Source organism: Periplaneta americana, chromosome 16 (genome assembly GCF_040183065.1).
Source record: "Periplaneta americana isolate PAMFEO1 chromosome 16, P.americana_PAMFEO1_priV1, whole genome shotgun sequence".
NCBI lineage: Eukaryota > Metazoa > Arthropoda > Insecta > Blattodea > Blattidae > Periplaneta > Periplaneta americana.
Window position 1 is genome coordinate 149,824,966 of NC_091132.1, and position 1,027,748 is coordinate 150,852,713.

Below are 1,027,748 nucleotides of genomic sequence, written 5' to 3' on the forward strand. Positions count from 1 at the left end.
TCTTCCAACATTAATTAAATGATATACGTATATAATATCAGTTTTTTGGTACGATCGATATAGAGATAAATTTTGGTTTACGATGACACTCCAATGGGCTCAGACTGGGTACAAGGGAATTTCCTATTTATTGTCCCTGTAGATCAACTGAAATTACATAAAATGTGTGTCAGGGCAGCTTCAGATCAATGTACAGACCTTATAATTATTTTATCTCAGACTCTGTTTAACGTCACATTTGCAGTGGGGAGGAAAGGAGACGGCAGAATGGTTGTAATGCTTTTTATTACGCTGACGTCCAGGAATATAAGCCACTTGAAATTTAGAGAAAAAATGTAAGATCTGTAGAACATTGAGTCAACGCTAAGTGAGCATATAGGGACTGAGGTATGTTTTTGTTTTGCTAAACATCAAGACTGCTAACTCATATAAGTTTGTATGACTGTAGCCTGTATATATTTTCGTTTGATTTTAGTAGGTCTACCTTGGTTATAGTTCGATTTTTCCTATTATTTTACTTGTATTTCTTGTGGTGTGGAAGAGATGGTCTGATGGTATATATGTATAAAGTAATTAAACAATAGTTGAACGTAAGGCACAACATTCATGTAAGTGGCTAATGTAAAGATTCATCTTTATGGACGAGGAAAACTTATTAAATACAATTTGTTTTGGTTGTCTGTAGCTGAGTTCCGGTAGTTCCGAAAAATCTAACGACCAGTTAAATAAAAAAAAAAAGTAAGCAAAAAGGAAAATCGGGCAACGCCGAGTGCTTTCAGCTAGTACTATTATAAAGAAATTTTGAAGTCTTTAGCATCAGTAGTAGCGGTGTGCTTTTCAAAAGGTCAGTAGTGCTTGCACCTGCAGTAGAAAATTTAACTTGTAATATCACCTACCAGTACATATATTGTTGGACTTTATGTGTAGTTTAATTAACAATTGATTTTAACTCTTACGAAATGCATTCCTCCTTATTTTGGTCAGTCTCGGTAGCGTAGTCGGTATAGCGCTGGCCTTCTGTGTTCAAGGTTGCTGGTTCGATCCCGGCCCAGGTCGATAGCATTTAGACCTAAGTGTATTTAAATGCGACAGGCTTATGTCAGTAGATTTACTGGCATGTAAAAGAACTGCGGGACAAATTTCCGGCACACCGGTGACACTGATATAACGTTGCAGTTGCGAGCTTCGTTAAATAAGCCATAATTGTTTTTCTTTATTATGGCACCATCTGGATACTCCAGAACATTGCTTACGAGATTATACAAGCTGGCGCATAGCGCTTGAAATACAGGTCTAAAATGGTTCCCGCATAACGCCAATTCCGCCGCTCGGAGCGCTGTTCCGTTCTAGATATTCGTAGCAGAACACTTAAATCACATTAACATTGGGACATTTAAAGGACTCACTGTTACTTATTAAATGCTTAGTACAATATTTTATGGTCAATAGACGTAATTTCAAAACTTCTACGTCTCAATTATATTAAAATATATGGCTGTCATTCTTGATATTGCATATTATAAACAAAGACACTACCTTCCTGTTGTTCAATTCATACACCATAGCTTTTTGGAAATACTGAAAGAAACTTAATACATTTTACATGAACACTGTAGTCTACCCTTTTATCGTGTTAAATAATAATAATAATAATAATAATAATAATAATAATAATAATAATAATAATAAAAGTTCTAGTGAATTAAGGTACTGTATTATCTTCAATTTCCCTGAATTCATAATTCTATCATATGTAAATAGGCCTAACTTTTTCCTTTCTTTTTAAAAAATATATATACGTAGAGGTGTTATGATTTTTATTAGTGGAAACTGCAGTCACAATGCATGATAAGTACAATTGTGCGATTTTTCTTGCACAACTTGTAGTGATGAAATAAATAATATCTAATAGGCCTGCTGATTAAGCTATAGTGGATAGTAATAGCAAATGCTGTGATATTTTAGTGTGTGTAAAAAATTGTTAAATTAGAAGTTAGAATTAAATTAAATTAGGAAGTTAGTCTGCAGTAAATGTGATTAGAAATGGTTTCCGCATTTGCCGATTTCCCAAAACATAAACAAATATCTAAGCATTCTCAGATACTTTTTTTTTTTTTTTTTTGCCGCCCACAGGCATATGCGCATCTGCTCTCCCCAATCCCCATTTCTCTTTTATTAATGTCTGCATCTCGCTCCCCTGAGGTGTTTTCAGTTGTCACTCATGACATATCAATTTAATGAAAACATAAAGAATAATCTTCGGTACACCATTCGGTGATAGTTCTACCTTATCACAACGAATTTTAGTAATTATTATTTATTTATTACTTTAATTTCGTAATAATATTTGATTTGATTTCGAGGATGAGGGAAGTACGTTACACTAAACTCGGCATGCACAACATTAAAATCGCATTGCTGCTTGTGTTGCGTCCTAAATAATGCAAATAGTATATGTGTCAATATTCAGCATAATAATTAACCATTGTCGTAGAATATTTCGGCATTACATATAATTTTTAATCATACTCTTTTCCTCGAAATTGTTGAATAACTCTACTGCTTGTCTTAAGGCAAGACAAACTAAGAACTATATTAATTTAATGATGGTTATGATAATGATGATGATAATAATAATAATAATAATAATAATAATAATAATAATAATAATAATAATAATAGTCTGAAAGTACTTCACTTTCAGCTATTGAAACGAAATAGAGGGAACGAAATCTGAAGGAAAAACACGGAACTGAAAACAATCAACTTGCCAAAGTGAATGAACCAGTTGAAGAATGTAGTTTGAAAGCAAAATGTTTAATTAAATCCAGACTTTCGGGAAACAAAACTGTAAATTTCATTAAATCACACTGAAAAATCTGCATACTATTTTCGAACAAGTCCTCAATAAATCTCAAATAAGACTGTAATATGTTTGGCATGTTTATAATCTTCGTACTCGACCAGTAATGCAAAATTAATCACAGATTTTTCACTATATACAATGCTTAATAGAACTGCGAAGCGAACCTAGCGGTAGAAATTGAAATGACGCTCAGAGAAACCACTCTTGATCATGCTATGCGTCAGAGACCTGCAAGAGAGCGATGCTTAACGATATCTGAGATCGGTTTTACCGAATGCTCTTCGTGTGTAATCGCTCGAGCTCGGGTTTGGCCTCCGCTCGCTCGAGATCGCCCGGGGGATCGCTCCCCTGTCAGAACGAGCGCTCGCTTCAACGACTGTATGGGAAGCAGTATGCTACAGTACTACGTAGTGCAGTATTGGTAGAAATCGAATGAATTCATTCGAATTATTTGATTATCAAAACCATTCGAAATAATAGAAATATTCACAATATCACTCGATTATTCATTAACTTTGCTTACCACCACAACAAGCCGTATGAAGTTATACAAAATATGTACTCGCATAACAGAATATGTTCCATTTTATGATAATGATAAGAGCTTCGAGTTCAGAATCATATGACGCAACAATAGAATGATAAGCTTTGAATGTTCTGTGTGGGTGTTGCGTACTGACTCTTCTAACAGCCCCAGAATCTGACCCTGATCTTCATTACATTAAACACCTGACCTACATGGCGATAAGAAAAAAAGAGCGCTGCTCTCAGACTATAGACCTACGTATAGAATGAGTAATCAACATACTGCAATTTTATTGAACAATTCATTCATGCATTCGAATGATTTCATCCTACAATGGAATAATCATTATAGAAATCATTCGATTGTTCTCAACAATTATATATATTTAGTGGAAATTTAATTAATTACACATTTTTCTTTGTTTAGGTTGAAATAGCCTGAAATGATTTTCTGTATAAATATATTTCATTCCTACTTAGTTTAACAATTAATCGTGATAATTACTGTAAATGCAAATGAAATGTTTGGTTATATTACTATAAAACGTATATAAAACAGACAAATTACAATTTAATACGTGATAATTAAAAATGTCTATCGATGTATGAAATGCAAATAATAAATTAGTAGCGATATATTTTGTTTCATCTCGGACGTAGTATGAACTTTACTCATACTAACTTGGGAATATTTTTATTTTTTATTTTAGTAGGTTATTTTACGACGCTTGTTATTTAGCATCTGAATGAAATGAAGGTGATAATGCCAGTGAAATGAGTCCGGGGTCCAGCACCGAAAGTTACCCAGCATTTGCTCGTATTGGGTTGAGGGAAAACCCCGGAAAAAACGTCAACCAGGTAACTTGCCCCGACCAGGATTCGAACCCGGGCCACCTGATGTGGACAATCCTATGTACTTTAAGGTATTCTTATCCCTTACTTCTCTGAATTTAGTCCAAGCAGAGCTAGTAACTGCTTTCCCTTTTTTCCAATACTCTGACTCTGCTAATTTTATTTTATTTTCGGTATATACTTTCGACATCGTGTCTTGTAATCTTTTACCATCAACAGAGACGGTGTCCGAGCATCTGCTTGAGATCGACGTCGATACTATTGAATCATCTTCAACATTCGTTTTGATGTAACATACAAGCCTACAATTCACCTACTGCTACCGGAAGAGCACTCATGAACACCGAGCGCTCGTCCTCAGACCCGATCGCTCGGTGTGTTTCTTTACTTCGTGATTTATCGGAAATATTCGTAGATGATCGCTATTCATTCCGTCAGTGCCTTCCTGGACTGATAACGATATCCCGCACTCGCTCTGATGCACGGCCTACTCCAATCAAGTAGGCCGTGGCTCTGATGCAGGTCTCTGCTATGCGTCAGCTTGTAGCGCAATCGACTGCCATTGTTATTCCACTTCAACCGTTTGGGATAGGAACATTTAAAGTAAAACTCAATTTAGGCCAGTATCCGTGGCCCTTAAAATTAAAAATATCTTCTTCTGATTTAGGCTACATAAGCTACATTCATTCCCTTATAACTGTATACGTCAAATAGCGCACGGTGGAATAACAATGGCTGATTTGTCGGCATTTCTTGCGCAAAGGATTGCGGTACTCTGGATATCCACGGACTCTATACTCTTCTAAGTTTGCATATTTTTTAGTATACTTGCGGCCGGTGGCCTTGCGAGCCGTAACTCGCTAATCCCTGAAGCACCGGACTCCCCTCCTAAGTTTGCATCTAAGCAACGCTCCAGAGTCACTGCAAAAGGTCACTGCCCTGTCGTTCAAGGCCCGTTTGATCCTTGTACTTGGCAATAGAGTTTTGGATGTTTTGCTTTGTCAATAATGTTTTGGATGACTAGCTGGGAGGAGAGCTGTTTGGTGGATGTGTTACATTGTTGAAAATATACGTTGTAATTTTTTACATTTAACATATATTTAAGATGGAAGTGTAAATATTGTAAGTAAACATAGGCTTTAGTCTTGAATATATTACCAGTTTAGATTGACCACGGTATATGTAATATATTACTATAGATACCGGTACCGATATATATATTTTTTTTAGTTGGTCATTTAACGACGCTGTATTAACTACGAGGTTATTTAGCGTCGATGAGATTGGTGATAGCGAGATGGTATATGAGGCCGAGAATTCGCCATAGATTACCTGGCATTCACCTTACGGTTGGAGAAAACCTCGGAAAAAACCCAACCAGTTAATCAGCCCAAGCGGGGAACGAACCCGCGCTCGATCGCAACTTCAGACCGGCAGGCAAGCGCCTTAACCGACTGAACCACGCTGGTGGCTATCGACATTTTACTGTTACTATAGGGAAGACCAGGTAACTTGATACCCTAAGGGTGAAACCTAACCATTTTTCCCCCATTACTACAAATGCTAGTGGATAATGGTGATTTTCTAGTTTTAAGGTTGAATTTTCTTTTGCCAACTTCGTTTCGAATTTCGATACTGACAAATACTATAAATGGTAGTGATTTTGTAACCGGTATGTTGGCAGCTGAGGCAAATATCGACAATATTTGCCGGTACTGGAGTTCCATGAAATTAAAATTGTACTAGATTTCTCAGCCGGTTACTGGAAGATAGTGAAATTCGAACTTTTTAATAATTAATTAATATTAGTATTAATATTAATACATAATAGTTATTTTATGTGTTGCGTTGTGGTTATAATTCAAGAATAGTCAGATAAGTACGAATGAATATAATATACTTGGGCGTGATAATGCACGTGGGTAATGGATAGAAATATTATTTCAAATTTTAATGAATTTCTTTCGTGTTTAGATTTTTATTACTATGTCAAAAAAATGAAATAGTGTTGCAGTGACTCCTCCAAGGAAGAAAATGTGTGGCATTCAGAGTACGCTTCAGAAATCTGTAGTTCACGTGTATAATGAGTTGAAGAAAGAAGATAATGAAGAAGGAATTATACTAACGGAGACAGCAATTACAACCAGAATAGGACAATTATTAGGAGTAAGTATTCTTAAGCATACATTTCAAAGTGATATTCAGTTTTAGGAGTTTGCACTAATAATTTCATGATTGTGGTCAAACAAAACAAATTTTTAGGTTAGGCCTACATGTTTAATCAAGTCAGTGATTTTCATATTGCCAAACTAAATACATTTAAGATACTGTAATACTGCAGTAGGTGATAGCTTAAATACATTTACAAATTAGACGAACAAGTAATCAAACAGCACGAAAGTAAATTTCCAGTTTTCTCTTTTGGTATTAAATTAACCGTTCAGATCACAATTTACATGCCACATCGGCCGAAGAAAATACAAGTCATATTGTAATTATTAACTTGATATTGCAGCAAATATTACATGAATGTTGGCCTGTTATGGTGCTTAAAAATAATTCAGTTTTATATAATAACTATATAACATACTCTATAAAGCATAGGAACGTTGACTCTGGCTGAATAATTTATTCATGACTGGTCTAAGTAATATTAAATATGGTGTTTCTTCAGAAAAGCTACCCCACCCAAAGTACTTGTTAAGATATAACACTCGAGAGGACGAGGACGCACTACTGGGAAACTAACCATTTCTCTTCGTCCTGGACCTCTCGCATGTTATATTGGTAATTAGTAACAAGTTTGAGGGAGGGACTACAACAATGCATTAGAATATACAGGTAAGTGTCAAAGGATTTTTGTGCTGAAAGTATTTGTGGCTGTCCACTAAAACCACGTGTTCATCACTATGTAAATATCATAGAAATCAATTAAACAAAATTAAATTATGCCTTCTTTGGTGTAGCTTTTCTGGAGAATTACCTAAATATTAGCCTACTTAAACCTATCGTAGACCCAACCTAACATGTTGATCATTTTCTATTCATATAGCTGTAAATGTTGGTATTATGCATGAATTTTATGATATAACAATTTTTAGAAGTATTATGTTATTGTTTGTTATTACAGCTTGGCTTAACTACAGCCACGAAAGTGATAAATTCACACAAGGGGACCCCACTCGTGACACCAGGAAAACATAGACTACGTAAACATCCAGTGACTGATGCTGATGATTTTACGAAAGATGCAATTGCGAGATTTATTTATGACAAGTTACATAAAGGTAGGGAAGTTACAGGAATTATTGTGTTGATTTATGCAATGTAATTCTGATATTAGTCATAGGCCTATGTATAAAAATATGGCATAATTTTCATTTACTGTTACAGGGGAAGTACTAACAGCAGCAAAAGTTCTGGAACATATGAATGATGATTATGAAACATATTTATTTAGAGTATCCTTATCATCGGTGAGAAAAATTTTGAAAGAGATGAAATTTCTATGGAGCAAAGGGGATCCTTATACACATGTATGAGAAAGTGATGTTATTCGTTTTTAAGAGAATATATAAGAAATGTGGAGCGTGAGAACCCTAAACCCGTAGTATTCTTGGATGAGACTTGGATTTTTATGAATGGTAAATTTCAATGTATTGTGAGACATTGAGTGATTGAATTTTTTACTAACAAATAGATTAACACTTATGTGGAATATGAAATTGCAATTAATATAGGCTACTACTAATGAATTCAGGTGGGAACAACATGTTTTGCAATTAATAGTTTCATATTATAACTAGAGGTTAGTTATAAAATTCTTGAACGGTTTTCCTGTCTTTAAAATTTTTGTGTCTCTTAGAGTGTCAATGTGAATTGCTTTTCTCTCTCTGTTTTTTTAAGTATGATCACCCACTTATTCATGAAATAAACAGGTGAAGTTTCCAGTGACATGAATGGTGTTATTCATAGACCAACAAATGAGGGTGGAAGATTAGATGCCGGAACGAAAGGTGGATTTATACTCAGTAACTTATATTGATTTATATTTTACATAAATTTGGCAAGAGTAATTTTTTAAATCAGGGTACAAAAATATAAAAATTGGTGACTAAATAAAAACGTGGGAAAGCCTTTCACCAAAGAGGATCTCATGTCATGTTATGTTATGTTTTATTTTCTTTATTTAAATGCTGTGAATTCATGTGACGTAATTATAAGCCCAGGTATAATTTTTATTGCAGGTGCTGATTTAATTTTTTCATGCAATTGAAAGAAAAGTCAGGACTACCATAGTGCTATGAATAGCCCTGTAGTTGAGAAGTGGGTGCAAACACAGTTGTTGACCTGAGAACATTAGGGCAATGCGTTATTGTCATGGATAGTGCTGCATATCATAGCAGACTTGTGAAAAATCAGCCAACAACAAAATGGAGGAAAGAACAGCTACTGGTGATTGCAACTGAATATAATAGATTTGTTGTACTAAATGATAAGAGTTGATGGTGTGAAATCACCTTTTGATATTACATTGCAATATTAATTTCCATACTTTAGAGTCATTATTATTATTATTATTATTATTATTGTTATTATTATTATTATCTTTACTACTACTACTACTACTACTACTTATTGATGCTACTTTTTTCTTTCAGGTGAAATTGAATCTACATAAGAATCCTAAAACAACAGAGCCTTGCCAATTACTGTTCTGAAGCGGCCTTGTCTTATGTGTTGTGTCTATATACAATTAATTCTTTCAGTTTTTTTTCCCCTTTAATGTAATGAAGTTGTTGGTTGATTGATACCAAGTGTTCAGCAGTTGATGTCATTTGTTATCTTGCACTCCAATATTTAACCAGATGATTGAAAGCTGTGTAAAGTTAAACAGTCAAGACAATGATCCATATCTTCATTGAGATTTCAGAAATGGCATGGGGAGATTCTGAAATATCAGTTCTTTGTAAATATTTGAGACAATCATGGCCTGTGATAATATGAGTACTGCCACTGTAGATTTTCATAGAAGTTCAGTTATTAAATTAGGTGTATTATTTTTACTATGTATTGTACTATATTTTTGTTTCGCTTAATTGATGAATTATATATGCTGTAAATTGAATAGTAGACTGTAGGTCTATAGCTTAACTGATGAATTGAATGTGCTGTAAATTAAATAGTAGGCTGTATACCACAAGTGATGAATTGTTTATGCTTGTAATGTGAAGTAATTTGCATGATATTTATTATCAGTTTCTGTATATTTCAACTGATTGAATTGTTTATACTTTTAAATTGAATTAACTTGCTTGCTATGTATTATATTTTATAGCTTAACTGATGAATAATTGTTTAGGTTTGTCAATTTAATAATCTGAGTGCCATGTACTTCATATTTTTAGTGGAGCCACCAATGTAGCTTAGTCGGTAGAGTCGTTGGCCTGCAAATTCAGAGCTGCACACGAGGGTAGTTTGGATCCCCCATTTGGTCTGATTAGTTGGTTTCTTCTGAGGATTTTCCTCCATCGTGGAGCAGATGCCGGATGGCCTATTGCAATTTTTTCATTTGCTTTAGAATCATTCCGATTTTTGTTACCACATTGTCATGTTCTGATCTTGTTAATCTTTTAACAGTGTGGTAAGATGCAGGTATAGATAACCTTACAGTAATTTTGCTACCTTTCAGCTACCTCATTACCTCCCACTCCATAAAGTTCATGGATCCACGGAAGTACCAGTCGTCGATGTAATTCGACCATTTTGCTTAAAATATTAAAACACTGTAAAATATTGAGATTTCATGCTGTTACATCCATTACTGCAGCAAGAACATCTGATTTTGAATCTGATAGTATGACAGCCTTCCCAGATTTATGAAGTCGATACTGGAGATTTTGTAAGCTTAAAAGTGTATCTAAATTTTCACTATCAAAATTAGTTAGTGTTTGAAGTTAGTTAGTTAGTTAGTTAGTTAGTTAGTTAGTTAGTTAGTTAGTTAGTTAGTGGCGTTTAAAAAGGGCGCGTCAGCTACTATGGCTATTTGCGCCCTTATCTAAAATCTTTCACTAAACACAAACACAATACAATAACCAGAATGTTTAAAAAGCTAAAAAGCGTTGTCACGGTTAAAATGGGGCAAACAAGTGTTTGAATATAATTCCCTGTAAAAGGGAATATACTGGTATTGTACTACAACACCACTACATCTATGGCTTGGTAAACAGGATCCATCTATAAAAAATACTGTATGTAGTCACTCACTGACCAGATCATTTATCGTTTCTAATGATTTTTAAAATGTCTGGAGAAGTATCACATTTCTTAACATCATCTGTTAAAGTTAACTTATATACTATTCATTTTGAAATAACTTGGGATTGTGTTTTATTAGTAAAGTTTCCCTTAATTGAGCAAGTTTGAGTTCTCCAAGTAGAGTCAAAAAGTCTGTTGGGATTTTGGCTCAGTTTATTAATATTTGTGGACTGTGATTTTTTGTTCTAGACAACCATATTATCTGCAAATGATGATATTATCATAAGATCTATTTCTTTAGTTAGACCATCGACATTAATATTGGAAAATGTATTCCTGAAAACAACAATGTGGGCAGCCCAGATGAATCTGTCTCTATTTACATATTTGTGACAATGAATCAAATAATCAAGTCACTGACCCAGTGTAACACTTTATCATGGACACCCTAAGTTTGCAATTTCTTAAGTGATTTATATCTACAGAGCCATATGATCCTTGAAAATAAATTAAAATTGTTAAGTTGTTTTGTTTTCTGTTTAAATATATCTTTAATATCTTGACTAAAATTTAAAATCTGTCCATTTGTTGAATGCAATTCTCTAAAGTCAACCCAATAAAATGAAAGTTAGTTACTAGATTCCAGGAACCAGTTCAATCTATGAAATCATCTCTTCCATAATTTTGGCTATCATACTAGAAAGTGGTATCTGTCGATAACTCGAAAAGATATTAGTTGATTAATTGCTTTTCAAAATTGATGTTATGATAGATTTTCTCCAGACAGATATTGTATTTTAGATGAGATTACAAGATAAAAGTAGTGAGTTTGCTTGTTTGCCAACATGTTTAAGAAAATCAGCATGTGTATTGTCTGGACTTGGAGATGTTTTGGGTCTTATGTTATTAAATTAATAGTAATATTCAGTTCTTGATTAAATATTGTTATATAAAGTAGATAGTAGATTTAATATTTCTTTCAGTTTTTCCTTAATAGTCTGACGTACACAGATAAAACTAACAACCACACCACCAACTAATCTAATAGAAATTAAAATATAATTAAATGTAGAAAAAGTAATTAAAATTATAAATACACTTAATAAACCATAACCCCCTAATTTCAACAATATACTATTTTATTCCCTTTTACAGCTTGTAGATAATTATTAATTATAGTTATTACTTATTAGCATAATATTTATTGAACTTATTGGCTATTTCACTTCGTTTGAAAGATGTTATTGTGTACAAAAAGCGTTTTTTGATGATCGTTTCATGCTGTATGTTGTGTATAAATCTATGATTTCTGGCCATCTGTTCTGTGTAATCCATCTTTTGTATAGAATTAATAAAATATTCTTTTGGTAGTAATTATTTTATTAATTGAGTATTTAATTTTCACCAGCTCACATTTCTTGAATCATTTGCTTTTTCTTATTTAAATTTAGGACACAAGAGCCAAAAAGAGACTTCACAGTTATGTATCATACATTTTTTCAATGACAGACGTGGAGTTGCAGAAATAATAAGTGTAAGTGTAGCATTATTAAGCAATTTACAAAGAAATGAAATCTTTAAAAAGGTATCTAGAAGTGAAATTACTTATGGCTTTTAAGGACCAAAATTATTTTTGTAAGTTGATTTATTATTATTTCAGTTTTAGGCTAGTTGTATTATCCATTTCCTTACTAATTTCAAAAGATAATCAGAAGTTCATTCGAATTCCAACCAAAAGTCAGTTGGTTATTAATTTATCTACCTTTAGGAAGTACAGTATATGTACGCTGGAATCTTTGAAGTGAAGTGACAATAATTTAATTGGTCTTGGAACAGATTTGATTCTTGAATATTATATACTATACTTTGTTGTATATTTACGTCTAGTAACCTATTAATGCTAATACTAATAATAATAATGTAAAGGAATAAAAGAATAGAACATGGCAATACATTTCTCATTATTATTGAAACTATTTAGAATAACCTTCCAACATTAAGGTAAAGTACGGTGAGTAAAGAAGTCATTCAGTACATAGGATCGTGATTTTACTACATGTGGTGATATCTGGTAACAGTTGGCAACACTGACAAGGCGGAAATATTTGCTGTTTGGGAACTGAACTTACGTGATTCTCACTATATTCATTTCTTTGATGGTATAGAAGAGAATGTCGTAGTCCGAGCAGTATCAATTCAGCAGTTGATTTCTCCTGATCTGTTGGACTGTAAGTGTGCAGGTTTGTTCTGTATGCAACAGAATATATAGCCTAATACCATTGTCGTAAAATACGAGTATTTAAGATTGTAGCTATCTTTGTAACTTTGTTCTCTTTAATGTAAAACTTAGTTACTGTACGTTAGTATTGGCTGCAGACGTCTATATGCACTCTGTAAATAAGTAATTATTTCAAATACATGTTGTAGGCTGAATGCAAGGCATAATTTTCTTCCTGGAAGAGGGAAATGTCGTTCTGATGTAATCAGCAGTCTGTTGCACTGCACAAACAAAAATGTCATGACATGTCACAGTTAGCGAGTCTTGTGGGTTACTCACCTTTATTTCTACTTCATGTGGTTCTCCCTAGCTTACAGTGCGATTTCCAATAGAACGGACAACGGATCGATCTTAACTAGATTCTGTGACAGTGCAGTGAATGTGTGTGTGATAAACACTTCTTCTGTTAGTCCTTTTCATGTTCCACCATTGCTCCATTATCGTGGTAGCAATAGCCTACATATGAAGATTTCGAGTAGCTGTCCAGATGTGATTATATTTTGGTGAGAGATATCTAAATTATGTAGATTGATGTGGTATTCATTAATAGATTTTAACGCACCGTCCTACCATGAAGTCTTAGAAAATTATGGTAGGTATAACAATATAAGACCACGTTTAGTGGATACTATATTATATAAATACATAATTTATGAAGACACGGGTTCAATATTCCTGATGGGGTCATGGATTTTCTCAATTTATCTAATCCTTCTGGCCGCACTATGACCCTGTGGTTTACTCATACTGTAACAGAATTGAGGAAAGAATTATTTCCATGGGAGGAAAAACTGCAAGCACATAGAACTGACGCTCTACTGCAGGGATGAGACGATATTAGAGCCCGAACGAGAAGTTATGGCACCAGCGCGAGGGACGCATTTTAGTTCGTTTGCTTGGACTCGCCCTCACACTCAACTGGAGGGGTGTTGGGTTAGTTGGTTACTGACATTCTGAGTGTTCAGATCGTTCTGCTACTACCGCTATTGCTAATACTGAAAACATTGCCCTTCTGAGCGCCCTCATTATGGCACTGTCTAAGGTGTGAAATCAAAGAGTAGTTCATAGTCTGGGACATGAAATAGCATACAATGTATGGAAATTCATGTCAGAAGAGGTTGTAATTGGAATACCAATTCCATTGAAAAGCGTGTGTGCAAGAGTACTGGCTGCCACTGGTATAGGGAAGACCAGGTAACTTGATACCCTAAGGGTGAAACCTAACCATTTTTCCCCCATTACTACAAATGCTAGTGGATTATGGTGATTTTCTAGTTTGAAGGTTGAATTTTCTTTTGCCAACTTCGTTTCGAATTTCGATACTGACAAATACTATAAATGGTAGTGATTTTGTAACCGGTATGTTGGCAGCTGAGGCAAATATCGACAATATTTGCCGGTACTGGAGTTCCATGAAATTAAAATTGTACTAGATTTCTCAGCCGGTTACTGGAAGATAGTGAAATTCGAACTTATTAATAATTAATTAATATTAGTATTAATATTAATACATAATAGTTATGTTATGTGTTGCGTTGTGGTTATAATTCAAGAATAGTCAGATAAGTACGAATGAATATAATATACTTGGGCGTGATAATGCACGTGGGTAATGGATAGAAATATTATTTCAAATTTTAATGAATTTCTTTCGTGTTTAGATTTTTATTACTATGTCAAAAAAATGAAATAGTGTTGCAGTGGCTCCTCCAAGGAAGAAAATGTGTGGCATTCAGAGTACGCTTCAGAAATCTGTAGTTCACGTGTATAATGAGTTGAAGAAAGAAGATAATGAAGAAGGAATTATGCTAACGGAGACAGCAATTACAACCAGAATAGGACAATTATTAGGAGTAAGTATTCTTAAGCATACATTTCAAAGTGGTATTCAGTTTTAGGAGTTTGCACTAATAATTTCATGATTGTGGTCAAACAAAACAAATTTTTAGGTAGGCCTAATGTTTAATCAAGTCAGTGATTTTCATATTGCCAAACTAAATACATTTAAGATACTGTAATACTGCAGTAGGTGATAGCTTAAATACATTTACAAATTAGACGAACAAGTAATCAAACAGCACGAAAGTAAATTTCCAGTTTTCTCTTTTGGTATTAAATTAACCGTTCAGATCACAATTTACATGCCACATCGGCCGAAGAAAATACAAGTCATATTGTAATTATTAACTTGATATTGCAGCAAATATTACATGAATGTTGGCCTGTTATGGTGCTTAAAAATAATTCAGTTTTATATAATAACTATATAACATACTCTATAAAGCATAGGAACGTTGACTCTGGCTGAATAATTTATTCATGACTGGTCTAAGTAATATTAAATATGGTGTTTCTTCAGAAAAGCTACCCCACCCAAAGTACTTGTTAAGATATAACACTCGAGAGGACGAGGACGCACTACTGGGAAACTAACCATTTCTCTTCGTCCTGGACCTCTCGCATGTTATATTGGTAATTAGTAACAAGTTTGAGGGAGGGACTACAACAATGCATTAGAATATACAGGTAAGTGTCAAAGGATTTTTGTGCTGAAAGTATTTGTGGCTGTGCACTAAAACCACGTGTTCATCACTATGTAAATATCACAGAAATCAATTAAACAAAATAAAATTATGCCTTCTTTGGTGTAGCTTTTCTGGAGAATTACCTAAATATTAGCCTACTTAAACCTATCGTAGACCCAACCTAACATGTTGATCATTTTCTATTCATATAGCTGTAAATGTTGGTATTATGCATGAATTTTATGATATAACAATTTTTAGAAGTATTATGTTATTGTTTGTTATTACAGCTTGGCTTAACTACAGCCACGAAAGTGATAAATTCACACAAGGGGACCCCACTCGTGACACCAGGAAAACATAGACTACGTAAACATCCAGTGACTGATGCTGATGATTTTACGAAAGATGCAATTGCGAGATTTATTTATGACAAGTTACATAAAGGTAGGGAAGTTACAGGAATTATTGTGTTGATTTATGCAATGTAATTCTGATATTAGTCATAGGCCTATGTATAAAAATATGGCATAATTTTCATTTACTGTTACAGGGGAAGTACTAACAGCAGCAAAAGTTCTGGAATATATGAATGATGATTATGAAACATATTTATTTAGAGTATCCTTATCATCGGTGAGAAAAATTTTGAAAGAGATGAAATTTCTATGGAGCAAAGGGGATCCTTATACACATGTATGAGAAAGTGATGTTATTCGTTTTTAAGAGAATATATAAGAAATGTGGAGCGTGAGAACCCTAAACCCGTAGTATTCTTGGATGAGACTTGGATTTTTATGAATGGTAAATTTCAATGTATTGTGAGACATTGAGTGATTGAATTTTTTACTAACAAATAGATTAACACTTATGTGGAATATGAAATTGCAATTAATATAGGCTACTACTAATGAATTCAGGTGGGAACAACATGTTTTGCAATTAATAGTTTCATATTATAACTAGAGGTTAGTTATAAAATTCTTGAACGGTTTTCCTGTCTTTAAAATTTTTGTGTCTCTTAGAGTGTCAATGTGAATTGCTTTTCTCTCTCTGTTTTTTTAAGTATGATCACCCACTTATTCATGAAATAAACAGGTGAAGTTTCCAGTGACATGAATGGTGTTATTCATAGACCAACAAATGAGGGTGGAAGATTAGACGCCAGAACGAAAGGTGGATTTATACTCGGTAACTTATATTGATTTATATTTTACATAAATTTGGCAAGAGTAATTTTTTAAATCAGGGTACAAAAATATAAAAATTGGTGACTAAATAAAAACGTGGGAAAGCCTTTCACCAAAGAGGATCTCATGTCATGTTATGTTATGTTTTATTTTCTTTATTTAAATGCTGTGAATTCATGTGACGTAATTATATGCCCAGGTATAATTTTTATTGCAGGTGCTGATTTAATTTTTTCATGCAATTGAAAGAAAAGTCAGGACTACCATAGTGCTATGAATAGCCCTGTAGTTGAGAAGTGGGTGCAAACACAGTTGTTGACCTGAGAACATTAGGGCAATGCGTTATTGTCATGGATAGTGCTGCATATCATAGCAGACTTGTGAAAAATCAGCCAACAACAAAATGGAGGAAAGAACAGCTACTGGTAATTGCAACTGAATATAATAGATTTGTTGTACTGAATGATAAGAGTTGTACTAAATGATAAGAGTTGATGGTGTGAAATCACCTTTTGATATAACATTGCAATATTAATTTCCATACTTTACAGTCATTATTATTATTATTATTATTATTATTATTATTATTATTATTATTATTATTATTATTATTATTATCTTTACTACTACTACTACTACTACTACTACTACTACTACTTATAGATGCTACTTTTTTCTTTCAGGTGAAATTGAATCTACATAAGAATCCTAAAACAACAGAGCCTTGCCAATTACTGTTCTGAAGCGGCCTTGTCTTATGTGTTGTGTCTATATACAATTAATTCTTTCAGTTTTTTTTCCCCTTTAATGTAATGAAGTTGTTGGTTGATTGATACCAAGTGTTCAGCAGTTGATGTCATTTGTTATCTTGCACTCCAATATTTAACCAGATGATTGAAAGCTGTGTAAAGTTAAACAGTCAAGACAATGATCCATATCTTCATTGAGATTTCAGAAATGGCATGGGGAGATTCTGAAATATCAGTTCTTTGTAAATATTTGAGACAATCATGGCCTGTGATAATATGAGTACTGCCACTGTAGATTTTCATAGAAGTTCAGTTATTAAATTAGGTGTATTATTTTTACTATGTATTGTACTATATTTTTGTTTCGCTTAATTGAGTAGCCCAGATGCAAAACCAGCTAACTGCCAAAAAAATGAAAAATGAGATAATGGTAACCATGGTTTCAGTTCGTCATTAGCTACGTAATAAGCCATACATTCGGTTACAAATCCAACTCTAAACCCTTTAAATCTAATAAATAAAATTGCATACGGTTGCGAAACCTGCTAAGTGTGGAGAGCGTAAGGATGCAATACCTGCTAACTGCACAATGCCATGTTTACTTTTGCAAAACCTGCTAAATGTTACTGAGACAACATGGCCATTTTGAGTTACGGATGCAAAAGCTGCTATTTCGATCTCCATAAGGATTACATTGAGCATACTAAAATAACGAATAAGATATTATTAGACGCTGATAATAAAGCTACTTTTTGCTCGTATAGTTAAATTGACTATACTTTTGCATTTAAGACATCAGCTGAGAGTTTCTGCCTGCGCTTTATGGGGGACTTCTAACCTTTTATGTTAAGTGTGTTGAAGTCTTGAAGTGGTTACTGTGATTATCTTGCAGTTTTTTCGACTTTTGCCGAAATGAGTGTGGATGGATATGGTGTATCCTGTTTCAATAACTCTGTTAGTGTTGAGGGAAAAGATACAGATGATGAAGAGAATGGTACAAGTGAAAAGGCGAATCCAGAAGTTTAAACAATAAAGGTAAACATTTCCAAAAGGACTACATTCCAATGGGTGTCATCCTTAAAGAAGCAAACATCAGGGACATTGAAAGACTTCTGGAATTGCACTTCGGGTAGGAATGGTTTCGGAATGCAAACCTGACCTTCTACACCGAAATTTTCAACCAGCAGCAAGACCTGGCTGTTGCAGACCTGAATGAAGATGAGCATGAACATACGGATGTAGTGGACTTCGAATTCATGGATGAGGAAGAACCAAACATTTTGTAAAGCGTTATATTACATTGATGTTTGTAGAAATTGCAACACCAAGAAGGATACATGTGACTGAAATGAAATTGATATCACAGTTTAGATACATGACAATACACAAGGATTAGAATTACAGAACTGTACCTGATCTGTGACCGTGAGATTTCAGTATGGAGTGAAGCCTCCATGCGCTGCAATCAGAGCTTCTAAGCGTCGTGGTACGGAATCAAAGAGTTCCTGGATATGTTCCAGGGGAATCTCCCTCCACGCAGTTTGTATGCGAGTCCACAAAGCGTCAAGAGTGTGTGCTGGAGGACCATGACGAACAAGTTGCCGACCAACCATGTCCCAGAAATATTCGATGGGCGAAATGTCTGGCGAACGTGCAGGCCAGGAAAGCAGTGATACCCGTCGTTCTTCGAAGAAAACTTGCACAATCCTCGCCACGTGACCGGACATTATCCTGCTCAAATATGGCATGTGGAGTTGCCTGAGAAAGGGGCAGTACCTCGGACTCTAAGACCTCTCTAATGTAGCGGTTGAAGTTCAGATTGTCCTGAATATGTAGGAAGCGAGATCGCATATTGTATCACACTAGGAAATTGTCCGCAATGCCGCTCAACAATGCAGGCTCTCAGACTGCGTTCACCACGGTAGCGCTTAACACGTATGTGACCATCACTGTAGGACAAGTTGAAGCGGGACTCGTACGAACACAATACATTTGGTACTCTGTTTTACACATCTCCCGAGTTTGGGATCATTCGGGCCATTTTTTCTGGGTGTTGCACTTTTTACAAACAGTAGTACATAAGGAAACCTTCAAACTATAACATTAGTATTCTGTTCTCCTTTTTTACTTTTTTATAGTACAATATTTGTGTGTTTAATAATATTTAGGTTATGTAACGAAAATGAGAATGTTCTCTTCTACCGTCAGTTTGTTTCCAAGTTAGTCTTGTCAGATAAACTGTTAACATTGATCAAATACCAGGTTTTGCAAACTAATGTATCGTTGATATGGCTACCTATAGAGTTGCAAATCCTGCTAACTGCTCTGTTCGGCTGCAAAACCTGCTATTTGCAAATTAATATACAATATAACTAATTACCTATTAATCATATATTTCTGAGCAGTAGGAAGACAAACTAAATATTTTTTCCCCATTATTTAAACTAGAAATCATGCCTCTAGCATCTGTGATTAAGTTTATACACAATTTTCCTTATTTGCCAAAATTCGTCTAACTTGCAAATAGCTGGTTTTGCAAATTGGCTACTCAATTGATGAATTATATATGCTGTAAATTGAATAGTAGACTGTAGGTCTATAGCTTAACTGATGAATTGTATGTGCTGTAAATTAAATAGTAGGCCGTATACTACAAGTGATGAATTGTTTATGCTTGTAATGTGAAGTAATTTGCATGATATTTATTATCAGTTTCTGTATATTTCAACTGATTGAATTGTTTATACTTTTAAATTGAATTAACTTGCTTGCTATGTATTATATTTTATAGCTTAACTGATGAATAATTGTTTAGGTTTGTCAATTTAATAATCTGAGTGCCATGTACTTCATATTTTTAGTGGAGCCACCAATGTAGCTTAGTCGGTGGACTCGTTGGCCTGCAAATTCAGAGCTGCACTCGAGGGTAGTTTGGATCCCCCATTTAGTCTGATTAGTTGGTTTCTTCTGAGGATTTTCCTCCATCGTGGAGCAGACGCCGGATGGCCTATTGCAATTTTTTCATTTGCTTTAGAATCATTCCGATTTTTGTTACCACATTGTCATGTTCTGATCTTGTTATTCTTTTAACAGTGTGGTAAGATGCAGGTATAGATAACCTTACAGTAATTTTGCTACCTTTCAGCTACCTCATTACCTCCCACTCCATAAAGTTCATGGATCCACGGAAGTACCAGTCGTCGATGTAATTCGACCATTTTGCTTAAAATATTAAAACACTGTAAAATATTGAGATTTCATGCTGTTACGTCCATTACTGCAGCAAGAACATCTGATTTTGAATCTGATAGTATGACAGCCTTCTCAGATTTATGAAGTCGATACTGGAGATTTTGTAAGCTTAAAAGTGTATCTAAATTTTCACTATCAAAATTAGTCAGTGTTTGAAGTTAGTTAGTTAGTGGCGTTTAAAAAGGGCGCGTCAGCTACTATGGCTATTTGCGCCCTTATCTAAAATCTTTCACTAAACACAAACACAATATAATAACCAGAATGTTTAAAAAGCTAAAAAGCGTTGTCACGGTTAAAATGGGGCAAACAAGTGTTTGAATATAATTCCCTGTAAAAGGGAATATACTGGTATTGTACTACAACACCACTACATGTATGGCTTGGTAAACAGGATCCATCTATAAAAAATACTGTATGTAGTCACTCACTGACCAGATCATTTATCGTTTCTAATGATTTTTAAAATGTCTGGAGAAGTATCACATTTCTTAACATCATCTGTTAAAGTTTACTTATATACTATTCATTTTGAAATAACTTGGGATTGTGTTTTATTAGTAAAGTTTCCCTTAATTGAGCAAGTTTGAGTTCTCCAAGTAGAGTCAAAAAGTCTGTTGGGATTTTGGCTCAGTTTATTAATATTTGTGGACTGTGATTTTTTGTTCTAGACAACCATATTATCTGCAAATGATGAGATTATCATAAGATCTATTTCTTTAGTTAGACCATCGACATTAATGTTGGAAAATGTATTCCTGAAAACAACAATGTGGGAAGCCCAGATGAATCTGTCTCTATTTACATATTTGTGACAATGAATCAAATAATCAAGTCACTGACCCAGTGTAACACTTTATCATGGACACCCTAAGTTTGCAATTTCTTAAGTGATTTATATCTACAGAGCCATATGATCCTTGAAAATAAATTAAAATTGTTAAGTTGTTTTGTTTTCTGTTTAAAATATCTTTAATATCTTGACTAAAATTTAAAATCTGTCCATTTGTTGAATGCAATTCTCTAAAGTCAACCCAATAAAATGAAAGTTAGTTACTAGATTCCAGGAACCAATTCAATCTATGAAATCATCTCTTCCATAATTTTGGTTATCATACTAGAAAGTGGTATCTGTCGATAACTCGAAAAGATATTAGTTGAATAATTGCTTTTCAAAATTGATGTTATGATAGATTTTCTCCAGACAGATATTGTATTTTAGATGAGATTACAAGATAAAAGTAGTGAGTTTGCTTGTTTGCCAACATGTTTAAGAAAATCAGCATGTGTATTGTCTGGACTTGGAGATGTTTTGGGTCTTATGTTATTAAATGAATAGTAATATTCAATTCTTGATTAAATATTGTTATATAAAGTAGATAGTAGATTTAATATTTCTTTCAGTTTTTCCTTAATAGTCTGACGTACACAGATAAAACTAACAACCACACCACCAACTAATCTAATAGAAATTAAAATATAATTAAATGTAGAAAAAGTAATTAAAATTATAAATACACGTAATAAACCATAACCCCCTAATTTCAACAATATACTATTTTATTCCCTTTTACAGCTTGTAGATAATTATTAATTATAGTTATTACTTATTAGCATAATATTTATTGAACTTATTGGCTATTTCACTTCGTTTGAAAGATGTTATTGTGTACAAAAAGCATTTTTTGATGATCGTTTCATGCTGTATGTTGTGTATAAATCTATGATATCTGGCCATCTGTTCTGTGTAATCCATCTTTTGTATAGAATTAATAAAATATTCTTTTGGTAGTAATTATTTTATTAATTGAGTATTTAATTTTCACCAGCTCACATTTCTTGAATCATTTGCTTTTTCTTATTTAAATTTAGGACACAAGAGCCTAAAAGAGACTTCACAGTTATGTATCATACATTTTTTCAATGACAGACGTGGAGTTGCAGAAATAATAAGTGTAAGTGTAGCATTATTAAGCAATTTACAAAGAAATGAAATCTTTAAAGAGGTATCTAGAAGTGAAATTACTTATGGCTTTTAAGGACCAAAATTATTTTTGTAAGTTGATTTATTATTATTTCAGTTTTAGGCTAGTTGTATTATCCATTTCCTTACTAATTTCAAAAGATAATCAGAAGTTCATTCGAATTCCAACCAAAAGTCAATTGGTTATTAATTTATCTACCTTTAGGAAGTACAGTATATGTACGCTGGAATCTTTGAAGTGAAGTGACAATAATTTAATTGGTCTTGGAACAGATTTGTTTCTTGAATATTATATACTATACTTTGTTGTATATTTACGTCTAGTAACCTATTAATGCTAATACTAATAATAATGTAAAGGAATAAAAGAATAGAACATAGCAATACATTTCTCATTATTATTGAAACTATTTAGAATAACCTTCCAACATTAAGGTAAAGTACGGTGAGTAAAGAAGTCATTCAGTACATAGGATCGTGATTTTACTACATGTGGTGATATCTGGTAACAGTTGGCAACACTGACAAGGCGGAAATATTTGCTGTTTGGGAACTGAACTTACGTGATCCTCACTATAATCTCGTAAGAAGTTAGGTCAAGGTAGAGTATCCACCGGCCACTGAACGAATATTTCACACTTTTATTACTGCCAATGTGGCGCTATAAACCAATTTTCGGCAATCCAATGTAAAAGATTGGCAACAAATATTTGGAAAGTTTCAGAAAAATACACAAATTCTATCTTCTAACTTGATTTTTTTGTTTTTAAATTCTGTAATTTGCTAGGAGACGTCGCTAGATATAGGTAACTCTTACACTAAACCTGGAGTAATTGAAGCTTATTGATCAATTATGATTCTACCTACTGTTTTTTATATGTTCACCTATATGTAATTGCTATTTTATACATATTTCATTGTTATATTCCATCCAAAAATCATTAAGAACGATGAATATTACTTATGTCTCCTATCTTTCTTCATATAATGTTTATGTGCCATGTTAATTTTCATTTGTTTCGTAAGTTAACAATGATGCACATCGGGGAACACAAGAAATAATTATCCGACACAATCCACGGTATATTCATGTTGTTTTGAAATGAGTAATCGACGATGATTTGCCTATTATTTATTACACGCACATTTGTATGTAATTTCTATCCTATATTTTCTTCCTATCCCAAGAACTTTAAGAATGATGAATATTATTCATGCTTGTTTCCTCTATTTCTTAAAATAATGTTATGTATCATGTTACTTTTTATTTACGTAAACAATGATGCGCCAAAAAATAAATAATAATAATTTCGTACTCAATCCACATCCTATATTAACATTTGTTTTTAAGTGATTTATTAAAGAATGTACCAGTATTTAAAAGACTAATTTAGAAACATGTTACATAAATCATCCTTGTACCAAAAGAGAATACTCCCCTGGACAAAATTATCGTATATTGCAGAGGTCGTCAGGACTCGCTGAACGGGTAAGAAGTGTATCGGAATATGCACAGTCGTGCAGAAGGGAGAGGGAGAAAGCATACCTGCCAGCAGCCACAGTTGCCCGCTAGTTCATCTCTTATTCGCGGGTAAGAGATGCTAGCCCGAAGGTGCACTGTGCTGATGACCGCTGATATATTGGATACATATCAATTTAAGAAGCATATTAAAGGAATTATCATTGCACTAAAATGTAGCCTATGCTACTAGGACAAAAATGATCGTATTTTAATAAAATTATTTAAATACGGTTGCATATTAAACGAATTATCCTTGAACCAAAATGGTAGTTCTCTGGACCAAATGATCTTAGTTCAATTATTTCATTACTTCATAAATATACTCTCAAAATTGTAGTACGCTATTCCAGGGACACTATGTCATCACTGCGAAAGCTGCTGTAAACCCACCCAAAATATCTTCGTTTCTTATATACCCGATGGATAACTTTTTCTTCGACAGTTCAACACACAATTGCACAACCTAGTACCAACATTTTGCACTAAGCGAGAAAGAAAAATGTTATCTATTAACTTAAACAGCGCACATGTCAGGGATATCAAAAGCCTTATCAAACCAAATCTAACCTGTCGCTGATTCTCGACCTTACGAAAACTCAGGTTTCCATCTATACATCTTCCTACCTACCAGAAAGGGTATATGCAAGGCATATCAAGAACCCGAACAATCCAAATTTAACCTGTCAGTAATCTTCGATCCTACGAAAAACTCACTTCAGCAGCCTACCAAAATTATGTATATACAAGGCATTCCAAAAGCCTGAACGAACTAAACCTAACCTGTCACTGATCCTTGGCCTAACGAAACTCGGCCTTCTATCTACCTACCTACCTATTTACCTAACAAAAATCATATTTACAAACCAAACATAACCTGTTACTGATCGTTTATTGACAGGACCGCTGTACCCATTTGAAAAGCCCTCTGCTGGATATCACTCTTAACAAAAACTGGCAATACATATGTAACATATGCATTTGTGTAGCTGCATGTCAAAATGTGATATCATGTTTGTAGGAGTGAGATTTTAAAGTTTTGTCAACTGTACAAAATCATGTCATGTTTCAAATCAACGGACAAAAGAGAAAAATAATATAAATATGCATGTCATCTTTTGACAAAATAAAGATACCTTCAGGAATTCAGCACACCCTACATATAGGGTTGCCTACTAGCAGGTATTTCACCGGCTGGCCGGAAATTTTAGTGAGTCTCAGTGTAAGGCAAGTGGCTGGTATCAACTTCTTACCTGCTCTATTTGTGACCAGTGATTTGTTCAAGTAAGTTTTAGAACTTATGATAATTGCTTTTATTAAATAGGCTAGAAGAGATTTTTTTCTATTTTCGCTTAGAGCAGCTGAAGATACGGGAATTTTCCAGCATTTTTCACCTTTAAAATCTGTTAGTTCTACATCAAGATTGACAAATGTTGGAAAACAGAGGATGAAGATCCTCAGCGAAATCTCCACAAATAAGAACAGTGTTTGTGGGGCGTGTATTTAATATTATGAATAACATATTATGGAATGATGAGAACAATTGTTTGAATGTGAAAATACTTTGCTGAACCTTTATCATGGAAATCGTTGAATTTATTTGTGTAGAATTTTCTCACTTTATAGCAGAAGATAAAGAATTTCTTAGAGCTGTGATAACGAGCTCCAAATAGGAATTTAAAATGTGAATATGGAGCAGTGAAGCAAGATTGTTTTTTCTCAGAAATTTTTATTCCTCATATCAGATATCGTAGTATCGGTATGTAATACAGTTCAATAAAAAGGAACTGTTTCCTTAGTAGAACCTGTACTTGGTATAAGAATTTACTTTTTTTCATGCAAATTTGCATATATATATATATATATATATATATATATATATATATATTTAAAATCGGTGATAATTTTATTTACCAGAGTTGGCAACCCTCAACACTCATCGCAAAATCTCATTGTCTCCAAAAATTGACATTCATTTTTGCTTTGGAACCACAGTTTTTTTTTTTTATAAACGAATTGTTTACTGAGTAGGATTGTGTAAATTTAATTTATTAAGCGAGATATATTAAAAAATTTCTGCCTTATGTATATTTGTGAAGTTATTCCATTTCTCAATTTAATAAGAGTAAAAAAAACCCGCAAAGATAATCAGTTATAATATAATTATGTTGTACATAGCAAGATCGATTATAAAAATATTTTCCGAAACTTAGAAATCTTGACTTTACCTTGTGAATACATTCTTTCCCTAATGATGCTGTATATTAAGAACCAAGATAAATTCAGTACTAATCAAGACATTCATCATTTTAATACAAGACATAAATCAGATCTTCATCTACCCTCTGTTAGTCTAAGCTGTTTTAAAAAAGGAGTTCGCTGTTCATGTATAACAGTCTTCAATGCACTGCCTAATTATCTTAAAGATTTGAAGAACCACGAGAAAAGGTTCAGAAAAGAATTAACCAAATTTCTACATACTCATACCTTCTACACAATTGATGAATTGTTTATGCTTGTGAATTGAATTATTCTATTTAAATGACATGTACAATTTTATATAGCTCAACTAAAATATGTTTTTATATTGACTTAATCTGTTTACTATGTATTGTATTCTTTTGTTTAGCATAACTGATGAATTGCATGTACTGTAAATTGAATAGTATACTGTATAGGTCAACTGATGAATTGTTTAAGCTTATAAATTGAATTAATCTACTTCATATGAATTGTACAATTTTGTATAGCTTAACGAAAATAAGTTTGTAAATTGAACTAATTTGATTGTATATGTTTGTATAGTTTGGCTGATGAATTGTATATGCTTTTAGAATGATTACTAGTCTGTGTAGCTCTACTGATGAATTGTATATAGGCCTACTGTAAATTGAATGGTAATATGTATAGCTCAACTGATGAATTGTTTATGATTATAAATTGAATTAATCTACTTGATATTAATTGCACAAATTTGTATAGCTTAATGAAAGTATGCTACTTTGTATTGTATATATTTGTATAGTTTTGGCCGATGAATTGTATATGCTTTAAATTGAATAGTAATCTATATAGCTCTACTGATAAATTGTTTGTGTTTGTAATTTGAAGTAGTTTGCATGATATGTATTATCAATTTCTGTATATTACAACTGGTTGAATTGTTTATGCCTTAAATTTAATTAACTAGTTTTGTATTATACATATAGCTCAACTTATGAATGATCGTTTGCATTTGTAAATTTAATAATCTGATTGGCTATGTATTGTATACTTTTAGTAGAGCCATTGATGTAGCTCAGTCGGCAGACTCACTGGGCTGCTGAACCGGAGCTGCGTTCAGGCTTGGGTTGGATCCCCCTTTGATCTTTGGTTTCTTCCGAGGTTTACCCCAGCCATGGGACTGAAGCCGGATGGTCTATGGCGAGTCTATGGCAAGTCCTTGGCAACAACCCCTTTGAGTTGATTACCCCCCTTGATTTGATTGCCTGGTTGGGTTTTTCCGAGGTTTTCCCCCACCAAAAGGCAAATGCCGGGTAATATTTTGGCGAATATTCGGACCTCATCTCATCTCACTACATCTCGCCAAAAAAAAAAAATAAAAAAAAAAAAAATAATAATAATAATGTAAAAAATTGCACAAAATTGTAAAAAATTGTAGAAAATTACTAAATTGTAAAACTATAAAAATTTGTACAAATTGTAATTGTAATATTGTAAAATGTTGACTTGTTCCACATCTTAAAGCTTCATTGCTCATGTAAGATCTATGGAATAAAATAAATGAATGAATGAATGAATATTTATGACAGTAGGCTTTGACTGACGAGTATATAAGGACTGGCGCTCTTACAGGTCATGTTAAAGATGTTTAGGATTAGTGTGAAACTGACTTGTGTCTCCTATAGAGGTTGGGACATAAATAATCTTTACCAAAGTTGTAGTTTGAACTATAATATCAGAGCGAGATTTTAACTTACTTGCTATGGTACTTTTATGACACGTGGTATGTTAACGGGCATTGACTAATTTGCTGTTTTGTGGGGTTAGGTCTTCTATATAGTCATAAACTGGTACGTAATATTTAAGTACCATACTTAGTGTACAGTTCCTGGTTAATAGAATCACCTGCAGTTTGTCAAATACTTTATTTCAATTTTATATTTACTGAAATTGTATATTTAAAAATACAACTATGTTATTTCTTATTCCACTGCTCTGAAGATGACCACAACACGGTCGAAACATCAGCCACTAGCACCAAGACAACACGGTATAAGGTCGGAAATTTCTCCACACACTATGTTATCTTCACTTCATTTTTAGAACACATTTTGAACAGTAGGCCTATTCATATTTTCAGATTAAAAATTTGCAAAATACTATATATTAGCTCATATGAAGTACATAATAATTTATGAGCACTCGGTTTTTTTTACTCTAATAATATCCTCAACTTTGCATGGCATACTCTCAATGCTGGATTGTATAACGTGCTGAATTCTATTATCATAATTACAAGCCAGAAATAGGCATTCAGTTACTTGTACTTTGGTTGGAATAACCTGTATATTCCTTTCCCTTTTAACCAAATCTCACAAATTTCGATTACGTTCAAATCCAGAGAATTTCCGAGTCAAGGCAAACGAGGGCTCATTTTCTGACAGAAAGGTTTTCACTCTTTTATCAGTGTGACAAGTTGTCCCACCATGCATAAATGTACATTACTCTTCATTTCCAAACCAGTCTTTTAATAATTGTGGAATTAGTCGTGTCTCCAACACAGTGACATAACTGGTCCTCTTTTATTTTCCCCTGAACAATCTGCAGGCGATCTGCACCTTTCCCTTTCCATACCATGACTGGCGTTTGATTCTTCACCATGCATTCAGGATCCAATTTTTCTTGTTTTTTCTTTTTTTTTTTAATGGGGAAAACTTTTTTTTTATCAATCATGCACTTGAATATTGACTCCTACGAAAAGCATACCTGAGGAAGATACAAAAATACAGTAGAAGTGAAACAAACTTTGAAATTTAACAGTATTTACAATTAGATTAATATTCGCTAATATGTTTTCGCGGGATATCAGCCGAGTTAAGATTTTGGAATGCTCCAAGCTTTCGACTGCTATCTCTGCAGCCATCTTCAGGGAAGTGATGTCCGAACCAATCCCGTTTCACCTGAGACAGCCACATCTATATAACCTTTCGACTTTCTGTTCGGACATCACTTCCCTGAAGATGGCTGCAGAGATAGCAGTCGAAAGCTTGGAGCATTCCAAAATCTTAACTCGGCTGATATCCCGCGAAAACAGATTAGCGAACCAACGCCGAGAAAGCCTCAAATCATTCATACATAGATTAATATTAGAAATACGCCATTAGAATATGCACAATATTTAGTAACATACATTTTTCCAATCCCTCATAGTGAAATGTCAGTGTTGTTTCGCCCATCTTTATTATTCCAGTCACCAGAAAAAAATTTTAGTATGCATGTAGCACTTGTAGCCTTACTCGTACAATCTCTTGTGCTCTTTCAGAAATCTTGAGTTCTTCACAATTCAGCTGTGATTTATATTAATATTTTTATAGAACAGCTCTTATGGAAAATATGTTTGAGGAAGTGCGATTCGAATGTGATTGTTGTATCTTGTAGTAAGTGTTTCTTAGCAGTTCAATTATAATTAATGGCAGTCACATAATCTGCGTTTTCATTTGTGATGAATTTGATCAAGATGGAGCCTGAGGAAGATCCTTTGGGCTTAGAACCACATGATAACACACAAAGAATGGAAGAGAATAAGACTTCATCAAAGGTAAACAGAAAAGTCTTATTATGTATTTCTTTGTGTGTTTGTCGAACATTGGAGAAAAGCACACGTTTCACACTTTATATTGAGTAGAGTTAGAGTCCCGTACTGTTGCTGTGTGTTATATGACGTCATGAATTGGTCTGGCATTACGAAGTGTGCTTTGGATCTACTCCTCTCATGGGAAGAAACATTCACACGAAGTTCAGCTATTCTGTGTGATCGCTGTTCACTTTGTATCATGATCGAATAATTCAAAGCCACTGGTATTAATTCAATCCGTCCCAAAATCGTATTGAACAGCACAACTGTGGTTCTGTTTATTACCTCCGTATGAAACTTAGATGGACTTATGATGTCACGTGAGAGAGATATTGTTCTGTACCCCATAATATTTTGTTTTGATTTATAATTTCTAAGACATAATTTCAAGTCAAGTGCTTTCTGATGCTCACAACAGTAAATTTTCAAGACATGATTGTATTCAGGTAGATGCTTTCTGATGTCCTGCAACAGTAACATTTTCTCTGTACTCATGGATTACATGCTACCACTTATTGCAAGTAAAGCTTTCACTTATTTAAATATGTGGAAAAGCTTAAATGTACATTGATTTGAGATCTGCTTCTGTTGTTGATGTACACACTATGATTCACATTAGCCAATGACTGCCATGCAGCACTGGATTGTCGGCTGTTACTCATCAAGTCATCCTTAAAAGGGTAATAAAATTATTGACGATGTTTTTTTTTTTTTTTTTTTTTTTGTTCTGTAGGATGGGAATTTATCACATCTGGAAGTGACGAGTATGAAAATAGAATTCGTGGACTACATCTATGATATCAAATCAGAGATAAAGGTTGAAGATACCACACCAGTATCCAGTAGCTTTCCTAAAGTGAAATCTGAAATTGATGTAAGTGGTTCGCTGTCAGTATACAGATATACCAGCTAGTCGATTTTTAAGTACGATAGACTTTTAAAGAGTCTGTTAACTGTTTTCCATTTTCCAATACGATCAGAAATTGGGTGGTTTTTATTTTAGATTTGAAATAACAGAGAATTATCTCGAATACACGCAGAAACTTGTGACTAGGAAGAGATTTAACTTTTGTTTATGAATTTTTTTATTTTATTCTTATTGAACTATGGGTTAAAAGAGATTTAAAGGTTTATAGAAGAAACTTACAAAAGATTAGGAAGTCTACTAACATTGTTAAGGAGAAAGTTTATAGAAGAATAACAAGCTACTACTGCTGCTGCTGCTGCTACTGCTGTATATTTATTTATTTTTAAACAGGTTGGTGTATTCTGTTATATACATATCTGTGATAATAAACATAGTGTTGAGCAGCTCACCTGCTGTTCCCTTGGCAACTTGAATCACAATGTATCTAACATATTCAGATTTTTCTATAATGTTATGGACATCGAGTTATAAAACGGCATTTACAACGATTCCTTCAGACTTCGGTCTCCATAAACTTCATTGTCTGTCACGAAACCAGTCTCATCAATTATTTTACAGTTCCAACAATGACGACAAATTCCAGGTTCCATATCTCAATTCATTTGAGGTTTTGAATCTTCCGAACCCGCAGCAACAATCTGTATCACAAATTAATTTGCAAGTGTGGTGGCAAAACCATTATTTTCTGCTATCTTATGTCAAATGAATTCGTGTTAGGGAGTCTCTATTTTGAGGTAATAAAACTTTCAACAGAGAGATATATTGAATTATCGCCTACTTAGGATCAGAGAGACGTATCTACAATTTTCCCATTTTTTAACTGACACAACTGTAAGAAACCAGGAATTGAGGTCTATCTGAGGATCAGACAAACGTATCTGTATCTTAACTAGTTCCAATTTTAGGTACTAGCTTATCTACATTTGATGAATAATAGCACGGATCAGACAAACGTAAGAGCTTATCCATCTTGGATTCTAAAAAGCAATGCCAATATTTGAAATGTTACAGCGCTTACGTTACTCTGATCCTAGATAAATAGTTATAGTTCGCGTCATTCCTCTTAAACGTAACGACTATTACCCATGTTCTTTCTCAGCAATGCATTAATTTAAATGATGATTTGTATCAAGAAGAGTGTCATGCAGAAGGGAGGGTAGCAGAAAAATTATGGTTCTATCGGCAAATATTCAAAACAGAATTCAATCTGAAATTTCATAGGCCTCGAAACGATATGTGTGATAAGTGTTGAAAATTTGCAAGAAAAAAAGGACGACGGTTTGGAAAGGGAATAGGGATATCACATTTAAAAAAAAGAAATGGCAAGAGACTTAAAAAAATGTTCAGAATGTAAAGACAAAAAAGGTAAAAGTGTGTTAGTCGAATTCGACTGACTTGGGAGCTGTGCTTTGCTGTCCAAAAATAAATTCACAGGCAATATTCTGCAGAGGAGATTATCTGTTTATAACCTTACTGCTCTAATGTAGAGGTAAACAAAGCATATTGCTACGTATAGGACGAAACGATCGGAAAAAGAGACTCGATAGATGTGGCTTCATGTGTATGGAATTTCCTAAAAATCACGGAGGTGGGAAAGAAGTAACCTTGTTTTCCGTCATATGTGGGGGCCAGAATAGAAATGTCAACTTCAATATTATGTGTTTACATCCAGTGAATGTAATGGATATTCCTATAATTAACCAGTGTTTCTTCGAGCCCTGACATTCATGTATGGAAGTGGACTCTGTCCATGCGAACATAGGAAGAAGGAGTAAACATGTGATGTATTCGATTTTACTGGATGGTATACTATTGTGCGAATGAGATCCATATATGGTAATAAAGATGGATAACACTCACTTTTTAGATTTCAGCCAACTCCATAAGAAGATGATAAACAATAAGGAAACTGCAGAAAATGGTGATACTGTAACGTGGTTCAAAATGGTTTAGATAATTTATTTATTTATTTATTTATTTATTATTTTGCTAATAATTGTAACATAAAATATAATATATACAGAAAAACTTTAGCTCGCCCCTGAAAGAGTAGAACTCGTGCTCAGGGGCGGATTCCTTAATTGAAATTAATAATTATACAATACAATTGAGGACCGTTTTCACAAAACTCAACAAACGCCACTCTAAAAATTTTACAGGAAACGTTTTTTTTAGTTTATTCTCAGACCTTTGATGCTATAATTCTGAAAAAATTTGGACATTGTTCCTCTTTCAGAGATGCATTAATTGATATAAAGTGCAACTATTATTGTTGTCGTCCACACCTGTGGAGTAACGGTCAGCGCGTCTGGCCGCGAAACCAGGTGGCCCGGGTTCGAATCCCGGTCGGGGCAAGTTACCTGGTTGAGGTTTTTTCCGGGGTTTTCCCTCAACCCAATACGAGGAAATGCTGGGTAACTTTCGGTGCTGGAGCCCGGACTCATTTCACCGGCATTATCACCTTCATTTCATTCAGACGCTAAATAACCTAGATGTTGATACAGCGTCGTAAAATAACGCAATAAAATAAATAAATTATTGTTGTCTTATTTATTTGGAAAAAAAATATGACAAAAGTTAGGAATTTCACAAAACTCAACATATCCACTTTTTTTAAATGCACATGCCTTAAAATGTTTAATTATTTTTCATTCGCAGCTGTAAAATCCTCATCAAAATCATAAATACGTATTTTAAAATAGTGCTTAAGTACTGCTGAATTAAAAACAGCTAATTGAACATACTGAAACCTAATTTCAAGCTTTTTTTTTCTTTCAAAATTTGTTATTGAGTTACAAGAACTTTTTATTTGCACGAATTAACTGTTTCTATTTGTGCAGTACATACACAGATCACTGAATATCAAAATCGTGCACAATAATCTCATTACAATGGTTCATCATACTCCATTCTATTGTCAGAATCTTTGGTTCATCCCTTTAAAACTTAACCATAAAATACCTTGCTTCCCCTCTCCGAAATACCATTATGGAAGTAACTCATTAACTTCCTCATATCATTAGCTTTGTTTTTACTGACATGGTTCACCAGCGAAAGGTCAGATGCTTTAGACATTACAGAAGTACTTGTCTTTCTTGGTTTAAACACTTTAACTTCTATTGGTACAGAAAAATATGTGTTTTGTACATAATACTTTACATGATTCTTACAAGTTCTTGGTACGTAAGTACTCTCATCTCAGATATCTTAAATGGTAATTTGACTTTTACAATATTTTATGTCATCGATTTTAAATCATAAGTATGCAAGTTTTTGCCCAAAACTTTTACATCCCCAAACATTGTCATAATTTCATAATAATCTGATGGCAATATGATGTGTTCATGTGTTCTCAGCTCTTTCTCTATCAATTGAAACACATGGTCTGGAGGCATATAGCTATGGTCACGGATATGAAAGAACTGTTTAATTTCTTTAAAAACTTCAGAGCTTTCCAGGTAACCAACAAGCATAGCAATCATTATGCAATTTTTATTCTGAGACCCACAAGAATCTGAAAACAATATCTAAGAGTTAAATTTCAGGATTTTTCTGTGTGTAAATATTTTTTTTCTAAATTACCTATGTAATCCTTCAATGTCGTAATAACATACCTAAACGTAGCAGCACATAGGCCTACTGGGAAATCGTCTCCATTTTCACCTCACGAAATATGAAATAGACACAAATCTTTCTAACTTTTTGAAGTCCTTCTATGCCGTTTAGGTAGATCAATTTTCATATGTCTTAGCAAAAAATTATCCTGTTCAACTTTTGTGCTATTTCTGTATAAATTGTCTCGAAAATTAATTAGATCAGTTAAGCAGAAAGAACCTGCAGCACGTTTTTCTTTTTTCCCTGCTCTCAATGATTACAATCTAGTTTGGATATATGCCGTTATTTTTAGGCGCAATTGTGTATGTCTTACCCTTAGTTTAACGTACTCTGCTTCTACTCTTCCTGCTTCTTTCAGTAGCTTGAACGGATTTTGAATACTCAGGGTTCTTATTCAATTTTCATCAGTATTCACAGAATACATGCACTTAAAACAGCGGCCAGATTTATACTGAATTAACGCAAGAAACAACAAAATATTATATCATATTTGAGCTCCGAAATGTGTCACTGTTGTCAAAATGCAAATGTATTACATTGTTGTAAAATATTGTAGCTTGTGAAACAGGATAGAAGAGTGAAATGGTGAGTTAGAGGATATGTTGAGTTTTGTGAAAATTTAAGAAATGGAGATGTTGAGATTTGTGAAAACTCTCTACATTGAGGGACTCTTTTCAACGGAAAATATTGAGTTTTGTGATATCATGAGCAGTGCATCATTTTTCTCTCATTACAATTGACCAGAATCCGTCAAAATCCGCAATTCGAAAAAAATGGCGTTTGTTGAGTTTTGTTAAAACGGTCCTCAATTTGTCTTATGTCTACTGTGCAATTATAGTATATAAATTTAGATTTACAATTTTTCAATTTTTTAATAAAATCCATACATAACTTTTTAAATTTAATGCTAGAACTATTAGAATTGACAAGATTAGGATATTTAAATATAAATTTGTAATATATTCTTGGGTCTAAATTACTGCTATGAATAAATACCGTAACAGTGTTGCATTTTGGTTCAAACAATCTTAAAGAATTCATACCTTTTGTTTCATAACTATTAGAATACAATTCAAAATTATTTCGATTTTTATGTATGAATTTTATTAATACAATATAATAAATTTGTCTTACGTTAAGTACATTAAAGTCTAGAAACAAATTTTGAGATGAAAATCAGTAGGTTTATGACGACATATTTTAATTATTTTCTTCTGTAATAAATAAAGTGGATTAAAATTGGATTTAAATGAGCTACACCATCCTATAATTCCATACATAATTACCGATTGAAATAAAGTTAAATATATTGTATGTAATAAACTTATTTACAAGTAATTACTCAATAAAACAAAATAATATGCTATTTTACGTAATTTATTACAAAGGTAATTAATGTGTTGGTTCCATTTTAAATGATTATCGAAAATTATGCCTAAATACTTAACTTCAGAGGACTCTTTAATAATCTGACATTTACACTGTATAAGACAACAATCAGAATTATGTAATTTAATACAATAATGTAATTTAATACAATTTCATAAAATACCGGAAAAAGTTCCTTGCACGATACTCTACTAATATTCCTATAATGACGCATTCCAGGTTCTACGAACCAAGAAAACAGCTGGTCTACGAAGGTTATCAGAGTCTGAAAACAATATTATTCTTTGCCCCACTTATGACGTCCCCCTCTGCATAAGCAGAGAAAAGAAAAAATATTTCCTAGATTTGTGTCATAAGGGTATAAACCCCTTAGGTACCATGCATTCTACCAAGGTCTTAATATTTCTGACCTCGTAAGGGATGAGTCAGTGGAGGATAACTAGGAGTAAAATACACAGTCAGTTTTATTTTAGTTTTCATTACAGATTTATTAAATTAATTGGAAGTATTATTATTCTGATATTAATTTATTAGTTTCTCAGTGAAGTATGTAATATTCATTTAACTATATTCTGTACTTTATTAATGCTTGTTTTTTTTAAGTTTGGGTGAGGTATCAATGAATGAACGATGTAGTAGAGCCTAAATAATATTAACAAATAATTTTGTTTAGCTGAACATTCTGTACTATGTTAGATACAAAACCTGTAATGCCATTTACTTCATAATTTATTATCTCAAGTTCAAAGTCCCGTAGATTATTAACGTTTATGAAAACAATTCAAGGACTTTCATTATCGTATTGTATAAAAACCAATTATATTGGAGAGGAAAGTCTTTGTTACTGTATTTCAGTCTCTGAATCTTACAGACTCATGTTTATACAATTCATGACCAGTAGCTGCAGTGAAATCAGATCTCTACACTGCGTTCCATAATGTCTGACAGGAGACGTAAACATTGTCGGCAGAGGTAGGGAGGCGCATAATAGCTACGCAACCAACGGCAGAGGTCACAGTCCAAGGCTTATCTTGACATTGGGCGGACAAAACGCTTCAGACCGCCCAACTTCAAGATAAGCATGGGATGTGATCTCTGTAATTGGTTGTTAAGCAATTATACGCCTTCCTACCTATGCCGACAATGTTTACGTCTCCTGTCAGACATTACAGAACGCATTATAATGTTACTTAATACTGTAATGCCCTTGTTTGATTGCCGTAAGTTGAACTACAATTTTGAATTTGCTAAGAATCAGACAAATACTAATAATAGTTTATTACAACTTATTAAGTGGCACAAGAATAAGACTATCAAGTCATAACATCATAACATTAAGTGTAATGAAGATTTACAGCAGAATATTCGATGGAAAAATATTACAAAGTATTTAAATTCTAAGAGCAAACCTTTAAGTCCATTTATCTCAAAACTATGATTTTGTAGATACGTCTTTCTGATCCTAAGTAGGCGATATAAGCTATTTACTGCTTACTTCAAATATTCTTCGAAATTTACGTATTTTGCAGGCCCTTTTGTACATGACATGCACATATTTTCAAGGTTGAAACTTGATTCCTATATGTTACAATACAAGCAAATAGCCTGAATTTAAGGAAGGATTTGTGAAGGAGGCAATTCAATGTGGTTTTGGGGTACGAATTTTATTTTGTGTAATAGATATTACAAGTTTACCGAAAAGTTAGATTCCATTTACTACATTATAATAGTGAGGTGTCTGACATAGGAAACCAATGACCCATATGGTCAGTTAATGTTCTCTTCAATATTTACTTACTTTTCCAGGAAGATTTGTTCAATGTGGACAGAGTTCTGCAGGAACAGAAAGTGGAAATATCTTCAGAAGAGAATAACGTGTTAACTGAGAGGTGAGTGGTTTTGCTTCTTCCATTCTTTCAGATCTCCACTTAATGGAAACATTGTAATGTATGATACTGTTTTTATCTACTATATTTGTATATTTATTCTTATTGACGCCGCAATGTATTGTGGCGCCATGTTGGAAGACCTAATCGCGTCGGAGAAGTTGCGCGCGCATCTAGTGCGAGGAAAAGTGCGGCGTGAAGCGCAGCAGAAGGAGCAAGGGGGGGGGAATTTATGGACGTTTCGCAAAGCCACGCGAGCCGATTGTTGTAGAAGCTACGCGACGCAATACATTCGAGAACGTGTAATCTAATAAGTAAAAAAGGGGCAACTGAGCCAGAAGAGTCAGTTTAGTTTAGCCAGTCAGTTGCGAGAGAGCTGGTTAGCGGAGACATATCCAGTGGAACTGAGGTGCAGTGAACTTGAGTAACTGGCAGCGTCCAGGCGAAGGCAATGCGTCCGGAAGTCTTGGGTTCCAAGTACAGTGGACTGTCTCTGGAAGTCTTGGGTTCGAAATGCAGTGGACTGCCTGGAAGTCTTGGGTTCGAAGTGCAGTGACTGTCTGGAAGTCTTGGGTTCGAAGTGCAGTGGACTATCTATGGAAGTTGTACTTTCGAAGTGCAGTGAACTGTATCTGAAAGTCTTCGTTTCGAAGTGAAGTAACTGGCTCTGGAAGTCTTGGGTTCGACGTAAAGTGAACTTGAGTGAGTTAGCTAGAATAACTGTCCAAGGCGAACGAACAGTGAACTGAGAACTCACAGATTTGTTTTGTAAATAGTGCTTTGTGAACATTAGTTGAGATTAGGAGTACATTGTTGTTCATCTCAATAATCTACATGAATAGTCATTGTCGTTCTGTGGAGTGCAATAACGACTACTGTGTTGTTGTGTCGAGTGGAATACCCATTGTTGACGGGTGTGTGTTTAAACTCAGAAATAAAAAGCCATTATTGTTTGAATTAAAATTTACATTTTGTGTCAGAAGTGGGATATCATGGACATAATGGAGAACCTAAAGCAGATCCTGGAACCCATCAAGGAAATGAACAAATACATCAGTGAGGTAAAGAACGACATAAGTGAAGTAAAAGCAGATATGAAGAACGATATTAGTGAGGTAAAAAACAACATAAATGAAGTAAAGACAGACATGAAAAGCGATACAAGTGGAGTGACTACACAAATTGGTAGCGTTTCGGCCCACGTGTTACCATCGTGAAGGATGAACTTAAAGCCGATTTCGACAGACTAAACGAGAATTTCGCAACTGTAAATACAGCATTGGCTGAACTGAGACAGGACGTAGACTATTTCAACGGAAAAATTCGCGCTCTCGGGCATCGTCAAGAGCAGACGACTGAGTTGCTGGATAAAGATGCTGAGGAAAACAACCACATACGTTAATGGATCAACATGCTAAAGAAAACAAACACATACTCGCGTTAATGGATCAACATGCAGAAGAAAATAAGCACATATTCGCGTTAGTGGATCGCCAGGCTAGAGTACATAAACAGATAGTTGCCGAAGAGGTTCGACGGGCAATGGAAGAAGCGGCAACAGAATTAAGGACCCGATATAGTGGCCCTGTGAAACCATCGCCTTCAGCCAGACATTCGAACGTCTAGACGCTGAAGTTCGACGGTACGACGTCTTGGACGATTTTCTGTCGCAAGTTCGAGGCAATCGCGGTACATAATGTGTGGACGCCAGCGGAGAAGACTACCCAGCTGCTGACCGCGCTTCAGGAACAGGCGTCGGAGATACTCCACAGTGTTCCAGAAGATGGAACAGCTGCAGAGATAATGGAGGCCTTGGAGGGACGCTATGGTGACCATCAATTTGCGGCAGCATTTAGGACGCAACTGAAAACGAGGGTCCAACAGCCAGGCGTGTCCCTACAAGAATTTGCGATGGCAGTGGAACAACTGGCCCATAAGACCCTCAGGGGCCTACCTCCTAACTTCGTCGCTGGAGAGGCGGCCTACACCTTTGGCTTCGGAGTCTGCGACCCGGAAATAATACAAGAACTACTCTTGGCTGAGCATCACGCTATCAACAAAGCTCTAGTGGCTGCCCTCAGGATGGAGGCGGCCAAGTTGACGGCTAAGTCTCCGCATCGCACCATATCAGGAGCGTCGCGGCGCCCGTCGTCGAGGAACGCCAACCAAAGTCACCCGAGCGACGGAGACGACGAGTGCCCACCTGCTGGTCCTGCGGCGAACCTGGACACTTAAGGAAGGACTGTAACCGATCTGGCCACAGACAGGGAAACTAGAAGTAGCCGATGCGAGGAGGGTCACGTCGCACAGCGTGTAATTTCAAGCAGCTAGCCGGCCAAAAATCAATTTTCACACCTTATCTTTAATGCTAAATTCTTATATAGACGTGTTTATAACACTCCAAAGTATACTATCCAAGTGTAGACAGACGCTTACATCTGTTAGGGGACCCTCACAACAGAGCAAAAGTTGAATGTCTCCGATAAGATCATTTACGCTGCAGAGGTAGGCGTGCAGTTTGTATTTGAATGGTGAAAAGTGGTGAAGTTAGTACAATATTTTTTCTAATACAGAGGGTGGATATATTATAAGAAGGTATGTACTTACATATAAGCTAATTTTCGTGACAAAAATTATTATCTTATTTTCTAGAATAAGTGTCTGGATAAACATGTCCAAATAGTTTGAGTTTTACCATATTATATGACTTCGAGTTGACTTTTAAAAGGTATAGTCCTCTATCACCTCGATAAAATTTTATAGACATATTCATTATACTTTTCTGAATACGACGTCGTGATTTTGTTCTGCAAACAGGTACATACAGAGTAGCTATTAATTATTTTCAGACATCATGCGCTCCGTAATCAGGAGAGCTGTTTTCCAGATGTGAAAAGAGCGAGAGAAAAGTGAAATTCTAAAATATAATTGAACATTTTTGTATCAAAGATTACTCTGAAGACATTTTATATTCAATAAAAAAATAAATTAAATTTCTATGCTCGAAAATTCGATTACGGTGGGAAAAATACAGCATAAATGAGAAAATTTTCTTACAATATAATGCGCTTTGTTTGAACCAAGATGCAAAGTCTGAGAATAAAATATATAATACTTTGCCATCTGTTACAAAACAATTCCAATTTGATTCTGACAGTACAAGCATTCGAGGACGTCCATGTAAAGTTTTCGGAGAACTGAGTGAAAGATCAAAACGGAAAGAAAGCTAGTTCACTTTAAAGAAAGATCGCCAGAAGAAAAGCTTTCTGCTGGCCATATGAGATTCAGAACTTCTAGAAAAAGAGATGCGGCCAATATTTTAGGAGAGCTTTCACTTGCATCACTTCAACATACGATAAAATGGAGAAAAAAACGTGAAAATTGATTTTGCAGGAACGACCAACAATTGTCACCTAATAAGGATCTCACTTTGATTACTGATTTACAGTTGACCTCTAATCAATATAAAGAATCAAGGGAAATGCAAAATCTTCTAACAGTTAATTTAGATTCACCGTTTTATTTATTGCGAAACATTGAAGATAGGATGGATTCAGGCAGGAAAGGGGGACTACCTTGTTGACATGATTAGAAACAAAGCAGTCGCAATAAAAATGATGCAAATACCGCAAGAATATTTTTCAGGGAGGTTTCCACTTTCGCATATATTACGGGAATAGATGGAAATCTAATAAGTCGTTTACACATATAATATCAGAAACTTTTTTTTTTTTTTTTTTTTTTTTGCGGTTTTGCAATACTGATGAACGGGCACTTGACATATATGCAGGGGAGACAAGGGAATTATATTTATGCTTGCACAAATAATATTATATGCCTACAACCCTTCACAAACTTTGGCTCATGGACAGAAGGTCACGGGACACTATTATGCTTACCGGAAAACTATCTGAGGAAGCCCAGGAAATGAGGAACAAATACTATATTAGACTTTTCAGAGAAGTCTTCTCAAGAAAAACATCAAGGAAGACCAAATACCGAGCTTTTACTCAGGCTACTTATTTCTTTGGACCCTTACATCACCTGCTTAAAGAAATTAAGGAGAAAAAATCGCGGTCGATTTCAATAGTAGTGCTGCAGTATAGTCTCCGAGCCTTCATTACTCGGTGCTGCCGAAGGAGAGACAGCAGCGAGGATACAGATTCTGAAGGGGATGCATCTGACGTCTGAACGAATAAGATATGTAGCAATATTCCTTCGTCTTACTATTTCAATTTTAAAAACATTCAACATTATGAATATTAATTTATTCTTTCACTCAAATCGAATTTTTTTACAATATTACTAATTTTATTTTCAGTAAAAATAATTGCTATTTTCATTTTCATTATTAAAAACTTATCCACTTCAATAATTGAAGGTACATACAAAATGTTATGAAAATTGAACGATTAATTTTCAAAAAATTATTTTTGGCTGCCTAGACTCGCTAAATTACACACTGTGCGTCGGCGCCGTCATCACCATCCCCTCGGCTGATCTTGAAGACGGTTAACAGAAGATGCGACGATGGGCTGATTTCTGACGGATGGATAAGAGGCCGTCCATACAGAGTAAAGAATAGACACTGGGGCGTCGTTCACTAACGCCAGGCCGGAAGTCGTGCGTGGGCTACCTGGGAGAACACCGCTATGCCGATATCAGTTTCGTACTGCTTCAGGCGAGAGCCTGCCCATCCAGAAAGAGGTTTTTCTGGATCTGACCTTGGGAAAGAGGAGGCTGGGGATGTAGGTGTTCTTCGTCAACATCACTGAAATCTTCTTCCTGGGACTCGACGCGGATCTTCGATGCGACGTTGGACGTCCGGCGCCGTATCCTCCGTTTTGGTCGGGATAAAATGTTGCTGTGGGACATCGAAGACCAACCCATCTTCAGCAGATTCACCTTGGAGAGTCGGGTGATAATTCCAGCAGGCTGTGAGATGGTGGTGACGGCACGACTAGATGGACAGCTCCTCGAGTCGCAAATAACTCCGATAGATGGGGTTTATGGCCAGATCGCTACTCCCAAACCAGAAGGTGGTTCCGGTGAGGGTTCTGAATGTCATCAATCGGGACAAGGATGTGCCTAGTGGAACTGTACTAGGTAGCATTGAGCCGATAGTGTCTATGACGTCTCTGGGGGATAAGGAGGAGCTTCAGCGACCACATCAAGAGCTAGACACATCACTGAAAGAGCCGGCTCGAGAATTGGCGGAGTATCTAAACAGGGGAGAAAGAAGACAAATCTACGATCTATTGACAGAGTTCCAGGACGTGTTCAGTTTGTCTGAAGATGACTATGGGAGAACGGAGAAAGTTCATGGCATCGACACCGGAAATGCTCGCCTAATCAGATAGACTCCTCGACGTGTCCCTCTAGCTAAACAGAGGGAGATTGACAACCAACTGGAGGGCATGAAAGCAAGAGAGGTTATCGAGGAATCCGACAGCCCTTGGTCATCACTTGTGATGCTCGTGAGGAAGAATGGGGACCTGCGTTTATGCGTGGACTACAGAAGACTCAATGACGTCACCAAGAAGGACTGCTTTCCCCTGCCACGAATTGACGACAGCTTGGACACCCTGGCAGGAGCACAGTGGTTCTCAACGTTGGATCTCAAGTCAGGGTACTGGCAGGTGGCGCTTCATCCTGAGGACAAGGAGGAGTCGGCATTCTCTACAGGCCAGGGACTGTGGCAGTTCACCATTATGCCATTCGGTCTCTGCGTAGATATGCTATATTCATAAACTCGTTGATAGGTTTTCTACTTACTTTAAGTTTGTACTCCCCACAAATTTAGCAAAATACGTCGCTATAATTCAAGCACAGCCGCTGTGAAATATCCCTGCTTTGCAATTTTCTATCGGCAATTATGAAACGACATGAGTTAGAATATCTCCTATACGAGCCTAAGTATGACTTAATTAAGAACTTACATTTCAGGATCCAATGTTCCAGATGTAAAATTACAGTAGGAAACACATACATACTCACAATATTTACTAAGTTGTATGCACGCAAATACACAATACTAGAAAACACGAGAGCAAACTCCGATGCCCAACTGTCTATAAAGATGAAGTCAAAATTTATATAATCTACAAAACCATGTTAACCATCTAAAAGTTATTATGGATGGAGTAAAAAAATTCATGTATGTATGTATGTATGTATGTATGTATGTATGTATGTATGTATGTATGTATGTATGTATGTATGTATGTATGTATGTATGTGTGTGTGTGTGTGTATGTATGTATGTATGTATGTATGTATGTATGTATGTATGTATGTATGTATGTATGTATGTATTCATTGCCTCCCACTTCACTTTACGTGATCGAGTTACGAATATTGCTGATAGATGGCAGAACTGGGATCCATTTTTCTAGTTGCACATCTCTTCAACTAGCCACGCACACTATTCATGATGTGTACTTGTGGAGAGTTGTGTCGTGTTGTAAGATAAGTGTGTGTGTTCGGTTTTTCATGTAAGTGTAGTGTGTGGAAAGAGATGATGATGATGATGATGATGATGAGGATGACGATGAAGGGAGAAGGGGAAACCCGGTGCTGGCGCAGAATCTACTCATATCCAATAAGAAAAATCAGAATTGTAATATATTGTAGTGTATAGTTATATAAATTCAACAGTACTTAAACTAGATTTGGTATTGTCTATTGAATGCCATTTTCCGACTCTGTGTCCCAAATATCCCACAACAATAGATCCAACAAAAAATTATTCGTCTATATATATATATATATATATATATATATATATATATATCTATATATATATATATATATATATATATATATATATATATATATATATATATATATATATATCTGTGTGCGTGTGTATGTGTAGTGTAATGCCATTCAAATGCGATGTATGTGGAAAGTTTTTCAGACAACAGGAACTCTTAAAGCTCTATGTATGTATTCACAAATGTAAAAACAATTCAATTGCCGAGTGACTGGAAAGTGTTTTTTTCTAGATTTCGCAGTATTAAGTAGATATACATGACTAGACATATACCATATTTACTTGAATCTACTACGCACCTCAATTTTTGAAGCCTTGATTTATAAAAAAAATCAGTACTGGCGAATGTAATGCGCAGCTGCAAGCTCATACGAAATTTAATTTTACTTTACACAACCACCTATCTGTCTACACTTGCCGTGATATGCGAGTACAATGGGTTGTAATCACCTTACTAACTTTACTGATACGTCTAATTGTGTGACTAGTCACATGGAGCCATTTTTTTCTCCTTTCCTATATGAATTCCAAACCTCTACCTCAGGACACTTTCTTATTCTTGGGCCGGTAAAATTCTTCCTCGTCACTTCAGAATCAAATATCCCCATTCTGTGATGGTGCCATTAGTGAATGTTGCTTTCTGCTACACAAATTTCTCTTGCAGCCTGCATATTTTCATGATTTTCAGTATAAAGTATAGTGCGTAGCTTGAAGTTTCCTTCATTCGACACCCTTCGGTTTTTGTCTACCATCTTCTGATAAGTACAACTCACTTTGGAGTTTTTACTGCTATTAATAACAATTCTTTCAAAAAATAAGGAGGTGTGCGAAGTGAGGAACGTTGCGGAACGACGAGCAGAGCCGAACTGCACGCACAACAATAAGCAGAATTTTCAAGTTTGCATACGAATCTTGTGAACCATTGATTTTAATGTATCCTACGATTTTGGAGACTAAATTCAGCTGAAAAAAGTGCGCACTATATTCGAGTAAATACACTGTATACATATACATGTATTGCTGAATATACAAATTGGGTCAAAAGTCGCTTCTTCCAAACACTGCCTTACATTGCAGTTATTTCATAGAGACGCAACCCAATACAATAAAGCAAAACAACATCAATAACAAGACATTACATCGGAAATACAGTTGACGTACGAAAATGGTTGTCAACCCACCAGTTATCCTTTTATTGAAGTTACGACATGTGTTTATGTACAACTATGAAAACAAACACGAATATTGGGGAAAGCGACTTTTGTCCAACGTTGTACATATGTTGATATCTTCACATTGATTTTAGTGGAGACAGAGAAATGTTTTTCCACAAATCAGACAGATCAAACGTTATAGACATACGCAGTAATTCTATGAACCATGTTTTTGATACATCGCAATCTCTGAAACTTACTTTTCATAGACACACAATAAAAAGACCATTTAAATGCGATGTCTGTGGATAGTGTTTCTGTAAACTGAGCGATAGAAAGAGACATTCAGTCCTACACAAAAGCAGAACGCCGTTTAGTTGCCATATGTGGCAAATCTTTCAGTGGAACATGGGATTTGAACAGACATACGCGTATTCACAAAGGCGAAAGGCCATTCAAGTGCGAGGTGTGTGGCAAGTGTTGCTCAGAATTGGGAAATTTAAAGAAGCATCTACGGATTCACACAGGCGAAAGGCCATTCCATTGTAACGTGTGTCGGAAACGTTTCTCACAAAAAACAGAATTAAATAGACATGTTCATGTTCACACAGGCGAAAGGCCATTCAAATGCGAGTTGTGTGGTAAATGTTTCCAACATCCGGAAAACTTAAGATGAACATGTTCGCATTAATATCAGCGAAAAGCCATTCAAATGCAACGTGTGTGGAGAGTCTTTCATACATTCATCAATTCTAAACAGACATGCTCGTATTCACACTGGCGAGAGGCCATTCAAATGCGAGTTATGTGGAAAGTGTTTCTCTGAATCTTCAATTTTAAAGACACATGGGCGTATTCACAGACGCGAAAGGCCATTCAAGTGCGATTTATGTGAAAAGTGTTTCTCTGACTTGTCTCTTTTAAAGAGACATGGTCGTATTCACACAGGCGAAAGACCATTTAAATGCGAGTTGTGTGGAAAGTGTTTCTCTGAATCGTCTCTTTTAAATAGACATGGTCGTATTCACTCTGGCGAAAGGCCATTCAAATGTGAGATGTGTGGAAAATGTTTCTCACGATTATCAGTTTTAAACACACACATTCGAATTCAGAATCGCGAAAGGCCATTGTAATGTGATGTGTGCACAGTGTCTTTGAATCGTCACTTTTAAAGCGATACAGTCTTATTCACACTGGCGAAAAGCTATTCAAGTATGATGTGTGGAAATTGTTTCTCACGATTGTCAGTTTTAAACACACATGTTCGAATTCAGACTCGCGAAAGGCTATTTGATGCGAAGAGAGAGAGAGAGAGAGAGAGAGAGAGAGAGAGAGTGTGTGTGTGTGTGTGTGTGTGTGTGTGTGTGTGTGTGTGTGTGTGTGTGTGTGTGTGTGTGTGTGTGTGTGTGTGTGTGTGTGTGTGTGTGTGTGTGTGTGTGTGTGTGTGTGTGTGTGTGTGTGTGTGTGTGTGTGTGTGTGTGTGTGTGTGTGTGTGTGTGTGTGTGTGTGTGTGTGTGTGTGTGTGTGTGTGTGTGTGTGTGTGTGTGTGTGTGTGTGTGTGTGTGTGTGTGTGTGTGTGTGTGTGTGTGTGTGTGTGTGTGTGTGTGTGTGTGTGTGTGTGTGTGTGTGTGTGTGTGTGTGTGTGTGTGTGTGTGTGTGTGTGTGTGTGTGTGTGTGTGTGTGTGTGTGTGTGTGTGTGTGTGTGTGTGTGTGTGTGTGTGTGTGTGTGTGTGTGTGTGTGTGTGTGTGTGTGTGTGTGTGTGTGTGTGTGTGTGTGTGTGTGTGTGTGTGTGTGTGTGTGTGTGTGTGTGTGTGTGTGTGTGTGTGTGTGTGTGTGTGTGTGTGTGTGTGTGTGTGTGTGTGTGTGTGTGTGTGTGTGTGTGTGTGTGTGTGTGTGTGTGTGTGTGTGTGTGTGTGTGTGTGTGTGTGTGTGTGTGTGTGTGTGTGTGTGTGTGTGTGTGTGTGTGTGTGTGTGTGTGTGTGTGTGTGTGTGTGTGTGTGTGTGTGTGTGTGTGTGTGTGTGTGTGTGTGTGTGTGTGTGTGTGTGTGTGTGTGTGTGTGTGTGTGTGTGTGTGTGTGTGTGTGTGTGTGTGTGTGTGTGTGTGTGTGTGTGTGTGTGTGTGTGTGTGTGTGTGTGTGTGTGTGTGTGTGTGTGTGTGTGTGTGTGTGTGTGTGTGTGTGTGTGTGTGTGTGTGTGTGTGTGTGTGTGTGTGTGTGTGTGTGTGTGTGTGTGTGTGTGTGTGTGTGTGTGTGTGTGTGTGTGTGTGTGTGTGTGTGTGTGTGTGTGTGTGTGTGTGTGTGTGTGTGTGTGTGTGTGTGTGTGTGTGTGTGTGTGTGTGTGTGTGTGTGTGTGTGTGTGTGTGTGTGTGTGTGTGTGTGTGTGTGTGTGTGTGTGTGTGTGTGTGTGTGTGTGTGTGTGTGTGTGTGTGTGTGTGTGTGTGTGTGTGTGTGTGTGTGTGTGTGTGTGTGTGTGTGTGTGTGTGTGTGTGTGTGTGTGTGTGTGTGTGTGTGTGTGTGTGTGTGTGTGTGTGTGTGTGTGTGTGTGTGTGTGTGTGTGTGTGTGTGTGTGTGTGTGTGTGTGTGTGTGTGTGTGTGTGTGTGTGTGTGTGTGTGTGTGTGTGTGTGTGTGTGTGTGTGTGTGTGTGTGTGTGTGTGTGTGTGTGTGTGTGTGTGTGTGTGTGTGTGTGTGTGTGTGTGTGTGTGTGTGTGTGTGTGTGTGTGTGTGTGTGTGTGTGTGTGTGTGTGTGTGTGTGTGTGTGTGTGTGTGTGTGTGTGTGTGTGTGTGTGTGTGTGTGTGTGTGTGTGTGTGTGTGTGTGTGTGTGTGTGTGTGTGTGTGTGTGTGTGTGTGTGTGTGTGTGTGTGTGTGTGTGTGTGTGTGTGTGTGTGTGTGTGTGTGTGTGTGTGTGTGTCTGTCTCTCTCAGAATCGAGGGATTTAAACAGACATGCTCGCGTTCACACGCGCTAAAGTAATTAAAATGTGAAATCTATGGATACTCTTTCTCACAAGTGGGATATTCTGTATAATTACGTCCGCTTACATATAGGCGACAGACTATTTCAATGCGGAGTATGTAGAGTTTTTCTGGATCTGGTAGTCTGAAGGAACACAACACAGGAGAAATGCCTTTAATATTTGTTATTGGCAGATTGTGTTTCACGTTTAAGGTAAGCTAAAACTGCATATATGTTAACATGTAGATAAGCTTTAATGCAGTGTGTGAATTTCTGCTGGCAAATTAGGACTTTAATAGAGAAATACAGTGAGGATTTTAGTTACGTGTCGGCTGATCGCGGCTGCTTATTGGGGAATGCAGTATTCTTAACCGAAGTTACGTTTGCTGCGCATGTCATTAGTATTTTTATTTATATGTTGTACATACATCTTGATTACACAACTTTTCACACTGTATCACTTCGGAATATGTATGATAAGACTTTCTTGTGTTAAATTCTAACGTACTTTTGTTAACATGTTTCGACCAATTTATGGGTCATCCTCGGAACTGATCGTTGTTGGTCTTGGCGCCTCTTGTTCTGTTTCCTGTGAGGATGCGTTCGTGTGGTATAGTGTAGAGTCAAAGAGTGTGTGTGTTTTGAAATTGAATTGTGTATTGAAAATTTCGGTGGGGTGTGTTTTCGTGTCTCTGTATATTTCATATTGTTCTAGTGTGCTTAGTTTCTGGCTTTTTGGTTGGATGTGTAGTATTTCCATGTCTGTTGATGTCTTTGTGGGTGTGGTTAGCATTTGTGATGTGTTCTGCATATGTGGAGGTGTTTTGTAATTTTGTTATGGCTGTGATGTGTTCTTCGTAACGTGTTTGAACTGATCTGGCTGTCTGTCCTATGTAGAAGTTGTTGCAGGTGTTACATTTGAGTTTGTATACGCCTGTGTGGTTGTATTCGTTTGTTTGTGTTTTGAGATGTTTTTGTAGAGTGTTATTTCTTCTGTATGCGATGTTGTAATTTAATTTCTTGAATGAGGTTGCAATTTTGTGTTTATTTTTGTTTTCGTGTGTTAATGTGATGTATTTTTTGTGTTCTTGTGTTTGTATTGTATTCTTATGTTTTTGTGATTATGTTTTGTCTTACGTATCTATTATGTTAGGGTTGTATCCGTTTTCTTGTGCTATGTATTTGATTGTGTTTATCTCTTCGTTATAATCCTGTTCGTTCATTGGTATGTTGATTAGTCTGTGTACCATTGTTCGGAATGCACCTTGTTTGTGTTATGTGGTGTAGTTGGATGTGTTGTGTATGTGTGTTGTTGTTTTTCTGTATACTTTGAATGTATGTTTGTTGTCTACTTTTGTTATTGTGATGTCTAGAAAATTTATGGATTTGTTGTTTTCAATTTCTAATGTGTAGTGTAGCTTTGAGTGTATTTTGTATATGTGTTGATGTCTGTCTTTTGTTTGTATATATTGGTTGACATGTAGGTAGGTGTGAGTGTAGCTATTCCTTATATGATATTTTCTTTAGCACACAGTTCACACACTACGAACGCACATAGTAACAAATAAACGCACCACGATTTTCTGGCAAATTGTCCCTCAAACTGACTACAAGCGGCTACCTGACGCACATAGTAACAAATAAACGCACCACGATTTTCTGGCAAATTGTCCCTCAAACTGACTACAAGCGGCTACCTGCACATGTATTATATGGCCCTGATATTTGGAATCTCCCCAGTTCTCAGCCACCCTTAGTCGGCCCGTAACTCAACCTCACTGTATGTATGCCTTTATTCATGAGTGTAAAGTTTGTGAAAGTGTTTCCTAGTCATGATATATTGCAAAGTTGATTAGGTCAGTGTTAGTTGCCATTAATTGGAAATAAAATAAATGTTTACACCATAGATAATTATGGCATTAAAACAGTAACAGTGTACCTACACTGTTCATATCGAATGTTGTATTAGGTTGCATTTCCATTGATTTTGCTCATAGAATTCTTTCATAGTCTTATGATAAATTCTGTTACATACAACTGTATGAATGATAAAAAAAAATGCAGTAAAAGATTTTAAATTCGTTTTTAATTTGTAATACCTACACATTATTCGCACACAATACGTCAGTCGTTCCTACAAATTTCCCTCCTTATTTACGTACACACTTCAAAATTTCGCCCAGTCCTCTATTGCATTTTGCAGTATAGATGTTTTCAATTGGAAATTCTGTCATTGATACCTCCAAGAATCGCTTCATATTGATGTGCCTGTTTTAGTGATGCATTAGATTTTGTAACTAAATGCCTAATATAGACCCTACTGAAAAATTCCTTTTTCACAGGTTTACGAAATTTATACCATACATTAAACAATTATAATAGGCTATCTTTTGATAAAAAATTAAGTCATTTATCCCTAACAGAATATTTATAGGGTACCCTCAAATAGGATTATTAAAAAATAAATTGTTACACATGGTTCATCAGTTAGGTACACATATCTCATAGAATTTTAGTCAAAACCTCTGTAAATTTTTTCTGGTATAGTGAGAATATGTCGCATGACAAAATGAATGCACTATCTTCTTAACTAAACACCATATATTTACAAAATAAAAAAAAATATGAACTTTTTTTTTTCCCAAAATTTTCCTTAATTTTTAATTTCTTTTTTAAATTCAATTATGAAATTTAAAAGCACACCATTCTATTTTAAGATCGAACTAATATGTACCTGCAACAAAAATTTCATCACTATCTTCATTAGTTTATGAGATAAGTATACCTAAGTTTTGAAAAATCAAGGTTACGGGAAATTCTAATTACCGTATTTGAGAGCACTCCATAAATACGTGATTTAATTTTTCATCATCTGAAGATACTATAAGTATTGTTTAATGCATTGACCCTTAACCACCCAGGTCTAAATGAAGTCACACTTTCACCCAGACATGGTCGTAGAGACCGCTGAAAAAAAATATATAAAAAGAACAGACCACAGACATCTCAAAATTATTCCAGATATATTTTAATATGTCTAAAATAAGATTAGGACATTGAAATTATTTAAATGAATAATAGCAAGTTACTATTTTGATAATATTTAAGGCTGTCATAAATGTTGTTAAAATTAAACACATTTTGAAAATGATCAGTTCTACAAATTTTTCTTGCATTCTTACATATTTTTCGGTGTTAAACTTCTGATTAGAAATAACATAGTACATAATTGGTCTTTACTTTGAAAGGAAAGCACTTTTGTTCTAAAACTACAAATTGTAAAAATATAATATATTTTTAGAAAACACTGAAACATTGTAAATTACATTTTTAGGGTCTTGTTTTCCACTTTCTTTACTTTTTTCCTACTGTGTGCCTTTGGAGTTACGGCATATCTTCACTGTACACTCCAAACAGACAGGTTTCGTGCAACAATAACAAATGTATGCTATTTTTCGTTGCTTCTTTGGCGGACAGCTGTAGCATGTCTTGTTCCTCAAGTTTCTCTTCAAATGGTAGCACAGACTCTTCAACTTCCCAGATTCTTCTAATGGAGGCTCGGGTTTCAAAAGTTATTAATTTGTTGTGTCCAATATGCATGTGGGAAGTAGTAAGAACGTTTGCAAGATTCTTCATGAAAACCATTCTGAAAATTGATTCGTTGTTTTTGTAGGAACCAACATGGTATATACACTAATTGCACTAATGTCAAGAATTGTAAACATTAATATAGCCATAGACCATCTGGTTCGACGACCACAGCTATATTGTGCATAATTCTCATCTAAGAAATAGACGACACCCATAACCATATTATGATATGCAATTTACTGGTTTATCACTTACACCATCAAACATTTTTGAGTTGTGTATAGAGGCTACCAGAACGACAGCCCTATTCTTTCTTGGAACGTGAGACACCATAATCATATTATTGGCGAACCCGAAGATCATCAGTCATATTTTGCTCATCGTTCTCGCCATCATCACTCAGCTCTGGATGACAAGCACTTCCTTCATCATCCTCATGCCACCGTGATATAGTAGTGTTGAAATTTGGAGCATTCACTGCGTTCGAAGTGCCACATTTGTTATTCATGATCATAGGATTATTCACATTCATGTTATACGAAAGAGCAGGTTTGCTAGTCATAGTGAATACCCAGGCACGGTCTGCAAGACCACTCGAAATAATCTAAATGTGATAAACTACTGCCAGAACCAGTTACAAACAAATCCCTCTAACAGAGGTCTTCGTCAACAACAATCAACAATTACACAGAATCACAGCTGCGCAATTAAATTTTAATTGGAGATATAAGCAGTGTAACAACCGCAGAGGTCTTAGTGACCATGCCTGGGTGGTTTATTTCGTAAACCTGTGACTTAAAAAAGTGCTTCAGTAGGGCATATATTTCATTTGCCAGTTCAAGAGCTAAAATAGACAGTCGTCATGTCCCAGTACACTTAAAGTTTGCTATCTTTGTTATCTATGTTTATTATTTTAATCTACTTTGGCGTCAATGCTACAAATTCTATTCTATTAATGTCTGTAGAGGTATGAAGCACATAAAGTATCTGTAAGCATTGTTTGTTTATAAGATGAAGGGATTTGCAGTTAGAACCTTGTCATTCATAGAAAAGCAAATGTCGTTGGAATACAAGTTTCTACAGGCCAGTTACTTTATGGTGACAGCTATGGCCTGGCGACGCAGTGGTTTGGGCCAGTTCACTGTTCGTTCGAAGGGGTGTTCATTTTAGTCTTCCCCTGTCTGCTTTAGCGGTCACATCTCGGGAGCGTTAGTGTGGCCGTACAGTCGCGCTAAGATCTTACTACACCACCACTGTCTTGTATATTGCAATATAGTGTGTTTGTTACGTACATTTCATTTAGTTACTTAAATAGTTGTAGTGCTTCTGTTTTGTATTGTTTAGTACGTAGTATTTATTGTCCAGATTTACTGCTATTTTCTGTTTGTGAAAATGCTGCCTGCTAGAAGCAAACTGAAAGGTCGGGTATTGCATTCGCAGTCGCGAGAAGTCGTGAGCAACATGTAGCGCTTTATGAAGATAGCGTCGGAAGAAAAACCCTAACGAATGTTGGAAAACTTGTAGCAGAGTTTTACCGCTGTGTCTGAGAGCTGTGTTAGCCAAATAATAAAGGAGACTAAAAACATTGATAATCGGCGCCAAAATCAACTGTGGACAACTTTAATGAAGCTGTCATAAGACGAACCAAAGCACGAGTTCTATATGTCATAGAAATAGCGACCCACACTTAAAAAAATATATATATATTATTGAAATTGAAAGACTATCGACTTTCAGGGAGGTATCTCGACTTTGAGGAAAGTTATTTTGAAATTAGGATTTGATTGGAAAAAAAAAAAACACAAAATAATCGCCAAATTGTGATGGAGCATCACAGCATTAGGCCGAAAGTTTGCAGTATTTGAGGAAAATAAAGAAGTACAGAGAAGAAGGCCGCTCCATCTTTTACATGGATGATGATGATGATTATGATGATGGGAAAGGTAACAGTGAAGGACTGATGAATATTACCGGTATTTCCGCATGAGTATATTTCATTGTTAATTAGTGATTCACTGTTAAATATAGTGATTCGATTGCTGCTCGTTGTATTTCCACATTAGTTTACTTCTTTAGTGTTTACTATTGTTCCGAACTCCTGCTCATTGTATTTCCATTAGTTTACTTCTTTAGTGTTTATTATTGTTCCGAACTGCTGCTCATTGTATTTCCATGTTAGTTTACTTCTTTAGTGTTTATTAGTGACTATTGTTCCGGAGTATGAAGGGAACACAGTGACAGGAGCTCAAAATTATGCAGACGCTGCAACGTGCGAGAGAGCAACGTTAGACTTCATTTCTAATATGACTGTATTTCCCTCCCTCCTTTCAGAAAACGTCGCTCCGTCTCGGATCGGTCTCCCTCCCACAGTCGAACCTTCTCCTCTCTCGCGTCGACGAGCTGTCACCATAAAGTAACTGGGCTGTAACTGCAATTTGGTAACACAGTATGAGTTATAATTCAGTAAAATATTTAAATGGATAGCAAATTAATTTTATTTGCCTCTCGACAATTACTGATGATTGTAATGTTGGTTGTAAATTATATTTATTCATATTCGTTAATTTAATAAAATTATTGACATTTCTTTAATTGTTATTTTTTTTTTATTTTAGTAGATTGTTTTACGACGCTTTATCAAGGTCTTAGGTTATTTAGCGTCTGAATGTGTTGAAAGTGATACTGCTGGTGAAATGAGTCCGGGGTCCAACACCGACAGTTACTCAGCATTTGCTCACATTGGGTTGAATGAAACCCCGGAAAAAACCTCAACCAGGTAACTTTCCCCGACCGGGAATCGAACCCGGGCCTCCTGGTTTCGCGGCCAGACGCGCTAACCGTTACTCCATAGGTGTGGACTTTAATTGTTACAAAGCCTACAAGAACAAAATAAAGTATCTGATATAATCAGTGCTAATCTTGCAACTAAAATTCAATAGGGTATTGTAATATTTCCTGTCTTACTTTGGAATATACCTCTGCTTCATTTTCCTATTTTTTACTTTGGAGATGCGGTATCTGTAAGTTTACTAGTTGGTTTTGGTGTGTCTTCTGCAATGCCTTGAAGTAATACTGTCATTCTGTGCCCGTTTTCGAACAATTTTAAATTACGTATTTGTTGCTTTATATTTATTATGAGACAACTTGAATGTCACTTCACAAAATATAGAGTCAGAGTAAATTTGATGGTTGATATTTTTTAAAATGATGCAAGTTGTAATTCAGTAATTGGGAAGGGGGGAAAAATGTTTGGAGTCTGGATCTCTTAACTGAGTTACTCTATAAAGCCTGGATTTATTTATTTGTTTCAGCAGTCTCATTAGACCCAAAGATGAAAACATTCCATTTTCTCTACCGCTTTTTCAATTAACCTGTGTGGGCTGTCCACTTCCTAGCAGTAAGAATCATCGGGTTACAGTACTTATTCCAGGGCTTTCTTTCGGAAACTGAAGTGCTGTATTCGAAATATATGAATTACGTTTCCGTGGAGCACAGGAATCACTCCATGTAATCAAGACAGTAAATTATTTTTTACAAGTAAGTAGATCTAATTTTTTAAAGGCACTAGTGAAGTCATTGACACTTCTATCAGCCTCTGATCATTCCAAAAAGTGCAATAAACAGTTTTTATTGTGGTGAAGTAACCTGTCACATTGTACATATTTAACTTCTTCTGTAAATAGAACTTATGTCAGCCCCAGGAAAGTTAATGCAGTTTTTAAGGTAAAAATTAAGAATGAAACGTTCTTCTTATTCTTTTCTCTTCCAGCTACATCCCTCTTCTTACCGTTTTCTTTTATAAACTGTTATTATTTACCTCTTGGGCATTCCGTGAAGAAACGTTCAGTTGAATGTAAAGAAGAAAATGTTGTTTTCCATTAGTAAATTGTATAATAGTAGTAGACAATTATTTTATTTCATTATCACCGATTTTAGAAGTGGATTTTAGATCACACTGCACTTAGAACCTTTTTTTATTATCTTTCCCCATTAATTATTTACGTTTCTCCAGCTTCATGTTTCTGCTATCTGATTGTGCCCTGTCATTTTCTTTGTTCGCTGACCTTTGTAGTCCTTCGATGAAATCGCTGTGTGATCCATGTAGAATATCACATAAATACTTTCTTTGATACGGAATTAAACATAAGACACAGTGACTCACATAACCTCTGAAAACAAACAATGGCTGGTTACTGAGTCAATTTTACATAAATGAAAACTGAACTTTGTCATTTCAACTAGCCTACTGCATTTTTTTCTATGTCAGATACAACCTTGGAAATCTATTTCCGGTCGAGGTGAGTTCCTCCACTTTTGGTGACGGAGGGGTGCAATGGTGGCTCTCGTGCATTCCTTTCCACACATTTATCGACTTATCACCACCCAGCCCTTTTCGTTCTCGTCTTTCTCATCACTATATTTCTCACTGTCGCCCACCATTGCATGCGGAACGCTCACCACATCATCACAGCCATTTTCAACTCTCCATCCCCAATGTTAGTTCTTTGCCACATCCGCCTTCAAGTCATTGCATTCGAAACAGGCCTACTTTTTTAAGCTACAGCTCATCGTCTTCTTCTATAAGCAGTAAGGACAGGAGCAGAAATAAAGGATGCTGGTGTCGAAATACAATTTTAATATTACATTGCTATTTGTTTTTCACTGGGTCTGAAACGGAATTGTAGTAGTTTTATCCGTATTTAGTTTAAGTACATTAACAGTGAACCATTTATTTTGTTTATGCCGGGCGTTGTTACACATTTATGCATGAAAAAAAAAAATGCTGCTAATTAACAAAACTATGGACTTAACTTCATAAAATTTACATGAAATATGATATATCAGTTGTCTTTTTCCTTTTGACATTGCAGTTATATGCAGCACACATAACAGGCATGTTTTTTCTTTGTTTTTTTTTTTTTGTGGTTCTTACCTCCGTTATACAACATTGTAAGCAGACGAATTTTTAAGCTACGGTTTGGCTACGGCGATCTTCGCCGACGATCATCGTTGGCGATCTTCGCTGGGATTCTGTCCCGTTGGTTTGAATGTGCATGGTTTCTTTACGGCGATGAACGTCAACGAACGTCGCCGGGCTCGACGAACATCGTCGACGTTTGCCTTGGAGGCAAAAACCTGGCGATCATCGCCGAGAAGCCAATTGTAAAATTACAGTAGGTCATGAATTAAATCATTTAATGACATGTGATTTATACATCATACATACCATAATGACGGTAAAACAGAAATCTTTCTGCAATTTCTTCACTAATGAGGGCGATATTTTAATTGATTAAACACAAATCCCTGTTCGACATGAGCCAAAAAGAAGAACCAATGTAAACAACAACAAATCTATATTTTGCAACAACCAGAACTGTTAATACAACTGAATAAATTGATTCATAATTGAAGGACACACGATGCGGCAGATTTAGCTACTGAAGCAAAAGCTTGAGTGTGAAATAGTAAGTGAAGTGAAATTCCGAGCAAAGGAGAGAAGTGCAACAACCTCCTTCTCATATTATTTTTTTATTTGTAACATTATTTCCTAAATAAATGCTCCTAAATGAAAAAAATAACATTGTAAAAAGTAGAAATAAAGTTTTTATATAATTGGTTTTTACCTTAAAGTTATGCTTATCTTTCAGCTGGGCTTATTGGTTGTGAATAAATTTTGTGGGTAATTTTACAATATCATTTTCAATTGAACTTAGAACAAAATGAAATTGTTCGGGAGAAAGTCTGAAATATTCCTTAAAATTGGTGGGTTCATTTTCAAGATGTCTTAATATCAATTAATTAAAAGACCCCTCTGTATATCTATTTCTAAACATGACATTAACTACTTTAAAGATCCGTACTTGTTTTTCAAGGCAAAACTTATATTATAACGTTATCATATTGTGATCCACTTATCAGCTGATCAGACATGGTCAACTATATAAAACAATAAACTATCCACCTACGAAGTTCGCCGGTAAAGAAACCACTCTGTGACGATGACCGCTGGCGATTTCAATCGTCAGCGATGTTCGTTCGACGAAGATCGTCGTAGCGAAACCATAGCTTTACAAAGGTGTGCGCTTAGTTCAGATCTGCCGTGTTTCGCGGTGGCACCGCAAAGAGCGCTGTACAGGACAACATGGCCACTTTATATTCTTCTCTTTCTAACTCGTTGGAAGTATCAAACATTCGTAATATTGCTAGACACGCTCTCAATGGAGCAGCCAACCACAGAAAGGAGTCATTCCTTGACCTTTCTCTGAACGCAAGTTATGGAAACCAACGGCAGTTACTTGCTGCGCTCTAGTGTCGAGACGTCTTTGAACTGGACAATAAAGGTAAGCGTTCACTACATCGTATCGCACTCATCGGAAGAATCGCACGGATCGGAAAGAGACAATCTTCGCTGTAATTGTTATGTAACCGCATTCACTACATCGTATCGTACGCACCGGCTCTCAGCAAATCCGTCCACGTTTCTCGCATGAGCAACTTTTCCGATGCGTGCGATCACGGCCTTCTTTAATAAATCAATTTTAATTGGTCAACTGTTACTATTATCGTGTGTCATGTTCAGTATCGCGCCAAAATGGCAGACGAAAAACTTATTTCGCTTGTAGAAAATTGCAAAGAATTATATAATTTGACGCGTTTCCATTATAGTAATCAAATCGTTTCTTTCATATATATTATGTAACCAATATTTCTTTCGTTTCTTCCTCTTCAATTAAGATGCATGAAGGAATTACAAATTCTTATTCGCTAACACTCATAAATAATAGCTCTAACCTCAAACTCCTCCCTTTTCAGCAATGTCAATGTTGTACGACGACACGTTTTAAACAGCTGATAGGGAATCCGATGACGCGATGAGGTAGATCCGTTAAGGCTGGTTCACAATAAACCGGGAACGGAAACGACAACGGGAACGAGAACGGAAATAATGTTAAATACATTTACTTTAACATTATTTCCGTTCTCGTTATCATTGTCGTTTCCGTTCCCGGTTTATTGTGAACCAGCCTTTACAGTGAATGCACTGCACTTAAAAATATCCGTTGCGTGCGATTCGTACGAGGAATGCAGTACGATGTAGTGAACGCTTACCTTAATTGTCCACGCTAACCTCAATGCCAAGAAAGAGAAATGAGCAGGCAGTGACACATAGAGATGGCCGATATTTCACAAACCGATATTTTGTCACAGGTATTTTTTTGTCACAGATAACCCTGTGACTGATGACGCGAAATATCTGTGACAAAATATCGCTATCGAAATCTGCTCCGTATTCAGTACTCTGTGACCGTTGCAACGTCTGCGACTTATATTTTCTCCTCTACGTCGTGAGTTTGCGCATGCGCACGGTACAATAAGAGCAATCGGGCGGTGGTATTTATTTTTTCGTGACATTTTTTTCAATATTATTTTTTTCAAAGTGATGATGTGTTGCAAAGTTATTAGCGGCATTATATTAATATAATCATGAATCTAACATTTTGTTTTCATATTTAGTCTGTATATATGCTTTATAAATATTTTATGTATTCCCCGAGATCTTCACATTTTCATACTTCTGTGAATTTATATTAATGTGTTAGTATTTTCCACGCAATTTTTACGCAGTAACAATATATATATATATATATATATATATATATATTTTTTTGTAGTTATACTATAATTACAAACAGAATAGGCTAGTCACAAGAGCCTACATTATTTTAATAACTTTACCGTCCTGTACTTCTCTCATTTATGTATGATCCAGTTTTAATGTACAGCTCCAACACGAACCGTGCAGGGTAGTATTAATTAAAATAATTAAACTTAAAGTAAAATTATTTTTGTAATAAGTTCTTTACCGGTATGTTGTTTATGGTTATTAACTCTTATGAAATCGCACAGTGCTTCCTAACATTGGTACTTGTGTGGGGTGTTATTTCACCCCAATTAATAGGCCTAATCAATGCTCTAAACTTGATATTTAGTGATTTTTATCTTGATATTGTTAAAATAATCAACTTGCAAGTAATTTTCAACTTTTAAATATAATACTATGGGGTAGTTAGCAAAAATTGTCAATTTTATAAATTCCAAAAAGATTGACATCTAGCAGACACTGCTCCATCAAATCGTTCTCATTGCCCTTGCACACTTTTAAAATAGGCCTACACTTACACATAAATGGGATAATTAATTACATTTGAAAATAAGGGGCATCAAACGTAAATCATGTTAATTCACTCCGTGTCCCTGAACGTTATGTTCTTCCGAACTTTCGAAGCATTTCTCACAAGCCGACAACCGTATCTAGGCCTATATAATTAAAACCGAACGAGACAAAACTGGCTAATATGATGCGCAACTTATTTGGCTAAACTAACTTTGAGATAGTTTCCTTCGTATTCCCCTTATACACCTTGTATATACGAATCTGTGACAGGTCAGGTTTGGTTGGTTAAAGTTTTTATTATGCCTAGACATATACGATCAACGACTAAACTAGCGTTTAGGTAGTTCCCTTCGTACTACGCATATACACCTTGCATATACGAATCTGTGACAGGTTAACTTTAGTTTAGTATTTGTTATGCCTTGGATATACGATCAACTGCATCTCCACAAAAAATCAAAGTCGACGACTTTCACTTCCGAAATCACCGAAACTACCTCAGCGCTAGTTTAACCCAAGCAACTGTCTCTACGCAAAAAAAAAAAAAAAAAAAAAAAAAAAAATCCTTACAAATGCAACGATTTTCACATCCGAAATTGCCGAAACTACTTCAACGCTAGTTTCACCATCTTATTATGAATGATATAGTGATTACACGATTAAATAATAATAACATTGGTTACCAATACTTCATCTTGTGTAAAATTCTGTCTGAACAACCGTTTTGTTTTGTAATTATTTTCCATTGTTTTTCCGAATACTTATGTTTCGTTAATTTTTATTATGACTCAGTATTATGATGTTAATGCACGACTTAAAATAATTTATCCATTATATTATATACAATAAAAAGGATCAATTTTTAAAACGATTAGGATAATCACATAACCTCAATTTCTCCATACCCAACTACATTACAAAATTATCAATTGATTCTATATCTACAATCAATTGCGATATAACGTCTTGGTATATGAGGTAAACTTTTTACATGTTACTGTTCAGTTAGATTAGTATTTATTTGTTAATGGTACATGTACATAAGTTATTTGTTGGATTTTCCCATATAAACCACTGATGGGTGGCGTGTATAGAGAAATCGTATTCACATTGCACTGCTCTTCAATATTTCCTGTTAATTTTTATCGGTGTGACAAAATATCGGTGTAATTCATGCATATTGTGCTTACTTATCGATATAAAATATCGGTGTGACAAAATCACAGGTAAAAGTCACAGATATTTAATTGTCACAGTCACAGTTGTCACAGATACTTGAAAATATCGTTTAAGCTCAACTCTAGTGACACATCTATATATATATATATATATATATATATATATATATATATATATATATATATATATATATATATATATAAGATGCAATCCACAGACAGACAAAACAACCACGGAACAGCTGGTCGAGGGGGTTCTACGTTCTGCTATGCAGAAAATAGAATCCTACATTGACCGGCAACTAAACAGACTACAGGACGAAATAGTGACATTCACTATTTCCTTACTCACTACAGACACAAACCCCGCGAAACGACAGACACTTGCCACAGCCAACCAGGCAGCCAGACGGCTTCTACGGAAACGAGTAGCCCACCACTTTGTTGGTAACAGCCTAGATCATATGATCTAGGGTAACAGGTTACGAGTCTCCCTAGCGCCACTACAAAAACGTGACTAGGACAGAACTGACCAGAGCACTGGACTCTCCACCTCTCATTAACATCTGCGAGGCATGGTGCTTCATTCATTTCATTCACAATTCAACTGTTAACGTGTACATGTTTCATATAATCATTTACAGGGGAAAATACACTACTGTTAGTTGAGAGGGCAAACGGCTTTTAGCTGGGAACCTCGATCTAAAGTTAGTGAATTGCAAGTCGGGAACCAATGGAGACATGGGATGCTTACCCTGCCTGCCATTTTAAATATCATTCATTCTTTCTTCGTCCCTTTCATTCATTCAATCCAGTAGGCAGTGATCTACAGTTTGCTTTATAGTGTCACTGCTTTATAGTATCTGAGTGAACACACGAATGTGTCTCAACATCTTTGGGACGCTGAAATACATTGCCTGGATGTATATAATTCGTTGCTTACGAGATTATACAAGCTGGCGCATAGAGCTTGAAAAACGAGTCTGAAGTGGTTCCCTCGTAATGCCAATTCCGCCGCTCGGAGCGCTGTTCTGCCCTATATATTCATAGCAGAACACTTAAAAGACATTGACATTTGGGACATTTAAAGGACTCACCATTGCTTATTAAATGCTTCGTACAATATTTTATGGACAATAGACGTAATTTGCAAACTTCTACTCCTCAATTATATTACAATAAAAGGCTGTCATTCTTGATATTAAAACATATTACATATAAACTGAGGGACTGTCTGCTCTGTACTTCAGTTCATACACCAAACATTTCCGGAAATAAATTAACTTGACATCTTACATATACGCACTATAGCCTACCCTTTTCACCTAATATTATTAATATTGTTATTAAATAAGATATTGCAACTAATTAAGGTACTGCATTATCTTTAATTTCCTTGAATTCATAATTACGCATTTGCAAGAAGGCCTAACTTTTCCCTCTCTTTTTAAAAAAAAATACGGATGTCACAATAACTGAGAAGTATAATTATTGCGCGATTTTTTCTTGCAGTGGTGAAAACATTTCTATAGGCCTACTGATTAATCTATTGAGCATAGTAATAGTAAACGCTGTAGTATTTTAGTGCGTGTACGCCTACTTAGCTCTTGTAAAACGAAATTTTCACTTTCACTTTCAACGGAACACTCACTTATATTCAGTTCTTGTATCTTGCAGTAAATTATCCATTTGTGATCATCTTTCCAATATAACCTCCCATTGAAACGACCACTTAAAATCATGAGCTGGAATTTATTATTTTAAAAACATTTCCACGCACATACTGTTATAATTGTTATGAACCACAATACAAAAGACAACACTGTGAAATTGGATTAATTTACCACGATCAACATCAATACCGGTAGTATAAAATCACATATAGGCCTAGGCTATATTATTTCATTACTTTATGGTATTAATTAGAAGAACAAACTTCAAATAACACTGTAATATGCTTGGCATATTTATAATATTCGTACTCAATCAGTAATGCACAATTAATCGAACTATTTTCACGATGCACAATGCTTTGTAATGGTACCATTCATCATTTCATAGGGCAGAGAGGCGAACCTAGCGGCAGAAATTGTCATGACTCACAGAGACCTACTCTCGATCGTGCTATGCGCCAGCTTGTGTAATCCCGTAAGCAACGATATAATTATATTTTAAGTAAATATGGACTTCAGTCTTGAATATATTATCACTTTTGATTGATTACGGCATATGTATTACTTAAGTATAAGTGGTTTCTCATTACAGCGGCACATACTTTCCCCGTAAGTACTGTATCTATATTAATTGAGATCTTATATAGTACTCATATTCGCCGTAAGAAATCACAGTTTGTAACAACGAGAAAAAACGTACAACGGGCAAATCGCAATATAGCGACCCCTTCCACTTTTTCCCTACTAGCTCATCAGACATTCTACGTGATAGGCTAGTATTGTGTCGAATGCACATTTCATGTGGGTGGGGATAACTTCCTCTACCGGCGTTTACTATATTACGATTTATCCCGTACCACCAGTTTATGATCTGCAATTGGATTTGAGTTTCATAATTCTTTCAGTTATGATGGATGTGATCAAGACGGAACTCGAGGTTGACCCTCTGTCTCTAGAAACAACTGACGACACAGAAGAGGAGGAGAAAAAACCTATATTAGAGGTATATTATAAGCCATTACTGTCTGTTTTGTATATGCGACATTTATTTAAATATAAATTTACCTTACGACATAAAGTGTTCATCTCTCAAATTATATTCAATGGACTTAATGAAAAAAAAAAATCTTGCAGATCCTCGTCTTCTTTTTCACCATAGGACATCTTGTACATATCTTTCACGGAAGAGCCATGTGAGAGTAACATATTGTTTACAGGAAGCTTTATTGAAACTTTCTTTCATAAACCATTCTCACTTTTTAATATTTTACAACACGTCTAATGCAACACTTAGTTATAAACTAAGCCATATTCTAAGTAAAGCCCATATTGACATCTGTAGCATGCATATGGTGCAGCAGATGTGCCTTCAACATCAGCTTACTAACTCTTTAGTTACCTAACATATGTGTAATTTTTTGTTTGTGGTTTTTGGAAAATAAAACGTAATTTGTAAACTGTGTACAAGATCGACACTTAATATGCTGGCTTGCAATGTAACTTATAAGATTAAAATATGATTACCATATTTGATCTATGGTGTTGTGGTTGATCATTTGTGATGCGTAACTTACCTATGTAAATTATAAGTAGGCCTACATGTTTCACCACACATTTAGATTTGAAGTAGTTGCATTAGGATAGAATAGAAGGTCGAGCAGCTTAGAAGTATATTAATTATTAGCGATAGCTTCTTTTCTTGATGTTAAAAAATTATTATTTGCTATCTTGTGGTTCTATTCAGGTAATCTGCTATTTTAGTGTCCCAGATTATCTTTGGTGCCGCGACAGTAAAAAATATGAGATCTTAAGCACTAGCCCTATAGCCAACTTTAGTATTCAGTGGAGATGGGAAAAGTTATTTTCTCGTAACAGTTCCAACTGTTTCAGTTCAATGAAATACTAGGTTCCAAATAACAGTTCCGAGTGGGGACTGTCACCCTATATACTGCGAGGTGTCATAGCGGACGAGCGCAAGACGAGTGCAAGGCTACTACGTGATTCAAATTATGCAAGTATCCATGGCAGCCAACACTATACTAATTAGCTACAAGAGAAAGGCAGCTGTTATGTATTTGAAAAGTCAATAAGTTGTAACTGAATGAAATCGTAGAAATAGTTTATAGTCAGAACACCAGAGTCGCATTGATATGATGCCTCAACTCAGGAAACCTGTGCGGCAAAGGAACTGTTGACCAAACACATTATTACCCGGGTTCGATCCGCATATAGAAGTAATACTGTATGAGTACGAGAGAATTGCAAATTATCGTAAAATTAGAATGTATAAGGATCCAATGACAGGTCATGGAATGTACTGAGAAGACAGAGAGTGGACTGACAGGAAATAGAGTAGACTTCGAGGACACAGAATGGACTCAGAGGACAGACTGGAGTGATAGAACGGAGAGTGTAGTGACAGGACAGAGATTGGACTAAGAGCACATAGAGGGGAGTGAGAAAATAGAGAGTGGGCTGAGACGACGGAGAGTGACTGGTAGAACAGAGAGTGTAGTGACAGGACAGATATTACACTCAGAGCACACAGAGTGGACTGAGAAGACACAGAGTGGACTAAGAGGACACAGAGTTGTCTGAGAGGACAGAGTGGACTAGTAGGACAGACATTGTAGTGGCAAGGCAGAGATTGGACTGAGAACACATAGGACTGAGAGGATGTAGGGTGGACTGAGAGGACTGAGAGTAGATTTATAGGACAGATTGTAGTGACAGGACAGAGATTGGAGTGAGAGCACAAAAGAGTGGACTGAGAAGAAGAGAGTGGACTGGTAGGACAGAGAGTATAGTGACAGGACAGAGATTGGACTGAGAGCACATAGAGTGGACTGAGAAGAAAGAGAGTGGGCTGGTGGGACAGATAGTATAATGAGAGGACAGACATTGGACTGAGAACTCATAGATTGGACTCAGAAGAGAGAGAGTGGACTAAGAGGACAGATACCGGACTGGTAGGACAGAGAGCGTAGTCACAGGACAGAGATTGGACTGAGAGCACATAGAGTGGACTCAGAAGACACAGAGTGTACTGAGAGGACATATAATGGACTGAGAGAAGATAGATTGGTCTCGGATGATATAGAGTAAACTGAGAGGACAGAGGGTGTAGTGAAAGAAAAGAGAATGGACTGAGAGTGCATATAGTGGAAAGGGAGGACAGAGTGGACTGAGAGCACATAGTGGACAGGGGGAACAAAGAGTGGACTGAGAGGACATAGTGTGGACTCAGATGACATAGAGTCGACTGAGAGGACAGAGAGTGGACTGGGAGCACAGAGAGTGTAGTGACAGAAGATAGATTATACTGAGAGCTAATAGAGTGGAATGAGAACACAGACAGTGGTCTGAGAGTGCATAGAGTGGACTGAGAGGACAGACACTGGACTGGTAGGACTGTGAGTGTAGTGACAGGACAGAGATTGGACTGATAACACAGAGTGAACTGAGCGTGTAGAGATTGGACTGAGAGAACAGAGTGTATCGACAGAAGAAATTGGACTGAGAGGACATAGAGTGGACTGAGAGACGAGAGGGTAGAATGAGAGGTCTGAGAGTATAGAGCCTGGACTCAGAGGACAGATACTGTACTGATGGGACAGATATTGGACAGCACATGTAGGGCACTGAAAAGACAGGGAGCGGACAGGTAGGACATAGAGTGGAATGAGACTACAGAGAGTGGACTGAGAGGACATAGAGTAGACTCAGAATACATAGAGTGGGCCGAGAGAGCAGAGAGTGGACTGAGAGCACAGAGAGTTTGGTGACAAAACAGATTGGACTGTGGGTACACAGAGAGGACTGACAGGACAGAGAGTGGACTGAGAATATAGAAAGTGGACTGAGAACACAGAGTGTAGTAACAGAACTGAGATTGGACTGAGGCCACATAGAGAGGCCTGAGAAGACAGAGCGGACTGAGAGGAAATGGAGTGGACTGAGAGCACAGATACTGGACTGGAAGTACAGAGAGTGTAGTAATAAGAAAGATATTGGATAGAGGACGTAGAGTAGACTCAGAGCACAGACAGTGGACTGATAGGACATAGATTGGACTGAGAGGACAGATACTGGACTGGTAGGAGAGAGGGTTTAGTGAGAGGACAGAGATTGGACTGAGAGCACATGAGGGGACTGAGAAGTTGGAGAGTGGACTGAGAGGATATAGAGTGAACTGAGAGGACATAGAATGGACTCAGATGACTTGGAGTGAACTGAGAGAACAGAGAGTATACAGAGAGGACAGAGAGCGTAGTGACAGTACAGAGATTGGACTGAGAGCACATAGAGTGGGCTGAGGGAACAGAGAGTGGATTGAGACGACAGAATAGACGAGCGTATAGAGGGTGGACTGGTAGGACAGACAGTGTAGTGACAAGATAGAGATTGGACTGAGAGCACATAGAGTGGACTGAGAAGACAGACAGTGGACTGAGAAGACTGTGAGAGCATTGATAACCCAGAGGGTGTAGTGACAGGACAGAGATTAGACTGAGAGCACGTGGAATGGACTGAGAAGACACAGAATGGACTGAGAGGGCATAGTGGCCCTAAAACTCGCAGACCGCCAGATGTAAAATTTGGTCGCAAACAGGACTTGGGAGTAGCGCATTCTACGAATTTTCGCCCAATCTGGCAACTCAGATCTCTATTTGAACTTGCGAGATGCGCAGAGAAGTTGTGAAGTGAGGAAGGTTGAGGTGAAGGTGAACGGTAAGAGTTATTAATAGGCCCCGGATTTTTATGTATTATCAAAGCGCGAAATATGTACATAAAAATGTAGTAAATATGGGAGAAATATGTACTTAAATATGTAATATTAACAAAATATGTCAATTAAAATCATTACCGTAAAATGTGGTAACTTTGCACCTGCAGAGGTAACTTTGCACCATCTCTGAAAAACTTTTTAAATAGGTCTAGGGGTGTTTACGTGAGCCAAATTTATCTCTTCGTCACTTCCACCAATAGATGGTATATGTGTACAGTAATTTTCGAATGTTTGTGGTCACAGATTTGCTTTATGGTATTTCTATACCTTAACAATAGAGCATGTGCATAATTTGATTGAAATATAGATCAAATTATTTATCTTTCATCATAGATGATGTGCACAGTCTCAAGATAAGTTATACGTGTATCTGTTCCTTATTTATGATTTAGAATTTCTAGTTTCGTTTATGCAGCTGTTTTGTCAGCAAAAGGTTTTACAGAATAATCTTCTAATCAAGGTGAATTTGAGACTAAATTGGGGTTACTTTGCACCACAACACAAACGAAGATTTTCTAAAATTTAATTGGATTATTTTGATTTGAGGACCTTCCATGAAGTTTAAAAACGCTTACTATAATTCACACTTTGTATTTCAGCTAAATTACTTAAATTTGTTTTTCTTTATATTGCATATTAAAGTCATACATGGTCTTTCACTGCCAAACTTGGTAACAATCTCCAAATATGCCAAAGGAAAATGCTGAGAAGGATACTAGGCTTATCACTGAGGGACATAGTTCCAAACAAAGTGCTCCAAAAGATGTCGGCAATTGAAGATCCAACACTGCAAGCCACCAACACCAAATGGATGTGGGGAGGCCATGTTGCAAGACTTAGAGACGGAAGATGGATGCAGAAAGTCACACTATGGGACCCCCGCATTGAGAAGAGATCACACGGAAGACCAAGAAGAAGATGGGCCGACCTCTTCAGTGAACGTATAGTAAGCCATTGGTCAAGCAGAGCAAGAAATAGGAAAGACTGGAAAAACCTAAGTAGACAAGTGAACAGTGAATAGAAACAGCGTGACAGAAACAAGTTAAGTGAACAATATCAAAACAGTGCAGAATGTGAACCTAGTGAACAATTCCGAGCATGCAACCATCTTTTATGTGGAGTAGCTCACTGTGTGAGACAAATAGAGCTCTGCCTCTATACGAGGAGACCTTTGTCCTCAGCAGGACATTTTAGGCTAATTATTTTATTTCATTATTTCATTAAAGTCATGCTGAGAATATGCAAATGCTCTCTTAGTGTCAGATCTGATGAAAACTACTCAGAAGATGAGTTGCAAGAGTATCTTCATGCAGTGAGAAGCGGAATAGTGCCTAGAGATCAGCAGAAGCACATTTCAAAATTTCCAGAACAATAAACTATTAATTTGAATACAAACACTCCAAGAAACCAGGTGGATGAGGAGTTTATTTTGATGCATTAAGAAGAATCGTTTGTTGCCTGTACCATGCAAATGAGTAACTTCGGGTTCCCAATTGTTACATTCTACGTGGCATATATTGAAAAGGCTTACCTGCAAGGCAGGAGGAGGACTGTTATGCAGTTCAAGAAAAATTTATTGGGCAGTGATGGGGTAAAGTACTTTATGAAAAGGCATAGGGCTCTGTTAGTTCGCTTTGGCCCACATGTAATCCAAAGTACTTTGCTTCAAAAACAAGATTTCCCAACACTCTTGGAAGACTTACACCAAAGCTTATCAACAAATATAATGAAAAACTTGAAATCAGAATTGCAAAATCACTTCTTACGCTCATGAAAGTGAGGGTTCTATTTCCTTAACATCTGCTTTGGCATTGCCACCACTTTCAAAATCAAGTTTTCCTAGCAACAACACAAAACAAATGAAGAAAAAATAATTGAACAGCCTGACTATGAAGATATTGACAACGATCTCATGTTCCTAGAATCGTCAGAATCTCGGGTAATTTAGATGTGGATTAAGAAGAAGAAAATGTATGCAGAAAAGTTGGAAACCAGTCAGGTAGCTTTGCAGAGAGGTTGTTGTTTTCGGCTTTGAAGAATTAATATTTCCTGTACAGTACCAAGGAATAAAAACAAACAGTGCTGTCATCAAGGTAGTGACAAAATCATCCAAATCCTGCAAATGAATGGAACATGAATGGGAGGATGTAATTGGGAAACTAAATCCACCCAAGAAAAAGTACCAAGAAAGGGCTTGATTATTATATTAATTTCCAGAACTTGATACAAAATAATACGTTTAATTTTTTACAGTTATACACATGCTGTTGCCCTGACTTGTCATTTGAAAGATCTGGAAATATTTTTGAAACAACATTTTAGAAGAATTTGACCACTTATATTGAAATTTTGTGTAGTTTTTTTTTTTTTTTTTTTTTTTTTAAGTTTGGTCCGTGTTACTATTTATAGCAGTTTTTCCATTTTTTCTGTTCCTGATACAGTATATTTTCATTGTTTAACACGTGTATGGTGCAATGTAACACCAGCAGTGACAAACTTTGTACCACCCCTCTTAAAACTCTAGCGGTGCAAAGTAATCCCCAACTATGGGTAACTTTGCACCAATTTTTGGCAGATTATAAATTTCAAAAGACATTTATTTTGAAAGATGTGACTGGCTAAATACATTCTTGCATACCCCTAGAACGTATAAAATAAATACCCATCTCAAAATTAGACTCTTAAAGACTACATACAGACTGAAAACAAATTTTTGACTAGAAAATGGTGCAAAGTTACCCCATTTTACGGTATTTACTAATGCGTTAAATTCACAAAATGACATAATTTAACTTGTCACTTGAAGTAGTAGGATGCAGCCTGGAAAGTCGATTTGCCATTTCCACCCCATTGTATAGTTTGCAAATACAACTTGTCTCTGCTATGATATTCTTGCGCCTTAAGATTTCCTAGAAAAATATTTTTGCGTCACACACATAACAATATTTTGACTTACCTAACACACACCCAAACCCCTCGCTAATAGCCTACTTTCAATTTGTAACAAAGATAAATGACCGGCACACCCTGATCATCTCAGATTCTGAGAAAGCATTAGTGCAAATGTACAGAGTTGAGGCACCCCGAATATTCTGTTTTACAAACAAAGGATTGGAATCCCCAGTTTAATGTTTTGTTTAAGAACTATTCTCTTAGGCCAGCTTTAGAAATTGAACTATTTTCTATAGTTGTGAACAGAACATAACGACGTCAGTTCCGGGCCCTTCCTCGTTTTCAGCATTGTGTACTATAGTGAAAAAAAGGCGACCCTCCAGGCGGTGTTATGGGACAGGGACGTTAAGATTTATCTCCAAGTACCTATATATTATTGAAAAAAAATGCAATATTTTACTCTGGAAAATAAAACGAATTTAATAAAAAAAGTAAAAAAACCCAATAATTGCCTAGATATGTACAAAAAGTTACCTCTTTTACATAATATGTAAAATATGTAATATTACTTAGAATATGCAAAAATATGTAAAAGGTAACTCTGTTATATCCATATCAGAAGCACAAATCGCCGACATTTGTCATTTTAAATAGTCTACAAGTAAAGGAATGCAATATGTAATTACATAAGAATCCGGGCTCTAATTATTAAACCTTACTAAAATATATTGACCGCATGCTGTTGCAGGTTATTTCAGCTCTTCTTATTATAACTTTCTGTTTAGCGAAACACAAGATATCTCACCGTAAAAACATTAAGCTCTCTATTCTGAGGAACGTGAGTTCATTAGCAGTAAATTTAATAATTGTGAAGGCCACCGGCGTGGCTCAGTCAGTTAAGGCACTTGCCTGTCGGGCCCGCTTGGGCTGATTACTTGGTTGGATTTTTTCCGAGTTTTTCTTCAACCATAAGGTGAATGCCAGATAATCTATGGCAAATCCTCGGCCACATCTCGCCAAATACATTCTCGCTATCACGAATCTCATCGACGCTAAATAACCTCGTAGTTGATACAGCGTCGTAAAAAACCAAAAAAAAATATTGTGATGTATTAGCTGGAACTAGTGTTACAAATTCCCGGTTAACATAGCCACAGAAGTGTTGCTTATATTGCTGGCATTGAACATTCAAACGAATCTGTAAGAATAAGATACATTTCACCCCTCATCCCGACATCCTAGATCTGTATGGCCCAGGCGCTGGAATTTTGTGAATGATTGAAATGCTATAAATTTAACGTAATTGAAATTTCATGACTTTGTTAATATTGTTTTCGTATTGTTTGCATTTCTTCATAATAATCCAGTATTTAATAATAATTTTCTATAACTGTCTCAATATTACTTCATCACAGTCTTGAGCCTGATGTACACAAGCGGGTGAGCCCAGTTGTTCAGGCATTTACTTTGATTAAAATTTGCAGTCAAATAGATACTTAAAATTCAGAAAATAGACATTTAAAAATTTTGAGGTTAAAGCCTACAATAAAATTATGAAATTAGTAATTTAATATAGGCTCTTCGACTAAAGCTATCTATCATATTTCAGTACTTTCACTTCTCCTGGTTACATGCCAGAAGATGTTTTTCCTTAAGTTCTCAACTGTCATAATCAGACGCCTGTCAGAGAGAATATTTCTCATCATGGAGAAATGTAAATATACTTCCACGTGGAAGGATTTATATTAATAACAATAGCGCAAACTAATGTGTCAAACTTACTTTTTCCTTACAATACGATTCCACCAATCAGGCTATCAGGTATTTTATTGTTTTTCCCTCTCTGCACTGTTTTCTTGGAATCTACAGATCCTGAACCTCTGAGAAAAGAAATTCAACAGCCTCGGAGTGTGAGATACAATAGCCTCTCAGCCAACTGATCAGCTAGAGCTGGTATGTAGACTTGCGCCACTACTAACTGAAAAGTATTAATGCGTGAGTTTCCCATTAAACATTACAATTATGCCATAATATCGTCTAATTTTCATATCAGGTGCTTCATTTATAAAATTAATAATGGTTTTTATTCATGCCTTTAATACCATATTCCAACTAATTTTTCCCTTCTATGCCGATTATTCAATTTGTATGTATTAGCAAAATCTATCACTGAAATGACAAAATAGGAAAAACGCAAAATAAGGTACAAAAACTGGAAATAGGCCTCGGAAGTATTAGAATTAATATAAACGGGACCTACCGTTCTCTCAGTCTACCCTCTATCTGTCTCCTCAGTCAACTTTTTGTCCTCTCAGTCCACTTTCCGTACTCTCAGTTCACTTTTTCCTGTTAGTCCACTCTATCTACACTCAGACCATTCTCAGTAATCTCAGTCCACTCTCTCCACTTAGTCCACTCTCTGTTCTCTCAGTCCAGTATTTATACTCTCAATCCTCTCTGAACTCCCAGTCTGCTTTCTGCACTCAGTCCTTTCTCTGTAGTCTCAGTCCACATTGTCCTCTCAATTCACTCTCTCTGCTTTCAATCCAATCTCTTCTCTTAATCCAATATATGTACTCAATCTAATCTCAGTTTCCCAGTCCAATCTTATTCCACTCTGCTATTTCGGTACTGTCGTTGTCCTCTCAACCCACTCTCTGTCCTCACAGTTCACTCCATGTCCTCTCAGTTTATTTTATGTCTTCTCAGTCCGCTTTATGTCCTCTCAGTCCATTCTCTGTCCTCTCAGTCCACTCTATGTCATCTGAATCCACTCTTTGTCCTCTCAGTCCACTCTATCCTCTCAGTCCACTCTATGTCTTCTCAGTCTATGTGCTCTTAGTCCAATCAGTTCACTTTATGTCCTCTCAGTCCACTCTATGTCATATGAATCCATGCTTTGTCCTCCCTGTCCAGTCTACATCCTCTCAGTCCACTCTCTAACTTCTCAGTCCACTCTATGTGCTCTTTGTTCAATCTTTCTCATTTTAGTCCACTCTGTGTTCTCTCAGTCCAGTGTCTGTCCTGTCCTTCTCTGTCCTACCAGTCCACTCTCTGTCTTCTCAGTTCACTCTATGTGCTCTCAGTCCAATCTCTGTCCTGTCACTACTCTCTCTGTCGTATCAATACACACTCAGTCCTCTCAGACCACTCTATGCCCTCTCAGTCCCGTCTGTCTTCTCAATCCACTCTGTTTGCTCTCAGTTCAATCTCTGTCCTGTCACTACACTGTCTGTCCTACCAGTCCACTCTGTCCTCTCAGTCCACTCTATGATCTCTCAGTCCACTCTATGTGCTCTCAGTGCAATCACTGTGCTGTCACTACACAGTCTGTTCTACCAGTCCACTCTCTGTCCTCTCACTGAACTCTTTGTCATCTCATTCCACTCTATGTGCTCTCAGTCCAGTCTCTGTCCTGTAACTACACTCTCTGTCCTATCAATCCACTCTCAGTCCACCCTGTCCTCTCAGTCCACTGTCTGTCTTCTGAGTCCACTCTATGTGCTCTCAGTCCATACTCTGTCCTGTCATTGGATCATTATATGTTCTAATTTTACGATAATTTGCAATTCTCTCGTACTCATACATGTTCCAAGGGTAATAATGTGTTTGGTCAACAGTTGCTTTGCTGCACGAGTTTCCTGAGCTGGGGCATCGTATCAATGCGACTCTGGTGTTCTGTCTGTAAACTACGTTCACGATTTCATACAGTTACAATTATTGGCTTTTCAGATACATGATAGCAGCCTTTCTCTCGTCGCTAATTAGTATATGCATACCTGCATAATTTGAATCACGTAGTAGCGTTGCGCTCGTCTGCCATGACACCTCGCAGGATATAGGGTGAGATTGCCTAGTATTGATCAGTAGAAATTGATGTGATCACTGGGAGAGCTGTAAGCCCACTCAACCCGCCCTAAATGTGTACCTTACTTATATACGAAAATCATTGTGCGTACGAAGAGTACTGCCATATTTCTTTAATGTAACAGTGGGTTTCAGTGTCGCCAACATAGTAATAATACTACAAACCTAATCAAACCTAACATAACCTCTCTCATAATTCTACACACCTAATCAAACCTAACCTAACCTGTCACATAAAACACACCTAATCAAATCTAACCTAACCTGTCACATAATACTACACACCTGTAGTAACATTCCTCACATTTAGTATCATTTCTTTTTCAAGTAATGCCAGCTCTGTTAATCGTATCGGTTGCTATCTAGTGGAAGTGGATCATACTAATTCTAAGAAGCATATGGCGGCTTTCATAATAATTACATTTCACATGTTTCGTGATTTATTAAATGTGTTAATGTAGCAATAATTCTATATATATATATATATATATATATATATATATATATATATATCGTACAATAAGATTTTAAATGTGATGTGGCTGTTGGATGCTCTAGATTGACCCAGTTCCGAAATAACAGTACCACTATATATTATATACACCAAAGTGGGTTCTGGATTGAATCCCTCTCCTCCATTGCTTTTCTCTTTGTGACCTGACTCTATGTTGTTACCATAACAAATAAATTTTGTAGGATCAGAAAATTAATCTTTACATATATATTATTTAATTTGGAAACTGCACCAAAATAAAACACACCAGGAACCTAATTTTATGTTCATCTTCCTGATAAGCATGTGACTTATCTACATAGTCAAGGCGGCAGTTCCTTCTGTGCTACATAAGTCGGCCATAGCTGAACATGCTTATCTGGAAGGTGAACATAAAATTAGGTTTGAAGACACCGATACACTCAGCGACACTCCACATTTCTACGCGAAACTATACCGAGAGGCGATTGAAGTATATAAACATAGGAACAATTTCAATCGCAAAGAGGAAGGCCTCAAGGTTAACAAGGCCTGGTATCCGGCATTAAGAAAAACCAACATCAAACCCGCCTGCATAGCACAATTAAGCAACACAACCCCAGACGCAGATCGCATAGGCAACAGCAAGCCCGTCCACAAAGTAATTTGAGTGCGGACCGAGGCGACAACAGCAAGCTGCCCCCCTCACACATTATATATACAATGATGCAGCCAGTGCAGACTGTCATCGGCACAAGCAGTAGAACCAGCCGCACCAGCAATCTACACCACTAAAGATGTTCACCGCAGCAGTGATCGAAACGTTTGGTCACACAACCAACGGACCACGGCCTCATTGCCCGGAAAATATTTCTCCTATTAATTTTTTCTTTCTCCTTGTCATTAAAACTATTGAAAATTGAACTAAATGACTGGAGAGCGTCAACAAAAGAACTATAACACTAATAACATTATTTCGACAAGAAAGAAGTCAATAGAACATATTATTATTATTAAGAAAGTTATACGTGAAATAAATAAGTGGTATCAAATTTGCTCTGCGCCCCTGCTCGTGTTACAGAAGTTGGCGCCCCTGCTTGAGGATTAATAGGCGAGACCTGGTCTATATAAACAATTTGTTCATATGTTAACAAAGAAAGGCCTGTGGTGGGGACTTTTATCTCGTCCATAAACTACCTGCGTCAACAACAGCCGTCATTTTGTGCGGCATGGAGTCCACAAGATTATGGAACAAGTAACAAGTCTAAATTCATGGCCACCTCCTTCCATGCATCTAGAACTCTGTCCCACAATTCGTCAGCTGTCCGAACAGATGATTGTTCTGCCCAATTAGAGCATAGGATTCGTTTGATTGCATCCCACAAATTTTCAATCGGATTCATATCTCGTGATTTTGGAGGCCATTCGATCAGGTCGACATCAGACCTCCTTGTAAACTATATGTGAATCCGGTTGGCGGTGTGTACTGGGTAATTATCCTGCTGGAAGAAAAGTGTTCCTTCTGGATATCATTCTCGGGCGGAAAGGATCATTATATTTGCCAAAATGTGTTCGTAAACTTTTACGTCAACAGACCGTGGATGCATTCCAGAAGTCTTGCCCCAGCGTATGATATACACCGCCAACTCGCGACGCTCACGAGACCCGACCTGTTAAGTCGTATCATGAAGTGTTCATCATATTGGTGGCAATTCATACGAGAAACTAGGGCAGGACTATCGTTGCTACTGGAGGCAATTACCTCGTCGGAGAAAATGACATTTCCCCATTCGAAGTCCTGTAGGAGAGTAACATATGCTAGACGGTCCACGGCATGCTCCATCGTCAAATGTTCTCTCTGGCTAACCAGCTAACTATGAGTATCAACACACTTAACAGAGTGAGAGTTATGTGGGAAAAATGATAAAAGCTTTGACTAAAGTGTGATAATGGATGTTGAGTATTAGATGGCCGGTATAAACCTATGAAGATTATGTAGCGCACTATCTAACAGTTTTATCTTTACTAAGAAAATAATTTTAGCCTTGTTATGAAAGCGATGTGTTTGCCAAAGAAATAGATTAGATGGAAATATAGAGTAGACAGAGAATGGAAGACTATAGGCCTAAGTAGTTTAGATGAATGTAAGAAAAAAGTTAATTGTTAATTTTTTTTTCTTTTCCTTCTTGAACTGCTTATTTTATTGTGTCGTGTTGGAAGATTGTATCGATACCATGCACCATGACTGTGACAAATAGATCAGATCGGAATACTGTATAATAATAGTTAATTGGATGAAAAGTAAAGAATTGTTGTTTAGTGAACTGTCCAAAGACAGGTTTCAACCTCATAATGCAACTAAGACAGGAGATAATAGGGTAAGGAAGCAGTCCCATTCCCACAAATAAAGAATTAAAATACATTTTATATGAAATTCAGAGCATGTTAATTGGAAAATTTTTGCGTTTTTTCATACTTTGTTCTATCTAAAACTGTTTAACTATGTGTACACTTCTTCCTGTCCCCAATATTCTAGTTTCTGAAAATTAATTTTAATCCAATCTTCTCTTTTAATCCACTGTGCTTCCTCCAATCTTCTTTCACTCAATGTTGTTTTAATTCCATGAATCATGTAGTATTAGCTCTACCCCTCTTCATCCTCTCAGGCGGCATCCATTCTAAAACTTTTTTTGGTAATCGTTGTATTCTTTGTTAATTATGAAAATTTAGTAGATGTGATGGAGGGTTTTGAAGTAATCCGTCATAACTGTGCTGTTGCAATGATAAAATACGTAAGTATCCAATAGTTTTTCTGTTTATACTGTACTTTTGCCTGGCAATACTTGTGGATCAAAACTGGCGTAAATTACTGTTAACATTGTTATCAGCATATGCACTTCAATTAAATTGCCAAATGAATATGTAAGTTAGCTGCTGAGATTATGTGCTTAGAAATAGTACCAAAATCCAACTAAACCAGAAGTACTCCATGAAAAATATGATACAATAATTATCTTCCAAGTGTTGAAATTCTACTAGGACTCAGTATGATTTAGACTGAGGTTATGAGATTTTTTTTTTTTGTTTTACTATTTCCGGGAACAGATTTCGACAAATTAAAAGAAAAAAAGGCCACTCCTTTTAACATTTGTTAGTTTGCCATTCACTCCCCCCCGCCCTCATATATTTGAAGCATAAAAATATTCATTGAGTTTAGGCATACAAATTAAAAATATTCATTCTACTTACCTACTGCTGACAGAACTGTATTTCTCAGAAAAATGAATTTTTTTTTCAGCAGGTGTTTTCTGGATTCCAATCTTGCAGTGAATTTCTCAGTGGCTATGTTGAAGTTGGTTAAGATAGCAATTATGGCTCGAACATTTTCTAACTCATTGTGGATTTTTTGGAAGTCCACGTCATGTTCATTGAAGAAAAAACAAACAGTGGAGACAATGAAGCATAGATTCCAGGAAGACACATGGTTGGTTCACTTCTGGAGTTCACGGAATCATTTTCTCAGAGAAAATGATTTAAAATTTTACTTGATTTTGAGCAAGGAGTACCTTTTTTTCCCTTGCACTTCCCTATTTTCTCTGAATTAGCATATTTCGTGAAGCAAGAAATTTCAGCAAATAAATTAGCTTGAATCAGTACAAGGCCATCTATATATGGAGGAAGATAATGGACTCTTTCTTCAAATTCTTCTCTTTGAGGAGGAGATCTCAGCAACATTCCATAGATATTTTATCTTGTGAATGAATAACCCAGGCACAAGGTTTCATAAAATTCACAAGAGAGACTAAGAATTCTGTTGTGGAATAAGAACTTTATTCTTCTAGATATGCGAAAGTAGCCTTGAGGCCTTCCTCTTTGCGATTGAAATTGTTCCTATGTTTATGTACTTCAATCGCCTCTCGGTGTAGTTTCGCGTAGAAATGTGGAGTGTCGCTGAGTGTATCGGTGTCTTCAAACCTAATTTTATGTTCACCTTCCAGATAAGCATGTTCAGCTATGGCCGACTTATGTAGCACAGAAGGAACTGCCGCCTTGACTATGTAGATAAGTCACATGCTTATCAGGAAGATGAACATAAAATTAGGTTCCTGGTGTGTTTTATTTTGGTACAGTTTCCAAATTAAATAATATATATGTAAAGATTAATTTTCTGATCCTACAAAATTTATTTGTTATGGTAACAACATAGAGTCAGGCCACAAAGAGAAAAGCAATGGAGGAGAGGGATTCAATCTGGTGCTGTAGAACCCACTTTGGTGTATATAATATATAGTGGTACTGATAACAAAGTGAAAGGGTCGACTGCTGACCTTCAGTTTTTATAATTTCATAATGAAAAAGCAAAGTTACATTATAAAAAATTCAACCCCAGCAATGTACAAAAATCGTTAAGCCATATTAATAATTAATAGTGAAAATGCGAGAATATCCGAGGAGAAATTACTAAATCCAGGGATATTCTGTTGACGAATTTCGTCCAGGAACAAAAGGGAAAATTTTGGCACTGTCCACGGAAAATAGGGACGTCTGGTATCCTTACTCTGAAGTGCAGTTTGGTTTATTTTGGTATATGTATTAGTTCTGTCATGGAAGGTGTTGGAATCTCGTCCAAATTCGTGATATACTCAGTGAATTTGGTTCCTCCGAACTGCAGTAGACATATCTCCTTTGAAAAATGAAGTGTCTTCTATAAGCAGTGCAAATGCTGAATCGAGTTCTTTGCATCGTCCTTGGGCAAAAGTATTGCGCATAGACTGAACACTTCTTTGAAATAATGGGAAAGTGAGTAAAAATCTGTAAATTTTAGTTCACAAATGCATTACTGGTACCTCAAGTAAAAAGACAGCTTTAGTCACATATAGAACATCATTGATGGAGAAGCCATTACTATTTTTATGGACTTATCTTAACTAAACAATCAAAAAGCTACGACTGTAAAGGAAGTTTTATTGAACTACTTAGCTTGTTACGGTTTAGATGAAGGAGTTCTTCAAAAGCCTTTAGTGTGCTTTGTTAGTGATGAAGCAGATTTAATGCTTGGAGTGAAATCTGTAATGGATACTTTGTTAAAGGAACAATTTCCAAACATTATTTATGGCACTGTCTTAAACATAGACTTGAGCTTGCAATTAATGACACAGTCTGTGACTAAAATTCCATCTTTCACTTTCAGGCTTACATGGATAAATTTCATTGTATACTATTTATAGCCTATCACCATAAAACATAAGGGAACTTGAAAGTGTGGCCACAGAACTGGGGTGCAGTTTAAAAAAATTGGCAACGTACTTTATATTTGCTTGATTTGCAGTAGCTATAGAACATCCTTGTCTGTGTGAAACTATTATAGTGCTATACATTTTGAAAAAATAGTAGAGGGAGGAAACGGATAAGAACAGTCAAAAGTTACACGACTATTGAAAGAGCTAACAGTACAGGAATTCTTGAATTAGCTCTTTTTTGTGATGTTTCAGAAGAACTTTCCAATTTATCAAACCAACTACAGAAAAGAACGTGTACTCTACCAAAGACTGATAGGATCATTAAAAGAGCAATTATTTTCCTTATCAATAACAAAATCCAGAAGAATTTGCAAGACAAGTTCAGGAAAACGTAAATTAGGCCAGTTTCAGAAACTTCCAAGTACACGAATTTTGCAATGGATAATTTTCAGGTCCCACTATGTCATACTTGTCCAAAGGATATTGCGAAAAGCTTGTTGTCGAAGTGTGTGGTAGCTCAATGGTATATTGTTTGAATACTTGCCAGTACAAAACAAAATATTGCTAGTGCGCCAACTCAGAATAAGTGAAACTTGAAAGAAGAGGGTAGAGGTGTTAGAGTCACGTAGGTAGGAATATTTGGGAATGTGTCTTTTTGTGCAGCAGCTGATTCAGTGGAACAAAATCAGGCCATAATAGTTTTTCTACAGTTTTGCTTCATACATAAGTAATTTCTATCCATCCATTAGTCAATATAAAATGTTGTCCTCACAACAAAACAATCCAGAGTCCTATTCCTTTAAAAAAAACGACTCATATTTTGGATTTAATCAAACACAATTTTGAAAATATGCTATAATATATGAACAATAGTATATTATATTTAGTAATGTCCGAAATATACAAAAAAAAAAAATGCACTACTAGCTTTTCGTATTATCACATGTTCATAAAGTGTCTAAACAACATTTTTGCACGATAAATTGCCATTTGCATATAATTCCAGAGCATCATCATAATGTCAAGCTATGGCATGTGGACATATAGATAGCAGTGTGTAACGTTAGAAGTCATATTCTAATACCGTATAATAAATTGCTCATTTAAGACTGTCTTTGTACTGCAGAAATGGAATTTCTTCGATCAGCATGTGACTGTAAACCAGAGCCCTGATCTCACTTCTGAGATAAAGTTTGAAGGGGATCCAGTGCCATTTTCTTTCCCTGTGGTGAAACGTGAACAAGAGGTGAGTGGAGCACAAGGAATGCACAGTGTGTTCTTCTTCCAGTGTATATCTTCTGTTTTGATTTTCACGGTCACTACATCTTTACAACAGAACTTGCACTATTTACTATTACAAGTCAAGTGTGGTTGGATAGAACTAATGTTAAACTGCATGTTTCGTGCATTAAATACCTTAGCAAACATGAACCACAATGATATTGTATGTTTTCGTATTTCTAAATAACCAATTAAGAAAACATGCTTAACTATCAGACTAATATTGCGTTGGAATAATTTTCTGTCATTAAATTTTGCATTTCTGTCATAAACTTAAATGAAAATACAAAAATTATTTTAGTTCAATTTTTTTTAATAATATGTATTTTGATTCTCTTCTCAAAATAAGTGGGTTTACAACAGTGTTTTCTATATTAAGGCAGAAAACATATACATGGGCTGAGCAAATGTGCATAAGTTATGAAAATACATTGAAACACTTACACGTCATAAAAACGCATACACAGAGTGTCAAAAATGTATTTGTTTCCTACTCTTCCTTTTGTAGGTTAAAACGCTTACACATCATGGAAAGATATCCACAGAATGTGTAAAAACGTCTTTTTTTCCAACTTTTTCTCTTGTAGCTTACATCAGAATCTGATCACTCCCCATATGTAGTCGCCAAGCATCTGCTCATTAGACTGTACTTGATAAAAGGTATCCCCGTAACATGCCATGAAGGCACTTGGGGGGCATGGAGGTAGAGCCCCATGCTTTCCATGACCTCAGCACTAGAATGAGATGGTGTGGTCGGCACCATGCTCTGACCGCCTTTTACCCCCAGGAAAGACCCGGTACTCAATTTTATAGGAGGCTGAGTGAACCTCGGGGCCGTTCTGAAAAAATCCTGTCATCACCTGGGATCGAACCCCAGACCTTCCAGTCCATAGCCAGCTGCTCTACCAACTGAGCTACCCGGCTGCCCTATATTGTGGTAGTCTATCTATTTTCTGACAATTGCAGGTCTTGATAGAATTTTTCGCCCTGTTCCTGTGAGTATGCACTGAAAACATCTAAATGTGAGTGGAGGATATGCAACTTGAGTGACAGTCTGCAACCCATTGCATTGTAATTCTTCAGAAGACCCTGCACTACTTCCCTGTTATTGTCCACTCTATGATTATCCAGGAAACCATTCACTAAATCACGGAAGCTCTTCCAGGCTCCCCTTTGTACAGGTAGAAGTTTTATGATGAATTCAGAAACGTGAAGTAGTTTTTTCACCTGGGGACCCACAAAAATCCCACTCTTCACCTTCACCTCTGAGAGTTTGTGGAAGACAGTTTGCAGATACTTGAAGACATCTGAATTTGTATCTATTGCTTTTACAAATTGCTTGATGAGGCCAAGCTTAATGTGGAGCAGAGGCATCAGAATCTTGTTTTCTTTCACAGGGAGTTCTCACTTTATGGTTTATCATAGGCTGTCCAGACGTCCCCGATTTCCGGGGAGAGTCCCCAGTTTTGAGTTGCTGGCTCTGGGGAGCAAATGTCCCCATTTTTGTCCCCAAAAATTAATTTTGTCCCCAGAAGTTTTGATTTTGTTTCAGTAACATTTTATATGTACCAAATATTTAAGTATCGTGATAAAACTGCTGCAATTCATGCACATTTTTGAACTGTTCTCAGTATGAGACAGAAGAACCAGCGAGCACAGTATGAGATATTCTGCACTCTTTGAGAAAAACATAGCATCTTAGTCTTCATTCACATTGCGCGGAAGCGTTAGAACTGCATCCATTTTTAAGTAGTTTTGTGACAAACCAACTGGTGGAAAGTGGTATGGTGTTTTTGAACATTTCAGAAAAATTCCATTCTAATTGAAAATCTTCAGTTTATTGTCATTAATCATGTGTCTTTCAGTCAGTAATCCATCAGTTGAAAGACTTTTCTCATAATGGATTCAATCTGGACTGATGAAAAATCCAAAATGAAAATTGAAACAGTTAAAACTTTGTTACAAATGAAAACAAAATTTCATTTCTTATGTGAAGTACTTAGTGTGAAGCTGTATAGGAATAAACAGAGCCTTAAAAAGTTATATTCTTCAGACAAGTACTTGAAAAATATGTGCGTTAGAGTTCAATGCGTACAATATTATGTGAAAGACTTCCATGCATGAAATTGAATTCTTAGTGGCTATAATTATGTATAGGAGTTACGTGTTTATGTCTTTATTTCAAAAAGTAAAGATACCCTACTCTACAGATTTAATGTGCAAAATTCTATCATTTTATCTACTCTTACGTGTATTGTCTGTAACATTTCAATGGAGAGTGACTAGATAAGCGTTTGTGATTTTTCTTGAAATTGTCAATGTCCCCTGGTGGACCATAAAAAATCTGGTCTGCCCATTTTATCGTCAACTACAAACTCCGTCCTCAGTGGCCATTCACTGGTCTGAAAATGCCTGGCTATATCCCTCCTAGCCTACAGGCAGAGAAAACAAGGGTACCTTGTATATCCACCCTGTTGTCACATCAAAAACATAATAATTTTGAAGTAACCAATTACAATCCACTGTTGTTCTGCATAGTTAACCATCTGCAGAAGCTGCTGGACATTGGAGTAATCTTCTTTAAGATGGGCTGAATGAGCAATTGGAATTGAGTGACATTTGTTGCCACTGTGGAGGAGGACAGCTTTCAGACTCTTGCACGAATTGTCAATGAAGAACTGCCAGTCCTTTGGATCATAGAAAAACCTTATTTCTTTAACAGGTCCTCCACATTATGGCAATGGCACAGTTTGTCAGCAAGGGTGAAGTATTCCGACAAAGTTTGGTGACGCTTCCTCTGTCCGGATACCTTGCAGCTCTTGTCCGAAAGGTTCCACTCCTTTTAATCTTTATGTTAAAAGTTCAGCACAGGATTTTATTAATCCCAAGTCCCTGATTAATTTGTTTAACATTTTATTAATCCCAAGTCCCTGATTAATTTGTTTAACTCCTTCTGAGTGGGAAAGTGAGATGTAGCCTCTGCATCCTCTGAGAAGTCCTCTTCCTCACTGATCTGGAGACACGATTCACTAATGGAAAAAGTCAGACTACTGCCATCCTGGAGGAGGAGAAATCGGAAGCTCCTCGTGTGTAGTAGGCCTGAGTGATGCTGTAGGTCCGGATATTCGAACACATTGGTTTTCGTACCTCTTCTCTGATGGGATAAGTCAACAACACAGAAATAGCAGTTATGCAGGTGATCTGTTGGTTCACACCAGATTCGAGGTATACCAAACTTCATTCTTCTGCTCTCCCCTCTGTACCAGGCATCGAGAATGGATCTGCAACTCCTACACACAACATGTGCTGCCCATTTTTTGTCTCGGTCACCCATAGGTACGCCAAAATATGACTTGTAGCCTGAGCGGAAATTGTTGGCATACTTGATTGTATGCTTCACCACTCTGGAGGTCAGGAAGACCGCACACATAACAAAACCAGACTGGATCATGCTTACAATCACGGAGAGACAACATCATTAATCAACCTTGTCTGTGAAGCAGTAAATTAGATTAACACTATAAATCCAAGTTAAATATCACACAAAATACAGAAGATGTGCTAAGCAAATATTACATAAACTATTAAATTACATAATTGACCACTAGGAACAGAGAAACGATTACAAGAAGGTAGGAGTACCCAGTCTACCTTATTTGTGATCTAATTTATTCAATACAAGCATAAAATTTACTTTAACAGACCAAAACATTTTTCTTGTTACACAGTGTAATATTTTATTAAATATATTAATGCATATATATTTATCCCATTTATTTGTATTTTATCATTCCCTCCAAACCTCTCCAAATTCTCCTATTGGTTGGAAACATCAGCTTTAGATTATATGAGTATACTGCAGGATTTTAAATTACACCTTTATTGTGCCACATGTTGTAAAAGTGGAAAAAAGCTGTACTATAAGCAAAAGAGGTACTTTATGAAAAATCTGGCCCAACAATTGTCTTCTGTTAGCTAAAATTCTACTATACCCATTACGATTTAAAGGGAGTTCTGTGTCATCTAAAATCGATGCGCTTTTGTTAATGTAAATTGTGCTATCTTTCTGTTTTATTTGTTCTGTATTTTTAGGAAGAACAGAGTAACTTGCACACAGTGAATGAGGAGCCAAAGGTGGAAGTAACGACAGAGAACAACGAAGTTTTCACCGAAAGGTGAGTGTGATGTGTGAGTCTTCACACAGGGAGTTCATTGTGTTTGAAGTTTCCGTTTCTTCCTTCAGAAGAACTGTCCTTTTTCTTCTTTTTCCTATTTTTCATAATAATTCTTTTGCTACTGTCTCATCTTCAGAGTACTGTCTGTATGAATCATCCAGCAATAATCTGTCATCACAATCACACTCCACTTTCCATAATGTACTGTTGAATTCTTTCTTATTGTTCTTCACTAAGAGTGCCTAGATTTTCAGGATAATAATGTAGATGGGCATGCTAGAAGTAGGCATTTGCATTGGATTGTAGTCCAAGGCTTGAAACTCTCCAACATAATTTCTTCAGTTTCTTTATACTTGAAGTGTTTATATATTCCTAGGAAATTATGAACCAACATTTTGAGTCCATTGCAAAAGTTTTTCTACGAACAGTTCATCACATTTACAAAGTCACTTTGTGACATTAAGTTGCCTATTTTATTTATTTAATTACTTATTTCTTTATTTATTATATTTGTTTAATAATTAAATAATTTATTTCTTTATTCATTTATTCATTCATTTATTTATTCAGTCATTCATTCATTCATTCACTCACTCACTCACTCACTCACTCACTCACTCACTCACTCACTCACTCACTCATTCATTCAGTCAGTCAGTCATTCATTCATTCATTCATTCATTCATTTGATCATGCATGCATTCTGGTGTAGATAAGGGTACACTCTTTCACTTCACACCCCCAGAATTACAACTACAATAATACATACAGTGGTTCTTGAACATGTTGTTTCACCAGATTCTGATTTCTTTCTGTTTTGCTACTGTTTTCCCTTCCACTGCATATACCTAGCTTTACTGTCCCACTCACACAAGAAACATGTTTGTGTTGTTATTAACTAATGCTGAGTTCTTAAGAGTAAAGCTATTATCTCTCTTGTTGTCCGATATTTCTCATACATATTGAGTTTAAGGCAATGGTGTCACAAAATAAGCATGACTACTTATGATTTTGAAGTTACGGGATAGCCGCATGCTTCCCTGTATAACTACTCAGTCTTCAGGCAGGGCTGTAGAAAGTGTTACAGAGATTGTAGTTGTACAGGAAATCGCAATCATATAAATGAGATAATTTATATTCTTAGTGCCTGAGATAAGTCATGCACAATGCAGTAAAAAAGTGTAATGAATTGATATAACACTTCTACAAAAGGCAAGGGGATAAAGCATAAATATTATTTAAAGATTGAAATATTTGTGATACATAGTTATGATTTCATGACTATATCTTTATAAATTAGCAGTACTTCATGTTAAATAATATACCGTAGCATATTCTTCTAGGCGAAAATAGTATGTATTGTACTTGAATTATATTGTATCACGAAACATTGGAAGAAAGAACAATATACTAGTACGTAAATACATGTACAAATTGAACAACAAAAAAATATAGTTATTTCCTAAGCTTTTATTTCATTGTCTATTTGTTGCAATTGCAATGTGTACTTATAATGTCGAAAAAAAATTATATTACAAGAGCTTATTTTTCTCACTTGAAGGACCTACTTCAGACGTTTCACTTTTAACGTTTGTTTTTAGATATAACATTCTCTATATGACGTAATATTACGTTAGCAGATGCAGTCCTTAAAACTGAACATAAATTATTGTCTGTCAGTCGACTCCTTAGCCTAAATTTGTTAAGTTTCATGAAACGAAAAAACTTGTTAGACTACAGCTAAACGTACTGCCGAACTTTGATATTTATTTCTGAAACAAGTTCTTCTTTAATTATTTAAAATCAAAAGTAAAACTTGAAGTAATTGAGGATATTGTGATGATGCCTTCAATGCTCCTTACTCTTCAGCATGAGGTCGAGTGATACACTATATTAAATTTGTGCTTCCCTATGACGTCTAGCATAAGACTGCAGGTAGGAGAAGGACATCAGGGGAGGTGAAGTTTGAACACTTGCTGTGCTGGAGCGAAATTGAAGAACAGAACATAAGAGAACGGTATGATGTCGCTGATTTAGAGGTTTAGAGGAAAGGGCTGGACTTTGCTGTAATTGATTCTGATGTACTTCTTCCTAAAGACAGCACAGTGGACGAAATGGTGAAGAAATAATTCCAGTTTTGTTCAAGTGTTCGTATGTAGCACTCTTGATAGTAGTTCTATACCACTTATAAAGTTAAATGTGATTTTAAAATATTATAGTGTTTTTGTTTATACATTTGTAACTATTTATATCTGATGTGTTTGTCGTTTCTTTAGGAAGTGAAATAAATATTAGTTTTGTTTATAAATGTCAGGTCTCACGTATTAATAGCTTACAGATGTTGGCAGTAATATTTTACAAGACAGGCGTAACAAAGTTTATTAACAAACGCCATTTAACATAAATAATACGTGAATTACTGTAGAACTATAATAAAGAATAATTTTACGCTAGTAGGAAGCCATCTCACAACCCATGGTACGAAAAGCGGACATCTTATCCCTATGTCACAGACATCTCATAAGGTTGACTACATTGTAGTCGAATGAGTTTCAATGAACAGACGGAACAGTTTACACGTGTGAACTGCGTAGTAGAACTTAGAATCTCTACTTCCCACTCTTTTTGCCGCGAAGTATACATCCTAAAATGTGAACTTAATAGTAGTCTATAGTATGATTCTTTATTGTGTTATGCTGTAGTTATTGTTATTCTGGATGGTTTAATTTGTCCAGCTTCTTTATTTTCCAATTTAAAAAAAAATGATGCCCACCAACATCTACAAATACCTCACACTCGAATTTCTATAAAATTTGGAATACCACTTTTCTTAGACAACATCGCTAATAGAGTGAGGTACAGATCAACCTTAATCAAGTGCTTGAGTGGAATAACTTGGAAAGCCCATAAGAGACACTGAACCAAACATATACTGTATTCATCAAACCAACACTCAAGATTGTTCATTCCATTCATACTGTTCTGCTCAAGGGCAGATCTGTCTTTGCAAACCCAGTATTCTCCAATCTATCCTATTTTCCGCCTTTCTCTTAGCCAGCGCATACGATCCACATGTTTTAATGTCATCTATCGTCTGAAGCTTCAGGCCAATTTCCTGTCCGAAAAAACTTGGGCACATGTGACAGTGTCAACTTTTCCATCCATTTTCAGCTGCTGCAGCGTTCATTCTGTGGAGTTCAAACACTTCCATACAAACATGCTTTGACTTTTTTTATTTCTACAGTAGTAGATGTCTGGATAATGCAAGGACGAACCATCTGGTCACCTAGTTTAAGGAGGAATAAGCGTCTATGGTGTTTTATTTCATTTTCCAGAATGCATTCACACAACTGACGCCATTTATGTTGCAGAACAGTCGTGCAGGCTACCTTACAAGTTCTATACTCTCCAGCCATCTTGTGCACATTATCCACCCCCTGCTTTGGTTTCATGGTGGCTCTCATGCACTCCTTTCCGCAGATTTGACATTCTCAACATCTAGCCCTTTGCATTCTCTCTTCTTTTTTCATCTCTATTTTTTCTCTCTGCCGTCCACCATTGCATGTGGAATGCCCACTATATCATCACAGCTATTTTCACCTTTTCATCCCCACTGTATAGGTTTGGTACGTCCGTCTACAAGGCGGGATTTGCTGAGAATGCCTGATCAGGCCTGATTTTTCTTCCCCTTTTCGCTACTTATATCGATTATTAGGTTAAGTTTCGTAAATTTATTACTCCCGTCTCACCAGCGGGGATCTTTCTTCTCTCCGTTGTCCTGTCCCACGGTTTCGAGCGCGACTTCCGAATTGTGTAGCTCGACAGAGCGCCCAGAAACGACGCAATAGTTGACCCTTCATACTGCCCCTATATGCAAGTCTAGGTACGGAACCCGGACCAGTAGTCATGTACATTAACGTAGAGCCCAGTGGGGGCCCAGGGCAATGTAGATGCCCCGGTGACCGAGTCTGCTTGCCGTGGCGGATAAATCGATCCGACGTGTTACTGCTGACAAAAGGGTTACGCGATGAAATCAACACAAATCTCCTGAAGCTTTGCGGTCTCAGATTATTTGGCTTATGATGGTCAGGCGAGGTTTTTACGAGTCGGATTGTGGAAGATGGATAGTTCCTGGGATTGCCCAGTGTAGAGTGGGGAGCCCCGTGGTAGGGGCATAAAATCGCGTCTCGCATCTGGTGTACGACTTGCTGTTAGGTGTGTAATGCCCAGTTTTAATGATAACTTGTGTCAGGTGGGTTGCTTGGGATCGGGCTGTGAGGGGATCCCCATGGCCGGCAGAGACCAAGAAGAATCTTTAGGTGTCTTTTTCTTAAGCCCCCCTACAGTTACGTAGGAGGGGCAGTTTCAGAATGGCCTCTACGCGCTTCTCCCCCACCTTTAAAACAAGTTAATAAGAAACAAAAATTGACAAAAGACACGACTGGTGGTCATATGACAAATATTGCTTTGGATCTGAACTCTGAAGAAGTGAAAGTTAAAGTGCCGCCTCGGAATTTTATTAGTATAAACTGGATGGATTGGATAAAAATATAAACAGCATCAGTCCATTTTACGTCAGACGCACACTAGACGGACTCGTTGGGACGGTCAAAAATGCAACTCGACTACGCAACGGTAGTCTCTTCTTCGAGACTATATCTCCAAATCGCTGTTGAAAGCGAAGTTGCTAGGGTCGAACGGAACTCCTCGCTGAGCACCACACGGGAAGTAATGCATACGGATTCTCTGGACGATATTTCTGATGAAGAGATCCAACTAGAACTGGCGGAGCAGTCCGTGTCCAAAGCTTACCGTTTATTACGTAAGCTGGACAGACGAACTGTTCCGCTGACCACAATCTTGTTGACTTTCGAAAAGCCTGTCCTACCAGAATACATCCTTGTCGGGTACAGTCGTGTCCCAGTTCGTGCGTATGTGCCGAACCCAATGCAGTGCTTTAGGTCCCAACGTTTCGGACATACTCCAAAACGTTGCACTAACAACATCATACGTGCAAAGTGTGGCTGTGCTCACAATGGGGATTCCCCATGTGCCGGCGCCGAGCATTCTGTGAATTGCTTTAGGGTACCACGCGGCTAATTCTAAAAATTGCCCGAAGTATATGGTAGAGAGGGATATTCAAGAACTCCAAGTTCGGGAAAATATTACGTTTTTTCGAGGCGCGTAAGCGTATTTTAGATAAAAAGAAACGAAGAAAAAGTTCTATGCAGCAGTATTGCAGAAGACAACACAGGGAATTAATGCATCAATGCAAACGCTACCTCTTGCTAGTATACCTGGGAAGTGTATTGAGAGCGCAGATCAGAAATATGTGGACGTCGCCACTCAGACTGCTGAGTCAGACGACATGTGTGGGCTTGATATCAGACCTTACGTTCCAAAAAAGATCACTGCCGTGGCGACAGAGGAGGATTCAAGGCCTTGTAGATCGCCGTGACGTCACACTCTTTGTTCGGGAGACGGATCGAGATCACGCTGTCGATCCCATCCTCAATCAAGATCATAATCAGGTTTGCGACGATCTGCAAATGACTACCCATGGTCGAGGTCTAAGCAGTCTCAGTCAGAAGCACCAAATCATCGAAAATATAAGAAGAGACGACCCCCTGTGAAGCCACAACAATGATTTAGCTCTTCGAGATGACTCATATTGTATAGTGGAATGTGACTGGTGTACGCAGTAGATATACAGAACTACAACAATCGATTTGTCATAAGAACCCTGCTATTTTATGTCTTCAGGAGACACACCTTCGGCCCAAAAAATCCCTGAATATCTCGGGATACTTCGTTCACTGGTACAATCACCTTGCCGGTATTTGTGCCAACGGAGGTTGTGTCCTCCTACTTCACCAATGAATCCTTTCCTCTGTCATTAATATTACCAATGCTCATCAATGCATAGCCGCAACAATAACTCTTTCCAGAATTCAGTTGTCTGTAGTCTGTATGTATATGCCCCCAGAGACACCTTTCACTGTGACTGATATTGAAGATACTCTGTCACGGCTACCTGCTCTTTATTTTTAGTGGGAGATTTCAATGTATCCCACCAATCTTAGGACTCAAATTCCGATGATGACAGAAGAAATAAAATAGTAGAACTATGTACCCGTCTAAATCTTATTGCCCTGAATTAGGAGAAGCAATACACCTTTCCTTTTTCCTTACGGTACTTGCCCCATGGTAGATATATCCATTTGTATCCCAGTTTTGTCCACGCATTTCGAATGGTCTGTGATTCACGGCCTACACGGTACTGACCACTACCCCATCCGTAAGCGTATGTCCGGTTTACGTCCTGCAGATCCTCTTTACAAACTGGGTTATTAAAAAGGCGGACTGGGTCGGATTTTCGGAGTCCATATCATTCGACATCAACGTGTGGACACAGTAGTGGACAATTTCTCAAATGTGCTCATAAAGTCAGCAGAATTGTCTATCCCCCTGTCGTTCTGCAGACCAAAACGCTTCTCTGTCCCCTGGGGGACGGATGCCTGCAGAAATCCAATCTAAGTCCACAAACATGCCTTACGCCAATTTAAGCGCCATCCGACCCAAGAAAAGTTTGTCCAGCTTAAACGTCTTCGAGCCAAATCTCGTCGCACTGTGTGCGATGCTAAGAAGACATCCTGGACAAACTACGTCAATTCATTGAAAAAGAACGTCCCAGCTAACATCGTGTGGGACAAAGTCCGTCGAATAATGGGGAAACGTAGTTCTGTAATTCTGAGCCTTCTGAACAATGGCATACCGACCACCAGCCCCTTAGAAATTTCTGAAATATATGCTACCACTATTGCACAAATAAGAAGCTTAAGGAATCATGTCCCGGAATTTCTAAAAATCAAAGATGCTGCAGTAAAATGAAACCTAATGTTTAAATCTGATAAATGAAACCTAATGTTTAAATCTGATAACACTTAAGACTGAAGTTCACATCCGAGGAGCTGGAGGCGGCACTATACACATTACCTGACACCTCTCCTGACCCTAATAATATCCATAACTGCATGGTTCGCCATCTCCCACCACCTGGAAAATTCTTCCTTCAGGCAGTGTACAAGAAGATCTGGCCTGAGGGAGTATTTCCGCCTGCTTGGCTGTTCGCCATTGTAATTCAAGTCTAGAAACTGAAAAATGATCCTTCCTTATCTGGCAGTTATAGGCCAATTTGTCTCACCAGCTGTGTATATAAGGTTGTGGGTACTCGAATCAGAAAACCGATTATCTAATATCCAATGTAGTTTTCGTAAGTACAGATCCGCTGCAGACCATCTTGTTCGCTGGAGACCGCCATTAGAGATGCTTTCCTCAAGAAGAGCATCTTGTGGCGGTCTTCTTTGATCCAGAAAAGGCTTATTATACCTCATGGCAATATGGAATTCTGCAAACACTGCACGGTTGGGGACTTCGTGGCAGTCTACATACGTTTATTGCAAAATTTTATGGCAGAGCGATATTTCTGAGTTCGAGTAGGCACGAGACATTCTAACGAACAACTCCAAGAAAACTGCGTTCTGCAGGAGTATGTATTAAGCATTCTTTTCTGCATTGCAATCGAGTGCAATTGTCCATTATGTAGGTGGACGAGTATCTTCTTTGTTGCACCTTGATGGCTTCGCTTTATATTACACCTCCCGATATCTCCCATCTATATATAGCCGGCCCGGATGGCTCAAGCGGTAGGGGCACGGCATGTCCCTATCGCTTGGTCCGAAGGGTTGTGGTTTCGAGTCCCACCTCGGGCATGGGTGTTGTGATTGTATTAGTATAAGTAAAAAAAAAAAGAAGGAAACAAAGGTAAACAAACAGAAAACAGAAAACAAAAATAGATAACTTTGGAAAACGGCCTCTGGCCGGTAAAAAAAAAAAAAAAAAAAAAAAATCTATTGGTGGACAGTTGCCACTCGTTATCAACGTGGTATGAAAATGGACTGTTCGCAATGGTTTTAAATTCTCCACTCTAATACGCAGTGCGTTCACTTCTATAATCGTGGACTTCATCTACATCCTGAACTGCGTCCTAATGGAGTGGGGTTGCAATACACAGACATTGCCAGATTTTTGGGCCTTATCTTTGATTATAAATTAACGTGGTAGGCGTATATGCGTGATTTGAGAAGAAACGAAAAGTCCCTAAATATTTGACTTCTTTTATCAGGAGTTGCGGAGGTGCAGATCGCATAGTGGTTTTATGTCTTTATCGTACTCTTATCCGATCCAAGCTGGATTATGGGTGTTTTATTTATAGTTCAGCAAATAAATCTAAATTACGCCTGTTAGATACTGTCCATCATCATCGGATTTGCCTCGCTACAGGTGCCCTCCGAACGAGTCGCATAGAGTGTCTGTATTGTGAAGCGGGAGAACCATCACTGTATCGGTGACGTAATGTCTTGTTGTATTAAAATTCTAACAACTCGTCCCATTTTTCGTGTCATTACAGCTGATACAGTGAAAATTCATGGAGACTTCTTCCAGCAGGCCTTACAGTATTGTGAACTGCTCTCAGAGCTGGACATCCATCTACCATCAGTAAGCACACTGGATGAAAGAATAATGGAACGGAGAAAAATTCTCTCCGGCGCCGGGATTTGAACCTGGGTTTTCAGCTCCATTCGCTGACGCTTTATCCACTAAGCCACACCAGATACAACCCCGGTGTCGGACAGAATTGTCTCTGATTGAGTTCCAACTCTTGGGTTCCCTCTAGTGGTCGCCCTCTGCACTATGTCATAGATGTCTATGAACATAGGACCGAAGTGCACACATGTGCTGAGGTGCACTCATTATGAGTGACTAGTTGGCCGGGATCCGTCGGAATAAGCGCCGTCTTAAATCACTTCGTGATTTACGCATATCATATATTATTTCAATGTACCGAAGTACATATGATATTTCCATGCAGATATTCTGCGTCATCATACGATGAAAGAGTGATGGAACGGAGAAAATCCCAGTGCCGGAGAGAATTTTTCTCCGTTCCATTACTCTTTCATCGTATGATGACGCAGAATATCTGCATGGAAATATATGTACTTCGGTACATTGAAATAATATAAGCACACTGGAGTTTACAACCTCTCCACCGTGGATTTTGCGACATCCCATGATTGATGTAACTTTGACTCGAAGTTTTAAAAATTTTACACTAGCATTGTTTATAGACTTTGTTTTATTGAGCTTTTATCACTTTTTTCAAATTATTCTTTAGTTTTTTCTGACGGATCACGGGTAAATGATTTTGTAGGTTGCTCCTTCGTTGCAAATGGACAGATATTTAAATATAAATTGTGCGAATATACCAGTGTTCTTACTGCTTTTTACAGAGCTTTATTCTTTTTAATTAGACAACCTCGGTACATATATCTAATCTGCTCAGACTCTTTTAAGTGCAAATCACTCTCTGCAGTGTTTCCATTCAGATGGTCACCTTGTGGTAAGAACACAGCAGCAATTCCACACACTCCTAAGCTCTGACTCCGAGATTGGAATAGTGTGGATTCCTGCCCATGTTGGAATTCCAGGGAATGAGACCGCAGATGCTGCAGCCAAAGATGGTGCTACGAATGGCACTCTGATATATTGGGGCGAGAGGTGTCAAGACATACAAAATCATTTGGAATATAGAATATGGGGGCAATGGGAATGAGAATGGTCTGCAGTAGTGGGAAATAAATTACGAAGTATAAAGAGTATCGTCCGAGTTTGTGATTCGTCAACAAGAGCATCACGACACGAAGAAGTTTTACTCACCCAATTGATGATTGGTCACTGTCGTCTGACACATGACCATCTCTTATGTGGCGAACCTCAATCGGAGGGTGAGATATGCCATGTAGCAATTACAGTCTAGCATATTTTAATGCATTGTAATAAATATGAGCGTGACCTTTGGCAATATGTAATTCGGCCGACTCTACGTGACGCTCTTGCACTGACTTTAATTGTGTAAATGCATTTCGGAAATTTTTATTGAATATTGGATTTGACTGGGTGATTTAGTTTTTTTATGTACACTTTTTTTTTATTAAACTCTGGACTCTTTATATCTGGAGCTTATATTTGTTTAATATTTCTATTTTACATATGACATTTCGGACATTTTACATCCGAATAGCCTATTTTATAAAATTGTATTGTTTTGAAATGTGCTACGCGATTTATCTCTAGTGGTATTTGTTTTATTATTTTATTGGTTCGTTTTGAATAATACTTAGGGTCTGAGAACTGCTCACTTTTGTGAATTTTAAGGATCACCTTGTTGATACTGCATTTGTGTACCTCGTTTTTTACTCCTTTTTAGCATTCTCATTACAGTACTATTTGTGTTTTTTTAAAACAAATTTAGACAAGGGCGCAAATAGCCATACTTGCTGACCCGTCCTTATTAAAGTCCACTATCTATCTATGATTACTCATAAATTAATTATACAAGGATGTACCTCTTTTTAACTAATGGTAGTATACTTCCTCATGAAATAGGTTTCCTCGGAATTGGCTATTCAATAACAACATATCTATTTGATGCGACTATTTTATATACTGATAGTTTATTTCCTTTAGAATTGCAGCTACTAATGAGAGGACTGTATCGTTAGAATTCGACGATATTGCACATGAAGAAAACGAGACTCTGTGTGAGATTCCCAAGAATTCAGGTTCCTCGGGAAAACTTCCGCGGTCTCGTGAAGATGATAAGCAATTGGAATTTGGATTGTCTAAAATATCTTTCTCGAATTCTACAAAATCGAAATGGCAATTACCCAAGGATGCAGCAGTCAAGATACTTTTCAAGTGCGATGTTTGTGGTAAGTGTTTTCCAACGAAAAGTAGCCTTAAAAGCCATGAACGCCGACATAGAGACGAGAAATTTTTCAAATGTGATGTTTGTGGTAAGTGTTTCTCGGAGTTATGTAGTCTAAGAAAGCATGAACATGGACACACAGGCGAGAAACCTTTCAAATGCAATTCTTGTGGCAAGTGTTTTTCAAAGTCTTGTAACTTAAAAGCTCATGAACGCCTGCATACAGGCAAAAAAATTTTCAAGTGTGATGACTGTGATAGGTGTTTCACGTTTTTATGTAGCTTCAAAACGCATTTACGCGTGCACACAGGCGACAGACCTTTCAAATGTGATCTTTGTGGCAAGTCTTACTCTGATTTGAGTACCTTGAGAAATCATGAACGCTTCCACACAGGCGAGAAACCTTTCAAATGCAATGTTTGTGGCAAGTGTTTTCGAAGTTGTCATAACCTAAAAGGTCATGAACGCCTGCATACAGGCGAGAAACCTTTCAAGTGTGATGATTGTGACAGGTGTTTTTCGGATTGGAGTAACCTAAAAAGACAAGTTAATTCACACGGGCGAGAAACCTTTCAAATGTGATGTATGTGGTAAGTGTTTCTTTCAGTCAGGTAACCTAAAAATCCATGAACGCCGGCACACAGGTGTAAAACCTTTCAAATGCGGTATTCGTGTTGAGTGATTGATCCTAGTAGTCTAATTGTAAGAAGCTATGTACTGACCAGAAAACTTCCAAATATGTTTACTTACAAACTCGTTTCGCTAGTAGATATACGTAGTTTTAATATTAATGAACTCTAACGTATTGTTAACTCGCCTTGCTAATGCAATTGTGTGGTTGGTATATTTGGCGGTAGGGTAGTCTAAAAGGCTATCTGATGCTTTTCCAATTCACTGCGGGCTAAAGCAGGGGGATGCTCTATCACCTTTACTTTTTAACTTCGCGCTAGAATATGCCATTAGGAAAGTTCAGGATAACAGGCAGGGTTTGGAATTGAACGGGTTACATCAGCTTCTTGTCTATGCGGATGACGTGAATATGTTAGGAGAAAATACACAAACGATTAGGGAAAACACGGAAATTTTACTTGAAGCAAGTAGAGCGATCGGTTTGGAAGTAAATCCCGAAAAGACAAAGTATATGATTATGTCTCGTGACCAGAATATTGTACGAAATGGAAATATAAAAATTGGAGATTTATCCTTCGAAGAGGTGGAAAAATTCAAATATCTTGGAGCAACAGTAACAAATATAAATGACACTCGGGAGGAAATTAAACGCAGAATAAATATGGGAAATGCGTGTTATTATTCGGTTGAGAAGCTCTTATCATCCAGTCTGCTGTCCAAAAATCTGAAAGTTAGAATTTATAAAACAGCTATATTACCGGTTGTTCTGTATGGTTGTGAAACTTGGACTCTCACTCTGAGAGAGGAACATAGGTTCAGGGTGTTTGAGAATAAGGTGCTTAGGAAAATATTTGGGGCTAAGCGGGATGAAGTTACAGGAGAATGGAGAAAGTTACACAACACAGAACTGCACGCATTGTATTCTTCACCTGACATAATTAGGAACATTAAATCCAGACGTTTGAGATGGGCAGGGCATGTAGCACGTATGGGCGAATCCAGAAATGCATATAGAGTGTTAGTTGGGAGACCGGAGGGAAAAAGACCTTTAGGGAGGCCGAGACGTAGATGGGAGGATAATATTAAAATGGATTTGAGGGAGGTGGGGTATGATGATAGAGACTGGATTAATCTTGCACAGGATAGGGACCGCTGGCGGGCTTATGTGAGGGCGGCAATGAACCTTCGGGTTCCTTAAAAGCCATTTGTAAGTAAGTAAGTAGTCTAAAAGGACATGAACAAATATGGGCGGAAAGTTTTTCAAATCTGTTGTTTGTGAAATGTGTTTCTTTTGCAACACTTTTAAGTATGTTTCCAAACATACTCACGAAAAAAATTTGCTAATGCGATGTGTGCGAAATATGTTTCTCAATCCTGTAAGCTGAAAGTTCATGGACTCTATCACGGGCGAGAGCTTTTAGGCCTGGTCTACAATAAATCTGGAATGGAAACGACAACGAGATCGGACATATTGTTAACATACATACATTGAAAGTGGGCATTTGCAATTAAAGAGAAAATTGCAGAGATCGTGAATATTTATCACCCTCTTGTTACCATATAACTGTTTTCTCGTCGTATTTTTTTTGTAGCAATTAGGGCGTAACATGATATCTTCTTCATACATCGTGTCTGACTAAAAAATTCAGTAGAATCACTTTCAGTATTCTACGTTTATCTGAACAGATTATCACGGGATTTGATTACTTAAATATTCTCTCATAAATTTTGAAGTTCGTACTAATATCGTCAAAATGGGTAATGTCGACTTTACATATCATTATTGACATGCTTATCGATATTCATTGTCGTTTCAGTTTGTGGTTTATTGTGTATCAAAAATCAATTTTGTCTTCACACTATGTAGGTAAGTCTTAACATTTTATATATTATCTTGTTATTTCTTATTAGTACTCATTCATGACCAATGAAAAATAAAACAGTGTGAAATGAGGTTTTGTGCTACAGGACTACGAAATACAACGGGCTATGTGAACTATAATATACTAAGTATAATGAGTGGAACAAAGTGAATCAATATTCATATCGAAACAATTTTTTTTCTACTAATACATACTAAAAATTTATAACCTATGCGGTACGTAGTCATTGAACAATAAACTCTCCTTAAAATAATAAATGTAAAATAAATTCCTTGAAGTAAACCTTTCACGGTTCATATTTGTCATAAGTTAGGTTTTTCTTAGAGGAAAAAAGAAGACACAAGATTAAGTTCTGTTTGCAGGAAGAAACTGTGCGTTCTGAAGTGTATGCTCCTATGCAAAAGTGTGTCAGCAAAGCTGTACAACCCATTTGTAGTGACAGTGATATGCAAACCTGCTGTAGTGTCGAATGTGACATTGAAGTTACTGAGATGGAGAAAAATTAATTTAGTATCTATTTCAACGAAACATAAATAATATTGGCGTCAGAGGTAGTCCATTGAAGAAAAAAAATTGTTCACAAAAATATTCGAAGAGGGAAATGCAAAATGTAAACGGAACATTGAGATATAAAACTTTTTAACGGATGGAGAATACCGAGTCATAACAAGACGAGGAAAATGTTTTGGACAACATAGAGAAGAATATTTTTAATGCAAAAGATAAAAATTATGAAATTCGAATTTTAACATTACAGCCTTTGTCTCAGACTTTAAATACAGTAAACACATAACGCAAATCGCCAAAGGGCTCTTATGTGTGCACTTCAAACTGTCGTCTCAAGGTCAAGCAATGGGCTGCATTTGCTACGTGTGATCACCCTAATCCTGAACCACTGTCGTCAGCTAGTACAGTCGGAATTACCAGTGCCTCAGTTCACAGTTTTCATTACAGTGAGTCGTGCATGATTTGTATGTGACTTGAATCTGCCAGTTCGATAATAGCAACAGAAGCAGTAGTATTGGGTACTCCAAACAGGAGGAAAGGGAAATCTCTGCTATACTCCGCTGTAAACTTAGTGGTTTATTTCTATGGTTCAGAGGATATCTGTCAAGCTGTTCCTAGGAAGAAGGTTTTGTCGCAGTTAGAAAGATTGTTTCGAAAATGAAAGTTAAAGCGTGCTGTATGCGCCATATGTTTGTAACATTATGTATGGAAAGACTGTATAGTAATTACGTGCAACTTCTGATAGAGTAATTAATAAGGGTACAGTAAATTATTTGTGTACTTATTTGTCTTCTTGAGTTTTGTAATTACGTATGAGTTTCTCAATGTCTGTTAAGCCTAGAATGCTATCGTCATTGAGTGGTACTGTATTTGCTACTGTTACTTAGAATGCATTGAGCAATCCGCAAACATGTTTGATACAACATATTGTGCTGAGCATTATCGTACTACTGTGTTTAACTAATCAGCTACATGTGAATTGATGATGAAGATACAGGAGAGCACCTCAGGCAGGAAGGAAAACTTTCTCTCATAAGAAAAGTCTGGGAAATTTGGCTTCAAAATTCGACTGGAGATATATTATTGGATTTGCAGTGTATGAATTCTCTCCAGCTTCAACTGAGGTGTTTCGGTTGAATTTTGTATACTTTCCTCTCTTCGGTAGCTGAATATGTGGTGAGTTCCCAGTTTTCTGTTTTCTTTTCTTCTCTTCCTTCTTTCTCCATTCGCTTGTTTCCTACAGTTTAATCTCCATCTTTCGTATTGGATTTTCCATTAATAGTTGACCTTGAGCTGTAACTTCATTCCAGTATGTATTCTGGATCCTTGTCACTAAGACAGACTTCATCATCAAACTCTACATTGTCTTCAACAGTATCATATGAATTTTCATCTATAATTCGTATAATATTGTCAGGATCATCACGTAAGTTTTCATCCCTTGTTACTGTGATAGATAAAATATGCTTACAAGAAAATAAATAAACTGCACTGTCAGAAAATTTTCTATTAATTCAATTTATAGGTAAATCTGACGTACACTTGCAAATATATCTTATAATAACTTGGCTAAGCCTGTAAGTTGCAACCTGCTGTCACGACTGCCAGGCAGCAACTGACAGATGGAGGCATAGCTAGAAGGAGAGGAGATTCGATTGGTGAAAAATTTAGGTGAGCATTAATTGACGACATATTATACGTCAAAATTACGTATGATAGCATTCTGGGGGGAAATGTACCCATTTAATTTCCTTAATCTATAACTACAATATGCTTAACACGTGTACTTTTACGAAGTATGGTGACGTCCATCCCTATTCCTATGCAAGGACATTATATAATCTGGAGGTAAGATAATTGGTTTGAATAATATATTTACATTTTGCCTTCTGCTCCGCATTATAAAGACAAAAAAAAAATTCTCAGTCTATCTTCTTAGAAAAATATAGGTTATATATAGCGAACGTTTACTAAAGTAAGTGATATTGCTGAGAAGGCCAATTAATCACAATTCCAAATACAAGGAAATATTCATGCAGCATTCTTTAATGTCATAAAATACATGTACAGATTAGAAGGCGTGAGAAATTAGGTACTCATTGATTAACTTTATAACTTTTTTACAGTGTTACCTTTTTAGGAAATTAGGTAGGCTGCTTCTTTAATTTACACTTACAGAGAACACAGGAGGAGCAAAAAAAATGTATTTGGATAGGATATAGCCTGAGGAAAGAGAACGCTTAGAGATGGACCCCACAAGGATATCGTCAGAGGCAGACATCGGAAGACTTGGAGATGAAGGGTAGAAGAGGTGCTAGAGACTAGGAAATGTCGGGCAGCCTAAACTTACTGGATAAAACGAGATAAAAGTGGAGAAGTTTTGTTGCTGCCTTTTGATCCATTAGGAGCATAATATATTACATTTGGATTTTCTTTTTCATTTTCCATACTCATATTATTTCATCTATGATAAAAACAAGTGCTTTGGATAATAAATTCTGAAGAGTATTGCGTATGCAGTAACATAAAATTGTGCTAGATTTAATTCTATTTATCTATATCTGTCCACGATACTGTGGTCTGTCTTACATGCACTATACCTAACACGAGTTACACGGCAGCGCATGTCTGGAGTAGTGGAATCAGTTTAGCAGGGTTTCCAACATATAAATTATGTCCTCATCATTGTAGCTAACACGACAGCGCATCTCTGGAGCAAGAGGACTAATAATACAAGGCCTCTTGCTCTGGAGCAGTGTAATCAGTTTAGCAGCGTTGCCAACTTATCAATTGTGTCCCCGTCAGTCTAACAGCTGGGAAACCGTCAAAATTAAAACAAATTAGAACCTTTCAATATATCTGTATACAAATAAAAGCAAATATTAACACAACTTCGTTACCAATCCTGATTAAAATAATAATTAATACATATCATATGCCTCTAGTTCTGCAATTGATGTGCTGGGTTGATCTACCCTCCTTCAAAAATTGAACAATGAAAAATGACAGCAGCTAAGTCTGTCAAAATTTGCGCCAGAAAATTCGTTACTCGTCAAAGCCATTATTTTCCCTTCCGCTACATTGAATTCCGTGCCGTTGGCGACACTGCTGTTTAGTCGCTACATTCACGGCAACATTGTTGTCTTTCATTGCTGAGTGTCCAGGCAGAAGCAATGAAGTTCTCTCGGTGATTATTCTAACTCGTGGGTTTATACAGGGTGTATCAAAAATACGTGTACAAACTTCAGGCATGGGTTCCTTACACCAAAAGAAGGAAAAAAGTTCATATGAACATATGTCCCATAATCCTTTGTTTCCCCGTTATTCATTTATTACTAAAAGTTTGCGTTCAACGGCCTTCGAGGTCCAACCTCAAACCTTCATTTCTTTATGCACTCATTCATAGAAGGCTGTGACTCGTTGTATCAGAAATGGACTGCAGATGACGAAGTGTTGCCATGGAGACTTGTTTACATATGTCATTTGTCATTAGTCTGTCTTCAACGTTGCAATTGTGAACGTGGAGTGAGTTAACGTGTTTCGTTCAACCATGGCAGGACGATATTCATTTCGTGAGCAGGCTGACATCATTTTTATGTATGGTCGCGCGAATGGTAATGGACGCGAGGCTGTACGGCTGTATCAGATGGCGTTTCCAGACCGAAGACAACCGAATCATCAAACCTTTGTTGCTGTGTATTGTCGCGTTGCTGAGACAGGAACCGTTGCAACACAGACTGGTGATCGAAGAAGACCAAGAATTGTTCGTACGCCGAACTTCGAAGAAGACATTTTACACTGTGCCGACGACGATCCAGGTATCAGTACAAGACAATTGGCTGTGGCAACTGGTACATCACACAGTACAGCATGGAGGGTACTTCACGAGCAGCTCTTGTATCCGTATCATATGCAACGTGTGCAGGGCCTTTCGCCTGCCGATTATCCACCACGGGAGAACTTTTGCCGATGGTTTCTAGCACAAATAGCCAATCCATTGTTTGTCTCATCAGTTTTGTTTACAGATGAGGCAACGTTTGGGAGATGGAATTACCAATTTCCACAATGAACACGTATGGGCAGATCGTAATCCTCGTGCTGTATTTCAGGCTAGACATCAGCAACAATTTAGGATTAATGTGTGGGCTGGAATCGTAGGTGACTGTCTTGTAGGTCCATACGTTCTACCAGCACGTCTTACAGGTGCTATCTACAGGGACTTTATCCAAAACACTCTTCCAGAATTACTGCACGAAGATGTGCCTCTGAACATAAGACAAAACATGTGGTTCATGCATGATGGGGCTCCAGCACATTTTAGTCGCCTTGTTCGAGATACACTGACTGGTGTCTACCATGACAGATGGATAGGCAGAGGAGGACCAGTTCAATGGCCAGCACGTTCTCCCGACCTCAGTCCTTTGGATTTTTATCTTTGGGGGCACCTTAAACAATTGGTTTATGGAGCAGACATCCCGGATCAAGAAACTCTTCATCGACGTGTCATGGAAGCCTGCGAAACCATTCGACATCATCCCGGAGTATTTGAAAGGGTACGACAGTCCATTATTCGACGAGTGCATGCATGTCTAGAAGCAAGAGGAGGACATTTCGAGCATTGGTTATGAGTTTTGTGTGTTGGCACATTATGAGTGTACCAATGTGTTGAACAGTTCCTAACGGGGAAACAAAGGATTATGGGACATATGTTCATATGAACTTTTTCCTTCTTTTGGTGTAAGGAACCCATGCCTGAAGTTTGTACACGTATTTTTGATACACCCTGTATACTAACGGTAGATCCGCTTGTATTTCTTTCGTAGAAGAGGCAAGGGTAATTATGGATTTTGACTACTGGGAAGTAAGTAAGCACTCTTGATTATAGGGTAGTTTTATCAGGTGAAAAGTCCACATTTGTGGAGTAATGGTTAGCACGTCTAGCCACAAAACCAGGTGGCCTGGATTCGATTCTCGGTCGGGGCAAGTTACTTGGTTGTGGTTTTTTCCGGGGGTTTCCCTCAACGCAATATGAGCAAATACTGGGTAATTTCGGACTCACGTCACTGGCATTATGACCTTCATTTCATTCAGACGCTACTTGGTTGTGGTTTTTTCCGGGGTTTTCCCTCAACGCAATATGAGCAAATACTGGGTAATTTCGGACTCACTTCACTGGCATTATGACCTTCATTTCATTCAGACGCTAAATGATCTAAGATATTGATAAAATGTCATAAAATATTTTTTGTGTGTTTTTTAATTAGTGATTTATTATGATTTATACCGTTGAAGCCACCGGCGTGGCTCAGTCGTTAACCGCGCTTGCCTGCCGGTTTGAAGTTGCGCTCGGGCGCGGGTTCGATCCCTGCTTGGGCTGATTACCTGATTGGGTTTTTTCCGTGGTTTTCCCCAACCGTACGGTGAGTGCCAAATAATCTATGGCGAATCCTCGGCCTCATCTCGCCAATTACCATCTCGCTATCACCAATCTCATCGACGCTAAATAGCCTCGTCGTTGATACAGCATTGTTAAATAACCAACTTAAAAAACTGTACGGTTGAATTCAGCGGGCGTTGTGATGATTGGTGGCTAGGTTTCAGTATGAAGATATTTTGAAAACAGATTGGAAGAGGAAGCGTTTTAGTTGTCGAAGAAGGTTTAGTGGTTTCAACGGGGGGCGGGGGGATTTGTGATTGGTTGCAGAGTGGTAGAGTTGAATTGATCGATCGATTGCAGTATTGAAGGATCTGTGTTTTGTCTGGATGACTTAGATGAGTGAGGTACAGTTTATTAGATTGAGGAAACAAGAATTGCTTGAGTTCTTAATTAATCATGGCGGGCTAAAACAAGGAGATGCACTATCACCTTTACTTTTTAACTTTTCTCTAGAGTATGCCATTAGGAAAGTCCAGGATAACAGAGAGGATTTGGAATTGAACGGATTATATTAGGTGCTTGTCTATGCGGATGGCGTGAATAGCGTATGTTAGGAGAAAATCCACAAACGATTAGGGAGAACACGGCACTTTAACTTGGAGCAAGTAAAGAGATAGGCTTGGAAATAAATCCTGAAAAGACAAAGTATATGATTATATCTCGTGACCATAATATTGTACGAAATGGAAATATAAAAATTGTAAATTTATCCTTTGAAGTGGTGGAAAAATTCAAATACCTGGGAGCAACAGTAACAAATATAAATGATACTCGGGAGGAAATTAAACACAGAATAAATATGAGAAATGCCTGTTATTATTCGGTTGACAAGCTTTTACCATCCAATCTGCTGTAAAAAAAATCTGAAAGTTCGAATTTATAAAACAGTTGTATTACCGGTTGTTCTTTATGGTTGTGAAACTTGGATTCTCACTTTGAGAGAGGAACATGGGTTAAGAGTGTTTGATAATAAGGTGCTTAGGAAATTATTTGGGGCTAATAGGGATGAAGTTACAGGAGAATGGAGAAAGTTACACAACACAGAACTGCACGCATTGTATTCTTCACCTGACATAATTAGGAACATTAAATCCAGACGTTTGAGATGGACAGAGTATGTAGCACGTATGGGCGAAACCAGAAATGCATGTAGAGTGTTAGTTGGGAGGCCGGAGGAAAAAAGACCTTTGGGGAGGCCGAGACTTTGATGGGAAGATAATATTAAAATGGATTTGAGGGAGGTGAGATATGATGACAGAGACTGGATTGATTTTGCTCAGGATAGGAACCTATGGCGGGCTCATGTGTGGGCGGCAATGAACCTCCGGGTTCCTTAAAAGCCAGTAAGTAAGTAAGTGTTATCTGATAGTTGTGGGTGTGGCATTTGTGAAGATATTTTGAAAGCAGATTGCAAGAGGAAGTGTTTTAGGTGTCAAAGAAGGATTAGTGGTTTCAATGAGGGGTTGCTGGGTGGTAGAGTTCGATTAATCGATCGATCGAAGCTGTCTTTTGTTTTCTTGATTTGAATCTTTGATCTGATGTTGTGACAGCATGGTTGTACATCTTGCATATACGAAGGTTAGGTTTGATTAGTTTCGAATTTTATTAATCACGTCCTGCCAAGTAATGCCTGAGTTCTTAATTAATCATAGTGTGTTATTTGATACGTGGCTAACGACAAAAACAAGCTACGGCGCGACGTCACATTCTAAGCCATAACATGGGCAACATTGAATAAGTGTATATATATATATATATATATATATATATATATATATATATATATATATATATATATATAAATGCACGTTTAACATCATTTTAATATAGAAATTCCTTTGTTTTTTTTAGAACTTTGAACATGTATTTATATTAGGCGATTGTCAAGATAGACCATGATAACCACGTAACTCCAATTCGTGCCAAAGCCTGTCTTTCTCGTTAGCCACGTATCTGATAGTGGTGCGTGTGGGAATAGTATGGATATTTTGAAAGCAGATTGGGAGACCTGGTATTTATCACTTCACGTCTAATTGATAAGTTGCAGAGCTTATTATATTCGGTGATAATTATGGATTTGGACTAATTTTTTCAGACTTCCATTTTCGCCTTATTTTACCATTGTACAAAAGGTAGAAAAATGTTTAATTTTCGGAAATCACTTATAATAACATGTTCTTAGATTAGGTTAATTTAGGTTGAAAATATTTCTATCGTTTTTACGACGGTAAAAAACGGCGAAAATGGAAGTTTGGAAAAAAAATTGTCCTAAAGTAGTCCTACTGCATACCGAGGTAAGTTGCAAAATTTTATCTCCAACATATATAATACAGAGGCCGGAGGGAAAAAGACCTTTGGGGAGGCCGAGACGTAGATGGGAGGATAATATTGAAATGAATTTGAGAGAGATGGGATGTGATGATAGAGAATGGATTAATCTTGCACAGGATAGGGATCAATGGCGGGCTTATGTGAGGGCGGCAGTGAACCTGCGGCTTCCTTAAAAGCCATTTGTAAGTAAGTATATAACACAACATGAACTTCAGACAAGAATATACCCGTCGTTCTGTTTTCATTACATCTGTTTTACTATTACCGCTGCTTTGTAACACGTTTTAATTTGAGGAAATGTAATATTAAATGCGAAGGAAAAGAACTGGCCACCTTACACCATTGTCGCCTTACTTAGTTGCCTCATGACTGATGCCTTATTTGTGTCATGAGATTACAACCTGAGGGAAGTTGATTAAACAACACTATCATACAATGTTTAAACTGATTTTCTACTTTGATTTTTTTTTTTTTTTTTTTGAGTTTACTAGCGCATGGACTGTTTCGCATCTTGGAAGTTGCTGTAATATTTATGTGTGTTAGTACTTAAAATGCTGCATATTTCCCTTTCTAAGAAGGAGGATGTTACGAGAATTAAACAATGGTAGAATTAGTTTGGTGAGAATTAAAAGAAAATTATACTGCATTCCTTGAACCAAAAATCCAATACAAACGGACAAATTTCAGCATCCCTGATAACTAAGAAATGACGGTGCAATTAACACAGTTGTTTCTTGTTGGCAATCCTGATTCTGATATTCACGTATCTATTAGTAATACAGAAGCCTTTGTGATTATTTTGGAAGTGAAAATCGTTGTATTTGTAAGTAATTTGTGGTACTAGTGCAGACTGATGGATTGTATTTGATATTCATTTGTTTTGTTTTCCCAGCTACTGTATATGTAACATAATAGCAATATTGCTGTCCACTGTTCAGTGCTGTGACGCGATTTCCGGAGAAACGAGCGTTGGGGCGCGCTTCCTTACAGGGGCAGCGGCATTTCCTCTAAGGTTAGAGCCCAGTTTAGGTATGTGTGTATTAATAGAAAATTAGGGGCTAGAAAATATTGAGAATAGGACGCAAGTTTATATGACATTTTTTCGATTAATACACACACACACACACACACACACACACCTAAACTGGATTCTAACCACAGGGGAAATGTCGCTGCCCCTGTTCGGAAGCGCGCCCCAAAAGGATTTTATAGGGAAATATTTCAAGAAAGAAAATTGTTCAGTAATGAAGTGCAAACGTTGTAGTTTCTAGTGAAAGAAAGGAACATAGAAACATAAAACACACGATACGACGAAATGTGAAGCACACGAAACTTATATTAATTCAATAACCAAGGCATACATTGAAGCACAACAAATAATAATGAAATAGGCACAAAGTTTCTATATTGTAACATCGTTTCCACATCGTCCATTACGCTAGCCAGTACTGACAACATCACTAAACAAAAACCACCCTGCTTTGCAAATCATGCAGAGATTTTTATATGCAAGGCATAACAGAAGTTAAAATTCTCTAACGTAACCTTTCACAGATTCATATATGTAATGCGTAACAAAAGAGACTAACTTAATCTAACCTGTCACAGATTTTTATATGCAAGGGATATTGTGAGCAGGGCCGCCGACAGGATTTATGGGCCCCTGTGCAATATTGTGCTCGGGCCCCGTTGAGAAAAAAAAGGTAAAAATGACAAGTTACTAATTATTCTGACCATAATAATTATTTGCAAAATGAATAAAAGATAACCCCATACACAGATAACGAATATAAAAATAGGTATACACAGGGGAGGCTCGTCCATAAGTGCTGCGGAGCTGCAGCACTCCCTGCTTTGACAGAAAAATAATAATAATATTTGTTTTAATTTGTAGAAGAATTTTTACAGCTTTTATTGGTAAATTGCTTTATACTGTATTTCATCTGGCCGGGAATATGTACTATTATCTTATGCATAATCTTTTTGCGCGTCGACTGTATTGGAATTGACACTGCATTCAAAGTCGTCCTGGGTTCTGCAGGGTGGTCAGCTCATAGAGAGTCTTGCTTGGTCAGGGGATAGAGAGGTGAAGGGAAGCAGAGGGAAACTGCTGCTGTTAAAACCCATATTTCGCTGCAGTGGCTTGCAGAGCCAGGCCGTAAGGGAAGATCTTTCCTCCACTCCCACGTCGCTATTGTAATGCTAAGTCAAATGGATTCTCTATTCCCTTGAAACTTAATGACAACATTTGTATTTTCTCTTCACATACTTATTGTTGTAAAATCTTATCGAGTTAATATAACAAAATTAATATTCTTTTTTGCCGTATTGTTACGTATATATCCAGTCTCCAGTAGAACCTTAGGATTTGCCTTAACTCAAAATGATTGCACGAGTAGAATCCTTTTGATATAGCACGTAAAATACGAAAGAGACTTCTTTTCCAGTTTTAGAACATTCTTGACCATCAGTATATCTGAGTGTTGCTTTGGTATGACGTCTTAGTACCGTAACTTAACCAGTGCAAATTTGCAAGCATGAGAGTGTGTGAATTACAGAATATTAATTTTATTTTTCTCAACTTTCCCTCGCGGAGAAGATTGATGTAATGAAGTGAAATTACAGGGTCGTCCGTTACCCAACTTAAATCTTACTCAAGCTTCATCCAGCCGAAATAGTGCATATATGTAAGGAAGTATAACAATGAAATTTACGCTACGCATTTGTGGTTACGTGGATGTGAACAAAAAAAAAAAATCTGTATTTTGATTTCCTTGCCTCCTCTTCGGTGATGATACTGCATAGACTAGGAGTGGTGTGACAGATTTAGGACATTTGCCCCTAAAAATTAAAAAGCACGAAACTTCGCAGTCTCATCTGAAAAATGTTGTTTCATTGGCTATGTTAGGAAAAACTAATATTGCTGCGCAATTAAGTGAAATGAACAGAAGAAACATTCTCAAACATAATCAAGAAATGAGAAAAAATCGTGAAATTATTTTAAAGAAATATTGATTGTATCAAATTTTATGGCCAATATGAACTTCCCCTTAGGGAACATGATGAAAAAACGATTCGAAGAACTGTGGTGTATTTCGTGAGTAATCTAAACGAGTCTTTCACAAATCATTTAGAACATGCCACTGTTTAAAGGTAATTCTAAAACAATTCAGGATGAACTGGTAGATTGCATTTTGAGTGTTTGCCGATTTGAAATTCAGACTGAAATCGATGGTATCAGTTTTTTTTTTAGCGATTATGGCAAATGATCCCACAGAAATCTCCCAACTAAGTCAGGAAGTTTTGATTTTTCGATATGTAGTGCATTTATTTTTGTCCTATACTTATTAGTAATGATATCAAGAAATGAAATTTGTATGTACCAAAATCTACTACAGCTCCCCCAATCCACAAGTTCACGAGCCGCCACTGGATATACACTTTTGTTACATTGAAAACTTTCAGCAAAACTTCACATTAGCACAATATATTACGCTTCTTTTTCAGTAGGGCCTACATAGTATGTTTCGTGATGAAACTTTCGTCTTTTCGTTGTCGTTTGCTTCATTTCGTTTTCATAAAACACTATTCTTAAACAGCTGAAGTTTCTGACTTGCTGACCAACATCAACAAACAACTCTCCTTCACTTCACTGATGCAAAATCATCAATTATATCATCAAAATTTAAAGACTTAGCAAGATCGCTCTCCAGACTAAGGAGTCCAAGGTTACTCAGTCTTTCTTGACACATTGTTACTCTGAACACATTTTTATTTCCTTCATTTTGTTTGAAGTTGGTGTGAAATTGAGCGTTGCTTGTGAAGGTGCAGAAAATAAACCAATCTCAAGCCCGTCTGTTCAGGTTGTCAAAAATGAAGACAGTTCATGATTAGAAGTGAATACTGATGGTTGTGCCTGTTTAGAAAAAAATTCTGATAACAGTAGTATTGAATCAGAACAAGCAAACAATAGTAAAAATGATGTGTTAATATGTGCAAGTGAAACAAATTTACACACACCAGTTCCTAACTCGTGAGTCATGGCAAGTAGCATGTGACCTTGGAAAACTAAAAAGTGGCAGACAAATTGTGTCATTGAATGTGTTGTTCGATAAAGTACCCCCAACCTGCCTAATAATCTTCTAAATGACGGAACAAGAGCCTTTACAGTATTATTTTCAGAACTCGAGAATGGAGAAAGTGTTCCCAGAGACTGGAAACACATTCTCCATTCTTGAGGTTTGGAAATACTGTAATACTGTTCTTGGAAAGGCTCTTGTTTTCGAACAACACATTCAATGACACAATTTGTCTGCTACTTTTTAGTTTTTCAAGGTCGCTCAATTTCACACCAACTTCAAACAAATTTCTATTCCCTTTCTTAATATCTTCAAATTTTTCTGTCTCTCCTTGCACTTCTCAGCTCCCGACTTACGCTGTTACTTGTCCATTGGTAACACAGAATTTACTAGAAAAACGACATCAAAAAGACGAAAGTTCCGTCACAAAACATACTATGTAGGCCCTACTGAAAAGGAAACGTGATCCTGGGCTTCGGTTTGGGAGAGTCCACTAGCATATTGCGGTGGGCTGGCAGGGGTTGGTAGTTAAGAGGACAAGCCAATTGAACGTGTTCCGTACAAGTGACGGGAACAAATTTCAGGCAAATCCTGGGACCCTCAAGTGTCTTGTCCATGATTGTTAACGTGGGAAACCGATATTATATTGTATAAAAGTTAAACATTTACATAATGAAGTGGTAATTTGCATTAATTATACTATTGTTGGTTAATATGTCAGAGTCATGTAACAAATGTTCTTACAAAATTTTATAGTACTGGTATGTATCTGTGAATAATTATTCGTGATAATAAAAAGTAATCAAGCTCACTTAATCTGACGGGCCCTTACTGCTCACGGGCCCATATGCACTTGCCCCCTTTGCCTCCCCTTCTCGGCGGCCCTGATTGTGAGTGTACACTAGCGTGAAGCTTTCGTAATGTCACCAAAGTTATGTTGGTTTGAGACTTCCTACATCTTAAAGCCCGGTTTGTTTCATATTCCCAATAGGGTTCGATTCCTATACAGACCTATCTAACAAAAAACGTAGCCTATAATAAATTATATTATAAAATGATACAATGCATTATAAAATAACATAATACATTATAAAATTAAGTATCGAATTCGTTTAATATTTGTATATAATATAATATAGGTATATGATTTTACTTCTCATAAGAGTTTTGTGTTTCTATTTTCAGTGCTATCAAATCATTACATATTTTAATTCTTGGGTTCAACGTCTCAACTCTCATTAGAAAGGAACTCTGGAGTCTACACATTACAGTTAGTGACGGATCTATTATTTTATGGATCCAATTTATTTTATTTGAGTACATAATGTACCTAGATGTATTAATTACATGTTATATTTCCGCTGTGTCGACTGCTAGCTGGTGTGATGTCAGCGCCAACTCTAGGGAGAAAGCAGAATCTCACGCTCTAGCTGGCTTGAGGGTCATTGAAATCAGTCCGGCTACATCAAAGGTACCGACGCGAAGTGTGCATATTTAATTACCTATACGCTGGGGAAACATTGAAGGAGGAGAGTTCGGTCCGGTGCTGCGGATTGAATTCTGCGTAGCTCAGTGGTCAGAGCGCTTGGTACGTATAATCAAGGACCCGGGGTCGATCCTCGGCGCCGGAGCGAATTTTTCTCCTCAAACATTAATTGTCAATATTACAGATGTTATTCTGTGGGACAAATTAATAAAATCTTTAATATCCTCATAGATAGCAGTGCTTATTTCTGTACAGATTACTGTGCACTTTACTGCGAAATCCCGGCCAAACAGTCACTTAGCTGAGTGCGCCCCTTGTATAACGGCAGTTAACTTGAACATAAAAAACGTCAACGTATATGCCTAACTTGGAGACAGGCCACAATGGAAAACATTGAAGGAGGAGGGTTCGGTCTGTTGCTGCGGATTGAAATCGGGGTAGCTCAGTGGTCAGAGCACTTGGTACGTAGAACCAAGTACCCGGGTTCGATCCCCGGTGCCGGAGCGAATTTTTCTCCTGAAATATTAATTTCCAATTCTAGTAAAGTCACGATCAGAGGGCACGTGTGTGTGTCCTGCTACTTGAAAACGGTGCTGAATACTGTGAACGAACGAGGTGTATCCACAATGTAGTTATGTTTCAGTTCTTGTTTCGCCTTTGGCAGTTATATGAACAAACATCATGCTAACATATGAATAATAAATTAATTGCTTTAGAATGCTCTCTTACATATGAGCTACAAATTCAGCATCACAGCTTTCCTATACCACAATAATTAATTATTATCGTTCTCTTGCATATGATTACTTGTTGTATGTGTGTCTTCCAATTCATATGGTACAATTTCTTCTGATCTCTTTGCACTATATCAGTAGATTCATAATTTTCACACACAAATAACTCGTTTTTATAGAGTCACAACTTTCTACATCGCTTCTCATTACCCGCCATATTAAATCCAAGTGGCATAGGATTATGTAAATAAAAAAGTAACAACCCAGCACAGGAATAAAAGTCAAACAAAAAAGGAATTGTTATGCAATCTGTTGTCAAATTGTAACGCTATTCCCACAATACAGAAGCTAAAAGGCATAGGACTTTATAGGTAGATACTAAAATCTCAAGTTTTGCCAAAATGTGACAAAGGACTATCTGATACAAAGTCGTTCATTTTATTTCCCAGAAACATCGCCTTTGTACATGATTAATTAAGCTACTCCTATCAGCAAAACAATTTTGACAAACATCACATTTGAACGGCTTCTCGCCAGTGTGCTAGCGTATGTGGCGGTTTAGTTCACATAATCGCGAGAAACACATTCCACAAAAATTGTATTTGAAAGGTTTCTGGCCAGTGTGCATCAGTTTATGGCTTTTTAAACCACTAGCAGGAGAGAAACGCTGAGCACAAACATTACATTTGAAAGGTTTCTCTCCTGTGTGCACGCGTTTGTGAAGATATTGTGACAGCGACGTGAGAATCGAACTCACGACCAGCGTCCCGCAAGAAAGCAGATCGCACAGGCTCCACGGAACATTGAGTGACGTCGCGCGGTGGAGAGAAGAGAGAGGGTGTATTACGTCACGCGACGAGTCTGCGCGCGCAGCTGCTACTTGACGCAGTGGATGTGGAACGACCTTCTCGACTATTCCAGACGTCTGTCGATGTAGAGATATTGAGATAATTCTCTACACACCTGTAGAAGGTTCTCGCAACTATGATTTTGCTATAAAAGAGCAGGCGCCAGCGAACTAGACAGAGTTTTCAGTTATTCAGTCAGTGAGAAAGCCAGAGCAAGCAAGCCAGCCGGAGTTCGACTCGAGTGTGCGTCCGCATCTGCGTCAGCATCCGAAGACCTAAGTTCGAGTGTAGTGGACCGCAGTTGGAGGGACCTGAGTTCGAGTGCAGTGGACCGCAGTTGGAGGGACCCGAGTTCGAGTACAGTGAACTGTCTCTGAAGGTCTGTGGTTCGAGATACCGTGAACTCGAGTGACTGAGATAGAAGAACTGTGAACTGAGAACTGGTAGTTCTGATTTGTAAATAGTGCTTTGTAAATATTAGTTTAGATTAACAGTTCATTGTTGTGCGTAATAGTCCAAGTAAATTGTCATTGTCGTCGGTGGAGTGCTATAACGAATACGGTGTTAAGTGGAGATCCAATTGTTGACGAGAGCGTTTAAGGTGAATTGTAGAAAGGAATTATTGTTGTGACGAATAAATTACATTGTTGTAACTAATAAAATTCACACTGGTGTCAGAAGTGGGATATTATCGACAATGGAGAACCTACAGCTGATCCTGCAAGCCATCGCGGAATTGAAAAGTGACATAAGTGAAGTGAAAGGCGACATAAGTGAAGTGAAAACGGAGATGAAAAGTGACATAAGCGGAGTGAAAGGCGACATAAGCGGAGTGAAAGATGACGTCACTACACAAATCGAAAGTGTTTCGGCCCACGTAGATGGAATTGTCGCCATTGTGAAAGACGAACTTAAGGCCGATCTGGATAAATTAAACCAGAATTTTACAACTATAAACGAGACAGTAGCCGAGTTGAGATAGGATGTAGACCATTTCGACGGAAAAATCCGCGATCTCGAGCGTCGTCAAGAGCAGACGAGTGAGGTGATGGACAGACAAGCTGAAGAAAACAAGCACATACTCACGTTGATGGACCGACATGCTGAAGAAAACAAGCACATTCTCGCGTTGGTGGATCGCCAGGCTAGAGAACAAAAACAGATAGTTGCCGAGGAGGTTCGACGTGCCATGCAAGAAGCGGCCACAGAGTTGAGGACTCCATATAGTGGCCCTGCGGAATCATCGCCTTCAGCCAGACATCACAACGTCAAGACGCCGAAGTTCGACGGTACGACGTCTTGGGCGATATTCCGTCGCCAGTTTGAGGCCACCGCAGCACATAATGGCTGGACCCCAGCGGAGAAGACTACTCAGTTGCTGACCACGCTTCAAGGACAGGCGTCGGAGATTCTTCACAGCGTTCCAGAAGATGGGACAGCCGCTGAGATAATGGCGGCCCTGGAGGGACGTTATGGTGACCATCAACTTGCTGCAGCATTTAGGACCCAACTAAAAACGAGGGTCCAACAGTCAGGCGAGTCCCTGCAAGAATTCGCGATGGCGGTGGAACAACTGGCCCATAAGGCGCTCAGGGGCCTACCTAATGACTTCATCGCTGGAGAGGCGGCCTACACCTTCGGCAGCGGAGTTCGAGACCCGGAAATAAAGCAACAGCTACTCTTGGCAGAGCATCGCACCATCAATGCAGCTCTGGCGGCGGCCCTCAGGATGGAGGCAGCCAAGTTGACGGCGAACGTCTCGGCATCGCACCGGATTAGGAGCGTCGCGGCGGCCGACGTCGAGGAACGTCAACCGAAATCACCCGAGCGACGAAGACGAGGATTGCCTACCTGCTGGTCCTGCGGCGAGCCTGGGCACCTGAGGAGGGACTGTGACCGATCTGGTGACAAACAGGAAAACTAAAAGGGGCCGATGCGATGAGGGGCACGTCGGCGCCGTCATCACCATCCCCTCGGCTGATCTTGAAGACGGTTAACAGAAGATGCGACGATGGGCTGATTGCTGACGGATGGATAAGAGGCCGCCCATGCAGAGTACTGGTAGACACCGGGGCGTCGCTCACTATCGCCAGACCGGAAGTCGTGCGTGGACTACCTGGGAGGACACCGCTGCGCCGGTATGAACTACGTACTGCCTCAGGCGAGAACCTGCCCATCCAAAAAGAGGTTTTCCTGGATCTGACATTGGGAAAGAGGAGACTGGAGATGTGGGTGTTCGTCGCCAACATCACTGAAGACGTCATCCTGGGACTCGACGCCATGCGGATCTTCGATGCAACGGTGGATGTCAGGCGCCGTATCCTGCGGTTTGGTCAGGATGAAGTGTTCCTGAGGGACGTCGAAGACCAACCCATTGCAAGCAGACTCACCTTGGAGAATCATGTGACAATCCCGGCAGGCTGCGAGATGGTGGTGACGGCAAGACTGGACGGACAGCCGAAGAGAAACCTGCTCCTCGATTCGCAAACAACTCCGATAGATGGGGTTTATGTGGCCAGATCCCTACTCCCGAATCAGAAGGTGGTACCGGTGAGGGTCCTGAATGTCACCAATCGGGACAAGGAGGTGCCTAGTGGAACTGTACTAGGTAGCGTCGAGCCGGTGGTGTCTGTGACGTCGCTGGCAGAAAACGAGGAGTGTCACCGACCACATCCAGATCTAGACCCATCACTGAAAGAGCTGGCTCGAGAATTGCCGGCGAATTTAAGCAAAAGAGAAAGAAGACAAGTCCACGATCTACTGACAGAATTTCAGGACGTGTTCAGTCTGTCTGAAAATGACTACGGGAGAACGGAGAAAGTTCAGCACCGCATCGACACCGGAAATGCTCGCCCAATCAGACAACCTCCTCGACGCGTCCCTCTAGCTAAACAGAGGGAGATTGACAGCCAACTGGAGGGCATGAAGGCAAGAGGGGTCATCGAGGAATCCGACAGCCCTTGGTCATCACCTGTGGTGCTGGTGAAGAAGAAGAATGGGGACCTGCGTTTCTGCGTGGACTACAGAAGACTGAATGACGTCACCAGGAAAGACTGCTTTCCCCTTCCACGAATTGACGACACCTTGGACACCCTGGCCGGAGCAGAGTGGTTCTCGACGTTGGATCTCAAGTCAGGATACTGGCAGGTGGCGCTACATCCGGAGGATAAGGAGAAAACGGCATTCTCTACAGGCCAAGGACTATGGCAGTTCACCGTTATGCCGTTCGGCCTCTGCAACGCCCCGGCTACATTCCAGAGACTAATGGAGTCCGTAATGAGAGGCCTGACATACGACACCTGTTTGCTGTACCTTGATGACGTCATCGTGGTGGGCAAGACTTTCAGCGAGCAGCTGTTGAACCTGAGGAAAGTGTTCGAGAGACTGCGACAAGCCAGGCTGAAGTTGAACCCGAAGAAATGTCATCTATTCCAGAAGAAGGTCAACTACTTGGGACACGTAGTAGGGACCAACGGAGTGGCCACGGACCCGGAGAAGCTACAAGCCGTCAGAGGATGGCCGAGACCGAGGGACAAGCAGGAGCTGCGCCGCTTTCTCGGCCTCTGTACTTATTACAGAAGGTTCGTAGCTGGGTACGCCAACATCGCTAAGCCTCTAACCCAGCTGACCGAGGAGAAACGACAATTCCAGTGGACAGACGAGGCGGAGTCATCCTTCCAGTCGCTGAAAGAGGCGCTCTGCACTGCTCCTGTACTGGGATATCCCATCCCTGGAAGGAAGTTCACGCTCGACACGGACGCTAGCAACGTAGGCATCGGCGGAGTACTCTCTCAGGAACAGGACGGGCAAGAGAGGGTGACTGCCTACTTCAGCCGAACACTATCCAAGGCTGAGAGAAACTACTGTGTGACGCGTAGAGAACTTCTTGCCATTGTGGAAGCCCTGAAGCACTTCCACAAATATTTGTATGGCCAGAAATTCCATCTGAGGACAGACCATTCTGCACTCACCTGGCTATTGGGCTTCAAGAATCTGGAGGGGCAGACCGCCCGTTGGGTTCAACGTCTGCAGGAGTACAACTTCACCTCTGAACACCGACAAGGGAAGAAACATTCCAACGCTGATGCCCTGTCACGACGTCCGTGCCCGGATGGCTGCAAACACTGCCTGAAAGTAGAAGAGCGGGATGGCGCCCACGCAGTCCGAGCAATTGCCGCCCAGCCGAGCCCAGGATGGGATAACGCCGCCATAAGGAGGGAGCAGCTGGAGGACCCAAACATTGGACAGCTACTACGTGATGTGGAGTCCGGCCAGAGACCAGTATGGGCCGATATCGCCAACCGTAGCACCACTTACAAGAGCTACTGGGCCCAGTGGGAATCCTTCACTGTCAAGGACGGTATCCTGAAGAGGATTTGGGAGTCGGCCGATGGAAGGACCCACATAGAACAACTTGTCCTGCCCAGGAGCAAGGTGAAGGAAGTGCTGGAGGAGACTCATGCTGGAGTGACTGGAGGCCACCTGGGAGCCAACAGGACGCTGGACAAGTTAAGGCAGAGGTTCTATTGGTTGCATCAGAGAACCGACACGGAACAATGGTGCCGAAGATGCGACACCTGTGCAGCCAGTCGCGGACCAAGGACCCGCAGCAGGGGAGCCATGCAGCAGTACAACGTGGGAGCTCCTTTTGAGAGGATCGCCATCGACGTTGCTGGACCGTTCCCGGTCACGGATCGCGGGAACCGCTACCTGCTAGTGGCCATGGATTACTTCACAAAATGGCCAGAGGTGTACGCGATTCCCAACCAAGAGGCTTCGACGGTGGCCGACGCGCTGCTTGACAACTTCATCTGCCGATTCGGGGTGCCCCGGGAATTGCATAGCGATCAGGGGCGCAACTTCGAATCCAACCTGATGGGAGAATTGTTCGAGCGTCTGGGGGTGCATAAAACCAGGACCACTCCCCTCCATCCACAGTCCGATGGTATGGTGGAACGCTACATCAAAACCTTGGAAGAGCATCTGCGGAAGGTGGTGTCCAACCATCAACGAGACTGGGATGCCAGGGTCCCACTGTTCCTCTTGGCCTACAGAGCTTCGGTCCACGATACAACAGGGATGACACCGGCAAACATGGTCTTCGGGAGAGAGCTGCGCCTGCCCTGTGATCTGCTGTTTGGCACGCCACCCAGCGCCGACCAGCCAGCAACTGACTATGTGGCAGAACTCACCGAGAAGTTGAATGGAGTTCACCAACTGGCCAGAGAGCACCTCAAAATGGCCAGCGACAGGATGAAGGTGCGCTACGACAGATTGGCCAACTCTGCAGGATTCCAGGAGGGCGACCTGGTGTGGCTGTATCGACCTACCAGGACCAAAGGGAAATCACCAAAGCTGCAGCGTGCCTGGGATGGACCATACCGCGTGGTGACCCGGATCAACGACGTGGTGTACCGGATCCAGCGACAACCTCGAGGGAAGATGATGGTGGTGCATCTGGACCGATTAGCCGTCTACCAAGGGACTGCCCGGGACGAGCAGCCCTAAGGAGGGGGCAATGTGACAGCGACGTGAGAATCGAACTCACGACCAGCGTCCCGCAAGAAAGCAGATCGCACAGGCTCCACGGAACATTGAGTGACGTCGCGCGGTGGAGAGAAGAGAGAGGGTGTATTACGTCACGCGACGAGTCTGCGCGCGCAGCTGCTACTTGACGCAGTGGATGTGGAACGACCTTCTCGACTATTCCAGACGTCTGTCGATGTAGAGATATTGAGATAATTCTCTACACACCTGTAGAAGGTTCTCGCAACTATGATTTTGCTATAAAAGAGCAGGCGCCAGCGAACTAGACAGAGTTTTCAGTTATTCAGTCAGTGAGAAAGCCAGAGCAAGCAAGCCAGCCGGAGTTCGACTCGAGTGTGCGTCCGCATCTGCGTCAGCATCCGAAGACCTGAGTTCGAGTGCAGTGGACCGCAGTTGGAGGGACCTGAGTTCGAGTGCAGTGGACCGCAGTTGGAGGGACCCGAGTTCGAGTACAGTGAACTGTCTCTGAAGGTCTGTGGTTCGAGATACCGTGAACTCGAGTGACTGAGATAGAAGAACTGTGAACTGAGAACTGGTAGTTCTGATTTGTAAATAGTGCTTTGTAAATATTAGTTTAGATTAACAGTTCATTGTTGTGCGTAATAGTCCAAGTAAATTGTCATTGTCGTCGGTGGAGTGCTATAACGAATACGGTGTCAAGTGGAGATCCAATTGTTGACGAGAGCGTTTAAGGTGAATTGTAGAAAGGAATTATTGTTGTGACGAATAAATTACATTGTTGTAACTAATAAAATTCACAATATCTACAACCGGGATGTGAGAAACCCTTTCCACAAACATCGCATTTAAAAGGCTTCTCGGCAGAATGTATTCGTTTATGATATATTAAATGCTGAGATACCGAGAAACATTTATTACAAACATCGCATTTGAAAGGCGTCTGGCCTGTATGCTTTAGCTTATGGAGTTTAAGGCTGCTCTTCTGCGAGAAACACTGAGCATAAACATCACATTTGAAAGGTTTCTCGCCTGTGTGCACGCGTTTATATCTTTTTAGGCAAACCGATTTGGAGAAAACCTTACCACAAATATCGCATTTGAATGGGTTCTCGCCTGTGTGCTTGAGCTCACGTCTTTAAGGCTGCTCTTCTGCGAGAAACGCTGAGCACAAACACATTTGAAAGGTTTCTCACCTATGTGCAAGCGTTTATGTCGTTTTAGAGAAAACGATTTCGAGACAACCTTACCACAAATATCGCATTTGAATGGGTTCTTGCCTGCGTGCTTCTCACCATCACGAGTCCGCACAGGTTCTTCCGAGGTATCTGAATGATTTGGAATTTGACATAATTTCGCGTTCTCTTCATGTGCAATACTGCCGAATTCTGATGCATTCTTCTTAGAGGAAGTCGCAATCCTATGAGGAAAATATACTTCAGTCTATAAGATACTCACTACAAATATACATTTAATTAATTATTGCATACCAAGAGTATAACAAGTCCTATTTAGTCCGGAGGTACGTCAGCGTTAAAGATACATCTTTGTAAATAATCATCTCGGTTTATTTTTATACGATTCACAGGAAGATTTTTAAATTAATATTATACAATATACAACCAAGAAACATTAAACAAAATAAACCAAAAGACATCAATAAAATATGTAAAAAGGGCAGAATAAAATATATATATATTTTTACTACAGGTTATTTAAGGATGCTGTATCAACTATGTTATTTGGCGTTGATGGGATTTGTGATCAGATATTTGGCGAGATGAAGTATAGGATTCTACACAGATTGCATAACATTCGTCTTACGATTGCAGAAAACTCGGAAAAACCGAACAAGGAAAACAGCTCAAACGGGAATCGAACCAACGCCCGATTCATTATTTCTGCAATCCCATCGCGTATTTTTTTTGACATCACATTGCTGTATTACCAATTTGAAATATTGTAAATCTCTCTATACTCCTGGACTAAGAAAATAAACTTCGCGTCGGTAATTCGAGTATACTTTGAATATTATCGCGAATAAAGGCCTTACAATCAATATAATTGTAATGAAATTCTTTCTTTTCGTCACCGTCCATACGTCAATCTATATAAAATTCTCTAAGCATAGGCTAATTCTGGACGGAATTCGGTCATGCGAATAGAGGTGATATGGCCAAGTGGTAGATGCTTCATTTATAATAGTGCAAGGACTAAAAACCGAACGGTTCATTTCTGGCAACTTGATGCTTACCTTTAATGTGTAACCATTGTGGAGTAATACTTAGCATTCCTAACCGTGAAATGAGCGGACTAGGGTTCAAATCTGGTTGGCCCAAATGACCTAGTTGAGGTTTTCTCTCAACCCAGTACCTAGGTTTCATTTTCATTTCACTTTACCTTATAATTTTTATTTATACCATATATAGCAGATTGGGAAACATTGTGGGCATAACTGTCACAGTATATTTTGCCTCCCTTGGTCAAGGTTACCTTACATTTTTCAGAACCAGTGAAAACTTTGGACATTCTTTAGCCATAGGATCCGAGTTGTTTAAACTTTCAATAGCTGCCTCCTGTTTTACACAAGACAATAACAGCCTCGTCTTAGTGTACAATCAAACTTGCTACCAGTACAATATCACACACTTATCTAACCCAACTAACCTAGACTTAGTAACGTACATGAAGGATTTAAATGAAACCGTTATTGTACAATTGGGTGCAAAAAGATTGGGCCGACACTTGGTAGTTTAAATGTAAAGTTTTTAAGCCAGAATCACAGTAGTAAACTCATTGCGTTCGAAGGCTATGCTGTGATGTTTATTCCGGTTAATTCTTTGATAGTGATCCGTCTGCAAAGTCTGAAAAGTGTTATAATTAGAAGATGTTATGTACCTTAAAACAGACGGGTCCTGTTTCGACACCGATGTGGTGTAATCTTCAGTGTCCTTCGAATTACTGCTGCTCCAGCTGATTTAGATTTCCGACGTTTGCGTTCGTCATTTGTAGGGGAGGGGGTGTGTTGCTCTTATGATGGGGGTGATTGTTTGTGTGTCTTGTATTATGATATCGAATAATGTACTGATGAACGCAAACGCCAGAAATCTAAATCAGCTGCAGCAGCAGTAATTCGAAAGACACTGAAGATGACACCACGGTGTCGAAATGGAGACCCGTCTATCATACGGTACATAACCTCTTCTAATTATAACACTTTTAATGGTTCAATTAATATATTTTCAAGTTTCAAACAAGTGTTAACGTGAAAAAGAAACAATGCAATGCTATCTGGTTTAGACTCATGCTCAAGTCACCTATGACTCATACTTTAATCCGACGTATTACGTAGCTTTCTCGTTCATCTTCGTTTCCATAAATTTTGTACCTCGTTTCGATAGATTTAGTATTTATCAATTTTCAGAGGCCCTGATGCAGCTAGAATCAACGCTACGTTTTATTTAATAACTTATTTTAGAATAAAATACAGTATATTTACGTGGTTTAATTGTGTCATCTTGTGAACTGGAGCTTCAAGTAGACGGGCATGTGCACTGTTGTTTCTGGAACTGAGACATTTCTGGCCAGCCCATTCTTTTTTAACCTTAATGTACAACCGAAAATAATTTCGAGGACAAAGATGTAACGCAAAGCACTTTATGGAACATTAATACTACCTATGAAGAATGCTTCCATTTATACTTTTGTTGCTCCTGGCAGATTCCAATAGTATTCTCTCATTTTTTTTTAACTTGGATAAGAATTCGAATCAGATACTATACAGGGAAGAAAACGGAATTTATAACACAATGATCTCTCTACAAGAAGACTAGAGGTCTGCATTGCAATAAAAACAACCAATCGAGAGTCATGATATGTGCGATAGGTTGCACCCTACTATATCTAACAAGCTGAGTGCACATATATTGACTCCGCATGAAAGAAAACACCGAACTGAAGCATCACGACCAACTATCGGACTCTGTCTTTTCAAGCATGTCTGAAAACTGTCTTCGATCGATGTGTTTACAACCTGCAGCAGGGAAAATATGTTAAATTGTCAGGTGTCGTATCACCAAGGTGATCAGATTTTGGAAACAAAAAACCTGGACAGCTTCGTGAAATTAAAAAATATATACTGTCAATATACAAATTAATAATTTATAAAAGCAGTTAACAAGGACAAATAACTATGGAGTCAAAATGAATTTACTTAGATCAAAACAAGACAAGAATTCAGTTAATATTTTCAGTTTTGTACTTCTTGAAATATGTATTCTGACAACAATTTTGTCTGTTTCTGCATCCAATTATAAATATCTACACAAGTAAGATCAAAATGAGATTTCATTATTAAAACTGATTTAACTAAGCTAAGTGAAGCCCTGCTTTTTTTCATCATTCTAATAAATGTCCATAAGACTAAATATTATTTCGGCACTTTCATTGCTGCCTGCAACACACAAGATAAATTGAATAAAAACTAATACGTTTCCCCGAAATACAAAATTTTTTTACACTTCTTTACAACAAATATCCACCTGTCAGCTACACTTTTTTTTCGGAATTCTAGTTCCTTCCACACATATTCACAGCTTCTTCAAGGTGAATAAACTCATCTGGAAGTCCTTTGTACTTTTTCAAGAATCTTCATGGTTTCTCCAATTTAGTTCAGCATATACCTTTTCTTCAGAGTAATTCAGTCAAATACTTTGAACTCTGCATCATGTTATGTTCATCTCTGAAGATATTCAACAAAGTCATTGAAAATTCATCGATGGAAGATGAAGACTGAGACAATGTAATGATGCGCTCTTACTCCAGTTTCGTTAATATGTCTTTCACAGTCACTTTACAAAAGTTACAAGATCTACGGCTTTCTAATATAGTTATCAGCTTAATAATTTAAAAAGAAACCTCTTTAATAGAAATGTTTTCAGACTGAAGAGTTTTAATGGATTCCTGATAAACATCCAGCTGACTTACCAGGAACTTCATTATTTCAGCCAAAAAAGAGAAGTAGGATCCGCAAAAATTTTTTGAGAACATTAGGCCATCAGTCTGTAGACGTGAAATATGCTTTAAGGTAGGCTATACATCGATTCTCAGGATAAAAATCCAAATTGTTCTTCTTAATGTTTGTCAAACTTTGGTGACATGGTTCTAGGGAGTAAACTAAGCACTTTATATAATTAAAACTTTGAAATAGAAATTGGGAACCACAGAACACTTGTCTTTTTGAAAAAAAAAAATGTAAAAAAACTTAGTATCGACCTAAGTCCATTAGACTTTGACACAGGGTAAAACATCTTTCGCCAAAATGATCACCTTTATATACAAGGTGTTCCAAAAATACGGGGCATAATTTCAGGTATGTATTTCCCACATGTAGACAATCAAAATAGTTCATTACAACATGTGTCCGGAAATGCTTCATTTCCGAGTTATGGTCTTCACAACATTGAAATTCACCAGAACGTTTTTCTTTCCGCAGGTTGTTGTCATTACAGAAGATGTTCAAAATGTCCACCTCCTGCTTGAATACAGACCTCACATCGATGTCTCATTGACCTGCGAACACGATCCCAAACTCCAGGAGTATTGCGTATGTCCTCAGAACATGCCACAATTCGATTCCGAAGGGATTCCAAATCAGGCACCGGAGACGAATAAACCAATGATTTTAAATGGCCCCACAAGTAGAAATCGAGAGGGTTCAGATCAGATGAGCGTGGAGGCCAAGCAATTGGGCTACCTCTACCTATCCATCGATCAGGAAACCTTCGATCCAAGTACTGGCGATCCGTATGACTGAAGTGTGCAGGAGAGCCATCATGCAAGAAGTGAATGTGTTGACGATTGATCAGTGGAGTGTCTTCTAAAACATGAGGTATGGTGTTTTCCAGGAAGTTTGTGTATGCCTGCCCCGTAAGTCTGTTTACAAGTACATGGGGTCCAACTAATCGATCACCAATGATACCGGCCCACATGTTGAGGGAGAACTGCACCTGGTGATGAGATGGAACAGTTGCACGTGGGTTTTCATACGCCCATACATGCTGATTGTGGAAATTTGTTATGCCATCTCGTGTGAATTGTGCTTCATCTGTAAATAATACTAAGGCAGGAAAGTTCGGATTTACACCACACTGCTGCAAGAACCACTGACAGAACCTAACTCGTGCAGGGTAATCTGCTGGTGACAGGGCCTGTACACGTTGCAAATGATAAGGATATAATCGATACTCTTTCAACAGTCTCCAGACAGTCGTATGAGGAACATTGACTTGCAACACTACCCTTCGTGTGCTGATAGGAGTCATGTTCACTGCCTCCAGAATCTCCTCCTGTACTTCTGGAGTTGTAGATCTTGGTCATCCCCTTCCCAAACCAGGAGAGTTAAATTTTCCATACTCGCACAGACGGTAATGGAGACGTACAAATGTCTTCCGATCTGGACATTGTCGCTGTGGGTACCTCTCTTGGTACAAACGACGAGCCAGCGCAGCATTGCCGTCCGCCTTACCGTACATGAAGTGTATCTCTGCCATCTCTTGATTTGAATACATGTCACACAGTCTAACGCCTACACAACACTGAATGTAACCTTCACCTCGGAATGAACTGTCAGAGTGCCCTCTTAATGTCTCCTTTGATGGCAACGACCTGCGGAAAGAAAAACGTTCCAGTGAATTTCAATGTTGTGAAGGCCATAACTCGGAAATAAAGCATTTCCGGACACATGTTGTAATGAACTATTTTGATTGTTTACATGTTGGAAATACATACCTGGAATTATGCCCCGTATTTTTTAAACAATCTGTATAATCCCTTAAAAATAATAATTTTAGTTTACAACATGAGACATGTTTAAGCTTTAATTTGGTACCAAATGGAGTTCTCTGCCCAATTGGAAGTCTACTTTTTGTGCATTGGAAAGATAAGAATGTCGGAAAATGTGTCATAAAAGAAAACAGACACTGAAAATGGCATAAGGCATAGAAAGTATAGTGTACCTATATTATAATTGCGCAAATAATTATGAAACTATTGAGATAATGGGTACAAATTGTATCTTTTAGAAAACTAAAAGAAATGAGTTCCAGATGAGGCAAAAATATCATATACCATTTATTTTGAAGAAATATGAGATTTTTAATGTCAATGTATGCATTAAGGCCACCATACATGCCTATAATTTCTGGTTTGCAGTAATTTCATTCACCTTGTTTTAGAATTAGCTGAGACGATTTTCTACATTTCCCTCTGTAAATGAACTGAAGTCTTTCAATGATTCTGTTCTGATAATATTAAATATTATTAATATTAAAGTAGTGAAATATTTTATACACAGGCAAAATCTACTATAAGTGAATATGCTGCTGTTTGATTACTATTACAAATTATGTATGCACCAAAACTTATCCCAAAGATCCTACTTTGCAAAATGAATATTGGTGTTATCAGCACTTAATGCAATCACTTTGCCCAGCAAACTATATTTGGTCAGAATTTCAGTGATGTATGCTACCCGATTTTCAGCAGTCTCATTTACAAGATTACTAAAATTCAATTATGTTAATTCCAATACTCAGGCTAGGAACAAAATACCTCATAAGTAGACTTCGTTAAATTGCCACACGCAGCATGCCATCAGGTTGCCGATGTACGGTAGTATAGAGGAGGTGAGCGACTGCCTGGTCTCATAGTATAAGCAGTTCATGTTAAGAGTTGTGACTGGTCCAAATAGATAGAGCAGCTACAGCTAATGCATATCTATGAAAGCACTTGTTTTTGCATTACTGTGGTTGGAATAGTCAAAGCTTAACATTTGTTCAGTGCAGACAAGAATTAAATCAAACATACTACAATGAGAGAGTTGCTGTTCCAAATAATTGCCCCTGGAATATCCTAACCCCCGCAGCCAATCTTGATCCGTTGGGGAGCGTGGTTGGATGCTGTTCATTATTATGCAAAATAATGGATGTAATTGATGCATTGGATAGCACAGACAGTTCCGCTGTTGCAGCTGTAAAATCATTGCCTTCTGAACAGCTATTGGAAGATATTCTGTTCATTGATTCTAATTTTAAAATCGTGCCCAAAAGCATCATCCTGTTAGAATCGTCTAAACTACAACTCTCAGAAGCCCTTAATATAGTGAATAAAGTATCACAAACTGTTATCCAAAATAACAATTAACTAATTTCAGAAAAAATGAAATCTAAGTTGAGAAACATTATTGCTAAAAATTTTGCCTATTCACAACTTCGTACTATAAATGATGTACTACCAGGTCACGACAAGACATCTGAAGTTGGTGTACTAAAACGTAGTGATTTTCCGTTCTTCAAATATGTATGTATTACATCGTGTGATGTTGAACGTACATTTTCCCAAAATAAAAACTGTTTAAGAGACCATCGAAGGGGGTTACTTTGCAGTCGCTCAAAATGTACGTAACTCTTCACTGCAATGCACATATTCAAGGATGATGTATCTTACATTAAATTTTGAGAGTTAATATATCTCACTATAAAATAATTGTGTATTTACATGTTTAGACATTTCCTACTTCAATGATCCTTCATTATATTTCTTGAATGCGGGGAACAGGTTTTATTGTAACCGCAGTATACTGCTCAGTGTTTAGATCAGAGGCATATTCCATCCGTTGCACGGCCCCTTCTCTTACAGTCTATACCGCATGCACAGTAAACCTTGCGATTCTCATGGCAATTCCACGAAGTCTACTCATAAGTATAGGCACAATTTTAAAATGTTTATGGATGGAGGAATCAATTATTACACAAATGAATCCAGCTCTTTCACAACTGCTTTCATAGCAAAAGGAGCCAATACATCCACTAAAATCTCTTCACATTTGGTATGACTGCAAGTAAATTTGCTTTTATCGAAAACCTTCCTAACAATTAAAGAAGTACAGTCCATGGAACGAAAACTATGGCTATGTCTGATGGTGTGGTAAATCAATGTGCCTTCCTCTGCTGCAAGTTTCAGTTCTTTTTACTTGCGAAAGTTGGCTTGAAAAAAGACGTCATTTTTTTTCGAGCAGGATGGTAATGTTGCTTCTTTATGTTTCTTCTTGCTGATATGGTCATTGATATCTGCTCTCCCACCATTGACATTGAGTTACACAACGTACACCATACTTTATTTGCATTCTTGAATGTACACAGAGTCTTCTGAGTTTATCATGAAATGCAGATATTTTATGGAACCCCTAACGAAAATTCGACAGTTATTTGTTTTCTGACTACAAATATAAAGCATTTGCTACAACATGTGACACTCACAAACAGAAGAACTACCAGAAATGGTCGGAAACTAGCTCTGTGCATGTGCAGCTATCGATACTGGAACCAGAACAGCCTTCTTATCAACCATCGATATAAATTGTCAACATATTATATATTGTATAAATTCCGCGCAAATATTTTGTAACAGTATTGTATTCGTAATGTTAGAGAACGAAAGTAAAAAAAAAAAAAAAAAAAAAAAAGTCTAGTTCAGACTGAACAAAAATTGTTAATTCTAAAACCAAATGGTGATTTTTCCATTGACTATTTCATTTCTTCAGCACGAATTTTGTTTGCATTATCCTTGATATTTGGTGATATGGTCGTTGGATGTGGAATGATAGAATTTGCATCCATTTGTCTGCAATTAAGCATGACTTAATACACACTATTGTAACAATTTTATGTATGTAAAGTGAACATGCAGTTTATATTATTAAATACTGTGACTGAGACAGGTTATGTCTGCATTTGAAGACATTTCAAATGCACCATAAAATCTCTGTGCTTTGCATGTAATCACATATATTTTCATTACCAATAAAATGAGTTTAACAAGAAGGATGTTTAATAACATTGATAATAATTTGAAGTGTTGTTTCATTTAACGAAATGTTCCATTCAAAGATTATGTTTTCTTAATTTAAATGTTCAGATACTTCTTGATTTTCATGCTTTCAGAAATAAAACAAATGTAACCTTCTTCATTAGGATGTTTTGAATATCAGCCAATAAAATGTGATGTATGAGGGACAGTCAAATGAAAATGGTTCACCATGCATGTATCTCACAGTGGGAAAATTGATACCACTGGAATTTGATTGCTGAACTGAAATCTGGTGTTGACTCGCGAAAGCACAGTAACAACCTCTCCTTACACACTAGTCGTTCGTTTATTGTGCTGGAAGTTAGGTTAGAGATACGTGTGTTCACCCAACATCATTAATGGAAGCAGGCAGAGAAGAACAGCGAGGTGTAGTGCAATTTTTGACTGCAGAAGGAGTGGGACGAGAAATCCATCGTTCCATGTCTGTTGTTTATGCCGAACACAGCATTCATGTTCGCATGTACTGGAATAGCACAAGAGATTTCGAGAGAGTCACGTGTCACTGCAAGATGATGCTCACCCAGGACAGGCTCATCATGCCATCACTCCTGCTGTTATTGAAGTTGATGGTCTTATACGGGTAAATCGACGGATGACTGTGGGAGAACTTCGTCGTTTGGTGGGAATAAGTCACGGTTTTGTAGACGTCATTGCGATGAAGCACCTGCATTAGGCTACAGAAAAATCTGCGCGCAATGGGTTCCACATCAGTTGACGGAAGAACAAAAAACAAACAGAATGGCTGCTTCACTGGATCACTTGCAACGATACCAGGAGGAATAGTATGCATTTCTGTCCTATATTGTCACTGGGCATGAATCGTGGTGTGACCATTTGAACCAGAGAGCAAACGGCAGAGCCAACAATGAAAAAACAAGGATTTTCCTCACCGAAAAAGTCCAAAGCAATATACACAATTTCCGCTAAAGTCATTTTGACATTCTTCTTCGATTCTAGAGTTCCTCTGTTTGTTGAATTTCTCGAGCATGGGACCATAATCAATTCACAGCATTATGAAGAAACTTTACAGAGACTGAGATGCGCCATTAAGTCAAAACGCCCTGGAATGCTATCGAACGGCGTTATCCTTCTTCATGATGATGCCTGTCCACTTACTGCCAACTTCGTGAGGAATACGATTCTAAGATTTGACTGGGAAACGCTACAACACCCGTCGCCACTACATCCCTGATCTCTCCACATGCAATTTTCACAGTTTTTGAAAGTTGAAGAAAGACATTCGTGGACTTCATTTTGCATCGGACATCGGACGAAGATGTGTGTGACTAGGTAAGGAACTGGTTCTGTAGACAGTCCACAAGATTTTTCAAGAATGGGATTGATCATCTTGTCTCACAGTGGGGAAAAAATATAAACTGCTTTGCAGATTACTTTTGAGGTAATAAATTTTCTATTACATTTTTTGGCAGCTGATCTGTTTTCATTTGACTGCCCCTCATATGAATCATATGAGGAGACAAAGAGAAAGGCAGAAAATAGGAGAGATTGAAGAAAGCTGAGTTTGCAGTGACCTGCCCTTGGACAGAACACTATGCGTGAGTGAATCATGGAGTGTAACTTCATCTAGTTCAAGTCTAGTTTTTGTTCAACACTTAGTTAATCCATTTTTGGTGTAGACCCATTAAGTTTCATGGCAGAAAAAGACTTGAAAATTCCTTTATCTTTAGCTGCTCGAAGTTAAAGGTTAAAATGTCCCACAATAGAGATAAAAAAATCTCTTTTAGCCCATTTGTAAAAAGCTCTTAGACCTATCACAATTCCTAAAACAAGTGTATAAAATTACTGGCTACAAATAGGGACGGTAATGGGTTGATATCAGTAACCAGCCTTTTGTTGGGACCTCCCAAAATAATCGACCAGGCTGGTGAAATACCAGCCAGTTGGCAACCCTATCTCCAAGATGTTTGGAACTTCACACTTTCCCTGTTGCCATACATTTTATTAGAGTCCCTGCCATTCTTTATCTTTTAAGACATTGTCTTCTGTTTCAAAATCAAAAACAGCTAGTTAAGATAAAATTGTCTGCATATCATATTATGAAAATCTAAAAGGGGACGCAACCTAATACAATGTATCCGCAAAATCACTCCACAGTGAGGAGACATGCTCAATCTCCTAGCGGGAAGTTTTAAGTCGGCAGGAAAATCATTCACACGTGTTCAGTTTTGATCATCGAGTGAGTGAATCCCACCTCCCAACTTAACTGCAGCCCCTAGAATATACATTGCCGTCTCCTCGCTGCGGAGTGAGTTTGCAGAGGCACTGTAGTAAAGTGAAGTATCACCAGAGAGGAAATGATCCAGCTAGCTGCCACTGCAAAAGTAACGCAACCTGTAAGTACAGAAGTACAGACCCGTAAAACTTGTCGAATCTTTCGCAGCAGTCGAATTGCGCAGGAAAAAAAAACAGCGAAGTAGTGCAATGCACAAGGATTGCAGCCACAATAATAATGTTGCCAATCAACGTAGTGACTTCATCATATCCTAAAGAGAATAGTTATAGGACAGCAGAATAATAAAGCAACAGATGTAGTAAGAGATTTAGTATGTTACTTATCAAATTAAGCATCATTTCAGTGAATCTTATGTCATTTCAGTACCAATATGTATTGAGACGTGAACAAGAAAATCTACACAAATTTAGTGCATGAAGATAGTATCATACATTATAAAATATATTTCCTACGTCAATATTAAATGAAGTTCTGGCAGAATGGAAGAAGCAAAACCAGCACAGTACACTCACCTCTCAGTCAACACTTCATCCTCTTCTGAAGATATTTCCAATTTCTCTTCCTGCTCAACTCTGTCCACATCTAACAAATCTTCCTGGAAAAGTGAGTAAATAATAAGCTAGCTTTAATAGACTGATTCACTGATTCCCATGTCAGTATTCAAACTTAATGATTCTAATCTAACTTTTCAGCGAGGATGAAATGACTTTTAGATAAAACCAAATGGTTCCCTCTAACTGCATTGATTTATGTCCTTCGTACATCTTTCCTTAAATTCAGGGTCTTTGCTTGTATTGTAACACGCATTGGAATCAAGTTTGAACTTTCAAATATGTACCTGTCACGTATAAATAGCTTTCAGAAAACATAATCATAATCTGCAAGAACATTTGGCGTATAGAAAGAGAAAAAAGTTACATATTCAAACAATATATTTTGCTGTTCAAAGTTGTATTACCTCAAGATACAGACTATCTAACACGACTTCTCCTTTTGACGAAAGATAGCAGAAAATAAAAGTTTTGCCACCACACTTGCAAATATGTAATATAGATTGTTGCTGCGGATTCAGAAGATTTATAACCACAAATCAACTGAGGTACTGAAGCTGGAATTTGTGATCACTGTGCAAAGATTGAAAAAGAATTGGAAGACTGGTTTCGTGGCAGATATAGAAACATGTGGCAGATCGAAGTCCGTAGGAAACGATGTAAATGCTGATTATATAACTGTCAGTCCAGAACATTATGAAAAAATCTGAATATGGAACACGCACTGTATATTAGGTTGCCAAGGGACAGCAGATGAGATACCGGTACTCAACAGTTTCACATATTTTCACAGATGAAGGGTACACGGGAATAACGAACAATGTCCATTCAGAATAATTTTGAGATAAATTAAATTTAAAGTTTGAGGACTTGAAACGTATAGTTTATTGTTAACGTATTGTTATTTTTTATCACACAAGAATGTACCATTATAAAGGAAATATGTGACAAAATAATTTTTTGATTTTATGAATTACAACAATGCAAAACTGCAAAAAGTCTACTTTACTACATTTTATAAACGGGAAGAACGAACAATGTCACAATTTAATTGAATATTTGTTGGAAATAGAATCAGGCATAATATTTTCAAACAATGTAGCACATGTTTACTTTCGTGTAGGGTATTCTTTTTAAAGGTTATAAATATTGTTGACCCATTATAAATATTTTTATCTTTGAGTGTTCATTGTTCCAAACAATTATTGAAAAACAAATCTACACACTAATCTAATTGCACTGAATTTTCCATTGTGAATGAATATATTGAACTATAAAATCGTCTCATTCACTGTTATTGACTTCTTGTGACTCGTCATTGGTGGGAGGAAGACTGAAATATTCTCTAGCACTTGGAGAACAAACATTTTTCAAAATTTGTAATTCCTTGTACTTTGCCTTGTAGCTGTTTACAGTTTACAATGATGAATGGTTTGGTTTCCTCCTAGAATTCGCAATCTCTTGCCTCCAGTCATCGGGTACTTCACACCTTGGTCTCTGATTGACATGTCCCATGTTTTTGTCACATTCCAGGTACGAGTGGCCTCGAGTGGGAAATGTGATCCACTGAGCATCAAACCTCTTCTTAGTATGTACTAAATAATGACAAAATCTAAATACCGTAAAGTTCCTATTTTGTCCAGAACAAGAATCGTAGAAGATATGGAGTTCACCAACGCAGCTTGGTACAATATTCATACAGTGGTGCCATAACTTAGAGCAAACTTCATCAGAGCCTTTGCTTTAAATATTTTGGTCATACATGTAGAAAACAAATCTTCCTGTTGACAGCGTATGTATGTTACAAGAATAAAAGGGCAGCTGTCGACGATAATACCCCTCAATAGTTGAAAAGTTTGGAATTGGTATTTCTTTTGGAAATCCATGCAGATAGCCTCTTTATACTCTGACTTCCTGGATTTTAGACGTGCAGCCCATTTTACCTCATAAAACTTCTGTCCTTTTCTCTGTCTCTTCTCAAATTTAGTTTCTCCTTCTCAAAATTATCTAATTTACTTGCATCTTTTTCATTGGAAATTTCTGATTTAATGTGTGAAATGTCAGCTAATGTTGTATTTAGTGACAAAAATTACTCTGTGTTGCTCGTAAGACAGGGTTCGCAGGAAATTTTTCTAAGTGTAACTTAAGCAGCTTAGAAATATTCAAGTCCTCTGGAAGATACAACCTTCGGCTATCGTGACGAGATTAGTGGACTTTCTGACCTCTAAGTGATTGAATATGCTGAAAAATTTTAGATAAAATCTCTCCTTTCAGTTGGTGAGGCCTGTTTCCATGTTTAACTCTTGTTTCTGTATGGGCTTTTCCAGTGGTAGCCAATGACGTTTTCAAAGTGACTAAACGTCTGCCTGTTATTCCACGTAGAGCAATAAATGCTTTATAGCAAACGGGAACATCAGTATTTTGCCCATCTTTGTTTATACCCATTTTATATCTGTAAGAAAAATTATGAAAATCAGCTTCGGCTTGTGTTTTTCTGGATCTTCTTCTTTGCACAGGAAGTACCGAAATTAGTCCTGAAAGGTGAGCATTTTGAGTGTCATAGGATGCTAATTCATTGAAATGTTTAATAAGATCGCTTCTTTCACTTTGGCTTATTTTATGAAAACACGGAAAATGAGAACATTTACAGAATTCTCCCATAATATGACTCATAGCACGAATTTTTTATGCATCTGTAACACGTCCTGTAACTTTTCTCTTCCTTGAATTTACAGAACATGGAATGGGTCCGGATAATTCATTTTCTCTAATGTCAGACATTATAAAAATAAATTGCACTAACCACAAACACTACAATATTACCATAAAAGTATAATAAAGGAAATAATCAGTACCCTACCACAGACATCTGAACACTAGAACAGTATAGCTGTTTGTATTATGCTCACAAGTAGTTCTAATGAAAATTAATATAATTTATTGTCACATGGAATAACAGGTAAACATCATACAGTCATTTAATAATATTATTATTGTATAATACAGATCACATTGGCATATGTAAAAATAAACTAACCAGCAATGTGCTATGACTCTAAGATCGAGTTTGTAACAGCTGTCTGCATTAGTTTCTGTGTTTAAAATGGACATTGTTCGTTCTTTCTTGGGATGAATGTGACATTGTTCATTCTTCCAAAGTATACAGAAACTTTAACGCAGAATACTGAGGACAATTTTCATTCTTACGTAAAACCAATGCAGCCACATGAAAGTACTCTCCTTCTACTATCAGATGGCACTCTTAACTCAATTTCGATTTTTGATGGACCTTGTTCGTTATTCCCGTGTACCCTTCAGATGTCTATATAACAGAATACACCCATCCTGTTATAAAGAAAAAGTAATAATAGAATGATAATTTTATTACTATTATTATTATTATTATTATTATTATTATTATTATTATTATTATTATTATTATTATTATTATTATTATTATTACCATCAATTTAAATAAACTTAATTTTTAACAAAGTTTGAGGACTTCCAAATTTTTTGTTTGTTTTGTATGAAGATTTACATCTGTTTCAATATCTAGAATATGAATTGCTATAGCAGTAACAATTAAACAAAAAATTCCGTAAGCTTACAATGAAATCTCTCCTTTCGCACAATTTCCTCCATGTATTTCAGACAATTGTCGGTTTCCTACCAGATATATATATTTGCAAATTACTCTGTTATTTCAAAACTAAAATGAAAAACGTCTACTTTGTGAACGTTATGGACAAAAGGGTAAAGAGTTAGTGTGCAACGGGACTGTTAATACGTCTAACATACTTAAAAATGCACTACTGGCATATCTGTATATAAACAGCGAACCACTTACATCAAATTCGGTTTTCGCGACAGGAAAGCTAATAAGCACTAGTGTGGTGTCTTCTAATTTTATCTCTGGTTTGATATCGTAACTCTGGTCCACGCATTCTGCCTTCATGCCGTCAATTTCAGATGCGATAAATTCTCTTCCTACCTAGTGCAAATTGGCCTTATTCAGTAATATGTAATATAGATAGTTTCAGCAGACTAAGATGATTCACATCTTGAAATGGATTGAGGGGGGGGGGAACCTGCAATTTGTCATTGTGGAAGTTTGTAAGATATTAAATAAACCAGTTTCGTGAAAGATAAAGAGAGTTAGGGCAGATCAAATTCCGAAACAAACGGTATTAATGCTGATTTTATAAATGCAAGTCCATAAATTTATAAACGGCATTCTGAAAGGATTATACCTATATATTGTGATAAAATTGAGAAGAAACAGCAGACGAGTTACTTAACAGTGTGGCGTATTTTCATATCTGCTTGTAACAAAATAAACCCAAACTGTTTTAAATAAAGTTGTATTATTATTATTATTATTATTATTATTATTATTATTATTATTATTATCATCATCATTATCATTGTCATTATTATTATTATTATTATTATTATTATTATTATCATTATTATTATTATTATTATTATTATTATTATTATTATTATAAACTTACTTCTTAAAACAGATCATTTCCAAATCTCTTGTGGATTTCGGATAAACCTTTAGGCCTATATAAACTTGAACATATCGATGAATGTCTAGCACAGTAATTGATAGACCAGCACAGGAAAGGAATACTTTGTAAAGTTAAAAGAAATCCTGTCCTAAAGGACAACCACTCTGTCCATATATTAGAGATAGTGTTCTGTTAACTACCAGAACTATATATTAGCGAATTATTACTCTATTTCAATCTAAAAATGAAGGCTGTCCAAGTTTACAAACTATTGGTAACAAGAGAACAGTTAATAATGCACACTGTTAACGGTTTTGACATAATTAAAAATTCAGTACCTGTATATCAGTATACTTATAGTAAAGAACTTACATCAATTTCACAGTTCACGAATGCTAAGCTCGTAGGCATTGGAGTGTTGTCAACTTTTATCTCCGATTTGATTTCGTAACTATGCTCCACGCATTCTATCTTCATTTCCGTCACTTCCAGATGTGATGAATTCCCTTCCTACAGAACAAAATGACAACATGAATAATTTTATTTAGTTGCTTCTTCAATTGATTTCACTTGTAACAACCGTCAATCTGGTCCTGGATGGTCGTTATTGGCTAACTCTCTCAACATAGGTAGCAAGTTAGATAAGACAACTAAAGACAAAAAGGGAACAAGATATTAGGGACACAGGCAATCACTGATAACGGGACAGGTGTTCCTTGTGCAAATAGCTAATTTACATACTGTGATTTATATTCTACATCCTGTGTACATATGTCCTTTCGAGTATGATATTTTATTAATCACTAGCGTACCCGTGCGCTCCGCGGCACCATTAGAATTAAATATCTAGTAATTACATAATTAAAATAGGACATTTGATCCAGGGATCATTCTGTTTGATAGAAGGATAAATCGTTTAATATGTTACTTAATTTAAATTGTATTAAAAAATTAAAATGCGATCATTTTGATCCAGAGACCACTCATTTGGTGCAATGACAATTCCTTTAATATGTTTCTTAATTGCTATTACATGCAACTATAGTTTAATGAAGACTGACATTTCATTTAGCTTTAATGTGTATACTTTGTATTACTTGCTATATGTTCCCATTGAATTATGGTAATATCTTAAATCCTTGTTTTCTACGTCGTCATAAGTGGCGCTTGGCCCACTATGGTTCTGAACCCTTCAAATAACTCAAATAGTGATACAACATATTGTAACTTTTATTCCAAACAATAATGTAATTTCTATTTTCACAACAATAATCACTTTCTATAATTTAACTTAAACACTCCCGTCAACAATGGGATTTCCACTCCACACAGCAACACAATATTCGTTACTGCACTCCACAGACGACAATGGCAATTCACTTGGATTATTGAGAACAACAATGTATTGCTAATCTCAACTAATGTCCACAAAGCACTATTTACAACACAAAACTGTCAGTTCTCAGTTCGTTTGCCTTAGCTAGTTCTTCTAGCTCATTCACTCAAGTCACCGTATATCGGACCCAAGACTTGCAGAGACAGTCCACTGAACTTCGAACTCAAGTCCCCCAACTGCGGTCCACTGCTCGTCGAACCACAGACTCCGGATACGCCGCACTCGCCAGGACGCTCCCACAGTTGCGGACATACTCAAGTCGAACTCCGGTCTCGAAGCTGGCTTCACTGCTACACAAGACTGACTGGCTTGCTGTCCAAAAACTGAACTCTCTTCTCCTCGCGTCCTGTATTTATTACTAACCATAGTTTCCAGAAAGTACGATTCTGGGAGTTTCCGTTTCTGGTGTCTTCCACCTGTTACTCGCAGCTTCTGTTTCCGCACGTCTGTTCTGGAGGTTTCGTTCCGTCCCTTCACCTCGCACAGCGAAGCACCTACAGCTTTGCGTCCCCTTTCGCAAGCGCCGCAGTGCACCTCCCCTTGCCCTCTCGTCATGCAGACGTTCCCCGTACGTCCGTCCCCTCCAGACCCGCGCGGCTGCAGTCTTCTTCGCCGTGTCGTCCGTCATGTCGCGCGGGGCGCGCGATCGACTCTCGGCTGTCACAATATATAATGATATATAATTATATTCCTTTCTTTCGAAAATGTAAGAATTCACGATCTCCTACGTACCATTTCCATGGAATGAATAAATGTGTTTTTTTTCTTCCTACTCAAAAATTTTATATTTTGCACACAGGAGTTATTGCAGGAACAACAACGCTATAATCTGAGGCGGCGGTGAAAATGTATTGTATTATTGTTTTAAAAGTCTTGTATATCCTTAAATATCAGTCCTATCAAAATTTTCCATAGAATAAAACTTATCGAAAATCAGTTTTAAATAAACTTTTGTTACGTAATATTTTTGACAAAAAGCAATAATAAGCGAGACAGCCTATTTCGATTGATTTAAATCAGGCCCCTTTATATAATGTATTTTGAATATCACATAGTCTGAAATCTAAGTTACAACGAACTTAATTTATATTTCAGTTTTCATCGAAATCGGTTCAGCCATTATCGTGTCAAAAGGTAACAAACATCCAGACAGACAGACAGACATACAAACAAAAATTAAAAAAAAACGAATATCGGTCTCTCAATGAATTATTATATATGTTAACACGAATTATTTTTGGAAAAGCGAAAATTATCACAAAAATTTCGCTTACAGATTTATTATTAGTATATATTGCATTGCATTATATTACATTACATTACATTACATTATATTATATTATATTATATTATATTATATTATATTATGTTATGTTATGTTATGTTATGTTATGTTATGTTATGTTATGTTATGTTATGTTATGTTATGTTATGTTATATTATATTATATTATATTATATTATATATTATATTATATTATATTATATTATATTATATTATATTATATTATATTATATTATATTATATAAAAAGTGTGTTGATAACGGATGTACTCTGATAAGTAAGTTTTTAATTTGTTATGTGATCTCTTGAATCTCAGGAGTACAACTTTTACAACAGCGTAAGATAATCTTCTTGGCTCATTACCCAATTTTTTGCATTGCATTTATTGCCTATGTATTTTATGTATTTTAACACGATTCAATTGAGCATAGTTTAAATTTGGATTATAAAATGATGGAATGCTAAGCTAACGTACTATTACTGCATACTAAATCAGTACACTCTCGTTGTTCGTTAATTCTCTGAGGTGAAAATGAATGTGTACATAAACATTATTTTAAGAAATACATGAAACGAATATACAGAATAGCCTATCACGTTTTCTGTGCACAAGAAGCTGTTTTAATCTTACCTGTCCTCAATTCACTCAGAAGTTACTGTAATAACATTATAGCAGTATGTCCATCTAGAGAAACTACACTTTCCAATGGTGAAATAATAATTAATTATACAAACGGTTAATTAGCTTTCGATATTATTTCATACAAACACACAAACATTCTCTGTAGGCTATGTTTAATAGCTTTCGATTGTTGTTGTCCAAGGCCCCTTATAGACGAAGTCATTTGTTTTCATTTCATTATAGTGCCTTAGATGGCAGTTATTTTAATTTTAAAACTCATTTATCTGATTAAATATGAGTCCTATCAAAATTTTGCGTAGAATAAAACATATCGGAAATCATTTTTAAAGAAACGTTTGTTATGTAACATTTTTCATGAAAATTAATAATAAGGGAGATATTTCGATTTAATTCAAGCCCCCCATAACCCCCCTTTTAAATAAAATATTTTGAATGCCATAGAGCCTAAAATCGAAGTTACAATGAACATAATTTATATTCCAATTTTCATAAAAATCGGTTCAGCCATTATCGCGTGAAAAGGTAACAAACATCCAGACAGACAGACATACAAACAAAAATTTCAAAAAGCAATTTTCGAGTTCAGGATGGCTAATTATACATGTTAACACCAATTATTTTTGGAAAACCTAAAATTACCAGAAAAATTTTGGCTACAGATTTAATATTAGTATAGATTACTAAGAACAATAACAAATATATCGTCCTCTGGCACTTGTAGACAAAGAAATCAAAATCAGGGGGACGTTTCACTTTACCTCTGATGAAGACTTATTTTCTTCTAATTTGTATGTGTTGTCATATAGTAAGTCAAACGGATCAACCTCACATTCCATCTTGATTAAATCCATCACAACTGAAAGAGGAGATTATGTAAATGACAGTGATTTATAGAAACTGTCATACAAGTTGCTACGATCTAATTTACATGACGCTTAAGTGTACTCATCTACTTTCGCAGTAGAAGTGCCAAGATTCTGGAATTCGCTACGTGCTAGTATTAGAGACTGTCGAAATAAAATTAAATTCAAACGCAAACTTACTAGGTACTTGGTCAGTAACAGAGACTCGTCCAGACATGGCCTCTTGCAAATGGTAAATCATAAAATACTTCAATCTCCAGTAACTTCATCCATATATATTTATTCTATCTTTAATTTGTACTTCAGTAACTAATTTCCTCTTCGTATTTGTCTACCTTATTTCTTGAACACACTCTTTTAACAAGTATGGTATAACAAATGCTATTAGAAAACAAAAATTCGCTCCGGCGCCGGGCATCGAACCCGGGTCCTTGGTTCTACGTACTACGCTCTATCCACTGAGCCACTGTAATTCCTCAGTTATCAGGGATACTAAAATTTTCTCCGTTTTGTATTGCATTATTAGTTCAAGAAATACAGTATAATTTCTTATTTATTATATTTTAATTATCGCTAATCTACTTCTATTCGTACCATTGTTTAATTCTCGTATCATGCTCCTTCTTGCAAAGGGAAAATATGCAGCATTGTAAGTACCACACTTCTATATATTTAATTTTAACTGTGGCGGAAAATTTTACGAAAACTATAGACCTACATCCGGTGAGGTTGTGTGATGTCTCTATCGAAAGCTAATAATATTAATATTGCGGAAAAATCTAAATGGTTTATAGCGAAGTTCATAAAAAGCTTTACATTTAAAAAATATGTACGACTATCGCAGTAAAGCGTATACCGTAGGGCATCTTGCAGTTCGTTTCGTAGTGTTGTGTAGAGGGCCGTGGTTCACGTAATGTACTATATCTTCATTGAAGTTATTAATACAGCTTTTTGAGGTTTCTTTGAAGGTCATGAATAGTGTCAGTATTGTATATTGTGTATAGAAAAGGCTACATTTCAAATAATGAAATTTCAAACATCGTGTTTCCTTAAAATGTTCACAAATATAGTTATGGAAGCCTTCTGTACATGCGAGATGTTGACGTCACAATATCATGCTTTTCGACATCTCGATACCGTAATAATAGTTTGTTCGTCTTTCAACTGTCACTTTTTTTTTCGTGTTTCAATACAGTACTGTGTTTTTTATCTGGCATTACTTTAAAAGTAATAGTGTTGTTACGTTGTGAATTTAGTTCTTTATTAGTTCATTATTATGAGTGTAGCTGGTCGACCAAGAAAATGTGGTAGAACGTTTAGAAATGTAACTGCATTAAGAACTCATAAACGACTATGTAGAAAATGATGTTTGTAAGAACGTTTCAAGAAGTGAAATTTTGCGTGAAGATAGTATTACATATTACAATGTAAACATTTTAAAAATATGTGCGTCCATCGCAGTAAAAACGTATACCGTAGGACATCTTGCAGTTTATTTTGTAGTGTTGTGAAGAGGGCCCTGGTTCACGTAATGTACTTCATCTTCATTTGAGTTATTAATACAGCTGTGTTAGGTATTTTTGAAGGTCATTAATAATATCAATAATGTGAGACTTTGTGTATAGGAATTTTGATTTTCAAGCTCTATCAAGCAGCAGTTGCTGCTACAAGCTACTATACTGTTTTCGCTGTAAGAAAAATCCTAATGTAAACATAAGTACATTGCTGTCATAACCGTGACTGGCTCCCTGTCGAAACACTCACATGACGCAGGAAAATATAGTTCGTATTTGGAAACCACAATCTTGTATTACTTGAAAATAGAATTCTAGTTGTTAAATAGGCCTACGATGAAACATGTAACTTCACTCATATGTAAAACGCTATGTAAAACAAAAGCTACTTTTATATTATGTTATTTACTATGAACGCGGATGAATACCAACAGTAATACCGAGGTAGTCTGTTCTAGTAACAAGCTGGCGTCACTTGAGTTCGTAGTTGTTCACGTAAGCACGTGGTACTGAAGTATGGCTTCTGAACCCTCAACTGCCCATTGTGAGGACATAAGACTTAAAAATAATTTAATTGCAGTAATTATAAAGTAAATGTCTCCTAAGCAAACGAATGCATAGTAGTGAGGTTAGGCCTACATGACGAGTAACGGGAAATGTTTAACATGAAAAAGAATGTACAACAGTACGTAGGCGGGAACATGTACTGAGAATCTATGGCGCCAAACAGCGGCCAATGAAGCCTCACTTCAGTCACGTGCTATTGTTTACATTAGGTTTTTTCTTACAGCGAAAATATTATATTATAAGTATATTATAGCAAATTCCAAGATTCGAAACAGTACGTGTGCTAAGTAAACTGTAAACAAAAAAAAAATCACTTTAAACATTGTAGACTATATTAAGGTAAAAGCACCAGTCTTTGACACTTTAGTGATGAAATTTCTTTATTTTGCGTATAGTTACAAAACGAAATAATTAAATGGTAGTTTTAATTATTAATAGTCTTTATTAATGAAGCAATAATTTTTTTTTGTAACACATGTTTATTGTACCAGTCATAGACACTCAAGATTTTAGCATGTACCAGTCTTTGACAGTGTCCATGTACCAGTCATTGACATTTATGTTAAATCACTTTATAATATATTAAACTTAGAAGAAGGTGATATAATGATAAAATGTTAATTAACAGAATTGTTTAACACTTAATTTTGTACTTTATACCTTCGTTGGTGACTGACTTCACTTTCATTCAAGGTGCAAATTGAAAAATAAACATATGGAAATGCGCCAATAGACAGTCAGTATGAAAAATCAATAATAAACAACTACAATAATCATCAACTTAACACAAACAAAAATATAAATATTTCTACACACATTCTTTCTTTTTATAGTCATAGGATAAACATGAAAATATGAAGACTTATTACTGAGGGGCTGGCTGACATTAGACATAGTTACCCTACACTGAAATACATACATAAAACTTGTGTTTAGGCTTTTTCGAAAATGTTCACAGGCTTAGAAAATTCATATTTTAATCTTGCTCCAGTGCGCAAGAGAATTGGTGAAGGTAGTTTTCCAATGACCGATGTCATTTTTACTACAGACACATCTTCTTCATCCATCTTAAAGATTCTTTTGTCATCGCTGATACATTTCATTGACATTACTTCCACTTCATTGTCATTGGGATATATCTCCTGCACCACACATGCATATCGATACACAGTAGAATTCCGTTTGCCACCACAAAACTTGACCAATACATAATCGCCAACATTAGGTTTCTTGCAGGTTATAATGTCACATGTTTCTTCCTCCGACTCTTCTACTAGTTCAATATCATCTAAGCTGTCCTCACTCTCAATCCACTCCTCTGAACTTTCTGAACTGCTGGGCTCAAATTTTGCTTTCTTCAATGATTTCACCTTTAGTTCCCTCTTTTCTAATCTTGCTTTCGACCTTTCTTCCTTCTCTAGCTGTTTCCTTACTTTCTCTTCTTCTTTCTTCATGTGATATTTCTGCCAAGCCTCAGAAGTTACTACAGAAGGTATTTTTCCTTATTCTTTCGTTTTTTAGTGGTTGTTGGCTGAGGCCAAAACAATATCTTTTTAAATGGTGAAGGAACATTTGACATCAGGGTAGGTTGTTTTGAGGATGTAGGTCTACTTGGTGGTGTCATGGGAACAGCCAAATCAGACTGTGTTGAGTTTGAAAGTGTTGGATGAGGACTTACAGATACATTTGATGAGGAAGATTTGTGAGGCGTGGTGTTTGTGAACTTACTTGGTGAAGACGCAATGATTCAGATTCATTTTGTTGTGTTATGACCTGATTGTTTGTTTGATTGTCACTGTCTAATTGTTGTGTCATAGTTTTCCAGAGTAGAAAAAGTGAAGTATCTTCAATACGTCCAGTCCAATCATGTTTGTCATAACTGTTTCTGAACTCAGCCATTTTATGTTCGGGTATGTTACTTTCCAAAAATGACAGCCAATCTTTTAGATTAAATTCACTTCTGCAAGTAACTGATGAAACTACAGGCACTGAAACTTCACAATCTTTGGGTGCAATTTTGTTGAAATTTATATTTGCAACACTAAAAGGACAGAGCCCACAACTTTTGAAGCCATTCTGAATGGATTGCTCGGTAATGCATTGTAATGCTTCAGACATGACAGGTCCAAAATTTTCTTTCTTTATTTTATTTCCGGAATTTGCTAGACGCCATTTCTTAACAGATACCTTCCATTTCTTTTTCAGTGGGCCAAATACTGCTACGTCCATTGGCTGCAGTAAATGTGTCGAATTTGGAAATAGTGCAATTAATTCAATTCCATTCTCAGAACAAAACTGAGACGAATTGAGTGTCATATGAGACACATGGCCGTCAATGAAAAATATTATGGGTCTCTGGATTTCTTCCCGAATTAACCATGGATAGAAGACATTAGTCATATATTCATAGAAAGTAGGACTACACATCCATCCACTTTCAGATCGTCCAATCCCCCACGTTGTAGGTATACTATTTGCTATTAAGCTGGGTATTCTGGCATATGAAAAGATTACCATAGGAGGAGCAAGCTTGCCAGCAGCATTAGCAGTCATGAGAACTGTAAGATTTTCTTTCTCATCATTCCCAATACTGTAGACAACTTTACTCCCTTTTTTCGTAATCACTTTTTCCCCCTTTAGGCTGCAGGAAAAATGCACTTTCATCTGCATTAAATACCCTATTTGGATCATTTGTAATGTCCAAGATGCTTTTGTCCCTAAGATATTTATGAACTTCTGAAAACCAATTGCGAACTTGTTCTTCTGTCACATTTGCTCTAGCAGTCGTCAAATTTTGTGCCACACGCTCACTTAATTCAGGATGTCTTTTTAAAAATGATGTGTACCATTTCCTGCCTGGCCTTCCATCGGTGAATGGATTTGCTCTTTTCATTTGTTTCAAAATTTGTTCAACACTATCCAACAAAAGTTCTTTTGTTACTGGATACTGTAGACATGCTGTTGACAAAAGCCACTGGACTAAAATCTTCTCCTCATCATCACTCAAAACAGTGGCAGGTCCAAATCTACAAACTTTTGGACTCTTCCCGCTCGTTTTATAATATAGTGTAACCCTAGGCACACCAAACTTTTTGGCTGCAGTAGCTGTAGGCATGCCTTCCTCCACAGCTTCTATGGCCTTAGCCATTTGATCAGAGGTATAGTTTCGCTTACAAGCCATACCTGAAACATGATGTTCCAAATATTGACAGTTGGTGTTCCATTGATTGACACCATGTCGAAGATTGGTAAAATTGGTTGTATAGTAATATTTTCAAGATACACGTCCAAAACATTTTCATTCTGTTCAATTTAGGAATAATTAATGACAATCAAGCTAATAATCTTTGTACCATAAATCATTGATTTAGGTTAGGATTAAGTTTGACCAAACATATCCATTCCTTTATCATCATAGGTCAGCCCTTCATAATAATATTTATCGATTAAAATATATAATTGTTAATAACATACAAAATAATATCTTACCTTAAAGGTTGTAGCAAGGAAAATTAGGAAAATCTTACGAACTTATGCTGCAACAATTTCGCAAAAATTTTCCCGCCAAACCAATTGAGAGTTGAGCTTGAACTGTTTACCATTACTGCCACATGAACTAAACTTAATTTACCCATATTCACAGAGGAGAAAATAAAATAATTTCTCTTAATATTTCGTGAAGTTTACGTAAGTGTCAATGACTGGGTCACAGTCAAAGACTGGTGCTTTTACCTTATTGTTTGTTGTTTAGTCAACTATTCTTAGGTTGGAATCTAATAAATGACAAATAAGGCATCACTCATGAGGCAACTAAGCAAGGAAAATTCAGTAGGGTAAGGTGCCAAAATTTTCCCCCTCATTTAACATTACATTTCCTCAAACTAAAACGTGCAACGAAACAGCGGTATTAGTAAAACAGATGTAATGAAAGCACAACGACGGTTATATTCTAGTCTGAAGTTTATGATGTGTTATATACGTTGGAGGTAAAATTTTGCAATTTACCTCTTCTACAACTGCAATCCTACGAGCTAAATTACGTACGAAACTAAGTAAGTTAATCCACCGAAAGTGAAAACTAAATTGCTACTGCATTAGCGATGGGTCGTTCATGAACGAACTAGTTCATTTGAACGACTCGTTCAAACGAACTGCTCATAGTTCGTTCATTATTTTTGAACTAATAGTTCATATACAGTTCACGTGTGCCGCACAATTGAACGAACGAACGAACACTGAATGGACTGAATTACCAACTGTAGTTGAATACATACGTGTAAAATGACTTTGAGTTGTTTTGCGCTTCATACCGAGTGATTAACAGAATTTTTTATAATAAATTGAGGAAATGCGCACATTCGTGTTTTATAACTTTAATAGCGCTCAATGATATCGTTCACATTTCTCTTCACCAAGTTCACACACGATTAATGATTCGTTCATTCGGGCTGTGCTTTGTCAGCTGTGTGGCGACTGGCGTGCTGTAGATGCAGTGCAGCCAACTCTACCAAATAGGTTCCGACTAACTATTATAATCTCTCTACTATAGAATCTCCTAAACTGATGCGAAAATCTGGCAGGAAATAATATTCTGTATTTAATTTTATAGCTATGTTTACTGTGAAGAATTAATTCACTTGAGTCAATATGTATTGTAAAAAAACTTAGAACTTTGACATAATTCACACAGCACTCAGCCAGCAGATGAATCCCTCTTTTATTTTAACACATATGGGACAAATACCTATTTTGTGCATGAATTAACGTATACAATTACAATTCACTGCATACAAGCATATTTTCCAGCTTTTATGAAATTCAAATCTGTCAGAATCAGCAGAGAATTGGCAACACTGTGTAGATGTTCTGTAAATATAAATTTGTGGTCAATGGCAAAGGTTTGAATGGGTACTTCTACGTCACTTTTAAAACTTACCTCAACAAATTCCATCGCGCCGCATGTTGCAATCCCCTCCAACTCCATAACAACTGAGGTTTAAAAAATAAAAAGTCACTATAGTTCACATCGTTAAAATAGTTATTAATAATTTAAAATATCACTTCTTTGTCTTTCCTTTCACTGCCTCTCACAATTGTTCATGTTTTTGTTGAAAACTGAGTAGTGAGTACAATAGGTAGGCCCTAACTAAAATAACGCTTTACAAATTTTCACTTAAAAATAAGAGTTGTTCTACTCTTTTGCCACTCAGACGATTTCTTGCATCCGTAATTGTGTGTCCTGCCTTGGAAAACACTCTCTCACAAGGCACAGATGTAGCAACAATAGAGAGCCGAGATTTTGCCAGTTTGTATAAATTTGGATATACCTCTTTTCTTTCATTCCACCAAGAAAGTGGGTTACCCTTTCTCGATAGCAGTGGTTCCTGTACAAATTTGTCGACCTCGACAATTGCCGATGCTTTGGGGTTTGGGTTTTTTATTAATGGTAAAACAGACATATCCCAGTCGTCCCAAATGGCGGATCCTGACTCTGAACTTTCTGCCGGCTCTGTTGAAGGTGATGTTCGTCTTGAGGTATTGATCAGTTTTTCGCAATGCGATATTATTGCCTGTTTTGTTCTTTCCACATTTCTTGGATCAGAGAACGCATGCGTCTTGAAACGTGGGTCAAGAAATGTGGCTTGGGAAAAAATTAGATTCTCTTCTATGTTTCGAAAACGCTTATCAATAGCTTCGATAAGCTTTTCGGACATTTTACGCACATTCTCATTAATTCCTGGTTTATTCAAGAATTTGTAACACCACTTCTTCAGAGCCTTATGTAACAGTATGACCTTCGAAATAGTGACTTCTTTCTCGCTACTCATTTCCTCCGTACAATCTTTGAATACCTTCAGCAGGTCACAAATTTGTTCCATAATAATAATGTCTTCATTTGTGATGCTCGGAAGATCGGGGTAATGAATAGCGACAACCGACATCAAGGAGTTTTTTACGTCGACTATTCGTTTAAGCATGTCGTACGTGGAATTCCATCGCGTAACGACGTCTTGCTTCAAACTGAGGTTAGCCTCTTTCAAGTTTTCTTGCATTGCCTTCAGTTTCAGAGTTGCTTGTGGGCTCCGCTTAAAGAACTCCACAATTTCCTTCATTTTTGCCACTATTTCCTTCACACTCTGAAGGCCATACTGTACAATTAAGTTCAGAGTATGGGCAAAGCAGGGGATATGATTCCATCCTGTCAATCTAATGGCAGCCACAATAATTGCAGCATTGTCGCTAGCCACAGCTGCTATCTTGTCATCTATGTGCCAGTCTGTTGTCACTCTTTTCAACTCCTGTGACAGATTTGCAGCTGTATGTTTGTCGTCGTACTTGAAACATTCAAGTAAATACGACTTGAAGCTCATTTCAGGATTTACGAAATGGGCAGTTACTGACAAATAACTTTCATTATTGGTCGATGTCCAACCGTCTGTTGTAACTGTCACCATTTCTGCAGATCGTATATCGCTGAATATTTCCTCTTTTTTCATTGCGTACATCTGCGGGAGCAAGACGTTGGATACCGTTTTGCGGCTTGGCAAATTGTACGCAGGTATTGCCTTTTTCATAAGTTTAAGAAATGAAGGGCTCTCCACAAATCTAAATGGTAAGTAATTCTTAACTATTGTCTCCACGACCAAGAAGTCCATTTCCTGGCATTTTTTATTAGTGAGCGGTCTGTTGAAATATTGCGAAATGGCACTTTGGTTCTGGATATGTCTTGGTGGTTGAGGTTGAGGTAATACTGCTGATGTCGCTGCTGCTGCTGCTGATGAAGATGACGGCAATACCTGCGAAGATGACTGTTCGTTCTGGTCTCTTTGTGCTGAATATTCACCACTAACGAGAATGGGGGTAACTGCATCTGGATCACCTGGAGTGTCTTCTGATGGTGGCGTCAAACGCTGGCTTGTTAAACACACTGTAGGATGTTGCGTTCGCAAATGCCTTGTTAGGTTAAATAAACTTCCACCTTTATACGAGAGCGATTTTGAACAAAAATTACACTTCGCTTTATTCTCGCTTAGTTCTGTAAAATAGCCCCAAATGTGGCTTGTTCTCCGAGTTCTTGAATTACTAGACATTATTGATTACCGATAATATAAAATTAATAAAACTAAAACTTTTTAAGAAAGACAATAAAACTAACAAAAGTGACTAACTAAAGCTCTCTAATAAAGTTAATAAAATGAGTTAAACCGAACTTTGTAACACAATTAATAATAATTAAGACCAGTTTTTTAAAGTTTAACACTACGACAATGTTTCACAAAACCACACAGCTGACAGGACGGTGACTTTCTGAAACTGACATCCTCGACCTCACCGTCTTTCCTATTCTTGGTTTTAGAAGTAGAGACCCTTCTGAAGTGGGTTGGTTTCAGGAAGTCATAAATTTGACTGACATGCTCCCCCAGTTAGTGAAACCAAGAACAAAGATGCCGCCAGAGAACTCTTGCCGTTCGCCTGTATCCATGAAGCAGTTTGCTTTATTCATAAAAGCATTACCAAATAAAAGGAAATCTGAAATTCATGACTACAACACTAGGACTGCAAGCAACTTAATACATACAAGCTATGATTACCGAAAGTTTTAGCAATACCGTACTTTCCATATACAGCAGGTATCTTAAGCCGATTATATAACCGGACACCTGAAGATATTAAAAATGCAAATTATAAATGTTTCAAAACTAGGGCAAAAACTATTTTTCATGAGTCCATGCCTTCCAATTTTAAAACAATTATACTTTTTATATTAAAGCCTATCTTTATTCCTTGCTGCAAGTGATTATATTTACTCTTACAAAATACATAACAACAGTTATAGTCTACAGCATAAATAAGATCAAGGCTATGTAAGTTAATATTAGAAATATTGTTTTGTGCGTGTTTGTGTGAGTACCGGTACCCAATTCTTACGAATCTATAATCTGTAATATATTGTACAAGGGAATAGATAAATACCGTATTCTTTCATGATTGCACACTTTTAACAAATTTAACAGATTATTAGAGAAATAAATGTAATACAATAGGCCTACAATACAGTATTAGTCAGCGAACATAATGGAAAAGAAATACACTGTATGTTAACTTATTCTTTCTATCTCTGGTGATTTAATTAGAATATGGAAAACTAATAGATATCGTATGTTCTTAAAAGAGAGCATAATTAACAGCTATAAAGATATGTATAGCTCAATATTTCATCGATTAAAATATTATCTTGCAAGAAAAGATCGGTTGGTATGTTATTTATCTGCAATAAGGAAGGGTGAAGTTATGTTTCAAGGAGACTTTTTTTGTCCTAGTTGTCCGCCTTATATGAAGGGACAGGGAGGAAATGAGAGAGAGAAGGCTATGTTCGCTATTCTCTCACTACAACTTTAGGTCAGAACCAACGAGTTAGAAAGAGAAGAATATCTCTCTCTTTCTAACTCGTTGGTCAGAACACATTGCTATGCCATCTGTTGACGATTTCATTCACTACTTAGAGATACTGGCAACTAAGTGCGCACGAATGTGCGTTGTGTGCGATATTGAACTATTTAGTTCCTAACTCGTTGATTAGTTCAAATGAACGAACTAGTTCATTTGAACGACTCAAGTTCATGTGCGGGAACGAACGAACTAGCTCTTGACAATGAACTATTTCGCCCATCGCTATAACTGCATGAACTCTCAAGAACGATACGTATCTATGTTGCCGTGAATGTGGGGCAAAACATTTAGTCTAGAGCAATGATGACGTTATTGTTAATATTGTTATTTGTTACTTACCTAGACGCACAGCGAGCGATGCTGTGCTGTACAAAATTGAAATCCTTCGAGCATCGTCATCATCAGGGAAAGGATTTATATGTAAATACATATTTACTTATAAAGCTAATATAATTTATATTTTGCATTATCTTTATGTTTCACAATGTGTAGGGTTGAAAAATCCTACTTTTATTTTCCATATTTTTCCATATTTTAGAGTTTAGTACATATTTTCGTTAATTTCCATATATTTTCCATATTTCATATAAAACAGTCCATATTATATTAGGTTTAACAATAAAACAAAACAAAATTCCATTAACTTTTAAAAATACATTTCAACAATAGAGATTTAAACACATGTTCAGTAATCCCTTTAACATCAGAGTTATTTGAAAATTAGCAGTCCTATCAACGATGGGAAAGTAAGTTACAAAACTGTATTAATTTAATTTAAAATTTTTAACAGACTTCAGTTGTGCAGCTCAACAGTTAAATGCCAGTCAGAGTACACATAGGTTCAGTTTTGTAAATCATACTATAAAGACGGTAAATATGCCAAAAGTACGTCATTCAGTCAATTTAAAATCAAAACTAACAAGTTACATTTCAGAATTTAAAGAAGATGGTTTATCAACTGACAATAAAATATTATTTTGTAATTTGTGTCAGTGTGCAGTATCATCTACACAAAAGTTCCTGGTGCAACAACACATTACAACTAGTAAACATCAGGCCAACAAACAACTAAATTCCAAGCAGAGACAATTGTTTTTAACACAACCAACAACATCGAATGTAAGATCTGAGTTTAACATCGACCTGTGCCGTTCTCTCATCTCTGCTGATATTCCTCTCTACAAACTAAAGAATAAGGTCTTCAGGGAATTCCTTGAAAAATATACTCAGCATACAATCCCGGATGAGTCAACACTTAGGAAGACGTATGCTCCATCCATCTACGATGAGACAATACAGAAGATAAGAGATGAAATTAAAGATAGTTCAATTTGGGTTTCCATTGATGAGACTCCCGACAAAGAAGGTAGACTTGTTGGTAATGTAGTTATCGGTTTGTTAAGTGAACAATATTCTGAACGAATTCTTTTACATTGTGATGTTCTAGAAAAGTGCAATAACAAAACTATAGTTAAACTGTTCAACGAAGCTATGGGTATCCTGTGGCCAAAGGGTATTATGTACGATAATGTGTTATTCTTTATTAGCGATGCTGCCCCTTATATGGTCAAAGCTGGACAAGCATTATCTGTTGTATATCCTAAATTGACTCATTTTACTTGTGTGGCGCATGCATTTCATCGTGTGGCAGAAGTGGTCAGAGACAATTTCCCTAAAGTAGATTTGTTGATTTCATCAGTGAAAAAAGTATTTCTCAAAGCTCCCAGTAGAGTTAACGTGTTGAAAGAAATGTACCCTGAAATTCCATTGCCACCAAAGCCAATTTTAACTAGATGGGGTACATGGCTAGAAGCAGTTGAATATTATGCCGAACATATAGACTCTATTAACAATGTTCTCCTTGCATTGGACTCTGAAGATGCAGTCTCAATTGATACTGCGAAAACAGTTACCTGTGACATAAGTGTGAAGAATGACTTAGCTCACATTCAGCATACATTTTCATGCATCATAAAAACGCTCAAAAGTCTCCAAAATAGGCACCTTTCACTATCTGAAAGTTTTGAAATTATAAATAGTACTGTGGAACAACTGAATCGTGGTAGAGGTAAAGTTGCAGATGCAGTAAGAGCTAAGGTGGACACTGTACTTTCAAAAAACCCTGGATATGAAGAACTACAAAAGGTTGTTGCTGTGATGAGTGGTGAATCAACAGTGAAGATTAACTTGGACTTATCCCCAGCAGACATTGTGAAATTGAATTATGTACCAGTTACTTCTTGTGACGTCGAACGCTCTTTTAGTCAGTATAAATCTATCCTCAGAGACAATAGAAGAAGATTCACTTTTCAGCACTTGAAAGAAATGTTTGTAACCTATTGTTATGGTAACAGACAATAAAAATTGTGTTTTGTTGAAACTACATTGGAAGATAAGGTACGTCCATTATATTTTTTGTTTAGTTTGATTAAAATGTACCAATATTTAACGTACATAGTCATTTTTTTATAATTTTAAGTCCATATTTAATTCCATATTTTGGTAAAAATCCATATTTAATTCCATATTTTGGTAAAAATAACTACATATATATTTAAAGTACATATTTCATATATTTTTAGTCCATATAAATCCGTTCCCTGGTCATCATTGTGGCAAGTGTGGCATTTAAAAGGCGGTGGTTATAGTGATTGAGAGTGTATCCAGTGTGCATTTGATGAATCTGTTTTAATGATGCTTTCTTGAAAGGCTTGTAACTGCACAAATCGCTTCAGGAAAGACTAAAGCATCACTTTTCATGCTTAAATAACGATATTTAATTGCATCTAACAGTCTAACGTTCAATTAATGCAGGCAATAAATAGCACTGTCATATAGATTGAATTATTCTGTTAGCTTACAGCAGGGGTGAGACGATATTAGCTCCCAATCACGGTAGAAGAGATCGACCTTGATCACGAGCGCATCCGCTACATAGCGTCGTAACATAGACATCAGGGATGTACAGTTGTCAAAAGAAAAAGTGGCCGCTCACCAGAAACAAAGTTCCCTTCGGGTATTTTCGCTACAATTCGGAGACGGCGATGTTACATGTTGTTTGACCACGTTGCCTGATATCTACACTTATAATTAAAATATTCCGTATGTTACTTGATGGTGTAATGGCAGTGTTCCGGCCTGGTATTCGTAAGGTTTTGCGTTCGAATACAACCTAATTATTTTTATGTTGTTTTTTTGTTTTATTTTTAAGAGAGAGAGAGAGAGAGAGAGACAAAATATGTACATAAATGTTTCTTTCTCTTTTACGATTATTTTAGTAACTAGCCGTACCCGTGCGCTCCGTTGCACCTGTTAGAAATAAATATAAAGTAATTACATAATTAAAATAGGACGTTTGATCCAGGGTGTTTGTTATAAGGATAAATCGTTTAATATGTTACTTAATTTAAATTGTATTTAAATAATTAAATTGCGATCATTTTGGTCCAGAGAGCACTCTTTTGGTGCAATGACAATAACTTTAACATGTTTCTGATTTGTTATTACATGCAACTATAGTTTAATGAAGATTGACATCATTTAGTTTTAATGTGTAAACTTTATATTACTTGCTATATGGTTCCATTGAATTATGGTAATAACTTAATTTTAACCATTGTTTTCTACGTCTTCAGTAAATGGCGCTTGGCCCACTATGGTTCTGAACCCTTCAAATAACTTAAATAGTGATACAGCATAAACAGTGATATGTCATTATATTTCTTTCTTTCGAAAATGTAAGAATTTACTGCAGGAACAACAACGCTACAATCTCAGGCGCGGTGAAAACGTATTGTATTGTTATTTTAAAAGTCTATCAGACCTACCAAATTTTGCATAGAATAAAACTTATCGGAAATCATTTTTTAAAGAAACTTTTGTTATGTAACATTTTTCACAAAAAAGCAATAATAAGCGAGATATTTCGATTTAATTCAGGCCACGTTAAATGAAGTATTTTGAATGTCATATAGCCTAAAATCTAAATTACAACGAACTTAATTTATATTTCAATTTTCATCGAAATCCGTTCAGCCATTATCGCGTGAAAAGGTAACAAACATCCAGACAGACAGACAGACATACAAACAAAAATTTCAAAAAAGCTATTATCGGTCTCAGAATGAATTATTATACATGTTAACACCAATTATTTTTGGAAAAGCGAAAATTACCACAAATATTTCTCTTACAGATTTATTATTAGTATAGATTATATTGTGTTGTGTTTTATTGTATTGTATTGTATTATATTATATTATATTATATTACATTACATTACATTATATAAAAAGTGCGTTGATAACGGATGTACTCCGATAAGAAAGCTTTTAATTTGTTGTGGGGACTCTTGAATCTCAGAAAAAACAACTTTTAGAACAGCGCAACATAATCTGCTTGGCTCATTGCCCATTTTTTTTTTGCATTGCATTTATTGCATATATAGTCTATTTTATGTATTTCAACACGATTCGATTGAGCATAGTTAAAATTTGAATTATAAAATAATGGATTGCTAAGTTAACGTACTATTACTGCATACTAAATCAATACACTCTCGTTGTTCGCTAATTCTCTGAGATTAAAATGAGTGTGTACATAAATATTATTTTAAGAAATACATGAAACGAATATACAGAATAGCCTATCACGTTTTCTGTGCACAAGAAGCTGTTTTAATCTTACCTGTCCTCAATTCACTCAGAAGTTACTGTAATAACATTATAGCAGTATGTCCATCTAGAGAAACTACACTTTCCAATGGTGAAATAATAATTAATTATACAAATCGGTTAATTTAGCTTCCGATATTACTTTATACAAACACAGAAACATTGTCTGTAGGCTAAGTTTAATAACTTTCGATTGGTGCTGTCCAAGGCCACTTTTTCGATTGTTGTTGTTCAAGGCCCCTTATAGACGGAGTCATTTGTTATTTCATTGCATCGTCTTAGATGGCGTTATTTTAATTTTAAAACTAATTTTCTCATTAAATATCAATCCTATCAAAATTTTGTAAATAGTAAAACTTATCGGAAATCATTTTTAAAGAAACTGTTCTTATGTAACATTTTTCACAAAAATCAATAATATGCGAGATATTTCGATTGATTTAATTCAAGCTCCCTTATAACCCCCCCTTTTAAATAAAGTATTTTGAATGCCATATAGCTTAAAATCTAAGTTACAACGAACTTAATTTATATTCCAATTTTCATATAACGGTTCAGCCATTATCGCATGAAAATATAACAAACATACAGACAGACATACAAACAAAATTGTCAAAAATGTGATTTTCGGTTTCATGGTGGTTAATTATATATGTTAGGACCAATTATTTTTGGAAAATCGAAAATTACTGGAAAAATTTCGGCTACAGATTTATTATTAGTATAGATTAACATCAGGTTCATTAATGTATTATGCCGTAACTTTATCATTATGACATTGTGGCTGCAAATGGAAAGAAAAAAGATTTTATTCTCAACAAAAATATCTTTCGTGGCATAAACAAAACAAACTTACTGGTGTCTACCTTAGAACATTCAAACAATTACGCGTTCGAAAAACAAAACAAAAACCCACGATTCAATATTTAGTCTATCTTTCCCTTATCTTCATCACACCTTGCAGTCGAGTGGGCATGGAATCGACTAGTATTTGCAAATAGTGACTGTTCTTAGACGCGACATTCCAGGCATTCTGGACATATATAAGTGTTGTGCCCATGGATAGGTCTTTCATTGCAAACCCAGCATTCTGCCATTTTTCCTATTTTCTGCCTACCTCTTAGTCTCCGCATATGATCCACATATCCTAATGTCGTCTATTATTCTTCTCAACCAGTGACCCAACCAGTTCCTTTTTCTAATCAGTTTCACCATCATTCTTTCTTCACCCACTTTTTCCAACACAACTTCATTTCTTATTCTGTCTGTCCACTTCACACGCTCCGTTCGTCTCGACATCCACATTTCAAATGCTTCTATTCATTTATCTTCATTTCGTCGTAATGTCCATGTTTCTTCCCCATACAATGCCACACTCCACATAGTCTCTTCCTTAATACTTTGTCCAGAGGTCCGCAGACGATGCTCCTTTTTCTTTTAAAAGATTCCTTTGCTCATGTTTTCAGTTTTTCTTGGGAAGGATAAATGCTGTAACTTCCCGTTGCTTTCCGCACACCACTGTCTTTTTCGGATTTTATTAGATCCCAGGGGGCCCAGGCGTGGAGATTAGAAGAGTAGATGTGACTAACTGGGGCCTCCAGACTTCACCGAAATTCACCTCAAGGGTTAAATATTAGTTCTATAAGGATATTTGACCCGATCAGAGACCAGGAAATCCCAATTAGTCTTTGCCCCCCGCATCTTGGGCTAGCTTCTACATATCATCAGATAATCTTGGAGTGGGATTGGGCCAATTTTTCCGCATATGTTTCCACACTTGTGCTCTCGTAGATCAGCGGAAGAACGTCGGAATTTAGATGTCAACGTCTCAGGTTCATTCCTCGTCACTCTTTTTCATTTTATTGTGGTTCAAGATATTATAATATAATAATATAAAAAGAAAAAACTAACATCAGTATTATGCAACTGTATTGTTCCAAACCTAATATTAAGTTTATGTTATTTATATCACTAAGGAACGATAACTGAATATAAATTATAACTCGAATGTTGTTTTTGTGGCTAAAGAATGATAACAAAAATAATAATAATAGTTTTATTTTCCCTGGCAGAGTTAAGGCCATCAGGCCTTCTTTTCCACTCAACCAGGATAAAATCACATACAAAAAAATACATACCGGTATACAAATATTAGCTTAAAAATAATAATAAACATAATTAAGTAAAAAAGAGAGATTGAATACATATACACAATCAGTATTAACTTTAAAATAATAATAAAAAATATATATATAATAAAAAAAGAGATTGAATACATAATCACAAACAGGAAAATACATCTAGTATACAGTATTAACTTAAAAAAAAAGAATTAATACATATAAATGTAATCTCACAACTAAAGGAATACTAGAATTAGTATGATCAGCACAGCACGTGTTACATTGAGACAATGACAATTACATAGATATAAGTGTTAATGGAAAAATAAAGTAATGACTGTGTAAAATAATAATAATAATAATAATAATAATAATAATAATAATAATAATAACAATAATAAATAAAAATGATACCTAAAAAACTAATTCTTTGCATTTAAAATATATCTAAACAACCTAATTTTAAACAACTGAGGACTAAGACTACCCCTGATTTCGAGCGGCAGCGAATTCCATGAGCAGGCCATGGCTATTGAGAAAGAACTTGAGTACAGAGATGTCTGATGACGTGGTATTGATAGCAACAGATTGTGCTGTGAACGTGTATTTCGATTATGATGTGAAGCTAGGAGAGTAAACCGAGACACAAGGTAGTTGGGTGTGGAATCATGTATAATTCGATATAGCAGGCAAAGAGAATGTGCTAAACGTCTATCTTGCAAGCGGAGCCAGGAGAGTTGTAGAAAATATTCCGATATATGATCATGTCGACGGATATTGAAAATAAATCGGACGCAGACATTATGTACACGTTGAAGTTTTTGGGAAAGTTCAGCACTTAGGTCGCTATATAAAACATCACAATAGTCAAAGTGAGGCATTACAAGAGTCTGTACTAGAATTTGTTTGAGTTTAGTAGGAAGGAAATTTTTCAGGCGTTTCAAAGAATGCATGATAGAGAAAACTTTTCTGCAAATATATCTGATTTGCGTATTCCAGTTCATATTAGAGTCGAAATAGATGCCGAGGTTTTTTACAGTTGCACTGAAAGGAATTATTTTGTTGTTGAGAGAGACAGGCTGAAGGGTGTTCATATTAATGGAGGATAAAAGCCTTTGCTGCCCCAAGAGAATGGCTTGGGTTTTATCTGGATTGATATTTAGCCCAAATTTCCTTGCCCAATTATTAATTGACAAAAGATCGTCATTGAGGCTCGACAAAAGTTCATTAACAGTATCAGGCCGAAAGTGTATATATACTTGAAGGTCGTCCGCATACAAATGATAATATAAATACTAGTAACTTGATATTATTTATATAGTATCACAGAGTATAAATGATAAATATCGGTTTGTTTAATTAATATAAGATATTATATAATATATATTTAATTATTTAAATATAATAACCTATTTTACAAAACAAAATGGTTATTTGTATTATAATAATTAGTTTACATAAAATACAGATTATTTATATCGCGAAAGAACAATAACAGAATATAAATAACTTGAATATTGAAACGCTAAAGAACGAACACAGAATATAAATGATAACTTGAATATCATTTATACCGTTAAAGAACGATAACAGAATATAAAAAACGTGAATATTAAAGAACGATAACAGAATACAAATGATGACTTGAATATTATTTATATCTCTAAAGAACGATAACAGAATACAAAAATATATATATATATATATATATATATATATATATATATATATAACTTGAATATTATTTATATCGCTAAACTAATCATAAAAATATAAATAACTTGATATCGATAAAGGACGATAACAGAATATAAATGATAATTTGAATATTATTTATATCGTTAAAGATCGATTAAAAATAAAATGAAAATTTGAAGAAGTCGTGAACCCACAACCTTCGAATCATTAAGCAAGCACTCTACCGCTGGTCTACAAGACGCAGATATGGAATACTTACATAGTTCCGGAACTGCTTCTATAAGCACATGCATCGTGTAACATCGCCGTGATCCGAAGTGGACTTAGAAAATATTCATTGTTCACGAGTGCGGTCACTTTTTTTTTTTTTTTTTGACAACTGTACATGCACATGCAGCGAATAAAGGCAGCAATTATTACAATAACTTGCGTTACTAAATTTCTGGCTATGTAATAGGGCTAATTATTCAGTTATTTAATATACATGTGCATATAGGCCTATAAACAAATCGCAAAAGGAAGGGTTTTTTAGGAACAAAAAGAGAAATAGGTAAAGTTAATTGAATGTAAACCATTTTCATGTTAAAAGCAATTATTTATTATGTAAATACTTCACTTCATTGGTTAGGAGAAACTAATAGGGTCTACCTGCTCGACGTGTGTGATCTCTAAGTACTTTTGAGTATTTGTTGAAAAAATAATAATGTTAATATTGATTGAAATAGAGTAAGCTTATATTAATTGTGTGATTGTGAAAATGTAGTCCTTACTCTCCAGTCGTGATTATGTAATGAGTTTTCTTAGAGAGATTTGTGAGATGCACGTAACACGAAAAAACAAATTGATTAAATTAAGATATTGAGGGCCATCGTAATTTTTGGGGTTAATCATTTAAGGGGATATGTATAATTTTTAAAACTTCCACAATTTTCGGCCAAAATTTGTGAAATTTAAACTGCATAAACAGCTCTATAATAATATCATCTGTACAAAATTTGATGCAATTAGATCTAATAGGTTTGAAATTCTTATATTTTTAAGTATATTTTATATTCACGTTACTGAAAAAGCTCCTTGCATCAAAGTTTTCAAAATGTTTAGTTCATATTTGCTCAAAATCTTGAAAATAGTTATTGGAATAAAAGTGAATTAGCTTTTTTGAGCTTAGTAATAGTATAAGTTGAAGTGCAATCAAAGATAAAATATTATTTCTAAATTAAAGAAACACGTAGTCTAATAAAAGTAAATATCCAGAAACAAGCAACAAACAAAACATCAACAATACATTTAAAATAAAGCAATGAAAGGAATATAGATACAATCTAATGACCCAAATGTAAATTAATTTACCTTCGATGTCAATACCGAAATCAATTTATTTCTCTCTTCTCCTGAATAATGCCTATATATATATATATATATATATATATATATATATATATATATATATATATATATTTTTTTTTTCATGTTGCGTCTCATAATACCGTTTTATGTTCCTTTTTTGCAAATGATATTTTTTTTACACAACAAACACTGGACTTCATCACCATGTTCGAAGCATAAATATTGTATCTTCCACTCTTCCTTGAAAGCTTTAAGCACTTCCGTTCCGTCATGATGTCTTCTGTAATATCTGTACATTCTTGAGCAATGTTTACAGGTAAAAGAGCTCCACGCGTGCGCAGCGGGCATAAAAGAGCTGTAGTAGCTCGAAATTACTAGTCACCATCGCAAGACTGGCTTACAGTAAAACTATTTCGGCAAATATATTGCTGGTATTTATTAAATATGATAGAGGCATTATAATAAAATATGTGTTATTTCTAGCTCTCCCCCTAAAAAAAAAAAAGACAGAACTACTATTGCTATGGCTATCTGCCATTAGAAGAGATACTTTTATTCGAACAAATGATCACAACACATATTCTGAACATTTGACAGAAGATGGCTTTGGAAATAATATAAAAAAATGGAAGATGATGCAGTTTCATCCCTCTTTAATTTTCCAGAACATCTTATACGGATAGGTTCATTGTTGAAACAAGTTAAATTCACATAGACCTAATTACCATTGGTTTTAACTTCATCATTTAAGAGTAGAAGAATTTATTTTTTTTCGTGGTATGGCATACATCCCTGACTAACTACATATTACACTGATCAGTGTATACAAACAATTGTTCTTCCTCTGACACATCGTCAAACGAGATGTACTTCCTGACATCAGATGTACATATCAGCCAGAACGTCAATCAGAGGATGCGACAAATATGTAGTTATAATGTCAGAAGCTTGACTAAGAAACTGAGGGAAAAATAACCTGATTAACGAAGCTTTGCATGAAATTGTAAACAGCAAATTTTTAGATCTGATGATTGATTTAATAACGAGATCCTAGGCTTTTTAACTCTCTACAGGTTGCCTCAAAATGGAGCTTGGTGACGAGGGTTACTGAGGGGAGCGGGGATCGTCAATGACGTCACACGTTTCCCACGTATAGCGGCATTTAAATGTGTTCTGAGTGATCTTTTTGAATTTCGTAATAGCATAAATGTTTCTACCTTATAAATATTGACTAACTACTTGAAGTACTGCGTTATAAATGACTTAAACTAATGTTAAATGAATTACGGCTCGTTTGGAAACAAACTTACGTTCCCGCGCGATTTTAATTTATAGTATTTCAATCTAATATCATTATTATTTTATTGCTGTTATGTTATGGAAAAATTAGTAAATTAATTATTTTTAAATTTCAATAATTTTGTACACCATGTATTTAATAAAATAATATGTATAATAATAATACCGATAATGATATATAGTATTGTTCCCTCCTAATGTTCTAGTCCATTTTCAACCATGCCAGGCCAAAGATGTGCTGTTGCTATCTACAAAAGCTTTTACCACAAAAGCAAAGGTGAAAATGTTTCTTTTTTGTATACCTAAAAGAGAAGACAACAGGAAACAATGAATAATAGCATGCAAAAGGCAAGATAAATTTAACCCTGATACAAGCAGAATATGCTCACTACATTTTAAAGAGGAAGATTTTAAGTTGGATTTAAGGGCTTCATTACTTGGTATTCAAGTAAAAAGACCAAGGATTTTAAAAACAACTGATAAGGCTAATAATTTAATTACATTTAAAATTTGTGTAAAGAAATTTAAAACAAATCAAGTATTATATCTGTTGTGAAGAAAGTTATCACCTATAACTTGTGTTCTCCCTTTACTACTAATGAATTTTTAATATTCCTGTTTATTATAAAGTCCCGTTTGTCAAGCTCTGCCTATAAATTATCACATGACTGATTCTTTATACTCTTATTATGATAGGCATTATTATTATTATTATTATTATTATTAATTATAATTATTAATTCTGTGTTACTTTCAGCTGTTCCAACATTAAATTTAACACCAGAACAGTCTCAGAAGACAGTATCACCTCGAAATATAAGAATGGAGAAGAGAAATCTAAAAACTATTGTTCACAATATGTTAAAAGAGGATGCTGAAATTAATGAAGTGGGTGAGTCAGTACCAGAACCTGAGCCACAGAATGAAGAAGCGAGGTATGAAATTCTACTTAAAAATTATAACATAGTTCTAGAGGAAAATAACAAACTCAAAGAGCAATGTGTACAAAGTAGATATGAAGTTGAAGGATATAAAAAACAGATTAGCCAATTGGAAAAAAAAAATAAATAAATAAATACCTGCTGAAATGCTGTGCATTAAATCACAAAATTCAGGAAGCACTTTCAGAGGTTTTTAGTAAAAATCAAATAGACATAATCATGAACCAAAAAAAAATAAAATAAAATAAATAAATAAAAAATAAAAAAAATAAAACATGTGAAATGGTCACCTGATGACATTTCTAATGCTTTCACTATTAGATACCATAATAAAAGGTGTTACATATACCTTAGAGAAAAAATGAATATTCCCTTACCTGGAATTTCATCGCTTGAAAGGTGGGCTTCAAATCTGTCACTGCGACAAGGTGTTTTGCTTGATGTCATACAAATAATGGATGTTGCAGGACAGAATATGAATAATTTTGAAAAAACAACAGTTCTATCCTATGACGAAATGAAAATAGCCAGTACTCTCGAATATGACCAGAAAGAGGATGAAGTTGTGGGACCTCATTCTTATCTCCAGATTGTAATGGCTAGAGGACTTTTCGCGAAATGGAAGCAGGCAATATATATTGGCTTTGATTGCAAAATCACTCAGGTCATACTGGATGATATTATCATTAAATTAAATAATATTGGTTATAAAGTAGTTGCCTGTGTTAGTGACTGTGGTGGAAGGAATATGGGTCTCTGGAGGGAGCTGTTAATATCAATTCAGAATACAATCTACAGGCGTCCCGTGTCACAGGAAACCATCTACTTTTTTGCTGATGCCCCCATCATTTAAACTTGATTCGTAACTGGTTCCTAGACAACGGATTTGCTTTGGAAAATGGAGAACAAATCAGTAGTGTTCCTGTGGAAGAATTGATCAAAAGTACTGCGACAGAAATAACTTCATGTCACAAATTAAGTGCCAGCCATGTGAAATGTGAAACAACTAAAAGGCAAAATGTTCTGTTAGCTGCACAGTTACTCTCTCACACTACAGCCACTGCTTTGAAACATTACAAACCTGGACCTGACAAAAAGTTAGCTGAAGTAACAGGAGCCTTCATAGAACTGGTAAATGAATGGTATGTCATATTTAATTCTTATACCCCTAACCATTCAGTTCCAACTAAAATGCCCTATGGAACATATCTAGAGCAGCAAAATATAATTTTAAATAAAATGGAAACAGTCATGACCACCTCACTCTGGACTGGAAAAAATAGTTTACAGGCCTTTCAGAAAGCTGTAATTGTTTCCATTAAATCCCTTCGCCTCTTGTTTCAAGATATGGTTGAAAAGCACAACATCAAATACATTTTAACACACAGACTAAACCAAGATCTGGTAGAAAATTTCTTTTCTCAAATCCGGACTCGAGGTGAACTACATGATCATCCTTCTCCATTGGACTGTATGAACAGAATAAGAATGATTATCTTAGGTAAGAACCCTGGAGTTATTCAGAGGCAAACAAATACAACTGATGCTGACCAGGATGAATTTATAGTAGCGAAAGCTCTAAACAAAGCTCAAATAACCATACCTGAATCAAGCTGTGTGCCTGCTGAACTACACATTAAACATCTTGGAAATGAACAAATTTCCCATGCTGAAATTGTACAACAGAGTGAAGAGGATGGTTTAAAATATATTGCAGGTTACATTGCCAAGAAGTTTAAAGATAAATATCAGTATCTGGGAAACTTCACGCACAAAATTCACACAGAACATAATTACACAGTTCCATCCTGGATTATACATCTTTCATACAAAGGCCTTACTTCACCTTCTGAAACCTGGCTACAAGAATTAAAAAATATTGTGTCCTCATTCAAATTATTTCATAAAGACAATGTTCAACGGGGGAAAAATGTTTTAAAAAGGACCACAGACTTCGTAGCTTCAAGCGCAGACCTACAACATATCCCTTCAGAGGTACTTGAAACAGCCGTGAAAACTATATTCTTCGTAAGGATAAAATATCTAAATTCAATCACTGAAGCACACAAAAGGAAGAGGTTAGGAGTGCCTGATAATGCAGAAGCGAGACAGATGAATAATAAGTACAAGAAAATAATTAATTAACAAGTAAGTAATTCACTTCTATGCCATTTTAATGTATTACTTTTAAGTACTATGGTAGTTAAACAAGCATTTTTGTACGACAAAGTAGAAGAAACCGTTTGAAAAATTAATGTTCTTGAATTTCATGATGTCACTGAATTTCAGGTTGGCAAAAATATATTAAAAAGGACAGCTGAATATACAATAGGCCTGCATCAAAGATATTCCTACGGATATTTTCGAAACCACAGTGAAAACTAGATAGAGCAAACATATGTATGCACTCGTAAGTATTTTATAACTACGTATAAATATCACATCACACGTTATAATTTGCACTATGAGCCGAGCTCGACGCATCAGTCATCCCGCTAGTACATCATCTCCACCGACAGAGTTCACTCTGACAGCATATCATAGATAGCGCCATTTATCCTCCTAGTTTCTTACCTAATTTCCCATTGGCCAGCTGGTATTTGTTAAACAAAAGAGAGAGGGAAGCGAGGTTTCTTGGTTACGCTCAGTTATTTTCGACTTCACTCAGGAACCAGGACTCGTCTAGTTAACTACACTCAGGAACCAGGGCTCGTCTAGTAAACGACACTCAGGAACACCCATCCGACTAGTAAACTACACTCAGGAATACTCGTCCAACTAGTAAACTACACGTAGGAACCAGGCCTCATCTAGAAAACGTCACTTAGGAACTTAAGTTCGATGTGTAAAGGTTGTTCCGAGAATTGTGGTATTATTAGCTTCACGCAGGAATCTACGCTTGATATGAAAGTTTGTTTGGAGAATATCTCGGACAGTTAAATCTATTCTGGGCTTCAGTGCAATGATATAAGGTTGTATTAGATTTATCATTGGAGTAGTTAAATTGAAGTTATGAAGTTATTTTGATATTTTGCTTATATGTGTTTGCAATATATTTGGTGGATCGTATATGGAGATCATTCGCTAGTGATAGGTCTTAGTTTATGTATTCGAGTTTGTGTGAGGTTATATAGTTGTGATAAGCTACCTCGAATTGAGATTCCAAGGTAGGCTGGCGAAATTGCGGTGATTAACGATCTTTATGGCTTATATCGTAATAGTGTACGTAATGAAAACCGGAGTCATATTGCTCTCTTGATTATTCTAGTACTTTCTATTTTCCAAATTGATTATCGTTGCTTTCTACACCGTGGTATTCATGAATTCGAGTGTATTGAGTGTCAGTGAGTATTTAAATGAGTACGCGAATTTGAAGCTATTGTCGGTTGTATATTACTCAGTGTTTCTCTCTCTCTCTCTCTCTCTCTCTCTCTTTTGGGCATCAGGTTTGTTGTAATAGTACAGAGATTATTACTATGTGTGTGGTTTATTTGAGATTAATCTTTAATTAATTATGTGTACATCGATCAACCGTGTGACTGTTTATATTGGGTTACTTCTTTGTGCTATACTGAGTCAATATATACATTGAACTCGCTAGTTGCATTTTTATGGTAATTTGTAATCTAATGGGGCATTTATTAAGAGTTATCATAATGGCTGGGCATTGATGTTAAAGTCTCATATGTTGTTGGACATATTGCGAGAATGTTCCAGCGGGCAAATGTTTTAATAGATCAAGAATCTATTACTTGGAATTTGTTAAATAGATTGTATCATGACTTGCAGGTATATTGGTCCCAGGTTGTTCAAAGTCTCGACGATTTAGTAATTTGTTTATTGTTATATCTGAGATTAGTTTAGCATATCTTTTATTTTCATTTAACTTCATACTTGTATGTTACTTTCATTCAATCATTTATGTATTTGTTATCCATTTATTTGTTAATTATATTTGTTACTAAAAATTCACACTATTTATTTTGTAAGTCTTCCACTGCGCACATCCCAATTATCCGATGCACCATTCCATCTGGCGAATAACAATCCGGTAAAGAGGATGATCGTCCCCCCCCCCGTTTCAACTACTTTAAATTTAATTTTAGGGTTTCCTTAACTATCATACGAGCTGATCTCTACATTCATTGTATTTGTGTTATGCCTATAGGTTATGTTGTCTTTAAACTAAAAAATAAATTTCCGCAGCTTCATAATAAAATTGCACATGTTCACACGCAATATAGGCAGAACATGGTTATGCCATTCCATCATAGTGAAACCACTGCAAAACTCTGACTCGTGAATTAAATGAAGTATAACAAGAATAAAATCGGGAAAACACGAAAACGTCCTGCAGATACAGATGTTGGCTATTACCACTATCAATTGAAAAATAAACAGTGAACAACACAAATTCATAATATGCAAGTATTTTCTATATATTATATATGTATTTTAACGTTTCACGGCTGATATTTTGCATTATTTTCAATTTATTTCAACATTTCTCGGCACAACATAATATTATCAGATGATAGTCGCCATGTGCCAGGAATCCTCATACGTCATACGGGGACTGCGTTCTGATTGGTCAATACATACTTATGCAACCTGGGTAAAGTTAAAAAGCCTTGAACGAGAACTACAATATCCAATAATAATAATAATAATAATAATAATAATAATAATAATAATAATAATAATAGGTCTATATTATTATTATTATTATTATTATTAGTATTATTATTATTGGAATTCAATTTAATGCATTTTGAAGTAAGATTTAGTGGACTGATTAGTAACACTCAACATAATAAATAGTCTTTTTAAATGTTTAGAATTTCTACATTTTCTTTATGCCTGTCCGTTTTTATTGTCACTTTGTTCGTCGCAATAATACTTGTATAGTACTTAATATATGAATATCAAGAGGATTGTTAGTTTCGACAAAAATAATGTAATTATAGAGTATATGCTGTAGGTACTTTATTTCTTCAACTGCAGCATGCAGGTCTTCGTATGAAACTTTATTGACGCAATTCAGTCCAGTTGTATTGGTTTTATAAATCGTATTGTGTACTTATTGGGAGATATTAATAATGTTGAGTTGTTACTTATCACTCGACAATTCCGAGTTCTAACTCGCATGTGTACTAATAAACATACTTATCTCTCACTCAGTCTGGCACTCACCTTTGATCCTTGAGTAACAACTCTTGATGACGCAACAGACGAGAGACAAGTCACTATTCGATATTAATAAACGTTGCCTTTCACTCTTATAATTGAGTTTATATTATCAACTTTCTGAGTTAACTGAATAGATGAATCAAGGCGGTTGAGTGAAGTTAAAAAATCGTAATGACGAGGTATATTATTGTTAGATAGCCCAGAAGAAAAGGTATAAACATCACAGAGAAGCTTGTAAACATAGTTACAAAGATTTGTGCAAATTTAAGAAGGAGAACGTACAGTGCTAGCGCTGCATTTCTTGCAAGATTCAAATGGGAGAAAAGGAAGAGCTCTCGATAATGAAATGAAAATGAGAATTTTCTTACTATATATGGGCGAATCCAGGTTTTCAAATGGGCGTTCTAGAGGATATGGATATTTTTCATGGTACCGTGTCACTTTTCATTTCATTGTATTCCATAGATCTTATGTTAGCATTAAAGCTTCAAGATACGAAACAAGACTTAAACAATTTTTTGTGAGATGAAATGATGCCGAGGATTCGCTATAGATTACTTGGCATTTGCCTTATATTTGGGGAAACCTCGGAAAAAAAAACTCGACCAGGTAATCAGTACAAGGAGAAATCTAACCCAAGCCCGAGTGCAGCTCCTGATCAGCAACTAGCGAGTCTGCCGACTAACGTAAATTACCCAGATGGCTGTACAAAATTATAGTGCAATGCATAACAAGAAGTTTCATCAGTTGATCTATACAAAAATATACAAAGCAGAGTAATTCAATTGACAAGCATAAATTTTGTTAGATTAAATAAATAAATAATAATAAGTAAACAATTCGTCAGCTATGTAGAAGGTATGTATATGTAAAGTCGGCATGGTTGGTGCAGTTGGTATAGCGCTGGCCTTCTGTGCCCGAGGTTGCGGGTTCGATCCCGGGCTAGGTCGATGGAATTTAAATGTGCTTAAATATAACAGGCTCATGTCAGTAGATTTACTGGAATGTAAAAGAACTCCTGCGGGACAAAATTCTGGCACACCGGCGATGCTGATATAACCTCGGCAGTTGCGAGCGTCATTAAATAAAACATAACATTTTAACGTGTAGGCCTATATGTAGAAATTTGGTTAATTCTGTTCTCAACAAGGTCCTTCGAAGCATTAAAATAATTAGGCAGTGCATTAAAGACCGTAATAGGTACATGAATAGTGAGCTCCTTTTTCATAACAGCTTAGACTAACAGAGGATAAATGGAGATCTGATTTGTGTCTTGTATTAAAATTGTAAATGTTTTGAGTAGTATTGAATATACCTTGATTTTTTATTTAAAACATAATCAGGGAAAGAGTAGGTTATTTTACGACGCTGTATCAACATCTCAGGTTATTTAGCGTCTGAATGAGATGAAGATGATAATGCCAGTGAAATGAGTCCGGATCCAGCATCGAATGTTACTCAGCATTTGCTCAATTTGGGTTGAGGGAAAACCGACCGAGAATCGAACCCGGGCCACCTGGTTTCGCGGCCAGACGCGCTAGCAATTACTCCACAGGTGTGGACTCAGTGAAAGAGTGTAGACCTACTCACAATGTACAATAAAGATTTCTAAATTTTGGAGTATATGAAGAAATTCGGCTGTTTGTAGAGTAATGATTGGAAATAATTCCAATGCACTTCTTCTAGGTGATATGGGTTATGGAATTCTGTGGTTCCAAGGCAAAAGATGATATTTAAATTTTTGTTGAAAATGAGGTTTTGCGATATGTTGTGCATCCTGCTGCAATCTTTATTGTGGCAAAAGGTAACATGTACTGTATTTATCTCTATTATTTTTTTGTCTAATCCATTGTTATGAAACATGATTCCTACGACTTTATAAGCTTGTTCAAATTATATCTGTGCATGCTCGTTCTTGAAAAGTGAAAGAAATGACATAGAGGCCTAATTTTGCCTTGAAGCCACAGAATTGCTCCTTGGCTTATTACTTTACCATCACTTCACAGCAAAGAGCCTACAATAAATATATACTGGTAACGAAAGAACGTGCAATTATAGAGATGTTTCGGCCAAGTGAAGCAACGATTTCCATTTCTCCGAAGCAAAATAAAAGTTACAATGGAAAGTGCGTTTGATCATATTATGCTGCGTTACCGTATATCGCACAAGGTAACTAAACACCTACTAGAAGATTATGAAATTCCATTACTGTAGGATGAAGTGGAGGAAGATAGAGTAGAATTACCGAACAGGTTATTTGTATCACTCAGACGAGTCATTACTCATCACATTATATTTTTACACATTCATAAGATATATATATATATATATATAGTCGACCTGGTTGGCGAGTTGGTATAGCGCTGGCCTTCTATGCCCAAGGTTGCGGGTTCGATCCCGGGCCAGGTCGATGACATTTAAGTGTGCTTAAATGCGACAGGCTCATGTCAGTAGATTTACTGGCATGTAAAAGAACTCCTGCGGGACAAAATTCCGGCACATCCGGTGACGCTGATATAACCTCTGTAGTTGCGAGCGTCGTTAAATAAAACATAACATATATATATATATATATATATATATATTGTGCTTCAGTGAAGACCATGTTGCAAATTCCTTTGCATTTGTCTTCAATGATAGGAAAAGACTTCCTGTTTCTCGTTTCCGGTAACTGATTTAGTGAATAATATATGGTGTTGTTTCAAAATATTAACAAATGAAGTTTGAAACTACACACTTTCCTCCTCTATGATCGAAACAAAAGTATATTTACAAACCGAATGTGACGAAGACTTCCCTCTGCAAGGAGCTCTAGTCTAAACATTGATAACTTGCACAGCTATGTCTAGGCGATAAAATGTGAGTAACAACTCAGAGTCACGAGTGAGATATGTCCAGGAGGGGAAAATATTTATTAATATGAAATTCAGACTAATCACTCACTCGACCCTTTACCACTCACTGAGTTGTCCGATACATCTCACTCACACTCAAGCAATTTTATTAATATCTGCCATTACTTTATCGTAGTAAAGATAAACAATGATTTCACAGATTATTATATTTCTATACATTATTAAGGGTCCTGATACTTATATTTGTGTAGCTAGAAACTTAATAGTCCGCAAGCTGGAGCTGCCTCAGAAATGGCGTATCGAAAAAGTTTCGTGAAATAACCGAGCCCGTACCACGCTGTAGCGGAGAACTGAGAAATATGTTCCCAAATTGAAGCAGCAGAAAGCCGCCATTTGTTAGGTAGAAAACGCGCGGGATTTCGAAAGCGCTATTTGAATACGTGTTGTATTGCGTATCCGAAAGCTAAATGTTTTTGTTTAAAGGAACAATACTTCCTTTGTGATACCTTTAATACCGTGTTTCTACTGTCAGCAGAGTTGCTAGGTTTTCTGCGAGGGAAGTCGGGATATCAGAAGCTAACCTAAGACATTAGACTTGTCAACAATTTAGCCTATCATAAGATAACAGTTTTCTGCATAGTGTTCACGTGCTTTTTAATACAATAGGCCTATTCACCTCCGCGAGAAACACTAAAATACGAAAGATACACAGTACAGTGAACACTACAATAATTTTTTCTTTTACTAACCACGAATAGCCTATGTTTTAACAATTTGCTAATAAATTAATTTTGGAACGGTACTGCAACAGTTTCACTATCTGACGATGAATCCATGTTTAAACATAGTTCACTAAACTACAAAACGCAGCAATTGTATGTCTCTGTTATTAGTGTAAAGTACGATATCAAAACGCTATCTTTCTTGCCAGTCAACGCACTTGAAATACACAATGTTTACTAATTGTGAGAACAGCGACTAGGGACCGGAACGGAATTATCAACAATGCGGTAGAACTAGAAGAAGTATTATTTTGCGAGTTTAGTTGCCTTACGACAATTAGCTGGGCTACTTCATAGACTTCCTAAATATCCGCGGATTATCTCTATGTTTACAATGATACCATTTGAGTCAATATATAAATAAAATATCGGATAATGGGAAATACAGACTAATTTGCTTAAAATAATATGTTCAAGGCTAATATCTGTAAAATCGGGATTTTTGTCAATCCCGACTCCCTTTAATCGGGACTCGACCAGGAAATTGGGAGAATCCAGCCTAAATTGGGTTACCCAACAACCCTGGCTGTCAGACATAGGTACTGTGTTCAGACTTGCATCATTTTCATAGGAACTCTGAATGTGAACATTCATAACCACGATTAATAAAAGAATTAATATGTCAACTTTTTAATTCAATCTGTAGGTTAAACTGCTGCATGAAGTAAAAAAAGTAGTAGCAGCAGTAGCAGGAATAGTAGTAGTAATAATAGCAGCAATAGCATAAGAAAATGTTTCACTAATCCGTAACTAAGACAGGAATTACTTTCAATCAGTTACATTAAAAAATATTTTTTTTTAATTTATGCAGTTTCTGTATGTTTAAGTTCGGTGAATAATTTTATTAGTCATGTATGCACTGAAACAACAGCTGTTTGAAGAAAATGAATGATATAGAGTGAGTGAAGGACAATAACAATCTATAATAACGTAGTTTGAAAGGCAATTACTATCTTCGAAATGAGTTGAACACACTGAATGATTCAATGTAGGGTAGAAATTCTCTCTGCGGATTGCACCTATCCACTTTCGGTTAAGGGAATCTTTACTCAGAGGAAACTTGAAGCATAAAGAGTCACATGGCAAGTAGGCCTACAATAGTTTGTCTTCTGTAACATAATATGGAGAAAAAATCGTCGTAGAAATTAAGGATTATCTAACCAGTGAAATATAACATTCCTTCCTTCTTTATCGTTACATCCGTGTGCATTATTGCAATAAAAAGCAGCACACGAAAGAACCGTACTTATTCAGCTCTACCAAGCAAATGGCCGCTCGTCGACTGTTCAATTTGGGAACATAACACTAGCGCCAGTGAGCGGTCTAGCGGTTATTTAGTAAGTCTATGGAAATAACCTGTTTCAATTGTTCACTGCTCCAGTGATCACTTCAACGTTCCACATGGTTCCAAGAGATCGAGCCCCTACAGCCCAGGCTGCGCAGAAGTTTAGAGCAAAGACGTTATAATAGTATACTAGACTCACACAGCTCTGGTGTGCTGTCCAAAATTGAAACCAGTCTGCGCATGTTTACGCCGCCATGCTACTGGTAGAAATAGAGCGGTAAACACGATTGTCATACTTGTCCTTTGTTTTGTCTCGGGTGTTTTTAGTGAATAGTGTGAAAGTAATGGCAATATAATTTTGAAAGATGATATATTATCGCCGCGGACTCATGCTTAACATGTCGGCATCATACAATAACGTGCGGTGTGGTTTAAAAAAATAATTTTGCCGACCGATTGTTGCTCTGTAGGTTTCACTCTAAGCGTCACGTTGTCACGTCTACTTTCTCGATAAGAATAAGCACTAGTTTGTTACATTGTTAAATGGCTATTATTATTATTATTATTATTATTATTATTATTATTATTATTATTATTATTATTATTATTTCATACACGAGTACGTTGGCTTTCTTAACTCTTAATAATAACTCTTTAATAATAATTTTTAATCACATACCTTAATGTTCGTCCTCAGCACAAGACATTGCAACCTCGGGTTTAGTCTACGTGGATTAGACAAGTAAGTGTCATTTAATAATAATTGAAGCAGCTTATTGGTTGCATTATTGAAATTGAGGCGAGTGATTGGAGCGGCGACACAAGAAATTGAAAACAATAATACAATTAAATTTCAAAGACCTGCCGAACGCATGAGGCCGCTCAAAGACCTGCCGAATGTTAACCATGAGAGCGCGGCGATAATACCATCCCTGTTTAATTTTCCAAGCTATTTGCAAAAGGTACGATATAATATTATTTCTGTTGTTACAATATCAATATCATTAAAAATCAATCAGTAGTTTACGACAATAAAGAATACTTAATTGTTAGTACAGGTATATCAGACTGTAGAGAAATCCCACTGAGTGAATTATTTAGACTTACACATCAGATGTTAAAACATTAGTGGAAAGATAACTTTTTGTTTTTATTATGTAAGTGAATTTATCTGCAAGATAATAAACTTTCATTCAAGATCCATATTTGGATAAATAAATATACAGATAATAAATAAATAAATAGCTATAATAGCTAAGCCTCCTTTGTGAATTTATGATTCAGAGTTCACCTATAAATAACTTTTACATTTTGCCGGATATATTTTATTAACAAAAGCAAGGAATAGCATCTTATTGATATTGCATATGTGCATAAAAATTATGTACCATCACTCTGCAAGCAATGATAATATATCTATTTTATTTATTTAAAATAAAAATACAATATGTAAAAAATCCACACATAAAAAGTATGTGGTTTTTTTATCTTGCATAAAGTGATTGTTTAGTTTTTAGGTCTTCACGTTACCTATTGTTTGCAATGTATTAGGTACCGATACTTTTTATAATTGATAGCATTCCCTTTATTAATTGAAGAATGAATTCAATGTAATTTGGCTACCTTCGCATATTATATTTTGCCAGATTACCTATGTCCTGTGGTCTAAAAGTACCGGTAATATAATTTATTTTTGATTCTCTAAAACTTAACAAGTCTATACTGATTATTGCATATTTATTTCACTTAGGAATTTGATTATAACAAGAACTTGTGTAATCAAGGCGCATATATTTATGTCTTGTGATCTAAGAGTTAATATGTTAATATAAATTTAGATTCTCTGAAACCTAACAATTTGCTGATTATCGTAAAATTATACAATCTATAATGTGTATTGTGTAGGCCTATTTATGGATGTATCAGCATGTTTGCTATAAATTGCTGCATACGTATTTTCTTTTCTTTAATGTTCTAACACATATCAATGAAACTTTGAATATGTTTATTTCGTCCTAATTTTACGTTAAACGTCGAAAATGGCCATAATATGTCAATTTTAGATCATCACAGCGTTAAACTGCGTGATTTACGCACTGCTATTATTTGTCTGCTCTCCAACAATATGACGGCAAGCGCAGCGTTCAATTTGCCCCGGTTTCCTCGTTTCGCGCAGTCGAGACTGTAGGGGCTTGGTTTAGAGTCGGGACAAATTGAAGCTTGCGCCCGCCGCCATGTTTGGGGAGAGCGCCGGCTAGCAGACATCCGCATATGCAATGTTTAAGGTTTAAAATAACATGTTTTTTTTTATATTTTATAAACCAATCGGAGTAACTAAATGAAACAAAATCCTGTTGAGATTTAAAGCGACTACGTTGTGGACATAATTCAAGTTACCGTTAGTATGACGTGAAACGAAAGATGACGGAAATAATTTGATAATTATCAAAGACGTTGTAGTTATTTGACATCATTTTAGAGCGAATAAAAAATACAAATGCATATTGTAAGCCAGTTCAGGTGAAAATAAAGTTATGTATTAGTAGTCTATTACCTGTTATTCGTAAAACACTGTTAGCTATGTATTGTACATTACATAAAACAATATATATCCTATGTACATATGTTTCCTTTGATGTAGAGGAGAAACGAACAATTTGATCTGCTTTCATATTGTATAGTATTATACATCTGTAAAATAAAAACATGTACACTAATGTTCTAGTTTTAAGATATAAATACCATTCATTAGCTTATTATCATAGTAATATAAAGTAAACTTTACATGCAGGAATTACTCCGTCAAATATATGTACTTGAACACTTATAGGCTATATGAATTTTAGGCCTAGTGTACAGAATAAGAGCTTACGTATTGATTCTTAATTAATAAGATGGACTTCCTTAAATTTCTTACAAATTTATGTAAATTCATGTTAGAACTTTTAGGTGTATGGTGACATCTGATCTTTATGTATATATGGTCATTATGGTCAATTTAATACGTCTAAAAATATTAATATCTCTGCTTCCATACCTGTAAAAAAAAATATGTAAGCCTATTGTTTTATTTTCAAAATATTGGCGTAAGTACCATTCATTAGCTTATTACCATAGCAGTAGTAGGACTATAAAATATACTTTACAGGCATTAATTACTCTGTCAAACAAATGTTGAATTAGTAATTAGTAGCACTAAGTTATAAGTTTAAACAAGTTTATCAGCGATATTTTGAAAACCTAATATTCAGAACAACGCTTTTTTGTGTTAGATATTCGTCTTCGTCTGTGGCTATTATCTCGGTACATGTCCAACTAGGTTAAGCAAGCAAGAAATAAATTGTACGGTAATTATATTACTGTACTTACTTGTGCAGAGAAATTCTAGTTCCTTTCTTGTACGTATATGTACAATTAAACGCTGCACACGAATTCACCATAGTGAACGGCACACTCAAATTTACTACTTAGGCATAGAACTTATTAAACAATAACAACCATACACGTTGGCAACGTGTATCTCTAACTTGTAGGAACACATTCACACTTCGAAGATATTACGCATTTTTAAAATACACTAATTGTTAGAAACGACTATTAATGTACTCCATCACTGACTAAAAAACTGAACTTCCTATTAACTTTAACTTTAATGCACTATATAAAATAACACAAATTAACACACTATTAAAAGTAAACACAAATGAACACGTGAATCTCCATGTGTTGATAAAGTGGTTCCAGATCCTTCTTTGTACGTATACGTACAATTAAACGTTGTACACGAATTCACCATAAAGAATGGCACTAGTCACCCAATTAAATTCAATTAATAACTTCTACACGTTAGGAACGTGCATCTCTAAGTTGTAGGAACACATTCACACTTCGAAGATATTACGCATTTTTAAAATACCTAATTTTATTATTAGAAATGACTATTAATGCACTCCATCAATGGCTAAAAACTAAACTTGCTGTTAAGTTTAACTTTAATGCACTATTGAAAGTAAACAACATAAATGAACACGTGAATCTCCATATGTTGATGCTTGATAAAGTGCTTCTACTCCCAAGACATGGCGTCGCGCGAACCTGCGCGAGAGGTTTCAAATTTGTACACGACATCAGCGCCAATTGTGTGTCTAGATATATAACTACAACGTCTTTGCAAGAGATGAACAGTTCAATTTCTAAACAGCTTCCCTGATCTTTGCTGTCTTCAAAGACCACATGTAGCGCTATCATCGATCTCCAATCGAAAGTAGACATAATATTGATGTTACACACTGCTTTCGTGCAACAGTAGCCTATGTAGGACAACGCAATTTAATTGTACGAATCAAATTCTCTAGTAAATGTGCTATTAATTATTATTAGCCTCCCATTGATGGAGAATATGCTCATTATTAATATACCGCGAAAATATTATCGGCTAATATTTTATCGTTATTAAACTCTCCTAGGGTTATTATTAGCCGCCCATTGATGGAGAATATATTCATAATTAATATACCGCGAAAATATTATCGGCTAATATTTTATCGTTATTAAACTCTCCTAGGGTTATAAAATCCATTCATTTTGAATTCCAGTTATTTACTGTACTCTTTAACAGTAACCTACGAAAAATGACTTTCGTCGTCATAATACACTGAACAGCTGATTTAATGACGATTCAGGACGTTAAGCGGACATGCGCATTCGGATAGGGTAGAGGTCACTAACATGTAGGTCGTGAATCACAGATCATTCGAAATGCGTGGACAAATTTGGGCTACAAACGGACATATCTATCATGGAATAAGTACCGTAAGCAAAGAAAAGGTGTGTTGCTTCCCCTGAATTCAGGTTAATGGGATTTAGACGGATACATACCTCTTCTATTTTATTTCCTCTGTCATCATCGGAATTTGAGCCTCAAGAGGGGATTCTTTTATAATAGGATATCGCTTAATTTTCGTCGTTTGCCAAACGATGACGTCACGATATGTCGGTAGTGACGTCACACTCTGACGTCACAACTTGGCCGACGTAAACCAACACGATGAGTAAATAAACCTATCTAAACACAATAATCACACAAATTAACGATATCTCATTCTGGAACAGAGCCCATTTGCTCTTATCCAAAATAGGACATCAGCAAACCAATTTCACAACATCCCGTTCTGGAATATAATCCATCCGCTCTTATTCAAAATAGGATATAATCAACACGATCACATAGGTCAAATTTCGGCAACTAAATATGACAGCGAAAACGCACTTATATACTTGAATTCACAGTATTCGGCGTCACATCACTGCGCTAGACCCTCAATTAACCCACTAACTTTCTCATATACGTTGACCTCATGTCATTGAGATATCACCTCAACTAACCCACTATCTTTCTCACATACGTTGACCTCATTTCACTGAGATATCACTTCAACTAACACACTAACCTTCTCACATACGTTGACCTCAAGTCACTGAAATATCATCTCAACTATCCCACTAACCTTCTGACATACGTCGACCTCATGTCACTGAAATATCACCTCAACTAACCCACTAACCTTCTCACATATGTTGACCTCATGTCACTGAGATATCACCTCAACTAAACCACTAACCTTCTCACATAGGTTGACCTCATGTCACTGAGATATCACCTCAACTAACCCACTAACCTTCTCACATACGTGATCTCATGTCACTGAAATATCACCTCAACTAACCCACTAACCTTCTCACATACGTTGACCTCATGTCACTGAAATATCACCTCAACTAACCCACTAACCTTCTCATATACGTTGACCTCATATCACTGAGATATCACCTCAACTAACCCACTAACCTTCTCACATACGTTGACCTCATGTCACTGAAATATCACTTCAACTAACCCACTAACCTTCTCGCATACTTCGACCACATGTCACTGAAATATCACCACAACCCACTAACCTTCTCACATACGTCGATCTCATGTCACTGAGATATCACCTCAAGTAACCCAGTAACCTCACATACGTTGACTTCATGTCACTGAGATATCACCTGAACTAACCCACTAACCTTCTCGCATACGTCGACCACATGTCACTGAAATATCACCATAACCCACTAACCTTCTCACATACGTCGATCTCATGTCACTGAGATATCACCTCAACTAACCCAGTAACCTCACATACGTTGACTTCATGTCACTGAGATATCACCTCAACTAACCCACTGACCTTCTCACATAGGTTGACCTCATGTCACTGAAATATCACCTCAACTAACCCACTAACATTCTGACATACGTCGACCTCATGTCACTGAAATATAACCTCAACCCACTATCCTTCTCACATACGTTGACCTCATGTCACTGAAATATCACCTCAACTAACTCACTAACCTTCTCACATACGTCAACGTCATGTCTCTGAAACACCACCTCAACTAACCCTCTAACCTTCTCACATACGTCAACGTCATGTCTCTGAAATACCACCTCAACTAACCCACTAACCTTCTCACATAAGTTGAGCTCATGTCACTGAAATATCACCTCAACTAACCCACTAACCTTCTCACATACGATGACCTCATGTCACTGAGATATCACCTCAACTAACCCACTAACCTTCGCACATATGTCACCTGAACTAACCCACTAACCATCTTACATACGTCGACCACATGTCACAGATATCACCTCAACTAACCCACTAACCTTCTCACATACGTCGACACTCAAATATCACCTCAACTAACCCACTAACCTTGTTACATACCTCGGCTTTCACACAAATAATAAAAATACAGCACAATAATATAATAAAAAGACCGAATTTGAAGAAAGTAACCTTGAAATCATTTACAAAACACAAATTCCTACTGCAGTCCTCTTACAATTTTGAACTCCAAATTAAAATCAAATAAAAAGAAACAAAGAACAGATCCATACACGCTCATATATACAAAACCAACAAAAATAAAAACCTATTTCTTCAATAAATAAAATAAATACTATTCTTCATGCGTAATCACTACCCTAACAAAAGAATACCCATCATTATAAAACACAAATAAAACGCTTTCCTCCACGAAAAATTTTCAAACTGAACACAAATAATAAGGGTAGCAATAACTAAAATAACAATTCCAACCACAACAAAATGAATATCACTCAAAAATAACAAAACAAGAACATCCACACATCCTTCTTTGGAACATGTTAAACACTCGCATCTCAAATAAAAAGAAACAACAAACAGATCCCCACACTCGCTCATATATACAAAATCAACAAAAATAAAAACCTATTTCTTCAATAAATAAAATAAATACCATCCATCATGCGTCATTACTGCCCTCAAGAAAATAATATCCATCATTTTAAAACAGAAATAAAACGCTCTACTTTGCGAAAAAGATACTTCCTCTACAGAAACGTCCACACCTGTGGAGTAACGGTCAGCGCGTCTGGCCATGAAACCAGGTGGCCCGGGTTCGGGGCAAGTTACCTGGTTGAGGTTTTTTCCGGGGTTTTCCCTCAACCCAATATGAGCAAATGCTGGGTAACTTTCGGTGCTGGACCCCGGACTCATTTCACCGGCATTATCACCTTCATCTCATTCAGACGCTAAATAACCTTAGATGTTGATACAGCGTCGTAAAATAACCTAATTAAAAAAAATACAGAAACAATAAGGGTAATAATAAATAATAATTCCAACTAGAACAATATAAATATCACTCCGAAATAAAACAAGAACACTCACACATTCTTATTCGTTGGAATATACAAAACAGTCACATCTCTCAAAAATGCATTCACAACACAATCACCCGCATTTACATTCTTTCTCCATACATACTCATCTAAATGACCCTGTATAGTTGAACCCACCCTTTTACCCCTCCCAACCTGAAGTTTTACTGCAGACCACGTCCCTCTATACTATTTGTGCAACAACCAGTTTCATAATTCTTAAACCCAACTCTATAATTGACTGTAAAATGTCTAAAACCCTCATCATTCAAACCCCCATATTCCGAATTATGGAAAAATCTGAAGATTATTGGACTTGGAAGGGCTAGTGAACAAGCAAACATTCCCATCCCACTTGACCGCTTGAACGAACACTTTGTAAAGGACCCGACCTTAAACAACACAACGAAACGAGACACAGTTTTGCCTGACCCAGTTCCCCCAACTCGAGACAAATTCTATTTTACCGACGTCACTCCTATTGACGTAATGAAAGCCATCCGACGCATCAAGAAGAAAGCTCAAGGGCCGGACAACATTAGCATATTACTCATACAGAAAATACAAGACATAGTAATACCTACAATTGCACAAATATTCAATAGTTCCTTAATCACTTCAACTTTCCCTAAAATATGGAAGCACGCTTTCGTTCTTCCTCTTCCAAAAGTCAAAGTTCCCACCGACCCGAACGACTATACGTAGACCAATAAGCATCCTGCCAGCCATTTCAAAAGCACTGGAAAGAATCGTACACAGACAAATCACTAACTACATGCACGAGCACAAACTGTTCGACAAGTATCAGTCAGGTTTCAGAGCTGGACACAACAAAGCATTGCTCTACTTAAAGTGACCGAAGACATTCGTGAAGCAATCGACTCTAATAAAGTAACAATACTAACACTTCTTGACCTTAGCAAAGCTTTCAACTCTGTAAATGTTGACCTACTCACCCATAAATTGAGAAATCTGTATTTGTCAGAGACTGCTGTGAGTTGGTTCGAATTCTACTTGCGGGAAAGACAACAATGCGTTGTGTCCGGGAATCGAAGCTCCTCCTGGCTTGACATAACATCAGGTATACCACAGGGGTCGGTACTCGGACCATTGTTGTTCACAATATATATCAATGATATTACATCTCTTGTAAGGCACTGTAACTATCACTTGTATGCTGACGACCTTCTATGCTACATCTCTTCCCGCTTAGACCGAGTAAATGACGCTATAGATAAATTGAACGAAGACATTGACTCGATTGTGACATGGACAAAGAAACTCCATCTTAAAATCAATCCTGGAAAGACACAAGCAATTATATTAGGACAAAAACGGCAAACCGACGCTGTGAAACACCTTGACATTTGCCCCGTTAAAGTAAGTACAGTTCATATCCCTTTCAGTTCTTCAATAACAAATCTTGGCATTCATATGGATAATAATCTCAACTGGGACCTGCAAATCACAGAAACCTGCAGAAAAGTATATTCTATTATCCATGTGCTAAAAAGGATAAATGTTCATCTCCCCTCTTGCTTAAAAAAGTCCCTTGTGCAGACACTTGTATTTCCCTATTTTGACTATGCTGACATTTTACAGATTGACCTCTCCAGCGACAACAAAACGAAACTTCAACGTGCTCATAATTTGTGTGTACGTTCTGTAAGCAATATTCGTAAATATGATCATATTACCCCATCCCTGGAAGCAATAGGTTGGCTTAAACTAGATAAGAAAAGAAATTTACATTCATTCCTCTTTCTCTTCGAAATCTTGAACTCTTCTATTCCTTCGTACCTGTCGTCTCGCTTCACTTACCTTTCTTCCCACTATAATCTGAACACACGCTCTCGCCATGAAACAATACTAACAATACCATCCCATCACCTCCTCATACTCATCCTCTTTCACAATAGCCCTGCCAAGACTCTGGAATTCGCTACCTGCTAGCATCAGGGACTGTCGAAATAAAATTAAATTCAAACGCAAACTTACTAGGCACTTGGTCAGTAATTGATTTCTTGTAAATAGTTGCTTAATCTATCACAAAATATTTGAATATACAGTAATTTCATCAGTATAGAATTTTGTTATTCTAGGTTTAATTTGTAATTCAGTAAATATTAAATATTCTTTGTTTTTCTACGATAAATTATCTAGCTTTAATTAGTGAGGTAATCTTTTCGTACTTTGATTTTTATTGTAATTGTAATTGTAAATTTAATACTAATTGTAATTTTACTTGTAATTGTAATTGTGAATTTAATACTAATTGCAATTTTATTCTTCGTATTATAGTTGGAATCTCCTGGTAGAGGGGCAGAGAAGGCCTGACGGCCTTATCTCTACCTGGTTAAATAAATAAATACTACTAATACTACTACTTTTTGAAGGTCAAAAAGGCTGTGCTCAGGGGAACAGTCCTCCCGTCCCGCTTACGCAATAAACGGTAAGTCTTGAACACGGACTGCTCCGCCAGTTCTAGTTGGATCTCTTCATCAGACATATCGCCTAGGGAGTCCGTACGCACCACTTCTCGCGTGGTATTCAGCGAGGACTTTAATAGGGTAACACTCAACAACTTCGCTTTCAAAAGCGTCTCCCTCTGTTGTGGATATATATATATATATATATATGTTGCGTAGTCGAGTTGCGTTTTTGACATTCCCAACGAGTCCGTCGAGTGCGCGTCTCACGTAAAATGGACTATGTTTTTCATAGTCTTTTCTGTTCCGTCCAAGGTGATACTAATAAACTGTGGAAGCGTCACTTTAACTGTTACTTTCTCAGGGTCCAAGTCCATTGCTATGTTCGTCACATTACTATTAGTCGTGTCTATTGCTACCTTCTGTTTCTCATGTTGTTCTGAAGGAGGGGAGAAGAGCGCGAAGGCATATTGAACTGCCCCCCCCCTTCGGAACGTAGGGTGTCAGCCTGCCACCGGGAGGGAGTAAGAGAAGACACCTAAAAAATTATTCGCGGAAGTTACCCTTGAAACTGCGCATCACATACGTAACTGCAAGTCCTACACCAGAGGCGAGCTGCAATTTCATGCCCCATACCACGGAAATAACCGCCTGTGGCTCCCCACTCCACAATGAACACAACCGCCGGACTACGCAACTAACTCCGACCTCGCCCATCAAAGGCGGAATAATTTGAGACTGCAATGCTTCATAGGAATTGTGGTTGATTACACTGCGGGATCCATTAGTTAGTGGTAACACGTCGGAGCGATATATCCGCCCCGGCCAGCACAGTCGGTAACCGGAGCGTCTAAATCGCCCCGGATCCCCATTGAGGCTCTACGTGAATGTACTTGACCTCTGGTCGGGGCTCGGCACCTAAACTTGCATATAGGGGCAGTATGAAGGGTCCACTATCGCTTCGATGCTGGACGCCCTGTCGGGCTACACAATTCGGAATTCGCGCTCAATTTATTTAATACTTAAAGACAAAATTTAGAGTTTTTATCAGTTTCTTTGACAACTTTCAGGTTTGCTTCTCCGATGAATCAACTTTTCAGTGTTTGATGGACAAAGCAATGTTTGTTCGTCGACGAAAGGGAGAAAATTTTGCTCCTGGATGCCTGGTTAACACAGTTAAACAACCAATATCAGTCATGATATGGTCTGTGATATCAGGCAACGGTTCAGGACGACTCTACATTGTTTAGGGAACAATGAAACAAGATCAATATATCCAGGTATTGGAAAACAGACTTATCCTTCAGCTGAACGAATGGTTCCCAAATGGGGAAAAATATATTTTTATGCAAGATGGTGTACATTGCCGCACTGCTAGGAGAGTCAAAACGCTTTTGGCTTCCAAAAACATTCCACTTTTGCCATGGCCGGGAAACTCACCGGACTTGAATCCCATTGAGAACGTCTGGGAACTCGTAAAAAGAGAGATGGAAAAAGAATTTATTACTACCAGAGTTCGATTTATTGAAAGGCTGATACATGTTTGGAATCACAATGAGAGGATCCAGGAAATAATACAGAAGTGTATTGTAAACATGCCAAAGAGAATTGAAGCTGTAATTAAAGCCAAAGGAGGTCGTACGAAATACTGAAATATCTGTAAAAATGAGGTGCGGCTGGTTTTTTATCAATATTTCTTGAATTAACATTGTTATAATTGTAATTATACTTAATATTGTTTAAAAATTAAATATGTAATGTGAATTCTGCTTAAAAAAGGAAACCAGAGTTGAAATGAGGAAGTAATATGTCAAATATAGTAAAAATGTGAGTGATTATAATAATGTGGCCAGGTACTGTAAACGCTACAAGAAGGTTTAGAATGGCTGTAATTTCATGTTTCATTCTTCATTGTTATTATCTTTGGTATTACTAAGTTTTCTTCTAATATAACTGATTATTAGAAATTAATTGTAATAGTAAATGTAAAGAATTGCACTCCATCTCTTCAACAATGTAACACTTCGGCGAACCAGGCCATTAACCAAGAGTTTATTGCTATAAAAAAAAGCGGCTAAGCCCAAGGATCAAAAGATATCTGAAGGAGAGGTCTATGACTCAGTCGTAGTCATATGATGCCATGTTCTTGTTGTTATTTAAAGGAAACATGATGCACAATAGAATACATTTTAATGCACCACACAACTAAGTACTTATGCCATTGTTACTGTCCAAATACCTAATACATTTTCATTTTACAAGTGAATATTTACATCGAATTGATCATGTTTTATGAAACAAAAGCAATCACCATAACGATACGAAATTCATAGCTTTCTTATATAAAAAAAAAGGTCCTATATGTCTGACACGATCTTAATAGGTAACTAATATACATAGAATCTTGATTTCTGCCTAATGTCGAAGAGAATGCAATTAAGAATGATTTCCTACTTTAGTATATTCCAATAGAGTGAACTGCTTTCGTGTACATTGAATAAAGAAATCGCAAATTTGATGCCTGGTTAACATTGAAAGTTTTGGCAATACAGGATTAATTGAAGTGTTTAAATATAGTTAAGTGACAAAAACGTCAATTCTATTTTATCCTAAAGTGTGCTATGATAGGTGCATTATTTCAATATTTATAATAGGCTAAGAAACATGGGACTTGAAAGTAGTTCCAAATCGTATCCAAAGTCATCATTGTTTCCAGATATAATGGAACATGTGTTGTTACCAAGCAAGGCTTTTGTTTTAGCCAACGAGCACATAGCTGGTCCCAAATACAATAAATCCTCAATATTATGTTAGTTCATAGTGGTATCTTCAGACCTGTCACCTGGTCGTGTGATTTACTGCTGGAATATAGGGGAACAGTTCTTGAAAATCTTTGAATTTCAAAAGATTAAATCGGAAACGTTCTAAGTATTTTAATCCCAGTGGGATCTGCTCACATGGCTGACGACATTTCTCTAATGACACTCCTAGGGAATTATCACTGCAGGCATACTTTACAAACATAGTATCTGGATTTCTCTGCGTGAACCTAAATGTGTAAACAGCCGAAAACTGATCAGTCCAATCTTCATATTTAGTTGTCTTTCTTATCAACTTAACTAGTTTGTACACTGCCAACGAAGTCATCTTGCGTCATTGCTGTAATATGAAATAGCTTTCTTTTTTAATATTTGAGTAAAATTCGTCGCCATCTATATGGATCACTAACAGCTTGGGTTCGCTTCCTTGCAAACTTTTCAATTTTAGTAAAGTCACGATCAGAAGGCAGGTGTGTGTGACCTGCTAATTGAAAACGGGGCACAATACTCTCAACGAACGAGGTGCATCCACAATGCAGTTATGTTTCAGTTCTTATTAAGCCTTTGACAATTATATGAACAAACAACATGGTAGCATATGAATAATGAATTAATTGCTTTAAAATTCACTCTTACATATAAACTACAAATTCAGCATCAAAACAATCATATGCCACAATAACTAATTAATATCATTATCTTACATACAGATTAAATGTTTTATCTGCGTCTTCCAATTCATTTGGTACGAGTTCTTCTGATCTCTTTGCATCAGTATCAGTAGATTCTTCATCATTTTCACACACAAATGACTTGGTTTTTATAGGGTCGCAACATCCTACATCGCTCCTCATTCCCAGCCATCTTCAATTAAGTGCCATAGAAATATACCAACGAGTTAGAAAGAGAAAGATATAGAGTGGTCATTGCGCCGCCATGTTTGAAGAAAATTGAACGACCGTCCGCCATTAACTTATGCGCCCAAAACAAAGTGGGCGTGGCGATAAATGACATTAAAATCGTCAGCTGTCAAATTTCGTTTGCATAGATCAGTTAAACTGAAGTGGAAAAATCTAGTATTTCGTAAAATACGTGCTAGGAACTTAATCTAAAATAAAGAACTTATGTACCGGTACCCTAAATTTAAAACACGTCAGCTTTTCCTAGAAGGAATGCTTAAAAGAATAACCTAAGCAAAATTGTCATGTACGTATGATAAGAAATCCTAGCAAATATACTGAACAAAATGTTAAGATTCCTAGGTTCTTTTAAATGCGACCTGCAAGATTGCTTATAAAATGAACGAGTATGATTCGGATGATTTTATTAAATTGTTTTCCCATCTCTACACGTTGCAAAACTATTTATTATATCTTTATTTTTTATTTTAGTAGGTTATTTTACGACGCTTTATCAACAGCTTTGGTTATTTAGCGTCTGAATGAGATGGTGATAATGCCAGTGAAATGAGTCCGGGGACCAACACCGTAAGTTACCCAGCATTTGCTCATATTGGGTTGAGGGAAAACCCCGGAAAAAACCTCAACCAGGTAACTTATTCCGACCAGGAATCGAAGCCGGGCCACCTGGTTTCGCGGCTAGACGTGCTAACCGTTACTCCACAGGTGTGGACTTTTATTATATCATCAGATATACAATGAAAGTAGGCCCTAACTGTAGTAAACAACCTTTACCTCCAAGCTTGTAACTTGGGTAAAACAAGACCAAACACGCTTTGTTTTTTTTGTTTTTTTTTTTTTTTTTGTTACAGTAGAGTGTAATTATCGACATGTGAACGTAAGGCCACCAGCCGGCTGGTCTGTCTGAGCCTTTCAAAGGCTGTGGCACCACAGTTTATTATCAGTGTATAATTGAGCACCCACGTAAAATAATGGGGTAAGTAGTTACTAAATATATTCATACTTACCCCATTATTGCACGTGGGTGCTCAATTATGTTCTTTCATGTCTTTCCAGTCAAAATACTAACAACAATACGACCTACCCCAGAATGTTGCGTTATTTTGGATGCGAGTGTCGAAATACAACTTTAATATTATATTGCTATTACTGGGTTTGAAACGGAATTGTAGTGGTTTTATCCGTATTTATTTTAACTTTATTTCTAGTGAACCATTTATTTGATTAATCGTTTGTCTTCGAAATAGGCCTACTTTTTATAAGCTACAGCTCGTAGTCTTCTTCTATAAGCAGTAAGGACAGAAGGAGCAGAAATAAAGGATGCCGGAGTCGAAATACAATTTGAATATTGTATTGCTATTTGTTTTTCACTGGGTCAGAAACGGAATTATAGTGGTTTTATCCGTAGTTAAAGTACATTACCAGTGAACCATTTATTTTGTTTATGCCGGGCGTTGTTACACATTTATGCATGAAAAAAAAATGCTGCTAATTAACAAAGCTATGGACTTAACTCCATAAAATTCACATGAAATATGATATACCAGTTGTCTTTTTCCTTTTGACATTGCAGTTATATACAGTACACACAACAGGCATGGTTTTTCTTTGTTTTTTTTCGTAGTACTTACCTCCGTATATACAACATTGTAAGCAGACGAATTTTTACAACTGTGGGCGCTTACTTCAGATCTGACGTTTTTCGCGGTGGTACCGCAAAGACAGGACAACATGGCCACTCTATATATTTCTCTTTCTAACTCGTTGGATTATACAAATCAAAAAGTAACAAACTAGCACAGGAATAAAAAACAAACAAAGCTATATTGCTATGCAATCTGTTGTAAAAGGGTAACACTATTCCCACTTACAAAAGCTAGAAGGCATATAGCATTTATAGGTGATAAAATCAAAATTTTTGCCAAAATGTGGCAAAGGACTATCTTAGGCCAAATCGTTAATTTCATTTACCAGAAGCTTCGCCTTTGTATATGTTTAATTAAGTTACTCCTATCAACAAAACAATTTTGACAAACATCACATTTGAAAGGTTTCTCGCCAGTGTGGTGGCGTTGTAGATAAGTTACTCGCGAGTAGCATTTTCCACAATAATTGCATTTGAAAGGTTTCAGACCAGTGTGAATCAGTTTATGGCTTTTTAAACCACTAGCAAGAGAGAAACGCTGAGCACAAACATCACATTTGAAAGGTTTCTCTCCCGTGTGCATGCGTTTATGATGATTTAGGCAACCGGAATGTGGGAAACCCTTACCACAAACATCGCATTTAAAAGGCTTCTCACCAGAGTGTATTCGTTTATGACATATTAAATGCAGAGATACCGAGAAACACTTATTACAAACATCGCATTTGAAAGGCTTCTCGCCTGTGTGCTTGCGCTCATGGACTTTAAGGCTGCTTTTCTCCGTGCACCGCTGAGCACAAACTTCACATTTGAAAGGTTTCTCGTCTGTGTGCAAGCGTTTATGTCGTTTTAGGCAAAACGATTTCGAGACAACCTTACCACAAATATCGCATTTGAATGGGTTCTTGCCTGCGTGCTTCTCACCTTCACGAGTCCGCACAGGTTTTTCCGAGGTATCTGAATTATTTGGAATCTGACATAAAGTCGCGTTCTCTTCATGTGAAATACTGTCGAATTTTGATGAATTCTTGTTAGAGGAAGTCGCAAACCTATGAGGAAAATATGCATCAGTCCATAAGATAGTCGCAACAAATATACATTTAATTAATTATTGAATACCAAGAGTATAACAAGTCCTATTTAACCCGGAGGTACGTCAGCGTTAAAAACACATCTTTGTAAATAATCATCTCGGTTTAATTTTTATACGATTCACAGAAAGACTATTAAGTTAATATTATGCAATATACAACCAAGAAATATTAAACAAAATGAACCAAACGACATCAGTAGAAAATGTAGAACAGGCAGAATAAAAAAATATATATATTTACTAGGTTATTTAATGATGCTGTACGAACTGCTCTGTTATTTCACGTCGATGGGATTCGTGATGAAGTGGCGAGATGAAGTAAAGGATTCGACAGATTGCATTACATTCGCCTTACGATTGGAGAAACTCGGAAAAACCCAACAAGGAAAGTAGCCCACACGAGAATCGAGCCAAACCCCGATTCATTATTTCCTCTATCCCATCGCGGTTTTTTTTTTTTTTTTTTTTTTTTGCATATCAAATTGCTATATGCCCAATTGGAAATACTGTTGGACTAAGAAAATAAAATTCGCGTCGGTAATTCAAGTATACTTTGAATATTACCGCGAATGGAGGCCTTGCAATCAATATAATTGTCATAATATCCTTTCTTTTAATCACCGTCCATATGTCAATCTATATAAAATTCTCTAGGCATAGGCTAATTCTGGACGGAATCCAGTCATGCGAACACAGGTGATATGCCCAAGTGGTAGATGCTTCATTTGTAATACTGCAAAGATTAAAAACCGAACGGTTCAGTTTGGGCAACTGAATACTTACCTTTAATGTATAACCATTGTGGAGTAACTCTTTGCGTGCTTAACCGTGAAATGAGCGTACCCGGGGGTTCAAATCTGGTTGGCCCAAGTGACCTAGTTGAGGTTTTCTCCGGGGTTTTTCGTCAACTCATTACGTGAAAATGCTGGGTAACTTTCGGCGCTCAATAAAAAAAAAACCAAGAGAAAAGTCTTCTAGTTGAGATTGAACAAAAATTGTTAATTTTAAAACAAAATGGCGATTTTTCCATTGGCTATTTTTTTTCTTCAGCACGAATTTTGTTTGCGTTATCCTTGATATTTCGTGATATGGTCGTTGGATGTGAAATGAGAGAATATGCATCCACTTATCTGCGATTAAGCATTACTTAATACATACTATTGTAAAAATTTTAAGTAAAGTGAACCTGCAGTTTTGTTTATATTTTTAATACTGTGACTGAGACAGGTTATGTCTGCATTTGAAGACATTTAAAAAATCACAGTATGCGATCAAATATATTTTCATTAACAATAAAATGAGTTTAACAAGAAGGATGTTGAATAACATAATTGATAATAATTTGAAGGGTTGTTTCATTTAACGATATGTTCCATTCAAAGATTATGTTACTTACTTACTTACTTACAAATGGCTTTTAAGGAACCCGAAGGTTCATTGCCGACCTCACATAAGCCCGCCAGCGGTCCCTATCCTGTGCAAGATTAATCCAGTCTCTATCATCATATCCCACCTCCCTCAAATCCATTTTAATATTATCCTCCCATCTACGTCTCGGCCTCCCTAAAGGTCTTTTTCCCTCCGGTCTCCCAACTAACACTCTATATGCATTTCTGGATTCGCCCATACGTGCTACATGCCCTGCCCATCTCAAACGTCTGGATTTAATGTTCCTAATTATGTCAGGTGAAGAATACAATGCGTGCAGTTCTGTGTTATGTAACTTTCTCCATTCTCCTGTAACTTCATCCCGCTTAGCCCCAAATATTTTCCTTAGCACCTTATTCTCAAACACCCTGAACCTATGTTCCTCTCTCAGAGTGAGAGTCCAAGTTTCACAACCATACAGAAGAACCGGTAATATAACTGTTTTATAAATTCTAACTTTCAGATTTTTCGACAGCAGACTGGATGATAAGAGCTTCTCAACCGAATAATAACACGCATTTCCCATATTTATTCTGCGTTTAATTTCCTCCCGAGTGTCATTTATATTTGTTACTGTTGCTCCAACATATTTGAATTTTTCCACCTCTTCGAAGGATAAATCTCCAATTTTTATATTTCCATTTCGTACAATATTCTGGTCACGAGACATAATCATATACTTTGTCTTTTCGGGATTTACTTCCAAACCGATCGCTCTACTTGCTTCAAGTAAAATTTCCGTGTTTTCCCTAATCGTTTGTGTATTTTCTCCTAACATATTCACGTCATCCGCATAGACAAGAAGCTGATGTAACCCGTTCAATTCCAAACCCTGCCTGTTATCCTGAACTTTCCTAATGGCATATTCTAGCGCGAAGTTAAAAAGTAAAGGTGATAGTGCATCTCCCTGCTTTAGCCCGCAGTGAATTGGAAAAGCATCAGATAGAAACTGACCTATACGGACTCTGCTGTATGTTTCACTGAGACACATTTTAATTAATCGAACTAGTTTCTTGGGAATACCAAATTCAATAAGAATATCATATAATACTTCCCTCTTAACCGAGTCATAAGCCTTTTTGAAATCTATGAATAACTGATGTACTGTACCCTTATACTCCCATTTTTTCTCCATTATCTGTCGAATACAAAAAATCTGATCAATAGTCGATCTATTACGCCGAAAACCGCACTGATGATCCCCAATAATTTCATCTACGTACGGAGCTAATCTTCTCAAAAGAATATTGGACAAAATTTTGTACGACGTCAACAAAAGTGATATTCCTCGAAAGTTACCACAGTTGGTTTTGTCCCCCTTTTTAAAAATAGGTACAATTATGGACTCCTTCCATTGTTCTGGTACAATTTCCTTTTCCCAAATAGCAAGTACAAGTTTATAGATTTCGCTATATAATGCACTCCCACCCTCTTGTATTAATTCTGCTGGAATTTGATCGATACCTGGAGACTTGTACTTTTTCAGATTTTCTATCGCAATTTCGACTTCTGAAAGCGTGGGTTCGGGTATAAATGGCTCAGCAGTTTGTATTTCAATTTCGTCCCGATCATTTCTATTTGGCCTATGTACATTTAGTAGTTGCGCAAAATAGTTTTTCCATCTGTTTAGGATTGATGGAGAGTCTGCAAGCAAGTCACCATTCTCATCCTTGATCACGTTTAGCCTTGGCTGATATCCGTTCTTAAATTCCTTTATACCCTTATATAAATCTCGAATGTTTTTATTCTTACTATTTGTTTCTACCTCATTCAGTTTTTCCTTCAAGTAACCTCTCTTTTTATTCCTAAGTGTACGACTTGCTTCCCGTCTTTCATTGAAATAATTATCTCTCTTCTCCTCAACTGGATCCTGTAAGAATTTCAATTTTGCCTGTTTCCTTCTTTCTACTACCATGCAACAATCTTCATCAAACCACGGTTTCTTTTTCTTAGTTTCATAATAACCTATGCTCTGCTCAGCTGCAATTTTGATACTATCTCTGATATTTTCCCACACGCTATTAACATCTAATTCTTTCTCAACTTCGTCGGAACTTTCTAAAGTGGCAAACCTATTCGAAATTTCGACCTGATAATTTTGCTTAGCTTCCTCGTCCTTTAATTTCAAAATATTGAATTTAGTAATATTAACTTGTTGCTCTACTCGCTTGGCTACTGATAATCTTTCTCTTAATTCTCCAATCACCAAATAATGGTCAGAATTACAGTCTGCACCCCTGAAAGTTCGAATATCTACTATACTAGTATGTCTCCGTTTATCTATCAAGATGTGATCTATTTGAGATACTTCCTGATTTTCATGCTTTCCGAAATAAAACAATAATGTATTCTTCTTCATTAGGATGTTTTCAATATCAGGGAATAAAATGTGATGTATGCAGTCAAATGAAAACGGGTCACCATGCGTGTATCACACAGCGGGCAAGTTGATACCACTGGAATTTGATTCCTGAACTGAACTCTGGTGGCGATTCGCGAAAGCACAGTTACAACCTCTTCTTTCACATTAGTCGTTCGTTTATTGTGCTGGAAGTGAGGTTAGAAATACGTGTGTTCTCCTAACATCACTAATAGAGGCAGGAAGTGAAGAACAGCTAGGTGTAGTGCGATGTTTGACTGCAAAGAGTAGAACGAGAAATCCATCGTTGCATGTCTGTTGTTTACGGCGAACACAGAATGTCATGTTCTCTTGTACTGGAATGGCACAAGAGATTTCGAGAGGGTCGCGTGTCAATGCAAGATGATACTCACCCAGGACAGACTCATCATGCCACCACTCCTGCTGATATTGCTCAAGTTGATGGTCTTATACGGGAAAATCGACGTATCACTGTGGAAGAAGTTCGTCGTTTGGTGGGAGTAAGTCTCGGTTTCGTACATGTCATTGTGACGAAGCACCTGCATTACTGAAAAATCTGCGCGCAATGGGTTCCAATGGCGCAATGAAAGACCTGGAAGAAGAAAATGTACTACTACGACAGAGGAAGGAAAAAGGAAGTACGGGGTTTGTCGTCATAGGGGACTCGATGGTTAGATATGTGGCAGAAGAAAATCCGGAACTGGAAGTGGAATGCTACCTGGGAATAAGAGTCGACAAAATGAAAGACGAAATTGAGTAGCGCGAGAGAGGAGATCCTAAGAAAATCATTCTACATGTGGGGACGAACGACTTGAGAAGAAGAAGCGTGGACTACATCATGGCGGACTTATATGATCTGGTGTCGTCTACGAAGAAACGGTACCCGACGGTGGACATCATCATCAGCGGGATCGTCAGGCGTCGCGACATCAACTGGAGGAAGGTGGGACGGACAAACAAGGCGTTCGAGTGGGTTGCGGAGCAGCTGGGAACACGGTACGTGGACGACAACTCGTGGCTGGACGACAGAGATATCGGTCGGGACGGGGTGCACCTGAACCGGAGAGGGACGGTAGCGATGGGAGCTCTCTTCGCTAGGGTGGCGGCAACGACGAGAGAGGACAGGAGTCAGCAATGAAGATGGGTCAACGCGGAGTCGAACAGTGAACAGGTGAGGACCAATGTGTTAAGGTTGCTACAGGTTAACTGCAGAAGTATAGTAAATAAAATAACTGAATTTTGGAATTTAGTTGATGTCTACTATCCGGAGACAATTATAGGTACGGAGTCATGGCTTCACAGTAACATATACGATGGGGAAATATGCAGGAATGATTATAGGATTTACAGAAGAGATAGAGATTCCAGGGGGGGGGAGGAGTATTTGTTTCTATTAAAACAGGTATAGACAGCAGCTTGTTATGGTTACATGCAGAAGCAGAAATTATAGCAGTACAAATCAATAATAAACACAATGGTGAAACGTGGGATATAATAGCATGCTATAGGCCTCCGAACGAAACAAACTTATTTACTTTGAGTAAGTTACAAGAAAAGATTTCCTCAATATCGTTAGAACGGAAGGTCGTGTTAGCAGGGGATTTAAATCTACCCGCAGTGAACTGGAATGGTCAGGTAGAGACAAACACCCTTTCACAAACCTTTGTTAATTACCTGGTATGGGAACAAGGATTTACACAAGTAAAAAATGAACCTACAAGAAACAATAACCTTTTAGATGTCTTCTTGATACGACCCTGGGATAGTTTTCATTCTTCACAAGTATTAACTGGAATCAGTGATCATAACAGTGTTCAACTCGAGTTAAACTGGCTTCAGACAAATGTCCGCATAGATATCACTAGGAAAATATGGCAGTATAACAAAGCAGACATAAACGGTTTGCAAGGTTACCTTATAGATCAATATAACAAATTCTTAGACGAGGGCAAAAACATGGATCAAGTATGGGAAAATTATAAACTAATATTAACCGAGGCTACCTCCAAATATGTGCCATACAAAATAGTAAAAAGTAATTCAGACCCGGAATATTATACAAAATATGTCAGACAACTTAAGAAAAAGGCTAGGCGAGCGTACAACAAAAGGAATGTGAGCTTAGAAAATTACCAGAAATTCAAGGACCTTACGAAACAGTTAGAAAGAGGAAAGAAACAGGCAGAAGCGAACTACCTGCAAAATTTATTGAAAGAAGGTGAAAATAACTGGGGTAGGTTTTATAATTACATGCGCAGAAGGAGGGGAAATCAGGAATCAATACCAGTTTTGAGAGACACTAATGACCAAATAATTACAGGGGACAAACAAAAAGCAGACTTACTAAACTCAAAATTTATTTCTATTTTCAATAAAAAGGAAAGAGAGATTACAATCGATGAAAATGAATGCACAGAGATGTTCGAAATAACGGCTAAAGATGTTCGGAACAGAATAGACTACAAAACCGAAAATCGCGCGGTCCAGACGATATTCCCACAGAAATTATAAAGTTAGGAGGTGAAGCCATGATCCCGTACTTAATGCGAATTTTTAATATATCAGTAAATAATTGTAGTATCCCAGACGACTGGAAATCGGCTATCATAATCCCCATATATAAAGCAGGAGACAAATGCGATGCGAACAATTACAGACCTGTCAGTGTCACATCAGTTATCTGCAAAATAATGGAACATCTAATAACACAATATATTCGCAACATCTTAGAAAATAACGAATGGCTGAACAAAAATCAACACGGCTTCAGACCAGGATACTCTTGCGAAAGTCAAATCGCATCCTTAATATAAGATTTATCCGATGAAGTTGATGGGGGGGGGGGAAGAATAGACGGAGTTCTGATCGATTTCGCTAAAGCTTTCGACATAGTGCCTCACGAAAAACTTTTAGAGAAACTAAGCAGACTTCCTATAGATAATCGGGTAGTAAGATGGATAAATAAATTCCAAGAGAACAGAACCCAAAAGGTCAGACTAGGAAAAGAAATATTGGAACTAGGAAATGTAACATCAGGCGTGCCTCAAGGGGCGGTCCTTGCACCTCTATTGTTTCTTATATATATATAAACGATATAAATAGAAATACTACGTCACAGATAAGGTTATTCGCAGACGACTGTATAATATATAGACAAATTAATGATGAATCCGATATCGCCGCCTTAAAAAATGATCTTAACGTTATTGAAACCTGGACGACAAAAAATAAAATGAAAATCAATGTCAATAAAAGTAAGTTAGTCAATATCCTTCTGTAGAACACATAAAGAAATTTGTCTCGGATATCAGCTGAATGGTACTTCGGTGCCACAAGTGAACACTTGTAAATACCTGGGTATATATTTAAGTAACAAACTGGGTTGGAAGGAAGAAGTCACTAATACCACAAGGAAAGCCTGGAAAGCACTACATTTCTCTATGCGTATTCTGAAGAAATCTAACCGAAAGTCAAAAGAATTAGCGTACAAAACCCTTGTTCGCCCAATTATGGAATATGGAGCATTAGGTTGGGATCCGTACAGACAAAACCAAATCGATTCAATAGAAAAGGTCCAACGCAAGGCAGCAAAATATGTCAAAATGGGGAAGGGACTTGGTGAGGAGATAGTAAAAGACTTAGGGTGGGAACTTCTCAAATCAAGGCGACGAAAAACCAGACTCACCACATTGTTTAAAGCACAAATGGGACACAAAGCATGGACCGATATCAATGCTAGATTAGCAACACCATCATACTTAGGAAGGGCTGATCATATTAGGAAGTTTAAATGTAGAAAACAAAGAACGGACGTGGCAAAATTTTCTTTTGTTAACCGCACAATAGTAGATTGGAACAGCTTACCTGCGGCAATCTTTCAGAATGGTCCTCTTAAAATCAATACATTTAAGGAAAGGTTGAGAAGATTAGACTGAAAATGTAATTGGAGGTGCAGTGTAATTATTTAAGTTGTGTCATGTACTTAATTGAATTGATATATAATTAATTAAGTTGATACGTAATTATTAAGTTGATATGTAAAATAATTAAGGTGATATGTAATTAATTAAGATGATATGTAATTTAGTTAATATGTAAATAAATTAAGGTAATATGTAATTAATTAAGACGATATGTAATTAAGTTGGTATGTAATTAATTAAGGTGATATGTAATTATTTAAATTGGTAATAGTTGGGTGAAACAGAAGTACTTATAAGTTAGATTTACTTTTGCTTATCGTAGGCGTTATTATAGAATAGTTTTTAATTATAATCCTAGGTTTATTGCATCTACTATTTATAGATTTACGTTTATTTTATTTTGTTTCATTTAGGTTTATTTTATTTTATTTCATGTAATTGAAATTATTGTATATTATAATATCACTGACATTTTATTTCATTTAGGTTTATTTTATTTTATTTCATGTATTTGCAATTATTGTACATTATATATCACTGCCACCGGGTGTATACCCAATTGTAGTGTTAATAAATACATACATACATACAACATACATACATACATATCAGTTGACGGAAGAACAAAAAACAAACAGAATGGCTGCTTCACTGGGTTACTTCTAACGACACAACGAGGAATAGTATGCATTTCTCTCCCATTTTGTCGCTGGGGATGAATCGTGGTGTCACCATTTGAGCCAGAGAGCAAACAGACAACAATGAAAAAACAAGGATTCTCCCCACCGAAAAAGTCCAAAGCAATATACACAAATTCCGCTAAGGTCATTTTGACATACTTCTTTGATTCTAGGGATCCTCTGTTTGTTGAATTTCTAGAGCATAGCGCCACAATCAATGCACAGCATTATGAAGAAACTTTACAGAGACTGAGATGCGCCATTAAGTCAAAATGCCCTGGAATGCCATCGAACGGCGTTATTCTTCATGATAATGCCCGCCCACTTACTGCGAACTCCGTGAGGAATACAAATCACAGATTTGGTTGGGAAACGCTGAAACAACCCCCCCACTACATCCCTGATCACACCCCATGCGATTTTCACAGTTTTGGAAAGTTGAAGGAAGACATTCGTGGACTTCATTTTGCATCGGACATCGGACGGAGACGTGTGTGATTGGGTAAGGAACTGGTTCGGTAGACAGTCCACAAGGTTTTTCAAGAATGGGATTGATCGTCTTGTCTCGCAGTGGGAAAAAATATAAACCATTTAGGAGATTACTTTCGAGGTAATAAATGTTCTATTACATTTTTTGGCATATGACCTGTTTTCATTTGACTGCCTCTCATATGAATCATATGAGGAGACACAGAAAGGCACTAAATAGAAGAGATTGAAGAAAGCTGAGTTTGCAGTGAAAGACCTGCCCTTGGGCAGAACACTATGCGTCAGTGAATCATGGAGTGTAACTTCATCCAGTTCAAGCCTAGTTTTTGTTCAACACTTAGTTAATCCATTTTTGGTCTAGACCCATCTAGTTTTAGGTCTGAAAAATACAAGAAAATTCCCATATCTTTAGCTGCTCGAAGTTAAAGGTTAAAATATCCCACAATAGAGATAAAAAAATCTCTTTTAGCCCATTTGTAAAAAGCTCTCAGACCTATCACAATTCCTCAAACACTTGTATAAAATTACTGGCTACAAATAGGAACAGTAATAAGTTGATATCGGTAACCGGTCTTTTGTTGGGACCTGCCAAAATATCCGACCAAGACAGTGAAATACCGGCTAGTTGGCAACACTACTTCCAAGATGATTGGAACTTCACACTTTCTTTGTTCTCATTCATTTTATTACGAAGGCCATTCCATTCTTTATCTTTTAAGACATAGTCCTCTGTTTAAAAATCAAAAACAGCTCTTTAAGATTAATTTGTCTGCATTTCATATTATGAAAATCTAAAAGGGGACGCAACCTAATAGTACAGTGAAGTATCACCAGAGAGGAAAAGCTTCAGCTAGCTGCCGCTGCAACCTGTTAAGTACAGAAGTACAGACCTGCAAAACTTGTCGAAACTTTCGCAGCACTCCAATTGCGCAGAAAGCAAAACAGCGAAGTAGTGCAATGCACAAGGATTGCAGCCACAGTTATAATGTTGCCAATCAACGTAGTGACTTGATCATATCCTAAAGAGATCATGGTTATAGGACAGCAGAATAATAAAGCAGCAGCAATAGTGGGAGTTTTAGTATGTTACTTATCAAGTTCAGCAACATTTTAGTGAATCTTATGTCATTTTAGTACCAAGATGTATTGAGAAGTTAACAAGAAAATCTATACAAATTTAGTGCATGAAGATAGTGTCATCCATTATAAAATTTATTTCCTTCGTCGTAACTAAATGAAGTTCCAACACAATGGAAGAAGCAAAACCAGCACAGTACACTCACCTCCTAGTCAACACTTCATCCTCTTCTGAAGATATTTCCAATTTCTCTTCCTGCTCAACTCTGTCCACATCTAACAAATCTTCCTGGAAAAGTGAGTAATTAATAAGCTAGCTTTAATAGTTTGGTTCCCATGTCAGAGACCTCAGTATTCAAATTTAATGATTCTAATCTAACTTTTCAGCGAGGTTGGAAAGACTTTTAGATAAAATCCAGTTGGTTCCCTCTAACTGCATTGATTTATGTCCTTCATACATCTTTCCTTAAATTCAGGCTGTTTGCTTGTATTGTAACATGCACTGGAATCAAGTTTGAACTTTGAAATATTTGCCTGTCATGTAAAAATGGCCTGCAGTAAACATAATCTGCAAGAATATTTGACGTATAGAAAGAGAAAAAGGTTATATATTCAAACAATATATTTTCCTGTTGAAATTTGTATTACCGGTACCTCAAGATGCAGACTATCTAACACGACTTCTCCTTTTGACGTAAGATAGCAGAAAATAAAGGTTTTGCCACCACACTTGCAAATATGTAATACAGATTGTTGCTGCGGATTCAGAAGATTTACAACCACAAATCAATTGAGGTACTGAAGCTGGAATTTGTGGTCATTGTGCAAGATTGAAAAAGAAAGAATCGTGGCAGATATAGAAACATATGGCAGATCGAAGTCCGTGGGAAACGATGTAAATGCCGATTTTATAACTGTAAGTCGAGAACATTATAAAAAATCTGAATATGGGACACCAACTGTAAATTAGGTTGCCAGGGGACAGCAGATGAGATGCTCAACAGTGTCGCATATTTTCGCAGATATCTAAATAACAGAATACACCCATCTCTGTTATAAACAATTATTATTATTATTATTATTATTATTATTATTATTATTATTATTATTATTATTATTAATTAAAGCCCACGAAGTCAATGGGCACTGATGGTATTCCAAATTTTATAATAAAAGAGTGTTCTGAAATTCTTGTACTCTTATCAGTTCACATATTTAACTTAAGCTTGAAATTGGAGTATTTCCATCATACTGGAAACAAGCAGCAGTTATTATAATAATAATAATAATAATAATGATTTATTTTAGCTGGCAGAGTTAAGGCCGTAAGGCCTTCTCTTCCACTCAACCAGCAAAAAGTGTAGATACATATGCATGAACTTACAAAGAATCCAACAATTTGATTGAGATGAGAGTTACATGTATACAAAAGTTATTTACAAATTAAACAACAAAATACTATGAACTATTAATTAAACACTGAAATAAACTGTGTAGCAGAATTAAACTAAAATACATAGAATGTTAATATATTTCAAATAATATTAGATAATAGAAAGAGATTATTACGAGACAATTAAAATACAGCACAATCAGGATGATGTCTAAAGAAAAAAGTAACAATGTAGTCAGTGATAGTTTAAATCAGTATGATTGGAGTGAAATGCTAATAAGGTTATCTTTTAAGCTGTTCTTAAAGGTGTTTATTGTCTTGCAGCCCCTAATACTTTGTGACAAGGAATTCCATTGACGCGAGGTGGATATTGTAAAAGATGATGAATAACAAGATGTTCTATGAAGAGGTATACTTAGCGTGCCACAGATAAGTGATCTGGTATTTACATCGTGGTTAGAGTATAGATAAGAGAAACGAGACGAAAGGTAATTTGGTGTTGAAGTGTGCAGAATTCGAAAGAGTAAAGACAAAGAGTTATTCGTGTATTTAAAAATGGCAAACGGAATGTAGTTGGTAATTACAGACCTATCTCTATTTTAAATAATTTCTCAAAAATTTTTCAAAATATGATTTACAAACATACTTCTTTTATTTGTAAAAAAAAAAAAAAAAAAAAAATTAAATTCTGCACAGCACGGATTTACTAAATCCAAATCTACTACCACTAACTTAGTCTCTTATTTGAATCAGATTGTACCAGTTGTTGAATCCCAGGGCCAAACTGATGCAATATATTTTGATTTCAGTAAGGCGTTGGATGTAGTTCCACATTCTATTCTTTTGTCTATATTAGATAATATAGGACTACCGGTAAGCTACGTAAGCTGGTTTGAAAATTATTTACATGATACACAATCTAGTGTACGAATTTCGAATACTCCCTCTGATCCATTTAATATTATTTGTGGTGTGCCCCAGGGCTCAACTTTAGGACCTCTTCTATTTTTAATATTCATTGACGACATTTGCAAAAGAATAAGTTCTGACTACCTATTATTCGCTAATGATCTTAAAATTTTTCGAAAAATCAATAGTGTTGTCGCCTGTCAATTTCTTCAGGATGACATTAATTCAATTACCAATTGGTCAGTTGATAACGGGATGATGATTAATGAATCCAAAACTTACGTAATATCATTTTCAAGGAAAACCTCTACACTAAAATATAACTATCATCTAAAAAATGTATTAATTAACAGAAAAGATTGCATTAGAGACCTCGGTGTATTAATTGACAATAAATTTATATTTTCACAACCACATTGATTATATTTATAACCATGCAATAAGAATGTTAGGAATAATTCGATCAATTACTTATTCTTTTTCAACAACTGAATCTCTTTTAATACTATACTATACATTAGTGAGATCGAAACTCGAATATGCATCTGTAGTTTGGAACTCTATTACTAGTTCTGATTCGGCAAAACTGGAAAATATTCAAAGGAAATTTATTTCATTATGTTCGTACAGATTCCTGCCTAATAACTCTGAGTATAACTATGATTAAAAAATGCAAGCACTTTAAATGTCGAAGCCTGTATGCCAGACGTCATGATCTCGATTACTTATTCTTATGTAAGGTCCTTAAAGATGACATTAATTGTCAATTTTTCTCAAACAGTGTCAGCCTTCTATATTAGACATTCTAAATCTTCCTCGCTGGTCTCCAGATGTATTAATCATGCTAACTTACATGTAGGTGATTTCGATCCATTCAATGTATAGAAGTATTAGAATACGGCAATGTCTTTGCTAACATTATTTGCATAATCCTTATACACAAATTGGTTGTACAAATCAACTCCTTTCCCTAATAATTTATAGTTTTAATTCTTGTAAATTAATTATTGTAATCTATGTTCTTTATTTTGTTGTTAACACAAGTATTTAATTTGTACCATAATTGTTCATTTTAATGTATTAATTGTATCGCTGTGCTGGACTTTTATTGGCCAATGGCTGTTGTCCAGCACATAAATATCAATAAATTAATAAATTATTATTATTATTATTATTATTAGTATTATTATTATTATCATCATCATTTGTAATTCATTTTAGTTAATTGCCGTTATTTTAATTATCTCACTTTACTAATTTTAATAATTATTTGTGCTATTTATTTTGTTGCATTTGGTCAATGATTAATGTTGTTGACTATTATGTTGATTGTATTTCATCTCACTGCCATTTTCTATCATTCATTCTCATCATCATATGTTGTTTTGTTTTCTTTTGTATCTTGTGCTAAACTGTAATTGGCCTTGTGCTGTTGTTTTGCACGTTAATATTCTAAATAAATAAATACATAAATAAATAAATAACTAAATAAATAAAATAAATTATTTATTATTATTATTATTATTATTATTATTATTATTATTATTATTACATGCTAACTTACATGTAGGAGATTTCGATCCATTCAATGTATAGAAGTATTAGAATATGGCGATGTCTCTGCTAATATACACGAATTAGTAGTAAGAATCATCTCCTTTCCCTAATATATTATAGTATTAATTCTTGTAAATTAATTATTGTAATCCATGTATTTTATTTTGTTGTTAACTCAAGTATTTAATTTGTACCATAGTTGTTCATTTTCATGTATTAATTGTATCACTGTGCTAGACTTTTATTGGCCAATGGCTGTTGTCCAGCAGGCAGGCAGGCGGGGCGGGACGGGGTGGGCGGGCTGGCATGCAGGCAAGTAAGTATAAATAAATAAATAAATAAATAAATAAGTACGTAAGTAAGTAAAAGTAACAGTAAGTAAGTAAAAGTAAGTGTAAGTAAGTAAGTAAGGTCCACACCTGTGGAGTAACAGCTAGCGCGTCTGGCCGCGAAACCAAGTGGCCCGGGTTCGATTCTTGGTCGGGGCAAGTTACCTGGTTGAGGTTTTTCCGGGGTTTTCCCTCAACCCAATATAAGCATATGTTGGGTAACTTTCGGTGCTGGACTCCGGACGCATTTCACCGGCATTATCACCTTCATCTCATTCAGACGCTAAATAACCTAAGCTGTTGATAAAGAGTCGTAAAATAATTTACTTAAAAAAGTAAGTAAATAAATAAATTATTATAATAATATTATTAATACTGTTATTATTATTATTATTATTATTATTATTATTATTATTATTATTATTATTATTATTATTATTATTATTATTATTATTATTATTATTTTAAGTAAACTTAATTTATAGCAAAGTTAGAGGACTTCCAAATCTTTTGTTTTGTACATACATTTACATCTGTTACAACTCATCATTCAATATCTAGAATACGAATTGCTATTTTAATAACAAGTAAACAAAGAATTTCGTAAACTTAGAATTAAATCTCTCCTTTCGCACAATTTTCTCCATGTATCCCGGACAATTCTCGGTTTCATACCAGAAATATATATTTACAAATTATTATGTTATTTCAAAACTAAAATGAAAACCGTCTAATTTGTGAACGTTATGGAAAAAGGGTAAAGAGTTAATCCGAAAAGGGACTTTTAATACGTCTAACATATTTAAAAATGCTCTACCCGTATATCTATATATAGACAGTGAACCACTTACATAAAATATGGTTTTCGCGACAGGAAAGCTAATAAGCACTATTATGGTGTCTTCTAATTTTATCTCTGATTTGAGTTCGTAACTCTGGTCCACGCATTCTGTCTTCATGCCCGTCAATTTCAGATGCGATAAATTCTCTTTCTAACTAATTCAAATTGCCCTTATTCAGTAATATGTAATATAAACAGTTTCAGCGGACTGAGAATATTCACATATTGAAATGGATTGGGGGGGGGGAACCTGCATTGTGGAAGTTTGTAAGATATTAAATAAATCAGTTTTGTGAAAGATAAAGAGAGTTAGGGCAGATCAAATTCCGAAATAAACGGTGTTAATGCAGATTTCATAAATATAAATCCAGAAATTTATAAAAAGCATTCTCGAAGGATTATACCTATATACTGTGAATAAAATTGAGAAGGGACAGCAGATGAGTTACTCAACATTGTGGCATATTTTCACATCTGCTTGTAACAAAATAAACGCAAACCGTTTTAAACAAAGCTGTATTATTAAATGATTAACTAGTGGACTTACTAGTGTTAATTATGTAAGATTTGTCCGAGATGACGCCGCGATCTTGTAGGCTCTGAGGATGGTGCGTGAAGCACTCAAACAGCTGTAAGCCGGACAAATCTTACATAATTAACACTAGTAATTCCACTAGTTAATCATTTAATTATATTCAAGTGTTAAAAGTAGTATATGCAAGATTCAAAATGGAAAGCTGTATTATTATTATTATTATTATTATTATTATTATTATTATTATTATTATTATTATTATTATTATTATTTATAAATTTACTTCTTAAAACATTTAGTTCATTTCCAAATCTCTTGTGAGTTTTGGATAAACCTGTAGGCCTATATCAGCTTCAACATATCGATGAATGTCTAGCACAGTAAATGATAGACCAGCACAAGAAAGGAATAATTTGTAAAGTTAAAAGAAATCCTGTTCTAAATGGCAAGCACTTTATCCGTATATTCGAGATAGTGTTCCGTTCACTACCAGAACTATATATTAGCGAATTATTATTCTATTTCAATCTAAAAATGAAGGCTGTCCAAGTTTATAAACTATTGGTAACAAGAGAACAGTTAATAATGCACACTGTTAATGTTCTTGACATAATTAAAAATTCAGTACCTATATATCCGTATATTTATAGTAAAGAACTTACATCAATTTCACATTTCACGAATGCAAACCTCGTACGCATTGGAGTGTGTTCAGTTTTTATCTCTGATTTGATTTCGTAACTGTTGTCCACGCATTCTGTCTTCATTCCCGTCACTTCCAGATACGATAAATTCCCTTCCTACACAACAAAATGACAACATGAATAATTTTATTTTGCTGCTTCTTCAATTGACTTCACTTGTAACAACCATCAATCTGGTCCTGCATGGCCATTATTGGCTAACTCTCTCAACACGGGTAACAAGTTAGATAAGACAAATGAAGACAAAAAGGGAACAAGATCTTAGGGACACTGAAGGCCAAATGTTCCTTGTGCAAATAGCTAATTTACATACTGTGATTTATATTCTACATCCTGTCTTTTCGAGTACATGATATTTTATTAATCATTACTAAGAACAATAACAAAATAAATATCGTCCTCTGGCACTTTTAGACAAAGAAATAAAATACAGGGAGACGTTTCACTTTACCTCTGATTAAGATTTATTTTCTTCTAATTTGTATGTGTTGTCATATAGTAAATGAAACTGATCAACCTCACATTCCATCTTGATTAAATCCATCACAACTGAAAGAAGAGATTATGTAAATGACAGTGATTTATAGAAACTTTCATACAAATTGCTACGATCTAATTCAGATGGCATTTAAGCGTACTCATCTATTTTCGCAATAGACGTGCCAAGATTCTGAAATTCGCTACGTACTAGTATCAGGACTGCCGAAATAAAATTAAATTCAAATGCAAACTTACTAGGTACTTGGTCAGTAACAGAGACTCATCCAGACATGGCCTCTTGCAAATGGTAAATCATAAAATACTTCAATCTCCAGTAATTTCATCCATATATATTTATTCTATCTTTAATTTGTACTTCAGTAACTAATTTCCTCTTTGTATTTGTCTACCTTAATTCTTGAACACTCTCTTTTAACAAGTTTGGTATAACAGTTGCTATTAGAGAAAAAAAATTCGCCCCGGCGCCGGGCATCGAACCCGGGTCCTTGGTTCTACGTACCAAGCGCTCTAGCCACTGAGCCACTGTAATTACTCTGTTATCAGAGATACTAAAATTTCCTCCATTTTGTATTGCATTTTTTGTCCAAGAAATACAGTATAATTTATTTATTATTTTTTAATTATCGCTAATCTACTGCTACTCGTGCCATTGTTTAATTCTCGTATCATGCTACTTCTTAAGGGACCTTATGCAGCACATTGTAAGTAACACACCTATAAGTAAGACGTAAGTATATTATAGCAAATTCCAAGATCGAAACAATCCGTGTGCTAAGTAAACTGTCAAAAACAATAGAAAATCACTTTAAACATTGTATATTATTGTTTGCTGTTGTTTAGTCAACTGTCCTTAGACAGGTTGGAATCTAATTAATGACAAATAAGACATCACTCATGAGGCAACTAAGCGAGGAAAATTCAGTCGGTAGGGTGGCCAGTTGTTTCCCCCTCATTTAACATTACATTTCCTCAAACTATAACGTGCCACGAAACAGTGGTATTAGTAAAACATATGTAATGAAAGCACAACGACGGTTATATTCTAGTCTGAAGTTTATGATGTGTTACGTACGTTGGAGGTAAAATTTTGCAATTTACCTCTTCCACAATTCCAATCCTACGAAATAAATTACGTAGGTAAGTATATCCACCGAAAGTGAAAACTTTATTGCTACTGCATGGACAGTGTTGCCAACTCGATTCTTAAAATCCGCTGTGAAGTAGTAGTAGTAGTAGTATTTACAGTACTAAATGATAAAAAAATTAATGAAGTCGTGCAGAAACCGCTAAATTGATATATTGTCAATGTAAAATTATATTATTTTGCCGCTATGAATGCTTAAATTACCCGCTAAATCTCTATACCAGCAATACAAATTTCACAAATTTTACCCGCTAAACTAACGGCGAAAAACGCTAGATCTAGCAGGAAAATCGCTCAATTCGCGACACTGTGCATGGACTCTCAGGAACGAAAGGTATCAATGTTGCGTGAATATGGCGGTTATTTAGTAAGTCTAGGACAAAACCTCTATTCTAAAGCAGCGGTTCTCAACCTTTTTCGACTCGCGAACCCCTTCCATAACGATCTGAGTTTAGTGAGCCACTGACTTTTAAATATGCATACAGTAGACATGCATAAAATGCAATTCCAAGCAAAAGGTTTAATAACCTTAAATTAATTTAACCCTTAATAGTTAAAACCTATAATTACTCTAGTTAATCTAGCAAGATTCAAAATGGATACTCTAGTTACGGCTTAAAAGTTACACAACCTCGTGGTGGGAATATAATGGTGTAGCAGACGGTTGACTCAAACTCGTCTTCTGTTGCGCATGTCGTCACTTGGGAAGCAGCAGCGGCGCGCTAATTCGCACCGCAGTCCTCGAGGAACAAAACAAACAGCTGTTGTGTGTACATGCACGGTGTTAATTCTTTGTTTATATATATTATATTGAATGTTATTCTTGTATCAGTGATGCTATTATGTGACACATGCTATTAGTATGCCTGGATTTGTAGTATCTGGTTGAGTTACAATCGAAAAACAAAAGGAACTGACGTAAAATATTATAGGTTTCCGAAGAATGAAGACTTGGCAAGACAATGGTTGCATGCTTGTAGAAGGGAGGATGAAGTCAATTTACAGCACGATGAGTTTTCTCGCATGTTACTAAATTTTATTTGCTTCGCAACTCATTTGCAAAATATATTTTCATGTTAAACTTATTGTTTGACTTATTCCATAGATTGCTTTGAGGGAAAAGAAAGGGGGTTATTAAGGGTCGAATTCATAGTCGTCACTTATAAAATGAGGAAACACTTAAGTAATGAGCATCTCCTAAGCACTTATTTCAGATCGTATTGCAGAGACGCTACTCATTCATATGCCCTGAGCATTCCCTTGACATCGAAAGAAATATGGCAACATGGCTAGACGTGAGCTCTTTCCTACATTCAATTGTTTTCCCACGCCTTCAATTATTGTAAAATCGGCAATATTATCGTAGACAAATACAAAAGTAAATATTACAGAACTAAAAATTATACAAAATGTCGAGAAAGCATTTCACAGAAGAAGAAAGAAGTGAGCTAAGAGAACTAGTTATGAAATATAGAGATATCATCGAAAGTAAAAAATCCGATAATTGTTCTCTCCAAAAGAAGAAATTGACATGGGACAAAATTGCAGTTGAGTTTAATGCAAACTCCGGAAATATTCCTGTAAGTAAATAATTTAAATTTATTTTTCAGTTATTTTATGGTATACAAAGTGGAAGTGGCATAATTACGCAAATTTTAACAGCCTATTCCTTAGGTAGAATACAAACGAAAATGCAAATAACACTTTGTTGGAACGTGAATACTTTTCGAAAAAAATATCACTTCAACTTTGTAGGCCTATAATAATTAATTATTATTTATATAAAATAAACATAATGTATTACTTCTTAAATTAAGTTTTTGTTACAGAGAAATTCAGACCAATTGAGGAAGCTGTGGAATAACATAAAATTCCGAAGGAAGCTGGAACTTGCGAAGGAGAAGAGGACATTGTTGAAGACTGGTGGTGGTCCAACCCTTGACGTAAAAATTCAAAGTGATCCAGAACTGGACTCTTGTGGCGTAGATATAGAACTGGTAGACACAATTGACAATGATAGTATTAAATTAATAGAAAATAATACAACTTTGCAAGATTAATATAATCATAGATGATGTTCTGTTTCCGCAAGAAACAAGAGAAACCACTGCTTTTCAGTTGGAACCACCCACTAGTTTATTTAATAATGATTCCGGAGCAGAAAAAGAACAAACCCCAGTTGTATTGACTCCATCGACAGACAACAGACAAGAGGTAGGAACTTCAGGACAGGCAATTGTAGATGGCAAGAAGAAGACGAAGTTTAACAAAGCTCATTTTTTGAAAACCGAATCAGATTTAAGAATTGAAAAGTTGAAGTACTCATTAAATTTAGAGAAAGAGTTGGGAGAGATGAGGAAAGAGCAAGAGCTGCTTAAAATTAAATTACAAAAACAATTGTTAGAAACAGCCATACAAGAGAATGATTTCCTGAAAGAGAAATGGGAATATTTTAGAAAGTCAGGTAAATGAAAAATCACAAATCTGAGTGAAATTGAAAGAAAACTTTTTTTTCCTTTAATTAAGTGTTATTGATATGGGATCCAATTTGGGTACCGGTATATTACAAATTCAGTTGATACATTACTTCCAATTGCATTCTGTTGTTTTTATATTATTATTTGTATTGGAATATGTGTTAGCTTCAGTGTTGATTTTGGTATTTTGAGATAGTCTCATAGAACTGAGAAAAAGCTTATGAATAGTTTTTTATACAGTTCATTGTACAAATGTGCACTTCAAACTAATTAAAAATGAGTTTGGATAAAATTATGTCTAATTTCTACACCTCTGGATTTTCTGGAAGTGGAGCTGCTGGAATCTCAATAATGTCTCTGCCTCCTTCTAATTCTTCTACTTCCGAAAGATCTCCAGCTTGTATTCCCAAATTATATAAAATGGCACAAGAGGTTATTATTCTTGTGATATTTCTTAACTTATTTTGCATTTCAAAATAAAGACAAGGGAATCTTCGTTTCCATCTTCCAATTGTTCTTTCAACTCCACTTCTAGTAATTTTCAGGCTGTTATTGTAGTTGTGCTCTCGCTGATTGACTGGACGTGGAACTGGAGTATAAATATAACTCCGTTGGGGATACCCACTATCAGCAAGTAAGTGTCCAGGAATTTGTCTCTCACTCAATGCAACTCTTATGCCACTGTTTTCAAAAATTCTACTATCGTGTGCTGAACCAGGCCATCTTACAACTACGTCTAGAATTTCATCATTAGGTCCACTAACAATCTGTACATTGATAGAAAAATAAGACTTCCTATTTCTCCCCTATTTCTCTCAGGACTTTTTATTGGAATTTGGGTACCATCAACAATTCCAATAACTCCAGGAAAACCAGCTTTTTGAAAAAATTTGTACACGAATATTATTAAAAGCTTGTTGTGTTGATGGAAATTTTATGAACCTCTTCACATGTCGCGCAAGAGTTTCGGAAACCTCTGAAATAATCCGGCACACAGTTGATTGGCTCAAGTGGTATAAATCTGCACAAACCAACTGCAAAATAATAACAAAACCAGAATAGCTTGATGTGTTGTAAAAATAGGTTATTATTACATTATTATCAGTTGTTAATGTATTATTGCATAAACCTGCCTGAAATGATGCTGCAGCATAAAATCTCAAAGCAACCAGTATTTTCAGCAGTGGTGAAATCGGTAAGCCTCTCATGGTTGTATTGTGATTTTCAATGAGAGGCACCAGAATATCCACAATAGTGTTCTTGTTGAAACGGTATCTCCTTTTAAATTGTTGGTCATTGTACATCTCTAAAGGGTTTTCCATATCTCTGCTATATCTTTTGTTTGGTCGAAACACATTTTCATTTTCATTTTCATTGTAGAACTCAATAAATTCATCAAAATCATCATCCATTTTATACTTAATCAGCTGATTACAATGAATATGAGGAAACACTTGAGTAAGCTGACTAGCTATCTTATTTGAATAAGTGTTCACTTGAGTGGGATTTATGAATTGAAAATGATTATAAGCAACTGCTTAAGTGTTTCCTTAAAATAAGTGTTGACTATGAATTCGGCCCTAAGACAATGTTGTTTCAGCTCGAATATGTTCACTTCATTTTGAGGAGTCAAGTTACGAAGTACCTTTAAAGCAGAAACTTCTAAATTATGAACAAAAAACAGTCGTAATCTGAAAGTAAACGCTGTACCCACAAAAGCTCTGGCGCAGTTTTGTTTGAAACGAAAATCAACAGATAATCTGAGATTCGACAGATGTGAAAAACGGAGAATGAGAAAAGAAATTAATGACATCATTGCCAATAGTTCATGTACTGTTCAGGCCACTTCCAAAACCAATTCAGACGAACATGTATCAGAGGATAGTGCATTAGACCTAAATAACGAAACGTGAGTAATTACAGCAATTGTATAATTATAATAACTATTAACTGGTATGTTCCTGTTTATCATATTGTTAAAAATTTTCACATATGAGTCGCTCCGGAGAAGGGAATAATTTTCTCATAGTTCTTGGAAACTTTCTAAGCTAAAAGGACTTAATTGCATGCCTAATAAAATGTTAAAGCTGTGGTATCTTTTAACAAATTCCAGACAGAAAAGGCTTCAGTAAATGGAAGGATTCAATTGTCTCGAATTTCAATAGAGGAGCAAAAAAGGCGTCAATCAATGGACATAAAATAATTATTTTCTCGCTTAACCCTAGCATTATCACGGTTGGGAAAAATTTGCCCATCGTTTTTATTTTCTAAATTGTTTTGAATTAATTAAATCTGACAGCTTTCACCTTTACTCTGTCTTTAAATGATAAAGTATACACACATGTGTTCTGTTTTAGATTTCAAATATAGCAGACTAATAATTTGAAGTATTTATTAGTGGACAGATTTTACCCACCCTTGGCATTTCATATGACCTACACTTTTAAACATTTTCAAGTTTGAATTCTGTCATTTTTGTCCATTGTTGTAACTGTTTGTAATGTCGTTAAAGTCGTTTACTGTTTCAATTCTCCACTTTACCATTTACTTGCAGTGTAGAAACTTGAGTTGGTAAATTTGTTCTTTCTTTATTGCTGTTTATTCAAATCTAGTTGTATTCAGGGATACAGAACATAGACATGAGTTGTTTTGTGGATAATAGCAGCCTTAATGTTTTGGGTGAAAGTGATATTATAATGCTATTGGAAATTGATTTACCGGCGGAGTTGAAGAAAGAAAGTGGTACTGAGGAAGATAATACAGAAGTGGTTGGTGAGGGTGAATCAAGGTCTATTTCAAGTATTAGCTGCTAACAAGAAAGCCGTTCACATTACGAAAATTAATGTCAGATGTGGAAATTGTGGACTTAATTTGTGTAAAAAATATTCAGATATTAAAATTGTGTGCAGGAACATTTTACTAAAAGAAATATGCAGAATCACTGGAATGAAAAACTGATATGTGTTCTTTTTTAAGTAATGTAAAAATGTTGACGATGAAACTTTATTGAACGTATTTGAGGAGCTCGGAATCAAAACGCATTAAGTCCACATTTTATCGAAAATACGTTTTTTTCCAAATTTGCGTTCTTTTAGGGACACTTCATTATGCTACACTTGACATTTGTTGCAATTCACATTTTTAGCCTCTTTAAAGCCAGCCTGAAATCGAAGGTCTGATTCAGAACGTATTCTGTCCATCACCCTGAATGGATCAAACCGAGTTAAGTCAATGAACTTAAGATATCTTCTAACGAAAGCAGTACACCAGAATGAACGTAATTAATTCGACACCTGCCTTTAACAAATGTTCATTATTGACTCTTTTCTAAAGTTTGCTTGTTGCTACCTTTAAGTCCATGCAGTAAGATTTAAAAGGACGGTTTATTGCCTGAAATCTCTATTTAAATCTCCACGTCCAGACAGTGAATTGGTGGTGTGCGATAAGTGCCATTTAAAGGCAGGTGGAGGTCGTTTGCAATAAACATGGGTATTTTACTATAAATTGTCATATTATACTCATAATTTGGTAACAATTTGAACAGTATGTTAAGCTTCGAAAGACTCCAGTACAAAACAATGTTTGCACTCCGATGTTGTTTCGCTTCTTTCTTGTGAGATTTACAAACTTTGCAGGTTTTCGCTGGCTTCTTTTTCTGTGGGTGGTAGGTATATGACGGGAGGGGGGAATAAGCCCAACAGTTTTCTTGTAATATTGTCGTTGTAACTCCAGCATCCCCTCCCCTTTCACTAACATTGCTGTTAGGCAAGGTTAACACTCTATAAAATGCCTGCTTCCAGGTCTAGTCGAAGATTTGTATAGATCCTTTCCTTGCTGGATTTGCTTCCCTTCACGGTCTTCCATGCAATTACGTAGAGATTGAAAAGCTGAAAAGTGCCATAAACATTATATTGAAGGAAACATTTCTGTAGTTTTTAACGTATTTTCCCATAATGGTGAAGGGATATAAGACTTCTTTCTGACGCTGATCTGACAGTCAACCCACAACATAACGTTATTGTACTCTATTACGCCCTTCAGTTTCACCACTGTTTATTCCCGTTCATTGTTATCCTTTTTTCTTTTATGTTGACCATGTGAATGTTGTGCTTCGTAGACAGATCTTTTCTATCATGTCACTTTACTGCCAATAACTCTTACAAGACCTCGATTCTGACTCCCTTTCTTAAACTTTGTTCATTCCATTTGGAACTTCAATGCACTTTTATTCAAGCAGAATTCTGGAAAACCTTTCGCGTATATTTAGAGGAAAATAATTACTCTTCTTCACGAAAGTTCGTTTTAAAACATACAACACAGCTTGAAAAAACTGCATTTGACAGCTTGAATGAAAACTGTCAATAAAAGTCGCAGGGTCACAAAGACGTCATGTCTAGACGGCTATGCTTTGGGAGAGCATCACGTTCCCGACAAAACGTTAGTAGGGAAGGGATTAGTTAATATAGCTTCTTGGTATTCATAATCAATTAACCTACCCCACTTCCAAAACCTTACGGAGCTGAGCTGACGCAAGCTAGCAAGCTGCGAGAGAGCCTCCAATGCTTCCCGCGTGACGTCATCACGTAGTAGGAGAACGGGCGAGACTGCGCACTGCTTCACCATTATATTCCCACCATTCTAATTATTCACCTCTTCCTTGGAATTCAGTGAGAAGCTTGCGCCTGCTTTCCATGGCACAGAGCTTTTTGACGCAGGAACCACAAAAGTTAAATAAAGTCTCAAATCACTTTCAGCACAAACTCTGTTTCTTTATTTATTTTTTTAAACGGCATATGAATAAACAGACTTTTCCCACAAATATGTTGATGAAAAGGGTAGGCCTAATAAAGACGTTATGGCTTTATTCGCTCACACTGGGAACTCCTTTAAACTCAACCAAAAACCAATTAATGACAAAGATTTATAACTTTTCTGTAACTGAAAATCAGTGGAAATTTCAAGAAATTGCTCTTTTTCATCTACGCTTAATGTGGATTCTAAAATTGTTAACCCTGCGAAGGGATTGCTAATCCAATTGTTATTATTGGACATATCAGGGAAATATTCTCTGAATATTTTTCCAAGTCCTTTAAAATGTTCTTTAACCATGTTCTTGACATTTTCGTCCAAAGAAAGATGATTTTCCACCAGGAAGTCGTGAAGAGTAGATATCAAAGCACTCCGTTTGATTGCTATTGAAACACGTTTCCCCCCCCCCAAAAAAAAAAAAACCTAGGTTTTTTTTTTATGTATGATTCGATACGGTCTTGCACAATATAAACGTTGATATTTGACTCCTGGATAGATAAGTTTAAACTGTTAATTTTTTAGAAAATATCTGCCAAGTGCCAAATAATCTAAAGTCTGAAACCAGATTTTATCTTCCATGCACTTTGCTCGGTGAAAGGCATGACTGTAAGAAAAACGTAAACTTCGTCTTTAAGCTCATACAGCCTCGAAATAGTTCTACCTCGAGATAGCCACTTAACTTCAGTGTGAGACAGTAAACACTTATAAATGCTTCAAATTTCCTCACAAAGCACTGCAACGATGCGGGAATTTGTACGGCGAGCCTTAATAAAATTAATTATTTTCATCAATCCATCGGGCATGCATTTAGAAACAAGAGCCTGTCACTGAATGCAACAATGTGTCCAAGAAGAGTTCGGCGCTACCAATTTCATTTTTGCAACAAACCCAGCATAACATCCTGCCATAGATTTCGCACCATCTCAACAAATGCCTACACAGCGAGTCCAGTCTATTGAATTTTCGCGAAAGTATTCGTCGGTTAACTTAAATATATCTCCTCCCTTAGTTCTCTCTTTTAAGGGTTTGCAGAATAGTATCTCCTCTTCTACAGACTCTCCATTAATATAACGGATGAAAAGTAACAAAATGACTAAATTGGCAACATCAGTCGATTCGTCAAGTTGAATCGCAAAAGAAGGACTGGCACGAACTCTTTCCAAAATTTCATTTTCAACATAATTTGCCATGTCTTTAATCCGGCGGTTGATCGTATTGTCGGACAATGGTACCATATTGACTTCTTTAGTGAAAGATTCTCCAAGCATGCACTGTACTACATCATTTATACATGGCCGCACTGAATCTTCAGCTATTGAATGAGGTTTTGCAGTTTTAGCAATTCTGTAGCTAACGCCATAAGACGCTTCAAGAGCATTCTCATTGTCACTGTTTGCAGCGGATACAAAAGTAATTAAATCACTTTTCCATTCCTAACCTTTTCGTGTAAAAAAATCAGCAGATTTCTTTGCGTGGGTAGAATATTTAGTTTCTACATGGTGTTTAAGTAGAGGTTTCAGACTACTGTTAACAAGAATGTCGCCACAAACAACCCACTGTAGTGTCTTGGACAGCCCTTGTCACCTATATATGAAAATCCAAACCTAATATAATTATCATCGTACTTTCTTTTCTTTACACACGGTTCACTTTTGTCGGATTGACACACATCACTAGAAGCTGAATGACCTGTTGACACAACACTAACTTGCGATTTTGTTAAACCCTCTTTCCCTTTCAAGCTTCCACTTTTCAACCAGTTATTCATTTTAATGTGAACAGAAACAATTCTGATACACAACTGACAACTTACTGCATTTTCCCACAAGGAAAGAAGAAGTAGGCTACTGATAAAAATACAAAATTAAATATAAGTTTGTTGAAATTCCACATTAACATCTAAAATCAAAGGCCTGACCGCCATGTAACCATTCCTTAGTCGGGTCGCGATACTGTTGTTAGTATTGTTAGAACACAAAGAAGCTCACAGACTAAATTTCCATTGTAGCGAAATCATATGCTTTTCTAACTTTGTTACATAACTGTAAATCAGGCATTCGCGGTAAATATTAATTTATTATGGAAAAAATGTGATAAATTCCTGATGTTACACATATGTAACATGGGGCATTATATGGTGAATTTAATTTTTAAATAATAATAATAATAATAATAATAATAATAATAATAATAATAATAATAACTATTATTATCATTATTATTATTATTATTATTATTATTATTATTATTATTATTATCATCATCTCATCTTAACAGATACAGGAAGACACACTAGTATAGTCCTGCTCTGCTAAGCAAAAGTGCCGTATCTGCAGGAAATTTGAAAAATGGGGTTTTCGCACTTCATAGGGTTTTGTATTGTCAGAAATTCGTTGGACTAAGTAAAAATGCAGTATCTGCAATGACAAATGAAATGTAAGCTTTTTATTTTACCGTATCTGCACAAAATTGTTAGATAAACTAAGCAAGACTGCAGTATGTGTCTCATGCTACGCAAAAGTGCGGTATGTGAGTTGCAGATACTGCATTGTTGCTTAGTACCAAGCTTATACCGCGGTCTTTCTTAGCATTGTCATACTCTTTTTATCCACATGCCGCTTTCTGCTTCAGTATCCACCTGTCAGTGTTATATTAAACAGCAACAATTATAATTATATCTACTTCTTCTAGATCTAAATAATTAGTGAAGTTACCTTTGGAAAAATGTTCTTCATCCAACATGATACAAAATGAAAATTTTAATTAAAGTGTTGCAAGTCAACTTACGAATTCTAGCTTATCATGAGATATTCGCTCCAGTGGGAAAGAAATCTAAATTGAAAACTTTTGCATTTGTTTGGAATGAAGCTATTACAGGACGAAATGTAAGGAAGGTATTATAGCAATGTTTTACATGTTCCTGAAAGACACAGAAATGTCAAAATATAGTAATTTGAGTAGATAATTGTTCAAGCAGAACAAGAACTGGAGTCTGCATTCTTTCTTGATCTTCCTTGTGAATTCCAAGGAAATTGCTGCCCAACAAATCGATATTTTCTATTTTGAACCAGGACACACATTTATTCTGCTGACAGTATTCATCACCAAGTTGAAATGTCTCTCAAAAAGCAGAAAAGAACATACGACTTTGACAGTTTTGCAGACGCTTGTCAAGATGAAAATAATGGAAAAATGGAAGTAATAAAGATGGATCACACAAACTTTCACAAAGGAAAGATTACACTGCCCATCAGAAAAAAACTGCAAAACAACTACCTTAAGGATATCGTTCATGTGAAATAAGTGAGAGGTAGCTATGTATTGAAGTACAAAACAACATATAATGAAACTGAAAGTTACAAAACTTTAGATTTCCTGCAAAAGAAAGCACAGAAAAGACATGGCATGCAATTCCCTGAACATATGGATAAGCCCTGTTGATTTGATCTTGAGAAGAGAGATAGAATTGAGAACACTTTGAAAGGAGTCATTCCAGAAAACAGACTTAAATTCTGGCGAGATTTACTAATACAGTAAATATTTTGTGCATACTTATGTTTAAAGATTGATTATTATTAATAATATTACATTGTTAAAAGTATAATTTTGTTCATGACTTACATAAATTGTGATTTTTTTGTCTCTCATAATGTCATGTTATGAATTAATTAGAAAGGATTTATCATATGTATTCAATTTTTGTTACTAATGGGTTTCTGCATTTGCTATTGCATATTATTAATGTAGCATTATTCATTAAAATAGAGAATCGTCAACTTCAACATAAGAGACGCCTAGAATCATAAGAGCCTAAAGCACACTCTGGTGAATTTGTATATTTTGGCATATATGCATGTTCTGATATATTTTAATAGATATTGTGGGCTGTATAAGATTGTACCATGAACAAATCAAAACATCACATAGAAATTTGAATAATAATTTGAATATCATAAATTAATGTGAATTTTCCTCAGAACTTCGATTCCGTACTTTGGGCCCTTATGGCTCTGGATGCCTATTCTTTCATTTCTTAATTTTATGCAGATACCGCACTTCTTCTTAGCAGGGCGGCAACATACGGCATTTTGTAGTTAAGGCAGATATTTATATATTGTCATGCTGTGATGAAGAGCGGTATCTGCAGTTTCTATTAAATGGCTGAATTAATATAATTTTTGTTTGTTTCAGTTGTTGTGTACCTCAATTTTCGATGCCCGTGCGTCCTACTTTAAATGGTTCAAACCTACCCGCGCGAACGACGGTCTCTGTTTTTCTCTCTCTGAGAAAGCAGGTTTGCTCGCTTTTCCCTCTTATGAGGAAGAAAGCAAAGATCACGCGGCGACGAGTAACGTTGGCAGTAGAAATACCCCCAGGCACTGTGACGTGAACCCACGCTAGCACCCCAAACAAAGAAGAGCTTAGTGACGTCAGCTCCGAGAGGGGTATATAAGAAGGCCCAGCGGCCGATGGAAGCTCTAATTTTCCCGGAATAATAATTTTTGTTGGTAATTCCAACAAAAATTATTATTCCGGGAAAATTAGAGCTTCCAAATGACACCTTAATATTAATTAGGGAAAGAAACGACTGTCGGCGCGCCTGGCAAAGAACGCGGGACCCTCGTCTAAGACCACGGATAAATCGTTTGAAAAAGAAATTTCTCAGAAAATAAACGATCAGATTATCTAAGCCTGGACTCAAAAAGTTAATAAATTAGATACCGACAATATGAGCGAGGTGTGGAAAATCATAAAATTCTTCACTAAGCCATATAGTAATATCCCTCCCATCCAGCACAATGGGAGAATATATAATAGTCCAGAAGAGAAAGCTACGGTTTTTGCGGAAGTCCTCGAGAACTCCTTCAATCCACATGGTGACTTGTATGACAGACAACTACATGACCAAATAACACAAGACATAACTACGTACTTACTTAACGTGGACCTCAACAATAACGACGCACCACAGATCCGTCCTGCTAGCGTTCACGAGGTAAAATGGCAAGTTAGACACTTGCCAAATAAAAAAGCTCCTGGCCCCGATGGCATACAGGCTGAAGTACTGAAAGAGCCATCACAAAAATCGTTTAAATTAATTACGAATATCATAAATGCTATCTTTCGGATAGGGTATTTTCCTAACATTTGGAAACACTCGAACATTATTCAAATTCCTAAGCCAGGAAAGAATAAATCTGATCCACGTAATTATCGCCCCATTAGTTTACTAAATGTGGTAGGTAAAATTGCGAAAAAAAGATCATACAAAAAAGATTGAAATCCGAACTCGGAAACAATGATCTAATCCGAAACGAACAGTTTGGATTCCGTTCAGGTCATTCGTGCACACAGCAATTGCTGCGCACAACGGAATTCATTACCACCGCATTCGATTTAAATCGAACAGTAGCGGCCATATTCCTAGATTATACACAAGCCTTTGACAGGGTATGGCATGCGGGCTTGATATACAAATTAATTAACAATAATTTAAATTGCCGCCTAGTAAAACTGTTAGAAAATTATATTCGGGGCAGAACGTTCCAGGTTAAACTGAACGACGTGCACTCCACGTCGCGAGGTATTAACGCTGGAGTGCCGCAGGGCAGCATTCTGGCACTGATACTTTTCCAAATCTATATTAATGACCTGCCTTTTAATCAAAATTTCAATAATAGCATTTTAGCACTATACGCTGACGATTCGGCATTTCTCACGGCATCGTGGAAGCCAACTGTCACCATTACCAGGCTACAAGGTCACCTATGTGACATTGAACCATGGCTCCTCAGATGGAGAATCAAATTAAATATATCAAAAACACAAGCCACATTATTTAGCAGGAGAAATAAATTCAATAGACCGGGCATAAATCACACAAAATTAGCCATAAATGGATCACAAATCGAGTGGAAAACTTCAGTAAAATATCTCGGAGTAACACTAGACAGACGGCTCACTTTCTCTGAACATGTACTACAAAAACTCAGGCTTGCCAATGCTAGAATGGTGGAGCTTTATCCAATATTAAATAAAAGCAGACATCTAAACATACACACAGCTCTAACTTTGTATAAAACATTAATTAGGTCGGTAATACTATATGCTTGTCCTGCTTGGGGACATGCACCTATTACAGTCCGTAAAAAATTACAAGTTTTCCAAAACAAAATTTTAAGATTCATCACAGGACTTCCTAGAGTAACTCCTGTTAGATTGATTCATGAAGAACTAGAAATTTCGACCATTCAAGAATATGTTTCAAATCAAGCCTTCTGCACGTACACCAAGTCGTACAGCAGCACAAACCCACTAATTTCTTCACTAGGAAATTACAACCCTGCATTAGACAAACATAAAAGACCAAAGAGCGTACTCCACCCTCTAGCTTGGAACGACAACGTACAAGACGAATACCAACTTGAACACTAAATAACCACTTGACTCTACACACAGACAAGTCTATTAATGCACTAATAATGTTATTTCTCTGTTTCAGGGTCATCACGTTATTGGCAGCATAGATGCATTGTTCCTATTGTAAACATTTTTTATGTACCTTTAATGTATTTGTACTTTGAATGATGATTAAACCAAAACCTCCCACCTGAACATATTCCGACCCCACTATAGCCAATTGGCTTGTCGTCAGCACGACATCTCATCCTGCTCTAGGTTTTTCCGTGGTTTCCCTTGAGCAATAAGACAAATGCCGGGATGAGCCCTAAAAGAAATGGGCCACGGACCACTTCCCTTCCCCCACTCTTTCTCTTCTACTATCACAAAGAACTTGCTAATTTCTTAGATAAAACCTGTATTATGATAATAGGGGAAAATAAATATACTGTAAGTTCACAGGGCTAACGGCTTCGAAGCTGGGTACCTGGTTCTAATGAAGTACACTGGAAGCAATTTAAAACATGGGGGCATGAGATAGTTACTCTGCCTGCCATAAAAATTCACTTCACTTAATTCTCAAGATAAAAAAAAAAGATAGCGGCAGACTGGTCAGACGGGGGTTAGCTAGCAGCTGCCCTCGTCCAGTGCTCACTCCTCTCGCTTAGGCGCAGAGACTTGCCTTTTGTTCGGACGTGTCTACACACGGCCACCACCCCAGGAACAGGGAGCCAGCCGCGCCCCTGTCTCCTGTATTCTTTCCTACACCAGCCGAATCTTCTTCACTTCTTACGTACTTATTTTCTTCTCGTCTCGCCACAGGCCTCATCAGCACCTCCAACCCACACACTTCTCTCCCCTGGTCACCCTTATCTCTCACCACCCTGACTTCGACTCCCCGCTTGTTCAGTTAAACACAACCATCTCCTCAGACTCCCACCCTCTAGTGTCGGTAAGTCGCATAGTACGCTGTGTTGATCCTCCGAACGCTAGAGACCACCACACCCCCCCTAGTGTCGGTAAGTCGCATAGTACGCTGTGTTGATCCTCCGAACGCTAGAGGCCACCATTCCTCCCCCTCTTGGAGTCGGTAAGTCGCATAGTGCGCTGTGTTGATCCTCCGAATCCAAAGGAGTGTGTTCTCGAACGTCGATAAGTCGCACAGTACGCTGTGTTTGATCCTTCGACCTAAAGAATCAACCATCATCCCGATTCCATCTCTCTCGTTATCCTGCCCACCCCACAACACACATGAAAGCAAGCCGATTTTCCCCAGGCACTCCCGTTACCCCTACCTCCCTCTCATTCAAGTCGTACTTTACTATCACCCATCATATCTCTCCTCGCATCGAAGCCTCAGGACGAATTTCTAAACTATCAATTTCTATCACGACTCTCCCGTTACCCCTACCCCAGAACTAGGAGGGAACCACAGGTACACTTTCACTGTTATTTCTGTAATAAACAAATGTTACTTTAAAAACAGTCTTTCTTTTAAACTTCACCACAGTTTCTTATCATCACCCCACCCACAAGCGACAGCCATCTTGTCACGTCACTCCCGTTTCCCCTCCCCACCTCGACAACACGTCGGAGAGGAACGACCACGGAGACCGGCGTAATTTTGTAATGTATATAGCTGGAAACCACCTAAATTATGTAATCAAACGTAAAAATCGAAAGGGGCTGTACAGAAAACTTTAAACTCATTTTTCTCGATACTTTGCTTTTTGTGGATACGGCACTTACCCTTAGCAGGACAGAGTAGACATTCGAACCTTCAGGGGCGGGCAGGCTGTAATTCTGACAATTATTTGGCAATTGGAGAACTAAGAGAAAGACTATCAGTAGTCAAGCGAGTAGAGCAACAAGTTAATATTAGAAGATTCAATATTCCGAAATTAAAGGACGAGGAAACTAAACAACATTATCAGGTCGAAATTTCAAATAGGTCTGCCGTATTAGCAAGTTCCCACGAAGTTGAGGAAGAGTTAGATATTAATAGCGTATGGGAAAATATCCGTGTTAATATCAAAATTGCAGCTGAACAGAGCATAGGTTATTATGAAACTAAGAAAAAGAAACCGTAGTTTGATGAAGATTGTTGCATGGTAGTAGAAAGAAGGAAACAGGCAAAATTGAAATTCTTACAGGATCCAGTTGAGGCGAATAGTGATAATTCATTCAATAAAAGACGGGAAGCAAATCGTACACTTAGGAATAAAACGAGAGATTATTTTAAGGAAAAACTGAATGAGGTAGAAACAAATAATAAAAATAAAACCATTAGAGATTTATAACAGGGATGGATAACAGGCAAGGTAAATGTGATCAAGGATGAGAATGGTAACTTGCTTGCAGACTCTCATTCAATCCTGAACAGGTGGAAAAACTATTTTGGGCAACTACTAAATATACATAGGCCAAATAGAAATGATCGTGACGAAATTCAAATACAAACTGCTGAGACATTTATACCCGAACCCACACTTTCTGAAGTCGAAATTGCGATAGAAAATCTGAAAAAATTATAAGTCTCCAGGTATAGATTAAATTCCAGCAGAATTAATACAAGAGGGTGGAAGCGCATTATCTAACGAAATTTAAAAGCTTGTACCGGTACTTGCTATTTGGGAAAAGGAAATTGTACCAGAGCAATGGAAGGAATCCATAATCGTACCTATCTTTAAGAAGGGGGACAAGACTAACTGTAGTAACTTTCGAGGAATATCCCTTTCGTTGACGTCCTACAAAATGTTGTCCAATATTAGTTTGAGAAAATTAATTTCATATGTAGATGAAATTATTGGGAATCATCAGTGTGGTTTTAGGCGTAATAGATCAACTATTCATCAGATATTTTGTATTCGACAGATAATGGAGAAAAAATGGGAATATAAGGGAACAGTGCATCAGTTATTCATAAATTGCAAAAAGGCATATGACTCGGTTAAGAGGGAAGTTTTATATGATATTCTTATTGAATTTGGTATTCCCAAGAAACTAGTTCGATTAATTAAAATGTGTCTCAGTGAAACGTACAGCAGAGTCCGTATAGGTCAGTTTCTGTAAGATGCTTTTCCAATTCACTAAAGCAAGGAGATGCTCTATCACCTTTACTTTTTAACTTTGCTCTAGAGCAGACGTGGGCATTTAAAGAGATGCGTCGTACTACTCTGATTGCTGCAACACGCATGACCTGTTAACGTAATACTCAGCAGTGGATCGCGTGAAGTACTGAAACACGGAAAGTTAAGCAATTAAGCAGGACAAAAATATACACTGCTTCTGAATGTTATTTTTATGAATAATAACAATGAAAGAATACAAATTTTCCAAAACAAATACAAACTATTAAAAAAAAAAGCTGAAACATAACTGTATTTCTAATTTAAACAACTACTGTAAAAACCTTATAAAATGACATAAAACGTACAATTCCACAACAGTTAAAATGTAATGCCATAATGTGAACCTATTTGTTTTGAAAGGGCATCAATCACTAATTTGCATCACTTGAAAATCAAATTAAGGAAATTTTGAAAAACAGATTCTTAATAAAATATCAAGCACATTACTAACAAACAGAAAAAACAACAATTAGGCTATTTTTAAACCTATTACTATAGTTTTTTTGTTGTTGTCAATTTACGTCAATTAACTCATGCCCTTAAAAGAAGGGATTAATTTATTCTTCTTCGTCACGTAAATCAACAAGTGTTCCAAATTTGAAGTCATGTCAGACATTGCAATTGTGAGCTATAGGAATAAATTTTCGTCTGAAATGCGTGATCTTGATTTGGATTTTACAATGGCCAACTGAGAAAACAACTGTTCACAAGTATAGATTGAGCCAAACATAGAATCCATTTTCATAACAAAACTCCGAAGCTGTGGATATTTTACTTTGCAAAGTTGTATATACATATATATATGCCGAGACGTAGATGGGAGGATAATATTAAAATGGATTTGAGGGAGGTGGGATATGATGACAGAGACTGAATTAATCTTGCACAGGATAGGGACCGATGGCGGGCTTATGTGAGGGCGGCAATGAACCTTCGGGTTCCTTAAAAGCCATTTGTAAATAAGAAAGTAAGTACATATATATAAACCAGTCATATTTGTGCATTTTCACTTGGTAAACGTGTCATTTTCCAGTCGAAGAACTTCTAACTGAAGATCTAATCTTACACATTGATCATTAACGGAGAATGAATTAGCAAATAATAAAAATTCATTCTCTAATTTCTTAAAATCACTGAATCTTTTGTCGATGAATTCATTTATTACATTTTCCAGTATTTGATAGAAGTGGCGATTTTAAAGAAGGAAAATGATAAAATTCTCTGTGATTTAACTGCATCAGAAATAGACGCAGTTGTGACACAAACAGCTTTAATTCATCGAACATGTGTACGATATTTTTATCTTTTCCTTGAAGAGAAATGCTGAAATCGTTAAGAGTACAGGTTATGTCGTACAGAAAAGCCAAATCAATGACCCACGTCTCGTCTGTCAATTCATTTATCGTTTCACTCTGAAAAGGAAACGCATTATGTTTATATCGTCGGTTTACATGCAAAATACATTAAGTCAGAAATATTACTTCTGAGAAAAAGGCGTATGTATTGTACATACCGCATATGTATAAACTTAGAATTGGAAAATAAAATAAAATTAAAAAGAAATAACTTACTCAAATTAATAATATTTTGTGGATTCAGTTTTGTCGGAATAAAAACGTCTTCTTCTCAGACATAACATTTTTGACTTAATGTGTTTTGCTTGTAAACCGACGATATTATTACGTTAATACTACTTACTATCCACCACCATCACCACCACTATCACCACTATTATTATTATTATTACTATTATTATAAAAATAAAATAAAGAATTATGTTCTATTAAAACGACGCCTTTTCATAATGTCGCTGAACGTTGCTCTTCTTCACTGCTAGTAAAATTTTGTATCATAATAAGAACCTAACACTTTCCCCTTCTTCGCAACGAAAGAATCCATTTTTCTATTCTTTGTGGAAGTAATATTTTTCGACTTTTTTATTTCAGGAGCTTCCTTAGAGAGCGAAATTTTTTACTGAAATCCACCGCTGACTGCCAGTACCTCAACCGGTCTGACAGGTACCTCGGTATGGTGAACAGCTAGGAATGTGGAGGGAGGGAGATCACGTAGTTGCGTTCGACTCAGTGCGACATGTACTACTGATGCCCATGTCTGCTCTAGAGTATGCCATTAGGAAAGTCCAGGATAACAGAAAAGGTTTGGAACTGAACGGGTTACATCAGCTTCTTGTCTATGCGGATGACGTTAATATGTTAGGAGAAAATCCACAAACTATTAGGGAAAACACGGGCATTTTACTTGAAGGAAGTAAAGAGATATAATAATAATAATAATAATAATAATAATAATAATAATAATAATAATAATAATAATAATAATGATTTATTTTAGCTGGCAGAGTTAAGGCCGTAAGGCCTTCTCTTCCACTCAACCAGCAAAAAGTGTATATACATATGCATGAACTTACAAAGAATCCAACAATTTCATTGAGATGAGAGTTACATGTATACAAGAGTTATTTACAAATTAAACAACAAAATACTATGAACTATTAATTAAACACTGAAATAAACTGTGTAGCAGAATTAAACTAAAATACATAGAATGTTAATATATTTCAAATAATATTAGATAATAGAAAGAGATTATTACGAGACAATTAAAATACAGCACAATCAGGATGATGTCTAAAGAAAAAAGTAACAATGTAGTCAGTGATAGTTTAAATCAGTATGATTGGAGTGAAATGCTAATAAGGTTATCTTTTAAGCTGTTCTTAAAGGTGTTTATTGTCTTGCAGCCCCTAATACTTTGTGACAAGGAATTCCATTGACGCGAGGTGGATATTGTAAAAGATGATGAATAACAAGATGTTCTATGAAGAGGTATACTTAGCGTGCCACAGATAAGTGATCTGGTATTTACGTCGTGGTTAGAGTATAGATAAGAGAAACGAGACGAAAGGTAATTTGGTGTTGAAGTGTGCAGAATTCGAAAGAGTAAAGACAAAGAGTGTAAAGTTCTACGTTCTTTAAGTCGGAGCCACGAGAGACTTGCGAAGGACGGTGATATGTGATCATACCGTCGGATGTTGCACACGTATCTGACGCACATATTCTGAGCTCGCTGTAACTTGACTGACAATTCAGAACTTAGGTCACTTAACAAAACGTCACAATAATCGAAGTGCGGCGTTACTAGGGTTTGCACTAGGGTAAGTTTCAGTTGCTGGGGCAAGAAGTTTCTCAAGCGACTCAAACAGTGAATGGAGGAACAGATTTTTTTTATCGTTACTTTAACTTGAAAATTCCAACTTAGATTATTATCAAAAAAGAAGCCAAGATTTTTTACGACAGATGAATAAGGGATTAGCGTGTTGTTAAGAGTAACAACTGAAAGATTACTGTTATTAAGGGAGTTAACTAAACGCTTATGTCCAATAATTATGGCTTGAGTCTTACTTGGATTAAGTGCGAGTCCGAAATTGGCCGCCCAAGTGGAGACAGTGGCTAGGTCACAATTTAACTTGTCAATCGATTCATTGATCGTATTGGGTCTGGAATGTATGTAAAGTTGTAGGTCGTCGGCATAGAGGTGATATCGGCAATACTGTAAGTTCTTTGATACGTCATTAATGTAGATAGAGAAAAGTAGTGGACCTAATACGGAGCCCTGCGGCACTCCCGCCTTTGTGCATCTCCATTGGGAGAATTGATTATCAAGTGAAACACACTGTTGGCGGTCACGTAGGTAGGAGTCCATCCAGCTCAAGGTATTGTCTGACAGGTGCAAAGCCTTCATCTTTGCAAGAAGCAAGTCGATATCAACAGAACCAAAGGCATTGCTGAAATCGAGAAGAGTTAGTGCCGTTACTTCACCCCTATCCATAGCTTCACGGATGTCCTCAGTCACTTTAAGTAGGGCTGTAGAAGTGCTGTGTCCATGTCTAAAACCCGATTGATAGTCATCAAGGAGTTTGTGTTCGTCGAGATAGTTCATAAGTTGTCCATGTACAATATGTTCTAATGCTTTTGAAAGAGTGGGAAGAATTGATATCGGTCTGTATTGGTTTACTGTAGAAGGTGTGTTAGATTTAGGTAAAGGTTTCACTAATGCCATTTTCCAGAGTGAGGGGTAGGACCCAGTCATAATAGATGCATTGAATATATGTGTGATGGTCGGCAGGATCACATCTATTATTTTATACAGGAGAGTGATATTTATATTGTCTAAACCTTGGGCTTTAGATTTCATACGTCGCAGCGTCTTCATTACGTCAGTCGGGTTAATGTATTTAAAGAAGAATTTATCCCACACAGGTTGGGGGTAAGATCTGAGAAATTCAAGAGTCTCTTGCTTATGTAATGGTTCAGGTGGAGCAGTGACAAAATGTTCATTTAGACTATTGAGTGACAAGTTGATGTTATCTACCCGAGGCTTTGCTTTTGTTAGACCCAGGTTATTAAGGTTACGCCACAATTCTTTCGCACTGACCGAAGGTAGAATAAGGGAATGTGCATGGCGTAATTTAGCATTTCTTACTGCTTGATTACATTTATTTCTTAAAACTTTGTAAGTATTAAAATCTAATTCGTCCTTGCTCCGTCTGTATTTACGATAAGCAGTGTCTCTGTCTGTCATGAGTAATTTTATGGCATCGCACATCCAAGGCGCAGGGTGTCTACCAACTCGTCTGGTTTTCAAAGGTGCGTGTTTATCGTATAACTGAATTACTAGGTCGTTAAATTTTTCGATTTTGTCGTCAATGTCTGGTAAATTCCACACTTCAGTCCAAGGCAGGCTAAGTGCGTCATTGATTAATTCCTCATGCTCAATATGCTTTAAGTCCCGGTATGATGTGATGCGAGGTTTATATTTTGGACAATACAAGGAATATTCTAAAAAGATTATGTCGTGTGCTGAGATACCCGGCGCTGGTAGTTGTCCATTCGTTAATACTAGCTGAGGATTAGTCGTGGCAATAATGTCAAGAAGTGTCTCCGATTCCTGGGTGTGGTGGGTAGCTGCGGAAGGAAGGATGGATATATTGTAAGACTCAAACATGTTCTTAAGTTGAACTGTAGCGTAATTACTTGAATTTAATAAGTTTGTATTGAAATCGCCTAAAATAACAGTATGGTCATAGTGAGGCACAAGATTAAGCAAAGGTGTTTCAAGGTCACTTAAGAATCCTGATTTAGGGGGTTTGTATACAACTCCAAGGAGGCACTTTTTGTTGCTTGCACCGACTTCGATGAATAGATATTCAGGACGTTCTAAGACTTCATTCGAAGACTGGTAGACAATTTTAAACGGTAAGTCCGATCGCACATACATCGCAACACCACCTCCGCGTTTACCGATTCGGTCATTTCTACAGAGGGTGTAATTATCTAAACTTACAAGAGAAGATGATAGGGAAGGCTTCAACCACGTTTCAGAGATAAGAATAGCGTGAAGAGACAAAGGAGAGAAAATAGATTGAACTTCATTGAAATGACAGAGAAGGCTTTGAGAATTTATGTGGGCTACTTTTAAAGTGTTAGGATGCGAGCTGAAAGACGATTTTAACAGGGCACTGGTCGAAAGAGCAGGTAGTGGGTTAGGGGTGGCTGGGGTGGGTGGGGGTGAGGCTGTGGAAGGGAATTCAGAAAAGTGAAAGTCGTTTGTGTGAGGGGCTGCAGACAGCAAGTCATTCACCTCGAAGCAGTCGATACTGACAACTTACAGAAACTAAATTAGTATAAACTAATAGTAATGCAATAATGACAGAGATTAATAATAATATTGATATGATAACAGTAATAGTGAATATTACAAGCCTACCACTAAAAATTGAATTACTAACTAAGAAAATGTGGTAGTGTATGATATTATGACCTAGTGCTTGCATATTAACTACGGCAGATCAGAAGCTTTTAAAATTTTGTGTTTTACATTCCCAATTTTAACAAAAATAATGCCGTCTGTGGTCCAGATAGGTTTGGAAGTAAATCTCAAAAAGACAAGTATATGATTATGTCTCGTGACGAGAATATTGTATGAAATGGAAATATAAAAATTGGAAATTTATCCTTGAAAGAGGTGGAAAAATTCAAATATCTGGGAGCAACAGTAACAAATATAAATGATACTCGGGAGGAAATTAAACACAGAATAAATATGGGAAATGTCTGTTATTATTCGGTTGAGAAGATTTTATCATCCAGTCTGCTGTCAAAAAATCTGAAAGTTAGAATTTATAAAACAGTCATATTACGGGTTGTTCTTTATGGTTGTGAAACGTGGACTCTCACTTTGAGAGAGAAACATAGATTAAGGGTGTTTGAGAATAAGGTGCTTCGGAAAATATTTGGGGCTAAGAGGGATGAAGTTACAGGAGAATGGAGAAAGATACACAACACAGAACTGCATGCATTGTATTCTTCACCTGACATAATTAGGAACATTAAATCCAGACGTTTGAGATAGGCAGGGCATGTAGCACGTATGGGCGAATCTATAAATGCATATAGAGTGTTAGTTGGGAGGCCGGAGGGAAAAAGACCTTTGGGGAGGCCAAGACGTAGATGGGAAGATAATATTAAAATGGACTTGAGGGAGGTGGGATATCATGATAGAGACTGCATTAATCTTGCTCAGAATAGGGACCTATGGCGGGCTTATGTGAGGGCGGCAATGAACCTCCAGGTTCCTTAAAGCCAGTAACTAAGTAAGTATTATTATTATTATTATTATTATTATTATTATTATTATTATTATTATTATTATTATATGCCGCAGAAATGAAGGAAACAATAATAGGCCTAACCTCGAAACCCACCATTACGAAAAAGTTTTGGCGAATCCCTTGAAATATTTTGCGAACCGGTTCGCGAACCACAGGTTGGGAAACGATGGTCTAGACTTCTAGAGCAATGACATTGTTATTTGTTACTTACCTAGACGCACAGCGAGCGCCGCTGTATTGTACAAAATTGAAACCTTTCGCGCATCGTCATCATTGTGGCATGTGTGGCATTTAAAAGGTGGTTGTGATACTGATTGCGAGTGTAAGCAGTTTAAATTTGATGAATCTACCATAATGATGCTTTCTTGTAAGGCTTGTAACTGCACAAATCGCTTCAGGAAAGGCTACAGCATCATTTTTCTTGCTTAAATAACGATATTTAATTGCATCTAATAGTCTAATGTTCAATTAATGCAGGCAATAAATAGCACTTTCATAAAGATTGAATTATTCTGTTAGTACATCTTGATTACACACCTTTCAACACTGTATCACTTCGGAATATGTATGGTAAGACTTTCCTGTGTTAAATTTCAACGTACCTCGTTTACATGTTTCTGTTAGCTTACAGTAAAACTATTTCGGCATATATATTGCTAGTATTTTTTAAATATGATACAGTAGAGGCATTATAATAAAATATGTGTTATTTCTGACATTCTCCCTAAAAAAAGGCAGAACTCCTATTGCGATGGCTATCTGCCATTGGAAGAGATAATTTTATTCGAACAAATGATCACAACACAAATTGTACCTATTCTGAACATTTGACAGAAGATTGCTTTGGAAATAACATAAAAATATGGAAGCTGACGCAGGTGCATCCCTCTTTAATTTTCCAGAACATCTTATGCGGATAGGTTCATTGTTGAAACAAGTTAAATTTACAGAGACCTAATTTTCATTGGCTTGAACTTCATCACTTAAAAGTAGCCTATGTTTAGTGGAATTAATTTTTTTCGTGGTATAATATTGTTTTTACGTAGAAAAACACCCTATAAGGATTCTGAAAAGAAGTACTGGAGTCTCAGAACCAGACAATGGACCTGTTTTTGCTAATTGTTCACACGTCCCTGACACTATTAGTGCGGAACACAATTATTTGCTCAGTCCCAAGAAAAGATTGAGATTAATGGAAGGTGAGTTACAGAAAAAGAACGAACAGATTAGGAGTTTGAAAAAAGAAAACCTGGCTTGTAAAAGAAAATGTGACAGATTGTTGTTTAGTCAACTGTCCGAAGACAGGTGTGAACATCACAAGTGATACAAAGAAGGCACCACTATGAGACAACTAGGCCAGGAGGTAATGGAGTAGAGTGGCCAGTTCCTTTCCCTCTCCATTGCATACATCGCCGAGTAACTACATACAGTATTACACTGATCAGTGTATACAAAGAATTGTTCTTCCTCTGACACATATCGTCAAGTGATACAGATGTAGGCCTACATATCAGCCAGAACCTCAATCAGAGGATGCGACAGATATGCTGTTATAATATCAGAAGCTTGACAAAGAAACTGATGGAAAAACAACCTGATTAACGAAAATTTGCATGAAATTGTAAACAGCAAATTTTTAGATCTGATGATTGATTTAATAAAGAGATTTACAATGTCTAATAATAATAATATTAATAATAATAATAATAATAATAATAATAATAATAGTAATAATAATAATAATAATAATAGGCCTACATTATTATTGTTATTGTTATTATTATTATTATTATTATTATTATTATTATTATTATTATTATTATTATTATTATTATTATTATTATTATTGGGATTCCAATTTAATGCATTTTGAAGTAAGATTTAGTGGATTGATTAGTAACGCTCAACATAATAGTCTTTTTACATGCTTAGGTCTACATTTTCTTCTTGCCTGTCCTTTTTTATTGTCACTTTGTTCGTCACAATAACACTTGTATATTATTTAATATACTGCTGAAAACAATTAGAGGAACACTATGAATTATTTAAATATGTTTTCATTGGATAAAGGAAAGACATGAAATTAATAAAGTATATTATTTATGGTTATTTATGGCCACATTTATCCCCATGTCAATAAAAACAAATTAATAATGTCAACAAATAACTTTTTAAAACATTGCAATATATAAGAAACTGAATCTTGTCCTTACTTATAAAACTTAAACACCTGTTATAAAGGTCTAGTATCATGTATGACCTCCACGACATTCGACGACAACTTTGCACCTTCGTGGCATGCTCCCTATGACATTCTGTATTTCCTCTTGGGGGATAATCTCCCATTCCTCCTTTAGAGCAACTCCAAGTTCCTGCAGGATTTGTAGAGCTTGATGTCGGTTCCTGACTTTCCTATCCAGAATACTCCACAAGTGTTCAATAGGGTTGAGATCTGGGCTGATCGCTGGCCACTCCATTACCTCAATTTCATTCTCTATTAGGAAATCCCTGGTGACAGACGCAGAATGTGCCCTGGCATTATCCCGAACAAACAGAAATCCAGGGCCTACTCCAATGGCAGCAGGTACTAGACGCTCTTCTAGAACGTCCTCGATATACCAGACAGCATTTAGTCACTGGTGAACAATTACGAGATCCGTACGATTGTTGTACATAATTCTGGTGCACACCATTATGGAACCTCCAATTTCCTGTACAGCTCCTACAGAAAATCTTTCTCCTGGCCGTCCCCACACCCTTAAACGACCATCACAACGTGCAAGACAATACCTGGATTCGTCCGAGAAGAGCACAGACTGCCAATGGTTCAGGTTCCAATCCGCATGGTTTTCAGCAAACGTAAGTGTTGCTGCCTTATGCTCATTTGTCAAACACTGTTTTTAACAGGCCTTTTTGGACTAATATTCTCTTTCCTTAATCTGTTCCTTACTGTTTGGTCTGAAATCCGGATTCCGGAAGCCATATAGAGGTCATTCTGCAGGTCTCTTGCAGTTTTTGTACGTTGTAGAAGAGCAGATAGGACAATGTATCAGTCGTTTTGGGGGTTTGTTTTACATTTACGGCTCTGGCCAGGTCTTCTACAATACTGCTCTGTCTCTTTGTGCCTGTTGGGTAACCTGGACACCTCAAGGAGAAACCTCAAGCTCTCTAGCCACTTGTCTCAGTGATTGACCTTGTCGTAAAAGAAGTAGAGCATGATACACTTAAAACTCATTTAAATGCCTCATTTCGTCAGAGACATTAATAAACAATGCAATAATCAGCATTTGTCACTATAGCAACGTCACAAAGCTTACCAATTAGAAGTTGTCAGTGCCTTCCATAATCAAGTATTTCGTCATATTTGTTATTGCAGGTAATTACAGGTACTCTGTATTTAGGCCATGAATCTTTAAAATTTGTACGCATAGATTAAATTAATGTTCCAATTTACATACCGGTATTGTCCAATTTTCAGCATTACAGCTTCAAAAATCACTAACTTATTCAATTTATTACAAGTGTTCCTCTATTATTTTGAGCAGTGTATATGAATATCAAGAGGATTGTTAGTTTCGACAAAAATAATATAATTATACAGCATATGCCATAGATACTTTATTTCAACTGCAGCATGCAGGCCTTCGTATGAAACTTTACTGACGCAATTCAGCCTAGTTGTATTGGTTTTATAAATAGTATTGTGTGTACTTATTATTTTATTATAGTAAGGATAAACAATAATTTGACAGTTTATTATACTTCTATGCATTATTAAGGGTCTGGATACTTATATTTGTAATATTTGTAGCTAGAAACTTAGTAGTCCGCAAACTGGAGCTGCCTCCAGAAATGGCGTCACGCGCATGTTCTATTTGACTCGTCCCGTATGTTCTGTGCAGCTACTGGTTAGGGGCTTGGTCTAGAGATGGGTAGAAAAAGCTGGAACACTTTTTTCGAAACAGTTTCGTGAAATAACCTGTTTCAATTGTTCCAAGAGTGTTACACTGCTCCAGTGATCACTTCAACATTCCACGTGGTTCCAAGAGATGAATTTTTTATTTTAGTGGGTTATTTTACGACCCTTTATCAACATCTCAGGTTATTTAGCGTCTGAATGTGATGAAGGTGATAATGCTGGTGAAATGGAGTCCGGGGTCCAGCATCTAAAGTTACCCAGCATTTGCTCATAATGGGTTGAGGGAAAACCCCGGAAAAAAACCTCAACTTTCCCCGACCGGGAATCGAACCTGGGCCACCTGGTTTCGGGGCCAGACGCGCTAGCCGTTACTCCACAGGTGTGGACTCCAAGAGATGAACAGATAATTTCTGTCTGCAAAGACCACGTATAGCGCTATCATCGACCTCCAATCGAAAGTAGACATAATATTGATGTTACACACTGCTTTCGTGCAGCACTAGCCTATGTAGGACAAGGCAATTTAATTGTACGAATCAAATTTCCTAATAAATGTGCTATTAATTATTATTAGCCACCCAATGATGGAGAATATTTGTTCATTATTAATATCCCTCAAAAATATTATCGGCTAATGTCTTATCGTTATTAAACTCTCCTAGGGTTATATGCGTTATTTCTACTAAAATCGATTTTGAATTGTAGTTATTTACTGTACTCTTTAACAGTAACCTACGAAAAATGACTTTCGTCGTCATAATACACTGAACAGCTGATTTAAAGACGATGCAAGGGTTTTGAAACATGTTCCTGAAGCAGATGAGAAGTTGAAACTGTTGAAACACTTGGAACAGTTGACACTGATGTTGTAACATATTCTTTTGAAACTCTTATTTTGGAACAGCTTCGTTCATGAAACAGTTACAATCGAAACTGTTTCTTAAAAAGAACAGTTTATCCCATCTCTGCTATTGACAAAACAGATATCACTCCTCCAGTGATGCACTGTCATGTTAGCCACAAAGCTTTTAAAAGACGATAGAAAAAACAAGAGGTAAATTTAGCATAATTTTAATTTACTCCAAACACAATACTCTTCGGAATTTATAATGCGAAACACTTGCTTTACCACAGTTAAAATAATATACGAATATGAAAAATTAAAAAGAAAATACAAATTTAATCTATTAAATCCCGTGTCACCTACTGAAACACTTTTCTCTATTTTTATCCAGTAAGTTTAGGCTGCCTGGCATTTCCTAGCCTCTCGCATCTCTTCTACTCTTCTCCTCTAAGTCTTCCAGGGTCTGTCTCTAACGACATACTTGCAGGTTCCATTTCCGTGCGTTCTCTTTCCTCAGGCTATATTCTTCCAATTACTTTACATTTACATTGCATTGTAGTAAAAGTTTGCTATAACCTACACTTAATACTACGAGGCCAGACTGAGATATAACAGAATAAGAGAAATATTTTGTTGTCTTTATAGGTACAATGAAAAGAATAAAATGTAATATGTTATTCAAACCAGTTATCTTACCTGCAGATTATATAATGTCCTTGCAAAGAAATACTTATGGACGTCACCATACTTCGTAAAAGGACAAGTGTTAAGCACATTGTACCTATTTAATTCCCTTTATACTTACATTAATCCTAGAATGCTATCGTACGTAATTTTGACGTATAATGGGTCAACAATTCATGCTCACTACATACTTCACCAATCGACTCTCTTCTCCTTCTAGCTATGCCTCCATCTGTCAGTTGTTGACTATAAGATATATTTGGAAATGTACGTCAGATTTAGATATCAATAATACTTATAGAAAAGTTTCTGCCAGTGCAGTTTATTTATTTTGTTATAATTGTGTTTTATTAACTCAGTAACAAAGCATGAAAACTTATGTGATGATCTTGACAATATTATGAAAAGTATAGGTGGAAGTACAGATGATACTGCTGAAGACAAAGTAGAGTTTGATTATGAAGTTTGTGACTGTGACCAGGATCCTGAATAGATATCGAGATGAAATTGCAGCTCAAGGACAAATATTAATGGAAGATCGAGTAGGAAAGATTGGGAATAAATTGTAGGAAACAAGGGAAACAAGCGAATGGAGAAAGAAAGGAAAGAAGCAAGAAAACAGAAAACGAGGAACTCACCACGTATTCAGCTATCAAAGAAAAGAAAAGAAAATGTACGAAATTCAACCAAAACACCTCCAGCTGAAGCTGAACAGAATTCCTATACTGAAATTTCAGCAATAAATCTCTAATCGAATTCTGAAGCCAAATTTCTCAAACTATTTTTATGAGAGAAAGTTTTACCTCCTACCAGTGGTGCTCTCGCAAATGAAGCTGATGAGTTTGACATAGTAGCATAATAATGCTCACCACAATATGTTGTATCAAACATGTTTGTACATTGGTGAGTGCATTTCAGGCTGCCACTAATTCCAAGATTGATAGGAGTCCATCGATATTCATGTAAATGAAATTATTCAGCAAAAAAAAAATAAAATAAAATAAAATAAAATAAATTTAATGAGATTAAGGAAAGCAATAAAATTGTATTTTGAAATATTTTCTTATAGGTAGTTGTACGACTTCTTTTCCTGTAAATTTACTTCAATATAAATGAAATTAGGAACAAAAACAAATACAATTAAAGAAAGGAAACAAAAGTTATATTAAGAAAAATTTTTTGTAGTCAGTTCTTTATGATTTTGTATTTCTTGTAAATTTATTTTCATGAAAATAAAAATGTGATAATTAAATTACAATTAAAAACATAAAAATTGTATTCCGAAACGAATATAGTGTTCAGAAACAATTTATTCGCCTATTATGTAATTTTTACGTAACAATAGTAAATACAGAACCACTCAATGACGATAGCATTCTAGGGTTAAGAGATTCATGCATAATTACAAAACCGAAGAAGACAAACACGTACACAAATAATTTACTGTATCCTTATTACTCTATTAGAAGTTTCATATAACTATTATACAATCTTTCCATACATACTGTTACAAACATATGGCGCAAACAGTACATGTTTTGAATGTAGGAACAGCATTGGATCATATTCGTCAGATTATACAGATCTCTTTAACATTTGTTTTCGAAAAACCCTTTCTGTGACAAAATCCTCCTTCCCAGGCATCGTGCGGCTGATATCTACAGACCAATAGAAATACAGTATGTCACTAATTTTACTGTGGACTGTGGCAGAGATTTTCCTTTCTTCCTGTGTGATGTACGGTACCAAAACTACTCCTTCGCTTACTAGCACTTTGGCGATTTGTATCATGTGTTTACTGCATTTAAAGTCTTCCAATTTTCGTTATCGTCCGAGACAAAGGCTGTAATGTTTAAATTCGAATTTCATAACTTCTATCATTTGCATTAGAAACACAGTTCTTTATGTTGTCCAAAACTTCCTGCTCGTTGTCTTGTTATGGCTCGGAATTCTCCTTCTGTTCAAAATTTTTATATCTAAATGATTTGCTTATGTTTGCACTTCCCTCGTCGAATAATTTTGTGAGCAATTTATTTTCTTCAATGCTCTACCGCTGTCGCCAATATTTTTTAATGGTCCGTTCAAATCGATAATTTCTTAATTATGTCCCATTTCAGTAACTTCAATGTCACACTCGACACTACAGCACGGTTGCACATCACTGCCACTACAAATGAGTTGCACTATTTTGCTGGCACACTTTTTCATAGGAGCATATACTTTGGAACTCAACAGTTTTTTCCTGCAAATTGAACATAATCTTTCCTTTTGATTTCAGGAATGCCTAACTTGTGACAAAAACAAACCGAGATTTGTCCTGACGTCTCTAAGAGATACTAATTTATGAAGACATTAAAATGGGTCTAAACATCGATCACTTCTATAAACTCTGTCTCCCTTCTTTACGAAAAAAAAGTACACAAATGATACCGTACTGCAAATTATTGTACACTAAACGTAAGCAAAAAATTACACTTTCTTTCAGTAACATATACGTTGCCTGTCTCCTTGGTCTCGAGGTAGCGTGTTAGACTCCTCATCAAGGTAGCTCGGGTTCGATACCCGGTCATGAAGTCAGAGGAATTTTAATTCGGACCTATTCACGGGGACTGGTTGTCTCTCCATTGTCCAATTGTGTGTGGTATCTCGCAGTGACCCCTAGATACCATGACCCCGGTAAACGGAGAAGTCGTGCTGGGTGTGTGTGTGGGTCTAGGTACAATAAGTTTCAGGCTGTGGTGAAGAAATAACTAAAAATAAAATCTTAAAAGTTGCGTATCATTAACTGCGTTTATTCATTTGAATAACTTTCGATGCTCATGGAAGCAGCAACTGTTTTTTTTTTACTAAAGTAACTGATAAACATATAATTCAACAATGCGATCACTGGGTTTAATTAATCATTAATAAGAAATAAAGCAGTACAGTGATGAGCATTACGCTTCTACAAGAAGTGCATAGCATAATGTTACTATTTTCATTTTGTTGGTAGTTTTAACTGATAAGCAGAAATACAATGGGTTTGGAATGAATGGGGCCGTCTAATGCTTATCTTACAATGTAGTATTAATATATTACATTTTATTGATGAATGTTTTCGGCATATTTATGCCATCTTCAGATCTTAAAAATTTGTCTTATATACATACTTAATATTATGCCACATTGGTTAATTGCAATAATATCTAACAAACAACGAAATCATAATTACACTATTTTAATGCGAACTTGTGATTACTGTGTCCTCAATCAGCTGTTGATTGTACAATGTCACTACATAATAAGTTAAAACACAAAACAGTAGTTGAATGAAACAGATTAAAACAGATCTATAAAACATTAACATTAAAAACATTAACAGGTGACACTTGATATAATTCTTATAAGACGGATGTAGTTTACGTCGTTCATTTTGTTTACATGTTCTGATAAAACAAGTCAAACACAATTGGATAGCTGTGTTATGTGGTGGATTGTTTGACTATATCAAGTGTTGCAAAGTTTTCTGGCGTTAACAATCAAATTGAAGTACAATGATGTTAATACTAGATAACAGCTTGACATGGACGTATGTTAACAGTTTTTTCAAGGTGTCACTTCTCGAAGTTCATCAGCCGGATATGCTGCAAACACGCGAAATTTATTTTAGGTCTATTTTAAAAAATAAAGTACTTTTTTGTGATCTCCGGTACGTAATTGTGGAGAAATAACTTACGTACAATAGCTGGTGTTGTTGTGGTGGTGTGTTCGTTCCGGTTGCTCGGCTTTGACTGGCATTCGAGACATGCTCATATTATGTAACCTTACGTTAGTGTACGTCCGGCGGTACCGGAAGTGAGGGAAGGGGTGGGGGAACCTATATGGAAATTTGCCTAGATTGTTTTTTTGGAGGGGGATTAATTTGAATAAATTGAATAATGGGTTGGAAGTATTACTTATTTGTTCGTTTATGATCGGTAATCCCATTCAGACAGCCCCATTCATTCCAAACCCATTATAATGTTACTAGTTCACTCAAAAGTGGCAGGGATCATGCGATCGTCTGAAAAGTTGTGAATATGAGATCGAATTAATCAATTGAGATCGTAGAGGGTTGTATAAAATTAAAACGCAACATAAAAAAATGATTTTTATAATTTCGGGAATGCACCCTAAGTTTTAAAAACATATTTTGCTTCAGAGAGGGAGCCACAGTAACTATAAAAGTAATTTTCTGCTTTGGTGAAGTAGATCGAATTTTACAAATATATGTAAATAAATAACGGGATAATTCAGGCAATTATCATTTTACTCGACATAAAATCGCCTTTCCAATTGTGAAGAAATGGACATTTAACTGTTAATACTTGACGAGTAACCGTCCTCGAAAAAGTTGACTGACGGATAAAGACATTACATTCAACATTTGACATCATGGATACTATTGGAGAGACGAAGCTAATGTTGTGGAGAAATTAATTTGTGCTCACTTATTTTGTAATATATTATATCAAAATACAAAAATTATATATTTTTCTTTTTCCTGTCACATTGAACAAGCAATGTCCCCTTAGTCTTTTGACTTATCCTTATAAGTGAAAGATATTCAGCAAATACCATATTTGAAAGGCATTTCGCCTATGACAATAATCTTACGTTTTTTTAGACTTCACGAGTACGGATAAATCCACCTACTTCGCATTTCAATGCATTCATTCAGTGTAAGTGGCCGTGAATTTTGAGCTGACGGGATATCGAGAAACTCTTTCCTCAGACAACGCATTTGAATGGTCTCTTCTCTACATGTAGGCGGATATTATCGTAGATAAGTTCCGAATGTGACAAATTGTTTCTACAGGATAACATTGGAATACCTTCAGCCTGTGAATGCATACAACTTTCTTTAAATGTCTGAATTGTGAGAAACTCATTATACACACGTTGCAGTTGACTGAACTATCGCGTTGTGTGTGCGTGAATGTATGTTTTTATTCGATACAGAGAAACAATTTCCAGAAGATTTGTATTTAAAAGGACATTCGCTACTGTCTATGCGTGCATGCATTTAAATCTGCCGATGTTAAGAAACACTTTCCACACATTTCGCATTTGAAAGACATTTCTCCTGTGTGAATGCGTTTATGTCTCTTTAAATGTGCTAATTGTGGAAAACACTTTTCACATACCTCGCATTTGAATGGCATTTCGCCTGTATGAATACGTGCATGTTTCTTTAAATGTTCTAATCGTGAGAAACACTTTTCACATACCTCGCATTTGAATGGCATTTCGCCTGTATGAATACGTGCATGTTTCTTTAAATGTTCTAATCGTGAGAAACACTTACGACACACCTCGCATTTGAATGGCATTTCCCCTGAGTGAATGCGTGCATGTCGCTTTAAAGAATCTAATTGTGAGAAACACTTTCCACATACCTCGCATTTGAATGGCATTTCGCCTGAGTGAATGCGTGCATGACGCTTTAAACGTCCTGATTGTGAGAAACACTTTCCACACACCTCGCATTTGAATGGCATTTCTCCTGTGTGAATGCGTTCATGTTTCTTTAAATTTGCTGATTGTGAGAAACACTTTCCACACACCTCGCATTTAAAAGGCCTTTCGCCTGTGTGAATGAGTGCATGTCGCTTTAAACGCACTATTTGTGAGAATAATTTTTCACACACTTCGCATTTGAATGGCATTTCGCCTGTATGAATGCGTATATGCTGCTTTAAATGATCTAATCGTGAGAAACATTTTCCACATACCTCGCATTTGAATGGCATTTCGCCTGAGTGAATGCGTGCATGTCGCTGTAAATGATCTAATTGTGAGAAACACTTTCCACATCCCTCGCATTTGAATGGCATTTCGCCAGAGTGAATGCGTGCATGTCGCTTTAAAGGTCCTGATTGTGAGAAACACTTTCCACACACCGCACATTTGAATGGTCTTTCTCCTGTGTGAATGCGTACATGTTGCTTTAAATTTCCTAATCGTTGGAAACACTTTCCACAGACGTCGCATTTCAATGACCCTTTTGTTGTGTGTATTTGAGAATGCAGTTTCAGACATTGCTGTGTTGTAAAATCCTCGTTGCATATATTACACTTGAAGGAATTACGGCTTACGTCGCTGATGTTTGAACAGTCTGGTCTGTCGCTACCACACTGTGTCAATTCATGATCAATGTCGGTGCATTCTTGAGACACAATCTTCTCAACATCATCCATAACCCTAAAATAAATATAAAAATGTATCGGTCTGCACTATATTCAACATGTTGACATCAAAATGTTTCAAAGTTCACGCACGCACAAACACACACAAACACAAAGATAACACAAGCGAATAACATTTTTTGTTGGTGCCTTGATTTTTAAACATGTTGGGGTCATTTAAGGCGCTGATTCAAAAAATGATACGGGATAGCTCTAGTTTCATAGGTATTCCTTAATTTTGTAACAATTACGCAATAAAATATAATACAATTCTGATTTCTTACATTAACCATAGTAAATTCCAGATGGTGATATGGTTTTGTAGACTAAATAAAATATGGATTTCATCTTATACAGTAGATCAGGCATGTCAATTGATGCCCACAGTAGCAAGCGCGTGCTTTAGAGCCCAGGAGAGCCTGAGCGCTTTACAGCAGAAAGGAAAGAGACAGACGAAAGAGGTGGTATATGTCGCTTGGTCGAACTATATTCAGGGATGGCCAGCACTCATTCAATAGATAAAGAGAAGAGAACTTATTAAAACTGTATCCATATTAATTTTTAGATTTGTCTGAGAAGTATTAGTGCATTATAAGAATGTAAGTTTTAATTTTAATGCTCATTTTTCACAAGTTTGATTTTTTTATTCAAAAGAAATATTTTCTCAACTTTTCGTATTAGAAAAGTGAGCTTTTCAGGTAAGGTATAGGCCTATTTATTTAGTAGCCTTACAGAATGTTTTAGTAAATCTAATATACCGTATATGCGTATTACTGAAGATAGTGTATTGAAAATTTTGAAAATATTCGCATGGAAATTGTTTGTAAGGAAATGAATTAACAAAGCAACTACTGTTACATCATAAGCAAAAGATACGTGCCCATGTGTTGTAAAAATGTCAGCTCTATAGCTTCAGCAGATTTCGAGAAAATAATTTAATATTCTGATGATAGGAAGTTGCTCACAAATATAACCTTAAAAGCATAATGCGATAAGAGTTTTGTTATGTAATATTAGTTACATTTAAAACAGATACAGTACCTAGGTAACTTTGCTTTGTAATGTAATATTGTTTTGATTAGTTTATTGATTACTTTTGTAAGGCTAAAGATACCATCAATATAAATTCCAACTTATCATGTCATACTCAATCTCTTTCTTTGGAATATCACTTTCTTTATGAATGATGTGTTTCATCCACTTAATACAGTATGATATTATACTACTATGGAATTTAAGTGAATACTCCTCTTAACTCTCTGTTATGTTATTAACATTTAAAACACAACTGCAATATTAAGAAATCAGTGTATGTACTTTTGTTTTACAGACAATCTAGATAATATTAAACAGAAAGAAGCCATATAAAAGTAACGACATAAAATTTCACGTTCCGTTTGAAGTTTGTGCACCAATGTTTTCTTAATCCAACAGGTTGCTTATTCTTATACACAACCCTTCCTCTTTCCATACTTAGCACTTGCTGCCCGCGCACGACGTCAAGGTCAGAAAAATGCTCTTGCTTTGATATCACTGTTATAGATTGTCTTCTTTTTCCTAATTTGTTTTTATTTCGTGCGTACTATTTAGTGTATTGGGAGTGTTACATGTTCCTAAGTGTAATTTTACATCCGAAACATTGAATTCTGAAATGGAAGTTCTTAATTACATCAAAGTAATAATAGTATAGGATGTCTGCATAATTATATTCTAACTCATAATAAGAAAATAAATGGACCTCAATAATGAACACTGTTGCAAAACCGAGACTACCAATAATGGTAACTAGCAACAATGTTCACATACAGTTTTATTTCTTATTACATAAAATAAGGAGAAAAAACATAATACAGTTTGTTCTTTCTATGCACGCTCAGTAACTCAGGATCAACATTGAACCAATGTGGACACATAAGTTGTAGATGGGGTGTTCAAACACCCCACATTGCCTTTACCCTCACTTTCTAATTTATTTTATTTTTTTAATATCTTCTAGATTACTTATATTGGTCGGAGCCTACCGGTTTTACAAGAAAGAAACACATACATACAGAGACACACACATGCATGTGTTCTGCCCATGGGCAGATCTTTCACTACAAACTCAGCATTCTCCAATCTTTCCTATTTTCTGCCTTTCTATTAGTTTCCACATATAATCCATACATCCTAATATCGTTTATCATCTGATACCTTTTTCTACACCGAACTCTTCTCCCGTTCAGCATTCCTTCCAGAGCATCCTTCAGTAAGCAGTTTTTCCTCAGCCAGTCGCCCAACCAATTCCTTTGTCTCTTCCTGATCAGTTTCAGCATCATTCCTTCTTCACCCACCCTTTCCAGCACAACTTCATTTCTTATTCTGTCTGTCCACTTCACACGCTCCATTTTTCTCCATATCCACATTTCAAATGCTTCTATTTGTTCTTCACTCCGTCGTAATATTCATGTTTCTGCCCCATACAAGGTCACACTCCACACAAAGCACTTCACTAGTCTCTTCCTTACTTTTTTCCAGAAGTCCGCAGAAGATGCTCCTTTTGCTGACCTCTGAAAAAACAACTAAGGAAGAGACAAGTGAAGTGATTTGTGTGGAGTGTGGCATTACAATGTTATTTACACATTTAAAAATGTTCCACATTTTAACTTATTGGTTCATTATTGAGGATCACTTACTGTCTTACTATCTTGAAATGTGGTTTCTTTGTGCAACATGTTGAAAAGTACTAAATGATAAGTTAAAATGTGGAACATATTGAAATATTTGAATAACTCTGTTGTAAAACCAGTAGGCTGCTACCAACATAATAATCTACAAAATATTTCAAAATAAAAATGAAGTGAAGTAATTAGAAAGGGACGGTAAAGATTAGTTGGGGTGTTTCAACACCCCATCTACTAGTTATGCGTTTTCTAAGAAAATAAACTGTCTTACTTTTAAAAGTTGACACATGAAAACATTAACAACTCTCACACAATAAGAAATATCATTAAATAAGAAGAGATTTTAATGTGTTTTTAATTTAAAAAACTGCGACTGGAGTGTCAAAAACCCCACCCAGTCTTTTAGAAGATTAAGTGATCAGAACGTAACCATATGATGATATTTTATCAACTTATCACAACATATCTTCTCAAAGTGTGATACATTCGATAGGTCAATTTACTAAACAAGATCCCTCTCGTGGACTCGTCTGAAGGAACGAAGAATCATACAAGCTCTTTTACTTCTTTACAAAATTTTACGTAACTCTTCTCCAAATTACTTGTCTTCACGCTTTCAGTTCCTAACTACTTCACGAAATCAGCATCAATCTCTCCTTTCTATTCCTCGTTACAGAACTTCCCTATACTCATCTTCCTATACTGTATCATTGCCTCGCCTCTGGAATACATTACCTAGTGACGTCAGGGATTGCCAGATACTGTCACAGTTTAAAAGTAAATTAGAAAAGTATGTTTTATCTCACGAAATCTGTTTCTGAGAAGTTGCTAGATTTATGCCGAATTTTTATCTTTAGTCTTTTGGCAATAATTTCCTTTTGTTAGATTAATCATTTCTCTTGGCTTTGTGCCAGGATACTATAACAGCTTATTGTCCCTTAGTTAATAACAGTGATCAATGTTATTTTGTGTCTGTATTTGTTGTATATCTTTTCAATTTTTGTTTGTTCTTTTTTGCATAATTTAGTATGTTAGACTAATTTTTATTATTTTCAATTTTTATTTGAATGTTCAGTTTTTTTATTTCATATTCATTCCGTAACTCGTTATTACTGTAGATTAATTGCATTGATGTATAATTTTCTTGTAGTTGTATTGTATTTCTGGTGGTGTGGAAGAGAAGGTCTGATGGCCTTAAGTCCACCAGAGCAAACAAACAAATAAATTAATTAATTAAACAAATGATTGCTTTCTCTCGTGTCTGTTTAGCTCAGTTGGCTAACGCGTGTTGTTTTACTGCCACCGGGTATATATCTGCCACCAGGTATATACTGCCACCAGGTATATACCCATTGCAGTGTGAATAAATACATACATACATACATACATACATACATACATACATACATACATACACATACAAATAAAAAGCTATAGGAGAATTTCTTAATGCAATGGAAATATTATGTAATAATTCAAACTCTTTGGGCTCTATAGGATAATGGGCTATTAAAATAAAAAGGTAATGCTAGCTGAGAATTTAAAGCACTTTCTATTAAATTGATCTCGGAACTTCACACTGCTCTCTATTTTCATTCAGTTTCTTCACTAAGGCCCTTCCTTTCCTTATAGTACAAAATTTTTTCTCTTGTTTCAGAATAAAAAAATAGCTATTTTAGTTACATTTCCATGCCTATGATAATATGAAAATCTGACAGGGAACGCAACATAAAAATAGACTGAAGTATAAGCACAAAGAAGAAAAGCTAGCTGCCGCTGTAAAAGTAACGCAACCTGTAAATATGTAAGTACAGATCCGCAAAACTTGTAGGAACTTTCACAGCACTTGAATTGCGCAGCACGAAAACCTGCCAACTAGCACAATGTACAGAGTTTGCAGCCGCAGTAGAAATGTTGCCAATCAAAGTAGTGACATGATCACAACCTAAAAAAGATCATTGTTCTCGAAAGACAGCAGAATAATAAAGCAACAGATATAATAGGAGTTGTAGTGTGTTACATGTCTGGTAATGATCGTTTTAGCGATCTTATGTCATTTCAGTAGCAAGATATATTGTGGTTTTAATAAGAATAACCACAAAGATATATAACAAATAAAAACAGTATCATACATTATAAAATATATTTCCTACGTCAATATGTAATTAAGTTCTGAAAGAATGGGAGAAGCAAAACCAGCACAGTACGCTCACCTTTCAGTCAACACTTCATCGTCTTCTGAAGATACTTCCATTTTCTGTTCCTGCTGAACCCTGTCCATATCGAACAAATGTTCCTAGAAAAGTGAGTAAATAATGAAAGCATTAAGTGACCATATGGCTCATTGGTTTCCTATGTCACACAACTCACTATTCAAACCTAATGGATCCAATCTAACTTTTCGATAAGATTTTAATTACTTTTACACAAAATCCAATTGGTTCCCCCGAACTGCATTGATTTACGTCCTTCATGCATCCTTCCTCAAAACTCAAGCCACTTGCTTCTATTGTAAGATATTGAAATCAAGTTTGAGCCTTGAAAATATGTGCATATCATGTACAAATGGCCTGCAGAAAACTTAACCATAACACGGAAGAATACATCAAGTAAATAGAGAGTAAAAAGGTTATACTGAAACATTAATATTTTGCTAGCTACCAGAAATATATATTTACAAATTACTATGTCATTTCAAATCTAAAATGAAAACAGTCTAATTTGTGAATGTTATGGAAAAAGAGAAAACGTTTAGTACATGGAGGCTGTTAATAGATCTGGCATACTTAAAAATCCACTACTTGTATATGTGTATATTGACAGAGAACTACTTATATCAATTTCAGTTCTTAGCATAGGAAAGCTAATAGGCACTAGTGTGGTGTTTTCAAAATTCATCTATGATTTAATATCGTAAATCTGGTCCACGCATTCTGTCTTTATACCCATCAATTTCAGATGCGATAAATTCCCTTCCTACACAAATACAAATTGGCCGTATTCAGTAATAATATGTAATACAGATAGTTTCAGCGGACTGAGAAGATTCACATCTTGAAATTTGTCAGTATGGAAATTTGTAAAATATTAAAAAAAAAATCAGTTTCTTGGGAGATAAAGAGAGTTATGGCAGACCAAAATTCGTAATAAACGGTGTTATTGCTGATTTTATAAATTTATGCTCAGAAAATTAGAAAAATCATTCTGAGAGGATTATATATACTCTGAATCAAGTTGAGATGGGACAGCAGATGAGTTATTGAACAATGTGGCATATTTTCACAGATGTTTTGTAACAAAATACACCCAAACTCATATACACAAAGCTGTATTATTGTTGCTTTTTTTCTATAAACTTACTTCTTAACACAGTTAGAGAACTTGCAAACCTCATGTGAGTTTTGGGTAAACCAATATATCAGTTTCAACCTATCAATGAATGTCAAGCATAGTAATTGATAGACCAGTACAAGAAAGAGTAATTTTGTAAAGTTATTAAATCCTGTCACTATACACAGTAACTTTGTCCATACATTCCAGATTGTTCTCTGTTAACTATCAGATATATTTACTAGTGAATTATTATTCTATTTCAAATCTAGAAATGAAGAACGTCCAAGTTTACAAATTACTGCAAACAAGAAAAAAATTAATAATGCACACTGTTAATGGTTTTAACATAATTAAAAATTCACTACATGTATATCTCTACAGTGATAGTGAAGAACTTACATCAACTTCACATTTCACGAATGCAAAGCTCGTAGGCACTGGAGTGTCTTCAACTTTTATCTCTGATTTGATTTCATAACTGTGGTCTACTTTCATGCCTGTCACTTCCAGATGCGATAAGTCCCCTTCCTACAGACCAAAATGACAACATTAATGATTTTATTTCGCTGTTTTGAAATTGATTTAATTTTTAATAGCTGTCAATCTGGTTCTGCATGGCCGTTATTGGCTATCACAACACAGGCAACAAGATAGGCCTAGATAAGACAATTGAAGGCAAAAAGAGAACAAGATCTTAGGGACACAGACAGTCACTGATAATAATGGGTCAGGTGTTCCTTGTGCAAATAATTTACATTCTGTGATGTGTGTACAAGAATCTGATATATATTCTGCAGCATGTCTGCGAATGTCTTTTCGAGTAAGATATTTTATGAACCATTATTCAGAACAATAACAAATCTATCCCACTGTGGCAGATTTATGCAAACAAATAGAAAAAAACAGGGAGACCTTTCACTTTACCTCTGATGAACCCTTATTGTCTTCTATTTTGTATGTGTTGTCATGTTGTAAGTCTAAAGAATCTTCCTCAGGTTCCATCACGATTAAATCCATCACAACTGAAAGAAAAAGGTTATGTAACTGACAGTGATTTATAGAAATTGAGTTGTTGAGAAACTTTCATACAAGTTTCTATGATCTAATTCTCATGACACTTCCCCGTAAACTTGTACTTTCACAATAGCTCTGCCAAGACCGTCAAATTCGATACCTGTTAGTATTAAGGTCGGTCAAAATAAAATAAAATTGAAACAATAGTTATTAGAGGAGAAAAATTCGTAATGGCGCCGGGGATCGAACCCGGGTCCTTGGTTTTACCGTACCAAGCGCTCTAATCACTGAGTTACGCCGAAGTTCAATCCACAGTACCGGATCGAATCCATCTTCTCTAGTGATTTTCCCTTTGTGGCCTTACTCCATGTTCGAGATATATATGTATGTTGACATAATATTAATTCAACTGTCATTATATAAGGTGGCTTGGTGGCCGGGATTCCACAGTATATGCACTGTTGGGCGAACAATCTACGTAGAGATTAATTTTTAGTCCTACAGAATATGTCTATTATGGTACCTATTATTCGATCCAGTACCGTGGAGTGAACTTTGGAGTAGCCCAGTGGTTAGTGCGCTTGGTACGTAGAACCAAGGACCCGGGTTCGATCCCCGATGCGGAGCGAATTTTTTTCCTCTAATAAGCGTTGTTACCATAACAGATAAATTCTGTAGGACCAAAAATTAATCTTTACGTTAAAATTGAAACGCAAAATTATTAAGTAGGTATTTGGTCAGTAACTGAGACTTATGCAGACATTTCGTACAAAAGTTGTCTTATTCAAGCACAAAATACTTCAGTCACCAGTAACTTATTATTATTCTCCGTTTAATTTGCACTTCAATAAATAATTTCTTAACTTCTACAATAAGTCTACCCACATTCTTGAATACACTCCTCTAACACGTTTTGTATAATCACTGACGAACTATTGTCATTTTAATTAAATAAATAACGACTTCTCAATAATCAGGTATAACAACACCATAATATCAATTGTTAACAATGTCAAATGATTATTTATTTCACTTAAATAACTTAGTACTTCATCAGTAAATTGTGTAGGTAATATTTTAACACCTAGGGTTTACTGTAATTGTTATTTTAATTGTATCCAGGGTATTCTAGTTGTAATCCCCTGGAAGAGGAAAAGCGAAGATCTGATGGTCTTATCTCTACCAGGTTAAATAAATAGGATAAACAATAAATATCGGTACTTTATTTTAGATATCTAAACACGCCTGAAAACAATATTCTGCTATAAAACAATATGGAACATATTTGGTATTATTGATAGAAGTGATATTTAACCCTTGTGGTGAATTTCGGCGAAGTCCGAAGGGCCGAGTTAGTCAGATCCATTCTCCTCACCTCCACGCTGTAGCCTCCTGGGATCTTTTAAGATGTGAAAGAGAGAGTGGTGTGCGGAAAGCAGCGGGAACCTACCGCATTTATTATTCCAAAGAAAAACTGGAAATTGGCAAAAGGAGGATAGCAATGGCAAAGGAAGCTTTTAATAGAAAAAGGCACACCTTGTGTGGATCTCTGGAAAAATAACTAAGAAAGAGACTAGTGAAGTGCTTTGTCTGGAGTGTGGCACTGTATGAGATAGAAACATGGACATTACGACGAAATGAACAGAAAAGAATAGAAGCATTTGAAATGCGAATATGGAGAAGAATGGAGTGTGTGAAGTGGACAGACAGAATAAGAAATGAAGTTGTGTTGGAAAGAGCGGGTGAAGAAAGAATGATGCTGAAACTGATACGAAAGAGAAAAAGGAATTGATTGGGTCACTGGCTGAGAAGAAACTGCCACTGAAGGATGCATTGGAAGGAATGGCGAACGGGAGACACTTACTGGGATTTAAAAAGGGTGCGTCAGCTACTATGGCTATTTGAGCCCTTATCTCAAATTACTCACAAAACAAAAACAATACAATAAGCAGAATGCTGAAAAGAACTAAAAAACTTTGTCACAATAAAAACGAGGTACACAAATACAGTATCAAAAAGGTGATTCATAGAATTCATAAAAGTGAGCAGTTCTCAGATCAGGAGAGTAATAAAACTATGGCCACCAGAGACAAATTGTGTAGAAAATTCAAAACAATAAAATTTTATAAAATATTCGGATGCAAAAGGTCCGAAATGTCAGGTAGTTAAAATCAAATATAAAGCAAATGTAACCCCTGAATGTATAGGGTCCAGAGTATAATCAAAAAGGGTACATAAAAACGAAATCACCCTGCCAAGTCCTATATTCGATAAAAATCTCAAGAACTGCATTTGTACAATTAAAATAATTTGCAACAGCGTCACGTAGAGTCGGCCGAAATGCATTTTGTCGACGGTCATGGTCATATTTCCTGCAACGTAATAAAATATGCTCGACCATAATTGCTACATAGCATATCTCACTCTCCAGTTGAGGTTCGCTACGTAGGAGATGGCCAATTATCAGACGACAGTAGCCAATCCTCAATCGGGTGAGTAAAACTTCGTGTCGTGACGCTCTTGTTGACGAATCCCAAACTCGAACAGTATTCTTTATACTTCGTAATTTGTTGTGCAGACCATCCTCCTTCCCATTGCCGCCATACACCTGAGAGCCATTCATTGCACCAGCCCTGGCTGCAGCATCTGCAGACTCATTACCCGGAATTCCTACATGACCAGGAATCCACACTTCTCCATTCTCACAATCATAGCTAAAGAGAGTGTGAAAGAGCTCCTGGGTTCTCAACACAAGATGATCTTCAGAATTGAAAGACTGCAAGGACTGAATAGCACTTAAAGAGTCGGAACAGATAAGGAATCTGCCCCAGGTTTGTCTAATTAAAAACAATAAATCTCTGTAAAAGCATAGAGTTCAGCGGTAAAACACTACTATATTGGCTCAGTTCATATTTAAATATCTCGCCATTTGTAACGAAGGAACAAGCAATACAATCATTTACTCTAGATCCGTCAATAAAAATGAATGAACATTTACTAAAACGAAATCTATAAACGAAAGCTGGTGTAAAATTCTTAAAACTTCGGCTCAGGCCTATATCAAACATGGGTCGTCGCATAATCCACAGTGGAGTCCGGTATAAACCAGTGTGCGAACAGATAGCAGGCGGATGTCGAGCTCAGAGCGCAGTTCACGAAACCGCACATCTGCTGGACGAAGTCTCCATGTATGAACGTGAGAAGAGTTCGGGGCTGAAGATTTCATATGCGGAGGCTAAGAGGAAGGCAGAAAATAGGAAAGATTGGAGAATACTGGGCTTGTAGTGAAAGATCTGTCCATGGGCAGAACAGTTATGTATGTATGTATGTATGTATGTATGTATGTATAACGAAAAATCCATTAGGTACTGCAGATGAATGGGGTTTTCTCCAATATCTCAGGTTCCCCTGCAGCATCCCAACAAATCCCCATCATCATCCTATCTCATCGTGGGTTGTAGCATAGACCTGCCTTCTATGGTACACCCTGAACAACAATTCTATCTGTAAATAATATTGGTCTACACAACTGGCATCATATGGGTGAATGACGATGAGTCAATTCACGTCGTTAGTTAAAAAAAAAAAAAAACTTTCTCTACACTAGGCATCTCAAGACATCCCGATTTATCCGGGACAGTTATTTTCTTCAGAGTCTTGTCCCATTGTCCCCACCAGGTCCAGTCGGGACGTTTGGATGTTCCAATTTTTCCAAGTCAAATGAAATTATAAATGATTTCAGATTGTAAATGAATCTGTTTCACTTTCAACATCAGTGAATAGTTATGAGAGGAAGCAGAGTTAGGATGTTAGTGTTAGGTTATGTCATAGATCGTGTCACGACATAACAATGTTTCTCGCAATTCACTAGTAAAATTTCTAGCATGTTATATTCCACTCTTGCATTTAATAATATAACATGACATAGGTGAATCAGTCTTACAAGTTAAGATTCTTAGCGTTTTCATGGCTCACAAGTTGTCTCTCTTAAGCTATGACTCTGCTATGGAGATCATCACCGAGCAAACAACGCCATTCAATTAGCTCAGAAAACAAACGAATGATGATATCACAAATATGGCTGCAAAACATCGTATATTTAGAAATTTCTCACAAATAATGATGAAACTTTAATTAACCATGTTTGCAATCATTCTGCCCTGTACGATATGAGTTAAAAAATACAGATATATCCATAAAAAGGAAATTTTCATTTTCCTATATACACTTTTAACACATATCTCTGATTAAATTTCCAACTTCAGTGGAAAAGGAAATTTTGTGGAAGGAAGTTAGTGAAATTGCAGACAAGATTGGTAAAGTATCTGTATTTCAACACACGTTAATTCTATGTATATTTCAATACATTAGAGAAAAATATAGTTAAAACTATCTATTTTAAAGACAGTGTTTATAAAAAAACACTAATTTTAATGTTGTTAGAACAACAACTTAGAGAGAAGAATTCAAAAAGGATATCTGCCCTTGAAAAATGGGTACCGAGCGGTAACAGCACCTAAATCAATTGTAGATCAACAATATTCTATTTTAAATTTTAATTTAATTTTATTTTTATGTTTTTTTTTTGGGGGGGGGGGAGCAGCTGTCCTCGACAGGAATAATTTATTTTTCATATATAGAACTGTACAGATGGTTATTTACAATTAACAAGGAATGTCTTAAAACATTAATGGCTGTATCTTTAAGTTCCAAAAGATCAATATGGAAACGATGAAAGAAACTGATACAAAATCTTGAGATAGTGCCCCTTGCACCAAACAGCAAGCCAATTACTTCCCAGCAAATAACGGGTTATGTGGTATTTCTCTTCCAGATAAGTAAAGCAGAGTTCATAACGTCTTTTCTTTTCCAGATCTACTTCTTGTGGTTGTAATTCAGTTCTCTCAAATCTGATAGTGGGATCTATTATAAAGCCAATCTTTTGATTGTTATCAATTGCTATGATGTCGGCACGTTTGGTGGAGCCAGTGGACGAAATACAATGTACTTCTTCATAAACGTTAAACTTTCCAGACTTCTTGAGACATTCACCAAAGTAACAAAGGAAAATCTTCCCCAACTTTTAATAATGACGATTAATGTAACCATTTACTTGAGATAATTTTAAAATCCTAATGAGGTGTGTTTTAGTTTTAAGTTAATAACTTGGCCAAAAGCTTGGATACTGTAACCACTATAATAAAATTTAGAACGAACGATGTAATCAATTTTGACATGGATAGCTCGCTCCAAAAATAATTTAAATATACAGAATGTCTCTGTTTAAAGTGGCATAAATACAAAAATATATCTCACTGATGCCATTTAACTCTTCCTTCTTTAGTAGAAAAATAAGCCTTAAACTTGTCTCCAACATCCAATGCTAAATGATTCACCAGAATTATTGCCTCCAAACTTAGTTAGTGCTATCTAATTTTCTGCTGACATGTAGGGTTACCATTCATCCTGCAAAGGAGGACATGTAATGTTTTTTAATCATTTTATCCTGTCCGGCAGGCATTTTGAAATGTCCGGCACTTCATATTTCGAATAGAATATGAATATTGAACAATGTGCGATATTGTGACAAATGCTATTGTTAGAGTTTGTCGGAGGAGCAAGAAATAGAGCAGTGACTCACTGCAAGCGAGACAAATGACGGGGAATAACTTCTACCGTGTCGTAGCTTGAATCATAAGACCTTGAAATGCTTGACCTGCCAGACACTGGCTGCCCTTCTAATGATGCAAAACTACTATCAAATAGGTTTCTCATTGGTGCTTGATTCTGTTGTCCTATCACGAGTGAAAGAATCGGGGAATTGGAATTATCGAACTCAGACATGTAAGCACAGAACAGCCTGTAAGTCGTGTGTTGCTGTGAATGTGATAAGTAATCCTAACAACAGTAACTAAAAATATTAGGCCTGCGTTACTGGCTTAGTTCAATGTATTAATGTCTAGTGTACAAACTTGAAATATAAATGTCATCAGTGGGTGACTGTTGCTAAAAAGAGAAAGTGCAAATATTCCGAAAAACTGGCGGTGAAATATTCGTATTTTAAAGAAGGATGCACTAAAAATGAAGCCAAGTGTAGTGTAAGTGACAGTTTTGTGAACATAATTATGAAATAAGGGGGTAGGAGATCTTGAGAGGCATATTAGTTGTGAAAAGCACAGAAAACTTCTTGGAATAAGTAGTACTTCACAAAATATCTATACTTTTATGGCAATCACCACAAGTTCCGCTCAAAAGAAAGCTCGTGCAGTAGAAGCGCCAATGGCATTTCACAGAGCACACCATGATCAGCCATATAAATCGATGGGTTGCACGTCGAAATTAAGTAAAGTTTTGTTTTCAGACTCTGAAAAAAAAAAAAAAACACACTAGCTGCGCCAGAACCAAGACGGAAGCTATTGTAAATTACATTCTCGTACCTCATTCTGTTTCTACTGTTATTGAAGCTTTGAATGAAAAAACACCATATTTTGTTATTTCGACTGATACTAGCAATCACGGTCCTTTGAAACTGTTTCCAATAGTCATACAGTATTTAGAGTGGGAGAAGAATGGTATGTAAACAAAAGTTATTGAGTTCAGACACCTGTAGTAATGAAAAATCTGAAACTGCATGGGTTGAATTTTTAGTAGTGGCAATTACGCTGCAGCAATGCCATGCAAAGGAACCAGGCAATATCTTTTATACCACAGGTTGCTTACATGCTTCCCCTCCATCAGAGCTAATGAACTCGCTTTCCCCCTCCATGTCCGTTCACAATGACAAGAATAAGATGAGCAGTTGTGAGCAAGTGGTCGCAGAATGCAGTCGCAATGTTTTCGAAGAAGGGTCAGAGAAACTGATTAAAAATTCAATGTGCTAGAGGTCGCATGGCATGACAGTGTCATCAAGGATGCAAGAGGCTTGCGGTGCGGCTGCGTTACCATACCGAACAGTAGCAAGGTGGGTTAGAGCCTTCAGACAAGAATGCGGAAGTGTGTTGGACATGCCACGATCTGGTCACCTACCAGTGAGTGACGAACATGTAGAGACTGTGTCTGCGTTAGTGGAGACAGATAGGAACTTAACGATTCGTGAGTTAGCGCAATATGCAGGATTGGCGCCTTCGACAGTTCTTCACATCCTGACAATACCTGACAATGCGGAAAATTGACTCAAAATGAGTTCCGCATGATTTAACGGACATGTAGAAATGGCAGCGGTATGACGCTTCTCGTACTCTCTTGCAACACTATGAGAGCGAAGAAGAAGTCTTCTTACGGCGTATCATTACAATTGATGAGACCTGGGCCAGATCTTATAAACCTCAGCTGGAAACACCAATCAAACAAGTGGCGTCATCACGGGTCACCACGAAAAACACAGTTCGGCAGACCCCACCAACGTGAAGGCTATGCTGATTCTTGCCTATGATTGGGATGGTAAGATTTTAAAGCATACCCTTCCCCCAAGGCAGAACGTTAATGCGGAGTACTACTGTTCTTTTTTGCGAAACAATCTGCGAACAGCTCTGAGAAGAAAACGGCGGCACTTTATGGATAACCCATCCATCGTTCTGCATGACAATGCTAGGGCACATACAGCAGGAGTTGTGTCTGCATTATGCAATCGCTGGGGCTGGGAAGTGCTCTATCACCCGCCATATTTTCCGGATTTAAGTCCCTGCGACTTAGATCTCATCCCTAAGATGAAGGACCCACTTCGTGGAATTTGCTTTTGAACAGTTGAGGACGTTTTCCAGGCTACCGACCACTCTGTTCGCACCATCAACAGATTACGCAGTGCCAATGGGATCCAACGGCTTCTGCATCACTGGGAATACGTTGAACGCAACGCTGGTGACTACATCGAAGGCTTGTAAAACTTAGAACCATGTAAATATGCTTTGTATTGAGAAGAAAATAGTTGCCAAAACTAAAACTATGTATTTCAGAGACCTTAGCAAAACACAAAATTTCCTCCAAATGTCTGGAGACAATGCTAATGTTAATTTCGGGGATGTCAACCACCCAGAGTAAAAAACATTTTTACCGAACTTAAACGTAACTTGAACAGCAACATCATAGCAGTAGGCTGTTCCGCTCACATATTGCACAACTGCATACAACTTGGTGATGACAATTTTCCGATTGATGTGGACAGTGTTACACCAAAAATGTTCAATTATTTCAGTATATATACAGTTTGTACAGAGGAATTGAAGGACTTGTGTAAATGTGTTGATATAAAGTATCAACAACTTCTCAAACAAGATGGTTAAGCTTACTTTGTGATTTGGAAAGCTAATTAAAATGTTCCCAGCTGTGAAATCATATTTTATGTCCCAGACATCTAAAACTGTGCCAGTGATGATAAGGTCCTTTTTGAAAATGATTTCTCAGAACTGTATCTTTCGTTCCTTTATTCGATAATGTACGTCTTCAATACTAAAATCTCAGGTGTTAAAAGGGAACATAATCCTGTCTATGACATGTCAGTTCTCGTTTCGATGCAGGATGCTGAAAAATAAGTTTTTTCCACTGTACGTAAAATAGCCAATAAATTTATTTTCTAAAAATGTGTTTCATTCAGAATGTAAACATTTTCATAATAATAATAACAATAATAATAATAATAATAATAATAATAAAACCATAGACTAGACAATTAAATACTTGGACTAGTGTGAATTACGGATATATTATTTATATAATAAAATCTCCTTCATTTGATGTAGGCCTAAAATAAAATAACGCATCTAAAATAATGTAAATAAATTAATAAAGATATAAAAAAATGAGTTGAACTCAGGTTCGAAATTAGGTTCAATTGAGGACCTTTTTTGCAAAACTTGCTAACTGAAAAAACTAAATTTTACAGGAGAGACAAAAAACTGAATGGAGACAAGTAGGTTATAGGTGCAACGATCACACTTTGACGCACTACAATGAAGAGAAATAATTCAATTTTACTAAGATGCCTTTAACATCGTGTACAGCCCTGCCTTATGCTAATGAATCCACCAAATTTTCAATTTTGCAAATTTCGCAGTTAGCAAGTTTTGCAAAAATGGTCCTCAATTGAGGGGCTTAGAACAAAAAGCAGGTAAGTGACACAAACCTAGTTTTGAGGAAATTACAGTTAAAGTTCTACATGCAATGCAATATTATACACTAGTTTGGTGAAATGATGCCCATATAGCAGCACTGCACAGTGTGATCTCTTACCTGATTTAATCCCAAAGAAACATCCTTTTGGACTATCACAACACGCACTTACCTCATTTTTTTAATAATGTCACTTACCTGCTTTTTGTTCTAAGCCCCTCAATTGTACCAGGCGTTTGACTTTACCATCAGGCCTACACTACAGGCACCTATTATAATATAGCCTATTGGTTGAATTACGTGCTATGAATGGTTTAATGTTTTCTGCCTATTATATTTAATTTTGAATTCTGAAATGTTAAAAAAAAATATGTTTTATGCCATATTGTCCCTCATTTGCGTAATTTTAAATTAGGCTAATATTTTTTATAGTCCTGATGTAAATCATCAAACAAGGTATAGAATAGTCCTCGATTCTGTCTTTCCAAAACTAATGGATTAATCCAAGGTCTTCTTCTATTTTTATGTCTATTCTTTCTCCGTCTGAGCAAAGTTGCCAAAAGTATATCTTCTTCTACGTCCATGTTCACTGGAAGACTGAAAAATTATTTACTATAAAAATTTAGTGTATTAAGCAGCGCCATTAATGCGCGTTCGCAGAGCAATTAACGCGTCAATAAAGTGGCCTCGTCTGAATGGACCCTAAAAATGTCATTATTCATGATGCTAAACTATTTGACCAATTGTGCAATGTACAAAGATATGCCAATCAAGTTAATTTTGACAAAGATTTAACTTTAGATAAACAATGGTGCAAATTTTTCAATTCCAATAGTTCTGTGAGCACTGAAGGTTTCTTCGAACTTTTAAAAATATGTCAATTCTATTTATCTATCCCAAGTCACAATGGAAGTGTTGAGAGACTATTTTCCCTAATATCTGCTCAATGGACAAAAGAACGAAATCGCATGCTATCGGTGACAGTCAGAGGTATCATCTTCATGAAATATAATTTCAAAGACGTCGGCAGTGCCTTAGTTACAGTAGCGTGCAAATTAATCCGAACAACGTAAGTACTTATGCAAAAACACTCAAACGGGGTAAAAAAAAAGATCTAAGACATACCTCAGTAATCTATGTGGCCTCCCTTGTTCCTAATAATAGCTCTGAGACGATTTGGCATGGATTCCACTAATTTCCCACAAATATTCTTCATTTCTTCATCGCGAAACCATACACCAATGAGGGCAGAAATCATCTTCTCCTTTGTAGAACAATCCATTTTTTGCATTCTTCTTTTGCAAATTGACCACAAGTTCTCAATGGGGTTGATGTCGGGTGAGTTGCCTGGCCAGGGGAGTACCTGAATATTCTTCTTGTTGAAAAATTCTGTAGTTTTTCGAGACGTATGGCATTGTGCCAGGTCTTGTTGGAACACACTTCTGCCATCTGGAAATGATTTTTGCAGCTGGGGTACGATTCTGGTTTCCAATAAGTGAATATATTTGTCAGAATTCATCATTCCCTTGATAGGTATTAATGCTCCAGGCCCTTCATGTGTAAAACAACCCCAAAACATTACTTTTGGGGGGGGGGGTATTTGGGTGCTTGTTGGAGATGAGCTGCTGTTACTTTTTCGGATCCTTTCCGTACGTAAGAAACACGGTGGCCGTGGACCTCGAAATGAGACTCATCGGAAAAAAGTACATTCTTCCAGTCATTCACTGTCCAGTGTTGATGTAATTTTGCCCACATTAAGCGTTTTATGCACATAACAGGGGTTAGCAGTTGCTTCTTAATAGGCTTACGAGCCCTTCGTCCAGCTTCCAAAAGCCTACGCCACACTGTTGTGACGTGAATATTCGCTCTAGTGGTAGCCATTAACTCGCGGGTTAAGTCGACAGCAGTTAGTCTAGGATTTAATTTACTTTTCCTGACAATTAAACGATCATCTGCAGGTGAAGTCTTCCTTTTCCGGCCACAGTTTCCTTTTTTCTGGGGTGTGATGGATCCAGTCTCCCTGTATCGTTTTATGATCGAATTAACAGTAGCCAAACCGATGTGACATTCTGCAGCAATTTGCCTGTGTGTCATAGAAGAATGCTCTGCTAATGTTATAATTTTAGACCGTTTTCGTGGAGTTGTATCCATTTGTGAAGACGACAGAATGTACACAGGATTGCAGTATTAAGTCTTCAACACAACTGAAATGCTTATAAATACAAAACGACAGGCAAAATGTCACATATTATAAAAAAAAAATGACAGAACTTCAACAATGGAATTACACGTAGGCTACTACAGATGTCAATTAAAACGGTATGAGCAGCTGTGAGGCCAACAATGACAGAAAATGTAAAAATATGTTGCGTTCGGATTAAATTGCACGCTACTGTATTTGCTACAAGATATGTTTGTCTTTTCAGGCTCTTCTGCACAAAGTTGGCTCCACCGATAAGTACAGATGTAATACTGATCCAGCAACTAGTTAGAAAACTAACTGAGAACGCCATTATTTTCCTCTTTAATTTTGTTCCTACCAATTTTTAAAAAGTCCTTTTTCAGCAATGTCCTCTTATTTTAGATTCGATACCCTCCTATAATATTTCTTCTCATAGCAACCCTGACGAAAAAGCACTTTTCAGTGCCAATAATTTATTTTGTGTACATAAGGTTGGAATTTTGGACCTTTGTGGAAGAATATAATAGATTTATATAGCCCTACCTTTTTCACTGAAGCATTAACAGCGTTAATACATAATACAAACTCAGATCCTATGAAGATTAATTTAACAGTATATTCAACGAGACGATAAAAGTCACCCTCGGCTCTCTTTTTGACGACGCATGCGCCATCGGGGTAGTATATCCGCTTCCGGTGTGATGCTGGGCCCCATTGTAAGCATAAAAATTGTTTTATTCACCGCATGCTAAATTCATCTTCGTCACGATCATATATTATTTACATTTCGGTGATACAAGCCTAGATCTAGGATACAAGTTACGTAATTATAATAATAGTGCATTGATAGATTTCGCAATTATTACTCCAGAATATTTCCTCATAAGTCTTGATAGGCTATATGTATTAAGAGTTAATTTCTGATGGTAGTATTGATATTAAACTTGGCTAACACAATATTCCATCTACAACTTCAGAGGGACGGCAAGAACTAGTGCTTAGATAGTTCTGGATATTTCAACTGTAAACCAACTTACGAATCTCGTGATATGCAAATAAATATCATCAAACGTAGGTGCCAACTTCAGAGGGGCTACAAGACACTTTGTGTCCAGTAAAATTAAGAGTGATCTCAACCTTGTTAACAATTCGAAGAGATGTTCCTATGTAAATAAAGCGGCGAAACTAGCGCTGAGGTAGTTCTGGTGATTTCGGAAGTGAAAATTGTTGAATTTATAAGGGATTCTTTTTATGTAGATACAGTTGATCGTATATGCATCATAGACAAATATATGCATGCCATAACAAAAGCCTAAACTAACCAAATCTAACCTGTCACAGATTCGTATATGCAACATGTATATAAGCGGGGAACTACTTCAGCACTAGTTTAGCCAAAAATTGAATTAATTTGTTTGAAAGATGAAGTAGGATATAGGCCAAAGATGGTTCGACTGGAACATCTCGGAAAAAAGAAGATATATATTTTTTTATTATTACCGGTATAGACCTATATTCATTATTATTTATTATTCCACAGTTGAGTAACAAAATGGACAAGGAACCATCCAAAAGAACAAATCGGGACACCCTTAGAACAATAGCATTTTAAATATCATGGTAAATTAGGAAACATACCACTAACTTTATGAGTTCCTGTAGGCCCTAAATGTTTTTATCCATCTAAACCACTGATAGAGGAGGTCAGCTGTCGAACATGTTAGTAAAGCAATTCACAATGCTGCTATCTTTCCTGAATTTGAGATCGGTGAATCTTCACACATGCAACAGAGTGACTCCACTTCTCTATCCATGATCCACATTTTTGTAGTTCAGTTCAAATCTATGAACTATTGGGGTCGAACAGTAATGGTCCTAAGTCTTACCAAGCAGAAATAACACAGAGCTAACAGTTAATTAACAGTGTATGGTAATTATGTAGTAATAATCGGCCAGGCCTCCATATTCCCGCAATAGAGGTCCAGGGCACCTTCGTTATCATATGTATTTTCTTTTATTAAATTTCGTTTGTATATGATTAACTTGTCATCCAGTATCCACTTTACACCCTGGATCTCTGTTGTGGTAAGATGATAGCCTGGCCGATATGACCTGGTCGATGGTTTGTTTCTACACAATTATTAAAATATATGTATATACTTGGTAATGTATCTATCTTGGATCTCTATTACGGGAAGATGGCCTGGCTGGTGATTACTACATAATTACCCAAAATTTAAAACTAACCATTATCAACACTCGTTTTTAGGTTGATTTTTTTTTGTTATGATCGTCGTCGTAGGTGTGTGCTCATTAATTGATTAGCAACGGCTATATAACTACTGATAATGGATAAATGCTTAATAAAGAAAATTGTCCCCACTAAAAGTGCAGTGAACGGGAATACAATGATAAATTGGGTTATATTAATGACAGTGAAACTAATAGCTCATCGCCAGGTGGCAATCAAAACCTCGTAATTCCAAAACTGAAAATTTTAGAAGAGAAAGAAATAATATTACTGTGACTATGTTTTTAAAGCAAAATCGATGTGGTTTTGAATTTAGCAACCGAAATGTGATACATTAGATGTATTATAGCAGTATATACTGTAAATTATATACATTTGTGTGTTGTGGAGTTACGGGTTTTTGTTACTGGTTAGGATTTGTATTTACGTGGTTTTTACTAAATGAACACACTTCTTTCTTATGTTCTTTTAATTAATCTCAATAGTTGTTCACAACTTTATGCGATGCAAAATTAGTGACTACACTATAAGCAGCTGGCTATGGACTGGAAGGTCCGGGGTTCGATTCCAGGTGGTGACAGGATTTTTTCTCTTTGCCAGACTTCCAGAACGGCCCCAAGATTCACTCAGCCTCCTATAAAATTGAGTACCGGGTCTTTCCCGGGGGTAAAAGGCAGTCAGAGCATGGTGCCGACCACACCACCTCATTCTAGTGCCAAGGTCATGGAAAGCATGGGGCTCTACCTCCATGCCCTCCCAACTACCTTCATGGCGTGTTACAGGGATACCTTTACCTTTTTTTTTTTTTACCTACACTATAAGTGGAATACAGGCATGTTTGTATATTTTATGACAAATTTAACGACGATAAAAAAAATTAATACCAACTTTAGAGTCAATCATCATACAAAATGTTAAAAAAATTAACATAAACGAAATAAAGACAACTTTAATTTTTAATTTTCCCACTTTTATAAATATTTCTGTTATTCATTGTGTTGGGATTTATACAAAATTATATACTTTCCACTAAACTGGAAGAAAGTGTCTGCTGGGGTTTTGTAGGAAGTCGTAGAATACATTGAAATCATGGGGCATAATTTTATTTATTTGCTGCAAGTAGGTGAGGTAACTCAATTTTAATTTTGAGAGGATTTGTATAAAGCTGTGGTACAGACACATTTTTCTCTGTTCTTTGACATCCTTTTGGAAAGAATGCCCCATGTATAATTGAAATTCAATTTTTATTCAATAATTATTCCCGAATTCTCGGCGACAGTTGGGTCTTCTGGTTTTGAAGTAAGTCCAATGGAGAAGTACCTCGAAACTTTGCTATACACTTTGAAGAAGTCATGGTGAAGATATTACATGATGTATGGCTAAATTTACCAGTTGCTTAATGTTCTTTGTATAGTAGAGTGAACAAAATCACACTTCATTTGATTGTAACCTATCTCAAGAAACTCCTGAACAATTACCATGTTTCTTCTCATGGTAAGGCGATTAAATCATTTGCCAAAATACTATTTCTATTTTGGTAAGTACATCCATCACTATATAAAATTACTTCATCTTCAGGTAATTTTGTGTAAATAAAATTCACTATTATATTGGTAAATTAATTAGAATTTAGTCTATCTTCAGCCTCATGCTATCAATAACAAAATACAACCTTTCATTGTGAATAAAACAGTGTAAAGTTACGCGTTTCAGTTTCGTCTTAATGGAACAGAGCTGAGACATGGAGAGATGAGCACAGAAGTACATCCTGCAAGTCAATAGTCAGTACTCTTTTAGTGTCTTTTTTTGTCAGTTTCCTTAGGCTTTTTTGCTTCATCTTTCCTAAGAATATGATATAGATATTTTTCATCATCAACATTTCCTGCATCACGAGAGCAGCTCAAATCACAATGTTGTTTTTTTAGGTGAAAAGATACTTAAATTTTATTCCTCAAACACATACATAAATATATTTATTGAGATCTGTGATTTTTTTCTGTATAGAATGTCTCATGTTCATTGTAGAGGGTAGCTTTACTCTGCCAATTTGGTTCAAGATATACTTTTCTGGAAGTAGTTTGGCAATGATAGAACTCCAATTTTGGCAGCTCAGAAAAAAAAAATTGAGAAGTATTTATTCTTAAGTCATTACCTTTTTTGACTATTTACAGCTTCTTTGTTTTGATGGGTAGATTTAGACTTAGGTCCCATTTCTTACAGACACATTCCCCTATGGAAAATGTGTTAAGAAACATGGTCTTGTAGACTTTCTATCTTTTACCGACAATGATAAAATAATTGTGCATAGTAAATCGATTTGATTGTTTTGTATCTCCCCTTCGAAGCTGAACTACAATACAATCTACAAGCCCTATTACAAACATTTTTTTTTCCTCCCATAATAGATTATTCCAGAAATTATCGAAAATTGTCTTTTGCTGATTTCCTGAAATTATTTTACAACACCTACTTTTGCATTACATGAATGCTTCTTTCCGTCTCATATCTCCATTTCTTTGCCTCATCTTTCGTCAGCTCCGTGTAATCTAGTACTTTCATTCGTTCTTTCTTGTTGACTGTCAGTTTCCATTCATTACTTTTCTTAGCCGCATCCTTATTTCTTATATATTAAGTTCTGCCACTTTATTGCTAACAGTAAATTAAAAAAAATATTGTTTCAGTACCATTTCAACAAAGCAAAGTTTTGAGCCTGAGATTAAAGACTAAGGAGATACGAGGTCTTTGTAATTGGTCAATAGATAGCTTCTGTAAGATTCGAAGTCACAATGCTTTAATAGAACATGGGAAAAGTTATTTCTTGCCAGGTAATGGAAAAGAACCGATTTTGGATGTAAATGGAGTTACGAGGTTTTGGTTGCCGACCGACATCATGTTCGTCATCGCTGCAAGGGTGAAAATGGAAAGTGAAAGGGGAATGTATAAGTCGGCGCCCGTCACCAAATATAGCTAAGAACATAAAATTACTATTCACGAGGTCAAAACCAGAATTTTTTAGGAGAGGGAGTACATTATTGTTAGGGAACTGGATATTGCTTTGAAATAAAGAACACATATTGGAATTTTGAACGTCTAGTGCCTATCCATTTATCAGAATATGACGCTAAGTATTAATTATTTTATAATCAATTGTTGTAAGCAGATACAACCTTTTGACACCAACAGTTTTCCAGTGCATAAGAAACAAACATTATCTCACCTCATATTGATATTATTCAATATCAACTTCTTTGGCGTCCTACTTAATTATTGATTTAATGTTTTTATCATTTCCTTTGGCCACCTCCGTGGTCTAGGTTAGCATGTCTGGTTACCAACACAAATATTCCAGATTTGATTCCCAGCAATCCCAACATATTTTTGTGAAGGAGATGAATCTGGAACGGGGTTCACTCAGCCTTGTGAGGAAACTGAGTAGCTGCTTGACAGAGAAATAGGAAACCACGTCTCAAAATCTGAGATTAAGGTTGTTGAGTTATTGCACTGACTATGTAACATCCTCATTTCCAGCAGTCAGCTTAGCAGATCCTGTCTGCATAGATGTTGCACTACAGACTTAATGTATTTTATCTTAACTTTTTCTTGATACTCAAGCCTGATGGAATTTATTACTTCAATATTGTGCTTCTTTGCTGATTTTTTTTTTCTGGGCGGGTAAGCTTACTTGACTGTTCGTCATTCACCCATATAAATCCAGTTGTGTAGACCAATTTACCGACAGCCATTGCCCAGGGTGCACATAGGACGCTGGTCTACACTACACCCAAGATGAGGGGGACTTGTTGGGATGCCACATGTGAACCGGAGCTCCCAGAGAAAACTCCTATGTTATCTGGACCAGTGACTTTCCCAAGACAAGTTACAAATCAGAGATACATCAAGGATCGAACCAAGGTCTGCAGGATTATAAGTTCAGCACTTTAGACATTGGACCATCATGGCAGCTATGCTGACTGAATGTTGTTACTTATCAAGTTGGTCTCCTTCCATCTGCCACCTCTACAGCAGATTGCTTTGTTCAACTCTTAATGAAATATGTTTATAGGGAAATTTACATTGATCAATTTTTTTTATTGTGTATAATGAAAAATCCTTGTGTACCCATCCTAATCACATTGTAGAGTGACATGACAAAAATTTTCCTAATCAAAGGTATAGGTGACCTAACTTCAAACAGTTCAAGCTTTTTCTAGGCTATAATATATATATATATATATATATATATATATATATATATATATATACATATATATTTTTTTCAACCTCTTGAATGTGCATGTGTCCAGGTGTTGAAAATCTCATAGTAATGCTTCATATATGGTCATTATTTTCGACGACTTGTGCTAAAACAAATGAGATCAATGAAGTGCATATAGAGAATACACTCATTTATTTCATGGTGACTTGAATTTCTTTTATTTCCTTTGGATTATTTTACATGATGAGTACAAATTAGTGTTCATAATTTAATATCTAGAACCAGTGGTTTTTTTTCTGGTGGAATGCTCCAGAACGGCATTCCAGCATCTTTTTGTTATATTTTTCATTATAGAAGCGAAAAATGTGTTAATCATGTTTTTTCTTGAACCCCACTTAAGTCTTGAAAGTCTTCAAGTCAAACCTCCTACATCTACTGTATATGAAGTATTAAATTACATAATTCTGATCACTGTCTTATACAGTGTAAATATCCGATTATTAAGGAGTCCTCTGAAGTTAAGTATTTAGGCATAATTATCGACAATCATTTAAAATGGAACCAACACATTAATTACCATGTAATAAATGTTTTATTGAGGAATTACTTGTCAGTAAGTTTATTACGCACATTATACTTAACTTTATTTCAATTATGTATGGAATTATAGGATGGGGTAGCTCATTTAAATCCAATTTTAATCCACTTTATTTATTACAGAAGAAAATAATTAAAATAAATCTTCATAAACCTTAATTGTTTTTAGACTTTAATGTTCTTAACATAAGACAAATTTATTATATTGTATTAATAAAATTCATACCTAAAAATCGAAATAATTTTCAATTGTATTCTCATAGTTATGAAACAAAAGGTATGAATTATTTAAGATTGTTTGAACCAAAATGCAACACTGCTACAGTATTTAATCATAGTAGTAATTTAGGTCCAAGAATATATAACAAATTTATACTTAAGTATCCTAATCTTGTCAATTCTAATAGTTATAGAATTAAATTTAAAAAGTCATGTATGGATTTTATAAAAATTGTAAATTTAAATTTATATATTCTAATTGCATAGTAGACATAAGAAAATTGTATTATATACTTCTTAATTTCAATTCAGGAATCCGTCCCTGAGCACGAGTTCTACTCTTTCAGGGGCGAGCTAAAGTTTTTCTGTATATATTATATTTTATGTTACAATTATTAGCAAAATAAATAAATAAGGAGGTTGAATTATATTGTGTTAATAAAAATATAAATCATGAGGAGAGTGATAAAAATTGTATTTTATTCCTGTAGTCCACTAGACTCTTGCATAGATTATATAGGGTCCGGCAGAGAAACCTGACGGTTTTTAAATTGAAATAAGAACTACACGGAATGGTTTATATTCAATATTTTATTTTAGAATTACAGTTTAACTAAAAGTATTTACTGTCAATACATTGTTTGAGCTTCAACAATAGAAATAACAACAGTTTCAAAGGATTGCACATAAGTGCATGGAGTGAGGAGTGGGGTGACTGCGAGAGAGAAAAGACGGGACAGTGGCAGCAGTGACTGACCTTGACAACATGTTTTCACCATTTCAGTCAGAATGGAGCGCTGGTCGGTACAACATCGAGCTTTTGTAGTGGAGACATTTTTTAAAAACAACAGTTCAGTTATTGTGACTCAGTGCGCATTTCACCAGCATTTTCATATTCATCAAAATGACAGTGTTCCAAGCCGCAATACCATCTTGTTGTGGGTGAGGAACTTTCGTGAAACGGCTTGTGCCACAAAGAAGAAACCACCAGGGAAACAGCGTACTGTTCGAACCCCGGAGAATGTTGAACGAGTGCGTCACGCTGTTCTTCGTAGTCCTAGACGTTCAGCAGTGAAACAGGCAAGTGCTCTAGGGATTTCTGATCGCTCTGTACGCAGAATTTTGCATGTGGACCTCCACTTTCATCCATACAAAATTGTTACGGTGCAAGAACTCAGTGAGCGGGATAAGAGAACTTGCAATGTTTGCTGTAATGAATTGCTGACTACTGTGAATGACCAGGTTCTAAACCAGCTTCTCATGACAGATGAGGCAAATTTCCACGTTTGTGGCTATGTGAATACTCACAACTGTCGGTTCTGGGCATCGGACAATCCTCAAGAGATGCATGAACGACCTTTACACAACGAAAAGATTGTTGTGTGGTGTGGCGTAGCGTCGTTTGGGATAATTGGTCCCTATTTCTTTGAAGACGGAGAAGGGAGAGCAGTAACTGTAAATTCACAGCATTACATCAACATGCTGCAGATATTTCTTGCACCCGAGTTAAAGCAACGGGGTATTGCAGATGTCACGTGGTTCCAGCAGGATGGAGCAACTGCTCACACCTCAAGAGCGTCGATGGGCGAATTGAGAGAGATGTTTGGAGCTAGAGTGATCTCACACCGAGGGGACGTTCAATGGCCTCCAAGATTCCCCGACCTGAACGCTTGCGATTACTTCCTTTGGGGTTATCTCAAGAGTAGAGTGTACCAGGACCGACCAAGGACAATTCAAGATTTGAAGCGGAACATTAGGACTGAAGTGGCAGCAATTTCTCCAAACGTTTTGTAGCGAGTAATGCGGAGTCTCCCATTGAGGCTCCAAGAATGTACTGACAATGATGGACACCATCTTCAGAATACAATTTTCAAAAAGTAAGGCAGTTTATGCAAATACTTTGAGTTAAACTGTAATTCAAATATAAAATATTGAATATAAACCATTCCGTGTAGTTCTTATTTCAATTTAAAAACCGTCAGGTATTAACATCATGTACAGGAGTTATAGACAGAGTACATACTTCCACATACAGTATTTAAATAAATACTTACACAAATAAGAATTAGGTTATAATATAAGAACATAATATTTCACACTGAGAATGTAATAGGCAGTATATGCATTAGGGAAAATATCTGCATGTGTGTCAAAATATAAGAGGACAAGTAAAGACAATACCTGTTAACAAACTGTGTTACAATCATCTGTAAGATATTTACAGGACAAAAATTATTAAAACATGTAACAATGCTATATAATATTGAAGTATAACTTAATACACAATTTATGGCATTCATAGTTGACAAATTACCTAAGCAAGTGGTTGCCCACCTGGGTGTGTGGAACCAATGTATGTTTTCAAACGTTATTTTAACTTCATCGCATTATCTGACATATCAGCTGGCTGAAATATTTTTTATCTGACACTTCTGAGATTTTAAGAGGAATGAGTTTGTCCAAGGACTTCCCTTGGCTTGAAACTCTTGCTTACATATCCGATATTATTATTATTTTTCTTTATTTTAATCTTCAGGATCCAACTGTGTTCAGCATTCAGGATAAGACTAAAGCAACAATAAAGAAATTAAACTTGTCTTGCTGAGTTATCAATCGAGAATTCGATTAATGTTCCACTCTGTGACTTTCGTCCAATATGTTTCGAAGCATAAAAGTATCTTCATTGATTGACATTAAAATTACGGAAATATCTAATAAAGACAATTGTATGAAAAATGTATTCCCGATGACAAACAATTAATAGTTTGACCAAAGAAGAGGGCCTCTTAAAATTATTAGAATTATCTACTGATATCGTGGTTAAAAATCGTGTTTCCTAAAACATCTCTGTTGCAATCTTGGTTGCATGACTCACCAGTATATCAATGTTTTCTGGATTGCAGTACTACACTTAATTCCATTTGCATCAGTATATTTCAGTGAGAGTACATTTTCTGCTCTGGTCTTCTTGAAGAACAAATACGAGTATAGAAGTAAACGTAATGTTAAGGTATATTTGCGACTTAAGCTACGGTTTGTTTATGGTGATCATCACTGGATGCACATCGCCGGCAATTATAAATGCTGGCGATGATCGTTAGGAAGTGGTTTCTTTATCAGTGTAAATCGCTGTCAATTCTCATTTGTTTTGCTGCTATAACTCAATTCAATATTTCTACATGGCCTTCTCTAAATATCGATTATTGAACATGGAGTGATATGCGTCCTGAATTTGCTTCAGAAGCAACCTCCAGCGATCTGCGCTGTGTCCAACAATCATCGCTGTAAAGAAACAGTGCGCATTCATTTTAACTGCCAGCAACTCCAAGCAATGATCACCGTAAACAAACTGCAGCCTTAGAGTACCTAAAATTGAGCCAGACTTCGCAAAGCGACTTCAACTATTCCACTAATAATTTTATAAGTATAAAAAAACTTGTTTAACACTAGAAGAACCAACCGATCATTTGACTCATTTCGATATTTAATTTACTTGTACCTCCTCTGTGTATTTCCTCATCAAGCTAGTTCTTCAGGACTTTTATTGAATTTACTCTCTTTAGATCCTCTGAAAATGTCAAGTCCCTATCATTATTTATGGGGGTAAAAGTACAGTTACCTAGAAGGACGAACATAGGTCATTTTTACTGGTCTGCACTGTCTTATTTTCATGCAGCAGCAAACTACAAATATTGCTGTTTTATGATCGTCTTACGCCTTCTAATAATGAACTCAATAGGCCTACATTGTCCCCATGTGACAAGTTTACTGAATGTATGTGGCAAGTCTTTCATATTACCGAAAATATTCCCTTTACGTAGACTGGTTGATACTCAAAACATACAAACGACAATAGGGAGTTTATAACCGCTTTCCTGTGACATTACAATATAGTCAATATATTCTGGCTAACAGCGGCAATTCTTTTGACAACTGTGTGAAGTATTTCATTAGTCTATCTCAAGATTTCTATTTGCCATGTACTGTAGTTATTTTGCAAACATGGCACGAAAGGGTTTGAGCGATGAACTTCTGTTATGAAAGATTATGAGTGATGAAGAATTCTGCATTATTTAGAAACACTGTCAGAAATAGATTCGGAAAGAGAATATCCAGTTAGTGTTTGTGACGAAGGTGAAAATGAGACTGGTGATTTTAATTATATCTCGCGAGATTATATATCCTAGCAGTGTCCAGGAAACCAGGGAGGAAGACCTGTCAGATTGGAGGGTGTTATAGCAGAAATAAGACATCACATGTCTGCGCAAAGTGTAACAAATTTTTGTGTGGCCTATGTTCTTAAAGAATCATGTATGTGTGTGCAAAGTGTAGAATCATGTACATGTGTGTGTGCAAGATGTGATTATAATAATCAATAGACTATAGATAAATTCAGAAAACACAAAATATATATTTCAAAAATATTTAATGTAAAATTGAGTGAACATGATGTTAAGAACAGAATTGCATTTGAGAAATGGCAGAATTAATATTATAGTACTTATACACAGTTAATAAAACCAATTTTCTTCATCTACACATAACAATTTCTTCTTAGAAGAAGAGTGTATTGTGGTCTCAAATTTTGTTCTGAAATTATTAACTCGCAACTCTTTAACCCGTAAGCACACGCGCTGGGGTAAAAAATACCCAAGCGTAATTTTATTTGTTGGCAACACTGTCTATCAATTTTAAATTCACCCCGCGTTTTCATTATCTTTCTTTCAGGTCTTTGTGCAGTGTTGTACGCATGATTGAGTTAGTTTTCTTGTGGCTGCACAAGTTTACAAATGTTTACATAAAGACCGGATAAGAAATACCCCGCGCGTGTGTTTAAGAAGCAGTAGTAGTGAATAATTTTGATAGTGTTCCATTTGTATTTTACATTTCAAAATGGACTTAGAGTCTAGACAAAGTCGTCAAATAGTAGGCTGGCTGGATGAAGAGGACGAACAAGAAATTATTCAAGGTGAATCGGAAGATGAAGATGATCATATTTCGGAAAGTGAACATAATACTGATACAGAACAGGTACAGGAACAGGAAGCAGAGAGTAGTGATGACGACTGTGATGACAACGCTCCACTATCTCAGTTTACTACTTACAAAGGTAAAGACGGGATTTCTTGGAGGAAGAGTGTACCACCTCGAAATGTTAAGACCAGAGCGTGTAATATAGTTACTCACCTTCCGGGCTGTAAGGGACAAGCTCGCCAAGCAAAGTTATCACTAGAAACCTGGTCGTGTCTAATAGATGATAACATCATAGATGATATTGTCAAGTACACAGATATTTACATCAGATCTATCCAGAACAACTTCATTCGCGAACGTGATGCTTCGATAACTGATCAGACTGAGATAAAAGCACTTTTTGGTCTGTTATATTTTGCTAGTGCACTGAAGTCAGCTAAACTCAATGCTAAAGATGTGTGGACAACTGATGGAACAGGAATTCCTTTGTTTCCAGCAACAATGAGAATAAACAGATTCTTCTTTCTTTTGCGGTGCCTTCGTTTCGACGACATTACTACAAGACAAATTAGAAAAGCGAGTGATAGATTCGCTCCAATAAGAAGTGTTTTTGACTCTATCATAAAGAACTTCCAGAAAAGTTATACAGTTGCTGAATATTGCACTATCGATGAAAAATTGGAGCCCTTCCGAGGACACTGCTTATTCAGACAGTATATCAAAAGCAAACCAGCCAAATATGGCATAAAATATTTGGACTAGCTGATTCCCACACTTTCTATGTGTTGAACTTGGAAATATACTGTGGTATGCAACCAGAAGGCCAATACCATCAATCAAATTCTCCATCTGATGTGGTCAAACGGCTGATTACTACTATTAGTGGAACTGGAAGAAATGTTACGTTTGATAACTGGTTATGAGTGTGCCACTTGCCAAAGAACTTCTCAGTGATCACAGCTTAACATGTGTTGGAACTGTAAGACTAAATAAACGTGACATTCCTCCTGAATTTGTGCAGAAAAAGCGTGAACAATTTTCCAGTATTTTTGGATTCCAGAATAGACTGACTCTCACTTCCTATGTTCCAAAACCAGGAAAAGTTGTTCTAGTAGCTTCCACTATGCATTATGATGATTCAATTGATCCAGACACCAGAGAGGAAAAGAAACCGGAAATAATAACGTTTTAGACTTAGGCAAGATATTATGCTCAGTTTGTTATTCATTAGAAAAGAATTAAACTATTTAGGGAGATTAATATTTACAAATAAATTTATCAGAAGAGCTTAGCATTGTGTGTTTTCAGAATAAATACGTAGTCCATTTGGCATTGTGCAACTTTTACTTTGAATATTGTTATGAGCTACAACTATTCATTTCAATCCTGATATTATGCTCAGTTTGTTATTCATTAGAAAAGAATTAAACTATTTAGGGAGATTAATATTTACAAATAAATTTATCAGAAGAGCTTAGCATTGTGTGTTTTCAGAATAAATACGTAGTCCATTTGGCATTGTGCAACTTTTACTTTGAATATTGTTATGAGCTACAACTATTCATTTCAATCCTCAGCATCATACTGTGCTTTAATTAGGTGGTGATTCCGAAAGTAGGCTCTACTTGACTACCTGTACCATGTGTTCTGTTGCTCCTTAATTAGGAGTTGGGAAAAGACATATGAGAAGCAAACTTTCAAAACCTGTCCATTTCTTCAGAAAATGCTAGAATTATATGTCTGTAATAAACAAAGATTTTTCTGTGGTGAAATTTTATGTGAATTCATAGGAAGAAAAATATATTTCACCATAGAAAATATTTTGTTCATTGCAGAGATGCAAGTTTGCTACTCATATATATTGCTAATAGTTTTAAGAAGCAGCAGAACAGTCATATGTAAAAACGTTTATATTTTTTTTTTCAGGAAGTTAATTTCTCATCTTAATCATGTTAGGTGCATATAATTTTAATCTGTGATTTAAGTAGTAACAATTATTTGATGTAAATAAAATGAAAATAATTTTATTTACATCATGATTAAATCATTAATTTAAATTAATACCAACCCTGGTTTGTGTATTTTTTTTAAGATAATAATAGAATTTTGATTGTAACAGGTACCACATGTGGGCAGCTGTGGCAGAAAGTCCTCATCCTTACAGAAGGGCCTATATATGTGCAAGCCATTTTCGCAGTAATCAGTATAACGGTGACTTCAGATATAACTTACTAAGAGGGGCCATTCCATCAAGGGATGCTTGGTATCCCACTCAAGAACTACGACCCACTTCATCACCAGGCTACTTACATTAACCTTTTTCACCACCTGACATAATTGCTTCATTCATTGCACTTCACTGTGGCATCAATTTGAACCTGTATTCTCTTTCATTGAGTGATTCATTCATTGTCTTTATGTTTGAACAAAATTGTGTTTAATTTTGTTGACAAGTGTATGGTAATGGACTTCATTCATTATTATTATTATTATTATTATTATTATTATTATTATTATTATTATTATTATTATTATTATTATTAAAGGTAAATGGTAAAGGTATCCCCGTAACATGCCAAGAAGGCATTTGGGGGACATGGAGGTAGAGCCCCATGCTTTCCATGACCTCGGTACTAGAATGAATTATTATTATTATTATTATCATTATTATCATTGTTATCTCATTTCGTTTAATGTGTTGATTTCTTCAGTTAATTGAAAGAAAATAAGAGGAATTCATTGATTCATCTGAAAAAAAAAGTAGAGTACTTGACTTCTACATTATGAGCAATATAATTTTTGTAATATATAGGGCAATGATAAATCTAACGATCTTTAAGACCCTAAGTTAACATTACATAGTAATATAAATACAAATAATAATTAATAATACAATGAGCATTTCAGTTGTGTTATCTATAGGGCATAGGAGGGAGTCCAGTGGCAGCGATGCGAATCTGCAGCTTCTGCAACTGGTGAGATTTGGGTGCATTATTTAGAATTTTTAGACAGTAAATATGTTGTTGTTTTCTAATGTCAGGCATTTGACATAAAGTCATTTGACCTCTTGCACTCCAATATTTTTCAAAGATATTATCATGACCAGAGTAAATATATTGATGTTTTCTAATGCCAGGCATTTGACAAAGTCATTTGACCTCTTGCACTCCAGTATTTTTCAAAATTATTGTCATGGTCAGCCACCGAAGCACAGATTTTGAGGTGTTCCGAATCCATTTCTTGGTTTGAGTAGCACAATGGACAGTTAGGAGACTGATATATTCCAATTCTATGCAGCAAAATAGTCCCCCAATCGGATTTCTGGGCGGGACTACTTTAATGGTACAGAAGCAACTAAATTTTTTATAATGGAATGCTTGTCGTATAACATCAGCTAAGAAGAGAGTAAATATGGTACAATATTTTGTCTCTGCTCACTTTATAGATCTCTTGGATTTGGAACAAGTTTTGACGGAGAAATCATTGTAATAAGTGAAAGTCTCAGGAATCTTCTATGCCACATCAATAAATTTAAGAATGCAGTTATATTGTCAGACTCCAAAGCAGCTATTCCATCAATAGTCTCTAAATACATACTCTCATCTCAAACAGCAGAAATAACTAAAATGCTCTCTCAATTAATATCACTCAATAAAAGAATTGTATTCCAATGGATACCATCCCATTGTGGAATCCTGAGAAATGAGAATGCGGATGCTTTAGCAAAGAAGGGCAGCACTGCTACTTACAGACCTCTTACTAAATCTACGTATTACTCTGTGAAAAGATTTATTAAATCTACATACTTAGACTTCAACAAACAAAATTTGATAACACTAATCTCAAGGGAAAAATGGAACTCTCTGCATCATAATCCACAGTTAATTCCCGATTTACCACGAAAATCGTCTGTAGCTGCATTTAGATTGGCAACAGGCCATGACTGTCTGGCCAAACAAACACCTGCATAGAATTGGAATATATCAGTCCCCTAACTACCCACTGTGCAACTCAAACCAAGAAATGGATTCGGAACACCTCAAAATCTGTGCTTCAGTGGCTGGCCATGATAATATCTTCGAAAAATATTGGAGTGCAAGAGGTCAAATGACTTTGTCAAACCCCTGGCATTAGAATACAACAACAACATATTTTGAGCAATGGGGCCACAACCAAATCAAACACTCAGTATCAAAGCTCAAAATTAGGAAATATTGCGAAGTATAGACTTATCTCTAATAAACTGTATTGCACTTTTTCTAATATGTTCAGTGTTTTGAATCAACTATACATCAGAGAATGAAAAATGATTTTTTTACTTGTAGGCCTATTTCTTAATGGTGTTTTTATTAAAAGTCTAAGTTAATTTTATGTCTGTTGTAGACAAATAGTTTTCTTTGTATTCTTTATCAGTGGTGATTATTGATTACTTAGATTTTTAATATCCATATATTAAACTAATGGCAGTTACTTTTAAAAATAGATGTTCAGCTCTGACGGTGTAAAACAAATAAAGTGGTGTTTTATAAATGTTTATGAACGTGAGTTGTACTATGTTATAGCAAAACATCTTATGACTATTTTCAAGCTAATGTTTGACATAAAAAAAATAACAGCGAATGATAATTATATAACTGACCAATAATAACTTCGAAGTCAATATTCCAAAGTCAATCTTTGTTTTTATCTTCCAATACATGATACATAACATTATTTAAAAATAGTGCTTAAGGTGTTTTGGAGAGAAGTATCCTATCCTATTCGCATCCTGTACCTCAATTACATATGTGATCTAGAAGATGCAAAAACATTTATTAGTCAAATTTGATAAATTAATTTAATAAAAGGGTTAAATGACGGTGTTATAAGAGGGAGTGTGTTAATGGTTTTCAGTTTCATGTTCAACCATTATATTTATATTCACATGTTAAAACAAAAATGTGATATAAATATTGTGGTTAAACATGTTATTTAAACTGATAAACCATTACACACTCCTTTGGCGATATGAAAAATACCAGTATGTGTTGGTATAATAGGTATCTGCAGTACCGATCGTGCTCTAATGTTGTCATAACGGATACCTGTAATACCGATCGGGCCGTGTAACAAGGGATGTAGTTCCGCATTCTGCCCCTATGTGTAACGAGATGTAGTTCCGATGTTTTGCCGCCAAGTGTCTCGACGTCGCGTCAATAGCGTGTCGAAGGTAATGCATTGAGTTGGGGGTCTTCCTATTTATTTGTCTATGGGCAGTACTGTCGACGTATCTTAAAACAGTGGACAATTGACTCTGATTAGAGCAGTCACTTGTTTCATCAACAACAATGGCCACAAAAGGTGCTTCTTCTATTTCAGATTTTATGTTCTCTATCATAACCCCACTTATAGCAAATATTAAGTCATTCTGAATTGCGGGAGAAGTACCACGGAATACTGTTGAACTCTCAAGATGATTGGCCAGTAAATGGTCAAATTCACTTAAGGAACATAAATATTCATTATAATTTCCTCTATTGTCTGATTCCACACTCTCATTATGACCCCGAAAAGCCAATTCTTGTTTTCCTAGAAAGCAGACTGCGTTAATAAGACGCAGTAAAATCTCCCGATTTTTTTTCACAAGAGCATTGTGTTGGTTAATGTGTAGAACTTTTTGCTTATCTAGCTGTAAATCAATTCTTGTCTTCCCAAAGTTTGCAAAGTTCATGCTACTATAAATATGAGCTTTTGATTTGTCGTGTTTTAGGACTGCCGTTCGAAGGGAGTTCATATTAGAAAACCCCTCTTTTGACCACACATTAGTTTCGCGGCTAAATAACAAACATGGCCAGCAAAATAGTTTAGACAGTTTAGAACTACCACACAACCAATTCCACTTACCATATGATGTTGAAGTGAAATGGCGTGTGTACTCACGCTGTTTTTCTTTTACGTCCATGGACAAATTTAACTCAGGACTTGGTCTTTCCATTTTCACAATTTCAACTTTCTCGTTGTATGTACGACGGTTAAAAGGCACTTTTAATAAACCTTCTATTACACAGTCATTTTCAACACAAACCTCTCCAGAAACTTGTTCTCCCATATTTTTCACAATATCACTTAATTGGGAAATTAAAAACTTAATAATTCACAATTAATATAACTCTTAGACACTCGAACAAATCACAGATTTAAAATACTGCACTGCAAGAACACAATCACATTAATGAGCTAGCGTACTAAGCATATTGTTGCTTCGCGCCTTCCAAGAAACCGATCACGAGAGCGGCAACTCACCCACCTACAGTGCACGATGGAAACAGGAGGGAGCGGGGGGACGGGGAGTTGTGCGACGTGAGCGGAACGGTCACAGGCTACCCTTCGTAGCAGCGGTTTCTCCAGTGATGCCGCCTTGACAACTTGTTTCTTTCCAGAGCAGAGAGCGCATATAAATCTAACAATTACTTTAATTTTAATTACTGTGGTAAAACTAATACGGTAATACAAAATTATTACATTATGTTATATTATAAACTTTTTCTTTTGTAATATCCTTGGGGCGGTAGCCCCGGTAGTCCGCAAAATACGCCCCTGACAATTACCCGTGTCTACTTTTGCTGCGCAACTTTTCTCTTGCAGCTGCTAAAGTTGCGCGTTCTCTTTACAACAAAGCCATTAATATGGGTCAGTCAAAAACGTTATTTAGTATCACACTACTTTACTGTTTCCTAAACCAATTGCTGCAAAAATGTTGCGAATAAGATTGCGAGCTAAAAGTACAGGAACATATGTTCTGCTCATATGACGAAAGAAGAGTTCATTCCTATTAGAACCTGTACAGGAACTTTTTGAGCTCTACCATTATCAAAAATGCTGCGACTGCGACCCTGAGAACCCTATTAGCTACCTTCATGTGTACAACATGGAAAAGTAGCGAGAAACTGGTTCAGCAGTCGCTGCTTTTCGGATTGCTTCGTTATTTACACTTCAGAGTAGAAGAGTTTCTCTGGATTGTGATCTGCAAAAATTGTGATGTAATTACATCTACTCGATTCAATTTTCTACACATGTACACATTCAATATGGGGAGAATACTGAAAAAATCAAGTTCAAAAAGTAAATGAGCGAAAAGAAGAGAATGAGAGCCACTATTGCTTCTCCAAGTCGGAAACTTGATGGAACCCACCTCAACTGATGTAATGTTTTCTTTGTACAATGTACTTTTATTATTTTTAAGAATAAAAAGTAGTACCTTTTCAGAGTCTAGAACATTTTGCATACTTTTGAATTAAATAAATATATTCGAGGCTGTGAGTTCCAAAACTTCATAAGTATACTGTGCATCATTTTTCGGGAAGCAAAAAAAAAAAAAAAAAAAAAAAAAAATCAGCTTAGCCTCTTTGTTTTACCAAATTGCAAGTGTTAAATTGTTTGCCTCCAAAATAAAAAAGTTCATACTAGTAATTTAAGTTGATAAAAAGAAGTTCATGATTTTCTCATAAGCTTTAACATTATAAAACACTGAAAACGTGCATGTATCAAGTTTAACAGTCGCACACCAATGCCCATTATTACACCAACTGATATCAATGGTGGGGTCAGTGACTGACCCCACGGAGTTTATATTTTTCTGCAATTAATTTATATAAATTTTATATTTTTGTAATCTTTACGGCTTAAGGAATTTTATATCAATTTTATTGAATGAATTTTACTTTACAGAAGGCACTTTTGAACAGATACAAAATATATAAAAATTCTGAGAAATACAGGTATTCTGACACAATTTTACTTGCTGTATTCAAGTCTTATGCAAACAGAAACAATCATTCAGAATCACACTGCGAACAGGTTCTAATAGGAATGGACTCTTCTTTCGTCATATGAGCAGAACAAATGTACTTATTACATGAAGTACAGGTCTTCATGTATTTGCGGTCCTTACTTCCTGGGCATAAATAACAACGGCCTTTGTTTGGAATATTTGTCACCGCACTACGAGTTACTTTTCTTTGTGATTCTGAACGTACAGTTCCTCTGCTCACTGTACCTTGGTGTTGATTGCAATTATAGCCAAAGATACATAAAGCATCTATATACTGTACTTTGTGTGTAGGCCAACTGAATTTTCAACACGCCTCTTTATATTCATGATGCAAAGTTTTCGACTCAGTTCTTTCAAAAATATTTCCTTCCAGAATCCTTTTTTTAGTACTGTTTAGCCCATTGATCATTAGTTTCACGAAACAATATATATGCATTATATGCTGCAAAGTCAATGAGGTTGAATAGAACTGCCATTGGCCATCACTGCGTTCCTCGACGACAAGAGTATGTTCTTGTACACTTGTCAAGAGCATCCACTCCTGCTTTAGCAGAATTGTGAAACAGGATTATATCTGGCTTATCATCAGTCACCTTCATGTCAAAGGACTGTCAAAACTTTTCCTTTGTTTGGGACATAGCTGACCAAGGTGGTATCTTCAGTGAAGGCGAATCTAACTGTTCCAGGTTGGGCATTTTTCAAAGAAACAGGGCGAAGTTCTGTCGGTAAATCTCTTCTGTCACTTCGCATGGTGCCAACTGTAGTTACTTTCTCCTTCAACAATTCCGTTGCAAGCAACATGGTTGTGAATTTCCTGTCCATTGTGATGTTTCGTCCTGATTGTTCCAAGTTAGACATATGAACCAGTCTTTTCACCACTTCAGGACCATTGTTATGATTTCTTTGCTCAGATTCAATCTTTCCTGCATAAGGGTCTGCTGCGAGGCAGTAGTTTGTGTTGGAATCACACAACTGGTTTACTTCTATCCCATATTTACCTGGTTTGGTTGGGATATATATAACCTAAATGGACAGCGCCCATGGAATGTTATTAGTTCTTCGTCAACAGTGACAGACACGTTAGGGTTGTAAAACATAGGAAACTTTCTCACCACCATATTCCAAATATCTATGATAGGAGCAAATTTATCTCTCTTCTTCCGATCTTCACGTGTAACTGAATTATCAAAACGCAGACATTTCAGTAACAATCTAAATCTGTGTTGTGAAAGTGTAGCTCTATATATTGGAACATTTTCTTCACTATATAGCACACGAACATTGTCTTTATTTTGTCGATTCACCCCACAGTTTAGAAGAACTCCAATAACACCTAGAATTTCCTCTTGAACAAAATCTTTCGAATTTCGAATAAATGCATCAGTACATGATTATCTGAATATTTCCAATATCTGGTTCGTGTGGATCAAAATAATATTAGAACTTCATGATCGAAATACATACAGAATGCGTCCATTGGAGTGTCAGGCTTCACTCCCGACTTAGGTCCTCCTTGGGTTCTCATGATGTTAGCGGAGTGACGCCTTCTCTGATTTATATTGGGTTCATTTTTCCATATCATACCAGATGGAGCAGTCAAATTTGCCGGGGGTTGATCGATTTTTGCTTCCGGACGTGGACGCCTTCGTACGAGCTGAACTTCTAAAACAATAAGTATTTACATACATCACGTACCTAACCAGAAACTTATTAGGCCTAGTTTCTGACCAGTAGTTTATTTACAAAAAAAAATAGTGTTTTTATACAAAGGAGTAAAGCCAAACATTAAGCCTACCTTCTTCTTCCTCCGATTCACTACTTTCTCTTGATATATCTTCACCTATAGGCTGCGGAATAACATCTTCAGTTTCACTACAAGAACTGTCAAATATCGCCTCATCAATCTCTGCCTCTGTCATACACTTCCTCTTAGCCATATTTATCGTCAAAGAAATAAATACAACCACCTAGCTCCAATATAATTACTGGAACATAAAATATGGAAATAAGAAATCCAATGCGCATGTACCGACAACAATCACTATAACTCCACAATGGATTGCCGCCAAAAGTTAATTTTCTGCTACAACGCCTACAACTTAACAACAAAAAATGTCTGAAAAGCATAGCATAAATTTCCCAGTAATAAAAAAGAAATCATTAAAGATATTTTCTGGTGTCAGTAGCTGACCCCCCCCCCCCCATTGGTATGCGACTGTTAATGCTAAAGACCGAATGTTTCGAAGTTTTATTCAGGCCCAATTTTTCAATGGACAGATCGAGGTAGTTGCTCTGGGACGACAGAATTTAGAGGCTGGCGTGTTTTGCGCGAAAGGTTAGCGAAACATTCGAGAATTTCGTTATGAGTGAAGAAACAGGAAACTTAAAAATCAATAACATGTTTACATTTTTTATGCAATTCTTTCCGAAAAAAAAAACATGATATGACATTCTAACAAGCCCAATACATTAATACTTTTGCTAACAAAGAGTGATTTCCAATTCATTTGTGAAATAGCACGCGGTGTCGCTCTCATTCTGAAAGCAACAATAAACATGTAGCATGCATTAAGACAGTCGGTGTATTTGTTTGTATTATACTGAAAATAGCAACATTAATAACACTGTAATATTCTGAAAAAAAAAAAAAATGGAAAGGGATTGACTAGTGTAACATTGGCCGTGTACTTAGAGTTTGTAATATAGCATACCGGTACCCAATAAAACAATTGTACTCACTGTTGAACTATTCACGATACGATTGTTTGCAACTTCTCAGTTCCATATGTGGAGTGATGGTAGCCTGGGAGATTGGTCAGTTGGTGTGTGATTTAGTGATTATTAAAGAATAAGTGACAGTGAAGTTACATTAAATTTTACGCAATACAAAAATCAATCAAAGGAAGTACACTTTGGAACAGTGCATTAATCAGACAAATCTTAAAACTAGAATTATTTTTTAAGAAATCCGATTCGAAAAGTTCGGCCCAGCAACCTGATACTTCTGTGTCCACTGCTTCTGACTTAAGTGGTAATATTATTGATTCAATTCATACAGATACAGTAGACAACAATTTTTCACTAGTACCATAGCCTAAACGTTAGTGCCATTTCATTTCCCCTCGATAAGCGCAAAGTAATAAAAGGTACGTTAAATGAATTTATCGAAAATATTAGTTACCGGTAACTCTTGAGAGCTACATTTTCAAGCTACTCATCACAAAAGTGATTTTTTCCAGCAGTACATTGACTTCTTTTGAGTTTTGTCGCTAGGAAGCAGAAAAAAATATAAATATTCTTGAAAATTGCAGGGAAAATGCCAAATCAGGTGGTATTTGCTTTAAAATTCCATGCTTATATTGTAAAGTTTCTGTTTTACCACCAATATGGAGTGTGAATGTATTATGACATTTTAGAACAAATCAAGCATTTGGGTCATCTAAATAACTAAGAATGACTGAAGCTTTGACTTTAAATGGCCATTCTTGTTTAGTTCGTCTAAAGGAATGGAACGATTTTCTCATTTTAATTTGTTATGGGGGGATTTACAGCCCTATTGCATAGGACGTCTGAAAATAAAGTGAAACAACAACGATGACGACATTACTCAAGGGCTTGTACTTTTTTTCACGGCATCATTGATCTCAGTGCTTGATTTGTTTCTCTGGCAATAAAGTTTTGGTTATCTGGTATGTGTTTAGACCTTTTTTTATCCTCTCAAGTTTCGACTTTCATACAAGTGCAGTAATTACTGTCGATGAGGTAGGTTGCAATTATCAATTTTAAGAGATATTACGAATTTAAAGGTACATGGCAATGGTAAACTTCAGCGGTCCCTGCTTAGGTCGTTCAACTATTTGGTAACTTGTACAAGGTATGTGACAAGGTTAGTGGGTTAGTTGAGGTGATATCTAAGTGACGTGAGGCCGAGGATCTCAAATAACTGAAATCTTTTCACATATTCCTCGGCCACACGTCACTCAAGATTTCTCCTGAACTAATCCACTAACCTTGTCACATACCTTGTAAAAAAAAAAAACCGGCGGCCCCTACCAACTACCGTGTGACACAAGTCAGTTGACAAATGGAAACCAGTGTTGCCAACACATAAATTATATTCCCGTCAGTAAAACACCTGGAAATCCGTCAGTATCCGTCAAAATTAAAAAAAAAGAAAAAGAAAAAAAAGGACCGACACAATATACCTACTTATATATAAATAAAAAAGCAAATTTTAACACAACTTACCAATCTTGATTAAAGTAATAATTCATCCACATCATCTGCCTCTAGTTCTGCAGTTGATGTGCTGGGTTGGTCTACGATGCGGTACGCTGCCATTGTGCCAATTTGGTTGAGAACATCGTCTGGTAGGGTATAGTCATGACAGCATTTTTTTACACGCTTAAGTCCAGCACGCACAGTTAGAATCGAATTCACCATATTGGTTTTAAGTCTATTTCTAAGGGAAGTTTTCACATTGTTGAGCATACTAAATGCTCTCTCCACGTCAGCATTCGACCACGGTAAAACCAAAATCATCATGGCAAAGTCTGAGAGTTCTTGAAATGGATTTTGAGAACTTGCATTCTTATATGACGCGATCTCATGCCAAAATTCAATTGTGTTGGTAACATTTTGCCATTGAACAGTGGTTAATTTAGACCATTGAAAATCAATTTTTGTTATTATATTTCCAGTTAACCCTAATTCTTTGGCTAATGGGATTATACTCTCTTTAACTACTCTCAAACACTGTTCTGGTGCAATTAAAGACACTTTTTGCAAAACCTGTACATTTCTCGGCAGTCGCCGTTGGAGTTCGTCTGCTAAGCAAAACAGAAAATTTTCGCACCTATTGCGAAACACTTTTTCATTATCAGGGCTGATTTTATTGTCCTTTTTCAAATCAGTTAATAAAATTTCTACTTCATGGCCAAGATAAATATTAGGGGACTTGTATTTTCTAACTTCCACGGTTAGCAGATCTCCCCTATAACCAGGCACAACAATTCGTCTAGTAATACCTACAATTAGTAGAATTAAATCTTTAAGAAGCTTCGAAGGATCTGCTGTTCTTGACTGGAATGACTTATTGACTTTCTGACATTCTTCTAGATATGGTTTAAGAAATACAAGATAGAGTTTATTGATGACGTTACAGTACATACCATATAAGAGTTCAGCTGTGTAGCACTTATTTTGAAGTCTAGATATCTCAAAATGTGTCTGTAATTCAAGCCACTGATTTAGTATGCGACTGACAGCAACTTCAATCGATAGCCACCTTGTATTTGACTGCTGTACAATTTTAAGGGGATCGGCTCCATCATTTATTGCTTGGAATAAAACCTGTATGTGATCTGTCGAGATGACTTTGAAAACCAAGAATAAGTTTCAGATATTAAAAATTCAACATTTCTTGGCAACATTTCTGCAGCAGAAGACACAGCTAACTGAACTGAGTGACAAACACAAGGAATCAATACAAGATTACCGACTTCCTGCTTCAGTTTCTGATAGACCCCATTGTTAATGCCTACCATTACTGACACATTGTCGGTCCCCACGCCTCTCATTTGTTTAATGTCTAACCCGTAGTCTGAAAGTAATGACTTTATTGCACTCACAATACAATCTGCATTTCCCTGTTCAAGTTCAACAATTCCAAGAAAAGTGGATACAATTGTATTTTGTTGTTTCGAATAATATACAATGCACACAGCCAGTAGTTTTATGACAGAAATATCTGTCGATTCGTCAATAAGAAGACTAAAGTGGCCACTATCAATATCGCTCTGTAGTTCTGATTTAAAATGTTGGAAAAGAATATTCCTAATCAAACCACTACACTTTGTGCGGTGGAGTCGTAAAAGAGAAGCATGGTCAGCACCTTTGAAAAATCTCTTGGTAAGATCGGAAAGATGATCAACAGACCTTATTGAGCAATGGTTAATTACAAAAAGTGAAAGAGTAGCCTCAGCAGCTGCACATTCGTACGTATGTTTGATTGGTATAAATTGCAATTTTGACTGGCGCGATGTTGAAAATGGTTCTGATGCTTTTAAATGTTTCTTAGTTCTTCCATGATCGACTAAATCTGACAATCGCACATTCAGACTGCACTGACAATACTTGCACCGCGCAATACCAGGGTCTCCAGGCACCTCCAACAGCCAATCCTTCACTCTTTCATCACTTAACCACTCTTTTCTAAATTTTCTAGTATAGCTCTTATCTTTCTTTTCTGACATGTTAAATCTGTCAATAAAACATTCACAAAGCAGTAGAGACACTAACAATCGTTTCACCTTAAAAAATACACATTCACAAAGCAGTACAGACACTAATAATCGTTTCACCTTAAAAAAAATACAATGTAGGTAACGCGATATAGAAACAAACGTACACTACATTCCACTATACAGAACGCACACAGAATACTGACTTACACTTTCTGATGCAATCAGCTCCATCTCAAGATTCTGGACACGTGAGTCACCGATTCGTTTTATTAGAATATGTTTGTTTAATTTTTTTAACCAATGCCAAGCTAGATGTCCACTTGCTGCAGGCCTGATAAAGACAGCTTCTGTTATGAGCGAGGTCTTATCTGGGATACACTGTTGTTATGCCGACCTTCCACCTCACATTCCAATACACGGTAGTAATCGTGTCTTCAAGTCGCAGGAAAGTTGCAACGTTCATACTCGGCGTAACCAACCTCTGACTTGATTACGAGGAATTCGAAACGGAAGATTCCTTAACATGGTACGGTACGGACAGGGCTATTCAAAGAAAAAGTAAGATTCCCAAAAAAATTAAATAATTGAAAATGACAGCAGCAAAAAAAGTCAAAAGCCGCCGATGTAAATCGTAATTTCCGCCAGGAAATCCGTCACCCGTCAAAGCCATTTTTTTCCCGTCCGCTACGTTGAAATTCCGTCAATTTTGACGGAATTCCCGTCCAGTTGGCAACACTGATGGAAACATTACTCTAATTGAAAATACCGTTGCTTACGAGATTATACAAACTGGTGCATAGCGCTTGAAATACGAGTCTGAAGGGGTTCCCTCGTAATGCCATTTCCGCCGCTCGGAGCGCTGTTCTATACTAAATATTCATAGCAGAACACTTAAATGACATTGACATTTGGGACATTTAAAGGACTCACCATTGCTTATTAAATGCTTCGTACAATATTTTATGGACAATAGACGTAATATCCAAACTTCTACGTCTCAATTATATTACAATAAAAGGCTGTCATTCTTGTTATTAAAAGATATTACATATTATAAACTAAGGTACTACCTTTCTGTTGTTCAATAATTCATATACCCTACTTTTCGGAAATAATGAAAGAAACTTAATATATTTTAAATGAACACTGTAGTCTACCCTTTTCACGTATTCATTTATTATTATTATTATTATTATTATTATTATTATTATTATTATTATTATTCCAATGAATTAAGGTACTGTATTATATTCTTCATCTTACGATGTTGGATGACGTATATACGTCCGTTGATGTGACATATTAATGAATTTAAATACTATTATAGTCACAATCATGCCATGGTATGAAAGAAAAATTTCACAACCTCGAGCGGGAATCGAACCTGCGACTTCCTGTACTCCGGTATACACACACACACACTCACACACTCACACACACACACACAAAAAAAATATGTGTGTAATTTTATGTATCAAAATGTATTAATGTTTCTTAAAATATCACTTTGATCACAATTAATATAGGCTATCGTACAGTGTGTAAGTATCATGGCGTTTTTCTGCATGCCTATAGATTCGTCTAGTTGAAATGAACATAATTTGATAATTTAACTTTTTTAATGAGTTGCGTGTCTGCATCTTTTACCATATCAGATATCCGCCTTTCAGCTGTAGGTCTATCATTCGAAAATTTCATTTTTTTCATTTTACTTGCCGCAGCATGGCCTAATATTTCATTTTACAAGCAGCAGTCAATTGCCAATTGAATACGGTTTCTTACATTTGGTATCTTTATTGATATTAAAAGGATGTCAGAAGTGAAGTATCAGTGGGTGAAACTTGAGAAATAATTTTATTTTCTATTTTAAGTGCATCTCTTGTACGCATGAGCAATACAATGGGTGTGTTGACTAAATCGGTCCATTTTGTGTTGAGATTTCGAAAAGTCTCGATGTCTTAATAGATTTATTTCTCAGAACAACAGCATAAATTACACATTGAGGTCGTGGTAACTGTATTGTAGGAAACCAAATTTTAAATAGTTGTCCATATACTTAACGAGAGAACGCAGACTTTTGGTTCAGTTTGCTGGTAGTTTTTCCTTCCTTTTTCTTATGGAGACTTGAGGCGAATACATCACTAAGTTAGTTATTGTGTCACTTTACCGTCGGTGCGAAATATTGTAATAACAAAATTAAACAAAGTCCCCTGTCTTTCATTCTTATTAATATTTAAATCAGTACGCCTATTACAAGAGACGAATTTTACTTTCATTACGTAGCAGGAACTGAAGTAAGAACGGCACTGAAACGAAGGAATAGATAAAACAAACATTAAATTACTGCAGAAAATTCTAGAGATAATATTGACAACAGTGATCCATATATTTAACTCTCGCTCATGACCTCCACTTACCCATCCCAATGTAATCTGTTCACTTCCCAAGACTAAGACCCCTTTAAGTCCGAATGATTACAGACCTATCATCATTCTCCCTGCTCTATCGAAAGTTCAGGAACGTATTGTTCACAATCAACTAATGAGTTATCTATCCGAGCACGACTTACTTGACGAATATCAGTCATGATTTAGAACTGGACAAAGTACAACTACAAATTGTTAAAGTCAATAAGGATATTCGCGAGCCTCTGATGCAAAAAGCAACTGGCTTTATTGATACTAATTCACTTTAGTAAGACTTCTGACGCAGTTGATACAGACCTGCTAATACACAAATTAAGATTTCTTCTCTGCGTAATCCAATTCATAGAGACTTAGCTGTTAATATCAACATGTCTTATGTTCCTGCTATAGCAGATAATTTATTCAGAACAAGTTCGGAGCATTCAGCAAACTATGTTACAACCACTATAAATAAGACACTTCTAATGTCTTACATCCTGCAGATTAATGTTACTCTCTATAAATTCCTCTTTCAGTTGAGATGGATGTGATAAAGATGGAACCCGACATCAACGCATTGCATATGCAGACAAGTGATGCAGAAGAGAAGTCCTTATCAGAGGTAAATTAGGTGATCTTTTTATGTTCGAAATACATAACACTGTAAACTTTAACACAATAATTATAAGCTACATGTTTCAATTTATAGTTAGCAGACTGATGTAGGCATACTTACTTACTTACTTACTGGCTTTTAAGGAACCCGGAGATTCATTGCCGCCCTCACATAAGCCCGTCATTGGTCCCTATCCTGAGCAAGATTAATCCAGTCTCTACCATCATATCCCACCTCCCTCAAATCCATTTTAATATTATCTTCCCACCTACGTCTCGGCCTCCCCAAAGGTCTTTTTCCCTCTGGCCTCCCAACTAACACTCTATATGCATTTCTGGATTCGCCCATACGTGCTACATGACCTGCCCATCTCAAACGTCTGGATTTTATGTTCCTAATTATGTCAGGTGAAGAATACAATGCATGCAGCTCTGCGTTGTGTAACTTGCTCCATTCTCCTGTAACTTCCTCCATTCTCCTGTAACTTCATCCCTCTTAACCCCAAATATTTTTCTAAGAACCTTATTCTCAAACACCCTTAATCTCTGTTCCTCTCTCAAAGTGAGAGTCCAAGTTTCACAACCATACAGAACAACCGGTAACATAACTGTTTTATAAATTCTAACTTTCAGATTTTTTTGACAGAAGACTAGATGACAAAGCTTCTCAACCGAATAATAACACGCATTTCCCATGTTTATTCTGCGTTTAATTTCCTCCCGAGTGTTATTTATATGTGTTACTGTTGCTCCAAGATATTTGAATTTTTCCACCTCTTCGAAAGATAAATCTCCAATTTTTATAGTTCCATTTCGTACAATATTCTGGTCACGAGACATAATCATATACTTTGTCTTTTCGGGATTTACTTCCAACCCTATCGCTTTACTTGCTTCAACTAGAATTTCCGTGTTCTCCCTAATCGTTTGTGGATTTTCTCCTAGCATATTCACGTCATCCGCATAGACAAGAAGCTGATGTAACCCATTGAACTCCAAACCCTGTCTATTTTCCTGAACTTTCCTAATGGCATATTCTAGAGCGAAGTTAAAAAGTAAAGGTGATAGTGCATCTCCCTGCTTTAGCCCGCATTGAATTGGAAAAGCATCAGATAGAAACTGGCCTATACGGACTCTGCTGTAAGTTTCACTGAGACACATTTTAATTAATCAAACTAGTTTCTTGGGAATACCAAATGGCATGTAGGCATACACTAAAAAAAGTCAAGTCAACAGTAGCTAGTGTTCACTATCACATCACAAGTTAAATTCTTATATTGTGCTATTATAACTGTTAGAGCTGGTCCACTGGACCAGATTTCGCCAGCTATAGTAGCTGCTCATATTCATCAGAATGCTTGGTGGACTAAGGTGAAAGTTTCATGACAAAATATCTTCCCCGATGAAGACTCATTGGCTAGTGAGTCTGGCAGATTCAATTCTTTAACTGGAAGAATAGGTTGTTTGTTTAGTTTCACCAGCAAGGAGATGTTGCTGCTTAAAACATGGCACTCATTTATTTCTTACTTTGGCCATAGCTTTGAGTTACAGATTAAATAGCATCCATTAGAACTTGTTTCGCTATAGTAATATAAGAAGAGATGTTAGAGATCGTGGATAATTCCTGCTCGAATAATATTAAAGTTAGAAAAACTTTGGAAAACATATAATTTTAAAATCTCAACAACAAAAAAAGCCAAGGTTTTAACATTCTCTGGGTCAAATTCCATCAGATCAAAAATAGTTGTAGATAATCATATATTAGAACAAGTTAACTCTTTTGATTATTTAGGTTGCAGCCTCTCTCACATTTCTCCTAAGGTTTTTGACAATAAAATGGCTAAATATCAGCAACTCATAAGCACTACTAAAAGAACACTGTTGAAGAAGGTTAGAACTGAGACTGTTTTAAAATTCTACAAACCACTAATCGTACCAACACTATTATATGGTTCTGAACCATGGACACTCACCTCACAGCAGATCAGAAGACTAGAAGCAGCAGAGATGCGACCCAACTGCCTAATCCGAAGAGCATTTGATGATGATCAATATTAAAGAGAACAACTGTACTATATTCTGCCACTGATTAGCCTACTCTCAGGCGAAACATCTAACACACAATAAGTTAACTAATTTTAAAACATATCTCATATTTCCCGACATACTCTTTTTGGAATGAATTAAGTAATTCTGAAATGAAATATATTTGTATGTGGAAATATAAGTGAAGTAAACATATGTTTAAATAAAACAATATACTGTATTGTAGAGCTATTCACTCACATGCTGCATAGCAAGGCTTTTCATACAACTTATATTTCACTATTGACTCTGAAGTGTGTACGCGTGTGTTCATTGACATGAGGACTTAATAATAGATTTCTGAGACATTGAAAATGGTCTCTGATTTTTCGTGAACAGTTACATATAATAGGTTATATTTCATAATAAAATTATTATGTTTTGTGTGTTGCAGGAAGGAAATATATTAGATCTGCATGTCACTGAAATAAAGACGGAATATAAGGACCACAGCTACGATCTCATATCAGAGATGACAGTTGATAAAACCTCTGTGCCAGTTGACTTTCCCGTCATGAAAAGTGAAGTTGAGGTGAGTACAGTTTATGGTGTAAGTTGGTCGGTAGTTCTCCCTCTGTTATGTACTGGCTGATGTGACTGACATTCAGGTGACCAGGAGATACGATTTTTGCTGTCATGTTCTGCATTTCTTCATCCTATATCATTCGTAAATCTTTTCCACCCCAATTTTATCATAGAAACTACAATCCTGAACGTTCACTAAATTATATACATTTTTATGATGTTTGCCATGTTTCTTTTAATTTAATTGACAGTCCTGTATGGAATGGGGTTCACTCTCAGTTAATCCCGTGCTAGGTGGCCAAACTTGTAGTTTGCAGTAGGTTTAGGAAGTACACTTAATTGTGATTTTTTATTTTTTTATATTAGTTTATTATCCAAACTCCACATATTTGGTGTCTATTTCTTGAGATCAGTTCTTTGTAACTACGTATTAATATCACAAATCACAAAGACTACTTCATAGTTCCTTTTCCATCCTCCTCCATTCTGCAGTAGCATCTTTCCACTGACTGTTATTTGGGGACAAGGTATTATTCCTATCTTCCACTCCAACACCTTCAGTAAACCAATGCACAAGATTATGAATAATAAAATCATTCTAGACTAGGTTTTTCATACAAATTATATGATTACTGACTCTGGAATGTGTTTACTTGCATTCATTGACATCAGGATTTAGTAATAGATTGGAGAGACATTAAAATAGTCACAGGTGTTTCGTGAACAACTACATAATTATGATATATTAAATAATTATTATGAATTGTGTGTTGCAGGAAGAAAATGTATTAGATTTACACATGAGTGAAATAAAGACAGAATGTATGGTAAAAAGCTATGATTTGAAATCAGAGATAACATTTGAGGAAACTCCTGTGCCAGTTTGCTTTTCAATAATGAACAGTGAAGCTAAGGTGAGTGCTGTTTACGAAGTGTGTTGGTCGGTAGTTCACAGTGTGTTATATACTGGCTGATGTGGTTGCTACATTCAGGTGACCAGGGGTACGACTGTTGCTCTGATGCTGTCCATTTCTTCATCCTGCTATCCTTTGTGAATTTTTCCCACCCAACAATTTTTCTGTTAGAGACTGCGATGCTAAACGTTCACTAAATCATACACATTTTGAATTTTTTATCACTGTTGATACCAGTGTTCACTCTGATTTAATGATCAGCGCAGTATAGAGTGGGGTCAATCTCAATTACGCTGGCGGTACATGCCAGTTATTTTGTGTCTGGTGTAGGAAATACTGTTAATTACATTTCTTGTAATTCGTCTTTTAGCAGCTAAAATTTACATGATTATTGTCTATTTCTTGGAACAAATTGCTAATAAATATGCTCGAACGTCACAATTTATGAAGACATCTTCAGAGTTCTCTTGTCCTTCTCCTCCACTCTGCAGTAGCCACCTCACACTGACTGTGACATGGGGAGGACCATTAATCATGTTATCGAGTCCAAACTCCTGAAATAAAGCAAGAGACTGAATTGGAAACAATAATATCAAACCAGACTTTGGAAAAAGTAAAAATTCGAGGGACCATAAGAGAAGTAATGGAACATAACAGTAGGCGGAAGAATCACCCTGAATATTCACACATGAAATAATTTTTTCCATTGTTCCTTACACGTTCAGAATTATTTTTCCTACATTTTCAAACTCTTTTAGAGTTTTACACACCTTCATTTGTTTAGCTTAGAAGTATGCTTGCTATAAATCCAGAAATATCTGAAATAGTTTCAAACTTCCCTACCAAACATTTTCCATTACCAATTTTATCGTGACAGTTTGATCACATGTCAACTTGGTCTTCCTGAATTTTACTCACCTATGACCATCCCAGAATGTGATTCAAGTGTCATTTTTATTTACTCTTACAATTTATTTATTGTTTATGCAATTCTTATTTAAAACGGGATGTTTCTTAGAAAATGCCATGTTATTTTCTTCTTGAATTTGTTTCATTCGTTTGCATTTTTCACCGACAATGTTTGAACTTTTTACTGAATTAAGTAGGATTTAAAATAAAGTCTATAGCATATAAACTGCAGTGCATTGATTCTTCAACTGCTATTGTCCTATAGCTTCGTTTTACAAAATGTCTTGCAGGAGGAGACACATGAGTTAGACCAAGTGGAGGAGGAGGTCAAACTGGAAGTAACAGCAGAAGAGGATGAAGTCTTTACTGAGGGGTGAGTAAAGTATGTAAACCTCTGCTTCGTTGTTGGTTTCAGTGCGTTATTTTAGTTGTAACGTCGAAGAATATAAATATGTACTTCAAATCAACATGATTTTTGTTCAAATGAACAACTCATTATTCCGAACTGCCATGTCTGCCTGTAAATGTATCTGTATGTCTCTTTATGTAGGTATCTGTCTATCTTTATGTCTACAAATCTGGCTTTCAGGTATAGCACCCGTCACTCTATGCAACGGAACAGCATTCAAGTAAATTCTGCTTACATTTATGAAGAAGAGAATGAACAGTTTGCTTCTCACAGCTTTCACTTGTAACTGACTTGTATCTGCTCAAATGTTTTCTATTTGAGACCATCTGCTGAGCTTGGAATCACAAGGCAATATTCAACCTAAATTATTTGGAGGGATATCAACACCATTGACATTCACAAGTACTATTACATTTTCTGACAGTTTCACACTACATACAACGTGTAAACTATACATATTGTTGTTATCATTTTCTTGAAAATCACACTATGTAAATCCACGCACACTTTTTTCCTATTTTATAGTCCCAATCATGAATCATTATTTTAGCAGGGAAATGTTGTACACAGTCTTCAAAATCCACGACCATATAAGACTGGATAAATTCCTGAACATTTTCTCGTGAGATTCCAAAATCATTTTTCTTCTACACTCAGGATCTATTCTGGATCAAGTGACCTCCTTCGATAAATGTGATGGCAAACCACTGAATAGTTTAGGAACTGCAACACTTTTCAATGTAGGATGACTGAGCAAAGTTTATGAAATTTTCCCGTTTTCCCTTTTATAATTGAGGGGTTTGCCGGAAAAAGGGCGTATACGTCAATATGGCGAATTGAGATACATGCAATCTAAGATTTTAAAACGCACCTGAATAAAATGTTATACACGCACGCAGCCCTGTCCTGCAGGTACGTACAGTACAATGAAAACAAAATTTCGCTACTATAATTATTCACTACATTTTAGACCGTTTTCCCGAAGAAGGGTGTATAGGTCTATCCGCCTTTCTTCCGACAAAGCCCTCAATTCTTTTATGGTATTACATCATTATCATCATCATCATGAAAATGATTAATGCAGACAGCAGAAGAATTCGTAGGTTTCCAAGCTTTACGTGGAATGGCTTTAAGCCATAGTCTTCTCAAAGCATCTTCCCTTGGAAATTGGAAAGTAGTAACGCTTGGACAGCTTTTCTTTTAAGTACTGTCGCAATTTGCAGTATATTGTGGCATGCAACATTTCCGCGGCATCTATATAATAACAATACAAAACAAGGTTTAGTAGTAATGACAAGAAAGTAGTCACAAATAATAGGTCATATATTGAGGTTAGAAATTACTTTATTCCGTTTATTAGTTGAGTTCATTTTATCGTAATATTATCTTTTGACTTATCTCCAATATTAAATTGTATGATCCTTCTATACGCTTTTGCTATACAATATTTAAAATATAAATCATAAATTTAATATTAGGTGAAAATAATCACATCTAACATTTGGATGCTATGTCGACACTACAAAATGGTTACAAAGCAGACGGACTTGTTCCATAGTTACCAATTCACGCTGTTCATGGTTTGTGTATCTAGGAGGCACTGGGTTTACTGCTGTGGAGTAACAGCATGTCTGACCATGAAACTAGTGGGCCTGGGTTGAAATCCTGGTTGCGACAACGACGTGGTTGAGATCTCTACCTATGCTTTCCCTCAACTGATTAAGAGCAAATGCTGGGTAACTTCCGGTGCTGAACCCTGTACTCATTTCACTAGCATTATCATTTACCGCCTTCATCTGACTCAGACGCCAGAAAACCGTAGCTGTTGACAAAGTGTCTTAAAATAGATAATTAAAAATCTATTTATGAGAATTAACTTGAGTACTATTGTATATTACCAAATAATTGTAGGCTTTATTTACTAATGTCTAAGTATAATATGTTTTTGTTGGATGCGGTTTAATTTTTGGTGTTTTATGCTGGTATAGTCTTCATTGCTTCAACTAAGAGCACATTTTCTTCACAGCATTGGACTGCCACCTTTCTGCGACACTATTACAGAAGATGAGTATGTGGAGACAGGTGAGAAGACATTGAAATGTGATGTTTGTGGAAAGTGGTTTTTCGACTCGGCAATGCTCAAAAGGCATGCTGTTCTACACACGCGCAATAGATCGTTCATTTGCGATCTTTATGGTAAGGATTGTTTGCAGTTGTATCATCTCAAAGAGCACGCAGGCGTACACACAGGCAAGGAGCCATTGTTATCTGATATGTGTGGAAAAAAATTTTCCAAATCGAATGATTTGGAAAGACATTCAGGCGTAGACAAAGGCGAGAAGCCATTTGATTGTGATGAAGGTGCGAAAAAAAACTGGCAATCTTGTATACTGAAAAAAAACGCACTCCTAAACACAACGGAGAAGCCATTCACTTGTGATACACGTGGAAAGAAATTTTCTGAATTGAGAATTCTGAAAAGTCATGTACTTACTCACACCGGTGACAAGCCATTCTGTTGTCATATTTGTGGAAAGAAATTTTCTCAATCTGATAAACTTAAAATTCATGTACTTGGACATACAGGGAAGAAGGCATTGAATAGTGACATATGTGAACAGAAATTTTCGCTGTCTGATAATCCAAAAAAGCATGCACTCGTACACACAGGGGAGAAGTCATTCACTTGTGATATATGTGGAAAGACATTTTCGCATACTGGTAGTCTAAAACAGCACGCATGCAAACACACAAGGAAGAAGGCATTCATTTGCCATATATGTGGAAAGAAATTTTCGCAATCTGGCAATCTAAAAAAGCACTCACTCGTACATACAGGGGAGAAGCCATTCACTTGTGATATATGTGGAAAGAAATTTTCCCAATCTGCTAATTTAAAAACCCATTCAATTACACATACAGGCGAGAAGGCATTCAGATGTGAAATATGTGGAAAGAAATTTTCTCTAAGGGGTATTCTGAAAAGGCATGCACGTGTTCACACAGGCGACAAGCCGTTCTGTTGTGATGTTTGTGGAAAGAAATTTTCCGATTCCAGTAGTCTTAAAACTCATGCAGTTCTACACACAAGGAAGAACGCATTCGGTTGTGATATATGTGGAAAGAAATTTTCGCAATCTGGTAGTCTACGTTTCCATGCACTCGTACACACACGGGATAAAACATTCAGTTGTGATATATGTGGAAAAAAATGTTTGCATTCTGGTAATCTAAAGAAGCACGAATGTAAACACACAGGAAAAAAGGCATTCAGTTGTGGTATAAGTGGAAACATTTTTTTGCAGTTTAATAATCTACAAAGTCATGCACCCGTACACAGAGTGGAGAAGACATTCAGTTGTGATATATGTGGAAAAAAATTTTCACAATCTGATAACCTAAAAAAGCATGCATTCATACACACAGGGCAGAAGGCATTCTGTTGTGATATATGTGGAAAGAAATTTTGTGAATGGAGTTTTCTGAAAAGGCATGCACGTGTTCACACAGGTGAGAATCCATTCTGCTGTGATATTTGTGGAAAGACATTTTCTGTATCTAGTAGTCTTAAAAATCATGCAGTTGTGCACACAGGGAAGAAGGCATTCAGTTGTGATATATGTGGAAAGAAATTTTCGTTACCTGGTCATCTAAAAAGGCATGCGCTCGTACACACAGGGGAGAAGGAATTTAGTTGTTATATATGTGAAAAGAAATTTTCGCGATCTTGCACTCTAAAAATTCACGCATACATACACACAGGGAAGAAGGCATTCAGTTGTGATGTATGTGGAAAAAGATTTTCGGTATCTGGTACTCTAAAAAGGCATGCACTCGTACACACAGGGGAGAAGACATTCAGTTGTGGTATATGTGGGAAGAAATTTTCTCAATCTAGTAATCTTAAAACTCATGCACTTGTACACACAAGGAAGAAGGCCTTCAGTTGTGATATATGTGGAAAGAAATTTATGCTATCTTGTGGTCTAAAAAAGCATGCACTCGTACACACAGGGGAGAAGGCATTCAGTTGTGATATATGTGGAAAGAAATTTTCGCTATCTGGTAATCTAAAAACTCATGCATTCGTACACACAGGGGAGAAGAGATTCAGTTGTGATATATGTGGAAAGAAATTTTCGCTTTCTGGTAATCTAAAAATGCATGCACTCATACACACAGGGGAGAAGAGATTCAGTTGTGATAAATGTGGAAAGAGATTTTCGCAATCTTGCACTCTAAAGAAGCATGCACTCGTACACATAGGGAAAGAGGCATTTAGTTGAAATATATATGAAAAGAAATTTTCGTAATATGAAGTCTAAAGAAGCATGCACTCGTACACACGGTGGAGAAGGCATTCATTTGTGATATATGTGAAAATAAATTTTCTCTATCTGGTACTCTAAAAAAAGCATGCAGTCGTACACACGGGAGAAGGCATTCAGTTGTGATATATTTCGAAAAAAAAAAAATGTTCGAAATCTGCTAATCTAAAAAAGCATGTACTGTTACACATTGGGGAGAAGGCATTTAGGTGAGATATATGTGGAAAGAATTATTTGGAATCTCGTAGTCTAAAAAGAGAATGCGGTCACACAGTGAAGAAAGCATTCAGTTGTGACATACATTACTGTTTGTGTAAAGTGCACCACCCAGAAAGAATTGCTTGAACGACTCCAAACTCAGGAGATGTGTAGAACAGTCTACCATCAATAATTGATCACGTTTTCAGAGAGATTTCGTACCCATAGGCCCAACAGCGAAGTCTCTTGTGTCACCAGCAAGGTCAGTGTTATGCCGTGCTCGGTCAGTGGAGAGCTTCCAAGCAAAGTGGAAACTTGAAAACTACTGCAGATATGCCTCATCGACGTAGAAGGGCGCAAATCAGCACGTGAGTTGAAACAGGGCAGAATGGTTGGTCTCCAGGAAGCAGGTTTGTCATACGGTGACATTTCGGCTCGTACAGGGCATGCTGCTACGACAGTGATGCATGTGAGGAACCAGTGGATAGAAGAGGGTCGGGTACTGGATCATGTAATGTGACTACAGCATGGGATGTGACTGCCATCTTGTCCGCATGGCCTTGACGGACCGTATAGCTTCATCAACAGTGTTGAGTCGACTTTGGAGTACTCCAACAGATGTGCACCTGTTTGCGTCAATGGTTAGTCGCCTTGTTTTGAGAGCTGGACTAGTGGGTCGCATGTCGTTGCGTCGGCTTCCATTGTCCAGAAACCACCAACGCCTCAGACTGCAATGGGCACGTGAACGCCGTCACTGGCGTGCTGAGTGGCAAAATGTAGTGTTTTCGGACGCGTCCCGCTTCAACTTAATCCTACAATGATGACCGCATACCTGTTAGACGCTACCGTGGTGAACGCAATCTGAGAGCCTGCATTGTTGAGCGGCATAGTGGACAAACGCCTAGTGTGATGGTTTGATGCACCATTGGATACAATATGCGATCTCGCCTGCTACGTATTCAGGGAAATCTAAACAGCAATGGCTACATTAGGGAGGTTTTAGAGCTCGAGGTACTCCCCCTCCTTCAGACAACTCCACATGCCATATTTCAGCAGGATAATGTCCGATCACATGTGGGAGGATTGTGCAAGCCTTATTCGAAAAACGACGGGTATCACTGTTTCTCTGGTCTGCACGTTCGCCAGACATATCGCCCATCGAACATGTCTGGGATATGGTTGGCCGGTTAACTTGTTCGTCGTGGTCCTCCAGCATCCACTCTTGACGCTTTGTGGACTCGCATACAAACTGCGTGGAAGGAGATTCCCCAGAAACATATACAGGTCCTCTTTGATTCTATGCCACGACGCTTAGAGGCTCTGATTGCAACACTTGGAGGCTTCACACCATACTGAAATCTCACGGTCATAGATCAGGTACAGTTCTGTAATTCTAATCATTTGTGTATTGTGTACCTAATCTGTGCTATCAATTTTATTTCAGTCATATGTATCTTTCTTGGTGTTGCAATTTCCACAAACATTTGTGTATGTGGAAATAAGTTTTCGGAATCTGGTATTCTAAAAAAGCATGCACTGTTACACAGAGAGAGAAGGCATTTAATTGAAATATATGTGGAAAGAAATTCTCGGAATCTGGTACTCTAAATATCATGCACTAGGGGATAAGACATTCAGTTGTGATATATGTGAAAAGGAATTTTCGCAATCTCGTAGTCTAAAAAGAAGCATGCAGTTATACACACAGGAAAGGAGGTATTCAATTGAAATATATTATGTGGAAAGAAATTTTCACGATCTGATTGCTTAAAAAAATAATGCGCTCATACACGCAGGCGGAAATAAATTTTCAGAATATCGTTGTGTAAATTCACTCTTACATTCAATGGAAAAGGCATTCAGTTGTGATATCCATTCATTTAGGATTCTGCCCAAGGGCAGGTCTTGCACTGCAAACCCATCTTTCTCCACTCTTTCCTATTTTCTGCCTTTCTCTTTGTTTCTTCATATGATCCATGTAGCTTAATGTCGTCTATCACTGATATCTTCTTCCACCCCGAACTCTTCTCCCGTGCATCCTTCAGTAGGCAAACCAATTGTGATATATGTGGAAATAAATTTTCGGTATCTCAAAATCTAAAAGAATCAGGCAGTTGTACACACAGGGCAGAAGACATTCAGTTATGTAAGATGCAAGTCGGGTACCAAATTATTTAATTTAGGCGGACTCACAGGGCATGGATTGCCATCTTACAAGTCTGGGGACAAATTTAGATCATCTTCTGTACTCAAGCGCATGAAGTGCTCCCTGGCAGTGCCCTAGGTGCTATTGGAATTGCAACATCTTGTCCATGTGACACAGGTGTCAATGCTGAAGTCACGTTTGGATGTATAATGGCTGCCTTGTTCTTCCTATTGAACCCAGGTATTTTACACTGACAAAGATATGTCATCATAATGATTATGTTACTCGCGCCAAACCATAGTACCACCAAATGACATACGGTATGTGGCAAAACAAAAGACATTGAAATTATTACTCAACTGCTGTCCACGTTTACCTAGCAATGAAGAAGGCCTATTTATTTATTGTATGATAATAGTTTTACATATTGTAAATTCAATGTTGTGTTGATTTCTGCAATATAGGAGAAGGTGTTTGTTGTCGAGCATTGTTTCCACTCATACGGAGTGGAGCGTGAGAATGGACAGAGCTTGCGCCATGTTAAAGAGCAGTGCTAGGATCAATTTAACAATACAGCACCAAATAAGACAACAATGTTAGCTTTTTTCGTGAAGATCAGTCTTATGCCAGTTTGCATGTTACTGTATAATGTCTTATCTTGATTTTCAGAGTAATGTTTGTAATTTCAGTAGCCTTCTGTATATGACTAGAAATAATGTTCAACAATAAACACCTACTCTGTTGTGAGAATCATAATTTCGGCACTAACCTCTACATTAAATACACAATATCTCAAATTATCATATAAAATAAATAAATGCATGATTGCTGAGGAAACATGGACAGCAGATGAGCGATATTTCAGTGTTGTTTGTTTTGTCGCAAACTGTAGATAAACGAACTCTGTTATGTCAGTGTCTTAGATTTTCTACATAAGTTTCACACACGATATGTGGAGCAAAATGTTTGTCTTGATCTCCTAATTTCACTATAAAATATGCCAGATACAAAGTCTTGATCAATGTGATAATGTTTCTTTTCTGCAGCTTTGTATGTATGTGTATGTATTTATTCACACTGCAAATGGATATATATCCGGTGGCAGTGGTAACTAGTTACACTCAATAATGACAATTAACAATAAAGACAATAAAAATACATAATAACAGGGAGCATCCTAAATTAAATGAAGCACTATCACTCAAAATAACATTTAAAGTAAATCTAATTTGTATCTTAACCCTAAGTTCGAACCCACGAGTATGATATGTTCATACCTGCATAAGTACCTTTCAGCACTACACTCATTTCGCTGACTACTTACTGCACTGGAACTACGACACATTTCGCTGATTCTATCTTGATTTCACTAACACTTCAAAAATATTTCACTGTTCAAATGCTTAGCACTGCCACTATAAACTATAAAGCTTCACTGACAGAAACACACTTCACTTACACAACATACTTCACTCTTCACGTCCACACCTGTGGAGTAACGGTCAGCGCGTCTGGCCGCGAAACCAGATGGCCCGGGTTCGAGTCTCGGTCGGGGCAAGTTACCTGGTTGAGGTTTTTTCCGGGGTTTTCCCTCAACCCAACACGAGCAAATGCTGGGTAACTTTCGGTGCTGGACCCCGGACTCATTTCACCGCCATTATCACCTTCATATCATTCAAACGCTAAATAACCTAGATATTGATACAGCGTCGTAAAATAACTCAATAACTCACTCTTCACTGACACAACACACTTCAACATTGATACAACATTTCAATAACAAAATATCAATTACACCCTTTAAATTGTGTGTATAATATACTACCTTTTTATTAATAAAGTCCTTAAGGCTATTTATCACATAACACACGCATATGTAAAAAAAAAAATGTTCCGATAGTTCACACAGCCTCAATATACTACTCGAACTTGCCATTTTTTCCATATATCTACTAAATTCTTAATACAATACACATTTAAAAACAGTCAGTGATCCGATATTTAAGCTGTACTGAGGATGGAACAGATAATTGTTGCTGTTATATTAGGGAAAATAATTTTATCTACTCTGAAGTATCTTCATTGGCTAATATATGGGATTCAGAGAACCAAAATAGGTGTGAGAGTGGGTCGCGAAAAAACGGTACCCTCAATTAAAAAATACAACAACAAAACATATGAGTAGTTTAATATCAAAGATGGACATCTGTCGTCTCCATAGTTTTGATCTAGAGGCACTTTTTTGTTTCACAGTGTTCTTTGTAGTATTTTAAAACAATTTATTTTTATAAATGTAGTGTTAGAGTTTGTATATAGTTTCACCATAACTGAAAAAAGCATGAAAAAATGTATAAGAATCCACATCTAAATTTCATCTGAAGGTCAGATGTCCGCCTTTGATATTAAGCTCCTCATATACAGACAGTGATAAAACATGTCACATGATTTGACATGTTTACACAGTTTCATATACCATATTATAAGTCGGATGCGCAGAGATTCTTCTAAGACTAGAAAAACGAAATTTAAGTATTGTGCTGAATATACAATTGTGCATCATCTGTACGTAAAAACTAGTATTTATCTTGAACTCAGGTGGTCCGATATGGGCTTTATCACATAAAACATTCTGTGCCACAAAGTCGTCGCAGGCTTGTGAAATATTCGCAATATAGTCATAAAATTCATTAACGTCTTCACATACGAGAGAAGGCATTCAGTTGCGATTATGTGGAGAGAAATTTTCGGAATTTGGTAGTCTACGAAAGCTTGCACTCGTACACACAGGGAAGAAGGCATTCAGTTGTGATTATGTGGAAAAAGAAATTCGGAATTTGGTAAAATATAAAAGCATTCACTTGTGTACAAAGGGGAGAAGGCATTCGGTTATGATATTCGCAATCAATCGATCAGTGAAAGCATGAACGCGTACACATAGGGGAGAAGGCATCCAGTTGTGATTCATTTGGAAAGATATTTTCGGAATCGAGCAATTTGAAAGAACATGGACAGGTACACATGCGGCAAGCCATTCATTTGTGATATACATGGAAAGACGTTTTTGCAATCTAGTAAACAGAAAAAGTACGAATACGTACACACACCTGGACGATTTGCAATTGAGGTATCAGTGGGAAACAGTTTTCTTTTTTGGGAAGTCTGAAATTTCATGCAGGTTCTGACAACGGTAAAAATCCATTTAATTGCAAAACAAGATAAGACCAAAGCTCAGTCTGTTGAGATTAAAAAAGTTTGTCCTGTACACACCTGTGAGAAGGCATTCAGATGAAATTTTTTTGAGGGGGGGGGGAAGTATTTTTTAGGATTCGTGAGTCTAAAAAGTATGCCCTTACTCATCTTATTGACACACGGGAAGACATTCACTTGTGATGTTTATGGGGCGAATATTTCATAATTAGTAACTCTTAAAAAGCAAGCAGAGTCATACGTGAGAAGTAATTCAGTTATGATGTGAGCAGAAAAAAATGTTTCGCGTTTGGAAAGTCTAGAAAAAGCATGCACTCGTACACACAACTGAGAGGTTCAGTTGCGGTGATCATAACTGCAGTGTTTGTGGTAAATATTTCTGCCTTTAGCGAGATCTGAAAGGTATTTAGAAACATGCCATTTAAATGTGATTTCTGTGGGAATCTACACGTATTCCGGTCCCCACAAAAGCCATGCACTCTTAAGCCTGGCACACACAGTCATCCTTTTCGAACATTTTGCTTGTACAGCTTTAAGTTGCAATGCATGACGGAATCAAATTGAGACCTAGGACATTCAATTTACGAGATCATTTTACGGTCAGTTATGGAAAATAACGCTGACGTACAGAAATTATCGCTACTGCATTGGCTTTTCTGAGAATGAAAACGAAGGGGAAGGAAATAATTGGACTGTGAGAACTGTGGCTGATAACGTGAACAGTGCCGGTCACATAAAAATGGTGACTCCACGTATTGATACGTATGTCACTCGAATGAGTAAAGCAGTAACACAGTTAGTGCTACAGTACGGTTTTTAACAATGAAAGACGTTACAAGCTTCTAAATATTGCATTATATTCACATCTCTGATTGAGGTTCTGGCAGATATGTACAGCTATTATCAGACAGAACAGCTGACTAGATAGTATGTGTTAGATTAAGAACAATTGTATGTATACAACTGAAGTCTGATTAGTGAAATATGTTATTAATCAGCGATGTATGGTGTAAAGGAGAAAAGGAACTGGCCACTCTGTGTTTGAAAAGCAAAGTAAATAGTGTAAGAGAATAAATTTGCGAGTGTGTGTATGATAAGTGTCAAAAGCGTAATGGTAGAAGAATATGGTAACTACAATAGTGAAAATACTGAAGAATTAGTGGGGAAAAAACGTGTATCGTAACGCAAAGTGTCAGATTTGCTGTAGATATAAATATTGACAGAGAAGTTTGGTACAAGATTATTGAAGTTGAAAACAAAGGTATTAATTTTAAGTTGGACAGAATAGCACAAGTGAAATATATTAAAAACGATAGAAGCAATAGGACTAATTATTAAATATAATTTTGAAGAAAACTGATATTACCTTATACGTGTGTTGGTTTCTAGCTCAAGTCTGTTGGTTTTGTAAGCTAATAATTTTGTAGTAAATAATACTGTATGATGCAAACACCTGATGGCTTTTGTTTTCTAGATGAAAAGTATGTTTAAGATGAACAGGAAAATTGTATTAAAACAAAGACTTATTTTTAGGATTAGGTAGTTTAAAAAATAAGGTAAAAGTCAAATTGAAATAATGTGCCATTCCAGTGATTAGGTAATCTAGAAGAGTTCCTGAGAAAAACTATATGATTTAGGAGGAGTAAAATAATAGATAATGTAGACAGTCCATCAGATTGGGTTAGTAACTCAGTAAATTTATAAAAAAAAAAAAAAGGGTTGCCATATATGCGCCTCTGTCAGGCTTAATCTGGTATGATTTGAACTAATAAATCAATTACTAACTATGGTTAATATGTTTGTTAGATATTCTTTTGTTAAGTCATTATCATTTACAAATCCTACAACAACCCGTAAACTGGTGTTACTTTGACCATTTTTTCAGATAATCATATTTAGGTTTCTACATGCTGCACTTGTTATAGATGGAGGTAAATTTGGTATGAGAATGATTTTATGATAATTTACCTCCATCTGTAACAAATACAGCATGTAGAAACCTAAATATGATTTTCTGAAAAAATGGTCAAAGTAACCTCAGTTTACGGTCTTCCCGTACCGTATTACTTTTCATATATAAATATCTAATGCACAGTGTCAAGTAAGGACCTAACATTCTCAATGTGCTAATTGTCAAAAACAACATCCTGAGATATTAATCAAATCACATTGCAAAATGCATGTTGAGGTACCTACAACACCGTCTTTTGGCGCACGAATAAGTCACAGTTGAGCTACGACTAAGACAATTTAGTATGATATTCACATATGAATGTTCCTTCCTTAGATTGAATAAAATCAAATTTGAAAACTTGATACTTAGCACATTTAGAATGTTAGGTCTTCAATTGCTCACACGTACTTCTGTCAGATGTCTCATTAGCTAGTATTGTAAAATACTGACCACTTTTCACACGATCTACAATTTTCTGAAGTATGAAAACGCCATGTCACATATTGGGTACGGCTATTAGGTCAGGTGGTAAAAGTGTTGTGGATTTGATCAAGTTGCGAAGTGGAAGCATACACATAAGCAGGGGCTGCTTTCGAAGGAGGGCTGCGGAACTGCAGAACTCCTAGACATTTGTGGCTCTTCTCTCGTTTTATGTTGTGAAATACATTTATTATACAGTCTCTATTTAGCGGCTCGAATTTTTTTTTTTAATTTCGCTCTCATTGACATGAACGCAATCGTTAGTGAAGTCACTTCCTCCCCTGGTGCTGCCAGAGCGAAGCCAGAGACAGGGACTATGGGTGAAGCCACTTCCTCCCCTGTAGCTGCCAGTCTCGTCTCGGATGCTTTGCGCGTTAGTTTTACCCCTCCCCTTGCCATCCCTTGCCATGAATCCAGAGTTTCCATAAGCCGCTAAATTTGCAGCAGCTTGTCAGTAGCGTGCAGTTTTAAATACATTTTCTTTAATGTTGTGAGTATAACAAGTGCAACAATGTTTAATTCTGTACAATATTTACAGTCTATTCAGTTCAGTATCTTTATTAGGAATCCAGTATGTCTATTGAAGTCTCAGAATGTGGAGTGTGGTGAGTAGGATTGAGGGGAAGAACTGTCAAGTTGCATACTTGGAATATTCGTAATAATTGTGTCGTGCATTTAGATTGGGTAACAAGCAGATTTGTATTTAGGTCGCCCATGATAATTGCGTGTTCATAATGAAGCAGATGGTTCAGTGGGGGCTCTTCAATATATGTTATTCTCTTGAAAATGCTATGTTTTATTTAACGACGCTCGCAACTGCAGAGGTTATATCAGCGTCGCCGGATGTGCCGGAATTTTGTCCTGCAGGAGTTCTTTTACATGCCAGTAAATCTACAGACATGAGCCTGTCACATTTAAGCACACTTAAATGCCATCGACCTGGCCCGGGATCGAACTCGCAACCTTGGGCATAGAAGGCCAGCGCTATACCAACTCGCCAACCAGGTCGACGTTATTCTCTTGATGTTTGGGGGTTGATATATTACGCAAAGGAGACATTTTAAGTATGCAATTATTTCAATAAAAAGAATTTCAGGTGCTGCAGAATACTCACTATGGGTAGAATCAGAGCCTTCTTTAGTTACAAGCCGGAGCATGGGTAGGTTTGGCAACGTAGAGTGGAGGCGGGAGATTTTAAAGTGATATTGTGTTTGCTTATTGCTTTCGTTATACGTAACGCGTATTTTTTCAATATTACTTCATGCACAAAGGTAAGATCAAGATTCAGAGTAGTGATGTAAATTATTACGGGTTCGAAAATAGTGTTTTATTGTAATCAATTAGCTATACTTCAGAATACGGCGTAAATAGGCTACTTACATACAAAGGCTGCCACTTAAAATAATTACAAAAAACATGTTTTTATTGATAGTACGAAGGTAAATAAATAAATAAAAAAGATATTCCTTGCACCGAAAATAATAAAATCAATAATGCAATAAACACGTAAGTTCCTACGCAGTATTCTTAAGTTCCATTCAGTTAACAAATTTGTGGCTAGTAAATTGACTATGTTTTGCCGCTTAATGTTGTTTCACCTCTGACGTGAAAGGTGTAGGATATCATATGCATTTTAATTTCATGTGATTATGTCGTGTTTTTCTATAAATATTTCAGATGTCCAGGAAGCCAGTTTTAGTTTGAACCTGGCCAGTCACCATAACAATACAGTTATCCTAAATTATTTGTTATAAACATTTTAAAATATAATTTTAAATAAATATTACAGAAAACAAGCTAAGAATGTAAATTATGCAAATAGGCCTAAAATAAAATGTAAACAGAAGAAACTATTGACATACCTATTATAATAAAAGTATGAGGATGTAAATACAGTTAAGCCAAGTAAAAAAAAAATATGAAAAAATGAAAAAACATACATTCAACATAATATGTAACAAAACGCAACATTATCATAAAGTACGTGTATGTGTCAATTAGCGTAAACTCAGTGAATTTTAAAGCCTCTAAAAAAATACGAAGTGAAAAGAAACATGTATATACCTAATTTATTACAAAATAAATAATATTAATGAACAAACCTTGAAAACCAACAAAGTGATTATATGCGTCTACAAATTATAGGTAGTTCTGACGTATAGCAGGCATTCCGAATCTTCAACAAAACTGCAACATTTATGGGATCACAAAACAGTTGTTTACAATGAATTTGAAAACCAACGGCGTAACTTTATTGATATAGGAGGCGAGACCCAACAATTTGGCTAGAATTCTGATACACACAAACCACAAATAAGATTATAAAAATGTAGTTATACAATATTTAATATTTAGTAGAATAGTCAATTACTTTGTCATCAATAACCGTAAAAATTCCCAAAGACTACAACCATTTTATTTTCATTTATTGTCTTGTTTTTTTTTTTTTATCACCAACGCTCATTTAGTTTATAATACATCAACAATTAACGTTTGGTACGACCGCAAACATAATTCCATCGACACACACTTATATTGTAACATTAATTTACATTGAAAATCGGCATTAGCACAAACACATGTCCTGTATGGTCGGCCTCCGGGTGACAGTTAATTACAGTGTTGCCGACGTATGGCTCCGGTTTGTAACTAAAGAAGGCTCTGGTAGAATATATAATTTTGTGTTGTAGATCTGATCTAATGTATGCTCCGACCACCTTTATTAGTGCGATCATTATGTAATAACGTGTAGTCGTCTATGTTCACTAGAGCCGAACAAAGGGAAGGCTTTAACCAAGTCTCGGTTAACAATAAGGCATAGTGGAGAAAAGGTCATAGAACTCGTCGAAGTGATCTAATCTGCCCTGCTAAATCATAAGGTCGTATCTGCAGTTTCCATATATTCTGAGGTAACAGCAGTTTTGGAATGTAGACATGACAATGGCGGACGCTGGGTTCAAAACTTGGGGAGGCCAGCACGTGATGAAGGGTTACAAATAAAAACTATTTAAAATACATATATCGGTACTCACATTACTTGAGCAGCAAATTCACTCCCTCTTCCTTCTTCTTTGCAAAGCGATCGATCAGGTCATTATTCCATGTGGGTCGACTCTGAAGTTTGTGGAGGATCCCCTTTTCAGTAGATATACATGCCAATGCTGAGAGCCGTTCTTGAGTCATGGAATTTCTCAAAAAAGTTTTTACGCGATTCAAACACGAAAAACTCCTTTCCACGGGAGCACTTGTGGAAGAAATTGTGGCTATAAGACAGAAAAGTTTAGAGGCATTGGAAAGAATTTCACTTGTTTCACTTTCAATCATCTTCTTTATCAGTTCGCTCAAACTCTTGCCATGGAATGTCTCCTTGTGCAGTGGAGAAAACACAGTTTGAAGCTCAACACGCAATTTCACACTGTCAAAATAAGTTTCATAATTCTGAAATAGTGAATCTAGTGCTTCAGTAGGGAAATGCTGACTATGAATTGAAAATCGAGTAGTGTCACCTAATTCAAGAAACTTCAATTTCTCATAATTTTGAAATCTTGATTCCAACTGTGTTAAAATATTGTCCAAAATTTCGAAGTACAGTTGCTTATACTTGTAAGGAGCACATTCTTCCATTAATTCATTTCTTCTTAAAGAAGTCAATGAATCTGACCTGGTAGCAGTTCCAGCAGCCTCCATGAATACACTGTATTGTTGATCACTCCTTAAATTTCTTATGTACAAGAGACAATCTGAAATTGCATTGATACACATCCGAATATCATGTGTTTTCTTCTGAAGAATATTAAATAATAACTCAGTTTTATTAAATATTTCTTGGAAAGTCAAGAGAAGAAAAACAAAATTTAAATCACGTAGGTTGTTTATAAATCCTTGTGCTTTCTTTGCTGAATTACCGTTTGAATCCGGGAATTCTATTATTTCTTTGAAAGCTTCGATTTTATTTTACCCTTTTTGTGTGCACTACAGAAATGAGTTTGGTATTAGAATTCCACCTGACATCACTGCTTGTAGGCATACGTTGTTCCACAATTCTGTCGAGAATAGCAGTACGCTTTGAGGACCGATTAAAAAAGGCAGGTATTCCATGAAGTGTCGAGAAAAAAATTTTCACAGACTTAATTTTAGAACAACTCTGTTGTAAAACTAAATTCAATCTGTGTGCAAAACAGTGAGTAAATAAAGCTTGTGGAGCAAGCTCATTAACTTTAGCTTTCAAGCCATTCAACTCACCCGCCATAACACTTGCGCCATCATAGGTTTGAGCCACTAACTTACTTTGAACATCGTATTTCTGAAGAACATTACACAGTACACAGCCTTCAGCATTTCTGCTTTCACTAACATCATGAAAACCAAGGAAAAACTCTTGAATATCACCTTCTGTGTCAACTAGCCTAACAGCGATAGAACACTGAGATGTTTCAGTGATGTCAGTCGTCTCGTCAACAATACAGGCAAAGAAAGGGGCCTCATTAATTCTTTTTCCAATGAAATCTTGTATTTCTCCTTCAATGCACTCAATGAGTTCATTCTGAATTGCTTTCGATACCCCTCTAAAGTATCCCATATTCTCCCAATGTTTTTTAATGCCACATCCCTACTTAGAACTAGAAGAAATATAGTTTTAAAATTTCCAGGATTTAGAGAGCATTCCTTTTCATCATGGCCTCTGAACGCGATTTCTTGCGCAGCCAGAGCACACGTGACATCAATTAAAATTTTGTAAATTTCTCTGTTGAGTTTTACTTCTTCATTGTATTTAATTTTTAACAGTCTGTTCTGTTCGCTCAACATTTCCGATATATTAAGGGTTTGTTTACAGAGTCCTTTAAATGCCACGTAACAATTCAAGTGGTCTCTACTTGAGCTATGCCTAACTACAGCCCTAGACAAGTTTTTCATGTCACTGTAGCCTTCATATGACCAGACGCCTTTGTTATTACTTAAAAGTATACATGGCCAACAAAACAGATTCTCCTTCGTACTGCTACCACACAGCCACTTGTGTTGATCGTACCACGAGGATTTAAATGTTCTGGTCTTACCTTTATCATTTTGAAGAAATGAAAATTTCGGAGTTGGTCTACCTTGCTGTAGTATAATTCTTCTGCAGATTTCATTTCGTCGTGAAAAGGGAACCTCCAACAGTGAAACCACAATATCATCACTCACATCCATTGCTATAAGCTCACTGCATCAGACTGAAGCGAGGAGCCTAAACCAAAACCAACTCCTTTCATGGCGTCGTTTTGCTATGAAGCGCGCGAACAAGACAGCTTCCCTATTGGCTAAACAGCTGTTGTCATGGTTACCAGGAGCTGAGTTCTGCTTTGCCTACCTACTCCCAACTATTAGAACGGAAGGTCGCTAGATGTCACTGTAGTACAGTAACTTCCGTGCTTGTGCTCTGTGTATTCCACCCCATAGTGCTACCTGCAGCGCTTCCTGTTGCTAGCAGCACGAATTACATGTTCCTCCCTAAGACTAGAAACGCGGTCAGTTTGAATATTGCCATCTCAACTCATGAGAGCTGGGATAACACATTTTGTGTTGTCTTTGACAAAATATTTAGGGAGGCCAGGCCTCCCTTGCCTCCCCTGAAAATCCGCCGCTGAGACATGATAACATAACTCTGTACAAGAGCATAAGGCCATATCTGCTTTCTAAATTACATTTTTTCGTCTAAATAGTTCTACATTCAAGTACACCTATGCTAGGGTTAGAAGTCGTTTCTTATATAAACGAAGGATAAAAGTCGTTTCTGCTCTCATAATCGTACATACGACTTTTTTACTTAGTATTTCCTTTAGCCACAGTGTCGATTGGTCTTAGTATGTATTCTTTATTTTAAAGTGAATTCAATTGTTTCTTTGCATAATTCCGGTATTTTCTTACCTTTTAGTCCCTCTATTGGCAGCATTGTTAAACAATGTTTTAGTATCGGCATTGCAAACTCTCATTCTTTGTTAGTTTTCTTCAAACAAATGTGGTAGATTGCAGACAAATTCCGTTCAGAATATGGAGCCAAATAAGGTAATTGAAATTAACCTGTAGATTTTATTTTAAACTCAATGATAGCTGACAACCTGATTGTTTAACAAGAACAAAGCAATCGTTAACTTGACCATTTCTTTGCTGCAATATTCTCGACCTGTGAAGATGCTAAAACCATGAAGTCATATATCAAGAGGTAATCTTATGGTAGGCCTAAATCTTCCACTTAATAAAACACTGGGAGAAACACTTAAGAAACTAGCTGCATCACCTAAAAAGCAACAAACTGGCGGTTCCCATCAGACTGATCCTGACTGTCAACCTATAGAAAGTGAAGATTCCTCAATTAGTGATAGTGACAATTAAAAAGTGACAATAAGTAATGTCTTCTGATATAAACGCTCAAACAACTGTAACAACTGCAAATAGTAATAGTCTTACAAAAAGGAGGGACATTTGTAAAAGGAGATTATTTGAAACATCATTGCAAGAGAAAAAAACAAACTAAACTAGAATTACAAAAACACAAGCACTCTATTAAAGCTTCTTGTTCACATGACTAAAAAAATGTTCTTCCAATATTAAGAGAGAAAAACAAATACAAATTAATAATGAATTTTGGGCATTGACTTCTGAGGACAGAAAGTGGTTTATTTTCAGACATACAGCAAAAAGTTCTACAAAGAGAAAAACTTCAGGGGTGAGACTATACCGTACACGAGCCTGGCACTTATGGGAGTGGCTAGAAACATTTTTGTTTTATAATATTAATTTGTACTCACTAGCTAGCTAGCTTGTTAAATAAATTAAATTATTACATTGTTGTAATTTCTAAGTTGACCAGGAATTCTGTGTGCATTCTTAATATCAATTATTTTGCAGAACTGTCAGATCACTTATGACTTATTCCATAATACAATTTATTTTTCAAACATTACTGAAGCAAATAGCCATATCTGCTGTTTCTCACATAAGAAAGTGAAAATTTGTTAATGTATTACTATAGATAAAACTGTCTAAAAGTGTTACATTAATAAACGAAATAGCAAAAATAAATACCATTATATTTGTGGATGTCATAAAACTAAACATAAAATGTTCTTTCCTGACAATTTTACTCCATGTCAGATACGAACTTATGATTTAGCAGGGCAGTAATAGTCTGAGGGTTAATGTGGGCCGGCTGTAGTGCGCGGGGATGAAGAAAGAGAGAGAGAGAGAGGGAGAGGGAGAGAGAGAGAGCGAGAGCGAGAGAAAGTTTTGTAGGACTGGTTTGTACCTGAAAGTTACTGACTGAAGGGCATGCACTATTGTTTGAGAGTGAACAGGGGTGGTTGCATTCCATAATGTTAGAAACTGGCGGACCATTTCTGTTTATAATAGTAATTGTTGCCAACTTAAAACCTTATATAAGCCAAGAACAAATTCTGTACTAGGTAAAAAGAATTAACTTAAACTACTAAGGACTAAACTCAAATAAGCTAAAATATACCTTGGTGGAATTTTGTGAAAAGAAAAATAGAAAAAATGTAAATCTAATTCAGTAACAAGAGAAACAATGAATGAAATATTTACTGTATGTAGCATACAAAGAAACACGCACTGACTCATTGCAGATCATTCTTCCGGGGTGACTGTCCTCTTCCTATCGCCTGTTTTCATAATTATTGCTCCATCTTGTGTCGTCGTTACTAAGTTTATTAACAGAATATCAAATTAGAACAGATGAATATAGACTATTGAAATTGAACGAATATGTCTGAAATATCAGAATTGCAATTAACTTTGAAGTATCAGAATGAAATAGTTAAATGTAAAATACCAGAAATTGAACTGATACTTACTGCAGGCGAACCCTGGTGCTATTCAGAGATAATGCCATTTTCTGCCTTTCTTTCTTGGTTCCAACGAGTTAGAAAGAGAAAGATATAGAGTGGTCATTGCGCCGCCATGTTTGAAGAAAATTGAACGACCGTCGGCAATGAACTTATGCGCCCAAAACAAAGTGGGCGTGGTGATAACTGACATTAGAATCGTCAGCTGTCTTAATTTCGTTTGCATAAATCAGTTAAACTGAAGTGGAAGAACCTAGTATTTCGTCAAATACGTGCTAGGAACTTAATCTCAACTTATGTACGCTAAATTTAAAACACTTGAGCTATTCCTAGAAAGAATGCTTAAAAGAATAACCTAAGCAAAATTGCCATGTAGTATGACAAGAAGTCCTAGCAAATATACTAAAGAAAATTTTAATATTCCTAGGTTCTTTTAAATGCGACCTGCAAGATTACCTATAAAATGAACGAGTATGATTCGGATGATTTTATTAAATTGTTTTCCCACTCTCTACACGTTGCAAAACTATTTACTATACCATAAGATATAGAATGAAAGTAGGCCCTATCTGTAGTAAACAACCTTTACCTCCAAGCTTGTAACGTGGGTGAAACATGACAAAACACGCTTTCAGTTTTTTTGTTACAGTAAAGTATAATTATTATCGAAATGTGAACGTGAGGCCAACAGCCGGCTGGTCTGTCTGAGCCTTTCAAGGGCTGTGGCACCACAGATAATTATTAGTGTGTAATTGAACACCCACGTACAATAATGGGGTAAGTAGTTCCGAAATATATTCATACTTACCCCATTATTGCACGTGGGTGCTCAATTATGTTCTTTCGTGTCCTTCCAGTCAAAATACTAACAATACGACCTACCCCAGAGTTTTACGTTATTTTGGATGCGAGTGTCGAAATACAATTTTAATATTTGATTGCTATTACTAGGTTTGAAACGGAATTGTAGCGGTTTTATCCGTATTTAGTTTAACTTTATTACTAGTGAACCATTTATTTGATTAATCGTTTGTCTTCGAAATAGGCCTACTTCTTATAAGCTACAGCACATCGTCTTCTTGTATAAGAAGTATGGACAGAAGGAGCAGAAATAAAGGATGCCGGTGTCGAAATACAGTTTTAATATTGTATTGCTATATGTTTTTCACTGGGTCTGAAACGGAATTGTATTGGTTTTATCCGTATTTAGTTTAAGTACATTACCAGTGAACCATTTATTTTGTTTATGCCGGGCGTTGTTACACATTTATGCATGAAAAAATGCTGCTAATTAACAAAATTATGGACTTAACTTCATAAAATTTACATGAAATATGATATATCAGTTGTCTTTTTCCTTTTGACATTGCAGTTATATGCAGCACACATAACATGCATGTTTTTTCTTCGTTTTTTCGTAGCTCTACCTCCGTATACACAACATTGTAAGCAGACGAATTTTTACAACGGTGGGCGCTTAGTTCATATCTGCCATGTTTCGCGGTGGCACCGCAAAGAGCGCTGTGCAGGACAACATGGCCACTCTATAGTCTTCTCTTTCTAACTCGTTGGTTAGAACGCTTTTTCTGCACTGCGCATGCTCCCGATGGTTACGGACGGTTCCTGACTGTTGTTGGAACGAACCTACTGACGTCAGAGTTACAGACAATTGCAGCACCATTTTTACGCCTGGTGGCGAGACTTGGAACTAATTATTTTGTTTGGCATTATTCGTGAGCGCATTGGTTAATTGGCATATCTACGAACTTCCACACTCCTACAGCCATTAGAGTCCGTGCTGTGCGACGCTGAACACCGTCAGTTTAATTATAACCATATATGCATATACATAGTGATAAGCACATTGGTACTGATACTCTTTCACTACTTTTACTTCACTCTCATGACACTCACTGCACAGGACGGCACATTTCACTGACACTTTAGAACACATTTCACTACTACTATAAAGTATCACTGATCGAAAATATTCACTGTCACTGTAAACCACAGCTTCATTGACATAACACGATTCAATTATACAAGACTTAGGCCCGGTTGCAGAAACGCAAATCAAATCAGTCCCTGATCGCCAATCAGTTGATGTCTGATTTATTTGATTGTTCATTGGGTTGCACAAACGTAAATCTCCAATCAACTTGTCTCAATTTACTAATTGTTGATTTGAGAAAGAAAAACATTTGACAACATCGCTATTTAGCAACCACAGCCAATTTGATGCTCTTTTACAGTCGCGAAACGTATGCATCTAGTAGGCGGTGAATAGGAAAACAAGTGAATGCTTTGCTGTTTTGTTGTTTTTGTAGAAGGGAAACAGCGGATTGTATTTGTATAGACTATGAAGCAAACAAAAAACGTAAGGGGGCCCAATTTTTCTGACAATGATAGAGCCCTCTTATTGAACATCATAGAGAGCTTTATGCATATCATTGAAAATAAGAAGACAGATAGTGTTTGGGTGAAGCAGAAAGAGGAGGCCTGGAAGAAAATTGCTTCAGAATTTAATGAAGCTACATATGAGGTCGCAAGAACACCCCAGCAATTAAAGATTGCATATGAAAACTACAAAAGGAGAACCAAGAAACTTGCAGCTGACGATAAGGTAGGCCTAAGCTGTGACATATAATTTTTACCTATTTCTAGATTTATTAATGGACAGTTACGTTTTTGTGGCATTCCATAAATATTATTACGTCTCAAAAATATAGAGGGAGATTTAAATTCATAATTATTTTCTTCTAACTAGTTTCTTGATCTACATTGAATCTTTGTTTTTTTCCAGGCAGAGCTCTACAAAACTGGTGGAGGAACTTTTAAAAGGAAGCTAGATGCAGATGGCGAAAGACTAATATCCAGGCTGAATTCCCATTTTGCACCTGTGAATAATCCTTGTGACAGTGATGGCCAGTACCAAGTTTTTCAAGTAACAGAACAGGATTGCAATATACTGGAGGTAAGAATATATAACCTTAGTTTGACATAATTTGGGTAGGCCTAAAAAAAGTAAAAAATATCCATCTACATTATCCATCATCATCCCATCACTCAGAATATAAAAATATCGATTGAGGTGGTGAAATGGAAATATAATTGGAGTAGATGAACTTCATTTTGCCTTTAATTTATTTACAGTCTTATAACCCTATTTTATAAGAAACCAGCTCACAGCAAACAACAATACATTAACAAAAAAAATTAAGGAAATTTTTCGGCTAAATAGTGCCATTCAGTTCAAACACAAAACAAATAACTTTCCAGTTTGTGTATTTATATTGTATACTTCATCTTGTTTTACAGGATAGCCATGAAACTTTATTTGATGGAGCTGTGTCTATAGTGCACCCTGCTCGTTTGCATTCAACTTCTGGTCATGATGTCAATGGGGACAAATATGGAGATGAGGCCTCATCTATTCCGCCGTCCCCGTCTTCTGCAAATCAACAAGATTCATTGTCAGCAGGTCGTCATCTGTCATCAGAAATTACACCAATAAACCCACTGACAGGAAGCAGGAGTGGAATAATTAGGCCCAGATCAAGATCACAAAGAAGCAGGCTGGAAGACTATACGTCCAGTAAAACTGATTTTAATGAATTAAGGTGTCGACTTCTGATCGAAAAACATGAAATGGAAATGGAAATTTTAAAAACTAATCTACAAGTGGCCCAAGTAGAGTTAGAGATTAAAAGGGCAATTCTAGCCAAAGAAAATAAATAAATAAAGTTTGCATCAAAAATAAAAGAACTAATTAATTACGAGTATTTTGCTCACCTTTCTGCCAGTGTTGTAAAGTGTGTATTTATTAGTGTAGTTCTGACTGTGTTCCCTCCATTTCTCCTTCTTCCCATAGGTGCTTCACCCTCATCAGCTTGTGGGTAGAATCTTGCAATGAGATCTTCATCAGGAGGTGGGGGATTATTTTCTCCTCTCTCCAACAATAAATTGTGGATGGCAAAACATGCAACAATACATTCTAGTGTTGTTGATCGTTGCCTTCCCAACTTGAAACGGAGACCCAACGATAAGCATGGAAACCTTCTTTTTACCACGCCAAATGCTCGCTCTATACAGTTTCGAGTGTATATATGTGTTGAATTATACAACTCTTCTGCTTCTGTCGTGGGGTTTGCTAGGGGAGTCAACAAGAAATTTGAACATGCATAGCCTCCATCACCCAAAAGAATTCCATTTCCCATCTCTCTGTTTACGAATTGAGCTCGTAACCTACTCATTAAAAATATTGTGCTGTCATGTGTAGAACCCTGCCAACGGGCTACAACATTCCAGAATTTCAATGATGGTGTACATATTGCCTGTACATTCACAGAAAAGAAACCTTTTCTATTGCGATAAAGTTCAGCGTCATTTCCACCAGGTGATTGGATGGGGATGTGAGTGCAATCTATACATCCAATGACTCTTGGAAATCCTGACATGGCTGAAAATTCTCTCTGGATTTCAAGTCGTTCCCTGTCTGAGGTTGGAGGCTTTATGAAATCCTGCGAAAGCAAAGCAATTTCATGTGTAACATCCCTTACTACTCGGCAAATAGTTGATTTGTGGACCCCAACAAGATCACCCAAGACCGCTTGAAAAGTTCCGACAGCATAAAATCGCAGCGTTATTAGAAGTTGGTTCATAGGAGAAAGTGGTAAGTTTCTATTTGTCTGTCTGCATATATTTGCTTCAATTTTCGAAAGTAAAAAAACACACGAATCCTTACTTAACCTAAATCTCTGTTCAAATTCTCTCTCATTATACATAAAAAACAATTCATGTCTGTCGCGGAAATGCCGTCTTCTTAATAATATTTCTTCATATTGTTCGAAAATTTCTTCATCAGAAGAATCCATTACTACGTCGAAAACAATATTATTACGCTGTAACTAATTGTTATATAAATTACAGTACGCACAATGAACAGAACAACATATACTTGATCAGTGATCAGTCACTTAACCAGCGAAAATCTGTTGATCAAATCTGACGGAAGACTGATCTCCGATCAAATACTGATTGTTCTTTCTGCAACAGAAATAGAACTGATGGCCAATCAAACCCTCCTTGATCGCCAATCATATTTTGATCAGTGTTTCTGCAACTGGGCCTTAAAATATTATAAAAATTACAATAGTTTTATTTGTAGAATTATAATTATAAACTATATTAACCTAAAATTGTAGTCCAAGACCTTCTTACGACCTACTTTAAACTAATTGAGAAAAAACTCAAAACGGTTAACTCGTCAGGCTAAGTAAACATATGTCAACTCAAGTAATGTCACGTATCTTTCGTGACAATTACACTTTATGCACAACTTTCAAAGTTATCTTTGTATCTCCTTAAGGAAGATCAGCCCTCAAAGATCGCTGCACTTAGGTCATTCAAATCATTTACAGTTCGATTAAGAATGAGAATTTACATACGTCTGTTCTTTGGTTCCTACATTTGATTTTAAAGCAGATCGTTCCCAGCAGAGTACGTTCAGTTCCCTAACCGAGTCGTTATGTGTTACCCAGGCTTTTGAGACTCACGTGTGCTCTGCAATGATATCATTCTAGTTTTTCTACGTCTGCTTTCCAAAGGTTCCCATTTAACCTCCTGGAGTATAGTATATTATGCTACATACATGCATTTTGTTTCAAATTTTCCACTATGTAGGATCATTATCGATCACTCCATTTTTGTGCTTGTCAAGTTCCTGTATGTCTTGGTGTTACAGGAAAAACAAAAAGATGGATTCAATCGTTGCATTGCGTGTTTCAACTATTTTGTAAATGAATATGACTGCCGGCAATTAACGCCAAGGCCTGGAAAACATGCTTTAGAAGTCAGTTTACAGGAAACGTTATGTTTTAAGGGAAAAAGAAATTATGATATAAGATGTATTTACAGAGAAACGAAGTATAGTACAGTATACTTGAATATGTGATCTAACTGTAAGCTGTATAGTATTTTCAGCATTTCTCCTCATTTCAGTGATTTTTTTTTAGGTGTGGAATAATATTACACTTTAAAAATGAAATAAAAATAACTCAGGACTCAGGATGTTAAGTTATTTATTGTGTCATTCCCTTGTCCCTTATACTAGTAGGCTCACATGTAAAACTTTCCGGTCGAGGTGGGTTCCGCCAAGTTGGTGACCGGGGGATGCAATGGTGGCTCTCGTGCTTTTATTTTCGAACATTAATCGACTTATCACCACTCAGCCCTTTTCGTTCTCTCGTCTTTCTCATCGCTCTACTTCTCCTCGCCGACCACCATTCCATGCGGAATGCCCACCACATCATCACAGCCATTTTCACCTCTCTGTTCCCGCTGTTTTGTTCTTGCCACGTCCGCCTACATGACGGGATTTGTTAAGAATGCCGGGTCATATCTCATAAAGGCAGAACGACACTCCCCGCTGAACACCACGCGGAGAGTAGTTCATGTGGATGCTCTAGCTGGAATGAGTGATGAGGAGATTCAACTCGAGCTTGCAGACCAGTCCGTGTCCAAGACCTACCGTTTGTTGCGTAAGCGGGACAGATGCACTTATCCATTGAGCACCGTTTTCTTGATTTTCGAGAAATCCCTCCTACCTGAATACATTTTTGTCGGATACGAGCGTGTCCCTGTTCGTGCGTATGTGCCGATCCCAATGCGGTGCTTCAGGTCCCAAAGTTTCGGACACACGCAGCATGGTAGCGCGAACGACATCGCATGTGCAAAGTGTGGCGGTGGTGATCATGGGGACTCTCTATGTCCCAACACCGCGTACTGTGTGAATTGTGAACAGGACCATGCCGCAAATTCCAAGGACTTTCCGAAGTATCATGTAGAGAACGCAGTACAAGAGATTCGAGTCAGAGACAATGTAATTTTCTTTGAGGCACGTAAACATTATTTTGATCTCGATAAGAAACAGAAACAAAAGATATCCTATGCTGCTGTTTTACAAGAAGGAACGGAGGGTACCGATGCGTCAACTGAAACGCCACCTCTTGAGTGTATTTCTGGGAAGCGAGCTGAGACTGCAACCCAGACTTATGTGGACGCCGGCGCCCAGACTGACGACTTAGACGATAGCTGTGACCTTGATATCAGGCCCTATGTACCAAAAAAGACGGTTGCTTAGACGTCACAGAAATGTTCTAAGCATGAGAGAATATAACGACGTCGCACTCCTGTTACGGAAGAGAAATCGAGAACTCCCTCTCGATCTCACAACCGATCAAGTTCACGATCAAGAGCGCGACGTACTGCAAGTGATTCGCCACCGTCCAAATCTAAGCTTTCGCAGTGGAAGGGACAGAGTCATAGGAAAGAACAGAAGAGAAAATCCCCTGTAAAGGCACCACCATGATTTAGCTCCTCGTGATAATTGATATTATACAATGGAACGTGAACGGTGTACGCAGTACGAGATACGCAGAACTACAGCAATTAATCTATTAAGAGGATGATGCTATTTTGTGTCTTCAGGAGACACACCTCCAACCTAAAAACTCCCTGAATATCTCGAGACCCACCGGTACAATCATTTTGCCGGTATTCGTACCAATGGAGATTGTGCTCTCCTCCGCAAAAGTATCTTTTCCTGCGTCATCAATATTACCACTGTACATCAATGCATAGCTGCCACAATAACATTACACAACATTCAGTTTTCTATAATTTGTATGTAGATACAACCTCATACACCTTACACAGTAAATGAAATTGAAGATATCCTGACGCAGGTACCTGCTCCATATCTGTTAGTGGGGGATTTCAATGCATCCCACCATTCTTGGGGCTCCACTTCTGACGATGACAGAGAAAATAAAATAGCAGAGGTATGTACCCGCTTCAATCTGGTTACCCTGAGTACAGGGGAAGCAACATATCTATCCTTGGTTTACGGTTCTTTCTCTATGATAGATATCTCCATTTGTAGTCCAGTTTTGTCCACGCATTTCGAATGGTCTGTGATTCCCGACCTCCATGGTAGTGACCACTACCCCATTCGAATGCGTATATCCGCTTTACGTCCTGGGGAATCTCGCTTTCCAAACTGGGTTATTAAAAAGTCGGACTGGGTCGGATTTTCGGAGTTCATATCAGTCGATGTTACCGGACATGAAAATGTGGACTCCGTAGTAGAACATTTCTCAAATGTCGTTACAAAGTCAGGGGAATTATCTATCCCCCGGTCGTCCTGCAGGCCAAAGCGCTACTATGTCCCCTGGTGGACGCACGCCTGCAGAAATGCTACCCGTGACCGCAAACGTGCTTTACGCAAATTTGAGCGCCATCCGACCCAAGAAAATTTGTTCAGTTTAAACGTCTCCGAGCCCAAGCTCGTCGCACCGTGAGCGATGCTAAGAAGACGTCCTGGATAAATTACGTCAATTCATTGAAAAACAACGTCACAACTAACACCGTATGAGACAAAGTCCGTCGAATAATGGGGAAACGTAGTTCTGTAATTCAGGGTCTTCTGAACAATGGAATAACGACACCAGTCCCATAGAAATTCGCTACCACATTTGCACAGATAAGAACCTCAAACAATTATGACCGGGAATTTTTAAAAATAAAGGAATTAGCGGAAAAACGAACCCTGAACTTTATATCCCTTAACACTGAACACTACAATGCACCGTTCACATCCGAGGAGCTGGACGCGACACTAGACACATCACCTGACACCTCCCCTGACCCTGATAACATCCATAACCGCATGCTTCGCCATCTTCCGCCAGCTGGAAAATCCTTTCTTCTGTCCATATGCAACAGAATCTGGACAGTGGGTGTATTTCCATCGTCTTGGCGTTCCGCCATTGTAATCCCTGTCCAGAAACCGGGAATGGATCCTTGTTTACCTGGCAGTTATAGGCCAATTTGTCTCACCAGCTGCGTATGCAAGGTTATGGAAAGATGATAAGCAGACGCCTTACGTGGGTACTCGAATCGGGAAACCGATTATTTAATATCCAATGTGGTTTTCGTAAGCACAGATCCGCCGCAGAAAACCTTGTTCGGCTGGAGACCGCCATTAGAGATGGTTTCCTCAAGAAGGAGCATGCTGTGGCGGTCTTCTTTGATCTAGAAAAAGCTTACGATACCACGTGTCGGAATGGCATTCTGCAAAGTCTGCATGATTGGGGACTTCGTGGCAGTCTTCCAACGTTCGTTGCGAAGTTCATGGCAGAGCGGTATTTCTGAGTTCGAATAAGCACCTCACTTTCTAATGAACATTTTCAAGAAAACGACGTTCTGTAGCGTCTGTATTAAGCGTTCTTTTCTGCATAGCGATCAATGGAATTGCCCACTGTGTGGATGACCGAGTATTTTCTCTCTTGTACGTTGATGACTTCAGTCTATATTACAGCTCCCGATATCTTCCATCAATTGGACGAAAGCTGCAACTGGTCATCAACGTAGTATCAGAATGGGCTGTTCGCAATGGATTTAAATTCTCCACTCTAAAGACGTAGTGTATCCACTTCTAAAACCATCGTGTACTGCATCCACATCCTGAACTGCGTCTTAAAGGAGTGGAGTTGTAATATACAGACACTGCGAAATTTTTGGGTTTTATCTTTTATTATAAATTAACGTGGGAAGCGCATATATGTGATTTAAACAGAATTCTATCACTCGTTTTGATTTTCCACACACACAAAAGTTTTCTAAAAATTTAGTTTTTGCGAGATTTTAAGCTATATAATCATGAATAAAACATACAAAGCCCATCGGATTTCTCTAGTTTCTTAAAAAAACGTCAAATTCCTGTGTACGCACGTATTTCTATCAAAAGATTCATGTTCGAGTCCAGAGAAATATGTGTTTTTAGTGTAAATCGTAAAAAGTGGAAAAATCGTCGTTTCTTGAGCTAGAAATGCGTTTTTGTATAAACCTTAAGAAGGCGTTGTGAAAAATCCTTAAATAGTTTACGCATTTTGTCAGGGTTTCGCTGTTGTGCAGACCGCATAGTGCTTTTAGGTCTTTACCGTGCTTTTATCCGTTCTAAGCTGGATTATGGCTGTTTTATTTATGGCTGAGCAAATAAATGGAAGCTACGTCTTCTAGACACTTTCCATCATCATGGGTACGACTCGCCGAATAGAGAGCCTGTATTGTGAAGCGGGGGAACCATCACTGTATCTGCAACGTAATGTCCTGTTGTGCTCATACGCGGTTAAGCTCTGCTTGCAGCCTGAGCGCATGTCTTACGAGTCTTTTCATCATTCGTCTCTTTATGGCCTATACAGTAAATATACATTGAGACTTCGTCGAGCAGGTGTGGGGTCATGTGAACTGCTCTCTAAGCTCGACATCCATATACCATCAGTTCGCACACTGGAGAATACCACCACTCCGCCCTTGATTATGCGACGTCCCTTGTTTGATGTAAGTCTGAGCCGATGTTTTAAGAATTTTACACCGGCTTTTGTTTGTAGACTTCGTTTTAGTGAACTTTTATCACAATATCCAAATTAATCATTAGTTTTACTGACGGATCCCGGATAAATGATTGTGTTGTTTGGACCTTCGTTACAAATGGAGAGGTATTTAAATACAGACTAAGCTAATATACTAGTGTTTTTACTGCTGAGCTCTATGCTGTTTACAGAGCTGTATTGTTTTTAATTAGGCAACCTCAGGGCAGATTCCTTATCTGTTCCGACTTTTAAGTGCCATTCAGTCCTTGCAGTCTTTTAATTGTGATGATCCGCTTGTGTTAAGAACTCAGCAGCTCTTCCACATTCTCCTTAGTTCTGATTATGAGATTGGAGTAGTGTGGATTCCTGGTCATGTAGGTTTTCCCGGAAATGAGGCCGCGGATGCTGCATCCATGGCTGGTGCACTGAATTGCTCTCAGGTATATTGGCGCGAGAGGTGACAGGACATTCGAAACTACTTTAAATATAAAATATGGTGTCAATGGGAAGGTGAATGGTCTGCACAAGAGGGAAACAAATTACGAAATATAAAGAATACTGTTCGAATTTGGGATTCGTCCACAAGAGCGTCACGACACGAGGAGGTTTTACTCACCCAGTCGAGGATTGGCCACTGTCATCTGACACATGGCCATCTCCTACGTGGCGAGCCTAAGCCGGAGTGTGATATGTGTCGTGTTCCACTTACGGTGGAACATTTCTTATTGCATTGCAGAAAATATGACCGTGTTCGCCGGCAATATGTAATTCGACCGACATTACGTGACCCTCTTGGAAATGATTATAATTGTACAAATGCAGTTCTGAGATTTTTATCGAATACAGGACTGTATAAGGTGATTTAGTTTTTTTTATTGACCCGTTTTACTTATCCTCCGGACCCTTTACATCTGGAGGTTACATTTGTTGTGTTATATTTGATTTTATATTGTTGACATTTCGGAATTTATACATCAGAATATTTTATAAAAATGTATTGTTTTTTTTAAATTTGATATACAATTTATCTCTGGTGGCCTTAGTTTTATTATTTTATTTGTTGGTTTTGAATACCTCCTATGTAGGGTAGTAGAATTGCTCACTTTAATGACTCTGTACAAATCACCTTGTGTATACTGCATTTGTGTACCTCGTTTTACCGTGACAACGGATTTTTAGTTTCTTTAGCACTCTGATTATTGTACTATTTATGTCTTTGTTTTATTAAGAATTTTAGATAAGAATGCAAATAGCCATAGTAACTGACTCCCCCTTTTTAAACCCTACTACTACTGTAAAACTTTAGCTGCCCTATACTCATTCTTCCTAAGAAATTTATCTCACATGTTATATAGGTATCCTTATATAAAATTCTAAAAAAATATAATACCATAAGCTAAATGCAGAAACGAAATAAAAACGTTATCTCACTAAATTTGAGTATACAAATGCAGTAATTAGAAGACGGTTTGTGAAAAGGTACATAAAAATGAACAAATAATAGTTCATAGACAATATTAAATAAAAACATATTTATTATTAACACAAAGACCACCAGAAACAAATCATCTAGCGTTTTGAAGAACAAAAACATTCTACAAATTATTCGGATGTAACAGGTCGGAATGGCCATCTCCTACGTGGCGAACCTCAGCCGGAGTGTGATGTACCGTGTTCCACTCACGGTGGAACATTTTTTATTGCATTCCAGAAAATATGACCGTGTCCGCCGGCAATATGGAATTCGGCCGACACTACGTGACGCTCTTGGAAATGATTTTAATTCTACAAATGCAATTGTGAGATTTTATCGAATACAGGACTATATAAGGTGTTTTAGTTTTTATTGACCCTTTTTACTTATCCTCCGGACCCTTTACATCCGGAGGTTACATTTTTTGTTTTATATTTGATTTTGTATTGTTGAAATTTCGGACTTGATACATCCGAATATTTTATAAAATATTATAGTTTTTGAAACGTAATACTCAATATATCTCTGGTGGCCTTAGTTTTCTTATTTTATTTGTTCCTTTGAATACCACCTAGGGTCCTAGAATTGCACACGTTTATGATTCTGTACAAATCACCTTGTGTATACTGTATTTATGTACCGCGTTTTACAGTTACAACGCTTTTTAGTTTCTTTAGCACTCTGATTGTTATATTGTTTATGTGTTTGTTTTATGAGGAATTTTAGATAAGGGCGCAAATAGCCATAGTAGCTGACGCGCCCTTTTTAAAGCCTACTAACATGTCGGAAATGTAATGTCTAATGAAATAGAAAACAAAAAATTACCTCCAGATATAAAGGATCCGGAGGATGTGCAACATGACAGTAATATCTCAATTACATTGAAGAGAACTGATTTACAGAATTAAGATAAAAATCAAGGACGACACGTAGTATCGGCTGAATTGCGGTTTGACCCACAATAGGGTCACATTTTCTGCAATGTAATAAAATATATTCAAGCTTATCTGTCAGGTGACATACGTTGCAACTTCCCCGCGTATGAGATATCTATATGTCAGACGATAGCAGTCAAGAAAAAATAAGTAAAACCTTTTCGTGTCGTGACACTCAAGCCCTACACCAGTAGCTACGTAGACCATACGGGACAGGTAAAATGCGCGTGACGCCATTTCTGTGGCAGCTCAAGCTAACAGACTATTAAATTTCTAGCTTCAAATATCACAAATATAAGTATCAGGACCCTTAATAATATAGAAATAGATAGTAAACTGTGACATTATCCTGTTTGTCCTTACTATGAGTATAATAAAATAATAAGTACACAATACGATTTATAAAACTAATAGCATTCCGTCAATAACGTTTCATACGAAGGCCTGACTGCTGCAGTTGAAGAAATAAAGTACCTGCAGTATATTCTCTATAATTATATTATTTTTGTCAAAATTATCAATGCTCTTGATATTCATATATTAAATACTATACAAGTGTTACTGTGACGAACACAGTGACAATAAAGAACGGAGAGAATTGAAGCAATTTTTAACCCTAAAAAAAAGTAAAAAGACCTTATTATGTTGAGTGTTACTAATCAATCTACTAAATCTTACTTCAACTGTATTAAATTGGAATCCCAATAATAATAATAATAATAATAATAATAATAATAATAATAATAATAATAATAATAATAATAATAATAATAAAATTAATAATAAGAAGAAGAAGAACTTAGGCCAATAATAATAATAATAATAATAATAATAATAATAATAATAATATATTATTATTATATATATTATTATTTTTATTACATTATTATTACTATTATTATTATTATTATTATTATTAGTAGTAGTAGTAGTAGTAGTAGTAGTAGTAGTAGTAGTATTATAGTACTATTATGGGATATTGTAGCCATCTTTATTAAATCAAGGATCAAATCTGAAAAATTTCCTGTTGATGCAAACTTTCGTTAATCAGGTTGTTTTTCATTCAGTTATTTAGTCAAGCTTATCTGTCACATCCTCTGATTGAGGTTCTGGCTGATAAGTGCATTTATTGTCAAACAGTACATCTCATTTAACGATATGGGTCAGAGGAAGAATAGTTGTTTATATACATCTCAATTCTGATCATGTAATATGTAGTTAATCGGCGATGTATACAATGGAGGGGAAAAGGAACTGCCACCCTACCCCATTATCTCCTAGCCTAGTTGCCTCATAAGTGCTGTCTTCTGTCACTTGCGGTGTTCAGATCTGTCTTCGAACAATTGACTAAACAACAATCTGTCACATTTTCTTTTACAAGCCTGATTTTATTTTTCAAACCCTAATCTGTTCATTCTACTTTTGTAAGTCATCTTCCATTAATCTCAATGTTTTCTTGGGACTGAGCATATAATTGTGTTCCGCACTGATACTATCTGGGACGTGTGAACAATTCGAAATACCAGTTAGATTGTCTAGTTCTGAGAGTCCAGTAACTGACTTCTTTTCAGAATCCTCATAGGATGTTTTTCTACCTAAAAATAACATTATACTAAGAAAAAAATAAATTATACTAAATATACTTTTAAATGATGAAGTTCGGGCCAATGGAAAGTAGATCTATGTGAATTTAACTTGTTTCAACATTGAACTCTTCCGCATAAGATGTTCCGGGAAATTACAGAGGAATGAAACTGCGTCATCTTCCAATTTCTATGTGATTTCCAGAAGCAATCATCTGCGAAATATTAAGAATACAATTTGTGCAGCCTAGTTGGAGTCCAGTTAATATTGCAATTACTTTGAAGTCTGCACATATTTTCCATTGATAAGTGTTATAATGAATTGATTCAAGAATGAGTTCCAGGCTGTCATATGATTCCTTCATATGCACTGAATAACCAATAGGAATTGACGGCAACTGATTGCCATTATGGAGTAATACAGCTTTGAGACTTAATTTTGAGGCATCTATAAACAACTGCCACTGAAATGTGATTAATGTTCAGAGCACTCAATAAGCCACTAACATCACTACAAAACACTAAATCGCCTTCCACAGAAAAATATTTCTCAAGATGTTTCTGACGGTCAGGAAAAAATGTCACTTTCACATTTTCGGCAAGATAGTTCCATTGTTGGAATCTGGAGGCTAACAGCTCTGCCTTGGCTTTAGAAAGTCCAGGTCTCTCACTAAATCGTTTAGTTCATTTTAGCTAATTTTGTGATGTTCAGATTTAACATCAAGTGCAGAGTCAGGCTCTGTAGATGTGGATGGTTCTGGATCACAAGGCTCTTCTTCCGAATCTATGGAATATGATTCAGGGGGTGTAGGAACAGGTAGCTCATCATTATGGGGTACAGGACGAGTAGCAGAATGTATGTTGGGATATACAATGGTCTTCTTTTTATAATTCGTCATTCCTCAGAATGGTGGTACCATACAAAATAGACAGCCGTCAGTGTGATTTCTTGGCTCCAACCAAAAAACTGGAATGGCAAAAGGCATCGAAGGTCTCCTGTGATTCAACCAATTCAGAAGATTCGTGTAGCAAGTTTTACAACAGATATGTGGAGCCCAACTCTTATTTTGGTCTCCTAATTTGCAGAATTCACCAAAATAAATATTGTAAGCTGTTTTTATAACAGGAGTGATATTTCTCCGCTGCACCGCAAACACCACTTCGCCGCAAATGTAACAAAAACTGTTAGGATCATTTATGCACTTACGTGGCATTGTTAACAACACGTAAAATTGTATCACAATTATTTATTATTTATTTACTATTTACTATTATAAATTAATTTTACACTATGTCACAAATTTCTTTGTTGCGTTTTAAGACGAAGTTTTTACTTGAGTTTTATCTTTTAGTAAATCACATCTGCACTCCGAAACACTTCTCAGGCACAGAGGAGATCTACTGTAAATGAATTCATGTTTTGTATGTTTATCTTAGTCCCTTCCTCACAATAACAAACCTAAGATAAACCCAGCTCGTCCTTCTAAGTGTGTTTATTCATCCCCTATATTCCTCTACATTCTTATCTAGTTACAACTTCCTGTCATACGTATATGCCATACTATAAAAATACGAAGCAACTGGCAACTTTCAGTAACAGTTTCGTCATAAGGGATGCCCAGTTAATCAAAAATTGTATATACCACTCATGTCGCAATTATGCTATTGACCAGTGTTTCCTGAACTGCTCTCCGAGCTCGACATCCGCCTGCCAACATTTCGCGCACTGGAATGTACGACCACTCCATCGTGGATTATGCGGCGTCCCATGTTTGATGTACGTCGGAGCCGAAGATTTAAGAATTTTAAACCAGCCTTTGTTTATAGGCTTCGTTTTAGTGATCTTTTATCACAGTTTCCAAATTATTCATTAGTTTTTACTGAGAGATCCCGAGTAAAATGATTGTTTTGGTTGTTCCTTTGTTCCAAATGCACAGATATTTAAATATAAATACCCTAGTGTTTTTACCGCAGATCTATATGCTTTTTATAGAGCTTTATTCTTTTTAATTAGACAACCCCGGGGCAGATTCCTCATCTGCTCCGACTCTTTAAGCGCCATTCCGTCCCTGCAGTATTTGAACTCTGATGATCTGCTTGTGTTGAGAATCCAGGAACTTTTCCACACTCTCCTAACCTCTGATTATGAGGTTTGGGTAGTGTGGATTCCGGGTCATGTTGGCAATCCTGGTAACGAGGCAACGGTAGCTGTAGCAAGTTGCGGTGCCATGAATGGATATGAGATGTATTTGCGCGAGAGTTGGGAAAATATTAAAAATTACCTGAAACGCACAATATGTTGGCAATGGGAAGTAGAAAGGTTTGCACAAGAGGGAAATAAATTACGTAGAATAAAGATTACTGTTCGAGTTTGGGATTCGTCCACAAGAGTCTCACGACACGAATAGGTTTTACTCACCCGGTTGAGGATTGGCCATTGTCATCTTACACATTGCCATGTCCTACGTGGCGAGCCTCAGCCGGAGTGTGATATATGGTATGTTTCACTTACGGTGGAATATTTTTTATTGCGTCGTAGAAAATATGGCGTGTCCGTCGACAATATGGTATTCGGCCGACTCTACGTGACGCTCCTGGAAACGATTTTAATTATACAAATGTAGTTGTGAGATTTTTTATCGAATGCAGAACTTGTCAGGGTAATTTAGTTCATTGCTAACGTGCTTTACTTATCCTCCGAAGGTTCCATTTTTTGATTGGTATATGTTGTTAACTATCTTGACATTTGGACCTTTTACATCGGAGCATTTTATAAATGCAGCAGATAAATTATTCTTGGTTGCATTTGTTTTATTGTTTTATATATATATTTTTTAAATATCAGCTAAGGTCTGTGAACTGCTCACTTTTATGATTTTTATGCATTACCTTGTTGAAACTGCATTTTTTTTACCTCGTTTTATTCGTGACAACGTTTTTTAGTTCTTTTAAGCATTCTGGTTATTGTATTGTGTTTGTTTTGTGAAGGATTTTAGATAAGGGCGCAAATAGCCATAGTAGCTGGCGCGACCTTTTTAAACCCCACTAACTAACCATTGGGTATACAGGCATCTTTTTAGTGTACATCTCCTTCTTTGTAATAATAATTTACATAAGCTGTTATTTATGTATTTTCTAACGTATATAAAATAAAAGAAGTAAAAATATTCCATGTGCTCGATCAGTGGAAATAGAAATGAACTAATACATAAATCTACTTTTGAACAATATAGAACGTTTATATTTAAAGAAATGCTTAGTTACAGTATTTAGATTTACTTCTGTTATTTTATATTATAGGTTATAAATATATACGTAAATAAATTTAGTTATATTCCATTGAAGCAGGATGTCCATTAAGAAGACTCCTATATATCCAATGGTATTTTCTAAACTCCGAATGGTTTATAAAAGCAATCGTTTATGCTCCCAAAACATGGCGTCGTGCGAACCTGTACGAAAATGTTCAAATTTGTAGAGCACAGCAGAGCCAATTGTGTGTCTAGATATATAACTACAATATTTTTGGAATAACACAACCTCTATTACTAAGCCAGTCTGTGAATGAATGGTTACTTTTAGAAGTTAATACATCGATGTTTGAAGAATTCCTTGCAAATAATATTCTTTCAGAAATAATGTAATAGTAATATGCGTTACAAGAGTGGTATGTTGAAGTTTTCATGTTCGAGGAAAAGTTTGAAAAAGCGAAACGTAGTTGAGCGTTTTTAATTTCCGAGAATTGAAATAAAACATACCGCTCGTGTATCGTACATTATTTTGGGCGAAGATCGTTTATTACATACCTGAAAGAGGAATTTCTAATTAGTTGCAATGAAATCTCTATCTTGGTTTCTGTTCAATGACGGCAAATTTGCAAAACAAAAATATCCATCTTCAACATTGTTGCTTTAAAATGTTTTCTGTGTTTACTATACTCCAGCAGGCCGTGTTCTACATCTGTCTTTTTTTTTCCCCAGTCTATAAATGCGAACTTAAAACAAACGGCTTCCTTAATGTTACATGCATCACGAATGCAGTAACTTTAGTGGAGTTGTAGAGTTTACTTAATTTTTGCAAATATTTAAAACCAATAATTAACAGTGCAATTTAGGTGAAATTGCAGTGGTAAGTTTCCAATTTATAATTATTACTATATTCAACGTCTCTAAAAATAATATGTTAAAAGCATAAATGAGTGAAATCAATAGGTCACTTAAGCGGTAAGAAGAGGGAAATTGTTATGTGTGTTCGGTTGGGAATACTGAATGTGGAATTTTAGACTTACCGCGGATTGGTTTTGTGCGGAAACCAAGCAAATACGCACGATCTCGCACAAAAATATATTAGTGTATTATGAAACAAGTTTATAATGTTATGCTTTTCGGCATGAGTCAATTTTTAGGGAACGAAAGACGTGAGTTTCCTAATTTTGACTAATGCAATAACTGTATAGTAATATAAACGTGTTTCATACGTTACTTTTAAGTACGACTGCATTACAAAGTTATTAATAAAGAAATAACATCAGATTTGTAATGAGGGGTAGTTTAATTTCTTGGACTATGAAGAAAGAGCTTGCTATGACATCAATGATATATTAAATATTATGGGATGGAAAATCGTTTCATAATGTTGACATTATGGCATAATTTACACCATCATAATAGAAGTCACGACGTTAGAGTTGACATTGTAATATTTTACATCTGTGGTAAACTAATGTGGCATATTATTAAAGAATTTTACTAACGATAAGGAATGTTTAAAATGCTGGAGTACAAAAAAATGTAAATTTTTTCTACGAAGTGCATAGTAAGTGTGCATAGTATGCGTGAAATAACAACACAAGTGCGTTAAGTAAGCAAAGTGAGCGTGAAGTAATCATTTCAGGCTATGGAAGAAAATCACATTGTATGGTACACATTCTTGCAGTTGTATTTTGACAATCGTGTATTTGAGGAACTCGATAAGCCTCGTTCCTTAAACTTTCACTCCTGTCAAAATACTATCCATTTCAAGAAATTGTATCATAAATTACTATTACGTCACTCCCTTTGTATTTATGATAATTCACTTGATATATTATGCGTTATCTACCTACATGTAAAAATATCGCTCCCTGGATGTCACTTTGAAGGACGCAGATAACTTGAATTTGCATGCAACCACTGCTTTCGTGTATTATATAAAAGTTACAATTACAAGAGAGTCGCATATCAAGAGAACTGGTTTAATCACTGTTTCGAGTAAGTAAATTGATTTAGATTTAGATTTATTAGATTTATTTATTTATTTAACCTGGTAGAGATAAGGCCGTCAGGCCTTCTCTGCCCCTCTACCAGGGGATTACAACTATAACATGAACAATAAGATTACAATTAATATTAAATTTACAATTACAATTACAATTACAATAAAAATTAAAGTACGACAAGAATACCTGATTAATGAAAGCTAGACATTTTATCATAGAAGTTAAGAACAAAGAATATTTTTGTATTTACAAAATTACAAATTAAACCTACAATAACAAAATTCTATAGTGATGAAATTACCGGATATTGAGATATTTTGTGGTAGATTAAAAGAACTATTTACAAGAAACCATGTCTGAACGAGTCTCAATTACTGACCAAGTGCCTAGTAAGTTTGCGTTTGAATTGAATTTTATTTCGACAGTCCCTGATGCTAGCAGGTAACGAATTCCAGAGTCTTGGCAGGGCTATTGTGAAAGAGGATGAGTATGAGGAGGTGCGATGGGATGGTATTGTTAGTATTGTTTCATGGCGAGAGCGTGTGTTCAGATTGTGGTGGGAAGAAAGGTAAGTGAAGCGAGACGACAGGTACGAAGGAATAGAAGAGTTCAAGATTTCGAAGAGAAAGAGAAGTGAATGTAAATTTCTTTTCTTATCTAGTTTAAGCCAACCTATTGCTTCCAGGGATGGGGTAATATGATCATATTTACGAACATTGCTTACAAAACGTACACACAAATTATGAGCACGTTGAAGTTTCATTTTGTTGTCGCTGGAAAGGTCAGTCAGTAAAATGTCAGCATAGTCAAAATGGGGAAATACAAGGGTCTGCACAAGGGACTTTTTTAAGCAAGAGGGAAGATGAACATTTATCCTTTTTAGCACATGAATAATAGAATATACTTTTCTGCAGGTTTCTGTGATTTGCATGTCCCAGTTGAGATTATTATCCATGTGAATGCCAAGATTTTTTACCGAAGAACTGAAAGGGATATGCATTGTACTTACTTTAACGGGGGAAATGTCGAGGTGCTTTACAGCGTCGGTTTGCCGTTTGTGTCCTAATATGATTGCTTGTGTCTTTCCAGGATTGATATTAAGATGGAATTTCTTTGTCCATGTCACAATCGAGTCAATGTCTTTGTTCAATTTATAAATTGCTATAGTCTTACATTGCTTCTCAAAAGTATTATTTGAAATTAAGATAAATAAGCAGGCTTCACATGCTGAATGCAAAAATAACCAACTCAGTAACATACTTTGCTAAAGAATCTGAAAACTAAAAGATCCTGTAGTCTGATTATGAACTATGATCAGCACTGCTTTAACGCAAGGGCGAACTCGGGGGTCGCCGGAGACCACGGGTTGTAAGAAGGCCTGATAACGATGACAGTAACAATACCAATAATAATAAAAATTGGTTGACGTCAAGTAATATTTTTTTAAGGAATACTTTATTCATTGAATAACAGTGGTATTCCTTGTTGCTGCTTCTTTGTCCTCCCTGCTTTGACAATATTGTATCAATATCTCAGGCTCTAACTAAGTAAACCAGGAACTCTAGGGAGCGCTGGCATGTCTGCGACCATTTAGTTCTGTGCTCTTTCTCTCATCTACAACCATCTACAATTGACGTAACAATGAAGTAATTCAAATATTTTATATTTAAAAAAGTATTATTAATATTTGATTTATTATATTGTACTAAAAATGCCAGATACCATTACTAATTTTATTTACTATACATATTGAAGCACTTTTATACAATAATTAAATTTAATAAATTTTATTGAAAAGTTATTACAATTGAAATTTCACCATCAAATTGTTCATACTACATAAAATGCAATAGAATTCATTCGACTGTAGGACGTAAGTGATCGTGTCAATGATTATACAAAATTTGTATTTTTCGTATTAACTTGTAACTAGTAAAGTAATGAGGCGATGTGAAAATGGTTGTGCTAAGCAAAATAAAACTATAGAACGAGAAAAACTATTAAGAAAATTTCAAAAGTTCCGAATTAGAGGTTAAGCATACATTTTTTCAAAGGTTTGTTTTTTTCTGGAATGTCTGCACACGGGTTGAGTACTTCTTAAAAAACATATTGTGAAAATTTGCAAATTTTTATAAAGCAGACATTGTTTCCGCACAGCTGATATTTGCATCTCTGAAAGAGAGTATACATATTTACCAAAAAAAACTGGAGAGTCAGTTAGTGAGGTTTAAAAGGGTGCAGATGTAAAGGTTCCTTAGGATAAGCAAAACGGGTCAATAAAAATTAAATCACACTATCAAGTCCTCTATTCGAATTAAAATCTCAGAACTGCATTTGCACAGTTAAAATCACTTGCAAGAGAATCACATAGAATTCCACATTCTCGACGGTCATGGTCATATGTCCTGCAATGCAATAAAATATGCTTGACCGTAATTGGTACATGGCATATATCACACTCCGGCTGAGGTTCACCACGTAGGAAAGGGCTATGTGTCATCCAACAGTGGCCAATCCTTAATCGGGTGAGTAAAACTTCTTCGTGTCGTGACGCTCTTCTTGACGAATTCCAAACTCGGACGGTAAATTTTATACTTAGTAATTTATTTCCCTCTTCTGCAGTTCTTTCTCTTATCCATTGCCACCATACTCTATATTTCAAGTAATTTTGCACATCTGGCCACCTCTAGCGCCAATACACTTCAGAGCAATTCGTAACACCATCCCTTGCTGCAGCATCGGCAGCCTCATTTCCTGGAATTCCTACATGACCAAGAATCCACACTAATCCAATTTCTGAATGACAGCTTAGGAGTGTGTGAAAAAGCTCCTGGGTTCTCAACACAAGCGAATCATCAGAATTTAAAAATTGCAGCGATTGAATAGCGCTTAAAGAGTCGGAGCGAATAACGAATCTGCCCCGCGGCTGTATAATTAAAGCAATAAAGCTCTGAAAAAAAGCGTGAAGTTCGGAAGTAAAAACACTCGCATATTGGCTCAATTTATATTTAAATATCTGTCCATTTGCAACGAAAGAACAACTAACATATTTAATTCACCCGGGGTCCGTCTGGGTGATAATTTGGGAACCGTAATAAAAGTTCACTAAAACGAAGACAATAAAAAAAGTTGGTGTAAAATACTTAATACTCCGACTCAGACCTACGTAAAACATGGGACGTCGCATACTGTATTTCACTGTGGAGTTGTGATAAATTCCAGTTTGCGAATTGGTGCTAAACGAATGCCGAACTCAGAGAGCAGTTCATGAAATCGGACGTCTGCTTGACGAAATCTCTGTGGAGTTTCGATATATCGGAAGTAAAGAGAGGAATGATTTTTTAGTTGATTATTTAACGATGCTGTGTCATCTACGAGGTTATTTTAGCGTCGATGAGATTGATGACAGTGAGATGGTATTTGGCGAGATGAGGCCGAGGATTCGCCATAGATTACATGCCATTCACCTTACAGTTAGGCAAAACCTCGGAAAAAAAACAACCAGGTAATCGACCCAAGCAGTGATCGAACCCGGGACGGTCGAGGTGGGTTCCTCCAAGTCGGTGACCGGGGGGTGCAATAGTGGCTCTCGTGCTGTTCTTTTCGGCCATTTTTCGTCTTTTCACCAACCACCCCTTTTAGATTTCTCGTCTTTTTCATCACTCTATATCTCTCGGCCGGCCACCATTGCATGCGGAACGCCCACCACATCATCACAGCCATATTTACCTCTCCATCCCCGCTGTTAGTTTTGCCACGTCCGCCACAATGACGTGATTTCTTAAGGATGCCTTGCTAGGTTATATTCCTCTTCCTCTTCTAGTTTTTATATACATTATTAGGTTAGGTATCTTAGGGTCCCCACGGCCGGCACAGACGGAGAAGAATTTTAGGTGTCTTTTCCTTCCACCCCCCCCCGGTTGGAGGCTGACGCCGACGGTTCCGTAGGGGGGCCAGTTCAAAATTTCCTCGCGCTCCTCTTCCCCCAACCTCACAAAAAATCGAAAAAAGAACGAAAGAAAGCTACAGATACTGGTCGTCGTATGTCAGTAACAGCTATGGATCTGGTTCTCGAGAATATGAATGTTAATATGCCGCCTCTAAAGTTCATAAGTATTACACTGTCAGACACAGAAAAAAAAACCATGAAAGATATCAGCCCATTATAAATCAGACGTGCACTTGATGGACTCGTGGGGAAAGTCAAGAATGCCACTAGACTCCGCAACAGCAGCCTCCTCGTCGAAACTTTGACTCCCAATCAAACTGAGATGTTGAAGGCTACGTTGGTGGGATCGTAACCTATAAATGTTGAAAGGCACCCCTCACTGAACACCACGAGTGGAATGGTTCATACGGATGCTCTGGATAGTAGTAGTAGCAGTAGCAGTAGCAGTAGCAGAAGCAGTAGCAGTAGCAGTAGCAGTAAGGTTTAAGAAGGGCGCGTCAGCTACTATGGCTGTTTGCGCCCTTATCTAAACTTCTTAATACAGTATAACAAAGACATAAATAATATAATCATCAGAGTACTAAAAGAACTAAAATGCATTGTCACGGTAAAACGAGGCACAGAAATGCAGTATACATAAGATGATTTCTACACAGTCATAAAAGAGAGCAATTCTACGACCCTAGGCGGTATTCAAAACGAACAAATAAACCAATAAAACTAGGGCCACCAGAGATAAATTCTGTATCATATTTTAAAAACAATAATATTTTATAAAATATTCGGATATATAAAATCCAAAATGTCAACAATGTAAAATCAAATATAAAACAACAAATGTAACCTCCGGACGTAAAATGTCCAGTGGATAAGTAAAACGGGTCAATAAAAAACTAAATCACCTTATCCAAACCTGTATCCGATAAAAATCTCAGAACTGCATTTGTACAATTAAAACCATTTCCAAGAGCGTCGCGTAGTGTCGGCCGAATTCCATATTGCCGGCGGACACAGTCATATTTTCTGCAACGCAATAAAAATGTTCCACCGTAAATGCAACACGGCACATATCACACTCCGGCTGAGGTTCGCCACGTAAGAGATGGCCATGTGTCAGACGACAGTGGCCAATCCTCAACCGGGTGAGTAAAACTTCCTCGTGTCGTGACGCTCTTGTGGACGAATCCCAAACTCGATATTTCATATTTCATAATTTGTTTCCTTGTTGTGCAGACCATTCTCCTTCCCATTGCCACCATATTTTATATTCACAAGTAGTTTCGAATATCCTGCCACCACTCGCGCCAATATACCAGAGAGCCATTCAGTGCACCAGCCCTGGATGCAGCATCCGCTGCCTCATTTCCTGGATAACCTACATGACCAAGAATCCACACTACTCCAATCTCGTAATCAGAACTAAGGAGAGTATGGAAGAGCTCCTGAGTTCTTAAGACAAGCGGATCATCACAATTAAAAGACTGCAAGGACAGGATGGCGCTTAAAGAGTCGCAACAGATGAGAAATCTATCCCGAAGTTGCCTAATTAAAAACAATAAAGCTCTGTAAAACGCATTGAGTTCAGCAGGAAAAACACTAGTATATTGGCTTAGTCTGTATTTAAATTTCTCGCGGTCGAGGTGGGTTCCGCCAAGTTGGTGACCGGGGTATGCAATGGTGGTTCTCGTGCTTCTCTTTTCGAACATTAATCACCTTATCACCACCCAACCCTTTTCGTTCTCTCATCTTTTTCTTCACTGTATCTGTCCTCGCCGGCCACCATTGCATGCGGAACGCACACCACATCATCACAGCCATTTTCACCTCTCCATCCCCGCTGTTAGTTTTTGTCACGACCGTTACCATGACGGGATTTGTTAAGAATGCCTGATGAGGCATCATTCTTCTTCCCCTTCTGGTTCTTATATCTATTATTAGGTTAAGTTTCTTAGGTTTATAAATCCTGTCTAACCAACGGGGATCATTCCTATCTCCGTGGTCCTGTCCCACGGTTTCGAGCGCGACTTCCGACTTGTGTGGCCCGATAGGGCGCCCAGCAACGAGGCAACAGTGGATCCTGCATACTGCCGCTATTTGCAAGTCTAGGTGTGGAGCCCGGACCAGTAGTCATGTACACTCACGTAGAGCCCCAATGGGGGCCCGGAGCGATTTAAACGTCCCGGTGACCGCCTCTGCTCTCCGGGGCGGATATATCACTCCGACGTGTTACCGCTGACGTATGGGTGTCGCAGTGTAATCAACCTTAAGTCCCCTGAAGCTGCGTGCGATCTCGGATTGCTCTGGCTTTGGGAGGGTCGGTCGCAGTTAGACGAGTAGTCTGGCGGTTGTGTTCAGTGTAGAGTGGTGAGCCACGGGCTGTTATTCCCGCGGTAGGGGCATGAAGCTGCTACACGCCTCAAGTGTAGGACTTGCCGTTTGGTGTGTAATGTCCAGTTTGAAGGGTAACTTGCATGAAGTGGGTTGCTGGGTTCGGGCTGTGGGAGGGTCCCCATGGCCGGCACACGCCGAGAGGATATTTTAGGCGTCTTTTTTATATGCTCCCCCCCGGTGGCTGGCTGACGCCGACGGTTCCGTAGGGGGGGGCAGTTTCAAAATGGCCTCTTCGCGCTCCTCTTCTCCCTCCAACAAAAAAAAGAGAACGGAAGAACCTAAAAAGGTACAGTGACTCGCGGTCTTACGACGAACACAGCAATGGATCTGGTTCCTGAAAATGTGAATGTCTATATGCCGCCTCCGAACTTCATTAATAATACTTTGACAGGAACGGAAAAAACGATAAAGAACATCAGCACGTTTTATATCAGACGTGCAGTCGATGGACTCGTGGGGAAAGTCAAGAATGCCACTAGACTCCGCAACGGTAGCCTGCTCGTCGAAAGTTTGTCTCTCAAACAAAGTAGGACGTTGCTGAAGGCGAAGTTGCTGGGGTCATATCTTATAAAGGCAGAACGGCACTCCTCGTTGAACACACGCGGGGAGTAGTTCATACGGATGCGCTGGATGTAATGATTGATGAAGAGATACAACTTGAACTTGCAGACCAGGCCGTGTCCAAGGCCTACCGTTTGTTGCGTAAGCGGGACGGACGGACTTATCCATTGAGCACCGTCTCCTTGACTTTCGAGAAATCCCTCCTACCGGAATACATTTTTGTCGGATACGAGCGCGTCCCTGTTCGTCTTTATGTGCCGACTCCAATGCGCTGTTTTAGGTGCCAAAACTTCGGACATACACAGCAACGTTGGACGAACGACATCGCATGTGCAAAGTGCGGCGGTGGTGACCATGGAGACTCTCCACGTCCCAAAACCGCGCACTGTGTGAATTGTAAAAGAGACCATGCCGCCAATTCCAAGGACTCTCCGAAATATCAGGGAGAGAACGCAATAAAAGAACTCCGAGTCAGAGACAATGTAACTTTCTTCGAGGCACGTAAACGTTATTTTGATCTAGATAAGAACCAGAAGGAAAAGAAATTCTGTGCTGCTGTTTTACAACAAGGAACGGAGGGTACCGATGCGTCTACTTAAACCCCCCCCTCTTGAGCGTATATCTGGGAAGCGAGCTGAGACCGCAATCCAGACGTATGTGGACGCCGGTACCAAGACTGACGACTTAGACGATAGGTATGGCCTTGATATCAGGCTCTATGTATCGAAAAAGACGGTTGCTCAGATGTCACAGACAAGTTATGAGCATGATAGAATATCACGACGTCGCACTCCTGGTCGGTAAGAGAAATCGAGACCTCGTTCTCGATCCCGTAACGGATCAAGGTCACGATCATGAGCGCGACGTACTGCAAGTATATCGCCACCGTCAAAATCTAAGCTGTCGCAGTCGAAGGGACAAAGTCATAGGAAAGAACAGAAGAGAAAATCCCCTGTAAAGGCACCACCATGATTTAGCTCCTCGTGATGATTGATATTATACAATGGAACGTGAACGGTGTACACAGTCGATACACAGAACTACAGCAATTAATCTATCAAGAGAATTCTGCTACTTTATGTCTTCAGTAGATACACCTCCAACCTGAAACCTCCCTGAATATCTCGGGGTACTATGTCCACCGGTACGATCATCTTGCCGGTACTCGTGCCAATGGAGGTTGTGGTCTCCTCCGCCAAAGAATCTTTTCCTCCGTCATCAATATTACCACTGTACATCAATGAATAGCTGCCACAATAACATTACAGAACATTCAGTTTTCTATAATTTCTATGTATATACCCCGTCATAAATCTTTCACAGTAAATGAAATTGAAGATATTCTGATGCAGGTACCTGCTTCATATCTGTTTGTGGGGAATTTCAGTGCATCCCACCACTCTTGGGGCTCCAATTCTGATGATGACAGAGGAAATTAAATACCAGAGGTATGTACCCGTTTCAATCTGATTACCCTGAGTACTGTGGAAGCAACTCATCTGTTCTTGGCTTACGGTAAATTCTATATTATAGATATCTCCATATGTAGCCAAGTTTTTCCCACGCATTTCGAATGGTCTGCGATTCCCGACCTCCATGGTAGTTACCACTACCCCATTCGAATGCATATGTCCGCTTTACGTCCTGCGGAATCTCGCTCCCCAAACTGGGTTAGTGAAAAGGCGGACTGGGTCGGATTTCCGGAGTCCATATCATTCGACGATACCGGACATGAAAGTGTGGACTCCATAGTAGATTATTTCTCAAATGTGGTTATAGAGTCTGTGGAATTATCTATTTCCCGTCGTCCTTAAGGCCAAAGGCTTTCACTGTTCCCTGGTGGACGGACGCCTGTAGAGGTGCTATCCGTGACCGCAAGCGTGCTTTACGCCATTTTCACCGCCATCCGACCCAAGAATATTTTGTCCAGTTTAAACGTTTTCGAGCCGAAGCTCGTCGCACCGTGTGCGATCCTAGGATGACGTCCTGGACAAACTATGTCAATTCATTGAAAAACAACGTCCCAGCTAACACCGTATGGATGAAGTCCGTCGAATAATGGGGAAACGTAGTTCTGTAATTCCGGGTCTTCTGAACAATGGAGGAACGACCACCAGTCCCATAGAAATTGCTGAAATATTCGCTAGATCATTTTCACAGATAAGCAGCTCAAAAAATTATGACCCAGAAATTCTAAAAATTGAATTATACTGCGGAAAAAACGAACATTCAATTTTTTATTTTCTCTTAACTCTGAAAAGTACAATGCACCGTTCACATAGGAGGAGTTGGAGGCGGCACTAGAGACATCCCCTGACACCTCCCCTGACCCTGATAACATCAATAACCGCATGCTTCGCCATCTTCCACCAGTTGGAAAATCTTTTCTTCTCTCAATTTACAACATGAACTGGACTGAGGTTGTACTTCCCTTTGCTTGGCGTTCCGCCATTGTAATCCCAGTCCTGAAACAAGGAAAGGATCCTTCTCTACCTGGCAGTCATAGCCCGATATATATCACAAGCTGTGTATGCAAGGTTATGGAAAAGATGATAAGCAAACGCCTAATGTGGGTACTCGAATCGGAAAACCGATTATCTAATATCCAATGGGGTTTTCGTAAGCACAGATGCGCCGCAGACCATTCTGTTCGGCTGGTGACTGCCATTAGAGAAGCTTTCCTCAAGAAGGAACATCTGATGGCGGTCTTCTATGATCTAGAAAAGGCTTACGATACCACGTGGCGTTATGGAATTCTGCAAACCCTGCATGACTGGGGACTTCGTGGCAGTCTCCCAACGTTTATTGCGAAGTTCATGGCAGAGTGGTATTTCCGAGTTCGAGTAGGTACCACACTTTCTAACGAACATCTTCAAGAAAAAGGCATTCCGCAGGGGTCTGTATTAAGTGTTCTTTTCTGCATTGCGATAAATGGCATTGCCCACTGTGTAGGTAACCGAGTATCTTCTCTCTTGTACGTTGATGACTTCAGTCTATATTACAGTTCCCGATACCTTCCATCTATCGGTCGGCAGTTGCAACTGGTCATGAATGTGCTATCAGAGTGTTCTCTTCGCAATGGCTTTAAATTCTCCACCCAAAAGACGCAGTGTGTCCACTTCTACAACCATCGTGAACTCCATCCACATCCTGAACTGCGTCTTAATGGAGTGGAGTTGCAATATACAGACACTGCGATGTTTTTGGGCCTTATCTTTGATTATAAATTAACGTGGGAGGCGCATATCCGTGATTTGAAAAGGCGTTGTGAAAAATCTTTACACATTTTACGCCTTTTGTCAGGGGTTCGCTGGGGTGCAGACCGCATAGTGCTTTTACGTCTATATGGTGCTCTTATCCGTTGAAAGCTGGATTATGGCTGTTTTATCTATGGCTCAGCAAATAAATCTAAGCTACGTTTCTTAGACACTATCCATCATCATGGGATACGACTCGCTACAGGGGCCTTCCGAACGAGTCGGATAGAGAGCCTGTATTGCGAAGCCGGGGAACCATCACTGTCCGGTCGAGGTGGGTTTCTCCAAGTGACGACCGGGGGCTGCAATGGCGGCTCTCGTGCTCCACTTTTCGGCCATTTTTCATCCTATCATCAACCACTCCTCTTCGTTCTCTCTCCTTTTTCTTCACTATTTCTCTCCCCCGGCCGCCATTGCATGCGGAACGCCCACATCATCACAGCCATTTTCACCTCTCCATCCCCGCTGTTTTGTTCTTGCCACGTCCGCCACCATGACGGGATTTGTTAAAAATGCCTGATGAGGCTTCATTCTTCTTCCCCTTCTAATTCTCATATCTATTATTAGGTTAAATTTCTTAGGTTTATAACTCCCGTCTCACCAGCGGGGATCTTTCCTATCTCCGTGGTCCTGTCCCACGGTTTCGAGCGCGACTGCCGACTTGTGCGGCCCGACAGGGCGCCCAGCAACGAAGCAATAGTGGACCCTTCATACTGCCCCTATATGCAAGTCTAGGTGCGGAGCCCCAATGGGGGCCCGGAGCGACTTGAACGTCCCGGTGACCAACTCTGCTCGCCGGGGCGGATATATCGCTTCGACGTGTTACCGCTGACGTATGGGTGTCGCAGTGTAATCAACCACAAGTCCCCTGAAGCTGCGTGCGATATCGGATTGCTCCGGCTTTGGGAGGGTAGGTCGGAGTTAGCCGAAGTAGTCTGGCGATTGTGTTCAGTGTAGAGTGGGAGCCACGGGCGGCTATTCCCGTGGTATGGGGCATAAAACTGCGACACGCCTCTGGTGTAAGACTTGCCATTAGGTGTGTAATGACCAGTTTGAAGGGTAACTTGCGTGAAGTGGGTTGCTTGGGATCGGGCTGTGGGTGGTTCCCCTCGGCCGCATAGACCGCGAAGAACTCTTAGGTGTCATTTTCTTCCGCCCCCCCCCGGTGGCAGGCTGACGTCGACAGTTCCGTGGGGGGCAGTTCGAAATGGCCTCTTCGCGCTCCTCTTCTCCTCCTTCAGAAAAAAATAATAAAAAACAGAAGACAGGAATTGATACGACTGGTGGTAATATTTTGACGAAAACTGCTATGGACTTGGACCCTGAGAAAGTAACTGTCAAAGTGCCGCCTCCGAAGTTTATCAGTATCACCTTGGACGGAACAGAAAAGACAATGAAAAACATTAGTCCATTTTACGTGAGACGCGCACTCGACGGACTCGTTGGGAAGGTAAAAAATGCAACTCTCCTACGCAACAGTAGTCTCCTTGTCGAAACGGTATCTCCAAAACAGAGTGAGACTCTGTTGAAAGCGAAGTTACTAGGGTCTTACCCTATTAAAGTCGAACGGCACTCCTCGCTGAACACCACGCGGGGAGTAGTGCATACGGATTCTCTGGACTGTATGTCTGATGAAGAGATCCAAGTAGAACTGGCGGAGCAGTCTGTGTCCAAGGCTTACCGTTTATTACGTAAGCGGGACGGACAGACTGTTCCTCTGAGTACTGTCTTTTTGACTTTCTAAAATCCTGTCCTACCAGAATACATCCTTGTCGGGTACGAGCGTATCGCAATTCGTGCGAAGTGCCGAACCCAATGCGGTGCTTTAGGTGTCAACGATTCGGACATACGCAAAAACGTTGCACAAACAACATCGTATGTGCAAAATGCGGCGGTTCTGACCATGGGGAATCCCGGGGGCCAGCGCCGTGCACTGTGTCAATTGTTCTTGGGACCATGCCTCCAATTCTAAAAATTGCCCGAAGGTAATGGTAGAGAAAGATATCCAAGAACTAAGAGTCCGAGAAAATATTACGTTTTTCGAGGCGCGTAAGCGTATTTTAGATCAACAGATAAGGCGACGGAAAAGTCCTATGCAGCAGTTTTCCAAAAGGCAACACAAGCAATAGATGTATTTACGCAAACGCCACCTCTTGTTAGTATACCTGGGAAGCGTATTGAAAGCGCAACCCAGTCGTACGTAGACGTTGCCACTCAGACTGCTGAGTCAGACGACTCGTATGGCCTTGATATAAGGCCTTACGTTCCAAAAAAGATTATTACCGTGGCGACAGAGAAAGACTCTACGCCTGGTAGATCGCCGCGACGTCGCGCTCCCTGTTCTGGTGACGGGTCGAGATCACGATCGGGCGTGCAGGGATCTGAAAGTGAATCCCCACGGTCGAAGGCTAAGCAGTCTCAGTCAACGGCACGAAATCCTAGAAAAGATAAGAAGAGAAAATCACCCGTCAAGGCACCATGAAAATTTAGACCCACATAATGATTGATATCGTACAATGGAATGTGAACGGTGTACGCAGCAGATATGCAGAACTACAGCAATTGATCTATCGTGAGAACCCTGCTATTTTATGTCTACAGGAGACACACCTCCGACCTGAACATTTCCTGAAAATCTCGGGATACAATGTTTACCGGTATGACCATCTTACCGGTATTCGTTCCAACGGTTGTGCCCTCCTTCTCCGCCAGACTATCTTTCCCTCTGTTCTAAACATTAACAGTCCTCATCAACGGATAGCCGCCAGAGTAACCTTACCTACCATACATTTTTCAATAGTCTCCGTTTATATGCCCCCCAGATACACCCTTTACAGTACTTGAAATTCAGCATCTTCTTTCACAGGTACATGCACCATATCTCTTGGTGGGGGATTTCAATGCATCCCATCACTCTTGGGGCTCAAATTCCGGTGACGACAGAGGAAATAAAATAGCAGAGGTATGTACCCGTCTAAATCTTGTTACCCTGAATTCAGGGGAAGCAACACACCTCTCCTTGGCTTATGGTACATACTCCACGATAGATATCTCCATTTGTAGCCCAGTTTTGTCCACGCATTTCAAATGGTCTGTGATTCACGGCCTACATGGTAGTGATGACTACCCCATCCGAATGCGTATGTCCGCTTTGCGTCCTGCGGAATCTCCCTCTCCAAACTGGGTTATTAAAAAGGCGGACTGGGTCAGATTTTCGGAGTCCATATCATTCGATGATAACGGACTTGAAAGTGTGGACTTCGTAGTAGACCATTTCTCAAATAAGGTTATCAAGTCAGCGGAATTATCTATCCCCCGGTCGTCCTGCGGGCCAAAACGCTTCTCTGTCCCCTGGTGGTCGGATGCCTGCAGAGATGCAATCCGAGACCGCCGATGTGCCTTACGCCAATTTAAGCGCCATCCGACCCAAGAATATTTTGTCCAGTTTAAACGTCTTCAAGCAAAAGCTCGTCCACTCTATGCGATGCTAAGAAGACGTCCTGGACAAACTATGTCAATTCAATGAAAAGGAATGTCCCATCTAACATCGTATGGGACAAAGTCCGTCGAATAATGGGGAAACTTAGTTCTGTAATCCCGGGAATAATAAGCAATGGATTAACGACCACCAGTCCAATAGAAATTGCAGAAAAATTCGCTACCTAGTTCGCACAGATTAGAACGTCAAATAATTATGACCCGGAATTTCTGAAAATCAAAGATGCTGCGAAAAAACGAAACCTCAGTTTTATATCAGATAATACAGAGTATTACAATACACCGTTCACAGCCGAGGAGTTGGAGGCGGCACTAGACACATCCCCTGGTCCTGATAACATCCATAACCGTATGCTTCACCATCTTCAGCCAGCTGGAAAATCCTTTCTTCTGGCAATGTATAACAGAATCTGGACTGAGGGAATGTTCCCATCTGCTTGGCTTTCCGCCATTGTAATCCCCGTCCAGAAACCGGGAAAGGATCCTTCTTTGTCTGGAAGCTACAGACCAATTTCTCTCACCAGCTGCGTATACAAAGTTACGGAAAGAATGATAAGCAAACGCCTGATGTGGATACTCGAATCGGAAAACCGATTATCTAACATCCAATGTGGTTTTCGTAAGCACAGATCCGCCGCAGACCATCTTGTTCGGCTAGAGACCGCCATTAGAGATGCGTTCCTCAGGAAAGAACATCTTGTGGCAGTCTTCTTTGATCTAGAAAAAATGATACCACATGGCGGTATGGCATTCTGCAAACTCTGCATGATTGGGGACTTCGTGGTAGTCTACCAACGTTTATTGCGAAGTTCATGGCAGAGCGGTATTTCCGAGTTCGTTTAGTCACCACACATTCTAACGAACACCTCCAAGAAAACGGCCTTCCGCAGGGTTCTGTATTAAGCGTTCTTCTTTGCAGCATTGCGATGAATGGAATTGCCCACTGTGTGGGTAACCGAGTATCTTCTCTGTTGTACGTTGATGACTTCAGTTTATATTACAGTTCCCGATATCATCCGTCCATCGGTCGGCATTTGCAGCTGGTCATCAGCGTACTATCAGAATGGGCTGTTTGCAATGGCTTTAAATTTTCCACTCAGAAGACGCAGTGTGTCCACTTTTACAACCAACGTGGAATAAATCCACATCCCGAATTGCGTCTTAATGGAGTGGAGTTGCAATATACAGACACTGCGTGATTCTTGGGCCTTATCTTTGATTATAAGTTAACGTGGGAGGCGCATATACGTGATTTGAGAAGGCGTTGCGAGAAATCCTTAAACATTTTACGCCTTTTGTCAGGGGTCCGATGGAGTGCAGACCGTACAGTGCTTTTACGCCTTTACCGAGATATTCGATCAAAGCTGGATTATGGGTGTTTTATTTATGGCTCAGCAAATAATTCTAAATTACTTCTTTTAGATACTATCCATCACCATGGGATACGACTCGCTACAGGGACCTTCCGAACCAGTCGGATAGCGAGCCTTTATTGTGAAGCAGGAGAACCATCACTGTATCGGCGACGTATTATCTTGTTGTGCTCATATGCTGTTAAGCTCCGCTCGCAGCCTGAACACAATTCTTACGACTCTTTCCATCATTCGTCTCTTTACGGCCGATACAGTGAAAATCCACGGAGATCTCATCCAGCAGGTGTGCGGTTTCGTGAACTGCTCTCTGAGCTTGATATACATCTACCATCAGTTCGCTCACTGGAGTATACCACCACTCCACCGTGGATTATGCGACGTCCCATGTTTGATGTAAGTCTGAGCCGATGTTGTAAGAATTTTACACCAGCTTTTGTTTATAGAGTTCGTTTTAGTGTACTTTTATCCCGATATCCAAATTAATCATTAGTTTTTACTGACGGATCCCGGATAAATGATTGTGTTGGTTGTTCCTTCGTTACAAATGGAGAGACATTTAAATACAGACTAAGCCTACATACTAGTGTTTTTACTGCTGAACTCTATGCTTTTTACAGAGTTTTATTGTTTTTAATTAGACAACCTCGGGGCAGATTCCTTATCTGTTCCGACTCTTTAAGTGCCATCCAGTCCTTGCAGTCTTTTAATTGTGATGATCCGCTTGTCTTAAGAACTCAGCAGCTGTTCCATACTCTCCTTTGCTCTGATTATGAGATTGGAGTAGTGTGGATTCCTGGTCATGTAGGGATTCCAGGAAATGAGGCCGCGGATGCTGCAGCCAGGGCTGGCGCACTGAATGGCTCTCAGGTATATTGGCGCGAGAGGTGGCAGCATATTCGAAACTACTTGAAATATAAAAAAATGTTGGCAATGGAAAGGAGAATGGTCTGCACAAGACGGAAACAAATTACGAAATATAAAGAATACTGTTCGAGTTTGGGATTCATCTACAAGAGCGTCGCGACACGAGGATGTTTTACTCACCCGTTTGAGGATTGGCCATTGTCATCTGACACACGGCCATCTCCTACGTGGCGAACCTCAGCCTGAGTGCGATATGTGCCATGTTCCACTTACGGTGGAACACTTTCTATTGCGTTGCAGGAAATATGACCATGCACGGAGACAATATGGTATTCGGCCGAAATTACGTAACGCTCTTGGAAATGAATTTAATTGTACAAATGCAGTTCTGATATTTTTATCAAATACAGGTTTGGATAAGGTGATTTAGTTTTTTTATTGATCCGTTTTACTTATCCTCCGGACCCTTTACATCCGGAGGTTACATTTGTTGTTTTATATTTGATTTTACATTGTTGACATTTCGGACTTTATACATCCGAATATTTTATAAAATTTTATGGTTTTAAAATATGATTCACAAGTTATCTCTGGTGACCTTAGTTTTATTGTTTTATTTGTTCGTTTTGAATACCACCTAGTGTGGTAGAATTGCTCACTTTTATGATTCTGTAGCAATCACCTTATGTCTACTGCATTTGTGTGCCTCGTTTTATCGTGAAAATGCTTTTTAGTTTTTTAGTACTCTGATTATTATATTATTTATGTCTTTGTTATATTAAGAATTATAGATAAGGGCGCAAATAGCCATAGTAGCTGACGCGCCCTTCTTAAACCCTACTACTACTACTACTACTACTACTACTACTACTACTACTACTACTACTACTACTACTACTACTACTACTACTACTACTCCTACTACCATCACTGTATCGGCGACATAATTTGTTGTTGTGCTCGTATGCTCTTAAGCTTCGCTCACAGCCCGAGCACAATTCTTACGACTCCTTGTACCATCTGTCTCTTTACGACCGATGCAGTGAAAAACCAAGTAGAATTCGTCCAGCAGGTGTGCGGTTTCGTGAACTGCTGTCCGAGCTCGACATCTGCTTGCCAACAGTTCGTACACTGGACTACATCACCACTCCACCGTGGACTGGGACGTCCCATGTTTGACGTAAGTCTGAGCCGATGTTTTAAAATTTTACACCAGCGTTTGTTTATAGACTTCGTTTTAGTGAACTTTTATTACAGTATCCAAATCATTCATTAGTTTTTTTACTGACGGATCCCGAGTAAATGATTGTGTTGATTGTTCCTTTATTGCGAATTGACAGACATTTAAATATAAATTGAGCCAGTACACCAGTGTTTCTACCGCAGAATTATATGCTTTTTTTTAGTGTTTTATTGCTTTTAATTAAGCAACCCCGAGGTACATTCCCCATCTACTCCGACTCTCTAAGCACCATTGAGTCCCTGCAGCGTCTGAATTCTGATGATCCGCTTGTGTTGAGAACCCAGGAACTTTTACACACTCTTCTAAACTCTGACTATGACATTGGAGTAGTATGGACTCTTACTCATGTGGGCATTCCTGGAAACGAGGCAGCGAATGCTGCAGCAAGAGACGGTGCTATAAATGGGTCTGAGGTGTATAGGCGTGAGAGTGGCAAGATATTAAAAATTACTTGAAACATACGTTATGGTGGCAATGGGAAAGGGAATGGTCTACACAAGAGGGAAATAAATTACGAAGAATAAAGAATACTGTATATCATTTTACCTTTTAGGTGTGTTTCCAAATTATATGTAATGCGCTTTGTCAAATCTGGCAACCTTTCTTAAGGGAAGCTAAATTTATATTATATATTTTTTTTTGTTAAGGGAATGTTTCAAAAGTGTCTACCTCAGAAATGCCTTCTGTCATTCCTTCTACTTGTTTTGTAGTACTGTATAATGAAAGTACATGTATAATGTTTATTTTATCATATTCTAATAGTAAAATTGAATTTAACCTAAATTTGGTTTAGAGGCTGAGTACTGGTTTCAAACTGGCTGGACACTGGATTTATGTGGCCGAATACTGGAGAATTTGTTACTACTAGGAAAATGTATTATTTTTAGTCCAAAAAGTGTAGTTATAAAGTTATGTTATGTGAAATTTCAAAACTAGACAATTTGTTTGTAATGGTGATTAATAAAGGAAATAATGTTAAATGGTTTTCTTATCAGAAACTACTCTAGTGTATTACAGTACTGTTAACAGGCTGACTAATGGTGCAGTCACCCAATGGGAAAGGGAATGGTCTAGACAAGAGGGAAATAAATTACGAAGAATAAAGAATACTGTTCGCGTTTGGGATTCGTCCACAAGAGCGTCACGACACGAAGAAGTTTTACTCACCCGGTTGAGGATTGGCTACTGTCAACTGACGCGTAACCATCTCCTACGTGGCGAGCCTCAGCCGGAGTGTGATCTATGCCATGTTCCACTGACCGTAGAACATTTTTTATTACAGTGTAGAAAATACGACCGTGCCCGTCGGCAGTATGAAATTCGGCCGACTTTGCGTGACGCTCTTGGAAGTGGTTTTAATTGTACAAAGGCAGTTCTGAGATTTTTGTCCAATACAGGGCTTGACAAAGTTATGTAATTTTTTTAATGACCTGTTTTACTTATCCTTCGGACTGTTTACATCTCGATGTTACATTTTTTAGTATACGATTTTAACAAATTTGACATTCGGACCTTCTACATCCGTGCATTTTGTAAATGCTCCAGAAAATTTATTTCTGGTGGCATTTGTTTTATTGTTTTGTTGTTTCATTTTAAATACTACTTAGGATCAGTGAACGTCTCACCTTTATGGTTTTTTTATACTTCACCTTGTTGAAACTGCATTTGTCTGCCTCGTTTTAACCGTGACAACGGTTTTTATTTCTTTTAAGCATTCTAGTTATTGTATTGTGTTTGTATTTAGTGAAAGATCTCAGATAAGAGCGCAAATAGCCATAGTAGCTGACGCGCCCTTCTTAAACCCCACTAACTAACTCGAAACCGCGCCCGAGCGGAACTTCAGACCGGCAGGCAAGCGCCTTAATCGACTGGGCCATGCCGGTGGCTACGACTGATGAAAAGAATTTTAAGAATTGTGCTCAGACTGTGAGCGGATCTTAAGATCTGTAACGTTCCCTCACTACACCAGTGTTTAAGTAATGAAAGTATGAAAACCAAATAAATTCAGAAAAAGGAAAAATCCAAACATTACAATATCTCCCTTTGTTATAATTATCTCTTAAACAGAATTAGCAGCAAACTTTCAACAATCAATAACAAGAATATTCCCTTGAATTATAATCTTTCTCCTAAATAGAATTAACAGCAAACTTCCAACAATAAATAAATAGAATAGGGTAGTTCACCCTATTGTCAGCCACCTCCCAGTAGTCGGCCATATTGGCATAATTATGAAAAAAATAAGTACATCAAAGAATATGTACATATTCTGTTGGCTCACCAGCACTCTGCCATTCTTTGTCCTGCCCTCGAACCTCTAGTAACCTCTAATGTGAGAAATATAAAGCAATAATTAACCTCTAACCATGTTGTGGAGAGAACCATGTTGTTATTGTGTGATATTCTTGTGCGTTGAACAACGTGCAGTGTCATTTTTATAATGTCAGTATTTCGTTATTATAAGTCATAGCCATTTAAAACAGTGATTGAATGACTTTAAGTATTCTAGAATACTTAAATGAGCACTGAATTTGTGTTTTAAAAGTGTTGAATTAAGTATTTCAATGGAGCTGACTATAGGAGACTTCAGTAAGTTAGAGAAGCCAGTAGTCAGCCTAGGCGGCCAACTACTGGAACTATGGCTCACACTGAGTTTAAAGACCATTTTCTGTCATCTGCAAGCTTAAAGCCTAGCCTTTAATGTCAGACCATGGTATTTTGGTTTAAATACATAAAACCCAGTAGTCAGCCTAGTAAGACACATAGGCTGACTATTGGTATCTTGATTAACCTATAATCAGCCACCATCTCAAATATTAAAATCTAAATAAAATAATGTAATAATAATAGTGTAGAACTCATGAGAAGTTACCTACAATTTGCTTCCTAAATATATATTTTACAGATAGGCCTATAAATAAAAATGTTTTCGACTAAAAAGGTGAAACGACCGATTCACTAATATGAAGAGAGGGAAGCTTTGCTTGAGATTCGGCAAAATAATTTAAACATTGGTAAGGGACATTGCAAGAGGGACAAAATTTTGAAGAGCATCTGTTCTGGCCAGGTCCCTTATCAAATACAAAAAAGCAACGACCTGTTAAAGAGAGAGTTCCAAGTACTATTTCATCAGCAGTATGGCGTGAGTTCTTCCATAAAAAGAACTTGACCAATATCGAGGAAACAAAATTAAAACAACAGAGAAAAGAGGAGAGGGAGAATTGAAAATCTCTTATGAAAAATAGCAAAGACAAAGAAAGGAAAACTACATTCATCTCAGATGCAAATGCTGATCCAGATGATGAATCTCAGGAAGAGGACAATTATTTAAGACAACTGTGCACTGCTTGTAATGATGAACTTATTAGTGACGTTGAAGATGAAGATTTGAAAAATATTGGGTGTGATAATTGTTCAAACTGGTTTCATTTCAAATGTAGTGAGCTTAATGCATTGCCATATGATATTGCAGAGAGTAAAGAATTTCACTGTCAACTGGGCCTAACACACAACATTGTGAAAGAAATAGCCATTAGTACCCTCAAAGGATCGGTTCTGATATTGAGAAATAATTTGTTGGGAGTGATAATGGAAATTTCAAGTTATCTTAACCGATGGCTGTTGATTGATTTAGATATCAATGCCTATAAATCCGTACTATTATTTTTTTCGCGGTATATGGCATTCCAATCATTCTAACCTATCTGATGATTCCCCCCATCTTAACTGTAAATGAGCACAAACGCTACTTAGGTATAATTTTTCTGACATTTTGTATATTCGATTCCCGAAGTGTTTCTAATGTATATCATTTTACCTTTTAGGTGTGTTTCCAAATTATATGTAATGCGCTTTGTCAAATCTGGCAACCTTTCTTAAGGGAAGCTAAATTTATATTATATATATATTTTTTTTGTAAAGGGAATATTGTTTCAATAGTGTCTACCTCAGAAATGCCTTCTGTCATTCCTTCTACTTTTTTTGTAGTACTGTATAATGAAAGTACATGTATAATGTTTATTTTATCATATTCTAACAGTAAAATTGAATTTAACCTAAATTTGGTTTAGAGGCTGAGTACTGGTTTCAAACTGGCTGGACACTGGATTTATGTGGCCGAATACTGGAGAATTTGTTACTACTAGGAAAATGTATTATTTTTAGTCCAAAAAGTGTAGTTATAAAGTTATGTTATGTGAAATTTCAAAACTAGACAATTTGTTTGTAATGGTGATTAATAAAGGAAATAATGTTAAATGGTTTTCTTATCAGAAACTACTCTAGTGTATTACAGTACTGTTAACAGGCTGACTAATGGTGCAGTCACCCAATGGGAAAGGGAATGGTCTAGACAAGAGGGAAATAAATTACGAAGAATAAAGAATACTGTTCGCGTTTGGGATTCATCCACAAGAGCGTCACGACACGAAGAAGTTTTACTCACCCGGTTGAGGATTGGCCACTGTCACCCAGTGGCCATTTCTCTTAAGGAGCACAGGAGCAGTGCACTACCTCTTCAAATAACACATGTTCTTAAATTTATATCAATGAGCTGCAGTAGACTATGTGAGCGACATCATTCTTTATTATAATACTATGTAAAAATAACACTGTATGTGTACTGTTCTTATAAACGCCTGGGACTTACGTGTACCGCTCGACACTTGCGGCACACTGTTCCATTCGAGCATGCGCAGTAGCACTGTTTCACAGGCAGGCTTTGGAGCATGGTAGGGAGGCAGTACTGTGAGCGTAGGAGGGGTTAGGAGCACTTTCAGATGTGTTCTCAAGCTCGTTCCATCATAAATGTTGCAATGAATAGTGTGCAAAATCTTTTAAATGTGTAATTTTCTATAAGACCTTTACACGAAAAGGCCAAAATAAAGAAGATGCGTAGACCTACACATGAATTAAAATTATAAGTGACGAAGAACAGTAATACAGAAGTGATAAGAAAATTCAACATTCGGACTTACGAAAAATGCAATATGCGACTGCAATATAAAAGACGCTATATTTTGTTTTCCTTGCCTATTGTTCGACGGCGAACATTTATTGACAAAAATAAGTACGTTTTATGAATTTTATTTATTTTTCTGTTTGAATTTAGGACTGTGCGTAGTAACTAAATAATGTTGATTATCGTTCTGCAGTTATGATTGATTTGAAGCACATGAATGAAAGAATTAAAAAACACGATTCTTCAGCTGCACACATCAACAACAATGTTAAATTAGCAGTGTTGGGTCAAACAAACATACAGACACAATTGGATACAATTGGATTGTTGCACTTCACAATGATAAAGTTACCAAGAACAGATATGTGCGTGCGGTTTTGTGCAGCTTTGGAGTTGGCTTTGAGAGGTCACGAAGACGGAAACTCATCTTTAAACGCTAGTATTTTTCTTGGCCTCATCAATTTCAGTTCTGAATTAGACGCACTCTTAAGGAACATTTGGAAAGAGGAATAGTGTTTAAGAGCACATCAAACACTACACAGAACGAAATCCTTCAAGCCATTTTGATGTATGCCATGATGGGATTTCAAAGAAATAAAGAAAGCTGTTGACTTTTCAGCAGTTAAGGCTGATGAGACGACACACGTATCGAATGCTTGTGAACGTCTGAACTGTGTTATAAAACGAAATATAGCGAATACAATATTATTTACGTTGAGCTGCAATAGAAATTGAACATTTTACTTTGCTATTACTGGACCTACATAGGAAACTAATTAACTGCAATTTCTTGACTAACAAAATTATGTAAATCTATACCTACGTAACATATGTTAATAGTTATGTAGTAGTTAGCACCTATAACAATAATAATTATAATAATAATAATAATAATAATAATAATAATAATAATAATATGATAATCATAATCATAATAAATATTTGTGCACCACCAGGATTATTTATCACCACACGCCACTGCTGTCACCTGACGCGTAACCATCTCCTACGTGGCGAGCCTCAGCCGGAGTGTGATCTATGCCATGTTCCACTGACCGTAGAACATTTTTTATTACAGTGTAGAAAATACGACTGTGCCCGTCGGCAGTATGAAATTCGGCCGACTTTGCGTGACGCTCTTGGAAGTGGTTTTAATTGTACAAAGGCAGTTCTGAGATTTTTGTCCAATACAGGGCTTGACAAAGTTATGTAATTTTTTTAATGACCTGTTTTACTTATCCTTCGGACTCTTTACATCCGGATGTTACATTTTTTAGTATACGATTTTAACAAATTTGACATTCGGACCTTTTACATCCGTGCATTTTATAAATGCTCCAGACAATTTATTTCTGGTGGCATTTGTTTTATTGTTTTGTTATTTCATTTTAAACACTACTTAGGGTCAGTGAACTTCTCACCTTTATGGTTTTTTTTTATGCTTCACCTTGTTATAACTGCATTTGTCTGCCTGTTTTAACCGTGACAACGCTTTTTATTTCTTTTAAGCATTCTAATTATTGTATTGTGTTTGTATTTAGTGAAAGATCTCAGATAAGAGCGCAAATAGCCATAGTAGTTGACGCGCCCTTTTTAAACCCCACTAACTAACTCGAAACCGCGCCCGAGCGGAACTTTAGACCGGCAGGCAAGCGCCTTAATCGACTGGGCCATGCCGGTGGCTACGACTGATGAAAAGAATTTTAAGAATTGTGCTCAGACTGTGAGCGGATCTTAAGATCTGTAACGTTCCCTCACTACACCAGTGTTTAAGTAATGAAAGTATGAAGACCAAATAAATTCAGAAAAAGGAAAAATCCAAACATTACAATATCTCCCTTTGTTATAATTATCTCTTAAACAGAATTAGCAGCAAACTTTCAACATTCAATAACGAGAATATTCTCTTGAATTTTATTATAATCTTTCTCCTAAATAGAATAAGAGCAAACTTCCAACAATAAGTAAATAGAATATCTCCGTAAATTATAATCTTTCTCTTAATAGAATCAACAGCAAACTTTCAAAAAATAAAAAACAAGATTATTTCATTCAGCTGCAGCCCCCTTTTTTACATACAGTATCTGTTAAATTCTGTTAACCCACACATGAGCCATCTCACAATCACAATTTCCAAGATTCCGATGTGTACTCATCATACCAAAGGTCAAGTTTCGGTTGATTGAACTCTCCAACAGAGTTGATTCTTCCCTCATAACGACACATATCAGGCCAAGTCTCCAACTGACGCCGCGTTCCAAGCGTCATACCCACGACCATCCCTTCCCCTCAGGAATTCAAGTAATAGGTCGAAGAGATTCGACGCATTCGGACCGAAATAGTTAAAGTTTGATACGCCGGAAACCGTTTTATAAAGATACATATAGAGGAAAGATAGCCGAATTTTTGTTCTGTCGGATTACAATATTAAATTACAAACATAATATCTTATGAGTAAAAAAACACATTACGTCAGCGACACAGGGATGGTCCTCCCGCTTCGTAATACAGGCTCACTATGCGACTGGCTCGAAAGGCTCCTTTAGCGATTCGTATCCCATGGTGATGGAGTTATTGGGATTTAGAAAGGGGTGTCAGATACTATGGCTTGTGATCTCCTATCTAATATTCTTCAAAAATAAAAAAAAAAAGTCACGTTAAAAACGTAGCACACAAATGCAGTATTAACAACGTGATTTGTAACAAAATCATAGAAATAAGCTGATATCGGTCCCTAGATAATGTTTGAAAAAAGATGACAAAATAATAAAGAAACACCACCAAAGACAAATTATACCGCGTATTTCAATAACAATAAAACTTTATAAAATATTCGGATGTAGAAAATCCGAAACGGCAAGTATGTAAAAACAAATATAAAACATCAAATATAAGCTCGGAATAAAAACAGTAAGGAGGGTCAACAAGGACTAAATTACCGTATCAAGTTCTGTTTGGATGAAAATCTCAGAACTGCAATTTTACAATTTAAATAATTACCAAGGCCGTCACGTAGATTTCCCAGGATTGTATATTGTCGACGGACACAGTCATATTTCCTACAATTCAATAACATATATTCCACCGTAAGTGGTAAAGACATATATCATAATCCGACTTTGGCTCGCCGCGTAGGAGATAACCACGTGTCAGACAACAGTGCTTAATCCTCAACAGGGTGCGTAAAACTTCTTCGTGTCGTGACGTCTTTGTGGAGGAATCCCAGACTTGAACAGTATTCTTTATATTTCGTAATTTATTTCCATTTTCTGCAGACTATTCTCCTTCCCATTGCGACAATAATCTATTGTGGCAGCCCCGTCGACACTCGATCACGCGTCCCACAGAGGGCAGTGCGCGCGTGGAAGGATCGGGCGACGCGGCAAATGAAGTTGCGCACGCATCTACTTCCTAGGGCATGTGCTGTGCGAGGAAAAGGGGGAGCTGGAAGCCAGGCGAACTGATTGTTGTAACGAGAATGATCGCGAAATCGTAGTTTCTGGAAAGTATGACTTAACTTATAAAAGCGAGAAGCCTTCGAAGAAAGTTAGTTGCAGTCGTTGCTAGTTTTTGGACAGCAAGCCAGCCAGTCTTGTGTAGCAGTGAAGCCAGCTTCGAGACCGGAGTTCGACTTGAGTGTGTCCTCCGTAGCTGTGTGAGCGTCCAGTGGACTGTCACCGGAAGTCCTCAGTGGACCGCAGTTGGGGGACCTGAGTTCGATGTTCAGTGGGCTGTCTCTGAAGGTCATGGGTTCGAGATACTGTGAACTTGAGTGACTGAGCTAGAAGAACTAGCGAAGGCAAACGAACTGTGAACTGAGAACTGACAGTTTTGTGTTGTAAATAGTGCTTTGTGAACATTAGTTATGATTAGCACTACATTGTTGTTCTCAACAATCCAAGTAAATTGGCACTGTCGTCTGTGGACTGCAATAACGAATACTGTGTTGCTGTGTGTAGTGGAAATCCCATTGTTGATGGGAGTGTTTACATACAATTATAGAAAGTGATTATTGTTGTTTTGAATAAAAGTTACATTCTTGTTTTGTATTAAAGTTACACTATATTTCAAGTAATTTTGAATATCTTGCCACCTCTCCCGTCAATAAACCTGAGATCCACTCACAGCACGGTCACTCGTTGCCAGGAATTCCAACATGACACGGAATCCACACTACTCTAATGTCAGTATCAGACTGAGGAGTGTCTGGAAAAGCTCCTTGGTTCTCAACACAAGCGGATCATTAGAATTCAAACACACCAGGAAATGAATGGCGCTTCAACAGTCGGAGCAGATAAGACATCTACTTCGGGGTTATCTAATTTAAAACAGTAAAGCTCTGTATCAAGCTTAGAATTCAGAAGAAAAACACTAATATATTGGCTCAATTTATATTTAATTATCTGTCCACTAGCAACGGACAAACAACCGAGACAATATTTTTCCCGGGATCCGTCAATAACTGAAGAATAATTTGGAAATCACAATAAAATTTCACTAAAACGGAGTCAATAAACAAAAGCTGGTGTAAAATTCTTAAAACTCCGACTCAGACTGACATTAAACATAGGACGTCGGACAATCCACGGTGGAGTGGTCGCATATTCCAATGTGCGAAATTTTGGAAGCCGGATGGTAAACTCTGAGAGATGTACACGACACCGGACACCTACTGGACGATGTCTCCGTGGATTTTCGCTGTATTGACAGTAAAGAGACAAGTGGTGAAATGAATCTTGCGAATTGTGCTTAGGTTGCGAGAGGAGCTTAACAGGATATGTGCACAACACGATATTACGTCCCCGATACAGACATGGTTCTCCCGCTTCAGAATTCAGGCTCTGCATCCGTCTTGTTCGGAAGACCTCTGTAGCTAGTCGTATTGCATAATGATGGATAGTACGATTATCCAAAAGAAGTAACTTCGATTTATTTGCTGAGCCAAAAATAGATCAGCCATAATCCAGCTTTGATCGATCAGAGTAAGATTGTTGGGGTCTTGGTAGGTCGATTGACGTTTAAAACACACGTGAACTGTAGATTTAAAGTGTTTATTTCTTTTGCGGCTCTTGCTGCAAGAGTACAATTCCAATAGACTTACATATACAAACGTATGAGGCACAGTTGCACACCCTTGATGTCCGAAACATAATATGCCCACCTTAAATGTATAACATTTAACACAAATATTTCACAAATTTTTAAGAAAAATTACACTGAAAATACTGGCGGCCTTTGCAGACATTGCAAAACTACCATGAATTAACATTTGGCAACACACATAATTTACTAATAGACCGTTCGAATGTACCATCTTTAGTTCCAATGACTGCTACCCTAATTAGTCCATCCTTACCTGGAATCACTTCTTGAATAACGGCTAGCTAGCACTCATAGGCGGCAAATTGTCTTCTTTGAGCAGCACTACTGCATCTGACTGGATGTTGACTTCCTTTGTACAACACTTGCATCGCTGCTGCAAGCCATTTAGTTAGTCACACGACCTTCTCTTCCAGAAGTCTTGATGCTTCTTTTGGATGTGTTGGCAACGAGAGAGGTAATTAATTGCTGACGAATATACGTCTGATTCAGGATATGAAATTAAAGGCACACCTATAAGAAAATGACCTGGACTAAGATAAGAGGGATAATCAGGATCATTTGATATGGACGTGATGGGTCTGGAATTGAGAACTGCTTCAACTTGACATATTAAGGTATGCAGCTCGTCGTATGTCAAGTAGTTGGCTCCAATAACATTAGGTGGTCTTTCATGGATTTGATTCCGGCCTCCCAGAGTCCCTCGAAATGTGGAGAGTTGGGTGGAATGAAGTGCCAGTTGAATTCTTCCTTAGCAGCAAGTTCTTCCAACTCCTTTTGATGCAACTCTCGTAGTTCGTTCTTGGCTCCTACGAAGTTTCTACCATGTCACTGTATATATTTGCACATTTCCCTCGTCTAGCTGTGAATCGTCGTAAGGCGGCGATAAATGCTTCTGATTTCAAGTCCCTGACGAGCTCCAAATGAATTGCCTTGGTACTGAGGTTTATGAATAATGCTACGTAGCATTTAACCTTGACCTTGCTTCTTGTTGAACCATGTTTTATAAAATAAGGTCCGGCATAATCCACTCCAGAATTTATGAATTGTCGAGACGCTGTCACCCGTGGAATAGGTAGCTGTCCCATAAGTTGTTTGGGTATGTTGGCCTTTAATTTTAAGCAATGTAGGCATTTATGAATAATGGGTCTTATCACACATCGAATGTTTTCAATCCAATATCTTGCCCTAGAGATGCTGTCAAAAGTTGTGAACTTGCATGTAGTAGTCTTAAATATTCTGCTTCTACTATCAGCCTTGTTATATTTTGGTTCGATGGAATGATAATTTGATGCTTATGTTCATAAGACTTATAAGAGTTTCTCAGTCTTCCACTGACCCTGAGAATATTTTCAGAATCCAAGGAACAGGTTCAGATCCTTCAGTTTACTCTTCATGGACAATGTAGAGTATTCTCGAAGCTGTGCTTGTTTGATGCATGCCACCACTGTGTACTGCAATTCTTCCTTTGTCAATGTACCAGTTCTCTTCTTTGCTCCTCTTCTGCAATTGTGATCAAATCTGAGGCAATACGAGAGTACCCGTTGTAGTCTGTGTAGAGAAGAGAATCTGAGTTTAATATTCTCTTGCTCTGTGATGTCTTTTACACTGCTTAGCAAAGTTCGTTGTTCAGGCATTTCCAACGTAGAAGTTTCCAGTGATGCGGGTGACCACTTGTTCCACTTAATTAGTCACTGTGGTCCATGCCATCATAAATCTGAATATTCTATGATCCTTGAGACTTCACCCCTTGAAACAAGGTCTGCTGGGGTTTCTACAGAATTGACTTGAACCAATCCAGAATTTTTCGCTCTTCTCCCGAGTTCTCAAAACTGCATGATGTGGAATGTAACAACTTTTCTTGTCTTCTTCCTCTTACTTTCTATTTATTTTTCTCATGTGTCCTAACTGCTCATAATTTGTCATCAATTTACAGTATTCTTCTTGAAGTAACGGTTGCCTTCGGAAACGTCGCTGCATCTGTTTCAATCAATTATACGCCTCTTGCAAAATTTCTGCCGATGATTTGGACGTCGAGGAAGTCGTACCACAAACTTCCAGTTTGATCTCTTGTTATTGTTGCTACAAAATATTTTTCACATTCTTCTTCTTCTGTTGTTCTTGTTCTTTCTGGAATATCTTCTAATTCACAGAAACGCTGTAGGGGTTCTAAGTTGTCCTTTTTGTATGTAAGAAGTGATATTACTGCGATGGTCGAAATAACCTCTGCTCTTGTTGCTTTAATCCTACCGGACTATATCCACCTTAGTTTTGTGTTGTGCATTGCTAGCGAGATGTTTACGTCCACCCTTGCTTCTGATCGCAATATTTAGAAGAATAGTTCAGCTCCTATCTGTAGATCAACTTCCCTAGTTTGATGAAAGTAGGATCCGCTAGTTTCATTTCAAATGGGATTTTTATTTCTTGTATTTTACATAAACTGGAGGCATATTCTCCGTGTACTTAGAAAGAACGGAGAACTTAGTGTCAGCTGTGAACCTTCTTTCTGTTGATGATAGTTGAGTATACACGCAATTCGTAGTTTTTAATGGTGTTCCATTTATTCCCTGTATAGGAATTCTTCCGTAATCTCAATCTCTGTGCTAATTCTTCTGTCACAAAATACATTGGGAACCACTACCAAGAACGCATCTGCATTGTTGTAAGTCTCCTTGCGCATTCTTTACCATTACGATGGCTGTCGACAACAATACATGTGACCTTACTTCATTCTTGATGCTATAGCATGTTTGTTGTGTAGTCATGGAACCCTTCTGTTCTATCCCTGTTGTCTGGTTAGGATGTAGGAGTGTATGGTGCTTTGCTCCACACTTTTGCAGGTCCCGGCTCGAGAATACTTGTCCAAATGTTGGATTCGCAAACAGTTCCAACAGGGTCTGTGCATAAGGAAGCATTTCTTTCTCTCCTGCATACTGCTACTTGAGAAATTGCACAGCGAATGTGTCTAATTGCAATAATACCACCTAGGGTGCGTTCTTTTGAATCCTTTACTCGCTTGCTTTCCTCTATTAAACTTTACTCTTTATTCTGGTATAGGAGTCGTGCCCTTCATGGTTTTAATGCCTGAGATTTATGTTCAAGAAAATCCAATAACTCTTTGAGTGTTGACATGTTTCGATCCGCGCAGCTTAATTCCCGTTCGCGCCTACTCTGAGTGCCTATTTTTTCCGTATCAATTGAAACAATAGTATTACATGTAATGAAACCTCTAAAGATAGCGCTTCTAACGCATTCATATTGACTCACTAATGACCGTAAGTCTCCACGTGATTCCTTGCTTACTGTTGGATGCCATCGCATGTTTAGAAGCAATAAGTATTTCATTATTATATCTGTGTAGCGTAAGCCAATGATATGTGTGTTGCTTCCCCTGTATTCAGGATAATATGATTTAGACAGGTACATATCTCTGCTATTTTATTTCTTCTGCCATCATCGAAATTTGAGCCCCAACATTGGTGGGGTGCATTGCAATCCCCCACTAACAAATATGCAGTAGGTACCGGGGTCAGAATATCTTCAATTTCATTTTTTGTGAAAGCTGTATCAGGGATATGTAAACACAAAGTATTGGAAACTGAATGCTAATTAAAGTTTTTGTGACAGATATGCATTGATGACGGAAGAAGAAGAAATAAATTGGGGAAGTAGGAGGACACAACCTCCGATGACACGAATATCGGCAAGGTGACCGTACTGGCGAACATAGTATCCCGAGATAGTCTTTAAGTCGGAGGTTTGTGTCCTGAAGACATAAACTAGCAGGGTTCTCTTGATAGATCAATTGTTGTAGGTCTGAGTATCTGGCTTGCAGAACAACAGGGGGATAGATAATTCCGCTGATTTTATAACCACATTTGATAAATATTCTACTAAGAAATCTTGTGCTCATATGCGGTTAAGCCCCGCACACAGCCTGAGCACAATTCCTACGACTCCTTTTACCATTCTACTCTCTACGGCCGATACAGTGAAAGCCCACGAAGACTTCGACCAGCAGGTATGCGGTTTCGGAAGTGCTCTCTGAGCTCGACGTCCATTTACCATCAGTTCGTACACTGGAATATACCACCACACCACCGTGGATTATGCGACGTCCCATGCTTGATGTAAGTCTGAGCCGATGTTTTAAGAATTTTACACCAGCTTTTGTTTATAGACTTCGTTTTAGTAAACTTTTATCACGCTATCCAAATTATTCCTTAGTTTTTACTGACGTATCCTGGATAAATGATTGTGTTGGTTGTTCTTTTGTTACAAATGGAGAGACATTTAAATACAGACTGAGCCAATATACCTGAGTTTTTACTGCTGAACTCTATACTTTTTACAGAGTTTTATTGTTTTTAATCAGGCAACCTCGGGGCAGATTCCTTATCTGTTCCGACTCTTTAAGTGCCATTCAGTCCTTGCAGTCTTTTAATTGTGCTGATCCGCTTGTCTTAAGAACTCAGGAGCTCTTCCACACTCTCCTTGGCTCTGATTATGAGATTGGAGTAGTGTGGATTCCTGGCCATGTAGGGATTCCAGGAAATGAGGCCGCGGATGCTGCATCCAGGGCTGGCGCACTGAATGGCTCTCTGGTATATTGGCGCGAGAGGTGGCAGGATATTCGAAACTACTTGAAATATACAATATGGTGGCAATGGGAAGGAGAATGGTCTGCACAAGAGGGAAACAAATTACGAAATATAAAGAATACTGTTCGAGTTTGGGATTCGTCGCGTGACGACGCGAGGAGGTTTTACTAACCCGGTTGAGGATTGGCCACTGTCATCTGACACATGGCCATCTCCTACGTGGCGAACCTCAGCCGGAGTGTGATACGTGCCGTGTTCCACTTACGGTGGAACATTTTCTATTGCACTGCAGAAAATATGACCGTGTCCGCCGGCAATATGGAATTCGGCCGACACTACGTGACGCTCTTGGAAATGATTTTAATTGTACAAATGCAGTTCTAAAATTTTTATCGACTACAGGATTGGATAAGGTGATTTAGTTTTTATTGACCCGTTTTTACTTATCCTCCGAACCCTTTACATCCGGAGGTTATATTTGTTTTATATTTTATTTTACATTGTTGACATTTCGGACTTTATACATGCGAATATTTTATAAACTTTTATTGTTTTTAAAATATGATTCTCAATTTATCTCTGGTGGCCTTAGTTTTATTGTTTTATTTGTTCGTTTTGAATATCACCTAGGGTCGTAGAATTGCTCATATTTAAGATTGTGTAGAAATCACCTGATGTATACTGCATTTCTGTGCCTTGTTTTACCGTGACAACGCTTTTTAGTTTTTTAGCACTCTGATTATTATATTATTTATGTCTTTGTTATATTAAGAATTATAGATAAGGGCGCAAATAGCCATAGTAGCTGACGCGCCCTTCTTAAACCCTACTACTACTACTACTACTACTAATACTACTACTACTACTACTACTACTACTGGTACTACTACTTCTACTACCACTACTACTACTACTACTACTACTACTACTACTACTACTACTACTACTACTACTACTAAGGAGTCCACACTTTCATACCCGTTATGATCTAATTATATATACTCCGTATATCCGATCCAGGGCACATTTTAATAACCCAGTTCGGAGAGCGAGATTGCGCAGGACATATAGCGGACATACGCATTAGGATGGGGTAGTTTTCACTACCATGTAAGTCGTGAATAAATGACCACTCGAAATGCGTGGACAACTGAGCTTCAAGTGGAGACACCTATCATGGAGAAAGTACCGTAAGCCAAGGATTGATATGTTACTTCCCCGTACTTCAGGGTGTTCAGATTGAGACGGGTACATACCTCTGCTATTTTACTTCTTCTATCATCAGAATTAGAGCCCCAAGATTGGTGAAATGCACTAAAATCCACTTAATAAAATGGAGCCGGTACCTGCGACAGATTGTGTTCCACGTCATTAACTGTGTAAAGTATATCTGGTGGCATATAGACACAAACTATAGACTACTGGACGCTAGGTAAAGATATTGTAGCCACTATACATTGATGAGGTGTGTTAATATTGATAACAGAGGAAAATTTATTTTGACGCAGTAGGAAGTTCAACTTCCATTGGGCCAAATACCGGCAGGATTATCGTACAGGTAAACATTGTATCCTGACATATTCAGGGAGTGTTCGGATCGGAGATGTGTCTCCTGAAGATATAAAAGTGCAGGTTCCTCATGATAGATCAATTGTTGTAGGTCTGTATATCGGCTGAGTACACCGATCACATTCCACTGTACAATATCATTTATCTCAAGGAGCCTAATTAAGATTGTGGCTTTACAGGCGATCTTCTTTACTTATCTTTTCAATGATTGATGCCTTTGTCTGCGACTGCTTAGCCTTTGACTTTGCGACTCATTGCAGTTCGTCGCATTCCTGATCGTGATCTTGATCGAGGACCTGATCGAGAGCGAGATATCGACCCGCCACCCGAACTAGGAGTGCGACGTTCTTGTGTTCTACCAGAATAAGAACCCTTCTCTGCTGTTATGGCAGCGACCTTTCTAGGAACGTAAGGCCTGATATCAAGCCCACACGAGTCTGCGTGAATGCTTTAATGACCTCTGTTGCCTTCTGCAATATTGATGCATAGAACTTTCCTATCGCTTATTTTGTTGATCGAAAGTATGGTTACGCCCTTCGAAAAAAGTAGTATTTTCTCGGACTCGAAGCTCTTGAATATCCTTCTCTGCCCCTACTTCGGGCAATTTTTAGAATTAGCGCCGTGGTCCGCAGAGCAATTCACAGAGTGCTCATCGACGGCACATGGGGAATTCGCACGGTCAGTACCGCCGCAATTTGCACATATGATATTGTTAGTGCAACGTTTTTGCGTATGTCCGAACCATTGGCATCAAAACCACCGAATTGTGTTCTGCACATATGCACGCACAGGGACACGATGGTAAAAGGCAAATACATATTTTGGCAAGAGAGAAGATTCAAATGTCAGAAAGAATGTCCTCAGGGGTTTAGTGCGTCCATCCCGCTTACGCAATAAACGGTGAGCCTTGGAAACGGATTGTTCTTCCAGCTCTAAATGCATCTCATCATCGACCATATCATCTAGAGAATCTGTATGCACATTTTCTCGCTTGGTGTGCTGCGAGAAGTGTCGCTCAACACTGATGGGGTATGATCCCAGCAACATCGCTCTCAACATCTCACTCTATTTTGCAGATGCAGTATCAACGAGGATACTGCCGTTGCGAAGTCGAGTTGCATTTCTGACCTTCCCAACCAGTCCATCGAGTGGGCGTCTCACGTAAAATGGACTATTGTTTTTCATAGTTTTTCGGTCCCATCAAAGGTGATATTAATAAACTTTGGAGGCGGCACTTTTAACTGTTCCTTTTTCAGGGTCCAAGTCCCTTGCAAAGTTCGTCATATTGCCATCAGCTGTACTGTCTTTTGCTATTTTCTGTTTCTTTTGTTGCTATTTTTGAGGGGGGAAGAGGAACGCGAGGACATTTTAACTGGCCCCCAACGGAACCGTCGGCGTCAGTCTTCCACCGGGGGGGGGTAAGAAAAATACACCTAAAAATTCTTTGTGGTCTGTGCCGGCTATGAAGACCCTCTCACAGCCCTATCCCAAGCAACCCATCTCACGCAATTTACCCTTCAAACTAGACATTACACACCTATTGGCAAGTTTTACGCCAGAGGAATGTCGCAGTTTTATACCCTTTCCACTGGAATAATCGCCCGTCTCTCCCCACTCTACATTGAACAGTACCGCCGGACTACTCGGCTAACTCCGACCTTGCCCAACAAAGCCGGAGTAATCCGTGACCGCACAGCTGCAGGGGACATGTGGTTAATAACACTGCGACACCCATTATTTAGCGGTAACGCGTCAGAGCGATATATGAGCTCCGGCGATCAGCGTCGGTCACCGGGACGTCTAAACCGCCCCGGGCCACCACTGAGGTTGTACTTAAGTGTACTTGACGTCTGGCCAGGGCTCGACACCTAAACGTGGATATAGGGGAAGTTAGAAGGGCCCACTATTGCTTCGTTGCTGGGCGCCCTGTCGGGCTACACAATTAGGAAGTCTCGCTGGAAACCGTGGGACAGGACTACGGAGATGGGAAAGATCCCCGCTGTTGAGACGAGAGTTATTAGCCTAAGAACCTTAACCATAGAATGAATATAAATATATAAAACGGGAAGAAGTATGTGGCGCACCATACATTCGTAACAAATCCCGTCTTGTAGGGGGACGTGGCAAAGGACTAACAGCGGGAATGGAAAGGTGAAAAGGGGTGTGATGATGTCGCGGGCGTTCAGCATGGAATGGTGGCCGGCGGAGAGGAGTATAGTGATGAAAAAAGACGAGAGAATGAAACGGGGTGTATGGTGATAAGTTGAAAATAGTTGATCGATATGAAGACCACGAGAACCACCATTGCACTACCCGGTCACCAACTTGGAGGAACTCACCTCGACCGGACACACTTGGAGCTTATGTAGTTGTGGACAAGATGCATCATTGAACATTTCTCGTATATTGCAGCTTTCCATCAGGAGTTAAGCCATTGACAAAAATTGCAAATGCTGCAAACAACAATGTGCTCTAATTATATATTAATATAATGTTATTAAACTAAATTTATTCACTTAAGAATGCCTTAACTCACATTCTTTTATTCAGTGACCCGTTATGTAACCCTGAAATGAATTAATATTCTAATCTTGCAAATGCAAATTCTCATTTCCAGCATGTTTGTGGTCCTATTAGCCGTCGTGTGTTTTATGGGAGGAGCACAGTCTTGTGATCTGAAGACTTACAAACCGGAGGACCTGATCCCAGAAAGAGTATGTAATGGCTTTTAGAACATATATAAAGCTTGAAATTTTTAAAATTTGCTTTGCTAAATATCATAAAATACATTAATTCAGAATGTGTAATATTAATAATTTTATGAAATTCTTTGGCCTTCGTGATCGCCTTGAATTGTTTTCCGTTTTTATTATTTGGAAGATTTATACAATTATTCACTTTTTCATTGCAATATTTTTTTACAGTTTTCATTGTTCATACTCTGTGTCTAGAATAAGCAGATATATCCCCTCACCATTGCATACATACATACATACATACATACATACATACATACATACATACATACATACATACATACATACATACATACATACATACATACATACATACATACATACATACATACATACATATTAAAAGCTTGTGTAATTATGAGTGGAGGGAAGTGGCCTGTTGAAAAGAACGAATTGGGAGTAACCTATGTAAAACATTTAGAAAAATTTGCCAATAGTATAGACTTAGACTCTCTACAATAAGGATTTAACTTTAGAATAATTTCAATAATTTAAATTAATCAAAGGTACTAAGTAAGTAACTTTAGGATACGAAACTAAATAAGTAGCCATATTAGCACAAACAATAGCAGGGTAAGGATAATCATTTTGTGACAAAGGTCAACTTACGCATGTAGTATTACTTATAGTAGTAATGGAGCATGCAGTTCAAAAAAATACATGCATACATACATACATACATACAATACATACATACATACATACATCGGTAATAACAATAAATAATCCATGGCGCCACAGCCTTTGAAGAAGCCAGACCGACCAGCCGGCTGCTGGCCTCAAGTTCACATGCCGAAGAAGAGGTGGACGATTATCCAATCATAATGGAGGTATAGTGTGGAATATAATTTGATTAATAGGATAAAATCAAAAATAAATTTGGAATTAATCTATCCTCAAAAAATAAATGAAACGCATAACCCCACCCAGCCGTTATAGCTGGCTTTCGTAACCGGATCTCGCTACCTATCGTAGCTCCCCAAGTGCATCACGATGCTGGATGGGCAACGGTCCGATGCATTGGCCGAAATTTCATGAGAAAATTTCTTCCTCCATGAGGATTCGAACAAGCGCGCATTCCGTAACGCGGTCCCTAGGCAGGATGCCTTTTACCACGACTCCACGGGGCTTGACTTATTATAATTTGTATTAAAACAAACCTAATGCACTGAAGCAAATTATAAACTAAACATATTTATAGTCCAGAAACAATAGTGGAATAAAATTATAAGCTACAAATGAAAAACATGTAAATAATCATAGCTACAAAATATTCTCCAATAGAAATATTGATTAAGAATATCATTTCTCAGGATTACACTTGATTTCGATTTCAACAAGTGTCCGAAATGGTATTGTGCACAGGTAGTGGTAAATGATTTTGTAAAATGAGGAAACACTAGATCATAAACTTCAAATTTCTAGTTTAGTCTTTAACACAAATGACATGTAATACAATGTAATAAATAACAACGAAGAGTGATATCAGTTAAAGAAAAGGAATCTTCACATAATCATCGTTTTTAAATATATGATGATAATGATGGTGATGATGATGATGATAATAATAATCATAATCATTATTATTATTATTATTATTATTATTATTTTAAATTTAATGCTGTTTTATCTATTCAACATGTATACAATTATTGTGGATAAATAATTTTTTCTTATTGAAATAATAATAATTGGTGACTACTCTTTCTACTACTACAACTGACTGCAAACAAAATAAAATATTACTCATAATTATGTCACTAGCACTATTACGACCATCATTGCTCAGATACAACCAGAATTTGAAAGCGGTTTAACATCAGCAATAATCGACTGCTGCCAGTAGGAAGACTGCAAAGTTTTATAGTTTGTAGGGGAAGCTGTTGTACCTAGGGACAAGTTGTACCTGGGGACATTTGGTTTATTTTGAAAGTTATGTGTTGGAATATTTGTTTTCGCTGTTGACCACTTTAATTTCTTCATTCAGCTGTTCTGTGAATGATTTAGTTTTTGTTGAAGCAATCTGGAGAGATTTCATTTTAAAAATATGTGTTTCAACGTAAAACGAAAATAATTTTCAAATGAATGAATTATTTTTAATTAATTCTTATATATGCAATTAAAAACCTAAATATATATTTTTTAGACCCTGCTATTCCAGCTACGAATCCATGTGCTTATTGGCTTGTTTTGGGTACCTTAGACTTGAAAACTTGCCGAGATATATTTTACTGATTCCTGATGTACCTACGGACGGTGTACCTGGGGACAACTGTCTTCAGGTGGGCCTCGTTATATTTTAAATAATTTTGTAAATAAGTTACTCTTATGGGTAATCAAAAACAGTACTTAGTAATAGCTTTTATGGGGTTTCAGCTTCAGTGGAAATGCCACGCAGCAAATAAATCAAGAGACAAACCCCGACAAAGCTAAATTATGCTCCTGCCAGGAAAAAATAACTCGACAATAAAAACGAAAGGCACGCGTTTTAACATATACGCCAGAGAAAACCGAGATGAAGAAAAAATAAGAAATTTGAGTGTGAAGAGAAATATTATGGATGAAGTTCAGAAACGGAAGAAGTTGAAATTAATGCCATTTCAACTGTAAATGACACAGAGTTGACTCCTCGAGCGAATTTAGAAGAAATAACAGAAGAAATTTTGTTCTCTTTCGTGTGGCAGGAAAGAGAGACTAATTATAAATTGTTTGTCTCTAGAATTTGTAAGAAGATTTGTGACAGAGAATTCGAAGTTCAGTATCTAAAGAAGACGAAACGGATATATAAAAATTGCAAATTTATCCTTCGAAGAGGTGGAAAAAATTCAAATATCTTGGAGCAACAAAATATAAATGATATTCAGGAGGAAATTAAACGCAGAATAAATATGGAATATGCCTATTATTATTTGGTTGAATAGCTTTCGTCATCTAATCTGCTGTCAAAAAATCTGAAAGTTAGAATTTCTAAAACAGTTAGATTACCGGTTGTTCTGTATGGTTGTGAAACTTGGACTCTCACTTTGAGAGAGGAACAGAGGTTAAGGGTGTTTGAAATAAGGTTCTTAGGAAAATATTTGGGGCTAAGAGGAATGAAGTTACAGGAAAATGGAGAAAGTTACAGAGCGCAGAACTGCACGCATTGTATTCTTCACCTGACATAATTAGAAACATTAAACCCAGACGTTAGAGATGGGCAGGTCATGTAGCACGTATGGCCGAATCCAGAAATCCGTATAGTGTTAGTTCGGAGACCGGAGGGAAAAAAAACTTTGGGGAGGCCGAGACGTAGACGGGAGGATAACATTAAAATAGATTTGAGGGAGGTGGTATGTGATGATACAGACTGAATTAATTTTGCTCAGGATAGGCACCGATGGGGGGATTGTGTGAGGGCAACATCACCCTGATGTAAGCTACCTAGGGACAGAATGTAACACTTCAGGACAACTAAAAAAATATATATACAAAAATTATTTAATTGAAACCTTATTTTTTTCTAAGATACTTTACGCTTCAAAATACTGATGTTAATAATAAAAAGTTACGAAAGCTACAAAAATTTAATTATAATTAATATGGGTTACGTTCGCAGATATACGCAACCAATCAAATAATACTACACACAGGTAATGATGTCAGAATATAAATATATAAGTTTTTTTCACAGCACACAGCATCTAATATTTTATAACTCAAATTAAAGTTATAGTTTTTGAAATGAAGAATATCTTTCATACGAAATAAAAGCTGTATTGGGGGATCTCATTTAGGAATTAGCTAAATTTCACATTACATCGAAGAACGTTCATGGAATTACAAATTCTGTGTGAAAAAAATTACTGGTCATTAAAGCGACTTTCAGTATGACCGGGGAGTGTGGATTCAACACTCTGCAGATAGTAATATTTACGCTACTCTAAACCAAATAAAAATCAGACAGAAATATCGCGCAGTGCTATTACAATATGTCCCGTGCAGTCAAGGACATATATTCATAAATATGTATCGTGAAATCAAAAACTCGAAAAATGAATTTTGTCCAGCTAGGTAAAAAAAAGGTGCACGTCTCGTTCACTAATTATAGACAGACTGTTATCACTTCTGACATAGTCTTTGTTGTTAGTTCAAAACAAAGAAGAATGTCAGAAAATGTACCATACAACATTCGACTGGAATGCACATAACACTGTGCTGAGTACGGTAATAAAATAAGTGTGAAGTGCGAAGAATTTTGTTACTTTTATCGGTAAGAAGTACGTTGTTAGCTATGACGAGTCAGTGTGGCAGCGTTTCTTACATGCAACCTACAAATCGGTCGCACCTCTTTTTAGCCTTGTGTTACTGTTCGAATATCACTTACAGATAATCAATACGTATTGTAAACAGTTTTATACATGACATTTGACACTTCAACGAACAGCCAAAAATTGGTAAGAGGACAAGGAAATGACATCTTATATAAAGTATATTTGTTTATGTAATTCTTTCCATCAAAGGAATTGCGCAAAAAATCGAATTCTCAAGGGGTCAAGTTCTTAGAGCTGAAATCTGCATTGTAAATGTTCACACAGTATAAGGTGTGCCTGTAGGTAGAGACAGAGAAGCATAGTATTACGAGGAATAATGTGCTGCATCATTATTTACATTTCCTTGGGGGAAACAGAGAATGACAAAAATCACGACTAAAGGAAACGATTTTAAAGACATAATATATAGAGAAATTTTCTGTACTGATGTAGTCAGTCAATCTTCGAAAAACTATCGCATGACATAACAAGAAAAATAAAGTTTTACGAATTTGTATTATCTGAGTACTATGCGTTAGAGATAATGGAACTGAAATATAATGAAACAATTAAAGGTAGCCAGTTTCCCCTGGAAAGAAAAATTATTGTAGCGTCTCGAATTTAACTTTTTGGGATTGACATTATAGCCTCAACATGGAAAACGTTTTACTTTATGTATTTAAATGAGACATAGGGCAACAAATATCACTCAAGAAATAGTACAGAGGAAAATTACTTATGAAAAGGATGTCTCGATTTTCTTCCAAAAAGAGACCTGGGGTTAATTGTAGACTAAATTTATTAGCAAAAGAATTAAGTAGGCCTTCTCCCTTAAGAATAAAACACATGAAATTCTATCCGATATGAGTGGCGAAAGTCTTATGGTTTTGCTTGCAGAAAGACACTTCTTACTCATTTTTGCCTAGTGTTGCGTTTTAGCAACATTCTGCATTAATTATTGTTCTGCAACAATGCAAAGAAATGAATTAAAAAATTAACTTTTATTCCAGTGTTGAGTATGCTAGAAGAATCAAAGTAGCCTGCAGCATAATAATGAACTTTAATTTCAATTTCATGGGGCGGTGAGAGAGAAGTGAATTTTCATGTCGGAGTATTGGCATATTCGCACACACATGTCGAAGAAAATGTATTATTTTGTTTTTACTTTATATCATATGCATGTAAATATTTGCTTACAACGTACTAAAATAGCTGTGTTTGCAAAATATTACAGACTTATGTGTCACCCTTCCTCCATATTGCGTCCCCACCCTGCTAAATTGTAATGTTGCGTTATCGCAGCATTAAGCACATACAATATCATTTCCATGTTATCTTATTTTTATAAGTATTGTCAAAGGTTGAATACGAAGCAGATCATAGACTACCTTCAGGAACTACAGAAAGTATTGATGTGTATATAGGTCCCCCGGATGTCCATAATGGTGCAGATGAAGATAGTGCGGATGAATATATAGTAGGAACATTCAGCAACTTGAATTCACGTCAACTTTGTGCTGATGGAGAATTAGTGCTTCAGACTCAACATGAGGAGGTTTTGAGAATTTCTGATACCAGTCAACTTTCAACAGCATGCAATGTGCATTCAGATCAAGCTTTAATGACTACTGAGACACAGAATGTAAGTGGAATTATTATTCAACGTGGTGAGAAAAAGTTTTTCATGATGAGGAGATGATTCCTTATTTTGGACATCGTAGCCTAAAGCAGTACATTAGGGGAAAGCCAATACGATTTGGCTGTAAAGTCTGGTGTATCAATTCCAAACTTGGTTATTTGGTTGATTTTGACATTTACCAAGGTGCTAAAGGTCAACAGACCAATTACAAAGCAGAATATGGCCTTGGAGATGGAATATTACTTCAGTTTCTGGACACCTGTCTAAAGACATACTTCCTCATCACATTCCCGAAGACAATTATTTAACATCTTTGAAGACAGTGAACGCATTTACAGAAATGGGAGTTGGACTAACAGGTATCTTACGGTGACTACGGTTTCATGTCCTCTTAGTCTTGTCACTGACATGAAGAAAATATACAGAGACTCATATGACGTGTGTACAGATTCCAGTACGCCCTTAGTACTTTGTTGATGGAATGACAACTCCATGGAAACTCCATATTACCATGGTGTCTAATTGTGAAGGCAAAGAACCATTTGCAAATGCGTACCGTAATTCAGCTTCTCAAAACAAGACAGTATAGATTTCGCAACCCTTTTAGGTAAAATCTTACAATTCAAATATGGGCAGCATGGATAGAATGGATCAAAACGTATCGTACAGAACCATCGTCCATTCAAAGAAATGGTGGTGACCTACTTTCCTCTGGAGTCTGGATGTAGGTCTATCATTGCAGAATGCTCGGCATCTTCACCAGTGCCACTGGCTCTGATACACTAGACCAGTGGTCGTCAGCACTAGCTGAAATAGGTAGAGTGCATGGAGGGTAAGGAAATTTGCTCTGTCGTGCACAAGGAATAGAGAGAGAGAGAGAGAGAGAGAGTATAACCGCCAGCAGCCACGAATACACGCTAGGACAGTGTCTTGTCCGCGAGTAAGTGACGCTAGCCCGAGAGTGCAGTGTTTTGATGACCGTTGCACTAGACCTATTGGAATTCCGAAGGAACGTATCTATTGAAATATTGCAGAGATTCGGCCAACAAAGAAGTAAAACTGGTCCTGTGAGACACCTATAACCAGAGGGATTCCTCGGGCTCTCGATTCGAGAATGTGGGCCACTACATTTCATCACAGAATAGGAGCACAAGGTGCGCTATGTGTAAATCTACGACAATGAAAAATGCGCAAAATATGAAATTGTCCGCCATGAAATTTTTTTTTTTGTTTTTCTTGTAAAATGAACTGTTATAAAAGAGTGACTGGATTCTAAACAATATTTTCGTGATATTTGTACTAGAATGTAGTCTCTCGTTTGACACTATTTGTACATCCTTTACTGAGATTGAATATGATGTTAGAATTAATACTTAAAATAACCTTGTCTAACAATGATTTGTGAAGTATATTTATTAAAATTATGGGTATGTCATAAATATTACATTCTATTTCATTTTAAAATGTTCTGTGACCTGGTGTAATTTAAATCAATATTGATAACTTAAGTGCTTAGTGTTGCGTTTTCGCAACAGGCCACTACACAAAGTAAAAAAGGTCACAAAATTTCATTCATAGTATTTTACTCCTTGGATATGTATAAATTAATAATAATAATAATAATAATAATAATAATAATAATAATAATAATAATAATAATAATAATAGTAATCACAATTGCTACTTTTTATAAAATAACAAATCGTCAAAGAAAAATTGTGCCAAGGAAAAATTCAAGACTGATTAAAACAGAAGCATAAATATTTTCATTCCACGGAAATTAAAGCGCCTGGTGTATGCATATAATACGCGCCGCTGCACATTCCTCATTCTCCTGATAATATGTATAATGAACAACTTAATGCAGTATATGCGATGTCTGGTGTGTTATTCCTATGGCTGAGTAGTATCGTAATTGTTCAGTCGTACAAATGAAATGCTGACGTTGGTTAGTTAGTGGGGTTTAAAAAGGGCGCGTCAGCTACTATGACTATTTATCCCCTTATCTAAAATCCTTCACAGAACAGAAACACAATACAATACCAATAATACTTATAAAAAAATAAAAAGCGTTGTGACGGCTAAAACGAGGTTCACAAACACAGTATCAACAAGGTGATGCATAAACGAAAATATTTACACAGCTGCGGAATATGCTCAGATTCTTCTAACCTGTAGGCTGAATCCAGCTCTATTTAAGGTGATTGAAGGAAATGAGTATATCTTTGACTGGAGTCAAACTTTGACAACTCTTTTCAAGAATAAGAAACCCGCAACAAAAGATCAGGATTTCAAATTTCAGTCATTTACAAAACTGAAAAATTCTTCCACTGGCATCGTGTCTACTTCAGAAAGTTTTTTCGGTTGTTACTGTACGTATTCTTTTGGCAAAAGGACGTAGCATTTAGGGGGTTAGCAACAGCTTACAGCAGTAAAATTTTGGAAATATTCATTATTTTTTTCTCCATTACTGTATCTTGTGCAATAATGAAAATTGGTATGTTTAAAACACTGTCGTTCTGCTATATATAAAAAAATACATATATATTTTTTTTTTGCGATTTAGAAAAATTATTTACATTTTTTTGTTCAAAATTCAGTTCACTCTGCAGTGATGAAGCATTTCCCACATTACTAAAAAACTATCCAACATTCTATGATGAAATTGTTTGTGTGTATTTATACAAGTCATATCTACAATATGATGCAAGATTACTCCTCTACCTTTGATAGATTTTCTGATAAAAAAGAAATTCATTTAAAATATGGTGAAATTAATATCAGTATTTTCTCCTAACACAAAATAAAAAAATATATTATTTATTAAGGAATGTAGTTGAAAGAGCGTGATATTTAAATATGAGTTTCAGCATTAAAATAAAAGAGAGAGAACAGGAAAAAGTTAACAAGTTTATGAGTTATGAGGGAAACGCTTCATCACTGCGCAGTGAACTGCCACCATTTTTCTCTTGAAAAATAAAAAGTAATTTTTTTAAATCGTAAAAAATACTTCTTTCATATAGGAGAAGGACAGTGTTTTACACATACGAATTTTCATTATTATTCAAGATACAGTAATGGAGGAAAAACATGTTGAATATTTCCAAAAATTTTGTGGCTGTAAGCTGTACCTAACCCCTTAACAGATTTAGATGTTCCAGCAGTCCCACCAAACCCTGTGAAATCGAGGAAGAAAAATGATGTAAGTAGTATGTATATATTCCTGTCAGAAGAACAGAAGACTTAGGTTACTCTGAACTAGTATTTGCTAAGTTTAATCAATTTACTTGACTTTTGTTGTATCCAGCATCATCTAAAATAACACGCATGGCCATACTAGATAGCGGACCCAACAGAAAATAGCTTGTATTATATACGTCTAAGTATTCAACAACAGCATCCACGATCCACAGCAGTCAACTTGAACAACATCAAAAAACCCCAACATACAATATGGAATATCAGTGAAAGTGCGTCAAAAAGACAGTTCTTACCAAGAAAAGTAACCAAATTTTAACGATACAACAGGCCAACACAGCCAACCATATATGTGAAAAAGTAATATAGTGTATACAATGTTTTACAGTGTTTTTATAGTGTATATATTTATTTGTTTTATTATTTGTTTATAATTATGTGTTATAATGTTTTTAACATAATTTTATTGTCCTATACGGGTTTTTCAAAAGATAGAACTTAACAGATTCACAATAACAAACCACATACTGCTTATAGTAAACTAAGAAATCATGAAAGGCAATACACAAGTGAACAACCCACAACATAATTAAGAAGCTAGGGCTTCACAACATACAATGACATAGGCCCCATATCTGAAGATGACACACACCGAGTGTCGAAAACGTTCATATAAATCCATATATTAAGATAAGCACAGGTGGTAAACAAAAATTGATATTATAAAGTTTTACTCGTCATATCCAACAGCTGATATAATTATTTACATTCTAAAAAGCATTAATTTAGAAATCTACTTGAATTATAGTGAAATTCCAAGAGAACAAAATCCCATGTACTTGGACGAAAGAGAGATATACAGTATGATGTGCGAGTAACAAACACTTTGTCTAAGGCACGCATTCCTCGAAATTGTGGATTTTCCCGAGTTGTAAGCATGAAAAAGAGATGTTTTATTTACTTGAGGTATTTTTCCTGTAGTAAATTCAAATTAATGCACAACATGTTTGACCACACCTGAGCTCATGCACAGCCAATTATACATTTGGGAAAAGTTTTAAAATGGAGTGTTGGTCTATTATTAACACTAGCGCTTTTGATATCTAAACTGACGCTTTCAGTACATTAAATTTGGCGCTTGTTCTACGGTAAAAGAGCATCGAAAGAACATCGAATAATGGTACATTTAAATCTGTTGAAAACAGAACCATACGAATCACAAGAAATGGACTGTAGATATCCAACGTGTAATGTTCGATCTGGGCGAAGGACGACAGTTGATATGAAAAGAAATTGCCACTTTGTTTTCCCGAGGCTGACACGTGCTATACACATGTACAGCATCCACAGTTATAACATAATGGTACGTCCAAGTGATGTGACGATGGAAAGCAAACAGAAAGGAAGGCTGAAATATTCAAAGGAAATCTATCCTACAATCGCTTTGTTCAGTTGAAGTGCACGGAGTCTTGTGTCCAGAACCGAACTCAGTACAGATTTAATTGACTGCAATATCCGCTTGGAGATAAAAGTAATTCTATATTTCGTTTCTAGGGTCATATCTGATACTGTGAAATATTCTGAACTAAACATGAAAGTAATTGAGAAATATTTTTCAGACTCAAGATTTTAACTCTGTTATTGAAACGACTACATCATTATATATAACTTCTCTCAAAAGAATGCCTCAGGTTATAGAGACAATATGCTATGTGCTTGTATTATATTCTGTGTTGCAGTTGGTCGGGGCATGGTATATGTTCTACGCTCTGCCAATGGATTATTCTAACGCTTTCTCCTGCTACAACACTTCCTACACCCTGACGTCCAAAAACCAGCTTTATGTCAAGAACAGCTACTATGACAACAGGTAACCTGCCAAGTGCCTATTCACATGTCAACTGTGATTGAAAGTATTTCCATTTTAGTTCTCAGTTCATTAATTGCTTAGTTCACGTAACACATTCTTATAATGCTGTCTACATTCCACTTGATTGTCTTGTCTAATTTGACATTTCTTAATTTCAGCACTTTAGGGTTGACAAAATAACCGTAGGAACCTAGGCTCACGGGTTTTAAACATGCCGTGAGCGAATGATTTTAAAGAGTGATGAAATTATTACAAAGGCTACCTTCGGGAGAGAAGCAAAGCTGTGGGTGATATTATGTCTGTACAAGAACTTAAAATGTCTCTAATAGAGGGCTTCAGGCAAATTTTTTCGTTATTATTTGCTCTCGTTGAATTCGTACGCTGAATAAGGTCTGTAGTTCAGAGAGTCGTTCAATGAAATACTGGCACAATACTTGACACTTTTTTAAGAAAATCGCTTGCCCCTACTGCGCTGAACATTGAGGCTACATTCACAAGATCTAGTAGTATGTTAGACTAAAATGAACAGAAATATAAAATTGATATTTTCTCCATCCCTATTGCAGTGAGTATGATATTATAATTTTGGTTTTAGGGGATCGAATTAACTTTGTCTTAAAAAGGTACTGCTTGTTGTTGACCAAGAGAAGTGAGTGAGTACATATCTTTGAAGGTATGAACAGTAATGGAGATTTTTTCAAAAGTACAAAATACACTACTTAGTCGAAACATATATCGAGCTGTATTATAGTAATTATAAAATTATTAACATTATTATAAAATTGGGATAATTTCTATCTTGTGCTTTTTATTTAACTGTTTCAACGTTTATCTCAATGTTATCTCACTCATCCATACTCACCATTTCTTGCGATGTAGGTAATGAAAGCTTCAGCTTTAACTAAGTTCCAAGGAATCTTTTTGGCCACTTCATTTTTCTTTGATAAACTATCGGCAACATGACTCTGCAACTGTAAAGGATTTTTTAGGCTTATAGCCCTCATTTTATCTTTTCAAACGGCTTTCATTTTGGGATATCTTGATGTATCAATTTCCTCCTCTATGAAAATATTTCTCTTCAAAATCGAATACTCATATGAAAGAGTAGTTTTTTGTGCATTTTTTCATTAAATAAGCCAATAGCGGCTTTCCAGAATCACTTATATTGTTTTCTTGATTTGATAACATTACTTCAATACTTTCTAGTATAATCTTTGGCTTTTTTCGGGAGTGAACTAATACGAAATATTATGTAGGCTAATTTAAAATTTTGTCTAAAAGAGGCAAAGAAATTTATTTTTAAATTTGTTATTTTATTGTTTATAATTAATATAATTGTTAATTTTATTATTATTATTATTATTATTATTATTATTATTATTATTATTATTATTATTATTAGACCTATACAAGTAGCAGTTCTTCGGCTTAAATGATAACGAGACCTTAATATTTCAGTGTGTGTTTAAGATAACTAAATAATTAATATTTAAACACATCTACAACAAATAGTAAACCATGTAAGCTATATAAAATAATATAATACAATAATATAAATATATGTCTAAATAACTAATCACAATAATTTATTTCTGATCACTGTAAAATATTAACAAAAGCTGGGAGACTATAAAATTTGGTAATAATTAGACGTTCTTACAAAATGCGCATCATTTTCACTTTTACAAACCTGACGAGTATGCAACAAAAGACCATTGTATAAATTGTAAAATTGAGATATTCTCCAACATAGATAGGCTACAACGAAACTTCTGGAGAGTATAAAATATGCGAAATGTACACTCTACACGTGATATTAAAGTATGACATGAGTGGTGTATGAAATACCAACTGTATCTGGAGCCCAATTTCAGAGGGGAGCAATGATATTTATGAGAAGGGACCAGCAGTAATGGAATTATCATGACACTAACAATAAACAGGAGAAATATTAAATAAAATGTTAGCTGGTACGTATTACAACGAAAATAAGACTAATCAGTTACCACCTTCATGTGTGCATCAACCGAATCGTCCTCTCTCCTTCTCGGGCAAATTTTTCTATGACGTCATCGTAAAAATGTCTTTGGCTTTGAATTTTGTTCAATAGAGCCTTTTCAATCAATAACAGTGAAAGTCGCGAAAGCCTGTCTTCGCACTGAGTGTGTACGTAACTCTTTACGTTTTAAACAGGAAAAAGTACGTTCCACTGTGGAGGTGCTCACTGGAATTGTAGCTATTAGGCAGCATAATTTATAAACTTCTGTAAATGCCTCTTCTCCTAACTCGCTGTCTTTAAAAAACTTTGCTAACTCAGTCAATGTCCTGCCTCAAAACTCTGACAACTAATAAACAGCCGCTAACTCACTTCACAAATTTTCGAAATGAAACAAATTTTTGTAGCCTGAGTTTAGAGACGTAAACAAAATTTCGGGAAATCTGGTTGTGAAAGATTCGAACTTTTCGAATCAATTAGCTCGATAAATTTTAGTTCTTCTAAATCATGAAAGTGTTTTTCATTTACCTAACTATCGTGCCAATTATCTCGTTGTAAAGACGCAAATATCTCATTATGGGATCGTCTAATTGACCTTCACGACGGCACTTTATAGGTTCATTCTCATTCGTATTACTTTCTTCTAGTGTTTCATACATAAGGTGAAGTACCCAAATAAGAGACACTTTTTTCAACTACTTATAAATCAGAATGGGAATAGACATTTTTAATCTGAATGAGTGGAATACATGCAGCACTTCGTCTATTTTTAGAATTGACAATACAAATTTTAGTCAGTTTTTATTATTACTTTAAATTATAAAAAGAAGTAAAACTGGGTAATAATGATGTTTTGGAAAGGGGTTCCAAATAAGAGACACGTGTGTTATTTAACTTTATTTTTGAACATGGACAAAAATTATTATCACCAGTTAAAAATTGAAGCAATATATAACATTATTAAATCATGTAAATACTTGAATAAATTCAGGAACATTTTGAAATTGAAGGTATCACTGCACCAGTGGTCTAACTCCTCTCAACAGAAATTCTCTTGTTTAGTTGGAATTTTTTCAAGTGAAATTAAGATGCTTTACGAAAATAACACAAAGTCGGTCAAAACAGACATGAATGTACTAATCTCACTTAGGCTACTATTGCTAACGATAATATTTTGCTAGAGTAAGAAAAATGTAGAATATTAAACTTCGATCTCCATATTTCAATTTTAAGCTGATTGCAATTATCTTGTGACCCCTTTAATTGATACAGTTCTTATTTTGCTGTATTGAGCAAGTTGAACACATGAAAATTTCTTCATCTATGCTGCAATCTTCGTATGCCCAACGACGACATTTTGAACACTGAGTCTATTTCTCCCCTCTGGGCCCTCGTGTCCTCTGAAAGAAATCCAGTGCAAAACAATCAGTCTCCATCATTATAATTTTCTCCATATTCCGAGTCACTAGAGTTAATTGACTGCATTTTCACATCGGATTCTTCATCACTGGACAAACTCAAGCAGTGCTTCTTGGACTGAGTTTTTCTGTGGTTTTTGTTGTCTTTTGGACAACTTCTTGCGAGGTCCATTTTTCCTTTGTTTTTCCTCATCTACACACACTCTCATTTGTTTCTGATAAAGAGTTGATAATATTATGATAGCTCCTTTTCCTGCCCAGGATGACTTTACATGTGACACCCCATTGGTTGAAGTTTGCGGCTCTGTAACTGTCACCGTTTCTGGCGCATAAAATAAGTAATGGGAACGTTCAGAGCGAATAACTTATATTCGCCACAGTCTGTGGGCATGAAAGCTGACAACTGTGATTGGCATATTGTTGACGTCAAATCTTTTAGGAATTGGTACCACTCTCAGCAGAAGTGGGAGAGGCTAAACAGTGAACTCAAGATCACATCCCAGAAAAGCAAAGTGCGAGTGTCTTGCCTTTGACACAGTCAGTGGGCAATAAGACTGATAACTCTGATTAGCAGATTGCTTAGGCTACGTGACGTGTTCGGTGTTATCGTTCTCAGCTACATTCTCAACAAGTGCTCACTGACTGGTTTTTCTACTCAAGGACACGCGCCACAAAAGATGGCACTGTCTGTAGTGGCGATATTTACACAGGGGCAAAGAAATTTTAGAAACAAGGGATCACAATTAAACTTAATAGTTCCAATAATTAAACAAGATTTTTATTTGAAATATATAGGGAGAATTACACAAATTACGCACTTATGTTTTGATCTTTAAGTAAAGTAAATATTGTCGGACTAGCCAATTTTCATTGAGTTTTCTTAGTAGGTTATTATACGACGCTTTATCAACAGCTTAGGTTATTTAGCGTCTGAATGAGATGAAGGTGATAATCCCGGTGAATTGAGTCCGGGTCCAGCACCGAAAGTTACCCAGCATTTGTTCATATTGGGTTGAGGGAAAACCCCGGAAAAAGCCTCAACCAGGTATCTTGCCCCAACCGGGAATCCAACCCGTGCCACCTGGTTTCGCGGCCAGACGCGCTAGCCGTTACTCCCCAGGTGTGGATAATTTTCATTGATTTTAGCTATTGACGTTATTGTCATCTCAATGAATAATTAATTTTAGTCATTAATAATGATAATTTAATCATTTTAATTAGTATTTCTTGTAAAGAATAATTGAGAACAATGGAGTTAGTTAGTGGGGGTCAAAAAGGACGCGTCAGCTACTATGGCTATTTGCGCCCTTAACCAAATCCTGCACAAAACAGAAACACAACACAAAAATCACAATGCTTAAAAGAAATAAAAACCGCTGTGACGGCTAAACGAGGTAGATATAATGCAGTTTCAAAAATGTGATGCATAATAATCATAAAAGTGAGCAGATCTCATACCCTACCTAGTAATTAAAAAGAAACAATAAAATAATAAAACAAATGTCACCAGAAATAAATTATATGGCGCATTTCTAAAATGCTCGAATGTAAAAGAACCAAATGTCAAGTTTGTTAAAAACATATACTAAACAACAAATGTAACCTACGGATGTAAAGGGTCCTGAAGATAAGTAAACCAGGTAAATAAATAACGAAATCACCCTGTAAAGTCCTGTATTCGATAAAAATCTCAGAACTGCGTTTGAGTTATTCCACATCAAATCGCACAGCAATAAAACACGACCTTCTCGGAAATGGTCGATTTTTTTTTTTCATGAATTCCAGACATCAAATAAGGAGACCCGTATTGTTTCATTTTCACAATCATTAATTATTTGTGTAGTTATGACTATTTGAAGTTACGCAAATTATGCGCGCACTGTTACATAAACTCACTTGGAACTCTCTGTCTACATATAATTGAGATTTTCGGTTTGGCGCATTTGAAAGACTAAATACAACACTTTTTATTACTTTAGGCCTATCCCTAATAAATTTAAAATTTGGTCTATTTTTTTTAATCATTTCTTTTTCAAAGCAAAATTACTATATTAAATAGCCAAGTTAAAAATCTGAAAAAATATAGACTTGTTCGCTAATGTATTATCTGTAAACTACTGCATTTATAAATATGGGATCGGCACCCATACATTTGTAACAATTTATTTTCCGGAGGCATGCACGCGCTCGCCATGCCCAGCTAATAAACTGCTTGCAGCCATGGGCTAGAAGGCTGCCCGGGGAAAGTTTCACGAAATCCCCCGTTGCATCTGATGTCACCATACTAATCATAAAATGATTAATACCTTAAGGAACAGTAAATATCTTATCTAAAGTTATTTTATTATTGTCAGCTCAGCTAAGAGGGGAAGCCCTTCATAGTGCTATATGTTTATACTGTGATATAGCGAAGTGATTGATTATAGCAAGGCTGTGTAAGTCAGTAAACTTTATGGCAGTAAAGAGATGGCAGGAGACAAAATATAGAAGAGAAAAATAATCAGTTTGGGTTTGAATTTCACGGAGTGACGTGACTTCTATACAATATGAGTGATGGTAAAGATCGCGTAATATATAAGTGTTTAAATCCATTTCCCTTCCTAATCACGCTTTTAAAAATAAAAGTACACTAAGACGCGTAAGTCGCGACTAATTGATAAAGCTCAATTTAAAGGAGTCTTTGAATGTGCAAATATGTGATTCATTCCGTAAAAATCAATCAATTTCCGAATAGGTCAGGTGAAATTATATGTGAAGCCGGTAGTTCTTGTGATATTAATAATCAAATGAAAGTGCGGACAAGGAAAGTGATTATCCCAGTTCTTCTTCTAGCAGTTCTATGGATACAGTGCTAGAAATCACTAATATTGAGGAATTAAACAAGAGTTTGATGTCAATAGAATCCCCTATCAAGAAAAGAAAGCTACAGCAAAAACGATACCCACGTGAAAAGTTTCAAAAAGTAAAAGGCTCCCTAGCATGTAAAGTTTTTCATGTAGAAGATGCATCGTCATCCCTTCAAAAGTCAGCCATATTTTATTTTTGACGGAATGCAAAGGAATGTACAACCTGAAAATTACATAGTTATTGCAGACTTTTCTGAAAATTATTCATTTGTAATACAAGATTCAATACAAGGTGTGCATTGGAACATATGCCAAGCCACAATACATCCTTTCGTAGTATATTTCAAAGGAGATACAGAAATTCGTCACAAAAGTATTGTCATCTCAGAAACCATGAAACATGACACCGATTCCTTTCACTTTTTTCAATCCGAAGCAATCAATTTCCTAAAGCAAGAATTCAACGATATGAAAAAAATCATTACTTTTCCAATGGATCAAGTTCATAATACAAAAAAAAAAAATTAAAAAATTAAAAATAATTGCTTATATGAAGACGATTATGGAATTAGTGCTGAATGACACTTCTTTGCAACGTCGCATGGTAAAGGTACATGTGATGGAATTGGAGAAACTATTAAAAGACTTGCCACGAGAGCCAGCCTGTACAAGATCCTATAACAACACCAAAAAAAAAACTGTTTGATTGGTCACAAAAAACATTTCTAACGTGTCATTTATATTTTGTCCATTGAATAAGCACAAAAATCACACTGAAAATTTGCAGGCCAGATGTCATAATCTAAAACCAATAACTGGTACATTAAAATTACATTCTTTCATTCCGTTGTCAAAAACTGAAGATTTAGTAAAACAATTTTCTTTCAAGAAAGAAGATAGGCGAATGAAAATTTAAAGTGTGAATGAAAAAAAAACATTTAAAAAGCATAATGTACAAATATTTGAAGATATCATAATAAGTAAATTAGCAGCGTTTCCTCGAGTGACTTGATCCGTACTGGTGTAATGTTGCAACGTTCAGTCAGTCATCCAGCGCCGATAAACCTCCCAGCGCGCTATAACGCTTCCCGTCCACTGCTGCTGCACCGACCGCTACACATTGTGTCGTAAGTAATTAAATTTCCAGTAAACTATTGGAGATCCCATTCTGATTTTTTCTGAAATTATTAAGAATACTTCAGTGCACCTAGTAAGAATTTTTTTTAGATTTTTAACAGGGCTATTTCACATTGATATATAACTTTAAAAAATTGAATTATAAAAAAAATATTTGTATTAATTATATTAATATTAGTTAGTAAATATTTAATAAAAGACAGTACTTTAAGCTTTTAAATGCATTTTTCAGAAAAATTTTAACATCAATATCGTCAGAAATATGACGCTTTAAATGTTGCATTGTGCGGCATTTTTAACGAATTTTAACATGTAATATTTTAAAAACATGTGGACTTAGGAAGAAATAAAAACACATTTGTTGGTTTATTAGACCCATAGAGTTGGTAAAAAAAATATAAACGCAATCAGAAATATGAAGGTCAAAATTTGTATAATTTTGTGCGATTTGACGTGGAATGACTCATTTGTGCAATTAAAATCAATTCCAAGAGCGTCACGTACAGTCCGCTGAATTCCATATTGCCGAAGGACACGGTCATATTTCTACAATGCACTACATAATATTCCATCGTAAGTGGAACACCGCATATATCAAATTCCGGCTGAGGCTCGCCACGTAGGAGATGGCCATGTGTCATGTGACGGTGGCCGATCATCAAATGGCTGAGTAAAACCTCTTCATGTCGTGACGCATTTGTGGACAGTATTCTTTATTCTTCGTAATTTATTTCCCTCATGTGCAGACCATTCACCTTCCCATTCCCAACATATGGTATGCTTTAGGTAATTTTGAATATATTGGCATCATTTACGCCAATACATCTCATACCCATTCACAGAACCGTATATTGCTATAGCATCAGCTGTCTCTTTACCAGGAATATCAAAATCACCCGGGTTTCAAACTACCTCAGTCTCATAGTCAGAGGTTAGGAGAGCGTGGAAACGTTGTTACGTTCTCAATACCCGCGGATATCAGAATTCAAACGCTGCAGGAACTGAATGGCGCTTAAAGAGTCGGAGCATATAAGGAAACTGCACCGGGGTTGTCTAAATAAATACCATATACTTCTATAAAAAAAACCATATAGTTCTGCGGTAAAAACACTAATGAACTGGTTCAATTAATATTTAAATATCTGTCCATTTACAACAAAGCAACAATCTACACAATCAATTACTTGGGGTCTGTCACTAAAAACTGAAGAATGATTTGGAAACTGAGATAAAAGTTCAATAAAGCGAAGTCTATAAACAAGAGCTGGTGTAATATACTTAAAACTCCGCCTCACACATACATAAAACATGGGACGTCGCATATTCCACGCTGGAGTCGTCGTATAGTCCAGTGTGTGAACTGTTCGCAGACGGATGTCGAGCTCAGAGAGCAGTTCACGAAAGCGCACACCTGCTCGACGAAGTCTCCGTGGATTTTCACCGTATCCCGGTCGAGGTGTGTTCCTCCAAGTCAGTGACCGGGGGGGGGGGGTGCAATGGTGGCTCTCGTGCTCTTCTTTTCGGCCATTTTTCGTCTTATCACCAACCCCTCTTTTCTTTCTCTTCTCTTTTTCATCACTCTATTTCTCTCCGCCGGCGACCATTGCATGCGGAACGCCCACCACATTATCACAGCCATTTTCACCTCTCCATCCCCTCTGTTTTGTTCTTGCCACGTCCGCCTACATGACGCGATTTGTTAAGAATGCCTGTTGAGGCTATATTATTCTTCCTCTTCTAGTTCATTATATTCATTCTTAGGTTAAGGTTCTTAGGTTTATAACTCCCGTCTCACCAATGGGGATCTTTCCTATCTCCGTGGTCCTGTCCCACGGTTTCGAGCGCGACTTCCAACTTGTGCGGGCCGACTGGGTGCCCAGCAACGAAGCAATAGTGGACCCTTCATACTGCCCCTATATGCAAGTTTAGGTGCCGAACCCGGATCAGAGGTCTTGTACACTCACGTAGAGCCCCATTGGGGGCCCGGGGCGATTTAGACGTCCCTGTGACCGACTGTGCTCGCCGGGGCGGATATATCGCTCCGACGTGTTACCGCTGACCGATGGGTGTCGCAGTGTAATCAACCACAAGTCCCCTGAAGCTGCGTGCGATCTCGGATTGCTCCGGCTTTGGGGGGTGGGTCGGAGTTAGCCGAGTAGTCTGGCAGTTGTGTTCAGTGTAGAGTGGGGAGCCACGGGCGTTTATTCCCGTGGTAGGGGCATAAAACTGCGACACGCCTCTGGTGTAGAACTTGCCATTAGGTATGTAATGCCCAGTTTGAAGGGTAACTTGCATGAAGTGGGTTGCTTGGGATCGGGCTGTGAGGGGGTCACCACGGCCGGCACAGATCGTGAAGAATATTTTGGTGTCTTTTTCTTTCGCCCTCCCGGTGGCAGGCTAATGCCGACGGTTCCGTAGGGGGGCCAGTTCAAAATGTCTTCGCGCTTCAACCTTCCTTCAACTCAAGAAACGAATAATACAAAGAAACGGAGAGTGGTTGATGCCATTATGATTAATCCCGACTTAGTGAAGATTGTTGTGCCGCCTGCGAGATATATTAACATGACTCTTGACAGCACTCAAAAGACGATGAAAAACATCAGCCCGTTCTACATCAAGCGCGCCCTCGATCAGTTGGTAGGAAAGGTCAAGAATGCAACTCGCCTCAGAAATGGAAGTCTGTTCATAGAGGCATTAAATCCAAATCAGAGTGAGACTCTATTACAGGCGAAGTTGTTAGGATCGTACCCTATTAAGGTTGAACCTCACTCCTCTCTCAAGAGCACACAAGGAGTCATTCGTACGGAAGCTCTAGATGGCTTATCTGACGAAGAAATTCAACTAGAATTAGCGGAACAGTCTGTTTCCAACGCTTACCGACTAACTGGTAAGAAGGATGGACAGACGTTCCCTCTGCGTACAGTTTTCTTGGCCTTCGAATTTCCGTCTCTCCCAGAGTTTATCTACGTCGGGTATGAACGTGTTCCTGTCCGTGCGTATGTGCCGAACCCTATGCGGTGTTTCCGTTGCCAGCGGTTCGGACATACGCAATAGCGTTTTACAAATACCACCGTTTATGCAAAGTGTGGCGAGTCTGATCATGGTGATTCCCCATGTTCTCACGCCGACGATTGTGTCAATTGTGACGGGGACCATGCATGAAACTCAAAAGTCTGCCCAAGATACACTGAGGAGAAAGACATACAGGAACTTCGTGTGGAACAAAATCTTACCTTTTTCGAGGTGCGGAAGAAATATTACAAAGACAAAAAGACAAATAACAAACCAAGTTATACGCCAGTCGTTAATAACTCAATCCTAGGTACTGATACATCGACACAAACGCCACCTTTCACAACCGCTACAGTTTCTGGAAAAGTTGAATCCTCGACACAAACATTTGCCGATTGCGCCACCCAGACAGAGACAGATAATAGCTTTGGGCTTACCATCCGGCCGTATGTCCGTCAGCCTCTTCCGGAGATGGCGAGTACAAGCGACTCGAAACCTGACAGGAGGTCTCGACGTCGCACAACCCGATCGGAGGACAGATCTCGATCTCGATCTGGAGACCGCCGTACGGAGAGTGAATCGCCACAGCCTATCAGTAAACAATCTGGAAAACCGAGTGGCGTCAAAGAAAGGAAGAAGTACCGATCCCCTGTGAAACCACCATGAAACTGTTATGTTCACAGATATAATACAATGGAACGTGAACGGTGTTCGCAGCCGCTATGCACAACTACAGCAACTGGTCTATCATGCACAACCTTCAGTTGTCTGTCTTCAGGAAACACACCTCCAGCCCGAATATTCTCTAAGTCTTCGGGACTACAAAGTCTACCGGTATGATTATCTAGCCGGTGTACGAGCTAATGGAGGGTGTGCTATCCTGACTAGAGACAATATACATTCCTCTGTCATTGATATTCGTACCATCAACAACTTACAGCTGTGTGAGTAACTTTACCGTCTATCTCCTTTACTATCGCTTCTATATACTTTCCTCCCGATTTACCATTCACAGAACAAGATTTTCAGTTTATTGCCGCACAACTGCCCTCCCCATTTCTTCTTGTCGGAGATTTCAATGCTTCTCACCATAACTGGGGCTCGAATACAGACGATGACAGAGGACGAAAAATAGTAGAAGTCTGTACCCGTCTGAATCTTATTGTTCTTAACACAGGCGAGGCCACCCATGTATCGATGGCACATGGTACATACTCCACGATAGACCTCTCCATTTGTAGCCCAGTTTTGTCTGCGCACTTGGAATGGTCGGTCATCCGTGATCTTCATGGTAGCGACCTCTTCGAGTGCGTCTTTCCGCAATACGTCCTGCGGAGTCTCGCTCTCATAATTGGGTTATAAAGAAGGCGGACTGGGTTGGATTTTTGGGGTCCTTGAGATTCACTGAACGTGAATATGATACTGTCGATTCCATGGTTGAGGAATTCTCAAAGAAGGTGATAGAGGCTGCTGAATTGAACATACCCCGGTGATCCTGTAGACCAAGACGAATTCCTGTGCCTTGGTGGACAGAAGCGTGCAAGGAAGCTATCCGCGCCCTTCGCCTCTTCGATCGCTCTCCAACCAAAAATAATTTTGTCCAGTATAAACGTGTCCGTGCTCGAGCACGTTGTATTATTTCTGACGCGAAAAAGGCGTCCTGGAAAAAATATGTATCATCTTTAACGAGGAATGTCCCAGCTAAGGTATTCTGGGACAAAGCCCGTCGCGTAATGGGGAAATGTAGTTCTGCTATTCCGGGTCTTCTTTATAACGGAGATATAACTACAGATCCAGTAGAAATAGTTGAGCTACTAGCTACTTCTTTTGCCCATATAAGTAGCTCAGCACATAATGACCCAATATTTTTAGCACACAAAAGAGCTGCAGAAGAACAAAATTTGTGTTTTACCTCAAATAATATGACACCATATAATGCTCCGTTCGCGTCCGCTGAACTGCAGGCAGCACTTGAGAAATCCCCTGACACCTCCCCAGGTCCCGACAATATCCATAACCGAATGCTACGCAATTTACCACCAGCTGGTAAATCCTTCCTCTTAGATATATATAACAGAATTCGGACTGAAGAGACCTTTCCTTCTTCTTGGCGATTGGCCATAGTAATTCCAGTCCAAAAAACGGGGAAGGACCCATCGTTACATATTAATTACCGACCTATTTGTCTAAGGAGTTGCGTGTGTAAGGTTATGGAGAAAATGATCAGTAAACGCCTTTTGTGGGTACTCGATTCGAAAAATCGTTTATCCAGGATTCAGTGTGGTTTTCGTAGATGTGCTATAGACCATCTAACCCGGCTGGAAGGCGGCATTAGGGATGCTTTCCTGAAGAAGGAACATCTCGTGGCTGTCTTCTTTGACCAGAAAAAGGCCTGTGATACCACTTGGCGATATGGAATCCTTCGAACTCTCCACAACTGGGGTCTTCGTGGTAGTCTCCCAGCTTTTATTGCCAACTTTATGGCGGAGCGGTATTTCTGAGTTCGCATAGGTACCACACTCTCTACTCCTCATCTTCAAGAAAATTGCATTCCGCAGGGGTCTGTATTGAGTGTGCTTCTCTTTTCCATTGCGATTAATAGTATTGCCGACAGCATAGGCCTCCGAGTATCGGCCCTGCTATACGTTGACCAGAAAATGTTCAGCCCCGTTATATCCTTGAGCTACGAGTTTGTCCTCACATTGAAAGTTGGACAGTATTTTAAATACATGTTCACTTAATGTAACTGCAGAGCGATTATTGCTGACATCTGTAAAACCTAAAAATCTCTTCTGAATTTCACTCTATTTCGCATAATGAATGACAATGGAAAGTTGAGATAATTTTGTAATATCTTTCATTTCGTCCAGCATTAAAGCAACAAAAGGTGAATTTTTTACTCATTATTTTATTACATTTAGAGTTACATCACTAATACTTTCAATAATATCATTTTGAATTCGACTTGATGTTCTTTTGAAAACTTTAGCGCTTTGTAAGTGTATGTCTAATTTGATATCATACTTGGATAGCACATGCAAGAACTCAATATAGTTTCCCCGATTAATTGATTCACTGTGTTCGTTATGACATCTCAAAGATAGCTTTTGCTTCGCCAGTAAGCAAATTACATCGATTAATCGCTTCATTATTTCTCTATTAGAGCCAACTTCGGCATTGTGTTTCAAACCATCCACTCTATGTTTCAACATAGTTGAAAGTCTATCCTTGTTTTACCGAAAGTTTTACATTTCATTATTGCAGGTAATTAATTTGATTGCGTCTTCTCATGGCGAATCTTTGCTTTGTGAAAATTATTGATATTAGAGAAACTTATACAATCCATACTCCTCTATCAGTTTCAAAAAGAACACAAGCCAGCAAAATAATTTATTTTTCAATTTACATGTAGTTAGCAATTTTGAAGATTCGGAGTATTCAATTTTGAAATGACGCACATAATTTTTCATTTTTGTACTAATGGAAACGTCTGGAGTAGGCCTATCTTTTACTATAATATTTTGCTTTTCCTGAAAACTTGAACTTCCAAACAAAATACCGAACCGATGCTTAACAAACAGCCCAAATCACAACACTGTGACTGTTGGCAGTCGTGACTGGTATCGCTGGCGGATGGCGACGATTCAGACGATTTGTTGGTATGAGCTGAGTCGCTTTCCATGTTTACTAAACAGCGTAAAACACACAATATTGTTTTAATCCATGTTACACTTTCAGCACTTAACTGATAATGCACAAAAACAATAAACGTACTAATATATTCTTTCTAACAAAAATGGAGACACGGAAATTTTTACCAGGAAACGCCCAACCGTATTTACTGTTCACGTAGGTAAGGGAATAGCTTTAAATCTGCTAATCCGGTGGAGGGGCGAGCTGACTTGTTCCCGTGGGCTGGACGAGTCCAATTCTACAGAAGTTGAGCACTGAGGGGAGGAAACAGATTGAAGTTGTCAATTGTCTTGTCTTGAAACTTTTTAAAATTCAAACATGAGATGTAATAAATTTTATAAGCTGATGATACTTAGAGGACTAGGCTAGTCTTACTACTCCATTGAAGGCACGCCACTGCCCAATTTACAGCAGTAAAAGATATCAAACACAGTCCCAAAAATTCAGTTAGTCGTGTATCATGTGAGTTACTAATTTCAGAATCAACCATCCACAAAGTCCTTTCGAAAGTGTAAATTCTTCAAGTACGGCATTCCTAAAAACAGGAGACAAAAGAAAGGAAAATTAATTTTTCCGCGGATATTTTGAACACAACTGACTGAAACAATCATTTCTTTCAAATATATAATGCGACATTTCTTGGCACCTTCATTAGCCATGTTTAAACTACTGTAGGTTCTTGTGTAAATGACAAGATTTATAGAACGCCCAAAGATAAACTTCACATCTTACATGAAAGAATCAGGGATGTCATATCAACAATCACATTAGGTATACCACTCCAAAATTATTGGAGGCGCAAGTGGAAATTGTTTAAGTATACGCCCAACATATTTCAGTCTTATAAAGCAAACATTGCTTTCAAAGTTGTTTTTTTTTTAATTTTGTTACATTATATTATTTCGAACTACACGATGTATATTAAATAAATGGGCAAAATGAATTTTAATTACTTAAGAAGTGTACAATTACTGTACATATTATGAAAGAGTGGAAACAAGTTTATATTCTGTTGTGTAATATGTAATTTCTCTGTCAACAGACATCAAACCATAATAAAGTACAATTCAGAAGTAACCGTGAAGAAGAACGTTCTGGAATGGAAAGGCGAAAGATGTAAGTTGTTATTTATTATTTTCCTAAATGTGGGGGGAACAAATGTATACTTCACACTTCTTCGTATGACTGTTGTCTTGCCCTGAGGGATATGTTTTAATGTTCATTTTCACAAATGTTAGGCTAAAGATTTGCATTCCTTTACAAGATCACAATAAATAAGGAACTCTTGGTCATATGTATGAAATGTATAATGTATCTTTTTACATTCATTGATACCCTACACCAGATTACTTTGTTACTTTTTGGCAGCTCGATGTAGTGTTTTTTGGTATAAGAAGAACTAATGTCTAAGGACGTATTGTATTGTGCACTGGAACATTTATGTTTTTAAAGTGACAAGATATATTATATTAAACACAAACTGTTACAAGAAATACATTATACCGTGTTTTATAGTACACAGTATAAATCATACCTACGTTAATACGTGTACCTTGGAGTACTAAGCAATTGTAAAGGCCTAATAATATTGACAGAAAATTAGCTCGTAAACATTTCTACCATAATACACATTGGTCACAATAAGTGGGAAAAATAAATCATTTGATTTCCTTACAATTATTAATCTTAATAATAATATCAGTACCGAGTCTCTAAAATGTACAAAAACATTATTATACTTGAAGTATGTTACAGTTTTACTGGAAAAGAACTAAACAAAATTAGTAATACTTACTTACAAATGGTTTTTAGTAACCCCGAAGGTTCATTGCCGCTCTCACATTAGCCCGCCATCGGTCCCTATCTTAAGCAAGATTAATCAAGTCTCTACCATCATATTCCACATCCCTCCAATCCATTTTTATATAATCCTCGCATGTACATATCGGCCTCCCTAAAGGTACTAAATTAGTAATAATTTTAAAAATACAAAAATTTTTACATTTACAACCATTTATCAGGTATTTTAAGAGAAATAATCCTGCAGAACATAGAAGATAACATCAACAAAATTCTAAATAATAATAATAATAATAATAATAACATTAAAGCATTTCACAGATTTGTATACGACACTGTCATTATATATGACAACAAATCAATAGATAACTCAACTGTAGAGGTTAGTTAGTTAGTTAGTTAGTTAGTTAGTTAGTTAGTTAGTTAGTTAGTTAGTTAGTTAGTTAGTTAGTTAGTTAGTTAGTTAGTTAGTTAGTTAGTTAGTTAGTTAGTTAGTGGGGTTTAAAAAGGGTGCGTCAGCTACTATGGCTATTTGCGCTCTTATCTGAAATCCTTCACTAAACAGAAACACAATACAATAACCAGAATACTTAAAAGAAATGAAAAGCGTTGTCACGGTTAAAATGGGGTTCACAAATGCACTTTCAGCAAGGTGATGTATAAAAAACATTAAAAAAGTGAACAGTTCTCAGACCCTAGCTATTATTTAAAAAGAAACAATAAAATAATAAAACAAATGCCACCAGAAATAAATTATCTGGCGAATTTATCAAATGCTCGCATGTGAAATGTCCGATTATGAAGTGTGTTAAAAACATATATTAAACAAATGTAACCTCTGGAAGCAAAGAGTCCGGAGGATAAGTAAAACGAGTCATTACAATAGCAAAACTTCTTCGTGTCGTGACGCTCTTGTGGACGAATCCCAAACTCGCCCAGTTTTCTTTATTCTTCGTAATTTGTTACCCTCTTGTGCAGACCATTCTCCTTCCCACAACCACCATACTGTATGTTTCAAGTAGTTTTGAATATCTTGCCACCACTCACGCCAATACACCTCAGACTCATTCATAGCACCGTCCCTTGCTTTAGCATCCACTGCCTCATTACCAGCAATTCCAACAAGACCCGGAGTCCATACTACTCCAATCTCATAATCAGAGTTTAGGAGAGTGTGGAAAAGTTCCTGCGTTTTGAACACAAGCGGATCATCAGAATTCAAACGCTGCAGGGACTGAATGGCGCTTAAGGAGTCGGAGTAGATAGGGAACCTGCCCCTGGGTTGTCTAATTAAAAGCATTAAAGCTTAATAAAAAAGCATATAGTTCAGCGGTAAAAACACTAGTGTATTGGCTCAATTTATATTTAAATATTCGTCCATTTGTAGCAAAGGAACAACCAACACAATCATTTACTCCGGATCCGTCGGTAAAAACTAATGAATAATTTGGAAACTATGATAAAAGTTCACTAAAACGAAGTCTATAAAGAAAAGCTGGCGTACAATCCTTAAAACTTCGGCTCAGACATACATCAAACATGATATTCTTTCTAACAATGTTGACAGCTTGACACAGTATTTATCACATATGCTACTTTCTTGGTACTTTAATTCAGCAGTACCCAACTGTGTCTCACGGACCCCAGGGAGTCCGTGATAGATTCAAAAGCGGTTCCCAAGCCAAGATGTATTTTCAAAAGTATTTTAATTATGAAGCCTAACTTTAACTTTTTCTATTGCTTTTCTCAGCTTCTTGGAATATTTATTTGTTATGTCCTACTCTGTTACAGAGTTCACCAGAAATGCTTCCGGCTATAAGTTAAACATTTTAAAATGAACCAAATACGAGTATGAATGTTAAGGAGTCCGTGACACTCAAAAAGTTGCAAACTCCGCTTTAATCGACTGTTGTGCAATATGCGGCTCAAGGACAACTTGTAAGCATAAAGAAATTTAAAAGACAAAACATAACTTAAAATCCTATTAAAGCAAAAAATATTTACAAATTATCAGGTGTATGTTCGACAGTCATTCTACCATTGCTGTAAAAAACATTGAAATCATGAGCTGATATGAAAGTAAACATATGGAGGACTGTGTGTTACAACTTTAGGATCCTTATTTTTAGGTACATTTACACTGGCTCTTGCACAAAAATTCTGCAGTGAAGATCTACTAAATATATTTAGACCAGATGTAAATGACTGTACTGAGCCTGTAAATTTCGATTCCGATTATAGTGTAAAAGATTCAGACTACCACCCTGATGAAGACATAGCAAACAATCAATTTTACACCGCAATGGATGAGAGTGAGGAGGAAGAAGCAGTCCGAAAATTCTGAGCCAGATGCTGCTGTTCAGAAGAAAAGGACTAGGAAGGACAGACAAATTAACAAAGAATTGAGAAATAAAGGAAAATCCTATGTATCAGAAAAAGGGAAGGAAGTGAAAGCAAGGGAAATGCTTCCCCTTAAACCATGCCCAATGAATTGTCTGGAAAAGTTTTTGGAAGAAGATCGCCAAAAGTGTTTTGAGGAATATTGGGCTATTGGTAATCATGATAACAGGGTCAGATATATTTCCTCATTAATAACAATTAGTAAACCAAAGACTCATCGTGTGGTTGAAGACAACGCCAAGTTAAGGGAAATAGTTTGTAAATATGAAATTATAATTCAAGGCAATAATCAGCCCATCTGCAGGGAATGCTTTCGAAGAACATTTGAGGAAACAACCGGTTTCGTTGAACGGGTCGCTAGTAAGAAGAGAGAATCGTTTTCTGGAATTATTGCACCTGATGACAGAGTAAAGTTTGCTCTTGCAAACAAAACAAAAATAGAAGATTTACAGTCTGAAGAAAGTCATATTTTCTCCTTCCCTAGCTATGAGAGTCATTATTGCCGAAATAGAAATTCTAAGCGGTTTCTGTCCTCTGATCTTAATATATCAAAGAGGTATAATTTGAGAAGGACTGTACTAAAAATCGTGTTTCACTGAAAATTTATTCTAGATGCTTCCATAAACTTGATCTGGCATTCAAAAAACCTAAACAAGACACTTGTCACAAATGTGATGTACTGAAAATGAAGATCAACACTTTGGCAGGAGAAGCTAGGGACTCTGCAATACAAGAACGAGATACCCACCACAAGGCTGCGGAGGAGTCATATGAAGCCAAGAGATATGATAAGGAAGTGGCTCAGAAAGATGACAGAAAAGCTGTGTTAGCCTTTGATTTGCAGCAGTGTCTACCGACACCTTACCTTACAACATCAGTTTCCTATTATAAAAGACAATTATGGACATTCAATCTGACAGTCCATAATCTAGTCGCCGACGAAGCTACATGTTTTATGTGGAATGAAACCACGTCTGGAAGAGGGGCTAATCAAATAGGTTCCTGTCTCTATCAGTTTATTTTGCAGTTGCCAGGTCATGTAGAAGAGATCACATTTTATTCTGGCTCTTGCGGGGGACAGAACAGAAACAGTATTGTAACAGCTATGTTTTCTTTTGTTATTGACAAGAACCCTAACATCCATGAAATTCACCACAAGTTTTTGGTGAATGGGCATACTCATATGGAGTGCGATGCAGACCATGCAGCTATCGAGAGAGAAAAGAAGAGGACAGGGATGAAAATAAACCATCCTAATGATTGGTATCAGCTCGTGAGGTCTTGCAAACGTAAGAAGCCATTCAAAGTATTTGTGATGGAGGGACAACATTTTCTAGACTTCAATTCCTTGACGAAAACAAGTGGGCCCTACCTAATGAAGAAAGTTGATACAGAAGGTAATAAATTTCTGTGGACCAGCACTCACTGACTGAAATACACTCGAGAGACAGCGAAAATATTTTTCAAGAGTTCTCTCTCCGAGGAAGAATCTTTCCGAGAACTATCTATGCGTAGACGTGGCAAAAGTACATTACCCACATCACTGCCTATGATTCATGAGGGTCCTGTTTCTGTCAGTGCTGAAAAGAAGAAGGACATCTTGGAACTTTTACCACTGATCGACAATGTCTTCCATGACTTCTACAAGAACTTAAAAGTTGACAACTTACCTAATATTGACCCGGATTTTGAGGAACTGGATGCATATGCAGAAAATACCAAATAACATGTGTAATGACAAAAAGTTTTGTAAATGTCTTATAAGGCATTATTATATTATGCCAAAGTTCTTATACTGTATTATTCAATATTTTGAAAAGTAGTGAAATAATAATTAAAATGCATGTTTATGACGTAAATAATGATTTTTTTAAATAAGTCCCTGTAAGAATGTAACAATAGACGAGAAAAACCGGGTAAGTCACTTTAAGCCAACAACCTTTAAGTGATAGATAACTGTAAACATTTCCTTTAGAAAGCCCGTATGTGAATACATATTTATGCAATATTTCAATTCCCCAAATTAATTACACGATTTAGAAGAGTCTTGTGAACTTTGTTTTCTTCCTCCTTTAAAATTTACTTTTGGAGACTTACCCGGTTTTTCACGCTTCCTGTAGATATTATGTATTGTGTAAAGTGCGACGGTGCTGAGCATGGGGATTCCACATGCCGGCGCCCAGTACTGTGTGAATTGTTCTGGAGCACATGCCGCTAATTCTAAAAGTTGCCCGAAATACACGGTAGAGAAGAATATCCAAAAGCTACGAGTACGAGAAAATGTTGCGTTTTTCGTGGCGGGTAAGGATATTTTTGTTCAACAAGAATTTTTTCAGTTCATTATTTAACGACGCTGCATCCACTACGAGGTTATTTAGCGTCGATGAAATTGGTGATAGCGAGATGGTATTTGGCGAGATAAAGCGAGGATTCACCATAGATTGCCTGGCATTCACCTTACGGTTGGAGAAACCTCGGAAAAAACCGAACCAGTTAATCGGCTCAAGCGGGAATCATATCCGTCCTCGAGCGCAACGTAAGATCGGTAGGCAATTGCCTTAACCATCTGAATATTATGGATTTATTATTATGGATTTATTAATTTGTCCTGCAGAATAATCTCTGTAATATTGACAATTAATATTTGAGGAGAAGAATTCGCTCCGTCGCCGGGGATCGAACCCGGGTTCTTGGGTCCTACGTACCAAGTGCTCTGACCACTGAGCTACGCCGAATTCAATCCACAGCACCGGATCGAATCTTCCTCCTTCAGTGTTTACCTTTGTGGCCTGACTCCAAGTTATACATATTATGATGACGTATATGTCTAGTGTCAACTGTCATTATACTAGGAGCACACTCAGTTGAGTGACTTATTTGGCCGGGATTCCGCAGTTATGGTGCACTGCTAGCTATGAGAATATTATGGATTTATTAATTTGTCTCATAGCTAGCAGTGCATCATAACTGCGGAATCCCGGCCAAATAAGTCACTCAACTGAGTCACTCAACTAATGGCAGTTGGCACTAGACATATACGTCAACATATATGCCTAACTTGGAGTCAGGCCACAAAGGTAAACACTGAAGGAGGAAGATTCGATCCGGTGATGTGGATTGAATTCGGCGTAGCTCAGTGGTCAGAGCGCTTGGTACGTAGAACCAAGGATCCGGGTTCGATCCCCGGCGCCGGAGCGGATTTTTCTCGTCAAATATTAATTGTTAACCAAGTGAGCCACACCGGTGGTTCAACAGGAATAGGCGACGGAAAATTCTTATTCATTAGTAATGCAAAAAGCAACACAGCGAATTGATGCTTCCACAAAAACACTACCTCTTGCATGTATACCTGGGAAAAGAAACTTTGCCGGTATTCGTGCGAAACGGAGGTTGTGTCCTCTACACCAACAAATATATTTTCCTCTGTAATCAATATTATCACTCCTTATCCATGCATAGCCTCAGCAATAACTCTTCCTAGCATTCAATTTTCAGTAGCATGTTGATATAAACCCCCAGATACACCTTTCACTGTGAATGAAATTGAAGTTATCTTGCCATAGGTATCTGCTCTGTATTTATTAGTGTGGGATTTCAATGCATCCCACAACTCTTGGGGCTCAAATTCCAATGATGACAGAGGAAATGCGGAGTGTCGTTTCAAATCGTATTAAATACATCCTCGGTCGAAATATAGTTTGAAGTGATTTCGCATAGCTGAGACGGTATTCTTTAAGACCCTGATCTCATATTGGAGCAATTCGTATTCTTTCCCGCCTTTTTTCTATGATGAAAATTATGTGTTGAATCAAATCGTATTATGTACAACTGCCATGATGTGTCGGATCAAATCGTATTATGTACAAGTTCCATTAGTTAAAATCTTAAATGGACAGCGTTTGTCAGCGTGTTCTATCTTCCCGCCATTATTGAGTTTCCCGCTGTTTTACATCAGTGTGATTATCAGGCTATGTACAATAGCAAAATCTATTGAGAATGGTAAAGGAATCAGAGAGAGGAGAGGTGATGACGAAAGAGAGCACATTATGTAGCTAAGAAGAGGGCAGTAGTGCAATTTATCTCTAAATTAAGAGAAAGGGAATCACAATACAACAGAAGTAAAAGTCAGAGACTTTATTTGGCTTCCGACTTAAATATTGCAAAGCTCTTCAAAATGCACAATAAAAGTGTAATACCAGACTTAAGAATAAAATTATGTTTTTTTTTTTTTTCAAAACATGTTTCGGACAGAATTCAATATAGGATTTGGTACACCAACCAATGATGAATGCAGGTATTGCGCACGCATACTGTTCTAAATAAGAAACTGCGATGATACAGTGAAAAAGACTAGGCTCCTGGCCGATTTAGGCGCACATAGGCTTCGTGCCAAAACGTTCCATAAAATTATGAGAACAGAACCTAATGAGAGGCAGTCATTTTGTTTCGACTTACAGCAAATGCAACCGCTCCCGAAACTCAGCACAGGTGAAGCATATTATTCAAGACAATTAGCTTTCTATACTCTCTGTGTAACTGATAAAGCTTTACAGAAGCCAAATTTCTTTGCATGGAATGAAGCACAGGCTGGGCGGGGCGCTATTGAAGTGGCTTCTTGTATCACCACATTTCTCAGTGAATTTAATTTCGACAGTTCCACCAAATGCATTAGGCTGTTCGCCGATGGATGTGGTGGACAAAATAAGAACATGCATGTTGTACATGCTCTTGGTCTATGGCTTCGAAGAAAAGCACCTCAGTTTTCTGAAATTCTGTTAGTTTTTCCGGTAAGAGGCCGTTCTTTTCTACCAGCTGACAGAGCCTTTGGGGTAGTAGAAAAGTTCTGCGTAAGAAGAATAACATTCTTAATCCTGAGGAGTATAAGGCGATATATGAAACAATAGGGACAGTAAAATCTTTAGGCACAGATTGGCATGTCAGGGATTTCAAGCTCTTGGCTAATCACTTTCATAAGCTCAGTGGCATAAAAGAAATGAAAAGAATAATGCTAAAGAAATGCGAGAAGAATGGGAAAGTGTATATCACTTTCAAAATGGAATCTACATACCGATGTCACGATCCATCTAAATCATGTGCCCCTCTGATGAAATGTGGTATGTTTATGGACCATGTTAAAGTACCTCCGAATGTCACTACCTTGAGATCAATCAGTGATGCCAAAAAATCTGATTTGCGAAACATACTCAGTAGTAGATTCGGAGACAATTGGAAAGAGGTTGATTCACTGAAATTGTATGATTTTGTTATTAATACAAATCACATTACTGAAAATGAAAACAATGAGAATGAAGAATGTGATTTTATGCATGAAGAACCAGGTATGGGCAAAGTTTAAAATGTTAATGAAATTGTGTGTGCAATCTAAAGCAATGATTAATATATTTTTTCAGTGTTCACGCCACATTTCATAAATTTGTTACAAAGCTTACTTAAATATTGTAATACTGTATTTTAATACAGATCTTTACGACACATTTTTCATAATTTTGTTATTAAACTTACAAAAATATTGTAATATTGTAATACAAGTATTCACACATTTCTTAATTTTGTTATTAAAACTTACTTAGATATTGTAGTAATTAATACAAGTTTTCACACCATATTTAATAATTTTGTTACAGAGCATAATAAAATATTGATATACAAGGATTCAAGAATAAAGTATACATTACTCCCTATTATTGTGTGTCATGAGAATAATGAGGAACATACTGATTCTTTAGACACTTAGGTATACACAGTTAGTGTACAGTGGTTATTTTGTTTGTAGGTTTGAATTATGACCGGAATTACATCAATAGTGTGCATATTTGAGGTATTTAAGATATTTAAGGGAGCAACGGGACTTTGTACCCATCCTGTAGATGCCATAATTATTTAGAATTTATATTCAATGTGAGTTAGAGATCGACCCGAGTGGCCGCACGATCTAAAGTATGACTCTTTAGGCAGCACAGTCCGAAGGGTTGCAGGTGCGAAACTCGCCGTTCTTTATCATTATTTTCCAGCAGAAAACAATAAAAACTATTGATGTATCATCCTATCTAGTAGGCTGCTGTAAAAACCATAGAAAAACTGTCTAATGACAGGGCACAATTCAACAGGGTTTATAGATGCAGATCGTATTATGTGACAAAATCGCTTCAAAACGTATTAAATACAATGTGTCGGTGCAAAACGTATTAAGTGCAAACTTTAATTTACAATATCTCGCATTAGATTAAACAATCAGTGTCAGTGTTTATTACATTTGGTGTCAAATCACAATGCCTAAAATGTGACATTGAGATATTAAAATTTTTTCCATTATCTTAGCCGTGAAACGTTTTTCACGTTTCCTGTAAAATTTGGTTTTCTGCATTTAATACGATTTGAAACGACACTCCACTTTTAATAATATAGCAGAGATATGTGCCTGTATAAAATTCATTGCTCTGAATTCTTGACAAGCAACACACCTATCGTTCGCTTACGGTACTTACTCCATGATACTTATCTCAATACTTGTAGCCCAGTTTTGTCCACTCAATTTGAATGTTCTGTGATTCCTGACATACTGTAGATGGTAATGACCACTAACTTACCTGAATGCGTAAGTCCGCATTACGTTCTGCAGAATCTCTCTTTCCAAACTAGATTACTAAAAAGGTGGACAGGATCGGATATTCGGAGTCCATTTAATTCGATGATAACAGACATGAAAGTGTGGACATTGTAGTAGAACACTTCTCAAATGTATTGATAAAATCGACAGAGTTCTCTATGCCTCGGTCGTCCTGCAGACCAAAACGCTCCTCTGTCCCCTGCAGATATTCAATGCAAGACCGCAAACGAGCCTTACGCCAATTTGAGCGCCATCCGACCCAACAAAATTTTAACCTGTGTAAACGTCTTCCACCCAAAGCTCATCGCACTATGTGCGATGCTAAGAAGACGTCCTGGGGAAACTACGTCACTTCATTGAATAAGAACGTCCCAACTAACATCGTATGGGACGAAGTCCGTCAAATATTGAGGAAACAGTGTTGTGTACGTTCGGGCCTTCTTAGCAATGGTGTAAATACTACCAGTCCCATAGAAATTCTTGAAATATTTGCTAGTACATTTGCACAGACAAGTAGCTCATGAATTATAATCCGGTATTTCTAAAACTCAAATTTGCTGTGGAAAATCGAAGCCTCAATTTTATATCAGACAACACCGAACATTACAATACAGCGTTCACATGCGAGGAGCTGGAGTAGGCAGTAGACACTTCTTCTGACACCTCCACGTGCCAAATAACATCCATAACCGCATGCTTTGCCATTATCCACAAGCCGGCAAATTTTTCCTGCTGAAAATGTAAAACAGTTTCTTGCCTAAAGTGATATTTCCATCTGCTTGTCGTTTGGTCATTGTAATCCAGTCCAGAAACCGGGAAAGATCTTTTTTTACGTGCAAGCTATGAGCCAATTTCTCTCACCATCTGTGTAAGCAATGTTGTGGAGAAAATGATAAGTAAACGCCTGATGTGGGTACTCGATTCGCGAAACCGATTACAATCTAATATTCAATGCGTTTTTCGTAAGCACAAATTAGTTGCAGACTATCGAGTTCGTTTGGAAACCGCCTTTAGAAAATTTTTCCTCAAGAGGGAGCATCTTGTAGCGGTCTTCTTTGTTCTAGATAATGCTTTACGACACCACAGGGCGGTATGGCATTCTGCAAACTCTCCATGATTGCGGACTTCTTGGTAATCTACTAACATTTATTGCGAAATTCATGGCAGAGCGGTATTTCCGCGTGCGAGTAGGCACGAAAATTTCTAACGAACATCTCCAAGAAAACGGCGTTCCGCAGGGGTCGGTATTAACAGTTCTTCTTTTCTACATTGCGATCAATGGAATTGCCCACTGTGTGTGTGGAATAGTATCTTCTCTACTGTACGTCGATGAATTCAGTTTGTATTACAGCTCCCGATATCTTCCATCTACTGGTCGACAAATACAACTGTTCATCAACGTGTTATCACACTGGACTCTTCGCAATGGGTTTAAATTCTCCACTCTAAAAACGCAGTTTTTTTTTTTTTTTTTTTTTTTTTTTTTTTTTCAATTTTATAATCATCGTGGACTCCAGCCACACCATGAACTGTGTTTTACTCGAGTGGAGTTGCAATATATAGACACTGCTAGATTTTTTGGCCTTCTCTTTGATTGTAAATTATCGTGGGAGGCACATATACGTGATTTTAGAAGGCTCTTGTGAAAAATCCTTAAATATTTTACGTCTTTTATTAGGGCTTCACTGGGGTGTAGTTCGCATAGTGCTTCTACGTATTTATCGTGCACTGGTACGATCAAAGCTGGATTACGTTTTTATTTATGGCTCAGGAAATAAATCGAAATTATGTCTTATAGATACTATTCATCACGATGGAAAACTACTCGCTACGAGTCGGATAGAGAGACTGTATTGTGAAGCGAGAGAACCATCTCTCTATTGGCGAGGTAATGTCTTGTTTTGCTCATATGATTTTAAGCTCCACTCTCAGCCTGAGTATAATTCTTAGAATTCCTTCCACCATTCGTCTCTCTATGGCCGATAAAGTGCAAGTCAACGGAGACTTCGTCCACCAGGTGTCCGGTTTCTTTAACTGCTCTCTGAACTTGACATACCGTACTTCTACCATCATTTCGCACACTGGAATATACCACCACTCCACCACTCCACTTATGCGACGTCCCACATCTGATGTAAGTCTGAGTCGGAGTTTCAATAATTTTACACCAGCTTTTGTTTATAAACTTCGTTTTAGTGAACTTTTATCACGATTTCTATGTTTTTCTTTAGTTTTTACTGGTGGATCACAGGTAAATGGTAGTGTCGGTTGTTTCTCAAATTGAGCCAATATACCAGTATTGTTATTTCAGGTCTCTACGCACTTTACAGAGATTTACTGTTTTTAATTAGACTCTTTAAGTGCCATTCAATCCCTAGATTATTTAAATTCTACGATCCGCTTGTTTTGAGAACCTAGGAGATTTTCCACATTCTTCTGAGCTCTGATTCTGAGTTTGGAGTAGTGTGAATTCCGGGTCATGTTGGAAGCCTTGGTAAGGAGGCAGCGGATGCTGCTGCAAGGGACTGTGCTATGCATGGATCTTAGTTGTATTGGCGCGAGAGGTGGCAAGATATGCAAAATTACTTGAAATATAGAATATGGTCGTAATGGGAAGGGGAATGGTATGCACAAGAGGGAAAGAATTACAAAATATAAAGAATAGTGTTTGAGTTTGGGTTACGTCCACAAGAGCGTCACGACACGAAGAAGTTTTACTCACCTGATTGAGGATTTGCCATTGTCGTCTGACAAATGGCCATCTCCTACGTGGCGAGCCTCAGTCGGAGTGTAATATATGGCCTGTTCCACTTAGGGTGAAACATATTTTATTGCACTGTAGAAAATATGACAGTGTCCATCGACTATATGCAATTCGGACTTCTGTATGTGACGGGATAAGATGATTTAGTTTTTATTGACCCGTTTTAATTATCCTCCGGGCTTTTTACATCTGTAGGTTACGTTTGTTGTTTTATATTTGATTTTGCATACAGTACTTGACATTTCGGATCTTCTACACTAGAATATGTTATAAAATGTATTTATTTCTTAAATGCGCCAGATAATTTATTTCTAGTGTTATTTCTTTTGTTATTTCATCATCTCTTTTTTGGACATTGCCTAATGCCTGAAAATTGCTCATTTTTATATTTTCTTTTACTTATCATCTGTCAATACTGCATTTGTGTACTTCGTTTTTAATGTGACAACGTATTTTCGTTCGTGTTATAATTCAGTTTGTTGTACTGTTTGTGGTTTTGTTTTTGAAGAATTTTAGATAAGGGAGCAAATAGCAAATTTAGCTGACTCGCCATTTTTAAACCTTACTATCTAACTTTTCGTAGCGGTTTTTTTTTTTTTGTTGGCTGCCATCTTATGTGAATCCAATCACTTCGACACTAGATCATTCTAGATGAATAATACCTGCAAAATTATGTTTGACATTGTAGTTCCAGATGTAGCATTTCTGCTTACGTATACTGAAACAGATTTTGTAGAGCTGTGATGTAATGAGACACAATTAGGTGTTCTTCTCATTTTCGTTTGTCACGCCTCCCAAGTTAAGAAACCCTTCCTCTTTAAGTGAAACAATATTTATCGCTATCTTCTACGTCATCGAAAAATTAAAACTCCCATTTTTTTTTTCCCCGTGAGTTTCATCAGCGAAATGGTTTTGTAATGCGCTGTCTGTCAGTTTACATCATATGAGTTTCCATGCTTATTAGGAGGCGTCTTAAATAATCATCTGAAGGAAGTGCTAAGAATTCATGGTTCAAGTAATGACTGTAAACGTTTGGGAACTTTATTTTGAACAATGAACTTTCTAGAATAAATTCATTGTTATAACGCATGCCTCTTGCATTCTTGATCTGACACTTTTTTACCATGGTATCAATATTATTAATTTCTGTTATTTTGTCAGGAACTTGCAATTGCATTTGCAATCCTCTTTACATTTCCTAATTTAATTCATTTCTTTCTCTAAGAGAGTTATTTGAGCCTTGGCTGTACTAAATTTATTTTTAGTTCTAGTTAATTTCTATTGTCCATCTTCAATTTTATACTTACGGTAATACAAAAACATTCTGTTTTCTGTGTTCACAATTATTATCGGAAGCATGAATGTTTATAAGTTCGTCAGAACTTCTCACTTTTGAAATATGGACTTTATTGTTACTTACAAGCAAGGACACGTTTTTACGATAAGGTATTGATGTCCTCTTGGTTGGAAATTTCCTCTTCTTTTCATTTTTTTTGTAAGATATCGAAGCAAGTTGGGGAAAATATGTGGTATGGCATCAGGTTTTAGTCGCCAGTACTTCAGTGAAAGTTCTACCTCCATACCGACAATAATGCACTTGTCGTTTTTCACGATCAAATACTCAGAAAAATGAATATCACAGACAAAAAGAAACATCTTACTTCCTTACAGGTTATATAATCAGGTTTACACCCGAGAAGAAACAATAAGGCATGTTTATATTCACTCACTCACTCACTCTCATAAATTACATAATAAAGATCACTCGAAAGCAAGAAGTGGATTCTATCAGCTCCAGCCACAGTAAGAAGAGGAAAACTGCGGTTTTGAAAAGATCGTCACGCCAAAGATTCGCTCAGTTGCCGCGGCGACGGCAGAGGGTTTAAAAGTCCCATTACACTCCAACACAGTTGCCACACTTTCTCTTCTACCCGCTCTGGTTTCAGTTCTAGTAATGATGAATCTAGGGTACAGGCAAAACTACATATAATGATTATGACGAAGAAAGAACGCTAGGATGGAAAAGGGTGGCCTACCAGAGTTGAGCTTTACATTGGTGAAAAGAACATTCGGCATGAGTCTCTTTGTCGACCCAAGAAGATATTATTACCCCACATTATATACAGTTAGGACTTTCGTAGCAGTATGTGAAAGCTGTAGATAAAGACAGAACTTGCTTCAACTATATGCGCTCTAAATGTATTTTAGTTACACAAGAGAAGTTTAATGCTGAAATTTTAGACAGACCACAAATAAGGCTCCTAATGAAAGATAAAGAAGTGTTGAAAACGATGAAAACATTGGGGAGTGATGCTTGGTGTGCTTTTTTCGTGTTGTAAGAAACTTTCCTGACAACTTTAGGGCAGATAGCTATGAAATTCTAATTGAAACTTTGTTGACAGTATATCAGAGATTAGGTGTAAACGTGAGTGTCAAGATGCATTTCCTGCAGAGTCACATAGGCTACATGTCTTTTTCTCAAATCTTGATGCAGTATGTGAGAAAAACGGTGAACGTTTCCACCAAGATATACAGACAATGGAACGAAGATACCAAAGCAGGTGGGACATGAATGCCGACTATTTCTGGTGTTTGCAGTGTGACATTCCTGATTCCAGCCACTGTAGATGATCAAAGAAGCGAATGTTTCTTATTAAGTGAGATACCGTACTTAAGGGGAGAGGATGGTATTTTTTTGGTGAAAAATGGGTAAATTAAAAAAAAAATCTTTGAAATACTCTTTGATATGTGTGGAATGCATTGCTTAACATTTCGTTTGTATTTGTGCCTTTATCGGATGTTGAGACGCCAATTTTAAACATCCTGCGTTATGGATTTTTAACTCACTCGCCCCCTTTTATTGTTGTTTTCGGTAAATTGAATTTAAATATATATATATATATATATATATATATATATATATATATATTTTAAATGCCCTTTGATATGTGTGGAATGCATTGCATAACATTTCGTGGGTATTTGTGCCCTTATCGGATGCTGAGACGCCATTTTTAAACTTCCTGCGCTATGGATTTTTAAATCACTCGCCCACTTTTATCGGTTTACGGCAACTTCATCTTTTTGCTACATTGCCAGACAAAAATGGATATAATTTCTGAACTATTAAATTAAATTTAGAACACACTTTCTTTAGACTATTAGGAAACTTTTCTCTGTAACAGAATGTTGTTAATTGATATCATTTTAAAACCACGTCCGTTTGTTTGCAAGAAAGGAAATCAGAAAAGTGTTAACCCATTTTAACCTAGCGTTACCATATGGTAACGCAGTGCAGAAAGGAATATAACTTGCTTCATACACATCCTTAATTAATAAAACTGGAATTTTTCTTTGTGAATCCAAGCTGCATGATTAGTTCTTTCTTATTATATTATGAAATTAAAAATTTATTATACCAGTTGGGCAAGAGCAGCTGCGCGATTTAGATGTTGCTTTCTCAGCAGCAATTTTGGAGAGTAATAAGAAGTAAGATAATTTATTTGTTACTTTGATTAATTTGACTGTAATGTTTGTTGTGGTATTTTACTTATTGTTGATTGAGTATTCATGTACATCAAGCACAAGTTTACAATCCGTACCATTGTTGTGGATATAATACATTGTTTCTTACGTTACCATATGGTAACGCTAGGCTAATATATTGTCACTCATTCTTTGTGCTCTCTTGCTAGTAACAGTAAGATGGAGAGTTGCAAGAAAGTACAAGTAACAAAATGTGTGTTATAAACAATGCGTGAAAGTGCATGAGATACTTTTGGAAATAGAAAACGAAAAATTAGAGCATTCTACATACAGCCACAAAAACCAAACTTTGTATCTGACGAGAACTCTGCAGATGTAGAGGGTGGCATGTTCGACAACCTAAGTGGAAGGAAACCGAGTACTGAAGCTGGGGTTATTTTTGTTAATAGCGACAGAATAGGTGCACAGATGATATTCCTTTTATAGAAGAAGAGGAAGTTGAAGAGTCATCAGTGATAGAAAGAGAATGATACCGTCAACATTGCAATGTGTGGAAATGGTGCCATCAGGGAAACGTAAGTGGATAAAACAGTGTGTTATAACAGTTCAATCGATTTCTTCAGAGAGTGACTTTTAAAGACAGAGATGTGACAAATTTTGTTTTATTTATAAAAATTCGCTTAATCTATGTAAAAACTGTTTTAGCCCATGTTCACATGGTTGTTAGATGTAGCTATACAAAATGCTTGGCAGCCAAGTAGAGGATCTGGCTCACCATTGAATGAATTACAATTCAAATGGGAGATTTGCAGAAGTCGGGGAGCATCCCAAAAGGCAAGGGGTGACCGTCTACTTCCAAATACAACGATATTGGAGTTACGAGACGTGTCCAAAAAGTAAGTTTCCCTGGGGCCTTTTGCAGAAATAAAATACAATTTTATGAAAAGATTTATTCGAACAGATACAGGAATTATTGAGCTATTTTTTCAACATATTTCCACCTGAATTGAGACTTTTTGTTACTATGGTATCAACAGAGAGGTGAAAACGGCTGTCACACACTGGTTCCGATTCCAGACGGGAGACTTCTACATGGGACAAAAGTTGTTCCCACGGTGTGACAAATCTGTCAGTTCCAGTGGGAAATATGTTGAAAAATAATTCAACAATTGCTGTATCTTTCCAATAAATGTTTTCATGAAATTGTGTTTTCTTTCTGTAAACGGCTCCGGGTAAACTTACTTTCTGGACGTCACTCGCAGAACTTCTGATTATATAAGATACGATGGAATGGAACATAAGTGATTCCGATACCCGGAAACAAAAGACAGCGATGTGCTAGTGAGAATGTTCTTCCGACATACAGCTTCCTCCAAATTTGATGTAGCTCATGTTTTTGGTCATATCATAAGAAATGTTTTACTTTACTACCGAAATTTGTGAAAATCACACATAAAATTTATGTAAAACGTTATGTTACGAAAATGTGTTTTGTTCATAAGCGTATTTTGTGACAATAATTCTATTATGTATATTTGTTCAGGTATTGTGAACGTAATTTTTGTATTTTTGTATTATTTTTTTGGAGTGTGGTATTGTGTGGGACAGAAACGTGGACATTACGACGAAGTGAAGAGAAACGAATAGATGCATTTGAAATGTGAATAAGGAGAAGAATGAAACGTGTCAAGTGGACAGACAATAAGAATTGAAGCCGTGTTGGAAAGAGTGAGTGAAGAAAGAATGATGCTGAAACTGATCAGGAAGAGGAAAAGGAATTGGTTGGGTCATTGGCTGAGAACATACTGCCTACTGAAGGATGCACTGGAAGGAATGGTGGACGGGAGTGAATGGTAAAGAGTTCGGAGCAGAAGAAGATAGCAGAAGATAGGCGACATGAAGATATATGGATCATACGAGAAGACAAACAGGAAGGCAGAAGATAGGAAACATTGGAGAATGCTGGGTTTGCAGTGAAAGATCTGACCTTGAGCAGAACACTGAATGAGTGATGAATATATTATTTGTATGCTAAAGTTCAGTTAAGTTCAATAAATTTCTTGAAAGATGTCATTATAAGGCAACAACTCATTCTTTAAGATTTGACAACATAATGACCTAGCGTTACAATATGGTAACGCCCTGTAATTCCACATATTCGCTTCAACAATAGAAAAAAAGCATTGTTGTGTTCAATTACATCCATTTAATTAGTCTATAACGAAATAAACGAAAAACTTGACGAAAAATAATTCAGGCTTTTAAGGGTTAAATTTTAATTGTTTATTTTACAAACGTGGGGGAAAATATCAACATTCTGTTACAGTTTTTAGAGCATGCTTTTGCAAGTACATTGCAAAAGACTGGATGAATCTACCTTTAAAAATGGTTTAGATATATCGGTTTTAGTAAAATCCTGCATTGGGTACATTTTTTTTAAGTCTGGACCCCCAAATAATTTTTCTTTCAAAATATTTATTTTTGGTTGAGTTGCTAGAGCTATGAGCTCTCTACATACAAAAAATTAATATCTTACTCCAAATAGGAAAAAATGTTTTAAAAAATACCATCCTCTCCCCTTAAATGTTCTGGCAACACAATATATTGCGTAAATTAATTTACACCAACTTAACTTTTTTCCATAGGTATACATTACATGCGGTTGAAAAGAAGGCAATATTGTAATTGTATTTTGTGAAAAAAATCTGGCATGATAAACAATTTTTGACTACATATTTGAAATCAACGTACTCAAATTAAATAAAATCAGCCAAAACATCTAAGTCAGCAGAAAAAAGTGTCAAATACAGACTACAGTTATTCGTATTACAGTCTTTTATGCCGTGGTATGGTGCTGTTATATTGGCACGCCAATGAAATGATTGCACTTTCCTGTGTTGCAGCTGAGTGGGACTCCAATTACATCGTGTTCGCCACGGACTACGATAACTTCATCGTGATTGGAGGATGCTCTCCAGGGTTTAGTTCTTCTCGTAAGTACCAGCTTTGCAGAAGTATAGCTTGTTCTACCATTTCAGATTTTCACGATTGTTTGTATTTCCACAGCCTTGTACGGGGTGGCGTTTCGTAAGCAAAGTCTGTACTCTGACGAGCAGCTAGCTGCAGAAGATGCTCTTCGCACATACAATCTCTCCCTCCGTGACTTCGCCAGGACTTGCTAGAGAGGCTAAATATTTATAGAGAATAAATCCTAACTTTACCGATAAATTTTATAGGCTGTTAGGAAAAGTGTCAGAATGTTTGAAATTATGCTACTCATGGACGATAAGTCCTCGTTACTACATCGTGTCCCAAAATGATTACCTTAACTTTAGCAGTACTTTATTTTTGTAACTATTAACATTGTAGCAACCCAATAAGTGTAAATGGACAAGTAATCTCTCCAAGGTTTGTTTGTTATAGTACAAGTTTTGTGTATATATATATATATATATATATATATATATATATATATATATATATATATATATATGAAGCTCTGGTCACATGGCGATATTCCAAATCCTTCCACACTCTGGGTAGCGTCTCACCATTTGACACCTGCGCCTCAACTGTGATGCGATGCCGTAGCTCCTGTAGATTACAGGGAAAGGAGGAACGTAAACATTGTCCGTTACGTGTTCCCACAAAAAAGGCACAAGTTAGGTCACAGATCATGTGAGTACACAAGCTACCTCATGAACAGTGCATGAACAGTGTAACGTTCAATCCAACCAAGGTAGATGCGCGCATGATTGTGGAAGAGAGATAGTCCACCATTTTCCTCGTCTTTCTCTTCCTACAGTAAAAACAGAACATTGAGCTCCGTAATTAGAACAGATAAAGATCTCCGAAGTTTCTATAGCCCCATTTTCTAATAGTTACCTTTTACGGCAATACAGTGTATGCAGATGTGGTAGCCGTACACTTAATAAATCGTCGCTTAAGAAACAATACCGCGTAACTGACATTTTTGGTCAAAACTGTTTTTTTGCACTGATGGTACCTCCACTGTCATCTGCATGCATTGACAAGCGCGGGAATTTGATTGCATGAATGTCCTGCGTGCGAAGGAGGGGGGTACAATATCGCGTATCTGAAGTCACGAGAAGTCTGTAGGAAATATCGCGCATCTGACAACAGATATTATGCTTACTCCCTGCGCGCCCTCAGTACGGAAGCTGGTTCTCGTTACTGGCTTGTAAAATTGCATCAACAGTGTGTGATATTCTGAGAAGATTAAAGAAGTGTTCAGTTTCAATTATTTAAAAGGTAAATATAATAGAATTATTTCACTAAAATCAATTGAATGTTAGTTGAGCTGAATTGCCGCAGAATCTCCAAGTTCATTCACTGAAATATAGTACATTTAATATTTTATTATTATATACAGTAGGTCTACAGATACAAGAGAAGAAATGGACAATGAATCAGACAATCAGTTTAGCGAGAACGACATCCTATCTGTGCTATGTTCTGCATTCAAGACGGGAGAAACTTCTGTGAACATTAACAAAGGCATAGCATAAGAAGTATCACAGTTATTAAACGTTTATTTTTCTTCAGTTACGGAATCATAACAGCAAACTTAATTTAAATACTTAATATAAATAATCATGAATGGGCCACTAAAATAATTTGCGCTACATTCAGTGGTGCTGAGCTTGGTTCCTTCCATTTCCTCCGGTAGGAGGAAGGTCTAAATTGATTATAATATTTACTACACATGTTGTTAAGACATTTATATCACATTTATAAACACTAGTAATCTCATCTTATTCGTAGGTGTACTGCCTGATAATTCAAATGCAAAAGAAAACCGTCCTCAAAATGGGCTGCTGCAGATCAGGGATTATCCGTCCAGTGTTACCGGTAATGTTATGATCGTATTATGCAGTCTGGTATGATTTAAAGCAACACTATTAAAATAATACAGCTAGAAAAAGGATAGGACAGAAACTGAAGACAATACCCCGTCAATAGAGGATCTACACCAAATTTCGGATGCGCCTTCAGATGTAGACGACCCCGAAGAATTTGTGAGTGCTACTTATTCTACATCTTTACATTCGTCAGAAAAAGGTAAAGAGAAGAATCTTCAAGCGTTTCATGGAAATTTTCCAGAAAAGAAAAAGAAGTTCAAAGCCACAAAAGGGTAAGTGGAAGAAAATGAAAAATAGAAAACTTAGAATAGAAGAGGAAGCTTATCTTAGCTACAAGAGATCGAAAGATGGCAAAGTAACACATGATACGGAAAGAGATGCAAGGAATTTTGGGGCAGAGTGTAGTTATAAAATGTGCCAAAATTCGAAAGTAAGGGGCTGTAATTTAATTTCTAATGAGAGAAGACATCTTTCAGGCATTCTGGAAAACTATGACTTGGGAACAGAGGACCGTTTACGTATCAAGTCTACGAAAAGACCTGACAGTACAAATTCTGAATCGAGAAGAAAGAGAACATTTGTCTACAACCTAAAAGTTGATGAGAAAAAATTCAGGTTTGCAAAAAGATGTTTCTGTGTACATTGGGAATTAAAGAATGAACTGTGCGATATTGGTTAGCTAATAGTACTGATGGCGTCCCTTCAGTAAAAAAAAAAAAGTCATGTTCTCGTGCAAAAGCACAGAAAAAAAAAGCATTCGTAGCCTGCCTAAATTACCGTCACATTATTGTATATAGAACCGATTGTGCCATAGTTGTTATGATAGTATTCCAGACTAGGGTTACTCAAGGATTACTTTTTGTGATTTCAGCATATGCCTATAATTATTTCTTTATAATAATATTATTATTAATTATTTTATTATAAAATTATATTTGTCAGCAACGTTTTAGTAACAATTCTACTTATCTATTCAAATACGTAGTGTGAAAATAAAGTACCTGGTATTATTATTATTATTATTATTATTATTATTATTATTATTATTATTATAACAATAAACATTGAACTGTGTCTTCTTTTTCCTTTCCCATAGTTTCAGCATTTGATTGACTAAGAATGCAGCAATAATTGTCTGGAACGTAATCTAGTGCTGATTCAAGCTACAGCCTACCGATCTTGACCTCAAGTCAGATGGTAGGACAACAATTCAGATAACACATTAACATATACAAGAGCACGAATAATATTTCCAGAAGGCAGTTTTCACGCAAAGAAAACGCTTGTCAGCATGTGTCCTGAAGCTGCTAAAGTTGTCTCACAATACGGCGTAACTAACAAAATGTAGTCAACGGCAGAATTCCAATACCGCGTAAATGACATGGCCAAATGCCTACGGCCATGATCATCCATTTTCACTTAGTTACAGATTAGTTATGCTATTTCATAGCCATACACCACTTTTCAAGACTATTGCGTTATTTTTATGGTTTTTATTCGGTTTTTTCCTTCTCCTGTAAAATTTACATTTTGTCAGTTACGCGGTATTGGTTCTTAAGCGACGAAATATAAATATAATATTTTCTGTCTAGTCACACGAACTGTGTTTCTATAGCTTACAGTCTATACAATTTCCGAAATGGATGATATTAAAATCGGAGCAATCATTTTGGGACACGAGTTACAATATTGGATTCCTTAAATACCACTAACGAAAGATTGTTTCATTTTTGTAACAAAATGCATTATATATATGTAAATTGTTGACCACTAACAGTGCGTCGAATTATCATAATACAATATAACTCCAATGTTGTGGACTAATTGGCGCTTGGTATTACTTGGCTATGCAAAAATTCTAATAATTGACCCAGAAATGGATATTATTCTAAAAACAAGTTACGTTATTATGAAAATGCATTATTTGCATTGGTAATACAAGATAACAATAACGTTCAGCATTCTGAAAGAAACACAAATATTATTTTTAAATATATACAATGAAACATTAAAAGGAACTACGGAACAGCTGCTTAACGCAATAGTAATTGGGCCGTGAATCGTAACTCGCGCTGCTCTGAAAGGTAGTAGCGATGGCTAAGGGAAACACAAGATCTTTTGCAGTGCGCCTAGCAACCGCACGAAAGAACCAGAAGAGAGTGAATACGTTCTACATCATATTGCTTAATCTTTGGAGTAAAGTCTTAGTCTTTTCTGTCACTGAGTAAATTATTTCTAAATTTCCTGACAATAGATTCGTATAATCGGAATTTTACTGTAATATACATTGGACTGACGTAGGCCTATACGCTCTAGATTCTCCTTAGGCACTATAAACTATGAACATTTTTTTTTTCGAATACGATGATTGTCGTGAAACTATTATTGATATTGCATAAAATGAGTTTCATCTGTTATTTCATTGTTACCAACTTATTCTGGCGAAATAAACCCGGAATTAACTAAGGAATTATTACTGTCAGCTACCTTATATTTGGAAAACCGCAGGCAAAACCTAGCCAGGTATTCAATAGGTACGGAATTCACACTCATGTCTGAGTGTAGCTCAGTGACTACAGCTTGATAACCCTAAGTTATGCCCTTGGTCACAAACAAGATTAGGTGATCTTGATGGCCATATGGCAGCATCATCACCACTCATCCATCCCAGTACAAAGTTTTCTTGAGATTAGTTATAACATCGAAGGCGGGATGTGCTGGTGGTCAGTCGCGAGGAAATTATATAAATTTGCTAAAAGCTAGGCTAGAACATTTCCAGGAGAGTTTTGACATGTCACTATTCAGTCTGGACTGAAGTATACAACCTCTTGTCACATATTCGTGCAAAATATTCGTCAAGATAACTATTTAAAAAAATGTGTGCTGGTAGAAATACAAAACACTTCTGCACATGGGTTTTTCTTACTCGAAATGTGGCTACTAGAGGAAAATAATAAACACTTCAATGGCATTTGCTGCTTTATGTCAATATAGTAAGGTACTACATTCCAAATAAATACTTGTAATATTTGCCGTGATATGGTATATAGTGTGTAAGCTCACATTGATGTGAGTAATAACGATGCTGAGAGCATTATTTTGTTTTTCTTTTATATTGTACTTTATTATTCAAATTATTTAAGTTATTGTTGTATTAATAAATTGTTATTTGTGAAGGTGAAAGTACTTTTTCTTACTAAAGTGTTCACCTATCGTCCAACGAGATTTCCCTACTATAAACTACTATTATCCAAGATTTATGGATTCTTATTGGGGAATGGGACCCCAACAATCTCAACATACTGTTTTATGCTGCATTATTTTGTACTATATTTACGTGATTTTGTATTTATATTTATTATATTTATGCATCCTCCTCCCGTGCACTTCACCTTGTCGCAGTGGAGGGGTTCAGAACCTAATGAACCAGACGGCAAGGTTTGCGAAGCTGGTTATACTAGCTAACTGCCTAGCAAGAGGCGAGGGGAAGCCTTATTTGTGATCTGTCTAGAATTTCAGCTTTAAACTTCTCATGTGTTTAGTGAAATACATTTACAGCGCATGTAGTTGAAGCAGGTTCTGTCTTTATCTACAGCCTTCACATACTGCTACGAAAGTCCTAACTGTATATAATGTGGGGTAATAATATCTTCTTGGGTCGACGAAGAGACTCATGCTGAATGTTCTTTTCACCAATGTGAAGCTCAACTCTGGTAAGTGATCTCCTATGGTGTCCACATTTTGATGTCCGTAATCTTCGAATGAAGTAGTGTGTGATGATCTGACCCAATCCGCCTTTTTAATAACCCAGTTTAGAGAACGAGATTCTGCAAGACATAAAGCGCACATACGCATTCGGATGGGGTAGTGGTCACTGTCATGTGGTCATGAATCACTGACCACTCGAAATGCTGGATCACAAATGGACTTATCATTCATGAAATATGTACCGTTGGTGTGTTGCTTCTATCTATTCAGAGAAATTAGATGTAGACGGATACAAAACTGGGCTCTTTTATTTCCTTTGTCACTATTGGAATTAGAGCCCAAGTGTAGTGGGATCCACTGAAATCCCCCACTAACAGATTTGGAGCCGGTACCTTCGTCAGAATATTTTCATTGTCGTCTACTGTGAAAAATGTTTCAGCGGGTATAGACACAAATTATGGAAAACTGGCCGCTATGCATCGATGTGGAGTGGTACTATTTATGACAGATGGCACAATCTCCGTTGGCACGAATACCAGCTAGGTGATCGTACCGTTGAATATAGTATCTCGAAATTATCAGGGAATTTTCAGATCAGAGGTTTCTCTCTTCATAGATCAGTTGCTGTAATTCTATCTGTTGCGTACACGGATCACATTCGAAATCATAATGGCGGTTTTACAGCGGATTTTCTCTACTGTTCTTTTCTGAGATTTTATGTCTCATACTGCGAGAGCTTAGCTTTCAATTGGGCGCCTCGCTTGCAATATGTCGCCCTTCTGATCGTTATCTCGTTTGAGTACGAATCGACAGCGTGTTCTCGATTTCTCATCCCGACGAGGAGTGCGTCGTAGTGACATCCTCAAGGGGCCGAATATGTCTGGGACGTCACAACGACTATCTTTGTTGGTTTATAACGTTTCATATCAAGGGCACAGCTGTTGTCCGAATCATCAGCCTGAATGACAGCGTTAACATAGGTATCTGTTGAGGTCTCAGTTCGCTTCCCAAGTAGAGCTTAAGGAGGTGGAGTTTGTGTTGCCATATTAATTCCCTCCGTTGCATTCTGTAATACTGAAGCGTAGGACTTTTCTCTACGTTACTTTTCGTCGTCGAGTAAACGTTTACGCGCTTCGAAGAGGTAATATTGTCTATTATCCGGAGTTCTTGAATTGTCTTCTCTATAATATGTTTTGGGCAGTCTTTTTAGATTATTAGGTATTGTCCCTATCACAATTCACACAGTGTACAGCGTTGGGCGAGTCCCCATGGTCACCGCTGCTCCACCTTGCACATATGATGTTGTTTCTGCAACGTTTGACTGAACCGTTGACACCTAAAACATCGTATTGTGTTCGGCACATACAATCGTACAGGGAGACGCTCATATCCAACAACTATACACTCCGATAGGACAGATATTTCAAAGGTCAACAACACAGTGCTGAGGGGATAAGTTCGTCCGCCCCGTTTATGTAACAAACTGTAAGCATGGAACAGGACTGTTTCGCCAGCTCTTGCTGTATTTCTTCCTCCGACAAGTCGTCCAAAGCATCCGTGTACCACTCCCTGGGTGGTATTCAGCGTGGGGTTTCGTTATAATTTTATAGGGTAAGACACCAGTAACTTCTTTTTCAGCAGCGTCTCATTTTGTTTCGCAGATAATATTTCCACCAGTAGACTGTCGTTGCCAAGTCTAGTTGCGTTCTTGACCTTCCCCACGAGATCGTCGAGTGCGCGTCTCACATAGAATGAGCTAATCTTCATCCTTTTTTGTTTTTTTCGTCCTGTCCATTGTGATACTAATAAATTTCTGAGGATGTATTTTTACTTTCATTTTACCATAGTCCGTATCCGTGGCACAATTTTTTTGACCACCAGTCGCTGTAATTTTTCCTTGTTCTTGCTTTCTTTGTTTTGGAGGAGAGCGCGAGGACATTTTGAACTGTCCCCCCAACGGAATCGTCCGTGTCAGCCTGTCACCGGGAGGGGAGGGCGTTAAGGAAAAGACATGTACAAAATTCTTCGCGGTCTGTGCAGGCCATGGGGATCCCCTCTCACAGCTCGATCCCAAACAACCCTCCTCACGCAATTTATCCTTCAAACCGGGCGTTACACACCTAATGGAAATTCTTACACCAAAGGCGAGCAACAACTTTATGCCCCTACCACGGGAATAACCGCCCTTGGCTCTCCACTCGACATTGAACAACTGCAGGAATATCCGGCTAACACCAGTCCGACTCCTAAGAAACTTGCCCACCAAACCCGAATAATTCGAAACCACACATTTTCAGTAGACTTGTGGTAACACGTCGGAGAGATATGCCCGCCCTGGCGAGCAGAATCTTTATAAATCGCCCCGAGTTCGCATTGGGACTCTACGTGAATGTACATGACTACTCGTCCGGGCTCGGCACCTAAACTTGCATATAGGGACAGTACGAAGAGTCTATTATTGCGTCGTTGCTGGGCGCCCTGTCAGGCCACACAATTCGTAAGTCGCGTTCGAAACTGTGGGCAGGGCCATGGAGATAGGAAAGATTCCCGCTGGTGAGACGGGAGTTATTAGCCTAAAAAACTTAACCTAAGAATGAATATAAATAGAAGTGGAAAAAAAATGTAGCCTTGCCAGGCATTCTTAACAAATCCCGTGATGTAGGCGGATGTGGCAAAAACAAAACAGCGGGAATGGAGAGGTGACTTCATTTTAGTGAACTTTTATGACAGTTTCAAAATTATTCGAAAATTTTTACTGACGGATCCCGAGTAAATTATTGTGTTGGTTGTTCCTTCGTTGCAAATGAACAGATATTTAAATATAAATTGAGTAAGATACTAGTGTTTTTACAGCAGAACTGTATGCTTTTTATCAGTGGCGAATATTTAGAGCATGCGTACGCATGCCCTATATTGTTTGACAGCGTGTGCTCTGTTTATTTTTTTCATACAGATTTTGATATCAGGTTTAAAAGTTGCATATTAGACTGCAAACTTATGTATGAATGACGTTGAAGCCCGCCCAGATTAGATTGCAATACGCTATATGCAAGGCATGCATCTCTGGCAAAACTGCCTTATAACCTCGAGGTGTGTTATTATCTACAGGCTTGACCTTCGCCAATACAAAAGGAAGGAATTTGTAAGGGTGTGAGAACCCGTCGCTCTTGTCGTCAGAAAAGCAAATTTCACCCTGCATGCTGTGGAATAACGCACACTTTTCTGCTAGTTAGACCATAAATTTTCGTGGTTATCCCGACACTGAGTACAATGACCGAAAAGGGGACTATTGTTCACCATTCTAGAAGCTTTGAGTTGTGTCTATCCACAATTTGAATTCAGTTAGTCTTGCACAGTGCAGTGTTAATGTGTTTTTCTTATAGTGAAGTGTGTACTGTTATTTTTTGTAAAGATGGGTAATTGTAACTACATATGTGAATGTGACATTTGCAAACTGAAATCAAAACTCTTTCGATTATTGAACTTCGAAGAAAAACAAATTCTTTTTTCTCGGGACAGACCAGTACCTAAATTAACGATCTTAATAAGCTGTAATAAGAGGGGAATAAATCTTTATTTTAACACAAAACTCTATGAACAACACAAGTGGTTGACAGGGTGCGAAGGATTAAAAAAATATTTTGCTGTCCGTGTTTACTGTTCGAAATTTCGGACGTTAAATCGCCATGGACCAGTACAGGCTACTGTGACTTCAACAACCTAAACACTGCCATCAGCAGACATGAAAAATCTGTCAGTCATATTAATGCGTATCTTACATATAAAGAATTTGGTAAAGTGCGTGTAGATATTGCAATAAATGAACACAGACGATTGACGGTTGAAAACCACAATACCAAAGTGAAGAGGAACCGCAAAGTACTGAGACGTTTAATAAATGTCGTCGTGTGTTTCCTCGCATATCAGGAACTTCCATTTCGCGGACATCGCGAAAACCTCGATTCACTTAACCGTGGAAATTATATTGAGCTCATTAACTTAATAGCAGAATATGACAATTTGTTAGCTGAGCATCTTAGCAGCTCAACAATTTTTTTCTGGCATGTCCAGCAACATTCAAAACGATATAATACAGTGTGTTTGTAACGTTTTATTAGGGACCATCAGAAAGGAAATTCAAGCTGCTCCTTTTATAGCCATACTACTAGACGAAGCCTCTGATGTGTCCAACAAGTCACAGCTTTTTACTGTTATCAGATACGTGTCTGCATCTGGAGACATTGAGGAGAGATTTCTGGGTTATACGGACGTAAGTAAAGATCGTTCTGCAGTTCATTTAGCTACCCATGTCATGACAGTAGTTGATGATCTGAATTGTCCCAAGAAAATTGTAGCTCAGGCATATGACGGGGCTGCAGTGTTTTCTGGAATGCTGGGTGGTACACAAGCGTTGGTTAGACAGTCTTTTCCAAATGCCCTCTTTGTCCATTGCCTAGCCCATAGGCTTAATCTAGTTCTCTCTCAATCTGTTAACTACATAAAAGAGTGTAAAATATTTTTCAGTACCCTTAGCGGTCTAACGTCTTTCTTTTCACATTCTACTAAAAGAACCCAGTTGCTGGACGAAATTGCAGGCCGTCGTTTACCCAAAGTAGCACCAACTCGTTGGAACTATAATGAAAGATTGATCAGGGTAATCAAAAGCGACCATGAGAGTTTCATTGCAGTTTTTAATTCAATTCTAGAAAATCCAACTTGTTGGGATGGTGATTCTGTTGCTGCATCCAAGCGTTTCCTTGCTTTTTTAGAGAATTTCACAAACTGTTTTCTTCTCACAGTTTTTTCCGACATTTTTGATCTTACGGAGCACCTTTATAAGATACTCCAAACTAAACATATGGACATTGAGTTTTGCTCTAAGGAAGTGATGGGAACGAGTAAACTGTTGTCGGAGATGAGAAATAATTTCGACGATTGCTATGATCGCAGTGTTGTGATGGCTGATCCACCGCAGCGCCGAGAAAAAAAAGAGCAGTTGTTCTTGACACCCCAGCAGATCCAACATTTTCCTTCCGTAGACTCTATGTCGAAATTCTTGACAACATTACCATGCAAATGAACACTAGGTTTGAAAATATTGCGTCGCTAAAATTCATTGAACTTCTTGATTATTCGAAGTTTTTGCAGTACGAAAATGAGTTTCCCACGTCTGCTTTAACCAGCCTTCAAGAAAAGTACGGCAGCTATTTTGACACTGTTTCTCTTCGAAGTGAGTGTAATGTTATCTTTAAGAAACCTACGTTTCGGAACATGAAAAGTATCCGCGAAATTCTAGATCATATAACTTCAAATGTACTCCAAGAAGTGTTGCCCGAATTGTATAAATTGTGCAATCTCATTCTTACCATTCCTGTAACAACAGCTGAGGTAGAACGATAATTTTCCACACTGAAACGTATCAAAACCTATGCCCGCAGTACGATGAGTGAAGACCGTTTAAGTGGACTTGCCGTCATCTCCATTGAAAAGGAGATGTTAAAATCAATTAAGACAGTCTCAACTTCAACTTTTTATGATGCAGTTATTGAGAAATTCGTCAAGAAGGAGAGGCGGCTGGATTTCATATATAAGTAGAACGGTGAGTAATGAAAATAATTAACTTTTCTTCTATTATACAAAATAGAAATTACTTTGGAATAACTATTACGAAATAATAATAATAATAATAATAATAATAATAATAATAATAATATTAGCAATAATAATAATAATAATAAACATCTCTACCAGCGTCCCATCCCTTCAAAGAGAAATTATGGTAATTGACTAGTGCATACCTTGGTCTTGACCTCACGCTTCGCCACTGCTTTTTATATAGCTTTATTGTTTTTAATTAGACAACACCGAGGCAGATTTCCTTACCTGCTCCGTCTCTTTAAGCGTCATCCTGTCCCTGCAGCGTTTGAATTCTGATGATCTGTGTCACAGATGTATGAAAGTTGGCACAATGTCCACACATGTACAGAAGTGCACTCGTTATGCGTGACACAGTGTATGATGGTAGGCCACTAGCGGAAACCCAAGAGATGAAACTTAAATTGAGAGGATTCGATCCGACATCGAGATGAAAATCCGGTGTGGCTTACTTAGTGGATAAAGCGTCAGCACGTAGAGCTGAAAACCCGGATTCAAATCCCGGTGCCGGAGAGGATTTTTCTCTGTTCCACTGTTCCATCATCATATGATGATGCAGAATTTCTGCACTGAAATATCATATGTACTTCGGTACATCGTAATATTAGATTCTAGAGCATTTAAGTGAAGTAATACATTTTAAACATCAACTATAGGCCCTAACACTAATGTCACACAAATATATATCTTATTGTTTCAAGTATTTTATAAATTAACTTAACTAGCGTTTACAAATACATAGTGAGTTCTACACCTGTAGGTTACATTTTTCATAGACGTTTTCAAGATTTCTCTACATACCCCTGTTCAGCGCTACTCGAATTCGCAAGCTTCCAAAGTGTTTCTAATTTCACAACTCTTCTTCCCGTTCTATGACGTCATTAATCAAGCGCTTTTAAGGGCTGAAGTTAACTTAAAATCTTTCAGGTGACTTGCTACCTTAGTCGTATAAATTCTAGACTACTGATTCCCAGGATAAATAATATTGCAGTATGGAATTCATCTCCAGTCCTAAGTATTGTGGGAATTATCTATTATAGAATTATTAATGTAATTGTGCCACAAACATATAATTTTTAGGGTGGAAGAATTGCAGATAGAGAAAGAAGAGTAAAGAGAGATAGAGAGAGTGTGGAGAAAGGGAAAAAAGGGCAATGACAGACAGATGAAAGTGGTACGCACGCAAATCCATCTGCTAGCTTAGTTTTTCATAGATTCCTCCATTACTCATAACTAGGGCAAGGCAATTAATGATTTTGCATCTTTTGCTTATGAAGGTTTAAACATTGCTAGCATATATGGAAATGTATGATATTAAAAACCGGGTTAAATAAAAGCAATTCGTTAGGGCATTTTTTTGCATTTTCTTAACCTTTCTACGGATATGTCATTTTTTTAGCAATTTTTAGGTCATTTTGAGCATTTTTTTACACTTTTCAGGAAGGCTGTGACATTATTTGTATTTGATTTGAGATTTTTATTATAATTCAATATTTTCCTTGTCAATACAATTTCTTGGAATTAAGTAGATGTTTGCTAGCTTCTACCCCTATTTTTCAAGGTATGTTCATAATGAACTTGCCCACTTCTAGGAATTTTATTCAAATTCTTAGAGCGTATGCTAGCTTGTACCCCTATTTTTCAAGGCATAATGAACTTGCCCACTTCTAGGAATTTACCCACACTCCCACAGAGATTCCTTTCTCCAGGTAAACTGGCATTGTTATGCTGTTAATTGAGGTGGTCAGTTGTTTCTAGTCGTCTGTGTGAACAGGTCAAGAGCAAAATGCCTAAAGTATAGGAAAGTGCTAGTGTTAAATTAAAGGCATTTGTTTCAAAATATGGAGAAAATATGTTTTCAACGGACGGTCGTATTTTATTCTGCAAGATCTGCGATGTGAGAATGGCTGCTGAAAAAAAGTTTACGATAGAACAACACATGTCACGGGAGAAACATAAACGTGGCCTGCAGAGACTTGAAAATAAATCCAATGCAAAGTTACAGCAAATGCTTCTGGGGGATACGTGTTCAACGTTTTCGCCATTTTGTGAGAAACTATGTGAAGCTTTTCTATCGGCTGATATTTCACTTCACAAACTGAATCATCCTAAGCTGCGAACTTTCTTAGAAGAGGAGACCGGAAAATTAATTCCAGATCCCAGAACATTGAGAAGAACATACATAGCTCGGTGCTATGACAAAACTTTGAAAAAAAATAAGAGAAATGATTGGAGAAAGAAATGTATTCGTATCCATTGACGAGACAACAGACTCTATGGGCCGTTATGTAGCTAATGTTATTGTTGGAGTTTTAGAAGCACACAGCCCTGGAGAACAATTTCTACTACATTGTGAGCAGCTGGACAAAGTCAACTACTCAACGATCAGCTTAGTATTTGACCATGCATTGAGAATACTTTGGCCTGATGGGATTCGAAATTCCAATGTATTGCTTTTTATAACAAATGCAGCACCCTACATGATGAAAGCAGCCGCTTCTTTAAGTGCACTGTACCCAAAAATGGTACATGTGACGTGTTTAGCGCATGCATTACACCGGGTCGCGGAAGAAGTACGTGCAAATTTTCCTGAAGTGGATAAATTAATTGGATGCGTGAAGAAAGTATTCTTGAAAGCCCCCTCTCGAATTTCAGCATTCAAAACAGAAGCTCCAGAAACCCAATTGCCATTTTCACCTGTTTTGACTAGATGGGGAACATGGCTCCAAGCTTGCAGTTATTATTGCAAGAATTTCGATGTTGTGAAGAAAGTGGTTGATTCTTTTGATAATAGTGAGTCAGTGTCAATAAAAAAGGCTCAAGGACTCTTAGCTGATAAAGAAATTGCTGGTAAACTTTCTTACATAAATACTAATTTTGGATTCCTTCCTGATGTCATAACTGCACTGGAAAAATCCCAAGTGACATTAATGGAACAGCTACAAATAGTGGATAAAGTGGTGAATGATTTGAGCCGTGCCTGTGGTAAAGTGGGTGATGCAGTGTCAATGAAAATGAAAAACTGTCTAAGCAAGAACAGGGGGTACACAACATTGTGTTCAATTGGCAGAGCTTTGACTGGTGAAAATTTTTCTCCTCCTGACTGTGAGTTAAATCCAGGAGATATTGCTTGCTTTCAGTTTCATCCAATTGTTCCCGTTGAAGTAGAGAGAAGCTTTTCCATTTATAAGTCGGTACTAGCAGACAATAGACAATCATTTTTGTTTCAAAATCTCCGCCAAGTTTTGATTGTTAACTGCAATTCAAAATTGTTGTAAAAGTGCACTTGAAATGAATTTTCTGCAAAACAAGGTACTGTAACATGTACTTTTTTTTTTAATTTTATGTAGTTCAGTAATCAAGTGAGTACTTAACGTAATTAAAAGTATTTTTATTGGCAATGCTTTACTTTTTATTAGTCATTTTTTTGTTTTTTAGGTAATTTTTTGTATTTCTTAGGTCATAAATGCATTTTTTATTTTGCATTTTTTACCAATTTATGGGTCATTAAATGCCTTGCCCTACTCATAACCATTGTATTCGCGTTGTCCCTTAATAGGAATCTAGAGTTTTACATATTTATTTTAGATAATAATAAAGAATATGTACTATAATGTAATAAGTTGAGTGCCTTGAATATTCTATCAGGTGTGTCCCCACGGTGACAATGAGATATCCAATCACACATGTTGGAATGAATAGCTGCAGTAATAAAGACCAGTGCACCAACAAGGAGCCGAATATTTGAGAACCATTCTTGCTCCAGGGGAAATAAATATGGGACCTGGAGTCACAGGTATAGACCTCAACGATGCTTCCCTCCTCTTCCCTCCTCACCATGCACGATGATGTGCACAATAGTATAATAATTGTAATCTATTAAAAACTGCAAACGATTCTGTTGTTGAACGATTATGCTCTTGCGCTCGCTCAGTCGAGCCCGATCCGCCGTACATGAAGTGTGCTGCTTGTGCCTTTATTCCAGCGTAGCCGGCGCATACCCTGCCCGCCCGCCTGCCTGCCGTCTGGCCGCGCTTGCGCATTTGAGTGACAGTTGTAGCGCTACTTTGCAGTGAAGCTACGTCAGGTTGAGATTCCGTATGATTCCGAGAGAAAGTTAAATGTTGTGTATTTTTATGCGTTTCTTCCTAATTGGTGTGGGTTATTGAGTTGTGCAGTATGTTATTGTGAATTGTAGATTGAATTATAAAGTATATATTCCACCGATATTAATGTTATTTTGTTTTAAGTCCAAATAGCCTTCCATAATGAATTATTCGCCTAGCACCTCAACTGCAAGCGATATGCGTGAAGCTATTCCTAACACGGGTTCCGTTCTCCACGAACATCCTTCGGAAACCTCCGGCGGTAGTCGTGATGTAGCTGATGACGTGAGTGTCTCTGTTTTTTCAGCGAGTTCAAGTGCATGTTGCATTATTGATAGCTTAAGAAAAGTTTCGTTCGGATCACGTAATTTTGAAGATAAAAAACTAATAATTATAAATGGTAGGCCTATGCCGAAAATTGATGATTTGAAGACAAAGACGAAATCGTGTTTCAAACATTTTAGAGCAAATGTGTATTATGATAAATTTAAATGGCTCACTGCATGTGCAGATTCAAAGAAATTGTATTGCTGGCCATGTTTAATATTTAATACAGACAAAAACGTTTGGAACTCCCAGGGATTTTCGGACATAAGCAATTTCCATAGATCTGCACATCGCCATGAGATAACCCAAAGTCATATTATTTCTATGACGAAACTTAAAATATTTGGGTTAACAAGAATTGATTTACAGATAGACGATCAATTGAGAGCTGACGTTTTAAAACACAATGCCTTAGTGAAGCATAACAGAGAAATTCTTGCACGCCTAATTAGTGTAAAATGCTACTTAGGAAAGAACGAATTGTCATTTAGGGCTCACGATGAATCAAAAGAATCGTGTAATAGAGGGAATTATGTTGATTGTTTGAATCTATTAAGTGAATATGATGAAAAATTTTCTCAACATATGAAAACCTCTACTTTTACAGGGCTGTCCAAACACACGCAAAATGATTTGATAAATGCGATTGGGGAAGTTTTAATTGAACACATTAAATCAGAAATTAAAAGTTCTCCTTTCATAGCAATTATGCTGGACGAATCTGCAGATATTGCATGCAAGTCACAACTAAGTACAGTTGTGCGCTATGTGACAGAAAGTGGTAAAATCCAAGAAAGATTTTTAGGATTTACAGACGTCAGTGCAGACAGAACAGCAGAAGGGATTGCTAAGATAATTTTCAAATGTATTGATGAATATGATATCGGCAGTAAACTAATAGGGCAAACATACGATGGAGCGGCAGTTTTTGCAGGACATGTTAGGGGGCTACAAGCAAAAGTAAAAGAAAAATATCCAGAAGCAAAGTTCGTGCACTGTTACGCCCATAGATTAAATCTTGTATTGTCGCAGACATTGTGTGCAATCAAGGCTTGCAAAATATTTTTTCAAACGATCTCAGGATTTTCATCCTTCTTTTCTAAGTCAAGTAGAAGGACCAATGCCTTGGATGAAGAAGTAAAGAAAAGATTCCCAAAGGTAGCCCCAACCAGATGGAATTACAATTCTCGACTAGTTCATACAATATATGACAACAAGGAGGCCCTTAAAGATTTCTTCACTCACATTCGAGAAAATCCTCATAATTGGGATCAAGAAACATTCAATGCCGCCCGCGGATTTCTGTCAGAACTAAACGATTTCAACTTTAATTTCATGCTATTAGTATTTGCACAATTATTTCCATTGACAGACACATTATTCAACATTCTGCAGAAGAAATCCTTAGATATTGCTTACTGCTCATCAAAGGTGCAGAAAATAAAGGAATTAGTGAGAAATCAGAGATATAAATTCAACGCACTTTGGGAACAAATTGAATCGAATGAAGAGCCACTCAAAAAAAGAGCCCGCTCGTCTGCAACTGAAAATGATCGCGACGTTTATAGACGCCTCTACTATGAAATTATTGATAACATTTCTGAACAAATGGAAAGTCGTTTTCTGGACCTAGAAGCATTATCTTTTTTTGAGCTCTTGGATGTAAGCAAACGGATCACTCGTCGCGAAATGTTTCCTGAAAGAGCTTTCACTAGTTTGAAAGATGCCTATCCCAGGCATTTTGAGTTTTCTCGCTTAAGAAGTGAACTGACTGCAATATTTAATATAGACGATTATGCAACCAAATCTGTCAGTGATCTCCTGAAATTTTTGAAGCAATTCCAATTAGACAGTGATACATTCCCGGAAGTTTATAAACTGTGCACACTTATTTCAACGCTTCCTGCAACTAGTGCTTCTGTAGAGAGATCATTTTCGGCAATGAAAAGGATCAAAACATACTGCAAGAATACTCAGGGGCAGGAACGACTGTCGGCACTTGGACTGATGTCGATTGAAAAGGAGCTTCTGGTGTCCTTGAAACAGACTTCAAACTTCATTGACAATGTAATAGACATTTTTGCCAGGAAAGGAAGGAGAATGGACCTTATATACAAATAAGCAATAGAGGTGAGATTTTTGTTTTGCTAGCATGAAAATAATGTTGTAAATTGTTCTATTAATGAATTTCTGCTCATAATTATAAAGTAAAAACGCATTTTGTTATTTACTCGTATTTTGACAGTATTCGAAAGATGTGAAGCAATTTACTCATCGCTTGTCCGATAAAATTGTTTCATTTTGATACCTGTGATGTTGTTCTTCTCAATAATGTAAACTATTGAATTAAGGCGCTACCCCAAGATTTGTTTAAAGCAGTGGTTTCCAAACTTTTTGAAGCCGCGATTCACTTTTGGGCGAGATTTCAATTTGCGATCCTCGTACCCTCACTACAGTACCAGTTCTTGACTCCATTTCAAAAATAGAAATCCCTGTAACATTTGAACAACTGTAAGCAATATTTTCTTGCGTATTTTCCGAAAAAAAAAACTCAAAACAATCACGATAGCCACGGATGGATACTAAACCCGTTGCGTTCAACTGGCTGAAATTCTAAAAAAAATATGTAGGATAAATATGATGGGATGTTGAAACTATAGCCTTTTTCGCAGAGCTTGACTAGTTTTGCATGAAAATAATATCTCGAGCTTGCAAAAGAAGCTCTCATATTTTTATAACATTTGCAACACCTCATAAATCATGACAATTAAGTTTCTCGTCTATGATTGCCATCAAAACAAAAGCGAGAAACCTCAAATTTGAAAATGATATCACTGTGTGTTTATCCAATACATAGTCCAGATTTGAGAGGCTATGTTCTGAAAAACAGGCAAAGTTAAATTAATTATTTTTACTTTATTATTGCTGAGGCTTTTTTAATTTTTATATTCAAAGTTGTTTAGGTTTATAAATGCAAAATAATTGTACGTTAATAAGGCGTTCTTTTTATTTTGTAAATCATCTCGCGAGTCCCATCACTCTTTACACGACCCCCACTTTGGGAACCACTGGCTTAAAGTAAGTGTGGAGGTCACCTTCTGTTTCTTAAAACAATGCTTTTTTAGAGCTTCCCTAGGTTCCACAGTCACCGACCGCCACTGGTTATGATAGTGATCGTGCTTATATCTTACTCAAAGTATGTTCTTTCGTTTTCTGCAATTGTATTGATTCATTCTTTTCATTATTTGTTTTACACGTTTCAAATAAAGTATTTTATTTATTTATAATATGTGCCGGCCGCTTCCGCATGTCAGTCCAGAGCGCGGTTAGCCAACCAAGTAACGGAAAAATTTTAAAATGACGATTAATGAGAGAGAATACAGGGAATATACTACTATAACGTCTTTGGAATAAACCAATAAACAGACTAATATAGCCCAGCCAATGATCTCGCTTTCCATATAGATATAAACGAAATTAGACAGAAAATGGAGTTCAAGAAAGAGACATCTATTGGAAAAAGAAGGGAAACAAAGGAAGCCGAGGACGGTGGGTAAACTAAAGAAAGACATAAAAAGTAGGGAAAACAGGGTGCAGAAAAGTAATCGGCACAGACTCCCATCCCTTTAGAGTGCGCTGTGCAGCAACAGCGCAAAACAGTCACAAAGTAGGTTAAATGTTATGTTTTATTTAACGACGCTCGCAACTGCAAAGGTTATATCAGCGTCGCCGGATGTGCCGGAATTTTGTCCCACAGGAGTTCTTTTACATGACAGTAAATCGACTGACATGAGCCTGTCGCATTTAAGCACACTTAAATGCCATCGACCTGGCCCGAGATCGAACCCGCAACCTCGGGTATAGAAGGCCAGCGCTATACCAACTTGCCAACCAGCACAAAGTAGGTGATAACAGCGTCAGCATATACACCTTTTGACAAAGGTGCCAACACCGGGGTCCAAAACTATGTCAAGCGAGAACGGTGACACAAACCTTGCGTAAACAGTGGGCGAACATCAACACGGATGGCACGGAAGATGCATAGGTCAATAAACGTCCGCGGGTGGACACGGGAACACACCGTACTCCCCCACAGCCCACTAGACTTCAACAGCGTAACATAAATCCGTAACAGCCATCCCAAAACGCAGGGCGCCACACTTCAAATACACAATTCGCATCCATAGGGCAAACAAGCCCAACCAGCAAGGTGAGAAGAAAGGCCACAGCCTAAACAACTCAAAAAAAAAAAAAAAAAAAAAACGGAATGGAGAGCGAGAACCTATAACTATAATTTTAAATGTACTAATAATAGGCGTAGAGTGACAAAGAGAAGTGTTTCAACACTAGCAATGAACAGGAACATGAATAATTACCTAGATAATAACAATAAACAATTTAAATATATATATAGGTACATAGTACAAAATATGCAAAAATATCATAAAAGAGATTAAGTGATACTAAAATTAATTTATAATATAGAAAGACAAATGGCAATACATAGGAACATAAGAATGAAAAAAGAAAATACCCAGATCACTAGGATGATACGTGAACCCCCACACCATTAGAAACCAAAACGTTAGGAGAATTTCACCGGCTTTCTTTCCAGTCTAAACCCAATTTAGAAGGAAAATCAAAAGAACACTGTCCTGAGTAACGCAACCGCACCACGCGCGCCCTACGCAGAGCAGCTCCAAGACGACACCCTAGTAAGTGTCCATTTTAAAAAGGCTCCTTCTTCAAGCATGGGCTACGTTGGGACAATTCTTTTGAATTCCCGGCGCCGACACAGGAATTTAACAGTCGCATGTACCGAAAATCCGTACCTTCCTATCAGAGGACTTGGTCGGAGAACCGAGTAGGAGATAAAAACCTGACAAACATAAATTTAGTTAATCACGTCTGCACTATCGGAACTCCGTTCGCCACTACCAAACATCTCGAACGACGAATCCGATCGAACAATGACACACTCAAATCAAATAACCCTATTCCCTTTACAAAATCCTTAGAGAAAAAGGTGTCCATTTTATACAGCCTTCCACACCTGTGGAGTAACGGTTAGCGCGTCTAGCTGCTAAACCAGGTGGCCAGGGTTCGCTTCCCGGCCGGGGCAAGTTGAGGTTTTTTCCGGGGTTTTCCCTCAACCCAATATGAGTAAATGCTGGGTAACTTTCGGTGTTGGACCCCGGACTCATTTCATCGGCATTATCACCATCTCATTCAGACGCTAAATAACCTAAGATGTTGATAAACCGTCATAAAATAACCTACCAGAATAAAAGAATTTTATACAATCTTTTACTTCATGCATGTACTACAGTGGGACGTCCACACCTGTGGAGTAACGGTCAGCGCGTCTGGCCGCGAAACCAGGTGGCCCGGGTTCGATTCCCGGTCGCGACAAGTTACCTGGTTGAGGTATTTTTTCCGGGGTTTTCCCTCAACCCAATATGAGCAAATGCTGGGTAACTTTTGGTGTTGGGCCCCGGACTCATTTCACCGGCATTATCACCTTCACTTCATTCATACGCTAAATAATCTAAGATGTTGATAAAGCGTCGTAAAAGAACCTACTACAATGGGGCAATTCTTAAATGCCGGCGCCCACACGGGAATTAACAATAGGTGGCGAAACTCCCCAAAATATCAGAAACCCGTACCTTTCTGTCAAAGTATTAGGTCGGTGAATCGAATAGGGCATAAGAACCTAACCAAAATGACAAGACAATGTCATACACGTCTGCTTTATCGGAACGCCGTTCCCCATTACCAGATATCTCAAACGACGAATCCGATCAGACCAATACATGTAAAACCAATAAATCCTTTTCCCTTTACAAAACCTTTTAGGGGGAAATATGTCCATTTTAGACAGCCTTTTACTTCTTGCATGGACTACAGTGGGGTAATTCTTAGCCCCGGCGACCACACGGGAATTGCCCATTGGTGTCCAAACTGCCCAAAATATCGAAACTCGTACTCTCTGTCAAAGCCTAGGTCGTGAATCAAATAGGGCATTAGAACCTAACCAAAATGATAAAACAATGTCACACTCGTCTGCTTTATCGGAGCGCCGTTAGCCACTACCAAGTCACTCGAATGACGAATCCTATCAGACAATAACACAACTCGTCTGCTTTATCGGAACACCGTGCGCCACTACCAAACATATCGAACGACGAATCTGATCAGCCCAACACACCTAAAACCAAATAACCCTTTCCTTTTACAAAACCCTTTTGGGAAAAAGGTGTCCATTTTAGACAGCATTTTACATCATGCATGGACTACAGTGGGGCAATTCTTGAATCCCGCCGCCCACACGGGAATCCAGCCCTAAAAGGACCTGACTTAATTAACTGATAAGTTGCGCGGAACACATGCTTACTGAGCTGAGAGCCATGGGCATGTTGCAAACAGACGGAATCATAAACGGAAGAATAAGCGAAATAAGCAAATATTCTCTAGGAACATATGGCACTAAATGACTACTGAAGGCTAAACCAAAGTAAAGTGATGACAACTGCTGCAGAGAAACCGAGTAGAAAGGACAATGTGTGGCCCACAATAACTCCCCCAAAACACCAGCCACAAAGGAATAGCAAAACCAATTACAAATAATATAACATGTATGGATAACCAAAGAAAAAGGACCCAAAAGAAAACAACTCACAAAATGTAAAAACTCACCCAATACCTAACCTCTTCCAGCGGAAAAAGTTAGCGAGTCGAGGAAACGCAAAATATCTTAATTCCCTAGATAACGTACCGGACTCTTGCTAAAACCATTCAATAAATAATAAAACCCAAGAACAACCAATAAGTATGAAAACAGAAAATATTTAACAGAGCAATATCCTGAAACGTAAATACAACGTTGATAGCACAACTGTGTAAACGGCCGTTGTCCCTGTCCCAATACAACAGGACGACAAATACACTCGAATAGCCAATGACGAAGCCGCATGAAATCAAATTACGCGATGTAGAAAAAATGAATGGCTCTAACTCCGCCCATGCAGCAGCAAAAAGGAAAACGGAGAATGAAACCCACGAATCAACGCTGTCCCCACAAACATCAAAATCAGGCAAACGGCTAACGTAGTCGTAGTCAGAAATCCCCTACGCCATTGCTCTACCAGACAACCCAAATGGCGTAACATTTCCGTACTACACTCGTGTGAGCTGCAACTGACAGTAAAACAACGCTGTACGCACTCACAACGAAAAATTTACGCCGAAAGAAAGCCTAACAGGAAGAACAAAATCCAATTAACCATTTACCAAAACTTCATATCTCTTTTTCCACCCCGAAAAGCCAAAACAAAGTAACAAAATGATTAAGGCAACACAAGCTTAGTTAAACACATGCTAAACATCCTACCAAGTCTGACCAAACCCCAAAAATCAAGGAATCTATACGCACAAGGCGCCTAGTCACAAAAAAAAAAAAAAAAAAAAAACAAATGAATTTCATCCAAAGGTAACAACTCGCAAAGGCCGGCTAAATTCCTGCACAAAATGGGTCGAAGTGAAAAATGTAGAAACAGGTAAACCAACCAACTAATCTTTAAGAAGAAAATGGCTGGCACGAAATCCAATAACTCATACCTGCTATACTTCGAAAAGATAAATAGAAACCGCAGTGCAGAAAAATAAACCTTTAATATAGCTACTTGCCGAAACTTCAACGTGACATGGTCCCAGACGAAACTCTGCTTGACGATCTCGACCGTCCAAAACTAATCGTACTGTCAACAGATCCATGAATCTCTGGGTTATGGACCCAGCACGCTTCCACCTCGGTGCTACGCGCTCTCAGCTCGTACACGAATTCATGCATAGAAGGCGTAAATCCCGCAACAATGTCAGGCTCAAACATGGAACACCAAAATACAAAGAATAAATAACACATGCAGAAACAAACTGCTCACCCACGAGGTATCAAGCGATTATCAAAACCACGCTAACTGCTACAACTGTGACGTTGGCCTTTAACATCCCTGGCCATGAATCGTTAGATAATGATGAATGTCTCGTTGGGTGACAAGGATGTTAACAACAAACAAAACATATACATTTACCTTGATAATTTATTAAGTAAGACAAGGTAATAAAACTAATAAACTCTAGAATAAATCAACAATAAAGATATAATAAGTCAGAGAAAAGCATAGAATATATGAGTCGCCCATTTTTAGAAACCGGTAAGTCCACAAAAATTCAAATTTGAGCTTTGTACATCATCTGGTAGCTGGAATTGTCTTACACATTTTAAACCACATTTATAGGTATTATAGACATTATTTCCTATTCAAATTTACGACTGAATGTTGGCTACAGTTTGAGAACCCGTTAAGTCCATGACTGTTACAGATCCATGAAACGTTATGTCCATAAGCGTATACAGGAGCAAAGACTGTTTAAGTCCAATAGAAAAAAGTGCATTATAGAAGATACTGTTTCAAGCAACGTTACATTCACACTTTTTTGAATCCATCATTTCTGATAAATTAATAAATAAGAACAACATTATGTTAGGTATCTAGGTATGCTATGCTCCTTGATAACCAATGAATCTCCAAAACTGCCAAATATATTATTCTACTGTCCCTTATTGTTGGCCACTCATTTATACCTCCCGATAAATTGTTTGGTCATATAGAGGAGCAAGTTAAAACCAGAAGCCTTATCTTGAAATCTACTGACTGTGAACACATTACATTATTCAATTTGAGATTATATTAAAACTGGGAACAGATGTACAGATGTCTGATTGGAAATCGGCTGTCAAAGATGTAGTAAAGCCTTCGTCAGCTTGGCACTTCCAGTTAAAAATGTAAAATGAACATTATCAATTATAAAACTACTACGGGGTCAGTCAGTAACTGTTCAAGGTGAGCAAAGCTGCAACCTTGATGTTGGAGTAGGAAAACATATCTGCAGAAGAGGGAATTCATTCATGGAAACTCAGTAGGTACACAGAAACTTAAAAGGGTGTAAAGCTAAACAAAAGACAAAATGAAAGATATCACAACCGTTTTAAATAATCACTATGGGCCTGAATGAGAGAGTTACGAGGATCTTCTTTTTTACAAACTTTTAACACAACAACAGATAGGAGTTGAACAGCCAGAAGAATAGTGAAATAGGTGAACTACCAAATCAAGATGATATAATGATAAACCTTTAAGTGAAAAGTTGAAAATAATCATTATTCATTAGAAAGACAGAATCATAAAAATATATCTTTATTTTCTTCGCCTTTATCCTCGTTATCATATTAACTGTGTTATTAAAAATAACTTCTTAAAAGGTTTGTTTACCTTACTTAATATGTCACTCATGAATCATAGTTCTTGTAAATTTTATGTTTCGTCAGCATTTCTTTTTTTGTACTGTTAAACTGTTGCTAATAATACTATAGTAAGAGACTAATACTAGTCTACATTTTTAATAATAAATCAGTAATTAACCCGTAAGTACTCGCCTGGTAGAAAGTTACATAAACACACGCGTCGGGTCAATGTGACCCATTGACACAAACTAAGATGTGCACGTAGATTCATGGAAAAATTATGGGGTAAATAAAATGTTTAAACTGAAGTAAATGAAATATTTTTATTCTGAACTGTACATTATTTATATTGAACATAATCAAATACAATGAAATTTGTAAATCTCAACTTTAAGAAAGTGAAAACTATCTAAATACAATGAACTCTGTAAATCCCAACTAAAGAAAAGTGAAAACATGACTTTGAAATCTTATAACCATACTGTTTCTTTACGAGATGTGATTGAAAAATTTTTAAGGTTAGGTTCATAATAATGGTACCTAAAGACTATTACAGTCCTCTTCTGGAGGAATACACAAACTCCAACTATTATCCTAGATTTGGAAATATTCTTGAAAAGTGTTGACTGGGTTTGTAATAAAAAATCACTGTACCTAAAGGCTACTGCAGTGAATGCCCTTCAAAAGGTTTCATTCTAAATTGTTACATCACCGCAAAACCAATAAGCACTGCTGGCTTCAGTCTTAAAACTTTTCAGTCAGACATTGTAAAACAAAACAGTGCTTCATTTCTTGGCTTATTCTCCACATAGGGTAAACTAGGGTCTGTTGGACAGTCGGGCATGTTGGACACTTTGTACTTTAACGTGTTACCTCGCCACTTGTGGGCACCACATTCTGCTAGTAGTCAATGACGGAAGTGCCCACAAGTGGCGAGGTAAAACGTTAAAGTACAAAGTGTCCAACATGCCCGACTGTCCAACAGACCCTAGTTTACCCTATTGTGCAAACAACTTTGCAGTGAATTTTGCATACGTGTCCCAAATAAGCAGCACATTGTGTTGAATGCTTATTATCATTTGTGCTAGGGCAGTTATGATATCTCTTCCTTTTCTGAGATGCTGGTCCACTTCTTGTTTCTTGATTTTGTTGTTCTTTCGGTGGCACTTCAACGCCTCTCTCCGTTAGGAATATTTTTATTCTTGCCCTGAGACTGCGTGATACATGAGGATTACTCATTCTCATGACAACGTTTTCCATAAGACGTTCTTTAGCCAGGCTCTTCAGAAATATTCTTCTTTGTATCTTCTCTCTGGTATTCATCTTATAATAAACAACATATGAGTTGAGTGCTGAAACATTTGTGAAATGGAAGAACACTGCCAGTGGCCACCTTCTTGTTCTATGTCCAACACTATAGTCGCTACACAATTGGTCGCATGAATCAACTTCACTCTTGGTACAGTTATAAAATGTCACAATTTCTGGATTTTTGGAGGAACCTGTGTCTTCATCTTTGACATCGTCAAGCTCAGAAAGTTCCCCCACAGATTCACCATCGTCATTATCATTAGTGCATTACTGAGAATCGTATTCAACAACCATTGCAATTTCTTCGTCTGTTACTAGTAATTCCCTCGACTTCGACTTCTCTGCAATTTCTTCGTCTGTTACTACTTTCTTTGACACTCTTTGAAAATAATAATAAAAAGAGCTGCATATACAGCTGAAATGAACGCGGAAAATGTGAAGAAAGCTTACATCAAATAATACTTACGCATAAATAAAGAACTCTCCTTAATTATTTACAAAATCTTCCTGTCTTTCAGAAGAACGCACACATTCGCGTCGGGTCAAATCACATATAAACAGCTGTTGGGGCTAAATGATAAACTCAACAATGACTATAGCCAGACCGTTTCAAAGATTTCAACAATAGAAGAAATTACACACCACCGGCACTCTTCATATTACCTTCCAGCAAAGAAAACAGAGGAAAGAAAAAACACTCGGGTCATATAGACCCGACGCGGGTACTTATCACTTTTATTTAAAATGTCTTAAGTATTCTCCCTTATTATGTGCCATCTTGAATAGTCAAATACAGTTCCAAAGCCTGTTATATCCCAGTTACAGGACCTAACACTGTTAAGTCTAACGTAAAATATTTAATTAAAAAGAAACTATTACAGTATGATTTTAGTACTACATGTAAATCAGATGGAAATAAATTACCATATAAAACTAAACAAAGAAATTACAGAAAATCGAATTTGGAAACAAATGACAGTTTTTTCTGATTTCTGTAAAATTTTGTTGGAAGGACTTAACAGGTATCGGAAATGGACGACTCATATATTTAAATATCAATAATATAAATAATAATGAAGTGAGACGAGAAGACGATAACTATTAAATATAATAATATCGAGAAGCAAACACAAAAGAAATATACAAATGTGGATACCCAATTTAACAAGATACATACAGAACAACAAGCTAGGGACGATTCGGAAACGTCACATCACGAAAACAAAAAATACTTCACTCGCATTCGTTATCACAACAACCCCCAAAAAATTAACTTTAGTTCACAAAACAGAAAACATAGAGGTGACAGAGAAAATATTAGAATCATATATGAAATAATTTCAGTAATAATCTCAAATGCATACCGATCAAGGTTAAACCTGAACAAACACTAAGTGCCACCCAATTAAAAGTATAAAACCTCAAATATGGGACAATCAATGTACCATAAGCTCAGACATTAAAGTTAGTGAATGAAAGTGAAAATTCATCATCATCAACAATACGATTTGGGCCCACTGGCCCGTTTCGTCTCCATAGCAATATTAAAATTGGTCTTTCCAGCGTTTTCTAGGGCGTCCGATTCGTCTTCTCCCTTGGGGTTTATAATGGTGTAGTCGGTATGGAATGCGAGTTGGTTCCATCCTACATATATGTTCATGCCATTTATTCCTATATTCTGTGATAGTTTCTGTAATATTTGGCATATTTAGTTCCTGTCGTATGTCTTCATTTCGCTTGTGGTCCAATAAGCTATATCCTGCTATTGGCCTTAGCAGTCTCATTTCAGCTGCTTCTATTCTCTTCATTTGTTGAGTTGTCATACACCATGTTTCGGATCCATAGGTTAATATTGGAATCGCCATTGTTTTGTAAAATTTTAAAATTGTGTCAGTCCTAACTTTCTTCTTTAGTGTTCTTTTTATCGTGCCAATTAACTGCTGGAATTTAGAGAGCTTCCTATCTATGTCGTTAATTTGTTCATATGATATCATGCAGCCTAGGTAATTAAAACAGTTCACTTGCTCTATGATTTCATTATTAATAATTATTTTTGTTCTTAATGGCGTTTTTCCCTTAAAACCCATCACTTTAGTCTTTTTAATAGATATCTGAAGATCATATTCTTTGGCGATGCAGTTCAGTTTAAATAAAGCTCGTTGGAGGTCATCTTCTGTAGTTGTAAATATAGCCTGATCATCAGCAAACAATATTGTATTTAGAGGTGTATTGGTTCGGTTAAAAATTGTTTCCATATGTAATAGCCACCTTCTGGTGACGTCGTCAATGTATAAATTAAATAAAACAGGTGATAAAGAACACCCTTGTCGAACACCTCGTGTTATTTCTTTGCTTTCTTTGCTTATTCCATTCTTTAGTTTAATTCTAATTTTAGTGTTACTATATAAGCCTTGTATTACCCTTATTAGATGATCTGGTATTCCTTTAGATCTCAATACTTCCCATAATTTTTGACGATTAACAGTGTCAAAAGCTTTATTGTAATCAATAAAGGCAATATAAGTTGGGATGTTGTATTCCCTATTTTTCTCAATCATCTGGCTTATGGAGAATACACAATCGATACAGGATCTATTCTTCCTAAAACCATGTTGTTCTTCCAGTAATATATTTTCTGTTATAACAGCTAATCGGTTTGTTATTATTTTAGAATATATTTTATATCCGGTATTTAGAAGACTGATCCCACGATAATTTCCACAATCTCTCCTGTCTCCTTTCTTAAATATGGGGATAATTATAGCTTCTTGCCATTCTTCTGGTGAATATCCATATTTCCAGCAAACATTTAAAAGATTTAGTAATCTGTACATAAAGTTTTCAGGAGCATACTTTATTAATTCCATATTAATGTCATCCGGGCCGGGAGCTTTTCTGTTCCGGCTGTTCTTTACAACATCTTTTAACACCTCTATCGTAATCGGATCAACGTCTTCGTTATTTATAGATAAATGTTCAAAGTTGTAATTATGCTCAGTTGTCCATAATTTTTCATAATAATTCAGCCATGTATTTTCACTAATTGGGTTCAATTCTAAATCATCTTTCTCAGTTTGATTCAGTTTCCTTAATATTTTGTATGCTTTCGTTTGTTTGCCATGTATATCGTATTCTACATCACTAATCAATTTCTCCCAACTTTGCCTTTTTAATTTCCTTACTTCTTTTTTTACTAGTGCTGATTGTCTTTTATATTTTACATGATCTTCTATTGAACGTGTATGTAAGTAATTTAAATATAACTTCTTTTTAATTTCAATTAATTCCTTTAATTCTTCATTCCAAAAGTGTAAGTAGCGATTATTTCTTCTTTTTTTCCTTTTTCCTAGGGCTTCTGATGCAGCCTGGTATAGAATTGATTTTAATTCTTGCCATTCAAGATTTATATTATTATTCACTGGCATATATGAGGTGAGATTCTTAAGTCTCTCATGGTATAGACTTCGTATACTCTTATCTTGAAGTAGATTTATTTTAAATGTTTCTTCTTGGGCTTTGGGTAGGTGTTTTGGTCTCTTCCATCTATGCGGTAAATTTATGGTAGATATCAATAAGAAGTGATCTGTGTAGACATCATAGCTTCTATACACTCTAGTGTCTTGTAACAAGGATGTTAATTTATTGTTTACCAGTACAGTGAAAGTGAAAATTAATGAATAAAAATAAATTTAGATACTCAAAACTGAAATAATGAAATAAATAAACTAACAAACCAAGTAAATTCTAAATAAATAAAATAACAATAATGCAATCTCACGAAATCTTTAGCAAAAGTCACGCAGTTAAACTTAGGCCGGTATTCATAGTCGAGATAATTCATACTTATATGTATGTCTAACTTATATCTTGTCTCAATTGCAGAATTCGGTACAAATCAGTCTTACTTATTGTAGGGGACACCCGGGAAAAACGAATAACCCGGGCAAAGAGAATAATGTATATTTCTTAGAAACGCCAACAGGTAGCGCTTTCTGCTATGTTGGAGAAGAATCTCAACCAGATTTTGCTGCTGGAACTGACTTGTCGTCATTCTAGCCAGTTAGAGAAGAAGTCAGCGTGTGTTTGAAGAAAATTGACTGTTTTTTTTTTTTTTTTTTTAATATTTCAAGGTAAGAGAAACAAATGTGCAACACACAATACTGCAGAAACTTTTTATTATATGATAGTAATATATAGGCGATATGATTACATCTAAAGTGCCGTACTTACGAAGAAGATTATTACGTTTATGTTTGTATAACCTAATGAAAAGCGAAATGGCGTCTGCGGGCAAATTGAATAGGGCAAAGTGGATAACTTATCCGCTTTGCCCTGCCACCTTTATTTGACTATATAAGCGTTAGCTGTATTTTTGTATGTATTTGTCTATTGTAATAAAGCGTGTTAGATCATTTTATATAGTGGAGGCATTAAGTCACACTAATTAAATTATAAATCAGTAACACTAATCTTAATTTTTACTTAAAAAGGTCGTAATGTGTTTACAGATGGTTTAATTTTTCAAGAGGAAGACGGAACAAGCCAAATGATCTGAAGAAGCCATAAAGAAAGCACTTGAAGAAATAAAATCTTCCAATCATTGGTTCTTCTATCTGGCCATCCAACCATAACATGTTTCTTGATGAAGATTTTGCTCCAGATCTTTTTACAGATCGCCCACTTGAGATAGAAATCAGCGAAACGACAGCTGGCTCAGATTTAACAAATTCTGCGGTGCCAGCTTCTTCAGCGGCTGAAGAAACAGTTAATGCTCATCAGAATCAACAACCTCTGTGATGTCGTTATCTTCAGAGATTGAAGGAATATTCAATATATCCATTACACTCAGATTTTCAGTTTCAGTTACACCAAAACCCTCAACATCGGCAGCAAGAGAATCCAAGTCAGTTCTTTTGATTTAGACCAGTGCCAGAAGTGGATGCTCGAAAGACACGAGTTCAACGAAGAAAATGTCAGCGCTCTGAAGTTCTTACATCTATACCGATTAAAAACGTTGAAAGAGAAGTAACTTATGGGCAGGAACAAAAGCAGAAGAAATCCAAGTCTTCAGTGCTAGTGAAACGTCGACTTGTTCAAATTTGTATTTTGTACTAATCTAACGTGCTGTAATGGGCTGTAAATAATATATTCTATCGTCTAATATAACTCATTAACATCGTGTTTATGTGTTGATTTAATTTTATTATCAGTGAATAAAAATTAAATAGAAATGTGAAAATGTTATAGGGATATTCACTTTCCCCGGGTTAATTATTCGCTTTGCTCGTGTACCCGGGCAAAGCGAATAATTAACTATATTTTCTTTCTAAAATCATATCACTGTCCGTAGTACGAGAAACGAATTGCTGTTTTTTTATATATGTGGACAACATGCGTCACAACCAATGTCATGAAGATTTTATTTCGGGAGCACCAAAATATAGCCTGTGGCATTGTTTGTTCTTAGCTTATCCGCATTGCCCGGGTTTTCCCTAAGTCGTGATTATTTTATAGCCTGTACTTTACAAAGTCTGACTTCATGAAATTGAACTTATTGCAATTCATAGTGACTGAAGTGCGACTTATGTTATGAAATGAGATAAACTTTATCAAGTCAAGGAAACCCTTGACTTAGGTCAGTTTTAACCAAAAATTTAATAACGTTTATGAGTTAGTCAGTGGGATTTAAAAAGGTGCGTCAACTACTATGGATAATTGCGGCCTTATCTAAATCCTTCACTAAACAAAAAACACAATACAATAACCAGAATATTTAAAAGAACTAAAAAGCCTTGTCACGGTAAAAACGAGGTTCACAAATGCACTGTCAACAGAGTGATGCATAAAAAACAAAAGTGAACAGTCCTCAGACCCAAGTCCCCACACTGCCGGCTGCTCAGAAGATACGACTGGATCCAAACTGAAGCGATCGCTCGCCGCCATCTTGGGGCCGTGACGATAGCGGACGGAAAGCAATGCTGATAGAACGCAATCGTAAAACAAACTAAGATTTATTACTATACAACATAAAAACAACCAAACATGAGCCTAAGAGTAACAAGGATAAAGACAAATATAAATAGTAAAACGTAATTACCTACATTCTTGTGGTATAACATCAAATAATCAAAGATATTAATCCTGCAACTGCCAGTCAATAATCTTCTTCGTCTTTATGATTTGGGCGTATTTCTATTTACATAATTCATCATATCCGTAGGATGGGCTTCCTGAAATATATTTCAATAACCGAGTGAGAACATGCACATTGTGTGCATCTTGCGGTCGTGAAAATAGCGGACGAAAAGTAATGCTGATAGAACGCAACCGCGAAAGACACTAAGATTTATTACTATACCATAAAACAACCAAATATAAGCTAAAAGAGTAACAAGGATAAAAACAAATATAAACAGTGAAACGTAATCACCTGCATTCCTGTAGTAGTCTACAACAGCAAATAATTGAAGAAACTGGAACTGTCAGTCAGTAATCGTCATCTTTGTGAACAACAAATATTAAGCTGTTATGCTAAAACTGTCAATTAAAAATTCTTGTCTTCGTGATTAGGCCTATTCATATTTACACAATTCATCAAATCTGTACCGATTGAGTTCCTGAAATATTTAATTAATCGAGTTAGGACATTAACTTAATCTTGCACGCTGTGTGCATTTTGCTTAGGCCTAATAATAAATATTTCAATAAACAAGGAAATGCATCAACTGTTAATCGAATATGTGCAAGAATGTCAGAATATTGTAACTAGGCCATATCTAGATAGTATGAAAATACTTAACCAGATTTAGTTTGCACTCACCTATTGATTCATAAATAAATTAATTTTAATTATGATTTGCAAAATATAGACATGGATCTATGTTATAAGTAACTTTCAGTACCGTACTTAAATATAAGTTACAAATAAATGAACATAAAACAACATTATTTTAAAGGTCAAAAATCTAACTAGGCTATGGCCTTTTAAACTTATTTTGTGATTACCTTTGTGAGATGGGCTGGGAAATTAAAAACTGATGGAACTGCGTCAGGTTTCAGTAACTTATTACCATTACTCTTCCAGAAACAAGATTCTATGAAATGAACTGAACAAAGCCTGTGGTGAATTGATGGTATAAATTTATCGCGTTTAATAGCAGATAACCATTTACTGAGAAGCTCAGGCTTTTGCAATGGAAACCTAAAAAGAAAGTTTGCGCTTACTCCTATAAAACATTCTATTCTATTAACACAATAAATATGTACTACTGTTCTCAGTCATTTTACAATATCCTAATACAATATAATGTAACTAACTTACTTGCGAAAAGAAATTTCCGAATCCTTCTTACGTTGATTCGTACAGTTGTATGCAGCACAACTATACACCATGATTCCACTTGCGGAATTTATATAGGAGTACGATGAAAATAAATGATAAAAGAACACTATTTGTACAGTTGTATGCAGCACAAGAGTACACGATGGTTTCACTTATAACATGATTAAAATACTATATAAACACTATATGTATAGGCCTCATATGTAGCACAATAGTAAGCCTACACTGTGATTTCACGTATATCACAGAAGAACGATTCATTTAAACTATATAAACACTATATGCACACACACACTATTGATTAAATTAATACGCACTTACTCCTAACACATTCAATAATACTGAATAACCTTCTATGTTATTTCAAATTAAGCGTAATTGTGATGTAAACATATTGTAATCACATGGCTCTCTGCCTCAAGATGGAGATGCACAAAAGAGTTCAATTTTTGGTCGAGGAACAGCGCTCGTAGTGAGTCTAGGTTAAACTATAAAACGTCTTTGCTCAGACCCTACCTAGTATTTAAAACAAAGAATGAAATGCTAAAACAAATGCCACCAGAAATAAATTATCTGGCGCATTTGTCAAATGCTCGGATGTAAAAGGAATGACAGACAAATTTGTTAAAAACATATACTAAACAAAAGTAACGTCCGGATATAAAGGGTCGGGAGGATAAGTAGATGGTCAGGAGTATAAGTATAACGGGTCAATAAAAAAAATCACCCTGTAAAGACCTGTACTCGATAAAAATCTCAGAACTGCGTTTGTACAATTAAAATCATTTTCAAGAGCGTCACATAGAGTCGGTTGAATTCCATATAGCCCACGGACACGGTCACATTTTCTACGATACAATAAAAGATGTACCACCGTAAGTGGAACAAAGCATATATCACACTCCGGCTGAGGCTCTATATGTTTCAGTTAATATTGAATATTCTGACATCCCTCACGCCAATACACATCAGACCCTTTGATAGCACCGTCCCTTGCTGCAGCATCCGCTGCCTCGTTACTACGAATGCCAACATGACCCCGATTCCACACTACTCCAATCTCATAATCAGAGATTAGATTAGAAGATTGTGAAAAAATCCCGGGTTCTCTACACAAGCGGATCATCAGAATTAAAACTTTGCAGGGTATGAATTGCGCTTAAAGAGTCGGAGCAGATAAGGAATCTGCCATGGAGATGTCTAAATAAAATCAATAAAGCTTTATAAAAAGAACATAGATCTGCGGTAAAAGCACTAGTGTACTGGCTCAATTTACATTTAAATATCTGTCCATTTGCAATAAAGGAACAACCAACACAATCATTTGCTCGGGATCCGTTGCATAATCCACGGTGGAGTGGTCGTATATTCCAGTGTGCGAACTGTTGGCAGGCAGATGTCGAGCTCGGAGAGCAGTTCATGAAATCGCATATCTGCTGGACGAAGTTTCCGTGGAGTTTCACCGTATCGGCCGTAAAGAGATACATGGTATACAGAGTCGTAAGAATTGTGCTCGGGCTTTGAGCAGATCTTAACAGCATACGAGCACAACAAGACAATATGTCGCCGATACTGTGATGGTTTTACCGCTCCGCAATACAGGCTCTCTATCCGACTCGTTTGGAAAGCGACTGTAGCGAATCGTATCCCATGATGGCAGAAAGAGTCTAAGCCATGTAGCTTAGATTTATTTCCTGAACCATAAATAAAACAGCCATAATCTAGCTTTGACCGGATAAGAGCAACGATTAAAACGTAAACGCACTATGCGGTCTGCACACCAGCGAACCCCAGACAAAAGGCGTAAAATAAATAAAGATTTTCGCTAAGCCTTCTCATATCACATATATGCGCTTCCCACGTTATATTTAATTAAAACATAAGGCCCAAAAATCTCGCAGTGTTCGTATATTGCAACTCCACACCATTGAAACGCAGTTCAGGATGTGGATTCAGTCCACGATGGTTATAGAAGTGGACATACTGCGTTTTTAGAGTGGAGAATTTAAAGTCATTGCGAACAGCCCATATTGTTAGAACTTGATGACCAGTTGCAACTGTCGACCGATGGACGGAAGATATAATAAGCTGCAATATAAACTGAAGTCATCAACGTACAAGAGAGAAGATTCTCGATCACCCACACACTGAGAAATTCCATTTATCGCAATGCAGATAAGAAGAACGCTTAATAAAAACCCCTCCGGAACGCCGTTTTTTAACATATGCTCATTAGAATGTGTCATGACTACTGGAACTCGGAAATATCGCTCTGCAATGAACTTCGCAATAAATGTTGGTAGACTGACACGAAGTCCTCAATCATGAAGAGTTTGCAGAATTCTATACCGCCATGTTGTATCGTAAGCCCTTTCTACATCAAAGAAGACCACCACAAGATGCTCCTTCTGGAGGAAAGCATCTCTAATGGCGGTCTCCAGGCGAAAAGATGGTCTGCGGCGGATGTGAGCTAACGAAAACAACACTGGATATTAGATAATCGATCTACCGATTTGAGTACCCACATCAGGCGTTTCCTTATCATCTTTTCCTTAACCTTGCATACACAGCTGGTGAGACAAATTGGACTATAACTGCCAGGTAAAGAAGGATCCTTTCCCGGTTTCTGGACTGGGGTTACAATGGCAGATTCTGTTGTACACTGACAGATGGGAAGGATTTTCCAGCTGGCGGAAAATGGCGAAGCATGCGGTTATGCATATTGTCAGGGTCAGGGGAGCTGTCAGGGGATGTGTATAGTGCCGCCTCCAGTTTCTGGGATGTGAGCGGTCCATTTTAGTTTTCAGTGATATCAGATTTAAAACTTAGGTTCCGTTTTTCTGCAGCATCTTTGATTTTCAGATATTCCGGGTCATAATTCCTTGAGCAGCTTATTTGTTCAAAACTGGTAGCAAATATTTAAGCAATTTCAATTGGACTGGTGGCCGTTATTCTATTGTTCTCAAGGCCCGGAAATAGAGAAATACGTTTCCCCATTTTTCGACGGACTTTGTCGCATACGGTGTTAGCTGGGACGTTGTTTTTCAATGAATTTTTTGTCCAGGACGTCCACTTAGCATCGCACACACGTTTAGAGTGGACGAAATTTTCTTGGGTCGGATGGTGCTTCAATTGGCGTAAGGCACGTTTGCAGTCTCAGATTGCATCTCTGCAAGCATCCGTCCACCAGGGGATAGAGAAGCGTTTTGGCCTGCAGGACGACAGGGGGATAGGTAATTCCGCTGACTTTATGACCACATTTGAGAAATGTTCTACTACGGCGTCTACACTTTCATCTATCTTATCAATGAATGATATGGACTCCGAAAATCCGACCCAGTCCGCCTATTTATTAACCCAGTTTAGAGAGCGAGATTCCGCAGGACGTAAAGCGGACATACGCATTCGAATGGAGTAGTGCTCACTGCCATGTAGGTCGTGAATCACAGACCATTCGAAATGAGTGGACAAAACTGGGCTACAGATGATGATATCTATTAAGGAGTAAGTACCGTAAGCTAAGGAATGGAGTGTTGCCGCCCCTAAATTCAGGGTAATGATATTTAGACGGGTACATATATCTACTACCATCGAGCGGGGTGACTTTGTGCCATGAGGGTGACTTTGTGCCATTCGCGCATTTCATAAAAAAAACGTGAGGAAGTAGTCGTTAAAACCGTCATAAGGTATTAAAGACTACTAAACGTAAGGAAGTAGACTTTAAAACCTTGTCACGGTCTTAAAGGATACTTCCATACGTTTTTCGCGAATGGCACAAAGTCACCCTCATGGCACAAAGTCACCCCTCGCGACGGTATTTTATTTTCTTTGTCATCATCGGAATTTGAGCACCAAGAGTGTTGAGATGCATTGAAATCCCCCACTAAGAGATATGGATCAGGTACCTGTGAGAGAATATGTTAAATTCTTTGCACTGTGAAATGTGTATCTGGGGGTATATAAACAGAGAAGTTGAAAACCATATGGAAGGTAAAGTTACTCTAGCGGCTATGCATTGATGTGGACTGTTAATGTTGATAACAGAGGTAAAGGTACTTTGGCGGAGTAGGCGAGCACAACCGCCGTTGACACGAATACCGGCAAGAAGATCGTACCGGTGAACGTATTATCCCGAGATACTCAGGGAGTTTTCATGCCGGAGGTGTGTCTCCTGAAGACATAAAATAGCAGGGTTCTCATGACAGATCAATTGTTGTAGTTCTGTATATCCGCTGGGTACATCGTTCACATTCCATTGTACAATAGCAGTCATCAAGAGAAGCTAATTCACGGTGGTGGCTTGACACGGCATCTTCTCTTATCTTTTCTATGGTTTGGCGCCTTTGACAGAGACTGCTTGGCCCTCGACCGTTGGGACTCACTCGCAGATCGTCGCACACCTGATCGTGATCCAACACGGGATCGAAAGCGTGATCTCGACCCCTCACCCGAACAAGTAGTGCGACGTCGCGGCGATCTACCGAGACTTGATTCTTTGTCGCCACGGTAGCGATCTTTTTTTGGAACGTAAGGCCTGATTTCAAGGCCACACGTGTTGCTTGACTCAGAGTGGCAACGTCCACATACATCTCGGTTGCGCTCTCAATATGCTTCCCAGGTATACTAGCAAGAGGTGACGTTTGCGTGGATACCTCTATTGCGTCTGTTGCCTTCTGGAATACTGCTTCATTGGACTTTTCTGTCACCTTTTTCTGTTGATCTAAAACACGCTTACACGCCTCGAAAAATGTAATATTTTTCCAAACTTGAAGCTCTTGAATATCCTTCTCCAACATAAAATTCCTGCATTTTTTAGAATCAGCGCCCTGTTCCGCAGAACAATTCACACAGTGCTCGGCGACGGCACATGGGAATCACCATGGTCAGCACCGCCGTACTTTACACATATGATGTTATTAGTGCAATGTTTTTGCGTATGTCCGAACCGCTGGCACCTAAAGCGCCGCATTGGGTTCGGCACATATGCATCAATTGGAACACGCTCGACCCGACAAGGATGTATTCTAATAGGACAGGCTTTTCGAAGGTCAAAAAGACAGTGCTCAGGGGAACAGTCTGTCCGTCCCGCTTACGTAATAAACGGTAAGCTTTGGACACGGACTGCTCCGCCGGTTCTAGTTTGATCTCTTTATCAGACATACCGTCCAGAGAATCCGTATGCCCTACTCCCCGCGTGGTGTTCAGCGAGGAGTGCCGTTCGACTTTAATAGGTAAGACCAACGAGTTAGAAAGAGAAGACTATAGAGTGGCCATGTTGTCCTGTACAGCGCTCTTTGCGGTGCCACCGCGAAACACGGCAGATCTGAGCTAAGCGCCCACCTTTGTAAAAATTCGTCTGCTTACAATGTTGTATAACGGAGGTAAGAGGCCCAAAAAAACTAAGAAAAAACATGCCTGTTGTGTGTGCTGCAATGTCAAAAGGAAAAATACAACTGATATATCATATTTCATGTAAATTTTATGAAGTTAAGTCCATTGTTTTGTTAATTAGCAGCATTTTTTTTCATGCATAAATGCGTAACAACGCCCGGCATAAACAAAATAAATGGTTCACTGGTAATGTACTTAAACTAAATACGGATAAAACCAATACAATTCCGTTTCAGACCCAATGAAAACAAATAGCAATACAATATTAAAACTGTATTTCGACACCGGCATCCTTTATTTCTGCTCCTTCTGTCCTTACTGCTTATACATACAAGAAGACGATGAGCTGTAGCTTATAAGAAGTAGGCCTATTTAGAAGACAAACGATTAATCAAATAAATGGTTCACTAGTAATAAAGTTAAACTAAATACGGATAAAACCGCTACAATTCCGTTTCAAACCTAGTAATAGCAATCAAATATTAAAATTGTATTTCGACACTCGCATCCAAAATAACGCAAAACTCTGGGGTAGGTCGTATTTTGACTGGAAGGACATGAAAGAACATAATTGAGCACCCACGTGCAATAATGGGGTAAGTATGAATATATTTCGTAACTACTTACCCCATTATTGTACGTGGGTGCTCAATTATACACTAATAATTATCTGTGGTGCCACAGCCCTCGAAAGGTCCAGACAGACCAACCGGCTGTTGGCCTCACGTTCACATTTCGATAATAATTATACTTTACTGTAACAAAAAAACTGAAAGCGTGTTTTGTCATGTTTCACCCACGTTACAAGCTTACTTTCATTCTATATCTTATGGTATAGTAAATAGTTTTGCAACGTGTAGAGACTGGGAAAACAATTTAATAAAATCATCCGAATCATACTCGTTCATTTTATAGGCAATCTTGCAGGTCGCATTTAAAAGAACCTAGGAATATTAACATTTTCTTCAGTATATTTGCTAGGACTTCTTGTCATACTACATGACAATTTTGCTTAGGTTATTCTTTTAAGCATTCCTTCTAGGAATAGCTCAAGTGTTTTAAATTTAGCGTACATAAGTTTAGATTAAGTTCCTAGCACGTATTTGACGAAATGCTAGGTTTTTCCGTTTCAGTTTAACTGATTTATGCAAACGAAATTAAGACAGCTGACGAATCTAATGTCAGTTATCACCACGCCCACTTTGTTTTGGGCGCATAAGTTCATTACCGACGGTCGTTCAATTTTCTTCAAACATGGCGGCGCAATGACCACTCTATATCTCTCTCTTTCTAACTCGTTGGGTAAGACCCTAGCAACTTCGCTTCCAACAGCGTCTCACTCTGTTTTGGAGATATCTAGATGTTGAGACAACCGTTGAGTAGTCGAGTTGCATTTTTGACCTTCCCAGCGAGTCCGTCGAGTGAGCGTCTCACGTAAAATTGACTGATGTTTTTCATAGTCTTTTCTGTTCCGTCCAAGGTGATACAAATAAACTTTAGAGGTAGCACTTTAACAGTTACTTTCTCAGGGTCCAGTTTGTATTGTAATCTTCGTCATAATACCATCAGTCGTGTCCATTCCTGTCTTATTTTTTATGATTTTTTCTGAGCAGTCTTGCCAGGTTTTTACGAAAGAAAATCCCTCAGATGGGTTGAAAAATCCCTCAAATTTAGGAAAAATCCCTCTTGGGGTGGTAGCCTATGGTCTAAACTCCAAAATACACATTTTAAAAACGAATTAAAATAATAAATTAGAACAAGACAATGTGCTTAATAAATATCACAGTGCAACAGAGCACTCACCCTCAGATCGGCATATTATTGATGATCCTGTTCACATTCTTCTTCTGCAACCAGCAGCCCAGTTATTTTGTTGTCTCTTTAATCCTTGTTGTAGGCTACATATTTTCATTGTTTCAACATTTCGTCTGTGATTGGATAGTTGTAACACTTTTTGTTCATATTGCTCATGTCAAGTTTCACCCGCACTAGAGTCGACACTATTTTTGCTGCTAGTTTATCTGTTTTCTTCCTTTTTATATCACTAACCATTGAAAATATGTGCTCTAAAGCTGAATTAGAACGGGGCAAAGGAAGGCAAATTTTGGTTAGTTTTCCTCAACTTTTTAACAAAAATTCAGAATTGAAATTATGATATTCTTCTATTCGCTTCTAAAATTCTTGTACAGGACAATTTAGATAGCAGTTTTCTCTTCAGAAGAAAAGTAATTGGGTAAAAGACTCCATTCATTTAATACTGTTTCTTGATTTACTTTTGTTTTAAACTTATCAACTAGTGAAGTAAGTATGTTGATAGATGTTTCAACAATCTTACTGACACCTAATGCAATTTTTAGATCTACAAAAGTAAAATTACTTATAACATCTTGTTGAAGGGGCAGTCTTTTCAAGGACTCATTAAAAACTACTTAATATAACTCCAAACATCGTAATCTGAACTTTTACTTTGTCATCAGATGCCTCTCTTGTAAAAACATAGGTAATTCTGGGGAAATTTTTCAACAATAATGGATTTTTTATACGAGGGCGTGGAGCTGTGTCTTTCTAATTCACTTTTACCGGCCGATAGTTCCTTTTTGCAACACAAACATTTTACTTTATAGCGATCATTAGATTTAGCCAACCAACCTTTAAAATGAGGTTCCTCAAACCATGATTCAACGAATGATTGTTTCCTCCAAGATTTCTCACTTTTAAATAACTCTTTCCTGATTTCACGTGTTTTTTCGGCGTGGACAGTCCCTTCTTGAGGATCACTCATTGTACCAATAAAATAAACACACGCTTAAAAATATCAGTAATTTTAAACTAAATAAATAAACAGACACTTAAAAAATATAAACTTAAAACTATGGTCATAATGTACAATATGTGTATTTATCCCGGCTGTTAACACAAGAACTGAAACTACAATTCCTAACTTACTCATGTTCACAACAATCTACTGTCTACTGAAGTGTTGAATCGATTTGAATATAAAGTGGGAAGACGCAAACGACAATGGTAAATGGCAGCCAACAAGCAGTAAAATTAAATCTCATTAGTCGTTTCTATATGAATCACTCAACTCTTTGAATTAAAATTATATGTTATAACAACCCATTATTGACAAACCAAATATTAAGCATATAATGGAGTTTTCAGTGTTAAATTACTTTTATGTGCTTTTAATAACAATTAAGAAACTTATTTCATATATGAAAAATAAAAATATTTTTAAAAATATTTAAAAAAATAGAAAAATTGGAAAGGTGTGAAAATCCCTACATTCTGTGTCATTCTGTCAAAAAATCCCTCAATCCCTTTTCGATCAAAAAATCCCTACGCCGAGGGATAAATCCCTCAACCTGGCAACACTGTTTCTGAGGGAGATAGACAACGAGCTAGACTTCTAGCTAGATAGAGAAGAGCGCGAGGACATTTAAACTGCCCCTCCCCTTCGGAACCGTTGGCGTCAGCCTGCCACTAGGGGGCGAAAGAAAAAGATCGGAGCAGTGAAATCAGTTTAGCAGCGTTGTCAACACATAAATTGTATCCCCGTTAGTCCAACACCTTGGAATCCGTCGAAATTAAAACTTATTAGACCTACTCAATATATCTATTTACAAATAAAAACAAATATTAACGCAATTTCCTTAGCAATCTTGATTAAAATAATAATAATAATTCTTCCACATCATCTGCTTCTAGTTCTGCAGTTGATGTGCTCTTTTGATCTACCCTCCCCCAAAACCTGAACAAATAAAATTACAGCAGCTAAAAAAAAAAAAGTCAAAAGATGATGTCAATCGAAATTTCCGCCAGAAAATCCGTCACTCGTCAAAGCCATTATTTCCCGTCCGCTAAATTGATATTCCGTGAAAAGTGGCTTTTGACGGAATTTCCGTCCCGTTAGCGACACTGGTGTTTAGTCGCCATCAGTGTTGCCAAGTCAGCGGTTTTGTAGTTAAATCTGGTGTATTCAGGACTATGTTCAGCTACAGAATTTTACCGTCAGCGGCTAGCTATTTATTTGGCGTTTTTTTATGATCCCAGCAGAGGGAGACGATATTTTTAGTTTTTTTTTTCTGTAAAGATGTTATAATGTTTTTATATGTACTTGCCGACAACAATATTAGTTAATCATAGACCAGAGATTAATATGGTATTATCACAATTTTCCATTGTGCGAGTATAAAATATCAATGTTTTATGTTAACTCGATTTGGTTCAACCACGTCCATTTCCTGCCTCATCCACGTCCCCAGCTCCAGATTTCGAACGGACTGGTGTGATTGTGAATGTGATTGTTTCCGAAGTGTCCAGTATATTGTTCTTGATCTACTTCATTCAATTTTGAAGAAATATGCCGCATAAAACTCCATAAGTACACAAGTTTAGAGATGTGTGAAAAAACACTGTGTTGAAAGATTGGGTGGAAGAAGTTACCAGTGATAGTTGGAATGCTCGATGTAAATGGTGTAAGGTGATATTGAATGCAAATATTCATATTTAACCCCTTTAGTCCCACTGTTCCCAAATGGGAACATGCATTATTTACGGCGTAAATGATTTGAGAGGACCAATAATCATCTTATTTTGTTTCTTATGTGTCAATAAGTAGGAATATATAAGAAACACCAACATTTTTAATAAAAAATAATTTGGGCATAAATAATTTGGGCAATTCTCAAATATTTATATTCAAATCATTGAAAGTGTCTTGGGATCAAATGGGTTAATCGTCCATACGATTTTGCATAGAACATAGAGCCTGCGAAGTGATACACACTTTCCATAATTTAGTCTATATTTTTATAAAATTCTCCAGTTTCTAAAACTGTGTAGTTTATATTTCAAATTTAGAAGTGCTGTATTAAGAAAAATCTGGAGTTTTTCAACTACAGTTTAGCGGTTTTTTTAAGCTTGTGCAGCGGTAAATGGAATTTTGAGTTGGCAACGCTGGTCACGGCAGCGTTGATGTCTTTCGTTGCTGAGTGTCCAGGCAGAAGCAATGAAGTTCTCCCGGTGACTATCGTGGTTATATACTTATGTAGGTCCGTACGTAATTGTTTCCTAGGATTACAATTGTCAGTTACAGAGGTTCAAATCAAATCAATGTTTAGTGCTGGCAGCGTCAGCGGTCGTTTTAGGGTCTTACATTGCAATGCCCACTTTGACCGTGCGTACTTAGGAGTGCAGTCACCGTTGCTTACGAGATTATACAAGCTGGCGCATAGAGCTTGAAAAACGAGTCTGAAGTGGTTCCCTCGTAATGCCAATTCCGCCGCTCTGAGCGCTGTTCTGCCCTATATATTCATAGCAGAACACTTAAAAGACATTGACATTAGGGACATTTAAAGGACTCATCATTGCTTATTAAATGCTTCGTACAATATTTTATGGACAATAGACGTAATTTGCAAACTTCTACTCCTCAATTATATTACAATAAAAGGCTGTCATTCTTGATATTAAAACATATTACATATAAACTGAGGGACTGTCTGCTCTGTACTTCAGTTCATACACCAAACATTTCCGGAAATAAATTAACTTGACATCTTACATATACGCACTATAGCCTACCCTTTTCACCTAATATTATTAATATTGTTATTAAATAAGATATTGCAACTAATTAAGGTACTGCATTATCTTTAATTTCCTTGAATTCATAATTACGCATTTGCAAGAAGACCTAACTTTTCCCTCTCTTTTTTTAAAAAATACGGACGTCACAAGAACTGAGAAGTATAATTATTGCGCGATTTTTTCTTGCAGTGGTGAAAACATTTCTATAGGCCTACTGATTAATCTATTGAGCATAGTAATAGTAAACGCTGTAGTATTTTAGTGCGTGTACGCCTACTTAGCTCTTGTAAAACGAAATTTTCACTTTCACTTTCAATGGAACACTCACTTATATTCAGTTCTTGTATCTTGCAGTAAATTATCCATTTGTGATCATCTTTCCAATATAACCTCCCATTGAAACGACCACTTAAAATCATGAGCTAGAATTTATTATTTTAAAAACATTTCCACGTACATACTGTTATAATTGTTATGAACCATAATACAAAAGACAACACTGTCAAATTGGATTAATTTACCAAGATCAACATCAATACCGGTAGTATAAAATCACATATAGGCCTAGGCTATATTATTTCATTACTTTATGGTATTAATTAGAAGAATTAATTTTGAAGAATTTACAAATATGCTGAAATAATTTAGGACACCTCTTATAGAAATGTAAAAATATGTATGTACATTTTGAAACAATGGGTATAGCACCACTTGAAAATGTTGAGCATTTTAACAGTAACTTGTAAATTGTTCCATCACGTTGTCTATAGTGTTCATTTATTGCAGCACTTTTAGAACGAACGTGGTTCACATACATAAGAAGAAATGACGATGGAATGAGTCGAACACATACAGTTTTCTTTAATTTTTAGCAAATGATGAAGTTGAATATATACTGTTACTTCATATCCTAACATAAGTAGAGTTGCCACCATAGATGTAACACCTGAAATGAATATAAAATAAATTAATGTATTGGTAATGATACAAGAATAAAAAGAAATTAGGCTAGACATAACCTCACAAAATTACAAACACATGCTAAAAAAAAAAAAAAAAAAAAAAACTTTACGTATCCGTATATAATAAAACTAGATATTCCAGATATAATTTGTTTCACACGATAACCACCTCAGCCTATTTCGGCAGCAGCCATTATTAGTTACAGTTTGAGGTGCATTACCTAATCTCATACTAACCTTGTTAAGTTCTCTAACCTAATTCACTGATAATTACGTAACAATACACAAGTCTAAAATACAGACAAATACACATTAATTACCTAATAAGTACAGCATGAAGAAAATTCATTACTTTTGTCGGTATTTTCTAAAAGAGAAAGGGAAAACAGTAACAACATTATCTTCAATGTTTACATCACGTCGTTCACATTTTCATTAGGCCTATATCAGTAATGCTTGGTAAGTGAAACAATGCATGAAATTATTTTACATTTCGGGTCACATCATTCGAGAGTCGGAAAATGCAATTCGCCACTTTTAACATAGCATTGCTTGTTATATGAGAGAAATTTGACATTTACCTTAACCTATAAAGATACGACCTGTTGGTACCGAGTTCTTCACATAGCAAAACACAGACAATTTTCGAATATAACTTAGCTGAACAAACTTCAAATAACACTGTAATATGCTTGGCATATTTATAATATTCGTACTCAATCAGTAATGCACAATTAATCGAACTATTTTCACGATGCACAATGCTTTGTAATGGTACTATTCATCATTTCATAGGGCAGAGAGGCGAACCTAGCGGCAGAAATTGTCATGACTCACAGAGACCTACTCTCGATCGTGCTATGCGCCAGCTTGTGTAATCCCGTAAGCAACGGCAGTCACAGTCTAGTATATACAGTTGCGAAGCTCAATACGTAGTAAATATGCAAACATTAGGTAGTTGCTCACCACTAGGATCGCTAATATCGCCTCATTACAGACAATGCAAAATAGTACCGTCACAGTCTATTGTTTCTAGCACCCTCAAAACTCAAGCTTCGTGACTGTATATAGTAGACTGTGGTGCAGTGTTACTAGTGTGGTAGGTATTATGGAGTTTTGACTACTGCGCAGTTATTTAAGTAAGGACTCTTGATTATAGGATAGTGATGATTGGTGGCTCGGTTTCAGTGCGGAAAAGGAAGTGTTTTATGTGTCAAAGGATGTTTAGTGGTTTCAGTGGGGGTTCTTGTGATTGGTTGCTGGGTGGTAGAGTTCAGTTGATTGATTGATCGATTGCACTATTCGAGGCCCTGTCTTTTGTTGTTTTTTTTTTTTTATTTGGATCTTGGATCTGATGTAGTGGCACCGTGCTTGTACATCTTGCATAATAATACGAAGGTTAGATTTGATTAGTTAAAGTTTTTATTAACAAAGTCCTACCAAGAAATGCGTGAGTTCTTAATCATGATGTGTTATCTGATAGATGGCTACCGTGCGACGTCACATTCTTAGACATAACATGGCCAACATTGAACAAGTTTGTGTAACTGCACGTTTAACATGAGTTTAATATAGAAATTCCTTTATTATTTAGAAGTTTGAACATGTATTTATATTAAATGACTGTCAAGATCACCATGAATAGACCATGATAACCACATGACTAATAACGAAGCCTGTCTTTCTCGTTAGCCACGTATCTGATAGTTGTGCGTGTGGGAATAATGTGGATATTTTGAAAGATTGGGAGACCTTGTATTCACGACTTGACGTCTAATTGGTAAGTTGCAGAGCGTATTATATTCGCTGATAATAATGGATTTTGGATTAATTTTATCTAACTTTAATTTTCTCTTTATTTTAGCGTTGTAAAAACAATATAAAAACGTTGAATTGTCGGAAATCACTTATAATAACTTGTTCTTCGGTTAGGTTAGTTTACGTTGTAGTTCATTTCCAACAAATGAACATATTTGTATCGTTTTTACGACGGTAAAATAAGGCGAAAATGAAAGTTTGGAAAAAAATGTCCAAAAGTAGTCAAACTGCATGCAGAGGTAAGTTGCAAAATTTTATCTCCAACGTAAGAACACAACATAAACTACAGACTAGAATATACCCGTCGTTCTGCTTTCATTACATCTGTTTTACTATTACCACTGTTTCGTAACACGTTTTAGTTTGAGGAACTGTCATATTATATGTGGAGGAAAAGAACTGGCCACCTTTGACTTTACCTCATTGTTGCCTTAGTTGCCTCATGACTGATGCCTTATTTGTGACATGAGATTGCAATCTGACTAAGGACAGTTGATTAAACAACAATTCATACGATGTTTAAACTGATTTTCTACATTGATCTATTTTTTTTTGTCAGTTTACTAGCGCACGGACTATTTCGCATCTTCGAAGTTGCTGTAATATTTTTGTGTGTTAGTATTTATAATGCTGCATATTTTCCCTTTGTAAGAAGGAGGATGTTACGAGAATTAAACAGTGATAGAATTAAATTGGTGGAAAAAAAAAAAAAAAAAAAAAAAAAAAAAAAAAGGAAATTATACTGTAAGCTTATTCCTTGATCCAATACAAAAGGAACAAATTTCAGCATCCCTGATAAATGAGAAATGACAGTGCGATTGACATAGTTGTTTTTTGTTGGCAATCCTGATTCTGATTTTCACGTATCTGTTAGTAATCCAGAAGGCTTTGTGATTATTTTGGAAGTGAAAATCGTTGTGTTTTGTGTTTTTAAATAATTTGTGATACTAGTTCAGACTGACGGATTGTATATTGATATTTATTTGTTTTGTTTTTCCAGCTACTCTATATGTAACATACCAATATTGAAGTGCTGTGACACGGTTTCCGGAGAAGTGAGCGTTGAGGTAGTTCCTGTGATTTTGGAAGTGAAAATGTTGAATCTGTAAAAGATTTCTTGCGGAAATGGATTTTCAGTCTCCTCTCAGTTTCGTGAAGTGCGGATGAGGATCAGTACTACATGAGATTTTTTCAACTTATTAGATTTTTAACAATCGTTAGGAAGTTTTAATTATCGGAATACGTTCAATAGTATCAAGCACTACGTTACTTAACAAGGATCTTTTAATATTGAATTTATGACACAGTAGCCTTTTAAGTAGGCAGTAGTTTCATTAAGCTGGAAGTGAAGTGAAGAAGATGGATTTCAAAAGTTAGGCCTATGGACTTTGTAGGGAAATATTTCAAGAAAAGAGAATTGTTCGGTAATGAAGTGCAAACGTTGTAGTTTCTAGTGATTGAAAGGAACATAGAAACATAAAACACGCGATACTTGTATTAAATCAATAACCAATGGCATACATAGAAGCACAACAAATAATAATAAAATAGGCACAAAGTTTCTATATTGTAACATCGTAGCCATCCTGCTTTGAAAATCACGTAGAGATTCGTATATGGAAGGCATAACTAAAATACTCTAACTTAAACTTTCACAGATTCATATACCGGTATGCAATGCGTAACAAAAGAGACTAACTTAATCTAACCTGTCACAGATTCTTACATGCAAGGCATGTTGTGAGTAAAGCTTTCGTAATGTCACCAAAGTAATATTGGTTTGAAACTTCCTACATCCTAAAGGCCCGGTTTCTTTCATATGTTCCCAATAGGATTCGATTCCTATACAGACCTATCTACCAAAAAACGTACATGCAAGGCATACAAAGGATCTGTACAAACCAAACCTATTATTCCATTGATCCTCGAAAACAAAAGCATAAACTTACCTAATCTAGCTATGCAAGGCATAATAACAGTCTAAACTAACTTAACGTACTTGTCACAGATCCGTATTTTCAAGGCATAGCAAATGCTTAAGCTAATCTAACCAAACCTGTTAAAGATTCGTAAATGCAAGCTATACGAAAGGCGCGTTTCTTGATACTAACACAAATAAAGCGAGTGTAACTAGCGTGAAACTTTCGTAATGTTACCTAAGTTATGTTGGTATGACTGAGGAAAGTTACTCCCACCTATTTGCATGTTAGAGAACATGGCCGTCAGCATGCATTAGTACACCCAGTAGTAAAACAGAAAAAATAATAACGAAATAGAAACACCATTCTCTTAATGTGACTTAATTTCTTATATTCCCCATTGCAGTAATTTTGCTCTTCATAAACTAGTATTGACCACCAAAAAAATCTTCAGCCTTTCCCAGTGCTTGAAAATGTCCGTACTCAATTGCAGTCTTCCAAATCGTTTCGTAGACCACCGGGATGAGGGCCTTGAAATCTTCTAAATTAAGCTAAGATCGAATTAAAAGTCCTTTCTTTCTTTTCTACTAATATGAAGTGATTAACGGAGTCACTCTCTTCCAACTCAAATTTCAAGTTTGCATGATAACACTAGTGGAAAATTTCCTATCGTATGTAGATAAACTATTTTTCTTTAGGTAACGGCGGGTGTTTGACTCTTCGTCATTCTCCCATATGATGATTCTTATTTACAGACAGAATCATTATGCAGGGTGTGCCATAGCAGGCAGGTATGTGCTACGACCATGATGAGATAAAACGATGATGGTGATTTGTTGGGGTGGAACCTGAGGTATTGGAGAAAACCTCTTTCCTCTACAATAGTGGATCTTTTGCTATAGTCAACACCTGTGGAGTAATGATAGCGCGTCTGGCCGCGAAACCAGGTGGCACGGGTTCGAATCCCGATCAGGGCAAGTTACCTCGTTGAGGTTTTTTTCGGGGTTTACCCTCAACCCAATACGAGCAAGTGCTGGGTAACTTCCGGTGCTGGACTCTGGACTCAAATCACCGGCATTAATACCTTCATTTAATTCAGACGCTAAATAACCTGAGATGTTGATACAGCGTCGTAAAATAACCCAATAAAATGAAGTAATCTTTTGCTATAATTGTACTAAATATGTCCCATATTCTTGTGTAGTTGATTATTGGTTTCAGACATGTTTAGAAATTTAAAATAAAGTGTTTGGTATTTGTCTGTTTATTAGGGACTTCTCTTTTCCTTTTCCAGGAATTACAACTAGAATACCCTGAATACAATAATTAAAATAACAATTGCAATATAAGCTGAATGTTAAAATATTATCTAATTAATAAAGACTGCACTATTTATGAACTACTAAATTATTGGACAAGGTAGAGTATTGCACACTTGTATCACTATCAATGTGGCCCTGTAAACCAATTTCCAATACTTTTATCATAGAATATTTCAATTATTATTGTACTATATATTGGAATTATCACTACATTAACACTTTTAATATATCAAAAACATATACTAAATGAACTAAATATAATTATTATGAAAGTCGCCATATTTCCTTCTTGGCATTATAGTCCATCTCCACTAGGTGGCCCCCGACACGAGTAGCAGGGTTTGAAATACCTGCAAACGAAATGATACTAAACATGAAGAATGTTACTGCAGGTGTGTAGTATTATGTGACAGGTTAGGTTAGATTAGATTAGGTGTGAATAGGTTAGGTTTGATTAGGTGCGTATTATGTGAGAGGCTAGGTTTGATTAAATGTGTAGTATTATTACTATGTAGTTGAAGGCGACACTGAAACCCACTATCACATTAACGAAATGTGATCGTAGTCTTCATTTATGCACGACGGTTTTCGTATATAAGTAAGGTACGTATTTAGGGCAGGTTGGGAGGGCATACAACTCTTACAGTGATCACAACAACTTCTACCAATCAATACTATAAATCCAAAGTTTTTTGAAGGATTGTAGCAAGTTGCTATAGTGACTGGGATATTAGTAACCGTCACCCAAATTACTGTATAAGTTAAGAACAAAGAAAAAGTTACCGAATTGCATATTCAATGTAGAATTATTATATATGAATGAAGTAACTGGAGATTGAAGTATTTCATGCTAGAGTAAGACAAATATTTACAAGAAGCCATGTCTGGACGAGACTCTGTTACTGGACAAGAACGTAATAAGTTTGCGTTTGAATTTAATTTTATTTCGATAGTCCCTAATACTAGCAGGTAGCGAATTCCAAGGTCTTGGCAGCGCTATTGTGAAAGAAGATAAGTACGGGGAAGTGTCATGTGTAGCAACTCCTAATGACAATTTCTCAACAACTCAGTTTCTATAAATGAGTTTCAGTTGTGATGGATTTAATCAAGATGGAACCTGAGGTTGATCCATTGGACTTACAAGTACATAACACATACGAAATAGAAGAGAATAAGGCTTCATCAGAGGTAAAGTGAAAAGACTCTCTGTTTTTTTTTTTTTTTGTGTGTAAAAGTGCTAGAAGAGGATATATTTGTTATTGTACTGAATAATAATTAATAAAATATCTTATTCGAAAAGACATTTGCAGAAAATGGTGTAAAGTATAAATCAGATTCTTGTATACACACCACAGTATGTAAATTATTTCCACAAAGAACACCTTGCGTATTATGAGTCATTGCCTGTGTCCCTAAGATCTTGTTGCCTTTTTGGGTTCAATTTCTTAAATAATTTGTTGACAGTGTGGAGAGTTGGCAAATGACGGCATGCAGAACCAGATTGACGGATATTACAAATATTTTAAAAGAATATTCATGATGTCTTTATGTTCTGTAGGAAGGGAAGTTACCGCATCTAGAAGTGACAGGCATGAAAGCAGAATGCATGGATCACAGTTACGAAATCAAATCAGAGATAAAGGTTGAAGACAATCCAGTGCCTATGAGCTTTGCATTCGTGAAATCTGAAGTTGATGTAAGTTGTTCACTGTTAGCATGCAGATATACAGGTAGTGAGTTTTTAATTATGTCAAAACCATTAAGAGTGTGCAATATTGACTGTGTTTCTGTTCTCAATAGTTTGTGGACTTGGCCTTCATTTTTAGATAGAATGAAATGGAATAATAATTCACAAATATATATTTATACTAGTTAACAGAGACTTATCTGGAGGAATATATATGAAGAAAGTTCTTGTGGCTAAGGACAGAATTTCATTTTAACTTTACAAAATTTTTTCTTTTCTTATTCTTATCTAGCAATTACTATGAAGTTTTAAGAAGTAAATTTATAGAAAAAGAAATAAATAATAATAATAATAATAATAATAATAATAATAATAATAAAAATAATAAAGTAATGTTTATAACAGTTTGGGTTTATTTTGTTAAAAACAAATCTGTGAAAATAGGCAAAACTGTGAAGTAGTTTATCCACAATTCTTTCCCAACCCAGTCGAGGTGGGTGCCTCCAAGTTGGTGACTGGGGGGTGCAATGGTGGCTTTCGTGCATTCCTTTCCGCACATTTGACATAATCACCATCCACCCCTTTTCATTCTCTCTTCTTTTTTCATCTCTATTTTTTCTCTCTGTTGACCACCATTGCAGGCAGAACGCCCACCATTTCATTACAGCCATTTTCACCTTTTCATCCCCACTGTATAGATTTACCACGTTCTCCCACAAATCGGGATTTCCTGAGAATGATTAGGCTCATTTTTCTTCCCCATCTAGCTACTTATATCGATTATTAGGTTAAGTTTCCTAGGCTTATAACTCCCGTCTCACCAGCGGGGATCTTTCCTATCTCCGTGGTCCTGTCCTGCGGTTTCGAGCGCGACTTCCGAATTGTGTGGCCCAACTGGGCGCCCAGCAGCGAAGCAATAGTGGATCCTCTATACTGCTCCTATATGCAAATCTAGGTGCGGAGCCCGGACCAGTAGTCACGTACATTCACATAGAGTCCCAATGATGGCCTGGGGCCATTTAGACGAGATTGGGGGAGTTCCTTGTGGTAGATGTGCAAATATATGTTGAGTATTATTAATTCAACCAAATAATATAAAACTGATTCAGAGTGGTATTGCTAAAGATAATGTTAATACTATGTGGTTGTTCTGGTGAAGATATATGGAAATATAATTATTGAAAATAAAGAGATGAAGATAAATGAGGCTCCCTTAGAAGGATTTTTTGTTCCAGTAACCGACTCTGCTCGCCGAGGCGGATATATTGCTCCGCCGTGTTACCGCTAACAAGAGGGTTACGCGATATAATCAAGCACAAGACTCCTGAGACTTTGCGGTCTCAGATTATTCTGCTTATGATGATCGAGCGAGCTTTTCAGGGGTCAGGTTGTAGAATCTGGATAGTCCTGAGAGTGTTCAATGTAGAGTGGAGAGCCACAAGCGGTTATTCCCGTGATAGGGGCATGGAATCGCGTATCGCCTCTGGTGTAGGACTTGCCATTAGGTGTGTAATGCCCAGCTTGGAGGGTAACTTGCGTGGTTTTGCATGGGATCAGGTTGTGGAGGGGTCCCCATGGCCTGCACAGACCAAGAAGCATTTTAGGTGTCTTTTTCTTACGCACGCCCCTGTGGCAGACTGACAGCAACAGTTCTGCAGGGGAAGAGATAGTTTCAAACTGGCCTCTTCGCTCTCCTGCCTCCTACCTTTAGAGCAACAAGTGAATAAGAAAGAAAGATTGACAAAAGTCACGACTGGTGGTCATATGACAAACATTGCTATAGATCTGGACCCTGAGAAAGTCAAAGTTAAAGTGCCTCCTCCGAAATTTATTAGTATAACACTGGATGGATTGGATAAAGCAATGAAAAAAAACCAGTCCATTTTACGTCAGACGCGCACTCGACGGACTCGTTTGGAAGGACAGAAATATAACTTGACTACACAACAATAGTCTCCTCATCGAGACTATATCTCCAAAACAGAGTGAGACACTGCTGAAAGCGAAGTTGTTAAGGTCTTACCCTATTAAAGTCGAACGGGACTCCACACTGAACATCACGCGGGGAGTAGTGCATAGAGATTCTCTGGAGGATATCTCTGATGAAGAGATCCAACTAGAGGAGGCTGAGCATTCCGTGTCCAAAGCTTACCGATTATTACGTAAGCGGGAAGGATGAACTGTTCCGTTGAGCACAGCCTATTTGACCTTCGAAAAGCCAAAATACATCTTTGTCGTGTACTAGCGCGTCCCAGTTCGTGCGTATGTGTTAAACCCAATGTGGTGCTTTAAGTGCAAATGGTTCGGACATATGCAAAAACGTGCACAAACAACATCATATGTGCTGACCATGGGGATTCCCCATGTGCTTGCGCCGAACACTGTGTGAATTATTCTGCAGACCACGCTGGTAATTCTAAAAATTGCACGTAGTATTAGGTAGAGAAGGATATTCAAGAGCTTCGTGTTCGGAAAAATATTACGTTTTTCGAGGCGCATAAGCGTATTTTAGATCAGCAAAAAAAGGTGATAGAAAAGTTCTATGCTGCAATATTGCAGAAGGCAACAGAGAGAATTGATGCATCCACGCAAACGCCACCTCGTGCTAGTATACCTGGAAAGCATATTGAGTGCACAACCCAGACGTATGTGGACGTTGTCACTCAGACTGCTGAGTTAGACGACATGTGTGGGCTTGATATCAGGCCTTACATTTCAAAAAAGATCACTACCGTGGCGACAGAGAAAGATTTCAAGCCTGGGAGATCACTGCGACTTCGCACTACTTGTTCGAGTGACGGGTCGAGATCACGCTCGTGATCCCGTCCTCGATCAAGATCATGATCAGGTGTGCGACGGTCTGCAAGTGAGTCTCCACGGTCGAGGGCTATGCAGTCTTAGTCAAAGGAACCAAGTCATCGAAAAAACAAGAAGAAAAGATCCCCTGTGAAGCCACCACCGTGATTTAGCTCCTTGAGATGACTGACATTGTATAGTGGAATGTGAACGTTATACATAGCAGATAAACAGAAATATAAAAATTGATCTATCATGAGAAACCTGCTATTTTATGTTTTCTGGAGAAACATCTCCATCCTGAACACTCCCTGAATATCTCCGGATACAGTTTCACCAGTACGATCATCTTGCTGGTATTCATGCTAACGGAGGTTGCGCCATGCTACTCTGCCAAAGAATCTTTTCCTTGTCTTCAATATTAACACCCTTCATCGATGCATAGATGCTAGAGTAACCTCAGCTGCCATTTAGTTTTCAGTAGTCTGTGTGTATATGCCTCTAGAAAATTCTTTCACAGTAAATGAAATTGAACATATTCTGTTGCAGGTACCTGCTCCATATCTGTTAGTGGGGGACCACTCTAATAATGACAGAGGAAATAAAATAGCAGATGTATGTACGGTACTTGTCTAAATCTGATTTCCCCGAGTTTAGGAGAACCAACACTTACACTTGACTTACAGTACTTACTCCATGATAGATGTCTCTATTTGTAGCATTTCGAATGGTCTGTGATTCACGACCTATATGGTAGTGACCACTATCCCATCTGAATGTGTATGTCCACTCTGCGTCCTGTGGAATCTCGCTCTCCGGACTGGGTTATTAAAAAGGCGCACTGGGTAGGATTTTCGGAGTGCATTTTATTCGATGATAACGGACATGAAAGTGTGGTCTAAGTAGTAGAGTACTTCTCGAATGTGATTATTAAGTCAGTGGAATTATCTATCCTCTGGTCGTCCTGCAGGCCAAAACACTTCTCTGTTTCTCTGTCCCTTGATGGATGGATACCTGCAGAGATGCAATCCGAGACAGCAAACGTGCCAATTTGAGCGCTATCTGACCCAGGGCCGTAGAGAGCCGAAATGGGCCCCCTGGCTAGGATTCTACAGGCCTCCCTTTCAAACGATATACGAGTATTGAGAACACTCGTATGTGAAGTAGCATAAAACTGAACAATGCTTTTTAATCTTTTATTATGGACGTTACAAAAGTGAACAAATATTTTATGCTACTCTATTCTCTATTGTTTATTTTAAATATAGACACACACACTAAGTCACTAACTTACATTTTAGGAGAACATTACTTTTAAGAAATCTAGAGGGGAGCTTTTCTTGCCTTTCGACTCGCAAAATAGTCTATTATTTCTTCAAAGTCCAACTCTCGTGCAAGACTGCTTTCCAAAGCTAAGGTGCCAAGACATGATAGTCTCCCTTGCGACATTGTTGAGCGAAATATGTCCTTCGCACGCACCAACAGGCTAAACAACTTTTAATGGCAATGTAGTAAATATGCGCAAAGCAATGCAGAATTTGGGAATATATTGATCAGTTTCTGTTGAGTAAAGACATTCAGGAGTTGAAGAGTTTGTAAGTTGTTCTTAAAGTTTACTGGTTGAATAGACTAATTAATTCTAAGATCCCAAGGAAGTTGCCATTCCTGGGATCATCAATAAAGTGGGTATCCCCTCTCATTGACAAGCTTCTTTCACCTAGAAACAGAATCACATCCAAAATACGGATTAAAATCTTCTTCCAATTGTCCACTTCATTGTTAAAGGTTTTAGAATGTAACATATCAACTACTAAATCCTCAATTAAACGTTTCTCCAAGCCCCGCCACTCTAGATAACATGTCTTATGTCTAGCACTATTTTTATGTGTAGGTAATTTATCATAGAGTCTTTTCCACCAGTAAAACTTCCAAGAGAACATAATACTGAACGTGCAACTTGCTGAAGATACGGCAGTCAGTCTCTTGGTACGCTTTCTCCATTTTTCAAGGTGCACTGCAGAATACAATGAGAAAATAAATTACTATCCATGTCACATTGAAACTCTTTAGGGAGTGATTTAAGCCCACGAAAAACTACTTCTTGAATCAACCCAGTAGAAAACTGCAAATTTTCTAGTGTCCCGATGTCAAAATCAAAAGGTCTAGAGGTTGCTGCCCATGATGTTATTGGTCACGGTGAGAGGCTACTAGTGGAGCAAGAAAAATCTGATCGTGTTGTACTTATTGATTCGAAACATTCATTAGATCCTGATTTTACTTCGTCTTCATCTTGAATATCTTTTCTTTGATCCAAAGATTCACTTTCCACTTCCTCTTCCTGTTCACACGTCCTAGCTTTCTTCAACACAAAACCAACGCTTTCAAATGTTCTCTGTTTTTTCTTGGATAATTCTTCCTTCGTCTCCTTCTCCTTTCTTTTCTGAGCACCATATTTATGAGGATAACTCAGCCACCGACGTAGCTCAGTCGGCTAAGGTGCTTGCCTGCCGATCCGGAGTTCTGCTCGGGTGTGGATACGATTCCCGCTTGGGCTGATTATCTAGTTGGATTTTTTCCGAGGTTTTCCCCATCCGTAAGGCAAATATCAGATAATCTTCGGCATCATCTTGCCAAATATCTCACTATCACCAATTTCATCGACGCTAAATAACCTCGTAGTTGATACAGCGTCGTTAAATAACCAAGTAAAGAAAATTATAACTCATGATCTGCAAACAAAATTGATTAAAACATTAACATACACGGTTGTCAGCTTCCGAACAAGCCAACCAAACGACTCTTAGTCTGTGTGTGGCATGGAATGGAGATGGAACAAGCGTATACTATCTATCGTAGTAGAGGACTGTTTTCCCGGTAAATGCCACGCCCAATGCAACGATTTCACTATGATACGTGTGTGTAAAAATGTCGCAAAAATTAAATCATATTATTACTTTCAGTTTTACATTTTAATTAATATCTATATACGAGGAAGAGTCAAAAAGTAATCTTAATAATTGTTTTATTAATTGAATATGTACAATAAGACTACAAACACTTCATCACTTTTCAACATAGTATAACAGGAACACTTGCATTGAACGTACTGGGGACTATGTTGAAAAGTGACGAAGTGTTTGTAGTCTTATTGTACATATTCAATTAATAAAATAATTATTAAGGTTACTTTTTGACTCTACCTCAGCATGTTACCCAGGCCCACTGAAAGCCCCCAGGCCCCCAGGATACAGCCATGCCTTCCATACCCTCTCACCGGGCCTGATCTGACCCAAAAAGTTCTGTCCAGTTGAAACGTCTTCGAGCCAAAACTCGTCGCACTGTGTGTGATGCTAAGCAGACGTCCTGGGCAAACTACGTCACTTCATTGAAGAACAACGTCCCAGCTAACATGATATGGGACAAAGTCCTTCGAATATTGGGGAAACGCAGTTCTGTAATTCCGGCCTTCTAAGCAATGGAGTAACGACCACCAGTCCAATAGAAATTGCTGAAATATTTGCTACCACTTTTTCACAAATAAGGAGCTCAAATAATTATGACCCGGAATTTCTGAAAATCAAAGATGCTGCAGAAAAACGAAACCTAAATTTTAAATCTGATAACACTGAAGACTACAATGCACCTTTCCAGGGCTGCCGACAGAATTTATGGGCCCCTATGCAATCTGTACTCTGATCCCCATTGAAAAAAGTAACACTTATTATAAGTTTCCGGTTATTCTAAACCATAATAATTATTTGCGAAATAAGTAAAAGATAACCACAAACACAGATACAAACCTAAAATATAACTTTTATTACATTAAAAACTTTTAGAAAAATTCACATTAGCACAATATATTATCTTCATAAAACATTATTCCTAAACACCTGCAATTTCTAACTTGCAGTCCAACATCAACAAACAACTCTCCTTGACTTCACTGATGCAAAATCATCAATTATATCATCAAAATTGAATAATCTAGCAAGATCGATCTCCAGACTAAGGAGGCCAAGGTTACTCAGTCATTATTGACACATTGTTTATCTGAATACATTTTTATCAATATATATTGATATATAGTGATACTGTGCAATTCAAATCAAGAAATGGATTCGGAACACCTCAAAATCTGTGCTTCAGTGGCTAACCATGACAATATCTTTGAAAAATATTTGAGTGCAAGAGGTCAAATGACTTTGTCAAATGACTGGCATTAGAAAACAACAACATTTTTCATTTCCTTCATTTTACTGAAGGATCTTTCAGCATCAGCAACCGTCACAGGAATTGTATAGAATATTCTAATGTCTATACAAATATTTGGAAATAAACTGTCCAGTTTTAATTCCCTCAGACTATTAAGAGATTCATAGGTTTAAATGGGATTGGCCCTAAGGCATGAACTGATTTTAAATATTTCGACTCATCACTGATCTCTTTGTTAATGTCTTCATAATATTTTTCACGCAGTATAGCACCCATATTAATATCTTCCAATTTTTTCTGTCTCTCCTTGTGCTTCTCAGCTCTCGACTTATGCCTGTATTTATCTATTGTAACTTAGAGTTAAACTATAACCGGTAACACTAATGAACAGAATTTACTAGACAAACGACAACGAAAAGACGAAAGTTTCGACACGAAATGTACTGAAAAGGAAACGTGATTCTGCGACTTCGGTTTGGGAGAGTCCACTAGCATAGTGGTGGTTAAAAAGGACAAGCCAATAAATAATTGAACGTGTTCGGTACAAGCGATGGGAACATAATTCAAGCAAATGCCAGGGCCCTCAAGTGTCGTCTCAGTGAATGTTAATGCGGGAAGCCGATATTCTATTATATAAAAGTCAAATATTTACATACGGAGTGATAATTTATATTAATTCTACTATTGTTGAGTTAAAATGTCATGTTTATGTAACAAATGGTTTTACAAAATTTTATAGTACCCATATTTATCTAGGAATAATGATAATGATAATAAAAAATATGTAATCAGACTCAATCTGACGGGCCCGTATTGCACTCGCCCCCTTTGTGGCGGCCCTGCACCTTTCACATTGCGAGGAGCTGTAGGCGGCACTAGACAGATCCCTTGACACTTTCCCTGACCTTAACAACATCCATATTGGCATGCTTCACCATCTTCCGCCAGCTGGATAATCCTTTCTTTTCTCAGTATACAACAGAATCTGGACTGAGGGGGTATTTCATATGCTTGGCATTCTGCCATTGTTTTTTTAGTAGGTTATTTTACGACGCTTTATCAACATCTAGTTTATTTAGCGTTTGAATGTGATAAAGGTGATAATGCTGGTAAAATGAGTCTGAGCTCCAACACCGAAAGTTACCCAGCATTTATTCATATTGGGTTGAGGGTAAACCCCGGGAAAACCTCTATCAGGTAACTTGCCCTGACCGGGAATAGAACCCAGGCTAGCTGGTTTCGTGGCAAGGCGCACTGTTACTCCACAGGTGTGGACTCTGCCATTGTAATCCCAGACCAGAAACTGGGAAAGGATCCTTCTTTACCTGGAAGCTATAGGCCATTTTGTTTCACCAGCTGTGTATGTAGGTTATGGAAAAATTATAAGTAAACGCCTGATGTGGGTACTCGAATTGGAAAACCGATTATGTAATATCGAGTGTGGTTTTCGTAAGCACAGATCGACCACAGAGCATCTTGTTCGGCTTGAGACCGCCATTAGAGATGCTTTCCTCAAGAAGGAGCATCTTGTGGCAGTCTTCTTTGATCTAGAAAAGGCTTACGATACCATATGGCAGTATGACAATCTGCAAACTCTGCATGATTAGGGACTTCCTACGTTTATTTCGAAGTTCATGGCAGAGCAGTATTTCCGACTTCGAGTAGGCACCACACTTTCTAACGAATAAACGAATATTTCCAAGAAAACTGCATTCTGCAGGGGTCTGTATCTAGCATTCTTTTTTCTGCATTGCGATCAAAGGAATTGCCCTCTGTGTGGGTGATTGAGTTCTTCTCTATTGTACATTGATGATTTCAGTTTATATTACAGTTCTCGATATTTCCATCCATCGGACAACAGTTGCAACTGGTCATCAATGTGCTATCAGAATGGGGTGTTCGCTACGGCTTTAAATTCTCCACTCTAAACCGCAGTTTGTCCACTTCTACATCCATCGTGGACTGCATCCACATCCTGAACTGCGTCTTAATGGAGTGGAGTTGCAATATACAGACACTACGAGATTTTTGGGCCTTATCTTTGATTATAAATTAAAATGGGTGGCGCCTATACGTGATTTGAGAAGGTGTTGCGAATAATCCTTAAATATTTTACGCATTTTGTCAGGGGTTCACTGGGGTGCAGACCATACAGTGCTCTTATGGCTTTACCAAGTCCTTAAACGATCATAGCTGGATTATGGCTGTTTTATTTATGACTTAGCAAATAAATCGAAATTACGTTTTTTAGATACTTACCATCACCATGGGCTACGCATTTCTATAGTGGCCTTCCGAACTAGTCGGATAGAGAGCCTGTATCGCGAAGCAGCAGAACCATCCCTGTATCGGCGACATAATGTCTTGATGTGCCCATATGCTGTTAAGCTACACTCGCAGCCTAAGCACAATTCTTACGACTCCTTTCATCATTTGTCTCTTTAAGGCAGATACAGTGAAAATGCACAGAGACTCCATCTAGCAAGTGTGCGGTTTCGTGAACTGCTCTTTGAGCTCGACATCCATTTACCATCAGTTCGCACACTGGAGTATACCACCACTTCACCGTGGATTATGCGACATTCCGTGTTTGATATAAGTCTGAGCTGATGTTTTAAGAATTTTACACCAGCTTTTGGGTCTTATACATCCGAATATTTTATAAAATTGTATTGTTTTGAAATGTGATATGCAGTTTATCTCTGGTGACCTTAGTTTTATTATTGTATAGGTTTGTTTTGAATATTACCTAGGGTCGTAGAACTGCTCACTTTTATGATTCTTTACAAATCACCTTGTGTATACTGCATTTTTGTAGCTCGTTTTATCGTGACAACGCTTTTTATTTCTTTTAGCACTCTTGTTATTGTATAATTCGTGTCTTTCTTTTATGAAGAATATTAAATAAGGGCGCAAATAGCCATAGTAGCTGACGCGCCCTTTTTAAACCCCACTAATCTTTCCCAACTTGATTCTTATTCCATTCAGAATAGTTTCTTATAATTTTCTGGACTTATATTTATAAAATCAGCATCAACACTGTTCATTACGGACTTTTATCTCTTGTGACTTTCTTTATCTCTCACGATATTGGTTTCTCAATAATAAAAAAACTTCCACAAAGACGACAAATTTCAGGTTTCATCCCTCAATCCATTTCGAGATGTGAATTTTCTCAGTCCGCTGAAACTATCTGTATTGCATATTATTCTATAGTCATACTGAATAAGGCCAATTTGGATATGTGGAAGCAAAATTTTTATTTCATGCTATCTTAGCTGAGCAGAATAAGTGATGTTAGAGAGTTTGCACTTCGAGGAAATGAAACTTTCAACAATGATGCATCAGCTAAACGTATTTCATGTCAGTAAATGCATTTTTAGTGTTGATTTGCTTCAAATATTGTACCAAATTTTGGTTATGTACGCATATTTTCAAGATTGAAACTTGATTCCAATGTGTTTCTGTACAGGCATATAGCCTGAATTGAAATAATTCTTGAAGGATATATTTCAATGCAGTTTGTGGGAACCAATTCGATTTTGAATAGAAGTCATTATAACCATACTGAAAATTGAAATTGGGTTCATTAGTTTTGGAAATTTCTGTCTTTGACTTAGGAAATTGATAACCCAGATGACCATCTCTTCATTATTTACTCTCTTTTCCAGGAAGATTTGTTCGATGTGGACAGAGTTCAGCAGGAATGGAAAGTGGAAGTATCTTCAGAGGAGGATGAAGTGTTTCCTGAGAGGTGAGTGTGCTGTGCAGTATTTTTTCATACATACCACCCACTGCATCAATTCAGTTCTATTTTCGCATCTGAATCACGTGTTGTTAGGGTGACTAATATTTCCATCATGTTGTCATTGACCTTACATCTAGTATTCGAGCATAATCCTGTTGTCTTAATTTTAGTACCACACACTTAGGACTAGTGAGTAATATTTTAACAAATTCATGGTACAGCAAACAGAATTAGAGACTGCTTCAAGGGAGAAGTCTTTCATAACAATTAAAACATAATTTACATGGGCATCTTGTAATTTCGAATGAAATATAGGTTATTTTGTAGGAATAAAATTTTATAATATCTTCTTACTGTATATATGTAAAATATTGTGGAGGATTTGGCATTAGTTCAAGTTTTATACATAAAAATAAATCTGACAACTTTATATCCAATAAGAGAATACATAACTGATTTGGAATAGCGCTGAAACTGGGAATGTGTATTGTGGTTTTTATATATATACTATATACTTGTTTATATGATGGGAAAATATGTTTTAATTAATGTTCAGTTATGATAGATTCTGCAGATTTTGCTATTGTGTTTGAAATCTTACTTTAGTCTATCTGACACCATAGCCCTCTCTAGTCATGGGCCGGTCCACACTACGTGGCAACGTCGGATGGCACATTAGTTGCCGTCGTATCCTGTTGCATAGCTGTTAAATGCGAGAAAAGCATAAGCTACATCGTTATTCTATTTCAAAGGAAAAGTAATGACTTCCTGAATATTTAGGGAGTTCACTAAACAATATGCGATTCACCCTATTATTGTCAGTTATGATACATAATGTTTTGCAATCCATACACATGCATTTGTTGTAAGTTATCTTTACATATTTCTGCTGCACCTGCCACTGTAAGTTGTTTAACTGCAACAAGTCTTACCACCATTTTAAAATTACCAAAATACAGCTATGATTAAAAAAAGTTACCGATACGCGAGATCATATTCTGTTTTATTTGCAGCAACCCCAAACAGTCGTCCATTTTTGTAGCTAAGTTCCTTTTACTTGAATTTCATCTACTTGAATTTTCAATTTTTTCGCTGTCTGATTACTGCCTAACATGTTTCAAGAGCTGTCTATTCTCAGATATTGAAACAACGAGGAAAGTTTTCTTAGATAGGCTATCGAGGGTGCGGTAGTCATATCGTAACACTTGGCATACTGGATATGAATTAAAAAAGAGTTTACAATTATTGAGGACAAATCGTACTGTCGCCCTGGGTGGTGCAATCTGTATAGTACTGGCCTTCTGTGCCCAAGGTTGCGGGTTCGATCCCGGCCCAGGTTGACGGCATTTAAGCATGCTTAAATGCGACAGGCCATGTCAGTAGATTTACTGCCATGTAAAAGAACTCCTGCAGGACAAAATTCCGGCACATTGCAACGCTGATATAACCTCGGCAGTTGCGAGCGTCGTTAAATAAAATATACTTAGATTTTTTTCGTAAGTATAAGATCAAACTTATTACATAAAAGATCAAACTTTTTTAAGCTGTTTTCATCACAGTTCCCATCGTTTTCAACAACAATTTCAAACTTTGTAGCAAGGCAGCAATTTGGGATACAACAGTGCTTTTGTTATTGGTATCTTATGAAACGTAACAATCACAAAAATCTATTAGAGATGGAAGCTGAGCAAAGAATTTCTACAGTTAGAGGCTGTCCATATTAAAACTTCATTCTGGTAGACGTCCACCATTCACGTGCGTTTCCACACTGAAATCCCTGTTTATTCCAATGCTAACAGTTATTTTAGGAGCATTAGTTACGTCTAGTTCATACACTGTTCAACAACAATCGTTTTTACATAATGATCCGTCTTCTTCTTTAGATAGTTTCTTTGATACATTTTCCAAAAAAAAAAAAAAATATAGAAAAATGCTACACATGGTTTTTTCGTCTGTCTCTCTCCTTTCATCCTTCTTTCGGTTTATAAGGAGGTTGTCAATTTCTTCTCTCCTCTGTTGCGGATTTTTCCATTTGGTTCCACTCACTCTGCTTACATAGGAAGGAGAATTTGGAAACATATTCGGAATTGCACCTTCACATAAAACTGGATGATCGCGAACAAGAATCGTTTTTACATAATGACCTGTCTTCTTCTTTAGATAGTTTCTTTGATACATTTTCCAAAAAAAAAAAAAATTAGAAAAATGCTACACATGGTTTTTTCGTCTGTCTCTCTCCTTTCATCCTCCTTTCGATTTATAAGGTGGTTGCGGATTTTTCCATTTGGTTCCACTCACTCTGCTTAGATAGGAAGGAGAATTTGGAAACATATTCGGAATTGCACCTTCACATAAAGCTGGATGATCGTGTTTACGAAAACTCATCATTCCGTCATTGTCGATGTATTTCCCAACCAGTGGCGTATACTGGTTAAAGGGTTTGGGCTACCGCTGACCCTATTATTACACAAAATATATCTAACAATTACTTTAATTTTAATTACCATGGTAAAACTAATAATACAAAATTATTACATTATGTTATATTATGAACTTTTTCTTTTGTAATTTCCTTGGGCTACCGCCGGTAACCCCGGTAGCCCGCAAAATACGCCCCTGTTCCCAACAAAGCTCAAGTCACTTTTTCTGAAAATGTTCCTTTCATACCACAGATCTGTTGGTTGGTGATCTATCTGCCTGTGGAACCCAACGAATCCATTTACTGCGTATTTCGGGATCTTTAGGAAACCGAAAACAACTCATAATATTAGTCTTCTATTTTTATTGTTTTATCGTAGTTCCTTAAGCAGCTCGGCACTACATGTATTCATTGCTATCATGGTTATGAAAAGTTTGTTACCACAGACATAACAATGGAAATATAGGCGCAAATGCACAAGCGAGGAGAGCGTCTTACACTGAAACACATGGCACATTGCTGGGCTGATAGGACGGGCTGCGACGTTGCCACATTTACCAGGGCCGGGCCATGACTAGAGAGGGCTATGCTGACACTCAAATACTCTACCAGGAAGATCTAGTATAGTACAAGGAACAGAAATCGATTGACAGTTTCTATCTCTTTGTTTGTATTAGATTCTTGAGTGGTGATGCACCATTGCAAGACCTCTCTTTTTAAGTTATCCCAGTTCATAGCAAAAAGTTTTATCGACTCCATCTACAATTCAAGTTCTCTCCTGACATGTAATTATGTAGTTTTGTAACACCATGAGATATGTTATTACCTCCTCACTTTAGGGAAACAGTAAGTTTGTCATTAAAGCTACGAAAATATAAAGCAAATGTGCTTTTAGACCAGAATTGTCGCGTTCTAGACACCATGTAGATGTATGTCCTGATCCAGATAGAAAAGCCTTCAGACATGTGCGTTTGTTTCTTGAATGGACTGCAGATTAGAGTGCAATTTTTCCATTGCTGTTAATGGATAAAGAGTAGACAACCAGAGGTGAGAAATTTGTGGGAAATAACAGTTGGCAGTTGCATTTTCTTCTGGCGTGCCATGTATGAACATGTTACTGTAAGTGGTAGTAGGTAGTGCAGTTGAAGGTAGTTAAAATGCCATGCTTACTGCAACGCGTCTGTCAAGATTGCCCACTAATACTTACGTGTACAGAAAATGCTCCCTTTGTACAGAGTGTACGAAAAATGTTGTCCAATAATCACAAGCCGTGATATAGTTCATCGAGACAATTAAAATAAGGATAGGAACCAACCCTGTAACTCGCAATTTTCACCTCAGGTCAAATGGGGTAATGAACGTAATGTAGCTTTAGGCAAGGTCTACGACCTAAATATCACTCTAATGCCTCGGAAGGAACCCTCACGACTTCTTCAATACTGTTATGCTCTTAACAGTGATGTATATGTAAGTAAGATACAGAAAGCTTGCCTGTGCTCCACATTGCAGAACTGAAAACACAATTTGTAAACAAAGCACATCCAGCAATAACCAATGAAAACGCTTAAGTATTAAAGACTCAGAATGCAGGGTAAAATAAACGTGACTGTTAGCAGTATTTAAAGCATTTGTGATTGTGATGTGCAGTTGCATAGCTTGTGATGGAGACTACAGTTTAGCAGAGTATTGTAACTGGCATCTTATCCTGGGTGAGAGTGGTAATCGTCCCTCCATAGCCAAAGCACTTTACAGGGAAAGATATCCTGCATGCCGTCATCATAGTCGCCATGAGTTTGAGCGTCTATACAAATGCATGAGGGAAACGAGTATGCTTGCCGCGCCATCAACTCAGGATCATGCCCTTGCGGCTGATCGACGAACACCTCAGTTGGAGGAGAGAGTTCCGACAATGATCGATGAGTACGATACTTTGAGCATGCGACAGATTGCTCGAACACTTCAAGTGCATCACAGTCTCATCCATGATATTGTGAGGGAGGACGATCGATCGGTACCCTTACAGATACACTTCTGCTCAGCATCCTATGGAGGGTGGTCGTCCAAGTCGCACACAGTATTGTAATTGGCTGGTAGAGGCACACGACAGAGAGGATGACCTCGTAACAAGAATACTGTAATCCTATGAGGCCTCATTTTCAAGGGAAGGAGTGTTTAACACTCAAAAGAGTATAAGTGGACTCACGAGAACCTGCATGCTGTGAGGGAAAGGGGTTATCATGTTCACTGGAGAATCAACGTGTGGGCAGGGCTTATGGACTGCAACATCATAGCATACCATCTAGTTTGCCATCTGATTGGCAGAAACTATGCCCTGTTTCTGAGGGAAAATCTGCACGTCCTCCTGGAAGACATTCCTTACGTCAAATGATGTAATATGTGGTTCAGCGTGATGGTGCACCTTCCACTACTCGAATGAGTCCTGCCAGAAGTTGAATAAGTAAGATACAAGACGATGGATAGGTCAGGGGGCCAGTATCTTCGCTTCCGAGGTCGTGTAACCTGAATCCACTAGACTACTTCCTTTGAGGTCATTTCAAAGAGCTGGTATACAGGATGGTCCCAGAGGACAACGAAGATCTCATCGCTCGCTTACATGCGATCGTTGCTACCATCAAAGAAGATGAGGTGTGCAAGGCAACCCAGAGTGTTGTGCATCGAGGTAGGGGATGCCTTGAGATGGATAGTGGGCTTTTTAAGCATCTGTTGATGTAGAGCCCAGTTGTCCATATTATCGTATGTATAAAAATCACTCGTAAACCCCTTTCATTGATTTGAATAGTTTTGACAATGTGCCCCATTAGACCGACAGATTCTTTGCGATATCTCCGAAAGTATGGATCCTGGAATGTTGCTTCCTACACTTAAATTGATCAATATAATTTACTCTATCCTACAGTGCTGTTATTGGACGGCATTTTTCGTACACCTTGTACACTGATCTGGGTTAGTAGCTTTGTATGATGCTAAGGTTAAATACAGCCAGTACAATATTCCAATTTTTAAAAGTAATCTTAAATAAAACAAGAGTTGTGTAAAGTACAGTATGTGTGGGCCTACTCATGACGAAAGCACGAAATGTTACGAGTGTAAACTACCCGACGGATCGTTGATAACGAAATTACTTATATTTTTTTGCTTCTCTTATTTATTCATGGTGCCTCTTTTATATTTTTTTGCTTCACTTATTTTTGCATGGTGCCTCTTCCTCAGCTTCTATGTTCCGAAGTCAGAGAATACATATGCCAGTCTAATACAGTCTAGGATATGGTTACCTGACGTCTCCAAGAAAGAAATTAATCTTTATGTAAAATCGAGGTATCAAAACAAAAATAGAACGAAATAAAAATACACATTCACAGACGGGTTTAAAGAAGTTCTGATCCTGCAGAATAGGTGATCAATGAAACTATACCAAAGATTACGTTGCAATGTGTGGTGTGTGCAAAATGTTCAATCGAATTTTGAAATGTCAAAAACACGTTACGCAGATCCAATAAGACATTTTTCAAAATCTCTCTTCAGGCGCAAATTGCGTTATGATGAGGTGTTGCGGTAATGGCAAATGTATTCCGAAGGAAGGGATGCGGAGTTGTGATCTCCTTGGTAAAAACAAGTCTCACTTTTCAAATTCCGGATTCACTTATTTGAAGATTGCAAATGTGCATGTTAATCAGCATGAAAATTCATCTGAACGTAGACCATCCCTCATTACCCTTACAGTATATCTAGAAAAAAAGCAATAGAAACAGTGGACAGAAAATTGATTGAATATTTTCAGTCACGCAAAGAATATTGGTGTAATATCCTTCACAGAATTGTCGCCGTAGTGAAATGCCATGCACTTCGAGGAATTTCACTGAGTGGATCTGATGAAAAATTTGGCTCAGCAAGTAGTGGTAACTTCATACATTCTTTGGAAATAATTCTAGAGTTTGATGTGTTTTTAGCTAAGCATATCCTGCTGCATTGCAACAGGGGAAAAGTTTTTCTAATTTCAAACAGAAAACAAACTGTTTATTTTTTTATGTAGTATAAATATAAGGCACAACATAAGTTATACTATTCTAATTTGGAAACAATCGCACAAAGTAGCAGACTCGTGTTCAAATACGACAAAGCAAAAGTTAATGAATTTTTTGGGGACCTGCAAACATTTATTCCTTGCCTTTTTTTTAATATATAAAACAGTAATTCTGTCCAAAGTCACCGGAATCACCAGGTGACTTTAGATAGAGATTATTTAAGAAAAAAGCCAATTAAGAGTTGGCAAACATGATATGATTCACGTAAAATTTCTTGTATAGGTCAGGACCAGAATGTTGAGACAATTTTAATACTTCCAACACAACTCATAAAGTATTTGGGTCATTCCCTGAGAAAGGTATAAAATTGAAGAACAAAATGAGATTTATGATAAATGTACAATAATGTTAAGCTGACTGATCAGAGTCTTTAGTAATATAACTTAATACCACCAGATAACTGACCAAATTTAAAAAAAAATTTTGTTACTTAAATATTAGGCATTTGTGTTTTCTGTTCTCCACAGTGTGGACGTGTGTGTCAACGGAGGGTATCTGTCTTCTCTACTGTTACAGTTATACAGTCATGGAGGTCTGTTTAATATTGTTAAGGGGAAATGTTTCTGTTAGATGGAGAAAGATACCCAGAAATGGTTAAGACCTAGTAAATTCGACAAAATTACTGGCATCACATTAATTATGTAAAGGGAAAAAGTAATCAATAGTACATATGGCAAAGTATAATTGTTGCAATAACGGTTTCTTTAACTATTTTTCCACTCAAAAGTTTGACTATACTTTCTTAACTTTCAGTGATTTATGTTTATTAAAATTCTCCTGTTTGCGGATAGAGGAGACGGCCTCCAGATATGGAGGGTAGCTACGAATATATTGAATAAGCAGTTGTGGACAGGCGATAGGGTGTGGTCCTCCAGTTTGGGGATTGGGCGAAGGGCTAACAACCATCACCGTAAAAAACAGCTTGTTACGAATCCATACAATAAGCCTCAGAATGAGACTGATTCTCTGGCACGATGACAGCAAAGGAATAAGGTTATGAGATTTGGTATGTGGAACGTTACTAGTCTATACAGAACAGGAGAGGTAACATTAGTAGCAAGAGAACTAGCTAGATATAGAATAGACTTCGTGGGAGTACAAGAGGTTAGGTTAGATGGGAATGGCATATCACAAATAGGAGCTTACTTGTTGTATTATGGGGAAGGTAACAATAATCACCAATTAGGAACAGGATTCTTTGTTCATAAAAGAATAAAATCAGCAGTAAAAAGAAAGGTCGAATTTATCAGTGACAGGTTATCATATTTATTACTTAAGGATAGATGGGGTCCACAGCTGTGGAGTAACGGCTAGCGTGTCTGCCCGCGAAACCAGGTGGCCCGGATTCGATTCCCGGTCGGGACTAGTTACTTGGTTGAGGTTTTTCCGAGGTTTTCCCTCAACACAATATGAGCTAATGCAGGGAACTTTCGGTGCTGGACCCTGGACTCATTTCACTGGCATTATCACCTTCATTTCATTCAGACGCTAAATAACCTGAGACGTTGATAAAGTGTCGTAAAATAACCTACTTAAAAAAAGGGTTGATGGTGCGATATCGTAGTTATAAATGCTCACGCCCCCACAGAAGAGAGGGACGACCATATAAAGGATAGCTTCTATGAAGAATTTGAACATACTTTTGATCAGTTATCTAGATATCAAACGAAAATTATATTGGAGGATTTCAACGCTAAAGTAGGACGGGAGGAACTTTTTAAACCAACTATTCGAAAAGAGAGCCTACACATAACTAGTAATGACAATGGAGTTAGATTACTCAACTTCGCGACATCAGAAAATTTAATTGTCAAACGTACAACATTTCCCCATAAGGATATGCTTAAATATACTTGGACTTCTCCAGATGGATTGACACACAACCAAGTAGATCACATCTTGATAGATAAACGGAGACATACTAGTATAGTAGACATTCGAACTTTCAGAGGGGCAGACTGTAATTCTGACCATTATTTGGTAATTGGAGAATTAAGAGAAGGACTATCAGTAGCCAAGCGAGTAGAGCAACAAGTTAATATTAGTAAATTCAATATTCTGAAATCAAAGGACGAGGAAACTAAGCAACATTATTAGGTCGACATTTCGAATAGGTTTGCCACTTTAGGAAGTTCCTACAAAGTTGAGAAAGAGTCAGATGTTAATAGCGTGTGGAAAAATATCAGAGATAGTACCAAATTGCAGCTGAGCAGAGCGTAGGTTAGTATGAAACTAAGAAAAAAACCGTGGTTTAAGATTGTTGCATGGTAGTAGAAAGAAGGAAACAGGCAAAATTGAAATTCTTGCAGGATCCAGTTGAAGGGAATAGAGATAATTATTTCAATGAAAGACGGCAAGCAAGTCGTACACTTACGAATAAAAAGAGAGGTTACTTGAAGGAAAAACTGAATGAGGTAGAAACAAATATTAAGAATAAAAACATTCGAGATTTATATGAGGTTATAAGGGAATTTAAGAACGAATATTAGGCAAGGGTAAATGTGATCAAGGATGAGAATCTTGACTTGCTTGCAGACTCTCATTCAATCCTGAACAGATGGAAATACTATTTTTGGCGACTATAGTGCGTTCGTAGCTCGGCCGGACCGTTCCGTGGCAGCCTTGGGCTGGGTGAAGATTGGCGCGCCTGCCGCCAGAGTTACACATAAACGACCGGCAAGTCATGGGTACGAAACTCTAACTACTCTACTAACATTAGGCTTAGCTGCGTCACTATAGATGTTGAAAGTAATGACGTTCAACTCGAACACATTCCCTATATCTCTGAAAACAGTTCTGGTTCACTCGCAAAAGTTCATGTTGACTGATTGCTTGTATAGGTATCTCTCGTGATGTCCTTCAATCCTTGTAACGTGTACGGATTTGATGCGTACACTTTATTCTTTAACGTTTTCTATAAATAAAAATCGCATGGAGATAGGTCAGGGGAACGAGGTGGCCACAATCCTGGACTAATTATTCTGTCACCAGACACACTTCACAATTCATGCATAGAATTCGTAGTGGTGTGCGCTGTAGCTGAATTCTGCTGAAACCAGACACTGAATCGTTCATTTCTTGTTAGTTGCGGAAAAATTATTTAAAATTGAAGTTACATAAACGTGTGAATCAACTGTTGTGTCGAAAAATATGGGACCGATAATTCTTGCACTTACTGCACACCAAACTCCAACCTTTGCAGCATGGTGAGGAACTTCGTGAATAATATGGGGAATTTCAGTAGCCCAGTATCTACTGTTCTGAGTAGAAACGTGACTGTGAAGATGAAATCACGCTTCATCAGTGAAGAACGTTAAAAGTGGGTCCACGTCGCCATTATGAACGAACTGCAAAAACCAATTGCAATAATTAACCCTACTTACAGAATCTTGTGGTTGTAAAGCATGAACTAAAGTTAGTCTGTACGGCTTAAGTTTCAGAAGTTTCGTTGCCACAAAAGCTGACGTCTTGGAAATGATGTTAACCTCTTGTGCTAAACGTCGCAATGATTTGCGTGGTGAGTGCTCTAACCGGACCTCTACTTCATTAAGCTTCTCTTCTGTCAGTACACGGCGTTGTTGAACATGTTTCTTGTTCAAAAAAGATCCTGCACGTCTGACTTTATTGACAAGGTCATGAATAGTTGACCTGCTAGGAATTCGAACATCTGCAAACCGATGTTCAAATTCGCTTCGACACCTTCTTGCAGAAGAGTATTTCATATACGCATCAAATAAGAAAAATACGTTGTTCTAAAGGGTACTCAACCATTATTAATAGACACTTTATCACCACGAGACAATACAATTTTACTCACAACACGCGGACAGACGTCTTTCTCTCACGACAGATCCAACTCGACTGTCTGGCGCGTCAGCGGTAGCTACAGTGCTACTCTGGTGGCAGGCGTGCCAGTCTTCACCCAGTCCAAGGCCGCTGCGGAACAGTACGGGCGAGCTCCAAACGCACTGTACGAAATGTACATAGGCCAGATAGAAATATTTGGGACGAAATTCAAATAGACACTGCTGAGCCATTTATGCCCGAACCCACACTTTCAGAAGTCGAAATTGCGATAGAAAATCTGAAAAGGTACAAGTATCCAGGTATCAATCAAATTCCAGCAGAATTAATACAAGAGGGTGGAAGCGCATTATCTAGCGAAATTTATAAACTTGTGTTTGCTATTTGGGAAAAGGAAATTGTTCCAGAACAATGAAAGGTGTCCGTAATTGTACCTATTTTTAAGAAGGGGGACAAGACTAACTGTGGTAACTTTCGAAGAATATCACTTTTGCTGACGTCGTACAAAATTTTGTCCAATATTATTTTGAGAAGTTTAACTCCCTACGTAGATGAAATTATTATTATCAGTGCGGTTTTAAGCATAACAGATCGACTATTGATAAGATTTTTTGTATTCGACATATATTGGAGAAAAAATGGGAGTATAAGGGTACAGTACATTAGTTGTTCATAGATTTCAAAAAGGCATATGACTCGGTTAAGAGAGAAGTTTTATATAATATTCATATTGAATTTGGTATTCCAAAAAAACTAGTTCGATTAATTAAAATGTGTCTCAGTGAAACTTACAGCATAGTCCATATAGGCCAGTTTCTATCTGATGCTTTTCCAATTCACTGCAAGCTAAAGCAAGGAGATGCACTATCACCTTCACTGTTTAACTTTGCTCTAGGATATGCCAGTAGGAAAGTTCAGGATAACAGACAGGGTTTAGAATAGAACGGGTTACATCAGCTTCTTGTCTATGCGGATGACGTGAATATTTTAGGAGAAAATCCAGAAAAGATTAGGAAAAACAAGGAAATTTTACTTGAAGCAAGTAAAGTGATCAGTTTGGAAGTAAATCCCGAAAAGATAAAGTATATGATTATGTTTCGTGACCAGAATATTGTACGAAATGGAAACATAAAAATTGGAGATTTATCATTCGAAGAGGTGGAAAAATTCAAATAACTTGGAGCAACAATAACAGATATAAATGACACTCGGGAGGAAATTAAACTCAGAATAAATATGGGAAATGCCTAGTATTATTCGGTTGAGAAGCTTTTGTCATCTAGTCTGTGTCAAATTATCTGAATGTTAGAATGTATAAAACAGTTATATTACCGGTTGTTTTGTATTGTTGTGAAACTTTGACTCTCACTTTGAGAGAGGAACAGAGATTAAGGGTGTTTGAGAATAAGGTTCTTAGGAAAATATTTGGGGCTAAGAGGATTGAAGTTATAGGAGAATGGAGAAAGTTACACAACGCAGAATTGCACGCACTGTGTTCTTCACCTGACATAATTAGGAACATTAAATCCAGATGTTTGAGATGGGCAGGGCATGTAGGATGTATGGGCGAATCCAGAAATGCATATATAGTGTTAGTTGGAAGACCGGAGCGAAAAGACCTTTGGGGAACTCGAGACGTAGATGGGAGGATAATATTAAAATGGATTTGAGGGAGGTGGGATATGATGATAGAGAGTGAATTAATCTTGCACAGGATAGGGACCGATGGCGGACTTATGTGAGGGCGGCAGTGAACCTGCGGGTTCTTTAAGAGCCAGTTGTAAGTAAGTAAGATTCTCCTGTATTTGCTTGCCAATAACTTCTGCAAACAACAATTGTCAGTATGCTAGATGTTCACTGTTTTGATCTTGACTATGCAGCAGATTGTGGACTTTCCTTCTTGAGCTTTCGTGTAGGATTTGCTTACTTTTCTTTAACCGAGTCTATCTCTTTTTATACTTTTCTAGTCTTGCGTTAGTTCTTCTATTTACCTGCTCCAATTCCTTTATCTTTTGCTGTAGTGTGTATCTATTTCTTCTGACCATTCTCTTCCCTTTTTCAGTCTCACACTTTTTCCAGTGTCTCTTGATTTACTCGTTTCTAAGAAAGGCGAACCTGGTGGTCTATTTTCGTCTACATATTGTTCCACCTTCTCCTGTTCTATTTTCTTCTTACCATAACTTTTTGCCTTCTCTTTCCAAACTTTCCTTACTGCCCTCTTTTCACGGTCGTTCATTTTGTCAATAGTCTTTCATCTTTCCAGAAGCCTTTCTTTGATTATAGCGTTTTCTCTTTTCTTTTAGCCTCTTCGTAAAAGATAGGGTTTTCACGTACAGTTACCCTTAAAAGGAATGAGACCACTCTTGGTTGTCGGAAGTTAAAGTTCTACAGCGCGGTTCACTCGATATCGACGTAACGATACGTACCATGACAAATACAACAAGAGTTGTTACAAGGACCACAACAAGGACAAGGACCAGAATAAGGATCACGAAGAAGACAGCCATTTAAGGCCACGATTTCACAATGTAGCTCGGGTCACAAAATAGCATTGCTTCTCTGTACCGAATGGCAAATGCCTGCTATGGGATCTACATTCTAGACTGCTGCTGTCACTGCCTTGTCTGGGTAGCTCATAGAGTGGCGTGTCGGTTCCACTACTTAACCGAAACGTCTCGTGTTCGATCCCAGGTAAAACTTTTCTTTTTAATGAGGTGTAATTAATTTCTTCAGAGTTCCTCGACTGTCTAATTTGTCGAAAAATATGAATAATTTATGCCCAATTTCTGGGTCTTACAAGTGGGCTGAACCTCGTCAAAAAAATAAATCTTACCTGGAAGTTAACATATTTTCCAGAATGTGCTCGTAAGTTCCCGCATTAAACCGGCCATCGATGCGTTCTATAACGCCAGGTCCATCGTAAGACATCCACCCCAACGCGATATGCTAAAGCGCCCCGATCTTTCACGTAGGTGCACATAGCGCTGATCATGTCGAAGACCATTCACACGATAGACACGGACAGGACCTTCGTAATCACTCGAGATGATTGTTTCGTCGGAGAAAATTACATTTCTCCAATCGAAATCCACTCGATTGGTAGCGAAGGCAAGATGGTCGACAGCTTGTGCTTCCACCAATATTTCCATTTGCGCAGCCCTCCGGCTCCTAATACCGCTGTTCTTCAACCTGCTGGTCACAGTCTTGAAGAACCGGGAAAGTTAGATGCTGCTCTTATTTCTTTAGCAGTCCGAATGGGGTCCTGTCGAAATGTCTCGAATAAGAGAGCATCCTCTTCCGATAAAGAAATCCGCGGACGCCCAGGAATAGGGCGATTTGGTAACGATGAACCCACCTCGCGGCTGTACTTCCAGGAACACCGACCAAACAGCCAGTAGATCTAGCCCCATATCCAGCCTCAACTAGACCTATAACTCGCTGTCTCATGTCACGTCAGTTCGCCATTAAGATGAGAAATGAGGGATGACTATAATACTTTAGTGTAGACAATGACTATTTAACGTGATATAGAATTATTGAAATAAGGGGCATCTTGCACAGTAAGAGTTGATAAATCAACCCTAAATTAAATATTTAAATAACAGGATATAACAGGAAGTCCAATTGTTGCGAAACTAATCAAATTAAATCTAATTACATTAAGTAAACAAACCCCAAGTTATGATACCACATTGCTATAGCTGAATTGTAGGTTATTGACTTAAAGGAGCAGTCCGCGATAAAATTAAGTTGGCTTTAATCAAACACGTTTTTCAATCTAAGTAGAATGTAATTTGCCGCATGTAAATGCGAGGCATGGTTCTTGAGTTACTGACTCCGCACAAATACTTATGACGTCACAGCCACTGAACTGGTGTGATTGCGTAGTAGACCGAGAACATCGGCGAGTGCAGCACAGCGCTTTGTATTAAAATAAATAATCTTCTCTCGCCGTAGTAAACGTGAACAGAATTTCGGACTTAGTTATGATTGTGTGGAGTCATGTTTTGCCATTTAATCATAAAACCAACACATACCAATGTATTTTCTTTTATATGAACGATTTTGAACTACAGTAGACTAAACAGAAGAAATTGTATCGTAATACAGTTTAAAATGCCGTGGTGTTGTGATTTTTCGTGCTCGGAGGGAACAACAAAAACAGAACATGGAGAAGGGGTATCATTTCATGTATTTCCGAACAGAGAAAAGTTACTGCAAAGATTTAAAACATGTGTGAAGAAAATCAACAGAAAGGTTTTACACTATCGAAATAGTAATATGCGTTACAAGACCGGTATGTTGAAGTTTTCATGTTCGAGGAAAAGTCTGAAAAAGCGAAACGTAGTTGAGCTTTTTTAATTTCCGAGAATTGAAAGAAAACATACCGCTCGTTTATCGTACATTATTTTGTGCGAAGATCGTTTATTACATACCTGAAAGAGGAATTTCTAATTAGTTGCAATGAAATCTCCATCTTGGTTTCTGTTCAATGACGGCAAATTTGCAAAACAAAAATATCTATCTTCAACATTGTTGCTTTAAAATGTTTTCTGTGTTTACTATACTCCAGCAGGCCGTGATATACGTCTGTCTTCCCCCCCCCCCAGTCTATAAATGCGAACTTAAAACAAACGGCTTCCTTAATGTTACATGCATCACGAATGCAGTAACTTTAGTGGAGTTGTAGAGTTTACTTAATTTTTGCAAATATTTAAAACCAATAATTAACAGTGCAATTTAGGTGAAATTGCAGTGGTAAGTTTCCAATTTATAATTATTACCATATTCAACGTCTCTAAAAATAATATGTTAAAAGCATAAAGGAGTAAAATCAATATGTCACTTAAGCGGTAAGAAGAGGGAAATTGTTGTGTTAGGTTGGGAATACTGAATGTGGAATTTTAGACTTACCGTGGATTGGTTTTGTGCAGAAACCAAGCAAATACGCACGATCTCGCACAAACTACTGTTGTGTGTTCCAGTCATTTCCGTGAAACTGATTTTGAAGAATCGTCTTTACTAAAAAGACATTTAATGAAAGACAATAGAACTCCTATGAAAATTAAGAAAAATGCTGTCCCTTTCCTATTTTTGAAAGGAGAATCTCCCCAAGACAGTTCTGATCTACGCGCTCCTCTGCTTATAAATGAAAGAAGGTCGTCGAAGAAGTAATAGCAAGTTGCAGTGATGCATCTATAGCTGAAAATATTGACGTGTGTGTAGTTCTCGATGAGGCTGAAAATTCACAGGAACCTAATATAAACAAAGCTGTGCAGTGTGAGATAGGGTGCGAGACGCTAAGAAATGTGTGTGGTGAATCAGATGTGGGGGAGCAGAAACTGACTTAGAGACATATTTTCAAATAGAAGAAGAGACTTCAAATTCTAATTCATCAGGTTCCGAGGAAGCTGCACATGAAACAGAAAGTAAATAGGGAGTCAAAAAGTTTTTTTTTTTTTTTTTTTTTTTTGTTGTATTCTGGTCAGCGTTACAAATTTTGTTTTTCTTCTGTAATATTTGTCATTCCTCTTTTACAAATATTTGGTAGAAACAATAGGACCATTGCTGAAAGTTAATGCAGTGTGCCTGAATGCCCGTAATTGGGAGTGGAAGTCTGAACAGAGGTGAAGCATAGCAGTGAGTTCTGCGTTATACTTGTGCGATATAAGATACAAATTGTTTGAAAATTTTTCAAAAACTTTACAACTATGTTTCATTGGCAAGGCAACATTTTATAAAATAATTTCAAAATTCGTAGAACCAACAGCAGATGTAGTTATTTTCAGATTCATGAACAACTTTTCAATTCCCTAAAATATAAAAACGTGCGAATCGCGGTGCAAAATATGTGACTTACAATGTAATGGACCTTGATTCAGATAAGATTATAGACTTCGTAGTTCTGCAAAAAGGTCTAATTGTAGCGAAGCAGCATGCGAAAAAGTTCTAGATCGCCTAATAGAAAAAATGAACATTACCCTCTTTCTATCGGACCGCCATAGAGGAATTAGAAAATTGATGCTATCAATTTCACATTTGGCACATGGCAAAAAGCTTAAAGCCGCCACACAAATGTGCAAAGAGAACATCATAAATCACCTATGTGGTCTTGTGCTACATGTGAAGGTGATTCTGACGACTTAGAAGACAGATTCATTTCTATATTAAATCATGTTTGTAATATACACGAATGGGGAGAAACAGAGACATAATAAAAAATGTGCACACATTCACCCATACAATAGTGAGAGGGAATGGATCGAACCTGGATCCAGCGATTACAATGCTCTGAAAAAAGTTGTATGTAATCCTGCCCTTTTAAAAGACGTAAATCAGACTAATCAATTTTGTCAAACCAGCAAATTTGAATCTTATCATAACGAGAGATTGCTTTACACTCCTAAGAGAAAACACTTCCATATTATGGTGGAATGGTAACAAGAACTATGATTGCGATAATGGACCATAATTACAACTTGGAAAGAGATGCAACTGTCTCCAGACTCCTGTACTCTAAAGCCACTAAACGATGGGTGGAAAACAAAACATACAGCTGGAAGAAAAATGTGTGGAGAGAAGATACTATACAGAAAAATGTCTTGGAAGTAGTTCTGGTAATCAACTGCCGCAATTCGATGATCCACATGTTTTAGAGGTTCCCCCAAACATAGCTTCGTGCCTAAACCGTGTGACTCAACATCTATGACGCAATAGAATAATATAAACCATGTACTAATTTATTATTGACGTGAGATAAACACGTATTTGCAGTCCATTCATAACGAATATTTCACGTCTCACATACATTCACTCACTCAGTGAAGGCGTTAACTTGGTTATAATGGGTCGACATATTAAACCTTTTCAGTTTGAACCCTTACCAGACCCAAGTTGTTCTAATCACTATGAGTACGAAATTCAAAATGGGTAAGTTATTATTATTATTATTATTATTAAAGTATTATGCATGTGATAGGTCCTAAGTGTGTTAATAATAACTGACTATAACGAATGAATATATATTTACTCGTTCTACGCTGTATGTCAAATGGAACTACAACGCAGTCTTATGAAGCGATCAGTGGTTATGACGTCAGAGCTTGCAGTAAGACCTTTAATATTTCGCAAACTAAAAGGCGTAGAGCGATGCGACAAACGCCGTTAATCCAAGGATTGCTTTGGTAAACATCCTATAATATAATCGAAATATGGAATTTTATCGCGGACTGCTCCTTTAAGCATTGAATAGGTCCGTGCTTATGCGTTGGACGATAAAACCAAACATCGAAAGCTCGAATCTTGCCGAGGAATGTAACTTCTTGCTTTTTATAATGTAAATCAGACTTCTAACTACAATCATTCATATTTCTTAATATTTATTAATATTTATAGCCAATATTGAATTTGTGAAGAAAATACTTTAGAAATCTCATAAGGAATTTGTGATCTGTAGTGACATAAACATAGATTATTTCTCGGAACTTTTCCTTGAAACTGGAAATCTTAGTCGTAGAGTCATTTTCCTACCAGCATACAAGCTGAAGTAGCACAGTCATTGATAAAAGTTTTGTACACAGAATTAGACTGAATTCCTATTCTACAGAACCTATAATCAATGGCTTGTATGAACATGATAAACAAATCCTGTTTCCAATGTTACTGAACAGGTTCAAAATGTTAATTTAAAAACTAAAAAAGGGTCGAAAATGCTGTATCTAGTGATTATTTACATTTATATCTACAAAATGAATCTTGGAAAAGCGTATATGTTACTGATACTAGTGATATTAAGAGAAAATGTATTGTATTTTTCACTTAATTTCAGAATCACTTCAGTGGATGCTCTCCACTCATTGTTGTGAAAAAATTCAAAAGTAAAAACATGTAGATAACGCAGGGACTTAAAAATCTCATGTATTAAAAAGAAGAATCTATATGTAATGAGTTGCAATGTAATGATCCTCATGTTCTTAAATACTACAAGAAGTACAGTGTAATTTATAAAAAAAAAATTATGACAGAGGGAAATAGAACACATTTGAATAGAAAAATACAAAATTCAGATAATGCAATTAAAGCTATTCGGAATATTATTAAAGTTAAACTTGTAGATATCCTAAGGAAGAAAATATTTTTTCATTAAAACCAGTGATTATAAAGTAGAGGATCCCAAATCTATTGCAAATTCCTTTAACTTGTTATAGTATATAGTACAGAAATATTATTGATAACTTAAACATTCAAGATTGTGCAAAAGATACTGCAATTAGTTACTTAACAGATGCATTTAATAATTAGTATTATTTTATGTAATTAGTCAATAACTGCAACAGTGCTTTTTCATTCAATTATAACATGAATGACATTGAATGCACATTAAATTAAACACTATTGCAAACACGTAAATAAAACAGTTAAAATCAATTACAGGGGTGAGAATGAAATAATCCAAAACCACACTTTTAACAAAAATTGTTTTGTGCGAGTGCATTTATTACACATATGGGAAAGGTACTAATAAAATATTGTAATAATTACTCACCAAATGACATTGCCTAAGGACTCTAAACCTTTGTAAAAGTTAGTCTGTGTGGCTTAGGAATAATTTTTAATTTCATTTTAATTGTTAGTTTTTAATATATATGCATTTACATTGTATGTATATATATATATATATATATATATATATATATATATATGCATTCATCAGATAAACGTTTATAATATTATAACTTGTAATTTTGTATTGTCTCTGATCATTAACACTTAATCTGAGGACTTTGTAAAAACTCTATTTCAACGTTACTTAGCTATTTCAACGTTATTTAGAAAAAAAATCGTTGATGTAGACTAAGAATCGAACTCGCTCTCTTCTACACAACACGCAGAAGTCTTAGCGTCTGAGCTATTGCAACGACACGAAAGCTTTCCTTTCTGTGCAGAGTGTCGATCTAATCATGAAGGTCCATTGTCGATTTAACTACACGATTTATGTATATATTTATCTTTTATTTACGTGATATCATATTTTTTTTGCAGTTTTTGAAGTGAATTTCGGAACGATGCTAGTAACAAACCAAATACCCTGAATCTAAGTAACTCAATATTCGTTATCTTGTGTATTAGTGCTCTGGTGTCTGACCATGCGCAATGTTTTACATCTGAGACTTCGGAATATTCAATCGTCTCATTCTTTTCCAGGGAAACTGTATCTTCTGCCTAGATTGTCTCACAGTAAGTGTTCTGTGTTCTCTTTTCTTCTGAATTTGAGCATCCCACGTTTTGGGCTTTTTCTTTTTTATTAGTGTCATTGTTCTGTACAAAGCAAGATAAACAAAAACTATAGATAAAATATTTAAGCTATTACATAATTCTAAGCACAAACTTAAGTTAATTTCAAACTTGTTTACTCTCCGTGTACAGTATTATCCACCATGGACCAGCTTAGTCCACGGAAGTAATGTCCACAGAGCAGAGAAAATTAGGCATTTCATTTTCATTGCTTTAGTTTTGAGGTTACAACATTGGTAGCTCTCATACATTTGAATTACATACTAATACACACGCAGAATTGGACTAAAACATTTAGTGAGTGGTTCCTACCTTAATTATTATGACCACTGAGTATAGAGGAAGAACTTTGCGAAACTCAAAATCATAATTGATATTTAACATCCACAACTCAAGATACACTGGTGAAGACAAGCTTTCGCTGTTAAACATTATGGTCTCCTTTCTCATTAATTCCAGAGACACACACTGCTGCACTCTATGAACATTTTATCGCACTGTTATAGTTGTCATATAGGGAGATTCAGTTTCCTAGGGACAAATTTTTAAATTCAATAACCCTGTTCAGTTTTTGAAAGGCCGAAATTTTTCTTGGATATAGATTTCTGATACTTTATATTATTTTTATTCGCTGAAACAGTGCATTTTTAAATAAAATTTGACAATTAACAGATCGGGTGTGGGAACAGTCCACTGAGAGACGTTATTACTGTTTGGATAGCCGAAATATACTTTAAATGAAGACATATTCAGTAACATTTTCCATAATCCCTCGCTTCTTAGTGACTTAATTTAATAATCACTTAAAAAAGTCAACATATTTTTCCTGACGTTTTTACTAGACAGTGATAATAAATAGTACCTTATTCAGAAAATGATCCATTTACAACAATGTATGTAATGGTAACGTACCTTCTGGTGAAATAGATCAGATTTGGTTTGTGGGTTCATTACTTTGACATTTGTTGCGACTATTCTATTGACTCATAGTATATATTTGTCAGGTTTGCAGCTACCTGTGAGAGGACTGTATCATCAGAATCCGACGGTGTTGCACGTGAAAAAAACGAGACTGTATATGATATTCTCAAGAATTCAGGTTCCTCAGGAAAACATGACCGCATTCATGAAGATAAGGAGGAATTGCAATTCGAAATGTCTAAAAAACTGTTCTCAAGTGCGGCAAAATTGAAGGCGGATTTACACAAACATGTAGGCAAGAAACGTTACAGATGCGATGTTTGTGGTAAGTGTTTCTCGCAGTCGAGTAATGTGAAGAGGCATGAACTCCTGCATACTGCCGAGAAACCTTTCAAATGCGATGTTTGTGCTAAGTGCTTCTCGCAATCGAGTAGTCTAAAACGTCATGAACGTCTGCATGCAGGCGAGAAACCTTTCAAATGCCATGTTTGTGGAATGTGTTTCGCGAAGTCGTGTAGTGTAAGAAGGCATGAACTCCTGCATACTGGCGAAAAATCTTTCAAATGCGATGTTTGTGGTAAACGTTTTTCAGAGTCTGGTAAGCTTAGAAGGCATGAACGTGTACACAGAAGCGAAAAACCTTTCAGATGTGATGTCTGTAGTAAGTGTTTCTCGCAGTCGAGTAGTTTAAGAAGGCATGAACTCCTGCATACTGGCGAAAAACCTTTCAAATGCGATGTTTGTGGTAAGTGTTTTTCGGATTATGGTAATCATAGAAGGCACGAACGTGTGCACACAAGCGAGAAACCTTTCAGATGTGATGTTTGTGGTATGTGTTTCTCGCTTTCGGGTAATTTGAAAAACCATGAACGCCTGCATAGAGGCGACAAACCTTTCAAATGTAATGTTTGTGGTAAGTGTTTCTTGAATTCGAGTTACCTAAAAACACATGTACGTGTGCATACAGGCGATAAACCTTTCAAATGTCATGTTTGTGGTAAGTGTTTCTCGAGTTCGAGTCACCTAAAAACACATGTACGTGTGCACACAGGCGAGAAACTTTTCAAATGTCATGTTTGTTGTAAGTGTTTTTCGCAGTCGAGTTCTCTAAGAAAACATGAACGCCTGCATAGAAGCGAGAAACCTTTTAAATGTGACCTTTGTGGTAAATGTTTCTCAGATCCGAGTGAACTAAAATGGCATGAAACTTTGCACATAGGCGAGCAACCTGTGGAAAGCGGTGATTGTGATGTTTCTTTTAGTTGAGAAGCGTAAGAAGACATGTGAACTTCTGCACATAGGCAACAAACCTTTTAAGTCCAATTTTTTTTGTAAATGCTGCTCGGCGAATAGGAGTCTGAAAATCCACGAACGCCTGTGCACAGGCGAGATACCTTTCAAATGCAATGTTTATGGTGTTTTTCGATATGTAAACTAATGAGGCATGAACACCACATTGGCGAGAAGCCTTTTAAATATAATTGTTGTCATAAGTGATTCTGATAGGTGTAGGTAATTAATTCTGTGCCTTGGGGCAAGACAGTGGTGTCATTATTAAAAATTACGAGAAATTGCAAAAGCAAAGTTTGGAAATGTCTGCGAATCATATTTGATTAAAGTTTATGTTTCAGTCCAGTTCGTGTCATTTAATGTGTTAATTATTATTTAGTTATATCTTTAAAATTAAGCAACAGCATATTTGATATATATAAACATATGTTACAGTCAGAACGCGAAATCCGTCAAAACCCGAAGTTTCTAGGAAATTCTAGTTGTAACAAATCGCTTTAGGAAATTCTATTCTTCACTTACGTAATTCAGTTACATTTAAACTATGGCTCTTTAGGAAATTCTAGCCTTTACTAATATAATTAAGTTAGATCTAGAAATAATTTATTGTTATTATTAAAAACCCGTTGTAACGATTTCAGAACGTGAAATCCGTCAGAACCCGAGGAAATTTTAGTTTTCACTTACGTAATTGAGTTACATCTAGAAATAAATTTAAAAGATCTTAGGAAATTGGTACTTGCACATGAACATTATTACTATTATCATTGTTGCTGTTCTTGTTGAAACACAAAATAGTTTTATTACAAAAATAATTATGTTATGGGATGTTGAAATACGAATAATTATGTTACTGAACTCAGTATTATTTTTTGTCTCACTTGTTGCGACAAGGCATCCTATTGCGACGTTTAGGGTTGCAGAGAATTTTCTTTTTCACAGATAAGTTCCACTTCGAAATACAATTTTTTTTTTTTTTGCAAGCACAACGGCCAAACCCTTGTCCGTTTCCGATGGCTTCTTTCTTTGCTGCAGTCCTTAGCAAAATTTCTGCATCTGGACCTGTTCTCGTGTCAAAAAAAATTTGACATACATCAAATTCAAATCTGAAAGAAAGAAAATGTTATGTACCGGGTGTTGATATTAACTACACTATCAGTTTTTAAAGTTCAATGAACCTACCTGCAATATAGTTTATTCAAAATTCCATCCCTTGTTCCAGTTTTGTACAAGTAGTCGTCATTTCTCTCAAGCACGACTCCTAAGAGGTTTCGCAAGTCAGCCTTTCCCCTGTCGACCTCTGGAATCGTATTATGATGTTACATCCTATACGAATTGGAGGATCCATTGCATCGGAAATAAGCTTCATTCTTTTCAGCTGTTTCTTTGAATGTTCTTGGGCTTCCTTTCTGGCTAGCGAGATGTTTGACGATGTACTAACTAGTATAGTATTATTTATTGTTCTTGTTCTTCCTCTTACGCTTCTCTTTTTTCCTGCTCTGCATTCATCTGTCTAATTATTGTTTCAAGTTCATCCTCTTTATACATATTTTTAATAACTCTACAGTACTAGTTTATTAAAATATTGACAAAAAATCACTCTGTATCACTGGTGAGTCCTAGTATATGCTCAATCCATTCCTGTAACACCGCACTTTTCGATGATTTAACATTTGGCATTTTCCAATTTATATTTACATAAACGTACATAAATATACGAACCGTTACCTGAGCCATTTGTAGAAATTGCACTAAAAGGCTGTCAAAGTAGACAGTCTCACAGACACAAAAAACGACTGGGTGTACATATGAAAGTCGATACGATTTGGTAGCGACTGATACTGATTTACTACAAACGAAAAATCTTGTGTATTACAGGCATGTTGTAAGAGGTTGCTTCTGACTGCATAATATGAACAAGCCATACCTCAGTCCTACCAGAATGTCTGTGATTTCATTTGTTGAAATTCATAGTTGGAGTTAGATTTTCCCACAACCTCAAGAAGTAACAATTTATGTCTTCAAAAATAAAGCACAAACACGTACTGAAATCATTACAACAATTAGTTATTTCAAGATCTAACTTGATTATATTATAAAAACTAGAATTTCCTAAAGAGACATAGTTATTTCTAGATGTAACTGAATTACGTAAGTGAAAAGTAGAATTTCGTAAGAGCTTTGTTAGAACTAGAATTGCCTAGAAACTTCGGGTTTTGACGGATTTCGCGTTCTGAATGTAGCATACATACATACATACACACACACACACACACACACACCACGCTCCATGTCTCATTGGATGTTGAGTGATCATTATAATAATAATAATAATAATAATAATAATAATAATAATAATAATGATTTATTTAACCTGGCAGAGTTAAGGCCATACGGCCTTCTCTAACACTCAACCAGGAGTAAAGACTGCGTTGCAAAAACACTACAAATTAACAAATTACACTACAATTTTACACACAAAACTGAATAAGATAATAATAATAATAAAAAATAAACAACAAATAAGAAGCAATCAGACATAATATATAACATACAGAAAGACAGAAAAAAGCATAATAATATGTGAACAGCAGGTCAAAATAAATGAGGCATACAAAAAAAAGACAATTATTCATAATAATAATAATAATAATAATAATAATAATAAAGAAGAATAGTAATAATGATAATAATAATAATAATAATAATAATACTAATAGTAGTAATAAAATAGTGCAGTACAAAGTATACAGTGAATACAATATTTCTAAGTACACACAATAAGGAAAATTAAGATTATATATAGCTCAACTTATCACATTAGAGATATAACATTATCGGAAAATATGAAAACAAAAATATAAAATAAGTTGAATATCATTAGAACATAAAAAAAATGTGAATACGTGGAAACATGCAATACAACACTTGTCATAATAGTAAGTTAGTTTGGCAACTCGTCATAAGATAATTTTCTAACTTGGATTTGAAAGAATTCAATGTTCGGCAGCCCTTGACTTCAGGCGGCAGAGAGTTCCAGTGACGAGAGGTAGCAACAGTGAAGGATGAGGAATACAGAGACGATGCGTGAAGTGGAATTTCTAGCGTGTTATCGCGTTGTGCTCGAGTATTAATATTATGATAGCGAGAGAGAGTATGAAATCGAGCGAATAAATAATAGGGGGATGATTCCCCCAAAAGTTATTTTTTGGCAAATATGATTGAGGAATTTCTTTTAAGTTGGTTATTTAATGACACTGTATCAACTACAAGTTATTTAGCACGGAATTTTTGTTAATACCACTGTTTTCGTAATTATGTTTAATAATCTGACTTTACAAGGGGCTTTATGACATAGCTATCTCTCTAGTTTGCACACAACATGAACATAGGTTACTCTCAAGGCATTGTGAGTTGAGACTAAAACTCGTGATGCACAGAAGGAATGTATGGAAGCAGGCTTTTAAGGTCATCATATTTTCCTTTCGTTATGGGCAGTAAGATGTCGCACTTCTGAGTTATGGATGCAAGTAACTGTATAGACTGTTCTCCTTGTTTTCTGAAGGGAAAATCGTGCCATGTATTAGAATCGGTGTATGAGTTTTTGAATTTCAAATTTAATGGATCAGAACGTGTTATTTGAAAAGAGCAGGCGTTCCTGAAATTAAGGATTGTTCTATCAATGGCAATATTTCTTTTTGTCACCTATTCGCAAGAGATGAAACTGCAAAGAAATCTTTTGTCTTGAAGGCGTAAGTCTGGAAATTCTGGCAGGCGTGTATGACCTGGTGGTGGGTGACATAATATGTGTGACTGTTTCATAATAGCCATTGGTTACCAGTGCCATGAAAAGAGTAATCATAGTGGCATTCTTGTTTTGACCAGCACAGTTATCGGTGTACAGGAACAAATGTTTTCCTCGACTTTAAAGTGTCTCCACAAATTTTAGTACACAAGTTGCAGTTTCATCAGCCCCTCTCTTAGTCTCATGTTCCGGCCACACAAACATATGACTTCTTCCAAATGCAAAATCATAGATTGTAGGTTCTATATGCATTGATGGTAGATTTTCTGTTTTTCCAAATACTCTGAGGCAATACGATATTTGAAGCAGATGGAAAACTGATAAAGGTTATCGCCAAATAATGTGTTTTTTTTTTTAAGCGGGTTCCATAAAGAACCTTTGCAATGAGGCGTCATGACCTAACATGGAGGTCGTGTAATAGTGCGTCACCGCTCAAAATACTAACTGAAAGTGATATGGAAACGAAGGTCGATCATCCAGTTTGTATTATTATTTGCTGTTTGTTCTGTACTACAATACGCGTACTTTTTCGGTGCTGTACAGTGTTGAATTGCATGTTAACAGCTTGCGCCATATGTACAGTAATAGTGCAAGCTATAATGGCTAGCCAGTTATCAGTAATTCAGGCCTGAAACATTATGGGATCATAAGGAGAAACCTTTTAGATTGAGTCCGTTGCCTGACGTGGACACTTCATATTGTAAATACAATGTTGTAAAACTCCCGCTTACATTCCATGTTTTATATTAGGTTAAAATAGGTTAAAATAATTTTCCTCTTCTGTGACGTCATCTCTTATTGCTTGTCAATTATGGACTCCTTCCATTGGTCTGGTATATGTATTATGTCTGATTTCTACTCACTTGTTGTTTACATTATATTATCATTATTATTATTATTATTATTATTATTATTATTATTACTTATTCAGTTTTGTGTGTAAAATTGTAGTGTACTTTGTAAATTTGTAGCGTTTTTTGTAACGCAGTTTTACTCCTGGTTCAGTGTTAGAGAAGGCTGTATGGCCTTAACTCTGCCAGGTTAAATAAATCATTATTATTATTATTATTATTATTATTATTATTATTAATTTTCTTTTCCAAAATAGCAAGTACGAGCTTATAAATTTCGCCAGATAATGCGCTTCCACCCTCGTGTATTAATTCTGCTGGAATTTTATGGATACCTGGAGACTTTGTACTTTTACATCTTTTCTATCACAATTTCGGCTTCAGAGAGTGTGGGTTCGGATATAAAAGCCTCAGCAGTTTGTATTTTCATTTCTCTTTGGCCTATGTACACTTAAGTTTTTCCCAGAATAGTTTTTCCATCAGTTCAGGATGTAATAAGAGTCTCCAAGCAAGTTACGTTTCTCATCCTTGATCAAGTTTATCATGGCTGATATCCTTTCTTAAATTCGTTTATGCCCTTATATAAATCTCAAATGTGGTTATTCTTAATAATTGTTTTTACCTCAGTCTGTTCTTCCTTCCAGTAATCTCTCTTTTTATTCCTAAGTGTACGACTTGCTTCCCGTCTTTCATTGAAATAATTGTGTCTATTCGCCTGGATTGGATCTTGTAAGAATTTCAATTTTGCCAGTTTCCTTCTTTCTACTACCTTGCAACAATCTTCATCAGACCACGGTTTCTTTTTCTTAGTTCCATAATAACCTATCCTCTGCTCAGCTGCAATTTTGATATTATCTCTAATATTTTCCCACACGCTATTAACATCTAACTCCTCAACTTCGTCGGAACTTCTTATAGCAGCAAACCTACAGTATTCGAAATTTCGACGTGATAATGCTGCTTAGTTTACTCGTATTTAAATTTCGGAATATTGAATGTACTAATGTTAACTTGTTGCTCTACTCGCTTGGCTACTGATGGTCTTTCTCTTAGGTCTGCAATTATCAAATAATGGTCAGAATTACAGTCTGCCCCCCCCCCCCAAAAGTTCGAATGTCTACTAAGTAGTATGTCTCCGTTTATCTATCAAAATGTGATTTGGTTGTGTGTCAGTTCATCTTCAGAAGTTCAAGTACCGTCATTTCCCATAACTATGGTCCAAAACGCATTATATTCTACTTAGTTCCCCAAGAGTTCGGTGTTTGCCATTTGAGGCGCCACTGTGATGGAATTATGTTCCCCATAGATGCTTCCATCTACCATTACACGTGGCAATGATATGGATCCTTAACAAAGTCAGTGTGCATCGTTCTATTGAATGTGTGAAGACAAGAAATCATTCAGTTTGTGTTTGTCTGTTTTATTAAGCTCTTCTCTGTAGAACTGGTAAGTAATAGATATATGATTGTTTGTACAATTAAACCTGGCTATGCAGTGTTTACTTTAACGTAACAATTAGACTGGCAGAGGTAAAAGAATCTGCGTGAAAAATGTTTAACCTCAAGGCTAGAAGTCAGTCCTTAACTATGTACCACAATTTTTCGTGGACCATAGTTGTATTTCATTTTGAAATATTTGTTTTAATAAAATGTGATCAATGTGATTATTTACTTCTGCAAATACGGCACCTGAGTATATTCTAAAACACCATTTAACATTATAGTCCAGTAAATAAAGAAACAAGCTGTTCCAGATCAATGGTACTAGCACGAATGATGATCCGGTAAAACGAAAACTTTAGGATAGAAGGAAAACAACCGTCCCTGTAAGTGACTATGAGAGCGATGAAATTGAATTGGATACAGATTATGATGTTTCCGGTGTTCTCTCCATATTTACGGACAGTGAGTCAGATGTGGAAAAGAAGACGAAATCTGTTAAATTAATGCTAAAGGCATATAGTTATATGGTACTTACTTATGAGTAGGAATTCTGGCCAGGGAAAGTTTTGGAAGTGAAGAACAATGGAGCTGTTTCATGTATGGTAAGAAGCGGCAATTACTGAGATGGCGAGAAATGGAAGACATTTTATTCTATAGAAAGGAAAACATAATAAAACAAATTGAAGACCCCAAATGCGTCTCGAAAAAGTCTATTTTCAATTTCAGAATTACAAGGGAAGTGGAGATTCAAAGGATCGAAATAAGCCTACTGAATGTAGTTCTCAGTATGATAAATAAACATTATCAGTGAATTTATGTGCATAATATTTTGCTGAGAATGTGTTAGTTTATTTTGATACCGTACTTTTGTTCCTTAATATACACTCACCGGCAAAAAAAAAAAAAAAACAGGGTTAACTACATTTTCTTTAAAATTTTTTAAAATTGTAGGAATTTTTTAAATAATTGTAGGTGTGCTAGGTTCATTTAGTTATTCATTTATTTTGTGATACGTAACAATATAATACTGAATACGTAATAGCCAACAATGATCTGAAAAGAAGAATCGTTCTTCTTGCAATATTGTGTCTAAACTTCTCGGACTCATTTCAAGCTAAGTTGAAGAAGTCTACAGACTGGTAAGCTCTTTTGAGGCAGTATTGGAGTATTTCATTGTATACAAATGTCACTAAATCCTACTGATTCAGCAAAAGTGGCTGCATTGATAGAAGATAGGAATAGCGTTATGTGGCTGCAGTTCTTGGGATTTCTCGATCGAACGTACGAGTGTACCATCGCTTTAGAGAGACAAGAGGTTATTCCAGGAGACCCGGTTCAGGGAGAAAACGAGTAACTTCGGCTCGTGACGACCATTTCATTGTCCTAAACACATTAAGAAATCGCCATTCCACAGCTATTGAGACCAGAAGAGCCCTCCAGAAAATAAGACAAGTTAACGTGAGTGTGAGAACTGTAAGAAGATGTCTGGAATAATGTGGGCTGAATTCCAGAAGCTCAGCTAAAGTCCCAGAATTCCTCCAGCAACATCATGTTGAACGATTACGTTTTGCTCATAGTCATGCTAATTGAAGCCTGGGGGAGTGGCGACGAGTGCTCTTCACAAATGAATCGAGATTTAGTTTACAGATGGACGTGAAAGAGTGTGGAGAAGAGAAGGAGAACGTTTTTCTTCATGTACCTTCAGTTGACGTCAGTTTGCAAGGTGGATCAGTAATGGTATGGGGTGGCATTTCGTATGAAGCTCATACAGAACTTGTTTTCATTAATGGAGGTGCTTTGACTGCTCCAAGATACATCGAAGAAGCTCTAATTTAACTTGTGGTATCATATGCTCCACTTATTGGTGAAAAAGTCCTGTTAATGCATGACAATGCTTGCCCTCATGCTACAAGAATCGTGGATGAGTTCCTTCACGACGTTGGATTGAATAGAATGACATGGCCAGCAAGAAGTCCTGATTTAAACCCTATTGAACATGTGTGGAGACTGCTAGGGAAGCGAGTTAGAAGTCGTCTAACTCCTCACAGCAACTTACAGCAACTCCGAAATGTTCTAAGGAAAGAATGGAATAGAGGCAATACCCACTATTAGGAACATCTGGGTGGCCAGAAAATCAGTTGAACATTTGGAAGAAAATTGATACAATTTGTAAGTTTTTACAACTTTTAATTATGTCCATTGTTTGGCGTTTAAAATAATAACGAAAGTGATAATAAAAAAGAGTTTTTTTTTTCTGGGAAGCAATGTTTTCTTCATTTCAAAATGGGTTTTCTGATTCTCACCTCATAAAAAAATTGAGAAACTTTAAGTGGCCCGGTGAGTGTAGTTGTTCATTATTGCAGGAAAATGACTTTCAGATTTCACTTGTTTATTTTGTGTTTGTGCAATGTGTACTAATGTAAAGAATCCATGTACTTTTAATTAATTTTTTCTATTTCTGTGCTGGATTATGTTTCTGCCCTTAAATTAGAAACTCAATGTATTGATTTACGAATAATTACAGCTCCACCTATTGTCCATTCACGCTTTCAAGCATGAATATATGAGTGGACCATAGTTGGGCAACTCAGAATACAGCTATATACAGTACCAACGCTTATTATTTTTTTTAACACTTGTAATTAAATAATTTCAAACACATTTCAATATTTATTTAATATACAGTTACAAGAGTCTGAAGCCAAAATTTCACTTAATCTGGATATATAGTACTACTGAATATACAAAGAAAAATATGAAAATTGTGGACTATAGTTAGGGAAAACTACGGTATATGTATATCCTTATGGGGGAATGTTGTACTTTGGACAATTTTATTAAATTTTTTGATGTGGCAAAGTGGACTAACCCAACTCCTTCTTTAGCATTGAAATCTCCAATAAAATATTCGTTGATATCTACGTAATTGATCAAAAGCATGATCTAATTCCTCATAGAACTATTCTTTATATGATCGACTTTCTCTTCTGTAGGAGCGTGAGAATTTATAAGTACGATATCGCACCATCTACTCTTAAGGGGACATTTATGTGAGTTTTAAGTCTTTTACAATTTTCATCCAAAATTTATGAATTGTAAACTACATAAACATGGCTACAATACTATTATCTGTATAAAATTTGGTGCCATTAGGACTAATAGTTTTGAAATATTTTTTAAAATGTATTTGATATTGACGTCACTGAAAAGGCTCTTTGCGTCACAATTTTTAGTTCATATTAGCTCAAAAGCTTCAAAATAGTCATGGGAACATAAATTATTTCACCATAGTGTCCCCTTAGATACTAAATACGATAATCTGCACTGATAAATTCGATCTTTTTTTTATTGGTCTGTTTTGACGTGTGTATGTAGGCATGCCGAGGGGGGATAGGTGCGAGCCGATGGAAGTACTGTGTCTTCCAAGAAGATGAACAAATGAGGACATCGCTATGGAAATAAGGACCGTGGCAAGAGAAAAATTCTAAGCTAATGAAGCTCGCAATATATGTTTACAAATGAAATAATAATAACGTGCGATACAAGACATGCATTCACATGCAATGGAACAAACTAAAGTCGTAATATAACTATCACAACGCAAGACTGATACTATCGATGTCATTTCTCTTCCGACTGTACTCTTGAATATCATTCAAGTTATCTCGTGACCTTTCCTGTCGCCCGCTCTTCCTTATCGCAGTGTTTGATTCGCATTCCTTCCATCTGTATTCCGTGCTTGTGAGACCTATAGCATAAGCACAGCAGCGCAATGCACACAGTGAGCAAAGAACTTGAACTGTCTCAGCTGGTGAGCAGTTTAGGCTGGTATTCATAGTCGACACTTTATATCACTACTTTGCAAAGTGACACTTTTGACGAAAGTTGCTGTTTCATATTAGTGGTATTCATAGACGATTGAAGAAGTGCACTTCACAAAGTGTCACTTTACGCCAGCAAAGTGTAGAGTTACAATTTGGTTGGTAATAGAAGTCCCACAATGCCTTTCAAAACAAGTGAACAAACAATAACAAATTAATGACGTATAACCTACAAATTACAATGCTTGTGATTTGAATTGGGAGTCTATTGATCGCGCGAGGAAGAAAATATATATTTAAAGTTGTTTTATTTCAGTTTCTAGTTTTTGTTGCTGATAGTTTAGATTATTTCAGTCAGCTCAGACATATAACATTTTATTAAATAGTTAGTGATACTGCTGGTGAAATTAGGTTAGGTTTTGTACAGTACATAACTGATCCATTAATTTATATAGTTAGATTAGGTTCTGTACATATATTTTTCATTGATTTATGTCGCTAAGTTAGATTTTGTATGTATCCGTTCCACTGATTTATACAGTTCGGTTAGATTTTGTAGCCTACATATCTTCTATTAGTTTATATAGTTAGGTTATGTTGGACTGAGTAGGTTAAGATATATATATATATATATATATATATATATATATATATATATATCTTAACCTACTCAGTCCAACATAACCTATATATATATATATATATATATATATATATATAAAATCATTAAATTTATATTGTTAGGTTAGGTTTTATACGTATATGCTTCATTGACATATTGTGTTATTTCCGTTATTTTCATTTTTGTCTTTTTCGTGAATAGTGAATAGAAGTAAAAAAAGATTGAGATGAACACATTACTACTGCTATTATTATTATTATTATTATTATTATTATTATTATTATCCAACAACTACTTTTAACAAAATAATCTGCCCTCAATGAGGGTGACCATAAAGATCCAGAATAAAAGCACTACAGAAATAATTTATTAATACTACTACTACTACTACTACTACTACTACTACTACTACTACTACTACTACTACTATTTTCTCTATCTCGTTTCCATTATTGCCTGTTCTTCAGGAATATTTTGAATGCCAAATGTTTCTACAATGCAAAACAAAATAGGCCTAATAGTATGAGATCTCTTTTCATGGTGAGGTTATGACTGCACATGAACTAGAGACAGTAGATGTATTGCTTACCGGCGTGAAAATATATATTACCGGTATCAAAACAGTAATGATTATATCAACATCAAGATAAATCTTATCTTAAAATACAGGTAGTCAACAAAAATCAAAACCATTTTAAACCCAATATAATTATGGAATCTGCTTAGAAGGCAGGCACGTGAGGTCTCTCAATGCTAATTTAAGATAATTATGCCTACATTAGATTGAAGTTAGTTTAATATTATTTAAGTTAAAAAATTCGTTTCAGTAATAAAAAATAGGTTATATAGGCATATCTACCTACATATCACTTCATCGAATTGAGGTTATAAATATACGAATGTTACTACAGAAATACCTGAACTATAATATTATATATAGTAATGTATGGTACATATCTGTAGCACAGAATTTTAATGCAGTCAATAACTGTATTATTGGAGGCACTGGCAAACGTCTATTATTCGTTTTTGTCAACCAGTCATCGAAAATATAAGCAATCTCAATAAGTTTCTTTATCAAATCGGAACAGTTTTTTTTTTTAAATTCTATATCATTATAAAATTCCACGGGATTGTCTTTAGGCCTATCTCTAATTTGTACATTGTCCACTAATTGTGCCATCTCTTCCGCACGTTCTAATAATTCGACAACTTCCAAGACGTCCACCATTTTTATACAAAGTGCCACTTTCGGCTCAAAGTGTGGTCGGAACTACACTTTCATCCAAAGTGTTCCTTTGCACCAAAGTGTCGACTGTGCAACGGAAAAGTCATACTTTGCGTCTTCCAAAGGACACTTTACTCGAAAGTGTCGACTATGAATACCAAGCCTTAATCTTCGAACTGTGATCACTGTTTAAAGAGCTGGAGCTCAGTACAGAGGTCACTGCTCACAGTTCGGGGGCGTAATTGTTCCCAGTTTTGTCACAAGATGGCATAAGCACAGCAGCGCAACGCACGTTGTGAATAAAGAACTGTCTCAGCTGATGAGCAGTTTATCCCCGAACTGTGATCATTGTTTAAATAGCTGTTTAATCACAGGTGTGATCGTGATTTTCGATCACCTTGATAAAATCACAGGTCAGTGATTTTCCACTCATCTTTATCCACACACATTCCGCCTGCATTCCTATCTATTTCTCCCTTGTGAATTATGTCTGGTCATAGTGGAAAAATTTATTTCATCCTTTGCACACGCCTATAAAAATTGGACAACAGAAAGACGTATATATTTGAGACTTTTATGCTGTGCTATGTTATGCTATGGTATTGCTTTGCATTATCGTTGAATTGCTAGTAGGCCTGTAACATGTCGGCGGTTAATGTCTTTTTGCCAATTTCAGTCTTCAATAAATCTTCAGCTTTGTTAGTAAGGTAAATAATGTAACATCCCTAGTATCAACATGCTCATCTGTGCTCGTTTATGTCTGTACTACGGAAGTGTGGAATAATTATTTCGCATGCTAGTAAGTCCTAATAGCTAGCCGACATATTGCATGTCAAATTGAGTTTCTTACTATTGTCTTTTTCAGTCGTGAAGGGGGAGATCAAGGTAGGAACATGAGGTCAATCCCCTGGCAATAGAAAGAAGTACTAACGCAGATATAGAACAGTAGAAACTTCTGAGGTAGCTTATATTCCGAGTAATTACTAAGTTAACCCCTTACCGCATGGGTCAGTCTTGCACACATCGGTTTAATATTCAAATAACTTAAGTAGTTTTTTTCTCAACTCATGTCACATATGGTCAAATCCAATTCTTGACAGTGTGTCATATCTGTCCCAGTATGCAGTTTGAAATATTATATGCTTATATTATAAATTATATGAATATAAAACCAGTATGTGCCATATATGTCCCAGAATGCGATAAGGGGTTAATTAACTTGCTATTTTTTTTAACACATCGCTTATGACAATATTGTTTAGCTTGTGGCTCACAAAACAGGAGTATATATTGTAAATTTATTTTGTCACAACAATGTAATTTATTCGTCACACAATAACTCCTTTCTACAATTCGCCTTAAACGCTCTCGTCAACAATTGGATTTTCACTCAACACAGTATTCGTTATAGCACTCCACTGACGGCAATGACAATTTACTTGGACTATTACGAACAACAATGAACTGTTTATCTTAACTCATATTTACAAAGCACTATTTACAAATCAGAACTGTCAGTTCTCAGTTCTTCCAGCTCAGTCACTCGAGTTCACAGAATCTCGAACCACAGACCTTCAGAGACAGTTCACTGTACTCGAACTCAGGTCCCTCCAACTGCGGTCCACTGCACTCGAACTCAGGTCCTCGGATGCTGACAACAGTTGCGGACGCACACTCGAGTCGAACTCCGGTACACAAGACTGGCTTGCTTGCTCTGGCTTAGTCACTGACTGGCTGATTAATCAACTGAAAACTACTACTCGAGTTCGCTGGCGTTTCTTCTTTTATAATCGCAGCGACGTAGCCTCGAAAGTTCCACGCGTCTCCAGAGATGGCACTCCAGAAAAATCCAGAGCCCTCTCCTCTCTACCAGCACCAGATGCGCGCGCACTCTCGTCGCGTTGACGTAATACACCCCCCTCTCTTTTCTCCACCGCGCGCCGTCACTCAGTGTTCCGTGGAGTCTGTGCGATCTGCTTTCTTGCGGGACGCTGGTCGTGAGTTCGAATCTCACGTCGCTGTCACAATATATAAAACATAAATCGAAATATCGTGTAAATCATATAAGCAATTTTTGTTATGTTTATGGTTAGTTAACTTTGAAAGCACACAGGCGAATTTTTACTACACTAGTGAAAAGAGCTTACGTGTGTTATTTTGATTGAAAAATAGAGAACAGGAACTGGGCCCCTGAAATCTGTTGTGCTCCACATAATTCTGTTAACTGGTTGGCTGAAAGGATCTTGTCATATACCTTTTCCAATTGCAACGATATGCTGGGAACCTAAGGATCATTTAACAGAGTGTTACTTTCTACGAACCACAGATCAGAAGATTACAGAGACCTTGTCAGCAAGTTGATTCAGAACTATAACGCGATGGGATGGTGTAATATATCTCTCAAAATAACTTCTTGGCTTCTCATCTATTTTTTCCCCTGAAAACCTTCGTGGGGAGCGTTTTCTTCAGGATTTTTCTGAAAAAGAAAGGTGCTACCAGGAAAAATGGAATATTCAGATATTCTGGCATTGTACTGCTGGACCTCAAAAGAGGTATTTCTCAATCCAAGTATAGTTTAAAATCGATTTCACACACGTGTTCGATAAATAAACATGATTTTAGTAAAATGTTACGAGGTATTATCACAACAAAAGTTTGAATTATATTTCACCTAATTACTGAAAAACCTTGGATGATAGAAAAATTTTGAAAACAGATTTGAAATCAGCACAAAAATACTATAAGGATCACCCATTCGTTATCTTTTAATAAAAAAGATGTTTAATTTTGTTGACCAGTGTAATTACTTCATCTCTAATATGCTCCAGGATTCTAGTTTCACAGACTCCTTTCCATATATCTAAAAATGAATATATATGTATAAAAAAAACAGACTTTTTCGTACACTGCTTAAAATATGTCTCCCAGAAATTGAGAAAAACATTAACTTAAGACAACCAGAAACCTACAGTAAGCTACAGGGTAAGGTATTATTTAAATTTGTAATTGATGCAAGGAATATTGTATGAATATGGGAAGCTCAAGTTATCCAGTACTGGTAAAAGAGAAATTGGCCTCGAACAAAATGTAATTGTTATGCTTACTTCTCCTGTATCTGACATTGTGAATTATTGATCAATTAATATGCAGTTTTAAATACTTCAGCACCCAGGGAAGAAAAGGAATAAGGTGACCAAAATAAGTTTGTAGAACTGAGAATACTGTATACAAATGAGTGTATGCGCTCTCATGTACTAACATTATTAAGTACTGCACCTGCAATAGCTGCTCTGCTCTAATTGAATCTCATGGTTTTCATTTTTGGGAAAATAGTGCACTGTAACTGTACCACTTGTAAGTTTCACTCATCTGCGCAGAACAATATTGGTACCAAATTTTTCTGAACCTTGAGATTTCAAAGTTTTCAACCCATTGCCTCTAGGTCTATAAACTACACTTCAGCAGTAGTGATAGTATATTACTAAATGATCCATCTTCCTTGTAGCACATACCTGCACAAACAGCGCTCAACGAGTGAGCGCGCTCCATCGGAGCGGGAGAGCCGTGTTTACTGCTCGCCGAAATGGAGAGGAAGATATATCAGGATGACACAGACTTGCTATAGGTAGAGGAGAGGGAAACGACCACTCAGCTATGTAGTAGAGTGCAGTGTGTAAGCCTATTCTCAGTAACTGTTTCACGTTGCTTATCTATTGCAGTATGGAGGAATCTAAAAGGCGGAACATAACATTTAATATTTAACGATTTACAGCTCAAACTTATTGATCTTCAATGTGACCTAAGGGCTAAAGATCGTTTGAATAATACTACTAGCCTGGTTGAGTTTTACAAGACTAAACATTAGCAATAATATCCACGACTAAACAGGCCGGCTGTGAAAATGATTGCTATGTTTGGCTCAACATTTATATTTGTGAGCAACTGTTTTCTATAATCAACTTTAATAAAGGCAGACATCAAACATCTGTAACTGATGTTTCAGTACGATCAGTAGGCTACTGACCCTTTCAGTTGCCAACAGCATAAAACCTTGTTTTGATGTACTGATAAATAAAAATCGAACAAAATGATATTGTACATGTAAGTGGCTATAGAATTTATATTATTTCTGTAAAACAAATATTTCTTTATTAATTAATAATAGTCCAAGATAGTTTTCCAAACATTGAACGGCAATTCATATCATAAACACTCGTAATAGTACTTCCTTTTGTGTATATTTTCTACTAGATCACCCCTTCTTCCACTCTACCCTTATACAGAGCGCAGCTAATATCCGCATTCCGCTCATGAGCTGTGAGTCGGCTTGGAGAGCGCAAACCTTGTGCAGGCCTGTTATAGCATTTCCCCGTTGTCTTACATATTGACTTTGTCGCTCTTCCTTCAGTTTCTTTCCAGGGGTTTTAAATTCTGCAGGGAAAAAACAATTAAATTACATGCATGTTTTTCAGCTAAAATCATCGCAATACAATAATACTTCACAAACGCAAGTCTATTTATGAACATGAATTCAACACATCATTAATAAAAGAAAGAACAATATGTATATCAATAATCACAAAAATAAAGGTAACCTAACTTATCGCCGAAATTATTGAATTTCTTCAAAAATCTCTCCTTCTTTTATAATACACTGGCTGTGAATATCTTTCAGATGTCTTTTTAAACTGAAATGACGAGCGAAGACTTTGCCACAAAGCGTACAGTTAAAATATTACTTTTACTTATAGCAATATCCTGTGTGGGTTCCATTTTGCATGTTCTTTTGATTACATTCAAATAAAGGCGCCTTCACAGGTATTGCATGTGTACTTGAAAACATACAAGTTACGAAATGATGCGTCAAGGAGGCCATGACTTAGAGAGTATATGTACAACGATCATAACAAGGAGATGTGCGAACGAGCTGTCCCGATCCAGTCCTTGCGTGAGATGCCACGTCTTTACCAGCAAAACACGAGGAAAATCAATAATCGAGTCCTGTGAAGTAAACAAATGTGGTTCAAATCAGGACACATGCGCAATCTGCGCGCATTTCGTTATTATTATTGGGACAAACACTTGCCACAAATATCACAATTGAAAGATTTCTCGCCCGTGTGAAGGCGTCCATGAGAATTTAGGCCACTCGTATGAAACAAATGCTACAGACATCACAGGCAAAGCTTTCTCACCAGTATGCTGACGTTCATGACTTTTTAGGTTATTCGATGCCAAGAAATCCTAATCAAAAGTATCACATTCGTAAGGTTTGTCACCCGTATGCACGAGTATATGCCTTTTTAGAATATTCCAATGCGTTAAAAGCAATCCACAAACATCACATCTGAAAGGTTTCTAGCCTAAGTGCAGGCTTTCATGAGTATTTAGATTTCTCAATGTAGACAAATCCTTACCATAAACCTCACTTTTTCAAGATGTCACTTGGATGCACGAGTTTATGCCTTTTTAGATTATTCGAAAGCGCGAAACATTTGAAAGGATTCCAGCCTGTGTGCAGGCGTTCATGAGCTTTTAGGTTCCTTACTGTAGAGAAATCCTTACCTTAAATATCATTCTTTCAAGATCTCTTGCCTGTATGCAAGAGTTTATGCCTTTTTAGTCTGTACGATTACGGAAATAGTTTCCACAAACATCACACTTGAAAGGCCTCTAGCCTGTGTGAAGCTATTCGTGAGTTTTTAGGTTCCTCAATGTAGAGAAATCCTTACCATATACATCACTTTTTCAAGATCTCTCGCCTGTATGCACGAGCTTATGCCTTTTTAGTCTATAAGATAGCGAAAAACACTTATCACAAACGTCACAATTGAAAGGTTTCTCGCCTGTGTGCACTCGTTTATGATATCTTAGCCTAATCGATTGCGAGAAACGCTTTCCACAAACATCACACTTGAAAGGTTTCTCGCCAGTATGCACTAGTTTATGACATTTTAAGGTATCAAACTGCGTAAAACACAATCCACAATCATCGCACGTGAAAGGTTTTTCGCCTGTGTGCACGCGTTCATGCGCTTTTAGGTTACTCCATTTCGAGAACTGCTTACCACAATAATTACATTTCCAAGATTTATCGTCTGTATGCACGAGTTTATGACTCTTTAGATACTTCAAAAGCTTCAAACGCATTCCACAAACATCACACTTGAAAGGTTTCTCGTCTGTGTGTACGACTTTATGGTTTCTTAGGCTAGTCGAATGAGAGAAACGCATTGCACAAACATCACACTTAAAAGGTTTCTCGCCTGTGTGGACTCGTTCATGAGTTTTTAGGTGACTCGACGTCGAGAAATTCTTACCACAAACATCACATATCCAAGATTTCTCGCCTGTATGCAACAGTTTATGCCGTTTTAGGCTATTCGAATGAGAGAAACGCATTGCACAAACTTCACACTTGAAAGGTTTCTCGCCTGTGTGCTGGCGTTCATGAGTTTTTTTGTTACCTAACTTTGAAAAACACTTACTACAAAAATCGCATTTGAAAGGTCTCTTGCCTACGTCCTTGGGTAAAAGTCCACTCAATTTTGTCGAATTCGAGGAACATGTTTTAGACAATTCAAATTCGAATTGCTTCTCATTTTCACGAGTCCGCGTAGGTTCTCCCCATGACGCTGAATTCTTGGGAATCTCACACACAGTCTCGTTCCCTTCAAGTGCAATATCGTCGAATTCTGATGATACAGTCCTCTCATTGGTAGCTGCAATCCTGAAGGAAATAAACTATCAGCCTATAAAATAGTCGCGACAAGTATATATCCAATTATTGAATATTCAGATCCAAACAAACCTATTTCACAAAGAGATGTAGTACTATTAGAAATGTATCCTTGTAAATAATTTATTAATAATTTTGGAAGTATCAAAATTGTCTAAAGAATTTGGTCTTTGCCAGTACAACATATTACATAGGGATCACACCACGTTAGTCAACGTTTAGTTGAATTTTCTTTTTAATAAACTTGTCTGTCCAAAGCAAACTTTTTCGACACGAGTGTGCTATTTTCTGCGATTGTTTCGAAATTCGGGATTGCAAATGTGTTATAATTTTTTCTATGCCTTATACTTTTCATGTACGCGATGTTTATAGTTTAACTTTATCACTTCAAATTTTGGAAAATTTGGAGAGGAATACCATTGATTCCATTTCATACTAAGCAGTATCATGAGAAAATTTGTATTGGTATTGTCTCTAACTTTGTGATTATTGTTTTGCGAACATTAAACTAGTAACATTTCTTTCAAAGTTTTGCAACAGTCCACACCTGTGAGGTATAGGCTAGCTCGTCTGGTCGCGAAACCAGGTGACCCGGGTTCGAATCCCGGTCGGAGCAAGTTACCAGTTCCAGGGTCTTCCCTCAACCCAATATTAACAAATGCTGGATAATTATTAGTGTTGGACCCCAGACTCATTTCAACGGCATTATCATCTTCACTTCATTCAGACGCTAAATAAACTGAGATGTTGATACAGCATCGTAAAATAACCTACTAAGAAAAAGTTCTGCAACAATGTAACTTAAAAGGGAGCGCTTCTGAACAGGGGCAGTGGCATTTCCCCTAAGGTTAGAGCACAGTTTAAGTGTGTCTGTATTCATCGAAAAAATGTCATATAAACATGCGTCCTATTCTCAATATTTTCTAGCTCCTAATTTTCGATTAATACACGCACCTAAACTGGGCTCTAACCTTCGAGGAAATGCCGCTGCCCCCATTCGGAAGTGCGTCCATTTAAAATTCTAAAGGAATATAGGCCTAGCAAATATTTTTTCTTTCCCTAATGATAAGTATATTCGCACTCAATGACATAAAAGCATAAAATGACTCAATTGAGAGAAGTATGTCAGATAACGCTATTATTGAATGCATTATATTTGGCGAGCAGCTTTCGCTACTACGTGGATGATGTTATTTCCAAGTTATTATCAGAACCAAACACTAGAATTTTGATATAAAAGTCTGGCCGTGTGCAAAAGCAAATACATATCATACTCAAAACATGCAAGGATACACAGGAGGAAAACCAGATGTGTCTTCAGAGAATAGACAAGAACCAAGGAAGAAGAATTGTCCTATATGTTATTATTAGCTGTCTAGGTAACGGACGAAGGTAACAACAGACAATCTCTCCACAAACTGTAATTTGATAGAGAACATATTAGCTCAAAACCTAGCCATCAGTGGCGAGGAAAAAAAAGTTGAAATACCTAACTGTACACAATAGGGAAAGGGAGAGAATATTTTTTCCTTTTCCTTTTGGAGCCATAGTCATTTGACTGACATTCTATAATAAAAAAAAATGTGTTGTGCTATTGCCATCAAAGCACCATGACAAGTCTTGTTCATAGCAAGGCAACAAATTCAGGACACAAAAATTACACGACTACAACAAAACCAAAGACAGAGTGGATACTGTGGACAAATGGCTAGAGAGTACACAACTTGTGAGGTGGTCTGTACGACTCTTCTTCCGGTCGAGGTGGGTTCCTCCAAGTTGGTGACCAGGGGGGTGCAATAGTGGCTCTCGTGCTCGTCTTATCGCCCATTTTTCGACTTACCACCATCAAGCACTTTTCATTCTCTCGTCCTATTCATCACTATATACCTCTCTGCTGGCCACCAATGCATGCGGAATGCTCACCACATCATCACAGTCATTTTCACCTTTCCATCCCCCCTGTTAGTTCTTTGCCACGTCCGCCTACATGACGGGATTTGTTACGAATGAATGGTGAGGCACGTACTTCTTTCTCTTCTACATATTTATTTTCATTTTTAGGTTAAGGTTCTTAGGTTTATAACTCCCGTCTCAGCAGCGGTGATCTTTCCTATCTCCGTGGTCCTGTCCCATGGTTTCGAGAGGGACTTCCGAATTGTGTGGCCTGAAAGGGTGCCCTGCAACGAAGCAATAGTGGACCCTTCATACTGCCCCTCTATGCAAGTTTAGGTGCTGAGCCCGGACCAGAGGTCAAGTACACACATGTAGAACCCCAAAGGGGGCCCGGTGCGATTTAAACGTCCTGGTGACCGACTCTGCTCACCGGAGCGGATATATCGCTGACTAATGGGCGTTGCAGCGTAATCAACCACAAGTCTCCTGAAGCTGTGCAGTCTCCGATTGCTCCGGCTCTGGTGGGCGAGGTCGCAGTTAGTCGAGTAGTCCGGTGGTTCTCTTCAGTGTAGAGTGGGGAGCTACGGGTGTTTATTCCCGAGGTAGGGGCATAAAACTGCGACACGCCTCTGGTGTAAAACTTGCCATTAAGTGTGTAATGTCCAGTATGAAGAGTAACTTGCGTGAGGTGGGTTGCTTGGGATCAGATGTGAGGGGGTTCTCATAGCCGACACAAACAGCGAAAATTTTTTTGGTGTCTTTTTCTTACGCTGACGCCGACGGTTCCCTGGGGGGGGGGGGACCAGTTCAATATGTCTTCGTGTTCTTCTCCCCCTCCCTCCGATAAAATCACAAAAAACAGAAGACAAGAATAGACACGTCTGGTGGTAAAATGACGAATATTACAATGGACTTGGACTCTGAGAAAGTGAGTGTTAAAGAACCACCTCTAAAGTTTATTAGTAACACGTTGGACGGAATAGAAACGACTATGAAGAACATCAGTCCATCTTACGTTAGACGCGCACTCGACGGACTTGTTGGGAAAGTAAAATACGTAGCTGGACCATGTAACGGTAGTCTCAGTTTCTGTACCTCTCACATGATGACGTAAAGAAGGCAATAAAGCGTATTTCGACAAAAGCTGAAAGATCAGATCGGATTGGAATAAAACTGCTCCAGAAAATTATTGCCGTAATACTACCAACCTTGACCTACATTTTTAACGCCTCACTCATAACCTCTAAATATCCTCGACTTTGGAAACAAGCCCTCATTAGACCTATCCCGAAAAATAAAATTCCTGAAACCCCAAACGACTATGGACCAATTAGCATCTTTTAGCTCTGTCAAAAGCACTGGAGCGCGTAGTACATAAGCAACTGACTGACTACCTCAATGAGCATTGCCTACTTGATGATTACCAGTCTGGTTTCCGAACAGGACATAATACTACTATTGCCCTTTTAAAAGTGATTGAAGACACTCGAGAAGCCAGTGACAGAGGAGAGCTAACGCTACTGACACTACTAGACTTCAGCAAAGCTTTCGACACAGTTGACACGGATCTCCTTTTATGTAAACTAAAAAACTACAATCTTGGTTGCTTGGTTCGATTCCTACCTTCGCGAACGCCAACAATGTATATCAGTCGGTAGTCATTCTTCCAATTGGCGTACCGTCAAGGCCGGAATCCCTCAGAGCACGGTTCTTGGACCATTACTTTTTACGCTTTACATAAACGACGTAACAAAGATCTTAAAATATTCTAAACACCAGCTATACGCTGACGACTTACAACTTTACATTAATTCCCGAGCTTGTACAATCAATGACTCCTTGATCAGAATTAATGAAGATTTAGCATCTGTAGCTCAATGGGCGCAAAAATTTGGACTCAGACTAAATCCAGACAAATCATAAGCTATAATAATGGGCCACCAACGAGCATTAAACAAAATAGATCTAGCCACTGTATCAAATATAAAAATAAATAATACCACAATTACATGTAGTAAGACAGTAAAAATTTAGGGGTATATTTCGATTCAGATTTAAATTTTCAAAGTCAAGTGACCTACATATGTAAGAAAACTTTTTCCATAATTCATTCCCTCAGACACTTAACCAATGTTTTACCTCTCAGCCTTAAAAAGAACCTGATCCAAACTTTAGTGATGCCCCACTTCGATTATTGCGATTCTCTGTTCACGAATCTAAATACTGATCTTGCCCATAGACTACAGTGTGTTCACAATATCTGCGTTCGTTTCGTTTCTAACATTAGAAAATTCGATCATGTAACACCGTCACTAAAATTGTTATCTTGGAGTCCACTTAAAGAAACAAGATTCTTCAACTCTCTCTTATTACTATTTAAAATCATCCACACCTCCACACCTTTCACTACTTCGAACCCGGAATATGTACCTTCTCTCCATTCCTCTGCACAGAACATCTTTCTACTCATCTTTCAGTATATGTATTCCACGCCTCTGGAACTCTCTCCCTGACCATGACAGAGACTGTCGGACAATATAAAATTAAAATTTAAACCACATTCTAGTTCATGGAATTGTTTTTTGAACACCTATCAGGTTGCGCAACTTCGGCTTAACCCATGACATATAGTAAATATTGTAACTATGCTGTTGTAAAATTGACAATTAATATGTAATGTATTTATTATTATTATTATTATTATTATTATTAGGAAAGTTCAGGATAACACAGAGAGTTTGGAATTGAACGGGTTACATCAGCTTCTTGTGTATGCGGATGATGTGAATATGTTAAGAGAAAACCCACAAACGATTAGGGAAAACGCGGAAATTCTACTTGAAGCAAGTAAAGGGATAGGGTTGGAAGTAAATCCCGAAAAGACTAAGTATATGATTATGTCTCGTGATCAGAATATTGTACGAAATGGATATATAAAAGTTGGAGATTTATCCTTCGAAGAGGTGGAAAAATTCAAATATCTTGGAGCAACAGTAACAAATATACATGATACTCGGGAGGAAATTAAATGCAGAATAAATATGGGAAATGCCTGTTATTATTCGGTTGAGAAGCTTTTGTCATCTAGTCTGCTGTCAAAAAATCTGAAAGTTAGAATTTATAAAACAGTTATATTACCGGTTGTTCTGTATGGCTGTGAAACTTGGACTCTTACTTTGAGAGAGGAACAGAGATTGAGGGTTTTTGAGAATAAAGTTCTTAGGAAAATATTTGGGGCTAAGAGGGATGAAGTTACAAGAGAATGGAGAAAGTTACACATCGCAGAGCTGCACGCATTGTATCCTTCACCTGACATAGTTAGGAACATTAAATCTAGACGTTTGAGATGGGCAGGGCATGTAGCACGTATGGGCGAATCCAGAAATACATATAGAGAGTTAGTTGGGAGGCCAGAGGGGAAAAGACCTTTGGGGAGGCCGAGACGTAGATGGGAAGATAATATTAAAATGGATTTGAGGGATGTAGGATATGATGGTAGAGACTGGATTAATCTTGCTCAGGATAGGGACCAATGGCGGGCTTATGTGATGGCGGCAATGAACCTCCGGGTTCCTTAAAAGCCAGTAAGTAAGTAAGTATTATTATTAGTATTATTATTATTATCATCATCATCATCATCATTGCTATCTCTGTTTTTCTTTATTTTTTTTTCTTGTATTAGCTCGATGAGAGCTCTATAGTGTTCTTTTGACTCTGTTGACCCTCTATAGGGCATAATTTAATTTGTATTATTTTCACCAGCGTCTGTATTTCTTTTTTGTATTTATATGTGCTGTCTGGTGGAATGGAAGAGAAGGCCTTATGGCCTTAATCCTGTCAGATTAAATAAATAAGAAATAAATACGAGAAGATCCCCTGTAAAGGCCCCACCATGATTTAGCTCCTCTTACTGACTGATATTGTACAGTGGTATGTGAACAGTGTTCGCAGCAGATATACAGAACTACAACAATTGATCTATCATGAAAACCCTATTTTATGTCTTCAGGAGACACTCCTTCAGCCTGAAAGCTCCCCAAGTATTTCAGGATACTATGTTCACCGGTACGAACATCTTGCCTGTATCCGTGCCAATGGAGATTGTGCCTCCTACTCCGTATATTTTCCTCCATCATCAACATTACCACACCTCATCAATGCATAGCCGCAACAATAACACTTCCTAGCATTCAGTTTTCAATAGTCTGTATGTATATGCCCCCAGATAATCCTTTCACAGTAAAATATATTCAAGATATTCTGTCGCAGGTACCTCCTCCATGTCTGGTAGTGGAGAATTTCAATGCATCCCACCACTATTGGGGCTCAAATTCTGATGGTGACGGAGGAAATAAAATAGCAAAGGTATGTAGCCGTCTAAATCTCATTACATGAATTCAGAGGAAGCAACACACCTCTCCTTTGCTTACGGTACTTACTCCATGATAGATATCTCCATTTGTAGCCCATTTCGAATGGTCTGTGATTCACGACTTATACGGTAGTGACCACTACCATCCGAATGCGTATGTCTGCTCTACACCTTGCGGAATCTTGCTCTCCAAACTGGGTTATTAAAAAGTGGACTGGGTCGCATTTTCGGAGTCCTTATCATTCGATGATAACGGACATGAAAATGTGGACTCCGTAGTAGATCACTTTTCAAATAAGGTTATTAAGTCCGCGGAATTATCTATCCCCCGGTCATCCTGCAGGCCAAAACGCTTCTCTGTCCCTTGGTGAACGGATGCCTGCAGAGATGCAATCCGAGACCGGAAACGTGCCTTACGTCAATTTGTACGCCATCCGACCCATGAATATTTTGTCCTGTTTAAAAGTCTTCGATCCAAAGCTCGTCGCCCTGTGTGCGATGCTAAGAAGACGTCCTGGACAAACTACGTAAATTCATTGAAAAACAACGTTCCAGCTAACATCGAATGGAACAAAGTCCCTCGAATAATGGGGAAACGTAGTTCTGTAATTCTGGGAATTCTGAACGATGGAGTAACGACCACCAGTCCCATAGAAATTGTCGAAGTGTCACTAGCTCGTTTGCACAAATAAGCAGTTCAAATAATTATGACCAGGAATTTCTAAAAATCGAAGAAGCTACGGAAAAACGAAAACTCAATTTTAAATCAGATAACACAGAGTATTACAATACACGTTCTAAACCGAGGAGCTGGAGGTGGCGCTAGACACATCCCCTGATAACATCCATAACCGCTTGCCTCGCCATTTCCCACCAGCTGGAAAATCCTTCCTGTTGACAGTGTACAACAGAATCTGGACTGAGGGGGCATTTTCATCTGCTTGGCATTCCGCCATTCTTATCCCTGCCCAGAAACTGGAAAGGAACCATCTTTGTCTAGAAGCTACAGACCAATATCTCTCACCCGCTGCATATGTAAGGTTATGGAAAAGATGAGAAGTAAACGCCTGATGTGCGTACTCGAATCGGAAAACCGATTATCTAATATCCAATGTGGTTTTCGTAAACACAGATCCGCCGCAGACAATCTTGTTTGGCTGGAGACTACCATTAGAGATGCTTTCCTCAAGAAGGCTTATAATACCACATGGCGTTATGGAATTCTGCAAACTTTGCATGTTTGGGGACTTCGTGGCAGTCTCCCAACATTTATTCTAAGTTCATGAGCGGTGTTTGAGAATAAGGTGCTTATGAAAATATTTGGGGCTAAGAGGGATGAAGTTACAAGAGAATAGAGAAAGTTACACAACACAGAACTGCACGCATTGTATTCTTCACCTGACATAATTAGAAACATTAAATCCAGACGTTTGAAATGGGCAGGGCATGTAGCATGTATGTGCGAATCGAGAAATGCATATACAGTGTTAGTTGGGAGGCCGGAGGGAAAAGGACCTTTGGGGAGGCTGACACGTATATGGGAAGATAATATTAAAATAGATTTGAGGGAGGTGAGCTATGATGACAGAGACTAGATTAATCTTGCTCAGGATAGGGACCAATGGCGGGCTTATGTGAGAGCGGCAATGAACCTCTGGGTTCCTTAAAAGCCAGTAAGTAAGTAATGAAACCTATTCATTTGTATGTAATTTACAAAAGCAACTGGTTTTCAATATCATTCTGAAGAAAACCCGAAAACAATTATTAACATTCAAGTGACAATTTTTCTCTCTTTTTTTTTTTGCCAACTTTACATTCTTCACCGCTTTTCGTTTTTCCAAATTTTGTTTCTTCAAGTTGTCCTTTTTTGCTTTTTTTTAATTGGTTATTTAACAATACTGTATCAACTACTAGGTTATTTAGCGTCGTTGAAATTGGTGACAGCGAGATGTTATTTTACGAGATGAGGCCGATAACCTAGGATTCACCATATGGTTGGGGAAAACCTCGGAAAAACCTAACCAGGTAACAAGCCCAAGCGGGAATCGAACCCACGCCCGAGTGCAGCTGAGGATCGGCAGGCAAACGCGCTTCCGTCTGAGCTACGCTGGTGGCTAGATTTTCACTTTTAAATATTTGATTCTGATAAATAAAAACTTATACAACTTCAGTTGGAGTGTGGAAATATTTATGTCCAGTCATTTTTACTAACTTATTTATATTCTTTCCTTTTCTTAAGGAACTTTCTTCGTGAAATCTGGTGATTAATTTATTTAATAGCTTAGCATCCATAGTCAAATTGTCTGAAGGTTCTGCCAAACCATCAAAAGATAATTAATGTGAAATCGACTCTGGACAACAATAAAAATTCTGCATTCTCTTTTACGGTATGTGCAGCATTCCAATTCTGGATGGGTACCTGAAAATTTACCGGCAATTCATCCTGCCATATATTTTAATTCATCTCCTTCAGAATCACATTGCAAGTCTGTTCTGTTGGTTTTGGGTGTATGAGATCTCATAGCAGAAGAAGACCAAAACAGAATAATTCACACCAAAATAAGCAATGCGTAACTTATTCATAGGGTTATATTGCGATTAAAATGCATTGAAATTCCATACTGTATGCCTGCGCGTTTCAGTTTTCTCTTCCGAGGTAAATTCAAGAGTTCTGGTTATAAATCCCTATCATATCTTCATCAGTCAAATATATTCGAAGCACACGTGACAACTCCATACATTCCACTTTCCACCTGTGCGAAACTTTTGAACCCATTTCTGGCATATAAAGTGTGGAAAACAGTTTATTTACCTTTGACTTAAGCCTTTTCTCTGCTGTTATTGCTGACACGTATGTACAACATACACCCATCACTGCTAGACACACTTCTGCGATATTAGGATATGAGTTTAGGCTGAGGAAAGATAACATTCAGAACTCAATAGTATACATAGACATATTCGTGTCGAGAAAACCAAGTCTATCAATGATATCACAATAGCCCGCTTACCCGCACTTTTTCCTAGTCAAAATGTAGCTGATTGAGATAACCTTCTCGTTCTAGAGGTCTTGAAGAAATGCAGCGAACTAGTATGACACACAGGGATTGCAGACGCAGCAGAAATGTTACCATTCGAAAGCAATGACATAATATGATCTTATACTTTAAGAAATCTTGGTTCCCAAAGGACAGCAAAGTAAAAAAGCAGTAGGAGTTGTAATATGTTACTTGTCATGGTAATGATAATTTGAGTTTAGCTTACATAAATTCAGTATCAAAATATACTGAGCCGTCAATATAAATAACACCATACTTGAATATAATAGATACAAAACAGTATCATACATTATAAAATGTATGTCCTTCATCTTCAAGCGAAGCTGTAAAAGACTGGAAAAAATAAAACCAGCACAGTACACTCACCTCTCAGACAACACTTTATCCTCCTCTGTAGACGCTTCCACTTTCTGTTCCTGCTGAACTCTGTCCAAATCGAACGAATCTTCCTGGAAAAGTGAGTAAATTATAAAGAGAGATATAGATGACTAATTGTAACCAAGTTTCAACCTTGAAAATATCTGCATATGATGTATACAAGTCATCAAAAATAAGTGAACAAAATTTGCTACAATATTTCGTGCAAAAAAACAAACAAAAAAACAAACAAACAAAAACAAAAAAGTAAAACGTCATATATTAAAGCATTAATACATTTCCTTGTATGTGCTATTGTTGAAAGTTTCATTTCCTTAAAATGCAGACACACTACTATAGCTTGTTCATTTCTGATAAGATAGCCGAAAATCAAGGTTTTACCTCCACATATCCAAATTGGCTTATTTAGTGTTACTACAAATAATATCCTCAGATACATAAGTCGAAATGGGCTGAGGTATAGAACCTGAAATTTGTCGTCTTTGTGAAAGCTTGTAAAATATATTAAGAGACCAGTTACATGGCAGATAAAAAAAAAACACGGCAGAAGAAAGTGTATAGTAACAGTGGAAATGTTGATTTTGTAACTGAAAGTCAAGGAATTAAAAGAAGAAGAAGAAGAAGAAGAAGAAGAAGAAGAAGAAGAAGAAGAAGAAGAAGAAGAAAAAAAAAGGATTCGGAATATGGAACACACAGCATGCAGTGTGAATTAACCCTTTGCAGCATAGTGGTTATTCAGAAGAACCACCATTTTCTTTCTGTCTAAATTTTATGGCACAGATATTCCAGCAAGGAACCACCTCTTCAGTATACATAGAGGTGCCATCTGTGTTTTGAAATTGTGTGCAGAGTTAAAATGTTGAAAGAAATTGATTGAAGCTTTGGTATGATCCATGATATGAAAAACATAAAAAATTAATTTGTGCTTCAAAGAGTTAAATTGCGACGGAACAGCAGATGAGCTACTGAACGTTGTGGCATATTTTCACGGATTTGTTTATAACAAAAAAACTCAAATTTTATAAACAGAAGTGTATCATTACTTATTTCTATAAACTTACTTCTTAACAAAGTTCGACGACTTTCAAATTTTTCGTGACTTTTGAATAAACCTTTATATCAGTTTGAACCTGTCCCTCAATGGCTAGCATTGTAATTGCTGGACCAATTACAACAAAACATAAATTTTATGAAGTTAAATTGAAATTCTGTTCTACGCACAAGTACTACCTCTGACATTCCAGATAATTCTGTTAACTACAGTATACGTATGTTTGTGAATCATTATTATTATTATTATTATTATTATTATTATTATTATTATTATTATTATTATTATTATTACATTTCAGATCTAAAAATTAAAACAGTCTAAGTTTAGTGAATATTGAAAAAAGAGACAACAGTTAAAAATATTCGAGATTGTTAATGGGTCTGATATTACGTAAAATGCACTACTGGTATATCTATATATTGATAGTGAACCACTTACATAAACTTCAGATTTCATCATAGGAAATCTAGTAGACATTCGAATGGAGTCTTCAACTTTCATCTCTGCATTTATATCATAGTTGTAGTCCCCGCATTCAGTCTTCATGCCTGTCATTTCCAGATGCGATAAATTCCCTTCCTGCAGAACATAAAGACATCGTGAATACATTTATTTACCTACTTTAAAGTTGACTTCATGTGTAATACCCGGCAGTCATTGGCTAACTCCCTCAACTCAAGCAGAAAATTAGTGAAGAAAACAATTTACATATTGTAATATGTGTAATAGAAGGTGATTTATATTCTACATCATGTGTGGAAATATCTTTTCGGTATGATATTTTATTGCTCAGGATAATAAAGTTTAATTATACAGCACAGTAAAAGATTCAAAGATTGAAAATATCCAACCTCATGGTTCTTCAACATATAACGAGCAATCATTGTCTTAACTTTTATAAACCACATGACAATATTGCGACGTATCTCAAATTTGACACATAATGCTTCTTCCTTCTCAAAACAGTGATCATTATGTGATTATTACTGATTCAGAAGATCAATGGAATATTATGTTCCGTAATAAAAAATAATTATAATACATCAATAGGACACAATTAATAAAGCCACTATTATCAAATTCTTCAGCATAGTGTTGAAAGCCATTATGGATAGCAACAATGCCAATATTTATTACAAAATTCACAATGTTATCCCTTTGTACTGACTTGAGAAAAAGCTAGATTTAACAAAGAAAACTTTCAATCTGTAACACTGGAAATTGACTAGCTTCGAGGCGTTTCTTGAGAGTAACTTCTTGATACAACAAAGTGCGTTCTCTGCCTACCTGCATAACGCTGGACTGCAGAAAAATAAAGATGAACTGGTCACATCTCACTCCATCTTTTTCTAACATAGTGCGTTTCTGTTTAATAGAAGGCTGCTGTAAATTGAAAATTGCTAGAATACTGAACCTGATGAAAAAAATAGGCTAATCGTTTTACCGTGAAATATTTAGCTACAATTAAAAGGTTAATTACACTGAACAGTGAAGTTATACTAATTTTTAACTGGAACAGTAAAGTCCAACTAAAATTTTAACCTGAACTATGTTTCGGCTCGTTCCTACACAACTACAGAATACCGGTAGTTTATATTTTCATGCTAGATGCCTAGATAGTATTATCAGAACTGCTCCAGCCTATCCCCATGCCTTTACTCCCTGCTAGCCGCTCTCATGCATCTTACGGTTCTTGTCATAACTCATCTCCTGTACTTCCCGGATCACCCTCATTATTGTCAATTAAAGATAATTTATATGTTAAACCCGAATAAATGGGAACTCGTTCAAAAAACAGTATTTGTTTTTAAAACAATAAGAATTTATAAAGTTACTTACTTACTTACTGGCTTTTAAGAACCCGGAGGTTCATTGCCGCCCTCACATAAGCCCGCCATTGGTCCCTATCCTGAGCAAGATTAATCCATTTTCTATCATATCCCACCTCCCTCAAATCCATTTTAATATTATCTTCCCATCTATGTCTCGGCCTCCCTAAAGGTCTTTTTTCCTCCGGCCTCCCAACTAACACTCTATATGCATTTCTGGATTCGCCCATACGTGCTACATGCCCTACCCATCTCAAACGTCTGGATTTAATGTTCCTAATTACGTCAGGTGAAGAATACAATGCGTGCAGTTCTGTGTTGTGTAACTTTCTCCATTCTCCTGTAACTTCATCCCTCTTAGCCCCAAATATCTTCCTAAGCACCTTATTCTCAAAGACCCTTAACCTATGTTCCTCTCTCAAAGTGAGAGTCCAAGCTTCACAACCATACAGAACAACCGGTAATATAACTGTTTTATAAATTCTAACTTTCAGATTTTTCGACAGCAGACTGGATGATAAAAGTTTCTCAACCGAATAATAACAGGCATTTCCCATATTTATTCTGTGCTTAATTTCCTCCCGAGTATCATTTATATTTGTTACTGTTGCTCCCAGATATTTGAACTTCTCCACCTCTTCAAAAGTTAAATTTCCAATTTTTATATATCCATTTCGTACAATATTCTCGTCACGAGACATAATCATATACTTTGTCTTTTCGGGATTTACTTCCTAACCTATCTCTTTACTTGCTTCCAGTAAAATTCCCGTGTTTTCCCTAATCGTTTGTGGATTTTCTCCTAACATATTCACACCATCCGCATAGACAAGCAACTGATGTAACCCGTTCAATTCCAAACCCTCTCTGTTATCCTGGACTTTCCTAACGGCATACTCTAGAGCAAAATTAAAAAGTAAAGGTGATAGTGCTTCCTTTGCTGTGGTCGTGCTAGAGAACCAATCGCTTTCCGAGGCTTATTTGAAGGATTCGTAACAAGCTGTTTTTTACGGTGATGGGTTGTTAGCCCTTCGCCCTTTATAAAGTTAAAATATTTAAAATGAAGAAAGAAAATTGAGAATCTTAAATGTAAATTGAGAATCTTAAATCATCCGGCAACAATAATAGTGATTATAATAAGAACAAACAATTGCTACAACCCTCCTTGCTTAATAGAATTATAAACTTATATAATACTACTTTAGACTGTAAAGAAACAAAATTGTTATAAAATCAATACAAGTATAACCTAAATACTATCAACAAGGACGCAGCAATCAACCAATCTATTTTAGACAGAAATAGTCTCACACAATAATGTCGAACCTCAAAAATTATTATCAGACATGAAGTAGCCTATACAATCCATAAATTTCAATAAAATAAGAACACTACAGTAAATTTTACACAGGCACAAACACAAGAAAATCTCTTTGCAAAAAAGGCCACGATAATAATCTTATAAGAACAAAAGCAGATAAAGGTAATGCTATTATAATTTTGAATAAAAAAGAATGTACTACAAAACAGAAAAATTTATTTGGGACAATAATTTTGACCGCACCACTCAGTGTCGAAAAATTAGAAAGATACCCTAGAAATAATAGAATTCACTTTCAATTGGACGAAAAGAATACAAATTAAATACTTCTATCTGAAGTCCGATTAGTGTAATATGGACATGGTCAGCGATGTATGCAATGGACGGGGAACGGAACTGGCCACTCTACCATAATATCTTCTAGCCTAGTTGCCTCATTAGTGATGCCTTGTTGGTGTCACATGTAGGGTCCAGACCAGTTTTTGGACAGTTGACTAAACAACAACTATTAGAACATAAGGCGAAAAAGCCCAGCCAACAAACTCTAGTTCATTTAGCTTTATACTATACTATAAGAAAATTAATTGCGAGAATATTTTCCTCAGATTTCAAAACATGAATAATGAAACGTAACTTCCTCTCCTAGAAAGTAATGCCTGTGGGTTTCCTGTGCACTAATAATATAAACATTTAAAACTGTTGAAGGTATATTCATAACCTGTAAAGGCCTATAGGCCTAAAGAGAGAGAACAAATTAGCAAGCAAACTTTACTACAGCCTAAATAAACAAAAAGAATTTCATACATTGGAAATATATCATAATGTCTCCTAATTTAAATAATACTTCTTATGTTACCGGTATTACATTATTGCTTTGAACAATGACAAATGAGGACATATAACATTTCATTTAGTAGCAGTAGTAGAAGTCGTGCTCGTGGTCGTAGCAGTGGTGGTCCTGGTAGCAATAGTGGTAGAGGCAGAGGCTGCAGCAGCAGCAGTAGTAGTAGTAGTAGTAGTAGTAGTAGTAGCAGGAGCAGTAGTAGTTGTAGTAGCAACAGCAGTAATGGTGGTAATAGTAGCAACAGCAGTAGTTTTAGTAGTAGTAGTAGTAGTAGCAGCAGTAGTGATAGTAGTAGTGGTGGCAGTAGTATCAGTAGTAGTAGCAGCAGCAGTAATGGTAGAATTAGCAGTAGCAGGGACCAATAGTAGCAATAGTAGTGGTAGTAGGAGCAGTATCAATAGTAGTGATAGTAGTAGTAGTAGTAGTAGTAGTAGTAGTAGTAGTAGTAGTAGTAGTAGAGCAGCAGTAATGGTAGTAGTAGTGGTAGCAGTAGTATCAGTAGTAGTAGCAGTAGTAGTAGTGGTAGTAGAAGCAGGGACAGCAGCAGTAGTAGTAGTAGTAGTAGTAGCAGTAGTAGCAGCAGCAGCAATAGTGGTAGTAGTAGTGCTAGTAGTAGCAGGAGTAGTAGTAGCAGTAGTACTAAGAGAAGTAGCAGTAGTAGCAGCAGTAGTGGTAGTAGTAATGGTAGTCGTAGTAGTAGTACCGGTAGTGGTGGTATTGGTAGTTTTATATTTCCACCTGTATAAATGTTGACATACATGAAGAAATAATTTGGTAATGCTTGCTTACTGTTGAACTTTGTCCTTATTTCATATATACATTTATCTTGCATGGTCATTTTCTGATGCTAGAGCATATTTAATATTTTCCAAATCAGTTTAAGCTTTCAAACATCCCTCTCGAGTACAATTAGGAACTAATGTGTATCATAATGTGCACGTCAAAAACAGAAACAGATCTCAAATCAATGTGCTTGTAAGGTTTCCACATAATTTAATTAACTTAAGGTCACAGTTTTTCTTGTCAGTAAGTAGTAGCCTGTGCTCCATAAATACTGATCAAGTGAGTGAAAGAAGATTATTGTTGTAGAACATGAGAACGCACCTCATCTGGATATAATTATGTCTTAGAAATTATAATACAGAACAAAATATTATGGGGTACAGAGCAAAATTTCGTTCATATGAAATTCAATATTCATTTAAGTTTCATACAAACATACCAAACAGAACTACAGTGGAACTGTGGACCGGATTACATGAATAACTGTGGCTCTGCATTACTTGATCTTCCTGTGAAAATTTCTTCTCATGGGGAGAGTAGAACCAACGCATACTACATAATGCCAGACCAATTCATGACGCTTTATACCAAACAGCAACAGCATAGAGCTCTAATTTAGTCTATTGGATATAAAGTGTAAAATGTTGAAATGAGTGCTTTTCTGTCACTGTTACTGAAACATATAAACAAAACACATAGTAAGACATTTCACTTTACCTCTGATAAAGGCTCATTTCCTTCCATTTCGTATGTGTTATCATGTAGTTGTAAGCCCAGCAGATCAAGTGCAGGTTCCATTTTGATCACATCCGTCATTTTTTTATTTTTTTTTTATTTTATTGGGTTATTTTACGACGCTGTATCAGCATCTCAGGTTATTTAGCGCCTGAATGAAATGAAGGTGATAATGCTGCTGAAATGAGTCCGGGATCCAGCACCGAAAGTTACCCAGCATTTGCTCATATTGGGTTGAGGGAAAACCCCGGAAAAAACCTCAACCAGGTAACTTGCCCCGACCGGGATTCGAACCCGGGCCACCTGGTTTCGCGGCCAGACGCGCTGACCGTTACTCCACAGGTGTGGACTCACATCCGTCAGAACTGAAATAAAAGGTTAAGGTTATGTAACTGACAGTGATTACAGAAACTGTGCTGTTGAGAAACAGTTATAACAGTTATAACAAGTTACTAGGAAGTCATTCACATCGCATTCATTACCTCGTACTCAATCTTCTTTCACAATTCCTTGCAAAGATCCCTCAATTCGCTATGCGCTAGTATCAGGGACTGTCAAAATAATCTTCAATTTACATCGCACATTAACTTACTAGACACTTGCCCAGTAACTCAGACTAGGTCAGACATGGCTTCTCGCAATTATCTTATTGCAGCATAAAATAATTCAATCTCCAGTAATTTCACCTCTACATAATTATTCTGGATTTAATGTCTAATTGAGCAACTAATTCCTTGTTTGTTTTGAACTTCTACAAAATATTGACTAGTCTTTATTAAAAAGATAGTTTTTGGTACTTACATTATATTTGTAATTTTAATTGTATTCGTGAAATTGTAGTTGCAATGTCTTGGTACAGAAGAAAAGAATGCTTAGTGGGCTTATACCTACCAGGTTAAGGAGATACAGACTAAAGATTTTATATTAAGTTTCTAAACATCCCTGAAACCACTTATCTGCTACAAATGAATAACGAACATTTTTAGTACCAGTACTGGTAATACGAATTCTATTCAAAAATGCACTAATTTTAGTCTCTCTACTCTCTTTCCAGACATTAGATCTATGGACAGTAATAAGACTACCGAGAAATAGGTCTAATTTACAATAATGTCTGCAGTGAAAATATAAAGACAAAATGACTACCTACTATATAATGTCTATTCACGATAATGTAAATTATGTATCCTAGATATATAATTACTCATAATCCTGTGGGCGTAGTCCGAATGGATGGAGAAATCTATGGAGAATTCAATATTGAGAAAGGTATAAAGCAGGGAGACAGCCTTAGCCCAACCCTATTCAATGTCTTCTTAGATAAAATTGATAAAATGTGGAAGCTACGAACCCATAGAACGAAACTAGGCATGTGGAGGTTACGACCAACATACCTTCAAGCTCTGCTACATGCTGATGATATCATTTTAATATCAGACACACCCGAAAGGCTTCAACAGGTAGTGGAGGAGTGGAATGAAGAGTTAAAAAGAAAAGGGATGAAGATCAATAGCGAAAAGTAGGTGACTAAAGAGGTCAGGCAAAATGAAGATCTAAATATAACATGTGGTGGAAAGCAATTAGAGAGAGTTGAAACATATGAATGTCTAGGCACTGGGCCTATCTTAAACAGTGATGTGAGAATAGAACAGCTCGTAATGAATCGGACAAAGAAGGCAGCCTCAGCATATTATCAAATGAGCAACACATTAGTGAGTAAGAGAGAAATCAGCATAAAAACTAAAATGCAGCTTTACAATTTCATCCTTGTCTCCTTGTCATGTTGCACGGCACAGAAAGCTTATCACTACACGATAAACATCTCAGCAAATTCCAAGCTATAGAGATGAAATATCTGAGAAGAATAATGGCAAAAACTAGAAGAGACAGGATACGCAATGAGAGAATATGAAAAAAGGTAAGACAAAAAAAAAGGCAATTTTTGAGGTGGTAGAGGAGCGTCAGTTGAAGTGGTTTGGACATGTGAATAGAATGAGTGAGGACAGGAAAGCAAAGCAAATGATGGAAATGCGGGCAGAGGGTAGAGTAGGAAGAGGACGGCCGAGAAACAGATGGAAGGATAGAATAGAAAAAGTTGGAATGAAGCGTGGGAAAACTAGGATGGAGATGAAGAGAATGAACCAAGATCGAGAGAAGTGGATGAAATGGACAAAACGAGGTGCCCTGATTCTTAGTGGCATAAGGGACTAATGAAGAACAAGAACAAGAAGATGTAATTAACCCATTTTAACCTAGCGTTACCATATGGTAACGCAGTCCAGAAAGCAATATAACTTGCTTCATACCCGTCCTTAATTAATAAAACTGGAATTTTTCTTTGTGAATCCAAGCTACATGATTGGTTCTTTCTTATTACATTATGAAATCACAAATTTATTATACCAGGTGGGCAAGAGCAGCTGCGCGATTTAGATGTTGCTTTCTCAGCAGCAATTTTGGAGAGCAACAAGAAGTAAAGTAATTTATTTGTTACTTTGATGAACTTGATTGTAAAGTTTGTTGTGGTATTTTACTTATTGTTGGTTGAGTATTCGTGTACATCAAGCACAAGTTTACAATCCGTAACATTGTTGTGGATATAATACATTGTTTCTTACGTTACCATATGGTAACGCTAGGCTAATATATTGTCACTCATTCTTTGTGCTCTCTTGCTACTAACATAAGATGAAGGAATTGCAAGAAAGTACAAATAACAAAATGAATGTTACAAACAGGTACGTGGAAGTGCATGAGATACTTTGGGACTTAGAAAACGAAAAATTAGAGCATTCTACATAGAGCATTCAAAGCCCAACTTTGCATCTGACGAGAACTCTGCTAATGTAGAGGGTGCGTGGCATGTTCGACAACCTAAGTGGAAGGAAACTGATTACTGAAGCTGGACTATTTTTGTTAATAGCGACAGAACAGGTGGACCAGACGATATTTCTTTTATAGAAGAAAAGGAAATGAAGAGTCATCTGTGATAGAAAGAGAATGATACCGTCAAAATTGCAATGTGTGGAAATGGTGCCATCAGGGAAACGTAAGTGGATAAAACAGTATGTTATAACAGTCGATTTCTCCAGAGAGTGACTTTTAAAGAGAGAGATGTGACAAATTTTGTTTTCTTTATAAAAAATTCGCTTTATCTATGTAAAAACTGTTTTAGTCCATTTTCACATGATTGTTAGATGTTGCTATACAAAATGCTTGGAAGCCAAGTAGAAGATTTGGCCCACCATTGAATGAATTAGAATTCAAATGGGAGATGTGAAGAAGTCGGGAGCACCACAAAAGGCAAGGGGTGACCGTCTACTTCCAAATACAGCGATATTGGGCCTACGAGACGTGTCCAAAAAGTAAGTTTCCCTGGGGCCGTTTGCAGAAATAAAATACAATTTTATGGAAAGATTTATTCGAATAGATACAGGAGTTGTTGAGCTATTTTTTCAACATTTTTCCACCTGATACTTGATACTTTTTGATACTGTGGTATCAACAGAGAGGTGCAAATGGCTGTCACACACTGGTTCCGATTCCAGGCGGGAGACTTTTACGAGGGATAAAAGTTGATCCCATGGTGTGGCAAATGTCTCAGTTCCGGTGGGAAACATGTGGAGAATAGTTAAAAAATTGCTGTATCTGTTCCAATAAATCTTTTCATGAAATTATGTTTTCTTTCTGTAAACGACTCCGGGTAAACTTACTTGCTGGATGTCAGTCGCAGAACATCTAATTATATAAGAAACGATGGAATGGAACATTAGTGATTCCGATATCCAGAAACAAAAGACAGCGATATACTAGTGATAATGCTCATCTGGCATACAGCTGTCTCAAAATTAGATGTAGGTCTCTGCAGCCCATGTTTTTTTGTCATATCATAAGAAATGTTTTACCTTACTACCAAAAGATGTGAAAATCGCACAAAAAATTAATGTAAAACGTTATGTTACGAAAATGTGTTTTGTTCATACGAGTATATTGTGACAATAATTCTATTACGTATATTTGTTCAGGTATTGTGAAAGTAATTTTCTTATTTTTGTATTTTTTGTATTATTTGTATGGAGTGTGGTATTGTGTGGGGCAGAAACGTGGACATTACGATGAAGTGAAGAGAAACGAATAGATGCATTTGAAATGTGAATAAGGAGAAGAATGGAACGTGTTAAGTGGACAGACAATAAGAAATGAAACCGTGTTGGAAAGAGTGGGTGAAGAAAGAATGATGTTGAAACTGATTAGGAAGAAGAAAAGGAATTGGTTGGGTCACTGACTGAGAAGATACTGCATACTGAAGGATGAACTGGAAGGAATGGTGAACGGGAGTGAATGGTAAAGAGTTCGAAGCAGAAGAAGATATCAGATGATAGACGACATGAAGATATATGGACCATATGAGAAGACAAACAGGAAGGCAGAAGATAGGAAACATTGGAGAATGCTGGGTTTGCAGTGAAAGATCTGACCTTGGGCAGAACACTGAATGAGTGATGAATATATTATTTGTATGCTAAAGTTCATTTAGGTTCAATAAATTGCTTGAAAGATGTTATTATAAGGCAATAACTCATTCTTTAAGATTTGACAACATAATGACCTAGCGTTACCATATGGTAACGCCCTGTAATTCCATATATTCGCTGCAACAATAGAAAACAAAAGCATTGTTGTGTTCAATTACATCCATTTAATTAGTCTAAAACGAAATAAACGAAAAATTTGACGAAAAATAATTCAGGCTTTTTTTTTAAGGGTTAAAGGAACCAAATGGGAATTTAGAAATTCACAATGAAGATTTAGGCTACACTACAGATTCGGCAAAAGGAAAGAAAATTCTGGTGCACAACAATTTTCACTACCATTTGAGGCGTGTAAATCAGGATCGCAACAAGATGTACTGAAGGTGTGCTCTCCGTGATAGGCCTACCTGCAATTCTACATGTGTTAGGGGTAATAACTTGAATACTATACATGTTTACAAAACTGGATTGCATACGCACGAAAGTAGACGAGCAGAGGTCAAAGCAGGAAGAGTAGTCGCAAATATAAGACAATGTGCAATCAATACTCCAAATGCACCAGCAAACGCAATAATACAGAAGTAAGCAGGTAATATCGCAAACGATGAGGAGGCCAGTAAATATACTGACATGAGTCTGTCGCATTTAAACACACTTAAATGCCATCGACCTCGGCCAGGATCGAACCCACAACCTCGAGCATATGTAGAAGGCCGGCGCTATACCAACTGCACTATCGAGGGCGACAGAAGAATTAGATGTTGATGTTACTAGTAACGGAGATCAGTTCCTTCGCTATGACTCCGGCCGCCAGGATCCTGACTACTTATTTTTGCAACAAATGAAGTTTCGCGGCTGCTATCGGAGTCAGATTATGATAAGTGACGGGACTTTTAAGACAGTGCCATCTATCTATGTACAAGAAAAACTGAAGCTACATACGTAATTTTACTGACACATATGAAAAACTTCTGCGCCACATTAAACTTGGATTTGCATCCGCAGAAAAGCCTTATTATTTTTTGAAATTGCTAGTATGAATCCAATTCGTACAGTTTCTCCAAGAACTGTGAACAAGGCTGTCTCTTCCACTTCGGCCAGTCGATTTGGAAGAGAATGGTGCTATGCCATTCATCCACCCAGACGACGTAGAGGAAATGTTTGGTGCATTGTATGAAGATATAAGTGCTGAAGTTGAACTAATAGCCAGTTACATTGAAAAAAATCTATAATAGAGGGACACCAAGGGGACCAAGACGCCAAGCGGTACAATCACGCTATCCAACAAATGTGTGCAATGTATAAGATTAAGTGCAAGATAGATCACAATGCACAATCAATAGTGTCGAGAGATGGCACCGTAAATTTCACAAAATGCTCGTGACGCACCATAAGTGAATTTGGAAGTTCCTCGATCACATCAGGAAAGATCAAAGAGATAATGAAATTCTTCTCACTCAAATTTTGGTTGGCCACGGAAATGTAAACACCCAATAAAGACGTCATACCAAATAAATGAACAGCAAGTAGAAAGAATGATAGACAATAATAGCACATAAAGATATAGGTGAAATCAAAGCTTATGTGAGGAATTTAAGCTACAGGTTGGAATTACAATGTCAACCTATACATGGGAATGAAGATGAGCTGCAATTATAAATTTATATTATTTCTTCTTAATAAAGTGCTTCAAATTTGTTCCTTAAAACTTCATCTTATAGTAGGCATTTTCATTTGTAGAATTTTCTCAGGTAGACTAAAAGACAGAGTAGACCAACTTTATGTAGACATGTTGCTGTAGACCTACTCTCATTAGAAGCAAAAAAGTAGACATGTCATTAGACATATTTCTTGTAGACTTCTGTCTGTACATCCTCTACACACAACAGAATATTTGCCAGGGATATAGTGCATTTTATCTCAGCTACCTGGGTCCTGGCCTATTCCACAAAAGTATGGTCTAATACATTACAAGTATATTGAGTTATAACTAATAGTTATTCATAGAATTGTATTCTACAAAGGTTTTCTTGTACATTTGTACTTAATTACTCCATACTTAAAACAGTGCAAGTGATTTTTCATTCTTCTGTTTCACCTAAGTATTAGTATGAGTCAATGTGTTATAATTTGTACAGATTTATCTACAATTGAAGGAATGCTAATAACTTTAAATATCAGTGAACTTTTTGTGTAACTCAAGGAACTAGTTGACTGAAATATGTTAATCTAATAGTAGTAAAAGTGAGAATATTGGTGTATATCAAAAGAAGAATAAATAATGTTCTTCAGTACAATGAACGTTTTAGGTTAAGTGGACTTGAAGCAGAAAGGACCCTTTACTAACATTAGGCATAGATCACAACATACAACCAATCGAAGTAATCTACGCATCAGTTTGTAAATACACTTCATTGGTTGATTAATGGTAGCCAATATCATAGCATAGCAGATATGTACGGAGTAGGCCTACTGTATCAAAGTTTTCAGAGTTAGATAATTGTACTCTGTGATAACAGCTGTACCATGACATACAATTTCAGTACAACTCCTTATTGTGTATTTTTTTTTACTTTAGTTAAATGTAATAATCCGAGGTACGACAGCCCATGAAAGACCATGACCGACCACATTCCGAAGCAGAAGTGGACAATCATCCAACCAGAAATGAAGTATCGTGTGGTTAGCACGATAATTCCCCCAACCATTATAGCTGGCTTTCGAAACCGATTTTCGCTACCTATCGTAGCTCCCCAAGTTAGTTCAATATACCGAACACAATATTTTTCTTTGTCTCTAGCTCTTTTAAAATAAATAATTTTGCCTATTTGAACACCATTTTCACGATTTTTTCTTCTTCGTGAAACAATGACAAACAAATATGGGATATGGATACTTGTACCATATCTCGATTGCAATTACAACTGTTACGCACGGAAAATTACGAACTGTGATCTCACAGTGAAAGATCACGTTTAAATATTGACAAATAAGATACATCAAAAAGTATTTACATTCTCATTATTCCTGATAAAATAAAACAGACAAATATTATAGGAATGGTGGTAAGCCATTCCTTGCATCCCGAAATAGGAATTTATTACCAAGGAGGTGAACATAAACTAATTCAAAGTATGACGTCATGTGGCAAACCGCTGTTCCTCGGCCATACACTTTTATGACGTCACTAACAATATACAACTATTGTACATTGTTTTGTGAAACAGAAAGTTACAAGTTCATACTATACAATAACTTTTACTAATAACAATAAGGTATTAGAAAATACTTCTGTGGAATAGGAACCTGTGCTATCGTGGAAATTGAGGGCTTCGAAGTGTAAAAGAAATACGTCCTAAATCATCTTTATTGGTAGAAAAAAAGTCTTCTCAATTTTTTTAAGATTTACCTTTTTCTCGCTATTGCTACCTAAGTTACCTTCCTTTTCTTGTTCTAACTCATCGTTTCCCAACCTGTGGTTCGCGAACCCCCAGGGAGAGAGGGGTTCGCCAAAACTTTTCCGTAATGATGGATTTCGAGGTTAGGCCTATTATTGTTTCTTCATTTCTGCGGCATTGTCATAATAATAATAATAATAATAATAATAATAATAATAATAATAATAATAATAATAATTATTATTATTATTATTATTATTATTATTTTATTGTTTTAAAATTAAATTAACCCTATAATACCTCTTGTTACATATGTGTAACATCGGGAATTTATCACATTATTTCCACAATAAATTAATATTTACTGCGAACGCCTGATTTACAGTTATGTAACAACGTTAGGAATGCATTTTATTTCGCTACAATGGAAATTTAGTCTGCCAGCTTCTTTGTGTTCTAACAATACTAACAACGGTATCGCGACCCGACTAAGGAACGGTTACATGGCGGTCAGGCCTTTCATTTTAGATGTTAATGTGGAATTTCAACATTCTTACATTTAATTTTGTATTTTCAACAATAGCCTACTTCTTCTTTCCTTGTGGCAAATGCAGTAAGTTGTCAGTTGTGTATCAGAATCGTTTTCGTTCACATTAAAATGGATGACTGGTTGAAAAGTGGAAGTTTGAAAGGGAAACAGGGCTTAATAAAATCGCAAGTTAGTGTTGTGTGAACAGGTCATTCAGCTTCTAGTGATGTGTGTCAATCCGATAAAAGTGAACCGTGTGTAAAGAAAAGAAAGTACGATGATAATTACTTTAGGTTTGGATTTTCATATATATGTGACAAGGGCTGTTCAAGACCACAGTGTGTTGTTTGTGGCGACATTCTTGCTAACAGTAGCATGAAATCTTCTCTACTTCCGTAAACATCGCGCCGATGATCCGACGTGTAGCACATGATGAAAAATGCGGGGTATCGGGGCTGCAAGCCCCGATGATGATCCGACGTGTAGCACATGATGAAAAAAGCGGGGTATCGGGGCTGCAAGCCCCGATGATGATCCGACGTGTAGCACATGATGAAAAAAGCGGGGTATCGGGGCTGCAAGCCCCGATGATGTTCCGACGTGTAGCACATGACGAAAAAAGCGGGGTATCGGGGCTGCAAGCCCCGATGATGTTCCGACGTGTAGCACATGACGAAAAAAGCGGGGTGTCGGGGCTGCAAGCCCTGACGAGGGGTGTCGGGCACTGAAAAGTGCCTTTTGGAAAACATGATGCTCATTTGACAACCCATCACCAGTATCTGTGCGCGAAGTTAATTTCATGTCGCCACCACATTTAGGGCAAGTGTACGTACTTGCTAATAACCCTTTCTGCTGCAAAAACCGCATCAAATTACTGATATCGCTCCTAAAGTTATGCACGGCGAAAATATCGACGAACGATTCCATGTTCCTGGTAGAGTAACACAGTCGCACATCCAACCCTTTCGCACGTCGGCACAAAACTGTCGCCACGCCAAGATGTCCAGCGTCACCTGTTAATTTCGCCACCCCTTCTTTCTCTGATTGGCTTTTCGTGGCTTAAGTCCCGTTAACTCAACGCTCCTTTACTCACTCACTCACCCGCCCGCCCGCCATCTAGTCGCATGAATTTACATTAATTTATGCACTTAAAATACAACTTAAAATCGCTTCATTATAACATATATATCCCTCAACATTATTACAAGCGAAAAAATATTGCTTTCATGATGATTTATCTTAAATACCATCACGTCTACACATTAATTTATTCTTGATGATTGACACTTGCAACCCGCATGTTGCACGTTTTTCTTCTTCGTGAACATATATACGAGTTCCGAATTTTTTCTACCAAGAACACGTGTTCTCCAGAGAGACTGCTGAGGATTCCGGCTACTGAGGACTAGAGGATTCAACAATGAAGATGAACACATGAAGAAGAAGAATAACAACATATACAACAAGGACATAGAAGAACAGAACACCACCCCATGAAGAGATGAAGAGAGAGAGGTGAAAAAGAGGAGAGAGAGAGAAGACAGGAGGGAAAGGAAAAGGGAAATTACCCTCTAGCAGGTAAATTTTTCCCTTCACAGCTTATGTTGGCATGCCCCCCACCCTTCATTACCCATAATTCCCACCGTCCCCTAGTGACTTGGGGAGGGGATGGAAGGTGCAATCCATGTTCTAAAATTTTCCCATAATGTAGTACAGTGCATACTTGGAGAATCTTTCACAAAAAAAGTCCGACAGTACGATCAACCGTCGGATTAAAGAAATGGCAAATTATGTCGAAAATGAAATTTTGGAAAGAGTTCGTGCCAGTCCTTCTTTTGCGATTCAACTTGACGAATATACTGATGTTGCCAATTTAGGCATTTTGTTACTTTTCGTCCATTATATTAATGGGGAGTCTGTAGAAGATGAGCTACTATTCTGGAAATCCTTGAAAGAGAACTACGGGAGGATATATATATATATATATATATATATATATATATATATATATATATATATATATATAAGTTAACGGACGAATACTTTCGCGAAAATTCAATAGACTGGACTCGTTGTGTAGGCATTTGTTCATATGGAGCGAAATCTATGACAGGGTGTTATGCTGGGTTTATTGCCAAAGTGAAATCGGTAGCGCCGAACGCTTCTTGGACACATTGTTGCATTCATAGGCAGGCTCTTGTTTCTAAACGCATGCCCGATAGATTGAAATGTGTGCTGGACGATGCAGTGAAAATAATTAATTTTATTAAGGCTCGCCCTACAAAGTCCCGCATCTTTGTAGCAGCGGCGGATTTTCAGGGGAGGCAAGGGAGGCCGAGCCTCCCCTAATATTTTACCAGAACACAATATGGCAGTAATAATTTCAGCTAATTAAGATCACAGACAAGTTACAGCAAATGACGAACATTTTTCCTTTTATATTAATTTTATTATTCACTACGACTAAGATGTAAGTTACGTAAAGTCCACCACATTCTGTTGGTGATGCCCGCTCGCTATACTGTACATAGTACAAATAATTCGTACTGCAAAATAACAGATAGCGCTGTAACCTGTATAGTCGACATCTAGCAGCCTGCAGTGTCTGTGTGAGAGCAGGAAAGAGGAGTCGACTACATGACGCTACTCCCCGGTAACCATGACAACAGCAGTTCAATCAATAAGATAGCTGGTTAGAAGAGTGTTTAAACTTGACTAGAATGCGCGAAGGGAGCCGATTTGGAGACGTCCTACCCACCGCTGACAACTGTACTGCTTAGTCACGGCCGGTTTCGGCTGTATTCGGAAGCTTTCTCTCTTTCTCTCTTCTTGGTTTTAGAAAATTCAGTCACGTGTTGTTAGTTTTCTCTCCCTGCGTAAAAGTTTTCATTTATGTTGTTAGATTTTCTCTTGTTTGCGGGTGCTCTTGTTATTTTATTCTTTTGTGTTACGAGATGTATTTATTTATACAGTATTTTAATATCGAGAGTTTAGAAACAAATGCAGATTTGTATCTAGCTTCTTCTAGTAGCAGTTATTCAGTATGTTGTGGCCTATTTGATCGGTTTGCGAAGAAAGAGGGACGTCCAGTTAATTTGCTGTAAAATTAGGCAATGTAATAGTAATGAGCAAGCCCCGGATTCTTAGGTTCGAATCAATTTTGTTGCTATCTCGTTACTCTCGAAATATTGTTTTTCTTATTCGTTTTATGTAGCAAAGAGTAACATTCTTAAATGTAATATGACCTAAAAAGACCTAATTCGTAGGTTAGGACTTAAAGCGTCCCAAAGAGTGGCAATCTTTATCAAGCCGTTGTAATATAGTAACAGTATGTTGTTTATATATATTTTTTCCCTAAAATCATGTAAATTCCTAAACATAAGACTTAAAATCCTAAAACATAAATTGGAAAACCTAATTTTAGTTTCTTAAAACCTATAAATTCTGCGCTTGGTAATGAGGTACGTCACAGGCCTTATATTTTATATTCTCATCATTCACGTCTTGGCCTCCTCAACTTTCAAACCCACCGTCAGCTACTACTTTGTAGTGCTTTGTGAGGAAGTGGGAACCATTTATAAGTGTTTATTGTCTCACACTGAAGTTAAGTGGCTATCTCGAGGTAGAACTATTTCCAGACTATATGAGCTTAAAACGAAGTTTACGTTTTCCTCACCCAGCCATGCCTTTCACCAAGCAAAGTACATGGAAGATGAAATCTGGCTTCAGACTTTAGCTTATTTAGCAGACATTTTCTAAAAAATTAACAGATTAAACATATCTCTCCAGGGGTCAAATATAAACCGTATCGAATCATTCATTAAAAAACTTAATTTTGGGGAAACGTGTTTCAATAGCAATCAAACCAAGTGCTTTGATAACCTTCACGACTTCCTGGTGGAAAATCATCTTTCTTTGGACGAAAATGTCAAGAACATGGTTAAAGAACATTTGAAGGGACTTGGAAATACCTTCAGAGAATATTTCCCTGCTATGTCCAATAATAACAATTGGATTCACAATCCCTTCGAAGTGTCAACAATTTTAGAATCCACATTAAGCGTAAATGAAAAAGAGCAGCTTCTTGAAATTTCCACTGATTTTCAGTTACAGAAAAGTTATAAATCTTTGTCATTAATTGATTTTTGGTTGAGTTTAAAGGAGTTCCCAGTGTTAGGGAATAAAGCATAACAGCTTTATTACCCTTTTCATCCATATATTTGTGCGAAAAGTCGTTTTCTTCAAATGCGTATTTAAAAATGAATACAGAAACAGACTTTGTGCTGAAAGTGATTTGAGACTTTATTTAACTTCTGTGGTTCCTGACTCAAAACTTTGTGCCATGGAAAGGAGACGCAACCTCCTCACTGAATTCCAAGAAAGAGGTGAGTAATTACAATGAAAACTTGTATTTATTATTGCAACTAGGCCTATACGTCATGTAATTTTTAAGCCGTAACTAGAGTAAGTATAGGTTTTAACCATTAAGGGTTTAGTTAATTTAAGATTATTAAACCTTTTGCTTGGAATTAAATTTTATACATGTCTAAGCTTATTGTATGCATATTTAAAAATCAGTGGTTCACCCAACTCAGATCGTTGTGGAAGGGGTTCGCGAGTGGAAAAAGGTTGGGAACCCCTGTTCTAACTTATATTCTATTTTACAATTTACCAATTATTTATGATCTGACCATTATTCATTCCCCTACAAATCTGATGTTCTTATCAGTCCATGTTCATAACCACTGAGCTAACAGAACAGCTTGGGATACAACTCCTAACATATCACATAATTCTCTCAAATAACATAGTAAGTAATACAGCATATAGTTAGCAGTAAATTAACCAGCATTTTGTAACTTAACTACTTTTCATTACCACTTACTTACAGTTACTAATCATAATATCAACTCAGAATGGAATAGAGTAAGAGTCAGTATAGTACAGCATATGTAGACCTGAGGTACTGGGATAATGGTAGTGCATCATGGCAAGTAACTTCGTCTGAATTTTGTGAGAAATTAAATAACAATGAAAGCCATTCATTTTTATGAAACATTTCAACTTATTACATTGGAATGAGTTTGTTTACATTATATTATTATTATCTTATTCATTTCTGTGTGTAAAATTGTAGTGTACTTTGTACATTTGCAGTGTTATTTGTAACGCAGTTTTACTCCTGGTTGAGTGTTAGAGAAGGCCGTATGGCCTTAATTCTGCCAGGTTAAATAAACCATTACTATTATTATTATTATTATTATTATTATTATTATTATTATTATTATTATTATTATTATTATATACATATATATTAATTAGTATATATTAAATACCAATCCAATCTTTGGTCTACTTGATTCTCAAAATTGTGGTTGAACCATTTGGTATAGCCTAATCTTCAATAAAACTAATCGCATTTATCGCCATTTTCAGCTTATAAGGTCCACCATCACCAAACAAAACAATTTTTTTCAGTTTATTCATGGTCAGATAGATTAACCAGCCGCTTGTTACATCCTACTGTTGAACACACAAGATACCAGCCAGAAATGGATACAGTCGGCGGCAGCGATTTTGGCAGGTGATCTCGAAGGCATTTCCAGTAGGCAAGCCAATATTATTTATGTGAGCTGCATCAATGACTGGCGATAACGTTCTGAGTCGTTGTTTATATTTTCATACCCGCAGCTTATATCAATGTTATGAAACACACCACAGTACAGTCCGATCAAAGAATATTTTAAATACATGTAAATGACTTTCGTTCGCAATAATTTTACAATACGCCTTCTACATTTTCTAAATTAAAAGGAAAAAAGCATTGCATATATATATATATAATCCCATTCTTACCAGATCAATATACAAGCTTTGTCCAGTAATAATGTAAGGATCTTCTACTGGTCGTGCGGCAATTCATGTTAGTACAATTACGATTCTCTTTATTGTTGATCAAAATATTAATTTGGTGAATTGGCTAAAATTGCATGCCACGTAAGTTATATTTATATAAAGGTATAATAAATAGGATTGCAATGGATATTGCAAGGGCAATAATTTCTGAACACGCAAATTGTGAATAAAACAGAGAGGAAAGCATTGTAAAATATACAGAATCATACAAAATATCGGAGAAACCAATTTTCCCTGCACAAATTGCACCAATTGAAAAATATAACTACCATTCACATTAAATATTTTATGGATTCTAAAAAGTTGTTTGTTAATCTAGAATTATAGGCTGATGACTATACTAAATTCCAACACAAAATTCATTCAGGATATGTATAAATTACACTTTTGAATTTTACTAAATGTATACTATAGAAATACATTACTCCCCTAAATACTGTAGGGCCTACATGTGTTAACTGTATTTATGTCTATCTGCGTTATCCGATGTTTTATTTCTTTTTTAAATATAATTCATAGTCCTGAAACTGCCACATTGAATTCGCACAAATTGAATTATTATTCGTAATTTTCGTCTTGGAAACCCCTAAGATAGCTCATTTAATTTTTCACCAATTTTTGCCCCACTCCACCACTTTAGGGACAAAGTCGGACAAAATAATACATTATTCGCATTCTGTGATCGCAAAGATCCCCAGATATCGATTTTCGTCGAGATCGGATCACATGAGATTTCTCACTCCGCCTTTTCACCAGTACTTTAGGAAATGGTATTTAAAGACTCTAAGAATATTTAACCAAAATTGTAAAGAGTAACCTTCATTTTAAATTTTACGTCTCTAGCGAAATATGTTTTAGTGAATTTTTAAAACCGTCAACTCCTTTCTCTCTCCTCTCTGCTCCGTTAGGAAGTGAAAAAAAAAAAAAAAAAAAAAAAAAAAAAAAAAAAAAAAAAAAAAAAAACTTTATTTGAAGGAGTACATGAAGTTGAATTTTTTTACATTCCTTATACATTTTAGAAACAATTCTGAGAGATTAGATGAATAGTATAACCCAATTTTATGAGCGAGTCTTAGTTTTAAATTTAAAGGCTGGTTAAAAAAAATAAATCTGTATAATTGTTTTGATCGTTACTGCCTCCCATTTTTCAACTCTTAATGTTCGTATTTAGTAAAACTCAGTCTTATCTATTAACTAAGGATTAACAAAAACTTACGTATAGAGTTTAAGGATATTTAAGTTGACAAATCAATCAGTCTGTTGATTATAGAATAGATTTTTTTTTTATTATGTAGTCTTTATACTTTGTAGTAACGAGGAAAAGACTATGCAGCAGCAACTGGAATTATCTCGAAAAATGTGTGCCGGAAATTGATCTCTTTTCATATACGTACATGCACACATTATAGACTACTCTGTAGTTCTACAGTTTACTATATGTGCATAGTTTTTAGAAGTGACTGTCCATCTAAGTCCACTCGAATCTCGAGCCTGTATGTTTACTCTTATGTCTTATCCATTCCAACTTCAGTTTGCTTACTGCAGACATATCAGCCGACCTTGCATCGGTGAGTAACTCGTTCTGGAGTTCAGATTAAAAAAATCCGTCTGCCAAAATCGCTGGCTCCTACTATAGCTTTCAACTGCTCTATGTGGTCTCACTTTCAGTGGCGTTTCGTTAACTCTTGCACACATTACTTTTATGCGTAAAATTGAACCGTGTAATGTACCTTTATAAATTCAACCAATTTCACTTCTTTTTTTTATTTTATTGGGTTATTTTACGACGCTGTATCAACATCTAGATTATTTAGCGTCTGAATGAAATGAAGGTGATAATGTCGGTGAAATGAGTCCGGGGTCCAGCACCGAAAGTTACCCAGCATTTGCTCGTATTGGGTTGAGGGAAAACCCCGGAAAGAACCTCAACCAGGTAACTTGCCCCGACCGGGATTCGAACCCGGGTCACCTGGTTTCGCGGCCAGACGCGCTGACCGTTACTCCACAGGCCTGGACAATTTCACTTCCAAAACACCATAAAAGTGCATCTACACGGTTCAACTTTTATTTAAACTTTAAGTATCCAAGCAATGCATACAAGATATATATTTCATACTAATTAAAATATATACCGTACGTAGCGAAGATGACGTTCAAACCGACTCACCATGTAGACACAAAATCTTCACGTATCTTAATTAAACACGCTTTTTAAACTTGATTTTTTCAATATTCTTCCTATATTGCAAGTGTACGTGCATGGGAAATTGAGCAGTGTGGATGCAGCTTAAGTACCTCTGCGCTCGTTTATCCCAAAGATAGAATATGGATTTAATTGCAAACATTTTAATAAAACATGTACTCTATAAAATTAATATAGAATTTGTTGGTTTCAGGTGTGGTAGCAATATGAAACCTAAATCATGTAATCCTATACGGACGTTGTAACGATATCCCATTTTTCGTGGAACAATAAATGCTATTATATTAATTTAAGTTATAAGGAATAGTTTGGACGTTCAGTGATAATGATTCTGTGCAATAGTGAGTTATATTCCGGTATTACGTAATACAACCTAAAGTAACCTAATCTTAACTAATCCTAACCCAAGGAAAGCAAACATCACGTAATCTAAACTAATCCTAACTAACCCAAGCGAAACTAAGCTATCCTAATAACTTAATGTTAGGTTAGCTTAGTTTAGCCTGGGTTTGAGTTAGTTAAGGGAGAAAATTTCAGTATACGGATTCCTCACTGACAATTTATATCTTGAAATACTACAAAAAGCAGATTTATCTGCGTTTGTCGAATGCATATCATCATGCTTACGAAAAGACACTTCTCAGTGCCAATAATTTATTTTGTGTGCACAAAGTTGGAATTTTTAAGTAAGAGAAAAAGAAAGTAATCCGTGTTCTGAAATTTATCCGTTTTTTTTCTAGTATCTTTCGTAAAACGAACATAAAATCATCGTTTATGGGGGGGGGGGGGGAAATTCGAAAATCGTGGAGTGGTTATTCTCCATAATTACGTATTCCAGTTTTAAGTTTATGTTAACTTATATACGATAAAGGTAAAAATTGCAACTTACCTCTTCCACAATATTGTAATCCATCCAAACATACCACACCCATCCATCGAAAGTGTAAACTTAATTATCGCTTGAGCCGTGACACACAGGACGAAAAACATCAATGCTGCCGTGAATGTGGCGTTGTGGCAGGGTTGCCAGATAAAGGAATCGAAACAATCGTACTAACTTATGAAAATTGTCGTACTTCAACATAAAATTGTCGTACATTTCTCAACTTCCTAATATACGTCTAGTCCACCGCTGTGTAGTAATGGTTAGCACGTCTGACTGTGAAACGAGCGGGCCAGAGTTCATACCCCGGATGAGACGAGTTATCTGGTTCTGGGTTTTCCCTCAACCCATTAAGAGCAAATGCTGATTAACTTTCGGCGCTGGAGTCACTTCGCTGGCATTATCAGCTTCATGTCATTACGCAATTGATAAAGAATCGCAAAATAAATATATCTACCAGTAAATTTTAGTTCGAATTAGAAATACTACTAATTATAGTTCACATCCACAATGACATTCAGCATTGAAACCAATCACCACCCATTTCTTTATCATCAACACTATCATTGCAATAAGGCGTGCACGATGACGCTTAGAATCAACTTATATTTAAAGTCAGCAGAATTTGAACTTTGGCCGAAGCGGCGGCAGATAAGCCAATAAATGCGGCGGCTGAAAATTATATCAAATTAATTCATCTACAGTCGACTCAAATCCGACATCTCTATAATGTCGTCGCGTTTAGACTTCTTAATGCTACTGCGGTACTATTTCATGATAAAAGATTTCCTTTATCGAACAAACAAGGCATTTAATGAAATTAAACTCGCATTAGTTTGATATAACTGCTCCGCGATCTACGTGAAACCTAGAGCTCAAGATGACAAATTATGACTTGCATGGCAAGCATGGTTACCAGATCGAGTTGAAGCATCCCCCCCCCCCCCTAAAAGCACGTTTCTTTCATATTAGTCCAGGACATATTAAATGAAGGAAACTTGTCTAAAAGGTACGAATTAACCACCAATTTTATTTTAATTATAAACCAACATTATAAATTCCCAATTATTTTTTTCCTTCAGTGAAATAGTCGTACAAAATTGCGTACGACATAGAGTGCGGTCGTACTTCGTACAATTAGTCAAAATAGTCGTATGCGTACGCATATAGTCGTACGTACGGCAACCCTGCGTCGTGGCGACTGAATAGAGTTCACTGCTCCAGAGATGCGCTGTCACTTTAGAAGCCAGAATACTTTTAAGAGAGGCGCTAAAAAATAGAGCTAAGTCTTGGACATTTTACTCGGTTCAACTTTACTTTCAACTTTACCCATTCAAGCACTGCATGCAAATTTGATTTTTAATACTAATTAATATATATACGCAGTGAAAATGATGTTCAAAATGACGCACCATGTAGAGACAAAATCTTCATGCATCTTCACTGAACGTGCATTTTAAACTTGATTCTTTCAATATTCTTCCCAGATTGCATGAGTAAGCGCATGGAAAACTGAACCCTGCAGATGCAGATTTACTCCCTACTGTCCCAAATTTGTAATGTGAAACACTTGCTTTATCAAAGCTAAAATAATAGTACGGTCATATGAAAAATTAAAAAGATAATCCAAATTTATTTACAGATTTAATCAATTAAATTGTACGTGTCCCACTGAATATTATAGATGTTAGATAGTATGTTTTATTTAACGACGCTCGCAACTGCTGAGGTTATATCAGCGTCGCCGGATGTGCCGAAATTTTGTCCCGCAGTTCTTTTACATGTCAGTAAATCTACTGATATGAGCCTGTCGCATTTAAGCACACTTAAACTGAATATTATAGGTACATACATTCTTTGTATTAATGCAATTAGTGATGATTCAATTCAAACTGTCTGAAAGGCTTTTCATAACTTACCAATTTATACTGAATCGTAAAACCTTTCCAAATGTGCAAGAACTAAGTGGGTTTCTTGGTTCTTTGCTGTAACCTTTTCTGCTAGTTGTGTAATGCCCTAGATCATATATATATATATATATATATATATATATATATAATCTAGGGTAATGCTTAAAATCTGGTCCATACAAGAACGTCCAGCTGTAGAACCTATTTGATCTCCGATATTCTGTCTTCTGTAGTTTTCTTCACTCTTTATTTCACTGTAGGCCTACTCCTTAATCTACTTATTGAGGCCACCAAACAAATTGCTCTATAATTTCCTCCATCTTTTCTATAACCTCTTTTTCTTAATGGCCGGATGTATGATAGACACCGATCTTCAGGAATAAGCTTACTATCTCCTAAGTTTAATATATAAAGAGTTCGCGGGAAAAACGATGAATGTCACAGTTCTCCTTAGGTTGATGTCATTATCTAATTCAATGGATCACTGCCAAATTTAATGTTGTTCTTATGAAAAATGGTAAAAAGGAGAATTATCACTACGAATACAGTAATCCTTTCCTTTATTTTCTATAGAAACAGCACTACATCTTGCAGTTATCGACTCAATTAGATCATTATCTAATCCTTAACAGAAACGTGACATTCATCGTTTTTCCCGCGAACTCTTCACATATATATATATATATATATATATATATATATATATATATATATATATATATATATATATATATATATATATATACAGAAATGTGACATTCATCGTTTTTCCCGCGAACTCTTCATATATATTCACTTGTATAATAGAAGCTGTAAAATCTGCCGACAATATAATTAATGTACGGTAGTATCAACTAATATTTGTACTCACGTATAGGCCTATTATAAAGCTATTGCCTTCTGGATAACAAATTCTATGTTGTGATGAAGCTGTATCCAGAAAGCGGCGAATGAAGTATTTTTATGTTTATAACAAGGCAAAATACCTAGCGGATGCGCAGTGAAGAGAGAGAGGATAGTGTTATTTATTGTCTCGTGCTAAGATGCTGGAGTACTTAAATAGTTCCAAGATGAGGTACAGTCTTAGAAAATGTTTTTCGCACAGATACTGTCCCAGAAAGGACAAAGTGCACATGAACAGACGTAAACGAAACAAAACTAGTTTCATTACCTCCTTCCCTTGTGAACCAGGTCGCTCGTCCTCTGATCATGCGCACTGCCTTTCTGAGACTTATAAACTATCTTTGCAAGAAGCTTACTTTCTAAAATTGTACAAGTTAAGAATTTAAATTATGTAACTAACTCTTCAGCTACTAATTTTTTCGGTAGGCTACTGCTATTTTCACGTCTAGTCCGTCTTTAGTGCTAGTATAATTTGCAATAGGGAGGAATGGTTCATTTCGTTAGGGTTAAAATCAATCGTTTTTAAAACTGCTCTTGAGCAAAGTTCAACAATATACGTCGATGTTACGCATGTTAAATTTTCTACTGCAAGATTTACTGGCATTTTGACAGACAAAGCACTTCTACTGGACCCAAAGAGTTTAAAATTTCTTTGTACGTAATATTACTGTGTAACATTGAATTTTTATTGTTTATTTTACAATGCTTTATCAACAGTAATAGTTTTCTATATTCTGAGTGAAATGAAGGTCATAATGCCAGGGAGATGAGTCCGGGGTCCAGCGCCGAAAGTTACACAGAATTTGCTCTTAATGGGTTGAGAGAAAACTCAGGTAAAATATAGACTTACTAAATAACCGCTAGACTGGTTACTGGCGCTAGTGTTATGCTCCCAAATTGAACAGCCGACGGGGGGCCATTTGTTTGGTTGAGCTGAATAAATATGATTCGTTCGTGTGCTGTTTTTTGCAGGAATGCACACGGATGTAAAGATAAAGAAGGAAGGAATGTTACATTTCACTGATTAGTTAATCTTTAACTATTGTACTTATACGACAGTTTATGCTTCAGGTTTTCTCTGAGTAAAGATTCCCTTAACCGAAAGTTGATAGGTGTAATCGGCAGAGAGAATTTCTACCCTACAATGAATCATTCTGTGTGGTCAACTCATTTCGAAGATAGTTGTTACCTTTCGAACTACGTTATTACCATATACATTGTTATTGTCCTTCATCCACTCTATATTCTTCATTTTCTTCAAACAGCTGTTGTTTCAGTGCATTTATATAAATTATAAAAAGTTAATTTTTTAATATGACTGATTTAAATTAACTCTTGTCTTAGTTACGGATTAATGAAACAGTTTCCTATACTACTACTACTACTACTACTACTACTACTACTACTACTACTACTACTACTACGATCACTACCACCACTACTACTACTACTACTACTACTAATAATAATAATAATAATAATAATAATAATAATAATAATAATAATAATAATAATAATAATAATGCTTTTTGATTTCATACAGCAGTTTAGGCCATGAAATTATGTAATTATAAGTTCCATGCTGGAAGATGCCATATTTAACATTTCATAAGTATAAGAAACTAAATGTTCATCTTACAACAAATTCAAACTTTGAAGCTCTGTATCTCAAAAGTATCGAAAAAGCAGTTAGAACCTTGTCAAACCAAGGCCACGACTTGCAGAATTTTTTCAGCATGTTCCTTTATGTCAGTAATTTTTTTAGGTGTAGAATTATATTGAACTTCAAAAATAAAACAACAAATGTCTTAGGACTCAGAAGGCTATAGAATTACAAAACTTTACTTTTTCGAGAAAGATAGATCCTCATTTACTCTTATGACGAGTAAAGAGTTGGAATTTAAATAGCGTAATACGAGTTTAGATATCTTGCATAACACTTGAGAACTTTTACTGACATTGACTTCTTGCGTTTCTACGTATGTTACTGACTGCAGAACTCACCTACTGAAACTGCTTTCTCAGTGTCTGGCATCAGTTTTTCTCTTAAGGGGTGAGGTACACAATTGACCAGCAAAAATCTATTTAATTTTTTTTATATCTCAGCTACTATAAAAGCTAAATGAACAAAACTTTGCATGCTTAATATGCATACTTTACGCTTTATAAAACATTATTCAGAATATTATAACAGCTAATGATTACCTGTAAAAATATCAAATTTCCATAATTTTTACAACTGTAAAGCATTTACATATTAAAATATACAATTATTTAAATATCTGCATGATTCTTTTGCTGGAATGCTTTGGAGACCTACATCAAAAACATAGCCTAGGATCTTTTACCTATTCCTTCAAGAAATATATTTTTTCTTAATCGTTGGCTTCAATATTAGATTTCTTAAATTTTTGATCGACAAAGTCGCATCCTCAAAGTGCGGTGTTGGTGACAATTGGGTACCTACTCTTCATCTATTAGTAGGGGATTTCAATGCATCCCACCACACTTGGGGATGTAATGCCGATGATAACAGAGGAAATAAAATTGCAGAAATATGTATCCGTCTAAATCTCATTAGCCTCTACTCTGGGGAAGCAACAAACCTCTCCTTGACTTACGGTACATATTCCATGATAGATATCTCCATTTGTATCCCGGTTCTGTCCACGCATTTCGAATGGTCTGTGATTCACAACCTATTTGGCAGTGACCACTACCTCATCCAAATACGTATGTCCGCTTTGCGCCTTGCAGAATCTCGGGTTATTAAAAACGTGGATTGGGTATGATTTCCTGAGTCCATTTTATTCGATGATATCGGGCATAAAAGTGTGGACTACATATTAGAACACTTCTCAAATGTGGTGATTAAGTCGGCGGAATTATACATCCCCCGGTCGTCTTACATGCCAAAACGCATCTGTGTCCCTTGGTGGACGGATGCTTGAAGAGAAGCAATTCGAGACCGCAAACATGTCTTACTCCAATTTGAGCGCCAGTCAACCCAAGAGAATTTTGTCTAGTTTAAACATCGTAGCCAAAGCTGGTCGCACTATGAGCGATGCTAACAAAACTTATTGTGAGCGATGCTAAGAAGACTTCCTGGACAAACTATGTCACTTCTTTAAAAATAATATCCCAGCTATCATCGTATGGGTCAAAGTCCGTCGAATAATGGGTAAACGTAGCTCTCTAATATCAGGTCTTTTGAACAATGAAGCGTCGTTAAATAAACCATAACATTTTTTTTAACAATGACGCAACGACCACCAGTGCCGTAGAAATTGTTCAAATATTTGCTGTCACATTTGCACAGATAAGCAGTTCATGTAATTATAGCCTGAAATTTCTAAAAATAAAAACTGCTGCGAAAAAACAAAATCCAAATTTTACATCTATTAACACAGGATATTACTGCGCACAGTTTACATCTGAGAATCTGGAGGCAGAAATCCCATTATGACTTTCCTGGAATTATTAGGAATACTTCAGTGCACTTAGTAGGCATTTTTTAGGGTTTTAATACGACTACTTCACATTTATATCTAACTTATACTGTAAGATTAAAATTTCAAATGTTGTAATTTCAATAATTTCATCAAAAAACAATGTGTAGCAGACGAATACAGCTGCAGTGAACGGGAACTGTTGACCGTGCGCTGGATGATCCAGTGAAGATTGCAACATTACACCCAGTATGGATCAAGTCACTCGTGGAAACACTGCTAAGTCTTGTATTAATTTATTATGACATCTTCAAATATTTGTAAATTTTTCATTTTAAATCTCTATTTCATTCACACTACACTTTGAATTTTCACTCGCCTACCTTCTTTCTCGAAAGAAAATTGTCAGTTTTTAACAACGGAATGAAAGAATATAATTTTATTGTGCCAGTTACTCGTTTTAGATTGTGATATCTGGCCTGCAAATTTTCAATGCAGTTTTTGCGCTTATTCAGGGGGACGAAATTTAAATGACAGGTTAGAAATGTTTTTGTTTTTTGTGTCAAATCAAACAACTTTTTTGGTTTTGTTATAGGATCTTGACCTTTACCATACGACGTTGCAAAGAAATGCCATTCAGCGCTAATACCATAATCGTCTTCATGTAAACAGTTATTTTTAAAATTCTTTTTGGTTTTGTATTATGAACTTGATCCATCGGAAAAGAGGTAATATTTTTCAAATCGTTGAATTCTGCTTTAAGAAACTGATTGCTTCAGATTGAAAAATGTGAAAGGAATCGGTATCATGTGTCATGCTTTCTGATATGACAATATTTTTGTGACGAATTACTGTACATTCTTTGAAATATGCTACAAAAGGATGTATTGTGGCTTGGGAGTTGTTCCAATGCACACCTTGTACTGAACCGGTCAAGGTGGGTTCCGCAAAGTTGGTGATCGGGGGATGGAATAGTGGCTCTCGTGCTTTTCTTTTCGGCCATTTTTCGTCTTGTCACAACCACTCCTTTTCGTTCTCTCGTCAACTTGGTTGGCGAGTTGGTATAGCGCCGGCCTTCTCTGCCCAAGGTTGCGGGTTCGATCCCGGGCTAGGTCGATGGCATTTAAGTGTGCTTAAATGCGATAGGCTCATGTCAGTAGATTTACTGGCATGTAAAAGAACTCCTACGGGACAAAATTCGGGCACATCCGGCGACGCTGATATAACCTCTGCAGTTGCGAGCGTCGTTAAATAAAACATAACATTTAACATTTTCGTTCTCTCGTCTTTTTCATCACTCTGTTTCTCTCCGCCGGCCCCCATTGCATGCGGAACGCCCACCACATCATCACAGCCATTTTTACCTCTCCATCTCCGTTGTTACTTTTTGCCACGTCCGCTACCATGACGGGATTTGTTAAGAATTCCTGGTGAGGCTTCATTCTTCTTCCCCGTGTAGTTATTATATCCATTCTTAGGTTAAGGTTCTTAAGCTTATAACTCCCGTCTCACCAGCGGGGATCTTTCCTATCTCCGTACTCCTGTCCAACGGTTTCAAGCGCGACTTCTGAATTGTATGGTCCGACAGGGTGCCCAGCAACTAAGCAATAATGGAGCCTTCACGCTGCCCCTATATGCAAGTCTAGGTGCGGAGCCCGGATCAGTCGTCATCTACATTGACGTAGAGACCCAATGGGAGCCCGGGACTATCTAGACGGCATGGTGACCGATTCTGCTTGCCGGAGCGGATATATCGCTCTGACGTGTTATTGCTGACGAAAGGGTTAAGCGATTCTTTTAAGATGGTCGGGCGAGCTTTTTACGAGTCGGATTGTGGAAGATGGATAGTCCTGGGATTGTTCAGTGTAGAGTGAGGAGACACGGGCGGTTATTCCCGTGGTAGGGGCATAAAATTCCGTATCGCCTCTGGTGTACGACTTGCCATTAAGTGTTTAATGCCCAGTTTGAAGGGTAACTTGCGTGAAGTGGGATGCTGGGATCGGACTGTTGGGGGGGGGTCCCCATGGGCGGCACAGACCAACAAGAATTTTTAGGTATCTTTCTCTTACGTCCCCCGGTGGCAGGCTGACGCCGACGGTTCCATTGGGGGGCCCAGTTTCAAAATGACCTCTTCTCGCTCCTCGTCTCCACAAAAACAGCCAAAAAAAATTACAATTGATGGTAATAAGACGAACACTGCAATGGACTTGTACCCTGAGAAAGTCACAATTAAAATACCGCGCTCCAAATTTCATCAGTACCACCTTAGATGGGACAGAAAAAAATATGAAACACATTAGTCCATTTTACGTGAGACGCGCGCTCCATGCATTCGTTGGCAATGTCAGATATGCAACTCGACTCCGCAACGGCAGTTTCCTTGTTGAGACTGCATCTGCAAAACAAAGTGAGACGCTGTTGAGAGCGAAGTTGCTGGGATCATACCCCATCAGAATTGAGCGACACACCTCGCTGAACACCACGCGAGGAGTTGTGCATACGGATTCTCTAAATGGTATATCCAATGAAGAGATCCAATTAGAGCTGGCGGAACACTCTGTTTCCAAGGTTTATCGTTTACTGCGTAAGCGGGACGGACGGTCTGAACCCCTGAGCACAGTCTGTCTCTCTTGCCAGAATACATCTTTGTCGGGAACGAGCGTGTCCCTGTGCGTGCGTATGTGCCGAAGCCAATGCGGTTCGGACATACGCAAAAACGTTGCACTAACATCATCACATGTGCAAAGTGCGGCGGTGCTGACCGTGGGGATTCCCCACGTGCCGGCGCCGAACACTATGTGAATTGGTCCAGGGACCACGCCGCTAATTCTAAAAATTGCCGGAAGTATACGGTAGAGAAGGATATTAAAGGGCTTCGAGTCCGAGAGATTATTACGTTCTTCGAGACGCGTAAGCGTATTTTCGACCAACAAAACAGACTACAGGAAACTCCTATTCCTCAGAAGGCAACAGAGGGAATTGATGCATCCACGCAGACGCCAACTCTTGCAAGTATGCCTGGAAAGCGAATTGAGACCGCAACCCAGACATATGTGGACGATGCGACACAGATTGCTGAGTCAACTACTCGTGTGGGCTTGATATCAGGCCTTACGACCCTAGAAAAATAGCTGTCGTGACAGCAAAGAAGGATTCTAGGCCTGGTAGAACACCAAAACGACGCGCTCCTAGTTCGGGTGGCGGATCGGGATCATCCTCTCGATCACGTTCTCGATCAAAATCACGATCAGGAGTGCGAAGAACTGCAAGTGAGTCGCCACAGTCGAAGACTAAGCAATCGCAGACAGAGGCATCAACCCATAGAAAGGACAAGAATAGACGATCGCTTGTAAAGCCACCATTGTGATTTAGCTCCTCGCGATGACTGATATTGTACAGTGGAATGTGAACGATGTACGCAGCAGATATACAAAACTACAACAATTGATCTATCATGAGAACCCAGCTATTTTATATCTTCAGGAGACACACCTCCGACCCGAACATTCCCTGAGTATTTCAGGATAAAATATTTACCGGGACGATCCCCCTTGCCGGTATTCGGGTCATGGAAGTTGCGCCATCCTATCAGGCAAAATATCTATTCCTCTGTCATCAATATTAACACTCCTCATCAATGTATAGCGGCTACAATAACTTTACCTAGCGTCCAGTTTTCAATACTTGGTGTCTACATGCCCCGAGATATACCTTACACAGTTAATGACGTGGAACACATTCTATCGCAGGTACCAGCTCCATATTTGTTAGTGGGGGATTTTAATGCATCTCACAACTCTTGGGGCTCTAATTCTGATGATGACAGAGGAAATAAAATAGCAGAAGTATGTACCCGTCTCAATCTGATTACCCCGAATTCCGGAAAAGCAACTCATCTATCCTCGGCTTACGGTCCTTTCTCCATGATAGAGATCTCTCCATTTGTAGCCCAGTTTTGTCCACTCATTTCGAATGGTATGTGATTCACAACCTACATGGTAGTGACCACTACCCCATCCGAATGCGTATGTCCGCTTTACGTCCTGCGGAATCTCGATCTCCAAACTGGGTTATTAAAAAGGTGGACTGGGTCGGATTTTCGGAGTCCATATCATTCGATGATAACGGACATGAAAGTGTGGACTCCGTAGTAGACCGACTCTCAAATATGGTTATCAAGTCAGCGGAATTATCTATCCCCCGTTCGTCCTGCAGGCCAAAACGCTTCTCTGTCCCCTGGTGGTCGGGTGCCTGCAGAGATGCAATCCGAGACCGCAGACGTGCCTTACGCCAATTTGAGCGGCATCCGACCGAAAAAAAAATTGTTCCAGTTTAAACGTCTTCAAAGGAAAGCTCGTCGCACTGTGTGTGATGCTAAGAAGACATCCTGGACAAACTATGTGAATTTATTCAAGAAGAACGTCGCAGCTAATATCGTATAGCGCAAAGTCCGTCGAATAATGGCGAATCATAGTTCTGTAATTACGGGCCTTCTGAACAATGGACTAACGACCACCAGTCCCACAGAAATTGCCGAAATATTCGTTAGCTCGTTTGCAAAGATAAGCATCTGAAATAATTATGACCCGGAATTCATAAAGTCACAGATGCTGCGGAAAAACGAAGCCTTAATTTTCAATCAGATATCACTGAAAACTACAATGCACCATTAACATCCGAGGAGTTGGATGCGGCACTAGACACATCCCCTGACACCTCCAATGACCCTTATAACATCCATAACCGCATACTTGGCCATTTTCCTCCGGCTGGAAAATCCTTTCTTCTCTCAATATACAACAGGATCTGGACTGAGGGTGTATTTCCTTCTCCTTGGCGTTCCGCCATTGTAATCCCAGTCCAGAAACCGGGAAAGGATCCTTCTTTACCTGGCAGTTATAGGCTAATTTGTCTCACCAGCTGCGTATGCAAGGTTATGGAAAAGACAAGTAAACGCCTGATTTGGGTACTTGAATCGGAAAACCAATTATCTAATATCCAATATGGTTTTCGTAAACACAGATCAGCCACAGACCATCTTGTCCGGCTTGAGACCGCCATTGGAGATGCTTTCCTCAAGAAGGAGCATCTTGTGGCGGTCTTCTTTGGTCTACAAAAGACTTACGATACCACATGGAGGTATGGCATTCTCCAAAACCCTGCATGATTGGGGACTTCGTGGCAGTCTCCCAACGCTTATTGCTAAGTTCATGACAGATCGGTATTTCCGAGTTCGAGTAGGCACCACACTTTCTAACGAAGATCTCCAAAAAAAAAACGGCATTCCATAGGGGTCTGTATTAAGCGTTCTTCTTTTCTGCATTGCGATCAATGGAATTGCCCACTGTGTCGGTGACCGATTATCTTCTCTCCTGTACGTTGATGATTTCAGTTTATATTATAGCTCCCGATATCATACATCCATCGGTCGACTGTTGCAACTGGTCATCAACGTGCTATCAGAATGGGCTGTTCGCAATGACTTTAAATTCTCTACTCTAAGAACGCAGTGTGTCCATTTCTATAACTATCGTGGACTGCATCCACATCCTGAACTGCGTCTTAATGGAGTGGAGTTGCAATATACAGACACTGCGAGATTTTTGGGCCTTATCCGTGACTTGAAAAGACGTTGCGAAAAATGGTTAAATATTTTGCGCCTTTTGTCAGGGGTTCGCTGGAGTGCAGACCGCATAGTGCTTTTACGTCCTTATTGTGCTCTTACCTGGTCAGAGCTTGATTATGGCTGTTCTATTCCTGGCTCAGCAAATAAATCCAAGTTACGTCTCTTAGACACTATCCATCATTATGGGATATGACTCGCTACAGGGGCCTTCCGAACGAGTCGGATAGATAGCCTATATTGCGAAGCTGGAGAACCATCACTGTAACGGTGATGTAATGTCTTGTTGTGCTCGTATGCCGTTAAGCTCCGCTCACAGCCCGAGCACAATTCTTACGACTCGTTTTACCACCTGTCTCTTTACCGCCGATACAGTGAAAATCCACGGAGACTTCGTCCAGCGGGTGTAGGGTTTCGTGAACTTCTTTCCGAGTTCGACATCCGCCTGCCAGGAACTCGCACACTGGAATATACGACCACTCCACCGTGGATTATGCGACGTCTCATGTTTGATATAAGTCTGAGCCGAAGTTCTAAGAATTTTACACCAGCTTTTGTTTATAGATTTCGTTTCACTGAACTTTTATCATAGTTTCCGAATTATTCATTAGTTTTTATTGACGGAATCCGAATAAATGATTGTGTAGGTTGTTCCATTGTTGCAAATGGACAGATATTTAAATATAAATTGAGCCAGTACAGTAGAGTTTTTACCGCAGAACTATATGCTTTTATAGAGCTTTATTGTTTTTAATTAGAGAACCCCGGGGCAGATTCCTTATATGCTGCGACTCTTTAAGCGCCATTCAGTCCCTGCAGTGTTTGAATTCTGGTGATCCGCTTTTGTTGAGAACCCAGGAACTTTTCCACACTCTCCTAACCTCTAATTATGATATTGGAGTAGTGTGGACTCCGGGTAATGTTGGCATTCCTTGTAACGAGGCAGCGGATGCTACAGTAAGGGGACGGTGCTATGAATGGATCTGAGGTATATTGTCGTGAGAAGTGGCAAAATATTCAAAATTACCTGAAACATACAATATGGTGGCAATGGGAAGTAGAATGGTCTGCACAAGAGGGGAATAAATTACGAAGAATGAAGAATACTGTTCGAGTTTGGGATTCGTCTACAAGAGCGTCACGACACGAAGAAGTTTTACTCACCCAGTTGAAGTTTGGCCACTGTCATCTGACAAGCCCATCTCCTACGTGGCTAGCATCAGCCGCATTGTGATATATGCCATGTTCCACTTACGGTGGAACATTTTTTATTGCATTGTGGAAGATATGACCGTGTTCATCGTCAATGTATGGAGTTCAGCGAACTCTACGTGACGCTCTTGGAAATGATTTTAATTGTACAATTGCAGTTCTCAGATTTTTATCGGATACAGGACTTGGCAGGGTGATTTAGTTGTTTAGTGCCGCGTTTTACTTATCCTCCGGACCCTTTACATCCGGAGGTTACTTTTGTTTACTATATGTTTTTAACAAACTTGACATTCGGACCTTTTACATCCGAGTATTTTATAAATGTGTCAGATAATTTATTTCTGGTAGCATCTGTTTTATTATTTTATTGTTTCTTATTAAAGTCTAGCTAGGGTCTAAGAACTGGTCACTTTTATGTGTTTATGCATCACTTTGTTGAACTTGCATTCGTCAACCTCGTTTTAACGGTGACAACGCTTTTTATTATTTTTTTTTTACGTATTCCGGTTATTGTATTGTGTATCTGTTTCGTGAAGGATTTTAGATAAGGGCGCAAATAGCCACAGTAGCTGACACGCCCTTTTTAATCCCCACTAACTATCTAACTTAGTAACTAACTAACTAACCAACCTTGTACTGAATCTTAAAAAAATCTGCAACAGCTACGAAATTTTCAGGTTGTACATTTTCTTTTATATTCCGTTAAAAATGGTCTTTGACACTGTGCTATGAAAGCGTGCGTCAATGAGGAGAGAAGTTTGCTTGAAAATTTGTCTAAAAAGTCAAAAGTTGAAGACTGAAGCGTTTCTATATTAGTGTGATCAACTGTAACAAAATTCTTTTTTCCAGCACCTTAGTCACTGTAGACAGTTTCAAAACTTTATCGAGTTTGTCAGAATTGGACAAAATTTCCTTTTATTCAGCGAGTTTCCTTGCCACCCTTATCATGGGGTCAGCCGCTTCAAGGTTTTGTTTAATTTTATTGTAGGGCCAACTTTCAAATATTGTTAAAATTTGAATTTTTACCATCTTCTCATCTGTTGTGTGAAAGGATTCAATTAATTTGTTAATAATATTATTGTCTTACTTCTCATTGTACGTCGATGCATCTTCTACATGAAAATCTTTACTTGGTAGGTGCATTTTACTTTTTGAAACTTTTCACAGGGATATCATTTTTCTTGTAGGTTTCTTCTCTCGATAGGGGATTCTCCTGTTCACACCAAACTCATCTTTAGTTCCTCAATATTACTTATTTCTAGCGCTGTAACCGTAGAACTGCTAGAAGAAGAACTGAAATTATCACTTTGTTTGTCCGCACTACTTTCATTTGATTTATTTTCATTAATATCACAAGAACTACCGGCTTCACATATAAATTCACCTGACCTATCGGGAAGTTGATAAGAATTTTTTACGGCACGAATCACATATTCGCACATTCAAAGACTCCGCTATATTGAGCTTTATCAATAAATCGCGACTTACGCGTCTTAGTTTACTTTTCTTTTTAAAGGTGTTATTAGGAAGGCCAAATTAATTTAAACACTTGTTATATATTACGTGATCTTTACCGTCATTCATGTTATAGAAGTCACGTCACAAGCGTTAATATTCGACAAATAGAATTTGACTCCATGAAATTCAAACCCTGACTGATTATTTTTCTCTTCTATATTTAGTCTCCGGCCATCTGTTATACTGTCACGAAGTTTACTGCCTTACCCAGCCTGGCTATTGTTAAAAACTTGACTATGTAGTACAATATAAACATACAGCAAATACAGCAATGTGAAGGGCTCCCCGCTCTTAGTTGAGCTGGCAATAATAAAACAACTTTAAATAAGATATTTACTGTTCTTTAAGGTATTAATCATTTCATGAATGAATGCATTTGTTGTGTAGTGTGGCGACATCAGTTATTATTTGCAACGGGGGATTTCATAAAACTTGCCGCGCGCAGCCTTGTGGCACACGTGTAGGCTTACGGGCGCAAACGGTTCATTACTTGGGGATCTCGAGCGCTTGCATGCTTCCGGAAAATAAATTGTTACAAATGTATGTATGCAGCGCCCACATTTTTAAATGCAGTAGTTTACAGATAATACATCAGGGGACACAAGTCCCATTTTTATCAGATTTTCAACTTGGCTATTTAATGTAGTAATTTTACTTTAAAAAATAATCTATTAAAAAATTAGGCAAAACTAAAAATATGTGATAGCCCTAAAGTAATAAAAGTATTGCATTTAGAGTTTCAAATGCGCCAAACAGCAAATCTCAACTATATGTAGACACAGAGTTCCAGGTGAGCTTATGTAACAGTGCGCGCATAATTTGCGTAATTTCAAATATAGATTGACAAATCGAACTGAAACCCTGACCGAGTTACTACGTGAGCGCTGGCTGTCTTGGGTAGAAGCAAGTGAGAAAGCAAGGAGGGAAGGGAGAGAGCACTATGCCCTATATACTTGCAGGTCCACTCACAGTTTGTCAAACCTGCTAACAAAAGCATTAAAAGGTTGACTAGTTGCCTGCAATGCTAGCATAATGGAACCTTCCTAACCGACAGTCGAGCAAAAATGAAGAACCCGTTATTGTGGTAATACTGGAGAGTGGTTCTTCTATAGGTCGCGGTGCCCACACAAACCCTCTCAGATATTTACGTGGTGATTGGTGACTGAATGACGAGGAGCGAGGGAGAGAGAAGAAAGAAAGAGAGAGATTCCAGAAGTTTGCGTGTTTTACGAGGTTTCACTTGAAGTTGTCAAACTGTAGTCATAACTACACAAATAATTAATATTTGTGAAAATAAAACAATACGTGTCTTCTTACTTGATGTCTGGAATTTATGGAAAGAAATTAGACCATTTACGGGAAGGTCGTGTTTTGTTGCTGTGCGATTTGACGTGGAATGATTCTTTGGTTTGATTAACAGCCAAGCATGTCGAAAAAATGCCTAACACAAAGTATTTAAAGGTCATAAGTCAGGAGAAAAAGCTTCTTCCAGACGATCAAGGATCGACGATCAGCATTAAATAAAGACAACTGTGCTTCAGCTTTACTGCTATTTATTACCGATGTACTTGGTTTTAAATTAAGCTTTATTTAGAGTTTACAAGTGAATGGCCTAGCTGAAATAATATGTTTAAGTGGACTTAGATGCTTTTTTTGTCATACACTGTAGATCTAATTTCAGCTTTGAAAACTTACAAAATGCTTTCGTTCTGTTAGAAGGAACGGCCCGAATCCAATCTTTGGATTCCGCATTGTTTTCCCATTCAACTCCCATTTCTGTGTACTGAGGTTATGACATTATAAATAAAAATACATGATACGCAAAAATGACAAAAAAATATACAATATAAATTTAAAACAACACTGGACAGCGACGCGCGAGATGCGACTGATCAAATAAAAACACAGAAACGACTGAATCAGACAGATGTTTCAACAAGTCACTTACTGTCTGCGATGAGAAACAAATGCTGTTTAATTATTATTAATTGCTAATATGCCGGTTCTGCCGATAACAAATGAAAAACAACTGCGATTTACCATCCAGAGAGATCACATGTAACCAATTTATTAACAATGTACTCGACTATAGTGTAATTCAGACCATGAAATGATCAGTCATAAGGTCTATAATTGCGTGGAATCTTAAATACAATAATAGTCCACACCTGTGGAGTAACGGTCAGCGCGTCTGGCTGCGAAACCAGATGGCCCGGGTTCGAATCCCGGTCGGGGCAAGTTACCTGGTTGAGGTTTTTTCCGGGGTTTTCCCTCAACCCAATAGGAGCAAATGCTGGGTAACTTTCGGTGCTGGACCCCGGACTCATTTCACAGGCATTATCTCCTTCATATCATTCAGACGCTAAATAACCTAGATGTTGATACAGCGTCGTAAAATAACCCAATAAAATAAATACACTAATAGGACCATTCTGCTCTGGTCACAGGACCCAAATAACATCATGGGTCAACAATGTTATCATTGTTATCACAGTCTTAGTTCAGGAGCGTGTGAAAAGGTAACCATTGCATCACGCCAGACGCATATTGCATGATTCAGTGAACATAGACAGTGAAAACTGGAAATGGTTAGAAATGGCTAAATCGTATAAGAAAAATGGCTAGGAATGCCACTCGCAGGCCAGATTTTGGGCTGTTAGGCGCCTGCGTGCCGCTCGTAACAATGCAGAATGCAAGTAAATTTACAATTTAACCCTTAAACAGTCGCGCGGGGTGTTGTCAACACCCCAATCACATGTACGGAACTGTTAACTACTGTATATTGATTAAGCCTGTAGTACTGAAACTTGCAGTACCTTTCTTAGAATTGGTAAGGCAACATTAATTGTAAACATGTTTGAAATCTGAATTCGCGTACTCGAGATAATACGGTTTAATTGATGTGGGGTGATGCCAACATCCCTCGCTATTGTAAATAGTGACAGTAGGGTGCGAATTAACGTGGGAGATTTCCCCTTTGGAAAGTTATCCCCCTCTCATAAATTCATATTAACATCTCTGCCAAGGATAACTTCTAACACCCTCACAAAATCTGTTTTAATACGAGTTTACCTACTTTATAAAGTATAAAGTAAGAAAAGAAAATAATATTTCTGTATTATCATCACAGGCGACCTGACAACAATCAATACCTTAGGAATTACACATCTTACCTTAAGCCTGCTCATGGATATAATTATTATTATGATCAAGCTGCAAGACAAGCAAATTAATGCGACCAAGCGTTGAGTAATTATAATAATAATAATAATAATAATATGATTATTATTATTATTATTATTATTATTATTATTATTATTATTATTATTATTATGTACGGTATTTTCTGTATAAGATTCTATCCCCCCTCATCAGAAATCTTCATTCACACCCTGAGTGACATTGTCTAAACTGACCATACTTCTATAAAAATAATAACAATGGATGTTAAGTAGTGATTGTGGTATAGAAAAATCAAGAAAGTGGTCTGAAAAGGAAGGTAAAAGTTCATGAGTAATATCTGATGATTGTAATTCTTTTTTTTTATAGAATTCCTTTTCTATAGCTAATAATCTCAAATTATTAAACCTTTCTTGAGCCATTGATGTTCTTAAATAAGTATTTGTAAATTTTAAGTTTAGAAAAAACCTTTCATCTAATGATACACTAACTGGTGACTGGTAACAGTGAGAAAAATTCTCAGAGCTATGAAGAGATTATGAAATGATACCATCTAGTTATTATTACTTTTTTTCTTCATTAAATGTCAAGTTTTTAATGGGTCAGTTTCTATAATGCCACTGAGCAAAGTTCTGTATATTGTCAGCTTATTGAAAAGCTCAGTACCATCAATATCTTTAATATTTGCGCTTCCACCATTAATTTGTAGGAAAACGTATAAATCAGAAAAAGATTTTCTTTTTTCATTTAATTTTCGATCATTTCTCTGAATTGACAAAGAAATGTAAATAGATTATTACAGTGATTCACATTTTCAAATCTTTTGTTAATGGATTTTAACGTAGTATCCGCAATTATTAGATACAACTCTATTGTTGGTTGGGACAAGTTACATAGTTGAGGTTCTTCCTGAGTTATCCCTCAACCAATTAAGATCAAATGGTGGGTAACTTTCGGCGCTCATTTCGCTGTCATTATCACCTTCCTATCAGTCGACGCTAGATAACCAAATCAGTTGATAAAGCATCGTAAAATAAACTAATTAAAAAGGTTGTATTGTAAGGAATTCTTATTTCTATATTGAGACTATCACAACCAAAAGACGAAATTTAGTTCTACTCCGAACACTAATATTCAATTACTGTAAGTCCAGGCATATTTTCTCTCTATTTTCTCTTCGTCGCGTCGACTTGAACAATAAATAATGAATTTAAACAATGATGTAAGTGTTGGTTAGAGATTATCGGAAGACAGAAGTGTTAAAATTTATTATAACATTTGTTACAGATTTAATACTGTGAATATTCTACAATATGTTTTAACAATGTTTGTTGTTCTTTAGCGAACTGTCAGGTAGGAAACTCATAAGTGACACTAATAACGCATAACGCGAATATATACTCATCTTTATAGCCTTCTTGATCATTTAAAAGTTAGTATGTACTCGTGTTACCTATCCTCTTTGACCACATTGCACCATGATGCTCAGTTCCCCCCCCCCCCACATGCTATCGGCATGCTGTAGTGGTTTGTGTTTTACTTTTTGTAAATTGTGATAATGGATAAATAAGTAAATAGATAAATAAATAAACGAGCATGAAAGCGAGAGTGAATCAAATAAATGACGCTAGTAAAACAGGAAACAAGAAAATAATACTGGGAAATCGTCATTATGGGATGTTTGATGGAGATTACAGTCCATTTCTAGAATTCCAGGTATGCTAATTTGTTAATTGTATTTTTTATTATGAAACAGTATATATGTATATATATATATATATATATATATATATATATATATATATATATATATATATATACCGTATATAATTTTGAAGTTACAAATAATTGCATTTTGCAATTCAAATTTTACAAAATAAACTGTAATTATTAATTATATTTAACAATACAATCTAACCTTATAATTTGATAGCCATTCATATTTTTATAGGTTACGTTTTTTTATGAAAAACAAATGCATGTTTAAACAATTTCACATTCACTTTTGTGAAGCGTTAAATGCTTATGAATTTCGCATCTTTTTCTATATTTTTCCATGAGGCACTACATCGTTCATAAATTCTGCCATTTTGTAAATTTAATTGTAAACTGAACACAAGTCAGCAGATACTCAGAATAGAGCCTGCTACAATCCATACTCAGAATAACATGAGAACGAAATTTAAAAAATGAGAATATACTAGCTTTTATTCTTATCAAGCATGAGTATACATTCTGTACAAAATGGACACTTGAGTATATTCTACTATGCTTCCATGTTATGAGTATGTAATAAAAAATGAGTAGGTACTCAAATGTTTTTATTCTTACTAACAAGAGTATTTACTAAAAAGAGTTCAGTATAGGCGTATACTATATACACATGTTTATTCTTACCATCCGATAGTCTGATATAAAATGTGTCTCTGTCCTTTCAGCATCACCCATGATGGGAGGACAAGCACTCTGCTGATACTGAAAAACGCAAACACTAACTTAAAGTTCCATTTGTTCCTAAATCTGTAAGTAGTTACATCTTAAAAAAGAAAAAGGATAGAGAAGAGCAAGTTCTAGAAAAATAAACAAGGAAGAGACTAGTGAAGTGCTTTCTGTCCGGCTGGCATATGATTGATACGTCATAGATCTGTTACGCATGCGCAATTGACACGGCTAATTACGTTTACTTTCAAGGGGAAAATCGGGAAACTTACTTTCTGGATGTGCCTCGTATAAGCATTTCATATGTGAACATGGAGAAGAATGGAATATGTGAAAGAGTGGCGGTTCCTCCATAGAAAAGAGGGAACAAGCTGTTCCCTTTCTCTCTGCCCCCTTAACTGAGATTGTGAGATATACTTATACTGCAGTTTTCGAAAAGCGAAAACAGCTATCGTTAGCAAGCTTATTGCAGTAAAGTGAAAACGACTCGAGCCCTTCTCGTATGCTGTGCGTGATGATGTGAGTGGGAGTCTCAAGCAATGTTTCCTCCGAAGCAGGCTCGAGCAGACACGAACTTACCCGAGTATCGCTGGAAACTGTAGAAGTTACCTATTGAGAAGTGTGGAATATACTGTTTCATCAAGCTAGTTTATTTACATAGTGATAATTCGGAAAACAATTAAGTTCGAAGAGTTTTTCGTGTGACATAATATTGTGTGAAATTATACAACAGTTCTTAAAAAATCTGTACGATTTACGCATTCGCGGCCTGAGTTAGATCTTACGAAATAATGGCAATGGAACAGGTGACTCGTGCCTGTTCCAACTTCAACGAGATCGAACGCGAGCGCCCTGATGCAAACCAAGACAGCGAGTGTTGTGTTACAGAAGCGATCTAGATGAGAGGGGGCGGAGGAGTATTTTTGTATTACAACGGGTACAGTAGACAGCAGAAGCAGAAGCAGAAATTATAGCAGTACAAATCAATAATAAATACAATGGTGAAAAATGGGATATAATAGCATGCTTTAGCCCCAGAACGAAGCAAACTACTTTACTTTGAGTAAGCTGCAAGAAAAGATATCCTTAATACCGTTAGAAAGGAAGATCGTATTAGCAAGGGTTCTAAATCTACTCGCAGTGAACTGGAATGATCAAATAGACTCAAACACCCTTTCATAAACTTTTGTAAAGTACCTAATATGGGAGCAAGGATTTACACATGTCACAAACCTACAAGGAACAATAACCTTTTAGATGTCTTCTTGATATGACACTGGGGTAGTTTTCACTCTTCACAAGTATTACCTGGAATCAGTGACCATAACAGTGTTCAACTTGAGCTAAATTGGCTTCAGACAAATGTCCGTGTAGATATCACTAGAAAAATATGGCAGTATAACAAAGCAGATATAAACGATTTACAAGGTTACCTTCTAGATCAGTATAACAAATTCTTAGACGAAGGAAAAAAAAAAACATAGGTCAAGTTTGAGAAAATTTTAAACAAATAATATCAGAGACCACATGCAGATATGTGCCGTACAAAATAGTAAAAAATAATTCAGACCCGGAATACTATACAAAATATGTCAGATCGTACCCTAAAAGCGATCATGGTTCTCGAAAGACAGCAGAATAATAAAGCAGCAGATATAGTAGGACTTGTAGTGTATTACTTATGGTAATGATAATTTAGTGAATCTAACGTCACTTCAGCACGAAGATATTGTATTGAAGCTTTTATAAAAATAACCAGAAAAATATAGTAGATCAAAATAGTATCATTCATTATAAATTTTATTTCCTACTTAGCCATTAAATAAAGTTCTGAAAAAATGGAAGAAGCAAAACCAGCACAGTACACTCACCTCTCAGTTAACACTTCACCCTCTTCTGAAGATACTTCCACTTTCTCTTCCTATTGAATACTTGTAAATCACATTCAAAGGTTATCAATTGAAAAGAACAAGTAAAAAATGCGAGGAGCTTCTTACAAATAAATGTGTTATTAATTGTTCGCATCACATCTCTGCTACATTAAATTCCTTATTGTACTTAGGACATTTTCTAACGCTCTATAATTCCAATCAGGTATCTTATTTGACCTTACCTGTTTTACCAGATGCCGCTGTCCAATAAGATACCAGTGTGCCCAAATGTAGCAGAATTAAAAAATAATTTTAGAAGTTTAAATTTGTATATATCACACAAACTTACCACACAAATTTCATTCGTTCTTCTATAACATCTTGCATACCTCTAATTTTACCTAAGATTGTAATCACACCTAGTAATTAAAATATCACAGCTTTCTCAAAATTAGCATAGAAATAAGCTATGCCGTACCATTGTAAGTGCTTGACTGAAAATAAAATTAGATCTGCAAAATAAAAATGTATGCAAGGAGACCTACAAAATACGTGATCGTAATATGTAAGGTGGCTCAAACAAAAAAAAAATTATGATGAGTACTCAAAAAACTTCACAGGGAGGAATCTGATTAACTTTTACATTAACTACATAAAAAACAAATACTTACGGATGCCCGATTTCTTTAGTAACAGAGCCATTACGTTAATAGTATTAAAATAGATATTTAAGATAACATACATTCTGTATTCCAACGTTATGTAACATTACATAATAATAAAAGAAAATTAATATTTGTAGTGAGTTATTACAGAGATAAAATTAAAGCAACGTGTTTCAGATTTATCTTTATAAAATAAATACAGTATGTTATAATTAAATATCATTAGGCACTACTTATGTTTCTGCTGTAAAGTGTCTCTTTATTAAAGTTTATGGCTGTTGTGAATATAATATGAACTTGAACCAAATACAATTCACACATTTGATTTCGGAACATTATACATTAGAAATATACAGTATATATATATATTGCTTTCTCGTGTCAATTAAGTAGTCAACAAGGGAGATCTAGTTAATTAAAACGCGAAAGCAATATATAGGCCTATACTCAGGATGTAATATAAATTATGTCAGAAAACACATTAAAACTTATGTGCATGATACCTTAATGTATTTCCGAATGCTCCATATTTAATCAGTACACACACCTACAACTCATAATGTAGCGGAATTTATGCTTATGGAGTTGGGGATAGTGCAAGATACCATCGGCAATTATAAAATAAGAGTGATGTGTGTTTTTTGTCCTTGTATTGGGATGCGGAAGAGAATAAATGTAAAAATGTTTTTCAAATCAACTATCTTACCTCAGAATAATATAATGAACTTACAAAGGAATATTGATCGACGTCACCATACTTCGTAAAAGGGAAGTGTTCAGTACATTGTGCCTATTTAATTCTCTTAATTCATAAATTTACAGAAATGTGAGGCACATATGTTATGTAATTACAAAACTCAAGAACGCTAACACATCCGCAATTCATGTTAGTGTGCCCTTATTATTCTTTCAGAAATTGGACGCAATTATTATACAGTCTCTCACCATAAATACTGTTATATTATTTTATTATTTTATTTTATTTTATTATTTTAATGTACCGAAGTACATATGATATTTCCGGAGAGAGTTTTTCTCCATTCCATTACTCTTTCATCGTATAAATACTGTTGCAAACATGTGGCATAAGCTGTACATCCTGTTTTCACGGTATTAAACCACACTGGTGGTCCGTATTCGATGTAATCCAATGCAAAGAAAACTTGCAATATATCGAAGTTTATACACTTGGAAAATAGCGACGTGATATCAGCCTTAAGCACACTTAAATGCCATCGATCTGAGCGGGGATCGAACCTGCAACCTCGAGCACAGCGCTATACCGACTATGCTACCGAGGCCGACAGCACAGGTGAATACGCTTCTTTAGGTTTCCCGGTTTTAGACCTGTTTTTGTGGTGTTTGGGGCGCTGATTTAGAAAATGACATTGGATAGACCACTTCGCACTATTTCTTAAATATTCTTGAAATTATACATTATAATTATTATACAATACAAATTACCGGATATTGAAATATTTTGCGATAGATTAAGAGAACTATTTACAAGAAACCAAGTCTGAACGAGTCTCAATTAATGACCAAGTGCCTAGTAAGTTTGCGTTTGAAATCAATTTTATTTCGTCAGTCCCTGATGCTAGCAGGTAGCGAATTCCAGAGTTTTGGCAGGGCTATTGTGAAAGAGAATGAGTATGAGGAGGTGCGATGGGATGGTATTGTTAGTACTGTTTGATGGCGAGAGTTTGTGTTCAGATTATGGTGGGAAGAAAGGTAAGTGAAGCGAGACGACAAGTACGAAGAAATAGAAGAATTCAATATTTCGAAGAGGAGAAGTGAATGTAAATTTCGGAGAAACTGCACTTAGTGTCCCGCAAGAAATTTTTCAAGTCCAATGATGGGAAACTGCGCATGCGCAAGACAAGAACAAGTAAAGGAGCTACCACACCATAGATTAAGCTAGTGCTCTAATAGTAACATGTACTTAAACCGTTTTAGCAGGTACATTTCACAATTGTTGAGACTCAACAAATGGCGGCAGTTATATTGCATCATTTAGGGCCGTTTTCTCCAAAATTAGTTAAACTTGGGATAAATTAAACCCGTTCAACTTTACTATTCAGTTTAAACATGCTTCCATTTTCTCCATAAATATCTGGCAGCCCACCCGTTTAAACTAATGTTGGCACTAGATGCTCATGGTTTCTCAGGTGTTGGCTACACAGAACAATAACTTGATTACTGATGGCGCGTCAACATGTCAGCCACAGATCACGATGTCAGCTGTTTACAGAGAATTAATGCTATAATCAAATCAACGCAAATAAAGAAGGAATGCATCTACTAGTTTCACAAATAAATCATTTATATCCATGTGAAGTGTTGTCTATCATTTAATCAATAGTTTTCTTGAATTTATTGGAAAGCATTCTCGATTCCACTTTTCTCTGATAGGCAAGATCGTAGAATAACTTGTGTCTTGTGTTAATGTGCATTATCTGATGGCATATATGGATCCATTTTAATATAAAAATTAATTTCCTTTAGTTTATTCCTTTCCCTCCGAAAATCATGATCGAATTAATTTCAAGAAGACAACTTCCAGCATTTTAACGTGTTCGATAACCCACTAAATTAGGCCTACCTGATGTACCCAGGATCTTGATAATTCTAAGGGAAATTGCTTTTATTTTTAACATTTTAGTATGTGACTTAATCTATTTATGTAATATTCACAGGCCCTAGTTTATAATTGGCTAGAATGGGCAAATACTCAGAGCAAGGGAGCAAGAGAAAATATTTGAAGGTAGGATGTTAAAATAATTGTTAAGTACATGCTCAATAAAAATGAATATTTATAAATAACGTAATAAAAACAGCCTTTTGTTTGGTGAATTGGCACAATTACTGTTTCACATTTTTGTTTGGTAATAGAATGGATGAAGTTAAAGAAAGAGGTTAGGGTGCCAACATTTGCTCTGTCCAGTTTTCCAGTGACCTAAACCCAGGGCCTAAATATTCATAATAGGTGTCATCCTCTTGTATTATTTTTATTTCAGTAAACGGTTGGTTGCACTGTATGATTGCTTCATCGTCCATTATGAATTTTGATCAGATTATCATAAGCTGATTAATGTACACTGTAAAGTCCTGTGTTCAGAAATAGAGAATTCAGGGGAAAAAAGTAAGAATTTTAGTCCAGTAGAAATTGATTTACTGCTCTCTTTAGTTAGTACAAAGAAAGATATATTAGAATGTAAGAAAACCGATAGTATATCTTTAAAAGACAGAAAAAGCTTGGCTAGAACTAGCAGAAAGTTTCATGAAATTAGTGGAACTGTAGTATGGTAAGAGATTGGAAGATATTGTGAATTTTATTAGTGACAACAATGTAATTTATTCCTCACAACAATAATTCCTTTCTACAATTCACCTTAAACGCTCTCGTCAACAATAGAATTTTCACTCAACACAGTATTCGTTATAGCACTCCACCGACGACAATGACAATTTACTTGGACTATTACGAACAACAATGAACTGTTAATCTTAACTAATTTTTACAAAGCACTATTTACAGATCAGAACTATCAGTTCTCAGTTCACAGTTCTTCTATCTCAGTCACTCGAGTTCACAGTATCTCGAACCACAGACCTTCAGAGACAGTTCACTGCACTCGAATTCGGGTCCCTCCAACTGCGGTCCACTGCACTCGAACTCAGGTCCCTCCAACTGCGGTCCACTGCACTCGAACTCAGGCCTTCGGATGCTGACGCAGATGCGGACGCACACTCGAGTCGAACTCCGGCACACAAGTCTGGCTTGCTTGCTCTGGCTTACTCACTGACTGAATAACTGAAAACTGCTGTCGTTCCTTCGCGTCCTTAATTTATAACCACAGCGACGTAGCCTCGAAAGTTCCACGCGTCTCTAGAGATGGCACTCCAGAAAAATCCAGAGCCCTCTCCTCTCTCTCGCCGCGTTGGCCTTTTCCCATCTCCGCCGCGCGCCATCCCAAAGTGCTCCGCGCGATCTTCTCTCTTGCGGGACGCTGGTCGTGAGTTCGAATCTCACGTCGCTGTCACAATATTAAAGTATGAAAACCTCAAAAAGACCTGTAAAAGGAGATTTTCTGAAGATAAAAAATACACATAGGTGCAGGTGGAGACCCAAATCAACCGAACTTAATAATAACTTATATTAAAATAAAAGAGATTATTGGCACAATACAACTTGAGGGGCTACCATCTGTATGTGACTCTGATTGTACTGGCCAGTCTTCACTACTCGCATCTGTGGAGCACCCATCTGCAAACATTGGAAAAAGCACAATTTCCTCCTCAAATCCAATCAATTCAAAATTCCAAAGTAATTTCCTTTTCATCTGTGAATCTATACAAGTCTGTAGCTTCTGAATCCCAAGCATTTGTCGCAGGTAACGATTCAAATCCCACTGATCAGGTAACTGAAGATATACCAATATAATAGTATCTCAGGATAATATACAAATTAATGAAGTAGAAGCCATTCCATGTAGCAGTCAATTCAGTATTCGGGACCTAAGGAAACCTACTTCTACTCCACTCCTAGTAAAGAAGAAAAGACCATCACAAGACAGTTCATTGGCAGGAAAGAAAATTATGGCATTATGGCAAGAAAAACAAGTTCTGCAGTTACAAAAACAAGCAATAGAGGATCAAATTCAATTCCAAAGGATGGAGCATGAATTTAAAGTCCTGGTAACATATATTATGAAAGAAGAACATACAGTGAAGAAGAAATTCACAGAACTTTATATAAAAAATAAGGAGTTTGGTCTTAAGATGAAAAGAAGAATTCTTGAACTTGATGTTAGGAATACGGAATTGGACCTTAAAACAAACAGCTAACTGAAATCACAAGATTTTGATGTAGTTATGGTGTTTATTTTGTTCAAGTCTATATGTTCTTTTTTATTTAAATTAAAAAATTTAATCTAGCATATTAAATCACTTTAGGTACCGGTAACTTATATATTTAAAGGCAGTATTGATAACTTCAGTTTTGTAGTGGTTTTTAGTGGTCCTAATATGTTATGATGTCATTTTGATATTTTCATAAAGTCATTCGGTTTATATCATTCACTGTATTAATAATACCATAATAAACATATCACATCAGGTTATCATGATACTTAAAACAAAAGATATTTAAATTTATGTAGCTTCTTAAATAATTGAATAACAAGTTAATCAGTAGGTAGATTAGCTTAATTCCAATTCAAAACCAAATTTATTGCGTGTTATCACCTATCACATAATTTATATATGGCTTATCTAAACTAATAATAAATCTGTAGCCGAAATTTTTCTGGCAATTTTCGATTTTCCAAAAATAATTGGTCCTAACATATATAATTAAGCACCCTGAAACCGAAAATCGCATTTTTGAAATTTTTGTTTGTATGTCTGTCTGTATGTTTGTTACCTTTTCACGCGATAATGGCTGAACCGATTTATATGAAAATTGGAATATACATTAAGTTCACTGTAACTTAGATTTTAGGCTATATGGTATTCAAAATACTTTATTTAAAAGGGGGGTTATAAGGGGGCCTGAATTAAATAAATCTACATCACAAAAGTTTCTTTAAAAATTATTTCCGATAAGTTTTTTTCTTTACAAAATTTTTATAGGACTGATATTTAATGAGATAAATGAGTTTTAAAATTAAAATAACGCCATCTAATACGGTGCAATGAAATAACAAATGACTTCGTCTATAAGGGGCCTTGGACAACAACAGTCGAAAAAGGGGCCTTGGACAGCAACAATCGAAAGCTATTAAACTTAGCCTACAGACAATGTTTCTGTGTTTGCATGAAGTAATATCGGAAGCTAAATTAACCGATTTGTATAATTAATTATTATTTCACCATTGGAAAGTGTAGTTTCTCCAGATGGACATACTGCTATAATGTTATTACAGTAACTTCTTAGTAAATCGAGGACAGGTAAGATTAAAATAGCTTCCTAAGCACAGAAAATTTGATACGCTTTTTTGTAAATTCGTTTCATGTATTTCTTAAAATAATATTTATGTACACACTCATTTTAATCTCGGAGAATTAACGAACAACGAGAGTGTATTGATTTAGTATGCAGTAATAGTACATTAGCTTAGCAATCCATTATTTTATAATTCAAATTTTAACTATGCTCAATCGAATCGTGTTAAGATACATAAAATAGACTATATTTGCAATAAATGCAATGCAAAAAAAAATTGGGTAATGAGCCAAGCAGATTAAGTTGCGCTGTTGTAAAAGTTGTTGCTTCTGAGATTCAAGACCCCCCCACAACAGATTAAAAACTTTCTTATCGGAGTACATCCGTTATCAACGCACTTTTTATATAATATAATATAATATAATATAATATAATATAATATAATATAATATAATATAATATAATATATACTAATAATAAATATGTAGCCGAAAATTTTCTGGTAATTTTCGCTTTTCCAAAAATAATTGGTGTTAACATGTATAATTATTCATCCCGAGACCGAAAATCGCTTTTTTGGCATTTTTGTATGTATGTCTGGATGTTTGTTACCTTTTCACGCGATAATGGCTGAACGGATTTCGATGAAAATTGAAATATAAATTAAGTTCGTTGTAATTTAGATTTTAGGCTACATGGCATTCAAAATACTTCATTTAACGGGACCTGAATTAAATCGAAATAACTTGCTTATTATTGCTTTTTTGTAAAAAATGTTACATAACAAAAATTTCTTTAAAAATGATTTCCGATAAGTTTTATTCTGTGCAAAATTTGGTAGGTCTGATAGACTTTTAAAATAACAATACAATACGTTTTCACCGCCACCTCAGATTGTAGCGTTGTTGTTCCTGCAGTAATTCCCATGTGCAAAATATAAAATTTTTGAGTAGGAAGAAAAAACACATTTATTCATTCCATGGCATTCCATAGGAGATCGTGAATTCTTACATTTTCGAAAGAAAGAAATATAATTACATATCACTGTTTATGCTGTATCACTATTTAAGTTATTTGAAGGTTTCGGAACCATAGTGGGCCAATCGCCATTTATTGAAGACGTAGGAAACAGGGGTTAAAATTAAGTTATTACCATAATTCAATGGAACCATATAGCAAGTAATATAAAGTTTACACATTAAAACTAAATGATATGTCAATCTTCATTAAACTATTGCGTGTAATAACAAATAAGAAACATGTTAAAGGAATTGTCATTGCACCAAATGAGTGCTCTCTGGACCAAAATGATCGCAATTTCATTATTTAAATACAATTTCAATTAAGTAACATATTAAACGATTTATCCTTCTAACAAACACGAATGTTCCCTGGATCAAACGTCCTATTTTAATTATGTAATTACTTTATATTTATTTCTAACAGGTGCAGCGGAGTGCACGGGTATGGCTAGTTTATAATATATTAATAATACATAAGAAAAAAAACAGTAGGCCTAGGCCTAATTATAACATGACATCAAAATGTTCATAAATAAATTGTTAGTTTCATTTCTAATTATTTTAATAGAATGAACATAATAAGAAATATACAGTATATTCCCTCCAGCTAATTTCTTATATGTTAGAAAATAAACACACTGCATATTTCAAGTAATTAGTTACGTTCTGTCATTGAAATCCGACATTGATATAATTTTGATACAAATGCAGATATATTTCAACTTGTAACATCACTGCGTAATTAAAATAAAATGGAATTTTTACATAAATTGTGACTACACTATAATGTGTTAGAATGTTTGTGTATCAGTAGTAATATTTTATACAACACAGTTGCAGTTAAGTCAGGTCATCATTAGATTCTATATTATGGAGGTTGTGTTGCATTTAAAGCTACACCACACAAGATAATAAGTCAGGTTTAAAGAAAAATAACAATTTTAGGCTTAATAAATATGGTGTAAGTTACTGGTACTGTTTAATTTTCAGTGAAGTAAAGTTATAATATATACTTTTGTAAATATCCAAGTTTAACATGAATAATAAACAATGTTACATGTACTGCAGTGAATGAAACTTACTTTATCTTAATTTCATCCCTTTGTTTCACTGATTCACAAACAAATTTTAGTCATGAACGTACTGATGGATAAGGTGCTGGTAATGCTTAATTTCCAGTGAAGTGAAGTTATAGTATACTTTTGAAAATATGCAAGTTTAACATGAATAATAAACAATGTTACATGTACTGCAGTGAATGAAACTTATTTTATGTTAATTTAATCTCTTCCTTCACTGGTTCACCAACAAATCATGGAAGTACTGATGGATAAGGTGGTTTCGCCTGACATTTTCTGCTACATTTGGGTGGTTGTTAGCTGCTTGAGGGAAGTTATGCACAGCGTTAATGGCATCCAACTGGTCATCAGTAATAGGAGGTATATTTTCATTCTCATTGCAAGCTATATTGTGTAAAATAACTGTTGCCGCAATTACACTTTGAATTCTGTCCAATTTTAGTTTGATTCCAGTAGTTAAAACAGGAAATCTTCTTTTCTATACCCCATAGCTCCTCTCTACTGGACTTATAGTCCTTATGGTGGCCTCCTGAAAAAGTTGTTCCTCTGGCGTGTGTGTAATTGTCAGTGGTGTAATGAGATAATTTTGTACAGCATATCCACTATCTCCAACTAGAATGGCTGCACCAAATTCTCCATCTTCAAATCGCCTCTTAATTATTGAAGAATTAAAAATATGTGAGTCATGAGATGAGCCTGGCCACCTAGCCACAATGTCTCGAATCAACAAGGAAGAATCAGACACAGTTTGCACATGAATTGAAAAAAAAAATTCTTTGCGATTTCTGCATCTCCTCAACCTGGTGATTGTATTTTCACATGTGTTCAGTCAATTGCACTTATATAGTTAGGAAAACGCCAAATCGTATAAAATCCGTGCTTAACCCTTGCCGTTCCTTTAGGTGTTGTTGGCATCTTGATATAACGCTGTGACAAATGTCCTATAGCTGTAGAAATTGTTGCAAGGACTGAGAGAACAGAGACTGGAATTAGAGTACAGAGAGTGAACTGAGAGGACAGAGAATGATCTGAGAGTACAGAGAGTGAACTGAGAGAAGATAGTGGACTGAGAGGAATGACAGTGGACTGAGAGGACAGACAGGAGCCTGGGAGGATAGATAGAGCACTGTGGGATAGGGAGTAAGCTAAGAGAACAGAGGGAACAGAGACTGAACTAAGTGACAAGAAGGTGGAGAGCGAGGATGGTGAGTAGACTGAGAGACCAGAGAGTGGACTGAGAGGACAGAGAGTGGACGGAGGGGACAGAGAGTAGACTGAGAGGAAAGGAAGTGGACTGACAGGAAAGAAAGTGGACAGAGATTACAGAGAGTGAATTGAGAGTACAGAGAGTAGACTGAGGGGCAGAGAATGGAATGAAGGGACAGAGTGGACGGAGAAGACAGGGAGAGAACTCAGACAACAGTGTGTAGCCTGAGAGGATAGGGAAAGAACAAGAGGAGTGGGAATGAGCTAAGAGAACAGAGAGTGAACTGAGAGAAAAGAAAGTGAACACAGAGAATTTTGAGTATATTGAGAGAACAGAGAGTGGACTGAGAGGACAGAGAAGGGGCAGAGATTACAGAGAGTGAAATGAGAGTACCGGTACATTGCGTGGATTGAAAGGACGGAAAGTGATACAAAGAAAGCTGAGAGGATGGAGTGGGCTGAGGAGAAAAAGAGTGAACTGAGAAGACGCAGACTGGACCGAGAGGTGAGAGAGAGAGGACTGAGGTAGTAGAAAAGGGAAAGGAAACAGAGTGGACTGATATCAAAGAGAGAGTACCGATACTGAAATTACAGTGAGTGAGCATAGAGAGGACTAAGAGGAAAGAATTCTGACTCGCAGTTTCCCCAGTTCACTCACAGTCTTCTCTCTGTCCTCTCAGTCCACTCTCTGTCCTCTCAGTTCACTCTCTGTACACTCAATCCACTCTCAGTTTTTCACCCCACTCTGTTCTCTCAGTTCACTCCCTGTCACCTCAGTCTACTCTCTGTCCCTTCCCTGTTCTCTCAGATCACTCTCTGTTCACTCTATGTCCTATCAGTCCACTCTTTGTCTTCTCAGTCCACTCTTTGTCTTCTCAGTCCATTCTCTGTCCTCTCAGTCCACTATGTCTTCACTCTGTCCTCTGAGTCCACACTCTGTGCTCTCAGTACACTCTCTGTTCTCTCAGTCAACTCTATCCTCTCTGTCCACTCTCTCTTCTCTCAGTTCACTCTCTGGTCCCTCTCTTTTCTTTTAGTTCCCTCGCTATCCCCACAGTGCTCCATCTATCCTCTCAGTCTACTCTCTGTCCTCTCAGACCAATTTCTGTTCTCTCAGTCCACTGCCTGTCCTTTCATTCCACTCTCTGTAGGCCTACTCACAGTCCACTTTCTGTACTCTCAGTCCACTCTCTGTATTTTAGTCCACCCTCTGTACACTCAGTCCACTCTGTCATTTTTGTGCCTTCTCTGCCCTCTGCCTTCCCTCTGTCCACTCTGTCTCGTCTCAAAGTTCAGTTCATGAAAGAAAGAGAAGAGTGAGAATAAAACAATCACTGAGAAGACAGTGACAACTGAAATTTAGCGGAAGGGGTTCAATATGTAAGGTTTTTTTTAGATTTAGATTTTCCAGCAAATCCTTCATACCCACATAAATGAATTTTAATTTTGAGGGGCTCAAACTAAGGAGATAACACGCTCACTAGGTTCAAACTACAGTCCGATATTAAACGGAGGGGGTTCATTATGTATACAAGTTTAGATTTTTCCTGCAATTCTTTATTCCTACAATAAGCAATTATACATTTTCAGGGCTCGAACTCAGGAAGTAATTCCGTCATTGGGTTAAAACTACAGACTGTAATGTGGCGGAAGATTTGCATTGTGTATACAAGTTTTTAATTTTTCCTGAAATGTTTTATTCCTTTAATAAAAAATTGTAAGTTTTCGGGGCTCAAACCCAGGAAATAATGCCGTCACTGGGTCCAAACTACAGACTATAATTTGGCGGAAGTCGAACAGTGTGTATACAAGTTTTTAGATTTTTCCTGGAAATTTGTATGCATCTAATAAACAATTATAGCCTACACTTTCGGTATTCGAACTCAGGAAATATTGCCTCACTTTGTCCAAACAAGAGACTGTAATTTGGCGGAAGATGTGCATTGTCTATACAAGTTTTTAGATTTTTTCCTGCAATTTTTTATGTCTCTAATAAAGAATTATAAATTTTCGGAGCTCAGACCCAGGATATAATGCCGTCACTGAATCCAAACTACAGACTGTAATTTCGCGGAAGTGGAGCATTGCGTGTACATGTTTTTTGGACTTTCTCTGTAATTTTTAATACCTATAATGATGAATTATATATTTTTGGGGCTCGAATTCGGCCTTAATTGGTTCCTATGTTGGCGGTTCCATAGATGAACCGTTCCTACCTACTACAAACATAATCTTTGTAATAAGACAACAGTATTTTACACTCTTTGCGCGTCTTGTACTCTCTGCTCGACCTGCATTAGGTTTTTATCGAGAGGAAGATTGGCATAAGTAACAATTTTCGTTACAGTGGAGGCAGATGAGTTAAGGTTGGTAGCGCAAAAAGCGTTAGAAATATGTTGGCACTCCTTCAGATGTTACAGCATAGCGGGACAAATACTGCAGTTGAGCCTAAATTTCTTTTATCTAGTTTAAGTCAACCTACTGCTTCCAGAGATGGGGTAATATGATCATATTTGCGAACATTGTTTACAAAACGTACACACAAATTATGAGCAAGTTGAAGTTTCGTTTTGCTGTCGCTGGAAAGGTCAGTTAGTAAAATGTCAGCATAGTCAAAATAGGGAAATGCAAGCGTCTGCACAAGGAACTTTTTTAAACAAGAGGGAAGATGAACATTTATCCTTTTTAGCAAATGGTAAATAGAATGTATTTTTTTGCAGCTTTCTGTGATTTGGATGTCCCAGTAGAGATTATTATCCATGTGAATGCCGAGAATTTTTAGTGAAGAAAGGAAAGGAATACCATCTGTACTTTAACGTAGGAATTGTCGAGGTGTTTTACAGCGTCGGTTTGCCGTTTGTGTCCTAATATAATTGCTTGTGTCTTTCTAGAATTGATTTTAAGATGAAGTTTCTTTGTCCATGTCACAATCGAGTCAATGTCTTCGTTCAGTTTATCTATAACGTCGTTTAGTCGGTCTAAGTGGGAAGAGATGTACTGATGTACAAGTGAAGTTACAATGCCTTACAAGAGATAGTTTATATCGTGAACAACATGGTCAGAGTAAGCAAGGAGGATTCGAAACAACACACAGCAGTCTCTGGCAAATACAGATTTCTCAATTTATGGGTGAGCAGGTCAAAATTTACAGAGTTCAAATCTTTACCAAGGTCAAGAAGTGTTAGTATTGTTACTTTATTAGAGTGAATAGCTTTATGAATGTCTTCGGTCACTTTATGTAGAGCAGTGCTTGTGTTGTGTCCAGCTCTGAAACCTGACTGATACTTACCGAATAATTTATGTTCGTTCATGTAGTCAGTAAGTTGTCTGTGTACGATTGTTTCCAGTGCTCTTGATATGGCTGGAAGATGCTTATTGGTCTATAGTAATTAGGGTCGGTGTGAACTTTGACTACTGGAAGAAGAAGAAGAAGAAGAAGAAGAAGAAGAAGAAGAAGAAGAAGAAGAACGAAAGCTTACGTCCATATTTTAGGAAAAGTTTTAGTGATTAAGGAATTATTGAAGATATGTGCAATTGTAGGTATTACTATGTTTTGTATTTTCTGTATGAGTAATATGCTAATGTTGTCCGGGTCTTGGGCTTTCGTCTTGATGCGTCAGATGGCTTTCATTAGGTCAATAGGAGTGACGTCGGTAAAACAGAATTTGTCTCGAGTTGGGGGAGCTGATTCAGGCAAAACTATGCCTTGTTTTGTTGTGTCGACTAAGGTGGGGTCCTTTACAAAGTGTTCGTTCAAGCGGTCAAGAGGAATGGGAAAATCTGCTTGTTCACTAGCCCTTCCAAGTCCAATACAGATTTTCTGTAACTCGGAAGGGGTGGTGTTCGGCTCTATAAGTTTGTAAGAGTATTTGAGTTTAGCATTTCTTATTAGTTGAGTCCTTATTAGTTGAGTCTTTCTATTTCTGAGGTGTTTATAAAAATTAAAATATTCGTCATTTCTGTTGCGGGTGTATTTTCTTTAGGCTAAGTCGCGTTCGGACATCAGGCTACGTATTTCAGTCGTCATCCAAGGGGCTGCGATCCTTCAGGTATGTTTGGTCTTTAATGGTGCATGTTTGTCATAAAGTTGAAGGATTAACGTATTGAATAAGTCTACTTTCCCGTCTACAATTCGTAATGTTCAGATCATGTGCCACGGAAGTTGTGCAGCATCTTCATTCAGTGCAATATCATCCATTTTTTAAACATCCCTGTAAGTAATTACTCTGGGAGTCGATTTAGGGCACTGCAGATTATACTACCAAAAACTGATATCATGCCCTGATAGTCCTGGCGCAGGCATCAGTATTTTGTTGGCACTTTTAGTAATTATCAAGTCCAGTAATGTTCCTGTACCTTCCATTAGTGTCGAAGCTAGGGATAAGATTACCATGTCAAGGCACTGGAAGAATGACTGAAGTCTTTTAGTCGTAGTAGAATGTGAGTTAAGTAAATATGAATTGAATTTCTCCATGATTATAACGTTCTGATAATGCGGCGTTATGTTTAGTAAGGAGGTTTCGAAATCATTTACGTCATAAATATTAGGAAGTATATATATGACACACACTAAACATTTTGTAAATAAGATGAAAATATCAATTTAACATAAATTCGGATTTGACAGAGTACAGGCTTGGAGACTGGTGAATAATTTTAGGCCACGAATCGGATCTAATATTACCAGCCACCTCTCTCTCATTGTGGAAAAGCGTATAGTCAGGAAGGTTTACGAGAGTAGAAGGAAGATTAGGGTGCAACCAAGATCATAATATCATAGGCATCAATCGATATAATCGTGATAAGAGGTCACATCCTGATCTAACTTCACCTATTAGATCTTTGCTGCACTCAGATCTGGTATCTACTCCACACTTCCATGAGTTATCACAGCTCTCACTACATGAATTTTTTATGTCCGTGTGTGTGATATAGCATAAGGTAAAGAAAGTGGGGACAACGACAGTGATTTTCAAACTTCACATTGTGAATGCTATAACCAGGATTAGTTGAGCGATTGTAACATACCCTTTTCAAGATAATTTATTAATATATCAAAGAACAACTTCTCAAAGTTTGCTGGAAAATATAATTTCTCTACATTCGAAAGTTAAATTTACTAAACAAGATGAACTAGATAATAAACAAAACAATTTACTGTCGACTGTCGCAGTAAAAATAAAAAGCTACAGCAAAACATGAAATGCAATGAAAATATTAAATGATTATTAAAAATAAACTTCACACACTTCGTGCTCAATAGAATAAAGGGCTACAAAATTAAAAAAAATAGAACTTGCTGACAATCTAAAGCAGTTTTTATGAAATAGATCTTTAATTTCCAGACAGTTTTCAGAGGCGATAGGAACTTCACACTATTCTGTGTTTTCATTCAGTTCAAGACAAATTCATTTAGGACATTGTTGTCTGTTTCATAATCAAAAACATTCATGTAAGATAAATTTGCCTGCATTTCGTAATATGAAAATCTGAAAAGGAACACAATCTATTAATGGAGTGCAGTATGAGCACAGAGACAAAAAGGTGGAGACAGTTGCTATTGCAAAAATAACGCAACCTATAAGTACAGAAATACAGACCCAACATTGTGACAACATTCGCAGCACCCGAATTGCGCAGCAAGAAAATCAATCAACTAGCAAAATGCACAGAGATCGCAGCCGCAGTTGAAATGTTGCCAATCAAAGTAATGACGTCATCGTACCCCAGACGAGATCATAGTTATCGAAGGACAGCAGAATAATAAAGCAGCAGATATACTAGCAGTTGTAGTGTGTCATGGTAATGATCATTTCAGTGAATCTTGTAGAATTATAGTATCAAGAAATATTGAGGCGGTAATAAGAATAACCACATGAATGTAGGAAATAGAAAACAGTATCATACATTATAAAACTTATTTCCTACGTCTTCACTAAATGAAATTCTGACAGAATGGAAGAAACAAAACCAAAACAATGTACTTACTTGTCAGTCAGTACTTCATTCTCTTCTGAAGATATTCCTACTATGTGTGCCTGCTCAACTCTGTCCACATCTAACAAATCCTCCTGAAAAAGTGAGTAAACAATGAAGGGAGATTTAACTGACCATATCAGCCACTGATTTCACTATTAAAACCCTGTGAATCCAATCCATATTTTCGATAAGGCTAAAATTACTTTTACAAAAAAATCCAATTGGTTCTCGCGCACTGCATTGATTTACGTCCTTCATATATTCTTCCTTAAATTCAGGCCACTTGCTTCTATTGTAACGCATGGGAATTGAGTTACAACTTCGAAAATACGTACGTCATGCAAAAAAACGTAGCAAATAAAGATTTTGCTGCCAGACTTGCAAATTAATTTGTAATTCAGATTGTTGTTGCGAATTCAGAAGATTTATAACCCCAAAGGAATTGAGGTAAGGAACCCGGAATTTGTCATTGTGGAAGCTTGTAAAAAAATTGACGAGGACAGTTTCGTAATAAGCAATGAAGGTTATGGAAATCGAATTTCGTAGGAATCGGTATAAATGCCGATTTTATAACTGTAAGTAGAGAACATTATAAACCATCTGGATATGGAACACGCACTGTCAAACAAGTTGCGACGTCACAGAATTATTATTATTATTATTATTATTATTATTATTATTATTATTATTATTATTATTATTATTATTTTCATTATTATTATTATTATTATTATTATTATTATTATTATTATTACTATTTATATTATTTCTCTATCTACTTAATTCTTAACAAACTCAGAAGACTCCTAATTCTTTCGTGAGTTTTGTATAATAAGCCTTCACATTTGTTTGAACACAACATTCAATGTCTAGCAAAGTAATTGCCAGATAAAAGCAACAAAATAAATTTCGTAAACTTAAAATGAAATCTGTTCATAAGCGTAATTTTTTCCATGCATTCCAGATAATTCTCTGTTCCTCTGCTAGACATATAATTGCGAATTATTATAGTATATCAAATCTAAAATGAAAATTGACCAATTTATGGACATAATGGAAATGGGAAAACAGTTGAAACAATTCGACACTACTAAAGGTTTGCTATACTTAAAAATGCGTTACTGGCATATGTGTACACTGCCAGTGAACCACTTACAACAACTTCAGATTTCACCATAGGAAAGTTAGTAGGAACTGTAGTGGAGTCTTCAACCTTTATCTCAACTTCAGATTTCACCATAGGAAAGCTAATAGGAACTGGTGTGGTGTCTTCAACTTTTATCTCTGATTTGATAAAGTAACTCTGATCCACGTATTCTGGCTTCATGCTCGTCTCTTCCAGATGCGATAAATAATCTTCTACAGAACAAAAAAAAAAACATGTTCAATAATTTTATTAGCTACTTTAAAGATGACTTCATGTAGAAAAGTCGCAAATCTGGTTCTGCATGGCAGTCATTGGCTAATATGTATCATAATGTGCACGTCAATAACAGAAGCAGATTTCAAATCAATTTACTTTAAGCTTCTTCACATAGTATTTAATTAAAGTCAAATCTTTACTTGTCATGTAGGTACTCCATAAATACTGATCAAGTGAATGAGAATGTATTAATGTTTTAGGACATCAGAAACCACCTGTCCTGAATACAATTATGTCTCAGAAATGAAAATTGAGAACAAAATGTTATGGGGTACAGAGCAAAATCTCTCTCAGATGATATCTAAGGTTCATCTAAGTTTCATACGAAGGTACCAAACAGAAACGCAATTGAGCTGTTTAATATGGTTTTGGATGAAACGAGGATTTAGCGGATTCCGACGATTTTGCAATACAAAATGTTCGAATTTTAAAGCGAATTTGATGGAATTTTTTGTGGAGATGCATTTTAAAACTTAAGCATTCTATTGGTAATTGTTACAAGTAAAGTAATTGTAGAGATATGTGGCAAATTAACTGTGAAATGACACGTCCAACGTAATGTGAGTGCAAACGTTCTGTTTTCTAGTCAGTGAAACGATTTTAGTCATATGAAACACACGATGCGATGTAATGTGAAGAACGCAGAACTGTTATTAATTCAATACGCACTGAAAAACACTCAACTAGAGCATATAATACTACAATAAACACATAAATTTCACAACTGAACTTTCTTTCGAAGCCCGCCATTATGATAGACAATGACGCAATTCAACTGCCAACGTATAAAACAAAAAATCACTACCGGTACTTCACGACAGCCACACTCAATCGCTTGCGTTTTCGATCAAATTCGTGCATGCACCGCTTTCCGGATCAACAAAGTTGAGGCTCTGATTCACAGTCAAATAACGGAAATTGTTGACATCCAGGCCTTCATATCCCTTCCAGCAGTCCGTCATTATTGTGGTTTGAGCGGCGACATGTTTCCGAAAAAGACCAAGCAAAGTATCTTTGTCCCTCTTATTATTCGGACAAATCTCCAATCGCACTTCCTTCGTCTCACGATCTATCATGCCCAAAACCCAAGAACCCTTCTCAATACCACCACCAGCCTCAAATTTTCAACGTCCAATCTTGCATTCATCAATTTCTACTACATGATTCGGCCCTCTAATTCCAGGTTCGTTCTTGTAACGGCGATCCAGACAGTCTGAAAGAAAAATAAAACTTATAGCAAATAAAAGCCTACAAAAACCTAACCTAACCTAACCTAACGCATCATAAAAGTCTAAACTAACCTAACCTGTCACTAAGATCCTAAACTAACCTAACCTGTCACTAAACCCAAACTATCCTAACCTAATCTTGCACAGTTTCGTATACCAAAAGTATAAAAAAGCCTAAACTAACCTAACCCAACTTCTCACTAAAATCCTAAACTAACGCAACCTAACCTGCCACAGATTTGCATACACAAGGCATAAAAAAGCTAAAACTATCTAACGCATCATAAAAACCTAAACTAACCTAACTTAACCTAAACCCTAAACTAACCTAACCTAACCAAACTCATAAACTAACCGAACCTAACCAAAATCCTAATCTAACCTAACGAAAACCCTAAACTAACGTAACCAAAATCCTAACCTAACCTAACGTAACCTATCCTCACCTAACCTACCCTAACTAAAACCCTAAACTAACCTAACCTAACCAAAATCCCAACCTAACCTAACTAAAACCTTAACCTAACCTAACCAAAACTCTAAACTAATCTAACCTAACCAAAAGCCTAACCTAACCTAACCTAAAACCCTAAACTAACCTAACCTAACCTAACCAAAACCCTAAACTAACCTAACCTAACCTTATCTAACCTAACCTAACCAAAACCCAAAACTAACCTAACCTAACCAAAACTCAAAACTAACCTAACCAAAACCCTAAACTAATCTAACCTGTCACAGATAATTATGCTTCGCATCATAAAAGTCTAAACTAACCTAACCTGTCACCAAAATCCTAAACCAACCTAACCTGTCACTAAAATCCTAAACTAACCTAATACGTAACGCATCATAAAAACCAAAGGTAACGTAACCTGTCACTAAAATCCTACACTAACCTTATCTAACCTAAACTAACCTAACCTAACCAAAACCCTAAACTTACCTAACCTAACCTGTCACAGATAATTATGCAACGCATTATAAAAGTCTAAACTAACCTAATCTGTCACTAAAATCCTAAACTAACCTAACTTGTCACAAAAATCCTAAACTAACCTAACCTGTCACTAAAATCCTAAACTAATTTAACCTGTCACAAATAATTACGTAACGCATCATAAAAACCTAAGCTAACCTAACCTGCCACTAAAATCCTACACTACCCTTATCTATCCTAATCTAACCTGCCAGTAAAATCCTAAACTAACTTAACCTGTCAGTAAAATCCTAAATTAACCCAATCTGCCATTACAGTTCATTTTCTTACCTCTACACTTCCCTCAAGTATGAAAACCAATCCGCGATCGTTGACTCCGCTACATCTGGTACATTCGTCTCATCGCACTCCCTTATTGTTTGGGAGTACGAAAACTTCCCACAAAGTGGACACTCCATATTTGCGGGAAGCAGACTTTTCTCCCGGCAGCACTGTTGCGCTTCATTTTCACTATTAATAATGCTCAGCTTTCTAATATTAATACGATCACCTACTGCAGCCATTGCGTTTCATTTTCACTATTAATAATGCTCAGCTTTCTAATATTAATACGATCACCTACTGCAGCCATTTCCACAACTACGAATTCCCGCTCGAACATTAGAAACTGGCGCGAAACATTCGTTATGTTATAGCGATAGCTATGAATATATACATTTTAAATACACGCTCAACCATCCCGCTGGAATATTGCAAACTAGCGCGGAACGTTCGTAATGCCTCGTAAGTTATGTTGGTATGACATGTAAGATGGCTGAAAGTGCAGGAAGAGAATACGCTCAATCCTCGTTCAACCTGGTTTTGGGGCCAGATTGAATTAGTAACTGTGGCTCTGCATTATTCGATCATCATGCAGGGTGAACAACGGTCACACAGACTATCTGATCTTCGTGTATAAATTTCTTCCAATGGGGAGAGTAGAACCAACGTAGATTTAATAATGCCAGACCAATTCATGACGCCATATACCACAAAGCAATACCCAGGGGCACTAATTTAATCTACTGACACTGTTTGACAAACACACAAAGCAAATACATTGTAAGACTTTTATGCCTACCTCTGATGAAGTCTTATTCTCTCCCATTCTGTGTGTGTTATCATGCGGTACTAAGCCCAAAGGATCATCCTCAGGCTCCATCTTGGTTAAATCCATCACAACTGGGTGGGGGGGTGTGTGTGCGTGTGCGTGTGCGTGTGCGCGTGCGCGTGCGTGTGCGTGTGTGTGTGTCAAGCAAAATATTAATTTGATCAAAAAGTTGAGCCACTCCCCTTGAATTGTCGGGTAAGCAGCTTGAATGTGTGTAGGCCTACATCAATTTTTATACTCTCTCAACTTCATCGTAGCCACCGGAGTGGCTCAGTCGGTTAAGGCACTTGTCTCCCGGAAAGAGTATACAGTACGATAGTCGATAGATATGAAGATATGACCATGCATATAGGCTCACCAGGCAGTAAAGTAAGTTTAAACTGCCACTATTTAATGTAATTTGTAACTAATACACTACCTGAATGCTGGAATTGGAAATCCCTGAACAGAACATGTCATTACACCTGTCTTTTGGATTGCAATATGCATTTTCACACCTGTGATTTGACCTTCTTTAACTTTGGGAGTTTATCTTACGAACGGTTTAGTTTTCTTCTTGTGTTATGTTAGTGCGAAAGATTTCGATTTTATTTGTACATAGTTTTATTTCCTTGTGCGAGAGAAATTGGAAGTGTAATTAAGGGAATTAAATATTTCATGTAGCATACAAATAATATATTCGTCACTCATTCAGTGTTCTTCCCAATGTCACATCTTTCACTGCAAACCCAGCATTCTCCACACACACACACACACACACACATATATATATATATATATATATATATATATATATATACACACACACACACACTGACTTTAGTTCCAATTAGAAATATTACTAATTATTATTGTTCACATCCACTGCGACATTCTACATTCAAATAAATCAGAATCCATTTTTTTCATCCAGTCAAGAATATTAATAATTGTAGTTCATATCCACAATGACGTTTTAGCATTCAACAAATCACCATTTCTTCATCAATACTGTCATCCACGTAAAGCATGCACGAAGACGCTTGGTCAGAAACAAATATTCTGTAGTGTTCGGGAAAAGTGGCAGAAGTAAAAAATGTTAATTTTAAAGGAGAAGGAAAAAAAGTGTCTTCACATTGGTTTATGTCGATTAGATTTTCTCCTGTATGAATTATTGTAATGGCAGAAATACTTATGTCTCTTTTCCCAAACGAGCAGATGTTCCGTAAGTTGTCAATAAATTAATAAAAGAGTTTGTCGAAACTGACTTATGCCACTTTTTCCAAGCATGGCAGAATTATAGGTACATCAAAGTAATCAATCTGCAGTCGACTCAAATCCGACACCGCTATTATGTCGGCGCATTTAGACTTCTTAATCCTTAGTCAACAAATTGATTTTCAAAGCATATTTATTTCTATCCCTTTAAAGCATGTTTCTTTCGTGTTAGTCAACGAGATACTGAATGAAGAAAAGTGGTCTAAAAAGGGGCGATTTCACCGTTAATTTCATTTTAATTGTAGACGAACATTAAACGTTCGAAAATAATTTCATCCCTTCAGTAAAATAGTCGTAAAAATTGCGTACGACATAGAGTTCGGTCGTATCTCGTACGATTAGTCAAAATAGTCGTATGCGTACGACTATATACTTTCGATATCATGTTCTTTTGAAAAATTAACACCTCCCTTTCTCTATTAAAATATGAAATAGGCCTACATAAGATTTATATATTATTTTCATAAAGTATTTTATAAATTCACCTTCCGGGATCTTTCGGAAGAAGGATAACTCTGACCTCTTTTTTTTCACAATTTATAGTACTACAAACGTCTTCTTGGCCCATATTATTATTCAAGTTATTGTATTTTAGCCATTTACAGTTCACCGATAACGAACATTTCACAGTTTCACAACTTTTCTACGGTACAGTCAATGCCTTTTCGATCTAGACCAGGCCGTAATGTAGGCCTATGTTCAGGTTTTCTCTTTCAGTGTATGGAGCTCAGTGAAATATTCTATTATAACTTTATTGCGTATCATTGCTAAGTGTTATTTAGTGTAATGTGCCCATAAGTTTCGTTTACTTCTTATTGCATAATAAGTTGCAGAAATAATTACAAAACTATGTTATTTTAATGTGAAGAGAATTTTACATGTTAACGTAATCTGTTCGCATTAACATTTTAAGTTTAGAATGGAAGCTATTTTGAGGTTTACTAAAAAAGAATTTATATTGTGATTTTAATTTAGGACATCTACCTTCCTTAATTGTAGACAGAAAATTTACCATACTACTCCTATGAAGTTTGTGTACGTACGATTGTGTTACTTCGTCTTTTAGGTAGTAGATAAATACAATAATTCAGTACTCAATTGTAATATTAAAATACAGACAAATAGAATGTGCGGGGTATCATACATGACATTATACTTAATTGTGATGTATAATTATGAATATAGGAATATAAGTTAAATATAGGCAACATAACCTATAATTTACATATGACATAACATACATATGTAATGGCAGGGCATTGGAGACCACTAACATTAGACAAAGGGGCAACTGGGACAGTAAACATGACCTATAATTTCAACATGTCTAAATATCCATGCGGCGCAACTGAAAATTATTGAGTCGTGCATAAATGAATGTAGAAGAATTTCGCAATATTTAATCGAAATAAAGGCAGGCATTACATATAAGAACAACGTAATTTTCACACCAAAAATAATATTAGGCCTACACTTTAACTCGCAAGTGAATTATGTCTGAAGTGTCTCACTTAGAGGGTTAGTTGGAAGACCGGAGGGCAAAAGACCTTTGGGGAGGCCGAGACGTAGATGGGAAGATAATATTAAAATGGATTTGAGGGAGGTGGGATATGATGGTAGAGACTGGATTAATCTAGGTCAGGATAGGGACCAATGGCGGGCTTATGTGAGGGCGGCAATGAACCTCCGGGTTCCTTAAAAGCCAGTAAGTAAGTAAGTAAGTGTCTCATCAATGTTTTAAATTTTATTAATGCAATTACACTACATTCTAGAGAAATATATGTTACGTATTCTTTATGCATTCCAACTAATTTATATGGTTGAAACGCCGCCCTTCGTGATCGGGTTAAGCGAGTCACATGGTCTGCCTCCTGTATTAGATTACGATGGCAGTGGCACAGTCTATTGTTCCTAGTACTCACAGCGCTCCAAGCGGCTAGCAACTATCGCGAGAAATGCAAAAAATCATCCCAAGCTTCGTGACTGTAGCGTATACACTAGACTGTGGTTATAGCTAGCCTATTGCTTTTGCGTAGTCATTGATTTGAACGTGAGCTGTCAAAATTTGATAGTTATATTCTGGACGAAAGTAGCTCAGACGTAGTTCGGTGATTTCGGAAGTGAAAATCTTTGAATTTATAAGGAAAGTTTTGGTGAGATTTCCGTGATCGTATACGCAAGTCATAACAAAAGACTGAACTAATTAAACCTAACCTGTAACAGATTCGTATTATATGCAAGGTGTATAAGGAGAGTACGAAGGGTACTACATCAGCGGTAGTTTAGCCAAAACTATAACTGTTATAATTATAGAACTTTTCAAGAGTACAGTAGTGGAAACAGACCCTTACATAGATATGCGCATTTCATCGTATTATTATAAAAGTGGGGGTCCCATTAACAAAAGATAACAGGAACAATCACACTGCAGGCCTAGTTCCTCAGTCATCAGGGATGCTTATATTAATAAATTTGTGGGTAATTAACCTTTATAGGCCTTTGGCTCACATTTGCCGCTTTTGTAGTCACAATAGGATATGCATGAAAATGTGGAGTTTACTCAACTTTTTCGTAAGGAATTAAGGAATTACAATATAATCTTCTATAGCTTCTTCCTTTTACCTTCTTTCCCCTCAAAATTAAATAAGTCATATATATATATATATATATATATATATATATATATATATATATATATATATATATAATGTTAATTTACTCTCTGTGGAGCCACAGGGATTCGATCATTTCAATTTATACCACTATGCCGCGAAGCGGTTTGGAAAACTCTTCTCAAGATATTTAATTTAATATTATTTGCTGTTTATAAATACGCATCAATAGTTGACGCAGTGATATATATGTCTGTGATCTAACGCTCTGAGTTGATTGTTGTTCCACGTTCAAGAAAATTATCATGAATAACACCATCTGCGTCCCGAAGCACTGTTCCCTGAGTTTTCCAGCTGAACGGTGTGCCTTGAATTTATTTTTCTGGGGCGAGTCTTAGTGCTGATATTCTTTGGACTGACGTTTCATCTCCGGTACATATGGTGTATCCACGTTTCGTCTCCTGTCACAACTGCATGCAGAAACGCTTCACCTTCGTTCTCACAACGCGTCTGAGGCTACTGATAACTTTCAAGTCTGTGAACTTTCATTTCAAGCGTCAGCATCATGCACAGACCATCCGATAACCAAGCAAAGCAATGATGTGACTTACACGCTCTTGTGAAATGCCGATTCTCATAGCAATTTCTCTCTGAGTGATGCGGCGATCGTCTTGAATCAATCTGTCAATTTTTTCCCGGTGAAACTTACTGGTTGCTTTCACAGAACGTCCAACTCTTTGCTAGTCATGCAGGTCAGATGTTCCCTATTCGCCTTCTTTACACCTACTGACCTGGTCCAACGACGCACAGTGCTCACATCAAGAGTCACCTTAAACGGCTTGCATTCTTCGATGAATATCCGTTGGAAAGACGCCTTCTGCTGTCAAGAATTCAATGACAACACGTTGTTTATATCGCATTGACTGAGCCTCTGCACAGGGTTCCATTCTATGCATTGTAACTACACAACCGTTCACTACCGCGATTTCCAGCTAATCGTGGCATCAGAGGGAAGTCTAACGAACATTACAGTACCAGTTGCATGCCAGTGCAGCCATCTGTTGCAGAGTTATGAAGGTGAAGGCATTACTTTTCATTCTAATTTGTTAATGATCTTCATCTTAACATTGAGGTTGTTATATTTTATAAAGATTTGTGTACCATTAAATGTCATTACATGCTATAGATGAAAATGATATGGACTGGAAATGGACGTCTTAAAAAAACTTGAAAATAAAAGTATCTAATATTTTGTTCACAGTCTAATAGATACAGTCACGCAACTCATACGTATAAAATATGCCAACATTTGACAGCTGGCGCGACAGTAGCCCTCTAGCGGCAGGCAAGTTAAAAGTGTGCACACGACATATGATAACAGAAGACGGGTTTTGCGTAATTTATTTTATATTTTTATGCTATACAATAAGTGTATATGGTTCTTATTAATTCTACTTTAGAATCCTGGAAGAATTTCACACGCAGTTAATCTACAAGTTTCAGAAGCTGGGAATAAACGTAATTCTTTCTGCTCCTTACAACTGAATCATGGCCCTGATCTCGTATCATGGTTTGAAATGATATAATTGTTCGTTGCGTGGTCGGTTAATTCAATTCATTCCTAAATATATTTATGAATCATTGGAACTTTGTATTTCCTGTGAGAAGAGTAAAAATTACGTAGCAGCTTCAAAATTGTAGGGAATATCTCGTAGGGTACATCGCGTGGTGAACTCCTCTCCCTATTTCCTGAGAAATTAACGATTTTGCATACCGCAAATTGGGGTAAACTCGGCCGCTGAGGTAAACTTGAAAATAAAGAAAAGGGGAGGATTTAAACATTAATATGAAATTCATTATTTTTCCATTTCTTAACAACCGGTATTTCCTTTATTATTTTGAGTCACAAATAGTGCTGATGTTATGGTTTAAATTTTTATGGCAAGTTTACCGCATTTTACATTACATTTCCAGTTTTCACACATAATGCCCAATTTTAACATATCCTACCTATAAATACGTAATTTACATGCATTTACTGTTAATATGACGTAGGTGAGAACAAATAAATGAACATACAATTTTGTTGAAAAAATTGTAACTTCAATTAACTCAGAAAATGTAGGCCTAATTTTATTTTCAGAGCAAAAGTGGTGTAAGTCAAAAATGGGTAATGAGGGGTTAAAGTAAACATTCTGTAAAATACATCGCAAAGCGGCAGTTAATATTGAATGTATTTAAACTATTAATAGTCAGTGAATAACACGAAAGATATATTAATTGCTACTTTGCGCTGTATTTTACAGAATTTTTACTTTAAACCTCATTACCCGATTTTGACTTACACCACTTCTGCACTGAATGGCTCGAATAATCACTGGGAATGTAAAATCAACACCAATAACAGTCATGCAAATTATTACAGAAAAGATTGCTTTTTATATTAAATTTAAAAAGGCTCTTTTATTTCTTGAGAACTTAATACGTCTGCCACATGAATCTACACGAACACATCAGAAATTTATCGACACAGTTTGGATTTATTCAAGGAGTGAATATTTTGCAAAGGGATTACTATACTCCATGAATTCTTGCAAAATTAACACCATGGTACCTACTTGAATGCTATATAACATTCAACTTTTGAAAATATAAAGAAAAAAACACGAATACAAAAATTATGGAATTACTTGCATTAAAAACTGTAGATGTATTACCCAGAATCGGAATGGTTACACATTTACACATATGATCTCTGCAAAAAAATAATATACTGTAACAGGTATTTACTTTGTTTTTATTTAAACTGTCCTTCCTGACATACAAATAGGTAACTGATAAGTAATAAAATAATATTTTATAGAACACAATACGTAGGCTACCTACAACGTGGATTATTGGTTATGACTGAGTTATGGTTTTCTCTTGGTCTTTAGGGAATCTGAAAAAAGACAAATTCGGAGATTTAAACTTGTTGTTACTGCAATTTTCGTCATTGCACACATTGCCTTTATTCCGACGCATGATTAAAACGTTATTATAACAGCTTGCATCCCTTTAAAGCATGTGCTGGCTGTATCAATCCTATGACCAGTGCCTTGCCTGCCGCTTGGGCGCTAGTGTCGCGAATGTTGGCAAAAAAAAGTGTTGAAGTTGCGCGACTGTATCTATTAGACTGTGATTTTGTTTTTCAAAACTTAATTTCATTGATAGTACTGAAATAGTTAACAGTAAGCTTATGCAAAAATTATGAACATTAGTCGACAATTTCAAGGATAAGTGGAAGTAAACGAAGTAAATAATTCGGCTACGTGAACATTCGCCAAGTCCCAACATTGAGGTTGAAATATGTACGAGGAATATATTAATGTTATAAATACTTTACAAAATAAAAAAAAAAAAACTATCACCGAATCTATGGGAAGTTCATAGCTTTCTAAAAAGAAAATTGTCCAAAACATTTAACAACGTCTGACTGGATAACTAATGTACAACGACTGATGATGCGGATCTAGAATTTAATAATGGTAGGGGCTAATAATAATTAACATATGAATACAGTAGTATAATCATAATACAGAACAATGGAATTAAAAACAAATAAATAAACTACGACAATATTGTTCATTAAATAATTGATTAAATACCGATCTTACTCGTGTTAATTATGTAAGCATGTGTGGCTTACAGCTGTTTCGGTGCTACTTGACACCATCTTCAGTATGTTGACACAACTCTTCATCACACGAACGCACCCACACAACAGGCAGCGAAGTTGAGATAGCGCCGAGATCTAGTAGGCTCTGAGGGTGGTGTCAAATAGCACCGAAACAGCTGTAAGCCACACATGCTTACATGATTAACACGAGTAAGATCGCCATTTAATCAATTATTTATATTAAGATGTTAAAAGTAGTGTACGAAATATTCAGCATAGTATATTGTCACTCTTAGGTTATAAGTCTTCAATTAGTTCTAATTCTAAAGTAGATGGTGACTGGAATGGAAAGTTAATTAAACGTTACAGTACTTACAGTTTAACGAAGCTCAAGTCGTCTTGGATGTTATCTTTGGAAAAGTTCTATGACTTCATCCGTAGTTACGTCAATGTTACGATGAATATTGAGCAATACCAAACCATTCACTCTGCCCTGGTTCATCGTCGATCTGAGATAGGTTTTCACACGTCTCAGTGTTAAGAATGACCGTTACGCGTGCAAGTTGTCACTGGCATGACACATAATATGGTGAGCAGCTCTCTTATGTTGGGATAGAAATTATTCCTAGTATGCAGCAAAGCTTTTAAAGCCGTGTCTGTTTTTTTTTTTTTACTCCTTCCAAAATTTAAACCACAAATGTAGCTCACTTCTAAGTTCTGGAATAATTCCTGGCAGATCCTGTTCATAAACCGTTGCAGCTTGTAGGATGACATCGATATTTTTTTTATCAGGATCGTGTAAAAAGTAACGAATCAAGGATTGGAATTTAATTACATGACAGTGCCTAGCAGGCGCAAATCGTACTGACAGTCGCTGAGAAGTTATCGAGAAAAGGAATAAATACACTGAGGCGATGGTTTTGTCTGGATGCAATTAGAGGTACATTTACTTCTACGTCTACAGTTTGAGCCAATGTAACAGCCTTCTCAAAAAGAAAATTATAAGTGTTATCTCGGCAGGCCTGAAGAGTATTCATGACACATTCAACCATCTGGTAGTACTGACTCCGTTCCAGATTTGGACTCTGTAGCTTCCGCGAAACAAAAGTGTTATTCCAAATATTTCTGCTAAAATATGCAATGAAATTATGAATTCGAATTTTAGAATGGAGTTAAACATCAAATGTGCCTTTGTGCCATAGGGTCCAAAATCTTCCAGGAATGATATAATTGCGGAAAAAATGTCTAAGAATTGTAGCACTGCGTCATGCCTTTCAATCTATCTTGTTTCACACAAGGTCTTTAGTTTCGGTTTCTTGTGTTCAGAGCATATTTGACTAATTTTTTCTTTCATCATGATTGACTGCTTGCTAAACCCCCTAACATATTTTGCTATTTCAGCTACTGTGTCTACAGTTGTCCAACACTGGGAACATAGCAAAATTTTGAAAGTGACAAATTTAGGCAATGTGAAGCACAGTGCATATAGTATGCGAGAGGCTGCTCTTTTAAAATTCGTGCCTGGACACCGCGAAACTTTACCGACATCTCCGTCAAACGTGCTGTCCCGATCAACAAGTTAGAAGTAAGAATATAGAGTGGCGTTCACGTCTGTATCAGTGCTCTTGGTGGTACTGGCTTGCACCAAGGCTTTTTAACTCTCTACAGGTTGCCTCAAAATGGAGTTTGGTGACGAGGGTTATTGAGGGGAGCGGGGATCGTCAATGACGTCACACGTTTCCCGCGTATAGCGGATTTAAATTTGTTCTGACTGATCTTTTTGAATTACTTAATAGCATAAATGTTTTCACCTTATAAATATTGATTAATTGCTTGAAGTCCTGCGTTATAAATTACTTACACTAATGTTAAATGAATTACGGCTCGTTTGGAAACATTAAACTTACGTTCCCGCGGGATTTTAATTTATAGTATTTCAATCTAATACCATTATTATTTTATCGCTGTTATGTTATAGAAAAATTAGTAAATTAATTATTTTTAAATTTCAATAATTTTGTACACCATGTATTTAATGAAATAATATATATAACAATAATACTGACTCCTAATATCCTAGCCCCTTTTCAGCCATACCAGGCCAAAGATGTGCTGTTGCTATCTGCAAAAGCTTTTACCACAAAAGCAAAGGTGAAAATGTTTCTTTTTTTGTATATCTAAAAGAGAAGACATCAGGAAACAATGGATAATAGCGTGCAAAAGGCAAGATAAATTTAACCCTGATACCAGCAGAATATGCTCACTACATTTTAAAGAGGAAGATTTTGAATTGGATTTCATTACTTGGTATTCAAGTAAAAAGACCAAGGTTTTTAAAACGAACTGGTAAGGCTAATAATTTAATTACATTTAAAATTTGTGTAAAGAAATTTAAAAAAAAATCAAGTATTATGTCTGTTGTGAAGAAAGTTATCATCTATAACTTGTGTTTTCCCTTTACTACTTATGAATTTTGAATATTCCTGTTTATTATAAAGTCCCGTTTGTCAAGCTCTGCCTATAAATTATCACATGACTGATTCTTTATACTCTTATTATGATAGGCATTATTATTATTATTATTAATTATAATTATTAATTCTGTGTTACTTTCAGCTGTTCCAACATTAAATTTAACACCAGAACAGTCTCAGAAGACAGTATCACCTGGAAATTTAAGAATGGAGAAGAGAAATCTAAAAACTCTTGTCACAATATGTTAGAAGAGGATGCTGAAATTAATGAAGTGGGTGAGTCAGTACCAGAACCTGAGCCACAGAATGAAGAAGCGAAGTATGAAATTCTACTTACAAATTATAACACAGTTCTAGAGGAAAAAAAGAAACTCAAAGGGCAATGTTTACAAAGTAGATATGAAGTTGAAAGATATAAAAAACAGATTAGCCAATTGGAAAAAAAAATTAAAAAATATCTGCTGAAATGGATGAGAAGAAAATTCTTGCATTAAATCACAAAATTCAGGAAGTACTTTCAGGGGTTTTTAGTAAAAATCAAATAGACATAATCATGGGGGAAAAAAAAAAGTGAAATGGTCACCTGATGACATTTCTAATGCTTTCACTATTAGGTACCTTAGTAAAAGGTGTTACATATACCTTATAAAAAAAATGAATATTCCCTTACCTGGAATTTCATCGCTTCAAAGGTGGGCTTCAAATCTGTCACTGCGACAAGGTGTTTTGCCGATGTCATACAAATAATGGATGTTGCAGGACAGAATATGAATAATTTTGAAAAAACAACAGTTCTATCCTATGACGAAATGAAAATAGCCAGTACTCTCGAATATGACCAGAAAGAGGATGAAGTTGTGGGACCTCATTCTTATCTCCAGATTGTAATGGCTAGAGGACGTTTTGCGAAATGGAAGCAGGCAATATATACTGGCTTTGATTGCAAAATCACTCAGGTCATACTGGATGATATTATCATTAAATTAAATAATATTGGCTATAAAGTAGTTGCCTGTGTTAGTGACTGTGGTGGAAGGATTGTGGGTATCTGGAGGGAGCTGTCAATATCAATTCAGAATACAATCTACAGGCATCCCGTGTCACAGGAACCCATCTACTTTTTTGCTGATGCCCCCCATCTTTTAAAGTTGATTCGTAACTGGTTCCTAGACAACGGATTTACTTTGGAAAATGGAGAACAAATCAGTAGTGTTCCTATGGAAGAACTGATCAAAAATACTGCCACAGGAATAGCTTTATGCCACAAATTAAGTGCCAGCTATGTGAAATGTGAAAAAAACTAAAAGGCAAAATGTTCTGTTAGCTGCACAGTTACTCTTTCACACTACAGCCACTGCTTTGAAACATTACAAACCTGGACTTGACAAAAAGTTAGCTGAAGTAACAGGAGCCTTCATAGAACTGGTAGATGAATGGTATGACATATTTCATTCTTATACCCCTAACCATTCAGTTCCAACTAAAATGCCCAATGGAACATATCTAGAGCAGCAAAATATAATTTTAAATAAAATGGAAACAGTCATGACCACCTCACTCTGGACTGGAAAAAATAGTTTACAGGCCTTTCAGAAAGCTGTAATTGTTTCCATTAAATCCCTTCGCCTCTTGTTTCAAGATATGGTTGAAAAGCACAACATAAAATACATTTTAACACACAGACCATACCAAGATCTGGTAGAAAATTTCTTTTCTCAAATCCGGACTCGAGGTGGACTACATGATCATCCTTCTCCATTGGACTGTATATACAGAATAAGAATGATTATATTAGGTAAGAACCCTAGTGCGGTCGTTCCGAATGATGTTATATCCTGGAAGAGAAAATTGTGAAGATAGTTTTAGCCAAGTTACAGTGGTGATTAGAATGTGTATATTTTGATTCCGTAAAAAGGCTAGTAGTTCATGTCGTTTATTTGATATACTGCGTGCATTCCAGTATAGAATGTGAAGTTTTCGTAGTTTAGGAATCTTGTTAGATGTTTTGAATGTGAAGTTTTAGCTGGTCTAGTTCAGGTCTTAATTTAGTTTCTTCTTTTTGGATACGCTGAAGGAAGTTGGTGTTACTAGTATCAGTAAGCGCTGGATCCGGAGATAGTGTAGTTTTCCCAGGTACGGAAAAGAAAGTTACCTTTGTCGTAGATTGGTTGTGTGCATTGACTGAATGCGATATATGGGAATCTTGTTTATTGGTATATGCAAGTTTGGGCTCTCTACCATGGGGGGAAACCAAAATCTGTATTTTTTTTAATATATGCGTGTCCTCCTCTGGGGGGGGGCAGTTTCTTTTTCGTTTGGGATGTTGAGCGGAGGGTGGTGGAGACCTGCGGTTAGGTATCGTAGGTGATGAGGAATTTTTTGCTGCCGGCTTAGTATTCAGTTGGGGAAAAGCTGAAGTTTGGAAAAGGTCGTTATTGGTGTGTAGGGTCTTCACCATCTCGGCATATGTTTGTCGGCCGGTGAGTATCTGTCTTGCTTCATATCGTGAGATAGGAAGCACTTGAATTTTATCATTAATGTTGGTTTCCAGTTTATATGCTGAACACAGTTCCGTGTCGGATGTGGCGTGCGTTAGGCCGCAATTAATGCATTTGTAAGTGCCTTTGGGGGAGGGCTTTGAGAAGTCGTCATGTTCCAGTCCGCAATTTAAGCATTTTTGTTGGTTCCTAGAAAATTTTGCTTTGTGATTGAATTTCCCACAGTTTGTATTAGTATTTATCAATTTCGAAGACCTGGTAGAAGAGTATTCCTTTTTGGGGTAATCGTTGGGTCCGGAAAGTAACCTTAACTGTCTGCGTGGGTACGTATTGCACGTTTTGTTGTTCCACCACTTTTATATTAAATCTGTAGACATTTGTGTTTATTGGTGAGCCAGAAACTTGGAGGTTAGATTGAATTTCCTCAGTCGTGATATCAGTATCTATTCCTCGTAATATACCTGTCGTATGGAGGTTATAATACGAGATGATAGATCGAGTATTATGGATTATGTCAAAATCTGAGTCTAGGAATTTGTTAGCCTGAAAAAAGACATGAAATGTACCTCCATCTGGTTGAACCAGCATTTGGTCATGTGAGTAACTTCATATACATTTCGGAATAACTATTTCCCAATTTTCAGCGGATGGATATATTTAAGGTTATCGCCAAATTTAGTGTTAACGAAGAAGGGGCCCATGTCATTATATAAATATCGTAAATTGGTTGTGTTCTTATGAGTTTAGTTATTATCTTCCTTGTGAGATGGATTGGGGGCGTTTTCCGCTTTGTTACGAGTAGTTTGTGTCTGATTTGTGTGGAGGTCTTCGTTGAAAACCTCACTCGTGATTGTTTGTGAGCCTGCCATGTCCGTTGAAACATTCACGTCTACTTCCATGAGTCCTTCTTGAAATCCCCCTCGGGGGATTAGAAATTTCAGAAACTATTCACTCTTACCTCGTTAGTAGGTAGTTGGGTATAAAGGAAAGTTGAGATGGAAGTAAATGAATAGTAAATGAATTGGTATAAGATCTAGGCGGATGTCACTGATATAAGTGCTCCTGGATGAATCTGACCACATGTAACCACTCACTGCGAGAACACCACGACGCTATCGAGGTTCACTAGCTAATGGAGGTTGATCCCAACGAGTTAGAAAGAGAAGACTATAGAGTGGTCATGTTGTCCTGTACAGCGCTCTTTGCGGTGCCACCGCGAAACACGGCAGATCTGAGCTAAGCGCCCACCTTTGTAAAAATTCGCCTGCTTACAATGTTGTATAACGGACGTAATAAGTACAAAAAAACGAAGAAAAAACATGCCTGTTGTGTGTGCTGCATATAACTGCGATGTCAAAAGGAAAAAGACAACTGATATATCATATTTCATGTAAATTTTATGAAGTTAAGTCCATAGTTTTGTTAATTAGCAGCATTTTTTTTTTCATGTATAAATGTGTAACAACGCCCGGCATAAACAAAATAAATGGTTCACTGGTAATGTACTTAAACTAAATACGGATAAAACCAATACAATTCCGTTTCAGACCCAGTGAAAAACAAATAGCAATACAATATTAAAACTGTATTTCGACACCGGCATCCTTTATTTCTGCTCCTTCTGTCCTTACTGCTTATACAAGAAGACGATGAGCTGTAGCTTATAAGTAGGCCTATTTCGAAGACAAACGATTAATAAAATACATGGTTCACTAGTAATAAAGTTAAACTAAATACGGATAAAACCGCTACAATTCCGTTTCAAACCTAGTAATAGCAATCAAATATTGAAACTGTATTTCGACACTCGCATCCAAAGTAACGCAAAACTCTGGGGTAGGTCGTATTGTTGTTAGTATTTTGACTGGAAGGACATGAAAGAACATAATTGAGCACCCACGTGCAATAATGGGGTAAGTATGAATATATTTCGTAACTATTTACCCCATTATTGTACGTGGGTGTTCAATTACACACTAATAATTATCTGTGGTGCCACAGCCCTTGAAAGGCTCAGACAGACCAGCCGGCTGTTGGCCTCACGTTCACATTTCGATAATAATTATACTTTACTGTAACAAAAAAACTGAAAGCGTGTTTTGTCATGTTTCACCCACGTTACAAGCTTGGAGGTAAAGGTTGTTTACTACAGATAGGGCCTACTTTCATTCTATATCTTATGGTATAGTAAATAGTCTTGCAACGTGTAGAGACTGAGAAAACAATTTAATAAAATCATCCGAATCATATTCGTTCATTTTATAGGCAATCTTGCAGGTCGCATTTAAAAGAACCTAGGAATATTAACATTTTCTTCAGTATATTTGCTAGGACTTCTTGTCATATTACATGACAATTTTGCTTAGGTTATTCTTTTAAGCATTCCTTCTAGGAATAGCTCAAGTGTTTTAAATTTAGCGTACATAAGTTTAGATTAAGTTCCTAGCACGTATTTGACGAAATACTAGGTTTTTCCACTCCAGTTTAACTGATTTATGCAAACGAAATTAAGACAGCTGACGATTCTAATGTCAGTTATCACCACGTCCACTTTGTTTTGGGCGCATAAGTTCATTACCGACGGTCGTTCAATTTTCTTCAAACATGGCGGCGCAATGACCACTCTATATCTTTCTCTTTCTAACTCGTTGGTTGTTCCACACTATTGTTTTCTCGCTCCCAAGGTCCCAGAACAGTCTAGATAACACTCACGATAAATAAGAAACTAACCATAAGTGGAAAACAACTAAAATTCTACATTAACAATAGTAAATGTTGCAACAAAGCAATTAAACAAGAAGTTTAAAACAACTAAAGTTCTATATTTTATTATTCTATCCTTAGAAACTAAGGAATACAGAAAAAAAATTCAGTTGGAGAAGAACTATTTTGGTAACACTGAAAAAGCACAGAAGCACGCAGGAAAAATAGACGAGACGATAAAAGTCACCCTCGGCTCTCTTTTTGCGCATGCGCCATCGGTGTAGTATTTCCGCTTCCGGTGTGATGCTGGGCCTCGTTGTAAGCATAAAAATTGTTTTATTCACCGCATTCTAGATTCACCTTCTTCACGATCATATATTAATTTACATTTCGGTGATACAAGTTACGTAATTATAATAATAGTGCATTGATAGATTTCACAATTATTACTCCAGCTCCTGTTATCCAAGTCAAACGTTATTTTCGTATAATTGTATTCCAGAATATTTCCTCATAAGTCTTGATAGGCTATATGTATTAAGAGTTAATTTTTTGTGGTAGTATTGATATTAAACTTGGCTAACACAATATTCCATCTACAACTTCAGAGGGGCGGCAAGAACTAGCGCTAAGGTAGTTCTGGATATTTCAACTGTAAACCAACTTACGAATCTCGTGATATGCAAATAAATATCACCAAACGTAGGTGCCAACTTCAGAGGGGCTGCAAGACACTTTGTGTCCAAATTTATAAAACCAGGGGCAACACATCCAGTAAAATTAAGAGTGATCTCAACCTTGTTAACAATTCGAAGAGATATTCCTATGTAAATAAAGCGGCGAAATTAGCGCTGAAGTAGTTCTGGTGATTTCGGAAGTGAAAATTGTTGAATTTATAAGGGTTTCTTTTTATGTAGATACAGTTGATCGTATATGCATCATAGACAAATATATGCATGGCGTAACAAAACCCTAAACTAACCAAATCTAACCTGTCACAGATTCGTATATGCAATATGTATATAAGCGGGGAACTACTTCAGCACTAGTTTAGCCAAAAATTGAATTAATTTGTTTGAAAGATGAAGTAGGTTATAGGCCAAAGATTATTATTTGAACTCTATAGAGAGTAGTGGTTTGGTTCGACTGGAACATCTCGGAAAAAAGAAGATATATATATATATATATATATATATATATATATATATATATATATATATATTATTACCGGTATAGACCTATATTCATTATTATTTATTATTCCACAGTTGAGTAACAAAATGGACAAGGAACCATCCAAAAGAACAAATCGGCACACCCTTAGAACAATAGCATTTTAAATATCATGGTAAATTAGGAAACATACCACTAACTTTATCAGTTCCTGTAGGCCCTAAATGTTTTTATCCATCTAAACCACTGATAGAGGAGGTCAGCTGTCGAACATGTTAGTAAAGCAATTCACAATGCCGCTATCGTTCCTGAATTTGAAATCGGTGAATCTTCACACATGCAACAGAGTGACTCCACTTCTCTATCCATGATCCACATTTTTGTAGTTCATTTCAAATCTATGAACTATTGGGATCGAACAGTAATGGTCCTAAGACTTACCAAGCGGAAATAACACAGAGCTAACAGTTAATTAACAGTGTATGGTAATTATGTAGTAATAATCGGCCAGGCCTCCATATTCCCGCAATAGAGGTCCAGGGCACCTTCGTTATCATATGTATTTTCTTTTATTAAATTTCGTTTGTATATGTATGATTAACTTGTCATCCAGTATCCACTTTACACCCTGGATCTCTGTTGTAGTAAGACGATGGCCTGGCCGATACGACCTGTCGATGGTTTGTTTCTACACAATTATTAAAATATATGTATATACTTGGTAATGTATCTATCCTGGATCTCTATTACGGGAAGATGGCCTGGCTGGTGATTACTACTTAATTACCCAAAATTTAAAACTAACCATTATCAACACTCGTTTTTAGGTTGATTTTTTTTGTTATGATCGTCGTCGTAGGTGTGTGTTCGTTAATTGATTAGCAACGGCTATATAACTACTGATAATGGATAAATGCTTAATAAAGAAAATTGTCCCCATTGAAAGTGCAGTGAACGGGAATACAATGATAAATTGGGTTATATTAATGACAGTGAAACTAATGGCTCATCGTCGGGTGGCGATCAAAACCTTGTAATTCCAAAACTGGAAATTTTACAAGAGAAAGATATAATATTACTGTTACGATATCATGTTCAGTGCTCTATTTTATGTACATGTCTTAAATGTCTGTTTAAATTCGACTGCTTACTAAATATGGTATTGCAATGTTTGCATACCACAGGCATTATTACAGAAGTTTGAAAACTAATCCATCAATCTCGAATGAAAGTAAAAGAAATCCAGTTCACAATTACTGCGGTAAATAAAACATTTTTATGCTTACAACGGGGCTCAGCGTCACACCGGAAGCGGAATTTCTTCACCGATAGCGCATGCGCAATAAAGGGAGCCGAGGGTGACTTCTATCGTCTCGTGAAAAATAGCAAGGGTCCTACCTTCGAAATCCAGCAAGCTAGCCACCACAGCGCATTACTTCCGGCTAGTGACCACGCAGGCTACCCATCCGCGCAGCCACCTTGGAATCCATCACAGAAACACGCACCGTCTGATCCGGGCTTGATATTACACCTTAACTCACAAGTGAATTATGTCTGAAGTATCTCATAATCATTGTTTTAAATTTTATTAATGGAATTACACTACATTTTAGAGAAACATACGTTACTGTTTATGCATTCCATCTAATTTATATGGTTGAAACGCCGCCCTTCGTGATCGGGTTAAGCGAGTTACATGGTCTGCTTTACGGCCTGTATTAGATCACGATGGCTGTGGCACAGTCTATTGTTCCTAGTACTCTCAGCCCTCCAAGCGGCTAGCAACTATCGAGAGATTTGCAAAAAAATCATCCCAAGCTGTATATATAGTAGACTGTGATACAGTCTAGACTTCGCGCCCTGTGACTTCCATCTTTCCCCGAAACTTTAGGAACATCTTCGGGGACAGCACTATACATTCTGTGAAGAAATTCAGAGGGCTCTGAGAAGCCCTCGGAAATAGAGTTTGGGCTTCTTCCATGACGGCTTCACAAAACTCGTTCATCGAAACTTTTGCGTTTGGTCTCTTATGGAAAAGTTTCAATAAAAATTGCGTGAAATTGAGTGTATGTCCGTATATCCGCAGATTGTGCCTGCAGGTCCGAACTTTCGGCTTAGTAAAAGCACAGTCTAGTATATACAGTCGCGAAGCTCAATACGTAGTAAATATGCAAACATTAGATAGTTGCTCACCACTAGGATCGCTAATATCGCCTCATTACAGGTAATGCAAAATAGTACCGTCACAGTCTATTGTTCCTAGCACCCTCAAAACTCAAGCTTCGTGACTGTATATAGTAGACTGTGGTAAAAGTTTTCACTTTTAACAGTGAGATCTACTATGAGTGAACACACATTTATTATCATATGGCAGTTACCCGCTTCATGAACATTAAACATCAGTCTAAAGCGTATAGCAATCGAAAACTAAAGTTACAAGCATAATAGGAAAAGTTGGTAATCTGTTGCAAGACCGTAGACAATGACGCCACTGTAGATATAGTTTGAAAGAATATTAATAACATTCACAGTTCTTTTCGTAACAAACATGATTTTATTTCAGTTACAGTTTTTGTGCAATTGGTTCTAAATAAATATTTGTATAATGCATAGTGTACTTATTCAATAGTTTCATATACTCCGCCTTCAGAGCTTCGTACAGGATGTCTCCAATCTTTCAGGTCAAAATTATACAGATAATAGGGGACTGTAAACTGTGCATTTTGACATGAGGAACCAGTGGTCGGACGCCACGAGATCTTGAAAGTGTATGTGAGGGACGTTTCTGTAAGCTGCTTTAATTTTCATAACAAACAACTGCCTCCCGCTTCCATGGTGTTTGTGTGTGTGTGTGTGTGTGTGTGTGTGTGTGCGTGCGTGTGTGGGCGTGTGTGTGTAATGCTCAACCAGATTGACTCAACATCATTTGGTTGTAGCAGACCAGTACAAAGTTCCCATAGAGGATTTAAAATTAGCAAGTTTTTTTTACAGACATTTAAATGTTCCCAATCCATAATAGAATTTTTCTCATTTGTTATTGCTTACAAAATTTCATGCGCCGTTGTAATGCACGTATTGAGACAGGTGGACGCCATTTTCAACAACTTCTCTGAGCTTAGAGCTCAGAGGAGTTGTTACGAGGTGTATGATGTTTTGGAAATAAACATTAAATATCTTTTTGTTTGCAAGAGAATGTGGTTGGTTATGACCAGGGAACGGATTTATATGGACTAAAAATATATGAAATATGTAAATATATATGTAGTTATTTTTACCAAAATATGGAATTAAATATGGATTTTTACCAAAATATGGAATTAAATATGGACTTAAAATTATAAAAAAATGACTATGTACGTTAAATATTGGTACATTTTAATCAAACTAAACAAAAAATATAATGGACGTACCTTATCTTCCAATGTAGTTTCAACAAAACACAATTTTTATTGTCTGTTACCATAACAATAGGTTACAAACATTTCTTTCAAGTGCTGAAAAGTGAATCTTCTTCTATTGTCTCTGAGGATAGATTTATACTGACTAAAAGAGCGTTCGACGTCACAAGAAGTAACTGGTACATAATTCAATTTCACAATGTCTGCTGGGGATAAGTCCAAGTTAATCTTCACTGTTGATTCACCACTCATCACAGCAACAACCTTTTGTAGTTCTTCATATCCAGGGTTTTTTGAAAGTACAGTGTCCACCTTAGCTCTTACTGCATCTGCAACTTTACCTCTACCACGATTCAGTTGTTCCACAGTACTATTTATAATTTCAAAACTTTCAGATAGTGAAAGGTGCCTATTTTGGAGACTTTTGAGCGTTTTTATGATGCATGAAAATGTATGCTGAATGTGAGCTAAGTCATTCTTCACACTTATGTCACAGGTAACTGTTTTCGCAGTATCAATTGAGACTGCATCTTCAGAGTCCAATGCAAGGAGAACATTGTTAATAGAGTCTATATGTTCGGCATAATATTCAACTGCTTCTAGCCATGTACCCCATCTAGTTAAAATTGGCTTTGGTGGCAATGGAATTTCAGGGTACATTTCTTTCAACACGTTAACTCTACTGGGAGCTTTGAGAAATACTTTTTTCACTGATGAAATCAACAAATCTACTTTAGGGAAATTGTCTCTGACCACTTCTGCCACACGATGAAATGCATGCGCCACACAAGTAAAATGAGTCAATTTAGGATATACAACAGATAATGCTTGTCCAGCTTTGACCATATAAGGGGCAGCATCGCTAATAAAGAATAACACATTATCGTACATAATACCCTTTGGCCACAGGATACCCATAGCTTCGTTGAACAGTTTAACTATAGTTTTGTTATTGCACTTTTCTAGAACATCACAATGTAAAAGAATTCGTTCAGAATATTGTTCACTTAACAAACCGATAACTACATTACCAACAAGTCTACCTTCTTTGTCGGGAGTCTCATCAATGGAAACCCAAATTGAACTATCTTTAATTTCATCTCTTATCTTCTGTATTGTCTCATCGTAGATGGATGGAGCATACGTCTTCCTAAGTGTTGACTCATCCGGGATTGTATGTTGAGTATATTTTTCAAGGAATTCCCTGAAGACCTTATTCTTTAGTTTGTAGAGAGGAATATCAGCAGAGATGAGAGAACGGCACAGGTCGATGTTAAACTCAGATCTTACATTCGATGTTGTTGGTTGTGTTAAAAACAATTGTCTCTGCTTGGAATTTAGTTGTTTGTTGGCCTGATGTTTACTAGTTGTAATGTGTTGTTGCACCAGGAACTTTTGTGTAGATGATACTGCACACTGACACAAATTACAAAATAATATTTTATTGTCAGTTGATAAACCATCTTCTTTAAATTCTGAAATGTAACTTGTTAGTTTTGATTTTAAATTGACTGAATGACGTACTTTTGGCATATTTACCGTCTTTATAGTATGATTTACAAAACTGAACCTATGTGTACTCTGACTGGCATTTAACTGTTGAGCTGCACAACTGAAGTCTGTTAAAAATTTTAAATTAAATTAATACAGTTTTGTAACTTACTTTCCCATTGTTGATAGGACTGCTAATTTTCAAATAACTCTGATGTTAAAGGGATTACTGAACATGTGTTTAAATCTCTATTGTTGAAATGTATTTTTAAAAGTTAATGGAATTTTGTTTTGTTTTATTGTTAAACCTAATATAATATGGACTGTTTTATATGAAATATGGAAAATATATGGAAATTAACGAAAATATGTACTAAACTCTAAAATATGGAAAAATATGGAAAATAAAAGTAGGATTTTTCAACCCTACACATTGTGAAACATAAAGATAATGCAAAATATAAATTATATTAGCTTTATAAGTAAATATGTATTTACATATAAATCCTTTCCCTGGTTATGACATTGTCCACTTCATATCCATGATCACCTGGGCAACAAATTCTTACCTGCCTGTCTCATTGTACAACAGACATATTCAAGAGAGTGTAGCGAAATGTCATGTATTGTTCTGGGTCTATCAAGGCTTGTGGTCATCACTTTGAACAGTTGCTTTGAGATGTAAGTTGTTTGTGTTAAACTTTGAAGCAGCTTGCAAAAATGTTCTTCAAACTTATTACTTGTTCAAGACCTCTTAGCTCCAGAAATGTGTATTTCCGATCACTGGTTCCTGATGTCAAAATGCTCAGTTTAGAGTCCTCTACCGTCGGTATAATTTTAACTCTAAAGTTTGGAGTCACTCTGTATATAAAATGACATGTTTGTGGAATGATTTTTTCAAGTGGAGAGATGACTACAGGAAATTTTAAATCTTCAAATTAACGGCTAGTTACTAAATATCTGAACGTCATTAGTAATCCTTCACGCACACTAATTGCACTTCTCATTATTATATCATTTTCAATAATTTTCCGGAACATTATTCATCCATTCTTAAATATATATATATTTTTTCAAATCTTCACTACTAGTATTTTGAGGACATTCCTGAAACTTCATGTGTGATTAACTTTCACGATTTAACAACCACTCTTTCCTCCACAGCCGTTTTCGATTTTCTTCTGACGTTAAGAGAAGCAGCATTAAAAACAATGCAATCTTCATTCTGGTTTTTGTGATCGTACGCATCATTTTCACAAATGGAATTGAACTCGAACTTTTCACGTAGATATCTGATTGCTACACTGTGTGTGTGTGTGCGCGCTCGCGCAGCGGTTTTCCCGCTAGATCTAGCGTTTTTCGGCCTTAGTTTAGTGGGTCAAATTTATGAAATTTGTATTGCTGATATAGGGAGTTAGCGGGAATTTTTAGTACTCACAGCGGCAAAATAATATAATTTTATATTGACAATATAGCAATTTAGCGGTTTCTGCACGGCTTCACAGCGGATTTTTATGAATCGAGATGGCAACACTGTTTGTAAGTGTATGGTGACCATAACTCTAATGTTCTCGAAGAGATATCGCTAATGCTTGTAATCACAAGTAGAAATTAAAATCACAGCTTTCTCAACTGCAGCAAAGAAATAAGATTGTCGCCTGCCATTGTAAGTGCTAGGGTACCTACTGAGAATATAATTATATCTGAAAAATAAAAATAAATGCTGTGAAACGTACAAAATAGGTTATAATAATATTAGGATGTTGAACCAACATATGTATGATAAAAGTATTCCTTCAACTTCACAGAATTCACCTGGGGAGAAATATGATTAACTTTTATACTGCCTACATAAAAACATGTTACAGTAGAATATCGATTATCCGGCCTTCCGTGTCACCCTGTTAGTTTTTTTCTTTTTATTAATCACAGTAGTGTACGTATATACAGTACTGAACAATAACAAAGATTTTTTGAGTTAATTACATAAGGCAATTTACTGTACTGTATTATGAATAAAAACCATTTATTATGTACATGTGAGTATAGCGCCTTTCTACATTACTGGGTTCGACATTTGTCCCTTTAATTTTACAGGATCAAAAACCACATAGCGCTCTCATCCTCCGTATTATCCGGATTGTCCTTGGCTCATATAGTCCAAGATGCACTGGTGACATTAAAAAGTTTAATAACCAGTTCTCTCATGTTTCCTTATGTTATTAAACATACACGATGTATGGCCATGGTAATTGCAAATATTACCTATAGAATTAATTTAGCAACAGGTTCGCCCGAACTGGTGCGAACCGGCCGAATATCACCACTGCCAAAATGCATAACCGCATTACGATTTTTTCAGCTGTGTAGCTGTTGTTCATTTTCGATAAATGAAAATATTTGGAGAAACGAGCGTAGAGTGACTTCCGCCGATTCATAAATACCCCACATTGGAAACCCTCATATTGCGGTACAATTTGCCCAGAACTGGAGTTGTTTCTGATGGGTGGCTATCCTATGCAAATGTGGACAGAATTTAGAATGGAGTGTAGAGGTAAGCGTTCACTACAACGTATCCCATTCGTACGAATCGCACGCAACGGATATTTTAAGTGCAGTGCGTTCACTGTAACGGCTTCATCTCATCGCCTCATCGGATTCCCTATCAGCTGTTTAAAACATGACGTCATACGATATTGACATTACTGAAAGCAGAGGAGTTGAGGTTAGGTCTATTAATTACGTCTGTTAGCGAATAAGAATTTGTAATTGCTTCATGCGTCGTCATTGAAAAGGAAGAAACGAAAGAAATATTGGTTACATAATATATTTGCAAGAAACGACTTGATTACTGTAATGGGAACGCCTCAAATTATATAATTCTTTGCAATTTTCTACACGCGAAATAAGTTTTCCGTCTGCCATTTTGGCGCGACATTGAACATGGCACAACATAATAGTACTGTAACTGTTAACCTAGATCATATATGTAACAGATATGTCGGGCTTATAGGCTTTGAGGTTAACAATTTTTGTCAGGTTTACTACGCTGCCATCTAGTTATTACATAAGGAGTCATGTCGTAAATCCCATTTGAATTGCATTGGTGACTGTGCTGCCATCTCGTGTTCGTTTACGGCGGACGGGTGGCGATCCTGGCGGTTGTTCTCTTCAAAGTGCTGCCGATTTTAACGTAGCGAGGAGTTATCTGTTACATATATGATCTAGGCTGTTAACCAATTAAAATTGATTTATTAAAGAAGGCCATGATCGCACGCATCGGAAAAGTTGCCCATCCGAGAAACGTGGACGGATTTGCCGTGAGGCGATGCGTCCGATACGATGTAGTGAACGCGGTTACATAGCAATTACAGCAAAGATAGTCTTTTTCCGATCCGTGCGATTCGTCCGATGCGTGCGATACGATGTAGTGAACGATTACCTTAGGCCTACATTCATCCAGTTATCATCCATGAACATCATTTTGTTGATGCAAGTGATTCACAAATTCACACGAAAAATATTGAAAATCTATGGATGCATGTAAAATACAAGTTAAAACGTAAATTTGGAATATCACGACAATTGTTTCCGTCTTACAGGAATTCTGTGCGCAGGCATGTTTGAAACATTTCTTACTACATTGCGTGCAAACTACCCTTTATAGAAACCAAGTAAATTTGTAAGTACAAGCATTACTATCAATGAAGTGTCATTATACTGACATTATAAATAATTTTATTCTCATTTGTGGACATATGCTCGCTCGCTTGGTAGTGTCACTGCCCTTTAGATCTGAGTGAACACGCGAACTCGTCTCTTCATCTTACTTAATTTGGGACTCCGAAATACGAGGTTGGGATGTCCGGTGGTTCAGGACTAGAATACGAGCTTTAGCTCGCCCAAAACCGCAGCCTACTAAAAATCATCTCTACTACGAAGGATCATAAACTGTGAAACTGAGAGTGTGGTGAAATTGTAACTGAGTAGTGAAATAGTAACTCTTGATAGTCATATGCACAACTTGTGCGCATTTCCGTTTATATGAAATACGAGATTTCCTGGAAGATTATAATTATATTGTAAGTAAATATGGGCTTTAATCCTGAATATATTATCATTCTAGATTGATTATGGTATATGTATTACTTCAGTATAAGTGGTTTCGGATTACAGCGGCACATACTTTCCGCGAAAATATCAATATTCATATGAATCTTAACATATAGCACTCCATATTCGCCGTAAAAACCACAGTTTTTAACAACGAGTAAAGACGTTTTCCCAACAGCTTACAATCTGCAAATGGATGTCAATTTCTTAATTCTTTCAGTTACGATGGATATGATCAAAGCGGAACTCGAGGTCGACCCACTGTCTCTAGAAACAAGTGACGACACAGATGAGGATGAGAAGAAACCTAGCCAATATTAGAGGTATATTATAAGTCATTACCATCTGTTTTGTATATGCGACATTTATATAAATATAAGTTTACCTTACAACATAAAGTGTTCATCTCTCAAATTATATTCAATGCACTTAATGAAACAAAAAAGAAATCTTGCAGATCCTCGTCTTCTTTGTCACCATAACACATCTTGTACATATCTTTCACGGGTAGCCATTTGAGAATTGATCAGAGTTCTTAATTTAACATATGGTTCACAGGAAGCTTTATTGAAACTTTCTTTCATAAACCATTCTTACTTTTTAATATTTCACTACAGTGTAATGCAATACTTAGTAATAAACTAAGCCATATTCTAAGTAAAGTCCATATTGACAGCTGTAGCACGCATATGATGCAGCAGATGTGCCTTCAACCTGAACTTGCTACCTCTTTAGTTACCTAATAATATGTATAATTTTTTTCTTTGTGGTTTTACTAAAATAAAACGTATTTTGTAAACTATGTACAGGATCGACACTTAATGCGGTGGCTTGCAATGTAACTTATAAGATTAAAATGTGATTACGAGGGTCGATCTGTGATTTTGTGGTTGAACATTTGTGAGGCATATATAAAATATAATTACATGTTTCACCACACATTTGGTTTTCATATAATTGCAATAGGATAGTATAGAAGGTCCAGCAGCTTAGCAGTATATTTATTATTATTATTATTATTATTATTATTATTATTATTATTATCATCATCATCATCATCAGCAGCAGCATTATTATTATTACTATTATGTCTCGTTACCAGAATATTGTACAAAATGGCACTATAAAAATTGGAGATTTAGCCTTCGAAGAGATGGAAAAATTCAAATATCTTGGAGCAACAGTAACAAATATCAACGACGCTCGGGAAGAAGTTAAACGCAGAATAAATATGGGATATGCTTGTTAACCTATATTTACCTTTGTTATTATTCGGTTGAGAAGCTTTTCTCATCTAGTCTGCTGTCAAAAAATCTCAAAGTTAGAATTTATGAAACAGTTATATTACTGGTTGTTCTATATGGTTGTGAAACTTGGACTCTCACTTTGAAAGAGGAGCAGAGATTAAGAGTGTTTGAGAATATGGTTCTTAGGAAAATATTTGGGGCTAAGAGGGATGATGTTACAGGAGACTGGAGAAAGTTAACTGTAATGAAAGATGAAATTGTATTCTTCCTCTTTCGATGTCTCACATTGTGTATGCGGTGAACATTTCTTATCTTTCGAATTTATGGCAACAAGCCCTGACCTAAAGAACTGTAATAAATCATGAAGAGAAAACATTTTACAAAATTTTTACACATGAATAAAAGCATACAGAGTGAGGTTGTTTGAGTTACGCTACATCTGCATACTGATCCAGTCCAGTAGTCAAGGCCAATTTTTGCGTGTTCAGCAGGCCGTTTGTTGTTAGTTTGAGGGACGCTTTGTCAGAAACTCTGTGACGTTCGTATGTTACTATATGCGTTAATTGTGTGTCAACTGTGTCCTTATTGTTTATCTTCCTTCATTTAAAAGAAAATTTCAGATAAGAAATAGCAAAATTCACGCTTATGCAAATGGCAGTTAATATATAAATAAATATATTACCCTCACTCTTACTTACTTACTGGCTTGTGAGGAACCCGGAGGTTCATTGCCGCCCTCACATAAGTCCGCCATTGATCCCTATCCTGAGCAAAATTAATCCAGTCTCTACCATCATATCCCACCTCCCTCAAATCCCATCTTAATATTATCTTCCCACCTACGTCTCCATAAAGGTATTTTTCCCTCAGGCCTCGCAACTAACACTCTATATGCATTTCTGCATTCGCCCATACGTGCTACATGTCCTGCCCATCTCAAACGTCTGGATTTTATGTTCCTAATTATGTCAGGTGAAGTATACAATGCGTATAGCTCTGCGTTGTGTAACTTTCTCCATTCTCCTGTAACTTCATCTCTCTTAGCCCCAGATATTTTCCTAAGAACCTTATTCTCAAACACCCTTAATCTCTGTTCCTCTCTCAAAGTGAGAGTCCAAGTTTCACAACCATACAGAACAACCGGGAACATAACTGTTTTATAAATTCTAACTTTCAGATTTTTGACAGAAGACTAGATGACAAAAGCTTCTCAACCGAATAATAACACGCATTTCCCATGTTTATTCTGCGTTTAATTTCCTCCCGAGTGTTATTTATATGTGTTACTGTTGCTTCAAGATATTTGAATTTTTCCACCTCTTCGAAAGATAAATCTCTAATTTTTATAGTTCCATTTCGTACAATATTCTGGTCACGAGACATAATCATATACTTAGTCTTTTCGGGATTTACTTCCAACCCTATCGCTTTACTTGCTTCAACTAGAATATCCGTGTTTTCCCTAATCGTTTGTGGATTTGCTCCTAGCATATTCACGTCATCCACATAGACAAGAAGCTGATATAACCCATTCTACTCCAAACCCTGTCTATTATCCTGAACTTTCCTAATGGCATATTCTAGAGCGAAGTTAAAAAGTAAAGGTGATAGTGCATCTCCCTGCTTTAGCCCGCAGTGAATTGGAAAAGCATCAGATAGAAACTGGCCTATACGGATTCTGCTGTAAGTTTCACTAAGACACATTTTAATCGAACTAGTTTCTTGGGAATATCAAATTCAATAAGGATATTATATAAAACTTCTCTCTTAACCGAGTCATACGCTTTTTTTGAAATCTATGAATAACTGATGCACTGTACCCTTATACTCCCATTTTTTCTCCAATATCTGTCGAATACAAAAAATCTGATCGCAGCAAAAATTAGTCCAGCGATGGATACTGAAGGTTCGCAATAAGCATCCGCGATCAGCTGGACTGTACATGGAAAATCCTCACTGTATTTATGAACAGGAATAAAGGCGCATGTCAACATACTCTTCACAAAAGACTAGAACCTAAACAGAGAAGAAGGGACTATTTAAAAAATGGACCCTTTATATGTCAAAATAAATTGGATATGAAGATATGGGGGGAAAGATGAATGTCACTTTTTATCGAAATTCTACTTATGCTTTTGTTAGAGAGGGTGAAGTCCATACTTTCTTCAGGAATATTAGTTTGCTCGTAAAACAAAGAGTGTCAGCAGTTACAAGCAAATTTAAAAACACAGGAAGCTGGAAAAATGATGATTGTCGTAAGGTTTTGCTGAAATAACAATGAGAGGTTTGCATCTCTTTCAATAATTAAAATCACTTTCATGTTCGTATTTCAATGTTAGTATTCCTGGATGTTATTTTAACATTTCTGCCGTAAGTATTTTCATTGTTGATTACAGGAATTATTTTTAAAACGACAATGTGTTAGTTGACCCACACAGATTTAGGATCCTTGAGAGATTCATATAGTCTTAAGGCGTGTTATTTCAGTTTCTCCTATGAATCAAAGTAATGATACTGCTCCAGAATGGAAAGTGAATCCAAAGAAAGGCAGAAGCATGGACGAGTATCAGATGCGCCTAAGAAGATGAGAAATCAAACACATGAGACTGGGAAGAACTGTGTGTGCAGTAGATTAAAATGTTTTGAGAAAATTAGTAAAAGTGAAAGACAGACTAACATAAAACATTTTAATGGGTTATCTAATAGGGATTCTCAGAATTCTCATTTGTCTGGGCTTATGAAAGTCAATTTTATCAAACTAAGGCGGAGTCGGAAGGACCAAGACGAATCTGACCTTTCTAACCATTCGTACACATATAATGTTCCAATAAAGAGAGTGCAAGAAGAAAGTATATGCTACAAAGGATTCATAGCACTTCATAGTATAACTCCATGACAGGACTGGACAGGTTATCGATACACGGTCGCGTAACAGTTTTTCCCTTAAAATTACTAAAAATAATTATAGAATTAAGGAACAAATGATTAAATAAATGGATGGATAAATGAAAGAATGAATGGAATTGTAAAAGAATAAATGATTAGATGAATGCATAAGTTAAAGAATAAACAAATAAATAGGCCTAATTGTTTGAATATAATTATATAGGCCTATAGGATGTATTTTATATTATAGGCTACAGCATATTGGGTTAGGCTATAAGCTTACATGTCAAGGTCAAAAGCACGCACTCAGACTCTGCGTGCTGTCAAGCACTGACAGATTGCAATGAATCTGTTCTGCAGGCAGCAGCAGTGAACAAGAAGGTGTGAGCAAAATGAACTCCATTGTCCTACCACTGCGAGCTGAATTAAACTGCTTTTAAGCAATAGATAATGTGTTACACTTGTACCCGATAACAATAAATGAAAGCATGTTTTTCAGCATATTTCTCTGTAATAAATTAATTATAAATGCACAATGTAATAATAGACAGAGACTTTCCTTAAGTTACAGTTTCAGCTAATAACTATGATCTAATTAATTGTTACTTGTTATAGCTACCTAATAATGCAATTAATACATATGGTAAGGAGGGGTGAGAGTGTCATGACTAATAAAAAAGTAAATATGTTTCAGTGACTTTTTTTCTAGTTTGATAGCAATAAAGAAAATGGCGGCTATGTAGTAATATTAATTTTTCTTGCTTCTTGTGAGGTAAGTTGTGTTTGAATGCATAAGATATGTTTTGATGTATTTTGAAGTAATTTTTTTAAATGTTTGTCATCCAAAATAGATTAGATAAACAAATTGCAGCTATATTTAATAAAGGCATTTTAAAAGTACGTATTTACGGATGCAAATTCATGTGTTATTGAAACTGTTCCGTTTATTGATGCTAGGTGGCAAAACTAAAAAGTTGCATATTACGTTTAGAGCAGGAGTGTCATATAACTTTGGGGTAAGAGTGTCACCATGACACTCTTACCCTCTGAGTGTGGTATCACATTTCTTATTACTTAGAATAATTTTGATTAATTTTATTGAAATTATATAATAATATTAAGAATATCTAATATTTCTAATAATCTAATAATAGTAATATTATACTTCAGGTACTTTAAAATTAACAATGGTACGTAATTATGTTCGGAAGAGTACAAGGTCATCTTATTCGCAAATGACATTAATATCTGCTATGCAGGATGTCCGAAATGGAAATAGTGAAGCTTCTCCTGCCGGAGAATTGATATTTCAAGATCTACACTCCGGAAGAGATTAAAATTAGATGGTCATGTGAGTCACAAATACCTGCAGGTTATTCTAAATGCAAGAGAATATGGAATTGATATGCTCACTTTTTCAGCGCACTCTTCACATGTTGCAGCCTCTGGACAAGTCACTTTTTGGTCCTCTAAAAACCTATTATAAAGAGGAAAGCTCAACATATTGACAAATAACCCTGGGAAGAAAATTATTGAATGTTACATTGCTGATTTGTTTACCAAAGCCTATGGTAAAGCTACTATTCTCAACAATGCAATGAAGGGTTTCAAAGTGACGGGAATAGTTCCTTTAATCCTGATGGCTTTTATGAATCTGATTTTGCTGCCTCAGAAGCATTTTCTGGTAATGTAGCACAAGACATTCCAATGAACAACAACAAAACCAATGACTTACACATTACTAAGATAACTCAAACAACAGCATTTCAGAAAACCGAGACAGTTTACAGCATGATAAAACTCAACTTTCAGTTGTGAATGATACCAGAAAGATCAGGTCTACGCCAGAAAATCTTCAAAGGATGATTTCAAGGGCCAGTGAATCATTGCCATCTACAAGTCGGTCTTTGGGAAACATCAATTCAAATGGCTCTTATAGTATTAAATCACTGTCTCCACTTCCAATTTGTAAAATGGTGCCTACAACAACTCCAAAAAAAGAAGGAAGACTGAAACATCTGCTATTCTTACAAGTAGCCCATATAAAAATGAACTGCAGAATAAAATGAATGATTCAGGGAAAAAATCAATCAAATGAAGAATGAAAACACAGAAACAAAAAAAGAAGAAAGGAGGTGAAGAAGCTTCGTCTCAAGCTGTTCTTGACTGCCATACCGATAAAAGTGACAATTATTTTTTCTGCTATTTGTAATGAAATGTTGAGTTACCCACCTGATGAACCAATGATTCAATGTGAAAAATGCAATGAGTGGTCACATATGAATTGCAGTGACTTTAATGAACGACAGGGAACCTATACTTGTGATATTTGCAGAGAATAAACTGCAAATAAGTACTTTTTAAAGTAATAATGTATTTGAATTCTGGTGACACTTTTGCCGCAATACTGCTGACGCTCTTACCCCATGTAGGGGGTAAGAGTTGAGGGTGGATGAGCTGGGATAGATGTCGCCCCACGTTGGGAAGCGCCATTTGAGGGTGGATGTCGTTATTGAGGCCCCACGTTGGAGACCATTTGTGGGTGGATGCGTCTCGGTTGTGGTCCTCAATCGATGGTGATGTGCGGCTGATGTCCCTCACTCGTATCAGCCGGCAGGTCCGCGGCCGTCAGCACTCGTACTTCGAGAAGCGCGAATAGGGTAGGTGAATTTATTATTGTTTTAAGTAGTGGGCGCCAGCCCACCCTATTTCGACGCTCGGTGTAGCGTGAGATCCACTCAGGGTAGCCGAGGTACAGTTGTGGTGTAGGATGATGTCGGGAATAATACCAAGCCGGCTACTTATATAAAAGGCAGTGTTGATTCCAAAAAAAACTACAAGTTTATTGTCGTATTCACTTGGTAAACCCTTGAGTATGTATTTCCGGCTGAACTTGTAATTCAATCGTTGGTCGCACTTCTGTATCGACTTTATGGCAGCGCTGAATATGCTCTGTCCAATGCTATAACTTCAATCCTTTGTTCAATACAATACGATCGAAGCTCCCAAACGTTGACGAGTAGTCTCGTCGATGACAAAGTTCTATCTATCGAGTCTTCGCCGGAAGAAAGACTATTAAGTTGGGCCGCCGACACCTAAAAACTCAGTGTGGGGGGCCGTCGACACAAAAAAGATGATATGCTCCGTATGTAGGGCCGTCGACACGATAAGAAGTTGTTGTGCCCTGTATGTAGGGCCGTCGACACGATAAGAAGTAGTTGTGCCCTGTATGCAGGGCCGCCGACACGATAAGAAGTTATTCTGCCGCTGACACGAAACGAAGAAGTTGTTCTGCTCTCCGCGTCCCGTCACCCTTATTTATAAAAACCTATCCTACGCTAAAACTAACTATCCTATTGGCTAACAACTACGTCATTTAACCGGCCTAAAATCTATTCTCGATTGGTTCAAAGTGACCTCATAAGCTGAACCAAGATCTCTTCTCATTGGGCGCAAAATACGTCATCTCTAAATTTAGACTTTGGACTTCCCACAACATGAAATTAGTTAGTAGATGTTTCGGGAATCCTCGTCCTTTTGGAAAATCCGAGCTTTGCAATAGCCTTCCCATGGGTCCAGTCCGACTTTAGGATTATACACCTCAACGAGTCTCTATGCAAAACCCTGCCCAAGGTGGCCGTAAATCTGTCCGATGCTGACAAGTGACGCAGAGAACACCTGCGTGGGAATCTAATTCTAACCAAGTCGCTGGAACATCCCCGCGAATACATGTAACAAAGTATGGAGATATCACTTCGCTATTAAATCGGTCTTTCCCTCACCTAATTACTGCTTCAGAGTGTCATATGACATTCATTTATGTTTATTAGTATTTTACTTAAAATATAAGAGATATTGGATTTTGTGTTTTGTTATTATAGAGTGAAAGAGTAAAACATTTTGAAATTAATTTTGTAAATAATAATTATCATTGGAAAGAGTAACAATCTATGTCAAACCTTAACATGGCACTCTTGCCCTACCTTCCCATAAACGCTGATTTTCTGTTTTAAACTAATACAAAAGCAAAAGAAATCATAGGACATTCAGCATATGCTAAAATGAAATAATAGGCCTACAACAAATAATAAACATAGCCCATCAAATAATAACCTATATTCTCTTTAACTTAAGCAGTTTTAGATAAGTTGATGAGGTCCATCTAATTTATTGTTACTAACTGTTACATTGCTATCAAAAAAGCTGAAAGTTAGAATTTATAGAACAGTAAAGTTATACTACCGGTTGTTCTGTATGGTTATGAAACTTGAACTCTCACTTTGAGAGAGGAACAGAGGCTAAGGGTGTTTGAGAATAAGGGGAAAATATTTGGGGCTAAGTGGGATGAAGTTACAGGAGAATGGAGAAAGTTACACAACGTAGAACTGCACGCATTGTATTCTTCACATAACATAATTAGGAACATTAAATCCAGACATTTGAAATGGGCAGGGCATGTAGCATGTATGGGCGAATCCAGAAATACATATAGAGTATTAGTTGGAAGGCCGGAGGGAAAAAGACCTTTAGGGAGGCCAAGACGTAGATGGGGATAAGGAATAATATAAAAATGGATTTGAGGAAGGTGGGATGTGAAGGAAACTGGATTGATCTTGCTCAGGATAGGGACAGATACGATGGCGGGCATGTTGTGAGGGCGGCAATGAACCTCCGGGTTTCTTAAAAGCCATTTGTAAGTAAGTACGTAACTGTTACATAATCATGTAGGTCTACTTACTGTATTACTTTTAGAAACAAATTTAAATTGCTGAATTATCGTTTAATTATTGCATTTTCTGCTTTTTACCGACATTAGCCTCCTTATGTCGGGTGAAATGTTGTTTCCTGCAGCAAGATGTAGCATAGCCCGCATATTATCATCTGACAGGCCTGATCTTAGTCTTGGTTTTGTGAGGTTTAGGTCTACAAGTGAGAAAAATTGCTTACATAGCTACGTTACTTACTGACAATTATAGAAATAAATTGTTCCGCAAATCTTCGTAGGCCTACCGCTGAATATATAGTTCTATCAGGACTTAAAGCTTTGTAAAATGTGGGAATAACTTCACGATTATAGCGTGTCTTTGCTGGTATATCACTGATGATGTCAATACTTCTTAGCGAAAGACCTGAATTGGCAAACATCCAAAGTCCTTTTTCAGGGCAGTAATAATTTCAGGCGTTTGTCATTGCTCCTCTTTGTAACTAACTAATTTCCACATACCAAACAAAGAGTTGGTATCACCTCCACTTTCATTACATAAGAATTAAGAGTCCAGTCAGCCTGAACGATTTCTTCATCAATGTGTGATGTACAGCCCTTGTGTTCACCAGAAACCTACATGCTCTGAACAGCGCACATAAGTTACAGACGGTGAGGCACGCTTGCGCTCTCGTTGACATCACTGGCTTACAATGTTGCCAACATCTTCCGATGCGCAAGAACTTCATTTGACAATAGGCTACTTAGTTTATTTCATTCAAGCAACCAGTCTTTTGATCGTTTCATAAGTTATACTGTACTTTATACTATTCAACAAACGAATCCTGTAGGCCTACTCGTTAATTTATTCATAGGCTAGTCACAATCAATGACAGATCCAGTCGTTTATGTCTCATCCATCATTTCTGTAACTATTAATTTAATAATTAAGTCATTCATTCTTTAATTAATTAATTAATTAATTCATTCAGATGTACATAGGTGAGTTATATTCTTTAACTCACTAGTACATTCTTCAATTTTTGTAACATTTACACTTTCATTTGTTTAATAAATAAATCATGCAAACTTAATATTTCGCTATTTTATTTTTTCTCATATTCTCTATCGTTCATGCATTCATTCATTCACCCTTATTCTTATTTATCGTAAATATTTTCATTCATTTCAGTTAACCCTTTCGTTCATTTGTTTATTCATTGGTTCATTCGTTCTCTTATTCGTTCATTCATTCATTTTCCAGGAGCCTAATTCCTTCTTCCTTCTTTCATTCAATCGTTCATTATTTTATTCAATCCCTCATACATTGCTCATTATTTCAGTGAATTGTCTTTGTTTTATTTATTCATTGATGCATTCATTCAATCCACAAATCTCATATTTGTTAATAAATGCATGTAAGCTATTCTTTCATTCATAAATCCATTCCATCATTCATTAATAAGATGGGTCGGTGGGTCTGTTAGCCAGTTACCTAATCAATCATGGAGCGTGCAGATTTCTCCTTCTCCATGTATTCCCCTTGTTCTCCTTGTATGCCCCTTGATTTCCATGCATCCCCATTGTTCTTTAAGTAGCCTATTCAATTTGTTCTCCTTGTATTCTCCTTGCTCTCCGTGTATACCTCTCGTTCTCCTTGTATTCCCCTTGTTTTCTTTTATGTATTTCCCTTGTTCTGCTTCTATTCCCCCTGCTATGCACCTATTGAATTTATCCCGCTTTCTCCACAGAGTGCACATTTACTTTGAGTGCATTACTTCAGTGGATAGATGGCAGACCCATCGCGGATGATGTTAGCATGATAGTTGGAAGTGATTGTGTAGGGTTAATTAGGGTTGGGCGGGATTCGCGTTATGCCTTTAAATTGGTGCGCCTTGAGGCATTGGGAACCACTGAATACCCAAGTCAGGATAGTCTGGCCATAGCATCGAACACTAGATCTCCTTAGTATGACAACAATTACTAATTCTACTCCGTGGAAAATTGATAGGTACTGTATATCGATGAATAAACAAATTAGACATTTTCAGGGATGGTCAAAATATTTGTATCGATGGTTCTAACATCTTGTCCTACTGGTTACGACCCTATGTGCGTCGCACTGTGGAACAAGGAATGCAGCTGTATGCCACACAAAAACTTTTGTTTGTGGCATGTGTCACCACACAGCTTTGCAGATCACCGACGTCTATGTTGAAGATGCTTCAGAATGTTAAGCTATACCGGCACTTCCTTATTGCTGTGATTGCATATACAGGAAAACGATAAAACGTGCTTTCTATTCCACATACGTATATCAACTACACGTCATAGACGCCGAATTTGGAGGGGAGCAAGGAACTTTCTGCCCCTCCAATTAGAGCCAGGGAAGTATCCCCTCCCCAATAACATAAACGGAGGAGCCAGGCTTCTCCAAATAATTCGAAGACTCCATGTTTAAAAGATTGTTAATTTGTTTGAAATGAATTGGGACGAAGCCCAAAAACGGTTATTTTAAATCCATACACTGGGTCGTATTGCCAAGCAGAAATAACAGGAATTAACGGTTCAATTATTAACAGTGTATTGACTGTATTTCTGTCCTGTCGGTTAACAAATAATATAGGCTAATTATTTGTTGCCATAACTCGATTCAGTATTTCTACATGGCCTTCTTTAAATGTCGATTATTGAACATGTAGGCCTATGCGGCGATGTGCGTCCTGAATTTGATTCAGAAGCAACCTCCAGCGATCTGCGTCGCGTCCAACGATGTACGTTGGCGATCATCGCTGTAAAGAAACCGTGCGCATTCATTTTAACTGCTAGCAACTCCAGGCGACAATCGCGAGCGATGTGCATCCGGCGATGATCGCCCTAAACAAACCGCAGCTTAACACCTCACGTTCATCATCGCTGTGAAGATCAACGAAGGGTGAACAAAGGGAAAATATATTACATAAAGACCGTAGTTTTCAACCATATTGGGTCATGCAATTTCCGTGAGTATTAGGCTAATATCCTAAATCAGACGATAACTTAACATTGTCTGTAAAATGTATAAGGGCATTTCTTTTTACAAAGAGCTATTGAACATTTCTGTGACATTTTTCTGCAGTCTTGCCCCTCCCAATAGGGTTCTTTTAAAGAAGATTGCGCCTATGTTCTACATTATTTTATTATTATGGTAACCGAACTCTTTAGTCAGAAAACAAACTGAAAACGCAACTGGAAAATATGTAGGTGCTAGATAGGTAGGGACTAACATAGGCCTAATATTTTGCTAGTAATGTGTTGCTCGACTAAATTTCTTGCAGGCCGTTCTTTTTCCATTTCTAGACTGATTCTTGTGTAATATTGGGCTAAAGCGAATGAGCGTACATGAAAACAAAAAACACACGGAAGACGTCCGTACAGCATACTGACGTCGGAACTGGAGCTGAATGGAAATAATAAATCAGGCTCATTTATGCAGGCTATGAAGAATCACTGAATGGAAAAAAAAAATCTGAGGGGTGCCCGATGGCCTCTATATTGTAAATATCTGTTTCCATTGGCAGGGGTGTACAGGGATACTGATAGCCTATAGGAGTAGGCGAAGTTTTATTTGCATATCGTGAGGTATGAATTAGTAACTTCAAACTTAGGCCTACCACTTCTGCAGTATGGCGGACACAAAGTACATGACGGTAAATCCTGCTTCAGTTTTTCAAGTTATCAGTGACGTGCATTATCGACGTAATTAAAACAAGTTTCTAGCCGTGAACGTCGACTTGGTGCAGGAAGAGTATGGAAACGGAAGTGCTTTTCTTCACATAGATAAGTACTGTGAATATATATATATAGAAAAAAAATGGCAATAATATTGATGTGCATGTGAGCAGCAGGAACACTAGCGACAGTCAGTGGCGTATTAGGGTTATCACACAGGGCGAGGCAACATACTTACTGTGCTTGAAATATTCCAGTTGAGATGATGAAGGATCAATGCCGTGTCACAATCACACAATAACAACAATCCTGTATGTTCTACGTAAGCAGAGATACCAACATAAATAATTTTCCATATTTTTATTTGAATATTTTGTAGGTACAGAATTTGAACAATTATGACAAAGACAATGGATTAGTGATAATAATAATAGTAATAATAATAACAATAACAATAATAATATTATTATTCATAAGGTATCAGTGGCGTATCAAGGTCCAACCACAACAAAGCCACACAACACGAGAGTAACGACAGCCTAGAGCAATGAAGTAACAGCATTACACAAAGAGCAGTGATGCCAACACAACACATTCCCTCTGGTTACTATGCTATGGTATTGCTTTCGTGTTGGCAGTACTGCGCCTGCTCAGCCCTGCAGCATGGCCGCCACTTCTGTGTGCCCGTACCGACGCGTCAGGTCCAGGGCCGTCCGTCCCCCTTTACTCGTCGCCTCCCGCTCAGTGCCATGCTGCAACAGCAGCTGCACTACTGGGGCGTGGCCACTACGTGCTGCATGATGCAGTGCAGTCCAGTGGTCCGCTTCATCAGGCTCGTTGGGTCGCGCCCCAGCTGCCAACAGCAGCTCACACACTGCACGGCGCCCATGGTATAAAACCACATGCAGAGCAGTCCAGCCAGATGATCGTGACTTCACATCGGCCGCGCCCCGGCAGCCAGAAGCGCCCTGCACGCATCCTGGCGGCCTTCACATGCTGCCAGCCACAAGGGCGTGCATCCATCATGATCCACGGCGTTCACCTGGCAGCCTGCGTCCAGGAGCAGCTGCATCGTGTGTGTGTCCCCCCGCTCTGCTGCTCGGTGTAGCTCAGTCCTGCCTTGGCTGTCCTTCAGCTCCAGGTTGAACCTGACCTCAGCACTGAGCTTCTGCAGAAGACAAAACAATCTGGTCAGAGGAAGCTCAGTCAGCTAGGTGATAGTTCCACTAGACTGAGTGAAGCTCATGGCAGTAGTAGTGACAGTAACCATAACTACAGTAATGTCAGTACAAGTGACAGCAGCCATAACTACAGTAATGTCAGTAGTAGTGACAATAGTCATAACTACAGTAATATCAGCAGTAGTAATAGCAGCCATAACTACAGTAATGTCAGTAGTAGTGACAGTAGCCATAACTACAGTAATGTCAGTAGTAGTGACAGCAGCCATAACTACAGTAATGTCAGTAGTAGTGACAGCAGCCATAACTACAGTAATGTCAGATGTAGTGACAGTAGCCATAACTACAGTAAGATCAATAGTATTAGTAGTAATAACAGTACCAGCAACAGTACTAGTTGGTCTGAAAACTGAAATTCAGTTTACTCTCCAACTGCAGCTGGTAGCAATCTCTGTTGTAATAGTTTGTATCAAACATTGCTCAGTAACTGTAACCATGGCAACAGCTCACACTTACTGCTGTCTTCTGGCGCTCCGCTTGCAGTTCCTCTAGCATTTTTTTCATTCCCCCCCCCCCTTCGCCTGCAGTTCTTCTCGCAGAGCCCGCAGTGCTTCCTCGTTATTCTGTATTAAAAACAAATCTGGTTGAGAAGAACCTCAGATGTCGATAACTTGACTACAAACATGACTATTGTGATGATGAAAATGATGATTTTACAATGGTGGTGGTGGTGGTGGTATCATTTTTAAAATGTGCAATGACTGAGTGAAGCTCATAAACTCCCTCGCAACTGTAACCATGGTAACGGTAACAGCTCACACTTACTTCTTCCAGTTGGTGCCTCATCTCTCGCTCAGCCTGCAGTTCTTGCCTCAGCTTCCGCAACTGTTGCTGGTAAGTCTGTAATACAAACAATTCGGGATTAGAGAAAGCTCACCTAGTTAGGTGATAGTCTGACTTGAAGCAACAGGTTTCATGAAGGAATCAAGCTGATGGCCCGGTATACAGCATCAGGAAATGAGACTAAAGCTACCAGCATATAATGTTTGGATAGAGGCTTTGAAGTAAAACAACTCATCCTGCCTATGAATTTCCTCAAAGAGCTAAAGAAATGTTATGATTCCTCAAATTAATTGGACATCTGCAGGAAGTTAATCTTCATTTCCATTATGAAGTTTTAAGAAATGGGCCACAGATCGAATACACTACCAGAACAAACTGTAATTTGTGTTTTCATGATAAACCCTAACGCAAATTGGCCGTGGATCATCTAACTACCCAGAACATAATTCAGACTTTCATAAGCCCTAAAATAAATGGGCCATTGGTCATCTAGACCAGTGTCTGTCAAACTTTGTGAAGATGCTACCCATTTTTTGGCGAGACTTTTCTTTGCAATTCTCCTTCCCCACTACTGTGTATGAACCTGCCTAAAAAAAATTCAAATCCGTATAATATCGAAAAAAAAAATTATGACTTTGCTGAAAACCAGTTGACAGCAGCCGAATTCTAATGTACCGTACCTGCAAGATGAGAAATTGGAATATGCAAACCTACTTTCCAATTTATTCTATTTTGCTTCTTACACGTGTCTTTCTTATTGATATATCTATCAAACACTCAAACACTTTGAATAGTGGTTTGCAAGACCAAGATCTACACATACTCTAATAACAGCCCAAACTAGAACAAGCATATTTGGTTGACATCACTTCAAAAAAAGAAATTTGATTAATTCTATTGTATTAAATGAGCTGTTGAGAGGTAAATTGGTACAACGTGAATTTATGAAATGTTCGGGAATTTAAGGTTTGGGTTTGGTTGCATCTAAAAATCGTCATTAATTTTTTCACTAAGTTTTCCTCAAATAGAACATAATTGTATGTTAATAAGGCATTGTTTGTTTCATTTTGTAATCCATTCCTCTGCTCTTTACATGACAACCCAAGGTGTCGCGATCCATACTTTGAGAACCACTGCTCTAGACCTGCCTTCTCTGTATGTAATCGAGATTTTCATGATAGCTTTCTCCTCACCTAATCCACTCTAAACTAGTCACTGTCCTTGGACTCCTGTCACTTAACCGTGATTTACATGTTGCTGCTTGTGTCGGTACCTTGATGCTTTTCCAGAATTAATATCTAGCTGGAAAACTCGCTAGTTCATAAACATTTACACGGTCCTATCTTCTCTTTTATTTATTAATTGTATATAACAGTGAAATACTTTAATGACAGTTGTCTCACACTTTTTCTTTAGCAGGAGTAGTCAATTATTTGTTCTCACCTTAAGCTCGGGGGACATACCCTTTGCTTTTTAAGGAACTAGCCTGCGCTGAAGGCAGATGTATTCACCAGTTGTTCAGAAATTCATTCCCTGACGTCCTGACATGCCAATTCTTTGGAAGCTGCTTTGACTAAGCATTATAATGTTGGACACGTGCAACTTGTCATTGAGTGTAATTTAGTCAATGGGAATTCAAAATAAGACGCTAGTGAAATAAATAAGCAGTTTCATTAGAATATTTTGCCAGCAAATTGGCCGGCGAATAAGTAAGCTTCTTCAAAGCAAATACAAGCAGCACCATATAAATGACACTTTAGTTATCCCCTCACCTAACTCACTCAGATCTTTTCACTGTCCTTGGCCTCCTGTCACTTAGCTATCGCCATTTTCATCTTTCAGTTATTGCCAGTACGGTTACTGTCACTACATTGTAATATGTATAATTCAATTAAGTACCTATTTGAACATATCTTAGCATTTGCAAATCTGCCTATTTTAAAATTGTTCATGGTTACTGCTCCAACCTTTAATGTACCCTCCAATTATTGTATCTGTAATCATGGTAACAGCTCAGCACTTACTTCTTCCTGCTGGAGCCGCAACTGGTGCTCTTCTTCATATTTCTGCCTCAATTCTACTTTCTCCTGTAACCATAAAGGAATTAGTTTCTGACATAACCCAGTCAGTAAGGTGGTAGTACGATGAGAAAAAGAATAACTCACAACCAACCACTGAATGTATTGTACTAAACAACACGACATTTCCAATTCTATCTTTCACATTTTGTACATGGCTACAAATTGGTCTTAAATATTTTTCAATTTCCCTTGTCATCCATTTTGTGAATGCCTGGTATGAGCAAATATTTCTGTGGAATAAAGCCTTACTGTGACCCAATATAAGGTGTTCAGTAGTAACTGTAAATATGGCAACAGTGGAACTCTTACCCTTTCCGATTCTTCTTTTAGCTTTTCCAGTTCACCTTGTGTTTCTCTTAATTCCCTCTCTCTCAGCTTCAATTTCTCCTTCAGCTCCTCAATGTTGTTGCTACTCCCTACTTTTTCCTCTTCCTTCCTTGCCTCCAGGCCATGCAGGGCCCGCGAGTCCAACCTCTCTTTGAGGACCCTGACAATAAATGTATTCATGGGTAGTACTGCTCGGTTGTCAACGTCTAATAGTCGGAATATACTATGGTCTATTTCATCTTGAGGAATTTCTATGAGAGGAAGCAGCAGTCGAACCTGTCCCTCCAGGGTCTTCACTCGCTGCTTGAGGTCGGATATTGGGTTCGGTTTTGCCATCCTGCACACCAGAAAGCAAGAAAACAGTGAAACCTACAAATACTGTTCACAAGTGACTAGTGACCTTCTTCCGTTAATACGTACTCCAATGATCTTACAGAAACTGCAATGAATGAGTGAATGCAGAGTGCAATGAATGCAGCTTTCAAGGTCATTTCTGTCCATCAAGTACTTCGCTCTGCTCAGATATGTTACCCAGTCCGTTAAAATTCGTTCTCAAAATATTCGACTAGAATAATAATACAGCTTCACTGTACTGACTAATGTCAAGGGCTATCCTCAGAATATCGTACAAGTGGGGACATATTAGATAGTTTCCACTTTTAGGTAAATCACTTCTAGGTTACTTTAACATTTGTTACCGATTTTCTTTTGCTTGCAATTCAGTAAATTGCAACTCTCTACATGCCAAGTTTGTCTTGACATATAGACAGTTGCAACAAATTTACAAGTTCATGACCGCGGAAAACAACAGTTGCTCATTTACACATGTTGGAATCTCATCAGTGTTAGAACAATACCATAATCAGTATTGACTGCATCGAGGTGAATGACTCGCTGTCTGCAGCCCCTCACATAAACGACTTTAACTTTTCTGGACTCCCTTCCACAGCCACACCCCCATCCACCCCAGTAAACTCCTAACCACTACCTGCACCTTCGACCAGTGCCCTGTTAAAATCGTCTTTCAGCTCGCATCTTAACACTTTAAAAGTATTATATCAAATAAATCAGTATTTTATTTTTTCAGTCATACACTTATCATTTATCAATGGCAGAAAAAGATTCTGTTACATCGAAAGTACAATTATTAAAAATCACGAATATTTTCGACTTGCATGGAAGTCATCACCTGAAGATGACTTCCATGCAAGTCGAAAATATTCGTGATTTTTAATAATTGTACTTTCGATGTAACAGAATCTTTTTCTGCCATTGATAAATGATAAGTGAATGACTGAAAAAATAAAATACCGATTTATTTGATATAATTTCACAAAACTTATCTGATATTCAACATGACCTTTAAACTTTAAAAGTAGCCCACATAAATTCCCAAAGCCTTCTCAGTCATTTCAATGAAGTTCAATCTATTTTCTCCCCTTTGTCTCTTCACGCTATTCTTATCTCTGAAACGTGGTTGAAGCCTTCCTTATCATCTTCTCTTGTAAGTTTAGATAATTACACCCTTTGTAGAAATGACCGAATCGGTAAACGCGGAGGTGGTGTTGCGATATATGTGCGATCGGACTTACCGTTTAAATTTGTCCACCAGTCTTCGAATGAAGTCTTAGAACATCCTAAATATCTATTCATCGAAGTCGGTGCAAGTAACAAAAAGTGCCTTCTTGGAGTTGTATACAAACCCCCCTAAATCAGGTTTCTTAAGTGATCTGGAAACACCTTTGCTTAATCTTGTGCCTCACTATGACCATCCTGTTATTTTAGGCGATTTCAATACAAACTTATTAAATTCAAGTAATTACGCTACAATTCAACTTAAGAACATGTTTGAGTCTTACAATATATCCATCCTTCCTTCCGCAGCTACCCACCACACCCAGGAATCGGAGGCACTTCTTGACATTGCCACGACTAATCCTCAACTAGTATTAACGAATGGACAACTACCAGCGCCGGGTATTTCAGCTCACGACATAATCTTTCTAGAATATTCCTTGTAAGTTATTGTCCAGAATATAAACCTCACATCACATCATACCGTGACTTGAAGCATATTGAGCATGATGAATTAATCAATGACACACTTAGCTTACCTTGGACTGAAGTGTGGAGTTTACCATACATTGACGACAAAATCGAAAAATTTAACGACTTAATATTTAGTTATACGATAAACACGCACCCTTGAAAACCAGACGAGTTGGTAAACGCCTTGCGCCTTGGATGTGCGATGCCATAAAATTACTCGTGACAGCCAGAGACACTGCTTATCGTAAATACAGACGGAGCAAGGACGAATTAGATTTTAATAATTACAAAGTTTTAAGAAATAAATGTAATCAAGCAGTAAGAAATGCTAAATTACGCCATGCACATTCCCTTATTCTTCCTTCGGTCAGTGCGAAAAAATTGTGGCGTAACCTTAATAACCTGGGTCTAACAAAAGCAAAGCCTCAGGTAGATAACATCAACTTGTCACTCAATAGTCTAAATGAACATTTCGTCACTGCTCCACCTGAACCACTACATAAACAAGAGACTCTTGAATTTCTCAGATCTTACCCCAACCTGCGTGGGATAAATTCTTCTTTAAATACATTAACCCGACTGACGTAATGAAGGCGCTGCGACGTATGAAATCTCAAGCCCAAGGTATAGACAATATAAATATAATTCTCCTGTATAAAATAATAGATGTGATCCTGCCGACCGTCACTCATATATTCAATGCATCTATTATGGCTGGGTCCTACCCCTCACTCTGGAAAAAAGCATTAGTGAAACCTTTACCTAAATCTAACACAGCTTCCACAGTAAACCAATACAGACCGATATCAATTCTTCCCACTCTTTCAAAAGCATTAAAACATATTGTACACAGACAACTTACGAACTATCTCGACGAACACAAACTCCTTGATGACTATCAATCAGGTTTTAGGCCTGAGTACAGCACTACTACAGCCCTAGTTAAAGTGACTGAGGACATCCATGAAGCTATGGATAGGGGTGAAGTAACGGCACTAACTCTTCTCGATTTCAGCAATGCCTTTCGTTATGTTGATATCGACCTGCTTCTTGCAAAGATGAAGACTTTGCACCTCTCAGACAATACCTTGAGCTGGATGGACTCCTACCTACGTGACCGCCAACAGTGTGTTTCACTTGGTCCCAATGGCGATGCACAAAGGCGGGAGTGCCGCAGGGCTCCGTATTAGGACCACTACTCTTCTCTATCTACATTAATGACGTACCAAAAAACTTACAGTATTGCCGATTTCACCTCTATGCCGACGACCTACAACTTTACATACATTCCAGACCCAATACGATCAATGAAACAATTGACAAGTTGAATTGTGACCTAGCCACTGTCTCTACTTGGGCGGCCAATTTCGGACTCGCACTTAATCCAATTAAGACTCAAGCTATAATTATTGGCTATAAGCGTTTAATTAACTCTTAATAACAAGTAATCTTTCAGTTTTTACACTTAACAACACTCTAATCCCTTATTGATCTGTCTTAAAAAATCTTGGCTTCTTTTTCGATAATAATCTGTATTGGAATTTTCAAGTTAAAGAAACGATAAAAAAATCTGTTCCTCCATTCACTGTTTGAGTCGCTTAAGAAACTTCTTGCCCCAGCAACTAAAACTTACCCTAGTAATGCCGTATTTCGATTATTGTGACGTTCTGTTAAGTGACTTAAATTCTGAACTGTCAGTCAAGTTACAGCGAGCTCAGAATATGTGCATCAGATACGTATGCAACATCCGACGATATGATCACATATCACCGTCCTTCGCAAGTCTTTCCTGGCTCCGACTTAAAGAACGTAGAACTTTACACTCTTTGTCTTTACTCTTTCGAATTCTGCACACTTCAACACCAAATTACCTTTCATCTCGTTTCTCTTATCTATACTCTAACCACGACATAAATACCAGATCACTTATCTGTGGCGCGTTAAGTATACCTTTTCATAGAACATCTCGTTATTCATCATCTTTTACAGTATCCACCTCCCGACAATGGAATTCCCTGTCACAAAGTATTAGGGGCTGCAAGACAATAAACACTTTTGAAAACAGCTTAAAAGATAACCTTGTTAGCATTTCACTCCAATCATACTGACTTAAACTATCACTCTACATTGTTACTCCTTCCTTTAAACATGCATCCTGATAGTGCTGTATTTTCAAAATTGTCTCATAATAATCTCTTTGTATTATCTAACATTATTTGAAATATATCAACATTCTATGTATTTTAGCTTAATTCTGCTACATAGTTTGTATTTCAGTGTTTAATTAATAGTTCATAGTATTTTGTTGTTTAATTCGTAAATAACTCTTGTATACATGTAGCTCATATCTAAATCAAATTGTTGAATACTTTGTAAGTTCATACATATGTATGTATACTTTTTGCTGGTTGAGTGGAAGAGAAGGCCTTACGGCCTTAACTCTGCCAGCTAAAATAAATCATTATTATTATTATTATTATTTTTATTATTATTATTATTATTATTATTATTATTATTATTATTACTATTACTATTACTATTACAAGAGTGAAAAAAAGACATTAAGAAGAAATTATATTCTGCAGTGCTGCGAATGCAATGCAGGATAGGGTGGCAAATTGAAATACAGTGTAATTTTATGTTGTATTCTATTTAGGCCTAATAGGCCTATATGTTAGTAAGATATGTTTTATCTGAGAATATTGGCAACTTACATTATGCAAATTATAAAATAATTTAGGCGCCATTTGCTAAATCTACGTAGTTTTCCATGGCATTATAAAGAATTCGGTAGTTTTTAACGTTTGAAAGTTACACCAAATAAGTTACAATTATTCTTTTCCTTCATTGGCTTCTGTGAGATGTATATAGTGATAAACACGTTTTAGCTTGCAGCCACAAATACTTTCACCATAAAAATAGTTCCACACTTACCTGTATATTCTAATGCACTGTTCATACATTTTCCCCTCCTATTTCTTACAAACGTAACACTCTAGAGCTCCAGGATATAACAATACGAAAAATGAACCACTTTCCTAGTAATTCGTCCTGGACCCCTCGCATATTATATTGGTAATTATAATATGGGAGGGGGGAGGGGCTAAAACAGTGCATTACAATATACAAGTAAGCAGTGGTGATATCCAAAAAGTTTAACAACTAGTTCTCTCATGTGTACCTATGTTAAACATATATTGTATATGACCATGGTACTTGCAAATAATACCTAGAAATAATTTAACAACAGCTTTGTCCGAACCGGTGAGAACCGACCAAATATCACCACTGCAAATAGGCCTAAGTATGAAACGAATTTTATGTTGAAAATAGCCTATTTGTGCCTGCAAACTAAAACCCACGTGTTTATCACTACACAGAGTGAATCAAAAGTCTGGAACCATATAAATATCTTCCATATGCTTGATTTTCGATTACTACAGTATTTGTAAGACCAAATGCTCTACCAGTGGCACATTCGATTCTAGCTTTCAGCTATCTCAAAAGCTGCCATTTTGAATGCACCTTTGAAATTTTAAATGGAAAGGGGATCATGTATGTACTCAGAATCGTGCGAAATTTTCTGAAAAAAAATTAAATGGTACAATCTGTTTTCAGATAATCTAATCGTTTTCAAGTTATTTAAAGATAACTGTTACAATGACAAAAACATTACATCTACAGATGTTTTGTAACATGGTACAGTACTAAGGAGGTTTTGGAAAAGGTATTTTATGCAATTTCGGTAATTAACTTTTCCTGCTTTACTGTTTGGTTAACCTGTGACAGTTTCAATGCATTGTTGTGATTATTTGAAGCTTTCCTGTAACAAATTTCTTGATTTTCGTGATGGCATTATCGAAAGAGAGAAGAATTGATATCATTCTTCATTCTGGTGGGTTAAGCCACAGAAATTTTGCAGCACACCCACATTCTGGGTTTGTGTTCAAATATAACGATCAAAGACGTTTAATTATAATGTTATTTAATGATATTTAATATTATTTAATGTGTTAGGAGTAAGTGTGTATTAATTTAATCAATAGAGCGTGTGTATACAATGTTTATATAGTTATTGAAATCGATGTTTTGTGATATATGTGAAATTGTGGTGAACTCTTGTGCTGTATATAACCGTACAAATAGTGTTTATATACGACAGTTTACTCTAATCGGACTTCTGTGTTAAAGTGTGGCTCTTATGCTGCATACAACTGTACAAAAAGTGTTTATATAGGTAATTTTAATTGTACTTCAGTGGAGTACGTGAAATCATGTTATATTCTAGTGCTGCATGGCCAACAACTGGACGAATAGTGTTTATATAATTTATTTTCTTTGTACTACTGTGTAAAACTTCGTAAGTGGAATCATATTGCATTGTTGTGCTGCATATAACTGTACGAATCGACGTAAGAAGGATTCGGGAATATATTTTCACAAGTAAGTTGGTTACATGCTGTACATTGTATTAGGATATTGTAAAATGACTGAAAACCATTTGTACATTTTTATTGTGATAATAAAAGGGAGTGTTTTGTAGGAATAAGCGCAAACTTGGAATTTATTTTTATATTTCCATTGAAAAATCCTGAGCTTCTCAGTAAATGGTTATTTACTGTTAAACACGACAAATTTATACCATAGGCTTTGCTCTTTTCATTTAAAAGAATCGTGTTTCTGCAATTCTAATTATTGTAAAAAGTTACTGAAAAGCTGCCGCAATTTCATCAATTTTTAATTTTCCAGCCCATCTCATAAAGGAGTCATTCCACGTCAAATCGCACAGCAATAAAACACGACCTTCTCGGAAATGGTCGAATTTTTTTTCATGAATTCCAAACATCACATAAGGAGACCCGTATTTTTTTATTTTCACAATTATTAATTATTTGTGTAGTTATGAATATTTGAAGTTACGCAAATTATGCGCGCACTGTTACATAAACTCGCTTGGAACTTTGTGTCTACATATAATTGAGATTTGCGGTTTGGCGCATTTGAAAGACGAAATACAACACTTTTTATTACTTTAGGCCTATCACAAATAAATTTAAAATTTGGCCTATTTTTTTAATCATTTCTTTTTCAAAGCAAAATTACTATATTAAATAGCCAAGTTAAAAATCTGAAAAAAATATAGACTTGTTCGCTGATGTATTATCTGTAAACTACTGCATTTATAAATATGGGATCGGCACCCATACATTTGTAACAATTTATTTTTCGGAGGCATGCACGCGCTCGCGATGCCCAGCTAATGAACTGCTTGCAGCCATAGGCTAGAAGGCTGCCTGTGGAAATTTCCCGTTGCATCTGATGTCACCATACTAATCATCAAATGATTAATACCTTAAGGAACAGTAAATATCTTATCTAAAATTATTTTATTATTGTCAGCTCAGTGGGAAGCCCTTCACAGTTTATACTGTAACATAGCCAAGTGTTTGATGATAGCAAGACTGGGTAAGGCAGTAAACTTTATGGCAGTAAACAGATGGCATGAGAGAAAAATAATCAGTTTGGGTTTGAATTTCGAGCAGTGACGTGACTTCTATACAACATGAGTGATGGTAAAGATCGCGTAATATATAACAAGAGTGTTTAAATCCATTTACCTTCCTAATCACGCTTTTAAAAAGAAAAGTACACTAAGACGCGCAAGTCGCGACTTATTGATAAAGCTCAATTTAAAGGAGTCTTTGAGTGTGCATATATGTGATTTGTTCCGTAAAAATCAATCAATTTCCGCATAGGTCAGGTGAAATTATATATGAAGCCGGTAGTTCTTGTGATATTAATAAACATGAATCAAATGAAAGTGCGGACAGAGAAAGTGATTATCCCAGTATTTCTTCTAGTAGTTCTATGGATACAGTGCTAGAAATCACTAATATTGAGGAATTAAACAAGAGTTTGATGTCAATAGAATCTCCTATCAAGAAAAGAAAGATACAACAAAACGATACCCCCGCGAAAAGTTTCAAAAGTAAAAGGCTCCCTAGCATGTTAAGTTTTTCATGTAGAAGATGCATCATCATCATCCATTCAAAAGTCAGCCATATTTTATTTTTGACGGAATGCAAAGAAAGTACAACCTGAAAATTACATAGTTATTGCAGACTTTTCTGAAAATTATTCATTTGTAATACAAGATTCAATACAAGGTGTGCATTGGAACATATGCCAAGCCACAATACAGTACAATTTTAATTTTACTTCCTACTTTATTTTATTTTATATTCTCTTATAGGCCTATTAATATTATATCTGAACTGTGACCGAACACGAACGCTGCTCATTCGGTCTCAAATTTTGTTAATACTACCGCATCTCCTTTTTTATATTGATTGTATTATTTTATTTCTATTTCTCTTATTTGTAATTACATTCTTTATTCTGTATATTTAAATAAATAAATAAATAAGTAAATAAATAAATAAATAAATAAATAAATAAATCCTTTCGTAGTATATTTCAAAGGAGATACAGAAATTCGTTACAAAAGTAATGTCATCTCAGAAACCATAAAACATGACACCGATCCCTTTCACTTTTTTCAATCCGAAGCAATCAATTTCTTAAAGCAGGAATTCAACGATATAAAAAAACATCTACTTTTCCAATGGATAAAGTTCACAATACAAAAAAAAAAAAATTTAAAAATAATTGCTTACATGAAGACGATTATGGAATTAGTGCTGAATGACACTTCTTTGCAATGTCGCATGGTAAAGGTCCATGTGTTGGCATTGGAGATACTGTTAAAAGACTTGCCATGAGAGTTAGCCTATACAAGATCCTATAACAACAAAAAAAAAAATTGTTTGATTAGTCACAAAAAAACATTTCTAACGTGTCATTTATATTTTGTCCATTCAATAAGCACAAAAACCACACTGAAAATTTGCAGGCCAGATACCATAATCTAAAACCAATAACTGGTACATTAAAATTATATTCTTTCATTCTGTTGTCAAGAACTGAAGATTTAGTAAAACAATTTTCTTTCAAGAAAGAAGGTAGGCGAATGAAAATTTAAAATGTGAATGAAAAGAAACATTTGAAAAGCTTAATGTACAATTATTTGAAGATATCATAATAAGTAAATCAGCAGTGTTTCCTCGAGTAACTTGAAACGTACTGGGTGTAATGTTGCAAAGTTCAGTCAATTATCCAGCGCACTTTAACGCTTCCCATCCACTGCTGCTGCGCCGACTGCTACACATTCTGTCATAAGTAATTAAATTTCCGTTAAACTATTGGAGATCCCATTCTGATTTTTTCTGGAATTATTAAGAATACATCAGTGCACCTAATAGGCATTTTTTTTTAGATTTTTAATAGGGCTATTTCACATTGATGTATATGTTTTAAAAATTGAATTATAAAAAAATATTTGAAATAATTATATTAAAATTAGTTAGTAAATATTCAATAAAAGACAGTACTTTAAGCTTTTAAATGCTTTTTTTTTTTTTTTTTTAATTTTAACTTCAATATCGTCAGAAATATGATGCTTTAAATGTTGCATTGTGCGACATTTTTAACGAATTTTAACATGTAATATTTTAAAAACATGTGGACTTAGGAGGAAATAAAAATACACTTGTTGGTTTATGAGACCCATAGAGTTGGTAAAAAAATATAAACGCAATCAGAAATATGAAGGTCAAAATTTGTATAATTTTGTGCGATTTGACGTGGAATGACTCAAAGGTAATCATAAAATATGATCTAAAATATCACAAGCCCACTCTAATTAGAATTTCAACACTTTGAAATAATGATATATACTATGTTTATTTATTAATATATATTTGAAGTACGGCATTGAAAGTTATTTATAACATATATATATATATATATATATATATATTTTAATTTGTCATCATAACTAAAACGTTCCTAAGTGAATGTTTTTGCACGTGATGACATCTATCTCCAAATTCAGCATTCTTACCACTTCTAATGGTATATTAATATGGTACAAGGTTGGGAAGTGCTTTTTACAAAATCGAGGAATAGTTTGAACAAGCAGAGCTAGTTTTTCAGTTTGAGAGATTTTGTAATGCACTTCACAAACGTGTATTGTATAACAATTTTTTGTACGATCGTATTTTTAAAATTGCGAAAATTTATAGTAATATTATTCTAAAGCCTTTGCAAAACTGCAATGTAATGGTAACTAAGTAACAAGAAGTGCACTGTAATCAGTCTATTTTAGTATAATTTGATGTTATGAAGAATGGTTTCCCTAGAAACAAATTTATGTGGGAATTCTAACTTTGAAGGCCTAACGACAATAGCTGTAAATACAACAAAAAAACACGATTGTACAAAAATATTGTTTCAAATTGAACCACCCCCTGCAGAGTATTAAAGAGATCATTAGAATCAGATAATCATGAAACGAAAACAGTTGTACTATATTAATAAATACTATAGCCCTATACCCTTTGCCTAATTCGCAAAGATGACGAGGATTACTGACATTTTCAGCATTACATCTTTATTTATTTGCAGTATACTACAGGAATGCAGGTGCTTACGTTGTACTAGTTGTATTTAATTTTATCCTGTTAACCATTTAGCTCATGTTTGATTGTTTTTATGATTTATAGTCAGGGTGCGAACTACTGTAAGATTTCTGATGGGTGGGAGTTGAATCCTAGATAGAGAATACCATACATACAATTATTAGGCTATTATTATTATTATTATTATTATTATTATTATTATTATTATTGCTCTGATGAAATGGAAACTTTGAAAGTAAGAATAAAAAAGTAATAATTATATTTTGTGAGTGGGGTAGAAGTTATCCCTAACTGGGATGTTAATATGAATTTATGATAGGGGGATAACTTTCCAACAGGGAGGAAATTCTCCCGTTAATTCGCACCCTGTTTATAGTAATAAATCCTAGTGTGTTTTGTGATTGCATTCTATCAGCATTGTCCGCTATTGTCACGATCGCAAGATGCACACAATGTGCAGTATTAAGTTAAAGTTTTCACTCGGTTATTGAAATATTTCACGAAGCCCATTGTACGGATACTGAATTATGCACATACAGTATGAATAGGCCTAATTCATATAGTTCATGAGGATTGCAGACTGACAGTTTCAGCATAACATCTTTAATTATTTGCAGGAATCCTGGTGTAGTTACCTATTTATAGGCCTATTTGTTTTTTTCGTCATTCTTTAGCTTATGTTTGGTTGTTCTTATGATACACAGTAATTAATTCTGGTGTATTTTACGATTGCATTCTATCAGGATTGCGTTTCGTCCGCTATCGTTATGACCTCAAGATGGCGGCAAGCGATCGCTTCTATTTGGGTCCAGTCTTATCTTCTGCGCAGCTGGCACTGTAGGGATTTGATAACGATAAGCTGAAAGCAATGAAGGAGCTGCCAGAGAGCGAATGATTGTTGCAATGATCTGTGACTGCGAAACATACAGAGAACGCCGTGCAATTTGCAGTCAAACAATACGACGATACTGAATTTTGAAAGCATTCATGACGAAATTTTCTATTAAATGGTTTCGAATGAGCTTTATTTTCATATGACATGGCGACAATAGTTAATAAAAAAAATAGATTCTTCCCAGACAGTTAAGTTACACAAAATATGCTATATTTCTGTCTATAAACATTTCTTAAATATTTATGGCCAAGCTTCACTCCAAATATGCTAGATTTAAACTTGAAATGACTAACAAGTAAGTCGGCTTAATCGACCTCCAACAGCCCAGTCTATGACACATTTCCCTGTACACAGAGGTGGTGGTGGGGGCAATGTTTGGAGGGAGTTCCTTCTCTGCACACCGAGTTCGACTCCGAGCAAGAGGAGTAGAAATAGAATTTTCTTGCCTAGGCGAGGGAAGGATGGCCGGACGAATTAAATGCGAATATCCGTACTGCGGAAGTAAGAAGAGTAGTCACCACTCGAAATGTTTCTTCAAAATACCTGGGATAGTGAGAGGTGAGTTTTCATTTACAATATATAGCGATGTTATCACTTATAACTAATTTGATATACTTGTAAATTTTGCTAGCCACGTGCATCATTTTAAATTATATAGGTTAGGTTATCAGATAATAATTCATACACACATATACAGAATTTGTAACATCTAGTTACATATTAACAGACTTTTATTATTATTTCTATTGATAGAATATATATATATATATATATATATATATATATATATATATATATAAGATGCATTTTTTGTTTTTATTTTCGAAGCTTTTTATACAGTGCAGGAGAAACTTTGCTGTTTTGCGCACCACACACGGGAGAAATAAAGTTATTTCAAACACTGAATATAACCAATAAAATTGCAGCAAACCACGTCGTGTCGTGTGCAGCTTGGTACCGGAGTTTCAATATTCCAATAGAAAAAAATAGAGTAATAGACCCTTTCCTTGAATATTCCCCGCGTGGTATTATTACTTGAGACCGTTACATATTTATAACATTTATTATAAAAATAATAGTAATATTTATAATAATAAATTGCAATAATAATAATAATAATAATAATAATAATAATAATAATAATAATAATAATAATAATACAAGTCTATTTATGATATAATTAAATGTTATATAGGCTATACTGTATATGTGTATGAAATTACCGTAAGCACAGGAACGTGACTTCGTGGCACTTTATAAAATCACTCTAATAGCCTATAAAGTGAAAGGGAACAGCTGCAGTGAGCTATGATGATGTAGCTTATACTTAAACCATTTTATGACATATTTTATCCACCTATATTTTATTTTATTTTTTGTTTCGCCTACATTGTATTTTTACAAATGTTGTCTTTAAATACGAATTTTTTCCTGGACCAAAATTAGGCCTACAATAGAAATGATGAGATAATTAGTATTTTAACGTGAAGCTGACTGGAGGAGTTTATTTTAATTTTTCTTGGTTCTCAAAGTGATTTTATTAAGTGCCATGAAATGGTTTTCCTGTGCTCATAATTTATATTTATTTTACACTTTATTTCAATTTTTTCAGATGCAAGGCATGCCTAGAAGCATTGGGCATATAAGATCTGGTGGTTAAAGAGCCCAACAAACTGCACAACAGCTTTCGGGAGCCATACCTTGCAAAGTTGAAGCTATCTCCAATGGTCAAGGTAACTTACTTAAGTAACTGCAAGCCTTTTATATTATGCAAATTCAGTGCTTCATATCTATACCTATAAATTCTGTCGTAATTGCAAATTGTGAATGAATAGATAAAGAAAAGCCATTCACACAAAAAGTGAAGTATCAGGCTAAGTAGATCCCATAATTAAAGCTTTGGGGCGAATAATGGTCTGTATTGCAATCTGCTAACTGCGCAGGAGGAACGAAAATGTTACATCGTCATTCCACTCATAAATAATTTACTATTGGACGGGCAACATACACCGTTATTCCATCAATATGTTTTATACACTAAGCAAAGTATAGATTGTATGTTACTGAAAGTCATATTACACATCAGAGAAGTTTGTAACATTATGAACAGAATAATAATGAAGACAATGACAAACACAGTTTTTAAATGTTGACTATAAGAGAGTAACACATTTTAAACAGTTCCTTTCTGACATCAAGAGCAAGCTGTGAGCACATCTGGAAAGAATTTCCGCAAATCTGTTCCTGAAACGAAATAACTTGATAACATTCCAAGATAAAGTATAATGGCAAAAATTGTAACATAAACCATTATTCGGCCCAACGCTTCAATTGTAACCTCTATCCTTGGTGGTACAGGACTACTTACTCTTGCTGTCAGTTCATAATTGTAACCTTTTGGTTGTTTTATTTTGTACGGGAAGAAACAGAGGACCCCCGCCAGAGAGGCTGGTGACTCCCCAAGAGAGGAGAGGCAGTGAGAAGAGGCTGGGGAGCCCCCAAGAATGCAAACCACGGCCACACCGATAGTAACACTGGAGAGGAGGAAAATTTGCAGTCTTCGAGTACAACTGCATCATCTGAGAGGAAGAGTCCTCAAGACCACACAGAGAGATCTGAAGATTGACATTGCCCTTGCAACTTTAAGGAAGAAGGTTCCCGGGCCATTATATGAATTGGTAAAAAATTGTGTCTCCTCAAATGCAAGGTATGTACAGAGAGTTCGGTGGTCACCGGAATTGAAAGCAAAGGCTCTTAATATTTATTTACAGAACCCAAGTGCCTATAGAATGATTAGGAAGTTATTAAATTTCCCTTCTAAGGCTACATTGCTTAGAGTTTTGCGAAAGTATACCACTGATGTTGGTTTTAGTAACAAATTATTCGACATACTAAGGAATGCCTGTAGTAAGATGACTCACACTGACAAAGTAGGTTGCCTTATGTGGGATGAAATATCTTTAAAAGCAATGTTGACAAGCAATAAATGTCTGCAGCAACTAAATGGCTTAATGTCCGTGTTGCACTATTGAACATATACCAGGAGTAGCAGAATTTGCTAAGAAGTAATTCATTACCTGCTTGTAATAAAGACATAGACCACTCACCATAGACACAAGCATCTGATTTGCAGGTTTACCTGACAAGTGTTTTTCAAATCTTTGAAACCCATCAACAAAATCATCATTATTGTTACAAGCCAAGCTGATTTTAGTGGTATTTCATCGCATATGAGACAGCACAGCTCATCTATGTCACTCATTTTGTCACAAGCATATTTTAGCTTATCCAGTATTTTCTCACAAAACCCAACATCATTTGTATATAAGGCAAACTTTCGTAAAAGAGTGGCTTTACAAGGAATACTCAATAATTTTCTAACAATTCTGTTTCACTTGTACTGTGTAAGTAGATATTAAAGGCTTTACATTTGAATTCTGTTAACCAGGGACATTCCTGTACAAATCATGAACCAGAGGATTGTCTGCAGGATTGTATATGTAAAATAATATTAACATTACTTTTCAAATACAACTTTATCTTTGCTGGCACTCCTCTTCTTCATGTCAACGAGAACTGCAGATGTGAGAAGTTTTGCACCTAATGTGCTTGTGAAACTGGATGCAGAAAAGTGATGTGCACATTTACTGATACTGTGGTATTGTGGCCAAATGAGTATGTTTTCTTTGTGTATTTTTGATTTAAGATTTTGCATGTTTAATTTTAGTTGCTATTTATTGCTATTTTGTATTGTTCTTGTATTTTTGTTACATTATGTTTCTTGTTATGATTTGGTATTTTTCTCAAACAAAAGGAACCTAAATTAGCTACAATACGAAGTAACTCAAGGCAATAATATTTTTTTTTTTTTTTGAAATAACATCATAATATCAAACACAGGACCGATGTTGTTGGCATATTTCAACAAAGCCTGTGAAATGTACTGTAGACTCTATTTACCATAATCGCAATGTTGGAACATAAAGTTATTGTATTCTGCACTAGCATTTAGAATATTTTCATATTAAATGACAAATTATGCCATTGAGGAAATAAATACAGTAGTAGGTGCTACATATACGTTGGAATTCTTATACCTGTACAACTTAACTGAAATCAACAAATGCTGAGTTTTTGGCAATAAACCTATTAACTCTCTTACTCTACTCTCTAATATTCCCCACAGGCAGCTTAAAATTTCATGTTGAAGTTTACAGACAAACTGGCATAATGTCATTAAATATTAATTTTTATTGTTTTAATTTTATGTTTATCATGTACTGTGTATGATTTTATTTCTTCAGTTTGTTATATTTGTGTTTCTCAGAGAAAAGGAACTTAAATTAACTAACCACAACACTAATGTTCGTAATGTTTGAACACAAAGTTACACTAGTGAATACAATATTTTCCAATATTCCCCACATATAGTCCAAAATGTAATGTAGAAGTTCATGAACAAACTGACATAATGTCATTAAGTGTTAATCTTAAAAAAAATATTTGTGCATGATTGCCTTCAAAGTAACCAGAAGACTTTACACATTATAGCTACTTATTTGGAGACAATAAGAACACAGCATTGTAGACTCCAATTTCTACTAAGGGTGATTTGAAATTATTTTCCTTACAACACAATAATAACTAATGGTAGTATATCTGAAAATATCAGAAAATTAAGCGGTTAGCTGACTTCAAAGAGCAGAGATTACTTCATTAATAAATATGTAGAGTGTTAAGAATGTTTAGGTATGATTTTTTTCTTTGTGTAACATTTACTACTATGTTGTTATTATATATATATATATATATATATATATAGTACCTATCGTGACCTCACGATCTTTTCTCTATTACAGTAAAACATCAAACAGTTAATTTCAATAAAGGTCTTTGTGTTTATGTACAAAATGAAATACTGTTAATAAATAAATCTGATACATTCCAACATAACAGATTTGCTTGGTCATGTCTAAATCATTTCCAATTTCACAGTCCATTTCCTACCTCTACTACTCTACTTCATGAGATATCTCGTTCTGAAAACACTTATGGTATTGTAATTTACAAAAAAAAGGTTTCTGGCTAAAGATCTTAAAACAAAAAAAAAAAAAAAAAAAAAAGGAATTGTAATAGGGATGGTTACATTTCAAACATTCATGTTAATATGAATGTAACGGGGATGTGCAAAGAAGTATTTTGAAATTCCCGCTATTTCCAGTGCAGGAAGTCGTTTGAAAATACCGCCATTTTTGTGCATGTGGCGCTCCACTGCTGGTAAAAAGAAGCTTCTTGACAGATTACACTTAATCCGCCTCTTGAGCCCCTCTCTTCTATTCTACTCCTCTTGACTCCGAGGCAGGCCGGTTATTAACACGCAACAGACGGCTAATACAGTGCGACGCTTAGCATCTACCTTCCGTGACGTCATTGTTTAACTGCTCGAATAGCGGGAGTGTAGAGTATATTTGGAGGAATAAATGTATGAATATGTAGAAGGTTTAGTTCACAGATCAGTATTTCCATGGTAACTGAAATTAAAAGGAAAATACATTCTCGGAGCAGAAATATTTTATGCTTCCGAAGTGTCCTGCTTAGAGATCGAGAGTGGCTTTGTGACTTGGTGCTTCTATTTTCGGAGCTGAGAGAAATGAGAGAAGCAGGAATTCCAGCCCGTCATTCTCTATCAGTTCCACGCTGTTGTTAGCCTATATGATTATGAAGAAGAAACTGTTGTTACAGCCAGAACTCACCTTGTGAAGTTATGTTAACACTCAGCGAAACGAAGAACGGTGTTACCAACAGTTGCGAAGTTCTTATCAATTCCGAACACAATCGTCAACAGGCTTTGTATACGGAGAGAAAAATTAAGAAGTTCGAACCAAAAACCACTTTGTTGAAAACGAGAGTGATTAGTGATGCAGCCCTGCTTCTGAGGAGTTATATAGTGCCTTATCTACCGATTGACAAAAAGCCAGATAAAGCTGTCAGATAGCTTACACAAGCAAGGAAGAGGAGATCATACAAGTGGTACTTGAAGACAGCCAATAGGAAAAAGGATTGTTATTATTATTATTATTATTATTATTATTATTATTATTATTATTATTATTATTATTATTATTATTATTATTATTATTATTACATAAAGTTGCAATGTAACGCTAAGATAACGCAATGAGTTTCATTTTAAAATAAACATTAATAAGATATCAGTAGAGATAAATCATGTGACTGGTACCACAAGTCAAGAACTTATGATCGTGTCCAGAGGTTGCATAACAATCCACTCACCGTGTGATAGACTTAGGTTCAGTCTTTCTTAATTTATTAGTGCACGAAATCTCATTTCTATGAAGACTTTTCCTTCACTCCTATTGAATAGATTAAAACTCAAACAACGAAAGCAAGGAAATTATGTTTATGCAGATATGGAATCCGATGTCAACAATAACAATGGCCAAAGCCCACACACCACAACTCAGATATAACACACCTTCCCTCTCGGATGATTCATACATGTTTCCTTAACCTATCTATATGCCGTTTTTTAATATTAATATTTTATACTTGAATTCATAGAGATAGATACCCATACATTTAGAAGTGACTGCAGCTACACAGGTAGGATTTTGGGAGATTTTTATTATTATTATTATTATTATTATTATTATTATTATTATTATTATTATTATTATTATTATTATGGAAACCATTTGGTTTGGTTTTTCCTTCCCGTAAGCAGCTCCCCTGGTGTAGATTCATTGACATTCGTGGCAGTGTGTTGCCTCAGCAAGAATCTTGATAATCCAGCTTCCCAAGACCCGATAGCCTAGAGCCTCCTCAACGAGTTCTCCCTTCACGAACTTGGCGTTCGACTGATCCATTAGAAGATGGATTGTACGGGGCTATAGTGACAGGTTTAATTCCATTTCGTCGTAAGAACATATTGAATTCTACTCAAGTAAATTTTGTGCCATTATCAGTGACTGCTGTTTATGGTAATCCTCGTTGGCTAAAATGCGTCCGAGTGACACGATAACAGCTTGGGTATTTGTAGAGTTAAGTAACACAACTATCTTGCGACTTCGTTAATTCTCTACATGAACCCAAGGGCGTTGCGATCCATACTTTGGGAACCACTGATCTAGACCAGCTCTCCCGGTACGTAATCTAAATTTTCATGATTAGACGTAAAAGAAAAGGGACTCGGATCATCTACTCCCCCAGTACATAATCGATAGTAGACTGGGTGCATTGCCAATTATATTCTGTTAGAGTTCATTTCCTAGGACTCAGGACATTTTTCAATACTGAAGAAGTTCCTCAGAAAATTATATATAGGCCTACTTGTGAACTGTTATGTCATACGACACAAAATGACATTTACAGCTCAGCCATTTTTGATTGGTTTACTAAAACATAATCCTCTGATTTAGGTTATGGTTTATATGAACTGTACATCAGGCAGTACATTTCACTTGATGATATGTGTCAGAGAAAGAACAATTTGTTTGTATACATCTGAAGTCTGATTAGTGGAATATGTAGTAGTCAGCGGTGACTGCAATGGAAAGGGAAAGGAGCTGGCCACCCTATTTCATTATCTCCTGGTCTAGTTGCCTCATAAGTGGTGTCTTCTTGGTATCACTTGTGAGTTTCAGACCTGACTTCGGACAATTCACCAAAGAACAACAATACTTAAGCATTCAATTTCTATTTTTATGCTTATTTGTATTACAGCTTTAATGCAGGTAAGTGGGATATCAATCTCATCTTCTTTCTCTAATCTTGCTGCAGTCCTGCCTCCTGTCACTTAGCTATCCCCTCACACAACCCACTCTACGGATACGTACAAAACGAAGCCTAGTTTGTTATTGAGCTCGTCGCTCGTAGGTTAGTTGGTCGCTGGGCAGAAAGTCAGGGTGATAAAAAAGAAGCTTCTTTGTATATGCCAGTCAGTGTATCTGAACTTACTCTGCTTTTCAAAAAATTGTCTTAAAAAGTAACAATTTTCAAAATTGTCAGGATGGACTGTATTTGTCTTCGGGATCTCGTAAACGTACAGTTACTCTTAAAAGGAATGAGACGACTCTTGGTCGTCGGAAGTTGAAGTTCTACAGCGCGGTTCACTCGATATCGACGTAAACATAAGTACCATGAGAAATATAAGAAGAATTGTTTCAAGGGCCAGAATAAGGATCACGAAGAAGATAGCCATTTAAGGCCACGATTTCACAACATAGCTCGAGTCACAAATTATCATTGCTTCTCTGTACCGAATGACAAATGCCTGCTATGGGATCTAGACTGGTGCTGTCACTGTCTTGTCTCGGTAGCTCATATAGTAGCGTGTCGGTTCCACTGTATAACCGAACCGTGTCGTGTTCGATCCCAGGTAAAACTTTTTTTTATTGAGGTGTAATTAATTTCTTTAGAGTTCCTCGACTGTCTAATTTGTCGAAAAATATGGAATAATTTATGCCCAATTTCTGGGTCTTATAAGTGGGCTGAACCTCGTCAAAAAAAATCTTACTTGGAAGTTAAAAGTATTCTTCCTCAAACAAAAATCATAAGAAACAAAAGGAGACCTGTTAACTTAAAATCTTGTTCACATGCCATCAGCTTCTATTACAACACTAAGTCAATCCGGCATGGATGTCACGAGATTGTGGAATAAGTTCTGATTCCCGGCGAGATCTTCCCAGGTGTTAACAACTTGATTCCACAATTAGTCTCGAGTTTGAGGGCGTCGGTGGGCATAGGTGGGTATTCTTCTCTTTTTAAATTCCGCCGATAAATGTTCGATGACATTCAAATCAGGTGACTTCGGAGGCCAATTAATGATTTCAATCTGGGGTCTCCTTTGAAACCACCTTTGAATACTTGCGGCATAGTGCACGGGATGGTTATCTGCTGGAACAGCAAAGTTCCTTCGGGAAAACATCCTCGGGCGGAAGTAATTTATTTTCCAGATTGTGCTCGTAAGTTCCCGCATTAAACCGGCCATCGATGCGTTCTATAACGCCAGGTCCATCGTAAGACATCCATCCCCAACACGATATGCTAAAGCACCCCGATCTTTCACGTCGGTGCACATAGCGCTGATTATGTCGGAGACCATCCTCATGATAGACACGTACAGGACCTTCGTAATCACTCGAGATGGTTTGTTTCGTCGGAGAAAATTACATTTCTCCAATCGAAATCCACTCGATTGGTAGCGAAGGCAAGACGGTCGACAGCTTGTGCTTCCCCCAATATTTCCATTTGCGCAGCCCTCCGGCTCCTAATACCGCGGTTTCTCAACCTGCTGATCACAGTCTGTGAAGAACCGGGAAAGTTAGATGCTGCTCTTATTTCGTTAGCAGTCCGAAAGGGGTCCTGTCGAACTGTCTCGAATAAGAGAGCATCCTCTTCCAATGAAGAAATCCGCGGACGCCCAGGAATAGGGCGATTTTCGACCTCCCCTCAATTTTGGTAACGATGAACCCACCTCGCGGCTGTACTTCCAGGAACACCGACCAAACGGCCAGCAGATCTAGCCCCATATCCAGCCTCAACTAGAGCTATAACGTTGAGAAATGAGGGATGACGATAATACTTTAGTGTAGACAATGACTATTTAACCTGATATAGAATTATTGAAATAAGGGGCATCTTGCACATTAAGAGTTAATAAATCAACCCTAAATTAAATATCTAAATAACAGGATATAACAGGAAGTCCAATTCTTTCGAAACTAATCAAATTAAGTATAATTACATTAAGTAAACAAACCGCAAGTTTTGACACCACATTGCTACAGCTAAATTGTAGGTTGTTAACATAAGCATTGAATAGGTCCGTATTTAAGCGTTGGACGACAAAACCAAATATCGAAAGCTCGAATCTTGCCGCGGAATGTAACTTCTTGCTTTTTATAATGTAAATCAGACTTATAACTACAATCATTCATATTTCTTACATTATTTATTAATATTTATAGCCAACATTGATTTTGTAAAGAAAAGAATTTAGAAATCTCATTTGGAATTTGTGATCTGTAGTGACATAAACATAGATTATCTCTCGGAACTTTTCCGTAAAAGTAAATAAAATTCACTCCTTGAAACTGAAAACCTTAGTCGTAGAGTAATTTTCCCACCAGCATACAAGCTGAAGTAGTACAGCCATTGATAAAAGTTTTGTACACAGAATTAGACTGAATTTCTATTCGACAGAATCTATAATCAATGGCTTGTCTGAACATGATAAACAAATCCTAAGTGTTTCCAATGTCACTGATCAATTTAAAAATATTAATTTAAAAACTAAAAAAGGGTCGTAAATGCTGTATCTAGTGATTATTTACATTTATGTCTACACAATGAATGTTGCAAAAACGTATATGATACTGGTACTACTGATATTAAGAGTAAATGTATTGTATTTTTCACTTAATCTCAGAATCACTTCAGTGGATGTTCTCCACTCAATGTTGTGAAAAAATTCAAAAGTAAAAACATTTAAATACCGCAGGGACTTAAAATCTCATGTTTTAAAAAGAAGAATCTATATGTAATGAGTTGAAATGTAATGATCCTCATGTTCTTAAATAGTACAAGAAGTACAGTGTAATTTATCAGAAATTATGAAAGAGGGAAATAGAATACATTTGAATAGAGAAGTAAGAAATACAGATAATGCAATTAAAGCTATTCGGAATATTATTAAAGTTAAACTTGTAAATATCCTAATAAAGAAAATATTTTTTTTCATTAAAACCAGTGACTATAAAGTAGAGGATCCCAAATCTATTGCAAATTCTTTTAACGTCTTATATTATACAGTATAGTATAGAAATATTATTGACAACTTAAACATTCAAGATTTTGCAAAAGATACTGCAATTGGTTACTTAACAGATGTATATAATAATTAGTATTAATATATGTAATTAGTCAATAACTGCAACAGTATTTTTTTCATTCAATCATAACGTGAATAAAATTGAATTCACATTAAATTAAACACTATTGCAAACACGTAGATAAAATAGTGAAAATCAACTGAAGGGGTGAGAATGAAATAATCCAAAGGCACACTTTTAACAAAGATTGTTTTGTGCGAGTGTATTTCTTACACATATGGGAAAGCTACTAATAAAATATTGTAATAATTACTCAGCAAATGACATAACCTAAGGACTCTAAACCTTTGTAAAAGTTTGTCTATGTGGCTTAGGAATATTTTTTAATATCATTTCAATTATTAGTTTTTAATATATATGCACTTGCATTGTATGTGTGTGTGTATAAATGCATTCATTAGATTAACGTTTATAATATTATAACTTGTAATTTTGTATTGTATGTGATCATTAACACTTAATCTGAGGACTTTGTAAAACTCTATTTCAACGTTATTTAGACAAAAAAAAATCGTTGATGTAGACGAAGAATCGAACTCGCTCTCTTCTACACAACATGCAGAAGTCTTAGCGCCTGAGCTATTGAAACGGCACGAAAGGTTTCCTTTCTGTGCGGAGTGTCGATCTAGTCATGAAGGTCCATTGTCGATTTAACTACACGATTTATGTATATATTTATCTTTTATTTACGTAATATTATCATATTTTTTGCAGTTTTTGAAGTGAATTTCGGAACGATGCTAGTAACAAACCAAATAGCTTGAATTTAAGTAACTAAATATTCGTTATCTTGTGTATCAGTGCTCTGGTCTTCGATCATGCGCAGTGCCTTACATCTGAGACTTAGGAATATTCAATCGTCTCATTATTTTCCAGGGAAACTGTACCTTAGATATTTTGACACTTTTAGTGCAGAAATAACAAAGTAAATAATTCCAGTTTTCTGCAAAGCACTTTCTATTATACTAAAACCCTTTCATTAAATCCCATATAGTTCAATCGAACGCAAATAGAACATTGATAAAATAATATGTATTAATTGCTAAAAGGTCAGCACCGATATTTATCTCAAGTTTCTAAAATCGTCACTTACTATAAAACATCAATTTTTAATTTAGAAATTCACTTATCATTGGTATCCATTTCACACCATCTCATTCTAGTGCAGAGGTCAAGAAAGCATGGGAATCTATCTATACGCCTCCACAAGGGTCTTTATGGCCTGTGAAGGGGCAATCTTTATCGTTATTAGTATCCATTTAAAATCCTACTTCATCTCACAATTTCACAATAAGATATAGGTTTTGGTGGTCGGGATGAGCCTGATTCCAAACATTCTAAATATTTTAAATTAATCTTTCACAATCCATTATACGCGTCGAAATGAATAGCAGTAGGCGTTTAGCACGTGGGAAAGTGTGCACTGACTCTCATGATGGATGCACAGTAAAGACATTTAGGTTACAGGTAGCTGGAAAAAATTAGATCCATTCCACCAGCTACCAGCGGCATAACAGGCTAGGTAGCAATCGACCGAACAGTCTTCGTCTTGCACGTGCCACGTGCCCATTGCCTAACGTTTAGAGATTTCTTCCAGCAAGGTAACCAGTCAGACTACCAGCTACCAGCCAGTCTCCGTCTTGTACGTACCTTTAGCTATCCCCTCATCTAATCCACTCTAACCTTGTCATAGTCCTCGGCATTCTGTCATTTAAGCGAGATTTACACAGCGCTGCTCTTAACGCTACTTGCTTGCTTCGTTTGTCGCCGCCTTGATGTCAGCTGTAGTCCCGCTACGAAACAGATATCATTAGTTTAATTTCATATCGACAGTGTAACAATGTCCGACTTTTGTTGCAAAAATAAATGACAATATATACCTTATGTATAAGGTATAACTTTTCCGTAAGGAATGATTTCAACGTCAGTGGTAAGGATTCGGTAGTTATATTCTGGATTAAAATTGCGCTGAGAAAGTTACGGTGATTTTAGAAATGAACATCACTGAATTTATAAGAAATATTTTGTTGAGATGCTCTTGATAGTATATGCAAGACACAACAAAAGACTAAACTAATAACACATAATATCACAGATTCGTATTATATGCAGCGTGTATAAGCGGAGTATGAAGCGAACTATCTCAGCTCTAGTTTAGCCAAAATTATAACTGCTATAATTATAGAAATTTTCTGGAAGACAGTAGCAGAAACAGACTTTTACATAAACATGTGCATTTCATCATATTATTATAAAAATGAGGATCATTTTAACCAACAAAAGATAACAGGAAGAATCACACTGCAAGCCTGCCTTCTCAGTCATAAGGGATGTCGATATTCTTTATCGATTTGAGGGTACCTAATTAACCATAATATGCCGTTGCATCACATTTGCCGCTTTTGTATTCGCAATAGGATATGCGTGAATATGTGGAGTTTACTCTACTCTTTCGTAAGATATTACAATATAATTTTGTATAGCTTCTTCCTTTTATCGTATTTCCCCTCATTCACTCTTTTATTCTCTCTAGTTTCAATATCTGTTGCATATATTTCATGTTAATTTACGTTATGTGCAGCCGCAGGGATTCTATCCAAGAACCTTTCAATCTATAATCAGACGCTTTACCGCTACACCATGAAGCAATTTGGAAAAAATTGTTTTGGAAATATTTAATTTAATATTATTTCCTGTTTTACAAATAGACATCAATAGATGACCAGGGAAATATTTAGTGCCGTCCCTAGGCAGTGCTAAAATTCCCCCCCCCCCCAACTCCCATAAACAGTTTACGAGCAGTTTTTATCAGGTTTAGTTTAAATTAGTTTTAAATGAAATGTTACAATTCAGAAAACAATAAATTACTGGAATCAAAATACCTACATGCATCTTGTGAATTATAAAGATGTCCTTCGCACTTTCTATACAGAAAGCATTGATGATATCATCAAAGCTGATCTGACGAAGCACATTAGACTCAATACAAAGAAACATATTCAGACTTATTCACTGTTGAAACAAAATCGATTTGTGAAAATCAAGCTGTGGTTTATTTTTAAGCATTGTTTTGTTGGTGGTGTAATTATTACGTGTAATTCTTACTTCCGTAGGAAGTATAAAGTAAATTGAAAAATAAACTCCAACTCTTTACGGAATAAACCTTTCATATCGAATTATATAATGCACATGTTGGAAAGTAAATAAATAGTATTGATGCAGATATATTATACTATTGGAAATATAACTGAGAGTTGTGGTTACTATTGAGGCGTCACTCTAACACTGGTGCTCTAACCCTTTATCGGGTGGTGAACCTCGCCAGATGTTATAACCATAGAGTTTCGGGGTGGGCGTAGTGGAAGACTTCGAAATAAGAAATCCAAATTTGTAACAAATAATATAATTAACAAACAATAAATAACAAATACAGCAATGAATTGATGAATTTGTGATACATAAACTAATGACGTTAAATAGACAAAATGATATAACTAAGTAATCTGAAAATATGTGGCACATTAACGTCCACCAACTTCAATACGTTTCAGTCCTTAACGCACAATTATGCACTGAAGTTATAAATTAAACTTAACCAATAAACTCCATGATTACTGATATAACAACTTACAAGAAAACATTCTATAATGGAGCAGTCACACACGCTCAGTAAACATGAGACAATATATACTTAAGAGATAACTATAATTTCAATTTACAATAACATCTCTGTACCATAGAATAACCAAAATATCGGGAGAGAGAGAGAGAGAGAGAGAGAGAGAGAGAGAGAGAGAGAGAGAGAGAGAGAGAGAGAGAGAGAGAAAGGACGACGACAACAAGTCAGAAATCGTATACAACGTATAATAAATTTAAAATTCAATATATTACGCCCAGTTACAGACAGACCAATTTGACTACACAATATTGTTCTAGTAGCTTCTAAGCAATTCAGAACCGAACAACTATTACCCGGCGTATACATAGCATAAAAATATTCTTTATGCAAAATAGCAATAATCACCGTAAGAAATAACACACAATACTAATCCTCACGATGCCGGATTGCTCAAACTGTTCGTAAGTAAAGAGAGATGTGTAATTTCAAAAGCAATACATCACCAAGCTTTAACACAACCCGCCCAATTCCGACGTGAATATATCTCTGATGTCTAATACCACACGACTGATTCCAAAAACGTCCTCTCTACACGACGATATTTCCAAGTCGAGCTCTCTATATAACAATCAGTTCCTAAATCAACCTCTCTACATGACGACGAATAGCTGAGTCAACCTTTCTACTTAACGATGAGTTCCTGAGTCGACCTCATTACACGGCGATAAGTTCCAAAAAGCATCCAAGACAATTCGCACGTCGAGAGGTAAATAGGCTCGAGTTGCGCAGAGTAGAGACTAGGCGTCCCCAGCATCCATTCAGCGCACCGGCCATAGTCGGACGAGTGCCCGCTAGTCAAATCCTCGATGGGTGGTGATCCAACGACGACATCACCATAATTGACAGGACTTAATAAGGTTAATAAGGTTAAGGTAATTTTTAAGGTAGTTGAAAGGAATCTAGGAAGGGGAAAACGCCGGCTTACAAATCTGTGAACATGTACAAAATGCATAGTACAGAGTGATAAAATAAGATTACTAACTTAATCATAATTGGACAACACAACAGTCTAAAAATAAACAAATAACGAGGGCATATAGTCCCCAGACTCAGGAACTCACTCGTTATCTAAACTCAGGATGAACAAATTCCTCCTCTTTCTGCGTTAATTTAAGGTGTGTAACATGTGCCTTGCGAATTCGCGGGCCCGTGTGTGAGCTACTTAATTCAACAGTAACTGGCGAAAAAACTTGGATATAGTCAAGGGTTGGGACTACCTGAACATTAATTTCGCCGACACTTGATTCGGAGCCGAGCTTTGCGGGAAAATCCTTACTCTAACCCTATCTCCAACTGGAAACCTATGAGGTCGGCGCGAAGCATTAAATCGAGGAGCAACCTTTCTACTTGCTTCGCGTAAATTTTGAGCTGTACGCCACTAGGTCTCTATCTCACTTGGTATAATAGGCTCCTCCAATTTCAACTCCCACTGCAATTGCAAGGGATGATTTGAACTTCTTCCCAGGAATAAATTAGCCGGAGTGGACTTGTTGCCTCATGATAGGATGAATTATAACCCATCTGGAGGACATGTAATTCCTTATTCCAGGCCAGTTGATGATCGTGATGGAATATAATCAATGCGGATTTCAAGTTCCTATTAAATCTTTCAACTAAGTTTGGATGAGGATAATAAGGAGAGGTGTTTACGTGCTTGACACCCCACTGAAAACACATATCATTAAACATTTTAGGGTTAAATACAGTAGCGTTATCAGTGACCACACACTCCGGGATACCATGTTGAGAAAACACCTGATGAGTCACCACTGATTTCGACGTCTTTTCCCTCAACGGAAACAACCAAACAAAGAAACTTAGAAAATCCAACGACCATTACCAGTACTACTTTATTTCCATTACGGGTACGCACCAAGGGTCCCACAAAGTCTATAAATAACCTCTGCATAGGCCTAGAATCGGTCTCTGCCGAATATAATCCGACACGAGTATTGGAAGGGGGCTTCGCCCTCTGACAAGATTCACAATTAGTAACGTACTGCCGCACATACGATCTCATCTTATGCCAAAAAAATCCTTAGAAATTCTACTAAGAGTTTTTGTTGTTCCTAAATGCACTCCCAAAACCGAATCATGAAATAATGACATATCATAGACCTTAATGTTTTGGGCACAAACACCCACACTTTTTAGCTCTGCCAGGATGATACACGAGCAACACCTTTTCCACCCTAAAATTCCCAACACTGCGCTCCTGGTTTGTTACGCCAAAACTAATACCAATACACTCCTGATAATTTCCTTGACCGGAGGCTCTCAAAGGTAGCGGGAACTTGCCCCAAAATATTGATCGGAATAATTAGATGTCTCCTCCACCATCATATCCTCCTGGAAAACTCGTGACAAACAATCTGCAACCGCATTATCCTTTCCAGGGATAAGCACAATATGGCAACCTAAGGATCCATCGACCTATGCGACTTAATTGCCGGAGATAGTTTCTCACATAAGAGAGGGCCTCACTATCAGTATGAACTACGAACTCCTGATGTTTCAAGAATGACCTGAACTTTTCACACCCAAAGATCACGGCCAAACACTCTCGTTCATATATGGGATATTTAGTCTCCAGAGGACTTACGATTGGCATATCCTATCGGAGCCAACTCTCCCCCAACCTCTTCATATAATAGAGCAACAACAGCCAAATCACTCACATCACATTGTAAAACAAGTGGCCTTGAAAAATCAGTCAATTTCAAAACCGGGGCTGAGCACAAAGCTTTCTTAAGTCGCTCAAATGCAGGTTGCTGGGTGTCACCCCAAACGAACGCAGCATTCTTTTTCTTCAATCGATTCAACGGGTGAATTATCTCCGAAAAAATCCCGTATAAACTTAGCATAAAATCCCTACCAACAAATCTACGCACTTGCTTCACATTGGTAGGCTTGGGAAATTGTACTACTGCTCGTATATATTCGGGATCCGTTCCAATACCCCGACCCGACAACTGGTGCCCGAGAAATTTTATCTTAGCAGCCCCCAAGGTTATTTTCTCCTTGTTCAGGGTTACGCCAGCCTGTTGGAGCCTACTAAATACTGCTCTCAAATAAGATTCATGTTTCTCTCGAGTGCGAGAATAGAGCAATAGGTCGTCCGCATAATTAAAGACATATTGATATTTAATGTCTCCAAACAAAAGGTCTATTTTCCTACTCAATATCTGTGATGCGACGGCAATTCCATAGGTAGATTATTGAACTTGTAAAGTCCAAAGGGTACCGTAAACGCAGTACAACACCTACTCCTCGGGGTAAGAGGAATCTGATATGCCGAATTTAAATCGACAACAGAAAAATTATGGCTCCATGAAAGTGTTCAAAGGCACTTTCGAAAGTGGGCATCGGAAAACAGTCGTATTTCATCTTCGCATTAAGCTTGCGATAGTCCAATACCATCCTAAATTTTCCATCTGGCTTGGGGAATAAAAAGACAGGACTAGTCTAGTTTGAACTGCTCTTTCTTATCATTCCCCGTCGCAGAAGGTCACCAACTTGTCTAAAAATTTGTAATTTGGGAGGGGAACAAGAATAAGGCTGAGATCGAACGGGGGCATTATCCAATAACTCTAATCTCACATGATCTTCCCCGCATACACCCTAATCGTTCCGTAAACAAATAGGGAAAATATTCAATAAGATGGCCATACTGATTTACGTCCCCCTTTTGCGCCGAGTCAGCACAATACGTTTCTGTCTCAAATTCCTCAGGCTACATTAAATTAACTGGGAGATTTCTACATTTGGGAAGCTCATCCTACTTCCAACTTTCTCCCGGCTTAAAATGAAATCGATATGACCTATCCCAAGAGAAGATATCCATACCAGACCTTACAATATAATCATTCCCCGAAATTGTCGAGACCTGTAGTTTCTCAATTATTCTAAAAGGGTGAGTCCACGAATACCCATTAATACCAAAATGACATAACACTATTGTGTTTACAGGCACAACACTACCGTCAGCTAAGTGACATGTATCATCTGTCAACTGCTTACCCCGTATCCTTTTCTTTTGAATTAAAAGCGGGATATAATCCGCCCTAATGATAAATGTTGCGGTACTCGTGTCCAAAATCCCTGGTAGTATAGTCTCTCCAAACTTCACCGAAAACCAAGGCAAAATATGGGGTTCACTATGACGCGGTCCTTTGTTGACATGGAGGACTGGCTTATCCTTCACCTCCACTTGTCTCTGTTCTCTTGGCCCTCGCGAATCTCTATTACCCGGAACCCTATACTGAGCCTTAACATGTCCTATCTTGCCACATCGAAAACACGTAAGTGGCCTGTCTCGAGTAAACAGCCCAGGCTGACTTCTTGAAGCTAACACATGGGTACGTGATGATTGCTCCCGCGGGTGATAATAATTCGGAAAACTCCTACCTCGCTGTCTCTCCGCCACCAAAGAGTTGTCTACTATTCGTCCCAGTTCACGCAATTCTTCGATATAGCTTGGCCTAGATTCAAAAACAAAGTGTGACCTGATACAAGGACTCATGTTCTGCAAGACTAATTCAATCAATTTCTCTTCAGTAGTATAATAATTTAATACAACATTCGCCCGATACAAACAATCGACGAATTCCAAAAAATTCTCCCCGGGAAATTGAAATCGCCGTGACAAATAATCCCTAACCAAATCCTCTCGCAATCGAGTGGGAAGAAGTTCCAAGACAATAAGTTAAAGTAATGTTGGCCATCCCCATTGAAATCGACCAGCCCGGCCAAAAACCTCTAGCAATATACCACTAGTTCGCGGCATTAAGCATAATATGAATTCTCGATCTTCCACTAAACCCAAACTATGGATACCAATAGTTTCCACCAAAAACCCCATCAATAACTTCGGACTTTTTCCAGCTACCATTCGTAAATTCCTAACCAGGTCCAAATATATGTTCATATGACACTGATTTATATCGGATGAAGAGGCTCTTTTCTCGTTCTTAAACATTCCCTTCTTTAGCCCAAACGGTGCCACTTCAATGCCTTCAACCTGCTTCTCAACACCTAAACGCACAATATGTGGGCCCTCACCTCCAACCTGAATCCAGGCATGCTTCTTCGGTTCTAAGACCGCAGAAGTTTGTGAACTTAAACCCTGCATTGCATACTTATCTCTTTCATCCTCGATCCTTGTCCGAATGCTGTTGACACTCTCGGGGTCCAACGTATTCAAATATTGCGAAAATCGAGACTGCAATTCTCGCTTCCTACCATCCGTGGATAACCCAACACATTCCAGCTCCGATACCTAGGTTGCCTTCCAGAGGTCCCAACACCAACCAATTTGAACGCTCATTGTAACAAAAACATCACATCAACATCAATTCAATGTCCACAATATTCTATAAATTTACACTAATACCACTAACCGAACCCAATACACATAAATGTCTTGCAAAGTGCAAAGTGTTGAACGAGAACACGCACAGCAAATTTCCAATGGTACCATATTCAAAATTCTAAATAACTCAATGGCTCCGGAAAACCACGTCAAACCGACCAACCACGGAAAAGCAATAAACCACGCTCTGCTACCAATTGAAGCGTCGCTCTACCACTGGTGCTCTAACCCATTCTCGGGTGGTGAACCTCGCCAGATGTTATAAGCATTGAGTTTCGGGTGGGCGCAGTGGAAGACCTCGAAATAAGAAATCCAAATTTGTAACAAATAATATAATTAACAAACAATAAATAACAATACATCTATGAATTGATGAATTTGTGATACATAAACTAATGACGTTAAATAGACAAAATGATATAACTAAGTAATCTGAAAATATGTGGCACATTAACGTCCACCAACTTCAATACGTTTCAGTCATTAACGCACAATTATGCACTCGAAGTTATAAATTAAACTTAACCAATAAGCTCCAAAATTACTCATGTAGCAACTTACAAGAAAACATTCTATAATGGAGCAGCTACACACGCTCATTAAACATGATACAATATATACTTGAGAGATAACTATAATTTCAATTCACAGTAACATCTCTGTACCATAGAATAACCAAATTATAGCAGAGAGAGAGAGAGAGAGAGAGAGAGAGAGAGAGAAAGAGAGAAAAAGGAAGACAAGTCAGAAATCGTATACAACGTACCTATAATCAGTTTAGAATTCAATATATTACTCCCAGTTACAGACAGACCAATTTGACTATACAATATTGTTCTAGTAGCTTCTAAGCAATTCAGAACCGAACAACTATTACCCGGCGTATACGCAGCATAAAAATATTCTTTATGCAAAATAGCAATAATCACCGTAAGAAATAACCCACAATACTAATCCTCACGATACCGGATTGCTCAAACTATTTGTAAGTAAAGAGAGATATGTTATTCCAGAATCAATACATCACCAAGCTTTAACACAAGCCGCCCATTTCCGACGTGAATATATCTCTGATGTCTAATACCACACGAATGATTCCAAAATCATCCTCTCTACACGACGATATTTCCATGTCGAGCTCTCTATATAACAATCAGTTCCTAAATCAACCTCTCTACATGACGACGAATAGCTGAGTCAATCTTTCTACTTAACGATGAGTTCCTGAGTCGACCTCACTACACGACGATAAGTTCCTGAGTGATCGTTCCGTCTTTTGATAGTCAGCACGAAAGCTCGCCTTCCCTCTCTCTCACATACGTCAAACCCTAACCGGCCAATAGATATTTATGTCGGAAAAATAAAGGAAAAAGATGGCGCTGTGAGTAATACGGCAGGAATGCCAACGATATTGGTGGTGTAGCAGGCAAGTAGATCTGTTGAGACGTCGAGCTCGGCTCACTATTCATACTTACTTACTTTCTTACTTACTTACTGGCTTTTAAGGAATCCGGAGGTTCATCGCCGCCCTCACATAAGCCCGCCATTGGTCCCTATCCTGAGCAAGATTAATCCATTCTCTATCATCATATCCCACCTCCCTCAAATCCATTTTAATATTATCTTCCCATCTAAGTCTCGGCTTCCCTAAAGGTCTTTTTCCCTCCGGCCTCCCAACTAACACTCTATATGCATTTCTGGATTCGCCCATACCGTGCTACATGCCCTGCCCCTATAAAACGTCTGGATTTAATGTTCTAATTATGTCATCTGAAGAATACAATGCGTGCACCTCTGCGTTGTGTAACTTTCTCCATTCTCCTGCAACTTCATCCCTCTTAGCCGCAAATATTTTCCTAAGCACCTTATTCTCAAACACCCTTAACCTATGCTCCTCTCTCAAAGTGAGAGTCCAAGTCTCACAACCATAAAGAACAACCGGTAATATAACTGTTTTATAAATTCTAACTTTCATATTTTTTGACAGCAGACTGGATGATAAAAGCTTCTCAACCGAATATTAACAGACATTTCCCATATTTATTCTGTGTTTAATTTCCTCCCGACTATGATTTATATTTGTTACTGTTGCTCCAAGATATTTGAACTTCTCCACCTCTTCAAAAGGTAAATTTCCAATTTTTATATTTCCATTTCGTACAATATTCCCGTCACGAGTCATAATCATATACTTTGTCTTTTCGGGATTTACTTCCAAACCTATCTCTTTACTTGCTTCCAGTAAAATTCCCGTGTTTTCGCTAATAGTTTGTGAATGTTCTCCTAACATATTCAGGTCATCCGCATAGACAAGCAGCTGATGTAACCCGTTGAATTCCAAGCCCTCTCTGTTATCCTGGACTTTCCTAATGGTATACTCTAGAGCAAAGTTAAAAAGTAAAGGTGATAGTGCGTCTCCTTGCTTTAGCCCACAGTGAACTGGAAACGCATCTGACATAAACTGACCTATATGAACTCTACTGTACGTTTCACTCAGACACATTTCAATTAGGGGAGAGTCGGGTAGTATCGGACATCGGGTAGTATCGGACAGTGCGCTTTTTTCATCTACAACCATATGGTAGCACCTGAATGACATGGTTACGTATCTTTATGCGACATCACAGAAACGTAACCATGTCAATCAGGTACTATCATCGTGTGGTAGATGAAAGAAACTCACTATCCGATATTACCCGATGTCCGATACTACCCGACTCTCCCCTAATCGAACTAGTTTCTTGGGAATACCAAATTCAATAAGAATATCATTTAAAACTTCTCTCTTAACCGAAACATATGCCCTTTTTAAATCTATGAATAACTGATTCACTGTACCCTTATACTCCCATTTTTACTCCATTATCTGTCGAATACAAAATATCTAGTCAATAGTTGATCTATTACTCCAGACACCACACTGATGATCCCCAATAATTTCATCTGCATATGGAGTTAATCTTCTCAAAAGAATATTGGACAACATTTTTACGTCGTCACTATTCATAGCGATAATATAATAAACACACACCAAATTTGATTTTCAACACTGCATACCTGTTCATACAAACAGTTTCATAGTATAACAATGTGATACCGGCATTACAATATAAGTATGCAGGCGCACACTTTCCTTTTACTTTCGCCACGACCACGACAATGCGATAACAAAACAATATCCAAGTTCCACAAGGTGTTCAAGAACAATCTTCAGAAAAGGTTTACCAACAAGTGTTTTAAAAACAAATTTCACTGTAAAAAAAAAAAAGAGAGAGAAAATGCCGCCCCCCCCGGATATTGCCGCCCTAAGCAACTGTCTAGCTTGCCTAGACCTAAATACGGCAATGTGGATGACGCCAGTGATATGCACGTCTATTATCAAGCAGTACATCTCACTTGTCGATATGTCAGAGGAAGAACAATTATTTGCATGGATCTCAAGTCTGATTAGTGTAATATGTAGTTAATCGGAGTTGTATGCAATAGAGGAAGAAAGGAACTGGCCACCCTACTCCATTAGCTCCTGACCCAGTTGTCTCATAAGTGATGCCTTGTTGGTAATACTTGAGGTACAGAACTGTCTTCGGACAGTTGACTAAACAACAAACAATAAAAAGGCGCCAAATTATAGGCCACTTTCTGGAACAATGGTGAGTAAAAATTCCTTCATATTTGTTATGCCTCTGTCTCATTTTGAATGTAATTTTGTATAATAAAAACAGCATTATAACAAATTAAATAGGAGCAACAAGTGATACTTTCAGTGAAGTTACCTTTTAATATAGTGCAGCAGAAAGAATCTGTGAAAAGTAAAATTTAAACTTGTAATTGAAATTAATATATCGATTTAAAAAATAAGTGTATGTTGTAAAGCAATAACATTACTGTCTCACTTTACATTACTTAGTCCACAGATAAAAAGCCATGATTTAAACCGTCCCTATATATGCAATTTATAAACATTAACCAGATAGCCTAGACAAAAGCACATCAGAAAACTCATATAGCAAACACGTATAACGTGAATACAAAACCGGCATAAGACTAAACGGCGTATTATGGTTAATTACCCATTTGTATTGTATTTGCTTATGGGAAAATTGTGTTTTTAACATACATGCTATTATAATTCTACTACTGTCCAGTTCTCGTGACACTTCACTGCAATGTCGACGAAAAATTTATAGCAGTGTACACTACTTGATCACATTAATAGAATCACCCCTGAATTTTAAAACAACTTAAGTTATTTAAGTATCACACCGTGCAGACATAATTTTTACTTTAAATACACCATTTCTAATCACTGATTATACTAGTAGCATATGTTCACAACATCAAAACATTGTCTTTCATTTCTAGGGAATTACTTAACTGTTAAGGGTGTTAGAATAAAATCATTCACAAATTGAAAGCGTTAGTGAAGTATTGTATGAGTCTGAAGTAATAAAGTATCCTAGGGTGCTATTCATAGACATTTCGCAGCACGCGCTACGAGCGTACTAAGCTAGCCCTGGCTATCCACTGGTTACTTGTACAGAATTGAAATCATATCCTATCGCTAACACTGGTTTATGAATACGAAAAACGCTGATCATCCACCGGAAACCTGCGCTAAAAATGTCTATGAATACGGCCCCTAGTGTTTTAGTTTATTACCTATTACAAACTGTGCCTCTTAGAGCGATTTTATCAGCGTTTGTTATGGGCAAAATTATCATCTCACGACTCGGAAGAAGTTGGGGTTGCAGCTTCAATCCGAAACACAGAATTTCTTACACAGGGAAACTGCGAGGAAACTTAGCATTTCTCAGGACATTTGTATATTGCATTAAGAACAAAATGGAAATGGCAGAAGATTTATCTTTTCACTGTGTAGAAAAATGCTGTTCAATAAGAAAAACATCACCAAGAAGTGACGGGAAAATTCTCAATATCCCCAGAAAAAAAATGAGCAGTTGACAGCTAAGCTGGAATGTGAAGAATTGGTCATTTCTGAAACAGCGCAAAAGATTTTACGAGCAATGCTACAAGTACTGCATGCATACTAAAAATTATTTCTGATGAATGCAATGATGAAAATGGACAAAGTAGCATAAACATTTCACGTACCGGTACTAAACTTTGAGAATATCCTAATACTGTGTGTCTAATTTCCATCTAACTGTAAATACTGTTATATTTCAAGTTTGTACCACTTATACGGTATTTTTATATCTTCCTCAGGTATGCTTTTTGTACGAGTCAATCTTCAAGTGCATGACTGATAAAGAAACATTTCCCCATGAAAAAACAAGAGACATTGAATTCTGAATGCCTGGTGAAGCTTCCAACAACGGTCATAGTGTGATCAGTGATATCAGGAGAAGTGTTGGTCGCCTGTACGTTGTTCAGGGAACAATAAAACGTGACCAGTATGTCAATGTGTTGGAGACAATACTAATTCCACAATTACAAGTTTGGTTTCGAAATGGACAGGAATATGTATTTATGCATGATGAAACACCTTGTCACACTGATAAAAAAGTGAAAAGCTTTCAGTCACAAAAATACACCTAGTTTGCCTTGGCTCGGAAATTCTCCGGAACTGAACCTAATAAAAATTTGTGGCGCTTGCTGAAAAGAGAAATGACTATATAGGTTACTACTACCAAAGTACAACTAATTGAACATATACTACATGTTTGAAATCACAATAATAGAATCCAGCAAGTTATACAATCCAGCCTTGAGAGTACCTATGCCATGCAAAGTTGAGGATGTTATTAGAGTAAGAAGAGAGCTCAGAAATTATTATGCACTTGATGTGGGCTTACATTGAATATTTTGCCATTTTGTAATCTGAAAATACAAATATTGTTCAAAAAATAATTTAAAATGAAGTGAAGATAACATAGTTGTATCTTTAAATATTTATTTCAGTAAATGTAAAATTAAAATAAAGTATTTGAGAAACTGCAGGAGATTCTATTAATGTGGCCAGGTACTGTGCAATAAGTGGAATACTTAAATATTACTAGTTTATGACTATTTGGAAGACGTAACCTAAATAATTGAACTGAGAACCAAAACAGCGAATGAATTATTACCCGTTAGCATACAACGTATCGGAATAAAATTAACGTAGTAAGTTTAAATATACGATTATTTTTCGATGACTCTTTCTGTTTCCACATTAGGAATAACAGTCAGAATGCTTTAAATTATTAATTTCATAAAAAAAAAACAAAACGAGTACCTATAAATTACCACAACGTATCAACTAATATCGTATTTCAGCGTCCCAAATTATGAATGATGAAAAGACGCGTTCACATGAGAGGGGTCTCTTCCCTCATCACGCTCGTTTGTTTTTCCGTCCGGCTAATACAGTATTTCCTGCGTGACGTCATGTTGTATGAAGAGCAGCGCAGATTGAATTAGCTTAGCTTTCCTTCCTCTTCCTAATCCGCTGTTTTCTTACCTCCCATATGTTGACACATTTTTCTCCATTCCTTTAGAATATAAAGAATGGACATCAGCATAAACGTTATTAGATTTTGGTTCCAGACGAAATACAGCTTCAATTTTCTGTGATTTCCTCAAATGTTAAGATGTCTTAGAGTTGAGAATGAAGCCGTATTTATTGTGCTGTAGCACAGTACCGTAATTATGGGTTTAAAACTGCCAGTGTTATGTTAGTTAGTTAGTTGGTTAGTTAGTTAGTTAGTTAGTTAGTGGGGTTTAAAAAGGGCGCATCAGCTACTATGGCTATTTGCGCCCTTATCTAAAATATTTCACTAAACACAAACACAATACAATAGCCAGAATACCTAAAGGAACTAAAAAGCGTTGTCACGGTTAAAACGAGAAAAAACAAATGAAGTTTCAATAAGGTGATGCATAAAAACCATAAAAGTGAGAAGTTCTCAGACTCTAAGTAGTATTTAAGAAGAAACAACAAAACAATAAAACAAATGCCACCAGAAATAAATTGTTTGGCGCATGTATAAAATGCACGGATCTAAAAGGTCCGAATGTCAAGTTTGTTAAAATCATATACTAAAAAATGTAACCTCCAGATGTAAAGAGTCCGGAGGAAAAGTAAAACGGGTCATTATAAAACTACATCACCCTGCCAAGTCCTGTATTCGATAAAAATCTCAGAACTGCATTTGTACAATTAAAATCATTTCCAAGAGCGTCACGTAGAGTCGGCCGAATTCCATAATGCCGACGGACACGGCCATATTTTCTACACTGTAATAAAAAATGTTCCACCCTAAGTGGAACACGGCACATTTCACACTACGCACTACGGCTCAGGCTCGCCACGTAGGAGATGGCCATATATCAGATGACAGTGGCCAATCCTCAACCGGGTGAGTAAGACTTCTTCGTCTTACTCGTGGACGAATCCCTAACTCGAACAGTATTCTTTATTCTTTGCAATTTATTTCCCTCTTGTGCAGACCATTCTCCTTCCCATTGCCACCATAACGTATGTTTCAAGTAATTTTTAATATCTTGCCACCTCTCACGCCAATACACCTCAGACCCATTTATAACACCGTCCCTCGCTGCAGCATCCGCTTCCTCGTTTCCAGGAATGCCAACATGACCCGGAGTCCACACTACTCCAATATCATAATCAGAGGTTAGGAGAGTGTAGAAAAGTTCCTGGGTTCTCAACACAAGCGGATCATCAGAATTCAAACGCTGCAGGAACTGAATTGTGCTTAAAGAGTCGGAGCAGATAAGAAATCTTCCCCGGGGTTGTCTAATTAAAAACACAAAAGGCTCTATAAAAAGCATATAATTCTGCGGTAAAAACACTAGTGTACTGGCTCAATTTATATTTGAATATGTGTCCGTTTGCAACAAAGGAACAGCCAACACAATCATTTACTCGGGATCCGTCAGTAGAAACTAATGTCAGTATGGTATTTTAGGTTGGGGAGGAATGGCAAAATCGACTCTCCATCCTTTAAATTTGCTCCAAAAAAGAATTATAAAAATTTATCTATATAAAACTTTTGATTACCCAATTAAATTAATTTTTCAGGAATTTGGTGTATCAAATCTAGAACAAATTTATAAACAAACATTGCTCATTTACTTCCATAAAAACCACAATAAATTTAAATTTGATCCTCACGAATACCATACCAGACAAAATTACAGTTTCTTTCTAAATACTCCGAAATGCCACACAACTGCCGGATTAAAACACAGCAGAAGTTTTGGACCCAAAATATATAATGAATTAATTAGAGCTTACCCTGAGCTAAGTACATTTAACTCACATAGATTTAAGAGACAAATCAGATTAATTATTTAATTGTTTAAGCTAATTGACTTAAAAATTGATACTCTAATATTCATGTACTTTTGTATTTTCTATTTGTATATAGACCTATTATTACATGCTGTATTATTTTATCATTTATTAATATTATTGTGCTCATTGAACTCTCTTAATTTTGTGATATATTTTCTATAACTGATCGGAACTGCGCCCGAGCACGAGCTTCTGCTCTTTCGGGCTGCAATGCCTAATGTAGCTCAAGTGTAAAGTATTAAATAAATAAATTTGGAGACTGTGATAAAAGTTCACTAAAACGAAGTCTATAAACAAAAGCTGGTGTAAAATTCTTAAAATTTCGGCTCAGACTTACATCAATCATGGGACGTCGCATAATCCATGGCGGAGTGATCGTATATTCCAGTGTGCGAACTGCTGGCAGGCGGATGTCGAGCTCGGACAGCAGTGCATGAAACCGCACACCTGCCGGACGAAGTCTCCGTGGATTTTCACTGTATCGGGTGTAAAGAGGCAGATGGTAAAAGGAGTCGTAAGAATTGTGCTCGGGCTATGAGCGGAGCTTAACAGCATACGAACAGTGATGGCTCCCCTCTTCGCAATACTGGGTCTCTATCCTACTCGTTCGGAACGCCCCTGTAGCGAGTCGTATCCCATGGTGATGGATAGTGTCTAAAAGACATAATTGAGATTTATTTCCTGAGCCGTAAATAAAACAGCCATAATGCAGCTTTGATCGGAGATCTCGATAAAGGCGTAAAAGAACTATACAGTCTGCACTCCAGCGAAACCCTGACAAAAGGCGTAAAATATTTAAGGATTTCTCGCAACGCCTTTCAAATCACGTATATGCATTTCCCACGTCAGTTTATAATCAAAGATAAGGCCCAAAAATTTCGCAGTGTCTGTATATTGCAACTCAACTCCATTAAGACGCAGTTCAGGATGTGGATGTAGTCCACGTTGGTTGTAAAAGTGGACTCACTGCGTTTTTAAAGCGGAGAATTTAAACCCATTGCGAACAGCCCATTCTGATAGTACGTTGATGACCAGTTGCAAATGTCGACCCATGGATGGAAGATATCTGGAGCTGTAATACAAACTGAATTCATCAACGCACAACAGAGAAGATACTCGATCACCCACACAAAGGGCAATTACATTGATCACAATGCAGAAAAGAAGGACGCTTAATACAGACCCCTGCAGGATGCCGTTTTCTTGGAGATGTTCTTTAGAAAGTGTGGTGCCTACTCGAACTCGGAAATACCGCTCTGCCATGGACTTCGCAATAAACGTTGGTAAACTATCACGAAGTCCCCAATCATGCAGAGTTTCCAGAATGCCATACCGACATGTGGTATCGTAAGCCTTTTCTAGATGAAAGAAGACTGCCACAAGATGCTCCTTCTTGAGGAAAGCATCTCTAATGGCGGCCTCAAGGCGAACAAGATGGTCTGTGGCAGATATGTGCTTACGAAAACCACATTGGATATTAGATAATCGGTTTTCCAATTCGAATACCGGTACCCACATCAGGCGTTTACTTATCATCTTTTCCATAACCTTACATACGCAGCTGGTGAGACAAATTGGTATACAACTGCCAGGTAAAGAAGGATCCTTTCCAGGTTTCTGCACTGGGATTAAAATGGCGGAACGCCAAGAAGATGGAAATAAACCCTCAGTCCAGATTCTGCTGTATATTGATAGAAGAAAGGTTATGGATGTTATCAGGGCTAGGGGAGGTATCAGGGGATGTGTCTAGTGCCGCCTCCAGCTCTTCTGATGTGAACGGTGCATTGTAGTCTTCAGTGTTATTAGAGTTAAAATTTAGGTTCCGTTTTTCTGCAGCAGCTTTGATTTTCAGAAATTCCGGGTCATAATTCCTTGAGCTACTTATTTGTGCAAAAGCGGTAGCAAATATTTCAGCAATGTCTATGGGACTGGTGGTCGTTACTCCATTGTTCAGAAGGCTCGGAATTACAGAACTAAGTTTCCCCAATATGTGACGGTTTTTTGACCCATACGATGTTAGCTGGGACGTTCTTATTCAATGAATTAACGTAGTTTGTCCAGGACGTCTTCTTAGCATTGTACACAGTGCGACGAGCTTTGACTCGAAGACTTTTAAACTAGACAAAATTTTCTTGGGTCGGATTGCGCTCAAATTGGCGTAGGGCACGTTTGCGGTCTCGGATTGCATCTCTGCAGGCATCCATACACCAGGGGACAGAGAAGCGTTTTGGCCTGCAGGACGACAGGGGGATAGATAATTCCGCTGACTTTATAACCACAATTGAGAAATGGTCTACTACGGAGTCCACACTTGCAAGTCCGTTATCATCGAATGATATGGACTCCGAAAATCGGACCCAGTCCGCCTTTTTAATAACCCAGTTTGAAGAGCGAGATTCCGCAGGACGCAAAGCGGACATACGCATTCGGAAGGGGTAGTGGTCACTACCATGTAGGTCGTGAATCCAGATCATTCGAAATGCGTGGACAAAACTGGGCTATAAATGGAGATATCTATCATGGAATATGTACCGTAAGCCAAGGAGAGGTGTGTTGCTTCCCCTGAATTCAGGGTTATAAGATTTAGACGGGTACAACCCTCTGCTATTTTATTTCCTCTATCATCATCGCAATTTGAGCCCCAAGAGTGGTGGGATGCATTGAAATCCCCCACTAACAGGTATGGAGCAGGTACTTGCGATAGGATATGTTCAATTTCATTTACAGTAAAAGGAGTTTTTGGGGGCATGGTCAGCACCGCCGCACTTTGCACATATGATGTTAGTGCAAGGTTTTTGCGTGTGTCCGAACTGTTGCCACCTAATGCACCGCATTTGTTTCGGCACATACGCACGAACTGAGACACGCTCGTATCCGACATGGATGTGTTTTGGTAATACAAACTTTTCGAAAGTCAAAGAACAGTGCTCAGGGGAACTGTCCGTCTGTGCCGCTTACGTATTAAACGGTGAGCCTTGGACACGGACTGCTCTGCCAGCTCTAGTTGGATCTCTTCATCAGAATACCGTCCAGAGAATCCGTATGCACTACTCACCGCGTGGTGTTCAGCGAGGAGTCCCATTCGACTTTAATAGGGTAAGACGTTAGCAACTTCGCTTTCAACAGCGTCTCACTCTATTTTGGAGATATAGTCTCCATGCGGAGACTACCGTTGCGTAGTCCAGTTACATTTTTGACCTTCCCAACGAGTCCGTCGAGGGCGCGTCTAACGTAAGATGGACTGATGTTCTTCATAGTCTTTTCTGTTCCGTCCAAGGTGATATTAATAAACTTTGGAGGCGGCACTTTGACATAACTTTCTCAGGGTCCAATTCCATCGCAATTTTCGTCATATGACCACCAGTCGTATCTATTCCTGTCTCCTGTTTTTATTCGTTTTTTTTCTGTCTAAGGGGAAGAGCGCAAGGACATTTTGAACTGGCCCCTTCTACGGATCCGTCGGCTTCAGAGTGCCACTGGGGGGGGGGGCGGAAGAAAAAGACAGCTAAAAATTCTTTGCGGTCTGCGCCGGCCCTGGGGACCCACCCGCAGCCCGATCCCAAGCAACCCACCTCACGCAAGTTACTCTTCAAACTGGACATTAGACACCTAATGGCAAGTCTTACACCAGAGGCGTGTCGCACTTTTATGCGAGACCACACGCAGCTTCAGGGGACTTGTGGTTGATTACACTGCGACACCCATAAGTCAGCGGTAACACGTCGGAGCGATATATTCGTCCTGGCGAGCACAGTCGGTCACAGGGACGTCTAAATCGCCCCAGGTCCCCATTGGGGCTCTACGTGAGTGTACTTGACCTCTGGTCCGGGCTCGGTACCTAAACTTGCATATAGGGGCAATATGAAGGATTCACTATTGCTTCTTTGCTGGGCGCCCTATCGCGCCGCACAAGTTGGAAGTCGCGCTCGAAACCGTGGGACAGGACCACGGAGATAGGAAAGATCCCCGCTGGTGAGACGGGAGTTATAAGCATTAGAACCCTAACCTAAGAATGAATATAATGAACTAGAGGACGAAGAATAATGTAGCCTCACCAGGCATTTTTAACAAATCCCGTCATGTAGGCGGACGTGGCAAGAAAAAAAACAGTGGGGATGGAGAGGTGAAGATGGCTGTGATGATGTGCAATGGTGGCCGGCGAGGAGAAATAGAGGGATGAAAAAGACGAGAGAACGAAAATGGCTGGGTGGTGATAAGGCGGTTAATGTTCGAAAAGAAAAGCACGAGAGCCACCATTGCTTCCCCCGGTCACCAACTTGGCGGAACCCACCTCGACCGGGCCAGTGTTATGTATCACAGGTTTCCAGAAGGATTTCTCGATGTAAGCGCACTGATAGGTTTAATCCAGACAATTCTCGCGTATGTTCCGAGCATTTCCTTTCTGGGGATTATGGAAGGGATTTGAAAAATAAACGTTTAGGTTTGCCTAGCAAGAAAACACTGCACCCAAATCCTGTGTCTTCGCAGGATATTAAGAACTGGCACGGATACACGTTTACTGAGGGTCCTAGTGCAAGCACAATTGAAACCACACTACATACAGTTATTCATCCCTTACTTTCATATCAATTCTCCGATAAATTATAAATTACGCTTTAAGTATTTAATATTCTCTAGAGTTCAAGTAGGGCCTAAAAGTATCTGGATGTATTAGAAAACTATTAACGTTCTGGCTTGTTCTACAGGACTCTACTAGATATACCTAAGACATGAAGCCAAACACGTGAGAAAATAAGCAGTATCTACTCTGACTAGATTATCACCCAAGAAAATAAAACTGATTCAGTCAACTAGTACGTATTCAATGGGAGATAACCAAAAAATAATAATAAAATCTAAGAAATCAAATTAAACTCTTACAAAATAAAAATGCAGTTACTTTGGCAGCAGTGAAAGAAAAAATGCAGCTCTTAAAAATAATTACGGGTCCACGGTATGTCGTGTCTATAAAAAGACGACCGTCGCCGCCTAAGGTAAAACAAGAGATGTTAGGAAAGAAGTTGATGAAGTCCTTTCGAAATGTTTCACGTCAGGAGAGATTCGTTGTCATTTAAATGGAAATAAAAGATTCATATATCCTCAAAAGACATCGCAAATGCCTTCCATTAAGAGCACTTTCTAAGAGGGCTTGTGAATGTCTTAGAAACAGAAACTCCCCTTTACTATTTATTTCCGCGGGAAGAGATCAGTGACAGGATCTCAGTTATTAGCAAAGGCAGTCTTACATGTCCCAGCGAAGAGTGGTGCAATTCGAAATAGTGGTTGGTCCGTTTCATGTAGCGACCTTTTCAATAAGAAAGATATATATCTATTAAAAGTCTATTCATTAATTAAGTTCCCAGAAGTTCACAATAAAATAATGTCCTTGTATGTAAGAACCAAACCAGGACATTTATTACGATAAGAAATCTGAGTGCAAGGGGTAAGCAGCAAATAATTAAAAAATATGCAGCTAAGAAAAGTAAGCTTTGGATTGCTTCATCTTCTAAGACATCTGAATGAAATGAAGGTGATAATGCCGGTGAAATGAATCCGGGCTCCAGCACCGAAAGTTACCCAGTATTTGCTCGTATTGGGTTGAGGAAAAACCCCGGGAAAAACCTCAACCAGGTAACTTGCCCCGACTGGGATTCGAACCCGGGCCACCTGGTTTCGCAGCCAGACGCGCTGACCGTTACTCCACAGGTGTGGACTCCTATATTTCCCTTAGAGTAATTACTAATATTCTATTACTTGATTAGTGTTTTCCTTCATCACTAAACAAATTAAATGCACGTTATAGCTACTCGTACATACTCTAGGGCTACATTTTGTCCTAATGCACGAATATTTGATGCAACTGAATAGTTTATTTTGCAGTAAAATATACTTCCAAATATAACGCAATTTCTATCCTCATAACTTTTGAATCTCTTTCAAGTTTACTACATATGTTATTAATTGGTCCAACAGAATAATATCTGTTATAGTGACAATTAATATTTGAGGAGAAAAATCCGCTCCGGCGCCGGGGATCGAACCCGGGTCCTTAGTTCTACGTACCAAGCGATTTGACAACTGAGCTACGCCGAATTCAATCCACAGCACCGGACCGAACTCTCCTCCTACAGTGTTTCCCTTTTGTGGCCTGACTCCAAGTTGGGCATATACGTTGACGTTTATATTTTCAAGTCAACTGCTATTATACAAGGAGCGTAAGTTACTCAGCTGAGTGACTAATGGCCGGGATACCGCAGTAAAGTGCACTGGAATCTGTACAGAATCATGCACTGCTAGCTAGACGAATTTACTAAAGATGTTATTAATTGGCCCAACAGAATATCTGTTACAGTGACAATTAATATTTTTGGATTGAATTTGGCGTAGCGAGTGGTCAGAGCGCTTGGTACGTAAAACCAAGGACCCGTGTTCGATCCCCGGGGCCGGAGCGAATTTTTCTCCTCAAATATTGTCACTATAACAGATATTATTCTGTTGGACCAATTAATAACATCTTTAGTAAATTCGTCGCATGATTCTGGACAGATTGCTGTGCATTTAACTGCGGAATCTCGGCCATTAGTCACTCAGCTGAGTGCGTTCCTTGTATAATGACAGTTGACTTGAAAATATAAACGTAAATGTATGGCCAACTTGGAGTCAGGCCACAAAAGGGAAACACTGTAGGAGGAGAGTTCGGTCCGGTGATGTGGATTGAATTCGGCGTAGCTCAATGGTCAGAGCGCTTGGTACGTAGAACAAAGAACCCGGATTCGATCCCCGGCGCCGAAGCGAATTTTTCTCCTAAAATATTTTCTCTTTCAAGTGTTCATCGAATCAGCTGGAATGACATGACTTCTAGAAAAATGCGCACACATGATTCACAGTCGCGAGAAATTCAGGAATAGCAACACTTCTAACCGTATCTCGCGTACCGTATCATTGCTCGCTTCATACCAGGTGACGTCAAAGCCGGGTAGCCAATGAGAGCTTCAAGCGTCGGAGTGACATACCTATGCTATGTACATTGTGTTCACGTGTTTCCTAAGATCTAAGGGGCAATGACGCTATCAAGCAAAAGCAAAGCAAGTAGTGGATAGGTATACATTATTTCCGCAATGAGATTAAAATAAGTTTAATTCATAATGCTATTACAATGACACTTTATTGGCAGTAATGTTTTTACTAACAAATTTTCTTGGTCGTTTGCACGCAATGTAATCAGAAATGTTTCAAACATGGCCGCATTTTCTCCTCACACTGAATTCCTGTGGCACGGAAACTATACCCTTTATGTTCCAAATTGACATTTCAACTTGCGTTTCACATGCATCTATAGATTTTCAACATTTTTCGTGTCAATTTGTTGATCATTTTGATCCAAAAAATATGTTCATGGATGATAATTGAATCAGTTTAATTCTGTCCACATTCGCATAGGCTGGTCACCCATCAGAAACGATGCGACTCCTAGGTAAATTGTACCACAGTATGACGACTTCCAATGTGGGAGACTGTCGATCTGAAACTTCTACCAAAATAAATTTTCCGCTTTCCCTCTCCTGGCCTCAGGACTTCCTTCCATTCACCCCTGTCATATTTCCTATGGAAGTACTTGCTCTCAATTTCACAACAATTTTATCATAACTTTCGTCAAAACCCCAATCTCACTGCCATTTCTCTTTTCGCAGAGCAAGACCATGCATTATTCCAGCGTCTTCCATAAATATATATTTCGTAGTCTTATAGCACAAAGCCTCAATGGTCATGAAGAAGTTGGAATAAGAAATACCATCATAAATATATAAACTTATGGTTACTTTAATAACATTTTGACAAGTACACCGCATGACTACAAAAGAGTTCTATGATACACAATAAACCATCAACGGAAAAGACAATGTGCATAACTGAACAATGGTGTTCTTTCATGAATACAAGCCCGGTAACATAAGCAAAGGTTAATGAATTCAGTATTCTAAACAAGGGCAGGTATTTCACTGCAAGCCCAGGGTTCTCCAATCTTTCCCATATACTCCCTACCTTTTTCTTTCTTCATATGATTCGTACATCTTAATGTCGTTATCTGATATATTCTTCTGCCCCATACTCTTCTTCCATTCACCATTCCTTCCAGTACTTCCCTCAGTAGGCAGTTTCTTCTCAGCCAGTGACCCAACCAATTCCTCTTCCCCTTCTTCTAGTGTTCCCAGACATATTGGAAAAAATACAGGACACTTATCACTTCAGGCCTAAGTTTATTAAGTGCGCACCCTTAAAATGTGCCATTCTTTCAAAGTGTGTGTGTAGTAAAGTTTACTACACAAACACTTTCCTAACAAAGGGTAAGTAAAGAGATAGTAAAAATATTCTTATAAATCAATCCGCCATGTCCTTGCAATATTTCTCTGAAGAATAAATTTCACTTAACATTTTGAAGACTCATGTCATGAAAAGCAACACAATCCTCACTGAAGAGAGATTTTACAACAGGCATTGATTTTTACTGTTCTTACAGATAATTTATTTTTCTCATCAGTCCATAGAGGGTTCATGTGAGAAAATAATCTTTCGACACATGCATTTGTTCAAGGGCTACACATAATGAACTCCATTACCCTCTTCAAATATGAGAGTTCTCTCAGTACTTTAAAAAAAATACACCCAGACTTAATCTAAGCATTTGGTGTTGCCACTAGTCGCGTTGAGAAATTAATAACTCCCAATAATATTGTTTCTGTAGTCCATATACAGTCGCATGCAATGATGAAGTGCGATGTTTGTAATATGTAATCTAGAATATACATTGTAATTTTTTCGTTTTTTCTCAGTTTAGAACTCTAAAATACCTGAAGAAAAGCTATCCCGAATAGTTTTCTCGAGACAACGGGACGCATTACCGAAAAACGGGACGATCCCGAATTTTACGGGATGTCTGGGAACCCTACCTTCCTCATTAAATTCAGTATCATTCTTTCTTCACACACACACACACACACACACACAGCTTCACTTATTATTCTGTCTGTCCACACGTTCTATTTTTCTCCATATCCATATTTCAAATGCTTCTATTAGCTTCGTCGTAATGTCCATGTATCTGCCAATACAATGCCACACTCCATACAAAGCACTTCACTAGTCTCATCCTTAATTCTTTTTCCATAGGTCCACAAAAGATGCTCCTTTTTCTATTAAAAGATTCCTTCATCATTGCTTTCCTCAATTTGACTTCGTGGAGGCTATCATGTTACTTATAGTACACCCGAAGTATATGAAGCCGTCCACATGCTCTGCTGCCCCATTTAAAATTCGCAAGTTTACATTCGAAATTTTTCTACCTATGACCATGGTTATCGTCCTATTTTAATTTATCCTCATCCCATACTACCCCTCAGAGCTCTCATTTAGCTCCAGTAGCATATCCCTTAGTATCATCTCCTCTTTGCTAATGCCATATAATCAGCAAATCTCATGTACTTTATTCTTATTCCTCCTACTATCATTACTTCAATATTCTGAAAACAGTTTTTCAAACGAAGGTTAAGCTACTACAAAATTTATGACACAGAATTTTTTAAGAACTCAATTCAAGTGGTAATCTGGTCAGATACACGTAGCATAATACTAAAAGTGATTCTACTCAGTGTCTGAGTTAGACAGGATAGATGAAAATGCATCCTTGCTACAAAATATACGACGAGAAAATAGATTTCTGACACAAGAATGAATCAACTATCAAGTTCCCTGCAAGTTTCCCATTAACTGCGAATGCTCAACTTTCAAAGTATTTTAACAATATTTCAGTTATCGTTGTAGTTTTCCTTCCCGGTTTATTGTGGACTGAACAGTTTTATCTTACAGGACAGAGAAAAACACATTCCACAAACATCGCATTACCAAATCTTTTCGTCAGCATGTTTGAAAACATATATATAATAGTCTTTCAAAAGAAGGAAGTTTCAGAGATATCAGACTTGAAAGGCTTCTCGCCTATAGCTGTTAGTGGCTTTTAAGGCTACCCGACCGCGAAAAACATTTACCACAAAAATCGCATTACAAAAGGTTGTTACCAATAGGTTTGAATAAAGAAATACTTAAGCAATACTTACTAGCGAAACACAATTGACGGCAGTCACATTTAGAAAGATTCTCGGCAATGTGCAAGAGTTGATGGCTTTTATGACTACTAGACTCACAGAATCATTCAAAACGAACATCACATTTCACAGGTTTCTCGCCTCTGTGCCGGCGTTCATGGACTCTTAGGTTACTCGTCTGAGTGAAACATTTACCACAAACGTCACATTTAAAAGGTTTTTGGCCTGTGTGCCGGCGTTCATGGACTCTTAGGTTACTCGTCTGAGTAAAACATTTACCACAAACATCACATTTGAAAGGTTTCTCGCCTGTGTGCTTCCGTTCATGATTTATTAGGATACTCGAAACCGAGAAACACTTACCACAAAAAGAACATTTGAAAGGTTTTTCGCCAGTGTGGAGGCGCTGATGTCTTTTCATGCTACAAGACATCGTGAAACACTTACCACAAACATTACATTTGAAAGGTTTCTCGCCTGTATGCCGGCGCAGATGCCTTTTTAGGATACTCGGCATATAGAAATCCTTACCGCAAACATCACATTTGAAACGTTTCTCGCCAGAATGCACACGTTCATGGGCTTTTAGGTAACGCGACTGGGAGAAACATTTTCCACAAAAATCACATTTGAAAGGTATGTCGCCGGTGTGCAGACGTTTATGCCTTCTTAGGGTACTCGAATCCGAGTAACACTTCCTACTAACATCACACTTGAAAGGTTTTTTGCCGGTGTGCAGGCGTTCATGAGTTTTTAGGTTATACGAATTTGAACAGCACTTATCACAAAAATTACATTTGAAAGATTTCTCGCCTGTATGCACGAGTTTATGGCTTTTTAAACCACCCGATCGCGATAAGCACCTGTCACAAACATCACACTTAAATCGTTTCTCGCCGGTGTGCAGACTTTCATGAGTTTTTAGACTATTCAAGTTTGAAAAACACTTGGCACAAACATCGCATTTGAAAGTTTTCTTGCCTACGTCCATCGATAAATGCCTGTTCAGATTTTCTGCACTCGAGAAACATATTTTAGACAATTCTAATTCAAACTGCTTCTCATCTTCACGAGTCCGCAGAGGTTTTCCCGAAGAACCTGACTTCTTGGGAATCTCGCACACAGTCTCTTTCTTTTCAAGTACGATACTGTGCAATTCTGATGATACAGTACTCTCATTCGTAGCTGCAATCCTGAAATATACTATCAGTCTATAAAATAGTCCCAACAAATATACATTCAATTATTAAAAATTCAAATCAAAATAAACTATTTCATGAGGAGGTACATTACAATTAGAGATACAGTCTCGAAATTAATTATGAGTAGTGGTGCAAGTAACAAAACTGTCTCAACAATTTGTACCTCAACTGTACAACAAATTTCATAAGGATTACACACACTGTTAGTCAAGAATTAGTTAGCTTTTATTTTTAATAAGCCTCTCTGTCCAAAGTCACTTGCTCTTCTTTTCCTCTTTTTTGACACGAGCGTGCTATTTTATGCGATGTTTCGAAATTCGAGATACAAATGTGTTATAACGTTTTCTATCTCTTATTCTTGTAATATCTGAAATCTTTATAGTTTTTAATTTTGTCACTTCAAAATTAGGAAAATCTGCGGTGGAACATTACTGAATCCATTTCATAGTAAGCGTCATCATCAGAAAATCTGACTGGTATTATCTCTAACTTGGTATTTGTCTTGCGAACGTTAAACTAGTAACAATGCTTTCAAAGCTCTGTAACAATGTATTTACAATTGTAAAAGAATATATGCCTACTAAATATATTTCCTCCGCTTTATTGGTAAGTATATTCGCACTCGACAGAAAGAAGTATTTGAGCAAATTTAGGACTTGCATACTCTCATATAGAATGCAGAAGAAAGACAAATGATATATCATGTTTCAGGTACATTTTATGAAGTTTTGTTAATTAACAACATTTTTCTATGCGTAAATGTGTAACAAAGCCCGGCATGCCATACGGCATACTGGTGTACAGATTCCCTTTGAGAAAAGAAAAAGGAACTGGTGAAACAGGTGGTAATAAATATGAAACAAGACAAAATGTGTCCTTCCGAGCATAGCATTTTGTTCAGGACACTTCGAAGATAAATATATAGCGAACAACTCCATGAAGGTGATGAGCTATAGCTATATCTAAAGTAGGCCTATTTCGAAGACAAAAGATAAACCAGATAAATGGTTCACTAGTAATCGACTTAAAATAAATACGGATACAATCACTACAACTCCGTTTCAAACGCAGTTAAAACCTAATAAAACATTTAAATTTAATTATAAACTAATAATAATAATAATAATAATAATAAAAATCCGTGGCGCCACAGCCCTTCAAGGGCACAGACAGACCATCCGCTCCTGGACTCACATTCACATTCCGATAATTATACATTACACTGTAACGAAAGAAAATATGTTTTACTCAAGTTACAAGTTCAGAGGTAAAGATTGTTTAATAAAGTTAGGGCCTACTTTCATTCTACATATTATGGAATAATAATGTGTAGAGACTGAAATAACAATTTAATAAAATCATCCGAATCATACTCATTCGTTTTACGGGCAGTTCTGAAAGTCATATTAAAAAAAAAATAATATTAACATTTCCTTCAGTATATTTCCTGGAACTATTGTCGTACGTACATGACAATTTTGCTCCGTTAGGTTATTCTTTTGCTCTCCTAGGAATAGCTCATGTGTTTTAAATTTAGTGTACGTTTAACTGATTTTTGTAACCGAAATTTTGACTGCTTCTTGACTCCAACCTTACCTGTCCTCACGCCCACTTTGTTTTGGGCGCTTATGTCAATGACGGTTGCTATTTCAATTTTCTTCAAACATGGCGGCGCAAAGGCCACTCTAAAATCTTTTTCTAACTCGTTGGTTCAAACTTTACCTCCCCTCATATCCCCTCCTACATGCAGTCTTATGCTAGACGGCATAGGGAAGTACAAATTTAATACAGTGCATCACTCGACATCATGCTAAAGAGTAAAGAGCAATGAAGGAATCTTCACAATATGTTCAGTTATTTCAATTTTTACTTCTTATTTAAAATAATAATATAAAAATTTGTTTCAAAAATAATATCAATGTTCGTCAGTACATATAGGTGTAACCAGTTCTTCCCTTCCACGAAACTTATCAAATCTAATGTAAGGAGTCGACCAACAGATAATAATAATTGATGTTCAGTTTTGAGGACTGCACCTGCTAACGTAATATTACCTGATATAAAGAATGTTATATATCCAAAAATTAACGTTAAACAACAAGCGTCTACAGTAGATCCTTCAAGTGAGAAGAGTGAACTCTTGTAATATAAGAAAATGTGTTTCAACATTGTAAGCACACATTGCAATTGCAACAAATAATTAATTAAATAAAAGCTTAAGAAATAACTATTTTTTTCTTGTTCAGTTTGTGCATATATTTACGTATATGGTTCTTTCTTCCAATGTTTCATGACGATATAATTCAAGTAAATACATACTATTTTCGCTTAGAAAAATATGATATATTATTTAACGTTAAGTACTTTTAATTAAAAAAAATAGACATACATTCATAACTGAAGTGTTGGGCCGAACAACGGTCTATGTTACAATGTGCTAACTGTGCAAGAGGAACAAATATGTTACATCGTAATTCCAGTCATAAATTTGCTATCGGACCGGCAACATAGACCATTATTCCATCAATATGTTTTGTACAATAAGTGAAGTACACCAATGTATGTTATTGAAAGTCATATTACACATCAAAGATGTTTGATAATACTTTTAACTCCACAAAAATGCTACGGGGAATACAAACAATAAACAGTTTTATACAATCAGAATATTATGAATTACACAAAATCAATAAAAGGGTTAAAATATGAAGAATTCGAATATGACATTTATTTTTAAACGCTATATATTAATATGAATCAACACCATGTACTTGATTAAAGTTACACTCGATGTTATACTGTGAATAAACATACAATATTGATCAAATAATAAGAGTATTATTAAAAATAACTGCCGTACTGAACTGTAGGGACACCATAAAGTTAGTGAAAGTTATTACAATAACAAATGAAAAAAGACAAATATTACTGTTGAAAAAAATTGTTGGGGGATGGAGTTTGAACCCCTGACCCGAATATTTAGTATCCATCACAACAGATGGCTTATCTGTTAAGTACACATTTTATTAATAATGAAGACAACAACAATCACAGTTTTTAAATGCTGACTGTAAGAGAGTAATACTTTAAATTTTAAACAGCTTCTTTCTCATATCAAGAGCAAGCTGTAAGAACATCTCCTTACAAGATTTCTTCACAAATCTGTTCCTGAGACGAAATACCTTGTTCAAATTATAAGATAAACAATAGCAGCAGAACACAACACAGACCAACACTAGGTAAAGTGTAAATTAAAATACAACTAACAAAATACTGCAAAAATAACAGACAGGAATTTACATTATTTGGGGGATCTTTCTATACTCAACACCACTATTTCTCAGCGACTTTCGTGACAAAAAAAATTTGTTTTATTTAACGACGCTCGCAACTGCTGAGGTTATATCAGCGTCGCCAGTGTGGGGAAATTTTGTCCTGCAGGATTTCTTTCACATGCCAGTAAATCTACTGACATCAGGGGCGTATTTTGCGGACTACCGGGGCAACCGGCGGTAGCCCAAGGAAATTACAAAAGAAAAAGTTTATAATATAACATAATGTAATAATTTTGTATTATTAGTTTTACCACAGTAATTAAAATTAAAGTAATTGTTAGATTTATATGTGCTCTCTGCTCTCGAAAAGAAACAAGTTGTCAAGGCGGCATCGCTGGAGAAACCGCTGCTACAAGGGGTAGCCTGTGACCGTTCCGCTCACGCTGTCTTGTCGCACAACTGCCCGTCCCCCGCTCCCTTCTGTTTCTATCGTGCAGTGTAGGCCGGGTGAGTTGCTGCTCTCGTGATCGGTTTCTTCGAAGGCGCGAAACAACAATACGCTTAGTACGCTAGCTCATGAATGTGATTGTGTTCTTGCAGTTCAGTATTTTAAATTTGTGATTTGTTCGAGTGTCTAAGAATTATATTAATTGTGAATTATTAAGTTTTTAATTTCCCAATTAAGTGATATTGTGAAAAATATGGCAGAACAAGTTTCTGGAGAGGTTTGTGTTGAAAATGACTGTGTAATAGAAGGTTTATTAAACGTGCCTTTTAACCGTCGTACATACAACGAGAAAGTTGAAATTGTGAAAATGGAAAGACCAAGTCCTGAGTTAAATTTGTCCATGGACGTAAAAGAAAAATAGCGTGAGTACACACGCCATTTCACTTCAACATCATATGGTAAGTGGAATTGGTGGTGTGGTAGTTCTAAACTGTCTAAACTATTTTGCTGGCCATGTTTGTTATTTAGCCGCAAAACTAATGTGTGGTCAAAAGAGGGGTTTTCTAATATGAACTCCCTTCGAACGGCAGTCCTAAAACACGACAAATCAAAAGCTCATATTTATAGTAGCATGAACTTTGCAAACTTTGGGAAGACAAGAATTGATTTACAGCTAGATAAGCAAAAAGCTCTACACATCAACCAACACAATGCTCTTGTGAAAAAAAAAATCGGGAGATTTTACTGCGTCTTATTAACGCAGTCTGCTTTCTAGGAAAACAAGAATTGGCTTTTCGGGGTCATAATGAGAGTGTGGAATCAGACAATAGAGGAAATTATATTGAATATTTAAGTTCCTTAAGTGAATTTGACCATTTACTGGCCAATCATCTTGAGAGTTCAACAGTATTCTGTGGTACCTCTCCCGCAATTCAGAATGACTTAATATTTGCTCTAAGTGGGGTTATGATAAAGAACATAAAATCAGAAATAGAAGAAGCACCTTTTGTGGCCATTGTTGTTGATGAAACAAGTGACTGCTCTAATCAGAGTCAACTGTCCACTGTTTTAAGATACGTCGACAGTACTGCCAATGTTCAAGAACGGTTTATAGGATTCACAAATGTCAGTTCGGGCAAAACTGCTGCTGCTTTGTTTCAGCATGTGGAAGTTGTTATAGCAGAATACAATGTCGGCAATAAGTTAATTGCACAGACATACGATGGTGCTTCAGTAATGGCGGGAAATATTAATGGCTTAAAAACAAAAGTTCAAGAAAAGTATCCTCAAGCACTATTCGTCCATTGTTACAGCAATGTTCTCAATTTAGTTTTGCAACAAACTACTTCAACCATTCCAGAATGCCGCATTTTTTTCAAAACACTGTCGGGTTTAGCTGCATTTTTCTCATCATCTCCTAAAAGATCAGAAGAACTCAAGGAATTTATGAAAAAGAAACTCCCAAAAGTAGCACCAACTAGATGGAATTTTACATCTCGGCTTGTAAATACAGTAAAGAAATACAGAGAACAACTGACTGCTTTCTTTGAAAATATCATTTGTAATGACTCTGAAGAAAACTGGGATGATGATGTAATTGTGCAGGCTCAAGGATATTTGTATTTTTTCACACAGTTTCAGAATATATTTCTTCTTGAAGTCTATGCTAGAGTGTTAGCACATACAGATGTGTTCTACAATATTCTTCAGACAAAAAGTCTAGACATAGCATACTACTTGCAAGAGGTATCAAAGTTAAAAAATACTATATCCGAGTTCAGACGTAGTGGGTTTCTGTCCATATGGAGTAATGTGGAAAATGAAAATTCTTCAGCCAATACAATGGAACCACCATTAAAGCGAAGAAAAGGAGATGATGAATTGAAATACAGGCAGCTGTACTACAGCATACTAGATCATATGCACATGGAAATTACTGACAGATTTTCTGATTATGGAAAGCTTCAGTTCACACATCTTCTAGATTCTCAAAAATTTTCTGCTTATAGAGAAAACTTCCCGAATGAGGCACTAAACAAATTATTTCAGTCCTATAACAGTCACTTTGATAAAGTACGTTTGAAAAATGAATTAAGTGTAATATATTCAGCAGAAGTCTTTGATTTTTCGAACAAACCTATCAATGAAATATTATCTGTCATATATGAAAACCAGCTGAACCAAGTTATTCCTGAAGTCCTTAAATTGGCAACATTAATTGTGACAATACCAGCTACGTCAGCATTGGTAGAAAGAACATTTTCTGCGTTGAAGAGAATAAAATCCTACTGTAGATCAACTCATACACAAGAACGTTTATCCGGCTTGGCACTGATGTCCACTGAAAAGTCATTTCTACAGAAACTTCGCAAGTGGCCCAACTGTAATTTCAATGACGAAGTCATCAAAGTATTTTCGTCCCAATCAAGACGTCTGGAATTCACATATAAATAGGTAAGGAATTTTATTATGGGGATTTTAAAATATATTTTGTGTAATAATAGGGTCAGTGGTAGCCCAGACCCTTAAACCAGTATAGCCACTGACTGACATGAGCCTGTCGCATTTAAGCACACTTAAATGCCATCGCCATCGACTTGGCCTGGGATCGAACCCGCAACCTCGAGCATAGAAGGCCAGTGCTATACCAACTACGCCAACCAGGCCGATTTTCGTGACACATCTTTCCATTTAGTAATGTTAATCTGTCTGGATCCTTGTTTTTTGTTTACATTTATTTAGCCAATCAATATCTACCGTAGAAATCATTACTGTTTTGCAGTCATCCATTAGTTGTAATAGATCAATCGAAAACTGACACATAGAATTTAAGTACCCAGTATTTGTAAAGAGAACAAACTTCCGTGCAATAAATCTCAATATGATGTAAACAGCTCGATACACTAGAAGTGACGAGTGACACAAACCATTGTTCCAACCAAGATATTCATGGTTGTAACTCACGTAGAAGCGCCTCTGATACAGATATTGATAAATGATTTTTGTTAAAGCTGTGTAAGACCATACAGAGCATTATTCTATTAAAAACTCAATTTTGAAGAATTGTAACATAGACCGTTATTCAACCCAATGCTTCAATTATATATCACAAATATTTCCATTCCTAAATAATGTTTATGTCTTACTTGTCTGTCTTTTCTTAGAATTTTCCTAAATTGCTTACACTTTTTTTTTACTCTTGATTATTAGTGTGCATGACGCATCTCAGGTACTAATAAAATAAATTGTCTCACTTATATGATTGTGATTTCATACAACTACAATACTTTACTTCCAAGCGAGTAGAGCAACAAGTTAATATTAGAAGATTCAATATTCCGAAATTAAAGGACGAGGAAACTAAGCAACATTATCAGGTCGAAATTTCAAATAGGTTTATTAGCAAGTACCGACGAAGTTGAGGAAGAATTAGATGTTAATAGCGAGTGGGAAAATATCCGCGATAATATCAAAATTGCAGCTGAACAGAGCATAGGTTATTATGAAACTAAGAAAAAGAAACCGTGATTTGATGAAGATTGTTGCATAGTAGTACAAAGAAGGAAACAGGCAAAATTGAAATTCTTACAGGATCCAGTTGAGGCGAATAGAGATGATTATTAAAAAAAAAAACGGGAAGCAAATCGTACACGTAGGAATAAAAAAAGAGATTACTTAAAGGAAAAACTGGATGAGGTAAAAATAAAAACATTAGAGATTTATATAAGGGCATAAAGGAATTTAATAATGGTTTTCAGGCAAGGGTAAACATGATCAAGGATGAGAATGGTGACTTGCTTGCAGACTCTCATTCAATCCTGAACAAATAGAAAAACTATTTTGGGCAACTACTAAATATACGTAGGCCAAATAGTAATGATCGGGACGAAATTGAAATACAAACTGCTGAGCCATTTATACCCGAACCCACACTTTCTGAAGTCGAAATTGCGATAGAAAATCTGAAAAATTATAAGTCTCCAGGTATCGATCAAATGCCAGCAGGATTAATACAAGAGGGTGGAAGCGCATTAGCTAACGAAATTTATAAGCTTGTACTTGCTATTTGGGAAAAGGAAACTGTACAAAAACAATGGAAGGAGTCCATAATCGTACCTATCTTTAAGAAGGGGGACAAGACTAACTGCAGTTACTTTCGAGGCATATCACTTTTGTTGACGTCATAGGTACAAAATTTTGTCCAATATTCTTTTGAGAAGATTAACTCCATACGTAGATGAAATTATTGGGGATCATCAGTGTGGTTTTAGGCGTAATAGATCAACTATTGATCAGATATTTTGTATTCGACAGATAATGGAGAAAAAAAGGGAGTATAAGCGTACAGTGCATCAGTTATTCATAGATTTCAAAAAGGCATATGACTCGATTACCACATAAGTTTTATATAATATTCTTATTGAATTTGGTATTCCCAAGAAACTAGTTCGGTTAATTAAAATGTGTCTCAGTGAAAGATACAGCAGAGTCCATACAGGTCAGTTTCTGTCAGATGCGTTTCCAATGCACTTTGGGCTAAAGCAAGGAGATGCACTATCACCTTTACTTTTTAACTTTGCTCTAGAGTATGCCATTAGGAAAGTTCAGGATAACAGAGAGGGTTTGGAATTGAACAGGTTAAATCAGTTGCTTGCCTATGCGGATGACGTGAATATGTTAGGAGAAAATCCACAAACGATTAAGGAAAATATGGGAATTTTACTTGAAGCAAGTAAAGAAGTAGGTTTGGAAGTAAATCCCGATAAGACAAAGTATATGATTATGTCTCATGACGAGAATATTGTAATATTGTACGAAATGGAAATATAAATATTGGAAATTTATCCTTTGAGGAGGTGGAAAAATTAAAATACCTGGGAGCAACAGTAACAAATAACAAATGATACTCGGGAGGAAATTAAACACAGAATATGGGAAATGCCTGTTATTATTCGGTTGAGAAGTTTTAATCATCTAGTCTGTTTTCAAAACATCTGAAAGTTAGAATTTATAAAGCAGTTATATTACCAGTTGTTCTTTATGGTTGTGAAACTTGGACTCTCACTTTGAGAGAGGAACACAGTTTAAGGGTGTTTGAGAATAAGGTGCTTCGGAAAATATTTGGGCCTAAGAGGGATGAAGTTACAGGAGAATGGAGAAAGTTACACAACACAGAACTGCATGCATTGTATTCTTCACCTGACATAATTATGAGGATTAAATCCAGACGATTGAGATGGGCAGGGCATGTAGCAGGTATGGGCGAATCCAGAAATACATATAGAATGTTAGTTGGGAGGCTGGAGGGAAAAAGACATTTGGAGAGGCCGAGACATAGATGGGAAGATAATATTAAAATGGATTTGAGGGAGGTGGGATATGATGATAGAGACTGGATTAATCCTGCTCAGGACAGGGACCAATGGCGGGCTTATGTGAGGGCGGCAATGAACCTCCGGGTTCCTTAAAAGCCGTAAGTAAGTACAATACTTTACTTACAGTAACACTTTCTGCATCTGTGCCTGAGAGCTGAGTAGTCACACATTTATATGCAGTCTTTTACAGAGAAGCACACGGCTATCCCGTAACTTGATAATCATAATTTGCATATATTAATCGATTCTTATTAGAAGGTCAAATAATTGAATTAGTATGAACAATTGCCCCTGCAGTAATTTTAATTTTTATTAAGATGAAACAATTGTTTCATCTTAATAACTATTCAAAAGATTGCTCCCTTAATATTAATTTCATATTCATTAACCATAAGCATATTTATATGAACCATTATCTTAATATCAGTTGTTATTGGAATCCTGTTAATAGCTTTATTGCTAAGAACTCTGTATTAATAACAACACCAACATGTTTCTTGTGTGAGTGGGATAGTAGGGCTAGGTCTATGCAGTGGAAGGGGAGACAGTGGACAAACAGAAAGAAATCAGAATCTGGTGAAACATTGTTGAAGTACCATTGTGTGTATTATTGTAGCTGTAATTTCGGTGATGTGAAAGTGAAAGACTGGTGTCCTTAACTACACTAGAATATATGAACTAACAAACGGACGAACAAACAAACAGATAAATAAATGAATAAATAAATAAAATATGCAAATTAATATTACATAATGACTTGCTAAACGTGATGAGCGGTTTGCAGAAAAACTCTTGGAATGAACTGAAAATGGTAATACATAATTTCCTAGGGAATTACAAAGACTTCAATAATTATAAAGAAACTGTAGAAATTAAGTTGAAGGGTTTCAAGTCCCAAGGCTGCATTATAAGTGTATGCATGTCCATTTTCTTTATAATCAAGGCACTTTTAGTGAAGAATATGAAGAAAGGTTTGAACAATACTTATGGAAACCAGATATCAAGAGAAATGGAGTGTGAATGTGATAACTGATTATTGCTGGATGATTCAGGTAGACAGTTCTTCTGCAGCTGCTTCTGGCCAGTCAAGAAAACGGACACTTCAAACACAATGAACTCTCTATGTAAAGACTCGCACACCACACTCACCTTTCGACGAAAACCTCGTCCTCTACCGTTACTTCCACCCTTGGGTCCTCATTGAAGTCACTCTGCACTTCCTACAAATACAGAGCAAATAAAACAAAAAGACAGCACAGTTTACATTAACAAAAGCGCATTGATTTGAGTTGCCACACAACTGCATTTAAGTCGTATTAGGCCTAGTAGAATTTTAGCCAATAAAAGCAGGCTGCTGAGAAGGGGGGGACAGAGGAGGCAAGTGCATATGGGCCCGTGAGCAGTAAGGGCCCGTCAGATTGAGTCTGATTACTTTTCATTATCACGAATAATTATTCACAGATATACACTGGTACTATAAAATTTTGTAAGAACATGAATCTGACATATTAACCAACAATAGTAGAATTAATACAAATTACCACTTCATTATGTTTATATAATAGAATATCGGTTTTCCACATTAACAATCATCGACACGACACTTGAGGGCTCTGGAATTTGCCTGAAATATGTTCCACGTTCAATTGGCTTGTCCTCTTAACTACCAACCCCTGCTGGCCCACCGCAATATGCTAGTGGACTCTCCCAAATCCGCAGGATCACGTTTCCTTTTCAGTAGTGCCCACATAATATTACGTTTCGTGACGAAACTTTCGTCTTTTCGTTGTCGTTTTTCTAGTAAATTCTGTTCATTAGTGTCACCAGTGGACAATGGACAAGTAGAAGAATAAGTGAGGAGCTGAGAAGCGCAAGGAGAGACAGAAAAATTGGAAGATATTAAGAAAGGGGGTAGAACTTTGTTCGAAGTTGGTGTGAAATTGAGCGATGTTGGAAAACCATAAAGTAGCAGACAAATTGTGTCATTGAATGTGTTGTTCGAAAACAAGAGCCTTTCCAAAACAGTATTACAGTATTTTCAAAACTCAAGAATGGAGAATGTGTTCCCAGAGACTGGCTAGTGTGGAGTGAAACAAATCAGGGAAAATAGTACAGTGTCTGATTTGTTTCACTCCACAGTAGCCAGTCTCTGGGAACACTTTCTCCATTCTTGAGTTTTGAAAACAATACTGCAAAGGCTCTTGTTCCGTCACTTAGAAGGTTATTAGGCAGGTTGGGGGTACTTTTTCGAACAACGCATTCAATGACACTTACAATTTGTCTGCCACTTTTTAGTTTTCCAAGGTCGCATGTTACTTGCCATGACTCACGAGTTAGGAACTGGTGTGTGTGAATTTGTTTCACTTGCACGTATTAGCACATCATTTTTACTATTGTTTGCTTGTTCTGATTCAATACTACTGTTATCAGAATTTTTTTCTAAACAGACACAACCATCAGTATTCACTTCTAAGAATGAACTGTCTTCATTTTTGACAGCCTGAACAGACAGACTTGAGATTGGTTTATTTTCTGCATCTTCACAAGCAACACTCAATTTCACACCAACTTCAAACAAAATAAAGGAAATAAAAATGTATTCAGAGTAACAATGTGTCAAGAAAGACTGAGTAACCTTGGCCTCCTTAGTCTGGAAAGCGATCTTGCTAAGTCTTTAAATTTTGATGATATAATTGATGATTTTGCATCAGTGAAGTCAAGGAGAGTTGTTTGTTGATGATGGCCTGCAAGTCAGAACTTACGGCTGTTTAAGAATAGTGTTTTATGGAATGAAACGAAACAAACGACAACGAAAAGACGAAAGTTTCGTCACGAAACATACTATGTAGGCCCTACTGAAAAAGAAGCGTAATATACTGTGCCAATGTGAAGTTTTGCTAAAAGTTTTCAATGTAACAAAAGTGTATATTTTTAGATTCGTATCTGTGTGTGAGGTTATCTTTTATTTATTTCGCAAATAATTATTATGGTCAGAATAACTGTTAAATTGTCATCTTTTTAATGGGGCCTGAGCACATTGCACAGGGGCCCATAAATCCTGTCGGCGGCCCTGAATATAAGACAATTATTCTTGGGGCATATATTTTATGGGGCACATATTTCCATTCTAGAACATCGTTTTTCAACCTTTTTCAACTTGTGGCACACTAAAGATGTACCAGTAATTTAAAATGCTGTGGCACACTCATATAATTTGTTGTTACCAAGCAGGAGAGAAATTTCGAGGGTTTTTAGGAGGAAATGAGTATACTATAAAATACAAATAAAAGAGGTATATCTATATGCATTAATATATTAAATATAATATTATTAATTTTATATTAATTATTTATGAGGCAACATACCGGGGAATGATAATATTATGAATGGTGAAAAGGCTCATATTGCAAAATACAATGAGAAGAGAAATATAATACATATTACTCACAAATAGAAATAACACAAATTTTGTATTTTTATTTAAAGTTTATGATAGGAAAGCAAAATTTAACGACAGAAAATTATTACAATGCAATACTAGTAGACACTGGAAAAGATTCAAAAACGGGCTCTCAAGTGTTGTCGTAATAATTCACCATTAAAATGGGACACACTCACGGACCGGAGAACGCGAATTCGATTATGCTCAATGTTCAAAACATACAGAGGTGAGCCTGCCTGGAGCGAAATAAAAAATAGGTTGCAGCCGCCAAATTACTCTTCAAGGAACGACCACTCATATAAATTGAGGGAAAGAAGACAGAGGACGGACACTGGAAAGTTTTCTTTTCTCAATCGTACTATCAAGGACTGGAATGCTTTACCTGCAGACTTACTAAAGTCTTTAACAATAACCAAAAATGTATTTAAAAATAGGCTTAAGGACCTTACTAATAGACGGTAGTATATTATACACACTAGTTAAAGGGTTTAATTCATATCTTGTTATTTGAAGTGTTCTGTCAGTGAGGAAGTGTGTTGTGTCACTGAAGTGTGTAGTGTCAGTGAAGTCTATTGTGTAAGTGAAGTGTGTTGGTGTCAGTGAAGTGGCTATGCAAAGTATTCGAACAGTGAAATGGTTAGAAGTGTTAGTGAAATCAGGTAGAATCAGTGCAGTAAGTGAGTTGACAGCGAAATAAGTGTAGTGTCGAAAGGTACTTGAGCAGATATGAACCTGTCAGACTCGTGGGTCGTAGTTCGAGCTTAGGGTTAAGATGCAAATTAGATTTACTTTAAATGTTATTTTTAGTGACCATGCTTCATTTTAATTTAGGATGCTATTACTATTAATATTTTATTATTATTATTATTATTATTATTATTATTATTATTAACTATTGTTTTTTATTGTGTTTATTATTAATTGTCATTATTGAGTGTAATTAGTTACCACTGCCACCGGGTATATACCCATTTGCAGTGTGAATAAATACATACTACTATTATAGTGTGATCATTATGCGTGTTCCTTGTATTTGTTACTTAGGAAATTTGAAAACATACTTATCATTACATGTTTTTCTAAGGCATTTAATGCACTAAACATTTTCTTTCATAAAGACAAGTACAATACGATATATTTTAAGATTGGCATGATATTCTAATTTTACTGATTTGGCTACTCTAGATGAGCGTCAGTCATTCTCTTCTCTGCTGGAACACCTACTGTATAGTGTTTACAAGACTGAGTTGACCCGCATTCGGTATTCTGTCGCATACCAGCGGATCTTTCGAGTATGCCATGGCAAACTGGAGGAAAATGGCTGTTATAGAATAACTATTAAACTACTGTATAATAGCAGAAATGATCTATTAACGAATAATTCAATTTCAAGTCACAAATTTGGTGGATTATGTACATGGCTTATTTTACGACACTTTATCAACTGCAATGGTTATATAATGTCTTAGTGAAATGAAGGTTATGATGCCAGCGAAATGAATCAAACATCCATCATCGAACATTACCCAGCATTTCGTCTCAATGGTTTAAGAAATAACCCCAGTAAAAACATCAAACAGGTAACTTGTCCCCACCAGTATCTGGAAACCGGTGCGCCAATTTTACAGTCAGACTTGGTAATCGTAACACCACATCTTTAGACAAAAATTCGTACAATTCCCCTTTTCCTGACAATGTCTAATGCTACGTTTACACGGCGACAGTTTAGAGAAGAGAGCTAGAGATTATATCTGAGTATCACCGTGTAAACGGTTGTGAGAGCAGGTATCTCGTTGACTCTAATAACTAAATAGAGAGTCTAAATAGAGCGGCCTTGAAAACTGCTCTCACCGTGTAAATACCCTGAACAGAGAACTCGCATATACTCTCAGCTCTCATTATAGCTACTCTAAATTAGTCAGCTAAGTTGAACTTTTTCATTCACTTTCGCGACTGTTGAGTACGAGATTATGCAAACTTGCGCATAACTCTTGAAATACAGGTCTAAAGTAATAATCATGCTACGTTTGCACGGTGACAGTTCAGAGCGAAGTTCTGAAGAATCATGAGAGCTCTCTAATGGAGTGTTTACACGGTGACAGAATATAGCTTCTCTAAACCCATTAGCGAGCTCTCATGAGACTTATATAATTCTAAACTCTAAGTTACTCTTCGGACCGTTTACATGGTGCAGACAGTTTAGAGTGAGAGAAAGTGTTGAGAGAGAGCATTTAGAGAAGAATAGGCTGGTCAGTGCGTTTTTATGACATCATCATCCATCTAACTTCTGAGCAGTGTGTCAGCAGTTGTGTAACCTGACCGAGCATAGCACTTGCCTTACTAATATTGTTGGGTGAGTCATTATTTATTTATTCGTATAGAATACTATAATTTACGAAGGACGGAGTTGATAGTCTTGATCAAAAATGTGCAAATTATAGCTGAAGTCGGCACACATGTAATTTACATTCTATGAATCAGAGATGCATGAAAATAGTACCATTGGTAAGTTGTGTTAACATTGTTTCCCTATTTGATAACACGCCTCATAATAGTGCATATAAACAAATTTGTTCATTGTTGAGGCGAAATGGCTGCTATAGACGACAGAAGAGCTTAATTTTCATGTGAACCAGTGGGTTATTAATGTGCAAAAGCATTACCGAAAAAAGTTTGGTACAGATCCACCCAGTGGGCCTAAAATCCGTAAATGGTACACAGATTTAAAGGCACGATTCTTCGCAAGCGGTTCCGACTCCATCCATACCTAATACAGTTGCTGCAAGCCCTAATACCAGAGGACAATGTGCTACGAAGAAATTTTTGCACAAATATGTAGACTTTAATTGAAAACGATGATGAATTTATTCGTTCCGTGATGTTTTCTGACGACGTCACTTTTCAACTTTTTGGTAAGGTGAACAGACATAACCTCAGAATCTGAAGATCGGAAAATCCGCGTACCTACGTGGAACTTGACTATAGGCTTGATGTGTGCCGTGTTACTAAGGAGGGGGGACACATTGAACATCTTTAAGTAAAGGAACTAAACGTTTGGAGTTTCTCTTTCCATTGGTACTATTTTCATGCACCTCAGATTCATAGCACGTAAATTACATGTGTTCGAAACCGGAAAGGTCTTTTGTAGGAACCCTGTACAAAGACAATTTTCAGGCTTCCTGATGAAAGAAAGGCAACGGATGCAGCTGAAGAAGTGGTTCTTGAGAAGAAGAAAAAGAAGAAGATGTGCTTTGTGCCACCCAAAATTAAAGAGGAAAAAAGAATATTCTTGCTACAAGGGCCAATGTTAAAAAAAGTGTGCAGAATTTGCGATGAAAATGACTGATTGCGTTTAAGCTCCTCAAAAGAGACCGAGTGTTCAAAGAAAAAAAAAAAAAAACAATAATTTTTCACATAACATCGTTCATCTTCTTTCATTACCTATATTGTGTTTATAGTGGTTTTACTAATTCAGTGTAATAGTTGTGCCTATTTCGTTTTGTTAAATTATAACTATATTCTTGTTAACAGATACCGGTACAGACCCCACTGTACGAGTTATGTGACTTGTTTGTAATGCACTAGGTGAGCGTTATTATTATTAACATGATGCATTATCAATAGTATTAATGGAATATAGAAAATATTCCACATCAAGTGAATGGTGATAATTGCACAGTACTAATAATAATAATAATAATAATAATAATAATAATAATAATAATAATAATAATAAAACAATAGTGATAATAACATAATAGTGATATTATTATTATTATTATTATTATTATTATTATTATTATTATTATTATTATTATTATTATTATTGTCATTATTACAGTTCGCACATACTGGAGGTCATGGACCTTTCGCTGTACCTCCTCCAGCAAATAAATAAGCAAGAATAAAACCCACAAACCACTAAAACAATGGACCTTGCTAAAATTACGGCCAAATTACAATAAATTAACACAACTAAAAACCAAATTCAGACGCCTGAACAGTCTCAGCTAATTTTGACAATTCCTGATTTCTCAAGGCCCTTATTCTTGTAATTCTTGTTAAACACATTCCACAAACAACTTTCCAATTCATATGCTTCAATCAAATCTTCGTGTCTTCGACACTCTATTGTTTTTGGCCGTCATTTATACTGCTTCTGTCGCGAGAGTTTATGAAAAAGTTCAACTGAGTTGAATAATTTAGAGTAGCCCACACCGACTACAGCTGACCTCCTTAAACAATCTTTTACTTCCCACCCCACTAACCTTAAGGTAGCACACGTCAACACTCAAAGCGTTATTTGTCATTTCAATGAATTCTATTCCATATTCGCTCCAAATGATATGCATGCAATTCTAATTTCCGAAAGCTGGTTGAAACCTACACTGTCCTCTTCTCTTGTAGATATTAATGGTGTCGAAATGACAGAACAGGCAAAGGGGGTGGCGGTGTAGCAGCTTACATTAGATCTGATCTTCGACCTAAAGTTATTCTTCATTCTCCCTCAGAGTACAGTGCACGGCCTGAATATTTATTTATTGAAATTTTTGCAAGTCTACAAAAGTGTCTTCTGTGCGTTGTCTATATACCACCGAAGATAAATCATTTAACTGACGTAGAAAATTCACTTTTAGACATTTTGCCGCTTTATGAACACGTTGTAGTAATGGGTGACTGTAACAACAATCTTCTAGTAACGTCCCCTTCCAGTGTACAGCTCTCAAACATGTTTGCGGCCTGCAATATGACAATTCTACCGCTCCAAGCCACTCATCACACAGAGACTGCAGAAACACTACTAGACATCATAGCAACTACAAATCCCCACAAAATAATAACGCACGGACAACTACCGGCACCTGGGATTTCTGCACATGATATTATATTTGTAGAGTATTCATTGCAGTGTCCTAAGGCAACACCAAAACGCATTCAGTATAGGGATCTGCGACATATCAACGACGCCTCTTTAATTTCTGACGCGTTATTACTGCCATGGCGTGATGTTTGGACTCTCCGTACAGTAGACGAAAAAGTACAAGCTTTTAACAACCTTGTTATTACATTATATGACAAACATGCCCCAATAAAAACTAGACGCATTACGAGACCTCCAGCTCCCTGGATGACTACAGAAATCCGATCATTGATGAGAGACAGAGACGAAGCTTTTCGGAAATTCAAGAGACTAAAAAGTGACATAGATTTCTTGCGGTACAAGCGACTAAGAAATATGACAACACAGACGATTAGAAATGCTAAGCTTAGACATGCTTACAGCCTCATTGAACCTGATATTAGAGCATCCGATATGTGGAGAAATGTTAGGTCAATGGGACTGGGACAATCTAAGTCACAAATTGACAATACTATTTGTCTAGATGATTTAAACAATTACTTCACATCCACCACTCCCCACGCACCTGACGCCGCAACGAAACAACAGACTATTAATGAATTAATCTCTACACCCGCCCCAGCACGAGACAAGTTCTTCTTTTCCTACATAACACCTTCTGACGTAAAATCAGCACTAAAGCGCATCAAGTCAAAATCACAAGGAGTAGACAATATAAATATAGAACTTCTGAACAAAATTATGGACATAATTCTTCCGACACTAACCCATATATTCAATGCATCCATAATGACTTCACATTACCCAGACATATGGAAAAAGGCTATTGTTCGTCCCCTTCCTAAAATTAAGTTACCTGTAACACCTAATGACTATAGACCAATTAGTATTCTTCCTGTTCTCTCAAAAGCTTTGGAAAGAATTGTGCACAAACAACTGACAGATTAACTCAATACTCACAATATTCTTGACCCTTACCAATCAGGCTTCAGAACGGGACACAGCACATCGACTGCACTGCTTAAAGTGACTGAGGATATACGTGAAGCTTTAGACAAAGGACAGATCACAATACTAACACTTTTAGACTACTCCAAAGCCTTCGACACTTACTAATTGCAAAATTAAGAGTACTGGATTTTTCTGATAATGCGTTAGCGTGGATGGACTCCTATCTTCGTGAACGCCAACAGTGCGTGTCTATTAATAATCGTTATTCCACTTGGCGTACCACGAAGACTGGCGTACCACAAGGCTCTGTCCTAGGACCTTTACTATTTTCTATTTATATTAATGATATTTCTTCTAATCTAACATCCTGCCGACACCATATTTATGCTGACGACATACAAATCTATCTGCATACTCGACCTAACTACATAAATGACGCCATAACTAAAGTTAATGATGACTTGAATTCTATATCCATACGGTCGAAAACGCACGGACTTAATTTAAATGCAAGTAAATCGCAGGCAATCTTAATAGAACATCAAAGATCGAAGTGTGACAAACAAAATTTGCCACCGATAATTGTAAATAATACTACTATTCCATACAGTACGACTGTGAAGAACCTTGGTATTTATATGGATTGTCACCTGGAATGGAATGAACAAGTGAATCACACTTCCAAAAAAATATTTTCCATTATTCACTCATTAAAGCGACTGAAGAACTTCCTTCCTGATAAATTAAAATTAATCCTTGTACAAACACTCGTGATGCCACACTTTGACTACTGCGATATTATATTAAGTAACCTAAATGCAAATTTGAGCAACAGGCTACAACGTGTGCATAATGCGTGCGTCCGTTATATTTGTAATATTCGTAAGTATGATCATGTTTCCCCGTCTTTCCAAACTCTGTCTTGGCTAAGGCTAAGCGATCGACGAGCCCTGCATTCTCTTGTTCTCTTATTTCAAATTCTGCGCACCGCTACCCCAATATATTTGGCTTCTCGTTTTCAAAATTTATCCTCATATCATCAGCTAAGTACAAGATCTCATCATAACAATTTACTCATTATACCCTACCATAAGACATCTTTATATTCTTCATCCTATACAGTTTCAGTTGCTAGAAATTGGTACTCGCTTCCGAGTGATATAAGGGGTTGTTGGACAATAGCTTCATTTAGGTCAAAATTACATAAATTCTTACTTAACAGATGAATTGCTGATTAATATTTGTTACTTATAATGAAACTAACATCTGTCCATTCTTATTATTATTATCTTTAATTTCTCTAAATAGATTTACAAAACCTCTAATGGCAATTACATTAATATTCTCATTATAGAAATAGAAATATATATATTCTCCCTGTAACATAGTCCTAGTAAGCTTATATTAAATTAATTTTCATCATTTTACTAGCTATCTCAAATATTAAATTAATTATAATTCATTGAATTAAATTAGCTCATAAATTAAGTTACTACTTTACCTTATAGATTTATCTAAATTTAAATAAATGTGTAGTGAAGATTATTGCTGGAGAACCTTTTAAGTGTAGTGAAAATATTTGTAATTTAAATTTATGTATTGTATTGATTAAGGCTGGTTGAGTGGAAGAGAAGGCCTTATGGCCTTAACTCTGCCAGCGAAAATAAAACATTATTATTATTATTATTATTATTATTATTATTATTATTATTATTATAATAATGAGAGTTGAGAGCATATGCGAGTTCTCTGTCCAGGGTGTTTACACGGCGAGAGCAGTTTTCAAGGCCGCTCTATTTAGTCTCTCTAATATCTAATTAGAGTCAACGAGATACCTACTCTCAAAACCGTTTACATGGTGATATAGCTCGAACGGAACCTGGTGAAGCTTGACCTTGATGGAGAAACCAGTTCTACGGGCGGTTAAGAGTGGACGGGGTAACGCTTGTTCAGTCTCGCTTGCATCTCGTCACATAACATCGGTCGGTAGTCGATCCCACACCACAATACTGTTCTCTCCCTCCAAGTTTCACCAGGTTCCGCAAGAGCTATACTCAACTATAATTTCTAGCCCTTTCTTCTCTAAACTCTCGCCGTGTAAATGTAGAGACGCAATTCTGCCACTCAGAGCGCTGTTCGGTTCTAGATATTTGTAGCAGAACACTTATTGACATTGACATTTGGGGCAATTAAAGGACTCATTGTTGCGTATTAAATGCTTCGTACAATATTTTATGGTCAATAGACTAAGTTCAAAACTTCTACGTATCAATTATATTAAAATAAATGGTTGTCATTTTTGATATGAAAAGATAGTACATATTATAAACTCAGGCACTACCTTCCTGTTGTTCAATTCATACACCATACCTTTTCGAACATAATGAAAGAAACTTAATACATTTTACATGAGCAATGTAATCTACCATTTTCATATGTTTATTTATTATTATTATTATTATTATTATTATTATTCATAATTTATTCTGTTTTCTAGTCTGGTGTCAAAAAATCTGAAAGTTAGAATTTATAAAACAGTTATATTACCGGTTGTTCTGTATGGTTGTGAAACTTGGACTCTCACTCTGAGAGAGGAACATAGGTTAAGGGTGTTTGAGAATAAGGTGCTTAGGAAAATATTTGGGGCTAATCAGGATGAAGTTACAGGAGAATGGAGAAAGTTACACAACGCAGAACTGCACGCATTGTATTCTTCACCTGACATAATTAGGAACATTAAATCCAGACGTTTGAGATGGGCAGGGCATGTAGTACATATGGGCAAATCCAGAAATGCATATAGAGTGTTCGTTGGGAGACCGGAGGGAAAAAGACCTTTGGGGAGGCCGAGACGTAGATGGGAGGATAACATTAAAATGGATTTGAGGGAGGTGGGATATGATGATAGAGACTGGATTAATCTTGCACAGGATAGGGACTTATATGAGGGCGGGCTTATGTGAGGGCAGAATGAACCTTCGGGTTCATTAAAAGCCATTTGTAAGTAAGTAAGTGAATTTATTCTGTTAAGAACAATAAAATAATGTGTTTTGGGTATAAACCTGTTGCTAGGAAGCGTAATGTGGCCAACAGCCTTTCCTTTATACTAATGGCAATCCTCATAGTTGTGTCTTTTTTGAAAATTACAGGTCCGATGTGTAAGCTCCATGCATGTTCAGGCGAGATATCCAGGGTTTTTCCCACGTAGATCTATTTCTCCTCTGTCTTCTTCAATTCAGAAGAACTGCACAATACAGCAGCAGAAAAACGTTGTGTTTCTGCCATAGTTGTAAACGCACTGACCAGCCTGTTCTTTTCTACATGCTCGTAACACTTTCCCTCACTCTAAACTGTGTGCACCATGTAAATGGTCCGGAGAGTAACATTAGAGTTTAGAGTTATATAAATCTCATGAGAGCTCGCTAATGGGTTTAGAGAAGCTATATTCTGTCACCGTGTAAACACTCCTTTAGAGAGCTCTCCTGATACTTTAGATCTTCTCTCGCTCTAAACTGTCGCCGTGTAAACCTAGCATTATACTATTTCATTGTATGGCTTCAACTTTTTACATAACAAGGTATACACTGGTCTGGTTCAGAAAATTCGTTCAAACATTTCGTGAACTTGATAACTTTCCCGAGAATTCTAACTAAGTTGGTGTCTACTCAAAAGAAGTACATGAAAATTCAAATTCATTATGGTTATTTCTAGTCATTTTAAAATTGATAAATTGATGTTTCTAATTTTACGTTCCTATACCAGTATTAAAAATAATTGCACTTCGCTGAGAGAACAAGAGTAAATAAAATAAACAATAGTTCCATGCATACTGTACCTTCATGTATATATCAGAACATATTGCAGATTTTAGAACCTATTCTGAAATTCACTCAAAATCAGCTACATATTTTATCCTGAAATTACAAAATACCTTTTCTCTACGGGTAAGATAATGTTCTACAAGAAAAGATATACTGCAAATACGTAAATATTTAAAAACAAGAGGTGATAAAGAGATGAAGCCAGGAGATAATGTTTGTAGATAAATCTAAAGCAACATCAATTATTTGGAAACGGTAAAAAGCTTTAAGAATTTTAGACAAAGACACAGGAAGACAAAAAGAAGTCATGTCCTTAAGAACAACATTTTTTTCACACACACTGTTGGGATGCGTTTCTTGGCAACAATTAAAAGTAAGCATAACAATCAATTTCCTTTTCATATTTAAAACATGAACCGAGATAACACTCCAACACTAATTCTCTGCAACATGACATAACTAGTAATAAAAAAAATAGTGATAAGTTTTTTTGTCTCTATCATAGAGTAAAAGGCACTGCAATTACAGTTGTAAAGAGGTATTCTCTGTTACAATCAAAATACAAGATAAACACTGGAAGAAGACAAAGAAGTGCATACCTTGTGCTCAACTCACCTCAGGTTCACGTTTCACCACAGGGAACGAAACTGGCGTCGGATCTACCTCAAACTTTATTTCAGATTTGAGATCATGGCTTTGGTTCACATATTCCTCTTTTATACCAGTCACATCCTGATCCAAAAGATTCCGTTCCTGCAGTACAAACAGATGTCTTACATGAACAATTTACTACAGAGTGGTAGAAGAAGAGTTCTATTGTTATAAGCTGTTCTCTGTGTGTTGATATGCCTCAGCCTGATCACAACCCAAAGCATGTGCTTTACACTATGACGAATAGCGACAGGATTCATATCAAAATGTATATTATCCATACAAAAACATTTTTAAAGTGAAGATTTAATAAACTAAGTGTTTTTACTTGATTTATTTAACAACGGTGCAACAACTACTAGATTATTTAGCATCGATGGGATTCGTGATAGCGAGATGGTATTTAGCGACATGAGGCCGAGGATTCGCCACAGATTACGTAACATTCACATTATGGTTCAGGAAAACCTCGGAAAACCCAACCAGTGAATCTGCCCAAGCGTGAATCGAACCCGTGCCCGAACGCAACTCCGGATTGGCAGGCAAGCGCCTTAGCCAATTCAACCAAATGAGGACTTCAATGTAGTTACCGGAGAACAGTAACACATGATAAAATAAGTAATAATAATAATTATTATTTATTTATTTAATCTGGCAGAGCTAAGGCCAGTAGGTCTTCTCTTCCGCCCAGTCAGACTCAAATTCTAATTGAATACAATTGGTTGCATAGTTACTACATTAATATTAAGACCGTAAAACAAACTGAAAGTGAATAATGAAAGTAAAAGTAAATAATTAAAGTTAGATAAGTAATGTTAGTGAGACAATTATAAACACTGGTAAGAAATAATAATAATAATAATAATAATAATAAATATTTAAATTATCTCATTATTATTATTACATATAAAACCATAAAACATTGAGAAACTTGTAACAGCTATATTTGTTAAAGAAAATTTTTTTGAAAAATACTTCCTTAGTTTATTCTTAAATTGGTTTGATGTCTGACAGTCTCTGACATTACTCGGTAGGGAATTCCAAAGTACAGGAAAGAAGATGACTATGAGGATGGGAGGAAAAGGATAATATTGAGGAATGTTGTGATTGTGTCTAGATAATGGTGGGTGGATATTATACCTATTTTTAAGTTTTGAGGATGATTTCAAATTTTAGTGGTTGAACTCTGAATCCACATAACTAGTACCAAACATGGAGTGAATCCAATGAATATCTTGAGTTTTGTAAGCGTTAACCATATAAGGTTACATCCTAGTGAAGCGTCGATTTAATTTTATAATCATCTATTTTGCAGAATAATCTCTACCGAATGTAAATATCTTCCATTGTTTTCCAGTTCATACTGTTTAATGTATCTTGTTGATTGGTATCACTTCAGTAGGTGGGGTGAATCCGATCACACATTACTTTTTTATTTGAAATTGGATACATACATCTGAATGAATTAAAACAATCACTAATTGTAGTTTTAAAAATGTATTTAAAGAATGTTTTAATATTTATGGCAAATATAATTATAACATTATAAATGAATCATCAATATCGTAGACTTTAGTATTAAAGAATGTATATTTCACACGTCACAAGGTATGTTGCACTGCCTTTCGAACTATCTGCCCTACTTCTACTTCAGTGGCAGGATGTATAAAAAATTTATCACCATCTCACACCTTTTTTTCTGAGAAAGTTCTTGTCATACAAGTCGTCTTCAATTTTTATATCCACTCTGACAATGAAATTATTTATTATTTTCTTAGGCCTGTTACACAGTTTAAGAGATCTCCATAGCAAGAAATGTGTAACGAGAAAAATCAAAGATTGATAACATGGATTCAAACAGATATCCAGACACAGGAAGAGATTCTCGTTGATGCGAAAACTTTAAGCAAGTTCCTCACTGGAATTGGTAGCTCAGCTAAATTTCTTGACACATTTATCAGAGATATTTGACATTTCTATTTAGGACGGAATGTAGAAAAAGATTAAGTAATATCACAAGTGGTGGTGAATGCATTGCGTCGTTTTTAATGACAGTGAGGAAAGATGGCTGCTAATAATTGCAATGAGAAACTTATTGAACTTGTATGATACCACACATAGGTCTATTTGTATGATACACAGGATGAAAACTTAAAAAAAAAAAGAAAACACACACACACAAAACGTAAAGCATAAATCCGCAGCCAATATCAGATGATCTGAAAATAATATGTTGATGAGCTTTAATAGTACTAATTACAACATTTGACATTGTATCTGTATGTCGTAACAGTTTACATAATTTTAATAAGAATGTAGCAAAGAATCCCTTAACATATCATGAATTGCAAAAAACTGAGGTCTATTCAACAAGAAGTAAAGCCTAAACGTAGCATCATCCAAATCCGGAATCAGTGATCGAATTCGCCTTTATCTTCGTCAGATAAAATGTAATGTCTTATCCAGACTTTTCTGGTTTAATTTTAGGTCTACATTTTCCTTTCGTTAACAAAATATGTTCATATGACTCCATTTCGTCATCATCTGAAGATTCAGATTCAACTACTGGCTTTCGTACATCATTTGTAAAGTACAGCAATATACCACAGTCTAGTAATATGCAGTCACGAAGCTCAATATGTAGGGAATATGCTTCCATAGATAGTTGCTAACCACTAAGATCGTTACTATCACCTTATCACAGACAATGCGAAATAACACCGACACAGTCTATTGTTCCTAGTACTCTCATCACCTCAATCTTCATGACTGTATATACTAGTCTGTAAAAACACTTCAAACCATAATCCGTATTTCCATGAATGAAAGATTACCACAATCAGAAAAATAATATCTGAATGAAGGCAGTGCAGAGATGATCATAGCGACAACTCACTGTAGTGTATGTGGAGAAGGGCTCTTTGCCTCTTTCTTGCTACACATTTCTTCCTAGCAACATCTCTTCAAGTGTACAACGGGTCTTAGTGGGGAATTTTATAACAGCGAAATTATTCTCAGATAGCATAATTTAGCACTCATTGTTGATCTAAATGAGGGGTTGGAAAGCAATGGTGGATTGTTAATGTTTAGGTGAGGGGTTTGGACCTTTTCCATTGCTAATTGCCACAATCAAAAAATTAAGACACAACGTTTCGAAGGGTGGTTCTCCCTTCGTCTTCAGGTGGAAGGAAGGAGAGAAGAGAAAAAAACCTACTGTTGGGATCGTTACATACAGCTATCAGTCATACAGAATAGCTGTATGTAACGATCCCAACAGTAGGTTTTTTTCTCTTCTCTCCTTCCTTCCACCTGAAGACGAAGGGAGAACCACCCTTCGAAACGTTGTGTCTTAATTTTTTGATTGTGACAATCAGCAATGGAAAAGGTCCAAACCCCTCACCTAAACATTACCACTCAGTGTCGTGTAACGGACACAATAGTCTTCCAAAGCTTTTCTAATGCTTAATTTTGCTAATTTTAAAGCTTTCACCAAATTACAAAGGTACAGTGAGTTGTAATTGCACTTTCTTGATTCTCGTAGCTTCTTTGCATATACCCACATTATTGAATTTAACCTACAATGTAACGAAAATTAACTAAAGGGGCATAACTTAGTAAAAAAAAAAAATATCCCAATCATGAATTACCTGCTTCTTCATTATATACGAGTATAATTGGTGCCATCTTCTAAAACAACACATTGCAAAGGGCATAAAATAAGTACCAAAATAGTTTTATCTCTGTGGTCTAAGATTCAGTGGTACAACAGAAAAAATTGTTATCCTGTGTGTTGAACTTTTATTTTATAGTTCAGTTTCTCACTTTGAAATTTTAAGCTAAGTTTGTAGAAAAGTAAAAATGATTAGAATATTTTATAAAAGCTTCATTTCCAGTGAATTTTTTATAAATATAATAAAACCTGCTTTAGACAGCAGGCCTATATGCAGATATAAGCATTAAGATTGTTTGTTCTGTATATCCATAACAATGCTTATTAGTAATAAGGTTTGTTTAAAAAAGTCAAAGTTTGGCTCCACAAAGTCTGTCCATTGTTAATTTTATAAAGGCCCGAATAGACAGCGAACATGATTTTACATAGACAACAATTAGGATAAAATAAAACAACCAGAGAATGAGAGGAGCTTGTACGAAATATCTCAAAAACAATAACAACATGTTTTCATGATATGGTTTTAAACATAGTTTATTATTAACACAAAAAAAATAAATAAATGTAACAGAGCCTTTTGTGTGTTACAATCGCTAATAATTAACATACTGCTAAGCTGCTCGACTTTCTATACCGGTACTATCAGCTGCAACTACTTCACATCTAAATGTGTGGTGAAACATGTAATTATATTTTACACACGCATCACAAATGATCAACCACAAAATCATAGATCAATCCTGGTAATCACATTTTAATCTTACAAGTTACATTGCAAGCCTGCGTATTAAGCGCGATCCTGTACATAGTTTACAAAATACGTTTTATTTTAGAAAAACAAAAAACAAAAAAAATTATATCTATGTTAGGTAACTAGAGGTCGCAGTTGAAGACACATCTGCAGCACCATATGCATGCTACAGATGTCAATATGGACTTTACTTAGAATATGACTTACAGTAGTTTATTACTAAGTATTGCATTAGACTGATGTAAAATATTAAAAAGTAAGAATGGTTTATGAAAGATAGGCTTCCTGTAAAATATATGTTAAATTAAGAACTCTGATCAATTCTCAAATGGCTTACCAGTGAAAGATATGTACAAGATGTGTTATGGTGACAAAGACGAGGATCTCCAATTTTTTTTTTTTATTGAGTCCATAGAATATAATTTGAAAGATGAACCTTTATGTCGTAAGGTAAACTCATATTTATATAAATGTCGTCTATACAAAACCAATAGTAATGCTTGTAATATACCTCTAATATAAGTTTCTTCTCATCCACATCTGTGTCGTCACTTGTTTCTAGAGACAGTGGATCGACCTCGAGTTCCGCCTTGATCACATCCATCGTAACTGAAAGAATTAAGAAACTGGGTTTACTTACAATATAATTATACACTTCCAGGAAATGTAGTATTTCAGCGTCCCAAATTGTAGAGACGAGTTCGCGTGTTCACTCAGATCTAAAGGGCAGTGACACTATCAAGCATGCAGTGGATAGACATACATGATGTACACAAAGGAGAATAAAATAAGTTTAATTTATAATGCTAGTATAATGACACTTTATTGATAGTAATGCTTCTACTTACAAATTTACTTGGTTTCTACAAATGGTTGTTTGCAAGTCACTAGGGGCGGTGGGAAGCATAGGTAATCCAGAAACCTACGTGTCACGGTCTTCTGTGTGAATTGCTATCAAGCAATCTTAAATACTCTTTGTAAGAAAAGTACGTATAAATTTTGCCGTATCAGGTCTTATTTATTTTTTTTTTCTTTGGCTTTCGCCAGTGCTTAAAAGTGACGGCTGAAAACAGGTATGTAAATTGTGATTTTTTAAATGAACAGAGGGCAATATACTATTGCACTGTATTCCACAACAACGTAGTAGGAAACGACTTCCAAAAACTTTCCTGCAATCCATTGCTGTACATACATTTATAACCTGTAATCAGTTACTCCATAAGGTTCACATTTTCAGGACGCGAATTCTCTTTGTATTACAAGCTTACCAGATTGAAATTTCTGTTGTATGCAGGTATTATTATTATTGTTATTATTATTATTATTATTATTATTATTATTATTATTATTATTATTATTATTATTATCATTTATGGTGAAACGAGGATTGAGCGGATTCCGATGATTTTACAATAGAAAATGTTCGAATTACAAAGCGAATTTGATGGAATTTTTATGTGGAGATGCATTCTAAACTTAAGCATTGCATTGGTAATTGTTACAAGTAAACTAATTCTATAGATATGTGGCAAATTACCTGTGAAATGACACGTCCAACGTAATGTGAGTGCAAACGTTCTGTTTTCTAGTCAGTGAAACGATTTTAGTGATACGAAACACACGATGCGATGTAATGTGAAGAACGCAGAACTCTTATTAATTCAATACCCACTGAAAAACACTCAACTAGAGCATATAATACTACGATAAACATAAATTTCACAACTGAAAACTTTCTTTCGAAGCCCGCCATTATGATAGACAATGACGCACTTCAACTGCCAACGTAAAAAAAAATCACTACTTCACGACAGCCACACTCAATCACTTTCTCCTTCTTCGAAACGGACACCTCCGGCATAGAGCAATTTTACATCTTCAAGCAGAGCCTCAAAAGGATCGCGCGCTAGCCTCGAACAATCCTTCCTCCATAAATATTCACAAAGGTGATCACTGAGGTCTTCCTTGCGCACGCCTCCCCGAGACAGACTTCCCCTAAGTCCACGCCATGCGTTTTCGATCAAATTCGTGCATGCACCACTTTCCGGATCAACAAAGTTGAGGCTGCGATTCACAGTCAAATGACGGAAATTGTTAACATCCAGGCCTTCATATCCCTTCCAGCAGTCCGTCATTATCGTGGTTTGAACGGCGACATGTTTCCCAACAAGACCAAGCAAAGTATCTTTGTCCCTCTTATTATTCGGACAAATCTCCAATCGCACTTCCTTCGTCTCACGATCTATCATGCCCAAAACCCAAGAACCCTCCACAATACGACCAGCCTCAAATTTTCTACGTCCAATCTTGCATTCATCAATTTCTACTATATGATTCGGCCCTCCCATTCTAGGTTCGATCTTGTAACGGCGATCCAGACTGTCTGAAAGAAAAATAAAACTTATAGCAAACAAAAGCCTACAAAAACCTAACCTAACCTGTCACAGTTTCGTATATCCAAACCATAGCAAAAGCCTAAACCAACCTAACCTAACCTGTCGCAGACACGCCTATACAAAGCATAATAAAAACCTAAACTATCCTAACCTAACCTTGCACAGTTTCGTATATGCAAAGCATAAAAAAGCCTAAACTAACCTAACCGATCTTCTCACTAAAATCCTAAACTAACCCAACCTAACCTGCATAAACCTAAACTAACCTAATCTGCCACAGATTTGCCTACACAAGGCATAAAAAAGCTAAAACTATCTAACGCATCATAAAAACCTAAACTAACCTAACCAAAACCCTAACCTAACCCAACCTAACCTGCCTCAGATTTGCCTATACAAGGCATAAAGAAGCTAAAACTATCTAACGCATCATAAAAACCTAAACTAACCTAACCTAACCTAAAATCCTAAACTAACCTGTCACTAAAATCCTAAACTAACCTAACCTGTTACTAAAATCCTAAACTAACCTAACCTGTCAGTAAAATCCTTAACTAACCTAACCTGTCAGTAAAATCCTAACTTACCTAACCTGTCAGTAAAATCCTAAAGTAACTTAACATGTCACAGATAATTACCAAAGACAATAAAAGCCTAAACTAACCCAATCTGCCATAACAGTTCATTTTTTTACCTCTACACACTTCCCTCAAGTATGAAAACAAATCCTCGATCGTTGACTCTGCTACATCTGGTACATTCGTCTCATCGCACTCCCTTATTGTTTGGGAGTACGAAAACTTCACAGCAAAACCGTAAATTATAAGGAGAACTCTCATAGTTGACAATCTCGCACGACTGAAAAATGTGTTATTTGCAGCAGACAACTTAAATGTTCCATAAACCTCATGCGCGGCGCATTTTTTTTTTTTTTTTTTTGACAATGAAAGAAACCGTATTTGTCTCTCCTGCCAAATTGAGGATACAGGAACTCCCCACAAAGTGGATACTCCATATTTGCGGGAAGCAGACCTTTCTCCCGGCACCACTGTTGCGCTTCATTTTCAGTATTAATAATGCTCAGCTTCCTAATATTAATATGATCAGCCATTTCCAAAACTACGAATTCCCGCTCGAACATTAGAAACTAGCGCGAAACATTCGTAATGTTATATCGATAGCTATGAATATATACATTTTAAATACCCGCTCAACCATCCAGCTGGAACATTGCAAACTAGCGCGGAACGTTCGTAATGCCTCATAAGTAATGGTGGTATGACATGTAAGATGGCTGAAAGTGCAGGAAGAGAATACGCTCAATCCACGTTCAATCTTAATTATTATTATTATTGGGGCTGTGTGACCAATTTACCTCGTATGGTAGGCCATGCTCCAGCTCATTTTACGTTGGCATCAAATGCACATTACACATGGATAAGTAGCTTCTTCTGATGGCGAGGTGAGGGAGTGTTAATTTCTAAATCGACTGTACGGCACTGGGAAGGGTTATTTCTCATGAGGATGAACATCATTTTAAAAAAGTTATCCAAAATAGTTGATTTTTCGATAGACTCGTTACTTATGAAAAACTCTGTATTTGTGGTAATGTTGTGTGTTCTGACACGCACACACAAATACACACACTACACAGATGTGGACTTATTATTGCCAAGCTTGTAAGTTTATCTGAATATTTCACATTCTGCATATTAACTAATGTTATTTCATTTCATTTTCCAGTCGTAATGAACGTGATCAAGATGGAACCTGGGTCCGACCCACTGGGTATAGAGACGAGTGGTATCACAGATATAGAAGAGAAGAAGCCTTTATCTGAGGTATATTGAGAGCAATTACTATTTATTTTCTAAATGCGTCATTTATAACTAGGGAGCGCATTCCTTTGTAATTAATTGTTTTTCTTGCACGAGCTGAAACACAACTAAAAAATGTTGAAACATGAGGTTCCAAACGGAATTTTATTTCACTTAAAACATGTATTGTCACAAAATCATGTGAGTACTTACATTCAGGAAATATATTGCAAACAGAAAAATCTTGAATTTTTCTTACTCGCATTGATTTTTAGAAGCACTTTTAAGCAATTGAAAACTAAATCAATAATAGCTCACTTAAAATAACATTAACATTTATATTGCATTGTGGTTCCTTGTGATCATACAGGCAACATAATATCGTACAATAAAATATATTCTTTTACTGGTATATGCTCCGTTACGAGAGTTTTTAGATAAACTATTTTAATATTGTTTTTTTCGTGAGTTCGAAGACATCAAAGTTAATAATATTGTGGACGGACTTTATAAATATGCACGGAGTTTTCGTGAACAACTTTATATGATGTATTGTCTAATTATTTTGTTCTTTATTTACAGGAAGGAAATTTATCAGATTTGGACGTCAGTAAAATAAAAACTGAATGTATAGATCACAGATATAACGTGAAATCAGAGATGACATTTGAGGAAACCGCAGCGCCAATTGCCTTTCCAGTGCTGAAGAGTGAAGCTGAGGTGAGAGCACTGTGTGAAGTTTGTTGATCGCAAGTTCTCTCTATCATATTTACTGGCTCATGTGGCTGCTACAGTACGGTGACCAGCGAATATATTGGTTGCTCTCGTTCTTTGAATTTCTTCTTGGTGTAGTCATTACTAAATCTTTTCCACCTCATTTTTGGCATAGAGACTGCAACCTGTATGCTCGGTGAATCATTTTAATGTTCATGTTTTCATCGCCATAATTTTTACCTTGTCCAATTTTTGACTTAATTATCTTACTAGCACTGTTTACTTCATTTGAATCATATACGTACTTGCTGGTAATACAGTAGAGTGAAAATGGATGCTCACATCCTTGATAAAATGTTTCCATTACTGAATTCACTCTAAAGATTGGATGAGTTGCGGTAATTTTTACTCCCTGACAGCTGTCTGATGCTCACCTGTGAGCATCTTAGAATTTCATGGGAGACATGTTGCCATTTGTACTTTGAATTAACTCATTGTGGTGTAAAATGTATTAAATACGCGATATATCACACAAAATGCAATCAATTCTGTTTTTAATATTTTGTCCATATTTCCAAATCAAGTTTCTGCCAACAATTCTTATATTGTATACTGCATTGGTAGAATTTATATTCAAGTCTGTCGAATATATAAACTGCCATGCATTGATTTCCGTGTATTATTGTCCTATGTGTCTGTTTTGCATGAACTTTTCCTACAGGAAGAGTTTTGTGAGTTGGACCAAGTGAAGGAGGAGGTCAAACTGGAAGTAACAGCAGAAGAAAATGAAGTCTTAACAGAGAGGTGAGAGAAATATATGAGTTCGTAGTTTACTGCTTTATTTAAATAATGACAACATAAAAAGATTTCTTGGTTCAAAGTGATTATTTTTTTATCTGTAAACTGCAGTTTACCTTGTGGACATAAATGGCATGAATGACATAATATTCTATCACTATCACGAATAGCTGACTTACCGGTTTCAATTGAGTGTCTATGCTTATCTTATTATATAAAATAATTTTATTAATTAGTTTTCGGTACTGGTGTGTACCATCATCAGATGAATGAGTGATACTATATGTTAACCTTGCCAAATGGATACTGTGATATCGTCATGAATAATATGTATGCACAAACATGTAATCTATACCCATTATCAACTATAGTAGTTACATAAAATGCAAATAAAACACTTATATACACTTAATTAAAAACATATGATTAAAACAATTATTTAAAACAATGTTCATTGCTATTATAACGTTCAACGTTGTCTGGAATACATTGTGGTTAGGTTAATACTTGTTGTCGTAATTATTTCAAATGGGATAACCAGTTTTTAAATTTCACTACGTTGATTTGTTGCACTATGATATTGAATATGTAAAAAGTTGAGCCATTGAATTTTCTTAATGGGTATGTTCACTTATTGACCAATGTTAATCCCAAACATAAGTTGAAGCACTTTGAGAGATAAAACGTGGCATACAATGCACTTACAGTATGAGTTTCTGCGTTTAATTTTATAATTCTTGATATTTTTACCTGACAATGATTAGAAGTTACAATTCCTTTAATGTTGGGTTGTCACTTTCCGGTTTCCAACCTAGCCTTGCATACTGCGAACATACAAGTTGAGCTATAATAATATGTTGATAACGGTTGGTCAAATGTAAATGATAAGTAATTAACTTACGTGCAAACAACTAGTTATGATGTGTATTCCGCAGTGGCTTGGCTCAGACTGAAAGTCGGTCGGTGCTCACAACGGCCTTATATTAGTGAACGTCTGGTGGAACCAGAAGTGGAGTAAGGGATGGGGGACCTGTGTGGGAGCTGCTTTGTTTGATTTTGTGGAAGTAATTTAAATAAGTTAAATAATGGATTATTAGTATTGACTATTTGTTCGTTTAAAAGAGGGTTCCCTGTGTTGTACCTCCTGGCTATATAAAATTGTTCAGCTGCGTCGATTAAAGGGCTACTTGTGATTTTATAACCTTTAATGCTTCGTTTATAATGGTTAGTTCATGATTATTTTCTATAAGGTGTTGGGCAAATTTCGATTTATTTCTGTTATATTTAAAGTCTGTAGTGTGCTCTCGGTATCTAATCTTAAAATTTCGGCAGGTTTGGCCTATGTATGATTTAGGGCAATTTTTGCAATGTAATTGTTAAATACCGCTGTTTGAAAAAGGTTCGTTATTATTGGTTCTGTTTGGGATTATGTTGTGAAGTTTATTGTTGGTTCTTGAGGTGATATTGATGTTTTGTTTTTTAAAAAAGTTGTTTATTGATTTGAAATTTTGCCAAAATATGTCATGGTTTGCCAGTGTTTCTTGGTTTTTTATTTTTCCGGTTGGAGTGTGGTATGGTTTTTCTTATTTAGTTTTGTTTTCCTTTTCATAAGTAATTTTTTGATTACTGGTAAGTGTTTATCGTAACCATTTTCTATTGCTAGTTTTTGTATATAATTATATTCTTTGTTATAGTTGTCCCTATTCAGTGGCGTTGTGAGTAATCTGTCAATTAAATATCTGAATTTGCTAATTTTGTGTAGTGGAGTGGGTCGAATTTTTGTCGATAGAATGTGTTGTGGCTGTTTGTTTTCTGTGTATGTCAAAGGTAATTTTTGGGGGTTTTACCGTTATATTTAAGTCCAAAAAGTTTATACTGTTGTTGATGCTTGCTTCTAAAGTGAATTTTAGGTATTGGTGTAATTTGTTAAATTCCTCTACCACCCCTTACTCCACTTCCGGTTCCACCAGACGTTCACTAGGATAAGGCCGTTGTAAGCACCGACCAACTTTCAGTCTGAGCCAAGCCACTGCGGAATACACATCATAACTAGTTGTTTGCACGTAAGTTAATTACTTATCATTTACATTTGACCAACTGTTATCAACTGTAAGGGGGGGGAGGTGGTACGATCATCCACTCCTCCTCTTTATCTTTCTTATATTGGCTGCTTTCGCCAGGTGGAGGGCACATTGGAAGGATTGGATGTGCGCAGTGGAAGACTTTTAGAAATGAATAGTGTGGATTTGTAAAACAAATATAATTAACAATAATAATTAACAATATACATAAATGGAAAATGAAATAACAATAAATATGAAATAGGTGAATGAAAGTAGAACAAACTAATCTGAAATGGTATCCCCAGAATATGTAAATCATGAAAGTATCATAAGGCTGGGGCCAACACACTTATAAGTGATAAACATCTAATATGGCCGTCTCTCGATAATCAGTAACTGACCTATAAACCATATGTTCATGAACCACTCTCTAAATATATACATTTTAACTATCTGAGTATGAATCTAAACAGAATACCCAGCCAGCACATTAACTTAATACATGGTCCATTCGACCATAGGTATCACTCAATCTAACTAAGCAAACTAAAGGTACATGTAAACTCAATAACAGACAAACTGTACCCAGCATAAGGCATCACATAACTGATCACTATACATTACCCATAGCACATATTGCTCACATAACCTGTGCCATTGCACTAACACAAATCTCTGCACTTTACAAAATGAATACCCAACGGAGAGAGAGAGAGGGATGGAGACAGATTCACGTAATAAGTAATGGACAATGCTACGAATCTCAAAGATCATTTAAATAGCAACCAAACTCGACGCACATGATAATGAAATAGCGGCGAGAGAAAGCAACAATCAAAATGGAGCAGGGAAACACTAAAACCATATATGAGACCGTAATCGCTGCTCTATCACTCTAACCGTCTCGGAACATGAACTCACATTTCAAATGATATCTCCTTACATAATTCGCAATACAATTTACCTCAAACACATATATCTCACAAATATGTTACTCGATGCAAATACTAAAACTTGCCCCCAAGACGTATCACTAGCAAGCGATATATTTCAAACTACGATCCACTAGAATCCCAAACACACACGACGCAATTTAACTATTCCACCGATCTATCTCCAGCACGTACAAAGCGCGAATCACGTTGTCTATATCTGCCGCGTACGAAAATACTAAGTCTTGTGAAATGTTTATGTCGCGTACGAGAGCTTAAGTCTTGTTAAGTGTATCTGCCGTGTACCGGAACCCAAGTGTCGTTCCGTGTATCTCCGTTAAAACAGGTAAACTCTCTCCCCCTCTATCCTCGTGAGACGTAATGAACCGGCCAATAGGATTATTTGGAAAGAACAAATGAAGGGATTGATAGCGCTATCTATTCTGTGACGTCTGAGAGCGCTCTGACGGATGAAGTGACGTACTAGATAAACGGCCGTGGTAGTAGGCACGGCTCACAACACATTCTTATAGCTCAACTTGTATGTTCGCAGTATGCAAGGCTAGGCTGGAAACCGGAAAGTGACAACCCACCATTAAAGGAATTGCAACTTCTAAACATTGTCAGGTAAAAACATCAAGAATTATAAAATTAAACGCAGAAAGTCATATTGTAAGTGCATTGTATGCCACGTTTTATCTCTCAAAGTGCTTCAACTTATGTTTGTGATTAACATTGGTCAATAAGTGAACATACCCATTAAGAAAATTCAGTGGCTCAACTTTTTACATATTCAATATCATAGTGCAACAAATCAACGTAGTGAAATTTAAAAACTGGTTATCCCATTTGAAATAATTACGACAACAAGTATTAACCTAACCACAATGTATTCCAGACAACGTTTAACGTTATAATAGCAATGAACATTGTTTTAAATAATTGTTTTAATCATATGTTTTTAATTAAGTGTATATAAGTGTTTTATTTGCATTTTATGTAACTACTATAGTTGATAATGGGTATAGATTACATGTTTGTGCATACATATTATTCATGACGATATCACAGTATCCATTTGGCAAGGTTAACATATAGTATCACTCATTCATTTGATGATGGTACACACCAGTACCGAAAACGTTCATGTAACTAATTAATAAAATTATTTTATATAATAAGATAAGCATACACGGTCAATTGAAACTTCATTACATTGTAACTAGCTTATCGGAAATTTATAATAAGATGAAATTGACTTACCGGTACTTTACCACTCTTACAACTACCAAATAGTGGAGCTGATGTTGCTGCTGTCAAATAAAATACCAAGGCATAGACCTACCTTCAACATATCACATTTAATGGAGAACAGTTCACTGACCATTTTGATTGACTAATGGAATGTACTCAGGAAATAGTTCCTGTTGTTTTCTCAGGTATGATCCGGCAGTTCTAGTAGGCTTTTGTGTATAGCTTTGAAGGAAGTGAGTCCTACTTCTCTGCAGCATGACCATCACAGATCCTGAGTTCTAACAAAGAAATTAGAAAATCTGCGTGGATTTCAATTTTTGGATTTAGAAATTTCGTAATAATAATAATAATAATAATAATAATAAGAATAATAATAATAATAATTAAAATTTGCAATAATAAAAAACAATAATAATAATAATAATTATTATTATTATTATTATTATTATTATTATTATTATTATTATTATTATTATTATTGTAAATTTTAAGTCTGTTCAATTTTTAATTCCGTAATATTCTTGTATGAATTGTCCTGGGCTATTATTGGTCCATGTCTCTTGACGAGCACATTAATATAGTAAGTTAAGAATAGCCTGTTATGTCCCATTAAGAGCAGAGATCATCCCTAGGGGGTAGGTCTTTAGTAACTCTTGTGGTGAGTTATTCCGTGTAAGGGATATGTCTTAGAATATGGCAGTTGCTTCATCACAATCTGCTAAAGTTTTGGTTCACTGACAAACTGTCTTCCTAATGCCTGCACATGCACACTGATAGACCTATATATGTTGTTTTAGTTTTGATACTTTATGAATCACTACACCAGCACACTGGACGCTTCTTTGCATATTTACGATGCTTGGTCACTGATTGTACAATGAAGCAAGTATAACCCTTCTAATAGTTTCCTGGGCCTCACTGTGTATTGTTTTTCCTTTTTTCCTCTGTGGTTCCATTATAAGATACTCTAAACCTATCTAAATTAACTATATGTCTACTAATATTATCAGTAGCTTATTTATTTTGACGAATAAAACACAATCTTTATAAACACTGTACTGAAAATGAAAGAATTTCAGTAACCGCAACACATAGACGAATAAAACACAATCTTTATACGATGAAAGAGTAATGGAACGGAGAAAAATTCTCTCCGGCACCGGGATTTGAACCCGGGTTTTCAGCTCTACGTGCTGACACTTTATCCACTAAGCCACACCGGATTCCACCCCAGCGTCGGAAGAATCGTCTCAGTTTTAAGTTCCAACTCTTGGGTTCCCTCTAGTGGCCGCCCTCTGCACTACGTTATAGATATCTATGAACCTAGGACCGAAGTTCACACATGTGCTGAGGTGCACTCGTAATGAGTGACTAGTTGGCCGGGATACGACGGAATAAGCACCGTCTTAAATCACGAAATCATGGAAATATATGTACTTCGGTACATTATAATAATATATACAATCTTTATAGACACTGTATTGAAAATGAAACAATATCAGTAACCGCAACACATGGATTCATAACACGACTGAGCAAGAGCACAAGGTTTGTGAATGATTGATACAGTCCAATGCTTAGTGTCACGTGCAGCGGGGATTCACAGTGAAAACAGCGTCCCTCTCCTAAGGCCCCGCTCTTTTTCTCGTCAGCTCCTAGCAGTAAATACATTATTTGTATTATTATTATTATTATTATTATTATTATTATTATTATTATTATTATTACTATTATTGTTATTTTTATTATTATTACTATTATTGTTATTTTTTATTATTACTATTAATCCAATGGTGAGAACATTGCTTAGGAAACATTGTCCCACTGCACCCATTATTTTACTCATCGCTTCCTAGTATTTCAGCTCATTTGTCTGTTGTTCTTGGCATGTATGTAGATGTAGTTGTTGTCTGTCCGTGTCTTCTTTGGAATTGCATAAGATGCAGGTTGGTGTTGGCATTATTCCAAAGTGGTGAAGATATTTCCCGAGGCAATAATGAGCAGTGCTTAGGCAAAAGTTGGAACTCATTTTCTTACTGATCACTCTGCTGTGTTTAGGACTACAGTCATCCGATGTTTATGCTCCATTCCTTCTTCCAGCACATTATTTGTATTTACTGTTTCCTTTCCAGAACGATGTGGTGGGTTTTTCTTATAGTTAACCTGGGAAAAGGTGCATAGTGTGGGAAAGACCGCACTTTGTTTGAAATCTGCACTATTTTAACAGCAGGAAACTTCTGACCTCCTCACTCTTTCATATCCTTCATTAGTGCCTTATTGACAATTTGTGCACCTGAAATAATCAAAGTTGTGCTTTATTTCGAACAGATGCTTGTTCGTTTTATAGCGCCGTGTTTTTGCCCTCATGCACTCTTTATGTCTCTACATGAAAATGTATTCCCCTGTATCCGAGTAAGGCATGCGTTGCACTAAACTGAAACTTTGTGATGGTGTGACTTCCTCACTCCAACATAACCTTAAATAGAGCATTGTTCACATTTTGTGTACTTGCAGTACTCATAGCTGTGCACCTATGATTAAGTGCTCGTTCTTTCTGGGTTGTCGAACAATCCTCACATTATATACATAACAGCTTAATTTTAGGTTTTGCGTTTTATATGAAGAACGTTTCTGCATTATTCATAAAATATTGGCATATTATTCGTGTAAATTTATTAGTTCTGTTAACATTAGTTCTGTAATATTAGATTGGATTTAATGCGAAAATTAAAACATATTTGTATCAAATATGAATGAGGTCTCGCCCACCTCATTATATTTTGCTCGACTAGTATGACTAGTCAGTTTGTTTTTATACCATTAAGTACGAGAAAAATTCGTACTGGCACCGGGAATCGAACCCAGGACCTCTCAGCTGTGCGCGCTGAGTGCTCTCTAACCAACTGAGCTATGCCGGGACCCGATTCACGACGCCGGCCGAACTCCTCTCGTAGTATCGTGTTACGGCCTTGCTGCCTGCACTTGAGACGATACAAGTCATATATGTACAGGAGCGCATATTACATGACTTTATGGCCATATTCAACAACAGTTTCTTTAAACTGTTAACATCATATATGTATCAAATATGAATGAGGTCTCGCCCACCTCATTATATTTTGCTCGACTAGTATGACTAGTCAGTTTGTTTTTATACCATTAAGTACGAGAAAAATTCGTACCGGCACCGGGAATCGGACCCAGGACCTCTCAGCTGTGCGCGCTGAGTGCTCTCTAACCAACTGAGCTATGCCGGGACCCGAGACCTCATTCATATTTGATACATATATGATGTTAACAGTTTAAAGAAACTGTTGTTGAATATGGCCATAAAGTCATGTAATATGCGCTCCTGTACATATATGACGTGTATCGTCTCAAGTGCAGGCAGTAAGGCCGTAACACGATACTACGAGAGGAGTTCGGCCAGCGTCGTGAATCGGGTCCCGGCATAGCTCAGTTGGTTAGAGAGCACTCAGCGCGCACAGCTGAGAGGTCCTGGGTTCGATTCCCGGTGCCGGTACGAATTTTTCTCGTACTTAATGGTATAAAAACAAACTGACTAGTCATACTAGTCGAGCAAAATATAATGAGGTGGGCGAGACCTCATTCATATTTGATACATATATGATGTTAACAGTTTAAAGAAACTGTTGTTGAATATGGCCATAAAGTCATGTAATATGCGCTCCTGTACATATATGACGTGTATCGTCTCAAGTGCAGGCAGTAAGGCCGTAACACGATACTACGAGGGGAGTTCGGCCGGCGTCGTGAATCGGGTCCCGGCATAGCTCAGTTGGTTAGAGAGCACTCAGCGCGCACAGCTGAGAGGCCTGGGTTCGATTCCCGGTGCCGGTACGAATTTTTCTCGTACTTAATGGTATAAAACATATTTGTTTTCATATTTTCTGCATAATATTGTAATATTTATTTCTGCAGGATATTTCTTTTATTTTACTTTCTTTTCATAAAAGGACTATGATATTTTCTGATTTGTATTAGTGATGTAATTCAATCTTTCTGTCGCTGCAATTTAGATTATAGCATTAAGGGAATGAAGAGGTGAAATATTCAAATTATGCATTTTTGATGCTAATGGACTGAAATTTTTGCCACAGAGTGCTGATGTGTATTTAAAACATCCCTATAAATTTCATCACTGTACCTTAATTAGTTTTGAAGAAATTAATTATTTACCAATTAATACTAATTAATATTGAAAAAATGCTGCACGATGAACGCTTAACATTATGAATTTAAAAAAAAAATGTAGAATAGTTCCTCTAACAATAATAAAACATCTATCACATGATTTTTAGTTAGCACTTCTTAGTTTCTGGGAAAAAAAATTCAAAACTGGGTGAGTGCCAATTTAAAAAAAAAAAAATTAATTTCATGCATCTTAATCAATTTATATCTTGGCAAATAATAAATATTTTAAAAATCCATGTGACAGTCTTTTTCCTTTAGGTAATGTGGGCATGTGGTAAAAATTTCATCACAATTGGTTAAGAAATGCATCATATGGAGCAATTTGAACATGTTAAAATGTAATAAAATTTGAAAGGGAGAAAATCAAGTTTTAAAGTACAACACTATGTTTGAGTACTTACATGTTATGGAAATTGCTTAAAACCCTCCTGCCTGATATGTTGACCCCTCCTGCTGCTTTTTTCTACTTTCAGTGACACTTTTTGACAAACGTAGCTTCTTCCTGCTTGTTTTGAAGTTCTCACTGGTTGAAGTAGCCGCTTGCTGCAGTCGACGCTTGTCTCTCCTTTTGCCAATTTTGTATGCTGCAGGAGATAATTTCACTGTTGACACTAAATCTCTCATGGAAATGTTTGCTGTACAACCCATGTTAAATTCAGTCACAGCAGAAGTAACAGCCATTTCAAGTTTTTTTATATACAAAAATTTCTTTTGGGCACTTCCGCCATATCACACTATGAACACTTTCATTCACATTTTGAGTTTTTCCTGCAGTGCACTTGCTAAGAAGTTCATCACTGGATAGTCTACAGTACACTGGCATGATTTTAGCCCCAACATCAGGTCGCAACACTGTCTTCATGGTTTTCGAGTCATGCTTCGGAACAGCTTCTTGCTTCGCAATGGCCGGTTGAAGAAGCACCATGACTTTTCACCACTAGGGCATCTTGAATGCAGGGGCTTGTCATCCGTGGACATTGCATGGTCAAGTGTTGCATAGATGGCTTTCTTCATCTTGTTTACATCGGGGATATTATCAATAATGGCCTTTCTGTAGTAATTTTGCAGTCGAGGTATCATTTCTGCAGTCAGACTTCCCTTTTTTTTGCCTCCGATTGAGGAATCTGTCCCTCTCAATTCCCTAACAATATTCTGTAGACCTTTACCTACTCTCTTAGCAACGTGATTCACACATTCTTCTTTTCTAATGTCAATGCCTTCACCATAAACTTGAAGCTGCTGAAGGTGATGGTGTGTTTTTGCATCCCCGTCAGACAATAAGGTTGTGTACCTCATATTACACAACCTAATGGACCGGGTCCAGAGAATTTCTGCAGCTTTCATCTCCATGGCATTTGAAGTTCCATCAAAATTTTTCTCAGAAACACCAGCATCTTTGTGACTTTGATACCACTGTTTATATTCGTCACTTGCAACATCCATTTTTTTTTTCTGTCTTTTCACAAATACTGCAATATTTTGACATTATTTCAAAATCTAACACTAGCCCTTTTAAAATATCTATGACTAAACCTAAACCATACTTTGATGTATGTCCACGCTTCATCCATGTGCCATCATATGACACACCAATATTTATAACATCACTATCACTAATAGAACTGTCCACTTCCATGTGAGCTCGTCTAACTGCAGAGTGAGCATTTCTCAACACATGTTGTCTAACAAGTTTGTTTTCTTCCGTCAGTTTTATCAGGTGAGAGTTGAAGGATGGTGAGCTCAAACCTGCCATACCCATAGCCATACAATGTTGTTCCATAGCAGAGTGTCCTTTTCCCATGGTAACAAAGGCGTTGACCATTCTCCTATTTACATCGAAGGGAGGTCGAGTTGACTCAGTGTTACCTACCTTAGGGCTTGTATACATTTCATTCAACACTGTGTTGCAATTATAACACTTCACTATCACTTTAAATGCAAAGCCTGATGGTTCAGTAAGCTCAGCTTTTACACTATCCATTCCACATTCACCACATTTTACTCCTTTATACAGTTCACTCCACAAACTTACATGCACTAATGTGTAGCCTTCACTACACTGGGGGGCACTTATATTTGAATTCTCCTGCAAGTTGCCATATTTTATCAACTTTATCTCACTAGCACTTTGTTTATTATTTGTTTCTTTTGACACTTGATCTTCATTATCACCAACTAGGCCTAACACATTTTCTTGTTGCACATATTCCACAATAGTTTTGGCATTCTTCCACCTTATATTTGCTAAATTTTTAGCCCTACTAGCATATTTTGATAGTTTCTTGCCCTTATTATGAATGTCACTTATTCTATTCATGTGTAGAAAACTAAAACTAGGCCTAAAATGCTAAATGTTGAGTTATACACGTGGTCTTGAATGTTATTGTGACGATTCCTAACCTAATGCACTTATACTAACTTATTCACACTAATATATACAACTAATTGAATACAAAATTAGTGTAAAACTTTAATAATATCCTAAATAACACGAAATCAGCGAAACAAGTATAAATATTCACATACAAACGTACAAACTCGAGAAGAAATGATCCACAAACAATATTTTGCCTTTCACAGTTTCAAAACAAAGTATTTGCAGGGCTGACAGGCAAGCTGATAGTGTATTCAGGAGTGACAACAAACTTAATTTCACTAGATACACACCAGAAAAAAACTAGCCCACTTTATTCAAATTACAAAGCTCAACATAAACTTTAGAGCTGACAGCTCGTTTAAAGGGCAACGAAGCATGTGCAAGCGGACATTTAAACGTCACGTGACACGGTTTAAAGGGCTCCCAAATAAAAAATGAGGCCATATTATGAAAGTAGAAGGTTTAAATAAAATTATGAACATAAAAACAAAAATTTGTATTTTTCTCAATTTTTCCACATTTTTCACCTGTTCATTCCCATTAAAGAGAAAATAAATGCTGTAATTAACTTTTGAAACAGAAAAAATGTAATTCGAAAAAGTAATAAAATGTTGCAATTTGTGTTATTAATATCATGTAACGTATCAAATAAAAATAATACCAGGAAACAAAATGCTTTAGGTGAATTTCTCGTGTGAATTTCACTACATTGGAAATACTTAATAGGCTTTGTTTACAAAAATATGCCAGGAGATGAGTTTAATGGTTCAAAATCTTGTACAAATGCAATTATTGTACATAAGAGTTGTATATATTGTTTGTTGAAAAGTTTATATCACACATGAAGTAACATAATTATAATATTTTGTCATAGTGTGACTTACACGACAACAAAGACATGGAGATTGCACTCCTTACTATAATTTCACAATTTCTGCTCTTTCATTTGAATGAAAATTATATGAGGTGGGTAGGCTATTCAGTGATGACGAACTGAATTGCAATGACAGGGAAATTAAATTTTGAACATTATTTTACCGCTTATTCCTCAAAATATGCTGTGACTTACACGACAGGTAAATTGTGACTTGCACAACTTGTCAAGGTACTTACAAACATAACATTGTCAACCTTCTGCATGTTTCTGTGTCCATATACAAAGAATAAATGAAATGAAGAGAATATAGTTATATCTCTGTGCAACATGACAAACTAATATAAAGTATAACTCCACACTATATAGTTCAAACTAATGACTTTCCTTGCCAAATACAGTGTAACTCCATACTATATAACAAAACTTATGACTTTTCTTGCAACATTTCCATATCACTAGCCTAAAATTATATTCTTGAAATCAAAATTGAAAGAACATTTAAGTCTGTTATCAAAACTTGGCTGTAGTAGTACTACTTTAATTTCTTTCTCTTCGACTACACACTCATCATCCTTCACTGGCCAATGAAATTTAGAGGTTTCTGCAACATATCTTAAGAATGTAACTTCATTCTCTTTTCAAATTTATTCACCATTCCTGCAAAGTGTTTCACATTCCCCCCCCCCCCCCCCCGCCCAGGGAATGGTTCCAAAATCCAGTTCCCTATGTTCACTCGTTTCTTAGAATCTGCCTGAAAAGTTAATACTATCATCTCTAATATTTTCTGAAACTACATTAAGAATGTAATGGTAAAACTTTCTAGCAGTGCCATAGACATCATGCACTTAATTTCGTTCTCATCGCATACAACATTTTGTATGAAATCTGATATGCTCCTAGACATTTCTGGTAATGATGTAAATAGCACTGTCATGTTCACACGATAAATACAGAGGCATAAATGTTCAGGGGTGTGTTGTGGATTAAGTTCACCAAATCTTGTCAATTCAATTTTAAATTCTGGGTAATTGTTTTGAAATTGTTTGTAGGTTTCACTCACAGTAAGGAACAGGTACAGCTTTTGTACCTTCTCTTTTTCACTTTCTGAACGAATGATGACATAATCCTTGGTTCCAGGCATTTGATAGGACCTGCTGTTATTGTTATAGAAAGCTGTAACAGCAGCTTTAACATCGTATGTAATTGCTCTCTTGCTGCATTGTGATCTGGCAGTCCTCGGTGTTGCAACATTGCTGGAACCATGCCCATTGCTAGTTTAGTTACAACTGCAACACATTTTCGAGGGCTATGAGGAAGGTCACTCTGCCCTTGCTACAACTTTTCCGAATGAACAAGGTGACATAAATTTTTGATGGAGATGCGACTGCAGAAGACAAAGCAGGAATTTGGATCTTCTATTTCTCTCTCTGTGCTCTTTGCTCTATCCTACATTTCTTCCTCTGTTCTTTCTCACAAAGGTTATTAAACTCTTCCTTTTTTCTATTCTCTGTCTTTGGATATTGGTTTCCTTCCTTTTAAAATCTTCGTAGTTCCCCTCTTTTTTTCAGCCTTTCAATCTGTTTTCTGTTCTGTTCTCCTGCTGTTTGAGGCATTTTACCACTGGCAAAGTTACGTTATGAATGGACTGATGTTTGTTTTTTGTCTCTTCTTTTCACATAAATGAAGTATCATACTTTACTGCAGAAATAAAAAAAATTAAAAGTAGCTGGAAGGAACTGTGAAATTCAGTGTGACTTACACGACAGGTGAATAAAGAATTATTACATTGAATGCAAAGTATCTAAAGTTAGGAATCATATATTTTATAACTTTACTCTTACTAATAAACGAACATGATAATTTACAAGGAATTTCCTCTAAGCATTATGCCTAGAATCTGAAAATTCACAAATTTTTGTGACTTACACGACAACCGAACCTTAGTTAAACAATTAACTTTATTTCATGCATTCCTTGCCAGAACTAACTTACTTTTCAGTTCAGTGTGAAGAAAAATAGTTATAGGCCTATTTAAAGTTTTTATGGTAAGTAATATTTACTTGTAACTCTTATAAACTGTCTACATGCTTTTATTCTGGACATAATGTTCAATAATTAAGTTTGATGACACTTTCCTCCAATCTCACACCAGTGCTGTCAACTGTGTTCAAAATTTAGAACTATGTCTTATGTTTCTGAAAGCTTCAATGTCTAGACAACATTATTTTTTAGTGTTACCAGCTTAACACAGTACTTCAAAATTTTCACTCTGGGTATATATTTTCATGAAATTCACCTTTAGCAAAAATCAAGAAGTTGAGCTTCGTACCATATTTTCAGTAGCTCTGTCTATCTGACTGCATGCGCTTCCTTATGTTATAACGCGTATGCGCCTCTCACTGGTTAATGACAGGACCACAACTTGCTTAGCTAGTTATTCATTCTAATTCCCTAGATTTTGGCATTGACTTCGGATCCGTTGCAATGAGATTATTTTACCTTGTGATTTGTCCTGATGGAGGTTCTGTTGATAGATGTATATTTCTAAAGATGCAGGACGGGTTGCATTACTGATTGAGTGGATAGCAGTTTCTGGGTTTGAGATGCCTACAAAATATCTGAATTTATTTTGCTAAATGTGTTTCCCCTCCCTTCGATGTGTAAAACGTCAAGCATCTGTACTATTGTTAACATTATTATTATTATTATCATTATTATTATCATCATTATTTAATTTGTACCGTAGTTGTTTGTTTTATTGTATTAACCCAGATAAGACTGAATTATTTTTTGTTAAAAAAATACAATTTTTTTAAATTATTTAATTGTAATTGATATAACATAACACAGATGTTTTTAAAATTTTTATGTTAATAGTATCCGAGATTTTCAGTGTCCTGTATATAGACGTCAGTCATATCCCCAAAAACATATGACATAAGTCGTTTTAGCACTAATATATACAAACTGTTTAGTTTAACAATACATCAAATTAACACAAAATTATAATATCACTCACACACAATAAGATTATTGTATTTTTCGAGAATTTTTAAGGTGTGTGATACGTGATAAAACATTTTACATGTACACCAACATCACATATTATTGTTGTAAAGCGTAAGTGCAGCAGGACTAGGTAGACAGCATACCAGCCACAAATGCACCTGCAGGTAAGAGACGATAGCCCGAAAGTGCAGTGAGTTGACGACCGCTGGTCTACCGCTTGACTGTACATGTTGAGCAGTGGATTCGAGAACAGATAAGACAAGACGTTTGCGAAATGCAAGATGATCGAGCTTTTCGTTGGAGTTTATCTTGTATAGCTGCCATACATTTTGTTCTACTACGTCAATGCAGACTCAAGTACCATTTCTTGCTTCTAATAGATGTTCTGTACAGATTGATGTTTTGGTCCACCCATATTTTTGTTGCACTCCTGTGCACGTTAATAAATGTATCATTTGTTTCCAGCTAGAGAAAAAAATAAAACGAAACATGTGATGTTGGTGTACATATATGATATTGGGCTATTTCACTGATATTTTCTTCTTTTCAAATTTCTACAGTATCTTGAAACTGTGTGCACGGACATTGAAAAATATAGTATTTCCCTGCTGTATGTCAACTTCTATCCAATTGAAATTTATTATTCTTTCTCTTCGTCTGTATATTGGTTGCTGAATCACTAGTATTTCTACTGCCATTCTCACCATCGCCTTTACTATCTTCATCATCACCATTATGACTTTCGTCATCATAATCATCCATTCTCTCTCCTTGTGTGTTGAGGGTTACTTCCGCCTCAGCTCGCAACTGACTACCAGGCATATTGTCAATTGTAGGGTTATTTTCAACACCAGAATCCTCATCAGTTACATTACCAAACGCAGGTTTGGTGATAAAATGGTGATGGAAATGTTATTGCACTTAGGTATAGCTACTTGGTCGTCCCGAATCATTTGTAAGGCTTCATTTAGTGAAAACCCCCTATAATAACATGAGTACCATCAGTCTCACGAAATGTCTACTCTTATGACTGACGTACTACATGTAGTACGCCTAACTTTACCATGATATGGCATAACACTAAATAAAAAATTGAATCTAATTATGAATTATTATATACGAAGTACATCATACGAGTATGCCCTATCAATATCAAAAGCATTATATCTATAGCATGTGATATATACCGACTTCGAGAACAACATGTTCTGCTCCACAGCCATGACTCGCGCAAATATGTTAACAACAATGACTATGACAAACTGAACATAATAAAAAAAATTGGAGGCAATTTATAACACATAAGGATTATGGTATGATGACTGCCGACTATGAAAATCTTACACAACAATGTTAAAAAAATAAAACGTCCGGTTCCTATATATAGGACGTTAGTCTTATCTGGATTAATTGTGTCAATGTCTTGGACATCTATTGGCCAATATCTGTTGTCCAGAACATAAATATTAAAAAATAAATAATTATTACTACTATCATTATTGCTTTTATGATTATTATAATTACTATTATTACTTAGTTTTTTAAGATAGTGTATACAGAAGTAACTGAAGGTGGAAGTACATTATCAATTTCTCCTATATTAATTTGCTTATGGCGTATATATTTCTTTATTGAAAAATTATACATTCTTTCCACTAATGACACACAATTTTTAGTGTTACAGTTAGCCATAATAGTAGAGTTGCAAAATTCTGCGAAAATATTCCTGAAGACGACGAAGTCAAGAAATACGATTGTGATATTTGCGGCATGTGTTTTCTCGACTTTGCAAGCCTCAAAGGCCATTCTCTCGTACACAAATATCAAAAGCAATTCAAGTGCAGTGTGTGTGGAAAATTCTTTTCCAAATCGGGAAATTTAGAAAAGCATTCACGCGTTCACTCAAACGAAAAACCATTCTGTTGTGACGTTTGTGGAAAGTGCTTTTCAACCTGCAAATATCTTCAGAACCATTCACGCGTGCACAGAAACGAGAAGCCATTCAGTTGTGATATGTGTGGAAAGAGTTTTACGGAATTGGCACATTTCGAGAGGCATTCACGCGTGCACACAGGCGCGATACCATTCAGTTGTGACATCTGTGGGAAGAGTTTTTCGCGCCCCGTACATTTGAATATGCATTCACGCGTACACACAGGTGAGAAGCCATTCAGTTGTGACGTGTGCGGGAAGAGTTTTTCGCAGTTGACACATCTCGAGAGGCATTTACGCGTGCATACAGGCGCCAAACCATTCTGCTGTGACGTGTGTGGGAAGTGTTTTGCAGGTTCTTCAAGTCTTAAAAGACATTCAGTCTTGCACACTGGCGACAAGCCATTCAATTGTGACGTTTGTGGAAAGTGTTTTTCGCTCTCGAAATATCTCGATAGGCATTCACGCATACACTCAGGCGTGAAACCATACAGCTGTGACGTTTGTGGAAAGAGTTTTTCGCGCTCCGTACATTTGAAATCTCATTCACGTGTACACACAGGTGAGAAGCCATTCAGTTGTGACGTATGTGGCAACTGTTATAGAAGCTCTTCAAATCTAAAGAGGCATTCCCTCGTGCACACTGGCATGAAGCCATTCAATTGTGACGTCTGTGCAAAGAGTTTTTCTCGTGCTGAATATCTCGTTATGCATTCACGTGTTCACACAGGTGAGAAGCCGTTTTGTTGTGATGTGTGTGGAAAGGATTTTGCGCACCGCAATAAACTCTATCTGCATTCACATATTCACGCTGGCGAGATGCCATTCAGTTGTGATATATGTAGAAAGGGTTTTGCATGTCGAAGTAGTCTCAAAGTACATTCACGTGTTCATGCTAGCGGGAAACCGTTTAGTTGTGAAGTTTGTGGAAAGGGATTTTTGCGCTTGAAATATCTCAATGTTCATTCACGTATACACATTTGACAAACCATTCATTTGTGATGCATGTGGGAAATATTTAGCACGCCCGGCTAATCTCGTGAAAATTGTTGAGTTGTGATGTGTTGGGAATGGGTTTTTTCGCGCTCGGGAAATGTTAATATGTAGTCACGTATGCACACATAAGAGAATCAGTTCAGTTGTGATGTGTGTGGAATGCGGTTTTTCTGTCCCGCACATCTTAATATACATTCATGCATGTACATAATTATATTTCATAATGAATATTTAAATATTGTGTACATTAATCACTATGTAATTTTAGTATGCGAGCTACTTCAGCAAGAATATCTTTCTTTGTTCTTAACCTCTATAATAAATTGTCTAGCTTTTATTAATCAGGTAATCTTTTATTACTTTGACTTCTATTCTAGTTGTAATTTTAATATCAGTTGTAATTATAATTTTAATTGTATTCTTAATATTGCAGTTGTAATCCCCTCGAAGGGGGGGAAGAGAAGGCCTGATGGCCTTGTCTGTACCAGGTTACATAAATATATAGTATACTATACTGTTCATAAGAAGCCATATAGTTGGATCTTGTGTGGAAGATATTTTCCTCCTATGAGGTATCTCAAATGGTGTTTACCCTTACTATCTGGCGTGAAGTGATTGAATTGTCAATTTTTTGCTTAACTTTGTTGAATGGGGGAATTGAGAAATGTGTTGCTTGTGGGAACATCTATACACAGTCGAATAGGCTAGAAACTCAGCAATCCATTCTCACAAGCAGAAAAACGTAATAGTGTAATGATTGGGAAAAACTTGCGAACTATTGTCATTTCAAAATGTAGGTACGTTTACACAAGCGAGAAACATTTGAAGACCCTTATCTGTTAACAGGTGCGAGTAATTCATTAGTTTCGACACGTTTGCTCGCATACAAGCACTCCAGAATCCATTCCATTTGTACGGTATGGCTGTGTTTTGTACTCACAGCTATGAATTGTCACAGTTCCGGAAATTCACTGTGAGTGGTAGTATAGATTTTATTTGAGACTTTTTGCGCGTTCAATTATAGGTACAAAAGATAAGGGCAATTATTCTTGGAAAATTACAGTGATCGTATTGCAGCTTTAGTATCAAAGACTTATGGACAAAAATCTTGCGACCGGCACGAAAATCTTTATGTCCAGTTTTGTTGTCCTTCAAGAAAATCTTCTGATTTGCACTCGATTGCACTCCAGAGCTGTTACATATACGTACCTACGTCACATCCTCCATGAATCACGTACCGGTATCATTCAGAGATGGCGCTTTGTCGCAGCTTCGACTTTGGAACTACTGAGAGTTGGAATCAGTGACAAACATCTGATGGTAACAAGATCACAGGTTTATAAGCGCTATTGTGGAAAAAATTGTCTGGATTCAGGTTACCTACAATGGCATGCACGCATATATACCGGAGAGATGTAAATAACTTGAGATATTATTATTATTATTATTATTATTATTATTATTATTATTATTATTATTATTACACTGATATACATTTAAAAAACATTTGTTGCTACTATTAATTGTTATTAACTAAAGTGCCCTGAATCCGAATGTGTATTCATATTTGCATTATCACATTAGATTTTGTGTAATTTTGAAAATAAACGTGAAAAAAAAGTGATAATTAACAAATATCATGATTCAAAAATAAATTCAATAGATAATTTAAGATGTATCATTGCGTTTAGGTGCTGAAAGTTCCTGGTTCCGGGCCTGTATTTACATTTTCTTTGTCACGCCAGGATTTTTTGTATGTTTTTGAAATGAGGAGAAAAACTTCACAATTTAAACAAGTATATCATAACAGTCAAATGATGTACTGTGTATTATTTTTAAAACATATTTTAATGTCGTAATGTAACATTGGAGATTATAAAATTACTTATTTGTCACGCCAGAATTTTTTTGTTATGTTTTTGAAATGAGGGGAAAAAACTTCAAAATTTAAACAAAAATATCATAACAGTCAAATGATGTACTGTTTATTATTTTTAAAACATATTTTAATGTCCTAATGTAACATTGGAGATTATAAAATTAGTTATGACCCCCATCATTATTAATAAAATAGTTTTCAGTAACAAAAAATATTTTATATAGTTTATATAATAATATTATATTATATTAATTACTATAAATTGTTATTAATAATTCTTTCGGTGGAAAAGGCACATATGTCAAAAACGTTAGTTTTTCAAGAGTGCCTTGTTTTAAATTTACTCTTAATTAAATATAATTATAATGAAATTCATGTATGATGGTCAAATTTAAGGTACAATAAATTTTATTATTAAAAAAATTAGAAAAAAATACTTAAGTGATGAGGTACAACAGAAAATCGACTTATTTGACTTATGTGCCTTTTCTCGCCGACCAAAAAAATTTTATACTCATTCAGATATTCAAACTGTCTCGCGAAACGCATCATTATGATGCCATTTGGGGGATCCCTCTTTATGCATCAGCAATAATTCGCTAATGTTGCTTCATTTCATTTGTCTTGGTACCATATTTCCATGTTTATCAAATCCTGATGAAAATAGAATGCATTTATCAGGTAATCAATACATCTGTGTGATTCTTTCCTGGATTCCATACTTACTTTCGGAATGCTTCTCTTTGGCGGTGCACTTCAAGAGGAAATAATTTTATTGCACTATTGAAGATACTTTCTGTTCACAAAATAAACAGAGATTTAAGACTAATACGTACCAGTTTCAAGAATTGCCACACGAATGAATATATAAATGAAGTAAATATTATTTAAATTTTTAACAGCAATATTAAACAAGAAAATGAAATTTAGGTTTTGTTTGATCATAACTTTGAATTTACATTGTTTTATAACATTTTAGGGACGCCATTATGGCTAAATTACCAGCTTTAACTTAATAATAATAATAATAATAATATAATTTATCTAAGGTTATATACAAATTTCAGAATTTACACGGTTTCATAAGTTTTGGTAAAACGTTATTTTTAGTCAACTGGACGTGATGAAGCAAAACTACATGTGGGCTTTGTAACTATCCATTGGGTGGACCTGAAAACTAAAAACCGATTTTCTGTAGCAAAATAGTTGCACACCGGCTTTATTATTCCTGTAGTCAAACCAGGCTAATCTGCACAATGGAAGTTGGCCAAAAAGAAAATTCATCCAAGAATATTGTTCCAGAAATATTCGCCCAAAGTGTTTACACTAAACGGTTTTCATTCTCACCCTCACTCATGGGAAATTCACCCACTGCGATGAAGTTTTGTTCATTTCATAGTAAATACATTTTTATCAATTCGTTTCCGTGGTAAATTACGTATTCAGAAATGTTTTAAGGTATATGAATATTTGAAGTTCTTACTTAACAATTCAAAATTTCTTACCGTGGTTGTACTTTTATTACAGAATTCGTAAGTTTAGATGACTGTTTTGAAGGTATACATTTTCAATGGCTATCCACAGAGAAATTATTCCAAGTATATTACCACAGTCTAGTATATACAGTCACGAAGCTCAGTACGTAGTAAATATGCATCCGTAGATAGTTGCTAACCACTAGAATCGCTACTATCGCCTGATTACAGACAATGCAAAATAGCACCCTCACAACTCAAGCTTCGTGACTGTATATACTAGACAGTGATATTACTGTATCATAAAGTTTATATGTAGGCCTACAACCTTCACTGCAGAAATTCCAATCGAACCAAGGGATATGAGTTTGCAGAAGGAAACCTCATGGCTCAAAATGGGCGACCACAGCAGCACATAATAATAATAATAATAATAATAATAATAATAATAATAATAATAATAATGGTTTATTTTAACTGGCAGAGTTAAGGCCATTCGACCCTCTCTTCCACTCAACCTGTATGATACAAAATCATTACAATGCTATGAATATAGCATAATTAATGCAATACAATACAATTCAAAGCAATACAATTCTACTATACAAGACAATATAGTACATAATTAATATAATACAATGAACAATTTTTTCATCTTCACAACACCAAGTCAACCTGGTTGGCCTTCTATGCACAAGGTTGCGGGTTCGATCCCGGGCCTGGTCGATGGCATTTAAGTGTGCTTAAATGCGATAGGCTCATGTCAGTAGATTACCGGCTTGTAAAAGAACTCCTGCGGGACAAAATTCCGGCACATCCGGCGACGCTGATATATCTCTGCAGTTGCGAGCACCGTTAAATAAAACATAACATTTTAAACATTCACAACACCAATAAAATAAATATGTAGTAATAATAATAATAATAATAATAATAATAATAATAATAATAATGGATACTATGTAGAAGTACAGTATATAAAGTAGATGAAAATGTCCATCCTCTACCACATGAAGAGGTGGAAGCAGTGCGTCGATGTACAGTTACCCCAAAAAAAAAAAAAAAAAAAAAAAAAACGTGGCCGCACTCGTGAACAGCGAATATTTTCAAAGTCCACTTCGGGTCGCGGCGATGTTACACGATGCATGTGCTTGTACAAGTAGTTCCGGAACTATGAAAGTGTTCCATATCTGCGCCTCGTAGACCAGCGGTAGAGTGCTTGTTTAATGATTCAAAGGTTGTGGGTTCGGGCCTTCTTCAAGTTTTCATTTTATTTTTAATCGTTCTTTATGGATATCACGTTATTTATATTTTGTTATCGTTCTTTAGAGATATGAATAAATTTCAAGTCATCATTTGTATTCTGTTATCGTTTTATAACAATAGGAATAATAATTATTATTATTATTGTATCTCTAATGGGGGTTAGCCCTATTTTACATATGTATGTTAGGGCTATAGTTTTATACACAAAAAAGGTAAGCATAAAGAGAAATGGAAAAGAAAATTAAATTAGCTTACGCCATGTAAACAAAACATAAACAATCCATAAATTAGGCATTGTGATTGCAAAACAAATATCAGGTATCAATTTGAAACATACAAAAACATTAACAACACACATACGTAACACTTCTATAACACAAATATGCAGCTTTCTGTACCATACATAATAAATTAATACACAATAGTCACACAAACACAATCAAACTATAATTACGACATTGCGACGACATCAAGCATCCCATAACTGATTCACATACATAACAAATCAAGCATCCGTTACAACACATACACTTCAACATAGTAACCACACTTTTAAAAGTTACAAATTTGACTCCAAGAAGAATAAATAGGACACTGTTACTAATTACTATTCCTCTACAATTTCTTAAATACATCTGTAATAAATCTGTGAAATTCCGATATGAATAATATTCACGTTTTTTATATTCTGTTATCGTTCTTTAGCGATATAAATAATATTCCAGTTATCATTTATATTCTGTTTTCCTTCATTAGCATTATAAAATAATATTCAAGTTATTTATATTGTTATTGTTCTTTCGCAATATAAATAATCTGTATTTTATGTAAGTAATTATTATAACACAAATAACCATCTTTCTTTGTAAAATAGGTTATTTTATTTAGATAATTAAATACGTATTACATAATATCTTATATTAATTAAACAAACCAATATTTATAATTTATATTCTGTTATCGTTCTTTAATGATACTGTATAAATAATATTCAAGTTATTGATATTGTAATCGTTCTTTAGCGATATAAATCACATAAATTTAATATTAGGTTTGGAAAAATCCAGTTGCATAATACTGGTATCAGTTTTTCTTTTTGTATTATAACATTATACTATCTTGAACCACAATAAAATGAAAAGGAGTAACGAGGAATTGAACCTGAGACGTTGACATCTAAATTCCGACGTTCGTCCGCTGAGCTACGAGGGCAAAAGTGTGGAAAATTTTTCGAAAAAATTGGCCCAATCACACTCTAAGATTTTCTGATGATTCGCAGAAGCTAGTCCAGGATGCGGGGGGCAAAGGCTAATTGAGATTTCCCTGTCTCTGATCGGTTAAACATCCTGAGAGAATTAATATTTAACCCTTGCCGTGACTTTCGGTGAAGTCCGGAGGGCCCAATTAGTCAATCCACTCTCCTATTCTCCACGCTTGGGCCCCCTGGAATTTAATAAGATGCGAAAGTGATAGTGGTGTGCGGAAAGCAACGGGATGTTACCGCATTTAGGCCTATCCTTCCCAAGAAAAACTGCAAACATGAACAAAGGAAGTTTTTAATAGAAGAAGGATCTTCTGCGGACCTCTGGAAAAAGAACTAAGGAAGAGACTAGTGAAGTGCTTTGTGTGGAGTGTGGCATTGTATGGTGAAGGAACATGGACATTACGACGAAATGAAGAGAAACGAATTGAAGCATTTGAAATGTGGATGTGGAGAAGAACGGTGCATGTGAAGTGGACAGACAGAATAAGAAATAAAATTGTGTTTGAAAAAGTGAGTGAAGAAAGAATGATGCTGAAACTGATTAGAAAGAGAAAAAGGAATTGGTTGGGTCTCTGGTTGAAAAGAATAATAGACGACATTAGGATATGTGGATTATATGCGGAGACTAAGAGGAAGGCAGAAAATAGGAGAGATTGGAGATTGCTGGGTTTGCAATGAAAGACCTGCCCATGGACAGAACACTTATGTATGTATGTTCAGAATGCCTGGAATATCGTGTCTAAGCACAGTCGCTATTTGCAAAGACTAGTCGATTCCATGCCCAATCGACTGCAAGATGATCGAGATAAGAGGAAGATAGACTAAATATTGAATTGTGGCTTTTTGTCTTGTTTTTTGAACGCTTAATTGTTTGAATGTTTTAAGGCCGACGCCAGTAAATTTGTTTTGTTTATGCCACGAAAGATATTTTTATTGAGAATAAAATCTTTTTTCTTGCCATTTGCAGCCACAATATCATAATGATAAAGTCATAGCATAATATATTAATGAACCTGATGTTAATTACTAAAATAGAGAAAGGAGCCATTATGTATAGTTTGTCTCTCTCAAAACAGAACAAAAAAGAACATAAAAAGCACAAGAGTCGAACGCAGGACCTCACGAATAAGAGGCCTGAACGCTACCATTATGCTATCGAATAACACACAGAATACTTCAATCAGAGCGGGTAGAAGAGAAAGTGACGATACTTCCACTAGTCCAGCGGTTCGTCGCAGAGCGGCGCTCACTCTGCTTTCTGTTCTCAGTTTCAGGAGCACTATTCGAGTCAATGCAGATGTTTTTAAAATACCCACTAGATAAAAGAATATTATAGCTTATCACAATATTTAATTTATTTAAAAAAATGTAATACTACTACATTAACTACTCTTGAGTTAAATCATACACTCCTGAATCGTAAATACGAGTATAATAATCAACAATAAACTGGAACATTCTGTCAGCTTCAGAGAGAAGAACGCAAAAAAAAGTACAGCTTCGCAAAACTGAATATTTTTGTGTTGTTGTAAGTACATTTTGACACAAAATTATAGTTTTCGATGTACAAGAAAGTATGATATAATATATCAAATGGGACATATTTTCACCAATACTTTTTTACTACTGCCAGAGCGGGTAGAAGACGTTACTTCCTCTAGTTCAGTGGATCGTAGCCGAGTGGCGCTAGCCCTGTTTTCACTGCCCAGTTTCAGGATCGCTATTCAAGTGAATGCAAAAGGTTTTTAAAAATAACCCATTAGATAAGAATGTATTGTGAAGTACTTAGTTACAATATTTTACTTCTTTAAAAATGTAATATTACTATATTAACAAATTGTCAGTTATATAACACAACCCTGAATAGTAAATACAATAATTAACCGAAAAATGGAACATTGTGCCGGCTTCAGCCAGAAATACGCAAAAAAAAAGTACAGCATCGTACAACTGAAAATTTTTAGGGCATTATAAAGTACGCATTGACATGAAATTATAGTTTTTATACACAAGAAAGAATGTAATACAATAAAGGAGACACTTTATTTTCACCAATAGTTTTTATCTACTATTTAGTCATTAGTTTCAGTTTTATCTGGTTTATATGTAATTCAGGGGAACAAAAGGTATTACGTGCAATTTAGACTCATAAATTAAGCTTCGATATTATATCTATGCTAATGTAAGTTTTGATCTTTTGAAATATCTAGGTTATTTTGTCTTTGTAAAATTAAAACAATTTGGTAGCACTGTATTAAGTAGTTGTATGCTACTTATTGGAGAATATTAAATTAACGACTTTTCCATGAGGTCTATTACTTTCTCATATGCTCGATTAGAAATCTCTTATGATGTGGAAACGTAATAAACAAATGTAATAAAATTGTAAACCAGATTAAGTTCTAGCCTAGATGCAAAGTATAATTATACTGTACTTTTGTTACCGAAATAACTTTTACGTTAATTACGACTAAAGTGCTATTATTAAAAATAGAACAATTAATAATTAAACATGTATATTTAATGAAGTAGAAGCTAGGTGCTTGGATTCAATTAGAAATTCACAATTAGCACTTTAATATAGCACATTTTTTAACCGGCACATAGATTGAAAAATCTTCACATGTAGAATGTCTATGGTAATCATCACAAGATAATCATTTTCTAAGTCCAAAATATCGCTCTAGAGGATCCTAGTTAATTTTTTTCTGTCTGAATATATTTAAATCTGCTATCCCACAAGAATTAATATATTTCGCTAGTGCTCTGAATTTTCACTCTAAATAATTCAAGGGTTCTTTCTTAGGCAAACGTGTTTTTTATATTGTCAATTACGTGTCACACATTTTCTAAAATCGTGTAATGCTAGAATCCTTTGTACAGAGCAGACGAGGGAGTCTTTGAGTTCAACGTATCTGCATGGTCGTTCATTCACCTTTGAATTCTTTCGTATTTTCACTTTCCTCGAACCCATCACAGTTTATGACTAAAAAATGTATCGATTTTGAAAAAGTCATACTAAACAGCTGAAATGCTGGTCTGGAGTTCATTCACTGGAAGGGATTACGGCCAATGTAACTAGACATAATTTTGGGCATTCAGGTGTGGAGTAATGGCACATAAATGCATACAAGCGCATGATTAGCTAAGGTGTTCTTCTGATTTTCGGGTGTCACATCCAATTATTTTTTACTCGGATATTTAACGATGCTGTATCAACTGCTGGGTTATTTAGCGTCAATGGAATTGGTCATAGCCAGATGGTACTTGGTAAGGATACATTGTTATGAGAAAGGATTGATGTCCTCTTCGTTGGATATTTTTTCTTTCCTTTTTTTAAGATATCGAGGCAAGTTTGGGAAAATATGTGTTATAGCATACGGTTTTGGTCGCCAGTTCTTGCGTGGAAGTCCTACCTCTTTACTGGCAATAATACATTTATCGGCTCTTACAATCAAAAGTCGCCCTCGGTAGCGCTGTTGATATAGCGCTGGCTTTCAATGCTCGAGGTTGCGGGTTCGATCCTGGCCGAGATCGATGGCATTTAAGTGTGTTTAAATGCGTCAGGCTCATGTCAGTAGATTTACTGGCATGTAAAAAAACTCCTGTGGGACAAAATTCCGACACACTGGCGAAGCTGATATAACCTCTGCAGTTTCGAGCGTCGTTAAATAAATCATTTTTAAAAAATCACAATCAAAACCGCATAAAAATGGATATCACAGATATAAGAACGAGCATACAGTTTTCTGTGTTCGTGGAATTGCTTTACACCACTTCTGAAAAATAGTCTAGTCTATGGATGGATAAAAGAAAGTCTCTTCCTTACAGATTATAGAGTATCTATAATTGGATTTACACCAAGAACAAAACAATTAGGCTTATTAGTACTCGCTCACATAAACGGCACAATAAAAATCACCCGAACACCACAAGAAATATCTTCTTAATTCCATAGCAGAACGAGTTCTACATGCTCTGTCCACAGTATTAAGAGGAAAACTGCAATCTTAGAACGATCGCCACGCCAATGTTTCGCTCAGTTGCCGCGGCGACACTAGGGGGTTTAAAAGTCCCATTAGACCCTTGCCGAGTTACCACACTTTCTATTCTAAACGCTCTGCTTCAATTATAACTGTAGATATCAGGCAACGTGGTCCAACAACATGTAACATCGCCTGTCTCTGAATTGTAGCGAAGATACCCGAAGGGAACTTTGTTTCAGGAGAGCGGCCACTTTTTCTTTTGACAACTGTACAGCACTAAATCAAGTGGCTCCATCTCCGATTATTGAACGTGAACTGCCATCAGACATGCTTCAGTTTTTTCCTCTGAGGGAATCCCTAAAAAGAAGTAAAAACCAAAGGCGCCAAAGGAACTTTTCTGCCAACCCAAAATCTATCAGAGATCTTCGAGATATACCACCAGAATTGATATCTTAGCATTTGTTCCTGTCGAAGATTTACCAGGTGTTTTCATACTGTTCTCGAGACCATGCCCAGACCAATGATAGATTTCGTCAAATGACAAAGCCACCTACATTGGGATTACTGCAAGAGGTCGTCGGCCTGCTGCAAAAGCTAGATATCCTCCTCACTTATACAATCAATTCGAAGTAGCTAGATCAAATGAATAACGCACGATTAACACAGGAGCAAGTCACAACCGCTTCCAGAACATTGCTTGTAAGAAACATCCCATTGTATACAAACTCATACATTATTTCAAGAATGAGCAATCCTGTGTTGACAGAATGATCCAATATAATGATGCAAAATATATCACAAAGGTATGATGAATTCAAACACGTAGGACGTGTAGTTGAATATTTTCATGCCTGTGGTTACAACATTCAAATCTGAATAAATCCATCTAAGACTCGGTTTCTGCAATAAAGTAGGCCTAAAGTTTTTCAGGGGATTTGTAAACCATTGAAAACTTTGGTCCACCTAAATTATTGCAGTATCATTTAAAAAATTATATATATATATATATATATATATATATATATATATATATAATATAGATACCGTACATGTGAATTTTTTTTGTTCTAATTTTCTCTTGGGTTAATTTGTTTGGGTACATTCTCTGGTGCGTCAATTGTCCATGGGTCAAATTTCATTTGTTTGAATATTCTTTGTGTGAACTAGCACCGATTGAACAATACGAAATGTACAAACATATGTGGGAAAAATTACGTAAGCCTATTTAGCAACCTGATCATATTCAATTGTCTGTTACTCAGTTACTAACATACTGTTAGGAACAGTTTGGCTACACTACATAAAACCGATGTTGTCCTAGAGCTCTTGTTGACCAAAGCCTGAACAAATATGTTACGTATTTTCATTACAATTTAAACAATAAAATAACTATATTCATTATGAATAAATATCTAAGACCAGATGACGCTGGTCCTCGTTCTAATTCAGCTAATAAAGTAGGGACACATTGCCTGAAGGCTTTTGATAATTTTTTATCTCCACTGTTATCTGTTCTATCAGATTCAAAAAGTTAAATCAGATTAATTATTTGTCTCATTCTGTTTGTAATTTTATAAGTGAACTGACACATAATTGAGCGTTAAGTTGCGTCGAAAGCAAGGGAAAGAGAGGAAAAACTTTAAAAAGCAAGGGAGTTTGGGGCTGAGAAAAATAGAATATGTCAACTCCAAGCCTGTTCGCGATGTCACAGTGTGGTTTCGCTGCTCCACTGAAAAAAAAAAAAATGTTGAAGGGAAAACAGCTGAAAATAGACGTAACGCAATAGTTACCACATAACAGCGAGGAGCGGTAGTCGTTAGAGAAGCTGACTTAAGGATCACAAGAAGAAACGCCGGAAGATGTAAATCTGCACATTGGAAAGGTACATTGTCCCTTTACAGTGCCAGTGGAGTCCAGTAACCTCGCTCATATGACAAGTGTGATGTTCGAAGGCTGACCTAAGACCCCCTCGATTTGTAAGTCTGAATTGTAAAAGTTCCCGTGCGAATAAAGTGGAGTAACTGGCTCAAGCAACAGGCTAATATATGACGCTATGGCAGTGCATCTATGTCGAAAATTGTTTGCAAAATTAACGGAAACTTTATGGGTAAAAAAAATGTTGGTTCGTGACCCCATTTCTTATAGGGTTCATCCCAATATTTGTTTTAGAGGTTAGGAAAACCTTAGGCTTGACGAATTGGTATACAGGTATTGTGTATCCAATTTACAATGTTCTTATTACTGGACATAAGTAATCTAGAAACCGTCACGGTCTTCTATAAAAATAGGTAGACATGCTTAAAATATGCTTGTTTTTGTGTGTTCGTTCCCTGGATGCTTATGCACTACAGAAACTCATTAGTGATTCGATTCTTAGTCTGGATGAGAGGGCGTGGTATCTTTCACGGCACCTTCGCACAATTTACACACGCACTCTACACTGGGCTCATGGTAGCCTTTCGTTTTGCAGATCTTGAAATGAAAACCATGCATTGCGAAGCGTGTGGTGGTGTGTCTGAGTTTGTAGTACGGTCTCTTCCACTCGTCGGACAGCATGGCCTCTGTTATATAAAAGTCGCTCCATATTTGTGACCTCTTCGTTCGGAGTTCCTGTAGAAGATTCTCGTACTGGGGAGTGGACTGGAGCAGGAGTTGGTGTCTCAAATCTCCGATATAGAAGATTTCCCTTGACATTTCGTAGCATAATCGTGATGGAGCATATTTTGATATGGATTGGGCTCTTTTAATAAATGTTGCCTTCACTCGTTCTATAGGTTTTAAATTGTTCTTTGTAAGGATCTCCCATATGATGTTCAGACCATAGGGCCGATTTTGACTTTGAATAATGTCATGGTTGTCTCTAGCGATAATTTGTTTACATGCTGTATTTCATGCTTTGCTTTTATAGCATGTATGATTCTTTCATTTACATTCTAGATAATCTTGAATTACAGGACTTTGATACACTGCATTTCATGATTCATGGAAATTGGGACATCGTGGTAAAACCTGAACTGTTTTTCACGTTTCTTTTGGGACAGGGCTATTTGTCATATAGTGTGAATAACGGATTTGTAAAGATAGCAAATGATGAGATTGAAACCAACAATTCTTCGGGTTGATACCATTTGAGGCCTACAATTTCACTAACCAGGGTGATACTCGCCAGATGTTGGATATGCATTGGGTTTTCGGGGTAGGCGCAGTGGAAGACTTTCGAAATAAGACAGTGTGAATTTATAACAATGAATATAATTAACAAACAATATATATACATAAATGAGTTGGATTGAATACATAAGTTAATGAGATTAAATAAAGAGAATAATGTGATGACGTAATCACAATGAATATAGCACATAAATGTCCAACACTTAATACGATCCTAAAGATCCCATAAATCTCTCATAGTTATGACTTGACTTGAATAATCTCCACAATTATTAATATCATTACTTACAAAAGTATTCCGCACTGGAACCGTCACACGCATTTAACGTACATGAAACTATATATACTTGACATTTGAGTACAATTTTCATTTACTATAAAAATCTCTGTAATATTAAACAAGAATAAATTATCGCAGAGAGAGAGAGACAGATAGACATGTATAAAGGGAAGAAGGCAATAAGTCAAACCCTGCGTAAATAATAAATCTGAAACTCAATATCACTACTAGTTAAAAATCAACTAATTTGAGCTCCGGCGCATTAGATACTTTATCGCGATATTGAACAGCCCCGCACTCATCATATTTACCCAAAAGATTACAATGAAAATCTCAATATAACATAAGATTTCTATAACTTGACTAGACGATAACAAATTCCCGAGATCAACCTCTCCAGTCGACAACTAGTTCCCGAGTGTCATTCCGTACTTTAACCGTAAACAGGAAAACTCGCCTTCCCTCTCTCTCGAATAATCAATAAAGTCAGAAACTAACTGGCCAATAAGGATTTAGAAGAGAACAAATGAAGGGAAAAAGGGGGCGCTGTCAGTAACATTTGAGGAGAGTGCATGCTATATGGTGGTATAACGGAGAAGTATGCCCGTTGAGACGTCGAGCTCGGCTCAGACACGATCGTGCTATCGTAGCGAGTAGTCCGTTAGTACGTCGCGTAGACTTATAGTTAAGAATCTATTACAACGGTATATTAAACTAGTGCTCTATTCTCTAAAGTTTATTTTCATTATATTGTAATCACTATCATAAATACACAATTAATAAGTGTTTCACTATTAATTCGTATTAGTGTGGTTTTTCCGGATACCGACTCCAGCGCCAAACATGGACAACGTAATGGCTGACACTTTACAACAAGGATTGAAAGAAACAAACAAGAGCTACACAGATTTCCAGGAAAATTCAGCAATGTAGATACTCACTCTTCCAGTAGAGGCCAATCTGAATTCAGGTAACATGACTTATACTCTTGCTGTGGTAGACAATGCATCGGAACATATGGTTCAATCAACTCCAGAACCTGGAACATTTATATCATCGACTGGACAACTCTACACTATTCAACCTTATGAAAGAAATCATCCCAATGATGGAAATGAGTACCAAACACCGAAAAAAGACGGCAACAGAACGAACCCAACCTACTTTCACAATTACTACATCAAACCAATATGAATCACTAACAGAAAAAACACCAAATACACCAGAATCACTTAGCAAAGCAACTGACCAACCGACTACTGCTTCAACAAAGAAATCAAATATAAATCAACCAGGTCCATCTGGAGTTAAGGCCAAATTAGGCCAATCAACAACCACCACAGGCAAACCGTCTCCTATTCTACTCGTAACAAAAGTGACTACAAAAGAACTTCACACTACCATGGGAAATTTTATACAAAACATTGAGTTTCAGTACACAAGACAAGGTTTGAAAATATTCACAAATACTCAACAGCACTACACAGCGATCATTCAAATACTAGACGACAAAAATTACCAATACTTTACATATGGTCAACAAGACAAACAGATCCACAAAGTCATGTTAAGGGGTTTACCCCCAACAATAGAGTCAGACGAAATTAAAGATGAGTTACTTGCACTGAACTATCCCATTACAAGCATCCGACAGCTTACTAAATCAATCAGATCAGACTCCCAACACGAATTGATCAAACTACAATTATGGGCTTTCACTTACAAAAATATAGAGAACGTTCCTGATATAAAAGGACTTCGGGGTTTATTACATTATCGGGTTACCATAGAGGATTATATTGGAAAAACAGGACCTATTCAATGCTACCGATGCCAATCATTTGGTCATAAAGCACAGCAGTGTACAGTAACTCCTATATGTATGAAATGTGCAGGAAGCCACTTTTCATACACTTGCACGAAACCAGCCAACATACAAGCGACATACTGTAATTGCAATCAAGATCATCCCGCAAATTACTCCAAATGTCCGATTAAGGTGAAACTCAACGAAAACCATCTTATAAAAACGAATTCCCAGACTACTAATTCAATCCTACGAAAAAGTGACTTCCCACAACTATCTAAAACACATAAAACATTTGCATGGACACGTCCATTGACAAACCAAAAAAAGGAAGGAACTAATGATACATCTACCAGTGAATTACTAAAAGATTCACTCAACATTCTTCAAGTAGTGAACATTAGAGAGCTCCTAAAAAAATTAGCAAATCTGTTTGTCTAACTCAAGATGGCACCCAACGTCATAGATAGAAGCATAATTATTTGGAACTTTGTCTCTACGATACTCGACAAAATACTACCAACTGAATCTACAAAACAAAAACAACAGCCACAAATAGAATATACTATCATCGCACACAACACTTAAAATAATGACATGGAATGCTAATGGTGTACAACGTGACAAATACCTTTTACCTATGTTTCTTCAAAAACATGACATTGATATACTATTGATTACAGAAACCAATCTAAAGCCCAATCGACGATTTCATATTCCGAAATATACACTATAACATATCGTACGGACGGCCCAAATGCACCACATGGAGGAGTATCTATACTCATAAAATCTGCAATTGTATATAGCTATGTCCATTCTCCCAGTCTACAATATTTACAGGCTGTGCTTATATCAATCAACTCTCTAAATGAAAGAATAATAATTGGTTCCGTATATGCACCACCCAGTGTACCACTGACCAAACAAGATTTAACTGCCTTGTTAGAACATTATCGGTCGTTTATTATAGGAGGTGATTTCAATGCTAAACATATAAATTGGAACTGCACATTAAACACTCAATGCGGGAAAACGCTACACAAACATTCCAATGAACATAATTATAATATATACGGGACATTAACTCCCACACACTATCCCCCACGCGTCAACTGCCAACCTGATGTCTTAGATATATTCCTACATAAATCCAATGCACCTATAAATTATATAACCACCATAAATGAATTAAAGTCTGATCACAGTCCGGTGCTAGCTATAGTTGATTTGAAACCACCTGAACTGCCATACAATGTGAGACCACCAACCACTGTCAACTGGAGAAAATACAGAAATATCCTTGAAACTTCTGTTCCAGGTAACGTAGAAATCAACACCGAGGAAGAACTAGAAATGGCATGTAAAACCTTAACTAATACCATCAAACAGGCACATATAACTTCGCAGGCAACAACAGCTAGTTGTAATATACCTTCAGAATTCCCTGAAGTAAATGAACTATTAAGAAGAAAACGAAAGGCCAAACAGTTAAAAAATAAATTCCACCAAAGATGCGACATAGCACAATTTAATTTCCTAAAGATCTATATTCACAATAAATTATTAGACCTACGTATTGCAACCTTTGAACGAGATAACTCCATTGCTGAAAAAGACAACAAAATTTGGAACATAACTAAACGCCTAATTCATAACAGGAATTCTGATAATCATCCCATACTTGGACCAAATGGGCCGGTTTATTTACCAACAGAAAAAGCTGAAATAATTGCAACTACCTATTTCCAAACATACCAAGATGTTCAAAACTACACACAACAACACGCTCATACCCGACAAACAACAAGACAGTTCTTCCAAACCTATCCAAATGGGTTAATCGTACACACCACACCTTCCAAAATTAGTAGATCTATCCAAAAAGCACCACAAAGAAGAGCACCCGGATCCGATAAAATAACTTACCAATGCCTGAGAGATCTACCGAGAAACGCTCTGACTCACCTTACCAAAATATACAATAGTGCATTAAAACTACAAACATTCCCGCAACTATGGAAGACTGTAAATATCATTTCAATTCCAAAACCCAGGAAAAACCCACAACTACCACAAAACAGAAGACCGATCAGTTTGCTCAGGACACTTGGAAAAATCTACGAAGGAGTGATATATAACAGACTATATCCACATCTACAGAGACACATATCCGATGAACAATTTGCATTTATGTTAGGACGAAGCACAACAATGCAACTTCTCCGTTTAACCGAAACAATCACCACTGCTTTCAACAACAAACAGTATGCTGCGATGATGTTACTTGATGTTAACAAAGCTTATGACACTGTATGGCATACAGGTCTATACTATAAATTGATAAAAGTTGGAACAAACCCAAAATTCATACGCCTTATTAAGTCATACCTTTCCAACAGAAAATTTCAAGTTTTACATCAAGGTGCCTCATCAACAAAGTATAACATATACGCAGGTTTGCCACAAGGATCCAAGCTATCAACTATACTTTATAACTTCTACTCTGCAGATATCCCTACACAACCATATATTCACACGTTTCAATATGCCGACAACACCACATTTTTATCAACCACAGAAAACCTACCATTCGCAATCAATAGACTACAAAACTTCTTAAATAATTACGACACACGGACCTACAGATGGAAAATTAAAATAAATCCTCTTAAAAGCTCTGCAATCATTTTTCAAAAACGACAAGCCCAACCCAGGACCCGACTCAAATTATTCAATACATACATCAACTGGACTTCTAAAATTAGATATCTGGGAATAACTATGGATAAAACACTAATCTGGAACCAACATGTCACTCAAGTAACAGGAAAAGCCATGGGTAGATTTCTTCAATTATATCCACTATTTAAAACTCCAGCATTAAAACATAAAACTAAATTACATGTCTATAAAGCCTTAATTCGAAGTATGATAACATACGCAGCACCAGCTTGGGGATATGCTAGCAAATCCGTTATGAACAAGATACAAGTTATCCAAAACAAAATACTGAGAACCATTCACGGCAGTGGATAAGGACCAAGTACACAACTTCATGATTACCTCCAAATGGAATATCTTCCCGAATATATACAAAAAATCACAAATGAACTCTATCACAAGGCAGCACACAACAACAACAAACTAATAAATTCTCTTGGCAGATATGATATAAACAGGAAATACAGACATTGCCGACCCAAGCAACTACTTTCATAAACTCAATCCAACAAAATGACATCCACAAAATTTATACTATACTCATTCAGAGACACCTACCATAGCTGAAACGAATTTATATTCTGTTGGATGCATTCGTGTCGACGGAATTTAGATACCATGCGGATACCAAAGATTATAATATTCTACATAATTGAAGAGGAAGGGTTGATATTTACTGAAACTCTAACCAATCAACAAGATAGACGACTTGTGTGGGCTTGGTTCAAGATCAAGCACCAGTTGCATTTAAAATTAGTAGATCATGTTCAACAGTAGTATGGTATTAAGTCTAGTCACCCACAGTCTAGCTCTGATTTGATCACGATCAACATCGAAGTCAAGTGCAGGTCTAGTGGTTCAGTGTGTGTAAACGTCGAAGCAATTTATCGAAGGTTTTTTTTTTTTCTCTTGTGTTGAGAGTTACAATTAGTTACTTTGGATTATTTGCGTTTACAAGTGAAGTGACTCCCTGTGAGTTTTCTCCGGGGAGTATAGTGATTCATTTGACTTTGTTAAATCGAATATGTCGGTGGCGTCAGTCAGTAATGAGGAGCATATACTACACTCACAATTCAAGCAGGAACAAGTGATGGACATAGAAGTGAATTACCAAAACCAATTCCCTACACTGAAACCCAACACCATTCAACACCCACCTCAAAATAACCCCATGACAGACTCAGAAATACAACATATGAAAGAGAATGAAGAACTACAACACAACGGAAGACGAAATAACTTAACAAAGGACGAGTCGGTTAATAAGACAAGCACTCCCATGAACAGACCACAATTCAACTATAACGTATTAGACTCGGGACCATTTATGGTTAATTTAGCTGGGAAAGAAGGCAACATGGACAAAATTCACCCCTTAAAACTGGGAAAACTTCTATTTGAAAAATAAGACAAAGACACAATAACACAGGTAAAAAATGATAGGACAAAACAAATTTGAAATATATTTCGAAAATTATATGCCAGCTAATAAGTTTGTAAACTCAAAATTTGTGGAACAATACAATCTTAGGGCGGCGATCCCATTCAACCATATCCACAGTAAAAGGAATCGTTCGACATGTAGATGTGGAAATTTCCAAAGAGGAAATAAAAAAATTAGCAAAAAACAAAGAAAGATATGAAATCCAACATGTACATAGGTTTCATAAAAGAGTAGTAGATGCACAAGGACAAGTCAACTTCATACCAACACAAACATGTCTAATTACATTCAGAGCACAGAGATTACCCCAAGCGATCACATTGTTCTGTAGCTATCTTCCAACTGAAAAATATGAGGAGCGGGTGTTGCAGTGCAAAAAATGCACTAAATTTGGACACTCCGTGAAAATTTGTCGCAACTGGGAAACATGTATGAAATGCTCACAACCTCATTCGACAGATATATGTACAACAGCTGAACTCAAATGCCCAAATTGTCCTATGCAACATGCAGCAAATAACCCACAATGTATCATGTTTAAAAGGGAATTAAGTATCCTAAAGCATGTTAATGACCTTAATATCTCTAAATATGAAGGTATTCAAATTTTGAAAGGGGCGGTCTCATATGCAGAGAAAGTGAAATCACTAGCAAGCCAGAATAGTGGTGAGATACGTTTCTCAGCAGTACCTCTGAAACCCACAAAAGACGTAAGGGAAAGCAAAGTGCAGAAAATCCCGTCTGAACAAATTACACAATACAATCAAGGAACCAAATCAAAACCTCAGATTACAGAAAAAAACAATGATTCCAAACTCCCCAACAAAAAGAAAACCAACGGCAAAGGCACAGACAGACCAACCACTTAACAAGAAAGCTAATGCGAAAAAACCAGTAGGGACCATTCACAACAGAGAACCCAACCAAATATCGGGCCCAGTGTATTCACGGAAAGATACATCTCATAACCCACCAACACGAGACTCTAATCGAGAAGTTAAAGATAATAGTATACCACAATACTTTCTCATTGAAAGAAATCAATTTCAACAAGTTATATCTAACATCCATCAATCACTTCCAACTATGTCAGACGAAACAAAAAAGGCCATAGAAGCACAGCTAAAGAACCTTAGAAAAGCAATTTCGGACTAACATGTCACCAGACACTCCGACAAAACTATCCATTTCACAATGGAATGTACGCAGTATTTATTCCAAACTTCAGGATGTTAAATACTTTTTAAACAACAAAAGTTTCGATATTATTATAATTGTAGAATCTTGGCTCAAACCACAGCAAAAATTTAAACTCCCTCAATACAACACGATCCGACTGGATTGAACTACGGTAGGAGGAGGGATTTTGATACTGATAAAACATACAATTAAAATCACCCAGACTGCAACAATTAATCATTTCACGGAAAATGTTTAGGCGATAAAAGTGAACTTAATTGGACTAACGCTACTAGCAGTATACAACACAAATACACATTATATTTCGAACACTTTTTAGAATAATAATTTTACATTTCTACCAGAAGAAAAAGTATTGATCTGCGGTGACTTTAATTTAAATGTAACACCATAAGAAATTAGAACTCACACTCACAGTTACATGTTTTTACATACATTAGTAGAACAGAAATTTTTATTGTTGAACACCGATGATTACACTCGTTTGGGACATTGCAATCAATGACATTCTTCACCGGATTTAACGTTCATAACTGAAAATCGATTCACGGATGCTACATGGTAGGTCCTCACCGATACCATGGGCAGTGATCATAAACCAATACAAATTACTATCAATAAGAATATGGGGACACTAGGTAAACACATAATAATTCCACCCATTAAAATACATAATTGGGCTGCCTTTGAAGAGAAATTGCAACAGGAATTTCGCACCAACCCTATTAGTGAATCGGATCCAGACATCATACAGAAAATTCAACTAGCTTTCACGCACATTTTAGATACCCACTACACAGCAAGAGAAATTAGAACTAACAAATATATGGTGGACACCAGAATATGCTCAGGCAATAGCGAAACGCCGACTACTTTTATCCCAATACACTAAAAACCAAACAAGACAGTTGTTTTTTACATTGACAAATCACATAGCCAACACAATGAGGTTAATAAAAAAAAAATACAAGGATGGAGAAAATTTTGCACCCATATTAACCCAGGGCACAGTACATCTGGAATATGGCACAAAATTAAATGGTTTATGAACAAGAAAATCTCGGTTTATAGACCAATGGACTATAACGGGGATCTTCAATCTGAATATTTGGCTTTGGTAGCACCCGCCAGTGTACAGGAGTGGGATAATACGGAGATAGTACAAGGGTCAACATCAAATATAATACAACATCCTCTACAGACAGACCATGAATGTGAACTAAATTCGACTTTCAAAATAACTTCCAAAGGGGTTAGAGAGAGAATAACGAAATTTAAAAAATCGGAAGTCTCGAGGACTAGATAGTATTGCTACAGAGATTCTTAAATTAGGTTCCGAGGCCATAATTCCATACTTAATGCGTATATTTCATGTTTCCATAAACAATGCAGCTATTCCATGTGACTGGAAATCAGCTATAGTGGTACCCATACATAAAGGTGGAAATAAATTAGATGTCGGAAACTACAGACCGATTAGCCTTACATCTGTCGTATGTAAGTCATGGAGCATTTGATATCGGATTATATTCGTCATGTTCTAAATGCGAAAGACTGGTTTTACAACCGCCAGCATGGTTTTAGGGAAGGCTTCTCATGTGATAGTCAAATTACGTCGCTGGTTCAGGATCTAGCTGAAGAGGTAGATAGAGGCGGAAGAATCGATGCAGTTGTGATTGATTTTTCGAAAGCATTTGATTTGGTGCCACATGACATATTAATAGATAAGTTAAGTAGGCTAGGAATAGATAAAAGAGTGGTGCTATGGATCCAAGAATTCTTAAACGGTAGAACCCAGAGAGTTAGAGTAGGTCATGAAATATCGGAAATTGGAAATATAAGTTCAGGGGTGCCACAGGGCAGCGTTCTGGGTCCATTACTCTTTATAATATACGTAAATGACCTATGCCAGAATATTACATCAAATATGAGGCTATTTGCAGACGACTGCATTATCTATAGAAAGATTAGAAATAATTCAGATGTAGATGCTATTCAAACAGACTTGAATAACATTTATAACTGGGCGTTAAAGCATAGGATGAAAATAAATGGTTCTAAAAGTAAATCTATAACATTTTGTAAAACCCGAGAGGAAACTAGTCTTAATTACGAATTCAGTGGTGTTGTAATTCCTCAAGAACAATGTTGTAAATACCTAGGAGTGTATTTAAACTCCAAACTTTCTTGGGGAGAGCATGTTGATAATGTTACGGGTAAAGCATGGAGGGCACTTCACTTTATTATGAGAATCTTGAGAAAGGCTAGCCCCAAATCGAGGGAAATAGCATATCTAACGTTAGTGCGACCGTTAATGGAATACCGAACTACATGTTGGGATCCCTATAGAATATACCAGATAAATTCCTTAGAAAAAATCCAGTATAGGGCAGCGAAATTTGTTAAAGGTAAAAGAGAAGATGGAAACAATACGATAAAAGAACTTAAATGGGAAACTTTGGAAAACAGACGTAGGAAAACTAGAATAACATCATTGTATAGAGCACATCTAGGTCAGAAAGCATGGGTAGACTTAACGGCTCGGTTAGAAAAGCCAATGTACTATGGTAGGAACGATCATGATTTTAAAATCAAATGTAGGAAACAGAAAACGGATGTAGGTAAATTCTCATTTTTAAATAGAACTATAAATGATTGGAATGACCTACCTGCAGCAGCCTTTGAGGGCTGTCCTTCCTTAAGGAGATTCAAGAATAATTTAAAAAGTTGTATATAAAGTGAAAATTAAAATTAAGGTGACATTCAACATTTAATTTTTTTTTAAGGTGACATGTATTTATCTAGGCTGACGAGTTTACTTCCTTGGTTTGAATTGTAAATTATTTAAAACTAGCGTGTAAGAGGGCCTTAGACTAGAAATGTTTAGTTTAAATGTAGTTCTGTTTATAAGTATGCATAAGGATGTAATTATTTGACTTATTTGAACTGTTGTATCAGTGAAGCGAGATGAGTCAGTGAAGTTATGGTTTTACAGTGCAGTGAACAGTTCCGATCAGTGATAATTTATAGCGTCAATGAAATGTGTTCTATAGTGTCAGTGAAATGTGTTACAGAGTGTCAGTGAAATGTGTACTAAAGTGTCAGTGAAATGCGTCATAGTGCCACTACAGGGAATGAGATGAGAGTAAAGTGAAAGACTATTGAAACTTATGTAGGACCTATAGATAATTATGTAGGTTGTATTGTAAAATTAGGTATTTTATTTTATGTGTTATTATTATTGTGCTAAATTGTATTGTGTATTATTATTGTATTGTGTGTAAAATTGTATATGTGTTGTAAAATTGTATTGTGTATTGTAAATTTTATTGTGTATTGGTTATCATTTTATTGTGTATTGTTAATATTGTATATACCACTGCCACCGGGTGCTTGCCCACTTGCAGTGTAAATAAATACATACATACATACTTGAACACGTAACAGTACAAGAAATTAAACTCATACTACAAAAACATGTTAACCATTCTGCTCCCGGTCCAGATCGAATAACTTTCGATAATTGATGAAAAGACTGTCCCACCATAATTTAAATTTACTGGCTGTAGGATACACACTTGTACTGCAAAATCAGCAGATGCCTAGGTCGTGGTCCCATTGCTTTACAATCCCTCTTCTGAAACCAGGAAAGACTAGCAATAAAAGTCGGAATTATCGGCCCATAATATTATTTAATGTCCTGTGTAAAACTTTTGAACAAATTCTTGCAATCCATATATCCCTCTATTTAGAAGGAATGGGAATGTGGCCACGTAATCAATACGGTTTTGGCAAAGGATTTAATACCAACTATAATCTACTTCAGTAACTTACAGAAATAGATTTGGCGTGGCATAAGAAACAAGTCCTATTTACTGCATTCCTCGATATAGAAAGAGCTTATGACTCAATTCAATTAGGGATCCTCAAAACAAAAATTAAACAATTACAACTTCCAGAAGAAATCATATCTATAGTAGATCAACTATTTACAAACAAAACAGTAAATTTACACCCCTGTTTTCACAAACCCTACACAGAGAATTATATCTACTGGAATCTCGCAAGGTTTCCCATTTAGCCCCATTTTATTTGTTATATATACACACGAATTAAGTACAATCCCTTTTCTAAATAGCAATTTATTATTATTTCCAGATGATATGACTCTTATTTCAAGAACTTCAATGCAACAATTTATCACCCATCCTGACCTCATTCAAGAAGATATAAATACGCTGATTTTAACCCTTAACAAGCTAGGAATGACAGTCAACGGTCTTAAAAGCAAGGGCATACTGTTCAAAAAGGGAAAAGTGTATACAAACCCCCACTTCCTCATAGAGAATGAGTATCTCGCGATGACAAATAAAATCAAGTTTTTAGGCATCGTTTTCGATTATAAATTAAATTGGGTAGAACACGCAAAACACATTCATGGTAAATTGCTAACCAAAAAACAATTATTTAATTATATAAGTGGTAAACGATGGGGAACACATCTTCGGGACTCATACATATTTACAATTCCTTAATACAAGCCAAAATAGACTATGGTGTCATTGTATTCTCTAAATTCACTAAATATTGGAATAATAAAATAGAATCTATACTCTATCAGATCCACAAAACGATATTGGGAATTAGAGGTAAATCAGACAAACAAAAAGTAGCACAGGTCTTACATATACAACCTTTTGGAGTAAGGAAATAATATAAAGCAACCCTAAATTTTATATGGAACCTCTGAAACTTCTCGGACATTCTAATTACAACTAGCACCCAAACTTATTCCACATACAACAAATATCAACACTCCATATGAATACATCAGCACTTTCCAAAAGTTTCAGGAAATGACAAACGTCCAAAGATTTGCGAGACCCCCACTTTATTGTATGGAGTATTCTACCCTCATTGCACCATGGCCGGTACTTGATAATTACTTCACCAAAAACGAATTAAACATACCACAAAAATGGAGCGAACTGGCTGACAAACTCCTAGGGAATAGGAAGGACCCTACGATCTTAATTTTCACTGACGGATCGAAAAACAACCAGGGAGTGGGAGCGGCATTCTTTAATGTCACCTGGACTAAGGACAACAATTTAAAGTATCGTCTACTTGGTCAGTTTATTCCGCAGAAGTATTAGCGATTCGCCAGGCCTTGATATCACTTAAGCATGTCACAAAGCTTACAATAATCATATGTTCTGATTCACAAAGTGCGTTACACAATATTGGAACGGTAAAAATATCACCTAAACTAGGACGGCTGGAGATAAACTGTAAATATTACCTACATAAGTTAGACCAACAGCATAATTATACACAATTAATTTGGACCCCAGGTCATTCGAACATACCCGGCAATGAACAAGCAGATGGTCTAGCAAAAGAAGCAATCACTTTACAAAAAGAAAACAATTTTTTGGTTCCTCTGCAAGAGGCAATAATTTTTTGGAAAACACGAGCACCACAACTGGCTAATACGCACACAACCTTTGATGGTGCTACAGGAGCTCCTACTACCCAACCATGGTTTACCAAAAATTATAACTCTACACGATTTGAAATTGCTCTGTTTCATAACATTCTATTCCAACAAGCTCTTACACCACGGTACCTCTATAGAATAAGACGGGCAGAAACTAATTTATGCACGTGTGGCGAAGAGGGAGACATGGACCATATAATTTTAGGATGAGCATGTAACAAAACCCAGATTACTAATTTTCTCAAAATAATATATAAGAAAATCGGTATTGGTCCTTGGAATACCCGAGCATTATTACATTCGAAGGAATTGTTTATAGCTAAAGCGTTAAGGAGACACACAATACGATGTAAAATGAAATTATAACACATACACGACCGTTGACTTAACCAACAATCCTTCATTCCCTTATCATATATATTCTACATGGGTAATACCTATCCATGTACGTCACACAGACGCCAATATCGGTTGGTACAACTGATCGAGCGTAGGTCGATAAATAACTCCAACTCAAGTCTAGTCACCAAAGTCAGTGCAAAATATCATTTGAAAAGGAGTTTTCTTCCATCACTGCAGAGGCCCCAGAATTACAAGTGTTGGTTGATCTTTAGGAAAATTAGAAATCCTTGTTCTACCGTCAAAGAAACAAAAACCATGTCTAACAAATCATAGCATTCTGCAGCAGGTAATTTTTGGTCCACTGTTTGTTACAGGGTATAGACTACCTATGCCACTGAAATTAAGACTGAAGATAAGAAAAGACCAGACTTCTTCTTGTACAAAGATGGCGTTGGTATTATCATTGAATTAAAATATATGCCTGATGATAAAGAGCGTAATAGTGCATGTGCTGGTCTGAAACAAATACTTGAAAAGAAGTACTATTTTCTCCTTTCTATTAAAAAAATAGTAAAGAGTACTATGTTGTAAAACCTACAAGTTACCTCCTGATAGGTTTAAGCTTCAATGCAAACTTGCAAGTGTCAGTGTAATCCTTGCAAAACAAAGTAGCTAAACACGTGCTGATCTGTGTGAAGAAGGTAAATCGTTATGCAAAGAAGATATTGAAGCACTCCTTAAAATGGCTGGTAAAATAACATCAGTTGGTCTCTCGAAGTGATGTTTTAAGTTATAAATTTCACGGTCTTCTATGTGAATTGCTATCAAGCTAACTTAATTACATTTTGTAAGAAATATACTAATCAGTGTTGCCAATTCAACGGTTTTCCCGCGAAATCTAGCTTTTTTGGATAACAGTCTCACGGGTAAAATTATATTATCCTGCATAGCGGGAATACTAGCGGTTTTTGATCTTTGACGTTTCTGAAATGAAATTAATATTAGCATTATTGGCGGCTTTCATAATTACATTTAATTCGTTCAGTATGGGTTTTGTGAAATAATTGATGTATTAATGTAGTGATAATTTCATATATATATATATATATGTTACCGTTAAAACTCGAAATCCGTCAAAACCAGTCTCAACTAGTGAAAATTAGTTTAAGCAAATATAGATAGATATAAAGTGAGATTTCGTAAGATCTAGAATCACTGACAAGTTAGGTTTGATTTCTTTAGGTTTTTGTTTGGTAAAAGTAAAAAAAAAAAAAAACCTAAACTAACCGAAACCCTAGATCATATATGTAACAGATATGTCGGGCTTATAGGCTTTGAGGTTAACAACTTTTGTCAGGTTTACTACGCTGCCATCTAGTTGTTACATAAGGAGTCACGTCATAATTCCCATTTGAATTGCATTAGCGACTGTGCTGCCATCTCGTGTTCGTTTACGGGAGACGGGTGGCGATCCTGGCGGTTGTTCTCTTCAAAGTGCTGCCGATTTTAACGTAGCGAGGAGTTATCTGTTACATATATGATCTAGGCCGAAACTAACCTGTCATTGATTCTAGATCTTACGAAAATTCGCTATCTATTTACATTTTAACACTAGCTTTTCCTAGTTGAAAAAGCTAGTTGAAACTGGTTTTGTCGGATTTAGGGTTTTAACGGTAACATATATAGTGCAATAAGAATTTAAATAATATGTTGTGGCTTTGATAAAAGTGTTCAAAATTGCTTTATAGCACTAAATTGGAAATGACAAAAGTGTGCAATATTCGTTACATTGGGGGGAGGATGTCGTTATATTGGTGGGTGGATGCTGTAACTTGACCATTATTATTATTATTATTATTATTATTATTATTATTATTATTATTATTATTATATAAATATACAATAAAATCTAGAGATATATTTTTTTAGAAAATCGCGGGTTTTCGAAAGCCATCTAGCGGGATTATACGAACAACTGTTGACAACACTGATACTAATATAAATATTCCGTATCAGGTCTTATCATTCTATGCTAATTTTGTCCTTCACCAGTGCTTAAAATTGACAGCTGAAAACAGGTATGTAAATGTGTTTTTTTTTTTTTTTTTTTTTTTTTTTTTTTTTTTTTTTTTTTTTTTTTCAATGAGCAGTGGTAATATACTTTTGCATTTTATTCCACAAAAAGTTAGGAGGAAACGACATCCAAAAACTTTCCTGCATGCTTACAATCTATTGTGCTATACATCGACTTGTCCTAGAGGCATGTATTTAATTCTTTGCATATTACTGAAAAAAATGGGGTACAGGTACATATTTACATTTAAAACGTGTAATTCATTATTCCATAAGGTTCAGATTTTTTATTACAAATATTCTTTTTGTATTACACGCTTACCAGTTTGATATTTCGGATAAATGTCTATTGTATGCAGGTAAATATTCATATTTGTTTTTTATATTCTAAAAATTATGTTTATGAGCCATATCTATTATCATATGGGTACTTCTACAGAACTAGATCAAAGGAGGCTCCACTTTTTCCCCTAACAGTTCCGTAGTACGAATAGTATTCATCTGCTGTACCTAGTAACGATTGGATGTATAGTCCCCGTAACAGATGATCCCCTTGTCGAATGTGTGATCGTCCAGGGAACAATTCGCCGAAGTTGAGAAAGTGACGTAATGATGAATATACGATTGGAAAGTTAGAATGAAGGATATAATTTGCTAACTTTCTGATAGATTATGGTCGCACAGAATAGTGGGAGAAAAGTATAACCGAATGTTTCGCAACGAATTGGATCTTAATTAAGATGTCGCTAGATCTATAGACCTGTCCAAATAGATAGATAAACGCCACAAAGAATTGTTTGCTCAGATATCCAATTAGTACATTGCGTGTGGTATGGTTATGAATCTACGTAATATATGGCTAGAATTATCGACAATGATAAACTTTAAACTTCCGACCACAGGAAACTACATTTTCCGAGCACATGTTCAAATTGGAAAGGAATCTCCACAAAATCTAATAGCCCAAGTATGCGTCTCTGTACAATAAAATATCAGGAGTAGTGTAACTAGTTTAGACAATTACGCATTTCTCGTTTTGCATATATCATTTTTGTTCCGGCAAGTTGATATTCCTAATCTTACTATTAATTGTGTTATTCTTTAGTATAAACAGAATTTTAAGAGAGGGAATTGACACTTATTTAAATAAATTGAAGGGCAAGATTTGATTTCCTCTCGTAAATGGTAATATCGAGGCACAGAATATAAAAGATTGTGAAGTTTCCTGTGTAAGCGAAATCGGTAATCTTTTATATTGAATTAATTGATGAACTAGTGGACTTACTCGTGTTAAATATGTAATATTTGTCCGCCTTACAGCTGTTACATATTTAACACGAGTAAGTCCACTAGTTCATCAATTAATTATATTCAAGTGTTAAAAGTGGTGTACGCAAGATTCAAAATGGATTTTATATAGAGTCTCAGTAACTAGATAGAGCGAACGGTAATTTCATAGAAACGATGGAAACTATGTTATCTTCCTTTGTGTTATTTCCTACTATCGATATGCAAAGTCTACTTAGTTTTTACTTCGTAAGATGAATCGATAGATGGAATTGGTGTTAGATATTTTGATATTTGAACGTTTTATAGATTTGTACATCGAGCATTTTGTTGGTTTAGATTTAGATATAGTTCCAGAACGTTGTTGAGTGTGATCCAGCGATTACATTGTTAATTTTTTTTTACCGTTTTTTGAGATGGTGGACCGTTATTTTACCATTTGAAGGCTCTGCTTGTTATTCTATCGGTATGTGTGACTTGTGTAGATTTTGGATCAAACTGTAAGGTAAGCTTTGCAAGCGATTTGAGAAAAGTAATTATTCCTGGCCTACGGCTTTATTTATGATATTTATGGACATAGGAAAACTATTATGAAAAATAGAAGTATTGTTTGATTGTTGTAAGTTTTCTATTCAACAGAATATTGAGTATGTGTAGCTCCATGGGTTTGCTGTACACTGGAAGTCCCAGATCCTGAGGGTGATTTAAATATTTATACAGTTTGTGATTGTCGTTTTAATTTTGCATTTTCTTGTATGTAAGAAATATTTCTTTACTTATATATTTTAACTTTTTTCCTCATTTAAATTTATATATTTTTTGTTTTTATTTTTTTTCTGTATCATGTATGATTATGATATGATGTGTGGAAGTTATGTTATTACAATGAATCATAGGGTGCAGGGTGCGCATTTCCCTAAAATATTGTAAATTTGTATGTATTGTACGATATGGTTTCATAAAATATGTTAAGAAAATTGTGACTATTATCTTAATCCAATATCTATAACTTAAAAGACGTTTGAGACGTTATAAATTACGTCACGATATACTATCCGCTGTAGGATATTACCCAATAAAATTTAGGCGTACCTATCTAAGTATATTTACTTACTTACAAATGGCTTTTAAGGAACCCCAGTTTCACTGCCACCTTCATATAAGTCGTACCATCAGTCCCTATCCTGGGCAAGATTAATCCAGTCCCTATCATCATATCCCATCTCCCTCAAACCTATTTTAGTATTATGCTCCCATCATCGCCTGGGCTTCCCCAACCGTCTTTTTCCCTCATGTCTTCCAACTAACCCTGTGCATACATTTCTGGATTTACCCATACATGCTCCGCACATCTCAAATGTTTGGATTTAATGTTCCTAATTATGTCAGGTGAAGAATACAATGCGTGCAGTTCTGTGTTGTGCAACTTTCTCCATTCTCCTGTATGTTCATCCCTCTTAGCACGGCATGTAGTACGTATGGGCGAATCCAAAAATGCATATAGAGTGTTAGTTGGGAGGCCGGAGGGAAAAAGATCTATAGGAAGGCCGAGACGTAGATGGGGAGATAATATTAAAATGGATTTGAGGGAGGTGGATATGATGATAGAGAATGGATTAATCTAGCTCAGGATAGGGACCAATAGCGGGCTTATGTGAGGGCGGCAATGAACCTCCGGGTTCCTTAAAAGCCAGTAAGTAAATAAATACTCTATGTGTTCGCGCGCGCATACATAGAAATACTCACTCTACGCAGATGTAGAATTATTACTTACCAAGCCAGTATATCTATCCAAATCGCTCACATTCTGCAGGTTGTTATTTAATTTCCTTTTTCAGTCGTAATGGATGACTTGATGAAGATGGAACCTGACTCCGACCCACTTGCTATACAGACAAGTGATAACGCAGATACAGAAGAGAGGAAGCCTTTATCTGAGGTATATTGAAAGCAGCTACTTTTTGTTTTCTAAATATATCATTTATACCTGGGGAGCATATACCAATGTAACTTAAATATTTTTCTTGAACGTGATGGAACATAATAAACGAAGTTGAAACTTGTGAATGTGATATGCCAACCGTAAATATGTAATTTTATTTCACATTAAAACACATATTTTCACAAACAAGAAGCATAAGAACTTTCAAATCCGAAACCTCCTAAACTTCGCAAGTCTGTCAACCTCCTGGATGAGCCAGTATTTGCTGTTTCAATTTATTGGTTTATCCGAATGCTTTCCTGCACAAATTTGTAGTTTAGGAAGTATAACAGTGTTTGATCTACAACTGTAGCATTCACTGCCTCATTAAGTTTTCCATGAACTCAAGCTTTTAATCATGGTCCATTATTGCTTTTATCGTTTGTTAATGATATCGTGAATTGTGTACAACATTCTAAAATTTTATTATTTGGCGATGATATTAATTCTATAAAGAAATTAAATCTATATCTGATTTTAAGGTACTTCAAAAAATAGTACAAACTTACATATTTGGGGTGTTAATATTAAATTGTTATTTAATATTAAGTCGCATAGTAGGCCTAAACTCTGAAAAAGGGCATATCAGGTGGTGGCACATACTGACATACCAACTTCATAGCATCTTTATACTTGGCTGCTTTTATCTAGAGATGTTCTGAATGTATTTTTTGGTATATGAGGGAAGAAGGGCCATTCTTGTTCATAATAGGAAAGTGAAAAAATAAAGTTGTATTTAATGATTCACTACACCGAACAACCTGCTTATGTCGCATGTTATACTGAAATAGTCTGTAAGTAGAAATCATGAACTTGAACATTTCTAGTGTTCTTTAGTAGTTTCTTGTAGCGGGTTTGGTAACACTCACTTTAATTCTTCAGCATATATTGACTTACTGGAATGACTTCAAAGTTTTTGGAGCTGTCTGTGACGACTTTATACCAGTCCTGCGGAACATATAGGCGTTCATGTTTCCTCTTCTGTGATTCAACAATTCGAAATGAGCGATCACGGGGTAGAAAACTGCGATCCAGCTCTGAAAACATGTGTGTGATGGTCTGAAATCTGCCTTGCTGCACCAATGTAAATAAATATTGCACAATAGTATGGTTTTCATTTTGTGCTGCACAGTTGTCTGAAAACATGAAAATATGCTTAAGAGATTTCTTGCAAACTGCAGCAAAGAAATCGTCAAGAAAACTAATGTCCTCATTGGGACTCTTTTTATCCCCACATTCATCATACATGTAGAAGTAACTTTTACGAGTGCTGCTTACATGTATGCAAAAGCTGTAAAGCCATAGCTGTCTGCTGTAGAAAACATTCCCTGATGGTATGGTAGGAAGATCCATATTCTGCTGAAAATCAAAGCAGATAGTTTCTACAGTTCATCTGCCTTAGACAAAGATGACTTCTCTTTCAACTGTAAATAGAAGAGATCAGCTTTCCTAAGATGTAAGTCTTTCTGAATTATAAGGGGTCTTGTTTCTTCTTCAATTTGAGATTATAACATCTTCTTCTCCAAGATATAATAGTTTTGGCAAGTATCATACCAAAGGATACATTACTAAAGTTTGTAGTGAAGAATCTATAGTAGAAGTCATAGCTCACTTTATACTTTACCTCCAGCAAATGCAGTTTCACACACAATCACTTCATATGAACCTAGACGAAACTAAAATGAATAATAATAATAATGATAATAATAATAATAATAATAATAATAATAATAATAATAATAATAATAATAATAACAATCCAGTACGATTTATTGTCATTCCATGTAGGCATTAGTTTTTACTTTTTAATTAGCATTTTTATTATATTGTATAATTTAACCTGTTTGCATTTAATTATTTTGCTTACCTTATATAAATAGTTGTGCGCACGAGGAATGCCATCTCCACTTTTAACACGGCGTCATTGGACATCACGAACAGTTATCAGGCCACCCAAATATGCATCTCGCATTTCTTTATTCTTCATGTCATTAAATGATTTCAGTATGTTTTTGCATTTGGTTACCAAGTTTCTGGTAACACTGGCGCTTGCATTTACAGTCGGATTCAGAAACACGAACAGGCAAATGCTTGCCTTTCTTGTTCACGTATGATTTACCTGCATTTCTAGTTCCTTTCTTGTATTTGAGAGCCACCGTTTTGGATTACGTTTTCTCTCCTTCTTAAATGAATCTGTACTGGAACTTTCATCACTATACACACTTTCATTTGGATTATATTCACCGTCAGAAGCAGAAAATTCACTGTCGCTAGTCTCCATGTTGACACTAATGTGCTACTAATATAATACTGACAACAATGGATCAATATTAACCTTCTTATTTGTCTTTTAAGCTGTGATAATAGTGCTGCTTCCTGTTAATAATAGTAGTAGTAATAATAATAATAATAATAATAATAATAATAATGATTTATTTAACCTGGCAGAGTTAAGGCCAATACGGCCTTCTCTAACACTCTACGAGGAGTAAAACTACTTTACAAAAAACACTACAAATTTACAAAGTACACTACAATTTGACACACGAAACTGACAATAAAGTAAGATTTTGGTGAAACAACAAGGTGGCTCCTGGAGCTGCCTGGTTTTACCGCCAAACAATAAACATGTACAGGTCCAAAATGCATTATAACTGTGAATGTAATTCTTGGAACTACTTGGTTCCTCGACCAAACGATAGAGCGTATTTTTTTCTTCCTCTCTGCACAAATATCTCAAAAATGAAAAAAATTGGAGCTGCCTGGTTTTTCCCCCCAAACCCCTCAATTTGTCATATTTCCCAAAATATGTTTTTGTTAATTTGAAGCTACTCTCACACTTTATTTTCATTTTTTTTTCTCTCTGTTCTATTTTGTTTTGGTTTTTAATAAGAGAATGTTTTCTTTTCCTTGTTTATGTTTTATAAATTACTTTGTCAGTCTTGAACATTGTAATTGGGCTTTGCCTGTTATGTTCAATAACAAATAAATAAATAAGTTCAAGCTCCTTCTGTTTTGTCGGTGATGACAAACTACCGCCATCTTGAAGGCTGTAACACTATCCCTGAATGATACAGTCTGATCTGTAATGGTACCTACTCTGTGTTTCTTTGAGTTGTTTTACACAAGCATGAGTGCTTGAATCCTAATGGGGCCTCTTAGATCTACTACTAGGCCTTGCTACTGCTTTTTGATTTGGATAGTCTTTTTGGAGGGTTTTTAACCCATCATCAGGCGCATTCTATTTTGTGACATGGCTAAATGTTTTAAGTTAATGTGATGTAAAAATGTATTAGGCTTAATTTGAAATCTTGCCTTCAATATAACACAACACATCATAACTGATAACCACATCTTTTGAATTACATAACACAGTTATATACAAAATTTATGATTCATTGAAATGGATTTGTAATATTTAACACAATCAACACACTTGAACAACTTCTCGTCCACACATAGTAGTCACACTGTAGTTCAATTAAAATGGCTTTGGTATGATTGGTTGTAATTTAGTCTTATTATGTTTTTGTAAAATGTAACATATTTAATAATTCTAGACATTTAAATAGTGATATTTTTAAGTACGTAACACATTCAAATACAATTTTTGCATTCTTTTTTAATTATTCTTAAAATGGTAATACAAGTGATTAACAGTAATCATGTACATTTATTTGAGTGTAATATGGTATAGTTACGTAATTCCGATTAAATGTGCATATTTTAAATTTTGATTTTAATTGGTAGGCCTACACTTAAATATTTCACCGTTTTTTTTTTTATGTTTCTAATATTGACATCAACAATCTATACTCTGGTATAATGTAAAAATCTTCACTACAATTTTGATTCAATGTACTTTTCCACAAGATGTCTCTAATTATGAATGTCTGAAGATGCCATACTGAATGGTGAAAACATTAACAATTTTAAAAATATTATATAAATTTATAATTGCATAATTTACATTGAAATAAGTCATATGATTGAATAAAATTCTTGTTTAAATTAATGCTTTTGTATGTTGCGTTGCAAGTTTTTTAAATTGATACCCGTTCATTCGTTGTATTAATGATAGTGTGGACGGACTTTATAAATAGTCATGGGTCTTTCGTGTAGGTCTACAACTTTATATCATGTATTGCTCATTTAATTTTTCTCTTTATTTTGCAGGAAGGAAATTTATTAGACTTTCACTTCACTGAAATAAAAACAGAAATTATGGACCACAGGTGTGATGTGAAATCAGAGATGACATTTGAGGAAGCTGCAGTGCCTATTGACTTTTCCATTGTGAAGAATGAAGCTGAGGTGCGTGCAGTTTATGAAGTGTGTTGGTCCCTAGTTCTCTCTGTTATTTACTGACTACATGCAGGTGACCAAGGGATACAATGATGGTTGCTTTCATCCCTTTAAATTTCTTCATCCTGTAGTCAGTCGTAAATCTTTTCTACTTCATTTTTATGGTAGACCCTGCAGTCTTCAGTGTTCCGTAAACCATGATAATTTTGTTGTTTACATCGCCACTGATAAATTTTTAACCCTCTGAGTTTTATTTTAATTTAATTTCCCTTAATCCTCACATTCTTCATAACAATTTTCCATTACCGACTTTACCTTATATATTGGATCAGTTGCTGACATCTGTCTGGTTCTCACCTGTGATCATCTCGAAATGTGGGTAGCAAGAAAACAGACCTATAAATAATGTTTTCTTTAGTTCGTGGACCTTTAAATTTAGTGGATTGTCGGGTTGCAGACAAGGAATTAACGGGCCACTAGTTATTGGATCGTTAAGCAAGCATCTTTGGATTTGTCGACCTGGTTGGCAAGTTGGTATAGCGCTGGCCTTCTATGCCCAAGGTTGCGGGTTCGATCCCGGGCCAGGTCGATGGCATTTAAGTGTGCTTAAATGCGACAGGCTCATGTCAGTAGATTTACTGGCATGTGAAAGAACTCCTGTGGGACAAAATTCCGGCACATCCGGCGACGCTGATATAACCTCTGCAGTTACGAGTGTCCTTAAATAAACCATAACATTCTCTAACATTCTCTTTGGATTTCACAAGTGACGCAATAGGACGTGAATGAATAAAAAGTGAACATCGGCTGCTGGACTGATGTGAGGCATTGCTTTTATTGTTAGAATTTGCAATAAATATAAACTAATACGAACCAGAAAGAAATCAGGAACAGATGTTTCAGTGAGAAAGATAAATATGCCAATTTTTTTATTAGAAATAGCGCATGACTGCATTAATTTTATAGAAAATAGAAAGACAGTCTATAGAGCAGATACATTCTTCCTTAGACGAAATAAAGAAATAAATAGTAACTTCGCTTTTCGAGGAATGAATGAATAAGTATATAAATAATTAATCAAATTATCATATATCGATACCTGTATCTACAAAAATGGTGATTTAGTTTAACTACATTAGTATTATTTGGATTAACTACATTACAAAAATATTCTTTGTTCTTAACTTTTATGATAAAATGTCTAGCTTTCATTAATCAGATAATCTTGTCGTACTTTAATTTTTATTGTAATTGTAATTGTAAATTTAATATTAATTGTAATTTTATTCTTCATATTATAGTTGTAATCCCCTTGTAGAGGGGCAGAGAAGGCCTGACGGCCCTATCTCTACCAGGTTAAATAAATAAATACGTATAATTGTGTTCACAAAATTAGTCGTTGTACTGATATTTTGTTCTCGAATAGAAGATCGTGCAAAGTACAAACATATAAGAAATTTGTCTATTTTGAGAAAATAATTTCCAAGCTTTTTTTTTATTATTTACCTGCAAATGTACATATACGAAGAATCACTTTTTAGCCATTGATATGCAATATTATTATAATATCTTGTATATGTAGGCCTGTTACACAAAATATCGCATGCCCAAATGTCACACATGTAACATTATGATGAATAAAAAATATTAAATTACTCGCCAATACACAAAATGTACGCAAGGTGGCTGTCTAACAGAGGAATAAATATTATTATAGGAGGGAAATCAGATCTCTAAGTTAGTGAATCCTTTAATGGATCAATAACACTTAAATATTTCTTGGAACGCGTCTTTCGAACTTATTGGTCCATTAGCGGCTAATGAAGAAACAAATGCTTTCTTGCAACCCACTATCATTGTCACTTACACTTTCAATTACGGTAACTCAGTGTTTGTGCAAAATTTACTTAATAGCCTACACGATATTTCTTAGAAATTGCTATAATTTCTTGTTTGCAATTCTTTTGTATTTATTTATACATATCATTGTTTTGCCAAGAATGCTTCTATTGTATATTGCATTGGGTACAATTTTTTTTTTTTATCTATGGAGTGTATAATCTACCATGCATTAATAGTTCATCTGTTATTGTCCTATGTGTCTGTTTTGCAAAATCTTGATTTGCAGGAAAATTCATGTGGATTGGATGAAGTGAATGAGGAGGTCAAACTGGAAGTAACAGGAGAAGAGAATGAAGTCTTGACTCAAAGGTGAGTGAAATACATCAGTCTTTACTTTGTCGTTGGTTTCACTCTTTAATTATATCACAACAAAATAAATATATTTTTAGTTTTAATATAATTATTTTTCAGATGAAAGTATACTTTGCGGGAGCAAATAGCTTAATTATACCATTTCCTATAACTATCACCAATAAAAGTTTTACCACTGCTATACCATTACAACTATTGATGCTGAAGTTGCTGCCATTCAAGGAAATACGAAAGCATAGACCTGCCCTCACCTTATCACATTTAATGAAGGCCAATTAATTGAATCCTTTCATTTTAAAATTGTATGTACCCAGGAAAAATGGTTTCCATTAATTTCTTAAGTTTGTCCTCGAATTTCTAAAAGAAATTTGTTGATAACATCTATGTTATTCAACTGCTTTCAGTTCTGCTTGTCTCCTATAGATTTGGGACTATTTCTATGTTCAAACAAGGAAATTAATAAATGTGGGATGTTTTGAATATCTGGATTTACAAGTTTCAAAATTATTATTATTATTATTATTATTATTATTATTATTATTATTATTATTATTATTATTATTACTATTACTATTGTTACTTATGCTACTACTACGACCACTACTACCATAATCTATACTAATAATAAATCTGTAGCCAAACTTTTTCTAGTAATTTTCGATTTTCCAAAAATAATTGGTGTTAACATGCATAATTAGCCATCCCTCAAACCCAAAATCGCTTTTTTGAAATTTTTGTTTGTATGTCTGTTTGTCCGTCTCCACATTTGTTACCTTTTCTTGCAATAATGGCTGAACGGTTTTGGATGAAAATTGAAATATAAATTAAGTTCGTTGTAGCTTAGATTTTAGGCTATATGACATTCAAAATACGTTATTTAAAAGGGGGGTTATAAGGAGGCCTGAATTAAATAAATCGAAATATCCTCCTTATTATTGATTTTTGTGAAATATGTTACATAACAAAAGTTTCTTTAAAAATGATTTCCGATAAGTTTTATTCTGTGCAAAATTTTGATAGAACTGATATTTAATGAGATAAATGAGTTTTAAAGTTAAAATACAATGCCATCTAAGGCGGTGTAGTGAAATAAAAACAAATGACTTCGTCTATAAGGAGCCTTGGACAACAACAATCGAAAGCTATGAAACATAGCTTACAGAGAATGTTTCTGTGTTTGTATGAAGTAATATCGGAAGCTAAATTAACCAATTTGTATATTTAATTACACTACTTAACAAGGTTTTCATAACATGGACAAGAATAACGATTTTTTTGTAATTTGTATGTCCTGATTACGAATATGGCATTGAAAAAGTGCCTACACGTCACATTTTTTCAGAAACTTGTATTTTTTAGTTAGCGAATCATATAAAAATGTGTTAAAACCTAGCCATTTGAAAGAGGTTCTTTTCTTTAACGTCGATCTTTTACACAATTATATAGCATTTCCGTTTTTTAAGGTACCATTTGGAACATACTTTCACTTTTGTGGGTTGAATGAGTGTTACCCTTAGCGATGGTTTATTGTTTTATTACTCTTATTATGCAGCTGCACGGAGGGTAGATCACATCTGGATATTACTGACTAAGGGAAAGGAGGAAATACGGTCGCTGTTGTATCGTTAGACAAAAAATGAATAATTTTGTGATTAGTTCTGATTGTGGAAGTGTTGTGAGCGGTACTAGTTATTCTGTAATAGTGTTAAATGGATAGCAATCGTTGTTCCTGTTGTCGGGAATTAACTTTGAAATCACAACGTCGATAAATAACAGAGAATGTAAAAACGGCATATTACTTGTATTTTGGCTATAAAGTGGGTGAACAAGATAAAAATTGGTCACCACACGTATGTTGTGTAACATATTACGTGAAGTTAACAGAGTGGTTGCGGGGGAAAAATAACAATGATTTGGCGACAGCTCACCAGTCATCTGGAAGATTGTTATTTCTGCATTATAAAACCACAGGAATTTTCAAGGAAAACTAAAGATAAAATTGTGTGTCCTAATTTCCCACCAGCCATAATACCCGTGCCACATTCTCCTGAACTTCCTATCCCTATCCCTCTGCCCAGTGGGGAAGATTATGTCATTCCAAGAAACACGAACTATCAGAATCCTCAGACTACCCTTCAACTTCCACTGATCACACCTACATTCACGAACATCATAGAACACCACATCTGATACGACAGGCAGAACTTAATGACCTAGTTAGGGATTCAGATCTTTCCAAGCAACACGCAGAACTATTAGGTTCTAGATTACAAGAATGGAACTTATTAGCAAAAGATACCAAGATTTCCGTGTTCAGAAAACGAAATGATAAACTGATTAGTTATTTTGTAATAAAAAATTCTGTTTGTGCCTGCAAAAATGTGAACAGGCTTATGAATGAATTAGATATTCAATATAATTCAGAAGAATGGAGACTGTTCATCGATTCACCAAAACTAAGCTTAAAAGGAGTTTTATTGCACAATGGCAATACAAAACCTTCCATCAGTGGCTCATTCACTCATTATGAAAGAAACTTATGAAAACATGTCACTAATATTGAATGCAGTAAATTGTAATGAACATCACTTGGCAATTTGTGGAGATTTGAAAGTAATAGCTCTGTTGCTTGGATTACAATGAGGGTTTACTAAGTTATGTTGTTTTTTTATGTTTGTGGGACAGTCCAGCAACAGCACAATATTATGTGGTGAGCATAATATTAAATATCCTCCGCTAGTGCAACGTGAAAAAGTACTTGTTCCTCCACTGCATGTAAAACTAGGGCTAATGAAAAATTTTGTGAAAGCTCTAGATAAGAGTGTAGAAGCCTTTCAACACTTAATGACTCTATTCCCTAAAACCAGTGATGCTAAATTAAAAGAAGGCGTATTTGTCGGTCCGCAAATTAGAAAACTTTCTAAGGACAGCATTTTTGAGAAAAAACTTAACCCCACGGTATTATCAGCAAGGAAATCTTTTACATCAAAGGGCTTTTAGGGAATCACAAGGCAGAAAATTATCGCCGATTAATAGAGATGTTACTAACAAAAAAAAAAAAAATGGCCTGCAGTATGTCACTGAAGATCCACTTCTTACATTCACATTAGGACTTCTTTCCTGAGAACTTGGGACTGTAAGTGATGAGCAGGGAGAGCGATTTCACCAAGATATTGCTACAATGGAACAACGATATCAAGGAATATGGGATCCAGCGATGATGGGCGATTATTGCTAGTTTTTAAAAAGGGAAGATTCCAGTTCTCATAAGAGAAAAAATGAAAGTTTTTTTTTTATCTTTCTCTATTTTATTGCACGAAGAGTGGCTTTTATAAGTCTCAATAGCTGATCAGTTATTGATGTATCAGTTTTATCTAAATAAGCTACCCTTGGAAATTTTCACACCAAAAATGAGAATAAAATAATTTTTAATAGGTAAAAAATCCTGATTTTTCAATGTATCAAGTAAGTATCTATAACACAAAAATGTGACGTCTTACGACCTTTTCATTGTCATTTTCGTGTTCGGCGCATGCAAATTGGTTAAGATCAGCCTGTTTTATTAATGTTACGGAAAAAAAGTTCAAATTTGTTGAGTAGTGTTATTATTTCACTGTTGGAAAGTGTAGTTTCTCTAGATGGAGATAATGCTATAATGTTATTACAGTAACTTCTGAGTGAATCCAGGACAGGTAAGATTAAAATAGTGTTCGCGTAGGCTTCCACGGTTGGTGTACATGGTGTGTGTGAATAAGCTTCAGTGCCTCTACCGCGTTGTCTTGGTGTTGGTGGCTGACGTTTCGACCGCTGTGTTGTGGTCATCTTCAGAGCAGTCCAACAACTGCTCTGAAGATGACCACAACACAGCGGTCGAAACAAAAGCCTCCAACACCAAGACAATGTGGTAGAAGCCCTGAAGCTTATTCACACACTAAGATTAAAATAGCTTCTTATGCACAGAAAACTTGATAGGCTATTCTGTACATTCGTATCCTGTATTTCTTAAAATAATATTTATGTACAATTCATTCATTTTCATCTCAGAGAATAAACGAACAACGAGAGTGTATTGATTTAGTATGCAGTAATAGTATGTTGGCTTAGCAATCCATTATTTTTTAATTCAAATTTTAACTATGCTCAATTGAATCGTCTTAAAATATATAAAATATATATGCAATAAATGCGATGCAAGAAAATTGAGTAATGAGGCAAGTTTGGCATTATTATTATTATTATTATTATTATTATTATTATTATTATTATTATTATTATTATTATTATTATATTTTTGCTGAAAATACTGCAGATATTGCTACTACCAGCACCTCCATTAGTACTACATTTATTTATTATTATTATTATTATTATTATTATTATTATTATTGAATTTGTACCATAGTTATTAATTTTATTGTATTAATTTTGTCACTCTCTTGGACTTTATTGCCCAATATTTGTTGTCCATCACATCGATATTAGTAAATAAATGAATTATTATTATTATCATTATTAATTTTACTATCATTATTGCTGTTATGATTATTGTAATTACTATTATTACTTAATTTTATTAAGTTAATCTATACAGAAGTAACTGAAGGTGAAAGGCCATTATGAATTTCTCATATATTACTTTGCTTAATGCGTATATATTTCCTTATTGGAAATGTAGACATTCTTTGCACTAATAACACTTATAATTGTTAGTGTTGCAGTTAGCCATAATAGCGGAGTTGCAAAATTCTGCGAAAATATTCCTGAAGAGGATGACGACAAGAAATACGATTGTGACATTTGCGGAATGTCTTTTCTCGAATTTGCAAGACTCAAAAGCCATTACCTCGAACACAAATGTAACGAGCAATTCAATTGCGATGTGTGTGGAAGGTATTTTTCTCAATCGGGTGATGTCGATAAGCATTCATGCGTTCACTCAAGCGAGAAACCATTTAGTTGTGACGTTTGTGGAAAGTGTTTTACAAGGTCCAACTGTCTCAAGAGGCATTCACTTGTGCACACAAACGAGAGGCCATTCAGTTGTGATGTGTGTGGAAAGAGTTTTTCTCGCTCGGGAAATCTCGAGAGGCATTCACGCATGCACACAGGCGCGAAACCATTCATTTGTGACGTGTGTGGGAAGAGCTTTTCAACCTACGACTATCTCAAGAGGCATTCACGCGTGCACACAAACGAGAGACCATTCAGTTGTGATGTGTGTGGAAAGAGTTTTTCGCAATTGGCACATCTCGAAAGACATTCAAGCGTTCACACAGGCGCGAAACCATTCAGTTGTGACGTGTGTGGTAAGTTTTTTGCAAGATCTTCAAATCTTAAAACACATTCAGTGTTGCACACTGGCGAGAAACCGTTCAGGTGTGACGTTTGTGGAAAATGTTTTTCGCTCTCTAAATACCGCGATATGCATTCACGCGTACACTCAGGCGTGAAACTATTCACTTGTGACGTCTGTGGAAAGAGTTTCTCGCGCTCCATTCGTTTGAAGATACATTCACGTGTACACACAGGTGAGAAGCCATTCAGTTGTGACGTATGTGGAAAGAGTTTTTCGCAATTGGCACATCTCGAGAGGCATTCACGCGTGCATACAGGCGCGAAACCATTCTGTTGTGATGTGTGTGGGAAGAGTTTTTCAAGTTCTTCAAACCTTAAAACACATTTAAAGATGCACACTAGCGTGAAGCCATTCAGTTGTGACGTTTGTGGAAAATATTTTTCATTATCGAAATACCTCGATAAGCATTCACGCGTACACTAAGGCGTGAAACCATTCCGTTGTGACGTCTTTAGAAAGAGTTTTTCGCTCTCCATACATTTGAATGAGCATTCACGCGGCACGTGAGTGGTAACTCTTGTAGAAGCTCTTCAAATCTAAATTAGGCATTCTTTCGTTCACACTGTTATGAAGCCATTCAATACAGGGGTCAGTGCAAATTGTTCTTTTAGCGCGGAATATCTATATCCATTGACGTGTTCACTTGCTTGAAGCCCTTTCGTTATGATATGTGTGGGAAGGATTTTGCACCCCGGAATACTCTACTGTATTCACGTCTTCACTCAAGCGGAAAGCCGTTTAGTTCTAAAGTTTGTGGAATGGGATTTTTGCTCTTGAAGTATCTCAATGTGCATTCACATATCCACAGTTGAGAAGCCATTCAGTTGTGATGTGTGTGGGAAGTGTTGCACGTCCGGTTAATCTCCAGATGCTTTTTCGTGAAAAACCGTTCACTTGTGATATGTTAGGAATGGATTTTTCGCGTTCAGATAATCTTAATGTGTATTCACGTATGCATACGTAAGTGTAACTGTTCAGCTGTGATGTGTGTGGAATGCGTTTTTTATGTCCCGCATATCTCACTATACATCCATGCGTGTACATAATTATATTTCATTATAAATATTTCAATATCCAGCACTTTAATCACTGTATGGTTTTGTAATGTTAGCTTTAATTTGTACTTCAGCAAGATAATCTTTGTTTGTTCTTAAACTATAAAAAATTCTCTAAGTTCTATTAATAAAGTAATCTTTTATTACTTTAACTTTTATTGTAACTATGAATTTAACTTCGGAATATGTATGATAAGAACTTTCTTTTGTTAAATATTATTAACGTACCTTGTTAACATGTTTTGACATATTTTCGGTCATCTTCGGAACTGGTCGTTGTTGGTCTTGGCGCCTCTTGTTTCCTGTGTGGGTGCGTTCGTAGTGTAGAGTCAAAGAGAGTATGTGTTTTGACTCTACACTACGAACGCACCCACACAGGAAACAAAGAGGCGCCAAGACCAACAACGACCAGTTCCGAAGATAACCGAAAATAGGTAGAAACATGTTAACTAGGTACGTTAATAATATTTAACACAAAGTTCTTAGGCCTATCATACATATTCCGAAATAATACAGTGTTAAAAGTTGTGTAATCAAGATGTGTAAATTTAACATTAATTGTAATTATGATTGTATTCTTAATATTATTGTTGTAATCCCCTGGTAGGGGTGAAGAGTAGACCTGGTGGCCTTATCTCTACCATGTTAAATAAATAATTATATAGAATACTATACTGTTGATAAGTCAAAAGCCATATGTTGGATATTGTGTGGAAGGTTTTTTTGTGATATGAGTGTATCTAAAATGGTGTTTACGCTTACTTCCTGGCGAGAAGTGATTGATTTGTCAACTTTTGGCTTAACTTTGTTGAATAGGGGAAGTGTGAAATGTGATGTTTGTGGGAAGATGTATATATAGCCGAGTAGTCCAGAAACTCAGGAATCCATTCCCACAATGAAAAAACCGTACTAGTGGAATGGCTGGGAAAAACTTGCGTACTATAGTCATTTCAAAATGTAGGTACGCTTAGACAAGCGAGAAACATTTGAAGAGCCTTATCTCTCCATACGTCCAAGTAACACATTTCCTTGGAAGCGCTTGCTCGCGTACAAGCACTCCAGAATCCATTCCGTTTGAAGGGTATGGCTGTATGTTTCGTACTCACAGGTCTGAACTGTGACAGTTCCGGAAATTCACTGTGACTCGTAATAGCTATTTTATCGGAAAATTTTTGCGCGTTCAATAATATTTACCTAAGATAAGTGCACTTTATCTTGGAAAACTACAGTGATTGCATTGCAGCCTTAATATCAATGATTTACTGTCAATAACCTTTTGATTGGCACGAAAATCTTTAGATCTCCGTTTTGTTGTCCTTCAAGTTAATCTTCTGATTTGCAGTCGTTTCCACTCCAGATTTGTTACATATACATACCTACATCACATCCGCTATGAATCACGTATCGGCAGAAATGGCGCTTTCTCGCAGCTCCGATTTTGGAACTAATGAGAGTTGGAACCAGTGACAAACATCTCACGCTAACAAGATCACAGGTTTATAACTTACACCTCAGCGCTATTGTGGAAAGAATTGTCTGGATTCAGGTTACTTACAATGGCAAGCTCGCATACATACTGGGGAGATGTAATCCATTTGAGATATTATTGTTATTATTATTACACTGATATGCATTTAAAAACATTTCTGCTACAATTAATTGTTCTAATTAACTAAAGTGCCTTGAATCCGAATCTGTATTCATATTTTCTGTGATTTTGAAAATAAAAGTGAAAAAATGTGAAAGTTGACAAATATTATAATTAAAGAAATAAATTCAATACGATAGTTTAAGTACTGAAAGTAGTTGGTTCCGGGCCTGTATTCAGATTTTCTTTGTCACGCCATGATTTTCTGTATATTTTGAAAATAAGGTCGAAAATTTCAAAATTTAAACAAGAATATCAGGAAAGGCAAATAATGTACTGAATAATAGTATTACAATATATTGTAATGCCGTAATATAACATTGGAGATTATAAAATTGTTTATGAGCCCGAACATTATTAATAATTATTATAGTTTCCAGTATTAAATATTATTTTATATATTTAATTTAATAATATATTAATTCCTATAAATTATTATTAATAATTCTTTGGTCAAAAAAATGAATTTTTCTAAAGTGACTTTTTTTTTATTTTACTCTTAACTAAATTTAAGTATAATAATGAAATTCTTGTATGTTGGTCAAAATAAGATCATTTTCAGTGTAACATACAAGAAATTTTATCATTTCAAATATTAGAAAAAAAATACTTGTCTTATGTGCTGAGGTACAACAGAAAAATCGACTTTTTTACTTATGTGCTTTTTCCCGACCAAAAAATTTTTATACCAATTCAGACGTTCAAAATGTCGCACGAAACGCACCGTTTTGATGCCCTTCGGGGGATCCCTCTTTATGCATCAGCAATAATTCGCCAATATTGCTTCATTCCATTTGTCCTGGTACCATATTGCCATGTATATCAAATCCTAATGAAAGTCGATTGCATTAATCAGGTAGTCGATACATCTCTGCGATTGTTTCCCGGATTCATTACTTACTTTTGGAATTCTTCTCTTTGGCGGTGCACTTCAATAGGAAGTAATTTTACTGCACTAATGAAGATACTTTCTATTCACAAAATAAACACACATTTAAGGCTTATACTTAACAGTTGCAAGAAGTTCCACACGAATAAATATAGAAATGAAGTGCAAATTAAGCTTTCAGGAATAACTCCCTGTGAAGTTAATTTGAATAATTTCGAGGGAAAAATTGTTCCTTTGGTTAAACGTACGTTTAACCAAAGGTTCCGGGTTCGATACCCGGCCCCGGAACAATTTTTCCCTCGAAATTATTCATAGAAATGAAGTGATTTTTTTTTTCAATTTTTCCTAGCTATATTAAACAAAAAAAATGGAATTTAGGTTTTCCTTGTTCAGAACTTTTCATTTATATTGTTTTATAACACTTTAGTGATGCCATTATGTCTAAATTACCAGCTTTAACTTAATAATAAAATACTAAAAATAATAATAATAATAATATAATTTATTTAAGGGTATATACTAATTTCAGTATTTAGACGGTTTCATGAGCACGAAGGACATATTAATTGCTGCTTTGTCCTGTATTTTACAGAATGTTTACTTTAACTCACATTACCCAGATTTGACTTACACCACTTCTGCTCTGAATGGCTCAGTTATGAAATTGCTTTAGTTACGATATTCTCAATGCTCAGCATATATCAACGTAATCAAATATATACTAGATATTTACCTGCTGCTACAAGACAGCAATGTGGAGAATCTGTGGCTCATCATAGGCGTACCGGTATTCAGACACTCATAAGTCTTAAGTAAAAATTGTTATTTTAAAGCAATAAATCGACCTCAAAATGATTATATTCGGTAATTTTTTTTCCCTGGACTCTCTTCTTCTGTAATACGTCAAAGGATTTCAGAAAATGATACTGTGAACTTTGCTATAAGAACAGACAAAAACTGTCAATTTCGTACCCCAATGCACTGCTTCTACTGCTAATGACAAACCTAAACTTACAGTCAGAAAAATCTCCTTCGTCAGAAGTTGCATCCACTCCTGATTTACAGCCGAATGCAGCACAGTATTTCGCCATAATAATAGTAAAATTCAAGAGACTTTTTATTCAAAGAAGTTTTTCTTTCGCCTAAACATCCATTTGCCATATTAGTTAGAAGGAGAGAGAGATGCAATTCAACAGTGGCAATGCTATGGTAGTAACACGTCACGGTTTTTTGCGGCATTTGTATATAGCCGTGGGCGAATTGAGTTGAGAGGGAGAGGGAGGAAAAAACAAAAATGCAAGGGAATTTGGGACTGAGAAAAACTGAGTATGTAAACTCGAACCCTGTTCGCAACTTGTCTCAGTGTGGTTTCGCTGCTCCACTGAAAAAATAATGTTGAAGGGGAAACAGCCGAAAATAGACGTAACGCAATAGCTACCACATAAGAGCGGTGAGGAGGAGTCGTTAGAGAACCTGACTTAAGGATCACAAGAAACGCCGGAAGATGTAAGTCTGCACATTGAAAAGGTACTTTGTCCCTTCACAGTGCCAGTGGAGTCCAGTAAACTCGCTCATATGACAAGTGTGATGTTCGAAGGCTGAGCCAAGACCGCCAGAAGAAACATTTGGATTTGTAAGTCAGAACTGTTAAAGTCCCCTGTGCGAATAAAGTCGAACTCGCTTAAGTAACAGGGTAATGTACAAGCTAAGGCAGATCAAAATTGTTTGCAAAATCAACGGAGTCCTTATGGGTAAAGGAATGTTGGTTCGTGGTCATTTATTTTAAGGTTCATCCCGATATTTGTCTTCGAGATTTAGGAAAACCTTTGGCAGGATGAAAGTGAATACAGGTACTGTCATTGTGCATTCAGTTTACAATTTTGACATTACTGGACATAAGTAATCAAGAAACCTACGTGTCACGGTCTTCTATGTGAATTGCTATCAAGCTAACTTAATTACACTTTGTAAGAAATATAATATAAATTTGCGGTATCAGGTCGTATTATTCTATGCTAATTTTTGTCCTGGATCACCAGTGCTTAAATTTGACAGCCGAAAAGAGGTATGTAAATGTGATTTTTTCAATGAGCAGTGAGCAATATTCTATTTTATTGTATTCTACAAAAAGGTAGGAGTAAACGACATCGAAAAACTTCCTGCATCGATTACAATCCATTGTGCTGTACATCGGCTTATTCTAGAGACATGTATTACTGTAAATTCTTTGCATATTACTGTAAAAATGGGGTTCTGGTACATATTCACATTTAAAACTTGTACTTAATTATTCAATAAGGTTCAGATTTTTTATTATACGTATTCTCTGTGTATTACAGACTTAACAGTTTGAAATTTCGGATAAATTTCTATTTTATTATTATTATTATTATTATTATTATTATTATTATTATTATTTTAAATTTTATCTTTAAGAGCGATAAAATATTATTCATGTTTCTTATATACTAAAAATTATGTTTATGAGCCATATCGATTTTTATTTGGTACGTCTACAGAACTCGACCAAAGAATGCTCCACTTTTTCCTTTAAGAGTTGCGTAGTACGAATAATATTCACCTGCTGTACCTAGTAACGATTGGATGTAAAATCCTCGCAAAGAGGTTGTAGTTCTATATCTAGACACACAACTGGCGTGGTGTCGTGTTCAAATTTGAAACCTCTCGCGCAGGTTCGCGCGACGCCATGTTTTGGGAGAACGAATAATTATTTCTATAAAGCATCCGGAGTTTAGAAAATGCCATTGAGAATATAGGCCTAGGTGTTTTCTTAGTGGATTCCCTCCTTCACTGTAATATAACTAAATTTATTTACGTATTTTCTAACGTATAATATAAAATAACAGAAGTAAATCTAAATATTGTAACTAAGCATTGTTTTAAATATAAACGCCTTATATTGCTCGTAAATAGACTTGTTAGTTTATTTCTATTTGCTATAACCGAATACATGGAATATTTTTACTTATGTTTTTTTATATACGTTAGAAAATACGTAAATAATTTATTTAAATTATATTACAAAGAGAGGGATGTCCGCTAAAAATGTATATACAGTATACCCAATGGTATTTTCCAAACACCTAACGCACTGTGATAATAATCCTCAGTGCTTTGAGAATCAGAGGCGATATGACTCTTCTACTGCAGACATTGATTGCAATTCCCTCATTCTTACATCATTGTCAATGACACAATATTGTCAAAATGTGATTGTATTCATTGCTGGCTTAGTTGTTAAATCATTAAGAAAAATATGGTGTAATAAACCTAAAGAACTCAATTTATGGTACGTAGCCTACCAGCAGTAAACAAAATGTCTCTTATTTTTTTAACAAAAGAATAATGGGAGTCTTGTCATACCATCATCTGAGATTATAGAAATATGCCGCTTAAGTGAAAGAGCGATTATACAGATGTTGACAGTTCAATGGCATATTACCACCCACTTTCACATCGTGAGAAAACAATGTGCTGTAGAAGTAGAACACTTGTACAATCTTTCTACACTAAGAAGGGTCCCCTGGAACAATGTTGTATATCACTTTTGGGCGAAATTGAGTTATCCATGTAGAAATGTTGTACATCAGGACTAGAATTCACTGATGCAAGCATTATGTTACTATGCCATCTGTTGTTAGTTTTGTAGAATTTAAAAAATCGGCTTCCCTGGAACAACGTTGTATATCATTGCAATATGGCGGATGTGAATAACATTTATCTTTCTCCAAGTGCACTAAAAGCGAATAATAAAGGGAAGAAATGTAAAGTGAACGCCGAAAAATGGAATTGTAATTTAAGGAAAGTCCTAAGGAATAGTGGCAAACCATATACAACGAAAAAAAGGAATACAGATCGAAGAGAAATCACATCCAATTGAGGTAAGTGGAAGAATGTTGTATATCAATCACGTGCTAGTATTATAGTATGTTTTTTCTTTGTTTGGTTCTATTTGGTGAAATTAATTAATTATGTTTCTTAAAAGCTACATAATATCTTGCCTGTGTAGATACGACTATAATACAAGGAAAAACAGAATGTGAATAATATCGATTAACTAGATGCAAGTTAATATAGGTTAGGTATCTTTGATTTATCTATTAGCTTTTCGTATATTTTGATCCACAGCATTTCATCACTTACTAGATAAACGTCTTAAATTCAGTAGTAATTGCTCTTAGTTGTATTATTTTACCTTATATTACAGTGGCGTCCATGCAACCCTAAAAGATGCTTCAAGAGGGGTTGTGCTATGCTTTCCATTCAACAAAAAATGAAATTATTTGAAGAGTTCTATGTTTTCTACTACAATGGGCAGTCTCAGTTCCTGTACAAGTGCATACAGATTATGGACCCAGTGAAAAGACGAGGAAATAACAGTGATGAAACCTCAAGACGAAAATGTACTTTCAGGTATTTCACTACAGTGGACCATAAGCAAATTGAAGTGTGTATGAAAACACTATGTGATATATTTTCTGTAACAGCACGAAGATTACAAGTTCTTCAGGGTAAAATGAAAGAAGGAATTCAAATTCCTACAGATAAGCGTGGTAAACACACAAACCGCCCACATGCTGTCTCAGATCAGTTGAGAGATATGATAAAGGTACACATTGACAGTTTTCCTAGACAAATAAGCCACTACAGCCGTAAGCAAACTAATTCTGAATATTTAGCTGCAGACTTAAATGTATGTAAAATGTATATGTTATTTAAGACAAAATATCCTCATATTAATGTGAGCAAACATTTTTATGAAGATGTTTTCAGATCTGATTTTAATTTGTCATTTGGTGTTCCACGGTCCGACACATGCAAATATTGTGATCAATTATTCATTAAGCTAGCTGCAGCAGATACCGATGAACAAATGAAGGCCATTTAGGTTCAGAGTGAGCTCCATCATTGTAAAGCTGAAGCAGCTTATGGAATGCTGAAAAGGGACACAGATTTAGCTAAGACAAATGAAAATGTTATTGTTTCATGTAAAGATTTACAGCAGGTCTTGTCATGTCCCACTTTAAAACATTCCAGTGTATACTATCAAAGACAGTTGTCTTGTTATAACTTAGCAATACATAATATGGGTAAAGGAGAGTGAGAGGGTATGAATGTCTAGCAAAACGAGGATCAGCTGAGGTTGCATCTTGCATGTTAAACTATATTATAGATACATTTGAAGTATTATCTCCTAATCAGGAAAGAAAACTCATTGTGTGGTCAGACCGTTGCATAGGACAGAATAATAATTGGAGAATGATTGCATTGTACAGATATTTAATACATACAGGTTATTTTTCTCAAATTGAGCAAAAATTTCTGGTCTCAGGGCACAGTTTTTTGCCCTGCGACCGAGATTTTGCTCTTATAGAAAAAAAGAAAAGAACTGCTGATGTAATGGTACCAGGCGAATGGAAATATGTAATAGGTGAGGCATGTGTATTAAGACCTTTCACTGTTAGAGAGATGTATCAGGCAGACTTTTTAGGCTTAAGTCAGATAGAATCAGACATGCAGCGGGATCCTGAACTGAAAATAACTCATGTAATGTGGCTAAAGCTTAGTTCAGATGACCCAGAGGCAATTTTTGTGAGGGCTAGTCACAATGTGCTACAGTCATGGCATCGTTACTCCCTCTTGAAGAAGAAACGGGGTAACCAGGCACAAATTAGTTTCCCCAAACCTAGTGTAAATTTCCCTCCATTGTATTCAGAATGGCTCTCTATTTCAGCTGAGAAAAAAAAGGATCTAATAGCTATGAATGAATATCTCAAGCCATGTTATCGTGGATTTTATGAATCACTACCATTAAAATAAAAAAATACTGAACCTAGATTCTAAAATAACACCCTATTGCTTTACTGTATAAATTAATTTGTGGTATATTCTTTGAATGGTCGCTATTTTTTTTTTTATTTTTGTAGTTTAATTCATATAAGTTCTTGTCTAACTACTATAGTTGCATAAATCATGCCAGTCTGGGCATATAGTGAAAAAGATTAGTTGTCTTTAAGCTCAATTTTTTATTGCAAAATTTCTGTATGACATTTTATTGTAAGTGTAAATATTATATCTGCGTGTAAAATGTGATAATAAAATGCTTTTGATATACAACGTTTTGTGTATGTTAGTGATATACAACATTATTCCAGGGAAGCTATAGGTTTTGGCTTCTTGTATGAGAAATATGAAAACCTGAAAGTGACAAATTATCTGAGGTAAGACGAAAAGTGCTTAAAAACATTTTCTGGCCAAAATGAGGCAAAATATAAATGTTTTATATGTGCTATACATTTTTTTTAATTCCTGTAAAGTTGTGAAAAGTGATATACAACGTTGTTCCGGGGAACCCTTCTACGTAGCCTACCAGCAGTAAACAAAAGTCTCTTATTGTTTTAACGAAAGAATAATGGGAGTCTCAATTTATGGTACGTAGCCTACCAGCAGTAAACAAAATGTCTCTTATTTTTTTAACGAAAGAATAATGGGAGTCTTATCATACCATCATCTGAGATTATAGAAATATGCCGCTTAAGTGAAAGAGCGATTATACAGATGTTGACAGTTCAATGGCATACTACCACCCACTCTTACATCGTGAGAAAACAATGTGCTCTAGAAGTAGAACACTTGTACAATCTTTCTACACTTATAGGAACATATTTTAGAAAATGGATCCCAGATTCCTCCCGAGAATCATATTTTAAACTTTTTAAACTGACCATAAACTGTACTTTTGAGAAAGATAAGGCAGACAAGGTTCATATATGGACTTCTTCTCAATATCAACTTCGGTGGCCTGATTTAGGTTTCTTTCGAAACGGATAGTAGGGTCAAGAACAAGAGCCCGTTTTAAGCGTCCATTAATAGCAATAATGTCTGCCCGTCTGACAGTGCTGAAATCGAACCTTGAAATTTTCACTTCTTGCAGAAAGGTCATGAGTCTTTGACTCGTGACCTTTTTGCAATGACTGACTTTAAATCTGTAGTCTGTATTCAAAATGTTCATTCGCGGGAATTAATAGTGTTTCCTATATCCTTTTCATTTCAACTTTAATACCCATATTTGAGGTAAGATTTTGTTGTGGAAAGATGTCAGAATCCGATTCTTCAAGTTTTACCAGCTAAAATACGCAGTTCCCATCTTGCAGTCTGTCAAGCGAGCTGCAATAGCAGAATTGATGGTTCACCGTAGAAAGTCCAAAAAATTGTATGCCAATATTAATCAAATTCCTGAACTTAGTCTAAAAGGGAATAATGTTTGTGGATTGACCTTTGATTTTATGCAAAATTTTCCGCTGCCAAATATTCCTGTATAGAACATTTTCTATTTGAGACAGTTATGTGTTTGGCATACATAATCAAAAAAACTAATCTCTCACATTTTTATATACTACTAGGTTCAAAAAGTTCCCGGAATTTTACTACCATTTTTCGTATTAATATATAACAAGGGATATTATACATTTGTTTTGTTGGTAACATTCATGATGTCATTTCCTTAAGGTTTGTTGATAATGGCAATTATTGGTTTTGAGTTGTAGGCAATTGTTTATCATAGTGTTTCGTTTGTTCGTCGCATTTTGTAATTATGTCCACAGAGCAAAGTACAAACATCAAGTTCTGTGTTTTGCTGGGGACATGAACAGTATGGCTGATGAAGATGGTGATTTCTTAAACAAAATGAAACTGGTGCTACTTGTACGACCCAGTCCCTAAACGACAGTCATCTGAGTGGAAATCGAAAACATCTCCTCGGAAGCAAAAATTTCCTAGGGACACTTCCAAAGGCAAAGTTATTTTAAATGTTATGTTTTATTTAACGACGCTCGCAACTGCAGAGGTTACATCAGCATCGCCGGATGTGCCGGAATTTTGTCCCGCAGGAGTTCTTTCATATGCCAGTAAATCTACTGACATGAGCCTGTCGCATTTAAGCACACTTAAAGCAAAGTTATTTTGGAAGTTTTCTTCGACTCTCAGGGTCTCATGCACCATGAGTTCATTCCAGAAGGTCGTACTGTAACGAAAGAATTGTACGTAGAAACCCTCCGTCGCCTCTGGGACGCAGTGAGAAGGAAACGTCCAGAAAAGTGGGTAGAAAACAACTGGTTCCTTATGCATGACAATGCACCTGCTCATCGCGCAATTATTGTAGAGAATTTTCTTGCCAGGCACAACACAACTGCTTTGGATCACTCACCATATTCTCCTGATCTCTCACCACCTGATTACTTTCTGTTTCCCCGTCTGAAAAGTCATCTGAAAGGACGGAGATTCAATGCTGAAGAGGTTATCGCAAACGCGACGAGAGCACTAAGACGGGTTTCACAAAATGGCTTACAGGCCTGCTTCCAGGAACTCTACACGCGTTGGCAAAAGTGTGTAGTTGCGGAAGGCAACTATTTTGAAGGGAATTCTGTAGAATAGTGTTTAAGGTACGTTGTTTCTATGATGCTAACAAATTCCGGGAACTTTTTGAACCTAGTATGTATATTATGGAGCAGAAGCATACAAAGGTGAAAATGACGTGTGTTTATTTCTGTTTCATTACATCCAGAAGCATATTCCACAGAATATAACTGAGCTGCATCTATTATTGTCTGACAGGTGCGCCAGTCAAAATAAAAACAACACAATGATCCGCTTTTGTTTATTCACTGTAACAACAAAGTGATTCCAAATTATATGACATTACTCTTTCCAATAAGAGGTCACAGCTTCCTACCAAACGACAGGGATTCTGGGACTGTAAAGAAACTGATAAAAAGTTATGATAGGGTCTATCTACCTAAGGAATATAGGCCTATTATGGTCAAAAAGGTGTTATGTAAGTTCTCAGTAGAAACCATTGATGCTGTGCCTGTACTGGACTTTAAGCGATGTTGGTCTATTTATTACAAGAAGACTTTTCTCTCTGAATAAAGTATGGGAAAAATTCCCAAGATACATTAAATGTCTTTTTCGCCTTCTAAGTGGATGGCGTTTGAATACAAGCTGCCCTGATCAAATAAAATCTTAACAGTTCATCGATGGTGCCGGCAAAGAGAAATTCAATCTCCTTCACAGTTACAACAAGAATCCTGTACTTCCTACAGAGTTGGCTTATCCTTCAAAACAGGTGGCTAGCAATGAAAAAAAAATGGGAACATTCTTAAGATGAAGAAGTACATATATTCCAGCAGAGTATACAGAGTTTTACGATCAACTTCAGGGAAGACGAAGACAAGGAGGAAAAGAAGTTGAAAATGATCAGGAGGACTAAAAACAAACAAACAAAAAAACTACTTTCTCAATCTATCTTCTATCCAAAGTGTGTAGATTTTCATTAGAATTCATTCTTGTTCTAAATAAAATATAGCTATACAGAGTGATTGACGATTTACCGTCCTTAACGGAGCTTATTCCTGAAGACATTCTAAGCAAAATATGTCACATAAACATGGGTCCTATTCTCAATATTTACAGAGTTACGTTTCGTTATTTGAACGCATTGCTATGAAGGCGTGATCTTGGTCAGCGTGCAGTGAGCAGCCAGCACGAGCACTATGGAAATCAAAGCTAGCCGTATGCAGTTACGTAGCCGTTTACAAGCATGCGGCGACATATTTTTAAAATGTGTTGCAAACTCTCCAAGACTGTAAATTAGGATGCAAAATTTAATTGCAAATAATTAAGTCGGTGGAAATGGTGTGATTTGTAATAATTGTTGTCATAAGTGTGTTAGAATAATGTATTTTTTTAGTTAAAAATAGAAAAAGATGTCTGTACGAAGCAACTAAGGACTTCAGAGCATATTTTTAGCTTCATAAAACTTGCCAATTAAAGAACTACTACTTCTGAATGGTTAATTCTCTATTTGTATTATTCTTTTACCTTCATACTAAAGAAAAAACGTATTTTACAAACAACTTTAAATTAGTGTAACTGAAAATATTGAGAATAGGAACTATGATTACCGCATATTACATTTTTTTTTGTTCAGACTGTCTTCATAAATAACCTCCGTAAAGGACGGTAAATCCCTGTGAATCACTCTGTATAATATGAAAATAGTACGCATAAGTGTTCTCCTTCATTGTATATTGGTGCATTAAACAATTTATGTAATTAGAACATTATTTGCTAAAAATATGTTTTATTAATTGGTAAAATGTGAACGTTCATTGCAAAAAGGTCATGAGTCATTGATTTTGAAAATGTGTTTTATGCCAAACAAAAAATTTTAAATGAAAAATATATAATATATATAATGCAATATTTTTAATCAATGACGGTTGTATGAGAATTAAAAATTAGGTAGTTTACACTGTAGGTAGTTTTTTCTTTCTCCTGTAAAATTTCAGTTTCTTGACTCACGACATTTTTTAAATGACCGATTCATTTGTATTTCTGCTCGCTCTATATGTTGTCAAATAACTATACAACATCTTTAGTTATGGTATCAAATTGTTACAGTTTTCTTTCGTTTCATGTCAAACTAACGGTAACTAAGCTTGATTATGTCTTTAACGTAGTCGCTTTAAATGTTAATAAGATTTTTTTTCATTTATCCATTCAGATTGATTTATAAGAGACACCAAACATATAAATTAAACATTCAGCATTGTATAGTGCTCCCATCTGCTAGCTGGTGCTTCTCCCAAAGCAAGGCAGTGGACGCAAGCTTCAATTTGTCCCTACTCTAAACTTCTGCGCAGCCTCGGTTGTAGGGGCTCGAATCCCCATAACTGCACCTGCTGATGAGACATCTAATGTAAGTAGGCCTATCTAGTAAATTTTGTTGGAAATTTTCATGTGCATATAGCTGATCAATGTGTTTTTGGGGGCCTGGGCCGAACGAGAAGAAAGCTTTATCAGTGCCAGTAATAATAGAAATTATTGTCGAAGAAGGTCATATTTCGATATTAGTAATATTCACGTTTTTATCTAAACATGATCTGTTCGTTCGTGACGCCTTCTGTGGACAATATGGCGGCGATACAACCATTCATTACTATGCACATGTATATAGTTCGTGCTTAATCTGTGGAAGAATATTATGTGCTGGGAAGTTTGAATTGCGTGCTTTGTTATTTACATTATTCCTATGAAAGGAAAACAATTGTACCTGAGATTCATTTGATTATTTTTACATTTAGATTTATATTTACATAACAGGGACAAATAAAAAAATTATGATCCTACAAAATCCTTTGTGTATTAATATTTGTTTGGAGTGATTTGTAGAATGCTTATTTTAGAAACATTTTAAAGAATTATCTGAGCACAAAAAATGAATACTCTCTGGACCAAATGATTGTATTTTAGTTATCTTGGTGCCATAATAATTAAACTAGCGAAAAGAATAAAATTATGCTTGCACGAAAGTGTATATACTCTGGGCCAAAATTGTTACATTTCAGTAATTAATATATACTCACTAATAAAAAAAACGGTACACAAATTAATCTCGGGACAAAAATGGATGTTACAAGGACCAAATGATCATACTGTAATTTTCCAATTATTTCTACAGTTTCATCTGGTATTTGATGAAGTTGTTGCAACTAATGCGCTGGTACCTTTTGTTAGTTAATGTTATTTATAGGTTTAACACTATGTTTTGGTGACCTAATATAGAAGGACTCTCGCTTTGATGAGGAAGGGTGCTAAGTTGGAATGGCCCACAAACCACAAGTCGTACTAAAGATGTTGGTTTACTAATTAACCATTATAGAGTGGTGAGTAATATAATATTATGTACTGGTTACGTAACTCTTTGCATTGTTATATACAGTATTGTATGCCTTATCATTGAATTGGTACTAGCTATAATATAGATCGGTCGATAGTGTGTAGAGGTCGACATTTCTGGGTAAATGTGTAGTTAACGTACACCAGTTTCAGATGGTCCCCTTATAGAATGCGTGATCGTCCAGGGAATAACTTCCGGAAGTTCAGAATGTGACGTAATAATGAATATACGATTCGAAAGATAGAATAAGGGACATAATTTGCTAATCAGATAAATTGAGTTAGATTACAGTCGCATGGAACAGTGGAGAATAGTACAACCGAATGTTTCACAAAGAACTGGCTCTCAATTAAGATGTCTTTAGAACTCTAGGCTTGTCCAAAAAATAATATTGTTCTCAGATATCCAATTAATACATTCCTTGTGGCATGGTTATGAACCTACGTATATGGCTACAATTATCGACAATGATAAACTTTAAACTTCCACCCACATGAAACTACATTTTCCGAACACCTGTTCAAACTGGGAAGGGATATCCACAAAATGTAATAGCCAAAGTATGCCTCTCTGTAAACAAAACATCAGTTACGATTAGTGTAACTAATTTAGACAATTACGCATTTCTATATTTAAATATTAAATTTTTGTCCCCGCAAGTTGAAATTCCTAATCTTACTATTAATTGTGTTATTCTTTAGTATAAACAGAATTTCGAGAAAGTGAATTGACACTTATTTTAATAAATTGAAGGGCAAAATTTGATTTTCTCTCGTAAGTTAAATGGTAATATCGAGGCACAGAATATAAGAGATTGTGAAGTTTCCTGTGTAAGCGAAATCGGTAATCTTTTATATTGAGTCTCAATAACTGGTTACAGCTATCAGTAATTTCATAGAAACGATGGAAACTATGTTATCTTCCCTTGCATTACTTCCTACTATCGATATCCGAAGTCCACTTTGTTTTTGCTTTGTAAGATGAAACGATGGATGGAATTTGTGTTAGACTGTTATGATATTTGAACGTTTTATAGACCACTTTGCTGGTTTACATTTGGATATAGTTCCAGAATGTTGTTGAGTGTGATCCAGCGTTTACATTGTTCTTTTTTTGTTTTTGTTTTTTTTGTTTTTGTTTTTTGAGAAGTGTGGACCGTTATTTTACCATTTGAAGGCTCTGTTTTTTATTCTATCGTTGTGTGTGACTTGTGTAGATTGTGGATCTAACTGTAAGGTAAACTTTGCAAGCGATTTGAGAGAAGTAATTTATTTATTTATTTTATTTATTTATTTATTTATTTATTTAATAATAACATATACATAAAAACGTTACATTAAAATACCCCGAAAGAGCAAAGCTCGTGTTCGGGGACAGTTCCGTTACATAGATACACATACTTTGTAGACAAAATACTTAAGAAAAAAGCTCACATAAAGATTGTAATAAAATTAGTAAATAATAATACTAATAATAACTGAGTGAAAAAAGAGACGATGTTTAGATTGATGGATAAATATTAAATTATTATTAGTAGTATAATTAGTGCAGGTCATGTTGATATAGTAACCAAGATAAAATAGAAAAATACACTTAGGATAGAAATAAACTTGTTTTACAATACATGGTACATAATATATATACAGGGAAGTCTGTCATATAAATTTTTTAATTCTGGATCTGAAAATTTCATTGCTTAAAGTAGTCAATTCTCGATGAAATTTTATTATCGAATTATATAGCCGTGGACCATAATTTGTACTGTGTAGTAAAGCAGCAGATGTGAAATATTTAGGTTCAACTAATTTAAGAATTTCATTTCGTCTCGTATTATGAGCATGTGGCTGATCTACAAATTTCATTCTATTTTTATGATAGAATTTCATTAAAGAGTATTTATAAATTTGGTCAATTCTAAAAACATTCAATTCAGAATGGATCAAATTTGTTGGATAATCCAGTCGCCTTTTCAAACAAATTTTGATTATACGTTTTTGCAACATAATTAGAGGAAAAAGAGCAATTTTTGTAATGCCTCCCCATCCAATTATACCATATTGGATAACAGATTCAACTAGAGCCAAATAAACCAAACGTAATACATGAGTAGGCAAGTAATGGCGAAGGTTTACAAATTTGTAAATTGTTTTACGTATCCTGTTACATAAAAAGGTGATTTGTCTATCCCATTTCAAGTGCTGATCAACAATAATTCCCAGGTATTTCACATCTACAGATTCTTTCAGGCAAGGGCATTTACAGGTTGTAGAGAGTTTACAAAATGAGTTGCGGATTATTAATTTTAAATGAGAAAGTGATTTCAATTTGTTCAATCCAGAGACTGTTAAAGAAAATGGCACCAAAGTAGTTTTAGTTATATTTAGAGATAGCAAATTTGCATCAAGCCAGTTTTTGATCAAATTTATACCTACATTGGCATGTTTATAAGTGTCCTCCCAAGTTAAACCACTGAAAATCACCACCGTATCATCAGCGTAAGAATAACAGGAGCCATTATGTACTTTCAAATCAATGTTTAATAAATCATTAATATATATTAAAAATAGAATAGGACCTAAAATTGTTCCCTGAGGGACACCTATATCAATATTTACATTTTCACTGATATTATCATCAATTTTGGTTACCTGAGTTCTTTTGTTTAAGTATGATTGAAATAACTTATGCGCAATACCCCTGACTCCTATATCAAATAATTTGTCCAGAAGTAAACGATGGTTCACCGTGTCAAAAGCTTTCCTTAAATCTAAGAAAATCCCTAAACATTTAGAACCGTTATCCAACTCCTGCATAATTTTACCAGTGACTTCAATAATTGCGTCATCCGTAGATAATTTATTTCTGAAGCCATACTGATGTTTGGAGAGAATTTCATTTTTCTCTAAGTAATTTACTAATCTGTTTTTTAAACATTTTTCTAATATCTTTGAGAAGCTAGAGAGCAAGGATATAGGTCTATAGTTATTCAGACTTTTTCTTTCCCCTGACTTATGGACCGGTACAACTACAGCATTTTTCAGAGATTCTGGGAAAACTCCTTGGGTGAGACATAGATTGAATACATAAACAAGCGGTTTTAATATATGTTTAATGATAATATTTAATGTGTTATTTGTAATTTTGTCGATTCCCGGTGAGACATTATTTTTTAAGGATTTAACAATATTATAAATTTCTTCTTCGGTTACTGGTGATAAAAACATGGAGGAAGATGCGTGCTTATTATGGCCACTGCAATAATGTTTCGTGTTAAATGCCGATTTGTTGATGTTCGATGCAATGCTATGTCCTACTTTTGAGAAATATTTATTAAATTCATTAGCTATGTCTTTTTTGTTTTTAAATATTTCTCCCTCTTCATTTAAAATCTCTGATATGATACTATTTTGGTTCACATTTACGTCTGTGGCTCCATTAATAGTTTGCCAAAATTTCCTAGGATTATTTCGATACTTCTGAAATTGAGAGTGATAATATTGAGTTTTCATGTTTCTTATAATAAGAGTTAAGGTATTTCTGTATTTTTTGTAATAATTTATTAGATTTATATTATCAGGTTCTTTTCTAATATTTCTGGCTAATTTGTCTCTTATACGGATTGACTTAATGATACCTGTGGTGACCAGGGTTTTATTTTTCTTAATTTATAAGATACTTTAAAGTAAGATACATCTGTGCTTATGTCTATATAAATAGATATTAAATTTTGGAATACTTGAAAGCATAATTCAGCATTTTCACAGTTACGGAATCCCAATTTTCTTTTTCTATAAGCGAAATTAGCTTATTGTAATTTATGTTTCTTTTTATATGGAGAGGATACTGAGATGTATTAGAGTTTTTAATTCCAATTTCGAATAATGCAATAACTGCATAGTGGTCGGTAATAGCACTACACAAAACAGCAGGTACAAATTTCCAGTTACTCTTTGTTTTAAAAAATATGTGATCAAGGCAAGACTTAGAATCAGGCCGAGTGATAGAGTGTAAAAATTTGACAAAACCATATTCGTGTAAGATATTCATGTACCTATTGCCAGTACTGTCTAATTTGTCTTCTAGAATTTGTATGTTAATGTCTCCAACAATGATTTGATTGCTTGTGTCTTTAGAATTAAACAAAAATAGTTCAAAATTGTCTAAAAATTCATTTATACAATTGTTTGGGGATCTATATATCGCCACATTGGAGAATGGAGTATTATTACATATAAAATTAAGATGAATAGAATTACATTGTGGGATATCTACATGTACTATTGTGACATCAATATTATTTTTGCAGTAGACAACTAAACTATCGCATTTATTATATTTATTCGTTTTGACAAACTTTTTATAACCTGGTAAATCATAGCCAGAGTCATGATTTAACCAAGCCTCCGTCAATATAATGAAGTCGAAAGGATTATTAAAATTTTGCATAGTGGCACAGAATTCCAGGAAATGTTTATTTAAGCTGCGTATATTTAAGTGAAATAATTTAAAATCGTGTAAATTGTTACCAATGTAACTGTTGCAAGAGTTAAAGTCTTCCAAAACTGCTGTGCGAGTGTTATTATTAGCGGAATAATAATTTAGCTCATTTATTAGACAATCCATTGTTTAGAAATATTAACATTAAAAAGGATAACAAAAATCAGACAGTAAGACAATTACAATGTAATTAAGTCTTGGAAAGAATTTATCTTATAAGCAGGGCTCGTTTCATCCTTACGAATAAATACCTTGCAATCTCTCGTCCATACAAAACGGTACCCTTTCTGATTAGCTGCCTCTCTTGTTTTGTTTAGTAGGTCACGGGTAGCAATTGTCAAATGTTCACCAGCAGTCAGCCTCCCATCAGGTAGCAAAGGGTTGATCCTTTGTAGCGGAATTCCTGGGCCTTCTGGGTGTTTCCTCGCTTCTAACTTGAATTTCTGGAGCCATGTGTCTCGACTAATTCTTTTGTTGAACCTGACGAGAATAGGCTTCGTCTTGCCGGGTTTTGCAGGTAGCCTATGTACAACACCTAAGTCAGCGACAAGCTCCGGTCCTCCGATGACTTCCGAAATATTTTGGACAATCATAGGAACGGATTCTTCCGGAGTTTCCGGAATCCCAAACACCAGTAGATTGTCCCTACGCATGTACTGCTGTAGTTCATTTATTTGTTTCCACAAGAGTTCATTTTCCTTTTTTAGATCACGCACTTCCCCCTGTGTTGTTTTCAGATCTTCTTTCGTCTTACACAGCTCTTCGCTAAATGCATCAAACTTGTTTGACATGAACTGAACTGATTGCTGTAATGCACTTATCTCCAATTGTATACTTGATTTAAACTCATCAAACATTTGTTTTAGAGTAGATATTACTTTGCTGTCTCCACTCACTTCATTTCCGCTTTCACTTTCCACTTTACGGTTATTTTTTGGTCCCCCCATTGTAAAAGATTTCGCTGGAATACTGGGAGCAGCACAAGAAAACACGTCCACTCTCAACTACGGTCTGACCGGAACTGGCCTACGGCTTTATTTGTGATATTTATGGACAGAGGAAAACTATTATGAAAAATAGAAGTATTGTTTGATGTTGTAAGTTTTCTATTGAACAGAATATTGAGTATGTGTAGCTCCATGGTTTTGCTGTACACTGGAAGTCCCAGATGCTGAGGTTGATTGAAATAGTAATAGAGTTTGTGACTGTCATTGTAATTTTGCATTTTGTTTTATGTAAGAAATATTTCTTTACTTATGTGTTTTAACTTTTTTTCTTATTTAAATTTATAGATTTTTTGTTTTTATTTTTTTCTGTATCATGTATGATTATGATATGATGTGTGGAATTTATGTTGTTACAGTCAATCGTAGGTGTGCAGGGTTGCGCATTTCCCTAAAATATTCTAACTTTGTATGTATTGTACGATATGTTTTCATAAAATATGTTAAGAATATTTTCTTAATCCAATATCTATAACTTACAAGACGTTTGAGACGTTATAAATTACGTCACAGTATACTATCTGTTGTAGGAAATTGCCCAATAAAATTTAGGCGTACCTGTCCAAGTATATTTACTTACTTAGAGATCGCTTTTAAAGAACTCCAGTTTCACTGCCACCTTCATATAACTCTGCCATCAGCCCCTATCCTAAGCAAGATTAATCCAGTCCCTATCATCATTTCCCATCTCCCTCAAACCTATTTTAGTATTATGCTCCCATCATCGCCTCGGCTTCCCCAACCGTCTTTCCCTCATGTCTTCCAACTAACACTGTGCCTACATTTCTGGATTTACCCATACATGCTCTGCTCATCTCAAACGTTTGGTTTTAATGGTCCTCATTATTTTAGGTGAAGAATATAATTCTTGCAATTCTGCGTTGTGTAACTTTCTTCATTCTCCTTTAACTGTATTCCACTTAACCTCAAATATTTTCCTAAGCACTTTGTTCTCGAATACCCTTATAGTATTTTCCTATCTAAAGTGAGAGTCCAAGTTTGACAACCATACAGAACGACCAGTAATATAACTGTTTTATAATTCTAACTTTCAGCTTTTTCGAGAGCACAGTGGATTATAAAACCTTCTCAACCGAATAATAGTGTTCCTGCGTTTATTGTCTAATTATTTTTACGTTAGAAATTTAATGAATACCAATTTTACAGATATATTTGTATTTTGGTATAAAGTAATTTCTTTCCAGCTAATTTTTTTGCAGTTTTTGCTAGAAACATTTCGGTTCATAATAAATATGATAATGTTTTCGCTAGTCCCGCTGCACTGATTTTGATATCTGTGGAGTGGTTTTCTTCTTGCTTAATGTATTTTGCAGTATTTTATGTCGAACTTCTTTCTTACCGATAATATTCTCACAGGGAGAATTAAAAACACAACCCCAATTATATTCCTATGGCGCAGGTACAAACAGGAAGAAGGCTCTCTAGACATTTCGTGAAAATACCCAAAAGCCGTCTCAAGTTTGATTGATAATAAATTTATGAACGTATTATTACAGCTACAACATTATTCCTACGTACGTTTCCCCTCGTACATTGAACTAACTTGCGTCTTCCTGGTAAAAAGAATTCAATGTAGGCGCAATGGGATGTGAGGAATAATCTAAGAAATCGGTAATTCGAGATTATAAACATTATTAACGAAATACTGTAATTTAAGGAATATAAAATATCCGAATTATTACTAACTTACCAACAACGGCGATGTTAAATTCTACTTCAAATTTGACATAGAACTGCACAGTGATTTCGTTCGAACCAGCAGATCGCATGCGAAACTTTGTGATAAACTATGTCGTCAATCGTGCGGCTTGTTTTGTAAAACAGTTACTGTAACTTTTCCCTAGACGCACATGCTCATCTATGGTCATATACACCTTCGTTTGTATTTGTGTTAATTAGTACTGTATGTTTTCGCGCTCGCATACATAGAAATACCACAGTCTATTATATACAGTCGCGAAGCTCAATACGTAGTAAATATGCAAACATTAGATAGTTGCTCACCACTAGGATCGCTAATATCGCCTCATTACAGGCAATGCAAAATAGTACCGTCACAGTCTATTGTTTCTAGCACCCTCAAAACTCAAGCTTCATGACTGTATATAGTAGACTGTGGAAATACTCACTTTTACGCAGATGTAGAATGATTACTTATCAAGCCAGTAAGTCTATCCGAATCGCTCACATTCTGCAGGTAAAATTATTTAATTTCCTTTTTCAGTCGTAATGGATGACTTGATGAAGATGGAACCTGACTCCGACCCACTTGCTAGTATATTGAAAGCAATTACTTCTTTTTTTTCTAAATACATCATTTATAACTGGGGAGCATATACCAATGTAACTAAATATTTATCTTGAACGTGATGAAACACAATTAACGAAGTTGAAACTTGTGAATGTTATATACCAATCGTAAATATATAATTTTATTTCACATCAAAACATATTTTCAGAAACAAATTTTGTGAATATGTATCTTCAGGATCTCTATTATACCTATATAAATCTAAGGGTTTTTGTAATTGCATCGATTTTTAGAACAACTGTGAGGCATTTTAAAACTGAATCAGTTATATAATTTAGTATCACATTAACCTTTGTTTTGTATTCTGGATCCTTGTGGTCGTCTGTAGACGTCGGCCAGATGTCTCATTTGTGGAATAAGTTAAAATACTCTATTCTGTATGGGTGAACCATATTTCTTGTTGTATATCCAATGTGTATGGTGTTATGTAAGAGTATGTATTGCCTCAAGTTCAGAGAACTGCTGAACAGCGTATCATTGTTACTAAAGGGTCAATGAACATGAACAAGAACGAGGGATCTTGCAACATATAATTTCCAGGAATGTTTATTTTTGCTGAAGCTGCGTCCATTCGGCTTCATCTGAAATATATAACCGATAAGATCTCACTTATAAACAAAGCATCTTCACTACAATTTTAATGCAATGTATTTTTTCACAAGATGTCTGTAATTATCAATGTCTGAAGATGCCATAGGCGAAAACATTAACAATTATAAAGTAGGCCTATAATGTAAATTTGTAATTGCATAATTTACATTAAAATAAGTTGTAAGAGTGAATACGATTCTTTTTTAATTAATACTTTTGTATGTTGCGTTGCAAGTTTTTGAAATTGATAAACATGCATTCGTTGACAGCAGTATTAATAATAGTGTGAACGGACTTTATAAATAGCCATGGAATTTTGTGTAGGCCTACAGCTTTATATGATACTAGTGGCTTGTGCAGCAAATGCTGCAAACTAAGTTCATTACAGTAGAAGTTCAAATTAAAATTTTTCAAATTTATTTCCAATGAAGAATACCAGACATTTTGGAAGTTATTTGCTTCCATAATAAACATATCCCTCTGAATGGTTTTCTTCATGCTAAATACTTTTTATTGAACCTATACATCTTCAGTTCTTGAGTTTCAATGCAAAAACGCAAGTAACAATGTCAGGACGATCAGTAGGTTTTTCATGTGGGAGTGAAGCAATGGGTCATTGCGGATTGTAGGTTAGAGTAATGAAAATATCAGATTTGCCATGCTTTCCAACAACAGACATAGTGTCCTGTATAGCTGCTGCATGTTTCGCGAACTACCTTGAAATGTAGAGGGTAGAATCATTTTATCCTGCCAAGTATCTTGCTAATGTGATCGGGACACTACAACATTTTGTAGGCCTCTTATTTTATCAGTAAGTAATACCTTTTGGTCTTCCCTTAGACATTATAATTTTTGTCCATCCTCCAGACAATACTGAAGAGAATCACACATATAAATATCTATATCACTTACTTACAAATGGAGGTTCATTGCTGCCCTCATATATACGCCCACTATTGCTACCTATCCTGAGCAAGATTAATCCAGTCTCTACCATCATATCTCAGCTCTCTCAAATTCATTTTAATATTATCCTCCCATTTACGTCTGCCTCCCTTAACTAACTTTCAGCTTTAAATATCTACACTACACCACCATTAAATATAATATCGAAAAGACCCATACCACTTGATTAATAACTATAAAAATATTTCATTTTTTATAACAAAATTGGTATCTTGTGTAAGTTTTGTATAGACTACTATATAGCCGTCACTCAGTAAATATTACAGAAATGAAGATCTAACTTCAAAAATTCTCTAAGTCTACTTATATAAACCCAAAATGTTTCACTTTCATATCACCAATACAGCATTAATCTGTATGATTAGTAACAAAACTCACATCATGACATTCACTGTAATAATATTTCATTTTTAATGGTAATAATGTCCTCAAACATTTTTAATTTTGTAGTTTTTAATATCCAACGCACAGACAGCTCTACTCAGAAAATTACACACCAGAGAATCTGACCTGTAAATTCGTTTTAATAAGTCATGAAGTTTTTAATAAGCAATATTACAGAAACGTTCTGAAAAAGTTACACAAATGAAGATCGACATATTGGAATTATGATGTCAGAGAATCTGAGCCATCTCAACTCTAAATATGTCAGCAATCCTGCAGGTCGTAGCCTTCGTGTGATATTGTTTATTGTAGTGTGCTTGTGTTTTGTTTTATTCTGAGAACTCATTAGGCTATACAAAGAAGGAAGCGAGTATCAAGTCGGCCGTGATTAGGCCTATGTATTTCTCAAAACTGACGACAGATGGATTTTGAAAAATACGAAAATGATGTAGGAAAATTGACATTTCACTGAACACTACTACTTTTCCGAAAAAAATTGTGTTCCAAGCTTCAAAATGAGGGGTTATATATTAAAATCCGTTCAGCCGTTTTCCCGTAATTTCCATTACCAGTTCAAATTATATATATATATAGATATTGCTCATTTATTTTTTTTTCTTTATTTCCCAGGAAGGAAATCTAATACTTCCACTTCACTGCAATAAAACCAGAATGTATGGACCACAGATATGATGTGAAATCAGAGATGATATTTGAGGAAGCTGTAGTGTCAGTATACTTTCTCATCGTGAAGAATGAAACTGAGGTGAGTGCAGTGTATGAAGTGTGTTGGTCATTAATTCTCTCTGTGTTATTTACTGACTACAAGCAGGTGACCAGGGGATACGATGATGGTTGCTTTTATTCTTTAAATTTCGTCATCCTGTAGTCAGTCGTAAATCTTTTCTACTTCATTTTTGTCGTTGACTCTGTAGTCTTCAGTGTTCCGTAAACCATGATAATTTTGTTGTTTACATCGCCACTGATAAATTTTTAACCCTCTGAGTTTTAGTTTAATTTAATTTGCCTTAATCCACGAATGCCTGATAGAGCCTAACATTCTTCATAACATTTTTCCATTACCACCTTTACCCTATACATTAGATCAATTGCCGACATCTGCCTAATTCTCACCTGTAAGCATCTCGGAATGTGGGTAGCAAGAAAACAGACCTGCAAATAATGTTTTCCTCCTTTAGTTAGTGGACCTTTAAAGTTATTGGATTGTCGGGTATCAGAAGAGTAATTAACGGGCCATTACTTATTGGATCGTTAACCAAGCATATTTGGATTTCACAAGTGACGCAATAGGACATGAATGAATAAAAAGTGAACATTGGCTGCTAGACTGACGTGAGGCATTGCTTTTATTGTCAAAATTTGCAATAAATATCGACTAATATGAACCAGAAAGAAATGAGGAACAGATGTTTCAGTGAGAAAGATAAATATACCAATTTGTTTATTAGAAATAGCGCATGAGTGCATTAATTTTATAGAAAATAGAAAGACAGTCTACAGAGCAGATAAATTCTTCTTCAGACGAAATAGAGCCTGTATTAAAGAAATAAATAACTTCTCTATTCGAAGAATTAATGAATAAAGAATAAGTATATAAATAATTAATCAAATTATCGTATATCGATAGCTAAGGGGAGATACCTCTATCTACAAACATGGTAATTTAGTTTAACTGCGTTACTATTATTTGGATTAACTACATTATTATTATTATTTTGTTCACAAAATTAGATGGTGTACTGATATTTTGTTCTCATATAAACTCTATCTGCATTCACATAATCACGCTGACGTGATGCCATTCCTTTGTGATATTTGTGGAAAGGGTTTTGTATGTCGAAGTGATCTCAAAGAACATTCACATGTTCACGCAAGCGGGAAGTCGTTTAGTTGTGAAGTTTGTGGAAAGGGATTTTTGCGCTTGAAATATCTGAATGTACATTCACGTTTACACAGTTGAGAAGCGATTCAGTTGTGATGCGTGCGAGAAGTGTTTTGCACGCCCGACTAATCCCCAGATGCTTTTTCGTGAAAGACCGTTCTGTTGTGATATGTTTGGAATGGATTTTTCGCGCTCGGGAAATCTTAATGTGTTTTCACGTATGCACACATAATGCTAGGTTTACAAGGCGACAGTTTAGAGCGAGAGAAGATCTAAAGTATCAGGAGAGCTCTCTAACGGAGTGTTTACACTATGACAGAATATAGCTTCTCTAAACCCATTAGCGAGCTCTCATGAGATTTATATAACTCTAAACTCTAATGTTACTCTCCGGACCGTTTACATGGTGCAGACAGTTTAGAGTGAGAGAAATTGTTACGAGCATATAGAAAAGAACAGGCTGGTCAGTGCGTTTACAACTATGGCAGAAACCCAACGTTTCTCGGCCACTGTAGTGTGCAATTCTTCTGAATTGAAGAAGGCAGAGGAGAAATAGATCTACGTGGGAAAAACCCTGGATATCTCGCCAGAACACGCATGGAGCTTACACATCGGACCTGTAATTGGCAAAAAAGACAACTATGAGGATTGTCATTAGTATAGTGGAAAGGCTGTTGGTCACATTACGCTTCCTAGCAACACGTTTATACCCAAAACACATTATTTTATTGTTCTTAACAGAATAAATTATGAATAATAATAATAGTAATAATAATAATAATAATAATAATAAATAAACATATGAAAATGGTAGACTACAGTGCTCATGTAGTTGTGAAGTTTGTGGAAAGGGATTTTTGCGCTTGAAATATCTGAATGTACATTCACGTTTACACAGTTGAGAAGCGATTCAGTTGTGATGCGTGCGAGAAGTGTTTTGCACGCCCGACTAATCCCCAGATGCTTTTTCGTGAAAGACCGTTCTGTTGTGATATGTTTGGAATGGATTTTTCGCGCTCGGGAAATCTTAATGTGTTTTCACGTATGCACACATAATGCTAGGTTTACAAGGCGACAGTTTAGAGCGAGAGAAGATCTAAAGTATCAGGAGAGCTCTCTAACGGAGTGTTTACACTATGACAGAATATAGCTTCTCTAAACCCATTAGCGAGCTCTCATGAGATTTATATAACTCTAAACTCTAATGTTACTCTCCGGACCGTTTACATGGTGCAGACAGTTTAGAGTGAGAGAAATTGTTACGAGCATATAGAAAAGAACAGGCTGGTCAGTGCGTTTACAACTATGGCAGAAACCCAACGTTTCTCGGCCACTGTAGTGTGCAATTCTTCTGAATTGAAGAAGGCAGAGGAGAAATAGATCTACGTGGGAAAAACCCTGGATATCTCGCCAGAACACGCATGGAGCTTACACATCGGACCTGTAATTGGCAAAAAAGACAACTATGAGGATTGTCATTAGTATAGTGGAAAGGCTGTTGGTCACATTACGCTTCCTAGCAACACGTTTATACCCAAAACACATTATTTTATTGTTCTTAACAGAATAAATTATGAATAATAATAATAGTAATAATAATAATAATAATAATAATAATAATAATAATAATAATAATAAATAAACATATGAAAATGGTAGACTACAGTGCTCATGTAAAATGTATTAAGTTTCTTTCATTATGTTCGAAAATGTATGGTGTATGAATTGAACAACAGGAAGGTAATGCCTGAGTTTATAATATGTAATATCTTTTCATATCAAAAATGACAACCATTTATTTTAATATAATTGATACCTAGAAGTTTTGAACTTACGTCTATTGACCATAAAATATTGTATGAAGCATTTAATACGCAACTCTGAGTCCTTTAAATGCCCCAAATGTTAATGTCAATAAGTGTTCTGCTACAAATATCTAGAACCGAACAGCGCTCTGAGCGGCAGAATTGCGTCTCTACATTTACACGGCGAGAGTTTAGAGAAGAGAGGGCTAGAGATTATAGCTGAGTATTGCTCGTGCGGAACCTGGTGAAACTTGGAGGGAGAGAACAGTATTGTGGTGTGGGATCGACTACCGACCGATGTTATGTGACGAGTTGCAAGTGAGACTGAACAAGTGTTACCCCCTCCACTCTTAACCGCCCGTAGAACTGGTTTCTCCATCAAGGTCAAGCTTCACCAGGTTCCGTTCGAGCTATATCACCATGTAAACGGTTTTGAGAGTAGGTATCTCGTTGACTCTAATTAGATATTAGAGAGACTAAATAGAGCGGCCTTGAAAACTCCTCTCGCCGTGTAAAGACCCTGGACAAAGAACTCGTATATGCTCTCAACTCTCATTATAGCTACTCTAAATTATTCAACTCAGTTGAACTTTTTCATAAACTCTCGCAACAGAAGCAGTATAAATGACGGCCAAAAACAATGGAGTGTCGAAGACACGAAGATTGATTGAAGCATATGAATTGGAAAGTTGTTTGTGGAATGTGTTTAACAAGAATTACAAGAATAAGGACCTTGAGATATCAGGCATTGTCAGAATTAGCTGAGACTGTTGAGGCGTCTGAATTTGGCTTTTAGTTTTGTTAATGTATTGTAATTTGGCCGTAATTTTAGCAAGGTCCATTGTTTTATTCTTGCTATTTATTTGCTGGAGGAGGTACAGCGAAAGGTCCATAACCTCCAGTAAGTGCGATCTGTAATAATAATAATAATAATAATAATAATAATAATAATAATAATAATAATAATATAATAATAATAATAATTATTATTATTATTGTTATTATTATTATTATATTATTATTATTATTGTTATTATTATTATTATTATTATTATTATTATTATTATTATTATTATTATTACTGTGCAGTTATCACCATTCACTCGATGTGAAATATGTTCCATATTCCTTTAATACTATTGATAATGCATCATATTAATAATAATAATAATAATAATAATAACGCTCATCTAGTACATTACAAACAAATCACATAACTGGTACAGTGGGGTCTGTACCGGTATCTGTTAACAAGAATATAGTTATAATTTAACAAAACGAAATAGGCACAACTATTACACTGTATTAGTAGAACCATTATAAACACAATATAATGAAAGAAGATGAACAATGTTATGTGAAAAATTATTGTTTTTTTTTTTCTTTGAACACTCGGTCTCTTTTGAGGAGCTTAAACGCAATCAGTCATTTTCATCGCAAATTCTGCACACTTTTTTTTTTTTAAATCGGAGGTAAATTGGACTTTGGCCCTTGTAGCAAGAATATTTTTTTTCCTCTTTAGTTTTGGGGGGCACAAAGCACATCTTCTTCTGCTTCTTCTTTTTCTTCTTCTCAAGAACCACTTCTTCAGCTGCATCCGTTGCCTTCTTTCATCAGGAAGCCTGAAAATTTTTTATTTACAGGGTTCCTACAAAAGACCTTTCCGGTTTCGAACACAAGTACGAGGGGATTCCAGGAAATAACGACCGTTCGCGCATACCCACCGCGCAGCTGACTCCCCTTCCTTGTTTGAAGGTCAACTGGCTTCCTTAACATGTGTTCTCATATGTTGTGAGTACTGGTTGCAACAAGTCGCCATTGTGCATTTTGTGTTACTTCAGAATGAACGACGTGATTGATAATCCCGCCGACTGTGAGGTGAGGAGTGTGATTCGATTTTTGAATGCCCGACATTTGAAACCTGCAGAAATTTACCGGCAATTGAAAGAAGTGTATGGTGATACTGTAATGAATGAAAGAAATGTGAGAAAATGGTGCGAAATGTTCAACAATGGGCGAACAAATGTCCACGATGAAACTAGACCCGGACGCCCATCACTCATCACAGAAGACCTGAAGACTAAAGTGAACGACAGAATCTTGCAAGACAGGCGCACATCACTCGACGAATTGCATATTGCTTTTCCTGACATTTCTCGTTCTTTGCTTGGTGAAATTGTGTCGCAACATATTGGCTAGCACAAAATCTGTGCACGATGGGTTCCATGGCAACTGAGTGACCAACACAAAACTCAGAGAATGGCCTCAGCATTGACATTCTTGATGCGATATCACACAGATGGAGACGCCTTTCTTGATCAAATTGTGACTGATGATGAGACCTGGGTGTCTCACAACACCCCATAGACCAAGCGCCAATCACGTCAGTGGCATCATCCCTCATCACCCAAGAAACCGAGAAAATTCAAACAGACTCTCTCAACACAAAAAGTCATGTCTACTGTCTTTTGGGATCGCAAAGGTGTTCTTTTGCTGGATTTCATGCCAAAAGGCACTATGATCAATGCAAATTGTTATTGTGAGACTTTACGAAAACTACGGCGAGCCATCCAAAACAAGAGGCGAGGAATGCTTTCGAGAGGAGTTGTGCTTCTTCACGACAACGCCCGCCCGCACACTGCTGCTTCAACTCGAGAATTGCTGGATCAATTCGGTTGGGAAATCTTTGATCATCCGCCCTATAGTCCAGACCTTGCTCCTAGCGATTTTCACCTTTTCACTAAGCTGAAAGACTTTCTGGGTGGTACGCATTTTGGAAGTGATGAAGAGTTGAAGAAGACAGTGAACACCTGGCTTAATGAACTGACGGCAGAGGAGTATAACACGGGAATTCTAAAGCTAGTGAACAGATACGACAAATGTTTAAATGTAGGTGGTGATTATGTAGAGAAGTAAAGGAAGCTTCAGTTATGTAACAGACTTTGTTTTTTCAAATAAATATATATATATTTTTTTAATTATTACAACAAAACGGTCGTTATTTCTTGGATCCCCCTCGTAATTTACGTGCTATGAATCTAAGGTGCATGAAAATAGTACCAATGGAAAGAGAAACTCGAAACGTTTAGTTTCTTGACTGAAAGTTGTTCATTGTGTCCCCCCCCCCTTAGTAACACGGCACACATCAAGTCTATAGTCAAGTTCCACGTAGGTACGCGGATTTTCCGATCTTCAGATTCTAAGGTTATGTCTGTTCACCTTACCAGAAAGTTGAAAAGTCACGTCGTCAGAAAACACCACGGAACAAATAAATTCATCATCGTTTTCAATTAAAGTCTACATACTTGTGCAAAAATTTCTTCGTAGCACTTTGTCCTCTGGTATTAGGGCTTGCAGCAACTATAGTAGGTATGGTTGGAGTCGCAACCACTTGCGAAGAATCGTGCCTTTAAATCTGTGTACCATTTACGGATTTTAGGCCCGCTGCACAGTGTTTCCAAGAGGCTCAAAAGCTGGCCAAAAATGATTTTTTCACTTTTAATTTTATGTTGTTTGCAATATACCCCAACTATCTCCAAGGTCTGGCGGTCATAAAACAGCCACCCTCGTAGCAGGTCTAATTCTACGCAGTTGTATTCGAACCTTTGAAAGTAGTGCATGAAGTGTCGTTTTTGCTGTGTTGTGATTGTGTGTTTTTCAATTAGAATTTCAATTATTATTTTTTGCACTTCTGTGGTTGATTTTCAGGTAAATGTTATTATGGATTGTTAGAGTTACGTTTCTGAATTAAGAATACGTTATTATTATAATGATTAAGTATATTATGCTTCGCTGAGGAATCATAATCATATTATGTAAAATTTTATTTTGTGATTCTTTATGTTCGGTCTTTATGCAGACCAGCAAAAATTGCCTCACGTTGCCCCGTGTTATTTCCTTGACCAACGTGTAGCCTAACATGTTTACTTGATGATCTTGAAAGATAAAATTGCCCATATTTGCCCCTTTTGATAAAATTTAGATAAATATATGTATTGGTATATTTCAAATTAATCGTCTAAAATATGAATATTCTCAGTATCAGTTAATTTCTTCTATACAGCAAAACTATGTTCAATTTGGCTATCAAATAGTTATAAAAGTAAAAAATAACAAATTTTTAGTCATTTATTTTGGTTTCAGAATGGAGTACCGTTGCAAAAGGAAAGAATTGTTTGATACTTTACAGAAGGAAAAAAGTGGTCGTAAGAAACAGAAAGACGTAGTATTGCAGTTTCTTATTACAAAAATCGGTCTAGAAGTCTCCCATGATGAAATTAAGTTGTTAGAAAGACATGTTTCTCGTTTTTGCATTAATTTGTTTCGCAGAATCGATAAATCTAACAGGATGAGTGATAGATTAAAAAAAAAAAAAACGAGCAGTGGTTAGATAAAGAGTTTGTATGTGATTTAAATGCTATAAAACCTACTCTATAGAAAAGAGGAGGACAACAGGCAAAGTTTGGGGAGAGCAGTAGTAGGACTAAGCGTAGAAAAACTCAAAATGTAAGAAAATCTGCAGAGATTGCGAAAAATTTAACATTCGCTGCAAAAATAAAGTAGGCTAAGTGCAGAAATAACCGGCATTGACAGGAATTTCATCCACAGATGTGGAATTATACTTAAAACCATATCCTGTGGGTCTGAAATAAACACAAATGAATTTGAAAAATATGCAACTGAGACTGCCAGATTATTTGTCTCACTGTACTCTTGGTATCCCAAACCTGTCACTGCATATAAAATACACATTCATGGTTCGACTATTACTTCCAAGGCATTACTTCCAATTGAATGGTGAATTTACAAAACGACTTATGTTCCTAGAAGTAGTTTTGAGAAAATTAAAGAAAATCGTTTTTGACTTCGCTGAAGCATATATTGTTACAATATAATTTGTTATATGTAAGATATATGTAAGAGAAAAAATTTTAGTATAACAATTCATACTTTTGTACTCTTCTTCAAAAAATTGTAAAAAATTTTATTATCTTCAGGACTTAAGTTGTTCTGCAAATTAACTTCAATTCTGAATCATAATTATTAGGTTATTGACACATAAACATGTTTAACTAAATGTATTTAGCCTATACCAAAATCATAAAATAACCTTATTGCAATTGTTGAACAACATTATTTTGAACAATTTTTTAATCACAAGACACAGACCTCTGATGGAGAAAAGTATGATATTGAAGAAATGTTTCTGAGCACTTATTGCCATTAAGAACTTGATTAGTGGGCTGTTCTTATTTTGTCCCGGACAGTTCTTTAATATACTGGATGTGACATAGTTATCGAAGTAGTGTGCAGGAGAAAATTACATACCTCATTAAGACGCTTCTTGGCCTATCCCTCATGGTAGACACAAAAGGATATTTCACTAGTTTTCATGCTGTGCACAGAGAAAACTGAGACGGTGAGCTGGCGATAGTAGTACGTATCCTGAACTGGAGTTAGCCAAGCATACATTTTTCATGTAGTCAAATGTGACAGCAAGAAAATCTTCTCTCTCTATATACTTAACTTGGCTCCATTTTGCAATACTTTTTACTTCAGCTACAAGTTTAGCACGATTACTGAACATATTGCTTTTCATTTTCATGCTGTTTTTCAAACGTAATAAATTTTCTCAACTGAAGAATTACCAATGACAACGACAAAAAACATTTTGTCAGGTGATTGTAGAATTAAAATTACATATTATGTAAGTTTCCTCAGTACTTGACAGGCAAAACAACTTAAGACCAGGACTAAATTTGTTTTACCCCTTAACCAAACATTCTGCTGCTAAGGAAAACTATACAAAAGTCGTGGATTAAAGTTATCCTGTTACTAAACGATGACCCTTGCGCATAGTAACATAATCATGCTCTCAACTCAAAACCCCCAAAATGTGGACTTAAGTCGTTTTGTAAATTTACCATTCAATTGGACAAATGTCGGAAGAAGCACAAGAAGCAAGGTATAAACATCTTAAGCAATTTCGTGAACAGTATGCCAGAAAGATTTCAAGAGAGGCCACTAATCTGGATGTATTCAATCGACTCCTTACCACCTTTGATCCTTTTATAACATCCTTCCGCTAAGAGAACCGAACAAAATACAAGAAAAGGATACCACATGTGGAAGTCATAAACCTATTGAGTTCTGAAACAAACGAGGGACAGCTCAGGCCTACTGCAAGAGCAGTCACAACTTTCGGAGGGGAGGACAGTACCAATATTAGTAACAGTGATCAATGAACATTCTTTACCCTACTAAAGTGCTAAAGTGTTTCTGAATCTGTATTGTGTACATGCTCACTTAGAATTTATTATTTATTAAGTGCCTCCGTAATAAATATAATAAACAGTGTAGTTACTTTAACGTGTAACAACCATTAAAAAGTTACAATTAAACAGTCATGAACATAATCGTAAAATGTTTGTAATACTTAATGCACAGATTAATTCAATGAATACTAATAACATATATATATATATATATATATATATATATATATATATATATATATATAAAGTGTTAAATTAAGCGCCTTTATTATGGACGAAAAAAACTGGGTCTACCACTTTACTGTTCAAGTATACCCAGCGGAACGTGAGCCATCAGTTGAGAAACACTGTCCTAAGATAAGCAAGTAGACCTGATATATTGTTAATATGATATTTTATTTCAGTTGGTACCAAAAATTTGTAAAAAAAAGTGTTAAAGTGGCTTTTAGTATTTTTGGCCAGCTTTTATGCCTCTAGGAAACACTGTGCACTGGGTGGATCTGCACCAAACTTTGTTCGGTAATGCTTTTGCACATTAATAACTGACTGGTTCACATGAAAATTAAGCTCTTCTGTCGTCTATAGCAGCCATTTCGCCTCAACAATGAACAGATTTATTTATATGCACTATTATTAGGCGTGTTATCAAGTAGGGAAACAATGTTAACACAACTAAACTTTATGAGTTACTCTTTCCATTGGTACTATTTTCATGCATCTTTGATTCATAGAATGTAAATTACATATGTGCCGACTTGAGCTATAATTTGCACATTTTTGATCAAGACTATCAACTCCGTCCTTCGTAAATTATAGTATTCTATACGAATAAATAAATAATGACTCACCCAACAATATTAGTAACGCAAGTGCTATGCGCGGTCAGGTTACACAACTGCTGACACACTGCTCAGAAGTTAGATGGGTGATGATGTCATAAAAACGCACTGACCTGCTTATTCTTCTCTAAATGCTCTCTCTCAACACTTTCTCTCACTCTAAACTGTCTGCACCATGTAAACGGTCCGGAGAGTAACTTAGAGTTTAGAATTATATAAATCTCATGAGAGCTCGCTAATGGGTTTAGAGAAGCTATATTCTGTCACCGTGTAAACACTCCATTAGAGAGCTCTCATGATTCTTCAGAACTTCTCTCTGAACTGTCGCTGTGCAAACGTAGCATGATTATTACTTTAGACCTGTATTTCAAGAGTTATGTGCAAGCTTGTATAATCTCGTATGCAACAGTCGCGAGAGTTAATGAAAAAGTTCAACTTAGCTGACTAATTTAGAGTAGCTATAATGAGAGCTGAGAGTATATGCGAGTTCTCTGTTCAGGGTGTTTACATGGCGAGAGCAGTTTTCAAGGCCGCTCTATTTAGATTCTCTATTTAGATAGTAGAGTCAACGAGATACCTGCTGTCACAACCGTTTACATGGTGATACTCAGCTATAATCTCTAGCTCTCTTCTCTAAACTGTCGCCGTGTAAACGTAGCATAAGAGAAATTCTGCAGTTGTGATGTGTGTGGAATACATTCATGCGTGTACATAATTATATTTCATAATAAATATTTAAATATCTTTTACATTAATCACTATATTTTATTATTTTAGCTTTAATTTGTAGTTGAGCAAGAAAATATTTCTTTGTTCTTAACCTCTGTAACAAATTGTCTAGCTTTATTGATCAGGTAATCTTTTATTACTTTGACTTCTATTGTAATTGTAAATTTAACATTAATATAGTAATTATAATTTTTATTGTATTGTTAATATTGTAGTTGTAATCCCCTGGTAGGGGGGAAGAGTAGGCCTCAAGGTCTTATCTCTACCATGTTAAATAAATATATAGTATATTATACTGTTCGTAAGCCAGAAGCCATATAGTTGGATCTTGTGTGGAAGGTTTTTTCCTGCTATGAAGTACCTCAATTGGTTTATAGGCTAATTTCCTTGCGAGAATTGTCAAGTTTTGGCTTAACTTTGTTGAATGGGGGGGTGTGTGAAATTTGATGCTTGTGACAAGATCTATACACAATCGAGTAGTCTAGAAACTCAGCAATCCATTCTCACAAGCAAAAAACCGTACTAGTGGAATGACTGAGAAAAACTTGCGGACTGTAGTCATTTCAAAATGTAGGTAGGTTTACACATGCGAGAAACATTTCAAGAGCCATATCTGTCAACACGTGCGTGTAATACTGTACATTAGTTTCGAAACGCTTGCTCGCGTCCAAGCACTCCAGAATCCATTTCATTTTTACGGTATGGCTGTTGTTTTGTACTCACAGCTCTGAACTGTCACAGTTCCGGAAATTCACTGTGACTCGTAACAGCGATTTTATATGAGAATTTTTGCGCATTCAATAATATGTACGAAAGATAAGGGCATTTATTCTTGGAAAACTACAGGGATTGAATTGCAGCTTAAGTATCAAAGACTTACGGACAATAACCTTGTGATTGGCACGAAAATCTTTAGATCCCAGTTTTGTTGACCTTCAAGTTAATCTTCTGATTTGCAGTCGTTACCACCTCTAGAGCTGTCACATAAACTTACCTAAGTCGCATTCGCTATGAATCACATATCGGTCAGAGATGGCGCTTTCTCGCAGCTTCGACTTTGGAACTATTGAGAGTTGGAATCAGTGACAAACGTCTGATGGTAACAAGATCACAGGTTTATAAGTTACACCTCAGCGCTATTGTGGAGAGAATTGTCTGGATCCAGGTTACTTACAATGACATGTTCGCATACATACCTGGGAGATGTAATCTATTTGAGATATTATTATTATTATTATTATTATTATTATTATTATTATTATTATTATTATTACAGTGATATGCATTTAAAAAACATTTCTGCTACAATTACTTGTTCTAGTTAACTAGAGTGATCTGAATACGAATCTGTATTCATATTTCCATTACCACGCCAGATTTTTCTGTAATTTTGAAAATAAAAGTGAAAAAATATGAAAATTGACAATTATCATGACTAAAAAATAAATTCAATACGATAATTTAAGTTGTATGATTGGGTTTAGGTACTGAAAGTTCCTAGTTCCGGGCCTGTATTCACATTTTCTTTGTCACGACAGTATTTTCTGTAAATTTTGGAAATAAGGACGAAAAACTTTATAATTTAAACGAGAATGTCAAAAAAGTCAAATGATGTACTGTGTATTATTTTTAAAACATATTTAATGCCGTAATATAACATTGGTGATGATAAAATTAATTATGAACCCCAAATTATTATAAAAAATAGTCTTCAATAATAAAAATTATTTTATATAGTTAATATAATAATATATTATAATAATATTGTATTATATTAATTACTATGAATTATTATTAATAATTCTTTGGATTGCGGGAAGGGCCACATAAGTAAAAAAAATGAATTATTCAAGAGTGATTTTTTTATTTTAATTTACTCTTAACTAAAATAATATAAGTATAATAATGAAATTAATGTATGTTGGTCAAAGTAAACCCTTTTCAGTTCAACATACAGGAAGTTTTATTATATAAAAAATTAGAAAAAATACTTGACTTATGTGATGAGGTACAACAGAAAAGTCGACTTTTTTACTTATGTGCCTTTTCGTGGCGACGAAAGAATTTTTATACCCATTCAGATGTTCAAAATGTCGCTCGAAACGCACCATTTTAATCCCCTTCGGGTGATCCCTCTTTATGCATCCGCAATATTTCGCCAATATTGCTTCATTTCATTTGTCCTGGTACCATATTTCCATGTTTATCAAATCGTGATAAAAGTAGAGTGCTTTACGCAGATAATCAATACATCTCTGCGATGGTTTCCCGGATTCATTACTTACTTTTGGAATTCTTCTCTTTGGCGGTGCACTTCAACAGGAAGTAATTTTATTCCAATAATGAAGATACTTTCTGTTCACAAAATAAACACACATTTAAAGCCTATACCTACCAGTTTAAAGAAGTTCCACGCGAATAAATATAGAAATCAAGTGAATTTATTTTCAACTTTTCCTACCAATATTAAACAAAAAAAAAAAAAATGAAATTTAGGTTTTCTTTCTTTATAACTTTTAATTTATATATTGTTTTATAACATGTTAGTGATGCTATTATGACTAAATTATCAGCTTTAAGTTATAATAATAATAATAATGATAGTAATAATAATAATGGTAATATAATTTATCTAAGGGTAGGCCTATATACTAATTTCAGTATTTAAACAGTTTCATGAGTTTCCGTAAAAATGTTATTTTTAGTCAATTGGATGAAACGAAACTACATATGGGCTTTGTAACTATACATAGTGGGAACTAAAAACTATAAACAGATTCTCTGTAGCAAAATAGTTCAACACCAGCGTTATTATTCTTGTACTCAAACCAGGCTAGTCCGCAGAATGGAAGTTAGCCAAAAAGAAAATTCACCCAAGAATATTGATCCAGGAATATTCGCCCAAAGTGTTTACACCCAACGATTTTCATTCTCACCCTCACTCACGGGAAATTCACCCACTGCGATGAAGTTTTGTGCATTTCAAAATAAATTTTCCTTTCCGTGGTAAATTTTGTATTGAGAAATGTTTTAAGGTACCGGTACTGTACATGAATATTTGAAGTTCTTTCTTTACAATTCAAAATTTCTTTCCGTGGTTGTACTTTTATTACATATTTCTTAAGTTTAGATGACTATTTTGAAGGTATACATTTTCAATGGATATCCATGGAGAAATTATTCCAGGTATATTACTGATTCATAAAGTTTATATGTACAACCTTTACTCCAGAAATGCCAATCGAACCAAGGGATATGGGTTTGCAGAAGGAAACCACATGGCGGAAAATGGGCGACCACAGGAGCACCAAATGGATCCTATGTAGAAGTGCAGTATATAAAGTAGATGAAGGTGTCCATCCTCCACTGCATGAAGAGATGGAAGCAGTGCGTCGATGTACAGCACTAAATCAAGCGGCTCCAGATCAGATTATTGAACGTGCCGTCAGACATGCTTCAGTTTTTTCCTCTGTGGAAATCCCTAAAAAAAAAAGTATAAACCAAAGGTGCCAAAGGAACTTTTCTGTCAACCAAAAATCTATCCGAGATCTTCGAGTTATATCACCAGAATTGCTGTCTTAGCATTTGTTCCTGTCGAAGATATACCTGCGTGTTTTCATAGTGTTCTCAAGACCATGCCCAGAATGATGAGAGATTTCGTCAAATATGTCAAGGACACCTACATTTGGATTACTGCAAGAGATCATCGGCCTTCTACAGAAGCTCGATATCCTCGTCACTTATGGAATCACTTCGAAGCAACTAGATCAAGTGAACCACGCACGATTAACACAGAAGCATGTCACAACTGCTTCCAGAACATTGCTTGTAAGAAACATCCCACTGTATAAAAACTCATACATTATTTAAAGAATGAGCAATCCGATGTAGACAGAATGATCCAGGACTTGGATCTAGGAAGAAGAGTAAAAGAAGCACAAAAACGAAAATATAAAGCTTAAATATAAGGCTGCAAAATATTTCACAAAGGTATCATGAATTCATAGACGAACAACATGTAGTTGAATATTTGCATGCCTATGGTTACAACATTCAATCTGAAAAAATCCATCCAAGATTCGGTTTCTGCAAAAAAATATTCCTAAAATATTTCAGGAGATATGTAAACCATTCAAAACTTTGTTGCACCTAAATTATTGCAATATCATTTTAAAAATATATATATAAAATAATAGTGTATATGTGAATTTTCTTTGTTCTAATTTTCTCTTGGGTCCATTTGTTTGGGTGAATTCTCCGGTGCATCAATCGTCCATGGGTCATATTTCATTAGGGTAAATATTCTTTGTGTGAACTAGCACCGATATAAATATACTTGAACAATACGAAATACACAAACATGTATGGAAAAAGGAGGTAAGCCTGCTTAGCAAATTGATTATATTCACTTGTTCATTACTGAGTTACTAAGATACTGTTTGGAAAAGTTTGGTTGTACTACTTAAAACATATGTAGGTCTAGAGTTTTTGTTGATCAACGTCTGAACAAATATGTTACGTATTTTCATTACAATTTAAACAACAAATTATCTATATTCGTTTTGGCAAACTATCTCGGACCAGATGCTGATCCTAATATTGATTTGGCTAACAATGTATGGAGCCATTGGCTGAAGATTTTTGATAATTTTTTATCTGCAGTGTTATCAACTCTTTCAGATTTAAAGAAGTTAAATCTGTTTAATTATGTATCTCATTCTGTTTATGGTTGTATAAGTGATATTAGTAGCCTACATAATTATGAAATTGCTTTAGCTACTCTCAATGCTCCATATATAGCCCTGGAAGAACGTAATGAAATATATACTAGCCATTTACCTGCTACTAAAAGACACAGCAATATGGAGAACCTGTAGGTCAATATGGTGGGCCTATTCAGACACTCCTAACTGTATGTAATACCGGTAACTATTTTAAAGCCGTAAATCGACCTCAAAATGATTATTTTCGTGTCTTTTGTCTGGTCTCCCTTCTTCTCAAATACGTCAGAGACTTATAGGAAACAATACTCTTCCACAGGCTTTAAACTAGAAAATAAATAATTGTCGGAAGAATCCACAAATGAAAAATGATATTTGTGCAAAATGCGAAAATCTTGTATGATATTCTAAATAATTGTACACAAAGATAAAATTCATACGGTTTATAGAAATAAAAATTTATGTAATTTGTTTCGTGGATTTTTATTCTCTTCAGTCCATCTTACCACGCTCCAGATATGCTTATGTAAGTAAATCATTAGACGTAAGTGCGTTTAGAATCAATTACTGCTGAATTTACTGTACATCACATTAAAATATGTTATTTTATGCTCACTCTGAACATTGAAATTTCTTACCAGTAGGCTCTTCAGGATTTATTATTAGCAGAGTGCTAACTCCTTTTAGTGAAAGACGGTTTCTAATTACAGTTTTTACAAGATTTATGCAACTAAATCCTCGCTCACAATTTACGATGTGTGATGGAATTATTGCATATAAGTCAATTAGAAGAAATTGTTCACTTAGTTTGTTAACATCAGATTCTCCAGAACTGATTAGTTGAAACACATCTCTGATTTCATTTTCTGCATTACCACCTTCGTTTCTGAAGTACAATGTGGTTGTCGCATTTTTGCACATTTACATTCAAAGTTTGTTGCATTTTTAGAAGTCGAGTATCAAAATGCGAGAAATGCGACTGTGGCTTAAAGCGTGCTGTCACATTACAGCAAGCTGTGCAGCAAGTTAAACTGTGAACTTTCCTATAAGAACAGACAGAAACTGTCAAATTCGTACCCCAGTGCACTATTCTCTGCTTCTACTGCAAATGGCAAACTTAAACTAAAACTAAACAGTCTGAAGAATCTCCTTATTCAGAATGTGCATCCACTCCTGATTTACAGCCGAATGCAGCACACTATTTCGCCGTAATAATGGTAAAACTAAAGAGGCATTTTATTAAAAGAAGTTTTTCTTTCGCCTGAACATCCATTGCCCACGTTAATTAGAAGGAGAGAGAGAGAGATACGATTCAAGAGTCCCAATAATGCGAAAGTAACACTTTTCGTTTTACGCAGAGTTTATATAGAGCTGTGGACGAATTGAGTTGAAAAAGAGACAAAAGAGAGGAAAATCTTTAAAATGCACGGGAGAAGGTGTGCTTGCAAGGGAGTTTGGGGCTGAGAAAAATTGAATATGTGTTCTCCAAGCCTGTTAGGCACTTTTCTCTCTCTTGTTTCGTTCCTCCACTCAAAGTAATTTTGAAGATGAAAAACCCGGAAATGGACGTAACCTAATAGCTACCACATAAAAGGGGAAAAGGGAGGTGTTAATTTGGACATTGAAAGGTACTTTGTCCTTTCACAGTGCCAGTGGAGTCCAGTAAACTCGCTCATATGACAAGTGTGATGTCGAAGGCTGACCTAAGACCCCCCAAAAGAAACACCTCGATTTGTAAGTCTAAACTGTAAAAATCCCCTGTGTGAATAAAGTGGGGTAACGTCGCTCAAGGAACAGGGTAATGTACGAAGCTAAGCCAATGCATCTTTTTCGAAAATTGTTTCCAATATTAACGGAATCTTTATGGGCAAAGGAATGTAGGTCCGTCACCCATTTCTTTTAGGGCTCATCCCGATATGTGTCTTAGAGGTTTAGGAAAACGTTAGGCAGAGTGAATTTGTATACAGGGGGGTGCAGCTCTAATAGGAGTACTTACAACTTGCAATGAGAGACATCTACCGAGAGGTGTAAGCAAAATTTCCTCGTTCCTTCAATAACTACTCAATAGATGGCAAACAAATCGATCTGTGAGCAGAGTCCGTGGATATCCAGAGTACCGCAATCGTTTGAGCCGGCAAATGCCGACAAATCCGCCATTGTTAGTCCAGCGCGCTATGCAGTATACAGTTGCATAGGGAAAGAATGTAATTTGAATGCGAAAAAATGCAATGCTACTGTGTTCAGAACTGTTCACAGAGAACTGAAAAAAGCGCACATTTGTTTTCTCTGTGACAAGGAGAAAGAAATAAGGAAAAAGGAAAGAAGTGACTATAAATATAAAAAGGAACGATCCGCTACCTAAGCGAGCATACATTGTGAGATTAATGAATGACTGTATTTTGATATTTATTTTTTCAAAATTTGGGCCCCAAAATATTTTTATAAAACTAATCTAGAATTTAAGTTGATTCAGCAATGATACTTCTACATTAAACAAATGAAAGTCACGTACCAATTAGTATCAGTGTCAAATTTTTACCATCTTCTCACTTTCAAATCAAGCATTTCTGAATTTAATCCTATTGCTATTTGCAAGAATGACATAATATATTTGTGAAGTTCTGAATTTATTCTTGAGACAAGATTGTATTGTTTGGCTCGATTAGAAAATACAAAGACCGTAGAAACTAGAAACCCTATTAAGGTTAGACTGATGTGAAATTTCAATTTTCTAAACTATTCTAAGTAGATGTATGAAATTTTGTACTTTTAATTTGTAATTTTAAATTGTGCAAATTTAGATTTTCAAAAATTGCTACTATTTTGGCCAGAATTTTTGTCTACATACGTGTCAGACCTTCAGAAACGAAACTTACTATACAATTTTCCTCTTTATTTTACTAAAAAATAATTAAACATATTTAATGCACTAAAACTGTAAAAAACAGAAAAATTCAACTCGAGCGTAAAAAACTTAATATTAAAAAATACCTCTTCTGGCTGATATGCATAGAATATATAATCAGGCAGTACATCTCACTTGACGATATGTGTCAGGGGAAGACAATTGTTTGTAAGTATATGAAGTGTGATTAGTGGAATATGTAGTTAATCGGCGAAGTATGCATTGGAGAGAGAAAGAAACTTGCCACCCTACCCCATTATCTCCTGGCCTAGTTTTCTCATGAGTGATGCCTTATTGGTGGTACTTATGAGGTTCAAATCTGTCTTCGGACAATTGACTAAACAACAAGAACAACAAAAAAATGAGTGTTAGGTATAATACTGATAGTAAGTTTTGTTAAGAACATATTCAAAAACCTCTACAAAAAACCATGCATGTAGTACAGAATCTGTAGAAAGAGTAGCATTTTTAGCAATGCAAAATTTACAGAAAATTAAAGTGGAGAAAATTGACTTCAAAAGTTTGGGATAATAATAATTAACCAGGTCTCTGTCTTTTTTATTTTCTAGGCATTTTGAAACATATAGAACTATCATATTATATACAGAACTTATCCTTATATACACTACCACGCTGTGCACACCTAACCTACACTAGTAAATAAAGATGACTAAAAAATTATGTAATCTTATGAAATCACTATAATAGATAAATATTATTTACAAATCACTATGGACTATAGACACTATTATAACACTAACAATAAAACTGTTAGAAACTTGCAAATATTTCTTGTATCACAAACAAAAACCAAGCATGGAAAACACGTTGTTATGGCTACTAGCAACAAGTGGAATTTTCCTTTAGATAAGAGTTGTGCTCTCCTTTGTAACTGAATATCTTTTAAAGGAAAGCAGCCTTTGAAGTAGGTCTAACACCTGTTGGATTCTATGAAGAAATATTTCGAGAAGTCAAGAAGCTACACTGGCTCAATCGGAAATCTAATATAATAAATAATGTATGAAATATAGCGTAATTTCCAAAATGGTCGCAGAATTCAGAGTGGAGGTCGTGGACGGAGAATTTAAATTAACAGTCAGAGCCTGCAGCCGTTTAAAATGTGACCCTAAACAGCTGATAGACCGGTCGTATGGTCAAGAAAATTGGCAGAGGGCATCTTTAGATCATAAATGAATTTTTAAAGATAAAAACAAAGAAACGATTTTTTTTACCAAAAATGACAAAGTCTCACATCAGTGTATCCTTGGGGACATTGTAATGAAATTACTAACTTCCATACTTTTAAAGCTAAACTCACAAAATGTTTATCACTAGTACTCGTATATCTGGTTGATAATAACACATGTACAAACTTTCGTCTCTCTCTATGATAAGTGGTTTGCACTTTATTAATAACTTAATTATATAGTGTATTGCTTAATGCAAAAAGTCCCTTGCGTCACAATTTACATAATTTTTATTGATATTCACTTATAAGATTCTTTATATACATTGGAACAAACATTACTATTGGAATTTTCTGTACAGCGAATGGGTAAGTTACTAGGAATTTTTATGACTATTAATTGTTTTTATTTACTAAAAAATTCTAGCAATTTACTTATTAATTTTACAGCAAAACCTTATAGTAAGCTTTGATTCCATGTATGTAAGGAGCCATGTAAGTGAAAATCACTTAAGAATAATGTCAATTGTAGTGCGACTTTTTATATAAAGCGGTTCAATATTTTAATAAAATAATTAATAAACTGCGAACCACGTACCATAGGCGGATGCAATTTTGTACACTTGTCACTAATAAGTAGATATACCAGTGATCAAAATTTGGTGAATCTAGCTTCGTTAGTATGGTAGTTATTGGTTTCACTGTTGTGAGCTCTTAAAACTAATAAACTTCGAGAAATTTCAGTATAGTGTGCCCTTATATGCGGAAGCCGGAGAGTTTGCACGAGGAATGTAGTTGGAAATGTTTAGATTTATTGTTATTTTATTTGCAAAATTGTTGTTTTCATTTGTTACTTGTAATTTATTAAGTTCATGCTGCTGTAATACCTATAACTGTGACGTTTATGAAGGAGTATATTGAACACTTAAATGCGTATTTATGCTGTAATAATTATTAAATGAAGTTTTTATACATTAGTATGTTGACTGATAATAATGTTCTATAATGTGAGAAGATCCTTTAGACGTTTTTGCCCTTCAAATTAAAAATATCTGAGTTTTACTTCAAATATTCCTATCCCTAGCGTGTTGAAAAGGACTAACAATGGCGGCCGACTCGGTGATTGCGCTACTCTGTATATCCACGGACTCTGTCTGTGAGTCGAATTCTGCGTTTATATGTTTTGCGTATGTGTTTTCATTCCTATTTCAACGTGGTTTGGTTAATATCACTCAGAAGTTTTGTGCTACACGCGTTTTCTTATCTTGAGGTAAGATGATATTTATGTACTTATTTTGCAAATGGAAATGTATTATCTGAGATTATAAGTGAAACATAATGAGAATTATTGTGTTGTTTTTATGCATTATTCGTGTCGTGTGTTACACGTGTTCATCTATTCTACTCGGGGAAGGAGTTGATATTTATTTACTTATTATTTTACAAATGGAGATTTATTTGCTGAAATTATAAATATAAATGAATAATTATTGTAATGTAGTTTTAACACATTGTGATTGAAGTTCTTGTGAAGTGAGATGATTGATACGTTTCAAGCGAACAATGCAAGAATTAAATACGTAATATGTATTTATTATTTAATTACTTATTAGGGATGTAAGAACAATCACTGTAGTATTGTCTATCATTCCAGCATGTCACAGAAAACCACCCCAACCAGAGTAAAAACTTGCTCTGTGCCTGGTTCTCTGGGGTCAAATAGAAGGATCCGAACTTATCATTTTTCCGCTTCCTGAAAAACGTTGAGAGGTAAGTTTGTGATCTGTGAGTTATATTGTTTACTTAATTTGTATTTCTGTGAATTATTCCTGTATTTGTACCTACAGAGAGTAATATCTCAATGTTTTTTGGGTGAGTTTTTTATATGCAAAAATCTAACCTAACATTTAAACACGTGCTTAGCTGTGCAATATTGCAATAGTCTAACATGTTTTATGATAATAACAATGTCAATAGTAGTTGTACAGATCAGCTACACCAAATAAAGTGCAATCTTCTATTGCTTCACAGGTTTCCGTGAGGTTTATAATTATATTTGATATTTATTTATATAATGTAAAACACTTGGTTTTAGTTTGCAGCCACAAATACTTTCAGCATAAAAATCGTTTAATGCTTACCTGTACGGTATATTCTAATGCATTGTTGTAGCCCCTCTCTCCATTTCTTACAAATATAACACTAGAGAGTTTAAGGACGCAATACTAGAGAAATAGACAATTTCCCCAGTAACATAATTAAGTTTGGCCTCTCGCATGTTATGTTGCTAATAAATTAGTAACATTGTAACAAATACAGGGGTGGGAGCTACAACAATACTTAAGTATAAAGAGATATCATAGGATTTTTATTTTGAAATTATTTGTGAGTGGAAACTAAAATCACATGTTTATGACTATATAAATCACACAGAATCCAGTGAGACAAGAGGAAACTGTGTCTCCTTTGGTGTAGCTTTTTAGGAAAAATACCGTATTTAATATAAAAAAGGGTCACTGTCGGTAGACAACCCTACTTGAAATTAAAGTATCTGAGAATGCGCAACAGTTATTTTGCATTTGCACGTTCAAACTTGGACTACTCCCGTTTCACAAATTGTTGTTGAAAACAAAGCCGGCATTGTGTGTGTAAAATTTCTAAGCAGTGTGTTACTTCGTACTTTGCCTAGGACTTTAAGGCATTGTCAAAAATATATTATTTTAATGTACCGAAGTACATATGATATTTCCATGCAGATATTCTGTGTCATCATACGATGAAAGAGTAATGGAACGGAGAAAAATTCTCTCCGGTGCCGGGAGGGAACCCAAGAGTTGGAACAATCTAAGACGATTCTGTCCGACGCCAGGGTGGAATCCGGTGTGGCTTAGTGGATAAAGCATCAGCATGTAGAGCTGAAAACCCGGGTTCAAATCCCGGTGCCGGAGAGAATTTTTCTCCATTCCATTACTCTTTCATCGTAATGTCAAAAATGCCTAGAAATTCTACAAAGTAACTACCTAATTGCATACTTTGCTAGTAACATAATCATAGACCTAGAAACAGAGTCGATCTGTATGATACATGAATTTAGAGTTTCGAACAGTATCATAAAATTCGTAGTTCTTAAATGCCCCAGAATATATGTAGACCCAACGTTGTGCGATACTAGAGTAGGCCAATTCTATTTACTGGCAATTCTAATTAATATTTCTCCATTTTACAGGGCTGTACATTGAGCAGAAAGTATAGGTGTATGGATCCGCCGGTTGTTCAAAATTGATGCCTCAATGCCTGTGACATTTCAACATATCACTGGGTTGCAGCTGTTCCCGGCCACCCGGAATGTGGCGAATCACACAGGTTCTCACGGCCGTCTATGAAGAGATGTTGCTATGGTCCATACAGTCTTCCCTATACATGCCACACATGTCCCTGTGAATTTCACTCAGGTTATGTCCTTTAGCCCACAAAAATCCCACAACATTTCACTGCTCTTCACAAGTTGACGACAGTAACATGTGCGCCATCTTTGTTGCGTAGTTCATGCTTCTCTTGCTAGAGCTGCACATGCAAAACAAATAGTGTCTGTAGCAAAAACTTCAAACAATATCTCGGTGAAATGTCAACATCCCAGCTGCAATACAAATGCAGAAAAAAGTTATTGTGCGTTACTTTCTGCTCTACTTCGTATATATAATTGTAAGAAAATAGCAATTCATACATAGGCTAGGTAAATCAATTTTCTAGCAATATAATCCCTAATTGATCTGTGTAATCGACAATGTACTGTGTATTTCTGATATTAATAGAAGTATGTAAACGTAAAGGAATTACTACAGAGACTCACGGAGTGTGCAGATGCTGTGATCGACATTTTAAGTATGTTCTATTCAAAAATGGGCCTATTAGTGCATGAATAAAGTGGCTTTTAAAAGCCAGATGAATGAATAATAATAGTAATAATGATCACTGAGAGTTGTTCCTTATTATTTTGATAATTTAGTAATAATACTTGTACAATATATTTCGTGTTCTTTGTGCTTCTTCCACATTCTTTTATGTTACTTTACAAATAAATATTTCTGTAACAGTATTGTGACTATTGTATTCATTTGTAACTACGCTTGCTCAGCCCGATACATATTGTGCTGTAGAGGAGGAGGCGGCTGTGTGAAATATGAGGGTAGTATGGATCTGTGGAGGGAGATGAGTGAAATTTCGGAAAAATTTCGAGAAAAAATACAATTTGCAGAATTAAAATTATCATTTTCATTTTTATGTGGGGCAAAGTTTATAATCAACATCTTCCTCAAAATTCATGGTTTAGGTTAGTTTCACAATTACAAACAGATTTTTGTGATGGTAGTCATTCTCGCATTTTACTTTTACTCCATTTCCTGATTCAAATAATACAGGCTTCAACAGATTTCATGCTAAAATGTTGACATTTTTACAGCATATTCTGCCAAGTATGGTTAACAACACTGCTGAGACTTTTTTGGGTAAAGTAAATATTTTCAAAATTAATAAGTGAAATATATAGTCAGACACAAAAATTGAATTAAAGATTTTTAACTCGCTGCATTCTGGTCGCCCACATATTCGAAATTCAAATTATGGTTCTGCTGTTAAATTATATGCATGTCAATTTTTTGTCAGACCAGTAACTTCTATTTTGTGGCAATAGATACGTTTTTAAATAGGTGAAAATAAAATAATGAACTCTAAACTTTTCAACTGGTACTGATGGAACTTAGGGACATTAATACTAATAACAAGAGGTTCCTGTATACACAAATTAAGTCGCTAGCTTAAAAAAAGTAGAAGAAGGAAATTTAAATCCCTAAAGGTTCCTTTCCATTCCTTCCCAAACTGAAATACCAAGCTGAGAACTATTGATTATTGTTACAGGTGGGTGGGCTGGGAAAGGAAGATAAAGTTATAATCAAAATGCAATATAAATAGTGCTGTACATTGTTGTGATTTTTTTTTTCAAATGGACCTCTGTCTTTTACAAGGGATATATGCAATATTGTATATCATACAAAATGAAAAACAATAAAATTTGCATTCAAACATTTTCACCAAAAGTGAAGTGTTTTAAAAGAAATAATTCATTCTGTACCTACTAGTAAATAGAATGGGCTGGTATAGTAGTAAATGTAGTTACCGACAGAGCAGAGAGGTGGGTGGTAAAAATTGTTACCGATTTTGTTTACACAAGACTACAGATGGCTCTACGATCGTCCTGGCAGCCTATGTTGGCATCGTTTTAGCATTGAGCTGCAGATCTTTCTGTTATTTGTCTATGTTTATATACAGGTATCAAGAGGAGTAGAATAGAAGAGAGGGGCTCAAGAGGCGGATTAAGTGTAATCTGTCAAGAAGCTTCTTTTCACCAGCAGTGGAGCGCCACATGCACAAAAATGGCGGTATTTTCAAACGACTTCCTGCACCGGATATAGCGGGAATTTCAAAATACTTCTTTGCACATTCCCGTTACATTCATATTAACATGAATGTTTGAAATGTAACCATCCCTATTACAATTCCTTTTTTTTTTTTTTTTTTTTTTTTTTTTTTTTTTTTTTTTTTAAGCCAGAAACCTTTTTTGTAAATTACAATACCATAAGTGTTTTCAGAACGAGATATCTCATGAAGTTGAGTAGTAGACGTAGGAAATGGACTGTGAAATTGGAAATGATTTAGACATGACCAAGCAAATCTGTTATGTTGGAATGTATCAGATTTATTTATTAACAATATTTCATTTTGTACATAAACACAAAGGTCTTTATTGAAATTAACTGTTTGATGTTTTACTGTAATAGAGAAAAGATCGTGAGCTCACGATAGGTACTATATATATATATATATATATATATATATATATATATATATATATATATATATATTAACAACATAGTAGTAAATGTTACACAAAGAAAAAAATCATACCTAAACATTCTTAACACTCTACATATTTATTAATGAAGTAATCTCTGCTCTTTGAAGTCAGCTAACCGCTTAATTTTCTGATATTTTCAGATATACTACCATAAGTTATTAAGGAAAATAATTTCAAATCACCCTTAGTAGAAATTGGAGTCTACAATGCTGTGTTCTTATTGTCTCCAAATAAGTAGCTATAATGTGTAAAGTCTTCTGGTTACATTGAAGGCAATCATGCACAAATATTTTTTTAAGATTAACACTTAATGACATTATGTCAGTTTGTTCATGAACTTCTACATTACATTTTGGACTATGTGGGGAATATTGGAAAATATTGTATTCACTAATGTAACTTTGTGTTCAAACATTACGAACATTAGTGTTGTAGTTAGTTAATTTAAGTTCCATTTCTCTGAGAAACACAAATATAACAAACTGAAGACATAAAATCATACACAGTACATGGTAAACATAAAATTAAAACAATAAAAATTAATATTTAATGACATTATGCCAGTTTGTCTGTAAACTTCAACATGAAATTTTAAGCTGTCTGTGGGGAATATTAGAGAGTAGAGTAAGAGAGTTAATGGGTTTATTGCCAAAAACTCAGCATTTGTTGATTTCAGTTAAATTGTACAGGTTTAAGAATTCCAACGTATATGTAGCACCCACTACTGTATTTATTTCCTCAATGGCATAATTTGTCATTTAATATGAAAATATTCTAAATGCTAGTGCAGAATACAATAACTTTATGTTCCAACATTGCGATTATGGTAAATAGAGTCTACAGTACATTTCACAGGCTTTGTTGAAATATGCCAACAACATCGGTCCTGTGTTTGATATTATGATGTTATTTCAAGAAAAAAAATATATTATTGCCTTGAGTTACTTCGTATTGTAGTTAATTTAGGTTCCTTTTGTTTGAGAAAAATACCAAATCATAACAAGAAACATAATGTAACAAAAATACAAGAACAATACAAAATAGGAATAAATAGCAACTAAAATTAAACATGCAAAAATCTTAAATCAAAAATACACAAAGAAAACATACACATTTGGCCATAATACCACAGTATCAGTAAATGTGCACATCACTTTTCTGCATCCAGTTTCACAAGCACATTAGGTGCAAAACTTCTCACATCTGCAGTTCTCGTTGACATGAAGAAGAGGAGTGCCAGCGAAGATAAAGTTGTATTTGAAAAGTAATGTTAATATTATTTTACATATACAATCCTGCAGACAGTCCTCTGGTTCATGATTTGTACAGGAATGTCCCTGGTTAACAGAATTCAAATGTAAAGCCCTTAATATCTACTTACACAGTACAAGTGAAACAGAATTGTTAGAAAATTATTGAGTATTCCTTGTAAAGCCACTCTTCTACGAAAGTTTGCCTTATATACAAATGATGTTGGGTTTTGTGAGAAAATACTGGATAAGCTAAAATATGCTTGTGACAAAATGAGTGACATAGATGAGCTGTGCTGTCTCATATGCGATGAAATACCACTAAAATCAGCTTGGCTTGTAACAATAATGATGATTTTGTTGATGGGTTTCAAAGATTTGAAAAACACTTGTCAGGTAAACCTGCAAATCAGATGCTTGTGTCTATGGTGAGTGGCCTATGTCTTTATTACAAGCAGGTAATGAATTACTTCTTAGCAAATTCTGCTACTCCTGGTATATGTTCAATAGTGCAACACGGACATTAAACCATTTAGTTGCTGCAGACATTTATTGCTTGTCAACACTGCTTTTAAAGATATTTCATCCCACATAAGGCAAACTACTTTGTCAGTGTGAGTCATCTTACTACAGGCATTCCTTAGTATGTCGAATAATTTGTCACTAAAACCAACATCAGTGGTATACTTTCGCAAAACTCTAAGCAATGTAGCCTTAGAAGGGAAATTTAATAACTTCCTAATCATTCTATAGGCACTTGGGCTCTGTAAATAAATATTAAGAGCCTTTGCTTTCAATTCCGGTGACCACCGAACTCTCTGTACATACCTTGCATTTGAGGAGACACAATTTTTTACCAATTCATATAATGGCCCGGGAACCTTCTTCCTTAAAGTTGCAAGGGCAATGTCAATCTTCAGATCTCTCTGTGTAGTCTTGAGGACTCTTTCTCTCAGATGATGCAGTTGTACTCGAAGACTGCAAATTTTCCTCCTCTTCAGTGTTACTATCGGTGTGGCCGTGGTTTGCATTCTTGGGGGCTCCCCAGCCTCTTCTCACTGCCTCTCCTCTCTTGGGGGGGTCACCAGCCTCTCTGGCGGGGGTCCTCTGTTTCTTCCCGTACAAAATAAAACAACCAAAAGGTTACAATTATGAACTGACAGCAAGAGTAAGTAGTCCTGTACCACCAAGGATAGAGGTTACAATTGAAGCGTTGGGCCGAATAATGGTTTATGTTACAATTTTTGCCATTATACTTTATCTTAGAATGTTATCAAGTTATTTCGTTTCAGGAACAGATTTGCGGAAATTCTTTCAAGATGTGCTCACAGCTTGCTCTTGATGTCAGAAAGGAACTGTTTAAAATGTGTTACTCTCTTATAGTCAACATTTAAAAACTGTGTTTGTCATTGTCTTCATTATTATTCTGTTCATAATGTTACAAACTTCTCCGATGTGTAATATGACTTTCAGTAACATACAATCTATACTTTGCTTAGTGTACAAAACATATTGATGGAATGACGGTGTATGTTGCCCGTCCAATAGTAAATTATTTATGAGTGGAATGACGATGTAACATTTTCGTTCCTCCTGCTCAGTTAGCAGATTGCAATACAGACCATTATTCGCCCCATTAATTATGGGATCTACTTAGCCTGATACTTCACTATTTGTGTGAATGGCTTTTCTTTATGTATTCATTCACAATTTGCAATTACGACAGAATTTATAGGTATAGATATGAAGCACTGAAATTGCATAATATAAAAGGCTGCAGTTACTTAAGTAAGTTACCTTGACCATTGGAGATAGCTTCAACTTTGCAAGGTATGGCTCCCGAAAGCTGTTGTGCAGTTTGTTGGGCTCTTTAACCATCAGATCTTATATGCCCAATGCTTCTAGGCATGCCTTACATCTGAAAAAAATTGAAATAAAGTGTAAAATAAATATAAATTATGAGCACAGGAAAACAATTTCATGGCACTTAATAAAATCACTTTGAGAACCAAGAAAAATTAAAATAAACTCCTCCAGTCAGCTTCACGTTAAAATACTAATTATCTCACCATTTCTATTGTAGGCCTAATTTTGGTCCAGGAAAAAATTCATGTTTAAAGGCAACATTTGTAAAAATACAATGTAGGCGAAACAAAAAATAAAATAAAATACAGGTGGATAAAATATGTCATAAAATGGTTTAAGTATAAGCTACATAATCATAGCTCACTGCAGCTGTTCCCTTTCACTTTATAGGCTATTAGAGTGATTTTATAAAGTGCCACGAAGTCATGTTCCTGTGCTTACGGTAATTTCATACACATATACAGTATAGCCTATATAACATTTAATTATATCATAAATAGACTTGTATTATTATTATTATTATTATTATTATTATTATTATTATTATTATCATTATTATTATTATTATTGCAATTTATTATTATAAATATTACTATTATTTTTATAATAAATGTTATAAATATGTAAAGGTCTCAAGTAATAATACCACGCGAGGAATATTCAAAGAAAGGGTCTATTACTCTATTTTTTTCTATTGGAATATTGAAACTCCGGTACCAAGCTGCACACGACACGACGTGGTTTCCTGCAATTTTATTGGTTATATTCAGTGTTTGAAATAACTTTTTTTCTCCCGTGTGTGGTGCGCAAAACAGCAAAGTTTCTCCTGCACTGCATAAAAAGCTTCGAAAATAAAAACAAAAAATTCATCTACTATATATATATATATATATATATATATATATATATATATATATATATATTCTATCAATAAAAATAATAATGAAAGTCTGTTAATATGTAACTAGATGTTACAAATTCTGTATATGTGTGTATGAATTAATATCTGATAACCTAACCTATATAATTTAAAATGATGCACGTGGCTAGCAAAACTTACAAGCATATCAAATTAGTTATAAGTGATAACATTGCTACATATTGTAAATGATAACTCACCTCGTCACTATCCCAGGTATTTTGAAGAAACATTTCGAGTGGTGACTACTCTTCTTACTTCCGCAGTACTGATATTCGCATTTAATTCGTCCAGCCATCCTTCCCTCGCCTAGGCAAGAAAATTCAATATGTCTTCTTCTTTTTCAGTTCTTGAAATACGGCAAGAAATTGTTCCAGGACTAACAACTTAAACCAAGAGCACGCAAGTTCATTCTCCATTTCCAGGAGTCTAAAATCAGTGACGGAATGTTGGTAAGAGGCGATGTTAGCGCTCATCGTGGCAGTGCCATAGAATTAACAGCGATTAACAGGGAATAGATACGATTGACCCCCTCTCTTCTATTTCTACTCCTCTTGACAGGTATTCTGTATCCAGCAGTTTATAATGTTCACATTACTGGGCATAGATAATCCAGAAACCTATGTTACCTACGTGTCACGGTCTTCTATGTGAATTGCTATCAAGCAATCTTAAATACTCTTTGTAAGAAAAGTACGTATAAAATTTTCCGTACAGTGTTGCCAATTCAGCGATTTTCCCGCTAAATCTAGCTTTTTTGGATAACCGTCTCGCGGGTAAAATTATATTATCCCGCTTAGCGGGAATACTAGCGGTTTTTAATCTTTAAAGGTTCTGAAATGAAATTCATATTAGCATTAAAAGCGGCCGTCATAATTACATTTAATTCGTTCAGTGTGTATTTTGTGAAATAATGGATGTGTCAGTGTAATGATAATTCCATATTATATATTTACCGTTAAAACCCGAAATCCGTCAAAACAGTTTCAACTAGTAAAAACTAATTTAAGCAAATAAAGATAGATTGAAAGTGAGTTTTCGTATGATCTAGAACCAATGTCAGGTTAGGTTTGGTTTGTTTAGGTTTTTGTTTGGTAAACTGATTTTGTTGGATTTTGGGTTTTAACGGTAACATATATAATGCAATAAGAATTTAAATATGTTGTATCTGTGATGAAAGTGTTTAAAATTGCTTTATAGAACCACATTGGGAATGTTAAAAGTGTGCAATATTCATTACATTGGAGGGCGGATGTCGTTACATTGGCAGGTGGATGCTCTATCTTGACCATTATTATTATTATTATTATTATTATTATTATTATTATTATTATTATTATTATTATTTAATAATAAGTATATATTAAAATCTAGAGATATTTGGTTACAAAATCGCGTGTTTTCGAAAGCTATCTAGCGGGATTATACGAACATCTGTTGACAACACTGTTGCCGTATCAGATCTTATTATTAACCAAGAAGATTCTGTCTGTCATGGCCCTTATGATAGTTTTTGTTTCGTAATATTCATAAACAATAATATGATGAAAGTGGTGAATAATTTCATGGCCACTAAAAGTTTCCTTCGTAAAAGACGAGGTATTTTCTCTAGACCACAAATAAAACGGCAAGCGGTCATAATTACGTGCTTAACGCCTTGGCGAACATTAACAGGAAATTTGTTTCCTTTATTTTAATGACATTTCTTGAAACACACCTTTTCTTCCTTTATTTCCGTGTGATAACCTACTTTAAGATCTTACTACATCTGCATTTTCTTTTGGTGCAATCAAAACACAGCCGCTGTACTGCATAAAACTTGCACTTTATTAATGGAGTGAATTAGAAAATAGTGCAAGAGTAAAGATTACCCTACATATTGAATGTACTGATTCAGCTATTTCAGGTTCATGACTTTACAGTATGTCGACATCTGCTCACATGTTTGAAATAATAAGTTATTATGTAAAATAAGACCTAAAAATTAAACATAAATACTGGATAAATAGAGCAACAGGAAAGATTGATGTACACTTGTTTATTGTAGAGTTAAAAAAAAAGTAATATGTAAATAACCTTTAAGGCCTTTTTTGTTTTAAATAAACGCGCTTGGTGGAAACTTGCACTAAAAACTGAACGTAAGTGCAAGTTAATGCCAACATAAATTGAAATAGATATAGGATGGAAAATGAGGTATTAAATATATATTTATTGCGTATAATTGCTATTCGTGTATCTACCTATATATGTTAATTTTAATTTATTAAGTATATGTACTTTTTGTGAACCATTATTAATAAAAATATCCATATCTATATAATGGAGTGAATTATTTAAGAATATAGTCACAAATTTCACTACGACCATTTAGATTGTCTTTTCCTTGACATGATGGTACGGCTCGGTGATTTGTCGCCAGCAAGCAACATCGATTACCGGCGTTTGTGTACCATGCGTATTAACCAGTTGTTTCGAATCTTCATCATTATTATCACAAGTTGCATTAGTTTGTGGCATTAATGTTACAACCAGTCCACTGTTATATAATATTTCGTCAGAATTCTCTTACATGATATCCAAAAGTCCATTATTTATTATTATTATTATTATTATTATTGTTATAGTGGGTTATTTTACGACGCTTTATCAACATCTTAAGTAATTTAGCGTCTGAATAAGATGAAGGTGATAATGCCAGTGAAATGAGTCCGGGGTCCAGTACCGAAAGTTACCCAGCATTTGCTCATATTGGGTTGAGGGAAAACCCCGGAAAAAACGTCAACCAGGTAACTTGCCCCGACGGGGTATCGAACCCGGGCCACCTGGTTTCGCGGCCAGACGCGCTAGCCGTTACTCCACAGGTGAAGTCCATGCAATGGCACTGGTTTCGTAAATAAATAATGGTATATGAACAGTAAACAATCTGGCACTGGTAACTGTCCCAGCAAATGTTCATTCTAATATAAAATAAGTTAGTTGTAAGTTTCAAACGAGATGCTACATTTTATATGAAACGTTTTACATAACTTTGATATTGCATATACAGCTGACATCTTACTGAGAAAATTGACTAAAATACTGAATGATGAGTCCAACAATATGGCACTAATACTGACAAATCAGCTGCTGGTAATATGAACAGAGAAATTTTGATTATATGAAGCGCTCAGCGCACAACTGGCCCAAAACACAAAATTTGCATATTGAGTTTATTGCTTTAAATAGCTCCTCATATTATTCCTCTCAAAGTGTAAATCGGCCTAATCATCATTCCCAGTTTTTCCATGAGATTTCAGCACAAGTTTCGTTTGTGTACCACATTTGACACACTGTTACAAAGAGGTACCAGTAAAGTGGAAATATGATTTTGTGGGTAGGACAATTTGTGCCCTGAGTGCCTCATATTATATAAATTGTTTAAAATATTCAAACGAATGAAACGTAAAAGTAAAATGTATCCGCATATTATTAGATCACACAGATTAGTCATATTTTTCTCAGTAATGGCATGCACTCACGCACGCACACACACATAAATATATATTTACTCAAAAATGAACGCAACTGTTACCAGTACAGAGATTGATTCATTTTTTTTATTAATACTTGAAATCGCATGACAGCTTCAGATTGCAATTCAATTCCTGAATAACAGTATTATAATAATTTCACATAGTTGAGAGATAAAATTGCTACCTTCACAGCATATTAGGATAGGTTTACAATGATTGTGAAAACTGATATCTGGGTTAAGTAGGACATGTTTTCTTGCGGATAAAAGAAAGTCGGGTGTATTCGACAGGAAAAAAAAAAAAAAAAAAAAACATAATGTAATTCACCTTCCAATTTTGTTTAAAATGACAGTTTATTTTTGTGTCACAATTACAATTGCTAACCTTAAATTAATGTAATTATGCAGTGGTGATATGCGAGTGATTGGGGATACTAAAGTTATATACCAATATATGCCTTATTAAAATGTCATATAAACTGATAACCTTTTTATTCCACGTTTCCACATAATCCCTTGGAAATTATCGTACATGTATTTAAAAAGAAAATTTATATAGGCCTACCGGCAATCTTAAAACACGTCTAAATAATATCAAATAACTTTTTTCACATTGTGTTAGACTACAGTTTCGATATCAAGGAAACATTTGTCACATACTAAGTATTCTACTCTATTAATCTGTGACTTAATGCAAGAACAACCAATCTCAATTTTTCATCAAATTGAGATAATGTTGTGGAATCAACTGAAAAAATACCCTGTATGCAAGAGCAACCGAAGTTCGGTAAAATATCGAAGGTGTGCTGAAGAGCTGTAGGCAGATTAAGTTACAAAATTCGTTGTATTTATAATCAACATTAATAGGGCAGAGTATCGACTTTTAGATAATGACAATTGTTTGTTAATGCATTAAGCCACAGTAATAATGGAATCAGATACGTATACAGAACAAGCACAGTAACAATTGCTCACTCAAACAAAGATTGACAATATGTATGATCCCCATCAACAGTATCAAGTTTAACTTACTCTTAATATAATAATTTTCTAACTCAGTTGGCTTATACGATGAAAGAGTAATGGAATGGAGAAAAATTCTCTCCGGTGCTGGGATTTCAACCCGGGTTTTCAGCTCTACGTGCTGATGCTTTATCCTCTAAGCCACACCGGATACCCACCCCGGCGTCGGACAGAATCGTCTCAGATTAAGTTCCAACTCTTGGGTTCCCTCTAGTGGCCGCCCTCTGCACTACGTTATAGATGTCTATGAACATAGGACTGAAGTCCACACGTGTGCTGAAGTGCACTCGTTATGAGTGACTAGTTGGCCGGGATCCGACGGAATTATTTTAATGTACCGAAGTACATATGATATTTCCATGCAGATATTTTGCGTCATCATACGATGTAAGAGTAATGGAACGGAGAAAAATTCTCTCGGGCGCCGGGATTTGAACCCGGGTTTTCAGCTCTACGTGCTGATGCTTTATCCACTAAGCCACACCGGATACCTACCCCGGCATCGGACAGAATCGTCTCAGATTAAGTTCCAACTCTTGGGTTCCCTCTAGTGGCCGCCCTCTGCACTACGTCATAGATGTCTATGAACGTAGGACTGAAGTACACACATGTGCCGAGGTGCACTCATTATGAGTGACTAGTTGGCCGGGATCCGACGGAATAAGCGCCGTCTTAAATCACAAATTGATTTACGCTTATCATATATATTATTTTAATGTACCGAAGTACATATGATATTTCCATGCAGATATTTTGCGTCATCATACGATGAAAGAGTATTGGAACGGAGAAAAATTCTCTCCGGCGCCGGGATTTGAACCCGGGTTTTCAGCTTTACGTGCTGATGCTTTATCCACTAAGCCACAGCGGATACCCACCCCGGCGTCGGACAGAATCGTCTAAGATTAAGTTCCAACTCTTGGGTTCCCTCTAGTGGCCCCCCTCTGCACTACGTCATAGATGTCTATGAACGTAGGACTCAAGTCCACACATGTGCTGAGGTGCACTCGTTATGAGTGACGAATTGGCCGGGATCCGACGGAATAAGCGCCATCTTAAATCGGTACATTAAAATAATATATATGATAAGCGTAAATCACTTCGTGATTTAAGACGGCGCTTATTCCGTCGGATCCCGGCCAACTAGTCACTCATAACGAGTGCACCTCAGCACATGTGTGGACTTCAGTCCTACGTTCATAGACATCTATGACGTAGTGCAGAGGACGGCCACTAGAGGGAACCCTAGAGTTGGAACTTAATCTGAGACGATTCTGTCCGACGCCGGGGTGAGTATCCGGTGTGGCTTAGTGGATAAAGCATCAGCACGTAGAGCTGAAAACCCGGGTTCAAATCCCGGCCCCGGAGAGAATTTTTCTCCATTCCATTACTTTTTCATCGTATGATGACGCAGAATATCTGCATGGAAATATCATATGTACTTCGGTACATTAAAATAATGTGACAGCCACGTGAGATTCGATCTCACGACCGGCAGAAGGGTAAGGTCGGCCGTGGTTCGGCGCAAGTTGCGCGCGCATCTGCTTTCTGGGGCATGTGCTGTGGCATAGAGAGGAGAGCAAAAGAGAGGAGAGGAAAGGAGAAGAGAGAGAGCGACCGCGGCAGAGAGGGGAGAAATCCAGAGAATTCGAGAGTGCCATCTCTGGACATCCGTGGAAATTTCTAGCATCGTACATTCTCGTAGCTATGGTTTGGTTATAAATTACGACACGCGAGTGAACTTGAGCAGTCGTTGTTATAATCGTTGGACAGCAAGCCAGCCAGTCTTGTGTAGCACTGAAGCCAGCTTCGAGACCGGAGTTCGACTTGAGTGTGTCCGCAGCTGTGTGAGCATCCGAAGCCCTGAGTTCGAGTGCAGTGGACCGCAGTTGGGGGACCTGAGTTCGAAGTTCAGTGGACTGTCTCTGAAGGTCTGGGGTTCGAGATACTGTGAACTCGAGTGACTGAGCTAGAAGAAATTAGCCATGGCAAACGAACTGTGAACTGAGAACTGACAGTTCTGATTTGTAAATAGTGCTCTGTGAACATTAGTTAAGATTAACAGTTCATTGTTGTTCTCAATAATCCAAGTAAATTGTCATTGTCGTCTGTGGAGTGCAATAACGAATACTGTGTTACGGTGTGGAGTGGAAATCCCATTGTTGACTGGAGTAGAATTAAATTGTAGAAAGTGACTATTATTGGTGTTACAATAAAATTACATTATTGGTTTGTATACATGTTACAATAATATATATGAAAATCGTAAATCACTTCGTGATTTATGACGGCGCTTATTCCGTCGGATCCCGGCCAACTAGTCACTCATAACGAGTGCACCTCAGCACATGTGTGGACTTCAGTCCTAAGTTCATAGACATCTATGACGTAGTGCAGAGGGCGGCCGAACCCAAGAGTTGGAACTTAATCTGAGACGACTCTGTCCGACATCGGGGTGGGTGTCCGGTGTGGCGAAGTGGAAAAGGCATCAGCACGTAGTGCTGAAAACCCGGGTTCAAATCCCGGCGCCGGAGAGAATTTTTCTCCGTCTCATTACTCTTTCATCGTATGATGACGTAGAATATCTGCATGGAAATATCATATGTACTTCGGTACATAAAAATAATATATATGATAAGCGTAAATCACTTCGTGATTTAAGACGGCGCTTATTCCGTCGGATCCCGGCCAACTAGTCACTCATAATGAGTGCACCTCAGCACATGTGTGGACTTTAGTCCTACGTTCATAGACATCTATGACGTAGTGCAGAGGGCGGCCACTAGAGGGAACCCAAGAGTTGGAACTTAATCTGAGACGATTCTGTCCGATGCTGGGGTGGATATCCAGTGTGGCTTAGTGGATAAAGCATCAGCACGTAGAGCTGAAAACCCGGGTTCAAATCCCGGTGCTGGAGAGAATTTTTCTCCGTTCCATTACTCTTTCATCATATGATGACGCAGAATATCTGCATGGAAATATCATATGTACTTCGGTACATTCAAATAATATATCAGTTGGCTTAGTTAAACTTGACTGTGCCCTCCTGTCTTAAATCGAAACTGTTGAGTAACAGTTTTGTTTCCAAGTTCCTGTTCTGTTTCAGGCATACCTGCAAAAACTCTTTACCACCATTACTGCTGTTAATTAAAGTAATTATAATGTTCATACCTCTCTCAACTTTTACAGCAGTCTCTTCATCTAAAGTTCCATCTGTCAAATGATGCTTCTCCAAATCCCATTTTTCGCGCAGTCTCTCGTGTGTGTGCTTTCCTGTCTGGAAAGGTCAATAATTCGCATTCTTGCTGGCCAACAGAAACATCAGACACAAGATTTTGCATAGGTACATCTGATATAATAGTAGAACTTTATACAACATGGCTATGCTTGCAAATGGTGTAGTTAATGTAATAGTTAGGGCAACTGCAACTATATAGGTAAACTTTATACACACACGCTTTATACATCTAAGCTAGCATTTTTCTACTGAACAACTTTCATCTTTATCTTTGCAAACAGTGTATCTTAAACTTTCCTCCTGTGATGGAACATGAAACATTGTTGCATTGATCGGAAGTATACTATTTTTATGTATATTTTTACCTTTATTATGATTGTTTTCAATTTTCCTTACTCGATAAGATGATTTCCCCCTAATTGCCTTGTGTAATCTATCAAATAATTTATCCCCAGTGAATCTCATTAGTGTATAAATTACCCTATCTACTCTTTTTCCTTTCTTACCTTGGAGGTAAATATGCTTAAGTATTTTATGAAAAGATTCGACATACATTTATTCCCCAACCTCTCCTATAGCAATAGGCCCACAGGTGAACTCTATTCGCTTAATGACACAGGAAATAAATTCCAAAATCTTGTGTAATATCATTCATCACCCTGTCTAAAATGGGCTGAAATTGTTAATTTCTTCCTTCCAATATCATCCTGATATATTTATAAATTTGTGCCTTAGTTTCCTGTGAACCTTTTACTTTCTAAAGTTGTGTACGCCAGTTCCTATCAACATGCCAAATAAAAGTAAATGGTTTAGCGGTTCTGGCATTACATTAATCCATGCATTATAAAATGTGGGATCATCCTCTGACATGAATACTTCTGACTCAATGGGACCAACTTTATCATTAAAAAAGGGTGAGAACTACATTGTCAACTTTATTAGACAATAGATAGGCAGCAGAAAATTCTTCTCTATGTGCATCTACTAATAAAATTATAGTTAACAGGAAATCATGGTTGTTAGTTCCTTGGGTAGAATCAAGACAAACTATATTACTACCGAACTGTCCTAATGATGATGCTTGAAAAGGTGTCATTAAAATAAGCATAAAATCATCCCTTTCAAGTAAGTTACTACTGGAATCCTTTCCTTGAGGCCTGCAAAACAAAACTTGAGATTTTTCTTTCGTTTCTGCATGTCATGCAAATGCCGATATTGATAGCATCATTAATGTGTAATCTTAAATAATGATTAATTTGAAATTGTTTTCCAATGTTTCTTAAGTCCTGATAATTAACCCTACAAAGGCCAAGGTGGGGTCATGAAATGCCCAAGCTTCAGCATTTCGTTAATTGTGTAAAAACGAAACATGAGAATTTGCGCTACATTTTTCTAGTCAGAAATAATATACTGAGTAATTCCTATGTTCTAGAATTTAATTATGCAACAATTGTTGTAAGAAAAAAAAATGTTGTACTTTGGCGGGCAAATTTCGACCCCCAGTTAGACCTGCATGTAACTTTTATTTTGCACAACAGCTTTTACTTTTCCGTTATTTTATTATGTAACAATGAGAAAACTACATATCCTCAATTCATTTGAATTTCAAACAACAATGGAAAATAACATTTCACATGAAATCCAGTTGTTGATTTGAAGTTACTTTCCTCTCAGAGCATAACGACCACTGCTTACATAAGTATTCTTCAACTGTTTGATGTGAACACATCTAATTATAATGAGTAGATTTGTCAGCCGAACGTCTTGATGAAATGGTTAATGATAGTGATTCGAATAAGAGTGACTCAGATGAAGAAGATGCAGCTGCTGTTCAGCCTGACAGTGGTAATGACATTGAAAGTGATGTTGGAACTAGTGTCTCTGATACCGAAACAGTTTGTGACTCTGTTCGTATTACTGTAAGTACTGCTAGTGAAAAACTAACAGCCAAAAGTGGCCGTGAGTACGTACCTGATCCACCAGCACAGCATTGAAGAGGGTTAGCAAATAGTGTGCGTTCACGTGAAGGAATTACAAATGAAGGTAAAGTTAACAATATATGTCATTCGTTCAAGAAGTTTATTACAGAAGAAATAGTAGACATTATTGTTGAGCATAGTAATGAAGAAGCTGATAGGAAAACAAATATAAAACACACCACTGCTACTGAAATATATGCTCTGATTGGTCTCCTAATTCAGATGGGTTCAAGTTATGATTCCAAACTATCAACAGACATTCTGTGGTCCGCGATTCGAGGAAGAAATATTCATACAGGAACAATGAGTCGTAGTAGGTTCAAGGAACTGATCTCTATAATGAGATTCGATGATAATAATACAAGGGGTGAGATCTCTGCACATTATCTCGATCATCCAATACGACATCAAAATTCGCTCCCATAGCCAATTTACCTGCTATTTGTGTTTTTTCATCCTGAGTAACATGAACATACGCAAAGTTATTATCATGTGTGGAGTGAAAAGTGTAGCTTGAAACTCTAAAGAATCACGATCGTAATAAACGTCTATAGTAGAAGCACAGTATGATGTCATTTTGCACGACCCTTGACTTTTAAGTCGTGTTCTTCTCTCATCTTCTAATAATTTTGGTTGTCCTGATAGGTGGCAGATGTAGAAAGTCTTATCCCCTTGTAAATTTTTAAGGCTGTCTGTTTCCTATATATGCAGTTAAATTCTTTCTCCTTTGCTATCTTCAACGTACGGAACTGTGAAATAAAAAAACGTAGCTAAATTAGCTACAATTCTGCATAGAATGAAAACTAATACTACATTCAGAACAAACAAATCTACTAATTAATTATGATAAGTAAATAAATGCCTTGCAACTTTTTAAATGTCACTACTTCTATCCATGCTTCAATCTCGTGGCATGCAATTAAATGGTCACGAAGATCACTGTAACTTGTAAACGTACTGCCACACAAACCAAAATTAACATTGTGGGATTTTCATACATTAACAATTAGACCATGAATATTTCTCTTGTGCCCACATAAATTCTTTGTTCTTGAGAACTTTTTAACGCACAAATGTAATTTACCCAACTCACCCGCATCCGAAATTTTTTACAATACCCACGTTGCAGACAGTGCAGTCACACCAACATTAGCATAGAGTACATCAACGTCACTGTGAGCAAATTCACAATTCTGGCAATAGATTTCGCCCAAATCGCAGTCACTCGCGCTGTAACGCCTCGTTTTCTATTCCCCTCCTTTGGGCCATATCAATGCTACTATTTTTTCTGTTTGGGAAGGCAACCTTTTTTCAGATTTGGAAAAATAGGAACATTGGCTGCAGATTTCATGTCAAAAACTTTCTTCCAAATTCATCAGCATGTTTAGATGCATCCAATATTAATTTTTCATGCTCTAGCATACAACGACTTTTACATTCAGACAACTGAGTACATTCTTTAAAACAGGTGACCCAGTTACTACAGGAAGAAAGGATATAACAGCGAAGGATTAGGCTACGTTAGGTTCGACTATGGAAATTATATAAAAAAAAAACAGCATCTGAAAAGTCAAATCGCCTTTTGATCTGTGATACAAGCTCTACATAGAAATTCAAGCAACTTTTCAGAAAATAGCCCACTGGCTGAAACTAAGTCACCAAGGTAAGATAGCTAATTAACACGTAAAAGCATATATATACTTCATATTCCGAAGTGATATAATGTTAAAAGTTGTGTAATCAAGAAATTTATTTCCTGCTGCTGCATTTCAATGTTGCTTTAGAGTCCTACAAAAGTTTCTTGGGCTGCAATACCTAAATATATGTCTGTGGCCGGGAGGAAAAAGGTCTTAAGTAAAAATTATATACTTTTCAGGAGAGCAGTAGAAAGACTGAAATTGGTGTCAATTATAGTTTTTTTTTTTTTAATTAAGAGTTTTTCCCTGGATATTATTTGTTTATATTTCTTCTAAAATAGGTAATGTTGCTCATTTAACAATTTTCTTGATTATTTCCAAAAATAGCCGCACTTAAGCCCTTTTAAGACTAGAAGCCAAACTGAGTAGAAGAGACTATTAAACATAAGACATTTTACATGTCAAAATAAATGAGAAATGTGAATTATTAGAAATGCAAAATGGGTCTTAAACAATAATAGGACTGTTTACCCTGGTTCTTAAAGTTTTAAAAGGAAAGGACATCAGTATGTGATAAAATAGCTAAAATACAAATTCGACATGTGATGGTTTGTAAGGAATAAAGTATTAAATATTCTTAAGCCCTTTATTCTGTGTGTGCTCGATTCAGAAAGTACTTAGGACATTTGGTAAAGCTCTATAAATCCAGTTAGGAGTCTTATTTGACTTTAGCCGTTTTACCAAATTGTAGAGAATTGTTTCTGTTTTCAGAATATATGAAAATCTCTTTTTGACAAAATATTGACTTAAGACCTTTTCGTCCCTGCCACAGATGTTATCCAATCCAAAGAAGTTCCTTGAATTCACATGATCTAACCAGGAAATTGCAGTTGCCTTAAGAATTTCAAATTTAATGAAATTACAGCATACATCTTTTAGCATTTTTTCTATACACACATGCAAATTTAGGATATCCTTATCCGCAGATGCCAATTTACAACAGTGCAAGAAACTTAATTTTTATTACGCTTCCAGATCCCAGTTAATTCTTTCCGCATACATCGTATTTAAATGTTCTGTCGGCTATGTAGGCGGACGTGATCATAGAGATAACCTGCTTGTGAAAAAGAATTTCCGCAGACAACGCATTTGAATGCCTTCAAGATCTATGAATGTGTGCATGTCTGCTTAAAGCTAACGATGCTGAGAAAGAAATTCCATTCACCTCGCATTTCAGTGGCATTCGCCTACGTGGTGTGTCGATGTCTCGTTAAAGATGACGATTGTGAGAAACATTTTCCACACGCCTTGCATTTCAATGGCTTTTCGCCTGTGTGAATGCGTACATGTTCAGTTAAATGTCCTAATTGTGAGAAACACCTTCCACACAAGGCACATTTGAACGGCTTTTCGCCTGTGTGAATGCGAAAATGTTGAGTTAAAGTTCCCGATTGTGAGAAACACTTTCCACATACTTCACATGTGAATGGCTTTTCCCCTGTGTGAATCCGTACGTGCTTGTTTAATGTTGAAGAGTCTGAAAAACACTTTCCACAAACATCACATTTACATGGCCTTTCGCCCTTGTGAATCCGTAAATGTTTGTTTAAATTTGACAATTCTGAGAAGCATTTCCCACACTCCTCGCATTTGAATGGCCTTTCACCTGTATGAATGCGTTCATGTCGCTTTAAATCAGCCAATCGTGAGAAACACATTCCACACACTTCGCACTTGAATGATCTTTTTATTGTGTGTATATGAAGATGAAGTTTCAGAGATTGCGGTGTTAAAGTATCATTGCATATATCACACATGATAGAATTACGGCTGACGTCACTAATGTTTGAACAGTTTGGTGTCTTGTTACCACACGGTACGAAATTGTCTTCCTCACGATCAATGCTGGCATGTTCTCCAGAAATACTCTTCTCTACAATATGTACAATGCTGAAATTAACATAAAAATTTATTAGGGGAAATATATTACATAACAGTTATTTTGGAATAGTTCCTTGATTGGAAATGTTAAAAAATAATAACACCTTAGAATACTTCCTTTCAAAATAACAGAGTCTCTCTGACATAGTACAAAATACTTGCTGTTACAAAATACTCGTTTCACTTTGGAACTACGTAACGATAACACCTCTTCCACAGAACGAAACATATTTGGCAAAACTGGAAGCAGAAGTGGGAATCCTTTCGTCACACAGAGAAATTTTAGAAACAGAAGAAAAAAAATAAATTGTAAAGATACGAAGAAGTTCAGTAAAAAACTTGACATATTATTTTGAAACTGATGTTAATAAAAATAAGACACTATTAAGAAAACATCAACATAATGTCTGGGCATAGTATGTTATCTATATTGTGAATTTTCTCAAGTGAAATGAAAATATATAGGATAAGGTTTATATACAAATGTTCTCCATTTGTTAGTTTGATTATCAATTCTACAATTAAACTAAATTCTGCTCAAACATTCACATTGTAACTACACTTAGACAGAAGAAAATGCAAATTTTTTCTTTACAAAATAAGTTACAAAGGTTGTATATTTTCATATTTAATCACAATGAGGTTAATAAGACAATAATAAGAACAACCAAATAATTATAGTAGATAAAAACCAGCATGATACATTATAATTATTATTTTCTACATCTTCGTCAAACGAAATTATCAAATCATGGAAGCAAAACCAACACAATGTACTTACCTGTCAGTCAACACTTCATCCTCTTCTGAAGTTACTCCCACTATCTGTGCCTGCTGAACTCTGTCCACATCCAACAAATCTTCCTGAAAATGTGAGAAAATAATGAAGGGAGTTTTAACTGACCATATCGGTCACTGGTGTCCTATGTAACACAACTAACTATTCAAACCTAGTTAATCCAATCTAACTTTTCGGTAAGGTTATAATGAGTTTTAGACAAAATCCAGTTGGTTCCCCCAAACTACATTCATTTACATCCTTCATCCACCCTTCTTAAAATCCAGGCTATTTGCTTGTATTCTAACGCATGGGAATCAAGTTTGAACCTCGCAAATATGTGCATGTCATGCATAAATGGCATGCAAAAAACGGAACAAAATTTGCAAGAATATTTTAAGTAAATAAACAGTAAAGAGTTTAAATACTGAAACATTAATATATTTCGCTGTGTGAATGGTATCGCACCAAGAGTGCAAACATCGAAAATTCAAACTGCCCTTTTTGCCTACAATGTAGTTATTTGGACATCAGGAAATTCCAATAAACTATATATACTCAAGGAGAGAATTGACATGATATTAAATAAACTTCACAAATGGAGTAAAATTATAATAAGCACCCACTGCAAAATAGTGGATGATGCAAAATACTTAGGAGTAACATTTGACAAAACAAATTAAATTCGGACAAACATAACTGATGTTAGACAAAAAGTAGAAAAAAAAACATTCAGATTTTTTAAAAATTAGCAGGTAATAAATGGGGCTGCTCCAGAAGAACTCTTAATACTACATAAAATATGTGCATCAAACCACAACTTTTATACTGTGGAGAAGTCGTGAGAACAGCAAAGCAATGAAGCCTCAATAAGCTAGAGGTAATACAAAACCAGGTAATTCGTTTGATTACAGGAGCTACACCCTTTGATGTCATCCTTACATTGACACACAATAATAATAATAATAATAATAATATTAATAATAATGTTTTATTTTCGCTGGCAGAGTTAAGGCCATAAGGCCTTCTCTGCCACTCAACCAGCCTTAATCAATACAATACATATTTATATTACAAATACTTACAATACACTTAAAAGGATCTCCAGCAATATTCTTCAGTTTTAACGACTAGTAGACTACATATTTATTTAAATTTAGATAAACCTATAAGGTAAAGTAGTAACTTAATTTATTAGCTAATTTAATTCAATCAATAATTAATTTAATATTTGAGATAGCTAGTAAAATGATGAAAATTAATTTAATATAAGCTTACTAGGACTATGTTACAGGGAGAAAAATAAAAGAAAAAAAAAATATATATATATATATATATATATATATATATATATATATATACATATATATAAATCTAAAATACATTTCTATAATGAGAATATTAATGTAATTGCCATTAGAGGTATTGTAAATCTATTTCGAGAAATTAATGATAATAATAAGAATGGACAGATGTTAGTTTCATTATAAGTAACAAATATTAATAAGCATTTAATCTGTTAAGTAAGAATTTATGTAATTTTGACCTAAATGAAGTTATTGTCCAACAACCCCTTATATCACTCGGAAGCGAGTTCCAATTTCTAGCAACTGAAACTGTATAAGATAAAGAATATAAAGATGTCTTGTGGTAGGGTATAATGAGTAAATTGTTATGATGAGATCTTGTACTTAGCTGATGATATGTGGATAAATTTTGAAAACGAGAAGCCAAATAGATTGGGGTAGCGGTGCGCAGAATTTGAAATAAGAGAACAAGAGAATGCAGGGCTCATCGATCGCTTAGCCTTAGCCAAGACAGAGTTTGGAAAGATGGGGAAACATGATCATACTTACGAATATTACAAATATAACGGACGCACGCATTATGCACACGTTGTAGCCTGCTGCTCAAATTTGCATTTAGGTTACTTAATATAATATCGCAGTAGTCAAAGTGTGGCATCACAAGTGTTTGTACAAGGATTAATTTTAATTTATCGGGAAGAAAGTGCTTCAGTCGCTTTAATGAGTGAATAATAGAAAATAGTTTTTTGGAAGTGTGATTCACTTGTTCATTCCATTCCAGGTGACAATCCATATAAATACCAAGGTTCTTCACAGTCGAGCTGTATGGAATAGTAGTATTATTTACAATTATCGGTGGCAAATTTTGTTTGTCACACTTCGATCTTTGATGTTCTATTAAGATTGTCTGTGATTTACTTGCATTTAAATTAAGTCCGTGCGTTTTCGACCATATGGATATTGAATTCAAGCCATCATTAACTTTAGTTATAGCGTCATTAATATCAGTAATATCAATAAACTTACAAGAACAGGCTTTGATCCAACACGAAGAAATACTAAGATTACATCATTCTAAATGAGAGAAAAAAGAACCCTCAAGAAAAACATTAAAAATCTAAATTAGCTTTCTAGAAAAGGTTACATACCTAAAATTAAGTTTGAAAATAGCAAGTAATAAGGAATATTTACAAATAAAAGAAAACCCACTAAATTTCACACAACCAAATTATGACCTACAAATATGGAAGAAGTTAAAAAATCAGAAACACTCAAGGATATTTTGAAAGCCTTAGTTCTTGAAACAATCAATATGAAATACCCCCTGAAAAATGGTTACATATTTACACTTTTGGATCATCTAAAGACTATCTGATAGGGAATGGAGTAACATGTTCCAATCTTCTCCTTATATCACTCTGTAGGTGACTATGAAGGAGAGATAACTGTATTATCTGTAGCACTTCAAGAATTTTTAAAACTCCCACAGAACAGATTCATGAAAGTAGTAATTTTCTCTGATTCCAAAGCAGCAATAAAAGGAATATGTTCAAATAACTGGAAGAAATCATAGAAAATAAAAGAAGCAAATAAGATGATAGCTCAATTTAAAAAAAACTTCACAAAAAATAAACTTTCAATGGATTCCAACACATTGTGGAATTGCGCAGGGAATGAACTGGCTGACATGCTTGCAAGCAAAGAAACAACAATATTAGAAAGAAAAAAATCAATTTTCCATTTTCATCAATAAAACTGGTAACAAAATCAAAACTCTCACAACAATACTCGCCACAAGAATTGCAAAAACCTGCTGCAGACAAGAAATGGAACATCCTTCTCTCCAACCCAGATGCAGTTCCTCAAGGACCAAGAAAAACAGCAATAGCAGTTTGTAGATTGCTGACATCAATGATTGTTTAATGAGACATCTCTACAAAATAGGAATTCTGACTCTACCATCCTGCACTCTATGCAACATTCAAACGGATATGAATGAAGAACATCTGAAAACCTGCAGCACACTTTCTGGAGAGAAAGTTCTAATTCAAAACTACTGTAGAGCAAGAGTGCTAATACCTTCTTATCCAGATGCCAGATATTAAACAACAATATATATTTCGCTGTTGATTTATTAGCTCAAAATGCAGACTATCTAACACGACTTCTTCTTTAGATATAAGATAGCAGAAAATAAAGGTTTTGTTATTACACTTGCAAATTAATTTGTAATTCAGATTGTTGCTGAAGATTTAGAAGATTCATAACCGCGAATGTATTGAGGTATGCAACCCTGAATTTCTCTTCATTTGTGAGCTTGTAAAAGGAATGAAGAAAACGGTTTCGTGACAGACAACGAAGGTAATGGAGATTGAAGTCAGTAGCAATTGTAAATGCCGATTTTGTAATTGTAAGACCACAACATTATAAAAAAAAATATCGAACATGCATTGCCAAACAAGTTACGACATTATTATTATTATTATTATTATTATTATTATTATTATTACTGTTGTTATTATTACATTACTTTTTTTATAACCTTACTTCTTAAAAATAGAAGCAAAAAGGAAAACCCGGGCAATTCTGTGTGCTTTGAGGTAGTAATAAATAACACAGATTGTTCCAGCACATTGAAAAGAGTCATACTCGAAGTGGATTGAGATATAGAACCTTAACTATATCGTCATAGTGAAGTCTTGTAAACTTTTAATGAGGCCATTTTCGTGGTAGATAAAAAACATTGTCTGATCAAAGTCAATAATAAAAGACATAAATGCTCCTTTTACGAATGCAGTACAAGAAATTCCTTCGTACCTGTCGTCTCGCTTCACTTACCTTTCTTCCCACCACAATCTGAACACACGCTCTCGCCATGAAACAATACTAACAATACCATCCCATCGCACCTCCTCATACTCATCCTCTTTCACAATAGCCCTGCCAAGACTCTGGAATTCGTTACCTGCTAGCATCAGGGACTGTCGAAATAAAATTCAATTCAAACGCAAACTTACTAGGCACTTGGTCAGTAATTGAGACTCGTTCAGACATGGTTTCTTGTAAATAGTTCTTTTAATCTACCACAAAATATCTCAATATCCGGTAATTTCATCACTATAGAATTTTGTTATTTTAAGTTTAATTTGTAATTTAGTAAATACAAAAATATTCTTTGTTCTTAACTTCTATGATAAAATGTCTAGCTTTCATTAATCAGGTATTCTTGTCGTACTTTAATTTTTATTGTAATTGTAATTGTAAATTTAATATTAATTGTAATCTTATTGTTCATGTTATAGTTGTAATCCCCTGGTAGAGGGGCAGAGAAGGCCTGACGGCCTTATCTCTACCAGGTTAAATAAATAAATAAATCCAAAAAAAAAAAAATCTAAAAGAAATTATTTTTATGAAAAAAATCGGAACATAGAAAAATACAGCATGCAGTGTGAATTAATTTGCAAGGGGCAGCAGATCAGCTGCTCAAGTGTGTTTCGTATTTTCACAGACAGAGTAAACCCATTGTTTATAAAAAAATATATTATTATTATTATTATTATATAGACGTTATTCTTAACAAAGTAGGAAACGTATCGTGATCTTTGAATAAACCTTTGTGTAAGTTTGAACTTTTTGCTCAAGCTAGCCAAACTTGAGAGCTGTCTAAGTATAGGAAATATTGGAGAAAGAGAAAACTGTTAGCACTATTCCAGATTGTTAAAGACTCTGATATATTATGTAAAATGCACTGCCGGTATATCTGTATATGGACAGTGAACCACTTACATCAACTTCAGTTTTCAGTGTAGGAAAGCTGATAGGAACTGGAGTGTCTTCAATCTTTATCTCTGTTTTCATAGCATAGCTGTGGTTCAGGCATTCTTTCTTCATGCCCGTCACTTCCAGATGCGATAAATGCCATTCCTGCAGAACAAAAAAACATCGTCAATATCTAATTTTATTTAACTATTTCAAAGTTGTTTACACATGTACTAACCGTCAATTTGGTTCTGCATGGCAGTCACTGGTAACTCTCTCTGGCGACAAATTATAGAAGAAAATTGAACGCAGAATAGGAAGGAGAGCTTAAGGTACACGAAATCCTGATTATAGACCAGGTGTTCTTTCTGGAAATAATTCACATACTGTAATATGTGTAATAGAAGCTGAATTTTTTATACGCCATGTGTGAAAATAGTTTTTTGTATATATTTTATTATTAAGGAAAATACCGAAGTAGAATTATGCAGGGAATTAAAAGAACCAAACACTGACAATATCCAAATTCATGGTTATTCAACAAAAAACGTGCAATTGTATCCACTTTTATAAACCACACGAGAATATTTTGATGTATCTAAAATTTAACACCCTAAATTTCTTTCTTCTTTAACAGTCACAATTACAAAGTAGTTACTGGTTGGGTGGATCAATGGAGTAATATTTTCTGTACTAGAAATATTTATAATACAATAACAATATACAATTAATAAAGCCGTTATAGTGAACGACATTTAATAGCAAACTCGAATATTCATAAATCCATATCTGCACTGTGCTAAGTTATTGAACAGTAGGCCTACCAATCATAAGGGTAACAGTCCTAACAATATTTTCTATACATCCAAGGCAAGTACAAAATGCTTATAACTCATGCCATTCAATTTTATATCTCCATCAGTATCAATGTTGTCATTTATGAGCGAATAATTTGATTAATGTTTGCTCACTATTAAACTTGGTCATTATTTGGAATCTACATTTATCTAGCTTCGTTATTTTCTTATCCTGCAGCACTTTTAAATACCATGAATTATTACTAAATTGAATTAAACTTTCAGCCATGCTTCTCGTGTACAATTACAAGGCAGTCCACATCATTACCTGGACTTCAACAACATTATCAGAGCTGTAATCAATATTCTGCTAAGCTCTTACACCTGTTTCATTATTGTCACCATCTTACTTGTGAATAAGTCGTAACATGTTACTCCATCGATGCTGATCAACAGAGTGAAAGCACCTTACTGTTGTGGGACATCAGAGAACACATCGGATAACTACAATTATATCTTATAAATTATAATTCAAAACAATATGTTAAGGGGTCTTTTGTAAGCAAAGTACAGAGCAAAATCTCGCTAACATGATATCCAAGGTTGATCTATGTTTGATACAGAGATGACAAACTACAGCTGCCTAATGATATTCACTGAAAACCTATTTAGATAACTACTCACTCAAGATAATGCCTACTTCTCAACTTATAATTCGTATTAGTTAAAAAGTATGAACAAATTTATTATGATTGATAGAATATAAGAATGACATGGTGGTAAATAAGTCGAGCAACTCTGGACTTCTGCAGTCTGATTAGTCCAATAATAGTAATGATAATAATAGTAAGAACGGTAATAATAACGATGATGTTGATAACGATAATAATATGTAATACCAAGTTGATAAGGGAGCAAAGACCTATCAGCCTACAGGTTCCATCAACCCTATTGATCCGCAGCAGAGGTGCAAGATGCTCCAAAAAGAACTCAGCTTACTGTGTGGGAAGCACACTGAGCCCTGAGCAGTTCAAGGTGGATTACATTAATAACTGTGGCTCTATATTACTGAATCATCATGCAGGGTGAGCATCCAATCACGGACCAGCTGAGCATCGTCTGAAAATTTCTTCCCTCTTCGAGAGCAGAATCAACAAACATTTCATAATGCCAAATCACGACGCTGTATACCACATAGATATGGTGTTGGATTCTAGTTTAGTCTACTGAATATAAAATGTGGAATGTATGCTTTCCTGGGACTGTTCCACAAATGCATAAAAAATACATAGAAAGACATCCATCTACAACTTTATCAACTGCTGTGTTTATCTAGCTTCTGAGTGACATGAAGGTGATAATGCTAGCGAGATAAGTTCACAGTAAATCGCCGAAAGTTACCCAGCATGAGTTGAGGGAAAGCACTGGAAAAAGCCTCAACCAGGTAATTTTTTCCAACTAGGATTTGAACATGGGCCCGCTAGTTCAGGTCAGATGTGCTAACCGTTACTCCACAGCTGATTGCCATATAACGCACTCCTCTTTAATAGTACGATAGAATTGCCGATAGAGTATGAAAGTCATTTTTTGATGAGCATTTATACCATGAACTGTTGAATTAGTTGCAAAGTTTTTTTCACGATTACACAGGAGGAGGTTTATTTGTGAAAAATATACTAACAAGCCATGGGCATTATTTGCAGTTTTGTTTTAAATGGTCCTACGCGCTTCCGTAGATTTGGTACCTAATATTATTTTAATTACTCTTTTTTTGTTGTAGGAATATACTGTTACTATCTGAGGAATTTCCCCAGAATAATATTCCGAAACTCATTATCGAGTGGAAGTATGCAAAGCACTGACAGTTACAATCTCTTCAAGAAGTGAACCAGATCGCTAATACATATATTATAGAGCATCTCTGGGCAAAGGATTCGTGAATCCCTGTGATTCCTGACCTTCAAGCGGTGTAGATATACTATCTGGAGAGCATACCTTCCTCCCTTGGTACCATTACTCAGTTTACGTGTAAAAGCAGAAGCAATGGCTGCGTCTAAACCTTCCACTTCCAAAAAACTGTGATTTCTGGTGGAATGGAAGAGTTCTTATGTTGTAAAAAAGATTATGAAGGTGTACAATGCCTAATATGTAGTAAGGTGTTAAGTGACTTTCTTCGAGCAAACATTAAACAGCATTATGATACATATCATGCATGATATGAACGCTGCTAAATCGAAACCAAAATCCTCTCGGTACAGCTGTGTATAGCTGGTACAGACATTACTCGACATTTTGAACGTATAGCCAAAGATTCAGATCAAGATGCTTAATTTTGCTACTTCTATTTTGTATTATTTATATTTGCGCAAGAGGATATTCAAATACCATTTCAACAAACCACAGTAAACTTGTGATTGTATGTAATAAATGACAGTTCGCTAGTGTGCAATGTTATATTGTCTACATTGATTTACTTCGAATGAATTGTATCTGTTTTTCTGTACCTTATATGTTTGTTGCTATAATTTTGCTCACCAGTGTAGTAGAGCGGAAAATTAACATTCTACTCTCTTTGGACGTTCTCTATAATACTAATCCGACACTGCAAACAAGAAAGAGTCCTTCAGTTTTGCGGTAAATGAACTGAATGTTAGCCGGGTTGTGTTCACTATGGCGCAAATTGTTTTCTGCCCACCGTGTCATAGAGTGTTGCAGTGTAACATATGTTATTACTGTCACGGTTTCACTTGAAAATAATTTATTAGTTACATTTGTATTTACATGGATTTATATTGAATGCAAATCACGAACCTGGCAAGCAAAGTGAGAGAGGATAACAGATTAGGAATATTAAACATAATCACTGCTAACCATAATTAATTACTAGAAATTACAATTAAATTATATATTTTGTACAGAACAAAGCCCTACTGCAAAGGGATGTCCTGTTTTAACAAGAGGTGATTGACTTCACATAGGCTCACCTCAGTTTGTTACCCTACGATGGTTATACTGTAAGTCTGCTAACTATAAACTAGGAGATACATAACATTATGAGATATTGTACTTTGTGATTCACGTGGAACCAGCGACTGTCAATGTACCTCTGATAATCGCTTGTGAGAAGAATCAGTGTTATCACTCGACTGTATAGCCAACGGATCGATCTCGGGTTCCTTCTTGATCACATCCATCACAACTGTAACAGACATTTAAGTGACTGATACATCTACATAATGTAAGATGATGAAACAGACATATTGACAGTGGTTACAATATAATATAAATAAGCACACACGCACGCACACACACACACAGACACGCTGTCGATCGATCGAAATATTTAATCGATTAACTATTTGATTTAATCGATTAATCGAGTTTTGATCGATTTAAAAATGTTTTAATATACTGTAATGCAGAATTATTGTTAAATTTAACTTGTGTTCTGTGATAAGCATATCTATTAAATATTGTACATCTGTATATATTGTATCATTATATTGCAAAACAACTATTTTAGTTAATTACTAACATATAGTATTTATTATGAGGTTTATAATTTATTGCGTCAATTAATCCGGGAATTTTTGAGGCAAACATAAATAACAAAAAGTATGAAGACTCACCTAGTTAATACTGCTTCATCCATGATTTTAAACATGGAATGCATTCACATGCTCTGAATTAAGTGCCGCTCTACATTTAGTAACAATGTTTCCTCCATCACTAAACACGAAAAAACTTTTTTTTTTCTGTCAAGCACTTCTCCACGATCGTTCAATTTAAATCCAAACGTTTCACAGAGTTTACCTTTCAAATTCTCATATGTTATAATGGAGTTATCAATTTTCCCAGACCACAGAAATCTGATTTTTTTTTCTTTAGCAAACTGAACATACAAGCATAATCTACAAACTCAGTAAAGAAACTGCATTAACTGCAACAAAACAGCAGACTGGCCCCTACTGTAATCACTAATCGGGTTACAAAATTTTAGAAAGAGAATAAGATAGTTACTCTCTCACTTGCACACAGTGTGGCCATGGCTAAGGGATAATGAGAGCGAATCCCAGAAAAGTATATATTTCATGTGCTAGGAAGACGAGCTGACAACAAGGTGGAAGTTTTCTTGAAAAACCATAAAACTTAATAAGAATTTCACATTGTGTTTTCAACTTTCAACAGGGATAGACAGGTCACTGCCCTCATATCTATATCTTTTTCTGAAGTGTTTGTGCAAAGATTTGCTGTAACGGTACTATTGTGCTTTGAAGTAAGCAATTTCTCAGAGATGAATGTTCTCGGAGTTTTTAGTCTGAGTTTGAATTAATAAAATAGTAATTAATATCAAGTACAACCAATTAATTTTAATCGACTCGATTATTCGATTAAATCCCACAACACTAATATATACACATTTTTATTCATATTCTTCATCAACTTTTTGAACTGAAATGGCTCATAATAAATGTGGGCCAATGCACAATGATGGATTAAAGATGTTTAATTTAACGACACTCGCTACTGCCGATGTTATATCAGCGTCACTTGTGTTTTATTCCGCAGGAGTTCTTTCACATGCCAGTAAATCTGCTGACATGAGTCTCTCGCATTTAAGCACACTTAAATGCTATCGATCTAGGCCGATATAGAATCCGCAACCTCGGGCATACAAGGTCATCACTACACCAATTGCGCCACCCAGGGCGACTACAGCCATGGATGGTGCAGCTACTTAGATGTATTGAGAATATTGATGTGTGTCTATACCTTGATCACTAAGTGTTCTATAACAACCTCATCGACTTTATGGTTATAGAGAAACTGAATTATAAATCAATCATGGTATTTTTATGTGAATGTTAAGTAGGCTACAATATATTTTCGGGATTATTTTAAATTATATATAAAGTATTGTTCTCAATTAAAGGACACAATTGAGATGGGAACATAGTTGAATTACGTGGGATACATATACATGTATAGGCCTACATGAAATGGATAATGGGCCGGGTTTCAAATCCTAGTTGGGACAGTTACCTGGTTTAGTTTTTTCTTCTGGGGTTTTCCCTGAACCAATTGAGGCCGAATTGCTAGGTAACTTTCGGCGTTGGACCTCGGACTCATTTCGTCATCATTAATTCACATATTATCATTTATACCATAGCCCGGGTTAAATTCACGGTGTGGTGTGCTGTACTTGTACGAAAGTACGTTCGTATTGTTACTTGATCTAAAAATCGTCTTTTACGAAATCACTGTCGCCATAATAATGTTCTTTTTAGTGCCTGGACAACACTCGTACTTCAAGAAAGCGCATCCTCATTTTTAGTTCAGGAAAATACTTTTTTTATGAACGTACTTTCGTATTTTTACATGATAGAAAACTCGTCTTATACGAAACCATTTTCGCGCTTGTATTGCATTCTTGGTGCAAGGGAAATACTTGTATTTAAAGAAAGTACTTCCATATTTTTAGTCCAGGAAAATACTTTTTTCACGAAAGGGCTTTCGTAATTTTACTTGATGGGAAACTCGTCATTTACGAAGTAACTTTCGCTCTTGTATTGTATTTTTGGTGCAAGGGAAACACTCGTATTTTAATAAAGTACTTCGACATTTTTAGTTCAGGAAAATAATTATTTCACGAGAGTACTTTGGTATTTTTCCTTGTTCTAAATCTCGTCTTTTACGAAATCACTTTCGCTCTGCTATTGTTATTTTTGGTGCAAGGAAAATACTCGTATTTTAAGAAAGTATTCCCATACTTTTAATGTAAAAAAAAATCCTTTTTTATGAAAATACTGTTGTAGTTTTAATTGGTCGGAAACTCGTCTTTTACGAGAGTACTTTCGTAATTTTATCACGGTAATAAAAAAATCACGATCACACATATTTGATTAAAACAGCACTTTAAACAGTGATCACAGTTCAAGGACTAAACTGGTCACCAACTGAGATAGTTCATGTTCTTTTCTTACTGCGTGCACTGCGGTACTGTGCTTATGCTACCTAGTGACAAACCAGGGAACAACAACGCCCGCGAACTGTAAGCGCCCGATTTTAGCAATACATCCAGTGTAATCAACTAGTAGATTTTAAGCTGATCTCGGCAGATTTCAATCTCTTAGGGTGCTATGCATAGACATTTCGCTAGTCCGCGCTACGAGAGTGCTAAACTAGCCCCGGCTATGGACTGATTACTTGTACAGGATTCATATCATATCATATCATATCATATCATATCATATCATATCATATCATATCATATCATATCAGATCAGATCATATCGCTAACACTGGTTTATGAATACGGAAAACGTTAGTTCGCTGATCATCCACCGGAAGCCCACGCTAAGAATGTCTATGAATATGGCCCTAAAAGCCAGAAAATATACTATTGTCAGCCGACAGCCGACAATGTGGCAGTATTTTACATTACTTAATTGATTCTATTATTTTAAGCAGTGACGTTATTAACGAGCTACACTATTGGACTAGAAAATTACAATACTAACAAAATTTTAACAAATATGACAATACGATGAAAGAGTAATGGAACGGAGAAAAATTCTCTCCGGCGCCGAGATTTGAACCCGGGTTTTCAGCTCTACGTGCTGATGCTTTATCCACTAAGCCACACCGGATTCCACACCGGCGTCGGACAGGATAAAGCATCAGCACGTAGAGCTGAAAACCCGGGTTCAAATCCCGGTGCCGGAGAGAAAACTTAGTGGATAAAGCATCAGCTGAAAACCTGGGTTCAAATCCCGGCGCTGGAGAGAAAACTTATTGGATAAAGTATCAGCACGTAGAGCTGAAAACCCGGGTTCAAATCCCGGCGCCGGAGAGAACTTAGTGGATAAAGCATCAGCACGTAGAGCTGAAAACCCGGGTTCAAATCCCGGTGCCGGAGAGAACTTGGTGGATAAAGCATCAGCACGTAGAGTTGAAAACCCGGGTTCAAATCCCGGCGCCGGAGAGAATTTTTCTCCGTTCTATTACTCTTTCATCGTATGAGACTGCATGGAAATATTATATGTACTTCGGTATATTAAAATAATATATATATATATAATATGACAATGATTTAATGCGATTAAATTAAGTATATTCTGGATCCTAGTGGTCAGCCGTAGATTTCGGCCAGATGTCCCAAATTGTGGAATTTGTTGTAATAATTCTGTTTATTCAACTTTCACTTGGACTATTCGAGTAGCATTAGCTTTTGAACTAATTTTTGCTTGTCATGTCTTGGGTAAACTTTGGCGATGTCTTGTAAGAAACACCTATTCGTATGGTAACTATGCTTAAGTTACTTTCACTACTACTTATTAGTAGCCTAAAGAAATTTCATTAAGACAACAATATATAAGAACGATGTTCTGCAAAATTGAAAATTTACACTCTTCAAATCATGTATTTTTTGACGATCGTTTGTGAGTTTTAACTTTCAATTGGTTTTTCACAATGCACACAATTCTTTGGTTCTTCTGATGAAAGTAAGTTACATTCTCTATAAAACTGAACACTTTTTGGTGAAGATGTAATAATTATGGGGTCTATATGACTATAGGATATCGGTAGTGTGTTTATAAGAATATATGTTGGCTAGATTGGAGAATGGGGTGATGTCATGTGGTCGACGTATGTGAGAAGGTTAGTGGGTTAGTTGAGGTGATATCTCAGTGACATGAGGTCGACGTATGTGAGGAGGTTAGTGGGTTAGTTGAGGTGATATCTCAGTGAGTTTTATTTACTCATCGTGTTGGTTTACGTCGGCCATGTGACGTCAGAATCGTTTGTCAAACTTGACGAAAATTAAGCGATATCCTATAATAAAAGAATCCCTAATTATGTATCCACATCAAAGTATGTCGTATATTTTCTCGCATTGCACTGTAGGCCTACTACTACCATACTTGAAATACTGTCTGGTAATAACAGTATTACATTCTCTACAAAACTGAACACTTTTTTACAATTTCTAGTGACGATATAATATCTACCCATGTTAAGTGTCGTATATTTTCCTCGCACTGAATTATTCTGGCATTGGCTTCCATAGTCGAACTAATGTCTGCTACTAAGTTGCCTAGTACGAATTTATAACTTGTCAACGTATTTAGTACAATGTACACGTTTTGCCATCTATTGTTTTGTTTATAGACTGTTATCATAGAAATAGTCATTACATTTCTACAGATAGATGATTTTCATGGTTGATTTGTAACTTGTCTTCTTGGCTTAACGGCTAAGGAGTTGGATTGTTTGATGAGATGTGAAGGTTCCTGGATCGAATCCCAACGTCGGCAGTGGTGAGTAAATAAATTCTAAAATTGTAATATAATGTATGTGATATAAGTTATATAAAATTAGAGTGTAATTGTAGATATGTAAAGATAGACAAGAGGAAGAGGGAGAGAGGAGAATAATTTTAATTAAGTACTTATATTTCGAGAGTATTGACATCATCAATGACATCATACCTTTCCATCGAATTTTTAAAAATTACTGAAATTTCTTACAGATTCAAACATTTTCACTTCCAAAATCACCGGAACTATCTCAACGCTCGTTTCTCCGGAAGACGTGTCACAGCACTGAATAGCGGGCATCAATAATGGTATGTTACATAACAAATGAATATCAATGTAGAGAAAATACACAATCCGTCAGTCTGCATTAGTATCACAAATTACTTACAAATACAACGATTTTCACTTTCAAAATAATCACAAAGACTTCTGGATTAGTAATACATATGTCAATATGAGAATCAGGCTTGCCAACAGGAACAAAACTATGAGAATCGGACTGTAATTTCTTACTTATCAGGGATGCTGAAATTTGCGCCGTTAGTACTAGATTTTTGGTTCAAGGATTAGAGTATAATTTCCTTTTTTTTTATTCTCGCTAATCTAATGCTACTACTGTTTAATTTTCGTATCATGCTCCTTCTTGCAAAGGGAAAATATGCAGCATTGCAAGTAACACACATAAATCCAATCAGTTTAAACATTGTATGATAGTTATTTAATCAACTGTCCTTAGTCAGGTTGGAATCTCATAAATGACTAGAGATGGGAACGATATATCGGTTTTCACGAAATACCGATATTTTCGTTTCGATATATCAATATATCGGTTTTCTCATAAATTTATCCGCTGCTTGTTTTTGTGGAATTATTATAACAAAATCCACACTAGTTAACTCCGATAATTCCCGGAGAGATGGCGTTAATGAAAGTTGGCAATTACATAATTGTGCAATCTTGAAATATCCAGTCCAATCAATGCCTTTCTCTTATTGGATGGTCTAGAATTCGAATTCAAACTACTTAATATGCAGCACCAAATTCAAAATCCAACGTGTGCGAACGTGAGACTGAGACGAGAGGTTTATCTACTCGTACTACTGTTTTAGTATTAATCTTCTCCAAGGCAGGAGCAACTGCCACTCTGAAAAGAAACCGTTTGACTACAGAACTTTTATTTCTATGTTTTTAAATGGAAAGAGAAACAAGGATATAATCCTGGTTTGAGACTTCTTTATGGCTAGGATTTCTATACACAACCTAGTACTGACATTGTTTTCTTATTATATATTTTAGTACATAAAAATGTTATCACCATGACCACCACTACAACTGATATTTGGAATGTTGGAGTGTAATAATAACTTGCAATGGGAACTTACTATAGAAGGTTTGTATCAAATCAATTGTGAAATTTGTTAAAACTTGTAACATTTGAAGTACTGTTTACTTACATTTAAAAATGAATACGTGTACTGTTTACTTACATTTAAAATTATTACAGGAACTGTTTACTTAGATTACGTTGTTATCTAGAAACGAGCATTATATTTGTATCCTCGATTGAATCCTCTATGAGTCAAAGGAGAAGAAATGTCAAAAGCAAGTGAAACAGGGAGAAGAGTGCGACAAGGATCCCCTTTATCACCTACCCTGTTCAATATCTACTTGGAGGATTTAGTAAGGAACTGTTTCCTGAACATGGGAAGAGTGATAGTAGGAGGAAGAAGAATAAAGTGTTTAAGATTTGCTGATATGGCGTTGTTAGATGATACTAAGGAATAAGCTTCTGGAGCTAAATAACAGCTGTGAGCAGTATAGAATGAAGATAAATGCCAACAAGACGAAAACCATGGTCATAGGAAGAAAAGTAAAGAAGGTAAACTTGCGAATTCTAAATGAGGCAGTAGAGTAAGTGGACAGCTTCAAATACTTGGGGTATACTATAAGCAGTGACGTGAACTGCTGCCAAGAAGTCAAAAGGAGAATAGCAATGGGAAAGGAAGCTTTTAATAGGAAACGGAGCATCATCTGCGGACCTCTGGAGAAAGAACTAAGGAAGAGACTAGTGAAATGCTTTGTGTGGAGTGTAGCATTGTATGGGGCAGAAACATGGACATTACTAAGAAGTGAAGAGAAGCGAATAGAAACATTTGGAATGTGGATGTGGAGAAGGATGGAGCGTGTGAAATGAACAGAGTAAGAAACGAAGCTGTGTTGGAAAGAGTGGATGAAGAAAGAATGATACTGAAACTGATCAGGAGGAAAAGGAATTGGCTGGGTCACTGGTTGAGAAGAAACTGCCTACTGAAGGACGCACTAGAAGAAATGGTGAACGTGAGAAGAGTTTGGGGCAGAAGAAGATATCAGATGATAGATGACATTAAGATATATGGATCATATGCGGAGACAAAGAGGAAGGCAGAAAGTAGGAAAGACTGGAGAATGCTGGGTTTGCAGTGAGAGACCGGCCCTTGGGCAGAATACTATGAATGAATGAATTTTCAATGTCAAATACTGACCCATATAGAGTTCACTTAACACTTTCCCATTGTATCATTTAAGGTCATCTTACCTCCACCATAATTTTGATTTAGGTTAGGAACTAAATAATAATTATGGTATTGTTTATCGTTGCAATTTTGCATTTAATCTTTTGACTGTTATGATGTTAATTTCAATAAGGAGTAGGCTATTAAAATTTAAGTTTTTTGTAATAAATGTACACCTAGAAATGTAATTGCATTAGTATCTATTAAATTGCTTAGGGAATAGCGATATATCGAATCGTTTTAATATACCGATATATTTCCTGCAATTATTGGGTTATTTTACGACGCTGTATCAACATCTAGGTTAATTAGCGTCTGAATGAAATGAAGGTGATAATGCCGGTGAAATGAGTCCGGGGTCCAGCACCGAAAGTTACCCAGCATTGCTCGTATTGGGTTGGGGGAAAACCCCGGAAAAAACCTCAACCAGGTAACCTGCCCCGACCGGGATTCGAACCCGGGCCACCTGGTTTCGCGGCCAGACCCGCTGATCATTACTCCACAGGTGGACTTCTGCAATTATATCGTTTATCGAAATTAGGTTTGCAATATCAATATATCGGTATTTAAATTATTTCCTCCATCTCTATAAAATTACATATACAAAGCATCAGTCATGAGGTAACTAAGCAAGGATATAATGGGGTAACGTGGCAAATTCTTATCCCCCTCATTTACCACAGGTATTACAATTTCTCAAACTAGAACGTGCCACAAAACAGTGGGAATAGCGAAACAGTTGTATTGAAGACAAAACGACGGTTATATTTTAGTCTGAAGTTTATGTTATATATATATATATATATATATATATATATATATATATATATATATATATATTGGAGATAACATTTTGTAACTTACCTCTTCCATAACTGTAGGCCTAATCCTACGAAACACAAACGTACGGAACTATGTAATTATATAACCACGATATTCACCGAGAGAACATTATTTCTACCTGGACATCTAGGTTACAGATACGACAGAGATCAATGCTGCCGTGAATGTAGCGACCGACAGCAGCGACTAAGGCACCGCCCACTGGATCGCATCAAAGCTGCGTTAAACTGCCTGCTCATTACCCTCTTGCTACATTGATTACAGCCTGATCTAGGGTTACAGCGAACAGGTCCGTTTTCAAATTCTGACACTAGAGTGCAACTGTGGCCGTCCGTTGCATTGAGCTCTATACTAAAATGGGTTAAACACCGTATGTTAAAATATCGTGCCACTAGGTTCGCGCGTCGCCATGTTGGTGAGGGAATCTCTATCTCTTTCTAACACAATTGCTACAATGGTGTTACCGCCCAAATTCGTGTATGCATATTGAAATTATTTATATTGTGGGTTATCATGATCTATTTCTTTCAATTTAACATTAGCTATGAATTGTCTAAACGTGTACGTAAACATCATAAATGAAATTAAGTATATAATATAAGCATATCTCACACCAGAAACTCCCCCTCGTAGCCGCAGGACCTTGACGTTGGTGGGGGAGCTTGTGAGTACCAATGAAACCGGGGGCTGTACTGGTAGAGTTATTCATGCCAGAGAGATCCCGGTGGAGGTACCTGACAAAGAAGCGGCTTTCCAATAACACTAACTGAAATCCAACCCAATTGGGGCTCCCAGCTGAAGAACCTTGGTGGGACTCCCAGTTGGAGCACCACTTTGGTGTACGGGTTGGTCTACCCAAGCCGAGGTGGAAAGCATCGTGCCGAGGGCTGAATGGCACTGGGGTAGTAAAATAATCAGTGTCGCTAACGATCTCTGTAGGGCACCAGGCGACACCCTGCAGTACTTAGCCTTCCCAACATATTCGGGGCTCTGTGTTGGGTGACCTTTAGTTCCCCGGTTCTCGTGGGACCAAAATGCAGGACACTAGAACAAAAGAGGATGTTAGAGACTCTCCAGCTGAGAGACATCTAACATCGGATAAAGGGATGGGGATCACTGCCTCTTCCATAAACAGGCTGCACCTGGGCTCGAAAAGGCTATCAGGGGCAGAAAGAAAGAGAAGGAGAAGGGAAAGGGAAGCGATGTTGAGAGCCGGGAGCACTGCGCACCCAGGCCCTTCATCTCTACCAACTGGTGTTGTGAGCGGAACCGAACCAAAGACTCCCAAGAGGACTAGGTCTAGCACTGCCACCCCACTCTCGGCAGGGACTCAGCCTGTAAAGAGACCCAAGGGCATTGTTCCTGAAGTCTCTTACAGCGAGGCCTTAGCAACTTTTAAAATGGCTATCGTCGGGACATATCCTGATAACAAGCTAATAGAAAGTGACATTGGTCACATTCAGGCGGCGATCCTGAGGGGATTAGACGGCGCGCAATCTGGCGAGCCTCTACCACTCCTCAGGACATTTTCATTACAGGATGGGGCCCTGATCTACTATTGTGAGGATCAGAACTCATGTTTAGGGCTCCAGAAATGCCTTAATGGAACAACTATTAGGGATAATTTTGTTCTAAAGGTAATGGATGCCAAGGAACTACCCAAACCAGTTAAGGTAGCCTTTAGGACCCGGGATCTTACGACCTCGGATCCTAAGGTGCTGCTGAGACGAGTCCAACTACTCAATCAAGGGCTCTGCACAGAGCATTGGAAAGTGGTCAATAAGCAGACCGATCCAACTGGTCAGCGTTTAATTTTGCTGATAGACCAGGAACCGGCTGCAAAAATTTCAGAGAAGGGGCTGACCGCCTATACTGGGGTAGACAAGGGTCAATTCAAGATCCTATTCGACCCCAATAAAAAGGCGACTCAAGCCGCTCAAGAGGCAGCTGCTGGAGTGGATGATTCTCCGGAGTCCATGGAGACTGGAATCCCGGAGGAAATTCCCGCTCAAGAGGCTGTATAAGTGAGTATTTTAATTGGGTAATTATGAAAGTAATTCAAATTAACCTTCACCATTGCAAGGCAGCTTCTGCCTTACTAAGCAAGAAACTGGCTAGTGAAAATATAGACATTGTTCTCATACAAGAACCATGGGTATACAGAGGATTTGTTAGGGGAGTTAATTGTACTGGAGGCACTCTTCACTGCCCCAATACTGACAATCCAAGAACTTGCATTTATGTTAGAGACTGGATGAATGCTTTGCTTAAAGTAGAGGGATGTAACTACTATAGAGACGTCCATAAGAGAGGGGGGCAGAAAGAGGATTTTACAATTTTCATCTGCCTACCTTCCTTATGATGAACCTAACCCTCCATCGGAAACGGTGAGGAGACTTGTCTCCCACTGCAAGGAAACGGGTAAGGAACTCATCATAGGGACTGATGCCAACGCTCACCATGTGCTGTGGGGAAGCTCTGACATCAATCCAAGGGGCGAACAGCTGCTGGAATATCTGGTAAGTACGGACCTGAATATTCTAAATAAAGGTAACGAACCAACTTTTGTTAATTCACAGAGAAGGGAAGTTATTGATCTAACGCTGGGGACTAAATTGGTTGAGGACCTAGTTTCTAACTGGTATGTATCATCAGATACGTCTGCATCTGATCATAGATATATATACTTTAGAATTAAATCACAGATCACTAATCCAGTGATCATTAGGAACCCGAGGAATACCGACTGGGACGCATACAGAATGGACCTATCGGCATTGACAGCGGGTATATCAAGGGACATTCGTTCTATAATAGATGTGGAGTTTGCAGTTGACCAGTTGCAACAGTCAATTCTCCTATCATATTATAATAATTGCCATGCTAAGGTCGCAGGCTCGCCAAGACTGGTTCCTTGGTGGTCAAAAGAGCTAAGCGAACTTAGACGTAATACAAGGAAACTTTTCAAACTTGCTAGGAGACCTGGTGATTGGATTACCTATTAGAGGGAACTCACCAGTTACAACAAGGCTATTCGGAAAGCAAAAAGGCAATCATGGAGGGAGCACTGCGAAGGGATCGAAAGTATTCCTAGCAGTGCCAGGTTCATGAAGCTAATGGCAAAAAGTGCTAACAGAAATGTTAGCACAATTAAACTGCAAGATGGCAGTTATACACAGTCTGGAAAAGAAACGTTGCTTCAATTAGCTAACGCACATTTTCCAGAATCAGAGGTAGTTAACAATGGTCGATGGCTGATCAGGTGCGACCGGAACTGTTTCGCTTGTGTTCGAGCAAGGAGGACTGGGTCCTGGTCAGGGATGTGATCACGTTAATTAAAATAAAATGGGTCATTTATTCTTTTGACCCATATAAATCAGCAGGACCTGACCAGATCATACCTGCACTGCTGCAACAAGGTATGGACTCTATACAGTCCATACTATGTAGCATCTACAGGGTCTGCCTAGCCTCTGGATATGTTCCACAGGCATGGAGGCAGACCAAGGTTTTATTTATACCTAAACCGGGGCGTCCAAGCTATGCTGTTGCGAAAGCATACCGCCCGATCAGTCTCTCCTCGTTTCTTTTAAAGACACTAGAGAGATTAGTGGATAGACATATTAGGACAAGGTGTTGAAGGAATTTCCTTCGCATAAGTACCAGTTTGCCTATCTACCTGGGAAATCTACAGAAGCAGCACTTCATCAGGTAGTCTCGTCTAACGAGAAGGGGCTGGCTTTTAAAGAAATTGCCATAGGAGCATTTCTGGATGTTGAAGGAGCGTTTGATAAAACTTTTTGCGAAGTAATACTAACAGCACTTCAAGAACACAATGTACCTCCGCTTATTTGCAAGTGGATACATTACACGTTAAAAAGCAGGCAAATTACCATGAGCTTGGTTGGGGAAACGCTCAGGGTGTCTGTGGCTGGGGGCTGCCCACAGGGAGGCGTTCTTTCGCCTCTGCTGTGGGACCTAGTAGTGGATGCCTTGTTGCGGGAACTCAACGAGGCTGGGTATCTTGCCATTGGATATACAGACGATATTGCTGTAATCGTAAAAGGGAAATTTCCCACCACAGTCGTTGACGTGCTCCAAGTAGCAATGAAAAAGATTGAAAATTGGTGTAACAGAACTAAGCTTTCTGTTAATCCTAACAAGACGGTACTGGTACCTTTCACAAGGATGAGATCTGTGGGGAACCTTAGGGAACCCACACTCTTCGGTGAAAGAATACCATACTCTTCACAGATAATTCTAGACAAGAAATTAACCTGGAAAGATCATTTAGATTATTGCATAGCCAAAGCATACAGGGTCTTTTGGACCTGTAGAAAGATGCTTGGCAAAACATGGGGTCTAAAACCTAGGATTGTCTACTGGATATACATTACTATAGTTAGACCTATAGTCTCTTATGCTGCACTTATTTGGTGGCCAAGAGTTAAATTAAGGAACTGTAGAACAGAACTCAACAAGTTGCAAAGAGTGTTCTGCATTTCAGTAACGGGAGCCTTCAGAACGACTCCTACAGCGGCAATTGAAAGGCTAATAGGACTCACTCCTCTGCATATTTGGATTGAAGCTGAGGCCCTTAAGGCATTTCACAGAATTTGCCGTCAGACAAAGGTGTTCAATGTTGAACACCTTAAGCATCTCAAACTCCCTTGGGATAGGAGTGTCGGTGATGCCCTGAGCATGGAAACTGACATCCTAGAACCAAGGGTTTTGTTTGACAAAAAGTTCACAGTTACCTACCCAGAATGTAGTGAATGGAAGGACCGGACTAAACTAGTTAACAATAAGGGCCCAGTTTGGTATACTGATGGCTCCAAAACCAAATCAGGAACCGGGGCTGGATTGTTTGGCAATGGTACCAGACTTTCTTTTAGCCTAGGTCAATACGCCACTATCTTTCAGGCTGAGGTCTTTGCTATCTTAGCCAGTGTAAGGGAAAGTATTAGGAGGGGCTATTCAGGTAGACACATCCTTATACTTTCTGATAGCCAGGCGGCACTAAAGGCGATTGAATCGCCTTTGGTCAAGTCGAAACTGGTACTGGAGTGCCGGAATACCCTCATGACACTGGCAAACACTAACTCGGTTCATCTGCGGTGGGTACCAGGACATGCAGGGATTCACGGAAACGAGAGGGCGGATGAGGCTGCTAAAGATGGAGCTGAGACCCCATTTATAGGACCAGAACCTGTGTTGGGACTATCTTCAAGACCAATTAAGCAGGTCATCAGGGATTGGGCTCAGAGACGACATATTAGTTACTGGAACTCAATTAAGGGCTGTAATCACAGCAAGGCCCTTATCAAAGGTCTTGCAAGGACAAAATCGAATGAGCTGCTGAGACTTAGCAAAAAGCAGCTCTCTTGGGCAACAGGATTTCTTACAGGACACTGTGCCCTGAAGAAAAACTTATACAGACTGGGACTTATTACTGACCCATTGTGTATAAGATGTTCACAAGGAGATGAGTCAGTAACTCATCTGCTGTGCGTTTGTAATGCACTTGCGCAACAAAGATCTCCCTTTTTTGGGAATCACTTTCCAAAACTTGAAGAGATCTCAAAGGTCCCAGTCCAAAGTTTGATACAGTTCATCAAGAACTTGAAACTTTTGGACTGAAAGGGATGAAAGACGGGGATGCGCAATAGATCTTATAGGTCGCAGTGCTTGGGCCGGAAGGAACACCCCTGTTAAATCTAATCTAATCTAATCACACCAGAAAAGTATGATGCTGATCTTCATTCTGATTCAGCTAACAGAGAGTGGACTCATTGGCTGAAGACTTTTGATAATTTATTTGCACTGTTATTTATTCTTTCAGATTCAGATAAGTTAAATCTTCTCATTAATTACAGTATATATCTCATTCTGTTCATGGTTTTATAAGTGAAACTGGTACATATGAAAATGCTTTATTTACTCCCAATGCTCTATATAAGAATGAAATACGGTATATACTACACACTTACTTGCAACTAGAAGAGAGCAACGTGGAGAAGCTATAGTACAATTTATTCAGATACTCCTAACTCTAAGTAAAAAGTTATAATTTCAAAGCTATAAATCATCATCATCATCATCCCTCCAAGTATTAGGCCATGTGGTTCATTAGTGCCAAAGAAAAATTATCTCTCCAGCGTTTCTGGAGACATCCCAGTAATCTCTTTTCTTGAGGGAGATAACGAAGCATATCTCTTGGGATTCTGTGTGATGACATCCGTTGTCTCAAGGGATAGTCTCTTTTACCCAAAATCCAACTTTACCTTCACGTGGTGCAACCTATTTTACACTAACGAGGCTCTGGAGACCGAGTATTGGCGGAATAACCATAACATTTTAACATAAAGGAAATACATTAGTGAGAACCCCACAATTCTGCCCCTGTGGGCGTATTCATTATTAGCTCTCAAGTGTCAAAGCTATAAACCAAATTCAAAATAGAGATTATTATATTCGTGACACCTTTGTTGCTGGTCTCCCTTCTTCTCAAACACGTCAGAGGCTTTTAGGAAATAATACTCTCATATTACAGCAAACTCGACACATAGAGTCTAACGTAACACTGTCAAAGTCGTATCTCAAGTACTATTCTCTGCTTCTGAAGCTAATTCTAGCCCTGCTAATGGTAAAACTAAACTTGAAAATTCAGAAGAATCTCCTGTTGCAGAATTTGCGTCTCCAATTGCTAGATTTTACAAATGCTTCTTTTGTGGGTATGCCAAACATAACAGAGTATAGTATCCTGCTACAACTGAGATATGTAAACACTGTTCTAAAAGAAGAATTTTTGCTAAAGTTTGTACAAGTACTCCTAGATCTTCTGTAAAAACATCAGCCATTATTAATTAATTAGCTTTTGTTGCTGCTGCTTCATTACCTTGTCTCTCTGGAGCTGTCACGAATTTAAAAATAAATAAAATATCAACAGAAGCTTTAATTGATACTGGAAGTTCTGAGGAAAAACTGTAAATAAATTAGGAATATCAAATATTTTGCTAAATAATCAAAGTTTATTACGGAGGAAATTCAGAAACTTACTCCTGCAGGTATAATAGAAGAAAGCCACTCACCTTGGAGGGCACAGGTGCTTGTTAAACATAATAGCCATAAGAGGTGAATGGTGATTATTCACGCACTATACATTGATTCACATTAATTGATGCTTATTCATTCTGAACATAGAGAAAATTGTTTCAGATACATCTAAATATAACCATTTCAGTTCTGTTGATTTAGCAATGTGGGAAAAATAAATTAGATCTACTTAGTAACCTGCAGAGTACTCTCTGGGAATAGCTAGCCTAGTGAGTTCCGGCACCCGCTACTAAGTGAGTGCTCGTAAAGCTTCCCCACCTACCGGTGGGAGGCCTTAGCCCTCAAGGGATGTTATAGGCTAAATTCACTCATTCAAATTCATTCATTCATTCAGTTACTTAGATACTGTTAGCAACAGTTTGGTTATACTACTTAAAATGTATGTAGAGTTTTTGTTGATTAAAGCCTAAACAAATGTATTCGATATTTTCATTACAACATACAAGAATACAAAACAATATACACTCAACACACAGTTAAATTTAAATTCACATACACTTATAACCTAATATATACAATACAAAGGCATCTCCACTACTCCCAATATAAACAGTTTCCAGAATATGATATATGCAAGTGGCAAAATACATATTTAATTCCTTGAACCAATAGCTATTGAGACATCATAACGTCATTACTTAGTTCACAGTATTACACATTGAGAAAAGTCCCCAGCTTATTGAATTTTTGTCTCACAGTGCAACACTTTCCCTGAGCACATATTGTGACAGATTTTGAAATACCTCGTAATCTTAGAGAAGTGTATAAGGAAATGAGGTCCTTTATCAGTTTGGTCTCATGTAAATCTTCACAATCTATTGCTGCATTAATGGAATGTCCACTAAAATTATTTGACAAATTTAAATATACATACCGATACACATCATTAACAAAGCAGGAATATGTGTTTGGTGAGGAAAAATCTGAAATATTCAGAAATGAACGAAAATGCTTTTCAGTACATTGGATGACCCTAAAAACAGCCTCAGACACACATACTAAACCACCCCTAGATATTTTTTTTTGTGAATGAAGAAGGATCTGAGGGGTGAATTTTGCAGTAGGTATGGTCACTGACTGGGCTTTCGGTTGCTGTTAACAACAGTGCACATTCCGAACATCTGACATTTTTTAGAAGTTTCCTCACTACAAAACCAGCAATGTAATAAATAATATTGTTGACATAATCACTTAAAACTGTAGAATGAAGTGCATTAAATAAACGTAAGCAATCATCATCATCATTAGCTTCATTATTTTCTGTTAGTTGCCTCTTTGGAGAGCGGAATTGTGCAATGGCAAAGTGATTGGTTGATCCCAAATCAATTACATTGGCATTATTTCCAGCAGAGATACTATTTTTCAGCAATAATGATTTTAAACTAGCTTTAAATTGCTGAGTATTGGGGTTATTGTTCCACCCATTCCTCCCTCTTATGCATGCGAAAAGCAACTCAATATGATGCTGTGACAATTTATATGTCAAAAAATATTTCAGGGGATTGCTTTCTGCGAAGAGAAACTCTGGTACTAACATACTCAAATTTCTCATGCATACTATAAAACCAAGCACAAAGGTTTTGCGAGGATGCGATAATGCTGGAATGCTATCAATGCAGAGAGATCTTAAGAAAGAGTCCATTTATTCAAAAAAATGTTGACAAAAGTTAATGTTTTCCAGTCTTAGAGGCTGTTTATAACCTTTGCCAAATACATTACGGGAATTCATAACGTCAAATAACTTATCAATGTTTCTTATAAATGAAACTGTTACAGCAGAGCCTTTGAAATCAGGATGATTGATGGAGTCGAGAAATTCGATCGCATCTGCAACGCTGGAGCTTAGTGTCTGTGCTGCTAATGAAACATTCATTTTTTTGTTAAAAAAAGTTCACATGGCGTGCAGAAATAGAATTTGCACACTTCATACCTTCTTTTAACTGTACTGAATGTAGTGCTTGAATGTAATCCCATTTAATATACCCATCATGAGACTCTGTAACTTTTTTCTCAGCTAAAGTGTTCCTTGCTAGCTTTAACATATGACATGTGTCAAGGATTATGTGAACTTCACACTCTGAAGATGGATGTTTAAAATGTGAAATAATATTTTCTGAATTGAACTGGCAACCTAATTTCATAAGAGCTTGAATATTTACACTAGCCCCATCACAAGTTATAGAACGTACTGTAACCCCAACATCGTATAATTTGACTAAACAATTTCGTATCATTTCTGAAAGTACATCGGAAGACACTTTGTTGACAAGGAAGTATGCCACTGGACATTTAAACTTTGTAGTATAGGAAACTATTTGAATCACCAATGCTTCCTTAGCTAATTCCTCTGCTTCTACAGAACCAATGCCACCCCAGTCAACGTAACCTGTATACATTTTGTTCGAATCATCCCACACTAACTGCCTTCTTATTGACATACTGTCGAAAATTAATGCACATTCATTTAGATGCGGTTTCTTTTTACAGTTCTCTTTCAGGTATTGAAATGCTTCAGCTATAAAACCAGGTTCACAATTAACAGAAGAAATCCATGACCTAAGCCTGTTTGGATGTGGTAATGGAAACAATGATCTCACAAACTTATAAGCTTTAGGAGAGTAAAAATGTAATGTAAGAGCAAACTGTTTCATTATATCACTGTACCTTTTGCTGGATTTTCCACACTGGGAATTTTGAAACTGATTCATAATGAAGTGAAATGGGAAACCACTGAAATTACTTTCTAAAATAGTTTGCAGGTCACAGTTCAGATGTCCTTTCTTTTTCAGCTCTGCAATTAGTTCAGAAAGGCTACTGATTTTTTTATTCTGGCGATTTAATTTCATTTGTAGTGATTTGATTCTTTTCCTCAATTTAACTTTTGTGGGAGATTGTGGAAGAGGTTGTGTTTGTGTCTGCTGGCATTTGTGTGTTTCAGAAGATGGTCCCCTAGATGACGTATCCTGAGGAAGATCAAGATCTATTTCAGCTTCTTTCACCTGAAATCAAAATAAAATTGTTCATTATTTGCCTGATGATTTTTAATTGCTTGATATCAGTGACATTAAAAGAAAATTATTGAGATAAGACTTGAACCAAATTATTTAATTATACAAGTTAAGGTCTATTTTGAGTAGATTTCTAAAACTGTTACATTAAACAACTGTAGCGTATCTGTGAATTTGAACCAATTCATCACCTTTACTCTATTCCAATGTTTTCAATTTTATTGTAACATTCTCATAAACTACTTCATAGTAAGAAAAAAATAGCATTACAAAACAACGCTAACAATTAACCACTAACCTGAGTAACAGTTGGTTCCAATCGCACCAGACGCCGTCTTGGAATAATTTTCTTCTGAAGGTGACTTGGGAAATTAAAAATTGTGGGTACTGCATCTTCTTTCAGAAACTTGACTTTAATACCAGGTCTTAAATGGTAGCAGTCGTCTGTAAAATGTTTGCTACAGAGTGTGCTGTTTGTTGTTGGTGTCCATCTATCCCTTCTTATTGCATGAACCCATTTCTTTAAAATTGCAGGCCGTGAAAATGGAAACCTGTTCAAAACAAAGATAGGTCTATTAGAGCAATAGGTTCAAAACAATACAGACTTGGCATCAGGCACACATATAATATGATAGGAGAAAGGATAATAATAGGATACGTATGACTCGATCTACAACCCAATAATCTAAATACATTTGTATCTTAACGTGGTAACGTTATAATAAATGAGTATTATATAATAATAAAAGCGATATAAATAGCCCAATCTTTGATATATCTCCACACCACACAAGAGACCGATATCTGATTTGTTTTTCATTGTGGGTTAAATGAGGGATAGATAAATGACATGAGACTTGGGTATGTGATGAGGTTAGTGAGTTGAGGTGATAAGTGACGTGAGGCCGAGAAATGCGAAAAGTTTTCAATGATTTCAGTATGTTTTCTCTCCTGTACGTAGCGTGGGGAAATATCTACATTTCACCTATAAATACTATAATATACCGCAATGTAACAATAATATATCATCACATCGTGTTGAGATCAATGACTAGATAGATTAGGTCAGCGGCCAATACTATAGTTTGAATTCATGTTTTGATGCAAATAGCTTACCTGTGAAACTGAATTCCACTTCCTGGTGTTTGTAACTGTTTACAGCCGTATGCTGTACAGTATTTTACAATTATAATGGCAAAATTAAATAAATATCAATAAAATACGTACTTCTTTCAACAAACCACCATTTCCCATGTGCGTTAGAAAGAGAGAGAGATACGCCTCAGGTTTGCCAATAGTACGGAAGTTACAGGTCACGTTTTTTTTCAGCATTTCTCTACAGGAGTTGTGTATCCAGTTTATAATGTTGAGATCACTGGTCCGTTGTCCGTTGTTATGAAGGGTAGCTGTGAAGGTGTGAAAGCTAACACGTGGTGAGAGACAGTTTAAAAAAAAATGGTGTATTGCTGTGTGCCGTTTTGTAAATCTCAAAAAGGTAAACGAGACTATGTTGGAATTTCATTTCATGAGATACCTTCCCACAATGTACTACGTGATCAGTGGTTGCGTGTTATATCCCGAGAAGGCGATAGGAAGGGAAGTAAGTGGACACCTTCCGATCGTTCTGTTGTGTGCAGTAAGCATTTCACAAATCAAGATTTTAAAGAAAACTGCAAACTAAGACAATTAAAAGCGACATCAGTACCAAGTGTGTTTCCTGATTATCCTACGTACAAGCAACAGCCAACATCTAGAAAGAGGACAAGTAGAGATTCAAGCACGACTCAGCCAACTTCGAGAAAGAGGAGGAGAGATTTAAGTACCGCGCGATGTCCTGATACGAGTACCATAGAGGAAACGTACTCCGTTGCAGAAAACAGTGAGATATTGTTATTAGTATTAGCAGTATCATTATGGCGCCAGTTTTTTTTAAGCACCATAAAATTGAGATTTTCTCATAATTGTATAAAATATCAATAATTATAAAATAGTGGAAGTATGTTTTATTTACAGTATTATAGAACAAAATGTTTAGATTAATATTAATTTTAATTTCCTCATTTTGTTTCCCAAGGGGTTGCTGAATCAACGCAAGAAGAAGAAAGCACTCAATGTAATTCAGAACCCTGCGATTTCGATGTCCAAGTTAATGTAATTAGTAAAGGTGAATTCGATCGTCAAAAACAATTAAACAATAAGCTCCGACTTAAGATATATAGACTGCAGAATAAAATTGCAGAATTGCAGAAGAAACTACAGGAAGCAAGGAAAATTCAGGATGAATGTACAGAAACCAAGTCCCTTAGGGAAATAAGAAAAGCTGCAGAAGAAGGGAATCAGACGGCATTTACATCGAGGACCAGATCCAAAACTTTGAGAAAAAAAAGACCTATATGGTCAGAAGAAACAATTCGATATTGTATTTCCTGGCGAATTGCAACACCTAAAGGATATGAATTCGGGCGAAGTTAAAAAATAATACAATCTCCTTCGCGTAGTACTTTAGATAGATGTCTTGGTACAATGGAATGTGGCGTCGGAATTTCTCCCCTTATAAAACAAAGACTTCAAGCAGAGGCTTCAAATCTGAACGACGTGGAAAAAATATGTTCCATTATTTGCGATGAAATGGCTATTAAGGAGTGTCTACTCTACAATAAAGAAGATGGCAAGTTTTTTGGACTTGTGGAGGCAGAAGGCGTTTACGACGAGGAAATAGGACAAAATCCCGTCTTAGCAAATAAGTTGCTGTGCTTCATAATTCACGGATTGTCCAAGAAATACACTATCCCAGCAGCCTATTTCATGGTCAGAGCATTAAATGGCAATGAACTTTTTCTCTTAGTTCAGCAAGTAATAAAAGTCGTCGAGGAGTGTGGCTTTTATGTGCTACGCCTTGTGACAGATAATCATCAAACAAATACTTCTATGTTCAAGAAATTTGGTGACGGTGAACTAAAAAAGTGTAGTACATCCATGTAATCCACTACGGCAGCTTTATTTTTCTTTTGATTACTGTCATCTGATGAAGAATATCAGATCGCAATTTTTAGACCACGACATAGCAGACAGCGATGGTATAATTAGTGCTAAATTCTTAAAAGAGGTCTATCGAATGCAGAAGAATCTAGTAATGAAACCTGTCTGCTATCTCACTCGAAAACATCTCGAACCAAGTTCGTTTGAGAAAATGGACGTTCTGCATGCTGTGCAAGTATTTTCGCCAGTAGTAACAGCAAGCTTAGAGTACATGAAAAACAACAATTTCCACTTGATATCACAAGTGGATTTTTCGGAAGCTGGCTCAACAGTAAGGTTCATGAAGAACGTGTACCGGTACAAATTATTCACTGTGCATGACATTAGTGATAAAACCCAAAACTTAAGGCGAAATAATCCGTACAGCATGATGTTTTATTCCCCTGCTGATGAACGTCTTCGGTGGCTAAGAGATGACTTCTGTAAATACATTCAAGAAGTGCAAGAGTCATCTAAAGCTCTGAAAATGAAAGGGCTGACTAAAGAAACGTATGATCCCATTATTTTCACGGTGGAATCTACTGCCTCAAGTATAATACATCTATTGCAGTCTGGATTTTTTTATGTGCTGACGAGAAATTTTTCTGGTGATCCAGTTGAAGCAATGTTCAGCTCAGTAAGGATGGGAGGAGGCAGCAACGATATGACTGATTCACGAACTGCTCAGTATGTCATAAAGAGGATTCTAAAATCCGGGCTATTGATTTCAGCTGCAAATGCTAATGTTGCCCATAAGCAAAATTCTGACATTTGTAGCAAAATTACCTCCACTGAAGAAGACGATTCTCATTCAAGGGCATTAATTATGCTTCCTGAACATATTAATGTATTGCTTGAAAGTATTCGCTTTCCTAGTATGTTCGTGAATGTCAACTTGGAAACAGCAACTCTGGCATTAGTATGTGGATATCTGATGCGGGTAACTGAAGAAAAGTCTGAGTGCAGTTCTTGTCTGAACAACATATTTATTCCGGCAACTGAGATACCATTAATGGAAATGATAAATCATTTGGATCGAGGAGGGCTTCGATATCCCCAACAACAATTTGTAAGCCTAATTATAGGTTTGCAACGGCTTGTGGAAGCCGCATTACCTTACTTGAAGAAGTCAACTTGCCTTCTTAAAACTATAACACAATATGTTCTTCCAGCAATGAGTCAGTCACCTATACTCAAGTGTTCTAATAAAGAGGATCATCAAACAATAGTTGCACAGCTAATACTGCAAAAAATTTGTGAAACCCATGCTTTCCAATGTAGGGAAAAAACATAGAGATAGGGTGTTTCGTTTTTCAAATTCAGTGAAACCGCTGTCCAGAAAAATACTGAAATTATAACTCTTCTTTGACAATTCGCAAACAGCGGTGGGGACGTGCTGCCACCTAACGACAGATTCATACAAATGAAGTTACTACCTGGAAGTGCCGAATGAGCAGGCAGTTTAACGCAGCTTCGATGCGATCCAGCGGGCGGTGGACTAAGTCCCTATTTACACTTGCTATTTGTCGTTCGACTTACAGCGCGGGCGCATGCGCAGTACGGATTTCGTTCCTTTCCTTTCGACATCTGCTGAGTAGAAGCTGTTTCTATTTCTGTGCGACATTTCCTAGGTGGGCCAGCCGAATTGACACGACAGGACCCGAACATGTTTCGGAAAAGCAGTAGCACATAACTTTTAATCAGCTGTTTCTCTCTTTCCGCGCGCTTTGTAGCATCATGTCAGAGTGGAACAAAAACCAAGTAATGAAATTAATCGAGCTTTACGAGGAATTTCCATACTTTTATGATATCGGAAATAAGGATTATCACAATAGGATTCAAAGGGAAAATGCACTGGAGTTTATTTGTAAAAATTTGGAGTCTGTTCGACCCAATACTATTCCCTCCGACATCAAGACAAAAATAAAGAACATCAGAAGTCAATATGCAAGAAAAAAAATTAAACTTTCAATTCATTTTAATATAATAAATATCTATTGGACAATTTTGTTCCAGTTTGAAATCTTTACTGAGAACATGGAATAACCCTTTCTCCTGCCTTCTGGACATCCATCTCCTTTCCCAGTCTCTCTCTCTCTCTCATTTTTTTTTTTTTTTTTTGCTTCTCATTAGTGCAAGCTAACAAAACACTTGAAGCTGCAGAAGCTAAAACAGCTACTTTTTATTGTTAAAATCCATTCTGTTCATTTAAAAGGCTCACCACATCATTCACACGTTGCTCGAGCTCAACAACTAGCCTCGAGTAGCAGACGAGAAATCTGCCAAGAGTGAACGGTAATACTACATCTAGCCGACAGAAAGCGCAACAACTTGCGTCGACTTGTGGACGAGAAATCTGGTGTAAACGGTGATGCTACATATAGCCGACAGAAAGCGCTTGATGTTGCGCGACAAATAGCAAGTGTAAATAGCAACGAGTTAGAAAGAGAAGACTATAGAGTGGCCATGTTGTCCTGTACAGCGCTCTTTGCGGTGCCACCGCGAAACACGGGAGATCTGAGCTAAGCAAGCCCCTACAGTCAAGGCTGCGCGAAACGAGGAAACCGGGGCAAATTGAACGCTGCGCTTGCAGCCATATTGTTGGAGAGCAGACAAATAATAGCAGTGCGTAAATCACGCAATTTAACGCTGTGATGATCTAAAATTGACATATTATGGCCATTTTCGACGTTTAACGTAAAATTAGGACGAAATAAACATATTCAAAGTTTCATTGATATGTGTTAGGACATTAAAGAAAAGAAAATACGTATGCAGCAATTTATAGAAAACATACTGATACATCCATAAATAGCCCTACACAATACACATTATAGATTGTATAATATTACGATAATCAGCAAATTGTTAGGTTTCAGAGAATCTAAAATTACATTAACATATTAACTCTTAGATCACAAGACATAAATATATGCACCTTGATTACACAAGTTCTTGTTATAATCAAATTCCTAAGTGAAATAAATATGCGATAATCAGTATAGACTTGTTGTTAAGTTTTAGAGAATCAAAAATAAATTATATTACCGGTACTTTTAGACCACAGGACATAGGTAATCTGGCAAAATATAATATGCGAAGGTAGCCAAATTACATTGAATTCATTCTTCAATTAATAAAGGGAATGCTATCAATTATAAAAAGTATCGGTACCTAATACATTGCAAACAAAGGCTTAGCTATTATAGCTATTTATTTATTTATTTATTTATTATCTGTATATTTATTTATCCATGTATGGATCTTGAATGAAAGTTTATTATCTTGCAGATAAATTCATTTACATAATAAAAACAAAAAGTTATCTTTCCACTAATGTTTTAACATCTGATGTGTAAGTCTAAATAATTCAATCAGTGGGATTTCTCTACAGTCTGATATACCTGTAGTCCTGTACTAACAATTAAATATTCTTTATTGTCGTAAACTACTCATTGATTTTTAATGATATTGATATTGTAACAACAGAGATAATATTATATTTGATTTTTAATGATATTGATATTGTAACAACAGAGATAATATTATATCGTACCTTTTGCAAATAGCTTGGAAAATTAAACAGGGATGGTATTATCGCCGCGCTCTCATGGTTAACATTCGGCAGGTCTTTGAGCGGCCTCATGCGTTCGGCAGGTCTTTGAAATTTAAATTGTATTATTGTTTTCAATTTCTTGTGTCGCCGCTCCAATCACTCGCCTCAATTTCAATAATGCAACCAATAAGCTGCTTCAATTATTATTAAATGACACTTACTTGTCTAATCCACATAGACTAAACCCGAGGTTGCAATGTCTTGTGCCGAGGACGAACATTAAGGTATGTGATTAAAAATTATTATTAAAGAGTTATTATTAAGAGTTAAGAAAGCCAACGTACTCGTATATGAAATAATAATAATAATAATAATAATAATAATAATAATAATAATAATAATAATAGCCATTTAACAATATAACAAACTAATGCCTATTCTTATCGAGAAAGTAGACGTGACAACGTGACGCTTAGAGTGAAACCTACAGAGCAACAATCGGTCGGCAAAATTATTTTTTTAAAGCACACCGCACGTTATTGTATGATGCCGACATGTTAAACATGAGTCCGCGGCGATAATATATATTTCAAAATTATATTGCCATTACTTTCACACTATTCACTAAAAACACCCGAGACAAAACAAAGGACAAATATGACAATCGTGTTTACCGGTCTATTTCTACCAGTAGCATGGCGGCGTAAACATGCGCAGACTAGTTTCAATTTTGGACAGCACACCAGCGCTCTGTGTGAGTCTAGTATACTATTATAACGTCTTTGGAGCTAAGCGCCCACCTTTATAAAAAAAATCGTCTGCTTACAATGTTGTATAACGGAGGTAAGAAGTACAAAAAAACGAAGAAAAATCATGCCTGTTGTGTGTGCTGCATATAACTGCAATGTCAAAAGGAAAAGACAACTGATATATCATATTTCATGTAAATTTTATGAAGTTAAGTCCATAGTTTTGTTAATTATCAGCATTTTTTCATGAATAAATGTGTAACAACGCCCGGCATAAACAAAATATATAGTTCACTGGTAATGTACTTAAACTAAATACGGATAAAACCAATACAATTCCGTTTCAGACCCAGTGAAAAACAAATAGCAATACAATATTAAAACTGTATTTCGACACCGGCATCCTTTATTTCTGCTCCTTCTGTCCTTACTGCTTATACAAGAAGACGATGAGCTGTAGCTTATAAGAAGTAGGCCTATTTCGAAGACAAACGATTAATCAAATAAATGGTTCACTAGTAATAAAGTTAAACTAAATACGGACAAAACCGCTACAATTCTGTTTCAAACCTAGTAATAGCAATCAAATATTAAAATTGTATTTCGACACTCGCATCCAAAATAATGCAAAACTCTGGGGTAGGTCGTATTGTTGTTAGTATTTTGACTGGAAGGACGTGAAAGAATATAATTGAGCACCCACGTGCAATAATGGGGTAAGTATGAAAATATTTCGTAACTACTTACCCCATTATTGTACGTAGGTGCTCAATTATACACTAATAATTATCCGTGGTGCCACACAGCCCTTGAAAGGCTCAGATAGACCAGCCGGCTGTTGGCCTCACGTTCACATTTCGATAATAATTATACTTTACTGTAACAAAAAAAAACTGAAAGCGTGTTTTGTCATGTTTCACCCACGTTACAAGCTTGGAGGTAAAGGTTGTTTATTACAGATAGGGCCTACTTTCATTCTATATCTTATGGTATAGTAAATAGTTTTGCAACGCGTAGAGACTGGGAAAACAATTTAATAAAATCATCCGAATCATACTCGTTGATTTTATAGGCAATCTTGCAGGTCGCATTTAAAAGAACCTAGGAATATTAACATTTTCTTCAGTATATTTGCTAGGACTTCTTGTTATACTACATGGCAATTTTGCTTAGGTTATTCTTTTAAGCATTCCTTCTAGGAATAGCTCAAGTGTTTTAAATTTAGCGTACATAAGTTTAGATTAAGTTCCTAGCACGTATTTGACGAAATACTAGGTTTTTCCACTTCAGTTTAACTGATTTATGCAAACTAAATTAAGACAGCTGAAGATTCTAATGTCAGTTATCACCACGCCCACTTTGTTTTGGGCGCATAAGTTCATTACCGACGGTCGTTCAATTTTCTTCAAACATGGCGGCGCAATGACCACTCTATATCTTTCTCTTTCTAACTCGTTGGTAAATAGGGACTAAAGACAGGAACGCGTTCCATTAAGTAAGCATACGCGGAAGTGACGTCACAAGCAGACGATACGTTAGCCACGCAGACATACCAGAATTTCGCGCCGCACACACAGTATACATAAGGTAAGCGTTCACATCATATCGCACGCATCGGAAAAAGACTATCTTTGCTGTAATTGTTATGTAACCGCGTTCACTACATCAGGTATCGGACGGATCGCCTCTCGGCAAATCCGTCCACTAAACATACCACAACATAATAGTGGTTTCTTCCTCTTCAATTTTCGTGCGATATTGACATTACTGAAAGCAATAGAGTTGAGGGTAATTTCATAGAAGACGGGCACTTGGTTGAATATAGTAAGTATTACCAACTTTTTTATTTCAGAGTTAAATGTTAGTGATCTTTTAGTGACTTTTACATGTTAGTTCTAGGATTTTATACTAGGTGTCGCCGTGATCTTCTTTTAATTTTATTGGTTATAGTTGTCATTTGTTCTAGAATTTTCGTTAATTTTGAATGGATAATGACGTTATCAGTTGTTCTTGGTTGTTTGACGTGAGTGGTGTTATGTTGTGTCTGATGGCTAAAGCTATTGAAAGTTTGTCATTTTATGATTTTTGTGGTTTTCTTTCGATTTGATTGGTTATAGTTGTAATTTATTCTAGAATTTTCATTAATTTTGAATAGATAATGACGTTGTCAGTTGTTCTTGGTTGTTTGACGTGAGTGGTGTTACATTGTAGATTTGTCTGCATTTGTCGAATGCGCATCGTCAGTGTCAATAATTTATTTTGTGTGCACGAGGTTGGAATTTTGAAGTAAGAGGGAAAGGAAGGAATCCGTATTCTGAAATTATTTATTAAATTTTGTGTCGATTTTGGTTTAGTTCTTTCGCTGGTGAATAACGATTGTGTTGAATGTTGAGGAGAACACTGTTTTCCTGTGGTTTAAAGGAATTATTTACTGAATTTTCTGTAGATGTTAAGGTGTAATAAGTGTTCGAAGATAATTTCATTTAGTGTAAAGACGTGGTTTATTTATGCAAAGTTGACTGTACGACAAAGTGTTGGTTTAGTTCTTTGTTGGCTGCATGGTTTAAGGTTAGATTGCCTTAAAGCCTGTGTCATTTATACTGGAAGTGAAGTGGTTGTCGATGAAGACGTCAATGAGAATTGAATTTTATTTGATAAGTTGATAAATTATTATGTTTTGTTTTGTGTTTTGGTGATTTTTGGGGGTAAAGTGCGGACGAAAACTGCCAGAAAAGTACTACCAACTATGAAGTTCGAATGCCACTAAACGCCAAACAAATCAAAGGCGAAAAATTAAATATATTTTAATTTTTTTGAAGGGCTTGTTCTTCTTTAAAAATATGAACGTATATTTGATTTTTCATCTTTGATTTTGCGATGTTTGGTGACATTTGGACTTCATAGTTGGCAGAACGTTTTTGGTAGTTTTCGTCAGCCATGTTGGATTTTTGCCCGTCTTCTAGGAAATTACCGAGTTGAGGTTAGGTCTATTAATTACGTCTGTTAGCGAATAATGAGGCGTTCCCATTACAGTAATCAAGTCATTTCTTGCAAATATATTATGTAACCAATATTTCTTTCAGTGTCGCGCCAAAATGGCAGACGGAAACTTATTTCGCACATTATAACCAACCACTGCACAGATCACACACAAGCTGCTGGGTCTGTATGACGGCATAAATGAATGAAACATGACTGCAATGGAATCGAAACCTACACAGTCTTGTTTTGCAAACAACTCTCATTTCTAAATCGTGTATTGTGTTGTTATAAATGGAGGCTGTAGCCGGGAAAAGGATTCATAAGCAAAAAGTCACGTTTCGAGAAAACAAAGATTGAAAGACTTATATTTCTGTAATTACGACTTGAATGAACTTTTATCAAAATAACAATTTGTATACTGTTACAATAATATTTGTCTACAAGTTTTTATTAAACAATGCATTGCGATTTTAATAGTGTTATAAATATATATAATATATAATTATAAATACATATTTTTTTTTATTTGAGCATTTTATAGGCCCTTTTTCCAGAGGATAAGTTTATTTTATCAAAATACTTTCAATATGGTTATATTTTAGCAGAAATTAAACATCAGCATTGAACAGCGCACATTACAGAGGTTTACAAGTTCATAAAATTGTAGCAAAATTATATTTCTTATATACATCCGGTAGTTACGTCATAAATTATTGTACCGAATACGTGAAATTAAATAATATATGTTGGGTACAGAATACAAATTACAGTCTTAATCTAGAATGGATTCACACTCACTTCAAAGTTTATCTTCAGAGTGCATTTTACACTTTAGTGCACATCCTGGATGGACTCACACTCACATTAAGGATCATCTTCACTCATTTTGCTGAATTTCATAACTAAGAGGGTGGATCTGTTCATTCAATTAGCTATCTGCTCTCTGTTTACAAGATATTGAAACGTAACTACGTAATCAAGTAGATTTTAAAACGGAGAATCGAATTAAACATTCTCCCGAAAAAGGGCCAATACACCTACGGCCCCATTTTCCGGCTACTGCCTCAATTGGTAGCGCGTTTATAGTATTAAAGTAAAGTAGAAAATAGTTTTAGTAGCTTAAGTGCATTTGTTAAAGTTTCGTGAATTTCTGTGTGCGTGTCTATCAGTGGCGGCTCGTGAACTTGTGGATTGGGAGAGCTGCAGTAGATTTTGGTACATACAAATTTCACTTCTTGATACCATTACTAATAAGTATAGGACAAAAATATATGCACTACATATCTAAAAACCAAAACGTTCTCACTTAATTGGGAGATGTCTGTGGCATCATTTCCTAATCGCTAAAAAAAAAAACTAATACCATCGATTTCAGTCTGAATTTTTGATCGGCAGACACTCAACTTGCAATCTATCAGTTCATTCTGAATTGTCTTAGAATTACCTTTAAACAGTGGCATGTTCCAAATGATTTTTGAGAGGCTCGTTTAGATTACTCACGGACTGTAGCAACCCACGAAATACACCAGAGTCCTTCGAATCGTTTTTTCATCGTGTCCCCTAAGGAGAAGTTCATATTGGCCACAAAATTTGATACAATCAATATTTTTTAAAATAATTTCACGATTTTTTCCCACTTCTTGATTATGTTTGAGAATGTTTGTTCTGTTAGTTTCACTTAATTGCGCAACAATATTAGTTTTGCCTGACATAGCCAATGAAACAACATTTTTCAGGTGAGACTGCGAAGATTCGTGCTTTTTAATTTTTAGGGGCAAATGTCCTAAATCTGTCACACCACTCCTAGTCTATGCTGTATCACCACCGAGGAGGAGGCAACCACAAATGCTCAACGTAAATGTCATTATTATACTTCCTTACATATATGCACTATTTCGGCTGAAAGAAGCTTGAGTAAGATTTAAGTTGGGTAACGAACGACCCTGTAATTTCACTTCATTACATCAATTTTCTCCGCAAGGGAAAGTTGAGAAAAATAAAATTAATATTCTGTAATCACACACACTCATGCTTGCACATTTGCACTGGTTAAGTTACGGTACTAAGACGTCACACCAAAGCAACACTCAGATAATATACTGATGGTCAACAATTTTCTAAAACTGGAAAAGAAGTCTCTTTCGTATTTTACGTGCTATATCAAAAGGATTATACTCGTGCAATTATTTTTGAGTTAAAGCAAATATTAGGTTCTGCTGGAGGCTGGATATTATACGTAATAATAAGACAAAAGAGAATATTAATTTCGTTATATTAACTCGATAAGATTCTACAACAATAAGTATGTGAAGAGAAAATAAAAATTTTGTCATTAAGTTTCAAGGGAATAGAGAATCCATTTGACGTAGCATTACAATGGCGGTGTGGGAGCGAAGGAAAGATCTTCCCTTGTCGCCTGGCTCTGCAAGCCACTGCAGTGAAATATGGGTTTTAAACAGCGGCAGTTTCCCTCTGCTTCCCTTCACGTCTCTACCCCCTGACCTAGCAAGACACACTCTCTATGATCTGTCCCACCCTGCAGATCCCAGGACGACTTTGAATGCAGTGTCAATTCCAGTACAGTCGACGCGCAAAAAGATAATGCATAAGATAATAGTACATATTCCCGGCCAGATGAAATATAAAGCAATTTACCAATAAAAGCTGTAACAATTCTTCTACAAATTAAAATAAATATTATTTTTATTTTCCTGTCAAAGCAGGGAGTCCTGCAGCTCCGCAACTCTTATGGACGAGCTGCCCCTGGTGTCTATGTATATTCGAAGATCACGAAGTTAGTTATTTCAATATACTAGTAGGCTACATCGCTATGGTTGTGTATCGACTGACTGCGAACACTAGAGATTCTTGCACTTTTTTTTTTTTTTTTTTTTTTTTCATTTCCTTAAAGAGAATAAAGCAATGAAATGGATAAATGATGTTAGTTTGTATAAAGGGCGTACTTTCATATACAAATATCGAAGTTAAAATTTAGAAAATGTATGTCTATGGCTCTTTCTATTGTACTTACAGTAGGCCTACATGATTTTGTGCATTTTTGGAGGATAGCTGACAAAGAACCTTCAAAGTACTAACTAGTTTGCAATTTTCACTTGCGGTTTCCCCAATCCGTTTTTTTTCTTCTTCTTCAGAAATTTAAGTAAATAATATAGGCCTATTGACTTTCCTCATGCAGAATGTAACAAGACGAAACAGAAGAAGACGAAAAGATTGGTAAGTCCATGCCTTGCTCAATATTTGTAATTGATATGTAGTGGTTAAAAAAAACTTGAAATGTAACATAACATTTAATTTAGTCAGTATTTAATACAGTAAAATTCAATATCGGTATTAAAGCTGGAAATTAACATTAATAGTTGACAATAATGACTTTGTTTATAAAATATCATGAATACGTACCGGTATCGTTTAAAAATGTTATGAATAATAATAAAATATGATCTGTCTGGAACACGTATCTTCATATTTGCGCAGTGAATATAGTGGCAGGGTTGTACGTACTTGTAGTCCAGGCAGAACATGATAATGAGTAAGCTTAGTATTCCTGCTACTAAAAGACTCAAGTTGCGGGTAAATAGTCTATATAGTAGGTGGAACCCAGGTGATGCAGCAGAGAAAGAGACAGACAAACATGTTCTTACTGCATGTTCGTAGATTACATCCAACCTGAAATAAAAGTAGAGCAACTACTGACTTTACAATCTAACGGCGCAACAGCCCGAAGTTGGTCAGAGCCTACCTGCGTGACAAACATTTTTCTTCATAAAGTATGGGTACAAATTGCTGACGGAGTTGGGGCTCACTCGAAGTATGTTCCTTCATGTACTTTTCTAGAAATTCTTTAAAGTGTTTATTATTCAATTATTAAGCAATATATTGGCATTGACCATCATGGCACATAGATCCCTGCAAAACATGGATTTCTTATCGTACTCTCCCTGAGTTTGATGGTACTGCTTGTTTTGAGTTACGTTCAACCATATTTCTATGCCTTTTTGTATTGCAATGTCTTTCAATGCACTGTTTTCTTGCAACATTTATATCTACAGGGACATCATTTTATTTTTACTAACATTTTTAATATTAATCTGGCTATACCTTTGGATTAATGATTGAGACCCGGAAACACCGTTTGCTACCTCCTTCCACGACTGGCGTTCGATGATACTGGCGTAAAATGCAAACAAATCACTTTACTAGGTACAGGAGGGAAGAAAAGTAGTTCATCCATTTATGTAAAGTAGGAAATATCGCGATTTTGAGTGTGGTAATTTTCATTAGGTTTTGTTTAATCAGAATACAGTGCAGTATTAACAATACTTACTTACTTACTGGCTTTTAAGGAACCCGTAGGTTTATTGCCGCCCTCACATAAGCCCGCCATTGATCCCTATCCTGAGCAAGATTAATCCAGTCTCTACCATCATATCCCACCTCCCTCAAATCCATTTTAATATTATCCTCCCATCTACGTCTCGGCCTCCCCAAAGGTCTTTTTCCCTCCGGCCTCCCAACTAACACTCTATATGCATTTCTGGGTTCGCCCATACGTGCTACATGTCCTGCCCTTCTCAAACGTCTGGATTTTATGTTCCTAATTATGTCAGGTGAAGTATACAATGCGTGCAGCTCTGCGTTGTGTAACTTTCTCCATTCTCCTGTAACTTCATCCCTCTTAGCCCCAAATATTTTCCTAAGAACCTTATTCTCAAACACCCTTAATCTCTGTTTTTACTCACGAAATGAGTTATCCATGCGAACGTATTCATTATGCAGTGTATATTATACTGTCTGCAGCACATTAGCGTACGATATAGAGAATGAAGTTAAAATGAAAAATAATCATAATATGGATATTTAAACACATTTTTGAAAATGGTGGCCGTTCATTTCGATACAGGCTTTAGTTCTTTTGTGCCTATTATCGCACTATAGACTATTGCATCAAATTCCAATTACCAGTTTCGTCCTTCATACTTAGTAACTCATGTTGAAATAATTCTGTACTTATTCTATAAAAGAGTACCTTACGTACTGTAAATTCAGTCTTCACTTCTGTCCGATCCGCACAGATAAAATATTCAGACATGCTATCTACTGTCCGTCCAAGTGGTTATGTCGCAGGATCGTAGAAAGGGGGGGGGGGAATCACGTGATAGTTAATTACTTAACGAGCTCTTTTATTTAAGTTATTTTAACAGTTGCATAATATTACGTAGACGCCCAATTAATTCCTAACAGAAATTAATGTTTTCAGAAAAGAGCTAAGAAAGCCCAGCCACTAGTCTTTACAGTGGAAGCGAGCAGAAGCAGGTGGGGGGAAATCGGGATGCGACGTAGGCAAACGGATGACAGTACCTGTGCGAAAATATGATTCAATATTGGACATTTTCGTCACTGGAAAACGCGAACATATTTCAGAAACGTACTATAATCACTAACTCAGTACTGAGGCCTTGGTTCTGTGTGGAGGACAGTTGGAACTTCGTTAGTAGAAGGAGTGGGAGTGAAGTACATTCAAAAACTCAGGTACAATAAAAGTTGAAGTAAAAATAAAATGATGTCCCTGTACTTTGCACAACTTACATGTAATGTAAATTATTATTGGCTCCGAACTCCTGAATTAAGTCCTCCAGCCTTTCATACTTCGAACTTTTTGTCTTCGACATTTTACCTCGTCACAAATACAAATGTTACGTTATGTAAATAATACGACTTTTACACTTCACTGGTTTAAAGCACTCACTATGACCGTGTTCCGACTTCAACACAAACTAGAGTGAGCGTGACTAAGATGCGGTTCTATGTTGTATCTGACAGGACGTATCCCTGGGCTGTGACGTCACGTACAGTATGAGAGTAGGCAACAGTATTCCAGCTTAGACGTAACTGAAATGCTTAATAATGAGTATCTTTTCTTCTTAAATCTTGTGATTAATCACTAGTTTAGAATATTGTATTTTGTAATCATTTTATCATCATAAGTATTATCAACCTCAAGGTATAGGCCTATTGAGATATTATCGTACCAATATGTACATATTATAATATGAAGTTCATATTAAATTTTTGTTTGAATTATAAAGCAACACTGCTTCATTAAAGATTTAATTTAAATAAACAAGAATACGAAGTACTTAAGAGTAAAATGCATGTCTTTAAATGCAGTTCGCGTGCTTATAGATGCATTACGATCAACCACGTAGTCAATATTGTAGGCTCACACTGTAACATAATTTATGAGTTCATTAATAGTTATAATAGCATCGACTGCAAATCAATAGGTTTAGTAACAGAGACGTAGCCAAGTTAAGATGGGAGGTGCCAAGTTCTGGGAACATCACATGACAAAATTGCCCATAACTTACATGCAGCATATTTAAAAGACAGTAGGGATATAATAATTATTGTTTAATATTATAACATTTAAAATCAATCTATATACTCCCCAAACATTGACATTTGTTTGATTTGAAAAACTCTTATTGCATAATAAATAAGCAACACCCATGTTGCGAGCTGTGTCGTCCATACCATGGGATAATGGCGCGCGTAGTTCTGGTATCGTCTGCGTGGCTAACGTATCGTCTTCTTGTGACGTCACTTGTGCGCATGCATACATAATGGAACGCGTTCCTGTCTTTAGTCGCTGCTCTTGGAGTAGCCAGATCAACGAGAAACTCTAGCTCGTTGAGCCAAATCTTGACACGAGATTCCACAGGAAAATGAGCCTAAGTGCAAATAAAGTTAAAAAAAAAATCCATTTTAACTTAGTAATATGATATAATAAACTTAAAAGTGAAATGGTAAAAGTATTTAATCTCTCCACCTTCACTTTTTTATATTTTCTACATGCTTGCAGTGAAGAATGTTAAGGCTTTACAAGTTTGGTTCTAAATATGAGTTCGTACCGATAGCTCTGTATTACATTCATTATAGCATACATTGCTGACTTAAGTTATTTTGGAGGGAAGACAACAAGGGAGTATAGCAAGTAGCTGAAGGGTTTAATTTGTTCTAGAATTTTTAATTATTTCAGAAATTAATCTCTTATTGCCAACGAGTTAGAAAGAGACTCCTTCTAGCTCGTTACTTAGGCCGGTTAAACACTATAACACAGTCTTAGTATATACAGTCACGAAGCTTGAGTTGATGAGGATACTAGCAATAGACTGTGCCGGTACTCTTTCACATTGTGATGAGACGATAGTAGCGATCCTAGCAACAATCTATGGATGAACATTCCCTACGTATCGAGCTTCGTGACTGTATATACTAGACTCTGACTATACCGACAAATGTGTAATGTGAAATGTGCGCCGAGAAATGCGCGAGGTGAGAGAGCAATGTCCACACACAGCGCAATGACTACAGTTGCTGTATACCGGTACATATATTCTTTCGGCAAGCATTTCTTCGTTTCCAATTGACCTAGATCAGAGCTCGGCATATTTAAGTACTCCAACGTAGGGGAAAGCCAAAAATTTGTGATACGTTGTCCCAAAGAAACTATGTTTGTCGTACAATCCTGGAACTTGCCACTTCAATTGTGGCAACGAAGTTGAATTGGACATATTCGGGAAGATTTGGGTCACCCCAGGAAAGTACAGAATGGCTGGTGTGAATGCTGCAAACGAGACCCGAACCCTAAAGGCCATCATACAGTGCACTCCTGAACAACAGCAGCGAAGACGGTACTAGAGGGCTGTGAAAGGAATACAAAAGGAAATAGAAAAAATAAAATTGATTCAACATTGTGGTAAAGGAGGAAAATTTACCTCAAAACACAAAAAGAGGGCCTCACCTATGTTGCAGGACAATTTTAGGGGCATAAAAGTAAGTTATTTGTTGTTTTTTACTTGGTTATTTAGCGACGCTGTATGAACTACTAGGTTATTTAGCGTCAATGAGATTTGTGATAGCGAGCGAGATGGTATTTAGCTAGATGAGGCCGAGGATTCGCCGTAGATTATCTGGCTTTCACCTTACTGTTGGGAAAAAACCAACCAGGTAATCAGTCCAAGCGGGGATCGAACCCGCGCCCGAGCGCAACTTCACACGGGCAGGCAAGCTCCTTAACCGACTGAGCCACGCCGGTGGCTAAATTATTTGTTACCTAGCTTGAACTTAAACTTTACCTTCATTTTTACCCTATTTCGGTTTTTTCTCAACATTTTGCAGTGTTTGGGCAAATAAAAAGTACACTTAGAATTAAGGTATCGACTTCATTCAAGCACCAAATTGAAGCTTAGACATAGAGCTATGTTGTAATGTTAAATAAACTCATTTAGTTCAAAGCAAAAGCACTGGGTATAAATAAAATAAAATAAATTTTTACAAGTTAGAAAAAATTACATAAAAATATTTGAAAAATGCTATTAAGCTCATTCTAGACTACAAAATTCTTCACTGTTTAGGGATCAGTTTGGTGATAAAAATGAATTATCTAGGTCAACTGGAAGCGAAATGAGAAAATATACTATTTTTTCAACAAATTTTTTCCCTGTGCCCTCAAAATTTTTTTCTGTTTGCTTTTACATTTAAAGTCTCCTTAGCCCGGGAATACACGGACGCGCTGGGGCAGTAACGCAGGCATTTTATGTAATGCGCGGAGTAAATTGTGCACTCTCGAATAAGCAGTGCGCACGATATGAACCATCTGAGCAGCGCACAAACCTCGAACACCTTTCTAGTTCCATTATATCTCGCACGATGCGTGACCATGGAAAACGAGGAAGCTTTGCTAACTGCTCTTTGCGCTTTGGTAGTAGTAGGATACATTTTCAACAAAGAAACGTAGACCTACGTAGTTGTACAAGAAGCGACTAGGGAGTAATTTTTTAAGTACCATAGGCTTTCAAGACATCACCGACCAGTATAAAAATCTTAGGACTATCCAGATGATATCCACCAATTCTGGAGAATATTGATGAAAATTGGACCAAACTTTAAAAAATCAGCCACCAACATGCGAGAACCAATCTCAAGTCAAGATAGGACAGTATTTATTGTTCTAAACTCAATTCATCATTTGAAGAATGTTATTCTGTAATTAACAAAGTATGTAAAACACTATTTTTGGTTGATTGTCTGTATATGTTAATATTCCATGTTCGCACTGACTTCACGATTCTTAGTGGCAGGGGATTCGTTTACAAGCCTTCAACACCTTTGCAAATTTCAAAACAGACTATCGGAGAAATAATCCCAGATGTTTGCCCAGCAATTGCCAGCGCATTAAAGGAAAATATCAAGATGAGTTAAATCATAGTATCAACATAATGTATTTCTTTAATGGGGATACTTTAATTGCAATACAAATAATGAAACATTGAGATAATTGCAGTTAAAACAATCGAAATATCATACCAAGAAAAATCAATAATATTTCCAAGTCGCATTGTAATAAAGAAACATGTATAATAAAACTACAAATATTTTCTTTTTCGAGTAATAAAAATTTGATTGCTAAATGGTGTTTTTAATTTAAGTGTATAGTCAAAACGAGTATTTTAAATCAGCCAAAGAAAATTATTTTAAAATAAAATATAGGAATGCAAAATATATAAAACAAATACTATAAAAATTGTTATTCAATTCATTAAAAATAAGAAGAAAAAGACAGAAGATATTAAACGTGCTGGTTTTGACTATCAGAGTAGCAGATGTGATGAACATTCTGGGGACGGACTTTTGGGTGGATGATGTTCTAGAGAGTTTGATTCAAATCCGGAAGTGACAGGGTGTAGTGTAGTAAGAATGGGATTGGAGATTTTGTCATTGAAAGGTCGGCTTGAGAAGACTCTTGAGTCAGAGGACGTTGTGGTGGTTCGGGAGCTGAACCATAGGAACTTGAGGGGGTAATTGGTTGAGTAGGTTGTCTAGGGTAACCCATTTGTCAAGAAGATATCCAATGAAGGTGCAGATAAATGAACACGTTCTTATCATAGAAAGTTGGTATTTCAAAGAAGTTTCGTTTTGATTTCACCTGAATGTCATAAATAGCTTGCTGAATTCCTTTCCTAGTAGTCGCACGATATGCTATCATTTTCGATGAAAGGAAAGCACAAAATGATTTCACTTCACATTGTTCAACAGTGATATTTAATCTCTCAGAAGCCATCGGCGTGGTTCAGGTGGCAGAGCGTTTGCCTGCTGATTCAGAATTGTGCTCAGGCATGGGTTCGATTCCCGCTTGGGCTGATTACCTGATATGTCAGGTAATCTATGGGGAATCCTCGGCTTCATCTCAACTGCCATCTCGCCATCGACGCTAAATAACCTAGTAGTTGATAGAGCTTCGTAAAAATAACCAAATAAAAAAATTAATGTCCCAGCAGCAGCTTGCATAATTCCAACGGCGGTTGCCAGTAATTCTGTACTGTCATCCTGCTTTTCCACTCACTTTGGAGCCCTGTCTCATCTTGCGTTTTAACTGGCATGTTCCGGTGTTTTTATTATAATAGTCAAATCACCAGGATTCCACAAGACAACATAATTTACGAGGTTCAATCTACTTCAGACCACTCAATGCTTGAGGTGTGCGCGCTTCACGAGACAAATGGCAACAAACCCGTCCACACTGCGGCAACGAATCCTTCTGTGTACGCGAGAAAAACTGACAGGGAACGGATGGATACGCGGCATTTGAGGTATGCGCGTTCTTGCCTCAGCGCATGCTTGAAATCGCGTACAAACGAGCGAACGAAGCCTCCAATTCTGTTCGACCCTTGTTGCATTATTGTCTCTGCGCGTCCGTGTAATCCCGGCCTTAAGTATGTTCCAACCATTTTTCAATCATTCTACAACAATCTGGAAAGCTTACCTGAACAACAAGACACCACATTAGAATATAGCTGTGATGAAGATGATTGTGCAGAAACAATGTATAAAAACCATGATGATTAGCATTCTTACTTACAAGTGGCTTTTAAAGAACTCACAGGTTTATTACCGCCCTCACATAAGTCCGCCATCGGTCCCTATCCTGTGCAAGATTAAACCCCTCTCTATCATCATATCCCACTTCCATCAAATCTATTTTAACATTATCCGCCCATCTACGTCTCGGCCTCCCCAAAAGTCTTGTTCCCTCTGGTCTCCCAACTATCACTCTGTATGCATTTCTGGATTCGCCCATACGTGCTACATACCCTGCCCATCTCAAACGTCTGGATTTAATGTTCCTAAGTATGTCAGCAGAAGAATACAATGCGTGCAGTTTTGCGCTATGTAACTTTCTTCATTCCCCTGTAAATTCATCTTTCTTAGCCTCAAATATTTTCCTACGCACCTTATTCTCAAACACCCTTAACCTCTGTTCTCTCTCATAGCGAGAGTCCAGTTTCACAACCATACAGAACAACTGGTAATATAATAGCCTAGTTTTATAAATTGTAATTTTCAGCTTTTTTTGAGAGCAGGTTGTATGACAAAAGCTTCCAAACCGAATAATAATAGGCATTTCCCATACTTAATCTGCGTTTAATTTCCTCCCAAGTGTCATTTATATTGTTCTTGTAACTCCAAGATATTTGAATTTTTCCACTTCTTGAAAGGATAAATGTCCAGTTGTTGTATTTCCATTTTGTACAATATTCTGCTCACGAGACATAATCATATACTTTGTCTTTTCGGGATTTACTTCCAAAGCTATCTCTTTACTTACTTCAAGTAAAATTCCCATGTTTTCTCCAATAATTTGTGGATTTTCTTTTAATATATTCATATCATCTGCGTAGACAAGCAGCTGATGTAACCCGTTCAGTTCCAAACCCTCTCTGTTATCTTAGATTTTCGACGCAAAACTTTTGAATATGAGTAATTAGTAATGCAGCATTTTTTAAGGAAATATTTTAGGGTTTTAAATACTTTATTAGAGGGGTTAATACAAAAATATCTGTATTTATTTTATTGTTTTTAGATAAACATGAAGAGACTGAAGAAGCAAAGATGGGGATGAAAAAATACAAAGAGATGCTGAGGGCAAACAAAATAGAATGGCAAAGTTATTTGAAGAAAGATGCTCAGCAGAAGACAGAAGCCAAAAGCAAAGAAAAAGATCGCTTTGGCAAATAGGAAGAAGTTGAAGCAGAAGAGACTTATAGAGGCAGAAAGAAAAAGAAAGTAGGGGAGACTGGGGCTATTTAATACACAGGGATATAAGATACATGACCAATTTTGGGCCGACCGTTGGCATCATTCTGTGATCCATATGTCCTAACAATCACTTCCTGTTGAAGATTTATTGTGATTTGTAGGAAATGTGGAATTGAAGAATTTGATTTAGAGCTAGAATTGCAATCCTGACCGATCAAAGTAAGTATTATGTAAAATATTTATCATTTTTAATAATATGGATCAGATTTATCAATAATCATTTTTTGGGATTACAATCTACATACCTTAAGTAATTATGTTCGGCAGCCTTGAGACACTGATTGTGCTAATCCCTTTTCCAGTAAGAGCATAATGTTTGTGTGTTCCATGGAGATGCATGATACAAGTGAACAGGAGATATGTGATACGTGTATCAGTCAATCCTGTGTGAAACTGCATTTGCATTCATTACCCCTCCTACAAACAAACGGAGACTATGGTTGTCGGAAGAAAAAATAAGAAGGTAAACTTGCGAATTTTAAACGAGGTAGTAAAGTAAGTGGACAGCTTCAAATACGTACAGCAGTAACATAAGCTGCTGCTAGGAAGTCAAAAGCAGGATAGCTATGGTAAAGGAAGCTTTCGATAGAAAAGGGAGCAACTTCTGTGGACCTGGAAAACAAATAAGAGACTAGTAAAGTGCTTTGTGTGGAGTAAGGCATTGTATGGAGCAGAAACATGGACATTACGATGAAGTGAAGTGAATAGAAGTATTTGAAATGAGGATATGGAGAAGAATGGAGTGTGTGAAATAAGAAATGAAACTGAGTTGAAAAGAGTGGGCGAACAAAGAATGACGCTGAAACTTATCAGGAAGAGAAAAAGCAATTGGTTGGGTCATCAGTTGAAATTTTGGACATTGCGTCAGTGAGGTCCGATAGGGGTGATGACTTTATGGAAGAAACTGAAGAACTATTTAAAGAGAAGGTGGAAGTAGATGACTGGGTCATAGTTTCGTGCAAAGTCATAAAACGATTCACAGATTTGTTGGATGTATTTTAGAGTCAGGACCTCAGAATAATGGACTGTGAAATTCGCATGATATGTAAGTGGCAGAAAATTTAAATGACCACAAAATGTGATATTTCTGTTATTGACAGTTCTCACATTGATACTATACTTTCACAACCTACATTTATAGATACAAATGATCGTTTAATTTTTATTTTCATGAAAGTTTTGAAGAACTGCCTGTGGAATAGTTGTAAGATGTTAAAATATATTGTGATTAGTTTCAGCAAAAATGCTGATAATCCATTGTACAACTTCGAAATACCTTTTGAAAATGGACCATTATTATTGTAAACAAAAATATCATTTAAATTTTGTGAATTCTCAATATAAAATGATTATATCATATATCCCCAAGGAGTGTATCACATATCCCCATTATAGGCAGTATTGATACACTTTGCATACAGCTAAAACTATATTGGATTTTGTGTGTTCAAAAGAGTTTATAAATTGTGTATTTTGTTATGTTATAAATAAGGTCTGTGTAACTAAGTAGTTATGAAAAAGAAAGCCATAGGAAGCATATTTAAAGCCACAATATTCATTTCTTAACCATGTGTACCAAACATCCTCAGCCTCCCCTACAGAGGAAGGACGAAAGAAAGAAGAATTTGAGAAAAGACAATGTGAAAATCACGACTTGAATGCTAGGGTCTTATTCTCGTTCACAACCTTCGAGAAAAGCAAGAATTCTGTAAGTGTAAGCAATGTACTACCGCAAAGTCCAATCCATGTTGCTGATTTCATACCACATCGTGATGGGTCTTATGGCATGGCATCCCCGACCTCAAAATATTGCACTTCAAAATATGTCCAGTGCTTGAGGGCTTTCTCTGTAACTACCGGCACTTCAATGTGAAAGAATGAAGTGATGCTTGGAGGACGCAATGATAGAATATCCAATTGAAGTCACCTCTAGTGCAATAGCTGACAAGTCTAATGTTTTCAAGCATGTGCGTAAATAAGGAGAATTTGGATAAATGAGTGATGTATTGTGTATGAATTATGTCTGGTTATTACATATAAAACAAATTTAAAATCTTCAACAATTTTTTATGAACCATAAAATTGTATGTAAAAGAATTTATAGTAACATTATGCAATAATTTTATGAGAAAAAGCAATGAAAATATCACCTACTAAAAAATTTGGTACAAACAGTGAAAGTGTACTGTTAATGTTTTAATGCCTAAAATTATGTATGATATAAATATTTTCTTTCTTCCGAATCTTTGGCAACAAACACTGACCCAATGAAATTTGCAACATATTTGCGGAGTTGATTAAACTCCAAACAACAATATGGCAACGAAATACTTTTACAAACTTTACACTCATGAATAAGGGCATACATATAGTGAGGTTGAGTTACACGGCACCTTAGCCCGGGTGCTCACTAGGATAATCCAGTCATTAAGGACATATAATGCACGTGCATGTAGCAGCTTGTAGTTAGTTTGAGGGATGTTTTGTCAGAAAGTGGCTGTGCGTTCGCCTATTACTACGTGCTTTCCTTGTGTGTGAACTGTGCGTTAATAGTTGTTCCTCATTTGAAATAAAATATCTGACAAGATATTCAAAACTGCTTAACACACAACTATGCACATAGCAGCTAATATTATAAATAAAAATACTATATGTAGATGAAATTATTGGGGATCATCAGTGCGGTTTTAGGTATAATAGATCGATTATTAATCAGATTTTTTGTATTCGACAGATATCGGAGGAAAAAATGGGAGTATAAGGGCATAATACATCAGTTATTCATAGATTTCAAAAAGGCATATGACTCGGTTAAGGGAGAAGTTTTATGTAGGGGAGAGTTGGGTAGTATCGGACATCGGGTAATATCGGACAGTGAGTTTATTTCATCTACCACACGATGATAGTACCTGATTGACATGGTTACGTTTCTATGATGTCGCATAGAGAAACGTAACCCTGTCATTCAGGTACTACCATACGGTGGTAGATAAAAGAAACACACTGTCCGATACTACCCGATGTCCGATACTACCCGACTCTCCCCTAATATTCTTATTGAATTTGGTATTCCCAACAAACTAGTAAAATTAATTAAAATGTGTCTCAGTGAAACTTACACCAGAGTCTGTATAGGCCAGTTTCTATCTGATACTTTTCCAATTCACTGCGGGCTAAAGCAGAGATGCACTATCACTTTTACTTTTAACTTAGTTCTAGAAAATACCATTAGGAAAGTTCAAGATAACACAGAGGATTTGGAATTGACCAGGTGACATCAGCCTCTTGTCTATGCGGGTGACGTGAGTATGTTAGGAGAAAATCCACAAACGATTAAGGAAAACACGGAAATTTTACTTGAAGCATGTAAAACTATAGGTTTGGAAGTAAATTCGGAAAAGACAAATTATATGATTATGTCTCGTGACCAGAATATTGTACGAAATCGAAATGTAAAAATTGGAAATTTATCCTTCGAAGAAGTGGAGAAATCCAGATATCTTTGAGCAACAGTAACATATATAAATGACACTCGGGAGGAAATTAAACGCAGAATAAATATGGGAAAAACCTATTATTCGGTTGAGAAGATTTTGTCATCTAATCTGCTGTCAAAAAATCTGAAAGTTAGAATTTATAAAACAGTTATATTACCGGTTGTTCTGTAGGATTATGAAACTTGGACTATCACTTTTAGAGAGGAACAGAGATTAAGGGTGTTTGAGAATAAAGTTCTTAGGAAAATATTTGGGGCTAAGAGGGATGAATTTACAGAAAAATGGAGAAAGTTACACAACGCAGACCTGCACGCATTGTATTCTTCAGCTGACATAATTAGGAATATTAAATCCAGACGTTTAAGATGGGCAGGGCATGTGGCACGTATCCAGAAATGCTTATAGAGTATTAACTGGAAGGCCGGAGGGAAAAATACCTTTAGGGAGGCCGAGACGTAGATGGGAGGATAATATTAAAATGGATTTGAGGGAGGTGGGTTATGACAGAGACTGGAATGATTCTGCACAGGATAGGGACCGATGGCGGGCTTATGAGGGCGGCAATGAACCTCCGGGTTCCTTAAAAAGCCATTTGTAAGTATGTAAGTAAACCTTACACACAGCAAACATAACTCTGGTTGTGGATTCTGCAGTTCCCCCATAAGTAGCCGCTATCAACCGACACTTAAGTAAAAAATCCTCACTGTATTTGAGTATTAAAGTCCTCATTTTCAAGCTGAAATTTACACTGTACATTAAAGATTATCTACGTGTAAATGGATAAGCCTTTTTGGAGCTTATCCTTACATCTGAAACTTATTCCACAATTATCACAACTGAAGGGAATTCCGCCTGTATGAGAGAACTTATGATTCCTTAGAAACCCCGATCATGGGTAACTCTTTCCTCAGACATTGCATTTAAATGGCCTCTGGCCTCCGTATGGCGGGCGTTACTGGAGAGATGTCGCGCTTGTGAAAAACAGTTTCAACAGACCACATTTGAATATATTTAGCTTGTGTGAATGATTACATATTTCTTTAAGATCCCAATTGTGAGAAACACTCTCCACATATATCGCATTTGAATTGTCTTACGCTTGTGTCAATGGGCGAATGTTTCTTCAGATCTCCCAAATGTGACAAACACTGCACAGTTCTAGCATTTGAATGGCTTGTCGATTGTGTAAAAGCGTACATATTTGTAAAGTCTCCCAATTGTGAAAAACATTTTCCATAAACGTCATATTTAAACGGCATTTCGCCGTTGCGAGCTTGTGTGTTTAAATTTGACGATGCTGGGCAACACTTTCCATACTTCGCATTAGCATGGCCTTTAGCTAGTATGTATATATATATATATATATATATATATATATATATGCATGCATTCATATTCAACTTTCCAAATTGTGTGAAACTTTCTATATACCTCGCATTCCAATGGCCTTTCGCCTGTGTGAACGAGACCATGCTTGTGCAAGTTGGACAACAGTCAGAAACACTTTCCAGAAATCTTGCATTTAAATGGTTTTACGCCTGTGTGTATATGAGCATGTCTGTTCAAAATTGAGGGGAGGCCCCTGCAAGAAAGTGCCAAGATACAATTTTGGCAAATTGAACTAATCATGCCATCTCATGGGAAACAATATATTGAAAATTATAGTGTCAAGTGTTTCTGCAGAAAAACCAAGAGATGGTTCTATTATCCGTTTTATGTTCTTGCCCTAATGCTTCATTCATCTTCCGTAACTGCAAGACAATGTCAAGCAACAAAGATAGTTTGGAGAGAATGGTGCGCAGGATACTGAACTTTTCTAATGAATCAAATGATGAAGGCAGTGATTGCAACTCTGATTCTGAATATTTTCTTCTTTCTGGAGAAGAATTAACATCAGAAACTGAAATACAGTTAAGTGTTGCATGGCATTATATTGCCCTCAGACTGTTAAATGTAGGTGTGTTGATTGGAGAAAGTATGGATTTAATTTTTTTAAAGTTTTTCTAAAAGCTTTTTTATTATTTATTTAAAGTGACGATACTGTCCTTCAATGCCTAATGTTATGTTGTTTATATCACCTAATGTGAGACAAGATATTCTTAAATGTAGAATTGCTGCTTCGCATTTTCTTGCATAACAATTTTGCAATATGTTACTTCGCATTCTCTTGCCCTAAATATTTAATATTTATATGAGTGCATTACCATATTATTGAATCTGAGTGGTATAAACTTGTGATCTAATTTGCCTTTTATAATACGGTATTTTATTACTGGAAGAAAAAAATTAATTATTAAAGTATTGTTTGAACTATATCAATAATACATTTCCTACAGGATGACAACAGACCTATTTTGCTAGGAGAAGAAAAAAAGTCAGCTCGCAGCAGATCTCCATTCAATAGTTCTGCAAAGCAACCTATACTGAGGAAGAGAGTGCAAAATATGAAAGAGGTTAATCAAAATAAATAACGAAGAAATGAAAGTCGCGAATACATTTCAACAGCAGGTAAAACTGTCGCGTCAGCAACAGTAGGAGAAATGTGCAAATGTACTTTAAGATGCTTTGATTTAGATGCAGATAAAATGAAAAAAGTGTTAATGGATTCTGGGATTTAGGAGACGTTGATAAGTAAAATACTTATTTCATCGGCAGTATTGAGACCAGTCATGTATAGCGACAGAACAAGAAGAATTCCCCAGAAAATTGCTACAAACAGTATACTTTTATTTTCAGAGTTAAGATTAGTGGAAGGTCAGTGAGAGTTTGGAAAAAATCATTTATGAGCACTGACGGCCTTCAAAATCATAGAGGGTGAATGAACAACAGCAGAATGAATGTGGAGTTTGAAGAGGTTTCTTCGAAGAAAGAAAAGGCAAGTATCATGACTGTAAGACAGAAATATGTGGGACCTGTGAAAATAAAGAAAGCAAACTTAAAGATGGAATGAAGCTAATAGAATAAATGTTAAATGTTATGTTTTATTTAACGACGCTCGCAACTGCAGACGTTATATCAGCGTCGCTGGATGTGCCGGAATTTTGTCCCGCAGGAGTTCTTTTGCATGCCAGCAAATCTCCTAACATGTCGCCTCTCGCATTTAAGCACACTTAAATATCATCGACCTGGCCCAGGATCCAACCCGCAACACTGGGCATAGAAGACCAGCGCTATACCAACTCGCCAACCAGGTCGACTCTAATGGAACATGTCCCCCCCAATCCACCATGGCTTTTACTTCAAGTTGATGCCAGATGATGATGGTGTTGATGGGAATATTTTAGATTATTGTTTGTCTTTTGTGAAGTAACGAAATTAATATAAAGTTTCCTTGTCTTAAAAATGGTAAATAATAATTGAAATTAAAACCTTTTCTAGAGTTAATAAAACTTCACGCTATATAACTAGCCATTTTTTTGGTCAAGATAGTGTCCAGCCAAAGGACAGTATACATATAAATATACTTTTTAATATAAAATAATAAAAAATATAACATATTTCATATTTTAATTAAAAATATATTCGGGAAACTCGTTATACATCTAGAATCAAAATTTAATTTTTTCTATGATTTGAGGATTTCATCAAACAATCAACTTGCTTTATATCAGAAGTGTAACAATGTAGTTTGGCACTTTCTTGCTTGGACTCCCTCATTTGACGCTTGTGAGAATCACTTTCCACATTTCACAATTGAATAGCCTTTCGCCTGTGTGTTCAAAAATGACGATACTGAGAAACACTTCCCACACACGTCGCATTTGGTATTTTCCTTGTGTGAATACGTGCATGTCTCCACGAAGATGCCAATGCTGATAAACCTTTTCCACAAACATCGCATTTGTATGGCCATTCACCTTTGTGTATACGTTCATGATTGCTTAAATGCGACAATCTTGTGAAACCTTTTCCACAAACATTACATTTGAATTGCCTTTCGCCAGTGTGAATAGGTGCATGTTGCTTTAACTCAGCAAATCGTAAGAAACACCTTCCACACACATCGCAATGGAAAGACTTTTTTATTGTGTGTATATGAAAATGATGTTTCAGAGATTGCTGTGTTACAAAAACCTGGTTGCATATATTACACTTTGTAGTGTTACGGCTTACGTCGCTAATATTAGAGCAGTCTGGTCTGTTGCTGCCACATTGTTTCAAAATGTCTTCTTCACAATTAATGCCGTCGTGTTCACGTGACACACTGTTCTCAGCATCATGCACAATGCTGAAAAGAATATAAGAAATAAATCAGTCTCCACTAGAAATGGTGAAATAAAATAGGTAACAGTTATTTTGGAACAGTTCTTTCGTTGGAACTTTTCCAAAGAATAACAGCATCTAAGAATACTACGTTCCAAAATAACAGTGTCCTTCTGAGCTAGTACAGTTGTCAAAAGAAAAAGTGGCCGCTCTCCAGAAGCGAAGTTCCCTTCGGGTATCTTTGCTACAATTCGGAGACAGGCGATGTTACATGTTGTACCACGTTGCCTGATATCTACAGTTATAATTCAAGTATTCTTTGCGTTACTGAATAGCGTAATGGTAGCGTTCCGGCCTGTGATGCGTGAGGTCCTGCGTTCGAATACAACCTAGTGCTTTTTATGTTCTTTTTTGTTTTGTTTTTAAGACAGAGATACAAAATATACATAATTGCTCCTTTCTCTTTTATGATTATTTTAGTAATTAACATCAGATTCTTGAATGTATTATGCCATGATATTATCATTATTTATTATGACATTATGGCTGCAACTGAAAAGAAAAAAAGCTTTTATTCTCAACAAAAATCTGTTTCGTGACATATACAAAACAAACTTACTGGCATCTGCCTTAGAACATTCAAAAAATTAATCGTTCAAAAACAAAACAAAAAGCCACGATTCAATATATTTACAGTAGTCTATCTTACCCACATCTCGATCACATCTTCCAGTCGAGTGGGCATTGACTCGACTAGTTTTTTTCAAATAGCGACAGATCTTAGCCCCGACGTTCCAGGCATTCTGGACATACATACATAAGTGTTCTGCCATGGCAGGTCTTTCACTGCAAAGCCAGCATTCTCCAATTTTCATAATTTCTGCCTTCATTTTAGTCTCCGCATATGATCCATTTATCTCAATGTCTCTATTATTCGATATCTCCTTCTGCCCTGAACTCTTCTCCCGTTCACCATTCCTTCCAGTGCATCCCTCAGTAGGCAGCTTCTTCTCAATCAATGACCCAACCAGTTCCTTTTTCTTTTTCTAATCAGTTTCACCATCATTCTTTCTTCATCCACTTTTTCCAACACAACTTTATTTCTTATTCTGTCCGTTCACTTCACACGTTACATTTTTCTCCACATCCACATTTCAAATGTTTCTATTCGTTTCCCTTCATTTCATCGTAATGTCCACGTTTTTTCCTCATACAGTGCCACACTCCACACAAAACACTTCACTGGTCTCTTCCTTAGTTCTTTTTCCAGAGGTCCGCAGAACTTGCTCCTTTTTCTATGAAAAGCTTCCTTTGCTCATGTTTGCAGTTTTTCTTGGGAAGGATAAATGCGCTAACTTCCCATTGCTTTCCGCATACCTCTGTCTCTTTCGAATCTTAATAGATCCCAGGGGCCCATGCGTGGCGGTGAGAGAGTGGATTTGACTAATTGGGCCCTCCGAAATTCACCGTAAGGGTTAAATATTAGTTCTGATCAGATATCGGGAAATCCCAATTAGCCTTTGTCCCCCATCCTGGACAAACTTCTAAAAATCATCAGAAAATCTTGGAGGGGATTGGGTCAATTTTTCCGCAAATGTTTCTTTACTTGTGCCCTCGTAGTTCATTCGGAAGAACGTCGGAATTTAGATGTAAGCGTCTCAGTTTCAATTCCTCGTCACTCGTTTTCATGTTATTGTGTTTGAAGATAGTATAATGTAATAATATAAAAAGAAAAAACTAACTTCAATATTATCCAACTGTATTGTTCCAAACTTAATATTAAATTTATGTTATTTATGTCGCTAAAGAACGATAACAGAATATAAATGATAATTTGAATATTATTTATAACGCTAACAACGATAACAGAATATAAATAACTTCAATATTATTTATACAGGATCACTAAAGAACGATAACAATATAAATGATAAATATCGGTTTGTTTAATTAATATAAGATATTATATAATATATAATTAATTATTTAAATAAAATAACTTATTTTACAAAGAAAAATGGTTATTTATATTAGAATAATTCTTATATAAAATCAGAGTATTTATATCGCGAAAGAACAATAACAGACTATAAATAACTTGAATATTATTTATATCGCTGAAGAACGATAACAGAATATAAATTATAATTTGAATATTATTTATATCGCTAAAGAACGATAACAGAATATATGTGATAACTTTAATATCATTTATATCGCTAAACAACGATAACAGATTACAAATTATGACTCGAATATTATTTGTATCACGAAAGAACGATAGCAGTACATAAATAACTTAAATATTATTTATATCGATAAAGAACGATAACAGAATATAAATGTTAACTTGAATATTACTTATAACGCTAAAGAACGATAACAGAATACAAAATATAATTTGAATATTATTTATACCACTGAAGAACGATTAAAAAAATAAAATGAAAACTTGAACAAGGCCCGAACTCATACTCTTCGAATCATTAAGCGAGCACTCTACCGCTAGTCTATGTAACGCAGATATGAAACAATTCCATAGTTCCGAAATTGCTTCTACAAGGAAATGCATCGTGTAACATCTCCGTGATCCGAAGTGAACTTAGAAAATTTTCGCTGTTCACGAGTGTGGCCACTTTTTTTTTTTTTTTGACAACTGTACATTAATTTAATTATAATGTTTTATTTAACGACGCTCGCAACTGCAGAGGTTATATCAGCGTCGCCGGATGTGCTGGAATTTTGTCCCGCAGGAGTTCTTTTACATGCCAGTAAATCTACTGACATGAGTCTGTCGCATTTAAGCACACTTAAATGCCATCGACCTGGCCCGGGATCGAACCCGCAACCTTGGGCATAGAAGGCCAGCGCTTTACCAACTCGCCAACCAGGTCGACACACAACTGTACAAAATACTCATTTCACTTTGAAATTATATTACAACACCTGTTACACAGAAAGGAACACCTTTGGGACAATTGGAAGCAGAAAAGGAAGTTCTTTCGTCTTACTAACAGAAATGTTAGGATCAGAAGTAAATATAGATAATAAAGATATCAAGATCTACCTTAAAAATTGATAATTTATCATGAAAATGATGTTATTAAATATAGCATTCTATCAAACAGTTATTAACTGTATAGAATCTGTGGTGTGAATTTTATCAAGGCAAATGAAAATATACAGGATTAGTTAAAAGTCCTGCACCACCTAAATAACTTTTGAAGCATATGATTCAGTGAAATGAAACTTGATGTGTGGGATAACCATATACTAAGAACTCAATAATGGTATTACCGAGTTTTTTTCTACTTCCAGTTTAACCGGAAGTAACTCCAACTCGGAATACCCAATATATATATTTTTTTAATTTTTTTAATAATGCTCCTTAAGAGCTTTTCAAAAAGTACCCACACTTGTTGCTAATCAAGAAAACGGAAAAGTGTAGGTCTACCGAATACTTTTATTTACTGTGATTTTACTGTCTCTTGTTTATATCCATGGAATTCGGGTAAAACGCTTCTTTTGTTTACTGCAATTTGACTGCCCATTGTTTATATCCATGGAAACATGTTTATTGACACAAACATCTTATTTAAGAAATTGAATCTGACATTCTAGTGTGATAAATAATTCTGTCTGATATTGAGCGAAAGGAAAAGAATTCAAATTTTAATGATTATTGGCTATGGAGACAATGATCTCATCGAGAGGCGGCGAATTTATTTAATGGTACCTATGCATACGGATCGCAATCCAATTCCACATATAACAGTGACAAGAATCGTAAGGAAATTCACTGAAACTGGAATCGTAAAGGACTTACCAAGATCAGGTCGCCTGAAAAGTGCAATTGATGATAATACTTCATTGGAAATTCTCCTCCATGTGCAAGAAAATCCAAAAATATCTACTACAAATTTGGCGTTAGAATCTAATATAAGTCAAAGTTCCATGATGAAAATCCTTAAAAGTGTCAAGCAACATCTTTATAAAATTGAACTTTTGCAGGAACATTCAGAGAACAATCCCGACAGAAAAATGCAGTTTTGTGAGTTAATGATGGAGCGCATTAACAACAATCCAGCTTTTCTTAGACAAATTGTATTCTCAGATGAAGCCACATTCTGCCTGAATGCATGTCAATAGACACAACTGTCGATACTGGTCAGACGTAAATCCACAATGGATGAAGGAGAACCACATGCAGTATCCACAGAAACTTAATGTTTGGGCTGGTATTATTGGTGACCATATTACTGGTCCTTTCTTGTTTACAGAAACGTTGAATTCTAATAGATACTTGGATTTGTTCCAAAATCAAGTAGTACCGGCCATCACAAACTTGTTTCCACATCCAGTCAACAATCGTCTACACAGAGATGACATCTATTTCCAACAAGATGGAGCTCCAGCTTACTAAGGATAGAATATTCGTGAGCATTTAGACCAGGTTTTTCCACAAATATGGATTAGTAGGAGAAGTCACATAGAGTGGCCAGCTAGATCCCCAGATTTGTCGCCTTTGGACTTCTTTTTGTGGGGCCATTTAAAGTCAGTAGTATATCGAGAAAGACCCAACTTAGAAGATCTGAAGCATCGAATAATGGAAGTGGTGCAAGATATTCTGGTTAAAGCATTCCTTAAATGGTTTCTATGATCGACTGACACATTGTCAAACAGCTGAGTGCTACCAGTTTGAACACAGAATTTAGAAGATGAGGTAGCTTCGTTTTGATCTTGTTAAGGAAAGAGTATTTTATTATTTTAATATTCGATACATTTTTCTGTTTTCTTGATTTAGCAATATGAATTTGTACAGAAGTATCAAGTGTGGATACTTTTTGAAAAGCTCTTAATGAGCATTATTAAAAAATAAAAAATATATGTTGGGTTTTCTATACTTCCAGTGGAAGTATAAAAAACTCGGTAATACCATTATTGAGATCTTAGTATATGGTTATCTCCACACACCAAGTTTCATGTCTCTGAACCACATGCTTCAAAAGTTATTTAGATGGTGCGGGACTTTTAACTAACCCTGTATATAGTTTAAAGTTTATTGTGTTCCATTTTTTAATTTCACTGCCAATTACTGAAATTAAACTAAATTCTGTTCAAGCATAACTGTATTGCAACCTCAATGAGACCGCTAATTTCTTATTTACAACAATACAAAGTTTGTGAATTTACTTATTTAATTATAATGAGGTTAATACTTTTATGGCGATATTATGAACATTAGGATGGATAACAGCATTTTATTTATAAATCATTTTAAAAATTATACATCATTGTGAACTTGAGCTGAACGGAAGAGGAATAATAGTTTTGGTTGTATTTATCATTGAAATGCATTTCGATTTCGTGATTAATTCCAAAAAGAAGACAAATTTAAAATAAATTTCCAGACCCGAACAAAACTAATCTACGAATTTAATCATTACATACCGGTCTTACGTACATGTTCCAAAATACCACTGTACACGTGTGTAGTTATATATAGTACCGTTATTTCAAATCTAATATTTTCCAGGAATTAGAACAGTTGGCACTGTTACGAGAAACTAGCAACTTTTCCCACCTCTAGGAATAATTGTGTGACAATGTGACCTGTTCTGGCTCTTGTTAAAAATGTTTGAACATGTCTGGGCAAGTTTTTGTACATTTCGAGGTCATTTGGTTTCTTTTCAACGGACTGTAAAATTTTTCCTTTTTCAGGACAGAGCCAATTATTGATCCATAAGTTTATGAAATGAGACCTTACTGAAGCAAAGGCACTGGATAGTGATATCACTTGAAGAGGTCTTGTTGCAAATATGTTGCCTGTTTTGCAATGTTATCGACTTTCTCGTTTCCAGGTATGCCCCAATGACTAGGTATCCATTGAAATGTTATTTCGTTTTGGACTTTTTTTAGTTTACTTAGTTGTTTCTGATTTGGAATAATTCTATGTGCGTATAGGTTTGGAACATATTTCATTATATTAAATATAGCTCCCTTGGAGTAGATAAGTATGCAATAGACTTTTCAGAAATTTGAATAACACACTGAAGAGCAGCATCAATAGCTAGCAATTCAGTGTCAAAGACTGGAGGAGGATGAACATGGTATGAAGTAACTCTTTTGATATTTTGGAATATAATACCCCGCTTCTGATGTCCCATTATTAGGGTTTAGAGATCCATCTGTATAAATTTGAAGATGATCCTTATATGTGCTGCAGAGTCGTTCCATGGTATCTAAGTTAAGAATGTATGGAGGATCATTTTTGGAATGATTTCCTGGAATTTGTATGCTATGTTCTGCAATTACCCATTTCCATGGAGGAATTCGTTCACAACTGGAGTTTTAGCAATGAGTGTGTCTATGATATAGATTGATATTTCTTCTTTGTTTATTTTGTAGAAATTACACAGGATATTATCTGACAGTTTGAAGAACATCTGAGATCTGGATGAGGCTTCCAATTTTAAATGTATTTTTAGATCATTTTTTAATACATAGTCTCTGATGGGTTGAATATTACATTCAATTTCTAGGGCATAGTTGATGTGGTTTTTGGTACTCCTAGGCGTAATCTTAAGGCTGAATTTTCAAGAACAGGAATTATTTTGTAGATGAGTTGCTGATGCTCCTCCCCACATTTCCCATTCGTAGGTCAATTTTGATCGTATATAAGCATTATAAAACAGACGCATTGTCGTGATATCTGATCCCCATTTCTTATTAGCTATTATCTTCAAGAGATTTAATCATGGTAGCCACTGCGAAGCAACACAGGTTAAATGTGTTTTCCATAAAAGTTTTTCATAAAAAATTAATCCTATGATCTTAGGAGTTGGATTGTACTGAATATTTTGTTTATTCAAATAAATGTGAGGTTTATAGCATTTTAAGCTGCATCTTCTCGTGAAGACAGTATATTCAGTTTTTGACTGTGAGATAGATTCCATTTGGATGCCCAATTACTGATATTATGTACAGCTGTTTGTACTATAACGCTTAATGTTTCATTTGGATTGTTGATCGTAGCCCATATTGTAACATAATCTGCATAGATACTTATTTTTACCTTAGGTGGAACAACATCAGGTAAGTCATGTAACGTTATATTTGGGTTTAAAACAGAACCTTGGGTATACCACCTGTAATTTTTTTTTGGATAAAGATAAATGATTATTTACTGAGGTTTGAATTCTTCTTTCAAAAAAAAAAAAAAAAAAAAGATTAAATGATATAATTCAAAATAAATTTCACACGCTTTGTAGTAGATAGTAGATAAGTAATCCCTACGTCGCTATTAAATGAATTTCTGAAAGAATGGAAGAAGTAAAACCAGTACAGTACACTCACCTCTCAGTCAACACTTTATCCTCTTCTGAAGATACTTTCACTTTCTGTTCCTTTTGAATTCTGTCCACATTGAACAAATTTTCCTGGAAAATTGAGTAAATAATGAAGAAAGTTTTAACTGACCATATTCGTCATTGGTTTCTTATGTCAGACACCTCACCATTCAAACCTAGAGAATGCAGTCTAATTTTTCGGTAAGGTTGTAAAGACTTTTACACAAAATCCAAAATGAGTTCCCCAGAACTGCATTGATTTACTGCCTTCATACATCCTTCCTTATATTCAGGCTATTTGCTTGTATTGTAATACATTGGAATCAAGTTTCAACCTCGAAAATATGTCCATGTCATGTCCAAATAACCTGCAAAATACGTAATCGGAATTGGCAAGACTATCTGAAGTAAATTAAACAGTAAAATGTTATATATTGAAATATTAATATATTTCCCTCTTCAGAGTTTTATTACTCAAAATGCAGGTCCACACCTGTGGAGTAACAGTTAGCGCGTTTGGCCGCGGAACCAGATGGCCCAGGTTCGATTCCCGGTGGGGTAAGTTCCCTGGTTGAGGTTTTTTCCGGGGTTTTCCCTCAACCCAATATGAATATATGAACAAATGTTGGGTAACTTTCGGTGCTGGACCCTGGACTCATTTCACCAGCATTATCACCTTCATCTCATTCAGACGCTAAATAACCTAAGATGTTGATAAAGCGTCGTAAAATAACCTACTAAATTAAAAATAATAAAATCAAAATGCAGACTCTCAAACACGTTTTCCTCTTTTGACATAAGACAGCAGAAAATAAATATAAAGCGAAGTCATCAACATACAACAGAGAAGATACTCATACACCTATACAGTGGGCAATTCCATTGATCGCAATGAAAAAAAGATGAACGGTTATTCAAACCCCTGCGGAACGCCGTATTCTTGAATGTATTCCTTAGAAAGAGTGGTGCCTACTTGAACTCGGAAATACCGCTCTACCATGAACTTTGCAATAAACGTAGGTAGACTGCCACGAAGTCCCCAATTATGCAATGTTTGCAGATTGCCATATCGCCATGTGGTATCGTAAGCCTTTTCTAGATCAAGGAAGACTGCCACAAGATGCTCCTTCGTGAAGAAAGCATCTCTAATGGCGTTCTCCAGCCGAACAAGTTGGTCTGCGACAGATCTGTGCTTATGAAAACCACATTGTTTATTAGGTAATCGGTTTTCCGATTCGAGTACCCACATCAGGCGTTTGGTTATCATCTTTTCCATAACATTGCATAAGCAACTGGTGAGACAAATTGGCCTATAACTGCCAGGTAAAGAAGGAACCTTTCCCAGTTTCTGGACTGGCATTACATTTGTGGAACGCCAAGCAGATGGAAATACCCCATCAGTCCAGATTCTGTTGGTCATTGCCAAAAGAAAGGATTTTCCAGCTGGCGAGAGATGGCAAAGCATGCGTTTATGGATATTATCAGGGCCAGAGGAGGTGTCAGGGGATGTGTCTAGTGACGCCTCCAGCTCCTCGGATGTGTATGGTGTATTGTAGTGTTCAGTGTTATCAGATTTAAAATTTAGTTTTCGTTTTTCTGCAGCATCTTTCATTTCTAGAAATTCCTGGACATAATTCCTTGAACTGCTTATTTGTGCAAAAGTGGTAGCAAATATTTCAGCAATTTCTATGGGACTGGTGGTTGTTATGCCGTTGTTCAGAACGTCCGGAATTACAGAACTACATTTCCCCATTATTCGACGGACTTCGTTCCATACGATGTTAGCTGGGACGTTCTTTTTCAATGAATTGACGCAGTTTGTCGAGGACGTCTTCTTGGCATCGCATAAAGTGCGACGAGCTTTCGTTCGAAGACGTTTAAATTCGACGAAATTTCCTTGGGTCGTATGACGATCAAATTGGCGTAAGATCCGTTTGCGGTCTCGGATTCCATCTCTGCAGGTATCTGTCCAGGGGACAGAGAAGTGTTTTGGCCTGCAAGACGCTGACTTTAAAAACACATTTGAGAAATGTCCTACTACACTTTCATGTCCGTTATCATCGAATGATATGGACTCCGAAAATCAGACCTAGTCCGCCTTTTTAATAACCAAGTTTGGAGAGCGAGATTCCTCAGGAAGTAAAGTGAACATACGCATTCGGATGGGCTAGTGGTCACTACGACGTAGTTCGTGAATCACAGACCATTCGAAATGCGTGGACAAAATTGGGCTACAAATGGAGATATCTATCATGGAGTATGTACTGCAAGCCAAGGAGGGGTGTGTTACTTCCCCTAAATTCAGGATAAAGAGATTTAGACGGGTACATACCCCTACTATTTTATTTCCTCTGTCATCATCGGAATTTGAGCCCCAAGAGTGGTGGGATGCTTTGAAATCCCCCACTACCAGATATGGGACAGGTACCTGCGACAGAATATGTTCAATTTCATTTACTGAGAAAGGTGTATCTGGGGGCATATAAACAGAGACTATTGAAAATTGAATGGTAGGTAAAGTTACTGTAGCGGCTATGCATTGATGTGGAGAGTTGGTATTGATAACAGAGGAAAAGATACCTTGCTGGATTAGGAGCGCACATTCTCTGTTGGCACGAATACAGGTGAATATAGTATCCCGAGATACTCAGGGAGTTTTCAGGCCGGAGTTGTGTCTCCTGAAGACATAAAATAGCAGGGTTCTCATGATAGATCAATTGTTGTAGTTCTGTATCTGCTGCGTATCCCATTCACATTCCACTGTACAATATCAGTCATCACGAGAAGCTAAATCATGGTGATGGCTTCACAGGAGATCTTCTCTTCTTATCTTTTCAATGATTTGGTGCCATTGACTGTGAGTGCTTAGCTCTCGACTGTGGGGACACACTTACAGATCGTCGCACACCTGACCGTGATCTTGGTCAAGGACGGGATCGAGAGCGTGATCTCGACCCCCCACCCGAACAAGGAGTGCGATGTCGTGGTGATCTACCAGGCTTTGAATCTTTCTCTGTCGTCATGGCGGTGATCTTTTTTCGAACGTAAGGCCTGATATCAAGCCCACACGTATCGTCTGACTCAGCAGTCTGAGCGGCAGCATGCACATACGTCTGGGTAGCAAACTCAATTCGCTTCTCAGATATATTTGCAAGAGGTGGCGTTTGTGTGGAAGCATAAATTCCCCTCTGTTCCTTTTTTCAATACTGAGGCATAGGACTTTTTCGTCAGCTTCAAAAACGTAATATTTTCTCGGACTCGCAGCTCTTGATTATCCTTCTCTACCATATACTTCGGACAATTTTTAGAATTAGCGGCGTGTAGAGCTAGGGACAGAGCGAGTTAAATTGTTGAGTTACTCGGTTCTATCGGTTTATGTACTTGGCAGCGGAGCACCGAAGTTACTCGGTTAACCGTAGCAGTAGTAGTAATAATATTATTACTATTATTATATTATATTATTATTATTATTATTATTATTATTATTATTATTATTATTATTATTACTAATATTAAAGTCCACGATAATAGAGAAAGTATGGAATTGAACGAGTTACATCAGCTCCTTGTTTATGTGGATGACGTGACTATATTAGGAGGAAATCCTAAAAAAATTAGGGAAAACACGGGAATTTTACATGAAGCAAGTAAAGAGATAGGTGTGAAAGTAAATCCCGAAAATGCAAAGTATATAATTGTATTGTACGAAATGGAAATATAAAAGTTGGAAATTTATTCTTTGAAGAGCTGGAAAAATTCAAATGTCTTGGAGCAACAGTAACAAATATAAATGATACTCGGGAGGAAATTAAACGCAGAATAAATATGGGAAAAGCCTCTTATCATTCGGTTGAGAAGTTTTTATCATCCAGTCTGCTCTCAGAAAAGCTGAAAGTTAGAATTTATAAAACAATTATATTACCGGTTGTTCTATATGGTTGTGAAACTTGGACTCTCACTTTGAGAGAGGAACAGAGGTTAAGGGTGTTTGAAAATAAGATGCTTAGGAAAATATTTGGGGTCAAGAGGGATGAAGTTACAGGAGAATGGAGAAAGTTACATAACGCAGAACTGCATGCATTTTATTCTTCACCTGACATAATTAGGAACTTAAATCCAGACGTTTGAGATAAGCTGGACATGTTGCACGTATGGGCGAATCCAGAAATGCATATAGAGTGTTAGTTGAGAGGCCGGAGGAAATAAGACCTTTGGCGAGGCCGAGACGTAAATGGGAGGATAATAATGAAATGTATTGGAGGAAGGTTGGATATGATTATAGAGACTGGGTTAACCTTGCTCAGGATAGGGACTGATGGCGGGTTTATGTGAGGTGGCAATGAACCTCTGGGTTCCTTAAAAGCCATAAGTATTGTTATTATTATTATTATTATTATTATTATTATTATTATTATCATCATCATCATCATTATCATCATCATATTAGAGTGTTTGATTAATATTAAAATTTGTTAAAAAAGGAAGTGCATTATTATTTTTTCTGTTTATTAGATTTGTGTTACCTCATAAGTCATCAATTTATTTGTTTCTATTTCTACGAATTATGTTACCTAATTACTTTAATTTATCAATAATATTTCTCTTCATCAAAGAGAACATGGCTGTAGTGAAGGCTAGTAATGTTATAAAATAAATAAACATTATGTTCTTCAGTTTAAAATTCCACGTTTTATTGATTATTTTATCCACTTTCCGTAATAGTAAATAATTCTGTGTTATCTTTATGTGTTTTAGGCAGCGCTTCATGGAGCCCGTTTCTTTCTATCTTCTTTTTTACTTAGCTGCAGTGTTTAATGTTTACCTGACATGTTAATTTATAGCTGTTAGTATTATAGATTATTTTATCAGTTTTATTTCGCCTATCATATATAACAAATAACAACACTGAAAGTTAAATAGACCTTTCATACAAAATAACTCCGCGAATAGTTGTAATGACGGAAATGAAATTTGCAACCGCCATTTTGCAATGAAGAGAAGCACTTTTTTCTAGTCAATTGGCAAAGCAAAAGCGCTTTACTACAACGCTTTTAAACACATTCTAAAATCGACTCAATCTATCTCAATTTTAAATGTGCCGCCACAAATTTGTACTCACTTGTGTACTCTGTTCAACCAAGTAATGATGTCACAGTAACTGCTCCGAACCGATCCGCTCTGTCCCCTTGTCCTAGCAGCATGGTCCCCAGAACAATTCACACAGTGCTCAGCGCCGGCACCTGGGGAATCCCCATGTCTAGCACCGCAGCACTTTGCACATATGATGCTTTTAGTGCAACGTTTTTGCGTATGTCCGAACCCTTGGCACCTAAAGCACCACATTGGGTTTGGCACATACGCACGAACTGGGACATGCTCGTACCCGACAAAGATGTATTCTGGTAGGACAGCTTTTCGAAGGTCAAAAAAACAGTGCTCAGGGGAACAGTCTGTCCGTCCCGCTTACATAATAAATGGTAAGCCTTGAACACGGAATGCTCCACCAGTTCTAGTTGGATCTTTTCATTAGATATATCGTCCAGAGAATCCGTATGCACTACTCCCCAAGTGGTGTTCAGCGAGGAGTGCCGTTCGACTTTAATAGGGTAAGACCCTAGTAACTTCGCTTTCAACAGCGTCTCACTCTGTTTTGGAGATATAGTCTTGATGAGGAGACTACCGTTCTGTAGTCGAGTTGCATATTTGACCTTCCCAACGAGTCCGTCTAGTGCGCGTCTCACGAAAAATGGACTGCTGTTCTTCATAGTCTTTTCTGTTAAATCCATAGTGATAATAATAAACTTTGGAAGCGGCACTTTAACTGTTACGTACTTTGTCAGGGTCCAAGTCCATTGCAATGTTCATTTTACTACCAGTCGTGTCCATTGCTAACTTCTGTTTTTTGTGTTGTTTTTCTGAAGGAGGGGAGAAGAGCGCGAGGACATATTGCTGCCACCGGCAACGCAAGGAAAAGACCTCTAAAAAATTCTTCACGGTCTGTGCCGGCTATGAGGACCTCCCCACAGCCCGATCCTAAGCAACCTACTTCACACAAGTTACCCTTCAAATTGAACAATGCACACCTAATGGAAAGTCTTACACCAGAGACGAGTAGCAGTACCACCTCATTCTAGTTCCGAGGTAATGGAAAGCATAGGGCTCTACCTGCATGCCCCCCAAGTGCCTTCATGTCATGTTACGGGGATACCTTTACCATGGAAATAACCGTCCATGGCTCCCCACTCTACACTGAATACAACCGCCGAAATACTCCGCTAACTCCAACCTCGCCCACCAAAGCCGGAGTAATCTGAGACCGCACAGCTTCAGGGGACTTTTGGTTGATTACACTGCAACAACCAATAGTCAACGGTACCACGTCGGAGCAATATATCCGCCCCAACGAGCAGAGTCGGTCACCGAGGTGTCTAAATCGTCCCAAGCCCTCACTGGGGCTCTACGTGAGTGTACTTGACCTTTGGTCCGAGCTCGGCTACTAAACTTGCATATAGGGGCAGTATGAAGGGTCCACTACTGCTTTGTTGCTGGGCGTCCTGTCTGGCCACACAATTCTAAGTCGCGCTCGGAACCGTGGGACAGTACCACGGAGATAGGAAAGCTCCCCGCTGCTGAGATGGGAGTTATAAATCTTACGGAACTTAACCTAAGAATGGATATAATGAACTAGAAGAGGAAGAATAATGTAGCATCACTAGGCATTCTTAATACATCCCGTCATGTAGGCGGACGTGGCAAAAACAAAACAGCGGAGATGGACAGGTGAAAATGGCTGTGAGAATATAGAGCAATGAAAAAGAAGAGAGAACGAAAAAGGCTGAGTGCTGATAAGACGATTAGTTTTCGAAAAGAAAAAGCACGAGAACCATAATTGCATCCCCTAGTCACCAACTTGTCAGAACCGGTCTTTTATAATAATAATAATAATAATAATAATAATAATAATAATAATAATAATAATTAGGTCTTCTATTATTATTACAAATACTATCACTAGTACATTATTATTATTATTATTATTATTATTATTACTTATTTTTTCCTACTAACTACTAGATTATTAAGACAACCCATTTCCCATATGGTTGGAGAAAACCTCGGAAACAACTTGACCAGGTAATCAGCCCAAGCGGGAATTGAGGCCGCGCCTGAGCAACTCCAGATCTGCAGGCAAGCGTTTAACCGAGTGAGCTACGCCGAAAATTATATTATTATTATTATTTTTCTATGAACTTACTTCTTAACGAAGTTAGAGGACTTACAAATCTCTTGTGAATTTTGCATAAGTCTTTACATCTGTTTGAACCTATTGATCAATGTCTTGCACACTATTTGCAATATCAGTAATAACACAATAACAATTTTCGTGAACTTAAAATTAAATCTGTCCCCAGGCACAATTATCTCAATGTATTCGAGATAATTGTCAGCTCCGTAGTAGAAATATATAATTGCGAATTGTTATTTTATTTCAAATCTAAAATTAAAACTAAGTTTTGAACGAAATGGATAAGGCGAAACAGTTAATAAAATTCGAGACTGTAAATAGGTCTGACATACTTAAAAATGCACTACTGGTATATCGGTATATTATAGACAGTGAACTACTTACATGAACTTCAGATTTCACCATAGAAAAGCTACTAGGAACTGGTGTGGTGTCGTGAACCTTTATCTCTGATTTGACATCGCAACTCTGGTCCACACATTCTGTCTTCATGCACGTCACTTCCAGATGGGATACATTCCCTTCCTACAGAACAAAAAAACATCGTGAATAATTTTATTTCCTATTTTAAAATTGACTTGATGTGATACAGCAGCAAATCTGGTTCTGCGTGGCAGTCACTGGCAAACTTTCAACACAGGCAACAAATAAGAGAAGAAAACTGAAGGTAGAATAGAAACAAGAGCTTAAAGGACACTGGAAATAAATAATAATAAGGCAGTTATTACTTCGGTAAATAATTTACACAGTGTAATATCTGTAAAAAAATGTTTTATTTATACACTACAACATGTGTGCAAATGTTTTTTCGAATATGACATTATATTACGCACAATACCAAAGTAGGATTATACAACATATCTATAGAACAAAACACTGAAAATATCCAACACCATGGATGCCCATGGTGCAATGTACAATTGTTTTGTCTTTCAGAAAGGCCGTGACAATATTGTGATTTATCTCAAATTTAACATTGCAAGTTCCCCCCCCCCTCAAAATTCACAAAGTCATTTTGGTTATGAATATCAATGGAATAATATCTCCTGTGATAGAAATATATACAGTACAACAATATAATATAAAATAATTAAATCCTCTATAATAAAGGGGATTATTAAAAGAATTCGAATATACTTATAAATAAATATCTGCATTGTACAATGTTATTAAATCGTACCAGTGATAATGGCAACAATTCTAACAATTTCTCCATACATGCATTCAGAAGGTAAGTAGAAAATGCTTCTTATAACTCATGCTCTTCCTTTTATATTCCCAACTGTATCATTGTTGTCACACTTAAAGAAATAATTTGGATAATGCTTGGTCACTCTTAACTCACATTTATCCCGCTTGGCTCTCTTCTTATGCTAAAGCATATTTAATATTATCCAAATTGACTTAAGCTCTCACACATTCCTCTCGAGTACAACTACGAAATAACAAGCAATACAATATGCACGTCAATAACAGAAGCAATCTCAAATCAATGTTCCTTTAAAGCTTTTCCACAGTTTTAATTGAAGTCACAGTTTTACTTGTGAATAAGTGATAGCATGTACTACATAAATATAGATAGTGAGTGAAAAAAGATTATTGTTATAGGATATCAGAAATCACCTCTGCTGAATACAATTATGTCTAGAAATTATTATAATTCAAATTATTCCAATGCAATGTAACTGTGGTAATTAAGGTATAATGAATGTTTTGTTAATTCCCTATTTAGGAAAAACGGATGTATATCATTACGTGTTTTGCTCAGGTATTTAATGTACGATCTATTTTATTACATAAATACAAATATAATACCATATTTTTTCAAGTTAGTATGATATTCTAACTTGAATGATCTGGCAATCCTAACTGCACATCATTCATTCATTTCTCTGCTGCTTCCACACCTATACTGTGTTTACTAAATGCTGATTTTGGCAACGTTCGCTAAACTTTGACTGTTGTCGACTCACTTTTTCACTAGTCTACTATTTTCACTTTTACATTCCCAATTTTCGCTAGTACAATCTTTACCATTTTAATTTTCTTCGCGGCATACCAGTGGATCATTTGAGTGTGCCGTAGCATACTGGTATAATATAGCTGTTATAGAACAATTATTTACCCACTGTACTGTAACAGAAATTATTTATGAAGGAATAATTCAATTTCTAGTCATGAATTTGGTGGATTTTAAGTGGTTTATTTTACGACACTTTATCAACTGCAATGGTTATATAGCGTCTGAGAGAAATGAAGATGATAATGCTAACAAAATAAGTATGGGTTCCAATGCCGAAAGTTACGAGCATTTGCAATTAATGGGTTCAGGGATAACCGCGGAAAAAAAGAATTCAACCAGGTAACTTGTTGCAACCAGTATTTGAATCTAGAGCCACTCATTTTATGGTCAGACATGCCAACTGTTAATTCACAGTGGGGAGATGAATTTGGTGGAATCTACCTTCTTCTGACAATGTCTAATACTATTCCATTGTAAGGACACAAATTTTAACATTATCGGGTATATAGTGCTCTCATTTAATAGGATTTTGGAAGTATTTCTGAGCTCATAATCCCAGCAATTGAATGTGTCATTGCAGAAAGGTATCTAAGTCTCTTGAATTAAGGTTGTGGGAAATTAAAAAAATTGTCTGCAACAGTAACTGAGAATGTAGAGTAACGAAAAAAAAAAACGTCCTACATAATCTTCTGATTATGAGAAATAGATCCTGTATAGGCAAATGCTCGTAATTGAAATAATTTACAGTCAAAAATAATTCAAACTTGGTTGACTTAGGTACCTTTCTGAAATGAAAATGAGATACCATTCCGAAGTGAAATGATTTTTACAGATTAAATGCAATACAAAATGACAGACGTCAGTATTATTCATAGATATAAGTAATACATCACAGCTTGAACATAAACGCATGAGAACTATTACTACAATTAGTTATACAAGCTAAACCAACACTTCAGGCATGTTAGCTTCGCATTTTCTTTACAAAATATGTTTTACTGTCAACATACTATCCTGATTCATAATTTATAAATGTTTAAGTTTCAGTAAGTGGCCAGGGCAAAACCTGTTTATAAAAATGAATATATTCCTCAGGAATGTATCGAAGGACTTCTCTATCATCCTCTATTTTACTCAGTTTTATCGGAATTTTACCACCTGATTACAATGCTTGAAAAGGAAAAGTATGTGAAACTCTTCCTGGCTGAGACACACGAAAGGTGTGCTCTACTATTCCACCAACCCTAGGTCTTGTTACAAGACACCCTTTTTTTTTTTTGGACGTGTATTCGAAATAACTAATCTGGGATACATTGAAATGTTGCTTTGTCTCTAGGAGCACGTGATGTTTCTAGATATACAGTCATATTCTTATAAAATTGAAGCCACCAGTTTGTAAAATCCTTAACATCACTTGTCTCAACTATTTTCAATGAATATGCACCAGTATTAGAAAATGAAACAATAAGCTCACAATATTCATAGGGTGTGTAAATTCTGTCTCTCCTCCTAAGAGCACGTTTCATCATTCCAAACTTCCGATCACATGGCAAGAACGAATGTCTTCTCAGTGGATAGAAGTGGAGAATTTTATCAAACTGATTCATATCAGTTAAGCCAAACAAGTCCTTATAAGAGTGTTGTTCTTATTTTATCCACAACAGTTATAAGAAAATATTGTAATTTTGAGATATTCTTTGAAAAAAAATTGAGGAATATAATCAATGGAATTTATGACACTTCATCTGTGCCTTTTCTTCCCTGTCACTCATGATACATATAGAAATGAGTTTTTCCGTCTTAAAATTGTGAATGGAAAACACATTAACGGTTAATTGACTCAAACAGAAGATATCTTGAAAAGGTATACATGGCAGATTAAGTAGATTTTGCATAAAATCGAACACTAAAGTCATAGTGTCTTCATCATTAATACATTTTTCCCTCCTCTGTTTAATTCATTGTTAATACATTTTTCCTTCCTCTGTTTCAAAGCACTATAAAATTTCTCACTTTTTCTGTTGCGTTCTCATGTGGGAATACAGAAAAGTACTTGTGTCAGTGTCTTAGAAACCTTTCTGTAATGCAGATGTTTTTCATACTGGATTTATCACATTTACAAACTCGATGACATCAGTACTTTTCTGTTCAGAATGTGTGTCTATGAGTATGGATTCCAAAAAAGTTACTTGGTACCTTTCTGCAATGACACATTCAATTAAGAAATATATCCAAATTGATATATTGATTTTGCGCATATGCAGATAACAATGTTCCAGTACAGCTCCATAATTTCTGTCACACAAAATTATGAACTACAATCAATCTGGATACAGTGAACTCGGTTATAGTGAACATTCGGCTATAGTGAACCTACAGCAAATTGTTGGTTCCGATTCACATACATTAAAAAGTACATTAATATTTCCCTTTATAGTATATCCTCACTTCGGTTATACTGAACTTTAAAAAAATAGAAGTTACAAGAGTTGTATCCTGACAAATTCTTATTTGAAGTCAGACCTTTGCCTTTTGTTCTCAGAAACATTTCCATTATGACGGATAGCATCGAAACAACGGAAAATGAGATTGCCTTCTTTTATTAAAAGGAGACGGATATTATATCCAGAGCATAAATGAGGGTAAGATTTCGATGGCTTTCAAACTTCATCAACCCTCTCCCAGTTTCCACTAAGTGGCTCGGGAAATTCCAACGCTGAGTACGTAGTCAAACCATAATAGTATTTGTCATTTCTACCTGATCAGTCTGTTACTAGTGTTCGAACAGTGAATGCACTGCATCAAAATGTCGAAGTATAAAGTGTTTTCTTTGGAAGACAAGGTGAATATTATAAGTGACATTGAACGTGCTTTTTTGCAAGCAGACGTGGGTCGACAGCATAATTTAAGTACTCGTAAATCAACTGTGAGTAACAGTATCCATTCCACAAAAATTAAATAATTTAATTACTGTATAGTATTTTATTTTCTTGTTCACAATTTCATTCATTCCCGTCATTTGAGGTTAGGAGAGAGACCACTTCGGATTTAGTGACTCTCGGATATAGTGAACGAAATATGGAAATCTGCAGAGGTTCACTATATCTGGAATTGACTATATATCATTATACTAAAGCTGCAGTACATAGAAATTATTTTCCTATGAACATAATGATCACTTAATCTTAGAGATAAAAATAGGTTAGAAAATTCGTAAGTTAGAGTATACCTATAATAAGTGCATGAAAATTCAAACACTTTATGGCTATTACTAGTAATTTGTAGACTGGCAAATTGAAGTTTCTAATTTTACGCACTTCATTGACAGAATAAGAGTAACTAAATTGAACAATGTTTACACGCATGCTGTATCTGACCGAATGCATCACAGCATTTTTTTTTTTTTTTCAAAATTTATAAACTCTTCTGGCATCGACTCTAAGTCCCATAATTTATCGTAAAGTTACAAAAATATTCTTTCTCTACTGATAACATATTGTTCTACAAAGGACATAGTGCAAATACAAACAATGTGTAAAAAATAAATGAAGAAAGGTGATGTACTGATGTTTATGGACCATTCCACAGTAAGTGATTGCTAAATGCTAAAAATAAAAAATGAATCAAAGTATACATGTTATATATCATTTTAAAGCCTAATTAATGTAGTTTTCAGATCTGTTCTTTTTATGTTGATAGAGTTATTCTTTTTCTTGCTATTTCAAGTTTTATGGACCTGTGTGTTTTTTCGGTGTTAGGGAGAAGACATGGATTTTACTGTGTCAGTACTACTACAGACATTGAAATCATTAATAGTTGATGTTGGCACAACTCATTTATGGTAATTATGCTAGTGCCCAAGTTATTGTGAAACAGGATTATGATTATTGATTTTACATATTTGCCAACTAAAAAGTATCCCTTCCACAACAAAAGAAAACTTCAACTTTATTTGCTACGTCACAAGATCATTGCAGGAGATTGTGGCTGGCACCCTTGGTACTTACCATTGATAGCTGCCTGAATATGAAAATAATTTGAAGTAAATCCATCTATTAGAAAAATAATCATTTCTTAAATTTTCCGGTCGAGGTGGGTTCTGCCAAGTTGGTGACAGGGGGATGCAAAGGTGGCACTTGGAGATTTCCTTTTCGGCCATTTTTCGTCTTATCACCAACCAATGCTTTTCGTTCTCTCGTCTTTTTCATCACTCTGTTTCTCTCCGCTGGCCACCGATGCATGCAATGCCCACCACATTATCACAGCCATTTTCACCTCTGCAACCCCGCTGTTAGTTTTTGCCATGTCCGCCACCATGACGGGATCTGTTAAGGATGTTTGATGAGGCTTCATTCTTCTTCACCTTCTAGTTATTATGTCCATTCTTAAGTTAAGGTTCTAAGGCTTATAACTCCCGTCTCACCAGCGGGGATCTTTCCTATCTCTGTGGTCCTGTCCCACAGTTTCGAGCGCGACTTCCGAATTGTGTGGCCCGACAAGGCGCCCAGCAACGAAGCAATAGTGGTCCCTTCATACTGCCCCTATATGCAAGTTTAGGTGCCAAGCCCGGACAGGAGATCAAGTACACTCATGTAGAGTGGGGCCCGGGGCAATTTAAACATCCTGGTGATCGACTTTGCTCGCCTGGGCAGATATACCGTTCTGACGTATTACTGCTGACTTATGGGTGTCGCAGTGTAATCAACCACAAGTCCCCTGAAGCTGCTTGCGGTCTCGGATTGCTCCGGCTTTAATGGGTAAGGTCGGAGTTAGCCGAGTAGTCCGGGAATTGTGTTCAATGTAGAGTGGGGACCCACGGGCAGTTATTCCCGTGGTAGGGGCATAAAATTGCATAACGTCTCTGGTGTACGACTTGCCATTAGGTGTTTAATGCCCAGTTTGAAGGGTAACTTCCGTGAAGTGGGTTGCTGGGATAGGGCTGTGAGGGGTCCCCATGGCCGGGACAGACCGAGAAGAATTTTTAGGTGTCTTTTTCTTATGCCCCCCCCTCCGGTGGCAGGCTGACGCCGACGCGTATCGTAGGGAGGGGGGGCATTTCCAAAATGGTCTCTTCGCGCTCTTCTTCTCCCATTAATAAAAAATCGAGAATTGAAGAACCTACAAAAAGGTACAATGACGAACATAGCTATGGATATGGTTCCCGAAAATACGAATGTTTATATCCTGCCTCCAAAGTTCATTAGTATTACTTTGACAGGAACGGAAAAAATAATGAAAAACATCAGCCCATTTTACATCAGACGTGCACTCGATGGACTCGTGGGGAAAGTCAAGAATGCCAACAGTAGCCTTCTCGTGAAACTTTGTCTCCCAAACAAAGTGAGATGCTGCATTCAGATAAAAAACAGATGGAAAAATCCAATGCCGCTGTGTTACAACAAGCAACAGAGGGTATTTACGTGTCAACACAAATGCTACCTCTCGAGTGTATACCTGGGAAGCGAAATGAAATCGAAACCCAGACATATGTGGACACTGGCACTCAGACTGAGGAATCAGACGACAGCTGTGGCCTAGATATCAGGCCCATTACACCTAAAAAGATAGTTGCTGAGACTGCAAGGCCAGATTCTAAACCTCAAAGAACATCACGATGTCGCACTCCTCGTTAGGGAGAGATATCGAGAACACGATCTCGATCCTGTGCTAGATCAATGTCACGATCAGGAGTGCGACGAACTGTGAGTCGCTACAGTAGGTAAATAAGCAATCGCAGTCACAGGTGAAGGCTCCAAATCACAGAAGAGATACGAAAAGAGAATCACCTGTAAAGCCACCATAAAGATTTAGCTCCACATAATGACTTATATTGTACAGTGGAATGTGAACGGTGTTCACAGCAGATATACAGAACTACAACAATTGATCTATCATGAGAACCCTTCTATTTCATGTCTACAGGAGACACAACTCCGATCTGAACACTCCCTGAATATGTCAGGATACAACATTCACCGGTACGATCTTCTTGACGGTATTCGGGCCAAGGAGGTTGTGACATCCTACTCAGCCAAAGCATCTTTTCCTCTGTTATCAACATTGACACTCCACATCAATGCATATGCTCTACAATAACTTTACCTACCATTCATTTTTCAATAGTCTGTCTCTACATGCCCCCACAACCTCCTTTTACAGTAAATGAAATTGAACATATCCCATCGCAGGTACTGCTCCATTTCTGTTAGTGCGGGATTTCAGTGCAACACACCACTCTTGGGGCTCATATTCCGAGAATGACACAGGAAATAAAATAGCAGAGGTGTGTACGCATCTAAATCTCATTACCCTGAATTCAGGGGAAGCAACACACCTCTCCTTGGCTTACGGTAGATACTCCATAATAGATATCTCCATTTGTAGCCCAGTTTTGTCCACGCATTTCGAATGGTCTGTGATTCACGACCTACATGGTAGTGACCACTACCCCACTCGGATGCGTATGCCTGCCTTACATCCTGCGGAATCTCGCTCTCACAACTGGGTTATTAAAAAGGCGGACTGGGTTGGATTTTCGGAGTACATATCATTCAGTGATAACGGACATGAAAGTGTGGACTCCATAGAAGAACATTTCTCAAATGTGGTTACGTGGTTATAAAGTCAGCAGAATTATCTATCCTCCTGTCGCCCTGCAGGCCAAAATGCTTCCCTGTTCCCTGGTGGACGGATGCCTGCAGAGATGCAATCCGAGACCGCAAACGTGCCTTACGCCAATTTGAGCGCCATCCGACCCAAGAATATTTTGTCCAGTTTGAACGTCATCGAGCCAAAGCTCGTCGCACTGAGTGCGATGGTAAGAAGACGTCCTGGACAAACTACGTCAATTCATGGAAAAAGAACGTCCCAGCTAACATCGTATGGGACAAAGTCCGTCGAATAATGGGGAAACGTAGTTCTGTAATTCCGGGTATTCTGAACAATGGCATAACGACCATCAGTACCATAGATATTGCTGAAATATATGCTACCACTTTGGCACAAATAAGCAGCTCAAGGGATTATGCGCAGAATTTTTTAAAATCAAAGATGCTGAAGAAAAACGGAACCTAAATCTTAAATCTGATAACAATGAAGACTACAATGCACCGTTCACATCCAAGGAGCTGGAGGCGGCACTAGACACATCCCCTGACATTTCCCCTGACCACATGGCGTTATGGAATTCTGCAAACTCTGAATGATTGGGGACTTCATGGCAGTCTCCCAACGTTTATTGCGAAGTTCATGGCTGAGCGGTATTTTCGAGTTCGAGTAAACACAACCCTTTCTAACGAACATCTTCAAGAAAACAGCATTCTGCAGGAGTCTGTATTAAGCGTTCTTCTATTCTCAATTACGATCAATGGAATTGCCCACTGTGCGGGTGACCGAGTATCTTCTCTGTTGTACGTTGATGATTTCAGCTTATATTACAGCTCTTGATATCTTCCATCCATCAGTCGACAGCTGCAACTGGTCATCAACGTGCTATCCGAATGGGCTGTTCGCTTTAAATTCTCCACTCTAAAAAGGCAGTGTGTACGCGTGGACATTATTCACATCCTGAACTGCATCTTAATGGAGTGGAGTTGCAATATACACACACTGCGACATTTTTGGGCCTTATCTTTTATTATAGATTAACATGGGAGGCCGCATATACGTGATTTAAGAATTAGCGTAAAGCACGTTTGCGGGCTCCAATTGCATTTCTGTAGGCATCCGTCCACCAGGGGACAGAGAAGCATTTTGGCCTACGGACAACCAGGGGATAGATATTTTTGCTGTCTTTATAATCACATTTTAGAAATGTTCTGTTATGGAGTCCACACCTTCATGTTCTTTATCATCGAATGATAAAGACTCCGAAAATCCGACCCAATCCGCCTTTTTAATAACCCAGTTTGCAGAGAGAGATTCTGCAGGACGTAAAGCGGACATATACATTCTAATGGAGTAATGGTTACTACAACATAAGTCGTGAATCACAGTACATTCGAAATGAGTGGACAAAACTGGGCTACAAATGGAAATATATATATCAAGGAGTAAGTACCGTAAACAAAGGAGAGGTGTGTTGCTTCCCCAGAATTCAGGCTAATGAGAATTAGACCTCTGCTATTCTATTTCCTCTGTCATCACCGGAATTTGAGCCTAAAGAGTCGTTGGAAGCATTGAAATCCCCCACTACCAGATATGGAGCAGGTACCTGCAAGGGAATATTTTCAATTTCATGCACTGTGAAAGGTGTGTCTGGGAGCATATAAACAGAGACTACTGAAAACTGTATGGTAGGTAAAGGTACTCTAGCGTCTATGTATTGATGTGACTGTTAATGATGATAATAGAGGAAAAGTTACTTTGGCGGAGTAGGAGGGCACAACCTCGGTTGGCACGAATATTGGCAAGGTGATCGTACCAGTGAACGTAGTATCCCTAGATACTCAGGGAGTGTTCAGGCTGGAGGTGTCTTCTGAATAGCAGGGTTCTCATAATACCATAGATCAATAAAATTGTTGTAGTTCTGTATACATGCTGTGTATCCTGTTCACATTCCACTGTACAATATCAGTCATTAAGAGGAGCTAAATCATCACAGGGAATCATCTCTTCTTACCTTTTCTATGATTTAGTGCCTTTGATTGCGACTGCTTAGCTCTCGACCGTGGAGATTCACTTCCAAATCGTCGCACACCTGATCGTGATCATGATCGAGGACGGGATTGAGAGCGTGATCTCGATCCTTCACCCGAACAAAGATTGCGACGTCGTCGTGGTGAACTACCAGGCCTTGAATCTTTCTCTGTTGTTATGGCAGTGATCTTTTTTGGAATGTAAGACCTGATATCAAGCCCACAAGTAACTAAACTGCCCATCGAACATCTTCTGACTCACCGCTGACTTCTTATAGGATCGTACTGCTTACTTCAGTCTCGGTTGATCAACCGCTTGACCAAAGGATGCCCCTAAGGCACAGCCGCAGGTCCTACCTTATGGAATGTCATAATTAGCGGTCTGATCACATAACTCGCACACAAAAAATCTGGAAATGATTATCTACGCCCATGACATAATGCTCATGGTTAGAGGACCTACCCACCCTATATTTCTTCAAACATTTCAGGACTGTCTCCAAATTATTGATGATGGGTGCAAAACTCAGGAGCTTCAAATCTCGAAAGAAAAATCCGCGCTAATGCCTATGTTCGTAAGAAAGAAAGAAACATACCTCAGCCACCCCACAGTCACAGAGTGGGGACTAAACGAAGTAACTAAAATGAAATACCTTGGCATAATACTCGATAGCAAACTAGACTGGTATCCTCACACGCTACTCCTAGAAAATAAGATTTTGTACATTCGCAAGAACTTAGTACGTTGCTCTAAAGCTCCATGGGGAATGCAGTTCCATCATTTGATGACCATATATCATCACTCAATACTTGTTGCTATCATGTATACTGCAGAAGCATGGTTCAGCCTTACATCCCGCAGAGCCAGGCACAAACTGTTACAAATACAACAAACGTTTCTAATTTTCAGCACGAAAGCATATAAAACTGTTTCCAGCTTCTCCCTCCAAGCAATTGCCGGCATTATGCGCATAGACCAAGCCATAATCCTAACAACGACTTCAGGGCCATATCATCAGGTAAACCTACAAATGCAGTTATTCCCTCCCTTAAGCTTGCAGAAACTAAATCTAGACCCATGACTACCCATATCCCAAACACAATCACATTGTCATCGACTCAACACGATCTTTAGGGAAAGCTGACTTACAGATATTCAATGATGGATCCAAAACAGACCATCATGTAGGTTCCGGGATGATGGTGATGAAAAACTCTAAAGAAATTCATTCGGAAATAAGAAGACTCTGCCTTGATTGCTCCGTCTTCCAAGCCGAAATTATTGGGTATGCTAATATATCATATGCAATACACACGAACTCCAAAGCAGCTCTTCTTGGAATAGCAAATAAAAGGACAACACATCCACTAGCCGTCGATGCTAGGAACAAAATAATTAACTTTAAGAGTTCCACTTTCATCAGCCTCCACTGGGTGAAAGGCCATCAGGGTAACGAAAGAGCAGAACACCTCACGAAGATTGATGCCAGCCACAGAATCACCATCGACTACAAGGGAATCCCACTTACCCAGTGCAAGCAGCTGCTGACAAAACCACTACAGAAGAATTTGAACTCTACGTACATCAATTCCGAGCAAGGACTCCACACCAAGACTTTCATACCCAATATATCCCATAGGCTTTCATTATCCCTAGGTCCAAGCTATATAACCACTCAATTCTTGATCAATCATGGCAGCTTCAGATCATACCTCTATAAAATGAACAAATGCACTTCACCACTCTGCAACTGTACCCAAAAACCTCCGCATACTGCCCTTCACCTGATAAAGGATGCTCACAATTCGCAGGATCTCGACCTAAAGCACTACGGACTACTCCTCTGCATATGGTGCTCAAACTCCACTTCAACACCGTTGAGATCACTGCCTTCCTCGAGCACATCTTCCGCACTCTGCAAGAATAATCTTATTATTACTTTATACTACACTGTAAATCCCCAGTGATATGCCTCTGGTGAAACAGGAGTTGTAACCAATTTCTTGAAAATAAAAAAAAAAGGCCACGAGTGTAGTCTGACTCAGCAGTCTGAGTGGCAACATCCACATACGCTGAGTAGCGATCTCAATTCGCTTCCCTGCTGTATTTGCATGAGGTGGCGTTTTTGTGTGGAAGCGTCAATTTCCTCTGTTGCTTTTTTCAATACTGAGGCATAAGACTTTCCGTCGCCTTTTTTTGATCTAAATTACGCTTACAGCCTCGAAAAACGTAATATCTTCTCAGACTCGGAACTCTTGAATATCCTTCTCTACCATATACTTCAGGCAATTTTTAGAATTAGCAGCATGGTCCCCAGAACAATTCACACAGAACTCGGCGCCGGCATATGGGGAATCACCATGGTCAGCACCTCAGCACTTTGCACATATGATGTTGTTAGTGCAATGTTTTTGCTTATGTCAGAACCGCTGGCACCTAAAGCATCGCACTGGGTTCGGCACATACATACGAACAGGGATACACTCGTACCAGACAAGGATATATTCTGGTAGGACAGGCTTTTCGAAGGTTAAAAAGACAGTGCTCAGGGGAACAGTCTGTCCGTCCCGCTTATGTAATAAACGGTAAGCCTTGTACACGGATTGTTCCGCCAGTTCTACTTGGATCTTTTCATCAGACATATCGTCCAGAGAATCCGTATGCACTACTCCCCACGTGGTGTTCAGCAAGGAGTGCCATTCGACTTTAACAGGATAAGACCCTAGTAACTTCGATTTCAACAGCGTCTCGCTGTTTTGGAGATATATTCTCGATGAGGAGACTACCGCTGTGTTGCATTTTTGACCTTCCCAATGAGGACGTGGAGTGTGCGTCTCACGTAAAATGGACTGATGTCCTTCATAGTCTTTTCTGTTCCATCCAATGTGATACTAATAAACTTTGGAGGCGGCACTTTAACTGTCACTTTCTCAGGGTCCAAGACCATAGCAGTGTTCGTCATATTACCACCAGTCGTATCTATTCCTGTCTTCCGTTTTTTGTGATTTTTTTCTGAGGGAGGGTGAGAAGAGCGCGACGACATATTGAACTGGCACCCACTACAGAACAGTGGTCTTCATCCTGCCACAGGGGAGGTGAAACACAAGACACCTAAAAAATTCTTCGTGCTTTGTACTGGCTATGAGAACCCCCTCCCCCACAGCCCGATCCCAAGCAACCCCACTTCACGCAAGTTACCCTTCAAACTGGGCATTACACATCTAATGGCAAGTCTTACACCAGAGGCGTGTCGGAGTTTCATGCCCCTACCACGGGAATAACCGCCTGTGGCTCCCCACTCTACACTGAACAAAACTGCTGGACTACTCGGCTAACTCCGAATTCACCCACGAAAGCCTGAGCAATCCGAGATCGTACACAGCTTCAGGGGATTTGTGGTTGATTACACTGACACCCATAATTCGGCGGTAACATGTCGGAGTCATGTATCCGCCACGGCAAGCAGAGTCGGTCACTGGGGAGTCTAAATCGCCCCGCGTCTCCATTGGGGCTCTACGTGAGTGTACCTGACCTCTGCTCCGGGCTCGGCACCTAGACGTGCATATAGGGGGAGTATGAAGGGTCCACTATTGCATCGTTGTTTCGTTGCTGGGCGCCTGTCGGGCCACACAATTCGGAAGTCGCGCTCGAAACTATGGGACAGGACCACGGAGATAGGAAATACTCCCGCTGGTGAGACGGGAGTTATAAGCCTACGAACTTAACCTAATAATTAATGTAAGTAGCTAAAAAAGGAAGAAATATGAGGCCTAATCAGGCATTCTCACCAATCCCGTCATGTAGGCCAATGTGGCAATATATACAGCGGGGATGGAAAAGTGAAAATGACTGTGATGATGTGGTGGGCGTTCCGCATGCAATGGTGGCCGGCAGTGAGAAAGGCGAGAGGACAAAAAGGTCTGAATGGTGATAATATGATAAATGTGTAGAAAGGAATGCACAAGAGCCACCCTTGTACTCCCAGTCACCCACTTGGAGGAACCCACCTCGACTGGAGTCCATTGCAATATTCATCATATTACCACCAGTCCTTCTTCTTTTTTTATTGTTGTTTTTCTAAAGGAGGGGGAGTGTGATGATGTGGTGGGCGTTCTGCATGCCATGGTGGCAGGCGGAGAGAAATATAATGATGACAAAGACGAGAGAAAGAAAAGGGCTGAGTGGTAGCAAGTCGATAAATGGGAGCCACCACTGCACCCCCTGGCCACCACCTTGGGGAACCCACCTCGACCAGCGCAATAATAAATAGTGATGAGATTTTGTTCTCTTTATCACAGAGCGAAATGTGCTGCAGATACATACTGTTACAAAGAGATAGTGTCTGTGACAATCAAAGTGCAAGATAAACACTGGAGGAAGAGCTCGCAGTGCATTCCTTGTGCTTCACTCACCTCAGGTTCAAGTTTCATCACAGAGGACGCAATTGGCACCGTATCTTCCTCAAATTTTATCTCAGATGTGTGATCATGTCTCTGCTCCTCATATTCCTCCTTTATGCCAGTCACATGCGGATCCAAAAAATTCCGTTCCTACAGTACGAAAAGAAGTGTTAAATGAGCAATTTATTACAAAGTGTTATAAGACGACTTCTAACGTAAGAAGCTGCTATCTGTGTGTCTCATGCCATAGCTTGACTACAACCTGCAACATTATGATCAATAGGTGTACGATTCATATGCAAATGCAAATTTTTCATGCAAAAAATTTTTTTGACATGTTATGAACTTCTATGTGACGAACACGAAACGTTAACTCTATATATCATTCTATATAATTCGGCCATTCCAGAATATAATATCTATTGTAACATATTTTCAAGACTGCTTTGCATTAACCCCAGAATTTGCATATTTTTTTTTTAAATAAGTAATGTGATTTTGGATTCTTCTGTTCTCAACACATATTTTTTCCATTGGCTCTAGTGAATGGCCAGAAATTCCTTGTGTATGAAGGAAAAATGAAAACCACTTCCTCCTTTAGTTGCATTGAACTACTGCACAATAAGAAGCAAGTCCACACTTCCTTAACAGCAAAGGGTACATCCTCCAACTCAGGAAAATTCTCTTTACAAACCGCAAGTAAATGGGGCCATGTGGCCATTCAGACGCTCAAGTAGGAGATGATCTTGTAGTTTGCAACGCCAAACCAAATATTTAAAAAGAAAACGTAATATTTTCCCGAACTCGGAGCTCTTGAATATCCTTCTCTACCATATGCTTCGGGAAAATTTTAGAATTAGCAGCGTGGTCCCTAAAACAATTCACACAGGGCTCGGCGCCGGCACATGGAGAATCCCCATGGTCAACACCGGCGCACTTTGCACATATGATGATTTTTGTGCAACGTTTTTGCGTATGTCCAAACTGTTCGCAAATAAAGCACCGCATTGGTTTCGGCCCGTACGCACGAACTGGCACACGCTTGTACCCAACAAGGATGTATTCTGCTAGGACAGGCTTTTCGAAGGTCAAGAAGACTGTGCTCAGCAGAACAGTTCGTTCGACTTGCTTACGTAATAAAGGATATCTTTGGACACGCACTGCTCCGCCAGTTCTAGTTGGATCTCTTCATCAGTAAGGAACGGATTCCTATGTAATTAAATATTATTTTTGCGTGTAATAAAACACAATTAATGAAGTTAAATATTCCGAACATGAAGTTTCAAGTTAAAACCCAAATATTATTTCACATAAATACACATATTTTCACAAAAATATTATGTAAACACTTATTTTCAGGAAATCTATTATAAACACATAAATCTTGGAGTTTTTTTTACTTCAATAATTTTTTTACAAGAACTTTTAAACATTTTAAAACTAAATCAATTATGTAACTTAGACGTACGTTATCTTTTTAAGAATTCTTGGTTGCTTCGTGTTTCTAAGTGCTGTGTGGTGTATCCATGATCCATTTTTGTAATAGTATCGCCTCATGTTCTGAGAACTGCTAAACAACATATCAGTGTTATTATTAGAGAATAAATCAACATGGACAAGGAGGAGAGATCTTGCAACACATAATTAGGAATGTTTATTGTTGCTGAAGATGATTTCATTCAACGCTTTGTTTGTGAAACAAACAGATAAGAGCTCGGGTATGAACATTATTTAATTTAAACAAATCTCTCGCCTCTCGCTCATGTCCATCAAGTAAAGCAATACATCTTGTTATGATTCCCTGTTATCGGCTTCGTCCATCGATATCCTATCCTTCAAGATTTACTGAAAGATGGTTTGTTTAAAAAGCGATTTGGCTTTCCTATCAGCAAATCTAAGCTTTTTGTATGACACCATAAAAAAAAACTCGAAACATCCAAAAACCTGTTGTCTGAAGCAGAGACGTGTGTGCCGTGAAAATTAAACTATACTCACTACCAGGTTCAGAAGTACAAGTACTAAGGGACAAATTCCAGAATGTGTTTGGGAAAAACAGTGGATATAAAAAAAATGTGTAAAGTTGCTCAAGTGTTGGAGGGTGTGTCTGTAGGTGAAATTGACGGTGTATGTGTTTGTGACATTCCTCTCTTTAAATATGCACGTCTGACGTCCTGTGATGTGGAAAGACCATTTTCACAGTATAAATCGTTGTTCAGAGATAACCGGCATGCATTTGTGATGGAGAATTTGAAGATGAACTTTGTTGTTCACTGCAATTCTCGGCTAACTACTAGCACTCAAGTGTGGTTGGTCAGTACCTAGTAACTTTTTTTTCCAAGCTAAGTAAGGTATTTTTGTCATATTTAAAAAAAATATTTATTTTTTTTATTTTTAGCAAATATTTTCGTACTTTTTACATAAAAAATAAATATATTTAAATTTTTAGCACATAAAAATCCGCTCCCTATTCATCAGACATATCATCCAGAGAATCCGTATGCACTACTCCCTGTGTGGTGTTCAGCGAGGAATGCCATTCCACTTTAATAGCATAAGATCTTAGCAACTTCGTTTTCAACAGTGTTTCACTCTGTTTTGGAGACATAGTCTCGATGAGAAGACTACCATCGCGTATTCGAATTGATTTATGACCTTCCCAATGAGTCCGTCGAGTGTGCTTCTCACGTAAAATAGACTGATGTTTTTCATTGTTTTATCCAATCTATCCAATGTTATACTAATAAATTTGGGAGGCGGCACTTTAACTTTCACTTTCTCAGGGTCCAGATCCATAGAAATATTTGTCATATGACCACTAGTCGTGTGTTTTGTCAATCTTTGTTTCTTATTAACTTGTTTTTCTAAAGGAGGAGCGCGAAGAGGCCATTTTGAAACTGACCCCCCCTACGGAACTGTCGGCGTCAGCCTGCCACTGGGGAGGGGGGCGTAAGAACAAGACACCTAAAAATTCTTCTCGGTCTGTGCTGGCCTTGGGGTCCCCCTCACAGCCTCATCCCAAGCAACCCATCTCACGCAAGTTAGCCTCCAAACTGGTTATTACACACCTAACGGCAAGTTGTATACCAGAGACGAGACGCGACTCTATGCCTCTACCACGGGAATAACCGTCCGTGGCTCCTCTCTCTACACTGAGCAATCCCAGGACTATACAGCATCCACAACCCGAATCGTAAATACCTCGCCCGATCATCATTAGTCGAATAATCTGAAGGAAAGGAATGCATGAGCGCCACCATTGCACCCCCCCGGTTACCAACTTGGGGGCATCCATCTCGACTGGTAAAATTTGTAAGTGATGATTCAAAAATTCAAAATGTGTATGATTTAGTGAATGCTCAGCATTGCAGTCTCTACCAGAAAAATTGGGTGGAGAAAATTCACGAAGAACTACAGGATGAACAGATTTATAGTATCAGAGCAACAATCGCACTCACTGGTCACCTGTCTGTAGCAGCCAGTAAATAACACATTGAGAATTACCAACACACTTCATAAACTACTCTCACCTCAACTTCACTTTTCACGATGGGACAGTTAATTGGCACAGGAAATTTCTTACACGTTATATCTGATTTGAGATCATTGCTGGGGTCCATATATTCTGTTTTTATTTCAGTCACGTGCAGATCCAAATCATTTCCTTCCTGCAACACACAAATCATAATAATTATGTAGTATATTATATGTAATTTTTCTATAAAACCTGTCATTATTTTTAATGTCTATTCCCTCTCTTATTAAATTGCGATTTCAACGAATGCACATATAAACACTTCAGATTCAGTAGTGACATTTTTATGAAAACCCTCGTCTAGTTTGATTTTATTGATCACAATCCTGCCCACTGTTTTAGTGAAGGAGCTGGACCCGAAAACGCTGCTGCAGAATAGAGATCTAAAAAAATATGAAGTAGTTTTTGTGATTTGTAACTTAATACATACTTACAAACAACTGTCCCAAGAAATAGACAATAAATATGTAGAGTTTGGCTAATAAACTATTTTAAAAAGAAAACACTAAAATAGACACTATTAAGTGTATTTCCTAAACCAAGTGCAAATCACAGGTTTGGCCACCTACCTCGGATTAACTGAGAAAGACCACCTTTCCATACTGGACTCCAATTAAATTAAAAGTAAACAACGTAAATTAAAAGTTATCAATGGCGATGAAATGATCAAAATGCATATAATTTAGTGAAGGTTCAGCACTGCATTGTTTATGACAAAATTGAAGTCGAAAAATCTTCAAGAAAGATAAAGGATGAACAAGTATATGCATGAGAACACAAATTGTATCCCCTGGTCACCTGAATCCAGCAGTAATTTCAGCCAGTACATAACAGAGGGAGAACTACCAACCAAATAACTTCATAAACTACACTCACCTCAACTTCACTTTTCACGACGGGAAAGTCTTTTGACACAGGAGTTTCATGAAATGTCATCTCGGTTTCTACATTACAGCTGCGGTCCATATATTCTGTCTTGATTCCAGTCACTTGCAGATCTAACACATTTCTTTCCTGCAACACACACGACATAATTATGAAATATATCATTTGTAGTTGTTCACGAAAAACCAAGTCTCTCCACTCTATTATTAAATTCTGATGTCAACGAACACACTCCAGTCAGTATTGACATAATTTGTACGAAAAGCTTCATAACACAGCATATAAAAGAACAGTTCTATAATATGATATTGATTTGTTCAAGTACATGCTTACATCCTTTTATATTTGCACATACAAATATATTTCATTTCTGAATGACTGTTAAGTGATTATAGAAAATGTATGTCGAGAAATATGAAACATATTTTAAAATGATTTGTGGCATTACACGTTTCTTCTGAGAGTAGGCCTAATCAGTAGCAGTAAATAGCAGAGTTGTTGTCTTAAATATTGATTCGAGCAGCAATGCTCTACGATCATTGACATCTTTCATTATATTACTACAGCGAGACAAGTTCGAATGGAGGCTATTTAATGTGTAACTCAAAGCTATGACCATGATAAGAAATAAATTAGTGCCATGTTTTAAGCAGCAACAACTACTTTCTGATAAAATTAGTAGCAAGTCATCACAAATAACCTATTCTTCCAGTTCAATAACTGAATTTGACAGGCACAGTAGCCGATGACTCAAGACACTTTAACTACTATATGATAGGCCTACCACAGTCCACCCAACATTCTGATGAGTTTGAGCAACTACAACAGGTGGCGAAGTCTGATTCTGTGGATCAGCTATAATGGCAGAGGAGGACATCATAATAATCATAAGATACCACTGTAATGGTTGGTGAATAGTGTACCGTCACTGAGGTATGCGGACTGAAGCCAACAGTCACTTGATCGGTCTTGTCCCTGTGTGGGCTGTCGCGCCCAGAGTCACTCTAAAATGCTTTTCCTGCCACACGATAAGCTACATTGTTATTAAAAAATATATAGTAATTAGTAATCGCTCTCAATACCTGAGATAAAGGTTTCTGCTCTTCTATATCTGTGTTTTTACTTATTCCTATTGACAGAGGGTCGATTTGACGTTCCATCTTGTTCACGGCCATCATGACTGAAAAAGACAATAGTAAGAAACTTAGATTAACATGCAACATGTCAGCTATTATCATACAGGCCTACTTACAAGCACCCATGTGAAATAATAATTTCATGTCTCCGTAGTAGTATACATAAACGAGCACAGATAAGCATATTAATATTGAAAATCTCAGGAACTCCACTCCTTACTCTTTTGAAAATAACTCAAATAACCTATAAAATGAAACACACTTAAAAACACGACGTGAACTCTATATTGGCGATATGGTCACCCACCCAACCCAAATAATTATCTTCCTTTTATAGCATAATTTTGCAAAACGAGAGAGATTCCATTGCCATCTTATGCGGTGTGATGTCAATTTTTCAATGCTGCCAACTACAAGGGTGGTCATAACGTTTTAATTATCACCTCGAAAAAATGAAGCTGCGACCATGAAACTTGGTGAGAAGTTGTTAATCCTTTCCTACATATTCACCTTCAACGCGACACATTTTTCCCAATGATGGATGACTTGACGGAGGCCTTGCTTGTAGAAGTCTGCATTTTGGCTGATCAGGAAATGTTCCACCTCAAAAATCACCTCTTCGTCATTCTGGAAATGCCTACCACGCAATGGTTTCTTCATCCAAGGAAAGAGGAAGAAGTCACTGGGTGCCATATCAGGAGAATACTACGGGGGGTGAGGCAAAATTTGATAGCCTAAAGAAGCAGCATGTGTGACTGTGTCCTGTGCAGAATGAGCTGGGGCGTTGTCATGAAGCAAAAGGACCACCTTGGACAGCTTCCCGCGACGCTTCGTCTTGATAGCCTGCCGTAACCTCGTCAGGAGATTTCGGTAGTATGCTCCTGTGATGGTTAGCCCCTTCTGAGCATAATATGTCAGTACCACACCTTGGATGTCCCAAAAAACACTCAGCATCACCTTGCCCGATGATGGTTGGGTCTTCGCCTTTTTCGGCGGTGGTGAATCTACGTGTTTCCACTACTTGCTTTACTCCTTTGTCACCCAGTGACTTCTTCCTCTTTCCTCGGATGAAGAAACCATTGCGTGGCAGGCATTTCCAGAATGACGACGAGATGATTTTTGAGGTGGAACGTTTCCTGAACAGCCAAAATGCATGTGTCGGTTGTGATTTGAAATTACGTACTTTTCTGCGCAATGACAACACTTTGCAGTCAATGAAAGACTTCCTAGTACCAGTATCTCACGGAATTATAAGAGGCATTATAAACTGTGGGTCATGTGCTAATATCTACCATTTGAAAATCACAGGACGACAAAGACTGGAATTAAGACGCAGCAAACGTCATGGGCAACAACAGCAATGCAACTTCATCAAATGTGGCAGTAAAGATACTTTTATAGGAGATTCTAAACTATCAGTAGACCAGATTTTGCAATTTTGCGCATTCTGGTGCCTATTTTCCAATCCTAGACATGTGACCCTCAGTGAGGAAGTAGAAGCATCACTCCCCACGGTTGTAGACTGTTCCAACTTTTGTCGTGAAGTTTGCTTAGACTGGGTGTATGAACACAGGCAAGTAATTGCTGGTCCAGGGACAATTGTGAAGATCGATGAAAGCATGTTCGGGCGGCGAAAATACGCGGTAACCCGAGGAATTTCTTTATGGTACCAGTACAAAATGGAAACGCAGATACTCTAGTCAATTTAATACTGCAGTGGACTCTCCCAGGTACTATAATTGTATCTGATTGCTGGAAGGCATACAATACTCTACAGAACCAAGGCTTTCTCCATCTGTGAGTAAACCACTCAGTGGCATTTGTGGACAGAGCAGATAGTAGAGAAATCCACATAGAAAATCTCAGAAGACTTTCTGGCGAACACGTAACTATACACACGCAAAATATCGAGAGGAAGTGGCGCTCTGTGAAGTACTTTATTCCAGCGTTTGGACACCGCAAACAACACTTTGAGGGTTATTTTCTGGACTATATATTCAAATCCAACTTTTCCCATTCTCGTCTCATGTGCGAATTCTTCAAGAGAGCTGCTCTGCTGTACCCACCTCCACAGAAATTTGCTGACTTCCAGCCCTGTTACGAAAAAGTTGAACTCACGTTTCGAAATATCTCGTTTGAAAAAGTAGATTTAGGGCCTAAATGATAAATAATGAATTAAAAAACTCATTTATGTTTGTGTTGTGCAGTATGAATGTGTAACAAGCATATCTACAAACCTATCAGAAACGTACTGCATCTTTTTCTTCTATTTTGTCTCGAGTTGTGTTATATTACTGTTGCTGCTTCATGAATGCGTAGCTTTGGTTCTCAGTCCTAATATTAAGTGAAGAGTAATTACATGCTTTGAACGTGGAATTATTTTTGAAAAAATAAACCACTTAGATATATGAAAACCACAGTAACGCCTTTTGTATTTTGTTTTTGGTACAAGAGAAATACTCGTATTTTAAGAAAGTACTTCCATATTTTCAGTCCAGGGAACACACTCTTTTACGAAAGTACTTTCGTATTTTTATTCGTCTTACACGAAACTATTTTTGTTCTTGCATTCTATTGTATTGTATTATTGGTGCAAGGGAAATACTAATGTTTCAATAAAAAAAACTTCCATACTTTTTAGTCCAGGAAAATGCTTTTTTACCAAAGTACTTTCGTATTTTTACTTCATTTGAAACGCTCGTTTTTTACAAAATTACTTTCGCTGCAATAATGTAGTATATTGTAATATATGTTATTTATGCTGCAACGAAAATTTTAAGAAAGCATTTATTTTTAGTGCAGGAAAATACTTTGGGCAGATTTCAGAATACAGCATAAGTACATATCTCGTTATTGTTTTAATAAATTATTCATTAATGGTCCATGGGAAATATCTTTTTTATATAGCCTACTTATTTATTTACCGGTACGTGAAGGTTACTTATGTCCCAGCCACTATAGCAACTAGCTTACCTTGAAAATGCTTTGGATTTACAGTACTGATCAGCAGAAATTGATGTGATCACTGTCAGAGTTAGATGTCCACCCATCCCGCCCTAAAAACCTATCGTCATTTCCCATAACTATGGTCCACGATACAACCATTCAAATTTTGTACTCCATAACGTAGTACCTCATTTATCTATATTTTTGCTGTACTGTAGTTTTGAAGTCAAGTCGCTACAGCTATCTACAAACGGTCTATGTTACTTCTACGATTTCTTTAATTGGTTATATCGTCGATTATAGTTGTGTTTCAGGACCATAGTTATGGGAAATAACGGTAGCTTACTTATATACGAAAATCGCAATGCGTGAATAAAGAATACGACCATATTTCGTAAATGTGACAGTGGGTTTCAGTGTCGCAACATAGCAATAACATTACACACCTAATCAAACCTAACCTAACCTCTCACATAAAACATACCTAATCTAACCTAACCTGACCTGTCAAATAATACTACACACCTAATAGAATCTAGCCTAACCTAATCTCTCACATAATACTACACACCTAATCAAACCAAACCTCTCACATAATACTACACATCTAATCACACCCAATGTAACTTGTCACTCACAACACACCTAATCTAACCTAACCTATCACATAATACTACACCCCTAATCAAACCTAACCTAACCTGTCACATAATACTACACACCTCATCAAACCTAACCTAACCTGTCACATAATACTACATACCTAATCAAACCTAACCTAACCTGTCACATAATACACACCTAACCTAACCTAACCTGTCACATACTACACACCTGTAGTTACATTCCTCACGTTTAGTATCATTTCGTTTGCATGTATTGCCAGCCCTGCTACTCGTGTCGGGGCCATCTAGTGGACGTGGATCGTAATGCCACGAAGAAAATATGGCGACTTTCAAAATAATTACATTTAGTTCGTTCAGTGTAGGTTTTGTAATATATTAAATGTGTTAAAGTAGTGATAGTTCCACACACACACACATATATATATATTAGAATAAGAATTTAAATGTGTTGTAGCTGTGATAAAAGTATTTAAAATTGGTTTATAGCGCCACATTGGCAGTGATAAAAGTGTGCAATATTCGTTCAGTGGCCTGTGAATACTCTACGTTGTCCTTTATTTATTTATCTACCCTTGTGCCTCCAGTAAAAAAAGCACACGTTTTAATTATTTTTAATTTTCAGAGTCTTTGTACATAAGTACTTACGGGGTATTCTGAAGTATAGCGAATACTTTTTTTTAATTAATTGACTACTTTCGTATTTTTACTTGATCTAAAGCTTGTTTCCTATGAAATCACTTTCGTTGGAATAATGTAGCATAGGCCTGTATGTTAAATAACATATTCTGCAACGAAAATACTCGTCTTTCAAGAAAGCACTTCCATATTTTTAGTGCAGAAAAATATTTTTTTTACGAAAGTACTTACATATTACTTTGTCTAAAACTCCTCTTTTACGAAATCACTTTCTCTGTAGTAAAGTTACTTACAGTGCAAAGAAAATGCTCGTCTTTTAAGAAAGCACTTCCGTACTTTTGTGTAGGTACATTCTCTTTTTTTTTTATGAAAATACTTTGGTAGTTGCAAATTTGTCTTTTACGAAAGCACCTTCGTGTTTTTAGTGCAAACGTATGCAGGGATATGCGTTTAGGCATTATACAACCGTAGTGGATTTATGCAACAATGTCCCCATCAATATATACGGATTATTACATAAGCGGTTTCGCTCTTTAAGCCTTTCATATATTGTCATCGCTGGTATGGTATCCTAGTGTATAATTTTGGAACTCGTGTGAAGATGACAATCGCTTACAATATGGTTGTCTGCAAATCCGATCCAATTACTCAACATTTATGTCTAATATCCAAAATTTCCTTTGTTATGATTATTAGTCACAAAATTCTTAGACTTAATGACAAAAAGTCTTCTTCAACAATATAAGAGGTGTTAACTTTTAAGTGCTTTGTGTACTGTGAAGGTAATGTATGATGATAATGTTAAATCCTGGTGAATTTTCGAAGCAATTCGAAATGACGTACCCAAGTTTGATATTTATATACGAGTTCAAAGAATAAAATAAAATATTATTTCTCCAATGTGAGCAGACGCACATGACAAAGGGAAGATGGATTGGAAAGCAGGCGGAAAGTGTGTGGATGCTATTCACGCCAACAGTTCTATCTTGGTTTGAGCCAAAACCAATGCCATCGTGATCTAATACAGGCCGTAAGGCAGACCACGTGACTCGCTTAACAGCTGATCGCGAAAGGCGGTCTTTCAACCATATGAATTAGTTGCAGTGCATGAAGAATAACATATATTTCTCTGAAATGCAGTGTAATTGCGTCAGTAAAATTTTAAACAGTGATTGTGAGACACTTGAGACACAATTTACTTGCAATTTAAGGTATAATATTATTTTTGGTGTGAAAATTACGTTGTTGCAAGCAAAGTTCGTATGTGTAATACCTGCCTTTATTTCGATTAAATATTGCGCCCTTATGTGGTTTTGGTCTTATAAACAGTAGGCTAAATATGTGTAATAATATATACGTGAAAGTGAAACATTGACTGGCATGTGAAGTAAGTTGTGATTAGGCCTAAGTGCAGCGTTACCGATGTTACTCTTGTCTAATCCATTATTGCTAGTTTACCGTATTTGTCTTATTAAATTTAAATTATTGCGCCCTTTTTATTTGTGAATAACCTACATTATACGAGTAAATAATACGACGTTTGATAATATACACAATTTGAACTAAAATGAGATACATATAGTTAGTATATTACAAAAAATTATACCCTATAGTTTTCATTACTGTTACAGTATCTAGAATTGTAATTAGTTGAAATAAAGCACTCATGCTTCATTACGAAATTCTTGCACATTCATTTATGCACGTTTCAACAATTTTCAGTTGCATCGCACGCATATTTTAATGTGTTGAAGTTATAGGTTATGTTTATTCTATCAGTACTTGCCTTATTTCCATATTCGCAAGTATGCATTATAATTAAGCATAACGCTACGTATAACTCATAAATGCAATTTGTCTACACTTCAATTGTATTTATTCGTTTCAGACGGTACTCCAGTCTGAAATCTGATTAGTTTAATATGTTACTAGGGCTAAACTAGCGCTGAGGTAGTTCCCTTCGTATTCATACATCTTGCATATACAAATTAGTTCGGTTCGTTCAGGATTTTAATATGCCTTGCTTATAGGATCAAATGCATCTCCACAAAAAATAAATTCAACTGTTTTCAGTTCAAAAATTACCGGAACTATACCTCAGCGCTACTAAGTAATATAACGTATGTACATTTCATAGGAGGGACTGTGGTGAATTTTCTACCTATAAGTAAGGACGGTAACCGTGTTCTGAAGTTTATCCTAAAAATATATTCTTCTTTATTAAATCTCAAAACCGTTTTCGTTCTCAACTTAAGCCTAAAATGTTGACGCAGATAGGTTATGTTAACATGGTAAATTCTCTTCACATAAAAATAACACTGTTTTATTTATTATTCCTGCCACATTATGCAACACATAAATGGCACTTATGCACATATTACATTGAATAAAAATGTAATTGTATTATTTATTTGTTCCCTACTATACTGGGTTGTAATGAATTGTATTTATCTAACCTACCAGATTAACACAAAACTGTACATACACTAATTTCATAGGAGGGACTGTGGTAAATTTTGTACCTACAAGTAAGGAAGGTAAATGTGCTAAATTAAAATCACAATATAAATAATTCTTCTTTATTAAATCTCAAAATAGTTTCCATTCCAAACTTAAAATGTTGATGCAACCAGGTTATGTTACCATGTAAAACTCCGTTCACATTAAAATAACACAGTTTTGTAATTATTTCTGCAACATATTATGCAATAAGAAGTGTGAAGGGGTCTTATACACACATTACACTAAATAAAATTGAGCGCCGACACGCATTAAAGTAATATATTTCACTCAGCTCCGTATACTCAAATAGAAAAGCCCGACTCATCGAGTGACGTCACACAACCTGCATTACGGCCTGGTCTAGATCACGATGGCAGTGCCAAAACCCGTTTGTGAAGGATAGGTCGTGTAACTTACGCTTATATAGAATACAATACCTTTGTGGAAGAATATAATGGTTTGATATATTTGTTTCAGCTGTCGGTCTCCAACATTTGCCACGTTCAATATTCTGTACAAAGTAATGAGGATAAATTGTTGCAAATTCATTAAGTTCATGCTCAGGATGAAGTGATCACGGAAGCCGTGATACAAGTGTATGCAAAAAGAAATAAACATGACATAGACGACGAGATGAGACTGTATAATTATCTATGCCTGCTCGATCGCATCTTATGGCTGCTTACACTATCTGCTCAATCAGCGCTTATGTGCGAGTAATGAAAAAAGTTAATTTGCCACTAGGTAGCAGGTAGTGCCCACCGCTATTAACATTATATTTATCAGAATCTGCAAAATACCCTAAAATGACTATTGTTATAACGTCTTTAAGTACCAGAAGAGACAAGGGCTTAGGGAAACGATGGCCCTGAGTTCCTGATCCTTTCCCAGTGCTTAATATTAATAATATTAATACTGAACTTGCAATTTATTTTTTTTCTAAACGATACTACATCCAAACACAAGTTCTCTTTAACAGGTTTGTATTATACAAATACAATGATACATGTAGGTCTATGCGTGCTAAAATTATTATTAAAATCAATTAACGTGATAAAAATAATGTCCGAAACTGAAATGAAATATTTCAACAAGTTTAAACATATTTACAAGGAAATGCATGTTTCCTGTAACCGAGCTAAGAGCTTATTGGAAATCGCGGTTCAAATTAACGACAATATGGTGCTAACTTCCTGCTTATAAAATAGCAGTTTCTTCAAATCCATGGAAATGTTATATGGACACTACGCCTCAACGAGTTATATACGAATATGTAATTCGATGCTAGGCGTACTGTTTTATCCAACGAGCTAGAGTTTCATAGAGTGGCTTTGCAGCCGCCATGTTTGAAGACATTTTAACATCAGTCCGCCATGTTTTTTATAGTATTAGGAATGGAAGGGGTGTGTCAGATCTGCTAATATGTACATCACATTTAAAGGGGAGGAATTGTTAAAGAAAAATAAACAAGTTACACAAAGTTTATTTTTAATAATTAACTTATATATTAAAAATCATTCACATTTGAAGGGTTCATGAGGAAAACGATAAATGTAGGCTTACATATTTTGTTAAGGGTGATGTCATTATCTAATATTATTCAATATAAACATTAGTCTTCTTGATATCAAGACTGATGAAAAGGAGAATTATCACCACGGATACAGTCACACTGTTTTCATTTTCAATAGGAACACCAATAAATTTTGCAGTAATAGACTGAATTAGATCATTATCTTCCTCTTAAAAGAAATGTTACATTCATCATTTTCCCCCTGTACCTTTCATTTCTTTCAGAGTAGATTTTTTCGCTTCTTCACTTCCTTTTATTTTATTTTTTTTTATTGTATTCCATAGATCTTACATTGTTAGCATTGACTTGCTCTAGCCTTTACCACATTGGCAATTTTGACGAAACTTTCCTCGACAAAAGTTATTTGGTCACACACTAACGTTGCCCACTGACCAGGGCTGGGTAAAACACTGACATCCAAGTATTTCAAATACAAATACAAAATACTTAAAAAAAATTATATTTGAAATAAAAATACAAAATACTTTTAAAAAATTAATCAAAATACATTTGTATTTCAAATACTCAAAATACATTTGTATTTCAAGTACTCGATGCAATATATAGGCCTAAAGACATAAAAATATTACGGAAAATCTAAAATGTTATATTAACATTAAAATTAAAAGCATTTTTATCTCAAAGTTTTATATAAACACTGTAACTGAACATTCTTCCTTTTCCCAGTCAGCAATGAAATTATGCTACATCTGAATAATTACTGCTCCCTTAAAAAAAGGTTTCTCAAGAAGTTTATCAGATAAGGATCCCCTTGCTTGTGAATGAATAAATCCTGCAAAACAGAACAGTCTTTCTACAGGCAGAGAGGAATACAGACTTGTATTATACCGTAAACTGGGGTAAAGAGGATCACATATGGTAAAGTGGATCATATGTATATTGTTAGATAAGTCAGCGCCACATGGATCACACATGCAAAGAAAACTATTTTTAGTGGCACTTCATAGAAGAAAGGTTTTCTTTTCATGTGTGATCCATGTGGCGCTGCCTTATCTAGGCAATACACATATGATCCACTTTACCACATGTGATCCTCTTTACCCCAGTTTACGGTACTTTATAAAAGCTTGTTTCACTGTAATTCTCTGGAGTGCACAGGGTTGTCCCTTTGCCATTGAAGGATTGTATGAGCTCATACTCCGCAGTAGATAAGTTATATTCGTTTTCCTTTTCAAAGTCTGTTGTACTTGAGTTGAAAACATAAAATTTGCTTTCTGAACTGACCAAAGGTGTAGCAGAGAACTGCTCAGCTGATTTCACGCACATATTCTGTATTCTCTTCTTAACATTTGATGAGGCAGTGTCAGGTAGCCATCTCATCTTCAATAATGGGTGGAAGCAAGCTGCCAAAATAGCTCAATTTGCTTCTGGTGTCAGATCAAATATAGCTTTAAATCTTGATGAAAGCAAACTTATTAGGACTGGAGTTACTTGGAATAGATGGCGTAGATTACTAGATAACAGAATATGTAATCTGTTTTTCAGGGAAATTAATGTGGACACGTCTTCTCATTTTGGATTAAATCATGGGCTATGGCAATGGGCTTCAGAACTGCACAATATTCTTCAAGGTATTGAAACTCATTATCTTTGAAGGTTGGCAATCCCAGTTTTTCACATATATTGTTTATATCATGTTTGAATTACAGTATTTGAGAATTTGAGTCATAAAGAGAATTCCATCGAGTTGTGCAAGGAAACTTTAACGAATATTTGAAGACATCTGATCTAATTTCTGAGGATTTGGGTCCCCTAGACGCATTCCATAATGGTGAACATTTAGTGAGTGTTGGGTGATGGATCCATGATGCTGTTGGAGATTTCTTTATGGCATTAAGGAATTTAGTTGTGGCAAGAAAACTAAGTGTATGGCTAGCACATCTGAAATGGGTAGGCAAATAAGACAAAAGTTCATTCTTCAAATCCAAATCGAAAACTTGAAGGACAAGAAGATGAAAAAGTATTTTGAGTATTTGAAATACAAAATACATCAATTTTATGTATTTAAATACAAAATATTTTCGAAAACCCTTACAAATTACAAAATACAAATATATTTCAATTACGTATTTCAAATACTGCCCAGCCCTGTCCACTAGTTTGTGTAGGATATTCACTGGAATGCGTCGCCATTTCTCTTGTAACATGGCACTCAGACAATGGATGTTGGCCACATCTCCCGAGACCTCAATCGCCGGTCCAAACCGTCCCAAAAGTGCTCAATGGGATTAAGATCAGGACTCTGTGTAGGCCAGACCATCAGGTGAGCATTATTGTCTTAATGAATTTAAATACATCGTAACATCGTAAGATGAAGATTACATTATAGTCTGCATACCACTGCATAGTAGCCGCCGAAACATGGGGCCAAATTCCATTGTCCAACTGAGTGCCATGTTGCAAGAGGAATGGCGACGCATTCCAGTGGATATCCTACACAAGTAGTGGAGAGCATGCCTGACAGGATGTCTGCTGTTATAGCAACAAGAGGTGGTACCACGAGGTTCTAAAGGGGCAAAAACAGTGCACAATTACTGTCTTTTTGGTAGATAGTGTAGTTTTTACCAGTTGAAACTGGTTTTGTCGAATTTTGAATTTTAACGATAACATATATCGTGCAATGAGAATTTATATATATATATATATATATATATATATATATATATATATATATATATATATGTTGTGTCTGTGATAACAGTGTTCAAAATTGCTTTATAGCGCCACATTGGCAATGATCATAGTATGCAATATTTGTTGCATTGACGGGTGGATGCTCTATCTTGACCGTTATTATTATTATTAATATTATTATTATTATTATTATTATTATTATTATTATTATTATTATTATTATTATTATTATTATTATTATTATTATTATTAAATAATAAGTATACATTAAAATCTAGAGATATTTGTTAAAAAATCGCGGGTTTTCGAAAGCCATCTAGCGTGATTATACGAAAAACTGTTGGCAACACTGACGCCACATAACACGTTCTAACCTGAGAGGATAAAAAGGTTCTAACTTTAATGCTCGAAGCAACGAGATAGAAAGAGAAGACTATAGAGTGGCCATGTTGTCCTGTACAGCGCTCTTTGCGGTGCTACCGCGAAACACGGCAGATCTGAGCTAAGCGCCCACCTTTGTAAAAATTCGTCTGCTTACAATGTTGTTTAACGGAGGTAAGGAGTACAAAAAAACGAAGAAAAAACATGCCTGTTGTGTGTGCTGCTTATAACTGCAATGACAAAAGGAAAAAGACAACTGATATATCATATTTCATGTAAATTTTATAAAGTTAAGTCCATAGTTTTGTTAATTAGCAGGATTTTTTTTTTTCATGCATAAATGTGTAACAACGCCCGGCATAAACAAAATAAATGGTTCACTGGTAATGTACTTAAACTAAATATGGATAAAACCAATACAATTCCGTTTCAGACCCAGGGAAAAACAAATAGCAATACAATATTAAAACTGTATTTCGTCACCGGCATCCTTTATTTCTGCTCCTTCTGTCCTTACTGCTTATACAAGAAGACGATGAGCTGTAGCTTATAAGAAGTAGGCCTATTTCGAAGACAAACGATTAATCAAATAAATGGTTCACTAGTAATAAAGTTAAACTAAATACGGATAAAACCGCTACAATTCCGTTTCAATCCTTGTAATAGCAATCAAATATTAAAATTGTATTTCGACACTCGCATCCAAAATAACGCAAAACTTTGGGGTAGGTCGTATTGTTGTTAGTATTTTGACTGGAAGGACATGAAAGAACATAATTGAGCACCCACGTGCAATAATGGGGTAAGTATGAATATATTTCGTAACTACTTACCCCATTATTGTACGTGGGTGCTCAATTATACACTAATAATTATGTGTGGTGCCACAGCCCTTGAAAGGCTCACACAGACCAGCCGGCTGTTGGCCTCACGTTCACATTTCGATACTTCACTGTAACAAAAAAACTGAAAGCGTGTTTTGTCATGTTTCACCCACGTTACAAGCTTGGAGGTAAAGGTTGTTTACTACATATAGGGCCTACTTTCATTCTATATCTTATGGTATAGTAAATAGTTTTGCAACGTGTAGAGACTGGGAAAACAATTTAATAAAATCATCCGAATCATACTCGTTCATTTTATAGGCAATCTTGCAGGTCGCATTTAAAAGAACCTAGGAATATTAGCATTTTCTTCAGTATATTTGCTAAGACTTCTTGTCATACTACATGACAATTTTGCTTAGGTTATTCTTTTAAGCATTCCTTCTAGGAATAGCTCAAGTGTTTTAAATTTAGCGTACATAAGTTTAGATTAAGTTCCTGGCACGTATTTGACGAAATACTAGGTTTTTCCACTTCACTTTAAGGGAATGAACAGGTGAAATATTCAAATTATGCATTTGTGATGCTAATGGACTGAAATTTTTACCACAGAGTGCTGATGTGTATTTAAAACATCCCTATAAATTTCATCCATGTATCGTAATTAGCAGGGAAAGGATTTATATGTAAATACATATTTACTTATAAAGCTAATATAATTTATATTTTGCATTATCTTTATGTTTCACAATGTGTAGGGTTGAAAAATCCTACTTTTATTTTCCATATTTTAGAGTTTAGTACATATTTTCGTTAATTTCCATATATTTTCCATATTTCATATAAAACAGTCCATATTATATTAGGTTTAACAATAAAACAAAACAAAATTCCATTAACTTTTAAAAATACATTTCAACAATAGAGATTTAAACACATGTTCAGTAATCCCTTTAACATCAGAGTTATTTGAAAATTAGCAGTCCTATCAACAATGGGAAAGTAAGTTACAAAACTGTATTAATTTAATTTAAAATTTTTAACAGACTTCAGTTGTGCAGCTCAACAGTTAAATGCCAGTCAGAGTACACATAGGTTCAGTTTTGTAAATCATACTATAAAGACGGTAAATATGCCAAAAGTACGTCATTCAGTCAATTTAAAATCAAAACTAACAAGTTACATTTCAGAATTTAAAGAAGATGGTTTATCAACTGACAATAAAATATTATTTTGTAATTTGTGTCAGTGTGCAGTATCATCTACACAAAAGTTCCTGGTGCAACAACACATTACAACTAGTAAACATCAGGCCAACAAACAACTAAATTCCAAGCAGAGACAATTGTTTTTAACACAACCAACAACATCGAATGTAAGATCTGAGTTTAACATCGACCTGTGCCGTTCTCTCATCTCTGCTGATATTCCTCTCTACAAACTAAAGAATAAGGTCTTCAGGGAATTCCTTGAAAAATATACTCAACATACAATCCCGGATGAGTCAACACTTAGGAAGACGTATGCTCCATCCATCTACGATGAGACAATACAGAAGATAAGAGATGAAATTAAAGATAGTTCAATTTGGGTTTCCATTGATGAGACTCCCGACAAAGAAGGTAGACTTGTTGGTAATGTAGTTATCGGTTTGTTAAGTGAACAATATTCTGAACGAATTCTTTTACATTGTGATGTTCTAGAAAAGTGCAATAACAAAACTATAGTTAAACTGTTCAACGAAGCTATGGGTATCCTGTGGCCAAAGGGTATTATGTACGATAATGTGTTATTCTTTATTAGCGATGCTGCCCCTTATATGGTCAAAGCTGGACAAGCATTATCTGTTGTATATCCTAAATTGACTCATTTTACTTGTGTGGCGCATGCATTTCATCGTGTGGCAGAAGTGGTCAGAGACAATTTCCCTAAAGTAGATTTGTTGATTTCATCAGTGAAAAAAGTATTTCTCAAAGCTCCCAGTAGAGTTAACGTGTTGAAAGAAATGTACCCTGAAATTCCATTGCCACCAAAGCCAATTTTAACTAGATGGGGTACATGGCTAGAAGCAGTTGAATATTATGCCGAACATATAGACTCTATTAACAATGTTCTCCTTGCATTGGACTCTGAAGATGCAGTCTCAATTGATACTGCGAAAACAGTTACCTGTGACATAAGTGTGAAGAATGACTTAGCTCACATTCAGCATACATTTTCATGCATCATAAAAACGCTCAAAAGTCTCCAAAATAGGCACCTTTCACTATCTGAAAGTTTTGAAATTATAAATAGTACTGTGGAACAACTGAATCGTGGTAGAGGTAAAGTTGCAGATGCAGTAAGAGCTAAGGTGGACACTGTACTTTCAAAAAACCCTGGATATGAAGAACTACAAAAGGTTGTTGCTGTGATGAGTGGTGAATCAACAGTGAAGATTAACTTGGACTTATCCCCAGCAGACATTGTGAAATTGAATTATGTACCAGTTACTTCTTGTGACGTCGAACGCTCTTTTAGTCAGTATAAATCTATCCTCAGAGACAATAGAAGAAGATTCACTTTTCAGCACTTGAAAGAAATGTTTGTAACCTATTGTTATGGTAACAGACAATAAAAATTGTGTTTTGTTGAAACTACATTGGAAGATAAGGTACGTCCATTATATTTTTTGTTTAGTTTGATTAAAATGTACCAATATTTAACGTACATAGTCATTTTTTTATAATTTTAAGTCCATATTTAATTCCATATTTTGGTAAAAATCCATATTTAATTCCATATTTTGGTAAAAATAACTACATATATATTTACATATTTCATATATTTTTAGTCCATATAAATCCGTTCCCTGGTAATTAGTTTCGAAGAAATTAATTATTTACCAATTAATACTAATTAATATTTAAAAAATGCTGCACGATGAACGCTTAGCATTATGAATTTAAAAAAAATATAGAACAGTTCCTCTAACAATAATAAAACATCTATCACATGATTTTTAGTTAGCACTTCTTAGTTTCTGAGAAAAAAATTCAAAACTGGGTGAGTGCCAATATAAAGAAAAAAATTATTTTCATGCATCTTAATCAATTTATATCTTGGCAAATAATAAATATTTTAAAAATCCATGTGACAGACTTTTTCCTTTAGGTAATGTGGGCTTGTGGTAAAAATTTCATCACAATTGGTTAAGAAATGCATCATATGGAGCAATTTGAACATGTTAAAATGTAATAAAATTTAAAAGGGAGAAAATCAAGTTTTAAAGTACAACACTATGTCTGAGTACTTACACGTTATGGAAATTGCTTAAAACCCTCCTGCCTGATATGTTGACCCCTCCTGCTGCTTTTTCCTACTCTCAGTGACACTTTTTGACAAACGTAGCTTCTTCCTGCTTGTTTTGAAGTTCTCGCTGGTTGAAGTAGCCGCTTGCTGCAGTCGACGCTTGTCTCTCCTATTGCCAATTTTGTATGCTGCAGGAGATAATTTCACTGGTTGAGTGGAAGAGAAGGCCTTACGGCCTTAACTCTGCCAGCTAAAATAAATCATTATTATTATTATTATTATTATTATTATTATTATTATAAATCTCTCATGGAAATGTTTGCTGTACAACCCATGTTAAATTCAATCACAGCAGAAGTAACAGCCACTTCAAGTTTTTTTTTTTTTTTTTGATACAAAAATTTCTTTTGGGCACTTCCGCCATATCACACTATGAACACTTTCATTCACATTTTGAGTTTTTCCTGCAGTGCACTTGCTAAGAAGTTCATCACTAGCTAGTCTACAGTACACTGGCATGATTTTAGCCACAACATCAGGTCGCAACACTGTCTTCATGGTTTTCAAGTCATGCTTCAGAACAGCTTCTTGCTTCGCAATGGCCCGGTTGAAGAAGCACCATGACTTTTCACCACTAGGGCATCTTGAATGCAGGGGCTTGTCATCCGTGGACATTGCATGGTCAAGTGTTGCATAGATGGCTTTCTTCATCTTGTTTACATCGGGGATATTATCAATAATGGCCTTTCTGCAGTAATTTTGCAGCCGAGGTATCATTTCTGCAGTCAGACTTCCCTTTTTTTTGCCTCCGATTGAGGAATCTGTCCCTCTCCATTCCCTAACAATATTCTGTAGACCTTTACCTACTCTCTTAGCAACGTGGTTCACACATTCTTCTTTTCTAATGTCAATGCCTTCACCATAAACTTGAAGCTGCTGAAGGTGATGGTGTGTTTTTGCATCCCCGTCAGACAATAAGGTTGTGTACCTCATATTACACAACCTAATGGACCGGGTCCAGAGAATTTCTGCAGCTTTCATCTCCATGGCATTTGAAGATCCATCAAAATTTTTCTCACAAACACCAGCATCTTTGTGACTTTGATAACACTGTTTATATTCGTCACTTGCAACATCCATTTTTTTTCTGTCTTTTCACAAGTACTGCAATATTTTGACATTATTTCAAAATCTAACACTAGCCCTGTTAAAATATCTATGACTAAACCTAAACCATACTTTGATGTATGTCCACGCTTCATCCATGTGCCATCGTATGACACACCAATATTTATAACATCACTATCACTAATAGAACTGTCCACTTCCATGTGAGCTCGTCTAACTGCAGAGTGAGCATTTCTCAACACATGTTGTCTAACAAGTTTGTTTTCTTCCGTCAGTTTTATCAGGTGAGAGTTGAAGGATGGTCAGCACAAGCCTGCCATACCCATAGCTATACAATGTTGTTCCATAGCAGAGTGTCCTTTTCCCATGGTAACAAAGGCGTTGACCATTCTCCTATTTACATCGAAGGGAGGTCGAGTTGACTCAGTGTTACCTACCTTAGGGCTTGTATACATTTCATTCAACACTGTGTTGCAATTATAACACTTCACTATCACTTTAAATGCAAAGCCTGATGGTTCAGTAAGCTCAGCTTTTGCACTATCCATTCCACATTCACCACATTTTACTCCTTTATACAGTTCACTCCACAAATTTACATGCACTAATGTGTAGTCTTCACTACACTGGGGGGCACTTACATTTGAATTCTCCTGCAAGTTGCCATATTTTATCAACTTTATCTCACTAGCACTTTGTTTATTATTTGGTTCTTTTGACACTTGATCTTCATTATCACCAACTAGGCCTAACACATTTTCTTGTTGCACACATTCCACAATAGTTTTGGCATTCTTCCACCTTATATTTGCTAAATTTTTAGCCCTATTAGCATATTTTGATCGTTTCTTGCCCTTATTATGAATGTCACTTAGTCTATTCATGTTTAGAAAACTAAAACTATGCCTAAAATGCTAAATGTTGAGTTATACACGTGGTCTTGAATGTTATTGTGACGTTTTCTAACCTTATACTAACTTATTCACACTAATATATACAACTAATTGAATACAAAATTAGTGTAAAACTTTAATAACATCCTAAATAACACGAAATCAGCAAAAGAAGTATGAATATTCACGTACAAACGCACAAACTCGAGAAGAAACGATCCAAAACAATATTTTGCCGTTCACAGTTTCAAAACAAAGTATTTGCAGGGCTGACAGGCAAGCTGATAGTGTATTCAGGAGTGACAACAAACTTAATTTCACTAGATACACACCAGAAAAAAAACTAGCCCGCTTTATTCAAATTACAAAGCTCAACATAAACTTTAGAGCTGACAGCTCGTTTAAAGGGCAACGAAGCACGTGCAAGCAGACATTTAAACGTCATGTGACACGGTTTAAAGGGCTCCCAAATAAAAAATGAGGCCATATTATGAAAGTAGAAGGTATAAATAAAATTATGAACATAAAAACAAAAATTTGTATTTTTTTTCATTTTTCCACATTTTTCACCTGTTCGTTCCCTTAACTGATTTATGCAAACAAAATTAAGACAGCTGACGATTCTAATGTCAGTTATCACCACGCCCACTTTGTTTTGGGCGCATAAGTTCATTACCGACGGTCGTTCAATTTTCTTCGAACATGGCGGCGCAATGACCACTCTATATCTTTCTCTTTCTAACTCGTTGGGTCGAAGACACGACCCATTCACGGCAGCATTGATCTCTTGTCTGTGAGTCGAGGCTGAAGCAACAATTAAGTTTACACTTTCGGTAGATAGTTGCGATATGTTTCGCAGGATTGCATTGTGGAAGAGAAGTTGCAATATTTTTACCTATATCGTATATAAGTCAGCATAAACTTAAAACTGGGGATAAATCCAAGTATAGGTTGCCAAGTGTCATGGCGGACGAGCGCAAAGCTACTACGTCATTCAAAATTATGCATGTATGCATTGCAGCCAACACTACACTATTTAGCGATGAGAGAAAGCCTGCAATCAAGTATTAGAAAAGCCAATAAGTTGTAACTGTGAAATCGTGGACGTAGTTTATAGACGGAACACCAGAGTTGCATTGATACGATGCCTCCAGCTCAGTGGTACAGCAAGTGTTGACCTAACACATTAATACCCGGGATCGATTCCCGTATAGAAGTAATTCTTTGGAACATGTATGAGAGAATTGCAAATTATCGTAAAATTAGAAATTATAAACATCCAATGACAGGCCAGGGAAAGGACTGACAAGACGGAGAGTGGACTGAGAGCACATAGCGTAGACTTTGAAGACAGACAATGGACACAGAGGCCAGAGATTGGGCTGGAAACACGGAAGTGTAGTAACAGGATGAAATTGAATTGAAAGCACATAGAGTGGACTCAGAAGATATAGAGTGGACTGAGAGAACAGAGCGTGGCCTGGTAGGACAGAGAGTGTAGTGACAACACAGTGATTGCACTGAGAGGACATAGAGTGGACTGAGAGGACAGAGAGTGGATTGAGAGGACACCAGTGGCGTAGCATGAAATTTTGAGTAGGGGAAGCTAACTCAAGTTGTCTTTTATGCAATATGAGGAAACGTATTACAAAAATACAGTCTTAAAATAAATAGTAGTTAATTTCAAGTCAGCAGTCGAAGATTGGTTGGAACATCGTAAGTAACACCAATAAGGCATGACCTCAAATGATACATAGTAAAATATGATTTCACGGTTTACACATATCTCTTAACAAATAGACACGTATACGTATAACATTAGCTCACTCCCTGTCATACTTAGAGAAATCACAATATTAGTATCATTACGTAAGTATGCGTCTGTCTTTTGGTTGTGTCCTTCATTCACAGCAAGGGAGTCGGTCATTTGTTTTTTAAATCACACTTTTGTTCGTAAGTCAGTTTTGATAATACAATTGTCCTAAAAAAAATTCAAGTAAATTAGTGTCAGGAACTGTTATTTCACTCTGTATCAGCCACAATGCACACTAACACTTCAACTGAACACAACTGACGAAAAGGGATAACTCGGAAACTACTTATTTTAAATGGTAAAGCTAGCTTCTTTGCGAGCCTTGCGACTAGGATAGCTTAGAAAGGGATGGAAATCTGCGGGGTGGATTACACAGAAGAAACCGGTCTGCTTGGAAGCTGGTGTGTGCAGGCTTCTTGTTTACTGCTGCATCACAAATCATCCTGAGCTGCCGCATCACAAAATTTAACGCGCAAATATAAATTCTATTAAAATTAATAAATAATTTTCTTCATAAACTGCAGGTTTATTATGAAATTATTATTAACTGGGGAAGCTGAGCTTTTTAGCTTACATTGACGCTACGCCACTGGAGGACACAGAGTGGACTGCGAGGACAGAGAGTGGACTGAGAGGACACAGAGTGGACTGAGAAGACATAGAGTGGACTGAGAGGACATAGAGTGGACTGCGAGGACATAGAGTGGACTGAGAGGAAATAGAGTGGATTGCGAGGACATAGAGTGGACTGAGATGACATAGAGTGGACTGAGATGACATAGAGTGGACTGAGATGACATAGAGTGGACTGAGAAGACATAGAGTGGACTGAAAGCACATAGAGTGGACTGAGATGACATAGAGTGGACTGAGAAGACATAGAGTGGACTGAGAGGCAACAGAGTGTACTGAGAGAACAGTGGGTGGACTGAGACGACATAGAGTGGACTGAGAAGACATAGAGTGGACTGAGAGCACATAGAGTGGACTGAGATGACATAGAGTGGACTGAGAAGACTTAGAGTGGACTGAGAAGACAGGGAGTAGACTTAGAGGAAACAGAGTGTACTGAGAGAACAGTGGGTGGACTGAGACGACATAGAGTGGACTGAGAAGACAGGGGGTGGACTGAGAGGACACAGAGTGTACTGAGAGAACAGTGGGTGGACTGAGAGGACATGGAGTGGACTGAGAAGACATGGAGTGGACTAAGAGAACATAGAGTGGACTGAGAAGACAGGGAGTGGACTGAGAGCACACAGAGAGTACTGAGATGGCATAGAGTGGTCTGAGAAGACAGGGAGTGGACTGAGCAGACACAGAGTACACTGTGATGACATAGAGTGGACTGAGAAGACAGGGAGAGGACTGAGAGGACACAGAGTGTACTGAGAGAACAGAGAGTGGACTGAGAGAACATAGACTGGACTGAGAAGACAGGGAGTGGACTGAGATGACATAGAGTGGACTGAGAAGACGGGGAGTGGACTGAGAGGACACAGAGTGTACTGAGATGACACAGAGTGGACTGAGAGGATATAGAGTGGACTGAGAAAACAGGGAGTGGGCTGAGAGGACACAGAGTGTACTGAGAGAACAGTGGGTGGACAGAGAGGACATAGAGTGGACTGAGAAAACAGGGAATGGACTAAGAGGACATAGAGTGGACTGAGAAGATAGGAAGTGGACTGAGATGACATAGAGTGGACTGAGAAGACAGGGACTGGACTGAGAGGACACAGAAGTCTACTGAGATGACATAGAGTGGACTGAGAAGACAGGGAGAGAACTGAGGGAACACAGAGTCTACTGATATGACACAGTGGACTGAGAAGACAGGGATGGACTGAGATGACATAGAGCGGACTGAGAAGACACAGAATGGACTGAGAAGGCAGGGAGTGGACTGAGATGACATAGAGTTGACTGAGATGACAGGGAGTGGACTGAGAGGACACAGTGTACTGAGAGAATAGAGAGTGGACTGAGATTACATAGAGTGGACTGAGAAGAGAGGGAGTGGACTGAGATACAGGGAGTGGACTGAGAGGACACAGAGTGTACTGAGAGAACAGAGAGTGGACTCAGAGGACATAGAGTGGACCGAGAAGACAGGGAGTAGACTAAGAGAATATAGAGTGGACTGAGAAGACATAGAGTGGACTGAGAAGACAGTACACTGTTGTATTATCGTGAGAGGTGGCGAGACGTCTTCAACACTTTGAAACATTTAATTTGGCGGCAATGGGAGGAGGAATGGTCTGCACAACAAGGGAATAAATTACGAATGATAAAGGAGTGTTCGGGAATGGGATTCGTGTAAAAGAGCGTCACGACGCGAAGAAGTTTTAGTTAGTCGGTTGAGGATTGGCCACTGCCGTTTTACACATGGCCATCTTTTAAATGGTGAACCTCCTGCGGTGTATGACGCGTGCCATGTTCCAGTTTCTGTGGAACATGTGCTATTGCACTGTAGGAAATACGACCGTTCTCGACGTCAACATGCGATAGGCGTGACGCTGCGTGACGCTCTTGGAAACGATTTTAATCGTGTGAACGCAGTTTTAAAGTTTTTATCCAGTATAGGTCTTGACAACGTCATTTAATTTTTATCGACCCCTAGACTCCTTACATCTAGGGGACATACTATTTACATTTCATCTGCCCTGTACTCGGACTTTTATATTCGATTACATTTTATGTATTAATATTTCTGGTCACCAGACATTTTTACGTCTGGTGACGGTTTTAGTAACCGACTTCCTGGTGATATATATGTATATTTTTTATATCTTCCGGTTTTAACACCGAGATTTTAATTGATATCGCTTTTACATTTACCAGTTTTTAAATGAGTTGTTGTACTGACTCTTACTCAAGGACGCAAATAGCCATAGACGCTGACGCGCCATTTAAACAGCATTAATAATAATAATAATAATAATAATAATAATAATAATAATAATAATAATATTTTAACTGTTATAAAGCAGGTGTTTCGCATTATAGATTCCGAAGATTATTGCGTTTGGAGTAAATTAAAATTATGCTAAATTTAACTCTTGTTTTTTTTTCTATCGTCTCTTTTAAAAGCTTTCTGGCTAACATGACAGCGCATCTCTGGAGGAGTGATATCTGTTTTGTCAATAGTAGAGATGGGATAAAATGTTCTTTTTAAGAAATAGTTTCGACTGTAACTGTTTCACGAAGGAAGCTGTTCCAAAATAAGAGTTTCAAAGAAACAGTTTCATAAGAATATGTTTACAACATCAGTGCCAACTGTTCCAAGTGTTTCAACTGTTTCAACTTCTCATCTGCTTCAGGAACATGTTTCAAAGCCCTTGAATCGTCTTTAAATCAGCTGTTCAGTGTATTATGACGACGAAAGTAATTTTTCGTAGGTTGCTGTTAAAGAATACAGTAGGCTAAATAACTATAATTCAAAATCGATTTTAGTAGAAATAACGCATATAACCCTAGGAGAGTTTAATAACGATAAGACATTAGCCGATAATATTTTCGTGGTATATTAATAATGAACATATTCTCGATCAGTGGGCGGCTAATAATAATTAATAGTACATTTATTAGGGAATTTGATTCGTACAATTAAATTGCCTTGTCCTACATAGGCTACTGTTCCACGAAGGCAGTGTGTAACATCAATATTATGTCTACTTTCGATTGGAGGTCGATAATAGCGCTACACGTGGTCTTCGCAGACAGCAAAGAACAGGGAAGCTCTTTTGAAATTGACTGTTCATCTCTTGGAACCATGTGGAATGTTGAAGTGATCACTGGAGCAGTGTAACACTCTTGGAACAATTGAAACAGGTTATTTCACGAAACTGTTTCGTTACGAAACAGTTTAAAAAAACTGTTCCAGCTTTTTCTACCCATCTCTAGACCAAGCCCCTTACCAGTAGCTGCGTAGAGCATACGGGACAGGCCAAATAGAACATTGCGCGCGACGCCATTTCTGGAGGCAGCTCCAGTTTGCGGACTACTAAGTTTCTAGCTACAAATATCACAAATATAAGTATCCAGACCTTTAATAATGCATAGAAATATAATAAACTGTGAAATTATTGTTTATCCTTACTATAATAAAATAATAATTATACAATACTATTTATAAAACCAATACAACTGGACTGAATTGCGTCAATAAAGTTTCATACGAAGGCCTGCATGCTGCAGTTGAAATAAAGTACCTATAGCATACGCTCTATAATTACATTATTTTTGTCGAAACTAACAATCCTCTTGATATTCATATACACTGCTCAAAATAATTAGAGGAACACTTGTAATAAATTGAATGAAGTTAGTGATTTTTGAAGCTGTAATGCTGAAAATTGGACAATATGTAAATAGGAACATTAATTTAATCTATGGATACAAATTTTAAAGATTCATGGCCTAAAAACAAAGTAATTACCTCAAATAACAAATATGAAGAAATATTTGATTATGGCAGGCACTGACATCTTCTAATTGGTAAGCTTTGTAACATTGCTATAGTGACGAATGCTGATTATTGCCTTGTTTATTAAAGTCTCTGACAAAATGAAGCATTTAAATGAGTTTGAAGTGTATCATGTTCTACTTATTTTACGACAAGGTCAATCACTGAGACAAGCGGCTAGAGAGCTTGAGGTTTCTCCTTCCGAGGTGTCCAGGTTACCCAATAGGCACAGAGAGACAGAGCAGTATTGTAGAAGACCTGGCCAGAGCCGTAAATGTAAAACAGGCCCCCAGGACGACACATACATTGTCCTATCCGCTCTCATACAGCGTACAAAAACTGCAAGAGACCTGCAGAATGACCTCTATATGGCTTCCGGAATCCAGATTTCAGACGAAACGCTAAGGAACAGATTAAGGAAAGAGAATATTCCTCCAAAAAGGCCTGTTAAAAACAGCGTTTGACAAATGAGCATAAGGCAGCAAGACTTACGTTTGCTGCAAACCATGCGGATTGGAACCTGAAGCAGTGGCAGTCTGTGCTCTTCTCGGACGAATCCAGGTATCGTCTTACACGTTGTGATGGTCGTTTAAGGGTGTGGGGGCGGTCAGGGGAAAGATTTTCTGTAGAAGCTGTACAGGAAATTGGAGGTTCCATAATGGTGTGGGCCGTACGGACCTCGTAATTGTTCACCAGTGACTAAATGCTGTCTGGTATATCGAGGTCGTTCTAGAAGAGCATCTAGTACTGCTGCCATTGGAGTAGGACCTAGATTTCTGTTTGTTCAGGATAATGCCAAGGCACATTCTGCGTCTGTCACCAGGGATTTCCTAAGGGAGAATGAAATTGAGGTAATGGAGTGGCCAGCGATCAGCCCAGATTTCAACCCTATTCAACACTTGTGGGGTCTTCTGGATAGGAAAGTTAGGAACCGACATCAAGCTCTACAAATCCTGTAGGAACTTGAAGATGCTCTAAAGGAGGAATGGGAGATTATCCCCCAAGAGGAAATACAGAATGTCATAGGGAGCATGCCACGAAGGTGCCAAGCTGTCGTGGAATGTCTTGGAGGTCATACACAATACTAGACCTTTATAACGGATGTTTAAGTTTAATAAGTAAGGACAAGATTCAATTTATGTATTGCAATGATTTAAAAAGTTATTTGTTGGCATTATTAATTTGTTTTTATTGATATGCATATAAATGAGGCCATAAAGAACCATAAATTCCGGTAACATACTTTATATTAATTTCATGTCTGTACCTTTATCCAATGAAAAAATATTTAAATAATTCATAGTGTTCCTCTAATTGTTTTGAGCAGTATATTAATTACTATACAAATGTTATTGTGACGAACAAAGTGACAATAAGAAAGGACAGGGATGAAGAAAATGTAGACCTACTATTTACCCTGAGAATGTAAAAAGACTTTATTATGTTGAGTGTTACTAATCAATCCACTAAATCTTACTTCAAAATTTATTAAATTGGAATCCTAATAATAATAATAATAATAATAATAATAATAATAATAATAATAATAATAATAATAATAATAATAGGGCTAAATTATTATTATTATTATTATTATTATTATTATTATTATTATTATTATGCACAAATTCTAAGTGTTTTCAATATGAGTGAACAATTCCAAAGTGTTAATCTAAAAATAAAAAAAAGGATTATAAATGCTGAATCTCTTCATCATTTAAATACATGTCTACAAAATCAATCTTGGGAAAATGTATATAGTACCGATAACATTGATATTACTACTAAATTTAATACATTTTTCACTACATTTACGAATTATTTCAATGAATGTTTTCCAGTCAAGGTGGTGAAAAAATGTAAAAGTAAAAACATGTGGATAACTCAGGGAATTAAAATATCATGTGCTAGAAAAAGGAATCTATATTTAATGAGTAGGAATAGTGATGATCCTCATGTTCTTAATTACTACAAGAACTACTGTAAAACTTTGACAAAAGTTATAAAAGATGCAAAGAAAATGTATCTGAATGAAAAAATACAAAATTCAGATAATAAGATTAAAACTATTTGGGATATTATTAAAAATGAAACTAATCGATATTCAAAGAGTGAAAATATTACTTGCATTAAAATCAATGATAGTAAAATAGATAACCCAAAATCAATTGCAAATCATTTTAACGACTTCTATATAAATATTATTCAGAACTTAAACATTCAAGATTGTGCAGAAGATGCTGCACTTGGTTACCTAACTGATGCATTTAACACTGAGTTTTTAGGTCTCAAATTTATTCCCACTACCGCAGCAGAAATCATGCATGTGATAAAACAACTAAAAACAAAATATTCCTCTGGATATGATGAAATTCCAAGTAAAGTTCTGAAAGCTTGTTCTGAAATATTATCCCCTCCATTAAGCTATCTATGCAATTTGTCAATGCAATGTGGTATTTTTCCAGAAAGACTCAAATATTCAATAGTAAAACCAATATACAAAAAGGGAGATAAATGTACTATTGCTAATTATAGACCCATATCATTATTAACAACATTTTCAAAAGTGTTTGAGAAAGTTATGTATAATAGATTATATCATTACCTGGAGTCCAACAATATATTAGTTTTAGAAAAGTTTGGATTTAGAAAACAAAAATCGACAGAGAATGCTGCTTTTAGTTTGGTGGATGAAATACTAAATTCATTAAATTCGAAACTACATGTAGGTGGGATTTTTTGTGACTTGGCTAAAGCATTTGATTGTGTAGACCATAGTATATTAGTAAAAAAATTGAAGTTTTATGGTATTAAAGATGAGATGTTGGGTTGGTTTACATCGTACTTATCAAATAGAAAACAAAAAGTAGAAATAAATGTACCAAATAGTCATAAAGTTACTTATTCAGAATTTAGAAATATTAAACATGGTGTTCCGCAGGGGTCAATTTTAGGTCCATTGTTGTTTCTAGTTTATATTAATGATTTAGCCTTGACCATAAACAATTCATCCCATGTAATTTTATTTGCAGATGATACAAGTGTAATTATTTCAAGCAAACAATACGATCATTTTATAAACACTTCTAATACAGTGCTGAATCTAGTGAATGGATGGTTCCATGCAAATAAAGTAGCACTTAATGTTGATAAAACCAGTGCAGTCAAATTTAGTACACACAATAGTGCTCAGGTTTCCTACAGTATTCGATTAAATGGAACTCATCTCAAAGAATCTATAAGCACAAAGTTTCTTGGTTTAGAATTGGATAATCACTTGAACTGGAAAACGCATATAGAATGTATTACTCGTAAATTGAGCTCTGCCTGTTATGCATTAAGATCCTTATCTACTATTGGTGATATAAACTTACTTAAAATGTCATACTTTGCATATTTTCACTCTGCAATGAAATATGGATTAATATTCTGGGGTAACTCATCTGAAGCTAAACACGTTTTTGTTTTACAAAAGAAAGCTATAAGAATAATGGCCGGTGTGCATAAAAGGACCTCATGTAAAAATATTTTCCGAAACTTAGAAATCTTGACTTTACCTTGTGAATACATTCTTTCCCTAATGATGCTGTATATTAAGAACCAAGATAAATACAGTACTAACCAAGACATTCATCATTTTAATACAAGACATAAATCAGATCTTCATCTACCCTCTGTTAGTCTAAGCTGTTTTAAAAAAGAAGTTCGCTATTCATGTATAACAGTCTTCAATGCACTGCCTAATTATCTTAAAGATTTGAAGAACCACGAGAAAAGGTTCAGAAAAGAAGTAACCAAATTTCTACATACTCATACCTTCTACACAATTGATGAATTGTTTATGCTCGTGAATTGAATTATTCTACTTAAATGACATGTACAATTTTATATAGCTCAACTAAAATATGTTTTTATGTTGACTTAATCTGTTTACTATGTATTGTATTTTTTTGTTTAGCATAACTGATGAATTGTATGTACTGTAAATTGAATAGTATACTGTATAGGTCAACTGATGAATTGTTTAAGCTTATAAATTGAATTAATCTACTTCATATGAATTGTATAGCTTAACGAAAATAAGTTTGTAAATTGAACTAATTTGATTGTATATGTTTGTATAGTTTGGCTGATGAATTGTATATGTTCTTAAAATGATTACTAGTCTGTGTAGCTCTACTGATGAATTGTATATAGACCTACAGTAAATTGAATGGTAATATGTATAGCTAAACTGATGAATTGTTTATGATTGTAAATTGAATTAATCTACTTGATATTAATTGCACAAATTTGTATAGCTTAATGAAAGTATGCTACTTTGTATTGTATATATTTGTATAGTTTTGGCCGATGAATTGTATATGCTTTAAATTGGATAGTAATCTATATAGCTCTACTGATAAATTGTTTGTGTTTCTAATTTGAAGTAGTTTGCATGATATGTATTATCAATTTCTGTATATCACAACTGGTTGAATTGTTTATGCCTTAAATTTAATTAACTTGTTTTGAATTATACATATAGCTCAACTTATGAATGATGGTTTGCGTTTGTAAATTTAATAATCTGATTGGCTATGTATTGTATACTTTTAGTAGAGTCATCGATGTAGCTCAGTCGGCAGACTCGCTGGGCTGCTGATCCGGAGCTGCGTTCGGGCTTTGGTTGGATCCCCCTTTGGACTTTGGTTTCTTCCGAGGTTTTCCACAGCCGTCGGACTGAAGCCGGATGGTCTATGGCGAGTCTATGGCGAATCCTTGGCATCAACCCCTTTGATTTGATTACCCCCCTTTGATTTGATTACCTGGTTGGGTTTTTCCGAGGTTTCCCCCACCAAAAGGCAAATGCCGGGTAATATGTTGGCGAATCCTCGGACCTCATCTCATCTCACTACATCTCGCCAAAAAAAAAAAATGTAAAAAATTGCGCAAAATTCTAAAAATTGCAGAAAATTACTAAATTGTAAAGCTATAAAAATTTGTAAAAATTGTAATTGTAATATTGTAAAATGTTGACTTGTTCCATATCTTAAAGCTTCATTGCTCATGTAAGATCTATGGAATAAAATAAATGAATGAATGAATGAATGAAATGATTATTATTATTATATTATTACTATTATGGGACATTATAGCTCTCTTTATTAAATTAATCATCAGACTCAAAATTTGCTGTTTAAATTTCATGCAAATTTTCGTTAATCAGGTTGTTTTTCTATCAGTTTCTTAGTCAAGCTTCTGATATTATAACAGCATATCTGTCGCATCCTCTGATTGAGGTTCTGGCTGATATGTACATCTGGTATCAGGAAATACATCACACTTGACGATATGTGTCAGAGGAAGAACAATTGTTTGTATATACTTATCAGTGTAATATGTAGTTACTCGGCGATGTATGCAATGGAGAGGGAAAGGAACTGGCCACCCTACTCCATTATCTCCTGGCCCAGTTGTCTCATGGTGGTGCCTTCTTTGTATCATTTGTGATGTTCACACCTGTCTTCGGACAGTTTACTAAACAACAGTCTGTCAAATTTTCTTTTACAAGCCAGGTTTTCTTTTTTCAAACTCCTAATCTGTTCATTCTTTTTCTGTAACTCACTTTACATTAATCTCAATCTTTTCTTGGGGCTGAGCATATAATTGTGTTCCGCACTAATAATGTCAGGGACGTGTGAACAATTAGCAAAAACAGTTCCATCGCCTGGTTCTGAGACTCCAGTACTTCTTTTCAGAATACTTATAGGGTGTTTTTCTACCTAAAAAAATTTTATACCACGAAAAAAATAAATTCTACTAAATATAGGCTACTTTTAAGTAATGAAGTCCACACCTGTGGAGTAACGGTCAGCGCGTCTGGCCGCGAAACCAGGTGCCTGGGTTCGAATCCCGGTCGGGGCAAGTTACCTGGTTGAGGTTTTTCCGGGGTTTTCCCTCAACCCAATACGAGCAAATGCTGGGTAATTTTCGGTGCTGGACCCCGGACTCATTTCACCGGCATTATCACCTTCATTTCATTCAGACGCTAAATAACCTGAGATGTTGATACAGCGTCGTATAATAACCCAATAAAATAAAAAATAAATAAGTGATGAAGTTCAAGCCAATGAAAATTAGGTCTATGTGAATTTAACTTGTTTCAACAATGAACCTATCCACATAAGATGTTCTGGAAAATTAAAGAGGGATGAAACTGCGTCATCTTCCATTTTTTTAATGTTATTTCCAAAGCAATCTTCTATGAAATGTTCAGAATAGGTACAAGTTATGTTGTGATCATTTGTTTGAATAAAATTATCTCTTCTAATGGCAGATAGCCATCGCAATAGTAGTTCTGCCTTTTTTTTTTTTAGAGGGAATGTCAGAAATAACACATATTTTATTATAATGCCTCTACTGTATCATATTTTAAAAATACCAGCAATATATATGCCGAAATAGTTTTACTGTAAGCTAACACAATAATTCAATCTATATGAAAGTGCTATTTATTGCCTGCATTAATTGAACGTTGGGCTGTTAGATGCAATTAAATATCGTTATTTAAGCAAGAAAAGTGATGCTATTGCCTTTCCTGAAGCGATTTGTGTAGTTACAAGCCTTACAAGGAAGCATCATTATGATAGATTCATCAAATGCACACTGGATACACTCGCAATCATTATCACAACCACCTTTTAAATGCCACACTTGCCATAATGATGACGATGCCCGAAGGGTTTCAATTTCGTACAGCACAGCAGCGCACGCTGTGCGTCTAGGTAAGTAACAAATAACAATAACGTCATTGCTCTAGACCATCGTTTCCCAACATGTGGTTCGCGAACCGGTTCGCAAAATATTTCAAGAGGTTCGCCAAAACTTTTCCGTAATGACGGGTTTCGAGGTTAGGCCTATTATTGTTTCCTTCATTTCTGCGGCATTGTCATAATAATAATAATAATAATAATAATAATAATAATAATAATAATAATAATAATAGTAATAATAATAATAATAATAATTATTATTATTATTATTATTTTAAAATTAAATTAACCCATAATGCCCCTTGTTACATGTGTGTAACATCGGGAATTTATCACATTTTTTACACAGTAAATTAATATTTACCGCGAATGCCTGATTTACAGTTATGTAACAACGCTAGGAATGCATTTGATTTCGCTACATTGGAAATTTAGTCTGCCAGCTTCTTTGTGTTCTAACAATACTAACAACAGTACCGCGACCCGACTAAGGAACGGTTACATGGCGGTCAGGCCTTTGATTTTAGATGTTGATGTGGAATTTCAACAAACCTATATTTAATTTTGTATTTTCAACAATAGCCTACTTCTTCTTCCCTTGTGGAAAAATGCAGTAAATTGTTAGGTATCAGAATCGTTTCCGTTCGCATTAAAATGGATAACTGGTTGAAAAGTGGAAGTTTGAAAGGGAAACAGAGTTTAACAAAATCGCAAGTTAGTGTTGTGTCAACAGCTTCTAGTGATATGTGTCAATCCCACGAAAGTGAACCGTGTGTAAAGAAAAGAATGTACGATGATAATTACTTTAGGTTTGGACAAGGACTGTCCAAGACCACAGTGTGTTGTTTGTGGCGACATTCTCGCTAACGGTAGTCTTAAACCTTCTCTACTTAAACGCCATTTAGAAACTGAACACTCCACCCACGCAAAGAAATCTGCTGATTTTATACACGAAAAGCTAACGAGTGGAAAAATGATTTAACTACTTTCGTATCCGCTGCAAACAGTGACAATGAGAATGCTTTTGAAACGTCTTATCGCGTTAGCTACAGAATTGCTAAAACTGCAAAACCTCATTCAATAGCTGAAGATTTAGTGCAGTCATGTATAAATGATGTAGTACAGTGCATGCTTGGAAAATCTTTCACAAAAAAAATGCCAGTATGGTACCATTGTCCGACAATACGATCAACCGCCAGATTAAAGACATGGCAAATTATGTTGAAAATGAAATTTTGGAAAGAGTTCGTGCCAGTCCGTCTTTTGCGATTCAACTTGACGAATCGACTGATGTTGCCAATTTAGTCATTTTGTTACTTTTCGTCCGTTATATTAATAGGGAGTCTGTAGAAAAGGAACTACTAATCTGCAAACCCTTAAAAGAGAGAACTACGGGAGGAGATAAATTTAAGTTAACCGACGAATACTTTCGCGAAAATTCAATAGACTGGACTCGCTGGTACGAAATCTATGACAGGGTGTTATGCGGGGTTTGTTGCCAAAGTGAAATCGGTTGCGCCGAACGCTTCTTGGACACAATGTTGCATTCAGTGACAGGCTCTTGTTTCTAAACGCGTGCCCGATGGATTGATGAAAATAATTAACTGTTATAAGGCTCACCGTACAAATTCCCGCATCTTTCCAGTGCTTTGTGAGGAAATTGGAAGCATTTATAAGTGTTTATTGTCTCACACTGAAGTTAAGTAGCTATCTCGAGGTAGAACTATTTCGAGACTGCATGAGCTTAAAGACGAAGTTTACGTTTTTCTTACCAGCCATGCCTTTCACCAAGCAAAGTGCATGGAAGATGAAGTCTTGTTTCAGACTAAGTTACTTGGCAGACATTTTCTAAAAAATTAACAGTTTAAACTTATCTCTCCAGGGGTCAAATATAAACGTTTATATTGTGCAAGACCGTATCGAATCATAAATTAAAAAACTTAATTTTTGGAAAACGTGTTTCAATAGCAATCAAACAGAGTGCTTTGATACCCTTCACAACTTCCTGGTGGAAAAATCATCTTTCTTTGGACGAAAAAGTCAAGAACATGGCTAAAGAACATTTGATGGGACTTGGAAAAATCTTCAGAGAATATTTCCCTGCTATGCCCAATAATAACAAATGGATTCGCAGTCCCTTCGAAGAGTCAACAATTTTAGAATCCACTTTAAGCGCAGATGAAAAAGAGCAGCTTCTTGAAATTTCCACTGATTTTCAGTTACAGAAATGTTATAAATCTTTGTCATTAATTGGTTTTTGGTTGAGTTTAAAGGAGTTCCCAGTGTGAGCGAATAAAGCCATAACGTCTTTATTACCCTTTTCATCCACATATTTGTGCGAAAAGTCGTTTTCTTCATATGCCTTTTTAGAAAATAAATAAAGAAACAGACTTTGTGCTGAAAGTGATTTGAGACTTTAACTTGTGTGGTTCCTGACTTCAAAGCTCTGTGTCATGGAAAGCTGGAGCAACCTTCTCACTGAATTCCAAGGAAGAGGTGAGTAATTATAATGAAAACTTGTATTTACACTATTATTGCAACTAGGGCTACATGTTGTGTAACTTTTAAGCAGTAACTACAGTAATTATAGGTTTTAACCGTTAAGGGTTAAATTAACTTAAGGTTATTAAACCTTTTGCTTGGAATTTAATTTTATGCATGTCTACTGTATGCATATTTAAAAGTCAGTGATTCACCCAACTCAGATCGTTGTTGAAGGGGTTCGCAAGTCGGAAAAGGTTGATAACCGCTACTCTAGACTAGAGGTTTTGTCGCCACATTTTCATGCACATTGTGCGCATTTCATTTCATTCATTGTCGCCACATTCACGGCAACATTGATACCTTTCGTTCCTGAGAGTCCATGCAGTAGGAAGTAAGTTTTCACTTTCGGTGGATATACTTTACGTACATAATTTATTTCGTAGAATTGGAATTGTGGAAGAGGTAAATTGCAAAATTTTACCTCCAACGTATATAACACATCATAAACTTCAGGCTAGAGTATAACCGTCGTTGTGCTTTCATTACATCTGTTTTACTAATACCACTGTTTCGTGGCACATTACAGTTTGAGGAAATGTAATGTTAAATGAGGGGGGAAAGAACTGGCCACCCTACCCACTGAATTGTCCTTGCTTAGTTTGCTTAGTTACCTCATGAGTGACGTTTTATTTGTCATTAATTAGATTCCAGCCTGTCTAAGGACAGTTGACTAAACAACAACAAATAATAATATACAATGTTTAAAGTGATTTTCTATTTTTTTTTTTTTTTTTTTTACAGTTTACTTAGCACACGGATTGTTTCGAATCTTGGAATTTGCTATAATATACTTATATGTTTGTTACTTACAACGCTGCATATTTCCCTTTGTAAGAAGTAGCATGATATGAGAATTAAACAATGGTACGAGTAGCAGTAGATAAGCGATAATTAAAAAATAATAAATAAATTATACTGTATTCCTTGAATCAAAAATGCAACACAAAACGGAGGAAATTTTATATCCCTGATAACAGAGGAATTACAGTGGCTCAGTGGCTAGGGCGCTTGGTACGTAGAACCAAGGACCCGGGTTCGATGCCCGGCGCCAGAGCGAATTTTTCTCCTCTAATAGCAATTGTTGTACCAAACTCGTTAAAAGAGAGTATTCAAGAATTAAGGTAGGCAAATACAAAGACGAAATTATTTACTGAAGTACAAATTAAAGATACAGTAAAATAATATATATGGATGAAGTTACTGGAGATTGAAGTATTGTATGATAGAGTAAGATTACCATTTGCAAGACGCCATGTCTGGACGAGTCTCAGTTACTGACCAAGTACCTAGTAAGTTTGCGTTTGAATTTAATTTTATTTCGACAGTCCCTAATACTAGCAGGTAGCGAATTACAGAGTCTTGGCACGTCTGTTGCGAAAGTAGATGAGTACGTTTAAGCATCATGTGAATTAGATCGTAACAACTTGTATGAAAGTTTCTATAAATCACTGTCATTTACATAAACTCTTCTTTCAGTTGTGATGGATTTAATCAAGATGGAATGTGAGGTTGATCCGTTTGACTTACTATATGACAACAAATACAAATTAGAAGAAAATAAATCTTCATCAGAGGTAAATGAAACGTCTCCCTGTATTTATTTCTTTGTCTAAAAGTGCCTGAGGACGATATATTTGTTATTGTTCTTAGTAATGATTAATAAAATATAATACTCGAAAAGACATTTGTACACAGGATGTAGAATATAAATCACAGTATGTAAATTATTTTGACAAGGAACATCGGGCCCGTTATCTGTGATTGCCTGTGTCCGTAAAACCTTGTTCCCTTTTTGCTTTCATTTGTCTTATCTAACTTGTTACCCGTGTTGAGAGAGTTAGCCAATAATGGCCATGCAGGACAGATTGACGGTTGTTACAAGTGAAGTCAATTGAAGCAACTAAATAAAATTATTCATGTTGTAATTTTGTTCTGTAGGAAGGGAATTCATCGTATCTGGAAGTAACGGGAATGAAGACAGAATGCGTGGATCACAGTTACGAAATCAAATCAGAGATAAAAATTGAACACACTCCAATGCCTACGAGCTTTGCATTCGTGAAATGTGAAATTGATGTAAGTTCTTTACTATAAGTATACGGATATGTAGGTACTGCATTTTTAATTATGTCGAAACCATTAACAGTGTGCATTATTGGGCCATATGAATAAAACTGAAGGATTTCCTTCGAAGCAAGAGGTTGAAGTATAAGGATGTGCTCCGAAGCAAGAGGTTGAAGTATAAGCATATGCTTCGAATTGTAAGAATAACCTCTATCTTATCCTTCGACCATATGCTTCTAAGACAGGAGCATGTGCTCATGAATGTTGTGTTTTTCATGTTGCAGTATAGTGTATTTGTCGGCGCTCTTTGTCAGCTGAGTGCGGGTGTTCTGTTTCATAAAGAAATGAGATAAGCAGCAATGGTAGGCCTCCCAATGACATAGCAAGTTTCCTTCTGATTCTAATAAACCACACTCATTTCAATCACATGCCCGTGCCATGGTCTGAGGCAACCTGCCTAGGACTCGCGTTATGGAATGCGCGCTGGTTCGAGTCCTCGTGAGGGAAGAAATTTTCTCATGGAATTTCGGGCAGTGTATGGGACCGGTGCCCACCCAGCACCGTGATGCACTTGGGGAGTTACGATAGGTAGCGAAAATCCGGTATCGCAAACCAGCTATAACGGCTGGGGGGATCATCATGCTACCCACACGATACCTCCATTCTGGTTGGATGATCGTCCACCTCTACTTCGGCATGTGAACGTGAGGCCAGCGGCCGGCTGGTCGGTCTTGGTCCTTCAGGGCTGTATAGCCGTGGATTTCCTTTTACTTTACATTTCAATCACAACTAAATAAGGATTCCACGTGGTTAAAACTGCATTTTCCGGTTCAGACAGCAGTAGCTTTGTGCCCGTTGAAAGTACAATTATATTTTTAGCTACACATCCTGGAATATTAGAAAAAAGTGACAAGTTCCAGAGGTGAAGAGGAAAAAAAAAGATAGCATTTCAGAAAATGATAAAAATTATTGTAAGAAAATTCGGCATACTAATAAATTCCTCTTAACATGAGTCTTTGAAGTGCCCATAATAGCATTATTAAATATTATGATTAAGCCTACTATAAGAAATAATGATAGTTAAAGTTTCTACGTTAATCTGTGTGCATCAATAAAATACGAGTAGTAAAATTATACGAATGCAGTGACGTGAATATATGTCCTTCCAGTGGCAGGTTCCTCTTTCTCTTCAGTATTTTCATCTTCATTTAAACCCTATATATTATCTGTAAAGTCATAATTATGATCATATAGGCACTTCGCTAGCTTACATTGTGAAAAACAAAGCAACAAACAATATGATTGTTGGGACCTTTGAGGCAGCAATTGTACAGGCGTATTGTAGAATGAGAAACCCGCTTCTTAGTTGGCCAAAGGAACATTCTATTATAAATGTCTCTTTATTTAAAAATCCGATTTCGATGTGATGCCATGAGCCATGTTTCGAAGCCATCACCCAATAGGACAATATTTTTAAATCCACTGAACACATCACGAACTGATGAATTTTTCCATATTCTACAGTCAAGAACGGACCCTGGCCAACTGCAGTTTTACTCATAGTGGTCCGATGTATACCCATCTCTTCTGCAATACCTGATTGGAATCTCTGATCGACCATGAACCGCAAAAAAAAAAAAAAAATCATCTCCATTTCCAAGGATAGCTGGCTGACTGGCTTTACGAGGGCTGGACCCGAGACAGATTCGTACACTTGAACACGCTTTGGGCCATTGTGCATCCTGTATACGATGATTGTCCAAATCCGACAGGTGGCCTGAGTGGCATTCGTCAATCTGACACTGACAGGTTGGCCATTCTATCTCAGCCCCAGATACAGCCAGGTCCCATTTCGCGATGATAAACTCCAGCGGCCAGGAGCTCCAAGCCCTCCCTATACCAGCGTCGGAAACCCGTACTACTCCCAAGAATTCACTCTAACCTATTTTTACTATTATAGATAATAGATGAAATGGAATGTTACAGGGAAACGGGAGTATCCCGAGAAAACTCTTTGCAACGTCTGATTTGTCTACCACAAACTCCAACACGACCTGGCCGAGGATCGAATCCAGGCCTCCGGGATTGTAGACACCACTTGGGCCCCTCCTCTCCTCTCCTGTGTTTCTTCCAGAAAATGAGATGTAATCCATTGGATATTTCCTTCAATGAGTGTATAAAAACTGTTATACTACTCCCTAACATTACAGCAACGTAATTTGTAGTATTTTTCACGACGTAATGCGACTGGTAATTCAACCAGATCAGTAAACCACATAGATGAGTCTGCTCCTGACCAGACTTCACTTTTTAGAAGGATATGCTTCTGAATCGAAGGATATGCTTCACTTTATTCATACATTTTTTTCTAATTCTGAAGCAAAAGGTTGCGCTCCAAGCAAATGCTTCTTCCTGTGAAGCAAGTGCTCTTTTCCTATTGCGTCATCAAGAGCAGAAGGTTTTGCTCTGCATTTTATTATTAAAATCTGAAGCACATCCTTCAAAATAGTAGAGTAAAAGGATATGCTCAACTTTATTCTTACGGCCCATTAACTGTTTTCTTGTTACCAATTGTTTGTAAACTTCATTTTTAGATTGAAATAGAATAATAATTCGCTACCCTAATATATATTTCTGGTAGTTAACGGAACACTATCTTGAATACATGGACAAAGTGCTTTCCCTTTAGAACAGGATTTCTTTTAACTTTACAAAGTATTCCTTTCTTGTGCTGGTCTATCAATTACTATGCTAGACATTCATCGATATCTTGAAGCTGATATATAGGTTTGTCCGAAACTCACAACAGATTTGGAAATTATATAACTGTTTTAAGAAGTAAATTTATAGAAAATAATAAAAATAATAATAATAATAATAATAATAATAATAATAATAATAATTGTACAGGTTTGTTTAAAATGGTGTACGTTTATTTTCTTACAAGCACATGTGAAAATATGCTACAATGTTGAGTAACTCATCTGCTGTCCATTCTCAATTTTATTCACAGTATATAGGTATAATCCTTCGAGAATGCTTTTTATAATTTTCTGGACTTACATTTATGAAATCAGCATTAACACCGTTTATTTCGGAATTTGATCTGCCCTGACTCTCTTTACCTTTCACAAGACTTACAGACTTCCACAATGACAAATTGAAGGGTCCTCCCTCCCCCAATCCATTTCAAGATGTGAATATTCTCAGTCCGCTGAAACTATCTATATTACATATTACTGAATAAGGGCAATTTGCGTTAGTTAGGAGGAAAATGTATCGCATCTGAAATTGACTGGCATGAAGACAATGCATGGACCAGAGTTACGATATCAAATCAGAGATAAAATTAGAAGACACCACACTAGTGCTTATTAGCTTTTCTGTCGCGAAAACTGAATTTGATGTAAGTGGTTCACTGTCTACAGCTTGCCCAAATCAAGTCTGCGAGTGGGGATATCGGGATGGAATGTAGAGGCAAAACACAGTTGCCACATAGGTCACTTGACGCTCAGATTTCAACGTGTGCACATCGTTTAAAATACACTACGGAGCGCACGCATTTGTTGTCCTTGTCATCAGATAAAGGCAACAGTTACGCTGTCTCCCAGCCTCCCCCCTCATGCAACTTTCACCACGCTTGCCAATCAGAACGCCAAACCTCACTGTAAAGCAGAAATAGAAGTACAGTCTATTTCAAAGCGTCTTAAATTGTTACCGCTCTATGAACTGAAGCGCAGTAGGAAAACTTTGCTGTCATATGAGACTGTACTGGTCTCCTCTCGTTACCGCCTCTTTCACTACAGAACTGCCTCCAACTTCCCCTATCGGCTCGCAGACTTAACTTGGTCGAGCTGTATAAACAGATATAACAGTAGTGCATTTTTAAGTATGTTAGACGTATTAACATTCCCTTTTCGCATTAACTCTTTACCCTTTTTCCATAATGTTCACAAATTAGACAGTTTTCATTTTAGTTTTGAAATAACATAATAATCTGTAAATATATATTTCTGATAGGAAACCGAGAATTGTCCGGAATACATGGAGAAAATTGTGCGAAAGGAGCGATTTCATTCCAAGTTTACGAAATTCTTTATTTACTTGTTACTGAAATAGCAGTTCGTATTCTAGATATTGAATGATGAGTTGTAACAGATGTAAATGTATATACAAAACAAAAGATTTGGAAGTCCTCTAACTTTGTTAAAAATTAATTTTATTTAAAATAATAATAATAATAATAATAATATAATTTTATTATTTTTTTTTCTTTATAACAGAGGTGGGTGTATTCTGTTATTTAAATATCTGTGAAAATATGCGACACTGTTGAGCATCTCATCTGCTGTCCCCTGGCAACCTAATATACAGCACATGTTCCATATTCAAATTTTTTATAATGTTCTGGACTTACAGTTATAAAATCGGCATTTACATCGTTTCCCACGGACTTCGATCTGCCATATGTTTCTATATCTGCCACGATTCTTTCTTTTTCAATCTTGCACAATGATCACAAATTCCAGCTTCAGTACCTCAATTGATTTGTGGTTGTAAATCTCCTGAATCCGCAGCAATAATCTGTATTACATATTTGCAAGTGTCGTGGCAAAACCTTTATTTTCTGCTATCTTACATCAAAAGGAGAAGTTGTGTTAGATAGTCTGCATCTTGAGGTAATACAACTTTCAACAGCAAAATATATTGTTTGAATATATAACCTTTTTCTCTTTCTATACGTCAAATATTCTTGCAGATTGTAATTATGTTTTCTGCAGGCCACTTTTACATGACAGGCACATAATTCAAAGTTGAAACTTGATTCCAGTGCGTGTTAGAATACAAGCAAACAGCCTGAATTTAAGGAAAGATATATGAAGGACATAAATCAATGCAGTTAGAGGGAACCAATTGGGTTTTATCTAAAAGTCATTCCAACCTCGCTGAAAAGTTAGATTAGACTCATTAAATTTGAATACTGAGATCTCTGACATGGGAATCAGTCTATTAAAGCTAGATTAATATTTACTCACTTTTTCAGGAAGATTTGTCCCATGTGGACAGAGCTCAGCAGGAACAGAAACTGGAAATATCTTCAGAAGAGGATGAAGTGTTGACTAGGAGGTGAGTGTACTGTGCTGGTTTTGCTTCTTCCATTCTGTCGGAACTTCATTTAGTTACGATGAAGGAAATAAATTTTATAATGAATGATACTACCTTCATGCACTAAATTTGTGTAGATTTTCTTGTTAATGTCTCAATACTTCTTGGTACTGAAATGATATAAGATTCACTAAAATGTTGCTTAACTTGATGAGTAACATACTAAAACTTCCACTATATCTGCTGCTTTATTATTCTGCTGTTCTATAACCATGATCTCTTTAGGATATGATCAAATCCCTACCGGTACGTTGATTAGTAACATTATAACTGTGGCTGCAATCCTTGTGCATTGCACTGCTTCGCTGTTTTGCTTCCTGTGCAATTCGAGTGCTGCGAAAGTTTCGACAAGTTTTATGGGTCTGTACTTCTGGACTTACAGGTTGCGTTACTTTTTCAGCGGTAGCTAGCTGGAGCTTTTTCTCTCTGGTGATACTTCACTGTACTGTTAGGTTGCGTTCCCTTTTAGATTTTCATAATATGAAATGCGGACAAATTAATCTTAAAGAGCTGTTTTTGATTTTTAAACAGAGGACTATGTCTTAAAAGATAAAGAATGGAAAGGCCTTCGTAATAAAATGAATGAGAACAGAGAAAGTGTGAAGTTCCAATCACCTTGGAGGTAGGGTTGCCAACTAGCCGGTACTTCACTGTCTTGGCCGGATATTTTGCCAGGTCCCAACAAAAGACCGGTTACCGATATGAACCCATTACTGTTCCTATTTGTAGCCAGTAATTTTATATTAGTGTTTGAGAAATTGTGATGGGTATACGAGCTTTTTACAAATGAGCTAAAAGAGATTTTTTATCTCTATTGTGGGATATTTTAACCTTTAACTTCGAGCAGCTAAAGATAAGGGAATTTTCTAGTATTTTTCAGCCCTAAAACTTGATGGTTCTACACCAAAAATGGATTAACTAAGTGTTGAACAAAAACTGGGCTTGAACTGGATGAAGTTACACTCCATGATTCACTGACGCATAGTGTTCTGCCCAAGGGCAGGTCTTTCACTGCAATCTCAGCTTTCTTCAATCTCTTCTATTTAGTGCCTTTCTGTGTCTCCTCATATGATTCATATGAGGGGCAGTCAAATGAAAACAGGTGATATGCCAAAAAATGTAATAGAACATTTATTACCTAAAAAGTAATCTCCTAAATGGTTTATATTTTTACCCCACTGCGAGACAAGACGATCAATCCCAGTCCACACCTGTGGAGTAATGGTTAGCACGTCTAGCCGCGAAACCAGGTGGCCTGGGTTCGATTCCCGGTCGGGGCAAGTTACCTGGTTGAGGTTTTTTCCGGGGTTTTTTCTTAACCCAATATGAGCAATTGCTGGGTAACTTTCGGTGTTGGACTCCGGACTCATTTCACCGGCATTATCACCTTCATCTCATTCAGATGCTAAATAACCTAAGATGTTGAACAAGTGTCGTAAAATAACCTACTAAAATAAAATAAAAAGATCAATCCCATTCTTGAAAAACCTTGTGGACTGTCTACCGAACCAGCTCCTTACCCGGTTACACATGTCTCCATCCGATGGCCGATGCAAAACGAAGCCCACGAATGTCTTTCTTCAACTTTCCAAAACTGTGAAAACCGCATGGGGAGAGATCAGGGATGTAGTGGGGGGGGGTTGTTGTAGTGTTTCCCAACCAAATCTCTGAATCATATTCCTCACGGAGTTCGCAGTAAGGGGGCAGGTATTATCATGAAGAAGAATAACGCCGTTCGATAGCATTCCAGGGCGTTTTGACTTAATGGCGTGTCTCAGGCTCTGTAAAGATTCTTCATAATGCTGTGCATTGATTATGGTCTCGTGCTCGAGAAATTCAACAAACAGAGCATCCCTAGAATCGAAGAAGAATGTCAAAATGACCTTAGCAGAATTTGTGTATATTGCTTTAGCATTTTTCGATGGGGGAGAATCCTTTTTTTTTTTTTTCATTGGTGGCTCTGCTGTTTGCTCTCTGGCTCAAATGTTGACACCACGATTCATCCCCAGTGACAAAACTGGACAGAAATGCATACTATTCCTCGTTGTGTCGTTAGAAGTGACCCAGTTAAGCAGCCATTCTGATTGTTTTTTATTCTTCCGTCAACTGATATGGAACCCATTGCTCGCAGATTTTTCGGTAAAGCTGATGCTTCGTCACAATGACTTCTACGAAACCGAGACTTAATCCCACCAAAGGACGAAGTTCTTCCACAGTGATCCGTTGATTTTCTCATATAAGACCATCAACTTCAGCAATAACAGCAGGAGTGATGGCATGACGAGCCTGTCCTGGGTGAGCATCATCTTGCAGTGACACGCGACCCTCTCGAAATCTCTTGTGCCATTCCAGTACAAGAGAACATGACATGCTGTGTTCACCGTAAACAACAGACATGGAACGATGAATTTCTCGTCCTACTCTTTCTGCAATCAAACATCGCACTACACCTCACTGTTCTTCACTACCTGCCTCCATTAGTGATGTTAGGAGAACACACGTATTTCTAACTTCACTTCCAGCACAATAAACGAACGACTAGTGTGTAAGCAGAGGTTGTAACTGTGCTTTCGCGAGTCGCCACGAGATTTCAGTTCAGCAATCAAATTCTAGTGTTATCAACTTGCCCGCTGTGAGATACACGTATGGCGACCCTTTTTCATTTGACTGCCCCTCATACATCACATTTTATTCCCTGATACTCAAAACATCCTAATGAAGAAGATTACATTATTCTTTTATTTCTGAAAGCGTGAAAATCAGGAAGTATCTGAACATGTAAATTACGATAACATAATCATTGAATGGAACATTTCGTTAAATGAATCAACACTTCAAATTATTATCAATAATGTTATTCAACATCGTTCTTGTTAAACTCATTTTATTGGTAATGAAAATATATGTGATCGCATACAAAGAACAGTGATTTTTGAAATGTCTTCAAATGCAGACATAACCTGTCTCAGTCACAGTATTTAATAATATAAACAAAACTGCAGGTTCACTTTACTTAAAATTTTTACAATAGTGTGTATTAAGTAATGCTTAATCGCAGATAAATGGATGCAGATTCTCTCATTTCACATCCAACGACCATATCACGAAATATCAAGGATAATGCAAACAAAATTCGTGCTGAAGAAATGAAATAGTCAATGGAAAAATCGACATTTTGTTTTAAAATTAACAATTTTTGTTCAATCTCAACTAGACTTTTCTCTTTGCATTTTTTTTTTAGTGTCTTGTATAAAACAGTAGGCAGCTATTGAAGATTTAAACAATTCGGATGCTATGGCTAAAGAATGTCCTAATTTTTCACTGGTTCTGAAAAATGTAAGGTAGCAACCTTGACTAAGGGAGACAAAATATACTGTGGCAGTTGTGCCCATAATGTTTTCCAATCTGCTATATATATGCTATAAATAACAATTATAACCGAAAGCGAAATGAAAATGAAACCTAGTTAGTGTTAATTTTTTATTTTTTAGTTACTTTACAATGCTTTATCAACTACTATATTATTTAGCATCTGAGTGACAAAGACGTGATGATGGCAATGAAATGAGTCCAGGGTTCAGCACCGAAAGTTACCCAGCATTTCCTCATAATGGGTTCACGGAAAACCCTGGAGAAAACCTCAACTAGATCACTTCGGCCAACTAGATTTGAACCCAGGTCCGCTCATTTCACGGTTAGGCATGCTAAGTGTTACTCCACAATGGTTACACATTTAAGGTAAGCGTTCTGTTTTTAATCCTTGCACTATTATAAATGAAGCATCTACCGCTTGGCGATATCACCTCTGTTCGCATGATCGGATTCCGTCCAGAATTAGCCTATGCCTGGAGAATTTTATATAGATTGAGGTATGGACGGTGATTAAAAGAAAGAATTTTATGACAATTATATTGATTGCAAGGCCTCCATTCGCGGTAGTATTCAAAGTATACTTGAATTCCGACGCGACTTTCATTTTCTTAGTCCAACAGTATTTCCAATTGGAATATAGCAATGTGATATGCTAAAAAAAAAAAAAAAAAATACGCGATGGGATATAGGAAATGATGAATCGGGCTTTGGTTCCGTTCCTTTTTGGGCTGCTTTCCTTGTTGGGTTTTTTCGAGTTTTCTCCAATTGTAAGGCGAATGTTATGCAACCTTTTGAATCCTTTACTTCATCTCGCCACTTCATCACGAATCCCATCAACGCGAAATAACACAGCATCGTTAAATAACCTAGTAAAAGTATATATTTTTTATTCTGCCTCTACATATTTTATTGATGTCTTTTGGTTTATTTTGTTTAATATTTCTTTTGGTTGTATATTGTATAATATTAATTTAAAATTCTTTCTGTGAATCGTATAAAAATTAAACCGAGATGATTATTTACAAAGATGTGTCTTTAACGCTGACGTACCTTCGGGTTAAATAAGACTTGTACTCATGGTATTCATTAATCAATTTAATGTATATCTGTTGTGACTATCTTATAGACTGATGTATATTTTCTTCGTAGGATTGCGACTTCCTCTAAGAAGAATTCATCAAATTTCGACAGTTTTGCAGATGAAGAGAACGCGATTGTATGTCAGATTCCAAATAATTCAGATACCTCGGAAAAACCTGTGCGGACTCGTGAAGGTGAGAAGCACGCAGGCAAGAACCCATTCAAATGCGATATTTGTGGTAAGGTTGTCTCCAAATCGTTTTGCCTAAAACGACATAAACGCTTGCACACAGGCGAGAAACCTTTCAAATGTGAAGTTTGTGCTCAGCGTTTCACGGAGAAAAGCAGCCTTAAAGTCCATGAACGCAAGCACACAGGCGAGACGCCTTTCAAATGCGATGTTTGTAATAAGTGTTTCTCGGTGTCTCACGGTTTAATATGTCATAAGCGAAGTCACTTTGGCGAGAAGCCTTTTAAATGCGATGTTTGTGGAAAGGGTTTCACACATTCCGGTTGTCGAAACCGTCATAAACGCGTGCACACAGGAGAGAAACCTTTCAGATGTGATGTTTGTGCTAAGCGTTTCTCTCATGCTAGTGGTTTGAAAAGCCATAAACTGATGCACACTGGCCTGAAACCTTTCAAATGCAATTATTGTGGAAAGTGTTACTCGCGAGTATCTGATCTAAACTGTCACATACGCCTTCATACTGGCGAGAAACCTTTCAAATGTGATGTTTGTCAAAATTGTTTTGTTGATAAGAGTAGCTTAATTAAACATATACAAAGGCGATGCTTCTCGTAAATGAAATGAACAATTTGGGCTCAGATAGTCCTTTGCCACATTTTGGCAAAAATTGAGATTTTACCATCTTTGTTTTTTATTCCTGTGCTAGATTGTTACTTTTTGATTTGTATAATCCTATGGCACTTGGATTTAAGATGGCGGGGAATGAGGAGCAATTAGAAAGTTGCGACCCTATAAAAACAAGTTATTTGTGTGTGAAAATGATGAAGAATCTACTGATATTGGTGCAAAGAGATCAGAAGAACTTGTACCAAATGAATTGGAAGACGCAGGTACAACAGGTAATCTGTATGTAAGATAACGATATTAATTAGTTATTGTGGCATATGATTGTTTTGATGCTGAATTTGTAGCTTATATGTAAGAGTGAATTCTAAAGCAATTAATTCATTATGCATATGTTACCATGTTCTTTCTTCATATAACTGTCAAAGGCGAAACAAGAACTGAAACATAACTGCATTGTGGATGCACCTTGTTCGTTGAGAGTATTGTGCACCGTTTTCAAGTAGCAGGTCACACACACCCTCCTCTCATCATGACTTTTCTAAAATTGAAAAGTTTGCAAGGAATCGAACCCAAGCTGTTAACGATCCATATAGATGGCGACGAATTTTACTCAAATGTTAAAAAAGAAAGCTATTTCATATTACAGCAATGACGCAAGATGACTTCGTTGACAGTGTAAAAACTAGTTAAGTTGACAAGAAAGACAACTAAACATGATGATTGGACTGATCTTCTGTTTTCGGCTGTTTACACATTTAGGTTCACGCAGAGAAATCCAGATACTATGTTTGTAAAGTGCGCTTGAAGTGATGATTCCGTAACAGTTTCATTACAGAAACGTCGTCAAGCATGTGAGCAGATCCCACTGGGATTAAAATTCTTAGGACGTTTCCGACTTAATCCTTTGAAATTCAAAGATATTCAAGATCTGTTCCCCTATATTCCAGCAGTAAATCACACGACCAAGTGACAGGTCTGAAGATACCACTATGAACTAACATAATATTGAGGAGTTATTATAGTTGGGACAAACTATGATGCCTTCAAATATTTTCGTTTGTGTTCGATTAATCATATGTACATCCATGCAAAATAATTCAGAGGAAAATGAGGAATTATACGTTTCCATGCAAATAATTTTGGAGTAGTAATTGCATAAATTTAAAATAAAATGAATAAAAGATCATAAGGCATTTAATGTAAAATATACATGAAATTCTAATTCGGCAAGAAAGTCCTATGCCACATGTGAATTACATTTTTTTTTTTAATCTTTTAATATTTCGCAACGACTCTTGCACGTTAGTCAATAAAATTTAAAACACTCCTATAAACACAATGAAAAATGTAGGACTGCCAGTGATATGATTTTATGATTTATAGAGTTTTTAAAAAAACAAATTTTGCCTTGTATTTCAATTTCAGTCTGACGTGGCATAGGACTATCTGATCCCAAACCCTTCAAATGTATTCTTAAAATACCGACGACAATGTTATGTAATGTGATATCTCTGGTGTATGTTTCCAGCATTCTTGTAACCCAAAACTTCAGAAACGCCAGGACAGGCGAGAAATCTTTCGAAGTCGTGCCTGTCAGACGTTTATCTCTCGTAAGTTACGTTCATATTGACGGTGTAGCATTGTGCTGCTGTTGTAACAATATAACGATAAAAAAGGAAATGTAATGTTTACAAAATTCATTAGACATTCACTGATGCTAAAACCAACGAGCACAGAATACATAGAGTAGGCAAGAACAGCTTGGAGGTGAAGCCATTCTTGTGGACAGTCGCCATCATGATGCTACCAAAACATAGGCCCTGTTGGTCTTACACTGTGCCACATTGCACATAATTGTATACAATTGAATGTACTTACATAGTTGCAAGCATCACTATGGCACTGTAGTAACGTCACCCCTCAGCGGTCCTGGTTTCGATTGCCAATTCAGCCAATTTCCTAATTGAAATTTTTCAACGTTTTCCTTCGATTATATTACAACAAAAACGCTATTATTTTAGTGATAAAGATTACTAATATTTATTTTTCAGCGAATCAACTAAAATGATGCGTGAAGGAAAGGAAGAGAAAAAAATTGCGCTTTTTGCTGAAGAAGATATGCTGGCAGCAATGGAGCTCGTAATAAATCAAGGGATGGGTCTTAGAAAAACAGCTCAAGCTCGAAATGTTAATTATGCCACTTTATCAAGGTGAATTATTATACCGTCCTATATTACAATGAAATATTTTGTAAATGGCTGGTGCAAAATACTATAGAAAATTAGCCATTCATAGCCTTATTAACTAATATGAATTAATTTGTGCAGGTACGTGAGAAAAAGGAAGGAAAATTAAAATGGCGATATCCGTATGTACCCAAACTATGACTGCCGGCGCGTTTTCACTGATGAACAGGAAGCTTCCCTGGAATCCTATCTACTGATATGTGCGAAAATGTGTTATGGTTCGGACATCATAGAAGCCCGTCGATTGGCATTTGAAATTGCCCAATACAACAACGCAAAAGTGCCAGAAAATTGGATCCGAAACCAAGCAGCAGGCGAAGATTGGATGTACAAATTTAGAAAACGACATCCACAAATTAGTCTCCGTCGTCCAGAACCTTGTAGTTTGACGAGAGGAACTTCGTTCAATCTACACGACGTCTTGCACCTGACCACAGCTTACAGGGATGGCACCCAGATATTTAATTTGTATGAGACTGCCACAACTACACTTCAGACCCCAAGAAATGTGTTGGCCCCAAGAGGATTCAAACAGTTAAAGTTACGAGTGGAGAAAAAGGGACACTTGTGACAACATGTTGCATAATAAGTGCATCTGGTATTGCCATTCCCCCAGTTATGGTATTTCCTAAGATACATTTTAAGGAGCATATGCTTACAGGGGCTCCTGGCACCCTAGGACTAGGCACAAAATCTGGGTGGATGAATGGAAAATTTTTTCAGATGTCATTCGCCACTTTGTCAAACATACCCAGTCATCGAAAGAAAACCCAAGGCTTTTGATATTAGACAATCACGAGAGCCACCTAGCAATAGAAGCACTCGATATTGTTAAGAATTGTGTCACCATGTTAACTATCCCACCACACTGCAGCAATCGTATTCCACCCTTGGATGTCAATGTATTCAAGTCCTTCCAGGCTCATTACAATGTTGCAGTGGATTCCAGGATGCTGCATCATCCAGGTATTTCTGTAAGCATATGATTTTGCGGGATGTATAAGTATGGCTCTTCAGCGTGCGATGACACTTGCTAACATAATGTCAGACTTCAAGAAATGTGGGATATTTCCCTATGACAGGAGTTTTCACCAATGATGATTTTTATGCAGCTTCGTAATGGACCGCACTATAGAAAAGGATGATATACCAACTGTACTCCCCTTACTGAACAAGGGAGGCAAGGGGGAAGGGAGGGGGAGATGACCGTCTGCTCTCTAAGATTTGCCATGTGGCAGGTGAAACTGAGAATAAAGAAAAGTCGAGGCAGGCTCGCAAGGATCATAATGAAGGAATCACAACAAAATTTAGGTAAGTAACATTAGTGACACACTAATAAACATTGGTAAGAAATGATGATAATAATAATAATAATAATGAGATAAGATAAGATGCACTATCACCTTTACTTTTTAACTTCGCTCTAGAACATCCTATTAGGAAAGTTCAGGATAACAGAGAGGGTTTGGAGTAGAACGGGTTACATCAGCTTCTTTTCTGCGGATGACGTGAATATGTTAGGAGAAAATCGACAAACGATTAGGGAAAACACGGAAATTCTACTTGAAGCAAGTAAAGTGATAGGTTTGGAAGTAAATCCCGAAAGACATAGTATATGATTATATATCGTGACCAGAATATTGTACGAAATGGAAATACAACAACTGGACATTTATTTTGATCGTGTGTCTAAATTATGGTGAGTGGATAAATTTTGAAAGCGAAACACAAGGTAGACAGGAGTGGAGAAATGCAGTATGTGAAAGAGAAGGGAAAGACAGTGGATTTTTCTTCGATCTTCTAGTTGAATCGGGGAAGACTAAAACGTTCTAAGTCATCCAACCTTGTTTTTTGGAAAACTAAAAAAAACTGTTTCTTTAACTTTCAGGGTTTGTTTTAAAATATGAAAAAATTACATTTTAATATATGACCTATACTTGAGCTAAATCATGACCAAAATCACTTTTTTTTTCTTCTATAAACCTAAAAAAAATTCAAATTAGGGTGTCTGATTTAGAACCTTTTAGTTTACTTTCAGGAAAATTAATAAGAAATTGAAAAATTGTTAATGGAATATTAATTTTGTATAAACTGTTTTGTGTACGAACAAAAGTGTCAACTAAAACTCACATTTTAACAAAATGTATGAGAAAAAAATAAAATTGGGTTGTGTGACTTAGAACCTTTTAATTTACTTGAGGGAAAATTAATAAGAAACTGAAAAATTGTTAATGGAATATTTATTTTGTCTAAAATATTTTTGTACAAATAATAGTGTCAACTAAAACTCACATTTTAACAAAGTGTACTGGATAGAAGCGTATTTTAGGCCAATTTTTATTATTTTAAATCAACTTCTTGATCCTACGCGCTGCTATCTACGCCTCCAGTGGGCCAGTTTAACAGCTTCATAAAAGTCCGTGGCAATAGTGATCTAATGTCTTGTACTTTTTGGGGTTTTATATGTACTTTACCTGTCTCGTACGCTAATCACACTGGAAAAGATGGTCGAGGGTCACTGTTGTGCAATAGCTTGTACGTGTTTACTAATAACCCATCAATGTGGCTTCTTGTGACTATGGTACCTTTAACAGCTGTTTCACCATCATAAGTACTTATACCAAATTGCACTTCGTTTCGTTTTCTGTAGCTGTTGCCCTCTTGTTTCCTCGGATACACATGTTTTCTTGTAAAACTCTTGCCACCAGTCTTTAAAATTTTTAATGTCACATATTTCAACTTCTACTACTGTAAACTTTCTAGATAAACTTGAAGTTATAATAATTTTGGTCAACTGATGCATGCTGTAAAATCTGTCATGTTTTCTCATGGTTCTTTGGACAATATTGCGAAATCCCTATCGCAGGGCAAAAAAGAATGCCTTCTGATAGGATAGAATTGTTCAATTTTCTCAAATCTCTCCGAATCTGTGAAGGCCAAAAATACATTATTAAGAGCGTATCTTTTATTCTGGCCTCCACAGTTGTCACAGTAAACATGAACTTCTTTTATATCATTTAGGACAGAGCTAAGGTATTCGAAAACGAAAGAACACACCTCATTAGGGCCTTTTTTGCGATGCCTTCATTGTAAATGTTTAAAGTTGCATGGTTTTTCTTGACATCATGAATGCAGAATGAGTTGACATTTAGCTGTCTCAGATAAAAAGTGCCTTGTACAGGGATAACTGGCAATGAAATGTTCTGCATATAATCGAATGCAATGGCAAGAACATGATGTTGATCTTTAGATTTGTCAGGACATACCTCAGACTGAAGCCGTGAATAAAACTTTTTTGGTTGATTAATTCCCCTTATATTTTTTTCATCCATTTTCAATCTCTTACTAACACTGAATTCTTACATAACAAACTCAGCTGTCACTGTTTCAATTTACCGGGAGAACTAGCCAATACAAACGAAAAACTTCTGAGTCAGTCTGGCTAATGGAAACAAAATGGTTCTATGTCACTGATTCAGAACGTTTTTGTTTTCACTACGCAATACAGAACTCTTATATGACCATACAAAGAGACTTGACTTAGAATATTTTTGCATACATATTTGTATTTACCTTCAAAGAATGACTTCCTGCCATTAAATCAATTTCGTAAAGATAGTGACTTAGAACGTTTTAGTATTCCCTGATTCAGTTGGAGCCAGGACAACATTTCGAGGGATGGTGTTACATGATCAGCCCGGCGAATATTGCAGACAAAACCTACGTACATATTATGAACACGTTGCAGTCTCTGCGCCGAAGTAACGCTTAGGTCACAGTAATCGAAGTGGGGCATCACGAGTGTTTGCACTGTTTTTAAGGGAAAAGGGTAGAAAATTCTTCAATTGCTAAATGGGTGGAATAGTGAGATTGGCCTATTATTTGTACATAGGATATAGCATGAGAAATGAGGACGCAAGGAGCTGGAAGTTCTCAAATAGAACCCTGAAGGGAGTCGTCCAGTAGCAGTTTGTGCCTAAAATGACTACTTTTATGATATTACATGGGTTTCCAACAATTTAACAATATCTCATTTGTTATTTAAAAACACTGAAATTCTTTAAAATGAGCCTGCTATGGTGATGATGCTGATGATGATGATGATAATGATGATCAATTATCTTTGAAAGAATATAGTGATTTTTCCTTACGTTATCATTCTCTCTTTCAATATTCTGCCTGAAAGCTGAGCTAAGCTCTTGCCTAACTTCTGTTCTTCAAAGGACTGATAAATCTAGGCAAGCATTCTTTTGGGATTCCTCATGCTTAATTCTCTGTGTCAGATGGCTTAAATGTGACACACAAGTGCATGTCCAGCTCATATCTTTACCTATAGCAAATAGCAGGCATGGGAAACAAAATACCGTAATTTATTTGTAGATTCACAATCGCAATTCCAGCTGTTTTTTTCATATATTTTTACACCGAAAGCCCTCCAAAATGTCTTACATTGGCTTGTTTGTTCTTGCTTTAAATCGAGTTGAGGTAACGGTCTTCCAAGCTTCTTTATTTTACTTATCTTCCATGATTAAAACTGAAAAATTTGTTTGTAAAAGATATGGAACACTATTCATTTTCTTTGGAAACGAACATTGGTCACACTCACAGATGAATATATTATGACTAAAACACCAAGAAAGACTAAATGCACATTTAAAGGATAGTAAGAAACCATTAATAAGTACAATAATCAATAACACACACGTACAAGTACTAAAACCGTAATCTCTGCTACAGATTGGAGCTAAATTCGAGTTTGCATCACAAAGTCTTTAGCGTGTCGGCTGTCACACGATCACGTGACTACAGCTGCGCTGATCCAAACACCAGGGCAACCACACATTTGCCATGCAGCATGTCCCCTTGCCTCTCGCCCACACGCAAGTCCAGAAGCTGACTTGGCGAGATTCAGAGTAGAAATTGAACCTCGAAAGCATTCGTAAGCATGTATTTGTATGTGTGTGATCTCTGTGGTTCATAGGTTTTCATAAGACAAAAATACATCAGAACCGCAAGTAAACTTATTAAAGATGAGCAAGAAACAAAGAATGATAGTGTAAATTATAAATAAATTTATTTAATCAATTAAATTGTTTTTCCTAGGGGTTTTCTGAATCATTGAACGCATAGAATGCACCGCTACTGGAGTCGTCACAAAGGCAGAACTTGGAAGACTTGGAGGAGAAGAGTAGAGGAAGAGATGCGAGAGGCTAGGAAATTCCGGAAAGACCTTAACTTGCTGCATAAAAATAGAGGAAAATGGAGAATATTTGTTGTGGTCCTTCGGTGCAGTGGGACACACAGGATTTAATTGATTGGATTTGTAAATATATTTGGACTTTGTCTAATTTTTCATATACCTATTGTTTTAGCTGTGATAATGCAAGTGATTCACATTCTAAAATCTGAACGTCAGAGTGTATGGAGTTACAAGTGTGCTACATTTAACTACATTTTTTTACTTTTATTGTCTCTCTCTTAAAGGCTTTGTGGTTAATACAACAGCACATCTTTGGTTTTTCAAGATTTCAAGATTCAAATGGTTTATTGCCATTAATACATATAGTCGGCCTTGGTAGCATAATTGGTATAGCGCTGGCCTTCTATGCTCGAGTTGCGGGTTCGATCCCGGCCGAGGTCGATGGCATTTAAGTGTGTTTAAATGCGACAGGCTCATGTCGTAGATTTACTGACATGTAAAAGAAAACCTACGGGACAAAATTCCGGCACACCGGTGACGCTGATATAACCTCTGCAGTTGCGAGCGTCGTTAAATAAGCCATAATTTAAATTTTAATACATACACTACCGGTCAAAAGTTTTCGATCATCTATGAAAACAACTATATACTTTGTCAATGTACAAACACATCGGAAAAACTAAATAGCCCAACAAAATAAATATTTTCTCTCTCTTTCTATGATTATGATATGATATGATAGAATATTCAAAACGAAATCCCTGTTTTAACCACAAATCCGTAGTTGTGACAGGTAATCGAAAACTTTTGACCGGTAATGCATATGCATACATATAGACGGCTGTTACAGGGATTTATTTATGCCCTCTTCAGCCGTCGTGTACATTACTTTGAATGTACAAAGATAATGCCAGCCAGACGAATCGAATTTTTGGGGTGGAGTTTGAGTCTGAACATGAGGCCAGGGTTGCGAGATAAAGGAATCGAAACCGTCATATTAACTTATGAAAATTGTCGTACTTCAGCATAAAATTGTCGTACATTTCCTAACTTCCTAATATATTTCTAGTCTACCGCTGTGTTGTAAAATCAAATCTTGGATGAGACCAGTTGTTTGGTTGAGATTGTTTACGGGTTTTGCCTCAACCCATAAAGAGCAAATGCTGGGTAACTTCCGGCGCTGGAGTCATTTCGCTGGCAATATCACCTTCATGTCATTACGCAGTTGATAAAGAATCGCAAAATATGTATATATACTATCTGTCTACCAATAAATTTTAGTTCCAATAAAAAAATACTAATTATTGTTCACATCCACATTGACATTCAGCATTGAAAAAAATCCCGGTCGGGACAAGTTACCTGGTTGAGGTTTTTTCGGGGTTTTCCCTCAACCCAATATGAGCAAATGCTGGGTAACTTTCGGTGCTGAACCCCGGACTCATTTCACCGGCATTATCACCTTCATCTCATTCAGACGCTAAGTAACCTAAGCTGTTGATAAAGCGTCGTAAAATAAAATAAAAAGCACCCATTTCTTCATCATCAACACTGTCATCGCAGTAAGGCATGCATGATGACGCTTGGTTAAAAACAACTTTGTTATATTTAAAATCAACAGAAATTTGATCTTTGGCCGGCGCGGTGGCAGATAGGCCTATTTTAGTATCAATAAATGCAGCGGCTGAAAATTATATCAAATTAATTCATCTATAGTCGACTCAACCCGGACACCTCTGTAATGTCGGCGCATTAGGACTTCTTATTGCTACTGCGATAGGCCTACTATTTAATTGATAAAAGATTTCCTTTATCAAACAAACAAGGAAGTTAATAAAATTAAACTCTTATTACTTTGATATAACTGCACCGTATACGTGAAACCTAGAGCTCAAGATGACAAATTATGACTTGCATGGCAAGGATAGTTACCAGATCGATTTTCAAAGCATTTTTTCCCCCCTTAAAAGCTTAGGCGTATTTAAACCATACTTATAACCTCCTCTTAAAACGGGGTACTACTGGGGTGTTATTCGCCAGATGTCGTTGGTGCATCGGGGTTCTTGGGATGTGCGCAGTGGAAGACTTACAGAATAAACAGTGTGAATTTATGATAACAAATATAATTAACAAATAATAAATAACAAGTACATGAATGATTTGATGGAATAATACATGAATATGTAAAATTAAATAAAGAGAAATAATATACTAAACTAATCTCAAACACAAAAATAAATAAAGTCCAGAACCTTCCATACTTTGATCGTTAACGGCCAATATGCTTTCAAAGTCACAATTCAATCTAATTGGCAAGTTCCAAAATATTAAGTTCACGACTCACAAAATATTCCATTCATTCATTCATTCATTTTATTCCATAGATCTTACATGAGCAATGAAGCTTTAAGATGTGGAACATGTCAATATTTTACAATATTACAATTACAATTTTTACAAATTTTTATAGTTTTACAATTTAGTAATTTTCTACAATTTTTACAATTTTCTACAATTTTTTTTACATTTTTTTACATTTTGGCGAGATGTAGTGAGATGAGATGAGGTCCGAGGATTCGCCAAAATATTACCCGGCATTTGCCTTTTCGGTGGGGGAAACCTCGGAAAAACCCAACCAGGTAATCAAATCAAAGGGGTTGATGCCAAGGACTCGCCATAGACCATCCGGCTTCAGTCCCACGGCTGGGGAAAACTTCCGAAGAAACCAAAGTCCAAAGGGGGATCCAACCCAAGCCCGAACGCAGCTCCGGATCAGCAGCCCAGCGAGTCTGTCGACTGAGCTACATCGATGGCTCTACTAAAAGTATACAATACATAGCCAATCAGATTATTAAATTTACAAACGCAAACCATCATTCATAAGTTGAGCTATATTATAATACAAAACAATTTAATTAAATTTAAGGCATAAACAATTCAACCAGTTGTGATATACAGAAATTGATAATACATATCATGCAAACTACTTCAAATTACAAACACAAACAATTTATCAGTAGAGCTATATAGATTACTATTCAATTTAAAGCATATACAATTCATCGGCCAAAACTATACAAATATATACAATACAAAGTAGCATACTTTCATTAAGCTATACAAATTTGTGCAATTAATATCAAGTAGATTAATTCAATTTATAATCATAAACAATTCATCAGTTGAGCTATACATATTACCATTCAATTTACAGTAGGTCTATATACAATTCATCAGTTGAGCTACACAGACTAGTAATCATTTTAAGAACATATACAATTCATCAGCCAAACTATACAAACATATACAATTAAATTAGTTCAATTTACAAACTTATTTTCGTTAAGCTATACAATTCATATGAAGTAGATTAATTCAATTTATAAGCTTAAACAATTCATCAGTTGACCTATACAGTATACTATTCAATTTACAGTACATACAATTCATCAGTTATGCTAAACAAAAAATACAATACATAGTAAACAGATTAAGTCAATATAAAAACATATTTTAGTTGAGCTATATAAAATTGTACATGTCATTTAACTAGAATAATTCAATTCACAAGCATAAACAATTCATCAATTGTGTAGAAGGTATGAGTATGTAGAAATTTGGTTAATTCTTTTCTGAACCTTTTCTCGTTGTTCTTCTTCAAATCTTTAAGATAATTAGGCAGTGCATTGAAGACTGTTATACATGAATAGCGAACTCCTTTTTTAAAACAGCTTAGACTAACAGAGGGTAGATGAAGATCTGATTTATGTCATGTATTAAAATGATGAATGTCTTGATTAGTACTGAATTTATCTTGGTCCTTAATATACAGCATCATGAGGGAAAGAATGTATTCACAAGGTGAAGTCAAGATTTCTAAGTTTCGGAAAATATTTTTACATGAGGTCCTTTTATGCACACCGGCCATTATTCTTATAGCTTTCTTTTGTAAAACAAAAACGTGTTTAGCTTCAGAAGAGTTACCCCAGAATATTAATCCATATTTCATTACAGAGTGAAAATATGCAAAGTATGACATTTTAAGTAAGTTTATATCACCAATAGTAGATAAGGATCTTAATGCATAACAGGCAGAGCTCAATTTACGAGTAATACATTCTATATGCGTTTTCCAGTTCAAGTGATTATCCAATTCTAAACGAAGAAACTTTGTGCTTATAAATTCTTTGAGATGAGTTCCATTTAATCGAATACTGTAGGAAACCTGAGCACTATTGTGTGTACTAAATTTGACTGCACTGGTTTTATCAACATTAAGTGCTACTTTATTTGCATGGAACCATCCATTCATTAGATTCAGCACTGTATTAGAAGTGTTTATAAAATGATCGTATTGTTTGCTTGAAATAATTACACTTGTATCATCTGCAAATAAAAGCACATGGGATGAATTGTTTATGGTCAAGGCTAAATCATTAATATAAACTAGAAACAATAATGGACCTAAAATTGACCCCTGCGGAACACCATGTTTAATATTTCTAAAATCTGAATAAGTAACTTTATGACTATTTGGTACATTTATTTCTACTTTTTGTTTTCTATTTGATAAGTACGATGTAAACCAACCCAACATCTCATCTTTAATACCATAAAACTTCAATTTTTTTACTAATATACTATGGTCTACACAATCAAATGCTTTAGCCAAGTCACAAAAAATCCCACCTACATGTAGTTTCGAATTTAATGAATTTAGTATTTCATCCACCAAACTAAAAGCAGCATTCTCTGTCAATTTTTGTTTTCTAAATCCAAACTGTTCTAAAACTAATATATTGTTGGACTCCAGGTAATGATATAATCTATTATACATAACTTTCTCAAACACTTTTGAAAATGTTGTTAATAATGATATGGGTCTGTAATTAGCAATAGTACATTTATCTCCCTTTTTGTATATTGGATTTACTATTGAATATTTGAGTCTTTCTGGAAAAATACCACATTGCATTGACAAATTGCATAGATAGCTTAACGGAGGGGATAATATTTCAGAACAAGCTTTCAGAACTTTACTTGGAATTTCATCATATCCAGAGGAATATTTTGTTTTTAGTTGTTTTATCACATGCATGATTTCTGCTGCGGTAGTGGGAATAAATTTGAGACCTAAAAACTCAGTGTTAAATGCATCAGTTAGGTAACCAAGTGCAGCATCTTCTGCACAATCTTGAATGTTTAAGTTCTGAATAATATTTATATAGAAGTCGTTAAAATGATTTGCAATTGATTTTGTGTTATCTATTTTACTATCATTGATTTTAATGCAAGTAATATTTTCACTCTTTGAATATCGATTAGTTTCATTTTTAATAATATCCCAAATAGTTTTAATCTTATTATCTGAATTTTGTATTTTTTCATTCAGATACATTTTCTTTGCATCTTTTATAACTTTTGTCAAAGTTTTACAGTAATTCTTGTAGTAATTAAGAACATGAGGATCATCACTATTCCTACTCATTAAATATAAATTCCTTTTTCTAGCACATGATATTTTAATTCCCTGAGTTATCCACATGTTTTTACTTTTACATTTTTTCACCACCTTGACTGTTAAACATTCATTGAAATAATTCGTAAATGTAGTGAAAAATGCATTAAATTTAGTATTAATATCAATGGTATCGGTACTATATACATTTTCCCAAGATTGATTTTGTAGACATGTATTTAAATGATGAAGAGATTCAGCATTTATAATCCTTTTTTTTATTTTTAGATTAACACTTTGGAATTTTTCACTCGTATTGAAAACACTTAGAATTTGTGCATCGTGATCAGACAGGCCATTGACTAATGGTACTGTTGAATAGGAATTCAATCTACTTTTATCTATAAATATATTATCAATGGCAGTACTACTTCCAGCTTGTGTTCTGGTTGGAAAACTTACTGTGTGACTAAGATTATAAGTTTCAAGAAGTGAGTTTAATTTTCTTTTACGTGAGCTTTCTGATAGATAATCTATGATTATGTCACCACCGATTACAAATTCGGTATGTGGTTTATAAAGTCTTTTCAATAATGAATCTAAGTTAGTTGTAAATTTCTTATAATCTCCCATTGGCGCCCTATAAACACATAAGATAATTAAATTTGATATCTCATAACCAATTTGTATTCCACAGATTTCAATATCTTGTTCAAGGCAAAAATCAGATATATCAATTTTACTAAATAATAGATCCTCTCTGATAAAAATACAGGCACCCCCTTTTTGGAAGACATGTCTACAGAAATGAGAACCTAATACATATCCATTTAAAGACAGTTGTAGTATTTCCTGTTGCTTCATATGATGTTCAGTTATACATAATATCTGAGGTTTATGCTTTTGAGTTGCTAAAGAAGTGATCAATTCATCAGTTTTTTGTTTTAATCCCCTAATATTTTGATGAAAAATAGTGAAGTTACTGTGTTCATTACTAGAAACATCACAGCATTTACAATTTAGTTGAACTTGTTTCAAACACCTTACTGGTGGGAGGTTTAACCTAAAAAAGGAGAAGCCCTAGCATTAACTAACACAGGAATATTACAACTCTGCTTTTTAACATGGCTGCCTCTGATGCTATTAGCAATAAGAACCGAAAGGTGCTCCTTGCCTCTACCATTCAGATGCAGGCCATGTGACGGATATTCATACCTTCTTATAGGGCTTACATCTATCAAACCAATGTGTGATGCCCCAGGTCTCATCAGAGCCCGCTCAAGCCGCATATTCACGCTCCGCACCCTCCTGTGAAGATACGGCTTGTCGTACCTGCTGAAAAGACTGAGAAATCCTACATTGGTATGGCTGCTCATCTCAATTATGTTGTTGACATCTTTCTCAATAGAATAGTTACAATCGTTGTCAATACTATTACCTGGCCCACCCACTATAACTACATGATCCCTCTTAGAAAATTCTGAACTCAATTTCATCATATCCTCAACAACATTCTTGAGAGGAGCATTAGGCTTACATACACTAGATACTTCAAACTCATCGCCCAGTTTCGACTTCAAAAGTGAGGAAATACCTCTTGCATGGCTGCTTCCTAAAATCAATACTTTACTCCTACAATCATTAACCTTATCTGTTTTCTGACTTACCTTTACTAGTGTCAATACTGGGTCTGAGTTCTCCTGATCAACATTCATTGCTTGAAGAGCACTGAATTTGTTGGTCAGTTTGATTGATGCAGCATCATCCGCAGAGAAACGTCTACTCCTAGATTTGGAATTCTTCGGTTTCATCCAAGTGTGAGATCTCTCTTTATTCGAAACACTAATGCTATCCTTCGAAGCTCTCAATTTATTAATTTCACACTTTGCCTCATATAATTCCAATTCTAGGGCTCTGATTCTCCCCAGTTGATCGCGCATCTTTCTATCATATATACAATCACTACATTCCCAACTACCTTTGTCAACAAAATTATCAGGATCTATATCTATACATTTCCAATGAAAACAGAAATTACAATTATTACATACCAATCCTTTCACTACAATCCTTCTACAACTACGACAGTTTCCAGACAGAGCAGTCATAGCACACATTATGTATATACTGTACCTTATTTACAAATTCAATTTCACTCACTTTTCAATTTAATGTACTTACGTATATTAGTTTTAGGTTATTTCTACCCTTTAGTATCACCACACTATAATATTTCAATAGACCAACACTACACTTTATCACTTCACTATACCACACTTTTCGACGTTGAAACTACAAGACACGTCACTGCACTTATATTTCGGTCTAGATGAAACTTCACTATTTATGTTTTAAATTATTTCTACTTTGAAGTATCACCACACTACAATATTTCAATGGACCAACACTACACTTTATCGCTTCACTATCCGGTACAACACTTGTCGACGTTAATCTACACGATACGTCACTTCACTGCACTTATATTTCAGTCTTGATGCAACTTCACTATTTATGTTATTTAACACACGCAATTTCTTAACCAACAATAGTATTTATATTGAAATGTGCTATTAATAATTTAGCCTAAGCTTAGTCCTTGTTAAAATATGTAAACACGTTCTATATTAGGTGTTACAATTAAGCCTACTTATGTATCAATTAAATATTTCATCTTTACAAATAACAAAGAGCCTTAAAATTAGTCAACTTATGAGTTAAGAATTACTCAAGTTAAAAGAAGAAAAGGTCGGGAATAGTGACCAAAGTGTTGATTTGAGGTTAACTGTTTACAATATGGCGATTTATGTTGTGTATGAAATGCGAAGTATATTATTACAAAATTGCGTGGAAAATGGATGTTATGAATTTATGATTTATATATCAAATGAATAGTGAGTATTTTAAGTATCTTTAAATATGATGCTATGAATATATATATATATATATATATATATATATATATATATATATATATATATATATATATATATATATATATATGAGAATTGTGTTAAATATGAGTATGAAAACGCAGAGCTGCTTTATGGCAATCTTATCTCCTCAGTCACTACTACCAACGCTGGATCATTCACACAACATCTCAACCAACATATAAAACTTAACATCAATGTTCAGCGATTTCCATAAACTCTTACTCAGTGCCAAATTATATTTCAAAAGTTATAGCTAAGTCTAACTAGTAGACTCAACATATTGACTCGATAAGTTACAGAAAATAATCCAAAGTGAAACAGTCACACACACATATTCAATGTTCACATAATTAGCTAAAGCTTTACTCGTAATTACAATCTGCACTATCACAATGAACCTGATACCCGAGAGAGAGAGAGAGAGAGAGAGAGAGAAATATATATAGAACAACAATAGCTCCGAATTCACGTACCCATTTAAATAACAAACTGGAATTCAATATACTCAGAATTATTCGAATCGTGTAGAAAGTAATAATCAATTTGGAATACAAAGTACGAGAACAATGAAGAAAGCAATTTGACTACAGTTTCGTTACATACTTTATTACGATATAACCAATACCTTTCATTAATCACCACAATTCGCCAGGCTATCTTCGAACCTCAATACGACGCATCTATACAATATACGCGTATCCTAATACGCACGCAAAATCAAACCGCGAAACCACTTCGCCTAATCTGTAACATTCTATGCACCAATACGACGTAACTCGCCACGACTACAAAACCTCACGCAATCTCTCATACACGAACCAAGACATTACCACTAGCGAATGCTCTCCATATACAATTCAGCAAACATATCGTAAGCAAATGTAACAAAGTACCAAAACAAGTTCGTAATTTTGACTAACTACTCCATGATAGATCCAATACAACCTTATACATCACGACTGAATTCCTGAATGAAGTTAACTGTTCGACATGTTGTCCAAACAACCTTCCCCGTCGGGACTGGGTTCCTGAGTGAAGTTAACTGATCCACAGTATAGAGAACATACAGTAGGGACAATTCTTGTCGGCACCTTTGATGTTGTTGGTACTAAAATCGAGCTCAGCAAGGTCTAGTTCTCAATGAATCCAACTATGTCGCTAGTATCGGCAGAGCTGACAGTTGAGCTAACGTTCAGCTGTTCAGATCACATTTAGACATGTTAAACTATTGTGGTTAAACTTTCATATGTAATAACTGTTGTACTCCTTCGTTATATAGCGATATTTGTTTTATAATGTACGTCTAATGAAAATTTACTTTTTCTTTTCAAGTTACATATAAAATTCCAGTGTTCATGATTGAAATAAAATAATATACTATTAGCGAAGTGCGTGCTGTTTTATTCTGTATCACAATATCCATTGCATTTTGTCTTGGATCACACTATGTTGTAAAATACATACACCAGGGAAACATTCAATAAATAAACAAGAATTCGGGTAGCTTGTAGCAATTAAAAATGTATGTTCACAGTATACCAGTACCTGATTGTAGGCCAAACTACGTACCTAGATATACAAAGTGGGCCTGATAATTATCTACCTTAACTATTATATGTAACTACATAATATTTAGTCCAAAACACAATTTACAGTAATAATACCAAAATACACACGACAATTTCAGTGTTCATCAACGAAATGAAATAAACTTTTAGCTAAGTGCTTATGTTTCATTCTGTATCTTCATATCCATTGCATTTCGTCTTGGATCATATGTTGCAAAACACATACACCAGGGAAACTGTCTTTACACTGGTTTATGTCGATTTGATTTTATTCTGTATGAATTATTGTAATGGGAGAAATACTTATGTCTCTTTTCCCAAGCGAGCAGATGTTCCGTAAATTGTCAATAAATTATTACAAAATGTTTGTGGAAACTAATGCCACTTTCCCCAAGCATTGCAGAATTGTAGGCCTAACTACCTGGGTGTACAAAGTGGGCCTAATAACACTGCGAACAAATTTTAACTTTTTTTTTCTGCGCTGATCATGTGATACATGTTTTTTTTTATATAATTTGAGCCTCCTGAATACGAAAATGACAAAAACCGTTGTTGCTTACGGTTTTTCAGAAATTTTAGAATTTATATCTATTCAAAATACTGCTTTATATAATAATAAGGTTAAATATTCACTGTTTAGAAGATTACAGCTTTCTTTTTCTGCATTTTCTTTTATACTGGACATGAAGTAAATCACGAGATAAAGTTCAACAATAGTCTGCTAGCATATTGGTACTCCACTGTCCTTGGTATTTTCTTTTTCTCCGTAGTTGAAATTTCTTGATGAAAGCGCTCATCATGCTCATCACTGAAATCGTCATAATTCTCGGGGAAAAAGTCAAGATGGGAGTGAAGGAAGTGAATTTTCAGGTATATGTTACAATCCATAGATGTTGATAGGGGTTGATGTATGATAGTAATTATTTACTTCAACTAATATAACACATAACTATGTATCCAAAACACAATTACAGTACTAATCCCAAAATACATACGACAGTTTCAATGTTCATCATTGAAATGAAATACTTCATTAAACAAGTGCTGACAGTTTTATAGGGAATCCACAACACATCTAATTATCCAATAGAACACAAACGTGCAGCATTTTGGTCCAAGGTATACAAATTAATCAACATACAAATGACCCAACAATGAGGAAATTTACATTATATTTACATGAATTAATTGTTATTTAGGTTAACTCACAGAAATGGAATTGTTTTCACTGGCATCTTTGTTAAAACTTTCACAATTGCCAAAAATATATACTGACCAGAACGTGTAGGTTGTACTGCACTCTCTTGAAATTCTGGTACAATGCGGAATGGGGCAGTATGCGGTCCTCCATCTAGAAATAAGAGATGAATTAATTGTTATTTAGGTTAACTCACAGAAATGGAATTGTTTTCACCGGCATCTTTGTAAAAACTTTCACAATTGCCAAAAATTTATACTAACCAGAACGTGTAGGTTGTACTGCACTCTCTTGAAATTCTGGTACAATGTGGAATGGGCCAGTATGCGGTCCTCCATCTAGAAATAAGAGATGAATTAATTGTTATTTAGGTTAACTCACAGAAATGGAATTGTTTTCACTGGCATCTTTGTTAAAACTTTCACAATTGCCAAAAATTTATACTAACCAGAACGTGTAGTTTGTACTGCACTCTCTTGAAATTCTGGTACAATGTGGAATGGGCCAGTATGCGGTCCTCCATCTAGAAATAAGAGATGAATTAATTGTTATTTAGGTTAACTCACAGAAATGGAATTGTTTTCACTTGGCATCTTTGTTAAAAATTTCACAATTGCCAAAAATTAATACTAACCTGAACGTGCATGTTGTACTGAATTATTTCGAAATTCAGGTATGTTTAGCACTGGAACAGCATCTGCAGTTAATCGGGATACTTTGGAAGTGTCTTTTTTTGTAATCATTTCTTGTGGAAAATGTAAACTGCATACCCTATACATTGAGCCATTAAGATCCCTCACAATCCGGAATAAGTGTTCACAGCCACATGCTTGAACCCATATTTTACATCTGAAATTAAATTAAGTATGTATCAGATTTTTTTTTTTCTTTTTTTTTGAGTGAAGAAGAAGTTCGTAATTTTTTTAAGATATGTGATCATCTCATTGTACTTACCTATCTCTGTCTTTTGGAAAACGAAATAAGCTTATATTTTGACTTAGGTTCCTTTTATTATTGCAACAAAATTTCACAGCGCAAATACCACCTCGTGTTGTTGTTTTCTGAGTATCCATTTTCTTTGAGATTGCTGCCACTTAATACCTGTGATCAGAGATAATCGGGAAATAATGTAGCTTAGGTTAATTTCGTTTCATTATTAGACAGCAGTGAGTAAGAATACAAAGGTTGTATGTCAATGAAAAACAAATGTTGTGAAGTGGCGAAATGGGTTTTATCTTGTCACAATGCTCTGTAGTTTAATGAAGAGTGTTTTTGAAGTTATTTAACGACGCTGTTTCAACTACTAGGTTTTTTTTAGCATCGATGGGATTGGTGATAGCGAGGTGGCATTTGACAAGACGAAGACAAGAATTCGCCATTTATTACCTGAATTCGCGTTGCAGTACGGAAACCTCAGAAAAAACCCAACAAGGTAATCAGTCCAAGCGGGGATCGAACCCACGCCCAAGCGCAACTCCGAATTTAACGGTTTCAGTTTGCGATGAAGAGTAAGTTACACCAAGACAAATCAGGCAGTACCAATAACACACACTTTTTTTACATTCTTTTTGTACATACAATCTTTGTGCTCTTAGCCATTATCATTATCTATCATTAATATTATGTCGCTAGGAAGTCAAAATACTTATTGTTGACGTTCATGTTCGCACTTCACCGCAACGGACGCCATGATGTACTACGTTGTACTTGGATCAATTCTACCAACATAAGCCTCAAACAGTGACTTGAACGTTAGCGTCAATTAGTGAATATTTTCATGATGATTGCATAAGGAAGTAATTATTATTATGGTTATATTGCCATTCCTTTGCCTTATGTCTTTCAAATTGTTAAAAGATGAGTAATGTAATGTTTTCAGTTAATATTAAATTATGCCAGCACTGTCGTACATGCAGATCCATCTGGTGGAGGTTTCAGATAATACACCCGGTTTTGTGACATGCGCACTCAGAATTTGTTCCCATTAAACAGCTTATATGTCCCTACTGTATGTTCTCTATACTGTGACTGATCCAGTAGTTCTCGAAACGACCTTCCACGTCGAGAGTGAGCTCCTGCAGCGTTGCCAACCGTGGCCGAATTCGGCTAAACGTAGCTTAATTTTTAGTCATGTAGCTTGTAGCAGAATGGTCGTAGCCGAATGTCAAAATGTAGCCGAATTGAGATTCGATGGAGCGACCATCTGTGAATACTTAAATTTTATGTGTAAACACTTTCTTTTAACAAATTTATTTTGTCATACTAATACCCACCAGAATTTCCTCACTTCGTCATTAAAATTACGAAAAACATACCGGTAGAAACTTTGTGTCACAGACTGAATTCTGAACAATGCGACCCGCATTTATGGCAAGGATAGCAGTGCTATTTTCAGTTTTATTTTCCTATTATGTGAATAGCGCCTATTACCTAACTCACAATTTCCGTACTCGTGAATTTGCAGACACCCGTCAGGCGGTTTATTAGGGGTCGCCTACCCAACAAAAGTAAACCAGTAACCTGACAGTTCCTCTGTTTGTGAACTTCCCGGCACACAGCAGAGTTTTTATTAGGGTTCGCCTACTCCGCAAAATTAACCGTACTCCGACTTCAAATAAAAAGAAACTAGATTTAAAAAACTGGCCCTTCCCACGCATATCTATCCCATTGTCCACTTGCTGCGACACTTTGTCCAAAACACAGTGTCCATGTGTTTATACATATTTGTCTACGTATTTATAGGTACATATTTACAGTTAAAATTTTAGCTAGTGTTATCAGAAGGATCGACTAGATTTCATTAGGTGAGATACTTTCCCTTTTTTATATTGGTGCATGGTTTGTAGATTGGGTTGAGCAACGCTTTACCAAACCTATAGAAGTGTGTTGATGCTTAGGCCTATGTATTGATTTTTCGGTTTGTAAGAAATAATAATGATTATTATAAATATTAATAATAATAATAATAATAATAATAATAATAATAATAATAATAATAATAATTGTATTCGTAGCTCTTTCGAATTATTTTTATTAAATTAATATAATGGGCAATGAAACAATCGTTAAACGCAGCACATTGAACAACACATACGCAAATTCTTCAAGTTTTGAGCGTAGCTTAATTTCAGTCTTTGTAGCTGAATTTCGGGATGTTTGTAGCCGAATCGCTCGTGTTCAGGTTGGCAACGTTGAGCTCCTGAATAAAGTCATGGATAAATATATAATAGGCTGCGAAACTGCGGTCAGCACCATCTGGATTTGGGGGTTTGAAATAAGGTGATCAGCGCCCAACGTCGTAGGTGGTGAATATTAGAATTACGTGTTGGGTACATTACCGAGATTTCTCTCCAACGAGGTAGAAGCAGAATATGGAGTGGCGTTCACGTCTGTATCAGCGCTCTCTGTGGTACTAGCTTGAACTACCGGCCGCCATGTTTTAACTAGTATCTCGCTTTAGCAGAAGTAGGCATATAAGCACGTGGAGATTTTTTAATTCTCTATTAAGATGCCTCTTGTGTGCTCGTCTTACAACTGTAGCAACCGAAGCGACAAAACAAAGAATATTTCATATATCAGGTAAGTAGTCTGCCATAATTTGGTATTACTATTCATATAATAACAGTTATAACTGTTATTATAAATTGATAGAAAGATTCTGTAACATGTTCATTGTTTTTACAGATTCCCACTGAAAAATTATTTGTTGACTAAGCAGTGGGTTTCACAAATGAAGAGAGACAAATGGTTTCCCAAAGTACATAGTGTTTTGTGTTCTGCACATTTCGATACAAAATACATGTATTTTGTGAACGAGAGGAGATGTTTGTTGCCCAATGCAATACCAACTATTTTCAAGTTTCCAGCTCATTTGAAAACAAAAGAGACTTCTAGGCATCCACCAAAGCAGCGAAGTTTCGAAGAAGCTTTCTCTTCTGTGGCAGGGGAAAATTCAATAGAACACCACGAGAATCCAGGATTGTAAAACATACTGACATGAATACGACTTCAAGCAGTCTATGTCTGTCCGATGAAACTGGAGCTTACGTGTCTTCCACTGAAAGCATGTAAAAGTCAACAGGAATATGCCATGGGCTCCTTTTCCACTGGGCCCCTCAATTGTAGCTTGCTGTGTATTGCATTTATTTTTTAGTTTACCTCATGGATTTTTTATGCTTGTAAACTGAATAGCAATCTCCTTCATATGTATTATCTATTTTTGTACCGCTATATCTTAGTTGATTGAATTGTTAATGATTTAAATTTAATTAATCGGTTTGCTGTGTATTCTATATTTTTGTATAGCTCAACTGGTTGAATTGTTTATGCTTTCAAACTGAATTAATCTGCTTGCTGTACATTGTATGTTTTTGTATAGTTCAGCTGCTTGCTATGTATTGTATATTTTTGTAGAGCCATCAACATAGCTCAGTCGGCAGACTCACTTGTCTGGTGATCTGGAGCTGTGCTTGGGCTGATTATCTAGTTGGGTTATTTCAGAGGTTTTCCCTAACCGTATGGCAAATGTCAGGTAATTTATGGCGAATCCTCGGCCTCATCTCATCTCGCGAAAAAATTGTGTAACTCTAGTTCCACATCTAAAAGATTTAATGTTAATCTAGCTAACCTAAGATATACCGGTATGGAATAAAATGTTTCTGCATGGGTTTACTGACGACTATTAAAAATAAAGTGTTAGTAAAAATGAGATATACGAGTTATTGCAATATAAAATAAGATTTATAAGATACAACTATCCTGGACTATCCTTTCTGTTTCATCCTATAGAAACCACGCCCACTTCTTACATGTTCCACATCTTAAAATTTCAATGTCAGTATGAGATGTGTAGAAGAAAATATTGCGTGGCTTTTCCTTCCCACTGGTAAAAATGGGATATGTGAGTTATTGCAATATAAAATAATATTAACAAGATGCAATATTCTAAACATTCTCTTTCAGCTTTGTCCTGTAGGAACCATGCCCACTTGTATCCACATCTTTAAGATTCGATGTTAACGTAAGGTGAATGGAATAAATTGTTGCTGCATGAGTTTTCTGAAAGCTGTTAAAATAAAGGAGTGTTAGTAAAATAGAATATATAGGTTAATGCGATATAAAATAAGATTCGTGAGTTGCAACATGTTCTATACCATAGACAAATAACAGTTCTATACAGTCACTTTCTGTATTATGCTATAGGAACCACGCCCACTTCTAGACTAGTTAATACATGGCAGACATAGGTTCAAAAGTTTCAAAGATGGCGGCGCGATCGCCACTCTATATTCTACTTCTAGCTCGTTGGTTCCAAAGACGTTATAATAGTCGTTATAATAGTATACTAGACTCACACAGAGCGCTGGTGTGCTGTCCAAAATTGAAACCAGTCTGCGCATGTTTACGCCGCCTTGCTACTGGTAGAAATAGAGCGGTGAACACGATTGTCATACTTGACCTTTGTTTTGTCTCGGGTGTTTTTAGTGAATAATGTGAAAGTAATGGCAATATAATTTTGAAAGATGATATATTATCGCCGCGGACTCATGGTTAACATGTCGGCATCATACAATAACGTGCGGTGTGGTTTAAAAAATAATTTTGCCGACCGATTGTTGCTCTGTAGGTTTCACTCTAAGCGTCACGTTGTCACGTCTACTTCCTCGATAAGAATAAGCACTAGTTTGTTATATTGTTAAATGGCTATTATTATTATTATTATTATTATTATTATTATTATTATTATTATTATTATTATTATTATTATTTCATATACGAGTACGTTGGCTTTCTTAACTCTTAATAATAACTCTATAATAATAATTTTTAATCACATACCTTAATGTTCGTCCTCAGCACAAGACATTGCAACCTCGGGTTTAGTCTACGTGGATTAGACAAGTAAGTGTCATTTAATAATAATTGAAGCAGCTTATTGGTTGCATTATTGAAATTGAGGCGAGTGATTGGAGCGGCGACACAAGAAATTGAAAACAATAATACAATTAAATTTCAAAGACCTGCCGAACGCATGAGGCCGCTGAAAGACCTGCCGAATGTTTACCATGAGAGCGCGGCGATAATACCATCCCTGTTTAATTTTCCAAGCTATTTGCAAAAGGTACGATATAATATTATCTCTGTTGTTACAATATCAATATCATTAAAAATCAATCAGTAGTTTACGACAATAAAGAATACTTAATTGTTAGTACAGGTATATCAGACTGTAGAGAAATCCCACTGAGTGAATTATTTAAACTTACACATCAGATGCTAAAACATTAGTGGAAAGATAACTTTTTGTTTTTATTATGTAAATGAATTTATCTGCAAGATAATAAACTTTCATTCAAGATCCATATATGGATACATAAATATTCAGATAATAAATAAATAAATAGCTATAATAGCTAAGTCTCCTTTGTGAATTTATGATTCAGAGTTCACCTATAAATAACTCTTTTACGTTTTGCCGGATATATTTTATTAACAAAAACAAGGAATGGCATCTTATTGATATTGCATATGTGCATAAAAATTATGTACCATCACTCCGCAAGCAATGATAATATATCTATTTTATTTATTTAAAATAAAAATACAATATGTAAAAAATCCACACATAAAAAGTATGTGGTTTTTTTTATCTTGCATAAAGTGATTGTTTAGTTTTTAGGTCTTCACGTTACCTATTGTTTGCAGTGTATTAGGTACCGATACTTTTTATAATTGATAGCATTCCCTTTATTAATTGAAGAATGAATTCAATGTAATTTGGCTACCTTCGCATATTATATTTTACCAGATTACCTATGTCCTGTGGTCTAAAAGTACCGGTAATATAATTTATTTTTGATTCTCTAAAACTTAACAACAAGTCTATACTGATTATCGCATATTTATTTCACTTAGGAATTTGATTATAACAAGAACTTGTGTAAACAAGGTGCATATATTTATGTCTTGTGATCTAAGAGTTAATATGTTAATATAATTTTAGTTTCTCTGAAACCTAACAATTTGCTGATTATCGTAAAATTATACAATCTATAATGTGTATTGTGTAGGCCTATTTATGGATGTAACAGTATGTTTTCTATAAATTGCTGCATAAGTATTTTCTTTTCTTTAATGTTCTAACACAATCAATGAAACTTTGAATATGTTTATTTCGTCCTAATTTTACGTTAAACGTCGAAAATGGCCATAATATGTCAATTTTAGATCATCACAGCGTTAAGTTGCGTGATTTACGCACTGCTATTATTTGTCTGCTCTCCAACAATATGGCGGCAAGCGCAGCGTTCAATTTGCCCCGGTTTCCTCGTTTCGCGCAGCCGAGACTGTAGGGGCTTGGTTGGTTCTCTCTTTATCCGTTCGAGATATTGCTGTACGGGAGAGTCGAAGATGAAGATGGCGGACTGAAACTTGCTAATAAGTGAACATAAAGTGATACGTGTGTGTGTATAAGCAGTGTATGTTAAACAGTGATGTTTATGGACGTTGTAAAAATAGTGTTGTTGAATGTATTGTAAAGTAATAGTAATATAATAAATTGAACTATCTAAGTAGTTCTTGCAGACTTTTCCATACTCAAAGAATACAATCCCAATTATCTAACCTTTTGCTTTATTTTTTGTCTCTGTCTGGTTATATTTTAATCGGGTAGTGTGAAACACATCTTCTCTTTTATCTTCCTGTTGGGTCCGGTAAGAATTTTCAGTAGAAGATGCTGTGAGGAATAAAACCGTAAATGTTTTATTTTAAATTGGGTTAGTTTTGAATATCGATGAGGGCGGGAGGGAATACTTGCTGCACAGTTTAACATTTTCGTCACCAGGTGCGCTGCTAAATGCATGGAGTAATTACTCTTTTCGCTACTTGGTGCGCTGCTAGATGTAATAACGCCCCTCCCAGAAATAGATGGCAGCAAGATCAATTTCTACAATAGCGCCTCAGCATGGATAATTATATAATAGGATGCGAAACTCACTGACTTTCCCGTAACACATACTAGAGGCGCTGTTGTAGAAATTGATCGTGCTGCCATCTATATGCGGTTAGAGGCGTTATTACATCTAGCAGCGCACCAAGTAGCGAAAAGAGTAACTACTCCGTGCATCCAGCAGCGCACCCAAGTTGCAAAAATAATAACTAATTACTCCGCGCATCTAGCAGCGCACCTGGCGGCGAAAAGTTGAACTATATGCAGTAAATATTCCTCCTCCCCCCCCCGCCAAAAACCCCTCAGTTTAAAGTAGAACGTAAAAAAATACAGCCAAACAGGGTCAGAAAATAAAATAAAACAAGGTTAGACAATTGGGATTTTATTCTTTAGGTAATAGTGTATAGTGCACTTTAAGTCTGCAAAAACTAGTTACATAATTGAAATTATTATATTACAGTATACTATTTTATAATACATTTAACAACGCAATTTTGACAAGGTCCATCATGTCACTGTTTAACATACACTTCATGTGCACTAGGGTTACCAGATTGTAACAATTTGAAAGCAGGTCATTTTAAATGAAAAAGAATTTTCCAAATAAAAGCAGGGCATAATAGACTAACTTGATACTTGACGTGACGTCTTTTTACATTCTGTTATATAATAAGGTAATTGGTTTGTCTTTGTACAATAAAACTGATACAAAACTATTATCATGAATAGAATTGAAGTATACGGATTCTAAATTAGCTTTTACCTTATTTAATTTTCGGATTGTTAATACTTCTCTGGTGACTCGACTTGTTTGAGCAAGGATTTTACAAACATAATTCCTCTAATGGACCCCAACTCAATAGTTACTCTCTTTTGTCCATTGGGAATTGGCAAGAAAGAAAAGCAGGACAATTTCTGATTTTTACGAACCCTGGCAGGACGCAGGACATGTCAAGCGAAATCCAGAACATCTGGTAATCCTATACACACAGATACACTTACATATTTAGTGTGCAGTACATTGGTAAAGTCTATACAACAAATTGAATAATTGAAATTGTGGGGCCCAGTCGGATAAGAGAAAAAGCCACATCTATATATTTATATTTTGCAATGCTCTGCCATCTGTGCTCGTTTACAGATGTAAATGATACCATTTGAATAATGTGTTGTCATATAGTTTAGTCAGAACATATTTCTTCACATTCCAATGAGATATCCTACGTATCGAAATTTATGGTTTGTCCCCTTGTCTGCCTGGACCCATCAACTATTGTTTAGTCAACTGTCCAAAAAACAGTTTTGGACCCTACAAGTAAAACTCATGGGGCAATCAGAGCAGTAGGTAATGAGTAAGAGTGGCCAATTCCTTTTTCCCCTCCGTTGCATACATCGCTGACTAGATACATATTACATTAATCGGATTTCAGATACTACAAAAAATGTTTGATAATTGAAACTGTCATATTACTATCTACTATTTTGCAACACATTTTAGAACACTTTTCTAGGATCACATCTAAGGTTCTTAGACATTGTTGTTTGGCATACACATAAAGGTAACGTATACCAAAATGTTGTATGTACTGAGGGTCGGAGTGAAATACATGAGCTGCATCACTTACTTGCATTATGTTGGGCAAAAACGTTTACTAGGTGAACTGAAAGTATGTTAACCCCCAGCTTCCAAAGTCAAATATCTCTCTTACATACACACACATGTACCACATACTGTAACTTTGCTCCCTACAATTACACAATATATTTAACATTTGCTAAAAACATTTTTTTCTGGGACAAAAAAAATAAATAAATAAAAATTAAAAAAAAAATAATAAAAAAAGCTATGGACTTTCCACCAATATGATATTATACCTTTTTGTTACACACAATATGAGCTATTTACACTACTTTAAAGACACTGCCGAGTTCACAGTATGCAGATGAGAGATGGGTGGGTCACTACTCTAGGTAGCTGCAATCCAAGAAGATAGATGCACAATGATGTACAGCAGTGGCATAAAGAAAAAACGGACCGACCCTTGTAGCTGATTTCAGAGCCTTGTTCACTCCAGAACACAATAGACTGGTAACTAAGACTTTCGTGGTTCGAATCCTGCCTGGAAAGGAACCTTTTTTTTGTTCCTTATTCAAATTTATTCCCAATACTTTCTGATTGCAGCGATATTATACTACTTAATTAACTTATTATTCCCAAAACATGAATTTTACCATCTTATTTTCTAATGGCTTTCAAAATGGGCTACGTCAGCAGTCGAGACTACAACAATTTCAATAGATTACTCGCTATCTTGTGAATGCGGGGACTTTGATTATTCTGTCGGTCCGGGTTTTCTTGCCACTACTGTACACTGACGTTCAAAATATCTGGCCCTACTAATCGATATTTTTTTTGGCGTAAGTATGGCTTATTTAGTTTTTACTTGTATGAATACATGGTGATGATAATAGTCAGTGTTGCCAATCATACACAAATATACCCGCATTATAGAATTCAATTTTTCATCCCACACTGCTGATTGTGAAGCAACACTGAATTTAGCGGGAAACCACTGATATTTTCAATTACGAGAATAATTTATGCTCAATCTACATAGTAATTTTTCCTGACACGTTTTTAACTGCTCAAATAATAGTACCACTTATTGAGAACTAGTGGAATTCTTCCAATTTTTGTCACTTTTTAATGTCTTTGGTTCTGACTTATTCCGTGATTGGAAAGTTTGCTTACATGGTCATATAATCATAGGCCGGATATCTTTGAACGTCAGTGTACATGTGATGCTATCAACACTGTACCTACTTTCTTCTCAGAAGTGACTCAACAATTATTTAATATCCTTAGTTTTCTCTTGAAGTCAGGACCAAAACAATGTGACTGGTTCAAAAACCGAGTCGACCAATTAATCCTAGATACTATATACATATTAAACAAATTATTGAATTGGTCCTGACTACAAAGAGAAAAATTACAATCATTCAGCACATATTTTTTCATCACAGTCCTCAAATTTTTACAATGACAGTTTGCTTTGAAATGTCTGCAGAATGAATTCTCCCATTCTCGGAACTGAGTGAAAACTTCGTTTCTGGGCAATGAAAGACTTCCAAAATCGTCATCAAATGCCTTGAAGTAAGTAAATATTTGATGGCTTTCACTCAGTTCTCTCTGGCTTTCTCCCAGAGTGAGAGTATTTTTACAGTGACTGCATTTATGTTTTTTGAGGAACCTTGAGCAAATGTACCCTGCAATGTAGTACACAGCATTATCGTCCTCGATACTTCCAGTATCACACTCTACATCCATTTCGACTATAGTATCAGGAGTACAATCACTGATATAGTTTACATCTGTAACAGATGACGACTCCTGAACAGCCTTGTCACTAACAGAAATACTGTTCAATTTCGTCAACACATACTCAACATCTTTTTCGCAGTTACTTCTGTGTGATAACTTGGAAAGAGATGTAATGAGTATGTGTCGAAGACCACTTTCAAGTTGTTGGACAGATGGATTTACATTGCACCCGTGCTGTTGTCTTATGGTAGCAAATGTATTCTCCAATGCATCCTGACTCAGAAATCGAGTCCTTAATTTAGGAATGTTGTACTCAGAACTAAGCTCATCGAACAAATTCAGTAAGCTCTGAATACTAATTCTCCAACCTTCAAGACAAGCTGGTTGACGCTTGCAACCCACGAATTCCAAGGACTGAATGTCATTCAAAGTTTTTTTTCAAAAATTCTACGTGAACGGAGTCAGGAGTTATGGCAAATCTATATTTAAATTTATCTGTTTTCAGTTTCGTGCTGTTGAAAGTGTCAAACAGCTTGTCCATCATCTCAATGAAGTCGGCAGTATGCAGAGCACTGATAGGTAGCTTTCCCATTCCAACATATGCATGAATTGCAGTATGTACAGAATAGGAAAACACCTGTGTTGCCAGCTTAACCTTCATACGAGAAAACATTTTAGGGAAAACATGGTCCTTTGTCAGTTTAGGAACTAACTTAAGTTTTAACACATCATCATGCATATCATAGATAGTTCTAATATGTGACCAAGATACAGGTTTTTCCATGTAATGCAAATCATATCGCAATAAGTTGTTCCTAATGGACTTCAAAAGGTGTGGTGGATCATACATGAAATGAATTTTATTCCCATTGACTTCAAAATACGGTCTTACTGCTGAAACCCCCAATTTAGATGCCAAACTTTGATTATTTGTACCTTGATCACATATTAAAACCTTAATATGGAACCCGATTTTGTGAAGTTCACAAACACACAAATTGACAATGTTCAAGAGAGATGTAGCAGATATAGGACCATCAGATATCCAATAACCTATTACCTGTTTCCATCCCTTCTTAATCCCTTTAACCATTGCCATCAAACAATGGTTACCTATTTTCGTGGGATATCTTGCTATTCCATCGTCAGCAAAACCCTTAATCATATCAGATTTAGAGTCATAATGCAACTGCTGACGTATGGCAATTTCATCAATGATCAGAGAACATACATTCTCTGATCTGTCAGACAGAGGCCCTGCAGCAAGTGACTTAAGAGTTGTCAAAACAGGCTGCATCAGACCTGGCTCAATGTCTATTTTGTTCTGATAACTTTGAAGTGTCTTGATACTGGGCAATAGGAAAAGTTTTTTCATAAAATTATACCCTTTAGGACTGTGGTAAAATAATGACAAAGAAAAATCTTTCATGACGTCACTCCATCTATATCCATGTTCATGAATTTTTCTCATCTGCACCTGTGCCTCGTATATCTTTTGAACAATTGTTGGCAGTTGAGATGATGTGGCCACTGGCTCCCTTCTCCTTCCAACTTGATCCGAAATTCTGTCTTCTTCGACTTGTTGCAATTTTTTCTCCAGTCTCTTCACCTTTGCTTTCAGAGCTGCCATTTTTAGTTTGTTGCTCCTGGGTGAAGATGAGAAGTGAGGACTGGAGAAAAGTTTTCGTTTTGCAACACCAGGACCTAAAGATTACGAAATTAACTTCAGATTAATCTAATTGCTGGGAACTATTTTAAATAAAAAATGAAACGTGACAACACCTTTAGCCTTGTTAAGTTAATGTAGGCCTAACAAAAGGCATGCAAGCTATGGATAGACTATATAACATACTACAAAATTGGCAGTTCATCAAAATGTGATCAATATTTACCGAGTTTGGAAGGAGGTGTAGCTGAAGCTGAAGGAAACTGTTCCATCACGGATGTATTCATGTCAGTATCTAAGGAAATAAATGATAAATTAAATTGAAGCAAGAATTGAACAGACTTTGTGCTCCATTCATTTCAAACTGCTCGTAACTGTACAAATTATAACTCATGAATGTTAAGTAATAGTAACAATCCAAAAGTTTAATGCTGCAACAAATTTGATTGTGTTAATCTGAATTGTTCATTGTAATGTAATATAAAATATTTTTTTGCTAATAGGCTGGGCCATAGAGGACAACTGACACTAACAGAAAGGGATAATCAGCAGAGGTGTTGGGATATTAAAGAGAAGTCAGTAAGAGGGAATGATGGTGTACTTCGTGCCACGGAGACTTGTCAGGATATCAGTTGCAATATCGATCGTCAGGTTCAAAAGTGCGACAACTCAAAAAAACAAGTTTTGAGATATCTTCAGTTGAAAGTTTCAAATAAATCCCCTAAAAAGGGACAGATTTGTGGTTCATAAACACGACAATTAGAAATGAGTCAGTATTCAGGACGAGTATATCACGATCTTCCAGTTCATTATTAATAGATTTCGAAATGTAGTAATAATGAATTAATAAAGTCCATAGTTATAATTACTTCTAAAGCAGTTTATTTCGTTTTTATTCTATTTGGTTGTAAATAGGACTTATCTCAATATTGAATCGGAAAGAGCTCCGAAAGGGGCTTTCAGTAGTATAAATAACTAAAAAATGGCAATTTTTGAGTTGTCGCACTTTTGAACTGGACGATCGATATATAACAAGATAAACACCCTGCCCTGTAGTTAAGAGGATTTGTTATTATTCGCTACTGTAAAAGAATGAAGTATGAAAACTGCAGACATATGGCAGGCGGCAATTAACTTAAATGATTGCTAGCATGTTACCAGGCTCACAAGACAGTATCGCTTACCTTCAACTGTGGGAACCACATTGAATAGGAGCGATGGTTGCTGATAGCCCCTCAGCTGTTCACCAATCATACTGTTCCCTGTAATAATCACAAAAAAAAACGAAACATAATTAATTATGTATTTTGAAACATGTAGTGTAAGAACAGCTGATGAGGAACTAAGGCATTCCTTGAAATCCATAAACTTGACTAAGTGGAATAATTACCTTGTTGGCATGCATCTTTATTCATCCCGGCATATGCCGTCGAAGCAGTAATCTTTGAAGCTGGAGTACTCATAGGAGCAGGAATTGTTTGAGGCATAGCTTCTAAGCCTGCAGCCTGCTCAGTTGCAGCTTGTAAACCTACGAGACTACGCATACCTGAAAATAAAGAAAAGAGTAATGAAATCGGAAATTTTAAACATGAATGACATAAAAACATTGCTAGTGTATTAATTACCTTCAGCAGCTGCAGAATCAATCTTCGCCCTCCTAGCATACGTCCGCAAAGTCTTGTGATGCCTGAAAGTTGGGGTAGACCCCGGTGATAAGGTCGCTCTAGGCATAACTGGGCTAGATGGTGGGCTCCGGATTTTAGGGTTTGATGGCACCACTAATCCATTAGCATGAACAGTGGGCACTGCAGTTTGCTTAAGTATCACTTTTTGTGAAGAGCTATAATAGTCAGACTCAATGAAGTGGTCCATGCAGATTCTCAACCTGTGTGTGGCATCTGCGGCAACTCGATACCGGTCCTCTAGCCCACAAAATCGGAGCCACTTCCAACACCTAAAGCAATGGATTACAATTACTAATGAGATAAAGTAGAAGAAATATTGAATAGAAAGCGTGCAAAAATTGGGGAAAAAAATAATAACTTATCTGCTGCATTTGTGTTATTTTAAGAGATGTCTAATGCGCATCACTAGGTGGTGAATGACCATAGGAAAACTGGTAGCAGCAACAGATATTGGGTAAAAACTAAATTAAATATTAGGCCTAAGCTTATTATTATTATTATTATTATTATTATTATTATTATTATTACACATGATTGAGAATTTCTCCAGAATGGCTAACTACATCAAAGAAGGCATAATTTTATTTTCCATAACTGTGAGATGTTTACACTAAAAACCACGTGGTTTTAGTTTGCAGCCATGTGGCCTAATGCTACAATTCAGGTTTACGAGGTTTAATTTTCAGCCTTCTTGCTCTTTTTCGTCAATATTTCACATTTCGTTACAGTTTGACTGAATTTCGGAACCATCTAAATTTATACTCCTACTATAATCCTAAATAAATTAGCAGAAAGCAATGCACAGCTCGTCTAACCTACTTCACCAAAAAGTACATTGTTTTCAAGTGTAAGGTTTAGCTACACAGGACACAATAATAATACTAAAGCTTACCTCATAGGTTCCTGAGGAAAATAGAAAAAATGCTTCCCTCCCACAGTATTAACAGTCTTCAATCCAGGCGCTGAGCATCTTCCTCGAATCTTTTGGATTTTTCTGGCATCCATCTTGCCTTCATAACGCTGTTGGCTGGTCATCGGCCAACGTTCTGACTACGTATCGGAAAGTGGAGAACGCTGGTTCTCACGTAGTTCTATGATTTACCACCTACGACGTCGGGCGCTGATCACCTTATTTCAGAATACCGCATCTAGATCGTGCTGACCGCAGTTTCGCATCCTATTATATATTTATCCATGGC

The 1,027,748-nt window shown here is 36.5% G+C and overlaps 13 protein-coding genes and 7 long non-coding RNA genes across 80 annotated transcripts; 11 read left to right on the forward strand and 9 right to left on the reverse strand.

Moving 5' to 3' along the window:
* The first annotated feature begins 4,759 nt into the window (after positions 1 to 4,759).
* LOC138691301 (zinc finger protein 664-like) lies at positions 4,760 to 129,684 on the forward strand. Of its 9 annotated transcripts, XR_011329808.1 has the most exons (6): positions 63,660 to 63,783; positions 64,080 to 64,177; positions 72,725 to 72,808; positions 81,561 to 81,680; positions 85,808 to 85,890; positions 87,813 to 88,210. XR_011329808.1 is itself a non-coding variant. In XM_069813151.1 (5 exons), exons 2-5 carry the CDS (start codon positions 64,082 to 64,084, stop codon positions 125,729 to 125,731), a joined length of 375 nt encoding a protein of 124 aa, XP_069669252.1. In that variant the 5' UTR covers positions 63,660 to 63,783; positions 64,080 to 64,081; the 3' UTR covers positions 125,732 to 129,684. The 9 variants fall into 9 exon arrangements, 5 of the variants coding, with proteins under 5 accessions (XP_069669252.1, XP_069669250.1, XP_069669254.1 ...); XR_011329811.1 differs by lacking the exon at positions 81,561 to 81,680 and having other exon boundaries at positions 87,813 to 88,216; XM_069813151.1 differs by lacking the exons at positions 72,725 to 72,808; positions 87,813 to 88,210 and adding an exon at positions 125,656 to 129,684.
* On the forward strand, positions 15,116 to 17,937 carry LOC138716421 (uncharacterized). Its single transcript, XR_011336661.1, has 5 exons — positions 15,116 to 15,751; positions 15,858 to 16,108; positions 16,371 to 16,495; positions 16,712 to 16,919; positions 17,178 to 17,937. It is a non-coding gene; the product is annotated as an uncharacterized lncRNA (long non-coding RNA).
* On the reverse strand, positions 108,784 to 147,773 carry LOC138691302 (zinc finger protein 732-like). 5 transcript variants are annotated; one of them, XM_069813158.1, is made up of 6 exons: positions 147,686 to 147,758; positions 142,194 to 142,222; positions 141,495 to 141,592; positions 137,786 to 137,923; positions 132,855 to 132,937; positions 108,784 to 113,231 (listed from the first exon to the last, which is right to left on the reverse strand). In XM_069813158.1, the coding sequence occupies exons 2-6, from the start codon at positions 142,213 to 142,215 to the stop codon at positions 113,165 to 113,167; spliced, it is 408 nt and encodes a 135-aa protein (XP_069669259.1). In that variant the 5' UTR covers positions 142,216 to 142,222; positions 147,686 to 147,758; the 3' UTR covers positions 108,784 to 113,164. The 5 variants fall into 5 exon arrangements, with proteins under 5 accessions (XP_069669259.1, XP_069669258.1, XP_069669255.1 ...); XM_069813154.1 differs by lacking the exon at positions 108,784 to 113,231 and adding an exon at positions 120,988 to 121,581; XM_069813157.1 differs by lacking the exons at positions 108,784 to 113,231; positions 137,786 to 137,923 and adding an exon at positions 120,970 to 121,581.
* A 59,390-nt stretch (positions 147,774 to 207,163) lies between these two features.
* Positions 207,164 to 208,923, reverse strand: LOC138716422 (uncharacterized). Its single transcript, XR_011336662.1, has 3 exons — positions 208,834 to 208,923; positions 207,686 to 207,783; positions 207,164 to 207,330 (listed from the first exon to the last, which is right to left on the reverse strand). It is a non-coding gene; the product is annotated as an uncharacterized lncRNA (long non-coding RNA).
* A 30,162-nt stretch (positions 208,924 to 239,085) lies between these two features.
* Positions 239,086 to 263,310, reverse strand: LOC138691307 (zinc finger protein 678-like). 4 transcript variants are annotated; one of them, XM_069813163.1, is made up of 5 exons: positions 262,880 to 263,310; positions 250,960 to 251,057; positions 250,435 to 250,563; positions 248,916 to 248,998; positions 239,086 to 244,055 (listed from the first exon to the last, which is right to left on the reverse strand). In XM_069813163.1, exons 2-5 carry the CDS (start codon positions 251,050 to 251,052, stop codon positions 242,855 to 242,857), a joined length of 1,506 nt encoding a protein of 501 aa, XP_069669264.1. In that variant the 5' UTR covers positions 251,053 to 251,057; positions 262,880 to 263,310; the 3' UTR covers positions 239,086 to 242,854. The 4 variants fall into 4 exon arrangements, with proteins under 4 accessions (XP_069669264.1, XP_069669265.1, XP_069669266.1 ...); XM_069813164.1 differs by having other exon boundaries at positions 250,948 to 251,057; XM_069813165.1 differs by lacking the exon at positions 239,086 to 244,055 and adding an exon at positions 245,127 to 246,600.
* A 22,742-nt stretch (positions 263,311 to 286,052) lies between these two features.
* Positions 286,053 to 418,883, forward strand: LOC138691315 (zinc finger protein 493-like). Of its 2 annotated transcripts, XM_069813175.1 has the most exons (10): positions 286,053 to 286,165; positions 291,590 to 291,675; positions 294,148 to 294,285; positions 295,055 to 295,192; positions 296,392 to 296,474; positions 372,330 to 372,426; positions 383,334 to 383,464; positions 398,609 to 398,682; positions 417,548 to 417,637; positions 417,711 to 418,883. In XM_069813175.1, exons 2-10 carry the CDS (start codon positions 291,595 to 291,597, stop codon positions 417,824 to 417,826), a joined length of 948 nt encoding a protein of 315 aa, XP_069669276.1. In that variant the 5' UTR covers positions 286,053 to 286,165; positions 291,590 to 291,594; the 3' UTR covers positions 417,827 to 418,883. The 2 variants fall into 2 exon arrangements, with proteins under 2 accessions (XP_069669276.1, XP_069669275.1); XM_069813174.1 differs by lacking the exons at positions 372,330 to 372,426; positions 383,334 to 383,464; positions 398,609 to 398,682; positions 417,548 to 417,637; positions 417,711 to 418,883 and adding an exon at positions 298,537 to 308,183.
* LOC138691322 (uncharacterized) lies at positions 295,187 to 554,923 on the reverse strand. Of its 6 annotated transcripts, XR_011329820.1 has the most exons (6): positions 554,808 to 554,923; positions 537,323 to 537,705; positions 532,267 to 532,407; positions 530,763 to 530,845; positions 519,899 to 521,063; positions 518,629 to 518,764 (listed from the first exon to the last, which is right to left on the reverse strand). XR_011329820.1 is itself a non-coding variant. In XM_069813205.1 (5 exons), exons 2-5 carry the CDS (start codon positions 537,419 to 537,421, stop codon positions 295,725 to 295,727), a joined length of 345 nt encoding a protein of 114 aa, XP_069669306.1. In that variant the 5' UTR covers positions 537,422 to 537,705; positions 554,808 to 554,923; the 3' UTR covers positions 295,187 to 295,724. The 6 variants fall into 6 exon arrangements, 3 of the variants coding, with proteins under 3 accessions (XP_069669306.1, XP_069669305.1, XP_069669307.1); XM_069813205.1 differs by lacking the exons at positions 518,629 to 518,764; positions 519,899 to 521,063 and adding an exon at positions 295,187 to 295,746; XM_069813204.1 differs by lacking the exons at positions 518,629 to 518,764; positions 519,899 to 521,063 and adding an exon at positions 468,510 to 468,640.
* LOC138691310 (myb/SANT-like DNA-binding domain-containing protein 3) lies at positions 318,722 to 320,460 on the forward strand. The gene is made up of 3 exons (XM_069813167.1): positions 318,722 to 319,287; positions 319,468 to 319,638; positions 319,983 to 320,460. Exons 1-3 carry the CDS (start codon positions 319,024 to 319,026, stop codon positions 320,400 to 320,402), a joined length of 855 nt encoding a protein of 284 aa, XP_069669268.1. The 5' UTR covers positions 318,722 to 319,023; the 3' UTR covers positions 320,403 to 320,460.
* LOC138691311 (uncharacterized) lies at positions 319,791 to 320,598 on the reverse strand. The gene is made up of 2 exons (XR_011329814.1): positions 320,457 to 320,598; positions 319,791 to 320,115 (listed from the first exon to the last, which is right to left on the reverse strand). It is a non-coding gene; the product is annotated as an uncharacterized lncRNA (long non-coding RNA).
* Positions 461,696 to 961,274, forward strand: LOC138691317 (zinc finger protein ZFP2-like). 9 transcript variants are annotated; one of them, XM_069813186.1, is made up of 5 exons: positions 461,696 to 461,727; positions 469,381 to 469,478; positions 469,849 to 469,986; positions 480,657 to 480,739; positions 501,358 to 511,199. In XM_069813186.1, exons 2-5 carry the CDS (start codon positions 469,386 to 469,388, stop codon positions 502,538 to 502,540), a joined length of 1,497 nt encoding a protein of 498 aa, XP_069669287.1. In that variant the 5' UTR covers positions 461,696 to 461,727; positions 469,381 to 469,385; the 3' UTR covers positions 502,541 to 511,199. The 9 variants fall into 9 exon arrangements, with proteins under 9 accessions (XP_069669287.1, XP_069669286.1, XP_069669285.1 ...); XM_069813185.1 differs by having other exon boundaries at positions 461,711 to 461,731; XM_069813184.1 differs by lacking the exon at positions 461,696 to 461,727 and adding an exon at positions 465,770 to 466,116 and having other exon boundaries at positions 501,358 to 511,198.
* Positions 622,052 to 646,506, forward strand: LOC138691323 (uncharacterized). The gene is made up of 3 exons (XR_011329823.1): positions 622,052 to 622,892; positions 623,144 to 623,246; positions 635,947 to 646,506. It is a non-coding gene; the product is annotated as an uncharacterized lncRNA (long non-coding RNA).
* LOC138691320 (zinc finger protein 235-like) lies at positions 635,815 to 719,148 on the reverse strand. Of its 6 annotated transcripts, XM_069813201.1 has the most exons (8): positions 718,727 to 718,880; positions 713,759 to 713,896; positions 701,218 to 701,288; positions 639,884 to 640,238; positions 639,518 to 639,580; positions 637,476 to 637,550; positions 637,167 to 637,273; positions 636,605 to 636,637 (listed from the first exon to the last, which is right to left on the reverse strand). In XM_069813201.1, the coding sequence occupies exons 1-7, from the start codon at positions 718,817 to 718,819 to the stop codon at positions 637,211 to 637,213; spliced, it is 858 nt and encodes a 285-aa protein (XP_069669302.1). In that variant the 5' UTR covers positions 718,820 to 718,880; the 3' UTR covers positions 636,605 to 636,637; positions 637,167 to 637,210. The 6 variants fall into 6 exon arrangements, 4 of the variants coding, with proteins under 4 accessions (XP_069669301.1, XP_069669302.1, XP_069669300.1 ...); XM_069813200.1 differs by lacking the exon at positions 637,167 to 637,273 and having other exon boundaries at positions 635,815 to 636,637; positions 718,727 to 718,874; XR_011329819.1 differs by lacking the exons at positions 636,605 to 636,637; positions 637,167 to 637,273; positions 637,476 to 637,550; positions 639,518 to 639,580; positions 639,884 to 640,238 and adding exons at positions 687,468 to 690,961; positions 719,064 to 719,148 and having other exon boundaries at positions 718,553 to 718,824.
* On the forward strand, positions 651,753 to 656,288 carry LOC138691324 (uncharacterized). Its single transcript, XR_011329824.1, has 3 exons — positions 651,753 to 651,943; positions 652,998 to 653,118; positions 653,809 to 656,288. It is a non-coding gene; the product is annotated as an uncharacterized lncRNA (long non-coding RNA).
* LOC138691316 (zinc finger protein 235-like) lies at positions 718,943 to 743,490 on the forward strand. 6 transcript variants are annotated; one of them, XM_069813177.1, is made up of 5 exons: positions 718,943 to 719,124; positions 722,355 to 722,452; positions 723,011 to 723,148; positions 723,864 to 723,946; positions 740,344 to 742,065. In XM_069813177.1, exons 1-5 carry the CDS (start codon positions 719,085 to 719,087, stop codon positions 741,581 to 741,583), a joined length of 1,599 nt encoding a protein of 532 aa, XP_069669278.1. In that variant the 5' UTR covers positions 718,943 to 719,084; the 3' UTR covers positions 741,584 to 742,065. The 6 variants fall into 6 exon arrangements, with proteins under 6 accessions (XP_069669278.1, XP_069669281.1, XP_069669283.1 ...); XM_069813180.1 differs by lacking the exon at positions 740,344 to 742,065 and adding an exon at positions 736,796 to 736,898 and having other exon boundaries at positions 718,960 to 719,124; XM_069813182.1 differs by lacking the exon at positions 740,344 to 742,065 and adding an exon at positions 743,287 to 743,490 and having other exon boundaries at positions 718,965 to 719,124.
* On the forward strand, positions 769,839 to 786,529 carry LOC138691321 (gastrula zinc finger protein XlCGF26.1-like). Its single transcript, XM_069813203.1, has 5 exons — positions 769,839 to 770,011; positions 773,132 to 773,232; positions 777,451 to 777,588; positions 779,708 to 779,790; positions 784,504 to 786,529. The coding sequence occupies exons 2-5, from the start codon at positions 773,137 to 773,139 to the stop codon at positions 785,570 to 785,572; spliced, it is 1,386 nt and encodes a 461-aa protein (XP_069669304.1). The 5' UTR covers positions 769,839 to 770,011; positions 773,132 to 773,136; the 3' UTR covers positions 785,573 to 786,529.
* LOC138691312 (uncharacterized) lies at positions 788,427 to 842,631 on the forward strand. Of its 2 annotated transcripts, XR_011329816.1 has the most exons (5): positions 788,427 to 790,806; positions 810,907 to 811,042; positions 832,294 to 832,409; positions 833,866 to 835,964; positions 841,147 to 842,631. It is a non-coding gene; the product is annotated as an uncharacterized lncRNA (long non-coding RNA). The 2 variants fall into 2 exon arrangements; XR_011329815.1 differs by lacking the exons at positions 832,294 to 832,409; positions 833,866 to 835,964; positions 841,147 to 842,631 and adding an exon at positions 825,060 to 827,022 and having other exon boundaries at positions 789,295 to 790,806.
* On the reverse strand, positions 847,592 to 872,437 carry LOC138691313 (zinc finger protein 239-like). Of its 5 annotated transcripts, none has more exons than XM_069813172.1 (6): positions 872,293 to 872,437; positions 863,660 to 863,754; positions 859,786 to 859,923; positions 854,696 to 854,778; positions 853,449 to 853,923; positions 847,592 to 851,085 (listed from the first exon to the last, which is right to left on the reverse strand). In XM_069813172.1, exons 2-6 carry the CDS (start codon positions 863,747 to 863,749, stop codon positions 850,957 to 850,959), a joined length of 915 nt encoding a protein of 304 aa, XP_069669273.1. In that variant the 5' UTR covers positions 863,750 to 863,754; positions 872,293 to 872,437; the 3' UTR covers positions 847,592 to 850,956. The 5 variants fall into 5 exon arrangements, with proteins under 5 accessions (XP_069669273.1, XP_069669271.1, XP_069669274.1 ...); XM_069813170.1 differs by having other exon boundaries at positions 850,972 to 851,085; positions 853,199 to 853,923; XM_069813173.1 differs by lacking the exon at positions 847,592 to 851,085 and adding an exon at positions 859,997 to 860,126 and having other exon boundaries at positions 852,858 to 853,923; positions 872,293 to 872,426.
* Positions 907,879 to 955,094, reverse strand: LOC138691319 (zinc finger protein 454-like). 5 transcript variants are annotated; one of them, XM_069813193.1, is made up of 8 exons: positions 954,936 to 955,094; positions 947,735 to 947,832; positions 946,644 to 946,781; positions 945,763 to 945,900; positions 942,248 to 942,385; positions 927,560 to 927,700; positions 919,937 to 920,019; positions 908,303 to 912,605 (listed from the first exon to the last, which is right to left on the reverse strand). In XM_069813193.1, exons 1-8 carry the CDS (start codon positions 955,054 to 955,056, stop codon positions 912,095 to 912,097), a joined length of 1,368 nt encoding a protein of 455 aa, XP_069669294.1. In that variant the 5' UTR covers positions 955,057 to 955,094; the 3' UTR covers positions 908,303 to 912,094. The 5 variants fall into 5 exon arrangements, with proteins under 5 accessions (XP_069669295.1, XP_069669296.1, XP_069669294.1 ...); XM_069813194.1 differs by lacking the exon at positions 942,248 to 942,385 and having other exon boundaries at positions 907,879 to 912,605; XM_069813195.1 differs by lacking the exon at positions 947,735 to 947,832 and having other exon boundaries at positions 908,299 to 912,605; positions 954,936 to 955,060.
* Positions 961,275 to 980,503: 19,229 nt separating the features above from the next.
* Positions 980,504 to 1,002,063, forward strand: LOC138691326 (uncharacterized). 13 transcript variants are annotated; one of them, XR_011329835.1, is made up of 9 exons: positions 980,508 to 980,775; positions 982,300 to 982,397; positions 982,762 to 982,899; positions 987,932 to 988,014; positions 992,575 to 992,699; positions 994,851 to 994,932; positions 995,374 to 995,532; positions 995,650 to 996,879; positions 1,000,672 to 1,002,063. XR_011329835.1 is itself a non-coding variant. In XM_069813210.1 (6 exons), exons 1-6 carry the CDS (start codon positions 980,733 to 980,735, stop codon positions 994,859 to 994,861), a joined length of 498 nt encoding a protein of 165 aa, XP_069669311.1. In that variant the 5' UTR covers positions 980,507 to 980,732; the 3' UTR covers positions 994,862 to 995,366. The 13 variants fall into 13 exon arrangements, 2 of the variants coding, with proteins under 2 accessions (XP_069669311.1, XP_069669310.1); XR_011329826.1 differs by having other exon boundaries at positions 980,521 to 980,775; positions 992,575 to 993,594; XR_011329827.1 differs by lacking the exon at positions 994,851 to 994,932 and adding an exon at positions 1,000,306 to 1,000,507 and having other exon boundaries at positions 980,521 to 980,775; positions 992,575 to 993,594.
* An 812-nt stretch (positions 1,002,064 to 1,002,875) lies between these two features.
* On the reverse strand, positions 1,002,876 to 1,010,222 carry LOC138691328 (uncharacterized). Its single transcript, XR_011329840.1, has 2 exons — positions 1,009,636 to 1,010,222; positions 1,002,876 to 1,003,586 (listed from the first exon to the last, which is right to left on the reverse strand). It is a non-coding gene; the product is annotated as an uncharacterized lncRNA (long non-coding RNA).
* Positions 1,010,223 to 1,027,748: the final 17,526 nt, after the last annotated feature.

What these genes read in the sequence shown, in the direction of transcription:
- LOC138691301 (XM_069813149.1), top strand. Translation starts at nt 64,082, where the DNA reads ATGATGGATGTGATCAAGACGGAACTCGAGGTTGACCCTCTGTCTCTA. An exon ending in AGAAAAAACCTATATTAGAG is followed by an intron (nt 64,178 to 81,560) that starts GTATATTATAAG and finishes TTTGTACTGCAG; the next exon opens with AAATGGAATTTCTTCGATCA. An exon ending in TGGTGAAACGTGAACAAGAG is followed by an intron (nt 81,681 to 85,807) that starts GTGAGTGGAGCA and finishes CTGTATTTTTAG; the next exon opens with GAAGAACAGAGTAACTTGCA.
- LOC138691302 (XM_069813154.1), bottom strand. Translation starts at nt 142,215, where the DNA reads ATGATACGAGAATTAAACAATG. An exon ending in GATACGAGAATTAAACAATG is followed by an intron (nt 141,593 to 142,193) that starts GTACGAATAGAA and finishes CTCCTCTTTCAG; the next exon opens with TTGTGATGGATTTAATCAAG. An exon ending in TCGTGAACTGTGAAATTGAT is followed by an intron (nt 132,938 to 137,785) that starts GTAAGTTCTTTA and finishes TCACTTTTCCAG; the next exon opens with GAAGATTTGTTAGATGTGGA.
- LOC138691307 (XM_069813163.1), bottom strand. Translation starts at nt 251,052, where the DNA reads ATGGATTTAATCGTGATGGAACCTGAGGAAGATTCTTTAGACTTACAA. An exon ending in ACAATAAGGGTTCATCAGAG is followed by an intron (nt 250,564 to 250,959) that starts GTAAAGTGAAAG and finishes TTTGGTCTGTAG; the next exon opens with GAAGGGGACTTATCGCATCT. An exon ending in GATGAAGTGTTGACTGAAAG is followed by an intron (nt 244,056 to 248,915) that starts GTGAGCGTACTG and finishes TATTTATTTTAG; the next exon opens with GGTTATGGATGATGTTGAGA.
- LOC138691315 (XM_069813174.1), top strand. Translation starts at nt 291,595, where the DNA reads ATGGATGTGATAAAGATGGAACCCGACATCAACGCATTGCATATGCAG. An exon ending in TCATGAAAAGTGAAGTTGAG is followed by an intron (nt 294,286 to 295,054) that starts GTGAGTACAGTT and finishes TGTGTGTTGCAG; the next exon opens with GAAGAAAATGTATTAGATTT. An exon ending in GATGAAGTCTTTACTGAGGG is followed by an intron (nt 296,475 to 298,536) that starts GTGAGTAAAGTA and finishes TTTTCTTCACAG; the next exon opens with CATTGGACTGCCACCTTTCT.
- LOC138691310 (XM_069813167.1), top strand. Translation starts at nt 319,024, where the DNA reads ATGAAGCAAACAAAAAACGTAAGGGGGCCCAATTTTTCTGACAATGAT. An exon ending in AACTTGCAGCTGACGATAAG is followed by an intron (nt 319,288 to 319,467) that starts GTAGGCCTAAGC and finishes GTTTTTTTCCAG; the next exon opens with GCAGAGCTCTACAAAACTGG. An exon ending in AGGATTGCAATATACTGGAG is followed by an intron (nt 319,639 to 319,982) that starts GTAAGAATATAT and finishes CTTGTTTTACAG; the next exon opens with GATAGCCATGAAACTTTATT.
- LOC138691317 (XM_069813186.1), top strand. Translation starts at nt 469,386, where the DNA reads ATGGATTTAATCAAGATGGAACCTGAGGTTGATCCATTGGACTTACAA. An exon ending in AGAATAAGGCTTCATCAGAG is followed by an intron (nt 469,479 to 469,848) that starts GTAAAGTGAAAA and finishes TATGTTCTGTAG; the next exon opens with GAAGGGAAGTTACCGCATCT. An exon ending in GATGAAGTGTTTCCTGAGAG is followed by an intron (nt 480,740 to 501,357) that starts GTGAGTGTGCTG and finishes TATATTTGTCAG; the next exon opens with GTTTGCAGCTACCTGTGAGA.
- LOC138691322 (XM_069813204.1), bottom strand. Translation starts at nt 537,421, where the DNA reads ATGACGGATGTGATCAAAATGGAACCTGCACTTGATCTGCTGGGCTTA. An exon ending in TGATGAAATCTGAAGTTTAT is followed by an intron (nt 530,846 to 532,266) that starts GTAAGTGGTTCA and finishes TCACTTTTCCAG; the next exon opens with GAAGATTCGTTCGATTTGGA. An exon ending in GATAAAGTGTTGTCTGAGAG is followed by an intron (nt 468,641 to 530,762) that starts GTGAGTGTACTG and finishes TTTCGTTTGCAG; the next exon opens with GTATTTCAAACCCTGCTACT.
- LOC138691320 (XM_069813199.1), bottom strand. Translation starts at nt 718,819, where the DNA reads ATGGATGTGATCAAGGCGGAACTCGAGGTCGATCCACTGTCTCTAGAA. An exon ending in AGAAGAAACTTATATTAGAG is followed by an intron (nt 713,897 to 718,726) that starts GTATATTACAAG and finishes TTTGTACTGCAG; the next exon opens with GAACGGAATCTTTTGGATCA. An exon ending in GACGAGGTTTTCGTCGAAAG is followed by an intron (nt 690,962 to 701,217) that starts GTGAGTGTGGTG and finishes AGTATATTTCAG; the next exon opens with GATTGCAGCTACGAATGAGA.
- LOC138691316 (XM_069813177.1), top strand. Translation starts at nt 719,085, where the DNA reads ATGGTTGTTTGCAAGTCACTAGGGGCGGTGGGAAGCATAG. An exon ending in AGAAGAAGCCTTTATCTGAG is followed by an intron (nt 722,453 to 723,010) that starts GTATATTGAGAG and finishes CTTTATTTACAG; the next exon opens with GAAGGAAATTTATCAGATTT. An exon ending in AATGAAGTCTTAACAGAGAG is followed by an intron (nt 723,947 to 740,343) that starts GTGAGAGAAATA and finishes CACAATTTTTAG; the next exon opens with TGTTACAGTTAGCCATAATA.
- LOC138691321 (XM_069813203.1), top strand. Translation starts at nt 773,137, where the DNA reads ATGGATGACTTGATGAAGATGGAACCTGACTCCGACCCACTTGCTATA. An exon ending in AGAGGAAGCCTTTATCTGAG is followed by an intron (nt 773,233 to 777,450) that starts GTATATTGAAAG and finishes TTTATTTTGCAG; the next exon opens with GAAGGAAATTTATTAGACTT. An exon ending in AATGAAGTCTTGACTCAAAG is followed by an intron (nt 779,791 to 784,503) that starts GTGAGTGAAATA and finishes TATAATTGTTAG; the next exon opens with TGTTGCAGTTAGCCATAATA.
- LOC138691313 (XM_069813170.1), bottom strand. Translation starts at nt 863,749, where the DNA reads ATGGATGTGATCAAGAAGGAACCCGAGATCGATCCGTTGGCTATACAG. An exon ending in CACTGAAAACTGAAGTTGAT is followed by an intron (nt 854,779 to 859,785) that starts GTAAGTGGTTCA and finishes TCACATTTTCAG; the next exon opens with GAAGATTTGTTGGATGTGGA. An exon ending in GATGAAGTGTTGACTGACAG is followed by an intron (nt 853,924 to 854,695) that starts GTAAGTACATTG and finishes TGTTAATTTCAG; the next exon opens with CATTGTACATATTGTAGAGA.
- LOC138691319 (XM_069813193.1), bottom strand. Translation starts at nt 955,056, where the DNA reads ATGAACTTAATGAATTTGCAACAATTTATCCTCATTACTTTGTACAGA. An exon ending in TCGTGAAAAGTGAAGTTGAG is followed by an intron (nt 945,901 to 946,643) that starts GTGAGTGTAGTT and finishes TGTGTGTTGCAG; the next exon opens with GAAGGAAATGATTTGGATCT. An exon ending in TGGTGAAATCTGAAGTTCAT is followed by an intron (nt 920,020 to 927,559) that starts GTAAGTAGTTCA and finishes TCAATTTTCCAG; the next exon opens with GAAAATTTGTTCAATGTGGA.
- LOC138691326 (XM_069813210.1), top strand. Translation starts at nt 980,733, where the DNA reads ATGGAAAGCTGGAGCAACCTTCTCACTGAATTCCAAGGAAGAG. An exon ending in AAAATAAATCTTCATCAGAG is followed by an intron (nt 982,398 to 982,761) that starts GTAAATGAAACG and finishes TTTGTTCTGTAG; the next exon opens with GAAGGGAATTCATCGTATCT. An exon ending in TCGTGAAATGTGAAATTGAT is followed by an intron (nt 982,900 to 987,931) that starts GTAAGTTCTTTA and finishes TCACTTTTTCAG; the next exon opens with GAAGATTTGTCCCATGTGGA.